Raw genomic sequence first — 1,153,433 nt, 5'->3', positions numbered from 1 at the left:
CTCATCCTTTTCTTATAATAACTTGTCAAATATGATCAATAGAAATTATCACACTGTATTATGATTTACTTTTTTTTTCTTTTCCCTAGAGTTAATACTTTATTATGAAGGAAACTACACTAAAATTCTGGTTTGGGCTCTGTTTTGAACTAGGCATAAGCCCATTTTTTCTTGTTTCTCTGCTAAGCATAGTTCTAGAAATAGCACAAGAGAAAACTAAAGAAGTCTAAAATGTGCTAAGAAGAATTAAACTGTTCTGAGGCTTGAGAACAGGAAGAGGATCACAACAATAGGATCCCCCTCCTTCAGATCCTCTAATTTGGAAGAGAAGGCGGCCCTGGGTAGGCTTATTTTACTGCCAGTTTGACCATGAGTCCCTCTGACAGCACGTGAATCTCATATCCCACCAAAGGAAGATGGAGTGAGTGGGAGCTTTGTGAGAATTAAGTGGTTAAGGGAGTTCATTTTTTTCCATGCTGTGTCTAAGGCTCTTCTTTGCACTGAGAGACACATAGGAAGCCTGATGGAACTGGAAACAATACCCAGTCAAAGTGCCCTCACTTAGCAAGCTTTCTTTTTCCTAGGAGCCTGAGAACCTCTTGACCACAAGTCATGGTGGCAGCTCGGTTACACCAAATGGGAGATTCCACAACAACCTTCATTCTCTAAGAGGCACCTGGAAAGTCAGCCTTGACATCAGCAGCAATCAGTGGAGCCTCAGCAGAAGGAACAGACAAACCAAACAAGCCAACGCAGCACTGAAGGAGCTCTGTGAATTTAATTGCCTTTGAAACAACAGCCCACAGAGTTAGGTCAAGACCCACATGCTAAACCTAAATAGGATGAATGCTCGCTAAAACCAGCTATGTAAATAGATCCACAGTCTCCTACCACAATAGGCAAAATGTTCAGGATACAATTTAAAATAACTAGGTATGCCAAAAAATCAGAATAATTGCAACTTCAGTGACCAAAAAAATAAATTGATGCCAGCACTGAGATAAATCAGATATTGAATATATTTAATAAGAAATTAATAGCAGACATCAAAATAGTGTTTGAATAATCCATTACAATTTTTTTGCTCCAAATGAGAACATGTAGAAAAAAATAAAGAATTTGAGATGTAAAAAGTAACAAATGGAAATTATCAAACTAAAAAATAAATAAATAAATAAATAACCAAACCAAACCAAAACAATCTTCTCTGGTTGAGGTCATAAATAGGTAAAAACCCTGAGATTCCTCTATCCCTTTCTCTCTCGGTATGTATCTACATCTGTTTATCCATGCATGTATATATATATACACACACAGACACACACACACACACACACACACAATTTAAGCCATTATGATTGGGGTAGTCTTTAAATTGCTGAATAAAACATATTAACAAGTAGAGTTTCTTTTTTTTCTTTTTTTTTTTTTTAATTTATTTTGGAGACTGGGTCTCACTCTGTTGTTCAGGCTGGAGTGCAATGGCATGATCTCTGCTCACTACAACCTCAGCCTTCTGTGATCAAATGATTCTCTTGCCTCAGCCTCCCACGTAGTTTGGATTATAGTTGCATACCACCACACTGGATAGTTTTTGTATTTTTAGTAGAGACAGGATTTCACCATGTTGGCCAGGCTGGTCTCAGACTCCTGAACTCAAGTCATTTACCCATCACAAGTAGAGATTCTATTCCATGATCTATCAATGGTCATAAATATGCATTTTTTAACTTACCAGACTTGCCTTTATTCAATACTGACTGACAAAGCTTTTCTTCTTTAAATATTCAATTTAATTGCTATTTTTCCCATGAATTATTTGGGCTATACTTTATCTAGTCTGTTAAACTGGTGTGGTGATTGGATTTAGTTGATGCATTATACAATAATTTTAGTATATTTTCAAATAAATTAATGGTGATTTTTACTTTTTGACATATATTAGCTGGCAAATCAGTTATTCAAGAAGGACACAAAAAGACTGAATCTCTGAGCTTTTAATACTTTATTCCTACAGACTTTATTGGACTTAATTTATAGACATCCATTAACTCCCACAAAATTAAGGCTCAGCCAAGGATTTTTGATTTACTTTTAACTTACAATTTTCACAAGTGAAGGAAATAAAGTGCACAATCAGAGGAAGGGTAAAATAAGGAAAACTGAAAGCCATTCCACAACGTATACATATTTCAAGACTGAATATATATATGCAATTTTTATTTGTCAATTTAAACATGAAGAAAGAATTTGAGGGAGAATACTAGGGTATTATAAAGAGATAAATAAATTTATATGGGGAAATTTCTGCATTTGAAGTAATAATATTGCGGTGTTGTTGGCCACAATAATATTGTGGTGTTGCCGGCCATAATTTCAAATTATGAGAAACATAAAGAAAAAGAAAAGAAGATCCCTATTTTTGATGTGAACAATACGTATTTGCCAGACTTTGTTTATGACCTATGATTTAGTAATTCTGAACTACTTTCAGTCTTTCAAATATATTCTCCCTTTTTTCTCCACGCTTTTGCTGAGATTTTTCACATGCTTCAATGTGCTGGCACAGTGTACCTGTATATCTGTCACCCTCATCAGATTTCATGCTCCTTGTGAGTGGAGATGGTGTCAGACAAATCCTCCCTTACAGGGCTGGGATACCTTGCAATTGTGGAGTCTAGCTGCAGAGTATTTGAACAAATGGCTTCTCTTACAAGTAATGGAAGTCCATGAAACTAAGATGTGCCCTATATTTTCATATGGATTTCTTAGTGTCTATATCTATCAGCATCCTTATCCAGTCTCCAACATCTTCATTTGTCATCCCTTTCCTGGCTTTGTCATTAAATGTATTCATTAAACATACAAACAGGACAGTTAGAGCACACCATACAGAGAAGAAAGGTAATATTTCTTGTGCAGAGGCACCCAAGTTAAGACAGGAATAGGAAATCACTTTTATGTGACAGATTTATAGTGTAATAGTCCTTTTTTCTAAAAAAAAAAAAGAAAAAAAAAAAGAAAATTCCAGGCAGAACAAATTCTTGTCTGTAGGTAGAATATTACTGTTATATTTTCTATGGAAATAAAATGAGTGGTTTATAAAAGTATCTAAAGAAGTGCACATGGAAATGGTGAGAGGAAACATTGAGGAATTCTGTTTGGACAGGCGTGGGATAAAAGTGATGGGATATCAATGCTTATGGTTTAGAGTGGGGACAGCTGTTCTGGTCCCAAGCTGGATCTGTCACCTGGAAAGACATAACTTAGAGTGAAAAGGAGAGCTTAGGCTAGACCAGGATGACACTGTTAGTCACTGGACCAAGAACAATGAGAAACTATAAGAAGTAAATGTTGTCTGTGTAAGGCAAGACACTGCAAGTCCAATAACACATTATAAGTGAAGTGCATATCTGAATAAGAAACAATACAGTTCAGGATGCAGCCTAAATTAAATCATGTTATTTGGGGACCTCCAGTAGCTGGCTCCATGTCCTTAAATGTTTCTCAGTAGGAAAGTATGTAAGCCAGTTTTAAAGGTATAGGGAAAGGCTAGAGATAATTTTGGGAGGAAGGCCTGGTTGTGTTTCAAAAATAACACTAAATAATAATATGAAGCTTCCACTCTGTTTCGAGAATCGTATTAGAGAGTAATATCCAAAAATATCAAGACCTTCTGCAAGGTTGCAGAGTGAGTTGTAATTAGAATTCCAATCAATCATATATCAAAAATATGTTACAGACACATTCTGCAATGGGAAACAGAAAAATGCAGTTCTGTATCTCAAACATTTAAGAAGCCAGTAAAGAACAACTTTGTTACAGAGAGATGATGCTCAGAAATCAGGCTCCAGGTAAGCAAATGTCTTGCCCACATTGCTCCATAGTCAGCTTTCTCTTTCGGCTTATGAGGGTAAAAAAATCCCCATACATATATGATCATATGAAAACCCCTTAAAAGTCACCCCTTCTGAGTACTGGCAAATATTTTAAGGAACCATCTTTTCAAAAACCCCTAGTCATACAAATACTTTGTACACAAAGTTTCTATTCAGTGAAATTTGTAGGAAAAAGAGGTTTTACTTAGGGAGCTATGGTCAATTAAGTTATATTTATATTAAATCACACAAAAGAGTACAAATTTAATATCACAATTAAAAAGCTTATGACTTTATAATGAATCAAATATAGAATATAAATTGAACATATATTATGTTCAGAAGTATAAGAGAATCCAAACAAAATAAAATTTAAACACCAAAATATAGAAATAGAGGAATAAGAAAAGAGGTCAACAGTAAAGAAGAGAACTATCCAAAAAGACTTATTACAATGGAAAATTGGCATTGCCTAATATAACAGCCACTAGCCACAGATGGCTACTGAGCAGCAGAATTTAACTGATAGACAGATGTCAGCCAGATATCAAAACTGGAGTTCTCTACCATCGTCTTCCTATAGAAACATTAATTTTAGGCCGTGCGCGGTGGCTCAAGCCTGTAATCCCAGCACTTTGGGAAGCTGAGGCCGGGTGGATCACGAGGTCCAGAGATCAAGACCATCCTGGTCAACATGGTGAAACCCCGTCTCTACTAAAAATACAAAAAATTAGCTGGGCATGGTGGCGCGTGCCTGTAATCCCAGCTACTCAGGAGGCTGAGGCAGGAGAATTGCCTGAACCCAGGAGGTGGAGGTTGCGGTGAGCCGAGATTGCACCATTGCACTCCAGCCTGGGTAACAAGAGGGAAACTCCGTCTCAAAAAAAAAAAAAAGAAAAGAAACATTAATTTTGACAACCACTCCTGGGTGAGAGTAACTTTCTTTTTTTTTATTGCATTTTATGTTTTGGGGTACATGTGAAGAACATGCAAGATTGTTGCATAGGTACGCACATGGCAGTGTGATTTGCTGCCTTCCTCCCCTTCACCTACATCGGCAAAACCATTCAGGACATAGGCGTAGGCAAGGGCTTCATGACAAAAACACCAAAAGCATTGGCAACAAAAGCCAAAATAGACAAATGGTACCTAATCAAACTCCACAGCTTCTGCACAGCAAAAGAAACAGTCATTAGAGCGAATCGGCAACCAACAGAATGGGAAAAAATTTTTGCAGTCCACCCATCTGACAAGGGGCTGATATCCAGAATTTACAGAGAGTAACTCTCAGGTAGTCCAGGAGTCTAGTGGAAAAGCTCTCACACACTTTAGGAGCAAAAATCAGAGAATATATGCATTAAAGGAGATAAAAAAAATAGTTTCACCACACCCATATCAACCCTCTCCCAAGGCAGAAAAGATCATAACTAAGAAAACCCTCCCTAGCCCAAATTTCTCCCATTGGGAAAAGTAAGAGCATAGTAAGTGAGAGCCTTGCTTTTGTAGTCACAGAGGATGCTGCCCAGAAGGCCCATTTGTTTCTCATCCCACTCAGAATTCTGAAACAATCATTATGGCTGAGTGGTTGGTAAAGGACAACAGCACAGAACTGAAGTGAGGACTCAAACGCTCAGGGCTTAGAACTCAAGAAATGGCCACAAATCTTACTAATCCCTATGCAGACTTTATATATATATATAAAATTTATTTTTGGTTTATATATATTAATAAAAATATATTTTTTATTGTACTTTAGGTTCTAGGGTACATGTGCAGATCATGTAGGATTGTTGCATAGGTATATACATGGCAAGGTGGTTTGCTGCCTCCATCCCCCCCATCACCTATATCTGGCATTTCTTCCCACGTTATCCCTCCCCAACCTCCCCATCCGCTGCTGTCCCTCCCCTACCCCCTCAACAGACCCCAGTGTGTGATGCTCTCCTTCCTGTGTCCATGTGTTCTCATTGTTCAACACCCACCTGTAAGTGAGAACATGTGGTGTTTGATTTTCTGTTCTTGTGTCAGTTTGCTGAGAATGATGGTTTCCAGGTTCATCCATGTCCCTACAAAGGACACAAACTCATCGTTTTTTATGGCTGCATAGTATACCATGGTGTAAGTGTGCCACATTTACCTTGTCTAGTCTATCATTGATGGGCATTTGAGTTGGTTCCAGGTCTTTGCTATTGTAAACTGTGCTGCAGTGAACATATGTGTGCATGTGTCTTTATAATGGAATGATTTATAATCCTTTGTGTATATACCCAGTAATGGGATTGCTGGGTCAAATGGAATTTCTATTTCTAGGTCCTCAAGGAATCACCACATTGTCTTCCACAATGGTTGAACTAATTTACACTCTCAATAAGTTTAAAAGTGTTCCTATTTCTCCACATCAGTATGATATTGGCTATGGGTTTGTTGTAGATAACCTTTATTATTTTAAGATACGTCCCATTGATACCTAGTTTATTGTGAGTTTTTAGCATAAAGGGCTGTTGAATTTTGTTGAAGGCCTTTTCAGCATCTGAGATAATAATGTGGTTTTTGTCTTTGGTTCTGTTTATGTGGTGAATTAAGTTTATAGACTTGCATATGTTGAACCAGCCTGGCATCCCTGGGATGAAGCCTACTTGGTTATAGTGGATAAGCTTTTTGATGTGCTATTGCAATTGGTTTGACAGTATTTTATTGAAGATTTTTGCATCTATGTTCATCATGGATATTGGCCTCAAGTTTTCTTTTCTTGTTGAGTCTCTGCCAGGTTTTGGTATCAAGATGATATTGGTCTCATAAAAGGATTTGGGGAGGATTCCCTCTCTTTAGATTGTTTGGAATAGTTTCAGAAGGAGTGCTACCAGCTCCTTTCTGTCTGTGTGGTAGAATTCAGCTGTGAACCCATCTGGGCCTGGGCTTTTTTTGGTTGGTAGGCTATTAAATGCTGCCTCAAATTCAGCCCTTGATATTGGTCTATTCAGGGTTTCAACTTCTTCCTGTTCTAGGCTTGGGAGGGTGCAAGTGTTCAGGCACTTATCCATTTCTTCCATGTTTTCTGGTTTGTGTGCATAGAGTTGTTTGTAATAATCTCTGATCATAGTCTATATTTCTGTGGAATCAGTGGTGATACCCCTTTAACATTTTTATTTCATATATTTGATCTTCTCTCTTTTCTTTTTTATTAATCTGGCTTGTGGTCTCTTTTGTTGATCTTTCCAAAAACCAGCTCCTGGATTTATTGATTTTTTGAAGGGTTTTTTGTGTCTCTATCTCCTTCAGTTCTGCTCTGGTCATAGTTATTTCTTGTCTTCTACTAGCTTTTGGTTTTTGTTTGTTTGTTTTTTGTTTTTGTTTTTGTTTTTGTTTTCTTTATCTTGTTCCTTTAGCTCTTTCAATTTTGATGAAAGAATGTTGATTTTAGACCTTTCTCCTCTTCTCATGTGGGCATTTATTGCTATAAATTTCCCTCTATATACTGCTTTAAATGTGTCTCAGAGATTCTGCTATATTGCATCTTCATTCTCCTTTGTTTCGAAGAACATCTTTATTTTGCCTTCATTTCATTGCTTATCCAGCTGACATTCAGGAGCTTGTTGTTCAGTTTCCATGAAGTTGCACAGTTCTGAGTTAGTTTCTTAATCCTGCGTTCTAATTTGATTGCACTGTGGTCTGAGAGACTGTTTGTTATGATTTCCATTATTTTGCATTTGCTGAGGAGTGATTTACTTCCAACTATGTGGTCGGTTTTAGAGTAGGTGTGATGTGGTGCTGAGAAGGAAAGAAATCTGTCAATCAAGAATGGTTTATACTAAAGCTTTCCTTAATAAATGAGGGAGAGACAAAGACTTTCTCAGACAAACAAATCTGAGGGAGTTTATGACCACTAGATTTGACTTATTACAAGTAATAAAGATGATTTCTCAGTCTGAAACAAAAGAAATTAGTAACGTTTAAACAGATAAAATAATAAAATACACTGTTGATAAGTATATAGTTGAATTTAAAATATTATAACACTTAAATGGAAGTATGTAAATTACTTATATTTTAGAATATAAAACAAAACCCAAAACTACTAAATATATAACTGTAGCTATAGCAGTTTGCTAATGGGAGCATGAAACATCATGATCCATAAAATGCAGGAGACGAGATAATGTGGTGAGTTCCTGTATGTGATTAAAGTTAAGTTTTTAACAGCTTAAACTCATGTAACTATAGATGTTTCATATAAGCTATCAGGGGCTGTGGGTAGGTATGAAAAAAAGAAAAAAATTAGTTAAAGAATATAAAGAGTTTCAAGTAATAACACAAATAAATTTTGAAAAATTAACATACAGTATGATGACTCTAGTTAATAACAATGTCTTTTAAACTTGAAATTTGCAAAAAAGTAGATCTCAAGTGTTGCCATGAAAAAAATAACTATGCAGAATGATGGATATATTAATTTGCTTTTTGTGTTAATTATTTTAAAATGTGTAGGTATAGCAAAACACCATATTGTTCACCTTAAATATGTACAATTTTTATTTGCTAGTCATATCTAAAAAAAATTAAGAGAAAGTATTATGGGAAATAATTATGGCCAATATGACTGAGGGACTCAATTTTAACTTTATTAAATTTTAATTTATTTACATGTGATTAAACATTAGTTTTTAATTTAATGTGGTCAGTTACCACAATATTGGATCTCATATTTATGAAGCGTTTTCAAGAATGCATACTTTTTTTTTACCATCTACATAAAGTAGGAACTCTAAAAAGATACATCACTCATCTGTAAAACGTGACTAATGATAGAATCAACTTTATTGATCTGTTGTGAAGAGTAAATTTAAAAGGTATAAAACAAAAATTATTTAAGAAAACCTTAACAAGTATAAATTTTTTCATAAATATTAATGGTTGCAATTCTCTGGATAATGATATAAAACATCATGTCCCCCAACATGGAAGTGTACAATTCATGTGAGTGTTTGAAAAATGCCCTGTCCTTTGTATAAATGTACTTTTAGGTTTTGGCTGTCTTCATTTTAAAATAGTCATGAAGCCACTTCAACAGGTACATAGGAAAGAAAATAGAGTGACTGTACAATAAGAAATCTTCTCTCAGGGCTTTCTAAAGGATTCATATTTTGGTCAAATGTGTTGAGTGATCACCCTTATTTTACAGAGGAAAGGAAGCAGGAAGTGTAACTTGATGTGACTACAATGGCGTGCCTCAATTCAATGGAACATGGGAGCAGTGCTTTTGTATAGTGGAGAGAGGAACTAAAAATTTAAGAAGGAAATAATACATCAAAGTGAAAATCAACATAATAAAATTTCTTCCACTGTTTGTCCTTGGGCTTCCTCTCTTCACATCACCTGCTTTCCATCTGGATGCTTCCCAAAGTGCGCTGTAATTCCCATCGCTGGCTCCTCTGAAATCGGTACGAGTCTCATTGAGGTCCCAAGTATTCATGATCCTAGCCTCAATTAGTTATCTTAGAGAGTAATAAAGAAAGGCCTGTGTAAGAAAGAAAGTTGGGGGATAAAGCAAAATTCTGACCTAACAAACAAAAATGTGGGACTATCAAACCACTTTCTGCAGTTTTATCTGATGTTTTATTAATACAATAGCTGCATGTTAATTAACAGAATTCTTTATTGTACATGTGCCCTGAGGGTGTTTGCAAAGAGGGCATGCTCTTTAAAATCTGCAGAGTAGATAAATACGCAAATATTTCTGTGGACAACATTTTACCACATGCACTGGTAATAGGTATTAATTACTGTGTTGGGATTTTACAGAGACAATTTTAGTAAGCTAGGCATTTGCCTTCCTGTCCTTAGCTTCAAGGACAGAAATGATCATACTGGAACACATTTAAAAGGGAAACACAAAAGCACTGGGGAATTTAATCTGTAATGAGTAAAATATATGAAAATCTCCAAAAAAAATCAGATCACTATTTCAATTTGAGTCCTCCTAGAAATAAACCTTGAGGCAAGGATTTGAGGGGCAGTAACTGATTTGAGAGAGAACTCAAGAATTGCTAGTAGGGCAGTTGGAAACTGAAAGAAGGAAGGAAGTCTGGCCAATACAATTTGCAAAATTATCCAGTAGTAACATGGATGACTAAAGCAAAATTCCACTGGAGAATGCTAAAAGATACCACAGAGCATACCTCAGAGCTATCCCAACTGAGGGGTGAGGATGTTGGTGTATCCTCATGCTTTTACCTTCATGTCCTTGGATGGAGAATGCATTTCTCTGAAGACATTAATCCTCTGATAATTAGAGCTAGTTCTGTGCATAAGGCCAGCAAGCCTTCCAACCAGGATTAAACACACACACACACACACACACACACACACACACACACACACACACTACAGACATATCAGGCAAAAATACATAGGTGCCTTCAGCATGTACCCCTTGGCATGTGAAAGTGAGCAGTGAGAGGATATGAGCTAGACACCAACAGTGTCTGCTTCAAGCACAATAGTTCCTATTGGAAAAAGAAAATTTGTGTGTATATTTGTCACTGACTACTTCCTATTTTAACAAGTATGCATATGCTGTAATCAGAGAAACCTAATTTCAAATCCTCAGTCTACACCTTTAAATGGATGACTTTAGATAGTTTGTGTAACAGTCATGTACCTCTCTTTCATCCTTTGGAAAATGAGAATAATATAAGGTATGTAGCAGTAGTCTTATGTTGAAAAGCACGAGATAATATATGCATAACTACTTAATACTTTAGATGATATGTCCAATATACTATATGAAAAGTATGAAACAACTAGTCAGTAAGGCCCATATTATTATTTATAATTACACTTTTCTGCTTTCATGTAAAACGGCGTGACGAAAAATGACAAAGATATGGTGATTGCAATGTCTTCAGCTTCTAAATATGCTGATATCTGCATGTTGGATTCTAATAGTCAAGGAATTCATAGCATAGGAAGTATCATTCTATTATTTAATATTTATAGTAAACATATTCAGTAGATGATCCTCTTCTTTGTTTAATTACTGGAAGTACGCACCTGCTACCGACTTCAGATTTCATCAGAGCATCTATTCAGCTCAGAAAAGTTGAGGTACCCTTCTCTGAGATTTCCCAGATTTTTCAAACATCCAAAGTTCTGCAGGTTCACGTTGTATTAGTCAGAGTTCTCCAGAAATTGAGCCAAAACCACATATATGTGTTTCTGCATGTGTGAGCACAAAAGTTTTTCTCTTTGCATACATATGAATGTATGTATATAGAGAGAAAGCACAATGCGTGCAAGGCTTTATGAAGTTAACGCATGACGGGGGAGGTGTAAGTCCAAGTCTGCAGAGTGAAACCCTGGAAGGGGTTGCTATTCAAGTGAAAGGCAACTTGCTGGCAGAATCTCTCCTTGCTTAGGGAGGGGAAAATCAGTCTTTTGTTCTGTTAATTAGCTGATTGAATTAGGCCTATCTGCATTAGGGAGGACAATCTGTTCTGCACTCAAAGTCCACCAATTTAGAGATTAATTTCATGCAGAAATCGCCTTCACAGAAACAGACAGAATAATAGTTGACCAAATATCTGCTTACCTGGCCCAGCTAAGTTGATGCACAAAACTGACCCTTGCACTGACCCTTGAGAACACGAAGTTTGTTTCTTCTACTTGTTTCACTGCAAGAGTAATTGTTCAATGGATGTAAACATATCATACATCCTGTTAGTAAATGTGTTTAGGTGGCCCTGTGGTGGCAGTGAGTGACCTTCCGTAAAGAATGTCTGCCTCTTCTGAAGACCTGTTTGTCATGACAATCATTCATTCACAGATTTAATATTCATTAATTCATTTCCTCAGTATGAATTTGTATCTTCTTAGGCTGGGCACTGTGCTAGGCTGGGAGACGAGGCAACAATCATAGTTATTTTCCTCAAGGAGTTTTTTTTTTTTCTTTTATAAGAGCAACAGTTAAGTGAAATACTAAAGTGCCCTGTGGCAACTGCCATGCCCAGGGCTCTTTTGGAATGTGTGAGACCCTCACAGGGAAGCCACTGTCAAGGCCTTTGGGAAGGGCTGCACTGTTGAGACCACTGGGCATTGAGAGCCCACCTGCTGCCAGCTGAGACACCTGAACGAGAAAGAGGCCTTTCCAGAGAGCTTCGAGGAGTGTGGTGAGATATGGAGAAGGCAGCCTTGTGCTCTGGAAACTGAAAGTAATTTCTCATTTCCATTAGAATGCAAGCTCCTTGAGGGTCATGTTGTTCTTTTCTCTCCCTGCACTAGAACATACTCAGACCAAGCAGACATTGGTGGGAAAAATGGTGCAGTTTGTGCAGATCCAGGAAGGAGAGAGACATAGAGGAAAAGGGGTAGATAGGATGCTTGAGGCTGAGGCTCAAATTTGTATGTAAAGGGAGGTTCAGCAGGAGACTTAATAATGGAAAGACAGGAATCATGTAGAAGTATGGCATGTTTTAAACAAACAAAAAAAGAAAAACAGAGAATTCTTAAAAATAATAACCAAGTGTCTATGACATAATTTTCATTTCAAAGAGAAGGAAGCATGCTCAATTTTACAAAGAGAAGCAAGTTTCAAGATTGTCTAAAGCCTGGGACTAGTTTTATTATGGAAAAGGATTTTAGTTCTTCCACCAAGAGGAGTGGTGGAAGCTGGTACATCAGCTTCTGAACCACAGGAGCCTTGAGTGCCTCACATTCGCTAAGGAAACAACAGGTACATCTCAAAAGACTGTGGTCATGGAATCCAAATTCTAAGCTTGTAGGACTAACTCTGCCACAGAATCACTTGCTGAAAAGTAGGTTCTGGATTTGTTCCACTTCTTCACAAGTAGGCCGTTTTGAATTTTCATAACCTACCATCCTGCTTCCTCCAAACCCAGCCTCCTAAGGACCAGAGACTTCCTGATAGGCACAAGGGTAAAATTCAGGACACTAACACCCAGATCCAAGCTCTATCTACTCCTTATACTTCATCCACAGACTTAGAAAAGTTGTTTTAAGGATGAGTGCTGTCTTTTCTTGTGGATGGTGTTTGATTTTTCTTCCTCCTGACAGTCATGGGAAGTTCAAAAAGAATGATGAAATAAAACCTAAGTGGGTCATTGCCTCAAGTCAGCCGGCTTCTCCAGAATATAGATCTGGCATTTTGCAAAATTAAAAAAAGAAAGTCAGCATGCCTATATCCTTTGGTTACCAGAATGCTGGAAAGGCTAAGGAAGGATAATTAAAGATGATGAGAAACACAGATGAAATAGATATGAGCAGGTTTTTCAAGTTTTGAGGTACTCCACCTCCAAGAGATCATTATCAGACCATCCCTGCTGTCCTGTACCTTGGCTGTGGGTGGGTATTTCAGGACAAGAAGCCAGATTCACATACACAATTCTGGAGAGTGCAAAGAGAATATTTTTTTTAATATAGTTACACTTTCTAAAATAAGCCTGTTGGGAAGGGTCTGGGATAACAGCAGAACTAGATTCACAGAGAAGGTCCGGTATGTCTTCCAGTCTAGACATTTGGAATCATAAAAGCAATGTACATTTATTTGATGTATTGTGCAAAGGACTTTCACATCTGTGGTGGTGTCTGATCCTCAGAGGAACCTGTGGAGGGACTATTATGGTCAGTATAACACAAATGGAGAACTGGGTTCCTCATACATTTTATATATATGGAAAAAAGAGCTCAATTTTAGGCACTTACTATTTGCCAAATGCAGTACTTAGAACCCGTAACGTAAGTTATCCAATTGACTCTCTCGACAACCTTGGTGCAGCTGCTATTGACATTTACAAGTGAGAAAAATAAACCAAGATTAAATAAACCGTACAAATGACATTTCCATGTCTCCCAAGGTGGTACTGACACATCATTAATACCAGGCTTGTAATATTTTACTACAATTAATTTTGTTTAGGTAGCTTTTGCCTCTACGTTGTTGGAGCCCTTTGAAGGCAGTCTCTTTTTATCTTAAGTTGACCAGCATCTAGATACATTAGCTCTCTGCATTGAAAATGCCATTATGTGCTATAAGTGGGCCATTTAAATTAAAGTAACTTGAGGTGCTGACATGGCATTTTTTCTAATTTCCCAAATAATTCTAATGTACAACCAGGATCAGAACCCCCACTGACCTAGGTTATAGTAAATGTTGAGTTACATAAATTCAGTCTTAAACTTGCTCTTCGTCTCTCCATCCATAAAACTGGTACAATGGTTGCTTTGTGCAGCAAAGTTTGAAGACTTTAATGTGGTGGCGAGTATAAAATTGCTTAGCACATTGTCACATAGCAAATAGTGAATAAATAATAGGTATCATAATTACTCATCATAGCCTGGTTATGAGTGATGATTATTTGATGATACGGTAGAAAAATAATTTCCTAGAATGTAACATCTTATCAGTGAAAATTTGAGATCATATCAAAAATTTCATTTTTAATAATACTTTTACAAAAATGCAAGCAAAATTGTCATTCTTCTCACTGCCACACCATGAGTTCCTTTCTGTGTTTTCACATTGAGTAAGGGATTCAACGGCCATGGCAGGCAAGGGTGATTCCGGGGTAAAGTCATCCTCGTCAGCAATTCTCAGTAGTCATGCGGTTCTTCCCCACTCACTGTATTTTGAGGACTGAGAAGGAAGGGCCATTGCACATGTGCCAATAGATACGACCAACATTACTGGTTGAATCTGAAAGTGTTAAATGACGCTCCACAGACTGAATCTGGAAGGGGATAAGTATTATAAGTCATCTGATTAAGTGAATATAAAATACACTCCTCAAAGTGTTCAAAAACAGAAGTGTTTTTATCTGATCTTCAATGTGGTCAGAAATAAAAGTAGATAGATATTGGGTAGCAACTCTTTGAAGGAATGTTTGGAACTGTTAACTATCAGACTCCGATCTTCTTTGAACCTCAATTTATTTCCCTAAGCTAAAAATTGAGAATGATAATATCATTGTTCCTGCCCTTGTTGTGAAAACCTTGTAGGAAAACACTGTATAAATCTGTGGTAACAATTACACATCTTTGTAATAATGTGAAGAGGTCATCCCTAATGTCACAAGACCCAGTTTAGTGTATGCTCTATTAAATAAAATCATAAAATGTCCAAAGTGAAATGAAGGAAGTTATTTAGAGAATATTTAGTCTAATGTGCTAATTTTCAACATCAGAAAATCCAGGCTGAGCAATCTTAATAACCTTGGCCAAGGTCATACAGTGCATTCTGTCTTCCAGGCTGTGTGCCAATTTATCAGCTACACTGCCTCACCTACAGATGTGGTGTGGTCTAAAGGATTTCCTTCAAAATCCCTCACTTTCCTTTTTGATTGAAGTAAACAGAGAAACAAGGTACATTCTTCCAGGAGTGAATCTTGCATAAAGTCATGCTTAATGTGATTTTACTTAAGTGATCACTAAGTTTGATTGTATTATTTTAGACACAAAGAACATTTCAGCCTCCTAGATAATTATAAGCCCGTCACATTTCTACAAAGCCATGCTTAACTTATTCAAACACATAACAAGTGATTATATTCTAAGAGCAATTCAGCTAATTACATTGCATTAAAAAATTAGAAATTAATTAATTCTAAACACAAAGTATATACTCAAGTTTTCTATGTAACAGCTTGGCATAAATATTTAATGCATATGAAATCTTTGATGGGAGTGTTTGGCAAACATTCACTTGGGAAAGAAATCAACAAATTATGTGATCATTGCTTTTGTGAAGCTTCATTCAAGAAATAGAGGAAATTGAACTTCAGAGTTTTAGTACTGAATATATTCTCAGACCTAATTGCCTAAAAATTCACTTCTCTGAATTTTTCATATATATTGTCTACATTTCTTTTTGTTCCACTTTTTTCTTTTTGATTTTCTACTTTTTAAATTTTTTAAAAAATTTTTAATTAACAAATAAAAATTGTATGCATATGGTGACAATGTGATCTTTTGATCCATCTATTTGTTGTAGAATGACTAAGTCAAGCTACTTAATATGACCATCACCTCACATACCAATCAGTGTTTTGAGAGAATGCTTAAAATCTACTCTCAGCAATTTTCAATACATGGTTAGTTACTATAGTCACCATATTATACAATAGAGCTCTTGAATTTATTCCTTCTATCTAACTAAAATTGTGTGTTCTTTGACCAACATCTCCCAGGCCCCCAAGTTCAGGCATTTTACTCTCTGCTTCTATGGGTTTGATTTTTTAAAATTTTGTGTGTAGTAAAAGTGAGATCATGATGTGTTTGTCATTCTGTACCTAGTGAGTTTTACTCAATGCAATGTCCTTCAGGTTCATCTATGTTGTCATTAATGATAGGATTTACTTCTTTTTTAAGGCTGAGTATTTCGGAGTATTTCATTGTGTATCTACACCACATTTTCTTTATCCATTTACCTGCTGGTGGATGCAGAAATGGAGTCCATGTCTTGACTATTGTGAATAATGCTACAAGAAGCATGGGAGTAAATATAAGGCTTCAACACATGGATTTAATATCCTTTGGACAAATAACCACTATTGGGATTGCTGGATCATATAGTAGTTACACAGTAAAAAGCAAACCAGATATTAGGGAACACATTGAAATCTGCTAAGAAGATGTGGATTCTAGCATATTCTTCTCATAGATATCTGAGTCTGACTTAAAAATGCGGTTTAGTACTCTGAAGATCAATTTTCTTTATTATAAATTTTATTGATCTGTAATTTATTTCTTTATTCTCACTTATATTTTAAAGTACCTACTGTGTGGAAGGCTCTGTCATAAACACTAAAGATGTCGTGATAAACAAGACAAATGTAGTCCCTGCTTTTGTGTGGTTTATGTTCCAGTAAGATATGTTTTTAACAAAAACTTAGCAAGGTACAAATGTACTAAAATTGAATGAAGACAATGACTGAAAAGCTTGACATGCTATAAAAGAATATGACCTGATGTCTCATCCCATCTGGAGAGGTCAAGGAATACTTACGTAAGTTGAATCCTAAAGAAAAAATAATTCATATACATGAAGTTAGAAGAAGATAATGGACTAGGTAATATAGTTTTCTAGGCAGCAAAAGAAAAAAAAATACATTATTGATCTCTTTTCATCTCAATGAGTTTTATAAAGCTCAAATAAGAGAAAATATTCAAAATAATTGGAAAATTTTCAACTGTTATACTCACTGCTGCCAGACTCCTCCAAGGAAGATGGGACCTTAATGCAATTATGGAAATGGCTTGGAGATGAAGATCTATGAAAATGTATTTGGCCAATACTATACGTTATTTGGCTTAGCATTGCTAGTAGAATAAGTCGTGTTGAGTCAAAATGCAACCTGAAGTCTGATGTCAGAGCCACTGACATTTCATCTTTTGTTGATCTATTTAACCTTTCCCAATCCTTCCTCCAGAATTCTGAGAGTAATTTTATTTAAAATGTTGCCTTATCCTACACCTATCCTGGATGATCTCTCACTGTTTCAGAGGGTGGAAGGGGAGAGCCACAAAGAATCAGAAACACAAGCCACTGAACCTGTATGTGTTTTCCAGTGAGATCTCAAGCAAAGTGCTTCAAGCATAGGTTATATAACTGGGTGTGATTGTCAGTATCTCCCATGGGCTTCTCACTATCACAGTCATACTTTTTTTTGTCACTTGTTCCTTTTTTTTTTTTTTTTTAGCTCCCACAATCTTACTCTTACTCTACCTATTCCAAACTGTAAAGTTTATTCAAATGCTCAATTACAACATGGTAAGGTCTGATCTTCATGGTCTTGTTAGCAGAAGCTATGCTCTGAAGATCCCTTTAGCTGAAGGAATGGGTTTCCTCAAAACTCCACCTTTGGAATCTCAGGGCCTCTCAAATCTACAGACGTTAATAGCTGCAAGATGAGAGCAGAAAGAGAGGATGCTATTGCTCCACTTTCAATTCTTATCTCTGTTTTGGATAGAGGTAGGAATTGAAAGTGGAGCAATAGCATCCTCTCTTTCTGCTCCACCAAAACTTTTCTTACTTTTGTGACTGGAAGTAGCACCCCCTCTCTCTAATTGCTGTAGTACTGCATCCATATGCTTCTTAAGTCACTTCTCCCATGTAATGTAATATACATCTGTCAGTACATGTTTAAAGAAAGGCCATCATCAGCTTTTTTTTTTTTTGTACAGTCCATATTAACCTTTGAGAGTTCTCTGTACTGTATTTCTTTTTTTTTATTTTTTTTATTTTTTGCATAGGTACATACATGGCAATGTGGTTTGCTGCCTCCATCACCCTGTTACCTATATCTGGCATTTTTCCCCACATTATCCCTCCCCAACCTCCATATCCCCCGCTGTCCCTCTCCTAGTTCCCCCTAACAGACCGCAGTGTGTGATGCTCCCCTCCCTGTGTCCATGTGTTATCATTGTTCAACACTCACCTATGAGTGAGAACACGCATTTACTTTCTGTTCTTGTGTCAGTTTGCTGAGAATGATGGTTTCCAGATTCATCCATGTCCCTACAAAGGACACAAACTCATCGTTTTTTATGGCTGCATAGTATTCCATGGTGTATATGCACCACATTTTCCTTGTCCAGTCTTGCATTTCTGGTCATCTTTAAGTCCAACATGAAACAAAATAAATAGTTAATGCAAAGGCAGACAGAAGGGAGGGCAGAGGAAGGTTAAAGAAAGGAGAGGGAGGAGAAACAGAGGATGGGCAAAAAGAGCAGCTTGAAAAAGAAGAAGGCCAGTGTGCAGATGTGCTAACATTTGTCTGGAACTAAGGTATTATCATGTATAGTACATTCTAATATATATATATGTATATATATATATGTAATTTTAAATATATAACTTATTTTAAAATGAAGAAATATGAATATAATGAGAATCTTCATTGGAAATAAGGAGTTATCATTGCAATGCTGTGACTCTTTGACCTTTCATTCATTTGCCTATTTTTGTTATAGGATTAAAATAAAACTCAAATAATACAGATCAGTATTTGCAAATGGACAACATTTTCTATAAGTTATATATTGTCAGGTTATTTTTTTCTGTCCATTTGTGCTCTCAAGGAATGCTAACTAATCTAAAGTCACTCAGCTAATATGTAGAAGAGATGGACTTCCCACTCCATAACCTTTTCTTGGGTTCACAGTAAAAAGACAACGCAAATTCAAGTAAGTGGACAAGTGAGTAAATAACAGATTTCTGGTAAGATGGACCAGGACAGAGGGTAGAGTCTACAGCTTTTAAACAGAGCAAGGACACTGTCCATCCTGCAATTAATCCCCCATTTTTGACCACATTAACACATCCTTTTAGCTAATTAGTATCAACCATAGCCATATTACCAATAGTATTTCATTTGCCTATAGATTGTTTATTTTAGTATATACAAAGCTACCCATCCCATGGATGTACAAACTTTTAGCATCAAATAATTTTTCCATAACCTGTAAATAATGGGAGATCTGTTTTTTCAAATAATTCAAATAGCATACATTTATCTACTAGCCTAATAATCCTTGTTTTTGTCAAGCTGAAAACAGGTAGTAATCTTGCAGCACATAGAATGTATTTACCTATTTCATTCATTTCATCACTTATTTATTTATGCTTTTAAATTTCTCTGTTCTTATCCATTCATTTTTCTCTCGAAACATTTATTCAATGTGCATTATTTGCAGATACTGAATTCAACCGCAGTCATGGGAAGACAAATGAAAGTGAAAGATAAAACAGCAAAGCAGATTTTTAAAATAATTTTTGTAAGTCTAATATTTCTATGCTAACAAAAATGGAATGTATACTCTTTTAGCAGTAAGAAGTTCCATCTGAGTTTTAGAAGGAAAACATTAAGAGTTCTCATTTCTCCATTGCTGAGATTCTCTCTAGGGAATTATTCAGTTTTTTTCCAAAATGCTTTGGTAATTCTCCAGACAATGAGAGTTTGTTCTGGTTTGTGAGTTTCTCTACTCTCAGAGGTCTTGAAGTAAAGACAGGTTTATGGTAGACTTTTTTCCCACTAGATAGAATCTTTCCATATCATGTCATTTTTAATATAGATAATTCTTTATTTGGGGTTTTCAAATGCAATTAAAAGTACATGTGAAGTGGAGTGACCAACTCTCCTGGTTTGATTGAAACTGAGGTGATTCACAGAATGTGGGACTTTCGGTTTTAAAGTCAGGATGCTCCTGGGCAATCTGGATGAGTTGGCCTAAATTGTGATGCAAATCTTCATTTTTCAGTCATGTGTTTACACATAGGGAACATTTTCCAATTAGCTTAAGTTTTTCACTCTAAGTAGCAAAATAATAGTTTTGTAAGCATCAGTTTTTTAACACACACACACACACACACACACACACACACACACACATCCTTACCTCCATTCATTTTTAAAAATAACACAATTGAACATTCTCTTCATGTTTCAAGCTGAAAAATAAATTTAAAAAAAAGATAGTCCCATAGTTCCTTACCTTGAGTCAGGAAATATTCTCAGACTTACTGGTCTGAAGTTCTTCACATTATAAATTATTAGTACTTGTGATCAGTTTGCTGTCTAATTACCTGGATACAAAATTTCCTCTTGTCTTCCTTCATAACCTGAGAGCTCCTTATAAGTAGGGCCCTTTTTCCGCTTATCTTTCTACTTCTCACCATGAACCAGCTCTCACCATCTTACAGAGAGAAGACCTCTTGTAGCATAGCTCAGAAACATGGCTTAATTCCATTCGTGGTGAGACGACTTACCCCCTCCCAGTATTCATCAGTTAATTGAGTATTTCTCATTGTTTAGTCTATCAGTGGTGGTTCATTGAAGAATAACTTAATGCTAAGCATCCTGTGGTAGGCATCCTATATTTAATTAAATTATGTTGGTAATTATTTTCTTCCTAGTTCTCCAAATACTTTAAAGTACGTAAGGGCAGAGCTCAACTCCAGCTTTATTCTCAGTGCTTTATCAGCAGGCTTATAGTGTCTGGGCTTTATAAGCATATAATTGTTGAATTAGTGACAAATATAGAATAATATTGACAGCTAACATTTATTGAGAATCAATATCATCTGAACACATATTAAGCATGCTGCACACCTTCCTTTATCCCTTTTGTTATGACCTTTACAGCAACCAAATACTATCTACTGATAACACTAAGTGGTATTATTAAGTGAGAATTGAAATAGCATTTTGTTCTGGATATCAAATCTATTGTCTAAAAGTAAATGTGACTGTTGTGGGAATGGTGTGGGTACAAATACGCAATTTTTAAACTCATTCTCACATTGTTCTTGGCAGGCTGAGGTCCTCAGTGGCTGCTGGCTGGATATATCAGTTCCTTGCCATGTGAGATTCTCCTTAGGGCTTCTCACAACTTGGGAACTGATTCTGAGAGAGAGGTTGTAAGAGCATAGTCGAGATAGAAGTCACAACTGTCTGGTAATCTAGTCTCAGAAATGACACTCCCTACTTCTGCTTGGCTGTTATTATAAGTGAGTCAATAAGCTCAGTCCATAGTCCAGCAGAGGAGAAGTATCAGGGAACAAATGCCAGTATGCAGGGGCCATTGGGACCATCTCAGAGGCCACCCATATTACACACATAGACATACACAAAGGGGATTGTATTCTAAGCAAAGTAAAGCAAAATTTAGCTGAGACTTTGGAGGAAGAATTAAAGATAGACTGGGGCAAATAATTTCTTTCTATGACGAGTGAATCATGTAATCACACTGAAGGATAAGAGAAAGAAAGAAGCTGCCTTAAGTAACATTGAAAAAGATTTGTGTGCATAAACTATAGGTATAAAGAGCAAAATAACCATATATAGATGCAGTATGATAGCTGATAAATTTGTTTTTTGTAAGAGTACAGATGAGAGTTTCTGAAACCATACTATATGCATACAAGGTATGAACAAATAAATATATAAATTGCAGATAATAGGATCTGGGTTTCCCATTATAGCAGTAAGATGCTTCAAATAAAAAAAGAAGTGAGGATAGACTGAATCCTGTGGTGCTTGGTTAAAGCAAAATATGTCAGTACATATTTATGTTTATTTAGATACATAGATAGATACATACATACATACATACATACATATACACATAAATGGCAAATAGGTAATTGATTATAGGTAGGTGTGTGTGTGTGTGTGTGTGTGTGTGTGTCTGTATATATATATATATATAGGCTAATACACAGCTATGTATTTCTTTATCTATCCCTGCTTATATGGTCTTAACTAAAGGGCCAAAGTTGACATCACCAGAGAGATAAGTCATGTTGCTATCATGTCCCACCATCACTTTCTGGTATAAAATAATGAGAAGAGCACTTCAGCTCTATGTTATTGTTCCTCAACAACCATAATCCTAGATAAATTATGTGGAAACCACAAATAAACCCAAGTTTAATAATATCTTACAAAATGTTTAACAAATCCTCTGCAAAATTGTCAAAGTCATGAAAGGCAAAGAAAGACTAAGAAGCCACCACAGATAGGAAGGGACTAAGGAATCATGACAAATAAATGTAAAGTAAATTTCCTGGATTGGATTATTGGTTACAAAAAGGATATTAGCAGAAAACTGATAAAAAGTTTGAACTAGAGTTAATAGTATTATGATATTGTACTATGATTTTTTTTTACTATTGATAACTATTCTATGGTTGAATACATTGTGATGGATACATGGAAATTATATTCTTTTTGCAACTTCTTATAAGCCTAAAATTTCTTGCTATTAAAGTTTAATAAATCTGAGAATGGAAAACACTTTTCCTTGGTAAACTGGTTTTCTTCAGTCATTTTTGTCCTAGAGCCATTTGTCTATGTTAAGCTCAGATAGATGCTGACTTGGTTCATGCTGGATGATTCTATTTAAGAAAAAAGAAACCAGCAATGTTATGGTAGTTGTGCAGGATATTAAAATGGACTGGATACAAGAGGACTCTATAACTCAGGTCTAACTCTTAGAAGACATTTGCTGAGTATCTTTAGTGACGTGGGAAGCTGAAGGACTAAGCTGGAAAAGCAGAGTGGAGTTTCTGGCACTCTCATAGTTCTCACAAATTGGAGGAGGCCTGAAATAAATAAAGCTAGTCTCTTTCTCAATATTGTTGTGAGAATTTGAAATCAGGGAGAATTAAGCTAAAGAGCTAGTCTAAAAATTTCTGGGAAGCAGAACTTCGAAAACTGACATTGCAGAAATCTGCTGGGCTATTAATAAAAGTTCAGGAGCATATCACTTGATGATGAGAATGAATGAGAAGTGACCTGATTTTGATCATCTATGTCCTCTGTGGTTCTATTATACATTTGTCTGACATGTAATAAAACTTATTAGACTGTTGACAATAATGAAGAGAAAAGGAAAAACAAACAATACAAACAAATACTGATAACCCAAATATTGGAATTGACAAGAACTTTAAAATAACTATGACAATGTGGAAGATGGAAAAAAGAAAAATGGATGAAAGAGTGGATTTTTAAAAGCAAACAGATATTCCACACATAAAAACTATACAATATTCAAAAATAATAATTTATTAAAAGAATTATCAGTAGACTGTTCACAGCAGGAATCAGGATTAGTTAACTTGAAGATAGATCAGAATAAAATATTTCATTAAAGTGTAAAAGGAAAGCAATTCTGAAATAATAGAATTGAGAGAAAAACATGTGAAACACAAATGATCTAACGTAAAGACTATCCAGAATGAGAATGATAAAAATAAGACATAGCAGTGAGGATCATATTTGAAGTGAAAATGGTTAGAATTTTCCCAAACTGGTGAAAGCCATTGTCACATAGATTAAAGAAATGTTATGCACATGTAGTGTACTAGTTAATTTTCACACTGCTATAAAGAACTGCCTGAGACTGGGTATTTTAGAAAGGAAAGAGGTTTAATTGAATCACAGTTCCACATGGCTGGGGAGGCCACAGGAAACTTACAATCATGGTGGAAGGCAAAGGGGAAGAAAGGCACCTTCTTCACAAGGTAGCGGGAAGGAGAATGAATGTGGGAGGATCAAACACTTACAAAACCATTAGATCTTTTGAGAACTCACTCACAACTATGAGAACAGCATAGGGGACACCACCCCTATGATTCAGTTACCTCCACCTGGTGTCTCCCTTGACACGTGGGGATTATGGGGATTATAATTCAAGACTAGATTTTGAGTGAGGACACAAAGCCTAACCATATCATGTATAGAGCCTATGCCAGGTACCTGGTTTTCTTGCCCCAGGTCTTCTTTGATGTTACAGCATGGAGTGTGCTTGGAGACTCACCTGGTATTTAGTAATATACAATCTGAAACTATATAAGAGTTAATCCCAGGGGACTTTCTTTGACGACTGGGGTATTAATAGAAGGACAAATAGTATGTCTTTAATCTCAGTGAGTTTAAATGGAACAGAAGTATAAATTATCAATTCAAGTATACAATTAAACGTTGAAAGAAATAAATAACAGAGAGGTATAGGAAATGTGTTACTTTACCAAGATTATCTCCAGTTAGAAGAAGGAAGATTATATGGATGTGGATAGATTTTGCACAAGTTTTTTGAAGAATGACTAGCATTTATTAAAGGAGAGTTTGAGGCTGTAATATTGAGACGAGTTATTCCAAGCAGAATAACTATGTGAACTCTATTAGCCTTCTCTTTATAATTGTAATCAAATTTCCTCTGCCTTTGCAGTATTTGTGGGAGGCACAAAGATAATGATGAATATGTGACACTTTCAGCCATCAATTAATTTGCAGATTAGTGGAGAATATAAGAAGTATCTATTGTTTTCCAGAAATAACCACAAGCACATTAACATATTAGTTGACATAGCAACTCTGATTTCTAACTGAGGCCACAGAGGTTTAGTGATAACCTCTCTTGCCCAAAGTCATACAGCCAGAATTCAGAAACGCTAAAATATTTCAAATTCAAGTCAGCCTTCTTCACATCTTATATGTTCTTTACCTTAAACATATAAACAGAAGGTAAGGCAGAAAAAAAAAAAAGAGAGATCACAAGAAAGGTATAGATGAAGCCCTACAGGCCTTTAGAAAGAGAAAATATCTCCACAAGAATGAAGCATTTATGTAACAAGGAATTATTTACAAATACATACACCATCCAGTGCCATTTGTCTTATTCCTGTGTAGGTGTTTATAAAAACGATCTACAGAAACATAAATTCTAATTTATCTAATCTGTGGCCAGAGACTTGTACTTAACAAATTAATTAGGAAACATTGCACTGATTGACCTGGGTATTTGCAGAATTTTGCCCACACTTTTAAAAGGCCATGGTGTCTCTCTGAGAAAGGAAATTATACATTATTTTAAATGGAGGAAAAAATATTCAAATAACTAGTAGAAAACTAACCACATCAACAGCTAGGACTTGTCAGTTTTTAATAAGGCTGAGTTATGATTAAGTTATAATTATGATATTAAAATATTATGCAGAGCTGTAAGGAACAAATGTGAGACATGCTTATTGAATTAGACAGTGTAAATGATAAGTACTAGTAATAAAAGAACACTCATTTTATATTCTAGTAAAATATGTTCATCATCCTATTATTTATTATTCAAAATATTGAGATGCAATTCCCCCAGCTTAAAGCGTAGGATAGCAAAGAGGTTTTATGAATAATTTGATTTTGTTGTCACTGGCAGGTAATATCGGTATCACATAAGAAAGCATAGATCCTGTGGGGATCGCTCAAACCACAGTTCAACTCTCATGACATTAAATACATTGCAGTATGCCAGATATGTTGCCTCACCTCTTAGTCTTAATTTCTTCAAACATAAAATAAAGAAAACAATTTCTGCCCAACTTGTATTTTATGTGGGTTAGAAACAATGTGTGAGGAGTGTCTGATGCATAATAAGGTCATGAAAAAACACAGTTAATGGTTTGCATGATTTCTATCTTCATATGTACCTAAAATAACCATGATTATTGGTTTTATTTCTGTTCTGTAGGTCTTCATGAGAACTTGCTCTGCCACTCCTTGTGATGGGTGTGCTAGTGGCACAAGCCACCTGGAGCTCAAAGCCACATGGGACCTTCCCCACTAACAGCAGACACGGACAGAGAATGAGACACAAAATAAATGCTATTGGAGCATTAAAAAAAACAAAAGATGTCAATTTACAATTAGAGTTTTCTGAAAAGCTGTTTGAAGTACATGTTATTACTTCGTACGCCAAAACCTGTCTGCAGTGGTGACACATAGCAGAACAAGGGAGACTATTGGCCTTTAAGGCTCTTAAATTCTTTTGTGATTAAAGCGGAAAATAAACATGCACATAAAGAAGTAGACTTGCAAAGTATATTAAAATATAAAATAGAATACTTGAATGAATTAAGAGTTGCTTTAGGTGGAATGACCAGGAAGGGCCTCTTGGACTCTGTGACATTCGAGCTAAGACCCAAACAGTGAGAAGCAGGCAGCCATGCAAAAATAAGGAGGGCAGGTTTTGCAAGGGAATGGCAGAGGCAAGGACAGCATGAAAGAAGTAGAGAAAGAACAGAAAAGTCATTAATGAATTGCAGTCCTAATAAAGAATCCTAACAGCTATACTTCAGGATTACAGATTAGGATCCAGGTTCAATGCTAGATTTTCTGTATAACTAAGTAGATTTTTACTTCTTTCAAGAATCCTGTGTGTAAGACAACTCCTTAACTCTACTTCTTCAAGAAGTAGAGGATTCTGTGCATTAGCAAACTTATCCAAGACCTAAGAATTTAAAGAGCCTGGGTTCAAGAGTTAGTTTCTTTGAATGACTCTGAATCTTGTGTTTGTGCATTTATTTTTTCATGCTAACGCTGCATTAGTAAGTGTTTGTCAAGATCTTTCTGTAGTGGGAGAATGGACAAGGCATAGTATCTGCCTTTGAACTGTGACTTCTAGAAGATCAGTCTCAAGAGTTCAGTTTTTCCTCTTACCATCCTCAGATCCATATCCTGGAGTCAAGGAACTTTAATCCATTACTTCACTGTGTGGTTACAAGAAGTGAAAGAAAATATTTTGGGAAAATGTTAATCACAATGTCATTACCTGTGGTAAAGATAATTATTTTATTTTGTTGTTTTTATTGTTTTTGTAGTTCCCACATGACCTAGCCCATGTCCTATTGCAGGAAAACGGTCAGGAAGCAAGAACTTCTGTCTGACCCAAAAAAACAGGTTTATGCAATCACCTAGACGTGGTCAGTCATCTATCAGATTCTTTCAAAACCTAGGTGTGAAACTAGTTGGAAGAGTTCACCAGTAACCAAATGAACTCTGGTGGAGGATAATTCTAGGAGAGGATTAATTAAGAAAACTTCTGAATTCCTATATGAACCTGATTTGCAGTCAACTAACTGGGCTGATATCAGCCAACTGCCATGGGTTTTCTTCTTAGTTCTGTTCCTCACTAGTGGTATGACTTGAATGTAATGTTTTCTTTCTCTTTCTTTTTCTTTCTTTTTTTCTTTTTTTTCTCTTTCTTTATTTCTTTTTGTGCTCTTTCATGGAAAAAATACTATGGATAACAATTTAGATAGGTAGGTAGGAATTTAATATAAGTAAAGCAGCATCTCTTCTGACTATGGTAAAAGAAATGGAGATATTTTATACATTGTTTTGTTTCAATATAGCATGTAAACTGCCATAACTGAGGATATAGTAATAGGTCAAAATATATAATTCTCAATTCAAGTTGATGGACACAGTGTAAGATTTTATAGAGAGGTGACACTGGAGCTGAACATGGAAGGATAGGAAAGACTATTTTTAAGGAAACGCAAATATCCAGTATATGATAAGTAAAGGTAAATATTTTTTGAGCCTCTCCCTTGCTACATTGTTCTACTAGGCACTAGAAATTATGGTTAAACAAAAGAAATTATTCCATCCTTTTCATAAGTTTTCATTCCATGTAAAAAACATAGTGAAATACGAAACATTAATGCAAAGAAGCCACTCCTCATCAATTCTCACTGGATTTAAGGTTCAAAATTAGTTCAAATGGGAAAGGAACTAGGAAGCATGTGAACAGTCTAGACGTACCTGCCTGGCTATAATGAAACTGAAATGTGCCATTAACTTCTTGTCAGATGCCTGAATACAACACTCCTGCAACTCAGTAGCTCCTTCCCAGGGCTCCTTCAGTCTTTGTTCATACAAAGAATGTTTCCATCTCAACCCTGTGAGCTCTTCAATGAAAGGGGATGCAAATTGCACATTTTTATATCCTCAGTCCTAGCAATGATCATAGAACAGGTGTTTTTGAATGTTTGCTAACGAGGTTGCTAAATACAAAGCCAACAATAACAACTATCTATATGTATGTGTGTTTGTGTGTAATGAAAATTGTATTGCTAAAAACAATATGACTTAAAATGATTAAAAATTACCAAGTTTCTAAAGCTGAATCTAAAGAAAGAATATAAGGAAAGAAGTGTGAGATCACTACATTAAAATGTGTACATGTACAAAAGCATACAACAATATGTTGACATGTGTGAGTGTATTTATCCAGGATAGTGACAACTCTGTAAATTCTCTATCACATTTATAGCTGTGAGATGCTCTTCTATATGTTTATATTGGAACATACAATACTGTAAAGATATCAATTTTCCCGTTTATGCATTAAATATATCCCAATCAATATCTCAGCATATTTGTTGGTGTATGTGTGTGGGGGGGGGGGATGTCTGTGTACATATATGGAAATTGCCAAGCTCTTTCTAAATTTTATGTGAAAAATGCAAATAAAAAGGAATAACCAAGGTAATCTTAAAGAAAAAAAGTTGCTGAAGGACTCATACTACCAGATATCACAATTTGTTCTAAAGCAAAACGATTTAAACCATGTAGTATGATATAAAGGTAGATAAAGATATCTCCGTGAAATAAAATAGAGATTTTGAAAACAGATGCATGCGCATATACAATCAGCTGCTCTTTGACAAAGGTGGATCTACAAAGCAGCGGGAAAGTGTGGACTTTCTGTTTCAAGTGTTGAGTCAATTTGGAATGAATGGGACTTTTATGTGAAAGGTAAAAGAAAACAACATAGGATAATATCTTCATTGCCATGAAGTAGACAGACTATGCTTTTAACTAGCTGCACAAAAAGTACAACTAAAAAAAAAGAAAAAATAATAATAAGTTAAACTTTATTAAAATTAAAAGCCAAAACATATCCTTAAATTGGGAGAGGAATGAGACTGGTTTCTGTAGGCCTCGCCAAGTCCTGTGGGATGTTCCCCAGCAGCAAAGCAAGAGTATGGCAGAAGCTCTGAATGACTGGATTTTAATAAATATCTATTGATCAATATTTTCATATTTAACATATAGATATATACAAAATACAAATTCACAGAATATAAGAAAGCATATCAGAGACATAAAATGATGGAGGATTTAGAGATTCTGAAGCTATAATGACTGGGCTTAAATATTTACTCAAAAAATTATTAGCTGATCTTAAGAAAGTTACTTAATTTTTCTGGTCTTCAGCATCCTCAACTAAGAAGAGAAAAACAATGATAGCATATGCTTCACAATGAAGTCAATATACAAAATGTGTTTTCAGCACAGGGATGGGCTCTGCAAAACTATTTAGTGACTGTGAGTTCTCATATCATGCACTTTACTCTGCTGCATGGTGTATCAGGATGTGCGTTTCTTATTTATTTACGTATTTTCAACTTCTTTCTGTAAAACATTTAACATTGAACGAATGTACTATAAAATTAATTTAACATCCCCACTTCTGCCCATAAATGTATAGATGTAGGTAAATTTAGTGTTTTTGTACGTATAATGATAAGTGTATGGAATAACCTTTATTAAAGATCTATAATAAGCAAAATGTTCAATCCATGGCTAAGTTTCCTAGAAAATAAAAAGAAGAAACTTTCTTGTGCACCTGCTGTGTCTCATGCATTTTACATATATTTTCATATCTAATCTTCCCAGCAATCTACTAAAGGAGATATTTCTCCATTTAACAAAGAAGAACATTGATGGCAAACACAATTTAGTTATTTACCCAGTACTGCAGAGCCAGTAAGTAGTGGAACTGTCATTCCCACCTGGACTTACGTGCATTTTCCAGGGTACCGTGTTGTCTGTTGATCCTGCAAGAACTTTGTATGTTACAAATGCCACACAATCTGCATTCTAGTGTGTTTTGTAATGGATAAAACTTCATAAATGCCATAAAGAAGTATACTCAAATATTCTTGCAGATTAGATAAAGATGAAAACGTTTTGAAGTTAAGGGTGTCAGTAAAGCTTTCTATGTTGGTTATTTTTGCTCAGAATGTTGTTTATTATACATATTTGCACTCTCTACCTCTAGCTCTTTAATCTTTTTGTTGGGCCAGTCAGTGGTATCCTCTATATTGTACTCTGGATCTGTGGCAATTTCTACATAGTCAGTCATCTCCTTGTAAAGGCTACTATCCTGCTGCCAAATGAATACTTCTTTAATGAAATAAAGAGATACACAGAAAAAGAGTTTCTAAAATATTCTACTGCACAACCAGAGATGCCTAATTAGCTACCATTCCTCTATTTCTAAACTACATTAAGCCTTGGTCTATTTAGCTACTTATTTGTGAAATCAGGCTGTTCTAAAAATGTACCAGGACTTTATTTGAGCAGATACAGTAAGACACACAGACACTAAACTGATTTCCATGAAGAAATATTTATTTTCCTAAATTCAAAGAAGCATGCTACTCAGAACAACCTAGAGTAGCACCCAGCAGAGATGACCTGGCGGACAGAAAAAAAGAACTATGAGTTGGCTGGAATCTTCTCGCAGTTTTCACGGGAAAGAAATGGGCAGGCAAGATTCAATCAGGAGTAGTAGAAATTATGATTGGAAAGTTTGAAAAAGTTTGATGGGTTGTGGGCTATATGGGTAGAGAGTAAGGCAGGGAATAATGCCATGGACTGTAGTAGTCTGATAAAAGGAGACTGGTGAGAAATACTGCCTTTGAATTGGTCAGTTTGCTTATCAAAGGTGTGGTGGCAGGCAAGTTGTTTGTCATCTCTAGGAATTAGTTAACCACCGAAACAGTGGTTTGGTTCCCTAGGCCTTTAAAGGGCCCAATGGCTAGAGGATCAAAAATATAAATATAAGACTACATAGCTAATCCATTGGCCTTACACACTTATTTAATATTTATTCAGAGTAAGGCAGATAACACTCTAGTGAGTGAGTCTCTGTAGGATACTATCTGTGCTAGATGCCAAGAAAATATTATTAAAACACATAGTGGAATGAAATTGCACTGTCTGACATACTTACCATAGTTTTTGCTTCAGATTATTGTTCTCTTTTGGAGAATTTGTCAGCCACTTACTGAAAACAGTATTATTTAGATCTGTACTTAGGATATTCCTTTTCATTCATTTTCTTTCCTGATAGTTCCATGACCATATGTTCTTTGGCATTCTTTTTAATTAGTGGCAGATGGATGAAGAAACTTTAGATCCTACATTGGATTCCATGCTGTTCTGGTGCTTCTGAAATGGCAAAAACACAAACCTAGCAGCAATCTCTTGAGAAACTTTAACTGCCCCTTACCTCTGCCTAATAATGATCATTTTGAGGTTGGGTGTTGGGTTTGAGGCTGGGCATGTCTTTATATAACCAACATGGAGCTCTTGAGGGAGTATAAACTAAAACTCTCTGAATCTCTGCAGCCACACCCTTTGAACACCCAACTTCTCCAAGAAGATAAACACTAGGCTGACAGAATGTCAAACGTGTCGCATCTTTAAGTGTATGGAAGAGCTATGCATTAGAGGAAGATAATAAAGTTTCTTTTTTTTTTTTCTTCTCAGTGGGGAATAAAGTTTTATTATATGACATTTCAGAAAGAAAAACCAAGAATACCTAAATTCCACCTTGGCCCAATCACCACTCATTGTCAAGAAAAATATATTAACAAGGAGCAATGGCCATTAAACATTAAGGCATCACTTCATTTTCAGTCATGCTTGTGATAGAACCACAGTGAACTGCACTCTGGTCAAGTTTATCACAGCACATCCTTCAAGGCTGGGACCTGAGAATCTGAACCAGGGATATAGCTCTCATGTCCCTTCTGTCCAAATATGGAAGTAATGTCCCTCACACTTGCCACCAACCCATTCCCCATGAGCATAGTACCAAAGAGGACCTGGTGCCGTTCCTTATGAAATTATTCCAAACATTTGGAAAGGAGGGACTCCTCCTTAACCATTTTGTGAAGCCAGAATCATCCTGATACCAAAATTAGGAAGAGACTTGACAATGAAAATTTCAGGCCCATATCCCTGATGAACATCAATGCAAAAATTATCGATAAAATACTGGCAAACTTAATCCAGCAGCACATCAAAAAACTTATTCACCACAATTAAGTTGGCTTCATCCCTGGGATATAAGGCTGGTTCAACATATGCAAATCAGTAAATGTAATCTCTCACGTAAACAGAACCAAAGACAATAAAAACACATGATTATCTCAAGAGGTACAGAAAAGGCCACTGGTAAAATTTAACATCCCTTCATGTTAAAAACTATCAATAAACAAGAGTATTGATAGAACATATCTCAAAGTAAGAGCTGTTTATGACAAACCCACAGCCAATATCATATTGAATGGTCAAAAGCTGGAAGTATTCCCATTGAAAACTGATACAAGACAAGGATGCTCTCTGTCATGACTCCTATTCAACATCAATTGGAAGTTCTGGCCAGGGCAGTCAGACAAGACAAAGAAATAAAGGGTATCCAAATAGGAAGAGAAGAAGTCAAGTTGTCTCTGTTTGCAAACAACATGATTTTATATTTAGGAAACCAATTATCTCAGTCCTAAGACTCCTTGGACTGATAAGCAACTTCAGTAGAGTCTCAGGATACAAAATCAATGTGCAAATATCAAACGCATTCCTTTACACCAACAACAGGCAAGCAGAGAGGCAAATATTCAATGAGCTCCCATTCAAAACGGCTACCAAGAGAATAAAATACCTAGGGATACAGCTAAAAAGGGATGTGAGGGACCTCTTCAAGAAGAACTACAAACCACTTCTCAAGGAAATAAGAGAGGACACAAGCAAATGGCAAAACTTTCCATCTTTATGGATAAGAAGAATCAATATCATGAAAATGGCCATACGGCCCAAAGTAAGTTATAGACTCAATGCTATTCTCTTCAAACTGTCATAGACATTCTTCACAGAATCAGAAAAACCTTTTTTAAAATTTCATGTGAAGTCAAAGAAGATCCCCTAAAGCCAAGACAATCCTAAGCAAAAAGAGCAAATCTAGATGCACCATGCTACCTGACATCAAACTATACTAAAAGGATAAGACTTGCAACCAAGTCTTATGCAATCAAGACCGTACAACCAAAATGCTGCTGTTTTCACACCTGGCTTTCTTCGACCTGTTACTCTGCATCAGCTTTTTGTAGAGCATCTATGTCAGTAACCACAGGCTACCCAGTCCATTATCTTTATCACCATGTTTTTTTTCCATGCATAGTGGATGTTTGAAGAAGTGGACTGCCACTTTGTAAGTGCAAGAGCATTCATCCTACCATTAGTGATGCGGTCTTCATTCCCTGTAGAAGAGTAATCCAACATCAAATTTTAATCTTCTCACTTCTTTTCTCAAACTGTTTTCCACATTGGGTTTACAGGTTGTGTTCTCTGGAAGCAGACACTGAGACAGAGTTTGATGTGTGAGACATGATTTATTAGGGATCATCAGCTGTGAATGGAAGATGAAGGAAGCAACACTGGACAGAGGCAGAAGTCAAATCATGATAATGACTGGCTTGACAGCCTTGGCCAGTCTTCAGGCAGTTCTAGTGTGAGGATTGCTCATTATCCTTGGCCCCTGTACCTTGGGCCAAATGGACAGGTGTTTATCTCCACGTTGTCTGAGTCCCTGGATTTGGACGTCCCCAGGAAGGGCACAACCTCATGTTATGTGAGGTGGCTTTAGGCAGCTGAGGTGAAGCTTGAAGGAGCTGATAACCGGAGGTGTCTGCTGAGTAGGCAGCAAATCTCTCCTTGAAAGGAGAGATGAGTGGACCTGTACTTGATTAACACACTTATATAACTGCAGTACAACTGTCAAAATTAGGAAATTACCAGAGTTAGTATTAAATTTTAAACACGGTATACATTCAAAATTCACTAGTTGTTATATTCCTCTCAATTGGAAGGCAGAGAATGTTACCCCAAAGTATGATATTTTACCGTGCTTAACCCATTGAATTTAAAGAAATGTGAAGACCTTACAAGCTGCCTCAGAATCAATAACTTTCCAACCTTCTCTTATTTCTTCCTCCCACAAGCACAGGGAGTCACTTCCTCTGGAGTTTCCTTATCTAAGAGAATTTCTTTCCAAAAGAATTGCGATTATATTTATAACTCCTTTCTAAGACTCTCACCAAATAACCAGGAAAAGTTAAGCAGAGACTACAACGAGAAGAGACTGAGTCATCACTGTGCCCAGATAAACTTTTCATGTATTCTTCTGAGGGCCACTTCCAGAAATTACCTGGGATACCTTATCTACACAACAAGACAACTTTATTCACAATGCAGTATCACCTCTCACCTTCTAATAACTTCCTGTTCCCATTAAGCTTCTTAAGAGAATCATGTACTGGATAATGTCTGCCTCCTGGGTCCGTTTATTTTCCGTAAAAATTATACACTGCCACTCTAAAATCCCCACAGTCTCGCACTTTTTTCTCCCCTTTTAAGAAGGTGCTTGAGCCTCAGCTATCTGGCCCTCTGTTGAGTCTCCTATTTATGGGATTCCCATGTCCTTGTGCATGTTAATACATTTCTCTATGCTTTTTCTCTTCCTAATCTATCTATTGCCAGTTCATTTTAACAATGAACTTTCCAAGGGCAGAGGTGATGCTTTCCTATTCACACCTACATTTCCTTGATAGCACCTTTGTTTCTAGTTTAATTTCCCACCCAGGATGATAAAAAGCATCCCATTGGCATAGCTTTTTATACTCCTTTAAGTCTGGAACGATTCAAAGATTTTTGTTGTCTTTTATTATTTTAATTTTGTTTGCCTTAGTGACATGAGTCTGTGGTTTTACAGAATGACAATTTATATTTATTAGGTATCTTTTTATGATTCAAATATATTTTATAAGAAATACTGTATGAATTATGATGTGAATTCTTATCACATATTTTGTACTGGGGTTTTTTTTCCTCTCAAAACAGACTAGTCTAGTATTTACCTCTTGTATAGATAGGGAAACCAATGCAGATAGGTTAAAATAATCTAACAGTGAATAGAAGTAGTCATGTCACTCAATTTCATTCAATTTAGGCAGTCTGTCTCCTTCACAAAACTTCTCACTTCAGAAAACTGTGTCTTTGTTATCTTTACACTTTCCAGTTGGGGAGTTAGTTAAAACTATATATATGCTCAAACTGCAACCCAAACTGCACAAAATTATAATCATCAGACATTAGAGAAAGATATCTGTGTTTTTAACAGGCATCCTACCTTGAATCTGATGGATGACAAATTCTGAGATGTTGGAACTCAGGTGATTGTGTCAGTGGCTGACTAGATGTGTTTATCTGGCTTAGAATAAAAAGGCTTTACTCCCACCATTGTCAGCTGTCTGGTGCTCCCCATTTTCGCTATCCTGGCTGATTCATCTATTTTCAGACTTATCTTCACTCCCAGACTTGTGATTTTGGTAAACAAAGGAGCACAGGCTATGCTTACATTGTCGCTTTGGCAAGTTCCTTAACCTCTCTGAGCCTCAGTTCCTTAACCTCTCTTAAGTTAATGACCTCTCTTAAGTTAATACATGTTTTCTATGGTGTTTTGAATAATATGTTAGAGATTGACAATCAACAGGCAAATAATAAATCTGACGCACTCATACTGTTATTTTTTAAAAATATTTTCTCTACAGTCATCCCTTGATATTGAAGGATGATTGGTTTCATGACCCTCCCACTCAAAAAAAATCTACAAATGTACAAATCTGTTACATAAATTGGCAATAGTATGGTATTTGCATATAACCTATTCCCATTCTTTTATATACTCTAAGTCATCTCTAGATTACTTACAATACGTAATATGAAGAAATACCACATAAATGGTTGTTATTCTGTATTGTATTTTTATTTGTACTATTTAGATTTTTTAAATTTTCTCAATATTTTCAGTCTGTGATTGGTGTAAACTATGGATGCAGAACCCTTAGATACGGAGGACCTACTGTATTTTAAGTTTTACATTTTACTCAGAATATGAAGAGCCTGGACCAACCACTGCTCCCTGCCAGTTCACCACATTCACACTCAAAATAAGAGCCCTACAGCATAGAGTTGTCCCTGACCTGCATACACCTGCACTCTATTTCTGCCCCATTACATCCATTTCCAACCAGGTGTTTAGGACTGCAGAGAATTCTTTTCTTTTCTTTTCTTTTTTTTTCCATTGGATTATTGCTCTTCCTCTTAAAGAATTGATTCATTCTCCCACCAGCTGCTTCCAAATAAAAGCCTAAGAAATTCTTGGTCAACTTTGGGAAATAAATAACAATAGACAGATAGATAGACAGACAGACAGATAGGTAGATAAGTTGATCTAGTATTTACTCTGAACTATTTATTAAATTAGAGATTCCCTAAGGAGTAAAACAGTCAAAGTGCTATTTTTTGAGTCCAAAAAGCTTGTGATTTATCCTACAGCCCCCAACAGAGCAGCAAGCTCACTTCACAGCATGCCTATCTTTGATGCTGATTTTAACTTTCTGTGTAAATATCACAGGTTGGGTGGCATTTCTTCTTGCATTAATATGTTGTTAAGCTTTAACTCAAAGTAATCCAGCCAATGCAGTCACGTGCCACATAATGATGTTTTCATCAGTGGCGGAGTATGTATACGACTGTGGTTCCAGAAGATTATAAAACTATTTTTTGGTGCCTTTTATTTGCTATGTTTGGATATGTTTAGATACACAAGTACTTACCATTGTGTTACGATGCCCACAGTATTCAGTACAGTAACTTGCTGTACAGGCATATAGCCGAGGAGCAATCTGCCATTCAAACTGCTTAAGTTGGCAGTAGGCTGTCCCTTCTAGGTTTGTGTAAGTTAAATACATGATGTTTGCGCAACGACACAATTGTCTAAGACACATTTCTCAGAACTATACCTTTGTTAAGTGAAACGTGACAGTAGTTCTCTTCTTTTTAACTGTTAATTTTTGTATATAGTAGGCATATATATTTACAGAGTATATGACATATTTTGATAACATTAGGATAAATGATGTATCCATCATCTTAAGCATTTATTCTTTGTGTTACAAACTATCCATTTTTACTCTTTTAATTATTCTATAATGTACAATTAAATATTATTGACGATAACCACCCTGTTGTGTGATCAAATACTAGGTCTTATTTATTCTTTTGATTTTTTTGTACCCATTAACCATTCTACTTCCCCACCCTACCCATTACTACCCTTCCCAGACTCTGATAATCATCATTCTGCTGTGTCTCTATGAGTTCAATGGATTTAATTTTTAGCTCCCACAAATAGTATAGTTTTTGACTATTTCTCTATACAAAGGATTATGTTAGCTGTATAAGAAGAAATTCAAAAGAGAGAAGGGAAAAACAACTTAGTTTCATCCCTGAAAATTTATATTTATTAAGAATTTCCTGGCTCCTATATTGGGCACTAAATAGGGGTACAAAGATGGATAGGACAATATCCTAATGCATGAGTTGTCAACAATCTTGTCAAATATATATTTGGGCTATATTTGTTGAAAACACAGAATGCTAGATTAGCGGGCAATATATTAATTTCAAGGGCTAACCTTGAGGCTGAGAAGGTGTCTGGTCCCTAGTAACACTACTAATTTTGGAGGAAAAATAAATAAAAATAGCATTGCTCTATATTGTCTATTATAAATTAAAAGTATCTTCTTAGATAACATATTATTTTTCTGATAACATTATTTAATGGTGGGGATACAATGTTTTTAATTAAAAATTACAATACACAAATTGTGGAAAAATGTTTTTAAAATAAATGATCTACATTCTAGAATTAAAAACTCTAAATATTTAGGTATGTTTCCTTCTGTTTATTTCTTTAATTTTCTATTTAGATATGTATACATCTATATCTGTATCTATATTTATAAATAATTATCACTGTGTACATAGTTTTGTGTTCTATATTTTTTACTCATTTGTATATTATATATATATTTTTTGACCTCAAAAAAATTTTACATACTCATTTTTAACAGTTCTACTACATGGTTTTAGTGTAACTTATACAGCCATTTTTTTGTTTCTGGAGATAAGTATTTTATATTGTTTATAAGTCAATATGAAGTAACTGTTATACATTTCTGATTTTTTTCCTCAGTAGTATAAGGGCAAAGGAAAACTGCTGAAAAACAATGATAGTATAGGGGAGAGAAACAGGTTCACTGAAAATCAACTGACAAGAGGTAGATTAATAGAAGAAAACATATACAAATATATTAATGTGCATATGGCCATGGGAGGCATACTAATATTAAAAGCTCAAATAAATGGCCAGACAATTGATGCTTTTAAACCATCTTTACGTTACAAAAGCATCAGGGCTCAGGATATGACAAACAGTTTACGGGGTGGGGAGAAGAAAAGCCTGGAAAAAGGGTGGTCATGTTGTGCAGATGAGACCTGTCAGGAGCAGCCCTCAGAAGGAATAGATGGTAGCCAGGGGGCAATGTTTCCATCAAACCTTTAAAGGTTTCTCACTCAGTTAATCTTTCCTAGTTATGAATAAGGCAGGGCTCTGAAAAAAAAGCCTGTGTGCATCTGATATTTCACTTTATTTCCTCTACAGGTGCAAATCTCCCCAACAAAAGACAGCTTTTTAGCAATTCTTATGTTTCCAGCCCCGCTGATAGCTACCTTGAAATATGTCAAATAAGTATATATTGGAGTTATTTATTTATTTATTTATTTATTTTTGAGATGGAGTCTCTGTCGCCAGGCTCTGTGGCATGATCTCAGCTCACTGCAACCACCACCTCCTGAGTTCAAGCAATCCTTCTGTCTCAGACTCCTTGGTAGCTGAAACTACAGGCATATGCCACCAAGCCCGGCTATTTTTTTTTTTTTTTTTTTAGTAGAGACGGGGTTTCACCATGTTGGCCAGGATGGTCTCAATTTGTTGACCTCGTGATCTGCCTGCCTCAGCCTCCCAAAGTGGGGTGAGATATTTTTAGTTTCCTTCAGTAATTTTTCCTATGTAATTATTTAATATGCTCAAGTAATTTTAGCAATCATATCATAATGTAAATTCCATTATGATATGATTTAAACGAGGAAGGAAGGAAGGAAGGAAGGAAGAGAGGGAGGGAGGAAGGGAGGGAGGGAGGGAGGAAGTTGGTTAAACTCAAATCTGATTCTAATGAACTCTCTTTCAGTGGGAAGCGTGGAGTTAAGAAGTACGCAGCAATCACCTGGAGCATTTTAAGCCTTGAGTTTATCCGTGATTGCAATTCTGAAGAGGAGTTGATCAAAGGCAACAGGACATGGGTATTGAGCTTCCAGAGTAAGTATAGGATCAAGAGGAGCTTAATTGGTCCTACCTAGACCTGAACCCTGAGAAGATACGAAAGGTCCTCTGGCGTAGTTGGGCCCCAAAGACAATGGTCAAGGAAAGGTAACCATCTCACAAGATTATGTTCTTTAACACAGAACTTCTTTAAGGCTGAGGTTATTTGCATGCTTGATGAGAACACACAAGACTACATTTTATGAGAAAGAGTAAAACTTCACAAATATTCACGTTTAATGGGAAGCTTAGACATGATATATGTTCAAGAAATATTAATTTAACCCGATTTTATTTATTCCCTGCAAATAATACCTTCTATTTAAAATTGCTTACAATTTGTACAATTGTTTTAATTTGTAGTTATATATTATCTGATAGTTTTCTTTTTCCTTTTTCATTTTTCTTTTCTTTTTGTTTTTGTTTTTTTTCTCTTTGACCGCTCATTAAACCACACTGAGGAAGGAACTTAATATATATATTTATTTATTATTTGTTCTTAATATTTGTTAAAGTGATGTTAAATTGAAATCTTCTGGTATTCTTTTACCCTCCTGGATGATTTAAGTATAATTGAAAGCATTAAACACGAAAGCATTTGATAGCCAGTGAAAGACTAATAGTTTTTTACAAATTTTAGATCTTGAAAATTCATGTTTGATATCTTCTTTCCAGGCTACCTTTGTTTATCAAAATGCAAAACTACACTGTTTCAAGAATCCACTCACACTTACACATTTATGAGACTATGAACCTGATCTCACAGCAGCATCTCACAATTCTTGTACTGTCTGGACACCAGCTACTCCCCCTCTCTTTACTTCTCATCAGGAACAAAGACAAATTTTATTCTCTCAACACAAAAGGTTTGTATTCTTTTCTGGAGCTTTAGGTACTGGTGGTGACAATTTTTATTTAATTTTTTTAAAGATACCTTTGCCTCTGTAAAATGAGAAGAAAGTAAGACACAGAAAAGTTGTGGCCACAAAAGTTCCTTGCCTCAGGAAATGTAACTAGGCTTTTGTTGAGCAAATAAAGCATTCTAAAAAGCAATCTGTAAGACAAGTACAGAATTAGAAGGGAAGGACATTTGTGCAGAACTAGTGTTTCAGCGTATATATGAACAAGGTTTGAGATTGACTCCTAGATTCATTGGTGTAATTATTCAGCATCTCAATGAACAGTCCAAGGGACAGAGAACAGATGGATATTGCAACATCAAAGCCATACTCCTCTACTTTTGAGACACAAGAAAGAACTTGACCAGCTCCTATGGGTAATCCATGGTACACTGGCCATGTGATTATTATCATCTTCCCTTTGTCCCAGCGTTCGTAAAGTCTAGGAAATAGCTGATAAATATTTAATTGCATTTGTGGATTTACTGTTCTTTTTTATCTGTGTGTCTGGTAAAGCAGATTCTTGCATCAGGGCTGTAGTGCAACAGTCTGGAAATTTGCCACTGGCCTTCAGTTAATTAAGGCTATGGTCACTTAAGTTGGCGTGGATCAAAATAGGTGCCCCATAAATGTTAGGTGAATGAACAAATATGAATGAATATTGTGACTGAGGCTGCTCTATCATAACTCTATTTGTGATAATAATAGTTGACCTGTGAAGCTGCAATCAATACAAACTCTTGGGGCATCATGTATAGATCTCTTCTCTTCTTAAATTAGTATGTTCTAAAACAGGAACTAGAAACTTTTATTTATGTTGGTCGCTAATTCATGAGGGGAAAATATCCATTGAAGGGTGAAATGATAAAACAACTTGTTATAATTAGTTTTTAAAGAGAAATATGGAGTTTCCTACTCACCTGCTTTTTTAAAATGAAATAATTCAACACCTGGGCAGACATCTATTGATTTTATACTGCATGCACGGAACTATGCTACTCCAGGCTACTAGAACGAATAAGAATAGCTAAAGGAGTCACAGTGGTGATAGAAATTAATCCTTGCTCTAATTCTTTTGTATCTGTACGTACATATAAATACATATAAATATGTGTGATGGATGAAGTGATCGATGACTAAGAACTTGCTTTTTTTTCACAGTTCACAATTTCATAAAGGAATAAAAAGTTCAAATCATTAGCAAAATCTCACCTAAATCTTTGTGAGTCACTCACTTACAAGACAAGACCTATACTTCGCCGCTTTTTTTATGTTATTAACTGAATATTGTTATTTAACCCACCACATAAATATTCTATTAGATATGTACACATCTGGATCCATATTGTGTCTACCTTCATGCTTGATTTCAAAATTTCAGAGTATCTTTGTTTTGCTTTATTTTTTCGTCTTGCCAGAAACTCTTCTAAGTGAGAAATGGCATCCAATTACTTTATACCTTCAGACACTTACTGGGTTGATGAACCAAAAGCACAGGCTTATTAATATTTCGTGAGTAATTGGGAGCATATACACTTACACAAATACATAAGCATATACAACTTCGCACTTCTATACCTCTCTATACATAATGCTATGCATACGTGTAGTTATCTTTCTCTAGTCAAATCTCAATATTTATTAATATGAAAACATTAACGAAGAGGTATAAGTGGAACATTTTGGATTCTCTACTTAATAGTTTCATCCCTCACGCTTCTGCCAGAATGGACTTTATAGAAGGCAAATACAGTATCTGTGCAACTGCTGACAGTTCCCATTGAGAAAGGTTCCTGTTGCTCCATGTTCTTTTCAGTACGGTTTTCCAGTATGAGCTTAAATATATATTTCATTTATTTCATGGTATAAATGTATTTCTCTATGATACCAAATTGCATGTTCCTAAGTAACAAAGTTAAAACATCTTTTGGTTTTTCCAAAAGCACAGGCTGGAGTGCAGTGGCACAATCTCGCTGCAACCTCCACCTCCCAGGTTTGGGATTCTCCTACCTCGGCCTCCCGAGTAGCAGGGATTACAGGTGCCCAACATCATGCCTGATTTATTTTGTATTTTTAGTAGAGATGGGGTTTGACCAGGTTGGCCAGGCTCGTCTCAAACTCCTGACCTCAGGTGATCCAGCTGCCTCGGCTTCCCAAAGTGCTAGGATAACAAGTTTGAGCAACGACATCCAGCTGGTTTTTTGGTTTTTCCAAATTTTTTGATTTAAAAATATAACATACACATAGAAAAGATAAAAATGCTAAATTAAATGCATAGTAATAAAGTGGATGCTATGTAGCCATCACTGAGAGGGAGCGGGAATACATTGGTAGTGCCCAGTATCCCTCCGTGTTTCCCTTCTGATCACATTCCCCTCCTTATCCTGTAATGTCTACATGCATATCTATATTAATATTGACATAGGTAAATATTTACAATTAAATGTCATATATAAGTACATAAATACACATTCATACACAGAAGTATGTATTACTTCAAGGCCCTGAGTATATATTTATATGTATATATGTGATTTCATTTTTATTTTTTAACTGTCCATAAATGAAATAAAGTATGTGTTCTCTTGAATCTTGCCCCTTTCACACAACCTCATGTTTTTGTCTAGATTGTTTTAGGTAGCTACAGCTCATTCTTTTATATCACTGGATAATAGTTCATCACATAAATACACAAGAATTCATCCTTTCTGCTGGTGATGAACATTGGGTTGTTTCCAGTTTTGTGTTATTACACACTAATAATTCCATGTGGGCACCCAATCTATTGAATATTTCTCTAGAAGTGGAATTGACTTGTCATAGACTATGCAAACCTTTGCATTCAGTAGATAATGCCATTTTTTTTTTTTTTTTTTTTTTGAGACAGAGTTTTGCTCTTGTTACCCAGGCTGGAGTGCAATGGCGCGATCTCGGCTCACCGCCACCTCCGCCTCCTGGGTTCAGGCAATTCTCCTGCCTCAACCTCCTGAGTAGCTGGGATTACAGGCACGCACCACCATGCCCAGCTAATTTTTTGTATTTTTAGTACAGACGGGGTTTCACCATGTTGACCAGGATGATCTCTATCTCTTGACCTCATGATCCACCCGCATCAGCCTCCCAAAGTGCTGGGATTACAGGCGTGAGCCACTGCGCCTGGCGATAATGCCAATTTTTAAGTGGTTATACAAAACTACATTCCCAGAAGCATTATATGAGCATTTCTGTTACTACCCATTCTCACCAATCCATGGTAGCATAACACTATTTTAACTTTTGCAAGTCTGCTGGAATATAATTGTATCTTATTGTGGTTCTAAATTGCAGTTCCCTGATTAATAATGAAGCTGAACAGCTTTCATGTTTATTGATTATTTGGATAAAATAGCTGCTAAAGATGTTTGCCCATTTTTCTATTGGTTTTTCTGCCTTTCTTCTTATTGATTAAAGAATTAATGTATATAATTATGAAATGAGTCCTTTGCCATTACAAATATATATAAAACATAACCCAGGAGATTTTATCTTTTCAGCTTTATTAATATACGCCTGATGAATAGAAATTGTATATATTCAAGATGTACTAATTGATGTTCTAATGCATGTATACGTTGTGAAATGATTACCCAGTCATTTGGGTTTTGTCACACAAACATAATTTGGAACATTGGATAATTTGTTGTTCCAGCTCCATTTATTGGAAAGACCATTCTTTCTCCTGATGTTGTATGATGAGATTTCTGTAATATATGAGGGGTGCACATAAATGTATAAATTGAATCTGTTTCTAGCATCACTTTTACCTTCTATTACTTTGTTTATTTCTACCTGTGCAAAAACTTCACTATCTTAACAATAGTGTGACTGGAACATAGAATATGATGATGGGGACAGGAAAGAGTTAAGCTGAAAAAATGTAGGTCGAGCCTACTATATCATAATAGGAAGAAACTTTTTGTCATACAAAAAATGGAGAGTTAAATAAGGAGTTTCTAAAGAAAAGGAGTATGGGATTATATTCATAAGTTCATTCAGAGTGAGCAAAAGCATATTTAATATTTCTGCTCAATCACAGTAGAGTGATAATTCACTTATATTACAAAGACAAGAAGCAGAAATGCACAGAGATACTAATGGCAGATGAAGTCCCTTGTGCCTATGCTCATGTCCCGTGTTTGTGTTATTCTTTAGTTACGGCATGCAGGGCTCATTTGCTCAGTTAAACATACAGGCCTGTATTGAATTCCACCAGGCAGCAGTTTCTCTTCTTGGCAGTGGAAATTGGAAAATTGAATTTTCCTCTGCATTCTAATTGGATTCAAAATTTATTTTGTATTTAGACCCGTTATATAATTATTGCCATCATCATTATTTAGCAGCTTTTGCTTAATCTATTAATGAAAAATGGGTATTTTCAATGTTGGTGCTCTGCAAAGTCTATTAGGAATAGTTATTGCTAGAAAAATGTGGAGGCATAATGCGTAAAACTTAGGACTGCAGCATAGTCACTCTTACCGTTCTGGGCAGCCCGGGCACGGAGCGAGGGTGGGAAAACTCCGAGGAGGAGCAAAAGGAAAAACTGAATCAGTTTACTGAGGCTCTGACTGCTCAAACCCAGCTTTTCATTTAACTGGCTGTATGATTTTAGAAAAGAAAATTTCTGAACTTAGTTATCACATCTGCAATATAAGGAATTGGGAGAAAACAAAATATATGCTGACAGTCTCTTTCAGCCTAGGGCCTCATTAACTTTACCAAACGGAATAGCGTTTTGATGGCCGTGAAACAGCCCTGGCGTATATTTTCTGTTTGTGACTTCTGGCACTCTGAGGACCCAGCCTGCTGCTTAATTCTGCCAACCCTAACTACTTCAGATCCCTACATTTAGAGAATCCAAAGACATTATAGAGATCTTTCAATCCAGTGCTATAAAAATGCAATTCTCAGTACCATTAAGGTTTCTTGTGGTTTTTCCAATTAAAAAAACAAAATAACATGAATAAGATATTCTATTATCCATGCAGTGATTATTTCACACTGCACGCCTATATCAAAACATCTCATGTACCCCGCAAATATATACACCTACTGGGTACCCACAAAAATTAAAAATTACAAAATTTATTTTAAAAAGTAAGAAAAATAAATTTAGAGAATCATTTGAAGGGTGAAACTGAAGGGACAATTGGTGAACATTTATTCTCCGTTCAGGGTTGTCAGATTTAAGAAATAAAAATGCAAGATGCCCAGTTTAAATTTGAATTTCAGATAAACAGCATTTTATTAAGAATAAGTATGCCCCAAGTATTACATAGTCAGTCTCAGCTTTTATTATATTTCACTCATCCTGTTTCTAAATTGGGCAATTCCCATTAAAATAACACCCTGGGCTTCTTTCTCTCTCCCCACTCATTTCTCTATAAGAACAAAAAGTGATCATCTTACTTGTGCCTTGGGACAAGAAACAGGGGATGAGTGAGGCTTAGTCCTTTCTAGTGTCTCTTGTAAGCTCCTGACTGCCAGTGTCCCCTATTCCATTCTCAGCTATGTGGTTATCTCAGTGATAAAGACCCTGACCTAACTGTGACTCTCCACTGACTAGGAAAGAATAGAGAAGTCTCTACATTTGTGATACAGTTATATGAAAGCCTTTTTTTTTTTTTGTTACTTCTAAGGCACATTCTCCATTAGCTGAATTAATAACAAAGCATGCCATTTTTATTTCTATATGTTTGCTTTTTTTGTATCTCTCAATGAGTTCAAAATTTAGGTAGGAAAACCAAGAAGAATCACACAGAATGAAGAAAAAAAATACTAATTCCTTGAACCCTATCATCCTGTATGACAATAAGAGGGTTCATTAATAAAGCTGTTATGAAAATATAAATAGTACAATTTTCTGAGAATAAAGTACACAGAAATTTTCAAAAATTTTAATTTATTCTTCTTGATGAGATTGTATGAAATTCTACAAACTGAAATTGACAAGAAGAAGCCAAATGTATTGAATTATCTTTCAATTTTTGTTGCTTTTGGATGCTATGCTTATTTAGGTAAATGCAAGGAATGCCATTTCCTAGAACAGTTCACATAAAGCCACAAAAAAGAACGCGCTTTTATAGAGTATAAATTAGGGGGTTAAATTGACCCAATATGTGCACAGATACAGCAGATGACATAGTCAAGGAGTAACACACCTGACTTTCTGATACAAAAAGTTGATAGTTCTTACAATCTATCGTAAAAATATTTTTAAAAAGACACTAATTATTTCTTTTGTGGAATGCAGTTAATTAAAAACAAACATATACCAAAAAAAAAAAAAAAAACCACTTATTTAGCTAAATCACTCAAATAGAATAGAGTTACACAGATGATTTACCTTGTGGCTACTCACAATTAGGAGAATGAGCTCATTTTGGCAAGGCCTGGTCTCCATGTTACAGTCTTTATAACTCTAAATATGGGCTGGGGTTAGGGTATAGCAAGCCAGGTGCCAAGTAGACAGAATTTAGGAAGGCCCTCACTCGCAGCTGCTGACCTGTGCATACACAATTCTGAGAGCGAGCGTCTCCTTAAGCACCTGGCTTGACCCATTCTCATCCCAGCATTGCTCTGCTTGGATTAAGGCGTTAATCATGGAATAAAATTGTAAATCTTTACTCAAATTTTAACTTAAAATATGCAAAACAGCACACACAACAAGAAATATAAATAAAAATAAATATTCGATAAGGATGTATTCAAACAGCTGAGGTTTTATTTTAATTACACTGTTGAACACTTCACAGCATTAAAGACTATCTGAAGAATGTTTTATAGGGAACAAAAAATACTTAAAACTGGCCACGGAAACTATTCATTAGCTTTATTCAATATTTGTACTAGTTTTATTATTTGAAAAGTTTTTATATATTATTGATCATTCAAATTTAAAATAAAGGGCTACCTCATTCAAGCGTCTAGAGTACTTATAAAGCAATTTTGTACAAGCAAAAATACTGAAAACACACCTTTTTAAGCTGCTTACCGACACAAAGAAAGAGAAAGAAATTCTAGGATCTTTTAAGATACAGCTGTATTATTTACAATCCTCCATTGGTATATTTTTGCAACAGAAAGATATCCTTGTTTTTTAACTGTTTTATAAAGTTAATATTTTGACCCTATGTTTATTAAATGTCTCTTCCCCACAAATAGTATTATACTGAGTGTGATCCCTGTGTATAACACTTGCACTGCAACACAGTGGAAATTGGCTAATAAGGTCTATGTCCCCGTAGAGTTTGTGTTCTAGGAATACAAAAAGATATAAGCAGGAAAAAAAAAGCACATTTTTATTTGTGATAAATGCCATAAAAAGCGTAAACAGAATAATGTGATAGAGAATATTTGTAAAACGTCAAGTTTAAGTTCGGCTCATAAAGCCCATCTGAGGAGGTGTCCTTTGAAGGAAATCTGAAGGATGAGACTAATTCAGCCACTGGACAAGCCCAGGAGAGACAATTCCAGGCACAGAAAAAACCAAATGAGCCTCATGTCCACAAGGTCTCACTAATGAAGCCAGCTAGCAGCCTGTGAGACAGAGTTGCATGACATTGGCAATAGGTAAGAAACAATTCATAGTTTGTGTGCATTATTATAAGGCGTTTAGGTTTTAGGTTATTCATTAAATCGAAAAGCCCCTCAAATGTTTTAAGTATAACACTATGAAATTTGCATTTATCAAGAATAACCAGAATAAACCAGATGGTGACAGAAGAGGAAAAGAAAGAGTTAGGAGACTCACGTAATGTTCGTGGTGAGGGATGTGGCACCGTGAACTGTATGATGGCAGATAAAAGGAAGGATAAAGACAGGCAGAGGGACTCCTGATTTCCCCCATTCACAGATGAGTGACTCAGCAATAAAGAGTTTAGTTTCAGTTGCCTATGACAACCTGGGTTCCCAAATGCCAGGCTGGAACTCTTGCAGGATTCTGAATCATAACAAATTTCTCTTTTTCTTTTCCAGTTATAACATTTTGTTCACATGCTTCTGAATACAAGTAGAAACACATGTATTTTTTTTAACTAATAAATGCATTTAATAAAGGGACACATTGAAATAAAGGGAAGAGTTTGAAAACTTTACAACACAGCATATGATATATTTTTCTTCCACTTAGCATAAAAAGATAATTAGACAAAGTGCTATGTTTCATAGATACTTTCTGGTTAAAACCTGTGTTCTTTTTCATATGAGTATATAACTTCTGAATACATGCGTGCCTTTAGATAGTTCCTTTTAGAGTTTTGTTTTCACTTTTAAATTCATCTTTGTACAGCAACAAAATTACAGAGCTTCTGAATTAGAAGTTTCTCTAGAGATTACTAAATTACCCTGTCCTTTATTTTACTGATGAGAAATGTGATAGAAAATGCAGTATAGAGAAGTGTGCTGAATAGTATGAGGTTATTCGTACTCAGCTGGTGGCAGAAAGAGGAAGAAACTCCTTCCTAGTAAATATAGTGAGCCCATGGAAATTTGCATAGTTTATTATAAATAACGTATCCCAGGGAAAAATAAGCTTTTCCACCCTCCTTAGCTACTTGAACCTGAATAAGTGTAGAATAATAAATTGAAGCTAAGTGCCCAGGAAAAAGTAAATGACTTCCCAAGGCAGGCCAACATTGCAGGCAAAAAAAAAAAAAAAAAACAAATATGAAAGATGACTTTGGTCTATGCAACCATAGAGTTCACATTCTAGGGACACAAAAAGATTAATTTGATTTGAAATTTGATAAAGAAAATCAAATTTTGTTCTTAATTCTTCTTCTTTTAGAAGTTATATAAACACAAATTGAAAGTTTAACTTATTAACACATTCTTTATTGTTTCCTGGTTATTGCACACATTTATGAAGATGTTAACATATAATAAAAATGTGTATACCTTGTATTCCATAATAAGTATCCAGTCATTCCTTATGTATTTTATTATTCTTATTAAAGCTGGAGGTAAAAGAAAATAATGCTGCTTCAGGTGCAGTTATGGATAGATTTCTAGTATGTGTATATAATTTCTATTACAGATGATATCTGGTGTGGGATAGTAAACAGACATCTTACTATATGCAATTTTCACAAGGCCAATATCTTCCTGGGATATATTTCATACACTGAAAACAGAGTGAAGCAGAGATGCAATAAAAGGATGGGTGCTGAGCTGAGTGTGGATTTGTTAGAGTCTTCAGTCAGCTATTAGGCAATAAAATAATAGCCACTCACTCACTTCTACCACCTTGGAGTAATTCCTAAGCAGTGAATCTAATAGAATCCTATTCAGTGATGGTCTCAGTGGTTTAATTTGCTAAATAAGAATTAGGTTGAAGAAATATGAGTTAATGGTGTTTGCTAAGCTCCACCAATAAAAACTCAATGGCTTTATTTTCTTCTGTGGAGAATCTGATATTCAATTTATATTCATGGGTTTCAAAGGGAAAAGAGTGAAAGTGAGGATAATCTGACATAAAAATGCTAAAAAGATTTCTTCTAGTATACCATTGCATTTTCAATGCCTCTGTCAGTCTGAGAAGAGTCAGAACAAAAATATAGTAATAACAAATAGCCTGTCAGATGCTTATCTGCTTTTTCTGTCACAGGTGTGCCAGCCAGCTGGTGATGTCACCAAAGAGCAAGTTCAGATGGTGCAGCCGTTTTCAAAAGAGAAGATAGAAAGATTAGCCAGCATTTTAAAAAAATGGCTGAAAATTTTAATTGCTTGAGGAAAATTTTTAAAAACTGTAGGTCCAAATGTCCAGATAATCTGATTAAATAGTCTGCAAGTGGGAAATGAATATCCTTTAAACTTCCCAAAATAATTATCTAATACTTAGTTATAGGGAGAATGAAATATTCATATAGAAACTTGCAGATAAAAGATATAAATTATATTCCATTTTAAAGAAAAACTGAATTAGGCATTTAAAATATCTGTAATCTCTATGTGGATCACCTGACTTATATGAAGAAAATATGTTGATGCAAATTAATTTATATCATTTAAAATGGCCAGATTGACAGAAAAAAAAAAAAGAAATGACAAAGAAACAAATATGCCCAGAGCTTTCACATACATTGTGGTGACTTGCTTGGCTTTTCGGTGTATGGCGGATATCCACAACTATATAACTGTTTCCTGTTTAAACACATTAGCAGGATAATTAAAGATGGGTTATAGCAACTGTGACTCTCTATTTTACTGACTTCTTACAGCTTAAATCATATATCCTCTCATCTCAAATGTTTAAATGCCTCAGATACTTTAATAATCTATATTAATGTCCAAACATATGGCTGGATATATATGAAGATCCAGATTGACAGGAGTCTGTTGCACTAAGGGGCGTATTTTGGAATTGGTCCAGTTAGCCATGGTGAATCAAAGGTGAGAACATACAGGAAGTAGTGGGAAATGGGTGGGAGAAGATAATGTGGATATACAAGAAATATGTGGGTGTCTCTTTTCTCCAGGCAAGAGACAATCAGAGCCTGGACTAGTTAAGTCAGGTAAGAATAAGAAGGAAAGACCATGTTTGTGATAGACTTTTGAAGTACGATTGCTAAAAGATAAAATAATGATATCAGCTTTATAGACCAAAGAAAGAGGTAAGAATAATTCTGAAGGTTTTGGTGAATGCTGAAGGCATTCTCCAAAATCAAAAACAGAGATTGTGTGATATAAGGTCATTTGTAAGACAGTGGCAGAGAAAAGAGAGGGAACACAGAGATCCAGCCTACAGAGATGAACAAAACTACAAGTCCATCCCTCATCAAGCAAGAATGAGAAAGCAGCCACCACACTAAGATACCAGAAGGTCAAAACACAAACAATATATTCTTAATACCTAGATATAACCCATGTGGTTCTAGACCCAAAGTCCTTCACACCAAATTGTTATCACTCTATGATCTGTTGTTTGCAGACAGCATGGCAAGAGAGAATATTAATTAAAGCCATTAGCAAAAAGGTCCACAATTACAGTGTGCTTTTGGCATACATACTTGCAATTTTAGGGTGAACCATGAGTGACACAAGCATAAAACATCTGTGGTGAGTTTCATTTTGGGGACCAATATTAAGTTTGTATTAAATGCAGAATCTTCAAAATCTGTGGAAACTTATCCTATGGCAAGAACATATAAGCAGAACAAAAAACGAAAATGATAAATGAAAAAAAACCCTGCAAAATTGCTGAAAAGATTCAATTTGGTTTCTAATTAAAGAATCCCCCCAAAATTTGTAGTAATAAGCATTACAAATAATAAAAGAATATAAATATAAATATTTCTGTGAGATTCAAGGAAGAGCAAGAATGCCCATTGCCAACGAAATCCCTCAGAGTTTATCCTGGAGACCACAGATAAAATAACAAGATGAAGAAAAAAAGTAGAAAGTATAAAAAAATCCATTTTGGTTAATATTACACTTGTTAACATATGCAAATCTTAAAATGAGCTTGTCAAGTTGGAGACCTCAGGATGACATGCAGCCCAGGACTGCTTTGAATGCACCCCAATACAAATTTGTAAACTTTTTAAAAATATTGTGAGATTTATTTGTGATTTTAAAAAACAGCTCATCAGCTATCATTAGTGTTGGTCTATTTGATGCATGGCTCAGGACAATTCTTCTTCCAATGTGGCTCAGGGAAGCCTTCATGTCTTGGAGCCATTGGCATTCTATGATCAAGGTACATTGCTAGGTAAAGCTTAATTCTGTCTTTACACACTTACTCCCTGGTCCCACGAGACTTCATTAAGAAATATAAGTTCAAAGGTAAAGTAAAAATCGTAATATAGCTACAGCAAAGCACAAACCAATCATGGGGGCTGCTGAGCACTGGCCAATGTGACCACATGTGCCACATGCTCATTTGTAGAGCCAGTGCTGCTTCGACGCATGGTTCTGTAGCAGAGGCCAATTTTCCTAAAATGCCTATTTCCTGACCCTGAGAGCAGGAAGTTGAAGAAATCCATTACAGGGCCCAGTATTTTAGAGCAAAGTTTTATCTACAAAACAAACCACAAAACAAAACAAACTGAAGTTGCAGATGCCAAGTTTCTGCCTAGAACAGCCATCCCCAAACTACAGCCCATGGGCCGCATGCGGCCCCCTGAGGCCATTTATCCGTCCCCCCACCGCACTTCAGGAAGGGGCACCTCTTTCATTGGTGGTCAGTGAGAGGAGCATAGTATGTGGCGGCCCTCCAACAGTCTGAGGGACAGTGAACTGGCCCCCTGTGTAAAAAGTTTGGGGATGCCTGACCTAGAGTCTCTAAGAATTCATGGCCAATTTGCTGGGGGCACTGTTGGACCTGGGGCTGCAGCTCCAGTCTCTGCCTTGATTAGCGAATGCTTTTCTCTGTTACGGTGAGTTAAACTTGACACTTGCCTTTTTCTTCTTGTTTATGTTTCATTTGTAAGTAATGGGTATTTGAGTAGCTACTTAGAGCCCATTTGGTCAACTATTGGTAGAAATTTGCAAACCTCATTAAGGAAGTCATCATTCTGCTAGATTTTCCCAAACACTTTGCTCAACTGATGCAGATCTTTCCGAACCATCCTTTTTTGTGCATTTGTTTCTTCTGAGGTTTTTCAGTGCAAGATGTTTTGGAGACCTTCTGCGTAATAACATAACATTGAATTCACTTCCACTTAATTAAAAATTAAGAGTGAGGGCCTACAATATACTAAATTGCCTTAGATTTGTAAGTCTTCATCATTTTCGGTGAATAATGAGGATCTAATATTTAACAGAATTGACATGATAATTACTAAAAACTCTAACTATAAAAGTAGCTAACACAATTACTGATTCATGGTAACCTGAAAGGTGTGTGCAGAGGCCATGGAGGAATGCAGAGTGGTTGAAGACACTGGCTCTAGTCTTAAGTGGCTTCCAGTTTGCAATCTGGTCAGTGAAAAATATGGTATGACTGTGTAGTGATATCCAGCAAATCTTACTTCATAACTTTATATGAAGGCCTGCCATTGAAAGTAGCTAAGACTCATTTTATACACACATGCATTCATATATACATATAGTTGATCCCTGAACAATGCAAGAGTTAGAGGTGTCAACCCCCAGAACAACTGAAAATCCTCATATCGTTACAGGACCCCACCGCTTACCCAAATTTAGCCATTGGATCAAGGTATCCGCACTATAGACCCTTCTGTAGTCATCAGAAATATGCTACAGGAAAGGGGATCCCAATCCAGACCCCAAGAAAGGGTTCTTTGATCTCACACACGAAAGAATTCAGGGAGAGTTCACAGTGCAAGGTAAAAGCAAATTTATTAAGAAAATAAACGGGCAAAAGGACAGCAACTCCACAGACAGAGTAGGATATTCCTGAAAGTAAGAGGAGGAATCCACCCTAGGTGCAATGCTTGCATATATGGGGAGATGTGCTCTCTTACAAGGGTTTGTGATAAAGGATTAATTTTATTAATTACTATATTTTGCAAGAATCAATATTATTATCTTTAAGGCAAAATTAGGAATGCTTTTTTTCCTGCAGCTATCAGGATATCTGGACACTCCTAAGTCTGGGTCTGTTTCGTAAACATTGCTCATTTGTTTCTTTAACTATAAGCCTCTAGATGCTAGGAATGCATAGCCTTCTGGGAAAGCAGCCCAGCAAGTCTCAGCCTCATTTTCCTAGCCCTCACTCAAAATGGGGTCCCTCTGGTGTGAACGCCTCTGATAATATTACTTTTGACTTTCCAAAAAACTGCACTGCTATTGCCCACCATTGACCAGAAACCTTACAGATAACATCAGCAGCTTATTAGATACATAAGAATACATATGATAGATACGAATATGTTATATGTATATGTTATATGCATTAGATACTATATTCTTCCAATAAAAACAAGCTAGAAAAAATACGATCTTGTTAAGAAAATCCTAAGGAAGAGAAAACATATTTACTATACATGAAATGAAACTGGATCAACATTAAGGTCATCATCCTCATCTTCTTCAGGCTTACTAGGCTACGGAGAAGGAGAAAGAAGAGATGGTAGCAGAGGAGGAAAAAATCGTCCTATACTGGGACCTGCGTGGATCAAACCCATGCTGTTCAAGTGTCAGAGGCATTTGAACCAGAATGACTCCACTTTGTGCAAGGGCTAGGAAAATGAGCCTGACACTTGTTAGGTTACATTCCCAGAAGGTTAGCCATTCCTAATGTTATGGTTAAGGAAAAATTAATAGATTTTCTTTGAGACAGAGTTTCACTCTTGTTGCCAGGCTGGAGTGCAATGGCTTGATCTCAGCTTACCATAACCTCTGCCTCTCAGGCTCAAGTGATACTCCTGCCTCAGCCTCCCGAGTAGCTGGGATTACAGGCATGCACAACCATGTCCAGGTAATTTTGCATCTTTAGTAGAGATGGGGTTTCTCCATGTTGGTCAGGTTGGTCTTTGGTCTCGAACTACCAACCTCAGGTGATCTGCCCTCCTTGGCCTCTCAAAGTGCTGGGATTACAGGCTTGAGCCATGGCGTCCGGCCTAATAATGTTTACTAAACAGACCCAGACTGGAGAGTGTCCATATAGCCTGATACTTGGATAAAAAAAGGCATTTCTAATTTTGTTTTTAAAGATAATAATATTGATTCTTGTAAAATACAGTAATTAAGAAAAACCAATCATTTATCATAAGCCTTTGAAACAGAGCACATCTCCCCATATAGACAACCATTGTACCTACGGTGAGCACGTTCCTCCTCTTACTTTTGAGAACGTCCTACTCTTGTCTACGGAGTAGCTGCCCTGTCAACACTTTACTTTCTTGCACTGCCGACTTGCCTTGAATTCATTCTCGCGTGAGATCCAAGAACCCTCTCTTGGGGTCTGGATCAGGATCCCTTCCCTGCAATACAAGGGCCAACTGTAAATGCATAGGACATACACACACCCTTTGTGCCAGGCACTGTGCTAGGCATTGGGATACGCTAATGAACTAGAGAAACAAAATTCCTGTCTTCATGTACAATAAACATATTTTTGCATGTATATTTCTAATCTATAAAACCGATAGAATAATATGTACCACTTTCAGTTTCGCTATGAATTAAAACAGGGTAACTTGGGGAAAAACTTTACAGAGTGTGTTTCTCTTAAATACGCATTGATTATTTACTATGTGTCAGTCATTATTTTAGAGGCCGAGCATGCAAAACTGAGTAAATTACGCATCCCCTTAAGAGCTAGAACCCTAGAAAGAGAATGGGTAGATATAAAAGAAAATAATTTCCATGCAATGAGATAAACAGAAGTACAAAATGCATTCACAGGTAAGATAACACAGGTCTAGTGTTGTGTAATAGGATTTGTATTCCAAAATGCTTGACAAAGTTTTTTGATATTTGAACAGAGCTTGAAGAAGGATTTGCCTGAGGGATCAAGGGAGAAGAAGTACTACAGACAGAGGAAACGTTATAAAGAATCTTGGGCCAGGTGTGGTGGCTCACACCTGTAATCTCAGCACTTTGGGAGGCTGAGGCAGGTGGATCATGAGGTCAGGAGTTCAAGACAAGACTGTCCAACATGGTGAAACCCTGTCTCTACTGAAAAACAGCTGGGCATGGTGGCTCATGCCTGTAATCCCAAATACTTGGGAGGCTGAGGTAAGAGAATTGCTTGAACCGGGACCCAGGGGGCGGAGGTTGGCACCACCGCACTCCAGCCTGGGCTACAGAGTGAGACTCCAGCTCAAAAAAAAAAAAAAAAGAATCGTGTGTGTGTGTGTGTGTATGTGTGCGTGTGTGTGTGTGTGTGTGTGTGTGTGTGTGTGTGTGTGTAGAGGTCCTAGACACCTGGATAGAGTAAAAGAGTTTAAAAAGAGAACTTTTTTTTTTTTTTAAAAAAAAGACATTAATCTCTGTTGCATGTAAAACCTATCAGTCTTATGGATTCATTATAATGGGCATAATGTTTCATTGTGCAACTATCTCCCTATGAAACAAGGTTGGTTTCTATTTTCTCATATGATAAATATTTATTGAGTGCCTAAGACGTCAGATCCCTTGCCACGAGTTCACATAAAGAGATAAATAAAATACCTCAAATACCAGTCTTAGGTTTTACAATAGTGATGCCATCTATAAGAGCAATCGGGGAGGCTAGAAATCTTGAGACTTTTGCCTACATGAATCGTGAACCATAATTCTAATCTTGTGACTAATTTGTTAGTTTTACAAAGGCAATTTCATTTCCTGAACAAACAAGTTGTTCATTTTGGAAAAAATACTCTTATCATCTTTGCTTTAAAGTTAAACTATAATTTAAATTATTCGTATAGTTAGTTTGGCCTGTGGAGTGAGCGAGGAAAGCTGGCAATGTTAAAAGCAAGATGGAGTCAACTGTGTTAAACTTCTCTCACTGTCCTAATTTTGCAAAAGGTTTTGAGACTAGCACTTCCTGGACACTCAAAGCAGCTTATTCATCTCTGAATCTTATGACTTAGGACAGAAACTGAAAATTTACATAATAAATATAAAATAATATGTATTTATAAATATATAATATAAATAAAATACTATAAATATATAATATAAATAAATAAAAATAATATAAATATAAAAATGAATCCGTTTTGTTATGATTTACATGCTTTAAAGAAAAATGTATTTTTCGTTGAGATAGGTTCTGCTCCCTTTCCCTCCACTGCTAATACCTCCACTGTACCTGGTATAGAGAAAGGTCAGGACAGATATTATTTAATGAGATAATAATTAAAATGTGATAGATGCTATAGAAGTATACACACAAAAATGGAAAGGCCCAGGCTGAAATTTTAAATAGAGTGGTCCAGGTAGGCCTGCTGAGAGGCAGATTTTGAACAAAAATTTGAAGGTGGTGAGGACATTAACCTTGTTAAGATTTTGAGAAAGAGTAACTCAGGCATTAGAAACGGCCAATGTACATGCCCAAGAAAAAACCATCTAGATGTTCAGGTAAAGTCAAATAGATCAGTGTGGATGAAAGAAAGCCTAAAAAAAAAAGGGGGGGATAAATTTAATAGGTAATTAAGCGGGGGACAATGGAGATCACATGATGTTGGCCTTATGAGGTTTCGGCTTTTACTCTGAAGGAGGGAGTGTTTGGATGTATAACGGGATTCCTTCTGGGTTGTTGTCCTGAGAATAGTTTGTAGGGAGACAAAGCAGTGGAGACAAGTGACCACCTTCTTGATTTAGGAAAGGGGTGCTGATGGCAAAGAGAAGAATGTGAACGCCACTTGGCACCTCACTATTTTGTTAGGATTCTTCAGATCTCATGATCACAGATCTTTGTTAACAACAAGTTTAGTGGCTGCAGAAACATCTACCTTTATGGTAGTATCATGACTAAATGTAGTCATCTTGGACTTAGAGAAAATAAAATGCTGACTAACCATGAACCTAAAAAGATTGTCCAGACTCGAGTTTCTGACCACAGTGCATAAGTTGGTGAGGTTAGATTTTGTCACCTGCTCCCTGCTCCCTCCTTGGAAACAACTATGATTCAGTTATTGTCTTACACGGTTTGGCTGTGTCCCCACCCACATCTCATCTTGAATTGCAGAGCTCACAGTTCCCACATGCTGTGGGAGAGACCTAGTGGGAGATAACTGAATCATCGGGTCTAGACTTTCCCTTCTCATGATAGTGAATAAATCTCATGAGACCTGATGGTCTTATAAAGGGGAGGGAGGTCCATGCAGTTCTGTCTTGTCTTCCACCATGTAAAACGTTCCTTGCTCTTCTATCATGACTGTCAGGCCTCCCTGGCTATGTGGAACTGTGAATCAATTAAGCCTAATTTTCTTCACAAATTGCTGAGTCTTGGGTATGTCTCTATCAGCAGCATGACAATGTACTAATACACTCTCCCTTTTACTCCTCTTATAATTTTTCTCTTCATCATTGTTAAGATGCAAAATAGATAATGTGATGTGAAGATCTAATATTATTAGAAATAAGTTAACCCAAATTTATTTCTTTGTGTAGTTAAACAGAGTCAGTTTAGACTATAAATTACTTTCCCAACGTTGGGTAAGTTTCAGAAACATAAGAGTAACTCAAGTTCAATTCACAGCTCAAAAAGAGAATGCATACCACCAGGGAAGAGAGTTAAGAGAACTTTCAGCACTGACAGTTATAAGGCATAATGACTGCACTGCCAAAGCTACGTATGTACGAGGTAGACAGCTGGAAAGGTGAGCTCTAATGATTCCCACATCCTGGTATTTACAACTTTCCGTAATTCCCTTCTCTTGAGTAATTTGCTTCTAGCTAACCAAATACCTCAACATTGTGAGGCGATAACTTTTGTAACCAGAATTCAAGAGCTGAATTAAGCTGCCGTGCTGTGAGCTGTGCACCGCTGTGAGAGGCCCACATGGGAAGAAACTGAGGGTGGCCTTTAGTCAATGGTGGTCAGCGAGGAACCAAAGGCCTCAATTCAAGCATATGAAAGGAACTGAATTTTAAGAACAGCCATAGAAGCCTTGAAGAAAATCTTTCCGCATTTGAGTATGCAGATGAGACTCGCTTATTGACAATTTTGCTGCAGCCTCATAAGAGATCCTGAAGCAAATGCCCACCTAAGCCATGCCTAAATTGTTGACCCTAAAAGCCTGTGAGATAAGTGTGTGCTACTTTAAGTTGAAAGCTTTTGCAGTAGTTTTTAATGCACCAGTAGAGGGCTAATGCACGACCTTTCCATGTCCTCATGCTGCTTTCTTAGCCATAACAATTAAGAAACTTCAATTATTTTATGTGCATTATATTATTAAATATGTAAGCAGTAACTATTGAAAAGAGTTGGTTATTCAAATTTACTTTTAAGAAAGCATACTTATCCCTATTAAGAATGAAATTATTTTAGTTTATTTTCATTAAATTATTTTAGTAATTTATATTAAAAGCTTACTTGTTATTTGCATATTTTAAGTCAGTAAAAAAGATTAAAGGTGATGTTTTAAATGACGTTGGAATCTAAAATACCATTCTGTAAAAGCAATAGCAGGCTTTTGTAATTGTAATTGCAAAGGTCTGAAGATACGACTTTTGGGGGAACAGTAAAGGTGAGCTCTAATGATTCCTGAGTAAAAAAGTCAGAAGCTGACTCTGGGTAAAAAAAAAAAAAAAAAAAAAAGCTAAACTTTTGCTACTAAATAAAAACAGCAGAGATTGTATAATCAAAAATTTACCTCTGGAAGGGCGCAATGAAAACAGAACAAAGCTGCTATCATCAGGGGCTCTTCTATCTTGGAGCTGTCATAGAGAGGTCAGCACCATCAACTCCTGGGTCTCTGTCTTTAAGTCACATTTCAAGATTTCCAGGGAGAAAATTTAATTGAAAGAGAGAAAGGGGAGTGTCTAACATAGGCAGAGCCTCATGAGGCCATTCGTTCAGAATGAGGACCTAATACAAAGAACAATCCCTGACTCACAACAGTGAATTCATAGTTGCTGAAATAAATGAGTGAATCTTGGTGATCCAGCTAGTAAAAACATAGATAACATTCAGCAAATGAAATCTACAGGGACTGACACTGGACTAAAAGAATTGGTGGTCCCCTAGAGACGTCTACATTAGAATCCACAGAACCTGTTAATATATTAATATTTTAATACTTTGAATAACAAAGGGAACTTTGCACATGAGATTAAGTTAAGGTTATTGAAAAGGAGAAATTATCCTAGATTATACAGGGGGCCCAGAGTATTTATGAGTGTCTTTATGAAATGTAGGCAGGAATAACACATTCAGAGAAGAAAAAGTGGCAGGATAAGCAGAAGTCAGAGTGATGCTGAGCCATAAGCCAAGGAACATAGGCAGGCTTCTAAAAAGGCAAGGAATAGATTTTTTCCTACTGCCTTCAGAAGAAAGACAGCTTTCATGATAGTTTAATTTACCCCAGTGAGACCTATTTCAGGCTTATGAACTCCAGAAAAAAAAGATAATAAATTTGCATTGTTTTAAGCAACTAAGTTTGAGATAGTTTGTTATAGAAACAAGTGGATATTAATACAGGTAGATTGAGTTTTCCAAAGATAATAATAAGAATTTTTCCCAAACCACATGCTAATTTTCCAGTCATATTTCACATCTCTTTCCATCACAAGTTTCCTCACGACTATAGTGAAAGTGACGTTATATGACTTAACAGACTAAGTCTTAAGAGGTGATGTAGGATCTTCTTGGTTCTCTTGGGATGTTTACTTTTGTTCCCCAGCTGCTACTGTGAAGAAACCCAAATTTACCCATATGGGGACATCACATGCAGAAGCCATGTATAGATGTTCAGTTGAAGTTCCAAAGTGCAGGTGGAATCAACTGTAAGTCATGTAAGGGAAAATACCTACAGAGGATTCCAACCCCAGCTGCTGATTCACTTACAGCCTTCAGTCTCCCCAGCTCAGGACTCAGACGTGGTAAAACTGAGTTCCATCCTCCCTAAAATCCATGTCTGAATTTCAAAACAACCGAATCCGTAAGAATAATAAAATGTTCTTTTATGCCACTGAGTTTTGTGAGGGTATGTTATACAGCAGCAGTAACTAAAACACAAGAGAGACAATGCAAAAATAGAGAAAAAAGTAGGTTCACTAGAACAAAGAGATATTTTCACACAAATTAACAACTAAAAGATACAACTGGGCAATCATAAATGATAGTCTGTCATATCTGCATCATTTAGGCATTTGGGGATCAGAAAAGATGACAGCTGTGATGTGAGTTAAATCATCCCAAGCCTAGGTTCTTACTGGAAAGAACATCTTGAGCCAAAGGTCCAATAATATTGTCCTGCAAAAGACCACCAGGATGGCTAAGTAGCCAAAAGGAGAGCTCTTGGTAATATCAGTTTCCAGAATGGGAAGAAACAATCTCTATCACGTGCTGAAAGTGCTGCCTCTTCAAAGAGCAAAAGGACAGGATGGGTTTTATGCCTCACAGAGCCTGTATCGTATTACAGAGTAATATATAAGCAACAGGTCTCCAGAGAAAGCTGTACATATTTGGAGGGGGTGCAACATATGCACAATGGTTAAACATACATGCCATGTTCACACTGGGGTGGGGTTTTAGCATTAAAATGAGGTGAAACTTGGCTCTTTACATCGAAAGACGAACTATAGGACAAAAGGACCGTTTGACATAGTATCTATACACTGATTGAAACAGGCTTAATGTCTGCAGTTGCTTACCAGAAAATAATGTTTGTAAGTCTGGTCCTCTGTCCGGTCATAATTGTAGTGGTCTGAGTTGTAAATTGGGGCTAGGAGGGGTTCGATAATTTGTCTAATGGCCTCTATTGTGAGAGAGTTTAGCAAGAGTGTGATTTTTCTTGTAGCCATGGGAAATTAAGAAGTTGCCATGCCAGCAACTGTGAACCTTGAACTCATAGGTGCCATTTTTTCCCCCTTAACCTTCGAGTGTGTTTTAGTGGATAAAGGGTGTCTATTTTGTTCATCTTTCAAATTATAATATGGAGGAGGCCATAGTCGGGGGGTGAAGCAAGTGGGTGCCACAGATTATGAAGAGCACATAAAGAAAGGCAAAGGAAACATACTAAGACTGAAACAGGACAAGGGTACCGACTGCTTTCGACAGAGATTTTAAGGTAAGGAGAATCAACGCTGAACAGCAGCTCTTCTAGGGGAAGGATTATGTTCATGTGCTTTTCTAAATCCACCATGATAGTCTCAGCCTTCATAGTCACAACGATGTATTAGAGTAGTGTTATCATCCTAGTCCATGAAGAAAGCCGTTTGTTTCCTACAAGATATAAATTAAATAAGTTAATCACTGAACGTTTGTCAAATTATTTTAAGACATTTCTTTAAATGTCCCTTCTACCATATCTCCTCTATTTTGTGGCCCTGAAGTTATTCTCATAGTGTGTTGTATTGTTTCTATAAAATCACAGATAATTTATTTTTGCTTTCCTACAGATGTATATATCCTATGGTTATAGGAATTCTTTCTTCACTGCTCACCCTATGCAGAGTCCTCAAGTCTCAAGTCCTGTTTTTTACATCTATCTGTCATATGGGTTCTCCTCAAAGCATTCTATACCATAATTAAATAACATGCCACCTTAAGTAAAGAAGTGAGACCCAGAGAGTCATGGTTCTCCCAAAAGTAAGTATCTGGGTCCCTGTAGGACCATGGAATCAATCATAAAATAATTTTTGCAAGAGCTAAGATTATATTCTGACTTACGGTATGTGAAAATTAGCAGAGTGCCTTGCATATAGTAAATGCTCAATGAATAATAGATAGTGCTATTTATTTTTATTTTTATTAGTGCTGGAACCATTGCAACCCTAAAGTAGTCTGTCTACGCAGCTAGAGTGTGAAAAGGCATCCTGTCTCATTCATCATTAGATGTGCCTCAGAGCTCAGCACAGGGCCTGATGAATGCTCGATAGATGTTTGCAAAATACGTATGCTTAAGACATCTTCCTCTGGGCATAGCTCAGGATCTCCTTTGCACAATATGCCCACATCCACCTACAGGCAACCATCAGTAGAACAATAGCCTGGATGCAGCAGGCTGTTAAAGATCTGTCTCCAAGGAAATACTGCCCAGCACTAAAATGACTCACCACCAAAAGGTGCATTTTATGGCGTCATTTTTCCTCTGTGATATTTTGTGCCACATTAAATTTTATCCATATCAATTGATATTCTAAACCCAAACTTACAGGCGGGAGGCCAGGGAGGGGGGCTATCGTTATGGTAATACTGGGAGCTATGACTGCATTCAGCAGTGGAATGAGGATACAGCTTCAATTTTAACATTTGGTAAATAACTGGGAGAAAGCGTCCTCCTGACCCCAGGTGAAACAGTTAAATTCTGAGTCAAGATGCTAGGCTGGAGAGAAGATAGAATAAAGATGCGTCCAGCTTTCTTATCCATCACATGAACGAGTGTCCTCTGTGGGGAAAAAGTTAGAGATCATTCTTTAAGGAGCTGGAGGAGGGATTTGGTTGTACTTCCTGTTTGGTTCATTCGTTTATTAAATCATTTTACCTACACAGAGACAAGTATCCTCACATTAAATTCATCTCCTATCCCTGCCAATCCCTCAGAGTTTTCTGTACCACACAAGACTTACATAACCAGCAAACGCCATTCCATTCTCCTTTTCACTAGTAAATGGAAGAGCAAACACCTGGATCACTCCTGAGCATTCCAGGTCTCCTATAACCCTGGCCTGCAGAAGGGACAGGTGATTTCTTCCCTGTTAGGAACTCCAGAAGATCCCCCTTTCCTAAGAAGCATTCTGAGGTTATAAATTATTTCACTTACTACCCTTCTTAGTCCCAGTTATTTATAACTTTGTTGTAAATATTGCAGCTATTTCAATACTTGAGGCAGATTTTCAATTCCTTGAAGATTTCAGCGTCTGCAATGATGCTCCTCCTCCCAGGCTGTTTTTGTCTGTAATGCACAGTGATTTCAGTATCCCTGTCAATGATTCTTCCAGTACTTTGGCTTTTCACTTCTTGATCATCATGGAATGATCTTGCTCTCCAACTTACTAGAGCTACCCAAGCCCCTGGCCACATCTCAGAACTTGTTATTACCAATAAGCGCCTAACTTCCTCTCTCCTAAATTGAGAGAGACAGTTCCAATTCTCTCACTCTTGGAACCTTCCCAAAACAATTGCTTGGTCATGAAGGAAGTTCATTGAACCTACCGCATTTCTGATGTCTTTCCTTTATCTCATCATGCTCTCCCTTCACTCTGTATTCAGAACTTATACTTTATTTATTTTTTATTATCATTGTTAGAGTAGGGAGATAGTCAGACATGAACAGGAGCCCCTGAGAAAGCAAGCTCTGGAAAATCTCACACCCCACGGACCAGCTGAATCATGTATACTAGACAGGAGCAGAGACGAGGGGAAGTACCTATGCAGAAAGGAATGCCCCCAAATGCCTGAGAAGATGCCAGTAATTGCTCACTCTGCAGATAACCTGTCAGAATGCAGCTAGCTCTATTCTCATAAGAATAAAAGGGAACAAAAGGGAAATGGTTAAGAGATGTACAGGGACATGAAGTACAGATTTAACCACTATATAACCATCTTGCGGTGATGGTAATGAGCAAAGCCACCATTAGGTAGCTTTGGATAGATTCCTATCCAACACCGGGCCCGAATGTCCCATCAGATGACAGTAAGCAAGAATCCCAGCACCCGGGACAGGACAAGGTAGGAACTACGCAGAAACTTAGGACAGAAATGGGAAACTAGATGCTGACAAAGGTAGAGACTCGAAGACAGAGGCAGTAACTTAAAAGGTCCAAGGTAACAAAAACCTCAGTGCAGAACTCTCCAGGCTGCTGGCTGGCTGTTTTCCCAGCAGCCTGCTCTGACTCATGTTTGAGTGTATTCTCTCTGTCTCTGAATAAAGTCAGCTACTACTTACCCCTTGCTGCTACTGCTGCTCCCAGTGGGGCCAGCCCACTCCTCCCTTGAAGTGGACTCTTATGAGCCTTTACTTACTTTAGGAATTGGCCTCTCTACCGTATCTTTTCTCCCAAGAAGACTAGAACTGAGAACTCCGCACTTCGGGTAACATAATCCCATTTTTTGAAACACATCTTTAACATACTTGTGGCTTCCCCTTTATCTGACTTAAGTAGGCATACTTTTTGACCCATATCAAATCCAGCCATGCCTCCCCTGGATCTGCATCTGGACAACTAAATGTGCACTGGAAAAAACAAACAAACAAAAACCTTAAAATCATGTTGAATGCACCTAAATTAACATCATGATCACTACATAAATAAAGGTAGAAAATAAAGCTATTGAAGAGGCAGATTGAATGCAGTGCTAGATCAGATCATTAACACTCACACAAGGCATTGCTGTGCTGGAACACTATTGACTCCAAAAGAGATGACATGTCCAAGAGGCCAAAGATACCCAGAGACAGAACACAAGGCATAGGGTTTATTGACAGCACTTACATTCAAGGACAGTCCAGCAGTGGTGTTCTGGACAGGAGAACCACATTCACTTGCGAAAAGCATGCAGTTCACAGAGCATTTTCCCTCGACATCCTCCAGCTAGCAGCCTCCATTTAACTCAGAACAAAGGGCCTCAGTTCCCTGCAGAGACTGTGTTCCAAGGGATGGGCAAAGGGCTCAGATGTCCTTCACAGGTGCGGAGTGAATCTTCAGGTTGGCCACTTAGCCAGGGATTCCTTAGCTCAGAACTCAGAACACCCATTCTTCTTAGGCCCTGAGGTCATTCTCAAGGTTTAAGTTAAGTTATTGTTGTCCAGTTTGTTTGCCATAGAGGCATTATGCATCGGGCATTTATTCTAATCGATTTATACATATTCACTTTTTAAATTAATGTATTTACCCTATGGATGAGGAAACAAGTAAAGACCTACTATCTGACAACAGAGGAATCCAGATAAGAGCTTGTAAGATAAAATACAAATTAAAAATAAGGAATTTAATTTCCCTGTAGTAAATAAAAAGAATTCCTCCGCCTTCTCTTTTCTCAGAGTATTTACTTTGGAAAATTGGTAATATAAGTTATTTCCCTGTGACTTTGAAATGTATACATCTATTATGAAACGGTAAGTAAACCTTTTTTTCAGCATCAAACCCCGGAACGTCTTTCTTAAGAACCAGAAAACTACCTCTTTGAAATGAAATTTTCGAGGAACATAGCACCATTATATTCCAGTTTCTGAGGGATAGTAGGAGCATAACTTCAGAGAGTGCCTCTCTTTAAAGTTCACAACTACTTTCCCTCACAAAGATTTGAGAAGTTTATGTTTCCTTTTGATAATGCCAATTAGCTAACACAAATGGCCACCCAATTACCAGGAGAATCTAATATAAACATGTTTGACAAAAGGCACCTCAAGTCCCCTTACTTGACCACTAGTTATTGCTTATCTTGAGAACCTGTATGTAACAGATTCCATTTGCTGAGCTGTATAAAAGAACAAGATTTCTTTTTGATGTTTGCAATCTCTGAGCAGATTACCTATGATGTGCATCATATTCTGGTTTATTGCTTATTCAACAACAAAATTGTTTCCCTTTTCTTCTTTCTGATATTTTTCTGGATTGGAATAATGTTTTGTTTTTAATTATATTTTGAAAAGGAAAACACTTAAAATGGGATATGATAGAACGAACAAGATTGGTAGTAAGTCTTGGAACGTCATTCTGTATTCTTCACCATGACTACCCCCCTGAAAAATACAGAAAATGGGAGGAGGTACAACTTTAACTTTTGACTTTATATATTTGTCAACTGATTAATTTCTTGCAATGAGACTGATTCTTTGCACTAGCCAAGATATAGAATCAATGGAAGTGTTCATCAGCAAATGTGTGGATAAAGAAAATGTGCTGTATGTACGGAACGGTAACTATAGTTAATAATATTGTATTATATACTTGAAATTTGCTAAGAGAGTCAGTATTAAATGGTTTCACTACACACATACACATACACATGCACATGCACACACACACACACACACATACACAAACACAAAGGTAACTATGTAAGGTAATGGATATGTTATCTAGGTAGATAACATTAATCATTTCACTATATATTTGTATCAAAACAACATGTTGTATACCTTAAATATATACATTTTTATGTGTCGCCTATAAAATTGAAGTAGTGGGGAAGGGGGTCTACCAGTCAGCACAGTGAACAAACACAAAAGAGCTCAAAGGCTATTTCATATTTGTGAAATATGAAAAGTGCTAATTAGTTTGATTGAACAACTTGTTTATTTCCATAACAGTTTCTGATTTAGCTCTTATCATCTTAGGTTTATAAAGAAATAGAAATTTCACTGCTTGAATTATAGCCAAACAAATAATAACTAGCAAATGAATTAGAGCATATGCCCACTGACTTAAAGTCCTATTTTCTCCAGATTGCAATTAATTCCATATATTGAATATGTTGAAAAAAAACGCAGAAAAAGTTGACTGAAAAGTCACCTAGATACAACTTATAAAAAGTAATATTTGGTCTACATTTTTTAGAAGATTATAATTTTATAAAACATTGACTGTGTCAGACACTAAGTTTTTTTATGGTAAAATAATATCTTAATCTACACAAAACATAAAAAGGCAAATTTTGTTAATGGCTGTTTTTATTATGTTTTTAATATGTGACCAAAGATTTACAGAGATCACCTCCTAGTGGGAATTTGGAACTGGAATTGGGATTTAGGTTCCAGGGGACAAAGCTCCTACATTTTCCATTATTGCATAAATTGCATGAATAATCAAGGTATCACAGGCAACTCAGTCAGCATAAAAGAACATAGTGAGTCATGAAGGTACAGCTATAATCAAAGTGTATGAGGAGATTTACTGGAAGGACCACAGAGATTTGGACCATAAGGAAAGAATGCAAAAAAAATTAAACCTAGTATTAGAAAATGTAAAGGCCATAACCTTTGTTTCTTCACCAGATACTTATGAATTTTTTGCTTTTTTTATTAATGTGATGAATACTTTTTTAAATTGCATTTTAGGTTTTGGGGTACATGTGAAGAACATGCAAGATTGTTGCATAGGTACACACATGGCAGTGTGGTTTGCTGCCTTCCTTCCCCTCACCTGTATCTGTCATTTCTCCCCATGCTATCTTCTCCCACCTCCCCATCCCCCCATCCCTCTCCCATTTCCCCACAACGGACCCCACTGTGTAGTGCTCCCCTCCCTGTGTCCATGTGTTCTCATTGTTCAACACCCACCTATGAGTGAGAACATGCGGTATTTGATTTTCTGCTCTTGTGTCAGTTTGCTGAGAATGATGGTTTCCAGGGTCATCTATGTCCCTACAAAGGACACGAACTCATCATTTTTGATGGCTGCGTAATATTCCATGGTGTATATGTGCCACATTTTCTCTGTCCAGTCTATCATCGATGGGAATTTGGGTTGGTTCCAGGTCTTTGCTATTGTAAACAGTGCTGCAGTGAACATTCGTGTGCATGTGTCCTTATAGTAGAATGATTTATAATCCTTTGGATATATACCGAGTAATGGGATTGCTGGGTCAAATGGGATTTCTATTTCTAGGTCCTTAAGGAATCGCCACACTGTCTTCCACAATGGTTGAACTAACTTACACTCCCACCAACAGTGTTAAAGTGTTCCTATTTCTCCACATCCTCTCCAGCAACTGTTGTCTCTAGATTTTTTTAATGATTGCCATTTGAACTGGCATGAGATGGTATCTCAAGGTAGTTTTGATTTGCATTTCTCTAATGACCAGTGATGATGAGCATTTTTTCATATGTTTGTTGGCCTCCTGTATGTCTTCTTTTGTAAAGTGTCTGTTCATATTCTTTGCCCACTTTTGAATGGGCTTGTTTATTTTTTTCTTGTAGATCTGTTATAGTTCTTTGTAAATTCTGGATATCAGCCCTTTGTCAGATGGGTAGACTGCAAAATTTTCTTCCCATTCTGTTGGTTGCCAATTCACTCTACTGACTATTTCTTTTGCCATGCAGAAGCTGTGGAGTTTGATTAGGTTCCATTTGTCTATTTTGGCTTTTGTTACCATTGCTTTTATTTGCTTTTTTGATTTCAAATTTTTATTTATTGAACTGTCCAGGCACTGGAAATACAAATGTGAACAAGAACAGACAATATAGTCCCTGGTCTTTTGAAACTTACATTCTATTTGAAGAAACAACATTGATACTATAATATACAATAAAGAGACCCATGGTCAAAACATTTATAGATTGTACAAACAATTATGAAGGAAATATATAAAGTGAAGAAAGGTGTGGGAAAATACTTCTGGCCTGACACTGTGGCTGAAGCCTGTAATCCCAGCACTTTGGGAGGCTGAGGCGGGTGGATTACGAGGTCAACAGATCGAGACCATCCTGTTCAATATGGTGAAACCCCGTCTCTACTAAAAATACAAAAAATTAGCTGGGCATGGTGGCACGTGCCTGTAATCCCAGCTACTCAGGAGGCTGAGGCAGGAGAATTGCCTGAACCCAGGAGGCAGAGGTTGCGGTGAGCAGAGATCGCGCCATTGCACTCCAGCCTGGGTAACAAGAGTGAAACTCCGTCTCAAAAAAAAAAAGAAAAGAAAATACTTCTGCAGGATTGCAAGAAAGATCTTCAGGCATAAGAGCTGGAATTTATTTTAAATGTTTATTAATTTGCTATTGCTGTTTTAAAATATACACTCTAAATTTAATGCTTCAAATATCAACACAAAAACATATTATCTTGCAGTTCTGGAGGTCAAATATATGAAATGAATTAACAGGGCTACACTCATAATAAGGTTTGACTCTGCTTCCTTATCTATGTCTTATGTTAGCTTCTGATCTTCATGGTTGAATGAGGAGCCTAGTGGGAGGTGATTGAATCATGGGGGTGGTCTTCCCTTCTGCTATTTTCATGATAGAATTTTCACAAGATCTGGTTGTTCGGAAGTGTATGGTGCTTCCCCCTTTGCACTCTCCCTCTCTTTCTCCTGCTCTGCCATGGTAAGGTGTGCTTGCCGCTCTTCACCTTCTAACATAACTGTACATTTTCTGAGTCCTCCCAGTCATGATTTCTGTACAGCCTATGAAACTATAGTCAATTAAATATCTTTTCTTCATAAATTACCCAGCCTGGGTAGTTCTTTATATCAGTATGAGAATGCACCCATGCAACTCTCTTCTTGAAGCTTGAGAGAAGAATGTGTTTCCTTGTTTCTCCAGCTTCTGAAGGCTGCTCAGACTTCACAGTCTGTTTTCCCATCCTCCATCTTCAAAGACAACATTACAGTGTCTTCCAATCCTTTTCTTTCTATGATCTCTGCTTCCATTATTGATAGCAACAGGAGGCAAAAAAAATCTCTAGACAAATAGGGGCAGGTCAGTGGTGAAACCACATCCTGAAGCCTGAAGACTGGGCTGTTAGTTCCAGATGAAGCCCACAACACAGAGTGAGAACTTCTGTTTGTATTTGCCTGCTATGTCCTGGTTTTGACTGAATAATAGTTTTCAATCAGTCAAATGTTGCCTTTTCCAATGCTGCCTATGGGCCACACCTCCCCCATTATGTGCCTTTGAAACTCAGCCAAACTTGAGAGCTACCTGACTTCAGGTAGAGTGGTTGCCCACTTCAGGTCCCTTCTCTGCTGAGAACTATTCCATTGCTCGAGAACACTCTCTGCCTTGCTCACCCTCTGGTTGTCAGTATAAACTCATTCTTCTTGGACACAGGACAAGAACTCAGGACCCACCAAAGGCAGATACAAAAATGGCTGTAACACTGTAGCCCTCTGCCAGTACTGGAGAGCTGCCTCAGGTGACAGGAAGCAATGGCCTGGCCAGTCGAGCCCAGAAGCCATGGGCCAGAGCAGGACAGTGAGACTGAACAAGCTGTAATATGCATGGGCTGAAATATGCCCCTTTCCTCCTATTCACTGAGCTGAAGGCGGGGGGAAGGAGAGAAGAGCTATGACCCTTATAGGGCCTCAGACCTTGGGGCTCCCTGAGCCAGAGCTGACTCACTGTAACACCCTTTTTGAAGTGTCATGGTTTCTGACGTCTAATTTTTTGGGGCACCTTCAGTTTCCTTTGTCCAGATGCTGATGCCCATGGCAGAAGCAGGTCATTGCATCCCCAGCCCAGCCTCAGACTAAGCATGGATTCCACAGCTAGTGTGGGGTTTGGCCAGGACACAAGCCAAGGGAAGCCCACTGGGCCAGTGGGCAGGGATTCTTATCCTCATACTCTTTTCTGATGGCAGATAAAACACCAAATCCCTTGTCAGCCAATTAAGAGTGAATGGTGTAACACAAATGGGCTGAGAGACTTCCCCTATTCACTGTGCTACAGTCAACAGTAAGGAAAGAAGAGTTACTACACTTCTGGGGGCCCAGACCTCAGGGCTCCCTGAGCCAGAGCCATAACTGTAACACCCTCTTTGAAGTTCTGCGGTTTCTAGCATTTGCAAGTTTTTACATGCCACCGTGTTCTCCTACTCCAGATGCTGGCACCCAAGGCAGAAGCAGGTTACAATGCACCCAACTCAGCCATGAGCTGATTACAGATCCCATCATAGCAAATGCATCCTGCTGGGCCAAGTGAGTGGGGTCCCTCCGCCAGCATGCCTGGAGTGGATCTCCAGCTGGTGAAGTGGCACCAAGAAAATCCTGCCTCACTGTTACACCTCCTTCTCTTACTCTGAAACTTTTGATTCCTCTTATACAAGCCCTCGACATTATATTGAACCTCTCCGTACAATACAAAGTAATATTTATCTCTCAAAATTCTAAATTTTAACCATATCTGCAAAATCCTTTTTGCCAAGGACTGTAAAATATGTTCTCGGGATTACGGCCTGTACATCCCTGTAAGGGTGATTATTCTACTATGTGAAAGTCTTGGTGTTAATACTGGGGACTTGGGAAGAATAGATTGTAGAGCTTGGTAATGAAAATGTGCAAACAGATATCCAAGGGCTCTGAAACTGTACAGAACTGGGGAGTCTTTATAATTTGAGAGATTACTGTTAGTCCAGTGCCCTAAGTATGGAGGGAAAGTGGTACAAATGAAATGTCATAATGTCAAAGAAAGACACACAGGGAGTGGGGTTTTTCAATTATTAGTAATGGCATTCGGTTATATGGTTTCTTATGTTACTTGTCACTGTTTGTTTCAATGATTCCACGAAATGGTGAACAGAACCAGAAAGCCTCAGGGCTCACCTGGGAGTCTAATAAATGTGACAAGAAGAGACAGATGTATTTTAGGAACAGTCATAATATTTGTAAAGAATATAGTTTTGTCAGAATTGAGCTGAAAATGCTCTAGGAGTTGGTAAGTTGCCAACTTCAAGAACAATTTTGACAAAAATGTTGGGAATTCATCTTAACAAATAGATCATTTTAATAGATAGCTGATAAGCTTTGCATCTCTGTGGCTTACTGGGACTTCCACATGTCTTGGCATATATCGTTTTCACAATCATGAGATAGCCATTGATATCAATATCTAACTGGTAAAGAACTTGTATTCCGAGAAGTTACTTCAGATTCAGAACAAGCCACTGCTTGATCTGCATCAAAGTTTCCCACCCCACATGTCTGTGCCTTTTCTATAGGGCACTTTACGTAAAAAATGATGAATAAAGATGCATCAGATTCCAGCAAGAATTTCATTTAAATGAAAGTTGAATATTTTTCCTTTGTATTTCCCTTTACGTCCTAAGGAGGAGGCAGGCTCGTTCTCACAATTCTAGGAAGCCAACTTCCTATGTTAGTGAACTCAAATTCTAGTCCACTTCACGCTTATGTGTAACTGGATAGTTTTAGGAATGCCAGTGTATGACTGAAAGCTCAAACTTGCATGATAATAGAATATTCTTGTGGTTGGTGACTATCTGAAAAAGCATAAGGTAGAGAGGAAAGCTAATGGACATAGCAAGACTACATCTGCCTCTTCCAAGCTGAGCAATTTTGGACAACGCTTGGAGCCTTTGTGTCCTCACATGTTAAATAGGTATAATATCTACCTTAAAGGATTAACCATATTTGAGGTAGGAGGTAGGACTCAGACACCAGACCTCAATGAGGACTAGCCAAAACAAGGCTGGGGTGACAGCAGCTTTCAATCAACCAAACCCACTAGAATAACATGTCAATTTACTGTTGCCATAGCAACTTCTGGGAGTTACTACCTCTTTTCACGGCAATGACCCAATCAACCAAAGGTACTATCCCTTTCAGTTTCTGCATAAACCACTCCTTAATCTGGATGCAATTAAATGTAGGTATAAATATGACTCCAGAACTGCCCTGAGCGGCAGCTCTCTTCCTACAGGGTAGCCCTTCTCTGCAGGAGCAGTTACGGCTATTTTCTTCTACCTCTGGCTTGCTGTTGAAATCCAGGACAAAGCCAAGAACCCAGTGGGCTTAGCTCCACTTTGGAGCTTGCTATATTATATGAAACAGGACTTTAAAACATGGAGCTCTGTCACATAGTAGACACCTAGTGAAGACATTGTATGTTAACCTCCTCTGTCCACTCTCCCTTTGCAAAGATGGAGTAACTATAGATCAAAAAGTTATTCTTTGTTCTAATCATCCTGACTTTTCGCAGTTTCCCAAGAAGTGAATGTTCTGTTTGATTTGGAACACAGTATATGAGTTTCTTTCTTTATACATTATCTTTGTCTTATACTTTGCATACTAAATCTTTTTCATTTAACCAGGCTCATTTCACAAATGTTTCTGACTCTATAGCTAAGATGTTCATTGAATTCCCGTCACACCTGCAGCATCCTTCTCACTTTACTGCCGTCACATTGGATTTGACTGTCTCGCACCCAGCCTGTCTTGTGGGCTTCTTGGATAGCCTTCATTCTTCTCCGTTCCCCCATTCTACTGATACTGGCAAAGCTTGCCACTCAGTAACAATCCAGTCCTCTGAGAGATCAAATGAAAGAAGCAAAAAATGGTCCCAGTCTTCATATAGCACACAGTCTAAAAGGGGAGATAGGTAAAACACAAACACTAAACCCAAGCAGATGAAATTATATATAGGTAACTTGAATAATATGCTATGAGAATACGGAAGAGAATGACTTATTCTGACATGGGGGAAAACTGCCCCTACAAGATTTAATATATGAATGTAGGTTTAAGTGCACAAAGATAAAGCAAAGCCCATCTCTACAAGGATAACAGCAGTGAAGACTTAGATTCATAAACAAATAAACAAAAGATGGCAACCTATGTAAGAAGATAAGAGAACTGGTATGGCTGAAGGTCAGATGTTTGGCCAGTTGCAGAATAGGAGGGGATGCATCTGAGAATCTCGTGAGAAGGTTAGAAATAGCTGAGTATTACCTGCTACGTGAGTGGAGAAAACAATAGCATAAGGACTAAAGACCCCCATCCCACCCCCTCTCTCTCCTTCCTCTCTCCATTCTTGACTCTCTGTCCCCCTGCCTGCCAGTCATCTTTCTCTGTCTCTCTGTTTTTCTCTTCCTGTGTCAGTCTCTCTCTGCTTCATTTTCTCTCTCTGTCTGTCTCTTTGTCTGTTTTCTCTCTGTCTCTCTATCTCTGTCTTTATCTCTCATCACTTTGCAGACAAGGAGGGTAGTAGAGAGATGGTTTAGGTTGAGTAAGTTGGTAAAATTGAAATCATTCTATTTAGTCCATAAATTTTATCTCCAAAAATTTCTTATTTAGCATATATTGAGTGCTTTTCTGCCCAGAGACTACATACAGAACATTTAACTAAGCCTTGGACTGATCCTAGTCACATTTTGGAGTATTGCCTAAACCTCCAACCCCCATTTATATGAAATTTTAGAGAAGAAGATTGGAATCCATCACTCAGAAATGAACATGTTAAACTCTCTCCTGCTGAGTCAACCATGAGCCAAACTTACTTTGCAGCTAACACTTCGTAATAGTTATGTCCTCAATAAATGTCCACCTCGAATATGGATTTCACAAAAATGCAACACTATAGCCACCCCAAGGGTTTATGATCCATAATTCATTTTGGAAAATGGCTTGATTCACTTGAAGCAGTAAAATCTGAGAACTTCATGGCTCATAATAATGTCAGAGGAAGCAATCTCCCATGCTAACTGTGTGCGGAAAATTAAAGGCACATTGTCTAAACACTGCACCAATCACATCCCCACACAAATCAAGAGGGACCCACCCCTGAACATTCCGAGGAGCAATGATCAAGGCCAATTCATATTTTATCATCTGAAAACCAGGAAATGTGCTGACATAAGCCTTCCATAGGAAATAAGCTGCTAAAGAAAAATGGATTCTACTTTCAATTTTTTGTGACCCTAATTGGGTTCCCATTTGGCCTTCCAGCCTCAATTCTTGACACTTTTATTTTATACCCACATCATTTGTTTTCCTAACAAAATAGTTTCTCACATTTCTTAAAATGAAGTGTGTTTCTACTCATTTCCAAGCATTTACACATTCTTCAAAGTCAAATTTAATGCTACTTCTTACAGGAACTCTTACTATATGGCATTATAATTAGTTATCTCTTGAGGGCAGTTGCTGTCTATCAAACTTATTGGTACATAATAACTCCTTACTTATATATTTTTCTTGTTTTTATTTGATGTGCTCTAAATGTTAGACACATAGGTAATATAATTGTTTAGTTGATAAGACTTTAGTCCAAAAACACTATTTCATAGATTTGAAAGAAGACGCAAGAAAAATCAAGACATTTAACCAAGGTAAGTGGTAGAAGAGACATAACCAAACAGCTATCCATCTCTTTTTGGCAGAATGCCTGACTCTCAAGTTAAGTATTTAGCTCTGCCATGGATTTTGCATTGTTTCAGGAGGGTAAAATGAGACAATGATGCAAAGTGGTTAGTATTGTACCTGACACATTTTTAATGCATCCAATAGATGATACTTATTATTCATATGTTGTATTATTGCTATCACTGCCACTAGCTGGGCACCTGCCTGATCTTTCAAAATTTTAAATCTTCTTTTCATGAAAACGCTACAAAGTAAATATTATTCTTAACTTCTATATGAGAGAACAGAGGCTTATCATTTTAAAAACTCTTGTAAAGGTCACCCTGTTACATAGGCAGTATTCAAACCTCATTACCTTTTATTGTTTTTTACTCAAATGTCCTTTCTTCATCTCCCCTAGCTCACATTGCCTTAACATCCAGAGGAGAGTTTGGGCTGAATATCTAATCTCTGAGGAGATTTGTGGTCCTGCCTTCTATAATGTTACTGTCTTCCTGGGTAAAGGAATGTGGTCTGAATTGAGTCTTGCCTAGAGATTGGACAGTGTCTGCCTCCAGGGCACCACACATTTGTTAAAGAGCAGGTCATTTATCTGGTTCTGGTTTTGATCAGTCTAATTATTCACGAAATGATTCATCACAAAATAATTTATTAGAATGAAAACGTTCTTAAAAAAAAGCAAAACAAAGCAAAACAAAACATCGAGCTTCAGCAACTGCAATTTCCAAGGTTGCCATCTTGATGGTGCTCCTGCAGTGTCTTTCGATGCAATGAAGCCAGTCTCACCATTTGGTCAGATATTTTTCTCACGATGGGAGAGGAAGTGCATGAGCTCTTCAACAAATATTTAGTGAGCACCTGCTAAGTAAAGCATATGGAATGCATGATGGATGATACAAAGAAACATAATGCAAACCTTCAAAGACTTCGAACCCCTAGGACTGTAAAACATTTCTGAAGGGAGAGTAATTTGTTATACCAACTTGGGAAATTGGCAAAAACTACTAAATCTAAGCATCATCTACCGTCTGGATCAGCAACTGCACTCTGAAATATGTGCCAAGAGCCAAAGAGTGCACATACCCCCAAAGACGTAAGAACATCAAAGCAGCTTTATTTATAATAGCCAAAAGCACGGGGTGGGGGGGAATGATCAACCCTAGGATTGTGAATAAATTGTGATCTACTCGTATTGTAAGGAAAAATCAGAAACAAAATACATAACAAACTACTGCTATCCACATAAATGTGGGTAACTTTTGCAGTCTCAATATTGAGGAAAACAAGCCAGCTATCAAGTAGCACATATTTATGATTCTGTTCACATGAAGTACAAGGAAAAGCAAAACTAATCTAATAGAAGTCAACACAATACTTACCTCAGTGTAGTGAAGTGTTAACTGGGAAGATGAATGGCTGTTTCAAAGATACTGCAAATGTTCTGTGTCTTGATCTTGGTGTTACATAGGCAGTATTCAAACCTCATTCTATATGTATGCAAATCTATATCCAGAAGATACATTGAGCTGTACCTTCAACATCTGAGCACTTTGTATATGGATGGTATACCTCAGTAACAAAAAGAAAGAAAAAAGCAGACAAAAGAACAAAAAACACATGGATCTCCAGATGCTTACAAGATCAGAAAGACAGATCTACTAATTCTCTCAAGTATTTTATATATGACAGTTTTTTGAAAGCAAATTATTGTTAGATTCATTATACGATGTGCTTTACTAATTAACTGCTTCTTATTTCATTTAGTTAATTCTTGAAAATATCTATAGAAGCCTATACCATATACAATTGGAATAAAGAGAAAATATGACTCAATGCCACTCTGGGTGACACTGGAAGTCAGATAGGGTAGTAACAAAAAAGTTATCAGAAGCACGAGGGTCAGAGGAGCAAAGTTAATGCTGCAATGGATCTGTTAACACAACAGCTTAGCTTTTCGGAGGAAAATACTTATTTTAGAGGCATGGTGTGATTCACCTAGATTAGGAAAACCGGAAGTCAAAGCTAGTCTTCTCCAAATCGAATTAGTGTGCTGCTTTTGAAGCCACAAACCCGTGGATGTTCTTGGTTCATGTTTCTAATCTTGAGAGACAGCATTAAGTTATGTCAGTGCAGGGGCTCGAGGGAGCTTTAGGACTTAGAGGAATGATGTTTGTGTTGTAGTCCCATGAGCACTTATAGCACATGTGGCCAGTACCCCGGAACACTCTGAGCTCCACCTTCTATAGCTGTGGTGTAAGAACAAAACTGCCTGCAAAATTGTTTCCCAAGACATAAAGATATAAACTCAAACAACTTAGTGTGATTTATATGAACTTTTATGACTTCCTCTCAATGATTTTCCAAGTTCATTTTTTGTCTGTGCTTCTCAATTATTTACTGAGGACTCTTGTGTAGCCAACACCCTGCCAGAGGCCAGAGATTGTGAGGAGGACAGAATGGAGCTCTGTGCTGGTGGGAGGAAGATTGATGATAAACAAACGAGAAAATATTGTAATTCCAAAGAGGGCTAAATGCTATGAGACTTTTTAAATGCAGAACTTGCAAAAGAAGGGCAGAGTCGTGGCTGACAATATTTCAGGTTGGGTAGTTGAAGAAGGTCTCTCTGAGAAAGTCATATTTGAGTTGAGCTCTTTGGTGGACATCGTTTGAACTCCATCCCTCATTCTCTCCATCTTTGTTTCTCACTATAGCTTTAGCAATCAGCTTCAAAGACTGCAAACCAACATTTCTTTGACTCAGCTACACCTAGCACCTCTTCTACTCCACTCAGAATGTCTGCAGAAAACTATTACACCTCTGCAGATGTACAAACCAAGGAGAAGATAAGTAACACACCAAGGCCAACCCTTCACCAATGGCAGATGTCATTCCAAAGATAAACGTTCCTCCCTTTTATCCTTTGGGTGGACAAGTATAAGGTTCATTCTACGTGGCTTTCAACAGACACTGAGCCCAAACTGCTCCAGCAGTAACCAGCTTAACAAAATCTTCTTTCTTCTCTGTCTAACATTCACCATTTACTGAACTTTCAGATAACACATCCCAGCCTAAATTACCTGCATGAAAGTCTGTGTCTGAGGCTCTGTTTTATGGCAAAGGAAAAACCTTGATATTATGAAAGAACCAGCAATGCAAAAATGAGGGGAGAAAGTTGTCTAGGAGGAGGAAACAGCAATTAAAAATGCCTTGAGGCCGGGCGCGGTGGCTCAAGCTTGTAATCCCAGCACTTTGGGAGGCCGAGGCGGGTGGATCACGAGGTCGAGAGATCGAGACCATCCTGGTCAACATGGTGAAACCCCGTCTCTACTAAAAATACAAAAAATTAGCTGGGCATGGTGGCACGTGCCTGTAATCCCAGCTACTCAGGAGGCTGAGGCAGGAGAATTGCCTGAACCCAGGAGGCGGAGGTTGCGGTGAGCCGAGATCGCGCCATTGCACTCCAGCCTGGGTAACAAGAGCGAAACTCCGTCGCAAAAAAAAAAAAAAAAAAAAAAAAAAAATGCCTTGAGGTTTACCTTGCTTATCAAAGAGCTGACCTTTCTGGAGGCCCAGGGAGTTTCACAACCATGGATGGAATAGAAATAATGAATTTTATGACATGAAGGAATCAGCAACCCTTAGTCCTTGGCATGTTGGAAGAAAAGAAGGCCAGAGTAGCCTAAATGAAGGCTAAGGAAGGTGGAGGTGGATGTGGAGAATTCAGCAAGGCACATGTTACACAGTCTTATAGACCCAAGTAAGAAATATGAAAAGCTAAAATATTCTCCCTTCGCTGTACTTCTCATTAGTTCTAAATACTCCACTCTCTTCAGCTCCTTCACATGGCTCATTAGTGCCCTTCCTACAAGTGAAGTCGCATCTCAGCCCCTTTCTCCCACATCCTCTTTGTTCTGTGCACCTTGGATATAATCATTCTCTTTGAATTTTGCTAAATGTTTTTGATCATTGTCTATGACTGTGCATATGCTGTTTCCTATTGAGTATCCTGTTCTCCTTGAAAACATATGTGCTGCAAAATGGCTATTATCTTTCAAGTGTCTTCTCAAAAGCAACTTTTTTAGGAAAGAATCCAGTGATCCTTCTCTCACAGAAACCATTCCATATTCCTGCTAGGAATCATCATGTTTTCCTAAAAGTCTTCATTCTTTATACTCTTTGACTTTAAAAAATGTTTGACATTCTTCTTTTCTACCACATTATAAGCTCCCTGAGTGATAATGATTTCTTAATCACTGTTGTGAATCTAACTACTGAGTACATAGTAGGTACCTATCTTTGTCCATTTGGCTTGCTGTTTAAAAAATACCAGAGACTCTCTGGCTTATAAACCACAGCAATTTATTTCTCACTGTTTTGAAGGTTGAGAAGTTCAAGGTCAAGGCAATGGAAGATTCAGTGTTGGTGAGGGCCCACGTTCTGCTCTACAGAGGAGGTACCTTTCACTGTACCTTTACATAGTGGTAGGGACTAATACTCTGAATCTTTCTTAGAAAAGCACTAATCAGAGGACACACAACCCTAACACCATCACCTTAGGGGGCAGGATTTCAGCATATGTATTTGGGAGGGACACAACATTCACACCATAGTAATATTTATCCGTATCTTATATGATAAAGGTAAGTACTGCTATGGTCTGAATGTTTGTGACCCTGCCAAACACAATGCATCATATTGTACATACTTGGTTATATATGTGACTTCATTGCTATCTCTGTGTCTTTGCACCCGTTGCCTTCTCTGCCTGAAAAGTCTCTTTTTCTTATAACTGTGACAACACTCCATGAAGATCTAGCTGAAATTCTGCCTCTTTAGCAGGATTTTTCTTACTTATAGGTGAGGAAGTTTCAGTGGCAGACTGTGTAATTTGGCCAACAGATCTCTGATTCCAACCCCAGTCTCCATTTTCTGATTCTTCTTTAAAGGCTGTAAAAAGTGAAAATTCAATTTATCCAATCCCCTCTCCATGAAGGAAAGCTCTTGTCAAAAAAACATAAATAGAATTTTTCTCATATTCTTTTCTTGATTTCTTACTCTTATCTCAGCAGGAACCCAAGGAATTAAACATTAGCCACTCTGCAAGCAAGAGGTGAGAAGCATGAAGATTAAACCAACATGTCAATGACGGAAGAGAAGAAATATTGAAAGGGCATGTGTTCTTGATGGTAGTATCAAACATCTGCACCAGCCCTAAGTTGCCTGTTTCTGGACTTCATCTTGGGCCAAAAAAAAAAAAAAAAAAAAAAAAAAACCCACCTCCTTATTTTTGTGAAATATCAGAGATACGTGTATTGTCTATATTGAATTTTCACCATATGTAAAGGTATTCAGAACTGAATACTTTAAAATGTCTTGAAGGCCATATGAAGCATTAAGAAATAGAGGGCTGTTTAGTGAAGCAATGAGAAATAGAGGATAGACTGAAAAGAAAAAAAAAAGCAGTAAAGTAAGAAGTTAAAGAGTTTTGGGGTAGACCTCTGGGGTCTACAGTAACAAGAAAAGATTGATGGAAAATAAGGAGGCAAACCAAAAGTAAGTAATTAATTTCAACATACATTTTTTTACATCAGAGATTTCTTACCAATATGCCATAGATATCTGAAATATTGTCCAAGCACAGTGGCTCATTCCTGTAATACCAACACTTTGAGAGGCTGAGGCAGGAAGATCATATGAGTCCACGGGTTTGAGACTAGCCTTGGCAACATGGCAAAACCTCATCTCTACCAAAAAAAAAAATAATAATAATAACAATTAGCTGGGCTTAGTGGCATATGCCTATAGTCCCAACTCTCAGGAGGCTGAGGTGGGAGGATCAACTGATTCTGGCTCTAAGCTGCAGTAAGCTCTGATGGTACCACTGCACTCCAGCCTGGGTGACAGAGTGAGACCCTGTCTCAGTCAATAATATATTAATTATTTAAACGTAACATTTATGGATAAAATGTATTGTGATACAAATGTTTCACGATTCTCAGCTAATTTAATGTTAAGTTCCAAGCCTGCTATCAGGAGGAGGAAATCGCCCCTGCTATATTTTTGCACAAAATACCTAGCAATGCAAGTAGTTTATCTTAGCTGTATTGGCTTAACAAATTCCATGAGCGTCATTTGCTGTTGGTGCTTTGATTCTCGGAAATGTTGATATTTCCAGACAAAGCAAGAATATGTCAAAACTCTACCTAACATAGCTGGTATTTGTAGAGACATAAAGTTTCGTTCTAGGCTCAGTTAATTTTAAGGACTTTTCTGTCCTCATGAAATGACATTCCACTGTTGTGAAGGATGCTGACCAGTCTTCTGTGGGTCAATAGCCTCTCACTGTCTTGAATAAAGAGGCCTAGTTTTATTGTTAAATTTCTCCCTGTTTAAATCATAGCTTCTCCACTGTGTAATGCAAGTTACGTTCCTTGAGTCTTCAGTTTCCTCAAACTGCAAAAAAAATGAGATAACGAAAATCCAGTGAGATAACACATATCAAGCCGCTCGCATCGTTTCACATTGTAAAATAAATGGCAGCTTTCTCTCTCTGGAGGAGATCCCTGTGGTCTAGCAACCCCAACAGAATGCAGCAGGTCTAAATATCGTGTCCTGATGCACGTTCCTAGACTGTGTTATAGCCAGACCTGAGTCATCACATCACAGTGATGGGGCAGTGGTGAGGACCACCTAAATCACCCTGAAAAGTCCCGAAGCATAAGAGAGCAGAATGTAATTATGAAACTATTGGGTTTGATGATGAGGAAGGAATACTTAATAGAAAAATTCAAGTATTGTTTGTTATTTAAGGAAGGCTAGTTAATGAAGACTTACTGAGGCAATGCTGCATGCCAGGTTCAGTCCTGGGCTCCAGGATATAGAAATTGATAAAGGAGACACAGACATTGGCCTTAAGAGGCCTCATCCTGGTGGCGTAAGAATAAGATAAATATAAACACAAGGCAAAGGAAACACATGTTGTTTGCAGAGTGGGCATTACTTTCATTGAGTGATCCTTTCTGAGAAGTAACGTACGATGGTAACATAAGCAACTCATAGGCAGGTGTTCAACAGTGAGAACACATGGACACAGGGAGGGGAGCACTATACACTGGGGTCCGTTGGGGGGAAATGAGGGAGGGACGGGGAGGTGGGGAGGTGGGAAGAGATAGCATGGGAGAAATGACAGATACAGGTGAGGGGAAGGAAGGCAGCAAACCACACTGCCACGTGTGGACCTATGCAACAATCTTGCATGTTCTTCACATGTACCCCAAAACCTAAAATGCAATTTAAAAAAAGAAAAAAAAATGAGCAGTCACTCCAGCATCTAAGGGAAAGCGCTTCTTCAGAGAGAGTAGCAATCCTGAGAACTTGGTATGATCTAGAGTCAGAGAAAAAGCACTAATGTGGATGGAGCCAAGTGAACAAAAGGAGCCCAGAGGAGTTGAGTTCCCAGAGATGAAAGGACATGGTTCTCTATGACTCTGATGGTCGTCTTAGGAGGTTTGGATATTATTCTAAGTGTAATGGAAAATTTTAGAAGGGCTAGGAAGAGGTGATGAAGTTTTACTCTGAAGTTCAGGTTGATGAATGGAGAAACGAGTAGTGGGAAAGGAGGTTATGACAGAACTTGTTTCTAAACGTCAAGACATAGTAACAGCCACTAAGGAGATGCAGGGTAAACCTATGAATTAAAAGTTACTTAAGGGATGTATCAACAATTCCTGTTTGGATACAAACTTAATAAACAAAGTATATATTACATACACATCTAAATGTATTTATATGCATATTTATATCTATATCTGTCTATATCTATATTTATATCTACATATTTGTATTTTTCTCCATAGTTATAGATATATCTGTATTTCTCTATCTATCATTTATCTATCTGTCTGCCCATCCATCTATCTATCTATCATCTATACATCCTTCTATCCATACAGATGGCCCTGGAACAACATGGGGGTTATGAGCACTGTATCTTCACACATTTGAAAATTCATGTATAACTTTTGACTGCTCCAATACTTAACTATTAATAGACTACTGTTGACAGGAAATCTGACTGTTAAATAAATAATCAGTGAACACATATTTTGTATCTTATATTTCATATGGTATTCTTACAATAAAGTAAGCTAAAGAAAAGAAAATGTTAAGAAAATTATAAAGAAGAGAAAATATATTTGCTATTTATTAAATGGAATTAGATTATCATAAAGGTCTTCAACTTCATTATCTTCACATGACATCAGCTGGGGAAGAGGAGAAAGAGGAGAGGTTGGTTTTGACGTCTCAGTGGTGTCAAAGGCAGAAGAAAATCAACATGTGAGTGGATCCATGCAGGTAGTTCAAAACCATGTTTTATAAGAGTCAACTATACATAAAAATATACATATGTTATAATCAGTTTGGGGCTGCTGTAACAAAATATTGGGGACTGGATAATTTATAAATAACAGAAATTTATTGCTCATGGCTCTGGAGGCTGAGAAGTCCAAAGTGGAGATGCCAACAGATTTGGTTTCTGCTAAGAGCTCTCTCTTTGTTAGGAGACGGTGCCTAATTACTGTGTCCTCACATGGTCAGGGCCAGACAAGGTCCCTCCAGCCTCTTTTATAAGGTCGCTAATCTCATTCATGAGGGAAACCCTCACGACCTAGTCACCTCCCAAAAACTCCACCTCTTAATACAAACAGATTGGGAATTACATTAAAATATGAATTTTGGAGGGACACAAACATTCCAACCATTGCAACATACACACAAGCATGTATACACACATATATACCCATGTGCATGCAGGTGCCATTTATAGAAATGCAAGCACTGCCTGAATATATGGCAATATTAAAATATGGGATTTGAGATGTCAAAATGCCTTTGTAATTATGCTTTTTAAGAGTCTTTATCTTTTAGAGAAATATACTGATATTCTTTTCTAGATGGAACAATATAATATCTGGGTTTAATTCAAAAGATAGTATATGAGAAAGGGGGTGAGTGTGGATATAAAAATGTTGGCTATAAAATGTTTGTTGTTAAAATTGAGCAATGGATACATGAAGTTTTCTTTATTCTGTCTAATTTGGTATCTGTTTAATATGCTCCATCATAAAAACAGAGAGAGAAAAAAAAGTGGGTGACTCTCACCCTCCATCTGTGTCTCTATGGTATGTGAGTGGGGGGAGAGGAGAGAGAGAGATAGACACACACACACACACACACACAGAGAGAGAGAGAGAGAGAGAATGGTAGAGTGGTATGTGGGCTTTTGAGTACTTGAATGGCATCTGAGGTTATGGTAAGAAGTGGTTAGAGTCTAGAGGGTTTTAGAGGCAGAGTGAACAGAAATTTCTGTTGAATGTCTAAGTCCCTGAGATTTTGGGACAACTATTTCACTCTGTAGGCTTTGCTGAGCCAGTGCAGGCTTTCTGATCAGGAGGCCCCTATGATCAGCTCTGTTTGGGGCTGCAGCTGACAGCGTAGGATTAAAGCCAAGAGCTCTGGCACTTTTTGAGGAGTATCATGCTTTTGTTTTAAAAGTGTGTTTCAATCCCAATATGCCAGGAGCTTGCCTATTATGTAATGTCTGTGATTAGCAATCAAGCACAAGATGAGGAAGCCAGCTTCCTAAATGGATTAATACGCTAAAATTTTCATCAGCTCTGAAACCCTTGACCCATTCAGGCACCGTTAAACAAAGGCACTCTCTGGTTGCCTGCCTTTCCACTTAAAGTCCAATGTAATATGCTTTTCGAAATCGTTTAGCCAAAGTATATAAGATATCCCAGACAGCACAATGTTCCCCTAAAGAGTGTTAAGTATCAGCCTCTTCATTTGCCTATGTTTGGAGAAATTTGAGCTGTACCCTGGATAGAAATTGTAAACTCCTGACAGTCCAGACATTTATTTTCTTCTTTAACTTCTTACTGCTTCTCTCAGTTCCATTCATGAAACACTCTGCTTACATCTAAAGAAGGGATCATTTAGACAATGTGTTAATAAGCACACCTTACACAAACTCTCCTACGTTTCTTTTATCATAAGAATCTCTTGTACCTCAGATAACCTCCAGTGAAATATAGCTTTAGGCATACTACTCTATTTCTACTGCCAGTTTGTAAAAGCCTAGAAGAGAGGCAACTAAACTTACTGGCTAAAAGTTTGTTTTTAAGACTGGGACAGTTATAAGTCTAAAATTTAACCGTGCTACCCAGAATTAATGCAATGTTTTAAAGACTCATTACTCTCTAACATAGGAATAATAGGACTTTTTGTTGCTGATCTTGTTTGTTTTTAAGACGGAGTCTCTGTCGCCCAGGCTGGAGTGCAATAGCACAATCTCTGCTCACTGTAACCTCCACCTCCTGGGTTCAAGTGATTCTCCTGCCTCAGCCTCATGAGTAGGTGGGATTACAGGCACACACCACCACGCCCGGCTAATTTTTGTATTTTTAGTAGAGATGGGATTTCACCATGTTGGTCAGGCTGGTCTCAAACTCCTGACCTCGTGATCCGCCTACTTCGCCTCCCAAAGCGCTGGGATTATAGGCGTGAGACACCGTGCCCAGCACAATAGGACTTTTTCATGAAATCACTGTCATCAGCTGTGAAAGCCTTGACCCATCCAGGCATTGTTTTAAAAAGGCACACTTGGGGTACTGTGCCTACTTTTCCACTTAAGGTCCAGTGTAATTCACTTCACAGGTTGAAAGCCAGTGTAATCATGCTTCATATGTTGCATGATATGAAGCATGTATACTAGTTGCCAGGGAATGCAGCTTGTGGTGAGCTGTCAATAAATATTATAATGATCATCAGCCCATGTCACAATGTTACACATGCATGTCAATGATATCCGTAAGTTGAATGGCATTAATTAAAATATTCAATAAGTATTTTAAATGTTCACATATGTAAAAACCACAGGAGAGCTAGTTAGAGTGCAGCCTCCCCTGCATTTCTGGCAGCCACACTGCTGATGGCCTTGTTACTGGCTCTCAGATCATGCATTGAATAGCAAGAGTCTACATCTCAAGTATTGTGGAAAATTATTTTAAACATAGAAAAGAAGCATTTGGAGTAGTGGAGTTTATAATTTTTATTATAATGATGCATTATGTTAATAAGTATTGGATCATCAGGTTTCTGTATAGACTATTTATCCAGTTAACATCAGGACAAATAAGAACTAGTATCAAAGTTAGAGATTACTATTTCTCTGGCATAAAGAGCGGAGGTGAAAAAGCAGTGATTCAGGGAGAACACAGGGATTTTATGAACAAGAGAATGGAAATGCCTGGTTATGGCACTGATTGTGTCATCTCAGACCTTACACCAGCCCACGGAGCCTGGCTTTTCTAGGCTGTGGTTAGTAATACCTGTATCGTAGAGCATTTGTGATGAATCACTCGATACCTCTGGAAGGTACTAGCACCAGAACTGAAAATAGAAATCACGTAAGAAATAATAGCTTACACCCTTGCCTCCTCACTTACCTACCTCTAACCAGAGCATTTCAAGAATTTTAGCACAACCCAAACCACCCCTGGCTATCTAAGGGAGAGCATAAAGTAGAATATAATTAAGGAGCAGAAAGAGAAGGCAGCTCATTGTATCCCTAACATTTACCATGGGCTTGCCAAGTGCCGGATTCCAAATATGCAAAACCCTATGCTGGCCTTCAAATGGTCTGTTGCATAGTCTGCTTCTCATTCCTGTATCCCAGTGAGGCCAGGTGGTGTGGTGCTTGGGCACATACCATCTCTGAGTCCTGGGGCAGCCAGAATGGTCTTCTCCTTTTTCTTCTGCAGAGTCTGAATTCAGCATGACCTTCAGGAAGGAGACAGAGAAAACAGAGACCTCCTGCCCAGTTTGCAAGATTTCCCATTTGACGACTCATAAAAACATTCAGCTTCTCACATTTTTTAAAAAATCATGATTATAAAATCAGTGCATATTTATTGCAGAAAAGCAGAATGTGCAATGTAAAAATTGCCCATATTAAAGGTTCAGACATATGGAAGTGTGTGTGTGTGTGTGTGTGTGTGTGTGTGTGTGCACGCGCACGCGCACATATGCATGTGTTCTCTTAGTCTAAGAATACACTTTCACATTATGATTATTTATGTCTTTAATACAGAATATATTGTTCTTGTTAAAAATACGTACTTCAAAGTCAGGCAGATCTGAAATAACATTCCTGCTTTATCATTTTCTGCCTATGCAACTTTTTTTTTTTTTTCGAGACAGAGTCTTGCTCTGTCAACAGGCACCAGGCTGAAGTGCGGTGGCGCAATCTTGTCTCACTGCAACCTCCGCCTCCCAGGTTCAAGCGATTCTTCTGCCTCAGCCTCCCGAGTATCTGGTACTACAGGCGCGCACCACCACACTCAGCTAATTTTTGTATTTTTTAGTAGAGACAGGGTTCCACCATATTGGCCAGGATGGTCTCAATCTCTTGATCTCCTGATCTTCTCGCCTTGGCCTCCCAAAGTGCTGGGATTATAGGCCTGAGCCACCGTGCCCAGCCCTGCCTATGCAACTTTAAGCAAATTGCTTAATAAATCTAAGACACAATTTTGTGGATTTAAGAAAATGTGTATGAACCATTTCATACAGATAATTACAAATAAAAAATTAAATATATGCTGCATATTGTCATTTTATTAATGGGTCTTCTGTATTCCCTCATATATCTAGAATTCTTTAAAACCACACTGTCATCTCTTGCTGTACAATATTCTGTTCCGAGCCTGGCACAAAATCAACACCATGTAAAAACCTACAAATAAGCAAATGTATGATAATTTACTTAAGCATCAATTTCTAAAAGCTTTTCTATATATATATAAAGAAATGCTATGTTACCAACTTTCCACCAAATGTGATTTCATTAATTCAGCCATGTGAACAGGATATCCCTAGACCGATGAAGAGCAAATATGAAAACACTTTCTTGAACAGCATTGTAGCAGCAGTGAACAGAGGTGTTGGTATGGGTGGGTTTCAAAGGGACTTTGGCATACATGATGCTGTACGCTTGGAGCACAGTGACTAAAGACACAGTTGTGCAGGCCTGGCACAGCCTCTGACCTGCAGCTATGTTCAGTGATGATGATGAGCAAGGTTGTGACCTTAAGGAATTTCACACTTCAAGTAAAGAAAAAGTCTGAACTCCTCACATAGGCAAAAGTTATACCTTCAGAGACCATCAGTAAATTGTAAGGAGTGGATCTTGAAGTAGTTTTTAATATCAATAATGAGGTTCCAGTTGTTCAGTCATTGGCTGATGGTAAAATAGCCAAAATGGGTCTAAATCAAGGCGATGTGGATAAGAGTGATAATGAAGATGACGTTGTTAACACTGCAGAAAAAGTGCCTATGGATGAGACGGTGAAAATGTGTGATGGGCTTCTTGAGAGACTAGAGCAGAGGTTGTTCATAACAGAACAAGAAATCTTGTTAGACTGTATAATCACAGAGAGACTTTTAAGACAAAAACCATTAATGATGCAGATGACTCTGGAAGAAACATTTTAAAAGCCATTCGGCAGGATGCCTCCTCCTCCCTTGAGGAGGACTCACTCTCTGGTCCCTCAACTGCTTCTGTTGTTTCTTCCCCTCTGCCAAAATGCAGTGAACTTTTCAATTAAACAGAATCAAAGGTGGAGACTGAGAGCCAGCCATTGTTTGTCATTGCTGGTCTTTAGCAGCTTATATGGTATCCTGGTGATGTTAATGTGTGCTTAGTTACCCTTGACACATTATTTTTTCATTGTATTAATGGTACGTCTTTTTTATGGTTAGGTTCTTAATGCATAATTATATGTAATAAAATGTTTGCTTGTTGATAGCATAGAAATTCAGCATCAGGAATTATGGTGATGCCAAACAACCACAGATTGCCCCCAAGGTGGCTAACATAGTGAGACCTTTACTTTCTGCTGGTTCAATGTACACAAATTGTGTTTCATACAGAAAACTATTTAGACTATTGCATAAAATTACCTTCAGGCTATGTATATAAGACGTATAGGAAACATAAATAAACTTCCTCTTTAGACTTGGATCCCATTCCAAAGATATCTTATTATGTATATGCAAATATTTCAAAACATAGAAAAATTCCAAATTAAAACACTTCTTCTTCCAAGCATTTTGAATAAGGAATCTACATAATCAAATATATCAACAGTTAACAGTTAAGTATCTCAGTATCATATTAATTTTAGAACCTAGTAATGAAGCACAAGGTACTTATTTTAAAACAAATAAAATTTGATAAATGCATTAATTAAAAGTATTTGCTCACATTTACATATGATTAACATACAAAAAACAAACAAACAACAACTAACTTACGGTAAGTGACATTTGATGAAAAGCTGGTTAAAATATCTCAATTCCCAGCACTATATGAAAAGAAGCCTCTAACTACATATTAAAGTTAAAAAAATTCAAGGGTAACAGGTTAAATTTTGGAGTTAATTTATTCCACTAACTGAATTTATTCTTCTAAACTGACTAGTAATTTAATAAGACTGCAAACTGCATTGAATTATTTGTCTTTGTTATTGTGACATTTCACTAACAACTCCCGATCGAGAACTGTCAGGTGAAATAATACCTTTCTGAACTTACTGAGTAGTGCCTTAGCCTAAAGGTTGACAATGGACAATGCAGAGCTGATCCATTTGAGAAAAGAGGGTCGGAGGAAGGAAAGATAAAAAAAGGAAGGAAGGACAAACGACTATTTATGTAAATGTGTGATGGATCAATAATCACGTGACAGGTCTCAGTAAAGGTTTGTTTAGCAATTCAGTAAAACTGGTATTTAAGTTAATCAACTACAGGGGCAAAATGTTCAAATAAGAATAACAGCTAATAACTATTTGGATACAAATAATATTAATAGCAATTATCAGTGCACGAAGAGTTGTGCCAGAGATTTTAAGGAAGTTGATCATTTTATTTCTGTCAATGTGAAGCTTGAGTATTATTACTTTCATTTTATACTTTATATTTTTATTTTTAGATTTTATGACGATATTTCTACAGGTATTTTTATTTTGTTATCGTTGGACTATCATATGAAAGAGTAAACTTGGATTAACTAATATTAATTACCCTACAATCACACAAAAAACAGGGATAGTTGAGTTGTGGTTATAGGTCTAAATCCAGGTTTGCTACTGATTCCACAACAGGCAGGTTCAAGCTCAGAATACTAAACTGAATAAAATAATGGGCTATGTAAAATGTAAAGAGCAGTAGCTAAAGAAGAAGACACAAATCTGGGGCTATATTTTACACACAGGCATATTATTGGTTGTACTTTTTTAGCAAAATTATTTCTGTACACATTCTTAAATTCCCACAACTATTTTTTTTAATTATATAAGAAAAGTACTTCCTAGATCTGACATACGTATCTGCTTTTCCATGTGGCTACCAGATTAAGCTGAATAATGCAGCCCATGCTAGAATGATATGTGATCTTCATTTAATCAGAATCTCCACCTACACAAAAACAATCATTTATATCACCTCCCTGCCCTTATAATAATTTAATATATTGACACCCATATAAATTCTCCATAACTCCTTATTGGAGCGGCACCTGCTGTAATAGTGAAGAACAAATCTAAAAGCGTACATTGACAACACTAGAAATTCTACTTTTTAATGCAGGTGGAGAGTTGTCTCTTTAAAATAAGAATTCTTTCTAAAGTAAGCTTCTGTTACTGATAATTTTTTTAATGTTGCATAAGTTATTTTATTCTTGCCATTTATAAGCATCATGTCATAACTGTCTTCTCATTTCTGCTCAAAAAGTTGGACCTCTCTTCTCCATTCCTTCGGAATTATTGTCACTATTTTATGACACTTTTCATCTTACTTTCCCGTCGTGTGGAGAGTGGAGCCTATGATAAGACAGGAGTGTCTTTGTAGTTCATTTGGGCAGTGATTTCCCCAAATTGTCTTCCAGAAATGACAGGTAGAGACATTTATTTGTATGTTGTCTCCTGTGCCCCATTGGTAAGAGTTGTCTCTGTAATTCTTAGCTGTTGTGAATGCATGCCAAGGGTACCATACTGATGCCCATGATGGCAAAGAAAGCCCAGAATGTAAACAAGAGATGTGAGATATAGGCTTAAGATGTAACACTGTCAGTGCAATGTAATCTAAAGCTTGTACAGACCGCTTGCTCTAGCCACAGATGGAATGATTGCAAGGCCTGGATGAGGATGTGACATTATCCCTAAGAGGCATCTAATAGAGGCTACCTTGCATTGTTTGTGTGTGTCCTACATTGTCTAATATATCACTGAGTCACCAAAGCGTGACAGCTACAAGTCTGTAAAAAAGATCTAATATAGGCAGCTTAATAAAACAAACTTCATCAACTGATAAAGGCTAAAAATGAAATTCATTATTTCCCTATTACAACCTGTTTCATATTTCCTTCACCTTTGGCCAGACCTTCAGCTTCTCTGGGTTACCTGTCTGATGGGTGACAAAGACCCAAAAACCCAAAGATTTTAGACTAATATTCTAGCCTTGTTCTTGCTGTTCTCAATTACAGCAATTGCCCATTTGCCGTTTTCACTGGAGAGAAGGGCACAAAGAACACCCTTGGTGACAGACACACATCCATGGTGTGACTCTGGAGCAGAACCTCCAGCTCCTCATGTTCTGTGACCCATTTCATTAAAATACTTCTTTTGTCAGTTGATTTACAGGTGTGAGAAGCCTAAAGTAACCTGATATTGATGTTGTGTGCTATGACTTCAAACCAGCAGAGTCTGAGGTTGTGGGGAAGAACAGCAGACTCTCTGCACGTTGGGCACTGGAAGTGATGGAAGTGAAGGTGATGCTGCATTGACCCTTTGGGTCATGCATCCATCTGTTCTGTTAGTGAGAGCACGCTATATACCAGCTATGGGCATATACATATGGACCTGATCCTGTAAGACAGACACCACGTTTGCTAGTCATTTTCAGACTGGTTGTTAGCTAAGACTTTCAACAATCATTCCACCATTATCAAATAGAAGTTAAGTCTCATTTTCAACACATCTTTGCCTGCAGATACAGGAGATGAGAATTTCATTATGCATAAACTATCTTTAAATAATTCCTTGTGGACAGTGGGCTTTTAGAGTGCATAAAGTTAATGGTTGCCTAACCTGAGCGTTTTATTTCCTTTTTGCAAGGCTTCCCAAGCAGCACACCCAAGCTGGGTAATCTCAAAGCCTAACGATTATCATAACATTAAGCTGTTGAAAGGATAGAGCTGTGACACAATCAGTTCTGCCTCCTTCTTCATGAAGCATATTCCAGCTCTGGCACATAACCAAATGAGAGTTTTAGATGTTTCAGTGGTAAAATGTGCAAGTTGGGTTATCATCATTTCCTCTTGCTAATAACAGTAAGATTCTTGTCATCTCACAGGTGATTGATCCAGTTGCAGGATTCCTCCTGGGGACTAGCTTTCAAGGTCCACTCCTAGAGCAATTGCTTTCACCCAGAGTGTCTCTGTAAGCACAGCCTGAGTCGATACAGTTACGCATGTAGTTTAATTGAGAGTCGATATCCAAAAGAAGGAATGAAGTACTCTGTCTAACAGGGAAAGACAATTTAGCTATCCTCTCCTGACCCTGTTGTTTCAGGTTTGCCCCAGGGTGTGCCTGTACTCCTGCACTTCTGGCTGTGTATGTGTGTATGTCTGAGTAAGATTCTGCATATTTTCCAAGCTATGGTTTCACAGATGCCCTGGGTCAGCATGCTGGAGAAACAGATTGTGGGCTTGAAGTGGGAAGCTTTCTACGAGAAATGAGCCGAGCCCACCATGGACCTACCATAGCTGTAGCATGGCTAGAATTAGAGATGAGGCCGAGACAATAGGAGCAGGCTGAGAGAAGAATCAGATACCTCTTCCTTATTAAAGGACGATAATCTTTTCTGTGAGTTTCCATAGAACTCTGTATATACTTTGATAATGACTGATTTCTTATTAGTCAGTTTAGACAGCTTAATAAAGCAAGCTACAGTCTCTGCTGATAAAGGATAAAATTGAAATTCATTATTTTCCTATTACAATCTATTTTAAATTTTTTTCACCTACGGCCAGAACTTCAGCTTATGAAGGTTACCTGCCTAACAGGTGAGTTCCTGAGGACAAACACTAAATTTTATTTTATTTTGCCCTTTCTTAGTGAGCATTTGCACATATGAAATGCATTATCCACATTTTCTGGATGAATATATGAAATAAAAATTTTGAAATGCACAGGAAAGTGCCCTTATAAATAACTATTTTTGAAGAGTTTTCTCTTATGTGATTTTATTTTTTATTTTGTGTGTGTTTTTATTAATATAGGTTTCTCAGGTATCTTATTTTATCAAACCCATTTTGTAGACATGAAAACTAATATGAAATATGCCAGACATTATTAAATAGAGTTTGCGACAATCCTGCAAGATTATGATAAATAAAAAATAAGTAAATAAATTTTTACTGGAAATAACAAAATAACATTGACTCATACAAATTAACTATAAATTACTTGATATTCTTTATGTGGAACAAGATTATTTGGAAAGAAACTGAAGATTTCAGGCATAATAAAGTTTGTCAGAGAAGAGACTGAAGTCTAGACATGAAATCATAGGTGACAAAAGTAAACTTCCTCTTTTACAATGATGTTCAAAGCTCATCAGATTTTAAAACTCTATTTTTTTAGGCTCAGGGAACAGTGGCAACCATGCATTTTCTGTCTGACCCTAAATTTCCGTTGCCATAACAACTTGAGAGAATTCTATAAATGAATATGTGTTTATTGTACAATTCAGCATTGAGAGAGAAAGAAAGATATAACCAAATATACATTTTCCTCAGTGTACCATCTGTAACGTTGAATTCTTTAAAGATTTCTTTAATTAGCCTACATGTAAATACACTTGCTTTAAAGTACATTGGCTCTCATTGCACTTCAATTTTAAATGGTTTTCTGCTTTTCTAACGATAAAGGGTTTATATAGCTATCCCAGCCAAGTGTCAGGGAGATGTTTCTGCCTGGAATGAGCTGGCTAATAACCTCAACTTCTTCCTTCACTGCCACAGTAGGGACCTGGCTAGAAGAAGAATCCTAACAAAGGCACTGTGAAGCCTAGAAGAGAGAGCTATAAAATCCTGTAGGTATCAAGCCTGACAGGTTGAGACACACTGCTGGACAGGGAAATAAACACGCTAAGGATGGGAGACACGATATTTTTATTTCCTTTTAAATAAGCAAGACAAACTCTTTGTTGAGAAGATGATACTATGGAGAGAGCTGATCTCATACTCAGGTTTTCTGAGAGCATTGCCCTTCCATTAAAATCCTTTCAGGGAACCTGGTCAAGACAAGATGGCCACCATGTTAATTAACCAAGGTATGAAAGGCCGGGTTCCTCTCTGTCAACGTAGAATTCTGCTCTTTGGCATTATAGCCATCCTCTGTTTTCACAGTTACGCAGCACCAGGCAGTTTACACAGTAAAGGCGCATACATAGACTTCTTGAATCTCATAGCAGCCCCAATTTGCAAGCAAGGAAACAGCATAGGAAATATAAAACAGTAGCAAAGATACTCTACTAAGCAGAAGAAATAACTTGACCCCTTTCTCTACTGTGATTTAACTCTGTGACTTTGGACCATACTTCCTAAAGGGTTAGTTGCTTCATATGTAAGTGAAGTGATAAAATGTGGCTCCCAAAATTATCATGAAGATGAATGTACTTTATGAACTTAAATTTCTATATGGCATAATACTTTGTTTTTGGTTTATATGGTTTGTCAAGCTTCCTTCATTAAGTCTCCAGTTTTAAGACTAGTTCATTGTCACATTGGACTTAAGATTAGGATATATCTTCTTTTTAACACAGTTTGCATTGTTTATGATAGAACAAAAAAAAGGACATATATATATAATGTCCTTTTTTGTGTATATATATATATATATATGTATGTATATATGTATGTATATATGTATATATATATGTGTGTATATATATATATATTTATATTTGTATACATATATACAAATACTCCTGGGAAAAACATGTATCATGCAATCAGATATTTGGTGGCATGGGCCATATAAATATTTTGGCATTTCAGAGAAGAAAAAAGCTAGTGAGAATTTTAATATTGCACCAAAGCTTCTGTGGGAATTAAAAAAAATTAGCATGCTCTTGTAAAGCAGGTTCAACTCAAGTATTATGACACATAGATTTGATAAGAATGGCCACTAAGACATATAGATGCTAAATGTAAATTAGGTTATAAAGAGATACAGCAAAATATGGCTTAATTTAAAAGAAAGCAATTCTAGATGCTAAGAATTAAGCAAGACACTAAAAAACAAGTGATGATATTGCAGTGATCTACGGAAGTTTTAAACACAGATATACGACTTATGGACAGGGTTTTGGGATTTTAATGCCTATATTAAGGAATTTTAATGCCTATTTAATGCCTATAAGAGGAAGGAAATCATATTAATAAATAGACAAATCATTGTGAACATGCATTCAAATACACTTAGAAAGCTATTAGAAAAATAATAGCAAAGGTAGCTTCTTTCAAAGAAATGAAATGGAATGATATTTTTATTTCTCATCAGTAAAATAGAGGATAGAAGACAAAGAAAAAATATACCCGAATTGCTAAATACAAACAATTATCAATCTCATAATCTAAGCTCAACAAAACTATCAACAATCAAGAATAAATAAGACAAGGAGAAAATAAACATTTTCGGAAACAAAGCAAAACATTGCAAAAGAAAAACTGAGTAAGCCTTCCTCTTGCAAATTCTTATTAACAAAATCAAGAATCAATTTCAGGTAGAATAAAGTTAAATTGAGAAGAAAAGGCTGAAATAATAGAGAGTGACACACATACTGGCAAATTTAAATAAACATTGGCTGAAAAAGTGTGTAATAATGATCAAAAGGTGGTATCAAAAAATAAAAGAGTGACTAAAATAACAGTCAACCACCATATATAAATTAGTTATTATGGACACAAAACAAAAAATGCCATTTTAATAAAAGTTTTTAGAGAACAAGAATACTGTCTTTATAACATGAAAATGGGACAGAAACGGCAGCTCACGCCTATAATCCCAGCACTTTTGGAGGCCAAGGTGAGTGGATCACAAGGTCAGGAGTTCAAGACCACCCTGTTCAAAATGATGAAGCCCCGGATCTACTAAAAATACAAAAATTAACCAGGCACGGTGGTGCATGCCTGTAGTACCAGCTACTAGGGAGGCTGAGGCAGGAGAATCGCCTGAACTTGGGAGCTGGAGGTTGCAGTGAGCTGAGATTTTATCACTGCATTCCAACCTGTGTAATATATTTTAAAACATTAAAAAATCTTCTCTGACAATTAAATATAGACAAAAAAGATATCAAAAATAATTTAAAAAGAAGAAAAATATGTAAGAAAATAAAAGAAACAGAAGGCTGTGTAAGACAATAAAGAGAAAAATTTCACATAAAGTAATACAGAAACAAATATTTTACAAGTCTTCAAACTGGGAAGATTCATAAGTACATTGAAAAATAAATACATATCACCACAGTGTTGATAAATATGATCTAACACTTTCTGAGAGGAGGAAAACACAGGTTTAATATGAAAGTGATGATCAGGATAGCATTGGTGTTGTCAATAGCAACACTGGACAATAGAAGTCAGTTGCATAATGTTTTAAAAATTCAAAAGGAAACTCATGTTCAATATAAAAGTATATAAAATCAAAATATTAAGAAAGTGAAAAAATTGGAGACAAGATATGTAAAGTCATGAGGATTTATTTCTTATCACTCTATTTCAAATAATCTTTATTAATATTTATTTTTAAATATTTTAGATTCAGGGGTATATGTGCAGGTTTGTTATATTGATAAACTTATGTCTCAGAGTTGTGGTATACAGATTATTTTATCTTCCATGTACTAAGCATAGTAGTATAGTACCCAATAGATATTTTTTTACAAGACCTTTCCCTTCTCCCACCATGTGCCCCCAGGTAGACCCAGGTATCTGTTGTTCACCTCTTTCTGCCCATGTGTTCTCATCATTTAGCTCCCTCTTATAAGTGAAAACATACGGTATTAAGGTATTGAGTTTTCTGTTTCTGCATTAGTTTGTGAAGAATAATGACGTCCAGTTCCATCCATGTTTCTTAAAAGGATATAATCTTGTTATTTCTTAAGGCTGCATAGCATTCCATGGTGACTATGTACCACATGTTTTTGTCCAGTCTATTATTGATGGGCATATAGGTTGATTCATGAATAGTTCTGCAATGAACATAAGCATGCATGTATCTTTATAGTAGAATGACTTATATTCCTTTAGGTATATACTCATTAGTGCGATTACTGGGTCAAATGGCAAAATGGCAATTCTGTTTTTAGTTCTTTGAAGAATCCCCACACTGCTTTCCATGCTGCTCTCTACTAATTTACAATCCCACCAGCAGTGTATAAGCATTTCCTTCTCTCCTCAACTTTACCAGCATCTGTTATTTTTTGACTTCTTAATATTAGCCATTTTGACTGACATGAGATGATATCTCACTGTGGTTTCGATTTGCATTTCTCTAACGATTGGTGATATTGAACATTTTTCCATAGGCTTGTTGGCCTCATAAATGTCTTCTTTTGAAAAGTGTCTGTTCATGTCTCCTTTGCCCACTTTTTAATGAGGTTGTTTGTGTTTTGCTTGTACATTTGTTTAAATTCCTTGCCGATTCTGGATATCAGACATCTGTCAGATGGATAGTTTGCAAATTTTTTTTCGCATTCTGTATGTCGTCCTTAACTCTTAAGATAGTTTATTTTACTATGCAGAACCTCTTTGGTTTGATTAGGAGTCATGTGTTGATTTTTGCTTTTGTTGCCATTGCTTTTGGCATTTACATCATAAAATGTTTGCCAGTTCCTATAACCAAAATGTTATATTTTTAGGTTTTTTCCTAGTTTTTTATAGTTTTACATTTTACATTTAGATCTTTAATCCATCTTGAGTTGATTTTTATATAAGGTATAAGAAAGAGATCCTGTTTCAGTATTCTGCATACTAGTAGCCAGTTTTTCCAGCACCGTTTATTGAATATAGAGTACTATCCCCATTGCTTGTTTTTGTCAGCTCTGTCAAAGATCAGATAGTTGTATGCATGTGGATTAATTTCTTGATTCTCTATCTTTATCATTGGTCTATGTGTGTGTGTGTTTGTACCAGTACCATGCTGTTTTGGTTACTATAGTCCTGTAGTATAGTTTGAAGTGAGTCAGTGTGAATTCTCCAGCTTTGTTCTTTTTGCCTAGGATTACACTGGGTATTCAGGCTCTTTTTGGTTCCGTATGAACTTTAGAATAGTTTATTATTATTATTATTTGTTCTGTCAAGTATTCTATGTATGCTGTGCTAAAATGGGTAAAGAAATGAAGAAAGATAAATCTTAAAATCGAGGAAACAGGAATAAAATACAGAGAGAGAGGAGAAAATCCAGGTTGGTGAAGGGGGCAAGTCCAGGAATGGTAGTAGAATCCCACAGCCTTGAGAACACATCAGAAGGCTCACAATAAGTATGCCAAGGAGCTAGTCTATTGATAGATTACATCATATGAATGACTACTGAGAAAAGTTGAGAGTGATGGGAAATAATGTGACCAAGATTAATTATAGTTATTTTTAAAGGAAAAATAAGAAATTTAGCAGACACACTAAAAAGAGGCAATATTTGAGGAGATTAGGTACTAGCCTTAATATATGGGTGATAAAATAATCTGTACACAAAACCCCCATGGCACAAGTTTACCTATGTAACTAACCTACACTTGTACCCCTGAACTTAAAAGTTTTAAAAAAGAAATGCAACTATATTATTGCATGTGACACAGTTTATCATGGTAATACTGCAAATGTATATTAAATAGCCATTCATGCAATTCCTACAGTAATTTTATAAAATGAGAACTACTGTTATTGCTACTAATGAATGACCTAGAGCTAAAATTCAAGCTTTCATTGATGCCTTTTCTTTCAAACTGTATCTTCTAAATTATTTATTATTATTATTATTATTATTAGCACTCCCCCCAAGAAGTATATTTATAGACATACTGAACAAGTCCTTGTCTCCCAGGAGTTTTGTTTCACAGTGTCTCCTCTCTGACTTACTGACTTTGCTTGTCTAAGAGATATCCTTGAGGCTCCACCCTCTCCTTGTTAATTCTCCATTTTACCAGTTCAACTCAGACACTGAGTAGCACCAAGCTGTCTATTCCTGTCAAGTTCCCTCCTCAACCCCCTTAATTTTCCACTTTGTTTTTGAATCTTCCCTTAGGAAATACATGTTCCATCTTAGCAAGATATAGCCAGGTCATATTTTCATTATATGTGTTATTTGATACTTTGTGATATTGAGTTACTTAGCTTTTTTCAAATTCCCAATCTCTAAGGAGGGATAGCAATAACTTCTAACACATAGAGATATTATGAGGATTAAGATAAGACAAGAAAAGTTGTTTATGAATCTCTCGACATACATACAACTCAATTAAAAAATACAATTCCTTATTGAACAACTAACTATTATTTGTCTGATATTGTATATACCTTTCCTATTGCAATCATGATAGCCCAAATAAAATCTTATATTTCAGATGTGGAAATGACACTCTGAAGTTCAGAAGGAATGCTTGATAAGTATTCCCTTATAAAGATCACCAAACTGATTCTGTCTTTATTTTAAAATTTGATGTTTTGTTTTTCCTTGATTTTTCTGCATTAATTTTTTAAAATATTGTGTTAAAATATTGATGTTGATTATGGAGACTTTTAGCAACCCTTAAATGTTGTGCCTGGTGTGACTACCTCGTTAGTTTCACCCTACTTCCAACCCTGAGCAGACACTATATCCAGATCTGTACCATCACAAAGAAATTGGTTGAAATTCACTATTATAAACTGCATACCTAGCATTACCCTTTAAATAGAAAAAAAAATGATTATACTATAGTAGTCAAATTCTTCCATTATCACTGTACTTTTCATAAGTGAATTTTGAAAGCAGGAGTTTCCATTTGATCTCAGGGTAAGAGAAGCAGAGAAAGCGGAGCAGGAGGTCAGGGGAGTACAATGTCATGAGATTTTTTCATATCACCTAAGATTTAGAGGAACTAGATGAGACTCGGGATTCAGGCCAGTTAAGCTCCATTGGGCTGTTATTAGCACTGGACACAGTAAAGCCAGAAACGTGGCCTATCAGCCACAGGCTGCTTGCTGAGTCTCTCAGAATCATGCAAGGAATATGTTCAGTAAATTCCTTGTCACAAGTCAAGAGAAGAGAAAAGACTCAATCTGCTCTAATAGATATTCTCATATATTTTAAAGGCTGTTATTTTAAAAGAGTAGACTAGTTGAGCATAACTTACAGTGAGCACATAAACTCCAGTGGGTAAATTTTAGTTTAGGATAAAGACAATAATTTTAAATATTGAAAATGTTCAACAAGGATGATGCCCTGAGATTTGTTAGCTTCTTGATGCTGAAGACCTTAAATTAGTCGTTGTGGTCCTCTGCCTAAAAAATTAGAGAAGAGATTTATAGAAAACTGTAAATATATAGATGATGACAGTAATTATCACCATCATCATCACCATCATTATCCTCACCATCATCACCATTTATGGGACATGATGGAAGAAAGTCATATTGAAAAAGCAACCTCAAGTTCAGCTCCCAGGGATGAAAATCTAGCTGTGTTATTTGGTACTTGGTGATATTGAGTTACTTAGCTCTCTTCAAATTCCCATTTTTTAAGGAGGGATAGCAATAAATTCTAACCCATAGAGATATTATAAGGATTAAGATAAGTTGTTCGTGAATCTCTCGACATACATACAACTCAATTAAAAAATACAGTTCCTTATTGAACAACTATTATTGGTCTGATACTGTAAATATCTTTTTTATTGCAATCATGACAGCTCAAATAAAATCTTACGTTTCAGATATGGAAATGACACTCAGAAGTTCAGAGGGAATTTGCCTAAATTAACACTATCAGTAGTGACAGAACTCAACTAAACACGTAAATATGCCCGTCTTCAAATCGTTTCCACTGCAATGCTGAATCATTGAGCCAATAAATCCCAAATCCTGTAAAATATCATGAAACACAGAAAGAACAACATTTCACAAATGTCTACATTGTGACAGACAATGTACAAATAGGCATGTAATAAATTAATTTTAAAAATCTTGGCAGAGACATATTTCTGATAGGATAATTTTTTTGTGTTCCACTTTTAAAAATTGAGATAGAATGTATATACAGTGAAAGGCCCAGACCTTAAGTTTAGAGACTGATGAGTTTTGAAAGCCATAGACATTTGTTTAAGAAACACCACTATAAAAAATAGAACATTTTCACTATCCTAAAATTCCCTTATGCTTCTTCTCAGATTATTTCCACCTTGAACCCAAGGGCAGTCATTCTTCTGGTTTATGTCACCACAGATTAGATTACACTGTTTTAGAAATTCACAGTATGTTGCAATTGTTGCATCATATTTCCTTTATTCAGCATAACAATATTTAAATTCACCTACGTTATTCCATGTATCAGTAGTTGTATATGTTTTCACTGACAATATTTATTTATTTTTGTATTGAATACTTCAGTTGCTTATAGGCTTTTATGAATAAAGCTACTGAGATTATGCTTTATACATACATAACTTTATATGTATGTATCTCATGGCATAATTGCTCAGAAACAGGTTAGATATTAGTTCAACTTTATAAGAAAGTACTAACCATTTTCCAAAGTGGCACACACCTACCAAAAACATATAAGAATTTTACCTGTTCCACACATTGCTAACATTCAGGGTTGTTGGTGTATATAAAGGGCATTCGTTCTAGTAAGAGGTTAGCAGTATCACAAGGCAGTCTAGCTTTACATTTCCCTGATGATAGGAATATCGAGCACTTTTACATCTGTTAATTGTACCCAAAACATAGCTTTCTTTTTAAAATTTGTTCAAATGTGTTGATCCTGTTTTTAAGTGGGTGATTTTCCTTTTTGACTATTTATTTGTCACTTTTGTGTATTCTGGTATAAGTCGTGTATCACATGTACGTATTATTAACGTTTTTTTCAGTCTGTGGTTTTGCTATTCATTTTGTTAGCAGTGACTTTTGATGAAGAAAATATTAATTTTGATTAGGTCCTTGTTGTGTTTAATTCTGTATTTTTTTATGATTAGTGCAATCTTTATGTTTCCTAAAATCTTAACAAATGTCAAGTTTGTATAGATTAATTTCTATGTTTTCTGCAACAGGTTACTTTTAGCTTTTATTCTTGGTCTTTGATAAATGGGATATCAATAAGTTCTTTAAAAATATTTGAGAAAGAGAAAAGAGTTATTTACTTTTTCCAATATGATATCCAAATATTTCAGCACCGTTTTTTAAACAGTTGATATCTTCCCATTGAATTTCTTGGCTATCTTTGTTGAAAAATCAATTGACTACAAGGGTGGGTATTTATGTCCTATGGCAGAAAGCCAAGTAGAGCGTAGAGCTAACTTGTATCTTTTCCTTTAGGGATTATTCTTTACATTGTTTTTAAAAAGTTACTAATAAGTGGAGATATCAACATCTCTCTATCAGAAAGGGACAGCTGCAATAGGCAGTAAATCAGTAAGGACAAAATTAATTCGCATCTATGGAAGACTTCAACAAGAACAAGATACATATTTTTCTCAAACTTACATAGGACATTCACCAAGATAGACATATTCTAGTCTATAAAATACACTTTAACAAAATACAATAAATCACATCATGTATGCTCCCAGATCACAATAGAATTAAACTAGAAATCAATAAGAGAAAAATAGCTGAAAAACTCTGAAATGTTAGAAGATTAAACAAGGAATTTCTAACTAACACATGAGTCAAAAAAATCACAAGAGAAATTTAAAAAATACTTTGGAGCAAATTTTTAAAATGCACCAAAATTTGTGGGATGCATTCGAGGTAAATGTAAAATCTCTCCAAGTATTGCTTAGAAAGATTTAAAATCAGTAATATAAGTTTCCACCTTAGGAGATAAAATAAGAGAAAATTAAATCCAAAGTTAAGAGAAATAATAATAATAATAATAATAATAATAATAATAATTTAATAGTCAGCACAATTTTTTAAAAATTGGAAAAATAAAATCAAAAGCTCCTTTTTGGAAAGAGCAACAAAATTTACAAGCCTATTACCAGGCTGATAAAGAAAAAAAAGTGAGAAGAAACAAATTACTAATATTAGAAATGAAGGAGCGTTCATCACTACAGTGATCACAGACAAAAACTATAACAAGAGAATACTATTAATAACTCTATGCCCAGTACTCAAATGGCATAGACCAAATGGACCTATTTGTTGAAAGACATATCTTCCAAAAGCCACACAACAAGAAACAGACAATCTGGGTAGGCATATATTTGTTAAAGAAATTAAGTCAATAATTAATAACCTTCCAAAATATAAAGTAACAAACTAATGTGGGTTTACCAGTACATTCTAGCAAACATTTAAGACAAACATTTTTACCAATTTTCTACAATATTTTTCTGAAGATAGAAGCAGAGCGAATACTCCCTGGCTTATTCTATAGAGCCAGCATTACCCTAATGCCAAAACAAATAAAGATAATAGAAAAAAATTACAAACCAATATTTCTCATAAAATAAATGCAAATATCCTCAACAAACTATTAGAAAATTAAATACATTAAAATAATCACAGATCATGACCAAATAAGATTCATTTCAGGTATGCAGTGCTGGCTCAACATTTTAAAAAATCAATTAATACATCACAATGGAAGACTAAAGAAGACAAATAACGTGAAAATATTAGTAGATACAGAAAATAAACTTGACAAAATTCAATATTCACTATCAACAAGAACTGTCAGCAAACTAAGAACAATGGAGAAATTCCTCAACTTTGTAAAGAACATCTACAAAAAAACTCCAGGTAACATTCTGTATAATGTTGAAAAACTAAAAACTTATTTTTTGCTAAAATCGGGAGCAAATTGAGGATGTGGCCTTCTCATTATACTCATTTTCAACATTGTGCTAGAAGTCCTAGCTAATGCAGTAAGACAAAAAAAAAAAAAAAAGAAAAGAAAAGAAAATACATTCAATACAGATTTGGATGCAAAAAATAAAACTGTCTTTATTCACTGAGGACATGTTTGTTTATGTAGAAAATTCAAATGAATGGACAAAACAAAAACACATCTGGAACTTATAATTATGACAAGGTTGCAGAAAATCAGGTTAATATACAAATGTCAATCAATTTCTTGTATATTGGTAATAAACAGGTAAAATCTGAAATTTAGGACACAGTAATATTTACATTGGTGCACCAGAAAATAAAATATTCAGGTATAAATCTAACAAAATATGTACAAAATCTTGTGAGATAAATATTACAAACTTCCATGAATAAATCAAAGGACAAAATAAAAGGAAATATATTTCATGTGTATGGACAGGAAGACTCAATATTGTCAGATATTAGTTCTTCCCAACTTGATCTGTAGATTCATTACAAACCCAGTCAAAATATCACATGACCCAGCAATTTCTCTTCTGGGTATATATCCAAGGAAAATAAATAAAATTAGCACTTCATAGATACATCTGCAGTCCTTCTTTTATTGCAGCGTTATTCACAATAGCAAAGATACAGAAAAATTTAAATGTTTGCTGATCGATAAGACAAAAAAATGTAGTATATATGTACTATAAGAAATATTACTCGGGTTTAATTAAATAAGGAAATCCTGTCATTTCTGACAACAAGATAAAACCTGGAAGGCATTACACTAAGGAAAATTAATCAGACCCACACAGAAAGAATAAATACTGCACGATCTCTCACATATGTGAAGTCCTAAAAAAAATAGTTGAATATATAAAAACAGAAACTAGAATGATAGTTACTAGAGGCAGGAGAGGAGGAATAGGGAAATATAAGTCAAAAGTACAAAGTTGCAGGTCTTCAGGGCAAATGAACTTAGATATCTAAAATACAACATGGAGACTCTAGTTAGTAACACTATATTGCCTACTGAATTTTTCTAAGATATATTTTAGGTGCTCTTACCATATGCACCCCACTAAAACACACACAAACACACACACACACACACACACACACACACAAGCAACTGTGATATTGTGAGATGACAAATATGCTTATCTCTATTTTTCATTTCACTGTGTACAAATTGTCAAAGTTAATCATAAAAACTGGTTCATTCTTGTCATACCCAACTAAAACAGAGTTGAGAGTCCAGGTGAAAACACACTCAGAGGACATAGCACTGCTCCAAGAATGTAATTCTCTGAGAATCTGGCTGTTGAAACTGCCTGTGGTAAACTGAAATTAGTTTTGCCTAAAAGCTGCTTAAATAACCTGCTGCAACCCTTAAATAATTTTACTCACAGCCATCACTCACAAATCAGAGCTTGCTAGCCCTCCAAAATTTTACTAGTGACAACGAACCTTCTTTCAAAACAAAACGTAAATGACAAAAATTTTCTTTCAAAATAAAATGTTACATTTCTTCTTTTCGTAAAATGTCTAACCCTCTCTTTTTTTAGACATGCCGAAGACCACTTGCTCTGTGTCTCTGCCCTCAACTGTAATTACTACTTCCCAAATAAAACATTTACATTTGTATGTTTTTCTCCATATTTTATTTGACTTTCATTTTAGTTAGATAGATATCTCAAAACATCATGTTGTACACCTTAAATTTACACAATAAAAATTATAAAAAGAACTTTCACATATTACAAGTTAGAATGCAAAATGGTATTGTCAATTTGTAAGACAGCTGGTCAGTTTCTTACAAAACAAGAAATAATCTTACAATACAATTCAGCAATAGTACTTGTTAGTATTTGCTTAAATAAGTTAAAAACTTCCTTCTTTCTTTCCTTCCTTCCTTCCCTTTTTCCCTCCCTTCCCTCTTCTTCACTTACTTCCATATTCATTTGCCAAGTTAAGTGCCAGGTATAACTGGATTAAAAAAGAAAAGAAATTGACTGGATTCTTGGCCTAATTGGTCTTAATTCTGCTTAAAATGGCAAAATGTCCTTCCCAAATTGAGTGTTCCAAGGGCAAAACTGAGTGAACGCATTCTGAGAAAATTCATGACACAAAATAATGAAGGCTGAAATAAAATTGGGTTAAGATAAAGAACTGTTTTAGGAAATAAGCCATATTGCATAATAAGAAAAGTCCCCTAGAGTATATATATCCTGACATTCAAATTCCAAGTAGATAGAGCAGGACACTACTAATTCTGTGGTCTATTTTCTTACATTGCTAATGATTGCTTTTGCACATCAGTGTCTTGTATTTAATTGGACGGGAAATACCTTATGGGTCAGAATCATGTCCTGTACTAAAAAATCTGTAGCATTGTATATTCTCCTATATTAGATGTTTAACTGTGTTGATAATAATGATGACTGTAAGAATAGTGATAATGATCTATATTCTATTTATATTTTTACTAAATTTTTATTACACATTAAAAAACACTTATAATTAGTCATGGTTATACAAGAGGGACACTGAACAGCTATTTTAATTTATTAAAATAGTACTTGGTTTTGCTGGTATCTTAGAGAATGACTTTGTGTTGACTAAAAGATCATGATAATTATACAAATATCTGTTCGTTCCTATCTAATGAAGTTTCATCTTATAGAGGCAGGAAATGAGATAATCCAGGATGGAGGCAGTGAGCAATTTGAATAATAATTTTGTCAAGTGTCAGAGCAGTATTTTTACAGAGAATGTTGGTGAATGAGAAACAAATTTTATCACATGTGGCATTGTGTTTAGAAGCCACATTTCCAGTGGAAACCTTAAGAGATTTTTAGCAAAACGCATCAAGTATACTTTTATAAGAAGAGCCAAGGTGCAAATAGGGTCAAGGAGTGAATGACGGATGAAATCTCTTACCCTGAAGGCTGAGTGATGCCCCATTGAGACAGTCAGGTGGGAAGGGCTCTCTGGCAGAGCCTCTAACCAACATGCACACTGGGAAGAGTGCACAGTGGGGTGGAGCCACAGAAGTTCACACCCTTTGTAGTGGGGAGGAACCTGGTCCCTCTTCTTCCTGTGCAGAACTGGACAATTCCAACTGCAAGATGGGAAGCACACCATCAGGGACTCTGTCCTTGTGAAGAGTTTGTATTCCGCCCCCGGCCCTCACTGGCTTTTTTTTCCTTTTGTCCAATAAATCCCATTATTCTCACCATTCAAATTGCCTGTGAGTCTAATTTTTCATGGCTGTGTGACAGGGACCCTGTCTTCAGCGGAACTAAGGAAAAGTCCTGTAACATCATGTGATCAACCACAGAAATGTGAGAAGCTTGGAAATGATAACTCAGCTTGATTCTGGAACACTGGCTCTGATAGTCTGGCTTAGTAATTGGGCAAGGATTATCCCAGGAGTTAAAAAAAAAAAAAAAAAAATCAGAAAATTCATGTGAGAGGGCCCAAGGTATGCAGGAGATGATGGTGACCAATCTTGTATAATAAATAATGTGCTGACGTGGCATCAAGAGTTCACAAATGAAAAATGAAAATGGTGTTAATTAACAATATTAACCATCTTAGACAGAGAGATTTTTCTCCCACTCTCTTTTCCTCCATCTATAAAATTATTTTATTTTAAACATCTCTAATTTAAGGAACTGTCATAACTGAAGGAGGAAATGATCAAAGATTTTTTCTGTATAATATATTGATGTCCTGTTGAAAAATGATCTTGTCACCTTTCTTCACTCCTTGCAACTCATAGCAAGAACAAACTTGTTGATTTTATTAAAGAGATTTGTAACACAACAATAGGAACAAACATAGAAGTATTGACATGCTGAGGGCTTTAGGAGCATAAAATGAATATTGTGGCATAGACCATTTGCAAAACTGACTGCCACATTCTCATTTATTTATAAAATGCATGCTATCTAGGTCAAATAGGCTATATCTGTGTGGGAACTAATCACTTCCAACAGCTGAACGATTTAATGACTGAGAAAGTCCTCAATAACTCTTCTTCCAAGAGACAGCTTCAGAGATAAAACCTTGAGACTCATTATAGCACTAGAGGTCTGTAGTTTGGGGTGACTGGAGATATTTACGGGCCACTGGTTTGTCATCATCTTTAATGATAACACTCCTGCCTCTTAATGTCTCCCCAGGTAATTTTTTATGACCTGCTTGGGCTATATTCTAATTGTTAATGCTCATCACTATGGGACCACATTTCCAATTTTTCCTTTCTTACAGGGAGATGAATATAGCTAATTTGTGAATGTGTTTTATAAAACAAATGGTGCATCTGAAAGCCGAGAGGACAAGATTTGGCATTTGTGAAAGGTATGAATGCATGTCGTTTTTCTTCATAATGGTTGTATGATACTGGGCAAGGTTCACTGCCCAAGCCTTACTTTACCTATCTGAAGGCTGGTGATGGTTTCTGTTCTTCCTCTCTTGTGGAATCATCTACGATCCATCTATTCCCCAGTATTTCATGTTTCAATATTTCAGCCAAATTCATGCTGTGGGGGCCATAAATAACCTATCCAGAATATTTTAAATTTTATTATATATAAAAATGGTATATTACATTAAAATATTTATATTATAATATACAAATAAATATATAGTAGTCATATATTATTACATGTAGATATTTTATATGTATATTTTAACTTATTAAATTATTTTCAGATTCCAACCTGAGCCTAAGCATATTTTCTACTAAAAAAAAAGCCTACATCATTATATTTAGTGTTCATTACTATAAAGACAACAGGTGGTCTTTCTTGTTTGTTTGGTCTTCGTGAGTCATGGGGATGCCTTTCTGTGTTCTGCCACTTAGCCTCTCAAATGGCTATACAGGGCTCTGTCTCACTCTCAGCTCCCTCAATATGCACAAACCCATCAGCTAAGGAGACAGCCACCCAGTTTCAAATCTAAACTCACTATTTCCTCCATCCTCCTTCCACATCACAATGACAGGTGAATTTAATAATTGTAATAGTTAAGACAATTGATATTGAAATACTTTGGAAAGAAAAGGTCTGGCTGCAGCACAGAGGTGAGAAGTGATAATTGATTGAACAATTATTTATCTAGATTCTCTGATGTAAAAAGAGTGTGTGTGTGTGTGTGTGTGTGTGTGTGTGTGTGTCTGTGTGTTTAACAATTGAAAGTCGATTTTTTAATTGAAGTTGATTCTTTGGAAGATACAAGTCTAGGTTCCTCCCTTAGTGCAAGGTAGAAAGACAAGACAAAAAGGAAATGGTAACTGCTGAAATAAGTAATCTAAAGCCCGGAAGAAGAACACAGCTTGTTTAAAGCTACCAGGTACATAGTGACAAAGCCAGAAATCAAAGTAGATTATCCTTGTCCTTGGCGAAGAATCTTACCCCTGTATGAAAGGGAGGAACATGCATTTAAGGTGCTAGTAGAATGAAAACCACCAAATACATATCTGTAATCTCAGCAGGACCTTATACTTCAACCACAAGCTAGTTCACAGTATTTTTTACACTTATCTTTAAAGTCATATGAAACTATACATTCCTGGGCCTACTTCTTCACTGTTACTGTATGTGTGATAGCTCTTGATCCAAGAACAGTTCTGTATACCCCAATGACTTAATTAAATACACAAACATAAATTAGTACCAAGTGCGTGATTTAAAATGGACTAAACCATAAGCAATAGAGACCAGACTCAAAGAAACCTATCTGATAAAGCAATTTTATACATTTATAACAGGAAGTCCAAGTAGTTCATTAATATAGCCAGAATATCAGCCTTTTTAAAAATTGTTCTGCCTTGAGCCTTGATTTCTTCCTAAGCCTATTTATCATTTTATAGTAGAGTGACCATTCAACTTGTTTACTAGGAAATACCCAGTTTGTATCTTGATATGGCTTGGCTGTGTGTCCCCAATCAAATCTCATCTCAAATTTTAATCCCCATAATCTCCTCATGTCAAGAGAGGGACCAGGTGGGAGGTGACTGGATCATGGGAGCATTTTCCCCCATGCTGTTCTGGTGATAGTGAGTGAGCCTTCACAAGTTCTGATGGTTTTATAAAGCAGTTTTCCCAGCTCTTGCTCACTCTTACTCATTTGCCACCATGTAATGTGTGCTTTTCTCCTTCTGCCATAATTGTAAGTTTCCTGAATCCTCCCCAGCCATGTGGAACTGTGAGTCAATTAAACCTCTTTCCTTTATAAATTACTCAGTCTGGGTATGTCTTTATAGCAGTGTGAAAAGGGACTAATATATACTTTTTATCTAGAATAATAATCAATTGTCTTCCCTTTCTCTCTCTGCAGTTTCCTAGTTTTGTAGATGATAAATCCTAAGTACTCCTGCATCATAATTTCGCTGCCAGTTGCAAATAGGGATACATTTTTCCTTATATCCAGCAGGAGAAGTCTCATTTTTAGAAAAGTGAAAATTCACCCATAGACCTCAACAAAACTCCCTTTTCGCCTATTTGGACCAAATTATGGAATAAAGGATGCAATTTTTATTGTAATAATGAGACTCATTCTGTAGCTAAATTCAAATCCTAAAGCACATGGGCTGTAGTGACAAAAGACGAACACCTGAATAGCACTGAAGTTCTGTTGGAAAGAGAAATAAGAAATGCGTAGTGGAGCCACTATGCTCTTGATAATTTATCAAAAACCTTGTGGAACTCATATATTGTAAGGTTACTAAGACTGAATAAAAACTACAACCAGACTATGAGATACTTCAATACAGGGTGAGAGAATGGTTCTTTAATACACATTGTGTTCCTGCATGTAGCTTAAGACTATAAAGATATAACTGCTTAATGTATGCTTATTGATGAACTAACTGGAAAATCAACTCAAACTCCTTTCACTCATCCTTTTCTTATTTTCTCCTGGGGGCATAACAAAGTTAGCATGAAAATTTTAAATAAAGATGTCCTCATACAAACCATGTTAGAAATCTCAGTTCTGCCAGAATGGTCTAAGTCTTCCCTTTATTTCATGGCCTTCTGTGCATTTCTTAGGTAAAAATGTAATTCCCACCGAACCGTTTCTCAGAGTGCATCCCATGAGCATTGGATATGTTTCCGTTTGCTTCTGTCATCTATGATTTTTTTTCAGCAGTGTTTCATAGTTTTCCTTGTAGAGGTGTTTCACCTCCTCGGTTAGGTATATTCCTAAATATTTTATTTTTCTGCAGCTATTGTAAAAGGGGTTGAGTTCTTGACTTGATTCTCACCTTGGTTGCTTTTGGTGTATGACAGGGCTATTGATTTGTGTACATCAATTTTGTATCCTGAAACTTTGCTGAATTTATTTATCAGTTCCAGGAGCTTTTTGGAGGAGTCTTCAGGGTTTTTCTGGTATATAATAATATCAGCTAATAGTGACAGTTTGACTTCCTCTTTACCAATTTGGATACCCTTTATTTCTTTTTCTTATCTAATTGCTCTGGCTAGGACTTCCAGTACTATGTTTCATAGAAGTGGTAAGAGTGAGTATCCTTGTCTTGTTCCAGTTCTCAGGGAAATGCTTTCAACATTTTTCTGTTTGGTGTTATGTTGGTATAGCCCTATGCACTTCTGTGAGCAGGTTTTATATTGGGTTGTATTGTTCAAACTACAGGTCAGTACATAGTGGTTACAGATATGAGTCAGCTACAGCACAGGCAGATGTGTATGTTCCTGATCTTTGTTTACTGTGAGATGCTCTGTTTCAGATAATGGCCTAGACAGTGGAGTGGAATAGGACAGCTTCTTATTCCAAGTGGGTTTGGGGACACAGCTGGGCAGAACTGGAGTCCCTGGCTTGCTTACAAATACCCAAATGTTGAGTGTAGGCACCACTCCTCAGGAACGTACTGGGAGGAGCTTCTGGTAAAATGCACTGATGTCTCTGTGGGGAATCGGGGATAAGGAGGCTCCACCTGCTTCTCATTCTAGATAAGTAAGTAGAGGAACATGGACTGTTAACCTATTACACCCCTGTTCTGGGGCTGGTGACTGGTAGTTCAGAAACCCATTCTAGTCTATTTCTGGACCCCTTTGTCATTAAAAGCTTTGGTAAATACTTGTTTTGTGACTCTCTGTGGGAATAGTTTTCAGACAGAACTTCATCACTCAGCCTGATACCAATAGCTTGATGACTTGCCTGTTCTCTGATGTGATAGCACTGTGGCTTCATGTAAAGGGGAGGGACTCTGTCTTTGGGTCCCTGCAGGTGGCTAAGGCAGGAAGAGGGTGAATGTGCAGGGAACCAGAAAGCATCAAGCCACATTTTTCAGGTAGCAGCAGGGATGGCGGTGTCATGTGATACAGTCTGATCACCTGTCTGTACGGTAGCAATCACAGACGGTCTACTGGTTACCTTTAGGAGTTTTGTTCCAGAGCAATTCAGAGCTGCAACCAACCCCAGTGATCATGCAGGGGCAGGGCAGCTGCACTTCAGGCCCCAGTCATTGTGCCCCACCTGGCGAGAAGAGGCAGCAGTGGGTTCTGCACTGTGTCTGCTCCTCAGTACCACATAGGTGGCATCTATCCTGGGGACATGTGGAAGTTCCTGTCCTCCCTTGTTGGAGGGACTGTGGCAGCTGGCAAGGAAGTTTTCAAGGATCAAAGTCCCAAGGGACTCCTAAGCCTTTGTGTGGGTCCCAGGAGGCCTGGTGGAAAACAGAGGGCTCTTTGGTGCCCAGGTTTGCAATGGTACAGAATGGAAGTGTGGATCCTTCAGAGGCTCTCACTTATTCACCTTTTCTCTGTGCCTAGGAGCTTCCCATGGCTCTGCACCAATCCTGGGTGGATGACTGCCTGACTTTGCTGTTCTCTGTTCTCCATGGGTCCCACTGCTTTCTTCATAAATTGAGACATCTCATATGCAATCCACTTGAAGAGCTAGTGTTTACTCACCACTGTGTTTCCACTCCATGAGAACGACTCACACAAGCTGCTTCTCATCAGCTATCTAGGACCAGAACCCTTAATATGATCCTTGAGACACTGCTGCAAACTTGCAATTTGTGGGCTGAATTGATTCAATTCAAGGACAGATGACACAGGTGCTGTGTGGAGTGAGTGCACACCCAACAAATTCTGATGGGATTTCCTTAGTCACTGCTGAGTTTTGGAGCACTCCAAGGAAAACTCACAAAGCTTAATCCCACGCAGCTGGCACTGAACCGAGTGGAGTGAGGATGCTCTAAAGGCAAAGCTGGGGGAGGGATGAGGTAGCCCTGTGGGTATGTTTTTAAATAACTGGCTCTTTTAGTTGATCAAATATCTAATATATGTTTGTGCCCACCCACTGTGTTTTGAGAATAATCGAGGCACAAGAGAAACAATTGTGGTGGTATCAGGCAAAGTTTCTTGCTTTTGTATAGTTTCATACAATAACATAGTCAATTAATTGAAAAATTTCTTATGTTGGAAGTTGGTAAGTGCCCAGGGGAAATGGAATAAGGTAAGCCGAACTGGGAGTACAGAGGAGGGGTAGGGAGAGGGTTGTTCTGTTATACAGGAGGTCAGGAAAAGGCCACTCAGGTATAGTGACACTTGAGCTGTCTAAAGAAAGCTGTCTAAAGTGAAAGACCAAGCCAGGCAGATGCCTGCCAGAGCAATTAGAGCTCCAGAAGTCCAGAGCTGTGATTTGCTCATCTATCCATCCTCAATGCCTAGCACAACGCTTACAAGTAGGAATTCAATAGATGTTTGCTGAATGTATCCAGCCCTTATAATTATTCTTTATAGCATACTATTAAATATTCTGACCCAAAGATTAGATTAATTGTAGTTCTAATGTCAAGACAAAGAGAGAACAAAAAGTCGCCTGTCTCTCCACATATATGACTTATATTCTGGGCTTAATCAGACATTCATTAAGAGAAACAAAGCCATAGAGGGCACATCATTAGCCAGTGGCTTTCTCTACTTTATAATTAATTCAAAGGACCTCTAAATAGATATAACCCCATTTAATTTCCCTTATGCTGTTTGCCTCTCTGCTTCTTGGTATGGAAAAAGCAGCTAGTTAAGTAATCATTTAACACTGGCTCAGAGAATTACCAGTCCTGTGATGCACCCATTGTAAAGTAAGTAATAAATATTGCTGCAATTTGGTAGTGGCTACATAAATCTGTCTAGATAATATTTTTCTAAGATGTTCTCGGATTCTCCACATCAAGTTTATGGAAATCCACCTGCCCTGAAAATGCCCTTTATTAGATGAACTGGCAATCCAGAAAATTATGCAAATGTGACCTTCTGGGAAGTGGCGGAACAGAAAAACATATCCCATCAGCTGTCCATGAGTATTTTGCCTACACTTCTTTTTTATAATAAAGAAACAAATCTGAGCTATTGAGCTTCAGTAAAATAATGAAAATCACTGTTTTCATTGTGTTTAGTAGCACTTGCGTGAAATACATTTTTCTGTAATTTTACTCTGTCTTTTTGCATCTTTGTATTTTAGTTGTTTTTTTAAAAACCATTTAATTGGATTTTGTTTTTCCAGTTGTTGTTCTTCTGTTATCTAGCTTTAAAATATTTGTGTTTTTGAATGAAGTCTCAGTCCTCTTAGATCTAACATAATTAGTTATATATTTCAACTTCAATTTTGCACCTTCTTTTGTATTTTTTATTTGTCACATCCATTCCATGATTCTTTTCTTTTTCTCATTTCCATTCACTGTTTCTTTATAATTCTACTTTTCCCTCTACTAGTGTTTAAGTTACTTGCTCTATTTTGAGCATGTTAATATTACCTTAAAAATTATAAAATACATAACTAGCCTAATACAATTATATCCCTATCTAGACCACACAAACTTCAGAACACTTTTTTTTCATTTTTTCCCACCAGACGTATTAATATGGTTGTGTTAGTTAATTCAGTTTTACTTATTTTAATCTTATAGATGTTATCGTTTTATACCATAATTTTGTTGTCATGTATAGTCTGTGAGCTTCCTTTGTTATTCCTGCCCCCTTCTCTGCCTCCTTTGTTTGGATCAGAGGTAGAAGCCTTAAACCACCTTGCTTTGACTTATTTATCAGTAAAATTGCAGTTTACATTTCGCCACTGGGAGGTACTCACCACAGCTTTGGAAAGCTAAAAGAGCAGACACCATCATTGCCCTGGCAGGAGAGGGCAGACACATGGTTTTTGGCAGGTAAAAGATAAGAGATTGTGAAAGTGGCTTTCGCACAACTTACTACAAATCATTTCTTTAGGGTGCCATGCACCTGAGGTAATTGGCAGAGGTGTCACATAATTTCTGCTATTTATGACTTCCTAATCTCTGCAAAGCAGCTTCTCCAATGTTCACTAGCCTAGCTCTTTTCATTTTTGTATAAACCTCTGTTTCTCTTGACTTACATGCTTTCCTTTTTGAAATACTTCAAGTGTTTTCTCTTTCCCAATATGTCTTAATTCAATGTTAAGTGCAGAAATTTCTTTTATGAAACATATGTATGGGAATCAGTGATAAGTTATTTGATTTGGTAAAATACGAAATAATAAACTCATGCCAATGGATAATGGGATACTGGTATCCATGAATAAGAGAGTAACTCAAAGTGTCACTTCTACTTACCAGAAATGAAGTATCTGTTTCATTTTATTTTTATTATTATATTGTTTTGAGATGAAGTCTCATTCTGTCACCCAGGCTGGAGTGCAGTGGTGCAATCTCAGCCCACTGCAACCTTCGCCTCCCAGCTTCAAGCAATTCTCCTGCTTCAGCCTCCTGAGTAGCTGGAACTACAGACATGCCACCATGCCTGGCTAATTTTTTGTATTTTTAGTAGACAGGGTTTCACCATGTTAGCCGGATGGTCTAAATCTCCTGATCTCATGATTATCCCACTTTGGCCTCCCAAAGTACTGGAATTACAGGAGTAAGCCACTGTGTTGGGCCCAATACCTATTTTAGTCAAGACTTTGGGATACCAGACCATAGTTAAAATACAACTGTATGGAAGTAATAAGGGTTATGAAGTCTATGGGATAGAATTCTAACCCAGAACATGCTGAAGAGTGTATAGAAAATAAACGACAAACTCAGGACTTTGTCAAATCAAGTTTAGCCTAAAGCTGCCTCCTTACATATTTTAAGTTCAGCCAAAAGGTTTCTTGGTACATCATGAACTATAACAAGTGGAGGTGTAAACAGGCCATAGCCAACACTGGTGTCAGTCACCAGATTTTGTCCAATCAAATGCAGCCAACTGTTTGAACCGTATTCAAATAAGTCAGATGGCAAACTGTGGCCAAGCTGGCTGTTTCAGTACCTCAGTTCCATTTTCTGTATGTTGCTTTCCTTTTTCTATCCATAAAACTTCTTCAACCATGTGGCTGTGCCACAGTCTCTGAGCCTACTCTGGTTCAGGAGGCTGCCCAATTCATGAGTAGTTCATTGCTCAGTTAAACTCTTCTACATTTAATTTGGCTGAAATTTCTCCTCTGTCAACTTCATTTTGCCTCATTGCATAGTTGAGGTCAGGAGAGCTTCTATTACTGTCCTCATACAGCCTCCTAATCATGCTAATATTTTCTGGAATTAGAGCCTGTATTATCTTAGTTTCTGTTTTTCTAGAAAAAAAAAAAAATAAACAAGGATATCAGTTCAAGTTATTCATTTGGATGAGACTCTAAGAAACACAAGTAGGCGAATAGAGAAGGAGATGGAAAAGGAAAGGCAATTTGTTAGAAGTATGTTACTGAGCAAGTTTCTGCTGTGGACACCTGGAGACCAATCTTGCTGAGACATTCTACCAGTTAGTGTAGAACATACAGCTCAGAGTCATCACAGTCACCACCCAAGGGATGAGGAGTGTTTATAGATCAACACCAGCCAGACATTAGTTGAGACCTATAGCAAAGAGAAGAATTTACTCATACATTTATATTTTGCCAGGAGCATGAACTGAGTGGAATTCTACCACCAATGAAAGTTCTCTGGCAAAAGGATGCAGCTCCATTAGTTGGAAATGTGCTAGTTAGCACCATCATGGTGCATCTCAGGAGGATTTCGGCAGGGCAACCACAGTGTTTGACAGATGAAGGGTGCAGAATTATCAATGAAGTTTCCTTTTGTGACACGTATTTTTAAATTTCCTTGGGTTGAAATTTGTCTCTTAATGTGTCTCTTTTAGCCCATGTAATCAAACCCAGGAAAATGGTAGGAAGAGTCCATAAAGAAAACATGAGTTTTGTAGTTGAACACTATTGTTTTAAGTCACACATATAAATATGGTAGAAACATCAGTCGCAATTTCTTAGCAAGTAACTATCATCCCATTTCTGACACTAGTCATTTTTATGATCCCAGAAAATCTGCTTCAACTCTCTGGAAATGGAGAGAGATTGATCAAGAGGTACAAAATTTTGGTTATGGATGGTGAATAATGTCTGGAGTTCAAATGTGCAACAAGGACTACTCTTAATAATATTGTATCATATTCTTGAAATTTGCTAATAGGATAGATCTTAAGAATTCTCACCACAAAAAAAGGAGGAAAAGAAGGAAGGAAAAGAGAGAAAGAAACAAACGGGAGAAGAGAAGAAAGGATAAGGATTGGAAGGGAAGGGAAGAAGGAGGAAGAAAGAAAAGAAGGAAGAGGGAAGAGGAAACAGAAACTATACAAGTGATGGATGTGTTGATTAGCCCGTGTGGTGAACACTTCACAATGTATGTGTTTCAAATATCATTGTTCACCTTCAATATATCTCATTTTACCTGTCAAGTATGCCACAATAAATTTGGGGAAAAAGAAACTCTCTGAACCTCAACTTTCTCATCTGAAAGCAGATTAATACTGTCTACATGTGTAATTGGTAACAATTAATATAAGTTATATATGTAAAATAAATGATGAGAATTTAAAAGGAGGATGTTTTAGTAATAATTGATATTGGTATTATTGTTTTCTAATGCACTTGCTAATATTTCTTCTGGTAAACTGAATATATGTATTTAGATTTAAATTTCTTCATTAAATTCCTAGCATATGAAATTCAAACTCTTCAGCTAAACTTTAGAAAACTTTTATGATTTGACAATTTTTTACTTTCCTTGCCTTAACTACCTTTGGTCTTTTGGTCAATTTTATATTTTAGTGTCAAATATCCAAGTTGCTGGCATTTGTAGACCATCATTTCCCCTTATAGCAGAGTTTTTCTATTCAAAACCTGTGCCCCCCCTGCATAGATTTTGTTTTCCTTTCCTGCTAAGCTAACATCTCAATGTCCTTCAAATGTCATTCCTTCCAGAACCTTAAACCTGAAAATAAAGACTGAGCTAAACCCTTGTCTGTGGTGTTATCTAGCACTTGAGCACACCTCTGTGAATCATGAATTATCATAGTCTGTCTCTCCACAGTGCCTTTCTTGTGAGTATAGAAAAAGTATACAGCAGTTGCATGGGGGGGATATTACAGGGGAAGTAAAAAATGTCATAGTTTTTGTCCGGAAAGTTTGTCTGGTCCCAAAGGTTAAAAAAAATGGTTCTAGCTCTCCTGCATTCTAAATTCAGAAAACAGCAAACCATTTGTGGCACCTTGTCTATGTCAGCCTGAGAGGTGTTTCTTCAACAGAAATGATTCTGCCTCGACCATCACACCCTTTCCCAATCAATGCAAGAGTGGGACTGGCAAGAGAGGAAGACATCAGGTCCTATCTCATAAGACAGGGGCAAGAGTCCACAAAATGGGGAATTCCAAAACCAAGCTCCATCTCTCCTAACATGGAACTGATTTGCATTTCTCACCTAAAAAAAAAAAAAAACCTGCTCTTCTCAGAGAACCAATACAGCACCAATGAGAGAAGAGAACAGACAACAACAGAAAGAGGACTGGAACCCAAGTACCAACAGAGAAGCCAGAAGATGTCTTGGCACCTCCGTCCTTTTTTCTGCTCCAAAATCAGAATGGTAAGAAGAGGAAGAAATGAATGAGGGCATTCTCTGAAAACCATCCTCAAACCCTTCCATGGCAGGCCTTCAAGCAGAGGAAAAAGAAGGGATTTGTGAATCGGAAACTTTGAAATAATAATAATGAGTTAAAACAAGCAAGTAAGCAAACAAACAAAAACAGAATGAGATTATTCAACAAACAAAATGACTAACAATTATAAAAAGAAGCTGAGATATTGTTAATAGATCCCCCTCTGAACTAACTAGGAAGAAGTACACATAGAGGTAGTTATGGGAAACATAAAACTGTTCATGTTTATGTCTCCCAAAGGTTGAGAGATCATAATATGTCAGTAACAGTATTTTGTGAATGAGTTACTTGCTTAATGTTGCTGAACTGAATTGTGTGGGACCAGAGAGCTGGGCTGTGTGCCAGGCATTTAGTTGATGCTGTGATAGATATAAAAGTGAGAGTGAAGCATTCCCTGGACAAAACTATCTTAAATTCTTTGGCTTTGTTTATATCTATGGAAAGTTTTATGTTGCATCCTGATTTGCAAGAAAAATAATGCCCAGAACAGAGTATCAAGATAGATCATTTTGTGTGCCCAAATCTGAACAAATAGAAAAATAATCATCCTTAGTTCCAGACAACAATTTTGTGTTTTAATGATTACACATAAAATGTCCTGAAGCTGAAGCTCATACAGTTATGTATTTTAGTAAATAAAGCATACAGCACTGAGACTCATGTACAAATTACAGGTACTTTAGCAAAACCTTCAGGTAGGAAGAGGAATAGTAGAATCATGATATCCTTTCTTTGAAAATCAATTCATAAGAAATCATAGTAAAGGGAAAAATAGTATACTATTTACATCAAATTTTGAGAAAATGGGGTTCAAGCTAGGTAAATTTCTTGAATAAATGAAGCACGTCTTTTCATTTCTATTTTAAAACAACATTTGTTTTGAAGGAAATTCTTTTAAACTAACTGCAGCTGCTCCTTTTCCCTAGATTAAACTAAAACATATTTATCATAATATAATATTTTTATCACAAAGTGGCACTTCTACATATAAGGAATTGTTCCCAATGTTAACTTTTTTCTTTTTTTTCCTTTTGCCCCTCTCTAATGTTACTTCAAGAGCTACATTCATTGCCCCAAAAACTCATGTTACCACTACAAATTGGTGTTTTCCTGTAATTTGACATAAAAGGGAAAGTGCCATATAAATGTGGCAGTATTAAGAGAAAACTAATAATAATGGCAAGTTATGTTAATATATGCCTACTTATTCTGTTTAAATACCCAATTTTCTACATATAAAGTTATTTGATTAAGAAAGAATTAGTGAACTTTGGGGAACGGTCTCTAGCCCAGCTTTTCCATCTATTTTCCAATCTCTAGTGTGTTCTCTATTTCCAGCTGCATTGTATTTTTTTTACCACTTCATTATGGATCATATCATTTCCTCTGAGTGAAAAATCTATCTTCCCATTTTTTTCACATTTCCATGTTCCATTCATTATTCATACCCAGCTCAGGAAAAGGATATTGCTTTCCTGCTGATTATACTGCGTATTTATAACTGTCCACACTGAATTGTAGTAAATTAATCACACATCTAATCTCAAACATTGGGCCCTCCTTGAGAACAGTGATTCAATCCCCTTACAGTTCCAGTCCCAGTGTAACCAGCAGTTGCTAAAGCAATCCTTGCTGAAGTCAGTCATAAAGGAATGGCTTTTCCGTCTGAACTATGTTATAGCTTATCGCCAGCTCCACCCACTTAATATAGACAATTTTGTTTTCACTCATTCATTAACATATCAAACCCTTATTATCTTCTGGCCGTTGTTCCTTTCATGCTGTATCAATTTACAGTTTCAAAAGCTATGACAGGATTTGGGTGGGCACAGGTGGGTTTGAAGGAAGGGCAGTGGCTAGTAATTAACACAGTGTTTTGAGAACTCAAACCCCAGAAGAGAAGGAATGAAGAATTTGTTTATTGATAGTTTTTTTTGTTTTGTTTTGTTTTTCTAGGGCCATCTAAAATGACATGGCAAGAAGCAGAAGACAGTGTGCTCCAGCGATGACAGCTTCCCCTTGCTCCCCAATACTTTACTAGCTTTCTGTTTTTTCCCACTTTAGGCCACTTCGTGACTTTCTTGGGCCTGAAACACTTTTCCCTCCATGGGTTCTTTTTCCCAGAAAAAGTAACAAATACTATACTTTATAATTGCCTTGATATGAAGAGGAAGATTTTTCAGGCTGGGTTCCATTCATTTTATTCTTCTGATGTTTAAAGACATTAAGACATTTTTGTGGACCCCTTAAAGCATTGTGGCCTATAGGCACAGTGCTATTACGCCTAGGGTAGATGCCATCCAGACCTGAGAGCATCTCTTCAGGGTCTTCCTGTGGAAGACTCTTCCCTTTCCTTCACTAGATTCTGTTTACCTTTCTGACCTCTGCTTATATTCGGATGCTTAGGTGGTCTTTACTGGACCTCTATTACATTCCCCAACCACTAAATCATTTTGAAAACTAAATAAAAACAACTTTTTTTATTAATCTCTCTCATTTTTTACAAGCATTAATTTTATTTTTTCCAGCTTTATTGGGATATAATTGAGCAATAAAAATTACATGTATTTAGAGTGTACAATGTGATGTTTTGATATATACGTACACTGTGAAAGGATTGCCACAGCCGGCTAATTAATATAACCATCATCTCACAGAGTTACCATTTGGGTATATGTTTTGAGAACACTCGAGATCTTCTATTTCTGTAAAATTTAAGTGCAGTATACAATAAATCATATTACTTATCATGTTTAGCAATTACACATCCCCACATGAGAAACTGAACATTAGTTACCTATGTAAGTGATTATTTGATTAAGGTCTGTCCCCTTCAAAAGACTCAGCTCTCCCCAAAGGCAGAAAATGCAGCTGACCTCTCAGGTGTGTCCAAGTACTTGCTGCATGCTGTCCCTTTCTTGAAGTGTCAGGTTGCAGATATTTTCTTCATTGAATGAAGGGATTCACTGGTACTTTTAGAAGAGATGCTCTTCTAAGGTGTTATCACACATGACTAGGGCCAAATGAGACAATCTGAGGAAATGACATCAGAGGGCTCTGGTGAAAACAATCACTTTGAATTACTGCCCTGGTGTTGCCTGGCTATCCAAACAGAAACTGGTCTCAATTTCTTCCTGAAATTTACTTTTGTTTCTGTGTTTTAATTTATAAAATGGAGATTATAATAGTTGTACAAGGATGTTGTAAGATTCAAATTAGGTACAAAAGGAAAGACAAAACACTGTGGGTAGTGCTCCTGTCAGAAAGGCAAGTATTCTATTCAGGCAGGGGATTACTGAATAGAAGAGAGTAGTTCTCTAGTAAAAGCACCATCCTCAAGTCTGGAAACCTGTGGCCCTAAACGGGAACAGGCATTCCTGTTTTCATTCCCAAATGTTACCTTTGGGCCTGCCATGTCCCCCACCCTCATCCTGATGCATATAAACCCCAAACTCCAGGATCCATGAGAAGAAGAACAGAAGAGCATCTGAACATTGAGAGGAGTTTGGCTGGGGACAATCAGAGACAAGATTGACTACGGGATGGCCAAACTTCAAGGGAAGATTATCTTCCCACTCAATCCCCTTTCTAGCTCCCCATCCATCTTGCTGTGAGCCACCTCCATCACTCAATAAAGCTCCCACATTAATCCTTCAAGTCTGTGTGACGTGATTCTTCCTGGATGCTGGACAAGGACCTGTGTATGCAAGAGACTGAGTGTTAAAGGCTGTCACCCTGACTTTCCACTGAGCTGATTTAACACTTAGCCATCTGTGGACAGCAACTGCTAAAATGGCATTGATTGAAACACACCCCTAGATGCCACCATGAGGCAGGAGCCCAAAAGTGTCCCCTCCAGCTCCTGCACCTGCTCATCTGTGCACTCCATGTCCTATAAGGGGTTTCAGCATGCAGCCACCAAACAGATGAACTACACCCCTGTCATATGTCCTGTGAGGGGGGCTCCAGGGAACTCTCCTGTTTCAGAATCACTGTAGACTTTCTATTCTGCAAATGTATGAAGGCTGACTGCACTATGTCCTTGAGTCAACATGGCTCTTTTTGGGGTAAGAAACTTGCACTGCATAACTCTAAACAGTTGTAAAAGCAGTAGATATCATTATTATTAATGCAGTCACTACATATTATGCATTTGTGTATTTTATAAAGTTTTCTGCTTGTTTTATCATCAGATCTGCCCAGGTATCCTCATGGGTTCCTCTGCATTTTGAGTATGCTGTGGCTTCTCCCCATTCATCAAGCATTGATGCTCCTGCGAAGCCCACTGATGGGTCCTGTGGTTGTCTGCTCTCCGTGTCAGTTACTGCAGCAGCACAGGAAGAGGTGGAACTCTGAACACAATGTCATCAAAAAGAAATGAGTTAGAGAAGAGTAATTCATCTTGAAAATAATCTTTTGGAATGAATTCATTCTGACTTTTGAGAGAGGAAGGGAATACTATACCAGGGAATGAGCAAACAGCAGCAGGGACGACAATTCAAGGGAAGGCAAATTAGATGCTACGTTGCAAGACGCTTGGAGAATTGGTTATTAGGTCTCTGCATCCTGACAAAAATAAATACTTTAATAGATCATAGAAAGAGTGTTTGCTAAGAGCAAAAATAATCTGACCACAGTGACATCTCCAAGTGATTTCTGGAGAACAAAGGGACTCTGGCTGTTAGATTGGTTTCTCCTATTAGAAAGAACCCTGTAAATAAATTTTATTTTCTTGTCAAGAAAAGGAAAATATAATAAAAGAATAATTACGTTTCTGGCAATGGGATGTGGAACAGATAAAAATATTTAGCTGAGGCAATTATTTCCAAGGCTGGTATATTTTTCTGCCTAAAATAAGTGTAGAAATGTCTTCTAATCTTAAAGCACTTGTCAGTCTAAATCTAAAATAGCCTCATGTTTATGTAGAGACTTTTTGAATTCTTAACCCATACAACAAGGCTTTATAGCTTTATCTACAGACAGTTAGGAGGGCTTTCTTTAGCATCCTGTTCACTAAATTGAACCTCCAAACAAACACAAAGGTTATAAAACTACCTTCACTTATCCATTCATTGATTCATTCAATTAATACTGAGATTCAAATATTGCATTAGATGCTTAGAATATAGCAGTTAATAAGAAAAACAAAGCCTCTGTCTTCTTGGAACTTGTATTATAGAGGGAAGGCCACCAGTTTATACGCTAGCTGACCGTGTAAGCTTAGATGGTAACAAAAATGAAACAGAAGGATGGGTTTGAGTGACTCTTTGACACTTTAGAATGAACAATGAAGACCATCTGAACAGATGATACCTTAGTGAAAACATGACTAAAGGAAAGGCATATAACATGGGAAGATCTGGGGATTGAAGCAGAAGAGAATAAATCAGGAAAAAAATGTAGTGGGTCCAAAAAGGAAATACTCGTGATACAACAAGAAGAAAAACAAGGACTGGGATGGTCAGTGCCCTGAGTGGGGCTGATACAAGATTCTGTAGGGTCTGTGGTACAGTTAAGGAGTTTTAAATTTTCCTGTGAACTCCCCTTCCTCCTCCTTCTGCTAAAACCCTACTCTACTGTACCTTTGCATCACACTGTTTAGAAAATGCTATCCTGTCACTTCATTCAAAACCATAATAACCTGGGAGAGGATGATACTTCAGTTTAACAATGAGTACAGATGAGTACAAGTAAGTACACCGGCCTGAGGTGGGATCACTTTTCAGCCTGTGTGGCATGCCTTGCAATCTGTCACTTCATTCACATGCATTGCCATGTTAAATGCTTTCAGAAGTGATGAACACAAGCTTTCTGGTGTCAGGAATGTCCTGTATTCCTCCTCAAGCTAGCAAGCTTCTCCAATTTGTGCATTCTTTCCTTACATCATTACCAACCTAAAGTCTTCTCACCTCTCTGTTCCCATGATAGCTGTTCATGGAACATGTATTAAATTGCATTACAGTCATTTATCTCCTTGCCCATCTCTCTCTCACTGGTCTATGAAGTCCTCAATGACAGTGACTCTGTCTTTTTATCTTTAGTGTCTAATGCAATATCTGTCTATCATATCATTGTGAACAGACAACAAAGAAATGTTTCTAAAGTCAGAGTAAAATGCTTTTTCCCCAATCTCAGTATCTTTTAAACTATTTTCTCACCCTAGTTCTGCCTAACATCTCCTGAAGGTCCCTTAAGATTAGATCTTTAAGTATCTGCTCTGTGACACGGTTTGCTAAGGTGTTAACAGTTTCTAACGACCTTCCACAAAAGCCCAGCAAGGTAATACCTTTGCAGGTAAAACAATGCCCCCATGAAGAAAGATGGCCTTAACCCATGGCAATCTAGGTTTCAGACTCTGGGGAAAACAGTAATAACATCACTTGTTCTACCATGGTCTTGTGATCACTAACACATGTTTATTGAGCCTATACAAAGGGCAAGGCAGGAGGCTAGGTGCTAGGGTGAGGGTGAGTAGGAAACACTGCCAAGCAAACTCACAACTACAAAAGCACGCATTAGATACCTTCTATGAAATCAGAAAGCACAGTGCAGTGAAGGCACATAGAAGAGACACGTTTTCCTGTCTCAAAGGACTTGAGGAGACTTACCAGGGAATATATGCGCTTAACTTTGCCCAAATATCTTTTATATAGTATATGATCAAAAAATGTAAAATCTTTTGCTTAAAGTAATGTCTAAGCAGAGTCTTAAAAAATAAAAATTACTGGTTGTAAATACGTCTAAGAGTTGTAAGTGTATTTTGAGTAGAGGACTTGTGGCTTAAATTGAGCACGTTGAAATTGATTCAAACCACATGGTATTAGCTCTGCTCATACAGTCAATGTGTTTAACCTCCTTGGCTCTTAGCAAGGTCCTCTGGAAAATAAATATTTTAAATAGCAGTTATTTATGCAATTATAGTGAGGGTTTTGAGGGTTATGTGGCATAATTTACAAAACACTTAGAAAAATGACTAGATAGTTGACCTTTTCAATAAGTCTTAGCCTCTGTTAGCATTGCTGTTGTTCCTATTACTGTTATGGGACTCAGAGTCATTATTAGAGGTGATGAATGATATGTACAAATATTCCAAATGTATGATTGTTCTGTGTGCACAAATGGATGCCACAAAGACAGACATTATTTGACTTATGCCCAAGATGTATTTTAAAGCAGAGTTTGAGGATTCGTTTCTCTTGACTATGCCTTTGGAGACTTCTGTTTCTGCAAGGCCATGCTCTGCCTCCCCTTTACTAAAGTTAGCCGTCTTCTCTATTCACCATGAACCACATTGATCAAATGAGAGATTCACTATTTGACCTCTACACCATCCAGAGTCGCAAACCAGAAGGAGCAAAGGTCCTGACATTAATGTATAATTCATCTATAAATTAGTCTAGGGGAGATGAGAATGATAAAATCTGGGACACATTAGATAAAAGTTTTGCTTCATCCTCTCAATTCATCACCTGCTTGGTACTGCTCACAAAAGAAAGAGAGCTAAGGTAGTGTAGAAATGCAGTACTAGTATTCAATAAATTCCAAAAAGAAGGCAGTTAGTCTTGGTAATTTCAGTTTTAGGGATAAATGTCACTGGATACAGGGAGATGTCAACATTTATTTTGAAATAAGCAGCATACATGATGCAGAGTAACAATGGTACTCCAGCCTCACCCTTCTCTTAATCATTTTTCTGAAATGACCACAGCAGTTCAAGGGCTAGCAGTTGAGACAAGGTGTATCTGGATATATGGATGCTATGTTGAGAATTCATGCATAACCTCAAAGGGGGATTTTTGGAATATTTAAACAAAAGAAATGTCTGACAAGATCTGTGACTCAAAAAAATTTACCAAAACTGCAAGTCGGAGCATCTGTTACAAGATGACAAGACCAGAGATAGAAGCCCGGGGAGGTATTGCAGTTATTCAGGTGAAAGATTATGAGTACATAATTACAGAACTATGAGTACATAATTACAGAACTCAATACGTGCTATTGAGATAAAAGAATGGCAGGAAGAAAGAGAAAATAGTCGGAGAATGAATTTGGAAGAGGGAAAGTAAATAAATAAAATGGTGGAAATAAGTTGCATTGAGTTAAAGTGGTGAAATGGAAAGGCTGGAAAAGAAGGAACTTTAAAAATGAAAGCACAGCAGTTGTGTCCTAGTGTTTAACAACCAGCCTTCTTCAAAAAAAATGCATATATTTATATATGTGTGTGTGTGTATCTTAGCATCTTATCTCTCTTAATATCTGTAGAATTTATAAAAGCATATATATATATGTGTGTGTGTGTGTGTGCTTTACAAATAATGATAAAACTTACAAATAATGTAAAATATACAGTGGCATTTATTATAAATTCTACACAGCTATAACCTCTGCATGACCTGCTATTTCTTACAAAATCTACCACAAGTTTTTATAATTCTATTGCCAACAGGAGTGTCACAAAAAAAAAAAAAAAACAGTGAATAAATGTTTGTCTAGTATCCACTTAGGCAAAGACACCCGCATCATTGACAAAATAATGTAGTTCCAACATAAATGTCAGTTAATATTTTTCATTTATAATAACAAGCAAAATCAAAGTGAAGCAACAAAGATGTATGTCACAACTTCCCTTTTCATCAGTCAGGTGAACAACATCTTTGTTGCATTGGCAAGAGTTGTGTGATACTAGGTGAATACATTCCCAATATTTTGTGCTATACACAATGTAATGGTTACAAATGTGGCATACTTCTAAGTTTAATCTGCATTTTTCATATTTTCTCCAGCACTTTCTTAAGTGTCGACAATCAACAAAACAATAAATCAAACTCGATTTGCAGCATTTTCTCATTTCTGTGGTGTAAATATTCTCATCACGGCCTACTTCAAGCTATCCATGTGATGTCACTGAATACGGAGTTGGTGTGGTACCATTACATTATATTTCCACCATACACTCAATGGGGAGGTGGGAAGAGATAGCATGGGGAGAAATGACAAATACAGGTGAGGGGACGGAAGACAGCAAACCACACTGCCATGTGTGTACCTATGCAACAATCTTGCATGTTCTTCACATGTACCCCAAAACCTAAAATGCAATAAAAAAAAGAAGTAAAAAAATAAAAAAAGAAAAAAAATAGTATATATAACATAAAATGATACATTTAGAAAGTGATAATTTTCATTATTTATCTTGATATTTAATGTAATGTATTAATATTTATATAATTGCAATGATATAAATTATAACATAATTAACAATATATATTATATCACTGTAATTATATAAATTATAATATATAACATATGTCATTATATATAATATTTATTGTATAATTATGGAAACATTATGATTTAACTTTTAATATGGCTATGTTGTATAGTTTGGAAGTTAATAAAAATTTATTTATTCATTTATGTATTTCTCTTTCCAACTTTTATTTTAGGTTCGAGGGTGTACATGTGCAGGTTTGTTATATAGGTAAATTATGTCTTGTGGGTATTTGGTGTACAGATCATTTTGTCACCCAGGTAATCAGAATAATACACAATAGATAATTTTTCAATCCTCACCCTCCTGCTGTCTTCCAAGTTCAAGGAGGCCCTGTTCTCTTCTTTGAGTTCCTTCTTTGTGTCTACATTTACTCAATGTTTAGTTCCCACCTATACTTGAGATCATGTGGTGTTTGGTTTTCTGTTCCTGTGTTAATGTGGTTAGGGTAACGGCCTCAAGCTCCAACCATGTTGCTGCAAAAGACATGATCTTGTCTTTATGGCTACAGCGTATTCCACAGTTGTATGAACACCACTTTCTTTAGCCAGTCGACCACTGATGGGCACCTACATTGATTCTATGTCTTTGCTATTGTGAATAGTGCTGTGATGAATGTATGCATGCATATGTTTTTATGGTAGAACATTTTATATTTCTTTGGGTATATATTCAGCAATGGGACTGCTGGGTCAAATGGTAGTTCTGCTTTAAGTTATTTGAGAAATCTTCAAACTGCTTTCCACAGTGACTGAACTAATTTACATTCCCACCAGTGGTGTATAAGTATTTCCTTTTCTCTGCAACCTCTTCAGCATCTGTTATTATTTTTGTTTTTTGGTTTTTTGTGTGTGTTTTTTTTTACTTTTTAATAATAATCATTATGGCTGGTATGAAATGATATCTCATTATGGTTCTGATTTGCATTTTCCCAAAGATTAGGGATGCTGAGCATTTTTTCATATGCTTGTTGGCCACAGATACATCTTCTTTTCGAAGTTTCTGTTCAAGTCCTTTGTCTATTTTTTTAATGGAATAGTTTTTTGCTTGATAATTTATTTAAGTTCATTATAGATTCTGGATATTAGACTGTTGTCAGATGCTCAGTTTACAAATATTTTCTCCTATTTTGTAAGTTGTTTGTTTGTTTTGTTGACAGTTTATTTTGCTGTGCAACAGCTTTTAGTTTAATTTGGCTCCTTTTGTTAATTGATGAAAATGGAACCATTGGCTTTCATGAGCCAGTGAAATGGTCCCAGCATACCACTCAATGAAAGTTTTAATACAGAAGCAGAGATGGAATATGAAATCTTCAAGAAGATCAGAATTAAGGTAGTATTACAGATGTTAATTTTTGATCTGTGATGTGAATATGTCTATGTATGTAAGTATGTACTGGGGTAAGGTTAAGTTCTTAAACATTAAAATTTTTACTAAATAACTTTATGCTATCTAGCCATATTGGTCTGTGATTCGTTTTCACTGTGTTGGACTCTGCCTGTGTTCCTTACTCAACTGTGGTTTCCAGCTCTAAACATCTGTCAAGGGATGATGCTTCATGTACTAGACAGGAGGTTTTGATCAAAATACACAAAAGTAATTTCCAGGACTATGTCACATTGGTAGCATAGCTCACAAATCATAGAATGTCATGGTAAATTTGGGTGCTTTTCTGCTCATTCCCTTCATATGCAGGGATGGTTCTCTGTTGAACTCTCAAATGTAGGCATTTGCCTTTGCTGGAAATTTTTGATATCTTATAAGCCAGTTTATTATCTCTATCAAGTAACTTAGCATCCTTAAGAAGGCAGTGTTGATGATTAAACTGCAATAAAGTTTTATTACTGATTTCAAATATAGGAGTGAATGATTTTGAACGTCAGAAGGAAGGCCAATTCTGTCCTACTGAATATTGCAGACACCTTGATCCAATTCTATCTCTGAAGCTTCTCCCTGTGCACTCTGGCTGCCCCAGAGGCTATGGCTCTCTTGGGAATAAATTAGCCACTGAGGAGGGTTTAATGACCCAGACAGTCTTCCATGACTCCTTTGTGCCTCTTGGCATCTGGGTGTAAAACTCTCCCCCAGGGGCTATTAAAACAGCAAAATTTCAGAGCTAGCTGAAAGGCAGTTTGGAAAGCAACTAATCCAACTTCTACTATGCATGCATAGAGCTATTCGGATTCAGAGAGGCAAGGATGGAAAGGTTTCAGAGCTGGAGTTGATGCTCAGGTGTCTGCATCTCTATCCAGGTTGACTTATTCCTATCACAGAAGTCCTTTCTACAGACCATGCGACATTGCATAAGATGTAACTAAAATTAGATGGTGGTGTGAAGATCCAATTCTATGGTATTATAGCTGAATAGTATTCAAAGACCATAAATATTAATATAAACACACCTATGGGGTTATATAAGGGAATATCTGAAAATGAGTTATTTATAAAGAAAACAAATTTATCTCTCACAATTATGAAGCCTGAAAAGTCTTGATGAGGGAACTCTTTGGAGAGTCTCCAGGTAGCACACAGAATCACATGTAAAGCGGGTGGGGGGTACTAGTTGAACTCTCTTGCCTCTTCTTATTAAGCCACCAGTCCCACCCTCATGATAGCCCATTTACTTATTAATCCATTACATAGCTCAATCCATTCCTGAGGGCAGAGATCTCATGACCTAATCACCTCTTAAAGGCCTCACCTTGTGATATATCACATTGAGGATTCAGTTTATTTTCTTATTTTTTTTAACTTTTATTTTAGATTCGGGATTATATGTGAAGGTTTGTTACTTGTGTAAACTTGTGTCACAGGGTTTATCTTACAGATTATTTCATCACTCATATACTCAGCCTAGTACCCTATAGTTATTTTTTCTGCCCCTTCACCTCCTCCCACCCTCAACCTTTTGAAAGGCCCCAGTGTGTGTTGCTTCTGTCTCTGTGTATATGTATTGTTATTCTTTAGCTCCCACTTATAAGCGAGAACAAGAAGTATTTGGTTCTTTGTTCCTGTCTTAGTTTGCTAAAAACAAGGGCCTCCAGTTCCATCAATATCCTTTTGAAAGATATTATCTTGTTTGAACCTAAACAGTTCAACACTCAAAAAGCAAACAACTCCACTAAAAAGTAGGCATGACTTTTTGATAATCATGTCCACTTTTTAATGGCTATTTTTTGTGGGATGTTGAATTGTTTAACTTTCTTACAGATTCTGAATGATACACCTTTGTCAGATGTATAGTTTGTGAATATTTTCTCTCATTCTATAGGTTGTTGGTTTATTCTCTTGATAGTTTCTTTTGCTGTGCAGAAGCTCTTTAGTTTAATTGAGTCTCTCTTTTCAATTTTTATTTTTGTTGTGATTGCTTTTGGGGACTTAGCCAAAAATTCTTTGCCACGGCTGATATTGAGAACAGTACTTCCTAGGTTTTCTCTAGGATGTTTAGAGTTTGAGGCCCCACAGAATTTTTATATATGATGAAAATTAGGGGTTCCATTTAATTTTTCTGCCTATCACTAGCCAGTTATCACAGCACGATTTATGGACTACTGAGTCCTTTTCCTGTAGCTTGTTTTCATTGACCTTGTCAAAGATCAGATGGTTGTAGGTATGTGGCTTTATTTATGAGTTTTCTGTGACATTCCTTCTGTGTATGTATCTGTTTTTGTACCAGTATCATGTCATTTTGGTTAGTGTAGGTTTGTAGTACAGTTTAAAGTTGGGTGGTGTGATGTGTCCAGATTTGTTCTTTTCACTTAGGATTGCTTTGGCTATTCAGACTCTTTTAAGGTCCCATATACATTTTAAAATTGTTTTTCTAATTATGTTAAAATTATGTGAGTATTTGAGAGAAATAGGGTTGAATCTGTTGATTGGTTTGGGTAGCATGGCCATTTTAGTGATATTGCTTCTTCCAATCTATGTGCATGGAATATTTTTCCATATATTTGTGTTATATCTGATTTGACTCAGCAGTGTTTTGTAGTTTTCTTTTCAGAAATCTTTCACCTTCTTAGTTAGCTGTATTCATAGGTATTTCATTTTCTTTCTGACTGTTATAAATGGGATTGTGTTCTTGATTTGACTCTCAACCTGGACAATATTTTTATATAGAAATGTAACTGATTTTTGTGCATTGATTTTGCATGCTGAAACATCTATTCTAAATATTTATATACCCCAAATCAGAGCACTCAGTTTCATAAAACAAGTATCTTGGCCTATAAGAAATACATAGATAATTACACGAGAATAATGGGAATGTTCAGCATTTCACTGATAGCAGTAGACAGATCATCAAGGCAGAATACTAACCAAGAAACACTGGACTTGACACTCGACCAATGGGAACTAATCGACATCTGCAGAACACTCTACCCAACAATCAAAGAATAAATATTTTTCTAATCTATACACATAATATATTCTAAGACTGACAACATGCTCGGTCATAAAACAAGGTTCAAAAATTTTAAAAAATAACACACCAAACTGTAAAGACCATCGACACAATGAAGAAACTGCATCAACTAAGGGGAAAAACAACTAGCTAGCATCAAAATGGTAGGATCAAATTCATACATAACAATATTAACCTTAAATGTAAATGGGCTAAGTGCCTCAGTCAAAAGACACAGACTGGGAAATTGGATAAAAAGTCAAGACCCATTGGTGTGCTGTATCCAGGAGACTCATCTCATGTGCAAAGACACACATAGGCTCAAAATAAAAGGGTGGAGAAAGATTTACCAAACAAACGGAGAGCCAAAAAAAAAAAAAAGCAAGTGTTGCAATCCTAGTATCTGATAAGACAGACTTTAAACCAACAAAAATCAAAAGAGACAAAGAAGGGCATTATAGCAGTAAGGGGATTAATGCAGCAAGAAGAGCTAAATACGTATGCATCCAATGCAGGAGCACCCAGATACATAAAGCAAGTTCTTAATGATCCACAAAGAGACTTAGACTCCCACACAATAATAGTGTGAGACTTTAACACCCCACTGTCAATACTAGACTCACAGCCAATATCATACTGAACAGGGGAAAGCTGAAAACACTTCTCTTAAGAACTTAAACAGGACAAGGAATTTCATTTTCCCCACTCCTATTCAACGTAGTACTGGAAGTTCTAGTTAGACCAATCAAGAGAAAGAAATAAAATCTGTTCAAATAGGAAATGAAAGTCAATTTACCTCTTTTTGATTATGATATGATTTTGTACTAAGAAAACTCTAAAGATCCTCCCTAAAGGCTACTAGAACAGGTCTTTTTATTTTATTTTATTTATAATTCTTATTATTTTGAGACAGAGTTTCACTATTGTCTCCCAGGCTGGAGTACAATGTCACAATCACAGCTCACTGCAAACTCCATCCTCCAGGTTCAAGTGATTCTCCTGCCTCAGCCTCCTGACTTGCTGAGATTACATGTGCCCACCACCACAGCTGGCTAATTTTTTTTTGTATTTTTAGTAGAGATGGGGTTTCACCATCTTGGCCAGGCTGGTCTTGAACTCCTGACCTCAAGTGATCCAACCGCCTCAGCCTCCCAAAATGCTGGGATTGCAGGCATGAGCCACTGTGCCTGGCCATTTTTTTTTTAATTAAATCTATTCTGACAGTTTCTGTCTTTCAATTGGAATGTTTAGTCTATTTACATTTAAGGTATATATTGCTATGGTTATTCAATCATATTGTTATCTATTTAATTTTCTTCTTCTCCTCTTCTATCTTATTTTGGATTAAGTTTTTGTTTTTATTTTTTATCATTTTTATTTTTTAATATTCCTTTACCTCTTCTCTTGGCTTTTTATAAACATTGATTATATAGTTTCTTCTACAGAGGACATTATATAGATTATAATAAGCACTGTTATTATCATTTTGATATGAATAAATATTACTTATTGTATGCTGTAAGGACTTCAAAAGTACACATCCAATTACAGGTTTTGTGTCCTTTGTGTTATTGCTTTCATACCTTTATTCTACCTATGTAATAAATGTTAAAATGCATGGCTTATATTTTTTCTTTAAAAATCGATTGTCTTTCAAAAAACTGATAAGGAGAAAATATTTCCCCACATATTTTTTATTTCTATTGCTCTTCATTCCATTGCACAGATCCAAATTTCTATTTGGCATCTTTCCCTTCACTTAAAAATTGTTGCTAAGTTCCAACCTACTGAAAACAAGAAGGGAAGCAAAACCTTTCTATCTCAAGCTCTACTTTGTTCAAAGTTAAGGATTCTTAACAAAGAAAACTTATTTATCATTGATCTTAATGATTAAATTAATTAAAACTTTAGTTGTAAAAGCCAACCAGATAGTTTTCAGCAATTGCTCATACATATTTACTGAAGTTTGTGCTAACTCTAGCACACAATAGACTATTGACTAGAAAAACCGAAAAATGTCAAATTGATTATGAAAACAGGAGCATTACTAAGGAACACATTTATTTAGTTTATGACTGCATGTCCATTTCATAAAAAGTTAATTATATTTTTATTCCTAATGTCTGTCTGATCCTATGCTATAATTGTTGAATTGTTTCTTTTTAACCTGCAAGATGAATGTTATTAGCCTTGCTTTTATAAATGAAGAAACTGAGGCTCAAAGAATTAAAATAACTGGACCCATGTATTTCAGCTTGGTAAGATCATGCCAAGACTCTGAGCACAAGAAAGTCTTACCCTAAAGTCAGTACCCCATATTGTATCTACAGATTATTTGCAAGAAGTTTCTCAAGTATAAAGTTTATTGAGAAAACATTTTATAAATTGCATGTGATTCAGTATGCTAATAACTTGCAGCTAAAAGGCCAGGATTTCAATGTCCTCAGTCAAGTCATTTAGTGTTCAAAGTCAGAGTTTCCTTGAAATTACTGAGAATATCAAGTGGCTGGAGTAGAGTGGGAGTTCAATATTTTTTAATGAATATGAGTATAAATAAATGTAACCTTTCCACTGTTGGTCATTATGAAAATATAAGCACTCTGTTAGACTGACAGAAGAAAACATATCTTTGAATTATTATTTTTAATGAAGAATTTTAAAAGAAATTTATATTCATTTGGAGTAGGGTTTAATAAATTATGAAGACAAGAAATCTTGGCCTGTTTTAATGAAAACATTTACATCACTAAATTAGTTGTCTTTATATAGTAAATGTCACTAGGTCTTAGATGAAGTAAAAGACTCATCTGCAGTGATGCTTACTACAATTTGTTCATGTTATGATCCCTGATTCCATAAAACATACATTATGTATCATGTTGGACAGATCAGTGGGTATTTGTTTGCCTCATATTCTTGATCCATAAAGAGATAAAGAGAGTACCTAAGTCATAGTCTTACTGTGAGAACCAAGGAAGATAATATGTATACCTCAATATTGATGACAGTCTTTAAGAGACTATAGAACAAATAAATTGCAAATAACAAGTAGGGTCAGCATATATACAGTCCGAAATGCTTTGATTTTGGTCTCATGTTTGCTTTATATGAACTATGTGACATTGAGTGAGTTATTTAATGATGCTGCCTCTGTTTTTTTAATATCAAAAATACAGATATGAATGCTAATTCCATCGTATTTCTGTGGGTGTGTTGGAATCTTTAAATAAGATGATAAAGTTAATATTAATTAGGAATGTACCATATGTGAGACAATGTTCTAATCCTTTGCCTGGATCACATTGTGCTTACGAAGAGTAAAGCATGGGGTGAAGAACGTAAACCGAGACCCTCCTGTCCAAGTTCAGATCTGGGCTTTGCCACTCATCAGCTGCAAATGTTAGCAAGCTGCCTAACCTTTCTGCAGATCAGTTTCCCCATATAGAAAATGAATGCAAATAGTACCTAACAATAGCCTGTTGTGAGGATTGGCAAATGTTGAGCATTCAGTTCCTCTTAGCTACTGTTATGTCTTCACTAAGTAGATACAATTATGCTCTGATCTTAGGAATTGGCTTTCATTTTATTCCCAGGTCTGCCAAAAAACTAGTTGCTGAATGTTGGCCCTGCATCTCACTATTCTATTCTGTCTGATGCTCTGATGCAGGCACTAAGACCTTCCCTGGCCACTTTAACAGGCTGCAAGTATCAAAAGTGTGAATGTCGTTAAATGGATTATGGCTTTAGACCAAGAAGGTTCTTGAAGATCCAATGGCCTAACCCTATAGTTTCTTACAAAGCAACTTCAGGGGTGCCTCACTTGTTCTTGAGCTTGTCCAGGTTCACACATCAGCACTGGCACTTCCCAAACTTGACATGGCTTCCATATCCACTCCACGTCTTTGATGGCACCATTCACCAAAGAAAGAGTTGCCAGATTAGTTAAAAACTGTCAGAAATGTGTGGGTAGTGAACAAGTTCAACTTATTACCTGTGGCACAGACAAGGAACATACAACATGAGGAATCATGGGTGCTTCAGTAAGATGGTTCTAGAAGTAACCTTTTGTAGATTTGGGGCTTCGGATGGGTCATTTTGGGGAGGATAGAAGGAGGGGATAATTTTCCTAAATTAGATGCTGTCAGAAAGCTGGAGGCAATTATAAGATTGGATATCTCAAAAAATCTCATCTGTAGAGAGGTCTGGCTAGAATGAAGATAAAACTTCATTGGTAAAGAAGTAGACATCACTCATTTTGGCCAATATAAGGGCTGTTTGGTCTTTTGTAGGTGGCATATTGATATTGATTTTTGTCTGTGCTTCCACAAAATCACAAAGTATTCTTGCTTTGCTTTATTGTATCATAGTCTCGGAGTAACCTTGTCTGAATTGGTGTTCTGAGAGATAGCTCATGTCCAAGAGGAGTATAAGATGTTATGCACTGAGCGCCCAGCCAGCTTCCACATCAGAAGCTCCTCTTCGTCTCCTTGGTCAGAGCTGAACTCTTTCTTCACCTATGCCACCTATAATTAGTGTCAATTTGAGTAAAAATTTAACTTTTCTGAAACCCAGGCTTCTCATCTGTGAAATGAGGATGCTGGCATAAAGAGTGAATTAGGGCATCTATTTCAGGTGCCTTGCACTGTGGCTGATCCTTTCAGTAGGCTCAGTGCCTGTGAGTTTGTGCTCTCTCGCTCACCACAGTAACAACAAATTTAACTATGTTTTCCATGTTTCTCACGTAAGTTTCCCAGTAGTTCTTGGATTCCACTGTTTAATTAAAGCATGCAAGTGAGTGTCTCACTTCTCAGCCTGCATTATCTGTTCAGAAGAAAGCCGTAAGGGAGACTCACAACCAGGCAACCCAGCTGTTCTCCCAGAAGGGAAACGCATCAAACATAATATTTCTGCCAGCATGAATTTCCCAGTGGGTTCATCACACATCCTGACTTTTTTACTTGTTCAGTGCCACTGGGTCAGGTGTAAACACTGCCTCCCTCTGTTTTGCTGTCTATAAAGGTGGTCTCCTGTTACAGATCATCTACCAGCTTCAAGGGCCTGGAGAGGTGAAAATTGTGGAAATCCAAACCTTCTGCTAAATCCTGGATTGCCAAAGGCCTTTGCTCCAGTGTACTCAGAATGAGGAGAGCCCATTGTCTTGGCAGCTGGCCTGTGCTGTGTATATTTACAAACTGGCTGCGAAGGTTAGTTATATATGTGGTTGGACTGGGATAATAGGTGTCCAGAAAGCTGATAAAGCATTATTTCTGTGTGTGTCTGTGAGGGTGTTTCTGGAAGAGATTAGCATTGGAATCAATAGACGGAGTAGAAAAGATGATGCTCACCCACTGTGGTGCATCATCCACAGTAGAAATGATCCACTGTGGATGATGTACCACAGTGGGTAAGCATCATCCGATGCATCGAGGACCACACAAAACAGCTCGATGAAGGAAGGGTGATTTTTCTCTCTCTTCTTGAGATGGAACAGTTATCTTTTCTCGCCCTTGAACATCAGAGAGTCTGTTTCTCAGGCTTCGATCTCCAGAACTTAAACCAGGTTTCCCCACCCAGCTCCTCCTTCAGTTCTCAGGACTGACTGAATTACACCCCTGGCTTTCCAGGGTCTCCGGCTTGCAAACACACTGGGGGACTTCTTGACTTTCATAATCATGGAAGTCTATTGCCATGATTAATCTGCTCTTATAGATCCATACACACCCTATTGGTTCTGTTTATCTGGAGAAGCCTAACTAATGCATTGGCATGTCTCTCTTAGTTCACAGGGAGAGGGAGGACAAACAAAAATTGCATGTTTGAGTTTTTGTATTCCTTGTGCACTCAGCGATTAATTCATCTTAGAACACAATTAAAAGTTAATCAAAAACTTACACTTGGAACATTGTCTTTGAAGTAAAGTCAATTAAAATTCCAGTATACCTCCATAACAACTGAGCAGGTTGTCTCATTGTATGTTAATGTCTTCCTCTGCATAATGGGATTATATATCTACATATAGAGCCCTGTATGATTCACATAAGATGATCTACATAAACCATCTAGAACTGTGACCAAAAAAAGGAAATAATTTAATAAATTTTAGTTGTAAACTATTATTATTAGCTTTGCTTCTGTTTTATTATTACATCATCATCGTCTTTACATTTTTTTTCAACTTAGAGCCAGAAAAAAAGGTTCTGAGTTCCTAGTTTTTATTTACCACCTGTCTAGTCACATACAGGTTAATTCAGGTTAATGATTCTGAGTTTTAGTAACCTCTTATCCCTCAAGACAATGACAAGGTTTAAAAAGATATATGCAGGCCAGGCGCAGTGGCTCATGCCTGTAATCCCAGCACTTTGGGAGGCCAAGGAAGGAGAATCACAAGGTCAAGAGATCGAGACGATCCTGGCCAACATGGTGAAACCCCGTCTCTTCTAAAAATACAAAAATTAGCTGGGTGTGGTGGTGCATGCCTGTAGTCTCAGCTACTCAGGAGGCTGAGGCAGGAGAACTGCTTGAACCCAGGAGGTGGAGGTTGCAGTGAGCCGAGATCGCACCACTGCACTCCAGCCTGGTGCCTGGCAATGGGGCAAGACTCTGTCTTAAAAAAAAAAAAAAGATACATGCCAAATGCCATGTACTATACCTAACAAATGGTAGTCTATCAGAAAATGGCACCTTATGTCCTCTGCCATACCACTGAGATGGGCATCAAACAGCTGCAGTCTAGGTGGATCTTGTGTGGCTTCAAGATAAAATCCTACAAAAATCTAGCCCAGCCATTAGAGGGATCCATCCTCTGTCCTTCTTCCAAAGGGCTCTGTCCCTAAGAGAGAATGGCCCCAAAGAGAGAATGGCCTCTTAATTCAACTGCAGCTGGTATAGCTTTCATGGGCTTATGGGAAGGGTGTGGCCAGATGTTCTCCGAACCCAGGGTGATCTCGTCAAATAGTTACTGGCAAGGGTACTTTGCTAAGGAGGAACTCATAAGGTAGTACATTTTTATAAAATTTGAAAAAGTAAAATATTTTAAGAGCACCCTATTAAGAATGCCATCTCCTTCTTTGTCACCTTCCCCTCTGGCATGCTTTCTCCACTTTGGGTGGTACTGAGGTGGTGTGGGCACTTGCAGCTTCAGTGAGATATATATTTAGGTGTATCTATGTCTAGTTGAGTGATTGCTAACATTCTGATGGAGGAATGATTTTTGAAAATTCTTCTAACGCCCAGTGTGCTGATATACCCAGTACCATGACCTCAAAGTGTTAGAACTAAAACATGCATTAGGAGGTTCCTCTGGCATCCAGAGGCAGAATATGTGTGGGGCACCATACTCACTCTGGGCAGTGTTGAGTGTTAGCTCTTCTCCCCTAAGTTCTGAAATACACTCTAACAAGTCATTGCCATATGTTCCTTTGTTCAACTCGTATGAAATCTTATAAAAGTAAAAGCATCGACTCTGCTTTAAAAGGAAATAGATGATATCTAAACAGGTGACAAATTTAGGTAGTAAACCCCATGTCCTCCAGCTGCTACAAGAAGTGACAGCCAGTATCACATTCCTGAATTATTAATAGATAATCAGCAATACATAAAAGAAAATGTGATATTAGAGAAAACAACTCAATAAAACATCTATTTATGCCACAGAAAATTATACTATAAAATTAATAATATAATTAATGAAGATATCCTAAAAATATGCAACTGGGCTGGGTGTAGGGGCTCACACCTGTAATCCCAGCACTTTGGAGGCCAAGACAAATGGATCCCTTAAGGTCACAAGTTTGAGGCCAGCCTGGCTAAAATGCTGAAACCCCATCTCTACTAAAAACGCAAAATTAACTGGGTGTGGTGGCACATGCCTGTAGTTCCAGTTACTTAGAAGGCTGAGGCAGAAGAATCCTTCGAACCCAAGAGGCGGGGGTTACAGTGAGCAGAGATCACACCACTTCACTCCAGCCTGGGCAGCAGAGGGAGACTCTGTCTCAAAAAAAAAAAAAGCCACTAAAATAATAGGGAAATAAAAAGACCATCAGAAATAGGCAACTACAAATAATGGGGATAGTTTCTACAAAATTTCGTCAGGCAGTATATTAATAGTCATATTATGTTATTTTTATGGATATTGTGATATTTGCCAAGTTCTTAATTTATAATTTTTGAGTGTTTTAAAATTATAATTAAAAAATTAATTGTTGTAAATTATTATTTATATTTTAAATAGCTATTCTTCAACAGCTACTCCCAAAAGTTCCCAAAAGAAACCTCGAGCTCCCAAAAATCTGTATCCATGACTACAACAGAGAGTTTATTATTGTTTTTATTAGCAGAAAGTGACTCAATCCATCTCTTAAACATACTTAGATGGAAACTGCAATAACTGGTAAACATCTTAGTAGAACCTGAAGTAGAGAAAGGGTAGTAATACCCATGTTTAACTGAGGAAAATAAATCAGAAGTAGCAGGCTGTTATGAGGAGAAGTGCTTGATAAAGATATTTGGAAAATAGGTTCCCTTTTATCTGCTCCCACTGAATAATTGATTACAGTTTGACAAACTGCAGTAGTTGGCTCTCTGCTCTCTGCTGGTTGTGCCTTTCCATCTAATCCATGCTGTGCACACCTACCAGACTCACCTTTCCAAAATATAAATTCACCATAACCATATCCTTTACATTTTGCAAAATCATCTACTGGCTTCTACAGGACAGGTGTTGTCCTTCATGTAGATTACAAAAAAACACACCTCCAGGTGGGCAGAGACTTACAGGCCCATGGCTTAGCAAAAATATGGCACCTTTACACACACACACACACACGCACGTACACACACACACACACACATACACACACACACGTGCCAGACTTAGGTCACAAGACTTGGCTTAGTTTGTACAACATGAATAAAATCACAATCTCCACTGCCCCCTCAGCCAGGCACATTACACATTTAACAACTTGAAAGGATGTTGGAGCCCACCTGGCCTTGCCTAGTTTGCAGGTGGATGCCAAGCTCGTCATTATATTGCACGGGACCTTTAACTACCTGTCAATCTCCATTTTATTGGCTGTAGTCTAGACAAGCAAGCAAAACTCACTGCTGATTTTCTATGCGCTTCGATTTCTCCACATTTCATTGCTGTAGCACAGGTTTCATAGCTTGTTATTGAGTATCTCCAAGCCTTTTCTGACTGACTATTTTCTACATAGCCTTGAAACTCAGGTCAAGTATCTTACTCTCCAGGAAATCTCCACTGTTTCCATGAGACATCCTTCTCTCTACCCCAGTAGCATGCTGTGTTCAGCTCTGTTGTAGTACTTAACATCCTGTATCATAATTTGAGGCTGATTTACTTACTGCATCAGCTTCTGAATGTGAGCTCCTTGAGGCCAATGTTGTATCCTTAGTTTCTTGCAATGTACATGAAACATCTTCATCTTCACTGCCATCACTAACATTTTCATCACTAGGATTTATTACAAAAAAAAAAAAAAAAAAACAGTGGCTTTCCTACTCAAAAGAAGGAAATCAACACATTTCCTTATTCAATGCAAAGTTTTTTCACAGAAGCTTCAAATACCACCCAATAATTTATCTAGACTTTAAGTATAATATCATTAATTGATAGAAGTAATTTTGGTGCTTTTTAATATAGCAAATCTCTAGTGAGCAATAAAATCACTAGAGAGAATAAAATAGGCAGACCCTTTTAATTTAACTGTAAATTCAGAGTCAAGTTAAATGTGGCACTGCAGGGATAAGAGCCTAGTAAACTTTGGATGGATTATGGTTTATTTCATCATAGTATGTAACTTTATGAGGCATATTGATTCTCTCATTACAGAAGAGGATGATGCCTTCTCTTGCTTTTAGAACTTAATACCCCCTCATGGAGCCTCATCACGTATAACAGTGATTCTCAAATGGGTATATACTCCCTGCAGAGATGGTGGTGTTCAGAAGATTACTAAGTCAGCCATTAAACATGGGCCAAATGCCTGGGGTATCAACTCTATCTAAAGATTTGGTGAAAGCAGATGATTTTAAAATACATATTAATCAACATAATTGGCCACAAAATGAACTTGCATTTTAATGAACATCAGACTTTAAATAAATTTGCAACATTTGTCAGGCTGTTTTGTGCTGAGTCACCAGACTACCTAAAATTATCTGTCCTCTGCCATTAGAAGCAATAAAGTGGAAAATACTGAATAGTATAGGCTTATTGCATAATATTTCAACTTCTCATCAAAGGATAAAACATTTTTCAAGGTGTGGCCTGTGACTACTTCCCCAGTTTCAACTTGTGTCACCCACTTCTTCATATATCATGTGTGGCTGGTCTCCGGAACTTACATGAAGCCCTTATGTACCAAACAGCTGCAGGCTCATCCTTATCCACCAAGCCAGCTGCACGTGCATGTGTGTTTTCAGGACCATGCCTCCGGGTAGTATTTGTTTGTACTTGGATGTTTTATTCTTTCTTCAAAAAGCTATGAATCTTCAATTCCACAATGAAAACTTCACCTCCAGACACTTGGCCTCTTGAATATTTGAAGCTGCATTTTTGTCTACATATATTTAAAAAAAAATTTTTAGACCTACCACATTATAGACTTAGAGATGACTCTCCAAAACTGCTCTCAGAGTTTCCCACATTTCTGTTTCCCCATCTTTCACCCACGTTTCATCTTGCCTTTGTTGGGAATTCTCCCTATCCCTTTTCTATTTCCCAGGAAACTCCTACTCATTGAGGCGAGATTCTACACAAATATTTCCCTTTACCGCTTTCTTCATCCTCAGCGATCTTAGAATCTAAACTGTATTGCACAGTAGAATGGAACTCACTCTTGCAATACTGGTATTTTTCTATGCTCCTCACCCAGCAGACTGTGCATTCTTAGCAGATGGAGAGAGCATCTTATTATTTTTTTGATTTTGGGAACTGGGACGATGCCGGACACAAAATATTGACATACAAACGTACTGAAGAGAAGCAGTGATGGTGTTAGTGTCAAGGGTAATGTAATAGTACCAAAAATATATGCTGGATAGAATGTAAACCAACTGTAATAGTAGGATGTTTGTTTAAATAGTGCCCCTGCTAAAATATGTTTTAATATCTCCCTCTTGTGTTCAGGATAAAGTTTAAATCCCTCACAAGATACATTCTTTATATGTCTGTTAACCCAGACATTCCTAAAGCTGGCTCCTTCATGACTCAATTTTCTTAAATCTTGCCAGTGGAGTTGTGTGCTTTGACAAGATTTAAATACTTGCCATTTTAATTTTCAAAGAATCATGTTCTCTTCTAATGATTCTCAGTATTTGCAGAGACTGTATTGCCTTTAGGAAATGTCTTAGCTTTTGTCTTTACAAGGCTTAATTCTACTCATTGAATCTTTTCAGTGAAATGTCTATTCATATATTTTGCTCATTTTAAAACTGGATTTTTTTGTCTTATTATTGAGTTAAATGAATTAATTTAGAATTCATTACAAATTCAGATTCAAGTCCTTTATCAAACATGTTTTTACAAATGTTTTCTCCATCAGTCCTTTTATTTTTTTCACAGTATTTTTTAGAATAAATATTTTTAATTTTTAATAATTTTTAGAATAAATATTTTAAATTTTAGAATAAATATTCTAAAATTAATGTAAAATATTAATTTAATAATAAACACTTTTAAAGTCTATGGGGGCTACTTTATTTCTGTGAGTTTCCTTCAGGACCTAAAATACCGTGTGAAAATTGATACATAGTAGATATGCAATAAATGATACAAAGAGTTTGAAAACTAAACAGTATACTAAAGTTAGTATATTCAACCTCACCAACGCTCATATCAGAAACAATTACTATAGATACACAAGCGTGCATTTCTATAGGAATAAACTTTGGATTTCCTCTAAAGCAGAGATTTCATATCCTTTTCAGTTTCCATAATTTCACAACCTAAAACACTGTCCAAGATGACTTTGACCTGGAAACATTTCAGAACAGGTGTTGAAGCCTGCTTCCTACTCTCACCTGTGGGGATGAATGTCTGCTAAAGACAGTGGTTGGTGTTTAGAGCAAACCAATATACTAGCAATGAAATGAGACTCTCTTTCTGTCAATTATTAGGGTATAAGGGCATATTTGTCTGTTGAGAACACTTGTTTTTTACATAACTGGAACATGGGTTCAATAGATGCTATTTATTTATATTTTTTTCCTACAGCAGGAAAATGTTGTGAAAGGCAATTAGAGATAGGTTCAGATAAGTGGAAGGCATTTTAGACTCAGGGAACGGCCAACAATTAAAAATTGGAAAGACTGACCAGGCACAGTGGCTCACATCTGTAATCGCAGCACTTTGGGAGACTGAGGCGGATGGAGCACTTGAGGTCAGGAGCTTGAGATCAGCCCAGCCAACATGGTGAAAACTGGACTCTACTAAAAATACAAAAATTAGCCAGGCATGGTGGTGAGCACTTGTAATCCCAGCTACTCAGGAGGCTGAGGCAGGAAAATCGCTTGAACCCAGGAGGCAGAGGTTGCAATGAGCTGAGATCGTGCCACTGGTCTCCAGCCTAGTTGACTGAGCAAGACCCTGTATCAAAAACAAAACAAAACAAAAGATTGTAGAAATGGTAAGAAATGGGAACAACAAAGTTTCATGATTAAAGTGATGTAAGTAGTTGAAGAATGAGGTTGTCTGATAGTGACGATGGGTAACCAGTTTCAAGAACACTGGCTCATATTAAAACTCATTTTTAGGTTTATCTTTTAAAGAGGCCCTGAATTGTTTCTTAAAATGAGTTCCAAAAATTGTTGAAATGGCTTTATCCTTACATGTTTACAGCCTACAAGGTGAGTACTGAGAAGAACAAGTCATGCCTGAAACTCAAGGATACCTCTAGAAAGTACTCATATTTAGTCATTCTAATATATAATTTGCATGACTTTCAATACAAGGCACCTTATATGCTCTTGGGAAGAGTTGGTTGATATTCCCTAAATGATACCATGAAAATTTTGCTACATATGTTTTTCTACTGCCTTTTTTCACCTTCTTCACTGCATTGACCCAGAGGTTCTTAGTGCCATAAGCAATGCAGAGACTCAAGTGAATGGTGCTTCGTGGCAGGACAAATCAATACAAATTTTGCCATAGCAGAATGTGGACACTTATACAAGTTAGTAGTTTCTATTTTCGCCTTTTGAGTGTTGAGTTTCCTTGACCTTTTTCAGAAGGTTTATAGCACCTGGCATCATATAATTTTATGAAAAGAGTCTTAGCCTATATAATTAGTAATAATGACTCACATTTATTAAATAAAAATATGTTGGGTTGTATTTATAAATATATAAATAGTAATAATAACTCACATTTATTAAATAGAAATATGATTGGATGTTAAATCATCACCACCCAATTATGAGCAGGCACTTCCCTTTTTATTGTGTAAGGTGAAATAGGGGTTGTAAACCAAATATAGAATTTGAAGCTCTTCCCACCTCCCTGCAACCATCTGAATGGACTCCCTCCTCAGTGGTACTCTGAAAGGTAACCTGAAAGACTCAGGCCATGACAGGAAGTGAGGACTGGACATGCCTCATTATAGCTCACCAGCCTTAACATCAGTACAGATCTTACTTAAGTCCTATAAGAAACATTTACAGTGTAACCTCTCTAAAGCCTGCTACTTGGAGGATTCATTTGCATGATAAAACCTAGGTCTCCATAATCCCTTATTGCAACCCAGGCATTTCTTTTTACTGATAATAACTCAACCAATTGCCAGTCAGAACATGTTTATATCCCCCTGTGACCTGTAAGCCCTTCCCCTTCAAGTTATCCTGCCCTTTGAGATGGAACCAATGTAACTCTTAAATGCATTGATTGATGTATTACGTCTCCTTAAAACATATAAAAACAAGCTGTACCCCTCCCACGCTGGGCACATGTCATCAGGACCTCCTAAGGCAGTGTCATGGGCACATCTTTAACCTTGGCAAAATAAATTTTCTAAATTGATTGACACTTGTCTCAGGTAATTTTTGGTTTACTGTATTCAACATCAAATGGTTAGTATGTGGCTGAGCTGAGGTTTCTACATGAATCTGTCTGACTCTAGAACACATGCTCTTAGTCTCTCTGTCTCACCTCACCAGGTATCATTTCTTCCAAGCTCATTACTTCCTAGGGAGGCCCAGGACAGGGAGTAAGTGACAAAGACTGTGGGGTTTAACAGTGGCAGAACAGGAATCAGTACCGGATCTCTTCAGTTCCATTACCCTTCTATTGTCTTTCAACACTCTTTTCAGTTTATATTTACATCATAAAGGATCACATCACAGGGTTTCCTAAAAACTGAGTATCACTACTTAACATCTAAAGTTGTACTCATTACGTGTTGATCCTGTAAGTCCTCCGCATGAGTGAAATTCTTTAATCTCTGCTACCAGCCTATAGGTAGGTACTATTATCACCAGCATTGCACAGGTTGGAATTTGAGGCATGCAATGGTTAAGCAATCTACCTAAGCACATGTAATTACTGAATGGTAGACTAAGCATTCAATCCAGGCAGTCTGAATCTAAGAGATGCACTTTTAATCATTTAGTTGAGATGCTTCTATTTCAACTTTAATAGGTGGTGGGGTTGTTATCCTCGTACAATAAAGTGAGGAGAAACAGGAAAGTCTGAGTGTCTTTTTCCTTTGATTTGCCGCATCTTGACTATTTCCCTTAAAGTGACTCAGATCTGAAGCAGAACAACCGTTCATCTAGGGAGACCAAAGAGAAAAGCACTGTGCTTGAAACCTACTACTGCTACATACTAGCACCTATGACTTCAGCACCTGGTGACCTTCAGCAGTTGACTTTTTGAAGCTTAGATTCTACAGAAGCAAAGCTCTTGCCCTGCCTACTTCCCAGTTTGTTTAGATGAGCAAATAAAAAATTGTTTAAAGTATATGTAAAAATACTTTAAATAAAATATAAACGTAAAAATGCTGTCATGCTTTATTGTACCAATTTAGCAGTATCAGTGCCAATATGTTTGTTCAAGACACTGAGTACTCCTCTCAAAAGGCAACTTGGTGTAGAATGTATTGTGTTACACAAGAATAGTCAGTTAAAGAGTCATTAAATATTGTGATATTTTATGTTCGTTTTCTTTCAATGAATTTTTTTAAGAGCCTAAACATAAGATTGTTCACTTCTCAAGACCAATTTATGATTATTTAACAAATTGGAAACTTAAACTATAGCATTTAAATTCAGATAAGACATTGAGGAGGTGAACATGCTTTTTCTTCCAAGGGGAAGACTTTGTTTCCTTGTGAATATTGTCTTTATGTGCTGAATACAGTGTAGAGCGCGTGGTAGAAGTTCAATGGGTGTTTCTTAAATGAAATGAAAAAAAAAATCCAAAACACACAGTTTTTCTCCATGTGTTTATCATAGGAGCATTTTACTATCACTAGAGAGGAAACTGGAGATTTATTTTAATATTACGTTCCAATTTCTAGACACAAATTTGTGTCCAATTACTACTTAAATTAAATTTCAATGTTTATGCCTCATGCTTTTCATGCTGATGGGACTACTGGATATGACTTGAATTAAACATGAAGGATGTCACTCTGTACTTTTTCAAGCTGTTAGAGATTTAAAGGCCAGTTGTCTGGAATGATTTTTGAAGTCTTTCCATCACTGGGAAAATTTTTTTTTGAGGTCAACATTAGCATTTTTTATGAGTTGTTGTTGGAGAGAGCAGAAAGCAAAATTTCAAATGCCGATGGTTTTAGCCACATAGACTTTATTCTATCTTTTTCATTACCTTAGCCTTGTGTTCTCAGTAGTCTTGATATTTCACTGGATTTTACAAGTTTGCTTCTGTCACTGAATAACTTTTGATTTTGTTGAACATAAATCAATACTTAAATTCAGGAGAAATAATAAAAATTATTTGACTTTGTCTTTCCATGTAAAAAATATAAAAAATGTGGCTGTCATGAAGTCATGATTTTCACCAAATCATTCATTCAGATGGTAGCAGGGCTGAAACCTAAAGTCATCATTTCCTGGTTTCCGGTTAAAAGTTCATTTAACTACAGCTAACCTTATATTGAACGTCATGTTCATGGTTTCATGTACTATTAAAATATCTCAAACCTCTTTATGACTTTAAGTCAGAAAGCAGTTTCTCTAGTACACACACACACACACACACACACAGACACACACACACAAACACACACACACACACAAACACACTCAAACAACTTTTTACCTTAAAGGACATGTGCACGTGTTAATGACTGCACAAAGTAAATCACATGTTATCTCATTTAATTTATACACAAAACAGTTGACTGCATTGTGCTTTTCTGATTTTGTGAATGAGAATGAAATTCTCTGATTTACAATTAAATAAGATAAAATGTCTTTCCAGTATTGTGACTGGTAATTACAGATGCAGTTATCAACTATGAAGTCTGTCACCACATATGCTTCATACTGACTCTCTTTCCTACTATTCCTTATATGTCAGTGTGGTATAGAGAAGTCAGAATCCAGGAATTGTGTACTTTCATCATAGGGCAGTGTGTCAAAGCATTTGGAGGTGTAAGAGCTGGCTAAGGGAAGGAAAAATTCCAAAAATTACCAACCACTATTCTTTAAATATCTACACTAAATGACTATAAAAGATATAACTAAGACCAAACTATCTACATTCTATGGAGATGAATCCTGGCTCAAGCTAAGAAGTTCTTTCTGTTTAAGCAACAACAGAATGAAACCAACTGTTAGGAAATGCATTCCTTATTATCACAGGTTTTAGTATCTTATCATGTGATTTACTTTTCCATTTATTCCTTTTCTCCCTTCCTATTTTTTTCTATTCCACAAGCATTTCAGTAATGCCTTTCATGTGCTGAGCACTATGATTGGGACTGAGAATAAAGGCAAGAATTGGTTCACGTTTCTCAAAAATTATCAATTCAGTCATGAGTACAAACCCACAGATAATTGCAACAAAATATGGCATATGTAAAGATAGAGACGTACAGAGAAATTCAAGAACATGTGTAGAAGACTTCATGAAATACATGACGTCAGGGCTACGACTAAATGGGTTATTAGGGGTCATTCAGACAAAGAAGAAGGAACAATCGAGGAGGTGGGAGCTCTGAGCAGAAGAAATGGACAGGGAGGCCGCAGCCACCCAGGATGAGCGATGCATGTGAGAAGCAAGAGAGGAAGGCGGTGGCTGAGGGAAATTAACACAGAAGAAAATGCTAAACTGAAATATGTATATTTCTATATACCTATAAATTATTTTTTGCCTTTGTTGATTTTGTTTACTTTCTTAGTATCGATGAGCTTCTTTTCAGCACTTCTTCAGTTGAGAGTTAAATTGTCCTCAGCTGTTAAGAAGGATAAGCATTCTCCCAGAAGATGTAAATAGAGCCAGGATGAGAGAAAAAAGTTCTTCTAAACTGAATATTAAATAGATATATTTTATTTCTAAATTACTGATCATGTGTGCAAATCTCATCAAGCAGAAGATGAAGCTGTTTATACTCTGTGTTCATTAAAATATCAGAAATTTCCTCTCAAAATAGCTTCAGAAACTGCAAAATAATATAGGATATTTTACCATTAACTTGCTGTATGGAAGACCAAGAAAAGCTTAAGCATTGAAGTCACCTAGTCCTTCTCAAACCATGTCCCTCTGTGAATTATCTTTTCTTATCTTTCCTTTTCTCATAGGCAAATATGACAATAACACTTTTTAGATTAGCAGATAATTCAACCCGATTCTTTTCTGTATAATATCTCCCAAAGAATATTGATCCCCAAAATTTTACATGTAAATATATATATACTTAAATATATTAAAATATATTTTAAGAATTCTACTTTACCCAAATAAAGGAGAATATTAAAATATTAGAGTTAAAATTTTTAGAGAGCATTTAATTCCTCCTGATGTATTTATTCGTTCATTCATTATTTACCAGTTAATTCATTTGGTAAATGTAATTGATTTCAAAGTGTTGGGCAGTGCATGTGCCCAAGGATAGAACACAGGTTTCGTATAGAGGACACCACAAAGAGGGATAAATATTATTCAGTACAAATATTATTCTTGCCAGCGAAGGCATTGCATATAAAAGAATGAGTAAGCTCCTGTGTTATCAGATCAGCTGCCAAGTTTGGGGCAGGTGAGTTAGGGCAAGTTTTATCTTCCATAAACAGAGGACTTCAAGCACCCCCAGTAATGAGGACTCATATACCATGAGAAAGCTTAATGGTGAGGGGTTTAGTTTAGACAAAAATAGGGGCTGAAGTGGCAGTTCCTTCTCTTCTTCCTGGACGCCTGCTAAGGTGTCCTCTGTCCAAATAGCTGGCTTCTCTCCCATCTTAGCCCCTTAATCTGAGGTGACAGTGCCAAGGCAGTAAGACTGAAGGTCAGGATTCCTTCTCTGTCCTTTATGTAACCTTGCGTAGGGCAAGTCATCCATCTTCCTGTTCTAGTTGTTTTCTTTTTTTTTTTTCTTTTCTTTCTTTTTTTTTTTTTTTTTTTTTTTGAGACGGAGTTTCGCTCTTGTTACCCAGGCTGGAGTACAATGGCGCGATCTCGGCTCACCGCAACCTCCGCCTCCTGGGTTCAGGCAATTCTCCTGCCTCAGCCTCCTGAGTAGCTGGGATTACAGGCACGTGCCACCACGCCCAGCTAATTTTTTGTATCTTTAGTAGAGACAGGGTTTCACCATGTTGACCAGGATGGTCTCGATCTCTCGACCTTGTGATCCACTCGCCTTGGCCTCCCAAAGTGCTGGGATTACAGGCTTGAGCCACCGTGCCCGGCAGACAGGCTCTAGTTGTTTTCATGTATTCACTTATTCAAAAATAATTTGGTGTGAATGAAATACCTTCTCTTGCATTCCATTCACACAAACAAAAAAGAGCTGCTTTTTTAAAAAAAAAAAAAATTTCAGTCCATGTTAATATATACACTGAGAATATTTTGTTTTGTTTTGTTTTGTTTTGCTGGGGAATTGAATCAGCCATGTGTTCCTGCGGGAACACTGGTTTTCAAGGGAAGGACGTCTGAGCAGCAAGGCTGTGCCGGATGATCTGATAGAAGTGCTCCAGTGGGTGTTGAGCAGGGTAAGAGAACCGCTCCCACCCACACATGCACACACACCAGGAGTGCTGGGCAACCATCAGGGGACTGTTGGTTGTTAACCATTTCTCTACAGTAATAATTGGCCCCAGCCGGTGTCAGGGTAAAGCAGTCTTCTAATGGATAGAAAACACCCAGAACTGAAACCTCAAGTCAGGAGGTCAGGTTGGGCACTTGGGTTCTCAAGTCGCCCTTTGGCCTTCTTCCAAGTTGTACTTTCCCTCTTTTTTTAAAAAAAAAACCCTTCCTTTTCCTTCCTTTCCTTATTGTTCTAAAGCTTTTAAATAAACTAACTGCTGCTCTGAGGCTTGCCTCGGTCTCTCCTTCTGCCTTCTGCCCCTCAGTTGAATTCTTTCTTCTAAGAAGGCAGTAACGGCAGGTGCTGCAGACTGGTGCGGATTAGGTGCCGGTGACACAGGGCAACTCGAATCTCTTCTACCGCTAACCTCATTCTCTTGTTTGTTCTCATCCTAAGTCTCTGGAGAGTATGAGAATCTTCATTTTATGCATATGGACAGTAAAGGCCAGAGGTATTTAAAACTCTTCCAAGCCTAATGGAATTAGTAAAGAATGAAAAAAGGAGATTTAAAACATGATGGAGTAACTCCAAAAATTGTGTGTGTGTGTGTGTGTGTGTGTGTGTGTGTGTGTGTGTTTTGAAAGGACCATCACAATGGAGCCTCAAGGGTGGACTGACTGGCTTCAGCATGATCACTATGGCCAGTGTGCCAGTGGGGTGTGCCCACCTAAAGGTGTCCCTTTAAACTTGAAAAGCTCTCCTGGCAAAATAATACTATCACGGGTTCTGTGGGACCCTCAAATTTTCATAAACCGTCAGATGTCAGAAAGAGATGAGCAACAGAAGCAAAAATTACCATTAGTTCTCTGAAATTGTCTATCTCTCAGTTAGCCACCATTCAATGTTAAGAAAGTCACGTACCACTTAAAGTTACAGCTAAGTTCTTAGCAGCTTTTCCTAAGTAGATTCTTATACTGGAAGGTGAAAGAACATGAAAGAGTAACCCAAGTAGAGGGCATTCTAATTAGTGTGTTATGTCTTACAGCCTTCATGTAAATTATTTTCAGAAACTGATTCCTCAAAAACATGACAATCTCTCTCTTTGTAGCAGTCACCTTCTGCAGATCTGGATCTGGTATATATTTTGGTTTTCTCAAATTACTTTTTCTTTTATCACTCTGGCATAGAGACATTCATCTTTTTTAATATATCAGATGTGCTTAGGAGCACATCTCTCCTTTTAGAGATGAGAAAACAGGTTCAGAGAAGCCATGTGGATCCACAAGATCTCACTTGATCTTAGTGCCATCTGCGTGCCACTATGTGGGCACACACGTTGGAGTACTTGGGGTAATGTGTGTGCCGGGGGGTCACCTAGCGTGCACCAGGCCCTTTACTAGAACAGGTTTTATTTGTGTAATTTTTAAATCATTAGAGGTATATAGTTGTTATGTATAATTATAAGGAACATGTGATGTTTTGATACAAGCATTCAATGTGTAATGATTAAATGAGGGTTATTGGAGTATCTGTCATTTTAAGCATTCATCATTTTTTTACATTAGGAACATTGGAATTCTATTTTTCCAGGTGTTTTAAACCGTATAACAAACGATCACTAACCATAGCCAGGCTATTGTGCTACCAAATGCTAAACATTATTCACTCAACCTAACTGGATTTTTGCACTCTTTAACCATACTAACCATACTCACTTTATCTCTGTCTCTCCACTACCCTTCCTAGCCTTTGGTAACCATCAATCTATTCTCTACCTCCATGAGCTTAATATTTAAAATTTTCAGCTCCCACATGGGAGTGAGAACAGGCAACATTTGTCCTTCTTTGTAGAAAGGGTTTTAAACAATGTGATCATATAACCACAGAAATGCATTATTCGTGTAGTAGGGCAGAGTGAGAGTGACAGCTGAATGACTTTCTGAAAACCAGAGAGAGGTTCACAGGACAAAATGAAGTTTGAACTGAATCCTGAAAAATTAGACTTTTTAGTGCAGAAAACAGTGAAGTTCATCTCCAATAGAACTTTATGTGTAAAGGTAAAAATATTTCAAGAAGCTAGCTTGGAAGACCAGGTACCTAGATGCAAATCAAGAACTTGTATTTAGCAATCCACAGCATGCTGCCTGGATTCAATCAATGTCTCCTTTTCGTTCTTTTCTCTTTTCTACATCTGAAACATAGGAAGAAAAGAGAAAAAAGGAAAAGACAATAGTGCATCAAATATAACATGTACTTTCACCACAATTTCCAGCACCTCTTATGTGTTTATCAAAATATGGGAAAATGTTGATCTTTAGCTTCACAAATGTGAATTCCACTACAGTGAAATCCACGTGTGTTAGCCAGGCAGGTGAGGTTCTGTGGTTCATGCTTTCCCAGCCACACTTGGATCTCATGCCTTGCTACCCCTATTCCAGCTTATCGATTTCCTAGCCCACACCCTGTCTGAACTGATGGTTTACACTAAACAGCCATGTTTACCTTACTGCTCTCTTGCACTTACTGCTACCCAAAATAATCTTACCCAAACCCACTTTTCTCTGCTAAGCTAAATTCCACCAATACTTAATCCAGATGTCACATCTTTTATTAATCTTTTAGGGCTCCCATGACAAAATATCAATAGCTAGGTGGCTTAAACACTATCACAAGCTGCTTTAAAGTAACTAGGGTAAGTTTTATTGAATAACTACTATGTATTTCTTTTCTATGTATATTTGTATTAGCCCATTTTCACACTGTTGTAAAGAACTATCTGAGACTGACTAATTTGTGAAGAAAAGAGGATTAATGGACTCACAGTGTCACAGGCTGTATAGGAAGCATGGCTTGGGAGGACTCAGGAAACTTTCAATCATGACGGAAAGTAAAGAAGAAGCAGGAAGATATCTTAAATGTCTGGAGAAGGGGGAAGAAAGAGCAGTGGGAGGTGCTACATACTTCTTTTTTAATTATACTTTAAGTTCTGGAGTACATATGCAGATCTTGCAGGATTGTTACATAGGTATACACATGCCATGGTAGTTTGCTGCATCCATCCCCCCATCACCTACATTACATATTTCTCCTAATGTTATCCCTCCCCAATCCCCCCACCCCTGCTATCCCTCCCCTAGTCCTCCACCCCAAACAGACCCCAATGTGTGATGTTCCCCTCCCTGTGTCCATGTGTTCTCATTGTTCAACACCCACTTATGAGTTCTCACTCAGTGAGAACATGTGGTGTTTGGTTTTCTGTTCTTGTGTCAGTTTTCTGAGAATGATGGTTTCCAGATTCATCCATGTCACTACAAATGACATGAACTCATCCTTTTTTATGGCTGCATAATATTCCATGGTGTATATGTGCCACATTTTCTTCAACCAGTCTATCACTGATGGGCTTTTGGGTTGGTTCCAAGTCTTTGCTATTGTAAACAGTGCAGCAATAAACATATGTGTGCATGTATGTGTCTTTGTAATCAAATGATTTACAATCCTTTGGGTATATACCCAGTAATGGGATTGCTGGGTGAAATGGCATTTCTATTTCTAGATCCTTGGGGAATCACCACGCTGTCTTCCACAATGGTTGAACTAGTTTACACTCCCACCAATAGTATAAAAGTGTTCCTATTTCTCCACATCCTCTCCAGCATCTGTTGTTTCCAGATTTTTTAATGATCGCCATTCTAACTGGCTTGAGATGGTATCTCAATGTGGTTTTGATTGGCATTTCTCTACTGATCAGTGATGATGAGCATTTTTTTTTCATATGTTTGTTCACCACATAAATGTCTTCTTTTGAAAAGTGTATGTTCATATCCTTTGCCCACTTTTCGATGGGTTTTCCTTTTTTTCTTGTAAATTTGTTTAAGTTCTTTGTAGATTCAGGATATTAGCCCTTTGTCATATGGGTAGCTTGCAAAATGTTTTTCCCATTCTGTTGGTTGCCACTTCACTCTAATAATTATTTCTTTTGCTGTGCAGGAGCTTATAAGTTTAATTAGATCCCATTTGTCTATTTTGGCTTTTGTTGCCATTGCTTTTGGGGTTTTAGTCATGAAGTCCCTGCCTGTGCCTATATCCTAAATGGTATTGCGTAAGTTTTCTTCTAGGGTTTTTATGGTGTTTGGCCTTATGTTTAAATCTTTAATCCATCTGGAGTTAATTTTTGTATAAGGTGTAAGGAAGTGGTCCAGTTTCAGCTTTCTGCACATGGCTCACCAGTTTTTCCTACACCATTTATTAAACAGGGAATCTTTTCCCCATTGCTTGTTTTTTTCAGGCATGTCACATATCAAATGGTTGTAGATGTGTGGCATTCTTTCTGAGGCCTCTGTTCTGTTCCATTGGTCTATATCTCTGTTTTGGTACCAATACCATGCTGTTTTGATTACTGCAGCTTTTTAGTAAAACTTGATGCCTCCAGCTTTGTTCTTTTTGCGTATGATTATCTTGGCTATGTGGGCTCTTTTTTGTGTCCTTATGAAGTTTAAGTGTTTTTTTTTTTTTTTTTCCAAATCATGAGTGAAATCCCATTCACAATTGCCACAAAGAAAATAAAATACCAAGGAATGCAACTAACAAAGGACATGAAGGACCTCTTCAAAGAGAACTACAAACCACTGCTCAAGGAAATAAGAGAGGACAAAAACAGATGGAAACACATTCCATGCTCGTGATTAAGAAGAACCAATATTGTGAAAATGGCCATACTGCCCAAAGTCACAAAGATTCAACACTATCCCCATCAAGCTACCATTGACCTTCTTCACAGAACTGGTGCTACATACTTTTAAGCAACCAGATCTCCTGAGAAGTCACTATCAAGAGAATAGCATGGGGAGATCCACCCCTATGATTCAATCACCTCCCACCAGGCCCCTCCCCCAATACTTGGGGATTATAATTCAAGATGAGAATTGGATGGAGACACAAAGCCAAACCATATTAATATTATAGTACATTTTAGAGGATTTTACTTTAGATTATTAATATTTAGTGGAACATTACTTTTAACACAATATTACCTTACTGTCATTATTATTGCTGCTGTTTAAATATTATCTATACTACTGGAATAAAATCTCCATGATGGTGGAAACAGTGTCTACCATCTTTAATGATGAATCACTAGACTTAACCACAGTGTTTGGAGCTTACTACATACTTAAGATAGTTTGGAGAACTAAGTGATGAGTGAATTATGCCTGTAATTTTGAGAGATCTTTGAAAGATTATGATGTGAGAAAGCAAAAAGATATGATTTAAGTCTGGTGGTTGGAAGTACACTGAAGCAGCATGTTAAGGATGTTTTAAATTGGGGCAAAGAAACCAGAGACAGGTAAAAGCTTTAATATACCTTCAATAAAAATACCAACACTGAGTCTCAGCATTTATGAGGATATATAATACCCAGATGATATAATATGTCTCAGAAAACTATAGGATCACTACCCACATAAACCACAATAAGTTAAATGCTGATTGGCCTTGAAAAAGAAGAAAGCAAATATCAAATTTGAAACTTACGTGTGGCTCCTTCTCATACGCATGCCTTATGGCAAATCACTCCTGCACACACTAGTGTCAGGACAAGACCCAACACCAGGACTTCCTGGTGGCTGAATAAAGGAATGCCCTAGAAAATGTTTTCAGAGTGGTCTTATTTCCCTGTAGGCTCTGACTTTTAGGATGTAATTGATTAGAAACTCAATACATTAACATGCTAATTATATTTCTTCATGTGTGTTAGGGAAGTTATTTGAAGCCCCTTTTGTTCCACATGGAAACAAACACTTTCACATCTGTTGATACAATGTTCCCCAAATCTAATTTTGGGAATTTAACATTATGGCAGGGAGGTTATGTTCACACTGACTTTCAGTTTAATCCTTGAAGACTCCATGCCCTCTCCTTCCACTTCTCTTGTAGTGCTCTTTCTTTTTGGAATCCTGTTAATTATGGTCATCTCATGACTGACACTTCTCGTTATTAAAGTTAAGGCAAAACTATTACCACTTCAGAGTTCTTCCTTTCCATCCTAACTTGAGTACATTATTTCAGTTCTCAATCATGGCCTAATCATTTTCAAATTACCTTATTTCATTTATGCATAGTAGGTAATGCTAAAATTACCTTGCTGTTTTTATTTTATTATGATTTTTTTTGATTTGTTCTTTTTTATATCATGCCACTGGAATCTCAGTAGAGTGGGAGCCCTCTTTCTTCCATGTGTTTCACTACATCACAGGGTCAAGAATGGTGATTGTTACATTAAGGGTGCTCAATAAATATTTCAGGTACAGCTGAACAAGTGAGAAAACAGGTTCTGGAAAGCTAACTCACACAGCTAATGGTTTGTAGAAGGGAAACACCATGCTCAGATTTTCTAATTCAAAGTTTGATGTGCATCTCACTGCTATCATCTACTAAACTCGGCTGTTAGTAGATTGTGCTATTAGTTTAGCAAGTGTCAACTCTTTGATTATCAGCTTTGGACTCATTTGACAACTTCAAACACCCCCTCCAAGCACTCTTTGTTTTTATCTTCAGGAGGGGAGCAGCAGAAAGCACTTCTGAATTATGAAGTATGAGAATGGTGAAAAATGAGATTTCTAAAATAAAATGAGAGTCACTGTTTTGCAGTTCAGCCTCTCTGTCTTTGTCGCTGCTTCTTACTTGCCTTTTTCTTACCTTCCATCTAGTGTCACCCAATATTGAGAATTGGGTGTTTTGTGTTCAGTAATTTTTAAAAAAACATCTCTGTGATGGATGAAAGTCTATGCAGTGAAGCATGCTGTCAGACTTGAGCCATTTGTCACCAAACACGGACACTCATCTAGGCCATGTTTTTGGTTCTGAGTCATGTCTTTGCTTCTGACAAAATGTCAGAGTTATTTGTCACCATTTGATATTTATGCCACATCAGATTGTCACTGCTTGCCATGGGTCACAACCACTGGGGAGGCAGGAGTCTTCACTGCTTCTTTCAAATGCATCCCGAGAACAGTCCCTCAGCTTTGCTCTACTCACCAGGTTCAAGTGAGAACTTTATTAAATGTAAATATTTAGCAGATCTCAATGGAAGACAAGATTGGATTCACCCAAGCCACTTTAAGAACTCCTGAGTCTACCACATTCCCAGTACTGATCACAGTAGCTCTATCTGATATTTCATTCCATTAAATCCATATGACACATAAAAATATCAGAGAGATTTCTTCAAAGATTCAGTGAAGACTGGAAAATGTAGAAAAAAAGGTTCAGTCCAACAAAGAGTTTATATGAGAGACTGAGATCAGGAAAAATCTCATTTCACTTAAAGAAAGTGAAGACGTGGCCTAAAGCCAATGGGTCAAAAAAAGTGATTCTGAGTACTCCAATTATGAGCTGACAGAAACTTCCGATATTTTAACCTTTATCTCCAGGACTTTTAGCAATACCTTGAGTTTAGAAAGTGATAAAAACAGAAGAAAAAAAAATCTAGTTGATTGTGATACATACTGTAGTATTCACAAGTGAAATAATTATGATGTCTAAGATTTAATTTGAAACACTCCAGGAAATGGAAAAAAAATAAAATACTCCAGCAGACAGGAAAGTGGGAAGGAGATAGAGACAAGAAGACTAGAAAAATGATGGTTGTTGAGACTGTGTGATGGAAACATGGGATTCATTGTACTCTTTTCTTATTTTGTGTTTATTTGAAATTTTTCAAGTTTTTTTTTTTAAGCGCAGAAAACATTTCTTCAAAAAATAAATAAATAGACCTGGTGCAGTCATGCATGCCTGTAATCCCAGAACTTTAGGAGGTCAAAGCAGGAAGATCACTTAGGCCCAGACATTCAAGATCAACCTGGGCAACCTAGGGAGATCCCATCTCCACAAAAATTAAAAAACAAAAACAAAAACAGTCAGGCATGGCGGTGCATGCCTGTAGTCCTAGCTACTCTGGAGGCTTAGGTGAGAGGATTGCTTGAGTTCTAGAGGTGGAGGCTGTGATGATCTGTGATCACTGACACTGTACTCTAGACCGGGTAACAGAGCTAGAACCTTTAAATCAATCAATCAATCAATCAATCAATCAATCAATGAGGGCACTTCACTCTCACTGAATTGTGCATTCTGTGGAAGGTCACTAAAATATCTTTAGGAAATCAGGCTAAACGTGGAGAGGCAAAGAATTTCAAAGCTTATTCAAGAATCAGAAACCTTTCTCCAGAAGTGGACCGTAATAGTAAGAAAGAGTGTAATATAAGCCAAAAGAGCAAAACATAAATGCCCTGAAAAAAATCAGAAGGAATCGATCTGAAGGCTGGGTGGCCTTCCTCCTCTGCAGTTCTCTGGGCTCCCTCACCTTCAGGGTACTGTTTATTTCTGATGCAAGCATCAGTTTTACTGAGGTGCTTTCTTAATTCATCTTTCTCAAGCAATACACCACCAACTTCTTTCAGCAAATGGTATATTATTGCTACTTGTGTCTAAAGGGCCAGCCAATATATTTTACACTGCAAGTGTGCAAGGGAAGTATGTTGTATTGCCATGCAGAAACAAAACCCAAAACCATACAAACCAAAATAGCCCTTCGAAAACTAGCTGAATACTCCCCACTCAGGAGGTGAAGACATTTGTTGTTATCTTTTCCACCTTGCAGTTGCATGGTTTCTACTGCTTTCTAAAGTCCTTTCAGACGTTATACATCCAGAGACAGTTTGGGTTATTGCACACGGTGTGGGCTTGGAAATAATCAGACATTTGTTCAAATGAAACGTTTTATCTTCTCCCTCAACTAAAACAAATTGTTGCTGTTGTGTATGAAGCCCAGTATGATTTCTTCTCTCTTGGTATTTCCAAATGTATCCACTGAAATGCTCCCCTCAGTCACAATGTGCCAGGAACACTGGATTTCTCAACTTTAGACCTACTGCATTATTTTCTTTCCAAAATTTATTCATGGCTTGGCTCCTTCTAATTCTCCCTTGTTCTCCTTCAGTGCCACTTCTTCAGAGAATTCTTCAGCAGTCGAAGGCAGGTCTCCTTCATTCTCTTTTCTCCAATAACCCAATTTACCTCTGTAATCACATATCCAGATTTGTACGGATTGTATTTATTTATTGACTGTCTCCTCATTTGACAGTAAACCTCATGAGGAAAGAGTGTCTGATTGTCTTGTTTCTCACAGAAAACCCAGTTCCTAGCAGGGTGTCAGATACTTAAAACAAAGGCATGATTACTACTCACTGAAATAAAAAAAATGTCAGAATGAAAACCAACTGAATAAAATCAGAGCTGCCATTTACTAGCTGTGTAACAATTACAGGTAAGTTTCTTAGCATCTCTGAATCTGTTTTTTTTTTTTTTTTCTTTTTTTTGAAAAATGCTTCCCTGATTGTGTTTCATCTAAAGATTACTTAACATACTTGTGAGACCTGGTAGTTTTTATTGTTGATATTACTGTTGATATTACTCTTTTTCAGATCCATTTGCACTTCAGGCTAATGTGATTAAGAGCAATTTTTGTTTAGAAAAAAAAATCTGCTTGCTATTTTTACCATTTATTAAAGCCATTAGTCTGAAAAATATCAACTCATCTCTTTTGATCTAAAAATTAACAAATAAAATGAATTGAAGGCATTTCTATACATGAATCTATTGTATTTCAGGACGGGGGTTAGAGGAGGGATAGTAAAGTGTCTGCAAAGTGTGTCGTACTTGATAAGTTCTAAGGGAGTATACACAGTATCAATAATTATATGTCTCTACTTCGATGTTTGTGTTGAAACTGAGATCCTACTCTGTTATATAGAAGGCACAAATAAAAACAGTTAAAAATGTAAAGTAGAATTTTGTTTTTACAAAAATATTTTTAAACTATAAAAGTTATGCCTACTTATTTTAACAAAAACATAAGAATTGATTTTGAAATAGAAAATGTAAATTAGGCCGGGCGCGGTGGCTCAAGCCTGTAATCCCAGCACTTTGGGAGGCCGAGGCGGGTGGATCACGAGGTCAAGAGATCGAGACCATCCTGGTCAACATGGTGAAACCCCGTCTCTACTAAAAATACAAAAAATTAGCTGGGCATGGTGGTGCGTGCCTGTAATCCCAGCTACTCAGGAGGCTGAGGCAGGAGAATTGCCTGAACCCAGGAGGCGGAGGCTGCGGTGAGCCGAGATCGTGCCATTGCACTCCAGCCTGGGTAACAAGAGAGAAACTCCGTCTCAAAAAAAAAAAAAAGAAAATGTAAATTAAAATGCCCATCACAGTATTAACTTTGAGAGGGAAAGGAACACGGAACCTCTCTTGTTCCATGCTGTACCTGTATTTCCTAGCATGATTTTTGGCACATTGTAGACAATCAATAAATAATATTGGAATTTATTACATCATAGTATCTAGATAAATATTCAATCATCATGTAGCAGAAGAGGGTCTTTAGAAACAAAGGGGGCACAAAAACACATGCTTAGTTGTGCTTTCCTGTCTCTCATGGGTTTACTGGCAAGGAAGTTCAAAGAGTGATCACAGAGGTTTTCAAAGGGCCATCAAAACTTTGCAGAGTGCTTGCTAGGGAGGCTACTGGCATAAGCATTCATTCATCTAGATATTCATGGTAGATATTTATAGAATATCTACTATGTAGGGGGCACTGTATCAGGGCAGATACAGGCAGCATGATGGAGAGCCTTTATGCTCTCAGTTTTGCAGTGATAACACATAAATGATAACGAGACTGCAGTTCATGACCAAACTCTACCAGATCGTAACAATCTGTGACATGGACTGTATTATTTTATGTCTCAGCTCAGTTTCTATATGAAGACGGCAATAATAAAATTCTCCGTCTTAAGGAGGTTTTTTTACATTCTTGCCAGCACATTTCAAGGGGTATGTACCTGTTCCTAACTCTAACAGGTATAATTAGGCACACCTCCCTGTTTTCCCACAGAATTCCTTTCAAACCCTCTCTTACAGTCCTTATCTCTTTCTGATGCACCTCCCTGTGTTTGCGTTCCCAGTAGTCTCCAGAGTGGGGCCATGTTACTCATGTTTGCATTGCTGGATTTATAGCTGATAAAACACGTTAGGTGCTCAGAATGTACCTACTGAAAGAATAAAATAGAACACAGGATCTAAAAAATCCAAATGCTTGTTTCAAAGCAACTGTCAATTAATACTAAAATAAGCTAGCCGCTACTGTTGTAAAATGCTGATTAAACCAACAGAGCAGAGGACAAATTATGATGACCTATGGCCCCACACTAGAGCCAAACTGCAAAGGACAGACAGTGTTTGTCTTCACATTTGATTTCAAAATTGCACCACCAAGTGCACGTCATTATCTCTCCATTAAACCCAACAGTATGAAACTCATTCTTTCAGCAATTGTGCATGAGCTGAATTGATTTGAACTTGCTACTGACACTACCACCAGTGGTGAAGTGTGAAATTGAGCAAATCTCCAATTGCATGCATAGCTTCACAATACCCTTTTTTCTTTTTAAATATTCATGCATTTTCACCTCCTGTTCAATACATTCTCAATATAATCAGCAAACACAGTAAAATATTTAATCCCATTAATTTGTTCAGTTCTGTATAAAGTTAGTAAATTGTAAATCTATGATGAATATAGAGTTTATACCAAAGGAAAAAAATCATCTAAAGATGAACTAATGAAGAATTTGAAAATATGGAACAATATGTAGTGGATTCTTGTCCAGCTCAGCTGCTAGCATGAAGTTTAGTTAAACACCTGATCATCAGTGTTTTTGAGCATCTGTGAGTGAATCAATTTTTTTATGAGTGAATCAAACTTATCCAAATTTCTTCCTAAGGGGGACTTGTTAAGTATGAAAACTACTCCTAAGGGTTGAGTAAGCCAGAAACCATTATCCAAAGAGGCTATGAATTAGACATTCATAGATCTTTACCAGGATATTCAACTACTGTTTCTCTTCACACTTTCAAAACATAGAAAATAAAAATTTTTGTGTGTTTGTCTCACAGATATGTGGAAAAAAATTTACAGATAAGGCTATAGTTCTGCAAGTTATATTTCCTATTCCAAAATAATATTTATTTAAAATGCAATTTTTTCACGAAGACTGCTACAGAAAAATGTTATTTTAGTGAACATTTTCCTACTGTTTTCACTTTTCCCTATCATTTTTTCCTTCACACTTTTCTTCCCTATTTCTATCACTGCCTCCTATAGTAGCTCGTTCTCACACCGCTATAAAGAATTGCCTGAGACTAGGTAATTTATTTTAAAAAGAGCTTTAATTGACTCACAGTTCTGCATGTCTGGGCAGCCTCAGGAAACTTACTATCGTAATGGAAGGGAAAGTAGGTATGTCTTACATGGCAGCAGGCAAGCGAGCATGTATGAAGAAGGAACTATCAAACACTTTTAAAACCATCAGATCTTGTGAGAGCTCACTATCATGAGAAAAGCATGGGGAAAATAACCTCCATGATCTCATCACCTCCCATCAGGTTATTCCCTCAATACAGGGGGGTTATGGGGATTACAATTAGAGATGAGGTTTGGGTGGGACACAGAGCCAAACCTTATCATCTCCCACTCTTCTTGCCTCCTCCCTTTTATCCTCCTTCCCTAATATTTGGATATTTAATATTAATGACTTTTTCCCATCTTAAAATTATAAATGAATATTCCTTCCTTACAGTTTTCATATGAGGGTTAAATAAAACATGCAGAAACTTGTAACACAATGTTGAACATATAATGATACATCTCTGACAAGTTTTCATTTTCTTCCTCTCTTTTTAAAGTTTTTCTTCTTTATATCATTCTCTTTTTCCTTCCTTTCCCCTGTCTCCCCTCCCTATATCCTCCCACTCTCTTCCTTTTATTATTTGTCTCTTTCTGTCCTTCTTCCTAAATATTCATTATTCAATTATTTGTCACCAATTAATCACTATTTAATCATCAGGTAGAAGTGTATAGCCAGAAACAAGCATTTAGCAAGCAAAGCTATCATTTTTGTGTGTATTATTTCTCTTTCATAATGATTGATTAAATATTTATTATATCAAAGAATGTTGTATACATGTATAATGTGTAAAGAATGACCAAAATTCTCTAAGTATGCCAGCCCTCAATATTTAAGAAATAGAACATTATATTTAACTCTGAAGCTCATGCCTGATCTTCCTCAAGTTTATTTGCCTCATCTGCTGGAGTTTTATTTCTATATTTCCTGGGTTTCTGATGACTTTTACAATATGTGCAAAATTTATATTTCTTGATGCTTTTGAATTCTATGTAAAAGGAACATAAATATGTTTTCTTTCACAACTTAATATTTTCACTCAACATTCTGTTGTTGATGTTGTATGTTGTTTTATTAATTCTTTTACTCTTATATAGCATTCCACCGTATCACTATTCCACAATTTATTTAAGCATCTACTTATCTTGGATACTTGGAATTATTTCAGCTATTTGTTTTATGTGAACATGCTTGAACATTTTTTTCTGGGGCATAGGGTCAAGAATGTCCTTAAGTCTCTCAGTAGTTGAAATGCTGGTCATAGGATTCACTTCTGCAATGTCACTAGATAATGCAAATGCATTTTGTAGAGTTTCTGAAGCAATTTTCATTCCTATTAGCACTATATAAGTATGTTTTTGCTCTATATCCTAATAGTCATTTGGACTTACAAATTCTTGTTAAGCTGTGGGTGGCAAATTATGTCTCATCGCAACTGAAAGTTTCCTAATGAGATAAAGCCTCTTGCTTTTCCATATGTTTGTTGCCACTCTTGTTTTCTCTTGTTACGGGATCTACTAACTTTATTCATTCATTTTGAAAATCAGCTTCCTTATTGTTTTATTTTTGAATTTTAGAAATTCTTTATACATCCTGGATCCTAATACTTTACCATTATATTTGTAACAAGTATCTTATTGCTATCTATGGTTTGCCTCATTGGATTTTATCCAAATACCTCCTCAACCTCCAAGTGTCTCTCTCAGTGTTTTATAACATGTTCTATCAGAACGCTTCTGCATACAAGATGAAGTATAAAGCTTATTGTTTTTCTCTAGGTCATTACCTAGTTATTACTGATATTCAGGTTAGCTTCATGCTACCTTTCATGACCTTCTGCCTAACTTTAGGCTCTATAACATTGATTTAAGAATCTCACTCCTTTATTTGTAAATTTTATTTATTTTAGTTTAAAAATCTTGACACGTAATAATTGTCCATTGTTATGGAGTACGTAGTGATGTTGCCATGCATATAATATATAATAATCAGATCAGGGTAATTAGCATATCCTTCCTCTTAATCATGTATCATTTCTTTGTGTCAGGAACATTTAATATTCTTTTTCTAGCTATCTGAAACTATACGATATACTGTTGTTAACTATATCATACTACAGTCGTATAGAACACTAGAAGTTAGTCCTTCTATCTAGCTGTAATTTTGTATCCTTTAACAAACCTCTCCCTATACTCCCTTTCCTCCTTCCCTTCTCAAACTCTAGTATCCTCTCATACATTTTTCTTGTATTGGGTAAATTGTTTTCTAGCTTCCACATATGAGTGAAAATATGCATGGTTTAACTTTCGGCTCCTGGCTTCTTTCACATAATGAAATGTCCTCCACTTCTATCCATGTTGCCATGAATGACAAGATTTCATGCTTTTTATGGGTGAATAGTATTGCATTGTGTATGTGCGCCATGTTATCTTTATTCATTCATCTTTTGTTGGATGTCAAATGTCTTTTGACAAATGTCTGCTCAGAAAATATGTTCATTTTTAAATTGTTTGTTTATTTTGCAGTTGAAATGTTTGAATCCTTTATATCTTCTGGATAATAATCCCCTGTCAAATGAATAGTTTGCAAACATGTTCTCTCATTCAGTAACTTGTCCCTTCACTCGTTTCCTTTGCTGTGCAGAAGCTTTTTAGTTTGATATAATCCCATTTGTATAATTTTGCTTTCATTGTCTGTACTTTTGAGGTCTCATTCATAAAAATCTTTTTCAGACTGATGTCCTTAAACATTTCATCCAGTGTTTTTTGTTTGTTTGTTTTTGTTTTTGTTTTTGTTTTTTTTCTCATTGTTTAATAGTCTTGGGTCTCACATTCAGTTCTTTCATCCATTTTGGATTTATTTTTGTATACGGTGAGAGGTGGGGTCTAGTTTGTCTCTCTGTATATGAATATACAGTTTTATTGGTACCATTTATTGAAGAGGGTGTAATTTTTTGACAATAAACGGTTTTGTCATCTTTGCAAGAAAATCAGCCTAGCTATATAAATAAGTGAATGAATTTCTGAGTTCTGTATTCTGTTCCATTGGTTTATGTGTCTGTTATGCTGTTATGCTGGTACCATGCTGTTTTGGTTACTACAGCTTTGTGATACATTTAAAAGACTGCTATTGTGATGCGTTTAGCTTGTTCTTTTTCCTCAGTAGTGCGCTGGCTACTCAGGGATTTTGTGGTTTCATACAAGTTCTAAGTTTTTCTTTTCCTATTTCTGTGAAGAATATCATTGGTATTTTGAAAGGTCTTGCACTGAAACTGCAGGTTTCTTATGGTGATATTTTTATGTTAACTATATTAATTCTTCAGATCCACGAGCATAAGATGTCTTCCCATTTGTCTGTGTCCTTTTCCATTTCTTTTTATTAGCGTTTTGCAGTTTTCCTTGTAGATGCCTATCATCTTCTTTATTGCATTTATTCCTAGGCATTGACATTTTTGTAGCAATTATAAACAGAATTTCTTTTTAATTTGCTTTTCAGCTCCTTACTGTTCATGTGTAGAACCACTACAAATTTTTTATGTTGATTTTGTTTGCTGCAACTTTATTATATTTGTCAGTTTTAAACATTTTGGGCTTTGTCATATATAAGATTATGTCATCTCCAACAAGCAACAATTTGACTTTCTTCTTTCAATTCTTATGCCCTTTATTTCTTTCTCTTGCCTAACTGCTTTGGCTAGGACTTCTAGGACCACATTAAATAAGAGTTGTGGGAGTGGGTACCCTTCCCATATTCCAGTTCTTAGAGGAAAACCTTTCAGCTTTTCCCCATTCTGTATGATGTTAGCTTTAGGTTTGTCAAATATGACCTTTATTATGTTGAGTGGCTTTCCTTATATTTCAAATTTATTGCAAGTTTTAATCAGGAAGTGGTGTTCAATTTTAATTTTTTTGTATCTATTAAGATGATCTTTTTTTTTGCCTTTTATTCTGTTGATATAATGTATTTATTGATTTGCATATTTTGAACCATCTTTGAATTTTTAGGATAAACCGACCTTGATCATGATATGTTATCTTTTTGATATATTGTTGGATTCAGTTTGCTTGTATTTTCTTTGAGGATTTTGACTCTGTTTACCAGAGATTTGGCCTATAGTTTTATTTTTGTTTTTGTTGCTGTGTCTTTGTGTGGTTTTGACATCAAGATTATGTTGGCCTCAAAGAATGAGTTTGTAAGATTTCTCTTCACTTTGATGTTTTGGGATAGTTTGAGAACAATTGGTATTAATTCTTTTTTAGGGGTTTGGTAGAATTTGGTAGTAAAGCCCAGGACTATTCTTTTTTTGGAATATTTTTATTACTGATTCAACCTAATTATTTGTTATTGGCTTATTCAGGTTTTCTCTTTTTTCTTTGTTCAACCTTGGTAGGTTTGATGTGTTTCCTCTAGGTTTCTGAATTATTTGGCATATAGTTGTTCACACTAGTCTCTATTAATCCTTTGCACTTGTGTGTTCCCTGTCAGGTATCCATTGTGATGTCACCTTTGTTATTTCTGATTTTATTTATTTGGGTCTTCTCCCTCTTTTTTTCTTAATCTAGTTAATGGGGTTTTTTTTATCTTTTAAAGAAAACATTTTTTTATTTTGTGGACTTTTAGCATTTATTGTCGTCTCAATTTAGTTTATTTCTAGACTGATTCTTACTATTTCTGTCCATCTACTCATTTTGGGGTTGGCTTTTCCTGCATTTACAGTTCATTGTGATGCATCATTAAGTTTATTATTAGAAATATTTCTAGTTTTTTAACATAGGCATGAATCGTCATAAACTTGTCTCTTACTATTGCTTTACCTGTGTCCCATAAGTTTCGATATGCTGCATTTCTATTTTTGTTTTATGATTTTTAAAAATTTGATTTTTTTTTTTTTTTGAGATGGAGTTTTGCTCTTGTTACCTAGGCTGGAGTGCAATGGCACGATCTCTGCTCACCGCAACCTCCGCCTCCTGGGTTCAAGCAATTCTCTTGCCTCAGCCTCCCGAGTAGCTGGGACTACAGGCATGCACCACCATGTCTAGCTAATTTTTGTATTTTTAGTAGAGGCGGGGTTTCACCGTGTTGACCAGGGTGGTCTCGATCCTTTGACCTTGTGGTCCACCCGCCTTAGCCTCCCAAAGTGCGGGGATTATAGGTGTGAGCCACCACGTCCGGCCCAAAAAAACTGATTCTTAATTTCTTCCTTCATCCATTGGTCATTCGGGAGCATGTTGTTTAATTTCAATGTTGTATTACTTCATTCCCTCATTGCTGTAAAGAAATATGTGAAACATGGTAATTTGTAAAGAAAGATGGTTTAATTGGCTTATGGTTCCACACACCATATAAAAAGCATGATAATGGCATCTGCTTCTGGGCAGGCCTCAGGAAGCCAGCAATCATGGAAGAAGGTGAAGAGGAAGCAGGCACATCTTGTTTGGCTGGAGCAGGAGGAAGAGAGTGAGGGCAGGAGGTGCTACACATTTTTAAACAATCAGATCTCATGAGAACTCTATCATGAGAACAACACTAGGGGAATGTGCTAAACCATTAATGAAGACTCGGCCCTCATGATTCAGTAATCTCCCACTGAGCCCCATTTCCAATATTGGATATTACAATTTAACATGAGATTTGGATGGGCACACAGATCCAAACCATGTCACATATATTTGTATAGTTTTGAATGTTCATCTTGTTATTGATTTCTAGTTTTATTTCATTGTGGCACAAAGTAAGATAATATGAGTTCAATTTTTTCAAATGTCTTGAAGGTCATTTTGTGTGTGTCCCTTTATATGGTCAATCTTACAGATGTTCCATGTGCTGATGAATGTGTACTATACAGCTGTTGGGTAAAATGTTCTATAAATGATTGTTAGGTCTATTGGATGCACATATTATTTTATTGGGTGCTATCTTTTTCTTTACATCTAATAATACTTGCTCCATATGTCTGGGGGCTCTTGTGTGGTATACAAATTCATTTACAATTGTTACAATCACTTGCTGAACTGATCCCTTTCTTATTACACAATGTTATTATGTTTTCAGACTTTTGACTCAAAGTCCATTTTGTCTAATATAAGTATAGTTACTCCTCCTCAGTCATAGATTTTTATTTGTGTAAATAGCTTTTTCTGTCCCTTCATATTCAGTCTATGTGCATTTTTACAGGCAAGGAGAGTTTCTTAGAGGCAACAGAGTTGGGTCTTGTTAATTTTATCCATTCAGCCAGTCTATAACTTAAATAGAGAATTTAATTAATTTACATTTAAGTTTATTACCAACAGGTGAAGACATACTTTTGTTGTTTTATTATTTTGTTTTTTATAAATTTACTTCTCCTTGGTTCCATCCTTACTGTTTATTTTTGTGGTTGACTGGTTTTCTGTAATAATAGCTTTGATTCTTATTTTTCCCATTTGTATTGAATATACCAGTGAACTTTAGAGTTTCACATGTTTTCAGGATGGTGGATTGTCTTTACACTTCCAGATCATGAAAACATGTAAACATATTTCTCTTAAGGCTTGTCTAATGGTGACGAATTCTCTTAGCTTTTTAATTTTTTTCTCTGTGAAATATTTTATTTATTCTTCATTTCTGAAGAATGTCTTAGCTGAGTATAATATTTTTGGCTGAAATTTTTTTCAGTACCTTGAATACATTATCTCATTTTCTCCTGGCTACAAGGTTTCTGCTGAAAAATACACTGTTCATTTAATAGAGATTCCCTTATATGTAACTCGATGCTTTTCTCTTCTTTTCTTTTCCCTAAGAATTCCTTTTTTGTATTTGACTTTTGACAATTTGACTATGAAATATCTTAAAGAAGTCCTGTTTTGACTGGTTCTATTTGAGATTCTTTGAAATTCCTGAATGTAGAGATCCAGCCTTCTCCCATGACTTGGGAAGATTTTAGTTATTATTTCATGAAATATATTTTCCTCACTTTTCCCTTATATTCTTATTCTGGGATGACCATACTGTGAATATTTGTTCACTTAATAGTATACCATAAATTCTTTCTTTCTTTCTCTTTTTTTCTTCGTTTTCTTTCATTTCTTTTCCTTTTTCTTTTTAACTTTTTTTGTGGTTTGTGTTATTTGAAAAACCTGTATTTGAGTTAAAAAAATTTATTTCTTTTGTTTGGTCTAGCCTATTGTTGGAGCTGTTATGTTTTTTATTTATTCATTAAATATTCAGCTGTATAATTCCTTTTTGTATTATTTTATGATATCTCTTTATTAAATTTCTTATTCAAATTATGAATTTTTTCTAGTATTGTTGATTTTTTTATTTGGATTACTTTGTATATCTTTGAGTTGCCTTAAGATTATTATTTTGAATTAGTCTTCTGTCATTTTGTATATTTCCTTATGATTAGCATCTGTTACTAAAAAAACATTGTGTGTTTTTGGAGATGTCATGTTTTTATGTTTGACGTATCTATATTTTTATTTCTATGCATCTATTTGAACAGTTGCTACTTTCAATTTTATAAGTTACTTTAATAGTAAAATACATTCACAGAGGTATGTCTTGAAGTATCACTTCGGTGGAGTGCTTTGGCTTTGGTTCTAAGTGGACACAATGGTGTAGGATTCGTGTAGTTTCCTCAGCTGTAATCCATGCTAGTGAGGTTTGCAAGTATCCCAATGGTCTAGACTAAAGGAGATTATGGTGGTAACAGTGTGATTATATCAGGGTTGGACTCACCAGGCTGTTTTTCAATTCAGGGGCACATGCAAGCACATAATGGATCAGTCAACTTGGAGTCTGGCAGGCTGAGGGTGGGGCTATGAAGCTATTACTCTGGTTTGGAGCATGGATGCACAGTTGCTCAGCCACCCTGGGGACATTCCTGCCAGGAGTGGTCCATGAAGGTGGTCTTCAGACTCTGGATACGAGTGCAAACCTTCTCCGTTAGCATTGGTGTTTATCTTCCAGGGGTCCAGTGCTTTTACTTGGTCTGTAATCAACTCTGCATATATAGATAGAGATCTAATATTATTGCCTTGCCTAAAAAATACATAAGAAAAAAAAAACTACTAAGAAACACTTAGCAGGTAGAAGATAGAGCAGAGGAAGGGGGTAAAAAGAAGACCTACAAATATACTCCTGTAAAGTACAATATAATACTCAATTGAATTAGAAATCACACTGAGTTCTATGAGCTCTTCAAATGCATGTTTACTGGAGTTAACTCTGTGGTTACTGGGACCTACCTACCTCAAGACACTTACAGCCTGCAAATTCCTCTGTAAGGCTCTAATGCAGACCTTAAAATTAATTTACCATTGATGTTTTTAGCTATAGAATGGGATAAATGAAAATGACCTGGAAAAGGTCCTGGAAAGCCAGGTAGAGTTTGAGGACTGTCCATTTATTTTTCAGAGAATATCCGTATATTTCTTGGCATGCACCGTTTGATCGATTGTGATTTTGCAACCTTTTCAGGTAATTTTCTTACCCCTGTGTGTTTTGGTGACTATGTAGTCTTGCTTTGTCACTTAAAGGTCAACCTATTCAATATAGATCTAATTTGTGTTCATTTACTTCAGCTCCATAAATAGTCTTTTGTTCACTTATGCATGAGCCATATTTCTTTTAGGACCGACTTTCAGTTCTAAAACAATAATCTTATCGATCATTACATAGAAATGTGTAATGAGATTTGTACACTTCAGTAGATTGTGACTTATGCTCCACTATTTTTGTTACTATATATGAGGTTTCCAAAGCATTGATTGTGACTTTTTCTCCCTGTTGGATGTCTAACCATGTAGGCAATATTCCTTCTAAGAAAAGGATGAGAAATAAATGGGAAAAGATCATTGCATCTTTATTTAGAAACTATGGGCCTGTAATGACAGCATTTTGGGAGGCCGAGGCAGGAAGATCACCTGAGGTCAGGGGTTTGTGACCAGTTTGGCCAACATGGTGAAACCCCGTCTCTACTAAAAATAAAAAATTAGCCAGGTGTGATGGCACTTGCTGTGATCCCAGTTACTTGGGAGGCTGAGGCAGGAGAATCACTTGAACCTGGGAGGCAGAGGTTGCACTGAGCCAAGATCATGCCACTGCATTCCAGCCTGGGGAATGAGAGCAAAATTCCATCTCAAAAAAAAAAAAAAAGAAAAGAAAAAAAAGAAATAATGGCAGATGAAGTAACATCACAGAAAATGATACTGACTGAAATAGAAACTTCAATACCCATGTACTTTCTAAAAATGGATAAGCATCATGGTATATTAAAAACATGAGGAAATGTGACCAAAGTATATTACAAACATAGCATAAAATAATTTCCAATTATAGTTATCATACAAACATTTATTCATTTACATGTTTTTAAACCCACGTGTTACTCTGTGAAATAATAGAAAACATCCTGCAGGAGTGAAACAAGTAGGGTATTTGAATTCAGACAGTTCTAAGTTTAAGTCCTTACTCTACATACCACTATTACCCATGTGGCCTTAGAAGATCATCTAGCCATGCTATTCTCAGTTAATCCATTTAGAAAACGAGATTACTTATTAGAATTGTGAGGATTAAATTAAATAGTGGATGAAAGAAATTGAGCACAATGAAAAATGTTTAAAAATTAGTTTCATGTCTCTTCTTCAAGGAACACCGTTGGGTCTGAATTTTGAAGAGCAGGGCAAGAAAAGCAAACAGATATTCTGCCCTAATGGGCAGTCTAAAAGTACGCAGTCTAAAAATCAAAATAAGCTACATGCACATGGCATGTGGCCATATGTGCATATGTGTGAAGTTATGTGTTCTACGAAGAGGTGAAGATAAACGGCCATAGAATTTTTATTAAAAGGAAATCATTGGAAACTAAAAGAAAAATGTAATTTGTGGAATATTCAATTTCAAAATCTGAGAACCATTCTAGATTCTCACTTCTTTGCAATTGTTCGTTGGTCTCACGTCTGAGTCCATAATTTCGGAGGACCGTTCCAAAGATGTGCCCTCCCCTCTGTCTTCCTTCCCCCTTTCCGTATCTTCTTTCCTCACATTGAGACAGTCCAGTGTTTTTACTTGGTCTCTAGAAAACCTTTACTCCTTCAACAAACTGCATACATAGAGATCTGATATTCTTATGTTTCCTAAAAATAAATAAGACAACAACTATTAAGAAAGACCTAAGAGGTAAAATATAGGACAGAGAAAAGGGAAGAAGACCTACAAATATACCTCTGTACGAGTACAACGTAAAACTCAATTGAATTACAAATCACAGTGAGTTATATGACCTGGTAGTAGTAATTGCATTAAGTAACCATATTGTTTCAATAACAAAATAAGCCCATTGAAACAGATTATTTTCTAGGGTAATTATTTAACTAACTTAAAAGTGGCAGTAGGATGAATGCTCCAGTATAGTATTTGCATTTGATTTTCTCCTCGCTGTATTCAGCCAAACAAAACAAAACAACAACAACAACAAAACTGTTCTTGAAAACTGCACTTCTTTACATTTATAGAGAAGTCTCCCTTGTTTTTCCCAAGTGTTTTAATATATATATCTTTATGTAATCTGCGTGCAAAGATCTCATCCTGATGTACTCCTACACAATTTTAAAATTTATTTTGGCTTTTCCTGGATCCCTCTGTCATCCTAGGTCAACTGCCATGTCTCCCAGAGCACCAGTGCACAGCCATTCCTGGCTTTCGTTGAACCTGTGATGATGTTTCACACACCTGTGTGATGAATGGTACAGGGTCTGCATCTCTCTCACCCACTGGAGAATCTGCTGTAGCAAGACTGGTATATTGAGCATCATTGGTGCTCAGTCTCTGCTGAATAGACAACAAAGTGAACCAACAAGGATGTTGCTCCCATCTACATGTTTCAGTTGAGGACACTGTCCCACTGAGGTTGTTAATGAACCCGCTTCACTCCTTTGGTAAGTAGCAGGTTGTAATTTTAAACACATCCCATAACTAATCCAACCAAACCCTGATTTGGTACTTTGGGCAACTTAATTAATCTGCCCAGAGCTTACCCTCTTCATGGAGGAGGCAATTCCAGACGCTTAGGAGTGTGCACTCTCAACTACCTGGGTCCAAATCCTATGTCTGCCATTCACTACATGTGTGAGCCAGGATAACTCATTTAATCTTTCTTTACCTTAGTTGTTAAACTGTTAAACTGTGGATAGTAAAACTGCCCATTTATTGGTTCTTTGTGAAGATTAAATTAGCTGATATACAAATAACCCTAGATGACAGTATCAACTATGTCTTATTGTTGCTGGTTTTGTTATTATTACCATTTTATTGTTAGACAAATGAGATATTTTGCTTTTCTAGATACTATACAATGAAATGACATATTATAAATAAAATGTTCAGCATAGTGCCTGGTGCAGAATGAGAAAATCACCTTAGGCATTATTATTAGCACAGAGTAGTAGGATTATCAGCAGTAGCCTTATGATCTAAACTTATTATTTTCTAGATAAGAATTGATCATGAATAGTACAGGAAAAATTTATGGAAATGCTCATAATTGACACTAATCATTCCAGTACTGACTGCATTACAGTTCTTTGCACCCAGAGATAGAGAATTCAAAAGCAGTTGAGGTAATTAATGCTGCAGTCTGACTGCTGGGTTGTTTATCCCATCTGTGTCATACCACTTGCCCACTATTGGGGCTTGGAAGAGTCCTTCTGTGTCTATTTTTGGATGGATAATAACAATACTTGCCTATAAGTGTTGTTGCGAGAACCAGAAGAGACAATATGTACAAAAAAGAATGAACATGCCTAGAATTTAGCATTCATTCAATAAACATTAGGTAGTATTGTTATTTGATTCTCATAGCTTTCATAGTAATCTTCAGTATTATATACTAAATTCTCCATTATAGAGCCACGCAAGCTGAAATACGGAGGGCAAATTACTTCCCCAAGTGACACGGAAATTCAGTGTCAGAAATAGTCTTTGATCCAGGGCAGTCTGACTCTAGAGTTCATACTCTTAGTCTGTGACAGAGCCTCCTCTAGAAAGACAGGCCAGGTTTCAGATGCATGGGTGGGGCATATGCCTGCCACAGTCCTTGAGCACAATACATCTCCACATGACCCTGATGTCTGCTTATTCAACTCCTCTAGAATGGAGTCTGTGATTATAATGTTCTCAATAGGTGGAGTTTTCAGAATAGCTCTCTTATAGGTGATGATATATATGTTATATATGTGTTTGCTTTTATGTGTGTGTGTATGTATGTATGTCTGTGTGTGTATATATATACATATATATATATATGTATATATATTTTTGTAAAACTTTCAAGATGATTATTTGCCAATATGGAATAACACTGTCAGAAAATAGGTAATGATTTCTTTTTTAATCTTGAAAATATAGCACCTAATTTTAACTGTTTATACCTTTATTATGGCCCTGCCTTCAGCAACATCTCCCTTTGTTCCCTGTCCTATCCCCCAGTGCAAGGTGGCCATGCATGTATTGCTCATTCATTCACCTGTGTGGACACTATCAGATGCTTCTACATGCTGGGATATAAAGACATAAATAATATACAGTCTTAATCTCTGTGAGCCTCGGGAAGGACATCATCACACGAATAAGAGCCTGAGATGAAGGCCTGTCTTAAAGAATGCGGTATTATTTTCTAAAGTCTCCCTCTAGAAATGATGAACATGTTCATTTTAGTCATATTGCTCATTTGTCCCTCATTTATTTGACTTATTTTAAGAGGGGAGATATTCGACAATACTGTGTATGTTAACATAAGACAGAAACTATGTAGGAGACAGTGGAGATAAAATGAAAATGGGATCCAGTCTATGGGGAAAAATGACTTTTGATGTTACATTTTTTCTGCTCTCTTTCCCTGCCATTCCCCTCCCTCAAATTTAAAACCAGGTGACAGCAAATAATCCTTAATGATGACCATAATAATGTTAAAGCATAAAGAAGTTAGTTCCGGAAAACATGGATTACTAATGAAATATAGATTGTTTAAAGTAGCTTATGATTTACAAAGTGCTTCCAATGCATTTGTCTTTTGCAGCAAGGGAAAAAAAGAATACGTTTTTTATTGATGACGATGATCCAGGATGACGGTCCTCTCTCAATGAGCCCTTGTGGTTGTTGGCAGAATTCAGGTATTTGTGGCTTTAGGACTTAGATCCCTGATTTTTTGCTGCTTGTCAGTGTGGGGCTGTTCACAACTCCTAGACCCATGCAGTTTCTTGTCCTGTGGCTCTCTTAGAGGCCAGCTCACAGCATGGCTTCAGAGACATCAGGGGAAAGTCTCTTGACTTGACTAGATCAGCCCCACCCAGGATACTCTCCCTTTACTGTAAGTCGAGACAAATGCTTAGGGGCCTGCCTCCATTTTCAAAATTCCCTTCCCTTTGTCTTGTAATGTAAGCTAATCACTAAGTTGACATCTTATCTTCACAGATCCCAGCCATAGAAAAGTTTAGATAGGGTGTGTTTCCTATCTATTTATTTAATCTTATCTATCTTGACAATAATGAACATTGAAATGAAAAACCATGGGTTTATATTCATGCCTCTAAGAGCATCACTAATCATTCAAATTTTTAATATTTATGACTCCTTTCTCTAAATGTGAGAAATTTGGCTTCAGTATCTAAGAGATTATCACTTACTGGCTCACTTTGTTCACTTACAGAAAAAAATAGTTTCACAATTGCTAATTCATACCTCTTTGGAAAAAAATGTGAATAAATTTTTCCAGTTAACATCAGATTTTGTTCAAAGTTTCTCTCCTTTTTAAATTTATCCTGAGTGTGTTCCTTTTACACACATGAGCAAATCAATTTATACATGTATGTCTTCTTCGTTCCCCTTTTTTTATCACTCAAAATGAAGTTTAAATATTCCTTTTCACTTTTTTCCCCTCACTATATACTGGAAGTTACTCCATTTTAATTCATAGAGATTATCTTCATTCGTTTTGTATTTGAATCATATTCCATTATCTTCATGTGTCAAAGAATATTGGCCAATTCTTCTATGGGCATTTAGAATGTCACAAATGTATAGATATAATTTTAAATAAGACTGATGTATAGATATAATTTTAAATGAGACAATGAATAACCTTATGCAAATGTATCTTTGTTTGTCTGTGTAGCTTCAGGATAATTTCCTGGAGATGATGGGTTGGAAGGTAAATGTATATATAATCCTGCTAAATATTGGGAAATTGCTCTCCATAAAGACTGTACTAACTTTTGTTCCACCAGAAAATTATTATGGTACAAGGTATAAGGTTAGCAAATTTAAATAATTATATTGAAATTTAATAGGGATTATATTAAATTTGTTAATTAACTTTGAAAGAATTGAAATCATTGTTATATTGAATAATTTTGTTCAATGATAAAGGATATCTTGAGTGTATGTTTTGGAAGTATTTTAAAGTTTTTCTTATAAAAGTTTTTAACATTTCTTGTTACATTTCCTCGTGAGCATTTTATATTCTTTGTTTTTATTTTAAAGGAAAGGATTGTTTTTCTCATGACATTTTCTAACTATTGTTTTGTCTGCCAATGTTACTGGTCTTATTTGTGTCTAATTTTACATCATGATACTTTACTGAATAATTAAATTGCTTCAATTAGTTTCATTGTATATTTTTGTGATAGGTCGATGTCGGAGATAATTCTCAAAGCTTCCTGCTTTCTGCAATTCTTGCCTTTCAGCAATCACCTTTGCTTGAATATATGCTAGACCTAGTGACTGGCTTCTAACTAATAGATTCTGATAAAAGTCACAGAGAGTTCCTTTTATAACTAGGTTACAAAATTCCGTAACATCTCTACATCTCTATACTGTCTACCTGGCTGGCATGTTTTGATTAAGAAAGCTACCATGTTGGAGAGGCTCATGTATGGAGAATGATGACTGACCTCTGGCCAATGGGCGGTGAGAAACTGAGGACCTCAGTCAAAAGCTGATGAGGAACAGATCCTGCCAACAACAAAGTGAGTGAACTGGGAAGTTCATCTTTTCCAACTTCTGCAGCCTTGTAATAGAGCCTGAGCCGGAGGACCCAATTAAACTCTGCCTGAAAACTTGACTCACAAACAGTGTGAGATAACTGATCTTGTTTTTGAAAGATATTATGTTTCAGTGTTACTTTTTATGTGGAGATAGATTTCTAATGCAATTATTTAGGGTTTTCCAGGTATTATTATCATCATTTCCATAAATAAAGGTAGTTTTATATTTACTTCACCAATAATTATTTCTCACCAATTGCTCTCATAATAGTTCCCTCTTACCTGCTAGTGTTCCATTTCAAGACCCCCAGTGGATTTCTGAAACCCACAGGTAGTACTTAAGCTAATTTCCACCTGTCAGAACATGTTCCCATTCATGTCTTCCAGCTACAAATTTAATTCCTTTTACATCTTATTAAACACTTTCATTCACTGTGGCCATAACTTTTGCAGTATGTGGCACAATAGCAAAACAAGCACGAATTTCTTTTTCCTTTTTAAAATTTCATGGATAGATTTCTTCTTATCATATATCTTAGCAACCTCAGCACATGCTTTTTTGCCTTTCCTGATTAAGTCAAGAACCTTTCACCTTTTCACTTAAAGAAAACACTCTATGGCTTCTCTTTGATATATCCAAATTGCCAGAATCACGACACTTGTGCTTTGGGTCCATTGCTAAATAAAATAGGGGTAACTTGAGCATAAGCAGTGTGACATGGTGTCAGTCAATCTGATGACCAAGAAGGCTACCTGGCAGGTAGTGTATACAGTGTGGATATGCTGGACAAAGGAATGATGTGTGTCCTGAGCAGGATGGTGTCCCAGGGTGTGAGATTTCATCACGCTACATGGAACAATACATCAATACATAATAATAATAATTAAAATTATGCATTATAAAATTTTCTATTTAACACTTTTGGACTGTACTTGATCCTCTCTCTCTCTCTGTATATGTATTTATTATTATTATTATGTGTTGTTCCATGATGAAATCTCACACGTGTGTATATATACATACATATATAGATCTGATGGTTTTTATCAGGGGTTTCTGCTTTTGCTTCTTCCTCATTTTCTCTTGCTGGTGCCATGTAAGGGGTGCCTTTTACCTCCCTCCATGAAATAATTCTATTTCTGATGTTTTGAGAAGCCTCCACACTATTTTTAATAATGGTTATACTAATTTACAATCTCAGTATATTGTACACAGTATATGTGTTCCCCTTTTTTTTAATATCCTCATCCACACTTATTTTCTTTTATCTTCTTTATAGTATCAATTCTAACAGAGTGAAGTAGCATCTCATTGTGGTACTGATTTGTATTTCCTTTATCATCAGTAATGTTAATCATTTTTCATATTATTTTTTAATATTTCTCTATTATACTTTAAGTTCTGGGGCACATGTACAGATTGTGAAGGTTTGTTACATAGTTATACACATGCCATGGTTGTGGTTTACTGCATCCATCACCCATCATCTACATTAGGTATTTATCCTAATGCTACCCCTCCCCAATCCCCCTATCCCAGCTATGCCTCCCCTAGCCCTCTGACCCGCAACAGGCTCCTGTGTGTGATGTTCCTCTCCCTGTGTTCATGTGCTCTTATTGTTCAACACCCACTTATGAGTGAGAACATATGTTGTTTGGTTTTCTGTTCTTGTGTCAGTTTGCTGAGAATGATGGGTTTCCAGCTTCATCCATGTCCTTGCAAAGGACATGAACTCATCCTTTTTTATGGCTGCATAGTATCCCTTGGTGTATATGTGATGGGCACTTTCTTTAAACGTAGATGGGTAGCAATTGTGATGCATTCACTTGCTTCCACCAGGATCCTTTTGATTTGTGTTTTAGAAAAACAGACCACAACCAAAAAAGTTACTTTTGTGACACTAACTAACCTGACCCAGTTTTAAACATGTGATTATTCTACCTTTTGCATATCTAACTACTGTCCAAATTTAGTAGCCTGAAATTGTGAGTGGACACTCATCTCTACTTACAATTTGGGGCTACTAAAATGCTTGGTATGGCAGTACAGTATGCCTGGGAAACACAAACTTCTTGTCTTTTTCAGAATAAGGCATCTACCTCATTCCTCAGTCCCAAAACTTGTGGTCAGTCCATATGACTGGCTTTCTTCCTTGATTCTGGTTTCTACTTCATTTTTCTAGTGGGATGGAAAATTGGTGCTATAACACAAATTAATTGCTTAAAACATGAATTACTCATTTTTAGATTCCAGAATCTTCTCATACCTAAATAAAGGCTTTAAAAGCTGCTGATAATACAGTTTATCCCAGGTGGATCATTTTTTACACTGGATCCTATTGTCTATGGCAAAATGCATGTGTTGATATGTTTGCATCTGAAATTTCATTGTAACTCTCCTATTACCCCCAAACTGGTGCCTTTGACTTGGGTGGAATATAATCATTCTGTCTTTCTAAACTATTTTGTTGTAGGTATTTGTGTTGTGAGGGTTGACCATTAGAAATAGTTTCTTACAGATTTTACCATTCTCAAGACCAGGATACAATGCACACACCTTAACACAACTCTGAATGTATTGCATATCAGAAAGTGTACATTAAGAAATAGTGACTTTTAAAAAGCTTTGAATAATAAAAGACGTTTCGCTTCAGATATCCCACAGAGAAAGTCACACAAACTCATCAGGAATTTCTCACATAGATATCACTAATCTTTTTCATTTTTCCATTTTCTTTATATTTCCAACTTTCTTGCCAAACTCTTTACATCTTCCATTCTGTCCAACAAATCGCAGCTTGTGTAAAAAGAAGAGAAATAGATACTGCGAAATGCTTTCCTCCTGGTTGTGTGAATATTGTGAGACAAGAGAGCCCCTCTTTTCCTGCTAGCCTCATGCAGACATGCTTTTCTCCAATGGCCATAAACAAAACACCAGCAGATGTGAGGAATAAGTGAATATCAAGGAGACAGTCACCATGGCAACCATAACCATGGAAAGTCCTCTAAACAACAACCTCTGCATCAGCAGCCAGTTAGAAATTCAGAGCACTCAGCTCACAGAAATACAGAAGAAAGAGCCAAAAGAACTTCAGTGCAGTGGGCAGAAATGGACTCAGTTTAAAAATCTGAACCCTTGTCAGAAGTTTCACTTCTCTGTCCTTGCCCAAGGGCTTACTTAAGGCACAATGATGAAGGGAAATATTTTCTGTGGCTTTTCTTTGCCTACAGGATAAAGGGTGTGTGTAGTCCTTCACCTGGTATGTGAGGGTTTTTGCAGTCTATGTGTTTTGGATTATTTGTATCTTGTCTTGATTATATAACTGCTCAAGTCAAAATAGTGTAACTCATTCTCCCCCAGAAATAACACATGCATTTCTAATGTCTATTCATATTGCATCCAGTGTTTCTCTTTCAGAAAGTTCTTCCCAGATTCACCTGTTGAAAAAAAGCCCTGGACAACTGTCTGAATCTTTGAACAATTATTTCATCCATGAGGTCTTCCCCAGACAATACAATTGACACTTATTGCAACTGTCCACAGTTATTTCAACTCTCAACATTTGTGTGAGGACAAAATCCTTGGGTTGACTTCTCAATTGGCTATTTGAAACTGAGTGGCGTAGGACTTAACTTCTCACATGTAAAATAATGTTAGTAAAATAGTTTTTGAAAACAAAATGGGAGAATACATAAATGGAGAATACTAAATACATAAATAATACAGAGTTGCAATTCTTATTGTAATGTTTTAATAAAAACTCAACTTTTATTTTAGATTCAGAATATACATGTGCAGCCTTGTTACATGAGTATATTGCATGATGCTCCTATGGTTTGGGATATAAATTATTTTGGCACAAATATTGTTTTTCATTTATCTAACTTTCTATTTCCATACTACCTTTATAGAAGAATCCCAATTGGCATAGTAAATACATGCTGAATGTACAAGTGGGTGAATGATGTGGAATATGGAACACCAGGGTGGAGAATCATTGAACATACATTAATGGCGTGGAATGATGTGGAAGAAGGTACATTTGGAGGAATGTACACAAAAATACACACACATATATAAAATACCATTGTAAACCAACTTAAGTTTTATCTTCTTTCAATAAAGCTACAGGTTCCTTATAATAAGGACTCAACTGAGATTTTCTATCAAACAATGAGTCAGCCTACTCATTAGATATATTTTTTAGAATTGTCCAAACTATAAAAGCCAAAATCGCAAATGAGCCTTGTAAGTGAAGACATGAGTAATCAGCCCCTTTTTTTTCTGACTGAAACCTACTCATTCCTGAAGTTTCTTAGCTATAACTTTTCCCCAGAAACCTCCTGTGCCTTCCCAGACATTGCGAGTCCTCTCTTTACTCTTCCATACCACCTTTTCTGATTGCACAAAACTATTTACCACAACATTAAAACATTGTTTCTGTGTTTTCCCATATTTCCTACATTAGTCTCATTATTGTTATCCTGTGTCTCATTTATTTATTTATTTATTTACTGATACAGGGTCTTGCTCTGTTGCCCAAGCTGGAGTGCAGTGTTGTACTCATGGCTCACTGCAGCCTTGAACTCCTGGGCTCAAGTGATCTTCCTGCTTCAGCCTCCTGAGTAGCTGGGACCACAGGGGTGCACCAACATGCCGAGCTAATTTTTATTTATTTTTATTTTTTGTATAAATGGGCCTCACTATGTTGCCCAGATTAGTCTTGAATTCCTGGGCTCAAGTGATCCTCCTGCTTGGGCTTCCCAAAGTGTTGGGATTACAGATGTGAGTCACCACACCCAGCCCTGTATCTCTTTTATTACTCTAACTGTGTTCATAATAATAGCACAAGACCCTCAAAAAAATCATTATTTGGTGCATGAGTGAGTTAATGCATGCATAAATGAATTAATTAATGGATAAATGGATCAATTAATCAAGTTAAATGGATGTCACAAATATATAAGCATCTGAGTAACAATTCTTCCAAATTATTCAGAAACACTTGAGATTTTAGAATCATCCTGTCATGTGATTGCATATAATATTTTATGACTTCATATTTATTTTTCCAAACTTGATTTAAATACCTTTACAAAAAAATACTGTTATGTTTATTTCTCTGCTTAATAGCTGTAGTAACCAAGTCGTATATGTCTTTGCAGAACATCTAGCTAGGTGGTTCTCAATCTGTGGTGGTCAAACTTTATAATGAACTATTTTGTATATATAAATATGTCAAGAAAAATATATTAAGAAAGAGAAAAAAATAAAGCATATTCAAATAGAAAAAGAGGAAATCAAACTGTCTCTGTCTGCAGATGACATGATTCTATATTTGGAAAACCCCATTATCTCAGCCTAAAACTCCTTAAGCTGATAAGCAACTTCAGCAAAGTCTCAGGATACAAAATCAATGTGCAAAAATCACAAGCATTCATATACACTGACAACAGACAAGCAGAGAGCCAAATTATGAATGAACTCCCATTCACAACTACGAAGAGAATAAAATATATAGGAATACAACTTACAAGGGACAAAAGAACCTCTTCAAGAATTACGAACCACTGCTCAAGGAAATAAGACAGGACAGAAACAAATGGAAAAACAGTCTATGCTCATGGATAGGAAGAATCAATATCTTGCCATACTGCCCAAAGTAGTTTATAGATTTAATACTATTCCCATCAAGCTACCATTGACTTTCCTCCCAGAATTAGAAAAAAGTACTTTAAATTTCATATGGAGCCAAAAAAGAGCCCCTGTAGCCAAGACAATCATAAGCGCAAAGAACAAAGTGGGAGGCATCACACACTACCTGATTTCAAGCTATACTCAAGTCCACAGTAACCAAAACAGTACAGTGCTGGTACCAAAACAGATATATAGACCAATGGAACAGAACAGAGACCTCAGAAATTAACACCACACATTTACAATCATCTGATCTTTGACAAACCTGACAAAAACAAGCAAGGTGAAATGATTCCCTATTTATTAAATGGTGTTAGGAAAACTGGCTAGCCATATGCAGAAAACAGAAACTGTACCTCTCCCTTACCACTTGTACAAAAATTAATTCAAAATGGATTAAAGACTCATATATAAAACCCCAAACCATAAAAACCCTAGAAAAAAAACCGAGGCAATACCTTTCAGGACATAGGCATCGGCAAAGACTTCATGACTAAAACACCAAAAGCAATGGCAGCAAAAACCACAATTGACAAATGGGATCTAACTGAATTAAAGAGCTTCTGCACAGCAAAAGAAACTAGCATCAGAGTGAACAGTCAACCTACAGGATGCGAGAAATTGTTTGCAATCTACCCATCTGACAAATGTCTAATATCCCAAATTTACAAACAACTTAAACTAATTTACAGCAAAAAAGTAACAACCCCATCAAAAAAATGAGGGAAGGATATGAACATACACTTCTCAAAAGACACTTATGTGGCCAAAAACATATGAAAAAAACGCTCATCATCAATGGTCATTAGAGAAAGGCAAATCAAAACCACAATGAGATATCATCTCACACCAGTCAGATTAGAGATTATTAAAAAGTCAGGAAATGACAGATGCTGGCAAGGCTGTGGAGAAATAGGAATGCTTTTACACAGTTGGTGGAAGTGCAGATGAGTCCAGCCATTGTGGAAGACAGTGTCGTGATTCCTCAAGGATCTAGAATGAGAAATACCATTTGATTCAGCAAACCATTACTGTGTATATACTCAAAGGATTATAAACCACTCTACTATAAAGATACATGTACATGTATGTTTACAGAGGCACTATTTACAATACCAAAGACTTGGAATCATCCCAAATGACCATAAATGATAGAATGGATAAAGAAAAGGTGGCATATGTACACCATGCAATACTATGCAGCCATAAAACGGAATGAGATCTTGTCCTTTACAGGTACATGGATGAAGCTGGAAGCTATCATTATCAGCACACTAACACAAGAACAGAAAACCAAACACCGCATGTTCTCACTTATAAGTGGTAGCTGAACAATGAGAATACATGAACACAGGGAGCAGAACAACAGACACTGGGTCCTGTCTCGAGGTGGGGAGAAGGGGAGGGAAAGCATTAGGAAGAACATCGAATGCATGTGGGGCTTACAACCTAGATGATGGGTGGATAGGCCCAGCAAGCTACCAAGGCACACGGATACCTACTTAACAAACCTGCACATTCTGCACAAGTATCCCGGAACTTAAAGGCAAATTTAAAAAGATAAATAAAAGAAAAATATATTAAGGTACATTATATGGCCACAGAAGCTACTAGTAAATGTATTTTGAGTGGCATAAAATTGCTTCAAAATGTTAATTTTTAACACATAAATATAAATGTATATAATTTTTAATAAGGAAAATACTGGGAACATATGGCTTACTCCATTATCATCCCTGTGAAACAAATATTGAGACCCCAAAAGGGCAAATGCTTTTTTATTTAGTGGTAGAATCAGAAAAGTTAATGTATTCCTTAAGGCCGTCGTTCTTTCAACTAATCCATATAGAAATTTGCATCAGGATTTTGAAACAACTGTATGTATACTTTTCTCATTCTCTACTTTCTCTTCTAAGTGTAGCTTTCAATCAGATTTCAGAAGAATCGGGGCTCACTCTTCTTGTCTCTTACAGATTGTCTCAGGCTAATTTACTAGGAAATCATGCAAAGCTCTGCACTTTTGAAGAGTTAGTGGAGTTCAGGCAGAAGATTGTAGATGAAAAGTCTAATGTTGTTTTAAAAACGATGTAATTTCCAATATGACCCAGTGATTTAATTGACTCATATTAAAAAAAAATATGAAGGTTAGAGTAGGAACCAATGATGTCCACTTATTTTTAATTAAATTTCTGAAAGCAATGGGCCTCTATCACTAGTTATGTGTAACTCATGGGTCTTAAAGAAGGGACTTTTAGTAACTAATTTTGTATTAATAAAAGAAAGCTTGACAATTTTTCTACAGCAGTAATTGAATAAATATATTTTTATTTGGCATTAAAAATACATCATTGATACAGAACTCTAATAAGGAGGATGTACTACTTTTATTTGAGAAGTAGTTCAGAAGACCATCACATAAATTTTCTAAATTTAATTAGCATATAACAGAATCTGAATTGTATTAATGTAGTAAGATTGGAAAACACATGTTTAAAAACTAGTCATGGAAATTTTTGGTTGATACAATTAAACTGACATTTACATTAAATTGTAGAAGTTAGCAAAGGGCCAAAGAGTGGATTTCTTAGTCTGCTCAGACTGTCACAACAAGTATCACCGATTGGATGGCTTCAGCACCAGAAATCCATTAAATACATTTTCTGAGAGTGTTGGAGGCTGAGAAGTCTCAAACTAAAGTCCATCAGGGCAGGTTTGTGGTAAGAATCCTCTCCCTGGCATGTAGATGACCAGCATGTGGGGATATTTAAATAAATGGGAGCTTTGCTCTGTGGTCTTGAGTATTTGGAAAGGTTATGTAACTTCCTTTGGCCTTAGCGAGTCACCTGTGGTGTGGATGTGTGCTTATGTATTCCCTGTTTGAGGCTAGAAAGCTGGAACAAGTAACTTATTGGAGTTCTTCTCAGTTTTGAGTTTTGTGATAATTGATGATTGAAGATCTTGCTTCTCATTTTTATTATGGTATACATCCCAGTTACATTTTAAGTAAGCTCTACATATGTGGGGGTATTAGTAAAGAAGGAAGCCTATCTTCATTTTGATCACTAGTGGATAAAAAGGTTAAAAAGAAGAATGACACAAAAAGGATGAAGGGAGAAACAAAGTAGATAAAATCACCTGAGGACACAAGTGTGTAAGAAAGCAGGACCACCATTTTGCACAGTTTACGATTCAATTCACACACACACACACACACACACACACCCCTACACATACACACTGTCTGAAATGTAAATAGGTCAAATTACCAATTTTTATTTCATCAATGTATTGATTTGTTAAACATTAATATTAGATATTTATAAAGTTCACCAAAATTTCCATCCAATAGGATGATTTTAGCACCTTTCTTCTACTGGTTTTGTTTGTATTGTTGTTTGTCGATAGTTTTAGCTCCTCTTTGTATCAGAAGTTTAAGCAATAGATTTCTTGAAAGCCAATAGGTAAGTCTGCACTTTTATTATTACCTGAAAAAAGTCTGCTATTTATAAATGTAAATTTAATCAGTAACCAAAATTACAATCTGAGAATAGCATCCTATATCTGAAATCCCTTCATCGTAAGTGTGGTATGTTTGGGAAGGATTCTGATAAGAAACATAGAAAGTTAATATTTCAGTTGTTATTATCTAAGAATTCAGGGTTAATTGTTGTGGAACTGAGTCATTGGTGAGTCAAAAGTAGAACCAAAGCAAGCGACTGAGGAAATAAATTATTGTTTTGTGGTGTAGGACAGGTAGAAGACAGATAATGTATCTCAGCCTACCTTGAAGGTCGATTTGGGAGTAAACAAAGTCCAAAGGCAGATGGGGCGTGTTGACTGGAGAAGCAAAGAGTAGAAGTCTAAATCCATCGAGTCTGAGATGAGAAAGAGAGAAGGGTATTGGGAAGCAATCTGGGTTATAAAATGCGCCCCAAGTGAATCCTGGAGTACTCCCAACCAAGCTTTGAAAAATGGAGAATTAAATTCTTCAAGAATCAGATAAGGCCACAGATAAAAATATCCTTTTCAGCCAGGGAGCTCTGGAAAATTGATTCTTGATTTTGAAAGTAAAGCAGTTTTTGTTTCATTCAAAGGCATCTTCAGAGGGCAAAAGAAGTTTAATGTGTATATGGTGCATTTGAAGACTTTTCCAGGGTCCAAGAAGCTCTCCTTTGGGTACCGTAAGCTGGTTTATTATCCATTATCTGTAACACAAAGATAATGAAAGTGGTACAATTGTCTGTTCAGAAAGCCCACAGGAATACCAGGATTTGACAGCCATGATATATCTCAGTTAGTTTTTCCTGTGTAAAACCATCACAAATCATAAAGCAGACAGCATGCTGGTTAAAGAGACTACACATTGAGATGATGGAGTTATTCATTTATCTTCATTGAAAGAACTCAGACTGCACTATGGTGGGTAACATAAATCTCATCCTATACAAGATTCTCTCCTCTAATGACTTATCTTAGCAGTTTGCTTAAAACCATCTTTGTTTTCTAGTGATCTGACATTTCTGATTAGTTTCTGAAATTAGTCTCTGAAACTTTCAGCTCAATTTGTGGTGCTGAAGTCTAGAATGTAATTATATTTGAATAAAATAAAGGATCCAAAAATGTCCTAGAAAAAGGAGGTTGGTACTTAAAACATGATTAAGCATGGAAAAGCATGAAAAATGTAAGTCCACTTATAATTCAACTTGTGTTCTGATTAAGTGACGCATCACTTCCTCAGGTATCATTTCTATATGCACAGATAATACGAATGATTTGATGACTTGATGTCAGCTGAAAAAAAGCCAAATGATATAGAGTGAGGAGAGGAGAAGACTGCACAGTCAAATTGATAACATAATCAATGTTTTACAGTGTAATTATGATACAGATCAGCAAAATATTAAATAAATAATACATTATTTAATATAAATATAGGAAGAGAAGATGAAAAGCCAGTTAAAAGAAAGAGGGAAGCAAGGAAGGGAGAAAGGAAGGAAGTAAAAAGGAAAGGAAGTGGAGAGAAGGCGGGAAGGAGAGAGAGAAGAATGGGAAAAAACAGATGGAAAGTATAGGAAACAGAAAATGGGAACGGAGTGAGGAAAAGAGATTAGCTCTCTGGTATTGACTGTGTGTGCAACATACGCCAAAGACGGTTCCGGGTGATTTCTTCTACACTATTTAGAGTTTTATCCTGAAATCAACACTGCCAGGTAGGGGGTTTGTCTGTCTCGTTAATTTCTTCATTATATTCAGGAAAGTTTTTTCTCCCCACAAGGAGTTGGGGAGGCTTCTTAGAGAAAATAAGTAAAGAGATAGTTTAATTTCTGCACATGAGAAAAATGCTTCCTGCCATCTCACTCTCCTCTCTTTTATTCATTTTTATTATAGGTCCACTGCTGCAGGAGAAAGTAATCCAAATGAGTCGTATGGCTTTTATACTGAAGTCTGAATTGTGTCTTGAGTTAAGCCCTCATGCCAAACATTTGGAGTTTCAGTCATTCCTCATGGGCTCTTTCCCAGTCTTCCGTCTTTAAGCAAGCAATTGATATTTCCATATTGCTTCAGTGAGCATATTTTCTCCCTTTAAGAAAACAAACATTTATATGTGGAATTGGTCAACTTTTCATGTTTTTTTCTTCCCTGTCAGCCTCTAATGTTGACTATTTCTACACAAGCCCATATCTCCCATACTAGGTCAGATGAGAGACTTTCTCTTCCTAAATATTCCATCTGTGCCACACAAACATCACTTTTTATAATTTAAGTTTCTCTGTCTTAAATGCTATGTCTAAGTGAAACCAATGAAAACAACATATAAATTCACTCTGATTTCTCCTAATATTTCCTTTCTTTTCTCATTCATTTCTAAGCTGAAAAAAAAAAACAAACCTCATAAAGCAATACGTTTTGCAGACTATTTCTAGTATTTCACTTTCTTTTCTCTCTTTAGTCACCTGCATTCTGGTTTTTATCACAGCATATAATGAACTAGCTTTCAACAAGATTAAGACACAAGCAAAATCTGCCCCCTTTTATGATCGATTCCACTGCATTTTTCAAAAATTTCACCTCTCTGTCTTTCTGAGATAGCTGATATCATGGCCATTTGGTTTATTTTTAAATTCATTATTTTACTTTCTGACTACTATGCTACTCTGTTCTACAATTTTTTTCCTTCACCCCTAGCCATTTTATTAGAGTTTTCTTTTGTGTGCTTTATTCTCTTGCATACCTTAAATGCTGATGATCTTCAGGTCTCTGTTTAATACCTAATGCTGACTCCAGATAATCCTTAGATACTCATTTATATTCACAGCTTCAACTGACACCAAAATGGTTATATCTTTCAAATTTCTAAAGTCATCCTATATGCTTAACCTATTATTAAACGTATCTATCTAAATGCACCAAGAATATCACTGATTCTACATGCTTCCAAATAATTTTTCCTCCCAATAAAAATTAAAATAAATATAATACAAATCATATAGTCAAAAGTGGAGAATCTTACTCTCATGGAATTCATTCAAAGTGCAGTGAGGAAGAATGACGTCAGCAAGATAACAGGATGAGATTTCTTCAAGTGTTGCTTCCCGCCACAAAAATCCAAGTAGCAACTATCCACAAAGAAAGAATACCATCTGAGTATTCCAGAACTCCAGAGGAGGCTTAAACACTCCCTTGGATGGCAGAACCATAAAACGCTGTAATGGGAAGAATGCTTCTCTTTAAAGTTGCCACCACACCCCCAAACAAGAATAGTGCAACACACAGATAATGCTCCTGGACTACAATTTATATAGGGAAGAAAGTGAGCTGGAAGCATTCATTCAGCTTTCTCAATATTCTGGGATCCTCTGCAGGATGCTTACTCCCACTGCATTCCATCAGAAATGTTGGAAGCACTGACAGAGCTAGACCACCTAGAGTCAGATAGAGAAAAAGGACAAAGAATGGGGGTGGGGCTCACAGCAACCAACATTACAGAAGAAACAAAACAATAATGATCAGAGCAGAAATAAGTGAATTGGAGACTAGAAAAATAATACAAAAGGATCAACAAAACAATAAGTTGGTTGTTTTGAAGATAAACCAAATAGACAAATGAGCTACCTGTGTTAAGTCTGTTCTCATGCTGCTATAAAGAAATACCAGAGACTGGGTATTTTTGACAAAGAAAACAGGTTTAATTGCCTCAGAGTTCCGCATGGCTGGCAAGGCCTCAGAAAATTTACAATTATGGCAGAAGGCATCTCTTCACAGGGCAGCAGGAGAGAGAATGAATGTAAACAGGGAAAATGCTAGACACCTACAAAGCCATCAGATCTGTGAGACTCATTCACTATCACAGAAACAGCCTAGGGAAAACCGCCCCCACGATCCAGATCCAAATGATACAGGAGTTAAGACAAAATTACTTAGGCAGATAGTGAGAGTAAAAAGTCCTAGGTAAGGTTTTCCTCATTTTCCTTTCTAATAAAAAACAGCCCGTAAAATTGAGCTGTAGACATGGAATCTGGCAGTTTTGTCAATCATGTTCAAAATGGCGGCTCCCTCTTCCCTTCTCTGCTAGCCACGTGGACAGGAAGGAGCAGACAAGATGGCACTGGCCAAGGGGAAAGTTCTTATGCATAATAAGATTAGGGTGGGGCAGCCAGCCTTCTCCTCACCCTCTGTAAACATCATACCTGATCAAACTAATCTGTTATCCCTATGTAAATCAGACACAGCCTCCTCAAACCTGCAGATAAATCCACACACTCCAGCACAGCTGGTCTTTTCCCCTGGAAGTCCCTGCTCTCTCACTAGAGACAGCAGCTGTTTTCCTTTCTCTTTCTTTTGCCTATTAAATCTCCACTCCTAAACTCCTCCTGCGTGTTTATGTACTAAATTTTTTTTTGGCACCAGAAGGTGAGCCCTAGGTATTTACCCCAGAAAATGTAGCCACTTTGCAATTACCTTTACCTGGTCCCGCCCTTGACATGTGGATATTATGGGGATTACAATTCAAGGTGAGATTTTTGTGCAGACACAGAGTAAAACTGTATCACCACCTGAAAAAAAGGCAAGACTCAAAGAAAAAAACTGAAAAAATCAAAGAGGAGGAATTACAGCTGATACTATAGAAATGCAAATAATCATAATAACCTACTATAAATAATTACACACAAATAAATTTGACAAAATAAAAGAAATTGATAGATTTCTATACAAATACAGTTTACCAAGATTAATGTATGGGCAAATAGAAAATATGAACAAACCAATAATAAGTGAGGGGATTTAATCAGTGATAAGAAGTCCCTTTTCAAGGAAAATCCCAGCACTTAGTGACTTGTGTCCTAATTACACCAAACATTTAAAGAGAACTGACATCAGACTTTTTCAGACTTTTCCACAAATAAAAGTGGGAATACTTTCAGACTCTTCATATGAGTCCAGTATTACCCAGATATCAAAACCAGAAAAGAACATTACAAAAGAAAGAAAATTACAGTCCAATATCTTTGATAAACATAGGTGAAAAAATTCTCAAAAATATACTAACAAACTGAACTTCAGAACACAGTAAAAATATAATCAATTATGCTCAAGTAGGATTTATTCTTAAAATGCGAAAATGCTTCAGTATAAATAAATCAACAAATATCATAAATCACATTAACAGAATAAAAGCCAAAAGTCACCTGATCATCCCATTAGCTACGGAAAAAACATTTGAAAAATTCGACATCCTTTCATGATACTACTGCTCACCAAATTAGTTATAGCAGCAATCTACCTCAACACAATAAAGGCCATTTATGAAATCCTTACAGCTAACATTATACATGACAGTGAAAAATTGAAAGCCTTTCCTCTAAGATCAGGAAGAAGACAGGGATGCCCACTCTTGCCTCTTTGATTTAAGATATTGTAAATGTAACTACCAGAGCAACTGGGCAAGATAAATAAATAAAATAATTCAAAAAGGAAAAGAAGAGTGAAATTGTAACTGCTTCCTGACGCTATCATCTTATATACAAAAACCTCTACAGATTCTCCCAAAAGAACTATAAAAACTAATACATGAATAAAGTGGTAAGATACAAAATTAGTACACAAAAATCAATAGTATATTTATACACTACTAAAAAACTATCTGAAAAAACAAAGATAATCACATTTATAATAGCTACCAAAAAAGTAAATACAAAATGCTTAGCAATAAACTAAGGTTAAAAGACCTGTACACTGTAAGCTATAAAATGTTAATGAAAGAAATGAAAGAAGACACAAATTAATGAAAAAAATTCCATGTTCAGGGATTAAAATAATTAATATTGTTTAAATGTTCTTACTACCCAAAGCCATGTACAGATTCAATTCAATCTCTATCAATATTCCAATGTCATTTTTCACAGAAACAGAAAAACAATTTTAAAATGCATATGGAGCCACACACACACAAAAACTCTTAATAACTAAGGCAATCAAGAGCAGAAAGAATAAAGCTGGAAGTGTCAGACTGCCTGATTCAAACTATGGTATTGGCAAAGAAAGAAAGAAGGAAGGAAGGAAGGAAAGAAAGATAAAAGAGAAATAATATTGACATATTAACCAATGGAAGAAAATATAGAGTCCAGAAATAAACTTCCAAATGTATAGTGAATTGACTTTTGACAAAGGTGCCAAGACCATACAATGAGAAAAAAGACAGTTTGTTAAACAAATAAGGTAAAAACTGAATTTCCACATGCAGAAGAGTAATTGAGACTCATTTCACACCATAAAAAAAAAAATCAACACAAAATGGATTAAAGGCTTAAACATAATACCAGAAACTCCAAAATGACTAGAAGAAAACATGGAGGAAAAACTACAAAACATTGGTTCGGGCAATAATTTTTTGGATTTAACCCCAAAAGAGCAGGCAACAAAAGCAAAATAGACAAAAGAAATTACATGAAGCTTAAAAGTTTTTGCACTGCAGAGGGAAATATTAATAGTGTGTAGCGACAATCTATAGGTTAGGAAAAATCCACAGATTGGGAAAAATATTTGCAAGTCATACAATCTGATGAGTTAATCTCAAAAATACGTAAGGAGCTCAAACAACTTAATAGGAAGAAAACAAAAAATTTAAAAATGGGCAAGGGACCTTAAAAGACATATCTTAAGATATATAAATGGTCTATATGTGTATGGAAAAATTATCAACATTTCTAATCATTAGGCAAATGCAAATTAAAACCACAGTAACTTTTGGTTTCAAAACTGTCAAAACGACATTTATAAAAAAGATAAAAGATAAGTTTCAGCAAGAATATGAAGAAAGCACTTTTCTACTTTTGGTAATAATATAAATTAGCACAGTCGTTATAGAAACCAGTTCAATTTGCCTCCTACAAATGAAAATAAAAATATCATATTATCTAGCAATCTCACTTCTGTGTATTTACCCAAAAGGTTTGAAGTCAGTTAGTAAAAGAAATGTCTCACCCCATGTTCATTGCAGCACTAGTTACAATGGCCAAGTAATGAAATCAACCTATGTGTCTTATCAACAGATGAATGAAGGAAGAAAAAGTCATATGTATACACAATGAAATACTATTCAGTCTTGATCAAAAAGAAAATTATGTCATTTGTGACAACATGCATGGAACTGGAGAATAGCCTGCTATGTAAATAAGGCAGGTAGAAGAACAAACTCCACACATTTTTACTTATATGTGGAATTTTAAAATTAAACTTAGAAACAGAGTGGAATGGTGGTTACAGAGCCTGGGGGTGTAGAGAATAGGAAGATAACAGTCAAAGGGAGCAAAATCTGTTACAATCATTTTTTTGCACCCTCTGTAGATAAGATACCACCTCCCTACTAGCTCACCTATAAAAATCCTTGTATCTCACTATTGAACAAACCCTTTTCCAGGACCCATCTGTGCTGCAGACAGCTGCCCTCTTTCTTTCACCTATTAAATTTTTGCTTCTGCTCTCATCTGAAAAAAAAAAAATGTAAAAAAAAGAGAAACAGAGCACATTTTTTTTTTCTTTTTTTGTATTCTACTGCACACTGGGGTGAATATAGTTAACAACAGAATATTGTATATATCAAAATGGCTAAGAGAGTAAATTTCAGATGTTTTCACCTCTACAAGTATTATGCATCTAGGCCATCAATATGTTAAGAAGCTTAAGTAACTGCATTCATAAATTATAATATAATTTTGTACTCCATACATTTATACAATTATGAATTGTCAATTTACAATAGCAAATGAAAAGAAAAAGTTTATATACAATAAAACAAATTTTAGTGACAAATAAATGGGAATTGACCCAAGATAATGGAGAAGTAAGCAAAGCTGGCTTCTTTTAGAGATTTGTACTATCAACATAATTACAGGAAAAAAAAAAGATCTGGGGAGAGGTTGATGTAATTTTACATGATAAAAGCTGACTTTGGCTGCAGTTCAGGGAACTGACGGAGTAAAGTGAGTAGAATACAAGACAGGAGACCACACGGTCTATTATGATAGCCAGAGAGATGGCAGCAGCATGGACTGGAAGAACCCTGGTGTCACGCATGTGTGCCATTTCTCATTCCATTTGGGTCATTATTCATGCTTTCTTAGCTGTAATGCATGGTTTGTGTAATTGGCAGAACACTTATCGAATTATGCTGAAGTTAGCTTTTTCCATTTTCTAATATCCTTGAATTTTAGAATGCCAGGATTTTAGGTCTCTGTTTTTGTTCTTACTTGTTTCTGTTTGTTTGCTTCTACATCTACTGCCTGTTACAAATTTTGGTTGCATTAAAGTTTGTGCTTTCTGTCAAGTAACTAACACATTACATTTGGTTATCAGAACAAAAGAAATTTGAGAAATTTCTGATTTCAAGGACTTCAAATTGGCTTAGGACATACATCTATATCCTAAAATACATACATACATACATATATATACACACACACATTATACATATATATATATATTACATTTCACAATTTGAGTAGAATCTCAAATATGTCTGACTGCTACCTCTTTCTTTTACATTATCTATATATATACACACATTATATGCATGTAATAGATATATTACATTATTTTACATTATGTATATATACACACATTATACATAAAAATGTATCTCACTGCTACCTCTTTCTTTTACATTATATATAATGTACACATTATATATAATATAGACACTACAATATATACATTATATACATAAAAATGTATCTGGTACCTCATATTTTTACATATATATATATAATGTATTTTTACATATATATAATGTAAAAGAAAAAGGTAGCAGTCAAAAATATTTGAGATTCTAGGTATATTGCTTCCTACCTGTGAAATTCAGCTGTATATTACCTATTTTGAATTTTTCAGAATTGAAGGTTTGGTTTGGAATTCTGAGGACCAATGAGGGCCTGTTTGGGATTATCAGTCTTTTCTGTATATTGTAATAACCTGACAATTTCTAAGAGAGTTCCAGAAGGATGGCTAAATAGAAACCAATTTTAGTTTGTATGAGTCAAAAAATGTATCTATCATATAGCACTCCTGAAACAAATGTGAAGCAAATGAACAAAAATAGTAGTTGTAGCAATGAAAATAGTCCTATTAATATTAACTCACATCATGACAACATTTCTGGCTTGGCACAGTGGCATATGCCTGTAATCCCAGCAATTTGAGAGGCTAAGTTCAGAGGGCTGCTTGAGGTAAGGAGTTTGAGGACAGCCCGAGCAACATATCAAGACTTCATCTCTATTTAAAAAAAAAAAAAAGAAAAAAGAAAAAAAAAAAAGGATTTTGGGCTGGGTGCAATGACTCACTCCTGTTATCCCAGCACGTTGGGAGGCTGAGGCATATGAATCACTTGAGGTCAGGAGTTCGAGATCAGCATGGCTAACATAGTGAAACCCTGTTTCTACTGAAAATACAAAAATAAGCTGGGTATGGTGGTAGGCACCTGTAATCCCAGCTACTCAGGAGGCTGAGGCAGGAAAATGACTTGAACCTGGGAGGTGCAGGTTGCAGTGAGCTGGGATTGTGCCACTGTACTCCATCCTAGGTGACAGAGTGAGACTGCACCTCCAAAAAAAAATTATGCATCAAATGTTTTTATATTTGTTATGTAATTTTTAAAAATAATCCTGAAGAAGATATTATGTTGTTAATACCATCTAAAAGATAAAAAAAAATAGATTCATGCTTAAATTACCTATGCTGGCATAGATAGTACAAAACCAAATTCACATAGACTCCCGTAGCTAATATATCACTGAAAGTATTAACTATTGCTATGCAACAAACTACCCCACAACACAGTGGCTTAATAGTATATGGATTTATTCTTTTATGTCTAGGAGTAAGTAGAGCAGTTCTCTGCTGATCTCGGCAAAGTTCTGCTGATCTCCACTGAATCTGTTCATGAGTCTGGGCCTGAGAATGCTAAGGTCCCCCTCCGTGTGTCTCATATTCCTCTGGCAGGCTAGCCCAAGCAGGTTCTCTGACTAGCCCATACATATTTGCATATTTATGACACAGAAGGAATAGCAAGCACATTAAATTGTTTAAGAGATTAAGCAGAGATGCACACAAGCTATCCAGTTTTTGCTCACTTCATATTTGATAGCATCTGATTGGTCAAAGCAAGTCACATAGCCAAGATGAATCCGAGTGGGACGAGATACAAAGTTATGGAGCAAAGAGCCTGCATATTACCTACATTATGAAAGTCAACTCAACTAATAGGCCAATGTCTATCTTCTGGCCTTGATGATTCACAATTCTCTGTCACTGCAAAAAACACGTTTACACTTTCCTAAGACTCTCAGAGTCTCATTTGGTCATGGCCTTAAAATTCCTCACAGGATACTATGGATGAGAATGTTGTTGACTAGAAATCACCTTAATACATTCAGAGGTCTTAAAAAAGATATTATAGCCACACCTCTCATTGGAATTCAGTCTCTATTTCCAGGATCATGTGATGTATACATCAGATCTGATGTGACTCTTCGTGTTCCAGAAACCAAGGAATTAAAAAATTGTTACATCCTCCTACACACACAGTCATGATAGAATGGCATGACAGACACAAGATAGTTACAATCATCATTTATTTTCAAAAAAAAAAAAAAAAAGAGTAGGGGACCAAACTTCACCTGGGACAGTAAAAAATTTCTTAGTTCGCAGATAGGAACATTATTTAGCCAGACCTTAGTTATGCTTTCTAAGTGGCTTTCGGTGTGTTACTTAAGACACATACATCTGCCCTCTGGAAGAGCTTCCCTTTTCCATTAATCTTCCATATTCACTTCTTCAGGAAGCATTAGAAAATATGTAATTGAGAAAATTTTTCAACCTGCTTTTGCCTTGTGGAAAGTTGGAGATGAAGAATTTATTTAAAAAAAATTAACTAGTTCCAGTCTTTTTTTGCTCAGCCTTATAGCATCTTCACCGGTACAATTCTCTTAGTAATGGTGTGAACCTCCTATGAACTTGCGTGGAAAATATCTGATTTGAGAAAAACCACATCTAATACGTATTTCTCTATCTAGACATGATTGTTTCTATTCTGGGAGTTTGGCTGTAGTGGGAAAATGCCCATGAGATTCCTCAAAGTTTTTGGTTTTGTTTTTGCTTTTTGGGGGGTTTGATTTTTATTTATTTATTTTGTCTAGATGACAGAGTTGACTATAAATTCTATTATAACACATTTAGATATCTTAATAACAAATTACTGCTAGAAACTAGGTTTAACTTTTATGCTGAGTGTGTGACTTTTTGGTAGTGTCCTGTCTTGTGTTTAACAGCTTGAGAGAACGGAGATGATAATCAGTTTTAATCTCTACCCCAGCAATTTCTGTTGCAAATACATTGACTCTAAATTCCATTTCCAAATGGTCAGGTTTTTTTTCTTTTAACTTATCTCTTTCTTGTAAATTCTTATTCTATAAAATTCTGGGCAACTTTCTGACTGTTTTAACATTTATCTAGAAAAAATTTAAAACGTTTTTAGTATCTGAAAGTGAATTTGGTAAACTGTTCTAATTTCCCACCTATCACTTCACACATTTTAAACAAATGCTTTATATTATATTACATTAAATGGATTGCTATTGGAGGCTAGTTTTCTATTCTCCTATAATTTTTAAAGAATTTGAAACCTCTGCTTACAATTTGCTAACCATTTCCCTAGCCTCTTACTAACAAACTGCTAAGTTTCCTTGGTAGGTTTCTAGCCTCTGCACGCTGTCTGATTCCCAAAGCTAGCATCACATATTTTGTTTTTTGTTCTAAGATTACACCTCTCATTGTACTGATTTTGTCTATGAACTGTGGAACAAAGAACCCCAAAAGAAAATCTATCTGTTGTTTCTCTCAAATCTACAAGCTGGTTGTTTTGTTGTACTGATTATGTCCACGATCAACTGACCCCAGCTGGACTTGCTTGTATATTTATAGTCAACTGACTGGTCAGCTGGGTACTGGCTGTTCTAGAGTGGCTTTGGATATTACAATTGGGCTTTCCTTTGCATGTGTATTAGCTTTTTCTCTATGTAACAAGTCATTCCCAAGTTTAGAGGCTTACAACGTCCACCTTTTGCGATCCAATTTTGTGGATCAGGAAGTTGGTCTAGGCTTCATTTGTTTTATATGAGGTTTCCCAGTGGCTCAGTGAAGTCCAGAGAGCCTAAGATGGCTTCATCCACATGCCTGGCAGTTGGTGCTGCCTGCAGTCATTCTTTTCTCCCCAGTTGCTCTCACAACTTCAGAGACACTAGTTTTTGCTTTTTCAGATAGTAGTCACTGCATTGCAGGAAAGTGAGAATGAATGCTGACAGGTCACCTGAGGTCCAGCTTGGAAGTCACACAACTCCTTCTACTGTATTGGTGATGGCATGTCATAAGCCAAGCCGTATTCATGAAGTGGTGAAACACACTCCACTTTTTGATAGGAAAAGCAAAAAACAGCTTCTGGCCATTTTAATTTGCTACAACATGTCTTACAAATCCCCCCGATGCCTTGCAATTATGGAGAAGCAAGAGAGAGAAAACCCAATGGTACAAGCATGAATGCAGAAATTCATTCATGTGTCAAGCCTCTGCTTACATCCCATTTGTTACCTTCCCACTGGACACAGAAAGTGACCTGACAAAGCCTCATGTCATGAAGAAAATTATCAGCTTATAGGGAAAATAACAGCTGTATAAAAAACCTCAGCCATTGAAACAACACAACCAGTCCACCACAACTACCAGCTGGTGAAGATAAAATTCAGACATCTTTCTACTTCACTTCATGCATACCTTAAGGAACAATTTAAGGATTTTTTACTTTCAGAACCATTTCTTCCATTTAAATTCTTTCCTGCAGATGGAAGAATATAAACTATAGTTTTGAAAGTCAGAGAAAGATATACAGGATAAAATCCCAATTCTACAACAACTTTCTGATGTCAGGCAAGTTAATGTAACTCTCCCAAGCCTCAGTTTTCTCATCTATAAAAAATGTTATCCATATCCTATCTTAATGATTTCTTATAAAGTTTAAATTAAATAGTGATGGATCATGAGGTCAAACATTTTAATACATTTTCTTATAATATTTTATACCAGAAGCTAGAGGATTCTTGAATCATTCTTATTCCCATGCCATTTAGATAATGCCCTTTTTAGGTACCAGTCCTAATTATCCTTCAGCCTTATTGACCTACATCTATTTTATTAAATATTCCAGGCTTTTCTCAATGGTCCCCTTTGTCTCTTTCTCAAAAGACTGTTTCTCTTTATTATGCTCAGGGCTCACTCATCTTACAGGGGACACTTCCTCATCAAAGTCTTTTCTGGCCCCCAAGCCCTATAAAGTGTGCTGCATCCATTTTCACGTTTCTTTGGAGCCTAGAGATTTCTAGCACAGCTCCTTTTAAACTTTGTGCTGTTTATTTATTCATATAACTCTGATCCCCATCCAGACTCTGAATTTCCCTGGGGAAGACACTGTGTCTTTTTTTTTTTTTTTTCTAAGCTTTTGAAGAGTTAGAATTTGGCAAGAGTGCATTAAGGAATTATTTTATTTCATTTTTAGCCACTACCTTCAATCATGTTCTGTGGAATTTCTCATCCCTACCCCTTCACATTGCATTCTGGTTCATGCCTCCGGGCTGATTTTCAGTGGGCACTCATGCTGGGTTCACTCTCACACTCCCTGCACTCCTACCTCCTGTTCCAGCCCTTCTTCCCCCCTCACTCTTCTGATTTTGCGTCCTCAGGTGTAAAGGCGAAGAGGAGGACACACTGGTCTCTGAAAATAGCTCTCTTTAAGTGCTCTGGGAAAAGTCATGAAGCCCAGCTGCGGCAAAGAACTCTGCCCCACATCAGCCTTGAGGACAAGGGACTGTGGGGGTGTGGTGAATTGTCAATGGGGCCATCTGAAGCCAAATTAGCCACCACTTCCTAAGACCTGGAGGCAAGATGTCAATTGTAAGGAATCACATGCTTTTCAGGACAACAGTTCTCAAATAATTTTGCCTGCATGTTGGAATCACCTGGAGAATATTACAAAGCTCTCCAATATTGGGATTTAACTTTTTTGTTGTGCAGTCTGAGAATCAACATTTAAAAAAGAACAAAACCAAAAAACTTCCCATTTGATTCTGATGGGCTGCTCAGCTGGAGAGCCATCGCTGCAGAAGGTGATGTTGCTTAAGAAATTATTGTTTTTGCCTCAGTTTGCCCTTGTAAGCAATGGTAGGGAACACAGAAAACATCTCACTAAACTTTCCATTACGACTCTATCCTTCAAGTCTATCCTGTCCTCGACTCCAGATAAATCCTTGATGAATGCTTATCTAGGAAAGCAATGCATATTTCTTCTACTACAGTAGAAGAAGAAGTTTGGGAAAGAATTTTGGTTGGTTTGTTGAAATTCTCTACCTCACACACTTTCCCCCACAGAAACTTGCACATAATAGGGACTTAATAAACATAGACTTGAAATAGAATGTGGACATTTTCATGGCTCTTATTTTAATGGCACTAGCCACAGTGTAGGAAAAATACATAAAGATCACTTATGAGTGCAGCTCTTTACCATTTACAAAACTTTTTTTTTTTTTTTTTTTCAATTTGAGTGTCTGTTCAGATCCTTACATCATTCTAAGTGTGGTTTTAAAGTTTTCTTTTAGGATATAAGATAAAGTTAAGGCTAGGAAAATTTAATGACTAGTTTCCTGGTAGTTCAGAGTTAGCAAGTGTACAACAGAGACTTGAACCCTGACCTATAGCTCCCAATTATATGTCATTTCTAGAATGCTTAGCTATTAGCTCCAGTGGCTTCTACAAATGTTAACTTCTTTCATTTTCTTTCTTTTTTTTTTTTTTTTTGAGACGGAGTTTCGCTCTTTGTTACCCAGGCTGGAGTGCAATGGTGCGATCTTGGCTCACCGCAACCTCAGCCTCCTGGGTTCAAGCAATTCTTTTGCCTCAGCCTCCCTAGTAGCTGGGACTACAGGCACGTGCCACCATGCCCAGCTAATTTTTGTATTTTTAGTAGAGACGGGGTTTCACCATGTTGACCAGGATGGTCTCGATCTCTTGACCTCGTGATCCACCCGCCTCGGCCTCCCAAAGTGCTGGGATTACAGGTGTGAGCCACCGCACCTGGCCCCCCTCATTTTCTTTTTAACCAAAACTTTCGTAAAAGCTCCACAAGGAAATCTGCTTCCTTTGGTGGGATGGTGACACACTTGGCAGGTACAATGAGCAGCAACCGACCTAACAACTGGGATAATAATTTTAAAAAGACAATTGCATGATAACTACCCACAAGGTATTACAATCAAGCAAATGTTGCTAATATGGGCCCTTTGCAAACATAACTTACTGTCTCATTAGGAAAGCCCAAAGGAAGAAAAATGAAATTAATCCAAAATTAGAAGTTAATTAGAAATATATGAGAATTTCATGTTGTAGATATACAAATATTAAACAGAAAATATGACTGTTACAGAGTTATTGAGGAAAATATATGCCTTTTATTATATATGGGGAAAAAAGATGATGTGCTAATCATCACTCATTTAAGTGATGTGCTAATCATCACTCACCTTAAATGAAAACTGAAATAGGCATAATGCCAAGATCTATTCAAAAAACCATCGTGCAATAGCTCAGGACTAGATGAGTTTCTTCAGAAATGTGAAGTAACCAGTTTTAAATACAATAAAATGGAGACCAGTCATGGGACTTGTCACAGCAGAGAAAGCCACGTTGAGATGGAGTGGAGACAGGACTTGGCCTATCCCCACTGGCGCCAAACCCACTGAGACCTTGTAAATTATCTGAGAAAGCTAAGATAAGCAACACTGGACAACAATCTTAACCAAGGCAGGGGATCCTACCATCATGCACACAAGACCAGGAAGTTTATAACCCTAACATTCACCTCATTGTACTTCTAACATCTCCCCCAGAGTGGAGATCCTTCCCTGTTTTCTAATCATACCATGGGATTCATGTGTTAGCATGATTTCTCACTCAGCTTGTGTACCCAGTTCTCTACCTCCCATATGTAAAGATGCTTACTGACCTCATTACTTATGGTACCCTCCTCTAGACACCACTAGGACCCACCCTGGGGAGCCCTGCGTCCTGCACTGTCCCACTTAGGCCCAGCCTTTCTGTACATAAGTGTTCAAAATCTTGTCTTGGAAAAGTGTGCCACACTTCACGTTAATTTCTATTGCATTGAAAGCCAAGAACCTTGTGTTGGCAACAACGTGAACAAGCCAGCTTAATTTTTGAACAGAAGCAAAACTCGATTTTGGTTATTTCTTGTCATGTCTCTAATAATCATAAAGAAAAATTGAGTCGCCCTTCCAAAAATGGCATAAAGCAGACACCTTTAACAAATCTGCTATCAGGAAAACCCCATTGTAGTAAGTAATCATTGTAAAGGTTAAACGACTTGCTCATTTTTACTTTATAAATCATCCTGTAACTGTGCTTCTGAGCCTCTCACCACTTTCACTTTAACGTCTCCTGGATCACAATGTATATGCCTTGAAGACAAGTGGTAAACTGTTACATTTTCTAACTGGATCTGATTTTATTTTTGATATCAAAAAAGTAGATCTTACATTTAATATTTTGAAATAAAATTAGGTAGCTAGACTTTGCATAAAAGAATAATAAGTTATTATTTCAGTTTAACATCTCCTTGATCACACCGTACCTTCCTTGATGACAAGATAATAAACGCTCACATTTTCTAACTGGATCTGATTTTATTTTTGACATCAGAAAAGTAGACCTTATATTTAATATTAGGAAATAAAATTACATAACTAGGCTTTGCAAAACAATTAAGGGCTTGGAGTTAAATGTAAATTTCAGGTAAGCAATTTTTCAATATTTTTACTGTATGTTCTATGCATGTTGTAGACATATTTATACCAATAAATTTATTATCTGAAATTTAACGTTAAGCCTGCATTTTATTTGACAACCCTAAAATGGGGTCAAGAACAATAAACTTTCTAATTCAAATCCAATCAATGTCCTCATAAACATTGTTCTTCGTTGGGGCATCATATAACCTTAAATGAGGAATATCTGTAGAAGAGGAATTCAAGCAGATTCATGCGAAGGACACTTATTGTCTCATCTTGAATCTAGTATTATTCATTATTGTACTAGCGATGATTTCTTGTTTTCTGTATTCATGATGCTCTGGCATTTGGGCCTTGCTGACTTGGGAGAGATTCCCCTAACCCTGGCAGGGCTAGCTAATTCTGAGAGGAGAGCAAACAGCTGGCCTGTGAGTTCACCTTTCATGTACAAACAAACCAAACTGGAGCCCACACACCTCAACAGCCTCCTTTATTGAACACTCACACATCACACCCTGCCCTCATCAGCCCCAGGCCAGACACCAGACAATTGGAGATAAGTCTCTATTTCTGTGGCCTAGGGCACTTCTCAGCTAACCAATCCTAAATCTGCTTACCCTGCCTCCTGTGATTCTCCCAACAGAAACAACAATAAAAATATGGTCCATAGTCCCCCTCCCCCTCTGCCTTCTGACTCACCTGGTGCTTCCTCGTGTGTGGTCCTGCGTGGCGTGCCTCGCCTCTTGTTTCTAGAACCTAAGAGTATAACAACATTTTTCTTCATGACAGTCATGTCCAATTATAATCAACCGTGGGTATATTTTTGCTAAGTATATTAATAGAAGAAAATTGAATACCTTAAACTAAAAATGTTAACTTAGGAAGAACCTATCTTATAATTCACTCAGAAAAGGACTACATTTATGTAGAAGAAAATGTGGGAGGCATAATATTGACTCCCAGTCCTATCAGAGCTGGCTGTGGGAGCCTAGCAACTCCCATTCCTCTTTATAATTCAGTTGAAACAACACAAAAAAAGCAAATATAAAAAAAAAAAATCATTAAATATAGCACACTACCCATATAAAAAGAGATAGGAAAACACGTTCTTTCTTACTTTTGTCAATTACAGACCTTCACACCTGGTTGCCGCTCTACCTGCAATAATGTTGCATGCTACTATGGCGATTCCCAGTACATGTTTAAGTGCTGCTTGTAGCCTTACTTTCATATTAGATGCCTCTTCAGTATTCTCTTAATGCATCTATTTCCCCATAATTTTCTTAACCACAGTTATATTTTCATGCATAAACAATGTCTTTTACGCATTATTGGAATAAAACTAAAAACACTTTATTTTTTTCCCCACTGTCTCCTGAAAATTCAAGCTGAGAGGAAAGTCTTTTTCTCTTGGCTTAATTTTCTAAAAAAATGCACGCTCTTGGATAATTCATTGCCTTAAATTCACTTTGTCAGAAAACACTCTTATTCTGAAAGTTAAAATGTCCAACTTTTTGTAAGAAAAAAGAAATCTAAACTAGTTTTAAACGTCAGTGTTCTTCCCATTCCCATTTCAGCTCCTGGCAGTCTTACCATGCACAATTGATGGAAGAGGTGAAGAGGGTCTTTTCTTCTTTCTTCTTTTTTTTTTAGTGGAACTTTACTGTTCTATGTGGTCCCTGTGAGGTCTGAGCATAGGCAAGGGGGAGAGGAAAGAGAAAGGGCAAGTTTTCACTGAATGATTGTTTTGTATTTTCCGTGTAGAGATAGAAAGTCTTTTCTCTGATGGGCAATGGCGGGACACTGTTCTCTCTGACTTAATATTATTTTTTTTATTACCTGTATCACTAATGCAAGAGTCTTGTATATATCTTTCTAGAGCCTTTAAGAAATTGACATTAACCTTGAGCTTCTCTCCACACAGTAGTTTGGTAGGAAAAGACACAGAAGACCCAGTGTACCATTAAAAATCCCATAGGGAACACACTCTGGGGACGATGTTGGATCCCAAGACAGATGCAAATCTACTGGCCCTTACAACAGGCACTTAGTCCTTCTCTTGCCCTGAGGATTTTGTGAACAGCAGTTTGCCTCCCATGCACTAAGCCTCCCAACGCAAATTCAGCTACTTTTCTCTTGACTAATTCCCACTGATGTTCCTCTCCCCTGCATCGCTAGCTTGAGGCCAGGTTTCCTTAAAAGATGAGACTCAGGGCATTTCAATGGCTATGTTTAAGCCACCTCCAAAATCCTTTAGCTGGCTTCACTTTGCCTATGTTTTCCACCGGACTTCATTCTGTGAAGCATCACTCACAGTCAATAACAATCCTATTTATTATAGAGAGTTGTTGTGTGCAATATATTGCCACATATATTGCAAATGTCTAACACAGAGTTTAAACATTGATTAATTAATTTATTAAACATTTTTATTTGTAGCAATTTGTTAAAAGTTGATAAATATTAATGTATAAACAAATAAACATAGAAATAATTAACTTAAAAATATCACAGGCAGCCACCATAGAATTTTCCCAATTCAAAAATCAACATTGTTTTTAGAGGTAAATATTAAGCACTAAGAATGTTCTATGTAGCTCAATCATCAATGGATCAGGAAGATCACTATGAAAGTTAGGTAATAAGAACATTTAAAAAATTTGAAAGTTCACTTGATATAATACACATTACTAACCCATATTTAAAGAGTTGATAAAATACACATTACTAACCCATATTTAAACCTTGCCAAGTGATGTAATTAACTATTTTATTAAAGGTAATTTTGATTTTTAGGAGAAAATCTTATTTTAATATGGGCATTCTTTGTTAGTGAAAGAATAGATTATTACAAACTGACAAAAAACCAAATTTGCAATATAATTCAACTCCTATCTCTACTTTCGTAATTTTATTTTTCAGAATTCAACCCAAATAATTCAATAGAAACATATTTTAAACAAAATTGATGTACAGGTGTCTTTACTGTAGCACAATAGATAATAGATAAAATTGAATAGCAAGGAAGTATTTAAACATATTATGCTAATGCATAATAGATAAAATTGAATAGCAAGGAAGTATTTAAACATATTATGCTAATGCTATGTTCATACAATGAGATAGTACATAGTTTTAAAAATGCTGTCTTGACCAAGTATGGTGGCTCGTGCCTGTAATCCCAGCACCCTGGTAGGCCAAGATGGGAGGATTACCTGAGGTTGGGAGTTTGAGATCAGTCTGGCCAGCATGGTGAAACCCTGTCTCTACTAAAAATATGAAAATTAGCCAGGCATGGTGGTGCATGCTTGTCTGTAATCCCAGCTACTCAGGAAGCTGAGGCAGGAGAATTGCTTGAACCCAGGAGGCAGAGTTTGCAGTGAGCCAAGGTTGGTGCCATTTCACTCCAGTCTGGGTGACAGAGCAAGACTCGATCTCAAAGACAAACAAACAAACAAATGCTATCTCTACCAGTACTAAAATTTTGATCCTATGATTCCCAGGTTATATTATATCTCAGTATGTGCCTGCATATGCATGTGTGTGGGGTTTGGAAGGTGCTGATGTTTCAGAAAGAACTATAGGTATCACCTATCTATGTTAAAGTCTGATATTTTCTCCTTAATGCATTGCATTGCATTCTGTTTCATTCTGTTTATGTTTCTTACAATAGTCCTGCAAGTCAGATATTAAACCCGTTGTACAGATAAAAGAATCACTGAACAAAATGTAGAGATCTTTCTATAACTTATATGTCAACCTCCAAGTCAACTTACTAATGTTATCCTATGGGCTTTCAGATTAAATAAATGTTTTCTGATTTTCACTGTGCTAAGTTTCTGAGTAAGCAATGAAGAGATGAAACAGTCTTTTCCCTCACAGAGTATTACTAGGGAACAGAGGTATGTGACTAGTAACTGCAGTGGAGTTAAATAATGACAATTAACTACCTGCCATGATATAGAATGAGAAGTCAAAGAAATAAGTCATCAAATGCATATTTTCTTCTCCTTTGAACTGTATAATTATGAGCTATTTTCTGGACACTGGTGCTTTTTAAAAAAATTTTAAAGTAGGAATAATACTAACATGATAAGTGTTATAATGATTAATGGAGGTCATTTCTGTAATTAAATTAGCACTGAGGCTGATCATACGTGGACTATAAATGCTAGTCCTTTGGCCCTTTGCCCTGGATTAAAGATGAACCTACCACTTCCTGGATTCACAAATCAGCTGAAGTATGTGAAGAAAAAAATAAAAAAGGTAAAAATAGAGCACATCAGTCAAAGAGAGCAGCAGGAAGAATTATAAGCTATTATTCCAGAGCCAATTTAGTCTCCATTTATTTGACAGATTGGCACCTTGTAAATATGTCACCTGTCATAATTGGGCTGTCAGAACCACAACTTGGTTTCACACAAATGGCTTTTCTAATACAGTAACCTGCTCTCTTTCCTTCTGCACAGACATGTATTGCCTTTCTACACCATACTGTGTCCTCATGGACATGATGGGTGAGGGCAGGATTCTATGTAGTTCAGTAGAATAGCTCCAGTCCTTGAATTCACTTTGTAGTAGCTTTCTTGGTCCTTTACTAAGCTGGATAGTGAGCTTTTACATTCTAGGGTATACTACCAAGTTCACATTCAGCAAGGTTTCCTTTACTTCCTGGGTAAGATGACAATGAGCTCATCTATGTTGCTTGCTGCCATTCAATTTCAATTAGAATAGTGAAAGAAAAAAGGATATAAAGACGGGAGTAAAATGTGTGTACGTAGGAGTATCTGTATTTAATTCTTCAGGATGTTGACAAAACAACAGAAACTACCACTAATTTCTAATTTGTAAAATAAGTGAGTGGCTACGTTAGATCAGAGGAGGTTGTAATATTCCAACTTACTTTTTCTGAGAAAGGGACATATGCCCAGGCGATAAGTGGAAGTGCCTGAGGACAAACAATTTTACAATTCTCTCTTAGAGGGAAATGTCAGGGGATGGTGGGTAAAACATTTAGAGGACAAATGAATCCCTACCTGCCTAGGGCAAGTTCCAGGGATAAGGCTTGGAAAGTGTTTGTGTGTGAGTAGGGGAGGAAGTGGGATGAGACTGAAAGACAATAAGGAGAAAACATGGAAAATGAATTGGGGAAGAAAAAAAAATATTTTAATGCCAATAAGTTGATTTCATTAAGCATGGCAAAGGAAAATGAAAGGCAACTTGTATTGGAGAGAATGCCTGTGGCCTCGGGTATCTCTCTACATTCTTAGATTGATGCAGTCATGAACTTCTGGTTTGCATTAAGAAATGTCTAAACAATCAACTCATAAAGAGAACAGCATCTGGTTCCATATTAACAGTGGGTAAAACCTATTTTAAAAGCTATAAAACAAGTACCAAATTTACAAAAGAAAGATCGCCAAATGTAGGAAAGTATAGCTCTTTGGAACCACCATTCTAAAGAAGAAAGACCCTTTGAATATTCAGAGTAACATTGCATTGTCAAAAGAATTAAATTACATACAGAAATTTATTTGAAAAGCTGAGTAAAGTTCTTAACAGAAGTGAAAAGAAGGACATTGTTTCTATTTGTAAAAAGTAAAGTTTATCTGCAAAGTTTCTCTTTTTGTTAAAGAATAAATAAGTGTCAGAAATAATAGTTTCTTTTAAAAACTAGTTTCCTTCAACATTCCTTGCTTTTTGCTAATAACTTTTTGTTAAGCCCTATGTAGCCATTAAATATTGTAAGGGAATAAGTGCATTTTATGTCTTTGTATTTTAACCAAGTTATTTGTTCTGGCCTACAGCCTGTTCAGACATGTTCTAACATGCCTAGGCATTTCCCACCTTACAGCCAACACCTCTTCCTTATTTGGAAATGTTATTATTCTCCTACTTTCCCATAAACAACCCCCTTTCTTTCTTTGTTCATTACTGTGCATTTACCTATTTAGGAAAGTTTTAAGTTTTTAGTCAGTTGGGATCAGTCTAGATTGGGCAGCCCAGCTCCAGCCAATGGGGATGGGACACAGCAGTAAAAACCCAATGTGTCAGGGATAATAACTTCTGCTTTTATTTGTTCGATGTGCTCTCATGGCAAGCAGACTTCCAAGAAGCACCCTTTCTGCAGAAAGTAAGATCACCTTGCTGAGAAAAGTTCTGTCTGAGTGCTGGTTCTTCTTTTTGGCACCAAGGAACAAGCATTTGTTTCCTAGATATTAAAAGAGAAAGTAGTTGTTAAAATGACTTAAAATCAGGAAATATTGTAAAAGCTTTACAACCAGGGGAACTATTACAAATTTTAAGGCTATAGGGGAAAAAAAAGAGTATTGCATTGCGTGCTGAAACCTTTAAAAAACTTGTCAAAATAAGAAATCAAGCTTTCAATTTTCTTCCAAACATAAAAGTAGAAACTGCAAAAGAATTGAATATGCTATGAAAAAGAATATGCGATATTAATGAAAGAATTATAGTATGACATAACAGAGATAACAGAATAAACAAAACAGAAATATTGATTGAAGAATCATAGAATGGAGCTTTATCAAGGTTTTAACAAAATAACATGTACCGGATCCTTTTTTTGCAGTGAACTACTATAAAAATGGGAAAACAATATATAAGGCAACAGTTTATAGGCACTGGAAAACAGGCTTTGATTTTTAAGAGGAGACAAACTCATAAAATGATGTCCATGCCAGTCCAGCATTCTGCCAGAAATAATGTCTCAATCATGCGGACAAAAACAAACTCTGTGAAACTAAATTATCATCAATGAAAATAGGCTATCAATGTAAAATACTTGAAGAGATTTATTCTGAGCCAAATATGAGTGACTATGGCCCATGACAGAGCCCTCAGGAAGTCCCGAGAACATGTGCTCAAGGTGGTCAGAGCACAGCTTGGTTTTAGACATTTTAGGGAGACATGAGACATCAGTGAAATACATTTAAGAAATACACTAATTGGTCCAAAAGGCCAGACAACTGAAAGTATGGGAAGTGGCCATGGGGTTTGGGGGATGGTGGTGGGGAGCTTCCAGACTACATGGAAATTTAAACATTTTCTAGTTAACAATTGGCTGAGTTTGTCTAAAGACCTGGGATCAACAGAAAGCAATATCTGGCTTTGTGATAAGAGGTTGTAGAGAATTGGTTGAGTTTGTCTGAAGACCTGGGACCAACAAAAAAGAATGTCTAGGTTTGTGACAAGAGGTTGTGGAGACCAAAATTTTACTATGCAGATGAAACTTTTAGCTCACAGGCTTCAGAGAGAATAGGCTGTAAAATGTGTCCTTTCAGACTTAAAGTCTGCGTTGTTGTTAATGCTGGAGAGGTGTAATGAGGCAAGCCTGTCCCCCACTTTCCTCGATGGCCTGAGCCAGTCTTTCGGTTTAAATTTTAAGAGCCCTGGCTGAGGAGTAGGTCCATTCAGATAGTTGGGGGACCTCAGAGTTTTATTTCTGATTTACAGTTGATACAGGAGAGGGGCAGGAAAGTGCTAGGAGAAGATGGGCAGGGTCCCTGGTGTGGGCTCTAACCTCAGGCCTGTGCCCAAGGCCCTAGGTAAAGACAGGCGCTTCTGCATTTGTGCCTAAATGTTGCATTTTCTAAGACCACCCCGGCCCACCACGCCTTTGTCCTGTACTATAAAAGCCCTGAGACACTAGAAGAGAGCACCAACACAGCAGCTGGACGTCAAGGGGAACACACAGCAGAATACCAAAGTGGCTGAATGTCAAGAGGAACACACCGGTGGAAGAGCACGCCGACAGGCACTGGCAGATGCCAGCCATCCATCGACAGCAGAACGAAGTGCAGTTTGGCTGGGGCAGTCGGAGGAGAACCCAGCTGCTCGGCGGCCTGACTCCAGGGGATAACCACCTTCCCACTCCAAGCTGCTTCTGACCCCCCTACCCACCTTACTGCGAGCTAACACCACTCAATGTAAAATCTTGCAGCCATCCACCAAGCCCATTTGTGTTCCAGTTCTTCTGGTACGCAGAAAGCCCTCTGTCCATGTGATAAGGCAGAGGGTATAATTGAGCTGATAAACACAAGTTGTCTATGGACAGCTAAACTGTCCATAGTTTAGCTAAATGTCTAAACTTTTACAAGTTCAAAGTGATAATTCAATCACTAAACTGCTTTCTTGAACAAATTATCAACAGCCTGCAGAGGAAGATAACAGAATCTATTGTACAAACCACATTGTACTACATATAGTCAAATATTACTAAACATCCAAAGAAAAATGAAAATGTCTCCATATATAAGGAAAAAAATACAGTGAGGAACAAACCTGAAAGAGCATACTGTAACACACACCTACTGGGGGTTCAGCTGTAGACATTCATCCCTAGACACTGCCATGGGGTCAGAGGTTGGAGCCCCACAACCTGCCTCCCCACAATCTACTTGCTTCCCATTGAGGTTTGAGCATCAGGGCACTGAATAAGTGAGCCCCATACCCATCCCACACCCTGCAGGGGTGATTTGGGAACTTTTTCTGTTTCGCAACCACATCAAAATAAGCTTTGGTCTAAGAAGTATATGACTTCTCCCTCAAGCTAAGGAGGCAGAGATAAGAGTCTGGGGCAACTAAAGTAGCGGGAATCTGTAAAGCAGAACACAAAAGAGTTATTCAGGTACTGAAATTTCTATTTGATCACTCAGGAGTGTTTGGCTGGAGGGCTGGCTGAAGATGAACTGGATGAGAATGCACAAGGTTATCTAGAAAGCAGCTGCAAAGCTGAGAGTAGAACAGACACTGGGGCTTGAGTAACACTGAAATATGCCCCAGTTCTGACTGACACACAATGTAGAGATCTCATTAGTGTCTATGGCCACACGTGTCAGTCTGTCTGTGTTGCTACCAAGGAATACCTAAGATGGGGTAGTTTATGAAGAATGAGGTGTATTTAGCTCTTGGTTCTGCAGTCTGTACAAGAAGCATGGTACCAGCATCTGCTTCTGGTGGGGGCTTCACGGAGCTTTCAATCACTGTGGAAAGGAAAGAGGAGGCAGCCTGTGATGTGGAAAGAGGGGGAGCAAAAGAGAAGGAGTATGTGCTCTGCACTTTTAACCAACCAGCTCTCATGTGAACTAAAAGAGCAATAACTCACCCATTACCACAGGTGGGAGCACTGACCCATTCATGTGGGATCTGCCCTTGTGACCGGAACACACTCCACCGGGCTCCCCCTCCAACATCTAGGCAAACTGAGTGAGAAAACTTCAAAATATTGTGATTTAACATGAGATTGGAGGCAACAAACACCATTCTGCACATGCAAGTGGGCCACCAGAAATGTCAAGCCTTAAAGGAAGAGCAAGACCCTGAAACAAGATTTTGCCTAGACATCTCCAGACAAACCCAAAAACTAAGCCTTTAGGTCTGCAAGAAAGACAGAATATGAAGGTGAAGCTCTACCCAGTTCTGGAGCTCAAGAAGCATCTTGGACCTTCACAGCTCTGCCCTGACAAAGGGTAAAGCTAAGCTTTTACAAGTTTGAGGCGATAATTCAATCATTAAACTGCTTTCTTGAATAAATTATCAACAGTCTGCAGAGAAAGATAATATAATCTATTGTACAAATCACATTGTTCTACAGATAGTCAAATATTATGAAACATCCAAAGAAAAATGAAAATGTAACCATATATAAGAAAAAATTCAATGAGAAACAAACCAGATGTATCCAGAGGTTGAATTTAAAACATATTTTTAAAAAGCTTTGTTCACAAAATCAAAGGAGAATTTTTTAATATTAGTTATCTATTGCTGCAAAACAAATTACTCCAAAACTCAGCAGGTAAAAAGCCACAAACTTTCATTACTTTATAATTTCTAAGGATCAGTCATTTTAACACAGCTTAACTCATTCCTCTGCTTCAGGGGACCTCACAAGATTACCAGTTATTGGCCAGTACTGGGATAACACCTAAAGACTCAAATGGGGAAAGACCTGCCTTCCAGCTGAAAATGGGTTTTGGCAGCATTCAGTTTCTTGTGGGCTGTTGAAATGAGGGCCTGGGTTCCTGGTGGGCTGCTGGCTGGAGGTCACTCTCAGTTCCATGCTATGTGTATCCCTCCAAGATGGCCACTTGCTTCATCAAAAGCAAGTGAAAGAGTGTCTGCTAGCAAGATGGAAATCGCAGTATTTTATAAACTAATCTTCAAAAATGACATCTTATATTTTTTACTATATTTGATTTATTAGAAAAAAGTTATAAAGTACATCCACACGTAAAGAGAGGACATTATAACAAGAGCCTGAATAGTGAGTAACAAAAGGTAAAGATAATTGGGTACTATCTTAGAAGTTGATGGATAACATTAGCCATTAGAGAATGGAAATTAAAATTACAGGGAAATGCTAGTTCATAACCAGTGAGTGGCTAAAATTAAAAGATTGACATTAAATGTCAATGAGTAGTCGTTGCAATTACAATTTCATACTGTAAACCAAAAATAAAACTCAAACGTCCTCCCCAACCATCTAAATGGACTTCCATCTCTAGGTCAGGACGTGAAAAATTAGCCGGAAAGACTGGATCAGACCATGACAGAAACGGGGAGTCAGAGATAGCCTCATTATGCCTTCCTCCTTTTTGGAATTCAAGAAAAGCTAACCAGCATTTAGCATTAACTTAGATCTTAAGTCTGATGAGAAACATTTACAATTTATTCTCTCTGAAGCCTGTTACCTAGAGGCTTCATCTGCAAGATAAAACTTTGATCTCCACAACCTCTTACCATAACCCATGCATTCCTTTCTACTGATAATAATTATTTCAACCAATTGCCTATCAGAACAATTTTAAAACTACCTATAACCTGGAAGCCACTGCTTCCAGTTGTCCTGAATTTTTGGACAGAATCAATGTATATCTTAAATGTATTTGATTGATGTCTCACATTTCCTAAAAATGTATAAACCAAGCTGTACCCTGACACCTTGGGTACTTGTTCTCAGGGGCTCCTGAGGACTATATCATGGGCCATGGTCACTCACATTTGCCTGAGAATAAATCTCTTCAAGTATTTTATAGAGTTTTACTATTTTTGTCAATAATACACAGTTGGCAGATGGAGGAAATGGTGGGAAAAAAACGGTTTAGCAGTTTCTTATGAAGTTAACCAAACATTTATCATGTAACTCAATGGAACTCAATTCAATTGAATTTTAGATACTTATTCAAAGACTTGTGCATTCATGGGGTCTTATTCATAATATACGAACACTAAAAACAACCAAAATATCTCTCAATTGGTAAATTAATAAATATAGTCAAGAATAAATAAATAATTAAAAGAGCAAACTATTGATACATGAAATGTCATTGGTAAGCTACAAAAGCATTACTTTGAGTGAAAGAAGTCAGTGATAAAAATATGTGTATTTCAAGATTTCATGCCTATAAATTTCATGAACAGGCAGAATTAAGCTTTACTGAAGGAGTATGTATTGTTAAATGCTTGGGTCAGAGTTGGAAGAGTTGACTGGGAAAAAGCATAAAGTGACTTCTTGGAGTGATAAGAATGTTCTACATTTTGACTGAGGGCTATTAAATGAGTGTTTACCTTTGTCAAAGTTCAGACAACTGTTGACTTAAATGAATTCTTTTTTAACCTATCTAAATTATATTTTCATAAAATTACCCTAAAATCTATATAGATTATAATACGAAACTGATAGAATAAACATATCTCAAACAAACATAAATAAAACAAGCATAATCTTAGATATAATTATGTGAAATTTTGAATTAAAAATTGTTAACATCATTCTATAAATAATTCACAGGTTAATCATGTGAGGGATGATGAAAGAATCTGGCTTTAGAGCAGTATTTTTTCTTTAATGCCAAACACCAGAAGACAATGACGTAACAATGTACCAGTGTGTGGGACCCCCTACATATATCCTTAGACAAGTGGTCATTAATGTGTCAAAGAAATATTTTCAGATAAGTAGGGCTCTAAAAGTTTACCACCAATGTCTGCTGCATCATTAACTCCAGGCACAACTGTAAATAGAGAATTCACCATAGAGAAATCTTTAAAGGCATGTGACATGGCTGCTTTAGAATATTCCTATGTCTTTCTCAAGAGAAAGATATAGACATAAATACAGACACAGATACATATATATATATATTTATATATATGTTTATATCCATTCTCTACATAGTATGTATGTCATAGGTGGTTTTGGTGTGTGTGTATATATATATATATATATATATATATATACACATTCTAGCTACTAAGATGTTAATCTCTTGAGAAGTGGAAACAATTACATAAAAGCACTATAAAACTTATGAAATATTCTATGTAAAATTTTGCACATAGATATATACTACATAATACAGAAAATAATTTTGAAATAGAAACAAATAATGTAGCAGTAATAACTCTTGATTATTTAACAAAGGGAAGAAGGCATGGAAAGAAAGCAAAAAATCATGAAAGTAAAATCTTGATATATTCATCATGTTATTCAAAAAGAACTATTTTTCAGAGACTGATAATGAGAAACAAGTGAAATTAAATATACTAGAAAGTACAAAGCCCAATATTAATCAAGTTTATAAAATGATACAATTCTTCTCAATAGGTTCAAAGCAAATAACCCACTTAACCCATCAAACAAAATCATGGATTAAAAATAAGCAAACAAAAAGCAAAACCCCAAAACTTTAAGTATTGGTTAGATTCTGCATATAAGTGAAATAATGCAGTATTTGTCTTTCTGTGTCTGGCTTATTTCACTTAGTATTTATTTTCCAGGTTCATCCATATTTTCACAAATGGCAGGAATTCCTCATTTTGTAAGGTTGAATAATAGTCCCTTATATGAATATATACCATATTTTTTTATCCATTAATCTGTTGATGGTTGTTTTCATATCTTGGCTATTGTGAATAATGCTGCAATGTACATGGAGGTGCAAATATCTCTTTAAGGTACTGATTTTATTATAATACCTTTGGATATAGACTCAGAAGTAAAATGTACTTAAGTAAAAGCATGTTAGTCTTGCCTGTGATATACTATTAAAGAGAAAATAGAAAATGTTTTAAATGTTACAATTGTAACCCTTAATTAAAAAGTAGATTTTTAAAAAATTTTAATTATTTTTACATAGAACAGCTGTTCATATTTTTATATTTATATGTCATTAATAGTGAATGTTGATATTTATTTCTGTGCATAATTGCAATTTGCTCTTATTTTTGAATATCTGGTTTTTTGCCCATTTTATAAAACTATTAGATTGTAATCATTCCTATAATAGTTGTTAAATGTTTCAAATTGGAATGAACTAAGTACTAAATAAAGACTCCATTAACCACATATTAAAGATATCATATATATGTAAATGGAAAGATGAAGCAACATCCTCATAAATCAGTTATTTTATTAACATCTCATTAAAAATAAGAAAATTATATAGACAATAAAATTACCTTTATTTAAGTTTGAATATTATGGGAAATACCTGTAATAAAATGTTATGAAAAAAAGTGCAAGATACAATAATATAGAATATAAGCTCTACTCAGTAAAGAAAATGTTTTAGAAGAAACACTGAAAGCAAAAACACAAAATTGTCTTCCTTTGTGGTCTCAGTGACGTGGTCATAAGTGATTTTGTTTCTATTTCTGTCATTTTCCGATAATTTTTATATGCCCTACAACAGGAAGCATTACTTTGATATCCAAAGACATATGATGAAAATTATGAAGACATATAAAAAATATTTGGTAAGTTTAAAAAAAACATACAAACTATAATTTGAGTTGATTCTTATATGTCAATAAAAATATCTGTGGTTTTAACCAGGATCTGAGAGCAAGAGTAGATATTCCAGTGAGAGAGATTTGGACAAGACTTTTAATCACACATAATGACTTCTGGGACCTAGACTAACACATAGGGCTACTATCTCTTTAGACATAGAGTTATTAATTTTTTTTATATAATTTGGCCTTGATAGTGTTATTTAATAACCAGATTACCAAATAACTGGATTTCTCCAATGAGTTATCCAACTGAGTTAAAGAGCTTCTCTATAAATGGATCATGGTCTAGCTGACTCATAGTCTGAATTTCAGTACCTGTGTAAGGGGCCCCTAAAGAATATAGCCTTGGGATCTAGAACCAGAAATATCATTTGACCCAGCAATTCTATTACTGGGTATATACCCAAAGGATTATAAATCATTCTATCATAAAGACACACGCACACATATGTTTACTGAGTTACTGTTCACAATAGCAAAGACTTGCAACCAACCCAAAAGCCCATCAGCGATAGACTGGCTAAAGAAAATGTGGCACATATACACCATGGAATACTATACAGCCATAAAAAAGATGAGTTCATATCCTTTGCAGGGACATGGATATCATTCTCAGCAAGCTGACACAAGAACAGAAACCCCCTGCATGTTCTCACTCCTAAGTGAGTATTGAGCAATGAGAACACATAGACACTGGGAGGGGAGCATCACATACCAAGGCCTGTCAGGGGGTGGGGAGGGACAGCAAAGGGTGAGGGGATAGGGGAGGAATAGCATTAGGAGAGATACCTAATGTAGATGACAGGATGATGGATGCCGAAAACCACCATGGCACACATACACCTATGTAACAAACCTGTACGCTCTGCATTTTGTCCCAGAACTTAAATAAAAATAATTTTTAAAAATAATCTAGAATCTTCTTATGAAAAAATGTATAAAAATAATATAGCGTTGGGCAACTCACTTCTTCCTAGGTTTGATGCACACTTCATTGCCACTGTTTAAAAGCTATCACTGCTTTGCTTGTTCAGCAAAATGTCCTTGGTAGTCGGTTTCTCCCAAGCTTTCCTGCTAAATCCCTCTCTTTCCAGTCCTATTCAATATACTTTATGCTTAGAACCTCCAGGTTTCTCATTATTTGCTAAAAATCCCATATCTTCTCATTATCTGTTTTTTTTTTTCTTGTTACTGCTATGAAATCCATTTAAAAATAAATTAAAAGGGACTAATTCAACCCTTATTTTCTACAAGTATGCTTTTTAAATTCCTTCCAATTACATTGGATATTTTCTTTCAGTGTCATCTTATACAACTTTACTTTTATCATAGCAGTAATCACAGGAAGTTTTGTATTTGGATTCTTTTTAGGTAAGCACTTTTGTCTGCTCACTGTAAGTCGCTGGAGAAAAGAAGCTCTGCTATTAATCTCTGTATCCCTTGCAACAGCTATTCTAATGCCTTAAACACAAAAATGCACAATAATGAGTTTTGAGTTTTAATTTTTAAATGTATACATAAATATTACAGTCAGAAATTTCTACATTTAATTCAATAAACATCAACTGAATCCAACTTTATGTGGAGCTCTGCATTAGGTATAAAAATACGCAGATAAATAAGGAAAGATTACACATTCAAAGAGCCTGACAGCAAAATATAGTTTTTGTGTAAAAGCAGAAACAACATTTTTTACTGATTTATAGGCAGAAATATTTTTGGAATTTTATGTTTTCTGTGCAGCTTGGATCCTATTTTCCAGTGATGTAATGAAACTCAACCAAGATTGAGTTTCATAAAGAGTGTGAAAAATGTGTGTTTGTGTGGTTAATCTTGAGAAGTTCTTTGAATTCTTTGTCATCTAATCAAGAATGTGTGTGTCGGGGTGGGGGATGTGGCTCTCTGTCTTATAAGCATGATGTTACAGAGAATGATAGAAAGGAAAACTCAATAGAATTTTTTTTAATCTCTAAACCAGAAAGCATTAGTTCTCAAATCACCTCCCTTGTAAAAGTCTGTGCATTTTCTTAGCTTGCACAACTTGTGATGAAGGGATGGTGTTGAACGGATACTGGCTTTAGCTGTAAGCCAATGTTAAGAAAAGGAAAGGAAACTAAATAAATTATTAAGCATAATTTTCTGTTTGGAATGATGTTAGACATGCTTATATTTTGGGCCTTATCAAATCCATTTCACAAGTAAATTTTTAAAAATAGCTGAGATAGGCTGGGTGCGGTGGCTCAAGCCTGTAATCCCAGCACTTTGGGAGGCCGAGGCAGGTGGATCACGAGGTCGAGAGATCAAGACCATCCTGGTCAACATGGTGAAACCCCGTCTCTACTAAAAATACAAAAAACTAGCTGGGCGTGGTGGCGCGTGCCTGTAATCCCAGCTACTCAGGAGGTTGAGGCAGGAGAATTGCCTGAACCCAGGAGGCGGAGGTTGCTGGTGAGCCGAGATCGCGCCATTGCACTCCAGCCTGGGTAACAAGAGTGAAACTCCGTCTCAAAAAAAAAAAAAAAAAAAAAAATAGCTGAGATAAATGATCCTAAATGAATTTACTAATTTTATAGCCCACTCACAACTATTAAAACATTTTTTCAGGAATGCATTTTTAACATATCTTTTTTCTTAATATTCTTCCCATTCTTCTTTTCATTATCTGTTTATTTACCAAGTAATTACTGATAATGGGAATATCTGTGGCACATAAATAGCTTTTCAAAGTATGCCAATTTTTGGCTGGGCACGGTGGTTCATGCTTGTAATCCCAGCAGTTTGGGAGGCTGAGGCAGATAGATCATGATGTCAGGAGATTGAGACCATTCTGGCTCACATGATGAAACCCCATCTCTACTAAAAATACAAAAATTAGTTGGGTGGGGTGATGTGTGCCTGTAATCCCCGCTACTCGTGGTTCTGAGGCAGGAGAATTGTTTGAACCAGGGAGTCAGAGGTTGCAGTAAGCCAAGATCATGCCACTGCACTTCAGCCTGGGTGACAGAGTGAGACTGCATCTCAAAAAAACAAAACAAAACATAAAAGTATGACAATTTTTGTCACCTTTCTCAGGTGATCAAAAATGCCTCTCCTGACCCAGCTGACTCACACACATTTCCATAAAATATATTTGCACTGGAAAAAAGTTAAACGTGATTTTTCTGACAACAGGAGATGAATTCTCCTGATCAGCTCTGGATAGCATACAAGACTTTCTATGGTTAGATCTGTTATATGTCTACATTCAACTGACTCTGAATGTAGAGCAAAGGATTCAGTGTGCCCTAAACACAACATTCTGTCATATCTGCACTTCATGACAACCTGATTACTTGTACTTTATTATTCATTTACTTTAAGTTGATGCCTCAGACTCTAATTTAAAAACTTCAACTATATCTTTCTTTTTCTTATTACTCTCATTCACGATGTATGATAATGAGTGGACCACTATAAATTAACATTTTTAGGGAGAAGGAGATGAAAATTGAATACATGTTTATTTCACTCATGTATTGATTCGATCATTTAATCAAATATTGATAAAAAATTAAATTAATGTTTGGCATTTATTTATCTAGTACTTGCACTGTGTCAGGCACTGGTCTGAGAATTTTATATGCACTAACTTATTTAAATATTCACTGAACCTTTAAAAGGTACCAGGTACTGATGTATCCTAAAGATAAAGGAGTGAACATATAGATGATCCTATCATCATGGAGCTGATACTTTAGTTGAATATCAAACTTAAAATGCAAGGGAAGAAATAAAATCATTAGAGATTATTATACATTTAATGACAGAGTTAAATAGAATTGTACTTAGAGATTAACTGAGATTGGCTATTTTAGTTCGGGTTGTCAATGCAATCCTCTCTGAGCTGCCGTGTAAGATGAATCAGTACTCTGAAGAGGGAATTTTAAGTGCAAATGTAAGATAAACTGCTAGGGGCAAGATCATTCATCCTCATTACCCATGGTTATGAGCTTGAGCTCTAGTTCAGATGAAATCATATAGCTTACATACTTGAAAGACCTCTCTTACTGTTTTATGAGCAATAGTCTGGGGAGGGAAAAGCTTAGAAATTCAAGAGATTTGGATCTATGGATTTGAAGCTCAGGAAAGGAAAATCTAAGCTAAAGGTTGGGAGTCAATTCATGGATGTTACTAAAGCATGGGCTTGGATGAAATCCCTTGGAGAAAGAATATAACAAAGTAGGGAAGTTAGTGGACTCCAGGACAAAACCCAAAGGCTTTAGCATCAGGTAGTATATGAGGTCTGAATAAAAGACCATGAAGAATAAATCAATGAGGAGAGAGGGCATTAAAGCAGTGTGGGGTTGCAGAATCCCTGATGGAGAGAGAGATTCAAGGAAGAGAGTAGTCAAGTGAAGAAGAGCAGAGAAATAACCACTGGATTTTGAAGCATGATGATTATATCATGAAAACATTTGTGGAGTCCAGATTTGAAAATGAATTGAAATCGATGAACAAGAGAAATGGAGAAGAGAAAGTATAGGTAGAACGCATAAAAAGTTCAGTGGAAAGATTTGGTTGTGAAAGGAAACAGAGGGATAGCATCAAATGCAAGACAATGTAGGACAATGTAGTCCATATGCAGCGTAAGCATGCATTAAATGCTTATGCATACATATATTAATATTAGCATTGCTGTAGTTTATGCAGAACATACTTGACCATGATAACATAGGGAAGAGACAGCCACCATTTAGAAATGGGGAGACTGCTGTGCTATAGGGGAGAGAAGGGCTAAATAAAATAGCATATTATTTAAAAAAATACAAATTTAGAAACAAGAGGATTGGTGTTAACATACAAAGCTAAAGTGAGAATATAGTGAGACAAGAGTACAAGCACTTCAATTTGTGGGAGGAAATAACTAACATTAAAAAGAAGCATCAGCCTTGAGATCGCTTAAAACTTTACTTGCCACTTACTATCTCTGACACTCAGGGAGTTATTAAATTTCTTTTAGTTTTGGTTTCTTTACTGTGAAATGAGATAAAAAATATAGACCCAGTAATATAAAAGAGAATGTTTTTTTACAATATGCTTAGCCCTCTGCATATGGCTTACTTATTGATTACAATATTATTTTGGAATAAACTGTGAATGCCTAGGTCTCTAATATTGTGCAAGTTTCACAGTCTTTATCTCACATAGTACCTATAGAAGTAAATGCTCAATATACTGAAATGATGTCAACCTGATAAATATTATATTCCATATTTTCCTCTTTTTCCTTGACTGTACTCTCCATACAAATAATTCCATGTAAAACTTGAAAATGTTGTAGACAAATCCTAATTCAAAGGGTCTGGATTACATCTTAGTATTCCCCTGTTTGTTACCACACAGAAGTGCTTTAATTAATTAATAATACAATTAAGAATAAAGGAGAGGTTTAGAATACATCACTCAATCGTTTAAATATTGAGTAAATTTTACATTAATTTCAAATGCCTTAATAAGCATTGTTTTATCGGTAATAAAGATAAAATTATGCCAACCTTCCTAAATCTCTTAAACTTGTTATGTTTGAGTATGGAATTAAACGCCATGTATGAGATGAGAAGAAATACTTCATACACATGAAAACTGGTTATAAATTTTAGGGCTAAGACTGAGGGTGTGGTTAGGAAGATGGATTGACAGCAGAGGGTAATGAGAAAATCTGGCTTGTGATGGAATATTTCCATAGTTATACAATGCTATATATTCTTCAAATCTCAATGAACTATATGATAAGAAGAATAAATGTTATATTACATTAATTTCACCTCAAAATCCATCTATAATAAAAGCCATCTTTGTGATGTTTTCAGGTCATGTGTGAGTTACAAAGATTCCTTCTGTATATAAACTTTATAGGGCATAAGAAATAGTTATCTTAATCCCTTTTCCATATAAGCACTCTGACATTGGTTTTATGGATTGTCCCATTCCACTGATCAAAGACAAAAGAGAGAAAAGATGTTTAGGGATTCTTACACCATGCTTCTTTCCCCGTGCACTTCACCTTGATCTTCCTAGTCCTGCCAGTGAGTACAGAGCCTCCTCAAATCAAAAGAAGTCCAGGGATATGAAGGGCAGGAAGGATGAGGGAGGAAGAAAAAAGACAAAAGAAAAGCAATTTGGCTAGCTAGTCATTGCAGATTGAATAAACATGCTAATTTTCCTTCTATCCCAAAATAAACACTATTATAACCAAAATCATATTAAGAAAAATAAGAGGTATCATTCACATTTAAAGACAAAGAGAGTGGAAAACAACACAGAAGAGGAGAAATGGACGTTTCTGTGTAATTCAACTCTAAAGAACCTAGAGTTCCTAATCTAGTCAAATTGTCAATTATTTGAAGGCTAAAAGTAGACTTTGCAAAATCCATTACATTTTCATCTGTTGTTAGAAATCTTCTGGAGACTTGTCTCCACCAAGATGAGAGATTAAAACAAGATAGAGGAAAGGATGGGACCCGGCAGGGGCTCAAAGTCAAACAGAAACAAAGGAAATTCCTACAATCAAGTTGAAGGAAAATCCCAGGAGAAATATGAAGCAATTATTAACTCTAGGAAGCACAAAAACAGAAAGAACATTTAGGCATAGTGCATTTCATGCATGTGCTAAGTATCATAGTTATATATAATAATACTCAAGGAAATAAAAAAGAAATAATAGTATAAGCTTATTTATTAAAAATGTAGTGTGAAATACAAGACTTAACAACCTAAAGACTGACAGTGGTTCCTCGGAGACACAACACGTGGGAGTAAAGTAGGGAGGGCTATGGGTTGCTATTTTCAGTCCTAGTTATTCTGGTACAATTTGAATTTTGAAGCTATGTACATTTATTGCAGGAAATTTTTTTAAGAGTCAAGAAAAACAGTATACATAAATATAAAAATAAAGCAATGGAAGTTTTCTAATGGCACACCGCAGTACTGGGGTTGATTTACTTCTCTCTTCTTCTTTTGGAGCTCTTGAGGCAGGAATTCAGTTGTACTGACCTTCTGCACCCACACTACTTGCACACAAGGAACATAGCATATGCTCAGAAGCTTCTCTTTGTTAGCAAATAACGTGAAAGAATAAATGGCACGTGGCTACTGAGAATCCACAAAAAAGCAACAATTACATAAAAACAAAGCAAGCAATTGAGGGAATTGAACATAGGCCACAGATTGACTTGATAAATTCTTCTCAACAAATTACAGCTTTTGGCACCTTCTGGAATAAGGGCACAAGGCTTCACATTCGGATTGTTTTAAATTCACAAGGGCCCACCTCTCCGTCAAAACACAAATGGCCTCTTGAGGTTTTCTCTGTAAGTACTGACAAACTTTAGAAATCACCACGGATGATCCACCTTCTTTTGTCCTCTATAATTTCATTAATGGAACCATCACACACCTGGTGATGGCTCACCCGCTATTTTTCATAGCTCTGTCTCCAGCCTTCTATTTATAGATTGATCAAAAATAAACATAGCAGGTATTGCAATTCCGAGGTTCCTTTGGCACAACATAATCCTTTTAGATAATTTTAGATTCATATGCAATTGTAAGATGTAATATTAAGAGATCCAATGTCCCCTTAGCTCCATTTTCCCCCACTTTAGCAGCTTTTATAACTATAGCATATATCACAAGTAGACATTGATACAATACAAATAGACATTGATGCAATGCAACAATCTTATTCACTTTTCAGCAGTTTTACATGGACTCATCTGTGTGTATCCAGATTCCCTTATTGGCAGCACCGTGATTCTTTCCATGAATTCATAACCAAATGTGCAATATATGTCCCCACATGAGGTTCTTATCAGATCAATGGCTTTGAGAACATTTCCTCCTGCTAGAGTTTATATTCAAGTAAAATGTGGCCATTCTCAGACTCTTTTTCCTCTAAATAAAATACATCCCTTCATATTTAGTATTCTCAACAACTATACAAAATTATTTTTACTTTGTAGATGACAATGCTGAAATGCAGAGACCTTTAGTGACTTGCACGGTGCTGTGTGTGTTACTATATAACGTGTATAGTATTTACATTTTGTGTCAAAAGTCAAACTTTTCTGTAGTCTGGGGGAAATTCTTAACTATTATTTTCTTTTTCATAACTCATTGTGAATTGACTAAACATCAATTATCTTTCCCTTGCTAGCTGAAAACAAGGTTCTAAGAAAAAAGAGGGAAGTGATAAAAGGTGATGAGGACACAATTAGAATGACTGGGCGATACTCATGGATTATAGGCATAAACAGTACGTTCCAGTGGAGTTCCAGTGGGTGCCATGCAGGACCTCAATGTCAAGAGTAAATTAAGTAGAATTGAGAGGGAACAAAGACGGCATCTATTTGACAATTTCCTCCAGTGCTTCTTGTTCCCTGGCCCATCCCACCCACATGTTTGTGTTCCCAACTGAAAGTTTGCACCATGGCAGCTGACCTGTTCCATCTCCCAGGCACTCACCCTTCCTGCATAAGCTGTGGACTGTGGAGCTTTGCCTGAGGACTTTCTCTGGCTTCAAGACAGCTTTTAGGAAGTTAAAATACGAAGGAGAGATTGTGGAAAAGTTCTCCAGCTTCTTCTCCCCTCTGAGGAGCAACTCCGAAGAATGTTCTACACTGTATCTCGGAGATCCCCCCCCATGGAAGGGAAATCCGCTGTCTACACTGGTGATGTACTCATTAGCCCACTTTACACTGCCTTCATTCCCTTCCCGCTCTCCATCCTCTACCCTCATTCCGAGCCTTTCTGGTTTCCCAAACGAACTACTTGCTCTCAAATTGTGTCTGTTTCTTGGGAAAACATGTCTAGAGAACACACACAAACTATCTTTCTTTATCTCAGCTTATACAATTTATTCTTTGCTTTCCTTAGACAGGTTACTTGGCAAGTATTTATTGGTACTAATACTTGCCATAGTCCAAATATGTTCAATGGTAGAAATAGAAAATTAAGACACGATTCACTTCCTTAGCAAATTCATAGTGTGATGTCAAAATAGAAACATATATAGATGAATGTATGATAACTCAATGATGAGATTTGAACAGTTAAAAGTAAGTAATACAGACATAAAGAAGAATGAGGTCTTACCTGTGAATGAGGTCATATGTATTTCAATAGTCTAAGAATTTAAGCTATAAGAAGTGTTTTATGAGGCAGAAAAGAGAAAAGAATATTCCAGGACAAAACAAAACAAAATCATTCCGTCTAAGTTAAATATAATTCATCATTTGTTCAACATTTACTGAATGCCTACTCTTCACCAGGCATCTTTGTAGAGTCGTGTTTGTTAAGAAGGTTCAGAGAATGTGAAAGCTCAGCATTCTTCCCTGAAAATAAACTATTACACTGTCATTTTTTTGGTAGGGTCTTGCCTCATGTAGATTAATTATTGAAATGAAAATGCAGAGTCACTCCCTTTTCACACATGTTGAAACAGCTGACTTCTCCGAAGCGTAAGTTGTTTTCTCAAGTTGACATAGCCATAAATTAGAAAATCTAAGAGTCCAGCATATGTCTGTCTAACTTTAAATTCTATGCTTTGTTATGAAGCATATGACGCCATAGCTATGAAGTCGTAGCTCCTGCTATGATTTACCAACTCTCCAGCACACCATCCTAGTGGAAGAATGAGATTCTTGTTTCAGGATAATGAATACAGAGGCAATATAGACGGAAGCAAGGGACCGAAACAAAGTCACAAGTCAGGAATCCATTTAGCAACTGCCAGGGAGATTCAAAGAACACCTGGATTGAGAAATTGACCAAAGTGATACAAAAGATGTAAACTTAATACAAATTCCAAGCAAGGAAAGAACCACTGGGATAGGGTGGAAAAAGGAAGATTTAGCATATTTCAGATTTATGAACTGGGTAGCAGATTTAGCATATTTCAGACTTATGAACTGAGTTTCATTAATCGAAATAGATTGTGAGAAGAGTTGGAAGAAAAAATGAGTAAAATTGATTTTGTCCTGCTAATTTTCATCCATTATCCACTAGCTTCCCCCAACACACACCACCAATGTTCAGCAAATTTCTTTTGAAAGATATTTTGAACTCTAAAGTGTATCTCAAAATAATGCGAATATGACCTTCAAATGAAATAAAGCTCATCTCTGGTGTATCATGATTTTTATTTCTGATTTATACTAGCCTAAAAAAAGAAATCCTTATATAAAAATAAACATTTAAGGTCATTGAAACCCTCATGTTATGATTAGCTATAAAAATATGCCCATTTCAAACATAACCCGAAATAGTAACAGAATCAGCATGTAGTTTAATTCCAAGAATTCCAAGAGTGTTTTTCCACTTTCATTAAAATTCACTGCAATGAAGAAATTATGTGAATATTATCTAAAAGCTTTACAAGGAAACTCTTTAAAATTGATAGTTATAAGTGTTTACAATACAAATTCAAGGTGATTACATATTGATTAGTAGTTGCTTACATGACTCTTAAGAACCACACTATCTGCTTCCAAACAGCAATCTTTTTGAACACTTGACCTTGATGAGGTTGATGCTGATTTTGGTGACAGAACTTTTAAAATTCAGATTTTATTATCTTGCCATAGTTTGGATTGGCTTCTTATAATATTTGGCTATAAAGGCAGCAATACAATATCTACCAGAAGCCAAATTTTGGTCACAGGTTTTAAGTGGATAATTTCAGTGGTAACAACACTACCTAATGTTTGTTGAATGCTTTGCTTATGTCAGAAAACGTACTAAGATCTTTGATTTACATTAATTTTATTAAATTCTGTAAAATTTTGACAGAAGTAATTGTGTTCTGAAAAGGAAATCTAGAATCAAATTCCAGTTATAAGATTGTTGATGATACCAGTTGATGATAATTCCTTATTCCTGCACAATTCCTTATATTTAAGTTGTTCACTCCTGCCTCTAGATGGAGCTCCAGTACTCTTCATTTTAAGTAATGTAGCAGTAGCTTATGGATCATATATCCAGATCACTGAGGATGCTTAGCTATGGACCACCATAATGCAAATAGCACTGTTCAGATTGAAGACTGTCTTTGACGTTTGCACATTGAAAGTTCCCTCTATTTATATTCTTCTTGGCCCAATCATTAGAATTAAGCAGGGACAGGAGGAGGTACAAAGATACTGGAGCAAAGAGAAAGACCACAGGGACTTCTAGTATGCAATGAATGCTGACAGTGTGAAAAAGAGTTTGGATTTTAATATGATCTGGCCTAGTTAACAACATTAAATATAGTCACTATTCTCATCACCAAATTTTTGGCTCAAAATGCTCTTACTCATCCTCCATTCATCCATAGAAGTAATCGGATGTCATATTCATTTATGACATCAAGACATTTTTATCAGAAAGTAGTCTTTATATCAGGTGTAACTGTGATTCCTTGTATTTTGGAGACCTATGAATTAAAGGGACTAGTATATCCATCATAAAATTCCAATATAAAATGAGAGAACCAGATCATGACATTAAACATTCACAACTAGAAGGGGAACCATGGGAAGCACAGGTCAGATATTTCACTATAGCAATTCTGATATCCTTGCTACCTACTGAGAAGGCAGAGTAAACTCTTTGAACAGGGTTGTAACCCACTCACTGTCTAAGAGTATACCTCTTATCTGGTATTTTTTGGGGCCCCTGGCCATTCTCAAAAAAATCTTTCCCATGATTTGATTCTGTAGCTATATCTGGAAAGAGCATAACTACCAGTTACTCATATGCTTTCTTAACTCTATTTCTGCTTCAAGAAGTTTAAGGATATAGTATTCATCTTAAACTCACTTGTTCTTTTTTAGTCCAGCATGGTGGTTCTCTGGGCAACACAATTCTCTCAGTCTAAGTAGTTTTTTTTAAATTTGAAATATTTGAATCCCATCAATTCCATGTGACCATTATAATCCAGAATTCTTTTGAAACCTGATTTTTATATATGTTCTGTTTATTTGTCTACTTGCATCTTATTTTCTGTTCACGCACAGATATCTTCTGGAGCCTAGGTGCTTTGGTAGGAAACCACTCCTTTAGGTTTTCCTTGGCCTATTTTGCCCATTTGAATGATCTCCTGGGTGCCATAATCTTAATAGAGTCTGCACAGTTCCATGGGATTATGGGCTCCAGTTTCAGTACCAGATTTATTGAGACTAGAAATGAGAGTGACATTGTAAGATCAACAGTTCTGAAACCTCTCTTAGTATTATGGCTGATTAATAGAGTGAGAATGGACTAGGGAAATGAACGTCAATTTAGATGCTGTTTCTGTTCATTCAGCAAATGTGCATGCTATGCCCCTATATTCCAGACACTATTTTAAGTTTGGGGATTACAAAAGTGGAAAGACAAACAGATAAGAAAGTCTGCGATTTTGGTGAAGAAAGTGAGACTGTTTGTTCTAAGGCAGTATTCAGGAGGTAAACTTGAAAAGGGTTTTCTGGCCTAGACAATGGCAGATATTCTAAAATTAATGGGTTTCTTTTCCTCCTTCAGGGCTCTGGTCCTTAGTGAAGATCATCTTCTCCAGGCTGCTAGAGTCCCCTGTGTCACTTCTCTCTCAAGCATAGAATACGGCTCATGTAGAAGTGCCCCTCGGGGACTCCTCTTCACTTGGATGAAATTCTGCCACAGCTCACCTTCCCTGCAGATCCTTTGATGTCACTCTATCCCTCTCACCATGTCCAAAGATTCAGGTTCCCTGCTAACCAGAAGAAAAGCCTTTGATAAAATTACAGAGTGTGAACTTGATGAATTGCTGATAAACTTTTAGTGGCTACTCTTATTTTGATATGTTTTTCAATCACAGGATTTTTGGCATTTGATCACTGTGGGTTTTTCGTTTTTTTCAAAATGAAATGTGATTATTTAAAATATTATATTAAAAGATAAATTAATGATTCTTAAAGGAAAAAGAGGAAGAGCAAACAAAGTGATACTAGAGAACAAGCATGGAGGTTACTATATTTTTACACATTATTTCTATATACTGATATAAATAATTTCCTATGGAGATCACTGGAAAGTAAGATAATTTATTTCTCTTTTTAGAGAATATTAACGATTAGGTATGCAATGACTTTTAAATTGATCCATGATAATAACCCTTAAGGACTTTTTCTAGAATCATATGAATATTGATTGATATCCATTGACACTGAAGTATATGATTTTCTAGGACAAAAATCTGTAACATACTAGAACGAAATCTATATATGCAGGCCTGATATTTTCTTTAATAACATGTAAGAAAAGTACCTGCTAAATAACTTTTATTGGTTTATATTTACAAATCTCAGATGCCAATAGGATTTTCTCCTCTTAAAGAACAAAACAAAACATTTCTTTAAGGAAGCAACTATAAGGACCAGGGGTATAGCTGTTTTGAATTGAAGGTATCACACTAACTGAAAAGGTATGAATGATTAGAGTATGAAGGACATTGCAACGTCTATGTAGCAAAGTAGACGCTGCCTTTGCTTGGGATTGGATACACAAAGCTTACAGCCATTTATACTGCAGAAACCACAATTGCTAGGCATGTTTGTTGGCAATGTACCCTCTCTTCTCCCCTCCTCCATCTCTTCTCCTCACCCTGTTCAAATTATTTTCGTGTTATATATTTAAGTATAAAATTTTCCCTATCCTTTCTTTGAAGGACAACTTGTCTTTCTCCTCGAGGTCACATTTTTAGAAAAAACGTTTTACTCCATTTTCTTCTCAAATTTTCTAAGTAATTGCAATATTCTTATTTTTGTTAATATTGAAGAATATTATACATAGTTGATGGACTGTCAACATCCATTTCTGCTTCTTCCCACTAGTGTGCCTTCTGTAGCCTACACAGTGGATGTCCCAGATAGGTTAACTGTGGTTTGCCAATCAGTTATAAACAAAGGGGATTTGGAAGGCAGGAATGAGAAGGGTCTGGGTTTCTGCTCTTTCTCCCCGCAACATCAGTCTTGGAGGTTTTCCATTTCCCTAACGTAGCATTGACCCATGTCTATGTTTGGTCACTAGCTTAACGGTGTTGGGTTGCAGGGTATGAGGCTTCCATTTTGCTAGAGCAAGCACGGCAGGCGCAGCATAGTTCTAGTCCTGTAAGCATTGTCACCAGAACCCAAAGTGTACCTTAGCAGCATGAATCCGGAGTAAGTAGTTACAGTGACAGTTTCAGCAGGTCCTCAGCTCATAGAACTTTCCTGGCAGCTCTGTTCTCAAGAATGCCTTGAGGAACTATTTCTGAAGACAAGAGTTTAGTTTGGGTTTTATTCTTTAGTCTTAAAATGACTTTGTAATTCATTTAATATTCTGAAATAGGTCACGTCATGCTTAAAATAAAACAGATTCTTTCTCTGCAACTAACTGAATTCAGTAGTTATCACCTTATATTGATTTTCTTACTTGTCTTTTTCCTTAACTCATCATATTTGAGGGCAAATGTTGTACCTACTTAATATCATTATCATTGTCCCTTCCACTGTCTTAGAAGTGGCTGGTAGTATTTTAGTCACAGGAGACGCTCACAAATGATGTACTAAAAGTTATAGCCCCTTTAACAGAAACATATATATATATATATATAAAATATTTTGTGGTAGAATATTACCTCCAAATATTTTGTGGTAGAATATTACCAGCTATTATTAAATAACCAAAAACAGATAATGATCTTTCCTTTTAATATTTTTTCTATTACTATCCCTAAAATTTTCTTTTAGTTAAAATATAAATAATGAGAAGGATTTACTTACAGAATAGAAACACTTAATTCATAAGGCTGTTAGTTGGCTTAAAGAGATTATGCAGTTAGGGTTTTAAAACTAAATGTGATCAATAATTCCATTTTATATTTCGTATTCCCACTTTAGTGAAAGAGGGACACCTGTCAGATGGCAAATGTGGAAACCTTCAAGATTATCAAAGACAATGATGGGGATCCACCTGTTGCTTCACCACAACTAAATAATGCAAAAACTTAGATGATTTGTATATTGTTTAGAATAGGCATTATTAAAAAAATTAAATCCAAACTTTACATCAAATGAATATATAACCAGTCAATAGTAATTAGTATATTTGCTTATTTTTAATTTTCATTTTAGACCTATTTGTATATAATAAATTAATTTTTATTTATATATAACAAATGTATATGTGAACACATTTGCATGTAATAAATATTAATTCTTATATTATTGTATTTATATATAATTTGCTCATAATTATATATTTATTTCTTATATCTAGTATGTATCTATATCTTTCTTACACATTTTGGAATATTTAGAATTTTTGGTGTAAATAGTTGGCATTAGTTTCAGTTTTAAATGATAAATAGTATTAGGCCTATATCAAGCATTTTCCAAATCAATTTTCATAACTGCTTATAGGTTATATTTTTATTTCTAATGCCTAACATAAAATTTTACTCTCCTCTGACAATTAAAAAATTTCACAGAAAACTGGCCTGCAAAAATACTAATGTTAAATGAATAACTGAAGATCAGAAATGTCATTCCTATTTAATTCTAAATTGTTTTTAAAATGTGATAAAGAACCTGAAAACAAATACTCAAAATATAAACGAGTGAAGTATAGATGGTAGCACTATGAATATTTACATGTATTTATTTTATTATAACATTTTGAGTTTTTCAAATATTGTATAAGTAATGTTTCCATTTCATTTTGCCTCTATCCTGAATGTCTATCACATAGCCTGGAATATAACTGTCAATTAATACATATTTATTTAATGGTTGAGTGAATGAATAAAATCACTCCTATCCGTGATTCACCATTTTGTTATCCTTACTGAAATACAATCTTTAGGGGCAACATTTGTGTCTGTAGTTCTACATCCCAAAAATCCTATGTCCAGGAAGGTGGTGGGTGTTAATAATCTTTATGAATATCTGAGTGGCAATGCTAATTATGGAAATAAAATTAAAAATTTAAAACTATGTGGAAATCTATAACTTTCTAAACACTTTTATATCTGATTTCATGTATTGCAATGTCACTGTGAGTGAAGTAGAAAATTGATAAAGAAGTTGCTGGACTTCTGAAAGACCAAGTATTAAGCAGACAGAATTCAGCAGAGTGAAATCCTCAGAGAAGATCCCCAGGCTAATGAACTGAGGGCTCCAACCCCAACGTTGGAGTCTGGACATGGTAATTGATGATGATCTAAGGTGTGTCATATGTGATAGCAGGATTAACTGCGGACTGCATAGACGGAGGTAGAATGTGACCTGCAGACCAGCAACGTAGGTATCATCAGAAAACTCATTAGAAAGATTTCCAGGTATTACTCCAGATCTACTAAAACAGAGTCTGCACTTTAAAGTTTGAGTAACTGTATTTCCCACTCTACTGGTATGACCCCAGTATAAGAAGAAAATCACATGGGGAATTGTTTGAGTGCACTGAGGTCTGAGTGCTTCCCTGCACCAATTAAATCACGAGCTGAAAGAGACGGGACCCAGGGCTGCACCTCTGGAAGCATCCTCGGTGATTCACATTACAGAGGTGGAAAACACTGGTATAGATCAATGCTTCTCAAAATCTTGGGTCTCAGGTTCCCTTTAAATTATTAACAATTATTGAGCACCTTAAGGAGTTTCTGGTAATGTGAGTTATATCTACTATTTAATGTTTTTATTAGAAGTTAAAATTCAGATATTATTAAATGTTTATTGAGTCATCTAAATTAATAATATAAATGCATACTAACATAAACACCACAATTATATGAACATAACTATATTTTAGCAAACAAAAAGATAAGAATAACATTTTACATTTTTTGCATATTTATTACATGGCTTAATAGAAGACACTTAAATTCTCACATCTGTTTCTGTATTCAAACTGTTGCTACATGTTTTCTGTTGAAGTATGAAAAGACAATCTGACCACTCAAGAGTATATAGTGAGAAAAAGAAAATCTATTATTATTATTATTATTATTTTGAGATGGATTCTTGTTCTGTTGTCCAAGCTGGAGTGCAGTAGCACTCCAAGTGCAGTGGCACTATCTTGGCTCACTGCAACCCAGGTTCAAGTGATTCTCCTGCCTCAGCCTCCTGAGTAGCTGGGATTACAGGTGTGCACCACCATGCCCAGCTAATTTTCCTATTTTTATAGAAACGGGGTTTTGTTGGCCAGGCTGGTCTCAAACTCCTGACCTCAGGTGATCTGCCCACCTTGGCCTCCCAAAGTGCTGGAATTACAGGCATGAGCCACCATGCCCAGCCAAGAAAGAGTATTTTAATAGCTCTTTTAATCGAAGATGTTCTTTAATACTATACCAAAACTTGACAACTAATATTTACTCAAAGGGTACTTAGATATGAAATCTGAAACCATCAGTACACTTGCTCACTGTGTTACACAAAAATGTGTTGTGTCTTTTATCAAGCATGACTTTAAAACTTTATCCATTAGCCATTCAAAATAACGGGTTTACTGAATTTTGCATTATTCCAAATGTGGGTACATATTTCACTGTGCATTCAAAAAATACATTGCTAATATTAAGATCATTCTCATTTGAAACGTTATAAGTACCAGGAATAATTCTGTTTTCCAAAATTCTAATTTTCACTTGAATGTTCAAATCTTTGATGGCAGATAATCATAGTTATTTTCTTGAAGTGAGAGATTTAATACTTTTTTGAGAGAATGTCTGCCAAATACAGAAGTTTGAACATCTAGTACCCATTAATTATTATTTTAAGTAAAAATGATGTTTTATATAAAAATAAAACAAAACAAAAAACTAGCTGATGCAGTTTCAAGACAACCTCAAAAGTGCTTTTTCTGCTAACATTTATCAAATTCCGGAAATGCTTTATGCACCCTTCCTATTCCATCACACAGAATATTGAAAAGCTGTACGTCCCTGAGTTAAGATTTGAATTAATTAATGCCTTTACTGTCACTACTTCAGCAAATATAATGTCTTCTAGTAATGTTGGTGCCACTGCCATGATTCACATGAAGGCACCAACCATTTTACCATCATTACTTTTGTGTAATCATTAGTGCAGATGTCAAAATAGTGAAGAATAATGAACATCTTAATATTGTTTTGAAATAGTTTTCACATGATGAGTCTCCTGAATGAAGGTAGGGGAACTTCAGGGTTTCATAAACCACACTTCATTTTGAGTCTTGCTGGCCTACTTCTGTGGTAAGTTGGACCACTCTTGGGTGTGTGTATGATTTAGGCATTTTTTTTGGTAGAGATTCAACAATTCCAACAGTATCTATGTTTATGATGCACAGTCATGCTAACTGTTTACAATTAAGAGTAAGCTTATATAATTTCAGTTTCTTAACATCTGATTTTGCCACCATCACGTGAAAGCTAACTAAAACTTTGCTCAATAAGAAGCTGTCAAAAGAGCAAATGTGGTTAAATCCACAAAGGTAGACTTTGTTTAGCTAGAGAAGAATTTATGAAGCACTCTTTCTAAATAATATATTTTAGATAATGGCAGCCCCAAATTATGATATACATTACATTAACTGATATCTTTGTTCTCATATATATTTTTAAATTATACAATAATGAAACTCCAATAGTAAGAAAGTCAATAAAATTTTTTTTAAAATGCGTAGGCATTTTTATTCCCTAAAATCATAAAAAGTCTTACTTTATTTTAGCCATATCTTGGCTCACATTTGGCCATTTCTTAGATGTCTGGGATCCAAAGGGAAGGTCAGCCTTAGGCTTCTCTTATTTCATTAATCTCACTATTAATTAAAAAGGAATTATTTATTTCTATCCTTACTAGATCAAGAAGTTCCAACCCGAGTTATACTATGAATAAGTTTTTGTCCTTTTTCTTGAATATTAACTATGTTTTTCTTCCTTCTGTCTCAAATAAGATGAAAAAGGCCTGGGTTTCTTCAAAAAAATTAGAATTTTCTCATTAACAGATTTCTGTTTCACCATTTGTCATATAAAGAAAGTGAGATATATATATATATATATATATATATATATATATATATATATGAAGTGCATTTCACAATCGAAATGTTGCATTTAGTAACAAGGCTGTTTCTAAGGTTTCAATACCTTTTTATCAGATTCTATTTCTTACCCTTTTCCAAGGACTAGCTAAGGAAACAAATGTATAAACAAGTGAATGAGTGTACAATCCATATATTTTTTTGAGGGAACTCAAGCCACTGATTTTGTTTTTGGTTTTTGTTTGCTGATGCATAGCCCAATTATTTCAGGCCAAATGTCATCTTTATTCGATTTCAATCTTCTGGCATCAGATTTTTTTTAACCCCCTGGTAAGGTTATTAAAACTTTATTTCCCAAGCATCTGTTGAAAGAACAAATGCAGTTAATTCTCAAAGTCAAATTCAGTTTAACTAGTGGAGCTTTTGGTAATTGATGTCTTTTACATAAAAGCAGCAGTTCATCCATTCATGGGCTCCAAACATAAAAGGCATTGCATTTGGATAGAGACTGCAATTTGCCCTGTAATTTTTCATCACAACTGGAGTCTTTTATCTTCTGTCAATCAACAGCTGGAAACAGAAAGAGCTTTATCCACTCTACTTTAAGTAACAGAGAAGGAGGCTGCATTAGCCTGTAGGAAGACAATGCTAGAAATACTTGTATCTTCCTCTATATGGTCTGTCTAAACTAACATGTTTTCTCCATTGGTGGACAATCTAGTATTGTTATAAATAATTACAAATTTCTAATCCATAGAAGGTGAGTTATTGAAATGTATTAATAGAAACCCCACTTTAATTACATATATTCAGTCTCTGACTTCATGCTGAAATGTAATGGCAATTTAATTATTAATCACCAACTGATAAATAACCCTCATTTACTGTATATTTCTTTAGCAAAATTTACAGAAAACAATGTGTATGGCTCTTTATTTTTCTTATCCTCAAAACTGCGATGTGAGAGATCTTAAGCATAAAATTCAATGCATGCACTAAACAACAGAAAGAATCATTGACTTTCACATGTTTAGTTGTGCAAAATGACATAATTGTGATTCAGAACTAAATTCATGCCCTTACTTATTGGGTATATGGTGAGACCAAATTGTACCACTAAACTGTCATTAAAGCTTAGCGTTTCACAAGGACAGGGGAGTTAACATTCCTTGCATTGAAAATGTTGTTTTGTAGATAAAGTTTTGAGGTAGAGAGATTCTCCCTAATCTCAGTAACTTTCTCAATTTCCCCTGTAGTAAAACAGCAGAAAATGTATATCGGTAGAAAGTTTTTGTTTTTTTTTGTTTTTTTTTTTTTGTTTTTTTTGAGACAGAATCTTGCTCTGTCACCCAGTCTGGAGTACAGTGGCGTGATCTTGGCCCACTGCAAACTCTGCCTCCCACGTTCATTTGATCCTCATGCCTCAGCTTCCTGAGTAGCCGGGACTACAGGTGTGCACCACCATGCCAGGCTAATTTTTGTATTTTTAATAGAGATGAGGTTTCACCGTGTTGGCCAGGATAGTCCCAAACTCCTGACCTCAAATGAACCTCCCACCTAGGCCTGCCAAAGTTCTGGGTTTACTGGTGCAAGCCATTATGCCTGGCCCAGTTTTTTCTTTTATCTTAAAAATAATTTCCCATTTTATGTGTCTTTTATTCTAAAACTTTTCATTTGAAGAAATTGTATATATTGAAGGTATACAATGTGATGATCTGACATATGCTGAACAGTGTAGGGATTGCTACAATCAAATTAAGGGACACATCCATCACTACTCATACTGTATTTGAGATCTGCAGCACTAGTTCATCTCATAAATAAAGGCTGGAACCCTTTGACCAATACCGTCCTTTCTCCCTGACCACTAGTTCCTGGTTACAGCTGTACTACTCTTTGATTCTATATGTTTGAGTTTACTAGGTTCTACATAAAAGTGACATTATACCATATTTGCCTTTTGGCATCTGGGTTATTTCACTTAGCATAGTGTCCTCTAGTTTTATCCAATGTTGTTGCAAATGGCAGTATTTCCTTCCTTTTGATAGCTTAATAGTGTGTATTCCATAAGCACAATGTGTATCCACATTTTCTTTATTATCCATCATTGTTCGGAGGACACAGATAATTTCCATGCCTTGGGTATCATGAATATTACTGCAATGAACATGGGGGTACAGATATCTCATCAAGATACTGATTTCATTGCCTTTTTATATAAACCAAGAAGTGGATTTGCTGAATTTGATGATGATTCTATTATTAATTTGTTGAGGAACTTCTATAATGTTCTTCAAAACAGCTGTACCAATTTACATTCTAACTGAAAGTGTGCAAGATTTTCTTTTTCTCCAAACCATCATCACTTTTTATTGCTTATATCTTTGATACTATCTACTAATAAGGGAAGAAATACTCCTTGTGGTTTTATTTGGCATTTCTCTAATAATTAGAGATATTGAGCATTTTTTAAATATACCTATTGGTTATTTACGTGTTTTATTTTTGAGAAATGCCTATTTGGTCCCTTTGCCCATTTTAAAAATTGAATTATTTGTGGTTATTTTTGCTATTGACTTGTATGAGTTAATTCTGTATTTTGGATATTCACTCATTATCAGATATGTGGTTTGCAAAAATATTTTCTCTCATTCTCCATGTTGTCTTTTTATGTCTTTTGATTGTTTCCTTTAGTGTGCAGAAATTTTTAATCTGATTTAGTTCCATTTGTTTATTTTTGCTTTTGTTGCTTGTCATTTTTGTGTTATGTCCATTAAATTACTGCCAAGGTGCATGCCAGGGGAATTTTTTCCTGTATTTTCTTCTAGAAGGTTTACTATTTCAGATTTTTCATTTTCTTGCAGGTGGATATCAAGATTTCTCAACACTGTTTATTGAAGAGGTTTTTCTTTATCTATCCTGTAATAGATGGGCTTTTACAAAAGATTAGTTGAACATCTATCCCTGAGTTTATTTCTGGGTTTCTATTTTGTTCCATTGTTCTATATGTCTTTTGTTAGTCTGGTGCCATACTGCTTTGATTAACATAGCTTTGTAATATAGTTTGAAGTCAGGGAGTGTGATGCCTCCAGCTTTGTTCTTTTTGGTCAGGAATACTTTGGCTAAATGAGATCTTTGTGGTTTATGAAAATTTTAGAATTTGTTTTCTGTTTCTGTAAAAAATACCAGTGGAATATGGATAGAGATTGCATTAAATCTGTAGGTTGCTTTGGGTAGCATAGAAATTTTAAGAATATTAATTCTTCAAATCTATAAACATATTTTACTGTTTACTTGTGTCTTCTACAATTTATGTCATCAATGTCATAATTTTTTGTGTACATATATTTCACCTCCTTGGTTAACTGTATCCTTAAATATTTTATTCTTTGTAATGGTATTGCAAATGGGATTATTTTCTTAATTTCATTTTCAGATAGCTTGTTGTTAGTGTATAGACATACACAGACGGATTTCGGATCCTGCAACTTTACTAAATTTGATTATTGATTCCCACAGATTTTGTTGTTTGTTTTGGTGGAGTCTTTAGGGTTTTCTCTAAATAAGATCGTATCAAGAACAGTTTGGTATTTTTGTTTTCAATTTAAATTCCATTTATCTCTTTTTCTTGTCTAAGTATTTTTTGTAGGGCATCCAGGCTTTGTTGAAAAAAGCTGTACGAGTGGACACTCTTGTCTTGTTCCTGATCTCAGCGGAAAACCTTTCAGCGGCTTACGGTTGAGCACAATCTTAGCTGTGGGCTTGTAACATGTTGATGCAGGAGTTTTTCTTGACCTCTTTATTGAACATACGATGTGGGTGCTCCATTTACTTGAACTACCACCCTCAATCTCTTGCAGGAGGGAGCATGTGAGTAAAAGAGTGTAGAATCCAGCTGGCCACTTTGGTGCTGACAGAACAGGAACAAGCTCTGTTCAGGCCCCATAGTGGTCCCCAGGTTGGGGTGTCTGTGACCCCCAAAGCCCCAGAGGGCATGCTACAATGCTCTCTCAGCTCCACTGCCCATGGACAGTAGTGTGTTATCAGCTCAGTGGGTCTCTTGCCTCATTGCATGAAGCAGCTGCCTCCATCAGAGAGGGCAAAGGGCCAGCGTGACAGACTTTTTGGGTACCCACACTCGGTGGGTCCCAAGCTCTTCTCTGTCATTCAAGAAGAAAGAGGGTGCATGGACACTTGAGGGACAGTTGAGGTGGAGGATTTTATTCAGCAATGAAGATGGCTCTCAGTGGACAAAGAAGCTGGAGAGGGGGCAAGACAGGCAGGTAACCTTTCCTGAAGCTTAACTCTCCAAAGTTAAGCCACCTCTCCTCCAAAGTCCAGTTGTCCCTCTGAAGCTGTCCCTCCAGTCAAGCTGCTTCTCTTCTTTACCAACTGAGTCTGGGGTCTTTCTAGGCATAGGATGAGGGGAGGGGCAGACCACAGGCAGTTTTGGAAAAGACAACATCTGATTGGTAAAAAGATGTTAATCAGGAAGGAACAGTCAGGAAAGAGCAGGCAAACAGGGACAGAAGTTTTCATTTTGGGATGGGGGTTTCAGGCTTTTTGGCTTGACGGTGGGGTTTTGCTGGGGACCTGCCTCTGTCTGCCTAGAATTTCTCTGCCTCCTGCCTCTATCAATATGACATGCTATATTGAGATATTTTCTTTGTATATCTAATTTATTGTCATTTAGAAAAATAAACATTTAAAATAACCTAACTTCACACCTTAAAGAACTACAAAAATATGAAGCAAAATCCACATTCAGGAGAAGGAAGAAAATAATAAACATCAGCACAGGAATAAAGAAAATATAAACCAGAAAAGCAAATCTAGAAAAGATAAACAGAACTAGGTTTTCTTCAAGATCAAAAAATTGACAAATCTTTAGCTAGACTAACCAAAAAAAAAGGAAGATTAAAATAAAAATTATAAACAAAAGGATACATTAACATGATACCAAAGAAATACAAATGTTCATAAAAGATTACTATGAGTAATTATAAACCAACAAATTGGATAGCTTAGAAGAAATGGATACATTTTTAGAAACATATAATCTTCCAAAACTGAATTTTGAAGGAATAGAAAATACGAATAGATTTATAACAAGGAAATTGAAAAGTATTTTTTTAAAGCCCAATTAAGACAAACAAACAAAAGAAGCCCAGGACAGATAGCTTCTACAGGTGAGTTCTACCAAGCATTTAAAGAATAATTAATGTCAATCTTTCTCAAACACCTCCAAAAATATCAAAGACAAGGACACCCTTAAACTAATTTTATGAGCCAGTATTTTCCTCATACCAAATTCAGATTCAACAGTATAGTAAGGAGACCATACATCATTCTCAAGTGGGATGCATCCCTGAGATTCAAGAATGGTTCAACAAGCAAATCAATAAATGTGATACATCACATTGAAAGGATAAAGAATAAAATCATTTGATCAGCTCAATACATGCCGTAAAAATATTTGAGTGTAAATGAAGCATTCCTTCATGATAAGAACTCTCAACAAAGAGGCATGGAAAGTGGAGCACACGATTACTCACATGTTGCTTTGTCCACTCCACCATCCACATTCTAAGTCAATTCAATTCTATAGATAGTTATTGTTCCCGTCCATAGCCTTGAAAATAAGCAAGAATTACCAGGAAGATGAGGGAGAGAAGAATAACTAAATCAAAGGTGAGAATACATGAAAATCTACAGGCATATACAACAACACGGTGCGTTGAAACACAGCAGTTACAGCTGCAGGTTAGACTATGGAGCAAGAGAAGCTGCAGCTAGAGGAATAGGTAGAGGACAATCCCTGGAGCATGGGATGTTGTGTTCTGAAGCTGGAGCATTATCCTGAAAGCTCTAGGAAGATACTTGCAGATCTTAAACATGACAATGACATAATTATATAGTAAGTGTGTGTGTGTGTGTGTGTGTGTGTGTGTGTGTGTGTGTGTGTGTAAGGTGGATTTTTGAGTGGTGCAATAAAGACAGGAGTTTGTTATAACTACTTCTAGGAGTGTTGAGAGGAATTTCATTCAAGTCAGTAGAAGTGAATCTAGAGAAGAGGGAATGTCTTTTCATGATAAAGAGTAACATTAGTGGCATGTGTTGTATGTCAAGGAAGAAAAAGGAGAATTTAGAAAAAAATGGAATTCTTTCTTTCTTGGACTGTATCACATTATCATTCACTGGGATAAAGAATGTATACATACAAAGCTGGTGGATTCATTTTGGTAAAGATAATTTGTTCAATATCGAACATGTCAGATTTATTATATATTTAGGAGAAATGCTAACACACGAAAAATATTTAAAATATTTGATTAGTGATTTGGGGCCATAGCATCTAGGCTGAAAGATACACATTTAGAAATATTGGAATAAGGAGGTTAGTAATAAGAATTTCCCAGAGAGATTCCATGGAATAAGAAGGAAAGTGAATGAATGTTCCCTAAGAAATAACAACTTTTAAATAATAGATCAAGATTAAGGCTTGAGGAGCCGTAGAAATTGAGGACATAAATTTCTGGAAGTATTCAAGGTCAGTGGGTAGAGAATAACAAAGCTAAGCATAGTACCCATGTATCCTGATGCCTGGCCTACTGGATTTTCCTTCACAAACAATCTCTTTTTACTTTGAACGGAGTGTTAATATCCATCCCTCAGAAATAAAATATTTTGCTCACTCATTTATTCATTCATTTGTTTTTTCAAAAAAACTTTTATTCCACATACTGACACTTTTTAAGGTTCTGGGGTCACAAGAATGATAAAAATCAAGGAGATTGTATTAGCAAATGTACTGTGACAAACCACTAGATTTGGTAAAGGATGTAAAATGAACATAAAGTTTAATGTCCCTTGGGCTTTTTTTTTTTTTTAAACTGCAAAGCATTAAGTTTGGAAATCTCAGTCAATCCATTCCTAGGATTTCTCATCTCCCATAAGAGGTTAACACCCCAAAAAGGTCTTCTTAAGTTAAAAATATTTCCCTACAACTAAGTGCAGCAGAAATGTATATTACTTTATTTCTTTCCATTAGATGAAAAATCTAAAGCAGGGACATCCCAGTGCTCTCTTGCTAAACTGGATGAATCTAATATTTATTGTTAATGCAACCACTGATTTATCACATCTGTTCAATCATCTGTTTTCTCATTGAACACATATATTCTGAATTTTTCAGCGTGTACCACCAATTAAATCAGTCTCCTTGGAATGAGTCACTCTGAAAAACTGAGGACAAACAAGAAAATCCTGGGAGATAGTAATTTTTTGATGTGGATCTTTTGGTAGAAGCAAGAAGTAGGGCTAAGAAAGGAGTTTGCTGGGCATATTAAAGCCTGTACAAAAAGGAAGGGGGTGATATCAAAAACGTGGAGAACTAGAGCAAAGAGTTTACGTGGGTAACTAGGTGATGGTGTGGCTACAAAAAATGTGCACCAGATTTTGAATGAGTTTATCCAGCACACTTTTATCCTGTATGTCTGGTTATGTGTCACCTAAGGAGGTGGCATGGTACTAGAAAATCTGTAGGGGGTAACCAGGGGAGTTTAAGGCTGGAAGGGCATTAAAGTTGGCATCTAAATACATTCTCTCTGGAAGCTGAGCAAAGACTGCTCAGAGACAGCACAGACTAGAGGCAGAGAGCCTAGTTAGGATTCCCGGTATAATTTTGTGACCTTGTCTTTTACCCTGAGGGGTAAATTTTTTAGAATCATTATCATAAACATCTTTGTAAGCTGGACAATGACATTCCATCAAATATGGTTAATTGACTTTCAGTCTAGTTCCTGGATAACTTCTTTTTTAAATCTTAAACATTCTTCTGATATTTAATTAAAAGTGATCTCCTTTACCACTTTTGTAAGGCACAATAAGCACAGTTTAGACTTTCTTCTGGCAGAGAATAGTAAAGCACACAAACGATTTTTTTTTTTTAATTACAGGAAAGAGGAATATGGCTCCAGCAGCAGAATTAGAATATGGCCCTCTGTTGACGTATGTGCATTTTATAGGAAGTTGCCGTATGTGTTTATTACAACAATGGTAGATTTTTTTTCCCCATTTTAAAGACTGGGCAATTTTATATGAAGTAAATAAAATAGATCTTGAAAGATACGATTCTAATGGCTAACTATGCAATTTACCTGCATTAGAGATATCCCGCTAATAACTGACATGGTGTATTTTATTCTTTTTCATGGGTTCCTGATATCCTTTCACAGTTTAACATTTGTCATTTCCAGTTTTTTCTTAGTTAAACATAACATTGACACTCCTTTTTAAACTCAGCCTGTAACACTACCAGCTCTTAAGTTCAATAGACCATTTTCTTCTAGCCTTGTGAACAAGCCTGACTTGTTCACAAGGCATGGATTATAAGTTTCAGTTTTTTGTTCTCAAAGCCACACTTTTTCTGCCTCTATTTATCTTCAGCTCTTTTTATGCATCTGTCTCTTGCTCCTGAGTTCTTTCTTTGGTTTTCAGAATAAATAGTTAATAAAGCAGGTTAATGGGCCTGCTTTTTGATATCTAGACTGCTTAAGTTAAACCAGTGGTTATGAATGAAGTATTATTTTGCAGTTTACAAAACAAGCCCTAAGTACATGATCTCCATGAGTCTAAACGTTCTATAAAGAAAGCACCGTTATAACCTTTATGTGGGTAAGGAATGTGTGAATATGTGATTCAGAGAAGTAAAGCGTCACTTTGACAAGGATATATCTATTAAGGGAGTGGGCACCGTGGACATGGGTTCAAGTCCTTGTTCTTCTCCTAGGCTATATGTGGGACCTGGAGTAACTTCCTTTTCTTCTCCTAGACTCTTTCCTCATACACCTGTATTGATGACCTAGGCACCTTGAAACTTTATAATTTCAGGACTACTAAGTCATCCCTTAGCACTGCTATACTGTATTGAGTTTTATGTCTGTTTATAACTTTAGACAGTACGCTGACCTCCTCTCCTTTGAAGATACAAATGGTGCTAATGTTTAAACACTTCTCTTGAAGACTTAAGAGGCTAGATAGCATTAGAAACTTTATTATACAATTACTTTTCTCCACTTAACTAGAATTTTAAAAAATAAACTAAGAGAAGTGATGATTAGCCATAGCTAAGGCTTTATCTCATTTATTTTGGTGTTGTGTGTTTCAACCTAAATAATTTCTTTTACTCTGAAATTTAATTAATTCTCTATTCAGTAGAATCTAAAGTACAGTAAAACACATCGGCTGGTTTTTAAAATTTCATTATTTTATTTTTTGGAAATGGTAAGTATTTTCAATTTAAATTGTGTGTGTCACAATATAAGCCGACAAATCTATTTGTATTTTGCATTCTTTATGCTATTTCCTTTTACTTTAATTTTATTTTTATCATATTGAATATTTTCCTATGTGTGTCCAATTACTTTTATCCATATCCAGATAGTGTATTAACTAATTGTTTATGATATTAACTTGAGACTTATTATGTTCTTTTTTCCTTAGAGTGGATTTTGTTTCTTTTTATGTCAGGGGCATAGAGTACTTGACAGAATTCCCAAAAGTATTCTTCCTCAAGTATTTCTTCCTATCTTGTTTATTGCTTTTTTTCTCCTCAAATATTTTAGATAAAATCACTGCTTGGGAGATTGAAAACTATAGATCTGGGCATTTTAGATAGTATTCTAGGATACTACTAAAACTCCTGCAGCTTTAAATATAGCTTTGGCCACTTGTAGTTATTTACATTTAAATTAATTAAAATTAAAAACAATTGACAATTTGGCTTCACAGTTACACTAGCCATATTTTATTTGTTCAAAAGCCACATGTGGCTATGACTAGCATATCTGTTATACCTATCAATACAGAAAGTTTCATTGCAAAATACTACTCTAAGAATGCTAGGTCATTTGGAAAGAAAGGGTCACAGAAAACTGCAAATGTTGATGCAGCTGCCTCACCAGTCTGACTCTTATTTCTTTACATTGTGTGTAAAATTAAAAAATCTAATTTTTCCAATTCATTAGCCTACTGACCTTGAAATCCTTGATGTTTTCCTCAAATGATTTTACATTTTGTAACTCCTTTTAAGAATGGTTTGTTACTTTCTATGTAGCTTAACAAACACCCAGTAAAATATATATAGTATTTGCTTATCTAGTCATTCGGTTTCTGACTTACTTCAAGAAGGACATATTTTCTGATTCTTTTCTATAATTTTCATGATATCTACTTTCATTGTCTGTACTACTGACTGGAATTGATTCCACATCAATAGATACTTTAATTCTTAAGCACTACAATTTCTAAATTATTTCAGTGGTTAAATTTTGAACATTAAATCTAGAATTCTTAGCTTAAATATTAAAAAAAAGTATGATGTAAATATGCACCAAATACAAGAGCATCCAGATTCATAAGACAAGTTCTTAGAAATTTATGAAAAGACTTAGAAAATCACATTAAAATAGTTGAATACTTTAACACCCCACTGACAGTATTAGACAGATCTTTGGGGCAGTAAACTAATGAAGATATCTACAGAACTCTCCACCCTCAAACAACAGAATTTATATTTGTCTCCTTTGTACATGGCACATACTCTAAATTCGATCACACCATAGGCCATAAAACAATTATTGGCTTCTCAGTAAATTAAAAAATCGGAGCAATACCAACCACACTCTGGAGACCTTAGCACAATAAAAATAGAAATCAATACTAAGAAGATTGCTGAAACCATACAATTACATGGAAGTTAAACAACCTGCTCCTGAATGAATTTTAGGGAAACAATAAAATTAAGGCAGAAATCAAAAAATTTTGTAAACTAATGAATATAAAGATACAACATACCTGAATCTCTAAGACATAGTTAACACATTGGTAAGAGGGAAGTCTATAGTGCTAAACACTCATGTCAAGAAGTTAGAAAGATTTCAAATTAACAACATAACATGACATTTGGAGGAACTACAAAAACAAGAGCAAACCAACCACAAAACTAGCAGAAAAAAAAAGAAATAAACAAAATCAGAGCTGAATTGGATGAAATTCAGATGTGAAAAACCACACTAAAGATCATTGAAGGGAGAAGTTGGTTGTTTGAAAGAATAACAAGATTGACATACTGCTAGCTTAATTAATAATGAAGGCCAGTTGCTGTGGTCATGCCTATAATCCAAGCACTTTGGGAAGTCAAGGCAAGAGGATCACTTGAGGTCAGGAGTTCAAGACCAGCCTGGCCAACATGGTGAAACTAAACTTAGCTGGGCATAGTTGAAGGTGCCTGTAGTCCCACCTACTTGGGATGCCAAGGCAGGAGAATTTATTGATTGAACTCGGGAGGCAGAGGTTGCAGTGAGCCGAGATCACATCACTGTACTCCAGCCTGGGCAACAGAGCAAGACCTGGCTTATCTCAAAAAATAATTAATAATGATGATAATAATAAAGACAGAAGAGCTAAATAAGTGCAATCAGAAATACAAAGGAGGTATTACCACTACCTCTTAAAAATACAAAATCCTCAGGGACTATTATAAATACCTCTATATACACAAACTAGAAAACCTAAAAAATAATTGATAAATTCCTGGAAACATGCAATCTCCAAAGGTTGACCAAGAAAGAAATTAAAACCCAGAATGGATGAATAATGAGTTCCTAAATTGAATCAGTAATAAAAAGCCTATCAAGCAGAAAAAGCCAGGACCACACAGATTTAGAGCAAAATTCTACCAGATATATTATGAAGTGCTAGTATCATCTCTATTGAGACAACTCCAAAAATTGAGAAGGAACAACTCCTCCTAAAATCATGCTGTGAGGCCAGCATCATTCTGATGCCCAAAACTGGCAGAGACACAACAAAAATAGAAAATGTCAGGCCAATAACTCTGATGAACATGGATGTAAAATTTCTCAACAAAATACTATCAAACTGAATCCAGCAGCACATCAGAAAGCTATTTTACCATGACCAAGTAGGCTTTATTCTTCCTATGCAATATATTCAAATCAATAAATGTGATTTATCACACAAACAGAACTAAAATAAAAAATATATTGATTATCTCAATAGATGCAGAAAGGGCTTCTGCTAAAATTAAACATCCCTTCATGTTGAAAACCCTCAATAAACTAGGCATTAAAGGACTATAACTCAAATTAGAGCCATCTATGACAAAACCAACATCATACTCAATGGACAAAAGGTAGAAGCATTCCCCTTGAGAACTGGGCCAAGACAGGGATATCCACTTTCACCAATTCTATTCAGCATAGTACTGGAAGTCCCAGCCAGAGCAATCTGGCATGAGAAATAAATAAAAGGTATCCAAATAGAAAGAAAAAAGTCAAATTATCTCTCTTCACAGATGATATGATTTTATATCTAGAAAACCCCATAGTCTCTGTCCAAGAGCTCCTAAATTTGATGACAACTTCAGCGAAGTTTCTGTATACAAAATCAATTGTATAAAAATCACAAGCATTCTATAAACCAACAACATCTAAGCTGAAAGCCAAATCAAGAGCTCAATCCCAATTACAATAGCCACGTACACACACATGCAAACACACAGACACACACACACACACACACACACACACACACACACATTACCTAGGAATACAGATAATCAGGGATGTGAAAAACCCCTGCAATATGAATTACAAAACACTACTGAAAGAAATCAGAGATGACACACAAAAATGGAAAAACATTCCATGCTCATGGACAGACAGAATCAATATTATTATAATGGCCATACTGCCCAAAGTAATATACAAGTTCAATGCTATTCCTATGCAAATACCAATGATAGTTTTCACAGAATTAGAAAAAGCTATTCTAAAATTTACATGGAACCAAGAAAGATTTTGAATAGACAAAGCAATCCTAAGCAAAAAGAACAAAGCTGGAGACATCCCATTACCCGACTTCAAACTATACTAAACCATACTACAAGTCTATGAAACAACATGATAGTGGTACAAAACTAGACACATGGACAAGTCGTACAGAATAGAGAACCCAGAAATAAAAACATACACATATAACCATTTTATCTTCAACCAAGTGTACAAAAACAAGCAATAGGGAAAAGACTCCCTATTCAGTAAATAGTGCTGGACTAATTGGCTACTTGAAACCAGATCCCTTTCTTAAACCATAAACACAAATCAACAGAAGATGGATTAAAGATTTAAATAAAAAATCTAAAACTATAAAACTCCTCTAAGAAAAATGTATGAAATATTCTGGACCTGGGCCCTGGCAAAGATTTCATGAAGAAGACTCCAAAAACAATTGCAAGAAAAACAAAAATCGGCAAATGGACTGAATGAAACTAAAGAGCATCTGCACAGCATAACAAACTATCAACACAGTAAACAGACAATTTACAGAATAGAAGTAAACATTTGCATACTATGCATTCAAAAACAGCCTAAGATGTAAGAAATATAAAGAATGTAAATAGATTAAGAAGCAAAATACCAACAACCCCATTAAAAAGTGTGCAAAGCACATGAGCAGACACTTTTCTAAAGAAAATTTGCATGTGGCCAAAAAGCATATGAGAAACAGCTTCATATCACTAATTATTACAAAAATGCAAATCAAAACCACCACGACATAATGTATTAGTCCATTCTTATGCTACTAACAAAGATATACCCGAAGCTGGGTAATTTATAATGGAAAGAGGTTTAATTGACTCACAGCTTCACATGATTGGGGAGGTCTCATAAGGTTGGGGAAAGGCAAAGCAAGAGCAAAGGCACGCCTTACACCACAGCAGGTAAGAAAGCTTGTGCAGGGGAATTCCCCTTTACAAAATCATCAAATTTCATGAGACTTATTCACTATCACAAGAACAGCATGTTCTTGTGATATTTGTGTGTGAGTGTGTGTGTGTGTGTGTATATATATATTTATTTATTTTATGTATTTATTTTATTTTTTTTGAGAGAGAGTCTCTGTCACCCAGGCTGCAGTGCAGTGGTGCCATTTTGGCTCACTGCAATCTCTGTCTTTTGGGTTCAAGCGATTCTCCTGCCTCAGTCTCCTGAGTAACTGGGACTACAGGTGCATGCTGCCATTCCCAGCTAATTTTTTGTATTTTCAGTAGAGACCAGGTTTCACCATTTTAGCCAGGATGGTTTTGATCTCCTGATCTCGTGATCCACCCGCCTCTGCCTCCCCAAGTGCTGGGATTGCAGGCATGAGCCACCATGCCCAGCCTGACTCATATTTTAATACTCATGTAACTGAAATTAAGATATACAAATCTTCAAGCTTTAGTTTTTTCATTTGAATATGCCGATAACTATATAAATGTCCAATTGTTGGTGTCAACAATTTAAATAAGATAATGAATTCAAAGTGTTTCACATGTGTTGCATCCTATTAACTACTGTTATTTTAAATGTGTTACTTTGCTATGACTGCCACCCTCATTCCTGCCCTCAAGTATCTTGGAGTTTGGCTGGATAGAATTTTAGTTAAAAACAAACAAAGCATGGGGCAGCACAGCATACGTGCTCTAATGGAGGTAGAAGTTCAATGTTCAAGTGTGCACTAAGCTCAGCCAGCTGTACCATTTCCTTAGAGCTCAATTAAACAGGCCCATGGTATCACATTTAGAGCTGCATTCAGTTTGCTCAAGAGTGCAAAATGATTTATGGAGTAATGCTCTGCTGCTCCAACAGGACCTCATTTGCATGAAAAAAGAGGAATGTGATCCTTTAGTATTTCATTTTCAGAGAACTGCTTTCTTTAAGCCTTATTCTTCATTTGCTTTCACCTGGGAAGAAGTTGTCACTTTAGAAATACATGTTGTAATCACATGGCAACCGAAGGAGTGAAAGATGGGAGAAAACAATTTGGCCTTGAATGATTTCCTATTTGGGTAGAAAGATTAAGTTGTTGGTAGCTCTCACATTTGTGTGTCTGGAATAAGTGTCTTCTATACAAACTTTATTTATTCAAGAAACTCCCTGAGCCAGACTAAATGTTCTAACATGTGGAAGCTCAAATCAGCTCGAGCACTGTGTACAGGCAGCTCAGTACCACTTTTAGACTTCCTCTGCAGGAGCCAAGTGGACACTTCTGACCCAGATGATCTCCCCACACGTCATGATACTGCCAGGAGCCACTACTCTGTAACTGTGCCCCAACCAACCTTGGTCCATTCTCATCTCATTTAATCCATTCAATGTGCTACACAGAACTGTATTAGTCTATTTTTCCACAGCTGATAAATACACACCTGAGACTGGGCAATTTACAAAAGAAAGAAGTTTAATTGGACTTACAATTCCACATGGCTGGGGAAGCCTCACAATCATGGTAGAAGGCAAGGAGGAACAAGTCATATCTTATATGGATGGTAGCAGGCAGACAGAGAACTTGTGCAGGAGAACTCTTTTTTGAAAAACCATCAGATCTCATGAGACTTATTCACTATCAGGAGAACAACACAGGAAAGACCTGCCCCCATGACTCAATTACTTCCCACCAGGTCCCTCCCACAACACATGGGAATTCAAGATGAGATTTGGGTGGGGACATAGCCAAACCATATCAGGAAGTAAGTGGAGGAAACCAAACAGGTAATTAACCATAAAGTATCATGAGAAAGCCTGGTGGAGATATTCAGAGACTTGTCACAAAGAGCAAGAGACTTATGTCCAGTCATTCCATCTCTGACACTGCATGGGAGATAACTGAATCCTGAAGGTGGCTGCCCCCATACTGTTCTTCTGGTAGTGAAAGTTTCACAAAATCTGATGGTATTATAAATGGGAGTTTTCCTGCACATGCTGTCTTGCCTGCCACCATATAAGACGTGTCTTTGCTCTTCATTTGCCTTCTGTCATGATTATGATGCCTCCCCAGCCATGTGAAACTGTGCTTCCATTAAACTTCTTTCCTTAAAAAATTACCCAGAGTCAAGTATTTCTCCATTAGCAGCCTGACAACAGACTAATACAGTAAACTGATACTAGTAGAGTGAGGTGCTGCTGTAATGATACCCAAAAATGTGAAGGCAATTTTCAAACTGTGTGACATGCAGAGGTTGGAACAGTCTGGAGGGCTCAGAAGACCAGAAAATGTGAGAAAGTTTGAGACTTCCTAGAGACTTGGAGGGCTTAGAAGACAAGATGTGGGAAAGTTTGGAACTTCCTGGAGACTTGTTAAATGGCTTTGACTAAAATGCTGATAGTAATATGGACAATAAAGTTCAGATTGAGGTGGTCTCAGATGGGATGGAGATGAGACACTTTTTGGGAACTGAAGTAAAGGTCACTCTTGCTATGCAGACACTCACAGCATTCCATTCCTGCCCTAGAGATCTGTGGAACTTTGAACTTGAAAGTCGTGATTTAGGGTATCTGGCAAAAGAAATTTCTAAACAGCAAAGTGTTCGAGAGGAAGCAAAGCAAAAATATTGAAAAAAAAATACAGTCTGAGGATGCAATAGAGAAGAAAACCCCATTTTCTAGGGAGAAATTCAAGCAGGCAGCAGACATTTATACAACTAACAAGGAGTCAAATGCTAATCCCTAAAACAATGGGGAAAATGTATCCAGGGCATGTCAGAAACATTTGCCAGCAGACCCTCCCGTCACAGGCCTGGAAGCCTAGGAAGGACAAATGGTTTCCTGGGCCAGGCCCAGGCCCCACCTGCTGTGTGCTGCTTCAGGACTTGGTGCCCTGGGTGCCAGCTGCTCCAGCCATGGCTAAAAGGGCCCAAGGTACAGCTCAGGGGGTGGCTGCAGAGATGCGGGCCCCAAGCCTTGACAGCTTTCACGTGGTATTGGGCCTGCGGGTACACAGAAGATCAGAATCGATCTTTGGGAACCTCTGCCTAGATTTCAGAGGATGTACGGTAACACTTGAATGTCCAGGCAGACATTTGCTACAGGGGTGAGGCCCTCATGAAGGCCCTCCGCTAGGGCAGTACAGAAGAGTAACATGGGAGCCCCCACAGAGAGTCCTCACTGGGACAGTGGAGGTGTGAAAAGAGGATCACTGTCTTCCAGATTGCAGAATGGTAGATCCACTGACAGCTTGCACTCTGTGCCTGAAAAAGCCACAGATGCTCAACATCAGCCTGTTAAAGCAGCTGAACCCTGTAAAGCCACAGGGGCATACCTGTTGTAGGCCATGGGAATCTATCTCTTCCATCAGTATGACCTGGATGTGAGACATAAAGTCCAAGGAGATCATTTTGGAGCTTTAAGATTTGACTTCCCTCTAAGATTTTGGACTTGCATGGGGCCTTTAGCCCCTTTGTTTTGGTCAATTTCTCCCATTTGAAATGGGTGTATTTACACAATGCCCGTTTTCTTTGTATCTAGGAAGTAACTAATTTGCTTTAGATTTTACAGGCTAATAGGCAGAAGGGATTTGTCTTGTTTCAGATGAGACTTTGTGGATTTTTGAGTTAATGCTGAAATGAGTTCAAACTTTGGGGGACTGTTGGGAAGGCATGACTGGTTTTGAAATGTGAAGACATTCGATTTGGGAGAGGCCGGGATGAAATGATATGGTTTGGCTATGTGCCCACCTAAATCTCACCTCAAATTGTAATAATCCTCAGGTGTCAAGGGTGGGGCCAGGTATAGATAATTGAATCATGGGGGCAGTTTCCTCCATATTGTTCTTGTTGTAGTAAGTCTCATGAGTTCTGATTGTTTTTATAAATAGGAGTCCCCTTGCACAAGTGCTCTTGCCTGCCACCATATAAGATATGATTTTGCTCCTCATCAATCTTTCACAATGATTGTGAGCCATGTGGAACTGTGAATTCATTATACCTCTTTCCATTATAAATTACTCAGTATCCAGTATGCCTTTATTAGCAGTGTAAGAATAGACTAATGCACCAACCATGAAATGGACTAAGCTGTACTTTAACTATAGCTGTTATTAATCATTACTGATCTTAACAAAATCCCCCTTTATGGAACCCTTTCACTTGGAGGCCACCCACCTTGAATACCTCTTGTTGCTATTTACTAATGCCTAACAATTTCCTGGTGCAAATGATATGTAGGTAATTGATATGTATCAGAGAAATACATAGTTCTCTTTTTTCCAATGACCATCAACCTATTTATTGAATGCAATTCATTAGCAACAATCATTGGGCTCTAAATCTCAACATCTCAATAAAATTAAGTTAATTTAAATTCTTAACTTGCATTTTAAATATAAATGTTCTTAAATAATTTCCAAACCAGTGCTTTAATATACATGATTAGAAAACATGAGCACAATGGATTTAATGTCCTCCATCACACAAAACAAATATCAAAAACTTTAAATATGACCAAGTTCATAAATTTTGAAAAAGATGACCTAGGTTAAGATCATAGTTCTGCTGCTTTTTGTTTTTATTTCAGACATGTTACTTGAGCTATCAGGGCCTCAGATTCCTTTAAAAAAAGGTAAATACCTCACAATTTGATTCCTTATTAGATTTTTCTCAACTAAATGTTCAATTTCTTGAAAACAGAGGCTTTGGGTTATTTGGCTTTATGCTCAATTTCAAATAAATTATTAAGTTTATAGTATGTGCTTCATTTACACTGAGTGAATGAGGTTGTATTTGATAGATTAATTTATATAAATAAGTCAATACAAACTATTGATGAAATAAGGTAGATAAATCGGTAAGACATGAAAACAAAAAGTAATTGATGATCAGTGTTCCCAGCCTTGATATTCTTAAGGCCTTTCAGAATTTATTGGTCAACTGCTACTTCCAGCAGTAATACTTTATCAATCACAGAAGCCCCATGGTTTCATCTTTTCTCCAGCATAATATTGGCTCTCAAAGTTGGCCATGGGGATTGCTACCAGAAGCATCTATTTCAATAATCATTTTCTAAAATTGTATTTTCTTTTGAAAAGTCTGCCCTCTCTTTATCTATCTTCTATCTGTCTATCATCTATCTATCTATATCTATCTATCTATCTATCTATCTATCTATCTATCTATCTATCCATCTATCATCTATCACAATGTACGGTAAACATACTTTACGGAACGTCTCAGTTGTAGGGTTCTCTTGCAATCTTCCACAGAAAAGAAAGCAAAAATGACTGACATTAACAGAAATTAATATATTTTTATAGAAGCACAGCTGAATTAAATGTAGCAATAAGAAAGCAGTATTAAATTTTGCGCTGCATATAAAAACCATTTACTCGCTTTGAAATTCAATTTTTCTTGCAAAAAGTGTTCAATAAAAAGGGGGAGTTGGTGAAAAATGTTTAATCACTGATGCTCTACAGCACAGCAAGTACCAGTGCTTCCATATTCACTGCCCATCCAAGAATTAAAGAAAAAAAAAAGGTCTACATTGATTGCCTATTTAAAACAATCTCAACACACTTATGTTTTATATGATTACTACAACATAGTCAGGCATGATTACTCACCAGGATTAGAGGTCAGAACAGGAAGGAACAGTACAAGTGAAAGTATCTATATTGCAGCTACTCAGGAGGCTGAGGCAGGAGAATTGCTTGAACCCAGGAGGCGGCAGAGGTTGCGGTGAGCCGAGATCGCGCCATTGCACTCCAGCCTGGGTAACAAGAGCGAAACTCCGTCTCAAAAAAAAAAAAAAAAAAAAAAAAAAAAAGAAAGTATCTATATTGAAGATAACTGAAATTTTCAAACTTTCTTTTTAAAAGTTATATTTTCTAAATGGAGAGATTATCATTATTATCATTATCATGAGTTTTAACCTTTCATTTTAGGTTCAGGGGTACAGGTGCAGGTTTGTTAATAGGTAAACTCATGTCACAGGGGTTTGTTGTACAGATTTTTTCATCAAGCAAGTACTAAGTCTAGTGCCTAAGAGTTATTTTTTCTGATTCTCTCTCTGTTCCCACCTTCCACTTTCAGGTAGGCCCCACTGTGTGTTGTTACCTCTTTGTGTCCATGTGGTCTTATCATTTAGCTCCCACTTATAGTGAGGACATGTGGTATTTAGTTTTGTGTTCCTGGGCTAGTTTGCCAAGAGTGATGGCCTCCAGCTCCATCTACATATGGAGAAATTATTAGATTGAGACAACATCTTGACCCTTTTTGGTGGTTTTTGGCCTGCCCTAATTCTTCACTTCTGACTTGGCTCCTGCTCTTTATAAGTTACTCATAGCTTGTTTCTCTGGTTCCTGCTTCCTTAGTTTCCTCACAAACTTTTGCCAATTTTTATTTTTTATTTGTCTGTCTGTCTTTCTATTAACCTATTTTGTTTTTCTACCCTAATCTGATTTTTAGGACTCAAATCTTTAATAATTATTTTTGAAGTCCCTCTGATAATAAAAATTGGGGCAAAAATGTATCACTAGTGTCAAACTAAAAATTGCACTTGATAAAGTTAAACAGTCAAGGAAGACTTTATTCAAAGCTATTGCAATAGGGGAGAAAGACCAGAACACAGTCTAAATTCAACCCTCTGAAATAAAGGATGAGAGAGAGAGTTTAAAGGGTGGTATGTGCAATGGAAAAGAACTAGAGCATGTCAGAAGGGAGGCTGATGAATGGGAGGTGTTGAGAATGTTGAGTATTTTCTAAGTTTGCAAGTGTTATTAGCTTTAATTAGACAAGCTGTGTTTGCTAATTGGTGCCCAGTTCCTACCCTCAGCAGAAACTCAGACATAGGGGCACTATCTTTCTTATTATTTACATTTCAATGGCTCCTAGGTTCTTGAAAAAGACATTCATTGGTTGTAAATCTGAAAAGCTTTCTTTAAAAAAAAAAATTGACCTATATATTTCAAAGGGTCAGAGAACTAACTTAAATTACATGTTTTCTAAAATGCGCTAACAAAAAAAGAGAAGATAGTGCTTAGAGTTAGAAATATTGACTAAAGTTTAGTTCAGTCAAGAGAAAGATTAAGGTATCTTAGTCAACAGACAACTTCATAAAGAAAGATTTACAACTCTTTACCAGGGTTCTTTGTTTGCTTGCTTGTTTTTGTTTTTGTTTTTTATCCTATTTACTCTACATTGTATCTTCTTCAGTTCTTAGGGGATATTATACTTAAAAACAAGCAAAACATTTAATTACAAATACGTTTAGCAAATATAGGATTGAACCCAACATGATTTTTTTTTTTTTTCTGGAAAGATTTCACAGAGTCTCACTATACTGATATGCTCTACAACTCTTATAAAGAGGATTATAATACACAGTGATTAACATGATTTTTATAGAAATATCCAGGTATAATTTCCTATAGGGAAATAAAGAAATGGTCAATTTGGAACATACAAATATTGCAAAACAAATTTTGGTAATTTACGTCATTTATCTGTCTAGATAAGAGAAAGAATTACTACAGAAAGTAAGTCAAAATTTTAAATTTGTTATTTTGAACATTTATTTGTTAAACTAAGGAATAATTTGATTAAATCACTGTTTGCCTTCTTTTATTTGAGTCTTGTGCTAATTATTTTACATAGAATACAAAATGCCAAACTGAAACTACATAAATAGTAATAAAAATAAGTTTGATTGTTGTTCAATACTTTTTAATTTAGGCAGGCATGAGCTAATAATTTGATATTTACCAGATGAAAAGGCAAAGCATAATTTATTCTGTGAATCTTCAGAGTTGGATTTCAGCTGGATCAGTTTAATCAAAATAATCTTCTATTTTAGTAGTTAATGTTAACCAAATAGGCAAAAAAAAAAAAAAAAAAAATGGCTGTGCAATTTAATTTTACTGAATCAGCTAGATAATGCCCATTCTTACCTCATCCACATCACTGAGATAAGGAAAAATTGAAAGGCCTTTTTTTCTAAAGAGTAGTATTTTATTTCCACTCTGTATGATCATCTTATAGAAACATTGAACTTGATATGTGAAATAATGTACACGAAAATTGCAAAAGTAATTGGCTTTTCCACTAAGAGGTACCAAATTAGGCAGGTAGATCCAGAAAAAAACACAAAGCCATAGCAAGAACCCCACTTGGGAAAGCCTTTCTGCAACTGTGGACCTGAGGGTCCTTATGTTTACACAGAGACATCCCACAGCCCAGCCTGGTCAAGCCCCTGCTTCTCTGACACACAGAACCCTTAGAAATTGGGATGTATAGAGGGACTAGATGTTTTAAAAGGTCAAAATAACACCACAAAGGCTTTGAAAAATCACCAGAACAACCACCTACAAAAATAGAGAAAAACACATTTTGATATCTAAAAACAATTTAACAAATCCAACAATCAATCACTGAATAAATGTTCAAGAAATCACAAATAGTATAGAATTCCTCAACTTAACAAAATAACATGTACAAAAAACCTACAGCTAACATCATATTTAATGGTGAAAAAGTCCTGAATGCTCTCCTCCTATGAATATGAAAAAAGCATTTAGAAAAAGACAAGGATGTCCTTTCCACCAATCTTGTTCACCATTGTGGTGGAAGCTTTAACCACTGTACAATGACAAGTTAAAAATAAATAAAAGTTACACAATTTGGAAAAAAAAAGGTCCAATTTCAGATGACATAATCATTTACATAGAAAATCTGAAGAAATTTATAATAAAAGGTTCTAAATTTAACAAGTGAATTTCATAAACTGCAAAATATATAATCAATATACAAAATATTAATTACATTTTTTGTTATCAAGTTTGCACAAAGTGAAATTCTATATGAAGTATGATTAAAATTCACAGAAAATTAAATATATGTGTATACTTAAAAATATACAGAATTTGCATATTCAACATTATGAGATGCTAATGAAATAAATCAACGAACATCTAAATCAATTCAGAAAAATAGCATATTTCAAGTTTGAGATGTTCAACATAATAAAGATATGTACTCTCCCAAATTTCATCTTCAGATTAAGTGCAATTCCAAAAAAAGAAAGAACGAAAGAAAGAAAGAAATCTAGCAAGAATTCTTGCAGACATAAACAACTTGATTTTAAAATGTATATGGAAAGGCATAGGCCTGGAGTAGACTAAAAAATCCTGACGAAGAATAAAGTGGGAGCTATCAACTCTACCCAGTGATAAGCCTTACTACGTAGCTAATATAATCAAGACAATTTTGTATTGGTTGAGACACACACATAGATCAATGGAACTGAATAGAAGACTCAGAAATAGAACTCTTCAAATATATTGAAAGGGTTTTTGATAAAGGAAAAAAACTAGTTCAATAGAGGAAGAATAGCATTTTCAACAAATGGTGCTGAGCAACTGGACATCAATAGGCAGAAAGATGAACCTCATCCTACATCTCACCCTTTAAACAAAAATGTCTTTAATATGGATCACAATTAAACGTGAATTGTAAAATCAAATGTATTAAAATACAGAATACATTTTCAGTAACTAGGGATAAGCAATATGTTCTTAGACTTAACATGAAAAACATAATTTATAAGAGAATAAATGATATATTGGATCTTTTAAAAATAAGAAAAAAGGGAAGTGGATGAAAAGAAAAGCTACAGAATGATTATAGAAGGGAAAAATGAAAAATCTTCATGGTGATGGAACCAGATGATGACACTGGTATCTTGACTTTGGTGATGCATACACAAATCTACACGTGGTAACACTGTAAGACTACACACACACACACACACACACACTCTTCATATTTGAGATATTTTGTAAATCCTAATAAGATTGTTGTATCATATCAAGTGCATTAATGCAGGATTATATCAATATCAGTATTGGATTTGACTAAAGAAAGGTCTAGGGTTGCAGTGATTAGTGGGTGTCAGGGTTCCGATCTGAACCCAGGCTGTTTGGCATCAAAGTCTACTTTTAACCAGCACATATCCTGCCCCTTACAGAAGAAGGGTCACCAAGCTAAATATCAGGGCACAACGTGGGTTTTTATTCTGCTCAGTCTTCTCTAATATGTAAAAGTTGTTATGTTTTCTTTAAGTGGCATATTTTACAAGGAGTTAGGAGTACAGCTTCTGCTTACTAGATAAACCTGAGTTTAAATTCTGTATATGTGACTTTGGGAAAATTACTTAATTTTTCCAAAATTCCTTACTTCTCAAGTCTATTATTCCCAAGAAATGTTTTACACATCAGGTGAGATCATACTTGTAAAGTGTTTTGTTCAGCATCTGGGGCATAGAAAATATGCAATATATTATGTTCTTCATGTACCCCAAAGGACAATAAAGGAATTGCAAGTGAACATTTCATTTCTGAGATTGCATGACACAAATATCAACTTCTAAAATTGTAATAAAATCGTTTATTTCTAAGGGCTTTATCATTACAACGAGTTTATAAAATTTATATGACTGTGATTTGTTAGTCAATACGTTGTTAGTCATCACTAATTTTGAAATATATTAATCATAAATTTAAATATCTCTCAGTGTAAGATTGAGTTTAGTTTCAGCTTTATTTAGTTATTTTTTAGTTTTTCTGCTTCACATTATGAGAATTTTTGTACAAAGAAATAGTTTATGGAAATGGGAGAGGTTTTGTTTTAGTAATATCTCCCAATTCTTTGAACTCCTCCCAAGCTATATGTCACAAATTACATAGTAATCCCTCGTCATTTTATAAATCTCTAAGTTGCAAACTCAATTCTTATCTTTATATTGTTGAAAGAAGAATTGAAATATGCTTTGCTAAATAATCAGCTACCATTAGAGTCCTTACTTTGCCAATATTAACACTGCCATTATTACTAACTATTGTCCCCTCTTAATACATTTCAGATTTTGTGTTTATTTTCACATTAGAAAAATGAAGAGATACCAGAGGACACGTCCCAAATCATCCAGCCAGTAAGCCACAGGACCAATTGACAGAAAGTTTTTATTCAAGGGATGATATTTTGACCAATCCAGTATGTTTCAGACATGTCCACATCCCAGGGAAATGCACCATGGCAAGTGACTGGACAGGTAAGAGACAAGCTCTTCTGTGAAGTAAAAGAACAACTGTGAAAGTGGGGAAGGCAGAGCTGCTTCATAGGCCCCTTATTGGATAGATCAATACTAAGAAAGAAGAAATTCAAGTATCTTGTAGTGAACTCTTTCAATACTATTTACACCACCTCTTGTCATCCTACAGATGTACCTGCCCCCGTTAGAACTCACATGGAGATGCCCGTGATGTATTTCAAAAGCATGTGGCTGTTGGCTGTTGACTGGACCCTAAAATATAAAATAGAAAATGCTTGAGACCAGACTGTGACAGCATTCTACACATGCTTACAGTCACGGCTTATGCCAACTTCACTCATGTATTCATTCATATACGTGTGTATATGTGTATTCCACAAGGGTTTAGCCTCAAATATGTGCCAGGCACCCAGCTAAACCAGTGGTTCTTCATCTGCCAGGTGACATAAAATATATAAAGATGAACAAAATCGGAGTACTGGATCAGACTCTACTAGGTTTTTATTTATACTTTTTAATTTAGAGAGGACATTTATGCAGAAAGATCAACATGTGTTGCCAAGTGTAATAGGATAACAACACATAGCCAGTGCCAGGCAGAGAGACACTCATGAGTTAGAGGAAGGAGATAGGCGTCCCTTTGAGCAAGTAAGTGCAGCAGGAGTTGGGAGAATGACAGAGTGCTGCAGCGTCATTCAGTAGCATCACGTGCCGCATCTGAAGAGGGACACTCTGTGAGTCTTCCTGTCTCCCTCACTCACCCCAAACCCTGGCCCAGCTTCTTCCAAACCTCACATGTGCCATGGGGAGTGGTGAGCACAGACAGACAGAGTTCAGTTAATGAAAACACATCAATGTGCATTTTCGCAATGCTGATAGCATCTGTGCAGTTCAAATGAATCCTGGCAAGATTATTCCTGACCCAAGTTGCTTCAGATAACGTTATATTTATTGTGTATTATTATATTCTAAATTACTTTTCCTATTTGATTTTCCTTTGTCTTTAATCAACTGGCGCCTCATCCCACTCAGTGGCAATTTCAAGGAAGATTGGCATGCGGGTATTAAATTGGCATTCTTTAGGGATTTGATCTTTAGGCGACGCATTGATTCATTTACTTTTTCATCAGTCACTCATTCAATGCACTCCTCTTGTGGCTTGAGCTGGATGGGACACAGAGCTGTGACGCTGAGGAATGAAGAATGACTGATAATGTTTTCCGGAGTAGTTGAAAAGCCCAGTCAAGCACTTAGTCTAACCTTTTCTCTTAAGAAATTTGAACTTTATAGAGGTGAAGTGACTTACCAGTCATATAAATCATCAATGGCTAGATAATAATATAATATTTTGCATGGCTCTTTTTATTTTTATTTTTTTTTTTATTTTTTGAGATATAGTCTTGCTCTGTTGCCCAGGCTGAAATGCAATGGCATGATCTCTGCTCACTGCAACCTCCACGCCTCCTGGGTTCAAGTGATTCTCTTGGTTCGGCCTCCCGAGTAGCTGGGAGTACAGGCATGCACTAGCGTGTCCCACTAATTTTTGTAGGTTTAGCAGAGGAGGGGTTTCGCCATGTTGGCCAGGCTGGTCTCGAAAGCCTGAACTCAGCTGATCCACCTGCCTCGGCCTCTCACACAGTGTTGGTATTACAGGCGTGAGCCACCGTGCCCAGCCATATTTTCTTCCTTTATGACATATTTTTGCAAGAGATCATATGTACCTATTAATAAGCAAAAAGATACCTAATGGCAGAGTTTCATAAGTTTGCCCACATCTACTGGAATTGTTGGCAGATGTCAGATATCTACCTCAAAATAATCACATCTTTCCATTGCTTGAAAACCATGCACAGATTTTTAAATTCATGCAGGGCAAATGCCTGATTACTTGCTTCATATGGAAATCCATGAAAATAACACCTTAACCTTCTTTTATAGGCTTTTCTTCAGCTATACCTGGCCTCTACTTGGATTGCTGAAATTAAAATTAGCATTTATATCTAACAAACTTCCATGTCACCATACTTTTGTAAATGTTGCTTCACTTACCAAGGGTCCCATAAGCCCCTTGTCACTATGTAGAAAAGACCAATGTTCTTTCAAACTCTCTCCAACACTCTTCTCTGAAGATTCTCTTAGTAACCTCTTGGAGTGTACAGGCTTTGTACACCCTCTTATTATTGGGAACCACCATTCTTCTCCCATCCACTCCACCACAACATTCTGCTAATATTTCTGGGTTTTTTTATGTGGTATTCGAAGAGGATAAATTCACAATTTTCTCTTATATGTTATTAATTAGCATGCTACCATGTCACAAGTAATCCTCTGAAAGATTTTTTGCCTGAAAACTCTACACAAAAATATATGATGATAAAAACAACAGAAGTTTACTTTTGCTCATTTAAAAGTACCATGTGGGTGAGCAGTTTGGTTATGTAGGGATACTCCAATCAGGCTGATGGGGCCTTTGACGCCATCCTTACGGTTGTCTGCCTTATACCAGCCAGTGCAGGTTAGCACATGGAGGACCCTGTATGAGGGTTTTATTTTTATTTATTTATTTATTTATTTTGCACTTATTTATTTTTTTAAGACAGAATGTCACTCTGTTGCCCAGGCTGGAGTGCAGTGGTGCTATTTCAGCTCACGGCAACCTCTGCCTCCTGGGCTCAAGCTATCTTCCCACCTCAGCTTTCCGAGTAGCTGGTGCTACAGGCATGCACCACCACACCCAGCCAGAGGGTTTTATAAATGGATCCTATTGGTACTGTTTATCTTTTGAAGCTATAATTTAATCATGAAGCCATAACTCAATTCAGAGGAGGCTGGAGAATGTAACCTAGTTGTGTGCCCTGAAAAATAAATGCTTCATTTTAAAAGCTTGTATAATTATAAAAAAAATTATTATTATAAAAAATTGTTTTTGTCAGATACTGGCAATCTCTGTTACAGTACAGATTTATGTTGACCAATTATTCATTTGCATCTTCCCTCTTAAGCATAAAACATGAGATAGTTCTTCCTTAAAAAAGATGGCTCAGCATCCCACCAAGTTGCCATAACCAACTAAATGGCTAGAATTTGGGGGTGAAGACCAAGTCTCTATTATGTCCAGATGTGGTTTCTCTTGCTCTAGAAAATGATGAACTATAAAGGTCAGCTATCTCTACTCCCCGTGTGAAAGTGCATGCACTCAAGCATGCACACAAACACATGTACACAATATCAGAGTAGGAATAGGATAAACACATTTTAAAAACATGCATCAAGGAAAAATATCTATATATGAAACCAAATTATGTCAAGGAACTTGTAACCTATGTTTTCTTCTAGAAGTTTATGGTTTTAGGTCTTACATTTAACTCTTTAACCCATTTTGAATTAACTTTTGCATATGATGTTAGGTAAGGATCTAACTTCTTTCCTCTGCATAGGAATATCCAGTTTTTTTCCAACACCATTTATTGTGGAGAGTTTCCTTTTCTTGTTGTGTATTGTTGACACTTTTGTTAAAAATTAGTTGGCCATATTATGAGGGTTTATTTCTGGGCTGCCTGTTCTGTTCTATTGGTCTATATGTATGTTTTCATGTCAGTACCTTACTCTTTTAATTACTATAGCTTTATAATATAGTTTGAAATCAGAGAGTATGAGCTTCTAATATTTTATATAAGGTGGTTCTCAGTTTTCAGTTAAATTCACAGAGTCAGAATCTAATTCCATCTTGTCCTTTGCTTTTTATGAGGTGATCACTTGCCTATTGGCAATGCACAACACTGGATGTTTTATTTGGATGCAGAATTGGAGCTCTGAGTGTTCCATTCTCTGCCAATCCCTGTGTACAAGCTTGTGCCTCTCTCTGTAATTATCTTCTCCCATCTCTACTGGTTCATTTTAGCCATTCAGCTCTCTGAACTTAAATGGCACCTTTGCTGGGCACCTTGTCCAAGGTCACCTGGCAATTACTCTATAAACCAACATTAAATTTACTTTCAAAAATTATCAGCTTCTAAAATTATCTCTCCATTAATTCACTGATAATCTGCCTTCCTCAACTTGAAGCCAACTTCCTGAGAGCTAGGATTCTGTCTCATTTATTGCATTTATATTCTTCACCTAAATAATATTTTGTATGCATTTGATGCTCAATAAATGTTTGTTTACTGAATAATTGTTAGTAAGTCATTGCTCTACTTTGAGCCTCAGCAGCTTCATTGTGGTTTTGTTCACATGTTTCTTTAAACTAGTGATCAAAATTCCCTAAAGTCTGAAAGCTTGGTTCTCAGAAGCAGAATGAAGGAGTGGTTAGGCGATGCATTTTATTATAAGTTATGCATTGGTGATACTGTCAGCTGTCATTTACTATGAATAACCACAGGGCAATTATACCTTCTTTCTAATTCTTGTATTACATATTTGTAAAATTATAATAGTTAAAAAATATCCACAGTGGGCTGTTACATGCAGTAAATGTTATAATACAAATAAAATACCATGTTGTTCAGTAAAGGTTTGCTTATGCTACTATTCATATTTTAAATTTTAGTATCTTTTTGTTCCAGGACCTCTTTTAAAGAAACCATGGTTGGTTGAATCTGAAAACAACAGGATATCTGATTAAGGCAGGGGCAAGCTATTAATGTGTCAAGGATATTAACGCCCATCAGTCTTTCCTATTGCTGGTCAGCGGTAGCCCACAAACACTCTTCATCTGTAATGAGTTTGAGGAGTCAGCCATTCATCCCAGGAGGCAGCCAGATGCTCCTCTATCTTTTGGGGCCATATATGTCTTTAGATTATAAATAGAGGGTGTTATGTCTCATTAATTATGGGTTTAATAATCACTTCCTATTGAAGTAATAGACAACTAATTGTGCTAATAAGTTTAAATTGGATGAGTGTTTAGTGAACCTCAGCATTTTACAGTTGGCATGGTTTCAAAAACTCAATTTAGCTGCTGGGGAGAAGAAAAGCAGCTGGCTTTATTTTTGTTTGTATATTTTCCTTCTTTTTAATTTGGTAGTGGGCAGCACTTCATTAGATCTAGCTCTGAATCTTGGCTTATCCAATTACTACTAACTCTATGACCTCAGGCTAGTTATGACTCTTCTTTGAGATGTAATGTTTCCCTATATATCAAATAGAACTAAGTAGTAATTATAGCAAAAGTTTCTGTGAGCTGTTTGCTAGGCACTGTTGTAATCACTTTATATGTATTTACTCATTTAAATTATGTAGCAATCCTATTATACAGGTTACTATCACCAACTCCATTTTACAGATGAGGGAAGTGAATTACAGAGAGAATGAGCAACTTGTGTAAGATGGCACAGCTTTAAAAGGTAGAGCCGGCATTCGAAGTCTCCACCATCTGTGTGCTTGGCCACTGTGGTATAGTGCCTGCCTATGAAATGAAGCATCCACTGAAAGGAGGCTTGAATCTGTGAGTCTCTGATTTCAAAGGATCTGTTCTACCGATTTAGCTGAATTTCTTATAAGGCAAATTTTAAGGCATTAAGTAAGAAGTCCTCTAAGAAAGAGGTCTGAGTAACGAATGCCTTGTTCACTATACACTCTAACCCCTTTTTTGTGGCCTTCCTCTCTCCTTGCCCTGTAAGTGAAGCGATGGACTGGAAAGAAGAGGATTCTGGGAGAAGCATTTGATTCCAGCCCAACGTCTAAACTAGAGTGTGATAATGTTATCAGAAAGCTGCTCAGACACACGAAAGGGAATCACTTGAGCACTTGTATACTATGTACGTACAAAAAGATACCTTCCTTTTTAAAAGTCGCTTCAACCATGTTGTTTTCAGTTGGGGAATGTAAAACTTATTTAATTCTGGCATTATCATCCCCTGAAGATCAAGGGTATGAAATATCAAAGTCTAGCTGTTCACTCCACGTCATCTGAAGGTCCTTGTTAGAGTCTGCATCAGCTCCTGCTTTAATATACCAGAGGAAACTTTCTAGTGCCTGCATGTGATTATACCGTAATTCTCACTTCTGGAACTCTGTCTCAAATTGGTGAAACTCCCTAACTTTTCACCTCTTCCTTCTCATAACAAAACATAAATGTCCCAAGCACTAAAAATTTAGGGGAAAAGGGCATACAGTAAGCGATGACTTGAGAGTCATTGTTACTTAAAAAGATGTTTCTACTGTAAAACATCTTTTTAAGTAACAGGTCAAATTCAGCTTTCCCTGGAGTCACCAATGAGAAGCCTGCAGTGACAGCAACCCCAGCTGAAAGATGCTGATTTACGTGAAGAAGACAGAACTAAGTGAGGAGATGAAACTAAATGATATTCATATTTTATCTGTGGAAATATTCCAAGCATTTTCATATAGAATTTGTAAAATTTGGGAAATGTGACCCAAAGTTAAATTCAACATTGCTTTCGTCCTTAAATATTTTCCTCTACCTCTGTTTAGCTTCTGTTATGAGTAGACGAAAGCCATGCATGCTACAATCTTTCCTAATTCCTGTGGATCCTACTCTTTAAAGCTTAAAAACCTACTTTTCTGCATCACCACTATCACTTCTTTACTTCAGAAATTTCCTTTTTTTCATATATTATTGAGTACATTAAACATGGTATTTCACTATGGTTAGAACCTTCTAGAAAAACACTGCTCTGCCACATGGGACCCCATAGAGGCCAGCAAAGAGAAAGCAGTATAACAGGATAAACTCTCTTATAAAAATTGGTCTTCAAGGCTGGATGTGATGTCCCCCACACTTTGGAAGGCCGATGCAGATGGGTCACCTGAGGTCAAGTGTTCGAGACCAGCCTGGCCAACATGGGGAAACCCCATCTCTACTAAAAATACGAAAATTAGCCAGGCATGATGGTGTGTGCTTGTAATCCCAGATACTTGGGAGGCTGAGACAGGAGAATCCCTTGAACCTGGGGGGGCGGAGGATGCCGTGAACCAAGACTGCACCGTTGCACACCAGCCTGGGTGACAGAGTGCAACTCAGTCTTGAGGTAAAAATAAATCCTCTAGGAGAACAATATATACAGTAACATCCAGGTGTCCATTTCAAGTGGTAATACTCTCTCCACAGACAACTTTGGATTATTGAATCATTTGAAAATAATTCAGATAACAGCTGGTTGATCAAATTGAGGGCTATCAATCGGGGTGAAAATGAAATACAAATAAAACTAACCGGCTCCATTTTCCCTGTAAGGTTCATAAAACAGTGTCATAGTGGTTTCCAGAGAAAAGGAGAAATATTTTGAACTGACAACCCCAAAAGTATATGCATTAAGCTACCTTTAAGACACATGCAGAAATAGCTGTTTCATTCTATTCATCCTAAATCAAAAGTCTGTACATTGTAACACGGTTATATATACAGAAGGATCTGAATAAAAGGCATAAACAATTAGGAATCACAATTAAAAAATAAAGTATGATGACTAGATTAAAACTGCAAACATTCTGAAAGAATTGTAGGTTAATAGTGGGGTACACAGGGGTTGAGTTCACTCATGACTCCATCCCTCCCTGGAAGCTTCTGTTGGTGTTTTGAGTAATACATCAAATAATACATACAGAATTCTGATTTCTGCATCAAATGCTACATGTCAAACATCATTCTATTAATCCTCTTCCTCCTCTTTTCCCTCCACTTTTTCTTTCTTCTCCTTTTCCTCATCCATCTCCTCCTTTTTTTTCTTCCTTCTTTGTCCCTTATTAGAACTGCCATTCTTTAAAGTGCATTTAGTTTCTTTTGTAAAATTAGAAGACATTTGATCAGAAAAATGTCTTCCTTTATATATTTCATATAATTAATCCTTGCATTTTAAGATTTTAAGAAAAAATAAATTAATTAAACACAAGAATAAAAATATTTTGAATACAAAGATATGACCATCTGTAGTACTGACTCGTTTTTTATTTTGAAACATTTATAGCTTTCTAACTATAAATGTACTTAAGTTTCATTTTGTATGTCTGTATCTCTTTATCTGCCTCTTTGTCTGCTGCCTCTCTGTATGTGGGAGTGCCTTTTTGATTGGCCATGGGGTACAAGACACACAAAGGGGAGCTATGATTAGCTCTAAGCTTTGTGCATGTTGTCAGAGAAAAGATTGTCTTTTCTCCCACTTGCCTCATTCTTCCCAGGCCCTACTCAATTCTCCAAGTGCTGTGCCTTAAATGAACATGATATCCTGAATGTCCTAGGCGCAACACATATCAGTGTTGCCTGGTGAATACTTACAGTGGTTAGCAGTTTAGGGCACATAACTGAATTATACTTTCGGATATATTTGGGTTTGGGTGTAGCCAGATTTCCCATGGAGTGTTTCAATTAGTAACCTGTGACTATCAAGATTTCTCTTTTCCTCAGTCATGGGACCTACAGCATATTTAATATCAGGGTTCTGTCAGCCATGCCCTACTCTCATAAAATATGACCAAGAAATAATCTCTATTTAAGATACAGTTTGTTTTCATTATTCATGGTAGTTATGTCCTAAAAAGTCACCATAAACACCGAATCTAGATAGAGTTTGTTCGCATTATTCATGATAGTTATGTCCTAAAAAGTCACCATAAACACTGAATCTGTGAATATTGAACCATCGTTCCTGGTGAAATACATGGTTAGGTGCCTGTAAGCCCCTGCTCACAACATCTTTACAAACTGATCAATACATAACCTTATTTTCTGTGTAATTTTGTTTAAAGACACTCTATCTAACCCTATATGGTAGATTCGTTAATGTTGATCTCATAGCCAACAGCACTATAACTCACTCCTGAACAAAGTTTATCTAAGACTCTTACTTTTTCATAATACACAGCATACTCCTCTTGCAATCAGAAACACTAGACATTACTACAGCATTAGACTGAGGAGTCGTTTTTTAAAAAGTGAAATGACAAAGTCAAAAAATAAAATAAAATATTCAAAAACAGTAACACTGCACGGACAGTGAAAATGGTATTGCTTACACTGTGAAAGCTGAAACAAGACAGAGAATGGCCTTGATTGAGTTGGAAATGCGTTCATTGGGTAACTCCATTGGGTAACTCCATGCATGTCCCATGCATGTCTATGAACGAACATTAAAACACTATTGATTTTAGGCTATACGTAAATTTTAGCAAGTAGACCGATTCACAAATATAGAATCCACAAAATGAAGATTAGCTATGCTTAGGAGCTGTTTGTGAAGTGTGACTTGGCCTGCCTTCTCATGACTAGTTATACTCTATTTATTAATAATTCACACAATAATACTCTAAGAGAAAGGAGAAAGTCAGCTGAAAAGATTAATTAACAGGTGCAGAATTTTATCCCCAGGCTACGTGACTCAGAGACCCAGGTCTTTATCAGTATACCATTCCTGTTTCCTTGCTGGGCCATCTCTCTGTGCTGACGCTAAACTTGAGCTCCTGCTCCACTTATCTCAGTATAAATATCCTCTCCATATTGCAAAACTCAACAGTGGGTGACATGATGTGGTAGAACTCTAACCACATGAAGAAATTGATCTTCAAAGAAATTCAAGAAGTAGTTATAATAGAAAATAATAATGTTATAATAGACATTTAGTGTTAGTTATAATAGACAATTCCAAACAAACAAAAAAATATATACGATGCAGGTTACACGGTCTTCTCACTATGTCACTTATAGCCTTAATGTCAGCCTTTGGAAGTTTTCCATCTAACAATTCCAAAAGTGTTTTCCAATAGAGCCAATTGTTTCAAGATACTATCAAAATGGGACAGGGGATGATGATAGAGAATTATGTAATCAAATTTACTGGGGAGTGCTACATAATAGACATTTCTCCTGAATAATGATCATACGCAGCAGTACCTTTTAAATGCTTGTACAAGTCCAACACAAAATAAACTTCTTTAACCTAATATTTTCCAAAATTATTTAACTCATGCAGCAGCCTTTGACAAATGTTTTGGAAAATGCTGTTCCAATAAAATATGCTCATTTTATAGATGAAGAATCTGAGAATCAGAAAGATGAGATGACTTGCTTATGATCTCAAGTTTCTCAGCAGAAGAGCCAAGACCTAAGCCTTGAGCTTCTAAGTAATAGGTCAGTGTGAATTTCTGTTACACAAGGCTGCCTCTCTAAGCATCTTTTAATAATCTTCACATTTCTCCTATGTGAAAACAAAACAATGGGTTTTGATCAAAAACATGTTCATGAGGGACCATGAAGTTTCCTATATTCTTAGAGGTGGATGAAGAGGTATCAATTATAAACTGTTAAACAGGACAGGACATAAGAGAATCAAACAAATGCCTTAAGCACTTATCAAGTGCTTTATATATGTTATTTCAGATAATCTATAAATCAAATATGTAGCATACACTTAGTCCCCATCTACATACAAATATGCTAAAAGTTTCGATATTACCATTATTTTTCCCTGTAGTTGAGCTGCAAATCTGATTTTCAACCTTAGAACTACATGGAGATTCTATGGACAGTAAGACAGAATCAATACACTTTTGAACTTTCCAAGAGTTGAGGAAGCCCCTGCAGAGAAGAGAAAAGCAAAAGTTTCTTTAGAAGTTGCTGACTTTTCTATTCTTTTTTGTTTCTTGACTTTGTTCGCCTTTAATAAACTTCCATTTCCAGATTTCTTATCTGGACCCTTGCATATTGCTGACAAGATGTTTCCTTCTCAGTTCTCAGAGGACACATCAATATCTTCACTTTTATGAAGAAGAAACTCAAGGTAAGTCTGCATGCCACTTCAACTACCTAAAAATGTACATGTGGTGAGGAGCTTAGTGGGTCTTGTGCAATTTCATTGCTATTGGGAAGAAAATGTAATGTGAGCCTTTGGGGTCTTCCGGAATCTGCAAAATTCCATGAGAGGCAAAATAAATAAATACATAAATAAATAAAAATAAAATAAATAAAAGCCAAACAACAAACAACAAAATAACCACTGTCTTATTCTGCTTTGTGCTGCTCTAACAGAATATCAAAGACCAAATAATTTGGAAAGAAAATAAATTTATTTCTCACAGCTCTGAAAGCTGAGAAGTCTAATATCGAGGTTATGGCATCTGGTAAAGTACTTCTTGCTGCATGACTGTATGGTGGAAAATGGGGGCGTGGAGAAGAGCATGTGAGAGGGCAAGAGACAAAGGTAGTCAATCTTATCTTTTTATATCAGGCTCCCACTCCTGTGATAACTAATCCATTCCCAAGATAATGCCACAAGTTCATTAATGAGGACAGAACACTTGTGAAATTATCACTTATATAAAAATTCCCATCTCTCAGCACTTTTGCATTGGGGGTTAAGTTTCTAACATGTAAACTTTGGGGCACATATTCAAGATCTAGCAGGCACCAAACTTATGTTTACTCAGGACCCCACAGCAGTGGATTCTAAGCTGTCATGAACAGATGCAAAGATAATTTTGAGTAGCACAGTTCAGCCATTTGAATTATTTCAGGAGTCAGTGAGAGCTTTGTCTTTACTAGTTTTGTATTATTGACAATGTTTGCTTTAGTTTTTCAAGGTTTTTTTTTGTTTTATTTTTGCTAAATATCTTATTTTGAAGTCCTGCTGACTCTAATTATACCACGTTTTAGTCACATGAAGTTACCTGTGGATCCTGACACACACCACTGAGTTTCATAACTTTTTGCCATTCCATAGGCTGGATTTCATTTCTTTCCTGCCTGCTGAACCCTTACTTGTTAAAACGCGGTACAAACTTTTTCAGTTTTTTTGCCTGCCCACACTGAGCTGGTTCTATCATTGTCTTACTATAGTACTTACAGATATCTCAAATCATTTGCCTAGGTTTACAGTAAATTCCAGCGTGCCAAGAATAAACTTGTTATATGCTATTAGTCCTGGTGGAATTATTGATAGTTACTCACTTTCACACTCAGAAGTACCTGTTTTTGATGATATGTTACATGGTCCCCCTACTCCTATCAGCCTATGGTTTTTCCTTCCCTAGATCATAGGCTCCTAGTAGGTCATAAATAATATTCTATTTACTGTTTTATCCCCTGTGGCTACCAAAGTGTCTGACTTAAGAGACATCTGTAGAATGAATAAAAACAAATATTTGTCAAGGTAACCCACAACTGTCTGAATCCATATTTCATGCTGTTTATAAAATAACACACTGGAAATAAGCTGAATTTATTCAGAGACACTTGTAGAAATCTTCCTCTTCATTGAATGCCCGTAGCAATTCTACCTTTACTGGGAGCCTCCTCTGGTTCTCTTCTCAGAATCACCATATTTTTCATTCACTATACCACAGTGCCTTAAATACAGCATGTCACATTACACCTCATAATACATTTGGTCATCCTTCCTCCTACCTTGGTATTCCATAGTCTGACATATCTTTGAAGGCAAATGATACTGTTTTAATTATCAATGCATACAACACGGTACTTCTACTACTAATAATTGCTAACAGTGCCTGTGGGTTTTCTGTATGTTAGGTATAGTGCCAGGCAATTCATATGTTCTATCCTATTCAATTTTCACAATAACCTTATGAGTAGGTAGTATTACTACAACCCATTTTATAAAGACACTGAGGTTCAAAAAAATAAATAATTTATCTTAGGATATAGTGCTAGTAAGTGGTAAGTTTGAGAGTTAGTCTTAGGTGTCTCTAACACCAGAGGATATTGCTGGATTTCTTTAAATGATAAGAATCTTCCATTTATTTGATTTAAGATCTCTTCCTATGTTTATATTTAGCTAACCAGATAGGTAGCTCTATCTAGATATATTTTCTACCAGAAATCTAAGCCATATTTCAGATATCTTCTGAGAAAGAAAAGAGAATGGAAAATACAGTATCGGTTTCTCTTCTCTTCTTAGCTGACATATCTGAAAGAGAGGTATCCGGATAGCATTGACAGTTATTGAATGGGGTGTGATTTATTCCTTGTTCTCTACAGAGATACTCGGCATCCCTTGATTCGAACAAAAGAGAAGCCTAATACCAAAATTCAGCCTTATCTTCAGCCACAGCGAAAGGCATTCAGTTCTTGGCTTATTTCACAAAATCCACTGACACATCCTTCAATGCCTTAAGCCAGAGATGCTGCTGAAGAAATTGTTTGTCACGGGTGTGTGGGTCACGTGAAAGTGATATTCTCTATCTGTTTATGAATTGTATTTCACTTCTTGTTCGATTAATGATGCTGTCTAAGCACGAGAACTATTCAACACATTGTATCAGCAGGCATCTGTTAACTTCAGAAACATACTGAACACTTAGCAGTTCATGCTTTTTTGTGCATTATCTCCATTGATTCTGATGAAACAGGCAGGATGGAGATTACTTAGCCTGTTTCCAAGAAAAGAAAATGTAGGCTTAGAAAGTTAAGTGGAGCAGTCATAAGCTCACACGGAGCAAAAATGGGTCTCTCTAGCTCATGTCTTTTACTCTCCAAGTCCAGTTTTCTTTCTACTTTTTACTCTGCCGTGCTCATTTATGAAACTCTAAGTTATCTGAAAGTGGGAATATTTTGCAATTAGGTTTGGGATACCTTGAAAATTTTTAATTCATCCACCATTTATTGAAATATGTACGTTATACGTTGCACACTAAAATATCTCCAGGGATCAGTCCATAATTGGAAAAGGTAAAATGTTCAGAAATTGCCAGCTGCAGTCGTGAAAACAACAGGGGTCTACACAGGCTAAGTCTGCAAAGAGGTACTTAAACTGTAAAGTATTTTCAAATTCAAGGTTGTCTCATACTCAGACTACAATTTCTCCAAGTGCATTAGTAAGTGCCCTGCAAAATAGGATTCCAGAGTCAAATGCATTTTATAGAATATAAGTTGCATATTGTCTTGATGTAAATTCAAAATTCAATCAAAACACAAAAATCTATGATAAGTCATTCACTTAAAAACCCTAATAAAAATGTTTAACTTTTTTACAGAATTTATTGGTAAACTATTTTAATGAGATTTTTTCCCTCCATGTTGATACATATTACTATCTTTTGGCAAACAGTTTGAGATATCTTTCCTAAGACAGTGTATCAATATTGAATTACCCCTAAGGTTTTAGAGTTTGCATTTTTCTTTATATATGTTGGTTTCCCTTAAATTCCATTGGCAGTATCTGTGGTAGTAAATCTAGGACCTGTATACGCAAACTTACAGAGAGAACAGGCAACACATTTCTGTGTATAAGCTGTTTGGGGAAATGAACACCTTTCCAGAACCTCTTGATGGGTACTTTCAAGTAGAATTAATTATTTTTTTTTCCCTCAGCACACTTAAGCCGAGGTAAATCCACACAGTGTGAGGCAGGGTGTCTCCTGGTGATGCTCTTCTTGGTGAGTGGAGAGACCTGTATTGTAAGTCCAGAGGTCTGAAGTGTCATTTGAGGTTTTACACCGTGAGTTTGTGTGCTGGTTTGGAAGGGCATCCACAGTTCTTTCATAATCATACCCTCAAAAGTTTGAGGAGCTTAATTCCTTTCCCTGGGGTTGTTACAACAGGCATATCAAATTCTGACACGTACAGAACACCTGGTAATTCACAGCTGGGGTTTGTGCATTTTCTTTCCTGATTTGGATGAAACTCATTTCTAATGAGCAGAATGTGGAAAAAATGAGCGTGGCAGTGTGACTTCCGAGAGTGTGCCATATGGCGCTGTAACTTCCTACTTGCACTCTGTTTCTTTCCTTCCCCACTGTCTTTGGAGGAAGCCAGCTGTCATGGTATGAAGAGGGTGATTTCCAGAAGAAATAACCCCAGCTACCAAAACTCAGGCTGATCTGAGTAGTAACACGCAGATGTGGATCTTCCAGCTCCAGTCCAGCCTTCAGGAAAGAAGAGAAAAAGGATCCCCACATTTTTCAAGTATTTTGTCATATTAGTTTGTATCTAATCTAGCCATTTTCTGAATGTTTAATTCGCCATTTTCTGAATGTTTAATTCACCATTCTGGCCCCTGCAAAAATGGAGCAGGTCCTGGAGAATGACTATAGACCTCCACATCTGTAATTAAGGAGTAGCACTGGCAGCACCGACTATAGGAGATATTGTATCAGCTGACATAGTCTCAGAGCTGGAGTGGACTAACAAGGCCTCAGTCACACGCATATGGTCATGATGTGATAATGCATTCTTTTCAGTATTGGAAACAGTTTGTATTCATGTGGGCAGACAGCAATATTAATGTACAGTGCTGCCTTAGGGTTACATTACTTCACTCACCCTCTGTTGTAATATCCAAATGACATCTGGACCACCCAATCATCTCACAGAGTGTTACACTGATCCATTTCATGGATGGTGTCATGTTGATTGGACAGGTAGAGCGAGCACTAGTGAAGAGACTGAAAATGCTCCAGAGGCTGGGAGACAGATTGTAGGAATATTCAGGGCTACCTAGTTCACTAAAGGTTTCAGTGGTCAAGTTCAGGTGTCTTGACAGAAAATCTTTTCTAAAATGTCACCTGCATCTTGCATCACCTACCATAAAATAAGTAGCAGAGCACCTGGCTGGCCTCTTTGACTTCTAGAATCAAGACATCCTACGTCTAGGAATATTCTTTCAGATGTATTTTCACCCAGTGACATAGAAAGCTGACATCTCTGAGTGACACTCAGAACCAAAAGGGCCTGGCAGCAGGCCTAAGGAACAATCATCTCTGACACTAGAGCCAGACGACCAGCAGATCTTGTGGTGTTGGAAGTGTCAGTGATGGGAAAAGGCAGAAAAAAAACCGGAAAAGCTATGGGACAAGGAATATGGAGCTTGTGGCAAACCCCAGCGGCAAAATCACAATGCAAGCACCTAGGATTCTGAAGAAAAGTCATTCCATCAACAGCAAGATAATTTTATGCCCTTCTAAAATTGGCTCTTGACTTACTGGACTCCAACAGCATCTAATAGTCTAATACACTTTTGGACACCCTGAGACAGATTAGGCCTTTTCTCCTGGTGACTTAAATAAAAAGCCTATCAGACTAGTAGATCCTCTTTCTTTGTGAGTCTCCAAATATGAGCATCTCAAGGTCTTTTCACTGGAGTATTTTACTTTTCCAGAAAAGAAGCCCTAATATAATTTCTTTTTTTTTTTTTTTTTTTTTTTGAGAAGAAGTTTCGCTCTTGTTACCCAGGCTGGAGTGCAATGGCGCAATCTCAGCTCATCGCAACCTTCGCCTCCTGGGTTCAGGCAATTCTCCTGCCTCAGCCTCCTGAGTAGCTGGGATTACAGGCACGCGCAACCCTGCCCAGCTAATTTTTTGTATTTTTAGTAGAGACGGGGTTTCACCATGTTGACCAGGATGGTCTTGATCTGTTGACCTTGTGATTCACCTGCCTCGGCCTCCCAAAGTGCTAGGATTACAGGCATGAGCCACCCTAATATAGTTTCTAAGGGTGCATTAGGAAATTGGTGAGCTACATGCTGGCTGTGAAGACGAGCTCTGGAAACACGCAGTCCAAGTGATGTGTATAGAGAATTACACCAGATAGACCACTCTCCATTCCACTTTCCAACAACATGTTTCTTCAATACCACCTCATACACCAGGGTACCTGATTTTCTTCTGGGGTGCTTTCAGGAGAAATTGCCTCATATTTTAAGAGAATAGTTCTAGAAGTCACTGTGTTATAACTTCCTTTCCAACTTTTGCTCTTTGAAATTGGCTGAAATTTCTTGCACGCTACGCTACTATCTCCTCTCACATAATCGTGGAACTCGTGAGATACTACTTTCTAAAAATTGCATTTTACTTTAATATTGCAGGGGTCCTAGAAAGAAGACTTGCTAAATGTCAGTTCTTAGTTAAGCATTTTAAACCACAATGTCTTGTTTATATTAAACTATCAAATATTAGGCAGCAAGCACATTTATATTATTTATTTATCTTTTTTGAGACAGGGGCTTGCTACGCCTCCCAGGCTGGAGTGCAGTTGCACAATCCCAGCTCAATGAAGCCTCAAATTTCTGGGCTCAAGTGATCCTTCCTCCTCTGCCTCCCAAGTAGCTGGGACTACAGGTGTACATCACCATGTTTGGCTAATTTTTTTTCTTACTTGGTAGAGACAGGGTTTCACCATGATTCCCAGGCTGGTTGCCAACTCCTGGCTCAAGTGATCATCCTGCCTCAACCCCTCAAAGTGCTGGGATTACAGGCATGTGCTACCATGCTCAGCCTATATTGATCTTTAAGATCCACAAGTTAACAATGGATACAAAAAAATAAAGTAAAAGAGCTCAATGCACTGAATTCCCATCTCCTAACCAGCCAAATACATGCTTTTGAGACTTTATAGTATTGGTCTTTACCAAACATCTAGTCTGAGTCACTTTATTATGTGTTTTATCATGCTATATCTAATAGTCATGACCACACTGGAAGACGGATATTAAAGTCCTGTTGTACTGATGAGTAAAATGAAGTCAAGGAAATCTAAGTGATATACCCAAAGCTTTGCTTTTGTTAATTGAGAACATAGGATTTATATTCAGATTTCTTTGCCATCCCAGAGCTGCAGTTTCAATCATTCTCTATTTCCTCAGTTGCCTTCAGAGAGTTAAACTTGGGCCATTTACAGGTGTAAACATAACTTATAAGTCTGAGCTTCAAGGAGTGGGGGAATCCTTGATTTCTCCTGAAGGGTTAGATGCTTAATCCTGATTCATGTAACAGGTACCTATTTACAGTAAAGATTGCAACTCATGTAATTATAATTTTTATAATTAGTAATATTATAATATTTGCTTATATATTTTCCCACAATTAAAATGTAAATTTTTAAAGACATGCTTGTTTCTTATTTACTTTCTTATAACCAGTAAACAACATAATATACAGTCCACAGTGCATGTTTACTGAATTCACTAATTACCATTACGCATTTTATCCAACAGACAATATTACTTTGAAGTGTGAGCACCTTTAAACAGGTGAAGTAACAAGGAATCAGCTTTATCAGTAGTACAAAAACAAGTTACCAGTAATGAATGACATTTTTAGCTGTGGTAGATTTTCTCAAGGATGATGACATCTGAGGGAGGTGTCTACACCTAGAAAGTAGGAGGCCAGAGTTTCAGTTCTGCCACCGCCTTTTCGTATTTTTATAACTTGGGGAATTTGATCTTTTTCTCTCTACCTCATAATTCTTGTATGGCAGAAAAGACTGTATCAGAAGTTTAAATAAGCTTCTTAGGAGTCATACTTGACCCACCAACATGTGTGGATTGAATGATATTGTCTTTTGTTTGCCAGTTTGATTCATTTTTTTAATAAACTCTATCTATCTATCTATCTATCTATTTATCTATCTATCTATTATTATTATTAGAGATGGAGTTTTCCTTTTGTTGTCCAAGCTGGAGTGCAATGGTGCGACCTCCGCTCACCGCAATCTCTGCCTCCCGGGTTCAAGCGATTCTCCTGCCTCAGCCTCTGGAGTAACTGGGACTACAGGCATGTCCTACCATGCCCAGCTAATTTTGTATTTTTAGCAGATACAGGTTTTCACCATGTTGGTCAGACTGGTCTCAAACTTCCGACCTCAGGTGATGTCCCCACCTCGGCCACCCAATGTGCTGAAGATTACAGGCGTGAGCCACGGCGCCAGTCCACAAACTTTTCTTTTAAAGGAGTTTTAGGTTTGCAAGAGAGTTCTCATGTACACTCTACCCCCAAACATGCACATTTCTTACTCTGAATTCCTCCACCAACATGGTCCATTTGTTACAATGGATGAATCCACATTGACATATCATTATTACCCAAAATTCATAGTTTAATTAGGGTTCATTCTTGGTGTTGTACATAGGTTGGGATAAATGTAGAGTGACATGTATCTACCACTACAGTATCACACAGAATGATTTCACTGCCCTAAAAATCTTCTGTGCTTCAAGTATTTATTTATTCTTTCCTGTCTTTAACTTAGCTATGCACATTTTTTAATCTTCTTATTTTTATAAAACCCTAAATCCTGGAAATCATTGATCTGCAGGGCATTGAAACATGCCTCATTCTTCTCTCTCTCTTTTTTTTTTAACTTAACCTTTTTTTTGGAGATAATTGTAATAAATATATAGCTGCAAGTAACCATAGAGAGAAGTCTCATGTACACTTTTAGTTATTTCTCCCAATAGGAACATTTTGCACAACTATAGTGCGATACCATAGCCAGGATATTTATATCAATAGAGTTAAGCTGTAGAACATTTCTATCACCACAGGGATCCCTCATGTAGCTTCTGATGACTACTTCTACTTTCCCCTGGCCTCTACCTCTTCCATAACTCACACAAAAAAATGCTAATATGTTTTTAATTTCTACAATGTGGCCATCAGAGGACTGTTCTTTAAATGAAATCTTACAATCCCACAACTTTTGATATTGGCTTTTGTCATTCAGTATAATTCTCTGGAGATTCATCCAGGTCATAAAATATATAAATTGTTTGCTCCTTTTCAAGGCTGAGTAGTATTCATGGTATGGTTATCATGGCTATTAAGGGTATCACAGCCTACTTGACCATTCACCCATTAAAGGATATCGGCTGTTATAATGAACAAAACATTTGGTGCAGGTTTTTTTGTGAATGAGTTAATTTCTCTATGCCAAAAGATCATAAATATAATTGATGCATTATATAGTATTTGGATGCATAGTTGCCTAAGACACTTTCAAACTATTTCTAGGGCAGTTGTATCATTTTACATTTCTACGAGCAATGTATGAGTGATTTGGTTTTTCTGAATCCTTGCCAGCATTTAATATTGTTGCTATTTCTTTTATTTTAACTATTATAATAGGTTTGTAGTGAACTATCTTTCTGGTTTTCATTTCCACTGCTTTCGTGGCTAATGACGTTGAATATTTTTTTCTGTGCCTATTTTCCATCTGTAAATGTCTTCAGTGAAATGATTATTCATATATTATTAAGTTTTGAAAGGTAATGACATATTCTAGATACAATTTTTCAGATACATACTTTGCAAATATTTTTCTCCCAGTCTGTAGGTTAAATTTTCATTCTCTTAACACATCTTTTTCAGTACTAAAGTTTTTAATTTTTACCCAGTTGAATTTATACATTTTTATTTTCCTATCTCATATATGCATGCCTTTTATTTCCTTTGTTGCTCAACAACAGTGGCTAGATTTTCTAACAAACTATTGAAAAGAATAGTGGCAGCAGAGGTCATTTCCTTGTTCTTGATCTTAGGAGAAAACCTTTACTTTTTACAATTCAGTATAATATGAATTATATGTTTTGTAGATGATTTACTAATGTTAAGAAAGTTAAGATGTTAAGAAAGTTTCCCATTTATGCTTTTCTGTGTTTCTATTATAAATAAATACTAAATTTTGCTTGTTTTTTTTTTTGTTTTATTTTTCTATATCAATTGATATGATCGTATGACTTCTACTTCAGTCTGTAAGTATGGCAGATTACATTGATTAATTTTCAGATTATGAATCAGCCTTTCATTCTGGAAATAAACATCACTTGGCCCTGAGGGTGTAATTCTTTTTATATATTGCTAAACTCTACCTGGTAATAGTTAATAATTTTCACATCTATATTCATGGGGAATCCTGGCCTATAGTTTGCTGCAGACCAATTGTCTTTGTCTAATTTTGACATTAGTGTAATAATATCCTCATAAAATTAGTGGAGAAGAATTTCTTCCTCCTCTGTTTACTGGAATATTTTGTATAGAACTGGTGTTAGTTCTTCTTTAAATTTGAGAGAGTTTCCCTGTAGAATCATCACAGCATGAAGATCTCTTGTTTGAAATGCCTTTTAAACTTTTAATTCCCATTTTCTTAACAGTATGGGAATATGCAATGTATCTGTTATATATTAGGCAGGTAACAATAGTCTATATTTTGCCAATAATTGATTCCTTTCATCTAAATTGTCAAAATTATATGTGTAGCATTGTTAATAGCATTGCCTTATTATCCTTTAAAAGTTTTCAAGATTTGTAGTCTTATTCCCTGTTTTAGTCTTGATATTGGTAATCTATGTCTTTTCTTTCTTTCTCGCTTTTATTATTTGACATTCTTGCTAGAAATTGACAATTTTATTGATCTTTTTAAGTAACCAGCTCTTTGCTTCACTAATGTTTTCTAGTTTCTGTTTTTAATTTTAATGATTTCTTTTGCCACTCACTTTATTATTTCCTTTTCTGCTTCCTTTATTTTTTCTTTTCTACACTCTTGAAGTAGGAGGTTTGAATATTGATCTGAAGTCTTTCCTCTGTTTAAATGTATGCATTTAGTGCTATAAATCTCCTTCTCTCCACTGTTTTTTCAAAGTTTGGTAAGTTTTCTCTTAATGTTTATTTAATTTTTTAAAATTTCACTTAAGACTGTCTCTAATCACGGATTGCTTACTGTTCTGTTGAGTTAATGTCAGAAGCTGAGCTAAACTGTTAGAGGAAGAATTGAGCTGTCAGGTATGGGAGTAGCTGATAAAAGCAACAAGCCATATCCATGGAGGTTTTGAGCCTTTATCACTTAGTGCGATGGTGTAAGAAAGAGTCGAAAATCAGAGCCGGAGACAAATCTCCCTGTTTCATTTTCCCCAGAGAAATAGCATGCCAGGCAAGTATCAAGTGGATCTGACAGATGTGGGGGTGTCTCCATGTTGAGTACCCCAAACAAAAAGCCCAGAAGTTTTAAGGACCTTGAGGAGCATGTGATGAAAGAGAGGAAAAGGCTAGGAGTATAAAATTCCTGGACGCTGAGTTCGAGTGGGAAAATGTTCTTTCAAGTTTCCCTTTCTTCCTCCCACAAGCAGTTCCTAGCTGAGGCAGCCTCTGGAAGAAGGCCTGGCCCAAGGCCTCAGGGAAAGACACCTAGGAGACAGCAACTGAGGCTCAGAATGCAAATATGTGAAGACCACGACTGGCCAGGAGCCCTGAGTCCTTTCCCGGTGAGGCCTGTCAGGTACAGCCTTTGTAACTGTCTATGGTTTGGCCTGGAAAATCTCAGGTTTTTGACCAGGAGCTAGACTCCTCAATGCCACTCTTGAAGTTTTAGGGCCTGAGAAATAAAAATAAGCTAGTTTATCATGAACCCTAATAGGTTAGATTTAGAGGGGATGTGGCAATAACCAAGGAGCTAGTATGAAGCAAAAGTTGATCACAGACATAGATCACTCCCGGCTGGGTCATCAGGGCTCCCTGGAGGATTACAGGTAACCACGAGTCCCAACCATTACCAAGCCAGGAAAAGCTGTCTCACTGTCTGTCTAATTGTTCACTGGGACTATTTTAAAGAGCCAGAAGCCTTTCTATTTTTTTTAAACGAAGTCTTTGTCCGTATCCTTTCTTGGCTGGCCCAAAGTATTAATTTAGGTACCGTACTACATAACTCTGACCAGAACGTTGAAGTCTGTATCTCAGGACTGAGACAGTGTCAGGATGGCCAGGTAAACACCCAAGAAGGGCAATCTCAGAGGGTGCACATGGAAAAAAAAGATTTGACAAAGTTAGATTATTGCAATTAGGACATGCATTAGTAAGGCCGTGCAGGCCAGCAGGGCTGCTCATGTAATCCTGTTATTAGAGATGCTGCCTGAAGTTGCCAGTTTTGAACAAGTTTTCTCATGACATTAATTCATTGGACTCACCAATTTTTTCTGGAGTTATTTTGGGTGAAAAGTGCAGGAGCTGGGACGATCCTCTGTCATCTTATGGTCAGCCTTGACAGGGGTCACTATAGGTATTTAGAGATGTTCTGGTTATCTTTTTATTATTGATTTCTGGTTCAATTCCTTTTGAGTTAAAGAATGTAGATTGTACAATTTTATTTTTTAAATATTTTTTGATGTGTACTTTATCATCCAAGATAGAACCTATCTTAGTATGTCTTAGTGCCTTGGTATATATTCTATGGGCACTCAAAATGAATGGTATGCTCCTATTTTGGGGTGGATGCTAATTCAACAGAATTCTTAAATTCACTGAGAGTTTCTCACTTGAGTGCAGAGCAGACATAAATAACTCAGAGATCTTCATAACTCAACGAAATGCTACCGATATGCTAGCTCACAATGCCAGCAAAGCATCCTCCTGAACACTAACTGTATATGGTAGCAACAGGGCTAGACTGAGGGGATGAGCAGAAGATGAGACATGAAGACGTTTCAAGAATTAGTGGAGAGAGAAATTTAGGAAGAAAAACTTTCCTAGAGCCTTTCAAATAAAGCATCTTTTTCCATATATGAACAGACTGTAGAACTAACTTGATCACTGTTCTTGCTCTCTGAGAGGATTCATTACCTTAGCAACGATCTATAGCAATGTTCCAAATGTTAACATGGAGTAATACAAAGGTGAATGTGAAATTGTCAGTGACCCGGAAGACCTGGTTGATGCCTATGAATCATGACAGCCTGTGAGGCAGGGGCTAGCTAAAACATAAATTATATTTGCAATTACATGAGCTGGGAGTCTAGGTTTTTCAGGTATCAAGACTCATAATCTTTCTGTAACACCTCACTATATCAAAGCATCTTCATCTTAGTTACCGCACTTTGTTACTTTTGGGTATCATAAACTAAAAATGCTTTTATCTGCTCTTTTTAGAAAAAATCACATTTCTCTTTCTCTTTTTTTTTTTTTTTTTTTTTTTTTTTGAGTCTCACTCTGTTGCCGAGGCTGGAGTGGAGTGGCATGATCTTGGTTTACTGCAAGCTCTACCTCCCAGGTTCAAGTGATTCTTCTGGGACTACAGGCATGCACCACCAGGTCCAGCTAATTTTCGTATTTTCAGTAAAGACAGGGTTTCACTATGTTGGCCAGGCTGGTCTCAAGCTCCTGACCTTGTGATCTGCCTGCCTCAGCCTCCCAAAGTGCTGGGATTACAGGCATGAGCCACCACATCTGGCCCAGACGCATATTTCTCATTTAGACAGCAAGTATCTTATATCATCAACAACTGACGGAAACAACTTTGGGAGGTGTGTGATCATTTCATCTTTCCCTTGGCTCCACGAGACTTCATAAACATAAAGATTTCTTCTCCATATTCAGAGAGTTTTGATTATTTTCCTTTGTGATCAACTACATAAATCCAATTTATTCCTGGTCATTTTTAAATTGTCATAAAATAATGGCAGTAATAATAATAATAGTAATGATAATAATTAAAACCTATTAGTTACTCTTCTCTTATTTGCATGCATATCTTTTGAGTCAGGTACTGTATCTATCAGGAATCTGAATAGTAAGCAAAAGAAATTGTCTGGCTAATTTAAGCAGGAAAAGAATATATTGAAATGATATCAAGGTGTCACAGAATTGCTATGGATGCCAGAGTTTCAGGATGACCTTATCTAACCAAGATCAAGTCACAGAGACTCTGATGCTGATTCTGCTGGCATTACCACCTTTATCATTCCTGGAGATCACAGGCTGTAGAACTTCCCAGTGCTGTGGCTTACTGAAGTCACTGGCCTTGTATCTCTCAATTACTCATGAGAACTGTATCTTAAGTGAACTAACACACCAACAGAAAATCAAATATTGCATGTTTTCACTTACAACTGAGAGACAAACATTAAGTACATGTGACATAAAGATGAGAACAACAGACAATAGGGACAACTGGGTTAAGAGGTAGTGAGGAGGGCAGAGATTGAGAAACTGTCTGTTGGGTACTATACTCACTACCTGGGTGATGGGATCATTCATACATCAAACTTCAGTGTCACACAATATACCCATGTAGCAAACCTGCACATGTACCCCTTAAACCTAAAATAAAAGTTGAAACAAACAAACAAAGAAAAAACAACTTTAATACAGAAAAGAACATCTAAACTGACTAGCTCTAGACTCATTGTCCAAATCATGATTTCTAGGGTAATGGGGGAGGAGCTAATTTCCCAGTAACATGATACCCAATGAGAAATTTTCCCACATGGGAAGAGAAATTACATTGAGGACACCCAATATAAAGATACTTAGTAGAAGCATTATTATCTAGAATCCTCAGCATTTTTCAGAAGTAGATGTTCACTTATTGCAAATATCTCTGAGAAATCAAATTATGAATCAGATTCTAATGCAGATATTTCCGACTATAGATAGAGTCAGGATTCTTAACCATTTTGCTATCCACACCCTCCCCCCGCCCCACGCTGCCACCGCCAACTCCCTCAAGTAATCTCTTCACTGACAGAGGCAGCAGATAGTGAAAACTTTGGGGAAAGAGAAATGCTGTCCAAATGCAAAGGATTCTTGCTCCTAACTACATTGGCTAGATGCAATTGTATGAACCTTTGGAACAGTATATCACTGTGGTTAGGAATATGGACACTGACATTCCTGCCTGGGATTTAATTCTGACTCTGTCACTTACTGGCTGTGAGATTTTAGACAAGTTATTCAATTCTAAGTGTGTCAACTTTTGTATCTATATCATGGGAATAAAACAATAGAACCTATTTCATACAATTGCTGGGAAGATTAAATAAAGTTATATATGTCAAGTTATAAATGCAACCAGCATGTGAGAGCTCATTCATACAGGGTTATGGTTTGAAGCATTGAGGTTTGAGCTTTGCCAATTACAGACAGAAATAACATACCAAGAAGCAATGCATGTAGAAAAGACAGCCCTTGTGACTAGTGGGGAAAGACACCAGGAACTAGAAAGCAAAGGGTAGTCCTCACAAAAGCAGATGTGAAATGAATTCACGTTCACAGTCTAGCTCCAGGATGAGAAACTTCCCACTGGCTCTAATAGTTTGTAAGAGCCTTCACTTTCCTCTAAAGTGAAATCAAACAAATACAAAGATAATTGCTCCTCGCTGGAGGAATTTCTCTAAGGTTAGTAGATCATTTTCTTTTGTGATTCTGGTGGCTAAAGACACATGCATATACATAATTTAGTTTCAGTCCCCAGCAGTGGCAGAAATGAGGCTTTTTCAAGATAAAAATATAAAGTAGATTAATTTTAAGGGAAACTTTACAATTTTCCTCTCTTTTCAGCTTGGACACCTGTTGTGTGGAACCTTCAGACTAAAAGGCAATAAGTATACCAAGGAAGCAAAAATGAGTTTTGCTTGTTAAACATGATAGTTACCTTAAATTCCAGCTATCCTATGACAATTTTTGGACAAATAAAGGCAATGATGCCCAGGTGAATGGTGAGCCATAATGAAACAATTCTGGAGACCTGAACTGTGGTTAACACTTAGCCACTAACAGTAACTGAAACCTCTGAGAAGTCAGTCTACCTCTGATGTGCCTTGGGTGTGTTCCCATCCAAATCTCACATTGAATTGTAATAATCACCAGGTGTCAAGAGTGGGGCCAGGTGGAGATAATTAAATTAGAGGAGCCATCTCCCAAATTCTGTTCTCATGGTACTGAATAAGTCTCATGATATCTGGAGGTTTTATAATTGGGAGTCCCCCTGCACAAGATCTTTTGCCTTCTGCCATGTAAGATGTGACTTTGCTCCTCATTTACCTTCTGCCATGATTGTGACTCCTCCAGAGCCATGTGAATTGTGAGTCCATTAAAACGCTTTCCTTTATAAATTGCCCAGTCTTGGGTATGTCTTCACTAGCAGCATGAGAACAGACTAATACAACCTCTCTGGTCATGCACAAATTCATCTATAAATTAGGAAAGTGATGCAAATGACTGCAAGGTTCTTTCTGGTTATTCCATGGTTAATGTCAACATTTCTGTATGAGGTACTTCTTGGTTTTCGTAGTTGTTTGTTGGACAGGGGCTTATTATTGTCTGCTCACCTCCTTTTCCTTCTGAGGATTGTCCTATAGCCATCTGATAAGACTTAATTAATTGGCTCTTCAACACCAAACAGATGAGAGATGGGCATATAATTTAAATTAGTCAGAGTATGAAATTCTTCTAGCCACATGGCCTTCACTGGGGCAATCACAAACATCCCTGGAAGTTTTGTTGGTACTAAAACAAACTACCCTCTTTCTTCTTTTCTGAAACTTTATTGTAAGAAGGACATTAATAGTATAACTTTCTTTGGCTCCCTTTTTCATCAATTTGGAAAGATCTGTCCTAAGAATGAAGACACAGTGTTCACATTATATTACACATGCACCTGGATTAAGCCATGCCTGAAGCTTCTTGGGGCTCATTTCGGTTTCATGATCTAGTGAATTTACCCATTTCAGATCATATTCAGTTAACTTGGCTCTCTGATATTTGCAATCAGTCAAAAGAACTCTGACGACTACAGCTGAATAACAGAAAGAGGTGAAATTTAGCCTTCTGACAACATCACTAATTTACAAATGACCTATAAAGACATTGGAAAATATCATTGAAGTCCAGAGGAATTTGGCTTCTATATTACAAAATGACCACCAGTATCTCTGAGTTGTTTAAAATGATGACTCTACATTTACTAGACTTCTATTACTTAGGTTTATGCCTTGTCTTTCTTATTCAACTGTAACTCTTTAAAGGCATAACTTACATTTTAACTTTTGATCTCCGCAGTGTAGGCACAGTGCTTGTCACTTGGGAGACAGTGTGTGTAAAACAAATTAATATATTAAAAATAAGTCTACATTTTTATTTTTAGGTATTTTTCACAGGCTCTGTTATATGATGAATGGCAGCTTTGCAAATTAAATCATTTTACCATTCTCCTCTGTGATTTTTCTGAGTATTTCATGACCAGATACCACGTTGACAGCTGTTTTCTATCAAAGTGCATAATATCCCTCCATCAGTCCTAGTTTACACAGCCAAAACTTGCTGCCAGGCCAGAAAATACCACAGAACAATTCTAATTCCCGTTCAGAAAACTTCAAATCAATTAAGCAATTAAGCAATTTAAAAAGTTCAACATTTCAGCCTTCCTGCCTGACAAACTACCAGGACAAGCCTTTCACAGTCTCTCTGCATGACCCAGGCTAGTGACCTGAAGTGCTGCAGAAGGTCTGAGGGCCTTGCACTCTCCCAGCCACTCAAACCCAAAAGAAGAACATTGTTGAACTCATGTGCAGACTGACCTTAGTATGTAATATGATTTCCCCTAAATGTCCATTGAGTCAGAGCCATACCTATCACCCACAGATGGTTCTTGATTACAAGCTCCTCTCAAACAGGCCATTCAGCAACTCGATGACACTCTTCACAGAAACAGGTGGCAAGAGAAGAGGGTGGAACTGCCAGCGTGTATCACCAGCCCTTATTGCAGAAAATAAACAGCAGAAATGCCTCTTATAAATTTTACTCAGTCCTTGAAACCATTCAAAGGATAATCCGTTGTCAGTGTACGGCATGAAAGCTGGAGAAGCATGAAGAACAGACAGAGATCAGCGGATGCCACTACTAGTGAGAAGGGCAGCCAGGGTGCAGAATGCCTGAATTTTACACTGTTGTGTTCCAGAACCTGCCACCTGAGTTGTTGCTGCTGCAAATGCTTGAGCTCAATAAATCAAACCAAAGTGGTCGATCTCAGATTGCTGCTGGATTCCCATAAGTGGTTCCCAAACTCTTCTACTTAGAAAAGCAAGATTTCACGCAAATTCTAGAGGGAAAAGTGTGTGGTGAGATGTGGTTGAGGGAGGAGGGTAGTTTTAGTTGGAGTAAATAAGAACGTAACAGATTTCAGGCTTCCTTTCCTCATTGAAATAAAAATATTTTCATAAATATTTTATACATGGAGATTTATCAAAGTTTTATTTGGAAAAAAAAAAAGGAATGGTGCAGATGAATGAGATGTTGAGAGTCACTCTTTAGGTCAAATTAGAGACCAGCGGATGATACATTTTCTGATTACGAAACTGTACAGACACAAAGAAAGGTATCAAAACCTTAGGGAGATTTCCACATCCAAAACAGGAAGATGTAGGTGCCATTGAGAGAGAGTAAGTTGTATAAAGTGGTGTTAAAGGTTGCGGGAACTGTGAAATGGGGAGGAGAAGGGACTATCCAGACAGAGCAGCGTGGCTCAAGGGCAGTCGGCTGAGCGCAGCACTGCAATCCTTCTCAAGGCAGACAGAGGAGCTGTTTACCCATGTCCCTTGGTTGAGCACAGGCCAAGAGAGAATCTCCACGAAGTATGTGTGGTTAAAGTATGAGTGATCCATGCCTTTTTGGTTCATTTGACGAGGATAAACCAGAATGTGTGTATACAGTTGCTGAGGCAGTCAGTGGGCAGATTTTCCTCTGGTCTTATTTCTGGGAATGTTTTCTGGCTCATCACCCTTTTCTAAAACAAACTAAAATCACAGATTTTATTTCTGTGTTTTTGTCTCCCTCCCTCCTCTATTTACTTCTTATTTTTATGCTGCTTTTACCTTGTCTACCAATTAAGAAACACATGCCTGCCATAGAGCATAGGAACAAGATGTGATCCCTTTTGTTAAGGAGGTTGGAGATTGGTGACAGAGGTAACCAGTATGAGGAATGCTACTTGCAAAGCATCAAGGCACAATGACCAATTGTTTAGTCTTTCAAATTAGAGCAACTGGGTGGAATCTTTCTCCTTATCTAAATGAATGCATGACCTAGATTCTTTGCTTGTATCTCTAGGTCTCAGCCTCCTATGAGTACCACGGAGAAATGTGCACTGCAGGGATGGAGGGGGTAATACATGTGTGTTGATCTGAATAACATCCCGTGCTAAAACATGTCTGCATTCTACTCCCCAGGACCTGTGACTATGTAGCTTCATATTAGCAGGCAGAACAAGCTACTGTTATAGAAAGAACAAGGGGTCTGCACTCACACAGACACGGGTTTGAGTTCTGAGTCCTTCAGTTTGCTAACAGCATGGCGTTTGACAAGTTACTTAACTACTTGGAGCCTCAGAGCCTCATATCAGAATTAAGGTAAGAATGCAGGTCTTCCTGAGTTGTGTGGATGCACACTTCTGGAGTTATGCATTCACTGGCTCCTTCCCTAGATTCCTAGCTACTTAGGAGCAGGGTCCATTTCTATGCTTCATATCTGGCACGTTGAGACTTAACAGAATTTTGTTCAATAAACAGAAGTGTGTGCAAGGTAGCGTGAAAGCAAAGAGAAGGCAAAGATAGCATGCTTCCAGGGACTGTGGGAAAGCTTGGAAGGCTTTTGAGCTACTTTGAAATGAGACAAATCTACAGGTTTCAACCTCAATTTAGGCAGCATTAATAGAAACAGTGCACACTCACTGAACGTCTACCATATCCTCTTTGTTTACAAGTTATTTTCATCCCTCAGAATCTTTACACTTTCCATGCTCATTTACATGAAAAGGAAGTGATACCCAAAGAGAACAAATAACATAGTTAACTCATACAACTTGTAAGAAGTAGCATCGAAATTCTAAGATGTCCTTTCTTCTTCCAAAGAATCATACCCAGCTCATTCTGACACGATTTCTTGGGGTGGAGAGGAGAGCGAACAGAAGTGCTAGTGCTAATTTGTGACGAGTCTATTGTGAAGCAGCCTCCTTCTCCAAATGCTGATGAAGTTATTAACAGAATGGCTGGCTGGATGTGTTCTCAGCTCAGCTTCTGTGAATTTCTTCCTCTTTTTCTTTCCTTTTCCTTTTTTTTTTTTTTTTTTGAGATGGAGTTTTGTTGCCCAGGCTGGAGTGCAATGGCGTGATCTTGGTTCACTGCAACCTCTGCCTCCTGGGTTCAAGCAATTCTCCTGCCTCAGCCTCCTGAGTAGCCCAGCTAATTTTGTGTTTTTAGTAGAGACAGGGTTTCACCATGTTGGTCAGGCTGGTCTCAAACTCCTGACCTCAGGTGATCTGCCCGCCTCAGCCTCCCAAAGTGCTGGGATTACAGGTGTGACTCACCGCACCAATCAGGTTCTGTGAACTTCTATAAGCCTCCCTGCTTCCTCCACAGTCATTTTCAACCTCCCCTGCCAGTCCCTGGGTTGTGCTGTTGGTGGCCCTGAGGAGGAACTTCACAGTGTTTTCCGGCCCCGGATGCTCCTCTGTTCTGAGCACAGTACTAAGACGCACATCCCAGATCCCAAAGACAGCCTTCCTATTCTCTCATCTGTCCTGAGATTTTGGACCGCCACACAAACGTGAAGAAACGTATCTCCGAAAGAGTCTCATTTGGTCAACTGCTAAGTGAGTTCTGGTTAGCAATCAAGATAGCACTTTGAGAAGAGCTGTGTCTGGGTGGAACTGCCCTGCTTCTTGCTATTAAGAAATCTAACCACAGGGTTATCTTTGCTGTCTATCATGTCTGTTTTTCCTCACACAAGAAGGACATGACTTCGATGGTTCTGCAAAAAATAGTCCTGCCTGTGACATATTTTGTAAAGAACACATTGTTTCTAAAACGAAAAGCTTTTTCTGTTGATTAATTAATTAGTATTTATTTTCAAAGTTGTTTGTATCTTCTCTAAATCCATTTATTTTCCAAAGACAAAAAAAAAAAAAATCAGAGAATCAGGGAATTATGTGGGTCCACCCAGATCATCAGAGCCAAAGATCACAGACCCCACAGCACACACCAGAAAAGACAGTAATGAAAAGGGGAGAAAAAAAATAGGTCATTATGCTGTTCCTACTGAGTAAAATGATAAATTTAGGCTAGACAAGGGTCATGAGAAATTTGAGAAGCCCCAAAAGTATATGCAATGTTGACTTTATATGCTTTCTTTAAGGTGCAAGGGTCCAATAATCTATATCATATTCTCCACTGGATCCATGACTTGAAAATGACAGAGGAGCACTTCTCTCACTGATGACTCAAATAATCTTCAACCACAATATTATTCTTCTGTGGCATTATTATTCACATTATGTTGCAGATGCTCTGCAAGGGGCTGAATCCAACTTATTTTCTTTAATCTAAATACCAACAGAAATATTAGTTGACATATATTGGGTGTTTATTTTGTTTCAGGCACCATAATGACACTTAAATACTTAATCTCATTTAATCTCCGAAACACATTGAATCAGAAACTATTTTACAGATGAGGAGTCTAAAATGCCAAGTGACTTTCTTAGTTTATGATTCCAAGGAGTGGCGGAGCCCAACCCAGATTAGAATCATCTCACCTTCAGAGCTTGTTCTTTCAGTTACAGTGTGTTATTGAGATTATTTCCATACTTACAATTTCCCAGGGATTTCTATGCATTGTTTCACTTTACCATCACAAGAATCTCATGTGATGGCTACTGATTAAATTATCTTCACTTTACCATGGAGGAAACTGACTCAGGGAGTTCCTCTTTGCTGAAAGTGTTTTGACATAAACATTTATAAGTGGTAGAGTCAATTGTTGAGCCACACTGCCCTCCCTTCCTTTTCTTATAAGATGATCTTATTTTTCTTCTAACCTGAAGTCTGGCTTGGTCATGAGAAAGGATCTGGCTCAGGCCATGTGCACACAAGTGACAGGTAGAGGCTTGACCATCCGTTATGGACTTCGCCACAATCTTTTCCTCTGTCATCACTCTCAGAACATGGTATCTGCACTATGGGCCTTAGTCCAGTAACAGAGTAAAGCACAGGTCACAGTCGACTATAGTGAACACACACATAGTATGAATAAGAAAGAGAATTTTGGTGTTTTATGTTCCTAAGCTTGTAGCTTGTTAGTGTCTTCAGTACAACCTAGTCTATCTCCAGGTTTAGATGAATCAAAGTCCATGTGATTAGCCATATGATGGGTAATCCTAAGTCTAAACGTGAACTCTGTTGATCCCATAGGACACGATGTTTATGAAGAAACCTAATACTGTCCAGCTCATCTACACAAATGGTCAGAAGTTTTAGCTCAGCTCCCTGTCTTCCTCTTACCACAAGCCGGGCCGGATGAACTTTTTGAATAAAGAAGACCAGGCATGCAGTGTGGAACCTAGATGAGGCTGAAGTGTACCTTCTTCCCTGCTATGCACTCCATGATGCAGGGCCAGGCTGGCTCCTGTCACCGGACAAGGAGTCCTACATGAGGGCACTCTGATCAATCAGGGAGCTGAGTAGCTGGAAGAGCATTGCAGACTATCTGATTTTTAGAGAGACTCATGAAGATAGCCAGGTTTTTGGCTACAAAGCAAGGACAAGGCAAGAAGTCCTTGATGCCTCCTCATGACAGATCCCAAGAAGCATATTTCTGTTTGCAGTTACGAAGTCACTGCAAAGAAAAGATGAGAGCAGGATTATGACTATTTCACACACACACACACACACATATACCCATGAGTAAACACACTCCCACATGAACACACACACACACACTCACAACATACTTACACACTGATGGATACACAGACACACTTCCTCACACACACATACACACAAATGATAAATTGTCCTTCATTTTCACCCCACTATTTTTTTTTGCCACTACAGTGTGATTTTAAGAATAATAAAATTTAATTGCATAGGGTTGTTAGGAAAATTATATCTCTCAGTGTGGTATCAAAAACAGGACCTGACATCTCTCGGTTGCTCAACGAATTGATGGCCTGCCTTTTTCTGGTTTTCTTCCCCAGTAGTGATGTTGATGTTGGGAATTAGCCCCAGACATTATTTAATGAAGAGTAGGCAAATAGCTGGCTATGGTCTCCCTCATAACCTCCACATGAGGACCTAGAAGCCACTTTTCGACCTTTCCAGCAAAAGACTAACTATGTCTCCAAGACATCAAACACTGAAGAAGAAAAATATTTGAACTGCTAAAGCATTCTTGCTTCCTGATTCTCTGTGGTTTTTCTATTCTCAAATGTTCTCTGGGAAGTTCCCAAGGGATCAAATGTGAAGAATAGTTAACATGCCTCAGTACTAAGACAAAATAGTGGGTTTCTACCTGACTCCAATATTATCTCAATATAATTTCACTGGAAATTTATATAATTCACAACTAATAAACTTTAAAGAGTCTGCAAAGTATTTTTGAAAACACATTGGAAAGGGTTCATTCTGTCATTGCTGCTTGTAATGTCCTTCCTCTCTTTCTCTTATCTACCTGGAAAATGTATCTGCTTCATTTTCTTTGATTAGCATGCATTTCATTCAACATTAATTGAGTAATTCAATTCAGAATATATCTATTAAGTGCACTTCATGTGGCAGGTGATGGAAATAACAATGCGAGCTAGGTAGTTAAGCTTTCTGTCTGCAGGTGCTCGGGGTCTGAAGGGAGACTATTAAACACAACATAAAGAAAGCCAGATGATGGCATGGCAGGAGTGTTAGTGGAAGCCCTGGGAACCCATTGCCAGCCAAGCTCCAAACTGAGGCCAGGATAGATACAGCAGGAATGTTCTTCACACCAATTTTAATACTGGCAAGTCACAAACAGCTGAATAGGCTGTGAACACCACCACGCGAGGTGCCATTCACATAGAAGTGATGGAAACCGCCTTCCCTAGAGAGGATACAGTGAGGTGCCCTTGCTCTATGTACAAATAACTAACGAATGCATACTCATACCATGCTAGTTTTGGGAGACAAAATAGAGGACAAGTGAGCATCTCTCCAGTTCTGGATCTTAAGTTACAGGGAAAAACAAAATCCTAAATAAAAAACGATATCACAAGGCAAGTTAAGGCTTGTAACTAAAGTAATATTATAATTTACCATCAAAATGGAGACATTTCTAAGAGAAAAAAGACAGTGCTTTGTTTTGACAGTTTCCCTGAAAGTGTTCCAGGGAAGCCACTTCCCTGGGATAGATGCTCACCCTCGTTTCAGTAAACTATGAGGGTATTAAGAAGAGGGTGTCAGCCGGGCGCGGTGGCTCACGCCTGTAATCCCAACACTTTTGGAGGCCGAGGTGGGCAGATCACAAGGTCAGGAGATCCAGATAGTTCTGGCTAACATGGTGAAATCCCATCTCTACTAAAAATACAAAAATTTAGCTGGGAGTGGTGGCAGGCACCTGCAGTCCTAGCTACTCAGGAGGCTGAGGCAGGAGAATCGCTTGAATCTGGGAGGCAGAGGTTGCAGTGAGCCAGGATTATGCCACTGCACTCCAGCCTGGGAGACAGAGCAAGACTCTGTCTCAAAAAAAGAGGGTGCCAACAAGAGAGTAGCTAAGGAAGTTTAAGTCAGCAGAGTAAACATGCGCCAGGTAAGCCTCTACCTCCAACAGTGGGCTTTCTCATCCTTGGTGATGGAGTATGTCACCTGGAGACAAAAGAATGAACAGAGTCCTGCTAAAGGCACGGTGTGCTTGCCAGCTTTACTGCAGGAAGGGAAAAATGGAAGCATTGTAAGGAGTGCTGCAGACCCCGAACTTCTGATATGTCTTAGTCCAATGGTGAAGTTTGGATTTCTTTCTTTCCTGAAGCAAAAGGAAGTCATATAAGAATATTAAATAGGGATGTGACATAACCCATTTTGCCCTTAAAAAATATCTCTAGTGGTGGTAGGGGGATAAAATAAAGGGAGCCAACCAGGTAGAAGAAACCGCTTGAGAGCACTGCAGCATCCCAGCAGGGAGGCAGTGAGGGGGCCAGAAAGAGCACAGGTGCAGGGTGTTCAGGAGGCACCCGCTAAGATTCACCAATCAGATGAGAGGGGCTGGGAAAGGGAGGGGAAAGGTAAGCTAAGGGAAGGAGGGCACTGGTGAGTTCCATTGGCTGAATTTTAGGTGTCCTGGAAACATCCGAGTAGGGGCATTAATAAGAAGCAGTACAGATGTCAGGAAAGGATTTTAATTCGAAACAGCACTTCAGGATTTGTTATAACTTGAATAGTAATTAACATGAATGAATGAAAGAATCCCCCCATTGTCAAATGAGATAAGACCATCAGAAATACCAATATTTCAGAGCAAAATAAGAATAATAATAATCCAGGATCTCAGGAAATTTTGGAATATCTAAGAAGAGGAAAACAAGAGTAAAATTGTTCCCCTCCTGTCCTCCCCATGCAGACAGAGAGGCAGACGTGGAAAGAGAATGATTCTGGAAAAAAAGGAGTAATAATAATCACTTGTTAAAATCAAAAACTGGATGCAGACCAGACATTACAACTATGTTTAATAAAACTAAATACATCAGTGACCTAGGAGAAGACCATTTTTATTTAGTCCTATTTCTTTCCTTTCCCCATATACATACAACTCACTAGAATAAAATCCCTTCAGAACAGAAGGTGTGTGGTGTTCCTTGATGTATCCAGGACTGACTCCAATGTCCAGCTCATGGTAGCTGCTCAAGAGGTATTTGTTTTTGAATGGGTGGAAAGCAAAGAAGAAAAATCAATCCAGTAATCCTACTACTGGCCATCTACCCAAAAGAAAAGAAATTATTATATCAAAAAGATCCCTGCACCTATATTCTATCATAGCACTATTCACAATCGCTAAGATATGGAATCAACCTTAATATCCAGGAGTGGATGAATGGATAAGGAATATGCGATATATATACACAATGGAATACTATTCAACCATGGAAAACAACAAAATCATGTATTTTGCAGCTACATGGATTGAACTAGAAGCCATTATCTTCAGTTAAACAACTCAGATATACAAAAGTGAACAGCACATGCTCTTACTGATAATTATGAACTAAATAATGTGTACAGGCCAGGCACAGTGGCTTACGCCTGTAGTCCCAGAACTTTGGGAGGCTGACGTGGGTGCATCACCTAAGGTCAGGAGTTTGAGACCAGCCTGACCAATATGGTGAAGCCCTATCTCTACTAAAAACGTAAAAAATAGCTGGGCCTGGTGGCATGTGCCTGTAGTTCCAGCTACTTAGGAGGCTGAGACAGGAGAATGCTTGAACCTGGAAGGCAGAAGTTGCAGTCAGCCGAGATCGTGCCATTACACTCCAGCCTGGGCGAAAAAGTGAGACTCCATCTCAAAAATGAATAAAGAAAGAAAGAAATCAAAAATAACGTGTACAGTTGGATGTAGAGTGTGGAATGATAGACAATGGAGACTTGGAAGTTTGCAGGGGTGGTAATGATTAGAAATTACTTAATAGGTACAATGTATGTTACTCTGGTGATGGATACACTAAAAGTCCGGTCTTCACTGCTACCCAATATATCTGTCTAATGAAATTACATTTGTACCTCATAGACTTTTACAAATCAAATTTTTACAAAGAAAAATAAAATTATGAAAAATGTTAGCCTAGAAGTCTTGATGTCCAGTGCAGAGGCATTTTGAGTATGGGGTTGTCTCAATTAATTTTAAGACAAAACGAATTTTGAATAAGTTCAGGGTGAACTGAAAATAGCACATTCTAAGTAAAGAAGTTTACACCTAGCCTTGCTTTGATAAGTGGGGAAATAAATTGAACAAGATAAAGCATTTTCAACTCTCAGCCAGAATATGCCAAAATTCATCTCTTTAAAGCAGATCTTAATCACATTCAAATTTCTCTTCAAACTACATTAAGGTTATATAAGCCTCAAGGCTTCATTCAACTGAACTAGAGCTAACTCTTTCTGTCTGTTCCTCAATTATCATCATTGTTGAGTTATTGAGGCAACAAATTGTATTTAAGTATGTTCTTGACAAGGTCTCGCCTCCCTTGGAGCTGCAGGGAGTCCCATGACACACAAATGAGCCCTAAACCTAGGGTCACGGGGATAATTTGGCAAAAGCATTTCTGCCCCAACAGAGTGATATGTCCCTGATGCCTTTCTCTTTCTCTTCTGTTCTGCCTTGTTATTTCTGAGTCACAATATGAGATTTTGGAAGTTCAGGAGAATCATAGGGCTGTTAAAATCATTGATCTGTGGCAAACAAATCAGAATTAACTTCTTTCCAGTGTTCTTATTGTATGAAGAATATAAATGCTGATCTGTTTAACCTATTTCTGGTTTCTGGTTCCTTGCTGCTAAAATCATTCCTAACCAAAACAACACACCTTCCAATTTCAGTCAACATTCTCTCCTTTCCATGTTTATTGGAACCTTCCAAGTATTTCAGGATTCAGTTCAAATACCACCTGTTTCATCATTTCCTTATGATATGAGTTGAGAATAGAAGCTGTTTTCAGTCCACAAGGTATATTTAGGAAGTAAGAAATTTTCTGTATAATAGCATAATTTACACAGGTTAAATGAAAGTCTCACTTCAGTGTTAATCTCTTTTAAACACTAAGTGATCTTCCCATTCAGAAAGAATCACGTACCAACAGAGAAACAAAAAATGAAGCAAGTTCTTAAGAAAAGCATATACAAAATCATACTGTTTAGTATCTGTATTTAAAAATATATTATCATAAATGTCAACCCACATCTACATAGTCTTTAGGATCTATTTACTTAACTCAAGGTAATTAATGGATTTATGAAAAAACAAATAAGTAGCATGCAGATAAAGTAAAACATTCATGAGGAGACGTGAATAATTGAGGATGGGAAAATATGGATTAAGTTTAGTTTGATTACTCTGCAATAAAAATAACTCACTTCAAATCATGGCCTTGCCATCAATATGCTCCATAACTCTAGAAAAATTTTATGACTTACCTAAGGCTAAATTTCCTCATTTATGGGAAAAAATCATTTAGAGGCTTAGCTTATATAATGTATGTAAAACTCCCTTAGAAACCATTATACAATTTTTGCTTATTAATGACAAACCTGCTTATTCTGAATCAAAGAAGCTTTCAGCAGATTTTTCTAAATTATTAATATTTCTTTACAGTTTGTGCCTGAGACAAAAGCAATGAAGTGCTTTTATTAAACATGAAGATATCAATATTCTGCTTCAGAGTCAACATAGAGATATACTTGAGTACCCATTAGTTTAAAGAAAAATGTAGGCATTAACACGTTATTTGGGTAATAAAATTGGTTATTTAACATATAACCACATTCTAATTTGTAACATGTTTATCACAATTTAGTGGACACATGTTGACAATTGCCTCCTTTTGTAAAATTTACTGTTCAATTTTATTCTAGCAGTATAATATTAGCAATAAATCCACAAGTAATATTGTGACTTTTTTGAATTGATTAAACCGAAATCATAGATACAAATTAAATGTTGGAGATTATATTTATTGATGATCTATAATACATAATTTATAAAGAATACATTTTAAATGGCCAAAGTGTTCAGAATATTCAGAAAGATATAAATCCACAACATATCCCAAAATATTTTTTGTTTACACTTTAGATGGTATCTCTTTGAAATATCACCTAATGTAAATAAAAAGCTTTACAAGCTAAATGACCACCATAAAAACAGAAAGATTGTTATATTAATGGTTCCTAGTGCATAGTAGGAATTCAATAATTGGTAAAGATCTTTGTTTTCTAGGCTGCTCTAAGAAAGTACCCTAAACTTAGAGACTTAAAGCAACATACATTTACTATGTGAAAGTCAGATGTTCAAAATGGGTCTCGCTTGACAAAAATCAAGGTGTAAGCATAATGGCATCTTTTCTGGAGAGTCTGGAGGAAAGTCCCTTTCTTCTCTTCCCAGCTTCTAGAGGCTATCTGTATTTCTTCTCTATGATCCCTTCTCTATGATCCCTTCAAACCAGTGGCATAATTATTTAAATCTTGTGCCTCTGCGTCTACTGTCATATCTCTTCTTTCATTTTAATCTTATTGTCTCACTCTCATAAAGACTTTTGTAAAGACATCTACTCTGGTTATTCAAGTTAATATTCCCACTTAAAGGTCCTTCTATTTTTGCCTTGAAAGGTCCATCTCTACAGAATTCAGGAATTAAGATATAAACACCTGAGGGGCATTATTCTGCCTACCACAGGTCTTCAAGATCCAATTTTTAATCATTCAAGCTTATATTGTTTCAAGTTACTACTACTTTTTCTAGATTAGGAGAGCTATATAGCTGTTAAATACTGGTCCTATCAAAAAATATCAGCACTGTTAATACTAGCTAGTTTTCGAAGAACATTGAGAACTTTTCATATATTCTTTCACTTAAGTCAAAAAGTTGAAAATATGTCAGATGGAATCATTGATATATAGAAATTGTAGATGTATTAAAATATTCTCAATAGATGCAGAAAAATCCCATAAAATTCAATATTCTTTAATGATAAAAATCCTAAACAAACTAGGTATAGAAGGAATGTACTTCAAGTTAATAAAAGCTACTTATGACCAACACACAGCGAGCATCAGACTGGACAGAGAAAAGCTGAAAGCATTCCCCATGAGTAATGGAATAAGACAAATATGCCCATTTTCACCACTGCTATTCAACATAGTCATATAAGTGCTAGCCAGAGCAAGCAGGCAAGAAAAAGAAATCAAGGGTATCCAAATGGAAAAAGGGAAAGTCAAATTACCTCTGTTTCCCAGTGTTATAATCTTATACCCAGAAAACCCTAACGACTCCTCCCAAAGACTACTAGATTGGATAAATGAATTCAATAGAGTCTCAGGTTACAAAATAAATGTACACAAATCAGTAGCATTGCAATATAGCAACAACCACCACTCTAAGAATCAAAACAGAAATAAAATAGCTACAAAACAAAAACACATACATAGTAATAAGCTTAATCAATGAGTTGAAAGAGCTCCACAAGGAGAACTACAAAAACAGTGCTGAAAGAACTCATAGATGACACAAACAAATGGAAATACATACTGTGTTAATGGATAAAAGAATCAATATCAGGAAAATGACCATACTGTCCAAAGAAATATACAGACTCAATGCAACACCTATAAAAATATCAACTTAATTCCCCACAGAATTAGAAAAATATCATCCTAAAGTTAATATGGAACAAAAAATAAGCCCAAATACCCAAAACAATAATAAACAAAAGAACAAATCTGGAGGCATCACATTACCCGACTTAAAATTATACTATCAGGTTATAGTAATCAAAAGAGCATGGTACTACTGGTATAAAAGTAGATACATACGCTAATGGGACAGAAGAGAGAACACAGAAATAAAGCCAATAAATGGTGCTGGGAAAATTGGATAGCCAAATGTGGAAAAATGAAACTGGATTTTGATCTCTCACCATATACAAAAGTTAACTCAACATGGATTAAAAACTTAAACCTAAAATGCAATAAAAAGAACAAAAATAATAAATAAAAATAAAACCTTACATCTAAGACCTGAATCCATAAAAATTTTAGAAGAAAACCTAGGAAAAACCCTTCTGGGCATCAACCTATGCAAAGAATTTGTGACAGACCCCAGAAGCAAATGCAACAAGTACAAAAATAAATAAATCAAACTAAATTAAACTGAAAAACAAACAAACAAAAAAACCAAAAAACTTCTACACAACAAAAGAAATAACCATCACTTTAAAAAGACAATCTAAAGAATGGGAGGGAATATTTACGAAACATGAATCTGATAAAGAACTTATATCCAGGGTCTACAAAGAACTCGAGACAGAATAAAATGCAAATAATATCACTTAAAGGTGGGCAAATGACATGAATAGACATTTCTCAAAATGAAATAAATAAATATGCAATAAACATATGAAATATGCTCAACATATAAAAAATGCTCAACATCACTAATCATCAGATAAATTAAAATTTAAACCACAATGAGATACCACCTTACCCCAGCTAGAATAGCCACTATTAAAGGTAAAACAAAACAAAACAAAATGTTGGTGCATATCTGGTGAAAAGGAAATGCTTACACACTGCTGTTGCAAATAGTACAACCTCTATGGAAAACAATTTGGAGATTTCTCAAATAACTACACATAGACCTACCAATCAGTCTAGCAATCCCACCACTGCTTGGCATCTACCCAAAAGAAAAGAAATTATTATATCAAAATGACACCTGCATGAATATGTTTATCACAGCATAATTCACAATTGCAAAGATATTGAATCAACCTAAGTCCCCATCAATAGATGAGTGGCTAAAGCAAACTGATACACACACACACACTACAGAATACAACTCGGCCACTAAAAAAATGAAATAATGTATTTTGCAGCCCCTTAGATGGAACTAGAGGACATTAATTATTCTTAGTGAAGTTACTCAGCAATGAAAAACAAAATATGTTCTCACTTATAAATAGAAGTTAAGCTATGAGTATTCAAAGGCAGAGAGTGATATAATAGACATTGAAGATCTAAAAAGGGTAAGCTGAGAGGGGGGTCAAGGATGAAAAAATACCTATTGGGGTACAATATATACTACTTGCGTGAGGGGTGCGCTAAAATTCCAGACCTCGTCCATGTAACTAAAAATGATTGTAGCCCTAAAGTCATTGAAATAAAATAAAATAAAATAAAAATAAATGATAGATGTAGAGGTATATTATATTTCACACAGGGAAAAAATTCTAATTCAAAGATAAAGCATTTCTATACACCAGGTATGCAGAAAACTAATACATCAGCAAGAAGAGTTTGAAATTAGCATAATCTTTTTATTTAAAAGTAAATTAATTATTGGGGCCAGGTGTGGTGGTTCCTGCCTGTAATCCCAGCACTTTGGGAGGCCGAGGCAGGTGGATTGCTTGAATATAGAAGTTAGAGACCAGCCTGGTCAACATGGTGAAATCCCTTCTCTACAAAAATTACAAAAATCAGCTGGGCATGGTGTCTCATAGCTATAGTCCCAGGTACTTGGGAGGCTGAGGCAGGAGGATTGAACTCAAGAGGTGGAGGTTGCATTGGGCTGTGATCATGCCCCACTTCACTACAGCCTGGACAACAGAGCAAGACCCAGTCTCTAAAAAATAAAAATTAATTAAATTAATTAATCCTTTTCATGAGCTAATAATAAATTATAATTTAATGACAGTTCCCACCAAGTCTTGTGTGCACCGTTAATTTTAAATTACACTTATTTATTTGTATTGCAGGAGGAAAACTTACCCTTAGTCTGTAAAAATCCTAAGAAACTTGTATCAGTTTTCCAAATTACAGGTAGTTTTTTTAAAATCAATAGTCATTCATTCTGTGAAGCATCTTGAGAGTTAAACCTAGCAGATATTATTGTCCCAATTCATGTTTTGTTAGTGCAAAAAAAAATTGTGGTTTTTGTTCTTAAAACAAATGGCAAAAATTGAAATTACTTTTGCACCAATCTAATAGAAGAGAGCTGAAATCCACTGGACTTTAGAAAGCTTCCAAAGTTGTCCAGGTGATAAAAGCTGAAGATCCCCCTCACTCTCACTTTGTAATTTCTATCACTGTCGATGAGTTATGAACTTAAGATATTATACTATCTATGTTGTGTTATTTGCTAATCCAAAACAATTAAGTACCAACAGCAAATTGGAAGAGAAAGCAATAGAGGAATCAAGAAGGTTGGCCAGGAGTGGTGGCTAACGCCTGTAATCCCAGCAATTTGGGAGGCTGAGGTGGTGGATCACTTGAGGTCAGGAGTTTGAGACTGGTCTGACCAACATGGTGAAACCCCGTCTCTGTTGAAATTTCAAAATTACCTGGTTGTGGTGGTGCACGCCTGTCATCTCAGCTACTTGGGAGGCTGAGGCAGGAGAATCATTTGAAACTGGGAGGCTGTGAGGTTGCAGTGAGCCTAGATCACTCCATTTTACCACATCCTGACCAACAAGAGCAAAACTCTGTCTCAAAAAAAAAAAAAGAAGTTTAACGGTAGTTACAGTGAAACTCGGGAACACGTTGCGTGAACATCTGTGCCATTCTCCGTCTATGGCAGGAATCAAGGGACGGGATGTCCCTAATGTGAAATAATAATCATGGCCTCTCTAGTGTAATGAATCTGACTCTAAAATCTGTATTTGAATCTTGACTTAAGAAATTCTTGTTAGAAGTTATCAAAGATATTTGGGTTTTTGAGGTAGCTCCTGGGATACAGTATTTTGATTAAAATTTTCAGTCTAAACCAGAAATTAAAAATGAAAACAGAAAATGATCACCCTCTGCTGCACCTCTATAGCAATGTTTCAATCAATTACATGTTAACAACAAAAATCTATGTTAATTTAACAATATTTTATGTCCTCTAGACAACTTTCCAATGGCCAACCAAGAGGGGAAGAAAATGTGGGCCCAATTTTCTCATTAATCATTTTGAAAAACTGACAAGATGCCTGGCACGGTGGCTCACACCTGTAATCCCAGCATTTTGGGAGGCTGAGGTGGGCTGATCACCAGGTCAGGAGATTGAGACCATGCTGGCCAACATGGTGCAACCCCATCTCTACTAAAATACAACAAAATAGCCGGGCATGGTGGCGAGCACCGGTAGTCCCAGCTACTTTGGAGGCTGAGGCAGAGGAATCGCTTGAACCCAGGAGGAGGAGGTTGCAATGAGCCAAGATCATGTCACTGCACTCTAGCCTAGCAACAGAGCAAGACTCCATCTCAAAATTGAAAGAAAGAAAGAAAAAGAAAGAAAGAAAGGGAAGGAGGGAGGGAGGGAGGGAGGGAGGGAGGGAGGAAGGAAGGAAGGAAGGAAGGAAAGAAGGAAGGAAGGAAGGAAGGAAGGAAGGCAGGCAGGCAGGCAGGCAGGCAGGCAGGCAGGCAGGCAGGCAGGCAGGCAGGCAAGCTGACAGAAGCTAACAGTGGATAACAACAGCCATACTCCTGTACTCCAGGATGACCCTAAGGACAACGGTGAAAGGAATCCTCCTGGGGGTACAGTGTCTAGTAGTGCACATTTTCTTTCACTATGTATGAAAGACAAATGACTTGTCAGAAATAAACAGATGTCTGGCCAAGACGGTGGCAAATGAGATGGCTATGTAGTCTGTATTATTCAGGGTTCTCTAGAGGGATGGAACTAATAGGATAGATGTAAATGTGAAAGGGAGTTTATTAAAGAGATTTGACGCACAGGATCATGAGATAGAATCCCACTACAGGCAGTCTTCAAGCTGAGGTTTAAGGAAGCTAGTAATGGATCAGCCTGAGTCCCAAAACCTCAAAAGTAAGGAAGCTGATACTACAGCCTTCTGTCTGTGGCCAGAGGCCCAAGAGCCCCTGTCAAACCACTGGTGTAAGTCCAAGAGTCCAAAGGCTGAAGAACTTTGAATCTGGTGTCCAAGGACAGGAAGCTTCCAGCATGGGACAAAGATGAGGCCCGGAAGACTCAGCCAGTCTAGTACTTCCAAGTACCTTCATGTTCCTCTGCCTGCTTTAATCCTAGCCATGCTGGCAGCTGATTAGATGGCACCCACCCAGACTGAGGGTGAGTCTGCCTCTCCAAGTCCATTGACTCAAATGTTAATCTCCTTTGGCAGCACCCTCACTGACACACCCAGGATCAATACTTTGTATCCTTCAATCCACTCAAGCTGACACTAAATATTAACCATCACATAGTCAAAAGGCTTAAAGAGTCAAGAATGGAAACTCAGAGCAAGGATGTTGAGGGATGACACACCTATATGAATGAATGGGAAAAATATATGAACGCAAAGGTAAAGATCTTTATTTTCCTCAGTGCCCACTGTAGAGCAACCAGCAAAGCGATACTGAACAACCAGAATAATTCATCCTGAGTGTGTTACTCTTCCTCGATCCTCAGCCATGTTGGTGCTGGCAAAAGGAGACGAACAGATGGGATGCAGTGATCAGACTGTAACTATGCATGTCCTCAACAGTATGAACTTTCTCCCACCAAGCTAGATTCTTAACACTGCTGTTTATTCATTCTGCTATATTATAGAAGTGTGAATGAGAATTCATGGTAGCACCATCCTGGTGAGCCCAGCTAGATTATAGTAGATGCTTTCTTTTTTGGGTGGGGCAGAGATGTATCATTACCACAAAGGACATCTACGCTGGGTATGTGTTTGTCTTTCCTGCTTTAATAAATCTAGGATGGCTCTGAAGATTCCCCACCCTTGGTGTGCATTTCCTGAATAATCTCTAATACTGTAAATATAATGGACTTTACTCCTGTGATTAGGATATATTAATTAGCTGACTTTATGAAGGAATATTATCCCGGTGGATTTGACCTAATCAAATGAACCATTTGAGAACAACCATGTTTCTGGCTGGTCACGAACAAAAAACTGGAGATTGAAAGTGAAAGAAGAATTTGATGTGTCACTGTACGCTTGGAGATGAAGGAGACAATTCTGTAAGAAATGTGGCTAACTCTAGGACCCGAGAGTGGCCTCCAGTTGACAGCCAGCAAGGCAATGGGAGCGCAAATCATCTGCCACAAGGATACGAATGTTTTCAACAAGGAAAATAAGTTTGGCAACGAAAACTTTCCTCAGAGGCTCCAGACAAGAATGGTCGATTTGCTGAAATGGGATCCCACATAACGTCCCTTCAGAATGAGACACTTGTCATGACAGCAGTTTTTGCAATGGTTAGGGGCAACCAGATCTTAGTACTATGTGTGACAGTAACCACATGACCCAGGATCTACTTATGCTGCTATAAACCGCAACACCTAGAGCAGCTACACGATAGATGCTAGAATGGTCAGTGGAAGGATCAACTAAGATAGCTGGTTCTGACACAACAACCATCCTGTGGGTTTAGAGTGCTTTCCTCCAGGATTCGGTACTGTTTTCCTCCCTTATCTACCATTTCGCTTTCTATGGTTTCAGTTACCTGCTGTCAACCATGGTCTGAAAATATTAAATGGAATGTTCTAAACAGCATGCAACTGATAAGTGTTGAATGGCATGCAGTGCTGAGTCGTGTGATGAAATTTCATATGGTCCTGCTTTGACCTGCCCTGACGTGAATCACCCCTTTATACAGCCTCACTATGTGGTCAGCTGTCAGTCTCTTAGTAGCCTTCTAGGTTATCAGATCTACTCTCACAGTATGAGAGTGCCCGTGTAAAAGTAATCTTTATTTTACTTAATAATGGCCCTGAAGTGGAAGAATTGTGATGTTGGCAATTAGGAAATGCCGAAGAGAGGCCATAAAAATGATTTCTCTATGTGAAAAGGTGAAAGTTTTCTAGTTAATAAGGAAAGAAAAGTATTGTATGCTGAGAGAGCTAAGATCTAAGGTAAGAAAAATCTCTGTCAGTAAAATTGTGAAGAGGAAAAAAAGTTGTGCAAGTTTTGCTGTCACACATCAAACCGCAAAAGTTACAGCTAGTGTGTGATAAGCGCTTAGTTAAAAAGAAAAAGGCACTAAGTTTGTGAACAGAAGATAAGAATAGAAACGTGTTCTGATTGACAGCAAATGTGTTCACACTACACTCGGTTTCAGGCATCCATGGAGGTCTTGGAGCATATCCCTCATGTATATGCACAGAATCAGCATGCAATATATGGTCCTCTGTCCTCAAAGGTTAAAATTAATGGGTCTGGGAAGTGAGAGGTGAGAGATAAACTGAACACTGCTCTAGTGACCCACTTTGAGAATTTGCACTTTCTGTACCCTCAGCTTGAGGCTCTGTCCCACAGAGTGGCTGGATTGTTACAAGATAACACAGCGATGATTCTATTGACTCTAACACAACAACTACACAGGGTTATTTTTTAGTTTCTCATGTTATTAGAGGCAATTGAATCTCAGTATTACATGTGACAAAAAGAAGTAAAACTAAAACTCGGATGACTAATCAAGGGAGGTTTTCGTTCTTAGTTCTTCCATGCCCTATAAATGCAAAATTACAACAGAATCTGAAAGTGCACATTAATGTCTTGCAGGGCAAACCTTGGATTAATGGGAACAGGATTATGTGGAATCTGGTGCATAAACGTCTCCTTCTGTTGTCCAGAGGGGCATATAATTCTGAGGTGTATGGTACATGGCTCCTCACTGGGTCCTAGCAGGTCTGAGCTCTAACTGAATATGAAGAATGCAGTTCTTCTAACCCATGCTGTTCAGGCATTTCCCATGTAGAAAGGGGAACAGAATATGATTACACAATTGTCTCCTAATACACACTGAGCAAGAAATTCCAATTAGGCAGCAGGGTTCATCATTCTAAAGATAAAAAATATGATTTAATATGGAATACCATCCAAACCCCACCCCTGGGATATTTTGAGCCATGCCCTTTTGATAGATGACTTCCAAATCTCTTTCATACACTTTCTTTGTGTTCATTGCATTTTATATAATTAGGTGTTCTAATCCTTTGCGAGATTTTCTGCTGCATCATATGATAGGCACAGATATATTTCCCCTCAGTATGCCATATGAAGATAAAGACAGAGATTAGGGACTGGATAGGGAAAATGTGGTACATATACACCATGGAATATTACGCAGCCATCAAAAACGATGAGTTCACGTCCTTTGTAGGGACATGGATGAACCTGGAAACCATCATTCTCAGCAAACTGACACAAGAGCAGAAAATCAAACACCGTATATTCTCACTCATAGGCGGGTGTTGAACAATGAGAACACAAGGACACAGGGAGGGGAGCACTACACACTGGGGTCCGTTGGGGGGAAATGGGGGAGGGGCGGGGGGTGGGGAAGTGGGAAGAGATAGCATGGGGAGAAATGACAGATACAGGTGAGGGGACGGAAGGCAGCAAACCACACTGCCATGTGTGTACCTATGCAACAATCTTGCATGTTCATCACATGTACCCCGAAACCTAAAATGCAATAAAATGCAATAAAATAAAATAAAATAAAAAGAAAAAAAAAGACAGAGATCAGGGAAAGAATTAAGGCGTATCAAAGATTGCCACTAACCCACCAGAAGCTAGGAGAGAGGCACGGAAGAGATTCTCCCCACAGCTTTCAGAAGGAGCCAGCCCTACTTGCACCTTCATCTTGAACTTCTAGCCTTCAGGACTGTGAGACAACACATTTATGTAGTTTTAACAACCCAGTCTGTAGTACTTTTTAATGGCAGTCCTAGCAAACTAATATAGTGACTGTGATAAATCGGCCACCATACACCATCTGGTCGCAGAGAAGTTAACTTGCTGTATCACAGAAAATAAACTAGTTGCCTCCCAAGTCTCATCCCCTTACTTTTTCAGGCTCAAAATGGAAGTCAGGGTTGTCATATATGTTAAATTTCTGTTGGAGGAAGCTGCTTGAGTGTAGTTTTTCTTAAACTTAAAACCTCTGGATTAAAGAGATGTTATCTTCTCCCCACCCCTCCCAACATATGCAGTATTCAGTGATGAGAGGGGTATAGGGAAACTGAAACACGCAGTTCCCTTCAAACAAAGGAACAAAGAAGTCATGAAACGGTCAATGAACCATACTAATTCTGAAACCAGATTGTCATGTTATTCTATGACTTGATTAGAAAATAATATACTGAAACTGCTTCCTATACCTTCTGGATTCTGGATTGCTCCCTCCAAATCATCCTTTGTTTTTATAAGATTTACCTTTATTTGCAGTTAAGTAATCTTAGCCAGCTTCTTGCCCATAGTTAGAAATCCAAAGGCACACACACACACACACATATATGTGTGTGTGTGTGTGTGTGTGTGTGCGTGTGTGTGTGTGTATGTGTGGTGTGTTTATATCATGCTAGTGTAATTCCTTTAATAATTGTATGGCAATCTTATGTTATCAAGTAATACTCCACTTTATTAACCACACCCTTATTTATATTCCAAGACGTCAAACCACTGTAAAGCTACCAGGAGACAAAACGTGCCATTCTTAGAGTTTCTATGGCTTGAATGAGGGGTTTACAGGTCATGATTATAACACCTTTATGGGCTACTTTGTTTAATTAACAGCATCTGTGAAGTAACTAAACTTTTCCCAGGTCTCATCAAGATCTTATAGAACATCTTTGATTTGAATTTTACTGTGAAGCCACAGGTCAAATCAGTGGCAATACTCTGCATTTGATTTTTTTCATTGAGGGCTATGACCTACTTTGAGAACTAAACTAGGCCAGTCCTGTATTATTTGTATTTCCCATACTACTACTAAAATACCAAACAGGGTTTTTTTTTCAACTCATCTATAGCTATGTACACATTTTTACACATATCTAAATCATTTACTACTTTCAACATTTTGCCTAAAAACAGTATCTTTAACCAGAAATACCAGATCCTCTTCTACGTTACCATTTTAACATTATTATTACTACAAGTGGCAATTTCATGAAGCTTTCCACCACTGAAAAATATAGTTCATCTTTTCTCCTTTCCCTAATGGCATTTTGCTTGCTGCTCCTCAAGCTCTCAATGTCTTCAAGCCCACTCTAGTTCCTCTGTATTAACCAGACCAACAATCAATGCCACTTTTTAAACAAGTTTTGTTAAGGTAGCATCCTGCTTCTAGGGACAAAATTGTGTTCCAGTTTTCTCATGCGATGTCATTTTTAACACTCAAAACTTAGTGGATTAAAATAAATTTTAATTATCCTCCTGACCTGGTAGTTCAGAAGTTCAAAAAGACATCAGTTAGGTGGATTACCCCTGATTCACTTAAGATGAGTGGGCATCTGTGGCTGGGGGAACCTCTTCCAAGATGGCATCTCATCTCATGGACCTAGTGTCTTGGTGTCCTTGACCTCTCACTCTATCCTCTGGATATTTCATCTTTCAGAACCAGCTCTCATGGTTTCACTTTCTCCGGACTGTTAGACTAGTGTTGACTTCCTCCAGGTGAAGGCATCTAGGGGTGTTTTCCAAAAGGCAACTGTCTAAGATACAGAAAGTTGAAACTACTAGTCTCTGAAATACCTGGGTACTGATTCAGGCAGAATCCCCTCCTTTGTATTTCATTATTCAAAGCACATACAAAGCCCAATCAGATCCAAGGGTAGGAGACAGACAGACATTCAAGCTCTTAAAAAGGAAGAGGTAAAAAATTTTAAACTGACACACTTTGTTTGTGCTTTGTGACGTTGCACAAGTTATTTAATCCCTTTGAATCTCAGTTTTCTCTTCTATTAAATGCAAATGAAATAGAAAATAATTCTATTATTACTGCTTGCAAAGACTATGATGAGAATTGAAATGAGATAGCAACTGAGCAGTGCCTATCACAGTAGACCTGGCACAGAGGAGAGAATCAATAAATACTGTCTGTGATAATTATTATATTAGCATGAAAAACATTTGATTTTTTAATATTATTATATAGGAAGCCAACTTCAAAGTATCCATTGTTAAAGTTTAGACATGGCTATTTTCTGACACGTTTTCAGCTAACAAGAAATTCCCATGTAAAAGAGAGTAAAGATCTAAGGAGCTCTGGGTGTGCTACAAATCTCAATTACTTTTGGGATGCATATCTATACTTTGTATCTGTTTCCTGTTTCACATTTATTATAATATAATAACATGGTTTGTAAAATCTCAGCTGGGGTTTATTATAGCTCACAGTGATGTACTCATGTGCTGAAAATGCCCCAAATTCCTAACCTAAGAAGAAAAACAAATAAAAACTCAATAAATCTGCCAAATACTGGTGAAAACACACACACACACACACACACACACGTGCACACACACACACACAGAGAGAGAGAGAGAGAGAGAGAGAGAGAAGCTAGATTTAAGAACTTAACGTGATAGAAAATCACCTATAATGGTCCTTTAAACACATATGCATAGTGAAACACTTTTGGACTCACAAAATGCCCTTGTTTTAAACTACATTATGTTCAACCTCTTGAAATATCTGCCTTTCATCTTCATCTTCAGAAAATGTTCTCCTCTCTGGACAGTGAATGACCATACCTTAGGATGTGCTGATTTTAAATAGCATGAAAAGCTTTCTCTGCTCTTTGTAACCATAATTATGGGTCCAGATAATGGTATAATAAAATTAACACTCAATGCCTTCTTAGAAGAATTGGGATCAAAATCTCAAAGTCTCAGCTAAGCATTTGCTTGCTGTTATTTAAATGGTGAAAGTATCAGTTTCTGCAGTCATGAGCTTTTACTAGATTGTGCCACTGTGTCTAAAGTGGTGTGTAGATTTCAAGCCATACAATCCCACATCTCAATGAATAGAATCAAAAACTTTGTCTCTTCCTTCCCTTTTTTTTAATCTCAAGGCTGATTTATCTCCTATCAATAAATTATCAGCAGCAAATGAGACTGTTCCAAGTAAGCAAAAGAGAGTATGCTTTTGTTACGGTGTTAAAAGGAAGAGTTCTTACATTTATTCTGAACTGGACAGGTAATTCAAAGATCAGTTTCTAATAACAACAATAAAAGCTACATTTTAATTAGTACTTACTATGTTTCAGGCACTGGTTCTAGTGCTTAACAAGACTTCATTCTTCTCAAAAATTATGTAAAGCAATGGCTTTAATTATTCCCATTTTAGAAACAAAAGTGTGGCATAGAGATATTAAAATGCTAGACCACGACCATGGAATACATTTAGGGTGTGAAGGAGCTCAGCTCTGTCCCACATAGCAAATTAACTGTGGAGGACTTTTATTTAATGCTGTACTAATCTTCCTCACTGAACCAGTAACTTTCTACATTGAACAAAATACTGTTTGCCTCAAGGCAATCAAGCTTCCCTTCCCAGAAGAGCATTGCTCACAAGTCGGAGGAGAAGTGCTTACCTGAATGAAAACATTGGTTTGTCAGGAGAACAAGACCACTAGGCATTGAATGACTTATTTATCAAACTTAGAAAACATGCTGTGTAGTTAGCTTTGTAGCCTCTGAAATATTGCCATGAAAAAGAGGGATAATTTGAATTAACAAATAAAGTTTAAAGTGACAACAGACAGATTCGAAGGCAATATGTGGTTTTGTTTTTAGAAACAGAATGACTGGGGCCGGGCGCATTGGCTCACGCCTGTAATCCCAACACTTTGAGAGGCCGAGGAGGGCAGATCACAAGGTCAGGAGATAGAGACCATCCTGGCCAACATGGTGAAACCCCTCCTCTACTAAAAATACAAAAATTATCTGGGCCTGGTGGTGCGCACCTGTAATCCCAGTTACTCAGGAGGCTGAGGCAGGAGAATTGCTTGAACCCAGGAGGCGGAGATTGCAGTGAGCCGAGATTGCGCCACTGCACTCCAGCCTGGTGCCTGGCACCAGAGAGAGACACTGTCTCAAAAAAAAGAAAGAAAAGAAAAAGAAAAAAAGAAACAGAATGATTGGGAATGGCCTCCCCAGACACTTCAACTAGGTGGGAGAATCTTGAGATTCATAAATCTCACAATATGGTTTACATGGTGCATGACCTAGATTTATGTGTAGTTTATTTTGATCCTGACTCATCTGTTCTAATTGATTATGATGTTACTTTTCAAAAAATTAAAACATATAGAAATGGCTAATAAACCTGTCAGTTGCAGGACGGTACAGTGATTCATGATTCAGCCAAGCAGGGTTTGAATTTCTATACTGACAATGCAAGAATGCATGTTATTACTATTTTGAGAAAGTGTTTCACTCTCACTTTCCTGTCTGGAGTTAAGTGCCATGATCTTGGCTCACCCAGGCCTCAACCTCCTGAGTTCAGGTGATTTCTCCAAATGCAAGTTCTTCCAGTATCATATACATGTTCTAAGGATAGCAATAGACATTCTGGTGAACAGGAGGTAATTGATATAAAATATAAAATGTTTTTAATTATGAGTACTAAGTACAATTACATGAAAATGTCATTCTTATATCCTCTCTTCCACTCTCTCTCTGCTATTTCTCTTATTTATTTCTTATTATATTTTCTTTTCCTTCAAAAATATTTTTGAATATTCATTCCAAACATGTGACACTAAGTCTATGAAATTAAATAAAGTATAATGGCATTTGCCCTCATACAGCTTAGGGGATTTTAAGATATGGAGAAATGTAACTATATAATTACTTTATGGATACTAGAATGGTATAGTGGTACTCCTATAAATAGTTCCATTATAGTAGCAGAGTAGTGTAGTGGAACTCTGGCAAACATACATAATTCTAAACATCCCATATAGCAAGATTTTTAGATATTTGACTAAAAGCATGATCTATAAAACAGCAAATTTATAAATTGTACCTAGTTAATATCCAAAAAGTGTTCGTCTCTTAAAAGCAGTATTTAAAGAATAGAAAGACATGACACAGAGTAAAAGAAAGTATTTATAAAGCATATATCAGATAAAGAAATTCCAAATATATAAAGAGCTCTCAAAACTCAAGAATGAGAAAACAAAAGTAAGCATATTTTGACAATGATGATGGATAAATCAACCTATCTGTGCATATGATAAGACTGCATATGTTTAAAAAGACACACACTCTTACATACACACTCATATACCTAGAAGCACAAGTGCAACTGAAAACATTCAAACCAGATCAGTGGATTATATCAACATCAATATCTTGGTTTTAATACTTCACTATAGTTTTGCGAGGTGTTACTATTACAAAAAAAATTACATAAAGAATACATGGAAGTTCCTTGTATTGTTTCTTATAGCTGCATGTTAATTAATAATCATGTCAAAAGAAAACAATTTAATTAAAGAAAATATTGTCAAAATGACTGTCAGCAGCTTTTCACAAAGAAGATATATGGATGACAAATAATCTTCTGAAAAGATGTTCAACATGAAGTGTTGGTGAGGATGTGGAAAAATGGGAACTCATAAAAACTGCTGATGGGAATGTAAAATGGCAAAACCACTTGGGAAACTGTTTGAAAGTTTTCAAAAAAGCTAAACATGTATCTACCATATGGTCCAGACATTCCACTCTTAGGTTTGAACTCAAGACAAATAATAGCATATGTTCATACAAAAATATGTACAGTATATTTATAGTATTTCTGTTTGTAGTAACTCCAAACTGGAAATAAACCTAATGCCCACCCGCAGGTGAATGGATAAGAGACTTTGATAAGGTCATACAATGAATGCCATTCAGCAATAAAAATAAGTGAACTATGTATATATGCTAAAATATGCATGAATATTAACATAACTATGCTGAGTAAAAGAAGTCAGGTTTTAAAAAGAGTATACACTGTATAATTCTGTGCATGTAACATTTTAGAAAATGCAAGCTAATTTATAATAACAAAAACCAGATCAGTCCTTGCCCAAGGATGGAGGGAAAGGAGAGAGAATATGTATGCAGGAATCAAAGGTAAGGAATTGTGAAGGCATATGATGGAAGTTTTGGGGTGAAAGATGTTTATTATCCTTCGTATAGTGAGTTTTTACAGGTTTAACAAACTGCACACTCTAAGTGTCTAGAGTTCATTTGATGTAACTTCATCCTCAATAAAGCTGTTAAAATACAATGATTTTAAAACTACACTTATCAAACTACTGAGATATGTCTGGAAGGGAGAGGCAGGGGAATAAATATGGTATTTTGTCAGTGGTCTCGCTTTTGGTAATAATGAAGCTGAGGGACTACATGAGATCTCTGAAGTGGCAGGATAGACAGGAGGCATCTGGGGACTGAGTCCAGTGCCACGCCAATGTTTAAATGTTAGGAAGACAAGTCTTCAGAGGAGACGGAAGAAGTCGCAATGCATAATGGAAAAGAAGGCACTGTGGCATGCAGAAATTGGAGCCTATATCTCAAGAAGGGAATCACCAACTCTGTGAAAGGATGCAAAAGTCCTGATAAAAGGAGCTCTGTGAACGGACCACAGATTCAGCAACATGGAGTTCATTGCTCAGCTAAACAAAAATGAGTTTCCTAGAGTGGTGTCTGCAGGCACCTGGCTTGAGTGAGTTTAAAGAGGAAGAAGCGTAAAGAGTGACACCAAACTGAATGGACAACTCTAAGATCTATGCTAACAGAGAGCAGGAAAAAGTAGCAGTGGCTGGAATGAAAATGGTCATTTTTTGTTTTATTTTTTTCTATTGTTGGACATATTTCAGCTTGTTTACACGTTGGTTTATGTGGGTTAAGAATTGGACATACTAAGTTTCGAGGAGAATTTTATAATTTTCGTTTCTCCAAAAAAATGTTATTATAAATGAAGCATGTTTCTCAATAGAGTATCTGGAAATGAAGAACAAATATCAGAAGTTATTGCCGTAAGTATAAAATGGCCTGGGTGAATATAAGATCCCAGGACAGTGCACAGGACCTATATGAAACACGTAGACTCAAATTAAAAGGGATACGATTCAGGATGTATGTGTCAGTTCACACTGCTGTCACAGAATGCCACAGGTTGGTTGGCTAAAATAACAATTTATTTTTCACAGTCCTGGAGGCTGAGAAGTCCAATATTAAGACATTAGTAGGTTCAGTGTCTGAAGAGTGCCAGCTATGATCTGCAGAAGGCTGTCTTCTCCTTGTACCCTTAAATGGCCTAGAGTAAAGAGAGAACACAAACTCTCCTGTCTCTTCTATGAAGAACACTATTCGGATTGAGACATGCTCCACCCTCATGACCCAACTTCCTCCCAAAGACACCACCTCCTGATGCCATCACACCAGGGAGTAGGATTTCAACATACGAATTTGAGTGGATACAGCCTTCGGTCCTCAACAGCAAGATTGTCTTTTTCTTTCAGCCACAATGACCATGTAGGAATAGTGCCACAACTGGATTAATTCAGTGTTTTGCTTCCCATGGAAAAGGAAAAAGTAACTTTCTATGGATGCAAGGGAGAGTTTATGATGGCGGTTTAATCTAAGCATTTAATGCATTCATGAGAATGGTGCGGAACTATGAAGCTTCAATAAGCTTTGTGCAAGTTACATTGTTACCCTTTGAATTAATGTTTTACCTAGTATTCTCAAAGTTGTTCCAAATAATTCTCTGCTGGCATTCTCACTACCTCTCTCTCTTTCTCTCCTTCTCCTCTCTGTTTCAGTTACATATATATCTATATATATAAAATATATAAAACACATATGTTTTATATTTATAGATACATATTTATACAATATATATTTATTTTATAATATATTATATATTCATGTTTATATATAAAATATATTTATTTTATAAATATATTTACATATCATAAAAGACATATTATAAAATGAATATATATTTATAAATATATATTTATAAATAATATATCCTATATATATATATATAAAATGAAATATTATATATGTATCTAAATAAATTTAGTGTACTTTAACAAGCATAACATTTTAATTCAAGGGATAATGCTCCCCAGTCAAGAATACCCACAGTTTACCCTGCAGAGTTTTCCACCAGCACAATTGCAACGCAGTGAATGAAGGTGATAAATTTTGTATTTCTGGCAAGGCTTTGTGTGTGGTGAGGAGAGGTGGAGGGTGTATTTTTTTTTTTTTTAATGAAAAAGCCTTTGCATTAAACTGCTCTCCTTTTTAATCACAGCAATTCAATAAAACAAACTACAATAACAAGCAGTTGTTCCAGGTTTTTAAGATTCAATACAGACTCCATTTTCAATAATTCACATTTTCCCAGGTGTGCTGGACATTTATCGGAGCTTAATCATTTTCTCTCCTTTATGAAATTAATTTTCTAATACATTTATGGTATAAATTCAGCTGTGAGAAAGAAGTGGTCATTACTCCCTGTCCAAATGAAAGAGGATTTTTAAAGGTGCATGATTGCAAAGAAGTCAGAACCAGACGTTTGCTAGCATGAACAGTCCATTTCAGTAACTATCCTGAGAGAGAAATGATTATAGTTAAATTTTAACAAATGCTTTTAGAATGTGTTTTTTTTTTTTTCAATTACTATGCTAGACACTGGAGATTCTAAGTTGAAGGGATGATAGTTCTGCTTTTAATGGTTCTAATTGTTAGAATAACTACTGTTTAACAATAAATATTAATGATTATTGTTACTCTACTGATAGTGATGGTAAGTCTTTGGGCTATTAGCAGTAACATTATTACTGCCTTTTGTTGTTGTTTTTAATTTTTATTTTTCGTACGCACTGACAGGCAAGAAAAAGGACCCAAGGGTATAATTTTGAGGAACGTCAATGGTGATAAAGATATATTGATAAAAGAAAAAACAAAGTGTTTTATAAGTTTTCTTCCTCCCTCCTGGACGCATTTTCTGTACTGCCTGTGGTTGGATGGAGAATGAGGGAAGGAGTCAGCTGATCTGAAACATATTTCCTCATAATCCTCTTTCTAAAATTTGTCACCATATTTTAAGGCCTGTCGGCATCTTTCTCTTCAGATGACCCATCCCAGCACGACTCCTTCTCAAAAAACTGTGGAGGCATAATTGTGTTCTTCCAACATTACAGCTTAGTGAGAGAGGTTACATCAACTTAGTGCTAAATTGCAGTTAGAAGTGACGACTACCATAAGAGAATGAAAAAATGCCATAGTGTTGGTGTGAGGAGTAATTTTACAGTTGCAATACCTTTGTGTGGGGTAGAATAGTCACAATTACATCTTTTATAAAGACTACTGGATAAATCCACTAATAATAACAGAATGACATTTTTGTTTTTTCTTAGCTAGCAGGTACATAGATAACTTGCCAAAATAGCCATTCATTGAGGTAAGACCATAACATTATATTTGTGGCTTACAATATAAGGCAGAGAATTTTAATTGTAAATTTTTTCACTTTCTCTAGTATTCTTAGGACAGAATTCAAGCAAAAAATTTAATTATCACTGGCATTTACCACTTAACTATAAGGACCTCATTACTGGCACACCTGAACAGATACCTGGAGAACGAATTTAGTAGCCAGTTAGCTCCCCAGAGGCTCCAGATAAAGGCACCAGCTTTTAGGGAGGCATGCCAATTACAACAAAATACCTCCTTTACAATAAGTAAAGGAGTTATCTGAGTGTGTTAAAATATCTAATGTATCATGTAAAAATTGCCATTTTTTTTTTTTTTTTTTTTTGAGACGGAGTTTCGCTCTTGTTACCCAGGCTGGAGTGCAATGGCACGATCTGGGCTCACCGCAACCTCCGCCTCCTGGGTTCAGGCAATTCTCCTGCCTCAGCCTCCTGAGTAGCTGGGATTACAGGCATGCACCACCACGCCCAGCTAACTTTTTGTATTTTTAGTAGAGACGGGGTTTCACCATGTTGACCAGGATGGTCTCGATCTCTCGACCTTGTGATCCACCCACCTCGGCCTCCCAAAGTGCTGGGATTACAGGCTTGAGCCACCGCGCCCGGCCAAAATTGCCATTTTTTAAAAATCAATGCACATCTTTTTTTTAGCTACAGACCTTAAATTGGATGTCAACTCAACTCCTTCACTCAAAAATTTTAGTGCCTTATGAATCAGATTAAAATCCACAATGGTCATATTTTTTAGTCATATATTTAGTAACATCTCTGTGCCTAAGCCTCCAGCACCTTTTGCAGTAGTGTTTCTCAGCACTGTTATTCCTCACATCCCTTTCACAGAGGCTGCCTTTGGGTGGCTTGTTGCTTGTATTTCCTTATACCTAGGATGTGGCTAGATACCCCATCCATTTTCTCTCTATTTCTCTTTTATCATATTCTCTCCTAAGTATCCTTTAAGTCTAAGGTTCAATAAAATTTTTATGGCAGCTTGGATTTGTTGCCTAAACTTGGTTAACTACTTTCATCATTAATATTCTTAAGAGCTCATCTTAGTTTCAGCATTTATCACAATTTTAATTGTGTCTTTTACATTGTAAGCTCCATAATAGCAGAGACAATATATGTTTCATATTCCTTTGAATTCTCAATTTTTTGGAATACATCTACCAATTAATATCTATTGAATGAATATTTGTTGAATAACAGAAATAAGAGAATAATTTTATTTATGATGTTAGATGCAAAAAACTAATAATAGGATATTATCAAATCATGTCTAACCATAAAGTAAAAGAATTGTTCAACACAACAATGAAAAACATATTTAAATATAAATAACTAACCTCAAACTGAAAATTACTATGAATTATGTAAATGGTAAGAATGGAAGATATGTATCTAACTGTAATAATTATTTACAAGAAGTAAAAAGTTATTTGAATAAGTATCAAAATTATTTGATACAATAGAAAACAGGAGTAAATACTAATATGTTGAAGCCTTTGATTAGTGCAAAAATCTAGGACATGTGTACCATCAACACAATTACTCAACATTATCTTGAAGTATCTAACCAATACACTGAGAAAGAAAAACAAAACATGAAATAAATATTGTAAAAGGGGAAACAAACATATATTTCTTTGCAGCTGATATGTTTGTATATGTAGAAAAGTTCAGGAACCAAATAAAAAGAAAACTTAATGAGACAAATAGATTTAAATACCAGTAATCTAAATTAGAATTACACATATGTTAAACTTATGGTTTGTCCCAGTGTGTTAGGAGAGCTGCTCAGCATGATTGAATTTAGGGCACACTTTCAGGACTGTAGGAGTTGAGGTTAAATAAATAATCACTATAACCCTCAAGTTTTGGGTTCTAACTATGAGCTCTGAATAGTGAAAACTGCCTTGTAACTATTAGCTTTTTAATCAGCAATCACTTTGCAGAATTATCCTCCTTTTCAAATAAAGATACCAAGCCCTAAAATCTTTAAGCAACTTACTTGTGATCACAAACCTACTAGGCACAGAACTGGGATAAAGAGCTGTCTCCTTGAATCTAATGTGCTGTTTGTAATGAAGCGAGACTCAGTGGGCAGACAGATTGGAAGGGACACAGGAAGGCTTTTGAAAGCTGCCAGGCTTCCAGGGTTTAGCATCATGTTCCCAACTTGGATGGGGGCCAACTGGGTTTCCACTTGCTGCTGCTAGACATTTATCTCCCCCAGCCAGCCTCCCTGGGCCTTCATTAATGCTTGACAGGAAAACACCAGGACAGTGGTGAGAAAACAGTGTCTTGCAGAAGCATGTTAAACAAACAAATGTGCTAGCTGGGCGTATGGGCCGTTAGATAGACAAGCGACATCAGGAGCTGCTTGCCTGCGGGAGGAAGAGGGCAGAGATAAAAAGGAGCAACACGTTTTCCTTGTTTCTTTTAATTTTGTGTTGTATGTGTTTCCCTCGAGCTCCTTTTGGCCAGGGAAGGGTCCTGGGCCCATCCATGTGTGAGTGACTGAACTGCTCTCAGCAAGTCTTTGCTGGGCTGGGCCTGTAAGGTTAAAGTCCAGGCTCTAATTTGGTGCAGGGTCAGACCTGCACCATAAGGCCTCACCATTCTGGGACCAGCAGCGACGAGGCTTATGTTCTTCTCATGGTAGAAAGGCTGCAGAACAAGAAGATTAAGGCAGACTGTGTTGATGAACATCTCATTCATGGACGAAAGTCACTTGGACAAGCCTAAAGTCAATGGGAGGAGAATATATATATTCCACTTGAAGGCACATGGTAAAGAAATGTGCAATGTCACATGGTAAAGAAAAGGATTAAAGAACTGAGGACAATAATGGCATCAACCACTCCTGATTCGGATCAATACTGTGGAAAGGGAAAAGCATCGTCTACTTTGTTCTTCCCCATATTTGGACATATCAACTTCACCTACAAGGCTTTTTTCCTTATCTGTATACCACCGATATTATTTGATTCTTATTTCTGTTTTCATTGATCATTTTGGAAACGTATAAAAATCTATATTAAAGTGGAGCTTTGTTTCACTAACTTGAATGACAAAAAAAATCTGTTTTACTCACTATTAATAGAAGGTAATTGAAAAATAAATAATTTAGATTATTGCAAGACATTGTGACTACCAGAGGTGCTAAAACTCCCTTTGTCAAATGTGTAATTAATAAGTGCTATAGCAACATAATGTAAATCTTTTTCTTTGGTATTATCAGGATAATAGAAAAGAAATGATTTATTTAATACTCTGTTCCTGTATCACCTCCTGAAATCATCTCCTGTTCATAATAAAACCATCTTAGTATCATACATTGAAAAACACTGTCCTAGGACAAGCCAGTATTCCTATGACACACATGAGGAAAATGAGACTCAGCAACTTTGATAGACAAGGCAAAATTCACACCAGCAGCATCAGAGACAAAAAAAAAAAAAAAAAAAAAAAAAAAAAAAAAAAAGCGCCATCCTGGTTCTCTAGTCAGTTGTGGCAGATTGCCTCAAAGCACTTCAGGGATGAGTTAATACTACTTAACGAGGCAAGATTGGAAAGAAAAGGAAAAACAGTACACGGGTTGATAAGAGGGAAGTCAGTGAGACTAGGTTTTGTTTATGGCTCTGGCACTGACTCACTGTTTATCCTTGAGTAGCTCAATTAATCTTCCTGGGTCTCATGTTCCCATTTGTCAACAAGCGGTAATGAATGCGTCTTACAGAAATGACAGGGGGATTAACAAGGGAACACACATACAGTGCTCTGAGCACATCAAGGAAATGGCTCTGTGTATAAACGCAGTGTGTTACTGTCATCGGAAAGACAGTAGATTGGGAGAGAGGAAAGGTAAGAGACAGAAAATGAAGGGGGCTAGAACAAAAGAAAGCAAGTTAAAGGAAGTGAAAGGGAAGCACGTGAAGCGAGAGGATGCAGAAAATAGAAGATACTCGTGTGAGAATGGAGGGAAGATGGAGTAAGAAAAAGGAAAAACGCATTCACAGAAATCTTGGGGAAAGAAAGGCTTTGCTTTAGTTATCAACTGGAGGGACTAAGCAGATAAGAAAACATGGTCGTAGAAAAAAGGACAGGGACAAATTGGGTTGTGGGTAAACAGTAGGTTAGAGAGGAGCAGCTCCACATCATTGGAAAGGCACTTTCCTTCATTATCTCTAGGTTTCCCATCTCTATAAATGAAAAATGTTGAGATGTTTGCTAAGAAAAGCTAAAAAAGGAATATTGGTTAAAAGAAGATTAAAGGGAAAAGGAAGATTGCCAAACATAAATGTCATTTTCCTCTCTTCAGATTACAAATATGAATTCTAAAGTTTTTCATAAAAGAAAAATTAACATGTCATTACACACATATACATACCCTGTACATAATCTGTTATTCTCAAGAAATTTTATATCTGTCTAAAACTGGCTTATTTTTAATAAAAAATATTTTCACTGAGTTCACAGGAAGCCTGGTCAACATAGTGAGACCATGCGTCATGGCTCTACAAAAAATACAAAAATTAGCCCGTCATGTGGCATGTGCCTGGAGTCACAGCCACTTGGAAGGCTGAAGTGGGAGGATTGCTTGAGTCCAGGAGTTTGAGGCTGCAGTAAAGCAGGATCGTGACACTGCACTCCAGCCTGAGTGACAGAGTGAGACTCTGTCTCAGAAAAAAAAAAATTCACTTTTCATAAAAATTATAGTTTTCAAAAAATTCTACAAATAAGGATTTAAAAACAAAATATCTCAGAGGATCATGGGAGTTTTACAAAAGTATTTCTTCAAAATAGTTTTTACCAAATTAAAACCATTTAAATGGTCACTGAATTTAGAAACACTAACTTATCTCTCCTATTGAGATTATCATGCATTAGGAGAAATACCTAATATAGACGACGGGGTGATGGATGCAGCAAACCATCATGGCACGTGTATATCTATGTATCAAACCTGCATGTTCTGCACATGTACCCCAGAACTTAAAGTATAGTAATGATAATAAAAAAAAATACACCGATTTAAAATAAATTGCTTTAAAATGGGGAAAAAGAGATTATAACAAAAATATCTTCACCTCCTCAGACCATTTCAGTGATAATTTCTAAGATAATCCGTGATTAACTTGTAGTAAAAGCAATTGGAACCTGCTATGAGTTAGAAACTTTTGTGTGGAGACAATTAATGGGTTGTACAACAAATTTATTAGTGGAAATTTTGTTTCCCACTTTTCCAGGGACTTCAACTTCACACTGCACGCACTCACTCTACCATGCATTTCATAAAACAATTACATGCCTTTGGGGAAACTCCAGGCTGGCTACTGGGCTCTGGAAGAAATGGAATATTTAACAATAGAAATAGTGGACAAGTGACACAGTGAGATTCAAGATTGAACCACATGCATGGATGTATGAATGTGGACTTGAAGTATGAAGATCTTTGCATCACATGTGACTGTCCATAAGAAAGCATCAGCCATAGAAGAAGCATTACATAATCAACTAAACAAATGTCTCAGTGAGTACATGTTAGCTAGCTTTCATCCTCAGCCACCACTGAACTGGCTTGATACACACCTGAACTGAGTGGACAAGGTGGCACACCATGGAGAAGATGTAGGCAGTCCTCAAGCCAGATAGCGTGGACTCCCAGTGAACAAGCCTGCTCTAGCAACAGTCAGGTCTGAATGTGTCCACACTGCCACCAACAGGAACCAAAGCTGAGCTCTCGATAAGAGAGCTCATAAGGTGACCAGTTAACCACGTGGTAACAATTTTATTCCATTAGGTCTCTTCCTTTCTGAGAGGACCAGTGTTTTATCCTCGTAAGATCAGAAGTCTATTCCAGGCATGGTTTGATTTTTCCTTCCTGAAGAGCCACAGCCAAGCATTATTATCTGCTCAGTCACAGGATGTCACACAAAGTATCAACAGATAGGGATCCACTCCACAGTGGAAGAAGTTTTGGAATGAGCCTTTGACATCTATTATTTGTGTCATACACTGCCCCAAGCAAAGACAATTAGCCAAATGGAGTTCGAACAACCTGTTGAAAGTTTAACAAAAGCTTCAGCTTACGGTCAGGTAAGGATGAAGTTTATGCACTGAAATATAAAGTCTGTTCAGCACTGTTTCCTCAATAGGAAGAATATACAGGTCTGGGAACAAAAGTGTGAATGCACACGTGCATCTCTTCACCATAATTTCCAGTGACCTATTGGGAGAATTTGGTTTTCCCTTCTGCATAACTCTGCAATCTTTAGAGTTAAGGTTTATCATCCTCAAAAGGAGAACCCTCTTGAGAGGGCCACAACGAAGTTCCATTTAGCTACAAGCACAGTTGCTGCGTGTGCTTCTGGAAATTCTACGACTAGGTACCAGCAGGCAAAAAAAGCAGAATCTGATTTTGACATGAATAATTGACCACAGTTAGCATGTGGAATTAGGACTGCTCTTATACACTAGAAACAGGGAAAGACATATTTGCCAGCTAAGTCATGTGCTTGGGTGTTGCTCAGTTTCCCTTACCCAACGTTAATAAATAGATATGTGCAATGCCCCTAACTTGAGTATAGTTTTCAGGAGCTCAGATACTTCAGGAATGAGAGTTTGGTTCATATCACTAGGTAAATCACCAAGGCCAGCAGAAGTGATAATTTAGGGTAAGGAAGATTTTGAATCAATGCTGAAGGAGAGAGAGGGTGAATATCAGTCATGGCCTCAAGATGAAGGCTGTGGTTTTTCCCACTAATCTAAGTTTTTCCTCAAGACAAGAGATCCACAGTAACACTAGAAAAGCTCTATAAAATGCGCATCTTCGGCTCAGAATTTCGCCCATTACCTTTACTTTATGAATTTAACTATTTAAAAATATTTATTTCATTAATGCAAATAGTTATTGAATGTATGATTTTTTTCAAGAAGGAAAATATACATTGAGTATTTATTATTCATTAAACATTTTTCTAATAGATTGGAATATATCTGTGCATAGTGTAGTATATCCTGGCAGGGTTTTATTCTTCTAGCTTTTGAGTCTTCGATGTCAATGATTCTGTATTTCATTTTCAGGATTTCTAGTGGATTGTTGCTTAAGTCCTTCAACTCTTAATTACTGTGTGCCTGTTTTATGTTATATTTCCTTTTTTTGTTTGATGAATCATATATATTCCTTAATCTCTTTGAGATTCTAAGCATATTTACCTTAAAATCATTTTTTGTCCCTGAATACATGAATTTCTTTCTGAATAACTTAATTTCCTTTTGCATGCATTTCTTACTCATTTAATTTCCACTTGCAAACATATTTTGAATGACTATATGATTATTTTCTTTCCTATTTATGGCTCAATTTTCTGTATCAAATATTTTGGTATGGTTCTTCCACCTGCCAGGTCCTCAGTATAGTACTTGGTTTTATAATGGTTTCACGGAAACCATTTGGCTTAGTCACAGTCATGTGAGTAAGAGTGTGTGTGAGCTTCTGTTATTTCACCCCCTTGCCTTAGCAGATAGGCAGGTTTAAGAAAGCAATCAGCTATACTTTTTCTCAGCTATCTCCCCGAATGATCCATGCAGAGCTTCAGTCACAGTTATGCCTCGGATGCAAGGTCCTGTCTCCTTCTTCCTCCTTGAAGATACAGAGCCCAACAAGTCAGTAGCTTCAGTTAGCTTATTAACACATATTTATATTTCCCATCTACTTTGCTGAAATTATTCCATTTCTTTGTATGTGTGTGACAATATTTCTTTCTTTCTCTTTATTTATTATCTACTACTTGCAGTATCTTACAATTTATCTTGTTGTATTTTATGCTACTTCAATGCATCAATTCAATAAAAGTGAAATTTTGAACTTTAGCTTTTCATTGTGTCAGACTAGCTTATCTATCATCACTTACTTTCTATTCAATTATAATAATTGGTGATACGCTTTTTTACATTTATTTCAAACTTGCTAGAATTCAAGTATCCAAAATTACAAAAAGAAAACAGTCAAGATGGATGAGCTGACATTGTGTAACTCTTCTATTGAGGCACCTGCCAATGAAAAATTCATTGGTAGGAAATGATAGGTTGAACAAATGAAAATCAAGATTCCAAGGAACTCAGCACAGACCAACAATCTAACAGGGCTAGTGGAGGAATGTACTTGTCCATCGTAGAAGAGGAAAATTGGCAAACACACTAGGTCTTCAATAAGAAGACAATGAATTAGACCAGAACTCTCAAAGAATAAAAACATTTAAAAAAATCATTTTTTGCCATGCAGAAGCTGTGGAGTTTGATTAGGTCCCATTTGTCTATTTTGGCTTTTGTTGCCAATGCTTACAGTCATTAGAGTGAATCAGCAACCAGCAGAATGGGAAAAAAATTTTGCAGTCTACCCATCTGACAAGGGGCTGATATCCAGAATTTACAAAGAACTAAAGCAGATCTACAGGAAAAAAACAAACAAGCCCATTCAAAAGTGGGCAAAGGATATGAACAGACACTTTACAAAAGAAGACATACGGGAGGCCAACAAACATATGAACAAATGCTCATCATCACTGATCATTAGAGAAATGCAAATCAAAACCACATTGAGATACCATCTCACACCAGTTAGAATGGCGATCATTAAAAAATCTGGAGACAACAGATGCTGGAGAGGATGTGGAGAAATAGGAACACTTTTACACTGTTGGTGGGAGTGTAAATTAGTTCAACCATTGTGGCAGATAGTGTGGTGATTCCTCAATGACCTAAAAATAGAAATCCCATTTGACCCAGCGATCTCATTACTGGGTATATATCCAAAGGACTATAAATCATTCTACTATAAGGACACATGCACACGAATGTTCATTGCAGCACTGTTTACAATAGCAAATACCTGGAACCAACCCAAATGCCCATCGATGATAGTCTGGACAGGGAAAATGTGGTACATATACACCATGGAATGCTACGCAGCCATCAAAAATGATGAGTTCGTGTCATTTGTAGGGACACGGATGAAACTGGAAACCATCATTCTCAGCAAACTGACACAAGAACAGAAAATCAAACACCGCATGTTCTCACTCATAGGTGGGTGTTGAACAATGAGAACACATGGACACAGGGAGGGGAGCCCTACACACTGGAGTCCATTGGGGGGAAATGGGGGAGGGATGGGGGGTGGGGAGGTGGGGAGAGAGAGCATGGGGAGAAATGACAGATATAACTGAGGGGAAGGAAGGCAGCAAATCACACTGCCATGTGTGTACCTATGCAACAATCTTGCATGTTCTTCACATGTACTCCAAAACCTAAAATGCAATTTAAAAATAAAAAAAAACAAGAAGAGCATAGTACTTTTTTTAAATGTTGACTACTGTGTACAACTTAATATGTTAAGTATAGTTTTAACCTAAGATTCCAAATACCTATTTTCTCATTTAACCTCTTTTCTGGGCTTGTTTTGAGCTTATATAAAAGCATTTTCTGTATAAATGGCAACATTAATAAAGCAATAATATAAAAAAATAAAATTCATAACTGCAAACAAGCTCTATTCCTGATTGTATTAGATATTCTGTTCATCAAATAACAATGTAAGTGTATGTACATATTTGTGTAGAGAGAGAAGGATAACAAGAGCGATAACAACTAGGATCTGATTACTATACATTTCATACATTGAAACACCACAATGTACTCCATAAATATGTACAATTATTATATGTAAATTTAAAACAACAATGTTTATTTTAATATAAATTCTTCTAATCCATGAGCATAGGCTGTCTTTCCATTTGTTTGTATCTTTTTTATTTTCTTTCATCAGTGTTTTGTAGTTTTCCTATAGATATCTTTCACCTCTTTGGTTAAATTTATTCCTAGGTATTTTTTACGTAGATATTGTAAATGGAATTGCCTTCTTGATTTCTTGTTTAATAAGTTTGTTGTTTGTATACAGAATGGTACTGATTTTTATATATTGATTTGCATCCTGAAACTTTCCTGAATTTATTAATCAGGTCTAAGAGTTTCTGGTAAAATCTTTAGGTTCTTATATCTATCTATATCTATATCATTTATCTCATATACATACAATCATGTTATCTGTGATTGGGACAATTTGACTTTATCCTTTCCAACTGAGATGACCTTTATTATTTTTCACTTGGCCAATTGCTCTGGCCAGGACTTTCAGAACTGTGTTAAATAAGACTGGTAAGAGTGGGGAGCCTTGTTTTGTTCCAGTACTTAGGGGAAAAGCTTTTAGCCTTTCCCCATTCATTATGAATGAATATTTTTAAAAATAACTATACTACCAAAGAAATCTACAGATTCAATGAAATCCCTATCAAAATACTCATGGCTTTCCTCACAGAAACAGAAAAAAAATCCTAAAATTGATACAGAACCACAAAAGACTCTGAATAGCCAATACAGTCCTGAGCAAAAAGAACAAAGCTGGAGGCATCATACTAACAAAATTAAAAATATAGCACAAAGCTGTAGTAACCAAAACAGCATGGTACTGGCATAGAATTAGGCATATAGACTAATGGAACATAATAGAAAATCCAGAAATTAATCCCATTTTCTACAGCTAACTTTTGACAAAAAAGCCAAGAGTACTCATTGGAGAAAGGGCAATTTCTTTATAAATTGTGTTATTTTCCAATCTTCTCAATATCTATGTACAGAAAAATAAAACTAGACTCCCACATCTCATCCTACACAAAAGTAGAATTCAAAATAAATCCAACACCTAAATGTACAACTCAAAACTATGAAATTACTCAAAGAAAATATAGGAGAGACACTTCAAGGCATTGGTCCAGAATAGATATTATGAAAATATCACAAAAATGCAGGCAACAAAAACAAAAATAAACAAATAGATTATATCAAACTAAAAATCTTCACAGCAAAGAAAATAATTGACAGTAAAAAAACAATTTACGGAATAGGAGAAAATATTTACAAACTAGTTAACCTACAAGAGATTAATATCCAGAATTTACAAATAACTCAAACACCTCAGGAGGAAATAAATAAATAATAATCTAATTTAAAATGGTAAAATAATCTGAGCAGACAGGTATCAAAACAAAACATGAAAATGGTAAATATTTGAAAAAAAGTTCAACATCACTAATCATCAGAGAAATATAAATCAAAACCACAGTGAGGTATCATCTCACCCTAGTTAGAATGGCTATTAAGCAAAACATAACAAATACTGCTAAGGTTGTCGAGGAAAGATTACTTAAATAATTTTAGTGTGAATGTAAACTAGTGTAGTCAGTATAGAGAACACTATGGAGGTTTCTAAGAAAACTCCAAATAGAACTGCCTTATGATTCGATGACCCCACTACTGAACATTTACTTAAAAGAAAGGAAATCAGTGTATCAAAGAGACGTCTGCACCCCTATCTTTATTGCAACACTATCCACAGTAGCCAATATATAGAATCACCCTAGATGTCCAGAAATATGAATGAATAAGAAAAATGTGGTATACATAGAGAGTGAAATACTATTCATCTGTTAAAAAAATGAAATTCTATTATTCTTAGTAACATGGATGAGACTGGAGGACATTAAGTTAAGCAAAATACACCAAGAACACAAAGTTAAACACTGCATGTTCTCACTCATATGTGAAAGCTTAAAGCAAAAGGTGATCTCGTAGAAGTGCGAAGTAGAACAGAGGATACTAGAGGCTGGGAAGGGCAAAGGGAAGAAGAGGACAGGAAGACATTTGTTAAAGGATCCAAATTACAGCTAATACGATCTAGTGTTCTATTGCACTACAGGATAACAATAGTTAACAATCATATGTTATATAATTTCATATAGCTAGAAGAAAAAAATTGAATGTTCCCAACACAAAGAAAAAATAAATGTTTGAGATGAAGCTATTGAGATATGCTAATTACTGTGATCTGATTACTATACCTTTCCTATATTGAAACTTCACAATGTATCCCATAAAAAATTTTAAAAATAAAATATTAAAAAATACCATGGTCTGCTATTAAAATAGCACTTTTAAATATTAAAAAATATTTTAAAATGCTATTTTAATAAGCATTAAAAGATGTTTTTTTCCCCAAAGTTTATATGTTGAAACTTAATATCCAATGTCATAGCATGAGAAAGGGGAAGTTTTGGGAAGTGATTAAGCCATGAGTGTGTTGTCTGTGTGAATGAGGTTAGTACCCTCATAAAAGAGGCCTGAGGGTGCTTGTTTGCCCTTCCATCATGTGAGGATGACGCAATAAGACACCATTTATGAGGCAGAGTGTGAATCACCTACCAGACAGCGAATTTGCTGCCACCTTGATCTTGGACGTTCCATACTTCAGAACTGCAAACAATACATTCCTATTGTTTATAAATTACTCATTCTAAAGTATTTTTATAGCAATAAAAATTTATTTTAAAGTGAACTTAATATAATGCTTTCCAATATTGGGCAAATGCTGGGTCATAAAGCAAATTTCAATACATTTTAAGTGACAAAAAATTTAGAACATATTCTCTGCATACAGTATATTAAAACTGGAAATATATAACAAAAATTAACTAGATGAACTCCTGTGTTTTTTAAATCATTTCTTCTATAATTTTCTTATAAATTAATGAAGATACCAAATGAATATTTGAGGAGTTTCTGGCCTGGCATTTTGACTCAAACCTGTAATCTCAACCATTTGGGAATCTGAAGCATAAGGATCACTTAAGGCCAGGAGTTTGAGACCAGCTCAGGCAACACAGAGAGACTATGTCTCTACAAAATGTGTATAAAATATAATTAGTCAGATGTGATGGCATTTGCTTGTAGTCCTAGCACCTCAGTGGGCTGTGACTGGAGGATTGCTTGAGCCCAGGAGGTTAAGGCTGTAGTGAGCTGTGATTGTGCCATGTACTCTATGGGGGACAGAGTGAGACTCCATCTCTAAAAAAGGAACAAAAAAAAAATACTCTTAGTTAATAAAAATTAAAATGTGATGCTTTGAAATCTGTGTGATAAAATATAATTTGGCATTTATGAATATATATGTATCATGAATATAAATGTAAATGAAAATAAAATATAATTTTACATTTCTTCTTAAAGAGAAATATAGTTCTTTAAATGGTGGTAATAGAAAGAAAAAAAGACAAAGGCTGAAATTCAATGACCTAAATTTTCATCTTAATAAAAGAGCCAATATTAGTATATGATCTCAAAGGGAGAAATGTGGAAGGACATAATAAAGACAAGAGCAAAAATGGATGAAATAGAAAAAAATATTCATGTAGACAATCAACGGCTCAAATTTCTTCATTGAAAGGACAGGTAATTTGGCTGTATTTGGGCAATACTATCCAAAGAAAAACAACATCAATATCCAGAACATAAAAAAATACATCACTACAGATCTTGTATATATTAAAATGCTGTTAAAAATAATTTTATGTCAGTAATTTGAAAATTTAAATAAATACAAAAATCTCATGTAACCTAATTTAAAACTGACAAAAGAATTTCCACAATATCTCAAATGTCATATATATTAGCAACTTTAAATCTTAACCATTTTGTCTCTAAACAATATCACTCCATCCAGAATACTGTCAATAATAAATACTTCCAAAAACCTAGGGAGAAAGTAAGTTTAATCTTAAATGATCTCTTTTGGAAAAGGTGAATATATCAAATTCATTCTATGATGCCATGGTACAAAAATATGCTTGGTACAAAAATATGACAAGAATATTACAAAAAGAAACTTATAGGCCAAACTCTTTCATAAATATAGATGAAATATTCCTTAACGAAATATTAATAAGCCAAATTCATAGATACAAAAAAACGATTGTAAGTCACAAATTGTGTTTATTCTAGTAATTATGGTTACTTTCCAAGAGGGAATCAAAGAATTACATTAACAAAATAAAGAAGAAAAGTCATTTGATCCTCTCAGAAGAAACACAAGGAATCCGTTAAGATTCAACATCTATTTATGGCATTAACATCAAATCAAATATCCTTATTCTGTCTTTACTGGTTAACAGACATTTATTGAGTCATAGGGTTTATTTACTAAAGCAAAATGCAGTGAAGTCATGATAATAGAGGGGTTGAAAATGCTAGTGTATATGTAAGTTTATTCACATGTGATTATGTATGCAATTGTAGATGTCACTGTGAAGTTGCTGTCTACCACAATTATAATTTATCCTAGTGGCCATATCTGTGAGACTTACAGTTTCCCCTGCTCCTTATCCTGGTAGAGCATCTAATTTCAGTATCTGGACTTTCCCTGATAGCCTTTGTCCCATTGTAATAAAAAAGATTATTTATTTTCAAGTTTGAAACACAGGTTTATTTTTCCCAATTTGAAAATTGGGAAAAATAAAATTGTTATAATATCTTCCCCAGTTCCCCACAACCCTTTCACACCAGAAAATATAGTGGTAGTGTTTTAAAGATTTTAGTGGATTGAAAGCTAAGCGGTGATAATATTGAACATGTGAATTTTTTTCTATTCAAAAATCTTGTTCTGAGAGAATACTTAATCCAGTTTCTGAATCACTTTATTTTAACTGTGGGAAATTCCTTAGAGATTCTCTAGTGAATCCTTATGTTATGCAGAAAAAAATGAGGACATTGAAGCTAGATGATAATATCAAGGAAGACTAATTAAGATTGAGCCTGGTCAAGAACTTCAAAAATCCGGGCTTCATCTAATATTGTTTCTCCCATATGACAAGCTCAACTTCTCTGTTTCTCACTGAATTAACAGAAGAGGTAATTATAAAATAATTTGCACCTTTCAAACCTCAATGAAATACGTGCACATTGAAATACATGAAAACATTCTAAGACTTCTATTAGTTTAGTATTTAATAATTCTCTAATTAATGGCACAAAAAATAATTGTTTTTCATTAAAAACTGGGACTATTTAAGGGTGCTCTGCACGGGGAAAAAAGGCAAATTGGACAGAGGCCATATGAGACGTACATATTCTATGAAGAAAAAACAGAGTTTTAGGAAAGATGAAGGCGTATATTCTTGCTTGACTGAGATCATATTTTGGCGTATGACTACTCACCTCGGAGTTAAGTGAAATTACTTAGGGAGGGAAAAAGGAACAAGAAAACTTGGATGATGAAAACGTAATCCCTTTCACCCATTTAAAATGCATTTCTCAGCGAAAGCGAGGGAAAGAGTGCAAGTAAATATACTTCAGAATGAGAGAGAACAAAAATTCAGAAAATGCCAATATGTCTGAAGTTCCCAAAGTTTGCAAGAATGAAGGTAGAAGAATGAAGGTAGAGGCACAGGTGGAAATTTGGTGAGGTAAGTTTCAGTGGTAGTCATTAGGCTGCTCCCTGAACCACCAGCAGCTCTCTTCTGAACAGAGTAGGATTTCATTTTCTGACTCTGTGGGAATAGACCTGACCAATAATGGTGAATAGAAGTGACATTTGGGAATAACTGGCCAGAGAATTTGGTTTCTGGTGTGAGAACATTTAGAACACTGTTTCTCTCTGGTTTGGCAGACAGTGACATTCAAGACAGTGGCTTAACTAAATTTGTTAACCAAATTTCCTGAGATAATATAGTAAGTAAAAGCCTTGGGTAACTCGTGATGGATAAATTACATTAGTGGAAAGTAAAATGTTTCTGCTCTAAAGCTCTGACTCTGGGAGTGGCTATTACTATGGTGTAGCCTTGCCCGCCTGACATAGTTCCATAAAGTATTTTAGAATTTGGGTCTATATGTTGATCACGAGTGGGCTTAGTAATGGATAAACCATGAATTAGTCAGTATAGGTGCCACCTAAATCCCCCTTCGAAACAGAATTTGTTACGGCAACAGACTACATGTACCAGCTACTTTAAGAAATGGCTTCAGCTGCAGATAACAAGTACACACAAGCTCTCTGCTTTTTGTGAACAACTCACAGCTAATGGCTAATTGTGATGAAATTTGAAGACTCGCATATTTCAAACCAATTTTAAACAACTGTGAAGTCAGCTTTTCTCCAGAGCTGCGTGTGGAGAATGGCTGAGGCTGTTGGTGGACTAAAAGCTCAACTTCTCCCTCTGCTCAAACCCAATTTCTTCTTCCTTTTACAGGTGTTGATTCTAAGGCTGCTACCTAACAAATGTACTATGAGATTAACTCTACCCTAGAAAGAGCAAAGCCAGGGAAAGTTAGTGTTGGAGTCCAAAAGCAGGCAAGAAAATGATATATTGTAGAGGGATCACTCATCACCCGGCTGGCAGTGAGGACTCCATCAGTGTGGTTGCGGGAGCACAGTGGGTCACTGCATTAGGCAGTGGTCCAATTGCTTAAACTTTCACTTGTAGTGAAATAGAGCATAATATCTGTGGAAGAAAATGTTCTACCTGATGCAGCATTTTAGCCATATGAGAAATATGAGGGAAATAGTAGCCAGGGAAATAGAATTGGATGGCTGTTTTAAGACTTGATGGATACTCCAGGAAAAAATAAATAAATAAGGAGAAGCTGAGAGCTGTGTGTGAAAGCCATGGAATCTCATCGATAGCATACAAGTGGGCTCTTCTCTTTGTCGTTGAAAATTTAGAGACAGCCGAAGACAAGAACTAGACCCTAATTATCAGATACCCAAGCTCCTCCAAAAAACATAATATTTCCAGATGGTTTTACAAAAAAGGCTCTACAGACAATTAGATGTCACACAAAGGTTGAGTAAAATAAAGAGTCAAGAGAACAAGGCTTGCAGACACCAACCCTACCAACCCAAAGCAAAGACATCCTTATGCATTTTGATTCTATATGTTAATATGATTTGTTCAATAAAGATGCTACTGCTGCAAAAAGAAAGCTGGAAATTGCTGGCTTATTATCACATTACATAATCTACTGAGCTCAGCAGAAATGTGAAAACTGAGAATAACTTATCATCCTATTTTACACACACACACACACACACACACCCCTCCATTGTTCAAATTAGGACACTTCGAATTTTAGATCAAAAATAGAATTTCCCAACACCTTTCTTTATCTGCCCTTCAGCTAATTTTATCATTGCTAATTTTCCTAAGATAATCATAGCATATGATCTTGGAAATTACGATGTAAATACTAATAAAAATTAATTTACAACAGTGTTTAGGAGTGTATATATATTTTGAGAAAATGTGAGTAGTTTTTAAATTCCAAGAAGTTGGAAAATATGAATATTGAACTAAATGATAAAATGCTTTAAATATTTTAGTTCTGGGAGACATATTTAAGGCTAAGATTATAAAGCTAATTATACATGAAAAAGATTTACATGATACCTGAACATCAACTATTTTATGAAGAATAATCATTGTGCCTTAAAATTTTATTGTGACTCAAAATATATCTCCAAGTTTATTTCCAGTAAACTTGATTTTCATTTTTTACATATAAAGCACTTTCAGTGGGTAATTTTATATGCTACTGAATACAAATTTTTACTTATTGATAGATATTTTAATATTAAAATTCAAAATAAAATCAACCAAAATGAACTACAACCCACAAAACTTAGAAAGATAGGTCGATTTCAACGACTAAAGATGATGTGAAACACATTTGAACTCAGCCAGACGCTCACATGAGCAATTTGTTTTCCCACAAAAACAGAAACAACAGGGTAATCCTTAGTGTGACAACTAGAGTACTAGGTATCTACATCCATGAGAAAGAAATGGCACTTTTAATAATTCAAAAATATAAAATTCATTTATATGTATCTATTTTCAAAAGCTTCTTTAAAAATATTTAGAATATCATCAAAAATAGATTTTTGGCTACAAAATCCAAAATATTTCGGTTTTGTTCAAACTCTAACACTTCATGCTGGTGAATCAGAAGTACAAAAATTCTAGAAAGTAATCTTTCAGGTTCAACTTGCAAGAAGTGTCCACCTCTGATCCAGCAACTGTGACCAGCACGATTATATTTTAAGCATAGCTAATACTGTGTGAGCAGTAAGGGAGTAAATGTTGCAGAGAAAGGGAATCAATGTGAGCATGGAAAAAAACTTATCAGAGATGTGGCTCTTATGCCTGCAGACAAAGATTTGATTCTCAATACACCCTGTGAACTCTGTGATTTTATTTCAGTAGTAGTATATCATTTGCTGTTATACAGTTTAGTAAACCTGATTAGTATCAGACTAAAGATAAACTGTAGGCTTCATGAAAGCAAGACATATGTATATGTTGTTTCCTTATTGGTTTATAAATCTAGCACAGTAAATTTCAGTAAATATTTGGGTAATTATGTGAATGATCAAATACATGAAAAGAATGGATTTTTATTAGACACCTCTTGGATCCAGTCCAATTCTGGTTCATCTAAGAGTTTTCAGGATAGTCTAATTATGAAATTTACTTCTGTTCCCAGGAATAGAACTCAAAGTATATACTCTCTTAAAAATAAATGAATAAAGAGAGGAGGGGAGCTCTTGATCCAGTTCCGCATACAATTTAATGGTAGAGCACACACAGTCTATGTAACGGTGGCCACTGGAAGGAGGAAATGATATTCAAAACTTCAGTAGAGAACACAGCCCTGACTCTACATGAGCAGATAAAATTCTGGCAAGGTTTCATATAACTTCCTACTTTCCCTGGTAATTAAAAAATGAATATATAAAAGTGGTGGGTGGGTGAAAAGAAGGGAATACCTGGCTAAAGAAGAATTAAATTCAACCGCATTTTCCAATTCAGGTGTGTGTAGCGCAGCTGATAGTTGAGGGTTGTAGTATTTTTCTAATAGCCTACAAGGTCCTAAATAAATCATATACATATATATTTTAAACATAAATTCTACCTGTGTGGTTATGGTCACATTTGTCAGCTGGATATATAGTTTAAGTACTCATGCTGCAAATAAATTAGTGAGATGTCTAGTAACCAAAGAAAGAAAATTTTGTTGTAAATTGATATTTTCTTTGGGAGGCCCAGTCCACAAATATAGTTTCAGGGGCCTAGTGTAACATGTTGCTGTACCAGCAAGAGGATAATAGCCCAAAGTACAGAAAGATGAAGGTGCTTGTTTTTGCTTACTTCACAGCATTCATTTTCTTAAGACATTAGAGGTACAAGCTATGTATATCCCCCACCTTGTCTTCCTCCTCATCACCACTATTGTCTTACCTAAAGCATGTTTCTATTACAGAAGCCAGAATGTACTTCCAATTAGTAGCTTCAGGCCTTTTTTCTTAACAAAATAATAAAAGTAAGACAAGCCTGTCTAATAGGTTTTGGAAACATTTCCGTTTCCCTAGCTCCTGTCAGAATCATAGGTGTAGGGAATTCAAAATATCAAACCACACTTCAAGCACAACAGTATCAAAAAGAGTAGTATAAGATTTGAGCCATTCCAATTTAACTATCTTCCCTGCTCCTACCTTTTTTCTCCTATAGTTATAAAACAAACAAAGAAGCAGACACACAAATAACAGCAAAAAGCTCTCCGTTTAAAGCAACTCTTAGGGCAATTAGGTTAGTTTGTGAAGTGGTATTTTTCTGAGCAGAAAAAAATGTAAAAATATTGTTAAAAGTCACAAATGGTGGTATCTGTCTTTATTTTCTTCCAAGGGAGGGAAGAAAGTCATTAACTGTATGTTAGCAGCTAGAGAGGTTTTGGGCAATAATGAGGCATCGAGCAAGGTCACCTGGACTGGTGCTCCATGTTCTATTGCATGTAGTTCTATTAAGTGTCCAATAAAGTAGGTTCTGCTTTTCTATAAATAAGAAAACTTACCCCTGGTCACGCACTAAGTGAAGTAATCAGGATTCAAAAGCAAGAGCTCACATACGCAGCCACTTTCCAAAGAACAACCTATTCTATAACTAAGAATATTCATTAGTATAAATAAAATGTGTTTTGCAAGTGAAAGGGGTGGGAAGGGTGTTTGTTTTGTTTTTTTTGTTTTGTTTTGTTTTGACTGAATCTCACTCTGCTGCCCAGGCTGGAGTGCAGTGGCACAATCTCGACTCACTGCAACCTCCGCTTAATGGATTCAAGCAATTCTCTGCCTCATACTTCTGAGTAACTGGGATTACAGGCCCCTGCCACCACGCCCACCTAATTTTTGTATTTTTAGTAGAGACAAGATTTCATCATGTAGGCCAGGCTTGAACTCCTGACCTCATGATCCACTCGCCTCGGCCTCTCAAAGTGCTAGGATTACAGGCATGAGCCACCACACCCAGATGCAAGTGTTTTAAGATAAACAAATAGAATGAGAGAAGGAGAGGCAGATTTGGATTCTAACCAGTAGGGCTGAGATTGCATAGGACTGAACTGTAAACACTCCACTTCCAGGAATCTAAATGTACAAGGACTCCATCTGTATTACATATAGTTACATACATAATATGTTATACATTAAATAAAGATGTATATATAGTTACAATATAGCTGAATAGTGATAGTTAGAAAAGTAAAATGCGAATTTGGAGAATAGGAAATACAGAGTGAACACTGGGATCAAGGATATGAGAGGAGTTCGGGGAAGGTTGTTTTTGGCAGGTAGTAAAGGATGAGATCATAAGACATCAACCTGAGTAATACTTCAAAGACAACACACAGACTGGAGAAAAATAAAAAAATAAAAATACCTTAAGGAGAGTAACTGTTAAGAATAGGTGATCGTAGGATCTCAACTTCCCTCAATTTTGTGTTAGCATTTCTTTACTTGTTATACTAATTCATTTGTAGAAACTTCATTACAGTGTGGCATCAGGAGAAAAATAAGAATGAATGCCTCCTAAGAGATTAAAATAAATGAAAAGGAGTTACTAATCCTTATAGCAGTGTCTACAACCATCTTTAAAAACTTAACACGTTGCTTGACTCTTAGTTTAGTTCAAATTAATATGTAGAAGTTATTTACTGCATGAGTGTTGAGGCCTTCATCAAAATTTTGGCACTCTGATAATTGCTTTTATAGCAATCATTTTTGTCTTCATTCATTTATTAAAACATGGATTGCTTTCAATATTGTACATATACTGCATTATAGTCACTGTGCATGATTTTAGGAAGGCAAAATGAGTAACCAAGTATTTTATTTCAATGCTTTTCCTTCTGTTTCCCTTTTTTTGAGGACTATGTTTATTTTCTCTCAGATAGGCAAGTACCTATTTATCTTCCAAAGACTCAGCTCAAACACTACTTAATTATATGATTGCATCTTTCTAAAGAACTCTAAGTTCATAAAAACAGTGTCCTTGTCTGAATTATTTTTTATTTCCAACACTAGGAAAATGATTTGAAACCAAGTGGCTTTACATAAATATCACTTCCCTAAAATATATAAAGTAATTAATTAATTAAGGAAGTGCATGCTATTTAGGTGGTTAATTCCCTAGCATAGAAGAAAGATGATTTCATTGTAATGTGCCATGTATACAAACTGATGAGAAAGCACAAAGAAAGAAGCACAAATTAACACCAGGAAAGGAGCAAGTGCCTCAAAATGAAGTGGTTAGGAAAAACTTTTAAGAGGAAAAACTTATGTTAACCATGAGATATGATGAAAAAATAGGAGTTAACTGAAGAAATGAGAGTTAAGGAATACCTAAGCAGATAAGGTGCATTTAAAAGTTTTGCTTGCTAATATACATAGTAAATTTGAACTTCATAACTGTTAGTCAGCTTTCTATTCAATTTCCCTGCTCTATCACAAAATCAACCATTCCTGGTTTAGATGAAGAATAGTTGAATTTATTGAGAGCCTCAACTCTATGACAGATGGAGCATATTTATTTTAAGATTACATAGAGAGTTGACAGAAGATAGGTAGGTATGTATGTTTGTAGGTAGGTAGATAGATAGTTAGACAAATAGCTAACAATTCCTTTTAATTCATATGCAAATTTTATCTTAAGGAGTGAGAGGCTAAGATAACATCCTTGATAAGACCTCAATAATTAATACATGATCGTCCTGAAGGTTTTTGTGATTGTGTTACTTATGACAAATTTTATTAGAAATATAATATATATTGATAATACACCTTGGAATCCAAATTGAATTCATATTCTAAAAACTCATTTTATTAACGGCCAAAGCTGACAGCTTATAAAAATAAATTTGTTTTGGCATCCCAATTCTTTATCTGCATTGTTGAAGAGCATGAGGTAGTTTTAATATATTTCTGAAACACTGCAATAAACCCTGAACTTAACGTTATTGTTGTTCAGAGAATCAATGCTTTTCTAACATCCAGCAGATACAGTTACCTGAGTGAGCTGACCACAAAAGTTATATAAATGGCATACAACCTCTCTAACCCCTCATGTTCTGTGGACACAAATCAAAACAAGAAGGCGTCAGAAGCCATTTTTACTGGTCTATATCAAGATATACTATAATAAAGAAGAAACTTAGTTTGTCCATATAATGGTCTAAATCCACTGACTTTTATGTGCCTATTACCTTGGAATATGAGAAGTATACATTATCATTCAATGATATGGATAAGATTCATGAGGAAAAATAAAGAATTATATTTAATAAAAACACTATATCCCTATGATGAAATGCAATCTTAAATCACCAAGTCCAATTTTGACTAGGACACAATTTCTGGCTTTGAAATGAACAGATTATTTAAAAAAAAACAACTATAGAGTTTTCAAAAATATGCAAATAAAGCAATAGCACTAGACAAAAAGATGAGGTAGTACAATAGAAAAGATTCCACTATGCATTTAGAAGGGATCTGTATTGGTACGTTTTCACACTGCTGATGAAGACACACCAGGATTGGGCAATTTACAGAAGAAAGAGGTTTAATGGAATTATGGATCTACGTGGCTAGGGAGGCATCATAATCATGGCAGAAGGCAAGGAGAAGCAAGTCACATCTTACATAGATGGCAGTAAGCAAAAAGAGAGCTTGTGCAGGGAAACTCCTGTGTTATTAAAACCATCAGATCTTGTAGACTCACTCATTCACTATCATGAGAACAGTGCAGGAAGGACCAGCTCCCATAATTCACTCACTTCCCACCAGGTTCCTCCCATGACACGTGGGAATTGTAGGAACTACAGTTCAAAACGAGATCCTGGCTCCTCCCAAATCTCACGTGCTCACATTTCAAAACCAATCATGCCTTCCCAACAGTCCCCAAAAGTTTTAACTCATTTCAGCATTAACTCGAAAGTCCAAAGTCCAAAGTTTCATCTGAGACAAAACAAGTCCCTTCTGCCTATGAGCTTGTAAAATCAAAAGCAAGTTAGTTACTTTCTAGATACAGTGGGAGTACAGCTATTGGATAAACAGCCATTTCAAATGGGAGAAATTGGCCAAAAGAAAGGTGATACAGGCCCCATGCAAGTCCAAAATGCAACAGGGAAATTAAATCTTAAAGCTCCAAAATGATCTCCTTTGACTCCATGTTTCCAGGGGTCACCACGTGAAAGCTGCCAAGGCTTGCACCTTTGAAGCCATGGTCTGAGCTGTACCTTGGCCGCTTTAGTCATAACTGGAGTGTCTAGGGCACAAGACACCATGTCCCAAGGCTGCTCACAGCAGGTGAGTCCTGGGCCCAGCTCACAAAACAGCTTTTTCCCTCCTAGAACTCCAAGTCTGTGATGGGAGGGGCTGCCATGAAGACCTCTGACATACCCTGGCAATATTGTTCCCATTGTCTTGGGGATTAACATTTAGCTCCTAATTACGTATACAGATTTCTGCAGGTGGCTTGAATTTATTCACAGAAAATGGGATTTTCTTTTCTACCACATTGTGAGGCTGCCAATTTTCTGAATTTCTATTTTATGCTTCTCTTATAAAACTGAATGCCTTTAACAGCACCCAAGTCACATTTGAATCCTTTGCTGATTATAAATTTTTCCACCAGATAACTTAAATCATCTCTCTCAAGTTCAAAGTTCTACAAACTTTAGCAGAGGGACAAAATGCTGCTAGTCTCCTTGCGAAAACATAACAAGAGTCACCTTTGCTCCAGTTCCCAACAAGTTCCTCATCTCCATCTCAGACCACCTCAGCCTGGATTTCATTGTCCATATCATTTTCAGCATTTTTGTCAAAGCCATTCAACAAGTCTCTAGGGAGTTCAAAACTTTCCCACATTTTTCTGTCTTCTTCTGGGCCTTCCAAACTGTTCTAACCTCTACCTGTTACACAGTTCCAAAGTCGCTTCCACATTTTTCATCCACACCCCACACCTGGTACCAACTTACTGTATTAGTCTGTTTTCAGACTGCTGATAAACATATACATAATACTGGCAAATTTACAAAAGAGGAAGGTTTAGTGAACTTACAGTTCCACATGGTTGGGAAAGTCTCACAATCATGGTGGAAGGTAAAGAAAAACAAGTCACATCTTAAACGAATGGTGACAGGCAAAGAAAGAGCTTGTGAGGAGAAAGTCCTGTTTTTAAAAAAAACATCATATCTCATGAGATCATTCACTATGATGAGAGCAGCACAGGAAAGATGTGCCCCTATAACTCAATCACCTTTCACTGGGTTTCCTCCATGACATGTGGGATTTGCGGAAGTTACAATTCAAGATGAAATTTGGGTGAGGACACAGTCAAACCATATCAGGATACTTCTGAAGGGTAAGCATGATGTCAAGATAATGTTTAGGAAATGGACGATAGTAAAATACACTGATTCTCTATTGATCTTATAAAATGATATTGACACTATTCAATAGCAACTGTCAGAAATTAAGAAGATCTACCACCATGATCATTGTACTTCATCAGAAATTCATTTTTGTTAAATTCATATATATTCTTATGTGGTAATTTGATTTATTTTTGGGAAAATAGTTGAAAAAATGCAAAAATAGTACTCTCTTTCAGTTACTGAATAAGTCATTTTTAAATGATAAAGTTCCCAAGCCATAATGAGAACCTGACTTGGTTCTGAATTACAATTATGAAAAGATATAAATGGAATTTAAACCCATTTGTAAGAGTGAAAGTAGAAATATGATACCCATTCTACTCTGTGATTTGATGAATTTATTTTATTTTTTTATCTTAATGACTTTATTTGTAATACCCCCCCACACAAAATAGCACCAACAATGTGATATTCACAGATAGATAGACAGAGATATATTATTGAAATCACTTAGACACTCAGCTGAGCAGAGATATGATGTGGGCTTATTTAATCTAATTCCTGCTTTTCCTCTGTCCCACAAGGTCAACTTTCCAAATCTCATCTAAATCTCTGTATTCTGATATAAAAGGAGCCCTGAGTGTCACTGAGACATGGGAGCTCCAAGGCTTTTATTTCCTTCTCTCCAAGGAAAGTCCCCATCATTTTCAACAGTGCAGCCCATAAGGCTGGCCACCCTGCACCTGGTCTATTAGATTTAAGTGCAATCATTTCTGGCTGACAGAAAATCCAAGCCCACTCTCAACAGGAGATATTCGAGTTTTCAGGCATCCTGGAACCCCTCAGTTGTAGTTTCACTTAAGTATGTTTTTAATTACAAATATTTTAGTGTTATTATAAATGGTATGTTTTCAAATTTCAAAATGTCAATTATTCATTGGTGATATATAGGAATGCTACCTACTTTTGCTATATTAATCTCAGTCCTGTGACCCTACTGTTTTAACTCGTTTGCTCTAGAAATTTTGTTGTTGTTGTTCTTGATTCTTTGGGATTGTTTGTTGTTGTTGTTGTTGTTTTTCAAGATAGAGTCCTGCTCTGTGCCAGGCTGGAGTGCAGTAGCACAAACCTGGCTTACTGCAACATCTGTCTCCCAGGTTCAAGCAATTGTTCTGCCTCAGCCTCCCAGGCAGCTGGAACTACAGTCACATGCCACCACACCTGGCTAATTTTTTGTATTTTAGTAGAGACGTGGTTTCACCATGTTGGCCAGGATGGTCTTGATCGCCTGACCTCATGATCCTCCCACCTCAACCTCCCAAAATGCTAGGATTACAGATGTGAGCCACCGTGCCTGGCCAGGAATTTTTTTACATAGACAATTATGTCACATGTGAACAAAGCTTTATTTCTTCCCATAAGTAGAAATTATTTTCTCTTATTGCATCAGCTAGGACTTCCTGTGAAATGTGCTGAAAGGGAATATCCTTGCCATTTTTTAAATTTTAAGAAGAGGATATCTAGTTTCGCAGCGTTAAATCCAATGCTAGCTATAGGTTTTTTGTAGGTGATCCCTCGGGAGTTGAGAAAATGTATCTCTATTTTTTGTTTGCTAAGCCTTTTTACCAAAACTGAGTGCTGAACTATCAATTTTTTACTTTGTATATATTGACATGTTCCTACAATTTTTCTCCGTTAGCCAGTTAATATGATAGGTTAAAGTAATTGTTTTTTGAATGTTGAATCATCCTTGCATATCTGGAAAAATAGCACACTTGGTCACAGCGTATTTTTTTTTTTTACACATTATTGGATTCGGTTTGGTAAAATTTTGTTGGGAATTTTTAAATATACCTATATATATATATATATATATATATATATATATATGTATATATACACACACATATATACACACATACACATACAGCAGTATGTATTTGCTAATATATACCACTCTGTGTGTAAGTATATGTGTGTGTGCATATATATATATGTGTATATATATTTAAATATATTCACTGTCTATGTACATGTATGTGTATGTATGCATGTGTATATATACATATATGTGCATATACGTATATGTATATATGCACATATATACACATATAAACATATACATATATGTATATACACATATATACATATATATACATATATATACATATATATGTGTATATAAATATGTATATATATATATGAGGCAATGTCTCATTATGTGGCCCACAATCCACAATGGTCTCAAACTCCCAGGCTCAAATGAACCTCCTTCTTTGGCCTCTCAAAGTGTTGGGATTACAAGTGTAAGCCACTGCCCCTAGTCTTTCTTGAGAATTTTTAAACTATGTTCATGAGAAATATAATCCTATAGTTTCCCTTTTTTATTACTCTTATGTAGTTTGCTATTATTGTAATTGTGGCTTTATAAAATGAATAAGGAACTACTCCCTCTGCTTCTATATTTTTAGAAGGATTTGTGGAGATTTGATATATTTTAAATGTCTGTTTCATTAACGTGTTTTAAAGCCATTTACATTTAAAGTTTTAGAGTCATTTACATTTCACCAAACTTGATAAACTCATCCCCACAGTGGTATTTCCAAAAGCATATAGTAATCTTCTAATTGGTAATACAGGAAAAGAACTTGCTGTTTCTCTGAGTCTGCATTCAAATGCCTGCTAGTTTCCCTGGGAATGTTAGTTTCAGTGGGTGCAGCTGTTGAAAGATGAGCTGGACATGGAGTAGAGGAAAGCAATCATCAGTTGGGAGCCAGAGGCCATTTCTGTATCTTTCTGTTGCTCTGTCTAATTTTTGCATCCTCTGAAATTAATGATGTCTGTGTGCTTTGTTTTATCTTTCTAAAACACAATCACAGCCCTCTTTTGGCCAGTTCTAAACTAGACTCCTACTCCTGCTACAGATGAGGGAAATCTAGGAAACAAGTCTCTAGCTTAAGACAAGTTGACATCATACAATCCAGTCTGTGAATCAAAATAATTAGCCACAGGTTTCCTTGGTCAACATTGAACATTTATCTTAGTTTATGCTGAATGATAAGGCTTTCCTGCTATGCTTATAAGCTTACCATCCACTCACTTAAAGAAGGAGGAGAAACACTGTTATGGCTCAAGACTAACATAATAATACTGGAAAATATGACTGTCACTTTACAATAGCCTATTTTATTTTATTTTTCATATCATCTGGTCATATGTTTGAGGTAGTTAGTATCTCTGTATCTGTTGTCATAAAATAGGCTTGTGAGGGCACTAGGAGGGAGAAGGTAAAAGGGAAATTTTTCCAACAGAACACTTAGTTAGGTTAAATATAAGCCTTAAGATTTAGATGAATACAAATGTTTTCTTTACCTTGTTACACATCTTATATTTGATTTGTCATTTTTTTTCTCTTTTTTCTTTAATCATATGAATTATAGGAACTCTAGGACAAAGATTATGCTTTAAACTTGGAATAATTCCTAGTTTGGGACTAATTAATTTTTGTCTAATCTGCTCTTGGCTGTTGGACTCCACTTGACAGAGGAAATACATTGTATTAGTAGTGCTGGAATTTTACTCATTATTTTATATTGTACGAGGGAGTGGCCAAAAATGTCAAACCTCTGCTCCAAGTTTAAAACACATATTGGTACATTTTACGAAGAAATGAAATATTTAGAAGGAATATATACCATAGCATGACACAGCCCAAGGTGCTGCTTCTCACTCTTCCTTGTGGTGATCAGAGTTATAATGGCCAGAGAATGAGTCTGTACCAGAAGAGGCCAGACTTCTCACTTGAAACCCTCGGGTACAGCTCTCCTGGGCCGTACGGAAGCTCTCCTGGCCTGGTAAGGTCTTATAAAGCAAGCATCTTTCTTCCTGTAGTCCCTCTGTTCCCTGAAGTCTATGCCTGCATCTCCTTCCATTGGAGTGAAGAGTTCACACAGTTTGAACAGGGCTGTGAGAAACCTGCAGAGCGAGACTTCCACGCATCTTTGTTCAAGGTCCCTTATGCTCATCTAGATCAGGATGAAAGAGTGAGCTTCAATCACTGGAGCTCTCAAAGGAGTTCAGGGTCCCAGACTTACATAGAATGTCTTTTAATAAAGTGTACCTTTTTTATTCATCTATCTCTTTACTTCATGAGATTGATTTGGATCAGATTGATTGTATTTTGCCATTTGTTTACAAAAATATTAGCACCTCGACCAAAGTCCCATATGGAGTTATGAGGCTGAACTCTATCTAATAAAAAGTATGATTTTTTCCAATGTTTTTTTTTCTCCTTCCTTCCTTCATCTTTCTTCCGTGTGTGTATGTGTGTGTGCCTCCTGGGTTCAGGCAATTCTCCTGCCTCAGCCTCCTGAGTAGCTGGGATTACAGGCACACGCCACCATGCCCAGCTAATTTTTTTTGTATTTTTAGTAGAGACGGGGTTTCACCATGTTGACCAGGATGGTCTCGATCTCTTGACCTCATGATCCACCCGCCTCAGCCTCCCAAAGTGCTGGGATTACAGGCTTGAGCCACCGCGCCCGGCTTCTCACTAGGTATTAATGTGTATTTATCCCACTTTAGAAATCAGAAACCTGAATTTGAGAAAGAAAATAAACTCTATCTTTTCCCACAGTTATGAAGTGATTAAATCAGTATCCCAAAGTGGGTATCTCTGTCTATAACAACAGTGAGGTTTCAAAATTTTAACATTGCTACCCATCATTTTATTGATGCCTTGAGATTCTCTAATTCTTCTCCATATCCAATGAAGTTCTATAAGTATGTTCCTATTTACAAAGTGGAAATCTTGATAAAATTATGAATTTTAATATAACTATGACTTTATCATACCTTATTATTTTGTACATAGGAATATGTAATTTAAACAAATACATTATTTCAACTGTAGTATGCTAGAAAAAAAGACATTTCTATTCGTATTTTTCTCTTCTAAAAAATTAAAGATCTAAGAGTTCAATACATCCGAGTTTTATTAATAGAAAATGCTATTATTTAAACTTTATTTTTAAGGCAAGGATAAAAATCTTCTCCCCATATTTTGGGTTTTGAAATTTTGTTGGTATTTCAGAGGTGTTTTCTTACTTTATTTGGAATCCACACAAGAGCTCTAAACCTCAAAGGAGTGTGGAGATGAAAGGTTGAGTGCTTTGATTTGAATCATAATTTTCAGTGACGTAGCACCTTTCATCTGGGAATTCAAAGCCATCCTCAAGAAAATGCATTTACGATTTCAACACCTCTTTGAGGCAGCTAGAATTTACTTAGAGCTGGATAGGCAGAAACACAAACAGGGAAAGAGAAATATATATACACACACACATATATATACACATATATATATTATATTAAGAAATACCTATATCATAGATATCTCTTCTATATATTTATTATATATATGGCAACACAATTGTGGAACTTTTTAATTTAAGTAATACACATTTCTTATGTTAAGAAATAGATATACAAGATATATTTTTATATATATAAAAAATTAAGCAGAAACACAAGCCCACTAGACATCCCAAGTTTCCATTCTGCTATTCTGCAATTAGAACTTGCTTGGCCTAGAATGAGAAGGTTATGAATGGGGGTGTTATTTAAGAAACTTTGTATTTAAGGGCTCAGTTTCCGTGCATGCCAAACTTTTCTGTGAAATAATACAAAAGGAATATGAAGATAGAAAGAGAAAAGGGACAAGTTTTGTAAACAGACAACAACATGGTTTATCAGAAGACAGGGAGTAGATTAATTATAAGGAAATCTTTTCACAATGAATGCAACTCCTTATATCCAATATTCAAGTAAAACATGTAAGCTCTACTTAAACTATGTCTTGCTTTCTTTCCTCTCCATTACCTTTGAGCCACCACCAGAACCCTTCCTTTGGATTATCACAACAGCCTCAGAAACCTGCCCCGAAATCTCTCCTCTACCCCTCCAATATTTGCCTATAGCCAAAGGGATTTTTCTAAACATGGCTCTTTTCTACTTAAAATTATTTCTTGACCTTTTTGTAGAGCCACAGAACAACAAAGACTTTTGCTTGGGACAGAACCACCCTAACTAAAGCGGCCTCAACATAAATTTTGTCGACATTGACTGGAGTTTCTTACATCCATGATCTCTGCTCCCACTTCAAACCCTGCTTCATAGATTTATATCAAATTAAACTTTTCCTTCTCCTCCAAAACACAGCAGAACAGTTCCCGCATTGTCTCCTGTGTCATATCTTAGCCTAGTATTTTCTTTTGCAACTTTCTGTGTCTAACTTGGAAAACTGCTATTCAGACTTAACACCCCTTGTTCAAAGATCACCTTGTTAGTACAGAAGACTTGCTTTCTGGTGTGTGTGTGTGTGTGTGTGTGTGTGTGTGTGTGTGTGTGTTTGTGTGTGTGTGTTTCCACCTGCTTAAATTTTGATATTATTTATAGATTTGCGTTATGATCTTCCCCATTAAACTTTAATGCTTTTTATGACAATATTGCATCTCACTCACCTTCAGATACCCTATATGGCTGTCAATGCCTAGCACAGAATCAGTATATAACTGCACATACACATTTATAAATGTAATTAATAAATACCTGTAAACAACTCATTATTTTGACAGGTATCCAACCCAGTGCTATGGATGTACATAACAGCTATCATATGTGTCCACTCATATTTCAATGCAGTGTTCCCATACACACCAGTGGATTCCTATGGCAAGTCCTTGCAACTCTCTTCCAGATGTCTTTTTTGGGTCATAACGACATGCTTAGTAGGCATGGCAAGGAGATGACTCCTGAATAAATTGCTTTAAGCCATCAAGAATGGGGATTTGCTCTGTAAATACTCCTGCCTCCTTTTTCTTCAGTGGAAACAACACGGAGAAAATTTTATGCTCCCAGCGGTTTTCAGAAGGACTGAGACTGTGTTTTCTAAAGTAGTGACCTGCTGAATAGCCTGTATTGACTTCTATCCACTCTCTGTCATACTCTTCACTTTCCTACCAGAAATTTCTCAGTTCTCTTTCACTGAAGCCCTTGTTTCAGGACTTACTTCTGGAATAACTTATCCTAAAACAAATAGTCACTGTCAACCCACATGATCATCATCCTTAATCAATTACATTGATCTGACATTTGGGGATATTTCCTAAAGTGTTTGGTAGGAGGGTGCTGTGATCCCACACAATGGGGAATCTGTTTTGGGTTTAAACTTCAAGCAGAAAGTGAGTCTTCCAATGCAAAGGATTTTAAGATACCACCCTTGTTGCCATAATGTGTAGAATGTCATTCAGGAAAGAATCCAGTGATACAGGAAAATAGAGACAGGACAGTACACACTCAGTTTAAAGAGACAATGATAGGGTCAAGCCAAAGTAATTTCTGGCCTTAATATGGAAAGCATGTAGCTAGCACTTTGCAGAACAAATTAGAGGAAAATGAAACATCAATAGAAGTTAAGTGATAAAGGGTGTTCATTTTACAAGTTCTTCAGTTAACATTGAGAGTAAGGATTCTTAAGAAGACAAAAAAAAAAAAAAGAAAAACCTCTTAAGTACAGAAAAGCTTAAGACAAGCTACTGGGCTGCATCTAGGAGGAAGCACACAAGGAAACAAATAAAAAAGCAGTAACAGACATACCAGGGTTTGTCAGGGTATGTGGCACATAGCTAGCATGGAAATATATAAATGAAAGTTCTTGTTAAACCTGGGAACACTCTGCCCACTAGGCAATAGTAACGCATTCTTGTTTTTGAAAATGCAAGCTTTTGGCACCTGCATCAAGATCACCAGAGAAACTTGTTTGTAATGCAGATTATAAAACCTCACCTAGAATTACTGAATCTGACTTTCTCTGTAATGACCTTGACAAAATAATCATCACAGCAAATTAATAGCTAATATTTACTGAGTATTTATTGTTTGCCAGGCACTGTTCTAACCACTTTGCCTGTATTAATTATCTTTACATCCATAAAATCTCCAGGAAATAAATAGAACTGTTAACCATAGCATTAACCCCATTTTGACAGTGATGTACTTGATTCAAAGAGAAGTGAAATAACTTTTTCAAGGTTTTATAATTAGTAGTTAAAAAGCTAGGATTTGAATACAAAATGCCAGGTTCCATAATGCATGCTCCAAACCAAAACACTACATTGTTTCTCTTAAAATTATTTATCACAATGCCTAATCTGTTTATGTCTCAGGGTAGTTGTGAGGGCACTTGCATTTATTCACTCTCATGCAATTATGAAGAAATACCCAAGACTTGGTAATTTATAAAGAAAAGAAGTTTAATTGACTCAGTTCTACATGGCTGGGGAGGTCACAGCAAACTTACAATCTAATGAAAGGCATCTCCTCACAGGGTGACAGGAGAGAGAATGAGTGCCGAGCAAAGGGAGAAGTACCATATAAAACCATTAGATTTCGTGAGATCTCACTCACTCTCATGAGAACAGTGTGGGGGAAACCACCTTCAATTATCTCCAAATGGTCCCAACATTTACATGTGGGGATTATTACCATTCAAGATGACATTTCTGTGGAGACAGAGCCAAGCCATATCAGCACTCAGGATACACACATTATAATGCACACATAAGGGAAGGGTATTCTGTGAGGTGCAAATATTTATTAATGCTTCAGCTTGATTTATTTCTCAGGCATCAAAAAAAAAAAAAAGCCAAGTAAGAGGGAAAGGGCGTGAAAATGACAACATTAATCATAACTGCAGCCTACTCTCAAATTTACTTTTATGGTGATTAAAGTCACTTTTCTCTAATCCTTACCTCATTTTAATCTATTGTATACCTTGGAAATTATACAAGGCAGGTATCATCATCATTCTCATGTTGTAGATATTAAAACTGAGTCTAAATAAAGTTAAGTGACTTATCTTGGCCAAACAGCTGCCATGGAATGGATACAGAATTTAAATTTAGCTGTGAAATTTGGCTTTTTGTTCATTGTAGGCTTAAAAACATCAGTGAAAGTTACAGTGAGTCAGAGAATGGGAAACAATGGAAATACTGTAAAGTCTTCCATAGTTTGATCTCACTGCTTCAGTAGTAAGAAACTTGTTGATAGGCTCTTAGATGATTACAAAATGCTATCCAGACAAATTACAAAACTTTTGCACTGTTTATCTGGTTCTTTATATAGTTGCATAGTCTGCAGTTCATTTAGTAACAGGTGTAGTGCTACAATCCATTCATTAGAATTTGATCAAAATATTGTCAAAGTTTAAATGTTTTAAACTCACGGGCTCTGTGCCTTGCATGCTGAAATTTTTTTTAATTTTTAAATTAAAGCTTTAAAAAGGCTTGCAATTCCCAGTCAAATTCAGATTAAACACAATATTTAAAGGTGGTAAGCTAATGCTATATGTTCGCAAAGGAAAACTTCACCTCTATCATTGTAAAATGTCTCACTGTTTCCTTCTCCATGCTTTTTAAAAATGGAAGATGTTCCTCCTTTCTTTCACGTCACTCATGCATACACTCAAATGTGCTTACATTCTTTTGGTTCCCAAACTCACTACCTGTGTTTATTATTCTATATCCGCACCGCTTATTTATTTCGCTAGTAAGCATCTTCTTCTCTTCTGCTTCCCTCTCCTTTCCTCCCTCCTTTCTCTCTTTTCCTCTCCTCTCTTCTTACCTATTTTTTCTCTCTCTCTCCACAGACAGTTTCCACAATTAACTTAAATCAGCTACCAGACTAAAATGCTTGAATTCTCTGGAATCCTGATACAATATTTCATCAATCTGTATTAGTACTCTTCTCACATAAGTACAAGTGTGAGTAAGCATTTGTCAGGCTCATTTCATTGCGTGCTCTTTGAAGGCAGGAGCTGAACCTTGCTTATACCTAATAGAAGTTCTAGTGAAAGTTGATAGATGGTAGGTTCTCAGGTCATGATTAACCTAACATGAACTGAATACTGAGAATATATTTCTTTTTCTGCCTCCTTAATACAACCATTTGAGCTGTGGTAATGTGAAGTCAGAAGGAGCTGTCAGTTCCCCTCTTCAATGACAAGTATCAGGCCAATCTGTGATTTCCTCAGAGAATATTGTCCAAAATGTGTCTAATATTCAACAAATTGTTCACAAGCAAACCTTGTCCTGACTTCCATTATGAATTCTGTGATGTAATTGCAGGTGGCCCTGCCAACCCTAAAAGCTGTGAATGTACATAAGCTACATAAACTCAAGCCTTATTACTAATTCCAGAGAGACAGCTCAATGCCTTTATTCGCATTCTCTGAATCTGTAATTTCTGCTGCACATTCCTGCTGCCTTTGCTTGTTCCGCTTACCTCTTCCCTCCGAACTCCCTTGTACAATGTCACTGGCCTCAAGAGGAATGACAAAGCACACTTAACTCTTAGAGTCCTCTTCTTAGAAGGCATAGGTAAGAACTGGTACCTACTGAAGACTATGTACAGTGTGAGCCAGAATCATAAAGGAGAGAAGGATATAGTAGACTTAACTGAAGTCTCTCCTTTTATTTTGAGGTGAGGAGTCTTCTCTTTCAATGGGACTGAACTACTGCCTTCTAACCTTCATGTTTGTATAAAGTAGGGTTACAATGTGTATACACAAATGTACATAACCAATCATTACCAGAGAAAAGTAAATGAGTGAAACAGACTGGCACAAGACGATAGGATATATGTTTATTCTGATGACACCCATTTCATTTTTAAACACTGTATGGACTAAACAAAGTGTATTAATGGTCAAATTAATCCCCTAGATCATTATTTCGCAACCAAAGACTGGCTGATCTACCTAATTTGTTCTGTAATATCTAAAATCAGAAATAGCAGATATTATATTGTAATGGTATAAAGTGATAAAAATAAATTAAAGATACTGTGGAGAAATAAATGAATTAAGGGTCACAGTAGGTCAACAAAGAAGAACAGATAAATAGGGCAATATATGGACAACTACTTGATCTTTATGTTACTGCTTATTTCTCCTTCTTTTTGCTTTTAATTATGTAATTAAAATTTATAATTAAGAAGGAGATACCATGGCAAATATATAAAATGAATTAAAGTCAAAAAAATCATTATAAAACAAACCATGCAGTTAAAACATGTAACCATTGGCTTTAAAGTTCTATATATGCCTTTCTGAAATTAAATTACTAATTGCCTCCCTCAAAAATAACCACTGTCTTGATATTTGCTCTTATGATTCTCTTGCTTTGTATTCATAAATAACATCTTGTTTGGTTTCTAATGTTTTTAAATTCTCCATAAATGGTAGAATATTCTGTCTGTTATTTTACAACATTCTTCTTTTTCTTTGCTTGACCTTATGATCTCAATATCTATCCATGCTTTTCATTTGCATGCCCTACTGAGAACTATACTGCTTTTAGCTGTACTCAGTAGTGCAAGGCTCTTGGTGTATTTGTGCAAGAGTTTCTCTAGAGTGGTAGCCATAGGAGAGGAAGTGTGGAGTGACAAGTATATTGAAAACCTTGTGCAATACTGCACAAACTCTTGGTGTCACCCCTGGCTCCAGATTAATCTGCTTTATGTTGACAACATTTTACCTCAAAGAGGCATCACATATCTCTCATTTCTTGCTTCTGGGATTTTCTGAAGAATCAGCAGAGGACACGTGCACCAGCCTGCTCAGCACTCACTGTACTTTCCTGTATGTCTGCCTCTGTCTTAGGCCAAAACGCCCACCTGGCAAGCATAACTCTGATGTTACCATATAAAGGCACACTGTTTTCAGATGTTATTGAACCAGTTTACACTCTAATCAGCAGTGCTTAGGACATTGCATCTCGGTCAAAATATAATATGATCAGGCTCTGTGCTTTCTGGTTTTACCAATCTGACAATTCTGATGTAATTTTTCATTAATCATTTCCCTGAGCACAACTAAGGATGGTCCCTTTTTCACACATTTTAGTAGCTATTGAGAACATTTGTTTGTGTGGTTGACATTTTGTGGAATTGAAGCCAGTATTTATACATTTTAGGTATAGACTTTTTGTGTTACAGTTTAAAAACTATCCTCTCACAGTGTGCACTTACGTTTTCTCTCTTTGTATATTTTGTATATAGTGTATCAAATTTATTGCCATGAAAATTATTAATATGTTCCTTTGCTTTTGTAATATCTTCGATCTTAACTTAAAATGTTTCTTCTGGCTAAGGGAATTGGCTAACTCCTATAATTCCAACACTTTGGGAGACCAAGAGGGGTGGATCACTTGAGGTCAGGAGCTCAAGACCAGCCTGGACAACATGATGAAACCCCATGTCTACTAAAAATACAAAAATTAGCAGGAAGTGGTGGTAGACACCTGTAATCCCAGCTACTCAGAAGGCTGTGGCAGGAGAATCACTTGAATCTGGAAGGAGGAGGTTGCAGTGAGCCCAGATCGTGCTATTGCACTCAAGCCTGGGCGACAGAGCAACATTCCATCTCAAAAAAATAAATAAATAAAAAATAAAAAGTTTTTTCTTAGTATGCTGTCAAAACAATTTTTAAGGTAAAAAATAGTTTCCACATTACTTTTGACAAGTTAGATAATTTTGCTCTTCACTTTTAGGCCATTAAGTCTAAAATAAATCATTTCACACCATGTAAAGTACTCTGATTTCATCTGATTTTAATATGAAATACCAACTTGCTCAGAACCATTCCTACAAATGTTCTTTCTCCCTAGTCTGGAAATGTCAGTTATTTTATGAATGGACTTTGCAAACCATTAGGAAACTTGACCTCTGTGTTTATTTTGTCCTATGAATCTTAATCTTTATTTTATGTCAAAACCTACCATTGTAACTCAGCTTGGTTCACAGTAATATTTATTATTGGAAAAGGAAAATCTTTAATATTCTTTATTTGCTACAAAAATATATTTATTATTCTTGATCCTTTTTATTTCTACAAGAATTTTGTAGTCATCTTGCAAATTTCTAAATAAAAAATCTGTTGAAATTTGTTGATAATTTTTTTAAATTGTGGTTTTATTTGGGAAAAATTAATAGCTTCAAATATTTAACTTTTTAATTATGGAATTTTATTCCTGTCTCTGTGCATTAATGTCTTCACTGATTTATTTTAAAATGTTTTATAATATTCCTGATAAACAATCACAGTGTGTTAGATTGATTTCCAAATTATGTACATATATTTTAATGTCACTTTTAAAGTATCATTCTAAGTTAAATTTTAAAGCATTTTTGCTGATGAGATGTGATTTTTTCATTTAATATTTTACCTAAGTTAATATATTTTAATTCTAATTGTATACTCATAGATTATATTATTTTAAGCACTCATTATCACCTAGAAATGAGAATTTTTAAAAATTTTATATATATAGAATTTGTTTTTATTTTTCCATAAAACTTGCTAGGATATCCAATACAATGATGGGTATAGATACTGCAAACAGCCAGCCATGCTTTTTTCTAATCTTAAAAGGAGTGTGTACCACAAAATATGTTTGTGTATCCATTTCTGTAGTATTTTTCATCAGGTTAATGAAGTTTCATTCTATTCCTGTAATAGCCAGAATTTTGTTTTACTTTTTTTTTTTTTCAATCAATGGCTGTTGAATTTTATCAAATCCTTTCTTTCTACTTGAGATAATCATATTATTTTTCTCAGCTAATGCGTACATATGATATTAGGGAGACCCCTAACCACATATGAAAATATTAACTTCATTACTGACACACAGCTAAACTCCATCTCTCAGTTTTTCTGTCAGTTGGAAATGACCAGGTGGTTGGGTTTTGGCAAACAGAATGTGAATAGAAATAAACCATATCACTATCAGACTTGGCCACTAGAAATCACTTGTGCTTTCTCCTCCATGATCTTTCTCATTTCCAGTCTGTGACATATTCAAAGCAAAGGTAGCAGAGCCTCCCACAGGCCTTGTCCCTTAAACACTATATGAAAAAATACTTCCAAAACAGTAAAGTAAAAACTCTGAAAATTTACTCCTCAAAAGAGCAATGAGACAATTGGAAAAATTGACAAAATCAACTTTTTCAGAACTCTGAAAATTATTCAAAGACTTAGAACTCTGAGAAGCATTTATTCAAGAAAATTATCTGAATCCCAATTGGAACAGTAAGCTTGGTGGCATTTAATATTCCTTATTGCCTTAAGCCTCTCTGCAGTTCCAAGTGGCATTGAAAACAGTAGCCTCACAACTATGGTAGCTGTGGCCACAAGCAGCCAGGAAGATACTCACATGGGTAGAGTGTGTTTTGGCCCTCTCAGAAGTCCCAATCCAGAGAATTTTCACTCTTTTAACTAGAGAAACTTTCTGAAAAATCTTATTTGGGACTTGCCTTATTTGATCATAGTCAGATCTTACTCTAAAAAATGCTCTCTCCAGGTATTTTTTAAAAAATGATTAGAGGCTATTATTTAACACCCACACTGTTGGAGACAGTGAAACAAATCAGAAAAAAAAAAAAGGTTGACCAAAACATTTAAAAAGAAAACCTGTGTAATGAGATATTCAAGGAGATCTGAAATCTTTGGCATATTCCTGGAATCTAGAAGACTATGCACATGTGCAGGGATGCATACCTGTCCAGGAAAGGACTAAGAAAGCTCTGTTTTCTCACCTATGTCTGACTTTGATGCTAATTACAAGCAGGGAGTGAAAGCCAAGGATGAGTTGTAACCTGCCTGAATGAGCATTAAAGAAGTATCTCAACAAACACAGAGGCTTACCATCTGGACAGTATCTATTATCTTTTTAATAAGAGTCATTCTGACTGGTGTGAGATGGTATCTCATTGTGGCTTTGATTAGTTTTTCTCTAATGCTTAGTGATGTTGAGCATTTTTTATATGCTCTTTGGCCACATGTGTGTCTTCTTTTGAAAAGTGATTCTTAGCAAACTAATGCAGGAACAGAAAACCAAATATCTCATGTTCTCACTTATAAGTGGGAGCTAAATGATGAGAATTCATGGGCACATAGATGGGAACAACACACATTGGGGCCTATTGGAAGCCAGAGGGTGGGAGGTGGGAGAGGATTAGAAAAAATTACTAGTGGATGCTAAGCTTAACAACTGAGTGATGAAATAATATGCACAACAACCCCCATAACACACATTTACCACTGTAGCCAATCTGCACATTTACTGCTCAACTTACAATAAACCTATTTTTTTAAAGTGTCTGTTCATGTACTTAGCCCACTTTGTAATGGTGTTATTAGTTTTTTGCTTGTAAATTTATGTTCCTTACAGATTCTTGATATTAGGCCTTTATCAGATACATAGTTTGCAAATGTTTTATCCTATTCTGTAGGTTGTCTGCTTATTCTATTCTCTTGATAATTTCTTTTGCTGTACAGAAGCTCTTTAGTTTAATTAGGTCTCATTTCTAACATACCTGACCTTCAAGAACTACTAAAGTGAGTCCTCTAGGCTGAAATGGAAGGACACTGGATTGTAACTCAAATCCACATAAAGGAATAAAGAACAGCAATTAACACCCTCAATTAAGTTAACTCCATAGATATATACGGAGGACATTATAATGCATGTTTTAAATCTTCTCTCTGATTTTAAGATACACTGTATAGAGAAATAATTATACAATTGTGCTGGTGGTATTATAACATACAAACTACAATTTGCTTGAAAATAATACAACTTGGAAGGTAATAAAATTTTAGGTGCAACTTTTTAATATCATTGAATTTAATTTATAATTAATCTAAGCTAGAATATTTTAAGCTATGATATTTATAATCCCAATATATTACAATTGTAATAATAAAAATTAGACTGCATGGAGGGATATTATGTCTTCTAAAACAGAATATATACCTTGCACTATTAAACATAAACAAATTTTACATTATTTGAACTATTACATTTTGTTTATTGATTTATTCCTGTGTTTACAATTACACTGACTAATGCATATGCTAAATTACATTGTTAATATTTTTGCTGTCAAAATTTTCTTGACCTTCTGAGAAAAACTGAAATTAGTGATGATGTATTATGCTTTTTATGAATGTTGCTAGACTCAGCTGGTAAATAAAAGTTAGTGAGGGTTTTGGATTTGTATTCATTGAGGAGATTGGTGCACAATTTTCATAATTCTTAAAGGCTTTATCAGATTTTGACTAAAACATGATATGTTAACCACATAAATCAAAATAGAGAGTGTTATCTTTTTATTCTCCAAAATTATTTATATAAATTGGGTTATTTGTTTTATGAAAGTAATATTTAACACTAAGTGCAGAACATTATTACTTTTTATTAGAAGATTTTAAACTACTGTCTTTGCTTTTATTTTTATAGGACTATTCACATTTTTATTTCTTCTTGAATCAATTTTAGTGAGTTCCACTTTTCTAGGCAGTTAATTCTGTATAAATTATTTCATATTATTGTCATATTTTACATCATTCTCTTATTCAATATATTATGTTTGTAGTATCTGCACTTCTATCTAGTTTTAAAATCCTAATATTGGTATTTCACCTTTTTTATATTAATCAAATTTTTAATATATTTGTTTTTCATAAGAAACAACTTTGGTTTTGTATATTGTTTTAAACGTTTGTTAGATTTATGTTTTATTAATTTTGGTTTTCATGCACATTTTTTTATTCTACCCTGTTGTGCTGAGATTACTGTCTTCTTTACATAAATTCCTTAAACCAGATGCATAGGTCATTAATTTTAAACTGTATTCTCTAATAAAAATACTAAAACTACAGTGAGCCTGCATAACTCATTAAAAATATTTTCATGAAAATACTGCTTTAGCTCCAACACAGAGTTTTTAAACATGATAGGATCAATATTTTTCAATTTACATTATAATTAATTCTGATGTGTTTATGATTTATGGGCGCATTTTAAACTTCATTTTTGTTACAAATCTGTTAAAGTTACATGTACTCAGAAAACATATTATTTTTTTTTATTGTATTTTAGGTTTGGGGGTACATGTGAAGAACATGCAAGATTTCAATCATTTTACATTTTTGAGATGAGGTGAGCTATATGGCTACTGTATGCCCATATTTCAAAAATGATTTATATGTACTTGAAAATAACATATAATAGGCAAATGCTAGAGGTTTCATATGTGTTTATGTTTTTTAGATAAAATATATAACACCCTGTTAAATGTGAATTTTGAATAAATATTTTTAGTATAAATATGGTCCAAAATATTTAACTGAATACAAAATTAAGTAATCATCCTGCTTTTTTTTTTTCTTCTTAAGTTAGGCAATATTAATTAAATCAACCCTATTAACTTTGTTCTAAGCTTCGATACTGTTTTTGCCTGCTTGATCTGTGATTGAGAGGAGAATGTTAAAGCTTTTCTTATAATTTTGGATTTGTCAGTCTTCTTTTATTTGTATCAAGCTTTGTTTTATTAAATTTGAGGTTATAACCTGCCATACATAAATGATGATTTTTTTTTATGTTTTAAGTGTGTTTAACGGATTTTTAAAAATTCTTTACTGATCCTCTTAAGATCTAGTAATTTCACCTTGCATTCTATTTCCTTAGTGTCAACACAGCTAGAGCAGCTTTTTATTTGTCTGCATTTAATTACTTCAACATATACTTAGGAATTTCTATTAAATGCTTGCTTGTATCAAAGAAAAAACAAAAACACAGAAAAACTAAGCCCCTCCTCTCCTAAGACATACATTATAATTGAGCAAGACAAATTAATAATCTATGTACTGAATCATATGGCAATATGTGCTTTAGAAAATAATTGGAGAAGAGAGAAAGGGAGTACCAAGGTTGGCCTCATTTCACTTACAATATACAAGAATTAGATTCTGAAAAATGAGTTATGACCTGAGCGTCTTTAGTTTATTTTACTGATTCATGAAAAGAGACAAGAAAAACTTTGTCTTTAGTGATGATGCAAAAGCAAAGCAAATATCGTGAGGTTGTCAGTATGAGAGGATGTGGTGATAAAGTCCATGCTAGAGTGACCAGAAGTTCTAGGGCCATTTCCCTATTTCCGCCAATGATAACTGGATGGTGAGAAGTGAGTGGTGCTCTCAGAACACAGGAGAGGCTAACTTCTTGATTCTTGATCATGGTTGGCATTAAGGATGGACATGGATGCATACATCAACAGAGAGGGAAATATAAAAAGATAACAACAAAACCAATAAAAGTAAAAATATCCTTTATTAATTCCAGTGTCACTATCTCCACCTTGTGCTTTTTTTAATTCTAAATTTTTGAGTATTTTTGAGACAGGGTCTCACTCTGTTGCCCAAACTAGAATACAATGGTGTGCTCATGGCTCACTGCAGCCTCGAACCCCTGGGCTCAAGCAATCTTCCTTCCTCAGCCTCCCAAGTAGCTGAGACTACAGGCATGTACCACCACATCCAGTTAGTTTTTAAATTTAATTTAATTAATCAATTTATTTGTACAGACAAGTCTCACTATGTTGCCCAAGCTGGTCTCAAATTCCTGGGCTCAAGGAGTCCTCCCACCCGGGCCTCTCAAAGTACTGGAGTTACAGGTGTGAGGCACTATACTCAGCCTTAAATATTTATTCAATAATGGTATAGATGAACAATGTTGAGCACTCTGAAATTACTTTTAACGTAAATCTCATAATGTAAACAAAAGAAAGAACACATTCCAAAAGTGCATAAAATATAAATAGCCAACTTAAAAGATTTTTATACCTTGAGAACTAATGTAACATAGTTCCAGTCCAGAAAGATATTGTCATTCAAGAATCCTCCTCATGACCTATCCAATCTCACACTGACTCTTTAGTTTGTCATATTTTTTTTTCACTCAACATTATACTAATGAAATTAATCCAAATTGCTCTAGAGCACTGTGATTTCATATTCTAAATGTTATTTACTATTCCGCTGTTTAATTATACAATATTTTTACTACTTATGGATACCTGAGTTGTTTCTAGTTTTGTGCTAATACGAAGAGTCATAATATGAGCAGTTTTATCACATGTCTCCTTGGACAAATATGTACTTTCTTCTATTGATTATGAAGAAGTGCTGGATTGACATAGCCATAGGATACAAGTTTCCACAGGTTAAGTAGATTATGCCACTTTTTTCTAATATATTTATACAAAAATCATCTTCCATCAACATAGTCTGAGCAATGTATTATTACTACACATCGCTACAACTTTTGGCACTAATGGGTTTACTCATTCCTTCATTATTCATTTCCAACAACTACTTAGTAGGTAGTGTTATCTGGTTGTACTTCCCTTATTGTTAATAAAGTTGACCACTTTCTCCTCAGTTTGTCTGTCATTCATATCATTTGTATTTTCCATCTTGTGAAGTGTGCCTTTTCTTTTTTTAGCACATCATCTGTAGTTTTCTCATTGGTGTGTACTAGCCAAGTATGTATCTCTGTAACAGTGGCTGTTCTTAAGGTTATATTTTGATGCACGTTACTTGTTAATTTGATGAAGGCAAGCTTATCAATAATTTCCTTTACCAACTGGTAGCACATAGTGTGTGACAAGTCCTTCATTTTCTGAGATCAGGAAGAGATTTTCTTGAAGTCACACAGTAAATGAGTGACTAAGCCAGGTGAAAACCTGAGTCTGAGTAGTTTCAATGACTGTGACCTTCTCACACTGCCAGCAAGACATTGGCTCCATCTCAAAACAAAGCAAAGCAAAATGAAGCATAAACTTCCCTGAAACAAAATCACATGCACTAGAAATGTGGAGCGGTCATTATCAGAGTCGTACAATGTGCAGAGTGTGAATGAGTCCTCTGTCATTTCTTACTAATGAGTTAGACACAGCCTTGGATGAACAAGAAGGAATAAACAAGTACATCAGAACAGTCTGTTTAGTCGAATGGAACCAATTCAGCAGCCTCTGGCAGTTGGTAGTGTTCAGTAAATTATCTTTGCCCATGAACTAAGTGGCGTCCCCTTAAAGAGTTCATTCACCTCACATGGATGAGCAGTTTACATCAGATAACAGATTCTTCACCTCCATGATCCCGCCGGCTGCTATTATCTCAGAGATTTGTCACTGTCCTTTCACTTACATTTCCAGATCAGGCGGGGGAATTGAATGGCTTTGAAAGCATAGCGAGTACTTCCTTTGCCAGTCTTTCAGATATGAATGTGCATATGGTGAACTGCTTTATGGAGGAAAAAGAGCTGGTTTAGAAAATGTTTTGAGGCATGGAGGACACATCATGTTCTTATTTAATGTAGGAAAACACTATGTTATGCTGTGATTTTTAGTTACTACAAAAAAAAATTAAAAATGTATTTACAATTAGTACATTAGTTGTAGTAATTTCACCTTAGTAACCTATATTACTACCTAGTGCTTCATATTCTATGGCCATATGCATTAGTATGGTTTAGGTTACAACTGCTCTCTCGTTTATATTTCAAACTTTCAAACACATACACATACATATACATGTATATACACACATACATATGCATATGTTAATCTGCTTAATCTTCATTGAACAGATTATAGTTGTCAGCCTCACTTTAAATTATGTAGAAACTGAGGTATAGGAAGGTTAATCATGCCTGAGTTTACACAACTGCTAAGTAGGAGAAATGAATTTAAACCTATATTTATCTGAAGTCCATGGTCTTACGGACTACACCGAAGGTACTAGTACCTTGCACTTAATGGGCAGAGATTATATTAGATTAAAAAAAGTATATTAGATAAAAAAAATATTTAGGCCAAATGTCTTGATACTTGAAAAATACATTGCAGGCAATGAAATTCAAGAGTAACAGCAAAATGATGGCAAATGTTAATAAATGCAATTCAACACACGTAAAACAAGACATAATAAGTTGAGCTGGTCACAGTTTAATATAAAATTAAGGTAAATGAGCACCTAGATAGTTTATGCTTTAGCATGATAACATTCTTGGTCATTTTAACAGTGGAAATTGTGTGTGTGTGTGTGTGTGTGTGGGTGTGTGTACAAAAGTGTTTTATGACCCAATTTGGATTTGATCTTTACTTATACATACTCATCGACACACAAATAGTGAGACAGTAATTATATTCTTCAATTTATGTGTGGGAAAACTGTTGAAAGAGTCTAAGCGAACTTGTCTCAGTTTATTTATATGTAAATTGGAAAATACATTTACTTTCCCAATTTAACTTCCAAAGGTCATTAAGTCGATATGTAGTCCAGCCAGGATTTTAAACCACTTTCAATCAGTGTTAAATTCAGTAAGTTTTAGCTGTATCTTGCTACACCCTTACCAAGGTGTGGAGATGCCTGCTAGCTATTTCTGAGACCCTTGGTGAAAGAGCTCATGTGTATCAGTAGAGCTTAGAGATAAGGCTTGACCGAAGATGTCTTCCACAAGCTAAGCTTTGGCAAGGAAATAGTGAATTTGAGAGGCTCTTCATCAGTTTGAAAGATTAACAAATGGATATGAAACTTGCGAGTCTAGTAGAGGAGTCACTGCTATGACTTTGCAATGCTCAAAATTACATACAGAGAATCACTCACTCTCCTCTTGTGTAGCTATTGCTTCTGTTTCAAGTCATTTTAATTCCGTAAGTGTTTATTAATTTCCACTGTTACTGAAACCCAATTTGGATTTTCAATGAGAATCAGACTTTCAAACTTCTTTTAAAATAAAAATTCAACTTTTTTGTTCTTGATCTTGCAGGGTGGTATTTAAATCTCGTCTGAGGCCGGGTGCGGTGGCTCAAGCCTGTAATCCCAGCACTTCGGGAGGCTGAGGTGGGTGGATCTCGAGGTCAAGAGATCGAGACCATCCTGGTCAACATGATGAAACCCCGTTTCTACTAAAAATACAAAAAATTAGCTGGGCATAGTGGCGTGTGCCTGTAATCCCAGCTACTCAGGAGGCTGAGGCAGAAGAATTGCCTGAAACCAGGAGGCGGAGGTTGCGGTGAGCCGAGATCGCGCCATTGCACTCCAGCCTGGGTAAGAAAAGTGAAACTCCGTCTCAAAAAAAAAAAAAAAAAAAAAAATCTGGTCTAGACCAGATAACACACATTTCCTAACGGGGAGTGGATCCCTAGCCATTGCCTTTCTGAAGAAAACTACTTTCTGACCATGAAAATAAGGGAAAAAAATAGCCTTTGTGTTTGACAAGGTTTGTATTTGGCTTTTGTACATAAACAGGATGTTTTCTGAGTGATGCCTGGAATCTGGTATCAGGGCTATGAAAGAGAAAAAGAAAATAAGGCTTTGTAAGGAAGGATAATGGGGTTTGTTTCTAAAGTCTGAGATGATGGTACCATTTGGCTGTGTCCCCACCCAAATCTCATCTTATATTGTAGCTCCCATAATCCCCACATGTTGTGGAGAAAACCTGTGGGAGGTAATTGGATCACGGGGAGGGTTTTTCCCATTTTGCTTCCATGATAGTGAAAAAGTCTCATGAGATCTGATAGTTTTATAAGGGGCAGTTTTCCTGCACATGCTCTCTTGCCTGCTGCCATCTAAGAAACACTTCTGCTCCTCCTTCACCTTCTTCCATGACTGTGAGGCCTCCCTAGTCATGTGGAACTTGAGTCCATTAAACCTCTTTTTTCTTTATAAATTACCCAGTTTCAGGTATGCCCTTACAGGCGTGTGGAAACAGACTAATACAATTGCCAGGGACGGAAAAGTAGGGAAAGATGGGTGCCAGGGGTGTCAGAACTCAATGTGTGCCTAAAGGGTGTGAATGCCTGCTGGCAGGCGCTTTGTGGAGGGTTGGTAGGAGGGCCCAGAAGAGAAGTATCACTCAGATGCTTAGAGAGATGATGGATTGGTGTTCTCTCTTTAAGGAAGTGGGGTTTCATGTTCATCTGAGCCCAGGTTTATGTTGGCTAACTTACCGCTTTTCAGGTAACAGAAAAACCCATGTTGGTGACAGCATACGTACCCTCACCAACCACAGTCACTTCAGGAGCAGGAGTGATTCTACGATGATGCAACATTACCTTCCTTGTCCCTCAAGGCCCTTTCAGAGAATGCCTCTGTGGAGCTTGCCCCCTCCTGATGCTAAGGACATCTGTAAAAATAAAAGGAGGTCCTTGCATCCCTGTCAAAGTGGGAAAGAGGTGATTCTTTCGATGTATCCTGGCTGTACCAGAGCACCAAGAGCTCAGGCAGACCAGCTAGAGCAACCATTTCAGAGACCATGATGCTTGTGCTGTAAGATACCATTGAGTGATGGAATGTGAATATTTGACAATTATCATAAAGCTACTATGTGCCAGGAATAGCTATAAGAACATTGTATCTTTTATGTTTTTAATTTCCATTTTTAAAAAATTATCATGATTACACAGTGAAATGGGTCTTTTCATCTCTACTTTAAGAGAAGAATGAGTTGGAACTGAGAGAGTTGTAAAATTTGCTTATAATCACTTGCATTGGGCACAGCACCAGCATCAGACACTTGGTTTTGTCTGACATCAAAGCCCTCCTTCACTTTGATGATGTGACACTGTTTCTTTATGCTAATTCTCTGTGTGGCTTTAGGCAAGTCATTTTAAGGACTTTGGACCTCAAGCAACATATTTGAAAGTACAGAACAAAATGGTTGTCCATTACCATTCTTTGCAAGCTTGCCTTCCAGTGTGGAGGTGAGGAGAGGTGGATCACTCTTGCAATTTTTTTCACCTTAAATGCATGCAACCTTATACTACTGAATAATTATACTAAATCTGTTCATCTCTCTTGATCCTGCTTCACTGTATATGTGCTCTTTGTGAAGACTGAGGAAGAAGATGAGAATGTATCTGTGTCACTAAAGCAAGAGCAGTCTTGCCATAATATTGCCCTGTGGATTAAAGGAACTTTTCCCTTGTCCCTGGTTTATATTGGAACTGCTGTAGTTTCAAGCCTATCCTTCTTTCACCATGATCGAGAATCAGACAAGGCTTAAAGGCATTTAGGGAACGCCTGATTGCTTCCTCTCCATTCTAACTGAGTTGGACTGAAGGGTCATGGCTGACACAGGAAGAGCCAATGGGAAAGCTTCTCAGGGTGTTTCTCACAGTGAATCATGCCAGCACTCTCCGTCACCCCCGAGCTGTCCAGTTCAATTGATACCAAAGGCTTTATAAGTTGGAAAAAGATAACCCAGGATAAATTTCACAGCATTCATAATGAGGCGGGAGAGGGTAAAAGATCAACAAACTCCAAAGCTGTTCTAGAATTCTTCATCTGAATCAGCTGTAGGAAATGAAGGTCACACAGTGGTCAAGGCAAAATAATAGCAGGCTCTGAGTTTAAGTGTCCCTTAGATTTAACTAGTGAAGGGGGAAATAAAAATGTGGAGCAAAAAAAAAAAAAAATCCTTCACAATCCCAAATTTCTCTCCCCTAAGATGCCACTAATCCCTTTGCGCTATGACACTAAAGTGAGGAAGGGGATGGACTCTTTGAAAGAAGTCCAGTATCTGTCTCATGATGTGGGATTTTGGTAGAGGTGTCCCCAGAGACTGTGTTTTGTGTAACATTGTTACATCCCCATCTGGCACCGTCTGGCCACTCTCCTCCCATGTGAGAAGGTCAGACAAAAAAACGAAAACAGATCAACAAACAGACAAAACAAAACATAGTTTGGCTTGCCTAGAGAAAAATAGATTGAATGAGTCTCCATTTTTTCTCTCTCCATACACCTTTGAAAGTATCCTCGCTCAGCCAGGTACAGTGGCTCACACCTGTAATCCCAGCACTTTGGGAGGCTGAGGTGGGAGGATAATGAGGTCAGGAGTTTGAGAGCAGCCTGGCTAACCTAATAAAACCCTATCTCTACTAAAAATACAAAAAAATTAGCTGGGTGTGGTGGCAGGCACCTTGTAATCCTAGCTACTTGGGAGGCTGAGGCAGGAGAATCACTTGAATCCAGGAGACAGAGGTTGCAGCAAGCCAAGATTGCACCCACTGCATTCCAGCCTGGGTGACAGAGTGAGACTCCGTCTCAAAAAAAAAAGTATCCTTGCTCTTGAAGTCACATAATTCATCAGTTAATCTTATGCTGGCATTGTACTGCATTTTCCTCTGTGAGCCACTCAGGCCTCTTTTGTGGGTTTATATGTTCCATAATATGTACAAAGATGGTCAGTATTAAGTTATAAAGAAATAAAATGGAACAATAAGGCTGAAGGCTTGACATACCACTAATTAATCATAAGGCTGAAAAACTATAGCAGGTGGCTATATACTAGATAGAATAGAATTTTTTTCTTTGTGACTGGAAGTGGTACACCAAATCCAGGTGCACATGTGAGTCATATTTGAGAGAGGAAGGGACAACATGAAGAATTCCGCCTGAGAGGAAGCTGCTGTATACGAGATGAGAAATGTGCCTATTGAGAAAGGCTGTCTGAGGACAGAGTGAGGGTCGATCAGCAAGATGGATAGAAGACAAAGCTAAACAGCCTAAGATGTAGACTATGACCAGTTGAAGAGAATTGTGAAGAGTATGACATAATTTGGAGACTTTATGTCCCCCCGCAATAAATCCTGTGTTCCAGAGTGGGCTAGTGTCCTGAGATCAGGGCTCGGCCCAGAATACTGGAGGAGCTGGAAAAGAATTGAAAGATATGGGACAGTGGGTGATGGGAATTTTCTCTCTGGAGAAAGTTTAGCAAGAGGATACAGAGACTGTCCAGATGTCAAACTCAATCAGCCAGTTTTGGAGGCATGAACAGGTTTGAAACAATAAGCATACACAGTCAAAGCCAGCAGAATCTAAAGCACTGAAATGGTTCAGAAAGTGGGGAAGCGTATCAGAGGAAGGGAGAGAGTGTCACAGGGGCCTCTGAGAAAAGGGAAATGTTAAAAAATACAGGGCTCGTATGCATGTCAAATACTGGACCATTGTTCAAACTTAGTTCAGCTGTTGAATGGCAAAGAGATGGGATGGCCCTGCATAACAATGAAAATACAATCCAATCCCTTGAACCACAATTTTCTCATCCATAAAATAAAAAATAAAGACACTGTATTAGTTGATTCTCATGTTGCTAATATAGGCATACCCAAGATTGGGTAATTACAAAAAAAAAGCGGTTCAATGGACTTACGGTTCCACATGGCTGAGGGGGCCTCACAAAAATGGTGAAAGGGGAAGCAAACACATTCTTCTTCACATAATGGCAGGAAGGAGAAGTGTCAAGAAAAGAGGGGAAAACCCTTATAAACAACCAGATCTTGTGAGAACTCAACCAGCAGCATGGGGTAACAATCACCATGATTCAATTACATTCCACCAGGTTCCTCCCATGACACATGGGGAACTGCAATTCAATATGAGATTTGGGTGGGGACACAGCCAAACCATATCATTCTGCTTCTGGCCCTTCCCAAATTTCATTTACTCATATTTCAAAATCAATCATGCCTTTCCATCAGTCCCTCAAAATCTTAATTCATTCCAGCATTAATCCAAAAGTGTAAGTCTAATGTCTCATCTGAGACAAGGCAAGTTCTTTCTGCCTGTTCTACCTATGAGCCTGTAAAATTGAAAGCAAGTTAGTTACTCACTAGATACAATGGGGGTACAGGTATTGGTAAATACAGCTGTTCCAAATACGAGAAATTGGCCAAAATGAAGACGCTACATGTCCCATGCAAGTCCAGAATCCAGTGGGGCTGTCAACTCTTAAAGCTCCAAAATTATGTCCTTCGATTTCATGCCTTATATCCTTCGATTTCATGCCTTATATCCAGGGGCACTAGTGCAAGAAATGGCTTCAAATGGTCTTGGGCAACTCCGCTCCTGTGGCTTTGCAGACATAGCCCCCTGCACGGCTGCTTTCATGAATTGGTTTTGAGTGTCTATGGCTTTTCCTGGTGCTCCATGCAAGCTGTTGGTGGATCTACCATTCTGGAGTCTGGAGAACAGTGGCTCTCTTCTCATAGTTCCACTAGGCAGTGCCCCAGTGAGGACTCAGTGGGTTGGCCCCACATTTTCCTTCCACACTTCCCTAGCAGAGGTTCTTCATGAGGGCTGGTCTGTGCCACACACCTCTTCCTGGACATCCACGTGTTTCCATACATCCTCTGAAATCTAGGCAGAGGTCCACAAACCTCAATTCTTGATTTCTGCACACTGGCAGGCTCAATACAATGTGGAAGTTGCCAAAGTTTGGGGCTTGTACCCTCTGAAGCAGCAGCCTGAGCTGTACGTTAGCCCCTTTCAGTCATGGCTGAAATGGCTGGGAAGCAGAGCACCAAGTCCCAAGGCTGCACACAGCAGGGGACACTGGAACTGGCCTAGGAAACCACTTTTCTCCCCTAGGCCTCCAGGTCTGTGATGGGATGGGCTGCTGTGAAGGTCACTGACATGCTCTGGAGACACTTTCCCATCAACCTTGGTGATTCACATTTGACTCCTTGTTACTTATGCAAATTTCTGCAGGGCTTGAATTTCTCCCCAGAAAATGAGATTTTCTTTTCTATTTCATTGCCAGGCTGAACATTTTTTCAAAATTTTTTTCTCTGCTTCCTGCTGAATACTTTGCTGCTTAGAAGTTTTTTCCACCAGATACTCTAAATCGTCTCTCTCAACTACAAAGTTCCACAGGTCTCTGTAGCAAGGGCAAAATGCCACCAGACTCTTTGCATAGCAAGAGTTTCCTTACTCCAGTTCCCAACAGCTGAGGCCAGCTCAGCCTGGACTTTATAATTCATATCATTATCAGCATTTTGGCCAGTCATTCAACAAGTCTCTAGGAAGTTCCACACATTCCCACATTTTCCTGTCCTTTTATGAGCCCTCCAAACTGTTCCAACCTCTGTGTGTGACCCAGTTTCATAGTCACTTCCACATTTCTGGGTATCTTTATAGCAGTACCCCCCTCTCTGTGGTGCCAATTTACTGTATTAGTCCATTCTCATGCTGCTATAAAGAACATCCCAAGACTGGGTAATTTATAAAGGAAGGAGGTAATTTATGAAGGAAAGAGGGTCCCTCTTACAACATGTGGGGATTATGAGAACTACAACTCAAGATAAGATTTGGGTGGGGACACAGCCAAACCATATCAGACACTCTCTAACTTTAATTATAAGTATCAAATAAACTAATGGATGTAAACAATTGTGTTAACAATTTTTTTAAAAGAATAATTAATATAATAAGTATTTTATCCTGTGACAAGCAGTGTGTTTTACACATTTATTTTATCTATGTCTCCAAAACATAATGCTAGCTTACTTTGTTACAGCCTTGTGAGACAGGAAGGCTGTTTATCCTCAGAGAAATACACTCAGGAAGAAGTTGCATAACTTATTACTATTCACATAGCTAGGCAGTAGCAGAGTTAATATTGGAATCCAGGAACTTCTTATGCCAAAGCTCAGAGTTTCACTCACTAAATTGTGTGGACACTGAAGTTTTAACTCATGAGACAGTTCTGGCAGGAGGCTTTGTGCAAAAGGGTATTATTCCAGATGAAGGGCTGAATGGCAATTATCAAACAGGGTTAATAAAGTATCTGAACAGACCTGTCCTTCCTGGTTGACTTACCTCCTGCCCTTTTACTATCTTCCTTAGAGTTTAAAGGAATTATTTCTGACATTTATTTATTATAGCAGCAAGATCTAGATGTTGTAACACTGTACTATTACTTTCTATTACATCAAGTGGAACATCAGAAGGTTCTTTGTTCTCTTCCATCATCATCTTTATAGTATAGCTATTGAGTAGGAATGTACAGATACTTCTAATAATGATTCACATATATTTTGTCAACTCCTTGAGCTGTTAAAAAGTCAAAAACTGTAGATGTCTCTTGAGACTGCTTCACACCGTGGAAGTATACGGACCTGTGATTTACTGAGCTTTCCCTACTTTCCCTTTAAAAATGTTCAAGACAAAAAAAGAATGCTTAAGATTGAATTACTTCCCATAATGAGCAACTTTAAAACATTGATGTGAAGACACAATCAGATATTTTTGCTTGTCCTTTGTTATTTTTACTTGCACATATTTAATATTAAATAAAGCACTATATTTCCTTTCTGCCTTCCTTTTCCCTTATCTTGATATCATAAAAATATATTGCATTAACATTTAGACTTTTATGTAGGTAACAATCACTCAGGGGTGGTCTGACATGTGATAATGCCTTTATACACACAGAGTCTAAGACTCGATAATTCTTTTATACGAACACACAAACAGACTAACATACTGCATAATTCTAGTCACATCCACATATATAGTTAAACACATATAGCTCCTTAAGAGAGTATAGTAGTCTTTCCTTCTTGTTTTATCTCATTGTTCTTTTCTCTTGTTTTGTCAATGCCTTCCTCATCATTTACCCTCACATATTTTTGACATTCTGAAGGGTACATATGTTGACTCATGTATTTATAAAATATACATTTATTAAGCACCCACCATTATGCTAGGCATTATGTTGGATACCAATGATAAAAATATTGAACAAATCAGACAAATTCCTGTTTTCATGGAGCTGGCATTCTAGTGACAGATAAGAGAAAAGGCAAGTATATAAAAAATGCTCTTGCAGAGTATAAATAATAAAAATAAAAAGGAATCATCACCTTTGAATTTTTCAATCCATTTTATACTTACTCAACTTATATTATGCACTTATAATCTCCCAGGAAATGTGCCAGAGGCTGAAAATAAAATAGAAATTAATATAGCAAGGCAAACTCACAGTGATTGAGGAAATTAGGAGAGAGGCAGGAGACAGGGTTGCCTTGAATGTGAAGAGAATAAATTGTCTAAAAACCCAAATGTATATGCCATAGAGTAGACATTGCACTTAAAACACACTGTGGTCCCATTCATCTACTCTTGCTTTGTTGCAATTGCTTTTGGAGACTTCATCATGAAATTGTTGCCAATGCTTATGTCTAGAATGGTATGTCTTAGGTTTTCTTCTAGGGTTTTTTTACAGTTGTATATTTTAACTTTAAGTCTTTAATTCATTTTGTGGTGGATTGTGAAAGAAAGGTGTTCAGTTTCAATCTTCTGCATATAGCTAACCAGTTAACCCAGCACCATTTATTGAATAAGGAATTCTTTCACCAATGCTTGCTCTTTTTGATTTTGTTGACTATCAGATGTTTGTATATGTCTGGCTTTATTTCTGGTTTTTTTTTTTTTTTTTTTTTTTTAGCTGATCCACTGTCCCACATATCTGTTTTTGTACCAGTACCATGCTGTTTTGTTTACTGTAGCCTTGTAGTGTAGTTTAAAGTTGGGTAGTGTGATGCCTCCAGCAAATTTTTTTTCATAGAATTGCTTTCAGAATTTGAGCTTGTTGTGGGTTCCATATGAGTTCTTTATACTCTGAAAGAGCATTTTTTTGTACTGACTTTTGCCTTTTCTGTGATATTCGATATCCATGTTTCCATTAGTTTCAAAGAATTTTTTGATTTCTGCATTAATTTTACTCTTCATCCAAAACTTATTTAGGAGCAAGTTGTTTAATTTCCATATATTTTTTAGATATCTTCTTGGTATTTATTGGTATTTTTATTGTGCTGTGGTCTGAAAGTGTTGTTGGTATAATTTTTGTTCTTTTTTGAATTTAATGAGCTATCTTTATGGCTGCACATGTGGTTGATCCTAGAGTATGTGCTGTGTTTAGATGAGAAGAATGTATATTATATTGTTGTGTGTAGTATTCAGTAGATGCCTTTGGACAGCAAAAAGAAATTGTCAACAAAGTAAACAGGCAATTTACAGAATGGGAAAAATTCATTCAGTTGGATGAAACTTTGTAAATATTGAACATTAAGTTTAAGGTCTAATATCTAGAATTTATAAGTAACATAAACAAATAAACAAGCAAAAACCAAACCACTTCATTAAAACATAAACTACATAAACAAAAACTTCACAAAAGAAGACATACATGCAGTCAATAAGCATATTAAAAAGTGCTCAGCATCAGTAATCACTAGAGAAATGCAAATCAAAGCCACAATGATATATCATCTCACACCAGTCAGAATGGTTATCATTAAAAAGTCAAAAATAACGGATTTTGGCAAGGTTGTGAAAAAAAACAGAAATGCTTATACACTGTTGGTGGGAATGTAAATTAGTTCAGCCATTGCAGAAAGCAGTTCAGAAACTGCTCCAATAACTTAAACATAACTATCATGAAACCCAGCAATCCTAGTACTGCATATATTCCCAAAGGAATATAAATCATTCTACCAAAAAAGACACATGCACTGGTATATTCATTGCAGCACTATTCACAAAAACAAAGACATGGAATCAATCTAGATGCCCATCAACTGTGGACTCGATAAAGAAAATGTGCTACATGTATACCATGGAATACTATGCAGCCATAAAAAATGAAATCATTCCTTTGCAGCAACACAGCTGCAGCCAGAAGCCATTATCTTAAGTGAATTAATGCAAAAATGGAAAACCAAATTTTACATTTTCTTACTTAAAAGTGGGAGCTAATTATTGAGTACAAACGAACACAAAGATGGGAACAACAGACACTAGGACCTACTTGAGGGTGAAGGGTGGGAGTAGAGGGATAGTTGAAAAACTACCCATCAAGTACTATGCTCACTACTTGGGAGACAAAATCATTTGTACACTGAACATCTGCAACATGCGATTTACTTATGTAAAAAACCTGCACATGTACTGCTGAACCTAAAAAAAAAAAAGGTTGAAAAAAAGAAGCAAACAAAAGACAGTGAGGGATTTTTGTGAGAGCTGTAACATAAGGGTCCAAATTTATTCTTTTTAATGTGGATCTCTAGTTTTCCCAACATTATTTATTGAAAAGCCTGCTTTTTCCAACTGTGTATTTTTGACACCCTTGTTGAAGATCAACTGACTGTAGTATATCCCTGAACATATGCATGTATATATATATATATATATATATATATATATATATATATGTGTGTGTGTGTGTGTGTGTGTGTGTCTGTGTGTCTGTGTGTGTGTGTGTCTGTGTCTGTGTGTGTATATCTACCACATATATAAATATAGATCTAGCTTTCTGGAAACTCTATTTTGTTCCCTTACATTTTATGCCAGCACCATATTGTTTCAATACTGGAACTTTGTGATATATTTTCAATTCAGGAAGTGTGATGTCTCTATCTTTGTTCCTTCTCAAGATTACTTTGGAAATTTTTCATCTTTTGTGTTTTCATATATATTTTAGGATTTGGTTTCTTAATTTTTGTAAAATACAATGGAATTTTGAGGAAGACAGTAATGAGTCTGTAGAATAGTTTGAGTAGGATGAGCATTTTAACAATGTTAAGTTTTCTAATCCATGAATATGTGATGCCTTTCCATTTATTGGTGACTTCTTCATAATGTTTCATCAATGTTTTATAGTTTTCAGTAAACATTTTTTATCTTCTTGGTTTAGTTTATTTCCGCATATTTTATTTGTTCGTTTGTTTGTTTTGAGACAGAGTCTTGTTCTCTCACCTGGGCTGGAGTGCAGTGGCATTATTTTGGCTAACTACAACCTCTGCCTCCCAAGTTCAAGAAATTCTCCTGCCTCAGCCTCCCATGTAGCTGAGACTACACATGCATGCCACCATGCCTGGCTATATATATATATTTTTTTTTTTAAGTAGACGCAAGGTTTCGGCATTTTGATCAGGCTGGTATCAAACTCCTGGCCTCAGGTGATCCGCCCACCTCAACCTTCCAACGAGCTGGGATTACAGTCATGAGCCACTGCACCTGGCTGCATATTTTATTCTTTCTAATGGCATTGTAAATGAGATTTTTAAAAGTTTATTTTAGATATTTTATTTTTAGTATATAGAAACACACCTAAATTCTGTATGTTGTATAACTTTATTAAATTTATTGGTTCTAACAGTGTGTGTCTGTGTAGTCTTTAGAATTTTAGCCAATGAGATCATGCCATCTGCATTATTTCACTCATATGAGGTATTTAAAACAGTCAGACTAATAGAAGCAGAGATTAGAATGGTTGTTTCCAGGAGCTGATGGGAGAGGAAAATGGGGAGTTGTTATTCAGTTGACATAAAATTTCAGCTGTTTAATACAAACAAGTTCTAAAAAGATGCTGTACAATATACTGCCTCTAGTTAGCAATAATATTTTGTATTTAAAACTTTTATATTAGGAGTATAGACATCTTGGGTGTTTTGTTTTGTTTTGTTTTGTTTGAGACAGAGTCTCTCTCTGTCACCCAGGCTAGAGTACAGTAGCCTGATCTCAGTTCACTATAACTTTTGCCTCTTGGGCTCAAGTGATTCTCCTGTCTCAGCCTTCTCCCTGGGTTACAGCGCCTGCCACCACACACAGCTAATTTTTGTATTTTTAGTAGAGATGGGGTTTCACCATGTTGGTCAGGCTGGTCTCCAACTCCTAACCTCAGGTGAGCCACTGCTCTCGCCTCCCAAAGTGCTGGGATTACAAGTGTGAGCCACCAGGCCTGGCCATGTTGAGTGTTCTTACAACAAAAACAGCATAAAACAAAGAGGCACAAGGAAACTTTTAAAGGTAATAGATATTATATTAGCTTGATTGTGATTACGGTTTTACAGGTATACATACATGCCCAAACTCATCAACCTGTGCATAATAAATATGTGCGGTATCTTATATAAAAATATAGAGCTACTTAAAATAAAAACACAGTGAGAGAGAAACATCTTTTGGTCAATGGAGACATTTAAGAGAGGGGCTTCCATGGCATCCTAGCCTGAAGTGTAATTAGAAGTGAAAGTGGAGAGAGTGAGCACAGGCCACTCCTCGTGAAGTTGATGTTGAAAAGGGATAAAAGATTAGTAGATTTATGGAGAGACAGTATTAAAAGATGTTTGTCAATAAGAGTGCAATCTTATTTTTGAAAGCCAAGAGAAGTGTGTGATGAAAGGAAGAAGAGTGGCTAGCATAAAGAAAAGAGAAAGGGAGCAAGGTCAAAAGGGGCTGAAAATGAGTCTCGATAATTTAAACAGGTGATGTTATTCCTGTTCCTGAGGCTGGAGGAAAGGAAATAAAAATGTGTGTTGTTGTGGATACATTTAAAGTCAAATAGAAAGACATAGAAAATGAACAACTGGCATCCTTTGTCTTTAAAAAGGATTGGATAGTTAAAGAGCATTAAGTCCTGGAGGCAGTCTTTTCAGATATGAATGAATCCCTTCTCTGACACTTAGTGGTTGAATGGCTAGGGCTCAATACTTAGTGTCTCTGAGTCTTGACTCTTAATCTCTGAAACAGAAATATTGTACCTTACAGAGCTGATGTGGTGATGTGATAAAATAGTATGTATAAAGTGTTATGACAATGCCTGAAATATAGCTGACACATACTAGTGCTATTTTAATTCTCATTCATTATTTCTATATTCATCCTTTAATAATAATAATATTAGAATACTAAGCATGTTACTGAGTGATTCATGATTATCTCTTAACTCCATGTTCATCATGATCTACAAACTCCAAAACAGGCATCTGTAAATACATCCTGCAGCAGTTTGTACTTAGCTCTGCTCCCAGGACCTCTGTCCTTGAAACCAAAGCAAGCTGTGCTTTTGGCATTGCTAAGGCTCAACATTATTAAAAGGACATAGATAACAGATTCACAACACCCTTCTGGTTTGATTTTTGGCAAGTTACTATTTCATATGGTACAAATAATCATAAAATTATATAGCATACACTTATGATTTTATAGCAATTACTCACATAGCCTTTGCCAGGTTTTCCATAATAACTACCTGTATAATTAGTATGTAATCTTGAGGCATAAATAAAACTCTAATTAGTCTGTAATCTGTAATTATAATATATTTACAGGCAAGGTGTATACATGTGTGAGTATATATATAAGTGCATTTAGGCAGTCTGAAATAACAAAGCTCTTTCAATAAGCAAAGAAAAGGTATTATGTAGATTTCATGTGTAAACAATTTTCAGTGCTATTAAAGAATAAGTGAAATTAGATGAAATCTCTTCATTGACTTTCCATGCCTTCATATTATACATATCAGTAGCTGTATTTACAAAATGGCGATAACTAATATATCCATATTTTTACGCTTGAGCAATCATGTTGTATACACCAGATACAGCAAGAAGACATAGAATATGGACTTGTGAAGTTCATATTCAGTTTGGAGAACAGAAATAATGTTATTACATAATTTAAATATTACTCTCAAACTATTTTTCCAAATGAATAGGTGTGTTTAGAGATTAGTAAGTAAATTAGTTTGAAATCACAAATGTTACGAGCTTTGAATTTGAACTCAAAGTTTTTAAATTAAAATAACATAATCCTGTGATCCAACCATTCTAAAATGTAAATCAAATTATTTGGAAAGAAAATAATTAGAATATACTGGCTGAAGCAACCAAGAGGTTAATGTCTTATGTCTCAAGTCATGTATTAAGAGAGGAAAGGAATTGTGGCTTAGCAAGAGGTAGGAGAGAAAGGGAAGTGAGGGGCAGACAGAGAATTATCTTTTTTTTTTAACTTGCTTACCAGAAATGCTAATGAAGAAAATACAGGAAAAAACATATTTTCTCATTTGATAAAGGAGCCATCCTGCTGTCAATTAACAAAATCTGAGATATGAAAATCTACAGATAAAAAGAATTAAGAAGGAATTACGTGTGCCTGAGTACAGCTAACATCACTAAAAGAGCCAGACAAGGACATCAAAAGAAGAAAATATGATTAAGGCTGGGACAATATTAGGTTAATTCTGGGACAATATTAGGTTAATCCCAGTAGGATCTAGTAAGAAAGACAATCCTATCTCAGAACCAGCATCTGTTTAACCCCAATGATGATTCTGAAGGAGGACTTACTTTCTTCAACTCCTTCAGAATCATCCTTGGGGTTAAACAGATGCTAGTTTGGGACCATGTGTGGGACCATAATTACATGAAATCATTTATTTGTAATCTCTTGGTTGTCATGATCACTTGTGACCTTACACTATAAATCTTGTTTATTAGGAAGTTTAAATTTCAGCAATAGCTTTAGCTATGCGAACCGTGAACTTAGGTGATGAATAATACATTTTAATAAAATTCACATAAATAAAATTTAACACCAAGAACACCTGATATTCTTTGTGCAGTTTCATATGAATGTGTCAAATGCAAGAAAAATAAATAATTTTCCTTTTGGGGATGGTTCAAACATATCAAAATATTGCTAAAATTTACCCATGCAATCACTGGGTCAACAGACATTTTTGAGCATCTTCTATAAGCTTAGGGGTTCAAGTTAATGGTGACACTGTAAACATCTGTCTTGATCACTGATATTGAACTCCTTACTGAAGCTATGGCTGAGGCTCAGGAACAGGCTGGATGCAAGGTAAAGTGGAAAGCAACAGAGAACAAAGGCACCCAAAGAATATTTGCTATTGATATTCAGGTACCACTTATGGGAGTTTCCAAGCAGAAGTCACAGTACTCAGAAAAAAAAAAAAAAAAAAGTGAAATGCTCCTGAAGGGGATGTGAAGCAAGACATTTAAGAAATCAGTAGGTGGTGTGTTCATCTGAGTGCTGGTCATCCTTGAATCTGAAAGCAGCAGGTGGACACAGGTGTACCAGACAGTATATGATAGCAAGTGATGGAATTCAACTCAACTGACTTAGAGTCTTGTATGACTGAAATATCACATCTAGGATTGATTTTAGTCTTAACAGAATCAGGAAACTGAAATGATGATCTCTCTCTCTGTAGCTTGACTTTACTCTCCTCAGTGGTACCTTTATTCTCAGGAAATCTTTCTGTGGGAAAAATGTGACCACGATGAGGTCCAAGACTGTATTTACAGGCTTATGTTCCCCAGAATAAGTAGAGGACCATTTTTCTCGAGACCAGCAAAACTCTGGGCAGGTCTTTCATTGTCCTCATCTTAAATTTGGTTCTCAGATCTTAACCCATTCCTATGGCCAGAAGGTGCAGTATCCAATGTTGACGGTGCCTCAACTTACCTAAATGGCATGGACTTAGCAAAGAGATCATGGTTCCTAAAGGAAAACCAGGTGACGTTATCAGAAGAGGGAGGGATGGATGGTGAGCAGATACATGCATCCTTTGACAGTCTCCCCAAAGTTTTCTCTCTTGTGTGTGCATGACACACACACACACACACACACACACACATTTCTTACACTACGGAATTACAACTTCTCTACATATGGTCAGAAAAAACATTGAGATTCCAATAGGCCAGTGATAAAAGACACATGAAGACGCCAGAAAATAAAAATCCTTACCTGCATATGAGAAAAAAAATGTGTTCAAAGGAAAAGAAATTAGAACACTGATAAGATACCATGTTCCAACCAAATATAGCAATTGTTCTGTGAAATGAACAGCTAGCATAGTGTAAATTATTATCAGTTTATTTGGAGCATTTTATTCTTCAACTTATATCATTAGACTTAAAATGTATATTTATATATACTGATCTAGTAGTATAGATTTTCAAAGACTAACCTAAAAAAGTAATCCAAACTATATTAGTATTATTTCAGTGTCACATATAATAAGAAAAAATTAAGATCATATAAAAATTAACATCGGTAACACATTATGTCTTATAAAACAGAATATCAAGTTATCTTAAGCAATTCAATTTGATCTCTCTGAGCCCTAATTTTCTGATTAGAACAAGAAAAATATTACTAATTTAATGTTTTTTTTTTGAAAAAGAAAAACAAATGAGTTGATACTATGTGTAAACACCTACTACATTGAATATAGTTGATTGGGAAATGGTAGCCTTTATTAAAACTGGAATCATGATTAAAGTTATGTTTTTATAGTGCCAACAAAGAATTCCATTACCTTATGTTAAATAAAAATAAATAAATTGAATAAATGCACATGAATAAAACATTTAGGGATTTCTCATTATCATTACCATTGCATTAGGGGAGCTGGTATAACTATCGTTTTTTACTCTATTTTCCAAATTTTATGTGTCCTTATTTTGGGGTGTTTGTAATTCATAGAATAACTATTGTATGTAAAAGCAGTTTACAACATGTATCGTGTTGTATCAAAGCAAGAAATGCTGATAGTGATTATTTTGATAAAGTGAGAAACACAGCACTTCTCATGCTAAATTACCACGCCATGGTAAATATACAAGTGTTTGACACACACAGTGAATATATCAAGAGCTGGAATATCTCCTCCCAGGGGAGATGGGTCTGATGGCACCCAGTGCTGGCTGGATTGTGATCTAAGGCCTTTAGCAAGGTAAAGCTAAGGGGTAGCATTTGCCAAAGCTACTCTGAAGGAAATCCTTTGAACCCCCAAAAAATAGCCAGATGAGAATTTACAGTGTTATAAATCTGAACAGGCTTGGGACCTAATAAAACCAGTGTGTGAGGAAGTTCAAGATGGATAGGACAAAATGGGAATTTCTCCCTAGCAGCTAACGCTACTGCTGGTTTTCTTTGAAGCACCAACAGCCATGGACACCAGATATTTGAGCTTATCCGAGGAAATGACCAGAGAGTGTGTCCGGAGCAGAACGAGGCTTTGCCTTGGAAAGAACCTTGCATTCCAAAGATCTGAATTCTGACTGGAACTATGAATGATTAGCAATGGGGCCTCAGGCAAACATTTGATCTCCCTAAACTTCAGTGTCCTTAGACATAAAATGTGGCATAAATATCTGCCTTAGATACATGATTTTTGTGAAGAACACAGATAATGTGAAATGCTGAGTTGTCATCATGTGGTGGCTCTTCCCAGAGCGTTATGTTGGTTAATTAAGAACCATATACATTAATAAATTTAATAAAACATAATTTGTACAAATAAGGTAATTTGAAACATTCAGTTGGTAAATAATCTGAGTGTTGTTACATATATGTGTACCTATATACCTACGCACACATACACTTGTGTAGTTGTATAATTCTTCTCAGCATCCCCCCTCAAATTTTTAATACCTGCTGCTCTCACCCTCAAACGTAGACATCTACATGCTTCTTTTTACCTTCTACTAATCTTCCATCCCTCCCTAATCTTTGTCTAAAAAATCTAAGAATCAGTATCACTCAGCAGGACTCTCCTTAGAAAATGATGCCAGGAAGCTGGTTGTGATGGGTCACACCTGCAATTCCAACACTTTGGGAGCAGAGGCGGGCAGATCACGAGGTCAGGAATTCCAGACCAGCCTGGCCAAGCCTCTCTTTAGTATAGACATGATAAAATCCTGTCTCTACTAAAAGTACAAAACTTGGCCAAGCACAGTGGCACACACCTGTAGTCCCAGCTACTCAAGAGGCTGAGGCAGAAGAACCACTTCAACCTGGGAGGTGGAGGTTGCAGTGAGACAAGATCACACCACTGCACTCCAGCTTGGGCAACAGAGAGAGACTCTGTCTCAAAAAAAAAAAAAAAAAAGAAAGAAAGAAAGAAAACAAAAAGTAAAGAAAACAAAGAAAATGATGTCGGGAATGAAAGAGTGTTAATATTTATGGAGAATGGTATATGTATGGTATGTAAGGTAAATGTTCTAATTATTGGCAAACACCAGTGTCTGAAATAAATGGCACATATATGAATATTATTATTATTACTTTCTTGCCTTTTGACAAGCTCATCTAGACTTTTGGATTGCACTTTCCTTCTTTGACTAGTTAGTTGCTAAAATGTTTCAGTATGTCTTAGTGAGGACCTATGCTCTGTTCACAAAGTGGTATATACTAAGAATTCTCCAAGGGAAAATCTTAAGAAACAACACAGAATAACATTTGGATTTGGAAATCAATGGTGTGTCAGTAGTCAAGTCTCTTAATCAAACAGTTTTTGACTGCTTGAGTAACTGAATGTCTTCATTCCCTCTAGAGTTGTTCGATCCCTGTTTGTTCAATTGAGCAAAGAGGAATGAGATACCTATTATAAACCAAAAACAGTAATAAACCCTGGGAAATATGGAGCTGAGTACAACATAGGTGCTCTATATTTCTAAGAATTATATATAGAACCTGTGGAGCAGAGATATAAGTTATATGTCCAGCCCAGGTGGCCATGAGAATCTCTTGTGTGGGTTCACTGCCTCTCCTCCATCCTAGTTTATATAGATAAGCAACGTTTTCCAACAGCAAATATGACCATGCTACTTTCCAGTAAAAATAGTTTAATAAAGATTATCAATGAAATAAGGTTTAAATTTCAATGAGGAACCTAATCAATCCTCATATTTTACTCTAGTTTACTTGTGTAGTCTTCTTCCTTTCATCACTGTCCAGCCATATTTTCTAGTCATTGAAATCCATGGAACTTTGAGAATAGACCTTGATGGTGTAACATTCTATGTCTTCATCTATTTAGTTATCTTTGCTGAGTTTTTTTCTATGCTATATGCTATACCACCTGACTCCCTTTCCTGCCTAGAAAATTTTCACTTGGGCTTTGAGGCACAACTTCATCATCCACCTGTGAAGTTTTTGGTAACCTTTCTTTGATAAATGGACCACTTCTTTATGACAACCTCTCATGTTCCTTCCTTCCTCTTTTATAAAACCCAGACATCATGATACGTGGGTGGCCGCTCAGTCTCTGAGTTGTTTAGATATTTGAGGGGAGACATAATGCTGTATTTCTCTTGATACCTTAGCAAAGCATAGAGTTTGGCATATAGCACATGTTTAATAAATATTGCCGAATTGAATTATGTTGATGTAGTAAAATGAGCTAAAACTGTCACCACTGCTATGAGGAGCTGAGGAGTTATGTGGAAAACAGAAACCAACTGTTTGGACATAGCACTGTTAATATCAGATGACTGAAAGCAGGAAGAAACACACTATTAGTCAGGGTTCTAAATCTGTAAGAAATAAAGTCAATGTCAATTTAATAGAGAAAACATGAATCCTCTGTATAGACTCTATGAACACATACAGACTAAATTAATTGTTTCTATTACAATTATAAAGAATTGCAATAAAATATAAATACTACAATTATAAATAATTGTAATGGTGGAAAATTGTGTTTCCATTCATGTGTTTAGGAGAAAATTTGTCTCTGTACCACATTCAGGGAGAAACTTTGGTTGCCATAAAAATCGGGGAACGCCTAAACAAAGTAAGATTTTATTCAGCATCCTCCAGTTTGAGGGGAATAATTTGCAATACTTAGGAAAGGTCTAGATCCAGATTTCTACTACATGTTGGAGAGCCATGGTGGGTCCTGAGGAAAGGAAATCAGCTTCCAGGAAGCCAAGGGAAGGACTAAAAGATAGGAGAAGTTCAGCAAAATGTTGCATTTAAGTAGTCTACTTTGCAAATACCTATAGCCAAGGATGCAGATTAACTTAAGAAAAGTTACTGAACGCTTTTAAAACAAACAAAATTATTTCAACCTCACAGTGGATTTAGGCTAGTGAAGAAAGCCAAAGAGATATTCAGAAAGAGTACAATTCTGTGGTTATTTGATAAGCACCACCTGATAAATTGTAAAGCAAGAGACATATTTGAATTATTATTTCATGTTAGGAAACAGAAAAATTGATTTCCTTAATTTTCAACCTATCATCCTAGAACTTTGAGAGGCAACCCTACAGGCCATAAAGACATGCATTTGTGTATAAAACATTTTTCCTCTGGGTTACTCACAACACAGAAAGTGTTGTTCTACATTTGACTCCTCTTCCAGAAATACATGGAATTATCTGGAAGTTCCATGGATTTTATAAATTGCATGTTTATAATAGTTAATAATAAAGATAAGAGCATATTTTATTTATCGATTGTCTCATATGCCTGATACAATGATAAATTCTCCACTATAGTATCTTTAATCTTTATAAAATGTTGCAGGTATAAATCTTATTATTCCCATTTTATAGGTTAATAGAATAAATCAGAGTATAAGATTATATTCTTAAGTCAAATTAAGTACAGAACTTGCTCCAGGCCCATTTTCTATAAACTAGCGTAGTTGATCATTGAATCACACTCTTTTTGGTTCCAAAATCTACAGGTTTTCTTTAGAGTGTTCTTTTAATACTAACGTATTCTCTGATAGTACTCATAATGTATACAGGACTATCAATAAATAGAAAAAGTATCATTAGATGGATGAAGAAAGTTAGGAAGAAATTAAGTTTATTTGGAACCACAAAAAAAGCAAACGAAAAGAAAGAGGATGCTAGAAGAAAAAAAAAAAGGCAGAAAAGTAACAGATAAATCAAAAGTTTCAAACTAAGAACCCAGGCTTTTCACCAGATGGTTTCTAAGAATAAAATGTCTAAAACAACCCAGACAGGATTTTCCATAAGGCAAAGTTAGGTCTCCTAAAATTCGCAGCTCAGTAAGTGCAAATGAAAAGTAAAAATAGTCATTTTTCATAACATCCCCTATGTAATCTTGTACATTTTAAACTTCTGAAGAAAACTAGACAATAATATTGAGTGGAACCATCAGAATGTATGGGCCTGCTATGATGCAGCCTATGCTACAGTGTGGGAGTTTCTAGTTGGAGCTCACTCTTACTGTGCCTTTTTGACAACTTTCAGAGCCCTCCTCAAACTGCCCTCTTTTCCTAGACCCACATCCTAGAACTCTGTGAAGTCAGAAATCATGAGAAATCATTTTGTCTTCATATTTGAAAATGTAATTCATTTTATTTCTAAAAGTTTCTGTAAAAGGGTCCTCAGAAGAGTAATTCAGCAAAGTTTGGAGGTTATTTGAGTTAGACACGGAGGATGATTTACCAAATCCTGCAGGACTTGCAGACTAAAGTGTATCAAACTGAAGGTTAGCACCCATCAGTGAGTCCAGAAATCAGTTTGGTAAATTGTGACCAGCAACTTTTTATATTAACAGTACTTTATTAAGTTATAAATTGCAGGTATAAATTTCATGTTTATTGATTGCTGATTTTAAAAGAGTAGTGTAGATTGACAAATTATAGTTGTGTGTATTTATGGGTACAAAGTTGTTACAATTTTTTAACCTAATATGAAACAATTAGATAAGGTTAAGTAACATTATCATTGCAAATATTTAAAATTTTTTGTGATGACAACACTCAAAATTTACTTCTGCTCTGATCCTTATTATTTCTTTTCTTCTGCTAACATTGGTCTAGTTTATTCTTCTTTTTCTATTTTTTTAAAGTATAATGTTAAGTTGTTTACTTGTGATTTTTCTTCTTTTATGATGTAGGCTTTGTCGTAAACTTTTGCTTCATTTCATAAGTTTTGGTATGGTGTGATTACATTTTACATTTTTTTCTCAAGATATTGTTGGGAGCAGAAGTAAATCAAATAGCATGCAGGAAAGCAACACAAAAGATAAAACTAAAAGTTCTTTTTTAAAAAGATAAATAAAACTGAAAAAATAAAAACTTTAGCTTGACCAAGAGAAAAAGGACTCAAATAAATAAAATTAAGAATGAAGGAGGAAACATTACAACTGATACCACAGAATACAAAGGATCTTACAGGACTCTTATAAACAATTACAGGCCAAAAAGTTGAATACCCTAGATGAGATGGATAAATTCCCAGACACATAAAACCTACCAAGACTGAATCATGAAGAAATAGAAACTATTAACAGACCAATAATGAGAAAGGAGGTAGAAGAGGTAATAAAATGTTTCCCATCAAAGAGAAGCCCAAGGCTTAATGACTTTACTACTAAATTCTACCAAACATTTAGAAAAGAAGAGGTATCAATTATCCACAAAGTATTCTAAAAGATCAAAGAAGCAAGTCTATGTCCAAACTCCTTTTATAAGACCAGTATTACTCTGATACCACATCCAAAAAATATCACAAAACAAGAAATAAAAAGACCATAGGCCAATATTCTTGATAAATATTGATACATATATCCACAACGAAATACTAGCAAACCATTTCATCAACACATTAAAAGATGATTCACCACGATCAAGTGGTATTTTTTTTTCCTGAAATGCAAGGATGGTTCAACATAGGCAAATCAATCAATGTGACACACAACATCAACAGAATGAAGTACAAAAAGCATATGATAATCTTGCCAGACTCAGGAGAAGCATTTGACAAAATTCAACAACTGTTTACGATAAAAATAACTCTCACTAAATTAGGTATAGAAGGAATGTACTTCAACACAATAATAGGCATATATGGCAAACCCACAGGTAACAGCACCATACTCAATGAGGAAAAGTTTGAAGCTTTTTTGCTAGGAAGTAGTTTCCCTAGGACACAGGCACCCTAGACAGGGCATGTTTCTTTGCTGGGAATTCTCCTATTCCAGTATGTAAGCGATGCATAAGACTAGACTTGCTCTAGGATTCAGAACAAGACCAGGATGCCCACTGTCATCACTGCTATTCAACAGCTCTGCTTCTTTTCAGCCACCATGCCTAAGCCAGTAGCCAATATACAGCTTTTGCTTTCTGAGTTTCCTATTTTTTTCTTTCTGCTTCAAATCCAACCTCTGTCACTTACTTACTATATAATTTATTACAAGTTACCTATTACTTTACCTCTCTTTGCCTCAGTTTTCATAACCGAAGGTTTTCTTTCCCAAAATCAAAATGATTTTATTACTTAAAATATGTAGTGTGTGCTCCAGTGGATTGACAGAATTTATTTATATTGCACAAGTGAAACTGAATCAGACAAATTTGATTTAGAGGTGAGGAAGGACTTCACACATAGGCAAAATTTTTTGAAAATCGCACACAAAATAATTAGAATCTCTTAGTTTTAGTAAAAGAAATACAAAAAAACAAATGGGAAATACTTGTGATAGATTGAAATTATTAATCTTAAGGAATTTAAATTGATACAAAGAGTAAAACACATCTAAAAACATACTATTTCTCAGAACTTAGATATTTTAAATGCTAAGAAATAGAAAAAATATTTATCCTCATTAATAATCAAAGAAATCTGAATTGACCCAACATGACATCACTGGTGATATTTTGGGGCAAATATATTTAAGTGTGCTACTATGTGGGATGAGAAGAGAATCATGAAATAGTATCATTGCTGATAGAAGTAAGTTTGGTACATTTCTTTTGTCTCAACTTTTATTTAGTTTCTAGTGGTACATCAATGCTGGATTGGATCAAGAAAATGTGGCACACACACACTGTGGAATACTAAACAGCCATAAAAAAAGAACAAAACTGTATCCTTTGCAACAACATGGGATGCAGCTTGAGGGTTACTATCCTCAGTGAATTAATGGAGAAACCATAGACTGCATGGAGAAACCATTGACTCTATGGAGAAAACCATAGACTGCATGTTCTCACATACCTAAGCTTAAATAATAGTGATAACACCTGTCTCACAGAATTCTTGCCAGTAGTATCTGAAATAACATATAAAAATGCATAGCACAGTGCCCAGCTTTGTGTTAAAAAACAGTGTCATGTCCATGACTTAGAAAACATGAATAAGCCTCTATCCCTGATTCCAAGGAATAAATGATCTAGCAGAAAGAGAAAGTAAATTTAAAATGACCTTATACATTTCAATGAACTTTAAAGTCAGACATGCACATAACATATCGTTTTTGCCATCTACTAACTGTGTGAAATTAGGAGGTTTCTGAACCATCTCTGCATTTCCTGGTCACTATAAGCAAACAGGGCCCATGATACTTACCTCAGACAGATATTGTAAAGGTTAGAAATATTATAGGTTATGAACTTTGCATAATGAGTGGCATATGGTAGAAGCTCATAATTGTAGGCATTATCATCCATTCAAATAATTTGAACTCACAAAAGCAATAATTTAAGAATACATACAACAAATATCATCAGGAGAGTATAAATAAATATGATGCTATGATAGTAGAGTGCAGGAGAGGTACACTTGGTTAAAGAGAGTATATGAAAAACAGGATAGAATTTCAAAAACTGCATGAACATCGAAGAATTTTCAAGCAAAACAATGGGTTGAACAAAACCATGTATTTAGAAAAGCTGTCATAGACATAAGTAACAACAATTTGTTTTTTGACACAGATCATACAGAGTAGAACACTGAAGAGACTGATGTTATGATTTACTTGTATTTTTAAAATTATATGAAGATAACAAGTTAAATCAAAGGCATATCCATGGGGACAATTTCAGACTTTTAAAACAAGTAAACAATTTAGTGCTTCCATGTCTCTCTGCCTTGGAGCATGCATTCCAAAAAGTTAAGCACAGAATGATTTACCACATAGTAACCACAAAATGTGTTTGTTGATGGCTGAATGGGTGACTATGCCTATTTTCTTACAGGCCTGTTAGGTATGAAAAACACTGGCATCCATTGACAGGGTCTGCTTCGCTGCTGGGAATTCTCCTGTTCCAGTATGTGGGAGAGGAATGAGACTAGACTTGCTCTTGGTGAGTGGTATAATAAATCTTTCCATTTCTCTCTTGCTCTAAAAATCCTACAAAGACCCTTCCTTGTTCACAAGATTAAATTCAACCTCAAGAACATGGAAGAAGTGCTCTTTTGTGACCCAAACCCTGACAGATTTTTCAAGCCATAACAGTTCGACTTTCCCCTTTTCCCTTACCCCTGGGATTGACACACCAACTTCTTAGCTGTCCCTGAAACAAGCCATGCTATTTCATGTTTATTCACTTTCCATGTATCATTTCTTTAAGCTGAAATACTTTTATGCATGTTTTGCAGTTTTTAGCAGCCAGAATAGCATCCTACCCATGACAGTCACACAAAAAAATTGTTGAATTGAAATACTTCTGTGTCTCTGAACTTTTACACTAATATAATGCAAAGTCTTGCACCAACTGTGGAAAGATGCACATGTTTGAAAATCAAAAGCCAGGAAATCTCAGTCTTGCCCCACTCATAATCTCATGTTACTCATAATATCTATTAAGCTTCTACGAAAACACTATTGTGAGTTTAGTTTCTCTGTGAATTTGTCACTGAGGACACTGAAGCACAGAGAAGTTAAATAACTTGACAATGTCAGAGAAATACTGTTAAGCTATAAGACTCAGGTCTGTGAGTGTAAAGTCAGCTTATTACCCTCTATTGCCTGAACTGGGAACATGGAGAGCTTTTATGATTGTCATGCAAAATGTTATGTTCTGCAGGACATGGATCAAAAGGGTCTGCCTGTTTAAAAATAGAGCAAATGTTTTTAGTCTATCAGGTTTCTACTTGGTTGAGTACTAAAAAGATAATCCATTTATTCCAATTGGAAGAAAGTTATATTGATTTTCTATGTATTAAGTATATTTAGTCTCTGTCCTGAAATGTCAGTGAGTTTGGTGTATTTAATTGCGTTTCAAGTTCACTTAATTTATTATTACTTAATAAATAGGGGTTAAAATTATTTAACATTTTAAAACACCTAATCTTTGAAAAGCCCCAAGTTAAATACAACATAGAAAAATTTATAAAAGTGAATTCCATTATTAGGTATGCATTTTGTTTAAAGCACTCTCTTTTGATGTAGCTATATTCAAATATATAAAATAATGTCTTAATCTTTGAATATTTACCCTTTAATTTTGGGAGATAAAAAGTTTCTTTTTATTTAGTTTATGTTGCTTTATCAACATTTTAAGGGTTTTAAGGTAGCTTACCAAAAAAAAAGCAGACAAACAAAATTATCCATATACTATTCAACAGAAATATTAAACTAAAGAAGTTAGAATTTAAAAAGTAAAAAATAAGTAAAATCAGGTGTGTTGTCCACAAAATATTTTCAATTTTTCTATAAACTTGTTAGAATCTGGCAACAAATTAAGTTCTAACCTTACTAGTGGTCCCTTCAGAAAGAGAAATACTACATACTGCAATTTTATAGTTTTCATTTTATTAAGAAAAACAGTTGCTCAGTGAAAAACAATTATTGCAGAGACCCTATCTCCTAATAAACAGAACACTGCAATGTAATGGACCAACGGTGTCAATTATATTGGAAGAGGCTTTTTAATTAAAATTATTCAAGAAGGTAGAAAATAGCACCAAGCACAAAGAATGAATGCTATGTTAAAATATTACACTATGACTCACATGTTTCAAATATTAATGGAAACGTAATTCCTTTATTCATTTCTAAAGGAACAGAGGCACCAAAGAACTGTTAATAAAACCATCTGAAAAGTAGCATCTTTTTTGATCACTGGACACCTCTCTGCCAGAATTGGTGCCAGATATAAAGAAAATTTCCTTTTGTAACCACTGAGTTTTAAATTTTACCATGACAAATAACTCTGGGACAACTATAACAACAAGAGTTAAAATAAAAAGAGATGAAGACTTCTGCTTTTAGTCATGAAGAACTCGATAGTATCACATTAATATTCACAAGGAGAACAACTTGATAAACTAGGTGAAATTTTTAAAAAGTATGAGTTCAAAGTCACCCTAGAGCAATTAAGCCTGTAATATTGGAAAGAAAAAAAGTTCTAAAAAGAATGGAAACATAGGAAGATAATCCAATGTTTACCAGTTTTCCAAGTGAAAATTTACTAATTAATTAGCAGTAGCTGAGAAGTTGAAAAGTAGAGTACAATTATGTAAAGTCCTGAAAATATAAGAATATTATTCAATAATCTAACAGTAATTTAATATTCTGCCAGGATACATTTTGAAGGACAGAATCTTCTATGAAAGAAACCTTAGTAGATGTGCAAGCTTTCTAAAACTGCTTATATACAGAAAGCATGAAATGAAAATGAAAAAGCTCTTATAAAGACTAAATCCCAGCTTCAAGTCTGATAAACCTCAGACTGGATTAAGATGATCTACGCCTACCTCAACTATATGAAGAAAATAAAAATAAATTCTAAGTGTAGGAATATAACACCACTCAGAGCCTCAAATAGTTTCTAAAGTATTTCATGACATTTAATAGAAAACAGCAGGCATACCAGAAACAAAAAAAATCTAAAATTAAGAGGAAAAACGTTAACATTAGGAAAAAAATCCTCAGGAGAATAAAATATTAACTTCATAAGACAAATAAAAAATGTGATATGTTTGAGAGAATAGATGAGTTGATGGGCAATGTCAACAGAAAACACAAATTAATGGAAGACAGAAATACACTGAAATTCTAGAACATAAAATTATCAAAATTAATAACTCAATATATGAGATTAACAGAAATTAATTTCACTGTGGAGATACTTAATGAGCTGAAAAATAGGTCAGTATATCAAGATTAAGATATGGAAAGAAAATAAAAAGTGAAAATTCCGACCAAAAAAAAAAAAAAAAAACCTAAAAGAGACATATAAGACACAGCCAATGGTCTACCATAATTGTAATTGGTGTTTCTGAATAAGGGAAGAACCATAAAAGGAGAGAAGAAATATTTAAACATACAAGATTAGAGAATTTTCAAAACCTGATGAAAGATATCAACACACAGACACAATAAGTTTAAAAAAACCTAAGCAGGATAAGTGAAAGGAACAAAAGACAGGGATCATAGCAAAACTGCTAAATAAAAACACAGAAATGAGATTGTTTTCAAATGAGTCAATGTTTCCTAATTTTGGTTTTGTTTTGCTATAAGTACATATTACTTTCAAGGAGCAACAAGACCTCTGTGCACAAAACTATTTCTTACTATTAAAATAAATTAAAACCTACAAGAACGGAAGAATTTTTTCATTTATGAATGAGAGTGCTCAGTATTTTAAAGCTTCAGTTTTCCCTAATCTGACGTATCAGCTCAATGAAGTTTCATTTAAACAGTAAACTATAAAATCAAAGGGCCAAGCAAGCAAAAGCAATTGTAAAGAACAATAGAGTCAATCGGCACACGTCACCAAATACCAGCCACAGTAATTAAGAAAACTCAGCATTGGCATTAGGAAAGACACACAGATAAATGGAAAAGAAATAAGAGTTCAGAAATAAACCTACTCTTATGTGACATTTGACATTGACAGATAAAATATATACAAATGGGGAAGATATTCCTTCAATGAATGATGCTGAATCAGTTTATACTTGTATGCAAAAAGAAATAATCTTGGCTCCTATTGTATCCTTCAAACAAAAGTTATTCCAAATGGATTTTAGATATAAACATGAAAAACAAGGAGAAATAAATTAAATACAATATATCCTAACAATAGCAGGATTGAGTAGACACTTATATCTTAGAACATCATATAGTATTATAAACAAATGAACTGCTACTACATTCAACAGCATTAGTAAGTCCCACCTAAAACGTGTTGCTAAATCAAAGGGGTAGTTACACAGGTACGTTTGCTTTGGAAAACATACTGCTTTACGTCTAAGATCTTTGCCTCTCTCTCTCTCTCTCTCTCTCTCTCTCTCTCTCTCTCTCTGTGTGTGTGTGTGTGTGTGTGTGTGTGTGTAAGACACCTGTTGGCTCCTACTCAAGGTACACTGCATTTACTCCAGTTTTACACAAAAATAATATTTTCTTTTCCTTTCTTTTCTTTTTCCCTTTCTGAGACAGAGTTTCACTCTGTTACCCAGTTTGGAGTGCAGTAAAGTGATCTCAGCTCACTGCAGCCTCCGATTCCTGGATTCAAGTAATCTTCCCACCTCAGCATCTCAAGTACCTGAGATTACAGGCACCTACCACCAAGCCCAACTTATTTTTGTATTCTCAGTAAAGAGGTGGTTTCACCATTTTAGCCAGGCTTCTCTTGAACTCCTGGCTTTAAGTGATCCACCCACCTTGGCCTCCCAGATTCCTGGTGTTACAGGTGTGAGTCACTGTGCCTGGCCAAAAGTAATATTTCCTTCATGTCTCTGATTTGAAAATTGTTGGCAAACACTCCTCTACTAGATTACAATCTTATTAATGCAGAACCTTGCCTAGTCTTCTGTTTTCAGCTTCTAGACCATCACTATCCCTTAGTATTCATTAAATGTAACAACAATTTATTTGAATAAAGGAAGAAACTAAATTATAGAAATCATAATATTTTCAGTTGCATGTATCTTAAGATTTATAAAGGGAAAAGGTAATTTATAATCTGAGTCACCTAAGTCTGGCTGCTGACTCCCAGAAAAATGAAATCCAGCAGCCAAAACATCAAGCAGGGGTTTTGTTTCTTTCTACTTCTCTGATCTGTTTAGCTGAGCTTGATTTTGTTTAGGCAGACTACCTCCATATGTCAGATAAAACAGTGACTCGCAAGCTAGGACCTACATTTTTCTAGTGTGACAGTCCTAGTGGACAAAGCCTTCCTTCCTTAATAATTCAAGCAGAAAATCTCTGGGAAGGGATCTAATTGGATCAAGAGACTGTTTGAAACCAATCACTGTTCAGAGACAGAATGAAGACCATGGTTAAGTGGCTGGGGACATAGCTGTAGTTGGAGGTGGGGCAGGTGGGATTAGCTCCTTTTGAACCACATAGAAACAGGGTGACACAAAATAAATCACAAATATCATTTTAACTGAACACAAAAATGTGTTATCTGCATTCATTAACACAGAAGGAAACCTGAGAGAATCACACCAAGAGAAAATATTCAGAAGTGAGGAGTTGTAGGGAGGTGGAAAGGAAGGCTGTGGAAGAGAAGAGAAATATTAGATTAGAGAAGGAAAAATAATAATCTGTGCTTCCATTAATGGAAATATTCTTCTAAATCTTGCCATTGTTTACTTAGCCCTAAGAATGTGGGATAATTGAAGATAAAACAGCTTTATCTTACACCCTAACATTCACAGGTCATGAGCATAATATTCTTTCTAAAACAAAGTTAAGTGCTATACATTTTATTATTCTCTTTAAATATAATGAAGTTTGAGTTTCCTTGAATATTTTAAGGGCTATTTCAATAAAATATCATAAAAATCTATAGCTAAGACTTCTTCTTCTGTGAAGATGGAGGAGTTGGAATGTTTTCTATTTCTCCTCTAAGTACAACTAAAGACCCTGGATATCATATTTAAAATAAATATTAATTCTAAAGTCAGAGAGACAAAGATAGAGCAGCTAGGGATTGGGAACCCAAGAAATGGAGAGTGCCCTGGGATTCCTTTTTACCTGACATATTCGAGACTTGGAGCGGAAGAAGCTAGCCACCCAGAAACACCAAAGGCATACACAAAAGGAGGTGAGAACAAGAAAAACCTGGTCTCTTCAGCTAGAGGACCAGGAAGGGGCAATCTAGCAAGACAGAAAAGCTTTAAATAATAAGCTCACTAGTCCAGCCAAACACCACTGAAATAACTGTACCCACCTTCACTCATACCAACATATACCCAGGGGGTGCTTAGATTTCCACATTTTCCAAGCAAAACTGAGCATCAACTGAACTTTAAAGCCTATTCAACAACTAAGTCAAAATGGGCTATAGAACTAAATTTAAAACACAAAACTAAAACACAAGGAGAAAATCCTCAAAAAATTCTTAGACAACACCAAATTCATGATACATACATGAAAAAACTGATGAATTAAACTTCAACAAAATAAAAAAAAATGTTAGTTCCCTGAAACAGCTTATTTGGAAGAGAAAAAGACAAACTGTGGACTGGGAGAAAATATTTGTACATCACATATCTGTAGTATCTCATTCAATGAAAAAAAAATTTCAAAACCCAGAATAAAAACCAAACAAAATAAAAAAATTCAATTATAAAATGGACATAAAATGTGAGCAGTCATTTCCCCGAAGTATGTCCACGACTGCTACAATAGAAGACAAGATTGGATTTCACTTGTTTTTAAATTGTGTTACTGTGATAAATAAGTGATGACTACATTTATTATAAAACGGATTCATCTCAGGAGATTGTAATGACGTAAAAGTCAAAGAACTGTTTTTATGATACATCTTTCCTTTTGGTTTTTAACTTTAAAAACTTATTCTGAGTATATCTCTATTTTAAAATGCTGTCTCATGAAACATAGTTACATATGCTCTTGCAAATGTAAATTACTACTTCAAACTATATGAAAGCCATCAATTTACTAATACAAATCAAAACGTGTCTCAATAATTTAATACATAATGTTCATTAATCAGAAACATCTTTTATTTATGTTTATAATGAAATAGAATTTTTGTTTGGCCTTCCAGAAATTAATGTTTTGAGAGAGTAGAACATAGTCTAAGATGTGAAAAAAAAGTCAACAGTACATACAGGTTCATATATGCGGTTGATTTTAATTATTTTTATATTAAAAATTATGCATTTACACGTTAATTAATATATTTTGTGTATAAGTATTCATATAGTTTAAAATTTAAAAGTGTCTTTGTCTTGAATATAGGACCTGGATTATATTTTCAATATATCTGTGTTTACCAAGTTGGTCTACAGATCCCTGATTTTTTTTTAGCTTGGAGCACTAAGATGGCCATTTAAAAAAATACTTTCCTTCTTAATTGACCTCTCTCTACAAAATTTTTCACAAATCAAATGGGATGTCTTTTAAGTATTAACCACGTCATATCTCTCATATCTTGCTCAAAAGACTGTCTAGTGATTTCTTGTTACAAAGAAAATAAAACCTAAACCTCTGACAATAGTGGTCTGCTCAATCTCACTGGCTCCCAGCCTGTCCCTCTGATCTGACATCAACTCCAACCGCTCTCCCAGATTCTCTACACAGGGACTTTGCTTTGCTTTTCCCTCTGCCTCCTATGTCCTTTTTCCCTAATCTTCTCATAGTTGGGCTTTTCTGACTTTTACAGCTCAATTGAAATATTACGTTTTTAGAGATACCTTTCCTATGTACATCCTCGTTGCAACCCTGGTCTCCATGCCCCATAAACACACTTCACTTCATCTATCAAATGATCCTCCTCAGTTGTGTGCGTGTTTGCTTTTTACAGCATTACCACATTTTAAATACTCTCATTTATGTATTAGTTTATTTAACACTGTTTCCAATCTGACCCCTCTCTTGAGAATATATGCTTAATCAAGATCAGGACAGAAACTTGGTCTTTTTGGCCACTTTATTTTTATTACCTAGAACAGGGCTGGGATACCAGGAATACAGAATATGTGTTTAATGCATAAATGAATAAATGCATCACTAGATAATTATTATACAATTTTAAAAGCCACCATTTACATAACTTGGAGAAGTTATGTAACCTCTGTGAGATATTTTTTTCATGGCTAAATTGGGTGGAATAAAACAGTTCTCAGAAACTCATAATATTAATTTCATATTTTAAATTCTAGAAACCACACTCATAATCGTTCTTTCCTGCCTTTCTTCCTAAAATCCCTATAGCTGGATTTTTTTTTTTTCATTTTAATTTTTTTTCAATAGGTTCTGGAGGAGTAGGTGGTGTTTTGTTACATGAATAACTGACATATTGATGATTTCTGAGATTTTGGTGCAACCATCACCTGAGTAGTGCACACTTCCCACTCTTTTTCCCCAGTTCCCAAAGTCCATTGTATCATTCTTGTGTCTTTGTGCTCTCATAGCTCAGCTCCCATTTATGAGTGAGCACATATGATGTTTGGAATTGGAGACCATTATTCTAAGTGAAGTAACTCAGGAATGGAGAACCAAACACTGGATCTGAAGAAAAGTGAGAAAAAGGAGTAATAGGAGGAAAGGGAGGAGAGAGGGGAACAAGTAGGAGGAGGATTGGAGGGAAAGAACGAGAGGAGAGAAGGAGAAAGACAGGGAAAGAGGAAAAAAAGAAAATGCTAAAACTTGAGCAAAACAACTAAATATAGTCAGCTCACTGAGCACGTAAACATTAATTCATTTATTCAACTACGTAGAGTTACATTAGGGGCACTACCAAGGGTATGACAGAGTTTTCACAAAACCTGGCAGATGTACTCTCATAAATCATAAGGATTTTTAGTAAAAAAAAGAAACAGTTATTTTGAGGGACAGGTTAGGTGATTTTAAAGACACAAAGGAACAATAAATTGCTTATTTGGTACCCCAGATATTTGTATCAAATATTGGTATATGCTGGCAATTTCACCATGTAAATCCAGAGAAATCAAGATACAGCAGGGATTATGAGTGCCGATTTTTCATAGAAGCAACATAGCTAGAGGTCCATATAAGCTGGAGGTTGATTTTGGTTTCATGTGACAGAAAAATAAAATAGTAATGAATTAAAGATGACTGAAGGTTTTCAGCCCCAAATAAAAACTATGTTAAATTTATTGCATGAAACACAAATTCCAGGATATCTGATTGTTTTGTGAACCTCTCTATCAAATCTGCATCCCATGTGACTCCTTACCAGCTATAACCTTTTGGAGAAGGATCACGTTAGAATAAGCTGCTGCTAGATTTACCTGAAATCTAGCAACATTTCCAACATTTATTTGGAAATGTTGATTACCCAAAATCTGAGTAGACTGTCAACATGTCTGACTGTGTTAATTTTATGTGCAAATAATCAGGGCCAATGATATCACAACATACATTTTAAAAATGATAATGCTTGTTCCTTAGCCATGGGCCTTTCTGCTTGATTCATTCCTTCTTTTAATTTTTTTTCTTTTATAGTTAAAAGACATTTGGAAAAATAAACTCAAATGAAAAACAAACTTACTTAGTGCAGTTAATTCCACAGTCTAGCAAGAAGTATTGAAAAATGTTGGATTTTTTTGAAAAACATTTGGGGACACATTTTTAACTTTGACTGTAGTGGCTGTTTTACAGTGATCCCTTATGATTGTTTTAATTTTTTTGAATAAAAATAGTTGTTTGATTTTCAACCATACAGGCTCCAAATAACACTCTATGAACTGAAAATGCATGGTACAAGCACACAGCAAATTCCTTAGCATTGTGATATGTTTCCTACATTGTCCTGCAGAGTGCCATAGTATAATTTAAGTTTGTTTCTTCTTGTATAAAGGTAAAAGGTATTTCACCTTTCTATTGGTCAGACTTTGCTGACTATATCAGGAAGAAAGTGGCACATGCCACCATTCTAAATGTAGTCTATAATTTTGCCTAAGACTTTAGCCTTGGCCATGGCATGGTCTGAGTCTAGACATAAAGTGAACAATAGTTGGACAAAATCATTTGTCACTGCAGAACAGCCATCATAGACTTCTCAGATGGCAATGGATAGACTGTTCTGGCAGCTAAACCCCTCCGCTAAGCTGAGGTCAAATTTCAGATTCTCATACAACAACATGCTATTTCTGATACTGAATTCTATATTTGTTAGTGATTAAGTTTGGCTACATTTAATAGACTATCCAATGAATAATGCTTACACAAAGATGGGGCAATGTTTCTAAGTATCAAAGAGGCAGCATAAGCAATATTATCATTCCACTCTAATACAGCAATTTTCTAAGTATTCATGTGAACACAGGAATCTCCAAGGCCCTGATGGATGTTCAATATCTCCACCATTTATACAATAACAGCATAATTGTCACTTGCCTTTTTCCAATGTGGAGACATTTGCATTAATGACACAGAAGAAACAGTAGTGAAAACCATTGGCATTTTAGTACAAATCAAGGCAATGGAATCTTCTATTCTAGAAAACATTGATCTCTTCACTGGCACACAATTGAAGGCAAAAAGCCTGTTTCACTTTAAAATGCCTTTGATGAAGCAATAAAGGTACTACTTTTGTCAAATTTTGAGTTGAATCCATATATTTTTAATATTTTATGTGACAAAATGGGAGGCCATATAAAGCATTTCTGATGCATACCTAAGTAAAACGCTTGCCTCATAAACAAAACACTTGTGCTTGTTTGAGTTCCGAGCAGATGAGCTGCTTTTGTCATGAAATACTATTCTTACTTGAAATGTAGGACTGAGAGACAAACTATCGATGTTCAGAAAAGTCTATGGCAGGCATTTTTTCAATAATGAACTAAGTGCATTTGTCTCATCAAATAAAACATTTGACATCATGCACTGTCAATGATAATATATGAGATTACAAATGAACACTAGAATTTTGGAAAAATTATCGCCCAATGTGAGGTTGGCTGTTTCTCAAAAGTTAAAGACTTTCTTATTAAAATATTGGTGATATTAACAAATGGGTTTCACATGTTTTATAATTAAATATGCCAGCATTTGGAATGCCTGCATAAATTAGTGAGCTAATATTTTTAAATAATGCATGATGTTACAAAATCACGCATAGGTAAAAGATCCACTCAAAGTGCAAGACAGATCAATGGATATTTATGTAACCCAATAAAGAATATTTTATATGAATTTTAAATTCCATATTGAAACTAACCTATAAGCAACTTAACACTTAACAAGTTTGGTTTGTTATCAGAGAAGAATATCCACAATTATCTTAAAAGATCATTAAAGTACACTTTCTTTCTCAACTACTTATGCTTTATCCATGCAAGAACAGATTTTTCCTGTATGCTTACATTTTTAGAAAGTTCATAACAGATTGATGCAGAAGCAAATATGAAAATCAAGCTGTCTACTTTTATGCCAGGCATTACAGTCTTTTTAAAAAAACTAAAGTAGCTCCATCTTCTTCTCTAAATACATTGGTTTTTGAAAAATATAAACATGAAAAACCCATTTTGAAAATATAAACAAATAAATATATGGCATTCATGTTAAACTATAATGTGATTAATGCATTTTTAAGAAAGAACTATATTTTTAATTATTTCTTAATTTTAATTTTCATGTGCTAATTTTCAACTTATATAACTTGTATAATCATAAACTCTCTTGGGTATTGAGTAAAGAAATTTTGGACTGAAATATTTGAAAAACAATATTCTACTATAAGGCACATGGCTATAATTTAAAACATGAGACCTTATTGTTTCATGAATACACAAGTAATGAATCATTGAAACAAAAAAGATTAAATGAGAATAATGACACGTATTTATTGCTACATCCTTATTTAATATACACGAAGACAGAAGACTAAACAACCACCCCCGAAATAAGTCAGGCATACTTAGATGGAGAGAGGCAAAGAGACAGATTTCTTAGAAGAATTATGGAGGATAAGAAGTCTCATGATATGTCACGTGCAAGCTGGAGAACCAGAAAAGCCTGTATTATAACTCAGACTGTATCTGAAGGCCTAAGAACGAGGTTTTAAAAATTTGTCAAAAGTTAAATGTGTTAAGGGAGTCAGGCAAAGGGTCATCAGAATTTTTTTAGTTTCCCAGAAGTATATTATTTAAAATTAGAGAAAGGAAAGGTTCTGGCACAGTAACATACCTATATTGCCTATATACAACAGCTTTGCAAAAATTAATTTAGGGTGTTAAAAAGGCTTCAAAAACACTTATGCTTTCTGACTCAATAATCTCAGTTGTAAGATTTCAGTATGTTCCAAATATAACTTAATAGTAAATCCAAACTCCAGCAAACCTAAAAACATGTAGAACATAATCATAACAAAATTTATAAATAGACACTGGAAACAATGATATATCTAAGAATAGCATGTTACATGTGCACAATGGGATATTCTGTAGCCAGAAAAATAACATTTGTAAAGTAATTTTTGGATAGAAAAATGTTTATTAAGTACAAAACAGCTATACTTAAGGTATTAGTTAAGGTTCTCTAGAGGGACAGAACTGAGTCTGGAGGCTGAAAAATCAGGAGCATTGTTGGCTGAGGGTAGAAAATGAATGTCGCAGCTCAAGCAGAGAGAGCAACTTCTTTTTCCCTCCATCTACGTTTTTGTTCTATCTTAGCCCTCAATGGATTGAATGATGTCCACTTACGTTGGAGAGAATAGTCTTTATTCAGTCTATGGATTCAAATACTAATCTCTTTCGGAAACACTCTCATAGATGCATCCATAAATTATGTTTTACCAGCTATCGGGTATTGTTGACAAAGAGGTAAGCTCTGTAAACTATGTTAAGAGATTTATTCTGAGCCAAATATGAGTGACCATGGCCCCCTGGGACACAGCGCTGGGGAGGTCCTGAGCACATGTGCCCAAGGTGATGAGGGTACAGTTTGGTTTTATACATTTTAGGGAGGCTTGAGACATCAATAAAATACATTTAAGAAATACGTTGGTTTGCTTCATAAAGGCGGGACCACTCAAAGTTGGGGACTTCCAGGCTATAGGTAAATCTATAATTTTCTGACTGGCAATTGGTTGAGTTTGTTTAAAGACCTGGGATCAGTAGAAAGGAAATGTTCAGGTTAAGATAAAGATTGTAGAGACCAAGGTTCTTCTGAAGTCTTACAGTGGCCCTTAGAAACAATGGATGAAAAATGTTTCCTATTCACACCTTTAAAAGGTGCTAGACTCTGAATATTTTCAGGATTGGGAGGATCTGGAATAAAAAGATCTAGCTATGTTAATAGAGATTTTTTACAGATGTACATTTTCCCCCAGGAAGAACAGCCTTGCAATACTATTTCAAAATATGGCAAAGAAACATGCTTTGAGCTAAAATATTTTGACTTTCTTCTTTGTCACATAATGTTATGCCAGAGTCAGATAGGAAAGTAATACTAATATATAGGGTTAAATAAAAGCCATCTGATGAGAATTTATAGTTAGTAGGGCATGACTCCCCAGACCTTTGATAGGAATTTAGGCGAGATTTAAAAAAAAAAAAATCAGAGCTTGGTCCTGAGTATCCCTCAGCCCAGCCAAATTGACACATAAAGTGAATTATCACAGCATCTTAAAACGTTTTCATAACATGGGGAGAAAATAAATCAAGAGAAAAATAATAGCATGTGTCAGCAAAAAGAGGATTACAATTGGAGATGATCGGACTTCATTGAAAAGATGGCATTTCAACAAAAGTGTGGAGAGAATGAGGAAGAAAATGAAGTAGATATATAGAGGCAGTATTAATTCACTTGACATACTACAAACTGGCTTACTGGGTCAGAGTGAGGAAGAGTAGTAAAAAATGAGGCCAGAGAAACAATGAATAAGCTTGATAGATTATATAGGACATTTTAGAAACCTCTAAAAAATTTAGCTTTTGCTTTGCACAAAAGGAGATGCAGTGGTAGGTTTCCGCAAACAACAAAATGGCCTAAACAAATTATTGAATGTTCTATCAATAACAGACCATGGAAATTCTGGAATAGAGGAAAAACAGATCCTAATTAGGAAGTATTACAATAATTTAGAAGAGATGTGATGGTGTAAACCAAAAAGTATCTGAGACAGGTTTATTCTGCCAAGTTTAAGGACATGCCTATGACAAAGCATCAGATGACCCTGAGAACACGTACTCAAGGTATTTGGGCTAGAGCTTGGTTTCATACATTTTAGGAAGAGAAGACATCAGCTAACACCTATACGGTGTACATTTCTTCAGTCCAAAAATGCAAGACAACTCAAAGTGGGGTGGGAGTGGCTGGGGGCAGAGAGCTTCCAGGTCATAGGTGGATGCAAAGATTTTCTGACTGGCAACTGGTCGGAAGGGATAACTAAAGACCTAGAATAAATAGAACGGAGTGTCTCGGTTAAGATAAGGGATTGTGGAGATAAAGGGTTTTATTATACAGAGAGAGTCTCCAGGTAGCATGTTTCAGAGGGAATACATTTTAAATGTTTTTTGTTTGTTTGTTTGTTTGTTTGTTTTTTCATCAGACTTAAAAACATGCCAGTAGCTGGGTGCAGGGCCCACACCTATAATCCCAGCACTTTGGGAGGCTGAGGTCAGGAGTTCAAGACCAGCCTGACCAACATGGTAAAACCCTATCTCCACTAAAAATACAAATACAAAAATTAGGCAGGTGTGGTGGCGCACGCCTGTAATCCCAGCTACTCAGGAGGCTGAGCAAGAAGAATCACTTGAACCCAGGAGGTGGAGGTTGAAGTGAGCTGAGATTGCACCACTGCACTCCATCCTGGGTGACAGAGTGAGATTCCATCTCAAAAAACAAACAAACAAACAAACAATAGCAACAAAAAAGTGTCAGATTCTCTTCTGCATCAGAAAAAAAAAAAGACCGTAAAAGAAAAACAGTTCTTCAGAGAATGTAGACTTTTTCCACAAGAAACAACTTTGCAAGATCATTTCAAAAGATATCAGAAAATACGTTTTGGGGTTAAATATTTTTATTTCTTCTAGGGCCTGCTACCTGCTATGTTGGTTTCTTATTGCTACCAACAGTCTGCTTCGTCAGTCTTAAGATTTTTGTTTTAATGTTAAATTCCAGTCAACTGTGCCTGAACTCCAAAGGGAAGAGAGTATAATGAGCCCCATTATAAGCCCCACGTCTAAGCCCCACTTCCCATCATGGCTAAACTAGTTCTTCAGGTTAACTTAGGAATGTCCTTAGCCAAAAAGAGGGCTTCATGCAATCGTTTGGGAGACTTGGAAGTTTATTTTTGGTATACAATGGTGACTTTATAATGGCAGTACAATTGATTAGAAATAAATAGTGAGGAGCAAAAATGATTATAGGCATTGAAAGTAGGTCAGAAAAAAATCACATTGGCAATTTGAATGATGTAATAATTCAAAAGATCATGTGATATGGTTTGGCTGTGCCCCCACTCAAATCTCAACTTGAATTGTATCTCCCAGAATTCCCATGTATTGTGGGAGGGATCCAGTGGGAGGTAATTGAATCATGGGGACCAGTCTTTCCAGTGCTATTCTTGTGATAGCGAATAACTCTTACGAGATCTGATGGGTTCATCAGGGGTTTCTGCTTTTGCTTTTTCCCCATTTTCTCTTGTTGCTACCATGTAAGAAGTACCTTTCAACTCCCGCCATGATTCTGAGGCCTTTCTATCCATGTGGAGCTGTGAGTCCAACTAAACCTCTTTTTCTTCCCAGTCTCAGATATGTCTTTCTCAGCAGCATCAAAACAGACTAATAAACCACAGGAATGGGGTGACTGTATTGCATTTATTGAGTTGGTAAATACTAAATGTAAAAAGGATGAATCTGGAATTTAGTTTTGGACATATGAGTTTTAAGTGTCTGTTAAGTGATGATTTGAAGGTATTGGCTGTTCTGTGGTCAATTCAAGGGTGGGAACAGAAATTTGGGGTAATCACCATACATATATTTTCTTAAAAGTATGATACCAGAGAAATCATCATAGAAATGAAGCTCACACAAAACTAGACATTAAACTTAGTCTTAGGGCTTAAAATGCCTTAGGCCTCTCCAGACTTGAGAATCCAATGTAAACAAAATAAACCACTGAAAGAAATAAAGAAATTTTCAATATGCCTAACTAAAAACTAGAAGAATATAGTATCTTGGAAGTCAAGTGGTAAAAGAATTTTAACAAGCAAAGGATAATCAACTTTGTCAAATGATGTTAATAAGTCAACTTAGATTAGAATTTACAATAGCCATTGTTCTTTGAAAGGTGAAGGTAATTGGGTTCTTTCAATGGAGTGGTCTGAAGAGTGAATGATATGAATTTAAGAAGATATAGTAGCAAAAGAGCAGAAAACAGAACATATTTACATACATTTCGAAAATGTTTTTCTGTGTAGGCAGGGGACAAACTGAGGGACAAAGGTAAAGACAGTTTAAGGAAAATCATCTTATAATGGAAGAACAACATTATCAGATACCATTTATACCCTGCCTCAGACACCCTGCGTCTTACCTGTCTCTGGGGACTCTGACTGCTTGCTTTACCTAGTGGCCATAGAGATTAACATTACACAGACACCACCCAGCTATGCCACAGGGGACATCTCAAGTAGTTTTGCTGCCTAAGGCTTACATTTAGATTTCCAATTCTTATGGTTACTTCAGATTCAGAAAGCACAACATATGTAGAAACTTATTTGGCTTCTTTTGTTGAAGGTGATAGAACACTGAAGTCCAGGGAATCTTTGTGAGATGAACTTTGACTATGGTTGAATATTAAACCTTTACTGCTGTTAGATGAACTATTTGGGGAGTGTTATTACCCACCTCTTTTACAGTGAGTTTAATTATTCTGTACATATTTGCTGCACTTCATTTCTGTAGTATGCAAATACATATTGAGACAGATATACTTAGCATCTGACAGAACATTTATTTCTTTACCTTCAGTGTAAGGACCAGTATAGTGTGATATGGGAAGTAGTTCCTGAAACAGCTCTCCCTCACCCTAGATAGAAAACCAGAAGCAGAAATACATCAGAAGAGAATTTAAAAGATTAGCATCACCCTCAAAAAATGGAAAGATAAATGATATAATTTTCCTATTTAATTCCCTCATCTAGACTATGAAAATAATAATAATAAGATTAGATGGTTCCTGACAAATATTTATGAAATATTCAAAAATCAATCGAGCAGTAGTAGCATTAATTGCAGTTCCATGCTTAAATGTGGGTTAATTTTGTAAGAGATCAACACTGCTTCTCATACTTACTATACAGCTAATCATCTCAAGCCCCATTGACTGAGAACGTAAAAACATTTTGCCTTTACATGGAAAAGACAGCAGTACCCCTTAACAGTCTGGCCACAAGACCATGTCAAATTTCTTGTTCATCATAATGCATTCCTCCAGGATTTTATGCAGAATGTAAAACCAGTCCAGTGTATTGAAGGCAATAGGCCAATTGAACCAACTAATCAAAAACAAAGTCCCTGGACCCACATACACCATAGGGTGGGAGATAAACCACTCAAAGATTATGAATCTATCACACTAATAAACTTTTCTGGAGCATGCTGGCTGGCACAGCCTCTCTAAGATAAAGAGCAATATGGTATATCTCATACCTCCAAACAATAAAAGAGGCCACAACTATTTCTGGTCGTCTTTACATGCGGAGGCAGCATACATCAGATTTAGTAATACTTCTACCAAGTAACTTAGCTGTTTGACAATTGAATTTTGGGCCCAGCACAAGAAGAAAGTGTTCTGCTATACATTTATGATCACATATTAGATTCTCTGACACTTGCGAAAACTGACCAAGGAACCTGATGGAGCTACAAGTCTTCATGGTAAATAAGCATGCCACATGGAGTCTCTGGCAAGTCCTGATATGAAAGTCACACAAAGTTGCACAAACTTCTGAGGTAAGTCCATGATTTCTCCTAGAAATAAGTAGCATCTCTTTGAAGAGAATCACCACAGACTGAAATTTGAAAAATGTAGCTCCAATCTGACTGTAACCTGTCCTTCAAGAACTGTATATTGTAAAATCTACTAAGTCATAAATTAGAGCAGGCACAGCTATTATTTTACAATGGCAACATACCTTGAGGATAGAGCCAAAGACTAACATATGGCACAACTAAATATACAAACAAATGGCCCAGAATCTCACGTTTCCTCTCTTGGTCCCACAGATGCTTCTCTCTCCACTGAAACCTCTGTCTTTGTGGGGGTTTCTATACAACCAGCTGATAGATTACAAAATAATTCAGGCTTATCTGGTTAACAAATAGATTGGCAATCTATATTGGCACTAGCTAAAAATGAGTTGGTACCAATTATAACCCATCCAAAAATAGTACCCAAAGAGAGTAGTGATGAGAACTATTCCAGATATGCAGAGTTATGAGCAGTACATGAGACCCTTCACTACTTACAGAAGAAGTAATGGCCAGAGGCCTGGCTATACACTTATTCCTGGGAATTTGCAAGTGGCCTCGGTCATTGCTTAGGTTATTGCAAGAACAAAACTGGAAGTTTGAGGACAACAAGGTAATAGAAGAGGGATTATATATACAAATGGGAGGTGGCCTAGATTGCAGATATTTTGGGTCACATTTGATAATCACTTGAGAGCTTCTGCTACTATGGAGGGCCTGGAACATGAGGTGGGCAGGATGAACAATGAGTCAGCCACCCTTTTATGCCACTCAACTCTTGTTCAGTTGACACATGAACAGAGTTGCCATGGTGGCCAGGATGGAGGTTATATGGAAGCTCTTAACATAGCTTTTCTCACCACGACTGACCTAGTGGATGCCACTGCTAAATGCACAATCTGCTAGCAGCAAATACAGTATCTGAGGCCTTACTATGACATTAGCCCTCAGGGTGGTCTAGGTCTATTGGACAGAAACGTTCTGACCATTTGCAGAGACTGCATACTTCATAGTGCATCTTTCAAGATATCCTTGGAAAAGAAGTAATCAGTTGAATTTGTCATAAAATATGTAGCCAGTTTGCTAATATCTTCTCTCATATTTCTATTCCATATTTTTCTTTGCATACCTTCCCTTTGTTCACTTCTTTCTCTTTTTCATGGAATTGTAACTGAAAAAGAGTGAGGATTAGAGAATTGCTTTACTTCAGATTCTATTTTCAAGAAAACCTGGACTCAGGTGAATAGCATATATTTTTAGGCAAATAGGAAGCATCTTGTGAAGTTGAGAAAATGACAATGTAGTAGAGCTATGCATGGAATCATAGACGAATATATTAAAAAGAAAAAAGACATAAGGTCTAATACACAGGTGGGGAATATCTAAATAGGAAAACTCCAAGATCTGCTCTGCAATTATAAAATTTAAAATCATATAAATTCCTGTAAGCTACATTGTCTTCAAACTGATCCTCTGTAAAATATGGATGAAGCTGGTGAGATTTGTAATAGTATTAATACATTTATGTCAGAAAGAGTTTAGAGGAGCTCATAAATTTGAAGATGATTAGCAGAACAGAATGAATTACTATCATTAGTGTGCCATAGTGCCCATGTGTCATTTAGGATATATTTGGCTGCCAATATGCACGTAGCTGAAGCAAGAGTTACTATGGTAGGGATAAAGATTTTAACTTCAGTTATGAAATGGAAAATCTGGAAATAATTGAATCATGATTGATTAGATCAATAAACAACAATGAGATGGCATTTCACACCTATTAGACTGCCTAAAGTTAAAAAAGACTGAGAACTGTAAATGCTGGCAAAAATGTGAAACAACAGAAACCCTTATTTATTTCTGGTTGGAATGCCAAATGGTACAACCACTTTGGAAGAGAGTTTGGCAGCAATTTCTTTCAAAACTAAACATACTCTTACCATAGAATCCAGCAATCATGTTCCTTGGTATTTACCCAAATGAGTTAAAAACTTATGTCCACATAAAAACATACAGACAGATATTTATAGTAGCTTTATTCAAAATTGCCAAAACTTGAAAGCAACAAAGATGTCCTTCAGTAGGTAAATGGATAAATAAACTGTGGTACATCCAGACAACAAAATATTATTCAGTGCTAAAAAGAAATGAGCTATCAAGCTGTGAAAAGACATGGAGGAAGCTTAAGTGCATATTTAGCAGTGACTGAGCCAATATGAAAAAGCTATACACTATATGACTTGAAATACATGACATTCTTGGAATGGCAAATTATGGAATAGTAAAAGGATCAATGGTTGCCAGTCATTTTGGGAGAAGGTGCTATGAACAGGGGGAGCATTAAGGACTCTTATGGCCATGAGACTATTCTATATAACAGAGTAAAAACAGATAAGTGCTATTATACATTTGTCCAATCCCATAAAATGTGTAACACCAAGAATTAATTCGAATGTAAACTATGGCATTTGGGTGATAATATGTCAATATAGGTTCAGAAATTATAATAAATGTACCACTTTGCATAAGATGTTGGTAGTGGCAGACACTGTGCGTTTGTAGGGGCAGAAAGTATAAGAGAACTCTGCATTTTTCACTAAATTTTACTGGGAACCTAAAACTCTTCTAAAACCATCATGTCTGAGGCTGGATGTGGTGGCTTATGTCTGCAGTCTCAGCACTTTGGGAGGCCAAGGTGGGCAGATCTCTTGAGCTCAGGAGTTCAAGACCAGCATGATCAACATGGCGAAACCCTGTCTCCACACACACACACACACACCAAAAAAAAAAAAAATTTAGCTGGGTGTAGGGATGCATGTTTGTGGTCCCAGCTACTCTGAAGGCTGAGGAAAGAGGATTGCTTGAGCCTGGGAGGTGGAAGTTACAGTGAGCTGTAAGCTCACCAATGAACTGCAGCCTGGGTGGTAGAGTGAAAACTTGTCTCTGAATAAATAAATAAATAAATAAATAAATAAATAAATAAATAAATAGTCTGTTTTTACTAATTTAATTTAATTAACATTCCCAAGGCAGGAATGAAGTGTAAAGGTACTTTGTGTTGCTGTTGTTTGGTACCATTCTCTATTAATCTGCAAAGGAAATATTTTGCATATGCTTACAGTAGAATTCCTCTTCAAGTGTATGGGCCAGAATAGACTCCACCCCGACACCCAGTGGAGTTTCTATTAGAGAAGAACGGAATCACAATAAGTGGTCCATCTTCCCATTCAGACTTGAGTAAAATGAAGCTTCCATTCACAGAAGGAGATGGCTGAGAGAGCAGCAAGTGGTAGAATCTGCCAGGAAATTTTCTAGTTTTATTCTTGCCATGATATAGCTATGATTCATCAAAAGTGTGGTAGGAGCCATTTAGGACCTTACAAACTTATGTTTCTGCAAATAATGTAGTGTGATGGTTAATTTTATGTGCCAAATTGACTGCGCCATGGGATTACTAGATATTTAATTAATATTATTTATTGTTATGTCTGTGAAGATGTTGCTGGATGAAATTATCATTTCAAACAATAGATTGAGTAAAACAGTATGTCCTCCCCTGTGCGTGATCCTCATATAATCTACTAAACATCTGAAAGGACTATAAGGCTAAGTAAGAAAGAGTTCAATCTCTTTGCCTGATGCTCTTCAAGCTGGAACAAGAGCTTTCGTCTGCCTTTGGATTTGACCTTGAAGTAGAATTTACACCATTGGCTCTCCTAGTTATCTGACCAGCAGACTCAGGCTAGACCTCTATGATTGGCTCTCCTGGATCTCCAAGCTTTGCAGACTACAGATCTCAGACTTCTAACTGTCACAATCAAATGAGCTAATTCCTTATTATATCTGTGTGTGTGTGAGTATGTGTATGTGTGTGTGTGTGTGTGTGTGTGTGTGTGTATACCAACAGCCATTAAAGTCTTAACTGATTTCAATTATCAGCTCTAAAATCAAAAGTGTGTTTCATTCATAGTACTCTGAATGTATTTTGCATGTGATAAGGGCATGAATTTTGTGAAGGCTAGGGTAGAATATTTTAGACTTGATACTTATGTTACTCCAACATTCATATATTGAGGCCCTAACCACCAATGAAATGGTCACTTTTAACTTCAGTTAAAAGGAAAAGGGGCCTTTGGTTGGTGATTAGGATTAGATGAGATCATGAAGTTGTGGTCTTTATGATGAGATTATTGTCCTTATAAGAAACATCAAAGATCTTGCTTTCTCTCTCCCCACACTACACAAAGAAGACGTCATTGAGTATACAGCAAGATGGTGACAACCTATGAGCCAAGGAAAGAGATCTCAGAATGAACTTAACTTGCTGGCACCAGGATCTTGGACTTCCCAGCCTCCACATTAACTGGTAGAAATAAATACCTGTTGTTTAAGCCACCTAGCCTATGACATTTGTTATGTAGCCTGAGCAAACCAACACATGCAGTCACCATGAGAGACACGGGTGACCTCGACACTGGTTTTCTCCTTTAAAACAAGTATGAAACAAATTTCTCTGACTGTTGCATGATGCAGTTAAGAAAAGGTAAAACGTACGAAACTCAGTTCTCTAAAAGTGGTTCTTCACTTCATCATTTTCTAATTATAAATATTATACAAGTTAGGCACATTACTTCTCTTATTTGATCCTCACCAGAAAACCAGAGATTTTTAACGTTTACCTCATAGGGAAATTATGAAAATTAAATGAGATAGTAGTCATTGTTATAGCATTGTGCTGGAGAGTGAATGCACAATAAATGGTATCTTTAAAAAAGTCATATTTAAATAATATTAATTGTATCTATTTCCCTATATCTTTACATGTTCCTCTTTTATGAATTATTCTTCAGTCTCTGACTCACCTTCTCTTTCCCGCGGGCTGCAGGGCCTTTTACCTCTGTGCTGGTCCTGAGATAGAGTGAACCTACAGTACTCTGCAGGGGTGTCTGGAAAACAGCAGGGTCCACTGAAAATTCAAGAAAGAAAGGTGAAAAATATAAAAAGGAGGAAAAATGGAACAGCTTCTAATGTTAGTTTGCCTACTAATTAGCAAAGTAATTAAAGAGCACACAAAGTTTACCAACCCATGTAATACTGGCATTCTGTGTAGCATCTTCCTATACTAAGAAGGGCTGATTGACGACTCATCCTCCCCTTTTGTTTTGGAAGCTCTGAGCTCCTTTGGGCTTTTGGCAAAAACATTGTTTTTCTTTCCCATGACAAACGCACAGATCTCAATGTTTGGCCCAAAAAATTGCAGCCACAGCAGTAATGCTTCCTGCTAGTTGGGTAATGTGCAATCTACAAATGTGTTCATATATGCAAATTCAACTCCCACAACAGCATTGTAAGATTGGCAGGATATTTCCCCCATTTTACAGATGAGGAAATTGTATCCTGTTCCAAATAGATTGGGACCTATTTGAAAGAGGAGGCCATATTTTATTTGTAAATAAATTACAGAGTGCATGCAGGAGGCACACAGAGCTCTCAATGCTGATGAATTGCAGATCTGTGTGGAGAGTAGTAACATGCGGTATGCCTGGCTCCACCACCCACCAGCTTCATGCCCTTTAGCATGTCACTGACTCAGTATCTGATGAGGCCTCTGTGGCAATTTAATATAATGTTATCAGAAAAATTCCTGAGACATAACAATTGCTCATTAATGTCTGTAGTCATTCTCTCCTTCTCCCTACTCCAGCTGTGTCCAGGAGTCCTTCATTTTACCCAGGAACTGTGGCTGGCTGGTTGGTTTGAAACATGAGTGAATGTGAGAGTGATATGTGAAAATATCTTGTCAAGAAAGAGGAATTTTGATTTATTAACACATAGTGGTCCAGCAGAATGGTAGACTGGTATACTGTCTATAATATACAAACTACCTTATTCAACTTAAAATTTACACCCTGTCATGATGTTGCATAAAAAAGAAAGGATGCATGTGAAATAGCCAGTAGGAACTAACAAGTACAAAAATTCTTTCCACAGACATGCTGTCACTAAAGCTTCATCCCAGCCTGGATAATAGGCACTACTGACTCTAATTGGATATCAAGGCTCAGAAAAGAGATGTTTCTTGTTCCAAGTTCAAATAGTTAGAAGATGGAGATGACAGTGAAAGATGTTTTTGTTTCTCAACTCATTGTGCACATGCCAACAAGCATATAATATGTGTGTACAAATACCTGCTATGTGACCATACTTATTTTTAACTTTTTTGTCATCTTTATTTAAGTTATTGCAGGAGATATATTAGATTTTATTAATTTTTTTTCACTTAATTTTGTGCCTTCTTACTTGTAAAAATAATACACCCCAGAAACAAGTATATGATAATCTTTCAATATAATTCTGTCCTTTAAAGGATGCATGCTGGATTAGCCAGTAAGGTTAATAAAAGAGCCTTGAAGAGGGCCTCGCCTGAACTCATCTCCACTCATGTTCTACTGAATTTTATCCCTAGGTCTCACTAAATTCTTTTCCATATAGTATGATCATTTTAATGTGGGATAGGACATGGATAAGGGCACTGCAGTGGAGAACTTCAGGCAGCTGAGAGGCAAATGTATACCTTGAGAAGCTGGTCAGAAGCAGAGATTGATCATTTCGACAAAGAAGTGGAAGAGGAATCCTGGTCAAATACAAATACTGCAGGGGCCCTGTGATGGTTACTACTGAATGTCAACTTGACTGAATGGAAGGTTACAAAGTATTGATCCTTGGCATGTCTGTGAGAGTTGCCAAAGGAGATTTACATTTGAGTCAGTTGGCTGGAAGAGGCAGACCTGCCCTCAATCTGAGTGGGGACAATCTAATCTGCAGTCAGCATGGCTGGAGTATAAGCAGGCAGAAAAATGTGAAAAGAGAAACTGGCCCAGCCTCCCAGACTACATCTTTCTGCCATGATAGATGTTTCCTGCCTTGGAACATCAAACTCCACGTTCTTTACTTGTTGGAACTGGCAGTCCTTGCTCCTCAGCCTGCAGACTGCCTATTGTGGGTCCTTGTGATCATGTGAGTTCATACTTAATAAACTCCCGTATATATCCTATTAGTTGTGTCCCTCTAGAGAACCCTGACTAATACAGATTTTGGTGCCAGGAGTGGTTCTAGAGGAAGAGAATTGAGAAACAAAAGACACATAATATCCAGAAGAATAAATAACGAAATTACAGTCGACTTCTCTTCAGATATTATACAAACCAGAAGAGAGTGGAATAACATCTTTAAAACATGCAAGAAGACAAGAAAAAAAAAAAAAAACACTGTTTGTATGGGGGCAGAGAGGGGGACGCAGCTTACTGCCAAATCAGAACTTTATTCTTAGTTAAAATACCTTTTAATAATATAAAAGAGAGACTTTATTTCCTGACAAAATAACAAGGAACAGATAATACTGTCTCATCTAAAACAATTAAAAAGTTAAATAAAGTTTATGTAAAGGCAGTTTTTGAGACATTATATATCAGGCAGTAAAAGGAGAGTCATCATGGAAATAAAGAACAAACAAGGTGAATCGATTGTTGACCCAGTTTACGACACGTGGAGAGTTTCAAGGCTGTAGCACAGAGAAGGGTGATTTCAGGCAGAGCACAACTCCCAGAGCTGAGACAGACCTGAAACTCAGAGTAGATGAAAGCAGTTAGAGCTCACAGGACAGAGTATGAGAGAAAGAAGAGCTGCAGGGATAGAAATCTTCTAGAGACTGCAGAGGGCCTCCCTTGAGGATTCAGCAGACTATCGATTAGGGTATGGGTCATAGGAAATTGCATGAGACTGGGGAACGTATCATCTAAATTAATTAGTCAGCAAAAGGCTTGGATCTCTTACACAGCCAGAAATAGTGGTTGTTTTCACAAGGCTTGCTAGAAATCCGCATAACTTGTGGGACATTGCAGGGAATACTCAAGGAATTCTTGGCTGCACAGTGAGATATAATTAGTCCTAGACTAAACATACCTCTGTTACTATCTTTCACAAATTAAAAGTATGACTGAAAAAGAGGAAACTGTTTACAAATAAATTAATGACATGCCAAACAGAGTTCAATGATATTTATATACATGTGTAAATATCCAGCCCCTAATAAGATAAAATTTGCAATGTCTGCCATTAAATCAAATTGTTGTATACTAATAGAATGGAATATGGGTCAGTAATGTAAAAGAATGATCACTTGGTACAAACAACAAAATCTCTAAATAAATAGGCTGAGTTAAAGAAGCCAGACCACCCCTTCTCATTACACACTGTATTATTTTATCTGTATAAATTGATGGGGAATATAAACTAATCCACAGCAAAAGAAGGCTAACCATTGACAGCATATGAACAGGAGGGGAAGTAGTAAAAAGGGGTGTGTGTGTATACAGTTCTAGGAGTGATAGAGGTGTATTTATTATTTTGATTGTACTGATGCTCTCAGGAGTACATACATAGATGAAAATGCACAGTTTATGTATGTGCAATTTGTTGTATGTAATTTATACCACAATAAATATGTTAAAAAATACACCTAAGAAAATATAAAGAAAACAAATCAGGAGAATTAAACAGGAGCAAGATAACTCAGTTCCTTATATAATAAAAATATGTATACTTTATAGAAGATGAGGTCTTTGGAAGGTTTTTAAGCAGGGCGGTGAGCCAATCCTAGTTCCTTGCTAGAAAGCACACCAGAGATCACAGGCAGGGCGGGAGAAGGTTGAATTAAGGACTCACTCATCATTCTCATTTGTGCGACCTAGGTATTCAGTCTTTGTTGCCATAATTTCCCAAAAAGAAAAACGTGAAACTTTCCAGCAGACTTGAGTTATGAATATGGATGTGTGCTCCAAGGCCAGCTCTTTGCTGCATGTCTAATGAGTAGAGCAAGGCTCCTGCGAAAGAAGAACTGCAAGGGTAGGTGGGAAGCTGGTCTGGTGATGGAGGCAGGTCCACTCCAGCTGCTTGCCTAAACAAATATTGTCACACCAGCTCTTCTTTCATAAAAGAGTATTGATTGTTAGTCAATTGCTTAACCCTACAAGGGAGAATAAAACATATTGCATATTCACCATTGGAGAAGCAATATTTTGGAAATTTCTTAGTTTGGTGTTGGAGTGTGATTACTTGTAGGGAATGCACATTTTAAAAGTCAACATTTGACGAATCCTACCTTGTTCACTAATTTCAATTTTTTTGAATTTTTCCTAATGAAAATCTATATTTCATCTGTACACAAAACCATCCATGGGCTCATACCTTTGCCCCTACTCTAGTCTTTGTGAGGCCGGTTCATAGTGGCTCATGCCTGTAATCCCAGCACTTTAGGAGGCCGAGGTGGGTGGATCACCTGAGGTTAGGATTTCGAGACCAGCCTGACCAACCTGGTGAAACCCCGTCTCTATTAAAAGAAAAAAAATACAAAAATTAGCTGGGTGTGATGGTGGGTGCCTGTAATCCCAGCTACTTGGAAGGCTAAGGCAGAAGAATCACTTGAACCTGGAGGTGGAGGTTGCAGTGAGCTGAGATCTCACCATTGCACTCCAGTCTGGGTGACAGAGTGAGACTCCATCTCAAAAAAGAAAGAAAGAAAGAAATGGCTTTTCACTTTTTACTCTACATTTCTTCTGTAAAATTTTACCCTAATATTCCCAAACCACAAGATGTACTCGTCATTAATAAATTGTCCATCTCTTTATGACTACATTAATAAATATTTATCAAGCATGCACTATTTCCCTAACATTTTTCCAGTCACTGAGAGTGAGGCAATGACAAAAACATAGAAAAATAACTACACTAGAGGTGTTCATAATCTTCTGGGGGGAAAGAGAAAATAAAAACAGTAATAAATAGCATATATAGTATATTAGATTGTGAAAAGTGCATGCAGAAAAAAAACAGGGCCTAGCATTGAGGCTTTTGCCTGTAATCCCAGCACTTTAGGAGGCTGAGACAGGAGGATTGCTTGAGGCCAGGATTTTGAGACTTGTCTGAGCAATATAGCAAGATCCCCATCTCTACAAAAAAAACAAAAAACAAAAAACAAAAACAAACAAAAAAACAAATATACAAAAGAATAAAATAGGGAAGGAGAAGGAGAAGTGCTGGGTCTAAGTTGTGGTTTAAAATATGGAAGTAAGAATGACAGTTAAAATAATAATTTGAACAAAGACCTAGGACTGATTGAACCATGTGGATATATGGATTTAAAAGTTTCCAGGAAGTGGAAACAATTGCAAAAACCCAGGTGTGGGATCACAGTGAATATCTGTGCAGAAGAGCAAGCAGCAGCACTGCAGCATTAGAGGAGGGGAAAGAGTGAGTGGTGATAGACTGTGAGAAGCATGACAAACCTTTTCAAGGATTTGTGCCCTTTTATTTTTTTCTTAGATAGATTATATTCTTAGAGTAGTTTTAAGTTCATAGTACAATTGAGAGAAAGGTACAGAAATTTCTGATATACACCCTGTCTCCACACATACATAGCCTCCTTATCAATAGGATTTTGTTTCTTACTGAGTAAAAAGTTATTAGTGTATTTATGTATGTACTTTCCTATGTATAAGAAGGAGCTTACGGTATCAGGCTTCCATAATCTGACTGAGATGTTCAGAGGACAGTCTGAAGTGTATACATCAGGAACAAATGAGAGCTGCATCAGGAACAAATGGCAGATTGCTGCTGAATTAATATTTACAATCTAGGCAATCTTCAATCAGATTATTTGAGAGATGATGATTGTTTAGATGGTTTAGATCAAGGTGGTTACAATGAGAGGACTGGTCAAATTCTACATATTTTTGGAATATTCACAATCCAGTATGCTAACGAATTAGGTGAAGGCTGGGAGACAAAGTAGAATCAAGGAAGGCTCTAAGAGTTTGTCCTGAGCATGCAGCAGGATACAGTTTATATTAAACAAAAAAGCAGAATGCAGGAAGGAAGGGCAGGCTTGCACCAAAATATCCATGGCATGTGTTTAGACATACTGTGTGTGTGCAGATTAATGTCCAAGTGGAGATATTCAGTAGGCTATATGAGAATGCATTTTGGAATAAGAGTCTGCTATGGTGATAAGAATTTGAGTCACTAATGATGGTACTTTAAGTTATGAATACAAGCCACATAAGTGAAGGAAGGAATCTGAAGAGAGAAAGAGACTGAAAACTGAGTGTTTGGGTGCTCCAACATTAAGAGATCAGGAAGATGAGATCCAAGTGGCAGAGGCGATTTAGAAGGAGCAGCCAGTAAACCAGGACAGTCCCCTATCCTGGAAGACCATAGGAGAGACTTTATCAGGAAAAAGACCAGGATTAGTACTGTCAAATGCTGCTGATTGGTCAGGAAGAAAAGGCGCTTGGAATGGAAGATCAGATTGATCTACACGGTCATTAGTAAAATCTCCATAGCACATTTACCTTTATAATTTAATCATATTACTCTTCTCCTCGTTCTGCTAGATTCTGACTCTACCACTTCATATAGCCTTAGACTGTTTACTTAAATTAGTAGTTTTGATGTCTTTACATACCGAAAAAAACATGGTAGCTACATTCTAGAGTGATTATATGAGGATTAAATAATATAAATCATATGAAACATTTAGAATCAGGGTTGGCACAGAATGAGAGTGCTCCTAAAACACTAGTGGTACACATTGCTATTATTGTTGGAGAATAAGATATTTACACCATGGTACAGACTTTTGTATTCCTGGAATATAGCAGGGTGTCTGGCACATAGTAGATATTCAAAAAATGAAAGACTGAAATCCTCACATGTCTCTACTATTTCCTTAATCCCTCTGGTTCTCTATTTCTCTTTCTTAGTTGAGAAACAGAACTGGAAAAATCATATAATTAAAATAATTAAGTGGATATGTGTTCATCTCACTTTAATAGAAAGTGACAAAATCAGCAGTCATGTAAAAAAAGTTGTCATGTGAACAAATCAATGATAAAGCCTAATAATAATTACAATTAAATAATTTCAAGAGCATTTTTATATTTATTGTCTTCTTAAATTCTCATACTTACTGAAGAAGTTGTTAATATTTTCTTTTAGCATCAGGTCATCTAAGACAGGACTTTTACTTAAAAATTACTCAAATAATATTTGTTGAGACTACATTATTTTCCAAGAATTAAGCTATACAACTATTACTTATTCTATTTCACTGAATACTCATGGATAATTAATAAAATTATATTAGGTTTTTCATGATTTGTCTGTAAATGAGAATGTCAAGATTCTCATATCCTATTCAAAACAGTTTATAGCATAGTCAAGATTTGCAAACTCAGAATTCCTGACCTGAGGCTAGGTAAAGTTATCATTTCTCATCTGAGATTTCTTAACTCCAAAGATTCAGGATTCCAAAGACATTAGAGAAAATTGGAAAGATGCCAATATATGAGGAGTGGAACTGGTGCCCAAGTAATCGAGTGGGCCTGTGCAGGCAGCACTCACAAACTTTAGAACCACAGAGACAGGTGCTGGCCTGGGAGTGAGTGCCATTGGAGTAAATACAGTTCAAGGAAGAATAAAGTGTGAGAGATGATACAACTTAAACTTGTAAGAACAGAGCTGCACTAGAATCGAAGAAAGACAGAAGTGACTGCTAATGCTATTGTCTGCTGTTCCCTGGTGCCTTCCCAGGAGACATCAGTAATGGCATGTCTTGTATAAACATCTTCTCTGCCAGAGGCTGTCACAGAGCTTTTGTTACCACTCATTTTCTTCTAATTTTAAGCAAACGTCATCTTTTACCTCCATTCTTGCTGCTTACTGCATTTCAAAGTAACTCTAGGCTTCCCAATCCGGTTAAATAACCAATCCCAAAGTCCCATCCCTGAATTATCTATTGCTGGAGTCTGTGAACCCATGCTTGAGCCAATCTGTCAATGATACTTCTGCTGCTGTTGCTGCTGCTGGTACCAAAACACTCCTGCTGAACAGCGTCCCAGGAACCCATAGGGATGTGGTTGCTGCTGAAATCATGAACAGTGATGCTGGGGCTGATGCCAAAGTTGCTGCAAGAGCCTGGAGCTGCCTCTGGCTGTTGCTACTGATGGCCAAGGCACAACTAGAAGCTGGGAGAAGCAACCTCCCCTTTCTGCCCTCTGTCTTCCCATCAATTTGTCCCAGGGGCAGAACCTGGGAAAACTATTAAAAGGCTTCTAGCTAGCTTAAATTCAGAACACACAAAAGCATGCTAATGAAACTGAAGATCACAGACTGATAATCATCACAATGGTTAAACAGGGCTAGTTTAATTCCTTGCACTATTGGTAACTTTGGGTATCACTATTTAAAAAAAAAATTATTTTCATACCGAGAACCTCAGTAATCTATCTCAGATTTGCCAGAAAAATATAGAATGCTAAATTAAATTTCAATTTCAGGTAAACAATGAATAATGTTTTAGTATAAATAGTATCCATAACCTATGACATATGCCTGTTTTATACATATATATACACGAAGTACATACATACACATACATTTCAAATACTACATTAAAGATTTACAGTAAAAACCATTCATTGCTTATCTAAAATTTAAATTTTAACTGGGTGTCTTGAATTTTAATTTGCTAAATGTCACAACTCTATCCCTTAAGGATACATGAGAATTACATAAGATAATGATTTGCGCCTACATTCACTACAGCATTTTGCACACAACTTCTCTCTCTCTCTCTCTCTCTCTCTCTCTCTCTCTCTCTGTTTCTCTTTCCTTCTCAACAGTGAGATTTTGTTGCAGAAATTATATGCTTACCAATATTTAAGTACCTTTGTGTGCAAGGCATTCATAACACTGGTGCCAACATGCCAACAGTGGATACTATAACACTGTTCTCTGATTCAGAATTGAAATACTCCTTATCTCACCTGTTCAGAGCACTGGAAGACAATTGCCTGGAACCAAAGAGAGTTGCCTTGCCCAAGTCATGGCCCCTTGTAGGGGTGAAGGAGCCACCCACCTTAAATGACTGGGTCATGCAGGGGTACCCAAGCCTGGTTTCACTGCCTCAACAAAGAGCAGTTCTTAAGGGACATCCAGCTCCAAAGCTCCCTGTGGAATCCGCTGAGGTCATTGTCATGATTTTTCTAGATCAACCTCTCCCTCTGTTAAATCATGTTTTTCTACATTTCTTCTTACACTTTAAGCATGAGAACTACAGCATTGACTTCCTGAGGAGCCCGACGTACAGAAGTGACTAGGCTTGTAGTGACTACCCTTATGGGTCCTAAATAGTCTACTCTGGCTGCAAAACAAAATAGCTTTAATTTAAAATCTATTGTGTTCTCATTCCTCATGGCTTCTTCAGCTCCTATTAGGAGCTTAGTGCATGATTATTGGTTATTGAATAAATGATTGGCTGAGTAAATGAATGATGTCTATAAATAAAGGACGGTCACACAGTAAAAGTTCAATAAAATGTTAACTTCATCCTACTGGAAGAACATTTTGTAAATCAAGGAATTTTCACGAATTTAAGAGTGTATGTACCAAGAAATTCATGAAATTCATGAAATTTAGAAATTCATGAAATTCATGAAAATTAGAAATTCATGAAATTTATCTATCTTGGCTTTAAACATAAACTCTTTTGGGAAGCTAACTGATACGTATTTCTATAGCACTACAAAACTGTATATTTACTGGCTGAAAAGTAAAATATAATAGAAAAATGTGAGAGCACATAAAAAATGCAAGCTTTATGCTCTTCCATTCTCCCTAATATTCCAATATGCTGCTTTGGCACACTGGCTAGATGTGAGACCCGCTGGGACTTTACAGAATGATCAAACCATCATTCTACCCTTGACAGAAATTACTGTGAGTTGCTATGATATTGAAATTTCAGGGCTAATCACAAATATCAGTGGGCAAATTATTTTTCAACTTGCTGTATTTGATGAAGACTTATCATCTTGGAACATACTGTCTTTTATACTGAGTTCTGATTATTATGTTGTTTGCTTGATTATATGTTTCTGATATATACAACCACTGCATAATTCTTAAATATTGGTATTTCTCTTTGAACACATTTTCTTATAAGTCTACAAATTCTTCCAGTGAGACACCATTCATGCTCTGACCACGTTTATTCCATTGCTCACAAATCTGCATAGATAGATCAGAATCATCCCAAAAGCTGCCAATTTATTTAATACGTTGCTATAGATCTCTATGGGTATGTCTTATGCATACCCCAAAAAAGTATCCAAATCCACCCTCTCTGCTCCACCTCTGCAACTCAACTCAGCTCTCCATTTTCTGCTTTCTTTTACACCCATTTAAATTAGATTTATCATTACTCACAAAATTTACACACAGTAAAATTGGCATTTTGTGGTACAGTTATATGAATTATAAAATATTTATAAATTTCTGTAAACACACTGCAATGAGGACAGAACAGTTGATCACCCCAACAAATTACATCATGCTGCGTCTGTTACTGCAAATCCTCCCACACCATGCCCATTTGAATCCCTAACCCCTGAAAAACACTGTCATTTAAATGTAATGACAGTATGTAACATATGTATGTAATCACTGAGTCTGATTAATTTAACTTTGCAATGTATCTTTGAGATTCATCTATAAATCAATAGCTTGTTCCATTTTATCATTATTTAGAATTAAATTGCATAGGCCTACCATAATTTGTTTATCCACTCTCTCATCAAAAGACATTTGAGTTGTTTACAGTTTTGGCAATTAAGAATATGGCTGCTGTAACATTTTGTAGAAGATTTTGTGTAAACATAAGCTTTTATTTATTTTAAGTAAATACCTAGAAGTGGAATTGCTGGTAATACAGAACCTATAATGCTAATGTTTATAAGAAACTGTCAAACTATTTTGCAAAGTGACTCTACGATTTTACATTCCTACCAGTTACATACCTGCACACACAATTATATAGAAAGTGGGTTTCTTTCAGACAGCATGTCCTCTGGTCTTATAAGTTTTCTTTGGGTTTTAATTTTTTTTTTTCTGAAAATGTTTGAATTTCAGTTGAAGTGTTTGAATAAGAGCTCTAGCTGCTTCACATCTTTGCCAGCAACTAACATTGTGATTTTAAATTTTAGTTGTAATTTTGTTCGTGATTCTTATAGGTATGCAGTATTTTATTTATTTTTTCATTACATTTCCCTAATGTCTACTGAAGATAAGCATATTTTCCCATGCATATTTGTAATTTCTGTGTCTTCCTAGGTAATATGAATGTCGAAATATTTTGCTAATTTTTATTTTCATTGAGTGGTTTATTGTTGAGTTTTGAGCATTTGTTTAAAATAAATTCTGGACATTAATCAATTGTTGAGTATTTGATTTGCAAATATTCTCTCTCATTAACTTGGGTTTTCATTCTCTTAACCATGTTTTTCACAAGGCAAAGATTTTTTTTAATTTTGAGGAAGTTTAATTTATTAATATTTTAGGGGTTTTCTTCTTTCTCTTTTCTTCTTTTTTCTTTTCTCAGCAAGGCAGTTTACTTCTATAGAAGGACATCTCCTGCGTGCAAAATATTTTAGTTTCAATTATAAATTACTTAGAATGCATTATTTAATTTCCATGTTTCTAGAGTGTATTAGTTCATCCTCGCACCGCTTTAAAAAACTATACGAGATGTGGTCATTTATAGACAAAAGAGATTTCATTGGTTCACAGTTCCACAGGCTGTACAGGAGGCATGGCTGGGGAGGCCTCAGGAAACTTACAATATTGGCTAAGGGGAAACAGCACGTTCTCACATGGCAGCAGGAGAGAGGGAAAGAGCTAAGAGGAAAGTGCTACACACTTTCAAACAACCAGATATTGTCAGAATTCACTCACTATCATGAGAAGAGCAAGGGGGGAATCTGTCCCACGATCCAATCACTGCCACCAAGTCCCTGTCTCAACAACAGTGATTACAACTGCAGATTTCAGCATGAGAAATTTGGGTGGGGGTGTTGAGTCAAACCATATTATACAGATTTTATAAATAACTTTCTATTATTGATTTGTATTAAAGTTTGCTATGATAGGAAAAAACACATTTACTGTTTTAATTAGTTTTGTTTTATGACTTTGAATATGGTCTATCTTTGTAAATATTTCATGTACATTGTATAAGAATATTTTGCTAATGTTTAGTGGAATGACTTGTAAAAATTCCCTAAATCCAATTTTTGATGGTTTTGTTCCATTTTCTACATGCTTACTGATTTCGCATCTACATAAATTTTTTCTATTAATTATTGAGACAGATATGCTGAAACCTCTAGCTATAACTAGAAATTTTATTCTTTTATTTCAGTTTAATCAGCTGGTGTTTTTTATATATTTTGATGCTGTATTGTTAGGTGAATCTACATTTAGCATTGTTATATGTTCTCAGTGAATTGACTGTTCAATCATTATATAACATTTATCTTTGTTTCTAGTAACTTTTCTTTCTCTGAAGTCTGTATTTTCTGATGTAGACTCAATATAGACTTAATTTAAGCTTTCCAGATTTCTTTTGATTAGTGTTTACACCGTATATTGTTTTTGATCTTTTACTTTTAACCAGAACAAACAATCATATATGAAGTGGGTTTATTTAGAAAGCATATCTTCTGGTCTTGTGTCTTTTGTTTGTTCATTTTTGTTAATTTTTGTTATAAGGTTTTCTTTCTGAAAATGTCTAAATTTTAATCGAAGTGTTTGTTTACATTTAATGAAGGTATCTATGTTTGCATTCATGCCTGTCATTTTACTATTTGCCTACTGTTGATTCCCTCTGATTTTAATTGCTCAGTTTCTCCTTTTCTGCCATCTTATAAATGCTTTCAATAATTATTATTATATATTAATTCATCTATTAACATTTTACTCTATCATTGAATAAAATTTTCAGTGAGTTTTCTATTGTTTATATTATATATTTAATTTTTTACAGTTTACTTATAATCAATACTTCATTGTTCCAAATAGAAATCTTACCACCATGTAGGTGCCTTTATCATGTTTTTTAATGCTATGATTATCACACGCGTTTCACTGGCATGCAGTAAAACCCAATCAGAAAATATTTTCTTCTACTGGACAAAGTTTAGACTTTGGTATTATCTCACATAACTCAGGTTCTGCTTATTTTTTTTCCTCAAATTATTCTCTCTCTTTCTTCCAATGAGGTAGTTTCAACTGTTCTACCTTCATTGGGTAATTAGGGATATTATGAAATCATTTTCTGTGACAAGTTGCATTTGCAGAGGAGTTATATATAAATCTTGTGCATATTTTTAGCAGCATTGTATTAGTCTGTTTTCATGCTGCTGATAAAGATACACCTGAGAGACTGGGGAAAAAAGAAGTTTCACTTGACTTACAGTTTCACATGGCTGGGAAGGCCTCAAAATTATGGCAGAAGGTGAAAGGCACTTCTTATATGGTGGCGGCAAGAAAAAATGAGGAAGAAACAAAAGCGAAACTCCTGATGAACCCGTTAAATCTTGTGTGACATATTCACTATTATGAGAATCAGAGGAAAAAGACTGGCCACTATGATTGAATTACCTCCTGCTGGGTCCCTCCCAGGACACATGGGAATTATGGGAGATACAATTCAATTTGAAATTTTGGTGGGGACATGACAAAACCATATCAGGTGTGTAGTTGGAAATGGCAATAAGACATTTAAATATAGATATTGTTTTAAGTATAGAAGAGAGCTTAGGACTACAGGTATAACTATTGGAGCATGAATGACATTCTACATGATGGTTTGCATGAACAAGAATTGTGGTGCTGCCTAAGTATTAGGCATTTAAACTGAAACATTTAAAGTTATCTGTCAGAATTTTAAGAGGAAAAAGAGTAAGCAGCAGAGAATGGTGGTATAGAAGCTACCAAATAAATAAATAAACAAACAAGCAAATAAAAGCAAACAGAAAAAGAGAGAATGTTCCATAAATGAAGGAGATATTAACATTAGACACATGACCTGGCCCTTCATACCAGATACTCTTTCCCGCCTACTCTGCCTTCTTGGCTCAACATAGATTCTTCACAATGATCACAATTTTCATTATGATTATGGAACTATTGCCTGAGGTCCCCTAAATTAGCTTCCCTTTTCAACTCAGGACCATTTCCAGAACTCCTAACCTTCCCAGGGACTCCCTAGAGTGATGTCTTTCTAAGCTCATACAGAACTTGAAAATGGGATTCAGGTTAAAAAAAAAAGGATGCTTTTAGAACAGTGGAATATCAGTCAGAAGGCAAAATGATTGAATAGCAGTGGTGCTAGAATGAGCTTTTACTGGCTCAGAAAAGTCAAATGTGCACATCTCTTGCTGATGCTGTGTTTAGATATGTCATGTTGGTGACTTGAAATTGTCTTTAAGTAGTATTTACCTCCACAGAAATGAATCACTGCAATGAATCTTAGCTTTCTTTTCTTTTCTTTCTTTTCTGTTTTTTTAATGAGTGAAACAGACTAACTTATGTCCCCATAAAGTTCATACGTTGAAGTTTTAACCCCCAGTACCTCGGAATATTACAGTGTTTGAAAGTAGGCTCTTTCAAAAGGCAACTCATTTAAAATGAGAGCAATAGGGTGGGCCCTAATTCAGTGTAACTGATGTTTGTTTAAGAAGGGGAGGGACAGAGACATGCAGAGGAGAGACCATATGAAGAAGGTGCAGTGAGCAGACGGCCCTCTGCCATCTCAAGAGAAAGCCCTCAAAGACACCAACTTTGATGACACCTTGGTCTTTAGACTTCTCATTTTCAGAATTGTGAGAAAATAACCATCTGCTGTTTAACACACCAAGACTGCACTAATTTTTTGTGGCATCCCTAGGAAACTTACACAGAGAGTTAGCTATCAAAGAGTGATCAGCACATCACTGCCAAAATAACTAAAAATTAAAAACTTGCAAAAGCTATGAAAATGGCTTGCATGTTAATAAATAATATGTATGGCTTTAAAAACATTATTTCGCATTTATTGAGAGCTTGATAGGTGCCAAGTGCTCTGATCAATGTGAACTATCACATTAACGGCAGTACAGCTCTCCTTAACAATGGTAGAGGTGTGTGGGATATAACGTGGGGTCAAGGTAGGAGTGCAGGGGGTGATAGAAGAAACAGCTAAAGACAGCAAAATGAGTTCTTATCCTTTCCCTTTACTCAGCGTACAACCTGAGACTGTTCGTTATACTCCATAGTCCTCATTTTTCTTCTCTATAAACTGGAATAGTGTGATTTGATGAGGCTGGTACCACAGGTCCTTAAGAATGCATTCAGCTTTGTCATTTTTAAGTTTCTATTTCCATTAGCTTAAACAAGGGAACAGCTATGAGTATTGCCGAGTACACACAAAAGGTATGGGGCTCCCATAGGGTGTACAGATAGCAACCAAATTGAGAAAAATATGTACGAGCACATGTTGGAAAGTAACACGAAATGAACAAAAAACAAACCCATTCTTCATCATAGAGAAAAGCAACTGTCGAATTCCCTCCCTTTACTCAGCACACTCGCCCTTAACCAGCACCCCTGCATCATTAACCAAATGTTGAGCCACTCACAAAGAGAAAAGGATAACTTTGTTCCTTCCCTTGAGGAAGATTATATTCACCCACTGACTGGTTCCCCAGAATGCATTTCTGCAGCAACCATCACCCTGAACAGCAGTTCCTGGTTGTTCCACTGGACTGCAGGAAAATAATCTATCTCCACTTTGTAGCAACCATGACCTCAGTTGCTGGGATTACTACAGTTCTACTAGAAGAAAATCTATTTCTTTTTCAACTACATGCCACTTCTCTGAATGATGCCTGCCTCAAAGTGTTATTCTGTATATTATATCAGAAATTTGTTAGAATATATTCCACAGGGGGAGTGTGTGTCTGTGTGCGTGTGTGTGTGTGCGTGTGTGTGTGTGCATGCGTGTCTGTGTGTGCGTCCTTTTTTATTTTGGTTGCGCCTGCTTCTGTAACTACATTCCTTCTAGTTTGCCTCTAGAATTTCATCCACAGGTTATTTTCGCCTCTTAAGACGATGAAATTGGATTCCAATCTTGTGAGAACTGCCATGTAAGAATTTTTAGTATTTTTTTTTTTAATTTTAGGGCAGAAGCAGAAGCTTCTGAGGACAGCTTGTCTATTTGCAACAATGCTAATTGAATCTAAGGGAGGAGTCACTAATATTCATTTTCCAATGGAGTAAATATCATAAATACAAATGGAATGAATACTATAAATCATTTAATCACTTTATCTCTCTACCTACCTGCTTATTGATCTACCTACATACCTACATATTTTTTCTTTATTTCCTACCATATTCAAGTCCTCTTTTTATGTCTTTATTATGTAAAAATAAATATGCAACCACCACTGTTTGCAAAGAAATTGAACTCTATTAAAAGCATTCGTTGCATAAATAATGACATACCTGAGCCGTTGATGCAAAAAGAGGAGCATATGCCCTTTATACCACAAAGAAGTGATTTCTTGTCTGTTCTATTTGTATGTGTCAAGTAAGACTTCCCAAAGATAAATCAGTCTTTTCATTAGGTTAAGAGTATAATACAAGCACAGGAAATAGCATATGTAGTAAAATATTCCACTTTATAGATGAATACCAAAAAATCATGATGCAATGATATGAAAATACCAACAATATCAAGAAAATCTGAGTTCAAATTCCAACCCTATCATTTATAATATAAACCCTGATGTAATACCTCTCAGTTTATGTTACATTATTAGTAAGTTAGTTTTCCCTCTCGCAATACAATAAGTATCACATCCTCATGAAGTGGGAAAATGGTCTCCAACAGGTTGGCAATATTGTAGAAATCTTTAGAACACTATTTATAGGTCACCTTAGCTCTTTAGGGTACTGTGGATGTTGCAAGATGAGTAACTGCCCTTAAGCATTCTGTAAAATCAGAATGTCTTTCATCTTTTGTCCTTGGTTCAAACCCACATCCCATTTTTCTACCAAATTTCCTTGATAGACAAAGCTTCTTTCTTACATTCACTGAGAATACAGGGGTGCTGTCAGGCCCATTCATGCAATATTGGAAACAAAGAACTTGTGAGAGCAGAATTGTGACTCCTCCTTCCTATGGCATCATTCTCTGGTGGATTTTCTCCTTCCTCCCTCTGGTGGGTTTTCTCTTTCCTCCTGTGACACCAATCTCATGGCATTACTGTCCCTAATTCATTACCTCCTCCTTTATACAGCTTTTAATACTCATTTTTCATCCTCTCCCACAAAAGGGGCAAGATTTTTCTATCCATTGATGATGAGTTTCAGCATGTGACTTACTTTGCCCAGTGGTATCTTAGACACGTACCCAAATGGGGCCCATAGTATTTCTCCAATAACTGTAAGAATACATCCATGCTTCCTGGTACAAGGCAGCAAATGATAAACACTGATCAGACCATTTTTTTTTCCATTTAGCTCAGTGGAGCACAACCTGAATCAGTGAACTCCAGCCAACACGCAGATCCATAAAAAATGTTTTTGAACTTCTGAGATTCTCTGGATGCTTGTTATCTAACATTATCATGGCAATAGATAACTGATACACTCTGCTGACTTTGACTATGATGAAACTTCCTAAAAATATTGTGAGCCAGTCTCAGAATATATTTTCTCTTATCAGTCCAACCTTTAGAGGTTAACCCACTTTAATCATTTTCCAACCTCTGGCTCAGAAACCACATACATATTTCTATTTGTTCCCAAATGCTTATGTTTCTAACTTGCCATTCATGTATGTATGTTATCAGAGTCTACCTGATTAATATACTCCAAGTATCTTAGGATGCATCAAGATGATATCACTAAAAGAACTACAGACATAAAAGGGATAATAAAATATAAATTACTAAACAGACTCAAGAAGAAATAGAAAAAAATATATAATTCTATGATTATTAGCATTAATTTATAACTAAAAACATTTTCATATATTCAAATTTTGAATACAGAATGCTTCACTGAATAATTCTATGAAACATTTAAGAAAGAAATAATACATCCTTATGCATCATTTTCAGAAAATAGAGATGGAGCAGATGGGAAGAGACATATCCCAATCATCTAGTGAGCCCATTATTATGCTTTTAACAAAATCAAAAAAGAAACTACAAGATACATCTGTGTAGTATGAAAAAGGTTTTTAAACTACAAGGAAAAAATCAACGAATACGTGTCATAAACATAGATCAAAAAATTCTTCCCAACATTATCACATTGAGCCCAGCAATGTATAACAAATTTAACTTATTCTGCATGATCAATAGAGTGTCTTAGTCTGTTTTGTGTTTTTATAAAGAAATACCTGAGGCTGTGTAATTTTTTAACAGCTTATTTTGCTCAAAATTCTGCTACCTGAAAGACTGAGTATCTAGTTAGGGCTCCAGTCTACTTCTACTCTAGAGGAAGGCAAAGAAGACCCAGGATGTGCAGACCTCATGTGGCAAAAGAGAAAGCAGGGGGAGCAAGGGAGGTGCCCGGTGATTTGTAACAACCAGCTATCTTGGGAGAAAACAGAATGAGAACTCACTCACATACCACCATCAAGGGGAGAGATCAATCTGTTTATGAAAAATCTGCCCGATGAACAAAACATTTCCCATTAGGCTCCACCTTCAACACTAGGGATATAATTTCAACATGAGATTTGAAGGGGACGAACATTCAAACTATAGCAAGGGTTTTTCATAGGAATGCAAGGTTTATTTGACTTGAAAATCAATCAATGTGACTTACTCTTTAAGCAGAACAAAAAGCAAAATAAGATGGTAATCTCAAGAGATGCAGAAAAAGCATTGACAACATTTAAACCCCTCCTTTATAAAAGCCCTCAGTAAACTAGAAATAAAATGAAACTGGCCGGGCGCGGTGGCTCAAGCCTGTAATCCCAGCACTTTGGGAGGCCGAGGGGGGTGGATCACGAGGTCGAGAGTTCGAGACCATCCTGGTCGACATGGTGAAACCCCGTCTCTACTAAAAATACAAAAAATTAGCTGGGCATTGTGGCGTGTGCCTGTAATCCCAGCTACTCAGGAGGCTGAGGCAGGAGAATTGCCTGAATCCAGGAGGCGGAGGTTGCGGTGAGCCGACATCGTGCCATTGCACTCCAGCCTGGGTAACAAGAGTGAAACTCTGTCTCAAAAAAAAAAAAAAAATAAGAAATAAAATGAAACTTCCTAAACCAGATAAGGGATATTTATAAAAAATCTACAAATAACAATCTATGAAGAAAGATATTAAACTTCTCCCCAATAACATTATAAGCTAGATATAAAGTCATCTTTTACTATTTTTATTTAATATTATACTGGTAGTCCTAGCAAATACAATGAAGCAAGAAAAAATACAAAACGGAAACTTAGAAGAGTCAAATAGCCATTCAATAGGTGTAAAGTTTAAATTATAAAAGACAATTTAGTTTGGTTCTAGAGGTCTCCTGTATAATACTATGCATATGGTGAGCAAGGATGTATTTTGCATTGTAAATTTTAAGATAGTAGATCTTTGTTAAGTGTTCTCATCACAACGTAGATAGATGATAGATAAATAGGTAGGAGATAGACAGATAGATATAGATAAATAACCGAACTGTTTTGTTTTCTTGGTGGGGAAAATGACTATGTACATAGTAACCCCTGAGGAATACACACAAAATGTTGTGAGCACTAATAAGTAAAGGTGGCAAGATTTCAGAATCCAAAGTCAAACCAAAAATACTGCATTTCTATATACTAGGAATAAAATATGCAAAACTGAATTAAAAGGAAAATATAACCCTTTACAATAGAATTTCTATTCTTGAAAACTTGGGATACATTTAACAAAATATACATAAGACATGAAACTCAAAACTATAGAACATCACTGAAGGTAAATAAAACCCAAGCACATGGAAAATAGATCATGTTTTGAAATAGTAGTCTCAAAGTTATTAAAACGTCAATACTACTCACTTTTTCATATAGATTCAATGCAAAACTAGTCGAGTTTTTCAAAGTGTCTGTAAAATTGGACATGCTGATTTTAAAATGTATGTAGAAATGCAAAGAACACAGACATGTAAAATTTGGAAAAAGAAGAATGAAGTTAGAAGACTCTGGCGTCAAGACTTATTATATACAGCTAAATTACAAGAATAATGCTGTACTGGTATTAAGATAGGGACACAAATCAAGAGCACAGAACAGAAATTTCAGAAATAGACACATTCATGGTCAATTGATTTCGACAAAATTGCTATGGTAATAGCAGAAAGAATTGGTTTTTTTAAAAACAAATGTTTAGAAACTAAATATCTGTACAGAGAAAGAAAATTTTAAGCTGTTAACTCACAACATATAGAATACCAATTTAAAAAATTAAGATAGTGTCTAGCTCTGTCACCCAGGCTGGAGTGCAGCACCCTCAACCTCCTGGGTTCAAGTGCTCTTCCTACCTCAGCCTCACAGGTAACGTGGAACCATAGGTATCTGCCATCACAGAAGGCTAATATTTTGATTTTTCTGTAGAGACAGGGTCTCACTGTGTTGCCCAGGCTTATCCCAAAGTCCTGGGCTCAAATGATCCTCCAACTTTGGCCTCCCAAAGTACTGGAATTGCAAACAAAAAGAAAACACTTCAAAACTGATTATAGACCTAAGATAAAATATGTAATTATTAGAAAACTTCCAGATGCAACATAAGAGAAAATTTTTGCAACTTGTGGAGAGAAACAATTCTGTAAATGAAAAAGTAAAACCATAAAACATATAAACTTGATAAATTGTATTTAATCAAAAATTTAAAATCTGTACCTTCTAACGTCATGGTTAGGGAATGAAAGGCAAACTGCAGAACACAGAAAAACATATACAATCCATATAGCTAAAAAAAATTTCAAAACTAGCAATAAAGAACTCTTTCAAATCAATTATTAGAAGACACATAATCCAACTAAAAAGTAGACAGAAAGAGACACTGCAACAAAACATACACTAATGTCCAATGATCATATTAGAAAATAGTCAACATTACTGGTCATCAGGGAAATACAACTTGAGACCACAGTGAATTACTCCTGTATATCCTCCAGAATGGCTACAACATAAGGCCAACAATACAAGTGCTGATGAAAATGTAGAAGAATTGCAACGTTCACACATTTCTTTTTGGTAACTTAGTAATACAGCTACCCTGAGAAACTATTAGGTTGATACAAGAATAATTGTGGTTTTTTACACTAAAAGTAACATGGAAAAACGCAATTACTTTTGCACCGAACTAATAGCAATTTATTATAAAGTTAAGTGTACACTGAGCATATGACCCTGTGATTCCATTTCACTGCGTTATTGAATGCTTCTGTAGAACTGTGCTGAAGATCACTCACATCTCCTTGACTCCCTAGAGTTTCTGGCAATATAATTGCAGTGTCAAAAAGATTATTTTCACTGGCTTTCTTTGCTCCTTTTTGTTGCATGTCCTAAAAAGAGAAAACAGTTGCTAATGGGCAAATTAACATTAGCAAATAGAAAAAAAAAAGTCAGTGAACAAGGCAAATATTCTAGCAAGCTCGAGAAAATGAATTCAAACTGGCCTCATGCCACCAAAAGGGCTATATATGTCTCAGTCTCCTGATTTTATTATGGAACAAGATGTTAAAAATTTGTCTTGTTCTGAGTTTTCCTTTTCTGAGAGAAACTTGTATTTTCTGCTGAGATAATTCCTTTTCTCTTTTTTTTTCTCATTCTTTTTCTTCATCTTCACCTTCACATTCTTCCTTTTCACCTTCTCTTTCTTCATCCTCATATTTGTCTTCTTCTTCTTCATATTCTGTGTGGTTTAATTTTCTTTTTCATAATCTTGTCTATATCTAGATGTCATATGTGTGCTAAAAGTGTTTTGTATTTCTCCTTTCTGTTTTCATTACTTACATTTGATTATATTTTTATTTTTTACTAGGTTATCCTACAATCTAAATTCCAACACTTAATTGTTATCTACATTGTTAATATTATCTTCTAAATATTTAATAGCATTTGGCCTCCACTCAAGAACCACTTAATGTTAGTCCACATTTTGGAGATAAAATCTATATCTATATGTCAGCACAAGTTCTCTAGTCCTACCTTCTCAGCTGCTTATACTTTGCAGCTCAACATTTTTATTTTTTTGTTTTCTGAGATGGAGTCTTGCTCTGTCACCTAGGCTGTAGTGCACTGGCACGATTTTGGCTCACTACAACCTCTGCCTCCTGGGTTCAAGTTAATCTTCTGCCTCAGCATCCCGAGTAGCTGGGTCCACAGGTGTGCTCTATCACGTCCAGCTAATTTTTTTTGTAGATTTAGTAAAAACAGGGTTTCACCATGTTGGTCACGCGGGTATTCAACTCCTGACCTCAGGTGATCTACCTGCGTTGGCCTCCCAAAGTGCTGGGATTACAGGTGTGCACCACCACACCCGGCCTCAACATCTTTAAGTTACAGTTTATTATTCACATCCAAACAACACTTTCATTTCATCATTTGAGTATCAAAGAACGAGGTATGAAGGATTTTGTTAGGAAGTAGAAAATTGTTCTTCGTTAAGTTTAAACAGGACTTCTTTTGTTGTTTGGGTCATTAGCAAGGTCAGATATTTTATTCAACTTTCCATCAAACAATTAGAGGCTGTGAGTAGCGGAGGTGCTTTTGCCACTAATTTGCTGAGTAAGTTGTCTGCCCACCAACCATGTCCTTCTCTCTTCGTCTTCCTAAGAGCATCATGATTTTTTAAAATTTCTCTGTTTATCCTCTCTGTTCCACATGTCTCAGGGAAGGCAGACCACTTCCCCAATTTCAGATCGTTCTAAGCAGCACAAATCCATTGCTATGGCCAATAATGTGACCAGGGAACCCCAGATTACTCTAATCAAGAATGCCCACAAGAAGGTAATTACATTTGCATTTCGGAAATAAGATCTACACATATACATCTATTCTTATCCTTTAGTCCTGAGTATGGACTCAGGAATAAACATATGATCAAGGATGGAACAATAAAAGTAAAGGTTTCAATCAGATAACCAGACATTTTTTTTTTTTTACAAGAACAGGAAGAACTTTGCTTTAATTGCTGCTGGTAGCCATATTGCTATTATAAAAGACAATGTCCTCAGTAAATGAAGATGCTAAGGAGGACGGGTCTAAGGTAATCACAGAGAATGGAGGCAGAGATCCAATTATATCATTTCTTGAGCCTTCAATAACTTTGGACTCCCTATTACAATAAACAATATGTATCTCTCTTTCATTAAAGCCATTCTCTCTCTTTTTTTTTTTTTTTTTTTTTGAGACGGAGTTTCGCTCTTGTTACCCAGGCTGGAGTGCAATGGCACGATCTCGGCTCACCGCAACCTCCGCCTCCTGGGTTCAGGCAATTCTCCTGCCTCAGCCTCCTGAGTAGCTGGGATTACAGGCACGAGCCACCACACCCAGCTAATGTTTTTATATTTTTAGTAGAGACGGGGTTTCACCATGTTGACCAGGATGGTCTCGATCTCTCGACCTCGTGATCCACCAGCCTCGGCCTCCCAAAGTGCTGGGATTACAGGCTTGAGCCACTGTGCCCGGCCTCATTAAAGCCATTCTCAATTAAACCTTCAGTTGTTTGCAGCCAAAAGCATCCTGATTAAATCTACAGTAATCCTTTAATATTTGAAGAACATTAGTTTCAGGAACCCCTACAGAAACAAATATCCACAATGCTCAAGCCCATAATATAAAATCACTTAGCATTTGCATATAACTATGCACATCCTCCCACATAGTTTAAATCATCCTTAGATCACTTATAATACCTAATAAAATGTTAATTCTATGTAAATAGTTGTTATACCACATGGTTTTAAAATTTTTTATTACTTTCATTGCTGTTTGGTTATTTTTTTAATTTTAAAAATTGACTTTTATTTCTTGTTTTTTCCCCTTAATGTTTTATTTTTCATTTCTATGGGTATATAGTAGGTATATATATTTATTGAGTACAGGAGAGATTTTAATACAAGCATACACCATGTAATAATCACACCAAGGTAAATATGGTATCCATCACCTCAGACATTTATTATTTCTTTGTTATAAACATTCCAACTGTACCCCCTCAGTTATCCTAAAATGTACAACAAATTTGTTGATGACTATAGTAACCCTACTGTGCTATCAAACACTAGATAATATTCATTCTACCTGATCATATTTTTCGACCCATTAATCATCCTCATTTTTCTTCCCCCAACCAACCCCACTATTCTTCCCAGTCTCTAGTAACCTTCATCATTCTATTCTCCACTTCCATGAGTACAACTGTTCTCATTTTTAGTTCCAACAAATGAGTGAGACCATGTGAAGTTTATCTTTCTGTGCCTGGTTTATCTCACTTAACATATCCTCAAATTTCATCCATGTTGTTACAAATGACAGGATCTCATTCTTTTTTTAATGGCCGAATAGTACTCCATTGTGTATGTGTACCACAGTTTCTTTATCCATTTGTTTGTTGATGGGCACTTAAGTGGCTTCCAAATTGCAGCTATTATGAATTTCTATTCATAATGTTTTTACTGCAATAAACCAATAAACATCGAAGTGTAGAATATCTTGTCAGTGTACTGACTTCCTTTCTTTTGGGCATACACCTATCAGTGGGATTACAGGATCATATGGTAGCTCTATTTTTAGCATCTTGAGGTACCTCCAAACTGTTCTTCATAGTAGCTGTACTAGTTTACACTCCCACCAACAATGTGTGAAGTTTTGTCTTTCTCTACATCCTCATCATCACCCATTATTGCCTCCCTTTTGGATAAAAGACATTTTAACTGAGGCAAGATGCTATTTTATTGTAATTTTTAATGGCATTTCTCTGATAATCAGTGATGTTGAGTGCCTTTTCTTGTACCTGTTTGCACCAGATTTTTTTGATCTGTGATGGTTAAATCCGTGGCTGCAGAACCTGAAGATACAGAGAGCCCACTCCAGTCTCCTCTAATAACTCTTCATGTTGCTCAACATACATATAGACACAATTTTTTAAATAAAGTTTTACTCTTGTTGCTCAGGCTGGAGTGCAATGGCATGGACTTGGCTCACTCACTGTGAACTCCACCTCCCAGGTTCAAGCGATTCTCCTGTTTCAGCCTCATGATTAGCTGGGATTACAGGCATGTGCCACCATGCCTGGCTAATTTTGTATTTTTAGTAGAGATGGGGTTTCTCCATGTTGGCCAGGCTGGTCTCAAACTCCCGACCCCTGGTGATCCACCCACCTCAGCATCCCAAAGTGCTGGGATTACAGGAGTGAGCCACTGTGTCCAGCCACAACATATTAATAGCATGTTATCTATCAGGATATGGCCCTTCCTCACCTCTACAACTGTATGTTCAACCTCTCCTTCTGCTATTCTTCACCAAATATATGTTGGTTAAACTAAAATTATTTTTATTTTAAACTACTTTTCAAGCCTTCTTTTCTCTAAAGTTTTACGTGACTAACAAAGACAAGAGACACTCCTCTTTTTTCAAGTCCAGATTTGCTGACATATCTTAACTTCAACTAAGCCCCTATAATAACCCTAACTTCTTTATATATTTGCTCCCTAATATGGTTTGGCTGTGTCCCCACCAAAATCTCACCTTGAATTGTAATAATCCCCACATGTCAAGGGTGGGGCCAGGTAGAGATAAATGACTCATGGGGGCAGTTTTCCCTACACTGTTCTTACAGTAGTGAATAAGTCTCATGAAATTTGATGGTTTTATAAATAAGAGTTCTCCTGCACAAGCTCTCTCTTCCCTGCTGCCATGTAAGACGTGTCTTGCTTCCCCTTTACTTTCTGTCCTGACTGTGAGGATTCCCCAGCCCTGTGGAACTGTGAGTCAATTAAATCTCTTTCTTTCACAAATTACCCCATCCTGGGTATGTCTTTATAAACAGTGTGAGAACAAGCTAATACACTACTCTCACCAGACTGTGAAAATCTTGAAGGGAGACTTGTTTTTATAGGCTTCTTTGTGACTCTAGAATCTAATACTGTTTCTAACATAGAGGCTATTCTCAAACTGTTACTTGGATGAATAAAAAGACCAACTTCAAGCTACCAGACAGCTTATAAATTAGAAAGTTTGGGGATAGAAAATATGCATTTTAGTTTTTATGACTTCTTGGATAAATATAATTCTATTTAATGCAAAGGATTCAAAAATGAATAACCACAAATTCACATTTTAGGGACTTGCCCAATTTATAATACGTTGTTGTATGAACTGTTTTACTCTTAACTAATCACTTAATAAATAATTACTGAGTGAATACTACGTCCCTGGAATTGGGCTAGGTTCTGAGGATATGATGCTGAATACACATGAGGTAATTTTTGAAAAGAAAATATAAATCAAGTGTTCTCATAAACTGTAAAAGTTCTATGAAAGAGAATTATGCCTGCTAAAATTCCTATATAAAAGGGCTTATTAACCCAGTAAAGGAGGTTAGGAAATGCTTTTCATGAATTGAGATTTTTTAATGGTGATTAAGACTAATAAGTAGGCCAAGGGGAAATAATGTTCTTAAAACATTCTGGAAAGAATGTTCTGAAAATGGTGCTCCAAAAAGAAGGATTTATTACCTACAAATCTCCTAGGCCAGAAGGAATGTGCCCTGCTTAAGAGCCTTACTGTTCTCCACCTGGGCAGGCGTTCGTGAGGGAGTATGGTACAGCAAGAGTAATAGAAATGCCTCCATTTTCTAAAAATGAAAATAAGGCCCTAATAAAGTGTAAGAGTCCAGAGTCATGAGGAGTGGCTGAATCGAAACTCAAAATTGAGTTCGCTGGTTGTAGTTTTGCTGCATTTTTCACTCTAAGCTACTGTCTGAAGGTTTGGCTTGACTCTCAAACAACTTAAAGTTTAATGCAAATTAGACATGCAAACATAGACATGCAAAATAGACATGCAAACATTTACTACAAGTTGGAATGAGAAAGGAACTATAAATTAGAAATAATCGAGTTATTATTTTTTACAAAGCAGGTGAATATAGAGTCCTCCTTTGTAAAAAAATTTCATAACACAGGAGGAGATAAAGTCAAATTGAGTATTAGTGGAAGACTTCAAGGAAAAGTGTGCATGCCAAACAAACATGTATCTGAAGCTTCATGATTCCAGGACAATTTACACAGTAATTCAAGTTCTGCAACCAAAATTGAAACATTTAAGGAAATAACCATCTCAGTAGATCAAATGAAGGCTACGGCAGTTGAAAGACTGTGAAACAAGCTTCTGAAAAAAGAAATTTGCAAAGTGGCCTTGAAGGATATAACTATAAAGAAAAAGAAAGAAAAGGACTAAGAATTTCCAGGAAGACATTGCTTTGGAAAACCAATACCTGGCAGCAACTTCAAAACTCTTTTCTTTTTTTGCTTAATGGGATCTTTAAGAGCAATAGATATTGGGAAGAAAAAGCAAAGAGAAAAACATATTGTTAATTAGAGACTGATGAGAATCTTACAAAACTAGCTCTGTCAAAATTTGAGTTAAGCAAATGTATCATTGGAAAATTAAGCTAGACAGTGCCATGGAAAGGAAAAAGAGCAAGAAAGGGTCCACGAAACATATGCATGTTTGTGTGTACAAATAGACATATGCAGATACACAGCTTCTTTAGTTATCTACAAGATAGTGGGAGCCATCAATTTATTTCTGTTCTTACTGTAGTCACTTGGTTGCTGTCATTCTTTGAAGATCAAGTTCAAGAACAGCAACAGCCATTTTTCTTTGTTATACACATATTCTTATATTTTGTTTTTTTAATCAAAATTGGAAATCAATGAATTCTTCATTTTTGTGTGGCAGAATTTGAGTCCTATTAAAGGAAATACGGCAAATATTAAATGAGTTTTAAAGTCATAATTTCATTTGTAAAGCAGAATTTATTGACCTCAATATGAAATTTTCTTTCTTTGCATTCGTAAGCTGAATATCTTTCTGAGCTTGAATCTCAGCATTTGTTTAATAAGTCATTTGCTGGAATGTGACATGATTATTAGAGGTTTTGTTTTCCTTGTATAATCTCAATACATCATATATAATGACTTTTTGTTAGCATAGGGAAAGCTGGCAAGTCTGATAAAGGGAGGGAATGAGAAACAGAGGAGAAAGGAGAAAGTGAATGAGGATGAGATAATAGAAAACAGGATCTGTTATGTGTTGACCACATGAGTCAAGCCAGTTGTTCTCAATTATTTACCTTTTTAACGTGTAGCTTAGCTCAGTAAGTTACTGAGGATACATATAACATCATTCTCATTTCACAGATGAGTAAAACAATTTCAAAGATGTAAATTCATTATTACACAGAATTAGTGATGGTCAAAACTGGAAATCAGATGTGCTACTTGGAATTGACTTGATCAGCATAATTTTAACAAACTTAAATAATCTTGTTCGAGTATATTATATTTTCAACAGTACAGATATATAATTAATCAGAACGACAAATGATGTATTGTGTAAAATATTTCATTTTCTCCTGTTTCTTCTATGGTATCTCATGTTCCAATTTGTGGAATAAAATGGTTGTGCCAGATTATTTACAAAGTCCCTTTTGGTATTAGAATTTTATGATAGATGACTCTGGGAATTTATAGAAAAAAATGGAGGATAATTGTGTGTATTTACTCGATCTACAGAAATTAATCCTGCTCTTTTGGAACCCAGGACATAACCAAGAAAACCTAAACACTAAATATGTTCCAGGCTATCTGTTAGTTGCTGGGATGTAAACATAAAAGGAGTTGTCACTGCTTTTCAGGAGCTCACATACCTTAGGCTGGTGAAAGCCGTAATGGGAAGAGGAAGAAGAAAGAGCAAGACGCACATGCAATTTCAGGCTGTTATGGAGCTCAAGGAAATGTCGACACCTACCTCCAACTGTCCTCAAGTTGCCATTAAAATTAAGTAGCATAATGATATCAGGAGAAACATAGCCCATAATATTATATCATTGGGTTCTCAAAATACGGTTGTTAAAGCATAAAAATAATTGCGCTTTTGAGTAAATACAATGAATAAAGAAGACAGGAAATGGAGAATATGCAAGATACTCCATTTACTTCATTTTGGATGAGCGTAAAGTAAGGACATGAAAGGAGTGAAGGATAAAGGTGAACGTATAAATGATTCTGAGACCTGGTGAGATCAAGCACTTTTAGAACTGGGTATTACAGTAAGGGAGCTGGAAGGATAGAGTCTGTGGTCAGAAAGTGGGATGCTTAATATTGGGATTATGGAAATGGTTATGTTAAATAATGATAGGGCTTGGGTATGACCATGACATTGCCTTGTTGCAAATAAAGAGCTGGAGTTCATGAAAAGGTAGGTATACACTACTTATGTGGAATCACCAAAAATTAAGGTAAGAGTGATGTGGAAAATTACTAGCTTCTCCTTCCTTTATCCTCCCTTTGGTGCCTCCAGCTTCCGGTGTTGGAATTTACACAGAGGTCCCACTGACACTGTAAAGCCAGCTGCAGTTTCCTCTAAGTCTGTAATACTGAGCTAATGCATAATATCTAGCGATATTCTGGTAATCTTCCCAACACTATCTATTAGTCTGTGCCGCTGACTAGATTTTGTATACTAGTATTAAACTATGAAATAAAATATGGCATTATTATTATTTTCATTGTTACTATTACAGCAGTTATTATTATTAGTTATAGTAACACAACGATGCTAACATAATTTGGAAGAAATGTCTTTTGAACAAACTATACATGGTTGTAGGAATCATTTTCCTGACCTCTTGCTGATTTTCCAAATCCAGCCCGGAATCTTTCCCTCCATGCCTGGCCCATCAGGTGGTCTCTCCTCTTGCTAACTGAAGAGATTTGGGAGTGTAGACACATAATATCTTTCCTTTTTATCCCAAGTCTTGAAAACAGCAAGTCAGAGAGATGAATATCTATCATCAGCTTTATTATTCTCTAATATCAGTTTCTTCTTTGATATTTGACAAATCCCCCAACTTCCTCCACCCAGTCTCAGGCAGAGCTGACATTGCTGGCAGCCAGTGAAGGCAGACTACTTGCCATGTGACAGGCAGAGACGCCCACCCTGACCCCTGCTTGATAGAAAGAAAGAGAACCCATCAGGGACTGAGCTGCTGCGGTATAATTCTGTGTCCCAGTGTCACGTGGCAGATGAATCTTGTTTTTCTTTCCAAGAGGTAGAAGTTTTTTGCTCTTGAGGGAAATGTGAGAAGTATAGTATACATTTTTCCTGCAACATCAATAATTGCCTGAGTTCCCCACCTCCTACTCCATGTTCTGGCAATTTTAGGCAGCTTCCAGCCACCCCAACACCTTCCCTTCTGCAGATGCTCAAGCTGTTCTCTCTGCCTCTTTCTGATGCACCTAGTTCAGTGGTTCTCTCAGTGGTTTTGCACCAGCCCACATCTCAGAGGGCTTACATGACTCATGTGTATTTCTCATCAAGCTCCACGTTTAGAATGAGATGGTGGGGGTGAGGGTGGGTATAAAGCTGGGCCTGAAAGCCTTTACTATACCTGTATCAGGAGAAATAATTCTATTCACACATTCACTTTTAAGACTTCTGCATACAAGAGACAAGCTCCACTTCTGCTCAAATCTCATTAACCAAAGCAAGTCACATAGCTATACTCAACATTAAAGGGAGGGGAAGTTCATTATATCACGTGCCCACAAGGAGCAGAAACCTGGACACATCTGATGCACAGACTTAATGACAATTACAGGTGGCAAGGGGGAAAATCATGTTCCAACACCTGTTATCCCTCCACTCGATGGTAAAGGGAAATAGTATGTGGTAACAGAGTGAAGAGTGAGGTTGAGTGCAAACAAGGTCCTCTTTCTGTCAGATGTATCCAGGAGTGAGTTATTTAGCTGATAGCCTCCCAATCTCAAGCTTCATTTGACGTAATAGGGTGATGGCTAATGAAATAAGTTCTGGTCTTTCAGGATAAACTTACCTACCTATCTTTGATTCCTATTCACTGGTGGTGAAGGCTTATATTACAGACTGAATTATCCCTCCCGCAAAAAAATCATAATTGAAGCCATAATCCACAAGGTGATTATATTTAAAGATGGATTGCTGGGAGATTGATAGGTTTAGTTGAAGTCATAAAGACAGGGCCTTCACGATGAGTTAGTGCCCTGATAAGAAAAGGAAGAGACAGCAGGTGCTCCGTTCACATGAGGACAGAGAAGATGGCTGTCTGCAGGCAAGGGATAGAGCTCTTACTAGGAAACTGAATCTGTGGGCACTTTGATCTTAGATTTGCAACACTCAAAAACTGAGAGAAAAATTTCTTGTTGTTTGAGCCACATGGCTTATGATATTTTGTTATGGAAGCCTCAGATAACTGTTAAAGCAAACTTAATATTTCCTGAGAAGGACTCTGTATTGGAGTCCTTGAGGATGACCTGTAACCTAGCTTAATAGGAAGACACGATTGAGAACCTAACTTGGAAGTATACACCTGTAACAACAGCTGAGTGTTGGCCAATCCCAGAAGCCTTGTTTCAACCACTCATAGACTGTTAATTGTTCAAACTGTGTTGAAATAAGACAAACACCGAGCTGTAACCAATCCAGCTGTTTCTGTACCTCACTTCTGATTTCTGCACGTCACCTACATTAATTTTTTGTCCGTAAATTTGTTCTGACCACGAGGTGTCCCTGGAGTCTCTCTGAATCTGCTGTGATTCTGGGGGGCTGCCCAGATTTGTGAATCATTCATTACTCAATTAAACGTTAAATTTAATTCAGCTGAAGTTTTTCTTTTACCATGACTAATACACCTTGCATACAACTCTGCCCTTCTCTGATTCTCAGTTCCTTCATTTGTGACGTGAACGTTGTCCTCCACCCACCTTCCTCAAAGCGTTTTAGGAAAGAACTGAGTAACAAATCGAATCATGTCATAAAAATTGTTTTGTGACCTATACAAAAGTTACGCGAGTAGAGAGCCTGCCTGTCACTGTGTTTCATAAATTCTTATTATTCTTTCTTTCTTTTTTTCTTTTGACACGGAGTTTCACTCCTGTAGCCCAGGCTGGAGTGCAGTGGCATGATTTCAGTGCAGAGCAATCTCCACCTCCCCTCCCAGGTTCAAGCGATTCTCCTTCCTCAGCTTCCCGAGCAGTGGGGATTACAGGCACCTGTCGACATTCCTGGCTAATTTCTTGTATTTAGGGTCAGGCTAGCCTCAAACTCCTGACCTCGTGATCCAGCCACCTTGGCCTCCCAAAATGCTGGGATTACAAGCATGAGCCACGGTGCTCAGCCTCCTATTTTCCATTTGATATAGTTTGGTTCTGTGTTCCCACCTAAATCTCATGTTGGATTATAATGTTTAATGTTGGAAGTGGGGTTTGGTGGGAGGTGATTGGATAGGAGGGGCAGTTTCTAATGATATAGCAACATCTCCTTAGTCCTGTCTCAGGACAGAGTTCTCACAAGATCCAGTTATCTAAAAGTGTGTAGCATTGCCTCCTTCGACCTCTTCCTCCTGCCGCTGCCATGTCGGATGTGCCTGCTTTCCCTTTGCCTTCATGATGTTTCAAAGTTTCCTGAGGTATCCCCAGCCTTGCTTCCCGTAGAGCCCGCAGAACCATGAGCCAATTAAAACTCTTTTCTTTATAAATTACCCAGTCTTGGGTAGTTCATTACAGCAATATGAGAATGGAATGATACATCATCTATGGAATTTCCTTCTTCCTGTGAACATCATCTTTGTCCACAATCACATTTTATTAAGGAAAACTGGCAACATTAGGGTAACATGATCAGTGATCACGTCATAGATTAAGGAGCTGCAGTGACACCAGTGAAAAACATTCTTGCCAAGTTCTGTTGTTTAAACTGAATTAGCATCCTCTGGGAAGCAGAAACACAGCAGAGATTCCACAAAGGCCATCCATCAGTGGAGACTGTATCAGCAGACCTGGGTCAGAAGCAGCACTGCACTGATAACCCTGTGTGAACTTGGCCAAATCACTTAGCCTCTCCGAACTTGGGTGGTAAAAGCTGCTAAACTGAATTAATAGGAGCTCTTATCTTACAAGCCCATTGGGAGGAAAAAATAAACAAAAGTTCAAAGGATTCACTTGGCGATGTGGGGGAAGCCCAGGGGCAATGCTGCATTGGGGAAGCGGGGAGAAAGAAGTAGTCCAGGCCCTGAAGAGGGCTCCAGAGCCCATGTCAGTAGGTGCCTGACTGAGGCTGGGGTTCCACCCCTTATCAATGCATTATATAATCACTTCTTTCAATATCATGATTTTTTCAGGTGCTGTAAATATAATATTCAAAATAGAAAAGGTCATTGTCCTCCTGAGACAATGCAAATTAATCAAATAAATATGTAGAATATTCCCCATAGTTAATACATATCATAGAGAAAAATGAAGCCCAAGAAGGCAGTGAGGACTATGACATAAGTGATGTGTAAGACAGAGCCATACCAGATCCGAAGTGCAAGCATTTTAAGCAAGGAAAGCAGTTACTGCAAGAGCCCTGAAAGGAAAGATTGTTCATGAAAAAAAGAAAAATCTGGTGTGGCTGGAGCAGAATGAGTGAGGGAATTGTGTTTGGAAAGAAGAATGTGAAGGAAATCAGTTTAAAGTTTGTTGGCCTTGGACATATTATAATTGATCTTGAACCAACCTGAATTGGAAAGGTGTGGATCCAGTGATATATGGATTTTTGGCAATGAAATTTCCAGCAACTGTGCTTGCCCCCCCTGCCTTCCCTTCCATGTCCTCCATCTATTCTGTCTCTGCAATACCTGGGACAGCAAGGCTAACCCCTTCTCTTCTTCCTCCTTTGCCTATTAGGTGGAAAGACAATGAGGATAAAGACCTTTATGATGATTCACTTCCTCTCAATAAACAGTAAATCTATTATTTTCTCTTCTTTTTGGGGGGGACGGAGTCTTGCTCTGTTGCTCAGGCTGGAGTTCAGTGACACAATCTCAGCAGACTGTAAGCTCCGCCTCCTGGGTTGAATCAATTCTCCTGCCTTAGCTTCCAGAGTAGCTGAGATTACAGGTGCCCGCCACCACACCTGTCTAATTTTTTGTAAAGACAGGGTTTCACCATGTTGGCCAGGCTGGTCTCGAACTCCTAACCTCAGGTGATCTGCCCACCTCGGCCTCCCAAAGCTTTATAATATTCTTCATAACATTTTCTTTTCTCTAGCTTACATTATTGTAAGAATATAGTATGTAATACAAATAACATAAAAAACATATCTTAACCAACCATTTACGTTATCAGTAAGGCTTCCAGTCAATGGTAGGCTATTAGTGGTTGAGTTTTAGGGAAGTCAGGCTCTATGTGGATTCTTGACTACACAGGGGTTTGGTGCCCCTAACTTACATGTTTTTTAAGGGTCAATGTATTATGTGGTTTAAGTGCATTTCTGCAGAACTTTATATATCATATATGGTGGGTAGAATTTTGTTATGATTATATAAAATACCATATTTGAAAGCAAATCATGTCCTCAAATCATAAGAAATCTTTTAAAAGGCAAGAAATCAGCCAGACATGGCTCCTACACCAGTTCCAGTCTTTCCAGTTGAATAATCCACCAGCTGCTCTGCTTCCATTACCACTTGAAGTCTCTGAAACATATTGCAAGGAGAATACACATTCTCTGATTTATCCCAAACTTCTGCCTTTAATTCTTGAACGAAAAATGTGTGTTTGTCTCCTAGGGCTGCCTTAACAAAATCCCACAGACTCAGTGGCTTAAACAATAGAAACTTATTTTCTTACTGTGCTAGAGGCTGGATGTCTAAGACCAAGGTGTTTGCTGAGAGCTTTTTTTCTGCCTTGCATATGGCACCTCTCTGCTGTGTTCTCACATGGCCTTTCCTCTGTGCATCCAGAGAGAGAGGGAATGGAGGAAGAGAGAGAGAGGGATCTGTGGTGTTTCTTCCTCTTCTTATGAGGACACAAGGCCTGTCAGCTTAGGGCCCTACAAATATGACCTTATTTAATCTTAATTACCCACTTAAAGGCCCTAACCCCAAATATAGTGACATTGGGGCTCTGACTGTAAATGTAAATGTTGGGGTAACACAATTCAGTCTATAACAGCTGGTTAGAATAGACGGTGATGATGATCATGATGAAGAAGAAAATAGATAATTACATACATACACACCTCCATACATATAGCTAGCCATATGTAGTTAGTCTTCTGCGTAATTGGTTTTTGACATAACAGCAAACTGAATTTTCTATTCCAGCAACAATATTCACCAAAAAAGAGAAATATTATTATGCCAACACATGAGTGTTCACCATCAATATGTTTTTGATATATTGAAAGCACATTTTATGACAGTAAGAAAATGGATTATTTACATCTGTTTAACAATTAATATTTAAAGAACTTAATGTTACAAAATCAAAATTTTGTTCTCTTATGATTTTACATTTAATTTACAAATCATCTTATTTTTTATTAGTACAACCAGAAAAAATACTTAAAAGCTCATAAGTAACCTTTCAAACTTAAGGTCCATTATCTGCTTTAAACTTTATTTATAAATTTAGTGTATTTATTTTTACTATTAAGTACTTCAATTTTCTAATAAGCTAAGTTTCCCAGGTACTTAACCAATTTTTATAAATTTAATAGACAAAAACTATAAATATCTTAAAATATTTTTCACAGATACTGTAAAATTGTCTTAGACTATTCAAATAAGAATGACAAGCAAAATCAAATTTTCTAATCCACATTTTTTTTTTTTTTTTTTTTTTTTTAGAGACGGAGTTTCACTCTTGTTACCCAGGCTGGAGTGCAATGGCGTGATCTCGGCTCACCGCAACCTCCGCCTCCTGGGTTCAGGCAATTCTCCTGCCTCAGCCTCCCGAGTAGCTGGGATTACAGGCACATGCCACCATGCCCAGCTAATTTTTTTGTATTTTTAGTAGAGACGGGGTTTCACCATGTTGACCAGGATGGTCTCGATCTCTCGACCTCGTGATCCACCCGCCTCGGCCTCCCAAAGTGCTGGGATTACAGGCTTGAGCCACCGCGCCCGGCCCTAATCCACATTTTTAACTGCAATCAAATTAACCTGTTACTCTAGAATGTCAAATTATACTTTAATATGCCAAATTCTTCTAAGTTATAAGTGATTAAAATGTCAAATTAGCTCAGGTTACTTCCAAACTTAACACAAAACTATCAGCACTATGAGTTACAATTTGCTTCATCATGATCAGAATTAAGCCTAGAATTTCCTGTGTTTAAACTACTCATTCATGCATCAATTCATTCATACAACCTTCAGAGCTTGCCATGTGCCAGGCACCATCTGAGATGCTCCATCTAAAACAGCAGGGAAAAAAAATCCAGCATCCCCAACCTCATGAAACTTAAATGCAAAAGGAATACAAAGCAGAAAGACCAACAAAGAACTACTAATTCAATCATGAGTTATGTCAGAAGGAGATTACCATGAAGAAAGGAACATTGGATAGAGAGTTTCTGAGTTATTATGGTGGCACTTTTACACAGCACAGTCAGGAAAGAGCTCCTGTAAATGGTGACCCTTGAGGAAACAGCTGGAGGAGGTAAAGAAGTCAGCCCATGGATATCTGGGTCAGAAGCACTCCAGGTAGAGGGATGAGCAAACACAGAGGCCCTGAGAAAGGAATGCAGCTGGCATGGTGAAGAGTGGCCCAAAGGTCAGTGTGGCCCAAGCACAGGGAACCAAAGAGAAGGGGATGAGGTCAGAGAGAGAATGAGATCTAGGCTGATTGGGGTTTTTCTGACCATTGATTCCGAATCAGAAGGAAACTCAGTGCAATGCACTGAGCATAGGAATGGCATGAGGTGGCAGGACGTGATACGAGGTTAGCAGGATGACTCTAGCTGCTGTGTTAGGTGAGACTGTGTGTAGAGAGATGGGGAATGCAAGGGCAGAAGCCAGAAGGACCGTCAGAGCATCCTGCAACATTCTACATGAATGTCAATGGGTGTTTTGACCAGGATAGAAACAGTAGAGACGATGAGTAGTGGTCGTATTCTGGATATATTAGAAAGGAGACCCAAGGAATTGACTCCAGATTATAATCTATTAGTGAAAGATGTTTGGTCTGAGCCACCAGCAAAGAAGACTGCAGCAGCAGCCAGTTTAAGGGAAAGGAGGGGATTCAGTTTGGGCCATAAGTTTAGGAACTAAATTAAAATACCATGTGGAGATATAATGTTGAGGTTAGATTTGTGAGCCTGGACAAAAACAAAACAAAACAAAAATGTTCGGTACTTAGCAAACTTGAGATTACCTATTTACCAAGCAAATTGGAGTTTCATATCAACCAACAATTTTCACGGACACATAAAAATTAGAGCTGCAAATAATAGGAGTGATTTTTTTTTCTTTTCTTTTTTTTTTTTTTTAACCATCTTTACATGGAGAAATGTGAAAAAGATCTCTAAAGCCGTGATCGTCAAATGATGTCTAATAGCTCACATTCCTTGGATTCAAGTTTTAGCTAATCCAGTTATTAAGCAAGTGTTTTGTTGCTGTTATTGTTTTTAACAATAGGATACAATTTGTCCATTTATTGTCTGATCCTATCCTGAATCTGTTTTACATTTTTCCTGTCTGGCATGTCTATGATTCTCACTGACACTTATTTGATTGAGTTTTATATTCATTTCTTGCTCTTTCTGAATTTAAGTTTCTACCTCTGAAAGTCCAGTAAAATTTTCATCAGCATTTCTTCTTCTTTTGTTTTGTTTTGATTTTGGAGGTAAGCTCTGCCCTCTCTAGGCTCCTGTTTGAAGATAGCAAATATTGTGGGAAGAAGAAATACATTAAGATCAATCATACTTTACTTTTTCTCCATCTGAGAGTTAAGGTGGCAAGAAATTCTTTTGGCTTTTCAAAAAGTGAACAGAAGTGTTCCATGTGAAGAATTAGATCATCCAAAGGCCAACTATGCCTGACTAATTGTGGTGCTATTAGCTGGATCAGCAAAGAAAACTTTTTCAGGCTATGACATATATCTTCTCTTACAGCTCAGTTACCCAAAAGTCTCCACTATGATCAACATTCTTGAAAAGAAAAATGCTTTCTAAAGAGTCCAGTTAGCTTTATATAAATCCGTATGGCAAAGGTATGTCCTTTACTTGAAATAATTCCCCACCTTCCCAAACTACCATAAGATGGCTTTTATACAAGTTTAACCAAAGCTGCTTATAAGAAGAAAGACATCAGCTGTTATACAGAAGAGCTATTGGAAGCTGGTGGTCAAATGTGAGCAGAGGCAGAAAGTGTGAAACTTACACACAGACCTAGACTGTAGAATCATAATAAAACATCATGAATTTCTCAAGTAAACACAAATTTATTAAGAGCCAAAGGCGTTTAGTATCATATACGTAAGAAGGCAGAAACAGGATTATAACATGTATATACATACTAAAAATAAATCTAGTAAAAATGGCTGAATAATAAATTTTAGCACTGAAATAAGTACATTTTCAATGATATGGAAAACAGTTTCTGAGAAGTCCAAATAACCAGAGGTTTGCTATAGAATAATATATTATTATGTCTAAAAGTATGCTTCAAATTCATTTTCTTACAGTACAAACAGGTCTAAAAAGGTTAGGTGGTGTTTTCAGGATTGCATGGCATGTTAATGTGAATACTTGAATTAAAATTGAATATGACAAAAATATCCAGGATTGAGATTTATTCAATCACAGTTTGGGTTAAGATTTAACTTTCTATTCTTTTTTTAACCACAATCTTATTGTACTATAATTCTTTATAAGAAACTTAAAATGATATTTACCATTTTCTGTACTTACTCCATAAAATGCTTTATTTCTCTTAGTTTGTGATCATCTGGATGTCTTTTCTTTCAAGGACCACATGCCCTTAAACCAATTTTAGACTTGGCTACTTTTACCACATCTTTAGTGTTCTCTAATTAACCAGATTGCTTTCTTTTCATTTTTCTTGTTAAATCCTAATTTTAAAAAGCATTCCGTATGCAGATTAGTGCATTTCTCCATTAAGTAAATCTGCCTTCTGATTGGTTGACTGTACAATGTTCATTCCAACTTCTCCTGTGTCAAGTAAAGAGCTTAAGAACTATTTATTTTAATGATGCACTATGCATCTTTATGGGCATATATTTTGTTTCATTTACATTCCCTTTCCTTTATTCTTGGTGTAAATTTTTCAGGTCTACAGATAGATTTAGGTATTCAAAAGATTAATAAAATAAAATAATTTTGCACTGTATAGGGTCTAATTTCTGCATCAGTTAGATAAGGGTCTAATTTTTGCATTAGAATTTTTTTCATGGAGATATCATATTGATAAGTGGAATATTTACAATGTACAAATCTAACATTTTTTCAAAGACACTGTTTCATTTCATTTTAGGTAATATCTTTCCAGAATATTTACGTGTTCCATCTTACGATAATCTAATGAAAAAGACATTATTAATATAGCCAGGAAATTCAAGCACCACACATTATATGACAGTACTGAGGACTAACTACACTTCTCAATTCCTCTTTCCCCAAAGTATTCCATTTTTTCGTGGTTCTGTATGGAGACTGTTGGCCAAATTTGTCTCAAGTCTGTTTGTAAGCCTGTCATTATGATAACAACAGCAATATCAAAAATCAAGGAACAGAGAAAGCAATGTTTTCGGTGGATATTATCTAACTACTGAAAGGCCATTACTTAATAGATTTTTTTTAAAATTTGCAATGAATGTATTCCAGAAGTATATCAATCAGTTCTATGTATTTTTTAAAAATAAACTGCACATCCTGCAACCCTTCCATGATGCCTCAAAATCACAATGACGCACTGTGAGTTATTCTGTCTAACCCTATGACATCTGTGGCTTCTTTTCACTTAAGCTGGAGAAGAGAGCTGCTCAAACCTACATTCTATACCTTGTGTGAGGTTTAATGTTTGCCTGAATCAGTACTGGCTGCTATAATAAAAATACCATAGGCTAGGTTGCTTAAATGATAAACATTTACTTTTCACAGATCTGGATCTGGGGATTCCAAGATCAAGGCACTAGCCTTGGTGTCAGGCGAAGATCTGATTTCTGGTTTACAGATGGTGCCTTCTTTCTCTGTCCTCACATGGTGTAAGTTATGAGGGAGGTCTCTGAGGTCTCTTTTTTAAAAGCACTAGTTCCATCCATGAGAGATTTACCCTCCTATCCAAATCACCTCTTAAAGGTCCCCCTCCAAATACCATCCCCTTAAGGTTAGGATTTCAACATATGAATTTTGTGGGAACATAAACAATGTATAGCAATGTTCCAACCCAAATGTGTACGGACCCAGAGCTTCAGCATCCTCCCTCTGCTGGGTTGTCTTTCCACACAGTTAGTTATCTTCTCTCCACTGAAATCCTGCTCATTTTTCCTCCCAGGTATTTCAAACAAAGAAGGGAGAGTACTGCAGTGAGTTTCCGTGCAGGAGTTTAGGACAGCTGAGTTCTCAGCATAGTCAGGTTAGTAGAGTGATTTTGCATTTGCTTATGAGTAGCAGAGGGAGGAAGGTATCTAAATCATTTCTACCACCTTAGCATTCACTAAAGCAGGGAGAAATTGTTTATCTTCTATCTGTAAGCCCCATGAAGGTAGAAGCCTGATTCATTTTTTTCGATTCCTGACTTCAGAACTGTCTGATACTCACAAGGGACTAATAAGTGAGTGAATGAAGGGAAGAATGAATAAGTAGCAAACAGATAGGGTCTACCTCAACTGCTTTATTTGTACTCACTCAGTCATCACAGCAATACTGTCAGGTAAAGGCTACTTCTCCCAGTTTTCAGATAAGGAAGTGAGGTCCAAGCATTTTAAGTTACTTGCTCAAGAATATTTATGTATCCAGTACCCAAACCCAGGCAATTTAATCCTGAAGTCCTGCCTACCCTTATCATTACAGGTGATTGTCCCTTCTGTCAATTTATCTCTGTGTTGGCATTAACTCAAGACAACTTGGACATGGCTCAGTCTCAATTTTTACTCACTGAACTCTCAACACTAAACACACACATACACACACACACACATGCAAACATGCAGTCACACATGCAGAGTTTTACTGTTTGTCCTGTTTTAAATGTATATGTATATACATATACAAATTATATTTGTGTTCTTAGAGAACATATATTTTATATATATATATATATATATATATATATATACATATTTCTTCTCTCTATTAGAGTCAAAGTTACTCAAATTTGTTTTTGGGCCTCTATTTTTGTAATTCTAATGACATTCTTATCAAACGAGAGAATCAGCTTCATACTAAATAGATTCTTTGTCTTTAATATATTTTATTTTGTGAGTTTGATAGCTTCTGATTTTTTCTCATCATTGTCAGATAGTCAATGTCAGTTTATCATTTCAAACATAAGTCAAGTCTTAAATCAGTGATGAAGTTAAAAATATTCATGTGCTAGTATTTGTGGATTTTACCATTTTCCAGTTTAGCAAAGATAACCTTTCGATTATTGGCTTGTTTTTCTCCGCTTTTTTTTTTTTTTACATTACAAGTCTGTTTCTATGCTACAGTGATTTTCAAAATGTTTTATGATGGAAAATTTGGTTTATGGCGGAGAAGGGCAAGATCAGATATCTGGTTTTAATTATGTCATTATCTGCACAATCATGTGTTTTGTCTTTTTGTTTTGTCTTTTATTCTTCTGGGCATAGAGACACTGCTGTTTTGTTGATTGTTCTAGCCCCTCTGCCTAGAACAATGCCTGACACATAGAAATCACGTAATAAGAAGTCTATTTTTCAACTCAATTTATATAAAACATGTTTTCTAACTATGAGCATGGTGAAATTTGATTTGCCCAGAGAAGGAAGCCAAGGTAGCACAATGACCTGTTATTTATTCTGTGCCACTTAAATTTCAAGCACTGTGTTAGGCATATTACAGCTATATATAATGTATAATTCTAATAACTGTCCGATAAATTTATAACACTTAGAAATAAGGAAACATTAGCTTAGATGTATTAGGTATTCTCATAGATTGTAAATGGCAGAATAGACTCAGAATACCAAATCATTTTTCCTGATTTGTAAAGGTTTTTCACACTGATGTTTCTAATGTGATTACCGTAACAATTCCACAACAGCATATATCAGTTTTCTGACAGAGACTTTGACCAGGGGAGAAAAATATAACCTGTCCAGCATGACATAGCTGATAAGTACTTGAACACGGCCCCAATGAAGACCTTTAATGGTAACCTTGAGTCTTGTCCCTCAAAGTGGAGCATATCGTCTGTATTAGCGTGATGGGGTAGCTTCCTGGAAATACCATGTGTGAAGTCTCACCCTACAAGACAGGGCGTCTTCCTAATAATTTGTCTCTTAAGAACAAAATGAGTTGTCTGCATGGTATGGATACAAAGCAGGATGGCAGGTAAGTGGGACCATATACAACAAGACTCCCAAGGTAACACATCTGCCCCAGACCCATTCACTACAGTGCCTTGTGCTGATTTCTTAGAACATTACGCGTCTAATCTTCTGTGAGCCAGCAGATTCGAATTTAAGGCAGGGAGAATCCTGGCATACAGTTTCAAGACAAGGCACAATTTATTATAGGAATCATAATTTCTTCTCTATCTAAAGTGAGATGAAAAGCTGATGGAAGATGCTCTTGGCACTCTGTTAATGGGTGCTAATTAAAGTCCTGCTTTGGGCAAAAGAAAACAGCTGAAGGAGGATTAACACAATAGAACCTCACAGATGGCTCCTAGAATAAGCAAGGTGGGCCAGAGAGGCTATGTGATTAAGACACAACATTATGGAACTTTTAGCAGCTGAAGCTGTTCTGTTCTCCTCATGTGTACACAGTATGAAAGTAATTATTCATATGTAAATTGTGTGATTTTCCCTCTCTCTCTTCTATAAAAAAATGCTTATTCACTGTAAATGCAAACTCTTAAGAAGTAAATCCAACTGAACATTATTCCGTGGCTTCTTTTTTTAAAATTTCCTTCTCTTTTTTCCTGTTTTTAATGCCACCTCTTTTTAGATGTGTCTTTACAAATAAAATGTACATAACATCTGGAACTGCTTAAAATCAATTTCTTTTCTCCTTTATTTTTCTGTTCTATAACTAAAAATGGACTTTCCAATTTGCATCATGCTTTCTTCCTCCCTTTCCTTTATAAAATAAATAAATAAATGCCATCTGGTCTAACAGCGCGGTTGCCAATTATCAGCCTGAGGCAATCCAAAACTGCCAGATAGTCAACGCAGAAAATATGGTTTCACGAAGAAATGCTAACAGAGCCTTTACTGTAGTATGGCTTGGCACTAAGCCAAATTACCGCCCCATGCAAATACTGTCTTATCTCCTAGGGACTTGCAAGAAATCCTTACAATCTGTATTCCGGTATATTAGCACCTTGACTTATCTTAATGAAGATGTCTTGAAAACTCAACTGTTTCATAGTTAATGAAACATATTGACAGCTCAGAAAATCAGATGGGCATTCCTCTGACGAAGCTGTGGAGTTCTCAAGTGAATGAATTTTCAATTTGTTCATTTTACTGAGATCACAGTAGCTTTTTGGTCATGGCCAGCAAGGAATAGAAGCCTTTCCCTGTTGTACTCAGCTGAACTAAGGCTAGAAAATGCAACAGATATTATTAGTCACAGATAGTCTCATCAAGAAACAACCAGTTGTCCTAAGTGACTTGAGCACTAATCGGGTTGCTTTTTAAAATTATAGCAATGGAAGGTTTAGAATCACCATAGAGACCTTACTCCCATGCATTCTGTATATTTAAAACCAATTGACTCCTAGAAATTCTACTGCCAATACTATTATGCCATTTCTGTCTTCATTGCCCCTATTCAGGTCCAAGCTAATAATATCCTATGCCTGCTTTACATTCAAAACCTTCTATACAGTCTTTTATTGTCCATTCTTCCTCCATAGCCAGTAGGGCCTTCTGAAAATATAAGTCATACCATGTAATTCTTCTGCTTGAAATGAGCCACTGTTTTTTCATTGCATTTAAGGATAAAACCCAGAATCTTTAAAAATAAGCTCAAGGATCTCTGTGATCTCATCTCTTAAACCATTTTGATTTTTTTCACTATTTCTCTCCACAAACTGGTCTGTTGGATCTAAAAGAGCAAATATATCTGCTTTGTTCCTGTCCATCATTCCTTTTTGTAAATTTAAAAATAATTTTATTTGTGGAAAGCACAATATCTTTAAAACAACAGATAGATGTATTCGATTGCAATTCAACACATATGGATTGGGGTCTTACTTTGTTCAAGACAAGGTGCCTAGTTTTGATTCTCATTTTTTTTATTTTTAATTTTTTGTAATGGACATGTAAAAATCATACATATTTGCAGGGTGCATAATGACGTTACCATACATAAAATGTATAGTGATCCAATCAGGGTAATTAACAAACTCATTATATAAAACGTTTATCCTTTCTTTGTGTTGGGAACATTTAACATCTTTCTTGTAGCTATTTGAAACTATGTAATATATTATTGTTAATTACAGTCATTCTGCAGTGCTATGGAACACTAGAACTTATTTTTCCTAAGGAGCTGCAATTTTGAATCCTTAAATCTCTCCCTATTCCTTTCTTCCCTCTCTGTTCTATTGTTTTCTTCTATGAGAACAACCTTTTTTAGCTTCCACATAAGAGTGAGAACATGGCGTATGTATCTGTCTATTGTAGTCACTCAAACATTCTCTGAGTTAATTCGGATTGAATGTTGATTCTATCACTTACTATGTTTGCAGTTTAGAAAAACATTCTGAAAAGTCTAAGCCTCAGTTTCCTTATCTACAAGATGAGATAATTACTCCTCAAAATTTTGCTTGGAGTATTCAAGTAGAACATGCTTGTAAAGCTCAGTCTGTTGGTTTCACAAAACATGTTACAGAATAAATAAATGTTAAACAAATATTTTAATGCCAGCTCTTTCATCTACTATCTCTATGACTTTAGCTAAATCTCCTAGACTTGTTAAGTCTCCTTATCCTTAGATTGGGATAATAACATTTTCAGAAGAGATTTCTTGTGAGCAATTAAATCATAAAAATACTGGTAGCAGAGACTAGCAAATAGTAAGTGTTCAATGAACGGTGTAACCACTGTTTTACTATTACGGATTTGTACTATAAAAACGAAAATGGTGAGTTCACGTGACCTCACTAGTTTCAGCAAATTTTACTCTTATATTCCCCCCTGCACCTCTGTTGTGCCCCACACCTCCTCAGTCTATTAAAGATACAAGGCTACATGTGAAAAGCCTGAACCACCATGTTATCAAAAACTTATTCAGGACCCTAGATTTAGATTTCTCCAAATAATCCTTTTGCTACTCTCTCCCTGCTTTCTGTTCTTATCCTGCCTCCCACCCCCCGGTTTCCTTGCTTCTGCACACATCACATTCATACCTTGACCCTCATGTGCTTTAAGCTCCTCGATCGGTGGCCTGCGAAGTTTGCCATGTGGGTTTTGCCTTTCCTCTAAGATGTCTCTTTCAGATTACGTCTTTCACATTTTGTCAAGTAACCTGCATTTGCAGTCCTGTAGGCGTTCCCTTTAGACGCTGGGAGGTGTGCTATATATGCTTTCCCAGCAGCTCTCCACCACACCAGCAGGCATCAGACCACATATATATTGTCCACTATGCTATCTTCCTTTTGAGGATAAAGAACTGACCTATCTTGTTCACTCAGCACAGTGCCTGCTACGTGGATTCTAAATCAATATGTGTTAAAAGAATAAAACCACAAGCTTGATAGATCCCAACTTTATGCCCTCAAATACCCATGCGAGACATTCAGTTCTGTCTGGGCCAGTCCTTCTGGCAGCTGATCAAATATATATTTGAACATTGAGAAAAAACTTCTACATGGGAAGGTTAGTATACACCTTACTTGCAACTTTTTAAAAAGAGGGAGAGTAGGACTTATGTTACTTATCAGAGCATCATTTCTTCATCTGAGTAATAGAGACTACAGTGGTAACAACATAAAGTTGTGTGGATTAAAACATTCATAAAGTATTTAACAGAGAAATGTACATTAATTGTGTTCTTCTCTCTTGTATTAGAGTGAAAAAGAACATCTTACAAAGAGTAAAAAATATGCCAAAAACATGTTAAATTGACTACTGATATTCATATGCCTGTTTTATAATAGAATGAGGTTGGAGTTCCCCTCTTCCTTGAAGTGCTGTGAACCATCTGTATTGCATCCATGTATCCAGGTGGAGATAAAGGATGGGAGAATGTTCTTCCTGCCACTCACAAAGAATTGCTTTGAGCCTCAGGCATAAGACCTAATTATTCTTATGATCTCACTTTGCAGAGATAAAAATGTTGTGATTGCTCATGAAATTAAGCAGCATCCTTTTCAGTCTGTTGACATTGATTGGCTTGATGTCTTAATTTAAAGAATAAAATGAAAATATGAGAGAACTGAAATGAATTCCTGGCAGTACTTTTTATAACCAGGAATTTTCACATTTCAGGAGACTAGATCATCATTTTGCACACAGTAACATCAGGAAGAGGGTGAAAATGACAGTTGGAGAACTTGCATGATGTTTGTTATTTGGCTATCATTAATATTACGGCATTAAAAACATTTCAAAACTAGCCAAAACCTAAATTCTTTCTTTCTGCAGACAATAATGTTGCTATCCATTATTCGCTGTGACATAACCGACTTTATCAATACTACGGCTTCCTATAAGGTGAGTATATAACACAGCATTATCTCATCCATTAACATGTAACTGGAGAGAACACCTGATAGGATTGTAGACATTTTGAATGAAATAATTGGCGATACTTTGTCACAACAGTATTCATGTGCATATTGCAACCTGAACTAACAAATTCTATGTCTTCAATACATTTTATTGAACTTCTTTACTGACAAAAGACCAGAAATTTAGTAACCAGCTATTCAAAAACGTTTATGTACCTAGTCTCTCCCAAAACACAGTTCTAGTGTCTGAGAATATACAGATGAATAAGTCATTAAAAATGCTAACAATTAGGAAGTTTACTCTTGGGCTAACAAGCAAATTAATAATAATAGGAATATGTGGTAATTTCCGTCATAGATGTAAAATGTAGGAACACTGCAATGTCATCAAAATGCAAGAGGGACCCAGAGATCTGAGAGTAGGAGATTGAAGTAGGGGAAGTTTTAGAAAAAAATACGTATTATTTGGGCTGAATCTCAATAAACGAATAGCAATGCCAGGGCTGGTCATAAGAATGGAAGCGGGAAAGGATATTTTAAGCAAGAAGAAGAAGAATTCAGAAGGCCTAGTTTTATCAGTTTGCTATTTTCATGAAATTTTAAATCACTTCTTCTGGCTGCAAGGGTACATGTGAAGTAGAGATTGGCAGAAGGTATTACTTGATGTGATACATACAAATTATAAAGGGCTTTCCACATTAAGACAGGGAGTTGAAACTTTCCCCAGAAAATTATGAGGAGCCATAATTATTTGCAACAGAAACAAGATGACATTGGATATTTGTTTTAAATTATTCGTTTGACAAATGTTTGCAAGGACAATTAAGAAAATAAAGGCGTCAGGCGGAAGCCCAATGGAAGATGATATTATAGTAACTCAAGTGAGAAGTGGTAAGTCTTTCAATAGAGGGATCAATGCATTAAAGAAATAGCCTATGTACTTTAAACATTCAACAGATGTGGTTGTATTTGGTAAGACTTGGAATTGCACAACTTGATGGGTAGTGCTACAGTTAGGAAATATGACAGGAGGAGATTTGGATCAATGAGATGAGATTACATTTTATATCTGAAGTCATGTTTTATGCTATTAATTATAGTTGCATACAGTTTTTAAAAATTAAATCATAGTATGCTTTCCTTATCTTCTCAGGAAATAATTGGGTTTCAAATTAGTGATGCTTTGCTTTTGTTCTATATAAGAGTAATTTAAAGTAAAATGAGCCATCATGTATTTTTTTCAGCCTTATTTTACAGATAACCAAATAAGGTTCAAAGAGAGAAAAATATGTTCAATTTTCATGATTCCTGAGAACAAGAATAAAGACTACCACCAAATTAAATACTGACCAAATTATCTACCAATTCTGCATCAATTAAAGTTCAGGGAACTCTATAGTCTCGTCCTAATTCTTTCCTGCTTTGCAGCATTCTGAATGTAAAATTACTCATGTAGTCTTGTCTAGGTATTAGTTACTGAGCCAATCCTGAAGAAAGCTAAGAAAACAAACAAATGATAGTCCCAAACAAAACATGATGGGACTTAGTTTAAAATTTGTCAGTGGACACAAGGCAAAATTTCCATGTAAGCCTAAATACACCTGGCAGAGTTTGTTTTCTGCAAACAAACTATCCTTCCTCACTTCCATCCTCATCACCTTTGTGACCTGCAGTGTTGCCTTTTTAGGAATAATTCTTTTTTTCTCTAGATTTCAGCCCCATCAGAGTTGCTTGCAGAGGGTGAAAGATACAGGCTGCAAGTTTCCACAGGTGGGAGTACAACTCCCTAGGGGTGATGTTGGGTAAAATATTTAACTTATCTAAGCTTCAGTTTCCTTTTCCATAGAACAGGAATAATCAAGGGGCATGGCTCTCAAGAAACACAGTTGAGATCCTATATGTGACATGACATAAGTTTTGGAAAAGGGAAATTGCCCATTCCCTCATTTTAACACCCACCCATTAACTAATATTTTAATTTGGCATGATATTCTTACTGCTGTTAAACCCTTAAGTTAAAAATCTCTTTCTGTGTGCTTCAACATCACCCCGCACGTATTTCTATCACGGTACTGATAAGACATTATTGCAGATATTTGGTGGTGGTTTCGGACCTGGCATTTAGGAGTTGAACTTCAACACAGAGTTTCCTGATCATCCACTCAATCCATTAGTCTGTGTTCCAAAAATAATACCAAGTCCCTCTTTTACCCTGATTATAGTCCAGGAGATCATTTTTCTCTTTAATATTCCACTTTCTAGCTTCGTCCTGTTATGAGGCTGGATCTTTACCTGGTTGTCCACGCCCTGAAACACCACCTGTATCTGCCATCCTTGTCACCTCAGTTCCCAGTGAGTCCAGGCGCAGGAAGCCACCACATCAGGTATGGTCAGATTATCATCCTTACAACTGCAACCAAAGCCAGCCTATGCTAGCTGCCCATATGAACAGTGCTTCCTTCACCAGGGATTTCTTGAGCTGTGCATAGTTTTTACAAACATTCTTTGGAACACACATTGCACTCCTGGTTTCCACTGCTGGTGCTGTTATGAGGCATAGCAGCCTCAGCATCCTCTGAGCCTTTGGAATGTCTTGTCTTCTCCCAAAAATGTCAGAAAGTCAAAGGTATGGGCTTTGGAACCAGATAGATCTGGGTTAAAGTCCCTACTCAGCTTGTGTAACAAGACATTGGGTGGCAACTTCCCTTCGTTAAAATGCTAAATCACTTTGAGCCCCAGTTTCCTCATATTTAAAATGGGGAAAATGAAGCTACCTCATAAAGTTATGATGAGCACAAGATATGAAGCTCTCAGTATTGTCCATATGCTTATATGCAGCAATACTGCCACAGGTGACTCAAATCACCGTCTTCGTAATGCTGGATTTCACAATGAAGTCCCAACTGGCTTTTGGGGTTCTAGTCTTCACCCAGAAATCCATTCTCCATGCAACAGTGTTTTAAAAATATTAATGATGTTACTTTATATGTCTTTAAGCTCTGCGTTGTCCTTCCATTGCAGTAGCAAAGAAAGACACACACACACCAGGCCAAGGCTCCTTCTTCTGGCCTCTGCCCCAGCCTGTTTCTGACTCCCCACCCTGCTCACTGTGTCTGAGGCACACAGGTTTTTTTCCTGGTCCTTAAGCGTCTCATACGAATGAGAGCCCAGACACACCGATGCCTGCTGGTCCTCCAGCAGGAAGGCAGCCCACCTGGCTGACTTTCTTTCAGGTCTCACCTCCTCTATGGCCCATGCACCCAGCCTTTGCTGCTCATCACCCTCTATTCTATCTCCTTGCATTAGTCTCTGCAAATAACTTCCCATTCTGAATTATTGAATTTTCTGGAAAGTATGCTTTATTACATACTCATTTGTTCATGATCAATTTCTTTTTCCTTTATGTGAATGTCAGCTTTATGTGAAAAGGGACTTTGTCTGGCCTGTTCCACGATAACAGAGCTGTTAAGGACATAGACACTGGAGTCAGACTTTCCAAGATTAATTCCTAATTTCACCTCGTAATAATTGTGTGGCTCTGGGTAATTTCCTTTCTTTATAAAAAATCAACTTATTGCCAGGTGCGGTGGCTCAAGCCTGTAATCCCAGCACTTTGGGAGGCCGAGGCGGGTGGATCACGAGGTCGAGAGATCGAGACCATCCTGGTCAACATGGTGAAACCCCGTCTCTACTAAAAATACAAAACATTAGCTGGGCATGGTGGCACGTGCCTGTAATCCCAGCTACTCAGGAGGCTGAGGCAGGAGAATTGCCTGAACCCAGGAGGCGGAGGTTGCGGTGAGCCAAGATTGCGCCATTGCACTCCAGCCTGGGTAACAAGAGCGAAAACTCCATCTCAAAAAAAAAAAAAAATCAACTTATTATAAAGTGCTTATTGAGAACAGTGCCTAGCACATAGTAAATTATTTATAAATTGTATTATCAGAATTGTTATTATCATCATCCCACCTATAAGAGATATAGGTAAACAGAGGTGCTCAACAAATATCTATTACCACAATGTTTGAACCACAACTGGTAATCAGAAAATGCAGTTTGCTCATGTTGCTGTCAATGAAAACAACAACAAAAATAATAACATAATAGGACCTTTATAACCCTATCAGCAGAAGCAGCATTAACTGTGCTGAGTATGAGAATGTTGAAAAGGTGCACAGAAATCATGAAACTGTACTTTTTTTTTTTAATTTTTCTTATTATCTTCTTTGCAATACACAGATATTCAATACGTACAAGATGTTCTCAAGAATCTGGAAATACAGAGGTTAAGAAAATAGACTCATTGTCCATAAGGATCACATTCCAGTGCAGATACATGCATTTAGAGTAATCACCGTTTCTTAGAGAGTTGGGAAAGGTTTTGGAATCTTAAAGGAAGTGATTCCCACTTCTTCCTAAGGGGGGTGGAATGCTCTCATAGAGTAGACACCAAATAAAGTGTAGTTGATTTTTTTTTTTTTTTTTTTTTTTTTTTGAGACGGAGTTTCGCTCTTGTTACCCAGGCTGGAGTGCAATGGCGCGATCTCGGCTCACCGCAACCTCCGCCTCCTGGGCTCAGGCAATTCTCCTGCCTCAGCCTCCTGAGTAGCTGGGATTACAGGCATGTGCCACCATGCCCAGCTAATTTTTTGTATCTTTAGTAGAGACGGGGTTTCACCATGTTGACCAGGATGGTCTCGATCTCTCGACCTCGTGATCCACCCACCTCAGCCTCCCAAAGTGCTGGGATTACAGGCTTGAGCCACCGCACCCGGCTATAAAGTGTAGTTGAAATAAAAATTAGGAATTCTTTAAGTAAAGAAAATAGGTGATTCTAGAAGAAAGATAAAAGAGATTGTGATTATATAAAAAAAATCAGAGAAACATTAGCAATAGGAGGATCTGTAACACTGCCTAAAGGTAGGAAACAGGCTGTGGAGATTCAACGGCATTTTAACGCCAGACTGACAACTGTCATGGTTTTGGGATGAAGTGTTAACAATAAATATCAATGGAGCAATATTAAAAATTTTTAAATAATAGAATTTTAAAATATATAGAGAGAATAATTTAATTATTTTAAATTAATAATTTTAATTAACTGTAATTAATAAGATGGGTTTGTTTTGGACAAGGGCAAAGAGAAGAATTTCACTTTGGAAACTTTTATAATATTCATAATTAGAATAGTTGGAAGGTAGCATCTATGAGGAAGATAGGGAGCAGATTTTAAGGGATTTAGGACAGAAGGTCAAACAAATTTGGCAGCGCTGAGGATGTGAATATTGAGGGAGGAAGAAATCCAAAGAGCTACTGGTATGTCTATTTCAGAAGACAGATTTGTTTTTTTTAATAACAGACAAGTATATAAGGACTACAGGTTAGAAACAGCTGAGTGGTATAATAATCTGTATTTGAAAATGTTACTTTATGATGAACTGACCTATAAATTTTTAATCTATAAATAATTTATTAATGGTTTCCTGTGTGAATATGTTTGTGCGAGGGCTTATACATAGAGTAATTATGCCATTTTAGTTAGGACAGTCTTGGTTTTTTACTTACCATCCCTGAAACAATTATTACTACCACCCCCTTCTCTTTACAAGTGTTTTTGGCTGTGGATCATAAGTTATATGTTCACTCACGTTATAAGGAAATTCAAAGCTAAAAGTTTGAGAGGTCTCTGCCTCTTAGGAATTTATAATATAGTGTAGAAGGCAGACATCTTTGAATAAAATATTTTTTAAAAATTGTTATTAGAATAAAATAAAATGTGTGAAGACTCTAAAGTCTGGAGTAACTGTTAATTTTTATCCTGGTTTCACGTGCGCTGCTCTCTCGGTGCTGAACGAGCAGATGACTTTTTTTTTTTTTTTTTTTTTTACAAGGACTTCTCCTTAAATGTCATTCCAGGAAGATGGCCTCAAGTAAGGGCTAGCTAGCATGATGTCCTAGACACGCTGAAAATCCTCACAGAAACAGTGTGAGGTAGGTATAATTACCTCCACTTAGAGAGCTGGAACCCAAGAAGCTGAGCGACAAACTAACTTGTCGCATGGAGGCGGATTTGAATGCCTGAAGGCTGATATCAAAGATTCTTACCTTCCACTTTTTTCTTCTACTTCAGAGGACCACAGCCTTGTCGGGAGAAGCTACGTGGAGAGACGCATGAATGCAGCTCTCTCCAGTGAGGATCCGCACAGTATGTCAGCGCAGGAGAAGGAAAGCAGGAAATCACCCTCTCATCAAGAAGGGTGATTGCTGTTGAGCAAACACAAGTGAAACCCATTTAAAGTCGATTCAGCTAAGCTGACATAATATTCAAAGTGATCCAGGAGGATGTTATAATCAACAGTGTCAAAAGTAGCATTAAGATCAAGCAAAATTAAAATATTCAAACTGTCAGATGCCAACCGCATTAATAAATCATTAAAAAGAAAATCTCGGGCAAGTGCTGCTCTGCTGTGAAGTGATAAAAAGCTGGATTCAAATTGCTCGGGGAGATTATGTCTCTTCCTTCAGGAGAACTTGTTATGGCTGGCTATGAATGCTCTGGTCCAAAGAGGCACATTCAGTACCTGAGCCAATGGCTACGAATAGCACAGCAGTTTATTTCTCGAGACTTAATTGTACTCTTGAAACACTAAGGAGAGAAATTCATCCACTGAATAACCGTTTATTGGTTTCTGACTCAGATGAGCAGGATGACAGGTGCTGTGTGTATAGAAATTGCTAAGATACAACCCCTGGCTTCAAGGTACTTATGGTCAAGGGACTCAACATTTCACACACCTATATATATATATATGTGTGTGTTGTCCATATATATATGTGTGTGTGTGTGTGTGTGTGTGTGTGGTCCAGGGTTTTTAACTGTAATTGGTGGAAAAAATAAAAGTACATGTATTTCATCTTTCTGGAAGTGGAAGTCTTTCTGTGTGTGTACTTTAGAAATACAGATTCCCCATATCTATCCATAAATTTGACTCAGTAGCTCTAAATCAGAGTTCATGAATTTGTTTAATCAGTCTCCATCAGGATATCTAGTGACATCTAAGTTTGATCACTAATCTTTGATTCCAAATATTTTAAAGAATTTCTTGATTCTTGCAATTTATGGATAAAGGCTCACCTTACTTGCAAATAAGCTCAGCACAAGAAAAAATAAATCGGTAAAATGAATTTCCATCAAGACCAAGCTACTTTCATAACCTTCAGCAATTTTTCACATATATTTGTTTGATTTCTCTAATGACTTTATAACTTTTCTAAAGAAAAGGCTGGGTATCATGTTAATTCTATATTTATCTTTGCCTGTTCTCTCCTTTTAAATTTACTAAGTACACAGTAGATGCTTAGGAAATATTTGCTTGATTAATAACCTACAAATAACTCTCATCTTTACACTATCATGTGTTTCTCAAAAGTCCAATCTTTTTGGCAGCACCTGCCAAAAAGCCTTCCCAGAAGGCTTGCAAACTAAAATTAGCCAGATAGAAATTAAAATGTTGCTAAAATGACAATAGACATTAAAATTAGTTCCAATGGTTAGAATCTTGGATAAGTAGAGATTGACTCTGAAGGGTAGGGAGTCTCACAAGACATCAGATCATGTCATATCCCACATTCACCTTCTGTGATCCTCAGAGTCTACACTGATCAGGAAAAGAAAGAACAGTGCCATTTCTCCTGCTTTGCTGCAGAAGGCCACCACCATCCTTTACACAGGAGTTCAAACACTAGCATAGTCTAGGCAGTCAGACAAGGCATCATCATGATGACGCAGGATAGTTATGAAGTATGTTCTATTCTTATAACGCTGTATTTAAAGTGCACAGCAACTTTTAGAGATAGATGGCCAGAGTTTAAAGCTCTACTTCACTATCTCCTGTCTTTGAGACAAAGCCAAGCTTTTTCCCTTGAGACTCAAGTTACTATTTGCAGTAACTTAATAATAATTGTCTCTACCTCGTATGATTGTTCTGAGCATTGGCTTCATGTATGGATATTGATATATGACCAATAATCAATAAATGTAAGGTGTTTTTTTTTTCCCCATGACTGTCTTCCATTAATCGGGAGTCTTTTATAAACCTAAAACTAAAAGCCATCTCTGGCATCTGGAGTTAGAAAGTTATTGGTTCAGCTAATAGGAAAGTCAAGTGACAAGGGTGGCTTGCGGCAGGCATGCATTTAGATACTTAGACAATTTGCCTTTCTCAGCACCTCTCCATTGTTTCTCCATGTGGAGTCAAAGACGACTCAATTTCTTAGCATGCGCTCTCATAAACGGGAAAGAGCAGTCTCATTAAACATGCTAATCCCTACAAAAAGAGTGTAATATATTTGAACTATCTCTGAGCCCTGGCAAAAGGGTAGAGCAATAAAGTTCTCTCTGGAAAGTTTGAATTACAGGTCTATCCACTACAATGGAGGAAAGTTGGGGGGTACTATTATTGATAACTTTGCTTGATGAAGGCAGACAATTCCAAAAAAGATGCAGGCAATAAAGGAGGGCGATTAGTATTTGAAGAAATTGAAGAAAGGAATGTTGGTTAGGAATCAATTACAAACATCCATTATAGTCCACCTACAAGTCCTCTAGCATAAACACATACCATTCTGTTCAACGATATAATTTCTCAACTGTCTACCTAATATAATGCAACCACTGTATGTTAAAACTAAAAAATAGTTGATCTATCCTCATAACAGGCAAGCTAAAATCAGCTTTGAGATCAGGGTTCAGGCTTTCTGGCACATGTATGTTGAATTACTTTACAACATCCCATAGACAGTGGCAGAAGAAAACCAGAAAACACTTCCTGTTTGACAAGGGGAGAAAGGGAGCTGTGCACCGTTCCCCAGCCCATGGTCCAGGTGGTGTTGATAGAATGACTGCTTGATCAGGCCATCGACCATGCCTCCCAGCTCTGCTCTATAGCGGAATCTCTTTACTCCATTTCTCTGAACATCATTATTTGAGGGGCCTATTGGGGAGGATTTTTGTAATTGAAAAGAACACCAAGAAGTCTATGTCTTCCCTTTTGGAGGTTGTGCTGCTTTAAAACCCATTTTTACTGTATGTTTGGAATTTGGAGGCTGCTTACCCTGTAACAAGATTATATGTGTGTGTGTGTGTGTGTGTGTGTGTGTGTGTGTGTGTGTCTATGTGTCGTGTGTATATACATATATACACACATATATCTGTGTGTGTGTGTGTATACACACACACACACACACACACACACACGACACAGACGCGAAGACACACATTTGTATACTAATATATTAGTCTTTGTCCCTGGTTTCTGGCACAGAGTTCCTAAATCCAATTTTCATAAGTGATTATGGTACTAGGAACAACTTTATTATGATATTTGTTTTTTACAAAGCTTCTAAATCCCTTGACGTTTTCTAAGTGATGGGAGACCTTTCCATTGTTATTCATAACAAGCCTTTTGGTCACACCTGCACTTACGTTGACCGGGGACTTAGAGCAAGACCTTAAACAGCCTTCAGATGGGGCTGGTTACCAGGAAAACCAAGTGATTAGAGTCTAAGAGAATTGACTCTCCCTCTGCCAATCTCCAGGAAAGGTAAGGACCAGGGGCTGGGAATCAAGCTCTCTATAAAGCCTCTTGGACAATGAGATGAGCTTCTGAGTTGCTGAATGCATCTGTGTGCATGGGGGCTGTGCACAGTCACCTTCTCAGGGACAGAGGTCCTTCTCGACCTCACCTTATGTACCTCTTTATCTAATTGTTCATTTGTATCCTTTATAATTTTTTTAAAAGATAATATACTGGAAAACCTAAGTGTTTGATTTCTCTGAGCTGTCCTAGCAAGTTAATCAAACCCAGGAGGGGGCAGTAGGAATCCTTGTTTGAGCACCTACTATATACCAGAAATAAAGCTAAATGCTAGAAAGAAAAAAAAAAATGAGGAAACAAAAAGAGTCGTATTTTCCTAAATTTCTAAAAAGGGTTGAAAGAAAACAAACAAGCAAATTGATACATTATGAAATTAACAAACTCCATATATGATTGGTGTAATGCAGGAAATGGGAGTATCAAAATCACAAAATTTCTATAACAATCTGAGAGCTGTTCTGTTAGCTCTTGATGTTTTAGTCTGAAAGTAAAATATGAGAATGGGTTAATCACGGAGAGAAGTACGAAGACAGAATCCTACGTAGAGGGAATACTAACTTAAAAGGCCACGGGCAGAGGGAAAACTTAGCAAGAGAAGGTCATTGTGACTCAGCCACACGAAGTGACCGCAGCTCTGGAACGAGAGGCAGGTAGATGAATTAAAAGTGAAGACGTACACTGACCTTCCAGGACACGTGGGCTGTGTGACCAGCTCCAGGTGAAGATTTCCGGGATATTTGTGGAGTCACCCGAATCCCCTGGCCCTCGTTTTCCTTCTCTCTCAATTGTTTATTCCTTGACCCAATTCCAGTGGTGTGAAAGTTAAATACGAGATCATCTCTCTGCAAAATGCTTTCATCCGGGGGATCTTTGCAACAACCACAACATCACATCAGTGTGTGGTTGGGGGGTGACAGTTTACACAGTTTATAAAAAAGGAAGGATAAAACTGCTGCAGGACTTTTTCCTTAGTTCAGCTAAGAGCGGGATCCTTATCTCACGGCCAGGAAAAATTAGGCTCGCAGATGACTTGAAGGGTGAGAATAATGGGATTTATTGGACAAAAAGAATAAAAGGGGGAACAGGAACTCTCCTCAGGGCCAGGGTTCGGGCTACTGCAGGCTTCCCACATCACAGACTGAATTCCAGGTTCCACCCATGAAGAGAAAGGGCCAAGCCGCTACCCTCCACAAAGAGCATGAACTTCTGTGGCTCCACCCCAGTGCGCATTCCTCCCAGGAACAGGCCAGTCGGAGTTTTGCAAGGAGCCTTCCCTACCTGACCCTCAAAACCCCATTGAGGGCCGTTGTCGTGGCTCATGCCTATAATCTTCCAGCACTTTGGGAGGCGTAGCGGGTGGATCACCTGAGGTCAGGAGTTCGAGATCAACCTGGCCCACATGGCGAAACCTTGGCTCTACTCAAAGTAGGAAAATTAGCTGAGCGTGGTGGCGAGCGAACATGGGAGGCAGAGGCTGCAGTGAGCCGAGATTGGGCCACAGCACTGCAGCCTGGGCCACAAAGCGAGACTCCATGAAAGAGAGGGAGAGAAAGAGAGGGGGAGAGGGAGGGAGAGAGAGAGAGAGAGAAAGCGAGCAAGCGAGCAAGCGAGACCTCATTGAGAAGTTCTGTCGCAGGAGGAAGCGGAGGAGAGGTTTGCAGAAACTGGAAGGTAATGAAAGGAAGGAGGTTTAAGAAACTATACAGATCTGTGCCCCATTTGCCTGGTGTGCCCCTGTACTGGGAAGGTTCCAGGGTATCTGTGAAGAATAAATAAAAAAGACCAGAGGCCTCTGAGATCTTTGCTAAGAAATTCTGCCAGCACTCTGAGACCTGAGGAATTCATTCCAGGGCACCTTGGTGGAAGGAGCTCACCAGTGATTAAAGACCACGCCCTTTTTTAATTTTGGAGGAATGGTCTTGGCTCGGAAGAATGACAGGCAGCCCCCATATGACAGGCTGAATTAGCCACTGACTTGGTCAGTGGGGGCTCAGCTTTAATTTGATTTAAAGCAAACAGAGAAACTATGTTTCCATGGATCTAAATATTAGAAGACATTTTATTGTGATCTCTTCAAGGCAAACTAAGACATTTTTCTGGATTATGAATATTCTCAAAATAAAGTAGGAGCCAAGCATATGTACAGTCCATTATCACCTTAGAGAATTAAATAAGATTTCCCAATCGATAGGGGAGGATGGGGAGAGTTGAGCAAGAAACTAGTTTTAAATTGCTAGATAGGAGGATGGGCAGAGCAACCCCTAAATAAGTTCCCTGTGATAATCCCCGGGACAGAAAACTCCTCTGATTTCAGGTAAGAAAGTAAGAAAGCAGAGATAAAGAAAATGATCAAAAGCCATTTTCATCTGTAAGAAAATAAAGAGAAATACAGTAAACAGAAAAAAAAAATTAATTCTTCTCTTGCTAAAGTTTCTATTTCCTGCTTAAGGAGAGAAAGTAGCACCTCCCTCCCAGACCACTTTAACATATAACACTTCGAAACCTACTAGTCCTTCTGATTTGAGGAATAAAAACGAACTACAGACCCATCAAATGTCAGAGAAAATTGCTTTGTTCCAAATGGGCTATCTTTAGCCACGGTTGTTACAATCTATTACTAATTCTATGGACAGTGCATAAATTAGCCTCTCCTTAATTGGCAGTTGCAAAGAAGTCTCCCCAGGAAACTTCCTTCTAAGGGAAGATTTAAAATTCCATTAGTAGCAATGACAACATTGTAGCCAAGAGGAGGTGGAGCTGGTCTTATCTTTTGTCTAAAATATTCCGAGTAATTGATGAGAAGGCAAGAGAGTCAGGCCTGAGCAAGAGTGAGAGAGAGAGCAAGAGAGAGAGAGAGGCCTTTGGTTGAATGATTGATAATGGAACCTTTCTAATTGCATCAGCCCTTTCCAGAGGAGACAGGTCAAGCAACTTATAGATCCACAGCTGCAAATTTAAGAGTTTTGTTTTGTTGTGGTTTTTTTTGACAAATATCTATAATTTAAAATACAATTATTAAAAGATAAGATGGATGTGAACAGCTTGTTTCTTTTTTTCATGTAGTAGTCAAAGAAGGATAGGGGAGACTTTGCTGCCATAATGGAAGTAAGTGTTACAACCTCAGTGACAGGGCTTGGGGTGGGTAGCATTAGATTACCAAGCACTAAAGCAGTGAAACTGAGATTACCTTTAACTCCATGAGGCAAGTGTATACCCTCCTATTTTCTGTCCTCCCAACATGACTTACTTTAAAATGGTGTTTTATTTTCCAATTGTAAATAGCATTCATGTTCCTTATAGAAGTTTATAATAAAATAAAATATCTTCCACAATCAGCTGTCATGGTGAACTTCTGCCAAAGTATTTTTCCCATGTATAAATAGTTTTAAATAGTTAAGATTTATATAACCCATGCAATAATCTGATTTTGTTCCTACTTGGTATTAAAATACATTTCGTAATGGCATTAGAAACACTTCATACATTTATTTTTAATATACACTCAGTCCTGAGTGTACTGTTTTGACATTTGAGTTTCATAAGTCTGTTTCTAAATTGAATAAAAGAAAAAAAATCAGTTAACCAAATATACCTTTTAAGATTTGCTATGAGGAATTTCATTTGTTTACTCTTGTAAATAATTATCTGATAAATTAACTGTATTGGATAACATTTGTTTTGCCAAATTGCTTTTCCAAATCTTTGTATCTGTTCTGTGCCTTCACCATACCCCAATAAGCAAGAATTAATTTCATATTTGAAGTCTTTCCAGCTCAGGATTTGAACTTTACAAAATCACACAATGTTTCCTCAACCCAAGTCTTATATAAATTCATCTCAGTGGTGAATCACTAACTAACAAAGGCATACTCAGGTTTGGAAAATATCTCCCTTCTGATCCAGTTGAGTCATTGGGTTTTCTGTTTCAACCCTATTTCTCTTCAAATCCCACTGATATGGGACGGGGGCAGGGAAGTCATGGGTAGAGAAGGGCAGGGTCCCTGGCGAGGGCTCCACCCCCAAGCCTGTACCCACCTAAGTGAGAACAGGCATTCCTGTTTTTGTGCCCAAATACGGCATCTGCCAAGACCACTTTGACCCAACACACCCGCCCTCATCCTGTGCCCATATAAACCTGAGACCTGAAGCAGACACAGACATAAGTGGCTGGGCATTGAGAGGAGCAGAGGAACACACCAGCAGACACCAGCAGACGTTGGCAGACCAGAACGACATGGATGCCAAGGGGAGTTCAGCCAGGGGTAATCAGAGGAGTGCTGCCACTGCATGGCCTGAATCCAGGGGAAGAACACCTTCCCACTCCATCCCCATTCTGACTCCCCATCCATCTCCCTGAGAACCACCTCCACCACTCAGTAAACCATGCTCTCAACTTTCCAGCCTACATGTGATCTATTTCTTCCAGTATCATGGGCAAGAACTCAGGGTGTCACACTGGATCCCTGTCCTTGTAATAAGGCAGAGGGTCTATTAAGCTGACTAACACAAGTCACGTACAGATGGCTCAAATGAAAGAGCACACTGTAACACATGCCCACTTGGGCTTTGGGTGTCTTAGACACTGCCATGGGGACAGAGCCCAGAGTACTCCCCACAGCCTCTGCACCTGCCCACCTGCATGCTCCCTTTAGGGGTTTGAGCAGTGGGGCACCCCAGCCGAAGAAGTGAGCGACACCCCTGTCGCATGCTCTCCCTGTGAGGGGGATAAGGGAACTCCCCAGTTCACGATGTTTCCTTCGAAGTCCTCCCACATCAACTGTAAAAGAAGCAGTAGAGGCTCTTGGCCCTACCTTAAACCATCAGTGTTTGCATGATCAGTCTTCTAATTTTGGAAAGTTTTTTTTTCCTCTGTGAGAGAGAGAGAAAGTGTGTGTGTATGTGTGTATGCGTATGTGTGTGTGCATTTGTATACTGCTTGCTGTGTTTACTGTTGGACAAACAGTAATTGATGATTTGTGGAAATATTTTCATTGATAAACATTATTTTTCCTGCTAATATTAATACCGATAATAGCCAATTTGCACTGAGTGCTTATTATACATAGGTTGTGAAGCTGGTTTTACCAACCTAGCTGTGGCTTATTAGCTTTGAACAAATTTCTATACCTCTCTCTGTATCAATTTTGTTCTCTGGAAAATGGGAGCAATACTAGATTTCCCACAAATTATGAAGACTTTACAAGATAATGAAAATGAGAATGTTTTATAAAGCAAAGCTGCATGATAAATACTTGTGCAAAAGGAAGACGGTTGGATTCTCTCATTTTGCTGCTAAGAGTAGATCTTGACATTCCTTCTGACAAATGCACACTGCACATGCTATGTTATTTGAGGTTCGCAACACTGTCTAACATATATCCTTATATAGACTGGAAAATTGAGGCTCCAGGACATTAAGTTACATGTCCCTGTCTTAACTTGTAACCACGTTGGTATCCAAAGTCCATCCCTCTCCCTAGAAGACCCAGGGGTAACCCTAATGCCTCACTCTCGCCTTCCTTTATAAAATGCAGGACATTCTCCTGCATTTGGTTTTCTTCTAATGTGGGGCCAACTCCTACGTTTGATTTGTATTGGCATGGCAATGCAGTCACCTAGTAGATTCATTTTCCCTATAGTGTGTACCCCCTCCTCTAGAATCGGGTTCTCATGCCATTTCAGTTGTAGAAAACATTCTCCTTGCCTAAGTTTTGTCTCTACCTGCACAAAAGCTCTCAGAATAACAGAAACTCTCCCGTGAGACATAGGATCTGTCTCTACCACAAATCACCTGGGGTATGAAAGCACAAGGAAATACCATAGCCAGTCATGGGTGAATCAGGATTTTTTTCCTGCAATATTTACCTGCTACATTAATTCTCTAAATTAGACAACTATACTTCATATTCCCATAAGCCCAGTCCAATATATTAAATTGAATTATTTTTAATATGTAGTTCATATTTGGAATGTCAATAGTTGCTGTGGATAAAAGGGCTCAAGACAGGTGAACAGGGAGAAAATCCTTCCTTTCCAAAGTAATATTAAATTGCTTCTTTGGAACATCTAGTTCAGGTCCCTAGATGATACCCAGTTTCCTCCAAATATTTCCTGATCTAGAATCCAATGCAATCATCCTTCTACAAAAGCTTTTTAACAACAACTTGCCATCCATGTACCCGGGTGGTCATCTGAGTAAAAAAATCCCAAATAACTGTTGTGCCAGGCACTGTTCTACTTGCTGAGGAAATATCAGTGAACCAAACAGACACAGATCCTTTTCTTTCAGAACTTATATTCTAGTAGAGAAGAGGGACAAATAATTATTAATAAGCATGATACATGTGAAAATTAAAAACTATGTCAAAATAAATAAGTGCTTTGCTAACTATGTGGATGGAGTAAGAGGCATCAAAAGACAGGTTGTAAAGCAGCTTACAGTGGTAACTAAAATGGGTCACATGAGTCTCATGGAAAGTTTGGGCTTAAACAAAGACTTGATGAGGACAGAGAGGAACTACAACCAGGAGAGAGCTGGAAAAGAGCATGCCTGGTAAAGAAAGACCAAGGACAAAGGTGTAGTGCTCCAGAAGTTGTGGCCATGCTGGATAAGGCATGCTGAGCAAGATGGCATTTACTCTGAGTAAAATGGGACTCATTAAAGATTTTTGAGTAGAGCACTGATGTAAGCTGATTAATATCTTATCATTGGAACTCATTGGTACCAGGCCGCTATGGACTTAATGTTTGTGTTCCTTCCAAATTTATATGTTGAAGCTCTACCACCCAATGGGATGGTGTTGAAGGTGGGGCCTTCAGGAAGTAATTAGATGGGATGGATTTGTGAGGGTGGGGCCCTTGTGATGAGATCAGTGTCTCTTTAAGAAGGTGAAGAGAATAGAACTTGAGCTTAGCACTTTTTCTACATGTGAGGACACAGCAAGAAGGCACCTGGAAACCAGGAAGAGGGTGCTCACCAGGAACTGGATTGGCTGGCACCTTGATCTTGCACTTCTGGCCTCTAGAACTGCAAGAAATAGATTTCTGTTGTTTACGTTACCCCATCTATCGTTTTAATTTGTTATAGTACCCTGAACTGAGTAAGACACGGGCCTTATATAAAGTTATTGATTTTTAATCATGAACAATCCTGTGAGACAGCAACAGCAGCTCTTCTTACAGATAAGCAAAGGTTTTAAGAGATAAGATGCCCAAGGAATGATGCCCAAGAAGTCACAAAAACAAATCTAAACTACAGCAGAAACCCACTAAAGTTGTACCCCACAACACTGCTTCTTACCCTTGTCACTTCTCCATGTGTTTCCCCAGACATACGCACCCACACCTCCCAGCTTTTTCTGGAATATCCCTACGTTTCAGAGCTGAGCTTGAACTGAGCCTCCTCAGTAGGGTCAATTCTCAACACCTGGTTAGTGCTACAAGTTCTTCCCTATACTGGGCATGTAACAACCACCTTTTTGTTTTTCATAGTTCTTATCATAATCTGTATCTATTTATTTGTTTACTCATTGATATTCTATCTGCTATGCCAAATATAAGCTAAATTACTATAATTAATTTGTGAATATTGGAAATCTAGGACAATGCCTGATATTCTGTGGGTGTTAAATAAATATTCATGAAAATAGAAAAACTTAATACTTAAAGCAATATTACAAAAATAAAAACAAAGTTTCATTATTCATTTTTACAATGAAAACAAAAATGCTTCTTGTATTAGTCTGTTTTCATGCAGCTAATAAAGACCTACTTGAGACTGAGTAGTTTACACAGGAAATAAGGTTTAATAGACTTACAGTTTCACATGGCTGGGGAGATCTCACAATCATGGCCATTGGCAAGGAGGAGCAGTCACATCTTACATGGATGGCAGCAGGCAAAGAGAGAGAGAACTTGTGCAGGGGAACTCCTCTTTATAAAATGATCAGATTATCTGAGACTTATTCACTGTCAGAAGAACAGAATGGGAAAGACTTTGCCTCATGATTCAGTCATCTCACATTGATCCCTCCCACAGCATATGGGAATTCAAGATGAGATTTGAGTGGGATCACAGCCAAACTGTATCAGTTCTTTGCTGTCTACAGACCAAAGGTTGAAGCCCTTCCTGTACATACAACTCTCATAGCCTACCACCAAATCCTTGCTCTCCCTACTGAAAAATATCTCTTATATATCTGAGCCATTATTTATCTTTGATGAAGCATGTAATTTCTGATGCATTAATTTCTTTACTGAAATTAAGTTTCTGAGGTACAGAATCTGTGGTTTAGTTTATACTTCAAATTTTACTAACTCAATGAACATAGAAAAGTACAAAGAAAAATACATTATATATAATGTATATAATGTATAGTATATCTGGTATACTAATATTGTATATAGTATAACACAAATGTACATATACACATATATACATATAGTCATACAATATATAATATAGCATATAGTGTATAATCTATACTATATAAATATAACATATTTTTATATAGTACATGTTATATATAATTATATAATTATAATTACATGTTTATAGAATTATAAATACATATTTATATAATTATATTTATAATATATATTATATAATATCAAATTGAAATGTTTAAAATTACAAAAACTATATTATATTAATGTTGGACATTCATGTTATTCTTCCATGAACTCAGGACTTTGGTCACTCTCCATTAAGTATTATATGGCCACCACTGATTCACCCGAGGGTTCTCTGCAGTAAGCACTCTGATGGTAACCTTGCCTTAGAAGTGGGGAGCCTGAAGTGAAGGAGGTAGACACTTGCCTAAGAATGCCTATCTAAGAAGCAGTGGGGAGGGCATTTGAACTGACCTGGTCTGTCACAGGAGCCTATGCAGCTAAACACAATGGAACAGCTGCCTCCTCATTACACATATAGCAGAAAGTAATGCTGTCTCTGTTTTCCAGATGTGGACTCTATCAGGAATGATAGGGTACAAAAGCCCTTGTTATTTCTGTCAAATAAACTTCCCTGCTCTGGCTTAACTTTGTTATTTTTGTCTGAGAATTGTAGATTCTAGAATTTACAACAGTAGTTACACCGAAATTTTATCAATATGTCTAGGAGAAGCAAATATACTGAGCTCTAGGCAAGTTTGTGTAAGAGCAAAAAGCCAGTGAGATTTACCCCTCCCCCACCCAAGAACTCTCAATAGAAATGAAACTTGCTGAGCTGAATGAGACTATGTGTTAAAAATGAAAGGCGGGACCTGGTGGCTCATGCTTGTAATGCCACCACTTTGGGAGGCCAAGGCAGGTGGATCACAAGGTCAGGAGTTTGAGACCAGCCTGACCAACATGGTGAAACCCCATCTCTACTAAAAATACAAAAAAAATAGGTGGATGTGGTGGCAGGTGCCTATAATCCCAGCTACTCAGGAGGCTGAGGCAGGAGCATTGCTTGAACCCAGTGGGTGGAGGTTACAGTGAGCCAAGATTGCGCCACTGCACTCCAGCCTGGGTGGCAGAGGGAGACTCTGTCTCAAAAAAAAAAAAAAAAAAAAAGAATGTAAGTGTGGAGGCCTGGAGAAAGCCAGAAACTTGTTGTGTGTCACAGCCAATGAGGTTACCCCTGCTTGGGAAGCCAATTCTTCTGACTTTACTGCCTTAACCTCTACTCTTCCCTGAAGGGGCGAGGTAGATTTGAAACCATTGATTTAGTATTAGAACAGGCTGAGTCACCCTCTCAAAAGTGACGTTAAAGAGATAGACATGTGCAAAAGGTCAAGTTGCTTAGTTGAAACAGAGATTTTCTTTTATTTGATTTCTATAATAATACTGACAGTTATAATAATCTCTGCCACAGAATTGATGCTGGCTATTCAATAACAATTGAATAATGTACCACAGCTTTTTGACATTGCTGCCCTGCTGAATTGAAACAGTGTGGAGAAACATACATATACACAATTATGAAGGTCTGGCAAAGGAATTACTGCAAATGTGGAAAATCAAATCGCGCAATAAGGACAATGTTAGGCCTTAAAACTACCGAGGGATTTGAGAAAGCAGGGGGTCTAGGCCGCCCCCTGCCACTCCTAGTGTGAGAAATCTTACGTAAGTAGATAAACGATCAATGTTAAGAAGACCTAATAAGCTCCTGTCCACTGCTCTTGGCTACTCCAGAGGAACCTCGCCATATTGCAATGGATATTTGTTAGAGCCCAGTGTGGGCTGAGAAGGTGGAGAGGCCACGCCTCCAGGAAGGGATGAGTCTAAGTGGACACAACAAAAATATGTGGACATGTGTGATGGTCCATAATGAATGACTAAAAGGAATGCTAAGAACGGGTTTGCTGAAGAAAACACTATGTGAAGAATGCTGTAGCTTGAGAGGAAAACGCGTACAAGTTGAAAACTAGGAAATATATTTTCCAATCATTTTACAAGCCCTAAATCAACTTTATATTAAGCTCTTTCATATAGTACAGATCAAAATATAAAAGAATATAAGGCCCCAATCTTTAAGGATATGACAATACAATAATGAATAGGGAGAAACATAAATATTTGTAATATAATGCAGTCTTTGCAATACAAAAGTGATGCTCTGTGAGCTCAAAGAAGAAGACTTTCAGTCTGCCTGAGAGAAGAAAAAAAAAAAGTATTTTTGTGCTGGAGAAGAGAAACTCAATACTGAATTGAATCTAAGACCAAATCAAATAAAAAGGAATGATTATGAGCATGCAATAACATAGCTGATAGAGGTGGGAGGTCACAGACCATTGCATGGGATAGCAGCATACACTTGGGGTGGGGAGTGGTTGGTAACTGGGCAAGAGGACATTCTGGAAGAGTTGGGGCCACAGGTAGAGGCCTTATATGCTCTCAGAAAGAAACCTGCTCTACTCAAAACAGACTATAGGGGTATAAAGGGGCTAGGGAGATCAGACTAACTCCAAAGGGGAAGTTGAGGATACGGATACTTTTAATAAATGGAATTTCATTTTATAGACCGTATATTTTAAATGAATTGCAATGTGAAGATATAAAACTTTTTACAGAAGAGACAGTTTTTACTATTTTCAGAAAAAAATTATACCATGATGGAAACATTTCAAAGGATCATATACAATATGTTGTGTATTTCATGAGTTCTTATGAAAAAGAGATACTCATCACTAAAATGCCATCTTTTCCTCAAAGATATGGCTATGAATACAGAGATAGATAGAGATACAGAGATATGCACAGACAAATGTATATAGATATGGGAACTGATAGAAATTAAAATATAAAGATTTAGATCGATGTGTAAATAATTATCTTTAAGTTCATATAAACATGTATGTAAAGAAAGAGAAGTATAGACAGAGAAAAAGGATATATATTTATTGTTACATATATATATATATATATATATATATATATATATATATATATACAGTATCAGTCAAGCTTTCCATAAATATAGAGAGAAGACAAAGAAAACAGATAGAAAAAGAATGAGATTTCTGTTAAGGAATTATTCTTGCAATTGTTAAGACTGGCAAATACAAAATCTACATAGTGGGCCAGCAGATTAGAAACTCATGCGATTTTTCTTGAGGCAAAATTCAAATCTTGAGCCAGAATTCCTTCTTTTTCAAGAAAACTACATGTTTTGCTCTAAAGGCTTCTAAATGAATAGGTGATACCCACCTGTAAAATGGAAAGTAATTTCCTTTACTTAAAGCCAGTTGATTATAAATGTAAATTGCATCCACAACATACCTTTACAGCAATATCCCGACTGTGTTTGATCAAACTGGGCACCATAACCTACCAAGCTGACACACATTTAACCATCACATACATTGCTAAATATAAGATAGAGATGTAGGCTAATATTTATCTGTTTATATCAGTTTTTAGAGTAATATAAATTTCTATATATTCATATTTGTACACCTCTGAAATAAATATTTAGATCTCCATTTTTACTTTATTTAGATAGAGACATAGACATGCAGACATGCATAGATATCTTGGTCTATAAAGATTTGCATACCTAATCTATCAAACTATCTGTCCTTATCAGGATGGAAATAGATGGATACATGATACAAAGATAGATAATCTGATTTTTTTTTTTTTTTTTTGAGACAGTCTGGTTCTGTCATCCCGGCTGGAGTGTAGTGGTGCAATCTCAGCTGACTGCAGCCTCCGCCTACTGGGTTCATACAATTCTCCTCCCCCAGCTTCCCGAGTAGCTGGGATTACAGTCATGTGCCACCATGCCCGGATAATTTTTGTTTCACCATGTTGGCCAGGTTAGTCTTGAACTCCTGACCACAGATGAACTACCTGCCTTGGCTTCCCAAGCTGCTGATTATTACAGGAATGAACCACTGTACCCAGCCAGGTAATCTGATCTTAAGAAGCATACTAGTAATAACTAAATCTCACTACAGAAAATGCCAGCCAGAGTAGGACATTTATATAGAATCAGGGTTTCTAGTTGCCAATCAAAGCTGCTCTGGCATGTTAAATAGATAGCATTTATTAACACAGCCTTGAATGGATGCAATATTTAGGAGAGGGTTTGAGAGCAGGGTTTGCATCTCAGCTTCTGTGAATGATGTCTGGTAAACAGAGTTCATCTGATGATGGTCCCACTGGTGTTTTTTGTATGCACAGCTGCCACTTCTGGGCCAGGGCCTCAGCTTTGCAGTCATGGACACTCCTGAGACTTCCAAATAATCTTTCATGAGATAATCAAACAAATGTCACACAGTTTAAAGGTTTTACATCATTGCCTGCCATCTCATCAAAAGTCCCGTGAAGCATCTACTGTTTATTGTCTTCGTTTTTATTGGTGTCACCATATCGATGACATACTGTGAAACTTAAATGGCTCTATGTCAAAAGAGCTCAAAAGTGGGTACACGAACGGCCCCCAGTAGTTAGACAAGCTTGTGGAATTGCCATCCTTCTTTCAGAAGGGGTTATTGCTCATTGCCAATTTTTGTAGAATTCTTAATATGTACTTTTCTTAATTTTAGATTTAAAATACAAATCAAAGCCTTTTTATTTGCTCCCTGCACAGTTTAGAGAGCTCTGACTCGTGGTGCTGCACCACAAAGGGGCTGCTGAATCTGAAGGGTTGGAAGAATATTGCTGTGCAAGCAGGATGATAGAATGGTTATGGAGAAGCCCATGGAGAGAGAGAGGCCAGAACATAAAGATATTTGGACTCTGGGTTAGGAATTTTAATTTTGAATGTGTGTGAGGGGCAGGTAGGGGTTCCAGCGTAGACTCTTTTTGTATTTTCTGAGGTCATACTGGCCACAAAGTGCATCTTGTGGCCAGAGGATATTTATCAGGCTATTACAGTAAAACAGGCAAAAGAGGAGTTGGAATGTAGGGCAACCCTGAGGCAGAGAGCTCAAGGAGCCACTGGAAATCTTATGTAATGAGGAAACATATTGTGACTGGTTTTCACCTGTGTTTTATAAACTTTTTTGCTGCTTTAACTAAGACAGTAATAGACTCTCTACTTACATGTTATGCATACGGTGGCACAGTGTAATTTCCAAAGTCTCTGGGCACTTGGGAACTCTTTCAGAAGAGTTCCTTCTCTAGACAGACAAGAACCATAACCATCAAAAGATGTCAGGTGCTTGCTAAAGCATGGTGTTGGTGGCTACTGCCATGACTTCTCCACCTGGAATAGCACCTAGTATAACACTGGACTCCACAGTCTAATGTAACAGTCCCTTCTCTTGCTCTGGCATTTATTAGGATTACGATGTTGAGTGAGTTTTCTTCACTTTTCTGACCATGTTTTTTACCCTCTGACATTCCTTACACAGTGTGATAAGAATTCAATGGACTGATGTATTTCATAGCTATCACAATATCCCACACAAAGGATGTGCTTTCCACACCAGGCTCTATTTGCACTCCCTTCTTTAAATTTTACTAATATTATATCAATAATCTCACCCTGGCCGGGCACAGTGGCTCACACCTGCAATCCCAGCACTTTGGGAGGTCAGCGTGGGGGGATCACCTGAGGCTGGGAGTCCCAGACCAGTGTGTCCAACATGGAGAGACCCCGTCTCTACTAAAAATAAAAAAATAACTAGCAGATGCCCGGAATCTCAGCTACTCAGGAGTTGAGGCAGGAAAATCACTTGAACCCAGAAGGCAGAGGCTGCTGTCAGCTGAGATTGTGCCATTGCACTCCAGCCTGGATAATGAGAGCAAAATTCCATCGCAAAAAGATAAAAAATTAAGAAAAAAAATCTCAATGTATGTGATTAGAGAACAAAAATATCAGAGGGTTGCACAGGCTGCCCACAGAACAAAAATTTTTTTAGAAAGTCACTGAGATTGAAAAGCTCCATCTTAATTAAACAACAATGTGCCTATTTATGCACACCTAGCAATGGACTTAACCTGAACTTCATTGTCACAACCCAGTAAGTCAAACTAAACAATTACCATTTTATAGATGTGCTTGTAATTGCAACAAAGCTTTAAGGTCAGATTCTCAGGGAGACCTATGCTGTGAATATTAAATACATAGATTAATCATAGAAAATGCTATTTGTGTTCGTTAAAGCAAACAAATATTGGTAATATCGTGTAGATTAACCTGCTACCATCTCTGAGGTGGATTCTGACAATTACGTCAAAGCTCAAAAAAAAAAAAAAGGCAGCTTTCTCTCACCTACAGTTTCTTTTTTCAATTTTTAATTTTTGGAGTACATAGTAGGTGTATATATTTATGAGGTGTACGAAATCATTTGATACATGTGTAGTAATCACATCATAGAAAATGGGTTATCCATCCCCTCAAGCATTTATCCTCTGTGTCAAACAATCTCATTATACTCTTTTATTTAAAAATGTAGAATTAAATTATTAATGACTGTATTCACCCTGTTGTGCTATAAATACTAGGACTTATTCATTTCCGCCTATTTTTTGTATTCATTAACCATCTCCGAATCCCCTCCACTCTGCCCAAACACACTTCCCAGCCTCTAGTAACCATCCTTCTACTCTCTGTGTTTATGAGTTCAATCGTTTTGATTTTTAGACCCCAATATGAGTGAGAAAAGATGATGTTTGCCTTTCTGTGCCTGGCTTCCTTAACTATGCATAACGATCTCCAGTCTCATTCTTTTCATGGCTGAACAGCACTCCATTGTGCCTATGTCCCACATTTTCTTCATCCATTCATCTGCTGACAGACACTTAAGTTGCTTCCAAATCTTGGCTATTGTGAACAGAGCTTAAACAAACATAGGAGTGCAGATATCTCTTCCATATACTGATCTTCTTTATTTGGGGTATTTACCCAGCAGTGGGATTACTAGATCATGTGGTAGCTCTATTTTAGATTTTTGAGGAAACTCCAAACGGTTTTTCACAGTGTTTGTACTAACTTACCTTCCCACCAACAGTATACAAGGGTTCCCTTTTCTCCACATTCTCGAGAGCATTTGTCTTATGCCTGTCTTATGAATATAAGCCATTTTAATGGGGGTGAGATGGTATCTCATTGCAGTTTTGATTTGCATTTGATGATCAGTGACGTTTAGCACCATTTTATATGCCTGTTTGTCATTTGTAGATCTTCTTTTGTTAAATGTCTCAAACATTTTGCCCATTTTTTGGATCAGATTATTAGAGTGTTTTGTTTGTTTGTGTGTTTTGTTTTGTTTTGTTGGCCTATAGAGTTGTTTGAGATCCTGCTATATTCTGGTCATTAATCTCTTGTCACATGGATAGTTTGCAAATATTTTCTCCCATCCTCTGGGTTGTCTCTTCACTTCATTGATTGTTTCCTTTTTCTGTGCAGAAGCTTTTTTACTTGATGTGATCTCATTTTGTCCATATTTGCTTTGGGTGCCTGTGCTTCTGGAGTATTGGTCAAGAAATTTTTTCTCAGACAGATGTCCTATAGAGTTTACTCAATGCTTTATTTTAGTAGTTTCATAGTTTGAGGTGTTAGAATTAAATCTTTAATCCATTTTGATTTAATTTTTATATAAGATGAGAGATAGGGGTATAGTTTTATTACTCTTCATGCAGCTATCCAGCTTTTCCAGCACTATTTATTGAAGAAACTGTCTTTTCCCCAATGTATGTTTCTGACACCTCTGTTGAAAATGAGTTCACTGTAGGTGTGTAGATTTGTTTCTGGGTTCTCTGTTCTCATGTAGACTGTTACACCGGTCTACGTGTTTGTTTTTATGCCAGTACCATGCTGTTTTTATTATCATAGCTCTGAAATATAATTGGAAGCCAGGTAATATTATTCCTCAAGTTTGGTGCTTTTTGTTTAGAATAACTTTGGTTATTCTGGGTCTTCTGTGCTACTGTATAAATTTAAGGATTGTGCTTTCTATTTTTATAAAGAACACCATTAGTATTTTGACTGAAATTTGCATTGAAACAGTAGAGTGCTTTGGGCAGAATGGACATTGTAATAATAATAACTCTTCCAATCCATGAACACAAAATATCTCTCTTATTGTGTCCTCTTCAATTTCTTTTATCAGTGTGTTATAGTTTGCATTGTAGAGACCTTTCACTTATTTGGTTAAGTTAATTCCTAGGTATTTAATTTTATTTATGACTATTGTAATAGGACTACTTTTTAAATTTCTTTTTCAGATTGTTTACTGTTGGCCTATATCCTCCAACTTTATTAAATTTGTTAATTCATTGTAATAGTTTTGGTGGAGACTTTAGATTTTTTCAAATATAAGATTGTATCATTGGTAAACAAGGATAATTTGACCTTTTCCTTTCCAATTCGAATACAATTTAATTCTTTCTCTTGTCTGATCCCTGTAGCTAGGAATTCCAGTATTATATTGAATAATAGTGGTAAACGTGGGAATCCTTGATGTGTTCCAGATCTTAGAGGAAAGGCTTTCAGCTTTTTTCTCATTCAGTATATTAGCTATGGTCCTGTCATCTATGGCTTTTATTATGTTGAGGTATGTTCCTTCTATAGTCACTTTTTTAATGAAAGGATGTTAAATTTTATCAAATTCTTTTCGACATCAGTTAAAATGATCATATGGTTTTTGTCATTTATTCTGTTAATATGATGCATTACAGTAATTGATTTGCATATATTAGACCACCCTTGCATCCCTGGGATAAATCCCACTTTGTCATAATAATTGATTTTGTAAATGTATGGTTGAATACTAGTTTGCTAGTAGTTTGTGGTAGGCTGTTATATCAATATTCGTCAGAGATACTGGCCTGTAGTTTCCTTTCTTGATATGTGTTTGTCTGATTTTAGTTTCATGGTAACACTTTATGGAATGAGTTTGGAAGTACTCCCTTATCCTTTCGTTTTCAGAATAGTTTGAGTATGATTGGTACTAGTTCTTCTTCAAAAGTTTGATAAAATTCAGGGGTGAAGCCATCAGGTGCCAGGGTTTTCTTTGTTGGGACAATTTTGATTATGGCTTTGATTCCACTACTTGTTATTGGTCTGGTCAGGTTTTGGATTTTTTCAGAGTTCGATCTTGGTAGGTTGTATATATCTAGGAATTTATCCATGTCATTTGGATTTTCTAATTTATTGCCATATAATTGCTTGCAGTAACCACTAATGATCCTTTGAATTTCTGCTGTATCAGGTGTAATGTCTCTTTTTTCATCCCTGATTTGAGACTTTTCCCTTTTTTATTATTCTTTACTCTAAGATTTGTCAATATCACTTATCTTTTCAAAAAAAACCAGGTTTTATTTTTTATCTTTTGTATTGTTTTATTTCAAATTCATTTATTTATCCTATAGTCTTTATTAGTTCTTTTTTTATTGCTAATTTGGGGTTTAGTTTTCTCTCACTTTGCTAATTCTTCAATATGAATTGTTAGGTCACTTATTTGAAGTTTTTCTTCTTTTTTGATGCAGGCACTTATAGCTATAAACTTCCCTCTTAGTACTGCTTTTGTGTATCCCATAGGATTTGATATACTGTGTTTCCATTATCATTTTTTACAATGAATTTTTCAAATACTTTCTCAATTCCTTCATCCACTCACAGGTCATTTAGGCACATATTGTTTAATTTTCACATATTTGTATAGTTTTCCAAATTCCTCCTGTTACTGACTTTGAATTTTATTCCATTGTGGTCAGAAAATATGCTTGATACTATTTCAATTTTTTGAACATTTTAAAACTTGCTTTGTGACCTAACATATGGTCTGTTCTTGAGAATAATCCATGTGCAGAGAATAATGTGCATTCTGTAGCTGTTCAATAAAATATTCTGTAAATATCTATTAGATCCATTTGTTCTATGTTTCTTTGTTGATTTTCTGTCTGGGAGATCTGTCTAATGCTGAAAGTCAGGTTTTAAAGTCTCCAGCTTTCATGGTATTGAGGTTTATCTTTCTCTTTAGTTTTAATAATATTGTCTTCTAGATGCTCCAGTGTTGGGTGCATATATATTTACACTTGTTTACTTTCTTGCTGAATTCACCCCTTTATCATTATATAATGACAAGTTAGTGTCTTACAATTTTTGTCTTGAAATCTATTTTGTCTGATAAAAGTTTAGCTACTCCTGCTTCCCCCCCCCCCATTGGCAGGGAATATATTTTTCATCCCTATATTTTCAGTCTATGTGAATCTTTCTAGGTTAAGTGTGTTTTTTATAGGCAACAGATCATTGAGTCTTATATTTTCACCCATTCAGCCACTTAATGTTCTTTGATTGGAGAGTTTAGTCCACTTATATTAAATGTTATTATTAAAAAGTAGGGAATTACTCCTGCCAGTTTGTTGTTTTCCTGTTGTTTTATTGTACTCTCTTCATTTTTTCCTTCCTGTTATCTTTTTAGTGAAAGTGAGTTTTCTCCAGTGGCATAATTTAATTTTCTGTTTTTTATTTTTTGTGTATCTGTTATGTTTTTTGATTTGAGGATTAAAAAAATAAAAATAAAAAAAATAAAGAAAAAAAAAGGCCAAATAACTTGATGAATATAGATGTAAAAATTCTCAACCAAATACAAATAAATCAAATTCAACAGCACATTTAAAAGATTATTCATTATGATCAAGCAGGATTCATCTCAGGGATGTAAAGATGATTCAACATAAGCAAATCAATAAATGTGATTCAGCACCTCAACTGAATAAATTATAAAAATTAAATAATCACTTCAATAAGTGCATTAAAAACACCTGATAAAATTAAACAATCTTTTGTAATAAAACGTCTCAACAAATTAGGTGTAAAAGAAAAGTACCTGAACACAATAAAGGCCATATATGACAAACTCACAGTTAACATACTGAATGAGTGTAAGTTGAACTCTTTTCCTCTAGATATGGAACAAGACAAGGATGTCCACTTTCACTATTTCTACTCAACATAGTACTGGAAGTCCTAGTCAGATCAATTAGAAAAGAGAGAAAAAAATAAAGAGAATATAAATTGAAAAGGAGGGAGTAAAACTGTCCCTGTTTGCAGACAACATGACCTTATATTTAGAAAAACCTAAATATCAAAATCTCTCAGAACTAATAAACTAACTCAGTAAAGTTACAGTACAAAAAAAAATCAATATACAAAAAATATTAGTGTTTCTATATGCTAATTGTGACCTATCTGAAACAAAATTACAAAAACAATTTCATTTTAATAGGTACAAAAATAATAAGATACCTAAGAATAAACTTAACCAAGGAAGGTAATAATCTCTGCACTGAAAACTATAAAATAGCAATGAAAGAAATTGAAGAGGACATAAATAAATAGAATAATATCTATGTTCATTGATTGGAAGAGGTAGTATTGTTAAACTGGACATACTACCAAAAGTAATCTACAGATTTAATAAATTCTTATAAAAATACTAATGGTATTCTTTAAATAGATAGAAAAAAAATTTTTTCTATAATGTATGTGAAACTACAAAAGACCCTAAAGAGCCAATGAAATCTTGAGCAAAAGACCAAAGCTGGAAGCACCACACTACCTGGCTCAAAATATATTACAAAGGTATAACAACCATAAGACCATAATACTGGCATAAAAAACAAGCAGATTGACCAATGGAACAGAATAGGGGACACAGAAATAAATTTACAGACCTATAGCCAACTGATTTTTAACAAAAGTGTCAAGAACACATATTGGGGAAAAGATACTCTCTTCAGCAAATTATGCTAAATTTTGAATGTCTGTGTATGGAAGAAAGAGTTTGTATCCCTACTTCTCATCACATACAAAAATCAACTCAAAATGGATTAGATGTAAAATCTAAAATTATGAAACTACTAGAAGAAAGTGTAAATGAAATGCTTCCTAGCATTGAACTGGGCGAAGGTTTTTTTCAATAAGACCTCAAAAGCAGAGTAAACAAAATCAAATATAAGAAAATGAAATGATGACAAGCTATAAAGCTTTTACGCAGCAAAGAAAACAACAGAGTGAAGAGACAATCTACAGAACAGGATACAATATTTGCAAGCTATACATCTGACAAGGGGATAATGTCAGAATCAATAAGGAACTTAAATAATCCAACAGCCAAAAAACAAATAACTTGATTTAAAAAAATGGTGAAAAGCCATGACTACACATTTGTCAAAAAAAAAATACATATGAATTGTGAACAGGTGTATAAAATTGTTCAAGAGTGGGAAATACAACCATCAGGGAGTGCAAATCAAAATCACAATGAGGTACCACCTCACTCCAGTAAGAATGGCTATTATCATTATTATTAATAGTTTAAAAATAAAACAAGTGTTGGCAAGGATCTGGAGAAGAAAGGAAACTTACGCTGTTGGGATTATAAATGAGTTTATCCATTATGGAAAGCATTATGGAGGTTCTTCAAAACATTAAAAATAGAACTTTTATATGATCTCTCAATCCCACCACTCAATATACGTCCAAAGGAAACGAAATCAGTATGCTGAAAAGATATCTTCACTCCCATATTTATTACAGCACTATTCACAGTAGCTAAGATATAGATTCAAAATCACACTTTGATTTTCATTTCCAATATGGATAAAGAAATGCAGTATGTATACACAATGAAATACTATATAGACACAAATAAGATTAAAATCTTGTCACTTGCCACAACATGGATGAACTGGAAATCATTATGTAAGTGAAATAAGCCAGACACAGAAAGACAAATACCATATTATCTCATTTATATGTCAAATCTAAAAACAAAAGTTTATTTCTAGGTATTTTATTTTTTGTAGCTATTGTAAATGGGATTGACTATTTTTTAGGTAGTTTTTTTGTTTATAGAAATGCTACTGAATTTTGTATGTTGATTTGGTACTTTGCAACTTTTTTGAATTAGTTTTTCAGCTCTAAGAGTTTTTTGATAGAGTCTTTAGGTTTTTCCATATCTAAGATCACACTGGCTTCAAACAAGGACAATTTTACTTCCTTTTATCCAATTTGTATGCCCTTTATTTAGCCTAATTGCTCTGGCTAGTACTTTCAGAGCTATGCTGAATAGAAGTAGTGAAAGGGAGCATCTTTGTTTGGTTCCTGTTTTTAGAGAAAGAGCTTTCAGTTTTTCCCCATGCAGTATGATATTAGTTTTGGGTTTGCCATATATGGCCTTTATTGTATCATGGTACTTTCCTTACAAAATTATGTATAGCTTGCAAATATTGTGGTAGTTTCCAAAAATCATGTGATCATTTCCACAGATACAGAAAAAGCATTTGACAAAATTCAATATCCCTTCATGATACTGAGTTTTTATCATAAAGGGATGTTGAATTTTGCCAGATACCTTTTCTGTATCTACTAAAATGATCACATGATTTTTGTCCTTTGTTCTGTTGAGGTGATAAATCACATTCATTGATCTGTGTATGCTGAAGAGTTCTTCTGTTCCTGGAATAAATCCCACTTGATCATGGTGTTGTGCATTGATTTTTGATGTGGTGTTAGACAGTTCACTAATATTTTATGGAGGAATTTTGCATGTGTTTTCATCAAGGATATTGGCCTGTAGTGTCTTTTATTTTTCCTTCTCTGGTTTTGGCATTATCAAGGTTATGTTGGCCTTGTAAAATGAGTTAGAAAGTATTCCTTCCATGTTAAGTTTTTGGTATGGTTTGAGATGAATTGGTATTATTTTTTCTTTAAAACTTCAGTAGAAATCAACAGTGAAGTTATACAGCTCTAGACTTTTTTGGGGAGACTATTACTGATTCAGTCTTGTTACTTACACTTTGAAGAAATACTAACAGTGGCTATATGTCAGAGAAAAGGTAATGATGGTATGTACAAAATTGAACTTCCTAATGGAACAGGATTGGGGCACATATTCTTCAGCTGTTATGTATGACAAAAAATTCCTTCTGAGTCCTGCTTGTTTGAGTAGCCTGGTTTTCAGCCTTCCCATAATTATTTTGGCTACCAAAAATCCTTTCACTCAATTTCTTATTTTTACTTCAGTTAGCAAGAGTTTCTTTCAATCGCTTACAACCAAGAAATCTAATGATAAACATCATTAGTTAAATGCAATTAAGAGTGTGGCAATCAGTGTGCAAGGGCTTTTACAAAAGTTTGTGCATTTAATCCTCACAAACAAATATTGCATAGTGGGAATTACTCCCACTGCACAGAAAGAAAACTGAAGTGGAGAGGTGGTGTTGCTTAGAAGTTAAAGTCAGAGTCTGGAGCTGAGCTACCTCAGAAGACAGTTGAGTTACCCTCATTTTTTTCTGGATTATTTTCAGTGTCTAAAAAACGCAAATAAAAATAGCATTAATCTGAAAGGGGCCTTATGAAAGTTAATTGCTTATACATGTAAACCAATTAGATCAGTGTCTGGTAATTATAGCCGCTTATGAAGTGTCAACTGCCAGTCTTACTGGATACTTTGGCGAAGTTCTTAGAGCTAAAAAATGTCAGAACTGATGTCAAATATGAATCTTCCTAACCCCAAAGGCTGGTCTTTTTTTCATGATAGTTTTCTAAGAATTCATAAGTCTCACATTCAAGAAAGCACTTTCCTGACTGACTGCTTGCCTCCGTGGAGTTAAAGTTTAGGGGAATGACTCCTGCTTCTGTTTCCCTGATTTATCCATAGAGATGACAGGAACAGGAAGAATTTGATAAAATACCAAAACTGATAGCGAAACATCCAGAGAAGCAGCTTACACTTATTTATTGTTTCTATGTGTCAGGATATATTAAAGAGATCTACAATGAAGTTTTATAATAACACTATGAGGAAGGCATTTCATTTTTTTTCTTGAAAGATCCAAGTGTATTACTAACTATAACTGTTCTATATTTTTTACACAATTCTGGCTAATTGACTTATGTGAAAAAAGACACACCTGTAATCCCAGCAATTTGGGAGGCCTAGGTGGGAGGATTTGTTGATGCCAGGAGTTTGAGACTATCCTGGGCAACTAAGTAAGACCCCATCTCTATGAAAAATAATATAAAATAAATATGTTAGCCAGGCATGATGGCATGTACCTGTAGTCCCAGATAGAAGGCTGAGCTATGATCATGCCACTGTATTCCAGCCTTGATGACAGAGTGAGACCTTGTCAAAAAAAAGAAAAAGGAAGACTGTGAAGGCCCAAATGTACCTCTATGGCTAATAAATCTGATGATGAAAAATGTCCTTATTTATGCAAGAAGGTGGACTTTCTTTCGCTGAACTCGAGTTTAAACAAACTGATACACAAGTAGTTGCAGACCATGAAGGGGGACTTGAACACAGGCCATGTTGCTCTAAACTGTTCTGTTATGGCATATGCTGCCTGACAGCTGTAGTGGATGGGACTTCACTCAGAACACAAAGTTGCAGACAGAAGACCATGCTCAGAGAATAGCCAAGAGCACACAGTCTTCCCTTGACCATCTCTCCCACAGATACCTGACTTCCACCTGTCTACTCTGAACAGAGCTCTGAAAGTAAACTCTTTCAACTCTCAAGGTGCTTTTCCCAAAGCCTCACTTTCTGCCCCAGGCCTTGCCTCTTTCAAGGTGGTTAAGTTCCCACTGTTAAGTGCCAACTGAGACACACAGGTAGGAGCTTTTGCAGGAGTGGAGCAGGCCCAGTGAGTGGAACACACTGATGCCCTAGAGTCATGCTGGGTAACTGAACCCAGTATTCAGACCATTCGACACAAACTAGAACCTGCACTTGACTTAGACTGTTTTCCTTACTTAGGACTGTTTCAAAAAGCCGGCAGCCTGAAACCAGAGAAAGAGGACATTCATATCTGTGTCTGAGAATAACTCAGAAAGTCCCAGTTGACAGACATTTGCATTGCTTTTAACCGTTGGCTTTTAGACCCAAATGAGAAAGTTACAGATATATTTAGCTCATGGAGATAATGTGCATCCCACTGCAGGTAGAAAATCTTGCAACCCAAGATTTGCAGATTTATAAGTACAGTAGGTGACATTTATGGGGATAAATAAACACATCAAAAACATCAGAAGGAAGCACACTCTGAAAGGAAAGCTGTCCTTTGTCCAAGCCACCTCCAGTTAATCATCTTCAATACACCACATGAAGCACGAACACCATTCTCCCACAGTATTTGCAGTTAGTATTGATCATCTTCAAACAGTTAGAAGAATGGACATTTGTGGAACACTTATTTTAAAAATAGGATTTTTATTTTGAATCAAATAAAGCATCATAAGCAAGATTTCTTTATGTATTTGAAGGATTCCTGGTAAATAATAGCATAGTTTTATTCTATGATCAGGTCCGATAGATTTCTGGCACATCTTAGAGGTTAGAAGGGATGTAGATTTCACATCACTGCATAATTTTAGCATCTTGTGTGCTGTGGTTTAAAAGGATCCCCTCTAGCCCCTCAAAGTTGGGCAATGTGAAGGTGTGAAGAGGCAGGATCTTTAAGAGGTGATTAGGCCATGAGGCCTCCTACCTTGTGAATGGGATTAAGACCTTGATTAAAGAGGCTTTACACAGTGATCAGCTCATTTCCCCTTTGCTTTCTGCCATGTGAGGACACAATGTTCCTCTTCTCCAGAAAATACAGCAACAGGCTTCCTCCTGGAGGGAAAGACTATGCTCCTCAACAGACACTGAACACCCATGCCTGGACCTTGGATTCCCCAGCCTCCAGACTGTGAGAAAATAAGTTTATGTTTTTTGTAAATTACTCAGTGATATTTTGTCCTAGAAGCACTAACAGACTAAGACAACAATTTTACTCTTCTATGCTTACACAATAAATGTTCATGTCTTATTGTTCACCTTTTATTAGGGGACACACTTTCTTTAGAATACTTGATAAAAATTAACGGTCGTTAAGTGCAAAAATGTTTCCTAACTTTTCCTGAGAGTTTCTCAGGACACAGCCTCTTTTCTTCAGTGAGAAAACGCAATCTCCCAGGTGCATGTGTCTTCCTGTATTGCTGTTCTGCTGTTGCTGCTGCCGCTGAGGACCCTCGTGGGCTGGCTGCCCTGCTGAGCACATCTGTCTCCACTGGTGATTGTGGCCACTGCCCTTACTCCAACCAAAGGGCCGGTTACTCATCTAGCTCCTTGTGTCACGGGACTCTCTGACAGCTTTGCTATCTAAGATGTGAACTTGTCTACAAACTGGATGTTTCTCTGTTTTGCTCATGTTAATTCTATCATGGAAGCTGCCGGTAAGATGGGTGGAGGAAGATAATGATAAATATGAAGATAAGAAAAAGAATAAGAAGAGGTAGAGGAAGGGAAGGGGAAGGGAAAGCGAACGGGGAAGGACGGGGAAAAGGAAGGAGAAGGAAAGGGAAGGGAAGGGCAGAGAAGGGGGAAGAGAAAGGGGAAAGGAAAGGAGAAGGGAAGCGAAGGGAAGGGAAAGGGGAACAAAAGGGAAGAGGAACGGAAGGGAAGAGGAAGAAAGGAAGGGAAGGGAAGGGGAAAGGGAAGGGAAGGGGAAGGAGAAGAAAGAGGAAGCGGAAGGAAGAGGAAAGGGAAGGAAGAGGAAAGGAGGGGAAGAGGAAGGGGAAGGAAAAGGGAAAGGAAGGGAAGGAAAAAGAAAGGAAGGATTTTCAGTTGCCATCAGCTTCCAGTCTGCTTTGAAGAAGTCGGGTCAGTTCATGCCTTGATGCAGTTTTCACAGGTTCTGGACACCTTCATCTCCAGAACCAGGCCTGTCACTGCCCCTCTTACTCTCTTTCTTTAGTTTATTGTTCATTTCAGACCAAGCTGAACTGGTGAGTTCACAAGATTTAGTGAAAGCAAGGAATTCTATTTGGACTTCAGGGCTAAAGCACAAGCACCAACCCAGGCTTTCTAAGACTCGCAGGCTTTGAGGTTGTTCTCTTCCATGTTAGATCAACTTTTCATTTTTCTCCTTTTATCGTCTTCTATGTCTATAACTACCTTAAAAATCCTGAGAGAAGGCAGATATATCAGTCAGTTGCTACCATAATAATATCCTATAATGAGCAAGACAAATTGAGTAGCATAAGACAGAAATAATTTATTCTCACTTACCTAAGTTTGCTGATCAGTTTACTGCTCAACTGCAGTTTTTAGCCCAGATCTACTTGGTCCTCCTTGAGCCAGTGGCTAACCGGGGTCCACGTCGTTACAGTAATGGTAGTAGTGCAGGAGGAGTAAGCAGAAAGACTAGACCTAATCACACAGACCAACCTCCTTCCTCACTTCCTCTGACACCTTTCCACTAGGTCACACCAAATGGCAATGGACTAATTCTGGAGTGAAATAAAGGAAGTAAACTTGAGTGAGACGAATGACCTTCCTGTTCCAACGTGGAGGACAAATAGATGATCAACTGAATGAATAAGGGAATGTAAAAGAGGGATACACAGGCTAATAGTGAAGCACGGGGCATCCACATGCTAGCTGAGAAACTGCTTTTATTAACAAAGTATCTCTGCTATTTCGCTCAAGTAAGAATTGGCTTTGATACTGGGGAAAATATACCAGATAAAGTTGACGCACCAACAAAGTAAATTAAATGGTGTGGGTGGTCAAGCAACTAACCTGAGGCTCGTCATCTTTCCAGCAAACTCTGCTTCTCCCCTTGGGTTTGCAGTCTTTTAAAGGCATCTCTCCATCTGTGCCCCTTCTTAAATGGAACCTCCAGTCATCCTGAGCTCTTCCCCCTCCTTCTCCCCCACCTAGGGCTTCCTCTCATTCCCCAGCATAGCCTCAGGGTGATGCCAAAGGAAAGATAATCATAACCCTTCTGGATTGTGCTTTCTGGACTAAAAGACACATGGATGAAAAGGGAATCCTTTGAATGAATAATTCCACTTATACATTAATGGTTCACTTCTTGTCCAAAAGCAAAGAATCTGCCTCTCCCACTTCCTCCTTGCCTTCTTTATGGCTCTGGAAGGCAGAGTGGGAATTTGAGTTTATGAAGAACTATGGTGCCAAGGCTGTGGATATAATAGTTTTCATACATCATATTTATTTCTCCATTCATCCTGGGGAGAAAAATCATCGCCTGTTTCAAAAGGAAGAAATTAAAACTCATAGGAATTAAGCAACATGTTAGAGGTCATAGAGGTTGTAAGAAGCTGAGTCAGGATTTAAAACCAGGTACTCTAGGCTCCAGTGCCAGCACATTTTCGAACCCATATGTAAGTCTTTTTCTAGGGTAATTGCCTTTTCTAATATATGCAGTTTTTCCCTCTACCTCTTTTCCTCGTATCCCCAGCGATACCTGGGTTCATTAGGATGCTGCACCTTTAGCTGCAGGTGACTTGTTAGGCATTTGAGTGCCTTGCATTTGTCAGCAATTCAGGTTAACTTGCTCTTTCTAGTAAAATCCTTTCTAGCAAAATTCTTTCCTCTTGCAAAAATTCAATAAAAGCTGAAAGGCGAGGAGCAAGATTAGAAGGCTGCAAAAGGAAACTATATAACTAAGGAAGAACAGTCCCAACAAGCCCGTATTTCTCTCTCATTGGAGTTTGTGAAAGGGCCAGATTGGCAGGAATGAAAAGAAAAGTCCTTTTTTATTAAGCTCACCTGTATAGTATTATCTCGTCAGAGGTGTTTATGAAAACATTCACACACAGTAAAACATGCCTCTATAGACCCACTTTTTATTGAATTTCTTCAGCTCTCCATCAAATTTTAAAAACCCTGTCTATTACTCCATCTCTACATAAATCATACCCCATGTCCATTAGATTCTGGCTTAGGTGCAATTCTCTCCAGCTCCTGGTAATTTGATATAGAATTGTGTATCATGCTGAAAAGGCACCTCTATCCCGGGCTTTCAAATTACCTGGGGAATGTATGACAATTGTCTTGTTTCATTTCATGGTGGTGGGCGGGGGTAACAAAAACTAGGATCTGGATGAAAAGAAAAAAATTCACTGGCAATTTTATTACCACAGAGCCTCAATTACTTAGGTGCTAATAACTCATTCTCCTACTTAAACACCGTCTTGAGCCTGCTCTGAAAGTACTCAGAGGCTGCCCTGGCTCATCTGTGGCTGATCTTCACACCCTCAGGAAAGAGGAGGAATAGCAGAGGTGGGGCAATGGAGCATTATCATAGTGAGTGAGAGAGTCAAACATCGTGACCTAAAGGAGGTACCACTATGGATTTCAGAAGCTGAGAGTTGAAAGCAACCCTGAATATCACTCCCTAGTATCACGCCCTAATCCGTATTTTATCTTAAAGGGCTTTGATGGTATACAATGGGCTGCCAGTCATCAAAGTTTTACAAATTAAAAAAAAACAAATCCTAGTTATTTCTCTCCCAGGCCTATCACCTTCTTACGCTACTTTGCTCATTCATTCAATAGTCGTTCATTCATTTAATCAGTTAACAACAACAACAACACAACTGAGCATCCACAGTGTGCCAGTGGAATGTAGGTGCTGGGACATTAGTGAATCAGATGGACGGGGGTCATGTCCCTGTGTCTTTATATTTCAGTGAAAAATGCATGTAGGAAAAAGAATTGACATACATAAATTCAGCATGTGAATGTTATATAGAAGTCATAGATAAGGCAAATATGGTAAAAACTTTCAAAGGTCTTAAGTTCAAAAACATAAATTATTATTTGGGGGGTAGAGTAGAAATCTAACCTGAGTGAGGTCACATATTGGCATATGGATTTCTTATTTCCACCAAAAGTGTCCATCAAAACAAGGTCAGTGTATCAGTGCAGACGTTTATCAGTCTTTGAATGGTGAACTGGCATAAATCACAGATACCACTATTGATCCACCAGAAAGAAGAGCTGCTGTTGTGGGTAAAGTCAGGTAAATCATAATAGAAATCAAGTAAGCATTGACCTCCCTAACTGGAACAGCCCCTGTAAGTTATATTCTCCGTTCTTTTCTTAATATTCTGTTTTATTGTCGTCACTGCCTTGGGTAGTAGAAGCATATTTTTCCCTGGCAAATTATTAAAAGACAACAGTTGTTGTACTAGCCTGAGCATAGAAAGTCAACACCAAGACAAAAGTATGCCAAATTGCAGGGTGTTTATTGCCGGCAGCCACGGAGGACTCACGTCTCTCCAACCTGTGGCCCCGAAAGGAGGATGTCAAGACCTTTCACACCCATAAAACCACCTCAGGAGTGAGGGTGAGGAGCAGGGTGGAGGTGAGGGGCTTCAGACGTTCTGAGGTCTAGTGGATTCTGTAAATCACCTCCTGGGCGGAGATGAGGGTGAGGTGCTCTGGACTCTCTGAGGGCCAGGGGACTTTTTGACATTCTGATTGTTACTTAAGTGGTACATAAAAGTCAAGATTAGCATTTGTTTACACATTGTCTGGGTAGGATGGAAATTACAGTCCTTAATTACTTATTCATATTTGGGTTATAGAGAGCATTTTCAACAGAAAGCTGAGGTATGGTTGAGGTATGCAGTTTGATGGGGCTTTGACCATGTCACAAGTCACTCACACTTCATGAACCCTTTGATCTCTAGAGGTTATTTTCCATGAGAATGAGTCTCCCCTCTGGTCCTCATAGCTCCACTCTCTACATGTTTCTTCTTCCAGTTTCTCCCATTTGTGTGGTGTTCCCTGATGCCTCCCTACACCTGTGCTGTCTCTTCTAGAGCAATCAGCCCGCATCCTGGGCACTGGGATTGACCAAGAACTTGCCAGCTGCTCTCCTCTCCTTCCTCCACTGCCCCAGAATGAGGCCTTTCCTGTTCCTTTTTATCTTTCTACCTATCGGAGAGTCATTTTTTAGAAAACTAAAGTTTCAAAGGACCCTCAAGCAGAGGTGCACTCTGTCTTTCCTGGTTCACTCTACAAAGAAGACCAGATGATAAACGACTCCTAAGAGGAGCTCCCCCAACACCCAGAAGTGATTTAGTGGAATGTCTCATAATAAAAAAAGAGATCAGTCAAAATACCAAAGCACCTCAGGAATGGATTTTCTCAAATAAGTGGTTGTGGGACTTAGAAAACAAAATTTAGAGAAACAACTTTGCCAAGTAGGATCAGGCTCTACCCAGGCAAGAAAAAGTTGAGCATGAAGGCCATAGGCAACCTGGTCAACACAAAAGGATGTAGCACATTTAATGTCATTTAGGTATAGCATTCCATTTCCATTTTAATTTTATTCTCCAAGTAAATATTTAGAAAGTATACATATTTCCATTGAATAACTCAGGGAATTAAAGTTCAAATACTTTAATAAATATGTCCAGATGATAGCACTAGTAGGCAGTAGAACTAAAAATGTGAATTTATCTCATGGGGTTACAGAGAGAATTAAGTCTGTTACAAAGAGGTAGTTAGTATGTGTCCAAGCTAATAAAGTGTGTTTTGCATGTACTGTTTCTTAGGGTAGCTACAAAACGCATTTTGTTAGGGTAGACACTTAGTATGAATGAAATAATTGTTCACTATTATTGCAGATATGCACACTTAACCTACTTTAGATTAATCAATCCTTTGGAACTTTTTAAAAATTTGTTCTGGGCCTGGCACGGTGGCTCACGCCTGTAATCCCAGCACTTCGGGAGGCCGACGTGGGTGGATCATGAGGTCAAGAGATTGAGACCATCCTGGCCAGCATGGTGAAACCCTGTCTCTACTAAAAATATAAAAAAATCAGCTGAGCATGGTGCCGTGCACCCATAGTCCCAGCTACTTGGGAGGCCGAGGCAGAGGAATTGCTTGAACCCAGGAGGCGGAGTTTGCAGTGAGCCAAGGTCACTCCACTGGCACTCCAGCCTGGTGCCTGGTGACAGAATGAGACTCTGTCTCAAAAAAAAAAAAAAAAAAAAAAAAATTGTTCTGCCTGATTATTCCCTTTTTACCTTTCTCTCTAGGTTCAATATCATGGCACACCAGCCTCATGGACTGTGATTTATTCAATGTAGGGTGACTATCTCTCTATGCAGTATGCAGCACTGAATAGTGAAAAAAATGTGGGCTTGGGTGTCAGACAATTCATATAATACTACCTCTTTCATCTTAGGAAAAGCCTTGGGCTTCTCCGGGCCATAGAAAATGTAAAATAGGAAATTTTACCTATCTCAAAACATTGTTGAGAGTTTTATATCTCAAAGTGCTTACCGGATCTTAACGTTTACTAATACGTGTTACTTCCGCTCTCAGCCTCGTTCATACTTGGAAATCATGTTCAGAGACTAAAAGACAGTAAAATAGCAATTGAAATCATTGGCGATTTTTATTTAATGTATTTTTTCTAGTTCTCTTTCCGAGAACACAGTATTAGATTGCTCTTTCCTACCTCTGAAAGTTTATCCTGTCCATGTGACTGGGAGAGGCCTATAAATTACAAATGGAAGCTTTATACCTTACTCACATCTCCCTCCCTTCATGGCCATGATCTCAAAGTATGTTATCAAATTGGAGTCTCTGTCTGTGGGTACTTGAATAACTGCAGAAGGCAGGATCCCTCAATGAGATGGATTGACATGAGATATGAATAAAAATAACGCTGCTGTTGGGATAGTCCACTGAAATTTTATTTAACCACAGTATAACTTAAATATTCTGACTGAAACAGGTAACATCTACCACAACTTTCCCTTCCATTTCATTTTTCACTGAAGAGGCTGGTTTTAAAGACTCCTTTCTGTTTTCTGAGCAGCCCAGAGGAGCACGAAAGCAATCTGATCAGGTAAGTAAATGATTTATCACTCCCTTTTGGCCCTAAGCAAGCATTTGCCCTGTACTGTTCATCTCTCAAGATATAATTGAACTTAAAATTAAAACTGCATTACCTTTCAATTCATTGAGAGGAAACTGGTGGTTTTGACTTAAACAGCAGTTTCAAGCAAGGTGTCTATTAAGAAACTCTGAAAAATTATTCCAGGCTGTTATACTGAGAGCCAGCATGGGAAAAGAATTGTTTTTCAAATGGTACACACTGCGCTTAAGGCCCTGAGGACAAATTTTGTGATTGGAGGTGGACAGCAGGCTCAGCTCTGTGCCCACCCTCAATGTTAACCCAAACTGCTTTATATAAATGTAGCGTGTTTATTTATTTTGTCATGAGATTTTCTTTGTAAAGAAAACTTTCGTTGCTTATATGAACCCCCTGCAAAGGGCATGAAAAAGGAGGTTAGCTTTCAGGAACCAGATAACAAACCTAGGTCAGCATTGGGTCCAAATAAACCATAACAGTTCAGAAGAGTGACGGATCAGGGCCCCTCCTTGTCTCTGTTTTAAGCTCGTCTTGGTCTGTGCCTTGATTTCAGAGATAAGACCAGTCCACTAGGAATAGAGTAACTGTCTTTGGCTGCTTCAGAACTTGGAAATCAAGTTATAGGCTTCTTCTTACTCTAAGTGTAGGCAATAGATGTGCCTTTTAGGTTCGCCAAAAGGCAAGTGCAAACATAAATTTCAGAGTGAAAAAAAGAGTAACACCTATGAAAGGAAAAGAGAGGGGCTGAGAAGGTCGGTGGGACCTTCACAAGACATACAGCAAAGTCTCTGCCAACGCAGTGGGAGTGCAGGGAGAAAGGACTCTGTGCCCTGGACTCTTATTGTGACTCGATATAGCCAGACCCTTGTCCCATCACCATGCCGCCTCATTGACTGGGGGTGCTACAACTTCATTTGGACAGTTGACGTGATCTTTGATGAAGCTAATGCTGGTGGCTACCAGCTGGACACATTCTTCAGCAGTGAGCAGTGAGTCTTCTCTTGAAGGGGTATCTGAGCAGCACCTGTGTCTGCCACAGAGAACCACTGGCCTCACCGTCACCTAGGAGCTCGTGCCCCACTGGAGACCTCCTGCATCATAATCTGTAGTTTAACAGATATACAGTTGCATTATTTTGCACTTTAGGATTTGAGAAGCACATAATTTGATCCAAAGAATAAAAGGAGGAAGATTGGGTGCTACGGCCAATCAAGGACAGTCAAAGTTCCTAGATAGCATTTTGAGGATTCAATCAGAGAAATTCTTACCAATTTTAGGACACATGAGAATCACTGAAAGAGCTTGCTAAAAAACGTAATTCCCAGACCTTAAACCCAAAGATACTGAAACCCAAAGTTAGCATGTCTGGAGTGGACTCAGCACTGGTACATTTCAACAAATGCCCAGGTGGTTCTGAGGTCATTAATGTATGTTTATCCATGGACAAATGCTGATCTTATGAGTGAAATTCTATGCTTTCCATTGCCACATACCAGCGGCTGTGAGGCTTTGAACAAATTAATTACACTTTTTGTGTTTCAGTATCCTCAAGTACAAAAATAGTCCCAATGGTTGCACTTAGGATTAAAAGAGAAAACATTCACTTTTACGTTGTTAAAGAGGAAAATAAAGAGCTAAAAACAAAGCTGAATTGATTTATTTTTCAATCCAGCGTTCAAGGGTCACTCGAGAAATGAGTTTTATCAAGTCTCTGCAGCCAAAAGCTAAATAGAGAAGCAAAGAGAGTGAATTCCTATTTGAGAATGATTCTACCAGCGAAGTTCATAAAGTCCCTGGGACTTTCCATTATTTTGAGGCACAAAAGTGCAGGCATGCTTTCCCAAGGGGTGCAAGAAGGACTCTTGCAGAATATTGTGGGGCTCCGCATTTTGTGGAATCACTTTCAGGTGCACGTTTGGTATGGTGATTTTTTATTATGGCAGTCTTTACGCAAACTCCTACCGAACAGTTACTTTGTGTTAGGCCTGGAGCTGGGTCCCAGGAGTTCCCTAGAAACAGCTGTGTCCCTGCATTCATGAGCTCACAGTGTGTGCTGTGATTTGGATATGGTTTGTTCGGCCCCATCAATTTTGATGGTGTTGAAATCTGCCGGCCGGGCGGGTGACTCAAGCCTGTAATCCCAGCACTTTGGGAGGCTGAGGCGGGTGGATCACGAGGTCGAGAGATCGAGACCATCTGGTCAACATAGTGAAACCCCGTCTCTACTAAAAATACAAAAAATGAGCTGGGCATGGTGGCACGTGCCTGTAATCCCAGCTACTCAGGAGGCTGAGGCAGGAGAATTGCCTGAACCCAGGAGGCGGAGGTTGCGGTGAGCCGAGATCGCGCCATTGCACTCCAGCCTGGGTAACAAGAGCGAAACTCCGTCTCAAAAAAAAAAGAAATCTGCCTCCGACCACCAGTGTTGGAGGTAGGGCCTGGTGGGAGATGTTTGCATCATGGGAGTGGATCCCTCATGAATGCCTTGGTGCTACTCGCACACGAGTGAGTGGATTTGCGCTCTTAGTTCTTGCAAGAACTGGCTGTTCAAAAGATACCTCCTTCTCCTCCTCTCTTGCTTCCGCTCCCTTGCCATATACTCTCTTCACACAGCTGCTCCTGTTTGCTCTCTGGCATTGAGTAGAAGAAACAGATGGCAGTGCCATGCTTCTTGGATAACCTGCAGGACCGTGAGTAAAATAAACTTCTCTTCTTCATAATTAGTCAGTCTCAGGTATACCTTTTTAGCAACACTAAATCAGGCTAAGACACTAAGGAAATTATGGATACAATAGGTGCAGACCACTTGTCCTAGGGGAGTTAGGAAGTCATTAGGGCTGAGAGCGGAGGTAAAGAGATCAGATGCTAAGCTAGATTCCTAGCCCTGAAAGGTGGCTCAGACAGTTTTTAACCAAGTGACATGGGCAAGTTACTTAACTTCTGTGTCGAAGCATCCTCAAATGAGAATGATAGCAAGCCTAGCTCATATGCCTTTTTATGAATATTGAAGCAAATTTACATGAATTACTTACAATGGTACCTAGCATGTGGTAAGCACTTAATAATTAGTTGTCATACTAGCAAGCATCCATTCATTCAATGGAATAAAAGTCAGCCACTGCAGATTATACCTCAGAAATATTCTAGGTTAGGACAATACACTGAGGCAATGCTCATGCAACACAGGAAAAAGTCTCAATACAAAATTGCAAATACTAAGTGCTCAGAAAGTGTTAACTATTCTTATTACTTAAATCAGACTGGGGAAGTTGTCTCTGGCAGGCATATAATAGATGTTCCATAAACAGTAGTTTCCCTTCCTTGCTTTTTTTAAAAATTTATTTAACTTTCATTTAAGTTCAGGAATAAATGTGCCGATTTGTCATGTAGGTAAACCTGTGTCCTGGGGGTTTGTTGTACAGACTAATTCATCATCAGAGTATGCTGCCTAGACCCATTAGTTATTTTTCCTGATCCTCTCCTTCTTCTCACCCTCCACCCTCCAAGAGGCCCCAGTGTGTGCTGTTCCCCTTTATGTGTCCATGTGTTCTCATCACTTAGCTCCAAAATAGCCAGTATAGAATAGAACCAAAGCTTCCTTGGTTTCAAGCATTAATTTTCCTGGGTATTTCTGGTTTTGCATTTAATGGTCCAGGGCCACCAAGCAGCTTTCTGTTCCCATTGCACACTCCCTGCTGCCTCCTCTTTCCATGCCTTTGGTCATGATCCTTGAGTATCAGTGCTTCTCAAGCTTCTGGGAGTGCTAATTCTTTCTGGCCATTAAGACTCCTTGAGAGCATCGTGTAGAAAGCCTGTAGCTAGCCCTCTTCTGAGTTTCTTGTAGCACGTGGGAACTTGTACTTAAATAACACTCACTGCAGCATTGCAAGGGGTTCTCTCTGAGAGTCTGTGTCCACCCATAGACCATAGTCTTCCCAACAGCAGAACTATAGTTCAGCACCTTCACAAGCCCAGGGACAGACACTGGACTGGCATATTTTTCAGAAAATGTTGAATAAAGGAATAAATCTCACTTCAAAGAAGGATGACCTTCACTCTTCCAAACTTTCCTCCCTCATCTGTATCTTCTCAAGTTGATACTTCAGCCTACTTTGCTATTATATTTCCCATTTTTCCACCTTATTTCAAAACCTAACCTTTCCTTAGAAATCTTGTCCACAGTCTGTCTCCCTGTAAGGATAGGTTTTGGAGTCAGTCAGACCTTGCTTAAAATCTGGCATTAGCCTGTTCTTGATAAGTAGCCTTGTGTAAGTATTCTCAATTTCTTTCTATTCCTTAAGTTTTTCTAAGTAGGGAAAAAGAAACACAAGAAAACAGAAAAAAGGGGAATTGAAAATACACCTATATCATGTAATAAATATTGATATTTAAGTGGATATATATTTAATATAAACATATAAAAGTATAAAGATAACAATAGTACAATGTCCAGCACATATAAAGCACATTTGCACAGCAACACTGCTAAAAGGACTAATCTACTGCTGAGTTTCCATAGCAATGGTGCTGCATTGTTCTTTCTCCTAATTTCCATGTGAATATTTCTCTGCAGAGGTCACAATTACCTCAAATGTAATTGTCTAAAACTACTCATAATCATTCATTCAAACCAGTTTTACCCAACTAGCTAATGTCATAATCTCTTTCCCTGCTGCTTACACTTGACAACTATACTCGTTAACACCTCTTCCTGTCTATTGGCCAAAGTTCTAAGCTAGAAGTAACATAATGGACTCTAGCAATTTTATGTGGAAGGAATTTATTACGGGACACTGATGTAACAGGGTTGGGGGATATCTGTAAAAGATATTTGTTTTCCAGGGAGGAGAAGTATTTTAACACTGGGGTTGTTTGGAATTGCTGATATGTGATGATAATAAAAAGCAGACTAACTTTTGGTTAATGTCATTATTGATTTTAAATTCTCTGCAAATATTGTACCTGCTTATTTCCTGAATCTGGGGCAGACTGTTCCTTTCTGTCCCTGAACCTATGGTATGATATTGATAAGGGATATTTGCTCATTCACACAATATTGGAATGAACTTATGCATATATATATATATATATATATATATATATATATATATATAACCAGAGCTTCGAGAAACAATGCCCCTGACAATCTGGTCTTGTAAGGGTGCTATTTTTGCTAAACCTCCTAGATAATTCCTCTGCTCTAGTACAAAATTGATCAATGCTACACACTACTTCTAATTATAGAGACCTCTACTTGATATTAGACATACTACTGTGTCAAAGGAATCAGTGTCCTATGTTTAGTCGATATTTACAGAAAGCTTATTTCCAAATTAAAGACTCCTGGAGAAGATCAAACTGGAACAACCAACATCTTGTACTTGCACACTAGCAGCATACAATTTAGAAATGCAATATGCACATGTACACAGGCAGTTCTTACTTTCCATAACATTATGTTAACTGAGATTTGCACACATTAGAACTCTCTCTTTGTGTTTCATCATTCCCTGGTCACTTACTGCAAGAAAACCCAAAAATCAAGAACGTAACTAGGATATATGTGAGTTTCCATTAACAGCGTCCTGTAAAAGTGAGGACTGCCTATATGTATACATGGATTAGAGGACAGAAGTCCCATGTCTTGAACTACCAAAACACGGAAAGGGGTTAATGTGATTAAGGATGTTCATAAACGATACATTTTTACTACATACTCCCAAATATCTTCCAAGTATTTGTCACATTCCATCAGCTCAACCTCCAACATGTTCCTCTTTTCCTGGACTCCTCCCATGGTTGCAGGTCAGACCCTCGCCCCACATCTCACTGACCCCTGCAGTAGCTTTTTGCCTTGCCTTTCTGCCTCCCTGCTTCCAGGGTAAATTTTCTAAATCATAAATAGTTATTATGCATACACTAGGTTCTATACCACTGTGCAAACTTTACCTAAATTGGATAGCTTTATGAATCTTCATATTCAATAAGTTACAGATAAAAAAGATAAACTCATAGAAACTAAAGTTATCTGAAGACATTCACCCTCCAGGTCACTATTACTATTGAATCAGGGTCTATTTGACTTTAAAATATAGTTTTCTTCCATAATACTGCAATTTATATAAGAATAACTCCTCTAAAAAAGACTTCTCTTAAGAAAATTGATTCTGATTAATGAATTTTCAACTTGTCACAAACTCTCTAAACACATCCAACAGAGATATAACATGACCATATATTTTAGCAAGTAACGTATTGATTAGCCAATTGATAACCAAGAAACCACTAAGCAAACCCATTAACTTGGGAATCAAATCACAAAGGAAAACATGGTGTTTCCAGAAATGTTTCTTTTTTTTTTTTTTTTTTTGCAATTGGTTAACTTATTGTTAGCTTGAACTTACAAATATATGTACTGTATGCATGAGTACGAAGTCACCATGTTTCCAATGATCATGGTATCAAACCGCTCAAAACTCTGGGTGCAACTATGGCACAATAACTCTTAGCTGCAGTTTTTAAAGCCAGTGGCATATTTTATAATTGAAGAATCATTTGGGACCCAGGGATCATTCATTCTTTTGTTTTTACTTATTTAAACATCTCATGTTTTCCTGTTTTTAAATAGGCTTTGTTGTTTTTTTTTCCCCTCTTTTGTTGTGTGTCTTCGGTAGAGGAATATACTCCACAAGGAATGAGCTGCTGAATGAAAGTGCCTTTAAAAATCCTAAGTATGACCAGGCATTGTTTTATATAATTATTTATTCATTTGTTGCTATGATACTGCAAATGCTTGCTGTGCTACAAGGAGTGGGAGTACAGGTGTAAAAATAAGAAATCCCGCTTTTAAAAATTGCTGTGGTATAAATTTTTCAAAGTTTAATATGCATCCAAGTGTAACTAGTACAATTCAGGAAGAAAATTCATAAATCAACCCATGCAAAAAAAAAATTGCTTGCAATGACTTCCACCCTTTAGTAGAAAATCCTACAAAGACTCAATCAACAAGACAAGACTCACACAGGGGAAAGACAGTCCCTGCTCATCAGAGATGAGGTTAGAAAGGCAAGCTGCATCTGCACATCTCCACCTGGGCAATGCTATGAGAAGTGGGTGAGAGTCTGTAAGCGAGGGGAGGTTATCTATTCGATTTAGGGTCAAGCTGGACAAGTGTGGATGCTATAGAGACTGTTCTGAAAGAAGCATACAGAAAGAACTTTGTCTGAAGGTCAGGGGCAAAGTAGGAAGTGACACTGGTCCACATTCTTAATTGTATACAACAAACTATTTGGCAAATGTAAGCAAAAAATGTACTTACTAAAGGATCCGGAAGTATCTAATACATTTCTGGAAGGTTCAGAGACTTAGGCTTGAATGTCAGCAGCCAGAAACAAAAGAGACTCATATAGCTCCAGACTCTGATCCTAGTTTGCCATGACTGTCTCTAGATTTAAAACTGAGAATCTCATGTCCTTGGAGACTCATCAATCCCAGGAAAACACAGAGATTCGGTCACTATCATGGCAAAACTGGGTTCTGTACCATTTAGATACTGAGCATAGACTTTTCCACTAGAACCACAGATAACCATTCTTCTAGAAAATGGTTGAGACCACTGCTACTACTTTCGTCACCAGAATCAGTCTGGCAGGGTTCTTGCTTCTTGGTGTTCCTAGCTTCTCATCAAGTTGGGAGCACCTAATTAGTAGATCTTGGGACCATCAATAAGGCAAGGTGGGAAAGAGCTTATCTGGAGCTTTCTGTTTAAGAATCTGATTTTCTTGTAATCCCAGCACTTTGGGAGGCCGAGGCGGGTGGATCACGAGGTCGAGAGATCGAGACCATCCTGGTCAACATGGTGAAACCCCGTCTCTACCAAAAATACAAAAAATTAGCTGGGCATGGTGGCGCGTGCCTGTAATCCCAGCTACTCAGGAGGCTGAGGCAGGAGAATTGCCTGAACCCAGGAGGCGGAGGTTGCAGTGAGCCGAGATCGCGCCATTGCACTCCAGCCTGGGTAACAAGAGCGGAACTCCGTCTCAAAAAAAAAAAAAAAAAAAAAAAGAATCTGATTTTCTAAACACAAAAGAGGGATTGACATGTTGTATTGTCTCAAACAATGACAACTTTCAACTTCAGTGGCTCTTACAATGGACTCAGTGAGAGATGAATAGCTGAGCAAAAACTTGAAAAGAATGTGAACTGTTTGAGGAACGCGTAGAAGGAAATTGCAAAAGACCAACTGGATAAATATGACTGAGGTAGAACAACAAATTGTCACCTCAAAATTTCTGGATTAAGTATCTGGATGTATTTTGTTGCAACCTACTAAAATCAAGACTTTAGGAGAAAGGTAATGATGTTGGTTTCCACTGAGCTTGAGATGCCTCTCAGGCATTCAGGCGGAAAGGTTCTTTTGGCTGAAGCTAACAGAAGTGCCAAATTATCTCTAATTGGTGGGTGGGGGGTGAGGTTTGTTGCAGCTAATAGATGGTATTTAATGCAGCCAATGTAATAAAAGTAGAAACAGTATTTGAACCTAAATCTGATTCTAAGTACTTGTTTTTCCAGTACCTCATACTACTAAGTTATTAACAAAAAAGACTTTACATCATCTGTGTTCAATGGCATACACCTATAATTTCTGATGTCAGAAGAGGAGAAGGAAAGCAAAAAAAAATAATAATAATTGTCTTTAAAGTAACATTTCTCTATGGTAATCATCTAGAACAAATTCAAACTGAAGTATTATTTTTATTTGCCAATAATAAAAGTGAGCTTCTGCAAAATTAATTTGCTCAACATTACCTAGCTGGTAAAATGAATCTGAACTTTTATCACTTTTTTTTTGTATTGAAAGGTTATGGCTTACAATGGCAGTTTTAAATGTCTGGACTCTGTACCAAAAGCATCAGCATCACCTGGGAGTTTACTAAAAAAAGCAAATTCTCTGACCCCACCCACATCCTACTGAATCAGAAACTCTGGGAGTGTTGTCCAGAAATCTGTTTTAACAACTCTCCTAGTGATTCTGATGCATGCTCATTTATTACATTATCTGAAATATGAGGAAAATTTTAAAAGTGACTTTTTTTTCCATTTTTGGATGAGATGAATATTGTAAATGAGATGCCATTTATAAAGCCCATAGCAGACTGCCAGGTATATATTAGATTATAAATTACTCTAATTGAAATATGATGAGCCTAATAATTCAAATAGGAAACCAAACTCCACCAAAGGCATTTTAATATGCTTAAACTAAAATTAAAAAATATTTAGTTTGAATTTATAATATATTTATGTGTTTTGATTTTTAATTTTATAAAACTTTTCATGGCTTTCACTAATGTAGAAGTCTTGCTTTACTAAAACTATTTGTCTTTAGGCTTCCTTATCAAATCTTTATATAACAACTTTTAAGACTCTGAACATCTGCAGTGGATTCTAGGATTCTTAGGAGCCCATTATTTGTTTCTATTTCTGTTAAAGTTCTGATACAAACACACATTAATTTTCTCTGAATACTGGAAGTCTAGCTCCCAGAGATAGTACATTTTGGCACACTAAAGATAATTCAGAAAAGGCTTAACGGCCACTTTTGTTGGTGATCCAGAGAAGAGTCATAAACTGAAAAGAAGAAGGCACCAGACATGTTTTTAGATCTCCAAACTTGAGAGTGCATTTTTCAGTGGAGTGTGTGACATACTGAGAGGGATGTTAGCCAGCCATACTTTCCACATTCTGGGACCAATTTTGCTCCGTTCTACCTGGGAAACCTTGGGGCCGTAACATAGTCCTCTACTCCTCAGAGTCTTCCTTCATAAAATGAAGTACTTAGACAACAGAACAGCAAAGTTTCCTACCAGCGCCAGCATGGCTCTAAAAATGAAATATTTACCAGATAAGACGGAGATATTGCATAAGGAACAGAAGAGAATTTAATCACCACCGTGTTGTGTTTTACAGAAGAGTAAGAACTGTTCCCCTGCAGATGTAGATGTTATTCATTACACTGCAGATAAATTCAGAAATGTAGTTTACCCTGATTTAGCATTATGCTTAATCGTTTTGAAGGCTAATGCAATGAAGCCAGCCCGTTGTTGTAATATTTAAAAGTGAATGCTGCGCTGATTCAAGTGAAGTTTCTCTAAAGGAAAAACTTCTAGGTTTGTAGCCTCAAGACTCAGAGATGAAGGTATTGCTATACTAGGAGATCTAATTATAAAAGCTACCTTGTTTTTTTTTTTTTTTTTATTCCATCGCATACTTTGGGCCATCCAAGTTCTAAAACTCAGTATGTATATGTATGGTTTCTAATTCTCAGAATAACTGTAGAGAATTTAACAACCCATCTTGCAAATGAAGACATTATATCAAAACAGAAATGAGTTGCTGAGTTTGCCATAGGAAGTAGAAGATATAATTTGGATCTAAACTCACTTCCACTTGATTCTTTCTCTTCCAAAAATGAGCAATCAAGCAGACTCAATTGAGCATATACTATCAGCTCTACACCAAGTCTTTTATATTTATTTACCTCTTTGGCTGCAACACCTTTATGTAGGTCTTATTACTAGCACTAAACTGCTGGATAGTAAACAATTTGCCGAAGGTCACAGCCTTGGGTAAGGGGAGACCTGGCTCTGAGTCTAAATGTTGAAGTCCATTTTCCCAATACAGTGCAAAGCATATAGACAGTCAAGCAGGAAATCTGCTGATAAATAATGAAAAGCAATCTATGGGCAGCTAGCTAAGAATGAAAATAGGGGATTTTTGTAATTTCTTCTCACACATAATGACATTTTGCAATATCAAGTAATGATAAAGCCTGAGAAAATATTTCACTATACCAAAACAAAGATTTCTGAAAATTACCCTTAAGATTAGCTGCTTGCCTTTTCATAGATTACAGGTATTCCCTGCCCTTCGGTGACACATAGATCACATTCCAGATAAGAAATGTGTGTGAAGAGAGATGCTGTGCCTTAGTAGTGCCTCTTCCTTTGTACTATCTCAGCTCTGGAAATGCTGAACAACTATTCTACTTCGCTTCAAACAATAGTAGGTGATGAAATACCATAGGAAAAAAAGTAAAGAGGATTACATTTTATAGTTTTTAAAAATGAAAATAAATTATATGAAAGTTGAATTTGCGTCCCTGGAGACTGAATGTATCTCTTTTAGACATTGTTAGACATTGTTGATATTATTGGATACAGCATTTTAGAGCCTAAAATAAAATGGGCCAGTTCCTTCTTCACTTAACAGATAAGGAAAACAGTAACATCCTATGTAACAAACCTGCAGGTTCAGCACATGTATCCCAGAACGTAAAGTAAAATAAAAAAATAAAAAATAAATGATTACATCAGGTTGTTGCAAGGTCATAAAACTAGTTATAAGTGTAAGTTACTTGTTCTGTTAGTCTCAATCATAACAAAATTTGGATTTTATACTGCCATGCAATGTAAAGAACTAAGCTTCAAATTCCAGCTTCATTTATGTACAAGCAGAATACTTTATATATTTATGATGATTAATTGTAGCTGTCAATTTGACTAGATTAAGAGATGCTCAGACAGCTGAGTAAACATTATTTCAAGGTTTGTCTGGAAAGGAGTTTCTGGAAAAGATTGGGATCTGAATCAGTGAACTAAGGAAGATCCACCCTTATCTAATGTGGGCAGGCATCAACCAATCTACTGGAGGCCTGGATAGAACAACAGGGCAGGAAGGCAAATTTGCTCTCATTTCTGAGCTGGGAAGTCTATCTTCCCCTGCCCTTAGACAGAAGTGGTACTCCAACTTCTCCAGCCTTTGGACTCTGGGTCGTGCACCAATGTCTCTGCAGGTCTGCAGGCCTTTGGCTTCTGACTGAGAGATACGTTATCCAGTTCTCAGGCCGTCAGACTTGGACTAAGCCACGCTACTGGCTTGCCTGATTCCCCAGCTTGTAGAAGACATACTGTGGGACTTCTCAGCCTCCAGAATTGTGTGAGCCATCATAAATTATCTCATCTATCTATCTATCTATCTATTTATCCATCCATTCATCTACCTATCCATCATCTATCTATGTTTTTTTAACATTATGATGTATGAATAATACATACTTGATAAGGTTTTTGTGACAGTAAAATAGTTTATGTACATACTTTTGGTACAATAGAAGAGCTCCAAAACTTTGAAATCCCTTCCCTTCCTCCCATGTTTCCCACTAAATTATAAATAGTTACAAAAAATAGTATACTGCATAAGTAGTTCTCTGAGTCAACCAAGAGTTTCCTGAGCATACCCACATAGCATTTCTGTTGTTTTTAAATAGGAATGTCTCTATGTATTTCAGAAACTTGGAGCAAACCTCTCTTGACAGATAAACTGTGTTGGCAGTATATTTATTTCAGGGATGCCCATCTTTTGTCTGCATAGTTGAATTGCACAAGTAACTCAGAATCACTTGATATGGTAAGCACAGAGGACAAGGGCTGATGAGGTTAAGAAAAGTCCCTGAAAGGAAATTAGTCTCCACTGAAAAGGAAAATAAACCTCAGGGTTCTATACTTCACAGAAAGATTATGTTTAAAAATTCATGAATAAAAGGCTCAGCAGAGAATAACCAAGGTAATTGTAAGTTGGAAAAGCCCATGGTCTCTGCTGCCATAGAAACAAAGCATGAATCTGAGATATATAACTTATGCAAATTGTGGAAATGTGTTTGAGTGTATCAGTTAGCTATTGCTACATAACAAAATAGCCCAGAATTTAGTGGCTTAAAATAATAGTTACTTACTTTTTCTCAAAAGTGTATGGGTTAGTGTGGTGGTTTGACAGATCTAAGTTGGGCTTGGCAGAGTTTATTCGTCCATCTTTAGTCAGCTGCAGGTCAAGTAGGTAGCTTTTCTTATTTTGGTTGGTCTTTCTCAAATGTCTAAAGTCTCAACTGAGATAACCAGGCTGACTCATCTCTGTTACAGTTGTATAATCTCTTCCAAAGGCTATCACGTACTTGTTCATATAGTGAAGACAGAAGAACAACAAAGACAAAGGAAATACACAAGGCTTTTTGAAGCTTAGGCATGAAGATGAAAGTGTGTTGCACATTGAAACTATAGAATCAGTCTGCATAAATAAGATCCAGACATGTGTATATTATTATTATAATTATTATTACTATTTTGCTTTCTAGCTAACTCTGATACATAGGTATAATTAAACACAATGATTTTATTGTTTGAATTACGTATTGATTTTGGTATTTTTATTGAAATGTTACAAATATACCAAATAGAAAATAGAATAAACAAAAAAAGTGTCGTTATTAGCTCACACAACTAAAAATTTCCAAGTTAAACAAAACTTCAATCATGGCTAGATCTAAGGGCTACAAGGACATGGTCTCTGTTTCTCTTTCTCCAACTAGGTCCTCGGCTTGCCAATGTAGAAGCTACATTGTATAGGTGGGAACTTTCTATATGGTGAAAAAAACTGGTTGTCAGCAGTTTCAATAATCCTTAGAACTTTCTTCACTATAAGAAGAAAAACAAAACTGAAAAATGACAGAGGAGAAAGAGAGAGTGCTTTTTTCTGAAGTTCAGACAAATCTTATTATGAACCCTCTCTTTGTTTTTTTTTTTTTTTTTTTTTTTTTTTTAGATGGAGTCTTACTCAGTAGCCCAAGCTGGAGTACAGTGGCGCAATCTTGGCTCATTGCAACCTCCGCCTCATAGGTCACAGTTCAAGAAATTCTCCTGTCTCAGCCTCTGGAGTGGCTGGGATTACAGGCATGCACCACCACGCTCAGCTAATTTTTGTATTTTTAGTAGAGACAGGGTTTCACCATATTGGCCAGGCTGGTCTTGAACTCCTGACCTCATGATCCACCCGCCTTGGCCTCCCAAAGTACTGGGATTACAGGTGAGAGCCACCACGCCCAGCCTATTATGAACTCTTATTGGCTCAACTTGGATCACATAACTACCCAGGAGCTTGGATAATGGCAATGAACACACGTGGATTAGAATAAAGGGAGAAAGAGTTTCCAAAAGGAAATTGGAGTGACATTACCAGAAGAGAAAACAGAGACTGGGCAGGCAAAAAAGAGCAATTGTTTACACAGATGATATATTCTGCATCTGCATTTCCACAAAATGCTATTCCACCCCTTTTTATGCTGTTGTAATTACATATTTTATTCTGATGTCTAGGGTGTTTATCACTTTCTTGAACACTAGGAAAATGAACTATATCTCATCAGTTAGTGTCCCTAGCACTGTGTATGACACATAAGTATGTATTTGTTACATCTATTTTTTAAAGCTATCTTGTCAGGAGTTTTACTCTCCGATTCCTTGTTGTTAAATTCAGAAGAGACATACACATGAGTCTTTTTTTTCCACAATTTTTATTACTTTCAGATTCACCCCTATATTTTTATTTGGTTTGAAGCCCTGGAGAGTTAGATGAAACAGAGGTCTCCTTTTGCCCTGATGAGAATCGAGTCAGGTTGCCTGATTGTTGGGGTTATTCTACAAGTCTCACATCTCAATCTTGAACAGACAGGGTCAGAATTTTACTTTCTTAGGTTGGTAGTAAATAAAAGAAGACAAAATGTTAAAGCCTAGAACAAACCTGGTCCATGTATCCTACTTCTAAGTTTGTATATATTGGTTTCCCATCCTAATTCTGGACAGTCTTTCAAACAAATTGAGATTACCTCACTAGGAACAAAAGAAAAAAATATGATATCACAGTACTAGCTACAATGCAATGAAGAAAGAGAGAAAGCGCACAGGGACAGCTGATCAAATTTTGTAAGAGAGTGAATCACAGGAAGAAAAATCTTTTAATATTTTCACTTTTTCCTGAAAGCTTCAGATAGACCATGTCATATGACTTTATTCCCTTCATCCAAATGAGGGTTTATCTCCTCGGCTTCTCCCGCTCAAGCTCCTCTTTGAAGTCTTGTTAAGCCCCCAGCACTATCACAGTGACCAATTCTACAGGGACTATATTAGTCACATTGAGGCAACCCAATGTAAAAGTGACTTATCCCAGTTGACACAAAGACACAGCTCTGAGGTAACTACTAGGATTCTAATTCTTCCTGTTAATTCTAGGCCTGAGTAATACAGCTTACCCAAAGGTTTCTGTAGGAAATAGGAAATACCTCACACACATGTGGAGATATAACATATCATGAACTAATCCTCAATGTTAAGAACTTTGACGAATGAAAAACATAGAAGAGAACATACAGGTCGAGCACAGTAGCTCATGCCTGTTTTCCCAGCACTTTGGGAGGCTGAGGCGGTTGGATCACTTGAAGTCAGGAGTTCAAGTCCAGCCTGGCCAGCATGGTCATATCCATCTAAAAACACAAAGGTTAGCTGGGTGTGGTGGTGTACACTTGAAATCCTAGCTACTTGGGAGGCTGAGGCTGGAGGATCACTTGAACCCGGGAAGCGGAGGTTGCAGTGAGCTGAGATTGTGCCACTGCATTTCAGCCTGAATGACAGAGCGAGGCCCAGACTCCAAAAATAAAAAATGAAAAAGAGAACACAGATAAATTGACTCTCCACCCTTCCTACGACTAACTTTGCCTGTGACTGCCAATATCCGCTCAGAAGATGGAAACCACATGTGCAATTTTAACAGAAAAAAATTAACAAAAATACTTTTAATACTATAAAAGGTATTTTTATTAGTTTTCTCTGGCTGCACAACAAAATACCACAGGCTGGGCGGCTTTAACAACAGAAATCTATATGTTTACATCCTGGAGGCTAGAAATTCAAGGTCAACATTCTGGTCCATACAGTTTCTGGCGAGGGCTCTCTTCCTGGCTTACCAACGGTTACCTCTGCCCCTGCCCATGGGCTTTTCATGGTGTGTGTGCATGGTAGAGCATGGGGGGAGTGGAGGGGAGCTGCTCTCTGGTGTCTCTTCTTATGATAAAATTATATCCATTAGAAGCATCAGAGTACCACCTTATGACCTCATTTATCCGTAATCATTCCTTTCTCCAAATACAGTCACACAGCGGATTTGAGGTTCGACATACAAATATTTGGAATATTGGAGGAAAGCACATACATTGAGGTCCTAATCACAGTTAAATATAACAAAAGGAAAAAGAAAATTCTAAGGTGCAATGAATTCATAACTGTAGAGAACAGAAACATTTTCTTCCCCTTCAAGTCCTGCAGATTCCCTCTAGAGTCTGCAATGGCTGGAGAGGGAGAAAGGCTGTCTTTGGAATCTGGTTCCAGGATCACAGGCAAGGCAAAGCACAGTGGGTTTGGAGCTGAGAGACAATAAAGGGATTACTAGGTATAATAGAGTTTCTAACCTTCCTTCTTGGTTCTCTTTTCTTCAGCCCTAGAGAAATGCAAGACTGAGATTCAGCCCCATGACAAGAGGCACAGCTACCTAACAGGACACACTGCCCACCAGTATGGGGACAAAGAAATGAGATAGTGTGTTGGGCCAAGAGCCCCTGCCAATGTGATGATGAAGAAATGGCCTGGAGACAACTCTCAGCTAATCTCAAGAGCAGCCTACCACCAAGACAAAGGCTGTTGGAATCCCAGCTGTAGATCCCCTTGCCGCTGCACAGAAGAACAGAACACATGTTCCTCCTTTCCTGGCCCTGAAGTGTCCTCCTAGAACCTGCTATGGCAGGCAAGAAGAAATACAGGCTTCAGAGTTTGCTTCCAATATCGCAAACAAGGAGAAACAGAGGGAGTATGGATCTGAGAATCAGTAAATTAATAAACCTCAGGGTCCATCCTTTAAATGACTGAACTTCCATGAGTACTCTTCTACACATACTTTCTATTTTTAAAAAAATCAATGTTTTCACTTCACAAGAGGCAGCTAGCCTCTATAGAAGTGTCCAGGCTCGCACATTCTCCCCAAAATAAGAAAGCACACATTCCAGACACTCATTGTATTACTTGCTGGCTATATTATTTACTTCTCAAAATTAATCACAGTGCCAATGAATATTCTGGTACTAACTAATAACATGAAATTTAACCTGTAGAAAACGTGTGATACGGTTTGTTCTGTGTCTCTATCCAATCTCATCTCGAATTGCAATCCCAATATGTGGAGGAAAAAACCTGGTGAGAGATGATTAAATTGTGGGGGTTGTTTCCTCCATGATCTTCTCAACATATGAGGGAGTTCTCATGAGATCTGATGGTTTAAAAGTGGCAGTCCCCCCGGTGCTCGCTCGCTCGCGCTCTCTCGCTCTCTCTCTCTCTCTCTCTCCTGCTGCCTTGTGAAGAAGATGCCTGCTTTCCCTTCACCTTCCACCATGATTGTGAGTTTCCAGAGGCCTTCAGAAATATAAGGAACTGTAAATCCATTAAACCTCTTTCCTTCATAAATTGTCCAGTCTCAGGCTATTCTTTACAAGGGTTGGAAATGGACTAATACAACTTGTAAAACATTATAGTAGGAAAAAGAAAAACAATAACTAACATGTAGAAATATAACAATAGTTAATCTGTAGTAATATACATGCAAATATTATACATATAAAATATATAATATATATTTCTACATGTTATATTTCTATATGTGTGTATACATATATACACACATACAGTCAAGGAGAAAATGTGCAAATTGCTTATAGTTAGTATTTTGCAATGGCCTCTGAGGTCATAGTTGATGGCTTTTGTTTTACCACTACTCATTCCATATTTCCACCACCCTTAGCCAGGAATTCAGATGCTCAAAGTTCTTCATTAGTAGAATGATTCAAAACTTTATTTCTGAAGGGCCTAAATAAGTTTTTGGTCTTGCCTTATTTCTATCATTACAATTTTTTCATTACCCTCTACTATTGGCAATGGAAATATTAAGAGAATCCAATAATATCCTCTAGGTTCCTGATATCGCCTTCTTTTCTCCACTGTGTAGCAGCTACCCAGTTTCCTCTTTATTATTGGGATCAATTACTCCAATCAGCATTGTAACACCCATTTTTCCCCCATTAGTCCAGTAACATAAAGATCCCGAAATCATCAGAGATCAGTCTAAACTTTCAATTCATTGAGATCATTATTTTATCTCCTGTTAGAAACATACTTCCCCTTGTGAGCTAAAGCCTCCAAACCAGCAGATCTGAAATTTTACAGGATGGGAAGCAAACATTCTGTGAGGGGGTTATCAAGTAGAATAATGAAAGAAGCCACCCAAAATATACCATTTTTCGAGCTCCATTGATCTTAGCTGTAAGAAAGAAATCACCATACACTGCTGATTGAATTTGTTTTAAAGCATACACTATAACCTATAATATAGAACTTGATCCTTTTAATAGGATATCTCCAAACTGCAGGATAATTGAATTTTCAGTAAGAATGTCCATTTTCCTTTTCCACCAGTGCTTCTGGATAATGGGGTGTATAGTAAGACCACTTAATTTCATGGATGTAAACCCATTGTTGTACTTTGCTGTGAACTGACTTCCTGGATCAGAAGTATTGCTGTGTGAATTGTCATAATCATAAATGAGACAGCTTTAGAATTCCACATATGCTAATTCTAGAAGAAGCACTATGACTAGTGAAGACAAATCCATATCCAGAATATATGTATATTTCAGAAAAGACAAATCTCTGCTCCTCTGTAATGAATAGGATCAAATGTGTTCAAGCAATTTCAAGTTATCAAGTGCTTAAGAATCCATGCAAATTTATATTTATGGCTATATCTCTGTCTAGACAAAATAGATAATCTAATGTATCACTTGAAATTCTATCTCCTGGGGAGGTTGTCAAAACTGGGAAACTCTGAAGTAGGGTTATCAGGCTGTAGTTATTCAAGCTTGTGCTAGAATATTAGGCTGAACCATCCTTAAAAAAATACCCTGAGTTTTTTTCTTCCACACCAGTTGATATAAGCATGAATTAAATGAGAAGAGGCAATGTGGCAGTAATCTGTTTTGAAGGAGCTGACTTTATCTGTGCAAAAACTTTTCTTGTGCCCTTGAGACCAGCGCAAGCCTAATTTCCTGTGTACTATTTTCCCCTCAATATTAGTTTTTTTTTTCTTTCATACACTCAACTTAATGGTTTGGTGAGTCAAATAACAACCAGAGCATGATAGGATGCTAAGCTTACATGTCCATCTGATGTCCTATATTACGTATTCAGCCTCTGCTATAACCCAGTAGCAAGCCAAGGGCTGTTTATAAAATATAAATAGTTATCCATATAAGATGGCATGGATTTATTACAAACCGTAGAGGCTTACCGTGTGATTTTCCTATTGGTGCTTTGAGAGGTTAAATATACCACCTCTACCAAAGCACAGACGCTTTGGGTACCATTCACTTTGCTGGATCTTAAGGTCCAATTATGAGAAATGCTTGCATTGAATCCTGGACTTGTACAGAGCCTTCTTTCATTCTGTTTATAACTGATGTCTGGTAAGTTCATGGGTGACTCTAAAGATTGGTCACAGAAACACACTTAAATATGTTATTTGCTGCCTCCAAAATCCAGGAAAAGAGGTCTAATAAGCCTTGTGCATCCTTTTGTTTCTGTTTTTGAGGTAGATGGCACAAAGGGCAGCAACTTGCCTATTATCTTTGAAGAACTATCTTTACATGCTCTTGGCTATTCAACTTCTAGCAATTTCATTGAAGTAGTAGTGGACCTTCGAAAAATTGTTCAAATTATCTCTATTTTTCTGGTTCTTGTAAGTACTACCAAGGCATTCAATAAAATTCTGCTCATCAGATCCATAGTAACATAGATGTTGAAGACTGGTATGATGATGCTTGGAATATCAGAATGGTGAATAACTCTGAAGACTATATTAGGCAGAGAAAAGAAGAGCTGGTTCAGTCCCGTAACAAGATTTTAAAAGATATACTGTTAGATCTGGTATATACTATGAGACTGCTTCTGATGCTCCTTGAAAATTGCAAAGGAGAAAAAACTATCAGGCCAGAAAGCTGCATTTTGCAAAAGACTATTTTGATTTGCTTTGTAATTATACTACATATGTAATATGAGCTATGATTGGATTCCTAATTTGAGTATATTGGTGCTAAAGTCTTTTTCAAGAGACTTTCAACTTTGAACTGGCCAAAGAGGCAAACTAAGTGACAATAGCATGTTTTTATAACTTGCGTATTTCAAGTATTTGATGGTGACACTAGCCTCTAAAATTTCCATGAAAATAAAATATTGCTCCTAAATTAATATGTTACTATAAAGAGGAAGTTACAGTATCTTTTTTCTTACCCTTTCCTACTGCTGTGGCCATTACTCATGGGTGAGAAATCCAAAACAGGTATTCTACAGGTTTCCAAGTATGTCAGTGCCAATTATTAATTTGGGAATCAGGACTATAATCATATATTGACATCATAAAGTCATTGAGATCCTGTAAATTTAACTTAAGCTAATATTTCATTTATCATTTGATTGCAGTAAGTATCCATTTTGGTCAGCCAAATTAGCATTTTGGGTTCCCAGGAATTAGGGTCAATTTGCAACCAGTGTTTAGTTGTTTCTCCAGTATAGCTACTCTAGAAAATGGCTTCAGATCCCTACAGCAAAGACTTGGAAGAGGATTTAACACCACACGCTGTGAAATTGCTAGGGGATATTTTCTTTTTCTGTGTGTGTGTGTGTGTGTGTGTGTGTGTGTGTGTGTGTGTGTGTGTATTTTACCGCACTTTAGGTTCTGGGGTATGTGTGCAGATCATGCAGGATTGTTGCATAGGTACATACACGGCAAGGTGGTTTGCTGCTTCCATCCCCTTGCCACCTATATCTGGCATTTCTCCTCATGTTATCCCTCCTCAACCTCCCTACCCCACACTGTCCCTCCCCTAGTCCCCCGCAACAGATCCCAGTATGTGATGCTCCCCTCCCTGTGTCCATGTGTTCTCATTGTTCGACACTCACCTATAAGTGAGAACACGTGGTGTTTGATTTTCTGTTCTTGTGTCAGTTTGCTGAGAATGATTGTTGCCAGATTCATCCATGTCCCTACAAAGGACATGAACTCACAGTTTTTTATGGCTGCATAGAATTCAATGGTGTATATATGTCACGTTTTCCTTGTCCAGTCTATTATCAACAGGCATTTGGGTTGGTGCCAGGTCTTTGCTATTGTAAACAGCACCGAAGTGAACCTACATGTGTATGTGTCTTTATAATTGAACGATTTATAATCTCTTGGATATATACCCAGTAATGGGATTGCTGGGTGAAATGGAATTTCTATTTCTAGGTCCTTGAGGAATCGCCACACTGTCTTCCACAATGGTGGGACTAATTTACATTCCCATGAACAGTGTAAAAGTGTTCCTGTTTCTCCACATCCTCTCCAGCATCTGTTGTCTTCAGATATTTTGATGATCGCCATTCCAACTGGCATGAGATGGTATCTCAATGTGGTTTTGATTTGCATTTCTCCAATGACCAGTGATGATGAGCATTTTTTCATATGTTTTTTGGCCTCATATATGTCTGCTTTTGAAAAGTGTCTGTTCATATCCTTGACCCACTTTTGAATGGGTTTATTTGTTCTTTTCCTGTAAATCTGTTTTAGTTCTTTGTTGATTCTGGATATTAGCCCTTTGTCAGATGGGTACATTGCAAAAATTTTTTTCCCATTCTGTTGGTTACCAGTTCACTCAATTATTGTTTCTTTTGCTGTACAGGCCCAGCTAATTTTTTTTTTTTGTATTTTTTAGTAGAGATGGGGTTTCACCCTGTTGGCCAGGATGGTCTTGATCTCTTGACCTTGTGATTCACCTGCCTGGGCCTCCAAAAAATGCTGGGATTACAGATGTCAGTCACTGCTCCTGGCCCAGGATATTTTCTTAATACAATCAAGTCTTTGAACCAGCTTAGATTAAAAACTTGCACAGGGCTCTGAGTCTACATCACTGAAGCTTTGAGTCAGGTTTTTAGCTACCAGACCTATAAAGGCTTGTCCCATAATTATTAAGTGATATTCCAGTAGGCTACCTATTTCATTTGTAGGGAAACAGTGATCAAATACACAGTGATTCACCAGTGTTTTCCTGCTGGTTTTAAACTAACTGGGCCTACCTTGGTTTTAGGGGTTTAATGCTTCCACCTCATCTTTCCCAGCCTGGTATCCCATCATCCCCACCGAAATTAGATTAATCTATCTTAATGGAACCATCTCCTCTAGTCCATGTGACCCAATAAAGGGAAGCATCTTAGTTCATTTATGGAGCAATATCAAATACCTAAGGCTGGGTAATTTATAGCAAACAGAAACATATTTCTCACAGTTCTGGAGGTTTTAAGTCCAAGATCAAGGCACAAGCAGGTTTAGTGTTTGGTGAGAGCTGTGTCTCAGGGTCCAAGATAGCATGCTGTTGCTACATTCTTTAGAGGGGAAGAATGCTTTGTTCTTACACCTCAGAAAAGACTGAACGGGCAGAGATTTAAGAAAAGGTTAATTCCCTGTGACAGCTGATCTGTAAGGGCACATAATGCCGTTCATGAGGGTGGAACTCTCATGACTCAATCACCTCCCAATACTGTTACTTTGAGGATTAAGTTTCAACATGAATTTTGAAGGAGACAAAAAGATTCAAATCATAGCAGAACATTTCAAAAATGAAGATGCTCTACACTCTAATGGGTTTTTCTATGTCTCAGTGAAAAGAATGTCTCCTGGGTTGTCTCAAAGAACATAGTTAAGAGGTAAGGGTTCAGATTGCACGTGGTATATCAACTGGAACATTTTTAACTTTTGCAGATAATAGATTCCTTTTCCACATCATGTCGAGGAGCTTTTGCATCTCTGAACAAGTGAGTTTTCATGCCACTTACTGCTACATGAATTAACATATGATATCCAGAATCTTTACTAAATGACTCCGTATCAGTGAATTTGTCCTGGACTAATATTGTGCCCCATTCTCTTTGGTGTAACACATTTCTAATCCATACTCACACCTAATTCCTACATTTACATTGGGGTAAATGCACACACACAAACACACACATACACAAACATGTAATATAAATACTGTATACATACATAAATAATAAAATCTGAAGATGTTCTGTGAGGCTTGGCAATCAGTTGTGCTTGTGGGGAATCTGTGAACATCTCAGAAATGTACATCATTTTATTCTCTCTTCTTTCCTGACTCTGTCATATTTTGTTATCACTTTCCTAGGATTGTATTCATAAATACAGAACGAGCATGCAAGCTTTTGCCATGGGCTCCATTTCTAGGGAACTTAGGTTAATACAATGGGTAACAGTATTCAAAATATTTTATTAGTAAACAAGTAAATAAATCAATGAATCTATGGATTACTCAACAATCTTTTATAGAGTTCCTACTATGTGTCATATATTGTGAATGTATTATAAAGATTACAAAAATGATTCAAACAAAAATTCTTAGAATTTTGCCCTTCTACCAGAGAGACAGGCATATGTATAGGCAACATCCTAAGCAACATCACATGGTGAGGCAACAGTAAGTCAAAGGCAATTGAGAGTCAAAGGAGAAAAAAAAGAAAGAGAATTTCATTCTTCGACTGATTCACATGTTCGATACATCTGTCATGAACACTTAATATAAGCAGACAATGTGCTCAGCTGGAGACATAGGAATAAAAATGTGATCCTTTTCTGAAGGTTTTTTTTTTTTTTTTTTTTTTTTTTTTTAAACATCATGTGAAACCACATTCCAGGATAAGCCCTAAAATAGAGGTATGATTGAATCTCATCGGAGCTGGGAGAAATGACACCTAATGTAAGCTGGTGAAAATTTTATAGAGGAAGGTCTTGAAAGACCAGTACAAGAAGCCTGCAGGCATTCTTTATAAGGGCATAGAACCAATGGACTGGAGGAGAACTGCAAGATACGTGAGTTCACATACGGTGTGTTATGAAGGTTGATTTGGAGAAAATGTAAGTTTTTGAATAACGTGACAGTACTGAAGATTTACTAGGGTGATGGGATTCTGGTTGTTGTGTAATGGGTAACTCCTAACCGATTTTAGGGAAAGGTGACATCATCTGGTATTTATTTTAGTAGAAAACTCCCTAACTGGAAAATAAAAATAGATGTGAGGGCACAGATATTGATTGAGACAGAGAAAACAGGGTGCTGCAGTAACGAGTGAGTATAATGGCACTTGTAAGGTGAGGGGTTGGTGGTAGGGGTTCCTGAGAAATATGAGACAAGTGGATTCCAGAGGTTTTAGAAGATTGAATCAATAGAACCTGGCAACTGACTGTGCATGCAGGGGATGATGAAGGAGCGTCACAAGGGCAAATATCAGATAAAGGCAGGTCCCTAAATTTACTGCTTGGAAGAAGCAAGGTAGTAGAGATCATCAGAGAAGCTCCTGCATTGGTGATGAGTTTGTTTTCTATTTATTTTTTATTTTTATTTCAATAGATTTTGGGGAACAGGTGGTTTTTGGTTACATGGGTAAGTTCTTTGGTAGTGATTTTTGAGATTCTGGTGCACCCATAACCCAAGCAGAGTACACTGCACCTAATGTGTAGTCTTTTATCCCTTAGCCCCCTTCTGCCCTTCCTCCTGAGTCCCTAAAGTCCATTGTATTATTCCTATGCCTTTGTGTTTTCATAGCTTAGCTCCCACTGATAAGTAAGAACATATAATGTTTATTTTTTAATACCTGAGCCACTTCATTTAGAATAGTGGTCTCCAACTCCATCCTTATTTTATTTCTTTTTATGGCTGAGTAATATTCCATGGTATTATACCACAGGGTTTTTTTTTTTTCTTTCCTTTCCTTTTCTTTTTTTTGTTTTCGTTTTTGTTTTTTTTTGTTTTGTTTTGAGGTGGAGTCTCATTCTGTCACCCAGAATCCCAGGCTGGAGTTGAGTGGTATGATCTCAGCTCACTGCAACCTCCGCCTCCTGGGTTCAAACAATTGTCCTGCCTCAGCCTCTTGAGTAGCTGGGACTACAGTTGTGCATCACCATGCCTGGCTAATTTTTGTATTTTTAGTAGAGACAAGATTTCGCCATGTTGGTCAGGCTGGTCTCAAACTCCTGACCTCAGGTGATCCACCTGCCTTGGCCTCCCAAAGTACGAGAATCACAGGTATGAGCCTCTGCTCCAGGACCAACCACATTTTTTTTTGTCCACTTGTTGATTGATGAGCATTTAGGCTGGTTCTGTATTTTTGTAATTGCAAATTGTGCTGCTATAAATATGCATGTGCAAGTGTCTTTTTCATGTAATGACTTATTTTACTCTGGGTAGATACTCAGTAGTGAGATTTCCGGATCAAATGGTAGTTCTACTTTTAGTCCATTAAGTAATCTCCACACTGTTTTCCATAGTAGTTGTAGTAGTTTACATTCCCACCAGCAGTGTAAAAGTGTTCCATTTTTACCACATCCATGCCAACATATGTTATCTTTTGATTTTTTAGGTACGGCCATTCTTGCAGGAGTAAGGTGGTATTGCGTTGTCCTTCTGATTTGCATTTCCCTGATAGTTAGTGATGCTGAGTATTTTTTTTAAATGTATTTGTTGTCCATTTGCATATCTTGAGAATTGTCTATTTGTGTCCTTAGCCTACTTTTTGATAGGATTATTTGTTTTTGTCTTGCTAATTTGTTTGAGTTTCTTGTAGATTCTGGATGTTAGTCTTTTGTTGTATGCAAAGGATAACTGACAAGCCACATGGGGAAGAATGAAACTGGATCCCCATCTCCCACATAAAAATCAACTCAAGATTTGTCAAAGCCTTAAATTTAAGACCTAAAACCATAAAAATTCTAGAAGATAACATTAAAAAAAAAAAAGCAACTCTTCCAGGCATTGGCTTAGGCAGAGTTCATGACCAGAAATCCAGAACAAATGCAACAAAAACAAAGCTGAATAGATAGAATTTAATGGAGATGACTTTGAACTGACAGCAAAAAGACCAAGTGTCAGTGATTAGTGATTTCTATTGTTCTTCCTGGGACTGAGTGGTGTCTCCTCAACATCATTTTAAGTCATGGAGGGCAAAAATAGTTTAGTAAGCCATAGAGGAAATAAAGTCACTGCTAAACAATGGCAATTATCTTTTAGTTCATTATTGTTGGCTACCTGAAAAATAGCCAGATTTAGGCAAATGGAGTTAGAAGAAAGCTTAATGGAATATCTAGAGCTTGTGTACAAGTGATAAACCTCAGAAAAATATTATAAAAATGATTAGCTAAAAGTAAGAGTAAAGGATAGAGTCAGAACTTGGACCAAGACTGTTCAGAGTCCATGCTCATTATCTTTCATCTACACTTACTTTCTCTTAAGTGAAAACAGATTCATAGACTAAGTTCCTATTTTTAGCACTAACATGATTATTATGCTCAACACATGACTGCCCAAATATATTTCTAGAAGTTAGGCATGTTGCAAAAAAGTGAAAATGACAGATATGACATGCTGCTTCCAGACTAGCTATTTTCTTTCATTTCCTTCATGGGACATAATCTCTACATATGGGCAAAGCCTATCTTCGTATACAGTCCATCAAAAGCAACCCAGCTAGTCAGTAAAGCTCATATGCTAAAAAGACAACACTTACACAAGAACAATTCATGGTTCAGAGCTGATTAATCATACCTAATTAGCTGGCCTACTAATTGATCCCAGAGGCTTATCACCACTTGACCTCTGGTAAAAGGGCTCAATACATTCAAACTCCTCTGAAGAAGAATGACTAGAAATTCCATTGGTTGAAACCACATAATTCAATTAACTCATTTAGGGAATCAAAGTTTAGTCAAACCATTTAAGTGTGTATTGAGCTTCAAGAAGAAATTGACTTGGAATTTATCTTTTTCTTGTCTTTTGATAAATACTGTCTATATTTATGTCCAAACGTCAAAAAATGATAGGGTTGGTCCCGATCTACACTGGGATTTATTCCTTCTTATATTTTGTTACTTCCTTTCTTTTTTTTTTTCCCCCTTCATTTTTTTCCCTCTTGTTTAATTTTCAAAATCCTTCAAACCCACTTTTTTTCCTAATAAGAAGGGTCTAGATTAACCCAACAATCTATGGAATGACTTCCACGTATTATCCAACATTACAAAATAAAAAGGTAATGAACAAATTATCAAAATAAATGGCAGGTAATGGATCAATATTTTTAATATGTGAAAAAATCTTTTACTAATTAATGAGAAATTTTAAATACATAACAGAAAAATGAGAAAGCACATATGAATATTTCACTTGATCAGTAATAAATGGAAATAGCCATGATTTATGTAAAATATATTATTTTAAACTTGCATCACAGAAGTACAAATTAAAGCATCAGTAAGACCATACTGTGTTAAAGGGCCAAGTCACTTTAAGCTTTTCCCACATTAACAAATGACCTTGTAGACAGATTCTACCAATTTGCAGAGCCACCAAAAATAGAAGTGAATCCTAATTTCCCACATAAGGTTAACTATGCATGGACATATGGAGAGGCTTAATCTTTTTTTTTTCAATTTTGAAGTACCAAACAGTAGGTTTCAAAGGATTCCATACAACATGATAACATTTCAGGAACTAAACCAATAATTTAGACATATAGGCTAAAAAGACTGCAAAGAGCTGGTAGTAGTATTTTCTGAATGATGAAGTTATAGTGTTTTAAAATTTAACCTATTTAATTAAATTTAATATTTTAAATGGGTAAATGTTACCTTTGGAATATGAAAAGTTATGCTTTTTATTAGAGGATTTGAAGAAAAAGCCAATGGTAATATTGACAGACTGTTATGGTTTGGCTCCATGTCCCCACCCAAATCTCATCTTGACTTGTAGCTCCCATAATTCCCATGTGTTGTGGAAGAAACCCAGTAGGAGATAATTGAATCATGGGGGTGGTTTCCCCCATATTGTTCTCATGCTAGTGAATAAGTCTCACAAGATCTGATGGTTATATAAGGAAAAACCCCTTTTGCTTGGCTCTCAATTCTCTTTTTGCCTGCCACCATGTAAGATGTGCCTTTTGCCTCTGCCATGACTATGAAGCCTCCCAGCCACGTGGAACTGTGAGTCTATTAAACCTCTTTTTCTTTGTAAATTACCCAGTCTCAGGTATGTCTCTATCAGCAGCATGAAAACAGACTAATATACAAACATCTCTAGAATTGTGTCTGCTTTTCTCTCACTGCGGTTTCACTGGCTGTCTCTCACCTCCCTCTGTCGTGACCACTACTTTTCATCTGGTTTTGTACATGGCATTTGATTTTCTACTCACATGCTTCTAGATTTTCAAAAACATAGACTCAGCATGAACCCCTTGAGGAGTATAGGCTGTTTCTGCTCTCCCATATTTCTCATTTTTGATCCCCTAAATTGCCTTGGTCCCTCTAAAATCAGTGGACTATCACACTAAACAGCTGGAAGAAAAACATGAAAGCAAAGCACCAAGGAGAAAATAGTTACTTAATTTACTTTCTGTCTCTACATAGAAAAATTGTGCATTGGCTCTTTGAGCAGAACTTACATTCAAGAGTAAAAGGTACCTGTGCAAGGTTTGGACTCAATATAAATATTTTGTTTTTCCATAACTCCGTTTCATTAAACTGTAATAATCTGCCCCAGGATATGCAGATTCAACAAATACACGAATATAAATATGTTAAGGGCTTACTCTATCAGACTCTTGGACTTGTAGTCTTGTATTTATTCCTGACAACCATATGGTAAGTTGGGCAGTATCTCCATGTGCCAGTACAGTCAGGAAGTTCAAAATTGTGAAGAATTCAATTAATGTCACTGAGTAAGTAGCAAAATTGGAAGTCTGAGGGGTCTTGAGACACTGTTTCTTTTTCCTGCTTCACAAATAATTTCATGATAGAGTTCAGTGTCAATATGGTAAATGTGAGGCTTATCAGGCAGAAAAGAACAGTGCCAGAGCTAACAGAATTAAAATAAGTGAAAAACAGCAGCAACTCAGGAGCCTCATAGCAAAAGCAAAGAAGACAGGCCTGGCAGGACAAGGCTTCACAGAGAAGGGGATAAGACCCCATTTTGTTCTTCTCTATATTTTGCTAGAGTCACTGTAGCAAATTACAGGTAGTGCTCGACTTATGAACTCGATTGACACCGCAGAACGGTCGTAACACAATTTGGTCGTTAAGCTGAGTAGGGTATATGTACAGTTGAAATGGTGCACACGGAGATGGTAGTGCTGCCGAAAGCTGGTCCGCACTGTCTACGCCCAGCTGGGCAACATTTGCGCTGCCAGACGCGGAGCAGTCGTGGCCAGCGATTGTGGTCGTAAAGTCAAATGGTCGTAAGTTGCATAGGTCATAAGTCGATCAATACCTGTATCACATACTGGGGGGCTTTCACAATGTAAATTTATTGTCTCACAATTCCTAAGGTTAGAGTCCAAGATCAAGGTGTCATAAGGGTTGGTTCTGTGAAAGGAAAATATCTTAGGCTCTCAAAATCACTGAGCTAAAGGGAAAAATCAAGTTGGGAACTATGTAGGGCAAATCAGCCTCCCGTTCTATTCAAAGATACCCCTTTGCTCACTGAGACAAATGCATATCTGATTGCCTTCTTTGAAAAGGCTAATCAGAAACTCAAAAGAATACAGCCATGTGTCTCTCATGTACCTGTGATCTGGAAGCCCCCTCCTGTTTCAGTTGTCCCACTTTTGCTTCAAGTTGTCCTGCCTTTTGGACCGAACCAACGTTTATTTTACATGTGTTGATTGGTATCTCATGACTCCCTAAAATGTATAAAATCAAGCTGTGCCCTGACCACCTTGGGCACATGTCTTCAGGACCTCCTAAGGCCATGTCAGGAGCACGTGTCCTCAACCTTGGAAAAATAAACTTTCTAAATTAACTGAGACCTGTCTCAGATTTTCGGGATTCACAGTTTCTTCTGAGGCCTGAGTGACACCAGGGAGTCTCCCTTTATGGGAAGCTTACAAGATTATTTATGAAGTGGGTGGGAAGGGGTGTTGCTGCTAAGCATGTTCTGGGTGGCCCTGGGTGGTCCCCTCGATGGTCCCCTGGTTGCACATGTGCCTGATGTACATGGCAGTACATACATCACGTGTCATGTTAGCATCTCAAGTCTCCACCCAGGGGTGTGTTTTTGACTATTATAATGAGCAACAGGTCCACCCAAGGACATTAATCATGGGTTTCTGTACTTTTGTGAATACGGAGAGTTCCCCTTCTGCTCTTCTACCTCCTTGGTGTAGGATGCTCTAACCAGGAGCCCACGATGTGGTTTGTGCACTGTTGGGGAGTTTTTTTCTCTCTGTTTGCCAAATTTGTTTCCCTTTAAGGGAGGTTGTGCCCATCCTATCTAACCCACCTTATGATGACCTCATGTTAACATAAACACCTCTTTAAGAACGTGATCTCCAAATACAGTTGCATTCTGAGGTACTATGGGTTAAAAAATTAATAAATTCCTATGCATCTTCATAGCTGGATGGGAGTGAGAGATAAAAGACTACAAATTGGGTACAGTGTATATTGGTCTGGTGATGGTACAACCAAAACCTCACAAATCACCACTAAAGAACTTAGTCATGTCAACAAACACCACCCATTCCCTAAAAACCTATGGAAATAAAAATAAATAAATGAATATGCAAAACACCCCTTTTCAAAAAGGGGTTTTATGTTTAATAAAACATTTAACAAAAATTGAAATAACATATGAATTTTGAAGGAACACAACGCAGCAATGACCCTCTTTTTCTATGTGGGAGAAGAGGTAGTATTTCTAGTATTTCTCTTTTCTAAAGAGATTTTCTATGACTCCATCCTCAGTACATGAAAGTTTATGAATCACCCTCTCCATAAAATAAACATTTAATTATGTCTAGATAATAGTATTTTTGTATTGATCATTTCAGACTCTATTATATATCAGTATTATTTATTTTAATTCTCCCTCAACATACTTGTAATTCTTTGAGGATAATGTTATCTTTAGTACCTAAAATGGTGCAGGTACACAGAAGAGTATGTCATAAACCGTTTTGGACTAAACCAGTAAAAAATGAAATAATTTGCGGTTAAACAAATGAATAAATGTTCAAAGAGTGCCAAGCGGACTATTAACCCTTCTTCGAATTCATCTGTCCTCTTGTGGACACAGGTCTTAGAAAGCTAAGAGTGCACATCAGAATAAAGGGTAGTCATTAGCAGAAACTCAGAATCAAAGAGGTAGGCCCTCTGTGCTATGTCCAACTCGAAGACAGTGACCGTATTTCTTTTGTTTACAAGTAAATATTCAAAATCTAAGTCATAAAAAATTATGCTTTTTGCATAAATAAATGAATGAGAAAATGAATGAATTAACAAATGAGGCCAGAGAAAAAACAAAGAGAATCAGAGAAGTAGGAAAAGTTTAAGAAAGGGAGCACTAAGTAGCCTTTGTCCCTGATGAGCTGTATTCAGCCTTTTGTTGCCAAGTTCTCCCAGCTAGTTCTGAAACAATCCAAAGTCCGAGAGAACGTGACTAACCTAGATCATCTTTGCAACATTTTAGGAGGCGGCTGGGTTAATTATGTGAAATCTCGTGCTCCTTGTCTACTTTATTTTAATCATATGAACCTGAGCAAGGCTTCAGATTTCTGAAATAAGCACCCTGGAAGAGTTGCATGGCAATCCCTGGAGAGACAGTGAGAACTGGTAACACACCTTTGGAAAGAACAGCTCCCAGACACTGTAACTCACATTAATGTGCGACATCCCTGACTGCTCCTCACTTTGCTGATGGGAAGGCAATGTACTCACCTGGTTTATTATAAAAGCATTAAAATGTGCTCTGTTGGTTAATCACAACGACACTTTCATCTGTTTTGGAAATTTTGAGTCGTTTTTGTAGAATTTAGTCATACTTTTTACCTTTTAGAAGAGGATTTTGGGGCTGGCTTCAAGCAACACGTGTCTTTGGCATACATATTTTGGCAGATAAAAGTTTCAATATCAAAACTCCTTTCAGAACCATCAAACTTTATTTAATCAGCAAACACCTACTGTGTGCTAGATAACGGGGAAAATATGTAGAATGCCACTGCTTGCAATTTCTCTCCAAAGTTTCAGAACAATTTGGTGAGGGAAAGGAAAAATTCATCAGTTTAGCAGATGGGAAAACTGGGGTTGGAGATGTATTGGTCACCTCTAGCACACTACGCATGAGTCTCCTTCTTCTTTACTGTCTTGATGCTTAGGCAGTCCTTTAGAGGACTAGGGATCACTTTTCTATAAAAACTTGAACTTCGTTCTTTGCTTTTATTTATATTATTATATCAACACAATTACATAATACTGGTAAAGTTGGAGGTCAGAGAGGAGCCTACTTGTGGGGATTAATTCCTTGCCATTTTCAATGAATTATAAAGATATCTGCAACTATGTAACACCTCAGATGTAGGCTAATATGTCAATTTATCCTCTTTCCTGCCACTCCAGGTGAACATGTAAATTTACAAGTTTGTCAGATTTCAAAGTACTTTATTTACATCTCATTTCAGTCTCACACTTTTTTTTTAAATTGTGTCAGGATAGATAAAACTCTTCACCTAGGTTTTAGCTGAAGATGCTGACATTCAGTGAATATTAAGTGATTATTCATGGACATAGGGTGAAATCTTCAATTTAGTAGTGATAAGTCCTTTTTGGATGTTAACATTAAAAAGTATTATTTTAATTCCTACATATAACAGGAAACCACCTAATTTGGGAGTTGGGCAATGTTTTCTGTAAAGGTTTAAATAGTAAATACGAACTCTCTGTCACTATTATTCTGCCATTTTAGTACAAAAGCAGTCACAGAATTCCATACAAATTAGTGGGCCTTGTGAAACAAACAAAATGCTGTACCCAAAGACGTTGACATTTTTACCTTTACATAATTTCCACGTGCCTTACAACATTATTATTTTGAAATAATATTTTAGCCATGTAAAACATAAAAACTCTTAGCTCAAAGCTCGTGCAAAAAAAAAAAAAAGGTGACAAGCCAAATACTACTTGTAAGCTGCACTTTGCGGACCTCTGATCTAAATCTTAGAGCTTCAACATAGAAAGCATCAGACTGAAAACTCCTGGAATATTTGGAGCTTACATTCTACTTAGGGTGAGGTTGAAAAGAAAGAAGCCCAACATAAAAGAGAACGCTCAGCAAAATAGAAACGAGAAGAATTTAAGAAGAAAATACGTGCGCAGATTCCTCAGCGAGTGAATTGACACACGTCTGTGTGAGTATACTTCTTTTTAGGGGTCTGCCCATAAGACAGTAAGGTTACTGAAAGTCTTAAGGATTGAACTACCTATGAGTGTAGCGGTGTGAACTGGTGGTCCCCGTTACTCAGGAGGCTGAGATAGGGGGATGGCTTGAACCTGGGAGGCTGAGGTGCAGTGAGCTGTGATTATGCCTCTGCACTCCAGCCTGTGACAATTCAAAGAACCAAAAACAGCGTGGACGGTCTTGAGGTTGTGGTACAAAGAAATAGAATAGACAAAGATGAGGCTAGAGAGGCTGACTGGGGTTAAATAATGAGGATTCTTGTGCATTATGCTGAGAATCCTATTAGGTCAAACACTAAAAACACATCCTCTTGATAATTCTATTGTTAGTTTTTTCTTAGAATGACTACAAGCTTCTCATTCAAATGGAATGGACAGGAAGAGTGGAAGACCTATAATTCTGCCTGTCTCCTAGGAGATACTCATAAGAACAGCTAACAGAAATAGTCCCGTAGCGGAAACATTATAACGTGAACACATAGACCGACACACACACATAGATACACACACATACACACACACACACATGTGCACACACACACACACACGCACTCCCCACAGGCTGATTAACCATGAAATGATATCTGTAACAATGGCCAAGAAACACAGAGAATTAGTACATTAGAATACATTTCACAGATTGTTCAAGGTTTCAGGTTGCACATTTGCATCTTTCAAAGGTGTAATTATGTCCGATAATATACCCTGTGCTGGAGTTTTTACAGAAACACTTGTGGTTTAGTTCAGAGTTATCTCTACTGCAAGGCGCAGCTGTTGGGAGAAAAATGTAAGCCATTAAAAACAGTTTGAATTAGATGTGGTCTACTTGCTTAAAATATACAATGTGTAGTCACTTATCAAGCAGAACAGTGAGTTACTGTTTATTTATTATGCAAAGCATGTGCTTGGATAAGGTATACAAATTAAGTAGCTTGTAGAGGAGCATGTTACCAATGCTGCAAGAAGCTTAATAGCTAATCACTTTAAATATACATTGCAATTCCAGATAAAGTCTATATTCATAGACCCACAAATGAGAAACAAATATGGAAGGCCTATGACCAGAGAATGAAGCAATAGAAATGTCCTCCCTTTTTTTCCTAATGATCTTTTAATTTCACTTTACGATCACAAACATGATAGCCCTGCTTTCACTAAATAATGTTTAGAATAGAATAGAAAGGCTATTTTAAAACGTGCGATCCAGTTAAGGTTCAATTAGGGAAGCCAAGGCAGTATAAATATTATGAGATAGAGACTTTATATCAGGAATTAGATCTCATACAATTGATCACATGAAGTTGGGGAAGTAAAATTATAGAAAGGATCAGAAAAAGTCCCAGCCAGCCCTGGCATGGATGAGCAAGCCATGCTTTTCAGAATGCAGCTGCTGGAATGTAACCGTGATGGGGAGGTATGGAAGTGGATGTGCGGTCCTGATCTTCATGGTTCTGACCTTAGTGAATTCACAGTAAAGAATGCAGTGGTGGGCCTGGAGAGGCTTTGACCAGCAGAGCTAAAGGAAGGAAGGAGACCTGGATATGGAGCAGGGAAAAGCAAAAGTATCTGCCGCTCATCTTTTCTAAACAACTACAACTTTCATATTTGTTTTTAATTAACAGATTATTTTTACAACAGTTTTATGTTTACAGAAAAATTGAGCAGAAAGTATACTTTCATATATTCATTTCCCATCCCCAGTTTTCTCTATAATTAACATCTCGCTTAGTGTGGCACAAGTGTTGTAATTAATGAATCAGTACTGATTATTCGATTAACTAAATTCCACAGTTTACATTGGGAATCACTACTTAGGCCAGGCGTCCCCAAACTACGGCCCACGGGCCGCATGCGGCCCCCTGAGGCCATTTATCTGGCCCCTCCGCCACACTTCAGGAAGGGGCACCTCTTTAATTGGTGGTCAGTGAGAGGAGCACAGTATGTGGCGGCCCTCCAACGGTCTGAGGGACAATGAACTGGCCCCCTGTGTAAAAAGTCTGGGGATGCCTGCTTAGGCTATAGAGTTGTGCGGATTTTGAAGAAGGCATTATGCAATGTATCCAGTATCTCAACATCATGCAGAGCAGCTTCACTGCCCTCAAAAGCTCCTATGTTCCACCTACTCATCTCTCCCTCTACCAACCTCCTGGCAACCACTAATCCTTTTTTTTTTTTTTTAATTAACCATCTCTATAGATTTGCCTTTTCCAGAATGTCTTGCAGTTAGAATTACAAAGACTTTCAAACTGGTTTCTTTCACTTAATAGTATGAATTTAAGTTTTCTTCACATCTGTTTATGACATAGTATCTCATTTTCTTTTATTGCTGGATAATATTACATTGTATGGATGTACCATAGTTTGTTTATTCATTCAACTATGAAAGGGCATCTCCGTTGCTTCCAGGTTTCAACAGTTATAAATACAACCACCAGATTTCAAAGGCTGGGTGTTTCAAATCCCACACATTTTTTTTTCTTGGGGCCAAAGAAATCCTAGGAAAGTTAATTATAGCTTAGCCAAGTTAACACGGTACAAAACCACCACAGTACACACTTGTTCACTTTCTGTCCTCCTATATCTCTGTTAACTGACCTAACTTTCATATGAAAATACTACTAAAATTTTGCTTCTATCCAACAAGATTCAAATATCCCTCTTGTAAACAAAACTAATACTAACCATTTCAAGTCTCGTATGTCATCTTATTCATCTTTTGATGATATACTTACTGCTTTTGAACTTGATCACATACCATTAAATGTTCTGTAACATAAGTACTGAGGTATCATATTAATTTCTATTAATATGTATACAATTAGCAGATGGGAAAATGAAAAATTGTTAAAATGTTAACAAATGTATTAATATTCAAATTAAAAATAAGTAATATAGTGTTTCTGCATCTGGTCATATGTTTGCAGTATTAATAGTTATCTTTCTCTACCTCCACTATTACATATTTCCTTTTCTCTCAGCAAACATCTTAGGTGTTTTTGGTCTCTCAACTCATGGGGTTATCTAAATCTTTGTTTCCGAAGAGTCTAGACTATTAGCAGTCCTATGTGCCTTGCACTGTGAGGTTTCAATAACTTTTATCTCTGGATTTGAAAATATTAGGATGCATCCAAGGGGATTTCTTGCATTCAAGACATAATTTTTCTTGTTCTTCTTGAGCACAGCAACAAAACTTGAAATCAACTATCCCAGCCAAAGTAATAATGCAATTCTTTGCCTGTCTGATTCATGAACCTGAGAAGCACAAAGTGGTCAAATGACACCATGACTTTCCAGTTTAACACACCATTGCTATGTTTCCTGCTAAGAACTTTCCTTTCAAGAAACAAAGATCCTCAAACCAGAAACCAAAGTTATAGGGCTAAGAGGTAAAAATTTTACTGATGGATCATTAGAGTCAGTAACGAAAGAAGCCACTCCCGTTTCTCTCATTGATTTTAGACCCATAGATCCTGGCTAGAGAAGATATAATTTCATATTCTCCTGGCTAGTTTAGAGCACATATGCATCCTAGAGAATATTACATTGCCCTATAAATCATGGCCACTCGGCTGGCACTGTAATTGAACCTCCAGAAAGAACATTCCATTTTTCTCTCAGCTTTTGTGTGATGTGTGACATTAAAAAACAAGTGAATTTTATGAGCAAAAGTTCGTTACTATACTTCACATTCTGTAAAATGAATTTCTTGGCCATAAAGAATTCCATGTAGAACACCATGATAATAAATAGGGTATTCTGTAGGTCAAAAGATCATGGTCTGGGCAAAGCACTGTGAACAGAGTAAGTGCTCATTCCAGTGAGAATAATCTACTCCGCCATCCTAGATGAACATGGTAGAATTTAAACAACCTACCCTCATACTGAGTGATCCCTCTGGGGAATAGTATTGGTCTGCGTCATTGGCAGGCTGGCCACTCACCAGTTGCTGTAGCCAGATCAGCCTTGATGAGTGGAAAATCATGGAGCTGAGCTCATGCATAACCTCCACTCCTTTTGCCATGTTCATTTTGTCCATAAGCCCATTGTAGACAAGTGTGAGGACAGGTATAGCTGGAAAAAGGTTGACTGATATCCACAGATAGGTCAACTTTTCCATTAATGACTAAAATTCTTCTGAGATCATTCAGTGGCACACAAATACCTTCACATTTTGTTTGTATTCAGAAACGTTTACATAAATATTTCTTTCTCATAGCTTCATAGTATCAGTTTTCCAATTATATTCATTCTAAATCCATGAGATTCAGCCCAACTATTAGCTACTGATACAAATCAATGTAGATCTGTACCTCTAGCCATCTCTCCTGAGGCAAAAATGAACAGCCTGTTCACTGGACCTAGAGCTGTCCCACTTAACCCAATTAAAGAAAACTTTAATTGGCTGCCTATTAAATTTTACCTAGGGATGCAACGATCAACTAGTCAATATTAAAGACCTTCCCTGGTCAAGCCATTCTAATTACCATATCATATCATATCACCTCTTCTGCCTATTGCAGTAACCATGTCCATGCTCCTCTGGCTATTAAGAGCACCACTTGGCCGCTATTGAATCTCAGCATTTCCATTGAATCCAGTGTGCCCAGGTTGAAGGCAACATTCTCTGCTGTTAAAACTAGCCCGTTGCGAATAATTACAAAGCTTTTAAAAAATGTATGCTTGTCTCATCAATGCGTCAAAAACATTATGAGTATTTTTGTATTTTGGCATGTCATATCTTTCTAAACAACAAAAGTTTTGACATATTATGAAGATGGAGAATGCTTCCTTATTTTCCCAGAGCCATTTGCTCTTCTCATTGGAAAGGTAATAGATATGAAGACGTTTGTCTCCTTTTGGGTATAGCCATGTGCTCTAATCTCAAAGTAATAATGCCTTTCTTACAATCTAAAGAGCTAAATACTTCCATTTTCAGGTATGGACTGTCTTCTACTCTCTCCTCAAAGGACTTGAGTACATTACAGAACAAAGGTATTTTTCCTCTCTCTGGAGGGAAGGTTGGGTAGATGTGCATCAGTTCCTATGTAAACTCCAAGTTTCCTAATTTCAAGGTTTCTTTCCTATAGAACCAGTCTATACATGCAATGTGATATCCCCTTTCCTAGCATTACCTCAAGAAAGAACTTGGGCATGGAAAACCAACACAAGATAACCATTCCATAATTCAATAATGGACTGAATCTGATTTAGAAACTTCCTGTTTTTCCAAGAAAAAAATAAATTAAGAGAGATACATTTTAAAAATCTTTTCATGATGTCTCACTACAATCTTTGCGAAGCGCTTTGAAAGGGATATTAATGAAGTAGGCTGGTTGTGTCCTCCTTGGCTTTATAGCCAAGGTAGGGCTAAACAGCACTTACATAGTAAACCTATTCTTCCTTCTAATCTCCCAAACCTTTAGATACCTTTCTATGCAGCAATCAATAAAGTTATCATTTGAATTTTATTTTGTGTGAACCAATCTAGGGTTTAGGTTTCAGCCCAGAAAGGAAATAAGCAAACTCTAAGAGTCACTCCCAGTACTCAAACGAACACATGGAATCCAGTAACCCTCCTCAGTGCACCTGTATCAGTAAATTAGCCAGATCAATATTCTGCTCCTTGCTCCTGACACAACACATTTAGAATTCATTCTCCTATATGATCCTTCTTGTCTTTCAATATATACTGACAAGATCATGCTTTTGGTGTGACTGTTTCTCAGCCTTTGTACCTTGCCCTCTAGGGTGGATGCAGAATTGAGACATGAGAAGTAGGGGTGACAGAAGCAGGTGCTGTGGACGATTACCAATTCCCTGCCAAACTTCTATCTCTGAAGAAGGTATTACAGGTTTTTAGGCAAGAAGACATTAAAATCATAAAACAAGGAAAAGTGCTTACTGTTATGGGTAAAGAGGCTTGGTAAAATTTAGGGTTAAAATGTCTTCAGTTTCTGTCCATGTTGACTTATGGGATTTTTTTTACTCTCTTTCAAAAAATTCCCTCATTTTGATACATGAGGCTGTGATTTCAACCTGTGTTGTAATTCAGCTACCACTCATCCAAAAGATAAGACTTTGGATTTTGGTTTCAGAAAATCTGACTTCTGTGGTTATAAGAGAAAAAGTTTCCTTCAGGGAAAACCAGGAAACATTTTGATCTCTAAACCAGATGCTGAAGTTGGAATTTAAATAGCTGAATTTAATGAGCTAAATACTTACTTGCTCCAAATTATTCTGCAACCAATAAGCCACTAATAATTCCATTATTGCTAACTTATTCTGCCTAAAATACTCTATGGTGGCAAATCCTTGGCCAACCAAAAGCTTGCCTTCTATAAGCACTTGGTCATTTCAGAGGAGATAATTTATGTAACCATTCTCTTGTACTTCATATATCTAAACAGTGAAGCATAATATTCTGACCATAATTCCAATGTCTATACTGAATTCTACATGCTATGAATAATCAATGTCCCTTTATCACTGGAAACATGGACGTCAGGGCCTCTATATATAATAAAATTGGAGAGCCAATTCCAGATTCTTATCTTTAAATTGTGTTGCACTGGAAACAGTTCTGCACTAACTAATAAAAAGAATCAATCAGTGTCCACTCATAGCAGTCAGACAGTAAACTGATTTGTTATTAGAAAATTAATATAAAAATTAAATATACAATTGTTGGAAATACTTGGTAAAAGTAATAAAATAGTTTAAAATATTACTCAACAGTCCAGGAATGGATGAACAAATTGAAGACTGCAGGAAGCTACATATATCCAGTTTCTGGAGTGGAACTCCCATGGGTTAAGGTAGAAACTTACATTGCTATTGCATCTTTGAACTTTAAAAGGCACAACGGGTGGTTTCCTCTCAGTCAGTGTTCCTGGCATATGAGAAGGAACCCTGGACTTTAGAGTAGAAACATTTGAAGACAAACTGGAACTTGCCAGACCTCTGTCTTTGTCTCTAACTACCTGCAAACAAGCAGGCTATGAAAGTGCAGCAACTCATGCTGGAGATCAAGGTGAATGGTGTTTACAGAGCAGTGTACTAGAGGGGAGAATAGTTGAGAAATGTGAAGTACATCCTCCTCCATGTATTCCGCTAGACACTGATCAGAACATTCATGTGAAATAAACTAGCTAACCCCATGGAAAACACCACAGAAAGAATTCATGAGAGTGGTGCTCTGGGAATTCCAGACTGGAAATAGTACTTGATCACACAGGAAAGAAAGGAAAATATCATAATTTATGGATATTGGGCAGAATATTCAACAGAGTCTTACCAAAGCAGTGGTATATTAACCTTAGTCTAAACACAGCTATAGTATTCTCTAAGAAATATCGTGATTAAGACCAAACAGGATCAAACTACTTCCTGGTAACTGACCACATCCAAGATCCAAGATCAAGGATATTTGTAGGAATACAAAAGTATGTATCATCCATCAAGATAATGCCCAGAATATCTGGCATCTAATAAAATATTACCAGGCTTCCCCCAAAATCAAGCTGAAAAAAGTTCAACCTATAGTAAGAAGATAAGCACAATTGATACTTACTTAATCATAACACACATGTTAGAATTACAAGACACACAGGCATTAAAATAATTAGATCTACATTCCTTATATTCAAACAGTTAAGTAGGATTAAGGAGTATTTGTGTTTGTCTGCCAGTCTGTGTGTGTGTATGTGTGTGTGTGTGTGTGTGTCTGTGTGTATCTGTATATATATGATCCAAATCAAACTTCATTTTAAAAAAAACTTTATTATCAAACTTCTATAGAAGGTGACAACAGTATCTGAGATGAAATATACACTGGATAGTATTAACAGAAGACTAGATATTGCAGGGGAAAATATAAGTGAAGTGGAAGACACAGAAATCCAGACTATCTAAAAGGCAGGCTAGAAGGAATGATCAGTTTTTAAAATGACAATAACAGCAGTGATCTATAGTAAAACTTCCAGAAAACTTAACATAAATGAAATTGGGTTTGCTGAAGGAAGTGAGGGGCAGAAAATGTAAAAAAAATGACCCCAATTTTTTCATTTGACTAACAAAGGATATGTGGAACAAAATGGAAAATAAATAGCAAGAATACTGACTTTAACTTGTCCATATCAATAATCATAGAAAATGTAAATGATCTGAACACCTAGTGAAAAGGCAGAAATTGTCAGATTGAATTTTTAAAAAGCAAGGACAAACTATTCACTACCTCTAAGAAACACATTTTAAGTATAACTATATAAATTTGTTAAACATGTAAAAATAAAAAAGATTAGAGGATCAAAAGAAAATTGTTGAGGTGATGTTAATATAATAAAAACTAGATTGTAGGGAAGTAAATACTACCAAAGATAAAGGCAGTAATTTTGTAATCAAAAGGGTCAATACAGCCAGTGAATGCAACAAACTTAAATGTTTATGTTACTTAAAACAAAATACGTAAAGCAAAAACTGTTAGAACTGTTAGAAAGCATAAACCAACCAACAATTATAGTTAGAAATTTTAATCCTCTTTTCTCAATAATTGACAGAGCAAGTGGGAGAAACTCACTAATGATATAGAAGACTGGGATGATACTATCTATATCAATGTAATCCAATTTATATTTATAAGACACTGCAAGGAAAGATAGTAAAGATGCTCTCCAAGTATAAAACCAGAACTAGATAAGAATATCCTCCTTCGCCACTCGTATTAAACAGTATTGGAAGAAGAGACATGCTGCTATTGGAGTTTTCTTGTTGCAACTTCCAAGAACTAGCTTTATGTACAAAAATTATTTTGTAATTATTATCTAATATTGGTATTATTTGTAGTTAACATATTTTATATACATTTTATTACTGTTATTTCTTTATACAAAAAAAATCTAAAGATAAGAAAGATTTTGCCTTGTGAAAAATTAGATAGAAATTCTGTCTTTCATAAATATTTTTGGACAGTTGCTAAATGTATGTCTGAGCTGCACAACGAACATGAATCCAATGTTTGTTAAGATTAGCACTTGCCCTCATGTAGCTCCCAATTTACAAAAAGAAGCAAGAAGGTAAGGTAGATGTTTTTAGAGAACACAAAATATAGAGGCCAAAGGGCAGAGTGTATATGCAGCCATACTTGGAAGATATAATTATGTACATTTTACAATAAGGAAATCAAGCCTTAACAAAAATGACTTGCTCACGGTGCACAGCTACTTGGCAGTGGATGGTGAATTCACCTCTGATTATTAAATAGATCATGTACTTAATTTTGCTCCTTTGTTTCAGTATAAATGAAGTCCACTCCTAAAATTCCAAATATTGCTATCTTGATACAATGCTGAGCCCCATATCACTGGATTCTTATTCAAATAATGTATAATGCACCTAACTCAGCATCTGTGCATCACATTACATCCTTTGAGGTTGAGCACTTAATTATCACAAGGCTTTGGTCTATTCTCATTATCTATTAGAATTTCAATTTGCCCCATCTATAAAATGAAGAGAAAGTTATTAATGAGGGCTGTTTACAAATTGAGAAAATAAATATTAACAAATCGCCTAGAATCTAGAAAGTGTTCAATTAGTTATAATGCTCTAGTCTTCTCAATCACCTCTTTTATGTAATGTTTGGGGAGTTCAGATTGAAAAAAAAAGTTTCTAAAAGGCTTTATAATGTATGAAACACTATCTGGATCATTGGTTTATTAATTAGTGAAATAGCTCAACTCAGCCAATATGAAGGGATGTAAGTAAATTCCAAAAATGAAGGGACATGACTGCATTTTGTGTCTGAGACCCATAGAGTTTGTGCTGCCTGCCTCTTGAGAGCTAAGTCTCTCGAGATTCTGAACACTTACTTCCTTGAATAGCTCTGGACCAAAAATAGCTCTATAACAGTTGTCTTTGCTGAAACAAATCCCAGTGGGAAATGGAAGACAGGAAGCAAATAAACAGTGTCTGTAAAAATATCATTTAGCATTAAAATATGTCTGTTTGGAAATAACTTTTCTTATTGTATGGCAACATAGACATTTTCTAGGCCATTTCAGTAAGATGGATCTGTAGACTCTGGGCAAACATGGATTCTTACCCCACATTTCTTGCTGACAGAAATGATCCCTAAAAGAAATTGGCAAAACCCCTTTTTTTTTTCTTAATCTTAATGGTTGATTGTTATAAACAGAATTCAAATAAGTTTCACAACATTGATTTGTTGTTGTTGTATCTCATAGGTATATTTAGTCTATAGATTTCCTTTCCTACCTTTTTTATTTTGATTTTTGTAATTTATTTGCTGAAGAAATGTGGTTATTTCCCTGGTAAACTTTTCCAGAATACAAACTTTACTGATTGCATTCTTGTGGTAGAGTTTATCATGTTTCACTGTTCTGTGCATTCTACAAAAATTGGTAGTTGAGGCTGGGCACAGTGGCACACGCCTGTAATCCCAGCACTTTAGCAGGCTAAGGTGGGTGGATCACGAGGTCAAGAGATCAAGACCATCCAGGCTAACATGGAGAAACCCCGTCTCCACTAAAAATACAAAAATTAGCTGGGAGTGGTGGTGTGCACCTGTAGTCCCAGCTACTTGGGAGGCTGAGGCAGGAGAATCACTTGAACTCAGGAGGTGAAGGTTGCAGTGAGCTCAGATCAGGCCACTGTACTCTGGCCTGGCAACAGAGTAGGATTTCATCTCAAAAAAAAAAAAAGGTAATTGAATCTATAAGTGTGATCAGTTTTAATCTACTTGCAAGACCCCTTCATCTGGTAGGAGGTATACAATATCTAATTGCTGTCTTACAGTGATGTTCATAGATATTAATGATTATTAGCTAGCTAAATTAATTCACTTGCAAAATAGCCATATTTTAATTTTGCTATTCTCTATTTATTGGGTACTAGCTATTGACCAATTAGAGTCTCCTAGAACAGCATGGGGGCTTCTGAGCAATACGGTTTTTTTTCCCAGTTAAAACATGTGCCAGATGAGAGTGTGTTCCTATCTTCCTCTGATAGGCCTTATTGTATGAGGACATGATTTGTGGAACTGCCCCAGCCATCTTACAATCATGTGGTGAGACATTGCCAAGAGACAAAATACGTAAATTTTTTAAAAAAGAAGAATTGGAGTGACTGGGAACTTCATGGCACTTTTGAGTTGTGAGCCAAGTATCTGGACTTCTCTCTGTCTAATAAAAATAATCATAATAATAATAACCTGTGTTGCTTGAGCCACATTGATTCAGTTATAATCTTACTAGCAGCCAGAAGCATGCCAAGTAATACAGTCTCAGAGGCAGACTTGCTGCATTCTTACGTGCCCCTGGTGAGCTGGTATACTCATATCCATCCCTCAGTGAGTACTATGTGATGTTCCTCAGTGTACTCTATTTTGTACTTGAGTTACATTAAGGGATCTAGCAATCCTGTTTCCATCTATATTGTATCTAATACTCACTCTAAAAAATATTTGATCGGTACAATTATAAAGTATAAATGTCTCATGGGATGCTTCATTTAGAGCTAAAAGGTGTCAACAAATATGGCCTGCTCAGTATACAAATAAGGATCAAAAGAGTAAAATGATTGTATGCCTGAGATATGGGAATGACAAGGTTAGAAAATGTTCACCCAATGTTCCTGACATAATAAGACTTATCCTAACACACCATTATTGTTATTTACTCTGTGCCTCCTTATAAATGGATGCATTGCCAAAATGTCTCTTTTGATTGAATCTATGAGATATGTTTGCACTACCAGATACATACATCATTGAAAGTGCAATGTCTGTTTTGTTGATTCTACCTATCTCCCTGTACTGACTATGACTCTTCCCATTTCAAAAATCTATGACCCAGATATAATTCATTGCTTCACCCTCTGGAGGTACTCAGAATTCTTTCGATGTCTGAGATCCTAGAGTTATCTAATACAGAATTGAGGGGATCTTTCAACTAAAAATAATCTAACCTCGGAAAAATGGGTAAACTCTTTGTGAGTATAGTCTTTTTCTCTCCATTTATGAAAGGAAGAGAATTTCTAGGGTTTCTCCATCTTATGCCAAATTCTGCCTACTTCCTCATAGATTACCTCCAGGGAAGAAGTTTCTAATTGGATTCGTCTAAGTCCGAAACACTCACTGGATTGTGTTTAGTAGTAGGTAGTGCTACTAGGTCTTAAAGAGCAAGTGTAGACACTCTGCTTCTGTCTCCACAACTTCTCAGGGCCTTTCTAATTCTTAGCAGCCACATAGCTAGTTGACCTATGACCTCGGTCTCTCTGAAGCACAACCGTTTTGGGTTCATTTTCACCTCTACTTCCTTTCTTCATCTGATGACCGAGAGGATGAGGAAATTCACGTCTTAGACTGATAGGAGAAACTGGTGGTCAGATCAGAAGCCCACAAAGTACCATTCAAACCAAGCATTATGAAAATTCTACATCATGATTTGAGGATTTGTGCACCTTTCAAGAAAGAAGCACTTTGATTCTTCTTTGTTTATCTTTCTATGTCTAACCTCTAGGGGAACTCCATTAAAAGGAGGCTATTTTTTTTTTTTTTTTGGCATTTCTTGTTCTCTGGTCATAATTATATCACAATTACTAAACTCATCCAAGATCCATACCATATTTGTTCAAGACATAGGACAGATGCAGAGCATGGGATATTGATCATTCCTCTTCCTATCTGAGCAGATCAAAGCCCTAATAAGTACAGATCACAGATTTCCTTTTCTCCTTGTCATTGGCACAATCCCATGAAAACTTCCCTCCCAAACAGATTGAGTGTTGGTAGGGTGACTTTTCCAGTTATTCTAAAAAGCCTTTTTGGGGTGGAAGAGTTTTTGTGATTAGGTCTTTCTTGACTACCTACTAGCAACATAACTTTTTAGTAAACTTTAAGCTTTAGAGTAGTTTATACCAAAATTGTGAAGATTACACAGGAAGTATCCATATACCCTACACCCAGTTTCCTCTATGTAGGACATATTTGTTATATTTGATATGTTAGCTATAATCAATGACAGTGTTACAATCACCAATATTGGTACCTTATTTTTATATAAAGTCCATATTTTATTCAGAGTTCCTTGTTTTTCGCCCCTAATGTTCCTTTCCTGTTTTAGGATCCCAACCATGATGCCACATTACATTTAGTTTTCATGTCTCCTGAGGCTCCTCTGGGCTATGATGACAGCTTCCCAGATTTTTCTTGTTTTAAATGACCTTGTGAACTTTGAGGAGGACCAGTCAGTGTTTTGTAGAATAAGCCTCTACTAAGATAATGCCATTCTCTTCAGATCATATCAAGTGTGGATATTATCCACAGTTTTTCACTGTTGTTGACCCCGATCATCTGGCTGAATGACAATTTCACAGGCTCCTCCACTGCAAAGTTACTGTTCATTTTCTCCCTTACAATAATACGCTGTTCTTTGGAAGGAAGTCACTATGTGCCACCTACGCTTAAGGCACGTGGAGTTACGCTCTACTCCTTTGGGGGTATATCATCTACATAAATTATTTGGAGTTCTACATGGATAATTTGTTTTTTCTTATGTATTCATTTATCCAATTGTTCATATATTTCTATCAGTATGAATTTATGAATTTTTATTTTATACCTTGCACTATAATATAAAACTACTTTACTTTTCTTATAACTCAAATTGTTCTGGGTTTGACCATTGGGAGCTCTTTAGTCAGTCTTTGTGTCCTTTTGATATTTCTCTTCATTGTGAGTTTTGTTATCTATTTGTTTTTTGTTTTAGCACTTTTCACTCTTGAGTACTACAAGATGCTACAGCCTTATCTCGTATTTTTTATTCCCCTGTCATAAAATAAGTCATTTCTCCAAGGAGCCCTGGTTACTATGATTGGATAATGGTATTAGAAACCTAGATCTGCCAGCCAGAATATGTTTTCCATTTTAATACTAATTGTATTTTAATATTTTTTCTCTTTGACTGCTTTTTGAATTTTTAATGTTAATTTTAATTATTATTTTATTATTCAATTATCCGATTTCTTATTCAGAGTTGAGTTTGTGAGACTTAGCAAATAAAAATGCACTCTGCTCAATTAAATTTGAATTTCAAATAAATAACTATTTTTATTTTTGGAGTTAGACTTATACTACATAAATATTATTTATTTAGAATTCAAATTTAGATGTGTGTTATATTTTATCTGGTAACTCAATCCAAAGGTGACGATTCCTCTGCAAAAGAGGAAAAAAGAAAAACAGTGGTAAATTTTAGGACTACCACAAAAACAATGAATGTTGTTGAGTTCCAGGAAACTAAATTGTGAGTCAAGGTAAAATCTGAGAAAGAAGGATGTGGTAGAAGTAGTTTTGTTTGAAAAACTGCAGTGCTGTGGTTAAGAGTGCAAACTTGGCATCCAGAACCCATAGCTTCTTAATTGGCCTCTGACATTCCACACTCAGGAGTGTGAATAGCAGCAGCTCAGAGCTAAGGATGCTTCCTTTTCTCACAAGCGTTGAGAAAACATACATGGCCACACAATTAAACCTGAGGGGAACACTCTCTGCACTGCCATTAAATCTAGATAATATAGGTTGGGGAATGATTGGGTGATGAGAAAAACTGAAAGCAAGAAAAGCTTTTACTTATTCTCCTCATTCTGTTATCCTTTGTCAAGTTTATACTGTAGTCTTTCCTTTGGCCTTTGCCTGATAAGAGTCAATTCTGAAGGACCACTGGAGTCACAGTTGGTTCAAAAATAATAGGCGGTATGGTGTGTGTGTATGTGAGGGTGTTTGCAGGGATATGAAATGAGGGTCAGTGGGTCTGCAGATATATACATATGCGTTGATGATGAGTGAAGGGAAATGTGTCCGTGGTGAGTGTGTTTGTGGCACTTAAGTGCAGAATATAACTGTGTCAGTGGGAGCTGGTACCTGTGTCTGTGAGTGTGCTGTCCTGGGTAGAGACATGAGGTTGTATGCAGTGAGCAGATGGCTGTGGAGCAAGTAGTGTAATAGTGTTAGCTTTTCATTTGATCTTTTGAAATTCTTTTTAAAATGGCTAAAACCTTCACAGTTAAGTTTTCTTGACAGCTACAATTTATTTAGAATTTCATTGCAAAAATATGTTTCATGGTCTCTCTCTCTCCCCTCTCTGGTCTTTGTTGCTCTAGCCTCTTTTCTCTTCTATTTCTCGTACTACAGGCCAGACATTAAATGTATGAAACCAAGAAAAATAAGGCACTCTTGAGAGACTGTATATTTAATCAGAGAAAAAAAGAATTGGTTCAGCCAGGATTCTCATTCTGGAAAATAGGTACATTTTGTCTGAAGCTTTGCTACTGAGGACAAGAGCCTTTTCAGAAAAAAAAAAAAAATCGATATTAAATTGTGGCAAGTTTTAGCGTACACTAACTATGGTTAAGTTTCAAGCCACTCAGCAGCCAGGTATACATAGACCTGCAGCAGAACATGAATATTCAAATAAACACATAGCTTTTATCCCACTTTCTCTTTTGGTTTCCTGTCTGTTAAAATATTCTCAAATGCAAGGAGAAGAGACATGACTTGAATTAAAGAACAGCCATAGTTGAAGGCTTATATCACTTAGAGTGCATGGGACAACAACATCAATTATTTACAGTATAAGATATAAGGCATTAATATTTTATTCCATGTCAGGAACCACATGGCATGTAAAAGGCAGATGCTAAAATGAGTTTAATGGGTACTTGAAGGCAACATGTGAGAAAGTGCAAAACGGTAAATATGCAGTTTCTTTTAAATACAAAATATACACAATTTAGAACAGCTCGAATTAAACTTACGAAAGTCATTTTTCAAAATAATTCAAAGTACGATTCTTATAATAGATAATTAATTCACAAGCCTTCTTCTTAGTCTCAGACGGCACAGTGTGCTGTGCAAATCTGTGAGGGTGGGAGCACCATTGTTAGGACGCTGGGAGGCCAGAGACACTAGCCCAGGCCTCTTCATTCCACATTAAATGGAAACACCAGCTCCAAGGCAGTGCCGGTGGCTTGTCTGCACAGACTCCACCTATTGAAAGGCAGAAAAAAAAATTATGAAGAATTAAATTGATTTAAAATGTAATTTATTGGAGAAAGCAAAAAATAAAATTAACCTCTGAAGTTACTATTGATTGAATTAAATTGATTTAAAAGGTATTTCACACAGTAATTACATAATTTTACAGTTTCATATGTAGATGTTCCTGGACTTAGGAAGGGGTTGTGTTCCATTAAACCATTGAAAATTGAAAACATCCTAATTTGAAAATCCACATAACACATCTAATCTACCACACATCATAGCTTAGCTGAGTGTACCATAAATGTGTTCAGAACACTTACATTAGCCTATAGTTGGGGAAAATCATCTAACAGAAAGCCTATTTTATAAGAAAGTATTGAATATCTTAAATAATTTATTGAATACTGTACTGAAAGTTAAAAACAGAATGACTGTATGGATACTCAAAGTACAGTTTCTATTGAATGTAAATTGCTTTTGCATCATCTGAAAATACAAAAAAAAAAATCATAAGCTGAACCACTGTTAAGCAGAGGACTGTAGGTATTTTAAATTACCTAAGTTCTTGAGAATAAATTTTCATATGAAGCACTTTAAATGGTGTAGATATAATAAGTGCCTCTCTGGCATATCTTGTATACCTTCACCTACCAAACTGAAGAATGAATGTATATAAAATAATTAGGGATCAATGAATGTCATTTAATTGTATAATCTTTGCTTTGAAGTACATTAAGACTTGAATTTTTTTCTAGATTGCACATTGAGCTGTAATTCACATTCTACAGTTTTGTTTTCGTCTTTAATATAGATTCATGATAGCCAATTTAAACCTTGTGCTTTTAGTAAAAATATAAAATGATGCTTTATCAAACTTCAAACCTACTATTATTTTATGAGACTTTAGATATATAGATATGTTTTGTCAACTTGTCCAGAACTGACATCAAGTTTTTAAAAAATACCAAACTATTTTATGTTTAAAAAGTAATTCATAATTTAAATTTTCTTCATTAGTAGTTTTGTTAAGTACCTTTTTTTTCTTTTACAAGTTATATTTTCTCTTCTTTAAAGCATGTTTAAATTGTGGGACTTTTTGAAGTTGTATATTTTTCAAACATATTTGAAGACTTTCTGTACATATTTTGGACAATGTAATATATTTCAGTATGTATTTTCTCCCATTTTGTGTGCCTTTTAATATGTGTTTACAAGATCATTTTCTCAATAAATGAAGGTAAGCCTGATTCACTTAAATTTTTCAAATCTTTTCTTTATTGATTTTGATTTTTGGTGTTTTTTTGAAGACAGCTTCCTTACGGTAACATTATAACTATATTATCATGTATTTTTAAACATTTTTTGAAGTCCTTATTTAAGACTGAGTGCTTTGATCCATTTGATATTTATTTTTGTAAATGTATAAAGTTTCAGTCAATTTCATTCGTTCTCCAAATATAGGGTTTAATGTTCCCAAATTATTTATTGGTTGGTTTACTCTTTTTCTAAGGACATGAAAGCCAGAGTTCCACTGTGTGACCTTGCAGGCAATATATGGCCCACCTCACTAAGGAGCACTAGTCACAGGGACCTCAATATGGACTGTACAACTCAGGAATGTATAGCTGCTGTCTCCCTCTGAAATGTCAACTTTATCATTAACTGAGTTTTCAAATGTGCATGGACTCTCTTCTGTTCTAATGGCCAGTTTGTAATCTACATCAATATCATCTTCCTTTCAGTACTAATTTTCTCTTCCTCAAATTTTAGAAGTACTTTGTCAAACTCTATAAAAACTCCTGTTGTGATTTGAATAGCACTGTCTTAGATATACAGACCACCTTGGGGAAGAAGTAGGTCTTTACAATATCCATTTTTGTCTTCCTTGAACTGAGAAGATTTATTCACTTACTTGGGCATATCTTTTTGAGTGTACAGTTAGAAAAGCTTATTTTGTTTTTCTTCTATAATATTTAAAAAGATAAAATACATTGATATATTTTATTATATTGAATTATTCTTGAATTTTTACAATTAAAATCTTTTAGTTTGAGTTTAATATTTTTTGATTTATTGCTAGATTGTATTATTAATGCAGGGATCCTCAGTATCTAAGTATTCATAATGTGAATTGGCATTTGAAGTTTCTTAGAAAGAACCAAAAGTAATCTTATTTATCTGGTAAATTATATTGATCTCTACTCAAATATTCCTCTCTGTTTAACATTGGCTGTCTATCATTGCTCATGCTATAAACCTTAAGTCTATCTCTGTCAGAAATTCTAGTCATTTGACAAATATAATAAGCAGATTGTACGATAAAGTAGTAGTATCACGGAAAATATAGACATTTAAGAGTTAGCAAAATTACTGGTAGAATTTACAAGTAATTAATTCAGTCAATAAATATTAATAAATCAACTACTGTGTGTCAGGAATGATTTTATTTGTTGGGGATATAACAGGGAAACCAAATGAATAAGATCTCTACCTGTTACAGATATTACATTCTATTGGAAGACACAGATAAACAAATTACAAATAAAAATAAAGTGCCAGTTAGTGACAAGTATGAGAAGAAACCATAAGACCAAATGCAAAGCAGAGTAGAACAGAACATGAAGGTAAGAAAAGGAGTGAATTTAGACAGGATGCGCAGGGATATCATAAAAAGATTAAAAAACACTTTCATATTTCAACCAAAATTTAAAAATCAATGACAAGAAATAACTAAGGGAGGGTGTATATTTAAATGTGAAGAAATTAAAAGGTGATGAAACTCTCAGAACTGTTGTGCAGAAATGCCCTGCCCACATGATAATTTGCAGCCTGTGAATATTGAGTAAAGAGAACACAGTGGAATGCTGGCATTTCATGGCTTTAGGAAAAGGACAATAATAACAGCAATAATGAATACCTTGGAGTTCTAATGTTTAATATGCCTACCAATGGCAACTGAGCAATCATAACTTGAATGTTATTAAACACAACATTAAATTATGTTTATAAATTTAATTGCATTTCGTCAAATTTAAACCTAAATAAACAAAACCCGTTTTATAATTTTCTCTGAAATGTTGGCCATTTTGTTTTAAAAGATTGCAAATCAATAGGATTTCTTCATTTAGACTCAGATCATGAAGGTCTCTGATTTTTTACTGAAATTTACAAATTTCAATATATGTGACTTTAGCCTATATTTCTTCTATTTGATTCTAGTTTTGGCATTGAAGTTTTACAAGCCTTATAAAATGTGTATGGGAACTTTTCATCATTTTCTCTTTTCTAGCAAATTCTATGTAATATGGGACAACAAAATATTTTTAACAATGGACAGGAATTATTTATAAATCAGTTTGGGTGTGGCACATTTTAGAGGTTAATAACTGACTAATTTATAAAGTTTTTTTAAACATATTCAAGAATTATTGGAATTGGATAATGTTGATGACATTTTTCTTAGCATGGTATTTACACTGGTTATGAAAATGTAATTCTACACTATGTACATGTAGGATTTTTGAGGTACACTTTCAATACATTGAAATGCATAAGTCTTAACTATTTAGCCTTCACATTAATGGAATCATACATAACGTAGTCTTTTGTGTTTGATTTATTTCACTAAGCATAATGCCTATAAGCTTAATCCTTATTGTTGGGAATTTATAAGTTTATTACTTTTTACTAACAGGTATTATTTCTTTACATGAAAATAATACAAACTGTACATCCATTGTTTTGTTAATGGGTATAAGTATTTCTTGTTTGGCATAATTGTAAATAAAGCTGGTGTAAATTTTCTTATTGAAGTCATTCTATGGATATATAATTAAATATCTTCTAGGTAAGCTGAAGTGAAATTACTATGTGACCATGTAACAATACAAGAAACTTCAAACTTCACCTAAAATAATTAGATGATTTAGTATTCCTACCAGTAATATAAAAGTGTTGTGGTTCTTACACATCATCTCCAACTTTTGATGCTGTTAAGGTTTTTATGTTTTGTGCTTTTTGTTTTGTTTTGATACAGGGTCTTGCTCTGTTGCCCAGGCTGCAGTGCAGTAGCACCATCACAGCTCCCTGCAGCCTCAACCTTCCAGGATCAAGTGATCCTCCTACCTTATACTCCTAGTAGCTGGAATGATGCACATGACAGCATACCTTGCTAATTTTTATTTATTTTATTTTAATTTTATTTTTGTAGAGATAGGAACTCACAACATTGCCCAAGCTGGTCTCAAATTCCTGGACTCAAGTGATCCTCCTGTCTCATCCTCTCAAAGTGCTACAATTGCAAACATGAGCCACCACACTCGGCCTGCTGTTTTTAATTTTAGCATTTGATTGAGATTATATTAGTAACTTACAGTTTTATTTTGCATTTTTCTCACAAGTAATGATATTTAGCATCTTTTAAAATATATACATTGGTAACCTATCCCTCTGTGAAATTTTTGACCATTTTTGTGCTGGGTTGCTTGTCTTCCGATTATTCCCTTGCAGGAGTTCGTTACATATGCTTGACAGAAGTCTTTTGTCACGTGTATCATTCAAAAATATTTTTCCAAATCTGTGGCTTCGCTATATTATTTTAAATGATAAATTATCTTTAGTTAATTTGATCTTTACTTTTTTATAGTTACTGTTTTCTGTGACTCGTCTAAGAAATCATTGCCTACTCCCCAGCCACCAAGTTATTATTTTATGTTTTCTCCTAGAAGTTGTGTAGCTCAGCTCAAATTAAACTCTGTGTGCCTTGGGAAGTAGGACAGAGGTTCCCTTATTTTTCCATATTAATACACAGTTGGTCCAGTACCACTGGTTGAAAGAAATTTTCTTTTCTGGATTAAATCATTTTGGCACTTTTGACAAAAGAACACTCATATTCTATTGTAGTGAATGTATGGAAAACAGTACGAAGGTTCATCAAACAACTAAAAGTCAAACTATGATATGATCTAGTAATGCCACTGTTGGGTATATATCCACAAGAAAGGAAATCAGCATATCAAAGAGATGTCAGCACTCAGGTGTCTACTGCGGCACTGCTACTTGGGATAGCCTAGTTAGAAATCAACCCAAATATCAAGCAATAGATTAATGGATAAAAAATATGGTACATATACACAATAAAGTATTATTTAGGCATAAAAAAATAAGATCCTGTCACTTGCTGCAAAATGGATGGAACTGGAGGTTATTATGTTAAGTGAAATAAACCAGGAACAGAAATTATAATTTCTCACTCATATGTGGGAGCTAAAAAAGTGGATCTCATGGAGAAAAAGAATAGAATGGTGGTCACCAGAGGCTGGTAAAGGAAGTTGGTGGGTGGGGGAGGATGAAGAGAAGTTGGTTAATGGGTATAGAACCACAGTTAGATAGAAGAAATAAGTTCTAGTATTTGATAGTGCACTAGGAAAATTATAGTTAACAATAATTTAATGCATATTTCAAAATAGCTAGTAGAGAATTGTAATGTTCCCAACATAAAGAAAAAATAAATATTTGAGATGATAGATATTCCAATTACCCTAATTCAATTATTACACACTGTATCAAGATTACTCCAAAAATATGTACAACCATTGTATATCATACCTTGGCTATTTAGGGTCCTTTGAATTCACATATAAATTTAGAATCAGGTTGCCAACCTCTATAAAAATTCCTGCTGAGATTATGACTCAGTTTGCATTGAATACATTTACTAAAGTATGTTATTGTATTTCTCTCAGCAATATTTTATAATTCTTGTGCAGATGTATCATGCCACATTTGTGAAATTTATTTCTAAATATTTTATATTTTCTGATGCTATTATAAATGGAACTTAAACAATTTCAGTTTCAGTTTTCGACTCTTAGTACCTACATAAATCATTGAATACTATATATTGACCTTATACTTTGGAATCATGCTAACTTTACTAACTTACTCCAAGACATATTCCTCATTATTTTCTCTATCTATGAGCATGTCATGTGTGAATAAATAGTTTTAGTTTTTCCTTTAAATTGATATGCCTTTTACTTATTTTTCTCAGTATTGAATATGGCTTCTAGTACAAAGATAAATCAAAGTCGTGAAGTACGAGTTCTTAAATATTTTTCAATCTTGGTGGAAAAGTCTACTGTTTCACCAATAAATATGATGCCAGCTATATCTTTCCAGATGACTTTTATTAGATTTAAGAAATTTCCTTTCATTCCTTGTATACTGAGAGTTTTGTCTTGAATGAATGCTGAATTTGTAATATGCTTTTGTCCCACTTACTGAGATAATTCTAATTTCAGGAAGATACACATTTAAATTTTAATGTCTTCCTCATGTACTGCAGCTTTTATTAATACAAACTGTCCATATGTAATATATCTTTTCTTGAAATCTACGCTTTCTGATATTAATATTGCCACTCTGCCTTTTTCTCCTCACTGTTTGATGATTTACTCTCAGTCTACCCATGATTTTTTTTAAGTGCATCTCCATAGATGTATTGTTGGCTATTTTGGTTTTATTCAGTCTAACAAACTTATTTTCCATCGAAGTACTCATATATATCTACATAAATTTATGTTTACTGCTTTTCTATTTTTTTCCTATTTTTCTCATTAACTTTATATTTCTCTAAATCTTTTGTATTCTGTCTGCTCAATTGAAATGTTTTCAGTATTACATTTTAAGGACTTTTTGGCCTTTAAGTATAACCCTTGGCATTAATTTTAGAGGTTTTCTTTGAAATTTATTTAGTCTATCTTTTGAGCAAATATTGGACTATATCATGTTGAATTTGGAAATCTAAACAGTGCATTTGCACCTCAGCACTTTTGTGCCATTTACATTATTATCACATATAGTATACCTAAGTGCATTATAGTCTTTACAGTGTATAACATTTAAATAAATATTGTACATTTTCCCACATTTACCATGTCTGTTTCTTGTCATTAATTCCTGCAAATCTGAATTAGCATCTGTGTCATTTCCTTCAGCTTGAACTTCCTATAAGCATTTATTTTAGGGAAGGTTATGGGCCACAATCCATTTTCTCAGTTATTCTTTACCTAACAATGTATTTATTTCATTTCTATTTAAAAAAAATGATTTTGCTAGATACAGTATTTGATGTAAACAGTTTTTTTTCCAGCAGTTGACAGAGTCTCTTCAATTTTCTTTTGTCTTCCATTGGTTGTAATAAGAAATTGGTTGTTACTTGTATCTAATTTTCTTTTTATGTAATGTGACCCTTCACAGTTTTCTGCTTAACATTACCTTTCAGCAGTATGAAAGTGACGTGGCTAGGTGTAGTTTGCTTTGTATTTATCATCAGTGGCGTTTGCTGTGCTTCTTGGATCTGAAAGATAATTTTTTTTTCCTAACTTTGGAATGTCTTGGCCATTTTTTCTTTCTTTGGTTTTCCAACTCCTTTTCCTCCTCCTCACTACTTTTGATAATAAAATTACTATTATGTTGAACTGTTTGATATTGTTACACAAGCTTCTCAGGCTTTGCTCATCGTTTTCTCATTTGTTTTTCTTTGTTCTTGTAACTATGTAATTTCCATTGATTATCTTTAAGTCATCTGTAAATAAACAGTTTTACCCTCTGTTGTGTCTAATCAAGTAGCCTATCTAGTGTGCTTTTTATTTTATTTACTGTACTTTTCAGCTCTAGAATTTCTATTTGTATATCTTCTAGTTTCTATAATTCATGAGGTAGTTAATTTTTCATCTATTTAAGTATATTTTTGTTTAATACTTGAAAATATTTATAGCAGCTGCCTTAAAATTAGTACATCTTCTATACATCTTCTAGGTCATCTCAATGTATGTGTCAATTTTTTTTCTTTTCTTAGATATGCGTCATATTTTACATTTTCTTTCTCGGTTTAGTGACATTTAGTTTTTTGTTCAACACTGTGAATGATATGCTATTAATCCCCTGGATTCTATTATGTTCCCCTGAAGTATCTTCCAAACACACCCCTACCATTCAGCAGGCAGTTAACTTGGGCGGATTCTACAAGTGCAGTGCCCCATCTCTTTCCCTTACTGTATATATTTTTCTCTCTCTATCAGTGAACACAAGCTGAAATCTGTTCAATTATTTCTGATTTTAGCTTCTGTCTCTTCCCTGAATCTTGTGGATCTCTGAAGTACTCTCATGCATAGAGTTCAGAGTTTCCATATAGGTTATTAGTGTACATCTCCTATGTATTTCCTTCTGCCCCAGAGTTTTCTCATTTCAGCTTTTATCTGTTCTGACTCCTGTTTTCTGTACATCTCAAGCCAGTAAGACTATGAGTTTTTACCACCCAAACAGTGTGTTCTGATTGAGTAATAACTTCATGAAACAAAAAGAAGAAGGAAGCCACAAACTATATCTAAAGATATTATTTTGGTATAAATGATATCTTTATCCAGTTGCTCCCCACTTTTGCCACTTTCTAAAATGTTTCTTGCTGTTAACATTTTGTCCATGATTTATAAATGTTACTTGCGGGCAAAGTAAATTACCCAAATCACTCCACCACTACTAGAAGATGGGTCTATCACATTACTTTTAAAATCTTGTTTCCAGCTAATCTATAAATGTTTTATCTCCAAGTATCTGTGTCTTCAAGTTTTTGTTTTACTTCTTAGGGGCTTTTCTTTACATTTGTCTTCAAAGAGTTGTACTGAATTGATATTTATTTCTATTTCAAATGATATTGTTTTCATTTTTAGAGGAAATATCTACTCTAATCTTTCTGGGAATATCAATCATTTTTAGAAGCTTCATTCTATACTAAACATAAATACTTCACATAAGAGTCAACAGAGATTGGGAGGATTAGGAATTTGATCTACGCCTATATTTTTTCTTGAGTTCTAGAAAAGGTGTGAAAATTTGGAAAGCTTCTGCTTATATCAGAGTTGAACCAAAGGAAATAAAATATTAGCCATAAATAAAATAGACAGATTTTACAAATAGAATTAGATCCATAAGTGATGAAGAGGCTGAGCGGTTGAGCAATGTAAAATTAGGCAACTGAGGTATTAGCAAGAAAAGGTGCCTCCCTTAGATGTTTGCTGGTTCTATCCCCTACATGTTTGCTGCATCTAGGGGATGGAGGCAGCAAACCACCATTGCATGTGTATACCTATGTAACAATCCTGCATGATCTGCACATCTACTCCAGAATAGATTTCTAGTGCCTCCATTGGCCAAACTTCCTGGGAGACAGCTGACATAGCTTTTTGAGAAATATGGCCTGATGTTACTGATTTTAAACAACAAAAGACCGAGAGTATATATGAAAGCAGACAGTTTACTTTGCTTTGAAATAAAGATCTCAATTTCTAACATTAAATGCTTTAGGGAAGATGAATACAATAATACATACCACTTCCTGGCTTATAACTAAGAAATTAAAAATGTTAATTATTATTTACATAAATTCCTGCAGCCATTTTTACAATAAGAAGAGATATTAATGTCACTGAAAGCATACTAAAACATGTATTTGTATGGTAAATTGCAAAAACTAATGGCTACAAATGCCTTCCATTCTTTCATGCACATGCTTTCAAAATGTGAGTTTTTGAGACCTTCAGTTTCTGATATGACATGCCATGCTTGAAAGTTGCCACTCCTGTCCTCACAGAAAAGAAGCTGAACAAACTGAAAATCAACAACTATTCTTATATTCTTTAAGGATTGAGGTCAATGGGCAAACTGCTGTCTCCAAAACTGGAGGGACAGGTGGATGCAGAGCATCACAGCTTGTCAGGAGCAGGAGTCCACAGCTGGAGCCACTGTTGTTAGGATCATTGCTGGAGGCTCAGCGTTTACTAGCTTGTAAAATAAAAACCCTAAAGAGCCTCAATGCAGATGGACCCCATACTTTTATGTTTTACCTCTAGGAATCTAACCAGGTACTCATTATTAAAATTGGAGAAAAATCTCATTATGCTTCTAGCACTGGGAAATAGATGGATTTTATGAAGGGAATTTGAGAGAAGAAAATTAACCATGTTTAAATATGTACAGAGCTTGCTATTTTCCTTAACAAGGCCTGATTTCAAGAGAAAAACTATTTTATTAAAGCCTGTCTGTGATTTTTCCAAAGCCTAACCAACGTGGGAGAATAAAAATACCCAACTCCAGCCCATTCTAGTACTCGACCTGAATAAACAGAAATATTCAGCTCCAGCTCCCTTCAGCTTTTGACATGGAGGGAAGAAAAACATCCAACTCAGACTCACTGAAAGACTGAGATCTCATTATAGATGACAGAATGCCTCCCTCCCCTCACACACACCTTACCACCACATCAATTTGGCTTCTGTACCACACAATATGGCAGATAATAGAACTGTAAATCTCAGACCTTATCTAAGAAATCTCTAGGAAAATTCAAAGACAACAAAAAAGAAAAAAACAAGGACACAGAGGTAATTTTACCTTCTGATAACACAGATCTACCAAACACTAGGCACAGCCTAACTCCAAGCTGGATAAACATAAAACTTCAAACTAAAGGCTTGACTACCTCAGTTCATTTTACGCAATACATCAAATCTGACTTAAAAAAAATACAGAGCATGCTACAAGCAAAAATACAGGTTCAAATGGGGGGAAATCAGGATCAGATTCAAATATGACAAAAATTTTTGAATTCTTAGATGGGAAAAATACAATTATGATTAATAAGCTGAAGTTTACAGAAGACAAATAAACATGTGAAAAGATTTCCAAAATCATTTGTCATTATGGAATTGCAAATTAAAACAATGAAATATCTTTATATATCTGCTGGAATGTTTAAAAGGCAAAATACTAACAACACCAAATACAAAAGAGAATATGGATCAGCAGGGATCTCATTTATGCCTGGTATGAGTATAAACGGCATAGCCACTTTGGAATACAGGTTGTCAGTTTCTTACAAGATAAACATAGTCTTATTATACAATCCTGCAACTGTGCTCCTAAGTATGTACCCAAATAAATTGAAAAGTCATGTTCACACAAAAACCTGCATATTAACATTTATAGCAGTTTTATTCATCTTTGTCAGGAGCTGGAAACAACCAAGAAGTCCTTCAAAAGGTGAATGGATACATAAACTGTAATGCATCTACTGAATGGAATATCATTCCACAATTAAAAAAAAAAAACATGAGTTTTCTACTCATGAAAAGACATGGAGGAAGCTTAAAAGTTTATTGTTAAATGAAAGAAGTCAGTCTAAAATAATTGCATATCATGTGATTCCAGCTATGTGACATCTGGAAAAGAAAAAAACCTTTAGAACTATGGAGAAAGTGAAAATATCAGTAGTTTTCAGTGATTAGTGAGAAGGAATGGATGTATAGGCAGAGCACAGAGGATTTTTAGGACAGTGAATCTATTCTCTTAAATCATTCTATAGTAATGAATACATGACATTATGCATTTTGCCAAATCCAAAGAATTAGGCAACACAGAGTCAACTCTAATGAAAGCTATGTATTGTATTTGATAATGAGATATTAATATTGGTTCATCAATTGTAACACATGTACCACACTAATGCAGTATGTTGCTATAGAGGAAGCTATGAGCAGGGCCTCGGGGAGAGTGAGCATATGGAAACTCTACATTCTGTTTGATTTTCCCATAATAGTGAAACTGCTCTAAGAAATAAAGGTAATTAAAAAATAAGTTGACTTTTGAAGAAAAACTGACTTTGCTTTTTCTTTCATCAAGAGTTAAAGTCTACCTTTTATTCATTAAACCTGTGCTTAATCATGTGATGTGATTCAGCCAATAGCATATTAACAAGTGTAAAATTGAAATGTGCTTGTGCACTGGGGATTATCTTCTCTACCACAGGAACCACTCAGCCACAAAGAGAATACCAAGATAATTCTGTAAAGAGTGAGAATACATAAGGTCAGGCATAGCGCTTCATGCCTATCAGCCCAGTACTTTGGGAGGCTGAGGTAGGAGGATTGCTTGAGCTTAGGAGTTCAAGACAAGCCTGGGCAACATAGCTGAATTCTACCTCTACAAATGAAAAAAATTCAAAAATGAGCTGGGTGCGGTGGCATGTGCTTGTGGCTCCAGCTGCTCAGGAGGCTGAAGTTGGAGGATCACTTTAGCCTGGGAAGATGTGACTGCAGTGGGTCATGTTCATGTGTTCGTGACACTGCACTCCAGCCTAGGCAGCAGAGCAAGGCTTTGTCAAAAAAAAAAGAGAGAGAGAGAGAGAGAGAGAAAGAGGAAGAAAGAATTGAAGGAAGGGAGGAAGGAAGGAAATACATAGAACAGAGATAAGTCATCCTAGCACAGGGCTCCTAGACCAAACCACCACCAGCTGATTATGACTACAAGTTACTCCAGGTGAATCCAACAGGAAAACCAGCCTGCTGAACCCAGCCTGAATAGCTAACCTACCAAATTATAAGAAAATAAAATGAGTGTGGGTTAAAGGCACTGAATTTTTTTCAGTGCCTCTGGTCTGTCAGAGAGCAATAAATAACTGATACATTTACATACTGAGTTCTTGTTACAACTTTTTTATTAGCAAATCATGACCTTGCGGAAGCCACTTTACATTGCAGTTTCGAGTTTTTGTTTGTTTGTTTACTGTAAAATAATATAGCTGGCAGAGAGCTGAGAGAGGCTTCATTTCTACATTTCTAGTTTTCTTCCAAACCTGAAATCCTCTAATTATGACAAACAAAGTTTGGACAGTTTCTTTTTTATTCTGTAAATTTACTCAAAGATATTTTCTCCCTTTCCAAAGAATCTAATTTGAAGTACTGTTTATAGATATCTCATTGTGATGGCACAGATCTCCTCTCAATAAAAGGAGCTTCAAATGTTGACATTTAAAATTTTACAAGAGTTTAAAAAACTCTCAGAGTCCACAGCTATATCAATACTAATAATGTCTGTTTCTGATGTTGTCATCATTGTAACATACTGAAGGAAAGGGCATGGTTTTAAAATATGACTGATTTAAATCTTATTATCAGTCCTATATTCTTTGTAATCTTGAGGAAATTACCCAACAAGTGGTTACTGGCTAGCAGATACATATAAACTTATAAAAGCGTCTTTCTCTGAATATTATTCAGGGAAAGATGAATAAAGACCATGAGATACCATTTCTCAACCATTCAAATAGCAAAAGTTTAGAGGTAGAAATTCCAGTGGTAAGAAAGGCTGTACATCAATAGAGTACTTCAAACATGCAAAACAAAACAACATAAACACTGGGAAAGAACTCAAATTTTCATTAAAATAAAAACAGGTAAGTGACTTGATGTACATTGAATATAGTGTTCTAACTATTGAATTAACTGCAGCTCCATTCAACAGCATGGATAAAACTTAGCTGCATTGTTACTGGCAGTGAAACTGTACAAGTCTGTAGCAACCTCAACTCTTGCCTCCTCAGAAGAAAGAATTCAACCAAGCGGCATAGAGCAGAATGAGAGACCAAGGCACATTTTAGAACAGGAATGAAAATTTATTAAAAAGCTTTAGAGCAGGAACAAAAGGAAGTAAAGTACACTTGGAAGAGGGCCAAGCAGATGACTTGAGAAAGCAAGTGCACTATTTGACCTTTGACTTGGGGTTTTATACGTTGTTGTACTTCCTGGGTCTTGCATCCCTTCTCCCATAATTTTTCCCTTGGGGTGTGCTGTCCACATGCGCAGTGGCCTGCCACAACTTCGGAGGGACCACATACATGCACAGTATATTTACCAAAATTGTGCACATGCTCACTTGAGGCATTATTTTCTTTACCAGTTGAATGTGTCTAGAGGAAACTCATATACCAGGTTCAAGTCTACCATTTTGCCTCTTAGTGTGCATGCTTGAGGGCACTCATCTAACCCCTAAGATCTTATTAGGAAGCTGCTGAGCACAAACTTCAGATGTTTCTATCTATTGGGAGACCGTTTTTCCCTTGGATAGCTGCGACCAATAAGTACTTAAGGGAGGCAGTTTAACAATCATCTAACCAGATAGCATCCTGACATTCCTGGTGGGAGGTGAGGGGGCGGTCTCCTGCCCTACTTATTTCTGCCTGACTACCTACTATAATAGCATAATTTTAATAAGTTGAGAGTACCTAAAATGTTGCATACGGTATGAGATCTTCTAAAAAATAATGTTAGAGAAACAACCAAATACTCAAATATACTTTTTTGAATACAGTTCATATGGATGTGACAAAACAAGTTAAAATTCAAAGCAAGGGCATGATGAACACACAATTCAGAGTAGCAGTTATTCTGGGCCAGGGAAAGAGGCAAAGAGGATGAAAGAGGATAACAGAAAGGGATTTAGGTTTTTACATAGGGTATTAAGTCCAATAGTGGTTATTATTAATAAAGAGTGAAGAAAAGCCTTGAATGGACCAACGAAGAGGGAGTCATATATCGACAGTTATGACTAATTAATTTCTGTGCATCTGTTGAACTTGAATCTATAAGAAAGGAAAGGTCGATGACCTGAAACTATATATCTCCTAATTTTAAGTAGGGAAAAATATATCGAAACATGTATGCCATAGGACTCCAAGGTCATATAGTAGTAACTGATGGTGGGAATGGGAAAAATGGGAGGAACAGGATCATTTTTTTTTTTAATTTTCCCAGACACTCTCTGGAATCCTGTGATAAACTGAATGATTTTTGGATGAATGAGGCTGCTGTTTTCTGCCACCTTTATATATTTTGCTGTCAATATTCACACACTTGATTTTTGTTTTCTTCACTACCTTCATCAGTGACTGGCTCCAGATTGGTAAATTGTAATTACTAATTTTCATTGAATGCTTAAAAGCACTGAGTATACATTGACTCATTCGATGTACGTGAATATTCTTTTTTAATCATCATTTTACAGAGGAGGAAAATACAACTCAGAGAGGTTAAGGAAAATGCCCAAGGTGCTACTACTAAGATGAAATGGAGATACATGAGATTCTAGGCAGTGTGCTCCAAAGACTGTACTTTTAACCATCAGTTCCTTCTGCCTTTTGGTACCAAAGTTTCATCATCAATATTGCATGGCTGGATAAATAAACCCAGAGCCCATGATGCTTTGATGAACACAGAGAGCTTTTCCTACGGAGAGACTGTGTTAATAGTTCTCTGAATTCTTCAAATAAACACCAGCTCTTCCCCTGGTTCTCATCACTGAAATCCCAGCATGCTTGTGCCCATATTTACACACCATATTATTCCTGACACACACAAGACAGAACAATTCTTCTGAATATTTTCTGAATAAATGAATAGCTTTGGGAATATCTGTTCCCTGGGGCTAGTCTCTGAGGCTGCTGTGGCCTTCCTGAGAAGGAGGCTGTCCCAGTCTGTTGTATAAATTCACTATGCCCTCAAGGATGTCAATAGACACTGCCCTGGGGGCGCAGATGACCTGAAGCCATTAGTGCTCAGTATTTGTGCCAGAATCCTTCTGTCAATAGAAACATCTCTGGTAACTCATGTTTCCATTTAAAATAAAAATATCCAAGGGGAAATGAACCACAAGATATTACAGTACATAAAATCTAGGTGCATGAAGTGTCATTACAAACATTGGAAGACACACTTTCTTTTTCTCCTACAACTTTTCCTGCTCAAGAAGTGAGGATTGAGGTGCTGGATGCCCTCCTAGGTGCAGCAACAAGACAGCTGTAGCTGCTGAGGCCCTGTATGGCACAAGGCAATGAGATAAAGTTAAAAGGTTGGTGGCCAGATATTGAACTCTGAAAACTCTGTTTATTGGCAATATATACTTAGGAAAATTGCTTAGCTTCTTGCAGCCTCAGTTTCCTCTTCTTTAAACCAATAACTTATACTTCCTATAAAACAGAGATTTGGGAAACTAAATAAGATAAAGTATGCAGTTAGTTCCTACCCTCTTCAAAGAAGTTCTAATGCAATGACCTGCATATCTGTGCATATACCTAGCGGATGCTTGTGGAGGACTCTCTGTGAGTCAGGCCCTCTTCTCACTGCTGGGCGTTCAGCAGCAAAGAAAACAGTCTCTGTGGAATGTATATCCTAGAATGGAAAACAGCAGGAGAAGTAATCCTATTAGTATAATATGTATGGACACATGTTGTGAACTTTTAATATATAATGTATGTGTATAAGTACATAAATATAAAAATCTATGCTTATGCATATGTGTATATATATCTATGTATACACATATATATACACACACACATATATATAATCAAAAAAATGTAAAATAAAATAGATTGGATGATTTGGAGGAAAGGTGTGAGTTTTATAGTCAGGCACACAATTGAGTATTCACACTGGCTTTAACTTTTAATTTTTTTTTTTTTTTTTAGACAGGGTCTCACTCTGATTGCCCAGGCTGAAGTGCCATGGCATGACGGTTTTGTTTCGGTTTTGTTTGTTTGTTTGTTTGTTTTGGCTCACTGTAGCCTTGAATCCCCTAGGCTCAGGTGATTCTCCTGAGTAGCTGGTTCTACAGGTACTTGCTACCACACCCAGCTAACTTTTTTGCAGTTTTAATAGAGATAGGATTTTGCCATGTTGCCCAGGATGGTCTTGAACTCCCGGACTCAAGCAATCTATTGGGTTTGTTCTTCCAAATTGCTGGGATAACAGGCATGAGCCACCACACCCAACCCAACACTAGCTTCTGTGGGATTGAGTCAAGTCAATTTGCCTCACTGCCCTCAGGGTTGCCTCCTAGGTTAAATGAGACAGTTTCAGTGAAAACATGGAGCATAGTGTCATATTCTTAAAGATGTAATAAATGCATATTTCTTACCTCATGCCTTTTGCACACACGAGAACAGTCTAACATTTCTGGTAGGCATCAGTTATCTCAATCATGCCTAGCCCCATTCCCTATCCAATTCTAATTGACCAATCAGTCATGACAGTTTCATCCTTTATTCTGAAACTAAATAGGGTAATTGTGCATTTAAAGAGGCTCCTGCCCCATGAATAGGAAGAGTTTTAAATGGACCTCCAGACCTCCAGTGTCTCCATCCTTATTTAGGGAACAGGCAATCCTCACTGTGATCAGACCTTTGCCGGGCATACTGCCTGATTCTCCAGGGGACTTGCTAGTTACCTACATGCCCAGGTCTTTTGCATAATAATAATTGACAGCAGCCAATATATACTGAACTATGAACAAGGTATTATTAGAAAACCATCATTATCCCTCCGCCATTGAAGAGGAATCTGAGGCTTAGAGTATAGTAAATTATACTACATTGCTCATTATAGTAATGTTGATTATACTATATTACCTGGTTCATTATATTATACTACTTCATACTCTACTAGAGTTTTCAATTCATGCTATACATTTTAGGATTAAGTATATACAAAAATTTTACAGTATCTTTTTAAAATCCAAACCCTAGCCCACTTGCCCCCAAGGGTGATCTAGTCCTAATTTAATATTGATAGATAGATCTATATATTACCAGGATTTGTCACTCAATTTTTACTGGCTTCGATTTTCTTCTCTTTCATGGGTCTCTTCCTTCTTGCATATCTCATCTCCATGGTGGTAATGCCACCATAGCCAATTTCAATTACTTGAGCTTGGTTAACTTAACATCCTGACAAATATAGTCTCTCAGATTCGTAGCATTCTCCTCCTAATTCCCAGCAAATCCTAGAGTTCGTTTTGCACATACTAGTATTGGTATTCTAACCCTATTGTTTCTGCACCTCTCTGGAGGAATGAGTTAGTTCTTGGAGTCCCACGTCATCCATGTCTCTTGTCTCCTAAGCTAGATCAGTATATGACTTATTTCTGAGTCTACTTTCTAGTAATAATGTGAGCATGCATGCACTAACACATGCATATATAGTGCTTAACACTATACAAACTTCATATATATATGCATCTAAACACATATGCATAAGCACGTAAGTGAATATATATGCATATAAAAACACATAAGTGACTATATGTAAATATAAGCTACTTCACAAAAAGAAAATTAAAATATGTGGAAAGTATAAATAAAGGAAGACATAAATAATGCCAAGAAAATTTACAAGATGTGCTGGAAATAAAGTTTCTTGTTGATTATAGCAGCAGAGGTAGTCATATATTTTGGCATCACATTAATTTAGAAATCTAATTTGGGTTCCAGCTCTGCCACCCACCTGCTACATGACTGAGTAGTAAGTTTCTTACCTTCTGTAAGTTTCCACATCCATACAACAAAAATCATATCAATCGCTCAAGGGTACTGATATATGCAGAAAAAGTGGAATGGAGGGAAAACACAAAAAGAACTTAACAAAGGGGTATTATTTCTTCCCTCCAGACCTCCCAGAGCTGCCTCTGGCTGGGGGCCAACTCTGAACTTAATAAATGTTCAATAGGACAAACCCCAGGAAGGGGATGAAGCCCCTCCCAGTCTTTGCGAGGGACCCTGGGCTGTCGTCCCTCTGGTTCCCACTCCTTTGTTAATGTCCTGCGTCCCAGACTTTCTTTTCCTTTCTCTAGAGAGTGAGCCTCAGAGAATCATTGTGTCCCAAAGTCTTTGTCTGCCAAAAGAAGCCGTCAAGGTCCCTGGATGCTATCAAAGAACACTCATTATTTGGCAATTTCAAGAAGCTTCTTGGATGTTCTTTGCTGTAAAGCATTTGCAATTCCTCTGAAGACAAACAAAAAATAATCTGAATGAAAATAGCATATAGCAATAGAAAGAGAAGTGTCTGTAAACATCGATGTTTTCACCCAGTCATTCGCTCAGTACCTACATGGTGAATACTTATTCTATGCAACACAAACTGTAGTGAGACCAGGGAACACGGCAGTCCTGACACAGCGCATATGTTAAGTGGGAACAGATACTTTTTTTAAATAACAAAAAGTAATTGGTTGATTAAATTTGTGATTGGAACTATACAAGTAAAAAAATGAAACCAGGATGTTTCAATTTCATAAAACAGCAGGACCTGAATTTAAAAGAAATGACATGTAATTTGAGTCCTGAAGCTTATGATTTGTAGTTATAAAACAAAGGATAGCTAGTTTATGAAGCCTGGATGCAGATCCAAAGCCATGATAAAATGGAGAATGTAGAGGAATAGGAAAAACAGGGGTTATAACCGAGGAAGAAATACTAAAAATACTAAAAATATCAATTATATATATATAATTTTAGATGCACAAAGGTAGCTAGAACTTTAAAGATGATCTGAATGAACTGCTTTGAATGCTTAATTCTGCTTGAAGCACTGCAGACCGGATGTCGTGCCATCCAATTCCTGCTTAAAATCTCCAGGAATTGGGTGTCCATTTCCTTTCACAACAGTTTGTTTCCTTTTGAAGTATTTTCTACTAGAAATATCTTCCTTACTCTAATATGGATTTGGGTTGCCTGCGACCCCGCTTGACCTTGGTGTCAGTTCTACTTCTACCAGCGAGGTCTAATTCATCTTGCACAAGGCTGTTTCAGGTGTTTGAGGGAGACTTTGTATCCAACCACAGGCAAAGAATCCACTAATCACTGCACACCAGGAATTTCCTTTGTTCACTTGTTTTAAATGTGCTTGAGTGCCAGATGCTGCAAAATGGACTAGGAACACAGGTGACAATTGAAACAATGTCTTATCTGGAGAAGTTTACATTCTAGATACAGGAAGAAAGAGACAGGCTGAACTGTTATAGTTTGTGCTACTGAAGACTAAGCACAAAGTACCATAGGTGCAAATTGAAATGTGTATCTCATTTCCAGGTTTTAGATGTTTTATAAAACAGCTACACAGAAATATCCTGAAGAAAGACCCACCATGCAGATGAGAACTTTCAGCTTCAGGTTTAGTGGGAAAGAATGCAACAACAACAACAACAACAAAACAAACAAACAAATGAATAAACAAATAGCACCACCAGGTTAGCTCTGAGAAGTTCCTTTGTGCCTGAATTGGAGAAATTAATTTTTCTTACACGGATAAACAAACTTGCTAATGATGCATGTGTAGGGTATATGTGTGTATGGGGGGGGTGTTTGTATGTGTGTGTGTGAGAGAGAGAATGCAGGGGCTCAGAAAAGGTTGTATAGGCAGGACATAAGTATGAGTTGTACTTTCCAACAGTTGAGTTTCCCCCACAACTGGTCAAAGTGCTCTATTTATGAGTGATAAAGGTGCCCACGCCCATCTGTCAGCTCAAATATGTGTTCACCAATACACATTGCCATGGTTGGTTTAAAATAATCTCAGGCTGCAAAGACATATTGTGCATCTGAAATATGTTACGTTGCTTATATAACTTTTTCTCCAAAATTACCCCATGCACTGCAAGTTCAGAGGGAAGCAGCAAAGAAAGTAGGCCCTGCCATGCAATTGGAAGAAGCAGGGTGGGTCACCACCTTTAGACTCAAACAATTACGAGCTCAAATCTTCTCTCTGCCATTTATTAGCTCTCTGACCTTGGTCAAACTGCTTAACTTCTCTAAACTCTTACTCATAAAAAGCCTTGGATGTGCTATGAAACTTTGTAGGTGTTATTTTTACAAAAAATATTGAGATTGTACATATGGAAATATCGTCTGATCAAGGATGTATTTTAGAAATATTCTTCTAGCTGGAGTCTGTCTGAGCAGGGACAGGGGCTGGTAATTGAGAGATCATAGGCAAGTTTAAGAGTCTGTTTCAATTTTCTAGCTGACAGTCTGTGGAAAAAAAAAAAAACCTTGAATTTTCTGACATCACTACACAAGGCTACCTGACTTGTATGTAGCAGGGAGCAGGAACACAGAAGCAAACGGAAACAGCTTTTCCTGAAAAAGGCAGGGACAGCTTCACAGGGAAGGTTATATTTAGCCAAGGCTTGAATGATGAATAGGAGTTTTAAGAGCAGAAAAAGAGGACAAGGTATTCCATGAAGAGGGGAAAGAGCATGCAAAGGAACAAAAGCACAGAAGTATATGCATTATCTGGAGAAGGTGCAATTATTTTAGGGAGATTGGAGATCACGAGTCTTAAGATAAGCCGACGGGCAGGGAAAAATGAATGCAGACAGCAAGGAAGCTGAAAATGAATAATACGACTAGGGCCAGATTATAAAGATTCTAATTTAGCTTCTATATTTTATTTACTTTTTCAACATAGACTGATTCACTTACTAATCTCTATGCTACTGACTCTTGAAAGCAATTCCAACCACTGTGCTTAAGAATTGGTCAGGATCACCCTCACCCATGAATGGCACTGTTTTTTATCTTTCTTAGGTTGCAAACACCTGTTTTTCCCCAGATTTCAGAATCGCTTCTGTTTCCCCTACCCTCCTGAATTTTGGCAAGTCAGAGTGCATTTGTGGCATATTTCTAGTGAATATGTTTCGATACTTCGTGACTCTACAATTCCATGTGTCTAGATGACCTTTCACCATAGCAGTGGCCAGACCTGTGATGCCCAGCTTCCTAAAAAGACTCTTTATCTAAAAAGATGCGTCTCCCAACGCAACCCATTCCCACAGGGAAAAATAGACAATATTTCAAAACTTCCTGATGTTCCTTCATCATTTCTGATTTTAGGTAAGTTGAGATGAAAAGGGGTGTGCTAGCGGAGTTCGGGGTAAGTGGTGGATGAGAAGGTATCGCATTAGTTTCACCCTATCCACAATCACCTTTAAGTTTTATTTCCAAAAGAAATATGCTTGTTTAATATAGAGTATTATTGCCCTCAGCACCTGAGATGGCATATGAATGAATGAATGGATTCACGTTTCTCTGAGACTCTACTACATGGTTCAGTGACAAATGTGATCCAATTTCGCATTCCCTCAGAAATGTCTTAAGCTTTTCCTGGGTTGACTCCCTCCTACTTGTGGACTTTAATTAGACTGAGTGATTCCAATATTAGTAAAAGTTATGGCACATAGATATTAAATCCAGCATTAAACATCTTCCTTTGGAAATTACTAACGGCTGGTTTATCCACTATTGGTGAAAAAAATTACATTGAATGGTTTTTCACACTATGTGTTCACGTGTCTAGTAAGCTGGTACCCAATACAAATCATTCACCTGCACACATCATTTATTGCTCACAAATATTCCACATTTTTTGCAGTGTTTTTCATTCTTCATATAAAGAAACAAAGTAAACATGTTTAGATGGTTTTCCCAGTGTTACTGGGCTAGTTGGTGGCAGCATGTTCGTGTGTGTGTGTGTGTGTGTGTGTGTTTGTGTGCATGCACGTGTGTGCATGTGCATTAGATGCATGTGTGTGCAAGTACATTTGCATGAATGTGTGTTGTATGTCTACATGTGCGTGTGTGCGCGCGCGCGCGTGTGTGTGTGTGTGTAACGAGAGAGAGAGAGAGAGAGACAGAGAGAGAGGGAAGGGTGGACTAAAATTTTCCCTGAAGTGAGTCAAGTGCTGTCTCCACGAGAATATGCTCTTCCATCGTATTCATATCTTCTATCCTCACATAATTTATCATAGATCCTTGAATCTAGGATGTCTTTAATTTTGTTACCTGTCATATTAAAGATAAGGAATACGCTTCTTTTCTTTGAGCCTGGGTTTTCCTACCTGCTATGGAAGACAGAGCTCAGTGAGCTGACCATACTGTGTGTAAATGTGAGCATGATGAGGTTTTGGTACTGGGTAAAGTACTCCCTTGAGACAATAACAGTTGGAAATTAAAACCATCGTCTCAACCATTCTGGATATGATGGAAGTAGGAGCTGAAGTGAGGGCACTGTTCCAGGGAAATGATAGCAAACTAAATAAGTTTTGACCTGAAGCAAGAGGATGTAAAGTGTACACTGGGACAACATAGAAGACAAGAGTGGGGCTAAGTGCACAAGGAACTCTTCAAAGTACCATGTTCATACCACAGAACTACATTAAATTGTTTTATATAAAGCATTTTGCAGATAATTATTATTCTGTTGTTTAAATAAAAACGTTCTGAAATCACTGAGAAAGTCAAGTTATTTTTTAACTTCTCCAATTAAAAATATATATAAACTGCTTGATAATAAGTGTTAATGACAGTGTAGGCAAATAGGTATTTATTTACTGCCTGAGGAGATGTAATTTATATAGCTACACTGGAGGTACTTTTGCAAAATACACTACAATATGAAATTCACAGATGACATGCCCTAAAGTACTCATTTCTGCAGGGTAGTCTGCAGAAAAACAAGGAAATGTGTACAAGAGTGCTCATTAAAGCACGATTTATAATGCTGAGCACTGCAAACTCATCTACAGGGCTAACAATAGAGGAATGGCTAAGTAAACACATATTTACTCTTTGTAATATCATTCAACAGTTAAAAATAATGACTTATAACTGTATGTATGGATGTAGAAAGTCATCCAAGTAATATTATTGGGTGACAAATACAACTGGAGTAGTAACTACAATATGAAATAGATCTATAACCACACACACTCATACAATAAATACCATATATATATAGAGAGAGAGATGGAGTTTCGCTCTTGCTGCCCAGGCTGGAGTGCAATGGCATCTCTGCTCACTGAAACTTCTGCCCCTCGACTTCAAGCAATTCTCATGTCCCAGCCTCCTAAGTAGCTGGCATTACATGTGCACGCCACCATGCCCAGCTAATTTTTTGTATTTTTAGTAGAGACGGGGTTTCAACGCATTGGCTAGGATGGTCCTGAGATCCTGACCTCAGGTGATCTGTCCACCTCGGCCTCCCAAAGTACTGGGATTGCAGGTGTGAGCCACTGTGCCTGACTCATACTTTATACATATTTTTAAAAATAGATGTCATTAAAGATCTACAAGGGTATACACAAAACCCAGATAAGAAAGGAATTTTTTAAAGGGCATTTTAATTTGTGATTGGTTATATTATTGGCCCCAATTAGTTACCCTTCCCCACATCTGTGGCCTGGGACATGAGATGTTTCAGTCGCTCTTACTAAGGGGCAGAGCTCATTTTCTTGATACTTGATTCTGGTTTGAGCCATGCTGGCTTTGGCTAATACAACAAGGTGGAGATAACTACACCCCACGTGAGGCTAGGTCTTAAAAAACCTTAAAGAAGGGGGAAGATTTCATGAAGACCATGAAGTGAGCAGCCGTGACGGGCAGCCCGTTTCCTTAATTTACGAAGGCATTATGGCACTGCAAAGCCTTTGCAGATAAACTTTGTATTTTCAATTGCTTTGGTGATGATTATTCTATTAATATCATTATCCCTTCCAAATTGTGGGTGGCTCTATGGGTACATCAATAAAAGCCATCCTTGATTAAAAAAGAAAAGAAAAAGACACCTTACATGTTCCTGCTTTTTCTCTTGCCATCTGCCATCCCCATGATAAGAACGTTCCTGGGATAGACTACTAGTCACCGATGAAGGATGAGATTTACCTAGACCAGAACTGCTGCAGTCAGCCTCAGAACGGCAGTGAGAAGCAGAGCCACACAGCCAAACCCAGAAGAGCTGAAGCCACCAAGCTGCATATGCACCAGTGATCATAGAGAGCTGCTGTAAGCCACCGAGCTTTGAGGCAGCTTCGAATGCAGTGTCACTGTAATAGTTGGGCAATTATTAAAATAGTTAACTAATCCACAGCTTACTTATGATCTTTGTTTAAAAAGCAAGTGAGGGCCGGGCGCGGTGGCTTAAGCCTGTAATCCCAGCACTTTGGGAGACTGAGGCGGGTGGATCACGAGGTCAAGAGATCGAGACCATCCTGGTCAACACGGTGAAACCCCATCTCTCCTAAAAATACAAAAAATTAGCTGGGCATGGTGGCGCATGCCTGTAATCCCAGATACTCAGGAGGCTGAGGCAGGAGAATCGCCTGAACCCAGGAGGCAGAGGTTGCGGTGAGCCAAGATCGCGCCATTGCACTCCAGCCTGGGTAACAAGAGCTAAACTCCATCTCAAAAACAAACAAACAAACAAAAAAGCAAGTGAGAAATAAGCACTACAAAAAATAAATATTAAAACGAAAGTCAGCTAACATTTGGCTACCCACATTTGAGGAGGCTATTGTCTTTCTGGATGTGGGATGGCAGCCCGTCTTTTAGAAGCCAGGGTAGGAAGGATTATCTAAGAATGAAATGTGCACTCCTATTTGTGTATGTGTAGGTGTACTCATATCTTCTTTTACCTGTGACCACAGCACTTGATCTGACCATGCACAGATCATTTTGCCGTTCTGGAACTTCCTTTCTCAGTAAGAAGAATGGAGACTAAGGATTGGGCTTAGTAATCTAAATCATCTGATAGGCTGCACATTCTCACATGTTACAATCTGCCTTTCGAGCTTTACTGGGATGTGGAAGTTTGCTGCATTCCTGACGGAACAGCCTCTTTGGCCTCTGTGGTCTACTCTAAGGGAGAACATATGTTTTGAAATACTTTTCTCAGAAGCTTATGATTTTTCAGTTTTCATCCTTCAGCATGGCAACCTCTTGTTAAATCAAAAATAAAGATTTAAATTTTTTTTCTTTGTTTTGTTTTTATTTTTTTATTTTTTGCCTTTTACCTTCTCATGGGGCCACTGTAATACCATTTTTTCTTTCATAGAAGGAATTAAAAAGCACACATATAGTTTTCCTTAACATATTCAAAAAGGGAATGAAGAAATGTATATTTATTGAGTTCAAAGTCCTTGCCAAGCTATGGGCAAGAGCATTTCACATAGATTAGAAGCAATGTGACACGATTGAAATAATCAGATCTTACGTCTAAATGATCTGGGTTTCAAATTCAATTGCACTTCCAACCAGCTGTGGACCTTTGAAAACTTACTTAGTTTCTCTGAGGCTGTGTGACTAACTTCTAAAAAAAAAAGTAATACCATAGCCCTCAGTGGGTATTTTAGAGCACTACATGGAATACGTAAAAGTTAAAAATATAGAAGATGGCTAAAATATAGCAATAGAGAATCAGTACCTCTATTGTCCAACACTTCCTATAATAAGACTGTGAAGTAATTTTATTAAACACATTTTGAAGATAAAAATTCTGTACTTCAAAAGTGTAAACACTTTCTAATATTAAATTTCTAATATTAACACGGGGTCAATTGCATCGTTACAGTTAAATTTCAGGGGCTTACACATCTAGCCATGTAAGAAAAATGGATAAAAAAACTGTTGCAATGTATTTCAAGAATACTAGATACAAGATGTGTGAGGGGAAATGTGGTCATATTTGGGGAAATGTGGTCATATTTGGGAAAATAAAGTTTTTGAAGAACAGTCAAAGTGCAGGACCATGATCCCTAGAGAAAAGAAGCAAACAGCACAAGCCCCATGATCGCTTCACTTTCCTTCCAGGAAGAAATTTTTGGAAGGCAGAGCATAGGGGTCTCACCAAGATGAGTCACACATCAGAGTGTACAGAGAAGAAGGAGGCTGGTATTCCTGGCACATAATAGCATTTTAGAAGAAGCTGTATAGATAAAGAGCTCCAGAAATAGGCATGAATTTCACCTGAGTCTTTGGCGGGGCATTAAGCTGTCCAGTTGTAGAGTGAGACTTCCTCAAACCTGAGCAAAAGGCACCCCGCAGAGCCATAAGCATAGCTCCAAAGGGGCACACCTCAAAGAAGCATAAACTAGACCTGGAGTAAGGTTCTGCTAGGAGGGGAAAGAAAAGCTTTAAAAAAGCCAAAAGACTTGAAAAAATTCTGTGGCTAACTTAACCGAACTCCAAAATTGTACTCAATACTCTTTATGTGAAGACAACAAAATACTGACATTCAGACATAAAAATTCACAATGTAAAACAGCTAGACATAAAAGTATCAGTAGCATGATTCATAAAAAGACAAATTATTTAATAAATACAGATTCAAGAGTAATAGAAATAACAGAATCAGCAGAGGAGGTCTACAGAAGAACTACAAAATATTTGCCAAAAATTAAAAAATATTAACACAATGAGTAGATAAATAGAGGATATGAAAAAAAAAAAAACAACTTACCAGTTAAAAAAAAAAAAACCTGAAATAAAACATTCTACAGATGTGGTAATAGTAGAGTAGATAATAGCAGAAAACCAGGGAACCTGAAAACACAGGAATAGAAATTATCCAAACTGAAGAACAAAGAGGAAGAAAAATGTCTGGAATCAAATGGATCCTCACTGATATCAGGGAACTCATTGAGCATTATTTGAAATCTCAAAATGGAGACAATAAAGAAGTGAGGTAAAAAGCCAAGAACAATGAACAAAAACATCCAAATTTGATGAAATCTATAAACCCACAGATCCAATCATCTCAATGTATCCTGAACAAAATAAACACTGAAAAATGTATCAAAGAACATTATAATCAATTTGCTGCTGAAAACAAGAGATAAAACAAATTTAAAAGCCATCAGAGACATCAAAATACATTAGGTGCAGAGGAACAAATCAAAATTAGTGCTACCTTCTCACTCAAAAATCAATGCAATTTGGTGGACCAGGGAGATGTTAAAAAAATAATAAATGATACAGGAATACTTATAGTGAAAATAATAATAGGAATAATAAGATACCTAGCCACTATAAAAACTATGCCAAAATAATTTTCAGAGAAGAACTTAGAGAATTTATTAGCAACTCACTTCACTATAAGAAAATATTAAAATAGATTTCTAAGGCAGAAAAAATTGACAGCAAATGGAATTATTATCTATACCCACACAGAAATTGTACATAGCAAACATATGTCAATAGAAGACATATTTTACTCATTTCTACCTTTTCAATTTACTAAAGCAAAATTAATGATGCATTTGACAGGTTATTATATATGTAGAAACGCATACTATAATATTGAAAACGATGACAAGAATAAATGAAATTATACTTTTGTATACCCTAACTCTATATGTAAAATATAATTTTATTTTTTGAAGGTAGACTGTGAAGAGTTAAGAAAGCATATTATAAATTTGAGAGAACAATTAAAATGTAAAATAAAAAGATGCAGAGCTATTACACATGGAAAATCAGTAATATAAAATATAAAACAAGAAATCATCCCAAAATAATTATGTAAATGATAAAAAAAAAGAATCAAGGCAAAATTGGCCAAATAAGGAAAAAAATTAAGATAAGAGATTTAAAGCCAAACATCTCTGTAATTATATAAAATGCACATGGTCCAAATATCCAAATGCAAAAATTTTAAATAAAGATTATATCAGGATAAAACAGTAAAACCAAACTAGAAGCTGTCTAAAAAAAATATGTTTTAAATATAAAGACATGGCTTAAAAGCAAAAGGACAAAATAAGACATTCCATATAAATACTAGCAATACTTTGCCGGTTATTATTGTTAAGGCATCCAAATCATAAAGGAGGAAATAAAAATGTCTCTGTTTGCAGACAACATGATCTTCCATATAAAAATCTCTAAGGACTCCATAAAAAACCCTGCTTGGCTCATGCCTGTAATCCCAGCATTTTGGGAGGCCAAGATTGGAGAACACTTTAGACCAGGAGTTTGAGACCAGCCTGGGCAACATAGTGACACTTTGTTTCTACAAAAAGAGAGAAAAAAAAAAAATAGCTGGGTATGGTGGCATGCCCCTGTAATATCAGCTATAGCTACACAGGAAGCTAGGCTGGGAGGATCGCTTGAGCCTGGGAGGTGGAGGCTGCAATTAGCCATGATACCACCAGGGCACGCCAGTCTGGGTGACCGAGTGAAACCTTGTCTCAAACAGACACACACACACACACACACACACACACACACACATCACTCACTAGAATTAAGAAATGAATTCAGTAGTTACAGAATACAAAGATCAACATACAAAAATCGATTATGTTTCTATACATTAACAACAAAGCATCCAGAAAAGAAAATTAAGAAAACAATCTCATTTACAATGTCATCAAAAAGAATAAACGCCTAAAAATAAACCTAACTAAAGACATGAAAGACTTATACACTGAACACTACAAAACACTCATTAAGGAAATTAAAGGAGACACAAATAAATAGAAATAATTTTTGTGTTTATAGATTGGAAGACTCATATATTGTAAAAATGTTCATACTGTCTAAAGTAATCATCAGATTCAACACTATCTCCATCAAAATCCTAATGTTTTTCATAAAAATAGAAAAGGCAATCCTAAAATTTATATGAAAACATAAAAGATCCCAGATAGCCAAAGGAATCTTTAGAAAGAAGAATAAATCTGGAAAAATCATACTTCTTGACTTCTAAATACATTACGGAGCTATGTTGGTTAAGATATTACGGTTCTGGCATAAAGACAGGCGTATAGACCAATGGAATAAAGTGGAGAACCTAAGAACAACTCCACACACACAGCATCAACTGATCTTTGACATGGGTGCCGAGAATACACAATGGGCAAATGATAGTCTCATCCACAAATGGTGCTGGAAAAACTGGAAATTTAGTTGCAAAAATAAAATTAAAAAGGAATAAAAGAAAGAAATTGGACCTCTACCTTAAAGAATACACAAAAAATCAACTAAAATTGTATTTAATAAGAAAAAGGACTTAAACATAAGACCTGAAAATGTGACTTAGAAGAAAAGTAGAAGGAATAGCTTCACAGCATTGATCTTGATAATGGTTTCTTTGAATAATACCCAAAGAACAGGCAACCAAATGTGTGTGTGTGTGTGTGTGTGTGTGTGTGTGTGTGTGTGTAGAAATGTATCAAAATAAAAACTGTCTGCATAGCAAATAACAGAATGAAAAGGCAGCCTAGGAAACAGAGGCAAACATTTGCAGATCATATATTTAACAATTTGTTAACTTCCAAAATATGGAAGAAACTCCTCCATCTTAATAGAAAAAATAAAATAAGATAAAAATAAGGTAATCTAACTAAAAATGGGAATGAGACTTAAACTGATATTTTTCCAGAGATTACATAAAAAGGCCCAACAGCTATACTAAAAGATGCTCAGCATCATTATCAGGAAAAGGCAAATTAAAACTACAATGAGATATCACTTACACCTGTCAGAATGGCTATTATTAAGAAAAAAAGATATCAAGTGTTGGTGATGATATGGAATAATTGGAACTCCTGTAACCATTTGGTAGGAATACAAATGGTGTAGCAGCTATGGAAAACTATATGCAGATTACTAAAAATAAAAATAGAACCACTCTGTAATCCAGAAATTTCACTTCTGGGTATACGTCTAAAAGAACTTAAATCAGTATCTTGAAGAGTTTTCTATATTTTCGTGATCATTGCAGCATTATTCACTATTGTAAAAACATGGAAGCCACCTAAATGTCCATCTGCAGATGAACAGATAAATATAGTATTTCACGGTATATCATGGTTCATCTGTCAATAGAATTTGATGAATATATACAACATGGATGAACCTAGAAGGCATTATGCTAAACAAAATAAGCCAGGCACAGAGGACAAACATTGCATCATTCCTCTTATATGAGGTACCTAAAATAATTTTCCTGGTTGCCAGGAGCTGGGAGGTAGGGAAAAATGGGTAGTGCTCAATGTGTGTAAAGTTTCAGGTATGCTGGATGAATAAGCTCTGGAGATCTTTTGTACAACACAGTACCTACAGTTAACAATACAATATTATGCACTTCAAAATTAGTCAAGAGGGTAAATCCTGTGTTCAGTGTTCTTACAACAAAAAAAAGCAAGACAAAACAAAAAATAAACAAAAACAAAAGGACATAAGAAAACTTTGGGAAATGTTCCGTATGTCAATTATCTTGATTGTGGTGATGGTAACATGAGTGTTTATGTAGGTACAAAGTCATTCAATTGAGCACATTAGCTATGTGCAGTTTTTTATATATCAATGATACCTCAGTAAAGCTGTTCAAAAGAAAACAAACAAACATGGAGTTTTAAAACCATAGTGACTTTGATACTGAAAATTAAACTAAGTACTGTATTTGAGTCAGAATCTAACTGCACTGGAGTGAAATATCTTCTCAACCACTTCCATCTTTCATCTGTATGATTTGCTCTGGACTGAAATTGGATTTCTTCTACAAGCAGTCCAATGAGATAGCGCAGGATTCATACTACCTCTGGAAGAAAATGCCACGGCAAAACCTAAGGAGATGGAGGTGTTTCCACCTCAGTCAATTTGGTAATATAATTCCAAATATTTTGCTGTAATTTCTTTTGGAATATGTGTGTGCGTGTGTGTGTGTGTGTGTGTGTGTGTGTGTGCGTGTGTGTGTGTAATACATCCTGAACTATGAGCAAGTTTAAACAAGTTCTTAGTCTAATGGTTTGTAATAATCCTAATCCTCTTTGAACATGGTAAACACATGCAAAGGGGACCAAAACATTCCTGCTTGTTTAACTTGTGCCTTATTATTATTTTTTAATGTAGTTGTCTAAAAATGGTGGGATGGAGGGTGAAAAGATACACAATATCTCATTTCACTATTTCCACCTTTAACTGTGGCAATGTGGGTGATTCCATGTTTAAAAAACAGAAATTAGAACAAAAATTGATTTCTAACAATTTTCAGATCATCAGATGCAGTAAAGTTTGAGGATGTTTCATTGACTGCATTGTTTAATATGGAAAGCAGCAACTTATTTACCATTGCCTGCTAGCTCCCAAAGCAAAGCTGCAAAACCTTGTCAGATCCACTTTGTAAAATCTCAGAGGAACAACTGGCTACCATGACTCACATCAATTTCTTCAAGAAATAATAGGCATCTTAAGCCTAGTTTCAGTGTTTAGATTTCACCAAGACTTCAAAAGACAAGAACTTTGCCCTTGACAGTACTGCATAATTCATTGCATGATTTTCTCTCTACCCCCCACTCCCTAAACAACATGAAAATAATGGTAAGATGAGTAGGAGGAGCAAATTGAAGTAAATAAATCTCTCTAAAACAACCTTCAAACCCAGTTCAGTCTCAAAAATCTCTTCCTTTTACTCCTTAGTGTTTCCACTGTGTGGCCTATAGGACTCTTCACTGAATACAAACGTTTTCCAGCACTTTGACACCAAGAACCTCTGGGTTCTTTCAGAAACGCAGCTTTAATAAATTAAGGTAAAAACATTTAAATTGATATTTCCTACAACTTAAAAAGGGGAAAAGTGAAAGCACCACATAATAAAATAAAAGTAATGGTAATTATTATTACAGGAACTCTGCAAATACAAAAGCAACAAGCAAATTCAAGAATAGGTATCTTCATCACAGTGTCTGATAGTGGAAAACATCCTAGCTTGGCTCCCAAATAAATCTCTACTCAGTAATAAAGACTGTTATAAACGAAATCTTATTTACTCATTTAGTCGTTAAAGCATGTTAATAAACACATTCAGACATACTATTTATATAAATGTATATTTTGCTGATGATAAATGATAAAAAGCCCTACAATGTAATATTTTTCACTTAAAACTATGACATCCATAACCCCTTATCTTTTCTTTCATGACATATATATATATATATATATATATATATATATATATATATATATTTAAATTGTACTTTAGGTTCTGGGGTACCTGTGCAGATCATGCAGGATTGTAGCATAGGTATATACATGGCAATGTGGTTTTCTGCCTCCATCCACCCATCACTCACATCTGGCATTTCTCCCCATGTTAGCCCTCCCCAACCCCCGCATCCTCCACTGTCCCTACCCTGCCCACCCCAGCAGACCCCAGTGTATGATGCTCCCCTCCCTGTGTCCATGACTGATATTTTTAAAGTAACTAGGTAAGTGATTCGTGGAATCTCCTAACATCTGGATTTACCTGGTGGTTCACTCATGGTGCCATTTAACCTGTTTCTCTATCCTCTGCATTTCCCATAAACTACAGGTCAGTACTAATGTCTCATGATTAAGAATGAACTTTTTTTGAAGGAAAAAAAAAATATTCCAGGTGATACAACAAACACCCCAGGAAGGACATAGTAGCGTTAGGTAGTCCCAACAATAGTGATGACGACCAGAAAATCTTGCACAGAGTAAAGACTTTTTCCAAGCTGTCTTACATGCAGTCATTTTAAGTATCCACTAATGATTTTTACTTGAATTGTTTCACTGATGATTGTAAAAGTGTTATTTTTTAATTATAACATTCTTTCTATAGTTATGGACTGACATTCTTCGGTAAAAAAGTCACCCTTCTCTCATCAGCTGGGTATAAGCCACAGTTCCTCCCGAAAAAGCTAGAGTATGTATTACTTCCTTCCCTTTAATAAACGTTTTTCAGTTTGAGAAAGGGTATATTTATCACCTCAAAGAATGACAATTTGTGATTCTTTTTATTATACCTACAAATTAATTTTTTAAATGCAATTGGTGTATTAAAACCTGTCATGGATTAAAGAAATTTTTAAACCAGATGCAATGTGTGGAGACTACGATTCCTAATTTAAAATAAAGGACATTTGTAAGATACTGAGAGATTTGAATATGAATTAGATTTTAAATGATATTAGTGAGTTTCATTATGTTTCTTAGGGGTTACAAGAAAAATGAAGTAACTTAGAAAATTGCTTTTAGAAGAGGTATGGTTAAATACTTCAGGCTAAAGTTCCATAATGTTTGATACTTATTTTTAATAGTTCAACAAAATATGTGTGAGAGTGGTGTGTATCCATGTGAATACTAATCCAATTTATAAGTAACATGTAGTTCTTTCCATTTTTTGTTGATAGTTTTTACAATAGTTGGCAAGAATAATGAGAATTGATTTTGTCTAATCCAGCTAAATTTTCCTGGACCACTTAAATGTGAAGCATGTGAGTTACACAAAATAAGAGTCTGTAGAACTGATCATCTCTACTCAGGACTAGGGGAGCAAAAATGGCTCTCAATTAGCCACCTAATCCTTTCTGATATAGAGCCTGCAGTGCTGTCTTCTTGCCTGCCTGACTTGCATAGCTCCCTGTGGATTCAAGGAGCAGATTGAAGGATATCCAGGACCAGCTACATAATTTGCAGGGCCCAGTGCAAAATGAAAATTCAGGGTCCCTCATTCAAAAATTGCTACAAATGTTGAGACAGCAACAGTAGAGCATTAAGCCAAGTGAAGGGCTCTTCTGAGCTGAGGACCGTGTGTGACTGCACAGGCGGCTAGCGTTAGAGCTGGCCCTAGGGCTGCCTCTTATTTGAAACACTCCCCGTGCTTGAGTTGATAAAATTCAAGCCTACTTAAATGCTTCATTAAAATGCTGAGAGAAGACAGTGCGAGCCTCCTTGAAAGCAAACTACTGAATTATTTTCTCTTCATGCTTGCATGTTTGCCATTATGTTTTACACTTTGTGCATCCTCAAAGAGCAGAGTAGGAGAAGCTTCGTAAACTTACAAAGGAAGGAGTCTGTCAGGGGCTACCACTTAGTAGATTCATTTCCGACAAATCACTTCAGCTCCCATTCTTGACTCTTAAAAATAGATAATATCTCTATTTCACAGAGATTTTATGTGAGAAAATGAGATAATTCTATTGCCGTAGTAGAACTAAAACACTTTATTAATACAATTCATGGTAAATGTATGAATTGCTTGATTGATACAAATGGGATTCACATCTACTTTGTCCCAAGTGAGAAGGCAGAAGGAACATATTCGTGTGACTGGTGGAGATGGCCAAATTCATAACACACATCCTGGGATTCCTTTTCATCATTGGAACCAAATAATCACAGCAAAATCTAACCCAAATTGTACTACCCAGGCTCACATGGAGAAAAACAATGTTACTCTTCCTGCAGAAGAACACACCAGGAGGCAGAAAAGCAACACATTCTCTAGTTAGCACTGATTCCTTTTAGTAGCCATGAGGTCCTAAGCATGTAACGTAACCTTTCTGAACCTCTTATTCCTCATCTGTGCAGTGAGCATAACAGATGATAGCTTGCACTGTGATCATTAGACGCTATACAAGTGTCAAAATATTAGCCTTAGGTTGAAGTCATATATAAGATAGTATATATAATCACCATAATAATAACAACAGCAACAGTAGCAACACCACAACATTTATGACAAAGTTATTTTTCTTTACAATTGCTATAGTTTAGATATGCGTCACCCCAATCCTCATGTTGAAATGTAATCCCATTGTGGGAGGAGGAACCTAACAGAAAGTGTTTGAGTCCAGGGGGCAGGTCCCTCATGAATGGTTCGGTTCCATCTCAAGGTCATGAGTGAGTTCTCCCTCTGTTGGTTCCTGTGAGTGAGAGCTGGTTGTTGAAATGAGCCTGCCACCTGTTCCTTGCTTCCTCTTGTACCATATGATCTCTGAATATGCTGGTTTCTTTTCCTCCTTCACCTTGAATGGAAGTAGACTGAGACCCTCACCAGATGCAGATACCAGTGCCACTGTATCTTGGGCAGCCTTCAGAACCATGAGGCAAAGACACCTCTTTTGTTTTTTATCAATTGCCCAGCCTTGGGTACTCCTTTGTAGCAACACAGACTAAGGCATCGGTGAATTGAGAACAGCAGCACTTGACCCCATTGCCCACCAGCTCTAACAGATTCAAAATGTTCACCTTGCTTTCACCATCTCTTCACCCTTTAAATGTCTCTTAAAACTATTTGGCTCAACAGAATTAATATTTTCCTAGCCTTCTCTTATCTGATGAGTACCTGTGTTATCCTATTGGTGGTTAAGAAGCTGAAGTTCCAGGTCTTATTCCTGATACTAAGCAATGCCTTCCTAGAATTATTGTTAATAGCAGGCTTAATCTAGCTCAGTAGTTTCACAGTTCAGACAGTGATTATGGTGGCAATTTTTGTGTTGCAAACCTTAAGCACATCATTTTGTACTTTTTAAAATATCATTTTAAAATTAGAGGTCACCTTATCCATTATGATTTAATGGATAAAAGATACACTGTGTACAGTACATTGGCATATTTTTTGCTGTTTAATTTATTGTGGAGAGAATATCACATTTTCCAAATGCATAGAAAAATTTTCATAGAAAGCCACATTCAGAGAAAAACATTTACTTTCATTCATTTATGCATTCTATTTAGTAATTCATTTACTTCTCAAGAATTCAACAGAGATATACAGACTAGGCATCCAGCATGTTTTTAGGTATTATTTATAAATAAAATGAAACGACCTGGCTTTTTCTTTAAAAAAAAAATCACAGAATCGAACACAATGCAATCTGAGCACTAATGAAGGTCTTTTTACAAGTGTGGAGAGATCCAAGAAGGAGGAATGCATAAGTCTACTTAAGGGCTTTAGGATCTGAGCCTTGAAGTCTGAAGAATCTGGGAAAGGCATAGCATGACTGAAGTTCATTCCAGGCTGATGGCAATGCCACAAGATAAGATATATAGATATCATATATATATATATATATATATATATATATATACACACACACACACACACACACACACACACACACACACACCAGATATCTATCTATCTATATCTATATCTAGATAGATAGATAGATAGATAGATAGATAGACAGGTAGACATATATATCTCGGAGTTAGATATTTGTTGCTGCAAACTTCATGTTGAAATGTAATCCCCATTGTGTGAGCTGGAACCTAATGGGAAGTGCTTGGGTCCTGGGGACAGATACCTCATAAATAGTTTGGTTCCATCCTCAAGGTAATAAGTGAGTTCTCCCTCTGTTGGTTCCTGTGAATGAGCGCACCACCAGGTCCCACCTTCAACACTAGGGATTAGAATTTGACATGTGGTTTGGGCAGGGACACACACCCAAATGATATTAACACCCAACCATTAATGGGGGCAAAGACAAATAATAAACTGCAATCATGACTGAAGAAACAAAGCTTTGTTTTGGTCTAAAATTTTGCGCTGAGAGTCTGAGAAGTCTGAGGGGTGTGTGTGTGTGTGTTTGTGTGTGTGTGTGTGTACACACATATTTATATAGCTGAGAGTCTGAGAGATATATATTATATATACCATATATATAATATATATATCCTATATTAGTTAGGTCTGTGCAGTAATATAAAATGTCATCACATGCAGTAGTAAGCCCCTTTTGTTGACATTTATACAAAGTCTGTCAATCTAACAAGCATGCTAAAGAAGATAGGGGGTTGTAATATATGTTTCCATAATAATCTTAAATCCTGAGATTTTGGCATAGCTGTATTGGCCTGTAATTTACCCCTGAGTTCTGTTCTCGCATTACTGTAAGGTAACACGTGAGACTTAGTAATTTAAAGGAAAAAAGATTTAATTGGCTTATGGTTCTACAGGCTGTGTGGGAAGCGTAGTGACTTCTGCTTTTGGGGAGGCTCAAGGAAGCTTCTAATCATGGAGGGAGTGAGGCAGAGGCAGTGAGTGAGCGGGAGGGTGCCGCATACTTTTAAACAACCAGATCTCAAGTGAGCTCACTCACTGTCATAAGGACAGTACCAAGGTGGGAAGTGCTAAACTGTTCTTGAGAAACCCACCCCCTTGACCGAATTACCTCCCACCAGGTCCCACTTTCAACACTAGGGGTTAGAATTTGACATGGTATTTCGGCGGGAACACATATCCAAACTATATTAACACCCAATCATTAATGGGAAAAAGCCAAATAATCAACTGCAATCATGACTGAAGATAGAAAACTTTGATTAGGTCTAAAATGTGCTGAGAGTCTGAGGAGTGAGGTCAGATGGTGATCAGAAAAATGAGTCACAAAGCCAGAAACCAAGAAATTCCAGAAAGTTCTTGGAGATCAAGGAGAGAAATTTAAGACAGAAAAAATTAGATAACGTAAAGACATCAAAAGTCTCAGTTTTATGTAGCATAAATATGTTTTGGGATAAACTAGACAACTAAAAGGCACTAAGAAAAATTATACATCTTTGCATGATTTGTTGACTTAGCACAGGTTACAGAGGTAAGCAACTGACATTATGAATCTGAAGTTATGAATCACATATGGGTAAAACAAAGATGATACCCAACATAGATGATCAGCATTGTTACCATCAAGAGACCTTGTATAACAATCACTTATGCAAGGTGCCATTAGCATCAGATTCATCAGAGTATTTGCAGAGCTCTCTGTAGTTTTATGCTCATCATATTTAATCTTCAAAGCAGCCTGAGAAATATGAATAATTGTTTCCCCAGTAAATAAGTATATTGGCCCACATTATGGATGATGCATCCCAAGTCACGCATACTACTAGATTTTGAATATATAAAAGTTGGTTTGGCCCTTGCACTTTTTTTTTTCCTTCTTCTAGAGTCTCAGTTTATCTGTTCGATGGAAATTTAAAACTTCAAGTCAAATTACCTCAAAGATTTGCTGTGAAGATACAATGAGATAATGCATTTAAAAGTTTTTTCACAAGCTATAAAGGTTCAGCCAAAAGTAATTAATGGGGAAATAGATTATGGCAAAGGAGGAGGATAAAAACCAAAGGAAGCAAAGAAAGAAAAGGCTCAGAGTTTGGGAGTGTTTTTAATCATTTCTTTCCACGGTTAACATCTAAACTTTCTTATCTATTCCACCCTGCCGCCATAGTGTGTTCTGGATGATTTCTTCACGCTCATCTTCTAATGCATCGTGTCACGTCTGCTCTTTAACCCATCTGTTGATTATAATTACTGTTGTTACAGTTGTTATCTCAATGACTACAACTTTCCAACTCCAGCATTTTTATCTGGAGCATTTTTGAAATATTTTTGTCCTTTTTCTTAAAAAAAGAATATCCCCTACTTGTCCAGTGGACTCAATTTTTTTATTTCTTTGAAAAATTTTAAAACAACTTTTTTTGCTATCCAGTTCTGATAATATCACCTGAATTTGATGGGGTACAATTTCATTCATTTCTAAGTCTGCTGATACTGTCTTAGAGTTTGGGGTTCAATGAAAGGAAAGAGGCATGTGATTTGGGAGGCAGGAAGGACCCTGGGTTGGGGAGGAGGGATGTGTGTATGTGGGTGTGTGCTTCTGTTTATGTGTTTAATAAAAAGCCTCTGAAAGACAATGATTGCTATTAGCTACTCTTTTCACAAGTATTTAATTTACTTTAAGGCAGACCCAATGCTAAGCTTTATTTGCAATAACTTACTTAATTCTCATACTCACTGAGGAATAAATGATCCCAATTTAGAGATGTGGAGGCAGAGGATAGAGAGGCTAACTAACTTCTACACATTTATATAGTGGGGAAGTTTAGGTTTGCACTCAAGTACAGCCTTTTACAGCACAGATTGGTAAGCTATGTGCCAATGGGTACAACCCTAACCATCAGAAGTCCTCTAGAGTTTTCTCTGCTGGTTCACAGAAATATGAGAAAAGATAAACCTATTTTAGTGAATATTTTAGAATTTTATTTCACAATAATATTTTCATTTATAAGACATATGGATAGGTTTTGGAGAAAGTGTTATTGCTTCCTTGTTCTGAAATGCATTGTCTTATACACATTTCAGCTACATGTAGAGAAGAAACAGCTGGGACACATTGGAACAGAAGGTATGGATCTGTGGAACACTGAAGTACTTGAGAAAACCTGAGAAAAATCCCTCTTATCCTGGAATTGGAATTTCTTACAAAAAGACACACTTAGGGTCATCACAAAAATCATCGAGACCTACATTTATAAAACTAAATTGTATATATGGTGACAAAATAGTTGGTGTGAACATGTGAATGATTGGTCAGATCTTAGTAGAGAGTGAACCAGCTGGACACATCTGTGAGTGACCAGTAGAAACCAGGCTGGATTCATAAGAAGAAAATGTGCTTTGTCTCACTTCTGGCTGGGACACGCTAAGGCATTAGGCTCTAGCTGCAGGTGTTGCTGGCAAAGCTGGTGTAAACACTATCAGGAGAGCGATCTTAAGGAAAGCAAGGATGAGGAAAGCTCAGCATCTTAGGGACCCACAGGAACCTGAGGGGGCTTTCGTATCCATGATGCTCAGATGGTGTGTGCCAACCGCTAGTGGCAGGTGTGGGACACGTGCCATTTGGTAAGACATCTCACTCCCCCTCAGTATGAGTTGAAGGGTGCTGGGTGATGGCAATAACAACAATCTTGTGGGTTTAACACATGAGTGTGAGTATAAGTGCATCCTATATCATTAGGCTCAACTACCCATAACATACCTACACATATTCAAAAGAAGCCTGGAAACAGAGTGACTTCTTCTGACCGGTGTAAAGCTTGACCATGGAGGAAACTCCGACATGGGTAAGAATTTCATCATTTTAAGCCTTAGTGTTTTAACCTTCAAACTATATGCCAGAAAAACATTGGTATATGATGTTGCTTCTAGTTTAAACATATTATGTGTGTAGAATTTACATCATGTGGGAAAATGTATTTCTGTGGTTCTCAAGTAAGAGCCCATGGGGTGGTCATTAAATTATTAAGAGGAATCTTGGACTTATTTCAATCATTTAAAGAGCCGAAGAGTATAATATATTTACCTTGAAAAAAATCCCTAAACAAAATGCCAAGTATTTTATCTTGGCAAGAATGATCAAAATTTGGTGTAAACTCAGTTATCTTCTGCAGCCCAGAGATCTGTAAATACCAAATGATCTGATAAAAATATGAATTAAAACACTAATAACTTTCTATTATGTATTTATTTTAAATAAATGTAGAACCCAGTTACAATAAATAAAAGGTGAGTCAACGACTATTGCCCAAATTTTTGAAAATTATTTTGCATTGTAAAATTCATACCAATATTTATTCCAGTAATCCTATTTGTAAAATTCTATATAAAGAAAATAATATAAAAGACAAGGTTATATACCTTTAAGTCATTTCAATAACCAAGTTCCCTTTAAATTTTGTTTAGTCTGTCTTGCTTTATTTAACAATCTATAACATGGCCTTCATTTATTTATTCATTTACTTTTCAAACTCATACATAGGGATGTTCACCCCACTTGAACTCCATTCTTGATATCAAGAACAAAAGGGCAATGCTGGGCATGGTGGCTCATACTTGTAATCCCAGCACTTTAGGAGGCCAAGTCAGGTAGATCGCTTGAGATCAGGAGTTGGAGACTCGCCTGACCAACGTAGTGAAACCCTGTCTCTAATAAACATGCAAAAAATTAGCCAGGTATGTTGGTGGGCATCCGTAATCTCACTTACTCAGGAGGCTGAGGCAGGAGAATCACTTGAACTTGGGAAGTGTAGGTTGCAGTGAGCCACTGCAATCTAGCCTGAGTGACAGAGAAAGACTCTGTTTCAGAAAAAACAAAAACAAAAACAAAAACAAACAAAAAAAAAACAGCAACAACTAGAATCAAAGAGCAAAATAAATGACCAAGAAGGAACTGACACAATAAATCGTGCCACAAGCATACCCTGAAAGGTTGTGCAGACATTGCAAAGTTAATTAGGAACAGCATATAGGAATATAGAAAATAATTCTACTATAATGTTTTAAATTGAAATGTAGATAAGACTGCAAGTGTATTATAACTATGTAAAATATGCTATAAAATAAACTGGAAAGAACACCAAAACATAAATAGTTTTTGCTTAAATTAGCATAGATATTAAAATATGTATGAAGAATATGCATATGAATATAGAATGAATTATAAGGAAAAATCCAGATCTGAAAGTCATATTTTTTATTAGTTTAGATATTAGTAATAGTATTGTTTCTTTTGATTAATGTGAATATAATTAGGATTTTTTATTAGTGTGTTGTCACTAGTGGATATATTTCTCTTGATTTTTAAAATGTTCACAGTTTCCTTATGTTAGTTTTATAAATAAAATACTATTATAAAAATGGAAACAAAATTTATTTATAAATACATTTTGTTTAGTAAAAGATTGCAAAATATGGGGACTTTTTAGGGAAAATAATAGAATCTGTGATACAGAAAAAGTGGACAAAGTATGTTTTCTATCTACCTGAGACCTCTATTAGTGACATAACTTCATGCTTGACAAGAAGCCTCCACATCCGCAGTTTAGCACTATATATGGTTCAGACAGAGGGCTCAATATTTGCTAAATGTTTGTTATTGACTTTTACACCTAAAGCCCTCACCATGTGAGACTTGAATCATAAAAGTGAAGACATTTACTTGCTCAGACCCACAGTAGGGGTCACAGTGGACACATAGGAAGAAAATACAATTTCCCATATCTTTTCCCAGCAATGTTTCCATTGCCTTAAACTGTCACTTTCTGGAAAGGCTTTTTTTTTTTTTCTTCCTGTAGTGACAAAATTAGGAAATCTTTTGGTCATTTAGAAAAAAATACCTTCATTTAAGTTTAAAACCTTTCCCAGGTGAGAACATTCATTGCTTCAAACCTCATGACTGTTTTTAATTACAAAAAGATGAGCTGTTCTTTCAGATTATGCCAACAAAAATCGATTTTACATGTATCAAAGTTTATTACCAACTGTTACAGTTCTGCCTCCCTCTGTCACCACTTTGAAAGGAGTTGGCAGAACAACTGTTGATGCAGAAAGGTCAAGATGGGAAGGGATTATAGGGATGAATGGCAATTCAGTTCCATCTTTCCTTCTCAAGTAACTAAAAATTAAAATGAGACATATGACTCAAAACTGTGTCAGCCCCTGCCTGGTTCTCTGCTTCTGCTATTATTAACGTTACACACCTGAATCCACAGCCTCATCACCTACTGGCTTGGTCCAGTGTGCTCTATAGAACCAATCCTCATGTGAGCTAGGTGTGATCATTTGGGTCATTTCCAGGATCAAGTTCCCTTTAAATTTTATCCAGTCCATCTTACTTTATCTAACAATCTAGAACATGAACTTCATTCATTTACTTATTTACGCTTATGATGTCCTTTGTATATGCCAGGCACTGTGAAAGGAAGTCTATCAGATCTTGTTGACCTATTTCAAAAGAATTGAGTCTAGTGCAGTGTTTCTCAACATCTTGTTTTTAAATAGTAATACATCCCTAAGAGGCATTTACATATATATTTGTAAATTTTTTTCTCTAATCACCTTACCATGTTTATGTACTGGGGCCCTTTAAAGGGCCCTTTAGAGGGTCTAGATCACTGTAATATCTGAGATTTAAATTTTTTTGCCTCAAAGAACTAATTTTCACCCCTAGATGACATCAACCCTACATGACATCACCCCTATTGAGAATACACAGGCTAATGACAGAAAAAAAAATGTGTATATATTCAGTAGTTGTCTGACATCTGCTTTCGAGAAGAACCACCCAGCTGCTGGAAGAGCAATGAACCAGGGGGTATATCCCAGACTGGAGACACCATGAAAGGGTTCTACAGTAGGTGGGGAAGGAGACCTAGAGTGAGTTTGAGAGATGACTGAAAAGAGGTAAAGCAAAGACCGATGCCTCAGTGGAAGGTACATTGTCGACTTGAAAACAAATGTCCTGTGTTCTCTAAGAGGATTCCATAAAATTTTTGGCTTTTAAGACTTTCTTATTTCATTATGAACCACTTGGCTTTATGTTTAGTTAGAAAAGAACAAAGCAAAACAAAAATCAGCAAAAATTATCAAAATGTTCAAAACAATATCCTATATTCTCTCCAGCCTACCTGTTCCAAATGTAATCATGTGTCAAAAGAAATCTACTTTCTCATTTTTCTATTTGTGATTTAGTTCCTTCAAGTCATTTGTGGCTTCTGCAGAAGGGCTGTATCCATCCCAAATGATGGTTTTGTAAACCTATGTCTAAACGTGGCACGTCACTTTTACTCATGTATCATTGGCTGAAACAAAACACATGTTTCTCATGAGGTTCCAGCATCTCTCTTTTCCCTTCTGCCTCAGAGACAGCAAAACCGAAGTCGGAGCTATCTTTCATCCTATGTTCCAGAATTCAGCATACGCAGAGTACAGTCAGACCACTCACGAACAAGAATGAGAAATGAACTTTGTTGTGGAGTTGCATAAAGATTATGATTCATTTGTTACTGAGGAATAACTTAGTCTAAGGTGACTAATACATTCTTCTTTTCTTACTGCTCTGTATTGGCTAATGCATGTGGTCTTTTGAATAGTTAGACCTTAGTCTTCTTATTAATATTTTTATTCAGATTCTTCTTCTGTGTGTGGTGTTCCATGTTGGCAAAAACCACAATTAATTTTGCACCAACCTCATATACTAGCTTTTGTAGGCACTTAGTATCAGATTTGTATATGAAGAATGCTGCATCTATTAACTACTGTTGATCAGACATTCTTCTAGTCAATTTGTTTCATTCAGAGGTGATAGAAGAAGGTGAATGTCACAGCCTTTCTCTATAAGCAGATTTTTAAAATAAAAGTTCAAAGGTCATAGCCCAGTGCTCATATATCAGCTGGTCAATTATGTTTAAATAAATCACAATGAAATGAACAATTTATGGAAATCATAGAGTTGATGATTTGAATTAAGACTAAATTTCAAAAAGGGTCATTGACTTTTTGTAATAATACCTGTTACATTTGTATAACACATTATCATTTACATAATGTTTTCACATGCATGATTTTATTAAACTCTTATAATCCAATGTAGTACAATTTTTTAATATGCTATTATACAAATAAATAACCTTCAGGTTCCCAAGATGTATATAAGAACACTGTAATAGGGTTAAAAAAAAAGAAGAGGAAATTAACATTAACAATAATGTCTATACAAATTTTAAATAGAATTTGGGATTAATGTCCAAGATACTTTCCAAATTATGTTAAATATTATGTACTAGAGATTGTGAATTAAACAAGATAGGCATATACCCTAATTTTAAATATGTTAGAATTCAACAGAAAGAAAATTTTAAAACTCTAAATTGTGTGTAAATTTAACTTTTTATTTTAATTATAACAAAGTAAAAATATTGAGTGCATGGCAATAGATTTTAGGGTCCTAACCTATAGTGGAGTAATCAAAAATGTTTTCTTCAAGAAAATTTCTGAGTTTGGAAAGATGCATGAAAATTTTCAAATGAATTAAGGGCTGGGTGGTGAAAATGTATCTCCAAGTGATGGAAATATATGCAAAATTCCTTAGATGGAGAGGAACATGATGCTTGGAAAGAAAAAGGAAACCAATGTGGTTACAGGGCGGAAAATGACAAGAACAGTGACATCAGCTGATTATGGTGAAGAAAGCAGTGAACGGGTTCTGCCTGCTTTGTAGACCAGGCTAAGGATGTGGATCTTTTTATTAGAGCAATGGAAAATTATTTTAAGTAGGGAAATACATGATTAGGTTTGCATTTTTAACACTTACTCTTGATATCGTGCAAAAACAGATAGGAGAAGGGCAAAAATAAATTCAAGAAGACAGGGTAGGAGACCAGAAACAGAAAAATAGTTTCCCATCAGGAAGAAGACATATTTGAAAGGAGTAGTCTACTCAGTACTTAATTGTGAAATATTAGCTCTATTATCATTACAATGAGGATCGAAGCATGGACTTGGGGTAAGGCTTCACAGACAGGAGAAGTGGAAAGCCTGGAGCTGAAGGTGCCATACCAAACAGGAATGCAGAACTTCAGCCTGCACGAGGTGAAGTACATGGGTGAATGTTCTTAGGTGCTGTGGGGCAGGTATGCAATAACAGTTAATTTCCTTGATTTTCCCTTTCATTTCTGGACACTAAGAAAAGACCTGTATTAATCATGCATATTTATTTTCTGTACCTTTTATGCTTTGACATCTGGGGTCTTGCTGACCCTGGAGACACTTCTATTCTCAGACCTAGTTAATTCTTAGTGGTGTAAATTTTGACTCACTTCAGAGCACCTCTTTCAAATGCAAACAAACACATCCAGAATCCAAACCCCAACCACTCCTACAGGCTCCACACTCTGGACCATTATTCATCTACTGTAATCACCCAGAACCAGGTACCAGATAACTACAGAGAGGCCCTATACCCCAGAGCCTGTGGAAATTATTCAAACTAGCCAATCTTAAATCTAGATATCCACCTCACTTGTTCCTTCCCACAGAAACCCCAGTCAAGGCTCTTCCCCATGTTTTCTTGCCCCTCTGCCTTCTGACCCACACCTGTGTGACCGTGTGTGGTGTAGAGTGCCCTCTTCTCTTGGGAATTGTGAATATAATAAACTATACATATAAATGACATCATCTAATCTGTTGGCTTCAACATACATGGAAATTTAAAAAACAAAAACCAACAAACTACATTTTAAAAGAAGGCCTTCGGCAAACCCAAACCTGCAGGTAAAGGGCGACTCTGGAGAAGTTCCTAACTTGTATCTGCAGAGGGCTTGCTTGTGCCAGGCATTGGTGCACTCACTCAGCTGACCCTAATGACACCCCACTGTTTAGGAGGACTATGCTGATCCCATTGTACATACGGGAAAACGGAAGCACAGTGAGATTAAGTGACTCTCTACATCACAAAGCTTTTAAGCGGTAGAACTGGACTCCAAACCCCTTTCTGTCTGACCCCAAAGCCTAAGCTCCTGCGTCACTGCCGTCATGACAACATTCTTCTAGGAAATGCGGAGGTAAGACTAAAGCACCTTCTTCAGAGAATATATGGCAGAAAAGTAGTACTGCTCCCAGAAAGATGCCTAATGATGGAAGATGAGAAGGCAGGAGCCATGAACGCAGTTCCACACACTCAGGCAGAAAAACTGTAGCACAAATGGAGACAACATTGATTTTTTTTCTTAAATAGGCACCCAGGCCAACACGGTCACTCTTGGAGGCCACAATTGCCTCTTGGCCAGTGCTAATTATCAGCGTTGATGCTTCCTACAGGCAATTATCCAGGCTCAGAGACTTGCCTCAGTCAATAACTGGAGTGCAGGGAGCTCTGGCAGGGTAATTCACACAGAAGTACTCACTCTATACTCTAGCTCCAACTCACAGACCACATGGCCTGAATGGGAGCAATACGGCCTCTGTAAAGCTGGCCCAGGGCTGTTGAGCAAATTGCAGAGCTGATCTCTCAGCATTAAGAGAAGCCCATTAGCACGACAGAGCTACTGTGGCTGTGAGAACCACTGGGTGACTGGCCATGCCTGTGTGCTCCGCTGAGCCTGGCTGTCAGGGAGCTGGCTATGCCTTTGAGATAGATCAAAGTCAAGTTGTACGTACTCCACTTACTCTGACTTCTCGGGAAAGGGAACTTGACGCAGGCTGGGCGCACATAATAGGAATCATTCAATGGCTTTGTGTCTCCTCTTTGGGGCATCATTAGACTGTCCCAGAAATGATACTAAATAGGAGAGAGATTCGAAATAATAAAAATCAGTATGGCTCAGGCATGAGCCAGTGGTAATGAGTGCAGTCCACTGACCTACCAGTAAGTTCAGCATCCCCTGCAATGAGCACAGCGGGGAAACTTCCAGGAGACAGCATCAGTAACCCTCATCCTGTCCTGTACAAAATGCTCAGTGGAAAGATAAATAACGCGACACTTAGTCCAATCTGCTCTCTATTTTCTGGACTTGGGTTCATATTGTCTTTTTCAGGTGTGAGACTCTAGACCAGGCGTCCCCAAACTTCTTACACAGGGGGCCAGTTCACTGTCCCTCAGACCGTTGGAGGGCTGCCACATACTGTGCTCCTTTCACTGACCACCAATGAAAGAGGTGCCCCTTCCTGAAGTGCGGCGAGGGGCCGGATAAAAGGCCTCAAGGGGCCGTATGCGGCTGGTGGGCCGTAGTTTGGGGACGCCTGCTCTAGACTGTCTCCTTCACACATCTTCTACACTATACTCTAAATGCTCTCAGTTTCCATCAACATCTTCCCCCAAAGCATTCTGACGGTACCCTCTACAATCAGAGAATGAACCACCTCTGCCCCCAGCATACTGCCTTCTCCTACTCAATATCCACATTTCCCAGCCCCATCCTTCTGGATATGGGGAAGTTTTAGACCTGATTCTCCTGGTTGTGAAACATCTCCAAAACATTGAGAATTTCTCTCGCTTTTGTCTCTTTTTCCACTTCTCACTGCTGTTTCTTTCTATTTTCATCATGTCCTTTCACTTTGGTGTAATAAGATGCTGTGCGAAAAGGACAATTTTCTCCTGCCTTTCTTTCCAGGCACTTATTTATCAGCTGGTTTGCTGCTCTCCTCACCCTAAGCTGTATCTTGATTATGTTGAATAAAGACAAAGACATTGCCGGGCGCGGTGGCTCAAGCCTGTAATCCCAGCACTTTGGGAGGCTGAGGTGGGTGGATCACGAGGTCAAGAGATCGAGACCATCCTGGTCAACATAGTGAAACCCCATCTCTACTAAAAATACAGAAAACTAGCTGGGCATGGTGGCGCGTGCCTGTAATCCCAGCTACTCAGGAGGCTGAGGCAGGAGAATTGCCTGAACCCAGGAGGCGGAAGTTGCGGTGAGCCGAGATCGCGCCATTGCACTCCAGCCTGGGTAGCAAGAGCGAAACTTCGTCTTAACAACAACAAAAAAAGCCAGGCGCAGTGGCTCACGCCTGTAATCCCAGCACTTTGGGAGGCCGAGGCGGGTGGATCACGAGGTCAAGAGATCGAGACCAACCTGGTCAACATGGTGAAACCCCGTCTCTACTAAAAATACAAAAAATTAGCTGGGCATGGTGGCACGTGCCTGTAATCCCAGCTACTCAGGAGGCTGAGGCAGGACAATTGCCTGAACCCAGGAGGCGGAGGTTGCGGTGAGCCGAGATCGCGCCATTGCACTCCAGCCTGGGTAACCAGCGAAACTCCGTCTCAAAAAACAAACAAACAAACAAACAAACAAACAAACAAAGACATTAAGAGTCTCCACAGCAGGAGATACTGTGTTTCTGAAGTACTTTTTTTTTAAAAAGTTACATTGATTCCCAAACACTTCTAGGGTGTTGTGACTGTGGAAGCTGCATCTTTTTTTTTTTTTTTTTCCTTTTCTTATTAATCAGAGCCAAACACTCTTTCTGTTTACCTTTTAATTTGCATCGGAAAAAAGATAAACTGTAGTTCACAATTCCTAAAAAGTGGGTGAAAAAAGACATTTTAATAAAGTGAGATCATGGAACTGACCCAGTGAGATCAGGTCCTAAGGTCTGGCGGAATCAGATGAAAATGATTCTTTGCTATACGACTTTATCGTATGTGGTTTTGTTTGTAGCCATTTCCTGTCAGTGATATCCTGGGAACGTATGCCTGGATCTCAAAATGGGTTCATACACCTGTCATACTCACGTACCTTCTGGGTGCATATCTGTTACATAGAGCAATAGGAATATTTAGCAAACATGCATTAATGTTAATTTTGCATCTTTCACATTACTTTCTGACAGAAACTATCCACTCAAACCACATGGACAATTCTCTCCTTAGGAACTAGCTTCTCAATCCAGATTTAGCTACTTAACTGGATCTCAGTAAATTAATTCAGAGTCAATTCATGCATCTCGTAGAGGACGTAGTTTTGTCATTTTGTAGTTATATGATGTATTTAATTCCAATGATGTTTTCAAGTATAATAAGATCATTTTATTTTGAAGATCTAGGTTATAAGCTTTTTCTTAAACATACATATTTCTTCAGAGATTGAAAGATGAAGAGCTACAACTGATGAAATTTAAAAGAATATGATATGGAATGTTGAAACATTTTGAGGACAAGAATAGAGCTTCGAAGGGGACAATTTAAGTGAGACATCTGGCTTTGAATGAATAAGTCCTTGAATATCTAATTTGAAAATGCCAACCAATGTTCCTGTGAAGTGAGCACAGATTTTTAAAGTAGTAAGTCCTGGGGGTGAAACCTATCCTTGACCTTGAAAAACAAGTGGCTTAACTCACCCAAAACTTTAAATTTTTAAAGTATAAAACGAGGTAATCATCTACACTGGATAGAGTTATTGTGACAATCAGATATAAAGCTGGATCACTCAAAGTCCAGTCAAGAAACAAAACCCAGTAAGTATTTCAAATAGTGGGGATCAAGCACACAAAATTGGTTACACAAGTGTTGGAAAACTGATACAGCAAAAATGAAAATTAATGAGTGCAGAAAGCTGTGACTTTCCTTAGATTGAAGGAAGAAAAGAGAAGATTGCATGTTGCCAGAAACTGGAAGCAAGGAGTGGGGTGTATTTGGGGGCTGGTACTGAGACTGCTAAGAGGAAAAAGCAAACCCAGAATGTTCTCGGCTCCAAATGTTTGATTCTACTGATTGGTGGAAGACAATAGAAATGTCATTGGCGTGGTTAAGATGCTGCTATCAGACTGTCTCAGTTCAAATCCAACCCAGACACTTTCTTGTCCTCTATCTTTGAACAAGCCATGAGACCTCTTTGTTCTTCAGCTCTGCCTCAGTAAAAGAGGGATAATAACACTACGCCTCTCACAGGGTTGGTCTCGGCATTCGGTGAGCCAGTCTATGTACTAGATGTAAGGCCTGACACTTAGGAAGTGAAATACGAGCATTTGCTAATGTTGTCAGCATTATTATCTTACTCCTAACATTGTGCCAACAGAAGTTCCTTTCCCAGCATAGAAAACTGAAAGATTATAAAGTAAATATTGTCTCTTCTCACTCAGTGTTTATCTGTTTTGTGATTAGCTGTTCCCAACTTGATGACTAGCTCACGAGAGCAAGAATCATTTCTGTTTTATGACGAAGATCTCCCTGGTGTATGGCACCAAGCCTGGCATATGAGAGGAATGCATTTCATGACTGACCATTTAATGCCTGAACAAAATATGTGGCAGCGCCGAATTTCTGACCCGGGCACTGAATGGACAACGTGCTAGTCCTTTATACAGAGCCACTCGGAGGGAGGTCGGGGAAACCCTGGCACATGAGTTTTATGGAACTCAATGAAATTGCCCAAGCAAAATGTATAAAACGAGAAAAATGTAATTTTTTTCGCATTTACTTTATGTCCGACATTGCTCTAGGCACTGGGGGAAAGGCTGGGAAATGGAAGAAGACAAAAGCCCTTGATCTCCTTGAGTATACATGGGTGAGGGGGCACATTTTGACATTAGACGTGATAAAAGAGTACATCACAAAGACTATTTAGGGTAAAGTAAATGCTGTGGCAGAAGCTGAAATTTGAAATACGGTTATCAGCACAGGCCTAACTGAGGACATGTGAAGAAAAACTTGGAGGAAGTGAGGAAGTGAGCCATATGGATATCCGTGAGAACATTCCAAGAAGATGAAGAAATAGCAAATGTGAATGCACTGAAATAGAAGCTTATTTGATGTGTTCTAGGAGGAACAAGAAGGCTGTGTGGCCCCAGCAGAGAAAGCAAGGAAGAAAGGCGTAGAGGATGAAGTCAGATTAGTGACTAAGTTACAGTGAGAACAAACTTCACTGTGAGTGAGGTGTGGGCACGGGACAGGCTGAACAGAGGGATGTCCTAACAGGACTCACATTTTGAAATGATGGTTTTGCTGGGTGACTTCTTAGCAGCACTCTGGGCAAGGGTGGCTGCAGAGAGAGCTGCTAGGAAGTAAATGTAGTAATTCAGGTACAAGAAAAACACTGGCTTGGACCACAGTGGCAGCCGAGGAGGTTATAAGAAGCAAGTCGGTTTGAGGCTGATAAGAAGGCAAAGCCGAGCCAACGGGATTTTCTCAGTGATTAGATGTGGAACTGTAAAAAGTAAATTTTTAAAAATCCAGAATTTTTCATAAGTTTCTGACCCCAAATGCTAAAAAAAATTGAGTTGCCTTTATTGTGGAAGAGGCAGGGTTATGTGAAATGCGGGAACGTCCTCAGCCGTCCAGCACAGTGATACTTAAGGGATGGACAAAGGAAGACAAGCCATAAAGACACATAAAAGGAGAAGCCTGAGAAGGAAGATAAAACAAACAATGAAATCTATTTCTACCGAGAACAAGAACGTGAATGATGCTTCACTTCTTAAGTGGGAAGATAGACTATTAATGGCATCTTCTGAGACTATACCATTTAGCCTAAGGGTTAGACAGTAAGTTTGTCTGAAATAAGCAGAGAAAGTTTTTCTTACAGAGAAGAACCAAGGGCTGCTTGGTAAATTGGGCAAGGCTTGAAGACTGTATTGTGTAAAAGAAAGTGGAGTGAAGAACAAAATAACTTAAACAGTGTTACCCTTATACCCTCAGGACTGTAATATGGTCAGTGCCGGCCCATGCTTTGTCTCTGCAGGATGATAAGTATCAAGACTGCACACGATGAAAATCTTTACAGAAAGAAAAAAGACTTGAGACAAGCACACTCGTTTCCTACTGATTTTATAAGAAATTACCATAAACAAATGAAAAAAAAAACCCACAGATTTTTTTTACTGTACAGTTCTGGAGTTCAGAAACCCAGACTGGGTTTTACTGGACTAAAATAAAAGAATCTAAAGGGCCACACTCCTTCTGAAGTCTCTAGGGAAAATCGCTTCCTTGACTTTCTCAGTTCAAGAGGCCCCCTGCATTTCTGGGCTCATGGTCCCTTTCCTCCGTCTCTAAGCCAGCAGCAGCCCCTGCTATCTTTTGCATAGTGTCTCTATGTCCTTAAAATTGGCCCCAAATTTCATACAGAATATCTGAATGAAACAAAGGGCAAAGCTGTAGCGGTGAGCATCAGATGGCAAGTCTTTTCTTCATAATCGTCCTAACAGAAAGAAACTGTACCCGTTATCTGCCCAGCAGGATTTTGACCTCTTTAAGAACCAGGGATGAGTTGACAGGAAAGGAAAGTGAAGTATAAACCATTGCTTCAAAACCAGCAGCTGCCACAAACTGTAGTGACCTTTCAGTGCCCCGCCGACTTCCACTCTCTTGCTTCCGGCAGGGGTCAGAATCTAACATTTCTTTACAATGGCTTCTCTAACTTCTTGGACTCAAGGTAAGTGAATAAAAAACTAAAGGAGTTCACAGGGAAATCAGATGCTGCCATGGAGAGGGTGGAGGCATGCTTGTCTAGGGTGTGGTTAGTGAATCTACATGAAGTCTAGTCCTCGTGTCAGTGATAGGGTTTGGCAGAACAGAGAAAGTGTGGACCTTTGAGTCAAACAGGTCGCGATAGGAATCCCAGGCAGTCTTACTACATATGTTTTCTTTGACAAACCGCTTACCTCTTTGAGTCTTAATTCCTTTTTTTTCCCATAAGATTCAGAAAATAATAGCTCTTACCAGAGGGTTGCTGTGAGCATAAAGGAAATAAGTTATATTAGGAACCCAGCATTATGTACGGCATGTGGTGGATACTTGGTTTTAGCATGCTCTCCTTAGTGATGGAGTTGAGCAGAATCAGACAGGGTCAGCTCGAGTTTTGAGGGCAAATGAGAAGGTAGGACAAATATATTAATGGGGCACAGGACACTGACAGCAGTGCATGGACAGGGTAAATGCAACTGCAGTGACTGGGATTCGCCCAGAGTTCTCTCTGCATGAGCAAAATGGCACCCACAGGAAACACCTATTGGGAAGCACAGAAAGGGCAGCTCCAGGCATAGGGCTGAGATACCGGGCCATGCCAGCACATGTATGGAACAGAGTTTGCTCGAGTGACTTAAATACTAAGCGGTGCTTACCTCCCCCTCTGCAAAGTTCCGTGGCGAAACGGCAGTGACTGAGTAGAAAGTGGGTATGAGAAGGCGAAGCAAAGGAGGATAAAAAGAGGAAGAACAAGAAGAGGAGTCGGAGGTAGAGGAGAAAGAAAAGGAGAGTATGTTTAACATGAAATCACATTTTAAAGTGTTTTGTGCAGTGTACGCTATGTATGTGAGTTATTGATACTGGCTGCCATCACTTAATTGTGGGGTGAACACAGAGTTCACGCCTGCCTGCCTTCGAAGTCCAAGTTCAGTTTCATTCCTCATTCAGCCTTCTCAGGCAGAGGGAGGAGTTGAGGTGGGGAAATCAGAAGCAGGAGGTAAACCAGTGTGTGTTTATGGCTCAACAGAGTCAACTCAAGCTTTAAATGAATTTTTAAATCCTAGGGTAGAAGAAAATATGAGATAAAGTCAAATCAAGTGAGACTCAAGACAATGCAGTGAAGGAGGACAGGATATAGCAAGAGCATTTAAGAGATTTACTAAACCCAACATCACAGAAGAAGCCTGTTTGTTGAGGGATGGGGGAATGTTGACCATCGCTGAATGGATGAGTTGTCTTTATTGAAAAGCACAGTATCACACAGATCCGTGTTTGGAATGGGGGGTGATTATATCAGCCCACTGTTATGCAGATGCAGGCATTCTTTAAGGTCTGCATGACCTCTTACACGTACAAGGCATAGTTATTTATGTTTTTTCTTTGCATGCAAAATCTCATGGCTGGACTCATGCCTTATCTTGATGAGAGCTGAGTCATTATCGTGAACGCCCATTTTCGAGGCCTTTAAATCCCTTTGTCTTCTTCACTGTAAAGCTTTTCTTCTCCTTTGGGAAACCTTCCTCCTCAGATCTGTGATTTAATAAAGCTGTCACACAAAGGACCCTCTTAGTCATCCTCACTTGTTACACACTAGCCAGTTAGAGTACTCTAATTTCTCCAACATGGTGATGAGTTCAAGATAGTCCTGGAATCAGTAAAACTAATCAAAACCTCACCTGAGATGTTCCCTAGGATAGCAGAGAATTCTAATTCTCTAGAATATCAAGCTGCATGACCCTAAGTATCTGCCAAAAACCACATTTCTGATCATCTGATAAAAGAGCAACATGAAATCATTTTACAGAGGAAAATGAATCTGAAATAGAGAGAGACACAAGTGTCTCATGGCATCATGCTAACCCCTGATTCCCTGATTCTCCTCCTTACGCTTTAGTCAGATTAATTCCTGTACTTTCCACCCAATGCAAACCAATAACTCCCTTTTTCCCTTCCCCTATTCCTCCCTTCTTTATCATTCAGTTCGAGTTAGCTGTCTATTACTTGAAATGAAAAAGTTTCTAATTAAATTAGGAGAAAATATTGAAAAATTAATAACATCTATGTTTGGAGACCTTTGATTCCAATCAGTGGCACAAAGATATATTAAGGGGTATTTTTAGTATCTAAGATGTGGGCAGAGGCAAAGAAGGCTAAAGGCTCCTGTGAGAGAGAAAAAAAAAGAAATACCTTCAGTTCTTCATTCCTAACAGTAGAATTCAGGCACCACATGTATGAGAACTGATGGAACAGCACAAAAAAACATTAATTATTTCTAAGAATTAGGGGTTGAAGGAAACCACGGAGTCCTGGTCAAAGCTCCAAAGCAGAGAAACCCCAGCCCAGCAGAACAAAACTAAAAACACAGTGAAAGGCAGTTCAACGTGAAGGAGGTAGAATTCACCATGACTGGATTAGAACATTAAAAAACAGTCAACCTCATCGCAATATTAGGCAATTTAGAGGCATGATGTACATGGACCCTCTGCTCTTTATGCTGGGAGTTTGCAATTAATAAGAAATTCAGCACTTCAAAGATAACATAAAGAATATTCTCCCTGCATTGTCTTCTTCACTGTCACCCACAAAAGCTGAAAAGTACAGATTAGTGATGGAAGGTGAAGAACCACCTGAGTCAGCAACAGAGCCCAGGCGCTGCAGTTGACAGCTGTTCTGGTTCCTGGGGAATGTGAGCCTTATCCTAAAGTGCTCCTGAGGCTGAGAGGCCGGCAGCCAGGGCAGTTCAAATGAGTGTCATGACTGAAGGAATGCAGGAAGTGGAAGTGTTTACCCAATGCCTACGCCCTCACTGTATCTTAAAAGTAGCTTACTTGTTTTTGATTTTACAGGCTCATCAGTGGAAGGAATTTGCTTTGTCTCAGAGGAGACCGGATGTTTTAGTTAATGCTGGAATGAGTTAAGACTTCAGGGGACTATTGAGAAGATCTTGAGAAGCTGTAATTGTATTTTGCAATATGAGAAGAATATGAGATTTGGTGGGGGGAGAAGAGATGAAATGATCTAGTTTGGCTATTTGTCCCCACCCAAATCTTATGTTGGATTGTAACTCCCCATGCTGGAAGTGGGGCCCAATGGGAGGTGTTTGGTTCATGTGAGTAGATCCTTCATGGGTTGGTGTTGTCTTTGCAATAGTGAGTGAGTTCTGGCGAGATATGATTGTTTAAAAGTATGTGGTACCTCTTCTCCTCCTTGCTCCTGCTCTGGCTATGTGATATTCTTGCTCCTCCGTCACCTTCTGCCATCATTATAAGCTTCCTGAAGCCTCCCCAGAAGCCAAGCAGATGCCAATGCCATGTTTCCTATCAGCCCAGCAGAACCATAAGCCAGTTAAACCTGTTTTCCTTATAAATTATCCAGTCTGAATTATTTCTTTATAGCAATCCAAGAACAGCCTAATACACACCTCATTTCTTATTACCTTTTGTTCACCTTCCTCAGTAAGCTCACCCCTACTTAGTAAAACTCACTTACCTACATACAAGGAGAAGAAACCTGTATTTGTGATGAAAAATGGCAATCACTAACCAAATAAAAACCCCTTATCTTAAGATAATTTCCTAAGAATTCTATATGGATAAACTCAATTATGTCAACAGACAACCTGTGAAGAAACTACTATTATTGGCCCCATGGCAATTCATGAATGTATTAGATCATGAACCCAAACCTCTATGACAAATTTAGGAAATATAAATTAGATAAGCATTTATCTTGCTATTGGCTGGCTCTATTTTTTACAAAACAAAACTAAGCAAGAATTTTTTCCAAGTGAGAAGGTACTATTTGAGGTATGCATAATTGACATCGTTATCTATCAGGTGGCTTGAATAAGCCCAGCACCTATTATAAGGTTATTAGTAAAAGGATAGTATTAGGTTCAGAGGGCCAATTGGCTGTGTTCTAATCACAGCAGAAGCAGCATCCTTGACAGGGGCCTTGGGAGAAAATATACTGAAGCAGCTAGAAGTGTTTAATGACCAAATCAGGGAGGGAATCAGCACCTGTGCACCAGTGAGCAGGGTAATTTCAGCTGGGGGTGTGGATGAGCTTAGAGACAGGGACCCAGCCACCTCTTATTTCTCACTTTCTTCCTATTTCTTGACACTACAGCAGCTACAGAAAACTGAGAACTCTCAAAAAGATATCTAAGCAAAGATAGAGGCAAAAGAAAGGAATACACACTCCTCCCGTGAATTAAATAAGTAGGCTTGGCTCAAAAGATTGGTGCATCCTAACCTAGCCCCAAGTCCCCTCCCACTACTGGCACAAGCCAGTTTTAGGATAAAAGTTTTGTACTTCTGTTTACAGAACTCAAACTTCGTTTTGAAGAGGGGTAAGGCCTTAGGAAGAGACGGGGAAACAGCCTCCTAATTGAAGCAGAATCTAATTGTAAAATCTTTTCTTTGGTAGGCATCTACATGTTCTATTTTAATGCACCAATTACCTGTGCTCAATTTCCTGCCCAGCAGCCTAGGGAGAGAAGAGCTGGAGAAGAAAATGATATAATGAGAGCCAGGCCTAGGACAAGCCTAAGTGCCTCACACAGGAGCATCCTGCTAGGTAGCAAAAAGCTTCTAATAACAACATAGCTGAAATCACCACCATGGGACTAGGGAGAACCGAATAGATGCCGGCATCCTGAAAAATCTCTTCTCCATGCTTTTTTTACCCACATGATTAGATATTGGTGGCAAAAGTAAAATATTTTAGTTATAGTACATTTTGTAAAGAGGCCCTGAAACTTCCTAGGCTGGATAAGCCTGACTTATTCCTGTTCTAATCTCTCCCCAAATAATCTTTTTGCAATATATTAAAATCTTCCTCCCCTAAATAAGGAGCATCTTTCAATGCCTGATCTATTTGACTGGTCATTACATTTTTAAAATGTTTTTCAATGAAAACTCTTTATATTTTCATTATTATTATTGTCTTAGTTGACAAATAAAAATTTTATATATTTATCATGTATGACATGATATTTGATATATATACACATTGTGAAATAATTAAATCAAGATAATTAACATATTCATGACCACATATATTTTTGTGTGTGTGTGTGTGTGTGTGTGTGTGTGTGTGTGTGTGATGAGAACATTTAAAATGTACTCTCTTAGCAATTTTCAAGTATAGAGTACAATGTTAGTTACCAAGGACTGGGGGCACAGGGAATGAGGAGGTGTTGGTTAAAGGGTAAAAAGTTCCAGTTAGGCAGGAGGAATGAGTTCCAGAGCTCTATTGTGCATCATGGTGACTATGGTAAATCATAATGCACTGTATTCCTGGGGTATTATTATGCCCACTGTACTAACGCAGAGTTTAAGAAATTCACCAAAAAGCACACGGTTTGTAATGAAAGTTTACATTTATTAAGGTATACCATGTACCAGCGATGGGAATAAGCACTCCATAGGAGACTATACTACTAAAACCACAGTCATCTTTCAAAGTGAATATTATTACCATTTTTATCTTTTCCTGTAGATGAACAGTCAGAGACTCAAAGTGATTAAATAACTTTTCCAATTTCTTACAAATAGAAAGTGATTTGGGGTGGAATAGAGGTAACAGGCCAACTCCGGGAGACTTTCTCTCATATTTCAGGCTGACTTGCTAGTTCACAGGAGTGGCTTTGAATAAAGATCTTCTTACTATGAGTGAGGACTTAGAAAGTTAAAATACAATCCTGTTCAATACACAACTGGATAACATTATACATAGAAAAGTATTTAATGTGTGAACCCCCACCCTGAAGATTTTTGGTTGTTTTGGTTTGGTTTGTTTTCACCTGGTGGGTGTGCAAGTGTGGAGCTGTTCAGATGCCCTGATATTCATTGACGTAGTAGAATCTTGGGTGATTTAGAAGCCTTGGTGGAAAGTCATGGCTCTCAGAGGAAGAAAGAGAGACAGGAATGGTTAAAAAGGAAAGTCATCTTTGTTGGCACTGCCAAGAATTCTGGAAAGAACATATATGTCTAGTAGGATCTAGTGAATTTGTTTGCTGTGGGATCTATAATGAGGACCTATTCCCACATTTTCCATGGAAATGTCAGTAAAATTCAGAATAATTATTGTGTTTTCTACAACTCTGTTTCCTTCTTTGGAAAACAGGAGGAACTAATGAGCCCTTTGTCAAGACTGTTGGGAGCACATGGGGACAACTGATTCTCTCTTTTAAATCAATAGCATAACTGACTCTCAGCCCAATTGAAAGTTGAAAAAAGAGCTAGCAATTGTATGAGCTGATCAATGACACACATTCACAACCCCCACACCCATACATAACACAACTGCTGCTGCCAAGATTATGATGATGCTGTCTTAAGTTAGCTAACACACATTTCTTTCTTTCGTTCTAACTGCCTGCCCACCGTTATTATTATTTTCAATTATTGAGACTATAACAGAACAGGCAGGATCCTGATCTGCATGGAACTTAAAAACAATGCATAACAAATAATCTTGGATCCTGATAGATGCAGAAAGACTTGTGTTTTTGATATGGTAAAGAACGACTGAAAGTGGAAAGTGTTAGAGTAGTCAAGAACGGCTTTTTAAGAGCAAGAGACATTTGACAATAAGAGGGAAAAGCATTCCAAGTAGAAGAAAGACCAAGTTCAAAGGCCCGTAGATGGGAATTGATCATGGTGTAGTCAAGTAGACCAGTGTGGTCACAGCACAGCCAGCAGTAAGGGAAGCAGGAGGATAAGGAATTGGAACGTGGGGAGAGGCCAGATTATGTAGTATTGGGTGCACAATGATAGGCAGTTTCTATTTTAGTCTTACTGTAATGGATAAGTTACTGGACAGATAAGACTTAATAAATCCTTTGTAAAAAATGAACCAGGGATTGGTATGAGTGGAAACAGGGAATTCAGTATTACAGGTGAGAGGTGGAGTTCAAGAGCAAGACTGTTTGCAGAAGTTTCATTCAGAAGATAAGTTGGTTACAGATTCTAAAAAAAAAATCAGTTAAATTGGATGTTGGGTATGAAAGAAAAGCACAATACTAAGCATGATACCAGGATCTCAGTTTAACAAACAGTAAGTTAAACTGAAATGGATGCTTCTGCAAGTTGAAACTGAGCTAAAAGTAACATGACCTCATGGAATTGAATAATAATTGTGATCTTCAAGGCCCCATAAAGCCTTATAGCCTGTTTCTGCTGATGTGTATTGTACATGTCCTAGAGTCCCAACTAGCCAAGGCTAGAAAATCAACCAATTATCAGTAGAAATAAAAGCAGAAGTTTTCTGTAATGTGTGACTGAGAGGCAATCTTATTTAGTCTACCAATTCGAATGCTAGTCTTTTCCAGCAACATCCTCACAAACCCAGAAATAATGTTTTGCCAGCTATCTGGGTTTCCCTTAGCCCAATAAAGTGGATACATAAAATTAACCATCACATATCATTATACGCATTTGTGATGCTTAATACTGAGTGTCAACTTGACTAGATTTAAGGATGCAAAGTATTGTTCCAGGGTGTGTCTGTGAGGATGCTGTCAAAGGATATTAATACTTTGAGTCAGTGGACTAGGAGAGGCAGACTCACCCTCAATCTGGGAGCTATAAGTAATCAGCTGCCAGTGTGCCCAGGGTAAGAGCAGGCAGAGGAATATGTAAGAACATGCTAAGACTTCCAGCCTCCACCTTTCTCCTGTGCTGGATGCTTCCTTCCCTTGAACGTTGGACCTCAAGTACTTCAGTTTTTTGGACCCTTGGACCTACACCAGTGGTTTGCCAGGGAACCTCAGGCCTTTGGCCACATACTGAAGACTGCACTGTTGGACCGGCTTCCTTACTCCTCAGCTTACAGAAGGCCTATTGCGGGACTTCACCTTGTGATCATGTGAATCAACTATCCTGTTAGTCCTGTCCCTCTAGAGTACCCTGACTAATACAGCAGGTTACTGAGGCACAGAAAGTTTCCAAAGTATCATTCAAGTGTAATGTTGTTTTTTATTAAAATATTTCAAAAAACAAAAAGGCTAATCTATATTCAAATATTTATCTGTCTTCTGATTTTCTAAACCCAGTCTTGCCCTTCCTGCCTAGAATCATTTTCTTTTCTGATGTGCAAAATAAAAAAAAAATATGATCCAAACTCAAATGTATATATCTTTAAAGGCGATATCTCATTCAAAGCTAAAATATAATGTAAGAGAAGAAACCAGTTATTACCATATCAAAAAATGTGCAAACCTCAGTGAATGAGTTAGTCTTTGCAAAGAAGTGGTGTGGGTAACAAAACCTACCCTACACCATTTAAGTATGTCTCAAAGTTATGTTTGTGATTTCCATAAAATACATCTATAATCCTGACCTCTTAAAGACTGTACACCCTAACTTCAAAATGCTATGAATGATTAAGTCTAACTAGGAAATATGTACTATAAGCATATACTACGAAATGGGCTCTGTTATGGCTATAAGTGATAGGATTCAGAAATACTGGCCCATAAGCAAGAGCAAGGTCCCAAGGTTTGTAAAATCACACATGATTTCATTTCAGATAAGACAGGCTTCCAATGATCTCCTTTGTCTATATGGAGATGAGAGGCAGGTGGAGCTAGCTTGACATGTTTTTTCAAGGCTCTTCTCCTATCTCCTCACCTAGAGGCTAAAATTATCATAAAAGGAAAATAGAAAAGCAGGGAGAGGAATGCTTCCATGAAACCAGGGTGCTGTCACTCAAATACCCTGTGATCCATTCCTTAGGAAGTGGTTTCAAATAACTTGAAGAAGGAGGTTTTAAAGAAGAAAATTGGATCAACCTTTTTTTTTTTTTTTCAATCCGGATAATTATCTTTTCTATGTCACAGGAAGCAGCCCTGGTAACTAGATGATCAGCTATGCTCATAGTGATAAAGGGAAGCCATCATCAATGAGGGCCTGACTGTCACCTTTCCATATAAATAACCTATAATCTTAAAATAATTGTTAACCTATGCTTCCTGAGTACCCATTTTGTCACCCCTGCTGTTTACTCTGTATTTAATGTTTTCCCAATCCCTTCTTCACATGCTCTCTCATGCTGATCTTTCTAAATTTTGCTGATGTATCATCTCTCTGTGTGCCCCATCTGGAAACCTTTCTTTCTTATATCAAAAATTTTCCCAGACTTTAAGAGTCCAGGTCTTTTCAAACCACTACAACATCATTCTTTGAGATGTGAGAGTGGAGTCTTCTTAATAGATATGATTAATTATCAGTAGGTATAAAAGCAGCAGTTGACTGTAATACATGACTGAGAAGTTCATGAATACCCCAAGTTATAAGCAAGTAAATTTGATGGTAAAGAAATGAGCATAAATTTTAAAAATTAGTTTTTTTCACTGTGTAGCTGAGATAGAAGTAAAAGCTTGCAAAACAGAACCAAAATTACAACGAGCCAGTGGGAATTGTTCAGAGACCACCATCCAGCAGATAGGTTGGGCCTGGTTTGTGAACTCAAGCCCTGTATCCTCTGGGATGGGTTATTCCCCTCCTTACTGAAAGATAAAATCATACAACACATTATTCAGTCGCTCAATAGGTCACTTACTCACTGATGTACATAATAATAATAAACATTTATTAAGAGCTTAATATATGCCAAGTATTATACTATTTTATATATGCCTTAGTAATTTGATTCCCACTCTAAACTTGTAAGTAGATACTATTCTATCCCTATTTTATAGACAATGACATTAAGATGCAGAGGATTTGAAAATATTTTCCACAGGAACATGGATATTCAGTTCCAGGGATGTGATTTGAAGCTAGAGCCTTCATTGGGCACCTTCTCTGTGTGAGGGTCTGTGCTTGGTACTAGGTACTAATCAGACATTGGCCAGAAGTGGCCAAAAGAGTGTCCCTCCTTATCCCAATGAGGTCATTTTTCATGTACTTTTTCTTTTCCTTGAATAACCTGATAATTCATTCCAGTCTGTGTCGCCTGAAGCTTGAGATAGCTCTTATACATGGTTCTCTGTTCCCTGTTAGGCATTGCCTAGAGTTCAGTCCTTAGGATTCTGAGGCTTCAGCAATTTTTTGTGAGTTTAGCAAAGACACTGTAAACCTTCTCTACTTCATTTTTATTACTTCATTATCTACTTCCAACTGGGAAAATCCAAACAATGCATAAAGAGTTGGAAGAACCACAGAAAATATCTCTTTGGACATAATGTTAAACTAGGCTAATCACTGATGGGAAACCTTTTGCCTTATAAGCAAACATTTAATCCTTTGTATTTGTTTCTGTGTTCCTTGTAGTATTTCTGGGCTTGGCACATGGTGATGCTATTCCTTTATCTGTCTAGTAGAAGTCATATCATTTATGCCAGAGGTTGGCAAACTGAAACCCATGGGTCAATCCAGCTACCTGCTTTCTTTTGTACCTAAAGTCTTATTGAGATATAGTCATGCTTATTCATTAACATATTGTATATAGTCACTTTTCTTATAACAAAAAAGTAGACTTACTGTGACAGAAGCCATACAGCTTGCAAAACTGAAAATATCAATTACATGGCCCTTTCCAGAAAAAGCCTGCCAATCCCAGCTCAATGCCATAATGGTAATATTTGTGAAAGTTTGATTGTAAAATGCAATGTTGTAAGAACTCTGGCACAATATGGGAAACAGACTATAAGAAATTCTATCCCCAAGTGGAGATCAGCTTTCTTTAACAACTCACTGCATGCCTTTGCCTTTGTGATACAGGTAATGTGATATACCTGTATCACATTAGCAGAAGTGACAGTCCCCGAGCTATTTCTATATTGTCCATTGTAAATTTTGAATATGTCTATTGAATAATGTAGAAATACCACAGGTGAAGAAAAAGAATGACTTTACTGAATGCCAACTATGTTCCAAGTCTTTTATTTATACATGTCATTTCATTCCACACTTAACTTGCCCAAGTAAAGTGAGTATCTTCATCTATGCTTTACAAATGATGCTAAGACTAAAATAAAGAAATGTATTCAGGATACACAGTTAATAAATGGAAAGGAAAAGCTGTACACACAAGCACCCAGACGTCTGAAGAACTTACTATTTTTGCTCCAAAGACTTTTCAATAATAATGTCTTTCACTTATGATTTATGTAGTTTCATCAGATGTAACATTTTTCTCTAACATTGTGATCCACAGACAAAACTGGCACCACTCTCTTTGTTTGACAAGGGACTTGCAATATAGAGAAAGTCATTAAGTTGCTAATAAAAAGTATAATGCTTATGCAATTTTAGAGTCTACAAAAAAAATTTTCAAAACAACCTTGAGCAGCCTAGCTTTATTTTTTCAACTTTTATAGATGTGGAAATAGGCTGAGACATCTAATAAGAGGCTGAAATTTACACACCTGGAAATGGTGAGCTTAGGACTTAGATCCTTGTTGACTCCAAATTCTTTATTCTTTCTCTGACCTTAACACATCACTTGGAGCCTACTAGGCCTCAATAGGTTATTGTTAAATACATGCATAATTAATAGTTTATTTTCTCTTAAAGTATTTAGAAGAGAACTAAGACGTTTGGCTTGACTTAACATATCTGAAACATATACTTACTAAAAATCATAGAAGCATATAATTTTCTCTCCTTATCTAGCAATGTATGCTTTTGCGTAATTATGATATAAATCTCTTTTCTTTGTGTAAAACTGTGCAACCTATTTACAAATGTGGCTCTGTTGACAAGACCCAGTGTTTGCTTTTGAACCCTTTACTGAGTCCCCATTTGAAGAAGACAGGCAGAATCATCCTCTTTCAGCAAAACCTATGCCCTATAAAAGTAGATATACAAGTGAGCATTTTGTTCCATAAGAATAGGCCTGTAAGGAGTGTCTGAGAGAAACCTTCATTATTCTTGTCATTAAATTTTGTCAGGCTATTTACTGTACTTGTGAAGGTTTCAGGTCGCGGGACATTTTCTTTGTCACATTTTGTTTTTGAATTCAGTCCTACACAGAACAAGAGTTGACTGATTACACACATTGGTGACATATGGCACTAGACCCAGGTTGAGAGAAAAGCAAATAAGACATGGTCACTGCTGACTAGTGTGCCACCACCTCTGTGGAAGCAAAGAAGATTCAGAGAGACACTCAGAGCCACATGGCAAGGCAGGTAAATAATAACAGTTTTCATGGTATGAAATGTGGTGGGAAAGTAAAGAAAAACAGTCATTTTGTGGGTTGAAGGCCATTCACTTAGGTTACAGTCTTTGAAGTGAGTAAACTGCTTGCAGACAGAGGTGAGAATGACATTACAGGAGGAGAACCAGTAAGGCCATAGAGCCAATAAGTGCAGGTATGATGGAGGTTGCCAAGTAGTCCCTTGTGACTGTAAAATTAATATGCACAAGAAACGTTTCAGGTGATAAGTTTAGAAAGTCAAGCTGGGGCCATTAAAGAGCCAAAGATGCCATGCTACATCTCCACAAAAGACAGAGTGAGACTGTCTTTTGTAAACAGCTCATGATTTTCCACAGCCAATTGCTGTACCCAGTGGCCTGTCATGCCCATCATACCATGCAGATGGCCTGTCTCCTACTGTGCTGCACTCCCCAGGAGTATATTCCATGTGACTTCCCAGATCTGTCCTCGGCCTTTCTCTTCCCTGCTTATGAGCCTCAATGGGCTGACCTTCACAGGCTGGATCACATAAACTCCCTTGCATTCAAACATTCCATTGGGTGGGACCAGTATAAGGCACTGACTGTAGACAAAGGGCTTAGTTCCATCATATCCCTCCCTTATTCCCATCTCTCCGTAGCTTTGGCTTGACATTGGTTACAATGGTCTATGAAAGATGGAACAGTTAAGTTCACTCAGCTCCCTTGATTGCTTGGGACTGAGAAATTTCTCAGGATGCAGGACTTTCAATAATAAAACTGAGACAGCTCTGGGCAGATCAGCAAAGTCCCCAGCCAACTCCTATCTGGTGGCCTCCCTCATATAGACACAATTCAACTACATCTTCAAGTGTTTTACTGAATTCTGGTACTTCCCTCTTGCCTCTCCAGGCATGTGGGAGATGATGGCTTCCCTCAATTGATAGTGTCTGGGAGCTCCATTATCCTTCCTTAATTCCCTTTGCTGTGCCTACATTTCAGGACACTCTTTTGAATGTGATATCTATTTCCTGCAAGAGGTTAATAATACTAATAAAATTTTAAAAATTCCATAATCATCTCATGCTTAGCTGATTCCACTACCTTCCTAATCCTTAACATCAGTAGAAAAGTGTTTCCTTCATCCGGCTCCTGAATGAGTAGACAATATCATAAGTAAATAAAGCATGCCCTTTTGAACAAAATTCTCATTCCCAGTTTTTGGACAACTGAGTGGGCCTGAACAAGTTAATTCATCATAATAGGTTATTTGTTCATTAAATGGGGATAATCACACCCATGGCATTGGAATAAATAAAAGATAACCGGCCAGGCATGGTGGCTCACATCTGTAATCCCAGCACTTTGGGAGGCCTAGGTGAGCAGATCACCTGAGTTTGACACCAGGCTGGCCAAAATGGAGAAACCCCGTCTCTACTAAAAATAAAAATTAGCTTGGCATGGTGGTGCATACCTGTAATCCCAGCTACTCAGGAGGCTTAGGCAGGAGAATTGCTTGAACCCAGGACTGGGAGGTTGCAGTGAGCCAAGATTGCATCATTGCACACCAGGCTGGGCCACAAGAGCAAACCTCCATCTCAAAAAAAAAGAACCAACGTTTAATAGATAAAGCCATGCCTCAACATATAACAGCCAATTTTAACTCCCTTCCTGTTATAGGATGTATTTAATGAGATCACTGATTTTGGAAGACAGCTAGCATTTATGTATATTCAGGGTATAGGCAAGCTGGAAGAGAGTACAAACATCTCCACACACACACAAAGACATCAATTGCAGGTCAGCTACGTGGTGAGGATTGTTTTAGGTGCTAGTTCTTTTGACATCTGTTCAGTGTCCACCATATGGCTGACACCATACAGGGGGTTGGTCTCCAGCCAAACATGCCTCTTCCCTTCTGCAAAGCATGCCAGGCAGGTTCTTGTCTTAAACATTTTTACTTGCTGTTCCCTTTCTTTGGAATGTTCTCCCTCCAGATATATAAGTGCTGCCTTTTTCCCTTCATTCAGATCCTGGTTCCAATAAGACCACTGCAGAAAGAGTCCCAAGAGCACCAATCAAGAATAAAAACCTGGCCGGGCATGGCTGCTCACGCCTATAATCCCAGCACTGAGGGAGGCCAAAGCGGGCCAGTCACCTGAGGTCAGAAGTTCGAGACCAGCCTGGCCAACATGGTGAAACCCTGTCTCTACTGAAAATATAAAAATTAGTTGTGCATGCTGGCAGGCACCTGTCATCCCAGCTACTCGGGAGCCTGAGGCATGGGAGTTGCTTGAACTCAGGAGGCAAAGATTGCAGTGCGTCTATATTGCACCACTGCACTCCAGCCTGGGTGACAGTGAGACTCCATCTCAAAAAAAAAAAAAGGATTAAAACCACTCCCTATCATTCCCTACCCCTGACTTCATGGCACTTGCATTTACTTGTCATTATATCTTTCATTTCTTTGCTTATTGCCTCTCTCCCCCTAGAAGTTAGCACTACAGAGGCAAAGACTGCTCCTTACTATCCCCATCACCACATGAACAGGGCTTTGCACAAAGTCCATACTCAGTAAGACTTTTTAAAATAAAGAACACAATGCTAGAAATTAGGGGCACAAAAACGAATATGATATAATTGGGCCGTTGTGGCTCTGACAGCCTGGCAGAGGTAATAAATTAGATTTTGGGAGATACAAGACAGGAGAGGAACTAATGATCTGAACAATCTTTTTTTTAAGCCCAGCTAAGAGATTTTGACACTTAAAAGACAAGAGCCTGTTTAAATATCTCTTTTCTTATCAAATGGAGATGGCACTCTTGAACATGGAAGATTCAATTAAGCTTGGCAAATCTATCTTTCATTGATTGTCTCAAATGAGAGGGACCTGGCTGTAGCCAAATGAACAAGAGTGTAATGGGACTGTGAAACTGACTTACACTTAACCGATGTTTCAACATGGGGAAGCCAATGAATATTTGAAGAACACCAGCATGTGAGCTTCCACACGTGCAGTGTTCTTATCAGCCCCCTGCATGTGCCCAATCTACACGCTTGAAAGCTCATCCTTCCAGTTTTGGAAAAGACAGCTTAAAGAGGTGCCCTTTAATCTTTTTGACCCGTCCTTTATTTATAATTAGGTATTAAATATGCTCTGCATAATATCCCACTTATTGTCACCAGCCATAATCTGTCCAAGATATAGCACAAATTATGCATACAAAAATGTCATGTGATGCATCGTGACTAAAAGTTCTGAAACCATGTCTGGCTCCTCCAAATGCCAGCTGTATTAATGAGGGAAGCCCATTTTACCTTTGCATACCTCGATTTCTTTATCTCCATAACTGAGGAGTCAATTTTATATGAATATTTGTGAACTTGTTTCATAAAGTATAAAACAGGAGCTCTTAAGAGTTTATCAATCCCAATTGTATTTATGGTTGTATATGCTTTGAAGGAACCAAAAATATGGAATAAAGTTATATATATTGTGTGTATGTACAAAAGTGTGTATTTTCTGAGTTTGGTCTCCATGTAGACACTAAAGATTTTGTCAATTCTCAAAGCATTCCTAATCCACCAAAAACTAAGCCTCCATGCTGCAAATTAGTATACAATACACAGGATTTGGAGCAGCCGGGGCAGTATCATTAACTTTGGTTACTAAAAAGAACAAATGCCAAATTATATAAATGAGTCTTCAGACTTCCTTGGGTTATTGCTCAGCTTTCTCTTCTTGTTTTATAGCAAGTCAGAAGTTGTGGAAAACAAATTATGTACCAGTGAGCTTATTTAGAAAGGCAGGGTCTAATTCTGGCCAAGCAATAAATTGTATGAGTCATGCTGCTAACTAAGGCAATCACAGAAATACCCACCTGCCTTCTTTTCCTTCACTTCTTTATGTCTATACTCGAGTTCATTAACAGTCATGTTTTCTGGTATTCTTTGAAATCTTTTGAGCATGTCAACTTAATTATTACCCCAAGAGCTTATTGGATTAACCATTTTATAAAGATGAACTAGTCAATTCAGCAAAAGCAATTGTTGGACTTTACATACTCACATCCCTAAAACTAGCCAGTTGTGAGTTTGGGGATGAACCACTAACTCCCAGTGGCCTTTAAGTTTTCCTCTGTAAAAGATGAAAGATTTAAATGAGATTCCTGTTTTCACCCACTCTTGAACAACAAATCACCTTCTACCACTTTTCCACAACTTTCTGCTGTCTGATCTTATTCTACGTTCTCTCTTTGTTCAGCATGCTTTCTCCACCTGTTGAAATTACAGTCCTATAAACTTAAGTCAAATGCTTTCCATTCACAACGCTTTGGGTTGAATTATCCCTGATGTGTAAACTTTACCCCTCTTTATCACTGTTCCTGTACATACTAAGTACTCGATATATGGTCATGCTACCTTTATGTACAAGAGCAAATCAACCTAGATACTCATCTGTCACAATAAATGGAGCCTCGACATGCTTAATGATTCAGATCTATTAGTGAGACACCAAAGCCTACAACCTATGCGTCCTAATTTTAGGATGTGTGATCAGGAAGGAGGTACCGTGACTATTAACTAAACAGAGAAGAAGATGCAGAACTGAAACAAGAGGAATTAGATATTTGGGAAACCAATCCAGTTGTGTGTATCAGCTTCAAACAAATGGGCCAGCCTTGTAGTGAAGTATCAGTGCTAATGGGAAAGTGAGATGCTTAAAAGAGAAAAGTCAGCAAGAAAATGAAGAAGCATTCAGAGATTGAAGAAACACATCCATAGACTGGGTCAACAGGTGAGGGGCAGAAAAGGTAGAAACATAAAACATTCCCAGAAAAAAAAAAAGAAAAAAAAAAAAAAAAGAAAAATAGCCTGGGCCATGGTTTGAGTCCAAGCTCTCCCTGTTAGGTGCTGGGTTGTGGTGAGAACATTGCTTCCTGTCTCTAAGCCACACTTGTCTTGCCTGCAAAAGAGAGATAAACATACATACCACAGCTTCTAGCTTTGAAAATTAAATATTATAAATGTATGTTGCACAACTCAGTATCTTGCATAGAGGATATTGCAAGTGAATGGTTGCTTTTATTCTTACTATTGCTATTTTTTTCATTATTGGAATTAAAAAAATTATTGCTAATAACGATTACTTTCAATTGGAACCTGATTGAGTTACTGGTGGTTCCCATTACACATAAACTTTACCCATGAACTGGAATGAACTTGGGTGGCATAGGGGCACATGGGTTGGCCTATCTGTAAGACAGAGTCATCAGCGTGTCAGGGCCATGATGGTGAAAAAGCTGCATAAGGGTATATTCCAGCAAAAGACTTGTGCCATTATATCATGCAAAGTGTGTTGAAAAGCCTTGATCTCCATGGTAACCTCTCCTCGCTACCCAAGCACACCAACATCTCAGATTCTTATTTTAAGCAATAGCTATTTTTCTCCTTTTTATTCATCACCCTAGAGTTATAAACTTCTGTAATGCATGATAAGTTGCATCTACTTCATATCATCGACAAACTATTCCGCCAGGAAACGAACTACCCAATGAAAGCAAATCAATGGGCCATGGAAGTAGCTCTTCCCAGCAGTGACCTAATCTGCCTGTTTCAAAAGAAAGTGAGGAAACTGTATTCAGTAGCAAGCCAGGATTACGGGAAGCAATCATTTTATTTGCAGCACTGCCTTTGTGATCTTGTCATAGAGGCTATAATGACATAGACTCAATTCTGTGGTGGCCTAGCGGTTAGGACTCCTGGTTTTCACCCACGTGGCCAGGGTTCGACACAGACTCTGAGGTGAAGGAGAAATTGTAGTGGACCCTGATATTTGCCTACAGAGTTAATCTGTTCAATCATGTCTCTAAACCTCAATTTCTTCATCGTGAAATGGTAGGAATGATAGTTTCCCAACCTAACTGAAGAGGCTGTCTATTTGTTTTTAGGACTATAGGTAAAAGCTTTTATACACTTCACATTGCTGCATAAAACATAAGGTCTCATTATGCATCATTCTTTGATATCTGTTTAATTTTGGCAGGAGTCTAAAACCAAAAATCGTCCCTATTTTCTCTTTCTTGCTTTTTTCAGCTGAGAGAACTGCTAGGCAGGGGAGAGCATAAACATTTATTTAGCACACTAAAGGCAAGAATTTGATTCTGTTTTGTTTGCTGCTATATCCTTAGCCTTAGAACAGAAGTTAACTCATGCATGCATTCATTCAATTTGCTGTATGGATACATTTTTGTCTTGGTTTGGTTTCTATAGGGGCCGACTCTAAGGCAAGATTTGGATGTAAATAGTTCATTGGGAAGTGGTCTCAGGAAACACCAATAGGGAAACCGAGAGTGAGCCAGGGAAGGGAAGGAACAAGTGAAAGGTATATTGAGGAGAAAGCAAATCCTGCTGCTGACATGTAAAGCTTGGTCCTGCTGGGGAACCACGGGAGTCAACAGAGGATACACACCTCCAAAGCACAGTGGAGTACTAATCCCCTACTCCAACTCATCATTTCAGTGAGGGCTTCTCCCAGGCATAGCATTCCCTCAAGACTTCTCTCCACCCCTCACATACGCAGAAGTTCTGCAGCCAGAGAATGACCATTGGCAAAGAATTACGGGTGCTGGCAGCTGGAAGTTGGGCTGGCTGAACAAAAATAGTAAAGGGTTATGGACAGGGCACCAATGCCATCTGCTTCAATTGTTTGTCAGAAAGTCTGTGTAAATCATCTGAATTTCTGTGACTCCTATTGAGTTTTCTGTTATTCAGCGATTCTAACAATGATCTATAATTTGATATCATGTTTATTAATGTTTGATGTAGGAGAAAGACAAGATGAAGAGCCAATGTCTTGATTGCTGTGATATTGGACCATGTGATGCTCTTATTTTTATTTAAAAGTGTTGACACAATACAAGCAGTGTGTGGTATGTTGTGAACAAAGATTGTGGTGTTTTGGTGAGAAAAACAAAAGTAGAAAAAAATGCACAAAGAGCACTAGATTTGGGTTCAAGTGCTTTCTTTGTCATGAACTGATAAATTATTGCAGTCCATCTCTCATCTGTTGCAAAATTAGAATTTTGAGCCAGGACAGAGGCAATAAACAGTTCAAGGCATGTATCACCTCTGCAGGTTTGTGGGTGGCTGCATCAAGCACCCCATTGAAAATATTGACACTGTGTTCAGGTTTGTAGTAAACAAACACTTTTTTCCTGCTTATATTGGCAAGGAGCTTTGAAGGGCTATGTCTACGTCATCCTAGTGCTGGATGCCTGCTGTATTTAGTCACTATGAACTTCTCTCACCCTATCCTGTCTTCTCTTTGTTATGTGATGATCAACTTAATCATAGACTGAGATATTTAAAAACTCTCCAATGTAAAAAAGGAATACACTTAGCACTCACCAAAACTATACTTGTATCATACCCTCTTTCCCTTGAAAGTTTTCAGCTTACATGAAAATCCCATGTAAGCTGACAGTGCTCAGGGTCACTAATCCATTCAGAAAGCATCACTTCTGTGTGGTTGTGCAGAAGAGGAGGTTAATACTGATTCCCATTTCATGACAAATAAATAAACTATTATGACACGTGGAGGCAAAGGCCAGAATTTGAAAAGCATATAGAGTGTAATATAATGAAAAAGAGGTCATAAAACTCTAGGAAACATGATCCAATATCTTGTACACTCGCTGAATAATTACATTGATTTATAATTTTAAGTAGACGTTTGCACATATTTTCTTATATCATCCTTAAATAAACACTAAGATAAATAATAATGTGAGCCCAGAAAAGGCGTAGTCATGTCTCTTTTATTTAATATTATATTCCCACCACTTATCAGAATTTCAAATGTAATTTTTACCTGTAGTAAATATTTGTTGAATCAAAGTCTTATTTTCCTTTTTTCTAGGCAAGATAAAATATTTTTTCTCAGGTCACACATCTTGTAAACAGAAGAATCATTGCTTTACCACAGACTTTCAACTTATTTACCAGACACTCCACCTGCATGTATTCACAGTTAGTTCTCAGGACCATCCTGTCTAAAATTGTGCCATTTATTGTTTCTCTCCTCAATTAGATTGAAGGCCCTTGTCCACTTTTTTCACAGCTGGGACCTCACTACCTAGCTCAGTGCCTTAGATATAGTAGGTGATCAAAACCTAATTGTTGAATTGCTGAATTTCCATGTAAAAATCTAAACAAAAGGAAATTTTAAAAGAAAAACAAAAATTTAAAGGACTAGATTAAAATCACACACAGAATAAATGCCTGTCTAGAATTCAATCCTCCCTAAGTGCACATAGAATAATAAAGAGAATAATTTGAGAGCGATTTACTGATAAGCATTATCATATCAGCATGCAATAAAATTTCAGCCACCCAAGTTCTGGTTCTCTCTGATTTTGGATATTAAAGAAACAACGGTTTCAAAAATATCAGCTACTAAGTATTTGGGAAAAAAAAACTTTCTAAAAAATTGCTCAGACATTCACTGTGAGTCAAAACACTATCAATTTGGGGTGACATATGTTGCCTTTTAAGGTGATCTCTGGCCTTATTGAGCCTAATGGATGGTGATTCCAAATGCCAGATTTTCCTCTTTCTCATTTGACCCTTGGGTTTCAGAGTGAATTACATTTATCACAAAAAGGTCAGCAAATGCTTTGAAGTAAAATATGTGCAGAGAAGAAGGGAGACTTAATGGTTAACAGAAATTGACTTTTCTTTATACTGAAGCATAAGCATGTTATCCATAAGCATGTTATGCTAAACTTCTGGCTTTACAGAAGAAAACCAGAACTAAAGTGCTACTAAATACATGTATGAATCAATTGAGTATTTGTATCTAAACCTAAGCTGATCCCGATGAGATCAGCTCCTTCTGAACTTATGGTATGTCACTTTCCCCTAAGAAAATTAGTAGCACATGCCTCTATCCCCTTGGCCTACATACCCTTTGCTCACCTTTGGTTTCAGTCATGGTTGTTAGGGACAACTCAGGTTCACTTCCAGCTGAAGATCCCACCTTAAGCAGGATTTGCCTGTCTATCATGCCCTGAAGACTTCTACCCTCCCAAATAAATGAGCCTAAAAATAAAAGAGTGTATGTCCTGGTACCAATGGATAAATGTTTTAGACTCTGAACTTTCAGAGAGATCAATCTATGATGTGGGGTGTGTGTGTGTGTGTGTGTGTGTGTGTGTGTGTGTGTGTGTGCATGTGCTCAATTACCAGAACTGAGGTGCAGAATAAAAATTCCAGTAACAACTGTGATGACACTGATTACATGTCTTCAGGATAGACTAGGTTCTGTGTTTACAAAGGTAACCTCAGATGGCCCTTAAATTGTCAGAACTCAACATCTAGTAGGAGAGAGATGTCAGGAAATACATATCCTTTTGTTGTTGTTAGCAAACTATTCCTCTGAAAACGTGGGTCAGAAGTCAAGTCTTTTAGAAAGGTTCATCTGACACCCTTCATCCAGAATCTTCATGTTTAAATGTCCTTACCAGATGTTTTTGCATTTATGAATACATATTTGCCTTCTTAATAAAAGGTGATCTCCCTGAAAGCAAAGACTCTGCTTTACTCAGCTCTGTATTTCCAGCACTTGTACCCATCAGGTCCTCAATCGAGGTTTGATTTAAGGAATAAAATATTAATTCTACGTTCTTGAAATATCTAGCAAAATTTCTTATACATCTGTACCTAATTCTCAGATCTTAGCCAAATATTTTATTTTTTTATTTTAAGGCAAGTAGATGCTGGTTCTTTCTGTTGCTTCTCCTCTGAACCTCTTCTGCATTTTTGTAGTCTCCAGAAATGAATCCATCTCCAGTCATCTCAAACCACATGTGTTTTTAAGGCTCTTGGAGAACAGTAGATTGAATTTCTGACACTGTACCTTGGGAACCCTTAGAAATCAAAGCTCCTATGGAATTGACTTTGATGCCTACAATTTCCAATAAATAAACTCTTGAAGAAGATAGTAATGCCAACCATCCAAGTTAATAAAAACAGGTTGATTGCCAAATGCTGCTGAGAAATAAGAGAAAACAGAACATCTGGCCCCTAGGCTTGTGGCAAGGTGGAGTGGCATGGCCAAATAGCATCATTTTGTAATTTCTCCCTCATGTGGCAACATTAATGCCATCTTGTCCCTGGGTCTCCATCTCCCGATACCATTGCTCTTCTCCGTCCTCCCATACCCACTCACCAGAATAACTGCATGTAATCAAATAAAAATGCAAGCCACCTGGCCCACTGGATTTTTGATGTACACTTTCAGCCACGTGTTTTTCTCCTAATGTCACTCATCAATCACAGCTGTAAAATCTAGGGAGCAAAATCATATTGCCTTTCAGGAGCTAGATGTGTGTCCTGTGTTTCCATGGGCTGGCTATGGATCATTTTATTTTTGAATGAGGTAAGTCATCCTGAACACACATTCATTTCTGATAAGTGCTTTTTAAAAAATATATCACAATATGCCTGAGGCTGTATTTTTTTGTTTTCCTTCCATTGGTTCCATTGCTTATTAATAGATTTTGAGTTCTGCATCCTTAAGTTTATTTCCTGATTTTGGTCAGGGACTTTGAGAGAGCACTGCTGTATTTGTTTAGGTAGGAGGATGTTGAGGGCAGGTATAGGCAAGACCCTTGGTTGGACACCTGGCTATAAAAGAAAAAAAAGCACTCATAGACAAGATCTATTTTGCCTTTTTCAAAAATCCTGTTAGATCAGAAAATTATTTTATTGTAATGCTTTATAGATGAAGATCTGACACTAGGAGATTGAAATAACTGCTCAAAGTCACACCCATGGAAAGTTGTGGATCTTGCTTGTATTAGAATCAAATCCTACCTCCTGTCAGTTATTTTTCAATAAACTCACAAAATAGTTGCACTAATGAAACAGTTATGCTAAAAAGTAAGAAAAAATGAGGCATTAAAAATTAGTACCAGTTACTATCTATGTAATTTCCTTTGTTATTTTTATTTCAATTTTTATTTTTAATTACTAGTAATAATTGTATATGTTATGGATTATAATTTTTGATATATATGTATATATACACACACACAATGTGGAATTATTATATCAAGTTAATTAACATATCCAAGCTAACAATAATGTATATTTTGACATTACTAAAAGCATATATTTTAAATGTTCTCACTATGAAAAACAAGTATATGAGGTGATACATATTTTAGTTAGCTTGATACAATCTTATATGTTATTTCTAATATAAATATGAATGAAGAAGGTGAGGCACTAATAGGAAAGTTGTTCAAGGGTCCATTGTTTTAATGCATCTGTGCATGGATTAATTTAGCTGTGACCAAATTTAATGCTGATAGCCTTTCACTTCATTGCCACTGACTTATAGTTTGACAACTAATGATCAAGTTTAGTGACTATTAAGTGGAAACCAATGAGCCTACAACCCATAGTACAGAGACGATAACAAGGGTGTTGTTTGGTTTTGATTTAGTTGGCAAAATACAAGGATTAACACACAAACCAGAGGAATAGAAGACCAAAAATTATTAGTTCCAGTGTTAGCCATTAGCCAGTGATTTAAAATGGGGCAGTATTCTCTACAGGTTGGAAATAGGTAGATAGATGATGTAAGCATCAGTTTGGGTTTTTTATTAGTCCATTCTCAAGCTGCTATGAAGAAATACTCAAGACTTGATAATTTACAAAAGAAAGAGGATTAATTGACTCATAGTTCAGCATGGCTAGGGAGGCCTCAGGAAACTTACAATCACAATGGAGAGGGAAGCAAACATGTCCTTCTTCACATAGTGGCTGCAAGGAGAAGTGCAGGGCAAATGCCCCTTATCAAAACATTAGATCTTGTGAGAACTCACTCAACTATTAGGAGAACAGCATCATGGGAGTATCCACCCCCATGATTTGATTACCTCCCACTGGCTGTTTTCCATGACTTGTGGGGATTACGAGAATCACAATTCAAGATGAGATTCGAGTGAGGACACAGCCAAACCATATCAGGTTTCTATACCAAAATACCATAGCCTGGGTGGCTGAAACAACAGATATTTATTTCTCACAGTTCTGGAGGATGGGAGTCTGAGATCAGAGTGCCAGCGTGGTTGGGTTCTGGTGAGGGCCTTCTCCCTGGCTTGCAGACAGCAGCCTTCTTGCTGTGTGCTCACATGAACTGTTTGTGCCAGCTCATGGAGAGATCACTCCCTTTCTCTTCTTACAAGGGAACTAATCCCATCATGAGGGACCTGATTAACTCTCAAAGGCTCCATTTCCAGACATCATCACATGGGGAGCAAAGGCTTTAACATGAATTTTGTGGGGACACAAACATTCCATTCATAACACAGAAAATTATATAGGAAAACTTAGTGGGAAATCAGATAAAGTCTTAGTAGAGAAACATTACACAATCAGGAGACAACTTACTTTAGAGAGTACTGAATCCAGGTACTAAAAGTCTCAACAAAAAACATACACTTTTCTCTTTCTTTCAAATGGGCATCTCTGAGCTCTGCCTATCTTATATGCAGCCTCATTTTCCCCAATTGCAACTGGGTTTCTAACTTTATTCCAAAAAATATGCATCATGACACCCCCTAATTTATAACCATTGAGATATTAACCTAATGGACAAGCACTATGTCATCACCAAATCAAAGAACCCAGAAAATTTTCCGAGTGTGATTACAGGCACAACCCAGGACTTACATGTTGAGATAAGAAAAATGAGTGGCTGGTAGGAACTGGGTCACACACCCAACCTGGGGTAGGAGAATGAGATTCTATGACTAGTCGTCATTCAAAAATCACAGCATTGTATATAGGTGCCCAAAAGAATAAGTTTCTAGATGGATAAAATTAACAAGCACTACAGAAATGTCCTTATAGTTATAGATGGGTGAGAAACTGAAAGAACATACAGCATAAAAAAAAAGAGTGGACTAGGAATCAGGTAATCTGAACTCTGTATTCTTTTGCTTTCTATACATGATCAGTTTTTTTTTTTTTAACCTCTCTAGATTTCAACTTAACTAACAATAACATGGGAATCCCAAAATTGCTGTGTATAAGAACTGCTTTGGAGATTTTAAAAATGTTTATGTTGCCAGAATATCTTGCTAGGAGAAAACTCTATGTATAATTTAGTGATGGAAAATAATAAAAAATAATTATCTCTTGGCCATCACTCAGAGACTACTAAATTGGATGACCTCCTCAGGCCTTTTTTGCTTTAATATTTTATTATTGCAAGTGACAGATGGAAACAGAGAGAGATAGAGATAGAGAGATCGAGACAGAGAGGATGAGGAATAAGAGGAGGATGAGGAATAAGAGCTTATGCAGCTCAGAATCTGACTTGAGGTAGCTGTAACATGTGCCACTCAATAATCCCAATACAGTCTCTGCTTGCTGATACAGTGAAAACCTGCCACACACTTTCAAGCAAAGACTCCCAAAACTTTCAAAATAAAGATCTATGGGCTCATTCTGCATGCAGACAATTTCATCAACGGAAACACGCACCATAGAAATAGACTACTCCCCATGGTTTCCTGCCCTCCAGCTTTCGTAAAGTCATAACAGATGCTCGACAGCCATACAGAGCCCCAGACTGGTAGCAGCTGTGCACTGACTCCTGTTAATTAAGCCACCTATCACCTGACCAACAGTGCATTCCACGTTGGGATGGCTCTAGCAGGGGCAACAGTCACACTAATCATTCACCTTGAATGGGGAAGATTTCAGGAACAAAACAAGTTTTCTTCCAGCACTATCTGCTCCTACAGGGAAGACAACAAGCCCCACATGGAAAGCAAGAACACAATTTACTGGGGATTGGTGTCATAGCTAGTTTTCTGTGTGAAAATAAATAGCTTAGGGACCATTCAGTTAAGGAATTCTTAACTAAAATATGCATTTTGATTATTTGTAGGTTGTTTGAATTACAGATTCCTGGACGCCAACATAGATCTTCTGAGTTATAATCTCACAGGTGTGGACAGTATGTAGACTTATACAAATCCTTAGTTTACTCCAGTCTGCTTAAAAGCAACTATCCCAGAAGAATCCCTACCTCTGTAAAAATAAGAAAGCTGACATTTATTTTATGTAATGTTGAAACTAGAACTCATGCCTTTTGAAAATTAAAATGACAAAACAGAAAAAAAAAATAGTAAGATTAAAAAATGGTGGGCTGAAGCTACTGAGCTGCAGTTTTTCTTAAAAGTCAATTTAAAAATCTGTATGTCATTTCAGATAGAATAAAAATACAGTAAAGGTAATGAACATCAGTTTGAAGTTACGTAACTGGTTTTTATCTTGGCCTCATTTTGTACAATAATATAAAAACAAATAGTCTAACAGTTAATAGTAGTTCTTAGAGATAATTACTTGGGTTTGAATTTCAACCCCATCACTTTCTGTGATATCTTGTGCTAGTTAACCTCAGGGTCTTCAACTACAAAACTGGGATAATAGTAGTGCCTACTTTATAGAATTATGAGATGATTTTTTAGCAAACCATAAATGAAAAGAACACTCACTGTTCAGTGCTTGGCATGTGTTTGGAAAGTGCAACCTGTGATCATCATTCCTGGAAAACATGTTTCTACATATAGTAGATACCAATGTTTAAATCATCTAGGACTAAATCCCAACCATGCTATTTACTAAATGCCATGATTCACTTGCAAGCTCTGGTCAAAGATGGGGGATAGAGCAATTATAGATCTAACAGAGGTTGGTAGAGTGGAAAATGCAAGCCAGGAGCTAGGAGTTGTGATGCTTTGCTCCTCGAAGTGTGGACCATGATGCTTTCAGAGCATCCACATTACCTGGGATCTCCTTAAAAGGCAAGAATCTTCAGCCCCACCCCAGACCTACTGATTCAAAATCTGCATTTTAAAAAGATCCCTAGGTGACTCATAAGACAATCAATTGTGAGAAATACTGCTTTAATGTTTCAGGTCCCAGCAAGGCAAATGCTGGAGAAATGGTGTAACTCAGAGAAAAAAACTACAAAACAAAAATAGAATTCTCCAATGGTGGGTAAAGACAGTTACAGGGTAAACTCGTTGACAGGTAAGTGACAGGTAATTTTACAGAGACAGAGTCAGTAAATGGAATTCTGGAAGAGAAGATTTTGCTATCCAAGACTGTTCTGCAGGGTCAGTTCACTTCGAAAGATCTGTATTCCTAACCAGAGAAGTCAAAACACAGAGCAAACTTAGAAAAACGTAGCTGAAGTCAGGTAGCGTGATGCCTCCAGTTTTGTTTTTCTCTGTTTTGTTTTGTATGGTTTTGCTTAGGATTGTCTTGGCTATGTGGGCTCTCTTTTTGTTCCACATGAAGATGAAGGTGTTTTTTTTTTCCTCCCAATTCTGTGAAAATCAATGGTAGCTTGATGGGCATACCGTTGAATCTATAAAATACTTTGGGTAGCATGGTCATTTTCACAATATTGATTCTTCCTAACCATGAGCATGGAATGTTTTTCAATCTGTTTATGTGTCCGCTCTTATTTCCTTGAGTAGTAGTTTGTAGATCTCCTTGAAGAGGTACTTTCCATCCCTTGTTAGTTGTATTCTTAGGTATTTTATTCTCTTTGTAGCAATTGTGAATGGGAGTTCACTTATGATTTGGCTTTCTGTTTGTCTGTTATTGGTGTATTTGAATGCTTGTGATTTCTGCACACTGATTTTGTATGCTGAGACGTGCTGAAGTTGCTTATCCGCTTAAGGAGATTTTGGGCTGAGACGATGGGGTCTTCTAAATATACAATCATGTCATCTGCAAATAGAGAATTTGATTTCCTCTTTTCCTAACTGAATGCCCTTTATTTATTTTTCAGGGGAACATCACACACCAAGGTCTGTTGGGGGGTGAGGAGCTAGGGGAGGGATAGCAAGGAGTGGGAGACGGGAGGGACAGCATTAGGAGAAATACCTAATGTAGATGACGGGGTAATGGATGCAGCAAACCACCATGGCATGTGTACACCTATGTAACAAACCTGCACGTTCTGCACATGTACCTCAGAACTTAAAGTATAATTTTTAAAACAGTTTAAATAACAAATAAAAAGAAAACTGTAGCTGACTTCATGCATCAGAGACAAGATGAGAAGTTAAAAAAAAAATCTCTGAGTTGCAGATTGGTTTGGGCCAGAGATGAAATAGAAGAGGATGAAGCCGATATCTGGGCCCCCTATCTCTTTTGTACATAAGCTGTGAAGCTCTATGAGAAACTCAGCTATTCTTAAGCCTGGAGGCACCTCACCATCATCAGGGGAGCTACACACACACACACACACACACACACACACACACACACACACACGGTGCTTCACACTCCCAGCAATTCTGTGTAGTGATCAGCAGGAAGATACTAGCTTCTATTTCTCTAAAACTTCCCTCAGGTGATGCTAATCTTTTACTAATTTATAAATTAAATTTTATCATAGGTATATACATATAGAAAAATCATAGTATATACAAATGTCCTCTGACTTAAAATGATTCAACTTACTATTTTTTCACTTTATGATGGTGGAAAAGTGATATGTATCCAGTAGAAACAGTATTTTGAGTACCTATGCAATCATTTTGTTTTCCCTTTCAGAATAGTATTAAGAAATTACATGAAATATTCAACACTTGTAAAAGGCTTTATTTTAGCTTATTTTGCCCAACTATAGGCTAATATAAGTGTTTTGAGCACATCTGAGACAGCCTAAGTTATGAGGTTTGTTAGGTTAGGTGTATTATGTGCATTTTCAGTTTATGATATTTTCAACTTGTGATATGTTTATTGGGACACAATCCCATCATAAATCAAGGAACATCTGTATAGTCTTCATTGCCCTCTGAGGTTTTAGTCATCCACTAAGGGTTTTGGAATGCTTCCCTTATGGATAGGAAGAACTATTGGGCCAAAAATTATATCTTCATTTTCTCCTTGAAGAATATTTTGTTTCCAGGGTTATTTGTCCTATTTTTACAAACAAAAATGAAATAAACATCCTAGTGTATCTTGATTATCCTTTTTGAGGATATCCATACATATAACATACAAAAATCAGAAGATACACATTGTTAAGTTCCAGGGGAGTCTGTGGGTGAGGTGTTGGAAGCTGAAAGAACAGTCAGGATACCACAGGGTGGTGGGACACGGCTTTATCCAGCAGCTCACTCACCCTATTAGTGTTGCATTTATGCACATCACACAATAGCGGCTCAGAGCCAGGTGATGAGCTCTCCCATGTTACGGCTAAATAACTGTGATTATATAATGCATAAGACTGTGCAGCTGCACTCCAATCCCATTGTCATGCTGTGCCAGATGTGTACCTCGGCCTATACTTGACTACAGTGCAGCCATTGTCTTTACACACGTATCTCACCTTTTGGAGATGTTTTCTAAATCTAACAATAAAGGTAGACATTTATCAGCTTTTGTGATAAATGTCTACCTTTATTGTTCATGTATAGAGAATGCCTGTTTTCTTCACATCATTTCCAGCAATGGGTATTCTCAAACTTTAACATTTTTGCCAATTTAAAGGGTGAACACTGCCTCATTTTGTTTGAATTTGCACTGTTTCATAATATGAGTCTCCTCGGACCTTAAATATCTCAAAAAACTCTCCCAATAGTTCTTTCTCCTACTACAACAGTGAGTTCTGCTTAGTTGGTTTCTTTTACCCACACCCACACTCCCCCGTATTCCAGTGCTTAGCATAATACTCTGGCACAGAGAAGCTTGGAACCAGTTGCTTTATTGATTGACCAAAATTAATCACCAACTGTCCAGAAATGGTTTTCCTTGATGTGTGTGTGTGTGTTTTACCCAAACTCTAAGACAGTAATAGCTAAGGTTTATTGAGCATTTATTAATTCCACTGTTCTAAGTATCACATATATATTATCTAAATTTTTATAACCACCTGTAAGGTAGGTACAATTATTATTACCACTTGATTGTTGAAAAAATAAAACATAGAAAGATTGAATATATTTTCTTAGTCTATAGCTATGGGCTTATGGAGATACAATTTAACAAAGGTAGGGATGAGCAATTGCATATAATCTCTGTGTTACACACTGCCTCTCAGATACTGAACTGCTATTTTCTTATCTCCCAGGCAAATAATACCATAAACTTGTACTGGTGTAGAATTCTAGGTAATATCCCTCAAAACTTGGTAATAAACTTATGGTGTTCTATTACTGGGTGAAGGTAAAATCTGCGTAAGTGAAATAGGAATAAAGCCAACATGTATATGAAATCTTATATATGCACTTATTTGGCTTCTATTGGAAATTTGTTTTTAATAGGGTATAAAATGTGACTATTTCCATGGTCTTAAAGATTTTGTGGATGTTACAAATGCTGGGAACAAAAAAAATTGATTCTATAACACCACAATAGTGCTGGTCTTGCAAATGGAATGGTCTACCAGTGATGGTCAAGGCAGTTAGGCCACCATATAAATAGAGGAGATCAGAGCCTGGGGGCCGGAAGGGCTGCTTCAGAGATAGCTGCATGTGTGTGGAAAACTTTTGATTGCCATAGAAAGAGGAGGGCCTTCTGCTTTTTCACCTTAAACCAAATGTGGAACTTCAAGGGAACTAGTTAGCAAGATGGATGTGTGTTCCTTGAAATTTGGTGGATTTGAAAATGGCTATCTGATTCAAACCTGAGAGTATCTGAGGGTAGAAGGTGCCTGTTGGAATGAATATGAGAACATCTGAAAAACAAATAACTAAGAAACAGAGCAGTCAGGGAAGGCAGCCAAGGGAATGAATCAGAGTTTACTATACAGGGAGATGTCTACCTGGGGAGTCTTCAGGGAGCTCCAGGATGGAGGGATCAGCTTCTAAATATCTGCAACCAACCAACCAACCAACACACACACACACACACACACACACACACTGCATAAAACAGCATTCCCAGGTCTCTGTCCATTACCTGTTCTCTCTTTATTCTCTATCCCTGGAGGATCAGAGGCCACACAGTAAATGAATGACAAGGAGATGAGGAAAAATCTAATAAATGGGTGAAGAAGCCCATCGTGGCCTCTTCCCTGCTGCAGGTGTTCTAGTTGGAGGCATTAAAAAGACTAAGGGGTGGAGGGAAGCTTTACAATGTATGAGAGATTCCATGGAGAGAACTGGACGTTGTGATATCTGAAAGTAACCAGAAAACCTATGGGAAGCAGGCAAGATTCCATTCACAAACTAAGAAAGCTTCAGCAGAACCCTAAAGAAGCAACTTATAGGGGGAATGCAGGTGGTCAGCTTACCTCCTTGCAGGTCAAGTTCACTCTCTGGCAACTTCAGAATGGGATGGGAGCCCAGCTCACTTCTTGGCTATGGAGTCTGGACACACTATGAATTTCCAGCTCAGTGTCAGTCTTGCATGCTTACCCAGCCCTTTCAGAAGACATACCACGGCCACAAACCTATATTCTGGTTTCCCTCGTTTTTCAGGTTATTACAGGAAAAGATTGGAAATGAAGAGAGTTAGGACAGCATTGTCCTGTTGCTGTATCCAAAGCTCCATTTGAAGGCATGTAAACCTGCACCAGTGTCTATGTAATCACACATTTGTATATATTATCATTTGCTATTAGTTTTATTTCTTCTATTTTAAATGTTATTATCCAAACAGGCTGGGCACAAGCTTTCTGTACTTGTTCCACCATAAATAAACAAAAACGCCTAAACACAATTTGTAAAATGTCATCTCCAAACCACAGCTAGGATGCTTCATAAGTAGAAAACCAAAATTAAATCTAACTGGGCAGCATGCCCAGACCGCAGGCTTCCGGCAAACAGACACAATGGCAGGAAAAGAGGAAAAGTCACGAAACTGCAAAACACGGGTGGAATCACAGGGAAAGCATAGCAATTAACCCTAAGACCCATTGGTCTGTTCTGGGACCCACCTTTCAGTTACCTTTGTAAAATGGATGTTGAAAATTATTCATTTTTATTTGAAGGGAGTCTCTATTATTGGCGTTGCCCTAATGTAAAGCTAGAGAAACAACGCTTTAAAAAAAAAAAACAATTTGCAGGTGTTGATCATTTTCTGCAGCTACTCGCTGGTACCAATAATAATAATAATGCCATCAGCAACAGAAGACCCAACAACCACAGCAACAAGAACTGTTCCTCTCTACTGGCCAACGTGGCAGATGCTGTTGGTGCCTTGCCCTGTACCCTTCAGCACATCTGAATTTACTTAGAGCTCTAATCCTTGGCAAGCCAACAGCTTCCAACCTCAAGCATTGATACCAAGAGCAATCCAGGAAAGCAGGTGGTAAGACAGGGCTTTAGAAAAAAGCCACTCACTGTCTGGCTGGCAGTAAGTGCACAACACCAGTGAAAAGTAAGTAGAGACAGTTCCTGACCTAACATTGTGGTCCGATGGTTAAACATTTTACCGATGAATTAGGAAGTTGTGTGGGCAAAGGGATTCAGTGACTGCAGATCATATATCAGGCACTGGAGACAGGCAAATGGAGGAAACAGTACCTGTTCTCTTTTACTTAAAATCTATTGCGTGTAGATGCTAACTCCATCCAGAAATACCTATGGGGCAACACCTAAGCCAGTGTTGGATTAAGTAACTTGGGCCTATATCCTAGCAAACTTTACACATAAAACAAACCATCACAAAGGTTCTTTGTTGGGGTAGGGTCTTCTGGATGTCAGAGGATATCCTGGAGTCCTGCTCAACATCTAGCTTATGATATCAACAACAAAAATTATTCCAGCGGTCATTTTTCTGGTCCATAAAATTGAGATAGATTGGGAAATTGACACAAAATCTCCATTTGGGGATCTGTCGGGTAAAAGCTATCATAGCAGAGAAGCCCAAGAAGAAAACTCTGATATTAACACTATTTTTCTCACACCCAATATAATAAATTAGAAACGATACTGTATCTCAAAGGAAAGGCATGATTAGTGCCATTCCTAAGGAAAACGTTTCTAGGAAATATGAGATCACTGTGATAACTTCTTTAACCAGATTAAACAACACAGAAACTGTGAGAATCCTACAGGATTACTGTAGACCACTTCAAGTTCAACAAAGTTGTATCTCCAGTTGGAGACATCATGACAAATAGTGTCTTGGAACGAGCATGTAAATATGTCCTCAAGTAAGTGGCGTGTGGACTTGGCTATTGTGTTCTTGTCCATCCTTATCAGAAAAGATGATCAAGGCAGTTTGAATTTGCATGAAATAAAACACACATACACACACACACATGCACACATACAGTCACAGAGTTTTGCCCCAGGAATTTGCTAACTGTCTACTGTCTGTCATAGTAAAACCCAATGTGACCTTGATTTTCTGGATATTATGACAAACATCACATTGATCAATTACATTGATGATACTATGTTGATTGAGCTGGATGAGCAAGCAGTGGCTAACAAGCTGGAAGCCTGTGTAAGAACCTATGCTCCAGAGGATGGAAAATATGTCAAAAACCATTTAGAGACTACACACATCAGTACATTTTTAGGGGTTGAATAGTTAGAAAGATCGTAATATGATGAGATCATGGGAACATAAGATCCTGATCATAGGATCATGTTCTAGAAACATGGCCTCCACTGGCCAAGCATGGTGGCTCACACCTGTAATCCCAGCACTTTGGGAGGCGAAGGCGGGTGGATGATGAGGTCAAGAGATTGAGATCATCCTGGCCAACATGATGAAACCCTGTCTCTACTAAAAATACAAAAATTATCTGGGCGCTGTGGTGCACGCCTGTAGTTCCAGCTACTCAGGAGGCTGAGGCAGAGGAATCGCTTAAGAAGCCAGAAAGCAGAGGCTGTAGTGAGCCAAAATCACGCCACTGCACTCCAGCTTGGCAACAGAGCAAGACTATCTCAAAAACAAAAACAAAACAAAACAAAAACACATGGCCTCCAAAGTAAAAGATAAGTTACCATGTCTCATACCTTTTGGATCTGGAAGAAACATGGTCCAGGGCTAGGAATGCTGCTTTGGTCCATCTTCTGGGTAACACTGAGGCTGCCCAGGCTGGTGAGCCTAAAGAAGGAAAGGGTTCTGCAGCAGGTTTAGGAGCTATGGAAGCAGTACTGGAGTTTGGGCCATACTGTGCCATAGTATGGCCCATATGATCTGGCATATACTATGATGTTGGATATTTCACTGGTGTATAAAACAATGTCATTAGTAATTTTTGACAAGATTCAATGAAAAATAAAAATATAACACACGCCATAAGAGTGTTGTAACCAATCCATGCCACTGCAGCAAAAATAATTGTGTTTTTGAGGAACAACTCCAAGTGAAGACAAAATTCCTGACCACAGGACATGATTTGACAATATAGCCAAAACTACCCATTATAAACTTGGTTTTGTCCAATACATGAGAAAATCAACCCAGGAAGCCCAAAAATCATTCTTAATAAGATGAACGTGTTGCAACCAGGTATGGGAGTTACACCGTCACAATGGAATTTTCCACGTTCTGCCCTATCCAGATGCCAGCCTGAAAGAGGATTGAATGTCCTGCTCAAGGCATAGCTGAAGTGCTGGTTTAGTGGCAATACTCTGTGAAAAATAGTCTCAGGATTTGTACAAGCATTTAGTTGAGATTTTACATGGTGGTGTGTCCCAAGAGAAAGAACAGATGTTTTTAGGAACTGAGGAGTAGAAGCAGGAGTGACCTCAATTGCTACCACACCAAAGGACTCACATGAGAATTTTTCCTTCCCATTTCCACAACCTTGGAATGTAGAATTAGCAATCTTCGTTCTTAAAAGGGAGACACTTCTTGCAAAGGAACACTGCAACAGCTCTGCTTAGTTATAGCTGCAACCCGAGCAGTTTGGGCTTGTTGTGTCAATAGACTACCAGTCAAAACGGGTTACCATCTTTGCAGAAGTAATTGACTCTGATAAGCAGGAGGAGGCTGTGATCATGTTTCAGAATGTGAGCAAAGACGAATATTTGTGGAACTCATGTGATCCATGTAGGTAGATCTTGGTGTCTCTCCATTGCTACTTGTGATTCTAAAATAACAGGTTTGGCAAACCTGGCCTAATAAGGACATTGTAACCAGAGACTGAAGTCTCTTGGTGAGGAGGTCTAGGTCATGCCACAGAAAAACCTCTGATGATGGCAGAGATGAAGGAGAATCTAGACCATATGGTGGGTAAAGAAAGACAACACTACCGTGTAACTGAAACTTGTAGTATCAGGGGCCATAGTTCATCACACGTACTTTCCTCTTATGTTTCTTCTTAGGAATAAAAGTTTACTGGAATCCTGAAGGAGTCATATCCTGAATATATCTTAAGAAGTGGATCTTAGTGTTTCAAGACATAGACTCTGGTAGACAAAGGGAGGAGCTACGCAGATCTCTCTTCAAGGAAGGGCTTCCTTCCCAGCCACAGGGAGTGTGGTTAGCAGACCAACTCCAGCTGTCAACCCCTCAAAACGGAATTGGCTGAGACCATTGTCTCTGGACAGCCCACAGTGGTGACTGAGGAAGGACAGAATGTGAAGAACTGGTGATTTGGGCTCAACTGGAATGATTTTGATGAGCATTACTTGTTTGGGGCTGAGGCTCTTTTTGGCCGTGCCACAGTTTGACTTCTTCCTCTGCACAGTCCTGCTTTCTCCCCTGTTCCCTTTTATGGTATCTACTGATCCCTAATTAACACCTTCCTCATGACACTTCCATTTTAGCATCTTCTTTCAGAGACCCCAACTGGCTGCATGCTCCCAGAAGTACAGTGAATACCTGCACTCACAGTAATTGCAAGATGGCTTCTCCAAAATTCTACTGTGCCTGGCATGCAGTACTATTTCATAACACTTGCTGGCTGGAACTGAAATGACATTGAAGCCGGATGCTTAATTATATAGTATATGTAGTCATGACCTAAGTAATCATACTCCCTCAGTAGACATATTCAGAGCTCTAAAGTTTGGGCATGTAGAAGGTTGAGGGGATAGTGGATGGTAGAAGAATAAATTGTACAAGTTTGTAAGAGAAAATTTCTCCAAGTGGATATCTTGTCCTAAACAATAAGCAGAGATGAGAACAGATGAAGGTGAAATTTGAGTGCTGACAGAGGAATTAAATGTAAGAGAAATGGAGTAATGATGTTAAAAAAAAAAAAAAAAAGAGGAAAATGGTGGAGCCCTCCAAGGCAATGATCAGTGCCAAGTACTTGTCATACACTGTCTCCTTGTTTCTAATAACAATGGTACAAAAGAGGTACTGTTATTTAATATTTTACCCGTAAGAACCTGATGCTCAGCGACAGTAATATATTCTTTGTGAAAATACTTGAGGGGTAACACTATCGATTCATAGTATAAAGGAGCAGACAGAAATAAAATTTGGAAGTTGTGACACCATTGCACAATCTATACTGGAAACTACCTGTCCCCAGACTTCTATTTACATGGAAATTAAAAGGCCTTATTTGTTTAAGCCATCTTTAAGTCTAATTTGTGGTCCATTGCAGCTTAAATCATTCCTCACTGATTAATTGGGGGTAATTATACATTTAATGTCAGTTGAAATCTAATGTGCCGTTAAAACTTTCTTTTTTATTAGGAGGCTATTGGAAACAAGATCATGTGCAATTCCTAGAAGAATCTTATTTTTCCGAGTTTAATGGAAAATAATAAAGTACAATTAACAGGCTTGCCCAGTTCATTGTTTTTGTTCAGAAAAAAAAAATTATACAAAATTCCTCTTTAGAGTTGTAGTTTTGAGAAGTGATAAAATAGGATGGAGGCAACATTAGCATCACCAAATGCCTGACACAGGCATCCCCGCATCTTCAGAATGCACACCTGTCCTTTTCATGAACATTCCATCAGTGCTAATGAACCACCATGTGGGACAGCCTGTTTCCTGGAATCAGAGATATGAAGTTTTATAAAATTATTTCTTTGTGAAAGGTTAACTTCAATTATCTATTTAGAACCTCGTCTACTGAGCCCATTTCTGACCTCTGAAGCTAAACATAAGTTTATCAGTTCTCATATATTTCATAAAGATAGATACACGGTCTTTCCTTCCCCCAAAGCCAATATATTATTTCATTCACCTAGTAAATTTTTATTTGCCATCTATCGCAACCCAGAGACTATTTAAGATAATGAGGATATGTTACTGAGTACAATGATAGTAAACCTATTCTTTTAGGATTAAATTCTAGAAGAGAAAGGCAGCTGTTAAAAGACTAAATAGGATATAAATGACTGTTATGAAGATTAAAATCAAAAAGAGAGAAGAGTGTTATACAATAAAAATATTCAAGGGGAACTTCTTTAGATGAAGTAGACAAAGAAGTTGAATACCAGGAGAAAATGTGTAAGCTGAGCCTTGAGAATGGTTAAGAAGGAGCCAGCTATGGGAAGATCTTCAGAGAGAATTATACAGGAAGATAAAAAAGCAAATGTTAAGTTCTTCAAGGCATGAATAAAATTGGTCTTTGTAGAAATAGCAATAACACAGATGTGTCCAGAAAGTACTGAATGAGGGCTAGCTAAAAAGATGGCATTGTAAAGAAAGAAAGAGCAAGATTAGGTCAGTAGTTATAAGAAAATGTGAAGTTGAGATTTGATTAGTAAGGGTAATGAATGGGGCAGGTTATCTAATACCTCCCCCTGAGATACTGGCTTTCCTAAGTTCCTAGGAACATCACCTTACAGACATCACCAAGCTCGAGCTTCAGTTTTCTCATTAGTGAAAGTAAGAGAGTCAATTAACCTACACATTCTTTGGAAGAATAAATGAGGAAACACTGATGTGTAAGTTATTTGTAAATTTAGAGTGCTGGATATATAGGTACTATTTTTAGCATATATTTTTCCTTTTTCTAAACTATTTTGATTTCCCTACTCTTCATTATATAGATATTATAAAATCCTGTTTCTTCTTTATCCTGGTGTCCCACTCTAAGAACTAAAGTATTTAGGGTTACCAACAGTGTAATTCCAAGCATCACTTCGCTTTGTGGTCATTCAAATTTGTTTCAGACTTATATAAAGAACATGGTAGGACAGGCTATGATGTCTGAGACAGAGAACAGAAAAATTTAAAGCCACCTTTATCCTGTATCAGAAAATGGCATCCTCTTTTATGGGACCCTGACACATTTCTCACTGATCTTATAGGTCAGTTTGTCCATTTGTATAATAGGGATAATTTAGCCTTCTCAATTAATTGGATGAAATAGCTGTGAGGAGGAGTCCTGAACTTCAGGTACACAAAGTAATGCCAATACTACCCCAATCCCTCTCCCACTAAGTTAGCAAATTGTCTCTTAATGGATTTGAAGCTCCTAGGACACCATTTAGTGTACCCACAGCAGTAATTTATTAAATGGAACCTGGTGTCATGACCATGGCATTCGAATATAGCACCTTACCCACAGCAAAGCATGTTTTCTTCTCTTACCAGAGATCTCAGGAATGTGGGATAAGGAAAATGAAAGAGAAAACAAACTCCCAACTCATATGCATTAAGAAATAACATATTTTAATAACTATTTCTCTAAAAATAAAAAAGCAACATGCTTAGAAGTTACAAACAGTGACAAATTTTATATGTATATATTTAGAGCATCTCTAATTTCAAAACTCTGAAATAAAAAATACTCTAATTTTTTGAGGGTCATTGGCCTTCAAAAGGTAGAAATACTAAAAAAGTTTGAAATGTATAACATTTCAGAACATTTCAGAATTTGGGCTTTTTTAGATTAGGGATACTCAACCAATATATAATGCAAATATTCCAATATCTAAAAATTCTGAAGCCTGAAACACTTTTGAAACCAAGCATTTCAGATAAAGCATACTCAATTTGTATGAGATTGTATATGTATATACATTATGTATGTACATAAATGATAGATCCTTTATCCAAATTCACTATTAGAAATCTTATATCCACTGACTAAAGAAAACATAAGAACATGTGAAAATAGAAAACGGAAAATTATTAGTTGTGTGAGAGATTAAATTTTAGTCCTATAAATATATAAATATATATATAAATAAATTATATATATGTATATAATCATTCCCCTTCTGTCAATCAGATTGTTTCAAATAAATCATGCAGCCAACTAAAAGCAGGCTTCACTGTCCCTCACAAGACCCAACATATTCCAGAAGGCAGAAATGTTGATAGCCATTTTTTTCCTAACCCAAATAAATTAGGCAGAATTTGTACCTGTTTTACAACAGAGTGCTTGCTTTCAAACATGCAAGTCAATTATTATATTTATCTATACCCGTTTCTCCATCACCTTGTTTTGTAGGTCAGATATCACACGTTATGTTGTAGTGATAAGCAACTCTAAAATTTCAGTGGCTCAACACTCAAAGTGCATTTTTTGCTCATGCACATTTTTTGTTGTTGTTCTGAGTTCCAGTTTATATCTAGTGAACCAGGCCCTCCAAAACTTGATCAGACTGCCATTGCACCATCTGAAGCACACAGCCTCCTTAGCTGACACAGCAAGGGAAGAGAGGGCTGGGGGATCGCACACTGAAATCGAGTGCTTGACTGGGAAGTAATACACAACATTTCTGCCCACAACTATTTGTCCCGAACTAGTCATATGGTCCTGCTATGACCAACTAGCAGGGAAGAATGGTTCTCCTGCATCTCAGAAGAGAAAGACCAAATAGTCATAAGTAGTAGAAGTAGCTACTAGAGGTAGTGATTGTCTAGTAGCTATTTAACTATAAGTCTCTAGTGAAGAAGTAGCTACTGTTCCACCCTTGGAACAATAATCCTCTCAGGTTCTTTAAATACCTTCTATGTCTCAATCTCTCCTTTTTCTACCTTTAATTTTTCTAGACATCTTTTTAAAGACATAACATATACAACATACTCTGCATTCATTTAAAGTGTTTTTCAGTATACTAAGAGTTGTGCAATCGTCATCCTAATACAATATTAGAACTTCTTCATCAACCTGAAAACAAACTCTGCATTAGCAGTTAATCTCCATTTCTTACATGACCACCACCACCCCACTTCTCACACCCTAGGAAACGGCTCACCTGTTCTGTGTTTCTACAGATTTTCAGGACATGTAATACAAATGGAATCATACAACATACAGTCATCTGTGACTGACTTCTTTGATATAGTAACATGTTTCAAAGGTTCATTCATAATGTAGCATGTATCAGAAATACATTTTTTATTATAATTGAATATGTCACTATGTGCATATACCTCGTTTATTCACCATGTCATCATTTGATGGACCTTTATATTGTTTCTATTATTGACTACTGTAATTTCACTATGATCATCTGTGTACAAGTTAAAATGTGGACATATACCTTCATTTCATTTGGGAATATACCTCCAAGTAGAATTGCTGGATCATATGGTGATATGGTTTGGTTGTGTCCCCACCCAAATCTCATTTTGAATTGTAGTTCCCATAATCCATACCTGTTGTGGGAGGGAGCCAGTGGGAGAGAATTGAATCATGGGAGCGGTTACCCTCATGGTGTTCTCATGATACTGAATGAGTTTTCATGATAGCTGACGGTTTTACAAGGGGCTTCTCCCTATTTTGCTTGGCACTTCTCCTTGCTGCCACCACGTGAAGAAGTGTTTTCTTCCCTTCTGCCATAAGTGTAAGTTTCCTGAGGCTTCCCCAGCCACACTGAACTGTGAGTCAATTAAACCTCTTTCCTTTATTAATTATCTAGTCTTGGGTATGTCTTTATTAGCAGCATGAGAACAAACTAATACAGAGAGTAACATCATGTTTAATATTGTGAGATACTACTAAACTGTTTTTCAACGTGGCCACTCAATTTTACTGTCCCATTAGTAGCAGATGAGAGTTCCAACTTCTGTTCATTCTCTCCAATACTTGCTATTATCTTTTTTATTACAGGTCTTCTGGTGGGAAAAAAGTAATATTTCATTGTGGTTTTGATTAGCATTTCCTTAGAAATTAATGATGTTGGGTATATATTCTTCTGGCCATTTACATATATATTCTTTAGATAAATATCAACTGAGATATGTTACTCTTTTTAAAATTGGGTTATTTACCTTTAATGATAGAGCTATGAGAGTTCTTTACACATTCTGGAGAGAAATCCTAGTTTCTTATTAGGTGTACGATTATAAATATATTCCCCCTTTCTAAGGTTTGTATTTTTACTTTCTTCATAGTATTAGTTGCAGCACAAAAATTTTTAAATTTTGACAAAATTCACTGTATGCTTGTTTGTTTTGGGGGTTTTTTAGTGTTATATCTAAGAATCATAGCCTAGCCCAAAGTCCTGAAGATTTATTCACGTATTTTCTGTAAAAAGATTTGTATTTTAGCTCTTACAATTAGGTGTATAGTCCCCTTTGAGTTATATTTGCATATAGCATGGAGAAGATGTCCAACTATATATGTTTGTACATGGATAGCCAAGTGTCTCAGCAAAATTTGCTGGAAAGACTGTTCTTTCTCCATTTTACTGTGTTGGCACCTTTATCAAAGTCAATTAGCCATGGATATAATGGCTTCTCTATGGATTCTCATTTAAATTGATATAAATGTTTATTGTGTACCACTCTTTCTTAATTACTATAGTTTTGTAGTAAGTTTTAAATTTGAGAAGGGTGAGCCCTCTAACTTTGTTATTAAATACAAATAGCTAAGTCATTATCCTTTGCATTAAATATGAATTTCAAACTTGACTTGTCAGTTTGGGGGGTGGGGATAGCTAGCTGAGATTTTTATAGGAATTGTGCTGTATCTGTAGCTCAATTGAGGAATACTGGCATCTTAACAATGTTAAATTCTGATGAATTTCTTTCTGCTGTTTCATAGTTGTATCAGTCTTTTATTCCTGCCGTAACATTTTAATGCATACTTAGTGCACTTAATGGCCTAAAATCACGCAATATTTTACAGTTATTTTACATTTTTGTTTGTTTTTTTAATCATTGGTCTGCCTCTATCTCACAGCGCTCAATCAAGATGTCAGCCCAGCTGCATTTCTCTCTGAAAGCTCTATAAGAAATGCAGCTTGTCTTTCCCAGTGTCCATGAGCTGTCAACATCCTTGGTGCATAGCCCCTTTTGATCTTCAAATTCTGCAATGGTGGGTTGAGCTTTTGTCATGTTACATCACTTACACCTTGACTCTTGTTAGTTCTTCTGCTTTCACTTATAAACCTTTGTGATGACATTGGAACAATCAGATAATGTAGTATAACCTCTCTATCAAAAAGTCAGCTCATTAGCTACCATAATTCCACTTTGCCATGAAACAAAACATATTCACAATTTCCAGGGATAAGGGGGTTATCTTTGGGGAAGCATTATTCTACCTACTGCAGTAATTCAATGTAATTGTCTTGCACTCCTTTTGCTAAACTCACCCTTAAGTATTTTTTCTTTTCTATAATATTGTAAATATAAATATCTTTTTAATTTGTTTAGGGTTGTTCATTTATATTTCTATGAATGCAATTGATCTCCACATGTAGATCTTGTATTCACTCATGTTGCTGAACTTATTTATTAATTCTAGTAATGTTTTAGTGGATTTCTTAAGATTTTCTATTTAACAAAATCATGCCACCTGAAAATACAGACATTTTTATTCCTTCACTACAAATATAGATGATTTCTATTTATTTATTTTTTCCAATGTCCCTGAGTGGAACCTTTGTACAAAGTGAGCAGTAGCAATAGTAGTAATTCTTGTTCTGCTCTTGATTTTAAGGAAAAAGCATGATGTCTTTCACCTTTCAGTATGATGTTGGATGTGAGATTTTTCACAGATAGCCTTCATCAGGTAGCTAACTGTTCTGTATTTTTTAACAATACCCTGAGGTGTAAATTGTTCCATTATCTGATTCAATTAAATAGGGATTCTTTTATAGTGGCAGAGTGCTGAGGCTTTGAGGTTGCTCAGACCTCAGGGAGGTTTTTATTTAGCTGCCTCTTCTGGTTTTCTCTGGTCATCTTCAACTTCTCTACCAATTCCCCTGTTGCTATAAGATCTTGTCGCTATTAGCCTCCTTTTTGCTGCTCACCATTAAGGTATCTGTTGTTTGTTTGTTTGTTTGTTTTTTTGCCGTGCCCTTGGGCATGATCTTTCCCACGCTGTTTTAAATAAAGTCGGTGTTATTTGGGAGAGTTGCTCTCACGTCCTATTGCCACTGTAACAAATTACTGCAAACATAGAGACTTAAGTATCTATTCTATTACAGTCTTTAGGTGAGAAGTCTAAATTCAAGGTGTTGGCAAGGCTACATTCCTTCTGCGGGTTCCACAGGAGAATCAGTTTCTTTGCTTTTCAGCTCCTAGAGTCTATTAGCATTCCTTGGCTTGAGGCCTTCTTTAAATCACTCCAACTCTTGTGTTTCTCATTACACATACTTGTGTCTCTCCCTCTGGCCCTCAGGTTTCCATCTTATGAGGACCCTTTTCATAACAATGGAACCACTCAGATAATCCAGGATAACATTTCCATCTCAATATCTTTAATCAAATTTGCAAAGTGTCTTTTGCTATGTAAGGTAATACATTTACATGTTCTATGTATTAAGACATGGACATTGTTGAAAAAACCTTGTTTTACTTCAGCTGTGAGGCTCCTTGTGTTTAAGTTTTGTCTCTCTTCATGGGCAGAAAGTCTGTGTCATCGGAGGAGTTAGTGGTCCACTTCTCCCAGAGTAGCAACCCCGATCTCAGAGGAGATGTTAGACCCCAGTGTTCTGTGCTTGCCCCTCTTGGTGTGGAACTTCCACCCTACAAGCAAGCTGGGTCAGCCATGTGCATTCAGGGCCAAGCATTCCTGACCTGATTCACCTAGGGCAGAACCTTCAACCTGAAAGTGGTGGCTTTATCAGGAAAGAGCTCTGGAACAGAGTTATCTATAATCTGGAACTGAGGCTATGCAGTGTGCCACTGGTCTATCCTTCCTGGTGAAACTGCAGTCTTAAACTGAAAGTGTGGTGAAGACATAGCCCTATGTTCTTGCTAAACATGTCTGGGGTACAGCTCCCCTCACACTCAGTAGGGGAAAAGAGAGAGTGGTGTGAGTGGATCATGCCTCAAATGCCACAAGCTCATTGTTCTTACCAAGATTTAGTAGATTTTCTTAAGTATATTTTTCCTCTATCTACTCTATGCCCTTAGGACCATTTCTGGAGACCTTGAAAGTTTTTATATGTTTTATTCACAATTTTCAGTGGTTAAGTGACTGCTTCACTGGCAAGAATGTCCACCATGCTTTCCCTGTTACCATTCCAGAAGTTTCATTCCAATGTATCCTTTTAATTTGTGACAAGCTATAGTTCCCTCAGCCCTAAAACTGCTACTCACTCCAATAAAATGGAAGCAGCCATTCAGAAGATGCCAGACACATCACTACCAATGCTATATATTTTAGAATTCTTTTTTTATTTCCATAGGATACTCAGGAGCAGCTGGTGTTTGATCACCTCAGTAAGTTCTTTAGCAGTGATTTGTGAGATTTCATGCACCCATCACCTGAGCACTATGCACTGCACCCAATTTGTAGTCTTTCACCCCTCACCCCCCTCCCCTCCTTTACCCTTGAGTCCTCAAAGTCCACTGTCTCATTGTTATGCCTTTGCATCCTCAGAGCTTAGCTCCTACTTATGAGTGAGAACATACGATGTTCATTTTTCCATTCCTGTGTTACATCATATAGAATAATATTCTCCAATCTCATCTAGGTTGCTGCAAATGCCATGAAGCCATTCCTTTTTATGGCTAATAGTATTCTGTTGTACATATATATGATATATATATCATATATAGGTCATATATGTCATGTTATGTATATAAATGATCATATATATGACAGTTTATATGCATAACATATAAGACATATATGACAGTTTCAGATACATATGAAACTATATTCATATATAAATATATGATATATATTCATACATATGACATATATACATGTCATACATCTATATATGACACTTCCTTTATCTACTCGTTGATTAATGAGTATTTGGGTTGGTTCTACTTTTTTTGCAAATTGCAAATTGTACTGCTATAAACGTGTGTGCAAGTATCTTTTTTGTGTAATGACTTCGTTTCCTCTGGGTAGATACACAGTAGTGGGAATGCTGAATCAAATGATAGTTCTACTATGAGTTCTTTAAGGAATTTCCACATTGTTTTCCACAGTGGTTGTACTAGTTTACATTCCCACTAGCAATGTAGAAGTGTTTCCTGTTCACCACATTCATGCCAACACCTATTTAATTTTTTTTAGTATGGTCATTCTTGCAGGAGCAAGGTGCTATTGCATTGTGGCTTTGATTTGCATTTCCTCGATTATTAGTGATGTTGGCTAATTTTTATGTTTGCTGCCCATTTGTATATCTTCTTTAATTGTCTATCATGTCCTTAGCCCACTTTTTGTTGGGACACGATCAAGTGGGTTTTATACCAGGGATGCAGGGATGGTTTACCATATGCAAGTCAGTAAATGTGATATACCATATAAACAGAATTGAAAACAAAAATCACACGATCATCTTAATAGACATAGAAAAAGCATTTGACAAAATCCAGCAACCCTTTATGATTAAAACTCTCAGCAAAATCAGCATAAAAGGGACATACCTCAATGTAGTAAAAGCCAGCTATGACAAGCCCACAGCCAACATAATACTGAATGGGAAAAGGTTGAGAGCATTCCCTCTGAGAACTGGAAAAAGACAAGAATGTCCACCCTCACCACTTCTCTTCAACACCGTTGGGGAAGTCCTAGCCAGAGCAATTGGGCAAGACAAAGAAATACAGGGCATCCAAACTGATAAAGAGGAAGTTGAACTGTCGCTATTTGCTGATTAAATGAAGTGTAGAGAGCATATAAGCTTAAAAAAAGACAAAACTTTTTCAAATGGGATTGTTTGATAAGAAAAGTAGCAGAAGGCTAGCGGACAGGGCATAATAAATTTAGGAGCTTCTTAAATGATTCAACTAATCTAGATAAAATAGGAGAAGACTGAGGAAATGTTAGTACCTAGGATATTAGGCTCTGGAACCTCAAATTCTCCCTCTCAGCAATGTCTTTTTATTCCATCTTCCTTTTCCTCTTCTCTCCCAAAAATACATCACAGAGATAGAAATAAAAAACAAAAAACTTTAATGATTGTATTTTAAGCCTAGTGTCAGAATTTATCTTATGGAGGAGACTATCTTTTGATTAGCACAACAAACTGACATAACTTTTTAACTGTGAAAAATAGGCTTCAGATTATTTCCTGGTAGGGTGGGAAACAATCTGAAAATAATAAATAAATAAACAGAATGTATTGCTTAATACAAGCAACAGGAGCAACAATAACTAGTATTTAACGAGCTTTTAATACGAACCACATATATTCGCAGACATTTTGTATGCAACAATTCATTTAATCTTCAGCAGCCTATGAGGTAGGTATTTGCAACCGTCTTGTTTTATGGATGGAGAAGATAAACCATAAATTGATTAGTAACTTTCTCAAGGTCACCAGAGTAATGATAGGGCAGGTATTTAAAACTGAGTATTCCTCCATTCTATCTACAGCAAGAAATACAGAAAGATCCTTGACCAAAAGATGGCTGGAAAAAGAAGTGTGGGAACCCTAATAAAAAATAATGGAGGAGAGCTGACATGAATCAGAGGAAAACAGATACAGAAAGATGACCATGAATGGAAACTTAGTGCGTGGAGAGACAGTCAGTTGGTGAAATTCCGTATTCACCAAAAAGATCGATTTTTTTTTTTTTTTTTTTTTTTTTTTTGACACGGAGTCTCGCTCTGTTGACCAGGCTGGAGTGCAATGGTGTGACCTTGACTCTCTGCAACCTCCACCTCCCAGATTCAAGTTATTCATCTGCCTCAGCCTCAGCCTCCCAAGTAGCTGGAATTACAGGTATGTGCCACCACACCCAGCTAATTTTTGTATTTTTAGTAGAGACAGGGTTTGACCACGTTGATCAGACTGGTCTTGAACTCCTGACCTCAGGTGATACACCTGCCTCAGCCCTGTGACGTGCTGGGATTACAGGCATAAGCCACTGTGCCCAGCCTCCAGATTTCTAAAAAATGTAGTTAATTAATATTCAACTTTAAATAATTATTTTTTTCTGGGCTGAGACATAAACACTTTCTAATAACTCAAGCTTTCAGTAACAATCTGCTATGTGTTGTCAGGGTCTTGGAGAAAATCAAGGACAAAGGAACCATTTTCTTCCCTGAAGTTAACAATGGAAAGAGATATACGGGACACAAAAACAAGAACTCGGCAGGCTCAGGATATGACAACGGAGGTGATTTTTAAAACCTCATCTTGGAAGTCTGCAAGAAGCAAAGGGAGGCCATTGAAATCCCTTGATTATGAGAAAGGAATACACTCAGCATACACTCATCGTGAGTGGAGGTGACGCCATCAAGGCTGGGGGCTTGGAGACACACAGGTAGCTGTCCTCTCAGAGACATGAGGACTGTATCCCTAGGCTCTGTGCTTCGTACCCACTGGGCCTCAGGCAAGGTGTGGGGCCACTGGGCCCATAGTTTTATTCTTTATACATAAAATTGCACATATTTATAGAGCAAATGTGATATTTCGATATATGCATACAGTGTGAAATGATCAAACAAGAGTGATTGTGATACTGATCGCCTCGAATATTTACTGTTTCTCTGTGTTGGAAGCACTAAAAATCCTTTCTTCTAGCTATTTTGAAATATACTATAAATTATTGGTAACTATAGTCACCTTACTATGCTACAGAATATCAGAACTTAGTCCTTCTAAGTGCAATCTTTATTTATTTATTTATTTATTTATTTATTTATTTATTTATTTTGGAGACAGAGTTTCACACTATTGCTCATGCTGTAGTGTAGTGGTGCAATCTCGGCTCACTGCAATCTCCACCTCCTGGGTTCAAGCAATTTTCCTGCCTCAGCCTCCTGAGCAGCTGGGACTATAGGTGTGTGCCACCATGCCTAGCTATTTTTTTTTTTTGTATTTTTAGTAGAGACAGAGTTTCACCATGTTGGCCAGGATGGTCTCGATCTCCTGACCTAGTGATCCATCTGCCTTAGCCTCCCAAAGTGCTGGGATTACAGGTGTGAGCCACCGCAGCCAGCCTCTAAGTGCAATCTTATTATTTTTTTTGAAGACAGAATCTTGCTCTGTTGTCCAGGATGGAGTGCTGGAGTGCACTGGTGCAGTCATAGCTCACTGCAGTCTTGACCTCCCAGGCTCAAGTGATCATCACACCTCAACCTCTCAAGTAGCTGGAACCACAGGCATGCACTCTATGATTGGCTAACTTTTAAATTATCTGTAGAGATGTGGGCTTACTATGTTGCCCAGACTGGTCTTAAACTCCTGGGCTCTAGCAATCATCCCACCTCAGCTTTCCAAAGTAATGGCATTATACGCATGAGCCACCACTCCTGGCTCTAACTCTTTTTATCTAAATACATTTCTCCAGTTAGCTGGCTAGCTAAATGAATGGATATACAGATAGAAACATGGATAGATGGATGGATGAATGAATGAATGGATGGATAGATTAAATAGATAGACAGATAATAGGTTAGTAAAAAATGTTAATAATAACCTCTTGATAAATTTAAAATATTCCCTCATTTCTCTCAACTGCCATGCATTATTTTTTAATTTTTCATTCTTATTGGAATGTGATATTGACAAGTGTTAAATAAAAAATGATCATATATTCCTAAACAAGATAGATCCTTGAGTTTAAAAAGTTTAAGTCAAATTGGCATTTTTTAAAAATCTGGTAATTAGGTAATTTTACCCATTCATTCATTTATACATGTATTACAATCATTTCTTGAACACATGTATTTCTAAAATGTGTACTAGAGATCAAAGTTCAGTGGGAAGACATATAAGATTTTAATGTGGGGGCCTTTAATCTCTCAGCACTTTGGGAGGCTGATGTGGAAGTGTTGTATGAGCCTAAGAGTTCAAAACAAGACTGGCCAAGATGACAAGAGACAAGACCCTGGCTCTTAAATAAAATAAAAAAAAAAAAAACCTAGTTGTGGTGGTATGCACCTGTAGCTCCAACTACTCTGGAGGCTGAGACAGGAGGATTACTTGAGCACAGGAGTTTAAGGCTGCAGTAAGCTGTGATCATGCCAATGTACTCCAGACTGAGTGACAGAGCAAGATCCCATCTCTAAAGAAAAAATAAAATAAATAAATAGACAAAATTTTACTGTGGTGGATGATATGGATAATGAATTAGGGTATGACTAAATCAGGGCATAAAATAATATTTTATTGGTGTTTTGGCTAGAAATTAAGAAATGCATTTTTCCTTTCTCCACCACTTCTTTCCCAGAAAGAAAATATATTCAGAGCATGAAAAACTAACCCTTACATATTATGCAAAGATTTAGGTGTGAAACACCACTGTAGAAATTGGTAACCTCACCTAAACCATTTGGTAGGCTCTTTTCATGTATACCAGCAAGGATGGAATTTTCCTGAGACACAGTTTTCAGTAAGGCAGGATTAAGGTATTACTCTACCATCCTGAAACCAGGTTAGGTATAATTATTCTGAAGCAAAGAAAGCCAAAGTCAGAGAGCATCTGCTCGCACCTACGTTCCCCGCAGGTGGGAGGGCAACCAGAGAATTTATCTGTTGCATTAGATGAAGATGACTGAAACTGACTGCTCCAGATCCGGTCTTCTGATACAACAGACTGGGACCCAGCAGCAAGCTTTGAAGGAAGGAGGGAGAAGGCGACAGAAAACATGCACACATCGCCAAGCTAAAGTAGCAAAGCCCCAAGTATCCTCTCTTAAATCCATGCAAAAAGAATTCAGAAAAGAATGAGAGACAGAGAAACAGTCAAGCTTGCTTTTAGACCACACAAATATGTGTTAACCTGTTAATGTCCTTGAAATATCTACCCCTAGAAAACAGAGTACAGTCAGTCCATAGAAACTGACCAGCTTGGTTTGTGACTCACTCTCCCTACTGGTGGGAAGTAGAATCATTATCAGGAACCTTGATCTTGCAGAGATCACAAAAACACAGAACAAGGGGAATAAGAGCAAGAAAGACTCAAGCATCCTTGCCATAGTAGAGGAGAAAGTTACACAGGAGTAGAGGTAATGCTGAGGCCCAGAAGACGAGCAGAAGTTGGCTGGAAGTAATTCCTTTCATAGTCCCTGCCTTTTTGGGCAGCCTGACATTCCCGGGAACCTAAAGTCCAGTCCCATTTCTGCCCCAGGTTGCATGAAATGGCCCTAACATTTGTAATTAATGCCTTTATTTTCTTAATCTCCAGAAGGAAGTTTCTATTATAATCCCAATTTGTGAATAGATTTAAACTCTTGCCTTTTGTAAGACTATGCTGTTAGGTAGTGTGATAAAAACGAATTGGCAAACCTGCTGCCTTTAAAAATTAACAATGGAGAGGATGGGCAGATAGTTAAAAACCACCACATCAAACCACTGAAGGGCTATCATTATCTCCAAGCTTCAGATGAGGGAATTGAGAAGCCACATCATTCAATACCTTCTTGCTCAGTGTCCACAAGAAATACAGGGTTGAGCTTCACACCAGGACCTACCAATCCCAGAGCACAAGCTAAGTCAAGCAGAACCAGGAGGCAATTCCAAGTGAGCAGCTCCCTTGAGACTGTTCCTACCCAGAGTCTTTGGATGACGGATTCAACATCCTTCCATGGACTCTAGCCTCTGTTTTGTAGATACCTTTGGAGAATAAAACAGCAAGCTTCTCAGAGGCATGGCTTATGAGAAATTTAACTTAACCTGGCTTACGAGTAAATAAATGATCCAGTGACTTTTGGGGTGAAATAAGCACTATGCTTAAAATGGAAAAGTTTTCATGCGTGTATAATTAAACTGTTCTGTAAGAATAGAGGAGAAATTCAATGTGTTTAAATCCACAAGTTCATTACTGTTACGAAGATAATATAGGAAAGTCAGATGTCAGCTAGGTGTGGAGCAAAGGACTCTGGGACACAAAAACCCTGAGATCTAATATTGCTCTGAACTGTTTTCATAGGATGACTAGGGATAAGCCATTCTTTCTTTCTAGAACTCAGTTTTCTCATCAGAAAATGAAAAGATCAAACTGAATGACTAGTGGCTCCTTGCAGACATGCTAATTTGTAAAGCTTTATGCTTACATGCTGCTAAAAATGAGGAATGAATTGAGTGTTGGTATAGCCTGTTTTCTCTCTCTCCTCTTTGTAGAAAAGAGGGCACCAATATGGATCAAGGAAGGATTGAAAGACACAGTGAAGGGCACACTAGGACTCCTTACGTGGAGAGGGAGGGAAGATACAGCCTCTTCCTATTTGTGATTCTCTTTCTTCTTTCCCACATAGCTGCGGTGGGAAATGAGTCCATTAGGTTCTGCTATTCATTAGTGTGTCCTTGTCCTTGGAAGGTCTTGGGCAACCAAAATAAGTTTGTGGGGCAAGAAAACATACACTGAGTGGCTCAGGCTGTCTCTACATGATGAGAGAATTTGGGGAGTGCTGCATGTGCCCCCTGAAGATGCAATTAAGACGGAAAGATAAAGACTTACTAGAGAGGATGGAAAAGGAATGAAGAGTTTGCCGTTGTTTTGCTTGGCTCCTGCCTTAAAACGACAGGACCCAGCACGAGGAGACAGAGAACACTGAGTTATTTACCAGGTCCTAGAAATTTAGCTTATCTAGAAGCCTGGGTTTAACTGTAATTGTCTGCATTAAGCCTGCTGAGGATACACACTCTTGGTTTCAGAATAGGCCCAAGAATAACCACATTCAAGCACTTCAATTCTTTCCATTATGAATACAACACCCTAGAGCAGGTTTCTAAGGACCCTGACAACTTGAATTACTGTCTTTTCCTACTTGCCTGCTTGCGACTGAGCTTACAATGAAATGACTTTAAACAATGTCACACCTCTTTACCCACAGACACAGTTTACAGGACCTCATTCGCACTCCAATAGCAATCAGAGGAAGGGAGTGTCAGGCAGAGACTCACCATCACACTGCAGCGGGTGAGCCCGGCAGCCTTGGCAAAGTCATTTCCCACTTCCTGCACTCACTTTCCCTATTGTGGCAAAACGAGAGGCTGGACTAGACAAGAGACTCTTTATGAATCTTTTCAATTTTTAACCCATTCAATTCAACAAACATTTTCAGAGTGTGTAGTATGTTGCCCTCACTGTGCTACATAGCTCCCAGCTGTAAAATTTAATTTTTTTTATTCCATTGAAAAATAGAGTCAGGTAATTTTCATGCAATTTTTAGCAGGAAATCACTGGACTGGGAGCCACAAGACCTAGGTTCTGCTTACAGAGACATCATGAAATATTTGTGTGCTCTTTGCAGTTACGTCAGCCATCTGGGTTTTAGTTTCATCCACTGTAAAAGGAAAAGGAAGCATGAGGATTATGTTGACAGTTCACAGACAGTCTGAACTATCTTGTCATCCATCAGTCTTACAACCACCATGCACTGAAGGCATATTCTGTGCTAGGCCATCAGAAAAGAACTGATGATTTAGAAAAAAAAATGAATAACCTGAAAAGTTCTGTCAATAAATTAGCAGGGGAACTTTGATTTATTCTCTTCTGACTTTCTCTTATTCAGGAAATCTTCCCTGAGGCATAATCAGAATTTTCCCTTCTCCCTCTTTTTCTTGGAATCTTGAGCATTATTTTAGTAGGAAGTTATTGCACAGCATAGACATGGTTAACTTACATTCCTGTCTTCCTTTCAGTCTGAGAGTCCTTGAGGGCAGATCTTGGCCACTAGATTCTTTGTATTTATAATTCTTATACAGGTTCTGCAACCTAGCAAGTGCTCAATAAAAGTGCCTCCTAGTGATTCCCTACCACTTACTACTTTATTCCAGGTCTAAATTTCTTCTCAACATACCAGACAGAGAGCAATTCTCACCAGAGAAGATCCCACTGTGTTTTATGCTGGATCTGAATTTTAAGTAATTGTAAGTAAATTAGCTAATTTTATATTTGTTCATTCACTTGGAATAGGATAAAGCAAAGCTTCACTCTCCTCTCCTTCCCATTAGTGCTGGAATTGTCCCCTGTAACTTGCTTTAGCCGATACAATGTTACCAAACACAACATGATCAAAGGCTTGAAAGATGATTTCCCTCCTGAGCTTCTGCAATTACCATGGAAAGAACATGGTCTGGTGGTCCCTGATCCCCAAAGAATAAAAGACACATAGAAAATGCTTGGAGTAAACGTGCTGTTTGGCATCAAGCCCAATCTAGACCCCACAACACTTAGCCAACCCTCAGATTCATGAACAAAAATAAATATTGTTTTAGCTCATTGTGTTTTGAGATAATGTATTATTCAGCACTTTGATAACAAAAGATGACTGATGTGAGTAGAAACGATTCAGCCACAGCTGAATCATTTCTTTATACTTCTTGAGGTTTCTCTCTCCATTACCTCTCCAAATCCTAGGGAATGTATTTGCTCAATAGAGATTGTGAAAACAAAAATGTAAGACATTGGGTACAGAGATCAAGGACATAATCATTGTCTTCAAGGAACTCACGGCGGCGTAGGAGAGGCAGTCAAGTAAATTCATGAATACAGTAAGATGCCACATGTGCTTTGACAGACTGAGGCCGCACATAGATGGGCAGCTATGAATGACCACATAGAGAGACACCTGAACAAGTCTAGCAGGTAATTGAACCTACTGAAAAGCTTTTAAGAAGTGGTGATGTGTAAGCTGAGTTTTGACAGATCATAAGAAATAACAAAATGCAGGGAGATGAAAGGTGATAAAACATAAGGGGTAATATGTGTAGTATTGAGTAAAAGAGAGCATGGCATGATGAAATATAGAAAACATCTCAGACTTTGAAACTAGAAGGGTAGTGGGTTCACATCTTGACTCCATCACTTACTAATTACAATTTGCATAATACTTCACTAAGACTCCGTTTTCTTAACTGTAAAATGAGAATAATTTTATGCTCCTTGCAAAAGTGGCTGTGAATGTTAGATATCTATCACACAAGTCAAAGAAAATGTGCAGAGGTCGATAGTGATGAAGAGGAGGGCAACAAAAGAGTGAAGTAGGGAGGGAGTAGAGAGGCAGAAGAGGAAAATAACGCTGTTAAGCTTTTCTAGTGCATGAAAGCAAGGAAGTCAATCTGTTGCAGACCCTGTAAAATGGTTTAAACCACAATCCGAACAGATTTTTACTAGCAGGGATGAATAACCAACAAGCTTCATTTCTGGCAGTGTGACTCCTACGGGAAGAAAAATCTCTAGGCTTCCACAGTGCTTGGAGTTTCTTCATGCTTGCTCAGTCAGCTCCTTAACCACATCCACCATGCTTTGTGAGGGTGGCACAAGTTCACTTTGATTGGGATCTTCAAAATTTGGAGTGTTGTCATGTCAGAAGGAGATTTGGGTGTTCGGAATCTAAATTCTCAGTTCTCACCTGTGCTGCAATGCCAGTTTCCCCTATCTCAGAACACAGTTCTTACCACCCTCCCTCTTACTCACCAGCTTGCACATGCATGGACCATCCTTTGATTTTTCATAGACACTGAGCTTTGTTCTTCCTTGGGCTCTTTGCCTTTGCTGTTTACTCTGCTTAGAATTTTCCTCCAGAGTTTGCATGTTTGTTTTTCATAGCTGACTCCCAGTCAAAACTTAAGTTCTAATTCCAACATTTCCCCCTCAAAGACATTTTATTTCCCGACAACCCACTTGTAATGACGCATTTCAAAGAGAATGTACAGGAAATGATGTATTTCAAATGTACACCTTTACTATCTCTTTCCTATTCACACTCAGACTAATTGCATAAGTGAGATTTCCCAAGCAGGAAGCCTAGAAAAATGCCTGGAAAACCACAGGTGTCCAATAATGATTCTCTATGCACACATACAGAAAACTAATTGGTACAGCGTCTAAGGACACAGGGTCAGTTCAGTAAGAGGCTAATTTATCTGACTCAAGTCTTCCTCAAAATGGAATAGGGGATATTCATGAAACTCTGAAGCACAGTATAAAGGCAAGAGCAGGGTATGGATCTGGGTGAGATGAGGCAGGAGATGTCCCAGAGAGTCATTTATGCAGATTCTTAACTGTCATATTAATATATCACATTTTATTGTTTAGCTAACATAGAGTCTTTGAACAGGGTGTTAATCAGGACCTCTGTTTATAAAATAAAATCAATCTAGCTATCTTAAGCAAGAAAAGAAATATTTATTATATTACAGCACTCACAGAGCCTCTGAGAGGATCAGATGTCTTAGGATTGGTGCTACACAGCCATAAATAAAGCAGTTAGTACATGATTCTCGGCACACACCATGGAGCTTGTCGAGCAGAAACACTATTGCCACCACTGCCATCCTGGGCAACTGACTCTACAACTGGATATCAGAAATGTCACCTGAGCTGTCTCAGAGTAGGTGACCAGTTTGCTTACTTTAGCTTTCAGGTGTCACAGGCGTGCATCTGCTTTGCATGATCTTGGACCTACACGAAACTTTAGCTGCAAGAGTGTCTAGGTATTGTAGCTCTTTTCTTTTCAACCTCTCCAGTGCAGCAACACATGTCAAAAAAACCACCGGAGGGGGCTAAATTAACCAGCCCACTCTCTTCCACCACTCTTATCCTCATAGAACATGAGTCCTGGAGAGGATTCCAGAGAGTCTTGCACTGTGTAGAAGGTGGGGATAGATACTTTCTAAGATATCTTCCAGCATTGGGATTCTTTGACCCTTTGGGCGTCAGCTTCTTGGAGAGAATATAAGTTAAGGGAATGGTATTATTTTTTATTAAGTAATTGTCATGTTTCTCAACACTAAGCTGTCTTGCCTGTATTGATTTATAAAATCCTCTCAGAAATTCCATCAGTTAAAGGATGAAAATTCCATCAGATATTAGTCTGTTCACACTTTACTAATAAAGACATGCCCAAGACTGGGTAATTTATAAAGGAAAGAGGTTTAATTGACTCACCACTCTAGGATGAAGCTTCCAGAGAAAAGAGCAGGCAGCAATCTTTGCCGTTCTGCAGTCTCCACTGGTGACACCCAGGCGAACAGGGTCCGGAGACTGGAGTGGACTTCCAGCAAATTATAGCAGACCTGCAGAAGAGGGGCCTGTTAGAAGAAAAATTAACAAACAGAAAGCAACAACAATAGCATCAACAAAAAGGACCCCTCCACAAAAACCCCATCTAAAGGTCATCAGCTTCAAAAGGTAGATAAATCCACAAAAATGAAAAAAAAAAAAAAAACCCACAAAAATGCTGAAAATTTCAAACGCCGGAATGCCTGTTCTCCTCCAAATGATCACAATGCCTCTCCATGGATTATTAAAAAGTCAAGAAACAACAGATGCTGGCTAGGCTGGAGAGAAACAGAAATGCTTTTACATTGCTGATGGGAATGTAAATTAGTTCAACCATTGTGAAAGACAGTGTGGCGATTCCTCAAGGATCTAGAACCAGAAATACCATTTGACTCAGCAATCCCATTACTGGGTATATACCCAAAGGACTACAAATCATTTTAGTATAAATACATGTACATATATGTTTATTGCAGCGCTATCTACAATAGCAAAGACATAGAAGCAACTCACACGCGCATCAGTGATAGACTGGTTGAAAGAAATGCTATACATATATATCATGGAACACTAGGCAGCCATAAAAAAGAATGAAATCATGTCCTTTGCAGGGACATAGATGAAGCTGGACGCCATCATCCTCAATGAACTAACACAGAAATAGAAAACCAAACACTGCATGTTCTCACCTCTAAGTGGGAGTTGAACAATGAGAATACATGGATACAGGGAGGGGAGCAATATACACTGGGGCCTGTCAAGGGGTGGGAGGCAAAGAGAGGAAGAGCATTAGGACAAATACCTAATACATGAGAGACTTAAAACCTAGATGACAGTTTGATAGGTGCAGCAAACCACTGCAGCACATGTATACCTATGTAACAAATCAGCGCATTCTGCACATGTATCCCAGAACTTAAAGTAAAATTAAATTAAATTAAAAATGTCAGCACCACTCCCTCCCTCACATTCTTAGTTCTGATAATGAATTCCCACCTAAAGGACATTCCTCTGTGCATGCTCTGTCACTTAAGTGATCAGCAATTTGAAACAGTGCTTATTCCTCAGAACAGACCCAGCCATTAGTCTAATGCTTCTATGTGCATTGTATCCTCTTTGGAAGTGAAACTATGTGGGTAAATCAAAGTAAAGAATGAGAAAAGTCATTTCCACTTAGACCCCAAGCCTCATTAATGTTCTATGAGTCAGCTTTACCCAAGAGTTCCTCATTTGTAGTGTTAATAATTTGGCCAGATGATAATGGAGCAGTCCTGTCTCTCTGGGAATGCCTCCTTCAGATGAGGATTCGACAGTAAGGAAAAGTGAATGGTAGAATACAAGCTTCCAAATGTAACATGGATTCGTTAAAAGTTGACAGTTTACTGCACTGTGTCAAGGTCATTTTCCTGTGATATTGTGATGTTGTAATAGTTATATAGACGCCATCATTGAGGGAAATGTGATCAAAGGTAAACAAGACCTCTCTGTTGTATGTTTGTAATTTCTTGCGATTCTATGATTAAAGATTTAAAAATATTTAATGAGGGTGTCAAAATTAGCCACAAAAATATCACAATCATTTGCCTTTTCCAGTGCAAGGAGGGCTCAAACTTTAAAGAACAAAAGAGCCTATTTTCCACTTCTTCCGGAAAGGAAGATATTTTCATTACTTCCTGATCACATGCACTAAAAACAGACAAAGAAGTTGTTTCCAAATTAAAGCAGGTGACATTTTCAAAAAAAGAAAAAGTAGATATGTTGTGTCTACAATTACAGAAATAGAAGCTGTGCATTGCTAAATAACTTACTTAAAATCATAGTTTAAACTTGACTATGTTTGGATTCAAACTTATATATTTCTTTTTCACTCACTCTAACCTGGGAATGAGGGTATAGAATGCAAAGAGAGCTCCACCCTATCTGTCCAGAAGGATGCCCAGATAATATCATCCATGACATTCAGGGAAGCATCAAGCCCAGGGAAGCCAACTGCACAGCTTTCAAGGGGACTGCTCAAAGCCAGGAGTCTTTGATCCCTGAGAGCATCTGGACCAGAACGTCATGAGCATTTTTCTCTGTCAAAGCTATTTCAGAAGCCTGTTTATGAGCCGTGCAGCAGCCACATCTTGCCAAAAATAAACCAGTGTGAACACCCGTAGATTGCAAATGTGAATCCAACAGCCACCTCTGTGATTTGTGATAATGCCATAAACCTGCAGACCCTCTTGTTCCACATAGGGCTTTGACAGATTGCAGAAGGAAAAGGCAGCCAAAAGTAAGATGTGATCTGAGGAACTGAAAGAAAAAGCCCTTGCTCCATTAAAAACTAAAACACCCTGGAATGAAGTCTCTTTTTAGAGAAACCTTGCTCTGGGGATGTCTGTTCAAATGGAAAAATATTGCATGAGTGGAAGAGAGGGCTCACAAATCTATGAGATTTAAGTTATCATCTAGTTTATAGGCATATTGCCTTCTAATATGTTCAGTATTTAAACACAGAAGAAAGACGACCCTGAAAAGGTTTTGATTTGAAATGTGAACAGAAGGGGGAAGTAGGGAAATTCAGTTGCTAAAGAAAGAATAACAAGCATGAGTTAGAAAGTGTGGTTTCATGACTTTCTTTTGTTCACTGTGGGATCTGGAGCAAGTTCCTTCTCTCTCTCTTTCATGCCACATCATCCTGGAACAATTGTGAAGATCAATAAACTAATACACATGAAAATAATGTATAAAAGGTAAATAATGATACAAATTTAAACAGTTAAAATATTACCTTTTTTGGTCAGGGCGTGGTGACTGATGCCTGTAATCCCTGCACTTTGGGAGGCTAAGGCAAGAGGATGGCTTGAGCTCAGGAGTTTGAGACCAGCCTGAGTAACATAGCAAAACCCCATCTTTACAAAAAATACAAAAAATAGCCAGGTGTAGTGGCACACATCTGTAGTTCCAGCTACTCGGGAGGCAGAAGTGGGAGGATGGCTTGAGCCAGGAGGCAGAGGTTGCAGTGAGCTGAGATGGTACCACTGCATTCAACTGGACAACAGAGTGAGAACCTGTCTCCATGAAAAAATAAAGTAAAATAAAACACTGAATTTTTTGGATACCTACTGTGTGTCTGATTGTGTGCTGTCACTTGTGTGATATCTCTAGGGACACCATCTATTCATGTGCTCAGTGTATTCTCATTTGTTCCCTCTTCCCACAGATACAGATAATTGGATTCCCACGGATATGGACAGACAGACAGACAGACAGACAGATAGATAGGTTTGTTTCCTTCTCCTATTTATTCCTTTCTTTGCTTAAGTCGAATTCCTCAGAAAGTTTTCCCAGGCCATCATGTTGAAAACTGAAATTCCACAAATCTCTCCCACTTTCCTGCTTTGGTTACTTTCATACTTATTCCATTTTTCAAATTTAATTTTATAAATAAAGGGACTGAAGTCAGTAGCATTTTCCTTATAATACTATGGCTGACATTTACTGAACACTTCTTACGTGTCAAGCTGTAACACAGGTACCTAAAATGCTTTAACCCATGAACACAAGTCTAATTCATTTGCAACCATAATTTCTTCTTTAAGCAATTGCATTTGTCCATTTTTACACTGCTATAAAAAATACCTGAGACTAAGTAATTTATAAGGAAAGAGGATTAATTGACTCACAGTTCAACATAGCTGGGGAGGCCTCAGGAAATTTACAATCACAGTGGAAGGCAAAGAGGAAGGAAGGCACCTTCTTCACAAGGGAGCAGGAAAGAGAATGAAAGCAGGAGAAATTATCAAATACTTAAAAAACCATCAGATCTCATAAAAACTCAGTATCCCTGTAATCCTAGCACTTTGGGAGGCCGAGGCGGGTGGATCACAAGGTCAAGAGATCGAGACTATCCTGGTCAACATGGTGAAACCCTGTCTCTACTAAAAATACAAAAAATTAGCTGGGCATGGTGGCGCGTGCCTGTAATCCCAGCTACTCAGGAGGCTGAGGCAGGAGAACTGCCTGAACCCAGGAGGCAGAGGTTGCGGTGAGCCGAGATCGCGCCATTGCACTCCAGCCTGGGTAACAAGAGCGAAACTCCGTCTCAAAAAAAAAAAAAAAAAAAACTCAGTATCATGCGCAGCGACAGCATGTGAAAAAGCGCCTCCATGAATCAATTACCTCCACCTGGTCTCTTTCTTGACACGAAGGATTATGGGGATTACAGCAATTACAACTCAAGATGAGATTTTTGGTGGGGATCCAGCCAAACCACATCAGCTATTAAACTATTAAAGGTGGAACACATCAAAGACGAACTTCACCTGTTTTATAAATTTGGCAGAGGCAAGGCATGATAGATGGTACTGAGACATGCCTGTTTACTTACCTAACTTTCCCACCTAACTCTGTCTTATCGGCTGTAGCACAAAAAACTCAGCACTCTGTTTGGCATGCCATTAATGTCAGGGTCATTGATTGAAATTAATACATGGTCATTGAATGAGAAAGAAAAGATACACTGACTGCAGATAAGCCTGTGCCATGCCTAGCATCTTGTAGCTAAATATAATCATTTGCATTATAATTAAGTCCCTCTGTGAACCTGGCACTGCATTCTCTACTTTTGGATGCATGATTTCATTTGAACCTAATACTAGCCTTATCAATAGATACGGTGACCCACCTTTTTATTTATTAGAATTCTGATATTCATAGGGGTTAAGTCACAAGCTGGAGGACTCTGTCTCTATGTCTAGCTTTTAAAATTCTATGTTTGTTTTTCTTTTGTGAAAATTCAGATTCAAGCAGACTCTGGGGCTATCTTCATTACTGGTCCTGAGGTCTTTGAAAAGGACATAATCTGCCAAAGAAAATCCAGTTCACATTTCTTGCTTGGCAATCTCCTCAACGTTCACTCAGCAGAAAACACTGAGTTTGCACTCTGTGCCAGGCAGTTTGCTAAGTACTGGAGAAATAAAGATTATTTAGAACCTGTTACTACCTTCAAGAGGTCTTCAACCTAATGAAAGAGATTATTACACAAAATGAAATTTTGATGCAATGTGCTCTATATGTTTAGTGAAGATGTCCCAGGCAGGGGTGTAGTACTAAAGAGATTAGCCTGATCTCTGGGCCTCTTTTGATGCAAAATTCTATGGCTGTGCTTCCAGTCACCCAGCTCCCTCCCTCCATCTACTTTAGAAAAAGTCATGACTTAATATTGCATGAGAGAACATTACCTTAAAGTATAATTATGCTTTTCCACAAATGACCTATGCAATTACACCAGAGTGGTGAACGGCAATTCCAGAAGGAAGTTGGAACAAGTGCACAGGGATCTAATACTACAAAATGATCCCTGTTTCAATTTTCCTTCTCATAACTACATAAAACTTACATTTTCTTTTATCACAGAGATGTGCAGTAAAAAATAAAAAAAGAACCATTAGGTTCTCCGCTCTCATATCCTACTAGAAAGTATTTTTTTTGGTCTGTGATAGGCTTTCTAGGGACTTCAGTCTGTTCAATTATTCCAAGATAACAAGGGTAATGATGAAGGAGGAAAGGCACCTCACTGCTCAGGGTTTATACTTTGTAAATCTGCATGTGATACTAAAGATTTGTCACCACTATGGCCAGTATATGTATGGATGGAGACCAGAGCCAATGGTAGGAATTAATGCAGGAGACCCAAGGCACGTCTTGGATTATAAAAACAGAGACAATATTAGAGTTAGAATAAACAATCAGTGGAATAAAAGAAAGGGCTATTTAATAATCATGTGCAGTTTCTGATCAAACCAGGGGTTTGAATGGGCATGTTTGAGGTTAACATGGTATAGATAAAATACGGATGTACAAACAAATATTTTGTAAAGTTTTAATCCTACCTTCAAAGGCTTCTGATGTTGTTAATTTAATATTGTTGGGCATTAAAGTTGGCTTCAATTTTTATCTGTTTCTCTCCTTTAAACACAATCATAATGAGCATCTTTGAGTAAGGAAGTAAAAATTTTTTATCCATATTCAGTCAGTAAGCCATTTTTGGAGATATAATTTTTTTTTTGTTTTTTTTTTTAGACAGAGTCTTGCTCTGTCACCTAGTCTGGAGGGCAGTGGTAAAATCTCGGCTCACTGGAACCTGTGCATCCCAGGTTCAAGAAATTCTCCTGCCTCAGCCTCCTCAGTAGCTGGGATTACAGGCATGCACAACCAGGCCTGGCTAATTTTTTATTTGTATCTTTAGTAGAGGCAGGGTTTCACCACGTTGGCCAGACTGGTCTAGAACTCCTGACCTCAGGCAATTTGCCTGCCTTGGCCTCCTGAAGTGCGAGGATTACAGGCATGAACCACCGTGCCCAGGCAGAGAGGTAATTTTAAAAGAAAATAAGATACAAAGGTTTATGTATTGTGTTATTCTGAGAGAGAGAGAGAGAAAGAGAGAGAGTGTATGTGTGTGTATTCAAAATTGTCTAATTTCAAAGCTCATGCCATTAACTTTACCAAATCACTTGTCTGTGTGAAACATTTGTTTAAAAATAAATAAGTAAGTGATTGAAAAAGATGATGACATGTGTATATTCTTGCCTAAAGCAACAAGTTGCTTTTTGATCACAGTGCTATTTAGGTAAGTGTACAGATTCAGGACCCAATGAACTTGTTTCACTCCTTGCCCCAAATGCTTACCAGCCAGGTAAACTTAAAGAAGAATTTAATCTCTCTAATTATCAGCTTCTATATCTAGGATTAAAAAAAATTGTTATAACCTGCTATTATCTGTGCAAAGTACCATATAAAAGTTCTAGGTACAAACTTGAAACCCAACAAAGTTAATCCTTGTTCACCCCTCCGGTCTCCAGATAATGCTATTGCATGTTTCCATGTATTTATTCATTTTTTAAAATTTCATTGCGTTAATCAAACTCTTCAGCTTCACTGGTCCTCGCAAATTTCCTACTTTTTTATATGTATTCCTTTTTATAACCAAAGGTCATTTGTTCTTTCTACCTGCTACATAAATTTATATTTTTGTAATTTAATTTATTTAATTACAATTAAACAATTGTGTAGTTTAATTCATTCTTTCTTTCCTGGCTTCTTATAATTGATTTTATATATCTCTTCTCTCTTAGGAATTTAAAATTATACATTCTCATTAGATTAGAAGTGTGTTCCTTTAAATCTCAAAGGATTAGAGATTTTCCAGGTATTTTTAATTTTTAAAAATTTAATTATATTACTATAGAACTTACTCTACATTATTTCATTATTTTAAATGAGATTTCTTTAGTTGCTCATATTTCACCTATCTTGGTGAGTATTATTTTTTTTCTTCTTTTTTTTGAATCAGTCTCACTCTGTCACCCAGGCTGGAGTGCAGTGGTGCAATCTCTGCTCACTATAACCTCTGCCTCCCTGGTTCAAGCGATTCTCCTGCCTCTTCAGACCCCTGACTAGCTGAGACTACAGGTGCGTGTCACAATGCCCAGCTAATTTTTTGTATTTTTAGTAAACACGAGGTTTCACCTTGTTATCCAGGTTGTTCTCAATCTCCTGACCTCATGATCCACCAAAAGTGGATCTTGGACTCCAAAAGTGCTGGGATTACAGCTTGGTGAGTATTCTACGAAAATAATGAGCATTTAACTATTATTGTGTGGTAACAATGTCAATGAAGTCAAGCTGAATTATGGCATTATGTAAACACTTTATATTACTGATTTTCTTTGTACTTACACTATTAGTTTCTGTGTCAAAATTTTCAGCTATGATTGTAGACTTGCTATTTTTCCTTTATATTCATTGTTTTTATTTATATGTTTTAAATTCTGTTATTGAGTATATACATATTTAATATTGTTATATCTTTAAGATAATTCTGACTCTTGTCATTATGAAATACCTTCCTTATCTTACTTTATATTCTGAAGTTATTTTGTCTAATATTGATATAATCACTCCAGTTTTCTTGTAATTAAACTTTCTTTAGCATGTACTTTCCATCTTTTCACTTTAATCTTGGTTTTTATATTTAAAAATGATTTCCTGTCAACAGCAAATACTACACATTGACTGCTTTTAATTTATTTTGACCATCTAAGCCTTTTAATTACGGTGTTCAGATTATTTGTGTTTGATATAGATATTGATAGACTTTGGTTTAAAACTACCCACTTGATATTTGTTTTCTTTTGTGGGGGATGGAGTCGCGCTCTGTTGCCCTGGCTGGAGTGCAGTGTCATAATCTCGGCTCACTGCAACCTCCGCCTCCTGGGTTCAAGCGATTCCTCTGCCTCAGCCTCCTGAGTAGCTGGGACTACAGGCTCCTGCCACCATGCCCGGCTCATTTTTTTGTATTTTTAGTAGAGACAGAGTTTCACCATGTTGGCCAGGATGGTCTCGATCTCTTGACCTCGTGATCTGCCCGCCTCAGCCTCCCTAAGTGCTGGGATTACAGGTGTGAGACACCGCACTCAGCCGATATTTGTTTTCTATTTGTCCCATCTGCTCTATCTTAGTGAATGTTTCATGTTTATCAATAGAACCAGACCCAGCGATGAGATTGTAGAATTTTTTTAGTCAAGTAATTTTAAATAACTATAATAAAAAGAATGAAAAGAATGTGTATTCTGTTTTTGTGGGATATAGCATTACATAATTTTCAACAGGTTAAGTAGATTGATAGTGTCAATCAAATTTTGTGTTTCTTACATTATTTTTGTTTTTGTCTTCCTGTGTTTCATATACAGGAAAATGTTTCCATTTTTATTTTCTGAATGCTTTTAAGGTTTTCTCATTTTCTTTTGATTTCAGGTGTTTCACCATAACACGCCAAGTTTGTGCTTTTTTGCTTCTGTGTTTTTTTATGCTTATTAGAGTTTTCTGAGCTTGGATATGTGAATTATTTTTTTTCATTAATTTCATGTAAGTATTGACTACCATATCTTCTATTCTTCTATGTTTTCTATTGATCCATCCTCTCTTTTAACTCCTTCTGGGACTGCAATTACACGTGTTTTGGAAAATTTACTATTTCCTCACAAATCTTAAATGTGCTGTCATTTTTCTTTATACTTTTTTCTTTTTATTTGTTTGATTTCTATTAACTAGTCTTAATGTTCACAAGTTACTTATATTGTTTTATTCAGTCTGCTGATTATCCCATCAAAATAATTCTTCATCTCAGATAGCTTGTATTTTTTTACCTGGCAATTTTATTTGGTTCTCTTTTTTATAGTCTCTGTCTTTCTGATGAAATAATCCATCTATTCAAATATGTCTTCTACCTTTTAAGTTTTATTATAGTTTTTTTAAGTTACTTGACTAACAAATTTCTACAATCTTATCTCTGGGTCTGGTCCTATTGATGATTTTGTCTTTTGATGATGCGTCACTTTTTTTTTTTTTGCCTTTTTGTCTTTTTTTAAAATTTGAATATCAAAAATTGTATGTCAAGAACAGTAAGACTGAGGGACCTATTTCCTCCAAGAAAAGAAAATTCCTCTTCTTACATAGAGTTAGTGAGGGGGGATTGGGTAAATCCAGTATATCAGTAGGCTGCATGCATTATTGATGCTTTGCTTACATTTAGGACAGAACAAGCTTATGTTACTTCAATAGTAGAACACGACTGCCGTCATTACACGTCTAAAAATGTTTTGGTGAGTTTTTTTTCTCAATTTTTATTTTAGATACAGGAGGCAAAGGTACAGATTTGTAGTTTAGATGTGTTGCACTTAGGTAGTGAACATAGTACCTCATGGGTAGTTTTTCAACTTAGGATCCCCTCCCTCCTTCTCCCCTCTAGTAGTTTGCAGTATCTATTGTCCCTATGTTTATGTCCATGGGTGCTCAATGTTTAGCTGCCATTTGTAAGTAAGAATGTACACTACTCCATTAATGAGAACAAGCAGTACTTTGTTTTCTGCTCCTGTGTTAATTCACTTAGAATTATGGTCTCTGGCTCTATCCATGTTGATGCAGAAGACACGATTTTATTCTTTATTATAGCTGTGTAGTATTCCACAGTGTGTATTGACTACATTTTCTTTATCCAATTCATCACTGATGGGTACCTACATTGATTCCATGTTTTTGTTACTATGAATAGTTCAGCAATAAGCATAAGAGTACATGTGTCTTTTCAGAATGGTAGCTAATCTCCCTTTGGCATATACCCAATAATGGGACTGCTGGGTTGAATGTTAGCTCTGTTTTAAATTATTTGAGACATCTCCAAACTGCTTTCCACAGTGGCTGAAATGAGTATGTAGGAATAAGGTTGAATCTGTAAACAGTCGAAAACATGTCACTGGAAAATATATGTAAATAAAAAATAACACAGTAAAATACGCTCATTATTATTATTAGAGAAATGCAAATTCAATCTACAATGATATACTATTACAGACACTAGCATGGCTAAATTTTTTTTTCTTAACATGGAATCTCACTCTGCTGCCCAGACTGGAGTGCAAGGGCATGATCTCAGTTCACTGCAACCTCCGCCTCCTGGGTTCAAGCAATTCTCCTGCCTCAGCCTCCTGAGTATTTGGGATTATAAGCATACACCATCATGTCTGGCTAATTTTTGTATTTTTCATAGAGACAGGGTTTCACCATGTTGGCCAGGCTAGTCTCAAACTCCTGACATCAGAGGACCTGCCCGCCTCAGCCTCCCAAAGTGCTGGGATTACAGGCCTGAGCCACCATGCCCAGGCTGAGGATCATTTTAAATATTCATATCCCAAGGCTTTACCTCCATGTTTTGAATTCCTTAGGTCTTAATATCTATGTTTTTAACGCAATACTTGTGCAATAAATGCAGACATTTTCAAGACCACATATGAAAATAATATTCCTCTACATACACTGACCTAGTAATCCCAAACCTTGCCCCTGTACTCTTGGAAGGGCTTTTCTCTTAGGTGTCTAGACGTAACTTTTTATCAGTGATAGAGGGTGACTCAAAATCAAGTTCATACCAACTTTAGGGGCTTGGTCTTACATGCCTGATATTCTGACATTACTCCTATGCATTTTAGCTAAATCATGTTTTTCACAATCTGATTATGAACAGGTATTGATGACAATAACAAGGGCTTCTACTCACTTAACCATATCCATCACTGTCTGCTTAGAAGACCTTTACTTCAAGTAGAACCAGCTATCAATTGCTTTCTAGAGTATTATTAGTTATGTTTCTTCATACAAAATGTAAAAGAAACTTATTTTTAGCTAGGAGCAAACAATGAATCCACAGCTGTGCTGCTTCTCATAAATTCAATTGCAGTAGAAATAGACATAGCAAATTTGGAATCAGTGCAAGATAAATCTAAAAAATAAACTATCTACCTCTAAACTACCTACCTCTCTCAGGAAAGTTAGTTTAATCTTGGAGTTAAAAGAACACTGAGGCGGGAAGAACCTGAAATCTGTCAGTCCTATTTATCTTTCTCCTCATTATTTTCTTCCCCTTTCTCTTTTTGTTCCTTCTACTATTGTGACTATAGTTCACAAAGTGCTTTTGTCATGAAGCTCCATTCATCACTCATAATAACCTACATCATATGCAAAGCAAGTACCATAGTTGAGGGAATAGAAACTAAGGGGGTAAGTGAATTGCTAAAGTTATGCAGTGAGCAAGAGGCAAAAAAGGTATTCAAGGCACAAAAAAACAAAGAGATATTCAAAGGAAAGTCATTTGCTACAAATCCATTGCTAATATATCTTGCAAGTAGGATTTTAATCTTTTAGAAAACTTTATAATTAAAAATAAAATGTCCAGTGCTATGATTCAAAAATACAACTTGTTTTCTGGGAAAAAAAATAGAGTTGTGATGAGTTTCAGTGTTCAGGGACAGGGTGAGGGTACTAGATTATATGCTTTCATAGCACAGAATGATGTCAGATGATGTCAGATGATGAATGCGTCCAACTGAGTATCTGAAGATCACACAAGGTTGGCACAATAAACAATGACCAAAGCAAAGATGTAACCGAAATCACTGCCACTGACAACTCCATAATTTTTATGATGGCCTTCCAGCAAGACACCCTAAGTCAGTCATTACTCACTGTTCAGCTGTGTCAAAGGTGAATATGATTGTGTTTCTGACCTCTGAAATCATCTCAAGGCTGCTCTGAAGTAAGGTCTTACTTACGTCTTCCATGAATGTTGATCTAAAGTGTTAAGTTCTGATTATTACCAAGGAAAGACTTGAGTTTCTCTGTATTATTAAAAAATGCTTAGATATAAAGCAAAAATCCAAACTGAAATGCCAAAAAGTCATATAACTAAATAACAGCTCCCAATTACTAGTCAACAAATATTAACAAAAATGTGCAAAATATATTCCTTATCCTTACAATGCACACTGGGGTTTTTGCAGCTGCCTCCAATATGACAGAAAGCAACTGGGAATTCAAACATCTAAGCTGCTTGCTCAAGGTCAAATATCTGATAAGGGAAATTAATAGAATTTAAGCTCAAATCTGATTGCGAAATGCCTTATCATATTGCCTCTCAGAGCAAGGAGCAAGCTAATTATTATCAATTGGAATGAGGTGCACAATGTTTGGCAAAGAGGTCAGCAAAAAATGAAATTAACAGAAAAAATGGCTCATATTTATAAGTGGTGGAGACCAAGACACCAAGGCAAGGTAATGGCAAACTCTTTTACCCAGAGAAAGTATTTTTGGATTCTGTAAGTTAGGTTTGGACGTGACTTGTTTTATTTCCTCACAGTCTTTAAGTCTGACCAAGGTAATATTTAGAAAGCCAGAAGCAGGCTCCGAATCCCCAGCAAAAGCCTAGGAGAGTCAGGGCTAAGTCAAGTTGTAAGATTACTGACTGTGCATGATGGCTCACACCTGTAATTCTAGCACTTCGGGAGGCTGAGGCAGGTGGATCACTTGAGGGCAAGAGTCTAAGGCCAGCCTGGGCAACATGGCAAAACCCCATCTCTACTAAAAATACAAAAATTAGCTAGGCGTGGTGGTGGCACATGCCTGTGTTCCCATCTACTCAGGTGACTGATGCAAGAGAATTGCTTGAACTCAGGAGGAGGTTGCAGTGAGCCAAGATAATGCCACTGTGCGCGCGCGAGAGAGACAGAGAGACACACACACACACAGAGAGAGAGAGACAGAGACAGAGAGAGAGAGAGAGAGAGCCAGAGAGAGAGACAGAGAGAGAGAGAGAGAGACAGAGACAGAGAGAGAGAGAGAGAGCGCGCGCGAGCAGAGCTTTAACTTTTTAAAAGATACGTACTTATTTGCACACAATTCAGAATTTGCACACAATTCTGATGTCTTTAAAGAGCATTTTCAGACCTACTTATTATGTCAAATAGGATAATGATTTAATAAATATGAGAGATTTTATTTCTTAATGAGTAATTTATAGATCCTGTGCTTACCTCATCCCTCCTGCAGCCCACGGCCCACAAGAGCCCTGCGGGACGGTGTGGGCCGTGGGGAGTCAATGCCAATCTGTCACCTCCCGTCGCGGGCAGGTTGTTGCAGGGACCTGGGCGGAGTCTGGACTAACCCAGCGGAAGGACCGTCCCACGGAGGGAGGCAGAGCTGAACGCAGGGAAACAGGCCGCAAGACCGGCAGGCCGCACCCCGGCAGAGCTCACACTGAAGCCCTCGCTAGAGAGCTCGGCAGCAAATACACCAGCTCGACCCTAACCCGGAAGCCCGAGCTCTGGGAGAGCCGCCCGGGGAAGGCGGGGCCCGTCTCACCTGCAGACAAACCCCAGGGAAGGACCACCCACCCAGCCACCTGACTGCACCCGGGAGAGCCCAGCAACCCTCACGGGCCAAAACAGATACAGCGCCAACCTCCGCGGAAGAAAACGTCCACTCAGACGGCTCCTGAAGTCACCAGCTTCAAAGATTAAAGGGAGAAGTTCTATTAAATTAATACATACACTTTTTAAAATAAATTGAATAATACAAAATGTAATTATAATAAAAAATAGTGACAGCCCATCCAAACTTAGTCTCCAGTTTCAATAGCTATGAATTCCTCCTGTGATTTCCATGTTTTTCCATACAGTATGTGTTAAGCGCTCTTTGTTTGCTGATTAGTTCTGTCTATATTGAGCATTTTTTATGATTTGTATGTTAATTCCTTTGCATTTTCAGCCCCTTCTCTCATTCTCCTCTTAAGTTTTTATTTAAAAAAAAAAGGTCAAATAAAAATTGTGTATGTTTAAAAAAAAGAGAGAGATCAGAATTGAGAAAACAAAATCATGGCCCTGGGCAGTAGGCAGGCTGGCCACATACGAGAAAGGTAGCCAGAAAATGCGCCTTCCTTGCCAGGCTCCTGTGGGTTCTCAGAAGCTAAATGCAACCTGGCACAACTGAGCCTAAGAGGAGGGTGGCAGACGTTTCCGAAATCATAGCCATGAGTAGGAAAGAAACTTCTTACCTCAGTATACGCTGGCTCAGAGCTAAAAACTAGAGCCAAGCAGTAGCGAGCCCATTGATGCCAGACCTCTGGATCCTAAGATGAGCAAAGGTGGGGATTTTGGCAGCAGACAGCAGGCTGGGGTGACAAGACAGCCACCGACAACTAGAAACCAGAAAGGTGTTTTGGTTTGGGTTGTCCCAGAAGCAAATCTAGACAAAACTTGGAGGGCAAACAGTACGTATTTCTGATTGTGGAGTTAGGGAGGAATTCCAAGAAATACTGGTGAGGAATCAAAAAGTGACACAGGGAAGAAAAACAAGCCAATACAGAGTGCATTCTCAAGCAAGTTGCTCTTATAGGATACCAGAGCCTAATTTCACTAAATAAATGACGGATACAGTGTAGAACATACTTCTTCATTATCCTCACCAAGGCAGGAGGTCACTGGAGTATTTATATGTATACATTAATTAATTCCTTGCCTGGTAGTGGTTGAGGACAGTTCTACTAACCCTCCAACAAAGGTAGCTCGTTATTGCCATCATGGCCAGATAAGATCCCCACAGCTGTATGGAATAAAGAGCCTTCAGCGTTTAGAGGTGTTTTGCTTAGGGGATGTCGGCAAGGCACCAACAGCATCTACTGCAGTGAATACCTCTGAGTACTTTCCAGTATTTCGCTTATTCAGCAGAGTAGTATAGAAAAAATGTGTGGGCTCTGCCACAAAGTAGACACGAGTTTGATCCCATTTCACATACAACTTTGTAGCCAAAATTCTCTCAGACTAGAATTAGCCTACATTACTCTACATGATCCACTAAATCAATCAAACCAGGGTCAAATACATCACCATGAACACAATGAACTCTGTAAGGGAAGTGTATGGTCACAAATTAGTTGTATGTTAAAGAGAGGAACTGAGTACTATTTAATTAAAAAAATACTCCATGCTTTCAACAAATTACATGCCGCCTGTCTTAACTTTTCATTAATAGTTTCTCATTAAGAACATTGTAAGAGGGGCAAATACTGTATCAGGCTCTTGTGGAGGTGAAAGAGGACATATTTTAAGTGCATTGCACAATTCTTGGTACATAGTAAACACTCAGAATATATCTGCTATTGGTTCCTTTTTTCGATCATTTTAAAAATAATAATAAATTTTTTTGAGATGCTCCATGTTCCAGGAACCAGGCTTGACTGTGGAAATATACATGAGTATGTATATAGGTGTCCTTACCAGAAGCTTCTTGTCAAAGTATGGAGAACAGATAGGCACAAACAATTAGGGGGATATAGCAAGCACTAAAATTTTTTAGAAGAGAATTCTTCCAGTTGAACAAACTAAGAAATATTCTGATGAAGAAATGTATAAGGATTTTTGAAATAGAATACATTGTTTATAAGCTTCAAGAGAACAAGTCCCTGGGCTGTTTTAATTGCTGGGTCACTGGTGGAGAGGACAAGGCCTGATCCATAGTCCAACTGAATGACTGTGAAGGACATAGAAAGTGCTTTCTAAACAGAAATAATGACTTGAGCAGGTCAGAGGAGGCAGGAAAGAACCAGGTGCAAAGAAGGTATCGAGTGATCAAGCTCAGCTGCAACTCTACATCCATGCAAATAAGAGGTAATGTGCTTGGAAGAGTAGTTAAGCGAGACTAGCAGAAAGCCTTGAATATCAGTCCAAGGTGCTTGGATTTTTGTAGATAAAGTGAAGCTATTGAAGGAGGGAAATAACCTTATAAAAATGGTGATTTGGAAATTTGAATCTGGCAGTAAAATGAAGAAGGATTAGGGAGGCGGCAGGTTAGAAGCAATTCCAATAGTCCAGACCCAGGTACATCTTAGTAATTGATGTTCATATGGTTAGCTCCAAATTACCACAAGTACTGACTGCTGCAAGCTGATTCTTGCTGACATCAAGGACAGAAAGGTAAGGATATTTATCTATGGCTATAACCCCCTCATGGGACAACCTGTGAATAAAGCAATCTGTTCACCCATATGAACCCCACAAGTTTTATAAATGTGAGTAAATTCACTCACAACTTGCATTTCATATAATTAAATTTAGCAGAGATTGATCATAAAAATTATATCAATTGTAATTTTCCATTGTGGGGAATGTTAATTAAGTAGAAAGAAACATATATACACACACAAAAACAACAAACAAAAACATTTTTCACCCAAAGTTATCTCATTTTTCTACATTCTACATGGTACACTTTATTAAAACCACAGTCAGTCAACGCTCAATATTATGAACACAACTGACACTATGAGATCAATAGATAACCGTTGGTTAGCTTGGTTAAAGTGAACAAAAGGGTACTATCTGAGATGGAAATGCCCCTTTATATCTAGATAACTTCATGACTGTCAGCCTGAAATATGTCCATGGGAAATATATTTATTTGTAAACACTCATTTTGTTAGTCATTTAATGAGTATATATTAAATGTGTATATGTGTGGCAAATGTGGCAGGAATAATCTAGATTTTAGGGAAATAAACAAGAAAACAAAATGATTCTTTTTCTTGGGAAATTTCAAGTCTATTGGGATATACTAACAGAGGCTATGAGAGACAGGAAGGTTAAGAAATGGATGTCTTTAGAAAATCAATATTCAAGTATAAAATGTCAGCCATATATAAGGTCTTGTGTTATTTACCATTATTTGTAAAAGATTAGATGATAAAGCATAGTCATTTTTCAAAATGCAGATATACCTATTGATTTTCAAACTCAGGTAATATTACATGTTGCTTTCACTTGTCATTTAATAATATTTGTATTGAGTGCCTAGTATATTCCAGGCATTGTAGTAGACAGTATGGATTTAATGGTAATTTAAACATGGTCTGCAACTAAGTAGTTTATTAGCTAGTGTGATGTATCCGTCAGGCTAAATCATATTGTACCAATGAACAAGATTTGTTTTTTAGTCATGCTACTTACATACCATAGTTCAGCCTCACCTTTGTTTCATATAGTCTTCAAAACAGGACAGGGCTGATGGGAAAATCTCTATGTGAAATATGGCTCCTCCTGTGGCAGAAAGAAGAAAGAGATGAGAACACACATCACTTCTGCTCACACTTAATTGGTCAGTGCACAGCCTATGGCCATCATAAAACCAACAGGACGGGGAAGAAAAACAACCTCGCAGAAAGATATATCACAGGAACAGAACTAGAATATCTGGTAAACAACATAATCTACTGCAGTGAGTCAACGAGGGCTAAAAACTCTCTCAGTAGAAATTTTCAGGGTTCTCAAAAGAAATCATCATGGATATACTTAGTAGTTGATAAAACCCTCGAATTGATTGGTTATCCAAGAGCTGTTATGGGAGAAAAGACCAAGGATAAACATGAAATTACCCTCGCCCTCTAATGCTCAGCACAAAACTAATACCAGTAGCCTATCGCGAGTAGAATGGCCCAATGAGAATTGAAAAATTTGTTTTTATGGCCTAATAAAATTGAGGTTTTGTTTTTTGTTTTTTGTCTACAAATCATGATTCAGAGAGCATACCAATTTGCAATAGGGGGAACAGTAAGATTCTTGTTAAACTTAACACAATATTAGGCATGTCTCCTCTCTGTATACTACCTTTCACACCTTTGACATTCTATTGCTTCTGCTGCTATTACTGGCACTACCACCATTAATACCACCACCACCATCGCCACCACCACCTCCACAATAACCACCATCACCACCGCCAACATGGCCACCATCACCACCACCACTACCATCACAACCATCACCACCACTATCCCATCATTATCACCATCACCACTACCACTCTCACAGTCACCACTACCATTACATCACCACCACCACCACCACTACCATCCTTACCATCACCACCACCATCCCATCATTATCACCATCACCACTACCACTATCACAGTCACCACTACCATAATATCACCACCACCAGCACCACAACCATCACTATTACCACCACCATTATCACCTCACCAGCACTATTACCATCACCATCACCAATGTCAACATTACAACCATTTCCACTGCCACCTTTTACTAAAGACCCTTTTGTGCCTTATACGCATTTTTAAATTTAATTTAATATACAATGATCTTATAGATACCATGGCTATCCGTATTTTATAAGTAAGGCAAGCGAGGCTTAGTGCATTGTTTTAAAACAGGTTTCCACAGCTAATAAGTTACAAACTCTGAAATTCAAATATTGGAATTTTAATGTCAAAACGTTAAGAACTTAATCAATATACAAATTATCTCTAAGTGGTGTTAATTTAATTAGAAAGTACATCACTTGTCTTTCTCCATGATAGGAAAAACAGAAAAATAGTAACAACAAAACAATGTTCCACTTGTTTCACTGTTACCGGCTGGTAGCAGAAAATCACAGGGTTTGAAACCAGAAAATGTCTCTTCTAGTTTCACTGCCAATTGACTGTGTGACCTTATAGAAATCTGTTAACCTCTCTGAGGTGTAGCTATAAAATTGAGAAAATAATCTTATATTGGCTTACCCAGTACTGATAAAAGGGATCAAAAAATACACATGAAATCTCAATGTGAACTATCATTCTTATAGAGTATAAATTACTATGATTTCTGCCTGATTTTTCTCTCTCTGGAAAACTAGCCTCTCTCTCCATCACATGATCTTAGATTACGGTCTCTAGTCCATCTCTGGAGGGGTACTTACAATATTTACTACAAATTATTATCATAAATATGTGAAGTTACTAGCTTTTCAGTTGCAAAACAATTACCATTCTTTATTCTTGATATCTAGCAAAACAGGCTGCATATAATTGGACAAGGTCCTCAGAGGGAGCAGGACATCAGGAAGTTTCTCAAATGCTCCCAATTCAATTGGAGGGCAGGTGATCAGGAAGGAGCGGAAGCTCCTTTTTGCCCTAAAGAACTGTTTCTAAAAGGAGGTTCTCTCACTCATGAGCTTTCAACAACACTTTAATTATTCTGGAGACAAGATGACTGTCCCTTTTTTTATCCAGAAAGAAAAGGAAGGAGATATTCTGGATCTCCGCAGGTCAGCTTCTTATCTGGCTTGTCTTTTATGAAGACAATTGATAAGGTCCTAAACAGAAGAGAAGACCTCAGGGTAAACCCTGACTTGGAGTGTGTTCATGAATAACTGACTTCTTGGAAGGACACTTTGGGCTTATTCTGAATAGGTGATGTGCTGTTCACAACTTCGTGAGTCATTCCTGACTTACCTGCAGAACTTTATTGAATATAAACAACCATCATAGACACTGAAGAAGAGCATATACAGTTCTACAGAACCTGCTCCCACTCCCAGAACATAAGAGCTGCCAACTACAGAATCTTTGCAAAAGTAGACCTGACTTCTTTCTTTGGATAAGGTCTCATTTTTATTATTTTAAAGGCAATTAAGAGTGAGTGATGGGATATTAAGATACAGGAATCTGCCAAAAGGCTTTTACTGTTCCTTTTACACTATGCCTAGTTCTATTAAGCAATATTCAGCTATTTCCTGCATTTATGTTATTACTTTGGCAAGGAAGAAACTATTTCAAACATGGGTGGAATCCTGCATCCTCACCTGGCCTAACCTACTTCTTTCAATGGGTGAATACTTAAGAGTTTGCCTGTCTTTGGGAGGCCGAGGCGGGTGGATCACGAGGTCGAGAAATCGAGACCATCCTGGTCAACATGGTGAAACCCCGTCTCTACTAAAAATACAAAAAAAACTAGCTGGGCATGGTGGCGCGTGCCTGTAATCCCAGCTACTCAGGAGGCTGAGGCAGGAGAATTGCCTGAACCCAGGAGGCGGAGGTTGCAGTGAGCCGAGATCATGCCATTGCACTCCAGCCTGGGTAACAAGAGTGAAACTCCGTCTCAAAAAAAAAAAAAAAAAAAAAAAAGAGTTTGCCTGTAACGCTCAGCCAAAATCCAAGGATTCAGACACACAAAGGCTTCCAAAAATGAAAATGTCCTATTTTTTTTTCCCATACAGAGCAGAAGTAATGTGCCACAAAAACGACTTCCATTCATAACTTTTCGACCTTATTTGAACACTAAGATACATATTAAATTATATTCTCTAATTAAACTGAACAAATTATTTCCTGAAATAGAAAGGGTTTTCATAGGCTTGTTGCAAACTTTACCTGTTATCTTCCTTTATTGCAAAGTGTATAATTTATCTTCTCAGCAATGGCATATATATCTTAGTATGACTTACATAAGAAAAATAGCCCATCATCAGAGAATACTAATCGCTCTTGTTTTCTCCAAAAAGAGGAAAAAGGTGGTATTCATTGCAAGAGCAGATTCATCTTCAGGTCTTAAAGGAAACTTAATGCAATGTTACCCATAATATCCTTCTCATAAATGTTAGGCCTTAGAGTCCTTCCAAGTGGCCAATTCTGTTACTCTGTCATTCATTTACAAAGAACTCTTTTCTGATAGAGCCAGGGCTCTTCTTTATTTTTCTTAATTGTCTCCATTAACTACTTATTTTGGTATGAATTTACGTCTTTGAAAGAGTTACAATATGTTATTTTTGAGTTCGTATTCAAAGTATTACTGCATGTTTTACACTAAGGGACAACATTGTGGCTTTGGAAAATATATTTTAGGCTGGATGCGGTGACTCATGCCTGTAATCCCAGCACTTTGGAAGGCCGAGGCAGGTGGATCACCTGACAAAGGGAGTTCGAGACCAGCCTGACCAACGTGGAGAAACCCCATCTCTACAAAAATAAAATTAGCCAGGTGTGGCGGTATGTGCCTGTCATCTCAACTACCCAGAAGGTTGAGGCAAGAGAATTGCTTGAACCTGGGAGGTGGAGGTTGTGGTGAGCCAAGATTGTGCCATTGCCCTCCAGCCTGGGCAACAAGAGTGAAACTCTGTCTCAATATATATAATATACAAATTTTGCGTGATTGGAAATATTTTCTCATGGCTGGGTTGAAAAAAAGTCAGTGTATGCAGAGTGTGATGCCAGTGATACAGTGGCAGGCACGTATGTGAATAAGGCACTAGCTGATTTTATTGTTGTTGCTGGTGCTCCCTCTCCCAGTGCTGTAGAACTAAACCATTCCAAAAGCATCTCAAAACTCTGCAACAAAGTTTTCCCTGATCTTCACACTTTAATATTTTTTTTCAGTCTCTCTGGTTTTCCACAGTACTTTCTTTCTGACCACCTCTTGTTTAATATGTGACTGTTACAACTGTTATTTTTGCAAATATATAAACTCTAGCCTTAGACTGTAAACTTCCTGAGGGTGGATATAATTCCTTAAGCAGGTTAATGTGTCCTAAGTTACCTGGACATTGCTTGACACTAAGTAGAGACTTGCAGACCAAGTAGGCCCTTAAAATGATTATTGAATATATATTTTAAGAATAAGATACCAGATGATGAAAAATAGTTATATAAAACAAGAGCCCGTAAGTCCCTTGTGGGCAGTATGCCAATTATCTCCCCAGGCTGTTGGGAACATAGAGGAATAAAGTCATATAGATGGTTAAGAAACACAGAATTGGTTGTAAAGCAAGAAGTTTCTACACTGTTGCATTTACTGCATTTGTTTTTCATGTCCTTCCATCAGTGGCTTAAATTTCTAACACTCTGGAGAGGGTCACCATTATAATACAATCTAGGTTTCACCTGGTGCAAGGAGAAGAGAGTTGGCCTTCATAAACTGGTAGTAGGCATTTTCTCCCAGAAAGGTTACACAGAATGGGAAAAATGCTATTTTTCAAATGAATATGTCAAATAATTTGTTAATAAAAAATAAAATATTGAGGGGAAAAAAAGCAAAATGAGTTGATACTAGAAGAATACTGGGTACCAGAAAATCAAAGATGGCAAATGTTTATTAAACCTCAGTTTGCTTAATAAATACAATGTAGATGATACTTAACATATGTTTACTTCATGATAAATACGTCACCACAAATTCTTTGCAGGTGCTTAAACCCAGAACTTGAAGTATGTCACTTCCAGATTTATGAGTGTATCTATAAATGAGGTATCACTAAATCACACTAGATGCTGAGAACAAATTATGTTACATTCTAATTAAATGCAATTATAGTCAGGTAAAGTTCACACTATTCATAGTCAAACACCATAACTCTGAAAGTATTTCTGAGTGTTTCACAAAGTTCTCATGAATCTATTCTTTCCTATGCTTTATATTCTTTAGTGAATCAAAAGCGTATATGCCCCATTCCCTACTGATTCACAATAACATTGGTATTGTCGTTTTCTGAGGATCTGTCAACTCCAGGGTTTACTGATGCTACCCCAATTGTTTTGCTGAATAAATTCTCATCTAAGCCAGGGTTGAAATTGCTGAGCTCAAAGGTGGAATTGTGCCTAATCTACTACTCATATCATTCTAAGACCTCCCATTACTTCACAGCTTGTAATTTAGACCACAGACGTGTTCACACCTCAGTCTCACAACAAGTAAATAAAACACTGCAAGGAAAAGGAAAGCTTCCTTTCCTCTGAGCCAAATTCTTTTCAACTGGTTCCATAGCATGCTTGCTTGCTTTCCAAGATATCACTAATTTTAGGTGTATATCTTCAGTAAATCATCTTCAACTTGGAATATTGCAAAGAGCTATTTGATTATCTTTTAGCATCTATATGGAGAAGTGCATACTTGTGCAAAAATATTTGCTGGTATTCCATAACCCTAAATGATGAGGTAATGCTTCAAAGATTATTACTTCATAGGGACTACTCTGATTGTCCTTTTTGAAATTGCAGCCTGCCTCCCTCTAATTTTTCTTCTTCACATCATTTATCACCATCTGGTAAATAATATACCTAATTTTAAATATATTATTTGTTTTCTGTCTTCCTTTGCTAGAACATAAGCTGCATGAGAGCAAGAATATATTTCAAGGTCAAGAATTGCACCTTCCAATACTAAGTTCTTAAGATACATTTGCTGAAAGCATAAAAAAAGTGAATTTGTTTAAGTTACACATTACTCTTTATTTATCCTCAGAGACAATCATCAGCTTCTTTAGTTTCTAGCTTGTAAAAGACTCAGGCATCAGCCTCCCTCTCTCCCTGGCACCAGTTTTCCCCTCCAAATCTCTGGTGTCACTCAGAAATCTGAACACTTTAATGCTCCTTAGACTACATTCTTCTTCAGGGTCTTCCATGAACTTGAAGTCTGCCAGATAGACTCAGTATGTCTTAATCCCAATTGTGGAAATGAGTTTGAGTTTTCTGTTACTTTCTGCCTATTCCCCAAAGAAAGTTCCATTGCTCCTACATAAAATAAAATACAAAAATAGACATGTGGAAAGGAGAAGAATAGTCTACCAGCACCATACACGCCAAATACATAGAAATTTTGGCTATAAGTGTTTCCTTTTACAGAGAAAAATGATGATAATGAGAACATTGGAAGAACTGTTTCAGAGAGCCAATGCGTCAATGTTTGAGAAAGAATTATTATCTCTTCCCCAACTTTCACCTTGGCCCATCAATTTCCAAGCAGTTTCCACCCTTACAGGCCTATTGCAAAGAATGTGAATGTCTGTCTCATAGGGAAGGCCCTTTCAAGCTTAAGAAGAACAGATGAGCATTTGGGCTGACTACAGAACAAAGAGTGTTAGAGAATGGTTACATCATCTGTTGGAACAGCTGTGTGGTGTATGGGAATCATGTAATGAGAGACAAGGCAAGAAAGCTGATCAGGGGTAAGCAGGACTGGGCAATGAAGTGGGAGGAGATCCAGAAGGTGTGGCATCCCAGCACCCAGGTAGAAAGGTATTTCAAATAGAAGGATATCTGCAATGTCAAATGCTGCTGAGACACCTGATCATCAGATGACTGAGAAGCAGGGACTGGTAGGATTGTGGTCTTTGGAGATAATGCCAAAGAAACTATGATATAAAAGCCTGAATGGGAAGAGTTAAAAAAAAATAACAGAAGCTATAGAATAATCAAATAATTAGGACATTTTCAGTAGCTTTGTTATAAAAGAAAACTTAAAATTAGTAGAGAAGGGAATTAGCTAGGTTTATTTTTTAAAAGACAAAAGCTATCACAGAGTTTTGTATGCAAGCGGAATTGATCCAGAATAAAAGAGTTATTATTTTAAAAGAGGGGTATGTGTGTATGTGTGTGTGTGTATATGTGTGTATGTGTGTATATATATATATATATATATATATATATATATATAGTGTCTATATATGTGTGTATATATAGACATATACATATACATAGTGTCTATATATGTATGTATATATAGACATACACACATATATATAGTGTCTATATATGTGTGTATATATAGACACACACACATATATAGTGTCTATATATGTGTGTATATATAGACACACACACACATATATAGTGTCTATATATGTGTGTATATATAGACACACACACACACACATATATATATATAGTGTCTATATATGTGTGTGTATATACACACACAGTGTTTATTTGAGTAGGAAGAGTCAACAACATAGGAACTGTTCAACCTTGAAAAAGTGGTGAAAGCAGAGCATACAGGTACAAGCTGGTGGTTTGTTAGGGAAAAGACGGAATCATTGTTTTTAGATTAATCCAATTTTCTCCATGAAGTAAAAGGCAAAGTTATCTCTTAAAAGTGAGAAGGGGGTGGGCTTAGTGGCAGCTCGAAGACGGAGAAAGCTGATGAATAGCCATTTGGGGTTGCATATTTAGTATACATTTTAAAGGTCACCTCAATAAGTAGTTCCCACACTTAGCCAATCATCCATATCACCTGGATGGGGTCCATAAATATATGTGGTCCCAACTCATACGTAGAGAATAATACTTACACAAAATAGATGTTAAAAATTATTCACTTAAATAAAGGAAAAATCTTTTCAAGAGATTTTGATGACCTGCCAGATTTGGAAACAGTCATTATTGTTATGTTGCAGCCAGACCTATGGAACATCTAGAGAAGCACCCTTACAATGAAAAGAAACAAGTTCATCATTTACAACACACAGAAAATGACAGCCCATATTCTCAGCTCTGAAAGGCTCACGTTTATAGACCATCACAGTGCTCATTTCCACTTCACAAGGTTGTCAGTTACAGGTCTACGTTTTCAAAGCTTACAGGCTGTCTTATTTGAGTATCTTTAATGTTAGCACAGAGACTGGCACATAGAAAACATTTGATACAAGGTGTATTCATTAGGGAACCTCTACTGCAAAAACAGAAAACCTCAAATTTGCAGTCATTTGCCACAAGTACAAGTGCATTTCTTGCTCAAATAATGTCACCATTGGACTAGCAGATGAAGGAATTTCTTCCAATCCAATCAATTAGAAAAGTGGAATAACAAAGGCTTTCCCATCTTCACTCACTACATGGCTTCCACAGACACTCTGGAGATCTTGTAATCAGTTTGGGATAAAGAGTATATGAAGAATGCTATAGAAAGTGGTTTAAGCTGAAAGTGGCTCATATGACTTTTTTCTATCTTCTCTTGGGCAAGACTCAGTCATATGACTCCACCTAGATATAAACTGGTGTGGGACTTACTTATCCTGGCTCAGTATCTGCTTCCAGCAAAAATTGTAAGACTATGGACATGGAACATAAACCATTGATGGCATTTTTGACCACTTCTGCCAAAAAAAAAAAATTGTAAAGAAGATATTTTGGAAGCTTTCTCAGAGTCCTTTGGCTACTACTACTAATTCTTAATAATTTTCATAGGTATAACAATCTTACATATTTATAGTATTCATGCATTATTCAACATGTACTCTGCACACAGATACACATTACATATGCCCTTGTAGAGTCATATGGTGATTGCAATATGAACAGTAATTTTAAGAAGCTCATAATACATAGAACAAGGGAACATATAGATAAACCATTATGATAAAGTTTGCTATGTTCTGTGATGCTGACTGTGTAGGCAGTCACAGAAACTGCATCTTCAAGTTGGCAGCATTAAGAAAAGCTTTCCAGGAGAGGTATTTCAGCTGCGCTTGAAAGGAAACTGGGAATCAGATGCTGGAGAAGAGAGGGCAAGTGCTCCAGGCCATGAAAGCATATACTCTGGCAGAGGAACTATGGTAGTTTTGTACCGCTGGAGTGAAGAACTCATGGGGAAACAATGGTAGATATGCTCAGGACACAGGTGTGGAGACCATCACAGAGGAACTTGTGACTCTCGGGACCTTATGCTTGCATATTTTAGCACATGCTGTTTTTGTTTTTTCTTATTTTACTTTAAGTTCTGGGATACATGTGCAGAATGTGCAGGTTTGTTACACAGGTACACGTGCCACGGTGGTTTGCTGCACCCATCAACCTGTCATTTAGGTTTTAAGCCCCGTATGCATTAGGCATTTGTCCTAATGCTTTCCCTCCCCTTGCCTCCCACCCCCCAACAGGCTGGGTGTATGATGTTCCCCTTCCTGTGTCCACGTGTTCTCATTTTTCAACTCCTACTTATGAATGAGAACATGTGGTATCTGGGTTTTTGTTCCTTGTTAATTTGCCGAGAAAGATGGCTTCTGTTTCTTCTACTTAACACTCATTGTCCATACTTTACTTGTATTTGAGTTTCTTTTGACATTTAGATTTCTTAGGACAACTTCTTGATTTAGGTGTTTTCCAGCTTTCTACTAAAGATAACTTCCTTATGAGGGTTTTCTGGATCCTATTCTTCTCTCAATTGATATTCTATTTTCCTGTTTTTTTTTTTTTAATAGCAATTATCACAAGGATAATTTTTTTAAATAGTGTGTGTTTTTATCATGTGTTCCTTGTTGGGTTGCATTATTTATAAGACTGAGAGATCATCTGTAGTCTTCACAATCATATACGTCTCACCTAACACAGATCCTAGCAGACAGGGGGTCACATAAATTAGAAACAGTGAAAGACAGGAGGATGTTGCGTGCTTTCACATACCAGACACTGCTAAATATTTTAGGGTTATTTTATTTCAACCTAACTTCTGTGGTTGATATTATTAATACCCTCAATTATACAGATGAAAAAACTGAGGCCAAAAAAGTTAAATAAATTACTCAAGGCCATATATGGTAACAATATTTTTCATTTTCATTATTATTTTTAAATTCTATTGTAATAATAGAATTTAAATACTGTAAATCAGAGGAGTTTAAAGACTGTTGTGACATTAAGCAAGCTCTTTGGGCTTCATGTGTTTCATAAAATGAAGGGATGATTTCTATAACCTCCATTTGAAAATAGGTTTATGTTTGAGGACACAAAAGCAGGTGGGCTCAAAAGAGTTAGATGTTTTACCAATGTTATTGAGCTGGTATAGAACAATAACACGAATCCAAAACCCCTGAACCTCATAAAACACATTTCAGAGCCAGACATGGAGGCTAACTCCTATAATCCCAGCACTTTGGAAGGCCGAGGCAGGTGGATCACCTAAGGTCAGGGGTTCAAGACCAGCCTGGGCAACATGGCAAGACCCCCATCTCTACTAAAAATACAAAAATTAACTGGGCATGGTGGTGCATGCCTGTAGTCCCAACTACTCCAGAGGCTAAGGCAGGAGAATTGCTTGAACCCAGGAGGTGGAGGTTGCAGTGAGCCAAGATCACACCATTGCACCCCAGCCTGGGCAACAGAGCAAGATTCTGTCTTCCAAAAAAAAAAAAAAATTCAGGAAGCCTTTCTGGGTGACTTCCAAAGGGGTCCAAAATATGGAAAACACAGTTCATGTAATTCTAGGATTACCAAAAACATGTATACAATGAAGCAATTCAGGGAAATTTCCATTTCATTCAATTCATCACATTTAATGAATTTCCAGTATTATGGATCTATTCCATGCATTAGGCATTTCATACTAGCTCTCAAAGCACTGACTCACACTTTAAAAATAAATCCCCATAACTTAGCTCATTCGCAGGATGCGTTTCCTCATAAAAAGTTTTCTGATCAGCTTCTGCTCATTGCTTCACTTGCCAGGTGCGTGACAAATGGCAGTGTGGTGACGTGGACTGCTGTGTCCTCATTAGCACCAACAAGGAGACACAAAAAGACCCCTCATTTTTGCTTCTGTCTGACTTTTAAACTGGCTTTGAAAACTGTCCGTTTAGATCTCTGTTCCGTCTTAACATGAAGACTCATAGTTTCTGGCTGCTTATCCTTAAATTACCATTTGATTTTTACATACGTTATGATTATGAGGATTTATATAGGAGCACAATTACAAATAAGCAAGAGAATTCTCTTTCACAGACACTTGATACCTTACACTTAGAAAATTCTGAAATGAGTTTTTCTTGTGTGACTATCTGTGGGCCTGGTGAAATGCTTTTGTATTCATGAACTACATATTGAAAACAATACAAATAGTACTGGGCTTTTATTAAGGAAAGCTGCGTTCAAATTCTAGCTCCCATATCTGCTGGATGTGTGTCCTCAACCAAGTCATTTTATATCTCTAAAATTGTGTTTCCTTAACTGAAAATGAGTATGTTGAAAGAATCCAATCATATATTTCAGAAGAAGGTACCTAAGAATGTCTAGTACAAAGTAGCTATTAATAAATACAAGTTGACTTGAATCTCAGGTTTCTCTCTCCACACCCCCTTTCCATTTATATATAGATTCATTTTTAAGGTAATACTCCACATCTTTTTGCTGAATATATCCTATGTGTCAAACAAAATATCAACCCAGAAAAGCTGACTTGAAAAAATAATCAGCTATTTTAAATATAAGCTCTGGACTGCGCTGAAGGACAAATGTCCTTGTTCAGATATCATTGGTGCACCTTGCCTTGGTTAAACTTCTCAGGACTCAGTTTCCTCATCTATTAAAATAACATGGGTATACTAATGCCCTTCTACAAAATTACCAGGAGGACCAACTGTAATAAAATATGAGCCAGTTCTCAGGAGATCCATAGACATTTTAAAAATAATGCTATTTTCAGTCTGTTTTTATTAATTTTATAAGCCATGCATATTCAAGGCAGAAATTGTGAAATTTCAAGATATCAGTACAGTCAAATATGGAGCATAACAGTGAGTGGTCCCTATCCCTTAGATATAGCATGAGGACAATGTATGAAGAGACCATAGTTTTCTTGGTCAGGGCAGCAATTAATTATTTAGTTGTTTTTTTTTTTAATCTAGTGTTTATATTGCTCTGGTATTATGACATGCTACACAGTAAAATATTGATCATATATTTTTGTTTGTTTTAGTACAATTTTGACAATTATTTTTTCTTGAAACAGAGTCTTTCTCTGTTGCCAGGCTGGAGTGCAATGGCTCACTGCAATCTCCGTGTTTCAAGTTCAAGCAATTCTCCTGCCTCAGCCTCCCAATTAGCTGGGACTACAGGTGTGTGCCACCACACCCAGCTAATTTTTGTATTGTTAGTAGAGCCAAGATTTCACCATATTGGTCAGTATGGTCTCAATCTCTTGACCTCGTGATCCGTCCACCTTGGCCTCCTAAAGTGCTTGGATTATAGGCATGAGCCACCGCAGCTGGCTGACAACTTTTTATCCTTTGGAAAGTTGAACAAGGAAAGCTGTGTTCTCATAGTGTCAATCCTTACTCATTTCTTAAAACTCTGCTTACAGTAATGACCATAATTCCATTGGGGTTCATGCTTCTGTGATCACCATTTGACACAGGCAGACAGAAAATAAAGAAGCCAGCATATTAAGAAAGAAACATTCCTCCAGGGTTCTCCCATGTGCTGACTTGGCACTGCTATTTAACGGTTTTCTTAAAGTTCATGAAAATTCTTAAACCCACATATTATCATTTCAGCTTTAAGAATAAGGAAACTTGACCCAAAGAGGCCATCATATACCTCAAATCAAAGAGTTAGTAAGACACAGAAGTAACTCAATTGACTCCAAAGTCCAGGTATCCAAACTCCATTTCCTTTTGCTACACTAGGCTGCCTTCATACAATGCTGACTATAGAGTAACCACGCACCTGCACAGCAGGTCACTGTAAAAGCCCAGAACTTGGTCTGCCCAATCCTGTAATTCAAGAATCAGACTAGTGTTGAAAAATATTTATTTTCTCACAACAAATTATGATGATTGTCTCAAATGTGTAATCTAAGAGGCTGAGCACATACTAACTAAGCAACAAATCTAATACTCTTATCATTGTTTCAATTCTACCAGCTACCCTTAGAAACCAGCATTATTTTAAACTACCAGGACAGGGTAGATACAAAATAGGCCCTGGCATTTTAGCAGTTTTATAGACAGGAGAGAATAGATAATCAAAATCAAGTCCACATAGAACTATGAACCACTGCTTAAGGAAATAAGAGAGGACATAAATAGAAGGAAAAAAATTCCGTGCTCATGGTTAGTAATATCGATATTGTGAAAATGGCCATACTCCCCAAAGTAATTTAGAGATTCGATGCTATCCCCATCAAGCTACCTGTGACCTTCTTCACAGAACTGGAAAAATCACCTTAAACTTCATATGGAACAAAAAGAGAGTCCACATACCCAAGACAATCCTAAGCAAAAAGAACAAAGCTGGAGGCATCATGTTACCTGACTTCAAACTAATCTACAAGGCTACAGTAATCAAAACAGCATGGTACTGATAACAAAACAGAGATATAGACCAATGGAACAGAACAGAGGCCTCGGAGGCAACGCCATACACCTAAAACCATCGGATCTTTGACAAACCTCACATAAAGAAGCAATGGGGAAAGGATTCCCTGTTTAATAAATGGTGTTGGGATAACTGGCTAGCCATGTGCGGAAAACAGAAACTGGACTCCTCCCTGACACCTTACACTAAAATTAACTCCAGATGGATTAAAGACTTAAATGTAAGACTTAACGCCATAAAAATCCTAGAAGAAAACCTAGGCAAAACCATTTAGGACATAAGCATAGGCAAGAACTTCATGACTAAAACACCAAAAGCATTGGCAACAAAAGCCAAAATAGACAAATGGGATCTAACTAAACTCCAGAGCTTCTGTACAGCAAAAGAAACAATTATTAGAGTGAACTGGAAACCAAAAGAATGGGAAAAAAACTTTTGCAGTCTATCCATCTGATAAAGGGCTAATATCCAGAATCTACAAAGAACTAAAACAGATTTACAAGAAAAAAAAAAACAAACAAAACCATTCAAAAGTGGTTGAAGGACATGAATAGGCCCTTCAAAAGAGGATATATATGAGGCCAACAAACATACGAAAAATGCTCATCATCACTGGTCATTAGAGAAATGCAAATCAAAACCACACTGAGATACCACCTCATGCCAGTTAGGATGACAATCATTAAAAAATCTGGAGACAACAGATGCTGGAGAGGATGTGGAGAAAAAGAAACACTTTTACACTGTTGGTGGTAGTGTAAATTAGTTCAGCCATGTGGAAGACAGTGTGGTGATTCCTCAAGGACCTAGAAGGAGAAATTCCATTTGACCCAGCAATCTATTACTGAGTATATATCCAAATGATTATAAATTGTTCTATCATCAAGACACATGCATATGCATGTTCATTGCAGCCCTGTTTACAATAGTAAAGACCTGGAACCAACCCAAATGCCCATCAATGATAGACAAGGAAAATGTGGCACATATACACCATGGAATATTACACAGCCATAAAAAACGATGAGTCAGTATCCTTTGCAGGGACATGGATGAATCTAGAAAGCATTATTCTCAGCAAGCTGACACAAGAACAGAAAATTAAACACTGCATGTTCTCACTCATAGGTGGCTGTTGAACAATGAGAACACATGGACACAGGGAGGGAGGCGTCACACACTGGGGTCTGTGGAAGGGGACTAGGGGAGGGGCAGTGGCAGGTAGGGAGTTTGGGGAGGGATAACATGGGGGGGAAATGCCAGATATAGGTGACAGGGGGATAGAGGCAGCAAATCACATTGCCTTGTATGTACCTATGCAACAATACTGCATGATCTGTACACGTACCCCAGGACCTAAAGTACAATAAAAAAATTAATAAAAATTATATCACATACAAAATAAAATGTAGCTCCAGATAATCCCAAATCACTTTTGTTACTGTGTGTTTTTCTTTAAATAATACTGCTGCTGCCACAGGCTTATTCTCTTACATAAAATATAGTATTATCATATGGTTGCCTAAAAAAACAGACAGATACACACACAGACACACACACACATACAGACACACACAGACACAAAAACACACACGCACTCACAGACACTTAATAATGATTCAGAATTAACAGTGATTATTCCCTTTTCACTTTTTCCTCTCAAAGCATATAGAAGAGCCTAGACCTGCCCAAGTCAAGAAGATCTATCTTGAAATCTTAAGGTGCTTGCTACAGGGAGGGGAGCACTACACGCTGGGGTCCATTGGGGGGAAATGGGAGAGGGATGGGGAGGTGGGGGGGGGAGAGGTAGCATGGGGAGAAATGACGGATACAGGTGAGGGGAAGGAAGGCAGCAAACCACACTGTCATGTGTGTACCTATGCAACAATCTTGCATGTTCTTCACATGTACCCCCAAACCTAAAATGCAATAAAAAAAAGAAGAGAAACACAGCAAAATAGAATTGTAAAAGCTTACTTATACAAGAAAGTACTTCTCATAGTTCAACAATTTTATTAGAGCTATACATTAAGAGAACTCTGCTGAGATTCCTAAAAAAAGAATGTCACCTATTACTGGCCCTCAGCTGGTCTTCATGGGTGGACACAGTAAATACCACCTATGTGGCATCATCGAAAGTACACAGGAGAGTTTTCAGAAGACAACTGCATAACACCCAAAGATTCACTTCTCTTTCTCCTACTGTCTAAATATAGCATTGATTTTCAGTGCATGACATCATACGACTATTTGAAATGAGTATAAGCTGTTGGATTGGAAGCCCTTTGCATCTGGGCATGAATTTATACTCTGCACTGGGAAGCTACAGGAGCCTGTTTGCTCCTGTATGAACTGTGAAATACTCCTCTGTCCGCCTCACAAAGTTGCCATGTACGTTTAGTGAACCAATGATCTGGTCCTTATATTCTGCTTTATTTATCCAGTACCACTCCTCCTCTATTCAAAAACATCCCTCTCCCTCCTGTCAATCTGCATTTGGAAAATGTTCTGAAAAATGCTTTCTTCCATCCCAACCTTAGATTGATCTGGCAACTTCCACATTCTTTTAGAGTCCTAAATTATGATTAATTGAACTAAGATGTGGTCCCAACTTTTTTTTTTAACAGTAACTGAGTAAATTAACTAAGTTTTGATTCTGTTCCTCTCTGGCAGCAAATCTGTAAGATGGCAGTAAGATACTACTAACAGCAAAGTTCATGGTCATTCAGAATTTCATTCCCATCCACTTAAAAACATTGTTAAAAGAGTTGACCATAGACCCTTTTTCCACTTACTGACCTCACATTCTTCTTTCAACTAACTTCCACTAGGTTTTTTCCTCCACCTCTCTACTAAAGATGTTCTTACCAAGGACATAATGCCCTCCATTTTGCCAAATTCAGTGGTTGCTTTTTTGTTCTTTTATTTAATGGCATTACAGCCACATTAAATATAACAAATGCTCCCTCTGCCTCAAAATATTTTGTTGTTGTGGACTTCCATGACCCCACCCTATCCTTTTTACATACCAGATTCTTGAAGACGTTTTCTTAGCATCTTCTCTGGTTCTTTCGCCATTAAAGCTCTAACTGTAAGAATGCCAGCATAGGATCAAGATTGATGTAGCTGCTACCCTTTCCTTTCTCTTACAATGCTCTTCTTAGCTATCCCTACCAGCCCTTGGGCTTTCAATATCATTGTCATGCTTATGATTTCCTAACACAGAGCTTCTAGCTCTGACCTCTCTCTAGAAGTCCAGATTTATGTGCACAACTGCCCACAGGTCATCTCTATATGGATGTCTAATAGGTATCTCAAGGATCTGAATATCACTTTTAATTCCCCTCTTCCTAAAAATATCCCTTCTCTGCTCTTGTCATCTCAGTAATACCAAATTGCCCAAGCCAAAACATGGAGAAATTATTTTAAATTTTGTCCCATATAAGGCTCACAGTTCACACCTTCCATTTCTTATTCTTGAGGGCAAAGCTCATTAAAAGGAAGCCCTCCTGCAGACTTGAGTTTAACTCAAATACAGACCAATGATTTTTCTAACACCTTGACCTACAGACTTGAATTTAACTTGAATAGAGACCAACTATTTCTCTAATGCCTGGTCCTACAGCTGCAATCAGGGCCACACAGGAATTGTTACGTGCTGTCTTTTGGGATGGTGTCTGAGCACAAGTCAGTCTGAAGAAGTTGTGACTGATGTCTCTGAACTCACAATCTAGAAGACATGATTGCTGTCTCTCTCTCTGGGGTCTCTGGACTCTAATCCTCAAGGATGTTCTCATTATTGGATTGTTCTCCTCTGTAAAAGAAAGAACAAAAGCTGAGCCATTTCCTAAATTTTATACAGAATAAGCCTTTACTGCTTGCCCACTCTTATCCTAAGCATTCTATGTGCATAAACTTTTTAATATTTACAACAGACCTTTAAGGTGGTAATTTCTAATGCAGTTAAGAGCTGCATTACAAACTATAAGAGAGGCGCTCATCTTTCACTCTGTGAGTTTGGGCCTGTGTGGCATTGCATTCTGTTGTACACTAAGGGCCTAATTGACACAGAGCCTGGCACACTTTAGTGCTAATAGCTAACATGTGAGTTAACATGCTCAGAGTGATAGCGGTAGGCAGGTGAATCTACCCTGAATATCACCATTGTAGGTTAAATTGAGTCCCTCTCAAGATTTATATGTTGAAGTGTAACTCCTAGTACCTTAGAATGTGACTGAATTTGGAGACAGTGTTTTTAGATAGGTAAGTAAGTTAAAATGAGGTCATAGGGTGAGCACTAATCTAGTATGACTAGTGTCCAAATATGAAGAGAAGATTAGGACATAGATATGAAGAGAGGGCAGACCATATGAAGATACAATGGGATATCGTAGCCATCTGCAAACCAAAGACGGAGTCCCCAGAAGAAACCAACCCTGCTTACACATTCATTTCAGATCTCCATCCTCCAGAAATGTGAGAAATAAGGTTCTGTTGTTTAAGACACCCAGTCTGCGCTTGTTGTGAAAACCCAAGCAAACAAACACAGTCACTGTGGTGCACGCCATGAGCTCCAGAAATTCGTAAGCCACTGTCACACAGGAGAATCACCCTCATCCAGACAAATACATTGAAAAAGCCAGCAGAACAGGGGACACTTAGATGGAAGAGAAGACAGAGTCTATGGCAGAAGAGACATCTCACCCACTCTACACGTATGGCATTACCTAGATACGTGAGTAGGTAACTCGCCAGCCGGAAGACAAGATTGTTCTTTTTTTCTCTCTGGGGATGCTGTAGTCTGTGATCTTCAAGGATGTTCTCATTATTGAATTGTTCTCCTCTGTAAAAGAAAGAACAAAGGCTGAGCCATTTCCTCTAGTAAATAGACCTTTACTAGACAGGAGCACTGGTAATAAACTGGAATAAGCCTCAGCAAGGACCCAAAAGACTGGGCTCTATGCCTGGTAGCTTATAGTCTGTAGGAATGGGGAAGACCATTAGTGCGCCTAAAATTCAGTCACTCCACTGGCCAATTGTATTTAACCATTTGGGTGTTTCAGGACAACTCAAGGGAATGAAAATTAGTAGGTGACTTTTCTAATTCTCACATGCTCTGCAAATGTGAGGGGTCACTCTTATTATTTTTACTCCTGTTTTTATTTTAAAAAAATCTAACCAGTGGCCCAGGACAAAATGCATCCAGCTGCACTGATGGATGCTGCCTGCCTCTGCAATTGCCTTCTTCATTTGTTTCCATTTCAAACACTCTGTGAACAGAGTAATTGAGTTTGAATTGCTTGGGGGAATCCTCCCCCTTCATGGTTCCATTCAAGGAGAAGCTCATAGTTGTTAATGATTTATTATTTCCCCTCCTAAGTATATTTGGTACGTGTGCCCAGCACAGTAGCTACATAAGGGGAGCACACATGTGCCGTCACTTCCAATACAGACATGAATAAATCCAGGGCAGCCCTTCTGCCTTGATCACTTATGGAAGCAGCTCTTTCATACTCTAAAATGGATTTTTTTTTTAAAAATCTCACAGCCCCTCTCGTGTCTAAATTAACTCAGTGTCCTCAAGCACCCTGGCTTCCACCCAACCCTTAATGTTTCCACTGCTCTGAGGAGGCAAGAAGAACTCTCTAATTTTGCAATTGCAGAGATATTCCTATGAATTTGAGCCCTCCTGTAAATTAAAAAAAGCTCTTATTTCAGATCAGTCATTATATGCCAGTCTCCGTCGTAAGCTTTTAACAGTATAGCTTTTTTTTTTAAGACTCACAACTCAGTAAGGTAAAAATTATTATTGTCTCATTTTATAGGTGCAATCATTTTAAAATACGACTGGAATTCTTAGATATTTCTTCCATGATAAGGTGAGGTCTGTGCCCTCTTCCTTTCTGTCTGGGAAGGCTACGACTGCTGTCCAACGGAGAACAGTAGAAAAGACACTCAGTGACTCCAGAAGCTTGGTCATCAAAGGCCATGCAGCATTCTCCTTCATTACTGGAAATCTCACTTTGGGATCCAACAATCATCATGTAAGAATTTCTCCCACTCTCAGACTACTCAAGGTGAGCCTGGAGAGGCCTTGCCTGCTATTTGGTCAACAGTTCCACATGAAGCCAGTCTCCCATCATCACTGCAAATGTGCCAGGCATGTGAGAAATGCTTCCTGGATACCCCAGACCAGCCATCTACCAGCTGAACACCATCAAGTGACCTCTATCAACACTATGGAGAAAACAACTCAACCAATCTCTGCCCAGATTTCTCACCTGGAAAATTATAACATATGTCGAAATAGATGTTAATTTAAGACATGAAGTTTTGGGGGAGTCTGTAGACACACATCAGTCAACTACTCAGCTATCAGTTGAAGAAAGTGAGGCAAAAATTAGTGAAGAATTTATCCAAGGTCACAATGATGTGTCATGAATTGCAATTGAACTCCAGAAGGTCTGATTCTAGAAACTAACTTCAACATACCGCCTTTTAGTAGTAAACTCATAACTATATGATAATGATATTATGAATACAGTCTGAAGAAAGAAATAGGATCTGGCTCAACAAAAGAAGTGATTTCTTACAGTGAATGCTGCCCAAATAGTAAAGTCAGGACAGTTTCAGCTTCAAAAGATGTGAGGTAGTCAAAATAAATTCTTCCCCAACCCCCTATCAGTTGTGTACCCTGACCCAGTAAGTCAGCTTTTCTAAACCTCCACTTTCTCTTTTGTAAAATGTAAAGGTAATAACTGAGAGATTCAAATGAGATCACATCTAGCACATAGTATATATTTAATTTTAAATGCTGAAAAATTATTAGAAGATAATTTCCTCCCCTGGGGAAATCCACACACCAAAGATGTACAAAACAGTAGTGGGAACACTTGTCAATGGCTGATCGCTGAGGAGGTGCTAGTGGAAACACTCAGTAGAGGTCGGGAATTGTGATAAACACCTAGCAGTGCACAGGCCAGTGCCTCTTTCTGCTCCCCACTAGCAAAGAATCATCTAGTGTACAATTTCAATATTGCTGCTGTTGATAACACTTTTATAGTGGGATCTTTGTATTGTGTGGAAGTTGAAATAGATGATACCTAAGATCCCAGCAAGATTCAATTGCATGACCCAAAAATGCCATTATTTCAGTTTTATAACACACTAGGATTCTGACCTTTAACAATTCTATGATCCCAAGATTACAGAAGATCTATAAGGTTTTAAGTGATATGATTCTAAGAAGCCACAATTCTAAATTTTTTAAGATTCTATTTATTATCGTAAGGTTTCTTTCAATCTAAGGCTACTTATCTAAGCTTCCATGACGTTAAGATCTTGAGAGGCTTTTATCTCAGATTGTAAGGTATCTTGGGGTTATGTTTCTAATGAGCTCTCTCACAAGAAACAGGGCTGCTTTGATTTGAAGCTAACCAATGCTGCAGTTCTAAGATGGTAAGACATCATAATGTACATTTCTAGATTTATGTATCCAGAACACGGAAATGTACTGTGTTGAGGTGAGGGGTTAGTCTATATCCCTTCGGTTAGATTCCCAAACTGTTTGATGATCTGGTTTTGTAATCGAACAGCAATGTTTGAGGAAGAAGATGTGCATTGAAATGTTTCTTTCAGTAAATGAAAGTTCAATAGCTGTGATATAATAGAGTTGCTGGCCCAGTTTCAACTAAGTTCATGTTCTTGGATATAAAGAGGACACGAACATTTATATCCATTACCTTAGAAAAGTATATCTCATGGATCCAATCATAGGGTAACTTCATTTTCATCTTCTATTTTCCTTCTACATATATTCTGTGGGGATGATTATGTTCTGTCCCTGGATTACATTTAGGGTAAGTAAGTAGCATACAGGTAATTAAGAAAGAACTAACTTGTGTGTTCCAGTGAAACAATCAAAACTAACCTTCCTTCCTTCCTTCCTTCCTTCATTCCTTCCTTCCTTTCTTTCTTCTTTCTTCTTTCTTTCTTTTCTTTCTTTTTTTCTTTTTTTCTTTCTCTCTTTCTCTGTCTCTGTCTCTCTCTCTCTCTCTCTCTCTCTCTCTCTCTCTCTCCTCTCTCTCTCTCTCCCTCTCTCTCTCGCTTGCTTTCTCCTTCACTCTCTCTCTCTTTCTTTCTTTCTGACAGAGTCTTACTCTGTTGCTCAGGCTGCAGTGCAGTGGTGCAATCTCAGCTCACTGCAACCTCTGTCTCCCTGGTTCAAGTGATTCTCCTGCCTCAGCCACCTGAGTAGCTGGGATTACAGACATGCACCATTCCCAGATAATTTTTGTATTTTTAGTAGAGATGGTTTCTCATCATGTTGGCCATATTGATCTTAAACTCCTGAGCTCAAGTGATTCTCCCACGTCAGCCTCCCAAAGTGCTGGGGTTACAGGTGAAAACTTTAAACTTACATCAATGTTGCGGCTACTTCTCCTTCCTGGGACTGGCTCCCTGAACTCCAACGGAGGTACATGGTTGGCTTTGTTTTCTTCCTCTAAATTGCTCTTTTACTATCTCACCCTATCTTCCTAAGCCTGATTCAGATACCTTCAGGACTAGAGAGCAGGAACAATGGAGAAGGAGGATTAGAAAAGAGGTAGAGAGTATATTACTTGAGTGGAATTGTTGAGAGAGAACATAGGTTCTCCCTGAGGCTGGCAAGTGTCTAACTCTGCCTCTCAGAAAACATCTGTAAATTTCTGCAGATAATGTTAGCATATCTGTACGGCTGGAGCTCTCCCCCTCGCAGTAAGACAATGTATCTCTATTTCAGCTGATCATGTAGGGCTTCCCTTTTAGCTTCCTCTTTTTGGTATGCCTCTGGCATTTTTCAATCAAGTTCACTCACCTTTCTTAAGCACGAGCTAAGACAATTCTCGTAGGTGAGGCCCACATTGGTCCACAAAAGACCACAATGCATCCTTTGTCTTTAGAAATGCTGAGTTCAAATGAGTCCCAATTTAGCTACATTCTTCTGCCTTAGAGCTATGGGTTAGCAGGTAATATCTCAGGTGTGAGTTAGACACAAGTTCACAAAGGCTCTTTTTTGAGTGGCCTCTTCAAACACTCTTTTACCTGAGATGAAGAAGGATGCTTTCCACCCTGTTACCCTGTGCTTGGATGTGTGAAGGGGGTGATAGGGTAATAAGGGTCTGACCATAAGTGAGCCCCATAATCCCCAAATCCTCTTCTGATCCCTCACATTTTTATTCATCTGCTCCAACATCTTTCATAGTCTAGAGCAGGGGTCAGTGAACTATGGTATTCTAGTCAAGCCCTGACCACTGACCATGTTTTTTTATTCTTTCATTTGCACATTGCCTATGACTAGTTCTACTCTGCAGCAGCAGAAGTGAACGGGGGCAACACAGATTCTATTGTCCATAGAGGCTATTTACTCTTTGGTCCTCTACAGAAAATGTTTGATGAACTCTGTTCTGGAGATAAGAGCACAAATCTGCTTCCTGCCACCTTCTTTTGCAGGTACAGCAGGTGCTCCCTGCTTCTCTTTTTGGAAGGTTATTATGTTGGGACATATATGAAACTGAGACTAAAATAGATGTGCTTTAACCTTCTGTCATTCTGTAGAACATTTGTCAAGTATCTACTGATAAGACAGGTATTGCACTGGAATATTTACCCAAGGTACCTTGTTTAATCCTGATAAGGATACTGTGAGGAAAGCCACATGTTCTCATTTTACAGAAAAGTATATTTACCGTCAGAGAACTATAGTAACTTGCCTGAAGATGTATGGCCAGTAGCCAGCTAAGGTCAGAATAAAACTATTTCTCACTATGGAGGAAATGCTTTTATACATGTCTCAATTGTGTCCAGCTGCATTTTCCAGAGACTGTAAACCTCATTTTGCAAAGTTCTTCTCCCTCATTACCAGTGCTTTTTTTCTATTCCAGAGATGTACGGTGCTGTGATCATCACCGTTCCCAGAACATGTGATCTGGGAGGACTGGAGACACTCCTTTGTTTGAATAGCATGAGAACTATTTATCTAATAACTCCCTTTCAAATCAGGATTGAGAGGCATGCTGTCAAAGCCACCATCTGCAAGTGTAAATTCCAGCTTAATTTCAGAACTCTTTATTATGAATTTCCTCCTAGGCAGAGTGTATTTTTCTGACTTCTGCTTGTGAAAAGTGACATAAAAGAAGACAAAATAACCCCCTAGCACCTTTCAATTCACTCTCTTTGCAAGAAAAAATGGAAGAGTTAGAAAAGGATTTTTGATATAATGTAGACCACTCCCAACTCTACTTTCCACTTTCCCATTTTATTTATTTATTTAGAGACTGAGTCTCATACTGTCACCCAGGCTGGAGTGCAGTGAAATGATCTTGGCTCACTGCAACCTCTGCCTCCAGGGTTCAAGCTATTATCCTGCCTCAGCCTCTCAAGTACAGGTGGCTGCCACCACGGCCAACTAGTTTTTTGTATTTTTAGTAGAGACAGGGTTTCACCATGTTGGTCTGGGTCTTGAACTTCTGACCTTGTGATTCGCCTGCCTTGGCTTTCCAAAGTGTTGGGATTACAGGTGTGAGCCACTGCACCTGACCTCACTGTCCCATTTTTTTTAGATTTCTACATTGAAATCTAAAGGAAACAAAAGAAAAATAGTGGACCAGAATACCTAGCAATTAACCTGAGTTAAGAGAAACCAAATTTCAGATTCCATAGTTTTCTCTCTAGTACGAGAGAAAACTTTGCCTTTTTCCATCTAACAAATAATATTCTGTGTTTGCTTATTAGATGCCTACAGTTTTCTGATGCTATAAAAGGGTTAAAAAAGTCAAGATTTCAGAAGTTAATAGAATAGGTCAAGTTTATTCAGTGAGAAGATTATCAAGCCACCTTCAGGAAGACCAAATTAATACAGAGTATGTGGGAATCAGGGAGTATACAAGACAGCCACAGCAAAACAGAGTCCAAAAAGGGCTTGAGAACAACAGAGAAAAGACAGAAATTTGGTGGGGTTCCAAGTAGGAAGATTTGAGTGTGAGGCATAAGCACATTGTACATAGGATTTTTAAAAGATAGATCAATTGAATTTAAATTATGCAAAATCTTCCATTTTTAATACATAACCTAGTAAACTTCCAATTACTTTTTATTTCTCTTGCAGATGTCAGACTAGTATTTCTTTTAAATGCAGCATGTGCTGAGACTTAACAGATGGCTTTTTTTTTTTTTTTTTTGGTTCGAGATAATTTAAATCCATCAGCCCTTTGTCCTTCATTCATCCAATTCATTTGTTGACTCAGACCACATATATTTCCTGAGCACTTGAAAGTATCTTGTACATAACTCTCACTCATTCCCTCAGGCATCATTTTTATCAAGAAGCCTCCTTGACCTATATTGGGCAAGCAATACGTTTCAAGGTACATGTCTTGTTTCTGTTTTTCTCATGCCTGTCATAGCATGTGATAATCTTCAGGAAACATGTTTATATGAAACCATAACCAGGGACCCAGGTGACTAACTCAAAGGTTTCATCTTTAAGTGAGTCATGATAGACTTTGGGAAGACAGGCAAGTAAAAATATATCATAAAACACTGTGGTGAGAAGTCAAAGAAGATAAGAAGAGAACATGCAGAAAGTATGTAAAAAGGCTTTGCCGAAAGGCCAGTCCCATGCTTTCACATCGTGTAGATGAGGACAGAAAGGTCACTCTGACTGCCAGAGAGAGAGAGACTTGTTCGTGACGAAAGAACGAAATTAAAGTCCTGAACCTCTCATCCCACATGTCGCCAAGTACATTGCACTGATTACGTACATTTCTTGACTATAAGAGGCTTTGACAAGCAACAAGTGTGAAACATGCTGGGAGTTGATTATTCTATTGAACAGGCTCTAGATAAGTTGGATAAATGAAAGGTATGCTGCCTGCCTCTGAAATCCAGGCTGAGGAAATAAAGTGGAATTGGCAAATACAACATTTCCGATGAACTCCAGTTCACCACCTTCAAAGACATCAGAGTCAAACCAATACATCAAGCTCACAGGAAAATCCAAGGCTCTCAGTGCATATTAATTGGCAGTGGCACTCCTGAATTCACATTACATACAAATATGCTGAATCTCAATTCCCATTCAACACACATTTATTAAAAGCTGGCTCTTCATTTATTTGTGCATTCAGCACTCATTATACAAATGTTTTCTTGACCAGATTATGCTTGATACTATAGAAACAGGGTCGAGCTTAGTCAACATTGCCCTACCCTGAGGAAGCTCATCATCTAGTAGATGATCCCCACAGCAAGTAATCACTCAAATCATCAGTTTAGATTTTGATAAAAATACTAAGAAGAAAAGGTACAATGTGTGAAAACAAATGTACAATTAGAGGCCGTCATTCAGTCTGAAAGTCAATGGATTTCTCCCTGAGGAAGTGATAGTTAGGAAAGGACGTGAAAGTGATTTGGAGGAAACCAGGTAATAAGGTGGACTGTCTATTTAGCAGAAGCCCCTGTTCTCTGCCACAGCACCAGTGACTGTGTGTAGAGAGGGTGAGAGAAAGACAAATAAGACCTGTGATAACCCATCGTGATGGCTCACATTGAGTGTCAACTTGACTGGATTGAAGCACACAAAGTATTGTTCGTGGGTGTGTCTGTGAGGGTGCTGCCAAAGGATATTAACATTTGAGTCAGTGGACTGGGAGGGGCAGACCCACCCTCAATCTGGGTTGGCACCATCTAATCAGCTACCAATGCAGCTAGGATAAATGCAGGCAGAAGAACTTGGAAGGAATAAACAAGATGAATCTTCTGGCTTTCGTCTTTCTCCCTTGCTGGATGCTTCCTTCCCTTGAACATCAGACTCCAAGTTTTTCAGCTTTTGGACCCTTGGGCTTACACCAGTGGCTTGCCAGGGGTCCTTGGGCTGAAGGCTGGCCCTTACACAGACTGAAGGCTGCACTGCCAGCTTTCTTACTTTGGAGGTTTTTGGATTCTGGCTTCCTTGTTCCTCAGCTTGCAACAGCCTATTGTGGGACATCACCTGGTTATTGTGTGAGTCAGTTCTCTGGAATAAACTCCCTTTCACGTATACATCTATCCTATTATCCCTGTCCCTCTACCCTCTAGAGAATACTGACCAATATATCCATATCAGTCATAATGCTTTTAGAGGCAATTATGGAAATATTTATGAAAGGGTGAATAATACAAAAGTTTCTCTCTCTCTCTCTCTCTCACTCGCTCGCTATTTTAAGCTCCAGCTTTTTCCTGTCTCTGAGTCTGGGATTCCTTGCAGTCATAAGAGGGCCTCCAACAGCAAAGAATAGGCTTCTATGTTCATATTCAAAATGACAGCACAGAGGCCTCTCCCTATGATGACTGTGGACCTATCATTCAGTTCTCCTGGTCTAATTCTGATTATAGGGGAATATCAAGCACTGATTGGTTTAGAACAATAAGAATCTAAGCTTGGAAGCAGAGCGTCAAGCCAACATCCACTAGAAAGGACAGAGGTGAAACAGAAGCAGAGCTCTGGAAAGACAGAAGCAGCAGGACGTGCAGAACAGGTGCTGAGGTGCCTGCCATTAGTGTCACTGCACCAATAAGCCCAGAGAGGCCCAGAGGAGAATAACGGCCAGCCCACGGCTGGATGTAGGACACGAAGGGAGCTTCAGCTTTGATTCTGAAAAGATCTGGATTCTATTGCTGTTGTTCCACCTGCTAGCTGTAACAACTAGATTAACAACTCGGCATCTCACGCGAAGCTTGATCATCTTTAAAACAGGGAAAATAATTACCATTGTATAATTTCTTTTATAATTAAATGCAAGAATATAATGTATTTGATATATAAAACACAATCAATGCATGTTCTTCTTCCTTTCTTTTTCCCTTCATCCATCCTGCCCCAGAAAAGGGGTAAAAATTAACTCTCACATAAAGTCATAGTGAAGCTATGAAGGCTCAGCGGCCAAAACGGGTGGGAAAACTGAGAGAAGAGGTCATGCAGAGAATGATGCCTTCATGCAACATTGGTGATACAGCAGCACAACGTAACACTGAGGAACAGAAAGACACTCAGGGTGCCTGGTGTAGATGCAAAAGATGCATGCAGTTGAGGTGAGAGATGCAGGGAAGAGCAGAACAGTCATCTTCCTGGACTCAGAATCAGCCTTCCTTTTAAAGACTGAGGCCTCTTACCATAACCAGTTCATGGTGTCCTTTTCTTCAGCAGGAATTCCCTTTTAGGAGTTTCCTCAAGGCTCATGCAAAGAGCCTGCATGTCAACCAGCTCTAACAGTTCACCCAAGTGCCCCGGCATGCATCAGTGATACCTCGACTCACCCAAGAGCTCACTAGTAGAATCAGTACGTGCTTAAGCAAAGGCAGCAGAGACTGACTCAAACATGGCATGTAATGTGGTTTCTTTGGTGTCACTGCCAATTATGAAAACAGAATCTGATTTTGTTCTTGTTTCAAAAATTCTGAAAAATAAATAGCAAGGTCATGCGAGGAGAAAATGAAATTCTAAAGATAAAACTCTCAGGAAAGCCAGAGGGGTTTGGAATCTTTTCTATGTGGAGGGGGTTAAGGAATGAAAGTGGAAAGGTAAGATGGCCTTCAGGCCTTGCTTTTGGAACAGGCTGGAACATTGTGAGTGTACTTTGTGAAGCGAGGGATGGGAAAAGTACAACAGAGCATACTTGGGGAAAAATAGGTAGCTCAAGATTGCTGGACCATATGTTTTGCATAGGGACTTTCAAGGGATGAGGCTGCAGACTCATAGACAGGTATTAGGAAATAAATAGGCTCTTCTTCCATACGAAGATGTTTGCCCTTTATGCCGAAGGTGAAACAGAATCTCGGAATGTCTCTAAAGTAGTAATGTATTATTTACATTTTTGAAAAATCGCTCTAGCTGCATAGAAAAAAATAAATTCAGTGGCTACAGACAGGGAGTAAGTTTCTGCAAGAATCCGGATGAGAAGAAACATCATCCTGAAAATAGAAAGCAATAGCAGGAGAGGAAACTGAAGACACAGGATGAGCAGCTAACAAAGGGATCCTCTGCCATCTTCAGTGACTTCTCTTTGAAAAGGCAGAAAAGCTTGACGTTGGGGGAAACAGGCTGTGGTCATGGCGAGTGTCAATGAGTCCATTGTGTGTGTAGGCATGGTCCTGCCTTCGGGAGTCAAAAATGGAGCCTGGATTCCGTGTGGGTATCTGCGTTAAGACCCTGTTACCCGAAGCTGGGAAGACAAGAAAGCAAAGGGATATATTGAGAGTTTTTTTTTTTTCTTTCTGAAAGGCATGGTGGGTTTCTGTTTTGAAATCTTATCTGACTGTGAGGAAATCAGTAGTAAAAATTCCGTATTATTCACGTTTCTGGTATTTATATTGTGGAGCATGATTATTTGCATTTCATTTCTAACACATGAAATTCTGTGGCATTGTGGGCTGAACCGTGTTCTCCCAAAATTTACATGTTGATGTTCTAACCCTCAAAACTTCAGGCAGTTTAGAGATAGGTAGGACCTTCAAAAAATAATTAAGGTAAAATGAGGTCATTAGTGTGGGTCCTCATTCAATATGACTGTGTTTTTATAAGCAGAGATAATCAGGACACAGATATGAACAGCGAGAACGCCATGTGAGGATACTGGCAGAAAAACGCCAAGGAGAAAGGCTTCAGAAATAAACCCCCTACTGCATGTTGATCTCTTTCCTCCAGCCTCCTGAGCAGTGAAAAAATAAATTTACATTGTTTAAGCTACTCAATCATCTGTCATGAAAGCTCTGTTTGTATTAAAAATTAGTGGTTAGCAATTAATACGATAAAAGTAATACACTTTGTATAACCATCTGGGGAGGTTCAGTTAAACACTAAACTACTAAATGGAATGAATGGTAAATTTTTGGATAGTGTTTTCTGGAGGTTGTCTGAAGGTATTTTTGTGACTTATCTAAAAAACATTCTTGGCTGTTATTAAAAAGTCAAAAAATAACAGATGCTGGTGGAGTTTTGGAGAAAAAGGAATGCTTTTATACTGTTGATGGGAGGATAAATTGGTTCAAACATTCTGGAAGGAAGTGTGGCCATTCCTGAAAGACCTAGAGACGGAGATGCTATTTGACCCAGAAACCCTATTACTGGCTATATACCCAAAGAAATACAAAGTGTTCTGTTATGAAGACACATACACACATATGTTCACTGCAGCACTGTTCACAATAGCAAAGACATGGAATCAACCTAAATGCCCATCAGTGATAGACTGGATAAAGAAAATGTGGTACATATACACCGTGGAATACTATGCAGTCATAAAAAGGGACAAGATCATGTCCCTTGCCAGAACATGGATGGAGCTGGAGGCCATTATCATTAGCAAACTAATACAGGAACAGAAAACTAAACACTGCATGTTTCCACTTCCAAGTGGGAGCTGAATGATGATAACACATGGACACATAGAAGGGAAAACCGCACTCTGGGGCCCATCGCAGGATGGAGGATAGAAGGAGGGAGATGATCTGGAAAAATAACTAATGGGTGCTAGTCTTAATACCTGGGTAATGAAATAGTCTGTACAACAAACCCCCATGACACACATTTACCTATGTAACAAACCTACACATCTGCATGTGTACCCTTGAACTTAAAAAATTTAAAAGAAAAATCCCACTATCTTGTCTCTTATATTACACTTCATTTGAAGAAAATAAAAATAATAAAAATTCTTATTTAAGAATTATTAGAGTTTGAGTGATACATTTCAATGGTCACAGGGGAATAAATAGAACCTAAGAACGTTTGGAGAAAGCTGCCCAAGTTGGTAAACAGGATTGTTAAGATTATGCAGATCTCCTTCTATCAGGGTTACAGTTAACCCTGACCAATCACCCAGAAACATGACTACTAATCTAAGTGGGTTAACATGAAAAACAAAAATCCATAAAATGTCTTCTAGTGAGTGCTCATTCTTACCATACCTCTCCCAATGCACCAAACTCTAACCTTTTTGATTCAGATAGGGTTGAAGATTTGAGGACATTTTTGTAGGGCCACCTTTACAAAGGGTAAAAGTTTTTAAGGGATAAAGCCTAAACCCAGCGATGTGACATATTTGAAGAATTCCACGTGAACTGTTTTAGCTGGCTAGGACCTGGTGAATCATGGTGAAACATTTAGTTTTAGTAAAACTGATCTTTCCATGAGCTCAGCTTTGCTTATTTGTTCACATCTAAGTTTTTACATTAAGGTTTGATGCCAGAGCCTGAGTAAATACTTAAGATATTTTTATTTTTCCTCTTGCGCATGTAGGCCTCACAAAGGGAGTGTGATGGGATAGGGGAAGGTTTCACTACTCCCAAATCACTTGGTCAAAATATTGCCATCATACTGTTTTAATTCTGTGACTTTGAGCCTCCCAATCTTGTCATAATTCCTAAGCAATAGAAAACCACCGATGCATTTAAGTGAATTCTTACACTGTCAGATGTCCTTTAAAAATAACACAGCGGGGTGAACTTGGGTAGAAGTCACCGGAGGCAGAAAAATCTACTAAGAGGTTCCTCCAATGGCCCCTCATTTATTTTATCCATTTATTTTACAAATTTTTATCAAGTGCTTATTTTGTGACATTCATTTTGGATCTGAGAATGCATTCATTGAAAAAATTCAAGGAGCCGCCTACACAAAGTTTTATGTTAGTAGAGGGAATCAAGGGATCCATATGTTTATGTGTTTAAGTCCTATCAAGAAAGAGATACGACTATGTTATTGTGCCATTGGGGGCTGCCATTGTATTCAGGAAGGTCTAATAAGTCCTCAGTCATAAGAAGATATTCAGCAAAAATGGAATAGAATGAGGAAGCAAGCCACAAGGACACCTGGAGAAGGAAGATTTTAGGCAATAAGACCAAGTAAAAAGTTTCTGAGGCAGGAATATACTGGACTTGCTGGGGAAATATCAAAGAGGCCAGGATGGCTAGAACAGATTCAGTAACGGGGAGTGGGAGAGCAAATGCATTTGGAGTGCTAGTAGACACGGGCAGAGAAACAGCAGATCATATAGACACTTACAAAATGCCTCTGTGTCTTTTGGTCAAAATTCCATCATTATGCTACTTTAGCATCATTTGGTCTTCCCAATCTTGTTCATCACTGTTTCTGAGAAACAGAAAGCTGTTGAGGGTGTTGAAATGGTCATTGACATTGTAGTCCCATGGAAAGGGCTTGGTGAGGGGCCCAAACTGGCATAGCGGCTACAGATATGGACAGGTGAAGTTGAGCAAGGTTCTCAGTGACTTACTTAGAAATGCAGCAAGGCGGTTAAGGTGTCCTGAGTGGCCATACTGAAGAAGTATGGAGGAGGTGGATAAGGCTCTCTTTAGCCTTTGTCCAGATATGCCTTTCATTCCTCTGTTTGTTTGGTTTATCCAGGCGTGGCTGGTCCCATGGACACCAGCATATGGTGACAGCACTAAAAGTTTTGATGTGTGAACTGTCAGCAAATGTTGACTTCTCAGTAAATGCTCTGTCGCCTTCTGACAGCCACACTAGTACCTCTGCACCTGGCAAGAGGCCATCGCCTTCTCTTGGAACCTACCGTAGTTCTTGGCCTTCACAGTTGCCCCTGTGAGTGGGTGCTGTATCATGTTTGTATTGAAGAGGCAACAGGAACAAATGGAATTGGATTCTTTTTATGTTCCTGTTGATTCCATCACCATCATCATCATCATGATTGCAAGCATTTATTCAGGGCTTACTGTATGCCAGTCATTGTAGTATATCCTTAACTTGAAAATCTTATTTAATTTTCACAATTCTATAAGGTCTTATCATCTGCCTATTTAGATGAGAAAACAAAGAGACAGAGAGATTAAGTAATTTGCCCAGTACACAACTAACCTCCTAACCACACTGCTATCCTGTAATGGCAGGAGATTGATGGAGTTTCACGCCTAATGATTCCACACTACCTTATGAAGTGAAGACCTGTGAACCTTACATGACTTATTTAAAGCCCCACAGCTGGTTAATTTCTGGAGCTAATTGCTTATGTGTTTCTTTTCAGTTCAATCCTCACAAGAACCTAAATTTTACAGATGGAGAAACTAGAACCTTGGGTCCAAGAGCCATCAGAGGGTTGGCAGGAACTTGAACCTGTGATGAACAACTGAACATTTGCTCCTGGTGTGAACACTATCACAACTCTCTCTGAGTAGAGCCCATCCCAGGGACCAGATTTTCAGGGTGCAGATTTGGCTTAGAGAAAGTATTCTACTGCAATACCATATGATAGAAATAGGATGTGAGCCAAACACATGATGGTAATGCTTCAAATAGCCACATAAAAATAAGTTTAAAAAACAGGCTGTATTATTCTGTTCTCACACTTCTATAAAGAACTGGCCAAGACTGGGTAATTTATAAGGGAAAGAGGTTTAATTGAATCACTGTTTGGCATGGCTGTGGAGGCCTCAGTAATCTTACAATCATAGTGAAAGGCAAAGGGGTTAACAAGGTGCCTTACTCACAAGGAGGCAGGAGGGAGAAACGAACACAGGAGGAACTACCAAACAGCTATGAAACCATCAGATCCATGAGAACTCACTCACTATCACGAGAACAGCATGGAGGAAACTCCCCATTATCCAATCACCCCCACCCGACCTCTCCCTTGTGAGGAGATTACACGGGATTATGAGGATTATAATTCAAGATGAGATTGTGGGCGAGGACACAGCAAAACCAAATCACATATTAGAGGCCAGATTTTTAAGAAAATGGAAGACAAGAAAAGCATGGATAAGGGAAAGAGCTCTGCACCAAGAGAGCTGAAGTCAAATCTCCCACCTGCCACTAACTGTGTTTTCCTGTGAAACCTACACAAAGTCAAAGACTTTGCTGCTTCCCTCTGCAACTTGATGCTCTAAGGGAACCAAGCATTCCCAGCACTCCATGACTTTTCATGCTTCCTGCCTTGTCCAGGCTTGAGTTTTATCTAAATGTCCCTTCTGCTCTCCTTACTATTCATCTATTTGCAAAAAGGCTGTTTATCCAACTAACACGAACACAATAACTGATTTAGTTGAGCCGATACTTACTCACTAGTGCTTCATTTACAGAGAGCCACTACTATTCAAGGATTTTTTTCCCTAAAACCTATAAATTCAGTTAAATAATTAGTCTGTATTTTCTCTCTTCTCTCTCTCTCTCTTTCTGTGTGCATGTGTATGTGTGCATGTGTGAATTTTTCCTGCAGTATAGTTGATAGTTGAATAAGTTGTATCATTGGTTTATAACAGTACCAGAGCATTCTGAGCATCTAAGTGAGGCTCAGAAATAGATGAATATCCCGAAATAAAACCAATAGCCACAATAGGGCCCTCAATAGACCTGAGTTTACATTTTGCGAAACAATATCACCGACTTGATGGTCAGTCTTCATATTGTCATTTTCTTTCGAGGCATTGACTCTGTTTTCCCTTTTTCCTTGCTCTCATGTATTTTAATGCCTTGCTGATAATTTCCAAATTGATATTTCTGGCCCCAATCTCACTTCTGAGCCCCAAACTTAAACAACCAAATGTTCCTTTTATATCTCTTTAATGTCTCATAACATGAATATGTTCTAAACAGATCCATGGTTCTTTTCTGAAGTGTCAGAAAAAGAAAATAAGGCAATTAAATAAGGAGCACATGAGTAAATAAATTAGGTTGTATTAGTTCATTTTTATGCTGCTATGAAGAAATATACAAGACTTGATAATTTATAGAGAAGAGAGGTTTAATTGAATCATAGTTTCACATGGCTGGGGAAGCCTCAGGAAACTTGCAATTGTGATGGAAGGCAACTCTTCATGGGGTGGCAGGAGAGAGAATGAGTGCCGAGTGAAGAGGGAAGCCCCTTATCAAACCATCAGATCTCATGAGAACACTATGGGGGAAACTGCCCCATGATTCAATTATCTCCATCTGGTCCCACCCTTGACACATGGGGATTATTATAATTCAAGGTGAGGTTTGGCTGGGGACACAGAGCCAAATCATATCATAGGTATATCTGATAAATAAAACATATAAAAAAGCTAGTGTCACTGAGAACAGAGCTCTGTAGCCTGCACTGACATTCTGAAGGTCATGAAGTCTCCTGTGAGCACGTCCAATTGCAGCAGCAAGGCCATGTGCCCACCTGGCTTTGCTGCAAAGAAATCTGGTAAAAACTCCATGTCCCTGATTGTGGAGCTGATCCTGAAGTTTGTGTGCTTGGATGATTGGAACCAAACTCTACCAGAGCCTCAAGGAGTCCACAGCTGCTGCTGATATGCAATAGAGTTACATGTGTGTGCATATGTGTGTGTGTGTGTGTGTGTGTGTGTATACACACACACACATTTGGGTGGGGAAGCTGTGATCTACTCTGTGTTCCCAATTTCAGCAAATAAATAAGCACATCATCCATCCAGTTTTTAAGCCAGAATCTTAGGAATAAGTATTGATTCTCTCACACTTACTAGCAAATCCCCATTCTTTCCATTCTGAAGACTTCTTGAGCCTGTCTCAAGAAGTTTACACCATTTTCACTTTTTTCTCATCCTCTACTGCCAGGAATAGTGTGACCCCTATCATCTCTCACCTGGATTATTTCAGTGGCCTCTTGACTGGTCTCATATCTTCCAGTCTCACTGTCTGCTGCATTCTATTTTCCACATAGCACTCAGAGTATACTATTAAAAATACAAACCAGATGATGCCAGTCCACAGTTAAAACTAGCCGGTGTCTTTCCATTACACTTCAAGTAAATTCCAAATCCCTTTCTCAGGCCTGCAAAGTCCTAGATGACCTAGCCCCTGTGTAATTGCTATTGGCATTGTATGTCCCCCACTCTGTGATCCATCTGCATGGTCTCATTTCAAATCGTACTCTACACTCTGGCACTTTGAACATTGCTTTCTCTATAACTATGTTTATTGGGGGTTCCTTTCTTCCTTTGAATCAAATTGAAACATCATTGTATTAGAAGATTTCTTTATCATTGTTTTATCCACCATTTCAGGCTCTCTTATTTTTTCTTCCAAAATTGTAACTCACAACAATTTTAAATATTTAAATACTTGCTTTTTAACTTGGATATGGTTTTTCTAGACTAGAATGCAAAATTTATAAGGGTTTTTTTTTTTTTTTCAATCCAATTGACTGAGCTTTTACTGGGCACCTGTGGTGTGCTGGAGAACCCTGGGTCTCTGCCACAGTGTGGTCTTGAGGTGGGTTATTTACAGGGTCAGGGAAGAGTAGCATATGATGCAGGTGGGATAGAGGGTTTTTTAAAAAATTTTTTTCAGTTGTTGCTCACATTCATCATCCCGGTTGTCTAACATTGTTCATGGAACTCAGTAAGTATTCAGCAAATATTTTTTGAAGAAAGAAAGAGAGAGGGAGAGAGGAAGAGAGGGAGGAAAGGAGAAACAAACACATGAACAAATGAGGAAAGGAAGGATGGAAGGGAGAGAAAGAAGGCAGTTAGGTAGGTGCTTAATTTAATGGATCTTCATATAACTCTTGTATATTGAGCCACATGAGTTGAATTAATTATCAAGGATTTTTGTGTGATAATCAAACAAAGCAAGTTGTAAATAGTAAAGCACTGTGCAAATCACAGCCATTAATGCTTGTTAGTGACTCCTTCCTGCCTACCTCACCAAGGCCATTTCTGACTCTTCAGTGCTCAGAACAAACAGGATGCAACTTCTCTCCTTCTCGCCTGTGTCTACTCCTCTGTCTGAGTGTCTGCTTTGCTTTCTCTGCCTTAATGCCTATTCACCCTTTAAAACCTCCTCCGTAGCTTTTCCACAATGCCGGATTTTCCTGCATTTTGAGTTAGATATCTCCTATTTATATTTTTGGGGGTCCTACATGCCTATGGTAATAGTGTGGCAATAAGCCACTGCCCTAATCACATGGTTTGGTAAGACTCAGTATAAGAACCTGTCCTCTGATTGGTGAAGAGCTCCTCGAGGCATATAAACCTTATTCATTACAACACTAGCACTTAGCAAAAGAACTGGCATGTAACTGAGGAAAAGTAAATATTAAATCAATATATGAAAAGGTGATTGAATAAGGAGTGCATGACTAAATAAATAAACATTTTGTACCTGCTGAACACAGGCGCTGTATTATTAACATTTTCATACACTTTCTAGCATCTAGTGTTGTAAATATAATAGGCATATAAATGCATGGAAGCTATATTTTTGTGCTTATTTCACAACAGAAGAACCACTTTCTCTGTGGCTATGTGGCCCAATCAGACTTCAAACAAGGGTATTCCGCACATCAAGAAAAAAGAAGAGGTACTATTCTAGAGACATCCACTGCCTCTAGAGCAAGAGCAGAGTCCTTAATTTACTCTGACAACTTCTCTTAAGTAGCCAAAGTGAATTGGAATCCTTCCCTTGAGACATTCATTGGAAAACACAATTTGGATTAGTCTAATAACTGAATGTCAACTGACTTCCAAAACAAAGCAGTGAGGCATGCTTCCCTCTTTACAAATCAAGTAACCCAGAGAGTACAGCCTCAGTAACCACTAATAAGGGTTCTCAGAGGATTGAGGCCAGCAAGGAAATTGCTTTTACCTACAGGGTAAAGTGCAAAAACCTTAACTTGGCATCCACAGTCTTTTAGAAGTTGACCCTGACTTTTCCAATCATTAAAACACTAGGTGAAATCCAACAAGCATTTCTAAAGAAGCACAGGAGAGAGAACATTTTAGGTAGAAGGGACAATTTGAATAAAGATAGGAATGGCGGTTAAGGCCAGCAAATCAGAAAAGTTTGTAAGGTGTGTATGTGGGAGGAATTTAAAATAGAGAAGCAATGGCCTGGCTGTGGAACATCTTCTGTCTTATGAAGGATGATGTGTTTATATCAATAGGCTATAGAGAGCAATACACATGTCTTTGATAAAGGGCAAATCCTATTTGGGGCAGAAAAATGTACCTCAAATCAGATTATTTATTATGGGTAGTGCAGAAACATATATCAGGGAATAAAAGGACAGCCTGCTTATATCATAACTGAACACTTGGCACAAATGTTTCCTGAATTTCTGGTATGAACAAGATGGCATAGTTTTTCCTTGCTCCTTTCCAGGAAGTGCCACTATAAACACCAGAACGGGTAGCAGAGACAACCAAACGGGAACTCTGAAGGGTGTAGGAAGAGGACGAGCTGGTTTGGAACTCCCAAGGCTGGAAGAACAGCACAGCAGCGGGGCGCCCTTTATCCTCTTATCCAAAGCAGGAAGGCCACCCTGACCTGGCATTTACCAATCTCTGACTCATCAACAGAGGATAGCCCAGGTAGGCTCACTCTGCCTGCAAAGCCAAGAAGAGCCTTTCTGACAACATCAGTTTATCCCAATACTACCATCAAAAGGAGTCGATTGGTAGACCCTAAAATACTGCGTCCAGGCTAAGAACTTTCTTTTCCCATTGGTCCTGAGACTGCCTTTTTCCATTGAAAGATTCCGTAAGGGTCAGGCATGATGGCAAGAATGACCCAGTAAAGCAAGAAGCCAGGTCCAGCTCCCCACAGACCCAAGACTCTCTTTTCCCAGCCAGAGACACCAGAAGAATCAGGGGCTTCAGTAAATGGATCCCACTATACCTTTCACTAGTGAAAGACACCTAGCAGCTAGACTTGAAAACCCCGCTTCTGCACCCTGAGGGAGGACCAGCCAGAGACAGTGGGAACCCAGCAGCACCACACCAAGCAGATGAGAGTAACACTGTTAAGGTTCTGCAAATTAAACTCTCCTTGAAACCACAGCTCATGAATTAGGCCGAAGCCTGCATTCTGAACTTGGACTAGGTGACTGCCTGCAAAAATAAAATATTTAAATAGAAACTATTCTAATGTAACAGACAAAATGTCCAAATAAATATGGCTGAAAATTACCTTTAATATCATACCCCACCACAAAATCATAACTTGAATAAGGAAATCAACTGATGCCATACTGAGAGGAATCAGATGTTGGAATTACATAATACAATTTTTTAAAAAGTAGTTATAAAAATGCTCCAAAATTCAATTATAAATTATTTTGAGACACATGAAAAACTGAAAAATCTTAGCAAAAGAAATTACTAAAAAATTGTCCAATGGAAATTAAGAAATGAAAAACTGCAATATAGAAAATATCACATTGTGTGGACCTAATAAAAGTGAAAATGATTTACCATATAGCTGCAGTAATTAAGATTGTGTGGTGTTACTAAATGGTTAGACACATAAATCAATAGAGTAAAACCAAGATCCTAGAACGAGATGCAAACAGATATGTTCAATTGATTTTGGCAAGGGTAATAAGATGATTTAATGGAGGAAACGTGATCTTTTAAACACATAAAGCAGGGGTATTTGGGCATTCATATGTCAAAAAATGTACTTGAATGCAAACCTCACATCATAAAAAAAATTAACTTAAAATTGATCATGGACTTAAATATAAAACACAAATCTATAAAACATTAAGACAAAAGAGGAAAATCCTTAGGATCTAAATATAGTCTAAGAGTTCTCAAACTAGACACACAAAAAAAGCATAATCCAAAGAAGGAAAAATTGATAAATTGCATCTGATCAAAAGTTTTTTTAAAATGTTCTTTCTTTGACAGTCTATGTGAAAAGGAAGAAAATACAACCTACAGCCTAGGAAAAATATTGCAAATGTTACATCAAGCAAAGGACTGGTGTTTAATATATATAAAGAACTCTCTAGACTTAACAGTTAAAAAAGATGTAGATCTATTTCACTGAAGAGGATATGAATAAAACAAATAGAACATTAAAACAATGTCCAACATCATTTCCATTCAGAGAAATGCAAATTAAAACAACAATGACATATTACTAGACCCCTATAACAATGGGTGAATTTAATAAAAAAAAAACTTCATCACCAAATGCTGGTGATGACACAGAGAAAATGAATCAGCCATATATTGCTGTTGGGAATGTGTATTGGTATAAGCACTCAAAAACAGTTCGGCAGTTCCATATAAAACTACACATGAATTTACCATATGACCAGGCAATTACATACTTGGGCATTTCTCCCAAAGGAATGAAAACTTATTTTCATACAAAAACCTGTACATGAATATTCATAATAGCCTTATTTGTAATAGCCAAAAATTTGAATCAGTCTGGATGTCCTTCAACATGGGAATGGTTAACAATCTGCGGTACGTAGGTAGCATGGAATACTATCCAGCAATAAGAACAAATAAACAACAACGTGGGTAAATCTACAGAGAATTATGCTGCATGAAAACAGAAAATTCCTAAAGGCTAAATTCTGTATTATTTAATGTATACAGCTTTTTGAAGTGATAAAATGTTAAAAATGAAGAACAGATTAGTAATTAGAAGTTAGTGACAGAGCTGGGCAGCATGGGAAAAACATAGTCACAGGGATAGTTGTAAAAAGGCAAAATAAGGATCTTTGCGGTGCTGGAACTTCTCAGTATCTTGACTGTGTTGGTAGATACATGAGCCTACAAGAGTGATAAAATTAGAGAACTTGATATGCACATATATGCATAAATAAAACGGGAAATTTGAATTGTGTTCAGTGGATTGTAAAAATTTTAAAGTCTTTGTTGTGATATTTAATATAGTTTTACAAGACACTGCTATTGTAGGAAACAGAGAAGCATAGAAATGATATCTATGTAGTGTTTATCATAATCATATATGAATTTACAATTATCTTAACAAAAGTTTCAATTAAAACTGTTGCTTGACTTAATTGGTGAGCAGCACATGTGTTGACTGAGCATATAGCTCTAGAGGAGTGACCAGGAGGAGTCAGGGTGACAATGTTTGTTGGTTTATATTGGCTGATCTTAGGAAAGTATTAAAAGAAAATGATGATGTTAATCAATAACTGGCTATTTTATAAGCAGAAAAAGAAAGAGACAAGCAGCAGTTCAGACATTTGGGACCTTAATAGATTGGTAAAATCACCACTTCGGGGACTTCAAAATAGGAAATAAGATTGAAAAAGCCTTGTATTGACAAAGACCTTTGAAGACTTAGCACTTCTGCAAAACGTAGTGTCTACGCTTTGTTGTCTTGAAAGCAGAGCTTGAGACAGTTTTATGTTTGTGTGTCTTATCTGAGTAGCAATGAAAGACTAGGAAAACAATGCAGGCAAGGAGAAAGTTCCAACCTAAGATACATAATTACAGTGGTCACTGCTGTGTGTGACAGGTGCCAATTATAACAAGACCTTCTGAGAAGGCTCATGCAATGTGCCTCAGAATGTCAATCTATTAAGTGGAAAGTATGAGGCATGGGGAAGGAAGCAACAAGTAGATTACAAACCTCTTAGGTTGGGGACCAATCGTATTGCAAAAATACTGCAAAACAGCCTTTGATACTTTGATATTTAAAACAGGTCTCAAGACCAGGTGCGGTGGCTCATGCCTGTAATCCCAGCACCTTGGGAGGTCAAGGCAGGAGAATTGCCTGAGGCCAGGAGTTTGAGACCAACTTGGCCAACATGGTGAAACCCTTTATCTGCTAAAAAATTAGCTTGGCACAGTGGTGAGCACCTGTAATTCCAGCTACTCAGAAGGCTGAGGCAAGAGAATCACTTGAACCTGGGAGGCAGAGGTTGCAGTGGGCCCAGATCACACCACTACACTCCAGCCTGAGCAACAGAGCAAGACTGCATCTCAAAATAAATAAATAAATAATAAAATAAAACAGCCTTGGAGACTCCATATGTATACCAGCAGATGTGGACTTTGCAGATTTACAGAAACCTGTCAGATCTGAAATATGCACCCTGGAAAATGGACAAGAAAAAACTCCCAAAGGATAGAGCAATGATCCATAAAGAACAAGGGAAAATAATGTTTCTTTCAAAGAGCAGAATCAGGATTTCATTAGAAAATGCACCTTCATAAAGCCTGTTCAGCAGGACAACTGAATTGCTGCATACCAGCTTTTGCTGTGGTTTCCCATTTGTTCACTTTCTGATTTAGAGTTTCTTCAAAATTGAGGACGATGAGAGGATAGACAATTTCTTTTTTAAAAATAAATTATTGAATGATAAAAAGACCTATCCAGACGTGATGGAGAAGCCACCCACCTCCTGGAGATGCTCCATATTAGATTTTGAACAGGATGCATTGGGATGTGAAATATCCAGCTTGATTTTCTCAGGAAAGGTGTGAGAGGTTTGCTGTAGGACGGACAAGGGAAAAGATATTTGGGCAGTGACCAGAAGGGTGGACTAAGAACTGAGAACAACGTCCACCTTTTTCTCTTCTTGGGCGCAGGGCTAGACTACATTTTGCAACTTCCTTGCAACTTCACAGAAGTGACATCCAACCAATGGAATGTGAGTAGAAGTAATTTGCTTCATGCGTAGAACTGACCCATTAAATAACAAATCTCCCATAGATAATCTATATTTCTCTTTTCTATTTGTAGCTGTGTGGAGAGATTTCAAATAACTTGCATGCAGGTGGGGACAAAGACAGAGATTGGTTTCCAAACATATTTGAAAATGCAGTGTCCTCTTGCTAATCTATGTTGCACTGTAATCTATGTTATATGGCAAAGAAAATTAATTTCTCAGATGCAATTCAAGCCTCTAATTGGTAGACTTTAACTTAATCAAAAGGGATATTATTCTGAGTGGTCATTACTTAGTCACATGATCCCTTTAGCAGAGACTACATGTCAGTTTCAAACAGCAGACTCTTTTCATTGCTTGCTTTGAAGAAGCAAGGTGCCATGAATCCTACAGCCACAGAAAGTTACTTTTCTAACAATCTAATGGAGTTTTGCAGCAGATTCTTCTCCTGTCCTCACCTCCAGGTGAGGACAAAGCCTGGGGAACACCTGGATTTCAGGCTGGTGGGATCCTGAGCAGAAGACCCAGTTAAACTGTGTCCATACTTCTGATCTATAGAAACAGTGAGATCATGAATGCATGCAGTTGTTTTCTTAAATTCCAAGGTATATTTAATCACACCATTCAAGTATCAAGAATTATCTTTCTGATACATCTCTACTTTGTCTCTAAGGCACACTTTTCACAAAGGAAACGTTTAAAATATTCTAATATCCTCTCAGGGGAAAACTTATATGTATTTATATTTTATAGTAATAAAACTTATATAATAGTATATAAAACTTATATACTATTTATATTTTTAGTATAGGCTCATTCTTAATATTTGGGATGTTTTAGAAGTTTTTCTTTTTTCTTTTTTTTTTTTTTTTTGAGACGGAGTTTCACTCTTGTTAACCAGGCTGGAGTACAATGGCACTATCTCGGCTCACTGCAACCTCCACCTTCTGGGTTCAAGCAATTCTCTGGCCTCAGCCTCCCAAGTAGCTAGGACTACAGGCATGCACTACCATGCCCAGCTAAGTTTTGTATTTTTAGTAGAGATGGGGTTTCACCATGTTGACCAGGATGGTCTTGATCTCTTGACCTTGTGATCCACCCACCTTGGCCTCCCAAAGTGCTGGGATTATAGGTGTGAGCCACCACGCCCGGTCTTGTTTTTCTTTTTCTTTTTTTTTTTTCTCTCTTTTTAAAGTCTGGGGTACATGTGCAGCTCATGCAAGATTGTTACATAGATATCCACATGCCATGGTGGTTTGCTGCATCCATCCCCCCATCATCTACATTAGGTATTTCTCCTAATGTTATCCCTCCCCAATCACCCCATCTCCTGCTATCCTTCCCCAGCTCCCCACCCAACAGATACCAGTGTGTGATGTTCCCCTCTCTGTGTCCATGTGTTCTCATTGTTCAATACCCACTTATGAGTGAGAACATGCGGTGTTTGGTTTTCTGTTCTTATGACAGTTTGCTGAAAATGATGGTTTCCAGATTCATCCATGTCCCTGCAAAGGACATTAACTCATCCTCTTTTATGGCTGCATAGTATTCTATGGTGTATATGTGCCACATTTTCTTTATCCAGTCTATTCTTGGTGGGTATTTGGGTTGGTTCCAAGTCTTTACTGTTGTAAACAGTGCCACAATGAACATAAATATGCATGTGTCTTATAATAGAATGATTTATAATCCTTTGGGCAAATACTCAGTAATGGGATTGCTGGGTCAAATGGAATTTCTATTTCTAGATGAGGAATTGCCACACTGTATTCTACAATGGTTGAACTAAACTTACACTCCACCAACAGTGTAAATATGTTCCTATTTCTCCACATCCTCTCCAGCATCTGTTGTCTCCAGATTTCTTATTGATCGCCATTCTAACTGGCATGAGATGGTGTGTCAATGTGGTTTTGATTCGCAGTTTTAGGCTGCTAAGTTTGTGGCCATGTTGCACAGCAATAGAAAACTAATGCCGTTACTTTGCCTAATATAAATCTTAATTGTTTTTCTGAAAAAAAAAATATATATCTTAAAGCAGAGCTTTTCCCTCATTTTTTTTCCATTATTTTCTCTTATTTTCTGATACCAACCAGAGAAAGTGAAATAGAAAAGAACCCCTGATGTGGAGCATGTTCTCCTTCACGTGTTTGTCTCTCTTGAGTCTAACTAAACTATTCGTGTGCATTACATTTTAGAAGTTTATTATATCAATGAATCACTTAAGATATAATTAACTACACTTTTTCTCTTTATATCAGCTCTCGTTTTTACTTATTTAAGTCAATGCAAAGCGTGAGTTAACTATGGTAACACTAGCTGCTATAGGAAATAAACCATCAAATCTCAATGACTTAGCAGAGTGAAAGTTTACTTCTTCTTATGAAACATTCTAAAGATGAATGTGCTCCAGTAAAGTCACCTGTGTAGGACCAATTATTTTTTTTTAACTTTTATCTCTCAGTGATCTTCAACATGCAGTTTCTAAAATAGTCCTGGTGTTCTTCTCCATATCATCCAATCTGTGGGTAAAAGTGAATGAAGAATCATGTATAGAAAGTCTCTATGTGCTAGGCTTTGAAGTAGTTCCCGTTGTATCTGTGAACAGTTTTATTTACTCTAACTAGTCCTGGAGATATGCTTAATTACAAGGGCTGAGACTGTCGTCTCATGGGTTGAGGCTAGGGATGTTGCAGTGCCAAGACTGAGAAACCCTGGTATGGAGTAAATACCAACTGATTTGTAAATTCTCATAATATTTATTTATATGGGAAAATAACTCAAGCCTATCCTATATGCCAGTTACTGTTGCATGTTCAGTGATGCAGAACTGACAAGGCAGACAGAGCCCTTTTCCTCATATGTTCTGGCTTATTACATACATGGCCCTGTTAACCTCTCTGAAATTTATGTTTCTTACCAATGAAGTAAGAGTTAATACAGCTCACAGGGCACGTATGGAGTTTAAATGAGACAATGCATGTATAACGGGATGTTAAAATGGAACTCTTCATGCTTCATGAGGCATGAATTCAACAGATGCTACATTCCAAAGTGAATTGGGACAGAACACCATGGAAAAATAACTGGTTGTGTAGCTATCACAAAATGAGCATATAAAAGGGAAGACAGCATAGTGATCCAGGAGTCTGCAAAGGGGACTTTTGGAAAGGACACTGGGCTCATGCAGTTGAGGCAGATAGGCAAGAATGGATGCTGATCCATGCCTGAGAATATTATAACCATAGGCCGCAGCGTGGAGGGCCACACCTGGGAAGTAAAGTCAGATCACTCCCTCTTGAAGCCTGACATACATGGGGCTTCAGGACCAGATCAGGTAGGATGGGAGCCCTGGATTCTTTCTAAGGGGTCCTGCCAGAAAGGGCAGCCTTTCAGGGTGATAAAACCTAGCAATAATGGGCTGTGTAGTTTTTTTGTTATGGCAGAAGTCCAAGGGTAATTTGGGAGGAGACAACCAAAGGAGGCCACATCATAGGAATTGCAATGCTTGAATACCAGAAACTCACAAAAACACTCACCCAAAGGGCAAGCTCTACTCATCTGCCAAGTGTGAAAACACCAGATACAAACTTTGTTGTTCACGTTACCTCAACTCCCACCTCTCTGCTTGGAGGGGTCAGAAAACTATTTTATGACTTCAGAGAGAGAAACACCCCGTCAGGGGAGGAGGGAAAATGTAAGGGGATGTTGCCACCCTCTCTTACTTTAAATGAACAGTTCAAAGTCAATGCCAGCTTGTAGAGGACAGACGATTTAAAATTAAATCAAGTTAAAAAAATTAGTCAGGATAAGCTAGACTAGATGAGATGACAAACCCCACAAAGCCAGTCAATTCACACCACACATCTGCATTTCTTTTTCTATATAATGTCTAAATTTTGTCAGTGGGTATGCATCTGTGTTGGGGAAAGGGGTGGGCAGGACTCTGGTTCACAGTTTCACTTCTTTTTCATATTCCAAGGGCCAGAATTCAACAGGTTGGCAGCAAACCTAATTGCAATGAAAGTTAGGAAATATTATTTTTTTCTAAGTGCTCAGGATGGAGAAGGTTGGATGTGAGTGAGCACTTTTAAGCTCCCAGCTTTGCAAGTTAAAATTCACGGAGTCTGGAAAGTTTCAATTGCTGACTTCAGAAGGCGTTTGCAACTTAAAGTGTAATCAAGGAAGTCAGGGAAAGAGGGAGTTTTCACCTAGGGGAAGCAAAAATATTGCTGGCTCTCAATGGGTTTGAAAAGGGTTAGAAGCAAATATAAAGTCGTTTTATTTGATGTTATGAGTCCAACAATTTTGACTTTCTGGTAACATAAATAGAACACTAAACGTTAAAGCACACATAGCAGGTAACAGAAGGATTTCCTTCCTGCCTTTCTCTTGTTCATGGGCACATAAAGTTTCAGTATCTGCATGATCCCAGATGCAAAGAAAAATTATATCCCATGCAATTTCATTTTCATTAATACATGTCATTTCCTTAGCACTCACTTTAATCTGCATGTGTTGCAATATTGCCTTTCATTTTCTCTATATGACAGTTAGTGGGTGGCCCCATGTTTCTGCAATGGGGTTGAGACAGAAGACTGCAGAGTGTGAGGATACACAAAGCCATAACTTTCTTCATCAAAAATTTCACTCAAATATTGCGCAAGCAACATCACTTGTAAGAAATTGCAAATATTATTTATAGGTATTTTGGAAGACAGTATGTTTGTGTGTAGGTGTGTTTAATTTTTCTACCCTGATAGATGTGTCAGAAAATTCTTTTGTTTTTTAAGGAGGAAATCATCTTGGAGTCACTGAAGGAAAAGCAAATTGGTCAGTGGATGTAGGACATTCTGATGAACACACATGAAACCCACCCTTTCAAAGCAAATTCTATACTCTGGGGAGGAATGCTATAAGATTGTTAGTATATTGAGGCAAAAAAAAAGTAAGAGCTATTTTGAGACCTGTGGATGTGACCCTTTGAGAAAAAAATTCAACAGGAATTTAGGATTTACAGAGGCATATGTCTGAAATCCATCCAGAGCCAGGATTTGGAGAGCAATAAGTGGCTTGGGTAAAGGCATGGTACACAGCTGAAAGTCATGGTGAGAATGTGCATCAGCATCCTGGAACTCCATATCATGGAACACCAAGACATCCTCATCAAGGTTGCTTACAGCATCAGTTGAGACATGGAGAACCACCTCATTCTAAATTTAGATGACAGCGGTAAATTGAACAAAAGCACTCTATCCATTTGAGTGTGAGAAGGCCATCTGACCCAAAATGCACCCAATATTTGCCTGCATTTAGATCGTTTTCACAGAATATCTTCTGAATGAGGGATTACTGAATGAACACTGCCATCATGTAAAAAATAAGCATTTTGTAAATAAAGATTATTTTTTTTTAAAGCCTGCTGACAAAGAATGTGTTGGGGGATAATAGTAAATGAAATGAATGAAATGCTCAGCTCAGTTTTTTGATTTGGGCCATTACTAGACATGTTTTCAGTTGTATTATATTTGGTTATTTTGCTACACACAATATAACTAAGCAGCTTCCATGCTATTCAGGTTTTCTTGTAGAGAATAGGTGGAATGGGAGGAATATTGTGGATTTCGAACTCTTGTTTCTTTGCAGAAAACTCCTGGTCTCTTTTCCTTGCTTCCTTGGCCATTCACTTTCCTCCATGCCCCTGTCCTCCCACATTGATGAATCAGACACAAAGTGTCATCCTCAATCCATTAGCCCATTGCGCAGAGCTCCTCGGGGGCAGCTCCCTTATATCTCTCTCCCCATGTAAGACCAACATGTAGTTGGTCTCAGCTGAAGAAGAAAAAACCTTGCTTTAGGAGACCAGGTACAGATACAACTCATAGTTCTTTAGGCTTCCAGGGGACCCTCCCAGAAAGAACAAAAAACTTTACCCTAGTAAATGTAGAAAGGGAATATTTGGGGAAGAATGAGAGATTGACCAATATAGAAAGCAGCTATAAATCTTGGCTCTAGGCAATCTTGAAGATAAGAATCTGTGCCATTATGAATATCATTATAGCCAGAATATTAATTGAGCTTCTCCTCTGTGGTAGGGAGCCTATAAAGCTTACTTCATTTAATGTTTCCAACAACCTTTTGATGTAGACACTACTATTTAGGATATAATCACAATAAAATTGAGACCCACAAGCTTACGCAAGTTTTGCCAAGGTCAGGCAGCTGTACTTATATATTAGATTGGTGCAAAAGTAACTGTGGTTTTTGCTATTACTTTTAATGGTATCATAGAACAATGACACAGAGTCTCCTCGTCTCCCTGGCTACCACATCATCACTAGTCTCTCTGGATCTGCTCCATAAGGCTCTAGGGTCTGTGTTGCATCCTAGCTCAAGAACTCAGAAACTATATTCTGGAAACCCTCATTCACTTTCCCACCTTCAGGAGCTACCTTGATGATACCTTTGAGAATCTTTTCTGCCAGAGGAAAGTAATAACTTCTGATGTTTTCAATAGAATTCTTGAAGGAAGATTTTAATCCCAGGTCAAGAAAAACAGTTAGTGTAAAAAGCCCCAAGCAAACCCAAACCATAATGATCATCTCTGCATTGATTGCTTTAAATCTTTTCCAAAACAAGGCAAGCTATAAATAAATACATGAATTGATAACAGCCATGAAAAAAATACAAAACACTAAGAATAGTGTACAGCAATATTTCTAAAGCAATATCTCATGGGATACTAACTCAATGAAATTAGTTATTTAGAAAGAGAAAAGATTATATGGTCATGTTGTTTAATAAGTGGTCAGAGCTTATAAATTAATATTAGCAGTATAAATATTCTCAGAACTTTGGTAAGGCTATAGTTAACTTGGCTTAATCCAGCATTTTCTAAACTCTCTTAGTCACAGAACAATCTTTTCTGTAGAATGAATGCTCTTGGTAATATATACTGTGTTATGCCTTTCCTGCAGAAACTTGTAGATAATGTCAGTTGGCAGCTCCCTCTATTTCTCGTCCTAGCCCATGGTTCAAGATCTCTAAGACCAGCCACATCTGCCCTACTGATATGAGAGGGTGGCAGGGAAGTGCTGAGTAGAGAAGGGTGGGGTCCCTGGTGAGGGCCTCACCCTCAGGCCTATGCCCATGGATTTAAGTGAGAACAGGCACTCCTGTTTTGGGGTCCAAATGTTACATTTCCCAAGACCACTCTGGCTCACTACGTCTCCATCCTGTGCCCATAAAAACCCAAGACCCTAGCAGGCACAGACACAAGAGGTTGAACTTTGAGAGGAGCAGAAGAGCACATCAACAAACACCAGCAGACACTGGCAGGCCATCGATGTCAGGATAACAAAAAGTTTGGCCTGGGGAGGTGGGAGGAGAGTCCAGCCACTGAGCAGCCTGATTCCAGGGGAAGAACACCTTCCCCCTCCATCTCCCTTCTGTTTCTCTATCCACCTCTCTAAGAGCAACCACCACCACCCAATAGAACCATGCACCCATCATCCTCCAAGCCAATATGTGATCTTATTATTCTGGTACCGTAGGGCAAGAACCCAGGATACAGAAAGCCCTCTGTCCTTGAGATAAGGCAGAGCATTGAGCTGCAGATGGCAGAGCTGAAAGAATGTACTATAACACACGCCCACTGGGGTTTTGGGAGCTATAAACACTCAACCCTAGATGCTGTTATAGGGTTGGAGCCTAAAAAATGTTCCCCGCAATCTGCCCATCTGCCTGCTCCCCCTAGGGTTTGAGCAGTGAGGCACTGAATAAGCAACCACATCCCTGTCAGACACTCTGTGAGGAAGTAAGGTAACATTCCCATTTCACTGCCACCACAGCTAACCAGAGACTGAAATAAAAGCTGCAGAAATCCAAATCGAATCTATACCTTTTCTTTTGGCCACTCCATTGCTTTTTCCTTCACTCTGACTACTCTGATTCCTTGGGTTCTAGTTGGGCCATTTTGATTGAGCTCACCCTTTGGATTATCTGCATGGGGGCTTGTCCTCTGAGCTCTAAGCCAAGTGGCTTTGACATTTGATCTTGATGCTTTTTATCTGATCTACGAGCTTCCATTTCTAGTAGATCTTCCTTCTAACAATTCAACAAATCATCACTGAAAACCTGCACTGAATGAACATAGAGGTGAAGAGGACAGACAAGTAAGTTCACAAAGTTTAAGTTTATAAATTTTTTTTTTTTTGAGACGGAGTTTCGCTCTTGTTACCCAGGCTGGAGTGCAATGGCGCGATCTCGGCTCACTGCAACCTCCGCCTCCTGGGTTCAGACAATTCTCCTGCCGCAGCCTCCTGAGTAGCTGGGATTACAGGCACATGCCACCATGCCCAGCTAATGTTTTGTATTTTTTTTTTAGGAGAGACGGGGGTTTCACCATGTTGACCAGGATGGTCTCGATCTCTTGACCTCGTGATCCACCCACCTCGGCCTCCCAAAGTGCTGGGATTACAGGCATGAGCCACTGCACCTGGCCTAAGTTTGTAAATTATAGCTGGACAAGCCAGCACTCATAGAGCAGTGTAGTAAGCTTTATGAGAGGAGAATCGCATGCTAATTCAAAGAGCATCTAATCTAGACTTGGAGATTAAACAAAGGCTCTGAGGAGGACATGGCATATCCTCTAGATTATGACAGTGAATAGCAATGTCTAAGTGAAATAGGTGGAAGCTGAATTCAAGTGTTGCAGACAGACGGAGCCGTGAGAGCTAAAGTCAGGTGCTAAGAGAGACACGAATCTTAGTGGAAGAGAAATAAGTTTCTTCAACTGAAAAATGTACTTTGAGAAGTTGAGTAGTAAGGCTTGATAGTAAAGGATAGAAAATGTGTGCCCTGGACACACCAACCCTAGAACTGGATGCTTGGCCAGGCCTGCCTTCTGGGGCAGTAGACTTCTGGGTAGTACACTTATCCAACTCCTGAGTGCCAGCAGATATAGGCAATAATGATATTTTTCTTCTGGTCAGAATCCTGCCCCTCTGTCCAGCTCTTCAGCCGACTGAAGTAAACAACAGATGCATTTCAGGAGCCTCATCCCTACCACTCCAAAGAGAAATAGGAGGAGAAAAGTGGAGGCTGAAGCCAGAGTTTCCATATATATGGGGTCTCTACAGTGAGCATGGCTCTGAGCTCCCTCTCATCCACGATTTCATCTGATTCTGTAAGTGTTAAACTTCCCATACGTATTTGAAAACTGGAGCATGAAAGACATTTCGTAACTCATCTAAGGATATATAGATTCTAAATGATAGCTGGAATCTAAACACTGATTTATTAAAACAATCGTCTTTCTATCAAGCTGAAGCTATCTCAATGCAATGACATATGGGATTTCTTGTTGGTTTATTAATAGCAGCAGGAGTAACGTAACAGCATCTAACACTGATTAAATGTCTTTTTGTGGACCAGGATCTTTATTGGGTGCTTTGTAGTCATCACCTTATTTAAACTTAACAACACTGTGAAATAAATATTATTGGCTGGGTGTAGTAGTTCATGACTGTAATCCCAGCAGGCTGAGGCAGGCAGATCACATGAGGTCAGAAGTTCAAGACTAGCCTAGCCAACATGGTGAAACATTGTCTCTAGTAAAAGCAAAAAAAACAATTAGCCACGTATAGTGGTGTGCACCTGTAGTCCCAGCTACTTGGAAGGCTGAGGAAGGGAAATTGATTGAACCCAAGAGGCAGAGGTTGCAGTGAACCGAGATCATGCCACTGCACTCCAGCCTGGGTGACAGAGCGAGACTCCATCTCAAAAAATAAAAATAAAAATAAAAAATAAATAAAATGAATATTTTTATCATTAATTTACTGAGGATAATCCTATGGTTTGGAAAAGGTAATTTGCCAAGGAAAGTGGCTATTATACACAGGAAAACAAGGTTAGAATTCAGGTTCTTCTGACTCCAAATCACAAGTTCTTTCCATGCCCAGCCTCCTCTAGATTGAATAAAACAATGAACAAATGCATGAACAATAATAGTCCTTACACTTATTTGTGATGAAATGCATTTAATGTTCTAATTGAATCAAAGTGCCTTTTTATTATTTTTTAAAAAACAAAGAATCTACCCAGGAAAGATCCTTGCGGGTATCATGTACTTGTCTACAAGTGTCTGTTATGGTACTAGAGACACACCTGTCAAAGCCTCCTACATCCATCATAGATTTATTTTATTTTATTTCAAGGTGGATAATGAGCATCCCATTTATTCCAGGCACTTTTGTTGATGACATACTAGTTACCATAAAATCTGAAAAGTAAGATCAATTTTATGAGCAATTAAATGGGGTCTATCCAGAGGTAGTTAATTTTATGATAGAGGTTGAACAAGGTGATAGGAGAGCCTGTTTTAGATGCATTGATGATAGGGAGGAATAATGGCTCATCAGCTATGAAATAGTTCCAAATTATCTTGCTTTCAGGTCATTATTTATATTTTAAGTCTGCTGCCCTGTTTGCATCATGAAAGGAGAGCATATTGTTATTCATAGCCTTTTAGGGGAGAGACCTACCTTTGCTCTTGTGAGTATAATGGCAACTTAGGCTGTTAGAGAACTGGGCTTTCCTTTCCTAGAAGACAGGTGTTCTATGATCCACGATGGAAGGAACGAGTCCATTTATCAATGAGAAGAGCTGGCATTATTTGAACTCCAGGGAAATTGATAGCAGACAGATAAGAATCAGGTGTTTGGATGTTATGCCACTGGTAGAATTAATTAATCCACTCAATCATTTACCAAACACTTATTGAGAATATTTTGTAGTCAGGCACTATGCTAAATATTGCAGATATAAATAAAATGAGACACAATTATTGGAGAGCCAGTGGGTCTGTGATGAAAGTTGTTACTCCTGCCTTGGAATAATTTTAAAAAATTAAAACAAATTGTTCTTAAATGGACTTTACTGTCTCAAAATCCAGTAGTTAGAAAAAGCATGAGTGATGTGAATCGCCTTCAGAGGTGTGGATAATTCTGTATTTGTCTCTAGAATGGTGCTCATGCCACAAAGAAAGACAAATGTAGTTGTGATGATCAAGGACAGGATATCACAATAAAAATTACCGAAGGACATTCTACTGAACATAGTTTATCAAATATTTATTAATCGTTCATGTCTTCTTGATGAAGCTTTCTTCTCCTCTGAGTTTTCAGAGTATTCACTCTCACTCTCCTTTACCAAGTTTCTGGCAGATAATGGGTCTCTGAGTCAAAATGACACAGTCAAACCCTAAGTGTCCTAATTCTACCTTTGCTTTTAGGCAATAAATTTTGTCTTGATGAGCCTCTCCCCTTCCACCTGCCCAAGAAAAAAATGCAACCCAAATGGCTAAAGGGAAAACAAATAAATATTTTCCTAGATTGCATAACTAAGAAGTAAAGTGAAAACAGGCTTTAAGCACAACTGTATTCATATTCACGTATGACTCAGGACTCAGTTTCACACTCTCACCATCATGCTCTCATCATTGTTTTGTTTTTCTGTTTTGTTTACCTCCAGCAGGACTTCTCAGATGATGGTCTCTGGTATTACTATACTTGTATTGTCCCTGGAGCCTAGAAATCTACAAGGAAAAGCCTTCTTTCTATCCTATTTGTTCCAAAAACCTTTCTTGGACTCATGCTAATTAGACCAATTTGGGTTTGACGTGCCATATCAAATTAACCATTCCGATTGACCAGATTTGAGGCAAATTCCCAACCCTGCAAGTAAAGGGTGAAGATCAACTCCATAAGGATCCCATGGACATGGGGAAAGTGGGTTTCTCAAAGGGTATTATGAGTGCTTCCCAATGAAGAAAGCATAATTTACTGAGCAGACACAAAGAGCAGAGTCCAGTTGCTCACCATATTGAGCATTTGAACCTCACCTCATGAAGTAGTTTGGAGAATGACAGTAGATTAATGCAAAAAAGTCTTAGTGGGTAGCACAGAGTAGGTGTTCAGAGCCTGTTCTCTTTCTTTATTTAAAAATAAAATACATTGCTTTTTGCTTTTATGTCTCCAAACAGGTGGCAGAAGGTTTTCAGTTAGGTAGCAATTTCTATTTCCTATCTTTGTTCAGACATACCTGTCCAGTGGTCTGTACCGAGTGACAGGTGTCAGTTTTAAGGGAAAAGTGTTTATAAGAGCACTGAATGAAATTTCTGGGAGTGTGAATATATTTCTTGAATAAGATCATTCATGTTAATACAGCAAAAATAAATGGTTCTCTTAGTAGCCACATCATGGTCCAAGGAGAAAGATTCAGCTTGGGTTCCAATTCTCCTTGTAGGAATAATACTACTAGAAAAAAAAGGATTTAAAACTAACGTGTGATGCTAGCAAAAATCACATGACACAACAACTTCCCCAAAGGCCTGATAACCAAAAGTTGTGATGGATAATTACATAGCCTTTAAGGTTTTTTCGGCTAGACAAGGAGTTATACTAGACATACATCTTGTCATGACTATATATATAAATAAAGCAAGTTGAATAGAACAGACTGGGCTAGGATAAAAGAAAAATCCATCTGATTTTCCAGAACAGACCCAGATGAACTTTGAGGTATGTTTTTATGGGTCTGGGTTTGAACATCTAGGCTTCTGGCCTCAGAAATTACTACAAAGATGAATAATAATTTTGTTTCTGGTAATTGCTTGTGTTACAGTTGGTCAATGTCTACTGATCAGAGTCTTAAATGCAATTGCACAGATATTTTTTTAATGCCAGATGTTTCAATAATTTATCCTGCAACCAAGAAGCAGGAGGAATTAATCAGGAAGCAGGAGGATAGCAAAGTTATTGCTGTATTACCCCAATTCCTGACAACAACCCACAACAGAGCAAACTCCCACTTCCATGAACTTTCCCCAGAATAACCTAACACAAACCCAAATTCTATAGCAAGCTCCTCTAAACATCCTCCTAATGGGGGTTCCCATAGTTCTCCATGGTGTATTACTCCTTTCTCATGCTGCTAATAAAGAGTAATAAAGAGCCTGAGACTGGGTAATTATAAAGGAAAGATTAATGAACTCACGGTTCCATATGACTTGAAGGCCCCATAATCATGGTAGAAGGCAAGGAGGAGCAAGTCACATCTTACACGGTGGCAGGGGAGAGAGAAGTGAGAGAACCAAGTGAAAGATGTTTCCCCTTATAAAACCATCAGATATCATGAGACTTATTCACTACCACGAGAACAGTATGGGGAGAAACTACCCCCATGATTCAGTTGCCTCCCACTGGGTCCCTCTCAGGATACATGAAAATTGTGGGAGCTATAATTCAAGATGAAATTTGGGTGGAGACACAGACAAATCATATTGCAAGGTATTTGGTATCCCTTGCTTCAGCAACTCATAAATATTGTTGGACAGTATGTGTGTTCTTTGTGGTCTTCAGCTAGTGGACACTGACACCCTTTTTAGAAGACAGTCAATGTTAGTTTACTGCAGGGAGTTGTTATGAATTAGTTGGATTACGTTAATGGGAATCATTCTTAGAGTTCTAGGCTGCACTTTAACAGGCATGCATATTTGCCAGTCTCTATCCTAGCAGCATCTGTGGTATCTCTGGGATAAATCCAGAATTTAAACTGTGGGTTTTTGCATACGTTTATATTAATAGAACCTAATTTGGGTGAATAGTATGTGTGGTTTTCTCAAATAAAGACAGAATTGTAGGAAGCAACCCTGGTGTCAGAAAGAAATTCTTCAGCAGATGGTGAAGGGAGATCCTTCCTCCCGCTTTGTAGGTCTAGACTATCAGGACTTTAGATATCCAGGTTTTGGGGAGAAGGTATTAAGATGTCACCTACCACATAAAAGAAAGTCTACCAATGGCAAGAAAACTCTAGCCCATAAGTCCTAGAAAGCAAGCCGTACCTTGAAAACACATTGTGGAGTTATGTATGCCTTTGGCGCATTTGTGTTTTGGCCGACACCAAGCCTTCGCCATCTCTAATTTAATGTTTCAGCCTGGTTTCTACTTTATAAATGATTATATTGAATATACTGAATGACGACCCTTGGTTCAGAGAATAAAAGAAGCAACACCCCCCACCGTACCTCCCACCACCCACCAAAGGCAGTGCAGAGGTGGAGGAAGTAAGAAGCTAGATCCCTCAAATTATGATGCCTTTCAGGGACAACCTTGAGGATGCTGGTTTTATTTGTAAGAGAGATGGCAGTTCCTTCAGAAGGTGCCTTTGCTGGTCTTAAAGGAGTTGTGCCCTGAGCCCAATAAGAATACCTCCCTAGTTAATTTCATAATACTTGGAAACAAAGATTTGGATAAAACAGTATGTGGTCTGAGGAATTCACAGACAGCCATCCCCAAAAGGAGCCAGTAGTCAGGCAAAACCTGCCCGCCCCAAAAAAATCCCAGATGATGTGGTTAGGTATATCCCCACCCAAATCTCTTCTTGAATCATAATACCCATAATCCTCACAATCTTCACATGTCAAGGGAGAGACCATGTGGAGGTAACTGAATAATGGAAGCAGTATTCTCCATGCTGTTCTGGTGATAGTGGGTGAGTTCTTATGAGATCTGATGGTTCTATAAGGGGTTCTACCTGCTTCACTCAGCACTTCTTCCTGCTGCCTCGTAAAGAAGGTGCCTTGCTTTCCCTTCATTTTCTGCCATGATTGTAAGTTTCCTGAGGCCTCCCTAGCCATGCTGAATTGTGAGTCAATTAAAATTTTTTTTTTTTTTAAAAAAAAGTACTGAGTCTCAGGCAGTTCTTCGTAGCATGGTGAAAACAGACTAATATGCTTGTAGTTGGGAGAATGTAAGGGCTTACTTTAACACAGCCTAAAAATATCAGACCCTGCCCACCCAATCCAGTTTCACCTGCCTCTCATCTTTCGACACTGAAAATCACTGCCTGGAGAACCTCTGTCTTGCTAAGAATGAATTTCTCTCTCTGAAAACATTTTCAGTTCCTTTCTGTGCTAATCTCCCTGTCTGTCATGCATAGGTAACAAGTGATTGCAGAGTTGTGATCCGTAAGTCCAGAAATGTATAATGCAGTTTGAGCAAAGAAAATACTGAGACCTATTTGCTACTTACTGGGCAGGATTATAGTGTGCATCAGGGGCTTGAAATATTTAGATGTCTTAGAACTGCAAGTGAGAATGCCCAAGGTCAGCATGGCTTTTCTTCTTTCAGAATTAAGTAAAGCAGGCCACAGTGTTTCACTTGGAGGCAGTTTCCTTAACAGAATATTAAAATCAAGACCTTGATTGTCTCTGCTTCCCATGAAATAATTTTACATCTTTTATTTACAGCAGTTTACTGGTAAATGTGGCCAAAGAAAACTCAAGGAATATTAGGACAGACTTTGAAAGATGTTTCAAATTAAGCTGCATTTGTGCTATCCGGTAAGCATTTGTTTTACACCTAGTACCTGTGTGTGCCAACTCTTGTGTTTAATCCTCTGCAAGACATGAGAAGTGTGACCTACTCTGAAAAGGCAGAGCCAGCTGGTGGACCCTGTGGTTATCCTTCCTCAATCTTTCCATCCTCCTCACTCTGAACATCAATTCTATACCAAAGCATGGCAGATTTCATTCATAGTGTCCTTTCATTTCTGCCTCACACTCACCCAAGCCTGAAATTAATAAAAAATTTGGACACTTTCCTGTGTACTTCTAACACCCTAGTTTTAGCCACCATTCTCTTTCCTCTGGAGAATAGTAAAGTCTTCCCCATGGCATGCCTGCTGCCACCCTCTGATCTTGCGATCTTTAATTCACTCGCCAGACAATAACCTGACTAGTTTAATTACAGAAGAGTTTAACTCAAATCATCTTAGCAGTGGTCTGATGAAACTAGGGAAATTCCCTTTTGGATGAGGTAAATATTATATACTTCACTCTCAACTATATCTTACACAGAATATCTGGCACATGATTTAAAATTAAAAACATATGAAAAAGGTAAGAAACAGTGACTCATGGTCAAGAGATAAATTAGTCAATAGAAGCAGGCCTGATGTTGGCCCTAAAGTTAGAATTACCACATTGTGACTCTAAAATAAGTATAAAAAATGTATTTAAAAATCTAATGAGAAAAGTTGGCGTGTGTGAGCAGAGGAATTTCAAGAGGGATTAAACTAATAAAAAGAGCAAATTAACTGTTAGAATTTTTTTTAAAATGTCATTTCTTAGATTTCAAAGTATTATGGACATAGCAAAGGAAAGGATCACTGAACTTGAAGTCAGATTAGTAGGCATTACCCAACCTAAAGTACAAAGAGAAATAAAAGATGAAATAAAAATATCTCCAACACCATTCTAATGACGTAAGTCATGTAACTGGAGTACCAGAAGAAGAGAAGAGAGAGAACCATGAAGTTTCCAATAATTTTTCAAAATTTTTGGAGCACATAAAATTTCAGAATCAAGAAGGGGAGCAAATTACAAGCAAAATTAATGCAAAGTGAATCATATATATATACACACACACACACATATATATATATATACACACACACATACACACGCACATATATATACATATATATAAAAAATAGTCAAAATACAACATTTTTACAGTGTTGAAAGAAATAATTGTCAACGTAGAATGGTGTATATGCAAAAAATTATTCCTCAAAAACTAATGCAAAATAAAGATATTTTCAGTTATATAGAATGTGAGAAAATGTAGCTACAGTTGATCTAAAATATAATAATGATAAAATAATTTGTTATAGAGGAAATAATGCCATACAAAAGTCAGATCAATAGGAAGAAATAAAAAAATAACAAAAGGGTCAATATACCTTTTTATTACACACACACACACACACACACACACACACACACTAATAAAATACCTTTGGAGATTGACTATTAAATCTAGCAAGAAAAACAATTACTGTGAGTCCATAGTATATATGGAAAGACATATTTGACAATAATGGCACACACGATGGGAAGAGACAGGAGAGTAGAATCTTGAATAAGGTGGACCAGATGCCTGGAGTACATGATTTTAGGAGACTTTCATCCTCAGGGTCATGCTTGTAAACTAGGTCTCTAACATGCCTCAATTTTGTTCTTACTGATTGGAAGAAGTAAAATAGAAGTGTACTACTGTATATTAGCTTGCATTTTTCATTAGTTAGTATAATTTTACTTGAGGAAAGATTATAAGTTAAACACACAAGTTGTAACATCTAGAGCAACTATTATAAAACATAAAAGGAATAACTAATTAGTCAGTGAGATAAAATAGAATGCTAACAAAAATTTCAAAAATGGAAGAAAGTAATGGAGAATCAAAGAAGCAAAATGTAAATGGGATACATAGAAAACAAATAGTAATTATTGTGGAATGAAGCTTAAACACATCAATATGTATATTAAAAATTAAAGAACCTAAATACTCCAATTAAAAGACAGATGTTGTAAAATTAGATACAAAGTAGCAAGTTGTTAACAAAAACTAATTGTTAAATATGAATACATAGAGATTGAAAATTTTATAAATGAAAAAATATATAACAAAAATATTGAGTGAAATACATGATGTGGCTATATTAATATGCACTAAGCATACTTTTAAAAACTTAATATTAACAAATAGATGTTTTTAACAATGGTTAAAGATTACATTAATCAAGAAAGTACAACTATCATAATGTGTATTAAACTAAAAATAGTTACAAAAAATTTCAAAAAATAAAAAATTAGCAAAATTAAAGAGATATGTAGACAAATCTACAAAGACAGAGTTTAACAACCTCTTTTAATAAATAATAGACCACTTAAGATAAAAATAGTAACAATATCAGAATTTGGAGGATTTTGCTAAACAAGTATTTAGAAGGAGTATTTATAGCTTTAAATGCCCGCAATAGAAAAGAAGAAAAGTTAAAGGTAATGATCTAAGATAATGACTTAAGGTATATACACAAAAAGCAAATTGAAAACAAAATAGATCATAAGAATAGAAATGAGTGAAAGTTAATGCAATAAAAATTAGATAAAAACAGAAAAAAAGTCAATGGTTCTAACTTGGTTATTTGAAAGGATTAATAAAATTGATAAAAACCTGCTGGGTTGATTTTACAAAAAGGAGGGAACAAGGAATCAGAATATACCTAAGTGACCTGTGAATGAAGAAAGAAAAACTTAAGCTTGGCTAACAGATGTATAGCTCAGTACATGGCTATAAGCCAGACTATAAACCTGGCTGCATTACAGATTCACTCAGAGGTGGTCTTGTAAAGCAGTGATAATGAAAAGTCTTCCCAATGGGTAGATCTTTAGGCACTACATCAAGTCATTCACTTTGATTGGAATGAGAAGTGGTCCAAGATTAGAATATATATGGATTTATTGGCATTGGTGAATGACTTGGGAACCTGGTCAAGGGCTTAGATGGAAACAATTGCAAGATGGGAGACAAAAAGTTATGGTCAAATATATATTAGAGACATATAGTGTGTTCATGAACTATGGAAATTATTATATGTTAATATCTACCAGAAGGCATCCACCATAGTAAAGGTACTAAGTTGGTAGACAAAATAATTTGGACAGTTGGCAACAGCCAGCCTCAGTCGGTAACCATGCCAGTGAATTAACCACTGGCTTTTCTAGGATGGCCCAATAAATTAAATATTCACAGTGGCACAAATGGAAGCTACGCATTGGCCCAACAGCATAGATTTTCCATTCCCAAGGCTGATATAGCTACTTCCACTGCCAAATGTCCAACCTACAACAGAGATTGAGGTTGAGCCCCCAATACAGCACCATTCCCTCATAAAAACTAAACAATTAATTGATGTCGAGTTCAGTGTATTGGTCCATCTTGGAAAGACCAGTGGTTCTTTCCAGGAAAAGGAGTGAAGTAATCAGGTGACAGTCACAGCTTTTAATTCAGTGTGACTCAACAGGGACCCTGGTGAGGATATACTCTCTTTCAGATCCAGGACTCTAACTCAATAGTATTAGAAATAGAAATGTATTCTGTTTATGGATTTGTTATTCCTGCCCATAAGATTCAGACAGTATCATAATCCAAGGCTATTTTGAGTATTCAATCCACTAGCATGGGATTTCTCATAAAATCAAAGCAAGAGAATCAATGTTTCAACAAAGGAGGTTTAAGACTGAAGTGATGATCAATAGATCCAGTTTGATATTACATAATAATATATTACCAGGAGGATGCTGTCCTGATGCATTTCCGGAACAGCTTGCTGAAGACACAGTCAAGACATCAGCTCAGAGGTTATACTCTCTGAAGATGGAATGCAATCATCCAGGGTGCATCAGAGGCCTGTATATTGTGATGTGTATTCAGTAGAAAGGATACGTGGGTTCAGAAACCAAGTGATGGAAGCAGTTGTGGCCTTATTTACTATGACCCCCAGTGACTACTGGGGAAATCCGTGTTTCTCCTTCCTCCACTTCCAGACTATTGAGTTAGAGGTTCTGCATCTGAAAGAGAGTATACCCTCACCAGGGTCCCCTCTTGAGTGATGCTGAATTAAAAACTGTGGCTGTCACCTGGTAACTTCACTCCTTTTACCAAGGATGTGCGGGCAAGTTAAGGAGTCACCATTTAGCAGCAATAATTGACTCTGGTTATCAGGAGTTAGGGCTACCATTACATGAGATTGGGTAAAAAAGAATACGTATAGAAGGCAGGCAATCTACTTGGGTGCTCCTTTGTAATCTCCTGACCAGTTGTGACTATAAACAGAGAGGCATAGAAACCTCACTCTACAAAGGACGTGAGGACCAGGAGTTTAGACTCCTCAGTGACAACAATATGGTTCACACAACTACCTATGTGAGGTGGGTAGCTGAGAGAGGAAGCTAGAATTGACGGAAGGGAATGGCAATAACTATTTACTGAGGCCCGAGACTGAATGGTGGAATGGTGGGGTGTGGTTGTAGTTTATCCATTAATCTCCCTCTTCCAAGTTTCTTCTCTGACAGGAGGATTAGGGGTTGAGACCCTAGGAGAGTGGCGTCTAAATGATTATGGAAGATAGATTCCAACAACACAGAAGGAAAACTACTGTAGTCATAAAGACACACTTCCCAGGATAATCTCCCATCTCAAGGTCCTTAACTCAATCACACCTGCAATGCCCCTTTTGCCAGACAAGATAACATACTCACAGGTTCCAAGAACATTAGAACATGGACATTGTTGGAGAAACCACTATTCCATTGACCACAGAAGTCCAAATGGAGACATGTCCCAGTAGTTTTAGCTTTTACATTTATTAACTTTATAATCATATGGGACATTAGTTGGCAGCTAAAATATCTTTCAGATCTGATAAATCAGACTCAGGAAGTTGTGAACCAATTATATAAAAGATTTTATTTGCTGGCTCATGAGTACTTTTTCTGAGAATGGGAGGGCAATAATTTAACCTTCTTTCCAGATTCTCCAACCAGCTTAACAACAGCTACTCTAAGTTCTTACTTTTTACCATTGGTGAACAATTCATGTGACATGTCCCAGTAACTAAAGGGCAATGAGTCATCTTCACATGAGAAATGCAGCTTCAAAGACACTCCATGAATGTGGATGAAAGCTGCATTAGAAGACAGACACTTATACAGCTAGCATTAAGTTTTTTATAGCCAACATTTAGTGGCTGTTCACAGGATCCAGTAGCGACTGTGCTTAGAATTTTACATACATTGATCAACCTTGATCTTTCGAACCTTGTGAGATAGTCATTTTAATTATTCCAAATTCACAAATAAATACAATGAGAGCTAACAAGTTTTCCTTAGATTACATGAGTGGAATTTATACAGGAAGTCTAATCCCAGGACCCACACTGAATCAATGCTACAGTTCCCAAAATTTGCTTGATCCTAGAAATGTGCTAAGATTGTGATAAAATAAACATGGAGACATATTTATTTTCTGGTTTTACTCTTGGGATTTTTGTATTTAAAAAAATTGACTTAGAAAGATATGTCAGTCCTCTCTGGTATGATTATATCATTTGTTAAGCTATTAAAATAATTCAATTATATTTAGTAAATAGCCACTTTCTCAAGCTCCCTGAGTGTCCCTGCTTATCCAGCCACCCAACTTCCTGGGACCCTCTGGCTCTTCCAGGATCTACTAGATACAAGGTCAGTGCCTAGAATAGCAATGGTACCCCCGGACCCAGTTCAACTTCACTATCAATCTTTATCTCCTTGTGCAAGATAATTCCTGATTCTAAGATCACTTCCTCATCTGTAAAAGCAGAATAATGAGATTTCAGGTCAATATAAACATCAGATACACTAATTATGTGAAAGCACTATATTAAAACACTCTACAATTATAAAGGGTTGCTATTTTAACTCATAATAGAAGGAATTTAAAGGAATATTTATTTATTGAGATACAAATATGAACCCAGCTGTACTTAAAAAAACACCCAAAACTACCAGATATCCTCTTTATTGCAAGTAAAAGTCTGTTACCATAGCCTCTAGGTCTTTTGGCTGAATTTACTGTTGATCTGGTGATTAATCAAAATTAACTCTATGCCCAATAGAAGATATCTTATAACTGTCACTTAGACTTTGAGAATTTTGAGCATGTGATTCCTTGTCTCTACTAGGGCCCTGCATATTTCCAGGCAGATAAAAGATTATTAGGAATGTCTGTTGAAGAAATTTCTATTGAATCTCTCTATTTCAAATTAACAAACATAATATATACACACGAACTTCTATATATAGTATTCTCAAGTGACTGTCAAGTGTTACACTAACACTGTGGAGTAGGCAGGGACAATAATATGATTATAAAACTTTCAGATACAGAAGCATTAGACTGAACGCATTCTTCCTGGTAGTCAAGTATCACTCTATTAAGATTCTGAGGATGCAAATTGTAGGTAGGTAGATAGACGTTTGATTGATAGATAGATAATACATATATGTATATGTGTTTGTGCATGTGTATATGGTATATGTGTGTTTTTGTGCCTATCTCTATCTGTGTATATATCTATCAACCAACCAAACCATCAATCAATATGAAATACTCACTGTTCTAAAATTACAAATAAATTTTATTACTAGACTCCTATTGACCAATAGCTATTCTGGTTTTTCAGCTTAGTGCTCTTTTTCTCACAGCAAAATGTACTGGAAGATGCTAAGCCATTAGTGATGCCACTAATAAATAATCAAACACATGTGGCTTTTTGAGGGTTATAGCACAGTACAGGTATGAGGGCCTGAGGGAGAAAGTCAAAAATAGTGGACATGGATGAAATGGAAGGAGCCACCATTGGGGAAGCAAATAGCTCTTTTCCCAAAGGGCTAAAAATGATAGCCCATTCTTCCCACATCATTGACTCAAAAGGCTGTAATGAAATGATAATGATTCATCACGTCAGATAATACTGCTGTTTGGGGAGTAGTTGATCCCTGAGTTGCTGGTGTGCTATGCTGCGAGGAACCATTACAGTACACTTCACCAATGAGCACTGTATTTGGGGATCCACAGCTCCCAAAAGGCTAAGCTTTTACCTGCTGACTCTGCGGGCACCGGCTCTGAAACACAAAGTGGAAGATTTAGGAGAAAAGGTTTTCAGACAAATTGCTACACTATATGAGAGAGAGGGGAGGGAAGGGAGAGATGGGAGAAAGGTGTGGAAACTAACGGAATTATATTACAATGATTTTTTACATCCAAAAGTATTCACCCAAACCTGCTTCATCACCTCAGGTCAATCAGTTCACAGGTGGGCATTAAATCTCTGGGGTAAATGAGACGTGAGAATGAATATGAGAATGAAGAAAATATGAAGTGATAAATGGGAAGAATATCATCCTGGGTCTCTCTTCCTGTAAGTATATTCCTATAAAGAAAATGTAGGTTTCCTGGATTGCTGTAGCAGAAATGAAATAGAATTTGATAATCCGGCTTTGCACCTTGTTCTACCAGTTACCCATCTAATGACCTTGGGCTGAGAATGTAACCTTCATTTTCCACATAAAGAAGAAGAAAGAGGAACAGGATGAAGAAAAAGAGGGGAAGAAGAAAAAGGGGGGAAAGGAGAAAGATTCTGTAATATTAGATTAAATTGGTCTATAGAATTAGGGACTCAAAAACTGAAGTTCCATCCTATTCTCTACTCTGAATTTATAGCAGACATTGTGAAACAGCTGCTGGGTTGTTTTCACTTTCTTACCTTTTTCTCTCATCTGACCTTCTCCGTTCAGGTTTTCATCACCAATATTTCACTGACAGAGGCTTTTCAACATTACTGGTGACTGCCAGGCAGCCAGATCAAGTGACTGAGTCTCACTTTCAGCTTGACCCAACAGCAGATTTTAACATAGCTTATTACTCTGCTCCTTGAAACACATTGGGTACTTGAATTTCAGAAGAGCAAATGCCCTGGTTGGTTGTTTATCTCAAGATACTCTTTCTCAATCTCCTTTTCTGGACCTTTCTCCTCTTCCAAACCTCCAAATGTGGGAGATCTGTTACAGATCTCAACTTTGAACTTTTTATTCTCTCCTTTCACATTCATGCCCTAGATGATCCTACTGAATCACGTGTCTTTAAATACCATATGTACACAGCTGAGTGTCAACTTTTCTCCCTAATTTACTTATCTCCAGTATTTCCACCTCTCTATATCATAACTTCTCAACTAGGCATTCAAAAAACAAAAACACTAAGAATTATCCTTGGATCCTCCATCAGTTTACACCCCTCATGCAATCTACTGATAAGGCTTTCATGTATGCCTTTAAAACATCAAGTAAGAAGCAACTACCCAACACTCCCATTGCTGCTCCTCTGGCCCAAGCCACCATCATCTCTCATGTGTATTACTGTCATAGCCTCTGAATCGGTTCATGAATATCATTTTTCCCCTCTGAAGTCTCATTCAAATTTTGTAATTTTCTTTACAATTAGAAATCTGTTTGTGTTTTTTTTATTGCTCAAAACATTTATCTTCAGAATACAACTGAAATTCCTTAAAACTTATTCCAAGGTCTTATATCATTTTGCATCATCTTGCATCTTCCTACTCCCTCCCTACTAGCTGCCCCTAGTATCTTGTTTTAATTTTAAAATGCCAAGCATGTTCCCACCCCAGAGCATTCTATTTGTTCCTCCTTCTTCTTTGAAGATGCATTTGCATGGCTTGCTCTCTCAAGCCCACAAATTTCCAGTGAAATTTTATATCCTTCGAGAAGCCTGCTCTGGTCACCATTCCTGAAACAGCCTTTTCTACCTTCATCGTTCTTCAAGGCACCACTGTACTGCTTTATTTTTCTTCATCACAGGAATCTCTATCTGAAATTATATTATGTATTGAACAAGTGATATAATAGCTTATTACATCTTTCCCCAACTCTCATAACAATGTCAGCAGAGTCTTTTGTTGTGTCATGTTTTGATTTTGTTCTCTATTATATTCCACATGATTAAAGCAGCTTGAATCCTAATAGAGGATATGACAGATAGCTTGATAGATAACAGATAGGTAGGCAGTATATGTAGATTTAGATTCAGATTCATCCTCATGTTAAATGAATGAATGAATGAATGCATGAATATGAACTCCATAGCCTGGGTGTGTACACGTGCACAAGTAGGGCTATAGCCTCAGCGTGTTGCCTTCCTTGACCACTCTGGGTAACTGAAACAGCTCCAGAATGTCAATCAAGAATTCTCTGGGCTGCAGCTAACAAGGCGCAGACCTCTATCTAACAACAAGACCTTTTGGAATCAGGTCTCCATGGGCCCTTCTGAAATAACACAGATACAGTGCAGTAAAAACAGCCTGCAGAAATGGCATTTATAACTCTTTTTACAACCGAAGTCTATCACAGGAAATGCCAAGCAAACATATATAAATAAAAATGAATTCTCAGATTTATCTGCTGAGACTGTAACAACCTAATAAGGTTTCCCCAGCAAAAGCAGGGCAGGCAGGGAGGGTAAAAATACCCTCAATTTCTTTTTTTCAATCCACATATAAAGGCAATTTTTCCTTGTTTCTAGCTGGGGCCTTTTCCAGTCGCAGTCAAGGGGTTCTAGCTACTTCTGATTGGAAGTAGGAAGGAAGGAATCGTGTGTTTGTCTTGCTGAATTCTCCATTACACATAGTGGGACCTGTCTCACCTATTTGCAGAATTTGCTTCCTTCTCCCACTGTTGAGGCCAATCTGATCTACTACTGCCTGAAAGCTTAGCTATAAAAATCTCAAAAGAAAAAAAAAAAGTACATGTGTCGACACACCTATGCGTACAAATACATACACATAAGTGCTCATATCCTGCTTTAGGCAGAAAGGAGTTAAAAAACAACCAAAAAAAAAAAAACTTAATTAACTCAGTTGTCGGCTCATTTTCTGTTACATGAACCTTAATCCATACCATAGTTCTAATAACTAGACTCTAGTTTCCTTCTCTGTGTTCGAATCATATCCCCAGTGCTCTCACTTTTAGAGTTTCTGTCCTAGGCACAGTTTGTGGACTACTAACTGCTGTCTGGACTCACCTTTTGCCATTCACCCGTATTATCTAATACAACATAGAAGTACTTCAGAATCTAGTTTGCCTCAGTTTGTCAACAGGGTACCAGGTCCTGACTAGCAATGCCCCAAGATACAGCACCACACATAGTAGCTCTTTCAAATTATGGGTAATTATAGAAACAAACAAAAATTGTAGGTCAGGAAGAGTTAAGGAGAGTACAGGGATAGCACAACAGGAGACGATATATTGAAAGTTAGTTTGAGGGAGGCAGAAAATTTGAATAAAAATACAGAAGGCTTTGAGTCATATTCCTGAGTCTGTTAGGGTTGGGGAAGCGGCAGTGGGTTGCAATAGAGGTAGGAATTGGGGCCAACAAACCATGAAGAATGAATGAAAATGATGGGGTAAATGCTTGTCTACCATAGTTCAAATGTTTCCTGTGTCCTATGATGTGCTGATGAGAGTGCTGGGCTCCAGGGACAGGACAGCCCCAGCCATCAAGAGATCAGAGATGGGTTGTAAGAAAACTGGCAGTTTTAATACTGTGACCTCTAGCAAGCCTCCTATCATGCAAAGTGCAGCTTAGGAGTTCACTCGGCATAATAGACTGGGCTGCCATGGGAATTCTCTCTCTAGGCTAAAACATACATAACACCGGAAAAAGCCTACCCCAAATTTATTTTTATGTACATAGTAAAATTAATCCAGTAAAGGAATAGAGAGTAAGCAGTTTGGTAACTAGATGTCAAAATCAAAGAACTTATAGGGAAATCAAAACCAAATATAAAATTTTAAGCCTGAGGGACAGACCTTTACCATTAGGAAAGAGCAAGGAGTACGGGCCACAGCTCCTACACACGCCAGGATTGTTAGCAAGGCTGTCTGCTAATGATTAAAAGCACAGATGTCTAGGCTTTAGGTAAAATGGGGAAACGAAATTTCTACTGGCCCAAGAAAGTAGCAAGAAGGCTGACAGTCATGCTTGATATGACCAAAGCCAGAGCTGTCCCGTGAAAGTCTGTGGAATATTAATTCATGCTGCTGCATATTAAGGAAAGTGTAATATCAAAAAAGAATAGTATTTGAAAACTTCTCCTAGATCAATAAAGTATATACTCCCTCAGCATCGTCCCCCAAATCAGAGATAAACACAAATCTGTCAGAAGGGATGCTACACAAGAGGGGGCTCAGACGGTTCTCCCTCTAACCTAGAACTTCCTGAGGATGAGCTCATGGTCAAATCTTATAAACCACAGGAGGACAGCAGCCAGCATGAGGGAAAGTTAGTAGAGGCTGCAAATGGGAAAATACGTGCCCAAGAACTAGAGAAAATACGTTCATTAAGTTCACAAATATCGATTGAGCTTCTACTACATGCAAGGCACTACTTTATGCATAGAAATATGTTAGCAAACAAAACAGACAAAAGTCCCTGACTTCATGCAACTTATATTGCAATAACCTAAAAGATACTTGAAAATAAGCATCCAACAGAGAACTTAGAGGCACTGGATTATCTATAAAGTATACACCACCTCTGAAATGCCCAGAGAGTTTACTTGGACTCAAAATTTAAGAGACATATTCGTTTTTTAGTGTCTAATAAGACATTTCTTAAGATTTAAAAAATTGCATTATAATAAGATATTATCATTCATGTAAATTTCAAGTCTGATAATACAGCCCAGCCAGTTGGATTTGAATTTGTCTGTTTCCTCTGCTTCCATCAGAACCAACTCTTATATTTGGGACAAAGTGTACACAGAGATTAAAATACAAGTTATAGAATTAGAAAGGTAGGTTTGAATCTCAACTCTCTTCATTTACCAGCTAATGGACTTTGGGAAGGCTGCTTAAACTACTGTACTGGTTTTAATAGTTTAACAAGGCAGATGACACCACACTATAACTCATGAGGCTGTCAGATTTATGCTATGTAATATGATGATTTTATCTATCTAAAGCACTTAGTAGTACTTGGCACATAGTAAGTAATCAATAATTATTAACTATTATTATAATTAAACCATGTTGAAGCCAGTTAACATTTATCCATGATAAGCACTGAAGACTCCTGATTCTTCCTTCAAAGGGGAAGACCCTTCAAATTCTGAGAGGTACCGCCATTGAAATTCTTAAATCTTTACAAGTCGAATGCAATACAGTTCCGCCCTTTTCACAGACAGAGAGCTTTAGAAAGAGAGGGATGCATTTGTTAAACTGATGACTGCTAACAAGGACTATTTTAGAACCAGAGTAAGTAAAAGGTGTTCAATAAATTTTGACCAATAATTTAACTGCAATAGAGAAGAAAATTGCTCAGACATGCGATTTGAAACGATTTAGGGATAAAGCTCCTTTGAAATGTGCATCCATTCTGTCCTCTAATACCTCCCGAAGGTTGATTAACTCACTAAGCTAGGTTTTATGAGAAAGGCCCTGTGATATCTGTGGGTGAAGTCATGCTGAAAATGACAGCGTGCAGCATTAAGGGCAGTTAATCTTACCCTGTGGTTGTTTTATGTCATTAGAATCTGATATTATAGGATGTGTTACCAGTGCTCAGTAAAGCAATCAGAAGCAAGCACATATGCCTTTTCTATAGGGACAAAGCTATTGATGATGGTGATGGTGATGATAGTGATGATGACAATACTGCTGACAATGGAAATAAAATTTCCAACTGAGGATGTGTTGCTATGTTAGTCACTATACATGATACTTCAATTTTATTTATAAAGCATCTTGAAATATACTTTACATTATGTTCGTTTTACCATTCAAGAATGTAAAACTGACAAAGTTTATGTCACACTACTAACAATGGCAAAATAAACATTTCTATCTTGATCATTCTGACTTCTGAATTTCTGCATGGAATCTACTATAAAATAATCAAATCAGAGAAGTCTTCAAGTAGATTTTCTCCATATTATTATTCTTTGTTCCAAAAGGAAGATGATATTAAGTGCAAATCACATGTTCAACCATATTTATAAATATTATAAAAGCCAGATTTTAATAAGGTGCTCCCACTTGAAGAATTGCTCTTGTGAATCTGATTCTCCTTTGCTGTATTATTTATCTACCCTACATGCCTGGTTTCACAAACACTTCCCACAACGTTCACTTGTCCCTAATCAAACAGTGTGGCACTGGCATTATGGGCTCTCCACAAATTAGTTTGAAAGTCAGTAAAAATCATTTTAAGAGAAAGAAAAATCTCAGCTTACAAATTGTGATGGGCATTTATTTGGACATTTAACAATAATATTTGAGCATCTGGATTACATATCCTGACTACAGTTTATAATTATTTAGCCAGCTGTCTCATTTTATTGCTACTGGGTGTTACCTGGACACATATCTTAATCATTCCCGAGTTTTGTGGAAAGATTCCAGGGGGAATAAATAATGGGTCAACCATTCTTGCTGGATGTTGTCAGACAAGATGTAAAGTCCTTGAATGTCACAGAGATAAAAGAAACATAAGTGATAATACCTTCTTTAACAAATTAATAAATTGTAGCTTAAAGAGAGAGTGTAATTTATTTAAAGTCACTGTATTAATCAGGATAGGCAAGATTATGCTGCAGCAATAGGCAATCCCACATTTCAGTGCTTAACTTTTTTTAAAAAAAAGTTTATTTCTCTGTTATGCTGTGACCCAAACAATAGTCTGTGAACCTGAAAGTATCTGAGACAGGTTTAAATCCATTTAGAAACTTCATTTTCTCAAGGTTAAGGACACATCTGCAACATAGGATCAGGAGGACCTGATGACATGTCACAAAGGTGGTGGGAGTATAGCTTGCTTTTGTACATTTTAGGGAGACATAATATATCAATCAACACATGTAAGATTTACATTGGTTTGATATGGAAGGGCAGGACAACTCTAAGTGGGGTGCTTCCAGGTCATAGGTAGATTTAAAATATTTCTGATTGGCAGTTGGTTGAAAGAGTTATTATAAAAAGTAATGTCTGGGTTATGATAAGGTTTTATCATGAAAATGAAGCCTCCAGTTAGCAGACATCAAAGAGAATAGATGGTAAATGTTTCTTATTAGACTTCAGGTCTGTGTTGATATTAATGCCAGTTGAGTTTTCCTGAATTCTAAAAGGGAGGAGGGCATAATGAGGCATGTCTGACCCTCACTTCCCATCAGAGCCTCAACTAGCTTTTCAGGTTAACTTTGGAATGCCTTTGGCTGAGAGGATGAGTCTGTTCAGATGGCTGGGGGCATTAAGAGTTTTGTTTTTGGTTTACAGGTCAACCAGATATCTAAGCCAACAGCACCACTCCCTTTAAAAGGCTTACATTATCATCACAGTAGAAACACGAGCATGATGCACACTGAGTTTCTTTCATGAAGTAATGATCATCATCATTTCCACTTTATTTTGTTGGATAAAGTAAGTCACATGCTCAACTTGAAAGAAAGAAGAAAAGTTGCCTCTCTCATGTACAATGAAGAAAGAAGCCAGAAATATTTGAGCTGCCATAAACATGGTAATCTACAATAACTGTAGCCATAATCATAAGCATAGTATCAACATAAGGTTCAATGTAACAGAAAGTCTGATTTCAGTGGGTGTTAAAACCAGGAAAAATACTCATCGTCAGTACCAGAAGGTCAGTGACAAAAGGCCAGGTGACAGGTAGTATCTGAAGTCAGAAAGAGAGCTGACATGCTGTTCTGATAATCTTTCCATTTGAGGTAAATGAGTAGTTCAGTGCACCTTGATAGTTCAGGAAGTAGATGTTTAATTCTGATCCATGACCAGAGAAAACCATGCTGGAAAGAGAATAACACTAAGGTGAGTGGATACTGGGGACTTATCAGATTCCAACAGAGGTCCAGTAAGTACCAGCAAATAGACAACCCAAATCAGGGTGAAAAAATAGTTCTCATAATCCAGACTAAAGTGTACTGAGGAGTGGAATATTTTAAAAAATGAGGATTCGAGGTAGAAAGTTAGAACTAGTACAAAAAATGGGTCAACAGTGACATATCCAAAGTAAGAGAGTAAATAAGGAGAAGATCATAAATTATCTTTTATAAGGTCCTTGCATAAGGATTGGTGGAATACTGATAGTAGAATCTGGAAAGTGCTAAGCATGGCCCATGGGTTTCGTTTTACCATTTAGGGAGAAAGCCCAGTCTTGGTGAGGAGCCAGAGGGAAACTGAGGCAGGGGTGTAATCCTAAAGAAGAATCTATAGAGGGAGGATGAGGTAGAGAGTGAATGCTATGGCAGAGAGAAACCTGTATTTTGTGGACAATCCCCAGAATCATGAAGACCCTCAGCTCACTTAGTGACTCATTTCCTGGCCTTCTAGAATTTGTCATACATTGCTTACTTAATCCTGTCCAGTTTATCAGGTTTGCATTGGCTGAAGATGACAAAATTGATATATTCTGATAAAAACTTGGAAAAGGTTAGGACTTATAAACAAAGCAAAACAAATCAAACAAGCAAGCAAGCTAAGTCCAGGAATTCTAGAGAAATTCCTTCTTTTAAAAGAAGTCACCAGCAAAACATTATTCATTGCCCCTAAAATATGTGTAGCACAGAGGCATAGTCAGGAACAAAAGATAATTGCTTAATTGACACACTATTTCACTATGTTGATGAAGGGAATCATGATTGCAGGGCAGTTGTTGGCACTATTGCATTCATCAGTTCATGAGAAACTAAAGCTGGAAAGGGAATGACGGAAACCCACTTCTGTCACATGAAGAATAAGTGGGATGCAGTCTGCACTTCATGAGTCTGTATGTGTTGGGCTTTTTAAGTTAGCTATAGCTTCAACACATTCTCCTAAACACACAATTATTCTATTGTTTAAGAAAATTTACAAGCATGTCTCTTTAATTAAACAAAGTTAGAGAAAGAAATTAGGAGGTTTTTTTTTTTTTTGCACAAGATATTACCAAAACACCAGGGGTTCGGTCTAGGTCCTGCTGCATGCCAAACATAAAGCCAATCACTGATACAACAAGTTTTGCCAAAGGAGAAGGCTTTAATGGGGTGCTGCAGCCTAGGAAATGGGAGTTCAGTCTGAAATCCATCTCCCAGACTGACTAAAGCTAGGGGTTTATATAGCAGGGAAGGAATGGAACGATGTGTAAGGAAACAGAAACTAGAGAGGGGCAAGGAGGTTTCTGGTGCAGTAATCTGGTGAGTTTCAGTTCCTTGATACTTTCTGAGAGTACTTTCCTAAGGAAGGAACACATGAAATGAATACAGGTTTCGAGCTTTAACAGTAGAAGGGTAAATTTCTATGTTTATCCAAAACCAACTGTCTATAGGACTATTGGGTCAGTTTCAAACACAGTAATAGTGTCTCTATTAGTTCTCCAGACAGAAGATCTTGAAAATTTCCCAGAGCAGTGGAGAAGATGGTTTAAGAATGAATAAAGAGGGCTAGACCAATAGCATGATGATCAGTAATACGGGCAAAAGCAGCCAGTAGAGGTCAGCTCCTGGAAACACAGCTCCTCCTTCAGTCATTTCCTACCTGCTCTATTCTGGGATTAAGCATCCTTCATTATCCCTGGTGCTTAGCCAAAAAATTTGCACAGAATGACTTTATGTTAGTGACTTTGGAACGTCTAAATCATGTGACCATTCTCCATTTTTAAAACAAGCAAGACAGAAAAAGGGTAGCAATTTCTGAAGGTAAAATGGGAAGCAGGATGAAGGAAAGATCAAGAAACACAAAAACTTTTAGAAAAAGAGCAGAAGTCAGGATGTGATCCCTCTTTCCACCCTGAGCATCCTCGGGAATGTTGGAAAAGATGAGGCTTTGCCAGTCCTCAGGATTGGGGCTCTAGAGCAAAACACTCAACTTTCAAGGTGGCAGGCACTGAAATCTGGATGAAAAGCTGCACTTAACAGTCATAAACGTTTTCCTGAATTTTTGTGCATAAAGGCACATTTAAGAATTGTGAGAAGCATAGAGTTGCTACAAACTGGGAGGAATAGATAGTTGCAGACAGATTCTGCCCAACATCCTGAACTGGGACTAGTTGAACATAATCATCATGGGAATGCTGAAAAGTGACCACTCTGTTCTCTGAGTCAGTGAATTTTCTCTTCTAGGATCTTTCTATTCAGCTATCCTGGACCCAGTAAGAAGCCCAGTTAAATTCTGTAAGGTAGTTATTGTCTCTTGAGAGTGCCTTATTATAGGAATAGATCACACTAAATTAAGTGCTTGCTTCACTTTAACTAGTGTGGGTTTCTACTTTCACAGCTGCCTACCTACTATCCATCTACACTTATTCCTTCTTAATTGAACAGATATTTTGTTGAGGCATCTACTTTTTCACCATGTGGTTCAGGGGACAATGACTGCACCAGCAACCTCTCTGTGTAGACAATAAGTTACACAGACTGGAGAATGTTGGGGATGTCTTATGTACTGTAAAGAAAGTTGGGCCTCCTGAAGATTAGAAATAGGAATAAAAAGTCAATCAGTCACCAGGGCATCACATAAGCTCACACACACACACACACACTCACACACACACACACACACACACACACACACTTTTTATCTCTTCTCTTCACTCTTCCCAACATCCCCATCTGCTCTGAAGACAAGCATGTAACCCAAATGTGTCCCTGTTACACAACCCTGCCTCTCAGGTAAAGGACACACCAAAGACCAATGGGACTCTGAGTCCCAACCCCAGATCCCCTATATCCAGAGGCTGATTGGCACAGTTTGGGCTGCTGAGTCATTTCTGGCCCAACTCTCTATGGCTTGAGAGTCAGATTCAGAATCTAAGGTTCTCAATGATGGGTTCTCAGGAGGAGAGTAGATGATGCTAAGAAGAAACATGTGAACAGGAAGAAGCAAAGAGTGTTTCTAGTCTTAGTTGTAGTCAATCCAATCTGCCCAGGCATATTTGGTAAATTGTTTTATTTAATTTGTACGTAAACCAGGTGACATAGGCATTACTAGCCCATATTAGAAATGAGGAATGAGAAACACACCAGCCAGGTTTCCAGAAGAGAACAGATGGCAACTCCAGCAGGATTTATAGAACCATCAAGAGATGGCTATGTACCATGGACCGACCATAGTGGGACTCCTTAGCCACTCCTAAACCTAAGGGACAAGGAGAGAGCAGTGTTCCAGAACCGGATGGGAGCTGCAGGGGAATGAAGTTCTTCTGATGGGAGCTGAGCTCTTAGATAGAAAGAAGCACATGGATGCTACTGATGATCTGGCCTATCAGGGACAGGGAAGGAAGAACAAATACTGTGGCCTTTCTCCAACCTGCCTCCAATCTTTTGCTGGTGCCAGCCAGCAGCAACTAGAAATCAGAAAGGGAGCCCTGGTAATGTATTCCCCAAAGGAAAGCCTTCCAGGGCACCAAGCAGAGTGAAGTGAGAAAGGGATTTGGTGGCAAATGGAGAATGACCTCACAAGGGATTTGAGATACTAGATAGAGATACTTAAGTTTTGTGACCAAGGCTGGAGAGTCAGTGGCAGGTAAAGTCAGTGAGAGGTATTAGCACAACTATACCAGGCTTCCAAAGCTGTGCTCTTCCCCAGCATGACAAATCTTTGGTGGGAGCTTCTTCACACCAACCACTCACTTTTCAATCATGGAAGTCAAGAGAAAGAAAACTGATGTGAGCAAGCCTAAGTAAGGATTACAGATCCAAGTTGAGGTCCAGCCCTTCTTGGGCTTAGCCCTTACTCTTTACCATTCAATGATCCTCATTGCTCCCTGCCACTTACCCACCCTTATGTGCTATATCCAGCTATTAGTAAATGACCCGAGGTACCACTCACACCTTTCTACTCAAAACGTAGCCTGTGGAACAGCTGCATCAGCATCACTATGGAGCTCAGAAGTGGAGTCTCAGGCTCCACCCCAGGTTCCAACCTACATTTAATCAAGTTCCCCAGATGATATGTGTGTTCGCAAATGTTTAAAAGTTCTGCCCTAATGCATTATGCCCACTCTGAGACTTCATATGGAATGTCCCTTCCTTATCTTTGAATGATGCAATGCATATGTTTTAATTTGTCCAGACACAATTTTTTAAGAAATGCCCCTCTTCAGTATGGTGAGAATGCTAGCTATATGGCCTCTTTCTTCCACTTCATGGAAGTCAGATGATTCAGGTCGCCTGGGAGCACAGATCTCAGAGTCCAGAGATTAACTCGAGAACAGTGCTTAAAATGATAACTTCATTGGATGAGTGGATAAATGACTGAGCAAGTGAATAGGCATCTGGCCTTAGTCGGGTCAATTAAGTCCTTTTTTGGAAACTGACATGAATCCTGGAAGATTAATAACTTGCGTGAGGACTGTTCAAGCTTTGAGCTGTGTGGGGGCTGCCATTTGTCTAAATCAGAAGGAAGTACAAAGATAGTAAAAAAGAAAATTTAGAAAAGATGTGTAAGAGTAAGCTAATTGAAGACATTGTCTAAACCCTGGACTCAGCCATGCCTTCACAGTTCCCTGAACCACCCAGTTACTGCAGAAAATATATTTATGTTTGTGCTTACTCTTTTCTGGCATCCCTATCTAGCAACTGAGTGACTCCCAGCTAGCTCTGCTGAGTGTTTTATATTTATATTTATCCTCTGGACATAGCTTAAGTGCCACCTTCTCTGGGAAATCTTTTATGACACCCTTTCCCCAAGTAAAAAACAAAAGCCCTATCTTTTTTAGCAATATAGTGTCCAGAGCACATCTCTGCAATGGCACTTAAGCCATGTTATCACAGCCCCCTGTGTTTTGCTCCACACAGGTGTAAGCCAAGACCAACGGCAAAGAACAAAGGTTTCTCTTTTGTCATTAAAATGCCAGCTGAAGAGTGCCTAGCATCTAATGGACACTCAATAAGTTATTTTTAATAAAAATGCCCTGAAAATAACTCTTGCATTCTAACATACACAGATTGTGTTCTTAAACCCTCTGAAAATTTCAAGTTAGTAGTATTTCAGCAGAATTGGACCAATTCTCCTGAGCCTGTCCAATAAAAACAAAGGAACAATATAATCACCCACTTTTTTCAGCTTCATTAAGTAGGGAATTGGAGGTAAAACTAGAAGCCAGACAGCACTTGGGAATGTGATACATGCCTTTTAAAGGACTTAAAAGGAACAATTAGGAAGACAAGGGTCTGCAGTTAAAATGAATCTTAATTGAATCAGTCTGGAAAGAGAAGCCTGAATTAGATTTAAAGGAAAGTTTAAGGGATTCTTCATAATTGAGTAAGTTAATTCAAAACATTCACAGTCTAATAGTTTCGTCCACTCCTAGGGCTGGATTGAGAAGACAGAGGACAGATTAGAAAAGGGACCTGTAGAAAATTAACACGCATAGTGCACTTTTCTTTCCTGGATGAACTAGGATCTGCAATGGTAAAGAAATTTTGTGGTGAAGTAAAACGATGTCTCTAACGACTGGAAAATCAAAAAATTAACAGAGGCTCCATTTCCGAAAGTAAAATCAATTAAAATTCCAAAAGCCACATTAATAAACCCAAACAAAGCCTGAAATGGAAAAGCAAGTTCAATTACCTGCCTGAAGCACAACAAGCATAGACGATCTTTATGCACACCTAGAGCTTACTGACAGGTACATGCTACAATAGCATCAGTTAAAGGGGATATGGGAATGAGGCAAAATGAAGATACTAAGTATTAGTGAAGAAGGGAGGACTGGAAGGACTCTCCAGAATAAAAACCAGTGTATGTAATTCAACAATAATGATTGAGTACCTACAGTGGGCACCTCTGTGTTAGACAGTGAAAAATTCAGGAACAAAAATGATTACTTCAACATATACCATGCAGGATTTTTTATTATCTCCCCCTAAAGCCTGTTAAAATGACTTAGTAAGGGACTGTGAGTACACCTAGAAGAGCTGAAAATAGCCCATGCACTGTAGAAATACACAGTCATGGAGAGGAGATAACACATAACTGCTAACGTTTATCAGAATGTAAAGCCTACCAGACAAAAGCAGCATGTGACTTCTCAACAAAGTGCATTTGGTAGACAGATGAATTCTAATTCAGGGAGATGGAAAGTGACTGGGTGGATCACTTGATAGGTCGATTAACTACCTTGTAAAGTTAAACTGCATTTCAGTAGGAAGCAAAATCAAGGGATCTCTAGATAGAGAAACCAGCAAGAACTCCCAGGTAGAGTGGTATATACATACTTCTGGAACATCTTTGCCACACCAAAAAATAAATTTGATTCCATTTTACAATCGCCACAGCACAACTATTTCTACTATAACTAATCCTTTAAAAATACTTTCGCATAATTTATTTTATCTTCTTTATAATCATATAAGGTATGCAGAACAAGGGATTTCAACCTCATTTTACCTATGAAAAAATTAAAATTTACACCAATGAATCAAAAAATGGCACAGCCCAATCTAAAAGTTTCCATCTTCAAATCTAATGCATTCTGCTGTTCTGCAAAGCAGCAACATAGGACAATAAAAAAAAAGAAGGCCATAAGAGTAACTAGAACCACATTATGTAATATCTTTCAGGTTCCTCTAAAGAGATTTGAATTTAGTGTATTTAGATATTCAGTAACATTATCATTTTAATATTTTGAATAGAGACTATCAACTTCAGATCCTGGCAAATCTGCTTTTGGAAAGACAACATAGGTCAGTCATTGTTGTTATCCAATGTTTTGTGTGTTCACATATTAATCTCTAGAGGACCCTGGAGCCACACTCTATTCTCATCCCTCCTTCCCCTGCCCCATAGAAGAAAGCCCTTAGATATGTTGTGGTGGGCAACTAGAAAAACTCCAATGCCCTGTGTTCATTGGTTGGGGTACTCCAGCCCCCTTGACTGTGGGCTGGAGTTGTTGACTAACTGCTAGCAATTAGAATGCCAATAAAGGGATAGGATGGCATTTATGATTATGTTCTAAAAAGACTGGCTTCTGGCCAGCCACGGTGGCTTATGCCTATAATCCCAGCACTTTGGGAGGCTGAGGCTGGTGGATCACCTGAGGTTGGGAGTTCAAGACCAGCCTGACCAATATGGAGAAACCCCATCTCTACAAAAAAATACAAAATTAGCTGGGTGTGATGGCACCTGCCTGTAATCCAGCTACTTGGGAGGTTGAGACAGGAGAATCACTTGAACCCAGGAGGCAGGGTTGACTGTGAGCTGAGATCACACCAGTGTACCCCAGCCTGGGCAATAAAGAACAAAATTCCATCTAGGAAAAAAAAAAAAAGATGCTTCCATCCTAGGCAATTCTTCTCACTGTGTCAGATATCCTTCTCTGGAGGAGGCCAGTTGCCATGTCATGGGGGGGGGGGGGGTCCTGTGAAGAGGCCCATATGGCTAGGGATCAAAGCCTGCATACAGCCTTGTAAATGAGCTTGGAAGTGGATCCTCTCCTCTAGATCAAAACTTCAAATTAGACCACAGCCTTGCTTGACACCTTGATTGAAACCTCATGGGAGATTGAACCAGAGGCACTCAATTAATTTATGAACAGAGTACTGACCCACATTAATGTGAGATAATAAATGCTTGCTGTTTGAAGCTGATGTGTTTGAGAACAATTTGTTACACAGTAATAGGTAACTAATACAAACTTTGAAGAGTAAAAGGAGTTTTCAAAAACATGAACTGCTGGAATTTTTAATGCCTGTCATTTATTTGTGTTTCCTAAAAGAACCAGGGTGTCACATGAAGAAACTAAGATTAGCAGGGCTAGGTCAGGACCCAGAGGTATTCATTTCCAAAGGGCTGCACAGATAATTCTAAACTACCCCAAAGTTTAATATCCATAGGTTTAATGGAAATTCCACCGTTTTTGAGATGAGAGCTTAGGATCAATCCCAGCTTCATCATCTATTGGTAGTGACATGTCAAACATGTTACGTAAGCACTGAGCCTCATTCCCCCACCCCCAAAATGGAGGATCTTATCACACGCTCAAAGTTATTGGAAGGATCAATTGAGAAAAATGGAGGTGAGAAGTCTGGTGTTTGGCATATGGTAAGCACTCAACAAAATTTTCTTTTCTTCCTGATTAGTTGGGTTTGGCCTCAGGGACTGCATATGTTAACGCTCACAAGGACAACGCTGCTAGAGTAAAAAGCCTGAAAGAATATAAAGTTACTTTTTTCTCCCTTGAGGACTAAAGGAGCTATCATCTGGCTTTTTTTTTTCCTTTAAGGTCAAAAATGATAGAACAATTGGAAAAAGAAGATTGGGCCGAAAGTCAAAGTGGCCACCAAAACCTCCCAATCCTTAGAAAGAATAACATTCAGGAACAATGTTATTACTGACAATAGAAAAAAAAAAAAAACATCTTTCAGCTAAATAGATGCTAAGAGAGATGCAAATTTCTTTTACAAATGAATCCAGCTAGTAACCAGAAGATATTCAACAAGTAAGATTGATTCCACTGGAGCACAGCACCGCTGGCCTGGGCCTGGATGGGGAGGGGAGGGGAGCAGGCGGGCTCCTCAGCCGTTCGGGGCTTTCTCTCGCCCGCGCCCGAGCGCTCCCCTTCTCCTTCTGTTCTGCCTAGCACCCTGTCCCAAGCACAGGATACAAAGATGAAGGGCCCTTGACCCTGTCCTCACCCTACAGGCCAGCCATCCCACACTGGGGAGGGAGAGGGAGAAGGAGGGAGAAAGATAAGAGGACCAGCTTATCCCAGTTCACCCAGGACGTCACAGTTTTATTTTATTTTTATTTTACTTTATTTCGAGACAGAGTCTTGCTCTGTCCCTGAGGCTGGAGTGCAATGGCGCGATTTCAACCCACTGCAGCCTTGACCTCCCTGGCTTACGTGATCCTCCCACTTCAGCCTCCCAATTAGCTGGGACCACAGGTGCATGCCACCAATCCTGGCCAATTCTTGTATTTTTTTTTTTACAGAGATGGGTTTTTCTATGTTGCCCAGGCTGGTCTTGAACTCTTGGACTCAAGCAGTCCTCTGCCTTGGCCTCGCAGAGTGCTGGGATTATAGATGTAAGCGCCCTGCCTTGGCCTATGTCTGTTTTAGTACTGAAAGTCCATCTTCCCAGGAACCACCCCACTCCAGTCCTGGGCAAACCAGCCTGCCCCTTCTCCCTGTGTTGATCAGTGAAAGCATCATGAGTGGCATAAGGTCAGCCACAACTAGGTACACACACACACACACACACACACACACACACATACACACACATACACAAAAGAGAGAGAGTCAAGGTTGTATATATACGTACACAAAAGTGTGTCAATGTGGTTAGGATCTGTGTCCCCACACAAATCTTCTGTTCAGTTGTAATCCCTGGTGTTGGAGATGGGGACTGGTGAACAGCGGTGGATCATGGGGATGGTTTCTAATGGTTTCAGCGCCATTCCTCTAGTGCTATTCTCATGATAGAATTATCATGAGATGTGTTTCTTCAAAAGTGTGTCACGCCTCTCCCCCATTCTCTCCTCCTCCTGCTCCAGCCATGTGAAGTGATGGCTCCCGCTTTGCCTTCTGCCATGACTATAAGTTTCCTGAGGCCTCCTGAGAAGCCAAAAAGATGCCAGCACCATGTTTCCTGTATCACCTATGGAACTACAAGCCAAATAAACTTCTTTTCTTTATAAATAACCCAGTCTCAGGTATTTCTTTATAGCAGTGAGAGAACAGATCAATATATGTATGTATTTGTGTGTTTATATGTATGATGTACAAACATGTGTGCATATATATATATATATATATATATACACACATACACATACCCTTGAACCCTAACTAGAGAGTGAATGTGTTGTATCACCTAAGGATGTATATTTTTTTAAATACACAGAAGCTACCCTCCCAGTGAGCTGTCTATATGCATTTATCACCCAAGAAGCAGGGCATCAACAATTTTATTTTTTTAGATGGAGTTTCGCCCTTGTTACCCAGGCTGGAGTGCAATGGAGCGATCTCAGCTCACTGCAATCTCCATCTCCTGGGTTCAAGCAATTCTCTGGCTTCGGCCTCCCGAGTAGCTGGGACTACAGGTGTGTGTCACCATGCCCAGGTAATTTTTGTATTTTTGGTAGAGATGAGGTTTCACCATGTTGACCAGGATGTTCTCAATCTCTTGACCTCATGATCCACCCATCTCAGCCTCCCAAAGTGTTGGGATTATAGGTGTGAGCCACCGCACCCGGCCAGTTTTTAAAAGATGATGTGGAATTAGAGCTAAACAATGAGATCTGTCACTTCGTAGTTCACACATCACATTGCACAACACATCCGAAGAGAAAGTTCTTTGTCCTGGCAGCTCACAGTTGGCAGCTTCTTCCTTGCTCTGCTCTCAGGGCCTTTCCCAACCAGCATGCTGCCCTGTTTGATCATTCCTCTTTCTGCTATTTCTTCTTCCTTGTTGCAGCTAATTTCACTCAAATGCCATGTGACCGTTGGCTTTTCTCCACTTGAGGGCATGCAAGTAGCAATAGTGACTACCAAAGAACAAAGATGCTAGCTTAGTTGGAAAGGGCAGAAACCTGGCTAAATCCCAAGTCTGGTTTTTAACCAGCTAAAACATTGTCTTTAACTTGTTCTCTACTTTTCACCACGTGAGTAATCTTGAACACATCTCTTAACCTCTATGAGGTTCCAAATTCATGAGGCTATCAAGGATATTGACAAAGAACATCAAGCCAAGCATGGTGGTACACGCTGTAGTCCTAGACACTCAGGAAGCTGAGGCATGAGGATCATTTGAACCCAGGAGTTCACACTAATCCTGGCCAACATAGCAAGACCTGTCTGTAAATAAATAAATAAGAGAAAAATCTATGGAAAACATTGGTACATTAAATAGAGTTCTGTAAATGTTCATTTGTATTGTTGCATTTTTTATATTTTATTTTTATGTGTAAATACATATATACTAACATATACCTCTAGGGTTATTGAGGACATTAAATAAGATAATCTATGTAATGCAATTACTATAAGCCAGACACATTGCAGAAGCTCAATAAACATTATTTGTTTCCTTCTTTTCCTTTTTTTTCTTCAGAAGTCTTCTGAAAGATGGCAAGTTATGACAATAACAGAAAGAATAAAATATGTATCTTATTCAAAAAGATCATTACAAGCCCCTGAAATGATTCCAGAAAGTTATTGTCTACTATAACTGCCCTAAGACAGTCTTCAGATTCTTCAGAGAGGTCATAGCTGTGCCCTATGCTTTCTGACAGCTTCTGAAAGTTCCAGATTCTCTCCATATTCAAGGACAGAATATCTGACTTACCCTTATAATAAGAAGAACAACAAAAAGAATACAAGTAAGAAATAGAATTTATTCCAGACACCTTTATTATAACCCAGTCTTACTTGGAACAAAGTATGCTGTGATTATACATTTATTCAATAAATCTCATCGTCGCAAAGACTGGTAGCTATTCACCAAATATTTGTGTTTTTATTTCATGGGATAGAGGTTTTGCTGGAACATAGCTGCTCGGTCAAGCACTGCAATCCTCAGCCTCTGCTGCATGATAAAACAAACTTGTAATTAAGTTCCAGCCAATGGTAGGAGCACTATATATTACTTCCTGGCTTGGCCCCACTCAGCATCCTCCTAGATGAGCCTCAATTCTTCCATATTCCCACCTCCCTGAAATCTGGATGTCAACAAGTAGCTCAATCTTAAAACTAGACTTTTAAAATAAGAGCTCCTCCACAGGTTTGGGTCTCTGAATAAATGCCTTGAACAAGCTACCATCACCACCATCACCAATCAACATGTGTGTGAGGAAGAGACAAATTTCTGTTTTGTAGAAGACTGAGATTCTTTGTTGTTCTATCTGTTATAGTAGCTATGATCAAAAACTTACCTATCAGATACTGTGCTTATTACCTAGGTGAAAAATAATCTGTACACCAAAGCCCAGTGATACACAGTTTACCTGTATAACAAACCTGCACATGTACCCCCAAAGCTAAAACAGAAGTTAAAACAAAACCCCAAAAAACTAAATACAGCTATTGACTACTTATAATGTACCAAGAACGTTCTAAGCACTGATTATAAAATGATGGACAAAGTAAGAATGGCTCATGCCTTCATGGAGACTAAACATGAAAGGATAAACAAATAATTTAAAAAGTAATACAACACTAACGCATTTAGTACTGTATTAAAAGGGATATGAGAATCTTGGATGATACTGAATCTGGTTCAAGTAGTGCTTCTCCTCAGGAAAGAAACAGTGTCAAGAGTTCTATGGGAATGGCAGATTCAGAGCAAGCCTCAGGCCAGCAGGTTTTATGACCTATGTGCAGAATATTTACCACCTGGCCTCAAATGAGCCTGAACCTGAGCAGTAACCCCTGGCCACTCCTGATCCTGTCTGACTGCAGGATTCATTACCTAACAAAGGTTTGAATAAGGAGCATATTCCTTTGGCATAACTCAGTAACAAGCCCATGACTTAAATCAGTACTGTAAGTATTAATAACATTCCTAGTCTTTGCTGAAAACGCTGAGAAAGAGGCATTTTCATTCCTATAAGGCTATTTGACTGTAGGATGTACACTGAGGTCAGTTGATAACCATGCTTCTACAAAATCAAGCCAGCTCGCCCAAGAAAAAAGCCAATGCATAGATAATCAGGGCTGGACGGTGGAGAGAGCTATGCCAAACACATTTTTCAGATATATGAGCCACGTTTCCCCCTCATCTCTTAAAATAACTTCAGCCATTTCTGTCACATGAACCTAAAGAATACTAGGGAATACTTTCTTACCTAGCTCTCAATTATGTTCCTTCACCAATTCATACAATAGAATTCATTTTTCTGAAATATGTCAGAGTTTAATGGTATCCAGGATTGCTGAGATGAAAAAAATGAGATGGATTGATTCAAATTTGGGCCTATGGTAGAATGAGTTTACACTATAATATAAATGCTTCTCTTACATATTACCTAGAAATAACAAATAAAATACATTTTTAAAAAAATTAAAGATGTAAATGAGCACAAAATCTAAAAGGGAAAGAACAAAGACTCAGATGCTAGAAACTGGTATTCTATGGCGATTATTAAAAATTCAAGAAACAATAGATGCTAGCGACGCTGCAGAGAAATAGGAATGTTTTACACTGTTTGTAGGAATATAAATTAGTTCAACCATTGTGGAGGACAGTGTGGCAATTACTCAAGGATCTAGAGCCAGATCAATACCATTTGACCCAGCAATCCCATTACTGGTTATATATCCAAAGGAATATAAGCTATTCTACTATAAAGACACATGCACATGTATGTTTATTGAAGCACCATCTGCAATAGCAAAGACATGGAACCAACCCAAATGCCCATTAATGATAGGCTGGATAAAGAAAATCTGGTCCATATACACCATGGAATACTAAGCAGCCATAAAAAGGAGTGAGATCATATCCTTTGCAGGGACATGGATGAAGCTGGAAGCCATCATCCACAGCAAACTAACACAGGAACAGAAAATCAAATACCACATGTTCTCACTCATAAGTGGGAGTTGAACAATGAGAACACATGGACACAGGAAGGGAAACAACACATACCAGAGCCTGTCAGGGGACGGAGGGTGAGGAGATGGAGAGCATCAGGACAAATACCTAAAGCACATGGGCTTAAAACCTAGATGACAGGTTGACAGGTGCAGCAAATCACCATGACACATGTATAACTATGTAACAAACCTGCACATTTTGCCCATGTATCCTAGAACTTAAAGTAAAATTTAAAAAAAGAAAGAAAAGAAAAGAATCTGGCATTATAAGTTGATATTGAAGTGTTGGGTTGAGAAATACACATGAGATGGAAGTTCCAGGGCTGAATGCAGGGATGCTGACTCCAAAGAAGAACAGAGGAGTGGCTGTTTTACTATGGTATTGGGAGACCTTTAAATGAGTTCCATCCATCAAGCTATGGTCTGAGAAAATAAATGCCTAACTGAAGGATGGAACAGAGCAAGCGAAGAACCAAGGAAAGAGAGAATGGGGTTTCTGTCTAGCCAGACCTCTAGGTAGGGAGAAATATAAGGCCATTTGTCAGAAGTTATGAAAAGCCCAATCCTACATGAAGTGCTGGTATAGAATTCAAATTACTTCATCTGAATTGCTTTGTAATCTCTAAATTTATATATTAACAAATTATCTTCTCTCAGACCTGAAATGCCCCTAAAACACCCAGGTAAAGGAAACTCCAAATTTTTCTGAGGCAACATTTTCAAAATCCAAATTTATCTCTTCAGCACAAACAATAAAACTATCCCCTATGAGAATATTTACTCTGATATCAGTATTTGGACACCAGATTTGTTTTAATATAGGCAGGACAAATACTAATAAATGAATTCAGAAAGCATTAATATGGTTAAAGGTGACCTTTATAAATTATAAAATGAAGAATTTACTAGAAATATATTGTAATCCTGGACCTATACGTATTTTAGTATACAGACTTTAAAAGTAAAAGCAAAAATGGCAGAGAACTGATTAACTATAGCTATTCAATGAAAGTTTTTAATACATCACTATAAGAAAATAATAAATCATTCAGAAAAAGAATACTAAGATATAAAACAAAGATTGACAAACGTTTCTTGTAAAAGACCAAATAGTAAACATTTTAAGATTTTTTGGGACACATACAGTCTCAATAATACTCTTTCCCTCTCTCTTTCTCTATTTTTACATATATATATATATGTAAAAAATATATATAATAATATATATGTAAAAAATATATATAATAATATATATATTTTTCTTTCTCTTTACATATATATGTAAATATATATAATATATACATTTATATATTGTATGTATAATTATACACACACACACACAAATATTCCCTTAAAGATGTGAAAATTATTCTTAACTCACAGGCCACACAAAATCCCAACCCAAGCCATGAACTGGACTTGCCCAGTGGGTGACAGTTTACCAAACCCTGGTCTATAAGATAAGAACACAGGTAATGAGATTAATTTCATGAATATTTATTAAATCCTTCAATGAACAAGTAAAGTATGCATATTCTTTTTAAGTTTATATGGAATCGTTTATAAATAACAATAACATATTAATCCATAAAGCACACTTCAATCAGTATGATTAAAACCTTGATCTCTACCAAAAATAACTTCTCTCAGACCTGGAATGCCCCTAGTACACTGAGGTAAAGGAAATGCCAAATTTTTCCTGAGGCAACATTTTGAAAATCCAAAATTATCTCTTTAGCACCCACAATAAAAAATCCCCCAAAAGCAATAACGTTCTATATTAATATTAAAGAAAGCCCAAACAAATGAATATTTAAAAATTTCAAAACAAAACTTTTAATAAATTATTGAATTAAAAAGTCATAGTAAAAACATCATACTATTTCAAACTGAGTGAATATGTAAACACTAACTTAAGAATGAAAATCTACAGCCTTAAATGCAAATATGGGAATAGATGATGAAAAACAAATTAATTAATCATATCTTTTTTTTAGGAGTGCATATAATTTTTAATGTGAATATAATAATGTTATAGAATCTGAACAACTTAATTTAAAATAAACTGTTGAGTTCAGGGCAACAAATGTTTCATCATGTCTATTAAATATTTACCTTAGTGTAACCTCTAGATATGGCCTGTTCATTGTTATATTTCCTCTCAACAACTAAGACATTGTCTTTCTTTTCTTTTTATTGCATTTTAGGTTTTGGGGTACATGTGAAGAACATGCAAGTCATATCTTAGTAAGAATGTTAAATGTTTGTCTCTAATGTTAAAAGTTATTCTTGACTAGCTAACATTGGCATTCTTAGACTTCCTCCTTAGCAGGTTACTGGAGATTTTTATAAGCACAGTAAGACCAAAAAAAAAAAAGAAAAAAAAAGACAAAAACAAAAGTATAAGGCCTGTAAAAAGAATTAAAATTAACATTATGATAAACTATATAATATACAGAAAAATTACAATATCCTAACTATTCAAATTAAAAAGATCAAAGTTGCTGTGATAGGATCAAATAATGTTTCTACCTACCAACAACAATCGATTAAAGTAAATCATCAGTGTAAATAGAGTAGCACACAAAACAATCTAAATTATGAAAACATATTTCACACTTTGAAAGAAAACATTCAATATTATAAAGGTATAGAAACTAACACAAATTACTTTTTAATCAAAACCAAAGTGATTTTTAATTTAATATAACAAGATGTTACTTACAATTATACAGAAAAATGAAAATGCAGGAACAGTCATGTCAAATTGTAAGATGAAATGGAAGTAAAAAAACTCATCTCACTGAAATTTAAATATACCGTAAAGATATAGAAATAAAAAGCATTATGAGGTTTGTGTAGGGATAAGAAAATAAACCTGAGAAAGCAAATAGAGACCCCAGAAAAAAAAGTATGTGTGCATGTTTGTGTGTGTGTGTGTGTGTGTGTGTGTGTGTGTAATTTATACATACATAGTCATCTTACAGATTTGATATAAAATATATTAAAACATTGTTAAGGTTATAGAGTTCTGTTGGTTGCATACAAGAAATCTCTCATCTCCTGTAATAGAGTATGAAGAATAATGAGGACAAACACCAGGACCCAACAGCCAAAGTGGATGGATGACCTTCAAGGATAATAAAAAAAAATATTGTTATATGTTTGATAAAAAATATATGAAAAAGATGACATAAAATGTCAGGGACAATTGGTCATCTATATATGGAAAAGCAAAATGGATCCTTACCTGATATTAAACCCATACACACACTTACATCATATTTAGATGGATGTGGATGTAGACAGAAATACATAATATATCAGGTAGACAAAAAACTTACTAAAAATAATTTGAATAATTTTAAATACTGTACCAAAAATATGCCTTTTAGGAATCAGTGTTTGGTAGAATATGTTAAATACAAACAAAAAGATAAAATCTGAAAAGTTTTGATAAAGTTGACTATATTCAGATTGAAAAGACCGGGCATAGTGGCTCACTCCTGCAATTCTAGCAGTTTGGGAGACTGAGGTGGGCAGACTGCCTGAGCTCAGTAGTTCTGAACCAGCCTGGGCAACATAGTGGAACCCTGACTCTACTAAAAATACAAAAAAAAAGTAGCCGGGTATAGTGGTGCACACCTGTAATCCCAGCTACTCAGGAGGCTGAGGCACGAGAGTCAGTTGAACCGACGAGGCAAGATCATGCCACTGCACTCCAGTCTGGGTGACAGCGTGAGACTCTGTCTCAAAAAATAAAAAATAAAAAATTCTGATGACAAAATGTTTATTTAAATAAGCAAAATTAAAAAATAACTCAGTCTGAAAATAGATACAACATACATGTAATTTAAAAAACACAATATTAACATTATGCTAAACGTAGAAATGGTTACAAAAGCTAGATATTGCATTTACTCTATCCCACTCTACATATTTAAAATTTTGAAATAAATATTATTTCCAAGCATTTAGCATGATGCCTGCCTCCAGGTAAACACAATGGCTAATAACTTCATAGCTCTTACCAAGCAACATTGTATTAAGCCCCACTACACATATATATATACACACACATATACACACACACACATATACATATATATGTATATATACACATACGCATATATGTATGTGTGTATGTATATATGTACATATATTTGTATGTGTATATGTGTAAATATATGTATATATATACAAATATGTGTGTATGTATATGTAATAATGACAACAATGTTATGAGATTACTATCCTCATTTTAAGATAAGGACACTAAGACATAGCGAGGTTAAGTAATTGGCTCAGATAATACTTTTTTTAGACACTATGCAATAATGCATCTCAAATGCATGCGTTTTCTCACTTATTAGTTCTCCTCTTTCTCTCAGAGCATAGCAAGGTGTGGGGCATTAACAGCAAGTAATGACTAAATAGTACTTTCAAATTTACAAAGAAGTTTTCTGTAGATGGGTTACATATAACTATCTCAACAATCTGGTGGGATAAGAAGAAAAGGAAGAACATTTCTCATTTATAAATGAAAAAAAAATAGACACCCAGAAGTAAACTCACTAGTCCCAGGTCACAGAGCAAGGTAATGTCACAACCTGGATGTGAATACAACTCTTCTTATTCCTAAGCCTAATTTGAAACCAGGTCTCTCTCGGGTTGTATATATATATATAATTCAGTTATTTCTCTGATTATGTTGGCAAACTTCCAGGATCTACTGTCATAAGAACCTTTGAGACACTTACGCACAATTTGTGAAGTAGATTTGCCACCATTTGTGTTGTTGGTGACCATCTAAAGAAGATCGCTGCGCTGTACCTTGGTGGGCATATTAAGAAAGGGGGAACTGAGCCTGGGTCTGACGGCTCCAGAGATCTGGAACCATAAAGGGAAGATGAGGAGGGAAAATAACTCATTGAGAAGTGGAATAATAGTGTCAGGATTCCCCAGTAAGACCCTAAGGCTTGAAGATAATATTCTTAAAATAAGGAACTAAGGACATTTTCAGACTTTGGAATTTGAAGCTTGATAACTGGTGGAATGTCATAGCTGCCCAAATCACATTTCATGTTGAAGCACCTCAAGCTTTTGGCCCCAGGACCAGAAAATGGACCAGGCAAATAAGACAGAAGCGACACATTATATCAAAGCATGCACATGGACATCAGCTGACCTGGATTTAGTGGCCATTGAAGTGCCAGAGAAAGAAAATACTGCAGTCAAAGACAGCCCTGAAGGGAAGCATAAGAGACTTAGAACATGCTAGAGAGAAGGAAAACACACAACAGGACAAGAAGTAAGAAAACAGCACCTAAGGAGGTATGAAGGAAGAGACCATAAAGGAGAATGAAGGAAGTGTGTGAAATAAGACACTCTGATGGACGATTCTTGCTCTGAAGATCCTAGCCATGTTTGCCAACCATTTGTTGGATCTGCATTGCACAATTTAATTTTTACTAATGCTAAATTCTGCTTTCTCCTTGCCATCATAGGAGTGGTTTCCTAATTCATACCCTGCACCCTAAACTTTGTCTTTTCCAGGGACTTATAAATGGCTGATATTGGTAGATCAAGGAAAGCAGAAACTCAGAAAGAAAACCTTCTGAGCTAGATTATGCACCATCCAGATGGCAATGAGGACTTTGTGCTGATGATAGGTGGAACTCAGAAAGCCCCTGGGGAGTAGGGAGCTGTCCAATTGCTGAAAAATAGTCACAGGTGGTGAATTCATAGGGCATACTGTTAAAAGGGAATTCATTAGAAGGTGTGGTAGATGTATCAAGCATTTGGAGTACATAGAGAAAAGAGTAGCTTTAAAGATAATGCTATCAAATAGTATTGCTACGCATCACTGACACATTAGAAAAAGATTATGAAGAGCTGAGTTCAAGTGTCATGCTACTGAAAGCCAGGTGTTAAAGTTAGAGGGCTCCATTGATTGCATACCAGAAATCTCTCATATTCTGTGATAGAGTATGGAGGACAATGAGGGCAAAAACCAAGACCCAACAGCCAAACTTGATGGATGACCATCAAGGATAATTACCCAAAAGGAATACTGTATTCTGGGAAGTGGGAAGGTCAGAGCATAGTGTCAGCTTCAAGGATATAAAGGATACAGAAGTCATGGCCTCTTCAGTTCTCACATTAACAACAGTCTAGCCCCTGAGGAAGTCCGATGGATTCTAGATGGACTCTGTAGACCAGTGCATGAACAACCAAGTAATAAGCCTGGTTGTATCCAGCATGCTAAACGTGCTTTGGTTGTTGTTAGACCAGATTAATATGATCTCAGGTACATGCTGCAGAGACATTGTTTTGGCAAATGTGCTCTTTGATATCTCAGTCAGAAGAAAGGATAAGGCATAGTTTGTATTCATATGGAATGAGTAAAAATGCATTTTAATAATATTACCCCAGATCTATGTTCACCATCTGTCCTCTGTTACAAAATAATTTAAACAGAGATGGACCACTTACAGGGCACACAAACTTGATTTTAATCTATTCCATGATGGTATCATGCTCATTGGACAAAGAGAGCAAAAGGTGGTTTACAAGCTGGCAGTCTTGGTGAAACTCATGGGATCCAGAGGGTGAGGTATAAACCTGAAAGTTTTAGCAGTTTGCCACATCCATAAAACTGTTAGGGTCTCAGTGGGACAGAATTATGTGAAAGGCTTACAGCATTAAGTGCAGCCCAAAGCAGAAAAGACTTTGCAGCAATGCCTAGGCATTATTGTAAGCAGCAATGCCAATTAGGCCATATGATTTAGCTGACCCTTGTATTACAGGTGGGAAAGATGCCACGTGAAGCACACGGCTTGCTCCAAAAGGAGAACTACAATTCAGTGCCCTAACTGGGAGCAAGATCAAACCAACTGGGGGAAGAACGTTATGGCTTTAGAAACACATCTTGATGAGCTAATGGGCTACAGTACAGACAGAATGTCTGAGCATGAGACAAGTGACATGTGCCTGAAACGCCATCATGAACTGTTTCTTTTCAGACCCACCAAGTCATAAGGCCAAGAGCATGGTGACAATGAATCATACTTTGAAAGCAGTGCCTATAGAATTTAGCCTGAGCAAGACCAGAAGGCACAAGCAAGATGCATGAGCAGATATTTCCTATGTCCATGGCTCCTACCTGTATTAGGTAAACACTCATGTTTTGGCAGATATTTTCTATGGTATATGTATGGGATATTTAGCTTGGTTCAGAGTGTGTGTGTGTGTGTGTGTGTGTGCATGCACACACACATGCGTGCACATGCACAAGGTGAAAATGGAAAGCAGTGTCACAACAGCTTCATTTAGAGATGGTCTTAAGGATAATGACCAAGAAAAATCCTCTCAGTGAACACAGCTTCAGGCAGTGCACATGGTCTTCCAGTTTGTGTTGAAAGAGAAGTAGCCCATATTAGAATAAGTAAGAAGTTACGAGCGGTAGTGAATGGTCTGGCTGACTTTCCAGCAGCTTTAAGGAAAAGACTGTAATATTGATAACAAAGAAATTTGGATGGATGTATAGAAATAGTAATAAATTGTAAAGTTCTTGGCATTCACTAGGGAGTATTTACCTTAGTAGAGACACTAGATAACCAAGTAAACAAAAAGGCCCAGCAAGCCAGCTGATGTCGGCTAGCCTCTGTCCTTGGTTAGCCCAATGCTGACTCAGGAATGAAGTGTCTACAGTGCCACAGGTGGACATTATGCATGGGCCCAATAGCAAAGACACACCAAGTTTGATCTACTCCCACTCACAAATATAAAAACTTTCAGCAACAGAAACAAATGCTAACCCTTTGATGGGAGACAATTTCTGCAAGAGACTCTGAAGCTACTTGGTGGTAATAAGACTGTATTGAGCTCCTGTATCCTGAAAGTGTCAGTAGTTTCTTCTCACAGAAATAGACATGTTTGCTTTTACTACCCACAGGGCCTTTGGCAGCACCATTATCCAATGGATTTTGGCACATTTGACCCATGTAAACCCAGGGGACCTACTTCACAGAAAAAGAGTTGAAGGAGTCACTCTATGGCCATGGGATCCTCTGGTTGCACCAAACTTCACCACATAGAAGCTTTTAGCCTGAAATGATAAACTGGCCCAGTGAAGCATACCTGAAAACAGTAGTTGAGAGCCAATACTTTAAGATCACTGCATGCCATCCTCCAAGACCCAATTTATGCTTGGAATCAATCTGTATGGTATTGTGCTACCAATGGGAAGAATATGTGTCCTGGTAATTTAGAGGTAGACATAGCACTCAAAGCAAGCCACAGAGAAAACTGGGGCTTCCCCTCCCTACAACTAGGCTCTGCAGGGTTAGAGTCCCTTGTCCTTAAATATATGTGTGGAAGTACATCTAAGCAGACAAGAGATAGGCCACGGTAGATATGGGGATGTGCTGCCTTAATCCTTTTGAAATAGGAGCTTGCTGCCCATCTGCAGGGAGTGCTGCTCAGAGATGGCCACTAATAGCTTCCCAGCATTTAACTTAATGTCTGCTCTTTTGTCATCACACACACACACACACACACACACACACACACACACACACACACACACATTTATTTTTCCACTGTAGCCTACATAATCTATACATGATTGAATATTCTTTTACAATATTTTTACTCCACAATATAGTTACATATTTATCAATATGACTAAATATTCTACAATGTCATATTTGCAGCTGCATTAAATTCTAAAATACAAATACCATAATATATTTAATTGATTTTGATGTTTATTTTAATTGTACTTTCCGCCTGTGTAAAGCAGGTTATGAAGTTGTCCCACAGACAACGACATGCAGGGATTCTCAGGATACACTTTGAGAGGACTCAGATCGACTAAAAACTTTACCGTAATTAAAGTTGTAAGATATTGTTAAAAATGTAGGGATAATAGATTGAAGAGAGAGTAAACTAATTATATATACCTGTTTATTAATCTCACTCAAAACATTCTTGACTTAAGAATTTAAATACAACCTGCTATTCTTGAATCTGTCTTCTTTAGCCCTGAGAGAGTCTAGCTCCAGGTAAGATGGGCCAGAGCTGATGGGGCCTTTCTGAAACCAATCTCCAGTGGCCCATTTCCCCATCTTAATTATTGGTTATAGGAGAACTGCACAGCATGAAAAAATAAAATAAAATTACATAATTCTGTTTCTAATTTACGCTTGCAATAAATTATGATTGTTCCTAATTGCTTATGCCAACCACCAAGTTTTAACAGGAGGAAAATGATAATGTGTTTCTAAAATAAGACTTTATTGAGATTGTCAATGGATTAAGCAGATCAACTATGAGAAAGTGCAGAATGACAGTTTGCATGTTATCAAGAACTAGCTGGTAGGACTTTGTTAAAACACATAATCTATGGCTTTTCATATTGGTGTTTCTATTTGCATTCCCATTTGTTTCTCTGACCCGAAACACAAAAATATGTCTTGTTAAAAACCCTGATCGTGACATTACTGAAAGCAAAAGAGAACATGCTCTGAGAGGCCTCAGGGAACACAAACATTCTTCTCTCTCTAGGTTAAGCTTCTTCCAATAAGTCAATACAGAGCAGTGGGGAAAACATGCTTCTCTTCAAAACTGATACCCTCTCAGCTTGGTCATCAGAAATTTAGACACCAGATACTTGTCCTTTAAGGACAATCTCTGAAGGTGATGTGATGATTACATGTACTACCAAGGAAGATGGACAAGGTGGATATTATGGACCAACTTTACACCAAAGTGCTAATCTTAGTCTGGTTAGGCTACTACAACAAAATACTATAGACTGGGTGGCTTAGTAACAGAAAAAAAACAGAAATTTATTTCTCATAGCTCTGGAGGCTGGGAAGTCCAAGATCAAGGTGCTGGCAGATTCTTTGTCTGGTGAGGACCTGCTTTTTGGTTGATAGAGGGCACCTGTGTCCTCACATGGTGGAGGGAGCAAGGAAGCTCTCTCAGCCCTCTTTTACTAAGGCACCAATCTATCATGCATGACCCCTGTTATTATTTAATCACCCCCCAAAAGCCCCACCTCCTAATCGCTTCACCTTAGGGAATAAGATTTCAACGTATTAATTTAGGCAAATGCAAACATTTAGACCACAGCACTGCTAAATATAATGTGGTCCAAAAAGAAATTAATGCAAATATTAAGTAAATTCATTAATAGCCATATAGATTTGGATAAATTACCTAATGTTTTTAATATTTAGCTTCCTCACATATATGGGAAAAATAATACCTATCTCTCAGAGTATAAAGATGACATGATTTATATAAAGTGCTTACCAGCGTATATAACACTTTTGATATTAGATTTACACAAAATTTTAAATTCTTAAGTTCTTTCATGTACTGGAACTAGTGGAAGTACTTTCAAAAATAATTCCTAATTTAATCCTCACAGCAACTTTGTAAGGACACGATTGTACTAATTATACAGATAAGAACATAAAGAGTAAAGAAATCTTGATATCTGGCCATCATTGCATAATTGGTAACAGAGTAAAAGCTGGGGTCTAGTGTTCTAAATCATATTCAGGAATTGCCCCTGTACTCATACTGAAGTAGCCAACAGCATGCCCAGCAGAATGACTTCCTCAACTCTTCTGTATAATCTGAAGAACAGCATTATGACTGTCAGCAGCACTGGCTCACTTTCATTGCATTGCTTTTTTATGTGAAAATGTTAAAAGAAAAGTTTAAAATAAAATTTAAAACCAGTCTACAGGATGACTATTTTCTGCTTTATGTATATCAACAAACTTTTGATTTATTGATATACTGAACAAACGTATGTTAAGTAACTTCCACAAAACATGGAAGCATATATAAGAATAACCTAAAAATAGGCCTGACGCTATTTACCAATTTCTCCTCACTATAACACTGTCTATGCCCTTAGAGTAACGAAGGTAGAATCTGTGTAATTCCAATACTAATATATTTGTTTATGTTGCACAATAAACTTAGCATTAAATAAAGTGCTAGTTTTTAAGAGTGCATTTTCCCGAAGTTTAGCTTTTAAAAAATGAAGATATTGTGCCTTAATTACCCAGAATTTAGAAACAGTCTACATAGGTCTTTAATTATTTTGCCCCTAATAACTATTTTGTAAATCTATAAAAATGACAGAAATTCAACAAATATCACTCACCTTGAATGCAAAAGCATAGCAATGACCTCTGTGAAATGCTATGTAGCTATAGTGGGAGGAGTTTAATTTCCCTCCCTGAGTTTTCAATGGAAAAAATCATTTTCCTGGCTGACTACTGCCTGGAATGCTCACCCCATAACTAATGCACCTTTTCATTTTGTTGATTTCCTATCTGCTGCCTTCAAATATTTTTCCTCCTCCCACCTCATCTTCTAGCTTCCAGCCTTGCCATCTTGCCCAGCCCAACTGTGGCAGACGGAATGTAAAGTAACAGAGAATCAAAACATGTATTTTTCCTTGGATCTGCTTTTCAATCAGCCCATGTCTACTCCAGGGGAGTTAAATTGAAAACTTATGAGAATGAAATTGCATTGTTCTTGTTTTATTATTTTTTTGCAGCTAATGCATATTTTCCTACAAAAATTTAAAGATAGGTATGTGAGTAAATAGGGATAATTTCTAAATTATATACTGAGTATGTATTTATGTAGAAAGATACTGCTCAAATTATTATAGAGGTACATTTTCATGAATAATATGAAAGAAAATGCACTGAAAATATGAGAACAGGAACAAAATATATGTGTATTGGGATACAAGTGCATATATCTTTTTCAGTAATTCAATAAATAAGAGTTTCTTATACGGTATCCAGGAGCTGAGTGTTGGCATGACTAGCCAATCTCTGCCCTCAAGGAACTCACTCATAGAAAGGGAGTTAGATCTGCAAGTGGACAATTACAATGTGAATGCTGTTTGAAGAGTCATTTCAGGGTACTTGAAAATACATCTGGGTACTGCATGAGATTCATCTTCTTTGTGGAAATCTTCGGTTTTCTAACATCAGTCTGTGTTAGACCAGTTGTGACTAGTGTGAAGTCAGTCAGCTCATCAGTGGAAAGTCATCTTACATTTTGCAACTGCAATTCTAAAATGAAAGGGTCAGAATAACAACCCTCTTTCAACAGAGATAATTTGCAAGATGCTTCAGGGGAAATTGTTAAAATAAAATTTTAAGAAGAATTGTATAATTACTAAAAACAGATGAGGAACGTGACAAATTAGCATAGGATGGCAACAATATTTTATCAGCCTTCTGTTTATAAACAACCTCAACAAACAATATTAAAACAGCGACATTTATTGTTTATCTTAGAATTTTTGTTTTGGGGTTTTTTTCTTCACTGAACAAACCAAATAACCAATAAATAAACAAAAATACACACACACACACACACACACTTTTTATCAGACTCGTTGTCCTTAGGCATGAACAACTTTTAACATGATACAATTTCCCTAACGTCATGTTGAATAAAGGTCTTGGTGTGTTGAGAACGGACAGTATAGGGGAAAGTTTAAAAGAACCACTTTGGAAAAAAGGAACGATCATTAAGGCATGCACTGAGGTGTGGGTTGTGGGTGCATGCCGGCAGCTTACACAGACTGATATTTAGAGGGTTGTTCCTTAAAAGAGAAAATCTTCAGTGGATTGAAACTAATCCCTTAATCTCTTCCATTTGTACATCAATTTACAGTTCTCAAAGCACTTTGGAACCATTATCACATTTAATCTTCACAAATGCCAAGGCAAAACACAGGACAGGGATAGGAATCTGTCCGTATTCATGTACAAACGAGAGGATGTGATTTTAGCCAAAGTCACACAGACAAGAGGAGCAAAGCTGGCGGGGGTCTTTGGTTTTTCTTTTCTTTTTTACTCATGGCCCCTCTTATTACTTTCTTTTCAGCCTGGAGATAATATTAATTTGGGTAGTGGGAAGAAAAGAACTGCACAGATGATAGCCTTATGTTTTGTGCCAAGCTGCTGCTCTAGGTAAAAATGGCCTCCTCCTAAGACTCTGCCTGCCATCCTATGCTCAGTCAGAGGACTCCAAAACTCTATGTTTCCTCTCTGCAGCAAGATAAGGGGCTTATGCCTCAATGCAATCAACTGTCACAAAGCACACTGTTCATTTCAGGTGATTTTTTTTTTTATAGCAAGTATTGCATCGCCTTACATGCTAGCTAAAACATGTTTTCTCATCCCAACCCTGTAACAAGGAATTCAAGGACAAGAACTTTGTATCATGGTTCTCAACTAATGAAACTAATAAAATGTAACTAATGAAACTAATGAAATTCTCTAGTGTGGGATTTCAGGGTAGCTTCCATCCCTGGTAACGACTTGAGTTCCAATGGAAAAACTTCAGTATTGGGGATTTCCCTACTCAGGTCTTGCTCATGCTGTCCCTATCCCTGCAACCCTCTCAATGGGAATAAGCACTCATTTATTCAGCTACAATTGTTTGAGCCCTTGCTACTTGCCAGTTAGGGACTAGGTGATTGAGGGGTCTATCATTTATGGAAGACAATGATAAGGACTGTGATAGAGATACAGGAGGTTCTGAGAAAACCAAGCAGGAACCACTAAACCAGGGTGGGTAAAGGGAGCTCTTCAGGAAGGGTGCTGGAGAGGAAGTGGCAGCTGTACATCTGATATCAACAAGTGCCTGAAATTCACGAGATAAGACAAAGAGGAAAATGAATATCCCACCGATGAAATAGCACTTGGAAATTCGTAATAGAGGAATGTGTTCACCCAACTGCAAGCATTTTATTACGGAATTGGGCAGGGAGTGCAGCACAAGTGAGAGGAGCTGGGCATGAAAGGTAGACACCACAACACAGAGGACCTTTTATGCAGAAGTAAGAGGCTCAGTTTGTATCCTGTGGGCACTGCCAACCCATTGAGGGCATTTATACAGGCACATAAAGGACACAGTCTACATTTTTAAAAAATGTCACTGGCATTTGTAAAAGTTTATTTGAAGAGACTGTAAGTGAAGGCAAATAAATTAGAAGAATATTGAAGCAATCCAAGAGAGGATAACTGACTAAGGCAGGAAAAGTGAAGATTTCGGGGGGAAAAAGAGTTTTTAAGAGGTTGAATTTGATACCTAATTATAATATTAGGTGAAGGGTTTTGAGACAGAGGCATCCAGGGCAACAAAGTGGTTGGTTTTCACCCCATGCAGAACCCAAGTGTACTCATTCCCAGCCCGGCACTCATGGCCCTCCAAAACAAAGAAGTTTGCATAGAAATGTCAGGACCCCCCTGTCCCTGTCCTTTGTCCTCTGCCCTGCACTGTTCAGTTCTCATAGTGACCACATTGGGCCACAAATGTAGTTCTTCACACTGGAAACTCCGCACTTGTTAACAACCTGCTCATGCATCGCTCCAGGGCCCCAGGCAGCTTCCTGATCCTTCACCTCCATTTCCTGTTTCTCATCTCATACCGCCCTCTCAGACCTGATTAGTTGTTTCTGTTCTCTCTGCCTTCTGACTCCACCTCTCCCAGTGACCCTGGATGGAATAACTCATCCCTGCTAAGCTGCTGTGAGTTGCCTTAGCTGAGGTGCCCAGCCTGTCCAACACTCAAGATTCTGGTGTTCCTGGTCCCAGCCTACCACCCAGCTTCCAACTCTTAAGTGACTGATCGGAGCTCTGCTCAGGTTTAATGTTCCAAATGGCCTTGTGTTTGCCATGTCCTCCCTACAGACTGTGGTGTAGCCATTTCTCTTGGATGCCACATAACTCAGACGGAAGACTTTAGGACCTGATCTCAGCTGCCCTGGCATACCCTCCCATCCACTGCTGCACTGGCCATGTTCACAGTCCCAGTGTTCACAGGATGTGCAGCTGTACCTAGCAGATGAGATACCAGAAAGGTGGGGCAGTTATGTCTGGATTGAATTTTGTCGCATTAAATCCTGAAGTGCAATATGGTTCATTCAACATGCAACAGATATTTATTTTGTTCATACTATGTACCAGAAATTGTTTAAGGAATTGGAGATTTGGAATGGAGCAAAGATACTTTCTTTTGTCATGAAGATAATATTTTAGTAGACTGTAGATGAATATGAAATAATTTAAAAGTTCAGTTAGAGTTATATAAAAAGATAAAACTCGATAAAAAGATTAAGGTAAGGTATTTAAAATTTTTCAACCTCAGTTTTCTCATCTGTATAATAACAACGAAAAGCTCTACTTTAGGTATTTGTCATTTGATTCAAATGAAATAAAACCTTTACAAATGCTTAGAAAATTTCCTAAGACATAATGTGCACTTAATAAATATCTTTCATTATTCAAGTGATTTAAAACTATAATTCATAGAAGCCTTACAAATTAAAGCTATTACTAATATTATAATCTTCCTGCTTCCATTTGATAAAAATTATTTTCATTAGCATAATGACATATAAGAAATTTGAATAGCACAGTATTTAAAAGTTCTATCAAATGCATTTAAAAGTAAAGGTTAAAAATAATCTCAATCTATGAGTAATCTGCTAAAATATTTTCATTTTTCTATACCTTGGGGATTAACAATGTCAACAAATAAAGAAGAAAAAACATGAAGGGTAGGCTAACATAAATTGGCCAAGGTACCTTGTATATGTCTAAAGAAATAAAAGGAGTTGCCATTTTTTGAGTGATTACTATGTGCCTTAAGTTCTTATGTAATACCTCTAATTCTTAAACAACACTGAATGTTAGGTGTTTTTATAAAGGCTTCAGGCAATGCAAATGACAGAGTCCCAACTCTATCTCACAGAAGAGACAACTTTGCTTCTGCTATTTGGGAACTCCAAGGTTGGGACCTGAACCAGGAATGGCTGCATTCAGAAGCTAAAATGAGGTTTTGACTCTAACTTTTGCTTTTTATAACCTTCCATCTTCCATTTGATAAAAATTATTTTTTAGCCTTCCTGTTTCCTTTCAATGTTTCTTTCAATCTTCCTGCTCTACATCTTTTTGGGTTGGTGTTTTTATTAGGCAAGCTATTTCCAGAAAACTGAACATCCTACGTGGAGTCCCAAGATTTTTGTAAATCGTAATCCAAAATTAAAGAAATCTCTCCTTCCCAGTGACACAGAACAATCCCAGGAAGGGTACTCATTGGCCCTGCTTAAAAGCATGTGACTTTCCCTTAACACTTTCTTACGATCAAAGTGGTGGATCAAAGTGGTGAAGCAAAATCCCCAACCTGCAGTAGCGGGAAGGATGGTGTTTAAAGACGGGAGGGAAACAGTGTCATGTCTGACAGCCCAATAAGGACCAAATGGAGACGGTAAGAGGGTTGTAAAAGGAAGGATGTTAAATGGATATATTAAATACTCTGTACTAAATTGAATTCTTAATTTGCATATGAGAAAACTGAGGCTTGGTTATATAAAACAACAAACAAATGCAATCTTGCGAAAATCACATAACTAGTGTCAGAGGAAAGATTCAAAGCAACAACTTATTCTAAATCCTGAGATCTTTCTAGGATGCCACCTGCTTTTCTAACCCTCCATTAATGAATGCAACTGCACCTTCAGGGAATATCGCAACCTGGAGAACTAGATAATTACGTTACATTTGCAAATTCCAATTGTGAGGAACTTGTTACGCCTTGTGTTTCTTCTCTGGCCAATTTTTGATGCTGTACATTAGGTTATTTTAACATGTGGCTTTCTTGTGCTATTTTATAGTTTTTTTCAAATGCAATCAGAAAAAAAAGCAGTTTATTGGAAAGGATCTAGCCCATGCACAGCTGAATTCAAATAAGTTTTGGATTTTGAACAGTGCTTATTTTCCAGTTAAATCCACAAGGCCATGCAGAATGTCACAGAAAAATGAAGGAGCCAGTGTGATGGCTTCCAGGCTGTGCTTGCCAGAGCCATGGGCCTCCAGGCTTCCTCAGGGGTCCAGGCAGCAGCCAAAAAAGTGCAGGGCTGGCATGGCTCGGGAACGTCTCCCCAGTTCCACCCAGATTTATTTGGATCATTTTATGTGAAAGGTACATTGCTTTAACAGAAAAATATGCAGCCTCCCTCAACAGTAGAACGTGGTTATTGGTGCCATCCTTAGTACATGTGGCAGGGTTATTGTTTTGGCAAGTTACCTAATATAGCCAGACTCAGCCCTCCCCTTTATTTCAGAATACTCCACACAAGTGAGCACAAGTACTTCTAATATTTACTACTCACCCAGTATAGGCAAAGCAAAGGGAGTCCTGGAAAGGCAGCCAAGCAACAAGAGGGCTCTCTGATGTCTAAGCAGACAGAGCCTGGTCTTGGAGACAGTACTCTGCTACTGAGATTTTTCAATAATACTAGGGGCAGATGTATTATGAGAGTTCTGAGATTATTTTGGAAGAAGCAGGGAGGGCTATTTTGCATACCACTCATGGAGCATCTGATGGATTCTGCCCTGGAAGGTGTTTATGGTGTGTCCGACTTTCTTCTAGCCGAGATGGACATACTGCTTTCAACTCTACTTCTTTACATTACTCAATTTCTCAACTCTCAATTTCTCCATTCATAAAATGTGTATGTTGTAGCTGTGTGATTATTAGAAATATGCCCTCCTCCTGGTATTTATAGTACAAATAAAATTTTAACGACTGATACTTTTATTGTTAATAATATTAATAAGCATTTCTAATACAATACTATGTTAAGTCTAAGCACTTTACAACTATTGTCTAAACACCCCTCTTAATAACTCAGGGTTAGGCATTATTATTATCCTTAATCTTGAAGTGAGAAAACTGAAGACTGAAGAGTTTAAGTTAAATTGTAAAGACTGAAAATATTTGAACAAAAGTATGTTTGAGTATATATATGTGTGTGCGTGTGTGTGTGTGTGTGTAAAATATGTTTAAATTAAAATATAGAAATATATATTATATATATATTTAACAACTATTAATATGCAAATAGCCAGCCAGAATTCAATAACCATCTCACTCCTTTCTCCCCCCCAAAAAAAGAAAGAGAAGGAAGAGCAGGACAAGGATCTGTATTCACCACCGCCAGCTAAACAGGGGATTATGGGTCCCAACAACTTTTGTGACTTTTATTTTCCTGTTGCCCTCATGTTTTTCCAACAGGTGCCAGAAATTCAACTGGTATCTGTGGTTGTCCTGGTTAACAGGAGATACTATTACAGTGATCTTCTCATTCCTGGAGACTCTTTGCTGCTGAGACTATGAGGTTAGATGCACACTGCTTCCATTTAATATTTACTACCCTCACTATCCCTAAAAACAAATGCATAGGCTCATTTGTTTGACTGTAGATACCTTTTAAAAAGAATGATAGTGTCTGTTTTGAGACCCTTCTCAGGCATCCTCTCCTCTGTGCAGCCAGCCTTCCCTCGCCTCTGCAGGGTGAGTCATCCACAGTCTCTCAGCACTCTTCTTTGAACTGATCAAAAAAATATTTGTTGAGCTTTGAGGACACACATCCAGACTTGCCCATTTACCTCCACCACCTGGAGGGTGTAAGATCACAAGTGATCAGGACTCTGGAAGAAGGAACCTGAGATTTTCAGAAAATGGCACAGAATGAGTAGACATATGATGAACTTGTCACCTGTGCTCCCAGATTCAACGAATGGACTTTGGGCCCCGCCACCAGTGGCACCAGCTCCACTGTCACTAATCAACCCCAAATAGAGGACTGATGACTTTTAAAACCAAGTGATTACTTTTCTCTAAGAAATTTCACAGCTTCTGCCTTTGATCAGAGAGAGATGTCTTCACATGAACTGCTCTCTCTCATACATACCTATATTGAGGAAACCCCCCACAGCTTTAAAATGATGATTTCTGACTTATTCTTTGAAGTTGAGTCCTCATCATGCTTCTCTTGTTATTTTTCTTGCGTTTGTATTCTGTGCACTTGGACACTTGCCACACTAAAGGATATTACTCATCACTCGCTTCTCTTCTCGGTGGCACGTGAGTGTAGCTACTCACTCTGCACTCATTTGCTTGGCAGTGACTGTGAGCCAGATCCAATGTCACACACCAACTTGTAAACTGAATAAATGTTTCTAATACTATGTGCTTACAATAGGGTAAGGTGGGTAGAGGGAGAGAGAATCACAACCACATAATGATAAGGTAGGATTGCAAATGCACTGAAAGAGAGAGATGTGCTGGGCATCAGGGAATCACAGGAGCCGAGGGGAGGTGCTCTCCACCCAGCTCAAAGTCATAGGGAGTGTCCGGTGCACCTTCCAGAAAAGGAGACTCCTGTTCCTCCTTTTATCAGTTCTTCTTTTTATCATACATTAAAGTGGTTAGAGCTGGGTGTGAATGTTTTTTAAAAAATATATCAGCTACCAACTGAAAAAAAGCAACTTGGTTTAGAAACTTTAGAAAGACAAAGATGTGTCATCTGTGATCTCTGATCGATTTCAGTTGACCCCATGCTTGCTTCTCTTACCTTTGAGAGTATTGCTCAAGCATCTTTAGGCCTAGACACCTTTTCTCTTGGATATGCAGTCCACCTCGCCATGAAGGCAGTTTGTTACAACATTAGCAACAGAAATGTCAATGGGAAGAAAAAGAAATGTGAAACATTCATCACCTCTGTGATCTCCAGACTAGGTCATTCCCAGAGAAGGGAATCCCCTGCCCCTCACAAGGATGTCTCTTTATGTATTTTGCCTACATCTCCAAGACAATAAGAAATGGTTTTGTAGGAACAAGAGACACAAAGCACAGATCTCTGGTAAATCAGGTTGTGGTTTAAGAGTGATGGCTTTGGGATCAAGGAAGAGCAAGTTCACTCTCTGACCCTGCCAATTACTGTGTAAACTTGGCTGGGTTATTTAACCTCGTTTGTCTTTAGTTTCCTCACCTATAAAGTGGATATTGTCTGAAACAAGCCAGACACAAAAAGACAAACATCACCTGCCCTCACCCATAAGGTGTACATATGGACATACACAGTGCCATGATAGACAATGGAGACTCAGAAAGGTGAGAGGGTGGAGGAGGGTGGATGATGAAAAATTACTTAATAGTACAATGCGCATTTTTCAGGTGATATATACGCTAGAAGCCCTAATTTAACCACTATGCATGTAACAAAATTGCATTTATAGTCTATAAACTTATAAACATAAATAAATTAAAGGCTGGGCGCAGTGGCTCACACCTGTAATCCAAGCACTTTGGGAGGCAAAGGCAGGCAGATCACAAGTTCAGGAGTTTGAGATCAGCCTGGCCAACACTGTGAAACCCCATCTCTACTAAAAATACAAAAGTTAGCTGTGTGTGGTAGTGCACGCATATAGTCCCAGCTACTTCGGAGGCTGAGGCAAGAGAATTGCTTGAACCCGGGAGGCAGATGTTGCAGTGAGCCAAGACTGTGCCACTACACTCCAGCCTGGGCAACAGAGTGAGACTCTGTCTTAAATAAATAAATAAATAAATAAATAAATGGATGTTGTCTTGGTATCTATGTCACAGTGTTAGAATTAAACCTGAGAATTCATGGTAAGGAGAGCTTTTGTCAATATTTCTTCTTATATAAATGTTCAGTTCAATTCTGATGATTTGTCCCTATGATTAAAATGGAGGAAGTTAAGGCAACCTCAAAGAAATGGGAAAAGTGAGGTTATTAATTGTCATCAAAATATATTTGACAAAAATGCAGGAGATAATAATGGATTTTTACCTAATGTCACTTTGGGGGACACATTCTGCAAATGCTTTTCCTTTAAGAAACAGTTACTGAGCTGCTATCATTAACAAATTACTGCCTCCAACATTGTGGGGCACACAAGAGCGAATTGATTCCTTGAGGACAGAGATTATGTTTGTTCATTTTGGTAACTACAATACCTGTCAGAGAGAAGATGATCAATGGATGTGCTATGCTTGAATACACTAGAAAAGGCCCCAGTCTGACTCTTGTAACTTACATACAATAGGTGTGCAAATAATAATGCAGTGTAGAAAGTGGTAACTGCTCTGAATTCAGTACAATCAGAGAGAGATGAAATGACACCAAAAGTGTGATAGATCAGGATGGAGACAGAGTTAGTAAATCATCTCTGCCATTTACAAAGTTCTTTACCTGCATGACCTTGAGTGAGTCACTCAGTTCAGATCCGTATTTCTTGAACACCCACAATGCACCAGGCACAAGAGATTTCAAGATAGTGGATTACGCTTCTAAGAAGCAGCAGCAATGCCTCTGTCTGTGAAATGAAGACAATAGTTGTACTAATAGGTCTGGGCTCTTGGTGAAGTTTTAGTGAATTATCATATGCAAAAGTGCTTTTTTAAGCAAAAACTGGTTTTCAAGTGTGCATTGGTGTTGAGCCTTTTGCTCTGGGAATTCATTAAATAGAGAAAGATGACTTCCAGTTGGAGCAATGAGCACAAACACCCACTACATAGAGACAAAAAGATTACCTGAGTCCTATTGGATTTTATGTATTGAAGCAAGGAATCCTGTGGCATTTATGAATGCTTCCAGAGAGAAATATAGAAAATGTACTAATTGAATGAAAGATGGATGTTTATTATTACTGAAATGTTATTCAGAGGACTTTAGAAAACATGCTCCACTAATTAACTATCATGATCAGGTATCTATGGAAACAGTTATAAATCAGAACTCAAAATAGAAAATAATTGAACCCTTAACAGGGAATAAGAACCAAAAAACAAACATAGTTCAGTGACTTCTTGAAACAATATGTAAAATATACATAAAACTGTACAAGTTTCAAGGGTAAATAATGGAATTAAAAAGAAAAAAGATGGGAGGGGTGTGTCAAGAGAGTAGAATAGAATAGAAGAAAGGAACCATTCTGTATGTCTGAAGACCATGCCTGCTTTATGTGCATTAGCAGCAATACTCACTGTGCCCTTGGTAAGATGATAATTTGTTGTAATATTTAATATGTGTGATCAATAATACAGAAAGCATTGAGTTTTCTTGATGCTGCCTAGCACTGTTGCAGAAACAAAAAGATGAAAAGAACCCCATCTCTGCCCTTGAGGAACTCACAGTATGAAAATCAGGAGAAAGATTTAATAGAAGAGCAACATGTGAAAAGTGTTCTGGGAACACAAATTTGGTGTTGGGGCCAGGAATCCGCAAAAATCACAGGGAGAGGCAACATTTGAGTGTGGCCTTAAAGCCAGAGAGATACTCATACAGGTAGAGGAGATGGGTAAGAAACAGTACCGGGAAGGTGCCCAGACACTGAGTTATGTGTACAATGCCCAGGGAAAGGATGAAACAATGGGTCCTTAGAGATTCTTCTGTGATTTTGAACATGTTGCAAATATGTCTTCATTTAAGCCTCACACCAACCCTATAGTCGGTATTATTCATCATCCAAGTTTTATAAACAAGAAAATAGATGCTTGGAGCTATTAAGTAACTTAGTCCATCGTTGTTCTGCTGGGAGTCAAGATTTAAAATGATGACGGCCTGATTCCTGAGTCTGCGGTCTGCATCCAGTTTTCCACTCTAATTTTATCTTTTTGTCTGACTTTCTATTGCTCCTCTTTTGTTGTTGTTGTTGTTGTTGTTGTTGTTTCTGCTATCTGTTTGGTATCTCATATTCAAACCTTTCCAAGATAAAGTCTGATTGGGGCAGAGTTCTTATAGGAGGCCACTGCATGGAATGCTGTGTCTCTTTTATGTGAAGCTCGTATGTGCATTCAGATTCAAAGTCTAGTAAGACGTGACCAGGACAAGAGCTACAGGACACAAGGCAAACTTCTCATCAAGTGATTCTCAGGGAGATCGGGGCTAGGAAGGTGTCTGTAAGTATAACAGACACTCAAGAGTCTCATTAAATCATCCCCAGTACAAATTGTCTCCTACAAACAAGAGTTGAGCCCCTTGATACCTGCTTGACACCTGATGTTCTGGCCTACAAATAAGGTTCTCCTTTCTGTACTCCTGGCTTAGGTTGCATTACCATATTGGGAGTACAACTTTGATATGGGCACCAGGCAAAATGGCTGACATCCTGAATCCAAGGTAAATTTTTTGTAGGGCACTCTCACAAGGCAATGAGACTTCCGACGCCCTCTTTTGACCTAGAAACTTCACTTGTTCACGATTTCTCTAACAATGCATGTGACTCTCCTGAGGACAATGTTGTCACCTGGTAATGAAATAATCCTGAGTAATGGTAATGGTAATAGCTTGACAATGGGCAGAACAGAGGCAACACCAGAGGCTGATGCAAGAACCACAATAGCAGCGGATCATGTCTGGTTGAGAGGTTGCCTCTTGTATGAAATAAATACCTAATTGTTTTTAGTCTCCTTTTAATGTATGTAGATATAATAACATAATAATATAACCTAAAGGAGAATATATAAATACCAGCTTGAAATAGTAATTTGAAACAGACTATGCAACAAGAGATACCCATGTTGTAATCCCTAAAATAACCCTGAAAAGACGAGGGTGAGAAGTATAGCCCCAGACGCAACAGATTAATTAAGATTAAATGCTAAAATACATTCAACTAATCCCAAAGATGGAAATAAAGGAAAAAAATTGAAGAACAAAAACTAAAGTGGACAGATAGAGCTTAAATTCAGCTGTATCAGTAATTGTATTAAATGTATATCAAGTAGCCAAAACATCAACTGAAAGACAGATTGCCAAATTAAGTTTGTGAGAAAAAAACAACTATTTTCTGTTTACAGAATTCCCCCTTTAAATATAATAGTACAGATAAGTTACAAGTCAAAGGATGGGAAAAAGCATACCATCTAAATGCCAATTTTAAAATTAAAAAAAAAAAACTGGAGTAGACATGTTGATATTAGATAAAGTAGAACAGGCAGTCTTCCATGGATCAAGACAGATATTATTAATAACAAAATGGTCAATTCACCAAGTATGTTAGTTTGCTAAAGGCTCCATAGCAACGTACCACAAATGGAGTGGCTTAAACCATGGAAATATATTGTCTCACAGTTCTAGAGGCTAGTCCAAAATCAAGTTGTCAGTAGTGTTGCTTCCCTGTGAGGACCATGAAATAATCTGGTCCTTGCCTTTTGCCTAACTTCTGATGCTTTGCTGGCAGTCTTTCACAATCCTCAGCTTGTAGAAGGATCTGGATCCAGTTCCAGATCTGTTGCAGATCCAGCAGAAATCACAGGATCTGAATCATAGGATGTCCTATATAAGGACAGGCCTTCCTTGAAAATCAATCTTAAATGGCTGTCTTGTTTTACTTGATCTCTTACCTCCTCACAGATCTGGACAGGGTCCTAGGTATCTCCTGACCAAGCCCTTAAGAATCTGGCTTGTTAGAAACATCATCCTAATCTCTGTCATCATCTTCACATAGTATTCTACTTGCATGCATGTCTGTGTACAAATGTCCCCTTTTAATAAGAACTTTCACCATATTAGAATAGAAGTTCACACTACTACTGTATGGCCTCACCTTAACTACCTACACCTGCAACAATCCTATCTTCAAATACCATCACATTCTGAGGTACTGGGGGCTAGGACTTATAGTCCCTGTGAATGTGAGCATGAACTTGGAGGCACACAATGCAACCCATAACACCAAGAACACATAACAATACTAAATGTGCATGAACCTAACCTTGGTGTTTCAAACTGCATGGAACAAAGACCAATAGTACTAAACAGAGAAATGGACAAATATACAACTACGGTTTGAGACTTATCAGGGACAAATTAGGGGAAACTGATGCCCTAAACATAAACATAGAACAACAATGACGGACCTTGAATCTTCCATTGCATAACATAAAGAACTTCAGTATCTGTTATACAAATCAGCTGATAATTTACTGATAGGCTGGCCCAGGTGACTATGTTTGCATTCAATGGAAGTGAAACTCTCCTGAGATAAACCAAAAACAAACGTAATATAACATGCCACTTTCAAATAAAAGTTGTAAACTTTAAGCTCTCACCATGTCAAAAAAAAAAAAAAAAAAAAAAAAGCGTATTTAATCATGCAATTGAAAGTTGAATAAGGCAGATAAAGAATATTGCCCCCAAAAAGACTAAAGTTGACTGTGGCAATGCAAGAATTAAGAGTACTGTAGCCAGGAGAAATAAAATTATATGGTTTGCCTCTCTTAATGTCCTAAGCAAACAATTATTTGCTTAATAAGAAAATAATATAATTATATTCAGGGCTGAAATAGTTATCTATTCATACATATACAGGTAGTATATTAGACAGAACACATCAATGGAAATTGATAAAACTATAGAAGCCTAAAGTTATATTACAAATTGACCTCATCAATATTTATAGAACACTTTATTCAACAACAGCAGAATATGCATTATTTGAAGTCCACATGAAGTTTCACAAACATAGGCCATATGTAATAAGCCACAAAATATACATTAATTTCGTCAAATAAAATGAAATAATGTAATTTATAAAGATATTCTCTGACCATAAAAAAAAAGAAATTAGAGATCAATAAAATTAAGATAGAAACACCCTAGATATTTGGAAGTTAAACATCATACTTCAAATATATTATGATTCAATAAATAAGTTTCAAGTAAATTATACATTATTTATAACTGAATGAAAGGAAATGTATCAAAATGTAATCATCTTTACAAAATAAACTTTAAATAAAGCTCCTTTAAAAAGTCCTTCAAAAATGCCAAAAATAAAAACATTAAGTAATTAATTGATTAAATTTGTGGAAGGACATTTTCCTGAATCAACATTTAGATAATCTTATAGAAAAAACCAAATATCTCAAATCAAAAATCTGTTTTTACCTTAAGAAGCTTGATACAGAGAGGAAATTAAATAAAAAACTTACAAAACGAAAGTAACAAAGATTTAAAAATAAAATAAAAATGAAAAACAGTATATCAAAAGAAAAAAACTAAGAGATTGCTCTTTGATAAGATTGGTAAACTTGATAAATCTTAATATAAGATTGTTGTAAACAATGCTATGCTCATCATTCAATATTAATATGAAAGCCATGAACTCCCAAACTCACTAAAGAAGAAACAGACAATCCAAATAGTCATCTATTTCTTACAGAAATTGAATTAATAATTTAAAATTTTCTAACAACAACAACAACAACAACAAAAAGAAAACTTCAGGTCTAGATGATTTTATTGATAAATTCAACCAAATATTTAAAAAAAAAATAGAATCTATTATAGACAATTTGTTCCAGAAAATACAATAGGAGGGATTATATTCCAACTCATTCTATAAGGGCAGCTATATACTGATACTGAACCTACATGAAAAGATTACAAAAAAAGTAAAAATACAGACCAAAATATCTCATGAGCATTGATGCAAATTTCTCAACAAAATATTAGTTGAATCCAATAATTCAACTAATACTCAACAATTCAACTAATCCAACAATTCGACTAATATTTTGTTGAGAAACTTGCATCAATGCTCATGAGATATTTTGGTCTATATTTTTACTTTTTTGTAATCCAGCACAACCAAATGAGCTTTATCCCAGGAATGCAAGTAGAATTTCATATTTTTTTAAAAACCAAGCAATAAAATTAACTGTATTAATAGCATAAGGAAAAAAATAAGGACTATTTCAATAGATACATAAAAATTATTTGAGAAAATTCAATATTTAATCATGAGAAGAAGTAAACTATCTTAATTAAGTAACAGGCAGCTATAAAATTCTACAACTGATATCCAACCTAATGGTGAAATACTGAATAATTTTCTTCATCTATATATTTATTTAATTTCACACTATATAATCTAACTAGTACAGTAAGATTACAAAAAATAAAAAAGCATACAAATGGGGGGATGCAGAAATCAAATTGTCTTTGTTTATAGAAGTCATGATAGTCTCTGTAGAAAAATCCCAAGGAATCTACCAAATGGCTTCTTGAATTAATGAGTAAGTTTATCAAGGTCACAGTTTAAAAGATTAATATAAAATATCAATTGTATTTCCATGTACTAGCAATAAATAAATACCTGGAAATTAAAAATTGTTTGAATCACCATTTATGAGTGTATTCAAAAAGAAAATATCTAGATGGATATCTGACAAAATATACGTAGAATTTGTGTCCTAAAAACTACAAATCACTAAAGGAATAAACTAAAGATGATCTGAATAAATGGGGAGGGATAATGGATATTGTTTCATGGATTGTAAGACTAAATGTCATTAAGTTAATTTTCTTCAACTTTATCTATAGAATTAATGCAATCCCAATTATAACCTATTGAAAAAATGATTCTAAAATTGATATGAATAGCACAGAAACAAAAAGAACCAAAATAGTTTTGAAAGTGAACATATTTGGAGGACGCACATTACCCAATTTCAACACCTACTATCAATACAAACCTGTAGAAGTTAACACAGTGAGTTACTGAGAAAGGGCAGAACATTTATATACCTTTAAAAACTATATAAGAAATTAATGCTATTCCTGCCCCCAGCCAAGCTCACCATAATTTTCTTTCCATGGACTTTCTGCCCACACGTTCTTGACAAAAATATCAGCAGTAAGTGTTGCAAATCAAGCCAGAATCATTGTATCTGAATCACAGGATGTTCTCTATGAGGACAGGGCTTCCTTGAAAGTGAATCTTAAACACCTCTCTGGTTTTACTTGATCTCTCACTGCCTCACAAACCTGGATAGGCCCTAAGTATCTCATGCCCAAGCCCATAAGAATCCAGGGACACTAATCAGCCCCCAGCATCCATCTATTAGTGCAAGTGACAACTCTAACATGGCACTTTCAATCACAAACCAGAAATTACAATGAGAATTTTGTTTTACAGACCTTCAATTATTCAACTACTTTTCCGTTCAGCATAACACTGCATGAAATGTTTGGATGATTATGATGCAAGGATGTCTCTCTCTCTCTCTCTCTCTCTCTCACACACACACACACACACACACACACAAACACACACACACTTATTATTATGTTACAAAGCACCCTTGCCTGTGTTGCCAGACCACAGCCGACTGGGAATAAAGTCAGGGTCACAGCAATGACACTAAATAGAATTCTTTGGATCTGCCCTCACTTCAAGGTTTCTCACCTCTTTCTCATTGCTGGAGTTTTATTTACACAAAATTATTTTATATGTACTTTCAGGCATGAACCTCAATGACTACATACTAAGTGCCCCCCATTTAGGATGCCCTTCATACTGTATGCCCTCCATTTTCCTCCCCTGCCTGCCGTAGCTTCCTGTCTTGATTTGCTACCAGGCAATGATGGCTCCAAGTCCACCATCAAGGAGCTACTGCTTCAGGTGGCTCTGCCAAGGTCCCATAAAACCAATCCCCATGGCTTTTAGGCTCCATCTCCTTATGGGTGCAAGTCCCCATTGGCTGTAGAGGGTGAGCATGGTGGTTAACATTACATGTAAACTTAAAAGTGGAATTATTGGAGAAGCCTTTCCTGACTCTTCCCCTACTTTAGGATTTCAGATTATAGTACCATAACACCTTATATGTTCCCTATCATGGTACTCACTGCATTTAATTTTAAGTATTAATGCCTTAAGGAAGTGTCTGGCTCATTCACAGTCACACTGCTCATGCCTAATATCTATTTTGGTGCCTGGCACAAAGTGTGATATATATAACAAAAGTAATTAAATTTTGATGCACATAATAGTTACTTTGGGAGTTTATTAAAAACGTGTGTCTACATATATATGTGTGTGTATGTGTATGTGTGTGTGTGTGATATCACATTCAGTAAATTTATGACACAAACAAGGAATTTGCAGTGGCTCAAATATTTTTCAAGGTTTTAATGCAGAAGGCCATTTAGCAATTATTTATTTAATGAATTAATATTTGAATAGATGGATGGATATATGAATAAATGCATCAATTAGCCAATTAATTAAAGAATGGACAAATGAATTTTCAAGCTAAGACTAGATCTGAGATTGTGTCGACTCCACTATGATGCTGTTCTTCCACAAGGTCTAACCTGGACAGATGGCAAGTCTTGCCTGTGACATGTTTTTAAAAACAGATGCTCTGGATGAAATATTTCCGTGATAATCATCATTGTATTGTACACACTCCACCAACACTTCAAATGAAGCCTTTGAACTAAGTCTTTAGAGAAACAAACAATTGGGAACAAGACAATATCATAATTGACTTGGAAGTAAACACTAGTTTGCTCTTTAAATAACTTATCATCACCCCAAATATAAACTCCTTATGACCAATATTGAATAAATGCAGAAAATACATCTATTAGTTGAAAATAAATAAAACAATATTTATAAAATAAGCAATTTGGATTTGATTAATGTTTATAAATGTGTTTACAATGAATTGAATATTAACCTATAGCTTGAAAAGCTTTAATTAGCCTTGGAATATTGTTTTGGAGAGCAACGAAAAGAAACCAATTCACAAAGGGGAAGGCAAAGGATATCTGAAAGCACAAATGAGGTCAATTAATTAAGCAATTTGCATACATTTGAATGGTTATTTTCACATCGCTTTTTTCAATATTTGGCTCTTCCTCGTCCCATATTTTGTTTCCAACTTTCTATTTATAAAACATATCAATCACTCAGCCACTCAGTGCATTATGATCAGCTCAGGAGCAACCCTGGAGCCCATTTTTGCTGAGAACTAATCATCTCTGCACAGAAAACAGAATAACTAACTTCTTCATAAAAGCCCCAGAATGACCAGAGTGAGAAGTCAGGTTTAAACTAAACCAATAAATGTGATATAGAACATTAATTATTGGTATACAGCAACAGGAACACAATAGAACTTCAATACTTATTTGTTTAATGAGTGAATAAATGAAAGTTATGGAGTTTCAAGATTGTTGAATGTAATGTTTTATAAAGATCATTGCATATAATATACTTCAACCCTTTTAACCGCTATCCTCAATATGATTTAGTTCTTTAAATTTTGTACTTACCCATCTCTCAGGAAGACCTTGTGAAGCCTTACATTATTCCAGTTGCTTTATAAAAATAATATATATATTCAATATGCTTTTACAAATGAGTTATCTTGTCTCTCCAGTTTTGTTCAGCTACCATGAAGGATTGCCACCCTTCTCAATATTGAGTCAGTATTATTGAGATTCCTAATGCAAAGTCAAATAGCTGGTCAATCAAGTAATGATAAAACTAACTAGAGATACAATTATACCTAACCTCTATCTATCCCCCAATAAACATAAAAGGAGGTCATTGTTAATCAGATGCCCAAGAACTATAAGTGGGGTAGAAGGAAGAATAATAGCACCACTGAGAAACAGCCCATTCTTTATGGGTGCCTTGTAATATATCCACTTGTATAGAATGCTATTACCTTCATTATTCAAAATCAATTTGTGAAAGAAGTATGGGAGGTGTCGTTTTCCTCATTTGAAACAGAAAACGTGTTTTTTTTTTCGTTGGAATGGAATATCTGAAGCATTATCATTGCTGCACTCAATTATCATCTTAAGAATTTCGCAGCCTCAGGCCAAGAACTGGTACAGAGAGCTGCAGAGAAAGGAAATTCATTTACTCCGATTGGGGTTGGCATTTCGTATTGTCATGTGAACAACCGGAGCGTGTCATGATTATAAGGACATTTGAAAGTATTCGAACTATTCTACAATTTCCCCTAGTTTATTCTATATTCAAAAATATTTAACAGTAGACAAAGGCTTTATTTCTGCTGAGGTAAATAGGATTAAAAGGATGATAATTACAGAAATAATTGTTTGTGCTAACAATAAAAATTAAGGCATATAGAACTTAAATCTGTAAAGGTAGTCCTGTCTTTCCAGTAGTTTCTGTTGGGTGTAAATTTAGATAGAGCCTAATAGAAGTAAGTTCCTTAATGATTTTGTTAATGAGTTGATTAGAGAAGGTAGCTTTGAAAGAAAAATTAATTTATGGACTGAGTACAATGGCTCTTGCATGTAACCCCAGAACTTTGGGAGGTTGAGGTGGGAGGATCCCTTGAGCCCAGGAGGTAGAGGCTTTAGCGAGCCATGATCAGGCCACTTTACTCCAGCCTGGTGAATACAGTGAGACCCTGTTTCTTCAAAAAATAAAAAATAGCCAGGCACAATGACACATGCCTAAAGTTTTAGCTACTTAAAGATCTGAGGTGGGAGGATCCCTTGAGCCCAGGAGATCAAGGCTACAGTGAGCCATAACCATGCCACTGCATGCCAGCCTGGGTGACAGAGTGAGATCCTTTATCTAAAAAATAATTCTTGGAAGGCATTCTGTTATACTGAAATCAATCTTTGCTCACTTGCCAACTTTGTCAAGATCTGAATCTAGGTGCTCGCTCTTATTTGCCTGTCAAACAAGTATTTGGCTTATGAGTTCTACCTTAGAAACTTTGAAAGGGCTGAGTGTGTAGTGTGAAGTACACTGAAGTTGGAATCACATCATTTTGTTAAAAAAAAAAAGAGTGGGGAAATTAATATATTGAGAGCTTGGAATGCACCAGACATTATACTAGGTCAACTGACATGCATAATCTAGTTGAATCGTCACAGTAGCTCTTTGAGAAAGAAATTATTCTTACTTTATTTATTTTCCAACTGAGTCTCAGGGGATGCTTAAATGAGTTTTGTTTCCTTTCAGTAATAAGGATTAGAGCCAAGACTTGAGCTCAAATCTTTTTGACCCCAAATCACAGATCCTCACTTTTGTATCTAACGTTTGCTAACCGTGGGGTGGACTTTCACAGCCTTGTTGAATACTTTGAGGTTAGATAACTTAAATTCAGTTCAGGGAGACTAGAATATCTGTTCCAGACAATGAGGCTGCTTTCCATTTTCCCTTCTACATTCAAATCTCAGAATTTGCAAACTCATGGCTAAACTACCATTTCCCAGAAACCGAAATGGAAAGCTCTGTTGAGCCCCTACTCACTCAAGATACACACATTCAATTTTCCTTAACTCTGATCTTATTTGTAGTTGACACATAATGTTTTACATATTTATAGGGTATGTGAGATTTTCTTACATGCATAGAATGTGCAAAGATCAAGTCAGGATTGTTGAGGTATCTACCACTTTCAGAATTTATCATTTTTGTGTGTTGAGAACAGCTTAAGTTCTTTACCTTATTGTTACTAAAGTCACTCTACTCTGCTATTGGACAATACAAGAAATGATTAAGAAAATTCTTAATCATTTGCTGCCTCTCTATCCCTGTCATTTCCAGTCATGTTATATAGTCTTAGACCCATGCTTCCTTCCTTCCTAATCTGTGAAGGATACATGGCACAGGGAAGCAGGCACAGGTTTTAGAGTCAGAAAGAAGTGGGTTCAGACCACGGCTAAGAGACTGGATCACTGTGGGACTTTGAGCAAAATGAACTTGGTCTCGTTTTTCTCATCCTTTCAATAGGAAAATAATTATCAAACCAAAATGCTATGAGTGTAATGTGTCTAGTTTGCAAACTGAGCTATCATTTTTCTCAGTGGCTCGTGGGGTTCAATTCAATTCAGAAAATATTTACGAAGAGCACCTTATGGCAAACAATGACCAGGGAGAGGACTTGGCCTTTTTATAAGACTAAGTAGCTCCGGATTCAAGCCACTAACTCCAGTATAAAGGAGCTCCCTTGCTGACTTCGTAAGTCGTTTCTTCTTACACTCTGATCTTTATGATTTGTCTTTGTCTCCTGTTTCTTACCTTCTACAGACCTGCAGAAACCTAAGGCTTTCCTTCCCACTTTGTCCTACCTTGAATTATTTCCTTGGTTCCGTGCTAATTTCCAACTACAAAGGAAAACAACTGGGTCTTTCTCCATCCCATTCCAGGACATGGTGCCTTGGTGCCAGCTCACTGGAAGGAAATTCAACCCAGCTGCATAAAAACAAACCATCCCAGGAGCACAGAGGTAAGCTCTGAGGACTCAACAAAACACCAGTTTTTCAATTTAAAGAAAAGAAAATGGTATCAAATATACATGCTTTCACTGACCTTTCACAGTTTAGTCCTGAATGTTCCTTAGAAATAGATGCCCATCCAAATGCTCTAATCCCATGGCTGACTGGGATTCTCTTTTTGCTCAGTTTCACAAACACAAGATCATAGGGGCTTTAAGCAAACACTGTAAAGTTCCTAACTTGTTTGAGTAATTCTTCTTTAGGTCTGCCTGTCTGTCTTTATATATATATATATATATATATATTTTTTTTTTTTAAGGGAGAACAGGAGGTAGACAGAAAACCGGTCTCTGCAACTCCATTCACCATCCCTTACTTCTGAGTGCCCTGTTCCAAGGAGCTCCTCTTCCAAAGGTTTCAGAATCAGCCAATTTCTTTCACTCATCTCTGTTGACTGATTAATGCTAATGAATACCAAACAATATGCTCTCATATTAAGAAAAATAAATCCCAAGTAAAGTTGTACTACCTTCTCTTTAACCAAAACTGCCTAGAAAATTGACTAAACCGATTTAACTGAAATTTGATCATTTGAGACAAATATGTTTGCCAAAGTCAAAATTTGAGCAACTAGAAAATGTAGGGAAAGGACATTAAGGAGTTCACATTTGATTTAAGCCTCAATACAAATCCTAAGTTTGTGTTTATTTTGATCAACCTTCATTCCTATCACAGGTGTTTTCATGAGAAACTAATTCCTATGGACTAAGTAGTGCTTCTGACTGTAAATATCATATATTAGAAAAACCAGAGACATCAGCATTAGCAAATTTAGTCATAGATACTGATGTTCATTAAATTATTTTCAAGTTTGTACATAATTTAAAAGGTTAATTAAAACAAAACATGACCACATTTGACAAAAAAAAAAAAAAAAAAAAAAAACTATAAATTAGACATGGGTAAATTATTAAAGGCTTAATAACTAAGTAAAACTAGCTGAGCATGTGGTTTTTAGGTTTACCTATTCTACTCATTCATGTATTAACACACCAATGAAATATCCACTTTGTTCTATTTCTTTTCTTTTCTTTTTTTTTTTTTTTTTTTGAGACAGTTTCGCTCTTGTTACCCAGGCTGGAGTGCAATGGCGCGATCTCGGCTCACCACAACCTCCGCCTCCTGGGTTCAGGCAATTCTCCTGCCTCAGCCTCCTGAGTAGCTGGGATTACAGGCACGTGCCACCATGCCCAGCTAATTTTTTGTATCTTTAGTAGAGACGGGGTTTCACCACGTTGACCAGGATGGTCTCGATCTCTCGACCTCGTGATCCACCCGCCTCGGCCTCCCAAAGTGCTGGGATTACAGGCTTGAGCCACCGTGCCCGGCCCACTTTGTTCTATTTCTATGTTAAGCACAGTGCAGAAGACAAAGATAGAAACTCAAAGCAGTTGTACTCAAAGAATCCCCGTTGAGTAAAAAATGATTCCTGTGTCATTCAATGACACTAGAGAGGTAACCCTGTAGTTCCCGATGAGCCTTTGTTAGTTTATCCATGTAGCAGAGTAAACTCCCGTAGGGAGGGGGCAGTTACACTGGGCTTGATAACCACATGTTCATGAGGAGACTGCAGTAAACTGGCTGTAGAAACAGGAAGCACCTGAAAAACGCAGAAGCCATTAAACTTGTGGAGGTGGATGCTGCTCAAGTTTCCTTCCACAGAGCTGAGGTTCCTTAAACATGGCCAATTTGTGGTGACATCTGTATCAGACTTTAGGCAAATGGGCGACACAAAGATAAAGATAGTGTGGATCATCTCAGAAATGTAAATATAATAGAAAAGTGTTGGCATGTATGTATTATTTTGAAAGTATATGTTTCTCTTTTGTTATGTATTACTTTTTTCTTTTTTTAAATTATACTTTAAGTTCTGGGGTACATGCACAGATCTGGCAGGATTGTTACATAAGTATACACATGCCATGGTGCTTTGCTGCCTCCATCTCCCTGTCACCTACACTGAGTAATTCTCTGTATGGTATCCCTCCCCTAGTCTCCCACCCTCCAACAGACCACAGTGTGTGATGCTCTCCTCCCTATGTCCATGTGTTTTCATTGTCCAACACGCACTTATGAGTGAGAACTTGCGGTGTTTTGTTTTCTGTTCTTGTGTCAGTTTGCTGAGAAAGATGGTTTCCAGACTCATCCATGTCCCTGCAAAGGACATTAACTCATCCTTTTTTATGGCTGCATAGTATTCCATGGTGTATATGTACCACATTTTCTTCATCCAGTCTATCACTGATGGGCATTTGGGTTGGTTCCAAGTCTTTGCTATTGCAAACAGTGCCTCAGTAAACATACGTGTGCATGTGTTTTTATAACAGAGTAATTTATAATCCTTTGGGTATATACCCAGTAATGGGATTGCTGGGTCCAATGAAATTTCTATTTCTAGATCCTTGAGGAATTGCCACACGGCCTTCCACAATGGTTGAACTAATTTACACGCCCATCAACAGAGTAAAAGTGTTCCTTTTCTCTGCATCCTCTCCAACATCTGTTGTCTCCAGATTTTTTAATGATCACCATTCTAACTGGTGTGAGATGGTATCTCAATGTAGTTTTGATTTGCATTTCTCTAATTACTAGTAATGATGAGCATTTTTTCATGTTTGTTGGCCACACAATGCCTTCTTTTGAAAAGTGTTTGGTCATATTCTTTGCCCACCTTTTGATAGGGTTGTTTTTTCTTATAAATTTGTTTAAGTTCTTTGTAGATTCTAGATATTAGCCCTTTGTCAAATGGGTAGACTGCAAAAATTTCTTCCCATTCTGTTGGTTGCTGGTTCACTCTAATGATTGTTTCTTTTGCTGTGTAGAGGTTCTTATGTTTAATTAGATACCATTTGTCTGTTTTAGCTTTTGTTGCCATTGCTTTTGGTGTTTTAGTCATGAAGTCCTTGCCTATGCCTATGTCCTGAGTGGTATTGCCTAGGTTTTCTTCTGATTTTTATGATGTTAGGTCTTATGTTTAAATATTTAATCCATCTGGAGTTAAGCTATATATAAGGTGCAAGGAAGGAGTCTAGTTTTTGCTTTCTATACATGGCTAGCCAGTTTTCCCAACACCATTTATTAAACAAGGAATACTTTCCCCATTGCTTGTTTTTGTCAGGTTTGTCAAAGATCAGATGGTTGTAGATGTGTAGTATTACTTTGAGGCTTCTGTTCTGTTTCATTGGTCTATCTGTCTGTTTTGGTATCAGTGCCATGCTGTTTTGATTACTGTATCCTTGTAGTATAGTTTGAAGTCAGGTAGCCTGATGACTCCAACTTTGTTCTTTTTGCTTAGGATTGTCTTGGCTATGTGGGCTCTTTTTTGGTTCCATATTAAGTTTAAGGTGTTTTATTCCCATTCTGTGAAGAAGATCAATGGTAGTTTGATGGGAATAGCACAGAATCTATAAATTTCTTTGGGCAGTATGGCCATTTTTATGATATTGCTTCTTCCTAATCATGGTTATGTTTCTCTTTTGAGATTAAAAATAATCTTTACATCTATGAATTAACAGTGATAATAGACTACAGTTGTTTTCATTTGTTTTATTTTGAATTTCCTTCTTTGGCAAAATAATACAATGACAATTCTATAATGGTTTGTGTAAGTATACAAAGAAATACACACAGATATTTGAACATAATTTTTTTTTTTTGAGATGGAGTCTTGCCCTGTCAGCCAGGCTAGACTGTAATAGTGCAATCTTGACTCACTGCAACCTCCACCTCCTAGGTTCAAGTGATTCTCCTGCCTCAGACTCCCAAGTAGCTAGGGTTACAGGAGCATGCCATGATGACTCAGGCTAGTTTTTTGTATTTTTAATAGAGAAAGGGTTTTACCATGTTGGCCTGGCTGGTCTCAACCCCTAACATTGTGATCCACCCACCTTGGCCTCCCAAAGTTCTGGGATTACAGGCAGCAGCCACTATGTTTGGCCTTGAACATAAATTTTGAAAACACATACATGAATGTGTGTATGTGTACATATTTATACATATGTGTGTATATATATTCATATATGCATATGTGTATCTGTGTATTTAGATACACAAAGCTAAATACATACATTTGTATATATAATCTGTCATGTCCACAGGTTGGCACGAGGAGATAACACACCATACTAAATGCTTACTTGTAAGAGTAAGAAATGTGCTTCAAGAAGAAAAATAATGTTTCTTTTGGATTGAGGAGGAGCTTCTCTTTTGAGAAGACATTCATTTAATAATAGTCATACTGTTCTGTTTTGTTTCTTCCCATTGTTCCTTACTTCTTGAAAATAGCATTTATTTTCTTTTGAGAAGCCGACTTCGAAGGAAGACAAATGACAAACATTTCATAATTCATGATAGTAACATAAGGGAATAAAGAACAGTTTTCAATATTTTGGTCTGCTTCTTTCTTCTAAAGTTTGCAGCTTCTTTCAAGAGACAGACTCCATTTCATTTTCTCAGTCTAGCTAAAGGTTTGTCCACATTATTTTTCAGAAAACAACTCTTGGTTTATTTTTTCCTATTGTTTTCCTTATCTCTATCTCATTTATTTCTGTTCTAATCTTTATTATTTCCTTCCTTCTGTTAACATTGAGCTTAGTTTCTTCTTTTTCTATGTCTTTAAAATTTAAAGTTAGATTGTTTACTTGCGATCTCCCTTGCAATGTATGTATTTATCACTATAAGTTATTCTCTTAGTATGACTGCATCTCCTAAGTTCCTTAACCTTTGTTTTCACTAGTCTCAAGATCTGATGAATACGGATGCAAAAATACTCAACAAAATACTCACAAATTCAATTCAACAGCTTACTAAAAGGATCCTTGAGATACAAGCATGTCTCAACAAATTCAGATGAATAAATGTGATACACTAGATAAACAGAAGGAATTATTTAAAAATCACATGATCATCTAAGTAGATGTAGACAAGACAAAGTATTTAACAGAATTTGACACCCTTTTATGACCAAAAATGCTCAATAAGTCAGGTAGAAAAGATGTGTACCTCAACACGTCCCTGTTTGCAGATGACTTGAACATATGTATAAAAAACCCTAAAGACTCTACTAAAAAGCTTCAGGATCTAATAAATAAATTCAGTAGAGTTTCAGGATATAAAATCAATATACAAAAATTGGTTGTGTTTTTACAGACTAACAACAAACTATCCCCTATGTATTAAGTGTTACAATGTTGCCAGAGAATCATGATTTTGAACATACATCCAGAGACCTGGGAGTTAAAATAACTACTATGTTTCCTCTTGTATGTCTTAATTAAAAACTAATGTAAGAAATAAAAAAAAGAAAAAAAAAGAAAACAATCCCACATATAATGTCATCAAAAATAATCAAATACTTAGGAGTAAACCTAACCCAGGAAGTAAAACATTTGTAACCTGAAAATTACAAGACAATGATGAAAGACAAGAGACAGAAATAAGTAAAAAGAATACTTATGTTCATGGATTGGAAAATATAATACAGTTAAAATGTTCATACTACCCAAACTGATCTACAGATTCAATATTACCATCAAAATATCAATGATGTTTTATAAAGAAATAGTAAAAACAATTCTAAAATTCAAATGGAACCATAAGAGATACAAAATATCCAAAGTAATCTCAAAAAAAAGAAGAACAAAGCTGGAAGCACTGCATTTTCTGATTTCAAAATAGCTTATACAGCTACAGTAATTTAAAATAATACAGTATTGTCATGGACAGATAGGCCAACGAAACAGGATAGAAAACCCAGAAACAAACCCACCCACATATGGTCAACTGATCTTTAACAAAGGTCCCAGGAATACACCTTTGTCAGTTGGAAAGAATAGCCTCTTCGACCAATGGTGCAGGAAATAAACGACATTTACATTCAAGAACAATAAATTTTTACACTTAAACACTGTATACAAATGTCAACTCGAAATGGATTAAAGACTTACATGTAAGACCCAAAACTGTAAAACTTCTAGTAGAAAACATAGGAGGAAAGCTTCTTAACATTGGTCTTGATAATTGTTTAGTGAATATGATGTGAAAGGTATGGGAAACGAAAGAGAATGGGGATTACATCAAACTAAAAAGCATCTGCAGAGGAAGGGAAACAATCAACAGAAGAAAAGGCATCATATACTATGGGAAAAATATTTGCAAATCAGATACTTGAGAAGAAGCTAATTTCTATAATACATAAAAAACTCCTACAACTCCATAGCAAAACTAATATTGATAGATAATAAAAATAACCTAATTTAAAAGTGGGTAAAGGAACTGAATAAACAATTCTCCAAAGAAGACATACAAATGGTCAACAGGTATCTGAAAAGATGTTCAACATCATTAGTTAAAAGGGAAATGTAAATCAAATCTACAATGACATACCACCTCACATCTGTCAGCCTGGTTATTAGCAAAATTAAATAAAAAGCCTTAGTGAGAATGTTGTGAATTTAGAATCCTTGAACACAGTTGACAGGAATGTAAAATGGCACAGGAGCTATGAAAAACCATATGGAAGTTCTTCAAAAATTGTGAAAAGAGGACTACCAGGTGATTCAACAATCCTAGATCTGGGTATATATCCAAAACAGTTGAAATCAGGATTTTGAAAAGACCATCTGTACTCTCATTTTTTGCAGTATTATTCACAATAGTGAAGCTACAGAATCAACCTAAGTGTTCATTGATGGATGAATGAATAAAGAAAACGTGGTGTATGGCATGTATGTATGTATGTATGTGTGTGTGTGTAATATGTATATATGTGTGTATACAGTATTTTACATACACACAGGTACATATAAACACAATGCTATTCAGCCTTTAAAATTTTAAAAAAAAATGCTGTTATTTGCAACAACATAAATGAACCTGGAGGACATTATGCTAAGTGAAATTAATGTCACAGAGAGACAGACACTGTGCAATATCACTTATATGATTTATTTACACTAGTCAAACTCACAGAAGGAGAGAATATAACAGGGGTTGCCAGGGGCTGTGGGAGAGTTGAAAGGGGAGTTGTTCAATAGGTATAGTTTCAATTATGCTATAAGTTCTAGAAATCTAGAAAATACAACACAGGGCCCTTACTTAATGCAGTATCATGCACTTTGAAATTTGCTAAGAGGGTAGACTTCATGTTAAATGTTGTAACCACAGAAATAAAAACGGAAACAAAAAAAAAAAACCAAAGGAACACAAGGAAACTTAGGGATGTGTTTGACGTATCTATGACCTAGTTTGTGGCAATTGTGTCATGAGTCTTTGCAGAGGTTAAAACTCATTAAATGGTATGCATGAAATATGTGCAGTTCTTTGTATATCAGTAACACCTCAATAAAGTTGTTTTTTAAGGAAAAGCGACACACCACACTCCACCTCCAATTGAATTTTTACCAGTTTTTCATTTGCAAAATGTCCACCCTCTGCTGATAGAGCAATCCTGATTATCGAGGGACTACAGTTACACCTACAGCTTTTCAGAGCCAACTCAGGATAAGGAACTGAATCACATCATCCTTCCCACTTTCCTGCCTTCAAGGTTTCATTGTCACTTACAAGAATACACCCATTGCTGTCCCTGAGAGTTAATTGATCAATAAAATGCTCAACTTTCACTTCTCACAGTTCTAGGAACAGAAACTGGATGGATCATATAATCAAATATTCAGTAGGCCTGGGACAGCGAGACTAGTTATTAGAATTAAGAAATGCAGACACTCTATTCCATTGCACACTTAAGCTAAGTGGAAGAGGACATGGTTCAAAATATTTCTGATAGCTGCTAAAATAGATTACAGGAAGCTATGAGTACATTTCTAGTGTTCATAGGCTCGCTAGGTTCTGAAAATATCCAACTTCTTACAACTTAAGCTTAAATGTCCCCTATCTATTCCAAAACGTCCTCCTTTAAATTTACCATTCAAGAAATATTTTTGACTATTGACTTTTTCCCCTCAAAATGGGACAGAAGGAAAGAGAACAGCAAAGAACTATTCTACTTTTTTAGTGCCTACCTCGCACCAAACTCTGAGCTCGATACTTTTAAGTAAAGAGCTCATATTATCGTAACAAGCACTTTGTTCATTATATACAATTTTACCCATCATGTAGAAGAAAAAAAAACAACAGCAGCACCTCAGCAAGTTCTCCAGGTCATCTAAGTAGAGCAAGGTAAAGTTATGCTGGGGTCCGTCTAGCATCAGAGCGTGTACCCCTGATTCTCAGCACACAGCAGGATCACCTACATTTTCTTTCCACAATTTTGCATTTCATCTTGGCTACAGGTTTTGCCCTTATTTCCTGTTTATTGCCTTTATGTTCCCTAAGGAAGCTGTAATTGTCTAAAAAGCATTCTATTTTGCTTGAATACAGTAAGTGAGGATGCAGTGAATGGTTATGATGGAGGTACAGAATGTGGCAGAGTATGCAGAGGAGACTCTGAATCAGGAACTGATTAAAGAAGATGGTCTCCTGTGTTGGGCAAGAATACACGTGTATGGTGAAATCTAGAGCATAAAAGCAGGTCAGTAGGACCCACTGGGGCACTTTTCCTTTAAATCTGTCTTCTGGCATGTTGAAAACAAATTGCATCTCACTATAACATAATTTTTAAATATTATCAAAAGTTTTCTAGACCCCAGTCAATATCCCCCATCATTTCAGTCAATATAATTAAATGAATGTTTTATACTCGTCCAAATTCATGACATTAATCAGTGAAGCAGTCCTGTAGCCATAAAAATTATTACAGGGGCCAGGTGCGGTGGCTCATGCCTGTAATCCCAGCACTTTGGGAGGCCAAGGGAGGCAGCTTACGAGGTCAGGAGTTCAAGACCACCCTGACCAACATGGTGAAACTCCTTCTCTACTAAAAACACAAAAATTAGCTGGCCATGGTGGCACATGCCTGTAGTCCCAGCTACTCTGGAGGCTGAGGCAGAAGAATGGCTTGAACCCAGGAGGCAGAGGTTGTGGTGAGCCAAGATCAGGCCACTACACTGCAGCCTGACAGAGCGAGACTCTATCTCAAAAAAAAATTATATATATGGAGAGAGAGAGAGAGAGAGAGAGAGAGAGAGAGAGAGAGCGCCAGAAAATTAACAGACTCTACTTCTCATAGAAAATAATATATTATATTTGCGTATTCATTTATTTTATTGTTAAAATGAAAAAGATAATTCCCTACACTTGCTAAACTAATAGTCTTTCTCAGGAAATACATGTGCCTGGATTTGCCATGTCAGCTCAATTCGATGCTAGGTACATGACCTTAGACACATTATTTCACCTTTCTAAACTTCAGGTTTTTGTATCTATAAGATGAAGGTGATGACATCTTTTCTGCAGAGATTTTATAATTGAAAGTACTGTATGGACTTAATAACATAACATTTAACACAAAGTTTTCAATAAACCTTACCTGAATCTGACACGAACTTTTGGTGGCAAATAAATATCAAGGCTTAGGATTTCTGGTCACTTTAAATTTTGTCTGTAAGCCCATCATTCTGAATTTATTGATCCCCACCACCAGTATGCAGAATGCAAGGACTCACTCTGTTAAAAACTTTTAGCTCGTGTTTAGTGAGGAATCATGAACCAATTACTGGTTCTTTATAATTATGCACACACACAGAGAAACATCACATATTACACAAATAGTTGCTTAGCTCCTTCCATGTGGTAAGCCCTATAGGTAATAAAAAAACAAATCATATATGCATCTTGTTATCAGGCACTTAAAATCAAGCAGGGGAGATAAGAGACATAAATCACTAGAATGTAAGGTTAAAATGGATCATAACAGCTAGAATTTATTTAACATCTACAGTACACCTGGTGTTTCTTCATTTGGCATTTCTTTTTCCAAAATCAAACTTTCTTTGTTTTAAGAGGAACTACCTTTCTTCCCCTCCCCACATTCCAACCTTGGCCAATAAAAGAGGGATTTTTCCAAATCTCACATACTCTGAGCAGTATTGGGAGATGATGCTGAAATGCTGGAAAGGATGCTGAAGTACTGGGGAGGACAGGAAGGTACTGTGGCAGGGAGGAGGACTGTGCTGAAGTCCTGCAGATGTGCATCAGGAAATGTGCTTAAGTACCCCAGGGTGCTGAAGTACTGGATGGTGCGGAATTACTTGCAGGGTGCTGAAGTGCTGGAGAGGTGCTGAAGTGCTAGGCTAGAGCTGAATTTCTGGGAGTATGCTGAGATACTGGAGAGCATGCTGAAGTATTGGGGGATGCTGAAGACCTAGGGAAAATACTGAGGTTCTCAGGAGAACACTGAACTACGAGTGTTACTTCGGCTTTCCCTACATCTCCTTTCTCCTTAGTCCCCCATAGAACTAGGATTATCCATCCCACTGGACCAAGTTCACACTAGTTACCTGAAAAAATAAGACAAAGTCCACCATTTAAGTCTCCCTCTGCTTTTTGCTTGTGGGTCAATGAGAAATAGGATGCTCTCTCTGTGATGTGCCACGTGAACCCACATGGGGAAGAACTTACGGTCTGCCTCCAACCTTTTCTTCCTGTTCTCTCTGGAGCTCTGCTTCTGACTGTGACTTTTGCCTTAGCCAGTAAAACAAAACAAATCATTCTGTGACTCCAAAATGTTTAGTCTGTATCCTGGTGCCATTTCCACATGGAAAGCAACCCTTCAGAGAGCTGGGTGGGTCAGTAGCTACTGCCACCTTCTATGTATTGAGTATTTACAAAGCACCAGGAACTGGACCTACAGTTTTACACTCATGATGCTGACAACAGCCCTTTGAGGTGACTAATAAGAAGGCTCACCTGATCAGTACATTTCTCTGGGTTCGCAGGCAGAGTCCAGCTCACTTCTCTGGGTTCGCAGGTTCAATTCTCAGAGAACAAAGATACAATGACAGTGATTAATGAAGAAAGATTTATGAATGGATGAGGAGACACACTAGCAAGGAAGGGACACACAGGAAGTGATGAAGAAAGGAGAAACTTTCAGTATACCTCCTTGCGAAATCCCTCTGTGAGATAATATGTTATCACTGCAAAACTTGTTTTACTTCTCTGCAGAACCATGGCAACATTTTGTAGGTGAAGGTCAATTCTGTTAAATTCCTAAACATTTTCTGAGCACCTGTATAATTTTAGACAAAGCTCTTTATGTGGGAAATACAGACAGTAATAAAAAGAATCCTTGCATGGGCTTTGGAAACGACAAATGCTTTAGAGCCAGAGAGTTTGAGTTTAATTTTCAACCTTGCATTCTACAGCCATGTCACCTTGAAAAAGCACATTTATGTTTCTCAATCTCAGTTTCATCTGTTAAATAAAACAATGACAACAGAAACTTGCACTGCAGGGTTTCTACTGTCATCTAAAATAACAAGCACCCAAGAGTCAGCACCAGGCCAGACACCAGAGCTGGTAGTCAATGTGATGAAAAAAAGCTCCAGGAGCAGACGGGTAACCCCATTCTGATTCCTCAGACTCTCTGGGAGAAATCAGAATGAATGGGTTCAGAGTTTGCATATAAATATGCAAAGGACATGAAAGAACAGAGATCGAGTAATAACAACTCTGTTTTGAATAGTGTTCTAAGTTCAGTAAACAAGCCTTGATTCATTAACTTGATCCTCACTATACTCTTATAAGATCGGCAGGACATAGCATTTTTTAAAAACTGTTGTTTTCAGGGGGCTCAGGGAGCTGAAGGGAATTTCCCAACATCACATAGTTCTAAAGTGGCAGTCAGGGTCTAAAAGACACTTCTAATTTCATGGTTTTTAGCCAAAAGTCAATCCATTCAAGTCAACTTGTACTTGTAATTATATCAAGTCTTCTGGCTCATGTCTAGTTATCCTAGCCGTGTTAAAAACAAGAAGCTAGTGCTAAGTATTTGGGGGAGGATATGAAGAAGGATTTCTAAGGCTCAGACAGTCAGATTTGCAGAACACCCTGCCTCTCCCTTAGTTGACTTTGTGGGAGCATCTGCCTCCTCTGTGGCCTCGAGGTGTTGGTAGGAAACAGGAGATGAAGTGGCTGACAATATTAGCTCTTGATATGAGCCATCCGAGACCTTTCCAGAGCCCCAGCGATGCCCCTCCTGGCAGCCTGGGCTGGACTCTGCCTGTGCCGTGCAAACAGTAGAGTTCTCATCACCCAGAAACCAGGCGAGCATGGCCCCGCTTCCTCACGCTTCATTAACTGCACTTCTATTTTTGCATCCTGTCTTGTTTCCATTTGGTGTCGGAATGGAATCTCACCCTAGGGTCAGAGGCATTTGTGTCAGTGGCAGCCAAAAACTCGTATGTCTCAGTAGTAAACTTTTTTCCCAGGTTCCCTTGGCCAAAACGTAGTTGCCTGGATTTCCTAATGGAAGAGCGGGTGACAGTGGGGTGGTTTTTCTAAATATTACTGGGTCATGATGTCACAGCTTCCCGCTCCTTCCTTCCCTTCTTTCACTGTTTTCATGTTTTTACTTGATCTTACTTAGTAAATGTTAACTCTATCTTATGTACCCTGCCAGGTTCTGAAAATTAAAGAGGATGTATTCTGAAAACTAAAGAGAATAAAGTTACCCTTGATAGCACCTTGCCTTTCTCTATTGCAAACTCCCCTTGAGTTTCTGACAGTCTGTTGGGGAGGATAGGTACAGGTACCTCAAAACAATTGGACAGTGTAAGTTGGGTAACAGAGGTTGCTCGGCATGTTTTGTGGAAGCTCAGAAGAGGAATGTTTCAATTTTCACTAGGGGGAGCCAAGAGAGCAGAGGGACAGAAAGCCATGCAGTCTTGTGGGGGTGCAGGTGCAGGTATGTGAGGGGAGGCACAAAGAAAGCTGAAATACACATAGATGGTGCTGTGCATCAGCTCCAAGAGCCCAAGCGTCAGCTTCGAGCTGGTGGGTTTTGCAGGGAGAGCAGCACCGCAGGTGCTGTTGGAAAGCGATGACGATAGTGTGAAGAGTGGGCCAGAGCGGGGTTAGGATGGGGGCCAGCAGATAGAAGAACAGTTGTGAATTGATGATGATGAATGCACCAAGGAAGGCCTATTTTCTTGGCACTCCCTGAACCCTGGAAATGTTACATTATCCCACCACCTTGTGTCCTTCAATACAACTCAAAATGAGTATGTTATTAAACTGTAAAAAGAAAGTGTTCACATATAGTGATACTGAAATCTCTCTCTTTTTTTATGAAATGGACTATTCTATAAAAACTATATTGAAGCCAACATATTCTCATTTTTTGAGTCCCTGCTTATAAGCTTAGTTAACGTGTTGGGAGAGGAGGTCCAGGCAGGAGACTCCACAGGATAGACTTCCAATGTCACCATCCTTCTGCAGCATTGAAGGTTTGGCCACCTGCCCAAATATGTGGCACGAATGGTGACCTCTGAATGCATTTGGGAGGTGGTAGAGGCATGTCGTGGCATGACTTTATGAGTCTGGCATTCCAGCTTGGCTCACACTGGAAGAAGCACATGTGACATCTGTGTACGAGTGTGCAACATGCGCATGAGCTCTTGTGGTGCAGTTCATGGTTCAGTTCACCTTGCATTGCTAGCCCTTGTCACTCTACTCTGAGCACCAGCTCACTCCTCTGTCTTAATATGATTCCTTCTGCTTCATAGAGTTTACAAAAAAAAGGCAAGGTAGTGGAAGGAGCATTTGATGAAGGCAGTTCAAGAGGATACAGAGGAAAGAGAGTGAGAGGACAAGGTCATCATTGAGGTGAAGGATCATGGCAGGCTCTTTGCTTTTGGTCAGGCTGATTTCTGTCTTGCCACACAAGCCATATTATACAACGAGGTTATTGGTATGCATATCACCACAAATCAAGACTCTGATTTATTCTTCGCAACTGTCTAACAGATTTCCCCTGAAAAGGAGCTCAGGGCTCTGAACCAGAAGCCCAGATTCTCTAAATGCTGCATTGTTTTAATGTCTGGCTATTGTGAGGTAATTCATGATAAATGAAACCTGCTCTTCCTTTAGTCCTTCCCATAACACCTCTCACAAAACACATCTTCAACCTGCTCTTCTGCTCACATCGTAGGGTGAAACGAATTCACATTGCACGAGAGCCCTGGATCTAAGACCTGAGATGGAACAATGTATTTTTTTATAAGGAAACCAAGATTTTTCAGATATTCTGTGACTTTCTGAAGACCCTAGCCATCTCTTAGTCCATAACGTGGAATCCTATGAGATAATATGCATAGAAGGCTGATCACCACGACCCTTCCTTTATTCATTTTGAATCCAGATTCATGGTGATTCTTGTCTCTCTCCATCCCTCACTACTCTTACTTCTATGTGTGTTCTCTAGTAATGGAAATTGCTTGCATTTCTCTAAATGAGCCATACTCTTTCCTGCCTCCATAGTTATAAGTTCTGCCTTCTTTTCCATAGATAATTTCCTTTTTTTGTTTTTAATTTCACATACCACTTTCTCTAGGAAGTCCCCTCTGACTGGATTAGCTGCTTTTGCACTGAACCTTAATAGCACCTAGCCTTCCTCTTTGCAAACTCTATGCAACTCTACAGAGTTTCTTAAAGGAGAAATTCCACAATTTTAAAGTCACTGGTGGTAACACACATCCTCATTTCAATAACGAGTTTTTATTGATTTGATAAACCCTACTGTATAAAATACAAGCATTGACTACAAAACACATTTCAGTTTCACAACATTAAGAGATAAAACAATGTGGATCTTTCTATTGAGAAAATAAAATTTGTTTATTTTATTTTATAAAATTCTTTATTCTTAGCTCCTGGCACAGAGTCGGGAGAGCAGAGGCTGTTAGCACATAAATATACATGTGCCCCTCTTCATATTCAAGCCCCCACGGAACTAGGTGATGCTCTGTGTTTTTCCTCCGGGGGAATGTAAGCCAAAGTGATGTTTCACTTCTGGTAAGCGGCTGAAGAGCAAATTAGTCTCTCTCCCTCTCTCATCACTTTGATTGGAAATGAAGGGTTCTGAGATTGGTACAGTAACAAGTGTGAGGTGGTCTGAATCTCTGCTTAACCACACCCAACCTGAACAGAACTGTGATGGAAGCAAAAGAAACCACTAAGATTAAGATTAAGCCATGAAGATCTCATATTTTTTATTTCTGTTGTTGTCTTTGTTACTATATCATAGTCTATCTTATCTTTATTAACACAATAGGTCAAAATATTAGTTGTATAAATGACTGCTTAAATTCTAAAATTGGAAGGTCAATTGCCATATTCCAGACAAATGAACAAATGGATATGATTTAGCAAAAATGCTCTGCAAAAGTGGAGTTTCTTCTAGGAATACAAGTACTAATATTTTATACACCATCTATTTTAATCCTCACAACTCTAGATGATGTCATTTCCACATGCAGGTGAGAAGTCTGAGCTTCAGCAAGTTTAAGAATCTTGCCCGAATCTGTGCATATGCAACTAGCTAAGTGGTAGAGTCTAAATTCTGAACATGCTCCTCAGCGTGAAGTCCAGACTAATTCCTGACCAGTCTGCCATAAGAAGGCTTCCTCAGGATTGGAATTGCCTTGGGTGACTAAGAGCACCAGGAGCTTTGTATAGAGCTCAGGAAGGGGCACCTCATGCATAAGGAAAGTTTCAAGGTCAAGAATTCTGGACAACTGAGCAGTGCACGAATGACTGAGCTTTCCCTGTGAAAGCTACATGCCTCTCAGGTGGGAGAGGCAGGAGGCAGAGAAACTCCAGACAGAGGCAGGTCCCCGGCAAAACCCCATCTTCGAGTTGAAAAGCCTGAAACCTGCAGCCCAAAGTGAGAACTTCTATCCTCTGTTTGCCCCCCCCTCTCAATTGGGTCTTTCTGAATAATGTATTTTTCCTAATTCCAAAACTACCTATGGCCCACCCCACCCCTCCATCCTGTGCCTATAATGACCTCACACTCAGCCAGTAGAGAGAAGAAGTGGTTGGATTTCAAGAAAGGGCAACTGGACTTCAGAGGCAATGGCTGGCCATTGGAGAAAGGTGACTTGACTTCGAAGGAGAAAGTCAGAGAGGCAACTTAACTTCAGGGGAGAGCGATCTGTCCTCCCCATCCCCTTTCCAGCTCCCCTCTCCACTGAGAGCCACTTTCATTACTCAATAAAATTATTCATATTCACTACTCCTCAATTTGTTCACATGAACTCATTCTTCTTGGGCACCAGACAAGAGTTTGGGATCCACCAAGTGTGGGTACCCAAAAAGGCTATCACACTGGCCCTTTCATCTCATTAGTGGAGAGCAGCTGCCCCATGCAATGAGTCAAAGGGCCCACTAAGCTAATAACACATTGCTTTCTGCAGACAGCAAAGCAAAGAAAGAATTGTAACATGCCCTCTGGAGCCTAGGGGTCACAAGCACCCCCACCTGGATGTCACCACAGGACCTGCATGGAGTTTGCTTCTGCTGGTCAACCCTGTTCCCATGCTCATTCACACATGTGCTCCCTCCTGCAAGGGGTGGAGTGTGACAGGCTGAGTAAATGGGCACCCCTTTTGTGATTTCCTTGAAGAGGTCAAGGAAAAATCCTGCATCACAGGCACAGCCCCAAATCCTCAACAGTAGTTTCTTAAGTAGTACAGGAGGTGTTATGTGACTGGTGTCTGGGGTATTCATGAGAATCCCATGAACATGCAACTCAGCAAAGTCATCCTATTTGGAACTCAGAGGACACAGTCAAGTAAGAAACCACCCACTCTGATCTGCAGGTGTTTTATAAGCCAAAACCTTCATAAGCAGAATAAGCCAAATTCAATAATACAGTGACAGCTCCTGAGTGCTTGTGAGATTTCTGCTTGGTTCCCACATGGCATTGGCTTGAAAGGATAAATAATCAATTAATAAATATGTGTCATATGATCACCCTGTCCCAGGCTGTATGTTATGCCTTTAGTTACCAGGGTGCTCAATACTTCAAAACCAGATAGACAAGCTTCTGAGCCTAATGAAGTGTTAAATCTAAGAGAAAATAGACACAAACAAACAATTTCAAATAATACAAAGGTCACAGGCTACGGGCATCAGAGAATTGAGTAGCGCAGAATTATGGTTTTAAAAAAAATTTTCTTTTTTATTTTTAGAATTACGGCTTTTGAATCAGCCTGCCTTAGTAAAACCCTGGTCGCACCACTGATTAGATCTCTCACTCAAACACTCTGAGCCTCAGGTACTTTGTATGTCAAACAGTGATAACACAACCATCTTAATTTATAATGCTGCTGTGAGGATTGTTAGATCACTCAGGTACGCTAAGAGTGGCAACAGCACAGTATGCCCTCAGGAAATATTACCTATTAATTATGTTGTTATTACTACTGAGAAGTTGAGAGTGCTGGACCAGTGTCAACCAGAAGGGTAACCTTAGTGCATCCAGGAAAGTCTTTTGAGGAAATGATGTTTAATGTCACATTCAGAGGAAGGGTTGGAGTTAGTAGGTGAAGAGTCCTGGAATGTTTTCTAAAGTACTCAAGCAGAAGGACCAGCATGAGCAGCAGGTTTCGGCACCAAAGAGATTGGTGCAATTGGAAGCATACCTGTATGGCAGAGACGTAAAGACTACATTGAGAGTATGTGGAGAGGTGGGTGGGGGCAACGTTACGAAATGGATTTGAAGCTTGGGTATGATCTTCAAAGTGTATTCTGTGCACAAGGAAAGTCCCTAAAAGGCTATAGACTGCTTTGCATCTGATTTTGGATTTTTAGATTTACAATTTAAATTTTGCTGTATATCTGATACTGGATTTTTCCAAGGTAGGAAGGCTACCCATTCCTGACTTGACAGGTTTTGGCTCCCAGACAGTCCCTTAACAGGTTGTGTCAGTATATCTCCAAAATAGATCCCTAAGTTCTACCATATTGCATTACTTCAAAACCAAGAACCTAGTACAAGCCATGGTCTTTTCTTTTCTGAGTTTCTGCACCAGCCTCCTCAGTTGCTATTCCTGTTTTCTCTCATACCACCCCCACTCTACCCAACAACTTAATATCCTGTACTCAGCAACCAGAGTAATCTCCCTAAAGCATAATCAGATTATGTCATCCCCTGCTTAAAACCATCTAATCATTTTCCTTTTCACTTAGGAAAAAAACCCCAAAATCCTTGCCATGATGTACACAGTCCTACATAAACTAGACTTTCTCTTTTTTAATCATTTCAGTTTCAATTCAAAAACATGTTCCTAAGGGAAACTTTTTCTAACAACTCCAGGTAAAGCAACACTCTACCTCCCCTCCCACAAAATAAAAATTATTGCTCTCTATACATAATTCCTGGTATAATTTTAAGCGACTTTAGCAGTACCTGAACATGACTCCTCTACTCATTTGTCCTTGCATTTGTAATTTTTTTTCCTCCCTAGAGATAGACTCTACTGTGCAAAAAATTTATCTGTCTAATGCACCATGGTGTTCTCAGCACATGGAATAATTCATGGCACAAACTGAAGAGGAAAGTTTGATTTGTTTTGGTTACACTAGTTTTAGGCTTCCATGTACTATAAGATTGCCATATAATAACACTGTGATTATTCCAAGAACCAAATCCTCTTGGGTCTGAATATCATCTGGCAATTACCAGTCACTACCATCATCATCATCATCATCATCATTATACGTTTTTATCATCAAAGTCAACAACACCTTCCTACAAAACTAGCTGCCTCTACCAAACACATTCCATATGACAGGTATTCTGGCACTTTCTCCTCGAATCTTCAGAATAAGAGCAGGCTGACACCATTTTCTTGAATTTTCACATGGAGATAACCTCACTCAGAGCTCAGAAAGTTTAAATGGCATTCAAAATCACACAACTAATATGTGAGAGAAAGGGTTTCAAACCCAGATCTGTTTGACTCCAAATGCTGGGCTTTCTACAAAGCAACCCTGCTTCTCCCATTTTATTCCAAATTTTCTTGGATCAATATTGGCTGGCTCTCCAGGATGCCAGCTCATCACTATACTTTGAATTTTTTCAATTCATTTCATTCCACACTTTCCTTCTGCAAGAACCATGGCTTGGAACTGATTTCTGAATCCTCTACTCTTGGCGATCACATGCATCATTCTCAGCGCAATCACTTATCAGGAGGCCCTAAAACCAAGTCCACTTCAATTTTCATTCCAAATAGGCGAGGATAAGAATGTGTTTGTATAGTCAAATTGGTGAGATCAGATTATTAGATTAAACTCACTGGACTGCCTTCTACATCTACATGTGATTTTTTTTTTTCGACATTAAGTACTTTGTCTTAATTTTAATGCAAAAGACCTGAGTCTCAGACAATCCAGTGTCTTGACGTGCACAAATCTTAAGAATAAAAGACTGGCAGGATGCTGTTTATCAACTCCCTTGCAAAAAATATTTAATAGAAATGAAGATATCATCTTTAAATGAATGTGATGGGAAAGTGCTTTCTGCTTGCATTATGTTAACCATTTTGGAGCCCAACACATTAACCATGCTTTTGAAATAACACTAATAATAAGCAAAGAGCTGCAGATTTGAGTTAAATCTTTGACATCTCAAGGGGAAAAAAAAGTTAGAAAAACATGCCTCACATTTTCTCTCCCTTGTCAGATAAATTGGTGTTCTGTTGATCTTATATTTGAAATGTCTTGCAATTCAAGCCATTATATAGAAAGAAAACACTTATTTGTCATCACTTCCCTATGATACTTAGATGTGTTCTGTCAAAGATGATTTTTCAGACATAATCCATCCATGTGAGAATTGCTATTTGTGTTAATTAGTATGTGACAGCTCAGATTTCTCTAGAGGGCCTCCTAATTCTGTGGCTTATTTAAAGGAGAGAGAAATCAATCTATTGTGAAGTAATTGAGATGTAGGCCTAACATTTCTTCTGCTGAACCTCTTGCCCTAAGTGGTTTTGTAAGATGTTTATCTCAGAGGTGACCAAGAGTGTTTTGATGTGGTCAAGCTTTTTCTTTTCTCAAGACTTATGTAAGCCGTTTCTTATCTGCACTGTTGAGTTCAAAACTATTTGAAAGCTGAACATTTTTTATAAGCATTTGCAGCAAAACATTTCTTGAATCGTCATGAGGCTCTTTATAGTCTTTATTTATCCCATTAGTGTGAAAGTTTCTGTGGTTTACTGGAGAAACACCTATGGGTTTGTTGTCTGTGATCCACTAAGGACATTGCCTTCTACAGTTAAAAAAAGAAAAGAAAAAAAAAAAAAAAAAAGGAGGGGAGACAGGAAAAAGAAAAAAGAAAAAAAGGATTCCAAAGCATATCAAGCCCAAAAGCTTTTCACATTATGAAACTGTTTCTATATTAATGACATTACATGACTATTAGCATAGTTTTCACCAGTAGAAATGCTTGCATTCAATCAGTAGATATGCTAAGTTGATAACAAAGCTCATTCTCCCCCCTTTGCTCCCTAAGCAACTCCCCTCCTTCATCTCCAATATAACAGACCTCCTCTATTCTCCATAACAGAAAAATCTCACTGTATTCCAAGGCCTGAATTGCTCTAGGCCTTGTCTATTTCTCTAACACAGCAACATGAGCTCTTCTGCAGGAGAAAATTCAAGCACATTTATCATACATTGAAACAAGGACTCAGAGTTAATTGCATAAATCTCCCTGCCTGACTATAGAATATTTATTAATTCATTTACTTATTAATGAAATCATTTGTAGAATTTTTAGACATTCATATTATGTCTTTATGTTAGGTACTTTTAAAGTTGTTTTCTCTATTCATCACTGCAAAAATCTTTAACACACTTACTAATGTCTCTATTTTTTACAGAAGAAAACACTGAAACCCAGGGCTTAAAAAAATCAGACAACTTTTCTAAGGACATATGGGCTTTAAACTGCAGAGGTAGAATTTTAACTTAGGTCTGTATGACCCAAAAGTCCATGTTCTACTGATATTCCACAGTGTTTGGGGACATATTGTTCTATTTATTTTGTCATAGTCATGCTTTAGGTCATTGTCAAAGTGGTTTTTAAATAGGTGGTTAGATATACTGTTTTTTTTTTTTTGATGACTCAGAGGAACAGAGACATTGGCTGTCTAACTCTGCCTAATAGAACTAAGAATTATATACAAGCCTTAGATTTTGACCTATTATTTTCTCCAAAGACCTTGTTTGTTTATTTGCATTCCAAGAGAAAGGATAGTATTAAAAACTCCTAAAACTGAAATACAAAGGGGTATTACTTTTACTTTGAAGGGTCACTTTCTAACTGGCTATTATGACAGTTTGCTGAAAGTAAGGCACTGGACCCTGCTCAGTTAGTTTTTGCATTTCCCCCAATAGTCTCTCCTCTGACATTGCAACGCAATTACCTACTGTTCATCTTCCAGAATGTAGTCAAGAAAGGGAAATCTGAGACTAGGATGCACTCCTCGGAATGACATACTCATCTATAGTTTCTGACATCAGGGAATGCGATCTGAATTTTCCTGTGGTCATTGTTATAGTTCTCTTGTAATTTATTTCTTTTTAAAAAATTCAATAATATATGACTCATCTATGTTTATCTATGTTGTAGTGCTTTAGCCTGACTCACTGCTACCTGAGATTCCAAGGTAAACATATATTACAATTAATTAATCCATTATACAGTAAGTGTACATTAAGTAGTTCTGAATTTAATTTGTTTATTTACACATTTATTCACTCAGTTATTCTGCAAATATTTTTGAAGGATATATTATGTGGCATGAACTGCTTTAGGCAATGAAGAAATAGCAATTACTGGAGTTATGCTCTTACGAAGTTTGCATTCTAGAGCCAAAATGCAAAAAAATAGTGTGAATACACAGAATGTCAGATGTGGAGAAAAATAAAGCAGAATAGGGGTGAGAATGGTTGGACAGGAGAGTATAGTTATTGTATATGGCACAGTTAGGGAAATCTTCATTGATAAGGTAACTATTTAAGTAGACACCTTAATCTATTTAATCTTAATCTGTTTTCTGAAGAAAAACTATTTTAAGAATTATGCAAGGGCCTTCAATAAGTATGGTTCTAGAACATTTAAGGAATGGTAAGTGTACCATTGCACCTAAACTAGGGTGACTGAGAAAAATTGTGCAAGATGAGGTCACAAATGTTATAAGACCTGGTTAAGGATCTTTGCTTTTGTTCTAAGTCTTTGGGAATATTTTATCAGAAGAATAACACGATATGAATGACCATTAATAGAATCATTTTGGCTGCTGTGTTGAATATGGACATTAAAGAAGGTGGGGCTGAGTCAAGGAGTCCGACTGAAAGGTATTGTGAGAATCAACTTCTGAGATGATGGTAGTTTAGACCAGGGTAGTGAGAAATAAACCAACTATTTTATGTATTAGCCTATGGGTACATTAGTGGGTTTGATTTTTCACACCTCCCTATTTTCATGCTGACACTGACTTTGTGCTTGACGTGATTATTTTGGCTAACAAGGCAATAGTACATTGAAGCAAACAGGAGATTGAAAAAGTACTTGTATGTTTCTACTTTCTCATCACCATGATAGCAACATACCTGACTAGCATACTTTAGGGATGTGAAAGTCATCACAGCCAGTCCCAAACTGACCACATACAAATGAGAAAGCCCAGATGTGATATACGCAGCCAAGTCCTAATAATCAAGTCTGCTCCATTGCCCTGTAGGCTTGCATAAAATATTAAATGTCTATTGCTTTAAAAATTGAAGTTGTTTGTTATCCAGCATTAGCTAACTGATACACATATTATGAAGGGAGAGCAGATAAGTTATGTGCTAATGGAAATTTGAAAATTATTTTCCATTTACTTCTATTTATTTTCAGGCATAGCAAATAAAGTCAATGATTAAAAATGAGGCTCGAAGGTTTTAAAGAATGAAGAGGAGGCATAAAACATCCATGTAGTAGAATAGAAGAGGGGGGATGAAAACCTTAGGAGAATTCAGTGTGATCATAGATTGATACCAAGATCTTATTGTGCTTTTCTCTGAGCATATTCCACCGCATTAGATAGGTGAGGAGGAGGTAGAGACTTCAATTTTTTATCCAGGCTGGCTTTTTGGTTTTGTTTTTGAAAAAGGGGATGACAGTGTCGGGATTCACCAAACATTTTTTGTAAAGTCATAAATATTTTAGGCTTTGTGGCCAGATAGTCTCTGTTGTGACTACTGAACTCAGCCATTGTAACATAAAACCCACTATAGAAAATATGTAAACAAAAGAACATGGCTCTGTAATGCAACAAAATTTTATTTACAAAACAGGTGGCCAGCATCAGGTCTAAGGAGTTGAAGGTGTCTGGAAAGGAATGATTATAATGACTGTGTCATCAAATTTAGGTAAAGAAGAAAATTCCAGGAATAGAGAATTAACAGTTGGTGCAAATGTGCACGAGTCTGTGTGTATGTGTCTTGGAGTATTATGCTTTTCTTTAACATCATGTGGTAATGCTAGTGTTTGTTCTTTACTATTTACACCATTTTATTCTTCCAACAGCAGAGCAGGAACTCGTCCCCATATCCTTGCCAACAATTAGTACTCTTAGGTCTTTTTTTTGTTTTATGCTTTTTTTTTTTCTATTTTCGGTGCTACAAAATGGTATTTTTTGCCATTTTAATATAACATTTTCTTGGCTCTCCATTTTTTCTTGCATATGATACATGCCATGGTATTCAATACTAATAAACAATGTACAGTAAATGGAAATACAGATAAGCCCTATGCACAGGCCCCAGCCCATGTTCATTGCTAGTCAGATCTGTATAAGAGACAGACATGTGGTTGAACCTGATGTGTATGCCCTGTTCCTGGCCCTAGGCCAAGTCTGATCAAAGTGGGAAGTATCTTGTGGCTTTTGGCATAGTATTTTATTAAATCTAGAACAACAACTCAAATGCATTATTTATTTGCAGGCCTAAACATCCTATTATGCATCACCATGTTTTGTTTATATTTGCAGTTTTGGAAAATGACTTATTTTAGAATGCAAGTTTTTTGGTATTATTGAAAACATGAAATGCTATGGTGACTCGCCTCTTCCTTACATAGCATGTATTTGCAAATGGGTTTAAGGAGAGGGTCTGAATGCCAGCATGTCTCATACATAGACACCAATGAATATTTTACGTTGCCTCTAACGCAAATAGTGTTGTAAGCACTTTTGACAGTCAAACTACTGTAAAAATAAGTTCATTCTAAAAAATTTTAAAAAATAGAAAAAAGTGACAAAAATATAGTAAATATTTATTCCAAGTCCTACCACACAGCAATGTCAATGTTTATCGTATGTGTGTGTGCATGTGTGTGTGTACTCAAGCACACAAACCCTCTCAGTATGCATTGCATAAAATACAGATGTTGCTATGCTTTAAAAAGAAGAAACAACTGCAACCAGCAGTTCTAAACCCACGTTCTAATTATTTGCAAAACTTAGTGACATCTAGCTTGATTGTTATTAGATGGTATTATTCTCTCTCATAAGGTTTAGTGTTTCACAATACCTGTCTCAAGATAATGATAAGAGACGCATGGATCCTGGGAAGGCATCCGATGAATTACTCCTGTCACTTATTGGCTAGGTGATAGTATAATAAAGTCAATGGTGGAGTTTTATTGACGGCATGTTAATTTCTGGGAATTGTTCTGAGCACCTTCCGCATGTTATCTCCTATAATTCTCACAACAAGGCAGCGAAGTAGGTAATATCATCACCATTTAACAGATGAACACATCTTGGCACTAATACACCTACTCTCAGTAGATTCACTTGAATAAAAGGACAACAATAACTTCCAGATAGAGAAAAAAATATACCATAGCCAAGTCTAAACCACTGAGCACTGTACCTAGCCCAGAGTATGTACTCAGGAAATAATCATCCCTTTCCCACCTTGTGAGGAATCAAGTCTTCTCAATGAATACCTCAATTATCTGTACAATCACCTAACATTACAAAAAATATTAGACATGGGAAGAGAAGAGAAATAATGCAGAAATCAAGGTGACATTGTCATTGCCCTCTCTCAACCTTTTGATTTTATGGTCAGACAGAGGTTCTTACAGAATTGATGCTTTCAGAGGGGATGAATCTGAATCAGACCATACACATTTACTGACTTCGGCCCCAAATATACTTGCCATGGAAAGACAATATCCCAAAACTAATAAAAAGACCAGAAAGGCTTTGCTTGAAACAGACATCAGCATATAAATTGCCCCAGAATCACATCCTGGGCAAAGACTTGAGTACTTTTCATTTAGGTGTGAGGAGAAAGCTCCATAAATGAGTGGGGAATTGAAGGCAGCAGGGAAGGAAGACAATAAATAATGCACTGATAATCAAGTCACTACCACGGGCAGGTGAAGATCTATACCATTAAGGACCCAGGAAGATGCCACAGAGACCATTACTGAATTGAGTTATCCCACCCCCAGGTGGTAAGCTGGGGTATGTACTCACCACTTCTGTCCATCATCAGTTGAGAACTATTCTCAGGGGAGTTGCTCTCTGGCATTCTGGCCTGCCTCTGCTCTGCCTGTGGGAAGTCCCCATGCTCTGATCAGCAAAGGCCTCAGAAAAAGAGTCATAAGTATTTGCAGAAGAAAGGCCCTGGATAAGGAAAAGGTGAGTAATGAAGGGATAAGCAAAAAGGCACAAACAGCCCTGCTACAAATAAAGGAGGGGTCTTCTGGGTTTAGGATAGCAGTATATAAAATATGGCCAAGAATAGAGCTTCACTTCAGTGGCATTATAAATATCATTACCAAAACAAACAAAAAGCTCTTCTAATATGTAGGGGGAGAATGAACAGCTATTAAGCCAAAGGATGTAACATCATGGGAACAGGTTTTAGGCTCTTTTCCTTGAAACTTAATTTCAATATTCACTTTGCAATTACTTAGAAGGAAGTTGTTTAATGTTCATGAGTGTGTATAGTTTTGAGAGATCTTCTTGATATTAATTTCTCTTTTTGTTACGCTGTGGTTAATGAGTATGCTTGGTATAATTTCAATATTTTTGAATTAATTGAGACTTGCTTGATGAGCAAGCATTTGGTTGGTCTTAGAATATGTTCCATGTGCAGATGAGAAGAATGTATATTCTGTGGTTGTTGGGTGGAGTATTTTATGCATGTCTAGTAGGTCCAATTGTTCAAGTCCAGAGTTTCTTTGTTAGGTTCTGCCTTGGTGATCTCTCTAATGCTGCTGTCAGTGGGGCATTGAAGTCTACAATTATAATGTATATACATTTCCTATATATATATGTGTATTTACATAAAGAAAATGTGTGTGTGTGTGTGTGTATGTTTTCTTCTTGTTAAACCATACCTTATGTCATTTTGTGATACTTTTTCCTTTATATATTTTATTGGTTTAAAATCTGTTTTATCTAATATAAGAATAACAACTTCTGCTTTTGTTTGTTTGTTTTCCATTTGCATGGTAGATCTTATTTCATCCGTTTTCTTTGAGCCCATGGGTGTCATTATATGTGAAATAGATCTCTTGAAGATAGAAGATGGTTGAGTCTTATCTTTTTATTCAGCTTTCCACTCTATGTCTTTTAATAAGGACCTTTAGCCCATTTACATTTAGTGTTAGTACTGGTAAGTGAGATTTGATCCTGTCATCAGCTTATCAGCTGATTGTTAGGCAGATCTGATTAAGTAACTGTTTTGTAGTGCCTGTGGGCTGTGTGCTTAACAGTGCTTTGTGGTAACTGGTGCCATTCTCTTTGTTCCATGTTTGGCACTCTCTTAAGGACCTCTTGTAAGACTGGTCTAGTTAAAATGTATTCTCTCAGCACTTGCTTGTCTAAGAAAAATTTTCATGGACTATATCCTCAAATATATTTCCCAAGTTGTTTATTCTCTCTCTTTTTTAGGAATGCCAATAAACTGTAGATTTGGTGTCATTATACAACCTCACATTTTCCAGAGGTTTTGTTCTTTTTTTTTCCAATTCATTTTTTTCTTTATTTTTGTCTGACTGGGTTGATTCAAAGAACCAGTCTTCGAGCTCACAGATTGTTTCCTCAGCTTCGTGTTATTCTGCTGTTAACACTTCCAATTGTATAATAAAATTCTTGCAGTAAATTTTTTAGCTCTAGATGTTCAGTTTGTTTTTTCTTAAAGTGGTTATTTTGTCTTTCAGCTCTTGGATCAATTTATTGGACTTCCTGAATTCCTTGAATCAGGTTTTAATTTCTTCTGAATCTCAGTGAGTGTCCTTGCCATTCAGATTTGGAATTCTATATCTGTCATTTCATTCATTTCCCACTGGTTAAGAACCATTGCTGGGGAGCTAGTGGAATCATCTGGAAATAAAGCAGCACTCTGGCTTTTTGAATTGCCAGAGTTCTTAGGCTGGTTCTGTCTCATCTGGGAGAACTGATGTTCCTTTAACTGTGGTGTAATTTAAGTATAGTCAGTTGTCTTCATTTCTGAATGTTTTCAAAGGGTCAAGCCTCTGTGTAAGGTATTTATTTGTGGCTGAATTATTGCGCTAGGTTTCATAGAGGAGTACATTAGCAAAGTACGTTTTGTGTTGTGGTTTGGACTGTAATCTAGGAGATGGCGCTTAAGAGGAACGCCCAACAGATAAACTCAGTCACAGGGCTCCTTTGTATTTCCCTGGAGTTTGCAGCAGCACTTGGTGGTTCAGTTGCTAGAGAGGTGACTCTCCTCGCCAGGTCTGCTCCTGGGCATTGGGGGAGGCCACTCAAATCACTGGCACTGTACCCATGTTTCTTTTGTTAGGTATTCTGGGCTGCAGGACTCCCTTTGGCAGAAGGCGCGACAGAGAGATAGGCCACACCTTTTCCAGGCCAGCTCACAGGAGGGAATAATGCTCAGCCTTCCCAACAGCCCAGGAATCCTTACCACTCACCCCATTCAGGGCTGAGAGTGTGAGCTCCCCTCCTGCTTGAGTTCTGGCCACAGATCTTGGCCTGGCACTCCTGAGCTGTACACCACAGCCATAAGGTGAGCTCAGGCTTTTTGTTCCCTCCCCATCTTGGATACAGCAGAGACTGTGGCAGCAGCAGTGCAGAGGGCCTGTCAGTTGCTGCTGGGAGCCCCATCCCAGAAACTCAGAGCCATGGCTAATGGTAGTGATCAGCCACAAGAAATAGGGCAGCTGTGCTGCCGGCCCAAGCCGGAGGACCACTGCCTGGGGAAGATATCATTGCCTATTGTCTTTGCAGGTAAGACAATCTGGCCTTCTGTCTTGCTGTAGGGCAGCTACATGAGCGATAGATTGCTGGAAAGCAATCAGCCTGTTTGTTCCCTCTCTAGCCTGGGGGAAGAAAGGGCAGGTACCACTGTATTAGCAATGGTAGAGTCTGTAAGATGACTCTGTGAACTCCACCCCAGAGAAGTGCGGAGTTACTGCCAACGGAAGTGATCAAGGAGGGGTGCGGTGGCTGAGCTGGGGATGCCTGTCCAGTGAGGAGTAGCAGGAGCAGGAACCCACGTGGAAAACAGTCTGGCAGCTTTTCAGTACGGCAGCTGCAGGGTGCGGGAGCCCCATACAAATTCTTGGGCTCTTCACTTCCTCCCAAGCTTAAGGGAAGCTAAAGCGGGAAACCTGGCAGCAGCAATTACTGAGGGCTTATTGGTTACCTCTGGGAGCTCCATTCCAGAGAAATGAAGGGCTGCAGAAGACCAGAGTGCTCAGGCCAAGATGGGAGGCTTGCACTAGGGACCCAGGGGCCTGTGGGCTTTGCTGGGTGAGGTTCAGTGAATGGGGCGTACAGTCCATTCTCTCCTCAGCAAGGTAGATGAAGCCCCTGTCTAGGGGCACACACAGAGCCTGGCCTCCTTTACTGGTGGGGCTACAGCATCTCGTGCCAGGGTACTCAGGGATCCAAGGCCTTGGGGGCCCATACGAGCCTGAGCTGTGACTCTGCTCAGACTCCAGCAATATCTCTGTCAGTCTGGAGGCCCCAGAATTTGAGGGGAAACTCCTTTGCCCAGACTTATAAAAGACTGTGGCAGAAGTGTGGGTCCCCAGGGGCTCTTACTCACTCACCCATTTTCTGGTTCCCTGACAATCCCTAGTGGGCAGCTGTCCTGCCTTTCTCTATGCTGTCTGTGGGTAGTCTTTAGCTTCTTGATGTATTACTCCATTCTAACGCCGCTACAAATAACTGACAAGACTGGGTAATTTATAAAGGAAAGAGACTTAACTGACTCACAGTTCTGCAGGTCTTGGGAAGCCTCCGGAAATTTACATCATGGCAGAAGGAAAAGAAAACACATCCTTCTTCACACGGCAGCAGGAGGAAGAGTGAGCGCCCAGCAAATGGAGAAACCCCTTACAAAACCATCACATCTTGTGAAACCTAACCGACTATCACCAGGAGAGGATGGGGAAACTGCTCCCGTGATTCAACCATCTCCACGTGGTCCCTCCCACAACATGTGGTGATTAAGGAACTACAATTCAAGATGAGATTTGGGTGGAGACACAGCCAAACCATATCACTTGATGACTCCCAACATGGCCTTCTAGATGATCCACCTGAAGAGCTAGTGTTTACTTGCCACTCTGTCTCCTCTCCATGAGAGCAGCACAAACCAGGGCTCCTAGGCAGCCATCTTGGCACCTCCCCCTGCTCTTCTGACTTCAAATTCCACACCGGCTCATTCCTACTTGGGATAGTTTACATGGGTACCTGTCTCTACCCAAAAGCTGTCCATGAGACTTTTGATTATTCAAATTCTATTTTTGATTAAAAAAATAGTGCTTTTCTCATCTTTTCTATTGTTTTAATTGTGGTAGAAAATGCACAAAATAAAATTTACCATCTCAAGATTCCTAAGTGTACAGTTTAGTAGTACCATGTAATAATAAATCCCCAGAATATTTTCACCTTGCAAAACTGAAACACTGTACCTATTAGACAACATCTTTCCCTTTCTCCTTCTCTTCTGTGCCCCTGGAAACCACCATTTCACTTCGTTTATGTGAATTTTACTACTCTAGGAACTTCATTTAAGAGGACTTTTGTGGCATTTGTCTTTTAATGACCAGTTTATTCCACTAAGCACATCATCCTTGATGTTCATCTATATTGTAGCACCTGCCAGAACTTCCTGACTTTGTAAAGCTGAATAATACATCATTACATGAATGCACCACATTTTCTTTATCCCCTTATCTACTGATGTACACTTGAGTTGCTTCCACATTTTGGCTGTAATGATTGCTGCCATAAACATGATGTGTAATCACTCATTTTTTCAGATGGAAACAGGCTCAGTAATCTGGATTAAACAGCTTGCCTGGTTCCAATAGCTACAGGTGGCAGGATGTGGGCTTTGTATTAGTCAGTTCTTACACTGCTAATGAAGACATATCTGAGACTGGGCAATTTATAAAGGAAAGATGTTTAATGGACTCGCAGTTCCACATCTCTGGAGAGGCCTCACAATCATAGCAGAAGGCAAAGAAGAAACAAGTCACATCTTAAGTGGCAGCAGGTAAGGAGAAGTGCCAAGCAAAAGAAGAAAAGCCCCTTACAAAACCATCCCACGCACTATCACAAGAAGAGCAGCATGGGGGTAACTGCCCCCATGATTCAATTACATCCCACCAGGTCCCTCCCACAACATGCAGGGATTATGAGAACTACACTTCAAGATGATATTTGGGTGGGGACACAGCCAAACCATATCAGGCGTGCATCCAGTTGCCTTAGTCCAAAGGCCATTCTCTTTTAATTCATTGAATCCATATGATTTTTTTTTGAACATTTATGACAGCCAGGCCCTATGGGAGATGCTGGCAATAAGGAAGTGAATAAAACAGACATAGTCCTTCAATCTTTGGCCTCTTGATGTTTACATTCTACTGAGGTAGAGACATACAATAGAGTGGCAAACAAAATCACAGATTGTGATAAATTCTATGAAGATGAAATGGCTACAAGGGAGAGTAACTGAGGGACAGTGGTCTTCTTGTAAGCCACACCAAGGACAGAGCCCTTGAACAGAGAAGACCTGAAGGAAAAGAAGGAAGAGGCATGAGAGAAGCTGGAATCACCTTCCAGGCAGAAGGAACAGCAAGGCAGGACCCTGGAATGGGGACCGGTTGGCTTAATGGAGGAATGCACATGACACTCGTGTACCTGGAGTATATGCTGAACCAGAATAGGATTACAAACTGAAGACAAATAGGCACACAGGTGTTAAGTCATACAGAGACTATAATGTGAATTTTATTCCAAGAGCAACAGGAAGCATTTGAAGGATTCTTAAGGAGAAGAGTGTAGTAATCTGACTCAAATTTACCACTCTGACTATTACACTATTATTAATAGTTGTCACTAATATTTATTGAGTACTTAGTCTAATCAGGCATGGCTTTAAGCTTATACTAACTCTTACAACACTTTTAAGAATCTATTATTTTCTGAGACATAGAGAGGTTAAACAATTTTTCCAAAGTCACCCAGCTTAAAAGAAATAAAGGTAAGTCCTGAATCCTCCAAATTTGACTTGAATAACCAACCGCTTTGAGAAGACACAAAGTCAGTAGTAGTGAAGTGTTTTGATGCAAAATCTGTTTAGATTTAGATTTTCTTTTGTTTATTCTCCACGGGTCTAGGGCACAGGGCCTTCTAGACAATAAAGACTAATGCCACCATAAAGCTGTAAAACACTTTTTCTTACTTTCTTCCTTTTTTTTTTTTTTTTTTTTTTTTTTTTGAGAAGGAGTCTTGCTCTCTCGCACTGCAGGCTGGAGTGAAGTGGCATGAACTTGGCTCGCTGCAACCTCTGTCCCCTGGATTTAAGCCATTCTCCTGCCTCAGCCTCCCAAGTAACTGAGCTTACAGGCACTTGCCACCATGCACAGCTAATTTTTGTATTTATTAGAGACGAGGTTTCACTATGTTGGTCAGGCTGGTTTCGAACTCCTGACCTCAAATGATCCTACGGCCCTGGCCTCCCAAAGTGCTGGAATTACAGCAGTGAGCCACCACGCCCAGCCATAAAATACTTTCTAGTTTGCAAAGTTCATTATTGTGCTTAATCTTCTCAAAAGCTCTACAAAATAACAGATATAACATGATCCCTTACAGTGCTAACTGTTGGACCACAGGAGAGAATGCCTCTTCTCCAGACCATGCTCTTCCCTTCAGGTGGCAGCAGACCTGCTAAGGTCACACTGCTGGTTTTCTTCCCTGCGTCTCACTCGTTGCTTTTTTGTGGAAGTCAGGAGCCATTTTATTGGCATGTGTACAAGCAGAAACTCAAGCTTACGTATGCATTTTATTTATTTCTTATTATTTTTTGAGATAGGGTCTCACTCTATTGCCCAGGCTGGAGTACAGTGGCATGATCACACTCATTGGAGCCTCAACCTCCTGGGCTCAAGAGATTCTCCTACCTCAGCCTCCCAAGCAGCTGGGACTACAGGGACATGCCACCATGCCACCTATTTTTTTTTTTTGCATTTTTAGCAGAAATATGATTTAGTAGAAACATTTTTAGTAGAAACACGTTGCCGAGGCTGGCCTCGAACTCCTGGGCACAAGCGATCATCCCACTTTGGCCTCCCAAAGTACATTTTTCTCTCTTCTTCTTAGCAGCTGGCTGCCAACAGAGAGCTGGAGACTTCAGTTGCTTTCAGTCATGCAGAAAACTTGGCAATAGAGGCCAGAAGAATACTGTCCTGTTGGAGTCTGCTGACCGAAGCAATGGATGTGGTTTGAAATTTAACAATCTCCAGCCTTCCTCCACTATGTGACAGAGGGGATATTTTCACACTCTCATTCTAATCTAGATTTTTTTTTATTCCTCAACTCGTTTAAAACTCAGATAGGGAAAAGAAGCATTGCATCTGCTGCCCTCCTAACAGAAGCACTAGACCTATAATGGTGATTCAATAACTTCTGGGTCATTTCTCTTATTTTTCAGAGGTCTGAAGACTTACATCAAGTCACATATTTCATCGAAGAGTTGAGATTGGAGCACGTATCTGTCCTCTGTGGCCCAGAGACTTAATGAATCAGTAAATGAGCAGACACATGTAGAGTTCTCGGCTTATCAGAGACCCATTAGTGCCCACCACAACAGCACATGTCTTGAAGGGTTTCTCAGAGAAGGCTCTCCCCTCCGAGCTCTGAGGGTTTTCAGCAAGGCAGCAGTGCCGCTACTTATGACTCCAATAAGGAGGGCACCTGGCTCAGGGAACCCTTCATCCAGCTTGTCTAGCCAAGAGCCATACTGGCTCCAGGCATCACTAGCCATGTGCCAAACCTGCCATCAATAACTCAGGTAACTGAAAAGCTGTCTGCTGTTCTGCAAAAACACCACTCATTCTGTGCTCACAGGACTGCATTCATGTTGAGACAACTGCTTCCTTGTCAGGTGGGAGCAGACAGTCAAAACGAGGAATGACATTTTCTCTCCCACAAGAAATAAGTAAAAATAAACACCCTCAATGGTAGATGACATCAGATCGCACATAACATTATCCAAAGGTCAGAAGGTGGAGCCAAATGTCAAATGCTACGAGGAAAGATTGCTTTTCTGATGTGGGTATCTGTGGTCCCCCCCCGGCCCCCCGATGCCTAATATGCTACCAAGCACTTGATTGCCTATGGAAAATATCATAGCCTTAGGAAAATCTTTCTTTGGCCTCATCTCTTGACATTGTATTTTCTTTCTTTTCTTGTAACACAAGAAGTGGGAAAAAGGCTTCATTTTCTTAGGAAGCTAATATTTAGATAGTGGTTAAAATATCTGCTTTTACCATTCATAAGAAGCAGAAGTCTGAAATGTTATCTGATTACATTTTTTCAGTTGTTATTGGAAGAATAAAGTGAGATAGAAGATTAGCATTGTGATTATATTCTACTTCTAGAATAATAACGAAAAAAAAAAAAAAACAGCATGAACATGTTGTTTGGCTGGTAACCACTTGGCTTTCTTCAGCATAGATCAAGTGATGCAATGTTCCACCTTATAATCTGTTACAACTATGGATTTTATAAGATATACTGAAGTCATTGCTCACAACGTCTTGAACCTTCTCAAATTTGTGTTTTGTTGCCACCACCTTGGGCAAAAATCTGAATAGTCTATCCCTTAATAATCTTCAGACGATGACGTATAAGAATTTTTTAAAAATGTGACTTCAGGCCACAAACAGCGGCTCACACCCATAATCGCAGCACCTTGGGAGACTGAGGCCAGTGGTAACTTGAGCCAAGGAGTTTGAGAACAGCCTGGGCAACACAGCAAAAATCTGTCTCTACAATAAATACTAAAATTAGCTGAGTGTGATGATCAGTGCTTGTAGTCCCAGCTACTCAGGAGGCTGAAGCAGAAGGATCGCCTGAGCCTAGGAGGCTGAGGCTGCTGTGAGCTGTAAGGGCACCACTGCACTCTAGCCAGGGCAAAAGAGCCAGCCCCTGTCAAAAGAGAAAAAGAACGGATTGTAACTTAGCATTCTAGATTCATTTCCTGGAATATATCCCCCCATCTCTCTCTATCTTCTTCCCTATGTGACATTCTCAAAGCAAGAAATGGATTTGGTAGGTGTTGCTGCCCAAAGTAATGTCTAGCGGGCTTTGGACCACCAGACGGCAGCTTCCCAGACAGCAGCCTTCGTATCCATTTCACCGCAATTTCCCTGCAGACATATTGACCTCTCTTCCTTTCTTATTCACAGGCATACCACCTGAACATCAGATTTGCCTGGGGCCCAGAAACAATAGTGTTTTCTTCATTTTTACGGTCAACAAACAATCACCAGGTAGCAATGACTTAACACAACAGCAGTCATTTGTTTTGTTTAGGACTCTGGGGTTGACTGAGCCAAGCTAGGAGGTTCTCACATGGAGTCAGTCATAAAGCTGCCGTCAGGTGGTGGCTGGCCTCTCAGGTGTCTTTAGTCACACGCATGGACAGTAACACCTGGGGCTCCTCAGGTCTCTCTCTTTCTGTGCATAGGGTCTTAGGGTAGCTCCCAGAGAGAAACCTGCAGGGGACACATGGCCTCCCCTAACCTGGCCTGGGAAGTCACATGGTATCATTTCTGCCACATTCTTTTAGTCAAGGAAGTCCCGAAGTCTGCCCAGGTTCATGAAGAAAGAACATAGCTACCACTTCTTGATAGGTATGTCAATGAATGTGTAGATGTAGTTTAAAGGCACCATATATGGTTACCCATTTAGTAAATACCTTCTATGTCCAGATGCTACATCAAACTCTGTCATAATTTTATTTAATCCTTTTAGCAATCCCACTGGAAAGGCTGTTTACCAATTTTAGAGAGAGAAAAAGACTTAAAAAACAGAGTTCAGACGTGTATGTCTAGGTCAAAGCCAGGCTTATCACTATGTGACTAGCTGCTTCCCTGCAGTCTCACCAAGCCTAGCATATCATGGGATCACCCTCTGTATATTTGGTCAATGAATGAGTGAAAGAGTAAATATTGGATTTCAAATCCTGTGCTCTTTAGCATTCAATATTACTTCAAAAAACTTAAAATATTACAAACTCTTCTCTTGGGCTCCAGACCTTGTTTTTGTATTTCCAACGGCTAAGCCAGGTCTTTAATTTTTTCATTTGTTCATACAAATATATCTCTAGCATAGATTTATCTTAGACTCCCAAGGGTCCAGACACTTTGCCAGGTGCTAAGGACAAGACCAAGGGGTCCTTGTTATTACAGAGTTTACACTGAAGAGAGGACAGCATTTAAAATGACATAATCTTCTGCATTAGTGATTTATAGTTGTGATAAATACCACAAAGGGTCATCTCAGGGTTGTGATTCAAATAGAATTGTTCTCCCATATGAATGGCACTGTTGCTGGGTGTTTAGTTAGTTCAAAGTCTAGCTGATGTCCCAGATTAGCTGACGGAGTCACCTGTGCTATGTTACCAGACTCTAGTCAGCTGGGGTTGACCAGGCCCCTTGAACATCCAGGTTTGCCTCTGGGTGCATGTTCATGTTTATAGTGTCATGTTTAATCAACCTAACTGATTGATTATTAACACATGGCTTCTCAACCTTGGCACTAGTGACATTTAAGCAAAATAATTATTTGCCACAGAGACTGTCCTGTGCATAGTAGGATGTTTAGCCACGTCCTAGACCTCTACACACCAGAAGCCAGAAGCACACACTCCCCTAGCAGCCCAAAATATTCTTAAGTATTTTTAAATGTCCTCTTATGGACAAATCTGCTCCCAGAGAGGACCAGTGAGTTAGAGCAAATAGGTGAAAATCCAAGAGCTTCTATTTCTTAGCTGTGAGATCTTAGACAAGTTGTTTAATCTCCCAAGGCTTAATGATTATGATACCATCTATAAAAGAAGGATGTGCATAGTGAGTTGTTCACAAGGGTTTTTAAGAACTGTAATAATGTTAGCTAACACTTTTAAGTGCTTTATACTGGCCCATTCTCCTGCTGCTATGAAGAAATACCCAAGACAGGGTAATTTACAAAGAAAAGAGGTTTAATTGACTCACAGTCTCACACAGCTGGGGAGGCCTCAGAAAACTTAGAATCATGGCAGAGAAGGCATCTCTTCACAGAGCGGCAGGAGAGAGAATGAATGCAAGCAGGGAAAATGCCAGATGCTTATCAAACCATCAGATCTCATGAGAACTCACTCACTGTCACAAGAACAGCATGGGGAAACCGCCCCTGTGATTCAATTATCTCCCACCAGGTCCCTCCCATGACACATGGGGATTATGGGATTACAATTCAAGATGAGATTTGGGTGGGAATATAACCAAACTATGTCATGCTTGTTATATTCTAGACACTATGTTTAAGTATCTCCATATATTAACTCCTTGAATATGCACAAAACTCTCTTGAGGTATGATTATTTATTTCCATCTTATATATAAAGAAACTGAGAAAACAAACAATATACTTAAGGCCACAGAAGTGCTCTGTGCAACAGATGGACAGTGAACTCATGAAGTTGGACTCTGGAATTTCAACACTGTACCGCATTATTTTCCTATGATCTGTAATGTGCTTTGGAGAGAGAACCTATTCTTCCTAGCTACAAATGTGCAATATTACCAGCTTGTTTCCAATGGTCACTGCTTGCCTCATAGATAAATCCAGAAAAGCCACAAAATGATTTTTTAGGAGATGATGTAAAATACGGCTTTAGTGGAAAAACTAACAATTAAATAATAGATAATATATTACCTGTTCTTGGCACCATGCTAAGCATTGAAAATGCAGACATGTCCAAGGCCCAGGACCTGTCTTCAAGCTTCTCAAAGTTCCCACCAAAGTTCCCACCCTAATTTAGAAGGCCCAGCCTTTTCCTGTCACATTGTGGGAGCACTGGAGTACCGTGGACGCCAAAGGTAAATATTGTCCTGAGGCTGGTTGGTCAGAGGGAGTGAGTGAATGCATGTGGCCACTGAGTGGCATGAGGACTATCCACAGCTTCTGAGAAACAGTTGAAAGAAAGGGAATCTGGAAGACAAGGAAATTAGTTAAAGAAGCTGCTGTAGTACCTGTATTAGTCTGCTTTCACACTGCTTTAAAGAACTGGTGACCGGGGGATGGTGGCAGCAAACTACACTGCCATGTATGTACATCTGCAAAATTTTGCATGTTCTACACATGTACCTCAGAACCTAAAGTGCAATTATATATAAATAACTATATATATTATATATAGATTACATATATATAGTATTATATATTATATAGATTATATATATAGTTCTTTATATATATTTTTATATAATATATATTTTATGTAATATATATAATATATATTAGATATTGTATAATATATATATTATATAATATAATATATATTATATTATATTATATATATTATATTATATTTAATATATATACAAAGAAAAATTATTATATATATACAAAGAACCATTTCTTTATATATATATATAAAGAACTGGTCAAGACTGGGTAATTTATAAAGAAAAGCGGTTTAATTGACTCCCAGTTCTGCAGGGCTGGGTGGGGAGACTTCAGGAAGCTTAAAATCATGGTGGAAAGCAAAGGGGAAACAAGCACCTTCTTCACAAGGTGGCAGGAAGAAGCATGAACACAGAAGGAACTACCAAACACGTATAAAACCATTAGATCTTGTAAGAACGCACTCACTGTCAGGAGAACAGCAATGGAGTAAACCACCCCCATGATTCAATTATCTCCACCTGGTCTCTCCCTTGACATGTGAGGATCATGGGAGTTATGGGGATTATAATTCAAGATGAGACTTTTGGTGGGAACACAGCCAAACCTTATCAGTATCCCAGCAAGGAAGGCAAGCCTCAGTTGAGGTTCTCACAATAGGAATACAAAGCCAATTTGTACTTTTCCAAGGATAGATGAAGCAGAACAGGGATTAAACACTGACTGATTCTACAAAACAGAAGACCTTGCAAGCTACGTGATTTTGGAAAGTTAAATAATATTTCCGAGTTTCAGTTTCCTCATCACAAAACGGTGATAATAGTGCTAACATATCCAGATGCCAAAAAGATAAACAGGACAAATCAGAGAATGCATGTAACACAAGACATTTGTCAATTCCCCAATTAATTTTAGCTTCTGTTATAATTACTGTAAAGCACTAAAAACAGGCCTGAAAAACTAGTAGCTTTTTCTTACCCAGCACTCTTTCCAAGGCTTCCAATCTCTCCCCGACTTCCCTGAGGATAATGTTATTGGGAACATTGACCTAATAAAGATGCACAAAAACCTCTTTTTATAGACTGAATCAATGCAAAGCAAAACAAAACCCAAAAAGGCAATGTAATTCTCTTTCGTGTTTTGCAAGTTCCATTGGGATTTCCTTTTCAGACGAAAACATTCTATTTCTGTTCCGGGAAATAAAGCTATTGGAAATAAGACCTTTCCCCCTTAAGATTCGCTATTCAGTGGCTCAGCAGTTTTTCCATTTTATTTTCTCATTTTCCCATATATCATCTGACTTATATTCACTCTCCTGTGTTCTCTTGCCAAGAATAGTTGAATACATTTAAAGAGGAAAAAACAGCCATTCAAACCAAAGCATCCAAACCTAATAAATACTGTTTGTTCCTTCAACTCTTTCACTCAGCAAATAATTATTGTGCACCTACTATGCGCTTGGTTTTGTTCTAGCCACTCAGAAAACAGATTTATATTAAAAAAGAAAGAAAGAATGAAAGAAAGGTCTCTGCTATCTGGGAGCTTTCACTCCAGCGGTGGTGGAGATCAGTGAGGGGAATAAACATAAGTGATACCATTTAGATAATAATGAAGGTTATTAATAGAATACAAAGGGTAGGAAATTAGGAGCTGCAGGTGCTTTGTAAGACAGAGAAGGCCAGGAAAAGGTGCTTCACAGAGGTGGTATTTGAGTCAAAATTTTTGACAGTATCAAAAAGCAAGCCATGCGAAGCTCTGGGAAGGGCATACCTAGTATAGAGTTAGCAAGGGTGGCAGTCCCAGGATTTGCAGGCAGACTGTAGGTATCTTGCAAAAGAAATGGAGTGGTAAAGATGACCACCAAATGTTTTTGCCTGAGCTGTTGTGGTGTCATTTTCTGAAATGAGGGAGATTAGAGGAGGAGCAGGTTTCAGGGTGCAGAGGTGAACTTGCAACTCAAGCTATTTGTTGTAAACAGGTTAAGTGAGGGAGCAGCCTATTACACATCCTACAGAGATCCTACAGAAATCCTACAGAACTACTCACTAGGTGGGTTCAAACGTGGATGAATCAGCAGAGATGTTAAAGCTCCAACCTCTGCTAAATCATTTACTAAGTGAGGATTTGTTAACATCAACCACCTGACATGCACCTGACACAGTTCTAAAACCTGGGGAAGAAAAATATAAAGAAAAATAGCTCCTGCCCTCAAGGTGCATACAGTGGAGAAAAGACACAGCAATCTATTAGCAATTAACATAATGGAATGAGTTTTTAAAAAGAAGTTTGAAAGTACATGTGCCAAGAAAGAACAGCAGGTAGGTGATAGAGGGGCCATTTTGCAAGACTCTGAAAACAGATGGAAGAAGCTGAGGTGGTTGTTACAAAACAAATTGGAGTTCACAGAGTGGAAAAAAAAGAGGAAGATGGAAGAGAATGCTCAGAAGTCATGTAAGTGTGAAAAGGCTGGTGTGGGATACTCCAGGTTGTCCTGTACGTGCAGTGAACACCAAAAGACTGGTTGAAGACAATATTTGAAGGCTGCAGAGGTCCAAGTATATGAAGTCTGCAGAAGGATCCTGTATTAGTCAGGGTTCTCTAGAGAAACCAGGATGAAATATAAATGCATATGTGTAAGTAGTTATTAGAAGGCATTTACTCACATGATTATGGAGTCTGACAAGTCCAAAATCTGCAGTGTGGGCCAGCAGGCCGGAAACCCAGAAGAGTGGATGGTGTAGATGAAGTCCAAAGGCTATCTGCTAGAGAAGCGTCTCTTGCTCAGAGAGACCTCTTTTTGTCTATGCAGGCCTCCAGCTGATTGGATGAGGCCCACTCACATTATGGAAGATGATCTGCTTTAATCAAAATTTACTGCTTTAAATGTTAATCTCATCCAAAAATATCCTCCAAGTTGACAAATAAAATTAACCATCACCAAGCCCAGTGCAGGATTTGAAAAGAAATAATCAGTATCCCAAATGCCATCACTCAACACTAGTTGAGTGAACCTGGAAAACTGTTACAATACTGACCATTTATTGTATGATTGAGACTATAGGAATCATTTTATTTTAATTCATTCAATCCTTGCAGCAACCCACTAACAGAAGTACTGAGATGATCATTCTACAGAGGAGCCAATTGTACCTAATCTTTCCAAGAACAGATGAAGCAGAATGGGGATTTGAACACAGACTGATTCCAACACTTATGATCTTTAACAAGACTGTGCTGTAAATTTTTTCAGACTTTTTAAAAATTAAACTCCCCAACTTGTAAAAATTAAGCATATTAAGACCGAGTAAAAATTACGTGGCATAAAATCAGCAGGCAAGGTGGCTAAATCTTCATAGGTGGTAAATAAATTCTAGTACCCTTACTGTCACACAATCGAATGAGTTGTTCCATTCATTCATTCCTTCATTCCTTCATTCATATATTTAACCAGTAATTATCAGATCCCAATTTTGTTACTACCATTAGTAGCAGCCTTTGCAGAGTGAGATGATCTGCCTCTCATCCTCCATTAGTCATGGACTGTGCATGAGCGATATTCTGCACTGGTCATGAAATAAAATCCAAACTTCTCAAAACACCGTCTAAGGCCTTTCTCACTTCAGCTCCCACTGCCACCACTCCCTCCTCATGCTGTCTGCAGTACATGACACCTGTATGGGCCACATGTGGCCACATTCCAGGCAACAAAATGGACTTGTTGTGAGTGTTACACAGTCATCTCAGTGCTAAGCTGTCTTATTTTTCCAATTATAATTGCTGCCATATCTTCTGAAAATTATAAGAAGTACTATTATTTTCATTACATAAGAACTACTACTACAGTTGTAATAATAGCTCTATTTTATTCATTTAAAATATTTGTTGAGTACCTTTTGCAGTTAGTAAGCTGAGAAGCCAGGAAGTGCTTTGAGCAAAGGGGTGATATAATCTAACTTATTATTGAAAAATATTATTCATGGTTGTATTGGAAATGGGGTGATGAGAAGACAGGTTTCAAAGTTAAGAGGCTGTTAAAAACAATCCAGATAAGGAGGGATCTTGGACCATTGTGAAGTGAGTGGAGGTGGTGAGAAGTGGTCAAATCTGGATCTAGTATGAAGACAGAGGAGTTTCCAGGGTAAGCTAAAAAATTGGTTGTTGAGGATAAAAGAAAGAGAAGAGCCAAAGATAAGTCAAGCCTTTTGGCCCGTGCAGGCAGAAAGCTGGAGTCACCACTAACTGAGATGGGAAGACCATGTGAAAGTCAGATTGGACAAGCTTTTGCTTGAAATGTCACTTAGACATCCACATGGAGACTGTCAGTTGAATGCACAGTAGTGGAATTAAAATGTACTAGACATTGGACTGGGTACTGGGAGATAAGCTAAAAGATGGAGTTTTGCCTTTAGCCATTTCACAGTTAACAAAAGGTGTTGAAGCTGTTCTAATAGAGGTGCCCAGATTAGGAGTCCAGGGACGCAGAAAAGGAGCACCTGCTGAGAGCAGAATTCTTAGAGGAGCAGTGACTTGAAACAGTCTCTAAACGCATTAGAAGCCCTTACAGTCAATAAAATAGGACTGCCACTGTTGGCTAATTAATCAAAAGAATCAGTTTAAGAGAGGATCATAAAAAATAATGCATATACACTCTAAGCAGCTTATAAATATTTTATATTACTTAAAACATAAAAATCTGTTGTTGTTTGCCAAGGTTCAGATGTACAGCCAAGGGGTGGATTTGAAGATGGGTCCCAGATTGATTGAAGTTTGCTCCAGTCTTATTTGCATAAATCACACTCATAATATATGTTCTTTGATTTCCAATGTGAGTTTCTTAAACGTAGAGTAAAAAATGTAAAGACACTTGGAAAAGCAATAAGAATACAGACTTTTGAACTTTTATTTTAACTTTCTAATCCCATCTTTTGCTGATTTAACTGAAATTATAAAAACTACCTTTATCAAACATTTTATCAAATCAAATCTTCCCAAAGTATTTACACTTGTTTTCATAGAAACAATTCTCTTTGCCCTTGCACTCACATTTTGTCATTTGCATAGTAATTCGCTAAATGAATAAATATAAACAGTACAACTGACACAAACACAAGGGCTTTTTAGGAAGCATCAAGTCTCCCCTTGGGAGCAGAAGTATGCAGATGTACTGAGAGTGAAGTGCCATTCAGAGCTGTCAGACATACTCTATACATTATAGGAATATTTTAGCAAGAATAACTGGGACTGTTGAACCAGCAAATGATGAAGTGAAGCTCATTTAAGAGACTGCCTGAAAAAGAAAGCAAACCGTCAAAGGCTCTGAATGCCACCTCTCTTTCCACTCATATTTCGACTCCCGAACCCCACCTATAAAGCCCTTACATAGGCTACAGCCAAAGTAATCAAACTAAATGAATATCTGACTTGGAACACATCTGCTGGAAATTATTTAATTTTTCCTCTTTTGCTTCAAGGTAATATTAATAGCTAACATCTCTTGAGCATTCATGATATACCAGGTACTATTCTAATTACCTTCTATGCACTAAATCATGCTGTCCTCAGAAAACTCCATGAGATGAGTGTTGTTATTAGCTTCCTTTGTCAGGTGAACTGGGTGAGGCTCAGAAAGGCAAAGCCAAAATTCCTTAGTGCATCAAGAGTCCTATTTCCTGTCTCCTTTCTTTGTCTACACGAGTACAACACTCATTTTTCAAGAAAACTATAAAATACTTGGTCAGACAATTCTCTTTCCTATTTTCTTAGGTTCTTGTTTAACTCTTAATATATTGGTCTACCATTTATTTTTGTTTTATATTAGTTAAAATAAACCCTAAAACTCTGTGGCTATCAAAGTCGAACTCTATTTCTTACATAAAGTCCAAAATTGTTTATTGTGGGTCTGCCACCTTTAACATATGGATTCTAAGGTCATTCTAGAAATAGAACACATTGGAAGATTGTACACCGGAAGTCTAGCAGTGTGGGGAAGAGTAACAACTTCTTAAAGGAAATGTCATCTAACATGCATTTTGAAAAGCAGACAGAATTTTAATAAATGATGTGGGTAGAGAGTATTGATGGGTAAAAGAAGACTGTGAGCCAATGACATATCTGCACAGGAGTGAGATATCTGGGCTGCAGAATGAAGAATACATAATGATACTAAGAGAATAGTTCACTCCATGCAAGGAAATAAATGGTATTTAAAAGCCAGGGTAAAGAGAGTATTTTAGGTAATCAACCATGGACAGATATCAAACTATTTAAATCTTTCTTCAAGACTCTCTGATCCTATTAAGGACAAAAATTGTTTGGGAAGAATTGAAACAGGGACCAACCATATGTAAGGAGGACCAGGGTGAGAAGGAGGAAGCAGGAGAAACAATTTGGAGGTGACTATTATAATAAAGCTCCCGTTACAGGTACCTAAATAAAACATTGATACAAAAATGTGATGTAGGGGAAAGAACACTGGATTTGAAGGCAGAAAACCTGAACTTGAGACTTGGCTCCCACCATAAGTAATTGTCACCTTGACAATCACTTCTCCTTTCTGGGACCCAGAATGTTTGTTTCTCACAGAAAAGAGACAGAGCACAGAAAAATAGAAGCAACTTCCTAGAGTACCAGTGTTCAGGGGTTCAGTAAAGATTAAAAATAAACAAAAGAATCCATTTTCAATCTCTACCAACTGTAATCCAGAGGAGGAGTCAAACTACAAATGCAAAAAGATTCAAAAAAGGACTGGAGGCTATCCATGAGAAACTTCTACACATTATTACCACCTTTGGCCTGTGAGAGACTTAATAGCTGGAGAGTGAGGATGAGGAGGCTCCTGGGTGAACTTCCATTTCCGCTGATAATAGCATCCATTAATTTATTCAAGTTACTGGCTCTATTTTTTCCCTATTGTCCAGAATCCATCAAATTATTCTGCCCTCTCACAAGAATCGCTGATAGCCATTGATCGATTACTTTGTTTACAGAGGCTTGCGGTGACACGGCTTTAAAATAAAATTAAAATGAAAGAAAAAAAAATCCTACAACAACCCTGCAGCAATTGGGAAATTAATTGTTATTTTTCTAAAGCATGCTGGAGACTGAGATTAAAAAGCCTCAGCCCCCAACCCCTAAAGGATCACAATACAAAAGTTCCTCCATTTACCAACAAACAGCATTCCAGACAGCTCCAGCACCGTTAAAACTCAATAATACTGTATATTGAACATGTTCTTTGTGCTAGGCTCTGTGCTCAGTGCGTTCATCACCAAAAAGTTATTCTGGGGCTTTAAAGGCAGGCCAAGCACACGATTTTCCTTGTGGCTGCTTGGGGAAACATTCACCGCACCACTCAGCCCCGATACTGATGAGTACCTGTAGATGGTGCTTACACAAAACAGAGCAGTTTGGAAGCCATTTCGATAAACGGTATTTTCCCCTCAGCAATGGCTGAACACGCAGGTGTTGTCACCTCTAAGTGCATCTAAATTGCCCAGCATGGTCAAAGCATCATTTAGCTCTAGGAACGTTATGTCTGATTCTGAAATGGGGAGCTGCTTTAAAACACAGGTCTTGTCCAGACACAATAAAAGTGTGAGAACTTTTCTTCCCAGAGCCCTCTCAAATTCTGGCCCACCCTCAAATACAGCTGTCTCTCTATCCCCCATTATCTTCTAAGTCATCTCAGCATGAGAAACATCCTAAGTGCAAGCTGTAGCCACAGAAGTACTGGGACTGAGCCACTGTTCAGATTTCCTGGGATTTGGAACCTCCCCAACTACTGCAGTGGCTTTGTGCCTGAAAAAAAAAAAAAGTGAATTGAATTATTGCTACCTAAAAGTGTCAAAAGCAAACTGGCATAGTAAAGGACATGGGGCCAGAAAATGAAAGGAAAGGAAGAAAAATCAATGTTTCTGACTTGTAGGAGCATGGCAGGTTTGCTATAACAAAGAGGTTGGATAAATTGGACTTGAATCCCAGCTCGGCCATTTTCTAGCTATATAATCTAAGAAAAGTACCTTCGCCGAATCTCTGATTCCTTGACTTGTGGTGGGAAAGTTAGCACACATATCTATTGTCAGACTTAACTGAGACAATGTGTGAAAAATCAGCACGTGGGGCACAGAGGGCCCTCTATGCATTTTTAATTCTTCATAGCTACTCCTCCTCTCATTCAGTGAGCCCTTGGAAAGACTCTATTCCCTGGGCAACCTCCTTGGTCTCTGGCCATCTATTCAACAAATACATCTGGAGATTGTTCTATGTATCAAGCACTGAGCTCTACACTGTGAATGCACTAACAGTCAACACTGACTCTGGTTCTTAAAGAGGTCAGAGACTTAGGGTCTAGACACAAAGATAACTAGTTACAATAACATCAGGATGATGCTATAGATCAACAAAAGGTTTCATGGGAATACAGAAGAGGCACACACAGTCTAACCATGGGGACTTTCATCAGGGAAGGAAAAAAAAATGCACCTGAAGTGCATCTTCCTGCCTAACTATGGATTATGGTCAAAGCAAAGAGGTCAAAAAACAGCGCAGTGTTTTCAGGGACTGATATACGATTTGTGTTTCTGCAACGTTATATGAGAGAAACGGAGCAGCCAGAGATTCAGCTGAAAAGCTACATGGGAGAGAATCCTGGAGGGCTGTCTGTTCCTGGAATCTATAATATGAGCCCATGAGGAGCTGGTGGTGATAGGAAAATATAGGAGGACTCTGGAGTGGGGAAATGGAGTACAATTTTAAAAAGCATATTCAACATATCTATTGTTTTCATAACATGAATTTTACAGAAAGTGAAACACAAAATATTTTTGACTAGTGAGTAACTTGAAGAAGAAAACTAACATTTATTGTGTGCTTACCACATGACATGCATTTTTCAAGATATTTATATGTGCAATAACGCTTTGTTGAAAGGGACAGGTTAAGAAAGAGTGAAAAACAACATTTTAGGACACTGATAGCCTTGAAGATTTTAACTGGAGTCCATATCTACATCTTGGCTTAATGCCTCTAAAATGAATGAGCAAGCAGAAGTTAGAAAAAGGGAGATCTGGACATGGAGAGACCCATGGAGAGACAATGGCAGTCACCCTGGAAGTTATTTTAGGAGCCTGAACAGTGGGGATGTGGATAAGGATGATAAAGGTGTTAGACAGAAAAAGCAAATGTGAGGTGAAGTCAGGTGCACATGGGGATATGTGGGATGTACAGCACAAAGGAGAAACTGGAAACAGAAGGAATCTCCACTAGCTGGTGGGATGACTGGATGGATATGAGAGCCGCCAGCTGGGCAAGCAATATCTGAGGAGGCAGGAGAAGGAGGAAGATGGCAGGTCAGCTCAATTTTGGATGAGTTTCTCACCCATGCATCCTCTGGGCTGATGCTGAATTTGACATAAACTCTTGCAAATTTATGCATAAGTTATTGTGTTTAATTACATCATAAACCTTCCACTGACTTCTGCTTTTATGGACTTTGCTGCTCTTTGGGGCCTGGAAATTGGCCTTGGTATTACAGCTTAACAGTTGATTGTGTTGTGGACCTTGGCTTATAATGTGGGCAAAAGAACAGGAAGCTTCATATTCAGTGTGGGTGTATTCTAAGTACAGTTTTAGTTTTTTCCACTGATTTTAACCCTAAGGTCTAAACCTGCTCTCACTTTTTTGAATTTTTCCATCCTTGTCTTTCTTTTTATTGACTGTGTGGGCTTGGTTGCAAGACATGAAGGTAACTGACTGTTATACTAGACAGAAGTGAATCAGAAATGGACATATCCAGGAGAGACATACATTCGGAAATACTCCAGCAGTCAAAATCTTTACCTTAGAACCAGCAAGCTCAGGACACAACATACGATCAGTATCAAAGAAAATCAACCAACCAACCAAACAAACAACAACAACAAAAACAAGGGGTGATCAGGTTCCCTTATTCCTGTTTTCTTTATGATTTTCTGATCCTGATCTTTGACTTTCATCCTCTACCGTAATCTGTGTGTTTCTTCACATCTAATCCATAGAACTAATTTTCTAGCTCTGATCTCATTTTTCCCTTGTTAACTGTATTTCACATTCATCCACTGTATTGCAACCATTTTCTCTGCAGGTGAATTACTTGTCTAGTTCATTCCCTTCTTGAAGATGCTATCTTGGATATAGCTCTTCATGGTCAAAGTTTCTAGCTAATCTATTGTAGCCCTATAAACAAGATTCCAAGCATGTTCAAGAGTACATGGCAAACATTAGACCACTATGAGATGATCTCCAGACCCAAGGAATACAGAAGTAGGAGCTATTTGATTCAAGAAAGCAAAACTAAATCCACACACTAATTAATGGCAAATGTGAACTCTACTGCCCTACTCAATAAATTGGCATAACCAATAAAGTGGCACAGAGAACTAGCAGGTCTTATTTATCCTGACCATTTTCAGTCTTCTAGTTTGAGCAGGACCAAGGAAAGAACAAAGCCTGCAAACCTGGCCCTCATCTTCAACTCAGTGCTGACTTCTTATTCATTAGATGCTTTTAAGATAGAAAGCATTTTTCAGATAGTGGTAATACCACAAGCTTTGGAGTCACAGAAGACTCAGGTGTATGTCCCGGTCCTAACACCACTGTGACTTGTGACTATGAGCGAATTACTGAAGTGCTCTACATCGCAAATTTCTCATCTCTGAAATGGAGAAAAAGAAATACTTCACGTTACTATTATGATAGGAGAGAATATGCAACATTATATGAGAGAAATGAAGATAATTTTAAAAGTCCCAGCATATGCCACACTGTTCTTCAAATGACCATTTGTTCCTTGTCACTATAATGTTAAACGAGGAAGCATCCTCAGAAATGAACATTTTATGAGTTAGGAAAGTAGACATTAATTAGGATTTGCCAGAATCAAAACTGCTAGCTTGTGTCAGAATCTGACTAGAGCTCCGGATATCTAATATTAATACCAATTTTAATATTAATAATTATAATAGCAGATACAAATTGAGCGCTGCATTTTAACCTTAATCATATAGTTCAATTAATTTTGAATAAGTAATATATTAACATGGTTCAGAATCAAAGAGTATAAAAAGGGGTACAGTGAAAAGTCTCCCTTTCCCGTCCAACCTCTCTCAACACATAACCCGTATTAATGTAGCTTTACATCTCTCTTTCTAGAGTTTCTCTACTCATAATAAAGCAAGTGCCAGTATGTCTTATTTTTCTTTATTTTTATACAAAAATATCATACTAAACAACATGTTTTTTTTTAAAAAAAGAATATACTTTAGAGATATTTCCAAGCAAAAGTTTTTCATATTCTCTTTTACAAGTTAGAATTTGTTTCTATGGAAATACCATTGTTGATTTAACTAGTACCCTATTAATAAATATTTAGATGGTTTTCTATTGTGTGTAACAACAATGCTGTAGTGACTAATCATATATGTAAATCATCTTACATATGAGTAATTTATACATCAAAATAAATTCCCAGAAGTAGAATTTATGGACAAAAAATCATATGAATTTATAATTTTGATATATACAGCAGTATCATCCAGGGTTCTATAATTCTACAAGCAATATGTAAAAGGATCTGTTTCCCCCACAAAACATTTTTTTTCAGCAGAGAGTATATTAGCTACCTTTATGGTCTTTGACTATATAATAGGCAAAAATAGCAACTCCATATGGTTTTGACCTCTATGTGTCTGTGGTGAGGGATCCTAAGCACCTTTCCATAGGTTTAAGAACATTTCTCTGAACTCTTCATTAATATTATTTGTGTATTAAGGATTCTCTCCCTTAGTCGATAAAGTAAAATAAAAGTTTTCCCCTTAGTTTCTCATTTGTATTTTTTTTTTTGTAGCACAAAAAAATTTGATTTTTTTGGTATCAGTGATTATTCTGGATTTTGAGTCCTAGTTAAAAATTTTTTTTCACACTTCAAGATCATAAAGTACTTCTTCTACCTTATCATTTTCTCTTTCTTTTGCCTGGAGCATTCTTCTTCCAAATCACTACAGGCTCAATTTCACACCTCTTTCAGGTGTTGACTCAAATAGCACTTTCTCCTCAAAGACCTCCATAATAATCTCATTTAAAAGTGTGACCTGCCCCCCTAAGTAGTCCCTATTGTCTTGCTCTGTTTTATTTCTCTATAGCAATTACTCATTTTACTTATTCACATTTCTTTATTTATTGTTTATTATCTGTTTGTCCTACTCTACAAGACTATAAGAAATAGTGATTTTGTTTCTTTTGATCATGACTACACTCCTAGCACTTAGAAGTACCTGACACATGGTAGGCATTCATAAATATTTATTGAATGAATAAAAATTTTCTTCTAGCATATTTATATTTTCATTACTTTTTATTTTTAAATATTTAATTTCTCCTAATTTTATTCTCATCTATGAGTTACAGATCCAACTTTGTAATTCCAGATAGCTAACTAATTGTCTCAACCTTATTTATTGAATAATCTATATTTTCTGAGCTAATTTATAAGAACTCTTTTGAATATACTTTGATATGTTTGTAGATCTCTCTTTATGTATATTTAGTTTACTTTTATTTGATCCTCACAACTTTCATCTCAGTATGTATTATTATTCTGATTTTATAAATGAAGAAGTTGTAATTCCTTGAGAACAATTGATTCACATGCTAGAAAGCAGTAGTATTACAACTAAATTTACATGCCAGACTTTCAATTCGGTCTGTCCAGCATTCAATGCTGCACCCATTTTGCAACACACAAGGCAGCCTCCATAGAATTCTACAGATAACACCTGGCCCTAAGTGTTACTCTTTATAAAAGCAAACTGTGAACTACTTTGGATTACAGATTCACATGCATATGAAGCTATGGAGTGTGACTAGCAGGGATGTCAAAGAGGCTCAGAAAACATAATTGTTGTTTTCTTAACACACTAAGAAACTCATGCCTACTCTTGGGAGATCAGAGATGTTCACCTCAGAACTGAATTGTTTTCTAGGTAAAAATGAAAAACCAAGCTCTCAAGAATAAAACTCAATACACTCATGGTCAAAGGATTTATAATAATTTACTAGAACAACAACAACAAATAAAAACTGTTGAAAGACGTTCTTCAGGCTTTAAGGTTTTTCTCAAGAAGAAAGAGATGACGTCATAAGACCATTCCTGTAATGAACAGACCTCTGGGCTAAATGATTCATATTAATAATGATGATTACATTCATTGAGTAACAGCAAGGTAGCTCGTGGGATTTATAAGTTAGTGAAATACAATATTATAGTTCATTCAAAAATACTAATGATGGTGATTTCCCTAGATATATACAAAAATCAAGACTCAAATAGGGTAAAGAAGTAGCCTCTGTGGTTAATTTTATGTGTCATCTTGACTGGGCTAAGAGATGTCCAGATAGCTGGTAAAACATTATTTCTGAGTATGTCTGCAAGGATGTTCCTAGAAGTCGTAAGCATTTGAATCAGTAGATGAATAAAGAAGATCACTGTCACCAGGGCAAATAGGCATTATCTAATCCATTGAGGATCCAGGTAGCACAAAACAGTGGAGAAAGGGCAAATCACTCTCTTTTTTTGAGCTGAACACCCATCTTCTCCTGCCCTTGGACATTGTACCTCCATTCCTCATTTCTCAGGTCCTGACTCAGACTGACACTTACATGAATGGCTCTCCTAGTCCTCAAGCTTTCATGTTTGTGTTAGAACTACACCAGTGGCTTTTCTGGGCCTCCAGCTTGTAGGATGCAGATCATGGGACTTCCCAGCCTGCACATTCACAGGAACCAATCCCTCAGAGCAAGCCTATTTTTTTCTATACCCATATACATCCTATCGGTTTTGTTTGTTAGGAGAACCCTGACTTACACTTGTCCTAGGTCTCCTGCCCCGTGATGGTGGATCCAGAACTCATCACAATTCTGATTTCACACCTGTGATTTTCCCACAACCTCCTGCTGCCTTCAACTATGTGGCTATCCTAGTTCTGCTGTGGTTGTTGAACAAGTGGAAAATACTTGTTTGACATTTTATTCTGGCACCTCATCATTTTATTTTATTTTTCCTTACCCTCCCTGCCTCACTTTAGTAAACTATGAAAGGAGAGGTGTCCCTTTTATTAGGTCCTTTTTGCCATCCTAGATCAATGATATCCTTCACACCAGCTGGCACTGAAGGCATGCAGCAAACACCCACTGTTGTTTCTCCCATTTTATCTGTGTCGCCCGCCTTCCAGCTCCTGATTGCTTCTCATCTCACTGAAACCAGATTCTGAACTCTGGCTTCGAAATTCAAGCTGAATCCTACTTGTGGACCAATGACCTGCCTGCAGGGTGAAAAGAGTCAAGCAGGTGGTTCCAGGACAGGTTCACTCCACTGCCCTCCGGGTTCTGCCCTTGCTCACCTCCAGCAGATACCCTTCTACTCAGAACCCTGCAATGGTCCCTATTTCATTCAGAATAGAGGACAACCTCTGCCTGGACCTCTCCTCAGCTCTCTGTCCCCATGTTACTTTCCCTTTCACTCTGTTCAGCCCTGCTGGCCTCCTTACTCTTTCTCAGACTGCATGTACACTTCTCCTTTGGCGTCTTGGTGTTTGCTGTTTCTTCCTCTTTCAAATGTTTGTTTCTCAGTGAGGCTTTCCAAGAATAAGCTATTTAAAATTGAGGCTGGCACATGCCTGTAATCCCAGCACTTCGGGAGGCTGAGGCAGGCAGATCACAAGGTCAGGAGTGCGAGACCAGCCTGGCCAACGTGGTGAAATCCCATCTTTACTAAAAATACAATAATTAGCTGGGCATGGTGGTTAGCGCTTGTAATCCCAGCTACTCCAGAGGCTGAAGCAGGAGAATTGCTTGAAACCAGAAGGTGGAGTTTGCAGTGAGCCGAGATCACACCCACTGTACTCCAGTCTGGGTGAAAGAGCTAAACTCCATCTTAAAATAAATAAAATAAAATAAAATAAAATTGCAACACCTCAGCATCTCTATGCCCCCTCCGACTTTAACTTTTTCATGACTTTTTAACACCTAACTACACACACACATACTTATTTTAATTTTACTCCTCCCCACCATAAATTTCATGAAAGCAGGAATTTTGTCTGTTTTGTTCACTGTTCAGGGCCTCACACAGTTCCTGGCACATATTGGGTACTCAGTAAATAAGGGCTAAATAAATGAATGTGCAAAAGGGCAGTCAGGACAGAAAATCTAAGGACATGAGAATATTCTGGCAGATTCTACAGTTTGAGACAGATAAGGAATCAATTAAATGAAGTTTTGGTGGTCAGATCTTGAGTTGTAGACTTGATTTATTTGACACCTTGTTCTATAGTAAGGCTTTAGAAAAGACTTTTAGTGCTGGATTGCAGTGGCTCATACCCAGCACTTCGGGAGGCCAAAGCTGGCAGATCACCTGAGGACAGGAGTTCAAGACCAGCCTGACCAACATGGAGAAACCTCATCTCTACTAAAAATACAAAATTATCCAGGCATGGTGGCACATGCCTTTAATCCCAACTACTTGGGAGGCTGAGGCAGGAGAACTGCTTGAACCCGGGATGCAGAGGTTGCAGTGAGCCGAGATTGCACCATTGCACGCCAGTCTGGGCAACAAGAGCAAAACTCTGTCAAAAAAACAAACAAAAAAAACCACAAGAAAACACTTTTAGCTCCATTGCTTTGTCAGAAGAAAAAACTACGACCCTTTTTCCTTAAGGAAATAGCTGCAGCTTGGGGCAAAAGACCTTCTGAAAGTGAGAACCACCAATATTAAGATTCCCAGAAATGTAAGTTATGCAATGTGGTAAAGTACACAGAGTAGTGACTTTGAAATCAAGGAGGCTAGAGTAATTTGTGTGTGAGGAAATCTTTGCCATTCTTTGAACTTCAACATCCTTATCAGCACAATAGCAATACTACCACTTCATGAGAGGTCCATGGAACACTGCACGTCCCCTAGAAAGAGCTCAACAAAATAGTGATGGTTTCAACAGTAACAATTATACTAATATGGTCCAAAGTCCCTTAGCCACAGTTTTGAAATCTAAAAGCTTTTGGCAAAACCACCTAATGGGACAATTTAACTTGGCCTCTTCCCATTTAGTGGCAATATCTAATCTAGCCTGGCAAGAGGCTCCTTGTAAATTTTACTCATTCTGCTTGTTGCAAATATTGTAAGTTCATGTCAAGAATATTGCTGGGCTTGCTAGCCCAGATCCCTGAGAGCAAATATGATATATGTTATACTCATTCTTTAATTTCAACATTAAAAAATAACAATTTCAAAACATAATCAGCCCCAAGAAATTCAGAGATGTAGTTTTCAAACCTGTAATTTTGTATGCAGATAAAGTTAAAATTGTAAATAAAAAGGAGATTACAAAGCTCAGAGTTTTCCATCATCATGACCATGTATTGCGGTAGAACAAATTTCTTATTTATAAAAAATGAGTGTGTTAATAGGAGGTGGGTGGTCTGTGAATATGACACATTGACTATAGTCTTGCTCCCAGATCCAAGCTGAGAATGTCTAGATTTGATCAGGTGGGGTTGGGGTGAGGATCTAAGCAGAGGAGGATCTCAGTCTAAGTTGATTAGTGAATTGAGACACAAACTAGAGGATGAATAATTGGACTTCAAGGGCAATCTTTAAATGAAAGCTAGTAGTGTTATTAAAGTATTTTATGTGATTAGCCCATACATGCAGCCAATCGTTTTGCTCATAAGTGATTATCTTCTACATCCAAGTGTAGCAGTGGTTTGGACCTTAAAATATCAAGAATCTGGAACTCAGAGATGGACATGACTAATGCCAAACCTCCTTGCTGTCTAAAGACTCAGTAGAAGGCGAGCTGTACCATTCCCTAGATGCACTAGCAACCTAATTTGCAATAAAGAATATGACAGCAGGACTGAAGCACACGGAAAAGGCAGGTCCATGAAAGACAAGACCACGCATAAATCAGCTCAGAAAGCAGTAAGGCTTTACTCGAATAAACATGGTTCGAGTCTAGATGACCAAGAAGTTCAGAAGGTGATACTTTTTGGGGAGAGAAAACAGGATATTCAGATGGGTGGTGGTAAATCTGGCAACATCATTTGGGCTTAAAACTTTAAAGCTCAGAAATTTTTCTTGACCATAATTCCCCAAGGAGGAATAGATCAGCCACTTGATCCAGAAATACTGAGAAGTGAGATTAGGGGGAGAAAACTTGATATTTAAACAGCCAGGTCAAGGATGGCCCTACTCTGGAAGCTGAGGTGTAAGGAGACAGCAAGACTGTTGAACCAAAGGGTAGGTCCAAAGAAAATCATTCCACAGAAAGGCAATTAGAAGTTTTTATATGAGATACAAAATTATTTTGTTAGTCAAAGTTCCCCAAGCAATGGAAAGAGTAAAATGTCTGTTTCTCTGCTATTGGGGGTGAGGGTGGGGGCAGCCCAGGAGATTTGTCATACCAAACAGAAACCCTTTGAGTTCTCTTCTTCTTTGCTGTTAGGAAAGCCAGCTGAGCTAACGCTCCTCCTTGCCTAAACTGGTATCTTCTTTTCCTCCTTCCAGCATCGTCCCCTTCACCAAGAAGCCTCCTGCATGCCTGGAGGACATCTTCATTCTCTTGACCTTGTATTACAGCTTGCATACCTTCTCATTGCCACATGCTCACTCAGTGACAGAATTTTCCATGTGTCCCTGGACCACACTGTGTAGATCTTGAGGGCAGGGAAGAAGTCAGAACTTCATAACAAGGGCCTTTAACTTGGAGAGAACAGGCTTCCCAATAGAGAGTATTTCCTAAAGCCAGTGAAGTGTGGTGGCTGGTATATGTCTATTTGCATAAGTGTATTTAGGACGCTGGGTGGTTCCCACCCAGTTTTATTTTCTAATGAATAATCAGTTCAACCTGAAGAAACATGCTTTTTTATTGGGAATTTGATTAACTCTTGGCTCTGTGGGTGTATGGACACTATGTGCTTAACAGTGAGGTTGAATATCAATATCGGAGGCTAATTTAATTTGAATGTCTCATTTTTCTCTACTTTTTCTTCTCAGTAATGTGCCAACAAATTGAAAGTTAATTCTGTTTCTAAAGTTACCCAAGGTATGTAACAGATTTTTTACAGGAAATACAGACAGGAGATCATCTGACTTTGCAGTGTGTTTTGTATTGGGGCTGACTGGACAAATGTCATGATATTCTATTACTATTTTTAAAATCTAGTTCTGTTTGCTAGGTTTAGTATAGTTAATTTTTCTTTGTTTTTCTCAAACAGAAGTAGAAGCTGAATTGCTCAAATCTCTGGAAAAGAAGAGCTTCTCTGTCCTAGGGCAAAAGCTGAAAAATGGGTATCTTTGTAGAGTGAGGACTCTGTCTTATATCTACCAGTGTCTGGTGTGAATCAAGAACTCAATATACATAATGATGAAATAAAGGTAGAAAAGGAGGAGTAAGGGGAGGAAGAACAAAAATAATAGCTAACATTTATTGAGTATTTATATGTGTTAAGTGTCTTATATTATTAAAACTTATGTAATCAGCACAATACACTTTGAGGTGGCTACTGAAAGACAAAGCAACTAAGACACAGGATCATTGTGAAACTTGCCCAAAGGCCAGCACTTATCCATAGCACATGATCAAATGTAAACAGAGGACAGGTTGAGAGAATAGCGTCAAGGTCAAACCTGAACTATGCAAACTTGAGTCACTTAGCATGTCTCTTTGATCCTCAGTTTCTTTACACACAAAACAAGTTTGGTGACATCTTCATTTATAAACATCCTGAGAAATAAATTAGAGGATGCATATAATGCATTGAGCATATACCCTAGCACAAAGGAAGCGTTCAGTAGGCAGTGCTATTGAGTTTTAATGGTGTGGGAGCTGTTTGGAATGCTACTTTTAGGATTGTAGTTTTTGTTGTGGCTGGCAAACTTAAATCCTTTTAGGACAGGTGCCAGGTATAAATGAAGAATGAATGATGCTCCAATGCAAAGGCTGGCAGGAGGAAGAGTGACTAAGAATTGCTTATGGCAATTTTTCTGGTGGATGGAAGATGAAGAGAAGCGGACTTCCGAGCCAGGCTGATAGCCATAAATCCCTGCTTAAATGTATCCGACAGGGCGAGAACCGTAATTGCTTCCTTTGTTGCTCACAACTGTTCATTATGGTTTGGACAGGCCCCCAGATCACATAAGGAGCATCCGATGTAAAATATTATTTGCCTTCTTTAATAAAAGAAAAAAATGGAACATTCTTATATTCAAGTCTTAAGAAGTTACAAATTCCTATTTCATTTTGCTCCCTTTCTATGCACTGGCCTTTTTGTATTACGGAAAAGAGCTGGGAGAGAGGGTATCCAGAACCCAAGCCACTCACCGCAAGGCAAAACACAAAACAAGTGACTCTGTAGCATGAACACAGAGCCTTTAGTCTCTTGTCCCCAAACGCTGGTGGGACACCTATATCACACTCTATCTCCAAGCAAGGTCTTTCTTCCCACCCACCACCCCAGCCTAGAATGAAGATATGGTAAAAAGGTTTGGATCTGCGTCTCCTGCCCAAATCGCATGTGGAATGGTAATCCCCAATGTTGGAGGTGGGGCCTGGTGGGAAGTAATTGGATCCCAGGGGTAGAATTCTCATTAATGGTTTAGCACCATCTCCTTGATGTGGTTCTCATGATGGTGAGTGAGAGCTCGTTGTTTAAAAATGTGTGGCACCTCCCCTATTGCTCCTTCCTGTACCTGTTCCCACCATGTAAGACGCCTGTTCCCCCTTCACTTTCTGCCATGACTGTCAGTTTCCTGAGGCCTCCCCAGAAGCCAAGCAGATGCCAGCAACATGCTTACTGTACAGCCTGCGGAACGGTGAAACAAGTAAACATCTTTTTTTATAAATTACCCAGTCTCAGGTATCTCTTTATAGCAGTGTGAGAACAGACTGATATACATGGTGATGTACTCTCCAGCTGTACCTCTCACTTTTTTTCTCTCATATCATCCCATGATGGCCAGAGAACAGGATTCAGTTATGAATTTTGAGGGAATGCAATGCTGGGCTAGACAAGAAACTTAACCTCTTCCTTCACTTTTCGGTGGAGGGAGACGTTAAGTTTCTTGTCTAGCCCAGCATTGCATTCCCTCAAAAGCCAACGATGGAGTTGAGCTAGAGACTGGTTCACCTGCCTAAAAGCTCAGCTGCCTCCACTCACACTACATGGTTTCCACTGTACTCCACTGTCACATGGACTTATATTTGTTAAAATAGCATAATGTCAATAATAATGCTCCAGGCACTGTTCTAAATGCTTCATAGGCAGTAACTAACTTTACCACAAAGAAATACAATTAAGTAGTGCATTCATTTTCCAAGTAAAATAACAGAGTCACAGAGAAGTAGAAACAGTTGGACTAAGTCATAGAACCAGTGGTCTCAGGAGTCTGGAGAGAAGTACCTGTATTTTATTCCTCCTCATGTAGCAATTAGACTGAGATAATGGCTCCATAATCTCTGCAACATGACACAACTAAAATCTCACTCACAACATATTCAGCTCAGGTTTTCAGGGGTTTTTGCTCCACATTCTCCTCATTCAGGAACTCAGAGAGGTGTTGTCCAAGCCACCTCTGTGCTTTCCTGATCAATGTTGTAGGATAGAGAGAGTGCCACTGTGTCTTGCACAGTTCTCACTGTTTCCCTTTGACCAGAGCTCCATCTCTGCTGGGAGCAGCATTTGTTCTCCTTTGTTAGACACACAGAGATGATTCTTGTTTCTTCTTTTCCTCAGTTACTGACGAGCAAGCAGAGTGTCCCATCTAGATGGTTTTCCAGTCAAACTCTTCCTCTCTAAGCTCTCTTTTCTTATTTAGGTTTTCATGATTGCTCTCCTGAACCACCGTAAATGCTTTCTGATGGCTCTCCCTGCCTCCACCCTAATTTCTCAAAAAATGATAAAAAGAAAAAATGGAATACTCAAAGCACCCCAATTCTCCCCTTCCCTGAATCAATTACTTCCACTTCTTTTTACTGCTTATTTTGGCATTATTTCCATGTTTCTAAATTGTATGTGTGTATTGCAGTGCTTTGGTTTCTCAGTTCTAGGGATCAACTATTTAAATTTCACTATTTTGCTCTCTTTCCTCTCCAGTCCAACCACAAATGTGTACCCTACTCAGTCCCCAACCCACCAGAAAAGCACATATAGTAAACAGAGACAGTGATTCTATCAATATTGAACCTTCTTATTGTTATGAATATCTATTTACCACTGACCCATATAAAAATTAGAATTGTTTCCTTTCCTACAGGAATTTTTTCTTGTTTTACTTAAAGTTAATAATTCTATTTGTGTATATTTTTTAGTTTCCTATGTTTTTTAAAAATTTAATCCCAAACTCATCATCGTCTTAATTTCCTTTAAAAGTTTTACAAGTACATCAGAAATGTTATCAGTTTAACTTCCTAAAGAATTTCTGCAGGATTTTTCTGACTATCTCCAGTCTGGTCTGGCATTCCTCATTTGACACATGGTGGTCTTTCTAAAATCTCCTTTTGCCGTCAACTTGAGGTTTTCTCCTGCCTTTATACTATGTCATATCTCCTTTTGTGCTGTAGCCAAGGCAGGTCTACACTTACACTTTCTCCAGCACATCTAGGAACATTTATGAAAAAGAGTGGGAAGTCTTGATGGGGTTTTTATTGCTTGCTTGGTTGGTTGGCTTTATTTTGTTTTGAGATTGTCTAAGAATGCTTATTACACTTTCATGCTTGTTTGGCTAGGTATAGAAATCTGGGTTTAAAATGATAAATAATGTTCTTTCAGAATTTTGAAGGCTCTGTATGTTGTCTTTAATCTTAATGTGTTGTTTGTAAGAAAGCTGAAGTCTTTTTGGTTTGTGATACATTGAATATGACCTGCTTTTATTTTCTTTGGAAACTTCAGAAGTTTTATTGCCAGTGATATGAAACAGTTCTAATGTCCCTTGGAATTTCTGTTTTTATCTGTTTTGCTGGGGTTTGAGTGTGTTCCTCAAGATTAAAATTCGTATCTTTTAATTCTGACAAATGTTCTTGAATTAGTATTTAATTTTTAAAATTTCTTTTCTCTGTACTTTAAGAAAGTTCTATTATTTTTATTTTGGACCTTCTAGACTATTTTTTTTATAATCTTCCTATCTTGTATATTTGTTTGATTATTTCTCTTCCTATTTCAGCTCTCATTTTTTCTTAAGAGTTCTTTTTTATTCTGTAAGTCTTTCTTTGTTCTAGATATATGTTTCTCATTTTAGGTTTGTAATATCTTCTTCCATTTCTATGATATTGATAGGCATTAATTACTTTACATTTTTTTCTCCTAGCATTGTCTCTTTCATCACTTAGCGTCTTTAAATTGTGTCAGTTTTGGCACTGATTTTTCTGTCTGATAAACCATGTCTGTCTGTTCATGTTTGGGAATGGAACCGTAAAAGGATAATTAGAAACACTGACATGAGCAGACCTTGTTGGTTGTGAGCCTCACTGTTGGGTTATGTGGTAGGACCATTTCACTGGCAACCACCGTTTCAGTGAGGAAAGTCCTTTCTGCCTGAACTGGTAAGATTTCCCAGAAAAAGACTTGCAGCCTGCTGCCTGGAGGGTAAATTTCTGACTACTATAATTTTGGGAACTAAACATTTTATAATTCTAATTATTTGAGGTGTCTAAAACACTCAGCTCATAGAAGTAGACAGTAGAATTGTTGGTGACTGTCAGAGACTGTGGAGGAGGGAAAAATGGGGAGTTGCTGTCCAATGAGTATCAAGTTTCAGTTTTTATAAGAGGAGTAAGTTCTAGTGATCTGCTGTAGAATACAGTATCTATGGTTTAAAACATGGTATTGGGTACTTAATATGCAAAGATGGTTGATGCCATTTTAGGTGTTTTACCATTAAAAAAAAAAAAGAATGAAAGGCAATTTTTGTAGGTGATAGCCGTATTTAGTATCTTGATTATATTGAAGACATCATGGGCATATTCATATGCCCAAACTCATCAAAATGTATATATCAAATATGTGTAAATTTGGTATATTAATTATACCCCAATAAGGCTTTTTTAAAAACTGCAAGAGTTGTGCAGATAAGAGCATACTTATTTTTACAAGGAACTTCATGAAAGTGTCCCAGTGCTGAAGTTTGAACAAGAAAGTACTTGTCCTTTTGAGACCACGAGGCTCCTTTAACTTAGTTATATAGCATTTAGGAACCACTGAAAGACCATAAGCCAAATACAACATAATAAGAGGCTTTGTGGAGAAAAATAATTCTTATTATTTCCAACTCAATGGGTAGAAATGGCTTAATGCTGTGTCAATGAAAGTGACACATGCTGCATTGCTGAGACTCCCATCCAGTGAAACGTGTGCTTTTATTTTTCATTATTGCTTCATCGAAAAGCTACTTCCTGCTCTTTGCTTTTACCTAATGGCAGTGCAGCTACAGCAATACATCTCCTGACCCTTTGAACAGTCTTTCTCAAATGTCCCTACTGATGAGCATTGTTTTTAATTGAAGATCTGATGTTTTGCTACTGCTCTAGCCCCTCTGCTATGACAATGCTGCCTAGCTTTACTTCAGCAATCAAGGATTTGTGCTTAATTCTTTAAAAAGCAAAAAGCGGCCGGGCGCGGTGGCTCAAGCCTGTAATCCCAGCACTTTGGGAGGCCGAGGCGGGTGGATCACGAGGTCAAGAGATCGAGACCATCCTGGTCAACATGGTGAAACCCCGTCTCTACTAATGGTGCAAAAAACTAGCTGGGCATGGTGGCGCGTGCCTGTAATCCCAGCTACTCCAGAGGCTGAGGCAGGAGAATTGCCTGAACCCAGGAGGCGGAGGTTGTGGTGAGCCGAGATCGCGCCATTGCACTCCAGCCTGGGTAACAAGAGCGAAACTCCATCTCAAAAAAAAAAAAAAAAAAAAAAAGCAAAAAGCACCAAACAATGTATTTGATTGATACTGCCAAATGTGTGTCAATTAAAGAATAAAAAGTAGTTTATTTTAACTATTTTTAAATTCATGATATTCTTTTCTTATTATTATACTTCAGGTTCCAGAGTATATGTGCAGAACGTGCAGGTTTGTTACATAGGTATACACATGCCATGGTGGTTTGCTACATCCATCCCCCCATCATCTACATTTTTTTTTAAAGAAAATTCAAAGCCTGTGTGGCCAGGCTGTCCTGCAATTTAATTCAGAAACTTGGACTGAGCCCCTGGAATTGTCAAAAACTATAGTTCCAAGGATGCAAAAACAAAAGAGAAGTCAAGGACTTACTGTTTCCTATCAAGGGCAGTGCAGTGGACTTCGGCCTTCCAGGTACCTCACTGATTAAAATTCTCCCGTGTGGAGCCTATCTAGTTCAGCAGGAGAGACAGGACTGTGCTGACACAAGGAAGTGCTTTTAAAACCTTGAGTGTGTGCCTCCTTAAATTTTATACCCCAGGTGCCTAGCTCACCTCACCAGCCCTAACCCTGTCCTGGGTGGGGGTGTGGTGTGAATCTGAAGGAAATGGACCGCTTTTTCCTAATCAATGCCCTAATCTTCACAGGCACAACCAGGCAAGTTGTAGAATTCTACCAACATTGTCATTCAGCTGTCATTTAATTTTGATTTTTGTCACCTTAATACTGCAGCTGTGAGAATAAAGATCATTTTATTATAGTCTTAGAAAGTCCCTGGTCCTCTGACTTTGACTTAAGAAAAGAATTTATATTAAAATTGTCAATCTTTTTCTTTTTTTTATCATACTTTAAGTTTTGGGGTACATGTGCAGAACACGCAGGTTTGTTACATAGGAATACATGTGCCTTGGCGGTTTGCTGCATCCATTCCCCCATCATCTACATTAGGTATTTCTCCTAATGTTATCTCTTCCCAATCCCCCTACCCACTGCTATCCCTCCCCTACCCACCCCCCCAACCGCCGACAGGCCCTGGTGTGTGATGTTCTCCCTGTGTCCATGTTTTCTCGTTGTTCAACACCCACTTATGAGTGAAAACATGAGGTGTTTGGTTTTCTGTTCCTGTGTCAATCTTTTCCTTTAAGTGTTTCAGCACAGTTGGAAGGGACCAGTGTGCCCTTTTCAGCCCTCGTACTATTTATTTATTCTGAATTTCTTGGTTCCCTGGGTCCTAGTTTCAGTCTTTCTCACATTCCTGGTAGCTTTAGGCAATTATTTGATTGGTAAGTTTGCAGCTTTATACCATGAATTTCCAAAGTGCCCTCCTCACATTGGCTGCCCCCCATTATCCTTAAGCTCAACTAGTCAAGACAACCAGTTTCATGCAGCCTTTGCTTTTAGGCTCTGATGCCAGAACCACTTCTGGTACCAGTTTCTCTGTCACTCAGGGTTCTCTAATGCCAATCAACAGAAACCACCATTGCTAAGGAAAGCAGAAAAGAATAACAATAATAATTTAGACAAAAATATAAAGAGCTCCTGGGTATCTGAGAGTAAGCAAGTTCCACTGAGAGATTGACGACACTGTCCAACGTTAAAATGACTGAAGGGCAGCTCGAGTGAATGCTCCATGGCTTCCTCTATTGAAAGACAGTCTTTTGGTTTGTGCTACTGATTTAGAACCCACAGAAATGTCAAAAATGTTGTTTCTAAAATCTGGGTCCCTCAGCCACTACCCTCATGGCAACACGAATTCTGGGTGGTGCCTGGCCCAAGTTGGCAGTTGACTGCATCTGACTGGCAGGGCCAAGCTCATGTATTCTAGCTTCAAGGAAGTTTGGAAAAGTGAGTTCAGACTTGTAGAGTAAAATATAGAAATTATGTTTTGTAACTTATCATCACTTAGAATTTTCTAAAGATACTGGACTCCTACAAATACGTCCAATGTTTACCTTGAGGGAGGATTCAAATGTATCCAATAGATTTTATGCCCAATTCCCTACACTTCCGACAATCTCAGATGAAGACACACACAGTGTCTAAGAAAGAAAGTTGAGAAGCAAAAGGACAAATGACAACCATTTAGTAAAACCCATTGGTCCTCAGCACTGAATTATTTCATCATGATCTGATTTCAGACCTACGTGGCCTCCCTATAGATCTGGAAAACCAACAAGTTCCGACCTTGACAGTAGTTTGGTCACTCAAATTCTCCCCGTCTCAATTACATTCATATTGCAAACTGCATAAGCAGCTTTTCTGCTTTTCTTTCTTACAGATCGTATTCTCTTTAGAAGCTAATCACTTTGGTTGACCACAGACTTGCACTCTCAGCCCCTTCCTTCTCAAATTCAATCAGTATCATTGTGGGGTCACCTTAGAATAGAACAGTGGCCAGAGAAAAGGGTAGGGATACTGGACTCTAATTATTCCCAGTCTGCCTCATCTGATTACCACCAGCCACGTGCTCCTAGGGAACAAAGAAAACAGACGCCTATCCTCCCACCTCTTCCCAAAGCCATGAAGGTCAGACTATGGTTTTATTATGGTCGTAGTCAGACCTCAGAGCATTGTCTAATTAAAAGCATGGTGTTTGAAGTTCAGGGGCAAAGAATGAAAATAATAGGATTTAAAGCCAGGACCTCTTTCTGAAAACTAAAAACACTGAAACTTTCTTAACTAACACAACAATAACAATGATCTTGTCCTGCTCATCTTGCATAGTGCTCCTGAGGATCAAAAGGGATGCTGGCCTTAAAACGTCTATGTAAGGCACAGGGTGCCCGACAGGGGCTAGAGATTATTCCTGAGCCAACCGGAAAGAATAGGAACTTTGAGGTCAGATGCTTTAGGACTCAAGTCTTGAACATTCCACTGCAATAATTCCTAGAAGCCCATGGTCCCTTTACCCAAGCTGCAATGCAGTAAATATCTAGTGCAGTGATTCCCAAAATTGACTGAATATTACAATCGAAACTCTGACACTCACATTGTGACCTTTTGGGTTTTATCACAGTCTCTGGGTACCAAAGCATCAGCATTTTTTAAAGTTCCCCACTATTTCCAGTATGCAAGTAATGTTGAGAACCTGTGAATGTAAGAAATTAGTTGCACTCTTCTCAAATTCCTTACATACCTGCATTTTAATCCCTCTACCTCTACTTAGAGTGGCTACGATCCAGTCACACCTTTAGTTCACTCCATCATTTATAAAATAAGGATAATATTATCGATGTCACCCATCTTATTACTGTGAGAATCAACCTGGATGGTCCTTCCAAACACTACACTGTTATTTGGATGCCAAAGCAGGTTTGTAAACCATACTTGCTGAGGGTCCTTATCATTAAGAGGCCCAGAACAGAGAAGGTAGATGGTTTGAAACAAATCATTCCCACTGCCAGGAAGGAAACACAGAAACGAACTTTTGACGAGGAATCCCACATCTTCGTGGCAGACCGTAGAAGAGACACAGCTTTAAATCTGGGTCTAAGAACAAATAACCATTCGCAGAGACTTTTTAATGAACTGAAGGACAGCTAGCTTTTTTTTTCTTCCATAAAAATATTCATTTCTCCAAACTCCCAACAGTTTTTTTGCCCAAAAAACAGACAAGGGGGAGGATTGAGACTGAAGAATGACAAGCTCTTTGTTAAGAAAGGCTGCCAGGAACTTTGAAGGCCTCTGTCTTCCTTCCTGCTTATTAATTGAATTAATGAGAGAACCTGAGATGTATTTCAGCACCATGAAGGCCTGTCTACCTGATTTATATCATGCAACAAGAAACTGGTGTTTTCTCTTTTTGGTTTCTTTTTTTTTTTTTTTTGAGACGGAGTTTCGCACTTGTTACCCAGGCTGGAGTGCAATGGTGTGATCTCGACTCACCACAACCTCCGCCTCCTGGGTTCAGGCAATTCTCCTGCCTCAGCCTCCTGAGTAGCTGGGATTACAGGCACGTGCCACCATGCCCAGCTAATTTTTTGTATTTTTAGTAGAGACAGGGTTTCACCATGTTGACCAGGATGGTCTCGATCTCTTGACCTCGTGATCCACCCGCCTTGGCCTCCCAAAGTGCTGGGATTACAGGCGTGAGCCACCGCGCCCGGCCTTTGGTTTCTTTTTAATTGGTTTCTTTTTCATGCATTGTGTCCTAAGCCATCTCAAAAGCAGTTCTTTGCTGGTCAGCGTCCCTCTTAGAGTTCTGCTCTGCACCTTGAAAAGCCTCAACCAAGTCACTAACTGAACAAACTGAGATAATATGCTAATAGAATTGTGTTTTCTCATTTTGCTCTGTAAAGAGTCTCCAAATGGACTGGATGAACTAAGTAGAAAAAATAGAAAATAAGGAATTTTGATTGAATAAATTTTTAGCATCACTTCTCATTCTACTCATGGTGGCCTATAGGCCCTCAGGAACAAACAGAGAGAGCATCTTGAGAATATTAATCAAGTATTAGGTACAATTACTGACTATATTCTCCATATTCTATACTCAAGAATCTCCTTCTACCATCAACAAAAAAATTCTGGGTGTCTTGCCATGCAACATGCCTTCAGGAAGGTCTGAGGATTCAGTGATAATTCAGACATGCCTCTTTGCCCAAAATGTTCATATTAAGTAACAGAGAAAGTAGTGGGTCAGAGGACAATTTCAATTTGGATCGTAGTGCCACGCTAGACTGCTGATGAAGTGATTAGATATGCCTAACCCTGGTTATTTGGGAACAAGAGAAAGCAGTCAGATTATGGTTCTCAGGCTTATGAGGGAAAGGGAGTTCTTTATACTGGCAAGGATGGAAGGGAGCTCCTGCCTCCTTGGGGAGACTCTTATGTCATATCAATAACTTGCATTTTATCCACTGAAGGAAGTCATTGAGTAGACTTCTCTGCATGGTTCTATTCACTTTTTTAATCACCTACAAACATATATGGTGGAAAGCATAAGAGAAACTCCTGTCAGTGGCAGAAGCCCTCTCCATTTTACAGTCCTCTTACGCCTAGAATGTCAAAGTGAGTTAAATACATCGCCTGATGTCATTTGTTTTTGTGTCATTGGTTTTTGTGGATAACCCTGCTCTAATCTATATCCAAATACCTTATGTAAACTTCGGTTTTAGAACATTAACAAACAGTGTCTGGGAACATTTTTGTCAAAGGCAATTTGTAAATCTAGCCAGAAAGTTGCCGCTGTTGCTATAGAGTTATTTTTAATTTTCAGCTAACTCTAAACTCTCCATTAAAAAGGGTGTAGGATGTTTGCTAAGGTGCACTCAAGATGTGCTCCTTTATACCGAGTCACATGTCCCGACAGGCCCAACCCTGCTTCATGAGGAGGACCGACTTTGAGTCAACTCTGGTTCTTCTTGCAAGACCATCCATATTGCAAGCCTCAGCACACAGATGTAGATCCTGACTCCCCTATATCTAAAGTTCCTAGGTTCTATGTCAAAAGTGGGATCAAAACAGCATCAGATAAACAAGCAGCCGTATTATTAATAAAGTGCCACCAAAGGAGAGTAACTGGTGTCCAGTTTTGAGCCTAAAAGGAAGGAATCTCCTAACGACCTCAAGACTACCCAGGGGACTCAAGAAGAGAGCAAGCTAACAGTGATTGGGCGTGTACTGGAGAGCCGACGTGACACAGATGCGCAGAAAGTGTGGTCCCAGGCCTAGTAATACACACACATGCACACACTGCATGGCTGATTAGGAGTACTCCCAAAATGCTAAAATCATATATGTAAGTGTATTTGGGATGTGATTAAGGGTAATTTTTCTTTTCTTTTCTTTTCTCTTTTTTTTTGACAGGGTCTCACCCTGTTGCCCAGGCTGGACTGCAGTGATGTGATCACGGCTCAATGCAGCTTCAACTTTCCAGTCTTAAGCTAACCTCAGCCTCCCAAGTAGCTGGGACCAGTCGTGTGCCACTATGCCTGGCTCATCTTTGTATTTCTTTGTAGAGATGGGGTTTCACCGTATTGCCCAGGCTTCTCCATTTTTTTTATTATTTCCCACACTTCCCAAATTTCCTCCAATAAGCAAGGATTACTTCTATAATCAGAAAACGTATTACTAAGCAATAACAATAATGGAACAAGTCATCTCAGTGAAGGTGGAATCCTGGCTACCCATGATGAAAAAGGAAGTTGGAAAACAATTTCACCACGTATCAGCTAGAGTTACCTTACATTAAAAAAAACTTCAAACCCACTTTTCCCAAACTCTGAAGAAACAATTTGACAACTATGTGCTAAGCAATTCTAGGTGCGAAGAATACAAGGATGAGTGAAGACATCAGGTCTTATGAGGAGGGGAGAAAAAAGAAATATGCAATTTGTAAAAAGTATCACTGGTTAGCAATGCAATATTACCTTACACTTGTTAGAATTGCTATTGTCAAAAATACAAAAAATAACAAACATTGGAAAGGAGCAAGGTGAGCCATTTACACCACGGGTGGTAATGTAAATTAGTGCAGCCATTATGGAAAACAACATGGAGGTTCCTCAAAAAATTAAAAATAGAACTACCGTATGATCTGGCAATCCCACTACTGGGTATATATACAAAGGAAATAAAATCAATATGTCAAAGAGATTCTGCCCTCCCCTGTTTATTCCAGCACTAATCACAAAAGCCAAGATATGGAAGCAACCTAAGTATCCACCGACAGGTGAATAAATAAAGATTTGTGATATATATACACAATGGAATACTATTCAGCCTTTAAAAAAGAAGTAAATCCTGTCATTTGTGACAACATAGATGAACCTGGGGGACATTATGTAAAGTGAAATAAGCCGGGCACAGAAAGACAAATACTGCATTATCTCACTTATGTGTGGAATCTAAAAAGGTCAAACTTATAGAAACAGAGACTAGAATGGTGATTATCAGGTACTGAGGAATGGGGGCTGGATAGGTGAAATACGGGTCAAAGAACATAAAATTTTACTTTGACAGGAGAGACAAGCCCAAGAAATCTATTGTACGTCATAATGCCTACAGTTGATAACAATATATTGTTAAATCGAAAATTGCTAAGGGCGTATATTTTAAGTGTTTTTACCATCCCCCTAAAGAAAATGATAAGTATATGACATAATGCATATGTCAAATCGTTATGTTTAGCCACTCCACATTGTGTACGCATATAAAACCACAAGGTTGTACATCATAAATATATGGACCTTTTACAAATAAACTTTTTAAAATTAAAATAAAGGGTGTAGGGTATAAAATACTTCTTGTTTTTTTTAATAACTGAGTAAAAATTTAGATACTTCTAATTGGATAAAAATATACACACTATATAAACACACAATATAGGCATATTTCTGTAACTATTTTTTCTTCTGCTTCATCTTCTCATATTCAGAAAACGGAAAAGAGAAAACATCAGGATGGTCGCCCAGACAAGAAACAGTGCCATGGCAAAAAGCAAAAGAAGGCAAGGCAGAAACTACTCCCTCAGCTAGAATTCCCATCCCAGATAACTCTGAATCTCCAAGGGCTTTGTCTAAGAAGCGCTGGGTTGGAAGCAAGAGACCAACCTTTGCCCAAACTTTCTGTGGAAGCTTTAGAGAAGCGGCTTCCAGCTTCAGTGTGAAGGCGAACACCTGGAGGACTGCTCAATCCGTGGACTGCAGGGGATTGCCCCAGGATTTCTGATTTCTTACGCCTGGGGCAGGGACTGGAAATACACATTTATTTCTCTTTTTTTTAATGCAAAATATTTTATTTTTAAACTTTTAAATTTGAAAGCAAGCTAGCCTACATTAAATAATAGAGTTTCCAAAGCTGAACATGCTCACAACTTCCTAACACTCCTAGGTGGGACTACTACTGTTCAATGATCTGCAATTAGATGAAGTGATCGATCTCAGTTGGTAACATCCTTTTTCTTTCCCCTTGGTAAGGTTTTAAACAATTCTAGAGTAGATGCATTTTTCTAGTTTTACACTGACAATTTCATCCCAAACATTTCCTGGGAGGCATAAACCACGTACAGGAATCCATCTTCATCCTTCTCACGCTCACACATCTCTGAGACTGGTGTGGAGATGCTCAGCATGCTGTGTCCATTCACCAACAGGAAGAAGGCTTGATTAGCATTGAGCTGCAAGTGCCTTCGATTATCTCGATGAGCCCACTCATGTTGACATGGTCAGGTACAAGGGACTTCATTTTATCCAGGACAGGAAGCTGCTTCTCACCCTTGTATCATTCTGTTATCACCGGGAGTTTGGTTGGATGCTGCTCTCGAAGAAATCGGACACTGTCTACTCTTGGTTTGAAGGTGTGGCACCACTAGAAGGTCTTCTCCAACAGCACGGTGCAGGGATCTGGGTGGTGGCAGTGGATCCGACTCTGGAGACGGTGACTTCCCTTGGAAATGTGTATTTCTAACAACTTCCAATGTGGTGCTGCTGAGGCTCATCATAACACCACACTTTGAGAATCACTGTCATGTGGAGGTTTAATCTTTCTAATCCCCTTAAAATGTGAAAAACAACATCTCAAAGTGAGGCATAAATTTAAAAACACATATACAATTTCTTGCAATATAAGTTGGCATCCAACCAAGGTAACTTGAGGTTACACCGCATGAGTTCAATGAGCTATATAACCTCCCTGGTGCCCTAGCTTTCTTTGATCATAGGAAATGGGCTAAATCATTCCCTAAAGAACTTTCCATTGCTTAACTTTATATTTAATTTGACCTAAAAATCCACAAGCTACATCCTAACGGTGAAAGGAATTTGAGTCCAAAAATATATTTAGAAAGGAGCATTTTATTTTGTATAAAACAAGTATTCAATCCAAGTATCATTGACACATTTTAAGATTTAGGGAAAAATGTCTATGTGCCTAGGTGGTTATTTCTGTCAAAGTTTGCATTTTTCATAAAAGCATTGCATCTGAGACTAAGCTAACATTATTTTTGAATCATAAATCTCTAGAATATGAAGAACACAAAGCTAACATGTTAAAGAACTAAGAATAATAGACCAGTTTATTTCCTTCTAAAATTCAATAAATAATGTATAGGTCAGTGATGATTGTGGTCAGATGGCTCTCAGGTAATTAAGCATTTACTTGTTGTAGAAACAGATGAATGAAGGTTGATATTTACAAAAATAAAGGGTAATCTAGGCTTATTTGTGATGACTATTGTCAGGTTATAGGGTTGGAGTACTGTGCCTTTCAAACTAATTCAACCATTCATCTGGGATTTGTAGCCCTACATTTTGGCAGTATCTGTAAAAGTGTTAATGCTTGCACCATTTGACCCAACAATTTCACTTAATCAAATTTATTGATGGTCACATAAGAAATCACTCCAAAAATGCAAGCACACACACACACACACACACACACACACACACAAAGAAATCACTGTGACTTTGTTTGTGAAAGCGACAATTAGACATAACTGAAATGTCCTTTGATGGAGTATTAGGAAAACTCATTATGGTTCATTTATACATTGGAGTATTGTGAATGCTTAGAAAGTATAAAGTTCACCTCTATGGGCTGCTATGGAACAATACCAAAGATAAAAGGAGAGAGTTCAAGCTATAGAAAAGTGAATACAGTATACTATGAACTGTACATAGAAAGAGGTGGTAGTGATGAAGTATCTATATGTATACCTGTATCTGCACCTAAACCTACAGTTACATCTGTATCTATGCCTACTTCTCTACTTAAACCCACAGCTAAATCTGTATCTACATCTCAACACACAGGCACATCTATATCTATACTTAAAGCTTCATCTATTTCTACATCCATACCTGTAGCTACATCTTACCTATATATGCATTTACATCCACATGTATAATTATGTCTGTAGCAACATTTACATCTGTCTCTCACATCTACATCTATACCTGCATCTACATATATGTTCATATTTCACCATCTACAACTACATCTACACCTTAGTTACATGTACACTTACATTTGCAACTATACCTCCACATGCATTCATATCTCACCTACATCTACACCTGAATCTGTATACACACAGACATCTATCGCCTACATCTGAATCTTTATCTACACACTTGTCTACATCTCATCTGCATCTCACCTACATCTACATATATATTTGCACCTAAACCTATATCTCCTCATACATTTGTATCTGCATCTCATCTACATGTGTATATTTTTATACATGGGCTTAAAAATACATAAAAAATTGCCAACGGTGTTTGACTTGGGTAAGAAACAAGGATCTGGGGTAAGAGAGGGTGGAAGGCAATATTAGATTCACTGTTTTGTACTGTTAAAGCATTGGCTAATTATATGTCTTAAGTGTTCACTATGTAAATACATACATGTATATACACATAAATCCTTCTCTAGAAGACAAAGAACAAGAGATAGCGTTCCCGTAAAATGTGAGTCCTATTTAACCACAAGTCCTCTCCTATAGCTTTTGTGGTTTCTGAGTCTGCCTTCCAAGTCACCTCTTGGCTGACTTTGACCTCAGATTTTTTTTATGGCTTTGTAGGTTCTTAATGGCTCCTGTTTGGATTTTACTTCTGAAGTTTAAATTTCTACTTTAAGCTCAGTTTAACTGTTCTGATTCAATTTTCAGTCAGTTTCATGAATACCATTAGGCTCAACATTGAAGAGACAGGGAAACTGGAGTCAGAGAAGGGGGGTAGCTCCTTAGTGCCGCATCTCCAGGAACTAACAGAACTGAGGTTTGAATCAGGTCAGCTTGAATCCAAAGCCTGTGCTCTTCCCAGTTAATCATCGTGCCTGCCCTCATTGTATCTTAGATCTATCTTGGAACTTACAGCTCTCCGTGATCTCGGGAATGGATGTTAGAGAAATTCAAATGAGCATGTAGTTTGTGTTATTTGTGTAGTTCTTGCTATAAAATGTTTGTCCTTTCTTACTCTTCTACCCCATAGGCTTCCTGTTGGTTCTTCCATCTCCCTCCCTTTCCAGTTTGGCTCTTTCTTCCCCATCTTCTGTCTGGCGTCAGACTAAAGTGCATACCTTTGCATTTTTCATCAATCTGGCAAGTTTCTTAAAACTTTGGTATGAATAAATCACCACCATATAATTCATTATGAATAGCATCAGCCTGGGGTACGATCCTTTTGCTACTAAAGAGTCAGCATGTTTTACAATTTTCATCAGGAGGATTTGATTTTTTTTTCCTCTCTCTCCTTTCTGCTGAAAGCAATTTTAAAGTGTTCCTCATATATGTATATGTTAATGTCATTATTCTTTATGTTCTTCAGCCATTCATCTCCAAGCTGCTTCCACTCAGCTCTGTCATGGGTGAATGTGATTGATCATCTCAGCTCTTGTACTCAAGAGAAAGGAGGAAGAATTAAACCATATGGCAGTAGTACAACTAGATACCCAGGGTGAGGAGTGCTTTGTGGCTGGCGGGTAGGTCAGAATTCTGCTTTCCTTTTTATTGTCTTCTGAAAATTATGAGTAAATGACAAGCTGCTTTAAAATTCCCGGAGTGATGATACTAGTTACTGGGAGATTTTTGTTGGTATCTCCTACTGTACCAGGCACTGTGCTGTTCCTTTTATTTTAGAGTATACTTCAATCTTCGATTCCCTTATGAGATGATTTTGCTCCTCATTTTCTGAGAAAACCAAGGCTCAAATGCTGCAGAAGCCTCTTCAGTGACACATACTGTAAAATGGCACAGTTGATACTCAAATTAAAATCAGCTTACTCCATAAACTTGATGCGTATTTGTCTCTGAGTAGCCCAGAATGTGGAGTGACATGAAACAAAATAAAACACAATGAGTGCAGATCAAAAAATAAAGCTGCCTGTAAAGCACTTGCATCTGGACAACTAGCCTGGATTTCTACCGGTAATTACCTTCATGGAAATTTTTTGAGTTGGAGTCTTTCTCTCTTTCAGCCCTTCGGAGAAATGTCTGAAAAGCCACACAGATTCTCATGCAGTTGAACTATACTAATATGTTTAATAAGCATGAAGTAACACTAACTCAGTAGTTGATGTTAGACACGGGGAAACTACACTCTCCCTGGACCACAAGATTTCAGCACTTGTGAGGGTTTGACCTAATTTATGGCTTCCGAATATGCAGGATGCCTTCAGGTCCAGTGGGTCTAGATACTGCAGGGTTTCCAGTGCCGGCTGTGACTCACCTAAGCCTGTTCCTTTCTGCCTCTGTGAGCCCATCAGTGTCCAGGCCTGACTGGGTAGTTGCTGCCCTTTCTTCTCCATTCTAGAACCTGTGGTTCTCAGTTCATAGGCTTCTGACCAAGCAGGGAAATGAGGTTTCTTTTATTTTTGTTTTATCCCCCTCCTGCTGCTTCTGTCAAATCCTGATACTGCTCATCACCCAACACACGATAACCTCAGCATCTGTGGAGGTCTCTCTGTGCTTCAAGCTCTGTCTTCAGGGGCTCCTTCCCTGTGGCACCTGCTGCAGCACGTGGTGGGAGCTTTGCTATTAGGTATCATCAGCCCCTTCTGGCAAAGGCAGCCGCAGTTCTCTGGAGTCGGAACCAGAGCTAGGACAACAGCTGGATGGGCCAGACTGGATGAAGCTGGGAGATAAGAGTCCAAGCAGTTACCCAAGGCTAGGGACAAATGAGGTCTAGAGCAAAAGCAGCTGGTCCAATCTGGGTGACTGCAGATGTAGACACAGGAAGTGAGTCCAGAGGCAGAGGCTAAATTAGGAGTTATTATTCATGCTTGCTGTTATTTCATTGCCCAAAAAATTGTGTGGCCAAGCTCAGTGGTAATACGGTAGAAACTATCCAAGGACATGTACCCAAAGAGGTGTGAACAAATTGGGGGTCTTGGTTTAGCAGTCTCCCAGTGTGGATGAAGACACTGGGGGGATCCAAGCCAGAGGATTAAGCTGTGTGGCAATGAGAGGAGAAACAAGAGACTGAGTTTACCCATAGCACAAGGACGGCAATTGAAGCTGGCCTGGAAAGACAGTGTCTGAGTACAGGTATGACACAGTTCTGAGTATGTTTACAGGAACTGTCTAAATGATCCCCAATGTCTTGAAATGCCTGGAGACAGCTAGGTGATGTTAGGAAGGTCAATAATGCACCCAGCTCTCCACTGACACTTCCCCAAACTGCAAAACACTGGAGAAGCCAGTGACCTGATCTCTGGAAAAGTCTCTATGAAATAACGGAGAAACCAAGTTGTAATCATTTAAGAACTGTGAGTTCAACCCAGCCTCAGTCATTGTGAATGGATTACTGGGCCCCTACTAAGCACTGTGAACAGCCTCCATCTACTACCCGATAGAACTTTATTTTTATAACATTCTTATTTTGGCATAACTCATCATTCTTTCTCAATATTACTAATAAATCCCTGTCTCTCCTCTGACAATCATTTCCAGATTGGGAAACAAAATACGGTAAGAACTCTTCTTTCAAGATCATCTAAGTGGGATTCATTCACATTTCCATGCAAACATCACAGCATTATCTCCAATTCAAATGTCTCTGCATTCATTTAGTTTTTATAGAAAAAGTCAGCTCTAGAAATTCTCAGCATAGGCACAATTCAGAAGTTTATCACTAGAAAAATGAGACAGGCTGAAATTAGCTAAAACCTTAGCAAGAACGAGATAACATCAAACTCTGATTGATAATGGTGATATTTAGGGAAGGAAAGAACCTATTTCTACTCAGATATGATGGCTGTCTAAATCTTACTCCTCATTGATTCATTCTTTAACACACTAATAGTTACAGATTATTAACAACTTACACAGCAATTAAAATGCTTATGTTTTATAAAGAAATCAATAATTGCCTGCATTTTGGTTTATTCCAACACACTCAGTTAAGCATGCATACAAGTAATTTAATTATGGGGCCTAAGATGTAAAATCTAAATCAGAGAAGGAAGCCAAGAAAGTGTGAAGGGAAGCACAAAACCTTCAGAACTTGGTCGGGAAAATCTCACTGTTACAACCGCATGGTCTGTCAGGAATGTGATCCTTACATTGATCTAGAAATTTATTTGAAATGCACTATTTTATAGTTTCTATTTTTTTTTTTCAATTTACCATGTGAAGTCATTTTCTCATCTCCAGAATGCCCTCACCTAGGATAAGCTGTACAGCTTTTCTAAGTCTCTACTGTTATTCCGCTTTTGGCACTTAATCATAGCGTTTTGTCAGTAACTGAGTTTACTTTGTTAGTTTCTATTTTGTCATGGTACACACACACGGCAAATCCCAAGCTCCATGAAATTAGTAATTATTTGTCTTGTTTTCAAATCCAAAGTCCTTAGCAGAGATCTGTCACATAGTTGCTTACTAAATGTTCTCAGGAAGAAAATTAAAGGACATGTCCAGGGGTTATGGGGTGTGCGTCGGGGTGTGTGTGTGTGTGTGTGTGTGTGCACATGCGCACACACACATTTTATAAATTAAAGATTATGGGGTGAAGTATCTAAGGCTGACTATAGGAATGACTAAGTAAAAGGTAAAAAAAAAAAAACACACATGATCTAGGCATGTAAATAAGACATTTTCTTTTCTAAACAGATTTTTATTTAAGATAACAAATGGCACAGCTAACTACCTCCTCTGCGAAGTGCCTGAACCCTGAGAACACATCTGTAGCACCTGCTGAGCTCACCTGCTGATACAATCCCAGCCCTTCTCAATTATGTCTCACTGAACATTAGAGCAGGGACATTACGGAAAGAAGAGCGCAGGGGACAGGGATGGTAAATGAGGAATGATCTCATACATTTAGGAATACTCTGAGAAGTCCTGTGATATTGTAAGTGTTTAACGTTACTTAAATAAGAATTTAATCACATTTATGAGTATGTAGATATCCCATCGCATATGAAACCTATTCGTTTCCCCCGTTGAATGCCTGCATATTTGGAGAAGCATTGCATTTGGCCTTTCTTATCAGTCATTGCCTTTTAGAATCTTCTTTTTTCTCTCTGAAAAGCTTTGTTTTATCTCATCAGTGTTTTCAGAAATGGAAAATCACATTTAAGTTATGGCTTTTCCAAGAGACCAGTACTGTTGGGATTGGAAGCCCTCTGGTATCTACCTTTATCAGAGGGAGGTGTCAACAGGGTCTCTCCACATTACATCTGAGATAAAATCTGAGTCCAAAAGCCACTGCCTCCTTTGGCAGACAGCGCAGCTCAAACACAGCTAATAACTCTGAAAATAGCTCCCTTGTTCCTGTTGACTAGTGGGGTGCTGAAGACAAAGCAAACCTACGAATATACCACCAGCATTCTGTCAATCAAAGTGACATTTTATTTAGTTAACCTGGGAACGTCCTGCTAGCACTGGTTGTCAGTCTGGGCCAGGGGGAGGAGAGTGACGCTAATGGTTCGCTGTAATAAATACACCTTTAGCATGAACTAAAACTTTCTATTTCTTTCTGAAGACTCAAACTGTAGCTTTGGGCTTTCAAATATAATCTTTCAAAAGCCAGAATTACTTTTCTATGTAAACCTTAAAATGCAGCTTGTCTGAATAGACCAAGGTTAAACATACCAAGAGAATTAGATTATTTATCAAACAGAATTAAACAGATGTGGTCTTAATTCTGGGGACTCTGTTATTTGATATTACATCACACTGGACATGCCTCAGCATTTTTAAATACAAAACTGAATTAATGAAACATATCTCATGTTTTGCTGAAAGGATGTGGTGGTATGAGGAATGTACAGCTCCTGGCATTGCATACAGCTCAACATGTGTTTGAGCTAGTCCCCGTATTCCCTGACACTCATCCAAAAGAATTGAGGTGGATTATATTAAATGATAGATTGAGAGATCAGCTGATGGGTAGAAAAATACAATGGCAATTCAACAGAAAGAAAAATAGCATGCTGCCCATCAGGGATGATGTGTGTGCTATAACCAAGCACCCAAGTAAGAGAGCCATTGGGAAGGTATTTGAGGCAGATAAATAGACTCTAGCATTGTCCTTAAGGCTGTGAAATCTAGGAGTCAACTTGAACTTTACATGAGCCTGATCCTGAACCCTTTTCAACATCAGCACCATCATGCTCTACATCATCCCTGCCCCAGTCTAAAGGATTTTAACCCATTGCAAAATCTTTGTCCCCATTTGATCCTCACAATATCCCTCAGGGTCTGAGAAGACATGCATTCTCTTTCACTTATAGAATAAAAATATGAAGTTCAGAGAGCTTAGCGGACTTATCGAAGTCACAGAGCACATGAGGCAAGAACTCAGATTCTATCTCTGGTCTTAAGATCTCCATTTATCTCATTTCCTCAGGTCTATGCCATCTGCCAGTCCATAATAACCTCGCTTGTCAATGAATCCCTACTCTAAAGCATGACTTCCCCCAGGAATTAATAACAGTGATTCTTTCTTGTGATGTAGTTCCCAGTTTCCTCCACAATCTCAGCTTTTTTCCTTAAAAAGGTTTCTAAAAGGACTCTTTAAATTGCTGAGTAAATTGGCTTCTTAACTTGCTATTCATTACTCACAAGGACTCTGGACTATTACAGAGAATCAACACACGGCGGAGTTTCTCTGTTAATGTAGTTTATTCCTTCATTCTGTATTCTGGTGGATGTGCCCTCTTGGCATTATAAATCCAGAGCATGTAATTAACAACCACACTTTGAACCCAATTCTCTTTCTTTTTTCTTTCCTAACTACCTCTGCGTCCTTTGATCTCAGTCATTTTCTTAATTAACTTATGTGCATGCCAGACCTGTTTCTTTGGGTCTTTGCAAATTTGGGAAGTTTGGAAGTATGGGTGAGTAAAGCCAGGCTGACCTTACAGTGAAGGGGTAAAAGAGGTCGGTGCTCCACCACACACAGCTGCATAAGCCCTATGAAAGTGCAATTTACAACACCCACCGCAGCAATGAAGTCACGGTTCACTAAGCAATCACCAGGTATCAGGAGCTTCCACCCTTTACCTCTTATCCTCACACTCCCCAAGGAGAAACGTGTCAGTATAGTCCCAATTTTGGAGATGGGACAATTAGGCTCAGAGAGGATAAGTGGTCTGCTACAAAGCAACTCCAAGACTGTTTTCTGCCCTAGCAGGATATGTGTTTTTAACAAATACAAAAATATTTTTCACGATTCTGACAAGTGAAGCTGCGGAGTTTGTAGGAACTGGGAGAAGAGAGGGAGAAGAATGCAACTGGAGATTACCAATCAAGGAAATCAACTTTCCTATAGAGATATTCTCTAAGTTGGATGGACAGTAGTCCAGGATAAAGTGACCAGCAAGGTGTACCGGGCTCAGGCTTAACAATGGCCCTGAGAGAGAGAAAGGGGTATCAGATTAAGTGGGCAGAAGAGAGAAACAGATGGAGGAGGGGGCTCCTTCCCAAGCCCATGAATTCTGGCTGACTACTGTCTTGGTAGCTGACCTGCACGGGTAGGTGGTGCAAGGAGCAAAACCTGGGATGAAAAAGACGAGATCAACAGGCAAAATGCAGATTTTTCAAGACTTTGGACAACTAACTGAATGCATAGTGAAAATTTCAAATGCAGTAGAGGACCAGAGAAAGTCAAGCAACCAACTCAGAAACTAGGCCACATGGCAGGAATCAGGAAAGATATTCAGATGCCCTCAGGGCAAGTTGGCCACCAGGCCCACAGATGGATCGGTGCTAAAGTCACCATGTCCCCAGCCAGCAGGATGGCACTGCACACAGTGGCTAAGACCACAGGTCCAGGGTCAGGCAGTACTGCCTCTAAATTTAATTCAGCTGCTGATTTCCCGTAGTGCATCCTTGAGAAGTTATTTAGCATTCCGGAGTCTCGGTTTTTCTATTTGTAAAATTAGAATGATAGAAATAAACTTGTGAAGGGAAATGAGCTATGGCAAAGTAAGTTAATATGTTCAGAACAGCACCTCCCATATGATCAGTGCCTCACAGGCAATATGAAGGTCTTTCCTGTTTCAATCACAATTTACTTTAAGACCAGGCAGATTTGAACTTGTACTTGGTATGTTCCCATTTACTTAGTTGTTTAACCAATAATTAAATGCCAGACACTAAGTTAAGGCTGGGGCTTGGTACTATATATCAATTTCTGCCTTCCTCCCCCTTACTGCTGCCTTAAGAACTCAAAGGTGATCGATCACACCAGGAACTTAAGAAATAGCATGCTACTTGACGCATTAATCAATTTACTTTTCTGGAATAATTTAACTTATTAAAATTATTTATATAATAAACTTTCTCAGTCAGTCACGATGACTCATGCTTGTACTCACAACACTTTGGGAGGCTAAGGCAGGAGGACCACTTGAGCCCAGGAGTTTAAGACCAGGGTGGGTGATATAGGGAGACTCTGTCTTAACAAAAAATTAAAAAGTTAGCCAGGCATAGTGACATGTACTCATAGTCCCAGCTACTTAGCAGACTGAAGAAGAAGGATCGCTTGAGCCCAGGAGCTACAGGCTGCAGTGAGCTGTGATTATGCCAATGCACTCCAGCCTAAATGACTGGAGTAAAACCCTGTCTCAAAAAAAAAAAAAAAATCATATAAAGAGTGGATTAGCTATGGAAAAGAGGATAGAGGTACCTCAAAAGATTAAAAATAAAACTATCATTATGATCCAGGAAATTCCACTTCTGGGTCTAAAAGAATTGAAATGAACTACATCTATATGGAGATATCTGTACTCCGAACCTCCTTGTAGCATGATTCACAATAACCAAAATATGGAAACAACTTATGTGTCTGAAAAAAAATTCTGAAAAAGAATTGTGAGACACACACACACGTGAATATTATTCAGCCTTAAAAAAGAGGAGATACCATTTTTGACAACACGGATGAACTCAGAAGACATTAAGCTAAGTGAAATAAGCCAGACACAGAAAGAAAAGAACTGTGAGATCTCACTTATACACCAAATCAGAAAAAAAGTAAGTCCAATAGGAACAGAGAGCAGAACAGTGGTCACCAATGGCAGGGAGAAGATGGAATGGGGAAAAGTTGGCCAAAGTGTACACATGTGCAGTTCGGTTGAATCAATATGCTTAGAGAGCCAATGTACAGCCAGAGAACTGTAATTAATAATATTACACACTGAAAATTTGCTAAGAGAGCAGTTTTTAAGCTCTCTTTACACAAAATTTTAAAAGGTAGCAATGGAAGGCAATGAATATGTTTAATTGTTTGTAGTAATCATTTCATTATGTATAAGTAAATCAAAACATTATGTAGTATACCTTAAAAACATGTAATACAATTTTTTTTTTAAATAAAGGCCTATCACTGGTTAACCAAACCACAGGACTCTTGAACCAGTTTTCTGTGAGTAGTGTAAAAAAGAAAAAAAAATTGAAAATAAATAAGAGTTGGAAAACAGAAAAGTAAGAGATGGCAGAGATGGAATAAAGGAAAACAGTGAGGAGCCACCTTCTTAGCCCCCGTGAGAGGAAGTTGCTGGAGCATAAGATGCAGCTGATGGAGCCAGGGCTCCTTTTCTTTGGCATCAAATTTTCTGAGCCAGAAGAAGGCTGAATATCCTGGTGCTTCAGAAAGGGATTAAAAATTACCCCCAGGTGACCCTTAATATGCCTTATCCAGTGTGCTGAGTTAAATATATAGTTAAGTATAACTGTGGTCTTTTCCTCGCCCGTTAACCCAAGTTATTCTCTGCTTCAAGAACCATAAGGATACAGAAGGTGGGCATCAACCCACCTGCTCCTACGTGGTGCTGAGAGTTGCAATGCCTGGTGAATGTGGCCAACAATTTTTCACTGTAGCATATGGAAAATATAGCAGTCCTCACAAGCTGAGTGCTAAGCCACAGGCCTCATTTGTTGGGTGTTATCTAGTATGTAGGCAAATCTCAGCGGATCAGAAGGCTTAAGCAGGAGATGGTATTGAACTAGAGTGATTATTGGTGATGCCTCTAATAGCACTGTGGCATATCAACTGTGACTCCAGTGAGAAGTCATTATGTGCATTAAACTAATGTGTCCAACTGGACGGACTGAAAATTGCAAAGGACTCTAGGAATTCTTGCATAGTAGTGGAATATACCCAAAGAAACGGAAGTTAGTCTCATTGAGAGATGTGTTAAGCTCTGCAAAACTGCTGACAGGAAGAATCACCAGAGTTTATTACAGAAGTCAGTATCCCAAACTCTTCAGGATAATGGCAGGTAGCCAACTTCAATAGACTGGCAGATGCCAATCGTAATGATCATCATAATCTCAATGATAGCTATTATTTTATTAGTTGCTTTCTATGTACTAGGCATTGAATCTTACAAATAGAATGTAATTTCATTCTGCTGAAGAGGGGTTGGAAAACTATGTCCTTAGGGCTATGCCCAGCCTGCCTCTGTTTGGTAAATAAACTTTTGTTGCAACACAGCCAAAGCCTTTTCTTTATATAATATCTATAGTGGCTTTCACCATTCATTCAGAGTTTGAGTTTGTTGGGTTGAGAGCGTTTTTCTACCTGGTGTCCCCTCCTGCCATTTTCCCAAATTTACCATCCCCACTCACACCTCACTTTATGTCCTCCAAGTAGGAATTCTCAGTACGCCCTTAGACAAGTACTTTAATAACTGTGTTTCTGTTTGAGAAAAAAAATACTTCATTGAACTTAACTCATTTTCCTGGAAATAATTTTTAAATGTATCAGCCAAGGAAAGGTAAGCATTGTTTATAAGCACAAAAAACACTGGACTACACTCAATCACACAACTACAAGGGGATGATAGAGTAAAATAAGACATCTATTTGATGGAATAGTAAGCAACTAATCAAAGACATCATTGTTTATGATGTAATGTTAACTGAAAAGGACAGAATGTAAAAACATATCTTTAAATTCAGTCATCAGCAAATATTCAAGAATGATGTAAGCACTCAACCAGGAACTGCATATACAGTGGTGAATATATAGATGTTCTCCACCTTCAAGAAACTTACAGTCTATGAGCAAGTTACAGTCTGCAGGCAAGAAGGTCATGAAACCAAAATCTCCAACTTGTAATCATTTCAATGAAGCTGAAGTAGAAAAGTATGAAGTATTCAGATATAATCTGATGAGAAGAATCTAGTTTATAGTGGAGCAGGGAATAGTACTTTGACACATGTAGAATGTGTTCTGCAAGCGATGAATAGGTGAAGCATGTTTGAGAAAGAGGATAAAGCTGGACTAAGGTCAAGCATGAAGAGAAAACTCAGGGGGTGATTGAGAACAGGAAGTGAAAGGAATCTAGTAAGTTGGAGATTGCCAGAAGAGGAAGTAAGAGAGATGAGGAGGCTTGACTGTGCAAGGCAGGGGTCTCCTAAGGATTCGAGACTATATCTTGAAGACCCTGAACAAACTCCTACAGGATGTAAGCAGTGCATAGTGTGATCACATTTATACACCTGTAATTGCAGCACTTTAGGAGGCCAGGGTGGGCAGATCTCTTGAGGTCAGGAGTTCGAGACCAGCCTGGCCAACATGGTGAAACCCCATTCTACTAAAAATACAAAAAAAATTCATTGGATGTTGTGGCAAGTTCCTGTAGTTCCAGCTTACTAGGGAGGCTGAATCAGGAGAATCACTTGAACCTGAGAGTCGGAGGTTGCAGTGAGCCCATATTGTGCCACCGCACTCCAGCCTGGTGACAGAGCAAGACTCCATCTCAAAAAAAAAAAAAAGAAAAGAAAAGAAAGAAAGAAAGAAATGCAAACATGATACATATAATACATATATGTAATCAGTGACAAGATATAAACATGAAAAAATTAAACTACTGTGATTTCTTTGGGGTTGAATATGGCTTTTTAATTTTATCTCTTGCATTTCCCTTCATGCTTTATATGTAATCTTTTTTCCAAATATAGGAATTCAAATAATTATCCCAAGCCAAACAAAAAATAAAAAGAAAATGCATGAGGCATCATCCATATTGGAAAGTAGAAGCTGGTACTGACTACAGATCCTGCTGCTTCTCAGCCTGCTGGAGTCTGTGCTGTCCCATGGCTGTGGTCCTGGCCCTGGGCTCCTCTCTTCTACACTGAACCCAATGCACAGCTTTTGTCATTGATTAAATGCTACAGCTCGCCTGGAGCCATTTATCAATTTCACCAGCTGTTTATGGCTTTATTTACTACAAAGGAAGCAAGGTAATCCCTGTAAACTCAATAGATCTAAATTAACGTTCAGGAGCCAGCTTCGAAAGAATTATTGCTCCCTGACTCAGGGGACCAGAGAAAAAGAATGAACAGGAACCTGTGACAGAGGCTCTGAGTGGTTCTCTGGCATCCAGGAGGGTTGCTTCACAAAGGACCCTTGCTTGACTGGGTCTCTATTAGCCAGGTTTCTCTTCATAGAGTCCAGGTAAAGCTCTGTTTTGTTTTGAATCAATATTACTTACCATGAAAAATGTGTCTAGCGTTTCTTTCTCTCTCCTTCCCTCCACTCTTCTGCCTTGTCTTCCTCTGCCATCCACTCCCTTCCCTTCTGCAGCACACATTCTTCTTCAGTGACATTTTTTCATTATTTATTAATAATCACGATAACCTTAAATCTGTTTGTAATTGTCTAATGAAATTTTCAGTTCAAATTTACAGACCATCATCTGGGAAGATATTAATATTTACACGCCAGGGGATGTTACTGGGTTCTTTCATGCCACTGGATTTTTTTTTTCAGCCTGCCAGAACAACCATGTAAGATATATACTAATGCTGTTAGCTAAAAGATGAAAAAAAAAAAAAAAAAAAAAACAAAAAAAAACAATGAGGCTCAAAGAGATAAAATAATTTGCCTAGCATTGGCAAAATATCTAGAAGGTGCCCCCACTGGGCTTTAACCTGATGGACTAATGCATGCTGCTTCCAGGTCACAGTGCGATGTCATAATACTGAGTGGTCCATGTCATGGGGGTCAAATAGCTTCTTAAAGAGTCATACCATGGTCCCTGCCTACAAAAACACCTCATGTCCTGTTCCTCTTCTCAGCCCAACATCTCTTTCATTGCCGATTCTTGTCTTTTCCAGATTTCCACTGTCATGGCTGTACATTTTAAACTTTAACACCCCAAAGGGCTTGCAATTTTTCAAACAAGTCATGCCTTCCTGTAGGCTGTTTCTTCTGCCTCAAATACTGTGGTCTCCTTGCTTCCCTGGAAAATGTCTATGAAGGCTTCAAAGCCTATTTCTGTAAACTTGTTGAAAGTTCATTTAATCTCTTTCTTCCTTTCCTGCTCTAGAAAGGGTTAATTGCCCCTCTGATCCCTGGTCATATTAAAACTACTCTGCCTATCACTCTGTTGTATTTATCCCCAGGTCTCCAGCATACAGCAATAGTGACCCAATGGATGCTCAATCTCTTTGTTGAAGTGCACTGGATTAAAGGAGGAAGGAAGATTTTATGTCTCCACTGCATTGGAGAGACAAACCTTTAACACGTACAAAGCAATTAGACACATATATAAGTAAATAAGCTTGCATCATTACACACTTATTATGTTTTCCTAAGACAAAAGCTTAGTCTTTTCCAGAGTGTCATGACCTCAGGCAAAACAGCAACAGGAGGTTATTTATCTCAAGTCCCTGTGGTTTTCCCTTCTCTCGCCTTCTGTGCATATTTTTTTTCTGGCAAGCTAAACAGCAGCAGATGGATTACATAGCACCCTTTGCATCCTCCAAAGCCTGAATTCAGTGCAAACTCCAGTCATAATGTAATTACGTGCACTTGCCATTTTCACACCATTCCTACCCCAAGCTAAAAATGTTCATGTTCCTTTCCCTCCACGGACTCAGCATGACTCTCTACCAGCCTCTCAGGCTGAGGAGTCCCAGTGCTAATAGATGTCCTTGTGCCCAGTCATCTGCACTAATTCACAGAAGGCAGTCTGCTAGGGTTTACAGGGAGGCCTCTTTCATGCAGATGCTGTTGAAATTGTTCCCAGTCCAGATGTACGGACCTCCCAGGAATAGATTTTATAAACAACAGACAGTGAACCTGACATCTGTTAATCCGGTTAGGGCCACAGATAGGAATGATGAGTTGTCAAAAGAATGGTAACTGGTACTCAGGGCTCTTACCACATCCTTCACTCTTCATTTTAGAATATTTTTGCTGCTCGTATCTCTTGACTTTTCTGCAAATATGAGCCTCATGATAAACAGCAAGAGAGGGTGTATTGCTTAGCAGTGTAGTGGTGAAGATTAAGGACTACGAAGTCAGCTAGATCCGGATTCAAACATAAGCCCTGCTATTTTCTAAGCACTTGATTTGTGAAGTTATTTAACTTCTTGGTACCTCAGTTTTCCTAATCTGCAGGAAAAACTGAGCATCTTCCTCACTGAGCTCTTTGGATGATTATAGGAGCTAAAGAACTTAAAACACTTAAAGTTTCCTGCATGAAGTAAAACCTCAAAAAATAAAACAACTCATGCTGTTTTTGTAAATATGCAGTGAACTAAGGACCACAAAGCCTGGTAGATGGCGAGTGCTCAGTAAGTTAATTCATTTTCCTGATTCCCCTGTGGTCCCCAGTGATGGACAATGAGAGGGGCTTCTGAAGTAAGCCTCTTCCGGGCAATTTAGTAGTAGGCATCTGGAGCTATAAGCATTTCTAGTTGGCAACCCAGGAATAACACTGGAAGAAACCTAGTCTAAAGAATTGGCCCCCAAAATAGTGCATGCTATGGGACCTAAAGATATTACTTATCAATAAGAGCCAAAACTCTGGGTGGAACATAATGCCCAGCAGAAACAGAATAATTTATTAAAAGAATTGAACATCTACCCAGGGAAATATTAGGTAGGCATTTGAAATCATCTTTCAATGGTGCTACAGCAACATGAAAAAGTTATCATGTTGTGTTCCCAAAGTGATATGGAAAATTGCATACAGTATGAATGTCAGAGCATAACATTATTTAGGCATTTGGATAAGCCAAGAAATGAATCTACAAGAATGAAAGGCATCCCTTTGGGGTGAAGAGATGGAGGGTGATTCAGGATCAGTTTTTCTTTTTCCTTTTTTTTTTTTTTTTTACGGTCTCTCTGGCTTTTCCTTCTCTTTACCTTGGAGAAAAGGACAACAAAAATGAACACCTTCTGCTACTCAAGTTTTGACATGAGATTCAGCTGAAGCAATTCATCCCAGGCCACCTCTCCTGTAGGAAGATGGGGCCTGAGTGCCCCATTATAATGATGGTAATAGAACTTTTCCCAGTTGTAATAACACCTTTTGGAGACAAACCCTCCTTCTTTAAACATCCTTTTCTAAAGGTGATGACCCTTCCTCATTTAATTCACTCTCTCTCTCCTTTAGCCTGTCTTTGACACCAGAGTAATTGCTCTAAAACACACGACTGATCACTTCACTTCAGTCATAAAACACTCAGCCGGTGTCATATTCTTCTGATAAAGCCTGAAGGCTCTGACAGACCTTAAAGCCCAGTCACTTCCAGCTTGTTCCAGTCCTCAGCCATGTCTTGCTCTCCTCTCCAGGCTTTGCCATACCATTCTTTCTGCTCAGAATTCTCTTCCCCAGCTCTCCACTTTTAGGTCTCAAGATTCAAGATTCAGATCTCATCTTAGAAGTCAATTCCGTTAGAGAGCTTTCCCTAACATCTTAGCATACTCTCTGTGGTCCCAACACAAATACACATGCATGGAAATGTGTACACACACACACACACACACACACACACACACACACATTTTCTTCTTAAATGTTCCTGCTACTACTTTTTCATGGCCCCTAATATACATAAAGCAATTATCTTGGGTAGTGGGGCAGCATTTTCTGAAACATAAAGTGTTTTTTCTCTTTGATACTTTTCTTGGACTGACTTCCTACCTATTGATGCAGAGCCTTCAATATCTTCAAGGAAGGTTAGGATTGTTGGCATGGCCCAAAGAAAATAGCCATGGTCACAGGCTCCTATGGAGAATGGGGGCACATGGAAACTGGTACAGTAGCCTAGCCTGCAGATAATGGAGCAAACTATCCTATTGCAAGGCAGCATGCTAATTTTCTACTACTGCCATAACAAATTATCTTAAATCCAGTGTCTAAAACAACATCCACTTATGATTTCACAGTTCTTTAGAAGTCTGGATACAGTATGGCCCAGCTAAGACTTCTGCTTGGGGTATCAAAAGGTCAAAGTCAACATGTCAGCAGGGTTGTCTCCCTTCCTGTAGACTCTAATCATCAATCTGCTTCCAATCTTATTCAGGCTATTGGCCTATTTCAGTTCCTTGTGGTTTAGGACCGAGGCTCCCATTTCCTTGCCGGCTGCCAGCCAAGGCTAGTCTTTGCTCCTAGAAGTTGCCTGCATCTCTTATACCTTCCATGTGGCCCCCCTCTAGCAACAGGGGTTGAGTCTTTCTCAGGCTTTGAATTTTCTGACTTATTTTATCCAGCTGTAATACATCTCTTTTATTGCAGCTGGATAAAATTCTCTGCATTTAGGTGCCCATGTGATTAGACTGAGTTTCCCCCAAATAATCCAGCATAATGTCCCTGCTGTGTGGTGCATAACCTTGATTACAACTGCAAAGTCCTTTTTTCATGTACAGTAACACATTCACAGGATTCAGGGATTAGGGCATGGACATATTTGGGGAGGCATTCTGTCTACCACAGGCAGTAAAGCCTAGAGGGCACTGTATGGACCCCTTTCCTAAACAACCACAAGGTCATATGGCCACACACTCCTTCCTGCAACCAAATCTCCTCTATGCTGCAAGCAAGGCATGGAGGGAATCTATAAGCCTAAGAATTACCTTAGCCAAACAGGCAGAGTGTGGGCTAAACAGGTGTTTAAATATCTTCTTTGGGCTCAGCCTTGACTTGCCAAATAATCATGCAAACATTTTTTTTTCTCCTTCATGCTGGCTTATGAGAAAGAAATGAAAATATTAGTTAAAAGAAATGAATCAGCTAAAGCTGACTGGCATTAAATCAAGTCTTTACTAAGCTTATAATCTCTCTTAAAGAATATATGGAATTATGTCTAAAATGAACTGGCACACAGAAAATGCCCAGCTATTTAGCTAGCATTTTGCCGTCTAAACAAATGTCATGGCAAAAATGTTCACCATGACCTAGAGAAGGGAGAAGGCCTATGAATACATTTCTTCTAGAATATGAGAAGAAAACTGCAATGGAAACTCTAGAAAATACAAAAAAGGCGAGCCAGGAAATCCATCCAGGGACAACAATGAGAACTTTGTGAGATTCAAGAACATTTACCCCACTCCTAAAGGGATGAGGAAGCATGCCTGTGGTTCCTTCCTGTTATCTTGTATTTTTACACATATGGATAATTACAGAGAGCCTTTAATCAAAAGTAATTTCTTACCTTGGTTTTGAAAATAGCAGCAGATAGAGAAGGAAGTGGGAAGCTTTGGGAAATATGTCACATTCCAAAGCCAATGTGAGCAGGAAAAAACTCCATGCTTAGAGAGGGCTCTGGCAGTCAAGAGAGTAGAGCAGGCATAGTCTCTAGGTCAGAGAAGTTCTGTGAGACCACCAGAGGCTGGGGGAAGGAAAGGAAGCTAGGACAAAGAGAAAGGGCACTGCAGTCTCTGGACTCAATCCTTGTCTGACCACTGTCTGAGAGAAACACCAAGTTATGTATCATTTTCCCATGTGTAACCTAAAGACATTCATATGTGTGTTCATTTATTCCTTCACTGATTCATTCCTAGACTATCATAATTCTATATGTTTCATCTTATCTAGCAAGGATTGGAGCAAGTCTATGGAAAGCTCTGGATGAGCAGGGTCTATGCATCCAAGTGAAGAGTATGAGCAAGACAGGGTACAAAGGATCAACCCAGAGAAGTACCATCTTAAAGGCTAGGAACAGGAAAAGGACAAACAAGATATGAGAAAGTTATTATTGCGATTTCCTGCCTTTTGTGGTTTTAATTGAACATTTTATATGATTCCAATTTTCTCTCATTTCTTAGCATATCAGTTATACTTTTCTTCACTTGTTTTAGTAGTTGCCTTAGAGTTTGTAATATACATTTACAACTAATCCAAGTTCACTTTCTAATAGCCCTATACTTCTTTATGGAAAGTGTGAGTACCTTGTAATAACAATATAATCCTAATTATTTCCTCCCATCTATGTGCCATTGCTGTCATTCATTTAGCTTATATCTAAGCATACATACATGTCTATATATGTATGTATATATGTACACATTTGAATAAATTATATTTATTATTTTGAACAAATTATTTTCTGTTAGACAAATTAAGGTTTAAAAATTACTTTTTATCTTCACTTATGCTTTCTTTGATGCTCTTTTTTCTTTATCTAGATACAAGTTTATAACCTATATTATTTTCTTTTTCTCTAAAGAACATTTTGTTTTTCTTGCAAAGCAGGTCTATTGGAAAGAAATTTCTTCAATTTTCATCTGAGAAACTCTGTATTTCTCTTTCATGTTTGAAGCATCATTCCACAGGGTACATGATTCTTGGTTGGTGGCTTTTGTCTCTTAACACTTTCAATATTCCACTCCATTCTCTTCTTGCTAACATAGCGTCTGAGAAGACAGATATAATTCTTATCTTTGTTCCTCTCTAAGTACAGTGGCTTTTTTTCTCTGGTTCATTTCTGGACTTTATCTTGGATTTTTCTTTGTTTTCAAAATATGTCTATAAATGATACGTAGGGTGGAGTTTTTTTGGCATTTATCCTGCTTGGTGCTCTCTGAGCTTCCAGAATCTGTGGGTTTGTGTCTGACACCAGTTTGAAGATAATTCTTAAACATCAGCTTTCCAAATAATTTTTCTTTTGTTTCTTCTTCTCTTTCTTTCCTTTTGGCATGTCTATTATTCATATGCTACTTTTTTTGTACTTGTCTCACATTCCTTAGATATTCTGGGTTTTTTTTTTTTTTTTTGGTTTTGTCATTTCAGTCTTTGTTCTCTTTGCTTTTTCATTTTGGAGGTTTCTATTGAGGCTCAGATTTTTTCCTTGGCTGTGTCCAGTTTATTAATGAGTTGATCAAAGGCATCTTTCATTTTTGCATCAGTATTTTTGATCCTTAGGATTTCTTTTGTTTCTTTCTTAGGAGTTTCATCTTTCTGCCAACATTGTTCACCTGTTCTTGCATGCTGCCTGCTTTATCAAATAGAGCTCTCTCCACATTATGCATCACTGTTTTCAGCTTACTGTCTCTCCTCAGATTGTGCTTTTGCCTTTTAGTATGCCTTGCAATTTGTTCCTTATACCTAGACATGTTGTACTGGGTAGGAGGCCTTGCTGTAAATAGGTCTTTAGAAAAGTGGTGGTAAAGTATGGGGGAATGGGAAGTGTATAATCCTATGGTAAGATCAGACTGTTAGTGAACCTGTATCTCTAGACTTCATAAGCACTATTCACCTATGTTCTTTCCCCCAGGAGAGATAAGGTGACTACAGTGGGGTTAGAGTTAGGTATTTCCCTTCCCCCAGGTCAGGGTAGGCTCTAGTTAACTATTTTCTCCTGGGGGCAGGTTTTGTTAAGAACAGAGGGCACTGGCTTGTTTCCAAATGGTTCCTTTTCCTCTCCCCCACTGGAAGCACAAACAAATTATTCTCTGACGTTTACTATGAGAACCTAGGAAAGTTTTTGGAGGTAAAACTCACAAAGGTATGGAATCCCTCTATGACTGAGTCCCCCTACAGATTTTAACTCTTAGACTTGTCCACACTGAGCCTCTGGCAATTCAGCAGTTACAGTTCAGGCCTTCCTACCCCAGCACTGGTTCCTGCAGAGGTTTCTGCTCAGGAGTCTCTGCTCTAGTAAGTGGTGACTCCCTGTATGCACCTGTCTGTCCCTCCAATCTTGGGGGCAGTGCGTTTTCTGGTATCATCACCTCCCTTACAGATCTGAGAAGAATTGTTGAATTTTCAGTCTGTTCAACTTTTTACTCATTGTTAAAATGTGTTGGCAATTTCCAAACTCTTTACTTATGGAACCAGAAACCGGAAGTCTCCCTTTGAGGTTTTATATCTATATATCCTTTAATCCTCATAGGTTCCCTGAAGTCAAAGTATTTAGATTAATTTTCAGGCAAGAAAACTGATGCTTAGAGAGGTGAGGAAGCATGCTTTAAGTCATCAAGGTGGAAGTACTCAAGCTGAGATGAAAGCCAGGTTGCAGGACTCCAAAGTTAAGGCCCTTTGCAATACATCATATCCTAATTTACTAGCAGATTGGAGAAATGCTCCTCCTTCTTTTATCCTTTCACAGTTTTCAAATTTCTATTTTAGTATATGGCTTTGGCTGTAAAGTACCTTAAGTCCTTTTATTACATAAAAAACTAATAAATATACATTGTTGCTGCAAGTTGTTCCTGCCTTTAAGGAAATATAAAACCTAGAGTTTTCAATGCCACTTTACTTAGAATATCTAATTTCATTCTCATGACAATCTTTGAATGTGGGTAAGGAAATTGCTCAAGTCACTCAGATACTAAATAGATCACTGTGAGTTTAGAATGAATGGGCCAAATGTTAATTATGTTCTAAGTGATGCTAGGTGTTCAGTTTGATTTATTAGATTGTAGTTTAAGGGTATTTTAAGTTTAAAATCACATGCCCAATAACTCTCTGTGGATAGGTGTATCTCCCCAAGCAAGTTGTGAGATTCTAGAAACTTAGGGAGACCCTCCCTCATTCTGGTTCCCTTGGTGGCTAGAATAGTCTCTGGCTTGCTGTGGATATGCAGTGAATCATGGAATAAACATAAATGAAAAAAAATAAATAATAATAAATAAATGAATCAAATCAGCCACTCTCAATTATTTCAGAAAATTACCAAACCTTAGAATAAGACATGCTTTCTAGTTCACTGATTCTCAAATTTAAGATCTCTTATAGATCCCTAAGACAAATGTAACAATAAAATTTAAACTTTCACAGTTAAGGTTTGCATTTGAGGTACTTAATACAAATACCAATGCTGGGACTGAATTATAAGAAGAAGTTGGTTATTAGTTATGCAGATCATTGAGCTATCACTTTTAACTTTTCATGTTCATCTAGATAAAAACACAAAATTTAAAAAATTCTCAGGAAATACTCAACCACCCCAAAAATATGTCCCCAATCCCAGTAGATTCATAGACCCTGAGTGTGTAAGAAATACTTGGGTTGCCTAGTTCCCTTGGTTTCAAAACAGATCCTATTTTTCTAAAGTTTTAATATCTCTATGTATGCACTTTTATTGTGAGAGCAAACATGAGGTTACTCTAAAAATAAATGACTTTTCCAATGTCACACAGTTATTTAGTGGCAGAGCAAATTCTAGAACACAGGTGTTATAACTCCAAGTACAGTGCTCTTTTCTAACAAATGGCCTGGCCAGCAATTCATCCAACAGTTGGTTAATGAGGTGTTTTCTGTAACATCAAAGAAAGTGGTAAAAATAATGTGTTTGGGGATCAAACCAATAAATACAGGCTCTCTATCACTAGCACTTAATTGACTGGGCCTGGGTGCTTGGTACCGACATGGTCACTGGGAAATCCAGACACAGAGGACAGGGACTGAATGGTTTTCCTAGCTAGGCAGCGGGAAATCATGGGCTGAAATTCTTACTTTTCAAGTGCAGAAAACTGCAAAGTTTCAGTTCTCTTCAGGCTCAGTGGTTTTTCTCTATTTGTGAGTAAAAAATGAAAAGTTAGCAAAATTAGCACATTTATATTCAATACATTTAGAATCATTATGTTGATCAATGGAGGCTGAAATACACTTTAGTCTCCACTTTGTTGCATTTTCAGGATTTAAATGATGCATAATGACATGGATTTAGACTAAGAAAAACAAAATTTAGGGCAGAGATTAATTGGACAAATGTTTTGCTGTTTGATAGAAAAGGCAGATAATTTGATTTCCAAGTTTCAGTAAGACACAACAATAAAGGAAAAATGGAAAATCTCAGCATGTGTTTTCTTCTTGTATTTTTATACAGCACACAGCTAAAAGCAGTAGCTTAATTATCAAAGTCAGCATATATTTTTGCATTATATGTAAGAATAGAAAGTTGTTTGTGCCATAAAATATTAAATGGAAAGGAAAAAGTACCAGAATACCCACCCATATATATATAAATGGGTGGGTATTCTGGTAGTTTTCCCTTTCACAACATCTGAATACTAAAAAAACATATATATATATTTAGTGTTCAGATGTTGTGTTGTCTACAGACTTGATGTGTTTCCTCCTGTGCTGAATAATGCCAGGCTGCACTGTGATGTCAAAGACCCAGAATTGTAAGCTAGAAATGTGGCTTCTCATGCCAGCCCTGCCAAGCTGGATCACCTTGGGCACATCAAGGGGAACAAGGTGATCTCTCAGGCCACTTCCAGTCGTCCATCCACCCATATTTGTATCCATGTATTTCTCTGCAAAGTTTTATTCAGCACTTACCTATGCCAAGCACAATATAAAGGCTGGAGAAACAAAAGAAAATATTCATGTTCCTGCCTCACCTTCTAGAAATGTAACAACTAGATAAGGTACAGATATGTAAAAAGAAAACTGTGATACAGTGTGATCAGTATAACCCACAATCGATTGCTGAGGTGTCACCTGAAGCTCTGGAGTCAAAATGCATTCAAATCCCAGGCACATACTTAGTAGCCTCTGAGGCCTTAGACAAGTTCTTTAATTTCTCTGAGCCTCAACACTCCTTACCTATAAAAATTTGGTGACCACACTACATGGCCTATGACTTGTGGGGATTTGGATGAGATAATCCAGGTAAAGAGTTTATCCCAGTTCCTAAAATTAAATAGTAATTACTTGTCTTGTTTTATTATTATTACTATCCTTTAAATTTTTTTTTCTTAATTTTTGTGGGTACACGGTAGGTATATATATTTATGAAGAACATAAGCTATTTTGGGGCTTTTTGTTTATTCTTTAATTTTTTATTTTTGTGAGTATATAGTAGATATGTATATATACATACACACACACACACACACACACACACACACACACACCTACACACATATCTATCTGAGTTTCATGAGATATTTTGATATAGGAATATACAATATGCATAATAATCACATCACAGTAAATGAGGTATCCATCAGCTCAAGCGTTTATCCTGTATATTACAAACAATCCAATTATACTCTTTTAGTCATTTTTAAGTATACCGTTAAATTATTACTGAATGTGGCTGTCCTGTGGTGCAATGAAATACTCTATAGTAGATACTATTTTTTCTATTCTTTGTACCCATTAAACATTCCCACTTCCCTCCCACTACCCTTCCCAGCCTCTGGTAATCATTCTACTGTCTGTTTCCATAAGATCAATTGTTTTCATTTTTAACTCCCACAAATAAGTGAGAGCATGTGAAGCTGTTCTTTCTTTCTTGGCTTATTTTACTTAACATAATGATTTCTAGTTCCACCCATGTTGTTGCAAACGACAGAATCACATTATTTTTAATGGTTGAATAGTACTCCATTGTGTATATGTACCATGTTTTCTTTATCCATTCCTATGTTGATGGATACTTAGTTGGCTTCCAAATCTTGGCTATTGTGAATAGTGCTGTAATAAACATGAGAATGCAGGTATCTCTTTGGTACACTGATTTCCCTTCTGCTGGGTAGATAGCCAACAGTGAAACTGTTAGATCATATGGAAGCTCTATTTTCAGTTTTTTAAGGAACCCACAAACTGTTCTCCACAGTATTGTACTAACTACATTCCCGATAGCACTGTAAGAGGGTTCCTTTTCTCCACATCCTCACCAGCACTTATTATTGCCTGTCTTTTGGATAAAAGCTCTTTTAACTGGAGTAAGACAATATCTCATTGTAGTTTTGATTTGCATTTCTGTGATGATAAATGATGTTGATTACCTTTTCATATACCTGTCTGCCATTTTACAGCTTCTTTTGAGAAATGTCTCTTCAGGTAGTTTGCTCATTTTTAATTGGATTATTACATTTTTTTCCTGTAGAATTGTTTGAGCTCCTTATGTATTCTGGTTATTTATCTTTTGTCAGAGGGATAGTTTGCAAATATGTTTTCCCATTCTGCCGATTGTCTCTTCACTTCGTTGTTTCCTTTGCTTTGCAGAAGTTTCCGTTTGTAATCCCATTTGCCCATTTTTGCTTTGGTCACTTGCACTTGTGAGCTATTTATTCAAGAAATTTTTGCCAAGTCCAATGTTCTAGAGAGTTTCCCCAGTGTTTTCCCTTAGTAGTTTTATAGTTTAAAGTATTAGATTTAAGTATTTAATCCATTTTGATTTGATTTAATTTAATTTTTTAATAAAAAAATCAAAGTGTGAGATAAGGGTTTAATGTCATTCTTCTGCATAAGGATATCCAGTTTTCCCATGACTGTTTATTGAAGAGACTGTCCTTTCTCCAAGGTATATTCTTGGCACCTTTGTTGGAAATGGGTTTACTTAGATATTTGTAGTTGTTTCTAGGTTCTCAATATTCAATTCCACTGGTGTCTGTGTCTGTTTTTATTCCCATGCTCTTTGTGTTATTATAGCTCTGTAGTATAATTTTATTAGTACTATTCTTATTCTATTAACTAGTAGTAACGATAGAAGAAGAAATAGGAATTCCTCTGAGGTAGCTTAGAAAAAGCAGCTCCTGAATGTGCCTGAAAACATCAAAGGAACTTAACAGAGGAGGTGAATTCACAAGCATTAAGTTTTGCAGGCAGTCAGGGCAGAAGAAAACACAAGAAGACAGAAGACCTGAGTCATACGTGATTTGTATAATTTACGTTATAACAGACACTGCAACTAAAGACTAGAGGGTTTTTTGTTTGGTGTTTGTTTGTTGCCTAAGATCACCCAGAGAGTTAGTCACAGACATAGAAGAACTAGCAACTCCTTCTGTGTCCCTGGAGCATAAAGTGAGAACAAAAGTGGTGAGGGATAAAGTGCACAGACAGTGACAGGCAAGCTCTTAAGGGATCTTGCTGTTCACAATAAAGATTTAGGTCTGTAGATATTTTGGAAATACTACATGTTCAGCAACAGACTCTGTTATTCTGGATTCTGGACCTCTTTGCCCTCCTAGAATCACCTGCTATGATGTTATTGTGAATGTCTAGTAGACAACTGCTTTCAAGGCCAAAGCACATGATTCCAGCAGTTGCCAAAAGGTGAGAAATGTTTCTTGTGCTAGGGTTGTGAGGGCCCATCCATAAGGTTTTTTCCTAAGTGAACTTATACATATTTAAAACTTATGAAGTGAAACTGGAATCAGGGTTCAGTCAGAAAAAGATATGTGGATGATAATTAGATAGATAGATAATAAATAGACAGATAGATAGGCAGATGGATGGATTTACTGTAAACATTTGACATTGTGTTCTGGTAATGCTGCTCTTTTGGCATCTAATTTGGAAGCCCGAGTTGCATAGAGCAGGCAGTTCCTTCAGGAAGAGAAGATATTTGTAAAGTGGGCCAGAGCAAGGACATGCAGGACCCCTACAGAGTGAACTAACAGATCTTGATGTTTTGAGTGTCCGGAGGAGACACCCTTCCTTGGGGAGTGGGAGCAGGGCACACCTAGCCCAGGGGTTGGAGAAGCTGAAGGAGGCAGCAGGAGGAGGTGGATCAGTCACAGTCCTGCACCTCTGCTCCATGCCATTAAGATGAGCCAGCAGGTCAGTGATTACCTGTGTGACCTGCTTCATTTCCATCCTCCAACAGGTTTACCAACAGTTCCTGTTTGCCTGAGACTAACCTGGTTTCAGAACTGATAGTCCCATGTCCAGGGACATCCTTTAGTCTGGGCAAACTCAGATGAATGATCACCTTGCCTCCAAATCTCACGCAAGGATCTCTCTTGTGGCTCTCACCTGAAACATACAGCAAAGCGGATTCTGAACAATGCAATTCCTCTTGGCCCAGTTGACACATTACGAAAGCATTATAGAACCTAACTAATGGATGTCTTTTTTGAATCTCTCTAATATTTATTAAAATCACAAGAAAAGCTATTTTATTACCTACAAAATAGTATATAGCTGAGGATATACAGGAAAAAAATGAAGATTTATAAAATAAGAGTAGCCATGAATTTTATCCCTTATTCTGTTTTCAATTGCTACGTAACCAAATCTTTAGCTGCCTTTCTACTTTCAAGGATTATTTGTAACTTCCTCTAACTTCCTGTGCTTTTAGATTGAAGAGCTCTGGGCCCCAAGACAGTTGATAGTCACTGACAGATATGAGCAGCTTGGGAGCTAAAGTCCTGTGGACATTTTTCCTGCTGTCGTTTTAACTGAGCCTGGTTGATGAAAGCTTTGACTCATGTAGACACCTCAGTCCATCACTGATGCATTCAAATGAATAGATCAAGCACTGCTATTTGTCATGTGCTTCTAATTCACATTGTCCATTCACCTTAATTAGGTGGGAGAATGGGCATGCTTTTTGAGGTCAAAGCGTATACAATTGAGGCAAGACAGTCTTACATCTCCTGTAAATCGTCACTACTTATTCTTAGCAAGAAGCACCGCTGTGCTCCACAGCGGGAGTGGAGAAATGCTTAATGCCACAACAACTGAAAAGGTATAGTCAGGGGTAAGGAAAGCCAGCAAAGAATGATGAAACATTCTGAGTTAATGACAACAGATACAGGAGTGTTATCTCATTAGGCCTAAAAGGGAAGCAGTGAGAAGATAGTTATCAGATCTAGAAAGAGAGTTATAGCTGACCTATAGCTGTAGGGAAGGCCCCATAGGAGTGGTAGCCTTAAGCAAGAACACCCCACTACCAACTACAGTCCAAGGGGATGAAGACCTCAGAGTCTATCCCCTCACCCTTACCATCTTCTGCTGGTGCTCCCATTGGCTACATCCAACCTAGGCAGGAGGGTAAGGGGGTGAGGCTGAAGCCACGCTTTGGGGACACCTTCCCAGGGCATACAGCAGAGTGAGGACGTGAGGATAGCTAAAGATAATCCAGCACCCACTTCTTACTGTGTGTTCAAAATGACTTCTCCTAATTTCCAGTGAGCAAAGAATTACCCTGGCAACTAAGTTACTATCACTATTGATAAATCCTCCAAATCCTTCACAGTCCACTTACCATGATCATATCTTTGCAAAGCCCTATAATTTCATTATGCATTGAGATCAGTATGGCCTTGAGAAATTCATGGCCTTATTTTCTTTAAATATTTTTTTCAATAAATAAAAAGAAGCCATTGGTCTTCATGTCTACATTCAGAATCTATGCTCAGGGACAATGTAGCAAATGAAATCATATAAAAAGACATTAACAATGATTGTCCTAATTAAGACTGGTGAACCGAACAGAGGCTGATGGGGCAGCAAGATGAAGATGGCACCTGTCATGTCAAGAGCTGGATAATCTACAACTGAGCCCTGAAGGCCATTTAATGTGGGACCATAGTAAAGTCATTTTACCTCTTTCCATCTTAATTTCCTCACCTGCTCACAGAAATAATTATAATGACTTCACATACTTTATGAATTACAAATAGAAAATGGGTACTAATGCCCTCTAGCAATTGCAAAGGTTATATAAAAATTCATTGACTGTTCATGAGCATTTAACTTCTTAAAACTGAATGCCAGGTGCTCGGAAGTCTTAAATTTGTATGCACAATATGCTTTGAGGGGGGAATAATGTGATTACAAAAATTGCCTTGCAATACTTCTTTAAAAATCATAAGAAACATGCATCATTATATCTCTTTTATAAAAAAAAAGACATTTTGTCTTTACTTTTGTAAATGCTTTATTATTTTTGTCCAGTTCTCTGAAGAGTTCTGGGTGCTAGGCAGACCACTTCATTCTTTCTTTCCCCCTATTTGATGACTGAGAAAACCTAAGTTGTTAATGGAAGAACTCAGAACAGAATGAAGACACTTCAGGTCCTGGCTGTATTCATGATATGACATTCATCCCGAAAGATTGGTGTGAAACTGGTCTACCTTAGAAATGAATACCACCTTCATGTCTTCCAAGTTAAAGACCTGGTTCAATCCCAAACTCTGTCTCCTATCAGATTTATGAATTGGACTATGATGATCCCCATCCGACTGGGCTACTATGATCTTTTGAATGAAATTATAGATGTGGACACAGGTAACACAGTTCCTGCCATGCTCAAAGAAGTGCAAGTGATGCTACCTAAACACCATCTGAGTCTGAACTTCTATTTTCACCGAAATATTCTAGAAATATTGCTCAAGAACCTTAGAATGAGGCACCTTGACCATGGTCTACATTTTATTTTTTACTTATTTACAAAGATCTTAGCTTTAGCCCTCTTGTCCAGATTCTTCCACTAGAACAGAAAGTCGTCATTCACTCATAATTGCATTCATTCTACAAACACTGAATAATATAGCTACCAATTATTCATTACTTCCTATGTGCCAGGCACTGTGCTAAATGTTCTATGATTTTTCTAACATTTAATACACAAAAACCTGATGTGCATATTATGATTCCCATTTTTGTTGTTGTTGTTGTTGCAGAAAGGTGATTTTATTTAGGTAGAGAGAAGAGAAGGAAAGAAGAAGAGAAAGGCTTCCACGAAGAGTGTGGAAGGGATTCCAGAGGAGAAATTCCAGAGGGAGCTTCCACCATGTGGGAGGGGATATAATTCCCATTTTTTTTAAAGGTGTGAATTGAACTTTGGAGGCATGAGGTAAATCATTCGATTAGATAGACTGAGCATCTCCACTGGTTTAAGTACCGTGCCATTCAGGTGAGCGCGATCTGCCTTCATGGAGCTCACATTTCAGCAGTTTGTTTCCTTGCCCAACACCACACACCTGGAAAGTGGTGGAACTGACATGAAATTTTATTCTCTCTGTCTTCAAATCTTGCATGCATAACGCCTGTGCTTTCCTGGTTGCTTGTTCTTCAGTGACTTCTGCCCTTAGAGACCACACGTATATTCAGCCAGGGAGGAACAACATCCACAGTGGCATTTGCAAGTTACCATCATGCTGGATGGCTGGAGGAATCAGAAACGGTCACTTTTCCAAACATTAATATTTTACATAATCTGAAAAGAGGACCTATTTACTGACCTACTTTTGTAGCTTTTTTCTGACTTCAGTGTGAGGGAGGAGAATGTAACTTTATACTTGAGCTTGTTTCATTTGTTTGTTTGCCCGTAAATTCTCCCTCTCTACTCAGTCACTGGGAGGCAGCATGATGTTGCTGAAAGAACGTTATCCTGGGCTTCAAAAGTTTGTGTTAATACCAACGGTGATGATGAGGAGGAGAAGGATGGTGACCGTAACATGACAATGATGATGATGATGATGCCCACCATTCCTGTCTGTGTTATCTCCTCAAAGAGACTTTCCATAACCACTCTATCAGATAACATACCCATTATTCCAACTCTTATTTTTCCAATCATCTTATCATTTATCACAGTACCTGACGTCAGGTTATATATGCATTTGCTTTTTTAATGAATAGTCTGTCTTCTACTAGAATATAAGTACATGGAGGCAAGGACTTTGTGTGTTTTATTCTTTTCTCTGCCACCAGCACCTAGACTAGCACCTGGCATTCAATAAATTATTAATAACTATTTTTTTGAGAATTCACCATATGCTGGGCACTGTGCTAGGCATTGTAAGTGTCTCATGAAGTATAAAAACCTGTAACAATGTTATTTGCTCTTATATCATTGTAAAAATTAAGAAACTAAAGCACAGGGAATTTTAGAAACCAGTTCAAGGACATCAAGGACACACAGCTCAAAAATGAGTAGGGACAGGATCCAGTCTCAAACTCGTAGCTGTACTACCATGGACTGATCAATATGGCTCTGGGCAAGTCACAGCACCTCTATGAGACTCTGCATTGTCATTCATAAATTGGAGAGGTTGGTTGTGACTATTTTAAAGCTGCTGAGCTGCTCTGACCTGGCTGAATTTCATTTACTTCCAGCAAATCTCAGTAATCATCAGAGTATCTATAGGCTGTATTTTCAATAGAAGACTTCAGGAACACTATAGGGCAAAAGGTGACCCCTGAAGGGGACACAGGGACCATCCAAAATAGGAGGAAAACAGATTTTCATTCCAGGCGTATGAGCTAATTGCAAGATCATGGCTACCTGTGGCAGGGGTTACAAAGTGTGAAGCTCAGGGAGGTTTCTCGTGACAACCTCCCACAGGATTTCTGGGTATTTGTGTAGTTATGTATTTCTGCATAACAGACCACCCAAAACAGAGTAACTTATATATAGCAAGTTCGTGAGTTGACTTAGAAGTTCCTCTGCTGATTTTGTTTACCCAAATGGTTGGACTTACTGACGTGGCTACAGTCAGTGCAATTTAGCAGAAGCTGGAATATTCAAATTGGCTTCACTCAAGTCTGACAGTTGGTGCTAGCTGTCAGCTAGGGCATCTTGGTTCTCCTTCCTGGGCTTCTCATCTGCTAGTAGACGATTCAGTTTTCTTACATGGCAATCTCAGAGAAAGCCCCAATGCAGGCACATTTATAAAGCCTCTGCTTGTGTCAAATTTGCTCATGTCCCATTGACCAGAATGTGTCAAAGGCCAAGTGCAAAGTCCATGCAGGAGGAGACTTACCCTGCTCTTGATGGAAGGAGTGGCAAAGTACTTCTAAAAATCTTTAATCTACCACAATATTGAAACAGACAAAGTGACCCGATCCAACTGTGCTCAACAAAGACAAGCAGGCCAAACACCCACCTCCAGTCGTCTCCATCTCAGTTGATGGTGACTCCCCATACCTCAGCTGCTGCCACCTTGGTTTATGCCAACTTCATCTGATCTTCCTGGAGCTCAACTCCTATGGAAACTCTCTGAAAACTGTGCAGCCCGCTTTAGAATTGTCCCACCAAATGATGGGTTGGTTGGAAATCTATCTGACAGCTCTCATCACTCAATGATTGAGGAGTTCCCCTCACACTCCCTGACATTTTCATGATGTGCTTGTATTTGGTTGAGCAGGCTTCTGTGGGGTCAGAAGTGCCTTAAAGCAAAGAAGGAGAGAGAGATCCAGTTTCCCAGGGCTGTCCTATCAAAGCACCATGAACTTGGTGGCTTAAAACAACAGAAATATGTTATGTCACAGCTCTGCAGGCTAGAATTCCAAAAATCAAGGTCTTCACCAGTGAATGCCCCTTCTAAATCTTGTATGGAATAATCCTTCCTAGCCTCTTTTAGCTTCTGACATCTATTGGCAATCCCTGGTGTTCCTTGGCTTGTAGATGTATCATCACTTCCAACATCTGCCTTCATCACCACCTATCCATCTCCTCCTGTGTGTCTCTCTCCTCTTCCTATAAGAGTATCAGTCATATTAAATTAGAGACCCACCCTGCTCCAATATTATCTCATCTTAACTAATTATATCTGCAATAACCATATTTCCAAATAAAGTCACCTTCTGAGGTACTGGAGGTCAGAACTTCAGTACATCTTCTTGGGGAACACGATTCAACCCATAACAGATGGGAAGCTGTAAGCATGTTGAAAACTGTCTAACATGGCCAGAGTATATATAGCAAGACATGTACATATATATATATATATATATATATATATATATATATATATTTCTATAGATTTCTTATTTATAATGATAAATTTAAGAATTACCTGAAATTGCCTGAAGGATACTCCCTATCCTTCAGCCAGTTCCAGAAGAATGTGAGCCACTGTGAAGTTCAAGGCAAGAAAAAGAGAACAGCTTTAGCCTGAGAACTCACTCGTATTGGGATTTGCTGTCTGATAGAAGGTCAAGTCAGCAGATTTAAAGGTGGAGACCTACCATTTCTAAGAAACTTAGTCATCTCGGAGAATGAACCTCCGGGGTAGAGGACTGCCATGTCTTAATCTGCATATCACTCTGGAGGGTAACCAGCTTTTAGAGAGAATTCCAGCACACAAATGAGGCAGGTCAGAAGGAGACATTTAAGCATCACTCTAATTAATCACTTTGGATGGAAAGCTGGTGACCCAAACGTGGGTGTCTGTGTCTTAACTCCCGTATGCAATAGCTACATTAGAAGGACTTTTCAACCCTTGGAAATTCTCTTCCCAAGAGGGTCCTGTTGCAGAGCAGATGTTTGCAAATCATTTAGCCTGCCAGTGATGAATTAGTTTTTAATGGCATTCTTGTGTACTTGTTATAAATCATTAAGCGTCCAACAGACTTTCTCCTATCTTCACAGGCCTGGTCTGCTTGGGTTCCAAAGTAGCAAAAATATACAGTGATAGGAACGAAGTTGCTGTACCCAGTTGAAAATCCTTCACTCCCCTTCTCACTTGTTCTTGACCCTGGTCCCCTCCTTTTCTCACCTCTCCTCCACTCCTCTCTCCCCTTCCACATCTTCCTCTTCCCCATCTCGGCACCTGGCCTTTTCCCAGCTCCTTAAATGTCCCTCTCTCCTTTCTCAGCCTTCCTCACATCTCTCTATTGTTCTTATCTCTTTTCTCCCTCCACACTTTTCCATACTTCTCTTTTTACCATCTCAGTCTTTCCTCAGCATTAAACAGATAGGCTGTTTTCTTCTGATAAGCTGAGAGAGAGATCACCATGTTGACAAAGTATGATTCTTAACACCAGTAATAAATTCATGGTCAGTTCTTTCTAGAAATGCAGGAAATTAAAGTTGGGGTGAGGGTAGGGAAAGAGTGAAAACAAACCTGAAAAAGAGCTTCAAGTCCATTGAAGAGAAGTTATTAAGTACCAACAATATAAGACGGTGCACTAATCATAAAAATTAACACGTATCCTCACGCCACAGAGAACATATATGCTTTTTGGAGACATGTAAATGGTTTGAATCCCAGATATGACACTTACTAACCTATGACAGGACAACCCAGGAAATCTCTCAATGCAACTGCAGAGTCTAGGATAACGTAAATAAAAGATCAGAACACAGAGTAGGGTTTTCAGACCTTAGCATCTAGTTGGGAGGTAGTAAAGACAGAGAGATTAGAGACAAGATAAGTCAAATTTAAATAATGTAAAAATTCAAAATGTATTAACTGCACCTTCTTTTGGAGTGTTTCTGGGTGCTGGCCATGTGTGAGATCCTGGATTCAATTCAGGTTCTACAGAGTTAGCATTATCATGTGCTTGTAACTTGACTAAAATGAAAAAGTACATGAAGTTGTCCTTTGGTAGTATCAAGTTAAGTTAACCCCATCCAAACATCCGGAAAGAGCACTCCTCACTAGCCACTGCCTTTCCTGATGAGACTCCCCTTGGTGTCACACCTTTGTGGTACATAGGTAACACCCTCGTTCTTAGTCACTGATTTGCCTTGGACTTCCATGACAATCTCTTACTCAAAAAGCACTATTGGCAAAAGATGCTGGATCTTCTTTCTTTCTATTAGTAGATGAAGGCTCTGAGACAAGAAACTTAAGCTTTCATTGCCTCCTCCTGAAATGTTTCTGTTCATCAGCTTCCCTCTCCTGGTCCTTTCTGTTAACAAAAGTTACCTCTACCTATAACCTTAACACAAGTCTGTTTTTTTTTTTTTTGAGACAGAGTTTCACTCTTGTTGCCCACTCTGGAGTGCAATGGTGCGATCTCAGCTCACAGCAACCTCTGCCTTCCAGGTTCAAGCCATTCTCCTGCCTCAGTCTCCCAAGTAGCTGGGATTACAGGCATGTGCCACCATGCCCAGCTAATTTTTTATATTTTTAGTAGAGATGGGGTTTCTCCACGTTGGTCAGGCTGGTCTCAAACTCCTGACCTCAGGTGATCCGCCCACCTCGTCCTCCCAAAGTGCTGGGATTACAGGCATGAGCCACCGCGCCCAGCCCACAAGTCTTTAAGCTTGATATGTCGCCTGAAATCAATTCATCTCTCTCTCATCAGTACCTGGCCTTTCTCCCTAGTTAGAAATTTTCTCATCAGTTTTGGGAAATATTCAGGCTTTTCTTGTTTTGAAATAAACAAGTCCGCTTTGGCCCCCCTTTCCTATGTATTGAATGACATTTTTCACTCTCCTTCTCCTCCCATCTAAACATCTGGGAAGAGGATTCCTCACTAGCCATTGCCTTTCCTGTGACACACCTTTAGCATGCATAGATCACACTCTCATTCTTAGTCATTGATTTTCCTTTGATTTCCACGACAATTTCTTACTCAAAAGACCTTCAGCCCCCATCAGAGCCCAATGAATTGGTCCAAATTACATACTCTGTCTCCTGTATTCTTCCTAAGTTGCACAATGCTTTTCCTCACATCCTTTCTGCCATTTCCAGGCCCCACTGCCTCAACCTCTCTGCTCCTCCACAGGCTGCACTCCCATCTCTCATCTTCTGTATCTATGCACTCCACCTTGAGAGCCACCCCTCACTCCTTAGACTTTAACCTCCCACCCTCTGCTGTTTATCCACAAATGTCCCGGTCTAGCCAATTCCCTCTCCTGAGTTTCAGATTCTGCAATGCCCAACATCTGCTGGGGAGCTCTATTCCATTATTCGTTGTAACTTCCATACACCTAGAAATCAGTTCTTCATGTCTTTTCCAAAAACAGCTCTTTTTTCTGGGCCTCACAGTTGCCAGAAAGGGCACCATAGTCCTAACAGGCACTTAGATTCTCCAGCTGATGGACTGTGGAGGCCTCTTTCCTCCTAGGTGCTCACATCTATTTCTATGCTTAGTTTTTTCAACACTGCCTTTACAGCACCTCTTAGGAAGCCTCACCTCCACCTGCCTGGGTTTCCACTACCCCTTCCCCAGTTCTGGTGCTTCTTGCCACTTGCTTGAATTGTCTCAATAATCTGATTCAAGAATCAGTGGTCCACAACCTTTTTGGTACCAGGGATCACATTTGCAGAAGACAAGTTTTCCACAGACCTGGTACTGGGGAGTGGGGTTCAAGATTATTCAAATGCACTATCTTTGTTATGCATTTTATTTCTATTATTATTATATACCAATCTAGAATGAAATAATTATACAACTCATTGTAATGTGGAATCAGTGGGAGCCCTAAGCTTGTCCTCCTGCAACCATATGGTCCCATCTGGCGGTGACAGGACACAGTAACAGATCGTCAGGCATTAGATTCTCATAAGGAAGGTGCAACCTAGATCTCTCACATATGCATTTCACAGTAGGATTCCTGCTCCTATGAAATTCTCCGACTGATCTGACAGGAGGCAGAGCTCAGGTGGTAATGCAAGACTGAGATGGGGAACCACTGTAAATACAGATGAAACTTCACTTGCTGGCCTGTGGCTCACCTCCTGTTGTGCGGTCCAGTTCCTAATGGGCCACAGACCAGGAGGAACCTGATCAGTATGGCTTTGGGCAAGTCACATCACCTCTATGAAACTCAGCTTTGTCATCTGTAAAATGGAGAGGTTGATGGTGATTATTTCTAAGTTGCTAAACTGTTCTGACCTGGCTAAATTTCATTTACTTCCAGTAAATCTTAGTAATGATCAGAATATCTGTAGGCCATATTTTCAACAGAAGGCTTCATGAAAACTGTGGGTTACCAGTCCATGGCCCAGAAGTTTGGGAGCTCCTGTCTTAAATGATCTTCCTATCTTTAGTCTCTCCCCATTCCCAACCCTCATCCCACATACAGCTGCAAATTTGTATTGCTGTTACTTAAACATTAATCAGCTTCTGAAAATGCTACTGAATAAGTACCAGCACTTTATCTTCTTGTTCAAATACCTTCATACTCTTTCCTAATCCAGCTGCCCACATGTGTTAAGTGGCTAATACTTAGCACTTTGCTGAGTGATATATGCATTTGTGTGTATGTGCATGTGTACCTCTGTGTGATGATTACATTGTCTGATGACTAGTAAGTGCCCATCCCATAGTAGGTTCTCAAAAAATAGTAGGTATTTTTATTAGTACATTCAGATCCCTGAGTATCAGTTTCCTGTTTCTTTATATAGCAAGGGGAAATCATATATAATTCAGTGAAGTATCTTGAGGATCAAACTAAATCGTATATTTATTACTCTTAGGACAATATTTACTCAGCATATAGCAGAAACACCATTGATAGTCCCATTCCCATTCCCATGACCCTGGGCCTGGATAGATATTCTCTAGTGCTTTAATATTGACTTGGATATTCATACAGTCATTCAAGTGTTTATTAGGTTATTACAATATCAAACAATGCACTATTCAAACCACATAGTATGGGACAGATAGTAAATGCTATAGAACTGCAGCAAAAATGATAGCTTGAGCATAGAATGAACTTAAAGTTTGTATGACAGTCAGGAAAACTTAGAGTAGAAGTAAAACATACATAAAGCCCAAAGCAAATCAATTTGCCTTTATTTATCCAAAAGAAAACTGAGATACCTTTTCTAATCAGAGTAAAAAGTTTCATTTTGATCAGTCTCCATTTATTTGCTTTTATTAAGAGAAGGTGTTTAAGCCTTCTTGTAGATAATACTAACTAGCACTTACTGATCATTTATGAAATAATGTCATATGTGTTATACATTTATCCTGGCCCCATTAGGTAGGCAATTTCACAAATGAAAAATGGAGAAATCAAGATCTCATTTACATGCCCAGGACACACAGCTGAGAAAGGGTAATGCTGGCACCTACTAAGATGACAGATGCCAAGATCTCCGAAACTACTACTACATGGATATTTTTATATTATTCAGATTACATATATGCATATCTGTTATATATATATGTATATATAAATATAAATGAATCTATGTGTCTATGTGTATGCACATATGTGTGGATATGTACACATGCATGTATATACATATGTTGTTTAGGACAAACTTTAGCACGAAGGAAACGCTGTTCACCAGATATTTCTGTCTCTCCCTCCTTCAGACACATGGAAGAATTGCACTTCCCTGCACTTCCGTTTAGAGGTGATCATGTGACAGGCTTCAGAGAATAAAATATGGGTGAAATTGACAAATGTCAATTAGATTCTCATAAGAAGTGCCTGATGTAGCCACAACATGTTAATTTCAGATGGAAGCTTTGATGGCTGGCACCTCCTTTAATGTTGTTGCTTTTCTTATGCCACTGAGACCAACAATAATCTAGAACATGGCTGTTTCACCTGTCCTAGCACTATAGAGGTGGCCTGATGGAGCAGAAGCCCCAGGAAACCCTATGTCGACAAGAAGCATGAGTGAGAAATACACCATTGCTGTTTGGAGCACTAAGCTGTTGGAGTTCTTTGTTATTGCAGCATAACCTAGCTTCTCTTGGCCAATATCATGTGGTGGTAGTTGTGGCTGTTGTTGTTACATTATGCCATCTCAACTAGTGTTTGTAAAAACAAAACAGAGATGCCCAGGTTGACCCTCCAATGTAGCATATATTGAAAGTTGATTCTACAGATTATGAGGTACAACTCAAATTGCCTTTATCATATTCACTTAGATATCCCAGATGGCCTCAAGTCAATCCGGGAGGAGAAAGGAAAAGGGATGCAGGCAAGACCAAGGCTATTTAATTGCACTTTCTCATTTCAAGGTAAAAGTTGGGTTTATAGCATTATAAAATGAAGAAGTACTCCCTTGCCTAACTCCTTAGGAGACAGGCCTAAATGTCATTCTTGGTTTATTTCTCTGGGGAATTAACTGCTTGTATTCCTTCAAAGTTTAATTAAATTGTCACATAACACATAAAATAGCAAATAAAGCAGACTTTTCCTGTGTCCTGGTGTTAATTTTATGTCATCAAAATTGTTTAGCTTGTTAGCCACCTAACTCGGGCTGCCCTAGTTACCAATTAAGGGTTCTATGTGAATGCTTTTTCTCCATTTAAACACCAGCGTGCCTGTACTCTTGTTAAACTTTTCATTTCCCTAGGGTTGCAACTACTAATTTTCTAATAGGTTCTTGGTCATTTAAGTTTTATGCTGTGCAGTGTTTGATAGCCAAAGAACATTTGAGAAATTTGGCTCGGGGAAAAACTGTCAGCAAGCTGAAGTGTCTGTGACAAGAGACTTTACATATTATCAGCTCTAACCTGCTTATTGTGTAGACGAAGAAACTGAGGCTCAGAGGAGTGGCCTGAGCTGCTACCAGTCACGATGAATAAATGGTGAGGATGCAGTTACAATCCAGGAAAGCAGGTTCTAAGGACCATGCTTCTGTGAAGGTGCAGAGCAGCTGTTTGTCTGTCTGACACCCTCTTCTCCATTCAGTGACATTTCCTAACCTAGGGTCTCATCATCTCTTACCTAGTGATGTCACAATCATTTTTATTAGGTTTCCTGGATATAAAAACACTCTCAGGTAGGAACTGTTATCTACTTTTTATCTATCCTCTGTCTTCCCTTCCCCACTGCTCAGATTCTGTAAGAACAAGAAACTTTCTATTAGTCAGTAGGCTATTAATTGCTGCCTCTATTTCAGCTTAATCAAATAGATAGACTGCTAGCCAGACTGATAGTAAAGAAGAAAAGAGAGAAGAATCAGAAAAACACAGTACAAAATGAAAAAGGGGTTATCACCACTGATCCCAAAGAAATAGAAATTACCATCAGAGAATACTGCAAATACCTCTATGCAAACAATCTAGAAAATCTTGAAGAAATGGATAAATTCATGGATACAAATACCCTCAAAAGACTAAACCAGGAAGAAGTCAAACCCCTAACTAGACCAATAATAAGTTCTGAAACTGAAGGAGTAATTAACAGACTACCAACCAAAAAAGACTAGGACCAGACAGATTCACAGCCGAATTCTACCGGAGGTACAAAGAGGAGCTGGTACCACTCCTTCTGAAACTATTTCAAATAGAAAAAAAAGGACTCCTCCCTAACTCATTTTATGAGGCCAGCATCATCCTGATACCAAAACCTGACAGTGGCACAACAAAAAAAGAAAATTTCAGGCCAATTTCCCTGATGAACACTGATGCAAAAATCCTCAATAAAATACTAGCAAACCAAATCCAGCAATACATCAAAAAGTTTATCCACCACAATCAAGTGGGCTTCATCCCTAGGATGCAAGACTGGTTTAACATATGCAAATTTATGAATGTAATCTACTACATAAACAAAACCAAAGACAAAAACCACATGTTTATCTCCATAGATGTAGTAAAGGACTTTTATAAAATTCAACACCTCTTCATGCTAACATCTCTCAATAAACTAGATGTTGATGGAATGTATCTCAAAATAATAAGAGCTATTTATGACAAACCCACAGCCAACATTACACCAAATGGGCAAAAGCTGGAAGAATTCCCTTTGAAAACCAGCACGAGATAAGGATGCCCTCTCTTACCACTCCTATTTAATATAATATTGAAAGTTCTCAACAGAGCAATCAGGCAAGAGAAAGAAATAAAGCATATTCAAATAGGAAGAAAGAAAGTCAAATTGTCTGTGTACAGATGACATGATTATATATTTGAAAACCCTTCATCTCAGCCCCAAATCTCCTTTAGCTGATAAGCAACTTCAGCAAAGTCTCAGGATACAAAATCATTGTGCAGAAATCACAAGCATTCTTATACACCAATAATAGACAAACAGAGAGCCAAATCATGAGTGAACTCCCATTCACAGTTGCTACAAAGAGAATAAAATACCTAGAAATACAAATTACAAGGGATGTGAAGGACATCTTCAAGAAGAACTGCAAACCACTGCTCAAGGAAATAAGAGAGGACACAAACAAATGAAAAAACATTCCATGCTCATGGACAGGAAGAATCAATATGATGAAACGGCCATACTGCAACAGTGAGTTTAAATATTTACTATCATGCCCTTTACAGAAAAAAAATACATACGCACACACACACACACACACACACACACACACACACACACATATTTATTTATTTATGTATCAGTGCAGCATCTGTTACATGATTCTATGTCCTTGACAACTAGAGTAAATTAGAATCATTGAGTATAGGAACCATGGGTGTCCTTTGACACTCTTGGCTACTATAAGTGTCAATCGAAGTAGTTGTAACCTATTCAAAGGCTAGGAATTAGGGAATAAGACTTCTCTGGGATGAATATCCGGGTCACTAGGCGAGCAACCCAGAACAGGCAAAGTGCTGTCCAAGGATAAGAAAAATCTTGAAAGGGTCATAGAAGAGAGAGATGATGAATATCAGTAATGGCCCCAAGATCAGCTGTTAGGGGCTTATGAGCTTATGGGGCTTAGTGTCCTAAACCTGGGGGATTGGTACAGTCCCTGGGTTTGCTAAACCTAATTAAGTATTTTGAGGAGATTGCTAGGGCTACCACCTTGAAGAGTGAAAGGAAGAAATGCGTCTTGTCTTAGTATCACAGAGTGAGATGTACATAAGAGAGTGAGGGCCTAGAAAGCAGATCTGCATATACTTTCTCAGATTTCCTGAGGCCTGCCTGTCCCCTACCCCTGGGTACAGGACACTGGCCCCTATAAACTCATGTCCTAACCCACCACTGGCCATTTCATTCTTCGCAGGCAGAACACGGCTTTAGCATATCCTTTGACATGCCTGCCACTATACCCTCAACAGCCAGGTCCAGCCCAGCCGGAGCCACAGAGGCTTTGACTCTCCCTGCCCTTTCTGATTTCAGATGGAAGACCTCACCATGAGACATGGGCTTGGCTTTGTCAGCAGCTACTTGGAGAGGTTAGGCAATACCATCTGGAAGTGCAGATGAGCTAACACCCTACGGACCAGTAAAAGACAGAAGATGGAAAGTTGCTAAGAGATAAACACCTCTTTCTACTTCCCTGGACGGACAGCTCTGAGGTGCAGTGCTATCATTTAGCTTGTCTGAATGTCCCTTGTGCCAATCATGCAGGTGTGTTTTCCTGTAAAACTGGCCAGCTCCATAACCTGTCTCCTTGTATTTGCTTCCCCTCCTTCTGAGTTCTCACTTTCCCTTGCTTTTGCTGCCCTGGAATTGCACCTCCCAATAAAGCATTCACATGCTATAGTTAGCTTAATTTTTGTTTTCCAGCAGAAAAATAACTAAAACAACCTGCTTGAAAATTAATCTTGAGTGAGGCTTAGCCAAAGAGAATAATAAGACAGGTTATTCTAAATGTTTCACCTCGAAGGCATCCAAGGTATTCTTCATTTCAAATTACTGGGACTTGATTAAACGGAAATAAAAATGAAACTTGAGATGAGACATTCTTGATTTCAACACTTGGGTCTGCAATTACTTGGCCTGGCCAAGTCTTTTATCCTCTCTGAGGTTTTTTAAATTTAAAAAGTGGAAACAATCATATCTGTTTAATGGGGCAATTTTTCAAAAGTAGCAAGGCAGCATACAAAGAACAAGTATATCATTTAGCACGTTATATATATATATATATATACATAGTCAGTGGGGCCCCAATGCCTAAGTATTGTGAAAGCTGTGGATACCCTAATATTAGAATTTATAACTGCTTTCTGTTTAAGTTCTGGGCAGGGGAACCATACATTAGAGGGGACAGGTGGTGGCTGCCAGGAACAATACGTTTTGGAAGTGGCATCCACATGGCAAGGGATTGACATTTCTGGCACCCACGTGGCTCATTCCCTCCCAAATGCCTGACACCTCTTAGAGACCTTATTTCATTCATCAGGACTATCTTGCTGGGGTACCTCTTCCATGTGCTGCGTCTACCTCTGCTCTCCTTTTGGCAGAAGACAAATGAGTAAATATAATTCATAACCATTTTTAACAGTACAGGAAAAGTAGTCAGGTATTTAATTTGGCAATCCTGTCCAATGAACTTCTCCTAAATCTTAGGATCAAGCTCTGTGAATAAATTGCCATTTCCAACCTTCTGTGTAGGATATTCTTTTCCATTGAATCCAGGAATATATCTACATAAATATGAATATCAACATGCAAATTAATGGAAATGAGGCCCAAATGGGGCTAAATATAGGGCTGTAAAAGAAAGTTAACTTGTATATGTGAGCATATAAATGCTTTATATGAAAATAGCATTTAGTTATTGTTCTCTACATTCATGAAATCTTCTCAGAAGAAAATTACCAACAAGAGATCTTAATTAAACATGAAGTAGAACTACTTGATTTCCTCAGAATGAGGAAGTAAATGAAAACCTAGAATGGGGCTCTAAGGAAGAGTATGACATCTCTGTCCAGTCCATTTTCACCAGAACACAGAAAATATTTGGACATCAATATGCCTGGAGGCATAAATATGGCTTCAATTCTCAAGACGTCAAGACAGGGAGAGAACTGAGTACTTACGAATTCCAAGTCCTCCCTCTACCCTATTTTATGTGTAATAAAATAAGGCCCAGAGAAGTCAAGTAGGTATCCTGGAGGAAAAAGAGCTAGTCAATCTAAGTAGGAAAAGAACTATAGTGATATCAACCTAAGCAGGAAAAGAGTTGTACTGAAACTCACTTGAAGCAGCTGTAAGGTTACTAAAAGATCTGTGAGTAAGGAGCATCACAGGTAAAAGGCACATAGAGTTTCCAGCCAAAGATGTCTCCACCTTTACCCCTCAGAATTGCCACTGTTCCCATGCTGATGAAATGTTCTGGTAAAAGACAACCTGGGGAAAAGCAAGGAAAGAGATGCGAATGGGAACACAGGGAAGCAAGGGTGAGTGAGAACTCTGTGGGCCAGAGAAGACTCCTGACAACTCCACCCTGGACTGGCCTCATAAGAGAGGTGTCAGCACCAGCATTCACTCCAGTCCAGGCTGATTCTAGACATGTGGGCATCTCCCCATCCGGTCTGAACCCAGGTCCCGGGGCTCGGCTTACCAGGACATGGCTTCTGCCACATCACAACTAGAAACACCATAACCCCATGAGAGGAAGGTCAGAGAAATACTCAGAGTGGACCTGCACAAAGATTTGCCTTAACTCGCCTCTGAGGTGGGAAGTTATTTCTGGAGAGAGGGCAAGAAGCTGTGTCTTACTCATCTAAGTAAGCCCCTCAGTAAGGCGTAATATACAGCCTTGTTTACAGTGAACTCTTAAACAAATGTCCCCACACATCTTATCACTAATTAATTGAACCTTGACCGTGCTTCCTCGGCATGACTAACAAACCTGAAGCAGTGTCTTTCAGCAGTAAACAGTCAGGGTGCCTTACTACACTTCCTGCTACCACGGAGCTGGGGCAATTCCCTGCAGCCCCATTCCAGCAGGAAGAGCCACTTCACTTCCAAGATCCTTTCTTTGTCCTTTGTCTCTTTACCCACCAATGAGCTAGGCATTTCAATACCCTCCGAAGTCCATCACTTTACCTTTTGAGAAGCAACGCATAGCTAAACTCAACTGGACCTCAGATAGGGCCTGCCTTTTCTAAGATGAAAAAGCCAATTATTTAAAGAAGTGAAACAAAAAATTCCAAGCAGAAAGTGAGCGAGGATGTGAAGAGCACATCCACGATACACAGCAATAAACAAACTTAACAGAGACCCCGCCTGTCCCTTCTGTGTATCAAGGAGAAAGTGCTCCAGTTTATACATTTTCTGAACGGACACAGAAGAGTAAGAAGAGTTTATTAGAAAGACATCTGAGAGAAGGGAGCCAAGGCGGGCTGGGAAGAGGGATTAGCATGTACTTGTGGGTATGCAGGAAGGGCCTTGTTTGGATAGTCCAGCACAACCTCCTGATAGAGTTTGCCTGGATCACATCTTTCAGAGGACTTCTCAGAGTGATGGTAACTGAGCCAGGTGGTCAAACAGAGATGGCTGGGTCACAGAGGGTCCTGAATCCTTCCCTCATTTTGCTTATGAGGAACCAGGAACAAAAGAGCACCTTTGCTGGACTTATAGCAGAGTAAGTCCCTTACAGCAGAGAAGCCCTGCCCCCTGGTCCAAGATTATCCAATGTTTGTCTTGGCTTCTAACCAATCAGATATTTCCTCTTCCCTCGGTGAATGTGGTTGCCCAGAAGTAGGTGGGTAAAATCCTGGCAGGAGCAGTTGGCCAAGAGCCCACCTACCCCCACCTTTGATATACAATGTGAACATTTGTCTACATAGAAATAAAAAAGCTAAATAGTAGAAATGATAGCTAATATTTACTGAAGTAAGATTGAGGCATGCATTGAAAAGTATCTAGTATGTAATACCTACTTCCACGCATTTTAGTAATCACCAAACTCCATAAGGTCGGCACTATTAATGTCATCTCCTTTATGGATGAGGAAATTGACACATAGGGAGCTTCTGTGATCTGCAATATAGAGAAATATGGAACATTCTGGAGAACCAAGAAGGTGGTGAAGGAGGAAGCTCATATGACCTAATTTGACAGGAACAAAGAAATATAATAAAGACAATGATCTGAGTCATCTTTTACTCCTCTCTTTCTCATTTTCCATTTTCAATTTATGAGAAAATCCTCTCAGTTCTTCTTTCAACATATTTCTACATTCTGACCACTGTTCACTACAGTCACTGATATTGCTCTGGTTCAAATTACCATCCTCTCTCTCCAGATCTGCAGTAGCCTCCTAATTGGTCTCTCTGCTTCCACTCCTGCTCCTCTTTAAACTCTGTGAAAATCTAAGGCAATTCAAGACCCTTCTTACAGATCCCTCCAATGGCTTCCTGTCTCACCCAGAGTAAAATCAAAGTCCTTAAAATGGCCGAAAGTTCTATGCAAAATCTAACCATCATGCTTCTATTTTCTTTTTCTTCTTTTATTGTACTTTAGGTTCTGGGGTACATGTGCAGATCATGCAGGATTGTTGCATAGGTACACAACATGGCATTGTGGTTTGCTGCCTCCATCCTCATCACCTACATCTGGCATTTCTCCCCAGGTAATCCCTCCGGAACCTCCCCTCACTGTGGCTGTCCCTCCCTTGGCACCCCTAACAGACCCTAGAGTGTGATACTCCCCTCGCTGTGCCCCTGTTTTCTCATTGTTCAACATCCACCTATAAGTGAGAACATGCACTGTTTGATTTTCTGTTCTTGTGTCAGTTTGCTGAGAATGATGGTTTCCAGATTCACCCATGTCCCTATAAAGGACACAAACTCATCATTTTTATGGCTGCATAGTATTCCATGGTGCATATGTGCCACATTTTCCCTGTCCAGTCTATGATCAATGGACATTTGGTTTGGTTCCAAGTCTTTGCTATTGTAAACAGTGCCACAATGAACATACATGCGCATGTGTCTTTATAATAGAACGATTTATAATCCTTTGGGTATATACCCAGTAATGGGATGGCTGGGTCAAATGGAATTTCTATTTCTAGATCCTTGAGGACTCACCACACTTTCTTCCACAATGGTTGAACTAATTTACACTCCCACCAATAGAGTAAAAGTGTTCCTTTTTCTCCACATCCTCTCCAGCATCTGTTGTCTCCAGATTTTTTAATGATCGCCATTCTAACTGGCATGAGGTGGTATCTTAATGTGGTTTTGATTTGCATTTCTCTAATAATCAGTGATGATGAGCATTTTTTCATGTGTTTGTTGGCTTCATATATGTCTTTTATTGAAAAGTGTCTGTTCATATCCATTGCCCACTTTTGAATGAGGCTGATTGTTTTTTTCTTGTAAATCTGTTTTAGTTCTTTGTAGATTCTGGATATTAGCCTTTTCAGATGGGTAGATTGCAAACATTTTTTTCCCCCATTCTGTTGGTTGCCGGTTCACTCTAATGATTGTTTCTTTTGCTGTACAGAAGATCTGGAGTTTAATTAGATCCCATTTGTCTATTTGGCTTTTGTATTTTTCTGTCTTTTTCTTACTGTTCTTCTGATACACTGGCCTCCTCATTGTCCCATGAGCTGACCAGACACACCCCTCCCTCAGAGCCCTTGCATGATCTTTCCCCCTTTCCCAGGAATGTTGCACCCACAAACACTCCTAAGCTTTGCCTCCTTCCAGTCTTTTCTGGAAAGTCATCTACCAGTGAGACTATCTCTGGGGCACTCTGTTTAAATTTCCCTGCTAATTTTTTTCCTTAGCACCAATTACAATTATTTATCATATGTCATCATTTCTAAGATTTTTAAAAATACATTCACATTTTTTAAATCAAGACTTATCATAGAGTTGATTATGTGTCCTGACTTGTGTTCTTCTAAGGGCAGGCTTGGATCTGAAGCACTAAATACCCACCCTGATACCCCAATCATTAACTTCATCACACTTGGTGGTTATGTATTTGCTCTGGGCTGGGCAACCAAGCAGACCAAAAGACACCATGGTGTACACAGGAGATAGGACACAGCAGCCCTGAAATCACAAGCATCAACTTTAGCTGGCACATATTTGTTTGTTTATCATTAAATTTCTTTCTCAGTGGCCCAAAAAATAGTAGCGCATCTTACAATCACTGATATCTTTGACCTGATGAAAGATGACAATGTTCTCACTTACTGTGTGTCTCTGCCCCTAGAAACCAGTCTTCATGGCAGCACATAGCTCTCCAGAAGGAATAAAAAAGGAACAGAATACCCTTTCTAGATATGCCTGGTACACAGTAGGACGTGAGTTCATGATTGTTCAATGAATGAAGTTAAAGAATAAATACTAAATGCAAATGCAATAAAATAAACTATTATGAGGTTCTTCCCTTGAAGTTATAACCACAGGCAAGTTTCAAATCATTTTTCAGGATTGTCAAGTGCGTTTGTGGCTAGAGCTGGTCTTCTTGATGTGATTAGTGACATTGGTCGCCAGAAACATTCTAATACTCTTTACCCTATGTCCCCCTAAGAAGGAGTCTGGGATATAACCAAAGCCAAGGATGTCACCAGGGTACCATGCTGTGGAGTGTGAGTGGCTGGCAAGTTTTCTGGAGCAGGAGTGAAGGAACGGCTTTTGGCATAAGGAGCAAGAGCCAGACGAAGGCACCTGCATCTGTGTGGTAGATTCTTGCCTCTGAAAGTCTTATATTCCTTTGAGATGCATTTTTATTTTTCTTCCACACTGGGCACTGCTGCAGCAGGGAAAACTGGTAGGAGAAGGAGGCCCATTGACCCCTGAAAGGCCGAGCAGGAGAAAAGCCTGGGATAGTAAGCAGCATCTTAACTGGCTTCTTTGATCTTTGGTGTCTTCTGTGGTCTCAGAAAGGAATGGCCCTTTGCCTTGGGGAGCTGGGATCGGGCACATGCAAGTTATAGGTATTTTTCTGACCCAACTCAGCTTTCCAACACTGAGATTCCCTACAGAGATTACACACCAAAGACAAATAGTCATAAATGATGATTTTCTTTTTTCCAGAAAATCCCCTGCAAGTACTTTGCATATGATATTTTACATGGAGAGAAGGCAGTATGACATTGTTTGAATATATTTTTCTCTCATTTCAAGGAATCTCTACAAACTGAATCTTTATAAAAAGGTAGTAATGTGACTGTGTGTCTAAGTGCCCCATTTCTGTACCTTCAAAATTTATTATGGTGCCCCACAAATAATTGATACTCAAAAAATTTGCAAGAGAAAGTAAAGTTTCGTAATAAGTAAGCAAATACTCATTGACAAATTGCCTTAAAGGTTTTTCCCTAGCACTTTAAATTGAAAAATTAAAGAGAAAAAAAGAAGCATAACATGGTTTTGTTTAACAGTGGGCAACTCACTTTTCCTTCTAGACCTCTGTTCTCCCATCTATAAGAATGAAGCATGAGCCATATGATCCTTAATACTCTCCTACCTCTAACGTTTAATAGATCAATGCAATTCAATTTGTCAAATTTTTAGTCACTGTTTGTTTTCTCCAGTAACAAATTCAATGAGCCGATGTCCCATCATGTACAATGCACTCAGAGCTCTCTCAGTATATATCCAAGTGTGAACAGAAGTATTCTGGAGAAGAGAAAACTTTCCAAAAGTCCCTATTTGCCTCTGGCTAAGCATTTTTACTCCCCAAAGAATTCTCGTGCTTTTGAAATACCTAAATGAAATATTGCAGTATTATTTAGTTTTTTAGCTTGTAGAGGCAAGAAGAATTTCCCTCCTTCTCTTAAGGTTCCAGTCTGCATCTGTTGAAATGAGTTGATAATAGACAAATTAACAGGAAAAATAGTACATAAATTTATTAATGTACACATAAACACATGATGCCTGCAAACACAAGAGTCAAGGAAGAACCAGATGACTGAGGTTTTTATACTATCCCGAGATTACATAAAGAATAGGGGTTCAGGGCTTCTTGGGGGAAGTGGCATCACAGGCTAAGAGTCAGGAAGGAAAGCATGGTGAGCCAAAGCTGACTTGTTAGGAAGATACTAATCTCTCATGTAGCTGCTCTCAAAAAGAATAGTTAGTACCTGGTGATAAAAGGTACCTCAGATTCAGATGTCTAAATCCTCATACTTTCAGTCACCTTTTCCTGTGAGTAAAGTTCTTCCTAAATCAGGATAAAACAGATAGGTAGCTTCACAAAGAGCCTGTTTTCATTGCTGCTCGCATCACTGTTTATTTCACTGAGGTAGATTTGCTCTACAGATACAAATCTCTCCCACAAAGGACAGCTTTTCAGAGCTATTTCTGTGTCTGCAGCCCCTCTGAATTCATATAGAAATATGCCAAGGAGGACTATTTGGAGGTGCCATGTTTGGTTTCCTTCAAGCTCTTTGGCCAATTATATAACCACAAACAGCTTTAAGCTCTGGTCTATTACCCAACCACCAACAGCTTTACTCAATGTGCTGATTGGTGGGGTCTATAAAGCAAAGCGAAAGTGGATGAACTGTCCTGCAGCAAACTCACTACTGCTTTTGTCTGTCCAAGTTCCCTTTCTTCTGATGCAAACCCCCTTCTGTTTCTGGACTTCTCTTCTACAGCTCCCCTGTACCCACAGCAGGCAACAGCAACTCTTTGACTTGCATGGAAGGCCCCTTGCCCTCTAGCCTAAACTTAATCACCCTGACCTCACTTTACTGCCTCCACATACTTAACGCTTCAGCCAAACTCCCTTTCTGAAAACAAACACAAGAAGAATGACTCGTTCTGCAATTGATTAGATATGAGAGGTTAAGGGGATGGGGGATTCAGAGCTGACTCCTAGAGATGAAGCTAAATGATGTAATCACCATTAATGCAGCACTACTCATGGACAAGAGAGTTAAATGGAGAGAATAACACCTCGCCCCTGGAAGTATGAGATAAGATGTGATATATCATAAACTAAGTAGTTGCCTCCTGTGAAACATATTGAAATAACAATGTTATCTAAAATGTATTGCATGTCAACCACATACCAGGCTCTCGGCTGTCATATTCACCCATTTTCATTGGTATATATTTATCATGTTGCACTACATGATATTTTGAAATGAGTCCACAGTGTAGAATAGTTAGATCAAGTTAATTAACATATGCATTGCCACATGTACTTTTTGTGATAAGAACACTTATATCTACTGTTTCAGCAATTTTCAGGCATACAACACATTGTTAGTATAGTGACCGTGTTGTACAATAGGTCTCTTGAACTTATTCCTACTATCTAACTGGAATTTTGCACCCTTTATCTTAACGGATTTGATCTCACAACCCTCTAGATTCCTATTTTACAAAGAGACTTCTTTTTTTTTTGGAGACGGAGTTTCGCTCTTGTTACCCAGGCTGGAGTGCAATGGCGCGATCTCGGCTCACCGCAACCTCTGCCTCCTGGGTTCAAGCAATTCTCCTGCCTCAGCCTCCCGAGTAGCTGGGATTACAGGCACGTGCCACCATGCTCAGCTGATTTTTTGTATTTTTAGTAGAGACAGGGTTTCACCATGTTGACCAGGATGGTCTCGATCTCTTGACCTCGTGATCCACCCGCCTCGGCCTCCCAAAGTGCTGGGATTACAGGCATGAGCCACCGCGCCCAGCCCAAAGAGACTTCTAAGGCTCAGACAAGGGCAAGGCTATACAACTTATTAAGCAAAAGTTCTGTGATACAAACCTAGGTATAACTTTAATGATCTTGCTCTTTTCTCCTTATGTCATATTGCCTAAAAATAGGAATTTAAGTAGAGTCTACATGAAACAGAATAACACATATATACATATATCCAGAATGATGGTACATACATAAGGCAGACATTCTTTAAATACACAAACTTAAAATACCATTGCTAGTGTCTGAAAAATTAACAACATATTTCCCTCATTGACATTTCTCAAGATCAGTTGTATTTTCCCCATTCGACAGATGAATAAATCAAGAAAGGTGTATTATGATCATTTATTTGCTCCAATCAGCATATTATTTTTGTTTATGCTTTTGTTATAACATAATAGCTATAACCTCATTATCTTCATATGTATTTATTTGGAATGCTTTTGTCTGACAGTAACAGAAAACTCAACTTAGAGTGGCTCTGATCAATAAGAAAGATATTAAATTATCTCATGGAACTAGAAGACCATAGCTCTCGTTCTGGAGCTTAACTGGGTTTGCAAAGACCGATGCTCTTCCTAATCTTCTTGGTCAGCTACAATCAGGACCTTGACTCCTTTTTTTAATCCTTTTTTATCACCTTAGGGTAAACGGAGAGCTTCTACAACTCCATATTCATGTCCTTCCAATGATGTCCCTCTCAGGAAGAAGGGAAGATATGCTAAATGCTTTTTCTCAATAGGCTCTGTCTTTTTATTTGGAAATGAAGATTTTTGTGGGTCTTCCACATTTGTCCCTTTGGGCAGAATTAGGTTGTATAGTAAACCAAATACTGGAAAAAAAATATGAGATTTCCATAGAAGCTTTAGGTCAAAGAAAATCTATTTTTTAGGGGATGACGTAGGGCTTTCTTTCATTAAAAAAGCCATGCAGATGCCTACCAGTCAGGCTGAGATTAGAACTTGGGTCCCCTATGTTTCTGCCAAGAAAGACTAGAGAATTAGCATCTGCAATCTAAGCCTGATCACAAAGAACCACCAGCAAATCAAACACTCAACTTTGAAGGCTGCTTTCATGATTCAGAAGGTAGATTTTGATGCCCATGCATAAATAAGAGTGGATTGTTAGTCCCAACATGTTTTCTAAAGCCAAAACGTTACCAACGGATCTCTCCTCAGATGAAGAGGAAAACAGTTATTTGGAACATGGCTCATGGCCTGAATATCATTTCAGACCCAGCCTCAGTCAGGCCCAACCACAAACCACTCTATCCAAATGGATCCAGCTGGGTACCAACACAAGAACAGCTGATTTGGAGTGAGGAGCCTGAGTCTGGAACCAGGATTGGATTCAATGCCAGGCTCTGGCACTTATACCCTCTGTGAACCTCATCTGTTCTAGGTGGAGACAGGGAAAACTTTCAGGGCAGGGACTGTGCTATGATCACTCCTCCAGCTTCGGTTCACACAAAATGGCTAGTAACTGTTGAGACTCAATAAATACATTCATTCACACATTCATTCATCAGGGCCAAGTCTTATCTAGGTGGTGGAGATACAATCATGAATAAAAAAGATATATCTCATGTTCTCACAGCCTTAGTCTAGCTAACAGATGATACAGACAAGGAGATAAGCAGGTACAGAAGGGCACAATAGGTAGCTCTATGGGAGGGAGGGTTGTCCTGTGGGAACACATTGGAGACAAGTTGAAGGCCATGGGATGCTCATTTATGAGAAGATGTATACACTAGGCTTTGAAGTACAAGCAGAAATTATCCACATGAGGAGGGAAGAGAGAGGACAGGCACCCCAAGGAGATGAAACAAAGACCTGGAAGCAAGAGACAAGTATATATCTTTTTTTTTTTTTTTTTTGAGACGGAGTTTCGCTCTTGTTACCCAGGCTGGAGTGCAATGGCGCGATCTCGGCTCACCGCAACCTCCGCCTCCTGGGTTCAGGCAATTCTCCTGCCTCAGCCTCCTGAGTAGCTGGGATTACAGGCACGCGCCACCATGCTCAGCTAATTTTTTTTTGTATTTTTAGTAGAGACGGGGTTTCACCATGTTGACCAGGATGGTCTCGATCTCTTGACCTCGTGATCCACCCGCCTCAGCCTCCCAAAGTGCTGGGATTACAGGCTTGAGCCACCGCGCCCGGCCAAGTATATATCTTTGAGGAAGTAAGAATAATTTAAATGGACTGGACTGTAAAGTACACATGAGTTTGCAGTTGGCAGTAGGGTGGGGTGGTGATTGGTGTTAGGAGCAGTGAGAGTAACAAGAGATGGGGCTGAAGAAGCAGACAAAAGCCAGATCGTAAGTCCTGAAAAAAATTTTTGTTCAATATCCCAAATGCCAGAAAGGGCTTTAAACAGAAGAATAAAATGATCATATTTGCATTATTTTACATATTGATTTGGCTACTGTGTAAAGAATGAATCAGAGGAGGCAAAGACTGGTAATATGTAAATTAATGAAAAGGCTATTAAGAAGTATACAATGAAAATAACATTATCTATTAAGTATACAATGAAAATCACATTACCTGACCCATGTTTGTCACAGGTCTTTTACTTTTTTCTTCCCTTTATCCATTGACTAAACTCACCCAACTGCAATTTACTAAGCCAGGCACCCTGCTACAGGTATGGGTTGGTCTCCATCACAGCTATCAAGCGTTCCAGTCTAGAGGAAAACACAGACTGGTGAGCCAACCATTACATTGCTGTGACAATTGCTGTAAGAGGAGAGTGGTAATCTGGGTGTTTTCTGTTTGTTTGTTTTTGCTTATCGACTTCACCTTTTTTCCTTTCTCCTGATAACACTGGCTCTCTTTTCTATGGGAAATCCCACAGAATTCTGTGTGGTTTGAGTATAGCTAAGCAACCAAGCAGATTTGTCCCCATGACCATAGAGATGATTTAATTTGGGGCATGTAAATCTACCAGGGACAGGCAAGGCTCCACCACCATATTTAGCAAACGTGCACTGAGAGAGAGAAGGTTGGTTTACATTAGGATTTTGACTTGTAGGGACAATGAAGACACCATTGCCAAGGGTCATGTTGCCTCCACACTCAAATTTCCTGCTGAAATTAAAGCTAGGGTAAACAGAGCCAAAAGGTCAAAAGAAAAAATACACCTGTGTCCCAATTATAACATTTAAACCTTTGGATTATCTCCATCATCTTTTTAACCCAGTTATAAGAGCCAACATTCCCCTCTTAGGACTATACAAGTCTGATTTGTGTTTTTGTTGCTTACATCTAGAAGAATCTGAATATAAATGGATCCCTGGAAATACAAAGGATGTAGAGTATGAAGTTGCTCACAGAAAAAGAATAAGTTTCCCAGAAGAGGTGATCTTGAGCTGGATTTTAAAGCATAAGAGGATAGCATCTTCCAGGTGATAGGAGAAGACAGAGGCATTCCGAGCACAAAGAATTGAATATACAAAACTTGAAGGCATAAAAGACAAAGGAGTGGACAGGGAAGCCCAAGTTTTCTAATATTGTATAACACATGAACATAAATGGATATGTGCATATGTGTAGTGAGCTGTGGGAGGTTGGAGAGGCTAGAGCCATAGGAAAGAAAGATCCACATAGGTCTCCTTTTTCTACTGTGTACACGTCTCCACAAATTCATGTATAATTGGACTGGGGAGTGGATATATGCTAAGCTGTTCTCTCTTGATGAACGTTAGGCTCATCTTGAATCTGTTTTCCTCTTATTTTCACATCTAAAATCTGTTTTTGTGTCTCCAAGACTTGCTCATGACAGCTCCTGGATTTTCAGTTTTTCTTATTCCTCCTTTTCTCTAAAATCTTTTTTAAGAGTCTACACAAACACTCCTGCCTTTAAGAAGCCTTCCTTGATTTTCCCAGGCAGAATTGTGCTGTTCTGGGATCCCATACCCTTGGACTATGCCTCTGTTAAACACACATTTCATTATGTTTCACACGAAACTGATTTTTCTATGTTTCTAACATTATGGGGTCTTTGAGAATACGGACCTTGACTTTTTATCTTTGAGGAGCCTAGCATAGTGTCTGGCCACTAGAATTGTCATAGAAGTGCTTTTAAAAGTGATGTAAGTGCTAGCAAAAAAAAACTTTAATCACCTCCAAGAGTTTCAGTTTGAGCTCAATAGCAACACCAACAATGAAAATCCAAAGCCTAAGAATATCGTTTGAACTTTCTGGGTTGGGAGATAGTTACAAATCTTCAACTTCCAAAGCTTTTCATTAAAACTGGAGGAAAATGTGATACCAGTTGTGCTCACAGTATTTCAGCTTGACAGTTTCTGGGCTTAGCTGGAGTCAATGAATGAACTTAAATAATGGAGAAAACCCACCCACAAGGCCTTTTGAAGCGAAAGAGAAGTGAGAGAATCTGACCATCTTACTTCTGTGCTTCTGTGACAGTTTTCAAAGTGCAAAGCAGGTTAAAAGGGAAAAAATACACTCATCCTGTTCCAAGTTTGCAAATAATATATGTTATTATGGCCTCATAACTACAATCATTTGAAAATTGGGTAATTTTTCATCTTTTATACGGATATCTTAGTATCAGGCAGATTCAACTTACGGGAGGTCTTTCTGCCAATACGGCTGGTTCACTGACCATTCAGCAGGTGGAAGGCATGAAACAGATTCCTTAGGTGTCAAACAGTCTAAAAATACATGTACTTAAACCTGAAAGATTTGAAAATTTGTCCTGTGTCCTTTTTCTACACGATGCAAAAAACATACAGATTCAGTCAAGCATCTTGATAATCAACTAGCCCCTCAGGGTGGTCCAAAGGGAAGATACTGCGGTTACCAGGCCCACCCTTGTGAGCAACTTCCAGGGCTAAGCTAGAGAGGCCAGAGCACCAAATTTTATGAAGTGAAACACAGGATTTACAGATAAGGTCCCTAAAATTTTAATACAAATATGCGTAATGCTTATGTTGTAAAGTTAAGTTTAAAGAAATGACTCTAGTGCATTTAGCATAAGAAACCAACTATACACACAAATGCATATAGACATGTGTGCAGATATGTTCCTCTGTGTGTGTGTGTGTGTGTGTGTGTGTGTATATATATATATATATATATATATATATATATATACATATATCTGCATATTTTGTGGGTGCAGGCTGTGGCCACTGTCACAAGAGAAAGACTCTTGACACATTTACTGCAGCCTAGGAGCTAGACTACAGCCTTGCTGATCCAGAAGAAAAATACTCTCAATCTACTTAAAAATGGCCAAACCTGAGGGTTAGCCTGACACTAACTAAATTAACAGAGAAATAACTTCTTCCACAGTAAACATTCCATTTTAGCAGCCACAATCCTTACGTATCCTACCAAGACATCCTGCTTTCCTAAGCTTGAGATACAGGGAAAGCTACCATAATAATCAGAAGGTTGCTGAGTATCTCAGTTAGGAATCTCAGTTGCAAACGGCAGAATTCCTGACCCAAAAGGACTAAAGCAATTGTCTGTGTAACTGAATATTAATACTTCAAGAGAATATCTTGTCACAATTTGATCAGGGCAGGGCCCAGTTACTTTCTCTCTGTTGCTCAGCTCTTCTTCCCTCCCTGTTGGCTCCTTCCTCAGACAAGATCTCTTCTTGGGACATGAAAAAGGATGCAACAGATTCAGATCTTGCATCCACTCAAATCAAACACTGTGGATAAACAGCGAGCTCCTTTTCCAGAAGTGTATCCCAAGTTGTTTTGCCTACGTAACATGTGGCCATCCTTGAGCTAGGCAAAGTAATCAGAGAAAGATGATACCCAGCTGTGCCTGGTCCCAAGTGGTAGAAAATTAAGTCCCATCAAAACCAGTAGAATAGGAATATATTAATATACCACAGATAGACTTCACAGATATTACATGCTTATTTCCAGACCACCACAATAAAGCAAGCCATGTAAGTCCTTTGGTTTCCCAGTGCATAGAAAAGATATGTTTATACTATACTTGTAATCTATTAAGCCTGCAGCAGCATTATGTCTAAGAAAAACAATGTGCATACCTTAATTTAAAAATACTTTATTGCTAAAACATACTAATGGTCATCTGAGCCTTCAGCATGTTGTGATCTTTATACTGGTGGAGGGTCTTGCCTTAATGTTGATGGCTGATGACTGATCAGTATGGTGGTTGCTGAAGGTTAGGGTGATTGTGACAATTTTTAAAAATAATACCACTGTGAAATTTGTCTCATAGATTGACTCTTCCTTACACACGCACATACACACACACACACACACACACACACACACACACACACACAAATTGCCATATTATGTGATGCTGTTTGATAGCATTTTACCCACCGAAAAACTTCTTTAAAAATTGGAGTCAACGCTCTAAAATCCTGTTTTACCAATTAAGTTTATAAACCTTAGTTTGTAATTTTTGTAATATTTGTAATGTTTTTATAGCAATTGTAATTCTTTTTTGTCATTTCAACCATATTCACAGCGTCTTCCCCAAAAGTAGTTTCCATCCCAAGAAACCACTTTGTTAATCTCATAAGAGCATCTTCTTATTTGTTAAAGTTGTATCATGAGATTTCAACAGTTCAGTCACATCTTCTGGCTCCAGTTCTAATTCCAATTCTCTTGCTATTTCCACCAAATCTGCAGTTACTTCCTACAATGAAGTCTTGAATCTCTCATCATTCATGAGGGTTGTAATCAGCTTCTTCTGAACTCATGCTAATGTTGATATTTTGACCTCTTCCCATGAATTATAAATGTTCTTTGTAGTATCTAGAATGGTGAATCCTTTTCAGAATGGTTTCAACTTATGTTGCTTAGCTACCTTAGAGAAATCACTATCTATGGCAGCCATACTCTTACAAAATGTACTTATTAAACAATAAGACTTGAAAGTCAAAATTACTCTTTGATCATGGGCCGCAGAATAGATGTATTAGCAGGCATGAAGACAATATGCATCTCCTTGTACATTTCCACCAGAGTTTTGGGGTGACCAGGTACTTTGTTAATGAGCATTAATATTTTTTAACAGGTATATTTTTTCTATTAGTAAAACTGTAGGTGTTTATAATGAGCTTAAAATATTTAGTAAACCATGCCATAAACAAGTATACTATCATCCAGGCTCTGTTATTACATTTACAGAGCACAGGCAGAGTAGGTTTAGCATAATTCTTAAGGGCTCTGGGATTTTCAGAATGGAAATTAGCGTTGGTTTCAATTTAATACCACTAGCTGCATGCCTGACAAGAGATGCAGCCTATCCTTTGAAGCTTTGAAGACAGACATTGACTTTTCCTCTCTAGCTATAAAATCCTGAATGGCATTGTCTTCCCATAGAAGTCTGTTTCATCTACTCTGAAAATATGTTGTCTAATGTAGCCACCTTCATCAATGATCTTAGCTAGATCCCCTGGATGGCCTGCTACAGATTTTACATTATAACTTGCTTCAGCTTGCACTTTTGTTATGGAGATGGATTTTTTCCTTAAACCTCATGAACAAAACTCTGCTGGCTTCCAAAATTCGTTCTGCAACTTCCATACCTCTTCTAGCCTTCACAGAACGGAAGAGAGTTAAAACTTTGCTCTGCATTAGTCTTTGGCTTAAGACAGTGTCTTGGCTGTTTTGATCTTCTTTCCAGACCATTACGACTTTCTTCATATCAGAAATAAGGTTGTTTCACTTTTTATCATTCATGTTTTCATTGGAGTGGCACTTTTTATTTCATCCAAGAACTTTTCCTTTGTATTCACAACTTGGCTGTTTGGTAAAAGAGTTTTAGCTTTCAACCTGTCTCAGCTTTATATATTCCTTATTTGCTAAGCTTATTCATTTCTAGCTGTGATTTAAAACAGGAGATGTGTGACTCTTCCCTTCACTTGAACACTTAAAAGAGACTGTAGGGTTATTAATTAGGGAATTGGGAGGCCTATAAGGAGAGGGAGAGGGATGGAAGAAGGATTGGCTGGTGGAGAGGTAACAACACACACAACATTTATTAAGTTCCTCATCCTATATGGTCATAGTTTGTGGTACACAAAACCAATCACAATGGTAACATCAAAGATCTCTGATTGCAGATCACCATAACACACATAATAAAAACATAAAAGTTTAAAATATTGTGAGATTGACTAAAGAGGGACACAGAGACAAAGCGAGCACATGCCATTGGAAAAATGGGGCCGACAGACTTGCTCAACCCAGGGTTGCCACAATATCTGTGAAGTGCCATACAGCAAAGCACAATTAAACAGGCATGCCTTTATTTTGATAAGGCATTTAGGAGACCAGAGGTGCATGAACCACCCTGCAAAAGCCTAAAAGCACTGATGAACACTAAATGGTCTTTGCAGAAGAATAGTTAGGTACCCACAGAGCTTGTTCTGCAGAGTGAGACAGTGTGTCAGGATGGGGCTGATGTTTCAATGGCTCTGACAAAGAATCTGAGCTCTACACTGGTAGGCCTCTTGGTTCACCTTTTCTCCATGCAACACTCTTCCTGATATTGCTTAATAATTGTCATTGTTAAGACAGAGTTGCTTAATACTTCTTAGGTATGTGTTCAGTCAATATCAGCTCGAAGGGGTGCCAAGTCGTACGTCTGAACAGAGGGGTGCACATCTAGGCCTAGTCTGGTGACAGCCTTTTCCATGTAAGGCAAATGCTTAGTTCTTTCACCTTACTGGCTGATTCATCCCCGCAAGTAACTGCTAGAAGGCACAAATAACAGAACAGTTTTCCCAAAGAAGGAACCTGAAGTCCAGAAATGAGAAGCTTCAGATCTAACACTTGAACTCTTTATTGCTGATTCAACTGAGCAATCTTGTCATACTCTTCACTCAGGAGCCCTTGCCCCATGACATCTTTCTCTGCCTAGTTCTTCCTCAGTCAAAACCACTAATTATCTTAACCTTTCCTTCCTCACAGAGCATCCGTGAGGATTCCACCTGCCATCAGGGCAGACATTCTGTAGGTTAAGGTCCTAATAATTAGCTGTGCGACCGCCTGAAGACTGCATTAAAGCACACGGAAATCAACACCAGCATTCGCCTACTTGCCTGTTTCCTCAGGGCTTCCCAGTGCCGCCACTGGCCATGGTGATTAATGAGTTAATAACAAAGATGAAAGCTTTCGGGTGTTTGAGCAGAGGGTAGCTGTCCACCAAAATGGATTAGCCTGGTCCACTGGGTGTGGCCCTGAAGGGAGAGCTGCTTTATGTTCCTCCAGGGACCTTGCTTAGCACCAATCACCTTGTCATAAGGATATATTAAGGGGAAAGCAATTCTGGCTGCCTGCTCAGAAACGCTGACCACTCCAGCTGCTTGATGATTCTGAATTTGCAAAGCTGGTCCTGCCCCAAGGGAAGCAGCACAGAAGGGGAGCCGAAGTTTGGCTTCTTAGCCTGCTCTAGGGTTAGTTTAATATGTGACCTTGCAGAAGTCACTTCCCTCTGAGCCCCAGTTTCCTCACTGAGAAGAATATAGGACTAGGTGATCCCCAACACTCTTTAAGAGAATCTCTAACCCTGTTATTTAAGTTACTAAGTAAACCGTCAGTAACAGCAACTCATCTTCCCCTCTCGGGGTATTTGCTGTAAAAATGGAGTCAAAGCCTTTTCAGTCCAGGCTGGGTTTCCCAGTTTGACATAACAGAAGAGTCACCTGAATTCAGAGTTAAACTCTCAGTCTCCAGTGCTGCCCCACACAGAAAGGATCATAATCTCCTCAGAAAGACTCTAAAAATCTGTCTTTTTAACAAACATCTCTGTTGAATCTCTCATGGCTCCAGTTTGGAAAACACTGAGATAGACTCAATGGTATGTGTGTGGCAGCTACAGAGATCCCAGACTAAAGGATCTCAAGCTTGGCTCCACATAGGAATCACCTGGGAGAGTTTAAACTCCTGCCACGCTGGTGCCATCTCCAGAAATTCAGACAACTGGGCTGGGGTGCAACCTGGGCTTTCAGGTTTTAAAGACTCCTTGGGTGATCCTGATATGCAGTCAGAACTGAGAATCTCTGCCTTAAACCCAAACTGTGTGTGATTCCTACATTTTCAACATTCCTCCTCCACCACCACTGGGGTAAGTGGAAGTCCAACAGAGCTCAGATGTTCCTGTAAGGACAACACTGTCATCCAGCACCTGGTAGAGACGCAGATGACAGAAGGACAGATTCTTGTTTTTCATGCACCAGATGGCAGCAAGGGATGGAAGTCTTCTCATGCAAACGGGTGCATCAGTTGCTCCCTTAATGTTACCAGGAAAGTGGGACTTACACTACGCCTATTCACATCACAGGTGTTCAATGAACACTACTTGTATCGAGGATCAAGAGAGTTTTTAGGAGATCACAGGAATCTTCTCACAGTCTCACGACCTGTGGCAAATAATTGCCATTGGATATGGTTATCATTTGCATTCAATTTTTTAAAAAGCAGAAATGCTGGTAACTTTAGCTATCATTTTGTGATCTCCAACCATATCCTGTGCACTGGGATAGACCCAACAGTCACTATCACTCACCTTCACCCCATCTGCAGAAAGGAGGAGTCTCTCTGCACACTTCTTCAGAGGCTAGGAAACTCAAGTTCAGAGACTTGAAGGTCATGCTACTGGCACAAAACAGAGGTCCAAGCCCTCATCTGTCACACTGCAGGCCAGCTGTAGCCCCCACACCACATCACCCTCCAATTTATTTGGTAGATTGTTTTATTTCTGAGTAATAAAGTCTCTCCCTCTGCCCACCATCTAATTCCATATAATTTACATGAAAACCCTGTCACCAAAGTATTCTCTCTGTGGGAGACATCAGCTCCTGTCAGCCTTTTGAAATGTCTAGAGCAAAAGCTGGAAGCTGTCTTGTAGCATTTAAGCCATTAGCATATGTCTATTAAGGGAGAAGCATCCATTTTGAGAGTGATTTGACATTTTTAAAATGTCTATTTGTTACCAACAATATCCTTTCAAACGTTTCAAAACCCCCTAAAACCAACAAAATCAGCTAGCATACAGGTGAGCTTATCTTCCCTGTCACTGTCTGAGCAGTGATATTTCAGCACTGAAAGGAGATGTGTGTGTGAATATTTGTGTGTATGTATGTGTGTGTGCATGTATGTACGTGTATATGTGGAGGGCACATGGCTGTGTATGTATCTGTATGTGTGTGTGCAGGCATGCACTCGTGTGCAGACAAGACAGAGGACTCTAACAATGAAGTAGATGTAAGACAAGAGACTAGAAGAACCTGAGTCCACTCATTTCTTTCATCAAACAAAATGAAGGAAAAGTGCCTAAATCTGAAGCCATCACCAGCCTTTCAATCTCTGCTCTCCTTCAGTAACTTACCAACCAGCCTGGGACTCAGACTCCTCATCTGTAAAAGGACAACCTAATTATTTATGGAATTGATTTTTCCCTTGATCACTTACAACTCTCAGCAAGTCATTTAATTTCTCTGTGCCTCAGTTTCCTCATAGGATTATTAGGACAAATAAACGAGCTAATAAATGTACAACAAAACATATGGAATAAAAAAAAGCTTTGCTATTGTTGTTATTCCTAACTCAAAAAGATTACTGGTTTGTTTCACTTCACTATCTTAGGGAACAGATTAATGATGTATTTCCTTTAATTGTCAAATTAGAAAATCACCCCCATGTTATACATCAACAGAATATCTAGTCTCCCTCCTGGGGTTTCTCTCTTTCCAAAATTTTCATGACCTCCCAAACATCGTTGATAGACTCTACTAATCCACTTTGGTTTCAGGATTTTCTTTCTCTAGGTATTCATTGCTCCTGAGTTTCTTTTACAAAAAGTACCACAGTCTGTTCTAAGCTTGGACACAGTCTTCTTCCTTAATATCTCCCCCAAAAATCTCAGTGTTGCTTGGGGTCCACACATGAGGAATAGGAAGGAATGAAGCAAAAGGCGGCTCACGTCACTTCCAAGGTTGTTTATGGGCCTCACAAACTGTTAACCCATCTTGGATTTCCATTTTGCAGCTGGAGGGCTTCCTAGTGGAGGAGAAATCCAACTTTCACCAATAAAAAAAGTATCTGGCAATTTCCCCCTCTAGAGACCAGATGGCCATTTCCTGGTACCCAGAAAGAAGAAGGTTTCTTCCACAATTGGACCATATCCAGCATAGGCTGGCTTGTTTTCTGACCCTGAAGGAGGGAAAGCAAGGACATCCATTCTTCAGCAAATACTCTGGTCTTCCTTCCACCTCCAGGGCAGTCTGATCACCAGAAACAGACAGGGCAATGGTTGTCTTGCCATTTGTTTAGCAAAGTCTGAGTTGATCGATATTAAATAACACTTCCTGAACATATTAAGAGTACAGCATAAATTCACATTTAGGAGGAATAGTTCTTCCAGGACCAGTTTAGAGAGAGATACACTCAACTTATATTAAAATGCCAAATTTTCAGTTTGGCAGAATGGGTGATGTCTGTTTTACTGATAGTAACTCAAGGGATTCAGGAGTGATTTTCCAAAAGATAATTAACATTCCTCAGCTGCAGGAAGCAATTATAGTCAGTGACCCTAAACTGTCCATATTCCAGTGAAAGAAAAAAAAAGTAAAAATGCTCTTTTTTGGACACCCCATCCAGGGTAGCCACTGTATTTGTATGGCAGCCCTTGAATGTGTATACAAGTAGATGAATCTGATTTCCATTCTCTAATGATCTAACTTCTGCAGGCAGGACTCGCCCTGCTGGACACAGAACATTTAGCAAATTAGGACACAGGGAGGCCCCAAGAGGATGACATAGACTCCTTTGCAAGAGGTAGATAGATCCTACAGCAATCATTCAAAAAATTTAAGAAATATCAATGTGTCTGTGCCCTAAGCTGGAACATCAAGCTAGGTGCCAGGCTGATGTGGCACTAGACATATCAGGAGTGTGAGGGTAGCAGCCTACCTCATACGTTGTTGTTTGTATTAAATAAAATAACAAATGTGAAATATCAGCACAAATATTCATTCTCTCCCTATTACCTTCCTTGTTTCTGCAATGCTCAGGACTACACCTTATTACACATTGGAAAGCCTCAGACACTTTTTGTACAGTCAATGATACAAATATAAAGCTGGAGTCTGTTGAGGAGGCGAATGACACCCTTCTGTTACCCCAGTGTCAAAGAAGGTCTGAGATTAAAGAGACCTCCAAGATCATGTCATACAATTGTCCCACCCTAAAAGCAGGGAAACAGATGTCTGGAGTGGTTAACAAGTCTGCTCATGGCCAAGCAACAAGTGGCCTCTTTCATAGCTGGGCTACTACTCTTCAACATCACATGGCCTCTTCTCACTCTTCATACACCTAACACGCACAGCCTTCAGCTTCTATGCCTTGCACCAGCACAGAGTACTGGCACCTAGTTTTCCGCTTGTTGGTATGTGCCTATTCAAATACATTAAACTGTCATCTTCACTGAGTTATTCTCAGGAAATATTCCGCAGGCCGATGAGTAGAGAGAGAGTTCTTGTAAGAACTAAGGTGAGATAGAAGATACACATTACAATGTATCGAAGTCATGACCACTGGCATTTCATCTTTTACAATAAAAATCCTGTTTATGTAAACTACAAATATGTATGTATGTATGTATGAAAAAGGGAAAAAAAGATAAAATATCTCATGTTTCTATGGCCAAGGAGATACATATGTACCTCAAAATACTATGGGGTTACAACCCAATCATTCCATCACAAATGGAAAATACCATAAGTTGAAAATGCATTTAATATACCTCACCTACAGAACATCATAGCTTAGCCTGGCCTACTTGAAACATGCTCAGAACACTTACACTAGTCGTCAGCTGGGCAAAATCACCCAAACCAAAGCCTATTTTACAATAAAGTGTTGATATCTCATGTGACTTACTGAATACTGTACTGAACATGAAAAAGAGAATGCTTGTATGGGTACTTGAAGGGCTATTTCTTTTGAATACATAATGCTCTTGCACCATCGTCAAGTCAACAAAACTGTAAGCCAAACCATCGCAAGTTGGGGACAAATGAATACCAACTTCAGATCATTCCAAATGTCTTTTTTCGACCCCCTTCACACAGGGTGCTCAAAATGGATAGAGAACATTGCCTAACCGTGCATATTGGTACTACTATGATTAAATGATCATTCGGCTCAAATAAGTTTAGTCCATATTTTGCATTCCCAAAGAGAGCAACACAAAGCACTAGCATCATTTCCAAGTGGGCATCTCCTTATTTTATTAGGCTAGCTAATTCTGGGCAAAGAAGTAGAAATTAGGCCTGGTGGATCAAATGGTCATGTGCTCACTGGGGCATCTCCATAATGTAAAATGAATCAAAGACTGAGGCAACTTGTATGGTCCTCCTGTAAACATGGAATGATAATGCAGGAACACTGAGGGCGGGAAGAAAAATGCATAAGTAGTGATTCCAAGAGTGACAAATCACCACCCCTCCAGAGTACAAGTAATCCAGTGTAAATAAGTTCCCACCGAGTAGCTAGCTGGGCTCCTTAGGGGATTGTGCCCTATCCGGAACTCAGTCTTGATCTCTGCAGCTGCATGGAACAAAGGCCTAGGTGAGTGTGAGCTGCTGCTGTTGGTTCATGCACAGCTACTCGAAGACTCATTTCACAGGCACTGGGCTAGTTGAGGAGAGAGGACAGTACTGACATCCCAGGACAAGCCTTGTGTGATGGTAGTTGAGAGACTCTATGTTAGGTGCTTTCTGGTGGGCACAATGTGAAATGCAAAGATTAACAAATAGAATGCCCACTACCATAATTTAATGTCCTGCCTCTTTCTCAAATTTCTGTGTTTTGGATCTTCTAATCATGCTCCTTTTAGGCTTCTGATCAGCCATCCAGGGCATTCTCCTTGCCAAGGAGTCTGCATAGTTCTGCAATTCAGGCCATGATTTTTCCACACCAAGTATATTAGTCAGCTTAGGCTGCTTAAAAAAACAAACAAACAAACAAACAAAAAACAATGCCATAGGCTGGATGGTTTAAACAACAGAGAATGATTTTCTCACAGTTCTCATGGCTAAAAGCCCATGATCAGGGTACCATGGCTGTTTCTGGTGAAGACTCTCTTCCTGGCTTGTAGATGATCATCTTCTCACTGTATCCTCATATGACCTCTTCCTTGCACATGCAAAAAATGCTGCACATCCAAAAGAGAGAGAGAAAGAGAGAAAGAAAGAGAGAGAGAGAGAGAGAGAGAGAGAGAGAGCGAGTTCTCTGATGTTACTTTTTGTAAGGGCACTAATCTCATCATGAGAGCCCCACCCTCATGACCTCATCTAAACCTAAGTATCTCTTGGAGGTGATTAAGACCCTTAATCAGTTGATTTTAAGTTAATCAACAGACAGATTATCCTTGGTGAGACTGAAGGAATTGGTTATAAAACTTTAAAACAGGGCTTGAAGAGTTCAGAAACAACCACTTGTTCCCAAGAAACTTCAGGTCTGCCCATAGGGTTATGTATGATCATCTTCCCTTTGACTTCCCCTCTGCCTGTCCTATGAACTTCAGACTTGTAGCCAGCCCCACAATTGCCAGGCCAATTCCTTCTAAGACTGGTCTACCCCTCTTATACAGAAAAATAACAGAAAGGTCAGTTGCAAGAAAGAGAGGTTAATTGGAGATGCTGGGCTGAATATGAATAAGAAAGAAAGGAGTTAAAGGGCAACAGACATGTTACAGTGTTTTTTCCAGAGACAACATGTACTATAGACTAATCCTGAGTGGGATGGAGGGGAAGGCAGTTGCTGCTTCCATAATGAACTGAATTCAAGCAGCCTGGAGTAGACACTATTGGTATCCCCATCCAGACCACCTCAAACTCTCTTGCCAGTGCTGGGTGTCCATAGCATCATAGTTTCTATATGCTATGATGTTCTCTGTTTGCCACTACAACTTTCTTCAAAGAACTATCCTTAGGCTACTGTAACTAGCTATAAAAAGAGGAAGAAATATATGAGAGTTTATATATCCCTGAGATGATCTGTAACTGGTTAGCTGGTACATACTGGGTTATGAAAGTCCAGCTTCCTTGCCCCAAAATAAACTCCAGAGATCCTTGTGGATTAGGCTGAGACCTCATCTGAAATTTCAATCTTACTTGACTTCTTTCCCTTCCCTATCTCCCTGCTTTCTCTCTCTCTCTTCTCTCTCTCTCTCTCTCTCTCTGCCTCCTCCCCCACCTCCCCCATCCCCCGTCTTCTCTAGTTCCTTGGAGACTTTCCTTGGAAAACTATTTGCACTCATATCTTTGGCTTGGAATTTGTTTCTGGGACACCCTGACCTAAGATATCCTGACATCCTAGGACCCCTCCAATGTCCATCTAAACATGCTTTGTAGGTTCAGAAATTATTTGTAACAAAGCTACTCATGATATTTTCAACAAAATCAGTGGTTTCCAAACTGTCTTCAGAAGCAAAGCTATTTTTTTAGATGACACAAAACCTCACTCAAAACCATGGTATATAAAACAGGTACTAGTCACCCCCTCAGTTGACAGATGGCAGAACTTGCTGAAGCCCCTTCTGTTTGCATTCCCTTTACCCCACAATTACCCCAAGACACCTCTTGGAAACCTGTAGACTCAGCAAAACACTCTCAGCAAATAGCCATATGGGATGATTTCTATGATCCTTTGACTCAACTCTGATATTCTGTGATGTAGTTCTTAAATCGATTTCTGTTGCAGATGAAAAGCAAACAGAGCTCTTGCTGTCCTTCCTGGTCTCAGCAAGTGGACATTGCTTTCCCCACCCCCTCCCCTACCCCGGCATCTCCAGGCCCCTGACTGTCTCCCAGACCACCACGTTGTCATGCTCCACTATTAGCTTCAGGTGACCAAGAGAGCTGCAATCTTCTTTCTTTTTATTGCAGTTTGGAGTCTCATGCATCATAACTGCCAAATGCAACCAGAAGTCATAGCAATCAAATGGCGACTGGCATGTATAGTCTGAATTCAGAAGTGGTGAGCAACCTTCCCTGGGACAATCCTGCCTTTTTGTGAACCAGAATCCATCTCCCATTTTACTAAGCAGCGCACTTGGAAAAATACATTGGAAGCCTCAAAGAAAAGTAATTTAGCCCATCAGTGGATTGTCATACAGCAACATTTGGAGAGGACTGTCAACGATCAGACTTTTGTCCTTAGGAATAAGGACTTGATATCCCACCATTTGTAAAATAATTTAACACGCGTTATCTCAGTTCTTATTTTCTGTCATAAATATTTATATCTCTGGTTCTTTCTTTCTAAACCTGAAAACCTACATGTGGCACTTGAGATAGCTCTCCAGGATGAACCAGGAAGAACGTGACCCAAAAAGACTTCACCGAGAACATTTCAGTAATGGGTTGCTCTGGCTAAGAGGTATTTTATTACCTCAGAAGCCAGGAATATTGAAACACCCTTCCTTTCCATTCCATCAGTTAAGAGACAGAGAATGGTGTGGCTTTAAGACAGGAAGCTGCAGAAGACCTTGCGCAGTGAGTGAGCACCACCTCTCCAGCATGTGTGTACATCGGCAGTTTCTCAAATAGAAACAGAAATAGAGCCGCTGAAATACAGCAGAGGCAGACACAAAAACTTCCATCACTGCCAAGCCAGAAGAATTTTAAGTTCTTGGGGCTTCAGCCCAGTTATAAGGAAGCTCATGTTTGCTAGATGGAAGGGAGCACCTACAGATGAGGGCCAGGAGGGATCACGGGAAAACCAAGAGAAGAGGGTTCGAGCCTTACAAAGCTAGGATCTGCCAGGATCAGCGACCCTCTCTGATGACTTCTGCAGCACTCTAGTAAGGAATGATTATTCTTTAATGCCTGCATGACACCTAGAAGAAGCTGTGATCTAAGAAAGAGGCCTCAGGGATCTGACAAACCTAGGCTTGCCCCATTGCCTGCTATGTATGGCCTTGGGGAAGTTATGTACCATTTCTAGCATTCACTTCTGGAAATGAAAAGAGTTTTCAATTCACAGAGTGGTTGTAAGAATAAAACATTGTATATAATTTTCCTGACATAATTCTCTCCCATAAAATAGGTGGTTAAAAGTGCCAGTTCCTGTATTCATCGGGTTGGCCTACTGTTACAAAATACCATAGGCTGGGTGGCTTAAACAGTAGGCTGTTATTGCTCACAGTCATGGATGCTGAAAAGTCCAAGGTCAAGGTTGATTCTCTCCCTGAAAAAAGTCCAAGGTTCCTTTTGATTCTCTTTCTGATAAAAGCCCTCTTGCCAGATTACAAATGACTGCCTTCTTGCTCCATCATCAGATGGTGGAGAGAGAGAGTAAGCTTTCTACCTCTTCTTATATACTTATTAATCCCATCATGAAGGCCCAACCCTCATGCCTTCATCTAACTCTAATTACCTTCCAAAGGCTCCATCTCCAAAAACCATCACACAGACAGTTAGAGATTTAACATATGAACTTGGGAAAGGCATGCAATTCAGTCCATAGTAGTCCCTTTCTTCCCTCTCCTTGCATATAAAGCAATTAAAAAATTTATATAAATTGATAAATTTCATTATAAGGTGATAAATCTGCATATGCACTTTTAAAAATTACTTATTGTCAAAAATGCTTGACTTTCACAAGTAGCTGTTAAATTTTCAGGGTTTAGTAGTAATGTCTACATAAATCTCTACATTTATCACCTGCACATGTATGTATATAAATGTATATATATATGATCTTTCCCATGATAATCGACATGGGGTCTATTTTCTACCTTTGGATGGCACACGACACACACTCTAATTATATAACAATTACTTAAATTATTTAACCAATTATCTTAACAAATTATACAATATGAACGTATTATATGACAATCAAATAATTGCTCAAATTATATTTTGACTTAATGGAACACCAGTTTCATTCATTTAGTGAAACCTCTGGGTTGACGAAGTGTTTTGGTTGGCTGACTCTGTACACTTGCATGTTTATGCCCAGATCTGCAACTAACAGCCTAGAAGATTTCAGATAACTTAATTAAAAAGTCAGAGCTTCAGTCTGCCACTGAGAAATAAACATTTAACTAAATAATTTTCCTTTCCTTTCCAGCTCATTTCCAAAAACAGTGGCACAGTCACCAAGTGTAAAGGGAGTTCTGGAGGGGATAAAGATGGGGCCTGGCGTAGGATTGGAAGGGTTCCTGTTGGAGGTGAGTATTCAGACATTACTACTGTTCCAACCCAATGGCTACTGACCCCGAAAATTTAACAGCTACTTGTGAAAGTCAAGCATTTTCGACAATAAGTAATTTTTTTAAAGTGCATATGTGAATGTATCACCTACAGGGATATACTCAAGGGTACTGAAAAAGTAGGATCAGCAGTTATTAGGGTAAACTTATTTTGGCATGGTGTAATGAATAAATGCAAACAAAACTCTTCACTCTACTCTCTGACTCATCACCATGACTTTTCTATGCTTACTCCCAGTTCTAAGGGACATGACCATGTCACTATTCCTAGACCAGAGTCGCGGATAGTAGCTTTCCACATGACGGCCTCCTTCCTGGGCTGTGCCTGTACCACCATGGCTCTTTTCTGTGGACAACTGGACCCATACCCCCTACATTTAATTTTCCATATAAATGGTACCAAATTCTGCTGTCCATGATACTTTCCAAAAATATACAAAACCAGTCTGACCCATACCTGTTATGGCTCATACCTGTAATCCCAGCCACTGGGAGGGCAAGGTGAGAGGATCACTTGAGGTCAGGAGTTCAAGACCAGCCAGGGCAACACAAAGAGACTGTACCAAAAAAAAAAAAGAAAAAAAATTAGTGGTGGTGCATGCCTATAGTGCCAGCTACTCTGGAGGCCAAGGCAGGAGGATCCTTTGAGTCCAGGAGTTTGAGGCTGCAGTGAGCTAGGATTAGGTCACTGCACTTTACCCTGTGTGAAAAAGCTAGACTCTGTCTCAAAAAACAATAGCAACAACAAAACAAAACAAACAAACAAACAAAAATAACCTTTGATTCCTTTGAGGGTTCACCATTGCCTACTGAATACAAAATAAATTCTACCTGCTTTTAATGGTCCTTCTAATTCTTGAGCAGCAGTTTGTACCAGTTACTACACCAATTAGAGAATAAAGGGGTCAGTGGAGTCTGGTTTCTGCTCCAGTGAAGCAAAAATTATGTATGAGGATATGAAGAAGTAAACAAGTCAACAGAGATTATTAATATTGTGCTGTAAGTAGTGTAGCAAAAGAAATGCCTTGAGGAAGAAAGTGCGATGGAAGGCAGAGGGATAGAATGATCCAACCTGACAGTGTCACTGGGAAGACAGTTAGCAAAGTCACCTTCAACTGGCTTTGAGGATGAGTCCCAATAACTCATGGCTGGATTCTGAGCCAGCATCCTGCCTTTGGGCTTCTCTTCATATTGTTTCCTCTGCCTGGAATCCATTCCCTCTCCTCCTTCCAGACATGGCCTTCCCAACACAGGCAAACAACATCCTTCTTCATGAGCTTCCCCTAAGGCGCCTAGTCAGAATTAAAGTTTTCCTCCTGAAGGAGAGCTCACAGCAGGCTGCTGGTGGCTCTGTTTAGCTCTCATTTGATTTTCTGTTCTGTTACAGTCCGTTGTTTACATGTGTAAATGGACTCTTGCCTCGTCCATTTCCTTAGTTTCCACAGCCCTGGGTAAGATTCATTGCATCTAGCAGCCAATCAATAAATAGCCACTGAATTAAATTATATTCACAGTCAATCCTTGCTCAAAGACTGCTGCTGACATTCCCCCTTAGGCTATGCATAGAGAAGACTCTAGACGTAATACAGGATCTCATCTTCCTTTTGCTGCCCGTAACCTCAGGCTTTCTATTCATGCCCCTCCATCCCTCCTGCAAGTGCTCCTCCATGAATCAGGCCCCAGTAAGCCCAACTATTTCATACCCTTGAAATGTGCACTGCTGGGATTCCCTTTACTAGCACACTGAATTTGTTCCTTACATTGCCTGTGACTATTCTATTATTTGCTTTTCTCTTGTCTTTTCAAGCAGGTTACTTCCACTTCTTTCCCGCTGCTTTTCCTACCTGCATCACCCTCCTCCTGTTGTGGTCTGGATTTGTTTCACTTCTTCCAGTTCAGTTTATAGAACCCTACTTCCTCCTTCTGGTGATTTTTCTCGAGAAACTAATTGTTATCTTTTTCCCCTAGATATGTATTTTGCTATCTTCTTTTTTCCTGGACACTACTCAGATGAAGCAACAGAACCCTGACCCTCATTAATGCTATCACCAGAGAGTATGTGATCCTCTGAAATGGCCCTGCTTCATTCTGAGGAGTCCAGTGGGACTAGCCCAGCCCTTCTTCTCCTTCCCAGAATCTCCTGGTCCACGCCTCTCAACTTGAATACCCTAAGGGTTCTTGCTGACAATCCTTATCATGTGGATCTGTTTGCCATCAGCTGACCCTCTATTTACTTACAAACTTGGATTTTGCCTTACTCTGTACTCTATCTGGACAGCCTGGTGTTTCTCCACAATAGCTCAGTTTGTTATGTATTCCTGTAGTTTTCTCTCATGAGTCTACCTTTCCAGTGTTCTTTGAAATTTCACAGCCGTCTCCATTCCTCCAGACACAACCCACCTCACTTCAATCTGAAACACTCGCCAATCTATTCACTAGAGGAGGTGAATGCATTCTGATGGCACTTACACAGGAAAAAAATATTACAGCATGCACTCTCACCCTCATTATCTACCTATCGTCTGTCGATCTGTAAATCTACCTATAATCACTTATGGTTATATAAATATAGACATCATTACCATTATTTAATATCCCAAGTCAGAATGTATATTTAGACAAGGTTTATCATTAATGATTATGAATTTTAAATGCATGATTTACTTACATTTATTCCACAGAGTCACTTACACACCTTTCCCAGGACGTTAGGGAACTCTTACATGGCTTGGAGTTGAACTGTATTCAATTACCAACTCAGAGATGGCTGATTGGGAAGGTGTATTTCTACCCTGACTCCTTTCAGCCCTCCTCAGCTGTGAGTTGGAGTTCAGGTTCTCCTCCTGCTTCTCCTCCTATGGCTCCAGCAAAGTGTGGGCATGCTCTCATTGAGACCACCACGAAGGACCTCATAATCCTCAGCTCACTGACTGCCAGATTTCTGCAGAAATCTGCAAGCCAGTATCATTGGATATGGACCCTGGGCTCCTTAGAGCAGTACCCGATCCATACCTTACTGTTTCAGTGTTTCTGAATCTGGGAGACACCTTGATGCTGGTCTCATTCACTCCCTCATTTAGGGGGGAAGCCACTGGGCTGCCCCTCCTCAGTGTCCCCTGCTGGGTCTTCCTGCTCTTCCTGTGCCTCAGGGTACCCCAGGGGTCCATTCTCAGGCTCATTCTTTTCTCATCATGCTTACTCTTTAGGCAACCTCCTATATTCTATGACTTCAAATGACATCTATTTTTAAATGTTGTTTATTAAGGCAAAATTTACACAAAGTGAAATGCACATATTTTAAGTGTAGACGTAGGTTATTTTTGACAAATGTATATACATGTAACCAGTATCCCAGTCACAATATGAAACATTTCCATTATACCAGAAACTTCTCTCATACTCTCCTCCAGGCAATTCCTGACCCTCCCTCAGAGGCAGCCACTGTTCTGACTTCCACCATCACAGATTAGTTTTGCCTGTTGGTAAATTTCATAAAAATTGAATCCTAATATTTCACCTTAGGGTCTATCTTACTTTGCTCAGAAAAATGTATTCAAGATTCACTCTATAGTGTTTAATGTGTCAGTTGTTCAGTATTTTTTATGGCTGAGTAGAATTCCATTGCATAAATATAGCACAATTAGATTTTAGCTCAACATATAAAGAGTTTAAAAGTTGTCTCTTTCATCCTTACAACAAGACAAAGCTTAACTATGAAAATCAGTGACTTCCTTAAGACCCGTTAGAGTACTGAGGTCACAGGAAAACTGCCACCCCAAAATCTAGGGAGGCAGGTGAATAGAGAGTCATAGCTGAGATCTGCTCACCTAGAGCAGAAGAGACTAAAGCCATAAACTGGCAGAAACAGTTAAATGGTAATTTTTACAAATTTCTGGAGGGCAAGTAGGACTAACATAAAGCTTTAGGCAAGCGCACATACTTGTATGGGTTTTACTTCCAGGAAGTCCAGCAGGTTTCAATGGTGAAGACCTAAGAAAGAGCACCTTGTAACCCTGACAGGGGAAAGGAAAGATTATTCCTTATACCTTGTCCAAGGGCAAAGATTATTCCTTGTACTAAGGCATTATCCACAGCAAAATTCTCTAGTTCAGGTTGGGAGGGGATCTTACTAGAGTTTTTTCCATTTGAGAGAAAACATTTCCCCAACTTAAATCCACCTAATCTTCCTGTCTCACCTAAGGAGGTGGAGGGAGGAAAGCTAAGAAACACTGAATATCAAAGCCCAGCCGTGCAGGCCAATAAAAAATTGAGGTTTACTCATAAGATTTATAGAACACTTCTCCTTTCTCTCAGTTAACCGCCACATCAACAGGGCTCCGGGATACTACAGTAGATTTCAGCTGAAAGAACTGCAAGATACAGATTCTCTCTGAGGGGGAGTATTTAGGGAAGCCTAATGTCAACAAGGAAGACAAAAATAAGGACACCAGAGGAATGTGAAGACTCTGGTAACTACAAATACAGCAAACATTAAACCAAGTACAACCCCTAGCAAGATTAACCGATAACCTCAAACTAAGGTGCCACTGACCTCATTTCCCACTATGTGATATATTATGCCCATATTTTGGCGAAATATTACAAAGCATGCTAAATAAAAGTCAAGAAAAAATAGCCTGAGGAGACAAAGCAAGCATCAGTATCAGATATAACATAGATGTTAGAACTATCAGATGAGAAATTTTAAATAACTATGATTAACATATAAATAACTGTAATGTTAAAAAAATAGACAGCAGGCAAAAAACAGCTGAGTAATGTAAACATAGATATGGAAATACTAAGAAAGAATCAAAAGAAAATGCTGGAAATAAAAAAACAATAAAAATTAAAAATGCATTTGATGGGCTTATCAGTAGACTTGACATGAATGAAGAAATAATCAGTGATCTTGAGAATTGGGCAATAATAACTTCCCAAACTGAAATGCAAAGAGAAATAGAAGGAATAAAATAAGAACAGAAAAATATCCAAGAACTATGAGACAATTTTAACTGATGTAACATACAGTACTCCCTCCTTGTTCACAAGAGATACGTTCCAAGGCCCCCAGTGAATGCCTGAAACTAAAAATAATCCTAAACCTGATTGCTGTCCATCAGGACATGTTTTTGTTTGTGTCTTCTACCCTCAAATTAAATACCTTTTCCATCTTAGGCATGCATCATACCTTGGGGCAATAACATTTGCAGTTTGAGGTATGACAGCAAAACTCATTTTTCTTTCTTCTCAGTTTCACAAAGAGATTTGTTCTTGCCATAGTTTTTCCCAACCCCATCATAGGTTTTGTTTTTATGTATTAAGTCATAAACGTTTGCATTTTAACTTAAATGAGGCATTTTATAGCTTCTTTTTGGTATATCCAAATTTCTGTCATGATTATTCTTATGTTTTGTGGCTATTCTTAAATAAAATAAGGGTCATTTGAATATTAGCCCTGTGATGTCACAGTAGTGAATCTGATAACTGACATGGCTAAGTGACTAGCAGGTAGTGTACACCATGCAGATATGCTGGACAAAGATGAATCATGTCTCAGGCAAGAGATTTCATCACACAGCTCTCATGGCAAGAGATGTCATCACCTTCTAGAATAGTACACAATCTAAAATATTAATTTTTGATTTCTGGAATTTTCTATGTGATATTTTGGAACTGTGATTCACCGTAGGCAACTGAAACTACAGAAAGCAAAGACAAGGATAAGGGTGACTGTAGCGCGTATAATTTAAATACCACAAGGAAAAAGAAAAGTAATGCAGAAGAAATATTTGGAGCAATATAATCAAGAATTTATCAAATTTACTAAAAATTAATGACATATACCAAACCACAGATCCAGGAAGCTCAGAGGACTAGCAGAAATAAATACAAAAAAATATATAGCTACACCTATCCTATTTTAACTACAGAAAACAAATGACAAAAAAAAAAATAATGACAGCGAGAAACTTGAAAGAAGGAAGGGGAAACACAAACACCTTACTTCCTGAGGAACAAAGATGAGAATCACAGCATATTTATCATAAGAAGTCATACTAGAATACAGCAATACTGAAATATTTCAAGTGTCAACATAGAAAAAAATGTATCTAGATTCCAAGGTTTAGCAAAATTGTCCTTCAAAAGTAAATGGGAAATAAGGACTTTTTTAGACAAACAAAAAGTGAGAAAACTTATGGTCAGTAAAAGAAATGTCAAAAGAAGTTCTTTAGGGAGAAGGAAAAAATACTGTCCTGTGTTTTTGTCAATGATGAACTTCATACATGACAATGGTCCCTTAAGATTATAATGAAGCTGAAAAATCCCTACCACCTAGTGACTGTAGCCATCATAACGTTGTAGCACAACCTATTACTTGTGTGTCTGTGGTGATGCTGCTGTGATAAGATGCTGCTATGATATGCATCCCCAGCCAAATCTCATCTTGAATTGTAGTTCCCATAATCCCCATGTGTTGTGGGAGGGACGAGGTAGAGATAATTGAATCATGGAGGTAATTAAAGCATCCTGTTCTCATGAAACTGAGTGAGTTCTCACCAGATCTGATGGATTTATAAGGGGCTTCCCTCTTTGGTGAGCACTTCTCTCTCCTGCTCCCCTTTGAAAAGGTGCCTTCTGCCATGATTGTAAGTTTCCTGAGGCCTCCCTAGCCATGCAGAATTGTGAGTCAATTAAACCTCTTTCCTTTATAAATTACCCAGTCTTGGGTATGTCCTTACAGCAATGTGAGAATGGACTAATTTATGGTGTAAATAAACCTACTTCACTGCCAGCCACATACAAGTATAGCACATACAGTTACAAATACTACATAATACTAGATCATGATAAGAAATGACTGTGTTACTGGTTACATATTTACTACACTATACTTTTCATGCATATCTTAGAGTATACTACTTCTGCTTATTTTTTTTAAGGTAACTGTAAAACAGTCTCAGGCAGCTTCTTCAAGAGGTATTCCAGCAGAAGACCTTGTTATCCTAGGAGATGACAGTTCCATGTCTGTTATTGTCCCTGAAGACCTTCCAGTGGGACAAGATGTAGAGGTGGAAAACAGTGATATGGATATCCTGAGACTGCGTAGGACTAGACTAGTGTATTTTGTGTCTTAGCTTTTAAAACCAAAAGTTTAAAATTTAAAAAATAAAAATAAAAATAACTTGTAGAATGAAGACATAAAGAAATAAAATATTTTTGTACAGGTGTACAATGTGTGTTTTAAGCTAAGTGTTATTATGAAAGAGTCAACATTTTTAAAAAATGTAAAAGTTTATAAAGTAAAAATGTTATAGCAAGTGAAGGTCAATTTATTATTGAAGAAAGAAATATGTTTTTAAAATAACTATTTTAAATATTTTAAATAATGTTTAAGAAAATATTTGATCATAAAATATTTAAGTCAATAAAATACTTAATAAAATATGTAATAAAAATAAATTTTTAAAAAATAAACATAGTGTAGCCTAAGTGTACAGATTTTTAAACTCTATTGCCATGTGATGTCCTTCACCTTCACACTTACTCACAACTCACTCACTGCTTCACCCAGAGCAACTTTCACTCCTGCAAGCTCCATTTACGGTAAGTGCCCTATGTGAGTATTCCACTTTTTATCATTTACATTGTATTTTTACTTTACCTTTTCTGTGTTTAGATACACAAGTACAAATCATTGTGTTACTATTGCCTACGGTATTCAGGATGGTGATGTGCTATACCAATCTGTAACCTAGCATCAATATCCTGGGTTGCAGTAGGCTATTCCATCTAAGTGTGTGTAGGTACCTTTGTGATGTTCTACAACAAAATCACCTACAGACACATTTCTCAAACATATCTCCATCATTAAACAACACATACTGTGTAAAGATCAGAAATTTGGATCTACATAAAAAAAGGAAGAGTGTCAGAAGAAAAAACTGAAGGTAAAACAAAATACCCTACTTGTTATCTTTAATTGACTAAAAGTTAACTTTTTAAAGTAATAATAGAAACAATATATGGGTGAATATAATATATAAATAAGTGTAATGAATGACAGCAATGTCATAAGGGATAGGAGGAAGTAATAGGGAATACTCTGTTATAAAGAACCAGTTGAAGCCAGATAATGTTATTTGAAGACAGACTTACTTAAAAATGCAAACTCTAACAGAATCACTAAAAAAAAATTAATGCATTATAGTAAAAGCATTTTATCTACTAAGCTAGCAGATAAAATGAAATTATATAAAAAGCTCAATTAAAACCATAATTCAACTATATGAATTATCACTTTAAAAGTGATTGGCCTTGGTTGGATGCAGTGGCTCGTACCTGTAATCCCAGCACTTTGGGAGCCTGAACCAGGTGGATCACCTGAGGCTAGGAGTTCAAGATCAGCCTGGCCAACATGGTAAAACCCCATCTCTACTAAAAATACAAAAATTAGCCAGGTGTGGTGGCACATACTGTAATCCCAGTTACTCGTAAGACTGAGGCAGAAGACTTACTTGAACCCAGAAGGCAGAGGTTGCAGTGAGCCAAGATTATGCCACTGCATACTGGCCTGGGTGACAGAGTGAGACCCTGTCCCCCCCAAAAAAAGAAAAAAAGAAAACAAAAGTGGATGGTCTAAATACGACAATGAAAATACAGAAATTGTTGGAGTGGAATATTTATATGTACAATATATACTACAATTTGTTTTGCCATTCTCCCATTGATGTGCATTTGAGTTGATTTCAGTTTGGAGCTATTACAGACTGAACTGTTCTACATATTCTCACACAAGGTTCTGTGTAGATGTGTATTCTCATCTTTCTTTGGTAAATACCTAGTAGTATAATCTCTGCATCATAGGGTAAGTGTACTGTTGACTTTAAAAAGAACTACCAGCTGTTCCTCTTAGTGGTGTATGGGAATTCCAGATGTTCAAAACTTTACCAATATTTGGCATTGTCCATCTTTTCATTAAAACCATTCTAGCACCTTTAAAGTAGTATCTCCTGAAGTTTTCAGTTGCATGTCTCTGGTGAGAAATGATGTGGAGCATCTTTTTTTAATGTGCTTGTTAGTCATTTCTACATCATACTTAGTGTTGCATCTCTGAAAATATTTATACTTTTTGGTTTGATGTTTGTCACCCCCATTAGAAGGCGGACTCCATGAGGAACTGACTTAATTCTATTCACATGTTCACATCCACATTCTAGTGTTTAGGACAGAGGTCATCAAACCATGGTTCATGAACTAAATGCAGTGGACTGCCTATTTCTGTCAGCTTGCAAGGTAAGAATTGCTTTTAGAAATCAATAATTATAATCAATTCAATGATAGGGAATACTAACTTTGCACCTCAATTAAGTGAAAGGTTATCATCCAGTGTCTTAGTCCATTGAGGTTGCTAAAAAAAAAAAAAAAAAACCTTACATTGGGCACAGTGGCTTACACCTCTAATCCCACCACTTTGGAAGCCAAGGTAGGTGGATAATGAAGTCAGCAGATAGAGACCATCCTGACCAACATGGTGAAATCTCATCTCTACTAAAAATACAAAAAGTATCCGGGCATGGTGGTGGGAGCCTGTAGTCCCAGCTACTTGGGAGGCTGGGGCAGAAGAATCACTTGAACCCAGGAGGCAGAGGTTGCAGTGAGCCAAGATCACACCATTGTACTCCAGCCTGGCAGCAAAGACTGGGTCTCAAACAACAACAACAACAACAACAACAACAACAAAATTACCTTAGACTGAGTAACTTATAAACAATAGTTGTGGAGGCTGGTAAGGCCAAGATCAAGGCACCAGCAGATTCGGTGTCTGATGAGAATATTCTCTTTGCTTTAAAAATGACAGTTTGCTGTATTTTCAAATAGTGGAATGGGCCAACAGCTCCCTCAGGCCTCTTTTGTAAGGGTACTAATCCCATTTGTGAGGGTGGAGTCCTTGTGATACAATCGTCACTCAAAAACCCCACTTCTTAATTCCATTGCATTGGAGATTAGGTTCCAACGTATGAATATTGAGGGTCACAAACATTCATACTATAGCACCCAGGAGATTAATTCCATTCCTTTTATTAGTAGACCTATTTTTATATGTAGTCAAATATTATTATAATTTCATAAGTTAAAAATTTTTAGAAACTTGTTTTCTTTGTTATATATTTGTTATATATTTGATTCTGTGTTTTACAAAGACAAAAATGTGTACTTTCTCGACCTTTTTAAAAAATTTTTGTTGATCCATGATTTCAAAATAAAGCCTGTCACATTATAAGTGTTAAATAAATATTTGACAAATGAATGAATAGATGAACAAGTGGAAATCCAAGAGTGGGGTTGACAAGGATCTTATCTAACATGCCACAGGAAGTTACTACTAACTGAATCCTGGAATCTATGCCCTGGTCATGAGCTGTGAGAAAAACTTGCCTCCATCAGTTGCTGACATGTCAACCTCTCTAGTGGAATACAGTCCCCAAGGGCAGAGACAATGCCTCATCCATCTCTGAGTCTCCAGGACCACAACAGGACTTTCACTTGGACATAGAAACAGATCATTAAAGAGTGAATGTGTTAATTCAATAATTAGAGTAAAAGGATTGTTTTCATGGTGAGGGGCAAAATGAGTCTCAAAATTTGTTCCTATTCAAGAAATCCATGATACATCACAGAAACATAGTTCTGTATGTCTCGGCCCAGCTCTATAAGTCTTCTCATCACCCAGAATTTATTTCATATTGTATATCACTCCTCTAGGCACTGCAATGACTTCTAAAGCTTGAGCTTTTAGGTGTGAAAGGCAAAAGGAAGAAGTTCACAAAGTAAAAATATAAGTGAGTAACAATTATATCAAAATATCTTACTGCACTAATTATAAAAACGCATTTATATCACAATGTTAAAATATTTTAGCTATCAAATTGACAAAGTTGTATTAAGTTAATGCTCACCTTATCTTAGGCTGTTTTCTGTTGTTTATAACAGAAAGCCTGAAACTGGATAATTCATTTAAAAAAAGAAATGTTCCTTCCAGTTATGGAAACTAAGTACAAGGCTAAGGGGGCACACTATCCTACCTGCTGGCAGGGGCTCTGCAGGCGGGGACTCTCTGAGAGGTCTCAAGGTAGCACAGGGCTTTGCATGGTGAGGGTGTGAGTATGTTAGCTCAGGTCTCTCCTCTCGTCCTTAAAAAGTTACCAGTCCCACTCCCATGATAACCCATTGATCCATTAACCCATTAGACCATTAATTCATGAATGTATAAATTCAATCATGAAGGCACAGCCCTCATCACACAATCACCCCTTAGAAGTCCCACCTCTCTCCCTTCTAGCTTAAAAAATTAAAAAATTTAAAAAATAATAAAAAATAAACTAAAAAAAAAAAAGTCCCACCTCTCAATACTGCCACATTGAGAATTAAGTTCCATCATGAATTTTGGAGGGAACAAACATTCAAACCACAGCACAGTTGCTGTTATTCTGTGAAACAGTCTCCAATGCATTAAAATCTCAATGCGGGCAATGACCCTGTTAGATAGATGTGATTTCTATTTCACATTTGGAGAAAATGAAACTCCAAGAATATAAAACCTCTGTCTGTTTAAATCGTCTCACCCCCAAATTCATTCTCTTTATCCCTTGAGACGATGTTCAGGTATTATCTGTCTCAGGAAAACTTCTGGAAAAAGAATCTTCATCTGGGCTTGGTGTGCTCCGTAATCTGCAGTGCATTCCTCCATCTCTGAACTTGTACATCATTTTACAAGCCTGTGGTTATGGCTCTTACTTTTCTTTTTTTTTATTGTTGTTTTATTTTGTTTTTTGATCTGAGATAGAGTCTCACTGTGTTTCCCACTGGAGTGCAGTGAAGTGGTCATGGCTCACTGCCGCCTCAACCTCCCTGGGCTCAGGTAGTCTTCTCACTCAGTCTTCGGAGTAGCCAGGACCACAGGCACGCGGCTGTTACTTTTCTAACAGACAAGCATCATGAAGTTTTGATTGATCTAATTAATTTCTGCATATGACCTCCCAACATTGGCTCCCCATATATCTTAAACTAGACCAGCCTCAATAAATGTGTGTAAATTAAAGACTAAAAACTCGTGAGCCATATGCAAACCTCTACCTTGATGACTTCAGAACTTTTTTTAATACATGACGGGGACTTGCTGAATTAATTGAAGCATAACTTCTGATAGGCTTGAAAACAAAGCATAAAGGTCAAACAGGCCAAGATCCCTTCTCCTTTACCAGGCATGTGTGATGCACTTTACTTAGAAAGAGCTGGTTCTACATTTCTCCAAGCAGATGACAGTCTAACGATAAGCATTATATTCCCAAGGGAATGGGCACCTTCAGGAACCAACCTGGTCTTTAATTGGCAGGGAACTACAGACTCTTAAGACAAACCTGTACACAACTAGCCTCTTATACTACTCTCTCCAAGTTTCTTAATTCTCAGAGTCCAGGCTCCCATGATGAACAAACTAAAACGAGTGATTCCTTGCACGTTTCCCATGTTCCAGGCAATAAGCAATTTTGCCTGCTTTATGGCATTTTCTCTCACACTAATACTGTGTAGTATTAGATTTTAGAATCCATTTTCCAGTTGAGGAAATTGTGGTTCACAAAGGTAAGAAAATCAGCTCCAGGTCACCCAGAGAGTGGGCGTCAGAGTTGAAATTTAAGCTGGGCCTGTCTGACTCCAAAGCCAGTCTCCCAACTCCTGTGCCGCATGCTGGTTTAGCTCCCTGCTTTTCCCTCATGCTCTGTGACTGGGTTCTGCAAAGTTGTCTCTGAAGCATGGCCCACTGATGTCAGGGATCACAGTAACAGTGTTCTGTGCACAACACTTCCAAGGCCAGTCATTCACATGGTCATTCCGCTGATACCAGCGACCTCTGCCCCTGGAAGCTATCCTTTTCCTACCACTTACAGCTTTTCTGGGCCACTTTTCTTTTTTAACCAGATTCAGCAAGATCAAATTTTCCCATTATATTAGCCAGCTACAGGTCACCACCTCTCTCAAATTGAAAATTATTATACATAGCTTTGTGTCTTCTTCAGTGTGTACATGTTTCAGAAAAGAGAGATGTTTTATTTCTCCAACTTATCATCTTCTTGGGCAGCTTTGGGACAAGCTGAATCTCAGCTATGACTTTCCCTGCATTTTCTTTGAGGTAGCATTGTTTCCTATGATGACTTTTAATTCAGTTGAATTGAAAACCTCAGATGAAAGTAAATACATGTCAGGCAGCAATTAAACACACACACACACACACACACACACACACACAAGGGAGCTTTCAGGTAGATGAGACAGTTACACTAAATTTAATTCAATCCAAGAAGTTTTTGTCGGATATCTGTAGGAAGACGAGGGAAAGAAAGACAACTTATGCTTCCTGCACATCTACTATGTGCCAGGTCAGTGCGAAGTGCTCCGTAATTCTGCTGTAGGATCTTTTCCTCATCTTGAAAATGAGGAGCCTGATACCACTCCAACATGTGAGCTATAAAAAGATTTACGAGAAATGAGGTTCATAGCAAATGATGAATACCAATTAGAGAAATCTGAAATTCCTTCAGTCATAGGGAGCCATCCAGTCACAGACTTTAACAGGCTCCACTATCAGACTTAGCTCCCCAAAGTTCCAGGCAGTACAAGCAGCACATCAGCAGCCTCTTCCCAGCAGCAGGTGTTTGTGGGGGTGGTGGAGGTGTCTGGAGACTGTGGTCCTCAGACTAGGTAACTACTTGGATCCATCCTGCCTTTTTGGCTTGGTCTCTGTGATTGGACTCCTTGGTCTCTCTTTGTAATTTGAACCCACCATGCATACACCTGGCTGGATCCCAGTTTTCTTCCCTGACCTGCTGTCCTGCTCCTGCTTCCCTGGCACCAGCCCGGGCTCTGCCAGGAATGAACAGTCTGCAGGGACACAGAACATAACAGTCATAGTTTCTATCCTGTGTCAGGGCATTTATTAGTCCCCTGGGTCTGGTCATCTTAGGTTCTGAAGAAACCCATTATGTGGGCTCCTGTGTGCTCCTCAGCTTGGAAGAGAACCCTGGGCTCTGTTTCCCCATCCCATTGCCACACCAACCTTGTGTTTCTTTTCTCCAGTCTTGGTGCCCTATACCAAGTAGCTAATGTGTGAACTGCACAATAATCTCACAGGAATAAGGCTGCAGACATTTCTTCTGAGCTTCTTGCCATGCTCTGAGGCTGGGACACTGAGGTCCTTGATATCCCCAGCTCCTTTTGGGAAATAAGACTGAGTAGAATGGCTTTCAGCCTAGGCTTGCCCCAGGGTATCTGTCAAGAAGGTTTTATTCTGTAGCTAGTAGCATTTCCTCTGCTAGTGAGAAGTCACCAATATTGGTTTGAGTATGGCTCTGAGGTTCTTTATTACCAGTGAGTACTGGTAACACTCAAAGAAGTTTGAAGTGAATATGGATTAGCTGTTCCCCTTACTCTTATCACTAGGTTATATTAAAAGCATGTCTTAAACCAAAATCTATCACAAGATGGGATATCATTAAATAACCACTCACTGGGAAAGATGACACAAATAGCTTATACAACCTGCTTTGAAAGCTTGGGGAAAAGCCGGGCTTTTTCTTCCAGGGACTACAAACTTTTCTTGAAGGCTCAAAAGTGGCAAACATCAAGACTCCAGGTGCAGGGTTCTATTTATGTACAACCTAGAATCCGGCATTCACAGTGGAATGCAAGATACTTAGGGGGTTAGCCCAAGGTACTCCTAAAAGTGAAGGGCACAGGCCTCGCTGGGCTTAATAACCAATTCATCAAAGACAGAGTATTTCTGAGAGTCAGTCACAAATTCCAAATAGCTTCACTTTGATCAAAAAGAGCTCTTTTTACAAATTTATCAGGCTAATTAACAAGTCATTGGTCTTACCAGTAGGAATTCCTTGCTGACATTCATTATGATTATTATTCACTCCTCCTTTGGGGTAGGAGAGATCAGATAACAAGGGTGCTTTATCAGTTGCCTCTGGGTTTCAGCTCTTCCTCAGACAGGCTTAAAACTCCTTACTGTGTGCTAAAATCCAAAACAATCTGAAAGCTGAAAGATTTGATAACCCGTTTGGAGGCAAAATCTAACCCTATATGAACTTCTTGGGTAGCAAAACCTCACCTGAACCATGGTAAGGTCATTTATGGCCTTACAAACCCCATTTCAGTTGACCATTGTCATGTGTTACTGCAAAATATTAATAGTTTTTATTACTGGGTCCTGCTCCAGGTCCCAGTGAGCTATACATAATATCCAGTACATGAACATCATTGCTTTTCTAAAATACAAAACTCCTCTGAATTCTTAAATATATTCCCCTCAATGGATTCAGACAAAAGATCATAGACCAGTGAAATTCAAGGTGATTACCACTAGATCTGCTTGAGTAAGGAGCTGACACAGAGATGTGCAGACTGTGTAGCCTCTGGCACTTACTCCTGCATCTCTCTCTTATCTAATTCCCAGGGCTGATGGATTACAGCCTAAAAGCCCATTTCAAACTGCTTCTTCCTGGGTTTAGAAGTGAAACCCTGACCTGAAAAGTGCCTGTGGGGAAAGAAAGCATGAGTAATTAAGGTAAATCTGCAGTACTTAACGCTTCTCAGCTCCTCACACTAGGGATTATCCCCTCCCCTCTCTTTCAACTCCTCAAAACTGAGAGAAGACAACCAGGGTCTGTCTTCAAACCCATTTCAAATACCTATTACCAGAGAGAGTAGCAAATACCTCCATGGGAGTATGAGCTCAAAATGACAAGACTCCTGTAATTACCTCAAATACAAGAGCGAAACTTGGAAGGTGCACAGAAGCTGAGAAGAAGCACTAAACAAAGAATTTAAAATAAGCATACTCAATACACATGAAGAGCTACGGAAGGTTATTAACTATTTGAAACAAAGACAGGACAAGATTTTTACAAATAATAGTAAAAGAGAAACAAAAGGAAAGATTAGGTATGGAATAGATAATAGTTGAAAGAAAGAAAGCAGTACTGAATAGATGGCTAAAAATAATAGAATAAGCTTCTGAATAAAATTGTGAATTATAAAGCAGATTCGGAAACTTTTCCAGAAGGCATTAGAAAGGCATCTTAGTTCATCTATTGCTAAAACAGAGCCTGAGACTGGAAATTTACAAATCATAGAAATTTATTTCTTAGAATTCTACAGACTTGGAAGTCTAAGGTCAAGGGCATTCATCTGGTGAGGGCCTCCTTGCTGTGTCATCCATTAGTGGAAAGCAGAAAGGAAGAGATTACACAACAAGTGAGAGGGGATGGGAATAAAGCCATCCTTTTTTCAGGAACCCATGCCCATAATAACAGTACTAATTCATTCATGAGGACAGAGCCCTCATGACTTAATCACCGCTTAAAAGACACCCCTTTCAACACTGTTGCATTGGGGATTAAGTTTCCAACATATAAACTTTGGGGCATATAGTCAAACCATAGCATTAGGCATTAAGAGATGGGAAACACTAAATATCAAATATTTTCTCTTTTATTTTGTCAAATATGAATTCAACTGAAGGTTTTCCTGATATTAAACCATCCTTACCTTATATTTCGTTTGTTTCTTAAAACTATGAGCTAGATTAGTAACATTTTTTAGCGTACTGTTCATTAATTTTTTAAATTAAATTTTACTAGCCTTTTAAAAAGAATAAGTTTTCCTCCTTTCCTTTTCTCTGGAAGACAGTGTAAATTATATTTTTCTTAAAAATTCATTTATAATAGTGTCTTGTTCCAGTAATTAATATGTAACTATGTTGTATCTGTAGTAAATCTCTCCATGCTGCCTCCTAATTCATTAATTTTCATTTCAACTGCATACCCTAAACTAGAGGATTCCCCCTTCTTTACTTTGTTCTTTTCTTTGTCTTTGTTCTTTTGTCCCTTGCCACCATCAGACAATGTTTCAGATATTCTAGCATGCTTTTCTCACATTGTCTCATTGAGGTTCACAGTAGGAAACAGATGACATATTCCACATGTTAAAAGGGTTTAATAAAGGATCTATTTTGAGAGGTGAGGACAAGGTATGAGCTGACCACAGGAACAGTGTAGTATGCTGGGCTATTAACAGAGGGGCTATAAGTTACCCATAGGCCCATCCAATAAGATAGGACTAGGGAAAGGAGCGATGATCAGAATCTGAAAGTCTTATGGAGATTACCTTGGCCTTCTGTTTGAAGGTACAGCCCAACTGAGGTGTGAACCTATAGCAAGAGCAAAAATAATATAAACACCTTGATCTAACCTTCATTCTTCCTGTAGCAATCAAATTGGAGAGTAAACCAGGAAAGGTCAACAAAAATTATTCAGCACTCTGATCTTCACCCAAATCATGAAAAGCATGAATGTCCAATAACCTAGTGTTTCATAACCAACATGACATAGATGCAATGGATGACAGGAAGCATTTGAAGACAATTAAGCACTTTTGTAATCACCCATTTTTTCATTTGTTTCTGTCAGTTCCCAAGGAAGCAAACTGGTTTGCTCATCTTTCTACTACCAGCAGCCAAACCAAAACCTAGAATACAGCATGTACTCGTAAATTGTAGATGAATGACAGTAATAACACCGTGCAACATTAAATGAGTCCCATGACCTTTTAACCCTAGTTTTATTTATTTAATTTTTTGAGAATAAGAATCTGGGCTGGATGATCTCTATATTTCTGAAGAACAATGGTAGTCCTTGTGTCTATGACTCTAAGACTTTCCATTCATCCTTGTCAATGAGCGTTAAAACCATTCTTTGTTATTCAGAGGCCTGAGTATTCCAGTTGACCTCCAAATACTTTAATAGAAACTAGAGTCTTTGGACAAAGTTAACAAATGAGCCCAGATTCTCCACTGTCTCAATACTCTCACAGTTGAATAGCTCATTCATGTTTTTGTTAATTCATGACTCACTTATCCCATCTGCCCTGCTGTGGCCTCCAAGGACAAATTTCCAGCTATTCAGAAAGCCACAGCTGCCTCCATTTCATGACTACAGTGACTTCTTGAGAAGCCAAGGATATTATGAGAGAAAGACTTTTGGATTTATCTCATCTCATGCTTTATTGGCACAGAAGATATTCTGTGCACACACCTAATATAGAGGAAAAAGCTAGCATTTGTGAGGCACCTGTTCTTTTACTTCATTGGATCCCTGCAAGAGTCCTGCATAAGAAGAAGAAAGAATTGCCTGTTCTGTACATGAAGCTCTGAGCAGATAATGCATTACCAACGTCACCTAAAAAATGAGTGGCAGAGCAGAATGGGAGAAAAAGAAATTCAGCTTTCCTGATCCCAATCTAGCATTGTTTCTGAAAGTGTTTGTTGGATGATTCAGGGCTTCATACCTCTGTTGGCCCAATTTGTGTTTTGAACACGCCTAACCTAACCAATGATGGTTCAAAACCCTCTGCTCTTGCTGCTTGGTGGCTCACAGAATCTACTGCACAGTCGATAATAGTAATAATAATAGTACTAATATTATTTAATTTAAATTGAATTGAAGAGTAATAATAAAAATTGCAGTTAATATTTTGGCAGAGTCATTCTATGCCTTGCCCTGTACTGAAAACTTTACCAAAATCAACTCCTTTTAATCTCACAGTAACCTTCTGCTGTAGATAGTAATATTATTTCAGGTCTGCCAATGAGAAAACTGAGACACAAGTCAAATCCCTTGGCTAACGTCATACAGGCAATAAGTGGCCAAGCCAAGCTTCAGCACAGACAGTCTGGTTTCTGAGTCCATGTATTCCACTGTTACTCTATCATCTCTCTCAACTACCTTGCAGAAAAATGGGGCAGTACTACATTAATAGCATGCAATAAATAAGAAAACCAAGGTTTAGAAGGTGGAAGTGACTTCTTGATAAACAACATGCTGTCTAAGTTGTTAATAAACAGGTCTAAGCTGTCTGCAGAGCCAGGATTCTTACCCAGGTCCATCATCCTGAAAATATACATCTATTTCTACTTCTTTGGGTACTTGTGGGGACTAAACAAAATGATGGACATAGAATTGTATTGTAAAGAAGGACAGTATCTTAGCTATCACTGGTTTCTTTGCTTTTTTTTCTCTTTCACTTTTAATGCATCATGACCTTTTAGTAAGTGGTAGAGCCAGGACTCAAACACAGTTTTTGCAACTCTGCCCCTATGTTCTCATGTGTATATACATAACCACTGTCCGTGCTCTGCCAACCGCTTTCAGTCATATGTGAATGAACTTGTGAGTTTCTCTACAAGGTGTAAGCTATAGAATAGGTTTCTGGAAGGATAAATAGAGCAGCTAACCTCCAAAGGCATCCTTGATTGGAGGCCTTGTATAGTTCAAGCTAAACTGAAAGCTCAGACATGGGATCAAGTACCAGATGAAGAGGGGAGGACCCCAGGAAAATCCCAAAGATTTCAATGTGAAAAATCCAGATGGCAGTCTCATCATCCATCATCCTTTCAACATATGATTACAGGGCACCCATATATACCAGCTTATATGAATCTAAGACAGCAGACTGATGACTCCTACAATCAGGGAATTTACAGTTTAAGGGAAGATGTGGATAAGTAAGGAAGAACTTGCTATGCGAGGTGAGAAAGGGCTGCAGTGGTGCAGTGTGTCCACCATTGGACACACTTGAAAATTACTTGGGCAGCTTTTTTAAATTGGTGATATCCAAGGGCTGTTCTGGACCACTGGAATGGGAATCTCTGGTGGAATCTAAAAATTATCATTTCTTAAGTGCTCCCAGGTGAGTGTGTGGCCAGTGTTGACAAGCACTGCCAGAACAGTAAGCACAGGATGCCATGGGGGGCCTTGGAGGAGCCCCTGGCATCACCTTAGAGAAGAGGGAAGGCTGCTGGCAAGAAGGAGTAAATGAGCTGAGACCTGAAGGATGGGAAAGCCAGTCTCAGGGGAGGTGGACAGAAGGGAAAGGACTGATAAGGATCTTTTCAGAGAAACTTGAATTCCTGGAATAATTTCAATTCTCGTTTTAACTTGACTTCTTGTTCTCATCTCTAACACGACACTGGCCCCAGTGTCTCTGCCTGATGAGATGCAGTCTGGCCACTTTAGAATGGAAACCACTCCTCATGCAATCTGAGAATCAGGCTCTTGGCAGTTCTTCTATTCCTTTATGGAGAGTAGCTGATGAAGGCCAGAGAGAGAATTCAGATCCACTAGATCATTCTAACACTCAGTTCCTCAAATATTACTTGAGGAATAAGATGACTAAAGGAAAATTCTGAGGGGAAATCGGGTCAGGCAACTGAGACTCCCCAGCAGATCTCCATGTCAATACCACTTCCTCTGAGAAGCTGTCCCTGATCTACCAGATAGTAGATCTTCATCATTGCATCATTTCACACCTGTACTGCTCTTTGCAGCACCCACTGCATTTGTAGTTATCCAGTCAACATCTGTCTTCCTTGAGGGTCTTTGTATTAGTCAGGGTTCCCTAGAGGGACAGGACTAATAGGACATATGTATATATAAGGGAGTTTATTGAGGAGAATTGACTCACACGATCACAAGGTAAAGTCCCACAATAGGACAACTGCAAATTGAGGAACAAGGAAGCCAGTGGTGGATCAGTCCGAGTCCCAAAACCTCAAAAAGTAGGGAAACTAAAAGTGCAGCTTTCGGTCTGTGGCAGAAGGCCCAAGAGCCCCTACTAAGTCAGTCCAAGAGTCTAAAAGCTGAGGAACTTGGAGTCTGATGTTCAAGGGCAGAAAACATCCAGCAGGAAAGAAAGATGAAGGCCAGAAGACTTAGCCAGTCTAGTCCTTCCATATCCTCCTGCCTGCTTTTATCCCGGCTGTGCTGGCAACTGATTAGATGGCACCCACCAAGACTGAGGGGTTGTCCGCCTCTCCCCGTCCGTTGACTCACATGTTAATCTTCTTTGGCAACGCCCTCCCAGACACACCCAGGAATAATACTTTGCATCCTTCAATCCAATCAAGTTGATACTCGGTATTAACCATCACAATCTTTAAGGCCATGAAAGCAAGAATCCATATATCTTAGTTACAGCTGTATTCCAAGAACTTAACATCATGCCTGGCACATAGTTGGTGCTCCACAAACATGGGTTGAGTAAAAAAGGAGGTGGATTTATAAATAAATGGATGGGTGGACATTAGAGTGATAAAGCAACACCATTTATAGCATTATCTTCTCCTGGAGGTATACCCTAAGGTGTGACTTCAAGTCCTCCAGGAGAACAGGGTGCTATTTTCATTTCACGATAACTTTGTCTTTACCTGGGGTTAACATACCAGCTACAGACAGGTAAGGATAGCTACAGGCAGACCTGGATTTCTTTGTACCTTCAGCAAGCTGCGTAAAACCACTGAGTCTCAATTTCCCATCTTTTAAATTGAAAATAGTAACACATGCCTTATAGGGATTTTCTAAGAGAAAAATTTAAAAGCGCCAGATATTCTGCTGGGCATTTTGTTGAAATACAAGTTAGAAATGTTCCCTCCTCATCCAATTTCTCTGTTTAATTTTTTTCACCAAAATATCTGGCTTTGAGGACATGAGCATATAGCATTCTTTTCTTCCTCTCCTGCGTTCAGAAGCTATTAAGAAATGGAAGCCAGAGAAATGAAGACCATAATAACAGCTTAATTATTGATCAGCCTATATCAGAGGATGTGACTTAGATGCATAGCCTCGTGGGGCTGCTAATTAGACAGTGCCATTTGCCCACCATTGGCATGACTGAGCCACTGTAAAACCTCACGTTCCAAGTCCAGTAAACTGCATGCACTGTCAAAAACGATTCTGGGCCTGAGACAGGATTATAATTTCCTACCTGTTTTACCTCAGGCTTGGCCATATAACTTCTGAGAGCAATAAAAATGCATGCAAAAGTGATGACTAAAACTTCTGAGTAGAAGTTCTTGAAGTCAGAGGGTGCTTTGTCTTGTCTTTTAATCCCTCTCCCCAGTGTCTTAGCTCAAGCCACTGTAATAAAATGCCACAGACTGGGTGGTTGAAACAATAAAAATAGACTTTCTTGCAGCTTTGGAAGCCGAAAGTCTGAGGTCGGGGTGCCAGCATGGTCAGGTTTGGGTGAGGGCTCTCTTTTCTGACTGCTTGCTAATCCTGCTCTCACATGGCCAGAGAGAGAGAAAGAAAGAGAGACAGACACAGAGATATCCCTGAAGCCTCTTCTTTCAAGGTTACTAATCCTGAGGGTCCCACTCTCATAACTGTGTCTAAACATAATTATCCCCCAAAGGCCACATCTCTAAATAGCATCACATTGTGAGTTAAAACTGTAACATATGAATTTTGGGACAACATAATTCATTCCATAGTATCCAGCAATGTTTCAGAAATAGACTCGTTATAAGCCTGGACCAGGAGTGAAGACCCCATGGGACGAAGACAACAGCTGATCCATGAAGGACAGGTATCTCGGTACTCATAAGCCACCAAAACATTGAGGTAATTAGTACAGCAGCATGCCCTAGCTCATCCTGACTGAAATACCACCCCAGTCTCTACCATATTCCCAGATGAACTTGCCCCACGGGTGTTCTAGACCATTTTTTCATTGCTGTAAAGAAACACCTGAAACTGGTAGTTTATAGGAAAAGATGTTTAACTGGCTCATGGTTCTGCAGGCTATATAGGAAGCATAGTACTTGCATCTGCTTCTGGGAAGGCTTCGGGAAGCTTTTACTCAAGACAGAAGGTAAAGTGGGAACAGGCACATTACACGGCCAGAGCGGGAGCAAGAGAGAGAGAAGTACCATGTGCTTTTCAATGACCAGATTTCACGAGAACTCATGGTTACAAGAACAGCACCAAGGAGGTGGTGCAAAATCACTCATGAGAAATTCGCCACCATGATCTAATCGACTCCCACCAGGCCCCAAGCCCAACACTGGGATTCCAATTCAACATGAGGTTTGAGTGGAGACAAATATTCCAACTATATCAATGGATGAATGGAAAAATCCACCCTCTCTATGGACAGGCAGTTTTGAAAGAGGGGAGAGAAGAGACAGAGTTGGACATGCTCTGTGTCTTTCCCCAAATTCAGCCATTAGTTAAGTTACTTCTGCTTCAGTCATGGATGGTTCATTTTATATCTTCCCCTCTTGCAGAGAGGGGTAAAAATTCCTTTCTAATTATGGGAACGTATTCAGCGGCAAAATAAAGTGAACTTATTTTCATGCAGGTATGAATAGAGCAGGACATTGATGAAGAGGAGTGGCATGATATCTTTAAATAACCATACAAGTTATCTGTGTAATAGGAATTTTAGTATTCTGATTTATAGCCTGGAGGTTGGAGTATTCTACAACATATCCTATCCTAAGCATTGACTCTCAGTGCTGCATGTTTGCTCACTCTTTGGTTATTACCATAAGATTTCTTGAAGGATGGTACCAGGTCTAATTCAGATCATATTCTTCACATAACCTCTTACCACTCCAGCCCACACAATCAGCTCTTGGCATTATTAAGTGCTCAGTAAATACTTGCTCTGTATCTCTGTATGCTTTTCAACTTGGGACATGGCTCCCAGCACCTTCTCCCTTCTTTTTGTGCTTCTCTAGAACAAATTCCAAGAGGCCTGGGGCCAGGGAGAAGGCATCATCCAATCCTTTTCTTCAGCATCCTGCATTTCCGACAGTCCCAAATCTCATCTCATTGTGCTCCCTCCTGGCCAGGGACCCACCAGCTCACTGTCACAGCTGCTCCTGCCAAATTCCATCCTCGGGAGTGTACTTGGCTCTTCTGCAGCATTATCTCCAATCCCCCGCCAAGAACAGAGGAAGGTAAATGACACTGTGCACAAATGAAATGAAGCCCAGCTACAAACATCATGCTGTATTTTTTTTAGATCTAGATTCAATAAATAGACAAGTCAGGAAGAATCTTACATAACATTTGGCCAAACCTCCTAACTTCCCACATGGAGAAAAATAAGACTGAAAGAGTTTGTGGGATTTGGTCGTGGTGCCCAGAAGGAAGAGTCATGAGTCTTTCCATGTTGCCCTGAAGAGCACTGATCACTTAAGAGTGCTGCACATCTCATGAATATTCTCATACTATAAAGATGTATGTAAATATTTTGATTCACCTCCACAATCAGCAAACAAAACCTCTCTGTCAATAAACATTTTCCTTATCTCAGATCATTTAGTAGAGAAATGCTCTGCTACATTCTGCACCAATGAAGTCTTGGCCTTAAGAAGCCTTTCAGATTTTGGTTTGCACTGTCATCTTCATGGCTAGCAGAGAATAGGCCACCAGTCTCAGATAGAAGATAAGAAACACATGGAATGGAACTGCCCAAACCAAGCCCAACACATGTCAGCCAATCTCCAGCAGAGCCACAGACACATGAGAGAGCCCAGCCCAGCCAAGCCTGCCTCAGCTGCACCCAGCCACCTTGCAGTCATATGAGCAGTAATTAATAATTGCTGTTTTAACCACTGTTTAGTGGGGTAGCTTGATACCTGTGATGATTAATTTTATGTGTCAATTTGATTAAGCCATGAGATGCCCAGATATTTGGGCAACTATTATTTCTGGGTGTGCCTGCAAGGGTGTTTCTGGATAAGATAAATCTTTGAATCAGGAGACTGAGTAAGCAGACTCCCCTTCCCAAAGTGAGTGGGCCTCATCCAATCTGTGGAAGACCTAACCAGGATAAAAAAAAAACTGTGTAGGAAAGAATTCTCTTCTCTACCTGACTGTCTTTGAGCTGAGATATCAGGCTTCTCCTGCCTTCAAACTCGAACTCAAACTGAAACTTACACTGTTGGCTCTTCGGGTTCTTAGACCTTTAAACTTGGAACTTCAACTGGAAATATATTCCTGGCTTTCCCAGATCTCCAGCTTGCTGACTGAAGATCTTGGACTTTTCATCCTCCATAATCATGTGAGCCAATTTCTTATAGCAAATCATAGATAGATAGATAGATAGATAGATAGATAGATAGACAGACAGACAGATAGAGACATTTCTTCTTGCTATGTTTCTATGTTTTTCTGGAGAACTCAAACACAATACCTCAATTAATGAGGTAGCTTGATACTCCAGTTAATGAGAAAATTCTTACCTAGCCTCTTCTCTTCCATCCCTATCACCTCTGACAAAATTTAGAGCTTCCTTTTTCTTTCCCCCAAACTATTGCCACCTCTTATGAACAGCCCACCTGCTTCTTTTCCTGTGCTTTTCTAATCCATCTTCCCCATTATTATAAAATTGTTGTCTAGAAGACCATCTGCCTAACTTTCCCCCCTGCTAAAAGTCCATGAGTCATAACAACAGTAGCAACACTCATAGCCACACAAGGTTAAAAGCACAATTTTCAATGTTTTACATAATTCAATTCATTAAATTCTCCCAAAACAACCCTATGGAGTGGATACTTTTATTATTTCCATTTTTCATAGGAGGAAACAGCAGAGAGTGATTAAGTCATTTGTCTAACACCAGTATAGCATGGACCTGACCCTAGCAGTCCAGTCTCTGAGGCTTTTTTTTTTTTTTCTTTTGAGATGGAGTTTCACTCTTCTTGCCCAGGCTGGAGTGCGATGGCGCAATCTCGGCTCACCACACCCTCCATGAGGCTCTGTTCTTGACCTCTGCTCTATGGTACCTCTCAGTCCCGTTTGTCATCAGGAAAAAACCCATGCTCCTTAGCACAGAGACCCTTCCTTAGGTGACCTTCAGGTCACCACATGGAAAAACTCCACAGAAATCACTCACAGTCTAATGCACCCTGCCTGCCTCTTGAATTCTCTTGACTTGATATCTGAAACTATTGTACATCCTATCCTACACCCATGAGAAATGACTCAAAATTCCGAAACATACGACAGAATTTCCAACATCACTGTGTTTCCACAGGCACCTTCTCCACCTCTATGCTCTTCCTCCCAGGCCACTTGGAAAGCTGCTCTCTGGAGCCTCCACCATCTTGTCAGCTCTGCAGTTCACTTTCTGAGATTGCAGGCAGCAGGCACGGCTTCCACACGCCCACCCAGGCTGGAGTTCACTCTGCAACGGCACTACTCCACTTAACCGGGCAGACTTATTTAGCACTTCTGCCTCTCTTAGGTCTACAGCTATGTATAAAAGCTTATAGGACCTTAATATATACTAACTGAATATACTGAATTACTGATTAAATGAATATGTCCTTGGGGTTTATTGAAATAAAGAGTGTTAGAGATTCCATAAGATCAATAAGAACCACAGGAATGGCCTAATTCTTGGGTATAGACACAGTGCAGAGTACTCTCCTGCTGCTTAGCTAAATCTTCTAATTTTCCCATTAGCATTTGACTCTCTTAGCTTAAAGTCATGACCAAAGGAAGGAGCATGTCCTCCTGGGAGGGGTTACACTGAAGCTGTAGTCATTAAACTGAACATCAGTGAGGAAAAATCAGTTCAGCACTTCCTGGAGAGCAGGTCTCAGAAGGGTCAGAACCCCTGAAGAAGGGGATGGGTGGAGGGGCAGGAACACTGGGCTACCGAGACACTTATCAGAGCTTGTCAGATGAAGATCTGGAATAAACAGCCCCAGACTCCCTCCCAGCCCAATAGTCAATGATTTTATCGTGACCTTTTCTTCTCATAGACACATCCCTCCTCCAGCCACCCTTTTCCCCAGACTGTGGAAACCATGCAAATGAGTTGCAGTGTTTTCGTAAATGTTGATTCTGTGAGGCTAAGATGGGTAATAGAAAGAGCACTGTTTTGGAGAAAGACTCCATTTCCAAGCCCTGGCTTTGCCATTTCCAAATCATGTGTTTCTGGACAAATTGCTCTAATGGCCATATATTGTAAGTTCTTCCTCTGTGCCAGGCTCCCTGCCCAGGATGTTACATCTAGTGCTTCCAATCCCTCAGCTCTGTGAAGGAGGCAGCACGGTCAGCATTTCATCCACGAGGAGACAGGAGCCCAGGGCTACAGAGGGCATGCCCTAGGCCATCTGCCCAGCAAGTGAGTGGATGAAAACCCCAGCACAGCCAACCCGCTCCAACTCCAGCTCTTCCTACGTGCTGTGAGTCTCAGTTGGTTCATCTGTAAAATGAAGGGGCTGGTACGGTTGCCCTCCCGGCTCTTTTGTTTTATGACTTGATATTCGCTTGTGATTGGGGCAGGTTTGAAATTACTTCAGAGACCCAGCGTCTGCCAAATCGAAATCAAGTTGGCTGCCTGGTCTGAGGCCTAATGAACAATACTGCGTCTGTGGCTCAGGCCTGCTTCATGATGGCCATGGCGCATTTCCGCGGTGTCAAGAGCCCTTCGTGGGGGCGGGGGGGCAGGGTGGCAGGGGGGCAGTGCTGGCCCCACATCACTTCATTCCCCATGCTCCACTGCAGTAAGTCACCAGCGTTTCAAAACACATCAGTGTTTTCTTTTTATTGCCATCAAACCCTCTGCTCATATGATGGCTCAATCACTGTGATTTATTTTAATTGAAAAGCCTACTGGCCACCCTCTGCCAAAGCAACTGGCTAGCTCCTATGTGATTTACTACCAGAACATTCCCTGCCAACCCACAGCGTCTGCACAGGCCAGTGAAGGGGAGGCGGTGAGCTCTGAAAGGCCATTTGGCCTCAACCTGACATCTAAGAAGATCCTCAAACGTACATTTCAACTGTTTCCCACCAAGTGATAATAGATATTACCTGCATGTATTTTATAAATATTAAAAGCAGATATTCATAATGGCATTCACAGCAACCTGGATGGAATTGGAGACCATTATTCTAAGTGAAGTAACTCAGGAACGGAGACCCAAACATTATGTGTTCTCACTTATAAGTGGAAGCTAAGCTATGAGGATGCAAAGGCCTAAGAATGACACAGTGGACTTTGGGAACTCGGGGGTGAGGGATAAAAGACTACGCATTGGTACAGTGTACCGTACTCGGGTGATGGGGGCACCACAATCTCAGAAATCACCACTTAAGAACTTATTCATGTAACCAAACACCACCTGTTCCCTCCACAAAGCCTACTGAAATAAAAATAAATAAAAGCAATCATTTATGAGTGGAATCTATTCGTTAAATCTTATTTTGCTATTTTCCTTCCTTTTTAATTTAGTGAAAACATCAAAGAAATGAGAGTAGCCAGCATCTCCGCTAGTCCCTGCGACAGTCGCATGGTCCAGGTGCCACTCTTGTCTGTCCTGCCCTACAGCTGCTCTCTTTTCTTTTTCAGTTTTTAATTTTTTTAACTTATTTTAGGTTCAGGGTACATGATTATAAAATTATGGATTGTATTGATTATAATCAATGATTACATTGATCAGAATCAGAATGTGATTCTGATCAATATAATCATTTGCCTGTTAATAGACATCTAGGTAGCTTTCTACTTGTGTGTGAACATAAATGATACTGTGGAAAACATTCTTAAAAATAGATACTTGTGAAGGTTTGTTTTACAGGTAAACTGTGTATCATGGAGATTTGAGATACAGATTATTTTTTTACCCAGGTAATAAGAACAGTACTCGACAGGTATTTTTTTCGGATCCTCTCCCTCCTCCCACCCGCCACCTTCAAATAGGCCCAGTGCCTGTTGTTCCCCTCTTTGTGTTCGTGTGTTCTCAATGTTTCACTTCCATTTACTAATGAGAACATGTGGTATTTGGTTTTCTGTTCCTGTGTTAGTTTGCTTAGGGTAATGGCCTCCACCTCCAGGCATGTTGCTGCAAAGGAAATGATCTCATTCTTTTTATGGCTTCATAGTATTCCATTGTCCTATATCTTTAGAGAAATTATTTCATTTCTCTTGGTCTCAGTTTTCTGACTGTAAAGCTAAAATGATACTATCTATCACATAGGAGTGATTTTTGGTTCCTTTATCTTCCTTTTCTTTTTTCTACTCTTTTCAAACTTATTTATTTTATTTTATTATTATTATTATTATTATTATTATTATTTTGGTGAGGGCCAACTGAGAAAGCGTAAGAACATATGTTTACAAACTTGAAAAGACCAGACAACAGCAAAAGATTGTTGTCAGCATTAGTGAAAGAGAGGGAAAAGGGAAAGTAGCCTGGGGAAAAAAATAAGAAACAAAATTAAGGCGAGAAGTTACTAGAAGAAAGAGAAGATGGGAGAGGAAAAGGGAAAGGCAGGAAACCTTAATGTGCAAGGCACATGTTTTCTTTTATATTTTTCCAGTTGTCTTCTATTTCATTCTCCTGTGAAGCCCATGATAGATGATTTCTCATTCACATTTTACAGAAAAGAAAAACCAAGCTCTTTTTAAAATTTGTCATAGGTTATGTTTACTCTCTTTTGCATAAAATGGTCAAGATCTAAATGAAGCATTTCCTATTTCAGAGTCCAGGCTGTTTCCTCTGCATTGTACTGATGGAAACACAGATGAAGAACTCACGCTGGCATGGCAAAGAGTTGCATCGAAAGCCACTTGGGACCCCATGAGGTGATTATACTCCTATGCGTGGGGTTAGGCAACAGCGAAAGTTGCTAAAATCAAACGTCACTTTTTTTTTTTTGAGACAGAGTCTCACTCTGTCATCCAGGCTGGAGTGCAGTGGCACCATCTCGACTCACTGCAACTTCCCCTCCCAGGTTCAAGTGATTCTTCCACCTCAGCCTCCCGAGTAGCTGGGATGACAGGCACCTGCCACATGTCCAGGCTTTTGTATTTTTAGGTAGAGACGGTTTTTCAACATGTTGGTCAGGCCGGTCTTGAACTCCTGACCTCAGGTGATCCACCCAGTTTGGCCTCCCAAAGTGCTGGGATTATAGGTGTGAGCTACTGCACCTGGCCAAATATCACATTTTAAATTTTGGTAGGAATCAGTCATGGTTGTGGAAGTTCCTAGGAAGACACAAAGGAAAAATATTCCTTTCTGGTATTCCATGGACTCATTGCATCACAAGGATGGAAAAGAATCAGTCCAACCTCCACCCAATACAGAAGCTTTTTCCTGCAAGCTAAAAGGGAAAAGGGTCTCCTATCCGTGGCTAGATTACCTCTGGTCAATGAGGAGCCCACTACCTCACAAGGCAGCATCCTCCACAGATGCATCCTTTCCTAGGTGAAACTGACAAGTTTATTGACTGGCTATGGCTCAGCCCTCTAAACCTAATGACTCTTGGATGTGACAGGCCTTAAGGTATAGTCTCAGGTCTTTTCCAAAGATTTCTATTGAGAAAAAAATAAAAGTTTTCATGACAATTTCTCTTGCAAAATGGCCATTGCATGATGGTTAAACTCATATTTGTTACCCACTGTGACAAGAAATAGCAAGGGCCTTTGATGTCTTGCTTGTCAGAGGACCTGACAGTCTGACTCACCCCCTTCTCTTTCTCTTTTAATATTGATTGGGTTTTATTCTGACTAATGAAGTGATACATATTAATTGTAGACACCTTAGAAAATCATATGAATAAACAGATCATTCTTAACTTCTAATTCTGGACCAGGCACTGTGCTATATATACTTTAATATACATTATCTCATTTAAAATGCACAACAGCCCCACAAGGTCACCTTTATTTCTATTTTAGAGAGAAGACTCACGGGGTTTACATCACTTTATTAAGATCACACACAGAAAAGGAAGACTCAAACCTAAGTATCTGCTATAGCCCAACAAAGACAACAAAAACCACCAGTAACCTGGAGCAGCATACTGCATGTTAGTACGCCTTTCCTGTCTTTATTCTGCCCACAGAGCCATGGTTTTCTTCATCTAATCAGAATCTACTGTATGTGCATACTGTCCAAAGGCAGACACAACCCCATTCAGTGAATATGATTCTGATCAATGTAATCTTTTCCCTGTTAATAGACATCTAGGCAGCTTTCTACTTGTGTTCGAACATAAATAATACTGCGGAAAACATTCTTAAAAATAGATATTTCTGCAATCTGCCTTTTTTTTTAACCTTAAATTTCTGGGAACAGAATTATCTCTTAAAAGTAATTGCAGTTGAGCGCAATCCTCAACTAGGATTTTTTTTTTTCTTTTTTGAGATAAAAGCATTTGTGTTTATTAACCAAGAGGAGGTAAGTCAAAGCAGTGCAGATTCCTAACCAGCCCCCAACATGGTCTACCCACCTAGGCCCGCTGCGAAGGACTAGGAAGAGCATCGGATAGGCCCCTCCCCACAGCTACGACCCCAGGGTGAGTTCTGCTGGATAAGGAAGAGGATGTCAGCAAAGGACAGAGGCCAAGGAAGGAAGGAAGGATACAGAGCCACTGGCGAGACAGGATGGAGGAGATCCCTTGGCCCTCACTCTCAGTGGGGAGGGCAAAGCACCCCAAATGCAGCCCCACAAGAAGAACTAAGCAGGAATACACTCATGTCAAAAACCTTGTATTGGGGTGGAAGGAGGGGTTCTCAGCTGTCCAAAGTCAAGAGCAAAGCCCTCCAGGGTCAGTCCTTGCCCAAGAATGCTGGTCCAGCCTCTAAGCCTTTGCCTCCATACCAAGTTCACGCCAGGGTGGAGCCTCTGACATGCAGATCCAGAGAATGAATGCAAGAGAGGTCCAGGGGCCACTTGCCTCTGCAAGATCTGTCCTGTGGCGAATTCCAGGTCCAGCGGCAGTAATACCCAGTAATTCTAGGGTATTACTTCACATAATATAAAAACAACCATGCCCAGAAAATTCTTCCCCTTTTTCCCACTAATTCTATGAAGGCAACAACCTTGATTGACTCATTATCCCTTGATCTCAAGGCTTAGAACATTGTCTAGCATGTGTTATGTTCTCATGAGTATTTGTCAAATGATCTGATGAATGAATAAAATGAAACTGACTTCATTGAGCCTCATTTGGGAAGTATTTACATTCCTTGAAACTCTTGGGAAATAAATAACTGTATTTATAAAACAAATGCAGCTACATTAACCCTAATGTTTGACACTAGGATGCTTTATCTTTTCCTGTTCTCCCCTGATTTCCTATCCCAGTGGTTGTCCTACTACATGTGGGGAAAACCTGTCTTTAGATGCCAAAGGACCTGGAATACATTCTCAGTTCTTCTATGTATCAGCTGTACATGAACTCACAGGATTCATGTGTACACGAATAGCTGCGTGCGCACCAGCTCTGTGTGAGCTTAATGCGCATATTCGAGCTTAAGCAAACAAGTCACTTGACCTAAGTGGTATCTCTCATTTTATTAATGTCACACACATGAAAAGATAATTCAAACCCAAGTATCTTCTATAGCCCAACAAAGACAATGCAAACCACTAGTAACCTGGACCAGCATGCTGTGTTTTAGTACATCTTTCCTGTCTTTCTGCTACCCACACAGGCCCATAGTTTGACTCGATGATCTCTGGATTAAATTATCTGAGTTAAGAAGAGGAGAGTTGATTTGCCTTTGAAGGTAGGATTTAAGAAACGAAGAAGAAAAAGGATCTGACCATTCCTCAAGCAAGAAGGTAAAGGCTCAGCTAGTTGATCACCTGACTTCCAATTCTATAGCACTTTACAGTTTATACACAACTTATACACCCACGAGTCATAACAGAACCTCACAAGAGACACTGTCACTTCTCTGTTCCATATTAGACAGTTTCTGAAATTCATTTTCTTAACTAACCCAGGATCACATAGGTAGTAAGTGACAGCATGAGAAAGTGAAGTTGTGCCTTCTGAAAACCAAAGTAGTATTCTCTCTCCTATCTCATCCTGCTGACCCTGCTGCCTGCCTCACTAACTCACTTTCCCCATCTAATAGCCCACCCTTGAATTCCTATGTCCCTGAGGTCTCCAGTCACACATGGACAGTCTCAGATCCATCAAAGGTATCAGGCCACCTCTCCGCATGACCAGCTCCAGCCCTCTGCCTCAGAGACCATGCACACAGAGAAAAAAAGGACAGGCTAGTTTTTGAGTCTGTCCCTACCACAGCAAGTAGAAACAGTTATTCACCAGGACTTGACCTAAAAGAAAACATAATTTCTTAAACACGCTGTACCCCATATGTCACAGAGAAACACTTTTTATCACCAGAAATATGGGTTGTTTTCAAATCAGTGACTCAAGGTAAAAAGATAACAGCCAATAACTCGTTAGCAAGCCAGACAGCATTTGAAGCCAGCCATTCTGCCCCAACTAGCTTGCCCAAATGTGGAATCATTTAGGAGGATGCAGCAGCAGGTGCCATCTGCGGTGATGAATCTAACCCATGTCATCTTTATTTCCCAGAGGGGAGCTCTATGCATTCCAAGTAGGAAGCAGAGATTTCCTTGCCCAGCCTTAGAATACATTAAAGACAGGAGCTGGGATCTTGGCTTTCATGGAAGTGCAAATATTTTGAAACGAGAGATACTTCTTTGGTCCTTTGAAGATAAGGAATATCCAGTGACATTTTGAAGTGCTTAGGAGGAGCCAGGCCTGGGTGTGACTGAGACGATGGTCTAGGGACAGAGCCTGAGAGCTGGGGTGTCCAGCAAGGAGATGAGGAGGTAGATAAAATTGCAAGAGGACTGTTTGGAAGAAATTAGTAAAAGGGGAGAAAGTGCCATTGCACAAATTATGTTAAAGAGTAAAGGCTGAACAGCAATGGATCCATCTCAGGAAACGCATCCATTCACTCATATATTCATTTATTAGCCAAATATTTACTGAGCATCTATTACATGACAGACACTGTTCTAGGTCATTGAAGTAGATGTTTGTCACTGAACAAAACTGAAAATGAATCCGTGTGTTTGTACAGGTTATATTTTGGTGGGGGAAACAGACAAAGATGATAAACCTAAGAAATAAGTGAATTATGTAATATGTTACCATAGACACAAGAGCTAAATCCCAAGGAAGGATCCAGAAACAAAGACGGGATGAAAGGTGAATGCAGTTGCACCTATGAAAGATAAGAATTCAGAGGTAAGGCCAGATGGACCAGGGCTGGGAGTTAAAGACTCCATGGAGCAGACAGAGAAAACCCTTATCATTCATTCTGATGCCACTCAGGCACTGTCATCACTTACTCAGTTAGTGATCTTGTATTAACAGCCCATCTCCTGCATAAGAGGCATTCTACCATGCACACGTGCTGATGAGAGATGCTCTGGCCCCCAGGAACTTACAATCCAAAGAAGTGGTTTTGAATCACTTGGAGAAGTTATCAAAATTCAGACTCCCAGGCTTCACTTTTGAAGGGTCTGATTTTATATCATTGGCATTTTCAACAAGATTTCCATGTGTCTCTCAGGGAAGCAGGGAGATTCGACACATAAATAATTACAAATGGTGAAAGCAGTGATAGACATGTACACTGTGAGAGTCATGTAATTCAAACTAAAGGTGAAAGGAGCTAAGCTTCCTGGAAGAGGACTCCTGGTCTAATTCTTGAAGGCCAGGTAGAAGCTGGACAGGCAGGTGTGGAGAAGGGGCGTAGAACAGCCAGAGGGAGAGCAAAGCAACAGTAGAGAGGTCAGATGCAGGATGGGTAGCACTGGGAATGCATCGTAGATGGTGTTGTTGAAATCCAAAATGATTAGAAAGATGGAAGAATTAAGCAAGTCTTGTTGAATAACTCAGCTAGCTATTAAGTCTATCGGTTCTCCACGGGCTGGCCTTTTCTTCTTGAAAATACATAGGGAGGATTTTTAATGTGGATTTTGCTGACCCTTGGCCATTATACTCTGCTCTGATTTCCTTTGTTCCAACTTAGTGTTCTTCTACCCTCAAATATTGACCTCAGAACTTTGGGCTGTTCCTGGAACAGAGTAGCTGATCTATTAAGTGTTTGCTATTAAATTCATACATAAGCGGTTGAGCTGTTCCTGGAACAGAAACAGCTGGGTTTCAAAGAGGCTGCACAGAGATGACATTTAAGCTGTACCTTAAACATTCACCAAGGGTACCCTCAGCAAATGCACAGAATATGAGTCCACGCCCGCTCAGGAAACTGTGATGCCTTCAACATTGTTGTTCAGTAATTGTCAGGAGACAATAGGAAATGAAGCCAGTCAAAAAGGTTAAATGCAGATTGCAAAGTGGCTGAATGTCATGCAAAAGAGCCCAGACTTTATGCTGAAGATAGAGGTTATTTGTTCTTCAGACAAATACTTATTCAACATTTGTGATGTACCGTTTATTGTGCTAGGAACTATGGATGCAACAATGATCAATGCAAAGGTCCTCTGTCTTCTTGGACATACACTGAAGAAGAAAGAAGAAGCAACAGGCCAGTGCATTGGGATAAGCATCTGCCACTATCCCAGCTAAATGGAAGATTCTAAATAGGCTACCACGATGGAATATGAAAACCTTCTCTTCATGTCACCAATACCCCTCTAGAAGTTTCAATCACATCCTCTATTCTTGCACAAATACAAGTGTCCTAAGAAACTGAATGAGATATTGACTAAACAGGCAGATCTGATTGAGAGCTGAGCAGTGTGTTGATAATAGATGTCTCCTTTCTGGTTGACATTCAATAGGCAAAACACTGGCTACAAACAAAGGGCAACAAGACTAGTTGGTAACAAAAAACAAAGCTGAGGGCTGCCTTGATGTTTACATTGCTATGGCTCCACCATGTTGGTGATGGAGATTCTGTCCAGTTCAGGAGTAGGAACAGACTCTTCCCAAGAGTCTAGGAGTTTCTAAGATGATGTCTTGGCATCTTTCTTCCCTTTATCAGAAACAGTGGTTTTAAGTCTTAATAGAAAAGTACACCAAACAAATGCAAACACTAAATACCAAGCAGAAAAACCCAATAAATAAATGATCATTTCCTCTCTCACCGCTTTCTGAAAGCTCATTATATTTGAACTCACTAAACAAGATTTCAGAGACTGTATTTGTCTAGTTTGTAATTAAAGTGCTTATTTTCCCCAGACTGAAGTTAAGTAGGGGGGAAAAACTTTAGCAAATTATTCTCAAAATGGCATTCTTTCTAAATTAGTTGGAAATTTACATTGCAACCTATTCCCTAATAATAGAGTACATTTTAAATTTGTGTTACTTTAACTTAATTAGCTATTTGTATTTTAAAAAAAAAAAAAACAAAAAGGAAATCAGGAAGGCATGGGATAGAAAATACTCAATGTCTATGTTCAATAACTGCTTAATGATTGCATTACAACTTTCACACTGAAACAACTACAGTCCAAGAGTGCTAGATTTTCTGTAATGAAGGATCTATCTTCAGAACAATCTCTTTAATTTCTTAGAGGAGTAAGAGGTAGTAGGGCTGTAAACTTTGTTTTAAACACTATTAAATGGTGAAATTGGTGAAATAGAGCAAGATAAAAACTACAATTAGAAGATATGTCAGTTAAGATAAAATCCCTCTGAGAATGATAGAGTATCTAACACTTTAAAAAGATACAAATAGGCTGGGTGCAGTGGCTCACACCTGCAATCCCAGGACTTTGGGAGGCCGAGGAGGGTGGATCACCTGAGGTTAGGAGTTCGAAAGCAGCTTGGCCAACATGGTGAAACCCCATCTCTACTAAAAATACAAAAATTAGCAGGGCATGGTGGTGTGTGCCTGTAATCCCAGATACTCAGGAGGCTGAGGCAGGAGAATCGCTTGAGACTGAGGGAGTTGGGGATGGAGCGGAGGTTGAAGTGAGGCAAGATTGCACCATTGCACTCTACCCTGGGTGACAGTGAGACTCTGTCTCAAAATAATAATAAATAAATAAAAAGATACAAATATATTTCTCTCATACCCGCAACATAGGCACAGAGATAGGCAATGTAGAGCAGGTAGGGGTGTTTGTTACACATGTCAGGGCCCAGGCCCCTCCTACCTTGCTGCTCTTCCATTCTCTGCACACAGCTTTTACCTCAGAGTCCCGGAGGGCTGTTAAGTATCAGCCATCACATTTCCCAATGAGAAGGAAGAGGATGAACATGCACTCCCACTGGGAATATTCCCTCTGAAACATATATGAACTTCTATTTGCATACCCCTGGCCAGAAATACAGTCATTTGGCTACCCTAGACAGCATGGGAGAAGAAAAAAATATAGTATTATTCAGGAAAAGCTCCCATTCATCTCAAATTTGCTGATTGGAAGTGGTTACAAATGAAGACTGTAAGAATAAATATTCAAGGTCAAATACTTGTCTGTGCTGGTGTCAGTGAAATGGGTATAACTTCTCATCCCAAGAGGGGCATTCATTATGGAGACCTCAGGACAACTAGCTTAAGTATTTGCTGGGGACAGCAAACCTTAGTGCTTATAGAATCATCAACTGCTTTTCTCAGAGGTCATGGAGTCCTCTAACCTGATTTTTATTCTCCTCTCTGTAAAAGAAAAAAATTGTATAGAAACTGTTTGCACATCTGTGCAGAAGCTTACTGGCTCCCTTCCCTCCACACTAGCTGGTGAAAGCTTCTCTCATTCAGTGAGAAAGAACTCAAATCATTTCATATTCTGGAAGGAATTTCCTAAAAAAGAAAAAAGTTCATGTTGATCTGCTTGAGAGGCACGCTTGGTACAGCTATTTATGCTCCTTCAAGTGACACTGGCAGGCTGTGGGCAGGCGAGGAAAAAGGAAGAAGGAGTTAGTGTTTGCAGTGAGGCACCAAGGCATTTGCCAAGAGAGAACAGCCAAGCATGCCAGAAATCCTGCTTCTGGGAAACCACCCAATGCCTGGCTGCCTGTTCATCCCTGCTGTTCAGAGGAAACAGCCCCTCTATTTAAAGAAGTTCCATTGTTTTGTTCTTACAAACTCTTCATCAAATACATATTCTTCATAGGTGGGGGTAAAGACACAATCAAATGTCAAATGTCATCCCAGATTCAGCAGGGAGAGGTAAGGGGGAAATCAGAGTCAAGTGCTGCCTTGTTCACACATAAAAATCTAAGTGACCCAGAGGAGTGGTGTCAGAATCAAAAATAAAGGGCAGAAACGCAGCAGGGTATCTCCCAGCCTCGTGGGTTCCGCTGTTTGCCTGATGTTTGTGTCTATCATGTTAAATCAGTTTCCATAATTTTAGAAATAATTCTTCTTTACTTCATATACTATGAAAATAAAGTAATACAAAAAATAAATAAGAAAATAAAAATCCCCTATTTTTGCAGGAGGTACTTATTTACCTACCCTTTACAAAGCCTCTCTGAACACCAAGTAATGTTTTCTACTGCTTTTCAGGTGGGATTTATACATGTGATAATTTCCTGCTGCTTCTAAGCAAGATATTCTAAGGTCTACATGAACACTCTGTAGTCCCTGGAACTCTACATTTTAGGGATGCTTCCAGCAATCTAGCAAGTCTAAAATGACACAGATAAGCCCCCTCCTGTTATTACAAGCATATACATGTAGAGAAAATATAAAAGTGTTTGACACAAAGATGAACTCAAAAGAAAGAATGAGAATTTGTAGATTTCAGTCATAAAAATAGAAGTAAAAGCCAGCAAGATAAACCTGAGCTGATTCTTCAAATGACCTTGGGGTTTTAGACTAAGATATGTATTGTAGGCAATAAAAACTAAGGTTCTGCTATTTAAGAGATACAGGAAATGGGGTTTAGGTCCATGAAAGCAAAGCCCTTGCATAAATTCCAGATTCCTAAAGAGTTTCCCCTTCCATGAAAACCCTGGTCACTGGTCTGGACACTCACAAGGAAGCCTGACTTTGCCAAGGGCATTGGATGTGAGCAAACGGCACCTATGAGAAACTGAGACCCAGAATTCAGCTATCATCTCATAAATTAAAATTAAAAACAAAAGGAAACAAAAACAAAGCTAGTACCATTGAAAACTCCAGACAGACTCCTAGAGAAGCCATTAGAAAATTCCACAAAATAGCTCCCATTCCTGGGAGGGGGTACTGGTTAAAATTTTTGAAAGCTCGGTAAAAGTTACGGCCATATAAAGAAATAAGCTATTATGATAGGAACGTCAGATACAATGAGTATGAGAATTAGTGTCTCAAGAATTGTAAATAACAGCAGCAACAACAACAAAAACCTTTAAATAAATATATCTAGAGTACTAAAGAAAATTAAAATAGGAACTTTTATGTTTAATTAAAAAGTAACAATATAATCTAAAAAAAGAACAAGCAAATTTAAGAATGTCCAAAAACAAAACTTTCACTAATAAAAATACTTACATTTAAATAGAATAAATTTAAGCCAAATGTTATTTCATGTGAAAGATCTTTTAAACCAAAAGATCCGATGATACCATAATGAATTTAGGAAAGATAGAAATAAAACATCAGTAACAAAAAGAGAGAGATGGAGATTAAGAAAGTCCAACATACATCTAAGAAGAGATCAAAGAAAAATAATAGAGAAATCAAGAAGCTCATAGTTGATTAAATTTAGATAAGAAGCTGTTTAGTATTAAAAAAGATATGAGTCTCCAGCTTGATAAATGACAAGTTCTTAGTAAGATAAATATAAAGAAATTATACTTTTACAATGAAAAACATTACAAGCAAAATAAAACTGCATAACATCCAAGAAAAACAACCAAAAATATATAGATATAGATATCTTGCTGACTGTGTATTTGTTGTTCCCAGAATTAAATGATTACCATTTAACACCATTTCTATGTGTGTATCTGTGTGTGTGTGTGTGTGTATTATATATTAAATGGTGTCTGTGTGTGTGTGTGTGTATATATATATATAAATTAAATGATAACCATTTAATATATATATACACAGAGAGAGAAAGAAAGAGAGAAATTAATTCTGTGTACAATAAATACACTGTTAGTGGGCTTTTCGTCAGCAACAGCAGATGCCAGAAAGACAACAAAATAATATCTTAACATCTTCACAATTCTGAGGAAAATAACTGTCAACCCAGAATTCTAGAGCCAGATACATTACCTTTCAAAAGTGAGAGTGGCATAAAGATATTTTTGAATCAATTTTCACAGGCTCTTACTAAAATACGCTAAATTAAAATGCATTTTAGAATAACAGGACTGGAAGGCAGAAAGAGTGAAATGTAGTAAGTACAGATTAAAAAAAATGGATAAATCTATGGGTTTAAAAACATTATTTTGTATTAGGCTACCAGACATTCTTCCTCTCTCTAGTGAAAAAAAAAATGAATTCATGTCTTGTTTTAGGAAAACATTTGAATCTAGGTTTGTATTTGTTGGCCTAGAGGTGTTTTTTGTTTATTTGCCTGCTTTGCAGACATTACACTTAAAAAAAAAGTCCAGTATTTCATATCAGATAACAAATTTAAATAAGCATTAACCGTAAGAATAAAAATTATGAGGAGCTGGGTGTGGTGGCTCACACCTGTAATCCCAACACTTTGGGAGGCTGATGCAGATGGATCACGAGGTCAAGAGATTGAGACCATCCTGGTCAACATGGTGAAACCTCGTCTCTACTAAAAATACAAAAAATCAGCTGGGCATGGTGGCACGTGGCTGTAATCCCAGCTACTCAGGAGGCTGAGGCAGGAGAATTGCTTGAACCCAGGAAGCGGAGGTTGCGGTGAGCCGCACCATCGCACTCCAGCCTGGGCAACAAGAGCAAAACTCTATCTCAAAAAAAAAAAAGAATAAAAATTATGAGGATGATAATTGGAACTTGTACAGATTGTATTATGAGAGAGGAAAATAAAAGTATTAATATTGAACTTTTAAAGAATGCTTATTATAATTGAATAATTGAAGGAAGCAATGACAAGATTACAATAAATAATTAACTTTCAAACAAGAAAGGGAAATAGATTTAGATAAAATTGAATCTTTCTAACAAAAGATGAAAAAAGGAAGGTAACAAAAATGTAAACATTAAATACAAAAATTAAGACGTTAAAAAGGAAAATGAAATGTAGAAATAACCCCAAACATCTTGGAATTTGGATCTTCAAAATTGTTTTGGATCTTTACATTTGTTTTTTTAAATATGTTATTTACATTTTAAGTAAAACAGAATTTCTTAATGTAACAGATATTGACTATGCATCCACAAAGCACTGTGGACATACTAAAGAACAGAAGAGATTGTTCTTAGCCTTGTAGAATTAATATTTTAATAGGGTGAAACAAACAAATATATGCATTCATAACATCCCATATAAATATGTCTGTGGTGGTTGAATAGTGTCCAAAATTCACATCGACGTGGTGCCTCATAATGTGACCATTTTGGGAAATAAGGTCTTTGCATATGTAAGCAGTTAAGTTAAAGTGAAGTTTGGCAGGTCCTAAATCTGAGTCCCAGTGTGCTTACAGGAAGAAGCAAGGAGACACACATACACACACACATACACACACACACACACACACACACACACACACACGGAAGGTCATGTGAAGATGGAGATGCAGCAACAAGCCAAGGAACACCCAGAATTGCCTGCGACCACCTGACGCTAGGAAGACGCAGGAAGGATCCTCCTTGGAGTCCTCAGAAGGAGCATGGCTCTAACAACACTGGCCTCCAGAACTGTCCGAGAATCACTTTCTGTTGTTTAAAGCTACCCGGTTGTGGGACTTTCTTACAGCAGCCGTAGGAAATCAACACAAAGTCCTTTTGAAAAATAAAGCTGGGTAAACATGTGGCAAGTGATTGTGGAGCAGAGGTCCTAGGTTAGATGGGAATGCCAAGGGTGTTCTATCAGAGGAACTGGAATGTGGACAGAGAGCTGGATTATACAAAGAGGGAGCCCTGAGAATAAGTGGGGGAAAGATGTCCATATCAGAGGGCAAAGCAAGTGCAAAGCCCCCTGAGAAAAAGTATTCCTGGTATGTTCTACAAGCAGAAAGGAGGTAGTTGAGCAGACAAGGTGAGGAGGGGATGTGTAAGAAAGAAAATCTGCTGGTGGGAATGTAAACTAGTACAGCCACTATGGAAAACAGTGTAGTGATTCCTTAAAGAACTAAGAGCAGAACTACCATTTGATTCAGCAATCCCACCACTGGGTACCCACCCAGAGGAAAAGAGGTTATTATTTGAAAAAGATGACTTGCACGCACATGTTTATAGCAGCACAATTCACAATTGCAAAATGGTGGAAGCAACTCAAATGTCCATCAATCAATGATTGGATAAAGAAACTGTGGTAATGAAACATGAAGAAATACTATGCATCCATAAAAAGGAATGAATTAACAGCATTTGCAGTGATCTGGATGAGATTGGAACCTATTATTCTAAGTGAAGTAACTCAGGAATGAAAAACCAAACACTGTTATGTACACACTGATGTGTGGGAGTTAAGCTATGAGGATGAAAAGGCATAAGAATGATACAATGGACTTTGAGGACTTGGTGGGAGGAATGGGACGGGGGTGAGGAAGAAGACTACAAATAGGGTGCAATGTATGCTGCTTGGGTGATTGGTGCACCAAAATTTCACAAATCACCACTAAAGACTTATTCATGTAACCAAATACCACCAGTATCCCCAGTAACTTATGGAAAAATAAACAAAATAAAAGAAAATAAAAAGAATATCTGAGAAATAGCCAGCGGCCTGTTATACTGGGATTTGTAATCCATGATAAGGATTTTGGATCTTACTTTATGTTGGTTAGAGGGTCTGAAAGAGTTTTAAGGTATGAAGTATACATAACATATTTAATAAGGAATATAGGACTTGCTAAAAAGGGAATTAACATATACAACTTTTAAATAAAGGGATAGAAACACAGAAGGCAAATATTAGTAGGAAAAAAGCTGTGTAGCCACATTAACATTTATCAAAATAAACAAAATAATTGAAGAGAACTAGTGAAATAATAATAAAGAAACAATTTGCAAGGTCATAAAACAATTGTAAACTTCTATACATCATACAATTTAGCCTGAAAATATATTTGAAGAAAGAGAAGGAGGAAAAGAAAAAGGGAACAATAATGTTAAGAGAGCTCAAAACATTTCTCTCAAAATTTGAAAGAACAAAGAGATAAAAAATAAATATGAATACAGATTTTAAATAAACCAACTAGCTAATTTTATTCCAAGTGCATATATGTATGTAAGTTTAGTTAATATAGCAGGCAGCTCATAGTCAGGAGTTTGAGACCATCCTGGCCAATAGATGAAACCCTGACTCTACTGAAAATACAAAAAATTAGACAGGCGTGGTGGCAGGTGCCTGTAGTCCCAGCTACTCAGGAGGCTAAAGCAAGAGAATTGCTTGAACCTAGGAGGCAGAGATTGCAGTGAGCTGAGATTGTACCACTGCACTCCAGCCTGGGTGACAGAGGGAGACTGTGTCTCAAAAAAAGAAAAATTAGCATCATATAACCTATATTATCTGAACATCATGTAATAAAATTAGAAGAAAAAAATAAAGGGTTATACTTTGGCTGGTCTCATTCTCTAAGTAATAGTCATGATGTCTTAAGAATTTAGTAAGTGTCAGACATGTGTCTAAGTGTCTTATGTGTGTCAATTCATGGCAATCACAATAGAGAAAGAGAGAAACTGAGAAATAGGGAGTTTAAATGTCGAGGGCACATGACATGGTTGGGTGGAAATCTTGTTGACTTATACTGCAGCCTTTTATCAATTTAGCTGAGATATGTGTTAAATTCCAGTGGGCTGGGCTCATGTTCATCTTTATACCGAGAAGATATAGGTAGAGTGATTATGAACAAAACCTCTGGAGTTAGATTGCTTGAGTATGATTTTGAATCTAGACATTGAATAATTAACTATTATATGACTTAGTTTCCTCATCAGTAAAATGGGTTTAATAATGACGCCTACCTCATATGTTTATTACAGACAGTTAAATGAATAAATACATCATTTGTCTGATAATGAACTACTAGGTGTTAACCTTAACACCTAGTAGGTCATTTATTCTAACTACTCTTTATATACTGATGAATCTCATCTTTCCCCAGATGCCATTGCTAAGCACCATGAACTTCCATGCCCTCGCCATCCACCCATGATTAACTTCTCAGTCCTGTCCATTCCATTTCCTTAAACTATCTCTCCATTCAGTATCACTTTAATTATGTGGGGTCAAGGACCTTACATGGAGAATATTTACTGACTGTTTCTCCTCTGCTTTGTCCTCACTACCACTGACCTCTTTGAATTGCTTATTATTCTTCATACCAACTATTTCCGCATTTTTCTAACAAGGGATAAAGAGGGATATGCATTCAGCCAGCGCTTTTCCAATCTACTAGTTCAATTTAATTTTATAAATAATTATCTAATTTTTATAATACTAATTCATTTAATATTTTATAATTTAATTCAATATTTATCTAATTTTTCAGTAAGTCTAGAAAGACTTATCATAGTATAATGTAAAGTTAATCACATCACTTTCCTGCTTTCAAATATATCAGCCATTTTCCATTGCTTCCAAATAAACCCAAGCTTCTTGAGTGGTATACCGGGTCCTTCTGCAGCTTCCTAAAAACCAAACAGAATTACTTTTGAGTTCCCTAAAGGGGACATCCATGCCTTTGCAGACTGTTGTCACTGTCTAAAATGGTTTTTCCTTCCTCATCTGTCTACAGATAAAATGATTAAAATGACATTGCAAATAGTGTAGTTCTCAATCTATCATTCTACTAATTTATGTCTTTTTCTATATTAATTCAACATGGTTTATGAAAATATAATGTGTGTTAAGTTTATATTTTCATAACTTTTTATAGAGCAAGGTCCACAAATCAGAAAATAACTTATTGACAGATCTCCAAGGTCTCAACATAGGGCTCATGCAACCTGATCAATGGTAAGTTTGAGATCCTTCTGAGGTGAATAGGATAATTATTTCATCTGTCGGGAGGTGGTCCCCAACCTTTTTGGCACCAAGGACTGGTTTTGTGGAAGACAATTTTATGATAAACAGGGTCAGGGGGATGGTTTCAGGACAAAACTGTTCCACCTCAGATCATCAGGCATTAGATTCTCATAAGGAGTACACAATCTAGATCCTTTGCACACACAGTTAACAATGCGGTTCACTCTTTCATGAGAATCTAATGGCGCCGCTAATCCGACAGGAGGTGGAGCTCAGGGAGTAATGCTCGCTCACCTGACCACCACCTGCTTCCTGCTGTGTGGCCGGCTCCTCACAGGCCACAGACAGGCCCTCGGCCTGGGGGCTGGGGACCCCTGCTCTAGAGGATTATTCTGAAAGTTATGGATTATTTATTTCAAATCCAACCCTCGGGGACTCTGATTTTGCTATTTGTGTTTGTCTATTAAATTATGACCACAGAATTTAATATCCTAGCCTGAAGAAAAGAATTATCCAACCAGCTTTTTCTCAAAGCATAATTAGAGAGTGAGTAAATACATAAAAATTTTGGCTTACCTTTTCTTGGTAGTACCTACAGATCTAAAGATATTAGAATGATTTTTTAAAGGAAGAATAAAACATTAAGTAAAAATCTCTCCATCTAGTGTTTGGAATAATAATAAACTTGAATAGCTATGAGTTCAAAAATCACAAATAATTAAACTTACCTAACACACGCCAGACATGTTTATCTAGAATAAACCAACCTCAACGATTCACATAGTAAAGGCCTTCCTATATAACACAAGCTAAGGTAATCAGAATGGAACCTAGTCTTATGTGTTATTCAGATGGGGACGATGTACAAGAAATAGGCTGTAGTCACTATGGTTATGCCTCTAGGAGGTGCCGGAAACCATACAATGTATTGTGCATAGATCAACCTTGCAAGAATAGCAATGCTATCTTTATTTGACATAGGAAGATACTGGTCTTCAGAAAAGTTAAGGAACTTGACTCTAGCCACACAGCTTTTAAATCAGTTGTTTTGTGAAAACTAAAAGTAGTAATGCATAAAGTGCTTAGAAAAATAACTAGCGTATAATATGCATTCAATAATTGTGAACGTTATTATAATATAATCTGACAGGTTGTAAGGTGTTTATGGCATGTGTAGTCATGTCAGTTAAATCTAGTTTCAAAATAACTTCAAGGTGGGTGGTTCCCACCTATAATTTCAGCACTTTGTGAGGTTGAAGTGGGAGAATCAGTTGAGGCCAGGAATTAACACCAGCCTGGGCAACATAGTGAGACATCATCTCTACAAAAAATAAAAGTAAATAAAATTATTAGCCAGGTGTGATGGCTTGTACCTACAATCCTAGCTACTAGGGATGCTGAGCAGAAAGATCACTTGAGCCAAGGAGTTTGATGCCGCAGTCAGCTATGATCATGCCACTGCACTCCAGCCTAGGTGGCAGAGCAAGACCCGTCTCTTAAAAAATGACATAAAATGAAATAATTCAAAAAAGAAAAATTGTGGATGGAGAGCAGGAAACTCTTAATAAAAAGGAGTATCATTTGAATAGTTTAAAATTTTTACCACATGCATGTATTATATTTTTATTTTTAAAAATCATCATGTTCTTTACCTGCTATAGATTAAGATCAGATTATAGATTAGTGTTTTTATCTCTAATGAAAAGGACTGACACACAGAAAAGTATGGTATCTTGAATTATAATTCAGCCTGGTGCGAGTTGTGGCCTGGGAACGAAGATTATACAATGATTAATTTTAAAGTAATTAATCATCTGCCTCTGGCTACTTCTCCAGGTCCCACATCATATCCACATTCAAGGCAGGCAAGAATCCTGTCTTCCAAGTTCTCAGTCACTAAAATCTATTTACCCACAGATCCATTACACTTAAAAATGGGTGCACAAACCTGCTTTGCAAATGTTTATTAAATCTTAGTTCTCTATATATATGGAAGTCTGTGAGATTACTTTCTTATTTTGCTTCAAGTGTGGACTATTTCATAGTACTCAGTGAAGTTTTATTGAATGAGAGATTCTCACCGAGCATTTTTTAATGTATGAGGTTAAACTCACTGTATGATGGTTAATATTATATGTCAACTTCACTTTGCTAAGGGATGCACAGATAGCCAGTAAAACATTATTCTGGGTGTGTCTGTGAGAGTGTTTCTGGAAGAAATTAGCATTTCAATCAGTAGACTGAATAAAGATCACCATGACCAATGTGGAAGGGCATCATGGAATTTGTTGAGGGCCTGAATAAAACAAAAAGGTAGAGGAAGTAAAATTTGCTTTTGAGTTGAGACATCCCTCTTCTCCTGTCCTTGCTCGTTGGTGTTCCTATTTCTTGGGCTTTTGTACTTGGAATGTGACCTATACCATCAACTTCCATGGTTCTCAAGCCTCTGGACTCTGTATTACACTGCCAGTTTACTTGGATCTTCAGCTTGCAGACGGCAGATTGCGAGACTTCTCTACCTATCATAGCATGAGACAGTTCCTACATTCATATCTAGCCAACTACCTAGCTGCATAAAATTGGTCTGTTTCTCTGGAAAACCTTGACCAGTATTCTATCATTGCTCTCAACTCAACACCGTGAAATGGGAATTTAGGGAATTTACATAACATATTTAAGATTCTTGGGTAAACAGAGGAGGCATTACCCAAGCCCAATCTCCAGACTTCCGAAGCCCATATCCTCAACATTACACAACATTGCCACAGTAAATTAAAACGATTCCTCTTTTTGGCTATTACCATTTTAGAGTCATTAAAACATGATATGTAGGAAAATGTTTCGAGTATCCTAACAACCATGGAAATATCTACTTTTTTTTTATTTTGCAAATATTTGACCATTGTATGTAGACACAACCCAGTGCACTGACTCTTCAACCCCTCTAATCCTCTTCTCCATGCCCTCTCAGTGTAGACATAGACTGTGATTGCCTTCAGACAGCTCTCCTTCCTGTATCCTTCAGGGACCCTCCCAGAGCCATATTTTATATGCTTTGAGTTAAAATGATAAAGAGTACTTATCTTGAAATTAGACTAATACGTATGTTTCCACCCCTCTCTGTTGTATCCCTGGAATTCAGAACTCTCAATGTGGAGTCTGACAGGGTCTGAAGCCTGACGAGGTCATGTTCTTTTTCTCTCCCTACAAAGCAGCTTCAAGCCTGGCTCTGGGCTCAAATTGTATAATATTTCCTTTCAATTGGAATTTTGCTTTATTTCTTTCCCTTTGCTGTGAGAATGATTCTCTCTCAGAGATATGGAGCTTGGGTGTCATATAAATTAAAATTTAATATGTGTTATTACGATCACTATTATGATCATTACTGTTATTAATAACGTTCTTTTTGGCAGCATTTGGAAGCCATTCCAGCAGTGACATTTGGCTCGAGGGATAATGGATCCTTTTATGTACAGGCTTGTAGACTTGATGCCCGCTGTTTTCATTGCAGAGAGAGCAATTTTCTAACATCAGGAAGCCTGTGGGAGGTGGGAAACTGTGAGTCTTGATTGTATTTTCCAAAGTGAACCGGAAGCCACTGGGTGACCGAGATGGAAAGACCCAGCCATAGTCACCAATGAAAACAATGAACTCTTGAAACCATTCATTCATTCATTTAGTATAAGTTTGCTTTCAATTGTGGACCACTTATTTTTTTTTTTGCTTTTAAAATAAAATATGGACCAAGCACTATAGTAAATGCTGGGGATAATATGATGGGTAAAATTATCTACTCTTTCTGTCATCGAGGAGCTAAATGTCTTGCAGTATAAAGTAGAATACATCTGAATCAGCAAGACAAAAGATTTCCAAGAGTGATGGAATCAGGATTTGCAGGTGGCTAAAGCCGTGTTTCTAAGTTAATGATGATTAGGCTAGAATCCTAAGGAAAAGTTGGAATTAACCAAAGAAAGAAAGCGAAGAGAATTTCAGAGAGACACAATGGTATGTGCGAGAGTACAATGTATGAAGATGAGAAGAGGTTTTAGCCCTGATTCCGTTAGAGGAGGCTGTGCCAGCAAAGGCATTGAAGAAGAGCTGCCACCATGAATGGCCAGTGAGAAGATCATACGTGGATCCTACCTTGTTCATTGTATAGTGGGGAGATAAGACATCGCTCAAAGTGTGCTAAGTTCCACATGTGAAAAACAGTGTGATTAGATTTCAAAGAGAGAGAGGTTGTTCACAACTATAAGATATTGAGAATGCTTCTTGAAGCAGTTAGTAGGAGAAAAATAAAAATGACAATCCAGCTGCTAAGATCAATGCTGGGTCCATGCAGTGCTGGACTGGGCAACACCACCAAAAGCCCAGTTTGGACATTGAGACAGAGTGTCAGGCATTAGGAGCCTGCAGAGTATGAAGCCAGGAAGCGAACAAAATCTGGGGAGAAAATGAACTGAAAAGTGAGGCACATTGCCTATCCAACTTATGGTCTAGGCAGGGGAGAACCATGACAAGTTGTCAGGATGGAATCCAGGAAACCTGGGAAAGGGAGCACATTCCAAATAGAAGGAGAAAGGTGATGCTGGAAAAACTCCTTGGTCAGCAGAAAGTAGCTCAACCCCCTTGTCAAGCGTTTCAGACTCAGACATGAAAAAGGATAGAGCCAAGAAACATCCAACCAGTCTGGATGGCTTTTCCCTGGCCCAGGCTCAAGGCCACAATGATTTTGGCAGACGGAGCTGAGATAAGCATCTCACCTGATTTTCAGCCTAATGTGACTTTATTGCTTTGTCTTATTTTTATTTATTTTCTTGTTTTTAACAAACACAACTTGCTTGGCCCAGAATAACTTGGCTTTTCCAACCCTGAGGCTATGAACAAAGCAGCTGCTATAGAAGGAGAAGTCTCTGAGGTATCATATGCAAATGGCCACATTTTTCATGAGCCTGAGGGCTCTTGGAATCATAACTCCCAATAGTTAAATATCCTCCAGAAAGTAGCAGAATGGGAAATTACTTTTTTCTTTATGTGTTTAACCTAATTTATAGAGAATGAATTCACTTAAACATTTTAAGCATTTTCTGATTCAGATTCACTGCCAAGTTACTTTGGAAGTTAAACTCAAAATTGTTTTTTTCCCATTTTTCTGGTAACTCAGAATCCTGAGAAGATTAACCTGATATGTCTTAATGCTGCTATGTCTCCATTCAAGAAGCGTTCAGCAGACTCGTTCTATTCGTGTTTTCTTTGTGTTATATGAAAATGCTTTCAAAGCATTTTTTTTAATGTACTTTATCTCATTTACCGCCACCATTCTATAGCAATGAAGGTGTTTCTAATCACATTTTGTGTGAGATGAAGCTGAAGTTCTACATGATTAAAGAAGTTTCTAAGTTCACAGAGCACACAGCAGGTCTAGGATTTGAACTCGGGTCCATCTGGTCCCAATTCCAATGCAACTTGTGCTGCATCATGAAGGCTTCCTCTCAAGTTTGAGCCCTGGGAACCCCACCTTCTCTTGGTAGTCATGTCCTTCTTAGTGTGTGAGAACCATGCAGAGGGATAGACATTCAGTGGTATGTCAAGTTTATCAAGTCATACTCATATGTGCTTTCACTCAACATAACCAAGGCGGGGAAAGGGTGTGACAAAACTTTCTGGCACTTCAAGTAACCTATAAGGCAATTAATTTGAGAGGCTCAGTTTTGGTAATTACATAACTTAGTTATCCCATGTAGTCATTATTCAAACAAATACTTATTTCTTGTCTTTCTTTAGGTAGGTAGGCACTTGTCTGTCAAGTCCCTGACCCAGATTAATCTCTACTCAACTGGACCTCCAGAAGTACATTTAGTACATGCAGATTTACTTCTGCATGCATTTTAAATAAGGATATAAACTGTGGATCAAGTGAACATGCATCTGGTGCTGTGCTAAATGTAAAGTCAAAACTGATAAAGTAGTTACACCCTCCAAATATCTGTCTTGTTCTCAGTAAGACAGACCTAATATATGTTTCTTTCATTTATATTCTTCAGGGTGTGGATCTCCATTCATTCTAAGACTCATCAAAATTCACTTCCTGTGATCTCTTTTTGTTTATATATATTTCCAATGTTTACAAATATTAAAAATTTAGAGTGTCATTCTGTATAATTGCAAAAATCCAGTGTAAATTAGAATACTAAGACATGTGAATACTTATCCTATGTAAAAGCAGATGAATGTAGAGAACACAGCAATGTCCATTTCTGGCACTCCTGCTAACTGAAGTGCTCTAACAGACGCCATCACATAAAATATTCTGAGGAGGACACATCTCTTAAAGAATTATCCTTCTCACACGTGCAAGAAATCTTTTCAATTGTTTGGTCATTCCATGTAAGAGTGTAATAAAAAGAATCAGAGCTAAAGTAGCATGTAGATGAAGCTGGTGTTATGACAGGAAGCTGGATGGTTCCCTAACAGCAGGTGCTGATAACTGCAAGCTATTTACGTGGAAACTATGGGACAAAGTTGAGGTGGGAGAATAAAACCTTGGGCACCAGAACTGAGCCAACCCTTCTGAGAGGTGTTGAAGTGGTCTGTAGCCAATTGTAACCCCTGGCAGTCCACGTAAACATCTGCACTTTGGAGGAAGGTCTCCCCAATATTGACCTTGCAGATTTTGACAAATTAAGATCAAACAATGAACTCAAAAAAGATCAACAAACATGCAGAATACCAACCACCAGAATGTGAGTCAGCAGAAGTTAGAAATAATTTAATTCACCAAGGATTACAGTTTTTGGAATTGTAAGACAGATAATAATAAATCAATATCTGTGAAATATTTAACAAAATAAAGGACATTATCACAAAAATGAGCAAAATAAGATATCAAGAATTAAAGGACAGATATAAAATGCACTCAAAATTCTAAAAATGAATAAATTTATGGAAAATTAAAACTTAATGAATGGTGACTTTACCATGGCCATGTGGGAGAAATTGTTATCAGACCTGTCCACCTGTCATAAACAACTACAAAATGCAAACAATAAGAATGAATGAACAACTTCTTTTAGAAACTGGATAAGAGACAGCAAGACTATGATTATTTTAATAAGTGGCAAAACACCTGATCAGAGGTGATGATGATGCCCACACATCCTGAGTGCATGTTCTTAGTCATGGAGCAGGGCTTAGAAGCCCAGGCAGATGCTAAGGTTGAGCTGGGCTGAGGCAGCATTGAATGGTATTTATGGGTATTAGAATTTGAGAGAAGTCTGTCAAGAAGAGGGAATTGGTCACAAATAAGATCTCAAAAGCTTTTTTGGGGATCATTGCAGGTCTTAGCAGAAAACTGAGCTGAACATGCACAGAGACTAAAAATGTTGGTTCAACAGTGGCTGCTGCAGGCTGAAAGCTGAAGCAATCTAGAGGCTGTAGAGGGGCCAGGTGACACTGAAGTTTCAGGCCAGCAGAGTAAAGACACTTCATTGAGCATCCTGGGCATTGAGTTGAGACCCCAAAAATCTCTCACTTCAGAAGGAACATTCCCTAAAGTAAGAGTCATACCCTAGTAATAAAAGAAATAGATACTAACCACTCAAGAAGTATTATATGGTTTGGCTGTGTCCCTTCCCAAATCTCTTGAATTATAGCTACCATAATTTCCAGGTGTTGTGGGAGGGGCCCAGTGAGAGACAATTAAATCATAGGCGAGGTTTCTCCCATACTGCTCTCATGGTAGTGAATAAATCTCATGAGATCTAATGGTTTTATAAGGTCAAGCCCATTTTGCTAGGCTCTGATTCTGTCCTGCCTGTTGCCATGAAAGATATGCCTTTTGCCTTCCACCATGATTATGGGGCCTCCCCAGCCATGTGCCATGTGGAACTGTGAGACGGTTAAACCTTTTTTTTTTTTTTATGATTTACCCAGTTTTGTGTAGGTCTTTGTCAGCAGAGTGAAAATGGACTAACACAAAGTATAAAACCTAGAATGACAGGAGAGGATACAGCCAGTAATATACTTGCTTTCCTTTAAAGGAAGACTATAATCCAGACTTCTTATAGCACATCACCCACAAGAGCCAACGTACAACAAAAATTTCTAGGCTGTAAGGAATCAGGAAAATTTGACAAATAATTTAAGAAATAGAAGTTAATAGAAAGAATCATGAAACAAAACAGAAGAAAAAATAGCAGAAAAGGACTTCAAAAGACCCATAAATTAAGTGCAAAGATTTAAAAGAAAATATGGATATATGAGGGACTGTATGGAAAATCTCAACAATCAAATGAAAACTACAAAAAGGTAAAAATGGAAACCATAGAAAGAAAAAGTTACCAGAAATAGAAATTCAACTGACTAAGCTAACAGCAAATTTGAAAGAACAGATGAAAAACTTTGAACTAGAAGAAAAATCAATAAAAAGGTTAAATCTGATAAACAAAAAGGAAAATGATATTTTAAAAAAATGATTAGAGCCATAGTGAGATTTAGGGTAATTTCAAATAGCCTAGTATAAATGAAATTCAACTCTTAGAATACAGAACAAATAAATGAGGCATCAAAAACAGAAGAAAATTAAATTATGGCCAAAAAAAATTCTAAAATTTGGTAAATAACATTAATAATTAGCAAAACTATTAATCTGCAGATCCAAGAACTTATTCAGTAAATGTGCTGAGTAAAAAATGAATACAAATGTAGACATTTCCAGTATCAAACTTCTGAAAACCTAAGATGAAAGGATCGTTTGCTGTGTCTGTATAGGAAAACAATTAATTATTGTGTATTAGTGTTGTATACTGTAAACTTGCTGAACTAACTTATTCGTTTTAGTAGTTTTTAGTGGGTTTTTAGTATTTTTTGTATATAAGACCATGTCTTCTGTAAACAGAGATAGTTTTACTTCTTCCTTTCCAGACTGGCTGCCTTTTCTTTTTTCTCGCCTAATTGCCCTGGCTATAACCTCCAGGGAAGGAAGGGCAGAATCTTTGCCTTGTTTCTGATCTTAGGGGGAAAGCACCCAGTCTTGCACTATTCAATATGATGTCAGCCGTGGGGTTCTTTTCAGGCACCATTTTTATCATGTTGGGAAATTTCCTTCTTGTTCCACTTCGGTGAGTGCTTTACAAGGTGTTTTCCTTTTATTTGTCTGGTTTGGTTTGGGCTTGTCTTTAATAGTTTATGTTCTTCATTCTCTTTGTTTTTGTTTATTTAATACTTCCCTTCCTTTTCCCCTTTCTTTTTCCTTTTGTTAGCAAGGGGAAGAAGAGCACGCTAAAAGGTTGGCAATTCCTTGGGAGATGGAATGAGAGTACATGTCCTCCCTATATTTTTGAGTTTCTCCTGTAAGGCAAGCTGGCACTGGAGACTGAATCTTGGTAAGCCTCAATACTTCGATAAGAGCAGTCAAGAAAGGGTGATAGGAAGCCTCTAGGATAAGTGAAAACCTGGCCTGTAAGAAACAGGTAATGACCCAAACCAGGCAAACTGAATGTCACTGATACAAGAGGTCAGCACAAGATCAGAGAGTGGAGATTAAACTAAAATGTTTAGGAAGTAGACGAGCGTAGATAGAACCGAGCCCAGGGGACGGGGTAAGACAAGAAATAGGAGAGTTCTGGGCTGTGTCCATGAGCCCAGCTTGAGTGGTCAAAGCTCCCTGACAAGAGGCTAACTAGGTGGCTTGTGGCAGCAAGCCTGCCTGCTTCAAAGGTCCAACACCATGATGCAAAATGGAGAGAGAAGCAATGTGACCATTCTGTAAGAATAAGTGATGTGTGAAGAACGAGTGCCAGGCTCTGTGAAGAGAGGCCTACAGAAACCTAAGAAAGAGGTGGGAATAGTTCACTTTGTAAACTATTGAGAGCAGCTATTTTCTCCTTCTAAAGTTTGTCTAATTAACTGAGCTTCATAAAGCATGCTACAAAAAAAAATATGAATCCAGTAGACTTGCTAAACTAAATTCATTCTGTAAGCCTACTAAATTGTCTGCCTTTGTATTACAATAGAAAAAAAAAGAAGTAAATGGCAGTAAAGACAGAATGCTAACATGAAAATATGAAAGAGCTTTTTGTTCTCCAGGATGCTTAATTAAAATGCATTTTGCTTTGAAATCAGACAACTTTGAAATAGAGTTTGTTGAAGGCCAGACGACAGCCTGATCTGGAAATAACAGAGTAGAGACTATAGGACTGAGGAGTCTGAGCGCCAGGGGAAGGGCCGAAGATTGTGATGGGAAGGTGTCGAAGACAAAACCATCTAGCGTTTAGAGGTCAGAGTCCAGACTATAAAAGTCAAAAGGCTAAGATTTCACAGAATGAATATAATGCTCCCATCTTGATTTACAAAATTCAATAGCAAAAGCCATCTAGTCTGGGCAGAGCTAGCATCTGAAATGCATTTGTGTGCTCTTTGCCAGTAAAGAAAACTGGTCTTGATCTGGGCAGTACTTGGGATAGAGCTCTGGGTCTCACTACTAGACACCTAAGTGCCCTTCCACCATTCATTCATTTATTTACTCATCAGATATTCACGGAACAACTTCTATGTGCTGGGCACTGTTCTGAGCATTGGGAATGCAACAGTGAACAAAATGGTTAAAATTTCCTACCCTATGGGGCTTACAGTCTAGCAAGGAAAGAGAGGTAGTAAACAAACAAATAAGTATAATATAAAATGATTCAGATGGTGATAAATATTACAGAAACTATAAATCAGGAAAGGAAGAGAGACGATGTTAGAGAAACAATTTGAATAGGATGCACAAGGATGACTTCACTGAGAATGTGATACCTGAGCAAAGACCTGACATGTGTGAGGGAGAGAGCCATGGTGACAGGCAGGAAAACGTATTCGAGGTTGAGCTAGGCTGGTCTTGCTCTACTGACAACATCTTATTCAACTACGTAGCCTCTATCAAACCTGACAAGCAAGGTTATACTTTTCATCTTGATAGGCAGTATAATGAAGAGAACGGCTTTTCAGTGAATTTTGGTCTGTCTTCACAATTGACTAGATATATGGCCCTCCGAATGCATAAAATGAAAATGGTTATGTTTAGTATATGAGCTCAGAGTACAAGGCCACTCTATGCCATTTTCTCTTTTTCATGAACCTTTCATGTGGCCTCCTTTCTCTCAACTGCAACTTCCAGATATGCAAATACCAAAAACACTGTGTGAACACCAAGAGCACACTGATTTTTATCAAAATTATTTTCTACTCCCCAAATAATCTAAGTTTGTTCAGTGATCCTTGGTTTGGAAAAGGATGGATACATGAGGAAAAATTGTTAGTGTGAGAGGAAGAAAGCTCATTAGGAGGCATCGCACTTAGGAATTTAGGGGAAAAATAATTTGTCTATTACAAGAAAAGATACATGTGCTTCTGAGTGGCCTTAGGCTTTGCTTTTCTTCTGGGTGCCCATTAGCCTCAGATTTATCATGAAGAGAAGATGAACTGGCCCCAAATCAGCAAAGATAAGAGGCTTCCTGGCAAGAAGTGAACAAGAAAGACAGGAAGCAACGAAGAGGGCCAGAGAAAGATTAGGAGAAAATGCTGTCCTAGCAGCAGTAAATAAATCATTTGTTAAAAAGGATATTTGGCTAAATTGCCTCCCAGTATGTATTCCCACTGGGCATTTTTAATCAGAAAATACAGAGCATCATGAAAACAGTTTAGAGGTGGAGACTATGTTGCCAGAGGAACCTAGAGAGGGTTGCAAAGGAAGGAACCATGTTGCCAAAGTGTGAAAGGAGCTCTCATCACACCTTGTGACTCACTAGCTGTATGTCTTTAGGCTAGAAATAAATCCCACAGCCTCAATTATGTCACTTATAATATACAGATTCTAACTAAAACTGGTTATCTTTACCCTTTCTTCTGACAGTATATAAAAAATAGCAAGTTCTTTTTCAACATGATCCACAGTATCTTCATGGAAGACCTGCCAATTATCAAGGGTAAGTAGGAAATTTTAAAAGGAAGCTGATGCCTTGAAACTCAGAACTGGGAACCTGAGATACTATGACCGATGCTTGAGCCCTGTCTCCAACGTTTATTAAACTGCATGCTCAGACTTCTTCAACGTCTATTAAACTGCATGCTCAGACCGATGCTTGAGCCCTGTCTCCAACGTCTATTAAACTGCAAGTTTCTTATCTATTATAATATGAACTGGGGGAAAAGATACCCACTTTAAAAGACTGTTGGAACTGCTAAATAGTGAATGTAAACTTTTAAAAAATAAATTATAAAACCCTTTACCAAAACATTATATGTAGTGTGGGGGAGAGGGTACAGTGTATAGTTTACAAAGGATATTAGCAATACTTAAAACACCTTTGTGATATAGGTATGATTATGATGATACCCAATTCATGAATAAAAATTAGAGTAAATAAGACTACTATATTGATTCATTATTGCATTGCTATTGTTCTATAATTTATAAAGAAAAGAGATCTAATTGACTCATAGTTCTGCAGGCTGTACAGGAAGCATGGCTGGGGAGGCCTCAGGACACTTACAATCATGGTGGAAGGTATAAGGGAAGCAGTCACGTTTTCACGTGGTAGAGCAGGAGTGAGAGTGAAAGGAGAAGTGCTACACACTTCAACGACCAGATCTCGTGAGAACTTACTCACTATCATGAGAACTGGCAAGGGGGATGTCTGCCCCTATGATCCAATCACCTCACACGAGGTCCCTCTTCCAACACCGAGGATTACAATTCAACATGAGATTTGGGGGCAGACACAGAGCCAAACCTTATCAACTAATTATGGAAAAAGAATACAAATTATAAATGATCCAAGTTGACTCACATGGATGATGTCAATTAGTCACCAAGCCAAATGCTTTATTTGGTGGACCTGAAACTAAACTGTTTTACAAGTAAAATTACTTGTACTTCCAAATATTGTAAATTGCATGGTCCTGCCTACCCACCCACTCTGTACTCCAAAGACATAAGACAAAGCTGAGGCTTAAGCCCTTCAAAACTGAACAATATCCAGCTCTCCCCTTCCTCTCCAGTGCAGACTATACCTGGTCTACACAGCACAATCAATAAATACTGGTTGAACAAATGAGGCATTCTGAACATTAATATAATTCCACCCCTAGGCCAGCTCCAACAGCCTACCGAATATCAATTCTGGGATCTAGAATTGAATTTTTGGACTAGACATTAGAGGAAAGAGACAAAATACTCAGACTGGTTTGGTTTAATAAGTGTGCTAAAAAAGTATTGGCATCTAGGTATTCAGAAAAAGCATAAGTAAATGCTGTCTGGTTCAAACTCTGACTCTATGACTCCATTGCTTTTCTTGTTGACATTTAGATTTTAGAAAAGGTTGTTGCTTACAAAGCAGACGGCATAGAAAGCTGAAAGTTCTACTCACTGCAGCTTACCGTTGTGTCTCCTCTCTAAAAGGCTTGTTCTTTTTTTTTCTTTTCTTTTCTCCACTACCTTACAATCCCTCCTCTCACATCTGCCTTCCTATCTTCCTGTCCTCACTTTGACTCTGAGTCTAATATGCAAAATGGAAATTACAGAGACTTTTCACACTGAAGATATTAGGATATTATGAGGATTAAATTTGATAATTGCTGTGATGAGCTTACCACAGTGATTGGCACAGGGTAAGACCTCAAGAAAATGTCTGTCTCTATTTCTATCACATTCAACACTTACAGCAACCTTAGCACATAAAAAGTGACTCTCCCGGGGAAAATAGTAAAATCCAGATCTAGACATAGGTTTTCTTATTCCACAGACCGTACTGACCCATCTTTCCAAGCTGGAAGAGCAGACATAAAAGTGCCTGGAATTGCACTTTTCCACTGAGGCTGACGGAATGAGAAGCTGGAAGGAACCAGCCCAACCATACAAAATGTAGCTCAGCGTGATAGGCAAGGCAATGATTATAGATATATTTATAGTACAAGTGAGCCGCTGACCATGGGGAGCCAAGATGAACACCATTTCCAATTTGTAGGAAGCATCTGTACTGAGTTATACTAAAATCCAAATAGATAGGAATGCCAGGGAGAGACATCCTCAGGCTTGAAGGTTCAGAAACGATTCTGCGGGAAGGGTATGGCAAAAGCAAGTCTGGACTGCATTTATTGACAGAAATCAGGTCCAATAACTAGATGAAAAGGATCAAGGCTAAAGCTCTATTATAAAGACAGAGGCTCTCCGAGGATAAGAATCAGGAGGAAGTAACCAAAGTGACTTAATAATAAAAGATGTATGTTATTGACCCTCTGCTTTTTTCCTGGTGTTCTATATTGTATTCTAATTTATTTCTCATAGCTCTTTTTACAGCAGATATGATGATCTCTCTGTAATATCCAGATACTAAGGCTCAGAGAAGTTAAATAATTTCTCCTAAGTTGTCTCCTTTGGTCAAAGGTAATTCCTGCTAAGGGGCTCAGTGATCAGACAGCAGCATCCCACACTCCACACCAAATAGGTGCCTTGGTCCTAAGTTAGGGGGAACCACATAAGGGACTTTCACCTCCTCCAGATGGAGAACGCAGTTGCAAGGGTAGAAGAACCCCACAGAATGCCGAATTCCCCAACCCAGAAAGTCTGTACCGTCAAGGTCAGCTCTGAATTGAGAAGGTAGGGAGACTCTGAGATTTCAGATTAGAATCTCAATTGATGATCTTGAAAATCTTGAATTCCTACGTTCTGTTGAACCTGTGTAAGTGGCTCACTTGACTCTGTTAGAAGCTAGCATTCCCCTCTTTCTTGAACAAGATACAGAGGCCTCTGCCTTCCGAACATATGAGTCCACTCAAGATTTACTCCCACCTCTCCTCTTGGTCCACAGATTGATAATGAGTCGGGTAACAATGTAATCTGGTTGGGGAAGTGCTGGAGGAGAAAACAGGAAAACACACTCCATGCTGAAGGAACAGCAAGACTAGCCGGCATATGGGAGTATGCTTGTGAAACTGAACCCTGAAGATGTGGATCAAGATGGGCAGGACCAGACCATAAAGTTGGATTCAGGAAAGTTCACTCGTGCTACATATTATGATACAAGATATTAATAACCTGGCAAGGGAATAATACTCGCACACTAAGACAGCTCTTAGAAATGTAGAAATAAGTGGTGAATACTAAGCAAAGTAGAGATCCCAGAACTGCTGTGGAAGATGGCAAAGAGCAGGATCAAAAGGCTCAGGAGAGTGAAACTGCCAGAATTAAGATAATATATACATACAAGAAAACAAAACAAAAAACACCCAACCAGCTAGCTCTGCTGTTCCATGTTCCAGTGGAGGATACATCATTTACCAGAGTGACAAGGAATGCCTTAATAAAAGTGGCACCAGTATCTCTGTGAAGCTCAGTGGTGGATGATCTCTGCAGCATAGGGCTGCCCACAAAAGGTGTCATTACAAAATGCATAGCAATAGGTACATGAGGGCGCTGATATAATAGGTTCCAAATGGAGATACTTGATCAATAAAAGTGAGGTAGGTGCAATTACTATTATATTCTTATTAGTTGGGTCAGTCTCGTTCTGTCACCCAGGTTGGAGTGCAGTGATAGGATCTCAGCTCACTGGAACTTCCACCTGCCAGGTTCAAGCGATTCTCCTGCCTCAGCCTCCAGAGCAGCTGGGACTACAGGTGTGTACCAGCACACCCAGATAATGTTTGTATATTTAGTAGAGACTGGGCTTTGCCATGTTGGCCAGGCTGGTCTTGAACTCCTGATCTCAAGTGATCTTCCCTCCTCAGCTTCCCAAAGTGCTGGGATTATAGGCATGAGCCACCATGCCCAATCGTAGGTGCAATTATTGCAAAAAATGTCAGAATGGCAGCCATGGTATTCCTACCTGCAGAGAGTTATGAAGATGGTTAAACAATAAAATAGTCCTATAAGGAACTACATTTTGCCAATATGTGTAAGTTTGGAACCAGATTCCTCCCTAGGACTGCCATATAAGAGCCCAATCTGGCATACATCTTAATTCCATTTTTGTGATATTCTCAGCAGAGAACCCAGCTGAGTCCATCAAGACTTCTCACCTCCAGAGCTGTGAGGTAATCAGTGTGTTGTCTTATGCCACCAGATGTGTGATCATTTGGTATGCAGCAAAATAAATCCAAAGCAATCATTGTATGTTGCAGTGTCCCCAGTTTGTAGAACATATGGGTCTAGGAACTAAGGGTAGAAGTAGCCCAGCCTCCCTTACCACCGATCCCAATGATATACTGTTTCCTGTCTCCAAAACCTTAGGCTCTGTCATTCTAGAGGGTCTAGTTCCCATAGGAGAAATGTTTGCAGCAGGAATACAATGGGATATGCAATCAATTTGAAGCTATGGCTTCAGGTCAATGACTTCAGGGTTCCTGTGCCAAGAGACCAGCAGGCAAGAAAAGGAGTGATCACCCTGACACGTGTGACTGGCCCTGACTATTCAGAAGATGGGAGTTTTCTTAAATACGGAGGCAGGGAAAAATATGTTTGACACCTAATTGATTCACTAGGGTGCTTCTTATACTCCCCCTCCTCAATTTTGACAGTAAATGAACAAATATAGCATCCACATCCCCCAAAAGCATGGTAACAAAAGGCTTCAGGGATAAGGAACTGGGCTGTAGCACTGTAAGTCCTTTAGAGCAGCAGCTATGTGCTGAGGGTGAGGGAATCCAGAGTTGCAGCTGGCAGTAGAGATGGGAGAAAATAAGTATCCATTTGTAGCCTGAAGATCAGCAGTGGAGATTAAAAGACTACAGTTTGTTCTACAAACCTTCCTCTTACAACTTTTCCAAGGCAAAGAGACCAAGAATTCTGGAGGAACTGAATTGTTACTAATTAAGATGTTGCTTCCCAGAGGAAAAAAACATAATTTACAAAGCAAAGGAATCCAAGTGCTGCAAAAACTGGACTGTAGTGGACACGGTGGGCCACTTTCTAAATCTCATACCACCACCACCACCCCCTAACACACACCTCCAGTTAGGACCAAAAGGCTTTTTTCCAGCTGCAGGAGGTATTACCTACTGGGTTCTCAAACTGAGTGCCTGACCAAGAATTACCCTCAGCCAAAGGGAGCTGCCTCATCTTATCCAAGAGTAAGTCCTAACCAAAAACTTGTCCCCTCAATTCTAAATATCTCTAAGGGCAATTCTACCTCCAGAGCCCCCTTAGGAATAGGTTGCTGTGACTGCATCAGAGTTCAACCCCTTGTTTGCACAATCCTGATTTCCTCTCTCCTCTAGAGAAGCTGTTCATGAACATTCCTTACAACCTCAACACACACAAAGCCCATAATGCCTGGAAACCCAAACTGTAATGTCATGTGTCCTAATGAATCAAGTGAGACTTCAGTAACAGATAAGCCTATGTTCAAACTAACTCCAAGCCATGTAACTTTGAAGAAATTTACTGAATTTATCCGTCAATAAAAATGAGTGGGAGGCCAGGCATAGTGGCTCACACCTGTAATCCAGCACTTTGGGAGGCCAAGGAGGGCAGATCACGAGGTCAGGAGTTCGAGACCAGCCTGGCCAAGATAGTGAAACCATGTCTCTACTAAAAATATCAAAAATTGGCTGGGTGTGGCAGTGGGTGCCTGTAATCCCAGATACTCAGTAGTCTGAGGCCAGAGAATCACTTGAACCCATCAGGGAAAGTTGCAGAAAGCCAAGATCACGCCACTGTACTCCCACCCCAGGGGACAGTGTGAGACTCCATCTCAAAAAAAAAAAAAAAGTGCCAACAAGGCAGTCCAATTAATGTATAATAATATTGCCAGCCATTATTCTTATTATTCATTGTTGTCAAGGACTGCAAAAGGCAGAGGCTCCAGGGAAGTTTAGAGTGACGCCATGAGACTGCTCACAACATTAACAAGGAAACTCAAAGTCTGATATGAGCCCAGGGCTTCACCATTTCATCTCAAGAAAGTAGATATGAATAGTGATCATGCTCTGAGCTTTGTTGTTTTGAGTCTGGATAAAGTTGAACTTTGTACCTTCCTGCTCCTGTTGAAATAGTCTAATGAGCTTAACTTATCTAAATTTACTCCATCATCTCTTGGTAATAATCACTTTACAATTTGTTCAAAAGACCATAAATTGACGCTAGGAAATCACCTTTGGATGCCAGTTGCCCATTCCTTGAAAGGTGAAGCAGTGAGGTTGAAGAGCCCTGAGCAGATGTCCTCCAGACATTGGCACATGCCTTGGACAGCTGCTACCTGAGCATTGTAGGCTGCCTGCTCTTTACCCCTTCATCCTCACCCCACCAACTGCAACATATTTGTGGAGACACAGCAAGTTGTTTCAACATTGCAATAATTAAAGAGCAATCACAGAGGAAAGCAAACAAATTAAATCCAAATGCATGTGGGATGTGGCACATTAGGAGGCTGTTTCTAGTTGGCAGACAAGTATTTATTTTTAAAGTTACAAGAATGTGTTTTCAAACTTGATTCTCTTACTACCTAAAGGGCTGACAGCTTTGTAACAAAAGCCATGTTGACCCTCTTGAAGGAAATCCCTTGGGACTGATACTTGCTGCAGACTTCAAATGAACTCATCAACTTAATCATGGCACACGATCATGAGATAAATACAAGTGCGAAAACACGGCAGTACTCTCGAGAAGTCAGACTAAACCTCAAAATGCAAGAAAGGACATACTGTCCACTGGAAAGGACATTAGCAAAAATGTCAGGAAACCTGGAGACCGCAGAGTGGACCACAAAGCTCCAGAATTCAGCGTCTTTCTGACACTGAGCTTGAAATCTGACCTTACCCCTCACAAAACATTTCCTCTTCTTTTGTTTGTTTTTTTTTTTACTTTTTCATTTTTGGTACTAAACAATTTGATTCATCTAACACTCATGGTATCTTCCTGGTGAGAAATTGACAGAAAGGATTCTAAACCATATTTTACAAACTTTGTGAGTTGCATCTAGTGACAGAAGAGCAACCAAACTAACAATTATGTCAATAATATGCTTTTTCTGTTAATGCTGGTTTTAATTTACTAAATATGTGCTCAACTATCTTTAAAACACAAAAATGAGAAGAAAAAAACATGAATTTCATAGAAGAGAACTAGAGGGGTAATAAGTAATCCTCTAGTTTATGGCATTTTAATCTTCCTGATTTGAATGGGTTTGAGAAGGAAGAACAGCCATCTGATGTTAGCTGAAATTCTAATGGACCATTTTTTTTTTAAATAAAATTCTTCCTCTAATTAAAATGGAAATGAATGCTCCAGCACTGACGAAAGATTTATTTCAGTTATACGTAACCAGGGACCAATTGTCAACTTATCATTGACATCTGTTAAAAAATGATCACCGGTGACTTCTGTGAGTCAAAAGCAGAGAGTGAGTTGCAAGAACCCAGAACACCCAGGACAACCCTTCCTTTACACTTAAGAAGTAACTTTCTCCACCAGGCATGGTGGCTCATGCCTATAATCCTGGCACTTTGGGAGGCCGAGGCAGGCGGATTATGAGGTCAAGAGATGGAGATCATCCTGGCTAATGTGGTGAAACCCCGTCTCTGTTAAAAACACAAAAACATTAGCTGGGCGTGGTGGCATGTGCCTGCAGTTCCAGCTACTTAGGAGGCTGAGGCAGGAATTGCTTGAACTGGGGAGGCGGAGGTTGAAATGAGTCAGGATGGTGTCATTGCACTCAAGCCTGGGCGATAAGAGCAAAACTCATTCTCAATAAAAAAAGAAAAGGAAAGAAAAGAAATAACTTTCTCAAGGTCATGGTAGCACACATGTTCTCTCTCCTGCTCTCTCTCTCCCTCTCTAATAGCATAAACAAACAGTAATTATATCAGTGATAGAGGTGATATGGCTAAGGAGATTATAATTGTTACAACTCTGTAAACAAGGAAAAGGACCCTATTTTATGCTAATAAATCAATAAGGAAAAATTGCCTATTCATTTTCAGCAGCATGCCTATAAAATGTAACTGTGTTTAATGGTTTATATTTCTTCTCCACTATCATACTTTATTCTGTTAGAAATTAGAGAATTCAGCAAAGTCAAAACTGTATCTTTAGTGGCCAATACACAGACTCTAGCAGAGAGTAAACACAAAAATAATTTGAAGGATTAATACAATTTTCAAGGTGCCTATTTTAATAATAAATATTGACAGCTAATAACAATAATAATAAAATAGTTCTATGTTAGGCCTTGGGCTAAGGAATTTTATGTCATTTGGACCTTAGAACAAATTCAAATGAGGTAGTAAAAAAAAAAACCATCATTCCTGCTCTACAAATAAAAATAATGGGACAAAGAATGATTAGGTAACTTACACAGCTCTCACAACTCATAAATAATGGAGCAGGTATTTAGACCTATACTGGCTGATAACTTGTTGAAAACATGAGTATGAAGGTTATGAGGTGGGTCTAACTGTGGCCTGTTGCTTGTGGCTGAGGTGCTGGTTGTACCTAAATTTGTACCCTTCAGCTATTCCGTTTGCATTGAAAATCCTCTGGTTTTAGCTGGGCCCGTACTCATGAAGTTGGGAAAATACATCATTTCCCAATTTCCCTTGCATCCAGGTGTGGCCACGTGATGAGTTTTTGGGCACAGAAAATCATAGAGATAATGAGCACCCTTCCAGGAGAGATCGTGCTGGTGGAGAGGAGAGGTTGCCTGTGCCCTCCCTTCCATGTTGCTCTCTCCACTTGGACTTACATGTCCCCTGCAGAGTAAGGGGTTTCAGGAGGTCTCAGTCTAACTGGAGACATGAAGCTGTTTCCCACAGCCTGGTGGGCAGCAAGACCCTGGAAAACTTGCAAGTTTCCTGACACCCAACCAAGGTTTTCCTTTCCACCCCACAAGACAATAGTACCCAGATAGGTTTTTCAGAAGTAAAAATTCATTCACTCAAATTTATCATCTCAAAAAAAAAAAGCTTTTTCTGAAACGGGAGAATCTGATGCACAAACCTTTTCAGGGAAAGATGCGCTAGAGATTAAAGAAGTAACTGCCTTTCATAATTCACACTCAGAAGTGGCTAAAAAATAATCTGTTATTATCCAGAGCAAAGAAAGAGTAATTTATAGCCAACCATGAATACTTCATCATTAGGGCCAGTGACGTTGCTCACATTAACACAGCCAAAATAAATCAGCTGTAAATCCGAAGCAGACTTCAACATGACACCATGTAGATAAATCAGTGGGGACTGGCATGAAAGAGTGTCCGTGAAACAAAATTATTAACACGTGATAATTCTTCTCCCTGCCCTTCCCTGGCACCCAGGCAAAAACCCAACAGTCCAGTAACAAAAGTAACAGAACTGTACATTTTATAACCAGCAATTAGAGTTCCATAGCAATTCTAAACACATTAATTATTGCCAAAAAGCCCCAGGTTGTCTTTCTGTTAATTTCCCAGTGGATACATTTGCTACTATGCGACAAGACGAGTAAAACTTCATTAATTGAGACTTCCCAGGGGACAAGAGTCTGAGTTACTGAAAAGTGTAAATTTCACATTTATAATCAAGAAAATGTGCTGCTTACTTCTAAGTAAACAGAGTAACAAGAAGTAGATTAGCAAAAGTTTTATTTGAATCACTGTATATATTTGAAGGCACAAGAAAGTATGTTTTTTAACCTAAAAATTATTTTTCTATAGTTTCTTAAATATATTTTAATAAAAAATAATTTTTAAAATTGTAATTGGAGTAGCAATTATTTGTAAATGGCATTACAAATAATTTGGAAATTTTTAAAGAATTTAATGTTTCTCTTCCACATTTACCACTAATGACTTTTAACATTATATATTCTGCTAAACAACTCTGTGTTTTGGCAACCTTTGGGTCAGTCTAAATTAGTTCTTACTCTATAAGTAAGAAATTAGTTCTTACTCTATAACGTGCACTCCAAATTAATGTGATTCTGATTCACATCTTTTTTTCTCTCTTCTTTGCTCTTGGCTTCACTAACTCTCTAGTCATTTGATGAAGTCACATGGATCCTGCCACAGTTGCTTCTTCTAAATATTTGTTAAAAGATACTTGTTATCTGTCCACACAAAAAGATTCCATTCTTCTCACCTACGTGTGCCTCATATGAAGCTTGCTCTTTCTAAGTGAGTATAATGGCAGTTGCACGCTGTCTTTTCTTTAAACATTGTTCATCCAAATGTACCCCATCACGTAGAGTGTCAGGAAGAGGTCTTTACTTTCCAGATCTCCCATTTATCCTCTACTTTTGCAGACATGGGTTGCAGCATCTCTCTACTCAGAGCACAATGAGAGCTCCAGGAGACCACCTGGTCCCATTCTCCAAGATTGCACAATCCTCAGCCAGGCAAATCTCACTGAACCAGAATTCACAGAGCATGGGCACAGGGGGGTGAACCAGCATATCAGAGCACTGACCTCTCCAGACATCCTTTGAGCCAGGTATTTCCACAATTTGAGAGATAAAGAATTGAGAACTGCAATAATGACCCAGTCACCCAAGATGTCACAGCTAATACATGACTGAGTTAGGATTCACACCCAAGTCCATCTGAATTTAACCCTCATGGTCTCCCATGAGGAGAAAGAGACTTGACTCATTGACTCCATCAGAAACATAATTCAGTTTCAATCCTTACTGAGAATCCAACACAAAGGACAAGCTCTGCTGGTAAGGAAATAAAGAAGAGACTGTAGGTGGTCCTCTTTGGAAGATGAGGATCTGACTGGAGTTAAGAGTTAAGAACCTGAGGCAGTCAGAGGTGAATGTATGAGAGACTGAGTGGATAAAAGCCCAAGAGAAAAACATAAAAACTATTTTTTTACGTAAACCCCTAAAATCAGCTTTCTACTTTTGAATTTTTTTCCTAATGATAAAACTTTAGCCAAAGTAAATGGTAAGCTTGCTGAGCATTCTCTAATAGGGACCAGTTCCTTTAAATAAGAAGGAATGAGGGGACAATATGGTACACGACAAGGAACAAAGATTTTGGAATAAAGTAGTTTTGATTCCAAAATACGTGTCATCTACTTTCTAGACAAGAGTTCTTTGCCATCTAACTCTTCCATACAACTCTGAGAAAAACCTATTCTGCATAATGTTGTTGAGTAGATTAGACAAGATAACGCATAGCAAATGACTCCCTCTCCGTCTAGCATAGAGTTTATGCTTAGTGTAGATGAATACGTTCTTCCTTTCTTATTTTTATTTATTTGCATCTAAAAACTTATGTAAGTGTCAAGAAAGAGACCCAGATTTAAGTCTTGAGTGACCCAGAGTGAGTCAAGGATAGCAATACGTTATTGTGGAAAGATCTTGGGTTCTTAACTTTCTCTGTCACTTGGAATACTCATTCTTATGAGAAAAATAGGAAGAATAATTCCTAACATAAGGAGTTGCACATATAAAGTGTCTAAAATCATACCTGACAATTTCCTGCCTTTGTGACTTTAAAAAATGATGTTCATAAATTATGTTCATTTATAGTGATATGGTTTGGCTGTGTCCACACCCAAATCTCAACTTGAATTGAAACTCCCAGAATTTCCACTTGTTGTGGGAGGGACCCAGGGGGAGGTAATTGAATCATGGGTGCCGGTCTTTCATATGCTATTCTTGTGATAGTGAATGAATCTCACTGATAAACTGATGGGTTTATCAGGGGTTTCCACTTTTGCTTCTTTCTCATTTTTCTCTTGCCAGTGTTATGTAAAAAGTGCCTTTTGCCTCCTGCCATGATTTTGAGGCCTCCCCAGCCATATGGAACTGTAAGTTCAATTAAATCTCTTTTTCATCCCAGTCTTGGGCATGTCTTTACCAGCAGCATGAAAATAAACTAATACATATAGGATGTCAACTTTCTTAAATTTTTCTACAAACAATTATTAAGCACCTTCTGTGTAATGATTCTGGAAGTATAGTGACAAACAGATTGAAAAGGTTCATGGCCTCATGAATCCCATTCCCATTGGAGAAACCATAAGAAATAAGTAAGTATGGAGGGAGGAGGGTGAAAAAAAAAATAAAAGAAAAGAAATAAGTAAGTAGCCAAATACAATAACATGAGACAGTGATTCAAGCTAAGGAGAAGATAACGAGGATGCTGTGAAATAGAGAAATCAGATGGGAGTAATGCTGCTTAAGGATTCTTCTAATTCTCACATCCTGTTAATAGTACTGCACTTGACACTAGAACTTGGACTCCAGTCTCCTGGATTCACCAAGAAAACAGAACCAATAGGAGACAGACAGACAGACAGACAGACAGACACACACACACACACACACACACACACACACACACGTACCCCATATAAGGGATTGGTTCACGTGATTACGGAGGCTTAGTAGTCCAAGATCTGCAGTCAGCAAACTAAAAGCCCAAGAGAGCTGACGACATAATTCCAGTCCAAGTCCAAGGGCCTGGGAACCAGCAGAGCTGATGGTACTGGAGTTCCAGTTCAGATTGAAGTCAGAGAACCAGGAAAGCCAACAGTAAAAGTTCTAGTCCAAGTCCGAATCTGAAGGGAGGGGAAAATGGATGTCCCAGCTCGAAAACAGTCAGGGAGGCAGAAAACGCTCTCCCTTCTTCAGTCTTTTATTCTAGTTAGGGCTTCAATGGATTGGATGGGAACCATCCACATTAGGGAAAGGCATCTCCTTTGCTCAGTCCATCAGTTTCACCGTTATTCAAATCTCATCCAGAAACACCCTCACTGACACACTAACAAATACAGTTTAACCAATTATATGAGCACTCTGTGTCCCAGTGAAGTTGAAACATAAAATTAACCAACACACTTTACTTCCTGAGGTTGTCTAGTGAGCATTTCATTGGACAAGATAGCACTTCTCCTGCTAACTGTTGAATTCCAGCTAGAACTTTGCTCCGTCTTCAGGCAACATATTCCATGTAGAAAAATCACCATCATTACCATCACCTGAGTTTTCAACATACTTGTAAACTCCCAGAAAAAGATAAAAGAACTTGGTCAGGCACAGTGGCTCATGCCTGTAATCCCAGCACTTTGACAGGCTGAAGTGGGTGGATGACCTGAGGTCAGGAGTTTAAGACCAGCCTGGACAACATGACAAAATCCTGCCTCTACTAAAAATCCAAAAATTAGCTGGGCGTGGTGGCACACTCCTGTAGTCCCAGCTACTCAGGAGGCTGAGGCAGGAGAACTGCTAGAACCTGGGAGGCAGAGATTGCAGTGAGCCGAGGTTGTATCACGGCACTCCAGCCTGGACAACAGAGTGAGACTCTGTCTCAAAAAAATAAAAATAAAAATAACAAAGAGAGATAACAGAATTCTAAGCACCTAGTTTTGTGGTCATGCTAGTGGTGGTGGCAATTGTGGTGACAGAGGTGATGGTGATGTTGGTGGGGTGGCGATGGTGACAGTGTGGTGGCAGTAGCAGTACCAGCAGTGTTGGAAACAGAGTTGATGGGAGTGCTGGCTGTAGTGGTGGTGGTAGTGGTGGTGATGAAGACAATGGTGGTATTGGTTGTAGTGATGATGGTGACCGTATGGTGATCAAGGTGATGGTGATGGTGGTGGTGGTGGTGGTCATGGTGCCTATGGTATTATTTTATGGTGGCGGTTTAAAAGGAAAAGCCTTGGAACCATCCTTGGACAGCCCTATTTCGAACCAGCTAAAGATTCTCATTCAGACAGTACATAATAGTTTACTCCTCATTCGCACCCATGAAACAAGGATAAAGAGCCCTAACTCAGGTTTGTTTTGCACATTATGTGAGGTCACGTCATGGCAGGTTTTGAAGACACAAGAGCTCTATACACTGAATCCTTACAAATCTATATGCCAAGATCACAGAAAATCTACGCCGGTTTACTGTATTCATATTTGCCTAGAAACTATTAGCCTCTGCCTCTAACTCTTCAGAGCAGAACTTTCTGAGTGTAGATTCTCTGATACTTTATTTTTCCAAAGGAGGTACCTTGGGCCTAGGTCCTGGGCATGAGCATCCTCGGATCACACAGCCTAGGCCTCTGCCTACTCCTGCCACTCCCACCACTAAGTCTGCTTAAATTTCAGATCCTATTTGCCTTCCCAGTAGACAATTAACCAAAAAAAACAAAAACTCTTGTCAAAGGTTCCTCAGTAAATGTTCCTTGAACAAGAGGTATGAGGGAAATTGATTATAAACACTTTGTACTGTGCCTCTTCAGAACGAGAGGTTAAAAAAAAAGAAAGGATTTAAAGAAAATAAAACCTGATTTCAAATGAAAATGTTTTTCCATTAAAAGTTCTCCTGACATAGTTCCCCGAAGGATGTAAATGTTTCAGATTAAAGCCATAAAAAACAGTGATGTCTAGAGGCAGCTCCCACTGGATTAGGGGTAGCTATGAGCTTCTAAAGCTAATAAGCCTTTTATTTGGAGTCAGCAGTTGACAATCAAACATGCCAGGGCCTTGACATCCATCGTCCACTAAAACAGCAGCTCCTGCCTGGATGTGCAGACATGTTAGCCAGCAGAGAAAGCACCAGGGCTATGGGGCATACTTTTTCTTCTGGCAAGAAAACAATGGGGAGCTTCCATCTCCCATCATAAATAACTCCAGACATTTTCTCAAATACATTCGCATCACTCTTCCTTCCTTTCTTTCATGCATGCATTTCTTACTATTTTATTTTTTCATTTGATGGAGTGCATCTGCTATATCCTGGACACTTTGCCTGGCACAGTTAGGATAGCACGAGCTATGCTGGTATAACACATATACTCCCAAATCTCAGTTGGCCGACACAGTGAAAGCTTGTCTCTCGCTCATGTTACAGTCCCCTGAGGGTCAAGTAACTCTTGTTGACATTATTCTAAGTGATGACTCAGGATCATGGGTGGCTTCTGTCTTTTGCTTACATCAAATAGAACACATGGCATCCAAAGAGACTATAGAGAGAAAAGGAAGGGTACAGGGTCCTGCAGGGCCTTTTTGAGGGCTAAGTTTTGAAGTTGCTTATATCACATCTGTCTACATTACACCAGCCAGAAAACCAGAAGGATGGCTGGGCATGGTGGCTCATGCTTGTAATCCCAGTACTTTGGGAGGCTGAGGCAGGAGGATCACCTGAGGTCAGGAGGTCAAGACTAGCCTGACCAACATGGAGAAACCCTGTCTCTACTAAAAATACAAAAAATTAGCCAGGCATGGTGGTGCATGCCTGTAATCCCAGCTACTTGGAAAGCTGAGGCAGGAGAATTGCTTGAACCCAGGAGGGGGAGTTTGTGGTGAGCTGAGATTGTGCCATTGCACTAAAACCTGGGCAACAAGAGTGAAACTCCATCTCAACAAAACAAAAAACAAAACAAAACAAAACAAGAAAACCATAAGGATGGCTGATAGATATAGAGAAGCAGTGGCATGCACCCAACCACTCACACTTAACATCCTCGATTTTGAAAGGTGGGAGAACAGAGTGGTTAAGAGCTGACTTGGGATTATGCCCAATCCCCCTACTTGTAAGTTGCATACTAGGCAAGGCTCTTAACTTCTTTGAGCACTACTTTTGCCTTCCATAAAATCACAATGATCATACTTACATGGCTGTTATAAAGAATAAGTGAATAAGTAAACAGCTCAGCAAGGAGTTTTACACAGAAAGCTAACAATGTTTACAATGACCTGTGACAGGTCTCTACTCTTTGACATTTGTCTCATCCTCCTCATCTTACTAAGAATGGACACTCAAGGCAAGGATATGTTTAGTCATTGTTTCTTTTACTGACAAAATAATATACAGTTGGCCCTTGAACAAAAAGGGTTTGAACTGTATGCATGGATATATTTCAACCAAACTTGGATTGAAAATACAGTATTTGAAACCCACATGTAAGGAAGGCCAGCTGTGCTTGCACGGTGTGTATCAGTCAGCAGCACCACAGAGAGCTCTTGTTCTCAGGCCCACAGGTTACGAGGAGGCCAGAGATCCACACATTCATTCAGGGGTCCAAGACTGAAGCGGAGCAGCTATATCCAAGAGTATGCTCTTCTCATAGGAATAGTCAGAAGCACAAAGAAAGAAAATGGAAACACAATACTTCATACCGGCTGGACTTGAAATTGTCACTTTGTTGCTTCCACCTACATCTCAAAGGTCAAAGGCTGAGTAAATCACAAGGCCATGTCCAACAGGGACACAGTAAGACAATACCCTCCACTCCAGAGGATGGAAGTGCTAGATCTTAAGACAAACGTACAGGAAGGGGTGAAAATCAGGAAGAAGAATGCAACTGACCACATCTGCCATCCATCTCACCCCCTAATTCTTTGTATAATTATTCCCAGATTTGAAGAATAATGTAAAGCTAGAAATAATTTGATATAAAACCCCGTTTTGTAGATAAGCAATCAAAGGCCCAGAGAAGGCACTGACCTATCCAGTGATACAGAGCCAGTGCTTTACTTAGGTGGTGAGTTGACAGGTGCAGCAAACCACCACGGCACATATTTTCCTGTGTCACACACCTGCACGTCCTGCACATGTACTCTAGAGCTTAAAGTTAAATTAACTTTTCTAATGCCAGCTCTGATGGTGAAAGAGATGGTCCTCAAAAATGCTAGGGTGGTTGGAAACCATTCCGTGACGTTCCCAAGCCCATCTCTATGCAGACATTTTGTGATCTAACTAACATTTACCATGTAAGTCCGATTTTCCCCACTTTATAACTGGGTAGGTGAATCAAATACACAAGCAAAATCTACTTGAATGTAGATTTTTTCAAAAGAGAAACTGTGTTCAAATTACGTTTTCCAATTTGCATCATTTGGATTAGTTTATCTTAAATGCATAGAACAATGCATTCACTCAACACCTAAAAAATGAAGTGAAATATAAGAAAATGCCCAGTGATAAGGAGAAGGTTCAAGATAGGGAGGCAATGACCAGAAGTGATGAAAAATGCTTCTTCTACTAACATAACAATTTGTGAGCATTTAATTATGGATTGATTTTGCTGATTACAATTAGGATTAGAATGTTCTCTCTGTTAGGGGGATATCATGTCAGAATCCCATGTAGGTGCGGTAGCTCATGCCTGTAATCGCAGCACTTGGGGAGGCTGCTGCGGGGAGATCACCTGAGGTCAGGAGTTTGAGACAAGCCTGGCGAATATGGTGAAACCCCGTCTCTACTAAAAATACAAAAATTAGCTGAGCGTGGTGGCAGGCACCTGTATTACCAGCTACTCGGGAGGCTGAGACAGGAGAATCACCTGAACGCAGGAGGTGGAAATTGCAATGAGCCAAGATCATGCCACTGAATTCCAGCCTGGGCAACAAAGAGTGAAACTCCATCTCAAAAAAAAAAAAAAAAAAAAGGCTCATGAAAAACAAGAGAAAACAAACAACCCCATCAAAAAGTGGGCAAAGGATATAAACAAACACTTTTCAAAAGAAGACATTTATGCAGCCAACAAACATATGAAAAATGCTCATCATCACTGGTCATTAGGGAAATGCAAAACAAAACCACATTGAGATACCACCTCACACCAGTCAGAATGGTGATCATTAAAAAATCAGGAGACAACAGATGCTGGAGAGGATGTGGAGAAATAGAAACACTTTTACACTGTTGGTGGGAGTGTAAATTAATTCGACCATTGTGGAAGACAGTGTGGGGATTCCTCAAGGATCTAGAAATAGAAATTCCATTTGACCCAGCAATCCCATTACTGGGTGTATACCCAAAGGATTATAAATCATTCTACTATAAAGACACATGCACATGTATGTTCATTGAGGCTCTGCTCACAATAGCAAAGACTTGGAACCAACCCAAATGTTCATCAATGATAGAGTGGATAAAGAAAATGCAGCACATATTCACCATGGAATATTATGCAGCCATAAAAAGGATGAGTTAGTGTCTCTTGTAGGGACATGAATGAAACTGGAAACCATCATTCTCAGCAAATTGACACAAGAACAGAAAACCAAACAGTGCATGTTCTCAGTCATAAGTGGGTGTTGAATAATGAGGACATAGACACAGGGAGGGGAACATTACACACCAGGGCCTGGGCAGTGGGATGCTAAGGGAGGAATAGCAGGGGGTGGGGGAATTAGGGAGGAATAGCATTAGGAGAAATACCTAATGTAGATGACAGGGCAATGGATGTAGCAAACCACCACCATGGTACATGTATACCTGTGTAACAAACCTGCATGATCTGCACATGTACCCCAGAACTTAAAGTATGATAAAAAATACAAATACAAATAAATAAATTAAACAAATAAATATATAAATAATACAAACAAGAATCCCTGTGCCAAGCATCTTGCTTGTCCCTAAGACAAAATAAGCCAGTCTATACGCTAAGAGCTAATTATATAAAGGAATAGACAGGATACACACACACACACACACAAACACACACACACACACACACACACCCCTTCCCCTTGGTATCCATGGGGGATTGATTTCAGGACACCCTCAGATACCAAAATCCAAGGATGCTAAAGTTCCTTATATAAAGTGGTATAATATTTGCACGTAACCTATGCACATCCTCCCATAAACTTGAAATTATTTCTAGATTATTCATATTATCTAATATAATGGGAAACACAACACTTCAATTGCATGCATTCAATGCAGTACTTAGCCACGTTTTGCTTTTTGGAAGTCTGTGAAATTTTTTCCCCATATACTTTAAATTTGAGGTTAGTTGAATTTATGAATGTGGAACCCACAGACATGGAAAGCTAACTGTGTGTGTGTGTGTGTGTGTGTGCGCGCGCATGCACACGTCTCTGTGTGTGTACATGCACATGTGTCTGTGTGTGTGTGTCTGTGTTATATATACACACAGTCATTAATCAACTAACACCGGGAATACATTCTGAGAAATGTTATTCCCACAGTGTTATTATTAGGCAATTTTATCGTTACATGAACATCATAGAGCGACTTACACACTTCTAGATAGTACAGCCGACCATACACCTGGGCTATTTAGTACAGCCTATTGCCCCTAGGCTGCAAACTTATATATCATGTTACTGGACTGAATTCTGTGGGCAATTGTAAGTATTTGTGTATTTAAGCATATCAAACATAGGAAAGGTACAGTAAATAGAAAGTATTACGAACTTAAGGGACCACAGTCATTGGTATGTGGTCCACCGTATGTGGTCTATTGTTGACCAAAATACCATTATGCAGCACATGGCTGTATATATATGTGTGTATATGAGTATGTGTTTTTGTATGTACACATATGAATATATATTACACCCATATGTACATATTATGCATCTACACATAAATGTACATGTGTATATATTATATGTAATATATTATCATTTTAATGCATTTTACATATATATCTCACAAGGTAATAAAGTCATATACACTCATGCTAAGCATGTACATATGTTACATCACAGGAATCTTTCACCTAGAGGGATCCTGATATACAAATATACTTAATAAATGGCATTTTCATAGAAGCACTATTCATAACAGCTACCAAAAAAGCCTGCCTTAAATATGCATGAATCAAAAAACATGTAAAGAAGTTGTGACCTGTTCACTCAATGGACAACTATATAGCAACAAGAAGAAACAAAGAACAAGCATACTCAGTGACATGGATGACTCTCACAAACTATGTTGAGTTGAAGAAGCCAGGCAGAAAAGAATGCATGCTGTATGCTGCTATTCACGTAGAATACAGAAGCAGGGGAAATCAATTGGTCCTGAAAGAAGTCAGGACAGCAACTACCCACAGGTATTGCATAGGGTGGGGAGAGAGGGAATGATGTAGAGAAAGCATCGGGGGCTTCTGAACACGCTAATAATAATAATGCTTTGTTTCTTGATGTGGTGGTGTTGGTTGCAAAGGTGATTTCAGTTCTAGAAAATACACAGACCCAGCAATCCCATTACTGGGTATATGCCTAAAGAAACATAAATAATTCTGTTATAAAGATACATGCACACATATGTTCATTGTAGCGCTATTCACAATAGCAAAGACATGGAATCAGCCTGAATGTCCATCAATGATAGACTGGAAAAACAAAATATGGTACATACACACCATGGAATACTATGCAGCCATAAAAAGGAATGGAATCATGTCTTTTGCAGGAACAGGGGTGAAGCTGGAAGCCAGTATTCTTAGCAAACTAATGCAGAAACAGAAAACCAAACACTGCATGTTCTCACTTATAAGTGGGAGCTGAACAATAAGAACACATGGACACAGGGAGGGGAACAATACATACCAGGGCCTGTCAGGTGAGGGCAGAGAGGGGAGAGCATTAGGGAAAAGAGCTAATGCATGTTGGGCTTAATACCTAGGTGATGGGTTAACAGGTACAGCTAACCACCATGGTACACATTTACCTATGACAACAAACCTGCACAACTTGCCCATGTAGCCCAGAACATAAACATATGAACAAAATAAAAAATAAAGTATGTATCACTTCTCCCTTCTCTCTTGCTCCTCTCCTGGCCATGTGATGTGCCTGTTCTTCCTTCGCCTTCTGCCATGATTATACATTTCCTCCCCAGAAGCCAAGCAAATGCTTGCATCATGCTTCCCATACAGCTTGCAGAACAGTGAGCTAATTAAACTTCTTTTCCTTATAATTGTTTTTAAAAACCCACTAAGTTGTATGATATGTGCAATTTTCTGGATATTATACATCATGGAGAAGTTTTTGAGAAATGTAGTAAAGTAAATAATGACTCCTATCCACTTTAGCTCCTTAATATTCCCTGATTTGCTTTCTCTGTCCTGGGCTCAGATCTCTATAACATGCCACTGTATCCCGGGTTAATAGAGAAAGTAGGCATTTTTATTCCTGTAACAAACCAGCAGGCTGATAAACAAGTATATTATTGAATGTGCATGTGTCTGTTTTTCTGGTTGTTTTATATTTCACTTCTTTAGCATAAAGACCAACACATGCTGGATCTTAAGAGTATGCTCTAAAGAAAGCCTATCAAGTTCTGATTAGCTGCAATCCAGAATGAATCTTTTCAATGAATGAAAATGAAGCAAGCTTTTATGGACCTATTACCCGAGGACATCCAGTGATATTTTTATTCCCTGTATTTGACCTTAAAAATGTTTTGTAGTTTGTCAAGGATATAATTTTCACCCAGTCAGGCTACAGGGGCAGCTAATTAAGTGGTGTTTAATGACATTTGTTCCTTAAAGGAGGCCTGATTAAATGTACCATGTAATTTTTTACCAAATCAAGCAATTCACCCAATTTTCAAATGTGCTTAATAAGCCAGGCCCAAGTCATTACAGTCTGACAGCTGTGTGGCTGATGTGGTCCAGGCTGGCAGGTTTTAAAACTTGCTTAGAATTTCCTGCCTCCATTCTTTGCTTTGGCTGTTCCTCCCACCCGGAATATTCTTCTCCACGTTCCCTTACTGGAATGCCTCCTACTTCTCCTTGTGGGTTAATGTTAAATTTTACGGGCTTCTTAAAGTTTCTCCATCAGGACTTTTCTCCAGTTTAGCCGGGCTCAGCTCTCCCTCCTCCAAGCTCCTATAACTTCTAGTGCATGGCCCTGATCTGTGAACGTGTGCCCACAGTCCAAATTCTTTGCTCTCCTTTCATGTATGTGTCTCTTACGACCTCAGTTAAATTACAAGCAGTGTGAACTGAGGAACCACTTTTAGACTTCTTCTAAGCGTCAGAGCCTTACACAGTCCTAAGGACATAGAACAATCCAGATTTAGGAAAAACAGGGAAAGTACTTTAGGAGGAGATGCTACTTAGCGGCAGCATGGCCTTGGGCAGTTTATTTTCTTCTCTAAAACTGAGGTTCCTCACCTTTAAAAGAAAAAAAAAATGTTATTCTTTGTGTGAAATCCAGTGGAAATTGCATAAGAAAATGCAGTGGCTCGCATATGTTAGCTTGCCTAAGAATTACTGGAGCGATTGTTAAAAATGAAAAATCATAGCCCTCTAGAAATTCTGACTAGGTCTAGAAAGATGCCCAGAAAGATCTAGAAAGATGCATTTTTATAAGTACCACTCACCCTGCATGTTATGCTAATGGAGGTGTTTCCAATTATCAGTCTTTGAGAAACACTGAGATGTAAAATAATGACAACAATTACTATTATTATAAAGCCAAATTTTGTTGAAATTTAAAGTGGCCTAATAAATATGCCTTCAACTCACCACCCAATTTAAGAACAAATTAAGAGATAAAAAGTCACTAAAATGAATATTGGTCACAATATCACCTTCATTTTAAATAAAAGCTGACAATGAAAAATGCGACTTACATATACACTGAACACTAGGATTAGAAAGACATCATTCATTCTAGCCCTATATGAATATATTGCTCCTGTAAAATTCAGACCATGGCGCCACAGAGCTTCCTTCACAACCACCACCACTTATCGAAAAGACAGTGAGAGGTAGAGCTAAAGATATGTATTTCCTTATCCCAAGTCTACCAATCAGGGAAAGGAGAAGCTAAGAGAGTTACTCCAGTGAATGGTCCTCTACTGAGAGGAAACATCAGGAATAAGGAACTGGCATTCCTCCCAACACTTAACGTGTGCTCTATGATCTAAAAGATCATGTCTCCCCAAAATTATGTTAAAATCTAACCATGAATATGATGGCATTAGAAGGTGAAGACTTTGGAGATCATGGGAGTGGTGGCCTCCAAATGGGATTGGTGTCCTTATAAAAGAGGCCTGAGAAAGACCACTTGCCCTTTCCTTAAATGTGAGTGCCCCATATATGAGGCAGAAAAGACTAGAGTCCATGTCTTCTGCCACTCAAGGACACAACTACAAAGCACCATCTATGAACAAGAAAGCTGGCTATCATCAGGTACCAAATCTGCAGGCACCATGTCTTCAAATTTCTAGCCCCTAGAACCAAGAGAAATAAACTGTTGTTTATAAGTTACCCAATCGATGATATTTTGTTATAGCCAAATCAACTAAGACAGGGTGCCAAGATACACTTTATAGTTACTATATCATTTAATGCTCATAACAGCCTCTTATGGGTGAAGTGAAGCAGAGTAATATTAATCATCCAATAGATGATCAATAAATAAAATTCTTCTTTACATTTGTACCCACTTCACAAGCAAGACCACATTGATCTACTCAACTCATCCCTACATACCTCTCTTTTACTTTTATTCAAGTCAAAATGACCACCCCATTGCCATCCACACTGCCACACTCGGGCCCCATCCTATCCCTTTTTTTTGAGACAGAGTCTTGCTCTGTGGGCCAGGCTGGAGTGCAGTGGAGTGATCTCGGCTCAGTGCAATGTCCACCTCTAGGGTTCAAGCAGTTCTCCTGACTCAGCCTCCCAAGTAGCTGGGACTACAGGTGCCCACCACCACACTCGGCTAATTTTTGCACTTTTAGTGGGGACAGGGTTTTACCATGTTAGCCAGGCTGGTCTAGAACTCCTGACTTCAAGTGATCTGCCCACCTCAGCCGCCCAAAGTGCTGGGATATACAGGTGAGAGCTATCACGTCTGGCCATGCTATCACTTAATTATTCATGTTTCCTCTGCCTGTGAGGCTGGCAGAGATGCTCACAGTAACAGAGTGACCCCGCAGAGTCAGGGTTCATCTTTTTAGAGTGGTTTTCAGCACTGGTGCTCTGCCAAATGAATGCCAACCCAGATGAATGTAGTTAGACCCAAAATGCCTGTTTTATGTTAGAAATGAACATTGTTAATGGGGGAGCATGCTCACCTTTTGAGGATCCACCCTGAACCATTCTGTGGAATACTGTTCTGTACCTGTGGTTTGCGTGTGGCTCAGCCCCTTTGACTTCCAGTAGGTGTGTGACCTTTGCCTAGCCAATCAGAGGACACCATCTGATGGCCCCTATGAGTGGTTAAGGGGATGGACACGTGACCCGGGTGGAACCAATCAGAGCCCCCAAGGGCACTTTTGCCTGAGCTGCTGAGCAACATGCTCCCTCCTTTTCTCAGGCCTCCGACTGCAGGACCAATTCAGCTCAAGCCCATTGGGTCGCCATCTTTTCCTGCCTCGCAGAGGAAGCAGAGTGAAGAGACTGAGGGACACAACAGTAGGGCAGTGGTGAGCACCTGAAACCAGCTAGTCTGCCCAGACCCTAGATTTCTTTGTGTGACTCCAGAAGTTTCGTTTCTGCTTTATTATTTGCTTGGCATTCTTTTAGTTGCAACAGAAAGAGACCTGGATGGGTATCATGCTTCCATGCCTTCCTGCAGTCACATGCATGCCCCCAGCACACAGACAGGACCAACCTTCCCTGTCCTGTCCTTGGCCATGGATCACCCCTGATGCAAGTCAACACACATTAACATAAGTACACTAGATACCATCTGTGTTAAGCCTTAGAAATGCGGTAAGGAGGAAGAAAGACCCAGATCCTACACTGGAGTTGGCAGATCTAGGAGACTTCAGGGGACTGAAGCAGTTCGTAAGGATAGAAAGTGCGAGGAGCTGTGGTAATAGAGTACTCAAGCCCCCTTCAGCCTGGGCCCTGGAAGGTTTCCATCCACTTTCATCAGAACTCAGACTCATTGTGCTCTGAAGCCCATTCCCAGGTCTGTCCTGTCTTTGCATCCATCTTTCCTCTCTGTTTTATCAGTCCTAAGATTGCACAGCGTCCTGCAGACCCTTCCTTTCTATTTTCTGCAATCAAGGAGCACATGAAGCAGGAGCCAACATCTCAAAAAATCCTTTAATTTTCTTTTTTTAAGATAAAGAAACTGGCCCTCATCTGGGCCTGGGAAAGTGAAATTACCAGCAACCCTAAAGGCCTTCCAGAGCCTCATCAACAAAGCCCAGGTCACGACTCCCCTCTGCAGGGACTCCTCCAAGCTCTCAGCTCTCCTTGGCTGTCTCACCCTTCAGATGGGGACAGGGGCCTAGGAAAGTCCTTTCCTTTATCCTGCATGTTACACAAACGCAGTTAATAAATGGGCCTCCGAGTCGCCCTAACTCGCTGGATGTTTGGCTTTCCCACTTACTAGGTGGTAACTTAGAACAAGTTACTAACTTCTCCAAGCCTCAGTTTACTCATTTGCAAAACAGGAGCAATAATGGATTCTCCCTGGCAGGACTGGATGTAAGGAGTACAGATGTAAAGCAAAGAAAAATCCAGAAAACAGGCCTTGGTATGCAGCAAGGCCTGTAACTTGCTAGCCATTATCACAAGAGGCTCATATCTCATTCTTCCTAAAGAAGAGAGGAGAATAGATGGGATAGGGTTTTGAAGCGGCTCATGGGTGCACAATAGAAATCAAAACACTTTTGAAGATAGTGCTGCATCTCTGGCAGAAAGGAAACCACCAAGCAAGAAGACACACACACTTCAGTGGCTCAAATCCCCACGGCAGCTTTGCTTTTTAGCTTTAAAAAAATTCAACCAAACAAAACTTTTTTTTTTCATTGTATTTCTTTTATTCCTGGGTCTCTGTTCCATGCCTCACTCACCCCCAAATCCCTCTCCCACAAGATCTGCTGTAATCAACACTCCCCCAAGAAGCTCCCTGACTGAAGCTGTTGTTAGCTTCCTGACTGTAACACAGAGGCACAGATTCGGAAAGTTAGCCTGGACTACGGAGTCACCCATGAGACGACTCCCACAAAAGGAACCTCCATTACAGTTTCCACACTCTGGGAAGCTACTACTCCGTTTGCAAAGACACTCCTTCCTGGAAAATCCTCCTAAATAGCTAGAAGGCTGACAGTACGATGCTTCCTGTTCTCTTCAACTCTGGCTTCATTCTCATGGGAACTTTAAGCCGTCCAGCTATGCCCACTGCATGACTCTGGGTCTCTTTGAGCTGAGCTAGGATTCCTTTCAGGGTTCTATGTCGCAATTTTTATACAACCTCCACCTTACAAACTCTCCAACACTCTCACAGGATGTCATACAGTGACAATAACACCTGCTAATACTTACTGGGAATTTACTGGGTCCTGAACACTGTGCTAAACCCTTAACAGGTGTTGCCTATTTTAATCCTTAGAAGGATTTAAGAGACAAGGACCATGACTAGATTCACCTGTTAGATGAGCCTACCAAGGCTTGCAAGGATAAGTGTGTGCCACTAAGTGGCAGACAGCTAATAAATGGGGAACAGGTTTAGCTCTGTCTGACATCAGACCCAGAGCTTTAAAGCCAGGGAAATAGACAGTTACAGAGAGATACCGACTCAAACAAGAGCATGGAGGCAAGGTGGAGCATGTGGGAAATGTCTACAGAAAGAAATTGACAGGAACTAGTAATGGGTCAGACGCTGCCTGTGAGGAAAAGGGAGAAGTCACAGGCAACTCCTAAATCTGTGGCCAGAGCAGCTGGGTGAAAATAGGATGCCCTTCACTGAGGTGAGCATGGCGTTGATTAGAAAGGGTGATGCCATCTGTCTGAGGCGTGTGTGAGGCCAGGAGCAAAGACCATGGAGTCCCGCTGCTGATACCACCTCAACTCTTCGAGCTTCCGTGAGCCCCTTAGCCTTTCTAAGCCTGTTTCCTTGAGGTTACAATTAGGATAATACTCCCAATGCTTGCCTCACAAGGCTGTTGGGGGGACCTAATGGTACCACATGAAGTTCACTCATAAATCTCATGGTCTAGCATGACAGGTAGATAAATAAACAGATAATCATGATACCATGTATGGATGAGATGATAAAATACTCACACAGCCATATCACTGTGAATATCATACCATCTGTCATATCCTACTGACTGCCTGTTATGTGTTAGGCAGGCTCTGGTGATAGTGGGCAAAATAGACATGGCTCCTGCTCTCAGAGAGATTCTCATCTCACTGGGGAGACAGACATTAACCAAGTAATTGTACAAACAGGCAGCAAAATCATGACTGTGACCAGTGCCAGAAGAGAGGACACTGAGTTATAGATACCTATCATGGGCCAGAGAAGTGGCAGATGGGGAGTGCTTTTCTGAAAATTATGCCCATGGGGATAGCTGGCATATGGCTGAGCATTAACCAGGCCAAAGAGAACTCAAAAAGGTACTCCCTGGCCTGCAGTGTTCATGACAAGCTTCCTGGAAGAGTCACTTAAGCTGGGTTGTGAGAAGCAGCAATAAGGCCACAGATATTATTGAGCACCCATGATGCATCAAGCCCTGGGTCCCCAGAAGAGGTGAACATCTGTGGCTGCAGCAATTGAAAAAGAGCAAATAGGGATGGGGCTGAGATTGGCAGTTTCAGGAATTGTGATCCGTTAGGGAGACTAGAGCATTGGACGCCTGGGGTGAAATCATAAGGGGCATTGCCTGGACCAGGCTGTAGAGAGCCTGGACATCAAGCTTGTGTCCTAAGGGAGCTCACTTAGTCTCTGAAAATATAGAAAGCCTGTGGTCCTACCACACTGGATGACAGAACTGGAATTCAAAACCCAGTGGTCCAGCTCCCAGTCCAGGGCTTACATCCCAGCACGAGATGCTTTTCTTAGACATTTCTTTGCAGTCTGGCAAATAACAATAACAACAACCATAACAACAACAATTATACTTACTATGTGACAATTGCTATTGTAAGCACTTTATATGTTTTTAATTCTTGTAACAGCTCTATAAAATAGATACTATTATCATCCCCTATTTCACAGATGAGTCTATTGATGCACAGAAAGGTTAAATCATTCAGCGAAGGCAACACAGCTAGGAAGAGAAAGTGCTGGGATTTGAACCAGTGGTCTGGCTCCAAAATTCATCTCATGACCTATGTTCTGTTGTCATGCTGTACTGATCGCCTATCTCTGCACTGACACACAAGTCTCAGGGCAGCCGCAGGCAGGAGTAGGCCTCCTGTCCCACTGATGTTGAGTTTGACCTTGGATCTTGCTTCACTGAATAGAATGCGGCAAAAGTGACTGTGTAAGTCCCAGTCCTGGGCCTTAAAAGGCATCATATGCTTCTGACTCACCTGTAGGGACCAGCCTCACCAGAAGAAGAACACATCTTACTAGCCAACTTGTTCTAGAAGAAGAGACACATGGAGTGGAGCTGCCCAGTCCACCCACAGGCTCATGAGAGAGAAAAAATTCCTAATGTTTATGCCATGAAAACTGTGGTTGTTTGTAACTAGCAATGGTTGACTAATAAAGAAAATGTAATACACTGATATAGAAAGTTACCTGCCCATGACAGACTGTGAAGTGGAAAAAGGAAAATGTTGCAAGGCTGGATGCAGTGGCTCACACCTGTAATCCCAGCATTTTGGGAGGCTGAGGTGGGCGGACTGCTTGAGCTCAGGAGCTCAAGACCAGCCTGGGCCATGCCAAAACCCTATCTCTAACAAAAGTACAAAAAATTAGCCTGGTGTGGTGGCCCACACCTGTAGTCCCAGCTACTCAGGAGGCTGAGGTGGGAGAATCACTTGAACCTTGGAGGTGGAGTTTGGTTGCAATGAGTCATGATCAAGCCATTGCCCTCCAGCCTGGGAGACAAAATAAGAACCCATTTCAAAAAAAAATGTGGCAGACATAAAGCATGGTGATGGATGGATGGATAGATGGATGGATGGATAAATAGATAACATAGATAGACAGTTAGATAGAATTTCTAACAACCTCATTAAGGTTTGTGAGTGTGCTTGTGTTCATGTGTACTTTTCTTGTGTGCATAGCAATAGGTCTGAAATGATTCACATTAACTGTTACCAATGGCTATCCCTGGGCATTATCTTTCCTGGACTATATCTAACTGAACGTGTGACCTTGGTCCAAGACTCTTCGGTTTCTGTGGACTTTGGTTTCCCAATGCACTGAAAAAAGGGGTAGCCACCTTATAGTTCTGACATATTGTGGTTCTGTGTATAGTAACACCCCTCTTGCCAGAATTCTATAATGATTACTTAATGCAGTAAGAAACATTTGTTATGCATTGATTGAAAATCACTTGGAAAGCCTAGACAAGAAATTCCAAACAGGAGCCATTCTCAGGTCTTATCCTCCAATCCACTGTTCAGTATGAGTATAAACCATCTGGGCCCTTGGCCAATCACATAACAAGGCAAAATGTCATGACTGTGGCCCAACAGTTAGGTTTCCCCAGCAACACGGGTCTCTCTTCTCCTGAGATGCAGGAGGGCCCACCAGCATGAACTCTCAGGATTTATGAAGCATTGAGGAAGCTGTCTCTCCTCTCTGCAGAGAGAAAGCACAGAAGGAGAATCCTTCCACTCTCTCTACCATATGACTGTGACTGAATACATTAAAATATTAACATCACCAAAAAAGGATCTTGCTTTTCACAGAAGCTCGTAAATTCAACCAGAATTTAGCAGACAAATATCCTCACCCAGGGCCCCTGCCCTGAAGAACAGTTCATTGCACTTCTTCAAGTCCCACTTAATGAGCTGCAGTGTACCATTTCCTGTTCTTAGGGACTGTGAGGCAAAGGGAGGAAGGAGACAGAGGAAGGAAGAAAAGGAGAAAGGAAAGAATAAAGGAATTGAAGAAACAAAGAAGGAAGGCAGGAAATAATAAGAATATATAGTTCAGTAAATTTCAATTTAACATAATTAAACCTACAGAGCTCAGAAAGTGGATCTTATTATTTTTGAATTATAGATGGTAAAATATCCATTGAAGATAGTCATGTCAGTAACCTAAGGACACTTATATAAACATCAGGACTTAGACTCTAACTTATGCCTATCTAATTATTTACTTTTATTAAGTTCCTTTCAATCATTTTCTCAGACACAGTTGGGGGGACTGAAATATTGCAGGTTACATGGTAAAACACATTAAAATTGAAAATGGGCATACTCTTCAGCCCAGCTGTTCCTCTTCAGTGTGTGTCCAAGTGAAATATTTTCACATATGCACAGAGGCCAGCACAAGATATTCTCACGGCACTGTTAGTAAAAGCTGAACAAGGTCTGTGTCCTTCTCCCACTGATGTTCTCCATGCTGCCACCATAGACTACAGACAGATACAAGGTAGTGTCCATGACAGCGGGCCATGCCTCTTACACTGATGTGACATCCTCATCAGCAGGAGGGGCCCATCAGCACACCGCCCCTGCTTCCATGCACTTTCTCTCCCCAGCTCAGCACACTTGGCATGGAAGAGCTGCAGAATCCCGAGCACTAGTTGGGTCTGAAATGTCCATTCTAGGAGCTAGGGGCACACAGGAAGCATTAATTCTGTTCTACTGCTCTGACAATTAGGCTCTGGCCTCTGGGGTGAGTGAAAAAGTTTCCCCAGAGTCCAGGCATGTTTGCCTAATTCTGAGGATCGTCATTAGAAGGGCCCTTGCCAAAAGACATAGATATAAGCCACATCCTTCAATATCAGAATTACACATCATAGAGACATCTTGGCCCCCAGGTGCCTTACTTCTTAGAGAATCCTCATGTGGGTTAGAACCCAGGTTGTCTAGAGCGGGTGACTCACTAGGCCTGTGGACATCTCCAGTATCTACCTCCAGGTGACATAACATGGCTTTGGCTGAGGCACAGCCAGGGAGAGACGGAAGTACAGGAAGTGAAAAGATTGATTTCAATAAATGCGTAGAGGAAAACCCACAAGAAAAATGGTATTTGTGCTAAGGAACTAAGGATTTTCATAGCTAAGACAAGAAAGAAGAAAGTCTAGAGTCTTCCTGAGGATAGCACTGGAGGTGAAGTGGAACATTCATGGGTAAAAGTGGATAGAACAAAAATTTTAAGGTGAAGAGGCGTGGGTAGTGTGGTTCTAATGACAAGGAGCCATTGCAGCTGGAGGAGGACCCTATTGCCTGTTAGAGTGAAACAATGGGGAATGATGAAAATGAGTTTAGGATGAGGAACAGGCTTTCTTAATAAAGGAGAACGTGGTGGAGGATGAGAGGTGGAAGGACAGCAGATACACTGGAGGCGAGGAAGGCAAATAGAGACAGTCCAAACAAGAGGAATCGCAAACTGATTCAGAGGCAACACAGAGAGCACTGACAAATGCAGATGGATTCAAAAGCCACCATAACTGAGCAGGCAGTGATTACATTTCTGACTCTGCCACTAGCCAGCTCTGGGACACTCAGAAAAGGGTTTCAACTCCCTGCTCAGGAACAATGATGGATTCACTCACAAGGTGGTTGTCACATAACATTAAGTTTTTGCTTTTCTATTTTAAAGTGCATCATCCAGTGGCTTTTGGAGTAGTCATAATTTTGTGAGACCATGGCCACCAATTCCAGAACATTTCCACCACTCCAAATGCAATCTTACCAATAGGTCCTTCCCATCCCTTTACCCTGGCCCTGCCAACTCTTGCCAACCACAAATCTGCTTTCTGTCTTTCTGGATTTGCCTGCCTTTTTTCAGTTTACATTCTAGTGGTGGAGAGAGGAAATAAATGAGGAAGCAAATAAATAAACAAGACACTTGCAGATGGTGACAAGTCCTATGAATGAAAACGGCATGACAGAGCTCAGAAAATGGATGGGGAAGGAGAAGGGAGACCTTAGACAGGGTGAGCAGAGACACTATCCTTAGAAGCCAATGCTGGTTTTGATGTGAAAGTGAGCAGAAGCACCCGGTCCAAAAGCCTAGGAAAAAAAACATCCTAAGTAGAAGTAACAGCAAGTGCGAAGGCCGGAGGGGAGGTGCAGCATGCACAGTCAGATGGGGCTCAGTGGGGAAAAAAGAGGTGACGTCAGAGAGGTGAGCAGAGGGCAGAGCAAACGATATATTTTTAGAGGGGGAGACAAACCATTTTCTGCCTGCCCCCCTTCTCCACACTCTGCTGCATCAGGTTATCAACCCACAGAGCTGCATTCGGCTGGAGGAGGAGGGCTGGAAATGCATCTTCAGGCAGCTACACAAAAAGAAATCATCAGAAATTTTGAAAGAAAATACAGGGAAAAATAACGTCTCACAAAAATATTATTGCTTTTGGTTCTTTTCTGTGCCTCCAGAAGCAGACAAATTTACTTCTAAATGTTCCTGCTGAGTCTGTCTTTCTTACCCGCCTTAGGAAGGCTGCATCTGGGCCAGCTGGGATGCAGGCTGCTAGAGCTTCTCTGCGTAGACAGAGCAAGGCTGGCGGAAGCTTGATTTCCCCGCAGATCTCAGCCATGGCCTCATTACCTTGATTGCACCTGATCAGCGTGAACTGAGAAGAGCAAAGAAGGCACATCTGCTCTCCTCCCTCTCCTTTTGACACTTAAAACCAGCAAAACTACTTTAAATATCATATGGAACCAAAAAAAGAGCCCATATAGCCAAGACAGTCCTAAGCAAAAAGAACAAATTGGAGGCATCACACTACCTGATGTCAAACTATGCTGCAAGGATACAGTAATCAAAACAGAATGGTACCAAAACAGATATATAGACCAATGGAAATAAGCAGAGGCCTCAGAAGTAACACCACACATTTACAACCATCTTTCGACAAACCTGACAAAAACAAGCACTGTTTTTGTTTGTTTTACATTGTTGGTGGCAGTATAAATTGGTTCAACCACTGTGGAAGACAGTGTGGTATTGAGAATACTGCTAGCCAGAAAACTGAAACTGAACCCTTTCCTTATACCTTATGCAAAAATTAACTCGAGATGGATTAAAGACTTAAACATAAGACCTAAAACCATAAACACCCTAACAGAAAACCTAGGCAATAGCATTCAGGACACAGGCATGGGCAAGTATTTCATGACTAAAATGCCAAAAGCAATGACAGCAAAAGCCAAAATTGACAAATGGGACCTAATTAAACTAAGGAGCCTTTGTACAGCCAAAGAAACTATCATCAGAGTGAACCAGCAGCCTACGAAATGGGAGAAAATTTTTGCAATCTATCCATCTGACAAAGGGCTAATATCCAGTATCTACAAGGAACTTAAACAAATTCACAAGAAAAAAACAACATCATCAAAAAGTGGGGTAAGATATAAACAGACACTTGTCAAAAGAAGACATTTATGCAGCCAATTAACATATGAAAAAAACTCATCATCACTGGTCATTAGAGAAATGCACATCAAAGCCACATTGAGATACCATCTCACACCAGTTAGAAGGTGATTATTAAAAAGTCAGGAAACAACAGATGCTGGAGAGGATGAAGAGAAACAAGAATGCTTTTACACTGTTGGTGGGAGTGGAAATTAGTTCAACCATTGTGGAAGAGAGTGTGGCGATTCCTTAATAATCTAGAACCAGAAATATCATTTGACCCAACAATCCCATTATTGGGTATATACTCAAAGGATTATAAATCATTCTACTATAAAGACACATGTACACATATGTTTATTGCAGTGCTAGTCACAATAGCAAAGACTTGGAACCAACCCAAATGCCTATCAATGATAGACTGGATAAAGAAAATGTGGCACATATACACTATGGAATGCTATGTAGCCATAGAAAGGATGCATTCATGCCCTTTGCAGAGACGTGGATGAAGCTGGAAACCATCATTCTCAGCAAACTAACACAGCAACAGAAAATCAAACTCCACGTGTTCTCACTCATAAGTGAGAGTTGAAAAAAATGAGAACATGTGGACGCAGGGAGGGGAACATACACATCAGGGCCTGTCAAGGGGTTGGGGGCTAGGGGAGAGATAGTATTAGGAGAAAAAGCTAATGTAGGTGATGGGTTGGTGGGTTCAGCAAACCACTATGGAACATGTATACCTATGTAGCAAACCTGCACATTCTGCACGTGTATTGTAGAACTTAAAGTATGATTAAAAAAAAAAAAAAGGCAGCAAAATCCTGCCATCAATGTGGTCACTCAAAACCAATACAAAAGTATGCTTTAAGAATCCACTACACTGTGACTAACTGTAGTCACCATACTGACCCATAGATCTTCCTCCTGTCCTGCAGTAATTTTGCACTGTTTGATCAACATCTTCTCAACTGCCCCAGCTTCTGGTAACTTCCTTTCTACCCTCCCCTTCTATGGGAGTGAGTGTTAAATGTTCTCACCACCAGTAATGGCTATGTGAACTAATGCATATGTTATTTAGCTAGATTCAGCCATTCCATTCTGTCCCCTTAATTAAAACATCTCTGTTCCTCAGAGTCCTTTCTTTCCACATGTGCACTAGGTCGATGCTCTTATCTTCTCTCTTATATACTAAAGCATATATATGTCACGTCACATGTGAATACTCCGTACAATTTTATCTGTCAGCACTTTAGGAGGCCAAGGCAGGCAAATCACTTGAGGTCAGAGGTTTGAGACCAGCCTGATCAATATGACAAAACCCTGTCTCTACTAAAAATACAAAAATTAGTTGGGCATTGGGAGGCACCTATAATCTCAGCTACCCAAGAGGCTGAGGCAGGAGAATTACTTGAGCCTGTGAGGCAGAGGTTGCAGTGAGCATGAGATCACATCACTGTACTCCAGCCTAGGCGACAGAGTGAGACTTTGTCAAAAAAAAAAAAAAAAAAAAAAATCGAAAGTAAATTCCAAATACAGGATGCTCCAATAGCAAAACTATGAATGCAAACATTGATCCATCCTTTCTTAAGAAGGAAACTACACGCTGGCTTAAGTCAGAATGCGATGTCTTCATGTCTTAGTCACAAATATTCATAAAGTACAGTGCTGGCTAGTCTTGCATTCTGACCTTGTGGCATAGTTAGAAGCCTGAATTCAAGACCTGGCTTTGCCACTTGTCATGTATCACACCTTTGACAAATACTTTTGTTCAATAAATAAATTTTAATTAGAAACAACTTTGCACCATCATTTCTCTCTTGAGTTGATGCCAAAGCATCCTAGACGGCTCTCTAGGTGCATGCTGACACTCTCCATCTGTTCCTCATGCTGCCGTCAGAGCTATAAAATCCTCTCCTGCTTCCTCTCTCTGCAGATCCTACTTTGACTGTCAGATCAAGCCTCAGAGTTACTTTCATTTTGTTCAGCAACTGACACTTCATTTCGCCTCTGTGCTTTGCATGGTTGTTCCTTCTAGTTGGGGCAGAAGGAATTACCCTCAGTACTACCCTAATGTTTCACTGAGCCAGGTCCTCTCCCTCCATCAGGTCTCAGCTTTGGAAATATTCCCTGACTATTAGTCTGAATCAGTGACATTTCTTCAAAGACCCATGACACCTCTTACCACACAACTGCCAGGGTGTTGTCGCTTTTATGTTTTATCTTTCAACCACTGAATTATATGAAAGCAGGACCCCTTGTTCACCATGGATCCTAAGTGCCTACGAAGCTAGAAAAGAGTAAATGCCGTATCATTTTTTTTTGAATGGATGAATGAATTGATAGGATGGATGGATGGATGGATAGTTGGATGGATGGATGGACAGATGGATGGATAGATGAATAGCAATCACAGTGATAGTCTCTGAGTATAAAAAGGTGAAAGAGAAGAAAGCCTGTGTCTTCCAGAAGCTTAAAAAGAAACAAGAAGCAGCCACAAAGAGACAATGTCACCTGAGTAGAAACACATGTGAGAAGGGGAAGGTTAGCCAGCCCCTGCCAGAGGCTCATGATGCCTTCTAGCAGGAGCCAGAACTTCAGCTGAGTCTTGAAGAATGGATAGAAAGGAGCAACAGAAGGAAGGAGGAAGGGAAAAGGCAGCCTGGGCAATGACAGGATTCAAAGGCCAGGGAGCCCCAGAATCCAGATGCTTTTGGGGAGCTAATTCTGTACAAACAGAGAATGACATATATGGAATGTGTCAGGCAATGTGGCTAAAGTGCAGAATCAACAGAGGTCAGGGCTGGAGGTTCCAGTCAGATGGCCATGTGCTTATAATGGAGGCTAAATTCAGGAGAGATGATAAGAGCATCAACCCAGTGCACATGTAGAAAGGAAGGACTTTGAGGAACACAGATGTTTAATTAAGGGATAAGAGACGGAATGGAGAGAAGAGGAGGGACAGATAATGGAAAGAGAGAAGGGCCAATCAGGGGAAAGGAGGTGAACAAAGGAGAGTGCTGAAGTGGAAGACAAGGGCAAGAGCAGTTACAGAGTGAAGTGGGAGTGGCTAATCTCATCACTGCAGCAAGGATAGCAGAATCTGACCAAAGCATTGTCAGTGAAGTGCAGAGGTCAGGGAGTGCAGGAAGTCAGACAGTCAGACAGCAGTACATTGAGAAGGACAGGAGAGGTGAGAAAACAGAACCAGCAAGAACTCACCACTCATTCAAGAACCTCCATGCAGAAGGACATGAGGAAGAGAGAAAAACTAAATGCAGAACGTAGAAAATGTAGGAGCAAGAGAGAATTTCATTTTGGAGTTGGGAAAGCTTAGTCATCTTTGCAAGCTAAAAGGAAATCGTCAGTAGGGAGCAAAAGATCAAAGAAACCAGGGAGGAAGGGACACGGAGTGAGGATGTGCAGAAATGGCCAGGGTCTCACACACACAGGTGAGGGACTGGCCCTATCAAATGGAAAGTGACAGCCTCAGAAGGGGAAAACACACAGGGTGTGGAGGTAGGTAAGTGTCCAGATAGGGTGATGGGAATGAAGGTAATTAACTTCTCTGAGCTACGGCATTCTTGTCTGCTGAAGGTGGAGCATGTATTTCCACTGTGAAATGGGCTCAGATGCAAGAGCACTATATAATTCTTGAGGCCCTCCTGTGCTGTGACCATGTGGAATGTGAGTCTGTGAAGTTCAAACATGCCTGCAGAAATTCTAACGTTTAAAATTAATTCAAGGAAATAAAGAGGTTTTCATGGAGATGAGCCATCTTAATCTGTAGTTTTCAGTCAAAAAATACATTAGATGAATCAAAATGAGTGTTAATGGGTCCTCCCTCATTTCAAAATTTAAGCTCTGGCAGCACTGGGCTGCTTACAATAGGTCCAACCTAATGAAATGGGCATTTTTGCAAATCTAAACATGCTGATAGCAGCAATTTCATACAACTCCATCTAAGAAGCCCCCTGACAATTCAGACATTTATTCACCCAAAACCTTCATTCAAGCTGTGCTAGTTCACCTTCCCCTCCACACTCCCATCCCTCCCTAAAGTGCCAGCTAGCTCCTAATCTATTCTTTTTTAAAATTATTATTATTGTTATTATTATACTTTAAGATCTGGGGTACATGTGCAGAACGTGCAGGTTTGTTACATAGGCATACACATGCCATACTATATGTGTATACATATGGTGGTTTGCTGCATCCATCACCCTGTCATCTACACTAGATATTTCTCCTAATGCCATCCTAACCTATTCTTTAAGTCACAGTCTAACTGTCACTTCTTCTTTGAGCAGTGTATTAGTTATCTATGCTACATAACAATATTACCCCAAACTCAGCAGTCTGAACCAATACATATTCATTATCTCAGTTTCTATGGGTCAGAAGTCAGGGCATGGATTAGCTTGGTTTTCCACAAAGCTGCAATCAAGGTATTGGTCTTGGCTGAGTTTGCATTCAAAGGCTACCCTGAAAAGGATAGGCTTTCAGGCTCATGTGATTGTTGGCAGAATCCATTCCCTTACAGACTGTTAAACTGGAGACCTCACTTCCTTCCTGGATGTTGGCTGACACCACACTCAATTTCTTACCATCTGGTCCTCTCCATGTGACAGCTCACAAAAGGGTCACTCACTTCATCAAAGGTAGCAAAGAAGAGTCAGCTGGCCAAATGGACATTATACTCCTAGGCAGCATAAATATGGAATATCTATGCTATTTTCTATGGTCAAAAGGAAGCCACAGGTTCTCCTGGGGAGGTTATTACTCAAGGACATCAGCACAGAAGGTGGGAAAAATCAGGAGCCATTGTAGAGTTTATCTACCACGGTCAACAAAGATGAGCTGTGGGTCTTCCTCTGTGTTCCCATGACCCTCAGGCATGCCTCTCACTTCTTCTTTATTACACCAATCATAATAGTTTTCTGCTTATCTATTTTTCTCACCCATTAATTTGTGAGCTTTCTTCTGGAAGACATCATGTCTCATTGATTACATTGCCTTAATCAGCACAATGCCTGGCACATAGCAGACACTCAATATGTACTTGGCAAATTCACCAATTAATGGCACTGCTGGCAAATTGACAAATCACTGGACAACCTAGACCAAAAAGTATATTATAGGATGCATCAATTTTCAGTAAACCTTAGATAGGTTAAATCCAATTATTACATTCCACAGTTAAATTACAAAATTAACATTGGATGAATGAAATAATTAAAGGAAATTTCAGTGCACTAATGAGTAGAGATATAAAATGAGATTGTATGATACTACATTGAAGACTGGGTTCTGGTCTCTGTTTGAGGTGTGTATTCTCATTTCAGAATTAACACTAGCAAGAAGCCACCTTACATATGAGAGTTTTGAAGCTGGTACTTCTAGATCTTGATTATTAAAACAGAAAAAGACCAAAAACAATAACAAGAGAAGATAGAAAGAGAGAGAACAAGAAAGGACAAGAATGAGAGCAAGAACAAAAGAGAGAGATGTCAAAATATTGTAAGATACTTAGTGCACAAAACGTAAAACACTCCAAAGAAATAGACAGGGCATGTAGAAGAAAGGAAGTGCAAGAGGGTCAAATTCAGCTTCCAAAGTAAAATGACTAAATGAAGAAGGTTAACTCACATCCCTGCCTGAGAACCAGGAAGCCCTGACCTAGAGTAACACAAATTTCTCATTCATGCAACATCTACTATATTGCAGGCTATGGATATGGTAGTGATAGATAAACAAGGTCACTACACTCATAAGGCATATGCATCACTACTGCGGAAGACTAACCGAAACAGTAAATGACCACAGTGATTTCAAACTGGGATTCTCTATACAGGAATAAATATGGCAATAATGACAAAAGCCATTCTCTCTATTCACTAATTTGATCATCTCAGCTATTCAGACTTTGTGGACATGTTATTTTCAACTATAAAGTATGGCTGCCAATCCCTATCTGCCAACTCAACATCAGGGTTAAATGAGTTACTAAAAATAGAACAAGTGGCACAGCACATGGCCTTGAGAAAACTGTCAAGGCTGCTATGTTTTCCCAATTTAATTGTCCAGTGACATTTTCAATTTAAGTGCCCAGCATTGTGCTGGATTGTTAGTAAGTGGTCAGTGCACATGAGTTGAGCTCTGAGGCTGGGTATCTTGACAGGGGATGCAGGCATCATTGCTGCTTCATGCAGATTCCTGTTCTGATAAAGAAAACCATTCTCCTTTTGTTTTACAAGCACAGGGAGTTATTAAATTAAATAGTTCCCTTGCTAATAGCCAACCACAGTATCACCACCCCCAAGCCATGTACGCTAAAATAACTAACAATCTTATCAATTCTGAAACCCAAATGGATACACAGATAAATCAACAAAGCAATATGTCTACACGGTATTGCGGTCCAAAAGAGAGAAAAAAAAAAACTGTCAGGGGACCTGGTTTCTAGAAATAATGTGCCACTGACTCATTGTGTGATCTTGGAAAAAAACATTTTCCCTCTTTGGGTCAAAGTTTGCTCCTCTTTAAATGGAGTAAATTAGAATACATGTTTGGATAGTTTCCTCATTTTAATGAATGGTTTATAGAATTATTTTTTCTCTCTGGAAAGTGAAAGTGAGCTGGTGAGGTAAAAATCACTAATGCTGTCTACCACATAATTCGAGTACGTTTTTTGCAGCTACATGGTGAGATGACTATTTCCTCCCCTAGTGAAGTTAGATATGTCCATGTGACTCATTTTGCCCATGAAATGTGAGCAGAAGTGACAGGTACCCTTCCAGACATAAGGTTTAATGTCCCGTGCATGAAATCACCTCACTCTTTTTCCCTCTGACATTACAATTAGCATCTCAAAAATATTTGAGATGGTGGCTGCTCCATCAGCCCGACCCCTGGATGGCTACAGTGAGCAGGGTCCTCCTTGCTGACCCGTGTAAATGTGCTGAGATTCTGAGGTTGTTGTTACTGCAGCAAAACCAGCCTGTCCTAACTGATGCAGTGAGCTACGATAAGAGAGAAGAGGATCATCCATTTCCAAAGCAAATAATTCTGGTCAAACAAGGGATCAATGAAATCAAGAGCTGAAATCATCTTGAATTAAATGCAGGGCCCAGATCTCAGAAGAGGTTACCAGGTTGTGAACAAGGGTTTCTGGAATACCTCTAGAACATACATGCAGACTCTAATTATCCAGAAACTTTCAAATCTGGAATATTCTGTGAAACAGTGATGGTGTGGTTCAATCTGGGAAGGTATGGTTTATCCGATTATGAGTTCATTTTCACACCACTGATAAAGACATACCCAAGACTGGGCAATTTACACAAGAAAGAGGTTTAATGAGACTTACAGATCCACATGGCCGCGGAGGCCTCACAATCATGGCGGAGGGCAAGGGGAAGCAAGTCACATCTTACATGGATGGCAGCAGGCAAAGAGAGAGCTTGTGCAGAGAAACTCCTGTTTTTAAAACCATCAGATCTTGTGAGACCCATTCACTGTCAAGAGAACAGCACAGGAAAGACTTGCCCTCATGATGCAATCATCTCACACCAGGTCCCTCCCACAACATGTGAGAATTATGGGAGCTACAAGATGAGATTTGGATGGGGACACAGGCCAAACCATATCAACCTGCAAGAGAAAGCAATGGAGTATCTGAACCATGCATATCTCTAATAGGTTGGACAGCTTGTGTATGCTCCTGGGCAGCTGTGCAAAGGAATAGATAAAGACTAAGGCATCTTTAAATGCTTAGCACCTAGCAGCAAACCAAGACCATCTGGAGAGGAAGGTTGGTATATTTTCAAATTCTGACGGTCTAAATTTGAGATTCAATTATGCCTAGGAAACATAACCCAACAAAAGCCACATTACTGGAGATCTGTCTAAATAACAAACAATAAGAGGCAGAGGGGTAACTTTGTACAAAAGGTGAGAGTGAGTGTGAGAAAAGTATTTATCTTTCCTTGAATTGGACCAGTGCTGTGAGCCTGGAGGGAACGGGCTTAATAAATGGTGACGGGTGGAATGTAGGTTAGCTCCAGAAGGAGAACGTTTCAGTGAGGGTTATGAAACACTAGAGTAAGTGACTGATGAGGTTGTGTCATTTATTCCCCCTGAAGATCACTGGGAAGGAGATGGAAAGTCTTTGTCAAAGTCAGTTGTTGAGGAACAAGTCCAGGCTTAGTCAGGTGGGACCAGATGTTGAGGGGACCCAAAGGGAGAAGTGAGGGGCAACATTGAAGTCCCATTTCTACCCAGGTTTTCAACAAAAATAAATCAGATTAATAGCAAAAAAGATGGAGGTCAAAATATCACCTTTTAAAAACGTAAGTCAAAGCTAATGGAAATATCTAAAAGTAAAGGCCAAATAGACCGGTTAAATGAGCTGCAGAATGAGACTTGCTTGTCCTCTGGTCCCAGACAAGGGTGGCCTGGGACAGCCTTTGTGCTGCATGCAGAGACAGAGCACTGGAAGAGTCCTTGGCCTCATATTCTCTGCAAGCAAATCACTCTCTAAGGGGAAGGTAAGATCTGAGTTGAACATGCCCAATTTAATTTTATCTATCCTCCAATCAGAGAGGTCACTATTGTGCCTGGGAGAGAGTAAACAAAGAATCAAAGAGCGTCACATCCAGTGGGGTCCCAACATGGAAGAGGGAGCAGGAAAACCACTCCCAGACATTATATGCCCTGCCGCTTCTCTCCATCTTATTCTCATTTGTGATATCAATGTGTTGTATCCAACACCTTCATATTCATCATTTTACTTAATTTTCTTACAGCTGTGGATGGAAGGTATTACTAACATGCACAACCCACAGATGAGGAAACTGAAGCTGTGAGAGCTGATCAGCTGGCAGGGAGAGCCAGGAGTGGTACCCAGGGATTCTTATTTCACTTTCTTCATCCTTTTTTGCATTTCTTTATGCATGAGCCCCAGCTAAGAGTAGACCCTTACCCAGGAAATATCTTATCAGTAACTGGTTGTAATTTGGGCATTCACATTTATATTAAATTCTTTGTTACCCCTAAAAACCAACACGGACCATAAACCTCACAATGGTTTTGGAGAATGGTAAAAGTGTCAGAGAGACAAAAAATAAGAAAAGACGGCAGAATCTTAGATGCCCACATTTCTTTCTTTTTTTATTGCATTTTAGGTTTGGGGGTACATGTGAAGAACATGCAAGATTGTTGCATAGGTACACTCATAGCAGTGTGATTTGCTGCCTTCCTTCCCCTCACCTATATCTATCATTTCTCCCCATGCTATCTCTTCCCACCTCCCCACCCCCCATCCCTCCCCCATTCCCCCCAACGGACCCCAGTGTGTAGTGCTCCCCTTGTGTGTCCATGTTTTCTCATTGTTCAACACCCACCTATGAGTGAGAACATGCGGTGTTTGATTTTCTGCTCTTGAGTCAGTTTGCTGAGAATGATGGTTTCTATGTTCATCCATGTCCCTACAAAGGACACGAACTCATCATTTTTGATGGCTGCGTAATATTCCATGGTGTATATGTACCACATTTTCCCTATCCAGTCTATCATCGATGGGCATTTGGGTTGATTCCAGGTCTTTGCTATTGTAAACAGTGCTGCAATGAACATTCATGTGCATGTGTTCTTATAGTAGAATGATTTATAATCCTTTGGATATATACCCAGTAATGGGATTGCTGGGTCAAATGGGATTTCTATTTTTAGGTCATTGAGGAATTGCCACACTGTCTTCCACAATGGTTGAACCAATTTACACTCCCACCAACAGTGTAAAACTGTTCCTATTTCTCCACACCCTCTCCAGCATCTGTTGTCACCAGATTTTTTAATGATCGCCATTCTAACTGGTGTGAGATGGTATCTCAATGTGGTTTTGATTTGCATTTCTCTAATGACCAGTGATGATGAGCATTTTTTCATATGTTTGTTGGCCTCCTGTATGTCTTCTTTCGTAAAGTGTCTGTTCATATCCTTTGCTCACTTTTGAATGGGCTTGTTTGTTTTTTTCTTGTAGATCTGTTTTAGTTCTTTGTAAATTCTGGATATCAGCTCCTTGTCAGATGGGTAGACTGCAAAAATTTTTTCCCATTCTGTTGGTTGCCGATTCACTCTACTGACTGTATCCTTTGCCATTCAGAAGCTGTGGAGTTTGATTAGGTCCCATTTGTCTATTTTGAGATGCCCACATTTCTGACCTCTCATTTTCAGACCAACAAGATGCTAATGAGAAAAGGGGAGGGGTTTGCTCAGGGCCACCCTGTGGGTGAGCCCCAGGATTAGGAGCTGAACCTCACAATTGTGACTCTGCATCCTTTTCTCTTTACCACTTTCCTTTGCTTTCCTCTTCTTTCCCTGAGGTCCTAATGCACACTCAGCTGCACCTCGGTACCGGCCCTGCAAGGGTGTGGAGCTGAGCCACAGCTCACACACCCATCCCCCAGGTGACCTTGGAAACTGAGTCTCAGTGGTTTTCCTTTTTGTGTTTGTTTTTTTGAGATGAAGTCTCACTCTTTTGTAAAACTGGAGTGCAGTGTCATGATCTTGGCTCACTGCAACCCCCATCTCTCAGATTCAAGTGATTCTCCTGCCTCAGCCTCCCCAGTAGCTCGGACTACAGGCAGGTACCAACAGGGCCAGCTAATTTTTGTATTTTTTTTTAACTAGAGACAGGGTTTCACTCTGTTGGTCAGACTTGTCTTGAACTCCTGACCTCATGATCAGTCCACCTCGGCCTCCCAAAGTGCTGATATTACAGATGTGAGTCATTGTGCCCAGCCTTAATGGTTTTCTTACTCTGAGGCAAAAACCCTTATGATATCTGATATGGTTTGGTTGTTCCCAACCCCCACTGAATCTCATCTCAAACTGTAGTTCCTATAATCCCCATGAGTCGTGAGAGGGACCCAGTGGGAGGTAATTGAATCATGGGGGCAGTTACCCTCACACTATTCTTGTAATTGTGAGTGAGTTCTCATGAGATCTGATGCCTTTACAAGGGGCTTTTCCCCTTTCGTTGGGCACCTCTCTTTCCTGATGTCATGTGAAGGAGGACATGTTTGGTTACCCTTCTGCCATGATTATAAGTTTCCTGTGGCCTCCCCAGTCCTGCAGAACTGTGAGTCGACTAAACCTCTTTCCTTATAAATTACCCTGTCTCAGGTGTATCTTTGTTAGCAGCATGAGCATGGACTAATACAATATCAGACCCAGTTTGCTCCCAAACTTTTTGATGGTCATGTGAGAGAATAGATGTGAGGGGGAGTCATACAAGTAACTAAACAAAAGAAATGTTTAGAGTTTTGGCTGCTTTCACACAGTGGAGTGTGTCCAGGGAACGTGGATGTTATTGATTCTGTGTATAATTATACCATTTACTGTGCTCTGGTCAAGGGCTGAGGTGGCTTTGCCCTTGTTCCCTACAGCCCTGTCCAGATTTATGGCTTGAAAAGTTTTTTTAGTCCCTTTTATTTTTATGCCTATCTAATTTGTGACCAAGATGGCTAAAGTTTAAAGTCAGTCCCGGGGCCCTGGAGGGCACCTCATTCATGACCCTGAGGGAAAGGCTCCAGGGCCGGCTGAGCCAGTGGAGAGCTGGGACTTGCTTTTGTCTGACCTACATGCTGCAGTCCAACAGGCTTTGAAAGTACATTTTAATATTTTTCACATGAGGAGAGTTTCCATTTTAAATTAGGAGGCCCCCTCAAGGAAGGAAATGTAACGGAGCATACAACTTATGATGGAAACATTTTGGTCCAGAATTTTGTCTTCACATTTGATGATAATGCAGCAGGAGGAAAAGAGAGTATCAGTGGATGTGTTGCTCTGGTGAGTGGAAGGTTTCATATGCTTAACACCTTCTGTGTCTGTGCCTTGGTGCCTGATAATGTTGAAGATCCCACCAAGCCAGGGGATTCCCACCTACTGTGCGTATGAAACTATGGAGGGAGGAGAAAGATGGGAGAGACAGAAATGGATAAAGAGGGAAAGAGGTGAAATGCCTCTGCAAGGTGAACAGCCTGGGTTATTAGCAGAAAAAAGAGTCAGTCAGTCTGTAAATATTTATGAAGAGCTGTGAGAGGCACTACCCTAACCTGGAGCTAACCCGCGACCTGGAGAGCAAGACTCTTGCTTTCCAGAACACATATTCTTGTGGAATGAGAGGGGCTATCAGCAAATAAGCAAATCATTTCATGGAGTGTGTTAGTCTGTTCTCCCATTGCTATAAAGAAATGCCTGAGACAGGTAAATTATAAAGAAAAGAGGTTTAATTGGCTCATGGTTCCACAAGCTGTACAGGAAGCATAGTACAATCTGCTCAGCTTCTGGGGAAGCCTCAGGAAACTTACAGTCATGGCAGAAGGCAAATGGGAAGCCAGTACTTCACATGGCCAAAACAGGAGGAAGAGAGAGAGAGGCAGGAGGTAGTACACACTTTTAAACAACCAGATCTCATGAGAACTCACTATGATGAGAACAGCACAGAGGGAATGATGTTAAACCGTTGATGAACAAACCTCCATGATCCAATCGCCTCCAGTTAGGAACCGCCTCCAGCACTGGAGATTACAATATGATGTGAGACTTGGGCAGGGACACAAATCCAAACCATATCACCTCGTAATCAGTGCTACGGGAAGGCAAAACTCAGGCAATTCTAATTAAGAACACCTAGTGGGGAGGGGAGGGGAGAGTGGAGAAAGTTGAAGCAGTGACTGAGCTGACCCTCAACTGTGAAAAGAAGCTACCATTCAACTGTCAAGGGGAAGAAATTTCCAGTTGAAAGGGAGTGGAGTTAACAGAGTTTTGAAGTAAGAATGGGTTTGATGAGTTTGACACACAAGGGAAAGGCCATTTGGACTGGAGTGAAATCAGGAAGGAGACAGGTGTGAGAAGGAAAATCAATGCTGTGGGCTTGGGTGGCCCCAGGTGCTGGGTCAAGGCAATGAGACCCATTCCGGATACAAGCCCCTAAGGTGAGCCTGCCTTGGTCAGCACTGACTCAGCATCGGACATGGTGTTTGTCTTTAGGATGGAGATGGAGTGCCTCTGGCTAAGCAACATGAGGAAGTGGGAGCAGTCGAGAAGTGGGAGGCCTGGAATCCTCAACCCTGGCTGTATGATGGAATCTCCTGGAGCTTTAAGAATACTGCTAGCTTAGTCCCACCCTCAAAAATTCTAACCTAACTGGTTAGGTGTTCTTCTTGGGATTTGATTATCACTCCTGTCATTGTAGGTTGCAGCTAAGATCATAAACTAGACCTAAATCACAGAGAGGAGGAAAAAGATTTTAAAAAGACATGTGTAATGATAAGATAGCTCTCATCCCAGAGCATCTCCCTCCCACTGTGGACTAGATGTTCTCCAAGAATCCATCTGCCCAACTCTAAAATACTCACTGATTCTTTCACTTTGAATAAGACATGAAACCCTTGTGTACACCTGTGAGGCTGAGCCAGAATGAACTTAGAGTGCTACAGCCAGGATGAGGGAAAAAATGTCCACATATTTCCTTCTTGCTGCAGAACTTCTGCATCTTACAATGCCAGCAAGCAAGGATTTAAAAACAGGACCTGCAAATCCCCCTGATGTACCAATCTGACACACCAAGGACAAAAGTTTTAGTGTTGGCTCCAGTGTGAACTAAGACAAGGCAGCTGTGCACACATGCTCCTCTTTACATGTTTCCATGTACACAGTTCCCACCTCCAGCTGTTAGACCACATTTCCTATTAGGGTTAATGTATTTATATGACCCTCTTTCTCTTTATGTTGTGACCCACTTTGAGGGCAGACACTTATCCTCTTCATCTGGTCATTCTTCTCAGCGTAATGTATAGCAAGTTACAGGTGCCATCACATGCACACTTTATGAAACAAGAAGTGTGCCCCTCCTTACATTAGCAACGTAATAATTGGACATGATTCAGTTTGGCTGTGTCCCCATGCAAAACTCATCTTGAGTCATAGCTCCCATAATTCCTGTGTGTGGGAGGGACCTAGAGGGAGATAATTAAATCATAAGGGTGGTTTCCCCCATGCTGTTCTCTTAGTGGTGATTAAAATCTCATGAGATCTGATGATTTTATAAGGGAAAACCCTTTTTGCTTGATCCTAATTCTCTCTTGCCTGCCACCATGTAAGACATGCCTTTTGCCTTCTACCATGATTGTGAAGCCTCCCCAGCCCTGTGGAACTGAGTTTATTTCTTTATGAATCACCCAGTCTCAGGTATGTCTTTATCAAAAGCATGAAAACAAACTGACACAGAATACAACCTTAGAAATTAGTCCAATATGTCATTTGACAAATGGGGAAATCAAAGCCCAGGGATGATAGTAATACGCTAGCTTTACATACAATTTTGCCATCTGCACACTCACATCTATTTTCTGATGTATTGTTCATGCTCCATCCACGTGGCAGGGTTCTTCTCATTATCTACACTTGAAAATAAGGAGAACTAAGGATCACAGAAGTCAGCTAACTTGCCAGATGCCGCTAGCTTAGCAGGAGCCATGACCCCATCCAAACAATCTGACAACAATTCTGTTCTTTCCACTACTCAAGGGTCCCTGTGTCTTGGCTGTGACACCAAAAGAAAGCTGACCACTCACAAAGTTAGGTTAAAAAAAAACTCATTAGGCCATGTCCTTCCCTGAACAATACAAAATCAGGTTCTCTGGCTTCTAAAAATCTAGGTAATCGCACATCATGCAATGTTTTCCTCAGGAGATTTCAAGGGAATATTTGGAATTAAAAACAAACAAATAAACTTTAGAGAATAGTGTTAGGAGAAAAACAAGTGAAGCCAACTGTTTGCAACTGTGTTTTCCCTTTATGTCAGCGATTCAGTGTTTCCTGAGACGTGCGCAGGACCAAGCTCGTTAACCATGTTGGAGAGGAGCACTCCTGACATGGAGCCTGATTTATCTCACTTTGGTTTCATGTCTTCTGCAGATCAAGACTTTCTTTACATATTACATTTTGCATTATAAGAAAACACAAGATGATGATGTGTTTTGTAAGTTGCTGGGTTTTGTTTTGTTTTGTTCTCCAATCTTGCTAATGTTGAAAAAACCACTCTGACTCCCTGCCCCATCCTCCACAGCTGTAAAATCACAAATCAGGCATAATAATTGTGTTCTCTTTAAGGATGCACCCAAGCATTTCAGCCAGCCTAGTGTACCAGTAATGAAATTTGCATTATGCTTACAGGACTGTTTTATTGATATAAATGGAGGTTTGTGGCCAAATGACTGAGCAGCGGTTCCCAGACCTTGGTGTATATGAGCCCTTGTTCTCTTCCTGGGTCCCTGAAAAAGGCCAGCACGGACCTCCCTGAATAACTGTGATAGTAAGAGAGGACTGAAGCAGCTAGTGTTGCTGCTCACCGCAGTGACAAATTTGTCTGGACGCAAGCCACTTCCTCTTCTCTGTTCTCTTCATCCACCCCTTTCTCACAGCCACAGGCCTCAAGTCATTCATTCACTCAGACTCCCTGCAGGATGTTACTGAGCGCCTGCAATGAGTGGACAACTGTAGAGATCGCTGCCTGAGCACATGACCAGGCATGAGGGACAGGGGAATGCATGCGGGCATAGTTTAGCCCCATAGCATATATGAGAAAATATTCAGAAGTTTTAATCAGCAGCAAGCTGACAATGAGGCTGCTTCCCTCTATCATAAGTACTAACATTTCATGTACTGCTGCCTTGACATCTTTGAGCTTCATAGGACCCCAAAGACCTAACCATGAGTTTCCCCGCTCTTCCCAGATATGGCCGTCACTCAGGATTAAAGGGTCCCCACTTAGCTAGTTTCCTTCATCCAGCAGACATGACACACTGCACCCACTCCTCAACCTCACAGGTTTCTTCTTCCTGCCAACCATGGAATCATTCAAACAACCCATCACAGGTACCCTCCGATGTGAACCAAGGGTGGTCCCATCCTCTTGTTACTACAAAGCCCTCCTCTCACAGCCCCTGCTGGCCCATTTATTCCCCCACATGGCCCCGCATAGCATGTGGTGCCCTCCACCCTGGGTTCTGAGTGTATGTGAGTCATAAGCCGCTGTCAGTCTCACCTGTTCAGTGTCAGGAATTGTGTGTTTGGCTCTCATGCATTATTTCGGATGGCGGGTCCTTCACTCACTAATGGGATGAATCGGAGGCAAACAAAACATCCCTTTCCAAAAATCCCCGCGATTCCATTTTAGATGCATTGATGGGTTGAGAACAAGGAGTGAGGTTACTCTGATCTGTATTCACCTGGTCAACATGTACCTAGAGTCCAGTTCAGGCTTCTGCAGGGACGTGGACAGAACAGGAGACCATTATCCTTAGCAAACTAATGCAGAAACAGAAAACCAAATATCACATGCTCTTACTTTTAAGTGTGAGCTAAATGCTGAAAACACAATGGCACATAGAGGGGAACAACACACACTGGGGCCTTTCAGAGGCTGGAATTTGGGAGGAGAGAAAATACCTAATGGGTACTAGGAAAAAATAGCTAATGGATACTAAGCTTAACACCTAGGTGATGAAATAATCAGAACAACAAACCCCATGACACAAGTTCACCTATGTAAGAAACGTCACTTTACCCCTGGACATGAAATAAAAGTGAAGAAAAAGGTCTAAATTTAGAGGAAGCTGTCAGCGAGCTGGAGCATGCTCAGAACACTGGCACACACTGCTCAGCTGGATGGGAGGGCGTCAGGGAGACACACTCGGACTGGACTTCTTAGCTTGGTAGTGACTTGGGTGGGGTGGAATGAGGCTGCAGAGTAGGAGCTCTGGGTGCATTGCACAGTAGGGAGCCATAGCAGAGGCCCGTAGCACTTGGCCCAGCCCCTCTGGCCCTGTCCTCAGCTTCTGCATGCTCCTCTCCAAAAGAGTCACATCTGGAACTTTATTCAAAATACAATCCATGTGCTACTGGAGCCACTTCACACAGGCAAACTGAGAGTCAATGATTCAAGGCTCTGGAGCAGTGCATCACCCACTGAGGGGTGTGAGGGTGTGAAAGCTCCCTTGCCTCAAGGCAGGACAAACTCCAAGGGTAGTTACACTCCAGGGCTCCCTTGGGCATTGGCTCAGCCCAGAACTCTCTTGAAGCTGCACAGATGCTGCTTACTCTGCTTCTATGTGCATTTCCCGAAGGCACTTCCTTGATAAATCTTCCACACACACACACACATCTTCATCCCAGAGAATGTGGGGAACCTACATGAAGTCAGCATCAGGGCTTTGACCCTATCAAAGAAAAAGGTAATGTGCCGGAACCTCAGACCAACATGAATGGACAGAGAGGCAGGCCGGGCAGAAAGAAGAGGCATTAGACAGAGCAAAGTTTTAACCAAGAATTTGTAACATAGGGAGTTGGTGCATTGTCACAGGGATCCTTACAGGGCCACCAGGACCCCGAAGTAGGAAACAGGCTAAAGAGAAAAACACTTAAAAGGAGAAGGTATCAACTCAAGCTCATTCAAATGTATTTCCTGGGAATCCAAGCTGATTGCCTTAGGGAAGAGAAAAAGAAGCAAGGTAACCGAATTCTAATATTTGAATGTTATTCATAGAGAAGAAATTTGACATGTTCTCTGGGATTCCATAGGAGTAATGGGATCAATATGTGGAATGAGGTGAAGACGGATTCAGGCTCGATTTAAGGAACATCATTCTAAGAGTCATGGCTGTTCAAAGATGGCATGGCCCCTCAGAAGTTAGTATTTGGTCACTGGAAGTGAAGCACAATTGTTAGAAATGTTCTTGAGGGCATGAAAGCATCTCTTAGAAGGATATGGAATTAGATAACTTGTAAGATCCACTCCAGCTAAAACCTAATAAATCAGTGTCTCCCTCTTCTCCTAGCCCCACAGGCTTCCAGAGGAATACACCAATGTTTCCAGCCCAATTTATTTCCCTTGAGATTTCTTTAGCACTTTCAAAATATTCAATAGTTTAAAAAAAATCTAAAAAATGAAGAGTATCCAAAAACAGTGGATACAACTTTTTTATATTATAGACTTTTTAAATAATAATTGAATGATCAGAGTAAGGAGACAAACTTTGCTACTACAGATCATGTAAGAAAAAAACAAACAAACAAACAAACAAAAAACCCAACATCAATTTAAGAGAAAAATTGCTTTCCCAAAGTGGGTAAGTAGGCAACGTTACACAGACAGTTTTGCTGTGGACAGGTAATATACATGCTGCTCTTGGTTCACAGACTGGTGTTTGGGAAACTTTGCTCTTAAAAATATCTCCCCTAGAGTCTCATTGTGTGGCTGTTTCTGGCTTTCATGATTTAAAGGATGTCTTTAGAGAATATATTTAGGTAATAAAGGGAGGTCTCTTTCTAACTGTCATAACTAAATGTAAATTCCCAACTATAATCGAGTGAAATCTATTAGGATTCTATTTTGCTTCATGCAATATTTCACTTATCATTAGTTCCTTGAGTTATAAAACATTTTCACATCCCTTATTTTGCTGGATGCTCATGGTAGCCATATATTGGTAGGCAGAACCGTATCATCATTGCATGTTTACATGTAGCTGAGTCCTAGTTGAGTGTGAGATGTTCAGTGTGTGAAGCTGGACAACCTTCTCATCGAGCTGTGTCTGTTTACTTGCATTGGGTGCACTTATCTTTGAGAACTGACTTTGTAAGAAAAACATAGATCCTGACTGAAGATAGCTGGGGAGGTCAGGGAAGCTTTTCTAGAGGAGCATTTTCTGGGAAGGAAGTGGGTTCTAGGGGTTCTAGGCAGAAGAAGGAGCGAGGAGTCAGGCGAGCTTCACAGAGGAGAGAAGGAAAAACACATGAAGTGTTGCAGGAAGAAGGGGCAGTGGGTGGGACACGCCACAGGCAAGACAGCCTGGGGTTTGCAGGGCTGCAAAGTGTTCCAAGAGCTGGACAAGATGAGAGAAGCTGGGAGGAAAAGCCAGAGACAGAGGAAGGCTCCCACCACACCTCAGTGACTCCTCTCCCTTGCAGCCATCTATCCTCCTGTCTTCTCCAGAGCCATAAATGGGACCAAGCATCCTGTTTCTCAGTCAAAAACCTGGGGCATCTCCCTTGACATCTTTCTTTCTATAGCCCCTCACTCACCACCAGTCCCTGGTACCCTCCATCTGCTTCCAGACCTTCACTCGGGGATAAATCACCCTTATCTTTCAGGACTTCCAGAGCCTCCTGAAAGGGTGTCCCAAGGGCAACCTTCCCCCTAATGGAGTTTCCCAAGGCCAACCTTTGCCTTTTTCCAGTCCACATCTACAGAGCAGCCTAGGTGATATTTTAAAGACGAATCTTATCAATTCACTACCTATGTAAAAACCCTCAGTACTTCTCCTTTTGTTTAGAATCAAATCCAGGCTTTGTACGATCATCCCTTCCCTGTTCCTCCACCTTGCTTCCCATCATGTCTGCCCTAATGGCTCACTGTGGCCCCGCTCACTGCCGCATGGGTTCTCAGATGAGCCACACTGCATCCCTTGTCACACTGTGCCTGGCCCAGAACCCTCCCCTCTCCCTGCTCCTCCTGTCAGCTCATCCCCCAGCTGTTGGCTAAGGCATTACTTCCCCAGGGGAAGATTTCTCTGTCCCTAAACTAGGTTAGCAATTTAGTAATCCCATTCCCCATCAGTTGCCTTCATAACACAAATAACTTCTCATTCTTCGCTTATCTCTACTGGAATGAAATCATTATTTGTGTCTTTCTCTTTGACTCAAGCATAAGCTCCCAGGACAAGAACCATACTTGAATGAACAAAACCAGAGCCATGTATACTCAGGGCCAAACATAAGGACTGCTGCATTCTAGGGGCTAAAGAAATGGTTTTTGAAATAATAATTTTTTAAAATAGAAAATAAAAATTCGTTTTAAAAGATCAAGGAAGACATGTCTACTAAAGAATTTGAATTATTCAGGATTATAAGGAGGACTGGATGAAGGGTTTTAAGGATCTGGAAGCTTTTCAATTCAGAGGCAGATGGAGGGTGGCCTGGCTAGGCGTGGAGACACATGTTAGAAGAACGCTGATGCGGTGTGCTGAGTGGAAGTTACTGAGGCCTCAAACTGGGCAGTAGTGGCCGAGCATACAGTGGACAGAAGAGTGAAGGACTATAGAGTTGATAGAGTTTGCAGAACTCATCAGCCGGCCGGATTCCACAGGTTCAGCAGGGGCAAAGTCAGGTCATGATTGGGACTTGGGCAAATGGCAGGACGACGCTGCCTTGATCCGTGGTAATGGGACCAGAAGCAGCAGGGGGCTTACATGATGCATTAGTGCATTAGTGTCCGGAGGCTGTGGTGACAAATGACCACAAGCTGAGTGGTTTAAACAACAGAAACATGATCTCTCGTGGTTTTGGAGGCCAGAAGTCTGAAATACGTTGTTACCAGGGTTAGTTCCTTCTGAAGGCTCCCAGGGAGTATATTAGTCAGGGTTCTCCAGAGAAACAGAACCAAAGATATACACATATAGATATACAGAGAGATGGAGATTTAAAGAGATTTACTATGAGGAATTGGCTCGCATCATTATAAAGATTGAGAAATCTCATGATCTACTGTCTACAAGGTCAAGACCCAGGAAAGCCAGTGGTACCAACCAGCCCAAGTCTGGAGGCCTGAGAACCAGAGGAGCTGATGGGGCAGGTCCAGTTCAGGGAAGGAGGGTACCTATGTCCCAGCTCAAGCAGTCAGGCAAAAAAAAAAAAAATGTATTCTCCATTCTCCATTCTTCCTTCTTTTGTTTTATTTAGGCCCCCAGTGGATTGGATGGTGCCTACCCACACTGGGGAAGGCCATTTACTTGGCTGAGTCTACTGATTCAAATGCTAAGGTCTTCCGAACACCCCCAGAGGTGCACCCAGAAATAATGTGTAACCAGACATCTAGGCACCCAGTGGCCCAGTCAAATTGAAATGTGAAATTAACCTTCCAAGGGAGAATCTGCCCATACCTATTCCCTAGGATTTTGTGGGTCCTGGCAGTCCCAGCTTGTAGACGCATCACTCCAGTCTCTGCCTCTTTCTTCATATTGCCTTCTCCCCTCTGTGCCCTGGGTCCCAGCATGTCTTTTCCTTTCTCTGACAAGAACACATGTCATTGGATTCAGGCCTGCCATACATCCAGGATGATCTCATCTCTTGATGTCCTTAACTTCATCACATCTGCCAAGACCTTTTTTCCAAATAAAGTCACAGCCACAGCAACTGGGAGTTAGGACTTGGAAATTTTTTTTTTTTTGAGACGGAGTTTCGCTCTTGTTACCCAGGCTGGAGTGCAATGGCACGATCTCGGCTCACCGCAACCTCCGCCTCCTGGGTTCAGGCAAGTCTCCTGCCTCAGCCTCCTGAGTAGCTGGGATTACAGGCACCCGCCACCATGCCCAGCTAACTTTTTGTATTTTCAGTAGAGACGGGGTTTCACTATGTTGACCAGGGTGGTCTCGATCTCTTGACCTCATGATCCACCCGCCTCGGCCTCCCAAAGTGCTTGCATTACGGGCTTGAGCCACCGTGCCCGGCGGACATATTTTTTTAAATTGTTCTTTAGGTTCTGGGGTACATGTGCAGATCTTGCAGGATTGTTGCATAGGTACATACATGGCAAGGCGGTTTGCTGCCTTCAGCCCCCGTCACCTGTATCTGGCAATTCTCTCCATGTTATCCTTCCCCAACCTCCCCACCCACTGCTGTCCCTCCCCTATCCTCTCCCAAACAGACCCTAGTGTGTGATACTTTCCTCCCTGTGTCCATGTGTTCTCACTGTTCAACACCCACCTATGAGTGAGAACATGTGGTGTTTGGTTTTGTTCTTGTGTCAGTTTGCTGAGAATGATGGTTTCCAGATTCATCCATGTCCCTAAAAGAACATGAACTCATCCTTTTGTATGGCTGCATAGTATTCCATGCTGTATATATGTCACATTTTCTTTGTCCAGTCTATCACTGATGGGCATTTGAGTTGGTTCCAGGTCCTTGCTACTGTAAACAGTGTCGCAATGAACATATGCATGCATGTATCTTTATAATAGAATGATTTATAATCCTTAGGGTATATACCCAGTAACAGGATTTCTGGGTCAAATGGAATTAGGACTTGGGCACATTTTTTGAGGGGCATAATTCAACTCACTACTCAGGAAATGTGGAAATGTTGACTCTCATAGGCCTGTTGTGTCATAAAAAGTCAACTGTCTGGAGATCATTCAAAATCAGAGTGAGTTGAGGTTGCAAAAGGAAGACACTAGGAACTAGAAACCCTACCCAAGAGAAACAGACAAAATGCTATGGGCATCAGCAAACTGTAGGCCAACAGCAGAGCTGTACCTAAGAAGCTAGCTAAGACATTTAATCCCCAACCATTTCTCGTTCAATAATAAATTTATTCCACATAGCCACATCACAACTACTTTTGAATGCCAGTCGATATCTGGAATAAATCTGGCATGAAATGGTATACCAACCGTGCTGTTAGAACTGTTCAGCTTTAGTATCTTGGAACTAGGAAGTATTGGTTCAATCATTAGGTGAATTCATTTTTTCTTTAGCAATTTACTCATAAAAGAATGATTTACTGGGAAGCCTAGGACATGTCACGTACTGTGTAAGATCAGAAGATGAAAACGTAACTCAGCCAGGTTCTTTCCCTCAGAGGATCACTACAGAATGGGATTCTCACCTTTGGTACTACTGTCATGTGGAGTTGGTGCATTCTTTGTTGTGGGGAGGAGCACTGTCCATAGTTAAGATGTTTAGCAGCATCCCTGGCCTTGAAACATTAAATGCCAGTAATAACCCTGCCCCTCAGAAGTGACAACCAAAGATAGCCCAAATGTTGCCAAATGTGCGCTGGACACAAAATTGCCCCAAGTTGCAAGCAATGGCTCTAGGGTGATAGGGGTAGCACTGGACAAATTTCACAAGCAAGACAGCTCTGGCACTGTCCATGCAGAAGAACACTGGTATAGGGGTCTGCAGGCCCAGGCTATGGAGTGAAAGGAGGGAGGTGAGGCAGAAAGTAGATGCAGGAGATTACGGAGGGGCCTGGAAGAGACGAGCTTTGTAAAAACTCATTCAGAAATCTTCCGTATTTTAACAAAGGCTTATAAGGCCAGCATTGTTTCCTGCAGGGATCCACAGTGAGCCTCCCTGTGGCAGCATGAATGATCTCACAGACACTCTCAGGGTTAGGCTGACACCATGGACGTCCTCAGCAACAGATGGAGTTAAACAAAACAGCCCTGCACTGTTTCAGTTACAAGATCTGTATGGAGCTCGTCTCCTTTTTCCTTCTCATTTCCCTAAACCACTTGATTTAATACCCAGCTTTTGTATTAACTCACTAGAATAATTGACATCTCAATGTCTTCTTCTCTTTGTCACCCGTTACTAAATATACATTCTTTTCAGCAAAGTTTTCAGATTGACTGCTCCTGACAGACAACACAGATTTCAACATTTACACAGAAGTTGTCTGTCAAAAAAAAAAAAAAAAGAATAGAAAAAAATGCCCTCTTTTAGGATGTCTCTTTGCTTAAAACGCAGGAGAGATGAGGGAGAAATCTCTCCCTGTGCATAACAGCGATTTATGCCAGGATGCATAGACTTGCTGGAGAGGTTGCTAAGCAACTGCCTGGCAGCATGTCGGGGGCAAAGGGAGACAGAGGATACAAAAGGCACCAAGGCCTGGGCACCGCAGGACATGCAGAGATGGGGCACCCATTTTCTTCCCCATCCCCTGGCAGCTAGTACCACCTCAGAGGTGAGTTTTCCTCTCTGTGGCCTTGAAGCCAATAAGAGAGATTTCACACCAAAAGCACAGCTTGGAATACAGCCACAGTGGCAGGCGTTTTTTTCTCCCATCCCTTGTGCAGTAGATTGAGCTCAAGCTTGAGAATAAGTACACTCTGTTCCCGCATCTGTAAAATGGTGATGGTAGCTGTAGCTCCATCACAGCATGGTGGTGAGACCTCTATGGTGCTCTCCCCTCACCTGTCCTCACCTCCCTTACAGCGTTCACCACCATGTTACATTGAAATTTTCTGCTCCTTTTCTGCTTGTCCCCAGTGGAACCATGAGTACAAGCACAGAGACCACGTCTTCCTCCTCCGTCATTACTCGGTAAGGAGGACACTGCCTGGCATACAAGAGGGCCTCATTAAATAATTTTATCTTGCCTGATCTGAACCAAGACCTCTCAAAGTGTCTTGCAAAACCCCTCATACTCCAGTTTCATCTACATGTTTGCCCTTTTCTCTAACTCTTCTTGTACCTTCCACTTACCCTCCCAGCCTCAACACAGTCTTCAGCCAGGCGCACTGGCTCACGCCTGTAATCCCAGCACTTTGGGAGGCCAAGGCGGGTGGATCATGAGGTCAAGAGATTGAGACCATGGTGAAACCCCTTCTCTACTAAAAAATATAAAAATTAGCTGGGCTTGGTGGCACGCACCTGTAGTCCCAGCTACCTGGGAGGCTGAGGCAGGAGAATTGCTTGAACCTGGAAGGTGAAGGTTGCAGTGAGCCAAGATCGTGCCACTGCACTCCACCCTGGTGCCTGGCAACACAGCAAAACTCTGTCTCAAAAAAAAAAAAAAAGAAAAAGAAAAAAAAGAACGCAGTCTTAATTTTATTGGGCCACTTTTTCGTACTCTCTGTGTGAACAAGGTTTGCTAAACCACTGCTCCCTCTCCCCCCTCAACTTCTAGTTAACTCCTACTCATCATCTAAAACTCCACTCAAGCATGAACTTCTCCATGAAGACCCCATGTGGTTTTATCTACGCATCCAATCTGCAGATAGAGTGTCTGACATTACAGAGAGGAGGGGACTACTGCACAGCAGAAATCAATTCTCAGCCATTTATAAAGAGAGAGAGAGCTGTTGGCAATGCTCTTCCAAGCCTTGGGCTAGCTACAAATACTGGGCTTGCTGAAGGTCACACAGAGAGTGAATGGGGAGCAGATCTAATTTCCTTCAGTTTGATCCCACAAAGCCAAGCAGGAAAGTAGCAACATAAAACCCACTTTTAACTCCTCCCAAATTTTCTGCACATCCCTCTGAATCATAAGTTGCCTATGATGTGCAAGGCAAACTATTGATTAATTAATTCAGATAGTCAATACTAATTTATTAAGCATATACTTTGGACTTGTAATAGTGGAAGGTACTAAAACATTGTACATTTATTTGCTCATTCATTTCAGTCATATATGCATTTATTCAATGAAAGACACCATGCTAGTCTCTAAATATTCAAAGATGGATACCCCCAGCCCTCAGGTTGCTCACAAGTAGACACTACAATGCAATATCGAGCTGGCTTGTTTCCTGTATGCAATGGGTCTTCTCTCCACACTTGGGTCAGCAGCACCTTCATAAAAGCTCTAGGCCTCACATTCCTGCCTTCCCATAGCTGCCAGCTTGGGGCTTGACCCCCAGAAAGTGGTCTATAATCTTCTTGTTGGTAGGACTTGAGCTCTTACTGGTTTGCTTGTTTAATTGAATTCCCTGCAGTTTGATCCCACAAAGCCAGGTAGGAAAGTAGTAACTATAAAGCACTCACCACATGCCTTATCTTGTGAGTCTCCTACATTTTCTCAGTCCTCGCAACAGTTCTTTGAGGTAGAAGTCATTATCCCTGCCTTCATATATATGAGAAAACTGAGTTCACGGAGAATCAACATCTTGCCCATAGCAGAGCCTATAATTAAGGGGGCGGGGAGAGGGTTCTCCAAAGTCAGTTTGCCTTCCATGACAGCATGCTGCCCAAACAGATTCAGAATTCTGTAGCTACAGAACAGGAAGAAAGGAAGTCGGAGGAAGGAACAACACAGGCATGAAGGTGCGTTGCGTTAGAGAAACACGGCATGTCAGGCATAGCCAAGGCAGAGTGTGAATGCAGACTTACATAGAAAATGTGACTGAAAAGAAGATTGGAGGCAGAGCATGAAATGCCTTGAAAACCTTAGCACTGTGCTCAGCTGCATGGTTCCACCTGCAAATACTCAACAGTAGCAATTCAGTAATTTTCTCTTTTGTAAGCCAGACCTAATTTTCCAGAGTGGACTTAGGAAAGTGTTTACTTTGCAGTTCCTGTATTCTCAAAAGTTACCCTTATCTGTCTTCACACCCACTACTGCCCCCGTTGCAGAAGCTGCCCAGCTCTTGCTGCAGTTATTCCATACACCCGATCACTTATGAATCCACCTAGCTCTGGTTGGCTGGGCTCAGCTTGAACACAGGAATTCTGCCAGATGCACCACTTCAAAGCTCCCTCCTAGCATGATGCTCAGACCATGACAGGTGCTAGCCCTGTACTCAATTAATAAGCTGTATTCATCTGTTTTCACACTACTATAAAGAGCTACCTGAGATTAGGTATGAAGAGGTTTAATCAACTCACAGTTCTGCAAGCTGTACTGGAAGAATGACTGGGAGACCTCAGAAAACTTACAATCATGGCCAAAGGTGAAGGGGAGGTTTTTGTTGTTGTTGTTGTTGTTGTTGTTGTTGTTGTTGTTTTTTAAGCAGAATCTCACTCTGCTCACTTTGTCAAGGAGGCTAGAGTGCAATGGCATAATATCGGCTCACTGCAACCTCCAATTCCCAGGTTCAGCTGATTCTTCTGCCTTAGCCTCTTGAGTAGCTGGGATTACAGGCATGTGCCACCATGCCCTGCTGATTTTGTGTGTGTGTGTGTGGTGGTTTTTTGGGGTTTTTTTTTGTTTTTTTTGTTTTGTATTTTTAGTAGAGATGAGGTTTCACTCTGTTGTCCAGGTTGGTCTTGAACTCCTGGCCTCAAATAATCCACCTACCTTGGCCTCCCAAAGTGCTGGGATTACAGGAGTGAGCCACCATGGCCGGCCCATGAACCACTTCTCCATGTGGTGGAGTGGGAGAAAGCAATGAAGAGGGAGGTGCTACACACTTTGAAACCACCAGATCTCATGAGAAGTTACTCACTATCACGAGAACAGCAAGGGAAAAATCTGCCCCAATGATCCAGTCACCTCCCACCAGATCCCTCCTCCAACACCAGGGATCATAATACAGCATGAGATTTGGGAAGGATCACAGACCCAAACTGTGTCCTGAGTGAAGTATTGAATCAGTGGTGTATTTAAAACAAGCCATGTCTTATCTCCATCCACATAACAACTCAAAATCTTTTGGAAAAGCCATCTTATCCCTTGAATTTAAACTCCCTTCACAAATGCATGGCAGGGGATGTGGCACAGTGTCATTCAGCCCAAGGTGATTTGGAGCATACGTTTGAATTTGACTTCTCTGAGAATGACATCCCACCCAAGCCAAAAAGGGGGTAAATGCATGCCCGGTTTGAGAGGTGAAGGAATCTGAGCTAAGGCTGCTAACTGGGTGGTTCTTAATTACAATCATTCTTTATGCTGGGAAGTGGGAAGGGGAGACAGGGAGCACAAGGGCTTTATTTTTAACAACTACACTTTATGCGAGATGTGTGGCCCCCATTTACAGCAGCAAATGGAATTTGTGCCAAGGAGATGGGGCTCCATTATTAAGTGCAAATAATTAGGCACTTAGTTCCTGGAGCTGGGAAAAGGAGAGCTCTGTGCAGCACAGGGGTGGAGAAAGGACCATTCATTTTGAGTTTTTCATCACTTAAAATGATAATTAGTCAGAGATAATATGCCTCAGTCGCCAATTTTGCCTCTGATTATTTGCTTGAATATGGTAATTGTATGGTTTTGTTTTGCCCTCCCTTCGACATGCTTCCTAAAGTCCTTTTGATGTTTTAGGGGGTCGGGAGACTCTTTTTTATAATATCTCTCATAGTAACCATGGAAATATATAATTAGACATTCTTCAGGATAGAACAACTCAGGTTGTGGGAGCGTCTATGGTACACTGCATTTAACTATGCAAGGACTCCCAGTACTAGCAGGACATTATTTTCCCTCAGATTTCATAGTCCTGTCTTGTGGGACTATGGAGGAAATGAGTCTGGAGAGAAGATCTGTTTTCTGGTAGTAACTCTGCACTCTCTGCAACTGACCTTACATCTCCGAAAACAGGTGGAAAGGGAATGTGGGTATATTACTAAGGTATATTCAGGTATATTACTAAGTGCTTGCATGTCTGTTGCTTTGTACTTCTTCATTGCCAATGGAAGATCCTGTCAAATCACTTCTCTCTATTAAAATGCCTAAGTACCCCAAAAATAAGAAGAAGGAGGGTTCTGTTTTTATTAAAATATAAATATGTATTCTGTATGCCATGGATATGTAAGAAGACTAGAAGGTATACATTCTCACCATCAGACACAAATGTTAGTGGTCCAGAATGGCTCTATGGATTCAGTAAAGGACTTGGTTATATAATTTGCTTTGCAATCTGGAAAGATACATGCAATTCAGAAGGATGGGAGTTAGGAAGCTACAAAAAGGTGATGGGGAACAGAGGCAGAGGAGGCAGACTTCAAGGCAGAGGAGGGTTGCAATCCCTGGCCATCCGCTAGTGGATGTGGACGTACTTAGCTTGAGAATGGTAACTAGTCACCCAGAAAAATGGAGATACGATGAGAGGATTGGAACTTTCAGCTTTACCTCCAACCTCCAGCGAGGCAAGAGGGGTTGAAGTTCAAGTTGATCACCAACAACCAATGATGTAATCAATTACGCCTAAATAATAAGGCTCCCATACAAACAAAAGGACTGGGTTCTGAGAGTGTTCAGTAGCTGAACATGTTCAGGTGCTAGGGGCACTAAGACTACATCCAAGGTTTCATGTCACACCAAGCAACAGCATCTATAAGAATGAGATGGGCTCAGCTTTAGAAGGCCAGCTTCTTTGGGGTAAATCTGGACTCATGGGCATGGCACAGAAGGCCATTAGTGATCTGAGCATGGCCTGGCTTCCCAACTTTCCCACCTTGTAACCTCATTTTAATCCTACCTCTTCATCTCCCTGTATTCCATGTTTCAGGAACTTTGACTATCTTAGAGAGTCTAGAAAATTGTTTTTTCTTTCCTCTGTCCACAATGTTTTATCTTTCCTCTTTGTCTAGATAACTATGAACCACCCATTAAAACAAAGCACAAATATCAGTTCCTCTGAAAATTTCCTTAGTTTGGGTCAAATTTACTTTCTGGGAACACCCCACCATATCCTGAATTTATTCCACGATTGTACTCACAAAGCACATAGCAAGTACTCAATAAATGTTGATTAATTAATATAGCTTCGTCTTGTGACTTGTATAGCATCTCATCTGTTCATTCTGTCAGTTGAGTTGGGTTGATTTGTCTCATATACTAGTTCACTGGCTGAGGTACTCTTATATCTCTTTATCTTGAGTTCATTCCAATTCTAACTCAACACCACTCAGTTTAACCCATGTCAACCCACTCAATGCATTCCAATTCAATATCAGAACTGAACTGAATTAAAGCACACATAGCTGGTGTTTGTCTCAGAATTGGTTATATGGGAAGAAATCCCATATATGTTTTAATGTCCAGAAGTGAAGTGAGGTAGAATATGCTGTATTATGTTGACGGTGTAAGAAAAAAAAAAAGCATTTTGCTTTTTTTCCTATCTTCACAAAAAGAAACAGTAATTCCAAATAGTACTTAAGGAGAATGGGAGGATTCATGCTTTCTCTACCAAGTGATCTTGTCTTTGTACTAGGACAGAGTCAGAGCCTCGTGAATAATGCTATGTTCTCATACACATCAGGGAGAAGTGAGATGTGGCTAGGATGTGAAGCCAAGGCCAGGCTTCCAAAAAGATGGTTTTTCCTAGAAGGGGCTGAGTGGGATGTTAGGCACAAGAAATAAGAACTTTGTGCCCGAAAATGTCTAATTTTGTTGTTCCAAAGTTTATGTTATTAACTGGTATCCTTTATTGCAGAGTGATAAAAATGGATTCAAGAGTCTGTTGAACCTGGGTTTGAATTCCATTAACTACATATCATCAAAAGTTTACTAGCTACTGATATTTCCAAGGAGGAACATAAATTTCTACTTCACTCCCTAAGAAGGAACATAGCTGGAAAAACACTCTCACCCTCTCTCTATCCATCACTCACCTAGTGGGGAGTGACATACCAGCTGTTTTGTAAGTATGTTCTACAGCTTATCATCGCCCCTTCCCAAGCTGTACCTTTCCAGAGGCAGGACCAGTGATTCTCCTTCTCTGTACCGGCATTGTTTCCTACACAGACCTTGCCATAAAGAAGCATCTTCAAAGTGTTAGAGAAATCGAAAGTAGATTGATCCAACTTCTGTTCCCTGTTTCTCTTATTGAGAAATAACCTTATTTTAGCAGTGGCAGTGAGGAGTTGTCAGAAAAATGACATTAGATATTATTAATATTATGAAGTGAAAAATCATGTTGGCCTGCTCCCAGTTTTACTGCCTTCTTTACTTTCTAATCCAGAGTTCTAAGGGATCTCAAGTAGCCAGCTGTTAAGCTTCTTACATAATAAGCCAAGTGCATCTGTCCAGGTCAAGGTTGGTATGATAATAGCCACAGTCACCAAGCTCTATTTGCAGAAATCCCCAAGGGAATAAAACACCTCTGGTCCTAGAAGGAAACATGGAGAAAATCTAATTCTTTATCTCCAACTCAACCTTGACAATATATGTAATACTTTCCAGGTACAAAAAAAAAAAAAAAAAAAAAAAGAAAGAAAGAAAGAAAGAAAAGAAAACACAGAAAATGTGTATTCCCCTATTTGAATAAACTGTGAACAGCCTCTCCTATCTGGTGCTCATTCCATATGCCCTTCTTAACTGATTTTCCAATCTGCAGCCCACAGGAGACTATGGTTGAGTGACAAGAATAGGTTAAAGAATGTTGGCACTACTTTTTTTTGAAAAGCAAGAAAAAGAACTCTGACAGCTCCTTGATATTTATTAGGATGAAGAAAACAATGATGTAACATCACCTTGGGAAATAAAAAGGAGCTGATGCACCGGCATGCCATCCTTGCACACGCCTTCTAAAGAAAGCACTGTGTGTATTAAATGTGGAGATTTGCCTTTCAGTTCATTGTCATAACCTTATTAGGAAAGAGCCTCCCTCTTCCCAACAGGGACTTCTGCCCAAGATGCACAACCCATTTGCCACACACGTCTGCCCCTTTTAAAAATACCCTTTTGTTTTCCCAAGACCATTGGCAAGCCCAGGTTCATGTGGAGTCAACACCATGGCAGACACTATTGGTGACTTCTCCTATCCACTCGCTACCCACCTCTATACAGGGAGGGCTCTTCCTGAATCCCCTGGCTACCTGCATATAGGCAAGCTGGAAATCCCTGAAGGTTTCCCTCAACAGTGAAGATGCAGAGTTGGTGACTAACTACTGCCACACCCTTGCACATCAGGTGGGAGGACTCAGAGGTTTACACTCTCTCTAGTCTGGCTGCCAAAGTTCCCCCAAAGAAAACTCTTATTGTCCATAGCAGTAACTTTCTTGACAGCATATACTTTGTTGGCTTCCTTCCCTCGCCGTCTTATATTACCCCTCCCCTGCTGATGTTTTCCAAAATCATCTTTTAAATAAATCACCTGCACTTAAATTCTAGTCTCAGGGTCAGCTTCCAGCCCAACTGCTGCCTAGATCTGAAAAAACTTTTGCTTCAGGGCTTCTCTCCAGAGGGGCTCACCTTCCTGGGGAGCATGGACTCAGATCTCTGAGGTCTTGCTCAGCAGCCTCATCCTGCAGACTTATTCCAGGCATGGGAGGAATGCTCTTGCCTTAGGACACAGGTTCAGAGCTGAGGAAGGAGACTTTCTATTTAAAAAAATGATTTATGGAAAAAAAAATTGAGGAGCGTGTTTGCAGCCAAAGCATCAGCACTCACAGGGCTGAAGAGACAGTTTCTGATACTTCAAATTCCAAGGCTGACAGGTAGTTTATTCCAAATTATGTTTAATGGCCATGGTCTATGTACCAAGGACTATGCTAGCTAAATTCTGCCATATATAACATTCCTTCTAGACGAGAGTTCAAACTATCATCTCCTTTTTTAAACACAATATCATAATTTTTAAAGTAAAAAGAAGAAAACAACACTTTGCACTCTTCCAATGGCATACAGGTAATTAACTCAAGGAAATATCCCTTGGACAAAGTCTCAAGAGAAGAACACACACAAGGCTTTGGAAAGGAGCATTGCATATTTTGTGAAGCCAATGCTGTTGGCATGGAAACAACATCTCTCTTTAGAATTTTAGTTCTGTAATGCCTTGAGGTCAGCATCATGAAGATATTATCTAGCAGTCCATAGAGGAGATTCAAAGTCAACATATACTCCTTATGGTGCTGGAAAAAGAAAATATCCCAAAGGCTGCAGGAGTAAGCAGAGGGTAGAACGGGATGATTCTCAAACTACTTCTTCACTCACTCAGCGATTCATGCATTCTCCACAGGGGATTGTGTGCACTGTTCCCACTGCCTGGAGTTCTCCTGTGGCTCCTCAGTTTAACTTTTTATCTTGTAAAATTTCTATTTATTTTTCAGATCTCCACTCATTTGTCACTTTTCCAAGGATGTTCTCTTAGACTGTTAAGAACAAGTGCTAGCCTCACTTTATTAAGGTACCCCAGCCCTATCTGCTTTCATTTTATAGCATTTGTCAAAGCTGATGCATTAGTCTGTTATCACACTGCTATAAAGAAGAGCCTGAGACTGAGTAATTTATGAAGAATAGAGGTTTAATTGACCCACAGTTCCACATAGGTGGGGAGGCCTCAGGAAACTTACAGTCATGACAGAGGACAGAGAGGAAGCAAGCAAACCTTTTTCACAAGGTGGCAGGAGGGAGAAGAGAAAGCAAAACAGGGGAAAGCCCCTTGAAAAACCATCAGATCTCATGAGAACCCACCATCACAAAAACAGCATGAGGGAAACTGCCCCCATGATCCCATCACCTCCCCCAGGTCCTTCCCTTACATATAAAGATGACAATTTGAGAAGAGAAAGTAAATGTAAGAAAGGGTAGTAGCAGACATGGTTCACAGAGCCATGAGCTCATACATTTTGGGAGACAACTTTAAGAAAGAGAATTCAGGCTGGGCGTGGTGGTTCACACCTGTAATCCTAGCACTTTGGGAGGCTGAGGTGGTCTGATCACCTGTAGTCAGGAGTTCAAGACCAGCTTAACCAATGTGGAGAAACCCTATCTCTACCAAAAATATGAAATTAGCCGGGCATGGTGGCACATGCCTATAATCCCAGCTACTTGGGAGGCTGAGGCAGGAGAATCACTTGAAACCTGGGAGGTGGAGGTTGCAGTGAGCCAAGATTGTGCCATTACACTCTAGCCTGGGCATCAAGAGCGAAACGCCATCTCAAAAAAACAAAAAACAAAACAACAACAACAAGAGAGAGAGAAAGAATGAAAGAAAGAAAGAAAAGAAAACAAAAATATAAAAATATACCATTATTGTGGATTTTGCAAAACCATACAACAATGTGAATAGATGGATATAGATCTGATTTGAAATTATACTCTGGTTGTTTGGTCATTTTTGGGGCTCTCTGGCAAGATATTCCCACAGAAGTGTTTTCGATTTACTCAAGTTTAGAGCTTTTGAGTGAGGAACCATGTCTTTTTCAGCTTGTTTCATCCACAGCTCTCTCCAGTCACTATCTGTATCTGAGCAACAAGCCAGCACACGTTGCAGAGTCCATCAGCAGCTGATTTATGAAGAAGGAGGGGAGGGGAGGGAAGGGGAGGGAGAGGAGGGTAGGGGAGAGAAGGGGAGGGGAAATACCTGGTTTGTTTTGGAAGCACCATAATCTTTAGTGTTTTCTCATCCCAGGAAATTCACTTGACTGAAGGTGGAAGACCTATGAAGAATCTCTTTTTTTTACAGCATAAAGATTAGGAATAAATTACATTCTTCATAATTCCCTTATGTGCAAGAGAGATTCAACTTCTTCTCTTGAATCCATCAAGTCCCTTCTCTTTCTCCTGAAGTTTCAGTGTCTGTTTACCCCCTCTGGTTCCTACTGTGCCTAGTTAGTCTGAGGAGATTCCACCCTGGAGACTTACACAGGAGCCTGAAACAATCATTAGTCATGCCTGCAGATAATCCAAATCCCAGGAGGACTTCCAGGGAAACCAGGCATGAGAGTTAGTAGTTGTGTATTGCAATCACCTGGTGAGCTTGGTTAAGGCATGTGTCTCCAGGCCCCACCTCAGACCAATTAAGTCATAATATCTGGGGCAGTGGTGTCCTGCATAAGTATATTTTCAGAGATCCTTACATGAGTATAATGTGCAGCCAGGTTGGAAAACTTCTAGCTTAGAGAAATGGAAGGATCTGCGTTTGTTTTGTTTTTTGTTTTTTGTTTTTTTTTTGACGGAGTCTTGCTCTGTTGCCCACGCTGCCGTGCAATGGTGCAATCTCAGCTCACTGCAACCTCAGCCTCCCAGGTTCAAGCAATTCTCCTGCCTCAGCCTCCCAAGTAGGTGGGACTACAGGTGTGCACCACCATGCCTGGCTATTTTTTGTATTTTTAGTAGAAAATGGGTTTTATCATGTTGACCTGGCTGGTCTTAAACCCCTGACCTCAAGTGATCTGCCTGCCTCAGCCTCCCAAAGTGCTGGTATTACAGGTGTGAGCCACTAGCCCAGCCCCAGGATCTGCTCTTAATTCATTCTGTGAACATGGTTAGGCCCATTTCATTACCTGGGCCCACATTTTCTCATCATTGAAATCTGTGAGATGAATAGTATCATCCCTAACTCTGTTTAGAGATAAACTGATTAAGATTCCATTGCTTGGTAAGTGTGTTTCAACTGTTTAATGAATACTCATATATTTTCTACTCTTTTTATATAACCAAAATTTTTGTAGTTATAACAGAAGCAAGACACTGTGGAGAGTGCAAAGATGAAGGATGTGGCCCCTGCTCTAAAGCAGTTTATAAACAAGTTCTAAATCTGTCAGTTGCCTAAGAGTAAAAGGCAGAGAGAGGCATGTTGGATGGATGGATGGGTCGATAAGATAGATGACAGATAGAGAATGTCTTTTTTGTGATATATTCTACAGATCATCTGGATTCTTCACTTGCCTTTTTAAATCCAAGCACTATCCTGACATGAATGGTAAGAGGGTGGTGGCGTAGGGGGGTGCTGCCACGTGGGTTACAGGAAGGTAAAATTTTTAAAAATCAGAATTTGAGTTTTGTGTTTATTTTGTGAACCATAAACAAAGGTTGAGTGATTATAGGTTTTGGTCCAAGAAACACCATCCATGATCCATGCCTATTTTCATTCCATTCATTATAATTTAATCATGTAAAATCATGTATATATCTATTCCCCAATCCATGAATAAGAATCTTACCATTTACTTAATTTAAGGCTCTCCTCTTCCATTTTCTTGCCTTCCTCTCTCAACCAAGTCCAGAGATAATAATTACTTTAAATTTTGTGGCTATTTAAATTTACTTTTTGTTTAAAAAAACTTCATCACATACTCACATGTATGCAGCACAGGCACATATATCTAAACTACATATATTATTTAGTCTTGTTTAGATCTTAACTTTACCAAAAGGCTGTCATATTGAAAAGAGTCTATGTTTTGTTTTTCAGCCAAATATTATGTTAATAAAATTTATCTCTGTTGGATGTGGTCATAGTTCATTCATTTTATGTCTTCACCTACTCCCCTTTAGTGAGCAGTTGGGTGGTTTTTAATGATATAGTAATGCAAAAGTACTACTATTCCCATTCTTAAATATGTCTCCCGAATACCTGTATAAGAGTTGTACCTAGGGGTACAACTCCTGGGCAGCTGGGTATGTGAATGTTTAATTTTACAAGCTAACGGCTAATTGTTTTCCAATGTGGATATGTTAAATTACAGTCAACCATCAAGTATAAAAAAGCTTAGTAAGAATTTAATTGTTTGTCCAACAAACATTTATGGGGAACACATCAGATACTGTGTTTGATGCTAGGGACAAAAATGACGCAACAACAGAGAACGTTCCGCATCTCAATGGGTCTACCCACAAAGCCAGGGAAGAATTAGAATAGCATCATGAGTGCAAGGAGAGGTGGTTCTTATGGTCCTGACAGAGCAGAGAGAAAGAGCCTCCAATTCTAACTTGGAAGTCACAGATGAGTATTGGAGCAAAAAGGGGTGATAGACAATATCTAATTCAACCTGTTCATTTTCTAGGTAGGGACATAAATGCCTAAGTAAAACTTGGGGAAAAGATAGAAAAGAACAGTTGAAAAAAATTCATAAAATAAAAATAATACAAATCTCATAATTATATTGATGTGACTTTTAAATGAAATACTTCATATAAAGAGTATAGCAGAGTTCCAATCCATGTAAACAACTAAGTATTGTTAGCAATTATGTTATCAGCCAAGATGGTGCCTCAACTGTGGTTCAGGCAATTGAGTGACTGATGTTCCATTCACTAAGATGAAGAGCACTGGGAGAAGATATCTGGGGACAGAGGAGATACTTACATGAAGAAGCCTGCTGGATAGAAGTCTGAATTCAGAGATATAGATGTTGGTGTCATTAGCTAGAGCTCCGAGGAAAGTGTGTAAATAAAAAGACCGAAAGCATAACTCTGGAAATTAGGAATATTTACATGGGAAGAATAAGTAGAGCCCCCAAAAACCTGAGAAGTGGAATGAAATATACCAAGAAATTTGGGGGTGGGAGGAACATGCATGGAATCTGGAGAGCAGATAATTTTAAGGAGAAGGTAATCCTGCCAAATGCAGAAAGTGTTCATCGGAATTACCACCAAAGATGGTTTGGGAAACTTAATGTCATAGAAGTGTTGAGGGCTGAAACCTACATATCCCAGGTTTCAAGTACATATTAGATAAAGAGAAAGGAATAGATGATAAAAGAAAGAGAGGTAGCTAGAAGAAGCATTGGCTCAAATAAATGATCTATGTTAAAGATGCAGAGACTGAAACATATTAATAGACTGAAAGAAAGAAACTAATGAAAAGAGAATTTGAAAATACAAGAGAAGCCCTTAATTGACAGAATAAAAACCTTCTAAGTGGAGAGTATTTAAATCCTCTTCCTTTTATCTAGAAGCCTGATGAGCTTTGATTTGGGGCTAATTGACAGTTTCCTTTAGCCCCTAGCCTATTCAGACAAAGAGGTTATTCTAGATAATCAAGTATTACCTCTGAGTCTTTCAGATCCAATATCTGTAACTTTTACTAGTGCAGTATTCTATATTCTTTCCTAGAGTCTGAGAATAAGAATCATCTGCTATGCAACCATCTGATTTTATGAAGGAGAAGACTTTGATCCTAGAATTTTAATCCACTAAACTAAGGTGATGATAAATGTCACAATAAATTAGTGATGGCGATAGACATGATGTCCACAGCTTTTGAATCATGGTTTAAAAATAGTTTATTCCACATGTACCAAACACATAAAATGGGCAAAACATCTGCCTTTGTGGCTAACACAAGATTATTTTTACAAGACCAAATTGTCCTTACATACTTGTTTTTATATCTCTTTCAAAAATATGGCTACAGATTACTAAGTCTCCTCCAGTGAAGACTAGAGCCAATTCTCATTTTTCCATTAAGACTTTGCACCCTCCATTTGTTTAAGTCCTATCAGCTTAGTATGATGCATAATATTGGGCAATGGGTAGAGCAAATGAGAGTGCCATTTCTTAGGACATCATCTGAACCTTTACTCTGTCATCATTCTGCCAGATTCCAGTAATATGACCATAGATCTCTGCTTTCTTTCCTCTAACATGCAAATATTTTTATTATTATGTAAAGAGCAAAGGGGATAATATATTTGAATTTTCTGGCATATAGTAGATATTCAGTAAATACTGATGAGAGGTAAGTTTGAAACTTTTTGAGACAGATAAAGAATGTTCAAACAAAAACAAAACAAACAATTGGAAGAAAACTTAGAGATCATTTTGCCCAACAAAATTGCTTTGCGGAGGCTCTGCCACCGAGGGAAGCAGGCGAAGAGAGCCATCCATAGTCACATGACCAATCAGCAACCTCCCTGCACCTTGAACCTGGATCTTGTAACGTTCAGCCAAGAGCTTCTGGTTGAGGTTAAATTGTGTTCTTCCATCAAGGGCAGTCTAAGGAATCTGTGCTTTATCCTGCAGACAATGGAGATCTGTCAAAGAGTTACAAGGAATAACATGATAAATTGCTCATTAGGGCTTGACACCAAGTGTGTGTAATAATTGGCAAGGACCAGGACTGTGGGAAGAGTTCCTGCCCTGTGGATGGGAGGCTCCATTTATCTGGTGAGCTTTCTCTATTTCTAAATTTAATAAACCATGACAACTTTGACTTCCAACTGACACCCTAAAAATAATCAAAGACATCACAAAAATGCCAACAGATGCACAAATTCCATTTCCACAAGCCTGTCCTATCTCCAGCAGGATCCTGGGTTCCTGAAGGCACTTGGTTTGCATTGAGCTGATCAAAAAACATCAGTGAAAACATATTTCATCTGTGGATATAATTTTTTTCAGTACAGAGTGACTTTCACTCCTGACTTGGAAAAAAAAGTACTCAAAAAAGAAAGGAAAAAAATGAAAAGCAAAGTCTTTATATCAAAGCCTTATTGATTTTTTTTCATTTACAAAACTCAGCCGTGCCTGTCTATTAAAAATAGAATGTCTAAGGGCCTGAACTTATGTCCCGCCAAGAACCCAAACTTTCTGCTGACTTCAAGGCAGTCTTCTCAGTTAGAACAAAAGCAGAAGAGGCCAAGAAAGGGCTAGGAAATCAAATCTCAAATCCAGATCTTCAAAACATTGCTTTCTTATTCTATCATCACCTTCCACAAAGTTTTAGAGCTGAACTATCACACGAGAAGTATCAAAGTGCTTTATGAGAAATGCCATGTATGAGTGAAAGCAAGACAGTCAACAGATATCTGACTACCAGTTTTGTCGCAGAGGGTGCACTGGAAGTGGTAGAATAAATGACTCTCAAAACTGCCTCTGAAGACTAACAGCTCATCCATCTCCAGCAGCCGCCCTGTACTCCAACCATCTGAACTGCGATTTGCGGTACAACTGCAAATGTGATGTTGACCCCCAGCATTTCCAAATCTTTGCCTATAATTTTACCCTTTCATCCTTCACCACCCAGCCTAAGTGTCTGCAATTACTCTGCACACTCTGAAATTGTGTTTAGCTGTCTTCTTTCTCCTTGGAAATGGGAACTCATTCTGCAAAGGCTTTGTTCACTTTGTACCTCCTGCACCTACCATAGAGGTGAATGATAGGGGTTTCTTGAAGAATGCAAGGGTAAATGAAGATGGAATGATTTAGACACAGATTCTGTCATCAATGAAGCATCTAGAAGGGGAAGTAGCAACAACCCCAAATCAACAAGAACCTCAAGCAAAGTGCTAAATGTGATGAAGTGTGCTCAGAGGACAGCCTTTAAAAGCAGAGACTGGAGAGTAGCTACTGCTACAGGGGACAGGGCAGGCTTCATGGGAGGAAGTGACACATGAAACTGACCTTAGAGGATGTCTAGAGAAAAAACAACTGAACCAAGCAGGTGCTTGTAAAGATTAAAAGCAACATAAGCAAATCCCTGGGTCTATAGTGGGTGTTTTTGTTTAAAACAGTTAATAATAATGCTCCAGTATCAAATAACTATGACAGTTGTTAGTACTTCCATTTTATTTCTTTTATACTTTTATCATCCTGAAATCCCTGGCCATATGCGTTTAAAATTGGTATGTCTTACTAACAATGAAGTTATCATATTAACAGCCTTTGCCCAACTGGACATGGAAGATACTGAGCTCCTGGTTTGTTCGGCTTTGGTATTAGTGTTTGTTCATAGAATGTGGTTTAACTGGAAAAACCATTGCATTAGTTCATACTCTACTCTTTAAAGCCAGGAATCAACTCAGATTTTTCACTTTCCCAGCAGGAATGCTCCAAAATTGGCAGCATTTATCCACAAGCTTCCTTTAACCCTCCCTTTAACCAGATGTTCTTGCCTCTAAATGAGAACATCAAAACATACCATGAACTTTCATCTCAACGACATTAGAGTAACAAACAGTAATAGAGGGAATAGAGAGCTCTTGCTCTTCAAATAAGATATGTAATAGGTGCTCTGCCTACTCCTAAAATGGTTATGGGTTTTTTCCAACCCATATATATTTACAAGGTGCCTGGGTCATTACTGGTTCTGAACTTAGCTGCAGTGAACACTGACTTCATTCTCCTAAATGTTCTGGCTCTAGTTTCTCCTTCTCCACTCCATTCTCACATGACACCAGCATGGTCTAACTGAAACACAGATTTTCTCGTGTCCCTTCACTGGTCCAAAGCCTCTATGACATCCCATTCTCTTCTGCAGTGGTTTTCAAACTGGGTTTCACCCAATCTTAAAGAGTTTTCTGTCTATGAATGACTTTATTAAGAGACTAGAATGGATGGTACAGCAGAGACATGGAATCAGAAATGGCAAGTTCACAGTTTTAAAATCAGTGGCTTATTGCTAAAAAAAAATTAAAAAGTCAATGAAACTCACAGAAAGGTGTTCAAAGCCTTACATTCTTGCTACTACTTCACTACCTGTCCAACCTTTGCATGCCCTACATATGTATATATGTATATAGGTATACATATATATATATATATATATTATATATATATTATATATATATAATATATATATATACATATATACCTAATGCTTCCAGTGACAACACTCTACATCTTAAAATTGCTTGCCCTATACATATCATTAATATCTGCTTACAACCACTCATCCTACAATCACTCTCTCGGTAAACTCATATTAATCCTTGAATAGTCAGCTCAAATGTCTTGTCCTCTGTCAATTCTTTCTCAGCTCTCTCTTTGTTTCTTTGACAGTGGCCCCATCTGAATAGTTTGATATCTATTCTTCACAGTTACAAAGTTGAGTAGAAAAACAAAATGAACCTAACACAAAAATAGTCAAAAAATAAGCTTTAAAAAAAGCAAAATAATACAAAACAAACAAAAAAGAGTTCCTGATATAACTAGACTCTATTCCCATGATCAACTCTTTTTCTTGTTGATTATTCTATGAATGTCAAGTATTTCAAATGTTATACAAATACATTGGGAGCTGTTTACAAAATGAAATTGTAACTCTTTCAAAGACATAACATTTCATGAACTCAATAAAAGTAATGTCAGAGAATTGCTGAAAGCATAAGATATCTATTGATGAGTTAGAATAGACAATTATCAAGTAAAAAAGACAAAATCTACACACTGAACAGGTACTTCAAAAGAGAATAATAAGAATATTAAAGGATTAGCGTGGTCATGGGTAAAATCGACAATCCCCTTAGAAAGCTTGACACTTTAAATTAATAAGAGTAAGCTAACTACCATAACAAACAGCCAGAGATCTCAGAGGTTTAACCTAAATACAAGTGCTTTTCTCACTCACGTGGTCTAATGTGGATGGATCAGGGCATGGTGGGGAGAGAGGGAAACGTTCCTCCCTCCACTCAGGCTCCCTCTGTCTGTGGAGCTCTGCCACCTTCTAGAGCAAGGACAGGAAATCTGTGCCACGTAGTAAATACTTTCAGCTTTCTGGGCCATTCTGTCCTGCTCACAACCACTCAATTTTGCTATTGTAGCATGAAAGCAGCCATAAACAATACATAAATAAATGTGCATGGGTGTGTTCCTATAAATCTATATTTACAAAAACCAAGTGGTGGGCTGGGTGTGGTGTACCGTCTGTGGTTTGCCAGTTTTTGTTCTGGAGTTTCCTCCTCCTCTTTACTCAAAAAGTAGAGGGAGCCGGGTGCAGTGGCCCACTTCTGTAATCCCAGCACTTTGAGAGGCCAAGGTGGGTGGATTACTTAAGGTCAGGAGTTTGAAACCAGCTTGGCCAACATGGTAGAACCCCATCTCTACCAAAAATATAAAAAATTAGCCGGGCATGGTGGAACATGCCTGTAATCCCAGCTACTTAGGAGGCTAAGGCAGGAGAATTGCTTGAACCCAGGAAATGGAGGTTGAAGTGGGCCCAGATTATGCCACTACACTCCAGCTTGTGTAACAGAGCAAGACTCTGCCTCAAAAAATAAGGTAGAAGGGAAAGGGGATAGGGGAAGGAGGGAAGAAAAGCAAGACACACCTCATAAGGTCATAAATGCTTATAAATTCCATGCTAGACTATTAGGGGTTTTTGCCTGATTTGGTCATTGACCTACCCTGAATGTCTACAGAAGCATATGTAGGTGCTCAATAAATATATCTTCAATAACATGATTGAATACATTATTATAATATGTTTTCATAAGACAAAATAAGTACTTAACTAATTTGGGCATTCTAAAAATGAAAAAAGTACATTGATCATTTATACAGGTACTGCTCTAAAATCCATTTTGTGTAATACACCATGAAGTCTCTGACAACAGCCCTGAGAAGTAAGTTCTATTATTACCAACTTTTTTATTCAAATAAGTAAACTGAGGCACAGAAATGTTGATTATAGTTCTAATGCCACTGAGCTATGATTCCTTATTTTTAAAATGCACTTTTAAAATTTCTAATTTCATGTTTCCAAAATATGATCTCAGTCATTTTTTTTTTCTATACCACTTCATATGACATTTTCTTCTTTTAAAATCAAATTGCTTTCAGGTGTCTTTTCATGGTACCAACTTTTACTCCTTACTGGGAACTTCTTGTTATTTTATTTTATTTCCTTTTGCAAGTATGCAACTCATCAATGTATTGCCAATCAGCTCCAAATTAACCCTTCAGTGACAGTCCTGCAAAAAAATGGAGTTGGGCCCTTTAAATATTTTTCCATTGTTAACTTTACCAACAGAGGGTGCTGAAAAGCCATTGCAGGAAGAAAGGTGTTCCTCTCAAGCTTTTCCTGCATCTCTCAAGGTTTTTAGGGGTAAGTTAAAAGAAAAAAGCAACACAAAATACCTGACATACAGTTTGTGCACAAGTAATGCTGTTTCAATTTCTTGATGAGTGTTCACATCTGCTTTTTATACGGTGGCAAATTAGCAACAGAATGTCGGGGTAGAAGAAAGGTAGAAACTTTTTTTTTTCTTTTTTCCCCATTATCTTTGGAGGCAAAAGACCACAAGAAGTGCCCACCTACAGAACTCTTGCAAACAAGAGGGCCTATTAGATTCTTTATGACCATGAATTTACAAGTAAATGAATGTAAACTTCACTATTTAGCCCTTTTTGGGGGGGGAATGCAAAAACAGAAACTATTCTGTTATATCCAAAACAAATTGCCTTGTGACCTCTATTTGCTGCATCTTCAATCACCTGTGAAAGATTTTAAGGTTGAGTGTTTTTGTTGTTGTTTGGTTCATTTGTCTATTTGTTTTGCAAATTTAGGAAAAACACTCTGGAGAAATTTAAGAAAAGATTATTAAGGAACAAGGAAAACTGAAGAGATCGTCAAAATAGTAACTACTATTTATCAAGATTGCAAAGCAAGTCATCTGTGATTATCAAAGAAACTCCAAAAGTTAGGAGGCATAATTGCCACTTTATACTGAAGAAAAATAGTTAAAAGAGATTATGAAATGTACTCAATAACACAAAGATAGAAAGTGACTTGACCAGAAGCCATCCCAGGTCTGAGTGGCTCTGAACATGACTTCTTGCCTGACACCATGACATTTCTCTCACAAACGGTTTGTGACAATAATGTTTGCTAAAACCAGATTGCAAACCCATGCCTACCTGACTCTGTCACAAATACTCTCCTCCTATAAGGGGCAGCAGGATGGGAGTAGGAGGAACATTGAGCCAAGTACAATATTTACCATACATTTCAGATTATGACAAACTCTAAGGCAAGAATTTTGGTAGGAAGCAATAGAATTCAAAGACCAACTGGCTTAGCAAGTTGCAGTAAAGGGAAATTATTGACTCGTGAAACTGCCAAGTCCTGGTACAAAGCTGGCCTCAGGCATAGCTATCTATATGAGTTCAGACCACGATGATAGTGTTCCATCTTTCTGTCTACCTGTCTGTCTCTGGCTGTCTTTGGTCACTGGCTTTATTCTGACTACAGAAAATGGTTCGACTTATAATGATTGACTTGTGATTTCATTATTTTGTTTGAAAGCAATATTCATTCAGTTGAAACTGTATTTCACACTTTGAATTTTGACCTTTTCCTGGGCTAGCAGCATGTGGTATGATACTGTCTCATGGTGCTGGGCAGTGACAGAGCTGCAGCTCCCAGCCAGCCACAGGATCACGAGGTAAACAGCCAACACTCCACAGTGTGCTGTGTTGACAGTGTTTTCTGGATATTGTGTTTAGTGTTTTCACATTTTGTCGTGTCTTCAAAACGCCCATTTGCATACAGTATTCAACATTTTATTATAAAATAATCTTTGTGTTCTGAGCATGTTTAAAATGGGTTAGGCTAAGCTATGATATTGGGTAGGTTAGGTGTATCAACTGCATTTTTAACTTACAATATTTTCATGTTTGGTAGGTTAAGTGTATTAATTGCATTTTTGACTTACACTATTTTCAAGTTATGTTGAGTTTATTGGGACATAGCCCCATAGTAAGTCAAGGAGCATCCATTTAGTCAAGCCTTTTCTGCATGACAGGCAAAACCGCTACCTTCAGCCCCAGGCCATGTTTACAACCCTTGATCTAAAATATAACAACCATTGCTCATCTGTTGCCAAGTTGATAAAGTCTGGGCAAAGTCTCAAACAGACTGGAATCATTGGACTCTTCTAAACACCTGAATCTGGAGGGGGAACAAAGTGCCCCAAATTGTGAGAAGGCAACAAGTTCTCACTGCATACAAAATACACACATGCACACAAGCCAGCATTACAACATAATTCCAACATCCCAAAGATAAAATAAGTGATAAAACACAGAACATTTTAACAAATAAAATCAGCTAATTCAGGGGCAGGGCCAAGATGGCTGACTAGAAGCAGCAGTGATCAGAGGCTCCATCAAAAAGAACCATCATAGCATGTGAATCCTGCACTGGCAACCAAGGTATCCAGGTTCTCTCATCAGAACTGACTAGGTGGCTGGCATGACCCACAGAAAGGAAGGAAGGGCAGTTTGATTCTGTGGCCCATCTGAGAGCCACAGGGGGAGCCCACTGCCAGCCAAGGTGGGCAGTGAGTGAGAGTGCTACCCAGCCGGGAAAGCCATGCTTTTTCCATAGAACTGTGCAACTCACAGATTGGAGGATCCCACTGCTGAACCCAAGCCACCAGGACCAAGGGTCCCAAATCTGGAGCCACACAGATTCCCAGTGGGCTCTCAGCTAGAATCAGCTTAAGACTGCCAAATTTCTGGGAGGAGGGGCGACCAGCACCAAGGCTGTGGCTTCCTGCTGTCTAAGCCATCTGAGCACCTTGGAGGAGTAGCAGCAACCAGAACTGAGAGTGATAACTGCCTAACACACTAAGCTCCCTGTGGAGGGGAAGGGTAGCAGCCATCTCTATAGCTCCAGGGACCACTTTTTCCCTTGTGACGGGAACCAGGGAGGCTGGATGGCTTGGTCCCAAGAGGTGTCCCCCATAGCCCGACACACCAGCTATGGCAGGCTATGGCCAGAGTGCCCCTTCATGCCTGACCCTGAGGCATTTCTCCTCGTTGGGCAGGGCCTCCCTGCAGGAACTCCAACAACTGCAGCTAGGGGCTCAGGGACAGAAATCTGATCTCCCTGGGTCTGATCTCCTAGTGGGAGGGATGGCTACAATCTGTGTGAACCAGCAGACTTGACCTTTCCTCCTGCTAGTTCTGAGGAATCCAGGCAGGCCAGAAGAATGGGTTTCCCCCAGAGAAGTGCACCCCCTCCACCAAGGGACAAAGTGCTTCATTAAAAGGGTCCTGTTTCCTGTGCCACCCAACTGGGTGAGCTCCTCCAACAGGTGTTGTCAGACACCCTATATAGGACTGATCCTACTGGCATCAGGTTGGTGTCTTTTGAGGTCAGAGATCCCAGAAGAAGGAGCAGGCAGCCATCTAGCTATTCTCCAGCTTCCTTGAGTGGTATCTACAGATTATCTGGTTTTGCAGGAGCAAACCAGATAAATAGGGCCTGAAGTGAACCCCCAGAAAACCACAGCAGCCCCACAGAAGAGAGACCTGACCATTGAAAGAAAAACAAATGAACAGAAAGCAACAACAGCATCAACAACAACAAAAAAAAGTTCCCAAAAAAACCCCATCTAAGGGTCAGCAGCGTCACAGATCAAAACTAGACAAACTCATGAAGATGAGAAAGAATCAATGAAAAAACACTGAAAACCCAAAAGGCCAGAGTGTCTCTTCTCCTCCAAATGATCACAACACCTCTCCACAAGGGCACAGAACTGGACAGAGGATGAGATGGATGAATTGACAGAAGTAGGCTTCAGAAAGTGGATAATAACAAATTCTTCTAAGCTAAAGGAGCATGTTCTAACCCAATGCAAAGAAGCAGGATAGAAGAGCTGCTAACTAGAATAACCAGTTTAGAGAGAAACATAAATGACCTGTTGGAGGTGAAAAACACAGCATGAGAACTTCGTAAAACATAAACAAGTATTGATAGCCAAATTGACCAGGCAGAAGAAAGAATATCAGAATTTGAAGACCACCTTGCTGAAAGAAGGCATGAAAACAAGATCAGAGTAAAAAGAAGGAAAGGGAACAAACAAAGACTCAGAGAAATATTGGACTATTAAGAAAGACAGAACTTACCATTGATTGAAATACCTGAAGGAGATGGGGAGAATGGAAACAAACTGGAAAACACATTTCAGGATATTATCCAGGAGAACTTCCCCAACCTGGCAGGCCAGGCCAATATTCAAATTCAGGAAATACAGAGAACACAAAGATACTCCATGAGAAGATCAACCCCATGACACACAAACATTATATTCTCGAAGATCAAAATAAAGGAAAAATTGTTAAGGGCAGCAAGATAGAAAGGTCAGGTCATCTGCAAAGGGAAACCCATCAGACTAACAGCAGATCTCTCAGCAGAAACCCTACAAGCCAGAAGAGAGGAATGCCAATTTTCAACATTCTTAAAGAAAAAAAATTTCAAACCAGAATTTCATATCCAGCCAAACTAAGCTTCCAAAGAAAGGGAGAAATAAAATCCTTTTTAGATAATTAAATGTTGAGGGATTTCACCACCACCAGGCATGCCTTGCAAGAGCTCCTGAAGGAAGCACTAAATATGGAAAGGAAAAACCAGTACCAGCCACTGCAAAAACACACCAAAATGTAAAGGCCAATGACACTGTGAAGAAACTGCATCAACTAGTGTGCAGAATAACCAGATAGCATCATGATGACAGGATCGAATTCACACATTTACAAATGCTCCAATTAAAAAACACAGACTGGCAAATTGGATAAAGAGTCAAGACCCATCAGTGTGCTATATTCAGGAGACCCATCTCACATGCAAAAACACACATAGGCCCAAAATAAAGGGATGGAGCATAACTTATCAAGCAAATGGAAAGAAAAAAAGAATAACAAGGGTTTCAGTCCTAGTCTCTGATAAAACAGACTGTAAACTAGCAAAGATCCAAAAAGACAAAGAAGGGCATTACATAATGGTAAAAGGATCAATTCAACAAAAGAGCTAACTATCCGAAATACATATGCAACCAATAGAGGAGGACTCAGATTCATAAAACAAATTCTTAGAGACCTACAAAGAGACAGACTTCCACACAATAATAGTGGGAGACTTTAACACCCCACTGTCAATATCAGACAGATCAACGAGACAGGGTATTGTCTCAATATCCTAACAAGAATATTGAGGACTTTAACTCAGCTCTAGATCAAGTGGACCTAACAGAAATCTACAGAATCCTCCACCCCAAATCAACAGAGTATACATTCTTTTCAGTGTCACATGGCACTTATTCTGAAATTGACCACATAATTGGAAGTAAAATACTCCTCAGGAAGCACAATAGAACCGAAATAATAACAAACAGTCTCTCAGACCACAGTGCAATCAAATTAGAAATCAGGATTAAGAAACTCATTCAAAACCACACAATTACATGGAAATTGAAATCGTTGAAACCAATGAGAACAAAGAGACAATGTACCAGAATCTCTGAGACACAACTAAAGCACTATTAAGAGGGAAATTTATAGCAGTAAATGCCCACATCTGAAGCTAGAGAGATCTCAGATCAACACCCTAACATCACAAAAGATCTAGAGAAACAAGTAGCAGAAGACAAGAAATAACTAAGATCGGAGCAGAATTGAAAGAGATAGAGACACAAAAAAACCTCCAAAAAAGCCAATGAATCTAAGAGCTGATTTTTTTTTCTTTTTAAATTAACTAAATAGATAGACCACTAGCTAGACTAATAAAAGAGAAAAGAATCAAATAGACATATTAAAAATGATAAAGGGGCTATCATCGCTGATGCCACAGACATACAAACTACCATCAGAGAATGCTATAAACACCTCAATGAAATTAAACTAGAAACTCTAGAAGAAAGTAATAAATTCCTGGACATATACACCCTCCCAAGACTAAACCAGGAAGAAGTCGAAACCCTGAATAGACCAATAACAAGTTCTGAAGCAGTAATTAATAACCTACTGACCAAAAAATGCCGAGAACCAGACAGATTCACAGCTGAATTGTACCAGAGATACAAATCGAAGCTGGTACCATTCCTTCTGAAACTACTCCAAATGATTGAAAAGGAGGGACTCCTGACACATTTTATGAAGCCAGCATCATCCTGAAACTTAAAGCTGGCAGAGACACAACAAAAAAAGAAAACTTCAGGCCAATAATGCTGATGAAAATCAATGCAAAAATCCTCAACAAAATACTAGCAAACCAAATCCAGTAACATATCAAAAAACTTATCCACCACTAATGAATCAGCTTCATCCCTGAGATGCAAGCCTGGTTCAACATATGCAAATTAATAAACATAATCCATCACACATAAACAGAACCAAAGCCAAAAACCACATGATTATCCAATAGATGCAGAAGAAGACTTCGATAAAATTCAATATCCCTTCACTTTAAAAACTCTCAATAAACTAGATATAGATGAAACATATCTCCAAATAATAAGAGCTATTTATGACAAACCTATCTTCAATATCATATTTAATGGGCAAAATCTGGAAACATTTCCTTCAAAAACTGGTACAAGACAAGGATGATCTCTCTCACCACTCCTATTCAACATAGTATTGGAAGTTCTGAGTATGGCAATCAGTCAAGAGAAACAAATTAAGGGTATTCAAGTAGGAAGAGAGGAAGTCAAATTGTCTGTTTGCAGATGACATGATTGTATATTTAGAAAACATCATCATCTCAGCCCCAAAAATCCTTAAGCTGAATCTCAGGATACAAAATAAATGTGTAAAAAATCACAAGCATTCCTATACACCAAAAATGGAGAGCCAAATAATGAATGAACTCCCATTCACAATTGCAACAAAGAGAATAAAATGCCTAGGAATACAGCTAAAAGGAGATGTTAAGGACTTATTCAAGGGGAACTGCAAACCACTGCTCAAGGAAATAAGAGAGGACATAAACAGATGGTAGAACATTCCATGACCATGGATAGGAAGAATCAGTATTATGAAAATGGCCATACTACCCAAAGTAACTTATAAATTCATTGCTATTCTTACCAAACTACCATTGACATTCTTCACAGAATTAGAAAAAACTACTTTAAACTTCACATGGAACCAAAGAATAGCCTATATAGCCAAGACAATCCTAAGCAAAAAGAACAAAGCTGGAGGCATCATGCTACCTGATTTCAAACTATAATACAAGGCTACAATAACCAAAACAGCATGGTACAGGTACCAAAACAGACATATAGACCAATAGAACAGAACATAGACCTCAGAAATAACACCATACATCTACCATCATCTAATCTTCTATAAACCTGACAAAAACGAGCAATGGAGAACGGATTTCCTATGCAATAAACGGTGCTGGGGAAAGTGGCTAGCCATATGGAGAAAACTGAAACTAGACCTCTCCCTTATACCTTATACAAAAATTAACTCAAGATGGATTAAAGACTTAAATGTAAAACTCTGAACCATAAAAACCCTAGAGGAAAATCTAGGCAATATCATTTAGGAGATAGGCATTGGCAAAGACTTCATGACAATGCTGAAAGAATTACAACAAAAGTCAAACTTGACAAATGGGATTGAATTAAACTAAAGAGCTTCTGGGCTGGGCATGGTGGCTCACTCTTGTAATCCCAGCACTTTGGGAGGCCAAGGCAGGTGGATCACCTGAGGTTAGGAGCATGAGATCAGCCTTGCCAACATGGCAAAACCCAGTCTCTACTAAAAAAAAAATACAAAAATTAGCCAGGCATGGTGGCACATGCCTGTAATCCAAGCTACTAGGGGTGCCGAGGCAGGAGGATCACCTGAATTTGGGAGGCAGTGGTTGCAGTGAGCCAAGATCATAGCATGGCATTCCAGCCTGACTAACAGAGTGAGACTCCATCTTGAAAAATAAATAAATAAGCTTCTGCACAGCAAAAGAAACTAGAATCAGAGTGAAGAGGCAACCTAAGAATAGGAGAAATTTTTTGCAATCTACCCATCTGACAAAGGTCTAATATCCAGAATCTACAAGAAAATTAAACAAATTTATAAGACAAAACAAAAAACTCCATCAAAAAGTGGGCAAAGGATATGAACAAACACTTCTCAAAAGAAGACACTTACATAGTCAACCAGCATAAGAAAAAAAACTCAACATAACTGATTATTAGAGAAATGCAAATCAAAACCACCATGAGATACCATCTCATGCCAGTCAGAATGGTGGTTACTAAAAAGTCAAGAAACAATAGATGCTGGCAAAGCTGTGGAGAAGCAGAAATGCTTTTACACTGTTGGTGGGAGTAGAAATTAGTTCAACCATTGTGGAAAACAGTGTGGCAATTCCTCAAGGATCTGGAACCAGAAATACCATTTGACCCAGCAATCTCATCACTAGGTATATACCCAAAGGAACAGAAATCATTCTACTACAAAGACACATGCACATGTATGTTTATTGCAGCACTATTTACAATAGAAAACGCATGGAACCAACCCAAATGTCCATCAATGATAGGCTAGATAAAGAAAATGTGGTACATATACACCATGGAATGCTATGCACCCATAAAAAGGAATGAGATCATGTCCTTTGCAGGGAAATGTATGAAGCTGGAAGCCATCCTCCTGGCAAACTATCACAGGAAGAGAAAACCTAACCCTGCATGTTCTCACTCATAAGTGAGACTTTAAAAATGAGAACACATGGACACAGGGATGGGAAAAACACTGGGGGCTGTTGGGAGGTGGGGGTCAAGGGGAGAAAACCTAGATGATGGGTCAATAGGTACAGCAAACCACCATGGCATAAATATATCTATGTAACAAACCTGCACATTCTGCACATGGATTCTGGAAATTAAAGTAGAATGAAACAAAAAATCAGCTAAATCAAAATTATATTGTTCTGTAAGCATCACAATTTTTTCTTCAAATGAGAAATCAAAGTAGGTATCTCACAGCAAGATCTGTCATTACATAATGACCGAGACTTGCCAGTTATTAAGCCTTGGCTTGCCATGTGAGTTTAGGTTTATAAATTGTATGTGTTATCAATGGATCATAATGTTATGATATTTTTGTGAATCCCAGTGCCCTTTGCTACTGTTTTTTCAAGAAGACTATATGTCTTCAATGCTGAATGATGTTTAATTGGCATCTAAAATGATACTCTAATCTCTGATATTTCTAGATGTTAAACCAACACTAACATGAAAGCATTTTTGTAGTTCATATAGCACATGCCTTCAAGATGATAAATTTTAAAAGGTTCAATGACCAAAGCGTGCCATAATTAGTAAGTACAATCCAAAATAGTTGATAAAACTCCATGAGAACTCTCAAAAAGAGAAACTGCTTAGCTTTTTCTAAAACAGTGGTGTCTTATTTTAGATTTCCTTAAGAGCAAAGAAGAAGACATAAATTTGCAAAAACAGTTCAAAAGGTGATCACGAGAAGCAAAAGAAAGGAATAGTGAGACAAGGAAAGAGGAAAAGCTAATAACTTTGCCAGAACCTTGATTCTGGGCTTCCAGCCCTCAGAACTTAGCAAATAATTTTCTGTTGTGTAAGTCAGCATTTCCCCAACCTTTTTGGCACCAGGGATTGATTTCATGGAAGACAATTTTTCCATGTCCAAAGAAGGTGGGGTAGGGGATAGGTTCAGATGATTCAAGCACATTATATTTATTGTGCACTTTATTTCTATATTATTACATTGTAATATATAACAAAATAATTACACAACTCGCCATAATGTAGAATCAGTTGGAGCCCTGAACTTGTTTTCCTGCAACTAGACAATTCCATCTGGGGTGATAGGAGACAGTGGCAGATCATCGGGCATTAGATTCTCATAAGGAGTATGCAACCTAGATCCCTTGCATGAGCCATTCACGACAGGGTTCATGCTCCTATGAGAATCTAATGCCACTGCTGAACTGACAGGAGGCAGAGCTCAGGCAGTCATGCAAGCAATGGGGACCAGGTGTAACTACAGATGAAGCTTCACTCACTCGCCTGCTGTTCACCTCCTGCTGTGCAGCCCAGTTCCTAACATGCTGTGGACTGGCACCAGGTACACCAAGGGTCTACCAACCCCCATTACCAGTCTGTGGCCCAGTGGCCCAGGGGCTGGGAATCCCTGGTGTAAGTGATGCCACCTATGGTAGTTTGTAATGGGAGGTGCCATGGTCAGAATGTTTGTGTCTCCCCCAAAATTCCTACATTGAAATCCTAACATCCAAGGTGAGAGCATTGGGTAGTGGAGGCTTCGTGGGGGGGGGGGGGGGGGTAGGTAATTAAACCATAAGAATGGAGCCCTCACTAATCTCATGGGAAGAGGATTAGTGCCCCCATAGAAAAGGCCTGAGAGAGACCCTCAGCCCTTCCACCATGCAAGGACACATCATGAGGGTGCCGTCTATGAAGCAGGAAATTGGCCCTCACCAGACACTGAGTATGCCAGAATCCTTATCTTGGACTTTCCAACATCAGAACTCTGAAAAAGAAATGTCTGTTGTTTATAAACCACCCAGTTTACAGTATTTTGTTCCCGCAGCCTGAACAGACGAAAATGCAGCGCGAGCACACTCACTGAGTCACACTGCTGGGGACTGAGCACAGGACTCTGACTCCTTCATTCTTCATTATGCCAACAAATATTAACTGAGCAAAACATAATAAACCCCAGAGCTAGAGAGAGAACGACAGAGACACAGACCTGGCCTGTATGTTGCACAGTCTTGTGGGAAAAGCCTAATATTGAAAGCTATAAATTATAAAAATAACAACACAGCCATGATGCTCATGAGGAGTTGAGAGGGGGAAAAAAAGGCTCTTGGTTCCTTGTAAGAACTGGAACTGGAAAGTTGGAAAAGACAATAACAGAGGAATCCACATTGTTATTTGTTACTTACCCAAGCTGGTCCTCAAAAACTTTATCTGAACCTGTTGTGGTTGAAAGGGAAACATGAGACGTTTTGGTTAATGTCTTGGTGCAGCCTGCGTGATCACCCATCCTGACTCTACCAGAGGCCCTAAGCCATTCCCAGTGAATTGTTGCTGAAAGGTTACTTACTAAGGTGGCACAGAAAGCATCTTAGCATCTGTAACTGTCAAGAGGTGAGCCATATTTTGTTGTGGAATCCCAGCAGATGACCCTTGCTACCAAGAGAATTTAAAAATACCTTCTCCCAGTGCTTCGGCAAACTAATAGAGGGCCACGCCCATATTGAAGACAGATGTGAAATGGAATGCAGGCTCAGACCCAGGAGCTCATGCTAGACCACAAGCTGCAGCGTCACTCCACCACAGCCAGCACTGTGCAGATTGTATCTGTGGGATGCAAAAGCTTTCAGAACAATTCATTAGTAAAGATGCAGAATGCAAACTCTGCAGTGTGGACAGTGGCAGGGAAAACAGACTCAGTGACAATCCCTACCACTATGGGGGGAGAATAATGTAAAAGACACAAAAATAACTCGGTCTACATCACATCCACAAATGTTCACTGCAGCTTTATTTATCATGGGAAACAGAACAGAAAAGCTAGGAATGAACCTGAATGTTTATTGACAGGTAGATGGTTAAACAATTTCTAGTGTATCCTTATTATGAAATACTACTCAGCAATCAAATAATAAACTATTGATACACACTAAACATACACAAATCTTGAAATAATCATAATAAATGAAAGAGTCCACATACACAAGAATGCATGCATACTGTATGATGCCACTTACATAAATACTAGAAAAGATAAACTAATGCATAGTGGCATAAAGCCAATCAGTGGTTGCTTGGGGATGGGGAGAGGGTAGGGAAAGATTAGATTATGAAGGGGCATGATGGATTTGTTCACCATCCAGCATGATGATTACAGTGATGGTTTTGTAGGTGTAGACACATAATGAAACATCAACTGCTTCATATGTGCAATTCACTGTATATCAATTATACATCAATAAATCTGTTTTAAAGAGAGAGTCTGAAACCGCATTTTCCTAAAACACTTCCTTGGTTACATTAGAGCTAAGGGGCTAGAGACATAGCAGATCCCAACTTGCACTTACTTTCTCACACTTGTGAAATGAGCCCTGGACCTGTCTCATAGCAGTGCTGGTATGGTCATTCTTTCAATAAACCCTGTTGTCTTCATCAAGTCTGAGTTAAAAGAAGACTTCACATGCTTTTATATCTGGGAGCTGAAGTTGGATAGAGACTACCTGATTTTTAAAGTCAAGATTCTAATGCCCCAAACAGATGAATCCAGATAGGATAATCCCCTTGTTACTCTTGAAGAGCCATTGTCTTTCTATTTCTGTGGGCCACCATTCACACAGTCAGTGGCAGCACTGTTAAGAGAAGCATGTTCCTCTCCTGCATCTCAGGCTCCACCCGGGATGAACCTCCGAAGTTTGTCTCCCTCCCCTCACCGAGAGCCCACTTTTGCAGCTTCACTGAATGCTTCCGGATGCTAGGGCTCACCTTCCCCTCCTCCTTCCTTCTAGCCAATACTCCACCTCAGAAGCCTCCAACTAAAAATACAATTCAGCCTGGCTCTGGACTCTGAAGCTCTGCCCCCAGGAGCTTCATCTACTTTGCTTGCTTTCTCATGAAGAATATGATTCACCATTCCTTAGTTCTATAAAGGCCAGAAATGAGAAGAAAAGAAAACCGCCGAAGCTGTCACATGGATGACCTGAATAATACATAAGATTTTGTTTCCCAAAAGAGTCTCAGTTCAGAAAATATGTCCTCTGCACCACGATAAGCAATACACTTAGCCAAGTTCTGGAAGGGACGAAAAGCTGAACAGGAAGCTGCCCTGCCCTCTAGGAATGTGTAAAGAACTGTCTAGAAAAATGTGTTGTTAAAAATGAGGGACAAAAGGAAAGCTTTGACAGTCCAGAGCAAGTCAAGATTACAGTCTGGACTTTCAGCAAAAGCAGCCACTTCTCAGAACACAGCAAGATGACAACCAAAAAAAAAAAAAAAAATCATTAAATGTAAATCCATAAAGACAAGAAAGATGAGGAAGGAGATAGCAGCGCATGTGAGGGACGGCTGACTTTTAGACAATGGGAAGCAAACACTGGACAACTGATCTGTTGGACTTAAACCTGAGTCCCTTAGAGGGGCACCCACAGGAAATGAGCTGTTCATCATTGGCTATCCAATATCCAGCCTCCTGTTTGCTTGAAAAAGAACCCAGTTTTGCTTAAAGTGCAACTTGCCAACCCAAACAATAGGTCACAATTGGTTGCAGCCAAGCATGATCCTCCACTTTCCCAGCCTCTCTCCTAGAGAGGCACAGCTGTGTAACCAGTTCTGGCCAACAAGGCTAAAGCAGAAGTCTTCTGGGGAAAATACTAAAAATTATTTTGCTTTTTTACTCAAGGAAGATATATGCAGCCAGGACCATCAACACCCCCACCTTCTTTCTGACTGGTATGTAACTTTGATGGCTGGAGCTGGAACAGCCACTCTGCAATCCTGAAGGAAAGGTCAAAAGGTTTGCAGAGACACTGACCCTGACATCCTCAGTTGGCTAAACCAATGCAGAAACTGTTGACTTCAGACTTCTTGGTAGGTGGGAAGGAAACTATTTATTTCGGTCACTGTCTGCAGGTTTCTGGTACTCTATGACTAGACTACAGTCATAGCTGACTGATGGAGATTTAAAAAAATGAGGTCCCTAAAACTAAGGCAGGGCAAAAAGAATGTCATGGTGATGGGTTAAGTCCTGAATGGCAGCTGTAGAGCAGATCCAGAATCAACAAAGCAGAGTGAACAGGAGCAGTCTAGAGCCAGAGGGCTCTGAGAAGCACATGCTATGGGAAAAAGGAAAATAATATACAATGCACTTGAAAAAATAAAGAGGTGATTTACAATCTTTTGGGAGTTTAGGTATGACTTAATAGTAGGTGCATAGAAAGCTAAGCAAACAAAGACACGAGGTATTTAATAACTCCAGGAAAAAAAATACTTAGAGTGGAGATACATTAATTGCTGTGTAAATATTCTTTGAACAGTGCTTCATAGTCATGTCATCCATAATGAATGATTTAACTAAAATTGGGATATAATGCCTTCTAGGGGTTGAAAAAAGAGAACTGAGTAGAGAGGGTGTAAGAGAGTTTAGATCATCATGTTCCATAAAGTCAATAGATTATATCTACAATTAAAACATCAATAAATAGTGGCAATATGGTGTGGCTGTGTCCCCACCCAAATCTCATCTTAAATTCCCACATGCTGTGGGAGTGATCTGGTGGGAGGTAATTGAATCATGGGAGCAATGAATAAGTCTCACAAGAACTGAAGGCTTTAAAAACAAGATTTTCCCTGCACAAGCTCTCTTTACCTGCTGTCATCCATGTAAGACATGACTTGTTCCTCCTTGCCTTCTGCCATGGTTGTGAGGCCTCCACAGCCATGCAGAACTGTAAGTCCATTAAACCTCTTTTGTTGTTGTTGTTGTTAATTGCCCAGTCTCAGGTATGTCTTTATTAGCAGTGTGAAAACAGACTAATACAAGTGGCAACAGCATTTTGTTTAGAAATAAGGGAAGTGATACCAGAAGAAACAGTCAAGAGTAGAATATGATTGTTTTAGAAAGCAGGAATTGTGAATATGGAAAAGTGGGGTAGGAAAGTGCTATTTTTCTGGTGATAATATTTGCATAACTCTGTTTCTGTCCGCTATCATAGGTACAAATATTTGCTGAAAGTTAACTTATTTAATCCCATCTGCTTAAGAAGAGTACCAAAATATTCTTGAAAGAAGTGGCTTTTTTGATTGGCTGCTGTGATAGACCCTTATATTCTTTTTTAAAAAATTTTTAAAATTTGTTTATTTAACTTTAGATGCATACTGTATCTGGCATTTTCCCCCATGTTATCCCTCCCCACCCTCCCCACCCTCCTCACCCCCCACTGTCTCTCCCCTACCCCCTCCAACTGCCTCCAGTGTGTGATGCTCCTCTCCCTGAGTCCAGGTGTTCTCATTGTTCAACACCCACCTATGAGTGAGAACAAGTGGTGTTTGGCTTTCTGTTCTTGTGTCAGTTTGCTGAGAATGATGGTTTCCAGATTCATCCAAGTCCCTACAAAGGACATGAACTCATCATTTTTTATGGCTGTGTAGTATTCCATGGTGTATATTTACCACATTTTCTTTGTCCAGTCTATCATTGATGGGCATTTGGGTTGGTTCCAGGTCTTTGCTCTTGTACATAGGGCTGCAATGAACATAATGTTACATTCTACCTTGAAGCAGAGGGTCTTTCCTGATCAAAGATCGCATGGTATCACATTGCTCTTTTAAAATTGCTTCTCATTTATCCAACAAGCATTTACAGTGCACCAACAATGAGACAGGCTCTGAGCTAGGCACTGGCTTTGCCTTTATTTCGTCCTGTGAGGCCCTTGCTGCCCAGGAGCATGGCTCAAGTGAGGCCAGTATGAAAAGGGGCACCTGGGACAAGGATGCTTGCCCTCTGCCCCACCCCCTCTGTCTCTCACCTGGACAAGTGCAGTAGCCTCATACTGAGGCACCCACCCTCCTTCTTTGTCCTCATACAGCCTATTCACATAGGAGCCAGAGGAGTCCTTTTAATGTAGGTCAGATCACTTCATTCTGCTGCCTCCAACCTGTACCTCTTCCCAGCCCATTCAGCATAAAATCCAAATCCCTCCATGGCCAAAAGGCTACACCCAGCTGGGCCTCCTACTATCTGACTCTCCTGAGCATTAACAACCCCTGACATACCTCTCCTGTCTTCATCTACTTCTACCACCAATACTACGATGCATGCATTTGCTTCATATCTCTTTCTGCTCAGTGGACCACAGCAAACGAGGCTAGTGGCTTCACTGTGGTCATTACCATAGCCCCCACACATAGTCAGGGCCTGACACTAGGCATTCAGTAGCTAGTAGTTGAGTGAATACATGAACAGTAACAGTAAGGAGTAACTGAAGATGACATTAGTCGGTGAATGGTAACAGGCTTGAGCATTAAAAAAATATACTGAGGTAAAATACACATATAAGTTAATGTCTACCATTTTTAAGTATACAGTTCAGTGATAACAAAAGTATTTACATTATCTTGTTCCCCTTCATCCCCCAACTCCGGTACCCTCCTCTGGCCTCTGGCAACCACCAATCTGTTTCCTATTTTCATGAGACCCATTTTTTTTTCTTTGAGATGGAGTCTCACTCTGTCACCCAGACTAGAGTATAGTAGCACTATCTCAACTTACTGCAACCTCTGCCTCTCAGGTTCAAGTGATTCTTGTGCCTCAGTCGCCCAGCTGGGATTACAAGCAAGCATCATCACACTAATTTTTGTATTTTTGTATTTTGTAGTAGAGAGCTAATTTTAGTATTTTATAGTAGAGAGCCGCCATGTTGGCCAGGCTGGTCTCAAACTCCTGGCCTGAAGTGATCCACCCCACTTGGCCTCTCAAAGTGCTGAGGTTACAGGAGTGAGCCACTGCATCCAGCCTAAGATCCACTTTTTTAGTTCCCACGTATGAGTGAGAAAACATGATACTTGTCTTTCTATGCTTGACTTATTCCACTTAACATAAAGGCCTCCAGACTTGAGCATTTTTAAACCATCACACTTCCTGCAGTGTGAAGATACATTGCAAATAAGAATATTTGCAGAGACATAGGAAGCCCTTAAGGAAAGGCAAGTATTACAGAGAGGAGCCCAGGTTGTCAGTGGCACTGGCAGGCGGGATGACAATACTTTGAAAGCCACAGAACATATGTAGGAGGTAGAGCCTCTAGGATTAAGAACCATTCATGTTTGAGGATTGATGTGCAGAAAGTAGTCCAAGTGGTACCCAGGTCTCCAAACTCTTCAAGAAATGGTGGTAATTGGTGTTTGAGGAAAACAATAATGAATTTTATATTATTAGTAATATGACATATCAAGGTTGAGGTTATTGATGACTGGAGTTATTAGGTGGCATGTCACACAGGTGACTCAGGAGACATGTCCAGGCTGGAGAAACAAGTCACTGGGAACTAGAAGGTAATGGAATCTGTGGAGGCTGGTTCACTCGGTCAAAGTTTACAGAGTGAGACTAGAAGAGGCCAAAAGCAACATTTTGAGGAACACTGATTGTCATGCATGTCATGATATTCTACCTCTATCTGTCCTCTGGGCTGAGGCACCCATTGCCCAGAGGCTGAACCTTCCCTTGGAATTGCCCTCATTCAAAGAGAAGAGCTTAACCCAGGGCCCGCTCAGATTAACGATGGGTCTGCCTTTACCAGTCCACCGACTCAAATGTTAATCTCCTTTGACGACACCCTCACAGACACACCCAGGAAGAGTACTTTGCACCCTTCAATCCAATCAAGTTGACACTCAGTATTAACCATCACAAGTGCTTAGGATATAAAAGGTGCTCATTAAATATCAATTACTGTTATAATTATTTAAAGCAAGAATATAGAGCAAATTAATTGACTCATCATCAGATCAAAGTTATGAACTTGTCCCTCTTCTCTCCAATCTCTGATCAACTTAATTTGAACCCACTAAAGGTAATATGCATTTTAATTATCTTTGAATCTCTAGCACAAAGCCCTGTGCCTGGCCCAGAGCCAGCACCAAGTAGGAAAGATAATGAGTAATTGAATATCCTCGTATAGAAGGAGATTTTCACAGAATCTAGAAAGCAAAGGGGAAAAGATCTAGCTGTATTGCCATCTGTGTCAAGACTATTCAAATGTCTTGATCACATATTCTGTTAATCTCACAACCCTTGGTATTATTATCTCCCTCTGAGAGATGAGGCTCAAAGAGGTTAAGCAGCTTCTTCATTGTGTCAGTGGTCTTTATCATTTGGTACATTTTTGGAGTGCTTGGTACTGGTTGTTCCTTTCCATGTTTAGTGCTTCTTTCAGGAGCTCTTGTAAGGCAGGCCTGGTGGTGACGAAATCTCTCAGCAATTGCTTGCTCATAAAGGATTTTACTATTCCTTCACTTATGAAACTCAGTTTGTCTGGATATGCAATTCTAGGTTGAAAGTTCTTCTCTTTAAGGATGTTGAATACTGACCCCCCCCACTCTCTTCTGGCTTGTAGGGTTTCTGCGGAGAGATCCACTGTGAGTCTGATGGGCTTCCCTTTGTGGGTAACCTGACCTTTCTCTCTGGCTGCCCTTAGCATTTTTTCCTTCATTTCAACACTGGTGAATCTGATGATTATATGCCTTGGGGTTGCTCTTCTTGAGAAATATCTTTGTGGTGTGCACTGTGTTTCCCAAACTTGAATATTGGCCTGCCTTGCTAGGTTCAGAAAGTTCTCTTGGACAATATCCTGAAGAGTGTTTTCCAGTTTGGATTCATTCTCTCCGTCACATTCAGGTACACCTACCAAACATAGATTAGGTCTTTCCACATATTCCCATATTTTTTGGAGGCTTTGTTCATTTCTTTTCACTCTTTTTTCTAATCTTGCCTTTCCCATTTTATTTCATTGAGTTGATCTTCAATCTCTGATATCCTTTCTTGTTTCTGTCAATTCATCAGACTCATTCTCCATCCAGCTTTGTTCCCTTGCTAGTGAGGAGTGTGATTCCTTGGAGGAGGAGAGGTGTTCTGGTTTTTAGTGTTTTTATCCTTTTTGCCTGGTTTCTTCCCATCTTTGTGGATCTATCTACCTGTGGTCTTTGTAGTTGGTGACTTTTGGATGAGTTCTCTGACTGGACATCCTTTTTGTTGATTTTGAAGTTATTTATTTCTGTTTTTTTTTAGTTTTCCTTCTAACCATCAGGTTCCTCTGCTGTAGGACTGCTGGAAGTCCACTCCAGACCCTGATCTCCTTGGGATCACCTGCAGGGGCTGCAGAACTATAAGGGTTGCTGCCAGTTTCTTCTTCTGTTATCTTCACTGGTCATTAGAGAAATGCAAACCAAAACCACACTGAGATACCATCTCATGCCAGTTAGAATGGCAATAATTAAAAAATCTGGAGACAACAGATGCTGGAGAGGATATGGAGAAATAGGAACACTTTTACCCTGTTGGTGGGCATGTACATTAGTTCAACCATTGTGGAAGACAGTGTAGTGATTCCTCAAGGACCTAGAAATAGAATTCCATTTGACCCAGCAATCCCATTACTGGGTATATACCCAAAGGACTATAAGTCATTCTGTTATAAAGACACATGCACACATATGTTCATTGCAGCCCTGTGTACAATAGCAAAGACCTGGAACCAACCAAAATGCCCAATAATAATAGACTGGACAAGGAAAATATGGCACATATACACTATGGAATACTATGCAGCCATAAAAATGGTGAGTTCATGTCCTTTGTAGTGACGTGGATGAATCTGGAAACCATCATTCTCAGCAAACTGACACAAGAACAGAAAATCAAACACTGCATGTACTCTCTCATAGGCAAGTGTTGAACAATGAGAACATATGGATACAGGGAGGGGAGCATCACACACTGGAGTCTGTTGAGGTGGACTAGGGGAGAGACAGCGGTGAGGAGGGAGGTTGGGAGGGATAATGTGGGGAGAAATGCCAGATATAGGTGATGGGAATGGAGGCAGCAAACCACATTTCTGTGTATGTACCTATGCAACAATCCTGCATGATCTGCGCATGTACCCTAGAACCTAAAGTACAATAAAAATATATACATATTTTTTTTAAAAAAGAGGTTAAGCAATGTACACAAGCCATATAGGAAACTAGCAAGTGGTGGATGAGGTTTGGCAACTGCTCCATTTGACTTTGAATGTCTCTTCCTTCCTCCACCCCTCAAGCTTGGTCTGCGATTTCCTTCGAGTGAATGCATTGCTAGAGGTTAAAAGTCATAGTGATCATCCAAATGCTTCTGTCTTTATAATCTCAAGAAGTAGAGGTGTGAATCCTGTTGGTTCAGTGGCTCGCTGATTTGGACACAAGCCTGCGGAGCTACCATCCCCCAGGTAATGGGGCAGAGCAGCAGCCCTCCTTGGCTAAGGAAATTAAATGAATTTTCATCCATTCCCCTAAATTATTCTTTTCGCCTCTCAGGAGACTTAGTAATCAAAGAGACCAGGCGAAGAGAGGCAGTGGACTTGGAAAGGTCAATGACACTGAAAAGCACAGAATCTTCCTCCATTAATGCCCTAATTGTTTTTATCACCCAGTTTTCACTCAAACGTCAAACTTAATCTCTACCTTATTCCTCTCCCAGGTCACAGATGTTTAATATTTCTGACTAAGACATAATGAACCTTTTTATGTCACTGTAATATTTAGTCTCTTTAAAACATGATTAGCTGCATCCATTGTGCAATGCAGGGATGACTAGAAATTTCAGAGATGGGATTCCATTAGGTAGATTTTATAACCCAGCCAAGCTGAATGAGAAATTAAGCCAGGTGGCAGAGGTCAGTGGTGATACACTACGTCACCAGCGTCATGTTGATTCCAAAGCTCTGGTCAAAGATAAGTAGAAGTTTGGAGTTTTAAAAATTTTTAAAAGTTATTGAAAAGACTTTCTAATTTTGTCAAAAGTCTGCTTCTCAAATGAACAATTTTTTAATGTTCCAGTTTACTAAAACTTTCTAAAAAATAACTTCTGTCTGTGTGTTTCTAAATCATGTTTTCTGTTTTGACTGGCTCATTTGGCAAAAATACGCTCACAAGCCAATGAGTAGGTCATAAAACATCACTGAAAAATGTAAAGTGCACTTTTATGTGTTTGTGCAAACAACCATGAGGATGCACCTATTGCTTCTTTTCCTTTATTTCTCAAATCGGCTTGTGTTGTCCCACGCACATGAGAAAACATACACTATCTTTCAAGCACCCCAACACACCTTGCAAGCAAGGACTGATAACACTGAGCTGAACATACTCTGAAGCTACTTGTGGAAATTTGTCAAATTTTCTACATTTGATTCCAGAGCTATCATATCAGTTTTTACCTTGGACTTCACCCTTGATTTTTTTGTCTCCCATTATTTTATTCCACCAATGACTTTAAATTGAAGATACCCCATAAGAAAGAATTATGACAATATCTGACATTCATTGTGAATTACAAGTAACAGTAAAAGCTACAAAAATGAGGAGAGTAGCTACTGAGGGGGATAGGTAAAGCATTTTTATAACGATCAATATATAAAGACTTGTCTCTGCTTTCTGTCATTTGCTAAAATAATAATAATCACTGAATGCTAATGATACTATCAGAAGAACAAATATTGTAGACACGGCACCAATTTGGCCCCACCATAGACAAAACAGACTATAATATTACCCCAAATCCAGCCAATTTCACTTCTTAAATATTTTCTTCAATTTTTTTTTAAAGAAAGGTAGCTTTGCCTTGTTACCCAGGCTAGATGGCAGTGGCACAATCATAACTCACTGTAATGTCAAACTCTTGGACTCAATCTTCCTTCCTCAGCCTACTAAGTATCTAGACTAAATGTACACACCACAGAGCCCTGATATTGAAACACAAAATATTTTTGTAGAGACAAAGTCTTACTGTGATGGCCAGGCTAATGTTGAACTCCTGGCCTCAAGCAATCCTCCCACCTTTACTTCCAGAGTAGCTAGGACTACAAGTGCAAGCCACCATGTCTGACTAATTTTCTTTAGAAATAGGGTCTCACTATGCTGCCCAGGCTGGTCTCAAGCTCCTGGGCTCAAGCAGTATTTTTAAAACTCTCAACTGGATTGTTTCTATAGGTGCCTCTGAATAGATCTCCCTACCTCCATACTGACACCTAGTTCTCTAATTGGCTCGTTGCCTTCAGCACAAGGTCCTCATGACAATCGAAATCCTCCATGATCTAGCCCTTTTCACGTTCTCTCATGCTTCCTAACAAGTAGGGAGCCTCTTTCTGGCTCTGAATTTCTCCTGCTGCACACACACAGACCTGAAGCCTAGAAGAACGCAGTCACCGAGTTTTATTTGAAGGGAAATTGGGTCTTGGAAATACAGAACATTTTGGATTCCTGATGGCATGGTTTCTGAGAAACTAGCAAAAAGGATTTCCTGAGATGTGGACTGGGCTAGATGTTCATATTTCACTGTTTATTTTCTTCCATCATATATCATAATGAAATAGCTTATATATAGTAGATACATGTGTGTGTGTGTATATATATATATATATATATATATATACACACACACAATTTATGTATTTATATCTATATATTAATTTTGAACCATTTTATCTTATCAAATTATTTTACTTTTTTATTCACTTATAGTTAATTGCCTTGAATTTTCAGGTACCTAACCTTGTCATTTTAATTAATGATTTTCCTCCTCATTTCAAACTTTTGCACATATAATTTCCTTATCTCACCAACACAACTAGTTATAATGATAACTTATAAGAACGATAAATATGAATCCTTGTCTTTCTCCTGAACTTAGTAGGAATATTTCCAGTATTTCCTCACTCACACTACAACTGCCTTTGTGACAAAAGAGCTATTATTTACCAAGTTAGGAACATATTTGCAAATTCCCATTTTGTTAAACTGCTTTCAATCAAAAATAAATATTCAATTTTGTCTGATGCCTATTCAGCATCTATGAAGATTCTCATAAGAATGTTTTCCTCAGATATATAAGTATGATGATTTAAACACATTGTCTTGTAATGCAGCATTCTTGAATTATTAGAATAAGTACCACATAATCATGCTGAGCTTTTTAAATGTTATTGAATTGTTTAATATTTTATATAGAACTTTGTATTATTATCACAAATGAGACTTCCTATAATTTCATTTCTGTGTGATTTTTTAATGTTTCAGGGTCAATGCTATGTACATGACATACAAAGAATTTGGAAATTTCTTTTTTATTGGTACTATGGAGATGTTTAAATAGCAATGAAACTATCCGTTATATCAATCTTTGGCAAAAATCCCCTATGAAACCGTTTAGATTTGATGTTTTATTTGTGGAGGAGGTTGCCCTTTGACAATTTTCTCTATTCTTTCATGTAAATTTTCCTGTTTAGATTGCTTTTCATGTCTTCTAGATCAGCTTTGGGAATATGTGTTTCTCTGGAACAATGGCACTGTGTCTAAGTTTTATATTTGCACAGATTTAAGCAGCATATTCTTTTGTGATTCTAATTTCTTCTCTTTCTGTTGTTATTCTTCTCCCTTTAAAGATATTGTGTATGTCCACATAATCCCATCACTTTTTCTCTCAGTATATTTGTTTCCAACAATCATTCTTTTTTCTATTAGTTTTTCTCTTCTCACAATTTCCAAATCATCAATTTTCTGCATTTGTCTTTATTATTTTTTCTTCTACTTTCCTCTAGCTTTGTCATTGTTGTTTTTGCTATTATCTCTTTCTAATTTCTTGGTTTTATGTTTAATTTATAAATCTGTATATATTTTTGTTTGTTGAGGTATGTATTGAAGACTATGAATTTTCTTCTGACTGCTATTTTTCCTGTAAACCATGAGGTCTGATATGCAGTGTTTTCATTAGCAGCATTTTGCAGATACTCTCTACTTAGAGTTTGTAGATTTTTTTGGAACCTATAGTTACTTGAGACATGTATTTTTAACTTCCAAGGGCTCAATATTTTTTCTGATTTTGTTCATGTCTAGATGTATGTAATTGCTATCAAATACATCTGTATTTGTAATTTGTTGACATTTCCTTTGAGACTAGTATTTGCTAAATTTTAGTGACTGTTTCATGAAACATTTAAAATTTTCAGCATATGAAGTTTAATGTATCAATGAGAACTGCCTCGTTGTTTTGTTTGGCTTTTCCGTAATCTTGTATCTTTTCTCCTCTTGACTTATCCTGAACTGAGATAAATCAAGGTAGGTTTTCTCTTGTTGATATTTCCTGCTATTGGTGTGTTTCTGTTTTTCCCTATGTCTCTTGCGTGTCTGGCTTTGTGAAGGTGAATGGTGTTGTGCTGTATTATGCGACGCAGAGGTGTTCCTGATTCTTATTGTCAAAGTCATCCTTTACGTTTATTTAGTGCCTTCTTTGCCTCCTGTAATGATTTTTACCATGAAGTCTACATTCTCTTATATTAATATTGCATCCTCTGCTTTCTTTTTGTTTGGATTTCCCTGGTACATTTATTTGTAACCTTCGAAGTCACTATTATTTATTAATTAACTCAAACGTTATGCACATAGCTTTTCAAGTAGGCAATATACTGATACACAAAGCAGCCAGAGTCTCCGATGGAACTATAGAAGGCCATGGCATTTGATATCAAACAGATCTGAATTCAAATTCCAGCCCCAGTTTAGTGTCACTCTGCAATGTCTAAACTGAAAATAGGTACAAGGTGCAGAGTAGCACAGAGGAGGAATTATTTAAACACCAGGATGGCTTCCTGTAGGAAGCAGCTTAGAAACTTCCACAAGAACTTTCTTCCTAATCTGAATCACTTTCCTCTCCAAGCCTCCCACGGTGTCTCCTTTATTCTAAAACACTCCTAGTCTGCTGCGTAGTACAGGTGCACAGCAGGCACACTTATTTCTGGTTTGACTCTCCTATGTGGGTCTCATCACTATGCCTAGCACAGTTTACTGAGTGAAGTAAGTTGCATTCTGAGGAAGATCAGCATTTATTTCACTAGAAATTGGCAAATCCCAGCACAAGTGAAGAAAGAAGTACATCACATTTGCAGAGCCTAAGTGTTGATTGGATAGAGTCAGTACCATCCACACGCATACTTGTGAAAGAAATAGGAGCCCTGCAATGTCTAGGTGTTCTGGCCCTCACCACATTTTAGTTATAGTCTGCCTACTTTGGGGGACTTTATGCATAAAAAAACATTTGACAGTTAGGACACTGAGATCTTTCCAGGGATATCATAATTTTTCTTCTTATCATGGCATAAATTCTCTCTAGAGTTATCCTGTAGGAGGGACTATGTTTTCATTTCCCTCTACACTTTGGACATAGCAAAAATTAAAATAAAATAAATCAATTATTTATTGAGCTTTACTCCATTACAGATATTTTATAAATATTATCTCAATCTTTGTAATAACACTATGAAGTCAGTACTAGTATTATACTTGCTTTACAAAGTACTTACTCTTCCCTTCCCTGATTCCTTTTAAATGTCACTATTTTTTTTTTCAATCAGTTATGTCTTAGACCATTTTATACTGCTATAACAGAATACCACAGACTGGGTAATCTGTAATAAACAGAAATTTATTGGCTCACAGTTCTAAAGTCTGAGAAGCCCAGTATCAAGCTATGATGAATAAAGAACAACTCCCGAGGAGTGGGGCTGAGTGCCAACCCAGGAACAGGCAACAGGCATCCCAGTGAATTCCAGAACTGCTGTGGTTCAGTGATGCCTGTATACCTCTAGGTTTCCCCTTTTTTGAATAAGAATATCTGTGGCAATTATCTTAAACCTTCTCAACTATCAATTGTTGATATGTGTATGTGCTACAAGGTGGGGTAGATAACCTATCTCTAGTTCATAGGTCTTCAGACAGAAAGGAGCAGTACCCAAAAACAGGTGATCAATGAATGGAACCTGAGAAGCTTCATCTGCACTTGGACCTGATGAGATGACAAAACCCTGGACGTTGAGCCACTGTAATGGGATGAGACTATAGGAAAAGAATGAATGCATTTTCACACCAGAAAGATTTGAATTATTGCAACCAGAGGGAAATCTGTAACACTGTGCTAAGCAAAGAGCCACCTATTCCAGCTATCCACCCTATACTGTTCAAGGTACCAACTGAAATTTTTGTCATTGTCTCTTTCTTCCATTAAAATCAGGAGTTCAATTCTACCATCCTCATTATGGGATGAGGCTGGAAGAATGAGAGTACAGGAAGTGGACTAGTTATTTTCACTACAACAGCATTGTTAGTATTTACTACATGCCAAGCTAAATACTTAGGTTTTTAATCTGGTTTAATCCTTAAATGACAAATATTTGAGTTAGTTCATATTACTATCTGCAAGTTTAATATGAGGAAGCAAGCACAGAGTGGTTCTTACCTGGCCCAATGTTATATAGCCAGTAAAACTGGACCTCTGGATTGGGCTTGTCTGACACCAAATCCCCATACCATTCACCACAGTGCTCTAATATCACCTTACTTTGTTCCTGGGTCTCAAAGATTTATACTAATATCATTCTACAAATTATAAAATACCTTGTTATAATTATTATTTTATTTCATCTTGACAAAAAATAGTTGTGAGCTTAGGCTCTATTTTCCCATTTTCTGGAAGAGGCAATGAAAACAGAGGTATAAGGAAGCTAGTGGAAAAAGAGAGTAAAAAACCATTTATTGGGCATCAATGTGTGAGGCACAGTGTGTAATCACACAAAAAAAAGTCATCCCATAAAATCGTGGGAAACCCAAGTGAAAAAACATTATGGCTGCCGTTTTATAAAGAAAGTGACTGACATCAGAGAAATTATGTCATTTGATCAAGGTCCTCCAGCCAGGAATTAAGGGGCAGAGACAGAAAGCCAATCCTCATCTGTCTCACTTCAAGGCCTCTATGCCAAGAAAATGTCTTGGATATTAAGAAAGGAAGGGGAAGACAAAGCCTCATGACACCAATCACCTGGCAGCATCCTCTCACACCCGACCCCTCTTCACCTCCCCCAGGACGGCTGCTGGTCCGAATTCCTCCCTCCCTCCCATGCAGCCCACCACTTCCCACCAGTGTGACTGCACCACACTACATATAAACAGCCAGAGATTTAATTTCTCATCTGAACAAAGGGGTCAGTAATCTATAGCCCACCATATTTAGATGGGATTAGGAAGCAATAATGGTTGTGGCTCTGATAATTCCTGTGTAACAAGCCTCCCTAAAACAGTGGCTTAAAGCAATGATGTTTTATGTGTTATGGGGACTAATCAATTGATTGTGTGGTTCTTGTGGTCTCATTGGCTCACGTGTGTGGCTGCAGCCAGCTGTGGATTTGCTAGGGCTGTACAAAAGAAGCAGGAAGGGGCAGCTGGGGTAGCTAGGGCAGCTGCAATCACTGGGTCTCTCTCCATTTGGTCTTTCATTCTAACTCCTTGCCACTTGGAGGTCTTAAAGAAGAGTCCCAGAAGGGCAAGATAGATATCACAAGGCCTTATGGGTGTATGCTCTGGAACTTGCTCCACACCCCTTCTACTGCACTCTGCTGGTGAAAGCAAGTTACAAGGTCAGGCCAGATTTCAAAGGCGTGAAGATATTGACTCACCTCTGGGTGGAAGGAGGGTCGAAAATCATTGGAAAGAGGCATGCCTACTGGATGGGAGCAATTTGAGGCCCCTACATAATCTTTTACACCTGTGAACTTAAAAATAAGAATATAACTTATTTTTAATTCTTACTTTCAAATGGAAGGGATGATGAGCCTCACTGGTTTTCCCAGTGTTTGATGAAGCTCATTATACTAAGCAATCTAGGCTCAATCTGTCTGCCAGGAAATGGGAAGAGCTGCAGAAGTGCCTTGGGGGAGGCACTGTAGGACTTGACCTCAGTTGGCTTAAGAACGTTACCATTTTCTGAAGGAAAAGTGTCCTGGGTTTTAACGAAAGAGCTCAGGTGTGTGTTGAAGCCAGGGCTGCCCATACTGCAGACCCTTTGGCCTGGAACTTCACTCATGCACACTTTTGAGTTCCCCTGTTCCTTATCAATGCAGTTCTTTGGACATCATAACCAGGAGATTATATGAGCTGCAATCTTAAATCCAGAACACAATAGATATTTATACTTAATATTTCTACTTTAGTATGTGGCTTTTATTTATGATTTTTAACACATTACTTCCCTTTACTAATGGCTTCTCCTGTCTCCTGAAGTATTTTTGTCTTGCTTTTTTTTTATTTTTATTTTTTTGAGACAGAGTCTCTATCCATTGCCAGGTGCCAGGCTGGAGTGCAGTGGCACGATCTCGGCTCACTGCAACCTCCACCTCCTGGGTTCAAGCAATTCTCCTGCCTCAGCCTCCCGAATAGCTGGGACTACAGGCACATGCCACCACACCCAGCTAATTTTTGTATTTGTAGTAGAGACGTGGTTTCACCGTGTTGGCCAGGATCGTCTCCATCTCTTGACCTCGTGGTCCGCCTGCCTCAGCCTCCCAAAGTGCTGGGATTACAGGTGTGAGCCACTGCGCCTGGCTTATCTCGCTCATTTTACTCTCTCTCCTCACCACCGGTGTTTGTGGTTCAGAAGCTGTCTTTTTCTGTTGTCTAGTGTTTCTTTGTGATATGCTACTCTTCATATCCTGTAAGCTACTGTTCTTTGAGGTGTGAGCCACCCTACCTGGTTGTGAATTTTGGGGAACAGCCAAGTCAACCACTAGTATGAGTGAATTCTGGTGTGTTTGTGGAGAGGGCAGGGATGATGACCAGGGGACAGAGCTCAGGTGCCACAGAGCAGCAGGGCCACCCTTCATACCACCTCCCTCCTGAGATTGCATCTTTACACCTTTCTGAAGAAGCTGCACAGCCCTAGATTCCTGGAGGGAGAGACATGGGGGCTGGAGGTCCAAGTGCACTGGGTTTGGGTGGAGCTCTCCTGTCTCTATCTGCTCCTCACCTAGGAAAGGCTTTTGTGCTGCTGTGACATGAACTCATGGACAGTGGCTCCAGTGACTTGCACTACTGCCCTTGATTCCTGCCATGAAGAGACAGGCAACGCTTGTCACAAGGCACTGCCATTTAGAGTTAAATTACTTCTAGATGTGGGAATTCATTCAGGGTAGTAGCAAAAATATTAAAGGAAAAATAGTAAGGAAAGTTATAAGACTAAGGTCTCAGACCTTTTTGGAAGGGCTAAGGGTTTTTTCATAGTTTCAGTAGATGTTTCGGCTGAAGGCAGCCTAAATCCCCCTCACATTTAGATAATAAGTAAAGCAAATTGCTAGGGTATGTGGGGGAGTTTACCTAACTAACCTATTTACTCATGTGGTCTTAAAACTAAGCTTTGAGCCAGATGGCCTTCTCTGAGGAAGGTTGACCAGGGATATTATCCATTAATGGTGTTTGTTTTGGGCATTGGAACCTGTGCTTTAATCTTCAGCCTCTAGTGGTGTAGACTCAAGCTTTGTCAATTCAACTTTACTAACTAAATGCAAGTCTCTCTGGCTGATGGGGACTGGCAGTTGCAACTGTTTGCAGTACTCTTCAGGGAGTCTGTAAGCAGTCATGGACACTTAGCCAAACTGGCAAGGTATATTTCTGTGTCAGTGTACCTTAGTCATCCATTGTTGAGTCGGGGTGCAGGTGGGGGCTCCGACAGCTAGCCATCCTGGTATAGGAAGAGCTTCCAGAAGTCTCTACTCTCCCTGTGTGCCAACTCACCCTGCACCCCAGAGACGTGAAGATGCAGAGTCAGCATCATATAAACCTGTCCTTTAGTACAGCAGTCCTCAAACTTTTTGGCACCAGGGACCAGTTTTGTGGAAGACAATATTTTTCAAAACAGGATAATGGGGGGATGGTTTTGGAATGAAACTGTTCCACCTCAGGTCATCAGACATTAGATTCTCATAAGGAGCACACAACCTAGATCCTTTGCGTGAACAATTCACAATAGGGTTTGTGCTCTTATGAGAATCTAATGGTGCCACTGATCTGACAGGGGGCAGAGCTCAGACAGCAATGTTAACTCACCCACCACTTACCTCCTGCTGTGTGGCCCAATTCCTAACCCGGGTTTGTGACCCCCTACTTCAGTGCTCTGAACTAGCCATATGTGGCTAGTGGCAGAGGAATGAGATCTGAAATGTACATAGCCAGAAACCAGTTCGTGAAAAATTCTTCCAGTCATCAACCGTGTACAATTATGTTTGGTTCGCATTGATTTCGTCAAAACGGAAGTTCTCTCCTGTCAGTAACATGCTCAAAACTCAGCAGGTATGATTATAAATGCACTCTTCATGTTTTTCTTTAATGATGGAAATTGCACAAAATAGAATTTATCAGATTCTGTGAGTGTAAATTTGCAACAGAGTAGAAGAAAGCAAATATGTCTATGTGAGAAGTTACATGTTCTCTACATCCCAGCCTATTGGTTTGCATCTAACATATCCAATGCATTTTGTCCTGAGGAAGTCTACTGGTTCCAGATGAAAGAGAACACAAAATTGTCAGCAACACAGCAAAACAGCCTGAAGAAACAATTGACAATTTCCTACACATTTATCAGGAAGTCAATACATGTGGAGTAAGAAAAATTGGATTACACAATTAAGTAGCACAATACAAAGTATAGCAGTCCCCGTCTTGTCTATTGGGGATTATGTTCTAAGACCCCCTGCAGATGCCTGAAACCAAACCCCATGTATACTACACTTTTGCCTATACATATGTACTTAGGATAAGGTTTAATTCACAAATTAAGCACAGGCAGAGATGAACAACAATAACTAATAGAACAATTATAACAATATACTGCAATAAAAGTAAAATAAGGGTTACTTGAACACAAGCACTGTGAGACTGCAGCAGTCAATCTGATAGCCAAGACTGCTGCTAAGCGACTAATGGGCAGGTAGCGTCTACGTCATAGATATGCTGCACAAAGGGGTGATTCATGTCCCAAGTGGGACAGAGCTGGACAGTGTGAGATTTTGTGATGTTACTCAGAACAGCAAGTAATTTAAAACTTATGAATTATTTATTTATGGAATTTTCCATTTAATATTTTCAGACTGTGGTTGACCTCAGGTAACTGAAACCACAGAAAGCAAAACATGGATAAAGTGGGGTCTAGTGTAGGGGCAATGTTTCAAAGCATTTCAGTTGCTCTTATGCATGCCTTACTTTCAGATGAATTGTATAAATTTTCAGAATTATTGATCATCTCAAAATTTAAATTTGATGTGAAGGAAGCATCTTAGGAGAAGCTAAAAAAAAATGCATCAGTGAACGAAGATTGGAAGCATCTTCAGGATGTCAAAAACTCATAAAGCTCCAATGGCTAAAGTCATAGAAAGAGAAAGAAACAAAGCATAATAGGCCAAAATCTAAAGATAAAATGACAACCGATGGGATAATAAAGAATGTGAAAATCAGGACACTCTCAAACAGAAACCAAAAGAAGAAGACACATGAAAGTAAGAGCAAAGTAAAACACAATTTGTACAATCAACAGAACTGGCCCTAGGGTCAACAGCAGCTTCACTTTGAAGAATTCATTAATTTGAAGAAGTTCCGTGATCTTTTGTGATGTCCTGTTACAATGAACAGTATTTTCATTTATATCTGTTCCACTAAAAACCGCTGGTTTTTCCAATATCGCAATCACAGTAATGTTTACAAAGAATCAAACAGAACATAAGAAGGACTCAAGGTGCTTCTGAAACAGATGTTTAAAAGTCATAATAATGGCCAAACTGCTGAGATCATGGCTGGCCTCTCTGAAGACTAAGGGCTTGGTGCTGTTTCGGTTGTAAACTGTGTTTCATTAAGTGATACTTCCAATGAACCAAACACTGAATACTACTCCGTTATTATAGATTCTGCATTGGATATAACAAACACCGATCTGTGGAAAATATTGTGTGCTACTCCTGAGAAAACCCTATGAGAAATTTTTAAGTGTTTTGCTGACAACTGTTTATCTGTGACTTTATTCAACAAAGTGAAACATTTGGACTACTGCTGCTGCCTGCTCTTGAATGTCATTCATGGACAGCCACACAAAAACACTGCTATTCCAGAGAACAAAGGGCCTCACGTGTTCTTTAAAAATATTTGTAAATGGCACAGTGTGTAATCCTGTAGTAGTAAAAGCTGCATCCACAGTGCTGAGGTTGTTGACTTTGGTATTCTGCTACATTAAATGTTTTATTTTCAGGTTTGAATTGTAGATGTGTCATTATCTGTACATCACATGTGCCAACTTGGATCTTCCTTTAAAGCTCTTAGGGGTGATAAAATGCCTTGGCCATTATGAAGCTATTTAAGACTTGCCTGTGGGGCTAAAAATGTTTGAAGGAGATTGATACATTTTTTTAAAGCTCAGAGGAGAAAGCTGAGCACAAACAAATTGTAAAAAAAAATAAAAAAAAATTATTCAAAGTGTTGATAAAGCTCCAATATACCATTTAAATTATAATTTGAGAAGGCATTCTGGAATGTTTCCATAAAACAAATAAGAAATTCCAGGTTCCTGAATTGGATGTGTGTGAAGGCTACATTATTTTATTATCTTTAAATTTATATATTAAGGAGATGAGAAGAAATTCAATTAAAAATTAATGGAAACAAAATTAAAATATAAGTGAAAAAAAGCAATATAAATTATCCCGACATTTAGAAGCAAATTATAACAAATCCAATATTCAGATCACACTAAATGCGGTAATTCATTAAAAAGAAGAGTGATCCTCCTCGTAGAAATAGTGCATAGGTTCTCAGATTGTCCATGAAGGAGTGAATCATGTGAACATTTTGGAAAGATATTCAAATCTCTGGCGGATTTGAAAGAAAATGCTGACATCAACGGAGGCCTTATAAAACTCAAAATACATTTCCACAAGAGGACATTATTGACAAGCAAGTAATGAGCATCAGTAATTCAAAGCTGATTTAATATTTAGTCATTATACCAGAAAACTTAAATCTGATACTCATATACATAAAAAATATGATAGTGTTTTCCCCAAGTTGATAAAATTTTGCATAACATGATCAACAATGCCTTGGGATCCTGAAAATAACTTCCCTTATCTATCGGTCAAAGCTAATTTAATCCACCATGCTAGAAAAAAAACTGACTCCACTCTCTCTTCTCTCATTAGAGATTATTACAAACTTGACATGTGGCAAGGCAACAGCTGAGAATGCACCTAACACCTGAGGGAAAACATGTCATAGAGGTGTGCCTGAAAGTTAATTTTAAAAAATTAAGCTATTTTTCCAGATTTGGTGAGATTATTCTGGATTTTGTAGGGTTTTTTTTTTTTTTTTTGGAGTCTTGCTCTGCCACCCAGGCTGGAGTGCAAAGGTGCAATCTTGGCTCAGCGCAACATCCATTTCCTGGGTTCAAGCAATTCTCCTGCCTCAGCCTCCTAAGTAGCTGGGATTACAGATGCGTGCCACTGCGCTTGGCTAATTTTGGTATTTTTAGTAGAAACAGCTTTTCACCATGTTGGCCAGGCTAGCCTTGAACTCCTGACTTTATGATTCACCCACCTCAGTCTCCCAAAGTGCTGAGATTACAGGGGTGAGCCACTGCACCTGTCCGTAGATTTTCAGTTTATAGAATTTGTTATTTCTTTTCTCATCCTAAACGAATATTCATTTTAAATTGAATTTTCTCTTCACAGTTCTGTATAACTTTTCTCAGAGACATCCACCACAGTTGTAGAATTTTCAGGCCCTGCACACCTTGGACCTGCCACCAGACAGGGCAATGAAGAGAGCGGCAAGAAGAGCCTGCTCTCATGTCCCCTCCCCAAAGATGCCCTCCTTGACCACCCTCCTGAAATCTCACATGATCCTCACTGTCCAACCCCTCGACCCCATCTTGCTTTCTGCTTTTTCCTTGCACTTAGCACCATTGAAAACAATGTTCGGCTTGTTTGATGACTTGGCCATCATTTTTCTCTGTGACTGGAAGGGTAGCTCCATGCCAGTAGAGACATTTTCTTTCTCAGGACTGTACCCCTGTGAGATATACATTAGACATTTAATACATATTTGAAGAATCAGAGATTGTAAGACAGAGATTGCAAGATCTAAGCAGATTTGGGCTTATGTAAATGCACACACATGAGCCTAATGATCCACAGGGGTCAAAAGGAAAAACTTCAGCTCAGGTTCTAGCTCCTCCCCTTACCTACTGAGCCACCTTTACCAAGACTCCTGCACTTCCAAGTTTCACTTTCTTCACTGGAAATTAGGAATAACAGTGATACTCTCCTTATCTATTCATGGACACTGTCTCAGCAAACCTGTAAGAATGTAAAATCTGACAGTTTATCAAGTCCAGCAGTGCCAAGATAATGACACAGTCTATAAGACAGAGCCTTCCAAGGGGGGAGGAAGTACTGGACCTTGGCGTCACTCTGGGTTTTGCAGAGATTGGAGACCTGGGGCCCCTCATTTTTCACTCTTTTCTCTAGTGACATTGAACTTCTTTAGTGCTTCACTTTAAGTCTGCTGTTTCCTCTGCCTGGAACTTCCACAACCCTGCTTCCCCCACAGCAGCAGTTCCCAAACTTTTTGGCACCAGGGACCAGTTTCCTGGGAGACAATTTTCCATGGATGGTGGATGGTGGTGGGGGATGGTTTGGGGATGAAACTATTCCACCTCAGATCATCAGGCATTAGATTTTCATAAGGACTGCTCAACCTAGATCACTCAAGTGCACAGGTCACAATAGGGTTCACGCTCCTATGAGAACCTAGTGCTGCCGCTGATCTGACAGGAGGTGCTGATTGTGACAGTGCTCCTGTTATGTAGCTTGGCTCTTAACAGGCCACAGATTGGTATGGGCCCATAGTCTAGGGGTTGGGGAGTGGAATTGGGGACCCCTGCCCCACACCATCCACCCCCCAACATACACTCACCATTGGCTCTGAACATAAGAAGCCAAGAAGCACAGCCCAAAGTTTTGGTCTTCTCTTGAACCAAATGCCTACTTGGTACCCCACTTCTATCCTGAAGATCACACTCTCAAAGCCGTGTCCCCCTTTTAATTGTGGCTTCATCTCACACAGCTGTTTGTGCCTATGTTCTCCCAGGCCCTCTCCTCCCACTTTTGGCCTCCCTCATGCCTTCAGCAATACCCCAGAGGATCTTGTCTGTGTTGGTGACTAGATACCTGAGGGTTCCGTGGGTGGAGAAGGAGAATGGTTGTCGCCCATGGAACAGCTGGAAGTCGACCTTGACAGAGACAGTTCAGGCACCACAGTAGCTCCCCTGACTGATACTTCTGGGGTCATATCAATCACTTCTATGCTCTCTGTGTTATAAGATTCTTCAAATTCATGAATCATTTCATAACATCTCAGCAACATTAAGAACAATGATAATAGTATTTTATACATAAATACCATGGTTTAATTCAAGACTTGAGGAGACCATCAGTGAAGATATGCATTTACGGTAAAAATGTTGAGTCATTATTTAAACTTTAATACATTACAAAATGCCTCTTCCATCACTCCACCATTCAGAATCTCTCTCCTTCCCCAATAATTTATAATCACTGGCCTATGTACATTATGACAAATGCTAGGTATAGATCAATGAGAAAACAGAGAAAATTAATAAGAAATTTGAGCTTATCAAAGAATTTGAGCTAATTAATAAGAACATATAATGATAAACTATGTTTCTAATGCCAGGATTGTCAAGGAATACTACAGCACTAGAATGATACCAAGCTTCTTATCCCATCATTGAGCATCTTGGAGATTCTGGCAAGATCAGAACTGCTCAGCTAAGCCCAGCTCCAGTTTCATAAGAAAACAAAATGTTTATTTACATCCTTATATTATGGGATGTTTTGTTACATGGCAAAGGTCAATACCCTTACAAAGCCATTTAAGTCAACTGTCAAGAGACAGCTATAATTGTTAGAAAGTTCAGCTCTCAATCCTAAACATAACCCCGAGTCATCTAGTTCTTTTGAATATAATATCCATTTCTCCGTTTTATTGGTAAATCCAAATATTAAAAATTTCTGGCCGAGTGCGGTGGCTCACTCCTGTAATCCCTGCATTTTGGGAAGCTGAGGCGGGTGGATCACCTGAGGTCAGGAGTTTGAGACCACCCTGGCCAACATGGTGAAACCCTGTCTCTACTAAAAATAGAAAAAATTAGGTGGACATGGTGGTGGGTGCCTGTAATCCCAGCTACTCCAGAGGCTGAGGCAGGAGAATCACTTGAATCTGGATGGTGGAGGTTGCAGTGGGCCGAGATTGCACCACTGCACTCCAGCATGGGCAACAAGAGTGAAACTCTGTCTCAAAAAAAAAAAAAAATTCTGCTGATGTTGCCCACTTTACAATTACTTTTGCCACCAAGGTAGGTAGTTATTCTCTCTCTTACATGCCTCTAGTGTATGTCAGAACTAAAATGTCACACGGTTTTATTCATCTTAGCGTCTTTAGTACCTAACACAGTGGAGAGCATGCAAAGGCACATGCATGGATGTTCTCCAGGTGAATGAACAGCACAGTGGTGAATGAAATGCGCTTTAAACTATGAAAGTCCTCATTTCAAATCCCAGCTCTGCTACTTACTAGCTGTGAGACTTAACTAGCTGTAACTTGGCTGTGTGGAACAAAAAACCTAAATTGTGCAGTAAATGAGATAGTGGTAATTTTCTCTCACTAAAACAAGTCTAGGGTAGGCAATCCAAGGCTCTGCTGGTGGCTCAATGGTAGTAAAGGGCTCAGAGTTTTCTATCATTCTGCTCCATTACTCTTCGCCCGTGATTTCCATTCTGAAGCTCACCTCCTGAACTAAGACATTTGGAGATACTCCAGCTATCACATCCTTGTCCCAGGCAAGAAGGAGAAAGTAGAGAACATGAAAAAGATGTTTCTCTCAGGCAAGTTATCTCCTTTCACAGAGCCTCTCCCCTTATAAATCTCAACCATGTTTTTTTTTTTTTTAATTGTACTTTAAGTTCTGGGGTAAAGGTGCAGATCATGCAGGATTGTTGCATAGGTACACACACGCCATGGCGGTTTGCTTTCTCCATCCTCCTGTCACGTACATCAGGCATTTCTCCCAATGTTATCTCTCCCTAACCTCCCCAACCCTGCTATCCCTCTCCTAGTCCCCAACCCCCCAACATACCCCAGTGTGTGATGTTCCCCTCCCTGTGTCCATGTGTTCTCATTGTTCAACACTCTCCTATGAGTGAAAACATGCAGTGTTTGGTTTTCTATTTTTGTGTCAGTTTGCTGAGAATGATGGTTTTCAGATGCATCCAATGTCCCTAAAAAGGACATAAACTCATCCTTTTTTATGGATGCATAGTATTCCACAATGTATATGTGCCACATTTTCTTTATCCAGTCTATCACCGATGGGCACTTGCGTTGGTTCCAGGTCTTTGCTGTTGCAAACAGTGCCACAATGAACATATGTGTGCATGTGTCTTTATAATAGAATTATTTATAATCCTTTGGGTTATACCCAGTAATAGGATTGCTGGGTCAAATGGAATTTCTATTTCTAGGTCCTTGAGGAATCGCCACACTGTCTTCCACAATGGTTGAACTAATTTACACTCCCACCAACAGTGTAAAAGTGTTCTTATTTCTCCACATCCTCTCCGGCATCTGTTGTCTCCTGATTTTTTAATGATTGCAATTCTAACTGGCATAAGATGGTATCTCAGTGTGGTTTTGGTTTGCATTTCTCTAATGACCAGTGAAGATAACAGAAGAAGAAGGAAAAATACATGTTGAAAGAAACTTGGAGTCTCTGCACCATTTTGTACAGGTGAGCTCAATTCTTCTGAGCTAATTTTCGCATATATGCAAGGGGAATAACCTAAATTTTTGCAAATATGCAAGGGAAATATGAATTTTCCACAGTGACAGTGAGAATTTCATGAGATAATGCATGCAGTGCCTAGCAGAGTGTCTGCCCCACAGTGGATGATCAACAAGTGTTAACCATTCTTAATATAAATTTTATAAAAAGTTTCTAGCCACTCTCTCTCTGACTTGACTCTATTTTAAATGCCTTAGAAGGTCTGAGCCATCCATAGTTACTCATCTTTCTTTTTCGAGTGCTGAGAACCACGCCTGGTACATAGTAGATACTCACCAAATACTTGTTCAAATAAAGTCAAATGAAAATTAAGCATTGGAAATACACACAAAAAAAACCAAGAATCTGCTAAACTCTCCTACCTCCGAACACAAATGTGTATCTGGACAAATTGTGGCTATGTGTTTGGCAGTGGACTTTGCAGAGAGCAAGCCTGAGTAGAGAACTTCTTAAGTACTATCAGCCCTCAAATGGCCATTCAGCAAATAAAAGCAGACTATTCAGTTACCATAATTTAGTGCCATCTGATACGGAGAGTCCTGAGAAACTCAAGTCAATATGAATGTTTAATAAACAAGAAGCATGTAGGGAAAGAGCAAGGAATTATAGCCATCTTGGTAACCTAAAGGGGCTGTTCATTCCATTTGCTCTCCTTAAAGCTCATTCCCCTGCTTTATTTCTTCCTCTTGACATAGGCAAATCTTTGGGCTTTCTCAGCCACCACTGGGTCACAGAAACTGGAGGATTTACGACTGCCAACAAGAGAGAAAGACTTCCATAGCATTGCACTGGTGATTAAAGAGTCCAGAACAACTCACATGGCATTCCAGGCCCTCATTAATCTGTCCAGCCTTTCCAGTCCTGGGCACTCTGCTAGCCCTGGAAAAAAAGACTCTTAATCCACAAACGACCTTAAGAAATGGGTGTCAGTTTCTCATATTTTAAGGATGAGAACACTGAGACTCGAAGAAGTTACATGACATATTATTTAGGATCACTTAGTTGCCACAAATAGAAAAACAATTCAAACTTAAACCAAAAATTAAAAATAGTCCACATAACTAGGAAGTCCAAGGGTAGCTTTAACCTCATGAAAAGCTAGATCCTGGGGTTCAGCCATTGCATCAAGGTTTGATCATTCTTAATCTCCCAGCTTTGCATCACTGCCTAACTTTATTCTCAGTCTTCATCCCCAGAGTGTCAAGATTGGCCCCAGCAGCTCTTTGTCTATGTGGTCCTTATAGCCCATGAGACCACAGAAAGGGAAGGTGTTTTTCTTGATTGCACTGGCAAAATCTCAGCAAGAAATCTGATTGGCCCAGTTTGGGGCACTTGCACAACTCTGCACTAATCATTGTAGCAAGAGAAAAGGTCAGACAAGCCCCTTAGATTAACTGGGGGCTCAGTGAATTCAATCCCACGCAGACCATGTGCATTAAGCAAGATTAATTTAGAATGGGAACATAGTTATTACCCCAAAGTCTAAAATTAAATGCTAACCTCATTTACACAAATCAGTCAGGTAGCAGAGTTAGTCTTTCATGTTGGTTTTTCTTTCTCTAAAGTTAGAGCTGTTTTTAGTACAACATTTTGATGCCAGAGTCATTAAAGACTCAAAAGCTAAAATGTTTGTAAATGAAATCATATTTTGTGGATGCTTACTTTTACTAAACACTGCACAAGACATTTACGTGTGTTATTTCATTTAAGTCTCACTATTGTGAGGTGCAGAGGAGTGAAGGCACCTACCCAAGGTTAACAGCTAGCATATGAGGGAGCTAGGATTCACCTGTCTCTTTCCACTTGACAGACACCTTAACTCCCAAAACATTTATGTGTGTTGTTTCATTTAAGTCTCACTAAAGCGAGGTGTAGAGAGGTGAAGATACCTACCCAAGATCAACAGCTAGCATAGGAGGGAGCTAGGATTCACCTGTCCATTTCCACTTAACAGACACCTTAACCCTCATGGGATCCTCCTTTTCCCAAGTCTGCTCAGCACTAGGTACAGAGGTAGTTTAGATGTAATTTCAGCTGCAACCACTCCCTGAATCCACCTAAGCACAGCAGGAAGTACCTTATCATTACCACTGGGAGCAGAGTTACCATGCTGCCTCAGTTCACCATGCAGGAGGTAGGTCTGGACAGCCTGCATGGCTGCAGCCCCTACAAATCCAGCCACATCCGACCAGGGGATTAAACGGATTATTGTGTTGGCTTTCTGCCCTTCTTGAATTCTAATAAGAATTAGAGCTATGTCCTGCAGCCCACCACATTTACATAAGGCTGGAATAATTGTGAGGCCCATGACTGGCCTCTTCTCACAGGGGTCAAATCCTAAGGCTTATGCTCCCAGCTTCTAGAAACCTGAAGAAACATAAGGGAGTTTCTCAAGGTACAGAATCTGCCAGAAGACTTGTCTTACTCTGTCCCTATGGTCGAATGATTGTACAATCACCCTAACCCTCCAACTCTCCCTGTGTCTACACTCTCTATGACGAAACTTTGCAGTTCCTGCTATGAAGTGGTGGAATCTATTTCCCATCTCTCAATTCTGGGCTGGCCTTATAACTTGCTTTGCCAATGGAAGGCAGCAAAAGTAACTTGTGACAATTCTGAGCCAGACCTCAAAAGGCCAGCCTGGTGGGAGGAGAGAGATTGTGTGGGAAGGAGAGTCCTATTCAAGCCAAGGCCACCCTAGCCCAGCCCACAGCCAGCTGATCCCTATGAGCCGGCCCATATAGCATTAGCAGAGCTGCCGACATGAGCCACAGCTGATTGCAGATACATGCTTGAGCCCAGCAGAGAACAGGAAAAAAGCAGACTGACCTCTAAACCGGAAACCTCTAAACAGGAAAAAAGCAGACTGACCTCTAAATGAATGTGTGCATTAACAGCAATTAATGCTGTAAGAATATGAGTTTCGGAAAAGTTTGTTATGCGTTAATAAGAAACCAACATGTTAACTGATAACCTCCAGACATCCTGGGACCTTTCAGATGTCAAACTCAGCCGAGGTCAAGCTGACGTCCCCAAACTCCTTGAGACCTATTTGAATATCTGGTCAGTTTCATTCCTTAACATGGACCACACCATACCCTGAGTCCATTCACTTTCCTCCTTCAGCTCCCAGGTGAGTTCCTAGCAGGGCTATCAGTTGGGCCTGACCAAGTTATGATGTTCTACGCCCTAAACAGCCATTAATACAGCACATGAAAAGGGCAAAAGATACATTCCTCACCAGCAAAGCACTTGCCATCCACTTGAAGAAACATGATGCACATCCAAAAGGCAATCAACAAGCAATCACCACACTCTGCCTTGTGTAAATTTTAGTGACTGTCAGATAAAATAACTACCATCCAGTCTGTCTCAAGCATTGAACTGGAACTTCTTGAGGGCAGGACCAAGTCTAGATTCTCCACAGATCCCCAGCAACTAATCTCTGCCTAGATCAGAGCAAGTATCCAATGAACATCTCCTGAAGCAATGAATAGCACAGGACAGCTGCCTCCACTGCCAAACTGAGTGGCTCAGACAACATGGGGTCAAGAATTTCAGTAGATGTTTGGTATGTACCAAGGATCAATAACTTCATTAGATGAATGAATGAGTGAATGAATGTGTGCATCACATTCATTCATATTTATTATCTGTGTAAATAGCTATGGAAAGAGTAGGGGAGTCTGTGCCAGATGACCCAGACTCCCTGCTCACTAACCAGGTTCAAGTGCCTTGCTCATTTGCCTCAGTTTCTTCACTATGAAATGAGACTTTGAGACAGAGGATTTCTGTTGGAATGAAATGCCATCATGTGTTTCTCTATCAGTAAGTAATAATCAAGCATCACAAGGCACTACATTCTGGAGACATGGAGACAATAGAGCATGGCCCCAGCAGTAAGTGGCTCCAAGCCCAGGACAGGGCCATCTTCACGGAGGTGAGAGCGATGAACCTGTAAGTGACAAAGCACAGCACAGCCGAAGGAAGGGGAACCACAACCAGAGAGAAACGAACTCCAACAGCACTCTCCAAACATTCAGGCCATGCAGGGCTCAAACTAGTGCACAAAGAAGTCTGTGATAAGAAATGTTGACCTCAGTCACCTGCTAAGCCCCGGCTCCGTGCCAGTACGTGTCTCCTACATTGGTTCCCATATGTTATTTTCTACCTTTCTTTCTGTGTGCTTCTCATTTACTTTTGTCACAGTCCATGGTGTTTTTCCATTACCTTGTTTCACAGGGCCGCCCCGGGTGTTCTAACCCATGACCCTCAGTGACCCTGATAGAATAAGACAGTGTGCACAAGCCTAGCTTAGCCTAGACTCCAGCTGCCTGCTGATGCCAGAGCCCTGTCCAGGAGAGCTACATGCTCCTGAGTTTTACCATCAGTTTTTTTAATCAGTCATAACAGTGTTTGAATCTCATCTCTGCCACTCAGCTGCTTGCATGAACTTGGACAACTTTCTTTACTTCCCTAATTTCGATGTCCTCATTTGATAAGTGAAATAATGATGCCAATATCATTGATTTTAATAATAACTGCTTTATGAGATTTCTTATGTCTCCTATATGGTTCTACATATTTTAATGTTTTCATTGTATAGTTCTTATAGCACTTCCATTTTATAGATGGAGAAATTGAGGCATAGGGAGGATAGTGCCTTACCTGTGGTAACAAACAGCTAGCAGTCACAAGCCAGGAGTCTAAATTCAGACAGGGGCTGCTGGAGTCCACCTATAATCCCTCCTGACACTCTGCATTTCATTATCTGAATTCAGCGAGTTAAGGGCATAATTCTGTTTCCAATGCATACCAAGTACCCTAAAAATAGTAGGTATCATTCAATTCCCAAGGTACATGGGTAAAAAATAAAGTTGCTTTGACACATATTTAATAAAATCTCTACTCCATGGATGAGTGATATAAGACATAGACAAAAAAAAAAACCGCTGCTCTAACTTCTAGAGCAGCGGTTCTCACCTGGGGATGATTCCTCACTCCTCCCTATGCCCCCCACCCCCTATCCCAGGGTTGGCAATGTCTGGTACATTTTAGTTGTCATAATTGGGGTGAAGGTGCCCCTGGAAACAATACGTGTAGACCAGGGATTCTGCTAAATATCCTATAATGCACTGGACAGTGCCCCACCAAAAAAATATTATTTTCTAGCCCCAAGTCTCAATTATGCCTAGGCTGAGAAATCCTATCTTCGAACACTGAGTCTGGGCCATGTTCATTAATGTGGACTAACTGCCTAGTACCCAGTAGCTATATACAAGTACTTACTTCTCAAATACATACATAAATACATGAATGGATATATTTTGTCCATTCTCACATGCTGTCAACTGAACAATGTACCGTCAATTCAAAAGAGATTACTCAGAAGAGGGGAAAAAAACCCACCGCATTGACTGCAAGACACATCCCCAAGTCAGAAATGTTAAAATGTGCATGGGAATTGGCAGGAGATGTGCAGCTTAGAATTGGCTGAATAATACTTACCTGGCAGGGGAGATACCCTGGTCAGAAAGGTGGTTTTTCCTGGGCAAGACTCATCCAGTGCACTCCAGATGTGACTGCTATGATTTCCCCAAATGTGAGGAACTTGACTGCATAATTCATAGTTATTTTTAATTACAAAACAAATAAATGAGTGAGTGAATGGAGAATATTCCCTATGTTTTAAAATCTTCAGATCAAAGGAGAAGTAATCTTTCTATTGTGGGATTCATGAAGCTTCCAGACAGGCAACATAGTAGAATGCCAAGATGGAAAGATGTTATCTTGAGCCTCAAGTGATTGGTAGGGCACTGAGCTGAGAAGGACTACCAGCCAATGTTGCAATTTAGCAGAATAAACACCCTTGAGTGATTAGCAATATCTGCATAGACATGGGAGAGCAAGTAAGGTCATGCGTGACACATACCTGCTGTCTTTACTGTAGTCAAAGGAACAGTGAACTTTGAGTCACACATTTAGATTTGAGCCTCCACTCACCCACAAAAGATATGTTCCTTTGGGTACATCAGTCTCCTTCTCTAAAACTCCATCTATTCTTCTATAAAATGTGTATAATAGATCTTAGTTCAATTACATGGTTGTTTTAACGAGCTCTTTTGGCTGTAATAAAAATGCTAATTGTTAACATTACATTAAAATGAGATAATCTATTCTGGTGCTTCTTAACCTGAAGTTTTCAGGTAATATCTGGAAACTGTTCTCTTTTCTGCATTTCAAAAGGCACTCTGAATATCACGTAGTGATACACCCTCACAGGCCATTAGTAAATCGGTACAGCATGTTGTATAGCAGTCTGTTGAGGTGACATTTTTTTAGAGAAGAAGTTTTAGGCCATTCTTTAGGCTTATCTCTAGCTTTTTAATATCTAGATATCAGAGCTGGGCATGTATTTCATAGTAGGAAATTGACCAAAATAAAGTAATAGTTTAATTAATGCCCTTTCCTAACTCATATATATATATTTTGAGACAGAGTCTCACTCTATTACCCAGCCTAGAAGGCAATGGTGTGATCTCGGCTCACTGTAACCTCTGCCTCCTGGATTCAGGGAATTCTCATGTCTCAGCCTCCCCAGTAACCGGGACTACAGGCATGTGCCACCATGCCCAGCTCACTTTTGCATTTTTAGTAGTAACAGGGTTTCACTATGTTGCCCAGACTGGTCTTGAACTCCTGACTCCAAGTGATCTGCCTGCCTTGGCCTCCCAAAGTGTTGGGATTACAGGCGTGAGTCATCGTGCCCAGCCTCCTAACTCATATTAGAGACTTCCAGGGACAGAAGATAATCTGTTCTCAGCTAAGGAGGATACACAGGGAGCTATCATAGTTTGTGTCTCAGTGTGTCCTAATGAACTATGCCTCCCGTATGCACACCCTTGCATAATTCTTGCCCCTTGAATCTGGGCTGGTCCTGTGACTTCAACCAATAAATGTGGAGCAAGTGACACTGCATGACTTTCAAAGCTGGACCAGAAGAAATATTGTAATCCCTTGCTTGGTCCAAAAACACTCATTCTTGGCGAAATAATATTCCATGTAAGTTGTTTAACCACCTTAAGACTGTCATGATGTGGAGAAACCCAAGCTAGCCAAGTAGAGAAGACCCAAGCTAGCCAAGTAGAGAAGCCACATGAAGAGAGAGGCCCTGCCAGGCCCCAGGTGCTTTATTCATCCTAACAAAGGTGCCAGACATGAGTGAAGATGCATCTTGGATGTCAAGCCCAGCTGAGTCTTCAGATGACTCCAGCCCGAGCTGCCATCTGACTTCAACCATGTAAAAGACCAAGCAAGAGTCACTCAGTTATGGCCTGTTAATCCACATAAAAATGACAGCTCATAAGAAACTATCATTTTAAATCATTACACTTTGGGGTCATTTGTTGCTCAATATGAAACTGGAGCCATGTTGGATATTACCAATAGGAGAAAGACTGCCCTGGTAAACTGCTTGTCTTTATCCCTAGAGTAGAAACAGTATGAAGGGAGGGGTGGAGAATAGGTAAATAACCATACTTCCAATTGACCATAAACTTAGTAATTTAGTCACTGAGCTCAAGCCTCTCAATGGCTACAAAAATCCCCAGACACCTTCCAACTTTGCTATAAACTGAATGTTTATGTCTCCCCAAAAATTTATGTTAAATCCTAGCCTCCAGGGTGATCATGGCAGGGCCTTTGGGAAGTGATCAGGTTATGAGGGTGGAGCCCTTATGAATGGGGTGAGTGCCTCAGAGAACTGCCTTGTCCCCTTCAACCATGTGAGGACACAAGAACCAGGGAGCAGACCTTTGTCAGACATTGAATCTGCCAGTGCCTTGATCTTACACTTCCCAGCCTGAGTCCAGCAGCTTCAACTGCCTCTAAATACTCACCTTTCCACATTCGTGCAAGAAAAAGCAACAACACCAAATAGAAGAACAGGAGCCTCTGCTTCCCCTCTGCCTTCCAAATCTTGTGTTCTAATTGGCAACCAGAACTGTGGCATCCAGAACTTGATGACGAAGAAGTCCAGGAGAGGTAGATTTTGATTTGTTCCTAGCTCTGCAGTACAAGAAGGCACACAGAGGGAAGTAGAAACAGGCACTCAGGACAAAGCAGCATTATCCAGAAGAGACTTGCTGTCATGAGGTATGTGAATAGCACGTATATACAAAACAAGGTAGGGGCGGGAAACAGTGAGCTGGTTGGCGTTTGGTTGTACAGGACAGTCCCCATGTGTTCTAAAAAGGTGTTTAGAAAAAGTCCTAGAAAACACTTCCAGAAAAGCTGTTTATCAAAAAAGAGGGAGAGACTTGGACTCAGGTCAAGTAGGAGTTTACTAGAAATTTTAGAAGAAAGGGCGCTCAAAGCAGAGGAGAAAGCTGCTACAAAGAAGTGGGAGCATGGAAGCAGACGTGTTCGTTTTCTAGGATTGCCATAACGAAGGGCCACAATTTGAGTGCCTTAAACAAAATGTATTTATTTTCTCACCAGTTCTGGAGGTTAGAAGTCCAAAATTAAGGTGTTGGCAGAGTTGTTTCCTTCTGAGGGCTGCCAGAGGGAATCTGCTCCAGGCCTCTCTCCCAGCTTCTGGAGTCTGCTGATAGTCATCAGCGTTCTCTGGCTCTTAAACACATCACCCTAGTCTCTGCCTTCCTCTTCACGTGCCCTTCATTCTTGTGTCTAGATTTCCCTTTTCCTAAGGACTTCAGTCATATTGGATTAGGGGCCATTTAATGACTTCATTATTGCTTAATTACCACTATCGAGACACTATTTCGAAATAAAGTCACTTTCTGAGGTGCTGGGAGTCAGGACTTCAACATATCTTTTGGTGGGGGACACAATTAAACTCATAATAGAGGATATTCAGAGTGGCTAAAGTATAACATCCACCCAGAGGATTATTAGAAGATGAAGCTAGAAAGACAAGTTGCTCTCTTATCCTAATATTATAAATAAACCACGCAAAGAATTTTAGACTTTATGATCAGAGAAACACGAAATGGTTTCAAGCAGAAGAGTCATGTGACTAGACCTGGCCTTGAAATGGACACTATGATAGAAGTGAAAATTGAGGTAATTTTAAAGGGGAAGCTGGGATACCAGGTGTATTAGTCTGTTCTTATGCTGCTAATACAGACATACCCAAAATGGGGTAATTTATAAAGGAAAGAGGTTTAATTGACTCACAGATTAGCATGGCTGGGGAAGCCTCAGGTCACTTATAATCATGGCGGAAGGGGAAGCAAACGCATCCTTCTCAAATGGGATTTAATTAAATTAAAGGGTTTCTGCATAGGAAAAGAAACTATCATGAAAGTGAACAGGCAACCTACAGAATAGAAGGAAATTTTTACAATCTACCCATCTGACAAGGGTCTAATATCCAGAATCTAAAAGAAACATAAACAAATTTACAAGAAAACAAACAAACAAACAACCATACCAAAAAGTGGGCAAAAGGTTTGGGAGGCCGAAGAGGGCAGATCTTGAGATCAGGAGTTCAAGACCAGCCTGATCAACATGATGAAATCCCGTCTCTACTAAAAATACAAAAATTAGCTGGGTGTGGTGGTGCAAGCCTGTAATCCCATCTACTCAGGAGGCTAAGGCAGATGAATTGCTTGAACCCAGGAGGCAGAGGTTGCAGTGAGCTGAGATTGAGCCACTGCACTCCAGCCTGGGCACGACAGAGTGAGACTTCGTAAAAATAAATAAATAAATAAATAAATAAATAAATAAATAAATAAATCTTAAAAAAAATCACAGTTTCTGTTTGGCAAAGTGGTGGCAGAAAAGGCCCCAGAGTAGAAAAATAGCTACTCTAGTCAAATCTTCCTCCTAGGCAAGAAAAAGGTGGGGGCAGGGCAAGGGCGAGGCGGTGGTGATTGTATCGAAAATGCACAATGCTGCATTCTTTCAGGAGAAATGCTCTTCGAATCTGAAAACCGCTTCATCACAGCTGTCAAAACAGACTCAGGCAGTACATAATTTATAACCCTGGGGTGGCAGCTGGGGGAGAGAAGCCTAAAAGATTGGTTTATTTTTCTTATTAATATTTATTGGCTAAGAAACAGCTCTACCCCCACTAGACCAGAAAATGGACTTAATTTGAAGCAGACACATTTGATTTGCATTTTTGAGCCTCTGTGGCTCTTTCTTAGACCTGACTGGCACAGAAACAGGTGGGCAAAGCCTCCTTTCCTCATTCCCTCACTCACATCATGGTGGGGATGGAGAACATGGAGATGGAGAAGATAGTGGTCCCATTGACAGAGCTCCACACACAGGAGCTTGTCCACAATACAGACACAGTCAGGTGGAGTTCAGGGGCAGAAAATGACAGCCTGCATAGGAGCCCTAGGAAGAGACATGGAAGCCTCACCCAGCCCAGGGGCTCAGAGGAAAATAACACACTGGCCAAGCTATGCATGGAAGGGCTGGTAGGACATAAGCAAAATAGGAAGGAGGGGTGCTTCAGGCACAGGGAGTAGCGCATGCACAGGGCAGGCAGCGTGAACGAATGCACTTTTGCTGGGGGAATTGACTTTTTTCAAGAACATTAAATATTACATTTCAGGAACATTAAACATATGTAAATATACTTTTTAAAAAAATCCTTCCATTGATATTGGAAAGAAAAGGAAACTGACAAGAAAAGTGATTGAAACTGGGAGTCCTTTCTAGAGCCCCTGGAAGCTGTTGAGCCAGGTGTGAAGCGCATTCAGACAATTGTGTCTCCAAAGGCATCTCTGTGAGATGGGATGAGGCTGCGTCCTGGCTTCCTAGTGCCCTACAGGTGCATTGGCACATCTTGTCTGAGCTTGAATTGAGGGCTGCACGCTGCAATGTTCTGTACACAGAGCAGTCTCCGTCCCCTCCCTCCACAAACTCACTGCAGCCTGAGAGAAGGTAAGGGCGAGGGCGACCGGCTGCAGGTGAGGATAGCAGTTCAGACCAGGAGGTGCTGGCCCAGCTTTCACTACACGTGGAGTCTGGGCTTGGACTCTGTCTCCAGTCTCCTGAGTCCAAATCTAGAATTTTTCACCCCCACGTGTCCTCTGCCCTATCTGAGCCCCAAAACTAATCATAAACCCTGGCTTTACAGAGAAAGGACAGAGCTGAGAGGGATGAAGGCTGAAGAGAAGTCAGGGAGAAAGAGAGAGGAGGAAGAGAGGCCAGAACTTGGCAGTCGGGGCTCAGAGCAGAGCTCTGGAGTCACACGAACTCAAGACCTCTGCGGACTCTGTCCTGCCCAGCTGGTGAGTGTGGACAAGAGAGAGAACCCAGCCAATCTGTGGGAAAGAGAATCATACCAATTCCATCAGTGATCATGAGGCAAACTGAAGCTCACCAAACGCCGCTGAGGCACCAGGCACCAGGCTCGCCCTTTCTCCATCTTATTTTATATACTCTCTAGACCATCGTGCAAGACAGGGTTTATTACCCCATTTTTCAGGTGAGGAGACTAAGGCCCAGAGTGATTACCACCACCTGCCTGAAGCTTGTCCGCAGTGCCAGGTTTACGAGACTCTGAGCGATGTTAGCATGCCCTGCATTTAAAGAAGCAGATGGGAGACTCAAAGTCCAGACAAGAAACAGAGAAGGGCAAAGTGTACCCTCCCCAGGACAAGCCTGACCTGACAAACTCACTCTCTTGCATGCCGACTTTTCCGCTTACACTACTCTCCTCTGCCTTGCCATTTTTTTTTTTTTTTCTTGCTAGGAGTCCAGATGGCTAGAGGGAAGGCTTCTGTTTTTAGGTGTGGTTTTTGTGAAGAGCTTTCAGACAGTTGTCTTAAAAATCTTTTCTGGGAAAACTCACTCCCAGAGAAAAAAAAAATCTTTCTTCGGATCAAGAGAATTGCAGGGCAGTAATGGATTCTGACCACCTCATCAGCCTTCTGGGCCCAGCCTCACCATCATCGGCCTCTCATCCCACAAACCTTATTAAGAACCCAGCCTAGCCCTGGGACACTGGGCTTTGGCTACCAGGCAAAGCGGATGGTATCTCAGCCTCTCACTTTCCCAGTGGAAACCCAGACAGCAAGACCTTGAAAGGAGAGCCGAAGAGAGGATTAGCTCAGGCCTGGGTGGCTTGCTGGAGAGAGGGAAGGCTGCTTTTCAGCTCACAGAAGTCAGTTGCGGAGGAGATGGAATGAGGGTGATTTGAGCCAGACAGAAAGTGGTGAAGACAAGGAAAGATTGAAGGGTTTCTCCAAGAGAGGCCTGGAGGGGTGAGAGGTTGTTGGGTGGGGGAGAGGGGGCGGATTTGGGGGTAATGGCTACCTCCACAAGGTACATATCCACATATCCACTGGAGTGGGTAGAATTGTCTCTAAAAAAAATGGGTCTAAGTTTTAAGCCTCCAGGTATCTGAGCATGTAACCTTATTTGGAAATAAGGTCCTTGAGGATAAAATTAAGGGAAAGATCTTGAGATGAGATCCTGTGGATTTTAGGTGAGCTTTAAGTCCAGTGACAAGTGTCCTGATAAAAGAAAGGGAAGGGAGATTTGAGACACGGAGGGACCAGGGAGGAAGGCCTGTGGAGATGGAGGCGGAGGCTGGACGGATGCGGCTCTGAGCTGGGAATGCTGAGGACTGCCTGCAGCTGCCAGGAGCGGGGTCTGGCTTCTCCCTCAGAGCCTCCAGGGGCAACCAACCCCGCTGATACCTAGATTTTGGACTATGAAAGAATGAATTGCTGTTTTTTCAAGCCTCCGGTTTTTATAATTTGTCACGCTGGCTTTAGGAAGACGTGTCCACACAAGGACACCCACACGAGGGCCTGAGCCGCCTGAAGCGTGTTTCTGAATGGGGTTTCTTACTGGGCTCCCTGGAGTCTCACTGTCCCAGGAGATGAAGGATGTGGTTTGACCCTTTAGTGATGCATTTCGGCAGCTCCTTGGCCCCCTCTGTGTGACTAAGAGCGCAGCGCCCCGTGATATGCTCAGTAGGCTGTGGGGTGCCACGTGGGGACCCAGGAGCCAATCCTTTCTTCTCCTCCCACCCTTTCGGCCACATTCTCTGCTGGTGAAGACATCCAGGGCTGGGCCAGGCTTCATTTTGTTCTGAGAGCAGACCCAGCCATGTAGCTCCCTTGCCCTCCAAGCTGCTAGCCTCTGTCCAGGCTTCACCGGAATCTCCAGGGTTTGCAAAGAAAAGAACTCTGGACTGAGCCCTGGTCCTCAGCTCGGAGGAAACAGTTTGAACAGCCAAGGCCTCCAACCCAGGCCCCAGGGCAAACTCCTCCATCCTATTCCCTTTCCCAGGCACGTTAGCTCAGGCCGATCAAATGCCCAAAGGGCCAAGAGCTCCTGGATGTGACAGACAAAGCCAGACACCAAACCCCAGCCTCTGCCCATCCAGGTTCCTCCCACACCTGTCATCCCTCTTTGGAACCTCACAGGTACTTTGAGAGGTGGGGAGGAAATTAAGTACCAATCTCAATGACGGGGCTTATTTGTTTGCTTGTTTTTAATATTCCGTAGAGGGAGGTTCATGACTTCATGCTGCCTGAGCTTTGCAGACGCACCTTTCTCCTTATGTGACTTCAGTCCTTTGAGCCATTCAATGGGCCTTTGGCAATGCTGTTCATTAGCTGTGCACCCCTGGCTGACTTCGGTGTCTCTTCCTGGTGCTCCCTGGTAGCAGATGAACTCAGCTTAGAAAGGCTGAGTCTGTTAGCCAAAGGCACACAGCCAACACTGGAGGAGCCAAGGCCAGACTCCACAGCTCATGGGACAGGATCTGGGCCCTCACAACTCTCATGCTGTGGTAGGGAAGGAAAAGGAGACAGAGAATGAGAAGTGAACATAGAGTAAGTTCGGGTGAGTTGTCAGAAACCTGAGAGCTCAGCCAAGAGGCCAGACCTCCCAATGGCTGCAGGTAAGATGCCAGGTTGCAGGGCAGAGGAAACACCTGCCCACCAGTCAGGGGACAGGATAGGATCCCTGAGGTGACTTTAGAGCAGGGGTTGGAAAGTTAGGGCCAGGGAATCAAATCTGCTCATTTGCAAATAAAGTTTTATTGGGATACAGCCATGTCCATTTACTCAAATATTGCCTTTGACTGCTTTAGTGATTCGATGGTTGAGTCAAGAGGTTGCAACAGAGACTTTTTGACCTGGCCCACAAAGCCTGAGGTATTTACTCTCTGGTATTTTACAGAAAAACTTTTGTAACCTCCATCGGAGAGTAAAAACAAATGCCCCTCCCATTCATCTTTCAGGCGGGAGCACCTTAAGCCCATGCACTTTCTGACGAGAACATCTAAACCCATGCACCTGCAGGAGGGAGCACCTCCCACCAGTGCACCTAGAGGTGGAAGCACCTCCAGCCATCACCTTCAGGTGGGACCATCCGAACCAGTACACCTGCAGGAGGGAGCACCTCCCACCAGTGCACCTAGAGGTGGAAGCACCTCCAGCCATCACCTTCAGGTGGGACCATCCAAACCAGTACACCTGCAGGAGGGAGCACGTCCAGCCAGTGCACCTAGAGGTGGAAGCACCTCCAGCCATCACCCTCAGGTGGGACCATCCAAACCAGTACACCTGCAGGAGGGAGCACCTCCCACCAGTGCACCTAGAGGTGGAAGCACCTCCAGCCATCACCTTCAGGTGGGACCATCCAAACCAGTACACCTGCAGGAGGGAGCACCTCCCACCAGTGCACCTAGAGGTGGAAGCACCTCCAGCCATCACCCTCAGGTGGGACCATCCAAACCAGTACACCTTCAGGAGGGAGCACCTCCCACCAGTGCACCTAGAGGTGGAAGCACCTCCAGCCATCACCCTCAGGTGGGACCATCCAAACCAGTACACCTGCAGGAGGGAGCACCTCCCACCAGTGCACCTAGAGGTGGAAGCACCTCCAGCCATCACCCTCAGGTGGGACCATCCAAACCAGTACACCTGCAGGAGGGAGCACCTCCCACCAGTGCACCTAGAGGTGGAAGCACCTCCAGCCATCACCTTCAGGTGGGACCATCCGAACCAGTACACCTGCAGGAGGGAGCACCTCCCACCAGTGCACCTAGAGGTGGAAGCACCTCCAGCCATCACCTTCAGGTGGGACCATCCAAACCAGTACACCTGCAGGAGGGAGCACGTCCAGCCAGTGCACCTAGAGGTGGAAGCACCTCCAGCCATCACCCTCAGGTGGGACCATCCAAACCAGTACACCTGCAGGAGGGAGCACCTCCCACCAGTGCACCTAGAGGTGGAAGCACCTCCAGCCATCACCTTCAGGTGGGACCATCCAAACCAGTACACCTGCAGGAGGGAGCACCTCCCACCAGTGCACCTAGAGGTGGAAGCACCTCCAGCCATCACCCTCAGGTGGGACCATCCAAACCAGTACACCTTCAGGAGGGAGCACCTCCCACCAGTGCACCTAGAGGTGGAAGCACCTCCAGCCATCACCCTCAGGTGGGACCATCCAAACCAGTACACCTGCAGGAGGGAGCACCTCCCACCAGTGCACCTAGAGGTGGAAGCACCTCCAGCCATCACCCTCAGGTGGGACCATCCAAACCAGTACACCTGCAGGAGGGAGCACCTCCCACCAGTGCACCTCCAGGTGGTGCTGCTTTCAGCCTGGCTTACACAGCCTGAGGCTGAGGGGAACTTATTTGAGATTCCTCTTGGAGGGTCCAGCCTAAAATGGGGATGAGAGCAGCCCAAGTGTGTGTGTTTTGTTCTATCCAAGGTAAGGTGGGAAGTGCAGGGTCCAGTAACCCCATCAGCTCCCCGCTCAGCCCCTTCTCTGTCTCTACCTCCCATCCACTGTCACTGACACTCCCTCTGGGACCTGATGTCCTCTCGGATAGGATGGGTTTGTTGGCCAGAGCTCTAGGACACTGCTTTCCCTTTTGCAGACCACATGTAGCTGAATTAGGATCAGGTTCATTCCACAACAACCAGAGGAGCCAGGTCACACTGACACAAAGAACAGGTGTCTTATGCCTGACGAACCTGCAACTGCCTTCTCAAAGCAGGATAATTGGCATCATTACCACCCCATGATACGGCAATCATTTATTCATTTATCTCACATGTATCTATTGAACAGTCACTATGCATCAGAAACTGCATTCAGGATATGGTGACAGGCAAATTGGACACACAGAGCCACCAAAGGGTGGAGTTCATGGAGTCCATGGGCTCATGGACTCAGAGGAAATTAATATTTCACAAATCAGCCCCCACTCACAAAATTATGACCTGAGAAGTGCTGACTTTGTTTTGATTTCCCCAAAAGCAGGCTTGAGACAAGGACTTGGATTTACATGTTTATTTGGAAGTTGGTTCCAGGAAGCAGGAGTGGGGAGTGAGGCTGGAATGGAGGAAAGGCCAATTTAGGGAGGACTCTCTGGGGTTGCTGCACAGCTCAGTGCAGCTGGAACCTGAGAAGTGGATGGAAAACTCCCGATAGGAGGGAGACTTGGGTGCCACCCTGGCTCCACCCCACAACTTTGGGGCACCCCAGCTGATCTCTCCTGTACTTCTCTGTGAGCTAGTTCTCCAAAGAGCAAGCTCTTGGCTTGTAGGAGAGACAGGGATCCAGCCACAGCCATTGGCCTCTGCAGCATGAGGGGCATCTGAGTGCTGTGAACTGTCCAGCAGGCTGCAGCTGAAGTCAGAAGTGGACAAGACCTTGGGATGTGGACCCCCAGCAATGCTGGGAAGGCAAAGGCAGAAGACATTGAGAGAGGGTGGCAGAGACACTTGGTTCAACAGGGTGTCGGGGGAGTGACAGACCTGCAGCAGGCGTCACTGGAGAGAACTGGAGGAGCAGGCTGTGGGCAGGGAGGAGAGGGGAGAAGAATCACAGGTGGCAAGGATGGCTGGGGAGGGCATCTGAGATGGGCTGGGCAAAGTGTGCACAGTTGTTGTGGGGACAGCTGTTCACACCCTGCCAAGTGTCTGCAGGAGAATCTCTCGAACAAACACCTGCCCAGGATCTGAGTCCTTCCCATTTTTAGCCCACATCTCCCAGGTCAGAAACCGGGAACTTCATCCCATCCTGGGAGGGTAGCCTCACTTGTGAGAGCAGCCATACCCGGTGACAGGGGCATTGTACCTGGTGGTGAAGCCCCTATGTCTAATTCTCTGCTTTCTTGGAGATGCTGAAAGCCATATACTCTCCTTCAATGGATTTCTTTTCTATTCAGAGTGTACTCTGTTGTGTGCAACTGAGAACCTTGACTGACAGTTCAGGATTTCGTAGATGGGGCAAGAAGCCGGGTTCTGCTCTAAGAGCAGGAAGGGGCCCTGGAGGCTCTATGCAGGGGAGTGAGGGGAGAGGTGAGTGTCTGTTGGAAGGTCCGCTCGATGGATGTGCAGGCAAAGGTGGGCTTGTGGGAGCTTTGGCGGGAGCTTTGCCTTGGTGGCAGTTGCAGTGGAGACAGGGAAGTGGACAGAATAACAGGAAAATAATGAGATTTGTTGATGGATTGAAAATGGGAGTGAGAAGCGAAGGGTCAAAACTGACACTTTAGAGTCTGGCATGCCCTGCCAATGGTGGGTGGCGGGCAAAGGGTGCTTGACAAAGAGAGAGACATCAAGGAATGTAAGTTACAGGGGATGCCGGAGACTATGGTCTGGAAGAGAGAGAGGGAGGAAGTTTCCATGCCGCATAGAACAGTTAAATGAAGGAAAGGGCAGGAACTCATGGGTTTTGTCTCTCAAAGTTGCAAACTCTAGTCTTGCTTTTCATCCCTCCCTCCCTCCTTTTCTTTTTTCCTTCTTTCCTTCCTCTTTTCTTCTTTCCTTCTATCTCTTCTTTCCTTCCTTTCTTTTCATCCTCCCTCCTTCTTTCTCTCCTTCCTTCCAACATCTTTTCTTTCTTCCCCCAATGGCTCCCCACATAATGCTACTATGTATGTATGTCATAAAAGCTTTGAATGACACATCATCTCAAGGTACCATTTTAACTTTTCCAGAGACAGCGGGGTCCACCACTGGGCAGCCTCCACGAAGCTGTGGGAGAAAGGACAGAGGCTCAGACAGCACCTCAGCATGGACAGCTCACATGGGACCTATCAAGAACCCATATGGCTGGGACAAGAGGACAAGCCTAGAGGGCTCTGTGGAGGTCCCAGAGACCCCCTTGGGGGGTCGGCATTGCTGTGAGAGAATATCCTCAGGATAGATGATATATTGTAAGATGACAGAGAGACAGAGAGAGAGAGAGAGAGAGAGAGAGAGAGCGAGCACAATTCCCCTGAAAGTCTTGGCTCATCCCAGAGGATTCCAGTGGCCTTTGATGGTCCTGGCACACACATGTGTACCTGCTTTTCTACATAAATAAATGAGTGCTGCAGGTACAAATGACTTAACAGTTTGCTGACCCTCAAGTCCAAAGTAAATCATTTTCTTGCTTAACATTGGTCACTAGAGAAGAAAACTATAGAGGCTGAAATATAAAAATATGTTTTTATACCCTACGGGCAGGTTCAAACTGGGGTAGAACAAAGGAAAATGCAGCTCCTGTGTATAAGAAGCCAAAACAAATTAAAGCAATAAATCTGGAACAATGACAGAAGGCAACTTAATAAAACTTTCCAACAATGGTACACTTTGAACAAAGACACACTGAACAAAAACACCACACACACACATACACACACACACCCCAACACTGATCCAAAAGGGCAGAGGAGAGAAACTGAGTGAGAACTGGGGGAGCTGGAATGCTGCTTTTTATTTTCCTGACTGTCTTGTTCTGTCCAAGCCACCGAATGCCTCATCAGTTAGTTTCCTGACTTGTATAGACCACTTTGTGACTATCCCAGACAATTAGAAAATAGATCTGAAACCTCATTGGAAGGGTACAAATCTTCCATAAATGCCCAGTATCTTCATCAACACAACAATCATTTCTATCAGTACTGAAATCTGATAATAGCAATAATAACGCGTTATCGGTTATGCGTATTAGACAACTTCTATAAGGACTATAAAATCCCACTTTATGGGTGAAGATAATGAAGTTCAAGAACACTGACTTGTCAGGATCAGGGCCTCCATACACAGTTGTACACGTTGTGCACTGCATAGCTCCAGGGGTGCCAGTTTACATTTGTCATCATCACGGTTTGGGACGCTTTCTCTGCAGTTGTCAGTGAGAGGTTTGAGGAATGGGCACAATTTTCTTATTCTCAAAAAGGTGCTGTGCCGGCCAGTAGAGGGGCTGGTCAGGAGTTAAATTTAATTTTTTTATGACTCCAACATAAGAAAAGTCAAAGGCTTTCCCTTCCCATACTTTCTCTCCTCACCCCACTCACCTCTCTGCAGCTGCTGCCAAGCACCAACCCTCATGCAGCAGCCTGGCTGGCTGGGACTGGGCACAAGGGTCTGCATCCCCCCTGCCAACCATCCCCACCTGGTGGGGCAACAACAGATGCCAGAACGGCCATCTGGGTGGAACCTGGAGGACAGCCAGGCTTGCAACACCAAACCAGGGTGTCTCCAGCTGCTAATAGTAGAGGGAGGTGGGGTGCCCCAAACAAGGGTACAGAGAGAGCTAAGGTCAGCCCACATGCCACTCACCAAGGTTTGCATTCTGATGGGGGCTACATCTACCCAACAGGAAAGGCACCTTTTATCTAATTCACAGACACACAAAAATCCTATAGGCATTTGGGTAGCCTGGGGGAAGCGAGGGGCGAGCAAGGAAGAAGAGAGCAGGAGAAGAGAGAGATAACCCCTGTATTAATGCAGCAAGCATGGCTTGGTGGCTAAGAGCCCAGTCTCAGTGGTCAGACTGCCTGGGGCCAAATCCTCGCTCTACCACCTGCTAACTGTGTAAGCCTGGCAGCTACTAACATCTGCGACTCAGTTTCCTTCTCTGTAAAGTGGGAATGGTAACAGCTGTTAGTTTCTAGGCCACTGTGAGGCTAACATGAGCACACGAGGGGAACGTCTTATCATGTGCTCAGTAACTGCTGTTACAACAGAAGTGTGCCTGGCCCAGGGCCCACACCATGAACAAGTCAGAGCCCAGGAGGCTGGCTGGCTGGCGATGGTAAACCTCAGCTGGCTGCAGGGACAGTGATGAAGGGCCAGGAAATCAAGTCAGCTCAGGAGCCAGGGCTCCAGGACGGAGTCAGCGCCGATGGCTTCCAGGAGAAAACGAGCTGACAGTTAAGTTGAACTCCAGTGCTCGGCACATTCGGAGCTGGAGCCTTTTCTCCCCAGAAAGGACGAAATGAAATCCAACTGCCTACCAGAATCTCCCTCCCCAGCCCTATCTGAGCTCCCCGTCCCTGCATCTCTGTTCCCAACACAGTCCTCACGCTCCCTGTCCCTGCACTCAGCACCCTCTCTCCTTGGCCTCATCCCAGCCTCAGTTTCCCCCGGGAGAGCTCTTGCATTGCTCCATCTCGGCATTTGGCTTTGGGAGTAAACAGAAACTGGTTCAAATCCTGGTGTCATGCTCCAGCTGGTGAGGGTCCTTAGCTTCAGGGTCCCACTTGCCATCCTTACAGGGTGGGGCAGACCAGCTCTCGCTCTGCGTGATAAAAGGAAATGACTCCCAGGTGAGCTGAAAAGCATAGCTCCTCCCCTCCATGTTGGTGTGCTGGGGGCAAACCCCTCGCCCTCACTGAGCCTCAGCTCCCTCACCTGAAAATCAAGGACAGTAACAGTAAATGAGGAAATGGATTTAAAATCTTAGAACACAGACTGGCATACAGCTAATGCTCCATAAATACTGTTGTTATTGTTACACATGTAATATAAACAATCCATTCCCCCCAAAAGGTTTTTTCTCCTTTTTGGCTTTGTTTCTCGTGCAATTATTTTAGTTCCTCCCAACAATTTCTGAGCACCTGTTGTATTACAGCTCTGAGCTGCATCTGGGATAAGGAGGAGCAGGGTCTTTGCCTTTAGCATATCAGTCTTGCGGGGGAAACTCATACAGAATTAACCATCATTCGATGTGGGAAGTATCTGTCAGCTATGGCCTTAACATGCTGCATAACAAGCCACCCCCAAACTCAGTTGCTTGTGACAATAAGCACCAGTTCTCACATTCCGCAGTTGCGTGGGCTGGTCGCAGCTTAGCTGATCTACACCACGTGTGGTGTGGCTGGGCTCCAAGCTGCAATGTGGGTCCCAGTCGGTTCCACGTGTCTCTCATTGTCCTTGGCCTGGCAGCTGCTCCTGGCATGCTCTTCTCATCAGCAGATCACCAGGCCTCAAGGGGATGACCCAGCCACACGAGCACATCTCAGGACTCACTCAGGGCTCACCCACTGATATTCCAGTGGGCTAAGATATCCACATGGGTAAGCCTGAATTCCAGGTTTAAGGATCTACACCCACTGTATCCACTTAGATCTAAGCAGGGGTGCGGAGGGAGGAAGTGGGGTGCAAAGAATTGGGACCCATCTTACATAGAAATTTGGGCTTTAATTCTGGATACAATGGAGGTATGAAAGCAGAAGCATTATGGTCCAAACTTGGGTCTAGGAAGATCTTACTGGTGACAACGTGAAACAGGGATGGGAGGAGGGAGGGGCTGGAAGCACAAAGACTCCTAAGAATAGACCTTCTGGGGGCATCCTAGTGGGTGAGATGAGAAGCAGGGAATAGGCTTGAGAACCACCTCACACTCCTTAATGCTATGAGCTGGTCCCAAGTGTTTTCCAATAAATGAAAATAGCTCCCCTAGGTCACTTGAAAACTCCAGCAAGATAGGTCAGGAGGGCGAAATGATTTTTCTAAGACTCCATTAGGAAGAATCAGATGACCACCAGGATAAGCTTTTCCTTCCATTTCTCACCTGTGTGGGTTCCCTGAGCTCCTAAGGCCAGCTGCACTGCAGATGCAAATTATTAGTTGCCATTTGAGAAGTCTTAATTATCTGAATCCATTGGAAACCTTGTCGGTTACTTGAAACCAAGAGGTCGATAGCTCTGATCAATGCCAGGCCATTAAGGCACCCTGAGCGCTCAATAGAAACAGCTGCAGCTCCACATGCAGAACTCGCAATGCCTGAGGAACCTTCGCTTTCTGAAAAGAGAACAGAAAACTCTTTAGGTTGGACAGTGTGATCGCTGACAAGGCAGGCATATGTAACCACAGCTGCCAGAAGGGTACAGAATTCGATTAAGATCTTTCATTTTAAGTGGTCGGAAAGTTTTTGCCTTTTATCCATTTCAAGAAATGGGTTGTTCATCTTTAAAATGAATCAAACCTGTGGGTTCTCTCATGTGTCCCCTACAGACCCATCCCATTCTGGAGAACCTCGACTGGCAAAAGGAGAGGTGAACTCTTCTCCTGAGGCTGCCATTGCTTTGCTGGAAGACCCCCAACTCCTCTGGGTTTGGGAGATGTGGCGCCTCAACCTGCCCCCATGGATGTCCTAACATGATCAGACATAGCGCTGCCAGCATGTCTCATCATGGGTCTCCTTTGTCACACTAAGTGGCATCTTACTGTGACTCCAGCCAAACACTGGGGAGTCATTGATTCTTCTCCTTCCCTCAATATCCCCTCTGCACACCCACTCACCAGCAGGTCCTGTTGGCTCCACCTCCAAAATGTATTCTGAATGCAGCCGCTGCCCTCCAGGACTTTCCTCCCACCCTGATAGACCTCCAGTGTCCCTTTTCTTGCCTCAGTGACAGTGATGATCCTTTAATTGGCCTCCCTGCTTTGCCCTTACCCCCAGCAAAGCATTCTGCATAAAGCAACTCAAGTGATTGTTGCCAAATGTAAACCGAAGGAGGTGTTATGGGTGACATCGTGTGCCCTAAAATCTACATTGAAGTCCTAACCCCCGGTGCCTGTGAATGTGGCCTTATTTGGAAACTTGGGTCATGCAGATGTGACTGGTTAAGACAAGGGTGGGCTGTAGACCCAAGATGACTGGTGTTCTTATAAGACTCAGAGACACAGACATGCAGAGTCATGCAAGGAGAAGGCTATGTGAAGACAGAGGCAGAGACTGGAAGGAGGGACCCCAAGGGCGGTTGGCAACCTGCAGAAGCAGGAAGAGGTGAGGAGGGATCCTCCCTGGAGCCTCCAGAAGTAGCACATTCTGCAGACACCTTGATTTCAGACTTTTCTGGCTTCCATCCTCTGTGGGAATGAGTTTCTGTTGTTTTAAGCTATCTAGTTTGTGGTGATTTGTTACAGCAGCCCTAGAAACTGATACAGATGGGAAAAACAGCAGCTTTGCAGTGGAGAATCCTGGCAGTCACCACCCCATTGAAAGCAACAAGGTTTACGTCACCAGGTTTAGGTATTCTTGCAACCACGTACTCTCCAATACCATACGATGTGATAAGAAGGGCACTTCATCTTCTTCCCTAAAACCCATTGCCTCAGTCTCATCATGAGAAAACCAGAGATAAATCCAAACTGAGGAATATTCTGCAAGATGCTGACTGCTGCTCTTCAAAAGCACCAGGTCGTGAAAAACAAGGACAGACCCAGGACCTGTCACAGATCGGAGGAGCCTCAGGAGCCGGGATGACTAAATGCAGCGTAGGATCCTGGATAGGATTCTGGGACAGAAAAGGGACATCAGTGAACAAACCACTGAAATCTGAATAAGGTCTGTAGCTTAGTTAAGAGTGTTGCATCAGTGTTAATTTTTAGCTTTGATAAATGGGCCATGGTTATGTAAGACACTAACATGAGAGGAAGCTGGTGAAGGGTAGACAGGAACTCTCTGTGCTGCCTTTGCAACTTTTCTAAATCTAAAATAATTTTTTTAAAAATCCAAACCTTCCTTTTGCACTTAGTATGAAATCCAAATTCTTAACCAAAGCCTGCAGAGGCCCATTGGCCTCTCCTGTCTCCCTCTGTGTCCCACGTGGCTTCACTCACCCACCCTCCATTCCCCAAACATCCAGGCCAGTTCCCACATCAGAACCTTTATCCTGGCTGTTCCTCCTAGCCAGAACGTTCTTCTCACTAAGTTTGAAAGGACTGGTACCCAGTCTCTTTCTGTCACTTAATCTAAATGTCTCTTACCTTCCTCCATGACTCATTCTCTGCCCCATCGGCCTATTTTAATTGTCTAAGTCACTCTAATTTCTGATTTTGTCCATGTTTGTCAACTTATCAACTGTTATCTCCTCTCCCTAGAAAGCCAATTCAGTAATATTCAAGATATTATTTATCTAGTCCATCAAGTCACCACTCACAGCAGGAGAGCCACAAATGATTATCCAATGAGTGAACAAACGAATGATGAGTTGGAGAATCTCTCTGAGACTGCTTTTCCAACAGTAAAGAATGCAACAAACATGCTTTTCTCCAGGACTTGTTTTATGATAGACTAGTCCAAAGTGCACCACATAATATAACCAGGTATATTACTAATACATTATTAATAGAGCACTGTGCCCAGCACACCTTGGGTCTACTCTTTCTGTCTATCCCAGCAGGCAGCAGAGCTGGGGTCTGTGGCCTCGGTGCAGAGCAGGAGCAGGGACTAGAGAGTGCCAGAGTTTCTCCTGTGGAATTGGAACCAGCCAAGGATACTGTGGAGAGAGAAATGAGGTGCACTCATTGAAAAGTCCAAGGTGCCGGATGGAATGTAAGAGACCCACAGGAGAAGCCGGAACTGTCGAAAAGCAAGGACACACTGCTCTTGGCGGTGGGTCATGAATAACGTATTTGCTACCCATGACACAGGTGCTGAGGTTCCAGCCTCCATGCTTTCATTGCAGGTAGCAGGAGGGAGAATTGAGGAAAGACAAAAGGAGATTCCCAGGTGAATAAGACCCCTTCGCAGGAGCACTTCAGGAAGCACATCCAGCAATATCCCCTCATATTGCATCCGCTGAACCCAGCCACATGGCCATGCCCAACCACAGGGTGGCTGGGAGGTGGAATCCCTTAGCAGGTCACTGCTCCCACTAACAAAATGAGAGCTGTATTGTTCTGTTGTTAGGAAAGAAGAGAACAGATGTGGTGGGTGACCAGTGGAGTCCATCTCAGGTGGCTTCTGCCCAAGTGGCTCTTGTGAGGGATTATCCTGACTCTGGTAGGCTTGGCCCAAGATGACGGGCATTCCAGAAGGAAATAAGAAGTGCACAGACAAGGGCAGGACAGGGGTGGTCTCTGCAAGACAGCCATCCTTGGAGGTAAAATGTGACCAGCAAATTAGCCCAGTGACTAAGAGAGGCTGCACATCTGGACTGCTGGGAGTCAAATAAATTTTAAAACACCAAAAGCTTTATGTTGCACTTAGAATCAAATCCAAATTTTTAACCAAAGTCTACAGGTCCCCTGTGGCCTCCCCTGACTTATCTAACCCAGGAGGGTCTGAGCTGCTGGCTGAGGGACAACAGAACCATGTGGCAGCTGCATGAAGCTAGCTGGCTCAGCTTATCTGGGTAGGAAGGCAGACAGTATTCAGACCAAGTAGAGAGGGTTCTATCAGGATTAGGTTCCAAACAGAGGAGCTGGGTTTGAGACCAAGGCTCCAGCCTCACACCTGGAGGAACTGAATCTCATCAGGAAGCAGGAAGGACTCTAGTCTTCTGCCCAGCACAGGGCACCGGGGTACAGAGAGCAGCATGGCTTTACGCTCCACTGTTTTTCTTAATAGAGTTCTTTCAGTTTTGAAATAAGCAATCATAAGCACTGACAAGTGAGGTACATGCCACTAAACACTAAATTGTTAAGGAAATCCAAGCATCAGATACCTGAACACTCATGATGACAGATGGTGGCTGAGTCCCATGGGCTGCTTCCATCCCTCCTTCAATCCCTGCTGCTCTGCCTCCTCGTGGCCCTGGACCACTCTGACTGTCTCCAGACTGGAGTCTCCGCCTCTCTTCTCCTCTGCCTCCAGACCATCCTGCATTAACTGATGGAACCGATCCTCCCCTAACTGATGGAAATGATGGTTCTAAAGCACTGGCCTCACCCAGGAGCCTGTGGGAAATGTAGACCCTCAGGTACCGCTCAGACCTAGGGCATCTCCATGTGCATTTTCACACTATCCCCAGGTGATTCCTCTGCACGGCAAGTCCATGCCTCCCAATATCAAGGCAGAGGGACCAGACACCTGTGCATGACCCAATAAGACATGGTGTGTCCCCCCAGCCCACCCACCCACCTCACCAGTCTCATCTCCCTCAACTTGCCCAGAACCTTCACTCCAAACATAGGGAGCGTCTTACCATCTCCCAGATGCCGCCACCTGCCTCCACATCTAGACCTTTCAGTCATCCAGCTATCGTGAATTCATTCCTTTCACAAAGATGCTCAGGGCTCAGTGCAGGGAACACAGAGGGCTTGGCCCTCACGGACCCTGGAATCTACACAGGGAACATGCTTAGGAGGGAAAGCCAGTGCTAGACATTAGTTGATTAGAGACACCTGTGTAAATGCCACGAAGTCTTTCTGGGTGAGGAGAGCACGCAACAGGGGCCTAACCTGGAACTCTGCTGATAAAGTTTGGCTGTGTCCCCGCCCAAATCTCACCTTGAGCTGTAGCTCCCATAATCCCACATGTTGAGGGAGGGAACTGGTGGCAGATAATTGAATCATGGGGTGGGTTTTTCCCATGCTGTTCTTGTGATAGTGAATAAAAGGCTTATGAGATCTGATGGTTTTATAGAGGGCAGTTCCTCTGCACATGCTCTCTTGCCTGCCACCATGTAAGACGTGACTTTTCTCCTCATTCCCCTTCTGCCAAGATTGTGAGGCTTCCTTAGCATGTGGAACAGTGAAACCATTAAGCCTCTTTTTTTTTTTTTTTTTTTTTTTTTTTTTTTTAAATTAGCCAATCTTGGGTATGTCTTTATTAGCAGGGTGAGAACAGGCTAATACAACTCTGCTGAGGGGCATGAGAAAAACCCCAGGAAGAGTCACACTGCAGCCAGGCAGAGGAAGGGGTACATGAGACCAGAAAGGAAGAAGTCCAGCATTCCCAGGATGTGGGAGGCAAAGAGGGAAGTGGCCCCAGAAGATTGCCTGGATGGACGATTCAGAGAGCCTTCTGGGGCCACTCTCAGAGGCCACGGTGAGGAGCCCAGCCCAATGGAGAGGTGCATGTGCTTCGCTAAGGCTCCACCTCAGTTTTCCCTTATCTTTGCAGTGACCAGGCTGCGCTTTCTAAAGTGCCTCTCCCCAGGAAAATGTCATGATGCTACATTACTCATGGAGGATGCTCAAAGTGCCTTTCTTGGGAGGTATCCCTTGGTTTTCCTATGGTGACTACAAAATAGCAGCCATTGCTAGCTATCACTAGGGTGAAAATATGGCCATATGTACAAAATTGATTCACTACCAGAGAAAGGGGCATTAATCCAGCTGCAAATTCTCTTTGCTGGGACAAGAGGCAGTAAATTTCAGCTAGCCAGCAGCAGCTCCGATTCAGTGTGAAATATGGTGCTTATGTTTTGTGTGTGTGTGTTTTAATAAAGGGAACGCTTTTTCAGATTCTTAATTGACAATCACATTTTCCCATCTAAAAACCATAGCAGATGATGAGATCATAAAAACATGAAGCAAAGAAATGCCTTTTCTTCTGCCCTTACTGACACTTCAAAACTTGGAGTTAATTGAGTGAGCCTTTTTGTCTGCAGTCAGGACATTCCTGTTTTTGAGTTTCAAAAGAAAATGAACTCAACCGGAGTAATTCTTAGAACATCTATTAAATGCAAGGTGGTTTTCCCAGAACAGGGAATAACAATACGTCTTCTTATTGTTGTTATTGCCACTATTCTTTATTGAATGTCTACTCTGTACTGAGCACTTTCTTTTCTTTTCTTTTTTTCTTTTTTCTTTTTTTTTTTTTTTTTTTTGAGATGGAGTCTCGGTCTGTCACCCAGGCTGGAGTGCAGTGGCATGATCTTGGCTCACTGCAACCTCCACCTCCCAGGTTCAAGTGATTCTCCTGCCTCAGCCTCCCAAGTACCTGGGACCGCAGGTGCCTGCCACCATGCCCAGCTCATTTTTGTATTTTTAGTAGAGATGGGGTTTCATCATATTGTCCAGGCTGGTCTCAAACTCCTGACCTTGTGATACACCTGCCTCGACCTCCCAAAGTGCTGGGATTATAGGTGTGAGGCACTGCGCCCAGCCTGTACTGAGCGCTTTCTACAACTCTCTACTGTAAATTTTGAAACAGCTCTGAAAGACAAGCTCTTATTATTCCCATCTTCCTGATGATGAGCAGTGTGGTCAGAGAAGTGGCTGACCTTGCCTGCACAGCTAGCTGGAGAATGAGCAGATTTGAACCCAGGTCTCATGTTGCACCCCCACAGTCATCTTCTTCTGTGTTTTCCAGGGAAGATATGAAAAGGCTTCTGCCTCAAATTACCTTGGGATGGTTAAGTGTATCTGTCAACTGTAAAATTTGGGATCCATTGTTCCATAGAGAGACTCTCTACACCTTGTGACTTAGTAGCTATTTCTGGGGAAGTCACTTAACAGTTTAATTTCCACTGTAGTTTGGACATTTGTCCCCAAAAACCTCATGTTGAAATTTGATCCTGTTGGAGGTGGGAGGTGCCTAATGTTTAGGTCATGTAGGTGGATCCTTCATGAATAGATTAGTGCCCTTTCTGGAGGGAAGGGGATGAGTTCTCACTGAAGGACACTTTGATACATTCTTGGATAGTGGGTAAAACATTATTTCTGGGTATGTGTGAGGATGTTTCTGGAAGAGATTAGCATTTGAATCAGTAGACTGAATAAAGACAATCAGCCCTCACCAATGTAGGGGAGCATCATCCAATCCACTGAGGATCCAAATAGAACTATTTAGTACAGGTGGCAAAAGCAGTTTAGGTGAACTCACACATTTAGGTGAGCTCCACACATTTGATGTATCATCTCTCTCTCTCTTTCTCTCTCTCTCTCTCTCTCTCTCTCTCTCTCTGTCTCTCTCTCTCTTTATCTCTCTCTCTCTTTCTCTCTGGAACTTAGAGATGCTAATAACCTTTTTGACTCTAGACTTTGGGGACCAAAAGAGTTCCATTTTAACATTTTGTTAACTGTTGATCAATTTAATGCATATTTATGTACAAGACATTGAGCTGAGTGCTGGGGACACACAGTGAACAAGGGACTCAGTCCTGCCCTTGAGAAGCTCATGATTTAGCAAAGAAGACAGATATTAAACCATAATTACCAGTGAAGTGGGTGCTTCAAAGGAATCCTGTGAAGATGCTGGACATATGACCTTATTTAGAGTTGGGGTACAATTTGAAGCATGCAACACCATTTCTTCCTCCACCTGTCCCACAGCCAGAGTGTCCAGAAGCTAATGGTTGCCCTTGTATGGGTGGGAGAAGCATCCAGCCCACTCAGGGATCTAACTAGAAGCTGGCTGAGAGGAGAAGCTGAATGTGGCCCTGAGCCCCAGGGGTCCAGTCTATATTAGCTCAGGCTGTCATAACCAATCACCATAGTGTGAATTGAACAACAAAAGTTTATTTCTCATATTTCTGGAAGCTGTGAAGTGTGAGAGCAGGGTACCAGCATGGCCAGGCTCTGGTGAGGGCTCTCCTCCTGGTTTGCAGAAGGCTGTCTTCTTACTGTGTCTTCCTTACATGATGGAAAGCAGGGTGAAAAAGCAAGCTCTGCCCTGTCTCTTCTTTTGTTGTTGTTTGGTGTGTGTGTGTGTGTATGTGTCTGTGTGTGTGTGTGTATTTGAGACGGAGTCTCGCTCTTGTTGCCCAGGCTGGAGTGCAATGGCATAATCTCAGCTCACTGCAACCTCCGCCTCCCAGGTTCAAGGGATTCTCCTGCCTCAGCCTCCTGAGTAGCAGGATTACAGGCATGCGCCACCATGCCCAGCTAATCTTGTATTTTTAGTAGTGATAGAGGTTTCTCCATATTGGTCAGGCTGTTCTTGAACTCTCGACCTCAGGTGATCCGCCTGCCTCAGCCTCCCAAAGTGCTGGGATTACAGACATGAGCCACCATGCCCAGCCTGTCCTGTCTCTTTTTATAAGGGCACTAATCCCATCATGGGGGCTCTGTCCTCATGACCTATCTCCCAAAGACCCCATCTCCAAAGACTATCACGAGGAGATTAGGGTTTCATATACATTTTGGGAATGCATTCAGTCCATAACAAGGGATGAGCCACCCTCATCCCCAGAGGAATCAAATATGCATCTCTGGAGGCGGTACCCAGGCACTGATACCTTTAGAGCTCCCAGGTGGTTCTAACATTCTGCCAGAATTCAGGACCATGGATGGCATGGAAATGGCATAGACTTTTAGAATCAGAGAGGTCTGGGTTTGAATCTCCAACTGTACCACGTACTAGTTGCACAACTCTAGGCAAGCTCTTAATCCTAAGCTCTTCTGTTTTCTTATCTGTATAATGAACACAACTCCCCCTACTTCATAAGGAAGCCATGACTGGGCATCTCTGGGTACCCTGAGACCATCCTGCTTGGTCTTCAGTCTCAGCAGCTCACCTGCCCCACAGTTTCCCAGCCCCAGGAGAGCTCTTAGAGATATGACCCAAGGTGCCCTTGCCTAGCTGCACAGCCTGTTCCCTGCCTCTCCCTTGGCCCTAGCTGAGCAGGGATAGGGCTTCTGGTATGGTCTTCCATCAGCTCAGGAAATGGGGTGTACACTTGGTACAGCCCCGCCAGCCACTGCCACTTCTCTCTCTCTCTCTGAAACTTATCCAGCAGAGCCCTTCTGCTCACTCACCAAGAAGAATGCACGCCTGGCTCTGCTAGCCCTTGGGTATAAAACCAAAATAGTGACAGCTCCCAGCACAGGTGGGTGCCAGGCTTGGAAATGTGCCTCCGGAGAGCTTCGGTAGAAGAAAAGATGTATAGATGTGGGGTGAGGGGTGCTGGAAGCAGACTCCAGGACAAAGCCAGCAGAGAGAGGAATTAATAATAACCAATGTCTATCAAGAGGCTTGCTGCACAGCAAGAATGGTGCTAACTGCATAAAGATGATGTCAAGTTTAATCTTCAAAACAATCTAATGTGTCTGGACACCTCCCAGGTGCTTGGGTCACATCACTGAAAATAACCACCCAACAGAGCCAACCTCCTAGAGGAAGGAAGCAGACAATGAGTGACCAGCAGGATAAATTTGTTCATCAGGAGCACGTTATGTTGCAGATGCTATGGGGGAAAGTGTCAGGCATGTGAGGGGACTGGAGGTGCTGGGCCACAGGAGCCCATATTAACTGGGTGGTCTCATGGAAGGTGAGAAGAAGGATATGTGGGTGAGAGCATTGTGGGCAGAGAGACCAGCCAGTGAGTAAGGAATGGTGTTCTCAATTTACAAATGAGAAAGCTGAGACTCAAAGAAACCGAGTCATTTTCCTGATTACACAACCTTATAAATGGCAGAGTTGCTTGTTAAAAAGTGGTGTGCTCTGGCCCTCTCCCAAAACACTGCATCAATGTTTCTGGGACCCAGAATTGTTCTTATAACTCTAAAATGTGAGAACCGTTATTCCATAGAGACAGTCTCTTTCTACGCCTTGTGATTTAGTAGCTGTTTCTGGGGAAGTTACTTAATTTCCACTGTAGTATGGATGTTTGTCCCCCAAAACCTCATGTTGAAATTTGATCCTGTTGGAGGTAGGGGGAGCCCAATGTTTGAGTCATGGAGGTGGATCCTTCAGGAATAGATTAGTGCTCTTTCTGGAGGGAAGGGGAGTGAGTTCTCACTCCATTAGTCCCCACCAGAGCTAGTTGTTAAAGAGCCTTCACCTCTGCTCACCTCTTGCTTCTTCCTTTGCACACACTGGCTTCTCTTTACCTTCCACCATGAGTGGAAGCAACCTGAGGCCTTCACCATATGCTCCTTACACAGCCTGCAGAACCTTGTAAATCAGCCCCAGATACTCCTTTATGGCAACGCAAAGGGACTAAGATGGTTTCCTTTCCTATAAAGGGAAGACTGCGTGTTCTAAGTGAATGGCATTTAGCCCTAAGCAACCTAGATGACAAGGCAAACATGGAAAACAGCTAAGTAAATAATGGCCAAAAAAGAAAACACATCAGGTTATCAGAGGTGGGAAGATGTTCACAGTACATAGTCCTATATTGGTCTCTATGCACGCTCAGCAACCATTAGTTCCCATTCTGGAGCTGTTTTTAGGGGTTCTATGGTCAGCCCCATCCCAGACCAGCCAGAACAGCATGTGGGGGTCTAAAAACAGATCCAGTCACTAGATCCCGCCTTCAGTACAACTAAACACATTCCCCAGCTGCTTCTAGAATTAAAAGAAGAGCAAGAAAAAAGAGGGAGAGAGAGAGAACCCAACCCCACGCTGCTTTTCTTCAGCAGTGAGCCGACAAGGATGGAATCAAGCAATCCATCAGGAAGGAAATTAGGACACTGAAGTAGGGAATTGAAAATGAAGCTGAGACTGACAAGAAAGTAGATGAAGTATGAAAAGAATCTCTCTTTTTTATGCATTTATACATGAGAGCATCAAAAATATCCTATCCGAGAGACTGCATTTCCATTTGCAGAAGTAACTTTAGAACTAAAAGAAACAGAAGGTTGCAGTGTCACCAGATGATGTGGCATCTGATTGGACCGCATCCCCCTTTACACACACACACACACACACACACACACAATCATCACACACACACACGCACACATCATCATCACACACACATCATCACACACACACACATCATCACACACACACACACTTGCGGGCACACACACACTTGTGCGCACACACACACACACTCACATGTACACACACACACACACACACACACACACGGCACTGTCTCATTCCTGAGTCACTCTGTGGTCCTCTGGTCTTCTCTTTCCTTTCCTACAGTTCCCTATGGTTCTTCCTTCATAGGTTGGGAAGAAAGCCACTTCCAAAACAGTCTCACCTATTCTTCTCCAACCAAAAGAGAGCCTTTTTTCCTTGGAATTCTGAGCTCTTCTCTCCCTCTACCCTGCTCCACAGCTGGTCCTAGGCTCCTGCTCCAGCAGTACTGACCCACATGCTTCCTCCCTCCTTCCCTCTGTGTGTGTAAAGCACAGAGGGAAGTAACGTTCTTCCTTCAGTCACATAACAGGCATTTACTGAGTGTCTTCTGTGTGAAGCATTGGAGCCCAGGCAGGGGGAGGCAGGCAGCCATGCACAGGGTGGCTGGAAGGGAAAGTCAGAGCTTGAGCTGGAGCAAGGGAGCGTCTGTGTGGGGAAGGTGGTAGCAACAGACATCGGAGATTTGACGTATACAGGATTGATTGAATGATTGAGTATATGAAGGGGGAGAGAAGTTAGATTTCTCACTGTCAAAGAAGGGTTTACAATACCCAAGGGGTGAAAGCTAGAATAGACTCTCCGGTGGTGGATTGAAATCACTCCTATCAGTCAACTCATGGTTTCAATGTCTACAGATACATATAGAAATAGACATAGACACAAATGCCCAATGGCCACATCTGGAAGCAGCCACACTCCATTACTAAGGAGCACACCACACACCCTCAGCACCCCCACACCCTCAGCACCCCTTATACCCTCAGCACCCTTCACACCTTCAGCACCCCTCACACACTCAGCACCCCTCACACCCTCAGCATCCCTCACACGCTCAGCACCTCTCACACCTTCAGCACCCCTCACACCTTCAGCACCCCTCACACCTTCAGCACCCCTCACACGCTCAGCACCCCTCACACCTTCAACACCCCTCACACGCTCAGCACCCCTCACACCCTCAGCACCCCTCACACCCTCAGCACCCCCACACGCTCAGCACCCCTCACACCCTCAGCACCCCCACACGCTCAGCACCCCTCACACCCTCAGCACACCTCACACCCTCAGCACCCCTCATGCCCTCAGCACCCCTCACATGCTCAGCACCCCTCACACCCTCAGCACCCCTCACACCCTCAGCACCCCTCACAAGCTCAGCACTCCTCACACCCTCAGCACCCCTCACACCGTCAGCACCCCTCACACGCTCAGCACCCCCACACCCTCAGCACACCTCACACGCTCAGCATCCCTCACACCCTCAGCACAACTCACACGCTCAGCATCCCTCACACCCTCAGCACAACTCACACGCTCAGCACACATCACACCCTCAGCACATCTCACATGGTCAGCACACCTCACACCCTCAACACCTCTCACACCCTCAGTACCTCTCACATGCTCAGGACACCTCCCACCCTAATTTGGTTTCTAGACACCATTCTCTTCTAAAAGGAATTAGGGTTTTTTTATCCTTGCCTATTTCCAAGGCTAAGAAAGGGAATGTACAAAACGATCCTGAAATATCTTATGCCAGAGATCAAAATAGTGCTAAAACATTAATAGGAACGTGTCCATGGGATATATAAGCCAGCAAAAAGGGGTCCCCTTTGACCAAATCAGAGAAATCAGAGCATCAGAATGAGTGTAATAGATTATAACTCATAGAATAAAACAGGAAACCTCAAGTTTATACTATGTTATTGAATATATCTTGAAGAATGGGATATTAACATATTTTGAATGTAACTTCTCCAAATAACACTTCGTTCTTGAAAAGGAAAAAATGTTTCACAGTGCAGTGGGATGGGGCATTCTGTCTTATTTAAGGGATGGGACAAGTTGAACCTGCAGCACCATGTTGCTTTTGCAATATTCTTGCCAAAGGATATTGGCAAGGAGCTGGTGGCCTGGATCTGACCTTGAAGAAACACCAAGAAAGGGTAAGAAGTATTCTACAAAAGACTGGCCCAAAATTTTCAGAAGTGTTGAGGTCCTCCAAGTCAGGGAAAGAAGGATTCTAAAGGGGCATGATAACTAAAGCAATAGGTTATACTTCAGGTATAAAGGATGTTCCTGGGACAACTGAGGAAACCCGGCCCGAGTCTGAGGATGGGTTGTAGCCATGCATTAGTGCCAGCCTGTCGATTCTTATGGATGCAGTGTGGTTATGCAGGAGAATGTCTTTGTTTGCAGGAAATACACACTATAGGACAGGTGTTGGCAGCTGGTTGGAGACAGACTCTCAAAGAGTTCCAGAAGCAGGTCCCACACTTGCAGCCTTCTATTAGTTTGCAGTTGCTGATATAAAAAGATACAAGAAGGGCTACACTGTGTAGGGGGATCACAGAAAGGCTCTGTGAGAGCTAGGAGAAGGTGGCACATGAAATGCAGCTTGAAGATCGATTCTGAGTTTCTGAGATGCTCAGTAAGGGGTCTTCTCATTGTTAGGATTCCAGGAAAGTACACCAGCAACTTTCCTTTGTGCCCAGCCCTTTTGCTTTCTCTGGATCTCAGGGACCCAAGACCTCTAGGAAGGCAGATCCCTTTTTCTATAGGGGTTACTTAGGAGAAACAGGGGCAGGGGGTGAGCACACCAACAGAACATTTCCATCTTCTTATGAGCCAGCTGTAACTCACACTGACTCCAAACTGCGGTTTCACATCTCAGAAAGCTTTGATCACTGGGATCCTCCCCTCCTTCCTTCCTTCCTTCCTTTCTGAGTCCTTCTTCCTTCCTGAATCCATCCATCCTTCCTTCCTTCCTTCCATCTTTCCTTTCTTTTTTCTTCCTCTCTCACTGATTTATTAATTAATTCATTCATCCACACTTTTAAAAAGTCATGGCATGATTGTTTTAGGTGCTGAGATACATGATTAGGTTTATATGAGTAAGCAAAAATAGGAAAAACAAATTCCCTATCTTCAAGGCCCAGTAGGGAAGCTAGATGTTGACCATAAATGCACAACCATAAATGCAAAATTATAATCATAAGTGCTTTGACAGAGAGGTATGCGGAAATGAGAACGCACATTATAGAAACTGACTTGGTCAGGGAAGTTAAAAACAATCTCTGAGGAAAGGAAAACTTCGATGACTAAAATAACTCAGAAGATTCTGAGTTAAGATTTGAAACCACTGATTATGTGTTCCTGAAAGGACAGGCTTAGCTGCTGTAAGAAAGGCATAAAAATATCAAAGTCCAACAAAACCCAGTTAGTTCTCTCTTGCTGGTAACAGCCTGGATGTGGGTGGGTCCTGGGTGGGTCTTTGATCAGCCTCCCAGGGAATTCCAGCGCCAAGGACCTTCCCTGCTTTTGCTTTTCTTCTTTCAGGTGCTTATATCACCTGCACAGTTGAAGCCACTTTCTCCATTCCGCATCTGAGTTCCAGCTGGAGGAAACAGGAAATCAGGTCTTGGAAGGCAAGCCATTTCCTTCTTAAAAGATGCCAAGGGCCAGGCGCGGTGGCTCACGCCTGTAATCCCAGCACTTTGGGAGGCCGAGGTGGGTGGATCACGAGGTCAAGAGATCGAGACCATCCTGGTTAACATGGTGAAACCCCGTCTCCACTAAAAATACAAAAATTAGCTGGGCATGGTGGTACGCACCTGTAGTCCCAGCTACTTGGGAGGCTAAAGCAGGAGAATTGCTTGAACCCAGGAGGCGGAGGTTGTGGTGAGCCAAGATCATGCCATTGCACTCCAGCCTGGGTAACAAGAGCCAAACTCCATCTCAAAAAATAAAGATGCAGAGGCCAAGCACAGTGGTTCATGGCTGTAAGGATCCCAATCCCAGCCCTTTGGGAGGCCTAGGCAGGAGAACTGCTTGAGCCCAGAAGTTTAAGACCAGCATAGACAACACAGTAAGATGCTCTCTCTACTAAAAGCAGAAAAAATTAGCTGTCACCATGGCACACATCCACAGTCCCAGCAATTTGGGAGGTTATGGTGGGAGGGTCACTTGAGCCCAGGAGTTCCAGGCTGCAGTGACCTATGATCACACTACTGCACTCCAGCCTGAGCAGCAGAGTGAGAGCCTGCCTCTAAAATAATCAATACAAAAATAAATATAAATAAATAAAAGATGTGGCCTAGAGGTTTGTCGCATATTTCCATTCATACCTGTTGGCTGGAACATTGTGCTGTGGCCCACGGGGAATGAGACTCTCGTGGGGTGATCAGGGCATTCGCTGTGTCCCACAGCTGATTCTGTGAGATTAGTTTCTGATCTGCTTCCAGGGCGAGGCACCAAGAAGTTGTTTTGAATGAAACTCTTTGAGTTTCATTATCAACTCAGCAGGTAACTGCTGTCCCCAGCAGCTGAGAGGCCCAGACAAAAGAGTGCCAGCAGGAATCTACCTTCCTGAGTCACCATCAGGGGTCAGATGGTGGCCACAGCTTCAATGACACAACTACAATGTGAAATATTCAGCACTGTTAGTACTCACAGACCCTGGGAAGTACACAGCATGCATAGAGGCCACACACACACACACACACACACACACGCCCGCACTCACACATTCTCATGCGCACATGCACATGCGGAGGTCGGGGAGCACCGCACAGGAGGGCGGGTGGGGGCTGACCCATGGGCCAACGTCCTCATGGGGTCCAGGGTGTTATCCCAACAGGTTTCTCGTGGGGGCTTTAATGCTGGATTTAAGGCAAGCGGGCGCTATATCCAGGAGGTAATAATGCCTGCTTTCCATTTTCTGTTAGCAAACTTTATCTGTGTTTGGGACCTCATTGTCTAGACAAATAACCACCCTCATCCCTGTCATATGCACAGTGCTTCACGCCCTCACTACACACAGTGTGGTCCTCATGTCAGGCATCAGCATCACTGGAGAATATTCGAAACGCAGAGTCGTAAGCCCTGTCTCAGATCTAATAGCTTAAAATGAATCCTCTTTTTATAAGATCCCCACACTGACTGAGAGGTGGTGAATGTCTGAATGGGTTCCCTTAAAGGATGTGGCAGAAGAACCAGGATCCTAGGCTGCTAGGTAAGACACACCTCTCAGTTTTATTTCTGGCCATCACCTGGAGCCACTTGGGTAGGGGATAGTATCAGAAGCTATGCCAAGGGGTACTAAGCTCTGCTGCTGGTATAGGAAAGTTAAGCTTTAATTTAAAAGTAGACACTGAGGCGACGTAAAATTATAAGCATTTGCTATGGAGGTTTATGCTGGGACAAGCCTGTGGTTGCTGGGAGGTCGCACTGCCCTGCAGCTGGAAGCCTATCAGGGCAGAGGGTGCCACAGAGAGATGAGGCTAATGGTTGCTCTGAGTAAGCAGGAAAACCAAGTGGGTCTCCGGGACAGAGAAGGGAGAAGAGTGTGCCCCGTGGTGCCAGTGATTCCCTGCCATACTGCTCGCTTCCATCCCCTAGTGTCCCACGGGGTGCCAGAGCCTCCTGTCACGTACGCCACCTCCCACTCCCTCTGCCTTTCAAAGAGGAGATGCCATAAGCTTGGGGCAAGACAGCCTGGGCTCCCATCCCAGCTCTATTCCTTGTTAGAGTATGACTCTGGGCAGCACACATAATCTCTACAGGATCAGTTTGGTCAGTGGTGAAACAGAACTAAAACATCTCCCTCTCCATCTACTGTGCACCACCTGCCATAGCCCCTGGCACGTGCTTAGGATACATACCAGGGAGTGCAGGCCCTCACCTCCACCCATGGACCTGTGTGCTCACCGCATTGAGCCTGAGAAGCCACACTTCTCTCTCTACTCTTTCGACCACTGTGGGACCCCTTGGTGCTTTCGGTTTTCTGTTTGTAAACTTTTTTCTGTGTTTTGGACCTTGTTGTCTAGAAAAATAACCACCCTCATCCCTGCCATACTTGGAGTGCTTCACACCCTGGCTACGGACAGTGTGGTCCCCCATGAGGCGTCAGCATCACTGGAGAATATTAAAAACACAGAGTCATAGGCCCTGTCCCAGACCTAATAGCTTAAAACTAATTCTCACTTTTACAAGATCCCCAGACACAGACACCCTGCACCCACTGAAGTTTGAGAACTGCTCCAAATTTATGCTGCCACTCCACAGCTGTCACCTCCTCAGCTCTGCCCAACTTCCAAAGCTATTGTCATCACCATTTTACAAGTGAGGAAATGTCCACCAAGACTAAGAGACAGAGACTAAGAGGAATTCGGATCAGGGTATGCTGCCTTCCACCCAGGGTCCCTGGCAGACCCTGCCCTGCCCTGCCCTCTGGGTGTCAGGCAGAAGGACACTTCAAGGAGCTTCACTGGGCATCCATGTCCTATGCACCTCCCCAGGCCTCCTGAGACATGCAATTTAACATTACTAAGGGTCACCTTGTCTGCACCTCTAACAAAGTCACCAGGGGAGCTTGAGAAATTAAAGATGCCAGCAAAGAAATAATTGCCGAGCTGAAAGACTTCATAATTGCCAGATGGCTAAGGGTTCAGAGAGCCGGAGCTTTGGAGATTGGCTAATCGATCTTGACGTGGCCTAAGAAACAACATCACACCTGTAGCAATTATTGCAGGCTTTTCTAGTCCTAAGAGGGAAAGGTGAAATTCTGCTTCCAACAGAGAGAGAGAGAGAGAGAGAGAGAGAGAGAGAAATAGAAATGGTCTCCACCCAGATTCGGTGGCAGCACAGACAGGAGATACAAACAGGCTGGTCTGCTTGTGAATTGTCACCACACCTAACTAGCCAGGTGGCCCTGGGAAGGTTTTGATTTATTCTGAGACCCAGGTTTCTCTCCTATAACATAAATTTAATGATACAGATATCAGGCCTTTTGTCCACTTTTAATTTGGTTATTTTTTAGCTATTGGGTTATATGAACTCCTTATATATTTTATTCATTGCAGCGTGATTCACAATAGCCAAGATATGGAAGCAATCTAACGGTCCATCGATGGATAAAGTAATTGAAGATAGATAGACAGACAGGTAGGTGGATAGGTAGACAGGTAGATAGGTCGATAGAGAGATAGTTAGATATTAATAGATGCAAATGTATAATGGAATATTATTCAGCCCAAAATGAGAAGGAGATGCCGTCATCTGTCACTGGGAACAACAAGGAGCAAACTGGAGGACACTCTGCAAAGTAAGATAAGCCAGACACAGAAAGACAAATACTGCGTGATCTCATTTTCATGGGGAATTTAAAGAAGTCAAACCCAGACAAGGAGAGTAGAAAGAAGGTTGCCAAGGGATGAATGGCAGAGAATATAACGGATTTTAGTTAAAAGGTAAAAATTTTCAGTTATAAGATGAATAAGTTATAAGGATCTGATGTACAGCATGGTGACTAGAGATAATAATAATGTGTTGTATACTTGAAATTTGCTAAGAGAGTAGGTTTTGAGTGTTCTCACCAAAAAATAGGTGACTATATAAGGTGATGGATAAGTTAATTAGCTAGACAATGATAACTACTTCCGTGTGTGTGTGTGTGTGTGTGTGTGTGTGTGTGTGTGTGTATCTCAAAAAACATTGTATATGCCCTGAATATATACAAATTTTATTTGTCAGTTATACTTCAGTAATAATTTTAAAATATACAGCACAGTGGAAGCATTAAATCAAACATAAGTTGATCACAGTGTCGCAGGAAGGGAGAGCTCAGTGAAAGAAACTACTCATCAGGCTGGGAGGCCAGGAATACCACTTTTGCACCTCCAACATCTTTTTTTTTTTTTTTTTTTTTTTTTTTTTTTTTTTTTTTGACACAGAGTCCCATTTTGTCGTTTGGGCTGGAGTGCAGTGGCATGATCTCAGTTCACTGCAACCTCCACGTCCTTGGTTCAAGCGATGCTCTTGCCTCAGCCTCCTAAGCAGCTGGGATTACAGGCATGTGCCACCACGCCTGCCTAATTTTTATATTTTTAGTACAGATGGGGTTCACCGTGTAGACCTGGCTGGTCTTGAACTACTGAAGTCAAATGATCCTCCCGCCTCAGACTCCCAAAGTGCTGGGATCACAGGAGTGAGCCACCACTCCCAGTCCTGACTTTTTCTTTTATAAGCAGAGATAATAAAGACCAAAAATGGTGGGAGTGATTCCAGAGAGGAAAGGAGAGCAGACTCAACTCACTAAAATGATGAGGAGCACAAAATAACTTTGCCTCCTCCAGGAAACGCTACCCAGCTTCTCTGGGACAACTCATGAAACTCTTCCTTCCAGGCTTACTACAGTAGTCACCGTCTGAGTCAGACCACCCAGACCGCTCTGAAGAGGCATGTATTGAGGACCCCTCACCTGGCGTCCACGCTCAGCTCCAGCTCCCTCCAGCATTTACTCAGCCCCCAATTTACATCCATTCTCCTGAGCCTACTCTTGGCTTTGCTCCTTAGGCTGATAACATATGTGGCCTCTCCAAATCAGACCTTCAGTTCCCTCTCTCTCTCTGTCTCTTGGTCTCTTTCTCTCACTCTCTCTTCCATTCTCTCTCTCTCTCAAGTCACTATTGAGTCTCCCTGCCCCCACGTTCTCAGGGAAACCACCTCCCACCTACCCCAGTCTGAGTAACCTGGGCTCAATGATGATACATTGATGTCTTAGTCTGTTTGTGCTGCTAAAACAAAATACCACAGATTGGGTACTTTATAACCAATTTAAAAATATATATGTATTGTTCACAGTACTGAAGGCTGGGAAGTTCAAGATCCAGGAACCAGCAAGTTTGGTGGTGAGAGCCCGGACTCCGCCTCCATGGTGGCATCTTGTTGCCACATCCTGGGTGGGGACAAACACTGTGTCCTCACATAGCAGAAGGGACTGAAGAGGTGAAGTCATTCTTCAAGGCTTTTATGAGATCACTAATCCCATCCGCAAAGGCTGAGCCCTCTTAGCCTAAAGGCCCCAGATCGTAATACTGTTGCATTCGGCGTTTAGTTTCAACGTGAATATTGGAGGACACACAGACATGCAAAACATAGTGAGTGAGATTTGTGATATTACCCACCCAGGACACCCCTGCCCAATTCCTCTGGAAACTGCCCATCCTACCCACCGTCCCTCTCCAGGGTCACCATGGGAGTTGTATTTCCTCAGCCCCTCCCCACCCTCTCTCTTCTGTGCCTGAGAAGCTGACTAGATTCAGCCCCATCAGAGCTCTTCCCTAGGAACTTTGAACTGAAACAAGACTTCATCTGCCTCAGGTAAAGGGGCCACAGAATATGAAATGCAGACACTGAAAGCAAACAAAATTCACACTGTGGGAAGAAAGTCAATTTGAGCAAATGAAAATAAATCTAGCAAGGTGGAGGAGCAGGGGTCGGTCTGGGTGCTGTCACCTTGGCACTGTGCTCCTGACTGCAGAGATCAGCATTCCCTAATTCCCTCCTGAGTGGCTCTCAGATAGAGCAGCAGAAAGGAGGACCTGTGTGTATTTGGAAGGCAGGAGGGAAGCAGAGGCTATTCTCCAGTATGAGCAGGTGCAGAACTGCCTGGTGGGTCCCTGCCATCCTTGCTCATCTCCTGACCACTGGCCCTGCTGACCGTCACGGCCTGAGACGCCACCAGCGACTTGGCAGTAAGACCATGAAGGCAGTGGTGAGCAGAGGGAGGGCACTGCCCACAGCAGCATTTCCATGGCCCTCCTACCCACTACCCCTCCATGACCCCACTCTAGAGGCCGCATAGGTTCATCCTCTTGCCTTCCCCACAAGGTCCAACTTGTCCAGCCCCTGAGGATGACTCCTGGACACCCCCTTCCAGACCTGGCTTCCCTAGCACCCCACATCCACGACACCCTAATTCTCATTTTAAACTCCTTGGTGAAATCTTTGCTGAGGGTCCATTTGCCTGCCTGAAGTTGACTGACGTAGGGATGGACACCTGACCTATTCTGAGGGCTGGATGAGGCCCCTCCTCTGTGGCTGTCTTGCCTTCCTTTGAATCTCTCGATCCCAGCCCCAACTCCTCCCTTCCTAAAGCTTGTCTCTACACAGCAGCAACTAGTAATCTTCAAAGACAAAACACCAACCATGCTACTCCTCATTGCTTCTTCATCACCATCAAGAGAAACGTCCTGACTCTTCCCCATGGTTTTTATCACACCCTTCATGACATGAGGTCCCACCTGCCTCTCTGACCTCACTCTATCCCAGTCCCATTTTACTGAGTGTAGAGCCACAGTGACTTTCCTTCTGTTCCAAAACAACCAAATCTTTTCTATGTGCAGGGTCCTGCGGTCTGGAGCAAACTTTCTGGCTGTTTAAGGATTAACTTTATCTCACACCACAGGTCTCAGGAGCAAAGCACCATCCCAGAGAGCCCTGCCCACTCCCTTTGCTT

At 38.3% G+C, this 1,153,433-nt stretch overlaps 1 long non-coding RNA gene and 1 pseudogene across 3 annotated transcripts; one reads left to right on the top strand and one right to left on the bottom strand.

Moving 5' to 3' along the window:
- Positions 1–184,102: 184,102 nt before the first annotated feature.
- On the bottom strand, positions 184,103–677,188 carry LOC120362300 (uncharacterized). Of its 3 annotated transcripts, XR_012514192.1 has the most exons (9): positions 676,707–677,188; positions 663,187–663,314; positions 469,097–469,255; positions 415,936–416,039; positions 212,545–212,612; positions 207,995–208,089; positions 207,101–207,157; positions 189,783–190,204; positions 184,103–186,992 (listed from the first exon to the last, which is right to left on the bottom strand). It is a non-coding gene; the product is annotated as an uncharacterized LOC120362300 (long non-coding RNA). The 3 variants fall into 3 exon arrangements; XR_012514193.1 differs by lacking the exon at positions 184,103–186,992 and having other exon boundaries at positions 188,377–190,204; positions 663,187–663,329; XR_005578252.2 differs by lacking the exon at positions 184,103–186,992 and having other exon boundaries at positions 188,377–190,204.
- Positions 677,189–1,115,912: 438,724 nt separating this feature from the next.
- On the top strand, positions 1,115,913–1,116,061 carry LOC120362474 (U1 spliceosomal RNA; annotated as a pseudogene).
- The last annotated feature ends 37,372 nt before the right edge of the window (positions 1,116,062–1,153,433 follow it).

This window comes from Saimiri boliviensis, chromosome 15 (assembly GCF_048565385.1).
Source record: "Saimiri boliviensis isolate mSaiBol1 chromosome 15, mSaiBol1.pri, whole genome shotgun sequence".
NCBI classification, from domain to species: domain Eukaryota; kingdom Metazoa; phylum Chordata; class Mammalia; order Primates; family Cebidae; genus Saimiri; species Saimiri boliviensis.
This window is presented reverse-complemented; position numbering and strand designations above follow the sequence as displayed.